Source organism: Ceratotherium simum, chromosome 7, assembly GCF_057802395.1.
Source record: "Ceratotherium simum simum isolate JZ-2026a chromosome 7, ASM5780239v1, whole genome shotgun sequence".
Taxonomy (NCBI): domain Eukaryota; kingdom Metazoa; phylum Chordata; class Mammalia; order Perissodactyla; family Rhinocerotidae; genus Ceratotherium; species Ceratotherium simum.
The window spans coordinates 10635321-11788753 of NC_141906.1; the positions used below are offsets into that span (position 1 = coordinate 10635321).

Here is a 1153433-nt window from a genome sequence, read left to right on the forward strand (position 1 = left end):
AACACAAAGTTATTTTATCATTAATCTGACTCAGAATATGATAATGACAGTTATCATATAAAACATATATGATATGTTTTTTATTAGATTAAGGAAGTATTAATTTACGCCTAGTATTCTAAGCATTTTAATCAGAAATAAGTGCTGAATTTTATCAAGCACCTTTTCAACATCCATTGATTAAGATAATTATGTTTCTTTTCTTATTTGACCATTTGCCATATTATATATTTTCTTATAGCAAATTGTTCTTGCATTCCTGTTACACATCTTACCGGGGCAAAAAGTACTGTTGAATTCTGTGGATTAGCATTTTATTTTGACCCTTCCACCTATGTTCAGAAATGAGATGATCTACCGCAGTGTTTCTCTCTAGTGTCTTCGAATATCTGCAGAACATCCAATACTTTTGGAAAACATTTGAGGAAATGCGTTTAACATGGTTTCTTCATTGCAGAGAGCTTGAGAGCCTTTAATATGCAAATGTGCGTTGTGAATCTCCAAGGGCAAGATATACTATGAGGATTTCCCACATTCATCTGAACACGGAACACAGTTTTCAAGTCCATAATGTGGAAGTGTGTTCCATGGAATACCATTGGGAGACTCTAGCTCTATTTTTCTTGTGAGCTAAATTTGAGAATATTAATATTTTGTTTACTTCATAAAATAAATCGGATATCCCTTCATCTTTTCCTGTGCTTTGAAACATACATATTCTCTCGCTCTCTCTCTCAATATGATTTTTCCAGAAGTTTGTCTCTTTCATTGATTTTTATCAAAGAGCAACCACCTGGTAATTGTAAATTCAGTCTCTTCTCTAATTCGGTGATTACTGTCTTCATTTGCATTATTTCCTTCTGTATCAGTCAGCATCCTATCAGGAAAATAGAAACCACAACAGTTATGTGAACAAACAGAATTTAATATAAGGAATCAGTTAAATAAGTATGAGAGGATTTCAGGGGCAAAGGAGACTCCGAGATGGCACAGAGCTAGTAAAGACAGGAAGACACGCCAGTCGCTGGGGGAGCAAAGGGCAGGGTTTGTTTAGGGGAAGGAGTCCTGTCAAGTTGGGACGTGGTCTCTGAGAAGGGGCTGCTATCTGCTGCTGCTGCTTTGAACTGGGTATGATGTGGCTGGGAGTGTGGACAGAAGCAGGAAACTGGACCCAAGGTTGCTGCCCCGGTGAAGAACCGTTGTGAGGTAATACAGAGGAAGAGCAAGCAGAGGCATAGCCCTTCTTCCTGCTCCCAGGCCCCCTCTAATTCCTCCGAATAGAAACCAAGCTGTCAAAACAGACATGTGGTCTGCAGAATCCCAGTGGCAGATCACTGAGCCGGGTATAGAAGGATGGGCTTGGAGCTGGAGACCTGAATGGCCAGCACACCTTCCTTTGCTCTCCTGTTTGGTTGTTCTTTCCTTTACTTCTGGTTTTTTTTTTGCACATTTTTTAATTGAGGTATAATTCACATGCCATAAAATTCGCCTTTTTGAAGTGTACAATTCAGTGGTTTTCAGCATGTTCACAGTGTTGTGCAACCATCACTTCTATCTAATTCCAGAGTATTTTCATCACTATGAAAAGAAACCTCACACCTGTTAGCAGTCATTCCTCATTCCCCACTGCCCCCAGTCCCTGGCAGCCACTAATCTACTATCTGTCTCTATGGATTTACCTATTCTGGACATTTCATATAAATGGAATCATCCCATATATGACCCTTTGTGTCTGGCTTCTTTCACTTAGCGTAATGTTTTCGAGGTTCATGCACGTTGTAGCACGTATTAGTACTTTGCTTTTTTCATGGCTGAATAATATTCCATTATATGAACATACATTTTATTTATCCCTTCATCAATTGGTGTACGTTTGGGTTGTTACAATTTTTTGGCAATTATGAATACTGCTGTTATGAATATTCATGTACAAGTTTTTGTGTGAACATGTTTTCAGTTCTGTTGAGTATATACTCTTTCATTTATTCTTAAACATAATGTTTCATCTAATTATTAGTTATCTTTGAAAGCTGATACTGTTAAGGTCCTCAGCCGTGCTCCAGGTGCAGCTTTTCCATAACCCATAGGTTTTGATATTCAGTGTTTTCATTTATGTCACTTTCTAAATAATTGTTACAGTTTTGATTTTTTTTCTTTCACCAACTGGTTATTTAGAACAGTATTTTAAATTGTATGTTTAGAGTTTTGTTTAAATTGTATAGGGCTCTGACAGCTATGGAAATGCCTTGAGCTTTTCTTTGTGGCCTACTATATTTTCAATGTTTTATATGATCCATGGACGCTTAAAAAGATTTGTTATATACATTTTTCTAATTAGATTCTGCAAACAAATTGTCCTTTTTGTCTACTTTTTTTTTTTTTTTTTTAATTTTTTGTTTATTGCAGTAACATTGGTTTATAACATTGTAAAAATTTCAGGTGTACATCATTGTACTTCTATTTCTGCATAGATTACATCATGTTCACCACCAAAATACTAATTACAACCCATCACCACACACATGTACCCAATTATCCCTTTCCCCCTCCTCCCTCCCCCTTCCCCTCTGGTAACCACCAATCCAATCTCTGTCCCTATGTGTTTGTTTATTGTTGTTATTATCTACTACTTAATGAAGGAAATCATACGGTATTTGACCTTCTCCCTCTGACTTATTTCACTTTGCATCATGCCCTCAATGTCCATCCATGTTGTCACAAATGGCTGGATTTCATCGTTTCTTATGGCTGAGTAGTATTCCATTGTGTATATATACCACAGCTTTTTTATCCATTCGTCCCTTGATGGGCACTTAGGTTGCTTCCAAGTCTTGGCTATCGTGAATAAGGCTGCAATGAACACAGGGGTGCATGTACCTTTGCAAATTGGTGTTTTCAAGTTCTTTGGATAAATACCCAACAGTGGAATAGCTGGATCATATGGTAGTTCTATCATTGATTTTTTGAGGAACCTCCATACTGTTTTCCATAGTGGCTGCACCAGTTTGCACTCCCACCAGCAGTGTATGAGAGTTCCCTTCTCTCCACAACCTCTCCAACACATGTTGTTTCCTGTCTTGTTAATTATAGCCATTCTGACGGGCGTGAGGTGATATCTCATTGTAGTTTTGATTTGCATTTCCCTGATAGATAGTGATTTTGAACATCTTTTCATGTGTCTGTTGGCCATCTGTATATCTTCTTTGGAGAAATGTCTGTTCAGGTCTTTTGCCCATTTTTAATTGGGTTGGTAGTTTTTTTGTTGTTGAGATGCATGAGTTCTTTATATATTTTGGAGATTAAGCCCTTATCAGATGTATGGTTTGCAAATATCTTCTCCCAATTGTTAGGTTGTCTTTTCGTTCTGTTGATGGTTTCCTTTGCTGTGCAGAAGCTTTTTAGTTTGATGTAGTCCCATTTGTTTATTTTTTCTATTGTTTCTCTTGCCCGGTCAGATGTGGTGTTTGAAAAGATGTTGCTAAGACTGATGTCGAAGAGCATACTGCCTATGTTTTCTTCTAGAACTTTCACAGTTTCAGGTCTTACATTCAAGTCTTTAATCCATTTGGAGTTAATTTTTGTGTATGGTGTAAGGTAAGAGTCTACTTTCATTTTTGCATATGGCTATCCTGTTTTCCCAACACCATTTGTTGAAGAGACTTTCTTTTCCCCATTGTATGTTCTTGGCTCCTTTGTCAAAGATTAGCTGTCCATAGATGTGTGGGTTTATTTCTGGGCTTTCGATTCTATTCCATTGATCTGTGTGTCTGTTTTTGTGCCAGTACCATGCTGTTTTGGTTACTATAGCTTTGTAGTATATTTTGAAATCAGGGAGTGTGATACCTCCAGCTTTGTTCTTTTTCTCAGGATTCCTTTAGCTATTCGGGTCTTTTGTTGTTCCATATAAATTTTAGGATTCTTTGTTCTATTTCTGTGAAAAATGTTGTTGGAACTTTGATAGGGATTGCATTGAATCTATAGATGGCTTTAGGAAGTATGGACATCTTAACTATGTTAATTCTTCCAATCCAAGAGCACGGAATATCTTTCCATTTCTTTGTGTCTTCTTCAATTTCTTTCAGAAATGTTTTATAGTTTTCGATGGACAGATCTTTCACCTCTTTGGTTAAGTTTATTCCTAGGTATTTTATTCTTTTTGTTGCAATTGTAAATGGGATGGTATTCTTAATTTCTCTTTCTGCTACTTCGTTGTTAGTGTACAGAAATGCAACTGATTTTTGTATGTTGATTTTGTATCCTGCAACTTTACCATATTCGTTTATTACTTCTAAAAGTTTTCTGGTGGATTCTTTAGGGTTTTCTATATATAAAATCATGTCATCTGCAAATAGTGACAGTTTCACTTCTTCCTTTCCAATTTGGATCCCTTTTATTTCTTTCTCTTGCCTCATTGCTCTGGCTAGGACTTCCAATACTATGTTAAATAGGAGTGGTGACAGTGGGCATCCTTGTCTGGTTCCTGTTCTTAGAGGGATAGCTTTCAGTTTTTCACCATTGAGGATGATATTAGCTGTGGGTTTCTCATATATGGTCTTTATTATGTTGAGGTACTTTCCTTCTATACCCATTTTATTCAGAGTTTTTATCATAAATGGATGCTGGATCTTGTCAAATGCTTTCTCTGCATCTATTGAGATGATCATGTGATTTTTGTTCTTCATTTTATTAATGTGGTGTATTACGTTGATTGATTTGCGAATGTTAAACCATCCCTGCATACCTGGAATAAATCCCACTTGATCATGGTGTATAATCTTTTAACGTATTGTTGTATGCGATTTGCTAGTATTTTGTTGAGGATTTTTGCATCGATGTTCATCAGTGATATTGGCCTGTAATTTTCTTTTTGTGTTGTCCTTGTCTGGTTTTGGTATCAGGGTAATGTCAGCTTCGTAGAATGAGTTAGGAGCTTCCCCCTCCTCAATTTTTGGAAGAGTTTGAGAAGGATAGGTATTAAGTCTTCTTTGAATGTTTGGTAGAATTCACCAGGGAAGCCGTCTGGTCCTGGACTTTTATTTTTGGGGAGGTTTTTGATTACTGATTCGATCTCCTTACTGGTGATTGGTCTATTCAAATTCTCTACTTCTTCTTGATCCAGTTTTGGAAGGTTGTATGATTCTAAGAATTTATCCATTTCTTCCAGATTGTCGAATTGGTTGGCATATAGTTTTTCATAGTATTCTCTTATAATCTTTTGTATTTCTGAGGTGTCTGTTGTACCCTCTCCTCTTTCATTTCTGATTTTACTTATTTGTGCCTTCTCTCTTTTTTTCTTGGTGAGTCTAGCTAAAGGTTTGTCTATTTTGTTGATCTTTTCAAAGAACCAGCTCTTGGTTTTATTAATTTTTCTATTGTTTTTGGTCTCTATTTCATTTATTTCTGCTCTGATTTTTATTATTTCCCTTCTTCTACTGATTTTGGGCTTTGTTTGTTCTTCTTTTTCCAGTTCCTTTAGGTGCATTGTTAGATTGTTTATTTGAGATTTTTCTTGTTTGTTGAGATAGGCCTGTATTGCTATAAACTTCCCTCTTAGAACCGCTTTTGCTGTATCCCATAAATTCTGGCATGTCGTATTTTCATTTTCATTTGTCTCCAGGTATTTTTTGATTTCTTCTTTGATTTCTTCATTGACCCAGTCGTTGTTCAGTAGCATTTTGTTTAATCTCCATGTATTTGTGGCTTTTCTGATTTTCTTCCTATAGTTGATTTCTAGTTTCATACCTTTGTGGTCAGAAAAGATGCTTGGTATTATTTCAATCTTCTTAAATTTATGGAGACTTGTTTTGTGGCCTAATATGTGATCAATCCTGGAGAACGTTCCATGTGCATTTGAAAAGAACGTGTATTCTTCGGTTTTTGGATGGAATGCTCTGTATATATCTACTAGGTCCATCTGTTCTAGTGTGTCGTTTAAGGCCAATGTTTCCTTATTGATCTTCTGTTTGGATGATCTATCTGTTGGTGTAAGTGGAGTGTTAAAGTCCCCTACTATTATTGTGTTACTGTCTATTTCTGTTTTTATGTCTGTTAATAATTGCTTTATATATTTAGGTGCACCTACATTGGGTGCGTAGATATTTACAAGTGTTATATCCTCTTGTTGGATTGTTCCCTTGATCATTATGTAATGCCCTTCTTTGTCTCGCTTTACAGTTTTTGTTTTAAAGTCTATTTTGTCTGATATGAGTACTGCTACCCCAGCTTTCTTTTCATTGCCATTTGCATGGAGTATCTTTTTCCATCCCTTCACTTTCAGTTTGTGAGTGTCTTTAGGTCTGAAGTGTGTCTCTTGTATGCAGCATATATATGGGTCTTGTTTTTATCCAGTCAGCCACCCTATGCCTTTTAATTGGAGCATTTAGTCCATTGACATTTAAAGTAGCTATTGATAAGTATGTACTTACTGCCATTTTTAACTTTTTTTTTTCTCAGTGTTTTAGTAGTCCTTCTCTGTTCCTTACTTCTTCTATACAGAATTGATGGTCACTTTAGTTTGACCTCTGTCTGAAAGCTGTACTCTTTAACTACCCTCCTCCCTCCTTTTATGTTTTTGATATCATATCCAACCTCTTTTTTGTGCATTTGTATCCATTACGTTCTGATCGTGGAAATAGATAATTTTTCCTATTTGTGGTCTTCTCTTTTCCCCTTAAATCAGTCCCTTTAACATTTCTTGTAACACTGGTTTCTTGGTGACAAACTCCTTTAATTTTTGCTTATCTGGGAAAATTTTGATCTCTCCTTCCATTTTGAACGATAACCTTGCTGGGTAGAGTATTCTTGGCTGTAAGTTTTTTCCTTTTAGCACTTTAAATATATCATGCCATTCTCTTCTAGCCTGTAAGGTTTCTGCTGAGAAGTCAGCTGATAGCCTTATGGGGTTTCCTTTGTATGTAACTTGACATTCTCTTGCGGCTTTTAGGATTCTCTCTTTATCTTTAATTCTGGACATTTTGATTATGATGTGTCTTGGTGTGGGCCTCTTTGGGTTTATCTTGTTTGGGGCTCTCTGTGCCTCCTGTACCTGGATGTCTGTTTCCTTCCTTAGGTTAGGGAAGTTTTCATCTATTATTTCTTGAAATAGATTCTCTGCCCCCTTGTCTCGCTCTTCTCCTTCCGGGACACCTATAACACGGATGTTAGTGCGCTTGATGTTGTCCCAGAGGTCCCTTAGACTGTCCTCACTCTTTTTAATTCTTTTCTCTTTTACCTGTTCACCTTGGGTAATTTCTTCTAGTCTTTCTTCCAGCTCACAGATCCGTTCTTCTGTATCCTCTACTCTGCTTTTGAGTCCCTCTAATGAGTTTTTCATTTCCAGTATTGTATTCTTCATTTCTGATTGGTTCTTTTTATATCTTCCATTTCTTTGTTGACATTCTCACTGAGTCCATCTATTCTTCTCCCCAGATCAGTGAGCATCCTTAACACTCTTAGTTTGAACTCTCTGTCAGGTAGGTTGCTCATTTCTGTTTCACTAAGTTCCTTTTCTGGGGTTTTGTCCTGTTCCCTTACTTGGAATGTATTCTTTTGCCTCTTCATTTTGCCTCTTTCCCTGTGCTTGTGTCTACGTATTAGGTAGGTCAGCTACGTCTCCTGCTCTTGGATAGGTGACCTTATGTAAGTGATGGCTTAGGAGGCTTCCAGTGTGCTTCCCTCAGTTCTCAATGTTCCAGCGGTGACCCCTATGTGGGCTACGTGTATCCTTCTGCTGTGGCCTGTTTGCTCTCCCTGTAGGCGCCCAGGGAGGCTGAGTTATGCTCCTGGCCAGCTGTTGTAATGCTCAGCTGCTTGTAGTTGTTGTGGGCCCTTCAGTCTCTTTATCAGGTGTGGGGAGCCCCAGCACAGTTGGCTGCAAGTTCTAATACCACATTTGTGTTGCAGTATTTCTTTTAAGTGAGTAGGCCCCCCCCTGTGGCAGGTTGTTAGGCTCAGGGCCTTACAATTGCTGTAAGCCTCTAGCCTATTAGGTCTCTTGTCAGCTCTCTGAGGATTGCAGCTGGGTGGGGCTGGCCTCAGGCACAGGAACACCCAATTGTTTCAGGTTTTGGAAGGTGGAGCAAACCTCCTATGTGGGTCTTTGAGAAGCACAAGTCTTCTGTGGCTGAGAAGCCCTGCCGCCCACAGGTCCACACACACAGTCAACACAGTCCTGCCCCGTGTGAGCGCCCCGACCTCCCCAAGTGGACCCAGTCTCTCCACGGCGGGAGCCCCACACACTCTGCCACCGCCCCACACTCTCCACCCGCTCCTTGTGCACACCCTGCCCCGCTCAAGTCAGCTCAGTTGCCAGGCTGCAGAGAATCCAGTCACCAATCTATGCAGGCCCACACGTTGCCTGAGGGCTTGTTGTTGGGTGGGGCTAGTCTCTAGGGTGGGCTGCCTGCCCTGGCTGAGCTGGATTAAATCGGTGCTCTAGCGGGTGGAGCAGACCCTGGGCTAGCAGGTCTCAGGGAGAACTCCAATGGCGTCTGTGTCAGCACGCCACACCAGGCCCCAACAATGGCCGCCGCCAATGTCCCAGTCCCTGGAGAGGTCTCACCCCTCACCGAGATGCACTCAGGGCCTATTAGGTGAGTCTCTTGTCACCGAAGCACTGTGCACCTTTCTTTCTGGTGATTTTAGGATGCTTTCTGGAACGGGTGAGTTTGTGCGTGGGCCCTTTAAGAGCCAGTTTTAGTTTCTTTGTGAACCGGGTTTTCTGGGGGTGCTCCCCAATGCTTTAGTAGCAGGCACAGTCAGATATTATGCTGCTGGTCTCAATTGTGCTGGGTCCACAAAATGCCCACAGCGGGGGCGCTCCCCGGCTCAGGGCCCCGCTCCTCCAGGGAGGCTGCGTACCTGTGAGCTGCTCCCGGCGGCCGTGACGCTGGCGGCTTGTGAAGACGGCGTTTTTCCTCTCCAGAAGGGAGTCTCTGCCTCTTCTACCCCAGTTAGGATTGTCCGTTGTTGCAGGAGTTCCTCTTATCCAGTTTTCAGTTCTGTCTCAGGGGTAATTTTTCCACGAGTAGTTGTAAATTGGCTGTGTCCACGGGAGGAAGTGAGTTCAGAGTCTGCCTACACCGCCATCTTGACTCCGCTCCCTTTTTGTCTACTTGATATCAGAAAGTGATAACAATGTCTTTCGCAATAATTTTGTCTCTGTCAATTTTCTTTATATTTCAAACAATTTTGGCTTTATATATTTTTGATACTTAGTTAGTTGGCCCAGAAAAGTTCTACTAACTCTTTCTTGTAAATTAAACTTATCATACAAATTATTCTATTTATTTCATTGATGATTTTTTTTTTACTTCGAACACACTCCAACAAAGGAGTTAGCATGCTTTTACTAATTCTGTTATTCCTAGATTACTTTTGCAGTTATTTTCAGTATTCATACTGAACTGTTTATTACGACAATAATTCAGCATTAATTCTGAGTTTAATTTTGCCCCAAAACATTGCATGTAGTGTCCCAGTCAGGGAATCTAAAATACATACATTATTTAGTCTTTGGGGGAAAGATAGTGGAGTGTAAATGTTTAGGGAGCCTACCTAATACAAATTTAAAACACCAAATATTTATTATCATTTTCTACATGCTAAGATCTGCCTTAAAAACCTTACTTACAGTAAATTACTTAATCCTCACAAAAAGATGGTGATCTGACATCCTTAACCACGTCATTCCCTGACTCTGCATACCTTACCCCATATCTCTTTCTTTGGCAATGTCTCCTTCTACACCCCTGCTGGGAAGTCACGTTCATATAGTGTGACATCCTTCCCTTGCCACAGCTGATGGGAATAAGGCTGGACGTCTGACCCAGGGCTGCAATCCATAGATTAGGCTGAATCACTCATATATTTTGACCAGGAGACACAGAGATATTAGAGAGTTGTGGGCACTTGTGTGAAAAGGTTATGTGGAGTCTGCACTAGGCAGCCATTTCTGACCACATGCATGTTGACAATACAGTCTGTGGGAGGATGAACCAAATGCTCAGAAAGAAGCAGTATCAGAGACCACGAAGCTCCTGGAGGAGAGGGCGACGGAGAGATAGCTGTCTGATCAATTTCCAGTTCCTGTGAGGCTGAGCTGTATTTCCTATATTTTGTTACCATGAGATTTCTTTGCCTCCTTTTGATAATCTCCCATTAACTTTTACTGGTTTGGGTGGCCTTCTATTTCTTGGATGACCTCTGATTAATATGTGACCCAGATTAGATGCATATTTATCTAAGTGAGATACTATGGCAGATTGTATTTTCTAAAGAGGGAGACGGTAATCTCCTCCATACTATATACTCTCCTGGAATCTTGTTATTTTTCAGTTAAGAGGTGGAATCTCTGCCCTCTCCCATTCACCTGGGTGGGTCTTGGTGACTGCTTTGACCAATACAGTACAGTGGAAGAGACACTCTATGACTTCCAAGTCATAGGTCATAAAGGTGTCGTCTTCTCTTGGGACACTTGCTCTTGGAATCCAACACCATGCTGTAAAGAAGCCAAGCAGTTAGTGGAAAAGACCGTGTAGAAGAGAACTTAAGGCCCCAGCCCCCAGCTGACAACCAGCATCAACTTGTCAGCCACGTGAATGAGCCATTTTGAAAGTGGGTCTTCCAGTCCCGAGTTAAGTTGACCTCACTGATGCCACTTGAAGCATAGATGGAGCTGTCCCGACTAAGTCCTGTTCTAACTGCAGATTCTTAGGGAAAATAAATGATCATTGTCGTTTTAAGCCACTAAGTGTGGGGGCTTTTTCTCCTCTCAGGAATAGATAAGTGACACAAATACCATATTAAGCCATAGTCATTCACTAATATATAGTTATTCCTTAGCAGGGACCTATGAAATTAGGACATGGAGAAGGAAGTTTTAAGATGGGAAGGCGGGGAACAAACAATGAGAAAAAGATCCATCTTGTAGTGGTCCGCAGTGCGTACATTTTGGCACCTAGAGGGCAGGTCACCAAAGAAATAGATGGAACAGGGAAGAGAGATTGGGGAGAGAAGACTTTGGTTTACTTCCCTACTTTCGTTGGCAGAAGTCCCACAAGCGGCTTGGAGGAGATGGTGGAGGTGGTGATGGGAAAGTACGAGATGCTGACATGAACTGTGAACTCCTCAGGGGTGTATCCCCTACCTTTTTCATTCATTATTGTATCCCTAGAGACTGGCACAATGCCAGCTACATAGTAAGTGTTCAATAAATGTTTTAAATTAAAGAAATAAATGGAAATTTCATGGTGTTCCAGTTATAATATTTGCTTGTAAAGAACAGAGACTCCATCAAATTAATTTAAAAGTGGGTTTAGTGTGAAGATAAAGGGGAATTTCCTATAATCCAATTGCAGAATGTACAGCAGGGTCTCATGAGAACAGAAAAATTATCCACTTTTTTCCCTCTATCTGGAGCCATATGGATCTCTCATCTTGGCTCCTTTGTCCATGTGTAGTCTACTCTTCTTCTTTATGCATTAATTTCCTCTGCCAAGCTTTTAGTTGCTATTCTCCCAAAATTCCACTTGCACAAGGCTTTGGGTAGCCATGTTGGCTACCCTACATGCCTACAGCTCCAATGACTAACACTGCCGACTGACTCAGTCTCCGCCTAAATTTCAAACTCCTAGGAGAGAGACTCTACACGGCTAATCTTGGGCTGGGTGTCCACATCAGTCTAAGCAGCTGTGACCAGGCTAGAGTCATACAGTTCTTTCGGCTCCTATTATAGACGGTCAGAGAAACATGTTTTCTAAGATGGGACATTGTTGGGGAGGAAATGGTGATGCTGTGCTGTGGATAATCACAGAGTTAAGTGGATTGCTTTCCATCCTTTGAAGCTTTGGGCTGCAGTCCATGTTCCTATGAAAATGCCTTTAGGATATAAAATGCTGCTATAGCCGTAGAAATACCATCAGCGAGATGCTCCAATGATCCATCTGTTTTTCAAGCCACTATTTCACATGCATGCTAACCTCAAGGAAGGAGATCAAGCTATAAGGTTAACCACTTAGTCATGACACATACTATGCAAGATTCCCTACACTTGCAATAATTAGCATCTTCTCTCCACTACCCATGGGCACTCTCAGATGAACTATTAGGGTCCACAGTCAGCCAGTGGCCAAGATCAGAGTCCCTCCCTGATGAAGTGCAAATAGCAATCCCCTTTCTGAACTTTCCAGGCTCTAACCTTCTAGCAATAATGCATAGAAGCACACAGGAACCAATGTGCTAATTTGGATTAATCAGCTAGCTGTGTTGAGGCAGGAAAGAAAACGGTAGCTTTCTGCAGGGAGCCCACCTGGGGCTGATGGTCTAGAAGGGTCTTCAGACTCTTCAAGGGTCCCCTAGTGGCCTGAGGGGGCAAAGCTACCTCGCAAACCCCACCTTATTCTTGAGGAGTAGCTCACAATGGAAGAGAATCTGGTTAATTGTGTTTTACTATTTGGGCCATGTGCAAAAGTTTAACACATATCAAGTTACAAAGCTAGACCTAGAAAAAAATAACCTAAATATAGTACATTTTAATACTTGCTTGTACACATCATTATGACAACAGTTATCAAAATTCAAGTTGAATAGTTAAAAAAAAATCTTGCATATCCTTCTGGTATTCTGCACTGTGTTCTAATTAGTGTGATGATAGGACCCTCAAAAGGCATAATGTGGACTAAATTTTTACAAAATGATTTATTATTGAAAGCCCGTAATGCCAAGGTCATCTCATATTAGTTTTCAAAATGTCTATAATCTATAGTTCTGTTTTTAAAACCTTAGTCTGGGATGGAGTTCAGTCCTAAAAAACAAAACAAAACAAAACAGATAAACTCCAGTTCTTGCCTCAAAATACTTTTTTTAAAGAATTCTTTTTTAAATCTTTGAAACTCGCGGTTGTTGGTTAACTGAGAGAGCGCCCAGGTTGATTGACAATGTCTGTCAGAGGCAATGAACTCCACTTCAACGTTGCCTTTATGCTGGTGTGTCAAGTTGTTCAACTGTGACCCTTCCATCTGTTCCAGCTAATCTGAAAGTCATTTAGACCCGCTCCCCCATTCATTTGAGACACAGCACATCCTCCTGTTAACACACATATGCAAAGTTGTCCGCTGTCAGCAACCTAAGAATTTTTTTGAAAAGTCTCACAACATCTGCATAAACATTTACACAACAGACAATCCATTTATTGACTATTACTGCCTCCTTAATTTTTTCAGACATTTCTAAGTAAAGGGTCATTTTGAACAGAAATTTAGAAGCTTACCTCCCCAAATTAATTTTTAAGCAGGAACAGTCACTTGACTTTGACATTTCAAACAAATCATTCTGTGTTGTGTCTTAAGACTCTTGAGAATTCATTCTCTTATTTTCAAGGATAAAATTGAAAATTTTCAGTTAAACTTGAAAATGCTTGCATACTCTTTTTATCTTTTTAAGAAAGTTTGGGAGGAAGTAGTCAAGTTCATCAGATGCACTGAAGCGGAATCTCCGGGGTGAGGCTCTGGGAACCTGTATATTCACAAAGCCCTCCAAGTGACTTTGAGAATCAACCAGGTTCAGAAACAAGTGGTCTGATTTACTTACACTTTACTAAGATGCCTCGTACTACAGGATTCTGCTTTCTTATCTGTGTGACTCACATGATCCTATTAGATAAATTACTTAGCTAAAGGTAAAAAACAAAGTATAATAAACTAAAGAAAACATGAAAGCTTATTTGAGTGATTTACAGGGATGTTTCTTTGCATTATGTGTCAAGTGAAACTGCATTTGGATGTAACACAATAGGAATATTCATATTATGCTAAATGAATTAAGACCTCCTTTGGTCCAGAACTTTAAAAAAAAATTGCTTTGCTTTACTTTAAGCTGGTTCCTTCTCCGTATTCTGTCCAGATCTACACTGCATCTCTCAGGTCTGGCCTCAACCCTGACACTGAATCTCTGTGTGACCTTGAATGAGTTACTTCTCCTCTCTGAGACTTCGTTTGTATGAGGGAGTCAGAGAAGGGCGTCTCTAAAGCCCTTTCTGCCTCTGACATTCTCTGGGCATCTAAAAAGAGTTCTATATATCCTTTCCTCTCTGATAAAATCACCTCCAGCCTAGAATATTACTTCCAACCATACACAATTAGGGGTCCACATGGGTACAAACGTATCAGTGTAATTCAGGAAAAAAATGTCTGAGGTTTAGGAGCTTAAGGGAGTACCCTTTGTGAAATGTTGCTTGAATTTAAATTTATACCTCTAGCTCCAAAAGTTTTTTATTGATCTACTCACAAAATGTGCCACTCTCTTCTTTGAGATTATATTTCCAATCTTCAAAGGTTCTTTTCATTACATTCACGGCATTTGTCCTTCCATTCCCTCACCTCCTCTTCATTTTTCTCACTAGCCCTCTTGGTACGGTTAAAAGGACATATAAGACTTCTGATGAGTAGTGTGATCTTGAATAAATCATTTAATCTTCACGAGCTCTAGTTTTTTTACCACTGTAAGATGCTTGAGTACAAAAGGAAATAAGTCTTAAGTATAAAAGGAGGTAAGTGAAGAGATAAGCACTTTCTAAACTGTAACTTGTACAGATGCTATTATTATTATCTTTATTAAAATTATCACACTACTGCTGCTGCTCAGAAGTTGTTCTTCCTCTGTATCACTATTGTGAATAAAGTACCATCTAATAAATTTCTGTTTTGGACACCTATGGAGAAAAATGGAAGGGAATTGTGGACATGTGCATCAAAAGCTTTTAAAACATTCATAACTTTTGGCACAATAACTTCTAAGAACATATCAAATTATGTATCCTGTTTTTGCATAAGAATGTTCATCAAAGCACTGTTTATAATACCCCATATTAAAACCAATCCAATGTTCATGAGGAAATCATGATCCAGCCATCATTGAGATCTTATGTAGCCATTCAAAATGGTGCTTTGGAAAAATATTTAATGACTTAGAAAATGCTTTTACTATGTAGTAAGGAGTAAACAAAAAGCAAAATGCAAACTTGCATTTAAGTATTACTGCAATTTCATGACAAAATACATAGTCTAAATATATCTTAAAGAAAAAAGATTATAGATGTATTTACATCAATAATAATAGCAGTATAGACAACATGTGTTTTCTATTTGTCTCTGTGTTTTCTAAATTTTCTTTTTAAAATGTATTGTACATTTTTTTAAAAACTGCAGCACCTCCTCCCCTCCCAAACTTCAATTCATGTATTCATTCATCCAACAAAAACATATGATGTCCTGTGCGTCTTGGCCCTCTGTTGGACATGGTGGAGACATGGAGGTCGACAGCATGCTCGTAGGCTTCAAGGAGCTTACAGTCTAGAAGGAGAATTGTTCCTTATACAAAGAAGGGCAGTAATGCAAAGAGTCCCTTAGATGAGTACAAATGACTTGCCATAGAAGTTAAGAGAGAAAATTTTTCTGACGATGTGATAGATCAGCTGTTTATTAAATCCCACAAAGATTACTATTGAGGTAATAAGCTGTTGATAGAAATATTTTAATCTGGTTAGAGTTTGTGTAGACTATATCTTCTCATCAGGAAATGGAGAGTATTTTAGTTTAGTTCTTATTTACTGGAATGCTCTTGTCAAATTAAGCCCCAGCTTGGTGAGCCCCATATTTGCCCAAGAGTAGATAAAATTTAATTCATCAGCAATCCATTGTTAGAAGGCGAGATACCCAAGAAAGAATTTGAAGAGCCTTCAAGTAGCACAAGGTCACCAAAGTCATTTGAGGGTGCCTGGGTTCATCTAGTTACTCACACTCAGTCCCCTAAACTCAGGAGTACAACCCCAAATGCAAATAGGCGGGGCTAATGTGAGGAGGAAAAGAACACCTTCCATCCAGTCCAGAGTTCTCTACCTGGGGGATAAAATAACTAAAATATAGTTGGAGACTATGATGCTGGCCGCCATGTAAAAATACAAGAAAAATTGTCCACGAGGCTGTCCCATCTTCCACCTTCAACAGCACCATTTTCTATTTGTGAATAGACTGGAGTTAGAGTATTCCACTTAGATGAGCACATCTACGTCTACAGCATGATGGGTCATGCTGTAGTTGCTTACAGTGGCCACAGGTCATGTAGATGTGTGACTGGACAGATAGAAGACACTGATGTGGTGGTGCCTCAGTAAATTGGAGAGTATGTGCCTCGTCCAACAGCATTCTGTTTAAAATACAAAGCACCATGCCGGCCCAATATTTCACATCTGTAGGCCAGATTTGCCTCCCTATCTTGCAGCCAGTTTGTGCCCTGCACAGAATGGCTCATGGAAGAGTATATTCATCAATCCATTATTCATGGTTCCAGATAAGGGCCATTAGTATCCCCACCAATTCTAGTTTCAGTTCCTGGAAATGACTTGCCCCCAGTGAGGAACTTAGAATAAAGAGAAGCTGAGAGACAGCCCCGCGTGACCACACAGTCAAACAGAGCGTGAGCCTTAACCAGAGGAATGTAAATGGTGAGGGAGTTCACACCGAACCCGTCAAGGAATTGAACCACGAGTTATTGGTCTCTTTCTGGTGCCCCCAGATCACGAGACAAATTGCTCCATGCCAGCAGTTCTCTCTGGAGACAATTTTGCCCCTAGCGGCCATTTGGCGACATCTGGAGATATTTTTGGTTGTCACAACCTTGGGCAGGGATGGGGGGTGGCATGCAGCCGGCATCTAGTGGTAGAGGCTAAGGACGCTGCTATATATCCTACAACGCACAGGACAGTCCCTCACAACAAAGAATGCCAACAGTGTGAATGAAGTGAGGGGACTATTTAGACTGAGTGGTTAGGAAAGAGATCTGAGTAGATGCCATTTGTAGTGAAGTCTGATTGATCCAGTGGAAGCATCTTCCTCAGGAAAATCTGGGGGCAGAGTGGGCCAAGCAGGGGGAACAGCAGGAGCAAAGGTGCAGAGACAGGAACAAGCTTGGTGTCGTTGAGGAACAGAAATCACCCTAGTCCTGCTTCCCTTGCCTAGTTAGCCATGGACATTGATGGATGTAAATGTGAACTGAAACACAGAAAATTTAAATTCTTAGTAGGATCTTAGCAATTATCTGGTCTAACCCCTCATTTTACAAATAGGGAAACTGAGGCTCAGGGAGTCCAAGTAATGTCATGTAACAACTGAGTGGCAGAGAACTTAGATCTGGCTCCCAGTTCTGTACCCTTCTTGGGCATGCTGGCTTAACCATCACTGATTTTTTTTTTCTATCCTAAAGCCCAATCTACATAATGTTTCTCTAAATAAAACTTACCATGTAAGTACTTCAAGTATGTTATTTTTAATGTATTTTCTTATAAAAGTGTACTGTATTATCTATTCATCACCATGATACACTAAAGGAGGTATGAGAGTCCCTGCCTTACTTCAAGGGACTTCAAGAGTCCCTTGAAGATTTAGAGAGGTGAGTATCTAGCCAAAAGGATAGAACTAATTAGCAGAAGTAAGATGTAAACCCAAATCTGGCTGACTTTGAGTTCCTCTCCTGTGCAACTTGACCTCTTGGTCAGATACCTTCTAACAGTCACCTGAGTGGTTGGCCAGCTGAAGTCTTCTGGAACTGTGGACGGAAGAAAGAGGACTCACAGCTGACCATCAGGAGCACTCCAGGTTTTATTCCACGTAGAAAGGGACTGTTTTCCAAAGGTTATAATCAGGCCTCCTGGGGTGCGACTTCCCCCCCCAGGTTTATTGAGGTATAATTGACAAATAAAACTGTATATATTTAGGATGTACAATGTGATGATTTAATATATGTATATATTATAAAATGATTACCACAGTCAAGTTAATTAACACATTCATTACCTCCCAGAGTTACGTTTGTGTGTGTGTCTGGTGAGAACATTTAAGATTTACTCTCTTAGCAAATTTCAAGTATATAATACAGTATTATTAACTATGGTCACCATGCTGTATATTACATCCCCAAAACTTACTCATCTTATAACTAGAAGTTTATACTCTTTAACCAACATCTTCCCATTTCCCCATCATCCAGCCCCTTGCAACTACCATCTCACCCTCTGGTTCTATGAGTTCAACTTTTTTACTTTCCACATATAAATAAAACCATATAGTATTTATCTTTCTGTGTCTGGCTTATTTCACTTAGCATAATGTCCTCCAGTTTCATCCATGTTGTCCCAAATTACAGGATTTCCTTCTTTTTTATGATTGAATAATATTCCATTGTATATATACCACGTTTTCTTTATCCACTCATCTGTCAATGGATACTTAGGTTGTTTCCATATCTTGGCTATTGTGAATAATGCAGCAATCAATATGGGAGTGCAGATATCTCTTCAAGATACTGATTTCATTTCCTTTGGATATATACCCAGAAGTGGAATTGCTAGAACATATGGAAATTCTATTTTTAATTTCTTGATGAACTTCCATACTATTTTCCATATTAACCGTACCAATTTACCTTTCCACCAACAATGTACAAGTGTTCCCTTTTCTCCATATCCTCATTAACACTTGTTATCTCTTGTCTTTTTGATAATAGTCATCTTAACAGGTGCAAGATGATATTTCATTGTGGTTTTGATTTGCATTTTCCTAATAAATAGTGATGTTGAGTGCTTTTTCATATACTTGTTGGCCATTTGCATGTCTTATTTGGAGAAATGTCTATTTAGGACTTTTGCTCATTTTTTTATTGATGTCTTAATAGTTTATAACATTGTGGAATTTTGGGTTGTACATTTATGTTTATCAATCACCATATACATGTCTCCCTTCACCCCTTGTGCCCACCCCCTACCCCCATTGCCCCTGGTAACCACAATACAATTTTCTATGTCCATGTGTTGGTTTATATTCCACATATAAGTGAGATCATACGGTGTTTGTCTTTCTCTTTCTGGCTTATTTCATTTAACATAATAACCTCCAGATCCATCCATGTTGTTGCAAATGGGACGATTTTGTCTTTTTTTATGGCAGAGTAGTATTCTATTGTATATAAATACCCAATCTTCTTGATCCAATCATCAGTTGAGGGACACTTGGGTTGCTTCCACTTCTTGGCTATAGTGAATAACGCTGCAATGAACATAGGGGTGCATAAGCCTCTTTGGATTGTTGACTTCAGGTTCGTTGGATAGATTCCCAGTAGTGGGATAGCTGGATTATAGGGTATTTCTATTTTTAATTCTTTGAGGAATCTCCATACCATTTTCCATAAAGGCTGCACCAGTTTGCATTCCCACCAGCTGTGTATGAGGGTTCCTGTTTCTCCACATCCTCTCCAACATTTGTTGGTTTTTGTCTTGGTGATTATAGCCATTCTAATGGGCGTGAGGTGATATCTTAGTGTTGCTTTGATTTGCATTTCCCTGATGATTAGTGATGTTGAGCATCTTTTCATATGCCTATTGGCCATCTGTATATCTTCTTTGGAGAAGTGTCTGTTCACTTCCTCTGCCTGTTTTTTGATCGGTTGTTTGTTTTTTTGTTGTTCAGTTGTGTGAGTTCTTTATATATTATGGAGATTAACCCCTTGTCAGATATATGTTTTGCAAATATTTTCTCCCAGCTGGTGGGTTGTCTGTTCATTTTGATTCTGGTTTCAATTGTCTTGTAGAAGCTCTTTAATCTGATAAAGTCCCACTTGCTTATTTTTTCTTTAGTTTCCCTAGTCTGAGTAGGCATGGCATCCGAAAAGATTCCTTTATGACCAATGTCAAATAGTGTGTTGCCTATATTTTCTTCTATGAGTTTTATAGTTTCAGGTCTCACCTTCAGGTCTTTGATCCATTTTGAGTTAATTTTTGTGAATGGTGATAGCAGATGGTCCACTTTCATTCTTTTGCATGTGGCTGTCCAGTTTTCCCAACACCATTTATTGAAGAGACTTTCCTTTCTCCATTGTAAGTTCTTAGCTCCTTTGTCAAAAATCAGCTGTCCGTATATGTGTGGTTTTATTTCTGGGCTTTCAATTCTGCTCCATTGATCTGTGTGTCTGTTTTTGTACCAGTACCATGTGGTTTTGATTACTATGGCTTTGTAGTATGTTTTGAAGTCAGGGATTGTGGTGCCTCCAACTTTGTTCTTTTTTTTGTGTGTGTGAGGAAGATCAGCCCTATGCTAACATCTGCCAATCCTCCTCTCTTTTGCTGAGGAAGACTGGACCTGGGCTAACATCCATGCCCATCTTCCTCCACTTTATATGGGACGCCACCACAGCATGGCTTGCCAGGCAGTGCATAGGTGCACGCCCGGGATCCGAACCGGCGAACCCCGGGCCGCCGCAGCAGAATGCACGCACTTAACCACTTGTGCCACTGGGTTGGCCCCCAGCTTTGTTCTTTTTTCTTACGATTGCTTTAGCTATTTGGGGTCTTTTGTTGCCCCATATGAATTTTAGTATTCTTTGTTCTATTTCCGTGAAGAATGTCATTGGGATTCTGATTGGGATTGCATTGAATCTGTAGACTGCTTTAGGTAATATAGACATTTTAACTATGTTTATTCTTCTAATCCATATGTATGGGATGTCTTTCCATTTCTTTATGTCATCATCGATTTCTTTCAATAATGTCTTGTAGTTTTCATTGTATAGGTCTTTCTCCTCCTTGGTGAGATTTAGTCCTAGATATTTTATTCTTTTTGATGCAATTTTAAATGGTATTATCTTTTTGAGCTCTCTTTCTGTTAGTTCATTATTAGCATACAGAAATGCAACTGATTTTTGTAGATTGATTTTGTACCCTGTGACTTTGCTGTAGTTGTTGATTATTTCTAATAGTTTTCCAATGGATTCTTTAGGGTTTTCTATATATAAAATCATGTCATCTGCAAATAGTGAGAGTTTCACTTCTTCGTTGCCTATTTGGATTCCCTTTATTCCTTTTTCTTGCCTAATTGCTCTGGCCAAAACCTCCAGTACTACGTTGAATAAGAGTGGTGAGAGTGGGCAGCCTTGTCTCGTTCCTGTTCTCAGAGGAATGGCTTTCAGCCTTTCCCCATTGAGTATGATGTTGGCTGTGGGTTTGTCATAAATAGCCTTTATTATGTTGAGGTACTTTCCTTCTACACCCATTTTGTTGAGAGTTTTTTTCATAAATGGATGTTGGATCTTGTCAAATGCCTTCTCTGCATCTATTGAGATGACCATGTGGTTTTTATTCTTTGTTTTGTTGATATGGTGTATCATGTTGATTGATTTCTGGATATTGAACCATCCCGGCGTCCCTGGTATAAATCCCACTCAATCATGGTGTATGATCTTTTTAACGTATTGCTGTATTTTGTTTGCCAATATTTTGTTGAGGATTTTTGCATCTATGTTCATCAGCAATATTGGCCTGTAATTTTCCTTCTTTGTTGTGTCTTTGTCTGGCTTTGGTATCAGGGTGATGTTGGCCTCGTAGAATGAGTTAGGAACTGTTCCATCTTCTTCTATTTTTTGGAATAGTTTGAGAATGATGGGTATTAAATCTTCTTTGAATGTTTGGTAAAACTCACCAGAGAAGCCATCTGGTCCTGGACTTTGATTTTTTGGGAGGTTTTTGATTACTATTTCAATCTCTTTACTTGTGATTGGTCTATTCAGATTCTCTATTTCTTCTTGGTTCAGTTTCGGGAGGTTGTATGAGTCTAAGAATTTATCCATTTCTTCTAGATTGTCCAATTTCTTGGCATATAGTTTCTCATAGTATTCTCTTATAATCCTTTGTATTTCCGTGGTTTCCACTGTAATTTATCCTCTTTCATTTCTAATTTTATTTATTTGAGCCTTTTCTCTTTTTTTCTTAATAACTCTGGCTAAGGGTTGTCAATTTTGTTTATCTTCTCAAAGAACCAACCCTTTGTTTCATTAATCCTTTCTACTGTTTTTTTTTGGTATCAATTTCATTTATTTCTGCTCTGATTTTCATTATTTCTCTCCTTCTGCTGACTTTGGGCTTTGCTCTTCTTTTTCTAGTTCTGTTAGGTGTAATTTAAGGTTGCTTATTTGGGCTTTTTCTTCTTTGTTAAGGTGGGCTTGTATCGCTATGAGTTTCCCTCTCAGGACTGCTTTTGCTGCATCCCATACGATTTGTTATGACATATTTTCCTTTTCGTTTGTTTCCAGATATTTTTTTATTTCTCCTTTAATTTCATCAATGATCCATTGGTTGTTCAGTAATATGTTGTTTAATCTCCACATCTTTGTCACTTTCCCAGTTTTTTTCTTGTAGTTGATTTGCAGTTTCATAGCATTATGGTCTGAAAAGATGCTTGTTATGATTTCAATCTTCTTAAATTTATTGAGGCTTGCTTTGTTTCCCAACACATGGTCCATCCTTGAGAATGTTCCATGCCCACTTGAGAAGAATGTGTAGTCAGCTGTTTTTGGAAGGAGTGCTCTGTATATGTCTACTAGGTCCATCTCGTCCAGTTTTTCATTTAAGTCCACTGTTTCTTTATTGACTTTTTGTCTGGATGATCTATCCATTGATGTAAGTGGAGTATTAAGATTCCCTACTATTATTGTGTTGTTGTTAATATCTCCTTTTAGGTTTGTTAATAGTTGCTTTATGTACTTTGGTGCTCCTATGTTGGGTGCAAATATATTTATAATTGATATGTCTTCTTGGTGGAGTGTCCCTTTTGTCATTATATATTGCCCTGCTTTGTCTCTCTTAACCTGTTTTATCTTGAAGTCTACTTTGTCTGACATGAGTATGGTAACACTTGCTTTATTTTGTTTGCCATTAGCTTGGAGTATTGTCTTCCATCCTTTCACTCTGAGCCTGTGTTTGTCTTTAGAGCTGAGATGTGTTTCCTGGAGGCAGCATATTGTTGGGTCTTGCTTTTTAATCCATCCTGCCACTCTGTATCTTTTGTTTGGAGAGTTCAATCCATTTACATTTAGAGTAATTATTGATATATGAGGGCTTAATCTCCATACAAGTGCTGTTTTGTCACTTATTTTCTAATTCTTTTGCATTTCCTTTGTTTCTTGTCCCATGTGTTTCGGACTGCCAATTCAGTTTGGTTGTTCTGTCTTATGACTCTTCTAGTTTTCTCTTTCTTTATCATGTGTGATTTTGTTTTGGTTATTTGTTTAGTGGTTACCTTGAGGTTTGTATAAAAAATCTTGTGTATGAGATAGTCCATTATCTGATGACCTCTTATTTCCTTATACTAAGTCAATTCAATCTCTTTCCTCTTCCCCTTTTAAGTTATTCTTGTTACAACTTATTCTATCTTGTGTTGTGGGTGTGTGTTTACAGTGATGAGGTTATATTTATTTTTGGTGTTTTCCTTCCTTTGACCTTTGATTTTGGTATTCAAGTGGTTGCTAACCTATTCCAGTAAAGAGCTACTATTTTTCTGTCTACCTATTTTTCTCCCTGCTCCAAGCTTTATATTCCCTTTCTCTTCTTTTTTTCAGGCCTGAGGGCCTTGTTGAGCATTTCTTGTAGTGGAGGTCTTGTGGTCATGAACTCCCTTCGCTTTTGTTTATCTGAGAAAGTTATTATTTCTCCATAATATTTGAAGGATATTTTTGCTGGATAGAGTATTCTTGGCTGAAAGTTTTTGTCTTTCAGTATTTTGAATATATCATTTCAGTCTCTCCTAGCCTGTGAAGTTTCTGTTGAAAAATCTGCTGAGAGCCTGATGGGAGTTCCTTTGTACGTTATTTTTTGTTTTTGTCTAGCTGCCCTTAATATTGTTTCTTTGTCATTGACTTTAGCCAGCCTTACTACTATATGCCGTGGAGTGGGCCTTTGCCTGTTGACATATTTAGGCTACCTATTGGCTTCACTTACTGGTATTTTCTGCTCCTTCTCCAGATTTGGGAAGTTCTCAGCTATTATTTAATTGAATAGGCTCTCTGTTCCTCTTTCCCTCTCTTCTCCCTCAGGAATACCTACAATTCTTATGTTACATTTCCTAACAGAGTCAGATATTTCTCGGAGACTTTCTTCATTTCTTTTTAGTCTTAGTTTTCTCTCCTCCTCCATCTGGACCATATCTGTATTCCTATCCTCTATAATGCTAATTCATTCCTCCACATTGTCAGCTCTGTTCTTTAAAGATTCCAGATTCTCCTTTATCTCCTCCATTGTGTTCTTCATCTCCATCAGTACTGATTGGTTTTTCTTTATGATTTCAATCTCTTTTGTGAAGAAACTCCTTATCTCATTGAGTTGTTTATCTGTGTTTTCTTGTATTTCGTTGAGCTTTTTTATGATAGCTATTTTGAATTCTCTGTCCTATAGGTTACGGATTTCTGTGCCTTCAGGGTTGATTTCTGGGTGCTTGTCATTTTCCTTCTGGTCTGGTGATTTAATGTACCTTTGCATTATGGTTCCTGTATTTGCTTTGTTTTTCCTCATCCTGGAAATATCTGGTTGCAGTTTCCACCTGCCACCACCGTGTGGGGGTTAAGGGCTGTGTAATCTGAGCCCCCTGTGCTCTGCCCTGGCTGCCCCATGGCTGCGGGCCTCCTGCCTGCAATCCGCCCCGGCCGTTCTGGTCGGCTGAGCTGCAGTGTTGGGCATGCGGGTCGGGGGGGAGGGGGCTATCTCTTTCGCCCTCTGGGTCCCTGGTGTGGGGGGCTTCTCGCTTTCTCCTCATTATCTGTGCTCTTGGGGTGCTCAAATGTTGATGGCACCCCTGTAGCAGTTCTGAGTCCTCTGTGTGGGAGTTTCCCACTGGCTGAGAGAGCCTGAAGAGCTATGAAGAGCTACGGTTTCCCTGCAGAGGGCTGCCCCTCCCCTATCTCTGGGAGCCACACAGACCCAAATCACTGATCTGATGGGGAGGGAGAGGATTTCTCCTTACCTCTCCCCACTTCCTCCGGGGGCCCCAGCACGTCCACTCTCAGATGTGCAGCAGTGTGGGTCTTTCTGATCTTCCTTTTTGCTGTGTAAGAGTCCCTTGTTGGTCTTTGACTGTCCCTTTTGTTGTATCTTATCGGGGGAAGAATTTGTGGGAAACCTCACTCCGCCATGATGCTGACGTCACTCCCTTTGTTCATTTTTTAATTGAGTTGTTTGTTTTTGCTATTGAGTTGTATGAGTTCCTTATATATTTTGTATACTAACCCCTTATCAGATATATGGTTTGCAAATATTTTTTCCCATTCTACAGAATTAGGTAACCTATGGGTTACCTTTACATTTTGTTGATGGTTTCCTTTGCTGTGCATAAGCTTTTTAGTTTGATGTAGTCCCACTTGTTTATTTTTGCTTTTGTTAACTGTGCTTTTGGTGTCATATTCAAAAAATCCTTGCCAAAACTGATGTCAAGGAGATTTTTCCCTATGTTTACTTCTAGGAGTCTCATGGCTTCAGGTATTACATTTAGTCTTTAATCCATTTCAAGTTAATTTTTGTGTATGGTGTAAGATAGGGGTCCAATTTCATTCTTTTGCATGTGGATCCCTGGGATGCAAGGATGGTTCAACATATGCAAATCAACAAATGTGATACATCACATTAACAGAATGAGGGATAAAAATCATATGATCATTTCAATTGATGCAAAAAATGCATTTGACAAAATTCAACATCCTTTCATGAAAAAAACTCTCAACATATTAGGTATAGAAGGAAAGTACTTAACATAATAAAGGCCATATATGACAAGCCCACAGCTAACATCATACTCAATGGTGAAAAGCTGAAAGCTTTTCTTCTAAGATCAGGAACAAGACAAGGTTGCCCAATCTCACCACTTTTATTCAAACATAGTACTGGAAGTCCTAACCAGAGCAATCAGGCAAGAAAAAGAAATAAAAGGCATCCAAATTGGAAAGGAAGAAATTAAATTGTCTCTGTTTGCAGATGACATGATCTTACATATAGAAACCCCTAAAGACTCCACTAAAAAACCTGTTAGAACTAATAAAAAAAAATTCACTAAAGTTGCAGGATACAAAATCAATATATAAAAACCAGTTGTTTTTCTACACACTAACAAACTAACCAAAAAAGAAATTAAGGAAAAAATTCCATTTACCATTGCATCAAAAAAAAAATACTTATGAATTAATTTAACCAAGGAGGTAAAAGACCTGTGCACTACAAACTATAAGACTTGCATGGAAGAAATTGAAGAAGATGCAAATAAATGGAAAGATCCAGTGTTCACGGATTGGAAGCATTAATATTGTTAAAATGTCCATACTACCCAGGGATCTATAGATTCAATGCAATCCCTATCAAAATTCCAATGGAATTTTTCATAAACATAGAAAAAACAATCCTAAAATTCATATGGAACCACAAAAGACCCCCAATAGCCAAAGCAATCTTGAGAAAGAAGAACAAAGTTGGAGGCATCATATTCCTTGATTTCAAGCTTATTACAAAGCTATAGTAACCAAAACAGTACAGTACAGGCACAAAAACAGATACAGAGACCAATGGTACAGAATAGAGAGCCCAAAATCAAACCCACGTATATATGGTCAACTAATATTTGACAAGGGTGCCAAGAATACTCAATGGGGAAAGGATAGTTTCTTCAATAAATGGTGTTGGGAAAACTGGGATGCAATCTCAAGGGCCAGGGAAGGACTCTGACTCAAACTCATCACACCCATCTACTTACTCATGCTTTGAATTGCTTAGCCTGAGCCAGAGTCTGATATTCCAATGAAGGAGCAGGCTTTAAGTTTATGTCTCTGAGAGGGTCAACATAGAGGTTTTTCACTCTCATGCTGAAGAACATGATAGACCCATACACCTCTGCCAGCAAACAGGGTTTGATGACTTGGGGAGGGATAGAGGGAGGATGGAGCTGCTAAAGCTGGAACAAACATCAGGACATCCCAAACTAAAACCTTTTCACTTCATTGCCCCCGAGACAGCACAGTAAGGGTTCTGTTAACTGGTAGAATTGAGTGGAATTACATTGGGTTGGCTCACAATAGGATAATTACATGTCCTAGAGTTCCTGGGACAGCCCTGGCTTATGTCTGTTGTCCCAGCACAATTATTCACAGTACCCCCTTTCACTCGCACAATTGTCCCAGGTTGGACAAGACATTATATACTCAGGAGCTCTAGGGTTCACAGGCCATAGGAGCAGGCCAAGCCCAGGGTGTGTTAAGGGTGGTATCTGGATGAGTATCTACCTAGACTCTGCCTAGGGGGCAGTGAGCCAGCTAGAATAGACCAGCAATCAGCCAGGTGGAGGAAAGATTCTACTTATTATTTGCCCCCAGGTCCCTAATACAGCCATAGCGGATATTTATTGCTCTTACCTGTCTATCATTCATTCCCACACCTTCTGGGAAAACTCCCTGACTGTGCTTAGGCAACCCCACTCCCCTCACTATTAAGCCAGAGGGCCTCAGGGATAAACCTGAGACCCAGACTGGTGAATCTAGCATTTCAAAGCCTTGCTCACAGGGGTTGGTTCAGGGATGGGCATGTGACCTAAGCCTGGCCAATTAGAGCTCAACACCAGATTGCCCATATTTGAAAATATTTCTCTGCTACAGGAAGCCTAACAACCTTGAAAATCAACTCCAGGATATTTTGGAACCTGGTTGGATTGCTGAGAAGTGAAAGCCTGGTGTCACTAGCAACAATCTTTCCACCGTGAAAGGAAAGCCAGCTTGTGAATGGAATCCACACAGAAGGAAGGCAGAGTAGAGAGTGGAGGGAAAAAGATGAATCCTAAGGACGGTGTTGAAATCCCTGTGTCCAATGAGGACCAAAGCTAGTATTTCCCTAAATTTTTTAGTTAGGGGCAGTAAACTAGTAATTTTCTTTTCTTTGTTTTTTTTTCCTTAATCCAGTTTAAGTTGGATTTCTCTCTCTTGAAAAACAACAATGACAAGCTTAGCTAATATCAGGACACTAATAAAAACATCACCTTTTTGACACAAGAACCTTAAGAATAGATGCGAAAGCAAGAGCAGATACAGAAGCTAGCCTTGAGACATTCTGGAAGAAGCTCATTCTGAGCTGAGAAATGCACTATACAGCATTCCTGCAATCAGCTGCCCCACGCCCACTTGAACTCCTTCTGGGATGCGAAACTCACTTCCTGAAACAACCTAATCCATTGCTGGCAGACTCAGACACTCCTTCTGCGGAGCAGAAACCTCTCCCCCTGCACCTTCTACAGACGGATTCTGAGTCGGCCCCTGAGCCACACCCAACAAGCCTGCTCGCTCCTCCTCGTGACAATGCTTCGTGGATTCGAAGACAGATCTCTTGTCCCCCAGGGACAGTCATTCTCAGATGCTGTGGTTCCAGACCGTGATGGTACTGCTCCTGCTCCTTTGGGGGTCTCACAGAATACACTCCCACCCTATAATTACGATCATGACCATAATAGCCAAGACGTATTAAGCATTTACTATTAGCCAGGCGTTGTGCTAAGATCTTTACAGGCCTCATCCCACTTAATCCTCACAATAAACCTCTATGAGGTGAGTACTATTATTATCTCCATTTTACAGATGAGAACATTGAGGCTTAGAAGGTTAAATAACTTGCCTAGGCTTATATAGATATTAAGGGATAGGTCTGGGATTCCTATCTTGATCTAATTGAATTCATACTATATTCACTGCTACATAATACTGCATTTAGGGCCTGTGGCAAGAGGTCTTACGTTATACACAGAAACTTGGGTAATAACTACATCATATTGCACTGGTGCAGATGGCTGCACAATACCCATACGATATCTATGAGAAAATACATTTCTGTTGTTTTAAGCCACCAAATTTGTGGTGATTTGTTACAGCAGCCACAGAAAACTAACAGAACTGATCCTAATTCCCCAAACCAAGGAATAAATTCTATCTCCCAACCTTAAGCCGTCAGCAATTTAAAAGATCTCGATCATGCCCTCTACATGTATAGTCACGTAACGTCTAAACGGAGGTCGGACACAGGACCACCTGCGTCATTGTCAGATGGCACTCTGGTTTCACAGCAGGAATTACCAGACAAAAGGGCTTCGTGGTTTAGTAAGGAAGCTTGGGAAATACTGGGTTGAAAATATTTGAAAAAGTTTCTCTACTACAGGACTTCTCAGAACCTTTAAAATGCTAATGGACATGGTGACTCTCCAAGTAGGAATGTGGTCTTCAGTGTTTACCAAGCTTATATGATGACAATCATTCCATTTCCAGGAAAGCACTTCTTAAGGACAAGTGTTGCAAAGACCACAGTTAGGAGAAAACCACAGCTAGCCCAACCGCCTCGCTCTACCAATTATAACACTGAAGTCCAGAGCAGTTGCTTTGCCAAAATCCCATTGCTGGTAGCCGCACATTCAGGGTTAGAACCCAGGCCTTCTAACGCTTTGTCCAGTGTTCCTTCTACTAAACATGCTGCACATCTAAAAAGGAAGCACTGAAAGACGTCTTTCAAATAAAGGGAGGAGGGTTCTCCAAGGACAACTGTATTGAAAGGAAACCTTTTCTGCAGAGAGCTAACAGTTTATAGAAGGCAGCCGTGAGATGTGAGCAAAGGTGGATTTTTCCTATCTTTTGTTATTGGCATTGACCCTGAAGGCCCTTAGTCCTCCCCAGAAGCTTAAGGGGCTTAGATCAAGGGCAGATTTTGAAATTGAATTTATTCAGATTAAGCAAAACCTTCAGTGAGAGGATTTACTCCCCACAAGCTGTTGCCAAGTTGGGGCTGTCCAGGCCGGGCCCGTTTTCCTGAGCTACAGTCGACTTGTTCCCAAGTTGCTGCAGCGTCCAGGCAGCCAGTTTCCTGGGACATTAAACATTCAGAGCTTCCTCAGCCTCCTGGATCCTTTTCTATTTCTCCAAAATGTTCAGACAGGCTTCTGGTAGGCTGCAGATTTTCTAACAATTGTACAAGGAGATGATCCTAGGGAAAGCAGCCAGAGAGTCAGAGTCTAGAAAAATGTTCCTTCCTTATCAGGTAGCATTTGACAAATCACAATGAGATTGTTCCTAGCAAGGAGGAGATTTGCCATGATAACAATCTAGAAGCAGAGGGCAGCTGGGAGCTTGGGGTACAAGTAGTTGTTTGTTTGGGGATTTTTCTTTTAATGCCATATTCCTCTGGTTTGCTAGATGCTACTTTTACTCCCCAAGTCTAAAAAATTGCCCCTGATTTTGAGAGGTCTGGACGTGGCAGAGACGATCGCTGCAGAGGTGTCTCTCAAAGTGAGTGTTCTGCTTCCAGGATGCAACAGTGTCCACCCGCTATTTCAAACGTGCTCTGCCTTGAAGACTGAGCTTCTCTAAGCATCGGCAAGGCCTCAAGCCTCAAGTTTTTCTCTTTTGCGTCTATATTTTTAAAACAGCTTTTTTTCCTTATAAAAAGTAATACATATTTGTTTTAGAAATGTTGGAAGTACAAGAAAAGCATAAAGGAGAAAACAAAGTCTCCTATATTCTGACCGCTGAGAGATAAAGGTTACTAACATCTTAGGCTCAAGTCCTTTTAGAGACATTTTTAAATACCGTAACAAGATGCTGGCGAGCACAGAATTTGAGGATAGTCCTTCTAATCCCCACAAGATGGAAGGTAGCTGTGTGGCTCAGCTTTGCATCAAGCACGGAGAATCGCCGATAATTTATTGAGCTACTATTTCAAAAATATCTGAGTTTGTCCAGCTGGATGGGGTTTAAGAACCCCACTGAACAGGTGAGAAAACCAAGCCCCAGAGACTAATTGACTTCCCCATACACCTGGCATCTCAGGGGTAGAACAGGGACCAAGGAAATCTTCTGGTTCTCATTTAGTGTTTTTCCCCCACTCTACCAGCTCTCTCACTATAGAAAGAATTATAGTTATAAAATTCAATCTAAGTAAGAACATTTGGCTATGCCAAAACTCAAAGCATGAGAAATTTTTACTAATTATTTGGCATTACGGAGAAAGAAAGAATGTCCGCATAAACAGAAATTTCCAAACTACTGAAGGTCAGCTAAGCACAAAGATTTTTATCTTAATTTTAGCCAATTTCAGTGGAAATTATTCTAAATATGGCTTTTTAAAGACAGGCACATTTAGCAACATTTAATCTTTCCTTGATGACTTGAAGTCACAATTATGAGCACCAGTTTTTATTCTCTGCTGTAAGACAGTGAGACAATTGGTAAATTGTAAAAGCCTGAACGGCTCCAGACTGGTAAGCTTTCACAGTCTTGTGTTTGCTTTGTATGGATTTTCTGTCTCCCCCTTCACAATCAAGCTGTCAGCTATTATTTCTTGCTGTTCCCAGTATGTCTGAGATCTTCTCTTCATTTGTTCCCCATCTGCTCTGCTGCTTCTAATCTGTTATGTGCTGGGGGAGCAGATACCATGTTGGTTAGAAGTATTTGTAATATAAGAGTAAATAGGCGCTGAGTGAGTATTGAGAGGGACGTAGACTGTGATTGCTCTGAAGCCTTTTCGAGTTTGTTTTCTGTGTAGATTGGCAAATAAACAATGTTCAGATAAATGATACAGTACAGTACTTTAAAAAATAGACATAAAAAGACATGGAGAATTCAGATAGCATTTGCTTATTTACGCACATCAGTCTTCTCTTGGGAAGAGACCCAAATCTCTAAGCAACAGATGGGTACTGGGTTCTTCAGTTATTTCTTTCATTTCTCTTAAATTTCTAAAATCACTTCCCAACATAAAATTGGTCTTTTTTAAACTCAAGTGGAGAGCAAAGGGAAGCACAGCCAGGGCATCACTCTGAAGGCCTGGCAGGCACAGGGGACAGAGGACAAGCCTCCCATAGTAGGGCTGCCTGGTCCCCAGCAGCTGCTGTGCTCTCCTCTGAAGGACAAACCTTGCCAACTTCTTCACTTGTTGCTTGCATATTTTTGAAAAGATTAAAATGGATTTCCCTTCATCCAAACTTTAAAATTCTGTTAAATCATCAATAAGAGTGATTTTCCCACTCTGTCACAATATTTTCTCCCAGATTCTAAATTTCTGAAAAGATGCTCACCAAGAATAAACACGTAAAGGAGATGGACTAACCTCCAAGCCCCGTGATGCTGAAACCATTTTTAAAGCCACCATTGGAAATGGAGCTGTGGGAGTGGCAGGGACTGGAAAAGCTCAGCGATTTGCAAAACTACGCCAAGACAGGGAATTACTCAATGCAGACACCTGCTCCGGAGTGATTATCAAATTATCCACAGCGTCACTCTGACCCTGTGAGCTGCCATCGCTTTCCCCCAACTCCATAGTCATTTATATTTTCCAGTAAACACCCACAAGCCCACTGCGCTCTGCTAAGCCGAAAGGCCAAGTGAAAGGACTCATCCCTGAGTTAGCGGGGGCTGTAATAACACCAGCCCAGCAACGTCGGAACGGGGCATTAACAATGTGCCAAGGACTGGCACACCCAGGATCTCACTTACAGCTGGAAACCACCACACTCTAAGGCTGTTCCCTGGGAAAGTCGCCACCAATGAGTTTTCCCAAAGAATGTGCAAAACTTTAAAATAAAAACTGAGGTTAAAACACAACCCTAAGCTCCTTTCGACTTCATCATGCCCACCCCAACACCACCACCTGACTTTCCAGCTGTCAGTTTTTAAAGTGTATGTTTTAATTTTCCACGGTTGACCACATCCAAAGCTGTTTCAAGGGGCACGGATTCTATTCTTCTCTAAAATCTATACGCGGCCATGGATTACCACAGCTGGCTCTGGTAACATTTGCAAATTCTAACTTACTATCTCAGACTATTTCTAAGGCTATTGTGAGTGACATTAGACCCGTTTCTGGCAAGAAATCCTCTAGTTGTAATGTATACCATCTTAAATGGTCTTTTTGTGACCACGGTCTCTAACCTTAAACAAATGTGAGGCATATTTCCCTGATGGGTGTCCCAAAGAGAGCTTGGGAAGAAATAATCATCATCAAGGCGGTTCACCCAGACACACAGACTTGCTTGTTACCGTCTTTAAAGAAGTGGCCACAAAGAAATAGTCATTGGGTTTACAATAGGGGAAACCTAGTATGCATTTCCAAGGAATCACATTTTGGGGAGAATTACAGAATAATTACACATATGCTTAGATCACCAGCATTCAATGAAGCGGACAGTATTTTGAGGATTTAAGATGTTGGTGTTATGGTCGTCTCTAAGAAACCGGGATAATTCAGACATTCAAATGCAAAACCACACCATTTGGAGAGTGTAATGCAGTCTGTTCTGGTCACTGTTACAAATTCGGAAAGGATTCCCTGGCTGCAGACATTAGAGGCACTTAATACTTAAATCTGTTTCCAAATGTAAAGCATAGAACAAAAGTGCTGGGCATTAATGAAACGTATCCTAACACTGGTGCACTGACACATTTCATTAAAGTGTCACTTTGGGAGAGTGAAAAATGATGACAAGAGCTTTGCTGTGTGCAACTTGATAAGGTCCTCAGATGATATATCATTAACTAATAACACATTAAACATCCATTTTAACAGTATCAGGGTCTTAAGATCAGGCTTGAATTAATTTCACGCCTAGGATGTTATCTATAACCAATTACTATAAATGAATCTCTTTTATGGGTCTGAATACTGATTGTTTATTCATGTTAGTTTTATTTTAACCATCAGAAAAATCAAGTATTATTGGAAGTTATGCAATTATCTTAAGAAAAATACTTTCAAATATAAAATATCTTGTTTACTTATAAGGCCAGATATTAGTTATTTCCTGAAGGAATGTATTATGTGATTTTTAAATATATATACTTTTAACCATTTTTATTGGCTGAGTGGCAAAATACTTTCTACTGAATTCAAAAAGTTAAAATGTTCTTCTAGGCTTAAAATAGTTTCTCTTTTTTTAATTTAAAAAAATTGGATAAAAATAAGAATTCAACAAATGTAAACCAAAACTCAGCATTTTAAGGGTTCAAAAAGACTTACAATTTAAAGCTAAGTCGTTTTCCATTCAGGAAAATTTTCCATGGGTAAATATATATAATACGTATTTTCAGTAAATTTTCAAAACTTCCCCTTCTAAGATGTTGTGTTCAAAATATCGAAATAACAAAACTTTTGCAATTTTGGCAGCCATCTCATTACACTTAACTGATAGATTTATGTAAGGTGTTTTCCAAAATTTATAGATTTGTTCAATTTTGTGCCGAAGTGTCATTCTATAAAACGTAGTGAGGCAAGAAATTCTCCCAAGCTGGACCTATGCAGCCAAGAATCGAGTTGCAAAATAACGCAAAACCGAAGAGATGAAATAGGGAAATTAGTCCACAGCAGAACAAGAGAACGACACAAGAAACGTGGAGCTGGCAGTCTCGCAATGTGAAAGGTTAATCACAAGATTTAAAATCTGATCTTGCTTTCAAAGGCAGCTCATGTAATTGCATACATTGTAAAGGGTCATGAGAACAGTGGGAACAGAAAAAAAAAATTTAAACAAGCAGGCTTGATATAAGCCGTAAATTTAATGTGGAGAAAAGCAAAACATGAGCAAGAGCAGGCACGGACCTCAGTAAAGGGTCAGTGGGGAATGGGACAGTAGAAATGGCCACAAATAGCCACTTTAAAGAAAAGGGAACCTTTAATTTTGGGTAAATATATATTCCAATGGAATAGTCCTTAAAGACCCCTTAGATTAAATTCCATTCATTCATATTGCCTAACAAATATTTACAGGGGGTCTATCATGAGCCGATATTGTGGGAATTAAAAGATAAATCGGACACCAGAGGAAGAAAGTCATATCTCCCTAGAGCACAAAGCAGACAGTATGGAGAGTTGAGAGGGGAAGAAATCACCCCATAGAGAGGCTGCATTTAAACTATGCCTCAAAGAACAGGCAGGACTTGGCCACATGCAGGAGGGAGTGGGAAGGCACGCCTAGAGAAGGGAAAGCCTGGAATATGTGTGGAAATGGGAGACAACTTCCGGTGGACCAGAAGTGCAGCATACCCTCACGGGAGCATGTGGGCTGAAAGGGAGGTGGGGGTGATGTCAGGGGACCTGAGGAGTTTGACTGAGTTCTGCAGAAAGTGGGAAACCATTGGAATTTTTGGATCTCAAGAATGGTATAATGCCAAAGGTGTTGGAGAAAGTAAATCTGTGTGGGGCAGCCTAGAAGAGGAAGAAGAAAACGTAATCTCAGCAGAATGTATTTCAGGACACCAAAAACGCAGAGGTTTGTGTTCGTGGGCTAGAAAGTCCTGAAAGCATATTTATGAGTTATGCGTTTCTAAATTTCAAGACTGCCACTTCTTGCTAACTGGAGAAGCAGTACGAGGCGCCACTGAGGAACATGCAGTTTACCGGGGAGCCCTGGAAGACCCCAGCCAGTGCGTGTCACTCAGGCCACCTTCCCCGGTTTCCTCAGAGAGAGATGTAAGATCTCTCAGTGCGGGTTGAATGCCAGGGACCAAATGGATAGTAACCACTCCCAAGAGTGTGTGTAATTCCCCATCACAGCAGGAATTTGGACACATCTCAGGTCCAACCGTGACACACAACTGCCAGCCAACCCATGAGCAGCCCCTGTGTCCAGAAGTGCGCTAACTGGGATAAAAATCACCTCCACATCAACTTCGGGGAAGGGAAACACGTTTAGAGGCCCTGGGTAATAACTGTGTGGTGTTAGGGTTTGGGGGAGACATCACTAAAGGGGACAACGTACAGTGAGTAAAAAAATTTTGGTTTGTTTTCATAGGTGCATTTCTTTACTGTCATATTTATATAGTATTTTATACTTTTCAAGGTGGTTTTACATATATTGTTTCATTTCCCCCCCCCAAGAACTCCATTATTTTCATTTTACAGAGAGTTACAGAAGCCCAGAGGGGTGGTGTGGCTTTGCCTCAGCTCCAACAGCCACGTGGTGGAGGACTGAGCACCCAGAACCTAGGTCTCTTGATCCATCCTCCTCTTCATCATCCAGCCTCTTCCTCCTCACAACAAATACTCATCAAGGGTCGACTCCACAGAAGGCATGCTTCTAGGTCTGAGGAAAGCCTCAGGTTTTCCTGGGAGTTTTAACAGAAAAAATCATAGCAGGGTTTTAGGTGCCAGATGAAAACCTAGCTCATTTTCCCTGCATAGAGCCCTCTGGTGACAGGTAAGATGAGAGTTTCGAGGCAGGAAGTCTTGAGAAGTTTTTAGGATTTGACTTTATGGAAAGATGAGAATATTGAAACACAGGAAATAATTTCCAGAAGGGCTCATCTAATCAAGTCCTCTCATTTGGCATATTAAGAAATTGATATCCAGAGAGGTCAAGCAAATGTGCTCATGGCAGCACAGCATCCCAAGCCACTGCTTCTCTCCAGGAAGAAAGGCACCCCTCAGCATCTTCCTCATTCTCCTTTCTCTTGTGGGTTAACATTCATGCCACAAAGGCAATGTCCTCCTTGGGGAGTAGGACACGGCAAGGATAAGCTCCTGGTATTTGCACAAACAATTGTACGGATGGACACCTCCTGACTCCTGCTCTTAATAGTTATGTGATTCATGTGACTTCACCCCCTCACCCCCCTCTGAGCCTCAGTTTCGTCATTTGTAAATGAGGAATAGAGATAGTTCCCACTCAGTGGGTTGTTTTAAGAGTTAAACGAAATAATGCAAGTCACACATTTAACATCAGCCTGGTATATAGCAAGCACTCAAGACATGTAGTTGTTAATATGCTTAATCAACCTCTTCTGCCTTGGTGTACCCAGAGCCACTAACCCTAAAGCTCTTTGTTTGCCTTCATCTATAGATCAGGAAAAAATATATACTTTTTCAGAGGAAATGAGTGTTTTATACATAGTCCCTTCTCCTTATCACATAACCCTTGAGAGAGCATCTCAGTGTGACCAGGGAGCCTGGTGCTTCTTCCAGGGTTAATGAGACTGGTCCTTCTCAGGGCAGTGCCAAAGCAATTCACCTGCTGCCCTTCTTCTGGATGAAGCCTTGGCCCTGAGGGGGATCAGGAAAAAGGAACAGTGGCCTCTTCCTGGACCCCGCTACCGGCTCCCCCGCACCCCTTCTCAGTTTCTCAGTTAAGAGGCACTGTCAGCTCCTCTCACCCTCAGTTGTAAAGTGGGAAGGAATACAGATACCCAGCTCTTCCTATCCCACATATGGTTCTGAGGATCAAATGAGATCCAGTACGTGAAAGTGCTCTGACGCAGGGAAAGCTCCGAAAACTTACATTATTATCATCAACATTGTTGTTAAATCGTAAGTTTCTATTTCAACTCATTTATTGTGTACCTGTGCCAGGCTCTGAGTATGAGAAATAAGATGGGCATCGTCCCTGTGCACTTGGAGTTTATAGTCTATGTTTCCTTGGTTTATTATTATTGTTACTACTGATTAATTAAGATGAACTATAATTTACACAGTATATAAGAATAAAATAACTTCAAGAATAGCTATCAATAGAGTGCCTACTGCAGATTAGATGTTTACTTTATAAACAGTAATAGCTATTTTATTTGAATCCCTAGGTATTTTGCAAATATTATATAATTAACTCATAAGAAACCAATAGGTAGCTATTTACAGATGAAGACTTGGAAGCTGAAATGGGTACAATATCTTGCTGAAGGCCTTATTTCAAATAACTGGCAAAGCCCAGTCCTAGAAAATAAATCCAGCATTCTTTTCACTATGCACTAGAAACTATGCCATCAAAAGACTTTTGTTTGTCTTTATATCATTTGGGGCTGTTGTATGGAGAAATCCTGAATTTTATATATGAAAAATTTAACACAACATCACCTGATTGGTACTTCACTCAGTCTGTAACTTTGCATCCCTTCTAAGATTCATATTTTTTGAAATACAGTAAGAAAAACAAGATCTTCCCAAAATAATAAAATTATTGAAAGCTTTCAAGATTCTTTGGAGAATCAAATCAAAGAAATGTGGTGGACATTTGTTCCTATAATAAATATGTTGGCCCTGAATTTGTGTTATGCACCCAGAAGCTGATTGAGCTCATTCAACAGCAGGTATTTAAGAGAGTGTTTGCTATATCTGTGTTCAGAATCTCCAGAGCCTATCATACCTACAACAGAATATGACCCTCTTGTGTCTGTGTAATTATTAAGAGCACTCTCTTTTACTCTCAAAAGGGTCCAGGTTTGGACAATAAATTATACAGCCATCCTACCAATAAATCATGGGGGTAAAAAAAATTTTCCCACCTTCTTTGAAATTAAAAAATGGAAGGAGAATATTGGACTAACCCTCTTATCATAGACTACCATGAAAACTGGATAAAATATATGAAACAACTATTTTCATACATTGGACAACAGTCAGCTCAGGACTGTGAGGTAAGCACTAGGATCATCCCAGATTTCTTCCCATGAGTGTTTTCCAAACCTCAGTGCAGATATGGAGAATCCAAGCAGAGCATAGTAGTCTCACTTACTGGAGGAGACTGAGGTTAGATTCCAGAGAGGCCAAGACAACCAGAATTTGTGGAGGAAAGTACTGGAAAGAAGAAAGCTATACAGTGAAAGAGCTCTATAAATCTGCATGGGGTCTCATGAGTCTTTGACTGAATATTCAGCTGCACATGCATAGCGTGAAACTCCACCGTCCACGCAAAGAACAACTGCTGGAGTGCTATTAACTGAGCAGCTACAGGGGTTTGCACAGGGCTGGGAGACATTCCAATTCTCTAGAGTGAGGAGACCTGATGGAATATCAAGCACATTTAATAGAGACTCCAAAGAGATCATGACTTAAAAGTAGGGTTAAATTAGCCCAAGGGTAAACATTTTTCTGGTCTCACTCTAATAAAGCCTTTTTAAAAAAAAAAAAAAAAAGCCTTTACAGAATAAATCCGCTCTTCCAGAAAATTGACTACCCATAAGAATAAGATTCAACATGCTTTAAAGGAAGACCACAAGATCCAGACTCTCAAAGACTTAGCATCCACAATATCCAGAATATAATTTAAAAATGACTAGCCTATGAAGAGTCAGGAAAATATGACCTATAAACTATAGAAAAATAAATTGTTAGGACAGACCCTAAAATAAGAGAAATGATGGAAGAAGTAGAAAAAGATTTTAAAACACTTATTATAAACATGCTCGAGGATTTAAAGGAAAATATAACCACAATGAGAAGAAAGATGGAAACTACAAAAAAAAAGGAATCTAGATCTTAAAAATGCAATTTCTGAAATGAAAAAGTCAGTGGATGGACTTAATAGAAGATTAGATACTGCAGAAGAAAATATTAGTGAATTTAACATGACATCATAAATTACCCAAACTAAAGCAATAGAGAAAAAGGCTTAATAACGTAACAGTGCCTCCGTGAACTGTGGAAAAACATCAAGTGGTAATTGAGCTCCAAGAAGGAAAGAAGATGGAGTGATGGAAGAGGATGATATTTGATGAATTATGGTTGAAAATTTTCCAGATTTAATGAAAAACATCAATCCGCAGATCCACAAAGCACAATGAATTCCTAGAATAATAAAACAAAAATACACATCAAGGCATATATTAATCAAATTGCTGAAAAACAATTATAAAGAGACTATCTTAGAAGCAGTCAGAGAGGAAAAAAAGACAATACATATAGAGGAATGAAGATAAAGATAATCCTTGATTTCTCAATATAAACAATTCAAGCCAAAAGATAATAGGATGACATTGGTTAAATGCTGAAAGTAAAGAAAAAAATTACTTTACATCTATATTATTAATATCACTTATAAAAGCACCAAAAAATATGAAATACCTAGGGATAAGTTTAACAAAATATAGTTAAAATCAGTATAGTAAAAACAAAAAAAAAAGTACTGGCAGAAATTAAAGAAGACCCAAATATTCATAGATTGGAAGACTCAATATTACTAAAATGTCCTTTTTCCAGAAATTGATCTACATATTCAAAGAAATTCAAATGAAAATCCAAGCAGGTATTTTTTTTTAAAGAAATTGAAAAGCTGATTCTAAAATTTATGTGGAAATGCAAAATAACTAGAATAGCTAAAACGATTTTGAAAAAGAAGAACCAATTTGGAGGGTTTTAATACCTGATTTTAAGACTCATTATAAAATTATAGCAATCAAGACTGTGTGCTATTATAGTAAGGACAGACATAAACATAAATGAAAGAGAACAGACAGTATATGCGTGTGCATGTGTGTGTGTGGGTACGTGTGTATATGAGTGTGTGTTCAATTGATGTTAACAAAGGGTATCAATAATATAATTGAATGGGGAAAGAAAGGAAGTCATTTAAACTAATAGTTAATAGTGCTGGAACAACTGGATATCCCTAGGGGAGAAAATGAACTTTACCTCACACCTATACAAGAATGAACTCGAAATGGATCATAGACCTAAATGTAAAAACTAAAACTACAAAATGTCCAGAAGAAACACAGAAGAAAATCTTCACCCTCTTGTGATAGGCAAAGATTTCTTAAACATGATACAAAAGCACTAGCAATAAGACAAAAATATTGACAAATTGGATTTCATCGAAATTAAAAACTCTGATTTTCAAGAAACAGTGTTAAGAAAAAGAAGGCTCAAGCCACATACTAGGAAAAGAATATTCACAATACATAGATCTGACAAAGGACTTGTGTCCAGAACAAATACAAAGAACACTTACAACTCAATAAGAAGAAGACAAGCCATTTTAAAAATGAGCAAAGGATTTGAACAGTCACTTCACAAGAGAATAAATACATATACTTAGCCAGCCAATAAGCACATGAAAACTTGGTCAACATTATTTAGTAACTAGGGAAATGCAAATTAAAACCACAATCAGATCCCAAGTCCTTATGAGGGTGTAGAGCAACTGAAATTCTCACATGTTGTGGGTGGTGCAACCACTTTGGAAAACAATTCGGCAGCATCTTATAAAGCTGGACACACACTCTACATATAACACAACAATTCCACTCTTAGATGTTTAGTCAAGAGAAATGAAAATAGATGTCCAGGAAAAAAAAAAACTTACATATGAATGTTCATAGCAGCTTCAATTCATAATATCCCCAAAGTGGAAACAACCCAAATGTTGCTGTCAAAACCCAAATGATGTTATCAGGTGAATGGATAAACAAATTATGGTATATTCATATCATGAACACTACTCAAGCATAAAAGGGAACATAGATAAATCTCAAAACCATTATGCTGAGCGAAAGTAGCCGCAAAAAGAGTACATATCATATGATTCCATCATATGACATCCTAGAAAAGGCAAATTGAATCTCTAGTTATAGAAATCGGATCAGTGGTTGCTTGGAGGGGAATGGGATGAGGTGAGGGAGTTGACTTGGCTATCCATGAGGGAATTTCCAGAGGTGATGGAACTGTTCTATGCCTTGATTGATGGAGTGATTACATATATTTGTCAAAACTCAACGAACTGCACATTTAAAATGGGTATATTTTATTATAGCTAAATTATAACTCTATAAAGTTAAGGGTTTTTTTTAAATAAAAGGGAAAGGGGAGGAAAAGAAGGAGAAAAGTTATGGAATATTATGCAGCTATTAAAAAGAATAAGGTAGATAAATATTTCTGAATTTACAGATACATAATATTAAGTGAAAAGTGAAATATGTGAATAACACCATTGATCTCAGGTGTTTTTTAAAAAGTAAACTCTCTCTCTCCCTCTCTCTCTCTCTCTATATATATACAGTTTATATATACCCAGAGAGAGTAGATACAGAGAAAAGCATATCAATGGTTACTTTGTGGAGCATCAGAGAGGGAGAGGAAACTTTTATTTTTACTTTATGCCCTTTTACACTTCTCAGATTTTTAATGAATGTGTATTAGTTTTAAAATAAAATAACTTTTAAAATTTTAATGCCCTCAAAGACCCGCCTTCTGCTCTCTAAATAACACATGATAAAATAGGAAGACATCTATTTTTTCCGTGTATTTTTATTATTCATACTTATGATATGTGTAGAAAACTCCACTTTTTTATTTTAGTAAAATATACATGAAATTTACCATTTTAACCAATTTTAAGTGTTCAGTTCAGTGACATTAAGTACATTTCCGTTGTTGTGCAACATGACCACTATCCATCTCTAGAACTTTTTCATCATCCCCAGCTGACACTCTGTACCCACTAGACAATAACTCTCAATTCCTCCCTCCCCCCAGCCTCTGACAACCACTAATCTACTTTCTTTCTTTATGAATTTGACCATCTCAGGTACCTCATTTAAGTGGAAATGATATTTGTCCATTGTGTCTGACTTATTTCATTAGCATGATGTCTTCAAAGTTCATCCATGTTGTAGCATGTATCAGAATTTCATTCCTTTTTATCCCATTGTATGTATATACCACATTTTGTTGATCCATTCATGCATCCATGGGTACTTGGGTTGTTTCCATCTTTTTGCTATTGTGAATAATGCTGCTATGAACATTGTTGTACAAATATCTGCTTGAGTTTCTGCTTTCGCTTCTTTTGGGCACATCCCTGGAAGTGGAATTGCTGGATCACATGATCACTCGGTTTTTTTTTTCCCTCATCTGTAAAATGGGCATGATAATCCCTGTTCTGTCCACACTGATGGGGCTATGAGAACCAAATATAGAACCCCTTTATAAGATGTTAAACATCACATTCATGTAAGAAATTACGAGAAAGTTTTTACGAGGGAGAGTACAATTCTAAAAACGTATAAATAATTTTGTGTGTGTGTGTGTGCGTGTGCGTGTGTATGTGTGAGGGACATCAGCCCTGAGCTAACATCCATGCTAATCCTCCTCTTTCTGCTGAGGAAGACCAGCTCCGAGCTAACATCTATTGCCAATCCTCTTCCTTTTTTTCTTCCCCAAAGCCCCAGTAGATAGTTGTGTGTCATAGTTGCACATCCTTCTAGTTGCTGTATGTGGGACGCGGCCTCAGCATGGCCGGAGAAGTGGTGCATTGGTGCGCGCCGGGGATCCGAACCTGGGCGCCAGCACCGGAGTGCGAGCACTTAACCACTAAGCCACAGGGCCGGACCTGTATAAATAATTTTAAAATAAAAACTAAGAATCACAACCAAAAGGAACATATATTGAATGTTTACATGTGCCAAGCACTGATCTAAGCATTTTACAGGTGTTAGCAAAATCAAGCCTCATAACAACCTTGTGAAGTAGGTATTACTGTTATCATTTTACACGTGAGGAAACGGAGGCACAGAGGAGCTACCCAACATGCCCAAAGTCACAGCTAGTAAGAAGGAGAGTCAGAAACAGCCTTAAGTAGTAACAAACTTCCCAACAAGACAGAATTCTTTCAACGGTTAGTAGTTTTATCATAATTTACTATTACAGATTTTGAAAGAAAAAATGCATTTATATAATTTCAAAGCCACATGAGTAGTCTAGGAAATGTAAAGGGAAATAAATCTATTATTGTAAATACTACTTATGTTTCTCCATAAATGACTTCCACTTTGATTCTGGACAGAAAGAAGAGAAGAGTCCAGACCTTTTAAGCACCAACATTGTAGGTATCACAGAAACTGACTTCAGAAAAGATTTTGACCTCCTTGTGACCTGAGGGGACTGGGCAAGGGGATGGGTGGGTGGGGCATGGAGAGTAGGGAGCAATGTCTGCCACTGGCACCAACATGGAGAAAAGAGAAAGCAAAGGAAATTACCCTCAGAAGCATGTGCGAGCCAACAGGAGACACTCCATACTTCTGATGAGGTCTTCATGCCTTCCTTGTCTTCAAATGAAAACTGAAGCCATGAAATTCCTTTTTTGTTAACGTTAAGATATGGTAATGCCAAGCATTCATGACCATAAGCATGGAAAATTGATGAAATTACAGTCTGTTCAGGGAAATAATATGGTGATGAGAGAAAAAACCTTCGCCTGTGGCAGGATCCTAGTGGCAGCGTTTTAAAACAAGTGAACATTTTCTTCCCTTTCTGCTGGAAAACATCCCTTTGTATGATATGCCAAGTAGATGCTTACGGAAAAAGGTCAAAGGAAAAAAGGGAATGACACAAATAATTGAGATACTTTTGAGGGCCTGTAAGTCAGTGAGCATTTCATTAGGATCATTTCAGCAATTTTCTGCTCTCAAAGAAGTAGCCAAATTGAAATTATATCCTTCTACTTAATGAGCAAAAGAATGTGATTATGTTGCCATAACATTAAGATTTGAGACGGTCATGTGACAGGCATGAAGAAAGTCAGAGTTAAAGAATCTAAGTAAAATTAACCTGGCCCTTTCCCATGAATGCTTTTCAGCAGAATACATCAAAAAATAGTCACTTCTTTATGAGCTAATAACAGGCACAACTCAACGTTCAGAGTAATACATTTCTATCATATGCTATATTGAAGTCTCAAGCAGTTGAAAAAAGTACTGTTGTGTCTAATCAGACAGCATTCAGCTTCCCTCTTAAATACCATCTCCTGAGGTTCAAGGCTACATAACTGTGTCAGTCACTGCTGTTTAATAAGTCAATCCAAAATTTTGTGGCTTAAACAACAACCACTTATTAATTCTCATGAGTTATGCTGATCTGGATGAGATGTGGTTGATCTCAGCTGGGTTTCCTCATATGGTCAGCTGCTAGGTTGACTGTGGGCTGACTGGTCTAGGATGGCTTTGGCTGGCATGACTTTGCTCTGCTTTCACATAGTGGTTCATTCTCCAACAGGCTAGTCCAAGTTTATTTTCATGGCAATGGCAAAGCTCCGAGAGAAAGAGTAGAAGCAATCAAGGCCTCTTGAGGTCTAGGCTCAGAACTGGCCCATGGTCTCTTTACCATATTCATTCTGTTGGCCCAAAAGTAAGACATAAGGTCAGCCCAGAGTCAAAGGGTGGGGAAATAGAGTCTGTCTCTGGATGGGAGGACCTGCAAAATAACTTTGCCACAGGGAAGAATGGAAGCCACTATAATTTTTTAATTGGAAATGGATTGCCCCCAATTTACCAAGAGATTGAGATCCAAAAGTGCACTGGTACTCCATTGTTTGACTCTTGGGACGCATACTCCTAAGGTAACAAATGTTAGGTTAGGTTCCCAACATAACCAATGAGTCTATTATCCCATAAGGTTGAAGAAACAACTATGCACTGGCAATGCAATCTAGAAATAATGTCGTTGCTAGGAAAACAGCAACATCAACAGCATTAAATCAGAAATGACTTCTTATTTCTTGGATAAAGGTGCTGAGAAAAGCAAGTATTGTTAGAGGAGGATGACTATATGGATATTTGCAGTCACTGAGATAGCAGGTGACCTGTGAGAAAATTAGGAGAGCCTTGTCTCCAAGCCCTTCTTGGCTGTCTGCTACCCCCACCATTCCCTACCCATCAAACATCCATAGTTTGGGTTCTCAACTCCCACCCCACTCCAATCTCATTCTTGTACATACTACTGGGAAATTCAGGCAATTGTAGCAATGTTTAGGCTGGAGCCTTGATTCCCATGAAGATTTTTGTGGTGATTCTGAAAAGAACTTCCGTTCATTTTCAGGTGCTTAGAACTTAATGTCATTTATGCCTTTTCTTGAAATTTATTTTTTATAGCGTATTTCAAACATGTGAAAAAATACAGAGGATCATATAACAAACAGTCCTGTATCTACTGTTCAGCTCTATGCAATCCTAAAATTGTTGTGTTTGCTGTATATTTCTTTTGAAGAAATAAAACATTATTGATACAATTGCGCCTGTGCTTCCCTCCCTGATCACATCCCTCCTGTCCTCCACCTCTCTCCCCGTTCTTCCTCTGAAGTCACCACTAACCGGAATTTTTTTTTATCATTTATCATTCCATGCATATTTTATACTTCTCCCTGTGTGTGTATTCATAAACAATACACAGCTTTGTCTTGCAAGTTTTAAATTTTACATAAATTGCTATCATATTGTACCTATAAATCTGCACCTTGTTTTTTTCACTCAACATTTTAAAAAGGTTTTCCTATGTTGATGCACAACACTCTAGTTTACTAATTTTCAGTGCCGAATAGTTTTCAATTGTATAACTGCGCCAGATGTATTTTTCCATTCTCCTATTTTTTTATAATTTTCATTTAATTAATTTTTGAGGTAACATTGGTTTATAACATTACATAAATTTCAGGTGTACATCATTATATTTTGACTTCTGTGTAGAGTACATTGTGTTCACCACCCAAAGTCTAATTGCCATCCGGCACCGTACACATGTGCCCTATTACCCCTTTTCACCCTCCTCCTTCTGGTAACCACCAATCTAGTCTCTGTTTCTATGTGTTTGTTGTTGTTGTTGTTTCCTATTCCACATATGAGTAAAATCATATAGTATTTAGCTTTCTCCATCTGACTTATTTTGCTTAGCATAATAGCCTAAAGATCCAACCATGCTGTTGCAAATGGCCAGATTTCATCTTTTTTATGGCTGAATAGTAGTCTATTGTATATATATACCACATCTTCTTTATCCATTCCTCCCTTGATGGGTATTTAGGTTGTTTCCAAGTCTTGGCTATTGTAAATAATGCTACAATGAACATAGGAGTGCATATATCTTTTCAAATTAGTGTTTTTGTGTTCTTTGGATAAATACTCAGAAGTAGAAAAGCTGGATCATATGGTATTTTTATTTTTAATTTCTTGAGGAATCTCCATACTGTTGCCATAGTGGCTGCACCAGTTTACATTCCCACCAGCAGTGTATGAGGGTTCCCTTTTCTCCACATGCTCTCCAACACTTATTATTTCTTGTCTTTTTAATAATACCATTCTGACAGGCGTCATGTGATATCTCATTGTGGTTTTCATTTGCTTTTCCCTAATAATTAGTGATGTTGAACATCTTTTCATTGCCTGTTGGCCATTTGTATATTTTATTTGGAAGAATGTCTGCTCAGATCCTCTGTTCATTTTTCACTTGGATTGTTTGGGTTTTTTTGTTGTTGAGTTTTTTTGTTGTATATATTTTGGATATTAATCCCTTATCAGATATGTGATTTGCAAATATCTTGTCCCAGTTGTTAGGTCATCTTTTTGTTTTGTTGATGGTTTCTTTTGCTGTGCAGAAGCTTTTTAGTTTGATGTAGTACCATTTGTTTATTTTTTCTTTTGTTTCCCTTGCCTGAGGAGACACGATATTCAAAAAGATACTGCTGAGACCAATGTCAAAGAGAATACTGCCTATGTTTTCTTCCAGGAGTTTTATGGTTTCAGGTCTTACATTCAAGTCTTTAATCCTTTTTGAGTTAATTTTTGTGTATGAGGTAAGATAATGGTCTACTTTCATTCTATTGCATGTGGCTGTTCAGTTTTCCCAACACCACTTATTGAAGAGACTTTCCTTTCTCCACTGTATGTTCTTGGCTCCTTTGTTGAAAATTAGCTGTCCATAGATGTGTGGGTTTATTTCTGGGGTCTTGATTCTGTTCCATTGATCTGTGTGTCTGTTTTTCTGCCAGTACCATGCTGTTTTGATTACTATAGTTTTGTAGTATATTTTAAAATCAGGGAATGCAAATTAGTCAACGTGACACACCACATTAACACAATGAAGAATAAAAATCACGTGATCATCTCAATAGATGCAGAGAAAGCATTCAACAAGACACAGCATCCATTTATAACAAAAACTCTGAATAAAATGGGTATAGAAGGAAAATATCTCAACATAATAAAGCCCATATATGACAAACCCACAGCCAACATTGTACTTAACAGTGAAAAACTGAAAGCTATCCCTCTAAGAACAGGAACAAGACAAGGATGCCCACTTTCACCACTCCTATTTAACATAGCACTGGAAGTCCTAGCCAGAGCAATTAGGCAAGAAAAAGAAATAAAACGAATCCAAATTGGAAAGGAAGAAGTAAAACTGTCACTATTTGCAAAGGATATGATAGAAAACCAAAAAAGAATCCACCAAAAAACTGTTAGAAATAATAAACAAATACAGTAAAGTTGCAGGGTACAAAATCAACAACATACAGCAATTGCAGGTCTATACACTAATGACGAACTAGCAGAAAGAGAAGTTAAGAATACAATCCCATTCACAATCACAACAAAGAGAATAAAATATCTAAGAATAAATTAGGAGGTGAGAGACCTGTACACTGAAAACTATAAAACGTCACTGACAGAAATCGGAGAAGATACAAATAAATGGAAAGATATTCCATCCTCATGGATTGGAAGAATTAACATAGTTAAAATATCCATACTTCCTAAAGCAATCTACAGATTCAATGCAATCCCTATCAAAGTTCCAACATTTTTCGTGTAAACAGAACAAAGAATCCTATAATTTATATTGAACAACAAAAGACCCCGAAGAGCCAAAGCAATCCTGAGTAAAAAGAACAAAGCTGGAGGTATTCATTCTGCTATTGATGGATGTTTAAGTTGCTTGTCATTTTCTCCATTATAAACAATACTTTAATATTTTTTGTGCAATATGTATAAGAATTTCTCTAGTGCCCATGCCTAGAAATGGACTTTCCATATTTTAGTGTCTGAGCATCTTCAACTGTATTAAATATTACCAAATTACTCCCACCAGCTATGTTCACAAGTTCACGCTGATTTACCTCTAGAATTGTCAGTTTTTCACATTTTTCCAACCAGATAAGGATGGTAATATATCTCATTGTTATTTTAATTTTCCTGATTACTAGAGAGGTATAATATTTTTTGTATGTTTATTGAGCTCTCCATTTGTGAATTACCTGTTCATATCTTTTGTCATTTTTTTTTCTTATAGGTTTGTACACTCTTTCAACATTAATATAATTAACGATTTGTCACATAAATTGCAAATATTTTTCTCTTTCTCACATTTAGCCTTTGACCAAGTTGATGGTATTTTTGTCTTACAGAATTTCAAAATTTATATTCAGTCAAATGCATCAAAGTTTTCCCTAATTTTTATCAAATGCAATTTTCCCACATATGCCCTAGATCCTCGCTACTCATAAAGTGGTCCACAGACCAGCAGCATCAACATCATCTGAGAATCATTGTTTGAGAAGCACTGTTACAGATTCTTTCCCTTCTCACCTTCTCCCAGACTGCACCTCTTCAGTCATATCCTCTTTCTCTTGCATCATCCAAAACTTCCTCTTGGTTAAATCTTTCCCATTAGGATACAAGTATATGCCATCTCAAACATTCCTTGATCCAAATTCTCTTCTAGCTGATGCTTCATTTTTCTGTTCCCTCTTCAAACCAGTTGTGTAGATGCACTGGCCCTCCTCGCTCATCTCTCAATCACTTTTCAGCCCACTGCATCTGGCTTCCACTCCTACCACTCCACTGAAACTAACCTTGTCATCATCTTATATGACCTTTTAGCAGCGCTGGACTCCACCAACCACACTCTCCTTAAAACATATTTCTCCCTTTGTTTCTGTGAAACTAGACTCCTGATTCTCCTCCTGCATAACTGGCTGTTCTTTCTAGGCCTCCTTTGCTGGCTCATCTTTGTTTCCCTAACTCCCTACGTATAAGAATGCCTCAAGGTTTGGTCCTAGTCCGGTTTCTCCAGCTGCACTTTCTTCCCAGGTTATCTCAGCCATTCCCATGGCTTAAAATCAGAGGAGTACCAAGGCCAGGGCAGCGGGAGCTGTCCATCCCAGGTACCGGCAATAACGGAGTGCATGGTCTCTAGAGATCTTTAAAACAACAAGAAGAGCAACTATGCTTGGGTCTGATTTTTATTATCACCAATTCTAGACAGTATCAGTCATAAAATACTCCTTCCAAGGGAGGGGGATCTTTTATTGATTTAAATTCTAAACTTTTTTTTTCTTTTTTTTTTGTGCGGAAGATTGTCACTGAGCAACATCTGTGCCAATCTCCCTCTACTTTATATATGGGACGCTACCACAGCATGGCTTGATGAGCAGTACATAGGTCCGCACCAGGGACCCGAACCAGTGAATCCTGGGCCGCCGAAGCGGAGCACGCGGACTTAACCACTATGCCACCTGGCTGGCCCTTAAGTTCTAAACTTTTTAATAAAAGTTTTAATAAAAATATGTAAGCTTCAAATTAGCACATTTTATTACTTATTCTTTAATAAGCATTGTATTCTACAAGGAAGTTAATTTGGAAAATGCCCATTTATGCAGTCAGGCCTTCCCCTCTCCCGTAGTACACACGCAGACTCAACAACATGCATTCATTTCAAGAGAGGTTAGTAATAGTTTGAAATTGTCCAATATTGTATCAGGTATAGTTCACGTCTCCTCCCTCTGTAGTACTATATATTCCTGTGGTTAGGCAATAGGTTCAAAATCAACAATGACAGCACAGTGATTGTAAAAATGACGAAAATCATACTTGAGTTATTTCAATCCTGTCATTCTATGTGAACATTTGGAGCTTTTGTCTTCAAAATTTAAAACAGTAAAACTGAGTGTGAACTACAATATGTAATATTTTTGTTGGTAAGTGTAAAATATAATTTATACTTAAATGTTTTACTAAATTTTAATATCTTTAAAATGAAAATGCATTCCTTTTAATTGTTAATTTTTAGTTTTAAAACTAAAGAACCAAGCAAGAAAATCTGAATATTACCAATTACCACATGATTGTGTATGAAAAATATTTTGTCATATAAAGGAAGGAGTGTTAAAAAAAGATCTACTCTGGGTGTCAAGAGTACTACATACGCCACCACTTGAAATACTGATCTATGTATGCACGTCCAAATTTCTCTCTCTAGCCTAGATCTCTCTTATCAGCTCCAGCTGAATAATCGGAGTGGCTGCTTGATAATTCTACTTAGATGTCCTACAGATATCTCAAAATTAATCATCCAAATGGGCCTATTGATTTTCCCCCATCCCACCCCAGCCTGGGCCTCCTTCCAAGCATTTCAGTAAATGACACCACCACTCTCCATCTAGTTACTCAAGCCAAATTCCAGGTGACATTGTTGATCCATCTCCTTCCTTCACTTTCCATATCCAAGTAATTCCCAAGGGATTTCCACTAGCATCACCCTAGTTCAAATCATCTAGTGCCAAAAGCTCCCAGGTTCCCAGCATTGCCGTCTGTCTCTCCAATTCATCCTCCTGCATAGCCCACGGACCAGATGATGTCGACTCCTCTCAAAATCTTTCAGTGGCTTCCAATTGCTGAGCATCATTACCATGACCTGCAAGCCTCTGCGTTTCCTGCCCAAGATCATCTCAGAACACTTTCATCCTCATCACTCTCTGCTATCTACAGATAGGGCTTGTTTCTGATTCTCAAACACCCCAGTCCTTTCCCCAACTCAGAGCCTTTGCACTCCTCGTCCCTGGAAGGCCTTTCCCCCAGCTCTTGTAAGGGCTCATTCACTGTCATCCTTCAACTTATAGTTTAAATGTCACTTCTTCAGAGCAGCTTTCCTTGACTCTATTTATAGCCATTATCGACTTCATAATTATAGTGTTTATTTGGCTCCTTAGTTAACAGTTTATCCCCCTCATTATAATGTAAGCTCCAAGAGAGCAGGTCTGCTTATTTACCCCTGTATCTCAGTGTCCAGCACAGTGTGCACACACAGTGGGCACAGTGTGAATCCTCGGTGAGAGCGAATTAGGGAACTCTCTCCTCCTGCTCTGCGTCTATATGACTGCTGCAGAAGCTGCAGGCTCTTCTGCACCCACTAGTCCAAGAAAGTGCATGTGGTTCACAGTGAAACACTGAGTCTCTGCCTCGGCTTTGGGATTTGGAACTGGGATTGAGAAAGAGCCATTCAATCCCTCTCGGGTAGCTAAAGTTGCACCATAAAACTCAGGGACTATCAATGCCTTTGTTTTTCACCATGTAAGACAGAAAAACAGAGAAAATAAATTGGCAGAGGGATAAATAAAGCAGATGTGCATATGGGCAGTAACTTCAAGAGACAGAGAGCATCCTGAGGGAGTTCTTATGCCGAGTTCTGGGGCCCGGCCGAGCCTGGTCCTGGGGCTCCACCTGGCACAGCAGAATCCACATGCTAAAGACCCCTTTTGCTTAAGTCTGTTCAGATTGAGTTTCTCACTTGCAACCTTAAAAATGTCATAAAAGCACAGATTTTTGGTCAAAAAGTCACACGGATAAATGCTAGCCATACATTGCTGTACCCATCAAATGAGCAGGTCAAGGAGGTCACGTTAAGCAAGTGGACATAAGTCAATGTCACTCTGAAAAAAGACACTGACAATCTGAACTGGCATTTACCAGCCAAAAAAGACATAAGAAAATGAAATAAACGACCAAGGGATTCACTGGGAAGAGTCCGGGGTGATGGGGAAGGAGGATGGGCAGCAAGTAAGAAGGTGTCCTCAGAGAGAAGGGAGTAGCCAACAGAGAGGGCAGGGTTAGAACACGCGCATTGTGGTGTGTGTCAGGCACGGCGATCAAGTCAGAAAAGCTAGAGAAGTGGGTGCGGAGAAGAAATGAGTAGGAAGGATGCTGGAAAGGGTAGACACCATCAAGGAGGGCCTTGTGTTCTACACTAAGGACTCTGGTATTTATCTTCTAGTCCACAGAGCCACGGAGGGGATTTAAGCCAGAGAGTGTCCTGGATGGGGATGGTGGGTGGCTTGGAGAAGGCCAGGCCTGGAAGCAGAGAGACCAGTTAGGAGGCTGGTGCAATAGTCCAAGTGGGAGCTGGTGGGGGCCTGAATCAAAACAATGGCCAAGGCGACTGAAAGGAGGAAACAGACTGAGTGACATTTAAGGAAGAGGATGGGGATGATTTGGAGACCAGATGTCCCAGTTTGTCCAAGACAATTTCAGTTTACATCTGTTGTTCTGGCTTAATTATTAACAGTGCCCCTTGCACTTATAAAAGTGTCCTGATTTGAGTGATAAATTACATGTTTACCCTCAGTGTGGGACACGAAGGGGAGAGAAGAGTCTAGGGTGTCCTTTGGGATCTGCCTTGGACAACCATGAGCTTCATGGTTCCAGTTACTAGTGTAGAAAATACAAGAGGAGCAGGTTTGGGCCAGAAAATAACAAGATTACCACACACTGACTTTAAGGTGCTTGTGGGACACTTGAATGAAATAACCAAGTAAATAGTTTAAAATATACTAAAATATAATACAAAGAATGTTGTGACTGGAATGACTCTAAGAGACTTTGGGATCGCCTGTCATTGTTACACAATTCTTTCCCTTAGAATTTTCCTCCAATCCGCAAATGTATGAAGTGCTACATGAAACTCAAAATCACTGATAGAAAGTTGAGGGTACATCTATGACGCACAGAGAGAGCAAAACCAATGGATTTGACCGATTGACACTGACAAGGGAATTTGGCTTCTGCTACCAAATCCTTTCCCAATGGAAACCCTCCTGCCTTGGATAGGAATATTTCACAGAAATGTCAGCACCCCCAGGCTCCCTGAGAAGGGATTTAAATTATATACAATAATTCAATAAAGGAATTTTTAATTTTTCATCTAGTCATTTGAGGCCAAAACATTCCAAAACATAAAGCAGAAATGTTCACAGACTGCTATTAAAAACCACTTTCTGCATTCTGGATTTAAAATTGAATGAGAAGAATAACATAAGATAAACTGAGAACTAGCGTCTCTCATGACCTCCACCACACAATCTATGGCTTCTTCAAATTTAGCATGCTTCCTTAACCAGCCCTAACCCCTCAAGACACACACACACACACACACACACACACACTACTGATACTTGGGCTGAACTTCAGCAAACAAACAATTTGTCACAGCAACAGCTGAAACAAGAAGTGGCAGCAAGATTGATTAGACTTATTATTTCAGCTCCAGCATCCATCAGAACCACGATGAGTGTGCCTTCTTCCTTCAGCAGGGCTGCGGAGCAGTAACCAGCCAGAATCCGATGGCCCTGCAAGCTGGCAACACTCACTTTGGCCTGGGTCACTGGGGACAGCCGAGCCCAGCTCAGCCCCTACTGAGCGCGTCTCCCTCTGACACAAGCACCCTGCCCATCCTGCCCTATTACCAGCCTCATTAGGCTCTATTTATGCCTATACAATCCAAACATCACACAGCAGCACCACCCTAATTGATTAAGGAGAGCTACCAATGAGGAGTTTTGATCAAAGCAATGTTTTTGGAATTCCAGTGGTGCACCCTCAACAGGGAGGGCATAGAGTCATAAACAGCGTGCCCACTTCTCTCTTGCCTTTCATTGGTTGAGGTTTAGAGTGGAAGGAAACCATGGGAGGAGGATGAGAAATGCTTTATATAGTAGAGAGGAAAGCACAGGAGCTTAGGAGCACTTATTACAGATGCTCTGCTACTGACAAGCTGTGTGACCACAGGCAAGTCCCTTCACCGTTCTGATTCCTGGTTTCCAAGCCAGAAGTCTGCATGCAATCCTTCCTCTCTTCATTCTTCAACCATCCTAATTTCCAACCACATCTTTAACATCTGCCTTGTTTTAAGCTTCTGTTTATGTCACTCTCCAACTGAAAATCATTCATTGACTTCCCAGTGATTGTAGGATAAAGATCCACTTCCTTAGCAAGGCATACAGCCTTTTAGGTTCTCGTCCTTATAACAGAAATAGGAAAATGATGGCAGAACCAGCTGGACTTTCTTAACATTGATCTCTCTCCCGGATTATCCCACGTCTGACTCCACGGCCTCTGGGTGCTGTGGTCCATCCGCATGGCTGGATCCCACCCATCACTTACTACCTAATGTGCACACATACCTTCCACCTTTAGGCCTCAGGATTCCTTTACAATCTTAAAAATTATTGAGAAATCCAAAGAGATTTTGTTTATGTGTGTTACATCTGTCAGTTATTATTCTATTAGAAATTAAAACTGAGAAATTTTAAAAATATTTATTAATTCAATATTCAGAAAACTATAACTTGTTAACATATTTGGGTAAAAATGACTACATTTCCAAAACAAAAATTCAAGGAGAAGAGTAACATTGTTTTGCATTTTTGCACATCTCTGTTAAGGTCTGGCTCAGTAGAAGACAGCTGGATTTTCACAGCTACTTCTGCACTGACTCTGTGGCAATATCACCTGTCATGCAGCCTCTGGAAAACTCCACCATACACCATACACCGAGAGCATAAGAGTGAACTAATCAAATAGCATCTTATATGAGTATGAAAATAATTTTGAGCCCCTGAAAGACTCTTGGAAGCTCCCAGGGGGTTTGAAATCACATTTTGAGAATCTCTTATCTAGTCCGAGTGGGATGAGTTCAGCTTCTTAAGATCAAGGACTGTGGGAGGCAGCGGAGCCACCAGGCAGCACACAGACATGGGATCAGGCAGACCTGGATTTGAATCTCAGCTGTGACACTTAGAAGCATGTTATGTAAGTTACATAAGCCTCAGTTTACACTCTTCTAAAATGCGAACAATGCCATCTATTATAAAATAGGGTATATATACATATATGATTGTCACCGTGCCTAAGATATGGAAATCATGAGAGGGGGAGGGGGAGACAGAGAGAGAGAGAGAGAGAGAGAAAGAAAGTCACTAAATGACCTTAAAAAGTTATGTGCTGTTCTGGGGCCTGTCCAGTGGCGTAGTGGTTAAGTTCACACACTCTGCTTCGGTGGCCCGGGGTTCACAGGTTCAGATCCCGGGTGCAGACCTATGCACTGCTCATCAAGCCATACTGTGGCGGCATCCCACATACAAAATAGAGGAAGATTGGCACTGAAGTTAGCTCAGAAAAAAACAAAAACAAGTTATGTGCTGTTCTGACACACTTTGGCTCTTACAATCTAGTTTGGCAAAAAAAGGTACTATAAATAGTATATTTTAGTATCATAGGGTATATTATAGTATGGTATGGTATGGTAGGTATGGTATGACATGGTATGGTATGTATAGTACAGTATGGTACGGTATGGTAACCTACTCTATCCTATCATATAGTGGAGGCTCCTGCAGCCAGGGCTGGTCGTTGGTCAGCTAGTTCAAAGAGCAGTTAAAACACAGGATCACGCAAAATAATACAAACTTGCCTGAAACATGTTATTTTAATCTAAAACATGTATATGAACATCAGTCAATCTCCTGAAATGGGGCCTATGCTTGTCTTTGAAGACCAGTCTTCTAACTGGTGTCCTGCACCATCCTTCTTACATAAAGCACACCCATAATACATCACATATAATTTCCAGCTTCATTTTCTTAAGTGTAAGGAGAACTTAAAGGCACTCGAGAAGCAATCCAAGTACAAAACCTTTTAGATTTTTACTATTTTTTCCCAATATCCCCAGTTTCCTTTAGTTGGATAGCAATTTGTTTTAGTGATCAGTTTTGAGCTTAGTCCCAACATCAAACTTAGTTTTGAGAGAAACAATAGCTCCCTTTCATTTTGCACTTAAATTTCGTTGATTTATCTCTTATTTCATTACTCTCATACTTCTCATACAGTAGCAAGAACAACTGGCATAAACAGGTCTGGGAACAAACCACTCACTCTTGGGGAGCATACAACTCAACCAATGAGGGCAGACATGCAGAGATGTGCTACGGAGCGGCCCGCCAGCCAAGAGTGTTCAAGGGGCCTCAAGCACGGGTCTAGAGAGAACAGAAAGCCGCGGTTCATCCGAATTAGTGACGTAGAAATTGTTTAAGAGAGCTTCTGCAGATCTATGGTACAGACACGGAAAGATATTTAAAAGTCTTGGATGAAAAATAAGAGTTGCAGAACACTTAGAGTATAGTACGCCCCACTTTGAAAAAAAAAACCCAACAAATCCGTACATATCCACATGTCGGGAATGCACAGAAAAAAGTCCGGGAGGATGCAGATCTCATTTCTGGCAGTGGTCACTTCTGGGGAATAAGAGATTTAGGACTAGAGTAGAGAGTGAATTTCACTTTTTTCCCCTCTATATAATCCCACATTGATTGAATTTTTCTACAATGATTATTACTTCTGTAACAAAAAATAAGGAAAAGAGTACGACAAACCCTTCCCCAATTAGTAAAATCAGGGGATGAGAAACAACCGTCCTCAGCTGGGCCAAGCAGAACCCAAGTCAGCAATGTTTGCCCTTGGGGCACCGTCACGCCACCTCATCCTGTGGTCTTCCCCATTTGGGCCCCAGCAAGCTCAGGCTGTCACTGCCACCTGTCACTGAGGTTACAGGCTGGCAGGGAAAATGACTTTCATCAACGAATTATACAAATGCACCCCTGACAAGGGCTGGAAAGGAAAAGTACTGTGAGAACATACAAGAGAGGAACTGAAGGATGAGTAGGAATCAGCCCAGGGGAGGAGAGAGGGGCCGGGAAAAGCATTCCAAGTAGAAGGAACAGCATGTGTAAAGTCCTGGTGACAAGAAGGGTCAAACACACTTGGGTATTTGAAAGAAGAGCAAGGTGACAGAGTCAGAGAAGGCAAGAGAGAGGCAGTGTGCGAAGAGCAGCAGCCCGTGGTCAGAGGGGCCTGGGCATAGGAGCAGCTCGTTCACAGTCTTGTAGGCCACGCTAAGAAATTTGGTCTTTATTTTATGAGCAATAGGAAGCCACAAAGAGGTTTTAAACAAGAGAGTGACATGGTCGGACTTTTTTCCACTGTGCTGTCTGAGACACAAAAGAGTTCATACTGAATAATAACCGTTTCATAACTAGCAATTAACCTTGAAGGGGAGTTAGTGATTGGAATGGGGCACAAGGGGGATTCTGGGAGCTGGTAATGTTCTGTTTCTTGATCCGGATGTTGGTTGCACGGGTGGGTCCAGTTTGTGAAACTTCTTTGAGTTATACACCTCTGATAAGTGTACTTTTAAGGAATACTTATAGAGAGATGTAGAGAAGTGAGTGGATTTGAGAGCTATATAAGAGATAGTGATGGGGAGCAGGGATGTGAAGGATGTCTCCTAACTTTCCAGATTGTGCAATTTGACAGATGGTATACCATTCACTCAGAGAAAACAAAACACTGGAGCAAGACCAAGTTAGTGTTGGTGCTGTTGTTGTTTTAAGGGCAGGGGAAGTGAGGATGTATGAGATCAAATTTAGAAATCTTGAGTCTGGGATAGCATAAAGACATCTAAATGGAGATGCTAGCAGCTGTCAGACATAGACGAGCTCAGAGGGGTTATTTGTACCACAGGTTCATTCTGGAGGATCATTTGTGAAACTGAAGCCAGGGCATAGACGGCCTCACTTAGGGGAGAGTACAGTGTAGGAAGAGAAGGGGGCTAAGAACTTAGCAGAATGCCAGCATTTAAAGGACATGGTGGGGGAGGATGAGCCCAGTAAAGGAGAGTGAGAAGGAGCAGTCAGAGAGAGAGAAGAGGAAAGGCAGATATGTTCTATTTGAGGACCTAAGAGGAGAGAATGCCTTCAGAAGGAGAGTGCGGTCAGAGGGGTTTAATGCTGCTGAGAAGTCAAATAAAATAAAATATTAACACACTCACTGGGAAAAAAATACTCTTTGGACTTAGTGGCCCAGAGTTTACTGGCAGCTTTATCGAGTACTGTTGTGATGGAATGATGAGGGCAGCTGCTAGACTGGAATGGTGGAGAGGTGAGTGGAAGGTGAAAAAATGGAGCTTCTGAGAAGTTTGTCTATGAAGGGGGAGAGAGGGGCCAGTTTCTGGATCAGGTAGAATTTTCTCTTGTTATCATTTAAGATGGCAGAGTTGGGCAGGTTTAAACAATAAAGGGAAAGATCCAGGAGATAGAGATTGAAAATATAAGAGAAAGAAAAGGAGAAATGATAGGTAAGTTCTCTGAAGAGGCAGAATCAAATGGAATTGGAGCAGATAGAGGTTTTGGTCTTAGATAGAAGGTAAAACACTTCCCCACGATAGGGAAGAAAAAGAGAAGGAATACAGAAGCCGGTGGGAGTGGAGGCAGCAGAGCAGGAAGCTGACTGAGTTGGTACCTGATGGCTTCATTTTCTCCAAGGCGAGGCCATTTGCTGAGTGATGAGGAGGTGACAGTGCACACACCGAGATGTTACCCACAGAAATTCCGATGTTATACACCCTCAATCCAACGTTTTACAATCACTCTGCAGTGTTGCACACATTCATTGAAGGGTCACACATAGATGTGTAAGATCATGTGCATTCAGGTGTTACACGTGCTCGCTCAGATCTTACACAGAGTAGTGTGCACGCACACGCACACGCACACACACACTCAGATGTACCCACATAATGGCTGCCTACTAGGTCACCAATCCAATTGTGAGGCAACCAGAGGAGGCTCTGCAGTTCTGGCATTGTCTCCTCACCCAGCCAGCTTCCTTCCTTCCTCTCTTCTCAGAGGAGTTCCACCTTTTCTCTTAGGTGGTTTTACTTCAAGATGGTCCAGTGTGTTTACGCCTTCCCAGTACATGGACACTCACTAGGTGCCAACAGACTGTAATCTAGCTAAGTTCCAACCTCTGGAAGCCTCCTTTGTAGGCAGCTGGTGAATATTCCTGAGGATAGGCAGGATTCTGCCCACACCCAGGCCAGCGCATGGTCACTGAGAGCTATTTTAGGAAAACACAGCAACTACTGTTACAAGATATTCGATGGCTCTAGTAACATTTTGCAGCCCTGGGTCACAATCTCTTGGCTTTAAATAGCATCTCATTGCCGGGCTTTAGTCTCCTTATTTGTAAATGGAAGAGTCTGGCTAGATCATCTTTCAGACCCTTTGCATCAATATCAGCTTATGAGTCTGTGCCTCTTTGGCCTTGACCTTCAAAACTAGCTCTTCAATGGAAGCAATGTCCACAGAAAGGCCAGATCATTTAAGAAAGAAAAACCAAGGTCAGAAATGATGTTTTTTCCCAAAGCCCAGGAGATTGCAGAGATTGAATCAAAAGTTGGGCCTAGAGGTTGCTGGCCTCTCGGTGTCTGTGATGGTCATTTTTATGTGTCAACTTGACTAGGCTATAGTACTCAGTCATTTAATCAAACCCTAATCTAGGTGTTGCTGTGAAGGTGTTTTGTAGATGTGGTTAATATCTATAATCAGTTGACCTTAAGTCAAGGAGATTACCCTCGATAATGTGGGTGGGCCTCATCCAATTAGTTGAAGGCCCTAAGCAAAAACTGAAGTTTTCTGAAGAAGAAGGAATTCTGCCTCAAGATTACAGCATTAACTCCAGCCTGAGTTTCCAGCCTGCCAGCTTGCCCTACATAGTTCAGATTTGCCAGCCTCCACAATCGTGAGAGCCAATTCTTTAAAATAAATTATATATATATATATACATATATATGTGTGTGTGTATATATATATACACACACATGTACACACACACACATACACATGTGTCTGTATCCTATTGGCCTGCTCCTCTGGAAACCCTGACTGAGAGTGCCTAAGAGGTTAGCAGGGAGTAGGGAGAAGTTGATGACGTCCATTCTCGTGATAGGTTTTCCATTTCCATCTCAGAAAGAAGCAAGAAAAGTAGGCCCGGGGCTTTGACTAAAATTCTGCAGGGCTTAAAATCACTGTAACTTCTTCAAGTTGCCTATTTCTGTTCCTTCTCGCCTGCTTCCCACACTATCGGTCATAAACTGTTCAATGCCAGAGTGTCTTGGTTAGTTTCAGATGTGGAACAAAAGGGGCACCCCACTCTCTAGCTGCACTTAGCAAGGGGAGAATCCCAAAGGGGAGAGGTCCTGGGGAGCAGGACCCAGAGTCACTAGAGCAGGCTGAGTCCCCAAATCCATGACAAGGGAGCAAAGCATACAGGAAGGCAAATCCCAAGTGAGGTCCTGAGGCTCGACAGCAGAAAGGCCTCTGATGTCTCCCCTTCCCCAAGAGTCCCCGGTCTCCAGAACTGGCTAGGGGGTGCATAGAGATCATCTGAATGCCCCACACCGCCTCTCTCTCTCTCTCTCTCTCTGTGCTGACTTAAAGAATAACAAGCATCTAGCAGCAAAAAACTACCAACGAGGCTGACAGCTGTGCCCACAACAAATTTAAGCTTTCCCAAGCAGTCATTCTAAGAAAGCATTTATCCTTCAGGGCCAAAGGGACAACTCTAGCAGGTGACCCTTTCATTTCCCACTAATTCAATTTGTGTAGAAATAAGCATAGCTCATTGACTAAATCTGCCTTTCTCGTGGAGAGGAACTTGATATGGCTTGAAGTTGCTAACTTAATTCCCATCTCCTGTTACAATCAGGAAGCTATATTTTTACTTGATTAAAATTAGGAAATCTGAGATCTGGAAAGGCCCCTGGAATACATCAAGTTTAACCTCCTCATTTGATGGTGAAGACCTGGAAGGCCACAAGAGAAACACCCAAATAAGAGAGCTCAGAGAATGAGTGGTGGGGATCAGACACCACACAGTGAGATCAATCCCGGGTGCTCTAGTAGACTGTCCACAATGTCTGGGGTCAGGCAAAGGTGAGGATGGATGATGCTCCAGTGAGAATGGTACTCTGGTGAGCTGGTCCAACCTCTCCCAAAAAGCCCTAGCACTATTCCCAACCTCTGCTTAAATACTTTCAGTGTTGGTGTTAAGCAGACCCAAAACAAAAGGTTATTATTATTTTTTTTCCAGTAGAATTAAATCTGTTTCCTTGAAACTTCTACCCATTACTCAGTGGTTCTCTCCTTGACTGAACATTAGGCTCACCTGTAGAACTTCTAAAAAGGCCTGTTACCCATGCTACACACCAGGCCAATTGAATCAGAATTTCTGAGGGTAGAACCCAGGCATTAGTATTGTCTAAAGCTCCTCAGGTGGTCCCAAGGGGGAGCCAAGTTTGAAAACGGCTGCATTTGGCTCAGTTCTTGTATAAGCCTGCTAGGTCTGCCGTAACAAAATACCACGGACTGGGGGGCTTAAACAACAGAAATTAATTTTCTCACAGTTCTAGAGGCTGGAAGTCCAAGATCAAGGTGTCAGAAGGTCTGGTTTCTCCTGAGGCCTCTCTCCTTGGCTTGCAGATGGCCACCTTCTCACCGTGTCCTCACGTGGCCTTTCCTCTGTGCAAACGCATCCCTGGTCTCTCTCTCTCTCTTCTTACCAGTCATATTGGATTAGGGTCCCCCACCCTTATGATTTAATTTAACCTAAATTATCTCCCTAAAGGCTCTATCTTCAAACAGTCACACTGGGTGTTAGGGCTTCACATATGAATTTGGGAGGAGGGGACACAATTCTGTCCATAACCCTTCTGCCCACTGACTAGCACTGAGTTACCCAAAGTGCTGTAACACCCACGTGTGCCATGAGATGTCAGGTTGTGAGGGTGGGCAGTGGGATTCTGCGGCCATCAGAGGCCTGGGATACCTGCCTCTGGCCCTATGCAGCTACCCAAGCATCCTTTGAAAGCAGCACCACTGAGTAGGGCCAGATGCCATGCCCAGTGGTCTCATCAACCCCCAAGTCAGCAAACAAAATGAGCTATGTTGGGCCCTTGCTGATGTGCCTGATGCATCGAGCCTGGCCAAGAATCTCTCCTTTGGCAGACAGCTGCGGAGCACCCACAGAGCCACTGCAGGAGTTCCGGATGCCCGAGGAGCACAGAGCACAGGCCAAAGGGATAGGCCACGCAGAAGCGGCTCCAGGTGGTGGCTTCCACCCTCTGCCTTCATGTATACCAGACGACAAATTGTGACAGAAGAGCTAGTGGCAGGCAAGCAGATTCTTCAAGTCAGAGCGTCATCATTATTTTGAAATACTTGGCATTTAGGGACCCAGAACAGTCCCTGGCACTTAGTAAGTCTCAATAAATATTTGTTGAATGAACAAATAAATAAATGGAAATATTCGATTGAATTTGAAATCCATTGGAAATATTATAAGAGATTTCAACATTAAAATCTTTAAATTGAATAGCAACTCTTGAAATTTTTGAATGGTTGGAAAAATACTTCTAATTTTTTCTCCTGTGTGAAAAAAGGTTTTCATTTTGTGATTTTCAAGAATTTGAAGAGCTTATCTTTAAACGGTCCGGATCAGAATTGTGTGGAGCACCTTCAAGTCTAAAACCTGATTTTTTTTTTTTAAAGTCACGCTCATTGAAGCAATGTTGCTCATTGTTCCCAAGCAATGTTCCAAAGCAAGTTCCTCACTAAATTTTTTTAAGAGATTTTATCTGAGAGGCATTTTTGAAACCTATTTGATATATCTTCCCTACTACTTTGTATTTTATTTTTCTTATCACAATTACTTAATATATGAAGAAAATATAATGAAAAAGTTCACCAGGCCTCATGCGGCATCTGCAAATCCCCTCTAGTTTACTCACTGTGTCTCACAAATGTTATCAGTTTTTATATGTGTCACAACATGAAACAGGTTCGGAAGCACTGCCTTCTACCTCTCTCAGTAAATGGCACCACCATCGAAACTATTAAGCCTAAAACCTGGGAGTCATTCTGATTTCCCTTTTTTCCTCATATGTTCTAAATCCAATCCTTCAGCCAGTCCAGTTGCGGCTACTTTCCAAATCATCCCCTCTCTGCCCACTTCTTTCCCTCTCCAATGCTTCTACTTAGACTAAGCCACCATCATCTCTTGCCTGGACTATTGCAAAAGATTCCTAACTGGGCTTCCATTTCCTGCATTTCTTGCCCTTCTCCAATTCCTTCCCCACATGGCAGCCAGAGTATCCTTCTAAGACCTTAATTAGATCATGTTATGTCTCCCCAGCTCCCTACACTCTCAAAACCTTCCAATGGCCCTCCAAATGAAACCTCCTTCCCATGGTCTAAAGGGCTCTACCGATCTGGCTTTGCCTTCCTCTCCAACCTCATCTCTACTGCCCTCCCACCCTTGCACAGAATGTTCTAGCCACACTAGTCTTCTCTCTAATACCTGGGGAGAGAATATTCTAGGCCAAAGGTCAAGGCCAAGTGGAGATGCCAGGTAAGAATTAGGTAGATGGAGAGTCTAGAGTTCAGGGGACACTTGAGCAGGAGCTATAACTTTGGGAGTCTAGGAGAAAGCCACAAGACTAGATGAAATCACGGAAGTCAATTTAGAAAGTGACAAGGGCTCAAGACAGTCCATGCAGCTCTCTCAACATTGAAAGGTCAGGGAGATGAAAATGAACCTGTAAAGGAGACTGCGAGGCAGCAGCCAGTGGCATAGGAGAGAAACCAGGAGACTGGGGGCCTTAGATGCCCTCTGAGAAGCTTGTTAAAAAAATTCACATTTTCAGAACTATCTGCTGGAGTTTTCAGTATGAAGATACCCAAAATTTGTTTGTTTTTTCAAAGAAGCACTCCTAGTCTTGTTATCAGAGGAGCCTGGGAAACACTGCCCTAGAGCTTGGCCCAATCAGAGGAATCATCTGCCTTGGGCCCTTTTTAAACATAGACTTTTCATGGACCTCACCCCCAAATACACTGAAGCTGAATCCCCAAGGGACTTGGAGTTTGGAAGTTCATCATCCAAACTTGTTATTTTTTCGTGGCACTTGTTCTAAAACAACCCACACAGTTTTGCTTTCGAGCCAATGAATCGGTAGTTCTCTCTTCATTTACAAAGTCTGATAGACGATTTCTACCATCTCTTAAACTGGAGGCGCCTTCACTAAAACCACGTGGAATTGATTTTAGCGCATGCGTGATATGTTAGGGTCTTGGCAAACGCAGTAATAAAACTACAAGTTTGAGCTCTCATCCACATTTCTTAGCTGATTTAGCTTCCAAAAGCACACAGAGCCATTTTCACTGAGTCTCAGGAACCACATTTACCGCGATGCTGGTGACATCAAGACGGTACTTCCACAGCCCATGTTACTGATGTCCTCACAGCGGCCTCTCCAACCCAACCTGCTCCATCTGGTTATCAAATTCTGTGTGCAGAGACTCTTCCTAAATTTCATTACTCTGAGTGTAGAAAACCCTCCCCATCCATTTGATCAGAATGGGAAACTTTTTGCCCTCTCTGACAGAAATCATTCCGTGTTGGCCACCTGACGGGTACTTGGGGTTAATTAGAAAATCCCCATCAAGAGTTCAGAGGCCAATATCAGCTGTCAAAATCTCACATTCCCCTCTCTCCCCTCTTTCAAGTGCAAAACAACCTGTGTCTGAAGACGTGCCCGAGATAAAAGGGCACACAGCAGCGCCGGGGGCTGCGACTCAGTCCCATTCACGGCCCCACCACCATGAATACGGCAAAATCTCAAATGAAAGTTTTAATCTCCCCACTGCATTCAGCCGAAAGAGAAAAGGGCTTCCTTTTAACAATTTCCCCCCTTAAACCTTTTGTGTTGCAATGCTCCTGAAAAAAGCGGAGATTTCACTCTGACCCGGCGAGGGCTTTACGCCAAAGAAAGCAATGCACCTCAAACCCTTTGTGTTGAAAGACGAAGGGCCGGCCGGCCCGAAGCAACGGTGCAAAAGCAGCAGCCCACGGTGGGGCGCGCGGGTGCAGTCGGTGCCCGCGTCTCTGCAGGCGCCCGCTCAGGTTTCTCCACCGACCGGCCTAGTGGGACGAGTGTGATCACGCCGTGGGCCCCATGGCGCTCGAAACTGAGGAGTCTGGGGTGGGAGTGCGACCAGGGTGGAGGATTTCCCAGCCAGGACAGAGGTCTGAAACGCACCGACAGCCGCACCCAGGAGGCCCAATCAGGCCCTCTGTTTTCAGACTGCACTCAAAAGAAGGAAAAAGAACAACTCCACTCCAGGTTCAGCCCTCTCCAAGCCACCCTCTGGGGAAAACCTCGGACGCGGGTCTTCACAAGACCCTGGCTGATCGCTGGAAAGTAGATTCGGCTGCCTCTACCTTTGCGCGCGGACTTGGGGCCACTCGGGAAGCAGGGTTTCCCGCCCTCTGCAGAACGCCTTTGCGCGCAAAGCGCTCCTCCCTTCTCCCGCGCAGACCCGCCACTCCCAAGAGCACCTCGAGGAAGGCCGAGCCACGTTTCGGTCTTGGCCCCCAAATTACTCCCTTTGCCCGTAATTAACGCAACGAGGGTGGTCCTAACAAGAAACGCAATCCCCCAGCTCTTCGAGTATTAAAAAAAAGTTTAATAGTTATGACGTTCCCTTCTTCTTTATTTCCTCCTAAAGGCTGCCCTAAATGTTTGAAATTAGCCCTTGATATTAATCCAAAACGTCGGGATTAAAACCAGAGGCGCAGTTCTGAGCCCAACGCGGTTTTATGAGCGCCTTAATTTGGTGTTGCTTAATTCTGACAGCCCAGTGAATGCCACCTTTTCAAAAGCGTGTTTTTGTCGAGCGGCCAGAGTTCAAAAGGTCCTAAGCGCGCGCCCAGCTTTCCGCGCGGGCTGCGAGCAGGGCGGCCGCGCCGGTTCTAAAGCCGCCCCTGCGGGTCCCTCCCTCACGTCTCTGAAACCATGAACGCGCCCCTTCCCTCCTCCCTATTTCTGCCTCTTCTTGTTTGATAGTCGGCTTCGCTAGCCTTTTCACCATTTCTGAACATGACGTTTATTGAGGGTCATAGCCTGGTAGATACGTCGCCACTCTCCATGGCAAAATTGTGATTTGTTATTTTTCTTTTTAAAATCTGTGTGCCTCTCTCTGACCAGTTCTTTTTGGTGTGCGTGACTTGGAGTGTGTGTAGTCTTCAGGACGGTGAGAGGCCGGCGGATAGTTTTAAAAGACGTCTCAAATTCACACGTTTGAAGAAACAGCGATGAGAAGGTGGTCGGGCGGAAGCGAACACAGGCCAAATAGCATTTAGAATTTTATATATATCTGTCTTGAATGGCGTGTATTTGTAAAATAAAAAGCACATATAAAGACTTTAAGATTCCTTTCTTTTCATTTGCCACTTCCTGAATAAAGGGTAGTAGGAAATGCTCCTTTGATCGTTTCTAGGCTGTGAAATTGTAGCCAACTTCTTACCCCAAATATACACATACATACATACATACTTCCAAAATGAGAGCAGGAATAAATTGATGATGCTGATCAACACTTGCTGATCTACGCTCTAACTGCAAGCTCAACTTTAAAAACCAAATCTACACACGGCTTTATTAAAGTCTAAGTTCCCTTTAATGTGCCGTAAATAACCTTTCTCAATTTTGGGGTAGTTCAAGTGAAAGTATATATTTTTAAAAAACTGTAATTATCTGGATAATTAGACTGATGCAATAAAATTTAGGTACTAATTTAAACACTAAGTATACACTTCTGAAAAAATTCTTTTTATACAAAATCATATTTCAAATGCACAAAGATTGCCGCATTTAAAGGAACCCTAGTGCATAATATTCTATAAAGTGAAGACTTTTTTAATGGGACTAGACACCCCCTTAATAATCTGTTTTGTATGTGTGATTTTTCTTAAACCAGATTTCTTTAAAAACCAGGCATAGCCTTCTCATACACAAGAATGGCTTATTTACAATATACTCAAGTTAACAATTTCCAGAACCAAATACAAACTGAAAAGGTTGAGTGGCATTTCTTCTTTGTAAACAAGAAAAGAAGGGGGTCTAAATGTCATTTGTCTGATAATGTCTTAGAATTTAAAATCATGCATGTTTTTAAAGAAACGACATCTTTTCTTGTTAGAAAAAATGACGAGATATAAAACTTAGGGATCTCTCTAGAGCAGTGAAAAAAAGTCACTCAGAGAAGATAAAACTATTTTTAACTCCTCCACTAAATAATTGTGTGTCAAATTTACATCCTTATGAAGAGGAAATAAGATGATCAAATTTAAATATCCTACATTTTAGCTGAATTATGAGTAATGTATCTTATACATAAGTCAATTTAATGTGGCTCTTTGAGGGAACATTTTCATTTGATTTCGATGCTTTCTCCAGAAATTTTAGAAAGGAGAAATCGAAAAAACTTAATGCAATTGCTTATAAATTTCAGTTAAGCCAAGGTGGAAGAGGACAAATCAGTAGGATGTGATATCCGAGCTTTTGTCTTCTAACACTAAACTCTCCTTCAGAACTCAACAATTTGAAAATTAATTTGTGAGCCATGTTACAAACTGGAATAACATTTCTCACATAAATGTTTTCGCTGCTTTTTAAAGCAAAGAGACAACCTGGTATCAACCACCTGTTGTGCTCCCCACCCAGTCCAGTTAGACAAGTCTTTTGCCTTTGTGGGAATAATGACCCATGTGAGTCACTACTTTCAGACTAACCAAATCTGAAAACCCCGGTCAGAGTGGTCTTTTCATGCTCACAAAGTCAGCAGGCATCTTGCCTCTCATAAAGCCTGAAATCTATCAAGCACATGCAGAATAATTCACATCACTGCCCCTGAAACCCTTTGAAGCAAATAAACAGAAAAGGCCAGAAAAGAAAAGAAAAGAAAAGAAAAAGAAAAAGATTAAGATTTGATCTCAATTTAAACATGTTAACAGTAACCCTATATTATTCCAGATTGTACCCAGCTGTTTTGGATCTTTAGTGAATTTGAACAAGAGAGCAAACCTGTTTCAAGGATTAGAGGATATAAAGGTTCAAAAGGAGTTGAACCCTTTTCTGAACTACATAGCTCCTACCCTGGCTTCTTGCCTGGCAGACTTTTAGGATTCAATACCATCAGTTTCTTTCTCACTTTCTTTCACTGCAATGATCTGGCTTTCTTATAATCACTCCCCGAACCAGATCCCTCATATTCTTAAAAACTATAAACATTATACGTCACATGGGTTAGGCTCAAAATCATTAGTCTCATCGGGCATTGGGGTTTATTTCTGAAGCCATTCATAATTGCCTATGTCAAATTCAATGAAAGAGGGCTTATTTAGTTTTACTCTTTTTTTAGGAAGACGTGAGAAAAAGACTAAATATGACCACATTTAGGGTAAAGGTACAACCACTTATCAAATAATCACTTCCATAAAAAGAATGAGTTTGCTTAGTTTTCCCAGAAATGTGGAGAAAAAGAGAAACATTCTTACTGACAAGGAAGCTTAGTGTTAAAAGAAGCTGATTCTGTAGATTAAGTTCAAATGGAGAGCAAGAGGGAAATATGTAAGTGTAACAGCAGAAAAAGAAGGCTGAAAATGAATGAATAGAAGGGAATTATTTGTATGTTGCATCAGTCACTGTAACTTTGCTAAACAGGAGGGAGTTGGTCATTACAAGTGGGTCAACCAAGCCCCATAGAAGTTGCTGCAGGAGCTACAAGGAAGGTCATTCTAGAGAGTCCTTAATTCTAGAGTTAGGGATGAAGTGCCTGGGAATTTACACTTCATCTGTCTTGGGGAGGGAGAAATACAGGTTTGGGAGTGGAAGTGTAGGGAAGTAGTTATTGAACAGTGCTATTATACAGGTAATCACCACAAGAACTCTCTGTGGTAGGTATTACGAACCCCTTTTTTACAGATGAGTAAAATGAGTTTGGAAAGTTTAAGTTTCTTTCATAGGAGGACAGCAATTACTTGATGGGGTTGAAATTCTGATTCAAGCCTACTCTTTCTAAAATGTCGTGCTGCCTTTCTACTCAAGAGTAGGAAGTCACCTTTTAAATGTTCATAGAGGGTAGTATATATAGAAGTAGCTATTAAGGCCTCTGTCTTTTCCTGTTATCTGTTATTGCATTATTTATTTCAATAAGTCAATAAATATTCACTAAGCATCTTTCACTTTCCACCACCCCCAAAAGATATTTGGTACAGGTTAAGTGCCTTGCCTAAGGTTTCACAGAACCCAGGCAATCAGACTAGAGTCCGTGTTCTCAATTAAGCACAGTTCTTGACTGTCTCTACTGTAGTCTTGCAAAATAGGTGATCTGGCCAAAAGACGTACATTGCAGAAAGGTGATCCGACAAGAGGATGTGTGCCTCTTAACTCAATGGGAAACAGGCATTTGGGCAGGACTCTAGAGTAGCAAGAATAAATCATTGGCCCAATGGGAAGATAACAACAAAGATGGAGACATCCAAGGAAACGGGATTGATTGCCTACAAAGCAAAACAATAACATCAGTACTTTTCTATTAGATTAAGAATAAGTGGGGGCCGGCCCAGTGGTGCAAGCAGTTAAGTGCGCGCTCTCCGCTGCGGTGGCCCGGGGTTCGCCGGTTGGCATCCTGGGCGCGCACCAACGCACTGCTTGGCAGGCCATGCTGTGGCAGCGTCCCATATGGAGGAAGATGGGCACGGATGTTAGCCCAGGGCCAGTCTTCCTCAGCAAAAAAAGAGAATTGGCAGATGTTAGCACAGGGCTGATCTCCTCACCAAAAAAAAAAAAAAAAAAAAAGAATAAGTGGAAAACTGCCATACATACAAAGGAACAAATACCATTTCTTGTTCATATAGAAAATTTAGAAAATATAGACAAATTATAAAATGTAAAATAAAAATCCATAGTCCTATCACTCAGAGACAGTCACTATTTTCTCTTTGTAATATACATGTATATCTACATATGTATAGGTATATTTTAAATAGAATTAGTATCTTATTATATATAATTCTTAATCTGGCTTTTTAATTACTTACTATTATGTCAGTTACATTTTCCCATGCCATTAAAAAGACTTTGAAAACATTCTTCTTAATATTATACATCATAATTTTTTAAGCCAATTCCCTATAGTTGGGCATCTAGTAATTCTATTTTTTGCCACTATAAGTAGCTCCATGTTGTACAAGTATATTGTATCTTTGTGGGCATCTCTGATTATTTCATCAAGATTAAACAACACTTTTCAGGGTCTTGATACATACTGTCATATTATCTTCCAAATGGTTGTATTCATTTACCCTTCCATGAACAAGATACAAAAATAATCTTTTCACTGCTGGGTAATTATATATATACATGTTTTTTAATTTCTACCAACTGAACGGAGGGGTGAAAGCATGTTATTATTTGAAGTTCTTTCATTATTAGGTTGAGTATTTTAACATGTTTCTTGATATTTTTGTGTTTTATGAATTACCTTTTATGCCCTTTGCCTGTTTTGCTATTGGTATGCTTGTCTTGTTGATTTTACAGAACCCAATTAAATAATTGCATAAAACTACATTTGTATTCACAATAGCCAAGACTTGGAAACAACCTAAGTGCCCATAATTGGATGAATGGATAAAGAAGATTGGTATATATACACAATGGAATACCACCCGGCCACAAAAAAAGATGCAGTTCTGCCATTTGCAACAACATGGATGGACCTTGAGGGTATCATGCTAAGCGAAATAAGTCAGATGGCGAAAGCCAAATACCTTATGATTTCACTCATGTGGAAGATAAAACACCAAGAACAATAAACAAACACTAGATGCAGAGAACAACAGATTGGTAGTTACCAGGGGGAAGGAGAGTGGGAAGAGGTGAAAGGGGTAAAGGAGGACGTTTGCATGGTGACGGACGGCAACTAGGCTTTTGGTGGTAAACACGATGTAGTCTATACAGAAGGCAAATTATAATGATGTACATCCGAAATTTATAAACCAATGTTACCTCAATTAAAAACAACAACAACAACAACAAAACAATTACATTTGGACCTGTTTTTCAAGGCCCAGACCAAATTATGCATCCTTCCTTATGCCTTTCTTGACTCCTTCAGCCTCTAACTCAAGTCTCCTGCTTCTAAAATCCTAATACAATATTCAGTACTGAATTGTACAGTTTGCAGTCATTTAGAGTGTTTTCTTTTGTCCTCTAAAATAACTTTCCAGAGGAGAATTCATGTCTTTTAACAAATGACATCTCTGAGTTCTCAGTGTCGATAGCTATGACACCGTTGTAATGATCCCCATTTGACAGGTGATGGAACTGGGGTTCAGCCCAGGCTCGCCAGCCTCTACATGGCTCTCCTCAGTCCTTGACCAGGCTTTCTGACTCCTCCTGCAGGGCCTCTGCGGCTCTCACGTTAGCATGACTACAGTGCGATAAAATCCTCATCTTACTTGAGCATTTTCTCCTCGTTTATTTTAAATGCAGGCGGCATCGTTCAAAGAGCTCACAAAGGAGGCCTAGTTGGTAAGAAATGGAACCAACCTGATATTTTGTAAAGAAAAATGAATTCTTTTATTTCTGATCATAATTACTTTAATGATCCTTTGCCTTGAGAGAATATCAAAATTTCCAAAAATGTGATTTTATGGGTTATTTATATATAAAAGATTTATACGAGTCATCGCAAAATCACAGCACAAATCAGCGATGATAATAGAAATGAAATTATACAGCGTATGGCTTGCAACATTTCGTTCTTCCCAAATCTTGCTCCAGAAGCCACGTCTTTACAAGGCATTTGTGTGTTCTGAACGAGTGGCTGTATCTTTCTTTTTGTTAAAATGGGAATTTACCCAGTACTCACCTATAAAGAGCTTTTCTTTAAAAATCCCTCTCTCTGAAATGGAGAGGACCCAGGGATGGCCTAGAATCCAATGGAGAGGAATCTGAGAAATCAATTCTTACGGGAAGGGGAATATACATACATACATATATATGTATGAGAGAGAGGCTCGTATTTGGTTTATCCACATTGTATTACTTTTTGTGCAATCCAATCTACTTAGCTGGGGAGAGGAGAGAAAGAAGAGGTCATACGAAAACGTGAAATTCATGCGTCCTCTCTGGAATTGGGCAGGTACGTGCTTTAGAAAGGCTTTCAAGGTTCTTCTGGAGAAAAGGCCTAATTTAAATGTCACTAACATGGCTGGACTTCCAGGCCTTCTAAAATGGTCTTTCATTTCCATGTGAATATTGGAAAATGCTCTTCTTGGTGAGGAGTGGGGTGGGCAGGGGGAACAGACCTCTTTGCCCACATCTCAGCTAATTTACATGCTCTCCAATGGAGGTCATATCAATATGAGACCCAACCTCTGTCCGCTTTGAGGGTCCCTTAACCTGAGAACCTTGAAGCCCATTGAGAGCTATTCATACTTGGCAGATTGATTTCTTCAGTCATTTTGTCATAGTAACTGACAATTCACTGCCATCCAAGTGTATCTGGGAGCACAATGCCCACATAAATATTGTTGGCAATTCTCAGCATATCCCTTTGTGGAACTGGTAGGTTAATTTACTTCTGCCGCCCGGCTCTCTATAGCTGTGTGGCAGAAGATCGTTTCCTCTGCAGCCATATAGCTGACAGACCCAGGAGGGCTTGTTTCAAAGAAGCAGAGAGTTCAGAATCCTCCATCAATGCAGAATGAAATGAATCAAAACTTCAAACACAGGTTAATCTGGAAGGGGAGACGGGGGTCAACAGGAACATAAAACCTTAATGAGAACCAGGTGCAGCCAAGTGCTAAGGCTATCCTGGAGAGTTTAGGGCACGGAAATAAGAGACTATATGATCAGGAAGCTGTCTCTACTTTAAAAAATAACCACATGAGGGACAAAGAGCATTGCATCCTTAACACACCAGCCAATGTGAAAGGTGCATCCTGAGCTGTGTGGACTCACATAGCAGGTGGGGGACTACCTGAGAGCAGTGCAGAGAGCACCGGGGTGGCCTTGGTCTATGACGAGTTTCCTTATTGCTTCCCCAGCTGTGACTCCAACCATCACTGAATGCCACAGCTGTGGCATGGCAGAAAGAGCAAGGGCTTTGGCAGTAGACATTCCTGGATTTGATACCTGGCGGCACTCCTTAGCCATAGTAACCTAAGTCCCTTAACCTTTCTGAGCTCAGTTTTACCATCTGTAAAATGGGATTATAAAGGTACCCACTTTATAAGGTGGTAGTAAGGATGAGATAATTTATTCACTTAATAAATCTTTTTCTGAGTGCCTTCTCTGCAGTATGCATAGCATTTAGGACTGGGAAATGACAATATTTGAGGGGGGGAAGATCTCTATTTTTTATTTTAGTGCATCCAATTAGACTGGAAAATAAAATTGCTTCATTGCAAGACTTGACTCTTTGAGTTGGCTTGGAAGAATCAAGGAAGGCACGTGAAGAAGATAGCTCTTGAGATCTGAAGGAAGAGAAATTTATCGAGCAGACCAGCAGAGATGAGGCAGGCCAGGCAGATGTGAAGGCCAGAGGGGTAGGTGGCAACACTCTCATTGTTGCTGGAGTAGGATGTGCAAGGAGCATGTGGCAGACGACAAGGCTGAGCAGGGAGAGGACCATATCACAAAGAGCTTTGTGCATGCCTAGTGCAGAGGAGTTTAGATTTTATCCTGTAATCACAAGGAGTCTGTGAAACACGCCTGCCCCCATTGAGCACTTATCATGCACCATGTGCTGTGCTCGATCACTGCCATACTCTTACTCTAGTCAAGAGTAATCAGGGCCGGCCCCGTGGCTTAGCGGTTAAGTGCACGCGCTCCGCTGCTGGCGGCCCGGGCCCGGATCCCAGGCGCGCACCGACGTACCACTTCTCCGGCCATGCTGAGGCTGTGTCCCACGTACATCAACTAGAAGGATGTGCAGCTATGACGTACAACTATCTACTGGGGCTTTGGCGGGGAAAAATAAATAAATAAAATCTTTAAAAAAAAAAGAGTAATCAAAGCTGATGTCACTGTGGCAGCTCACTTTCTACTTAGTTCCTTGTGATGAGAAATTGGGAAGCAAGTTGGAGTGTGGGTGTGTGGGAAAGGGAGGTGGCAGCTAAACCTTTTGAAAATTATCTGTGTCTGGGGTCAAGAGCATGAATCCACCTCCAGGTGGTTTCTTTATCTCTCTGAACCATCCCCTGTCTCTCTGGTGTGTGTGTAAATGCCATCTGCCGAGCCTCCATGTAGAACTTTCATGGCACAAGGGATGGCTAGCACCTTGAAAAATTAAGTGCTATCTAAGGCTACAATCTTCTCCAATTTTCTCTTTCCTGTCTCTGGGGTGTGTGATCTGGACACTTGAAAATCTGAAAGAGCCCACGCTCTAAGAGAGGGAGCACCAAGCCCCTGAGGCCCAATTAAATAGGGGGTGGGAGGCTGGGGGAAGGGCGAAAGGGGTAAAGGGGCACATAAATACGGTGACAGATAAAAACTAGACTATTGGTGGTGAACATGAAGCAGTCTATTCAGAAACTGGTATATAATAATATACACCTGAAATTTACATAATGTTATAAGCCAAAATGACCTCAATAAAATAATTAAAAAAAAAAAAAAGGAGGTGGGATTTCCTGGAGGGTTGGCACCACCCCCACTTCTGAGGCCCATGTAGGGAGAGTCAGGAATTTTGGGCACTGGGAAGACAAATCCCAGAAGTCCAGATGCTTGGGCTTTACCGTGCTCCAGCCATGTGACCTTGGGGATGCCACTTAACCCCTGCCGGCTTCAGCTTTCTCATCCCAAAATTGGAAGCAGCTGGTAACACCCGCTCTGCTTACTGCATAGCGCAGCAGGGTCTGAGATAACCACGTGTTCTGGTTACCTATTACTGCATAACAATGCAGAAACAGATAACCTATTACTCCAAAACATAGTGGCTTAAAACCACAACATTTATCTTGTTCATGCATCTCCAGTCCGGACAGGTGAGGACAGCTTGTCGCTGCTCCACTTGGTATCAGCTGGACCACTCAGTTGCTGGGGCTGGGCTCTCAGAAGGCTCATGCACTCACATGTCTGGCACCAATGCTGGCTACAGGCTATCTCAGTGCTTCCTCATGACATTGTAGCAGGTTAAAGGGCGAGTGCCCAAGATAACGCACAGTGCCAGGCCGAAGCTGTATCATTCTTGTGACCCAGCCTCAGAAGTCACAGAGCATCACTTCTGCCATTTTCCCTTGGTCACAGCAGCCACAAGTCCCACTGGGATTCAAGAGGAGGGAACATAGACTGCCACCTCTCCATAGGAGGAGTCTCAGTGACATTGTAAGGAGACCATGTGGGATAGGACATACATATATTTGTAGGGCCATCTTGGGAAAATACAACCTGCCACTTTGTGTATAGGAAGCAGCTTTATTAAGTATAAAGCATCATATGAACAGTATTGCTAACACTCCGGCCTTCCACTTAAGTGCTGTTTCACAGATGTAAGAAGTACTATTATTATTAAGCTCTTATTTGTTCAGTATCTATTGATGCCTACAAAATGCAGGCTTGTTCCAAGATACTTTCAAGCTCAGGATCTCATTTCACCCCTATAACAAGCATGAGAAGTAGGATTCATGATCCCTATTGTAGAAGAAACTGAGGCTTAAGGCATTTAAGTGACAGCTTTTATTCATTCACTCAGTAGATATGTATTAAACATCTACTTTCTGTCAGGCCATGCGCTAAGAGGGGAATAATAGTAAATAAAACAGACATGACCTCTGCCTCATCTAGTGGAGAAGAAAAATAAAAACCAAATAATCATAAAATAAATAGATTACCACTGTGAGCAACACTATGATGGAAAGACCCCATGTAGGTTGGAGGTGAAGGAAGGCTTCCCTAGGAAATGACATTTTAAACAACACCTGAAGAATGAGTAGGAGTGAGATAGGGAGCGGGGAGTAGGAGAGCACTACAGGCAGAGGGAGCAGCCTCTGCAAAGGCCCTGTGGTGGAGGGAGGGGAATACAGCTGGAGTGCAGACAGTGAGGATGGGTTTGCCTTGAGATGCAGCCAGAGGTGTGGACAGGCGACAAGCCATGCAGAGCCTTGTCCAGCCATAAGCCAGAAGCTGCAGAGTCAGGACTTGAACGTAGGGCTTCTGAGCGCCCACTGAGGGCTACTTCTATCCAGGACAACTGCCTGGATTGTATCAGGCAGAGAGCCACCTTCCTGCCATCTCCGACAGGTTAGGGTAAGCCGCATGTTTCCCCACTCAGGTGACAGGCTCCTGAAGGGCAGCGTGTTCTCCCTCCGTGATTAATCTCTGTGTAGTATCAACGTGTGGCGCCTCGGCAGGCGCTGAATAAGTGCTTGTTACTCAGCTAACGATCCCCAGCCTGACAGCGAATAGTGCACAGTCCCTCACATCAAACCCCAAAAAGCCAGGTGCCCAGGCACTGACCTAAGAAGAAGGAGGCTCCCTGGAATCTGGATGGCACTTCAGTGTGTGGAAAAGGGAAAGCAGGACCTTTTCAAAGCCTCAATTTGCCCTTCTGTGAAATTCTACCCAATTACTTCCTGTCCAATTTATTAAAAATTAATTGCACCAAATCTAAAATAATCAGCTCAGTTATACACCCTGTGCAGCAACAGTATTCCTTGCTATTTTTGGAGAGGAACCAGTCAGGCGAGGAGGGTAGAATGGCAGGAACCGAGGGAGAGAGACTCAGTGCTGAGACGGACAGTCAGAAAAGAATGTTTGCAGAGAGAAAAATGTTTATTACAGAGCATGCTTCCCAGCAGCCCTCTGGCTCTCTCGCCCAAAGGTTAGAACTGTTTCCAAGAGTTCTATTTAGGCTTTTGAAAGTAACAGCCTGGTTTCTCTGCTGGCAGCTGTTTAGGCTACTGACAGCTTGGAAGTAAAATTCCTTTCTCTCTCTTTTTAGCGAAAGACTCGTTACCAGGTCCTCGGACATGAGGAGAAAGATGCTTTTTTTTGGAGATGGGCACTATGTAAAAAGTATTCCAATTCACATCGTCATTCACAATTATCAGGTCTGTTTTATTGTGGTGTCAAGTAATAGAACCATTAAACCATGATCTTCTACATAATTTTCTTCCTGTGTGTTTATTCATAAGCAAAAAACCAACTCAAATGACAAGATTAGACTTGCTCACCAAAGTCCCATAAAGCATGACAGAGTTAAAAAGAAAAGACTCTCACTTCCCCGATCCATCTCAGCAAACGGCTCAGAGTTTCACACTAATTCAGTCAGTCTTCCGGCAACAAGACCATGGCTGTTTTCATCTTAAACAGCTATTATTGATGAGCTACACCTGGAATTTCCATTCACTCATAAGGATTATAACCTCACTACAAATTTCTCATCTGGGATAAAAGTTGGTGAAATGATTCTTAACCCAGAAACCATCAAAACAGCCACTGAGATGCAAGTAGGCTGGAAATAAGAAGGCAGTCAGGAAAAGAGTCTCTTTGGGGAAAAGATCCTCACTGCACTTTTCACATTAGTGATTCTTTCATTGTGAAAAGGACCTTGACTCTAAGAGCACCCATTGATGTACTTCTGTCTAGGAAGCAATACATTTAACACCATGGTCACCTACCTTTTCTGGGCGTAAGTCTGGATTTTCTACCATGTTTAAGTGCCAATGTAGGTTATGCGTAATTGTCATAGGGTGCCAGTAAACAATTGTGAACAGTTTGAAAAAAAAAAAAGGTAAGTTCATAAATAGATCTCACGCAATGGTCAAGTTTCTGCTTATAACTGAAAGTACCCTGAGAATGTTATAATTATAGTCCCATTGTTACCAGCAGAAAAAATTTCCTATTTTCAAACTAACCTGTGTAGCAGCTGTCTAACCAATCAATCAACATACTGTTGACCAGCTCTTCTAACTGTTAATTATCAATCATATATGTGGCAGCCCAGACTAGGGTAAGAACATTGTGAAAAATGGGGAAAAGACCCAATGAGGGCAAGAGTGAGGCAAGATGACCCTGGAGAGCCCTGTATCACCTGGTCCTGTGCAAAGGATCTAAAAATCTGTGCTCTACGACCCCTGCTTTTTTGGAGACAACCTATGATCGTGACGCATACTTATGATTACATTCAAACAAACCTTCATCTGGTTGTAAATGAATGAATAAATATTCACAACCAGAAAAAAATTTAGATGTCATAAAAATAATTTCCCACCACGGAAATGAGAACTGAAGTATTGTATTCATGGGTCTAACATCCGTACTTGTCAAAACATCCATCCATCCATTTATTCTACCGTGATGTATCAGGCACAGTGCTGGGCACTTGAGGTAAAGTAATAAACAAGATAGACATCGTCACGGCCCTCGTGGAGCTAGAACCTGGGAGGAAGGCATTCAATGTAATTGTAAGTTTACGTGGGGAATGTGTTATAAAGGAGAAATGCCAGATGCCATAGGACCTAATTTTTCTGATGGGTGTGGTTAGGGAAGGTTTCCTAGAGGAAATGGCATTTAAGCATCCAACGCTGAGATCTGAGGTGACAGGGAGGGGGCAGGGTGGTGGAGTGACCCAGGCCTAGAGAACAGCACATATAACAACCCCACAGGGAGAAAATGCCCTCCGAAGTTGTTGGGAGGAAGTGACGGCCTCAGATTCCACCCCCTGCAGCATGAGTGTGGGGAAGAGACAGAAGCTGAGGCTGGAGAAATCGCCAGGAACAAAAAAAATACGAAAATTTATAGGCCAGGTGAAGGCATTTGGATTTTGTCCTAATTTCAATGGGAAGCTGTTGAGGGTTTTTAAACAGAAGAGTGACTGAGCGCAGACCCGCATTTTAAAAAGATCCCTCTGTCTGCTGAAGAATGGAGAGGGGTTTGATCTGGGCCAGAGAGGACGGGGAGGAACCACGTAGAGGCTGTTGGGGTAGCACAGGAAGGAGAGAACGTGGTCTAGACCAGAGTGAGGGCATTTGTGCCACTTATTTTCCCAGATTAATATAAACCACTTTTTCCACATTTCTATCTCATTATGTAGCATAATCAAACTGTGGTAGATAAGTTAGACCAAATATTTTCAAACAATTCAATCCAACTTTATCAAGTGGATCCAATCCAAGTACTAAAATTTCTAAATTTATAGAGATGTCTATGGAAATGAGAAAATTTTTTAGAGGATTAGGGCTATATCAGGTTGGTTCAACTATAGATTCACGAATGTAAAACTTGATATATTTTAAATAATAATGAATGTTTACTTTCGGTATGCCGTACTTTTCTACCTTTTTCTTTTTTTTTAACCCTATTACTGTCTTAGTAATGGTTGTTACTCTCACTTGACATCCTAAGCTTGGGTGGAGCCAAAAGTCTTTAACTTCAAAGAAGGCCAGTTTGGAGTTCTCTGGATCTGATTCAATCATTGAAGATAATAGAAAAAAAAAGCAGGAGACAGGATTACCGGGGAAAGCTACTCTAAACACACCATTGGGCAAATCAGAAGTAGCTCAAACAGCAGCTAAAAGAATTGGTGCTGGATTGAAGGTAGGCATTAAGAGAATCATATTTCTCATCAGATTGTGTTTAAATTCTACATATGTTCAAATTGACTATCTCCTATCACAATCCCAAATAAGGGCAGTCCTCAGTCCTAAATTTGTTCAATCAAATATTTATTATTTACTATGTGCAAGGCAAATTTTCACAGGAGTAACTACATGAAATGGTCTCATTATTCTACTTAAAATCTATAGCAGGTTCAAAAGTAAAAGGCAGAAAAATTTCAAAAGAGACTTTAAGGAAACAGCCCTTTTCGTATCACAGCTATGATGAAACTCAGCAGTTCAGAATAACTGGGGGTGGACAAATAACAGCTGAAAGAGTAGTAAGTCAATACTTCTAAACAAAATTCAGGAGTATTTATAACCAAAATGATTCAAGAAATCCTTACTGGAAATGAAATAAGTACTTTTAGGGAAAGGTCTGGAAAATGCATGCAATATCATTAATGAAATAAAAGTATAGGCCAATATAACAAATTTAGTGTTAATTCAGAATAACTTTTCTTAAATACACAATGGGTTGCCTTGGCCAACCAAATAGAATCTAGAAAAATATAAATACTATGCCCTGTGGCCTAACTGAACAAAATATTTTAAATATCCCCTGTAGACTGTGAACTTCGCAACAGCAAAGTTGAGGTCTTATTTATATTTTTATCTCTAGACTCTGGAAAGTTCTTAAAAATCAGAAGCATTTGGAAAATTCTTGGGTGAATTACCAAATCTTTAAAAAGTTGAAACACACTTAATCTGGGAGTTCTTCTATACTTAGCTATACTTATTACTTCATAAAATTTTTAGAAAAGTTAGGAATGAAAAAAACCATAAACATTCAAGATGAAAATGTCTTCAGAATCATTCAGTCTTCAGAGCTCGTATGATAAGAGGTACTCTCAATTTCTGATCAACTCCAGATGATCTGGTTTCAACATTAAAGAGTATCAAATCCTCGTTTTTTATTAGATACACAGCCTTCTTTCTAGAACATCTAATTCATATAATTTAAGGTCTGATTATCCGATTTGTGAATGATTAAATCCCTTTCCTGTCCTTATCTCCCCCTGAGGCCATTTTTTCCGCATCTTTGTTTATTCTAATTTCTCCATCCTCTTCTCCCCCAGACGGGAGGAGTAAAGGAAACTCAACCCAGTCAGCCTCTCTCCCTCCCTCTCTCTATCTCTTGCTTTCTCTCTCCCTTCCTCCCTCTCTTCCTTCCATTTTACCAATTTTTGCTCATTTTTATTTACATCAAAGTGGTACATGCACACAATTTTAAATGTAAAATGGTACTGCAGAGCTTGCAATAACAACCTTCAGTCCCCTCCCCTCGTGTTCACTCTCCTCCCCTCGCGTTCACTCCCCTCCTCCTCCCCAGAGAGAACTATTTTCATGTATTTTTTAACCATTTCTTCTGGTCTTTACCTCCATATTTCTAAATGGTTTGCTTCTAGTTCTGTTTATTGATTTGTACATTTTAGACATCATCTATTAACTTTCTGTAACAGACAATGAAAGTTTACCCCTCCTGTGCAATGCTTCCCCCCGCTTCTCCTACAATAATTAGGTCACTGTTTTTGGTACAATCACCGTGACACTTACTTTACTACAAGTATGCAAATATCGTTCATTGTTGAGCTAGTATTAAATTATGGTTCCATTGCCTTTATTGAGTAACTTTTTATTTTTCCTGCAGCTAACAATTTCTTCTTTTTTATTTACATAGTTCTCTGTGTAACTACCATTAGTTCTTCTAAAACTCTCCCTCAGAATTCTAAAACACCTCTGAATTCTGTTCTCTTCTCCACGTGGTCAAATGCATTAGATGGTCATCAGATCTCTGGCTTCTCATGGACCCTTCCATCCTCCTGCCCCTCTCTGCACCCTCTGGTCCTGCTGTCCCAGACCTCCCTTTGCTTCTCTCCTGAGTCAGAGCTCTTATTCCTAGGACACCCTGTCTTCTTCTTTCTTAATTTATCCTCTCTGTTGGTAAAGCGTCTCCTCCTGAAGCTTCTTGAGAAAGGGTGGAGGGGAGATCTCCTCACTGCTGAGAATCCCACTTCTCATTTCTAAGAATCCTGCTCTGTTGCATTCTCCTTTAAGGCAGGGGCCATGTGCTGTTTTTTGTTTAATGTCCCAGGCTCTACACCACCATTCCCTACCAGTTATTCTTCATCACAAGATCCTGAAATTAACCTGGTCATTTATCTGTTTACCAATCTACTATCTTTCCATCTTGCATGCCTTACTCAACCGGCATATCCTCAGTGAATTGTAGCTGCCCACCCCACCACAACCATCAAATGAGTAAAAAGATAAATGAATAAAAACGTGCAGAAAGAGCATGAGTTTGAGAGTTAGACAGCGTTGTATTCAAATATTGGCTTTGTACTTTAGTTCTGAGACTTTGAGAAATTTACTTAACATGCCTGAGATTCTATTTTCTCATTTGTCAAATAAAAGTAACTATTTCTCATTTGTCAATTCAGGCAATGATGCTAATGTATTTAGGGCTGAAATATCATGATGTCTATAACTTACTTTCAAATGGTTCAGCTCCCCCCTCCCCAACTGTATATATACAAACACGGAGAACGGATGAGGCAAAATGATAACAATTAGTGAACCCAGGTGAAGGATATACAGACGTTCATTGTACTTTTCTTTCAAGTTTCCTCTAAGTTTGACATTTCTCAAAATACAAAGTCGAGGGGAGAAAAAGGCATAGCTATCTCAGAGGGTCTTTGTTAGAATTAAAGGAATCTGATGATGAAGCACTCAGCACTGTGCCTGGCAGTACTGGATGCTCAATAAATGTTAATGTCCTTCATTCCCTGGAACTAATTCCAACCTTAGACTGGAGAAATATAAAGAAACAGAGACCTGAGGACTATCAGCTTGCCCTTCAGCTCACCCTGCACTGGACCCCCTGTTGACTTCACAGCCCAGTTCTAGAAACTTCTCTCTCAACTTTGCTCCCTGTAGTAAGCTGAAAAATGCCCACCCCTAAGATATCCACATCAAATCCTTGGAACCTGTGAATGTTACTTTATTTGGTAAAAGGGCCTTTACACATGTAATTAAGTAAAGAATCTTGTGATGAGATCATCCTGGATTATCCGAGTGAGCCCTAAATCCAATGACAAGTATCCTTATAAGAGACACACAGAGGAGAACAGTCAGAAGAGGAGGGGGCAATATAAAGACAGAGGCAGAGACTGGAGGGTTGGGGCCACAAGCCAAGGGAGCCTAGGAATGCTACAGCCACCAGAAACTAGAAGAGGCAAAGAACTTATTTTCCCCACACCCTCTGGAAGGAGCATAGCCCTCCAACACCTTAAGCTTGGATTTCTGGGCCCCAGAACTGTGAGAGGATGAATTTCTGTTATTTCAAGCCACAGAGTTTGTGGTCATCGTTACGGCAGCCCTAGGAAATAAATACACTCCCCCGACCAAGTTCTCAACATGTGCTCCTGTTCATGCAGCCTGGCTCTGCCCGAGTCTGCCAACAGCGCTCGCCCAGCTCCTCGACCTGCATTTCTGTGGCCAGGGCCCTGCTCCTGCCACTGGCACTCCTTTGTTTCTCCTCTGCCCACCTGACAGCATCTCTGTCAGCCGTCTGCTGCAACATCTCTCTGATGCCAGCTCCCTGCTCATCTGCTCTTTGCATGTGACTTGTCCTTTGTATCTCTCAAGCCCCGTTCTTGTGGTCCAGCTCCCTGGTCCCGGGGGTCTAATCATCTCTAATCTAACCCTACTGGCTACCATGCCCCGAATACGACATCTTTAATAGTCAAAAACAATGGACATAATTATGGTGGAAAAAAACAGACAGCGGTTGCCTTTGGGGATGGGGTGGGAACTGACTGGGAAGGGGTAAAAGAGAACTTTTTAAGGGTTATGGACATGGTCTATGTATTCATAGGAACCTGGGTTACATGGATGTTTGCATTTGCCAAAAATGATCAATCTGTAACACTTAAGATCTGTGCATTTCACTATATATAAATTATTCCTCAACCAAAAAAGTAAAAAGAAAAAGGGCAAACATGCTTATAATAAACAGAAGAAAATGAAAGCTGTGAGGTTAGTTCAGAGTTTCTCACCTTTGGCACTGTTGACATTTGGGGCCAGAAAATGCTTTGAGGGGCTGTCCTGTGCACTGAATAGCAGTGTCCCTGGTCTCTACCACTATATGCCATTAGCATTCTCCTATGTACCCCCCACCCCTACAAATTTGTGACAACTAAAAATGTCTCCAGACATTACCAAATGTCCCCTGGAGGGAAAAACCACCCCCAGTTGAGAACCACTGGGTTAGTTAATATGTAGTGGTTAGCCATAGCCATCCCATACAGAGTGACCTCTGCACAAGATGATAAGCTTTGGAGGACCAACTGAGAGTGAACCTAGAGCAGAGGAATCTTTCTCTGACAGAAAAAAAAAATCTTGGTTGCCAGGGACGTGGGCATGATCTGATATTTCTCAGCATTTCAGTTCTAGTTGTAAAAAGAAAAAGAAGCGGAAAGACACCTATGGGATAAGAATGTCAGAAACAGTAGTAGTAGGTAGTACCAGCTATTTTAGTAGTTGCTGTGGGGTAGTGATGTAATACCAATGATAACTAATATTTATATAGATTATACCTTTTTAAGTCCTTTAAAAATCCACTCACTGATTTCTCAACAATTGATTGATTTCTCAACAATATCCCTTTGAGAAAGTTAGATATGATGTTAACTTTCCCACTTGATGGATGATAAAATCGGAGGGCAAGGGTTCAGTGACAGCCCAGGGCCATGGGGAGTTATGAGAACAGCTGGAGCCACGACTCACCCTTGGTCTCATGGAGGCGGGATCCAAATCCGAGGAAACTGTGTGCCTGGAGGAAATAAGTAATCAACTGGGCCCTGAAGGGCTGGCCCTGCAGGCCCAAATTCACCTATATGAATTATGAATAGTAAAAAATAATAATTTTACTTTAGAAACTACAGCCATTGAAGATTTTTTTCTTCAGTATGAGGCCCAGGAGCACACATGGGGGGGTGCATGTGCAGTTAAGGTGACAGCAGCGCCCAGCACAAAGGGAAGCTCGGAGACCCCAGGAGAATGTTTCCCTGACATGGAAACCCTGTCATCGAGCCAGGACTCCTCATTCCTCAGAATCCTCGCTGTGTTGCAATCTCTGTAAAGGCAGAGGCCTCACAGTCTTTTTCTTTATATGCCCCAGAGCAGTATTTAGGTACTGTACGCACAGCTTGCTTGTAGTGAATTTAAATAGATTTAAGTGGCATAGAATCTCTGAATGTACTTTTCACAGGACCCTGGACTTAGCTCCGGTCTTCACCAGTAGACACCCTGTTTGCCTGGTTTATTCCCCACTGACTGATTAACTTGCCCGAAACAGTTGTTTTATTAAGACTCTTCCCACCTGAAAGTTTCCAAAGGTTCTTTGCTTCCTATGGGCTAAAGTCCAAAGTGTTTGGTCTGACTTTGAACATGTCACACAGCTTGCCCGTGGCCAACTTATCCAGAGTGATTGTCTGCTTCCCAAGCCTCAGCCCTGGGCACCAGCCACACCAGAACCATCACAAGCCCCTGAAGGGGTCAAGCCATTTGCAAGCCTCTACCTTGGGGATTGGGGGGGTGAAGGTGTTCTCCTCTAAATAGGGGGTTCAGGGAGAGTATCACTAATAAGGTAAGATCGGGACATAGACCTGCGGGAGGTGAGGGGTGAGCCACATGAGTATCCAGAAGGTGAGCATTTCAGACAGAGGGAACAGCCAGGCAAAGATCCTAAGACGAAAACACCCCTGCCAAGTTCAAAGAGCCACAGGGAGGCCAGGGAGAGTGACAGGAGGTGAAGTCTGAGGCACAAGGAGACCATGGGGGAGACGGGGCAAGGCTGTGGAGGTCCTACGGGCCTTTGTGAGGACTTGGGCTTCTATTCGGTGATGGGAAGCTTTGGAGGGCTTTGAGCAGAGAAATGACATGATCTAACTTGCATTTTAAAAGCATCCCCGGCCAGCCCCGTGGCTTAGCGGTTAAGTGCTCGCTCTCCGCTACTGGCGCCCTGGGTTCGGATCCTGGGCACGCACCGACACAGCGCTTCTCCGGCCATGCTGAGGCCATGTCCCACATACAGCAACTAGAAGGATGTGCAGCTATGACATACAACTATCTACTGGGGCTTTGGGGGAAAAATAAATAAATAAATAAAATTATAAAAATTATATATATATATAAAATTATTTTTAAAATTATAAAAATTACTTTAAAAAATAAAATAAATAAATAAAAATAAAAGCATCCCTCTGGCTTCTGTGATGAGCACAGACTGTTGTCCCAGGTTAGAAGCAGAGGGACTGTGGCAGTACAACAGGTGGGAGATGCAGGGGTGAGGACTAGGGGGTAGTGGTGGAGGTGGTGAGAAAAAGAGATCAGATTTGCAGATATGTTTGGAGAGGAAAGCCTAAAGATACTCTGTCTTTAAACTCTATCTCAAGGATGGGTAGGAATTACCCAGGATTGAGAATAACCGGTACACAGGCCCTGAAGCACAGAATAGCTTGGCTGGTTCCAGGAACCAAAGGGAGCCGGAGCCTAGTGAACACAGAGGGGACGTGGTGAGAGGAAGCTGGTGCGGGGTCGGGGGGGCTGATGAGGCAGGACCAGGGAGGCACCGGGAGGCGTTTGGAAGTCCAAACTTCTAAGCAGGGGCAGGTCTTGATGCACTTTCTGTTCAAAACAGTCACTGTGACTCTGGGTGGAGACTGAATGGATTGGTACTCAGCCATATTTGTACTCAGCCAAACAATGTCCCTTGATTGGTCCCAGTTCTACTTGCTTGGGGCCACGAGGAATGAGTCTGATTTGCTTCCTTGAGGCTCCATGCTGTCCTCAGAACCCCTCCACTTCGTTAAGCGCCTGTCACATGCAGTTATCCAGGACTGAGTGCAGGGTCACAGCTGAGACCCACCCAGAGCAAAACCAGCACTCCAGGTTCCATGTCTGGAGCCTGAGGTCCATGTCTCACCATCAGCAGCAGCCAGGACGAGCCACCTTCCATTCTCAGACTGTCCTCCTCTGAACCTGATAGCCCACCTGAGCCAAGAGCTAAACCCCCTAACACAGGTGCCAGGAAGGGCCTCGGAAGCAGGGGATTTTTCCCCCGGAGAGTTCAACTCCTTGAGTGAACAGGGCCTTACCTCGACTCCAACCCTTCTCGCTCCAGAAAACAGCTCTGAGAGTCCCAGAGGGGGCTCTGCAGCTCTGACTTCTCACACACTCTTCTTTCAAATGAATTTAAACCTTTTCTTGTCCAAACCCCTACAGAAGAAAAAAAAAAAAAAAAGTAACCACTCTGCAGTTTTTCTACTATTATGCAAATAGATTAATCAGGCAATGCTCCTGTGAGAATTAATTTATATTTGAATCCACTGAGGCCTGGGTGCTTGCTAACTGAGGCCCCAGGCCAAGGCCTCGGCTAGGTAGCACCTCATATTATTCCTTTGACGAGATGTGAACTGACATAAATACTATGGCTCCCTTTCAATCCGATTACCCCGTACCTCACATCAATGCTACCCCAGCCATCAGATTCTGGCGTCTTTCCTTTCACTGGCTCCAGGAACAACGGACAACTCCTCCTTGATAAACAAGCATCCACGCTGCCACCTCGTACCCCACTCTTAACCCATCATCCTCACTCAATGGGCTCTATTCGACAAGGTATTTTATTTTTTTGCAGGAATCAAGGACTAAAAAACAGTTCAAAATCAAGCCTGGCTGGGGCTGTTCATTCAAAGCTGCCCTTTCACACAATCGGTCACTAAGAGCCTCTGGAAATAACACCCCTGAAATACCCACCCTTCAGTGGACCTCATCCCCTTGGGACGCTCTCCCCCTCCGCTTCATCTCGCTCCCTTATGTTTTATGAACTCTTTTTAAAACACACAAAAAACTAATAGCAGCACAGGTTTCCCTGGGCTTGCGTGACCTGAAGCTCGGTGAAAATTAACCTACATTTTAAACCATACCTTTGTCCTAAACTCATGTTGACAACCACTAAATTCTTTCCACTGCTCTGCATAGAAACTTAAAAAAAAAAAGACTCATTTCTCTTCCCTCCCCCCCCCAAACTCTGCTCATTTGAAAAGCTTGGCTAAACAATCCACCAGGTGGGGGGAAAGCTTTTCTATGTGGGCAGCTCCGTTTCTGGAGCCCCCACCTTGGTAATTAGATTAACAGGCAACATGTGAATAGCAGCGACCACAACCGTCCCTGCTCCCTTCATGTTTCATGCCATTTATTGCACATAACCGATGCCAAAATATCTTGAATGGTGGCAGAAAAAAAATATGGATTCGTGAACTGCTCTATGCAGAAAATGAAAATGAGAGAGGAAGAGAACAATGGAAGCTTGATTTTTAAAAAGCAACCCAGATTCATTGTAGTACTTGGTTTTTTGAGAAAGGAGCAGAAGTTATATAGGATCATAAACTGGGGCTGTTGGTATGATTGTTAGCATTGTAGTTAATTAGTTTAAATATTTCCGTGCCTCCCTCTAGCATTATCTGAGTAGAGGACAGTGACCCTATAGGCAGAGCTTGTCTCTCTGAATGGACGAGCGCAGGAATGCCCTCTGTAACCACAGGCTCTGCATTTGAGAAACACTCTGAAATGTCTTCTAACTAAATATGTATATTAAGAAGCTATTCATTTTTTAGACATAAGAGAAAGCGAAATAAGTAGTAAGAACTGAAACACAGGAACAGTCACTCAGCTACCTACAAGGAAAGTTCTGATTTTGCCAAATACCACTCGTATTTTTTTGAAGCAGCTTGCTTTCTGTCATGCTGGAGAGCATCTCTGTTTTCCTACAAAGTAGACTTCCATTTAAAAGAAGAGGAGGCACCGAGCGAACACTTTAGCTCTCAGTAATGAATGGTCACTAAAGGTGACACTCTCTTTTTCTTTCATCCCAGCGCTGGTGCCTTTGCCCAAACATCTAAAATTCGCTGCTCAGTGTCTGCCAAGTGAAGGTTTAGTGGCTCTTCAGGAATGTTGTTTCCTACCATATTTTTACTCAAAAATAAGCGCCATTGCTTAATTCTCTTCCTTGGCCTGGCTATTCACCATTCATTCAACAAACGCTCATCCAGCATCTCCTGATTGCTGGGAGTGTCCACAGTGGCCAGCTCTCGAGAGCAGTCAGGATGACCAGTGTGGTTAAAATCCTCACTCCACATCCTTTCTTTCCCTACAATTTAAGGCGAAAGGTATCTTCTCCTGCACGCTCAGCCCTACTCAGTCCTGCTCCTTAACAGGAAACATCTAGGATCCTTAGTTCCCGAGCCTTGGGGTTCAGCCTCCAGTCACCCTCACTGTTGTGCCCTCTTCACGTGACAAAGGCTCCCAGGCTGCTCTGATTGACCCCTTGCTCCCTAAGTTCCCATATGGAGCCTTTGTCTTCTTATTCTTCAGTCTCTTCCCAGACCACTTGCCTGCCCAGAGCCAGAATTGCTCCAAATACAGGGCCTGCCTTCCTCTAGCCTCATGGTCCTCAACCATGGAGACATTTGGCAGTGTCTGGAGACATTCTGGCTGTCATGACAGGGGGATAGGGAAGTATGCTACTGGCATCTAATGGGTAGAGGCCAGCGATGCTGCTAAACATCCAACAATGTACCACATAGTCCCCCACAACAAAAATCAAAGAAGCCTTGCCATAATCAGTCCTGGTCCCAATCCCATAGGCAACGTCACGTACTGAGTAGGTATATGGACTTTGGGTCAGACCGCCCTGGTCCAAATCCGCCTCTACCAATAACTTAACTACATCATGCCCTGCGAGCTACTTTACACTTTCTGAGCCTCAGTTTCTTTGTCTGTAAAATGGACTTGTTATGAGACAAGGAAATTATATATATCTAATTTATATCAAATTTAATTTAATCACCACAGGATTCAACCAGAGAAGCAGAACCAATAGGTGATGTATTATGTCTACCGTATACAGATCTTCCTCGACTTACAATGGGGTTATATCCCGATAGAACCATCGTAAGTTGAAAATATCATAAGTCAAAAATGCACTTAATCCACCTAATCTATCGAGCATCATAGCTTAGCCTAGCCTACCGTCAACATGCTCAGAATACTTACTTTAGCCTACAGTTGGGCAAAACCATCTAACACACAGCCTATGTCATAATAAAGTGTTGACTATCTCATGTAATTCATTGAATACTGTACTGAAAGTGAAAAACAGAAGTTATAAGTGTGTCAGTTGTTTACCCTCATGATCGAGTGGCTGACTGGGAGCTGTGGTCCCTGCCGCTGCCCAGCATCATGAGAGAGCACCGCATTTCGTATTGCTAGGCTGGGAAAAGATCAAAATTGAAAATTCCAAGTACGCTTTCTACTGAATGCATATATCGCTTTTGCACCATCATAAAGTCGAACCAGGTAAGTCGGGGACCTGTATATATATATATATATATACATCTCACATTTATATCAAGAGCAGGCTAGAACACACAAACACAAGCTGAAGAACAGACTGAAACCCATGTCAGTCCCTGCTGCCTCTGACCTTGGTGTGGATGTCCTGGAAAAGCCAAGCCCTTCTTCAGGGAGGTAAACACACACACCTGGCCCAGGAGTCAGGGAAGCTGGAGAAGGCAGAGCATCTGCAGGACCAGCTGCTGCCTCACACCAATGAGGTGAGCCTGGCTGATCAGCCACAAAGGACTTACTGCTTTCCTTCCACCCTCCAAGTCTCTCAGGACTCTATTGTGGCCCACCCTAATGGGAATCTTGTAGGAAAGGAATTCTGAAAAACGGAGGTCAGCCTAGCCAGGCTGACCCAACACAAAGCTACCACAGTTGTTACTAAATTTCTCTAAGTTTCTGCGTCTTCTAGATAAGGGAGGATAATAATGGCATCTATTTCATAAGGCTCTTATTATTATTGGTTTATATGTCCTTCACTGACATTTAAAAGAAAGTCAGGTATAGGAGTAGGATATTCAATTTCTTAAAGGAAAGGGCACTAATTTTCTTATATGTAAATATAGGCCAGTCACTGTTGTAGGCGATACACTTTTTTTTGCAGTCAAATTTTAGGGTAAGCATTATTATACCCACTTTAGATGAGGCAGTTGAAAAAACTAAGGAACAGAAAGGTTAAGTAACTGGGCTCAAAGTCACACAGCTAGTAAGTGGCAATGTGTACATTACCAAGAAGAAAAGATACAGGGTTATCGAAACTCGGTGATGAGAAAGGAGCATTTAAACTGCAATTTGAAGCATGAGCAGGAGTTAATCAAATGAAGCAAGCAGAGAGAGAAGTATGTGCAAAGGTATTCTGGTGAGAAAGAGCCTGGCATCTTAGAGGAGGAGAGAAGAGATTGGGGAGGCAGGACTGCGGCAGAAGAGGCGAGGGGGAGGGACAGGCAGAGGCTGTTCCTGCTTCATCCTAAGTGGAATGGGAAGATCCGGGATGGCACAAGCTATGTCTGCCTTATTCACTCCAGTGTTCCCAGACCTGGAACAGTGCCTGCTGGCACATAGTAGGACCTCAATAAATATTTGTTGATTGAAGGAGAGGATGAGGCAATAAGACTTGATTTATTTTTGAACTCTCTAGTTGCTGTCAAGTATGCATCCCGCCTCTCTTTGATTCCTTCTAGTAACACAGACCTCACTACTAATTGTCTTTCTCTTGGCAGCCCTTCGGATACTTGAACATGGCAGTCATATCCCTCTAGGTTTCCATTGCTTCAGGCCAACAGCCTCTGCTTCTTGGCATCAGTTTCTCATATTCAGGAACTCTAGTCAATGCTGTCAAAAGACCTTCTGCAATGATGGAAATGTTCTATATCTGTGCCATCCAACATGGTAGCCACTAGTCTCATGTGGTCACTGAGGACTAAAACTGTGGCTAAGGTGACCGAGGAATTGGATTTTAAATTTTATTAAAATTTTAAAATTTTATTTAATTTTTCTTTTCATTTAAATTATGTACATTTTATTTATTTAACTTGAATTTGATTTAATTTGAATTTGAGTAGTCCCATGTGTCTAGTGGCTACTGAATTAGACAGTGCACTTCTAACTCTACACTCTTTTTTTCTGATAATAAGATGGACATCTACATTTTCTGTGGGCTTCCCACTTTGCTTGCTTTCCTCTCTACCAGAATTAACCAATCCTGATACCTCATACCCTGTGTTGGCCTTCTGACTCATGTCAGCTAATTTAGTACCTAAGGCCTAAAGATAGGCTGGAACCCGATTCTTTGGCAAGCACCAGTTTTCAGAGCAGCAATGTTTTGCTTTCTGGGTCACATAATTCCTCTTAGTGATTAATTTATTAACATATATATTTATACACATAGCTTCCATCTAAGAACCTAAGTGAGGGTTGGGTGGAGATCTGCCAATACATTCATTAATAACACTGTAAAATTTAAACATTTACTTCATTTAATGCTGTGAGACCAGGAGTTAGTATAGATGTGTTACCTTGAGCTTGGTACCCATGCTATGGAATTTGACTTTCTGTTAAACATAGTATTTAGTCAACTAAATACAAGCATATTCGCTAGTAATATCCACTAATGGCCAACCATACCAACAGAAGTCATCACCTAATCATTCAAATCAGCAAAGAGGATTGGTCGAGGGGATACAAACAAAGATTAGACAGTCGACAAAATCTGGGAACTTTCTCATCTGGTTACCATCTAGAGAACCAAACAGTATAAAATGAAGAGCTAATAATGGCAAGACTTGAGAGGAGGTTAGAAGAGAGACCAGTGAACTAAATACACTGAACGTTAATGCAGGAAATGTCCTTATAGAGGAGGCAAGAGAGTGCTCCCAGAACTTGAAGGATTCCCCACTCTGCACACATTCTCTGAATGCCTCCCATGTACCAGGCATCGGGACACAGACACAATGGTGCCTGCCCTCAAGGAGTTCATGGTCCACAGGGGAAACAAACAGGTAAATTATTCCAATAGGAACAGCTGCCAGATTTAGCAAATAAACATGCAGAATATCTAGTTACATTTAAATTTCTGACAAATAATGAATAATTTTTTAGTGTAAGTATATCCCATGCAATATTTGGAACATATTTATACTAAAAATAATATTTGTTTGTTTGAAATTCAAATGTTACTGTGCATCCAGTATTTTATCTGGCAACTCTAAACACAGGGTAATAGATGCAATAATACAGGTGAGTGTTACGTACTACAAGAAAATATCCAAGGGGCATAGACCTAAGAGTACATTGCAGAGAAGGGTCACAGAGGAGGTGAGGCTTAAGCAAACCGTATAGAGGTTAGGCAGGTGAAGAGAGTTCAGAAGGATCAGCATGTACAAAGGCACCGGGGTTTGAGAGATCAGGGCGTACTCGGGGAAGTGCAAGTAGCTCCTCAGGAATAGAGTAAAGAATAGGTAGAATTTCAGTAACTGTCTGGGAGCAGAGCCACAGTCAGAGCCCAGAATAACATGACCATCTAAGGGATAAACAGAGAAACAAGAGTTCATGAGGACAGCAGGAAGGAGCAGTCTGAGAAGGAAAAAGAAAACCATGAAGCCAAGAAGGAGACAGAAGTCCACAGTGACAAACGCTGTAGTCAGGCCAAGTAAGAGAAGAGAAGTCCATCGACTATGCCAACAGGGACGGCATCAGTGACACTGACAAGAGGCATTTCAGTGCAATGTGATGGCGTGGCAGCAGGTTGAGAAAGGTCATGGAGGTGGCAAGTCTAGAAGAGAGCAAGGGTAGATGTTGCTTTCACAAACTTTGGTTGTGAAAGAAAAACCATGCTTAGACTTGGACAAACAAGGCATTTGCCTGGGCCCTGAACTTTGGAAAGGGCCCCGGTCTAGCTCCCCTCCAGCTCCACCCATGTCCACGTGGCCAGGGGGAAATGCTCACCTAGAGCCTATACACTCCCTTTTAGGCCCTGGAATTCTTTGCCCAAACAGAACCAAGCCTGTTTTCAAAGACTACACAAGCCTCTTCCTAGGTCTCTCTTCCCAAGGGTGAACCATGCCATCAGTGTGCCCATCCCTAAACCTGACGCATGGGCAGGGATGGCTGTTTGGGGGAGGGGGGATGGATCTTGGACATGTGGAGAAGGTGTCTACACTCTTGGATGCATGGCCCTTCACGATGCAGGACGGAGTCCGGGTGGGAAGTGAAGTAGGGTGGGACACAGGCTTCCACCTATAGTCTTGTCTCAGACCTCACAAAAGTTAGAGGAAACCTATAAGAAGGTGTAGTTAGAGATGGACATAAGGCCTTTTGAAAACGAGCACAATTTAAAAGAACCTGTGGTGAAGGGGATATTGAAGCTATAGACAGAGAATAATGAAAAACAAGGTCCTTGTATCAGGAGTTGAGCAGCAAATATTTCCAACAAAGAGACCACTTACAAAAGTGTGGGCAGGAGTAAGGGAATAAACCAGGGATGTTTATGCACCCAAAGACTAGCAACAGTGGGAAGCCAATATGTTCCTTCATATCCCTAGGCCTGAGACTTCAGGAGGTTGGGCAGACAATATTGCCAGAGTCCCGCGAGCTTGGGAGCTGCAGCTGCAGAAACTCACAGAAATGCAACAAAGCAAGAAGGGAATGGGAGGAATAAACACCAACCTTTCTCTGCAACTGCCCATTGCCTCCCACTGACTGAAACAAACTAGAAGAAACCAGCCAGCAAGGTATCCTGGGGTCAATACATTCCCTCGGGGCAGGCCTCTTGGCACAAAGGCAGAGGAAGAAGGGGTAGGAAGTAGATTTGGAAGGGCAAACAGAGAATAAATAACTAATATTGTCCCCAGAGAGGCAGGAGGACTTGACTCAGTGGGGATGTGAATAGAATGGAGAGTAAGTTGGCAGGAAGGAAATGGAAGGCATTTGTCTGATGACCATCTTTTTCTCTCTGCAGCGAAAGCGGAAGGTTGATAGTGGATGAGGGTCAGCAGACAAAGGAATGTTCTGATTTTCCTCCTGCAGCTGGCAGCTGGAAGTTGGTCTAAGGCCTTTGTGCAGTATAGTAACACCCTAAGATAAGGCTATTTCCCCCTTCCCTGCCCAGTGTAGCAGGAACATCACATTCTTATGCCTCCCTCTCCCTTCCCTGCACTAAGCAGAACTGCAGAGCAGGCACAAGGACTTTTCCTTCCCTCTTTCCTGCCATAACCTCAATGCCACCTCAGCTTCAGTCAAACAAACCTCCAGCAATTTAGAGGCGCACACACCTCAGAATACCTCCCTCTCAAGTATTGACTCCTGGTTGAAAACAGCCTCTATCTGGTAGTCCCTCCTCTGACCAAATCAAGACTCCTGACCTGTTAGAAGAAAAATAATTTTTAAAACTAATTTTCACTGCTTTATAAAGAACTAGTAGCCTTACATCTAATCCTCCCGTGGGAATCTGGATTAGAAAAATATCTCTTTGTCGCAAAAGGGCAATTTTTAAATTTCAAATAGAGAAAAAAATGAGCTGAAGAATTTGAGACGTTTAGAGACAAGTATGTTCCCTCCCTTGTCCCCTCCACCTTCTCCTACAAACTGACCCTAGGTACACAAATCCTCTTCCTTCTATGCTTTAAAATACACCATACGGTTTTTTAACCTTAAAAAGAAAGAAAGAGGGCCACCCCTGTGGCTTAGCAGTTAAGTGCACCTGCTCGGAACCCTGCGCACACTGATGCACCACTTCTCCAGCCTCAGAGGCCCCCGAGTCACACATACAGCAGCTAGAAGGATGTGCAGCTATGACATACAACTATCTACTGGGGTTTTGGGGGGAAAAAAGGAGGAGGATTGGTAATAGATGTTAGCTCAGAGCCGGTCTTTCTCAGCAAAAAGAGGAGGATTGGCATGGATCTTAGCTCAGGGCTGATCTTCCTCACAAAAAAAAAAAAGAAAGAAAGAAAGAAAGAAAAAGGAGGTGAAGCAAGATTCTGGTTTAGAGAAGAGAGTCTCAGTCCATAGGCAAACACCTTCTCCCCTTGCCGGCTCTTACGTGTTGGACAAGAAGTTTTAATTTCAAAACAACCATCCCATGAAAGATTGGTGTAAACCTCGCAGCACCAACTTCTCACCCCCACTCCACGTGAACAAGATGAGTCTTTGCAGAGTCCTCTGTTCTTGAAGTGTGTGTGGGGCGTCGGGCGGTGGGCGCCTTCCTTTCTCCAGGACCTGCCACCCAACTCACTAGCCGCCAACTCCCCCGCACCCCAGGGGCCACCTCCACCGGAACACAAAACCAGCCTCGCTAAGAGGCACCTGCCCCCCATCCCTGAGTCTTTGGGGACCTCAAAGAAGGCAGAATAGGTTTCATCTTCTCTCTTCTCCCTCCCGGCCGTGATAGAAGCGGCCGTTTCAGGCCCAGAGAAAGATCCTGTATCCTTTCCCACCCTGCGCCTGTCACCCAACTTCACCTTCGTCCAAGCCTCTTTATCCAGAAAGACTCTGTACAGAAAATCAACAGTTCCAACTCGGGGCCACGGGGAAGGGAAAAGAAGGTGGGGCGGGGGGAGGCGGTGGGCGGTGAGGAAGGGTTCATTGTGGAGCCGCAACTGGTAATTAAAACAGCTCCAAGGCGAGGCCAGGGCCAGAGGAGCGAGCCAGGGAGTACACCTGGGGTCCGGCCGCACCTCGTGGCGGGACCAGGACAGGAGACTGGCTGCTCGCGAGGAGGGATGCTGGGCGGGATGCGAGGGCCCCGAGAGACCTGAGGAGCAGACGCCGCTTCCGCGCAGTCCTCCGGCCAGGCCGATCTGCCCCGAAGCCCCGACTCACTCCACGCTCCATCCTTCCACGCAGAGAGCGCCCCAGGCACCCGGAAGTGCCTTCTTTTGGGGATGTCCGGCGGGGGGCCTGACGCTGGGGCCCGCTGTGGGGCGACAAAGAGCTGCGAGTTTTAAAGCTTAGAAGGTTAGATCTGAAAGGGCCCTTAGAGAGCTTTCCAGGGCAATCCCTCGTTTTACGCACAGGGACACTGAGGCCCAGAAGACAAGGACTTCACCTAAAGACACACAGTAAAGTGAAATGGATCCAAATGTGAGTTAAAAGCATATTTAACCCCGCAGTCTGCGGAGAGCCGGTTAAGCAGGAAAAGCAGAGGCTATTTATTTTTAAGGACAGAGGATAAAATTAACTTCTCAGACAACAGGGCTGAGTGATGGCGAGAAAAAGCACTCAAGGCCCGGCTCTCCGAAAGTTCATTTTGATTATCTTGCGTGCGCTCAGATCGCCTTTGCCGACTCCTTTTGGTGTTAATATCGCTGGGCTGCAGGGTCCCAGCAGCGAATTCAACTCCCGCCAGGCCTGCACTGCGCGCCGCACCGCTCTGCAGAGAGCCTCTTTCTTCGGGTTTAAAAATAAAAAAGAAAGAAAGAAAACACAAAAAACCCACAAAAAAACACAACACACAGTTAACCACCTGTCAGGGCTGAGGATACAATGAGGTTCCTCAAAAAAGAGCTTTTCATGCATGCGTAATATATTTGTTCAGCTATTCACTTAATGAAGCTGATAAATGTGATGCAAGACAATAGTCAAGTTAATCTATTTAGTAAAATGTTTTGAGACTTTCAGGCTACGTTAAGGAGGGGAGCGTTCGTCGACATTTTCATTTAAATGCGCTCATCTCCCCTCTTAGGCTGCACAAGGGGGTTCAGGCAATCTATGTGAATATAATTTCTTATAAATGTGTCTTTAATGGGTTTAATTCACCCTTGCCAGCTGTTTTGGGGGCTATTTTGTAAGAGCAAAACAAACGTTTCAGGCTTGGAAAGCTAGTTAAAATTAGTTTCGGTCAGCGAGGCCAAGCTATATTTCCTGCAAACCATCTGCTTGATTGGCACAATAGAAGGATTTTCAAGGAAAAAGGGGGGAGTGAGTGTGAAAGGAAAGAGAGGTGGGTGCGACACTAGAAAGGGCTGGGGCGGCCGGTAGCTCCTTGTGGCCTATTCTGAAGGTGAACCCCTTAGAGGTGTCTTAATAGAGCGGCTTGCCTAGAGGGCTGGGGTGTAGGAAAGCTGTTTCAGCCCGAGCCTCGCCGCCCTCCTCCTTTGCCTAGCCGGTCGGCTTCCTGTGTTTTCCCGGGACCGTAAAAGCCAGGCGGCGGGCGCTTTTTCCCGTCGCCACCGCCCGGCGTCCTGCCAAACTCGCAGAGCGCTCTCTCTTGGCAGCTCCAGCCGCGAGCGCCGAGGTCTGGGGGTTCGAACTCTTGCAAAGTGCGACCTTGGGTTCCCAATCTTCCCAAACTTACGCTCGTTATCTTTTCGGAAGAAGGGGAATCTCAAGGCACTCTTACTTTGCAGCGCCCTTCGCCTCCCTGCATGGTCTGCGCTTACCCAGGCGCTCCGGGCTCCGCCAACACTGGCGAGGGCGCGCAATGGCGAGAGCGCGGAGTGTGGGGCTGCGACCCGCTCGCTCTCCACTGCCCCGGGAGAAAGAAACTTCCAGAGCGGGTTCCGAGAGCCCTTCCTGCTGTCCCAGGAAGGCCTCGTAGGCCCCGGGAGCCCCAGCCATCTCCGCGGCAGGCTCCCCCAGCGAGCAGTCGCGCCCGTGGCGCAGGCAAGGACCTTAACCCCAACCAGGGCCTCCGATTCTCTTTTCCCCTCCCATCGTCTTTCCCCTTGAAAGACAAATAGACAGAAAGCCCAACTCTGGGATAGAGAACGCGGGTGACGTCTCCGAAATAAACTTGAAGATAACGACATTACAATGAATGGCAGGACGCACAAAACCCCGTGGGCTCAGGTCAAACGGCATTAGTCACAGGTCTTAGACGCAGCCGCCGCGCCGCGCAGCCCCTTAGGCTATCGCAGAGTTTGAAAAGACGCGTTCAAGGAGATCACCTAAAATAAGATCCTTTCGTCCGATTTCTTGCTTGCTTAGGATTTATTTTGCCTTTTCACGGACGGCCAGCCCTCGCCCCCGCCCTCACTTTGCCTCTTTGGCGCCTTAGGAATTCTTTAGGAGGCTACGGAGACCGACTGCTGGAAGCAGGGTCCACGTGGATCGCAGCAAGGGGTTGACCCACCTTCCAAAAAATGTCAGGGCTTCCTTGTAAAAGAAGAGAAGTTAGCAGCAGTTAGTCTATAGTGAGGTGGAATGGCCGGTGTGTGTGTGGGGGCGGTGTTATGGAGCGTGTCAATGGGCAGGATAATAACTGTAAAAACTACACCCAGGGAAATGCCCCAGCAGGAGAGGAGGTCTAGAGAGGGAGAAGCACGAGGAAGGCCCCAGACTGGCTTTGAGTCCTTACTGCCCCTCAAAACAAAACCCTGCAAACATAGGCTCCATCCTGATCTTCCGGAAGACTGGGCAAGCGCTTCCTCGATGGGGGAATCCAACACCTGTAGTCGCCCCTCTCCTCCTTCCGGGAACTAGCAACTGCTCAGGGCAGGGAGGGAGGGTGGAATGGAGTGGAGGAGAAGGAGGAGGAGGAGATGGAAGAGGAGAAAGTGAGAGAGGAGGAGGAAGTGAAGGAGGAAAAAGAGAAGAGAAGGAAGGAGAGAATGCAAAAACTAAAGCCGTTCCTCCTGCTTCCAGAAAGCAGTTGCCAGGAGGGGGGTGATCGCGATGGAAAACTTTTCTCTGGGGGCAAGGTTAAAGCACAGGTGTTCAAATCCGTAGTTTAGACTTTTCTCCCCCATTTTATTGGAAAACTTCAAAAAGAGGAACGTTTGAGGTTCTTCGCAGATCTCCCTCTTCCGTTTTCAGGGGTCGCCAATTAACTCGAGCAATGCATTTCCCATATTTAAGTAGCCACTTATTTAAAAGTTGTTCCTTTCCTTAGTGGTATTCTACCGCCTGCCGCCCAGGACGCCTGCGTAAGAAGTCTTGGGCTCAGAAACTCCACACTTGCGTCATCTTCCAGCATTAATTCGGCTCCAGAGCCCTGCCCTAAATAACTTTTTAATTTGAATCAAGGGAGAGCGTTAGCCGGCTCCGTTTCTGGTTTAATGTGATATAAATCGCAGATGCACTTTTATTGAATGGTTAAAGCAGCGACATGGCGATCACCAACACAAAACGCCCTGAACAAAACCATCGAGAGAAATAAAGCTGGTTAATAAGATTTTTTGAGAAAGCTTTGTGTTAAAAAGCAAAAAGGAAAACCAGCTGAAGGTGACAGTTAGTTCATGGTTAATAGGATCAGGGCGGCCTGGCGGGGCTGCACACTTCTCTTTGGGGAGGTTCAGCCGCACTAAAGAAATGAATGGGACATTTAACACATCTGTTATCTCGCGGAGCAGAGAAACCGGGGAATCGAGGCTCAGCGCCGACGCAGGCCCAACCCAGAGGAAAGCGAAGGGCTGTCTGGAGAAAGATTCTCGTCTGAGGCCCCAAATTAAGGACAGGCTTTCCTGATACGGACCGACATTCTTGGTAACTGCGTCCCTCGCTCTGTTTTCACGCGTTTGTACGTTGCAGTTAATTAAGAAGCTGCAAGACCTCGGCCAAGTCGCGCGCCCCGCAGGGGTAAGGCTCTCTCGGGACGAATCCCAGCCTTCGCTGCTCCGGCTTTAAAGGTTCAGGCTGTGAGTTTCAACTGAAACTGCCGAGGGCTCCCAGAGGTTGGAAAAGAGCCAGCGTTGCGCTCACAGCGCTCAGGCCTCCTAGTCTGCGGCAGCTTCCGGCAGCGGTAAGCCCTTTGCAAGTGGAACTCCGCGCCTTTGCTGGGTGAGACGCTCCGCTCCGCTCCTCCCCCAGGCAAACTGCGGAGCGCTCCGAGCGACACTTCTAGAGAAACGCCGCTGAAAATCGTTTTCCAAGTTGCTGGGTGTTTGCAGGAGACTTATTTTACTGTTCAGGTATCCACCAAATCAGACTCAGTCGTCTCCAGACATGAAGTAACTCAAATCAAGACCTCCCCTCCACCCCTGTGAACGCACATCCGATAGCCCCAAAGCGTCAATTGCCAAGTCTCCCTGGGTTGTTAGAATGGCACTTCCCTTCCTCCCCCACCCCACACACATTAATTTAACCGACCCCTCACATCTGCTTTCTGCCTTAGCTGGAGTGACTATAGGGCTAGAGACTTAAGAGGGAGTATATTTTCATGTTTCTTGACTTGAAATTTTCCGTTGCCCTCTCCACAAGGGGGGAGGGTTATTTTACTGATTGCCTGGAGATGAATTTCTATGAATATTTATCGATTTATTTTCCAGGCTCAGCAGGGGAGCTGCAAATAAATTTAGTGCGTTCTTTAAATAATTCCTTTTCTATGGGGCAAGATGTCATCTGAAACTTCTAAATAGGCATTTAATTAGCCCGGGGGTTGCTTCGGAACAAAAACTCCCGGCGAGAGCTTTGGGAGTGCACTGTATTGCAAAGGGGCGGTCGATATGCAGAATTGATGCGCGCCAGCCTTTGTTGCCGGCCCATTGTGCGGGCCATGCTTATGAAGACTAATCCAATCATAAATTGCACCCCTGCGCCAATCAGAGCGCCCAGAGCCTCGGCGAATGAAGCTCGAGTGGAGAACTTTGTTGAACTTCATTGTCAGAGCTGTCACTTTTCAAAGAGCTTTAACGGGCGGGCCACTATAAAACCATCACCTCGACGGGAGGACCACGGAGGACTCACAGACGCCCAAGTGGGATCGTCACTTGGAGACGTTTACTAAACCCAAGAGAGGGCACCGCGGGGGCGGGAGGGGCGGGAAGCGAGGCATTTACCCTCCGGCTACTGGAAGAAGGGTTATTCCGCCCGCCCCGCGCCTAACATGATGTTCCCTGGCCTCCTCGCGCCCCCCGCCGGGTACCCCAGCCTCCTACGCCCCACGCCCACCTTAACGCTGCCCCAGTCCCTGCAGTCGGCATTTTCCGGCCACTCGAGCTTCCTGGTGGAGGATCTGATCCGCATCAGCCGGCCCCCCGCCTACCTGCCCCGCAGCGTACCCACCGCCAGCATGTCGCCCCCTAGGCAGGGGGCCCCTGCGGCTCTCACGGACACCGGGGCCTCGGACCTGGGCTCCCCCGGTCCGGGCAGCCGGCGGGGAGGCTCTCCGCAGACGGCCGTCTCCCCTGCCAGCGAGCCCACGTTTCTGAAGTTTGGGGTAAACGCCATCCTCTCCTCGGCGCCCAGAGGTAAGTAAACGCAAAACGCTGAGGGCCGGTCCAGGTGCGGAGTCTTTCTGGCCTCAGTTTCCTGTATGCAGCGGGTACCCACGCACACATCGGCGCCTACGCGTAAGCACGATCTCCGAGGCCCCACGTCGCGCAATGTGAGTCTTAGGTCCAGCCTAAGAAAAGCTTCCAGGTTCGCCCCACCTTCAGGATGAACTTGAGCACCTGCAGTAGGAGAGAGCGCACAGTTCCCTGCAGCAGCGAAGCTGAGCGCACGCCCCCGAGCGTCTGGGTTTCTGCCCTCCAGCTTCTAGCAGGCAGTTTTTTAAACCCAAGACAATATATTTACTAGCTTAGCTATTATTATGGATCTACAATTCTTTTATTCCCCGCCTCAGTCCTACCTATCTCGTTAGTGCCTAGGATGAGATTGGGGACGGGAGGCGACTCTGAGGACTATTTTGGGGGAGAAAGGAGGGATTTCCACAGACGAGAAAATGCTGGAAAAGATTTACTTTACTCTCTCAATACATTGAAGAAGACGCCTTTGAAACAGCCGGAGGGTTAATCATATCATGTATTCAGTGTGCTGTACAATAATCAAGTACATAATCAAATTCCCTTTCTGTCTCCCTCCCTCTTCTTTTCCCTCCCTCCCTCTTTCCCAGAATCATCTCCTGCCTTGCTCCAGAGCGTCCCTCCCAAGACCTTCGCCTTTCCCTACTTTGAAGGCTCCTTCCAGCCTTTCATCAGATCTTCTTATTTCCCAGGTAGGTCTCGTCCCCCTTCCTTTCGCGAGGCTGGGCGGCGCCCCAGTCCCAGCCCATCGCTCCCTGCCCCGAAGCCATATTTCTCCGTCCACCCCTCGGGGTTACGCTCTGGTTCAGAGGTTGCGAGGCGTACAACATTCACGAATCCGTCGCGCCAATTTGATGCCCTATTTAGCACAAGCAGTGACTGCTTGACACTTTGCACCAATTCCCTGCTCTACAAATTAGCAGGAATTGTCATGGTCCCAATTTGAGGCGGTTCCCTTCCCGGCGAGGAGCTGTTGGCATCCCTTCACGACGCCGTTTTCCCACAGAGTCAGTGCACTTGGCCACGATTCCCTACAAAGGTTTCAGCACCATGACCAATTGGTCAGCTCCTCCGGGCAGCCACACACAGACCGGCCCTCGTCCTTCCAAGCCGCCGAGAGACACCTACCAGCCGGGGCTAATTTCTCTTTAAGACCCATTCAGGGCTTCGGGCTTTTCACAAGACCACATGGGGTGCCCTCTTGTGTGGGACGCCTGGAGTCGCCCAGGGGGAGGGGGACTAGATCCTCCCACAACCCCAACCTTCTATTTCCAACCTGATTTCCCAACCTCTTCGCAAACCGCCTCCCCCCACCCCGCCATTACTTTTTAAGAACCGTAGAGCTTGTAAAATAAGAAGTAGGAGGGAAGCCCATAATTGGTCCCAGTCTAAAGGAGAAACACCTTAAACAGGTTCCACGAGGTTTTCATCCTGGAATCCCAGTGGTGACTCAAACTCTGGCTCAAAAATTCTGCAACTGATAGATACTCAGAAGGAGACAGAGGAGCCCCTATAAAGAGAAGAGAGACTGGGCATGGTCGGTGGGGGATGGGTAAAGCCACTGAGCGCACTCCTAAATATCAGCGAAAGAAACAAGCAATTGATTTTTGAAAGGGGGAGAGAATTCACCAACCACCCCCACCACCTCCACCATTCACGCTGCTGCTGATAATGGAATTTGCTTCCTTTCTCCCTCATCTCAATGCTCTAACAAAAACAACCCGAGCTTTATAAATAGCTTTTCATGTCCATTTAATGAAAACCATTCGGGGAAGAGAAGCCTCTGCCATCAGTATTCTCCCAATGGTCTTGGCCTGCAGTTGTGTTTAGTTTGAAAGTGTAAATCTCTTTTGTCCCAGTAATATATGGCTTTCGCTGCTTGTCCTCAGTCTTTTTCTGTTAGTTCATTACTACACAATTACCATTCATGCTTCATTAGAGTCTCTGTTTCTTTTTGGGTTTTTCCCCCTCCCTTAAAGCGAAACTCTCCCCCTTTTTATCATGCCAATACCCATTGGGAAGCGGTCAATGTGCTAATTAGCTGCCACTTTTCATGTATTCGGGCTGAATTCTTTACGTTTTGTGGGGGAGGGGAGGAAAGATTAATATAAAAAAGATGAATACCGATTGGATTTTTCAAAAAAAATCCAAAGCGGATTTTCTCCTCTCTACCAAACCAGTAAAGCACCTCCTTTTCATCTGAAGAATGCAAAAGCCACGAAGGTGATAAAGGCTTAAGGGGGAAACCAAGTGGCCTCAGCTGGATATTTTAATTTTTGTAATTTATTTTTTCTGTTGCTGTTTTAGCTAATGTACGCAGATTTGTTTCCCTGAGACCGTTGAATGGAAATAAATGAAACAGGCTATTGTGGGGGCTGTTTTCTGAGTGTCCGTGGTTTTACCTAATCCGGGTTTGCACGGTTGAAAGGGAAAGTTATTTGGGCGGAAAGCGCCTTTCACTCTCACAGGTTTGTGGGTTCGTGGCCTATTCTCCAGGGGGAGAAAAAGGAGAGCTTTAAAGGGATGAAGGGATCAGAGAGAAAAACCGAGGGCGGCCGCTACCTCCCCCTTACTCGCAACCCCCCACCCTCCGCAGCGTCCTCGAGCGTCGTGCCCATCCCCGGGACCTTCTCCTGGCCGCTGGCCGCCCGCGGCAAGCCTCGCCGGGGCATGCTGCGTCGAGCCGTGTTCTCCGACGTGCAGCGCAAGGCGCTGGAGAAGATGTTCCAGAAGCAGAAATACATCAGCAAGCCGGACCGCAAGAAGCTGGCGGCCAAGTTGGGCTTGAAAGACTCACAGGTGAGGGCGGTTTCTCCCTGGCCTCTCCACCACAATTCGCCCCTCCCCCACGCATCCTGCAATCGGGGGGGTTCTCTGAAACCGCCTAGGTCCCATTGTGCAGATGGGGAAAGTCAGGTCTAGAGGGAATGAATGCACCAGCCATCTTCCTCGAGGCTCCTCAGAGCGGCCCGCTCTCTCCCGGCCCATCTTTCCCCCGCTCAGCGACCCCCCACCCGCGCCCATCTGGGCCAGGTGCCGGAGGATGAGGGGATGGGGCAGGAGCAAGAGGAACGGAGGTGGAGTGAGGGTAGGGTGACCCATCTGAAGTCACTTCAGGGGGTGGGGAGCGGCAAGGAGGGGAAGCAGGACAGAGTCCACCACCCCAGCCCCATGGTCCTGCCGGCGCTCCTCCCCCGCGCCCTTGGCGGGGAGGGTCTGCGCTAACCTCGGCTTCTCCCCTGCTCTCTCCGCGCCTCGCGTCCCAGGTGAAAATCTGGTTCCAGAACCGACGCATGAAGTGGCGGAACTCCAAGGAGCGTGAGCTCCTGTCTAGCGGGGGCTGCCGCGAGCAGACCCTTCCCACCAAACTCAACCCGCACCCGGACCTCAGCGACGTGGGCCAGAAGGGCCCGGGGGACGACGAGGAGGAAGACGAGGCCCGGGGCAGCCCCCGCCACCGCCTGGCCTATCACGCGGCCCCGGACGCTCGGCACCTGCAGGACCCGCGGCTCGAAGGGCCGCTGCCCCACTCGCCCGCGCACTCGAGCAGCCCCGGCAAACCTTCGGACTTCTCCGACTCGGAGGAGGATGAGGAGGGCGAGGAGGAGGAGATCACCGTGTCCTAGAAGCCCTCCCGCGCCGGGGTGCTGTGAATAAGGGCTTTGAAATTGAAGAGGTGGGATCCAGTCTGCGTGTTCACTCAGTCCCCGCTGCCCAGAAGCCGCCGCTCCCCACTGCCACCCCGTCAAGGGCCCCCAGCCCCTTCCATTGCCCGAAATAACATTTCCTTCCCCCACACCACCTGCCAACATCCCTCTTACCTAGGTTAAATTTAGGTCTTGGTCCCAGCCTTAACTCTTTCACGAGGGCTACTCTCTTGTTTATTGCAAGGTAATTTAAACACAGCGGGGGTCTCCACTCCCACAGCCTGGCGTTAGCTGTGAGCCAGGCCCCGCTGGCCTTCAGCAGCCACAACCCTCTAACGTAGGAAACCTTTTGTGGAGGAGAGCTAGGAGTCGAACCATGGAGCGTGGACTCCAAGACCGCTGACTTCCTAGATCCCTCCGCCTCCCTGTCTTAGGTAGCAAGGGCCTCCCATCCAACTCCAGAGTGTGGTAACCCAGTCTTCCCATAGCAGCGCCCTTAGAAAGCTCAAGAATGTAAGAATAGAAAAAAATCTCTCTCTGCGCCTTCTGGTCTCAGGCACAACATAAATCCTGAGTCTTTTCTCTGATATTTCAAATGCTTTCTGGGCAAAGAAGTGAGTTCTCTAAACGGGAGGAAGAATCAGTGTCTATTTCTGTATGTGTGTTCCGAGGCTGCTGCTTCATAATTTCTGCACCCACAGTGTATGCACCAAGCACTCTACCTTATGCCCTTTCATTCTTTCTGGGGCGGTTTCATGGAGCTACAAAGCTCCTGAGCTCTGGGTGTGATGTGAACAGAGAGACCCACAAGCCTCTTTGATTTTTTTTTTCTTTTTACTGAACTTTGCTGTCTTTGCACAGCTTTTATGAACTGTACACTATTTTGTACATATGTGTTGTATGGATATTTTATACCAAGGTTATTGTGAATGACTATAAAGGACTGACTAGATTTCCTTCTCTTTTTTTGCGATGATTTTTAAACTTTGAAAAGGTAGCTGTTTAATTGCATAACTTATAAAGAAATACTTATTTTGTATTTTTACCATGTACAGATTTTTATATATGTATATATGTATCAAATGAACAAAGGCCAAATAAAAAGTAGAATGGATACAATGGTCCGGTGATTTGGTTAATTCACAGAATGTTAGAGCTGACAGGAATGGAGCTATTCTTGTCCTAATGCTGCTGGGATTTACAGAAGGTAAGCTCACATTCAAGGGGAAGGCACTTGTCTGAAGCCACCCAGCTAGTTGGTGGCCAAACTGGAACTAGAACCCATCTCAGACCCTCAGGCCAGTGCCTTCTCTGCTTCCCTGTACCATAAAATAACCATGTTTGCTACGGTTACAAGCACAGTAGCTCCAGTAAAGTGGTGCCAACAACTTGAGTCTGCACTAATCCTTCTCCCCTTCTCTAAGCGCTGAAATGATGGACTCAAAGAAATCAGTGAGAGCCAGCCCTGATGGTCTAGTGGTTAAACTTCAGTGTTCTCACAGCTTTGGCAGCCTGGGTTCACTTCCCGGTCATGGAGTCACACCACTTGTCTGTCATGGCAACTGACATGTTGTGATGGTGGCTCACATAGAAGAACTAGAACGACTTACAACTGGGATATACAACCATGCACTGGGGCTTTGGGGAGAAAAAAAAAAGAGGAATATTGGCAATAGACGTTAGCTCAGGGTGCTCAGGGTGAATCCTTCCCTGCAAAAAAAAAAAAAAAAGAAATCGATGAAAGTCAGTTTAAGTGGTTCAGGTTTGCGATGGTTTCCTGTGCCTCCTTGAAGGCATGTCTCCTAGTCCCCAGGGAAGCTCAACCTTGGTCTTGATGTTTGTGTATGAACTGATTTTATTAGGAATGTCATCTACAGGCATAACTTGGGAGCCCAGATACAGACTCTGGGGCCCCCAAGTGAAACTAAAGTTCTTTAAAGACTAGCTTTCAGCAAAAAATGATTTATTTAACCAGCAATCTGGGGAGTTAAGAACATCAGGTTAGAACCCTGGCAGGGGCTTTTGTGTCCTTTGTGAGATTGGTTTCTGCTGCCTCAGCCACACAGACTCACATTTCCTTATTAAGCTTAAATTTCAGTACTTTGTATTATATTTGAAATTTGAATATATTCTCTTCTCAGTTAACTCTCTTTTCAAATAACATAAGCCCTCTCCATGCTAAGGTTCTGCTATCCTCCCCTGCTGGGCCTGTTCCTGATGTTGGTGGTCACTGGTTTCATTATTGTTTATACATAATCATGGGAATTTGAAAAAAATTATCTTTATTGTCGTAATTATCTTAATTCAAGAAACCTCCCACGTATCCCCTCAACACATGTGAAAGTGCCTAGCGTGGTGTCCTGCACATGGTTGGCATTCAATTCAAGTTAGTGCCTTCCTTTCAGACAGGAAACTCGCTCTGCTCTGAGTGATTCAGGCTATTTTCTCCTTTCCTCTGCTATTGCTGGGACAGCCAGAGATGGGATCCAACCAGAAGTGGCCCCCCTTTTCCTCCCTGCCAGCTCAAGCCTGTAGTTCTTACTTACAGTCAAGAACTATTTTCCGGCATGGGGATGGATTAGTGTCTACATCTGGAATCCAGGTACTCTGGAGGCACACCCATGATCACTGCAGCGTTATTCACAATAGCCAAGAGGTATTCACATTCACATCATTCACATGATTCCCAATAGCTTCTGCAACCCAAATGTCCATCAATGGATGAATGGATAAAGAAAACGTGGTATATACACACAGTGGAACATTATTCAATCTTAAAAAGGAAAGAAATCCTGTCATGCTCAACATGAATGAAACTTGAGGACATTATGCTAAGTGAACTAAGGTAGTAATAAAAAACCAAATACTATATGATTCCACTTAAATGAGGTATGGAACATAGTCAAACTCATAGAACCAGAAAGTAGAATTTTGGTTGCCAAGGGCTGGGGTGAGGGGGAAACAGCGAGTTGTTGTTCAATGGGTATGGAGTTTCAGTTTTACAAGATGAAAAAATTCTAGAGATCTGTTTGCAACACTGTGAGTATAGTTAACCCTCCTGAACAGCAAATTAAAAATGGTTAAGACAGTACATTTTATGTCATGTGTTTTTTTAACCTCAATTAAAATTTTTTTTGAAGTAAGTTGGAACAATAATTCATGTTAGAAGAGTTAAAAAATCCAGCAATGGTCAAAATTATGGCAGGCAAGTAAAAAATTTTGGGGTAAGCAATACTATCATAAGACAACGTAGGATTCAAAACAAGAAGCATTATATGATGTAAGGAAAGTATTTTCCGTATTAATACAAGTTTAGAAAACCCAAAAAAGGAAAAAAATACTCTGGAGATTTTTTAAAGTGTATGCTACTCCCCTATATTGACAAAGCTTTACTTCTTGAGAACTACAAATGCCGCATTTTGGCTCGTTTTAGTGTCTCTTTTAGCTGAGCGTCACAAGAATGAGGACCATGTCGGTCTTGCATACTGTTTCTGTAGTGTCATCATAGTCCCTAACACATATTGGTGTTTGATACGTGCTGAGTGAATAAGTAAATTAAAAGGAGGGACAGAGACACTCTAGAGTCCAGACCATAGGTCTGGAAGTTACAAATCTTTCAAATGAGTTGGAGGATTACTTTAGGCTGATAATAATGAAAAAGAAACTAACTGGTCAGATGAGTTTTTTAAAATCAAACCAATTACTTTAGTCTAAAAGGCTGAAATAATTATATCTATAAGCTGAAGAAGAATACTAAACAGAAAGAGAATTTTTTAAATTGATGTCATAATAGCTTACAGCATTGTGAGATTTCATTTGTACATTACTATTTGCCAGTCACCATATAAATGTGCCCCTTCACCCCTTGTGTCCATCCCCCAACCTCCTTCCCCCTGGTAACCACCAAACTGTTCTCTCTGTCCGTGTGTTAGTTTATATTCCACATATGAGTGAAATAATACAGTGTTTGTCTTTCTCTAAACAGAAAGAGAATTTTAATTGAACACCTACTATGTGACAGGCAGACATTCTGCTAGGTGCCTTACATTAGTGCTTCTCAAACTTTAATGTGCGTAAGATCACCTGGGAATCTCACCACAATGTGGATCACAATTCAGAGTTTGGGGTATTCAGCATTGCTAACCCCCTGCTGGTCCACAGGACATACTTTAAGTGGTGAAGATTTACATGAGGTTTTATCCTCACAGTAACCCATCTAAGATATTATTATCCCCACACATCCAAAAACTGAGGGTAGGAGTTTTGGTGATTTCCCTTTGGTTACCTCAGCCAGAATTCAAATTCAGGTTTATCAGACTCCAATATACCATCCTGCTCCCTTGACTAAGTGGTAAAAACCCATTTAACCAAACCCCAACAAATAGAAACTCTCTAATAGAGCTTTATGTTTTTTAATATTCTGAAGTTATAAGGAAAAAAATCAATGGCTATTTAAAATCTTCCTTATGCTCCCAAATCTCCCACTGTACCCCCAGTCCTGCTTCCTGTGGTCTAAACCAATGATTCCAAACTGTGATGTTAAACCCCTTTACACTCTAAAAAATCACGGAATATCTAAAAGAGCCTCTGTTTCTGTGGGTTTTATCTATCAATATTTTCTGTATAAGACATTAAGACTGAGAAAAATTTTAAATATTTACTCATTACTTCATTTAAAAACAATTTCATTAAATATCCACATAATTATCATGTTTTGTGAAATATATATTACAAAACAAAAAAATTAGAGAGAAGACTGACATTGCTTTACATTTGTGCAACTCTTTAATGATTGGCTTGATAGAAGACAGCTGGATTTTCTTACCTGTTTCTGCAATCTGTTGCAATATGAAGAAAATGTGGCTTCATACAGATATGCAATTGGAAAAGGAGTATTGGTACAGTCTTCTTAGATGATTGTGGCTATTCTTTGATACAACAGCAAAACTAGACAAGTGGTAGATTTTTAAAGGTTAGCTGCAATTTGGAATCTAAAGTCCTATCAATGAACTTTTTCAACTCTGTTACATTCAAGTCCGTTAGTCCATCTTGCATTTTGAACGGCTGTTTTCCCCACGTATGATTTTGTAACATCGTGCATTGGTCATTTGGAAAATATTGGCTCACCGAGTTATGCAGATGTTCTAAATGTTGGCAATTTTCATGTATTATAAAACAACACATTTGTTAATATCTCCGCCTAGCTCATCATAAAAGCCTTTAGGTATTGAGAAGCTGTCAAGCTCATGGTGGCAGATACAAGTTTTCCAAAATTTAAATTTTTATTTAAAAGCTCAAATTTTATTATTGAGATAAATGCTATCAGTTTTTCTTCAAGTAAAAAGTTTGCTTCATTCATTTTTGAGGATGTCTGTGAGATACCCAAATCTGAAACCACAGTTTGTCTGTCATTCTTTCAAATAATGAGAGTTCCATGAAACATGTGGCTAGTTCAAACAGTTGCACAAGTGCGTTTCTTGAAATACCCATCACGCTTCCATGTGCAGCAGGAGTGCTTCATGCACACTTCTCATTTCATCATGCATAATATTAAGATTTAAATATTATATACTTAAGGGTTGAAATTTAATAACATTAATAATGTTTACTCATCAAGCACATTCTCAAGTGACACTGGCTGTCTGTCGGGGAAGGCCATGGAGAACGCAGTGACCACTAGTATAGTTCAGCACCATTGCCTTGGCTTGTGCTAAGTTTTACTGACGATTGCTTTTGCACTATCAATAAAAATGCCAACACAGTTGTTCCAGGATAAAACGTGAGATTCAAAAAGGCATTCAACACTTTAAATATTTCAGCAACACTTACGTTTGTTGTCAAGCGTTCGTGTAACCTCTTTGATGATTAGTTGTTGTGAATACTAAACAAGTACAAGCAGAATAGAAAGTCCAGGCACTTCTGTAGTCTCGTCCATTTTCAGAGCATAAGTACAGTTCTGCAGATGATTTATTGACTCAGTCTCTGAAGAGTTACTCTGTCACCGGAGAGTGGCACTGTCGTGATTTCTTTCACTGACTTTTCACCCAGCAGGCATTCAGCAACGTCAGTGGCACAGCATTGTAATTAGTCTCTCAGCCAGCAAGGGTACCTCCTTAGCTAATGCAACACGCCAACTTACTCTGTAAGATGCCTTAGTGGCCTTTTCATTTCAGTCCGAAAAGTTGTAACAAATAATTTTCAGTTTTTAAAGAGTCCATCATGTCTATGTTTTAAAAATTCAATTCAATTCCTTTCATTAAACTCTGAATCACTGGTCTGAAAATGATAGTACAATTTAATTGGAACATAATACTATCCAAAAATGGTCTGTTGTGTAAGACGATAAAGGTAAATTACTAACATCAATAAAGCTGAGGGAAAAGTAACTTTTGACATGTTTTCTTTCTTAGTTACAGTTTCACTCAGTTTTTGTTTTTGTTTATTTTGGAGGGGGGTATATTCCTCCCTTCCACGAGGCAGGAACACTCTGATACGTCACTTTTATCTATCTTAGCATCTTTAGAAGTAGACAGTGCAGCTATGGGTTGAGAAAGTGAGTCTTCCAGTCTCCCTTTCAAAAGCCAACAATTTATCCTTAAATATAAGAAAAATATATGACAAATATATTTTCTTTTACTTTAAAATAAAGTATAAATTTCTAAAATAACAGCAGCAAAATCTTGCAGTATAGAACATTTTCAAATTTTTAAAAATATTGTGGCTAAACAAGACAACAAAGTGTACTTACTTCTTGCGTTCTGCATAGACTCAAGGGAAACTTGGGAATTTCAAAACAACAACTTATCAGATGACAATAGGGGTACAGATGTTATAGCAGGTATAACTGAAGAAAGCAAGTAAGAGCACAGTAGAAGTACCAGAAAAAACTGAGTTAATCACTAAAAATGCACATAAATCTAAATGCACTACCTTAGAAAATTCTAAGGAACACGAGAATATACAAACACACATTCCGTTAGCCGTCAGAAGGAGACACCATCACACATGCAGCCTCTGGAAAACCCCACTGTACAATTATGGGAGGGTCTTAGGGACTTCCAGGGGCCCCCAGATCACATTTTGAGAACCACTTGTTTAAACATATAAAGTGCTTTACTAGGGGAGGGATGGGAGTGAACTATCAGGCTAAGTTCCAACCACCCCACTTAGAAACTTCGCTGCAAGCACACTGGTGCTTTGCACGTGTCGTCTTTCACTCCTTGCTCTGTCAACTCTTCTCTTCCCTTCAGTGACACCTTCTCTATCCGTCTTCAGCCCATCTTTCTCATTGGCACCTTCCTATCAGCATTTAAACATGACCAACTCTATCCTTCCTCCCACACACACCCCAGGAAGTCTCTCTCCCCTTCCACTCCCCTCTAGCTATGGCCACACAGCTCTCAGCCCCAGGACCTGTCTCAGCCTCATCCCTGGACTCTCCTCTCTCTGTGTTTCCCTCCATTGTTGACGTTCCTCAGGGTTCTATCTTCAGCCCTTGCTGCCTTTTTGTCTACAAGCTGACCCACGATCTTCTCCTCTCCTCTCTGGTTCCAACTAACATCTGTCCAACAGTGAGCCCCAATCTGGACTCAAAGGTCTCTCTCCTCAGCTCAGACCCACATAGCCAACAGTCTTTGGATATCTGCCCTTGAGTGTCCCAAGAACTTGTTAAATTCCACATGCCCAGGACCAAGTTCCATGCCTTCTAGTTGCAACACTCCGTTCACACAAAGCAAAAAACACCTGCTCTTGCCCCTAACTCCATAAATGCCTTTCTCTCTCTTACTCAGAAATTAGAGACCCAAATGCCACTCTTGACCGCTCCCTCTCGCATCCTCTCCATACGAGGAATCAACCACTAAGACTTGTCCCTTTATGTAAGTCCTTAATAGAGTTTCTTCTTTCCATTCTCACTGCCGCCATCTCAAAGAAAGGCTATCATTATTATCAGTATTATTATTGAGAGGCACGTACTATGTGCTAGATGCAATGATTAGTATTTTATATACATTATTTCCTTTAATCCACACTATGACTGTTTTTAATCCCATTTTATAGTCAAGAGCACAGGCTCCAAACTCTTCCTGGTTATCCCCTTTCCCAGCACTGAGAGCATCTGGGAAGGCTTTGTGGAGAAATTTGCCCAAAGCCTTGAAGGATGGTATGAATTTTATGGAGTATGAAGAGAAAACCGTATGCCATATCGTTTCAAGAAAGACGTATAAGAAAGAGCAGAGGGAGGAAGGTTTCTGGCATGTGTTTGTGGACAGTGATGTTGTAAGATGTTTTTACTCGCAGGCAATAAGTTGGAAGAAGCAGCTGCTAAGCAATACGTTTCCAAAATGCCTCTCTCTCCCTTTCTTTAAGTATAAAAGAACAACAATAATGGCTACTGGGTCCTAGTGTGCTGGGCAGAATGCTAAAGCTTTCATTTCTTTTGCATCTAACCTTTACTACACCTGCCTGGAAGTATCAATATCTGCATGTGACAGAATGGGACACTGAGGCTGAGTAACTTCCCCAGTAAATTACCCTGGCAGCCAAGATTGAGCACATTCTGTTTCCACTAAGGGAAGAGGCGCCGAAGAACCCAAATCTCCACCCCGTCCCCTACCCCACTACCGCCTTCAGCCTCTACAAGGAGCCCTTTTGGTAGGTATTCACTCTCTTTTCTTTAAAAAGTGTCTTTAGCTGGAGTGGTACAATCCGAATTTGGAAAAAGACGGTACTAATTAAAAATAAGAAAGGTTTCCCTGGCAAAGACCTACATCAGTCTACAGCTTGACACACTCCAAAAAGAAAAACACTTCCTTGATTTTAAGTTGATAGTTCTACTTTAAAAGAAAAAAAATGACCTTTTGATGCTGTTGCAAAAACAAGCCCAGTTAAATGCAACATAGTATCCCAGACAAGATCCTGGAAGAGAAAAAGGACATTAGGTAAAAACTAAGGCAATCTGAACAAAGCAATGATTTTAGTTAATAACAATGTATCTGTATGGGTTTATTAATTGTGACAAAGGTACCCGGTCACGTAAGATGTTAACATGAGGTAAGATGAACCATGAGTCCCTGGGAAATCTCTGAACTATCTTTGCAGCTTTTCTGTAAATCTAAAATTCTCCCAAAATAAATTTATTTAGAAAAAATCCAAATGTGTTTGCATCAATGTGTTGCTAAGGAGAAAACACGACCACATTCTTGATAGTTTAAATGGAGCGAAAATACTACCAGAATAAGCTGATTATTAAAGGGAAAAGTGAAGTTTCGATTCCTTCTTTGGTAATCCAAAGCCACAAAAGTGTGCCCCCCCAGCCCTCCACACACTCCGAGGGGCTGATGATTCCATCATTTAACCCACCATCCGTATTCCCCCACAGCCCCCCCCCCCAATCAGGGTAAGGCCTCCTGAGATTCTTTTTGGCACAAACATCTTGTTTTAGGACCACGTTTAGACTGTGATAAAAGAGGATTATTGACAGCATGTAGGCAACCCGATGTGAAAGGACACTTGACTGACCTGGCCTGCAAATCCACACCCCAGCCGTCACCACCAAACTAAGCAGAACAGATCAAGGGGCGGGAGAGCCGAGTTTTTACTCTTAGCGAAAAGTTTCATTTCAACCAGCAGCTGCCTCTAAACTCCTCACTCTCAAGTAAAAGACTCATTTACTGGGATTGATGAGGTAAGCGGTGCTAAGGTTTGTATTCCAAAAAACTCTCCTTTTGAAAGCTGTAGTTACGGGGGAATGACCAGGAGTGAACCAGAAGAAGAGGAAGTGGAGGACAAGTGCAGGCCAGTGCAGGCTGGAGTCCGTTCAGGCTGCTGGAGCAAAAATCCCATGGACCGGGCCGCTTATGAACAGCAGAAATTTATTTCTCACAGTTCTGGAGGCTGGACGTCCAAGATCAAGGTGCTGGCAGAGTGGTGAGGCCTCACTTCCTGGTAGATAGATGGCCATCTTCTCGCACTGTCCTCACCTAGAGGAAGGAGTGAGCAAGCTTTCTGGACGCTCTTTTATAAAGGGCACTAATCCCAGTCACGAGGGCCCCACCTTCTCGACCTCATCACCTCCCAAAGGCCCCACCTCCTAATTCCATCACATGGGGGATTAGGTTTCAACATATGAATTTTCAGAGGATCACAAATACCCAGTCTTTTTTTTTTTTAGTTGATATGGCATAGCATAGCCTAGTTATTTTTTTAACTGAAATGGCATAACAGCATAAAATGGAATAGAAAATCTCAGTGTACATTCCATGAGTAATGTTTTATGAAATGTTTGTTTCAATTTCATATGTGTATTTGTGTGTGACTGTACGTGCAGGTGCATGTATGTGAGTGTGTGTGCTTGTGTGAGAGTGTGTGTGCCCACACGCTATGAGTGTGTGTGCACTGGGTTGCTTTGTAAGATGTATTTCTTACTATGGGTCATTGTCAAGAGTCTGAAAGCCGCTACAGACAAGTATAGAGGAGCTTTTCAAGCAGGTTGGCTATAAAAGGAAGCAGAGCGATGAACTGTAGCTGAAAAGCTGTGTGTTGTTAAGGGAGGGTCTTGGTTTGTTTTCCCTTTGTTTTTAAGTCCGCAGGTTCTGGAGCGTATTTGTGGGCTGAGGAAAGATAAATCAACAGAGCAGCAACGTTTGGTGATGACGACTGGAGTGGGGTTGGGAGTGTAGATCAGGAAGGTGTGTGACTGTACGGTGTTAGTCAGACATCTAGCAGGCTCTGCTGAATACTGGTTACGTACACAGGGGTGTGTGTGTGTGTACCGGAGGGATGCAGAGGAAGACATGGGACACATTCCCATGCCCTGCACCCCACGCCATGGCTGACAGTCTGTGTGGTGTGACGAGGCACCCACACAGAACACGTCGACCAACAGGCAGGCAGGCCTGGGCTCTGACGGAGGTGCTTTTGGAGGTTAGGAAAAAGACAAAGGGTGAGGGTGATTCAGGCGGTGAAGCTTTCCCTAGGGGCATGGACCTTGGGGTAGACTCAGGGATAGGTGCTGAATGGGGGCAAGCAGCAAGGAGGCATTTGTGGGAAATGGGATTTCCTGCAGAGAGGGAGGGGGGAGAAAGAGGACGTGGGTTTTGGTTAAGGGGAGCAGAGGAGAGATGGGCACAGGGCTTTGGATTCGTCTGGAGGTGGAGACTGGGATGTGAAGCTGGAGCTCTCTTACTAAAGACCAAGTAGACAGGGTAACCAACATTTAAATACCACTCACTGTGTACTAGGGACCAGTCTACAGATCATACAGTTATTTCCTAAGGTATTCCTCATAGCAACCTTATAAGATAGGTTCTATTTAATAAACTTATTGTATGTTTACAGATGGTGAAACTGAGGTGCAAGGTGTTAAGAAACTTGCTGGAAGTCACACAACTAGCAAGTGAAAAGCAGAGAGCGTCAAAGCAAAGAATCTTGCTCCAGAGGCCGTGCTGTTCACCGTTACTAGTCTGTACCATCTCTGACAGTTAGCTGCTTCATGGTAGATGGCACATAGTAGGTATTCAAGAACTGAGTGGAACACAAAAGCAAGGGCATGATTTGGAAATAATAAAAGAACCCCCAATCTCTGTCCTTATATTGTGCCTCAAACTTCTGCTCTTCGGTCTGAGTTACACCCACAAGTCATTTGTTGAGCTTCTCCTATTGAAATTGGTGAAGGCATTGCCCATAAAACCTCCGGGAAGCAGTGTTACCCAATTGAGAAGGGTAGCAAGAGGCAGTTGGATCCAAACTTCTTTGATCTTGGACTAACTTTTAAGTTAAAATGTCAAAGAGGCAATAAGTTATATGAGAAAAGAGGACAGAAAGATCTTGGTTCACATATTACTTCTTCCATTTATTGCTGTGTGTACCTTGGCTAAGATACTTAATTTTTTAGACCTCAATGTTGCCATAATTAAAATGGCAGAATATTGGCAGGGGCCCAAGAGAGAGAGAAAAAAAGATCAGATTGTTTAGTTGGCCCTAAATGACCATATTTTGAACCATTGAATAAGATCACACATTTATGTCAAAATAGGGAAAAAAATGAACACAGACCAACAAGTCACCAAGTAGCTCACTCAGGATGTAAAGGCCTGGATCCAATGTCATATTCTTCACCAGGAGATCATGCCTGAAACTTAGGTTCTCTGGCATGGCTTACCGTGCTCTGCAGGTAGATTCTTGCATGCTAATAACTTACTTTATACTTTCTTATGACCGCGCAACATCAGCTTCCCTCATATTTCAAGGTCACCTCCCACTAGAAAAGAGAGAGTTTTCCTCTTAAATTCTTTCCAAGTTGTCTGCTTGGCAGTGTTCCTTGGAGCTGTGACAGCCCTCCTACCACTTCCAGCTGCCCCAAGGGCATCACTTATTTTTTGGCTCATCACCACTTAGGACAATTGGACCCCTCTTCTCAATAGGATGCTACCACCTCTCCGTGGGCACTGGAGGAGGAGTGAATTTGCACAGGCCAGGCTTCCCTTACTGCCTTGTCCCTGGAGCCTCCACCCCTACCATGCTTCCTGAAGGGTGGGATCATTGAAGGCGGAAGACATCCAGCTTTACACATGGGGTTTCCTCTAAGCCATGGGAAAAACAGCTGTAGTAGGTAGGAGTGCTTTTGCATGCAAATATTGCTAACAGCGGCTTAAATGGTAGGAGCATTTATTATTTCCTTACAAGAAAATCAGATATAGGGCATCCTGGAGTTGACTTGTAAGTCAACAACATCATCGATACCCATCCTCTTTTCATCCTTCTGTTCGACCTTCCTCAGCATGCTGGCTTTTGAGTTTGTTTTTTTAATGATGCCAAGACGTTTGTAGCAGCTCCAAGCGTCACTTCGCATGACAGCATCCATAACAGGAAGCAAGAGGGACAATGGCAAAGGGAACTTTTTTCTCACATGAATCTCTTCTATCTCGGAGGCAAATCCTTCCCAGAATGGTCCAGCAGATATCTTACATCTCATTGGACAGAACTGGATCCACATCCATGCCTAGACCAATCACAGGCAAAGGAGCTGCCATATTGTCTTGGGCCAATCATGAGCCGTCTCTCCAGTCATGCTCAGGCACACTGTTTCTTGAACAAAATGTGTTCTGTTAGTCAGAAGGGTAGGATAACTATTGGGTAGACAACCATCAATGTCTTCTGCAGCATCTAAGAACTTAAATCCTTCTCCCAGTTCCCAACCTTGCTCCTCAACTCCACCACATCATCATAGTTGGCCTCCCTCTTGACGCGTTAATCAGGAAGCTGTCTACCGACTTTTTGGAAAACTCTCCTCCTTACCCCTAGGGAATGGTCTCACTCCAGCTCTATCTGCTTCTCCTCCTGTTTCACATGATAACCCCCGTCCCCACCCCAGAACAGGAGGTAAGAAAGAGGCATCCACATGGCAAGTGGGGGGTGGTTGGATGCTCCAGGTCCAGGAAAGAGAACTTGGACACCCCAAATTCTTCAGTGAAGTCCTGGAAGAGTCCCTCCAAATCTGGTCTTCACAAGGGGAGTTCACCTCATTCTCTTGAGTGTCCTGTTAGCAGGTATTGAATCAAATACTGTCAAATGCTGACGACTAAACTAGTCACCATAAATGCCAATGCCGCCGGGGGCCAGGCAGGTGACATAACTTAGTGAAGGGGGCTGGGACTGGTGGGGACTCTGGTGAACCGGAAGCTGCAAAGCCCACTGAATAGAGTGACGGCTGCTCACTCCAGCTGACTGTTTCCATGTGGGAATGCTGCTCAGACTGCCTGGTTTTTAAGAGCAGCTGGAAATCTGGAATTTAAGTACAATTCCACAATTTAAGAAAATTGGTGAGTGAAAATACCTGTGGGTCATAGCACTGGTTTTTGAGACCTTGTCTAACCCACAATAAGGAAGGGAAATATGTTCTCATTTGGCAACGCCTTCTCTCTCACACCGAAGTCTCTGCTCCGTGATATTATGTGTGTAGAACTCCTTCGTCTCCCCAGTTTCTTTCAGATGGTTCTCTTTCTGCCTGCCTGGCAAGAGAAAGGGGCCTGGGCTGAGTAGTGTGCCTCTGAATGGTGGCATCCTTCGCCTTTTGTTATCTCCATAGACCCATGAATTTTTGGTTTACTCAGTTATACATCACCACTATTACTCTGTTTGATGCTCAATTATCTCAGACTTAGCCAATGGGAGCCCTTTAAGCTGGCTCCTGTGTCCCTCAGATATGTCTCCAACAGTGCTTGAGCACTTCCATGCTACCTGGCACTTACCTTATAATTTTTCTGCCCCATTCCTGGAATCAGCCACTTCCCCCAAGAAGCTTGGGTTTATTTTTTTAGTGGAGAATGGTATTTAGAAATCAAGATCTGGCTGCTAAGTGTGCTTATTTGTACTATAATATCATTGCTTCTATGCCCTTTCAGCCGAGAGAGAGAGCGAAAGAGAGAGAGGGAAAGAAAGAAAGAGAGAGAGAGAGGCATCATATTAATAATTTTCAATTTAGTACAGCAGCACAGCGTTCTGCCTGTCGTCCCGCACTCCGTATCTTACCTACTTTCTCCCACAGTATGTGAAAATTATTATTACTCCAAACAACATATTTGCTTTAACTCACATTTCTCGCAAAATAGTATCAGAATTACTAAGTCAATACCATTACCATCAACACACCTATAAAGTAAATATAAGATTATATTCCACTAAAATTATATTCCACCAAATTATACAAAGTTCTGTTGTCAATCTGATACACACTTAGGTCTGCTTGTTTCTGTTAATATTCATTTGTAAGATGCTTTTCCATCCTTCTGGTAGAAATTTATTTTCCATGCACACCTGTGGAGTTTACTCTCTGAACTTTGCACTCGGCTTCCTTCCACTGAACATCCTCCTCGTTTTTCTGCCTGATGTCGAGTCTTTAAACTTCTGAGCTGCCTTCTATTTTTCTTTCTTCTCTATCACATTTACTGACAGGAGCCAAGTTCTGTCCCAGGCACCAGCACCACATCATGGAGTTAGCAGCCTCCAGCTCACAGTCCCTGTGGAGGAGACACAGGTAAGCAGGCCACTGCAGTAGTGATGGGGACTGTGATGGGGGCACGGGGTTGCTGGGGAGACACAGGGGGGACATCTCACCCCGTGGGAGTGTGGGCAGCTCTCCTTAGCTGGTTCTCCCACTACAGGAAGAAGAGACGCTTGCTTGAGTCTCCCTGTCCTGAAGCAGGGTTAATAATACTCCTGTCATAGCGTCCCTGTGAGGATGGGATGAGACAGTGCACGTAAAAACACTTAGCCCGCTGCCTGGTGGCCCCAGGTGTGCAGCCTGGGTTTGAGTATTACTATTACAGTTGTGGGATGCTCTCCACAGAACCACACACACTGTCAGGTGTCCAAGGTAGGGAGGAACTCAGACTGAACGGTTTAGGGTCCCCCCAGTACTCGGAACTATCCCATTTCCATATCTGTATGGACCTCTGTCCAATTTTGTGCACATAGCAACCACTCCCTCCTTTTGGTAACAGCACTTGGATTTTCCTTTGGCAAGCCAGCTCTCCCCACCTCTTGGTCAATGTGGTACTGGATGTGGCTGATCATCCCCCACCCCCAGCTCAGTGATGGGACACACACTCAGGCTCATGAATCTAAACCAGGACCCACTTCATAATCTGCAGGGCCCAGTGCAAAATGAAAACGCAGGGCTCCTTGTCCAAAATTTATGAAGAATTCAAGATGGTGGCATTAAAACAGACAATTCCTCACTGTGGACCCAGGACTTCCTTGGACATCTGCCAGACAGGAGAGGGAGGAAGGGTTCCAGCCCTCAGACACCTGCCAAGCTCCTCCATCATCCTGGTGCCTGAGGCAGGCCCAGGGCTCACATCAGGATACGGAGAAAAGATAAGCCGAGGGAGCAATGGAAGAGGTCAGCCGTTAAAGAGATCTCGCTGGCGTGTTGCCTTTGTTGCGCACCGGACCATCCTGAGCCCAGAGATGGACATGTTTCCCTAAAGGTCACACAGCAAGTTCATGGCAGTGTCTGAAGTGGAACCCAGGTCCCCTAGTGGCTCTCCCATCACAGGTAATGACAGTGGTCCTCACTGGGAAGGCAGCCAAAATAAATTCCAGCCTGGTAAGATCTTGGCAACCTTTCAAAAACAGATATGATAAGGATAGCAGCTAACATTTATTGAGAGCTTGAAATGTGCTACACACACTGTTCTCAGAGCTTCACATCTTCACTCATTTAATCCTCACAATAACCCTAAGAAGTAGGTACTCTTATTACCATCTCCATTCTATAGGTGGGGAAATAGAGGCGCTGAAATGTTATGTGAATTGCCCTGCCCGGTGTCAGGACTGGGATTTAAGCCCAGGCAGGGCGGCTGTGGAGCAGAGGGTCTTAGGCAGCACCGTGCCCCATGCAGAGTGGCCGAGCCCCTGGCTGCAGAGTCTGCGGCGGAACGGCCAATGTGAGCAGCAGCTCACACTGGTTCAGCACTTGCAGCCCCTGGGCACTGCACTCCACAGTTTCCAGGCGCTTTCTCAGCAGCGGTGCCTCCCCCAGGCAGGTCCCAGTGGCAGACCACAGAAAGCCTGACGGGCGGACTCCACGCCACGTATTACCTCATTGAGCTGGGAGTCCCAAGGGGGGTGGCCTCTTGCCAGGATGAGTCAGTGGCTCCACGACAGGAGCCAGGATCTGGTTCCATCTCTGCTCTGCTCTCCTTGGTGCTGCTTCATCCTCGGGCTGAAAGCACGATGACAGCACCTGGCCCAGGTCACCTCCAGACGTGATAGTGGTCAGAGGAAGGGGAAGCCTGTCTCCCCTGCGGATCTATTAAGGGATGAACTTTCCCAGAAGTCCCTCCCTGCCCGGAGACTTTCCCGAAAACTACATCATGTCTGTTCATGACAGAAACCTTAGGAAATGGACTGGGTTTTGCACGAGACCCTTGCCTCCACCCTGGACCTGGGGATGGGGTCAGCGTCCTCTAGTCACACGGCCCTGTGGGGGCGGGGTAGACACCTGCACAGTGCAGGGTGTAGTTAGGAAGAAGCCTATGATGGATGCTGAGAAGGACCCTTACAGCATCTTCCACAGGTGGATATTTCATGTTCAGTCTACAGATGCGTAGACTGAGGCTCAGGGAGCAACAGCTTGCTCAGGGTCACAGCTGGCAAACAGTGGAGCTGGGATTTGAACCCGTTCTGTAGACTCCACAGCCTGTGTGGCCAGCTGCCTCCCTCGTTGTCCAGGAAAGGAAGCCAGGACCTCTGGGCTCTTGTTCTGGTGGCACCATTAGCTCAGGAATGACTTCCTGCCCCTCTCTGAGCCTCAGTTTCCTCCTCTAAGGGCAATAATGCTTTCTGGGCCTAACCTGCTGGCCCAGGTGGACCGCCAATGAGGTTACGGATGTGAGCGCTTGGGAGCTGCAGGTGGAGGGTGCGGGGTAGGAGTGAGACTCCAAGCTTTGGCATCTGACAGGCCCTAAGTTCAGATCCTTACTCTGTCCCTGACTAGTGAGCCAGTCCCTTCACCAGTCCTTCTACAGAGTGAAGATGACGCCAACCTCCCACGGTTGTTGGGCGTGTCACGTGAATCCATGAAGGCAAATTACTTGGCTTAGCAAGATGCCTGACACACATTAACTCCTTTTCCTGTTCTCTTTATAAGGAGCGCGGCTTCGTCCTCCAAGCCTGCGGTAGAGGGGAAAAGACTACTCTCCATCTTCCGAGGGTCACGCCCAAGCCTTTTGTTAATACTCCACCCGAAGAGAGAGAGAATTTTGCCAAGAAAGGCAGGTCCAGCCTGAGGGAGGATTGGATTGCTTGGGCTTTTCTGCCCCCTCGTGGCTGCTGTGAGGTATAATGGACTGCCCATAATTGCAGCCTGGAACGCAGGAGCTGGGGGAGGCCTGCCGTCCAGGCACGTTCAGATTCCCCGGGACTAGGGAGAGGTCTAGACTTTTTCTCATGTGCTTCCTGGGTTCCTGGTCATCAGCCACATTAGGGAACCACTGAGTTCATCCCATCCCTTCATTAGACAGATGGGAAAACCGTGGCTCTGAGAGTGGTGACACTTCTCCGAAGGAGAGAGCCAGGGTGGGAGGCAGTAACTCCAGTCTCCAGACCCCACTGCTCCTTCCACTATGCCCTTCCTGAAGCAATCCCACCAGGAGAGCAAAGCTCCAGAGGCCCCCTGGACTCATCTGCCAATCAGGCAGGGATCCCTCTGCTGCGACTGTGTCAGGCGGTCCTCCAGCCTTGCTGGGACTCCCATGGTGACAGGGTGCTCACTATCTTAAAAGGCAGCCCATTCCCTGCTCGTGACCCTCAGGACATTTCCCCTTGTCTGAGGTCTGGATGCGCCTCTCTGCCTCCTCCCCTTCCGGACCCAATTCCATCCTCTGAGGCCCGGCAGCTCCAGCCTCTGACACTGCGGAGATTGCAGGGCCAAGGAGGTCAGAGCTGGGAGGATGAGGAAGATCAAGGAAGTGCTTGGTGGCGTTGGCACTCTGGATGCTTCGCCTCCCTGAATCCTGCAAGACAGGTGTGACTAGCCTCATTTCCCTTAAGAGGGGTGGAGGCGTAGGGAAGTGGCGTCAACCCGTCCAGGCTCACATGACAGTTAGTGTCAAGGCAGACCCAACAGTGTCCTGGATTTATGGATTCGGAAACCAATTCCTGAGAATTCACACCATGAGCTAGTGATGGGATCAGGGTCAAAACCTCAATGTCCCGCCTCTCAACAGCAGCATTCTCAGCTGCCTGCGGCCTCACTGGGGATGGTGACCAGGTGGGCAGCCTGGTGTCGCATTCACTTTTTAGGCACCTTCTCGTGGAGTATAACACTCACAGGAAAAAGTGCACGAAACAAAGATACGAGCAACTGCTTGTGTAATCAGCACCAAGTCAAGAGATAGGACACTGCCCGCCCCCCAAAACCTTTTACCTGTCCCGACCACTGCCCCTGCCCATCATGCTGTGCTTTACAGTTTTTTGACCTACGCGTGCACCCACTCCTAAACGGTAGTGTGGACTGCATAGAAATGGAATCATGTGTTCGGCATCCTTTTGTGTCCGGCTGCTTGCGCTCACTCAGCATCCACCCACAGATATTTTCACTGCTGTGTGACATTGACATACCACAATTTCACTTGTCATTTGACTGTCAGTGGATGTGTGGAATGTTTCCAGGCTCTGTTATAATGAACATTATAACTGCTATGGACATTTGTGTACATATTTCTTGGTGCGTGTATATATACATGCATTTCTGTTTGGTATGTAACCATATTCGTTTCCTCCAGCTGCCATAACTAAGTACCACAAACGAGGCAGCTTACAACAACAGAAATTTATTCTCTCACAGTTCTGGGGGCTAGAAGTCTGAAACTGAGGTGTCAGCAGAGCTGTGCTCCCTCTTTCTAGAAGTTTCTGGTGGAGGTGAGGAACGTCAGTCCTTGGTGTGCCTTGGCTTGAAACTGCATAAGCCCTGTCTCTGCCCCCATCTTCACGTGGCAGTCTTCCCTCACATCTTCACATTATCTTCTTACAAGGACCGCAGTCATATTGGATTAAGGACCTACCCTACTCCAGTGTGACCTCATCTTAATTAATTAATTACATCTGCAAAGACCCCGTTTCTAAATAAGGCCACATTCTGAGGTACGGGGGGTTAGGACATCAACATATCTTTTTAGGGGACACAATCAATCTATGAGAACAATTAAGAGTGGAATTGCTGAGCTGTCTGATCAGATCCTGGGAAAGGACCTGGGTGCAGACAGCTGATTTGCACTGTGCGGTCAGGAGGCACGACTGAGGGTGGAGCTGGGACCAGGGGAAGGCAAGTGAGGCATCTAGGGTGCAAAACTTAAGGAAGACGCACTCTCGGGGTGTGCCCTAGGGGCCTCTTCCTCGTGCCAGCTCCGTGTGAGGGAGCAGACCAAGTGTGACAAGGAAGGGAGAAAACCAATAAAGGGTCTTGATTGCCACTGTGGGCAACCGGGGCTCAATCCCTTCAGGGCGCCCCTACGGAGCCCTGTAGGATATGCCTCACACTGGTCCCACAGAAGGACGGAAAGCTGGATGCTCGTCCACCAACTCCTGTACCTTGTTGGGTGTAGGTTGTCCGTGGGGGCACTGAATCCACTGTGGGCTGCTCTGCACCTGGAGAAAGGGCTCAGAGAGAAGAGAGACCTGGGTGCTCGCAGTGGGATGCTGTCAGCGCACAAGTTGTCCCCTGCAGGCTCAGGTGCAGTCAGGGTGTGGACTGAGGCATCAGCGGGGTCTGCTAGAGCCCACGCTTTGTGGTGCTCAGACCACTCATTCGGCGCCTCGAGTCCACTCGTATCGATGCTCCACGGTGGTGGCTGGTTACAATCCCTAAAAAGACTCAGAACAGGAGGGTTAGTGGACCAAGCTAAGGTCTCCACTGCTACAGCTGGTCCCAGGGCCGTAACTGATGTTCAGCATCTCCTTTCTCAGTTCTCTGCTCTATATCACCCTCACCCTCAGCCAGCTCTTCATAGTTCTGGACGACCCAGACCTTCCTTCCTGAAGGGTCTGAGCAACAGTTTACCTTGGCCTTGTTGGGCTGTGGTGGCTGCAAATGCCCATTCACAGTTATCACCAGGCACAGAACTACCAAGAGGTGACCCTGAGTTCTGCAAGTTCCAGATATAATTCTCCCTGGTCCCGTTACGTGGTCCCAGCTCCTCATTGTAATCGGGGTGATTACCCTACCAGTATAGTAACTCCTGTCACTGCCAGCGGGGCAGTCTCCAGTGATCAGGAAGCAGATGTAGATTTAAAGTCCGTGGTGGAAGAGAAGGATCCCTCCTCCTGCCTCCCCCAAGCCCCTATGTACCAGGGACGAGCACTTCGAAATTTTTTTTTTTGGTGAGGAAGATTGGCCCTGAGGTAACATCTGTGCCAATCTTCCTCTATTTTGTATGCGGGACTCCACCACAGCATGGCTGACGAGTGGTGTGCAGGTACGTGCCCGGGGTTCCGAACCCGCACACCCTGGGCCGCCGAAGCAGAGCCTGCAAACTTAACCACTACACCACCAGACCAGCCCCGCCAAGCACCTCGAATTTTGCACAGCCTAAATTTGTAGGGATGGAAAGCAAACAACTCCCCAGGTGGGTTGCTGGGGGCCCCTCCTGCTTCCACCCCTCAGTCCCCAAACCTCTGTGTTCTGGCCACTGGGCACCAGCAGCAAATAACTGAGAAACGAAAAATAATAACTTGAAATAACTTGAAAATGAGAGCCATACTCCAACACAGAGCATATGTCCCAAGTTGGTGCCTTAGCTGAGCCTTTACGAGAACAGTCCAACCTCCAGCTCTGTAGTAGGAACCAGTGGACCCCCACTGTCATGTCCTTTATCACGTTTCCTTCTCCATAAAATAGGTCCTTTGGCCTGAGACAATATACTTATGATTCCATGTATTAAAGCAAGCGTGAGTTGGGTTTATTTTGGGAATGTCTATTCTATCCTGTTTTCTTGAACTATTTGTCAGTTCCTGCAGCAATGCCACACTGTCTTAATTAATGACCGTTGCAATAAGTCTTGACATCTGGTAGAGAAACCCCTCTCTTCCTGTTCTTCTTCATTGGCTGTGCTTCACCCTTTGCATTTCAATATACGTTTTAACATTATCTTGTCAATCCCATAAAAACTATGTTGGGCTTTTGAGTGGGATCGCATCAAATCTATAGTCCATTTTGGGGCCGGCCCCGTGGCTTAGCGGTTAAGTGCACGCGCTCCGCTACTGGCGGCCCGGGTTCAGATCCCGGGCACACACCAACACACTGCTTCTCCAGCCATGCTGAAGCTGCGTCCCACATACAGCAACTAGAAGGATGTGCAGCTATGACACACAACTATCTACTGGGGCTTTGGGGGGAAAATAAATAAATAAATAAATATAGTCCATTTTGGAGGAACTGATATCTTTACAACATTGAGTCTTCCAACCCATAAACATAATATATCCATTTCTTTGCGTCGTCTTTAATTTCTCCCAATAATGTTTCATAGATTTCTGTGTAGAGGTATTGCACATCTTACATTGCATTTATTCCTAGGTATTTGATATTTTTGATGATATTTTGGTATTTTTTAAACTTTTGGCTGCATACAGATGTTCAGTTGACTTTTGAGTACTGATTTTATATCAAGCAAATTTATTCAACTTATTTCTAATAATCTGTGAATTCCTTTGGATTCCCTAAGTATATAATGTTATCTGTGAATAAAGACAGTCTAATTTCTTCCTTTCCAATCCTCATGATTTATTTCTCTTCTCTGCGCTAGTCTCTACTACGATGCTAAGTGGTGATAGGAGGCATCTTTGTTTCCTAATCTGAAAGGGAAAACATTCAAAATTTTACCATTAAATGTGATGCTTTCTGTAGCTCTTGTTTTTAAATACTCCTTGTAAATATTTAAGACGTGCTGATTGCAGGCTTATGAGAAACGCCAAGGCAGAGGATCCAGCTAAGCCATGCCCAGACTCCTTCCACACACAAACTGAGAGAAAATGTTTGTTGCTTTAAGCTGCTAAATTTTGGGGGTGATTTGTTACACAGCAGCAAATAACTAATTCAGAAGGGATCCCGTAATCCTCCCCTCAAAGTCCAGCCTAAGGTTACTGTAGCATCGTGTGGCAGAAGGACATGGGTTTTAGAACCAAAGTGAGAATTCCATTTCTACTATATAGTAAGTAATTTAACATTACTCAGCTTCAGTTTTCTCCCTGTAAAACGGAGCTGATAATACTCTTAGAGGTGCTGTGATTGCGTGTGACAAAGTGAAATTCTCAGTAGAGTGTCTGGCACCCAGTAAGTACTTAAATGCATAGCTCCCTTCCTTCCCTTCTTTTTAAAAAGTCGTCTAGCCCATCACGCCCTTTATCTGTGCTGGTCATAATTCTACACCCGTACATTGTGTACGGGGTAGAATATGTGACATGAGTTGTCAACCATGGGACCAGCTTCCCTTCATTTTGTTGGCAGGCATTAAAAACCACCTATGCTAAACATCCAGACTCCTCATCTCCCCCTGGCTGGGCCATTGTGCACTGCGATAAGCTGGACACTTCATGTCACCCCCCGTTGAGCCAGCTGTGCAGGATCGATTTCGCAGTGAACTCACAGGTTTCACTTCAAACCAAGCTTCTACAATGTTGGTTGTCGCTGTTAAAAGTGAATGCAGCGATGTGCTGTCATCTCCCACCACCTGTGCTCTGCAACGGGTGTCAGCTGCAATGTGGAACGGGGCCCGTAAGATGCGAGGCGGCCCTGCGAGGCAGGACTTCGAGTCAGAAGGTGGGGCTGAAACGCCAGCTCTCTCACCTCTTATAGGATCCTTGGCAAGTTTTCTCTGAGCCTGTTTTTTTCACTTGTAAAATGGGAGTAAGAATGTTCACCCCTTTAGGGTCATTTTGCAGATTATACTGGAGCATCTGGGAAAGCATTTGGCAATTAGTATGTACTCAAAACATTAAAAAAAGTCTTTCTTATGCCAGGGGGTTGATGGGGGGGGTGCGGCTGGATGCTGATATTGCTTGCTACTCTAAGTGCAGTCTGGGGCCCAGAGCATTGGCATCATCCAGGAGCTTGTTGGGAACTGAGAATGTCAGGCCCTACACTGGACCCACTAAACCAGAATCTGCATTTCCACAAGCTCCTCAGTGGTTCCTCAAGTTGGAGACGAGCCTGGAGTTCTGCATTTCTAACAATCACCACACAAGAGGCAATAACTTAGACGAGAAACTGAGAAGAGGTAGGACGCGGATGACATCGTGGCAGAGGTGGGTTTGCAGATGTTTCGGGTTCTCCCAACGTTTGCTGCAACCAAATCAGAATGACTTCCTCTTGGCATGAAATCGAACTCCAAGGAGGACCGGCTCTAGCACAGAAAAGCCAAACCACCAATCTGAATAAATAAGCATAAATTTTATTGAATCATGAATAATTTAAGACTGGTACAATCATCAGCTTTATCCTCTATGACGTGGGGCATGATCTCCAGCAGATCATTGGCAAATCCAAAAACTTCATGACAAATGAAAATTAAATAGGGAGGGAAGCGGTGGAGGGGCAGGGAGGAAGGGGAGGGAGGATGGGAACATACCGTACACAAAATACTTAATTCCTAGTTTTCTCTTTAAAAATGGCTAGAAAAAATTCATCAAAATGCAGCACTTTAATCAATTATTTACAATTTCTATGTTACAATGAAAAAATGTACATCTTATAGAACATATTTCATAAACTGCTCCACTGGAAACAACTAGCTCAAAACAGCAAACTTCCATTTAATATCCACAAAGTCAGATTATTTTTTCCTTTTGAAGTAGATTTGCCACGATCAAATTTGAATACACAGAATTTTGAAGTTTAAGCATCAACAATAAAATAAAAAACGCCCCCGAGATACAACAAAGGTCTGGGCAAATCTCGTTCCTGTCCCACCCCTACCCCACCCCCAACCTTACATTAAACAGTATCCCCATCTCATTTATGGCCTGGATAATTCTTGGCAGTTTGGGAAGAAAACTTTTGGCTTCCATCGGTAACTCAACATAAATGTTGCATAGAATTTCAAACATTTCAAAACTAGCCTAACTGTAGAAAAAGGCAAAATGGAAGCATTTTGGACAGAGCCCTAAACGAGTACAAAGTCACTTTGTCAACGGTGAGTGACACAGAAGTAAAATGTGACCAAAATAAGAAATGTGCACATCAGACAACCCTGCTTCCCGAGACTGTAGGAAGGACAATGAGCTGCGAATCGTACGAGGGTGACACCACTTGAAGTCACCCGTCACTAGTCAGGCAGCACCGGGGACAGAGGTCTCGGTCCTGAGCCTGGACCCAGTGGGAGGGAAGTCTGGGGGAGAGGGGAGAAGAGAAGACGTCATTAAAAAAAAAAAAAAGTTTCCAACAATACTGCAGTGTCTACTCACAAGGTGACTGGAAAAACTGCCCGAGAGGAGAAGTCAATTTTACCTCCTCCCAAATTCACAGTATGAGCGTGTAAGGTCATCGCTGGGAGATCAACTGAGAAGGACCACTCTTCAGGTTTACCAGAAGGCTCAGGGTGTGGCCCGTGGTCACAGGCTAAATATATGGTTCAAAAATTTTATGAAAAACAGAACAGAACAGGACACACTCACACACCCAGATGGCTCACGAAGGCTGAGCAGGAGTCTGAGTTTACCAAGGTTACAGCAGGGACAGGATGGACAGGTTTCCCCAGTTATCGGGACGCATTCCCCTTTTCCTTTCGAGGAAGAAAATGGTGTCATCCAATGTAATGTGAGCAGTTTCAGGTCAACCCTCTTGTGGGAAGAAAGTAAGAAAAAATGTAGAGAGATGGACCTTCAGAAACAGTAATGTAAAAGATGCAATAAAAACCCTGATCATTAACAGAGACACCCCCCACTGGGGTCCAATAAGGATTCTCTTTATAAAACAGAAACAAACAACTCAAAGATTTACCACACCCTGTAAAGAAAACACCAGTATGTTGAAAACACATCCTAGCAGGCATGTCTCACCCACGTTACGTAGACCTGGAGGAACTTTTGCCTTTTCCTGCACAAGACAGATCATTGTCCAGTCAGGGTGTGAGCTGGAGACTGATAAGAACCTAAAAATTGGATTTTTTTTTTCCTTTTTTCTTTTTTCCCATGGTCACCCATCCACACAAACGAGTCTAATGGATGAGAAAAGTCACAGCGACTTGCATTCTCCTAATGAGCAGATGACTTCTTAGCCCTGTTTGCGCTGATGGGGAAACAAAGGACCGGACCCCAGGCAGGCACGACACTCAGAAATGGACACGGTTAGTACAAAACCAGTAAGGCATCGCTTTGGGAAGGTCAGCACCAAAGAGGTCAGGCAAGGCTCGTCTGGACAGAGGCCGGGGCTGGAGCTTCTGGAAGGGAATGGGCGCCCCGCTTGTCGAGTTGCGTCCTGTTGGTTCTGAGGAAAGTGCAAGCATTTCTCGAGGTGACCTCCCCACCCTGGCTGAGGTTGGGGCTGGCGCTCGAGGTGTCGACGTGCGTTCTGAAGCCTCGAGGATGGGAAGGAAAGGCAAGGTCGGCTCATCGGCCTGGTAGGGATGGCGTCCTGGTCCACTTTACGGACACGACCAGCCCCAACCCCAGCGAGGGGAGGCGAGTGTGCAGAACTGTGAGGATGGACAACTGAAAACCCAAACTCAGCAGGACCAAACCAAAACTCAACTCCTGCGGGCCTCACTTTCACCAAAGGACTGATTCTGACCAGGAGGGGAAGGAGAAGAATCTTCAAAATCAAAGAGTCTGAAAGGGGGAAACTCAATGTTGTTTTCAAAGGGGTGATCAGTTCTCCAAGGCAGACTAACTCACACTGTACACAGTGTTGGCAGAAAGAGAACCTGACTCACTCACATCTAAGAAGGAAGCAGACACGTGCTGTTCCGCGTCAGAGCCGCATCCGCTCGCACACATTCTCACTCCTTCACTCACTGTCGCGGGTAAATCGGAGGCTGATGGACCTAAAAGGGGTGGTTGATCTGGGACAGGCAAAATACCTCTCGGGTGAGGAGAGCACCATTTAAAAAACTGAACAGAAAGCACGATTTGCTTTTTCCTAAGGTTTCCCTGCACTGTAGCTCTGTGATTTGTTGAGGGACCAAAAAGTGTCCTGGCTAGCACCAGTTCTGTCTGTGGCCGGCTGGGTGGAAGGGCGGGTTGGCGTGGATGTGGGGGCGCTGGCAGAAGACCCGGTCTGGAGGGTCCGTGCGGGGGGGAAGCCGTGCTGTCTACGTTTCCGACTGCGCTCCAGCCTCTCCTGTCTCTGGGCAGCTCGTGGCAGGATGCTGTTTGGTTTCAAAGCTTCAGGTGGGTTCTTTTTTATATTCTTTTCCTTTCAACAGTGATGATCCTTTCCCGAGAAGTATCTTCAGTCTCTTAGGGAGGTCACAGCAACAAGGCAAAACAACAATTAAAATAAAACAGATGGTAGTGCAGGTCTCACTGTGCAGGGAAGTGGTCCCGAGGCGGCTGGCCGGGGCTGTGGCACCCAGGTCAAGGCTGGAGGATGAGGGGTCTCAGTGTCCCTTGCAGCTCTCAGGCTGTGGCCGGGGGCTGGCTCAGGAGGGCATCTTCAGGATGGTGCAGAGGATGTAGGCGGAGCGGGGCGAGGAGATGGGGAGGTGGGCTGGCTCCACAGCCGGGACCCTGTCACAGAGTCGACTCCAGGGACGAGTCCAGGATGTCGTCGTGATGGCTGTTGCTGTTGGAGTCGCTGTCGTAGCTCTGGGGGCTGGAGCAGTTGGCTGCCTCCTGCAGCCTCATCAGCATGTTCATCTGGGGAAAGAGCGAACAGAATGAGCAGCTTTCAGTCCAGTCAGCCACCCGCCTCTGCGTCTTTGAAGCTCAGGCCCCCTACCCCAGACTCCCCCAGGGACTGCAGCCCACCGTGGCGGCAGCAGACAAGAGCATGGACTCTGGGCCAGGATTCCAGGGTTCAAATCCAGGCTCCACCACTTACTAGCTGCACGACCTTGGGCAAGTTACTTAAACTCTTTGTGCCTCAGTTTCTTCACTGGTCACATGTGAATGATAATCATACCTGCTCTATAACATTATGGTGCGGCGTGAGTTAATATATGCAGAGCACTGAAAACAAAATAGAAAGTTCTCTACAAACAAGATATTTATTTTTATTTGGGAGAGGCATGCCTTACTCAAGCATAGCCCTTAGCCTGGGGTAAGGTGCCAGCCCAGTGTCCCTGCTTCCAGAACCTGCACATCAGCATGGCTGACACCCGATGCACATGCTCCCCATTTGATGAGCATCAAGCTCACCTGTACTCCTGGCTCTGGCTGGAGGGCAGCCTTGAGCCCCCTGTGCTCCAGCTCCTGCCAGAGCCTTCCCGAGGAGGGGAGGGCAGCACCAGCCACAAAGAGAGCCACAGAGAGGCCTGGATTCCAATTCAGGAACCTTTGGGCAAACTACCTAATACATCTGAGCCACCAGCTCCTCACCTATAAGGTGGAGAGAACAGCAGCACCTATTTCATAGGGTTGGGGTAGAAACGAAATGACATGATGTGTATCAGGCCTGGCACAGAGTAAGTGCTCAATAAATGTGATCTGTTATCATCACGGTCATCGTCTGATGTAAAGAAAACAGTCCGAAGACAGTGTCCTTGAATCTTCCCTGGTCTATAGTCTATTGGACATTTTTTGGAAGTGGAGATGGGAAACTAAAAACTTATTCTATTTATAAGTTGTGTGTGTGTTTATATTTTATCTGGCAAATAAGTTAGGAAGATAGGGTCTTTCTAAGGCCAAGACATGGTGCAGCAGGGCATGAAATCCAGCTGCTCACTGGCCAGCTGCCCCCCAGGATGCCCAGCAGGGTCTCCCTGGGTGAGCCAGGCCACAGCAGCAGCATCAGCTGGTGTCCACCTGCATAGCCGTAACTGGGGAAGAGGTGGGGCTGAAGTGCAATGGACAATCCTTGGCAGCCGGGATTATTTATTCACTCATCAAACATTCCCGGTGTACCCACAGTACATGGTCTGGAACAAAAACAAGCAGGTCCTGTCCTCTTGGAGGTCTCAGTCCCATGAAGGGGAGAGATTAGTAAACAAGAGAGCTATCACAACAGAGACCTGTGGCCCTGGGCCGAGAGAAGGGGACTTGGGAGAAGCCCCCAATATCTAACTTAGTGAGGAGGGTTGGCGGGGCTGACACAGCTCACTTCTGGGGGCCTGGGGTTGGAAGGAGAATCCTGCGTAACTGTTCCGAGAACCCCACGTCTTATCTAAACGCCTTGTGTGTTTAATCAGTGACTCAAATATTCCTGGTTAAGAAGAGAGTGTCTGGGGATGAGCTAGCTATTCGTTCTCTAGATATCTTAAATTCTATTTTCACGTAAGCTAAGACCTCATGAGCTTGTGCCCACAAAAATATCCCCATGACTTTGGCTTTCAGCAATGGTTAACGTTAAAAATGGCTTTTTAAAGTTTGATCCTTTCTGCTGTAAAACTATTGTTGTAAACACCGCAAATTAGGTTGTGCATTGGAACACAAATAACAAATCCATTTAAAAATAGCTCCTGTTTAAAAAGTCTCAACAGGACCACAGCTCCATCCCACCAGTCAGGAGGATGGCAGACAACCCACAGCACCTATTATTATTATTTTTTATCTAGCAAGTCAAATTGGTCACTAGGGCTAGAAGAGGAAATCAGTTGTCAGTTAATCCTGCTGCATCTCTTATGAATATGCTCTTTCATTAGGGAACGCAAATAATACTCTTTGCTGTGTTTTTCTTTTCGCTTTAGTTGCCAAGGGAGCTCAGGGCTAAATTTAAGGCATGAGAATGGTCACGTAACATGTGAAGTTCTGGTGTGTATGCTCCCGCCTTCTTTTTCAGGGCTTTGATTTATTCTAATTTTACAGTGTGACTATGTACGGTCCTGCGTTGGCAGCGAGCTCTATGATTGCAGTGTTACCGTCACTGGCCCAGGTTCTCCTTAAAGGGCCTTTAGCAACAGCAGAGTAACCAGGAAGCTCAGGCAGCGTTCCAGACTCAACTCATCTCACTGGCCATGTGACCTGTATTCAGGCCCCCTTGACCTCCGTGAGTCCCTCCTGCCCCCAAACCTCCCTTGCCGGTGCCCTGGGCATTTGGCGTGGGCTTCTGCTCCTCAGCGAGCTCTGCCTCTGCTCAGTTACTATTGGCGAGATCAATGGACCAGGAAAGTACATGATCCGAGGTGGCTCTCAAACCAGAGGGCAACGAGTGGTGTAGGGACAGTAGGTGTAGGGGAATTTAAGGGGAAAAATCAAATTCCTAACCTTTTACCTTACACCAGAACAAATTACAGAGGGGTTAAAGGCTTTAGTGAAAAACTAAAATCATGGGAGAAAATATTGGCAAAAACGTCCTCAATCTTGTGATGGGTCCAGCCTTCCCAGGCAAGGCTGGGGCTCAGTCGCCTCCCTATTTCCAGCCTGCCTTGCATCATGCCCAATATACAGTAGGTGCTTAATGAATGCTGAACTGCTCTGGGAGCTGAGAACTCACCAGCGGGTCTCCTTCAGCATCGCTGGGGGGCATCTGCTTGCTCGTTGACCCCTCCCGAGGCATGGAGTAGCCGTCGAAGCCGACATCCTCGGGCCGGAGCTGCAGTAGGGGAGGCCACTCGTGCTGCTGTGGGCTGGCTGCCCAAGGGTACGTGTCCATCACCCACTTGGCGGGATCCTCCCAGGGGGCCCGCCTTCCATAGAGCTAAAACCAGGCAGAGAAGGAACACTCAGGAAGTGGGCTGAGACCTCTTCTGCAGCCCTGATTCTGCAGCTTTCTGAAAAACCCCCAAACCCAGCATTATGCCTGCCATGATGGAGTAATTCCACTTCCAGAATCCTAAGGAAGAAGTCATCCAAGGTACACAAAGTTTGATGGGCTAAGACTGAAGGCAGCATGACCTTGGGGTCAAGACTCTGGCTTTGGAGTCAGGCTGACCTGGGTTCACATCTTGGCTCTGCCACTCACTCACCGCGTCACCCTGAACTCTGAGCCTAGCTGATCCACTTGAAACATCCCCTGATCTGAAGCACTTGCCAGTTTCTGTGGTGTAAATACTCCCACCACCTCAACGATCCACACAACATCCCGGGATGCAGAGGTGGGAAGAGGTGCTGACCACCAGCTCACACAAGCGGACTCTAGTACCCCACGGGGTGCACCCACCCTCAGCACAGAGAGCGGGTGCTGGGCGTCAACGCCACGGGCAGAGAACACGAACGGCCCTGGTTCCACAAAACCCCATTTCTTGAAGCGCGCCTGACTCTCAGAGCTCCTCTCTAGAAGCACTGGTCACTTTCAGAACAGTAAACTGTTACCAGAGGTTACACGTGGGGGCTTCTCCTCTCTCACGTAGTTCTCAAAATTGTCCATAATAACTCATTTCCTCTTAAAACAGAAAACTATCTTAACACTTAATTCTATAAAACCAGTACTATGCCTCCAACCTCCTTTTCTTAAGCCTTAAATATCTAATGACAAAATGATTTTAGTGATTCTTACTGGCAATTTCAAGAAATATATACCTTCTTTAAAGAACAAAAGCCCAGGCTGCCCACGTCCCGAGGCGAGGCTTTGTGTATTACGTGGCTAGGTGCAGTCTTTACATCTTCCCTCGCTAACACCCCCGTGTGCCAGGGACCGTGAGAAGCACTTGACAAATATCTTGACTCCAAAAAGCAGCATTGCTCCCCGAGTTTCCCAGATGAGGAGACAGGCCCGGGGAGGAGAGGACGTAGCACTGGAATCCGAGTCTGTCCGAGCCCACGCACCGCTGGAGTCCGAGCAGATGTGGCAGGCCATGCTCACAGCCAGGCCATGACGCGCCCCCAGGGCAGTGCTGTCTGTGGCTCTGGAAGGCACCCCTCCACAGGGGACCACGGGGTACCAAGACCAAAGGCTCCTGCAGCACACTGGCGGCAGCGGGGCTCCAGAGTGAAATTACAGCTGCCCACAGCCCGTCTGTCTGTCTGCTCCCTGTGCCGTGCTGGGACTCCTCCCTCCCCCAGTTGAGAAGGGAGTGAGCGCCAGGTGCTGACGCAGAAAACAGCTGAACTCCAACTGACAAACACAAGTCTTTCCAAGTCATAGTCTGCCTCAGCTGGAAGGAATTGGGATCACCTATCCCGACCCCTCATTTACCAGATAGGGAAGTCAGGACCCAAAGAGAAGAGCCAGTCGGGAAAGGTTACAGAGCAGAGCTGGATTCAAACAAGGAACCCAGCTTCCTGGTCTGACCTTTCCCCTCTCTGCCCCTCCAACCAACTCTGCTCTGAACCACTCGGTATCAGCAAGAGCCACAGGACTCAGCCAGAACCGGAGCAGGGGGATGCAGACCAGGCTGTCCACCAGACACGCCAACCGGGCTGGCTTTGCTGTCCCCTCCAGCTGTCTCACGACTGCCTAAGCCACCTCTGATCTTTACATATGACTTCCATCAGGGAAGCTGCTTGCCCTGCCCGCACTGCAGATGGGCCCATCCATCTCTTTCTATCGAGGCTGCCTCCCCCTCCATTCAAGACATGCACAGCCTCCCATGACCTCATCGCCTTCTCAGACGCTAGCACCTCTCCCGTCTAGAGCTCTGCCTTGTCTGTTGCTAAGTCTTCCCTGACCTGGGGCAGTGGTGAGTCTCAGGCCTGAGAATTCAGTCTGGCACTCTAAAGGCAACTCACAGTCTGAGCAGGAAGGGGTCACGTGAAGGTGTGTGTCAGGGAGGAAGGGAACACAAGCAATGGGGGATATTTAGAAGCGAAGAGGCCTGTTCCAGATCAGAAACATTCCTGTAACTTTTAGAAGCTTCTCCCTCCAAGGGAATTCCCTGCGGAATGGAGCTGCCTTTCCCAAGCCAGACTTCACACATGTGACCTGAATAGACCCTCATTTCTGACAGCTACTGCTTCTGTCTCCATCCTCCAGCCTGGAGAAGGAGACACTCAGAGCTGCAGAATAATAGAGGCTGGAATTTGGAGCTCATCAAGTCCTTAGAGAGAACCTGGCCCAGTGGTTTTTAGATACTTGCTCTTCTCTCCTGACCCCACCACTGAGTAGTTTGAGGAACTTTTGGGCTCCACAGAAGCCAGCCTGAAAAAACACTCTTCTAGTCCAAACTTTTCAGACTACAGATGGGGAACCTGAGGCCTAGAGATGGGAGACTTTCCCAGGGACTCAGAGCAGGTTGGGTGATCTGATAAATAGCCCTCCGTCCTGCCCCTTCACCAAGCAGACAGAGGCCTGCTGAGTTACGCTGTCGACTTCAGACACTTTGGCAAGCGTTCACAAGGACGACTCCAAGGGGAACAGGACTGGGGACTGAGTCATAAGACAAATGCACACCAGGCGCATGCAAACATCACCTGCGAGAACACAACATATTTTTACGAGCCTCCTCACTTGCCGCTGGGCATGTTCAAGTGCAGGTGGTAAGAGGCTGGGTGAGCACCGTGGTGAGCAAAGGAAAGATCATGAAGCTCCCCAGCCCCCCTGCAGAGGCCTGAGGGAGCTTTGGGAAGCAGCAGAGACAGCTGGATAGATAGACAGACAGACACACAGACAGACAGACAGACAGGAGGCGCCTGGCCATATGTTAGGAACATGCGGCCAAGACACTGGAAACTAAAACTTGGGCCACTGTGACCTTTGGACTCTGCAAGATGCACATATATATCACACGTGGAGGCATCAACGTGTACACACACACACACACACACACACACTATTCTTAGTGGGAGAAGACTCAAAACTTGCAAAGTTATCTGGTACCCACTAGGGGGCGATGCCACGTTTCCTCAAGGCAAGGATGTGCCTCTGGAGGGGCTGTCCAGAGGCCGACCTGAGGCCTGACTGCAGCAGGGTCTCCCTGTTGCCCACCACCCCGGGGCAGCCCTGTCAGAGCCCATTCTGGGGACTCCACCTCTTCTCGCTTTGAACCGTGGCCAAGGGCTTACCTGCTCTGAACCGCAGTGTGCTTCCTCAGGGCCGCTCCACTCACCTGGCAGGGCCAGGTAAGGAGTAGATGAGCCTGCAGTGCCCAGCACACAGGAAGCATGGACTCAAGGTAACAGGAAGGAGAGCAGGGAATCTTAAATTGTTTTTTAAATAAAAGAATCCTTTTGTCAAATGAAATCTCCTGTAGAAGTCTACTATATGAAACACGATACTTGGTTCCCTAAGCCACCTGAGGCTTCTGGGTGGAGTTCTGGGGGTCCTCAGGACAGCCTGAGATAACCGAGGAGTCAGCCAGACCCGGGATCCAACACTGGCTCATCATACCCCGCTGAGTGAACTTGGGTAAGGGTCAAGAACTCCCGTGCGCCTTGGTCTCTTCGTCTACAAGGTGCACACTGAGCTATTAGAACTCAACGCTACCACGCGCGTCAGGCCCCAAGTACAGCGCCTGGTGAGTAGCAGGCCCTTGGTAAAAGTCAGCAAACTTTCCTTCAAAACCAGAGGCACGAAGAACACACCAGATTTCGTCATGAATCAGCAGGTTCTCTGGGGACTCCAGGGCTCCTCAGGACGATGAGGTCACAGGTTTGGGGCAGGGTGGCTCACTTTTGAGCAATTTGGTAAAATGCTAACTCTGGCTGCCTCTCTGGTGGCTCTCGTGCTCTCGAAAGATTATCCTTCAAAAAACCTCACAGCACAAGGAAGCAACAACTTTTCCTGCCTCACACTGAACTGAAGTCTCATGAGATGGTGGCACATCTCTGTTCCCTGCCCCAGACGGGCTGTTCTACAGCCATCCCCACATCCTTGCAACCTGTGGCCTTGCTCTTGGTAGGAAAGAGACCCAATGCTCCTTTACGATAAGCTCCACCGGCAACCTCTCCAGGACGGGAAGGAAGTTCAGGCCCCACCTTCACAGCCATGCCCACAAGGCCTTCTTTGAAATTTAGGTCCAAAGGAGCAGGGTGTTAGCACTGTCCATCCATGAGGAGGACCAACAAGGGGCTAGAGCATAGTCTCTCCCTCCCCATAGTGCTCCTTGGGCAGGGGAAGCCTTTATTCAACAGAGCCCATGAGTTCCTCCAAGTGTACGCTAAGGTCACTCCCTGTCCCTCGCGAGAAGATATATTTGGAGCAAAAAAGCAAGTGGGAGACGTCAGAGGTGAGGCAGAAAGAGGGGGGAACAGTGCAGCTCCTCAACCTGCAATTCCTTCTGCTGCTGTTGAGCAGTGTGGGTTTCCCAGAGATGCTGGGCATTCCGCAGTCTCTGGAAGCCACTGATGGAGAACAGAGGAGAGAGGTTTATGAAATGAAACTGCCTGCCAGAATCCAGCAGGTGGGAGATGCTTCCATTGGCCCAAGAAAATATGAATGATTGGGTGGCTGTTTGGGTTTGTGGTACTAAGAAATCCATTTGACTAAAGATTAACTTATGGTCAATTTACCCAGGGCAGTGAATTCATCTACCTAGGGAGATTCCACTGCCAAGATCCGAAATCTTTCATAGCTTTCTTCGGAAAGCCACATTTGATAGAGAGAATGGAAATGCTGCCATTGATTAATGATCTTCAGACACTGCCAACTAATGATCTGGGGCTGGTCGAGGGACTGCCCAGTATCTTGCTGTTCTCTGCCCTCACAATACACCTATATTTCAACTTGGTGGCTTGAGTTTGCAGCCTACACACTCCAGTTAAATGAAATACCAGTCACAAGGGGCGCAACACCTTCCTTTTCGAGTTCTTATTGCCCTGAACGCCTCTGAAGACCTTCAGTGCCGCTACATGTCACAAAGCAGTCAAATATTCGCCAGGCTCAGCCAAGTGTACAGAAACGACACTGACTGAAGCCGTTAACAGGCACTATCACACACGTGCACGTGGGTGTGCCCCCTCCGCACCCTCCACAGGCCTCCAACAGCATCTTGTGTCTCCCATTGCCCAGGACGGAGGAAACAAAGCAGCTCTTGGAAAGCTGGCTGCTCAACTGGTTCCTGGATACTCAGCTGTGCGTGAGGTCTGCTGATTACTCCACGTGGGTGCTGAAAGTCCAGGAACTTCTCAGGCTGCCTCCAGGCTCAACAATAAAGCTGTCGCAAGCTCCCATTACTGCTAAGGCCCTGGCATGAACCCCGGGGCTGGATGAGAAGTGAAGGATTTTGCTTTCCAGGCCCTGCAGGGCAGGAGGGACTTGCAGCCCCATGGGCCCCAGGATCACATGTGAGGGGTCCTGATGGCAGGTGGTGAGTGCCACAGCCTGAGGGCTCAGAACCTGGAATTCGAGCCAGAGGCCTGAACTCTAATCCCAGATGCTTCAAGTTTCACTTTTACGACTTTGGGCAAGTCATTTATCTCTTTGAGCCTCAATTTTCCTCTTTTGAAAGACAGAGACAAAAAAAAAATCTCTGTCCAAGTCCCAGGACTAATGCAGGGCTTGAACCGAATAGCAGACGTAAGAATACTGTGCAGGGCCGGCCCTGTGGCTTAGTGGTTAAGTGCGTGCTCTCTGATGCTGGCGGCCCGGGTTCGGATCCCGGGCGCACACCGACGCACCGCTTCTCCGGCCACGCTGAGGCCGTGTCCCACATACAGCAACTAGAAGGATGTGCAACTATGACATACAACTATCTACTGGGGCTTTGGGGTGAAAATAAATAAATAAATCTTTAAAAAAAAAAAAAAAAAAAAAAGAATACTGTGCAAACTATGAAGTGCCATGCACACGCATGCTTCCATTTCTCACGCACTCACTATGCTGAGCACTTCTGACTGGCAGAGTACTATTACTAACCCCTTCTATCAACGAGAGCACTGTGGCACAGAGAGGCTAAACGACTTGCCTGGGGTCACACAGCTAGCAGGCGCAGGGCCGGGATTTGCAGACAACTGGGTCCTACGCTGTGTTAGACTGATGGCCTCACAGGGAGGGGCTGTCACTCCATGTCAGCCAGACTTCTCAAGGAGGAGATCAAGACAACTCATCTGGTCACCAGAACAGCACCCCCAGCTTTGAGGAGGCCAGCGGGTGGTGTGCTCCTCACCTGGAGTCCTTCCCTGACGGCTTCCAGGAGGTAGGGGATGATGGAGTAGTTCCACAAGTCGGTGAACCACACCCTGGAGCCGTCCACGTCAATGGGGCACGACAGGAAGAGCCGGGGGCCTGGGGACCACAGTGAACATCAGTCAGAGCCGAAACGGGGGGTCAGGAGAAGCCAGTCTGCAGCGTCACAGAGGGACCCTGGATTTGCTGAGCAACCACAGCAGTACCAGCTGTGGGTGGTGGGCACAGAGCAGACGTGTGGGCACCCTAACCCCACCCGGGACCTCCCTCCTCGAGGAAATCACCCAAAGAGAGGAGAGGCTTTCTGCAGAAAGGGGCTTGTTGTGGTCTTACGAATACTGCCCCTTGAAAACAGAAGCACACTCAATGTCCAAGAGAACAGAAACGGTTAAGGAAATGATGATCTGATTATTTTGCAGCCTTTAAAAATAATTATAAAAACAGAGTATCAACACAGAACACTCCTGAGACGATGTGAGGTGAGAGAGAATAGAACATCCTGTGTGCACACCAAGACTGAACCACATAAAACGTGTGTGTGTGGACACGGACAGGAAAAACAAGCTCAAATTAAAATGATTATGTCAGGATGGGGGGATGATCAGTGATCTGTTTTCCTCTGAACCCAAAGCTTCAGGAACGTCGATAATATTTTCTTTTATTTTGAAAGCAAAGCCAATCCCACAGGGTAGTTTTCACCTGGGGGCCCTCGGGGTGGGGGCTCTTCACGGAGCCGGCAGTTCCTGCATCAGTCTGGGCTGGACGCATCTCTCCACTGCTGACCAGCCCCAGTGCACTGGGCAAGGGAGAGGGGCAGAGACACAGCCCTGGGGTGTGACTGGCTGGCAGTCTGGGGTCTCTCTTGGGCCGTGATTGTCCCTCTGACCCTTTTCTGTGTGGACAGTGCAGCAACCAGCTGACTTGTGCCTGCGAAGTGCTGTCCTGGCCAGGGCCCCGAGGACAGTCATCTGAGGGGGCCAGAGCTCCAGGAGCAGCACCCTCCCCCCCCCAGCCTGCCTGCTGGCTCCCGCCAGCCTCCCGCCAGCCTCCCGCCTACCTATGGTGACGTCTGAGGAGCTGTGAGCCTCCAGGAAGCGGTTGAGGTGATGCCAGACCTTGGGAATCCAGTCGATGATTTTCACCAGCTCCACATTCCGCACCCGCCCACTGATCTCTGTCTCCACGAGCTTCCGTCTCAGGAACCGGCCAAGGAAACCCTTCACGGGCTCCGTGTGGTTGGCACAAAGCACCCACCTGAGGAAGTCGGGAACGCTTTTCAAGGATGATGACAGTGATAAAAACGATGGCTGACCTCCCGAATCAAAGCACATGGGAACTGGAAGGGGCACATGCTCATACTGAAACTGGACTTGACCTGCCACCCCCAGGAGCCTGGACTTCATTCTCGAGGCTATGGGGAGCCACTGAAGGACTTTAAGCATGAGGGTTTTATGGTCACATCTGAATTCTAGAATGCTCACTCTGGCTGCCACTGGCACAGAGGACGGCCTGCAGAGCGCCAAGCTGCATTAGAAAATGAATGAAGCAGTGTGCTGGGAGATGATGTGGCAGTGAGGGAGAAGGAGGAGGAGAAAGAAGGACTTGAGGGATATTTAGGAAAAAGCGTGGATAAGACCAGGACAGCCTGTATGCTGAGATAGCATGATGCTGCCTGCATGATCTCAGTGGCCTGGAGGAGTTGACATCTCCCTGATAATTACAATTCAGGTCCACTTTCAAGAGATCTCCCTCAGAGACTCCTGCAGAGTGGCCAGTGAAAATGAGCCAAGGATGGCCTCTCACCCTCATCCAAGGGACCAGGCAGGAGAGGAGGAGTGGAGGAGTCAGCTGGGGGTCAGGGCAGGGTGAAGGGCATTTATCGATAATGGCCAGGCAAGCGGCCACACAACCTAGCACGACAGTGGTGAACAGTCCTTCCCACCCCCAGCAGTGGGAGAAGCCCGGTCCAGTGCTGGGGCAGAGCGGCTCACAGCAGTTGCAGCACAAAGGCCCAAGAGACCCAGCCTCCTGGGGACATTCATAAGCAAGAGCTTTCATGGCTCATGTTCACTCGGGACAGAGATGCGCCATTGGTGATGAGCAGGGCAGGCAAGCAAGCGCTCAGCCCCTGCCCAGAGCTGCCTCCTCAAGACCCAGAGTCAGAGACCTGGGTTCAAGTCTCAGCGCTGCCACGGACCGGCTGTGTGACCTCACACAAGTCACTTAATTCTCCCAGCCTCAGTCTCCCCACTTGTAAGCTGAGAATGATAAATTTAACTGCTGGAGGCTGTTGTAAGAGTTACATGAGCTAAGCTGGGAAAAAAGCTCTCCACAACGCCCGGGATATAACAGGCACTCCACAAGCGACACTTTACCTGAAGTTGTGATGCAGCTGCAGGTTGGGAGTGGACGAGGTAGCCTGGTTCATTGTGCCGATTATGTAAGGGCTGTGGGGAAACGAAGGAAGAGGGCTCGTGAGCCAAAGCCAGGCTCGAGGAGAAGGCGCTCACAGAGGCCCGTGGTGCCTGTGTGTCTAGGCAGAGGCTGGCTGGCTGCCTCCCCTGCCCCAACGCTGACCCCGGCCACGCGTGTGCACAGCTCCCCAGGCAGCACGCGTCACGTGACGGCCATCCTCCCGGGGCCCCGAGGTCCAGAGCCGGCCTTTACCATTTGTGGTCCTTGCAGTTGAGCAGCCCGTTGAAGATCTCGCCCAGGGAGCTGACGTGATGCAGGTTGTCCAGGATGATGACGAGAGGCACGTCCACAGCGTTGTTCTCGCTGGTGCACTGGTCGGCGAGGTTGCACAGGTACTGGCGCAACTCCTGCGGGGGCCAGAGGAAGAACAAGTGAGTGAACGCACCCCAGTGAAGACGCACATGCTGAGCCGCCAGCGTAGGAGGAAGGGCCCTTCCTGAGGCCGTGTGGGGATCACGTGCCGAGTGCCCAACTGCTAGGGCGTCAGCTTGGGGCTCAGGGGATGTGGGGTGGGCAGGGGTGAGAAGGCCTGGGTCCTGCTTTCTGGTATTCACTAGATAACAGAAAACCTTCAGACTGGGCAAGAGCACAGCACAGCATCGTTCTGTATCCCCGCTCTGCCACTTCTCTAGAGTGTTGTCACTTTTTTTGATATTTCTTATTATGCTAACCTCCCAGTAGGCTCCCGAGGGCAGGTGTCTTATGCATCTCTTGACTTCCACGGCACCTGCCTGAGAGCCGCTTATAGAGGAGCTCTGGATGAACTGATATAGCAAAGGACTCCCCCCAACACACACACACACACACACACACACACACACACACACACACACACACAAGTATTGCTGACGAGTGCTGGGCAGGCAGACAACCAACACTGCAGGGGAGATGGGTCGACACGCACGGGGGGCCTTGGAAGGTCTGGTTGGAAGGGTAAGCTTTGAATTAAACTGTGAAGAACAGGTGGGGATTGGCTGGAGCTGGAACCAGAATGCAGCCCAGCAGGTCAGGGGTTAGGGATGCGTGTCAGGAAAAGAAGAGGAAGAATAATGGTGCAGTCGGGGACAGGCTGAATTGGTGAGTTAAAGACCAGCCAGAGAATCCAGAATGACTGCCCGATGGTCTCATCATCATCACGACAACTGGCGCGGCCCAGACCAGGCACAGCTCTGAGGGCCTTACACACATGAACTTCTGCAGCCCGCAACGACCCTCTGCGGTGGGCACTACAATGAGCTCCATTTTATAGGTGGGGAAGCTGAGGCAAAAGCCAGGTGACTGGCCTGAGAGCACACAGAGGGTGAGCCGCGGAGCTGGACGCAGACGTGGTGCCTGCCCCAGCACGTGCTCCTCACCACGCCAGACTGTCCTCCCTGCCAGCCTGGTTGCTCACGCTGTGACATTTCCTCTCCTTCCTATGAACACACACACCTGGGCCTCCCTAGTAAGTCGAAATGTGGCTTGCTAGCAATAGAAAAAGCCCGACTTTTAAAGTTACTAGTAATTTTTCCTTCTCCTAGCTCCTTCCCACTGTGGAGTCTCACCTGACAAGGACAGGGCTCCTGGCTCCTGAGACTCAGAGGCCCCCACCCCAACTCAGGCCGGCGGGGTGCGGTTGGTGAGCTGTGCTCTGTATGAGGGTGTCCGGCCAAAGGGAGAGTGGGTGGGGGCTGAAATCTCGCCTGGGCTCGGCCCCCAGCCATGTGCCTGGGGTCCTTCTCTCACTGGCCCCGGGAGACAGAGGGAGCCTTCCCTTACTCACCCGGAGGATCTCAGGACAGTGGCTCTGACCACTTCTCTCCAGTTCTGCCCCTACATCAATCACTTGGGGACCTAGCAGTGACAAATTCCCAGTCCCACCCAACCTGTTGAAACAGATCATCTGGGAATGCAGCCTAGGAATCCACAGCTTCAAGCACATCAGGCGATTCTTAAGGTGGAGGGGTCATTTCCAATTCACCCTTGACTCTCCGGCCTCTTTACACGGGGCCAGCCAGAGTGAATTACCCAACAACACCCACTGCGTGAACACGAACAGGTCTGAAAAATAACTTCACAACCCTAGGCTGGAACGAGGTCAGACTGTCCAAATGTTTCCATCGCTCCCTGTGAGGCAGGATCGAGCCCATTGGCGGGCTCTGGAGACCAAGACTTAGACTGGAGATCCAGCCCACTGCACATGACCATCTGCCTCAAGCCTCAGTTTCCTCCTCTGTAAAATGGGAGAGCGACAATGACTCTCTTGAAGGTACAGCTGTGAGGCAGCCGGTTTGCGGCTCATGGGGCAAGCAGTCTATAAATGCAAGCTGCTGTTATTATTATTATTATTATTCCACAAAAGGAGGTTTCATTTTGGAAAAACAACAGCACCCAGTAGGCACAGGATAAATTCTTGGTAAATTGCAATGGGCGCATCTGAGGCGATTGTAAAGAACTCCTAGCACCGAGCACCATGCCTGGCTCATGGTGGGAAGCAAGAAATGAACTAGAAAGACTTACAGATGGAACTTCTTGCTGGGCAGTTTTGGGCCAAAGCCTTCCTTTCTGCTATCCTTCATGGGGCTTCTAAAACCACCAGGGGGCAGCGCATGGGAAACACTGCTTTCCCATCAGCATGGTGGTGGCATCAACAGCTCTGAAAGGGCCCAAAAGCGAGCCCCAGCTGGGCAGCAGCCTCCGCACGCCCTCCTCACCTTGCTGGACTTGTGGTCCACACTGAAGGTGGCGATGACCCCGTCTGTCAGCTCCCGCCCCTCCCGGAGCACCAGGTACTCCGACAGCCGGTTGGCCAGGTAGGTTTTCCCGGTGCCGCTCGGGCCGGAGAGGATGATCCGCCGGTGCTCCACCAGCAGGGACACGTAGCGCTGCAGGATGGGCTTGGGGATCAGGGACTCGAACACCAGCGCGTCCAGGCTGTTCTCCGCGAGCCCTGCGTGAGAGACAGGGAGTGTTGGAAGCCCCATGGAGAGGGCAGCCCTCTGTGCCTGCCTGGGACGGCCAAAACCTGAGGCTACCCTTTCCCCGGAGCCCACTCACCTGAGACCCCTGCCCGCCAGGCTGGGAGCAAACTGCTGCTGCTCCCCGCCCACTGGCACTGCATGCTCTGGCCCCTGGCTCGGCTGACTTTCCCAAACTCAGATTCACCTCTAACCTCCAGGCCCTTGGGTTTCGTCTGTCCTCTGCAGAATCCCTAAGACGCTGGGCTCTGCTTGCCTGTCTGGAGTTACCATACCGACGGTGTTCACTCAACCAAATGTGAATGTCCTGGGTCTGCCTCCTCACCCTGTTCTCTTCTGCGGGCCACGTGCCCTGGCTGCCCACGCTCAGGTGAACCACGGAGGTATCAACGCTTTGTCTTTAAAATGAGGAAGGACGCAAGGTGGGGCCATTTGACTTGGGATGTGAATACTGTTAGACCTCGGCTGAATGCTACCCACTGAGACCTCGGAGCCTCACCAATATCGACAGGAAACATCTTTCCCCTTCCTGCCTGGAACAGCTTTGTTCTCAGGGCTGTGGGCTTTCAAAGAGCTGTTTTCTTGATATCATTCCCCAGAGAAGACCCATCCAGGGTTACTTGTCCAGAACCAAAGGTAATTCTATTAAAAAGTCACCTCAAGAAAACCAGCATATGTAGGTAAAAAACAAATTGGGGAGCATTCATTCTGTTTTATAATAACATCTTCCTTTCACATAATTATTCACTGCAAACAGACCCACCTAATGCATTTATAAGCTTGTTTCTAATCCCCCCGGCCAAGAATAGCTCCTAAAGCAGTGACTGCTCTCGAATGACCATGAGGAAGGTTCCCAAATGACTTATCTTCTGGATACAGGCCTAAGACTTTCCTGTACTGGGTTTGTTATCGCCTACGTGGCTCAAACCGCAATGCAAAGTATGGAATGCATGGTCTCTTGTCTAACTTAATAATAACAATGGGAGAAAAAACACTAAAACACTTCTCTCCGCATACATGTTGCTATTTTAGTCTTTTGCCATAAACTCTCATGGGAGTGACTGATTTGCAGATGCCCTTGCATCAGAGCATGCGGTCACCCCCCACACGCCCAGACCACTGAAGTGAATCATCTGCAGCTCACAGATCTCTCTCTGCTGAAATCCTTGAGTGGTTTTCAGTGCCTTGACGGCATAAGTTTCAAGCACTATAGGAAAATAGAAGAGTCAGGTATCACTTAAAAATAAACCCACGCTGATCCCTTGAGATGCTAAAACACCTCCACGTGCTGACAGAGCAGATCAGGCTCCACGGTGGGGTGGCCTGTTCCACTAGAGGCAGGTAATCTTGTCACTGATCCTACAGAGGGCTGGGCTGGCCTCAGCCACGGTCACTCCTTTTACCCCTCAGTGCTTGTAATGCCCAGCTAGAATGGACAAGGCATGCTCGCCAGCATGGATGCAATGCAGTCTGAGCCCATGACGTATAAGGCTTTCCTTAAGGCTTCTCGGAGTGCAGAGTTGTTATTTCGGTGTACCTGGTCCCCTTTCCTCATTCCCCTTGTAGGAAAACTCTTCTTTCTTATGGGGAGCTCATTCCAGGTGGTTCCAGTGGGGCTGACCCAGCACCTTCACCCACCCAAGGGGTTGGGCTTGTGACCAGGCTGAGCCAAAGCCTCTCCCTGGTCAGAGTGACTGATTCATTGATGGGCATTGGACTCGTGGTGGGCCAGAATCACCCCTAAGAATTCTCTGCCACACTTTTCCAGAGAGATATTCTCTCTTTTAGGTTCCTACGCTAGAAAGACGAATCAGGGCTACCAGGGTCACTTCATCAGCCATGTGCCAAGAGCTCAAGGACAAGCAGGCAGTGCTGAGCAAGGCTTAGCAGGCCTGGTCCTGACGGCACCGGTGGAGCGCCCGGAGCTGGCTGTCTTTGGAGCACATTCCGGGATTTTCCAGGTACGCGAGCCTATACGCTTCTTTGTTTGCTAAGCTAGTTTTGAGTAGGCTTCTGTCGCGTGCAGCCTGAGGCCATAACTGTGGAATTTCATTTGCCGGCAGGATAAGGTGGCGTGTGAGGCTCCAGCAGTAAAGGACGCTCGTCACGCAGCATAGCCAGACCTTGATTCCTGCTGATAAGGAATGTTGGGGTGCTTTTGGAAAACCTACCAGCCAGGAAACAAAACCTGCCTCCAATAACCCCAAAACTGCACTGTTAAGCTCCAGTCAAGAAGGGTGCCTTACAGGGAGGAATGGGACAACCTGAAGGTTGAGCCTAGCACAGAGTTTATTAGTCTATTCTCCAGGTGGTTCATAAAATACAGGAAAAAGGGGGTTTGCAGTCAAATACATTTGTGTCAGACTGGATTAAACAGCCTTTTTAACGGCAGGACTTAGGACATCAAAGGACAGAGCCTTTAGTGTACCAGAATACTCCTGTCCCCCTGCTCCCACAGCCAAATGGGGATAATGATGCAATTTCCCAGACTTTTTTGGCCACAAAACTTTTTTTTCCCCACAAAATTCTTTGTGGGCCTAGGGTTCTATGGAACACACTTTGGCCTGGAGTTTAACAACTCTGGGTGATGAGGCAGTCAGAAGCTCCTGCAGCCTCATGTGTGGGCAAGAGCTTCGGCAGTTTTTCAGGGTCCTCAGAGCAACTCCTTTGAGCCTACAGCAAATCGTGGCTTCCCCTCTGTGGAACGGGAGCACGTCCAAGACCTGCTGGCAAGAGTAGTTCACTGGTATTGATAGAGCCCTATTTCACCAGGGTTATTAAGATTCCATCATCTCAGAGTCATAAGGCTAATGGGACCTGTTGTTATACAATTTCAGCAATAAACTAAAATTGTTTCTGACGGTGGTTGAAAAAGCTAAAGACTGTTCAACTTGCTTAGATAAGAATAACTAGTTGAAGGGAAAAAAAAAACCCCACATCCATATGCACAAACAAAACTGTGGCCACGGTTTCCTCCGCCAAGTCACAAAACCAAAGCTACCATTCCTGGAAGCTCCAACCTCTGCAAACCCGAGTTACCTTTGACGGTCACAGAGATGGTGGTGTTCTCGCCCACCAGGTAGCCACAGGGCAGCAGCTCAGGGGTCTCGGAGGCGGTGCTGCGCCGGATCTCCCCAATGCTGTAGCCCAGGACACTGTCTGAGTTCAGCCCGAGCTGACTCACTGGGTCGACGTGAACGATGTATTCCTGGAAAAAATAAAACCAAGACCCCATCAAAGATGCAGCCAAAAATCTGCCCATGAGTCGTGTTTTCATTGGGTGATGTACGATCATCTTCTCTCCCTTCTCAGCTGATGCCCGAGTTGAAGTCGATGTGGAACGCGGGGGAGAAGAGCTGACTTTCTACGGGGATGATGCCCAGGCATCACAGGCCTCTTACAATACAGATTTGTTTGGTTAGTGATGGGGGGAACCCTAATAAGACTGAATGTTTAGTCTGGATGAACCAAGCACAGAGAGTTAGGCTGCTTTTTCTAAGTTCGGCCCAAGTCCTAAAGACATCGGGTCTGTGAACGGTGCTGGAGAATTCATGAAGAAGCAATTCTGACAAGAAATCCCACCAGCCCCTTCTTTTGGCCCAAAGACCATACTGATGACCAAGGTAGCAAACCCCAGAGCTGCCAGAAAAAAGCAGCTTTTGAGCTTTCAACAGCAAAACGTGTGTTTAATTGGAAAGTGTTCTCCCTAGGTGAATGACCAAGAGGTTTTAGGTCAGTGAACTTGGGACAAGGGTCTGTGGGCTCTGAGGTGGCCCGATGATGATTGAGGTGGAGTCCCATAACAAGCTTCTACCTTTAATGGTCTCATTTCCTTATCTGTGACGCCCCACAGACTCGTTTCAGCCCTAACTATTGTCTTTCTAACCCCAGGATGCCCACTGCCCATCAGTAGGGGTGAGGTTTCGGCCTGGGTGGCAGGACTGGTCTGCCCTGAGCCAGTCACATCTCTTAGTCACATTTCTACAGACGGGACTGTTGAGATGGTGAGTGATCTTTGGCCAAAGAACATAATTTTCTGCGTGAAGCCACCTGAATCTAGACGTTAGAAACAGACTAGAATGTGCTAGTTAAGTCAGGTTTTGAAGTCAGACCAACTCAACTAGACCAACATGGTCCAGTTCTAAATCCATGACCGTGGGCAAGTGACCCAATCCGAGCCTCATTTTCCTCACCTTTAAATGGGAAAATAATAGGACCTTCCTCATAGGCCTGGAAATAAACTGGGGTAACATAAGGAAAGAGCTTAGCATGGTCTCTGGCACAAAAAATGTGGGCTATGATTATCAGGGGATACGATTAATGAACACTGATGGTTGTTGACTAATTTCAGGTCAATAGAAAAAAACATACCAAAAGCTTCTTTCAAACCACCTTGTGTTTCAAGATTCACCTTGGTACTTCTTAATTATTTCTCCTGTGGCAAACACTCACTCCAATGATGTGATTAGAACGACTAGAAAAATAACTATGCCAACATCCTTGACACTTGCCATTGATCAGATTATTAATGTCATTTGCAGGACAAATCACAGACTCTGAAGTGTTAGCAAGGATGCTAGGCAAATCAAATCAAATCCCTGCAAAATGAAGGATGGAAATCTGATTTCTTAGCGCCAGCTGCAGAACACAAGCTCCAAAGCATATCCAATAAACACAATTCTAAGGTGAAGGGAGAATTTGGACATTAGCACTTCACAGTGAGAGGCTGCAATAATTGCTCCGGGCTGGGGAAATGACTTGCACTGGCTGGCCAACCACTGCCAAGGGCGGATGGGAACAGTCTGGCCAATCACCAGTCTCTACTTACCATCCTCCTTCTGCCCCCTTGAGGGCCAGGGGAAGAGTCTCAGCAACATAAGGATGTGGGCGAGGGGACACGCTGAGAAGTGGCCAGGTTCACGACACACACCGCCCTCCCCCTCCCTAAGCCCAGGTCCCCCTTCAGGTGTAGTGCTGCAGCCATCTTCTTGAAACACTTACTTTGAACAGCCGTCTAACCACCCCATCGAGCACATCCCACTTCGTCTTGCCACTAACTCCAATGCAGCCAATAAGAAAGACGTGCGGTCTGGAATCCTAAGGGTAAGGAAATGTACGCCAGTGAAAAACAGGTGCATCTTTTCTGACAGTTTAGCAAGGACTCAGATTGTCTTAGAATTCCACCAATGGTTTGAGAGGGGAATTAAAGTCTTATTATTTTAACACCAGGTATCACTTCAATTGAATGCAATAATAGCCTTAAAGCCTTTCTCTGCTCTAAACAGCAATCCGTGGATCAGGAAGAGATGGTCTCTTCTCCAGAATCTAGAACCTTCTACTCAGAGTGTACCTCGTATAGTGCGTAAATCACAGAACCCTTTCATGGAATGCTCTCCCCTCTCCTGTCTGCCATCTCTCCCTTTCCAAACCTTACAAACTCACCTCTTCCAAGAAGCCTTCAATGATTAACCCACTAGGCTCAGAGCTCACATTGCTTCAATAGTTCTCTACACAACTTACATATTCTGTACTTGTTTACTTTTTAGGAATTTCTGTCTTGTTTGAATATCAAGTTTATCACCTTGCTAGATCTTAAACTCCTTCAGGATAGGATATATTTTTAATTTTTTCTTCTTTTTTGTTTCTTAATAATGTTTGTTGCTTTTCTTCTAATTAAAGTTAAAACACGCTCAATTCAGAAAACTAGTAAAACTCCAGGAAGTGCACAAAAAATGTTTTTCTACTTCTTTTGCATCTCTGCCCACAGGGCTCTGCATAGTGAGGGCTAACTTATCACACTGATTAAAGAAAAGCTAATAGAACATTCCATTCTGACGGGTTTTTAAATATCTGACATGCTCATAAGGACATAGAATTAGGAGAGTGGTGGGGCAGGGAGAGGGTGTATTCGACAGTTAAGCAAAATCAGCAGAGAAAAGAGCACCAGTCTTGCAGTGAGATGATCTGCCCCCACCACTTGCCTTGTAGCCTGAGGTAAGTGATGCTTGGTTGGGTCTTGGATTTCTCAATTGTAAGATGGAGATAATAACATCTGGTCAACCAACCTCATCTGGCTGCTATGGTTCTCCAGAAAAATACAATTTTTGAAAGTGACTCATAAACTTTTGGAAAACGTAAGATCTATCTGCTCGTGTTGATGATCACCAGAATAAAACGAATCCACAGAGATCACTTACATTTATTATGAGAATGTTATAAGAATGGACTTCCTCTTTAATAGTCCATTACTCTACTAGCTAAGCTCTGAAGACAGCTATTTTTGGATCTTTCTAGGCTAGATGATGCTAAAACCCCTGGCAGCTCCAAAATTCTGGGCCTACTCCCTCCAGTGAGACTCAAGAGCCATCCACAAAGTGGAATACTCCGGCAGAGGAAAGTCTGGCTGTAGACGCTGTGTTTTGGTGGGCACTGCAGGTTCCCTAGCTGTCTGAGACTACAACAGCATGCTGGCTAGCATATTAAGAAATAAATAAAAAACTCTACGGGAATTGACAGAGTGACTCCTGAGTCTTTTCTCACTTATCTGACAGATGGTCATTCATAGCACCATTTGGATTTAATCAACAACTAAAAATCAACCTTAATTGTCAACCCCCATCCCCACCCCAAAATAGTCTCTAATGGGGATACGGCCTCTAGCCTCTGGTAGAAAACTCAGGTTCCGGCCTCGGGGAGTCAGGATGCACCCCGCTTCACTTGTAGCCCCCTGTGTGCTCCCTGGCTTGGCCACCTGTCTCTCAGTGTCTCCTTCGTTGGCAGACTCTGACAACTGGACAAAACTGGTGCTCTTCGCCAGCTTATTTCTGTAGCTTCTGTGCTAAATGTGCTTAGCTGCCTTTGAAGTCCTTCGGGAATATATCAAATTCAGAAAAGCCATTTCTGCCTGATGTTAGTGTTTGGTTAGTTACACGGAAGAGCGATGGGGGGCCATGTTTAGTACTCCTTATTAGACTTTCCAAACACGAGAGAGGGGGAAGGGCGCTTTGCTCACTTCGACTGTGTCAAACTGCTGCTGGGGATGATGGTTAGTTAGGAAAGCGTTAGTAGTATTTCCAAACCACCTGAGGCACTGCGGTGATTCGGTCTGATGATGAAATCACTATGCTAGGTAGTTCTACCTGGGGAAGGGACAGGCCGAGCGGGGAAAGGATCCAACTAACCTCCTTCCACTTCATTTCCTCCTGAAAGCTGACAACTATCTTAACATGCCTGCCTCCTTCCTTCCGAGCCGAGCATTCACCAGTGTCATCCAGCAACATGTCTGCGAATGGAAAACATCAACAGCCTTAGGCACAGGGGACAGCAAAGCCGGCTTCCTGACACCCCCGCTGCTCACTGGCACAGCAGCGGGACAAACCAGGTGTCGGGGTGCGGGGGAGGTGGGGCGGGGGGAAGGGGAGAGGGCAGAATGGAGAATGCACAGAAACCAATGGTGGACCAACCAAGGAACCAGCGGGCTGACGATGCGCTTTGCCAAATGGAAGTGCGAGGGAGAGACTCAACCAAAACAAGAGCAAACAGCAGCATCACGGATAAGAAATCAAAGCGTCAGCCTCAATACGCTCACAAAGAAAACCTAGATCATGTTGGCTCATTACTGCGCCAGCCTGGAATCCAACCTGAAGGCGGGAAGATCACGGACCAAGCCATTGCCCCAAAGGGGCCCTGCTACTATGGGGTTTGTATGCAGCGTTCAGCCTGCAGGTCAGCCTCTTAAAATGGATCAAACAGAACTCAGCATGGTGGGTGAGGGGATCCAAGCTCATGGCTTGGGAGAATTTGGGGCACTGGAGCAAAGCATGACAGCGGTCTAACGGCTGGGCTCATGTGGGTAGCAGACACACACTCAGACACACACACACTCCAAGTGCACACACGCCTGTTGCCTCTGCATTTGATCTGCTCATCTGCTTGTCTTGGGGCTCTCGCTGGGAGAGCGGAGTGCCAAATGCAGGCCCTGACCTGCCCCCAGCCCTGAGATGCCACTCACCCAGGCTGGTTGACTCAGTGAGGTTCAGGCTGTGCTGGGAGAGGCCCATGGACTGCCTCGGGGAGGCAGAGAGGGACACCTGGGAGGGTGCCCGGCTGCAGCCACTGCCTTGAGACTCCGACTTCAGCCGGTCATTCTCAGCCTTCAGCTTCTCTATTTCACTCTGCGAAGAGTAAGGGAGAAGCTCACTTACCAGGTGAATGTAAGGCAGACAAATTGTTTCTGGAGAAGAAACTTGCAAGTTCCCTGCAGGGATCAAGTGTGTATCCCAGGCGAGGCTGGGTAAGTCACACCATCAGAGAGGTTCAGCACTGTTTGCTGCCTCTGCGGTATACACAGACCTGTCTGGCAGGGAGGGTCCACCATTTCAGAGAGCTGGCCTTTGAAAACAGACCTCAGAAATGTTCCCAGAGTGCTGCCTGAGCATTAAGTGAAAAAGCATCGTATAATCTAAGAGTTTGAGAAACTCTGGATTTGACAGATCTCTTTAAGGAGCTGCTGTGCATTGTGGATCTCAGAGGGGCAGAGTGTGCAGCATTTCCCAAAACGTATTCGAACGAGGAGCTCTCCTTCCACAGAGCCTCTCACGGAACGAGTGTTCCACAGAGCCTGCTTTGGGAAATGCTATTCTCTTGGCAGAGCTCACAGGGGTCTTTCATTCTACAAATATTTAGGAAGAACCTCCTATGTGTAAAGCACTGGTGCTATATCCAGAAAAAGAAAGCAAGAATAGCTAGCAGACCCAAATACCTTCAATCCGTGGCAGAAGGTGAGGGGCAGTAAGAACAAATCTATAGGAATATTCTTCCAGATGCTGGACTTGGAAAAGCTTTGCAGAGGAAGAAGCATTGGGCTGAGCCTTGAGGGAAGGGGCCAATCTGGAGGTGCAGGACAGCCCAGTAGAAGAATGATACACAACAGAAACTCCTGGGGCATGCAAAGGGAGCAGTCAGTGGCTCCCTCTGGCCACTGTGTGGAGTTGGGGGGTGCAGGTGGTGGATTAAGAGCAGAAAGGATCCTGCAGACAGCCTTGAAGGCCAGGTCAAGGAGACAGTGACGCATGCAAGAGGCAAAGGCAGAGCCACTGACAGCCTGACGCAAAGAAGGGGCATGGTACTCATGCTTTCAAAAGACTGGTCTTTGAGCAATATATGGGAAAACGTGAAAAGAGAAAGAGCTCAGAAAGCAGAGGGCTGCCACGAGGTCCTGATGCAGCCCTCCCTTGGGGCATGGCGGAGAGAAGCCTCCTAATGCTCCTTCTCAGACAGCCTCGGACTCAGTCCACGCTCCCGGGTTCTCACCTGCATCCTGTTCATGGCCTCCCGGAGCTGGTCGAGCTGGTGTGCAGAGCTGAGGGCTTCTAGGCGAATGTCTGTCAGCTTCATCTCCTTGTCTCGAAGCTCATTTCGGAGCTGCATGACCGTCTCGGCTTCACTGTCCATGCACTCCGAAATTCTAGGGAAAGAGGAATGTTACTGATGAGAGCAGCTCCGAGTTCATCTCCTTTCAGTCCTCCAGTGACCACCAGTCCATGGCCATCATCAGGTTTGTGCAGCACTGACCCGTATAACCAGCTGCCCAGTGCTTCCCAGAGGTGACAATACCAAAAGCACCTGAAATTCACAGATTTTATTGCTTCTCTACACTCCTTCTTCACAGAGCTCTGGCAATGAGAACAGCTTTGGTGCAAGGGAGCAGTAACCTTGGGCGTCTGAACACCCCACAATATGTACACAGCTGGGCCCCTGTAATGACACAACATGGCCCTAGAGATCTATACCCACTTAGAGAAACAAGGTCAACTATCTGTTTTAAAAATTAGGGATTCTAGGGTCAAACAGCTGAGGGGTGATTTTTATTTGCCAAAAAGGGAAAGTCGCCTGTAAAGACACGAGTAGAAGGAGTTTGTTTCTGGTCACATTCTAAAACCCACTCCCCTAAGAGCATCTAGAGAGAGCAACATTATTCCATTCCCCCACCCCCACATTGCTTAAGCAGCTCATGGCAAGGAAGAGAAACATCTCAGGTAGTCAGAGAGCAGACAGGATGACATGATGTGGAAGCCAACGTTTTATCTGAAAACTGCATCAGCGTGGCTAATTGTCTTCCCTTCCCAGCTGTAGCCCAGATCAAGGTGACCATGGCACCCCGTTGAGTCCCTCTCTCTTAAGAGGTGGTCCTTCTAGGCTGGGTTCCTTATTTGATTAGTTAGGTTCACTTTTCAGATACCTGGCAAGTTAGCACAAAGTACAAGACCATAAAAGTTATGATGAATTGCAGTGTTGGAAAAGATAGTTCTATTAAAAGTTCTATTGATTTCAGAGATCACAGGATCTGGCATGAGGGGTGATCCAGAATAGAAAGCTTTCACATTTCTTGGACTGAAGACAGAAAAGAAAAAGAAAAAAACTCCAAGTTCATAAAGTTACAAAGCTGAAGCTGATTATCTCTGAAAGACGTGGTGAGCCTGTGGTCTCTGCAGAAATAGTCGTGCGAGCCCGCTCTCCAAGACCCAAGTACTGGATCTGAGGCCAAACAAAACTGACCTCTGAAACTGGCTGAGGGTGTGGAAACGTTAACTGCCAAAGGAAAACCATTTATAATTGTTAAAAGAGATGTAATTGTATTTTGGGGGCAGAAAGGACTAGAAGAAAAATTTAACACCTGAACACCCAAATCTTTTTTGTTGCTCTTTTCTTGACCTGTACCTGAACTGTTTTGATTTGAGAGATCCAAAGACAGTAGGACCACCTCCTATGTTTAAGAGTTGTCAGCAGCCAAGGAAGCTTCTCGGCTTCAAAATCTTCTGAAACCTCCAATGGACTCCTGAAAATGTTATAATTGCTCCCATTTCATACCTGTGAGAAACTGAGGTCAACAGATTTGGGACTAAAAGGGGGAGAGAGACAGAAATGTCTTTGGAGTTCAGATCCTTCTCCTCCCCAGCTCTTTATGCTTTGCATAGCCTGTGGTTTGTAAGGTTTAACTATACAGTCATGTTTTTTCTTTTTTTGGTGTGGGAGGTTTGCAGGGGGAGTGTGCAAAAACTGGTTCTTTCTTGAGAGAGAACTATGGTTTCCTGGTTTAAATGGAGTGTAAAGTCTGAACAAAATTCCATTGTGACACTCTTGTCTTAGCCAAACCATGCCCTGGACAGATCCCGAAGGCTCCAATTCACTGCAGAGAACAGTCGGCTTCGGTCCACACTGTGTTAGTCCGGTCTGTCTGGCATCCCATGGCAAGGCATTATGCTCCAGTCTCCTTCACGTGGTTTGTACCTTTTCCCCAGAAAGCTTTCTCAGCAAGAGAGACAATATTTCCTCAGCACCTACTTTATGGAATACATCACGTGGGTTACTTTGCAAAGCTTGGCCAAACAATGACTTTATAAAGGGAAGCAAACCAAAATGAAGAAAGTTTGTGTTGGGAGTAACTGTACCAAGAGTGCAAGTCCCTCCTGTGCTTCCTGCAAACTGGCCAGTTCTCAGAAACACACAACGGCGAGGCCACACGGGAGGCATGTCCTGCAACACAGCGATGCTGCTGAAATGGCTTGTCTGCAGCAGCTCATCTAAGTCAGTCCCTCTCCCTCTTGCCCACGACAGAGTCTTTGCCCTCAGTTTCTTCCTGCACTAGACTTCTGTTACGTCACCAAGAATTTGGTTGTAGTTAGGTTACTCCCCGCGTGGCTGCTGGCCCCTCTAGGACCACGTTCTTCTCTGCATCATGTCTAGTGTCTGATCACATGACAGGTGCTCCGCCAATGCTCACTGAATACATGAACGACTGTGCCAGGCATCTGCAGCATATTATTTCATTTACTCCACGCACTACTAACTCCATGAAGAGGCACTATAATTATCTCCATTTTAAAAACAGGGAGGCGAAGGCATAGAGAGATTAACATGCTCATTAAAAATGACAGAATCAGGATCAAACCTGGTAGGTCTGCTTAACTCTAGGGCCCATGCTCCTGAACGACATGCAGCAGGCACTCAATACATGCTTGTCCAGTGCATGGAGCATGTACTGAAGCAACCTGATGACCCTATTTCCCTACTCAGTCCCTAACAGGTTATTCCGGCACATACCCGCTCTCTTGTCCACTGTCTTGTCTGGAAGGCAGGGCCGGTGGAATACCTAATTTTAAACGCCTCGAGTGTGGGAAACACTGCTTCCCACACTGCCATTACTTTCACCCAGGGGGCAGGGACTTTTCTGAGCCCTGACTCTGCCTTTGGTTTCTTCTTTGAACCGCCTCTCACATCTAGATTTGCACATTCTTGCAAACCCTTCAAGGTTGGAAAGAAGCATTTGCTCTCTGCCCACCCTTTGGAACATTAGACCAAGAACAAACATCTCCAGTGTGCACGGATGTTGTGGAATGTCTGAGAAGGGCTGGTGAGTCAAGAGTCTGCCCCGCCTGATCCCTGTGGGGAAAGCAGTTTGGAGGGAGAGTTCTTGCCATGGTCTCTGGGAGTCCTGTGTAGCCAAGTGCATCACTGCCACTCGCTCCTCATCTTACTGGGCTGCTCAGCAGCAGCTGGCCCAGCTACCACTCCTGCCTCCACAGTTTCTTCTCCCGGCTCCTGGGTTTCCTCCCATACTTTGCTGGCTGCTCTCCTTTCTCTTCAGAGAGGCCAGAGCTCGGTCCTTGCCCTCTGGCTCTTCTCCATCTGCATTCAACCTCCCGGAGAACCCCTCTAGTTTCCCAGCTTTCAACACCACCTAAGAGCCCACGTCTCCCAAATCTACACCTCCAAGCCCCCCAGGCTGGTTGGCATCTCCACGTGATGTCTCCTGGGCATCTCAAACTTAACATGGTTGACTAGAGCTCCCAAACCCCGCCCAGCCCCATCTGTGTCTCCCCCCATCCCAGAAACTGCCTCCACGTACACAGGTACTCAAGTTGTAAATCTAGGAATATTCACGGGTTGTTCTCTTTCCCTCACTCCACATCACCATGTGCTGTCAACTCTTCCTCTAGAATATATCCTAAATCCATCCAGCACCAGTCACTCATTCATTCCACCCAATACTTGAATATCTGCAAGAGTAACAGAATACCAACCTCATGGAGCTTATACTGTAGATTTTTGGGTGGTGGTTCGGCGGTAGGGGCAAAGAAAAAATAACCGAGGAAAATCTACACAACAGGTGGTGACATGTGCAATGGTGAAAAATAAAACAGGGGCACGTGGATGACAGGGAGTGCTGGCCAGTGGGGGTGTGGGGGTGGTTACTTTATGCAAGGCGCACAGGCAGAGACCTGAAGGAAGTATTTGGGGGAAGAGTGTACCAGGCAGAGGGCACAGAAAGAGCAAAGGCCTAGAGGTGGGGAGTGTGACTGGAGTATTCCAAGAACAGCAAGGGGGCCAAAGTGGGGTGAACGAGGGGGAGCGTGCCGTCCAGGAGATCTGCCATGCTCTCCCTCCCTCCACACTCCCCTATACTCCTACTCACAGAACAGACTCATCTTTGTGAAATACCAAGTCAGACGGTCTCACATTCCTGCTTAAAACTCTCCAGCCTCCACCCATCACACGTGAAATCAGATGCAGAGTCACCGTGACTTCGAAGCTCACGTGTTCTGGGCCCTGCCCACCTCTGTGGCTTTGTTTTTGGCCACTTGCCCATCGAGCGGCAGCCACACTGGCCAGCCCCCTCTTTCTCAGACACAACAGGCCTGTTTCCACCCAAGGTTCCTTGTGGTACTCATTTCTCGGGACAAGAAGGCTGCCCTGCTCATGGTGAGGCTGGGGTGGCAGCGGCTGTTACGTGGTCACCACAGCCCATTTCCCTTCCCTCCCAGGCACACCGATTTCATTTCTTCCCTTGCTGGCGGTGTGGCCCCAAGCCCTGCTCAGTGGACTGTGGGAAGAGGTGACGTGTGTCTCTTCCAGGCCCAGCCCATAAAACCCTCCTGCAGGATCCTCTGCGCTCTCTCCCCCCTCCACCTGCAGGGGACACAGAGGCCCCAGCAGAGGACTCGGGCCCCGTGGGAAGGCCGGCCACAGGCGGAAGGCGCCTCGGAGCCTGCATCACCGCACGGCAGGCCGCCTGCGGACGAGGAATATCTGCATCAGGTTTGGAGGGAACCAGAGAAAAAGTCATATGTGAAGCCACCAAGCTTTGGGACTGAGTTCGTCACAGCACTAGCATTACTGACCAGAACTAACCCGTGGTTCCTCCTGTCATGCGGATCTGAGCCAAAATGTCACCTCCTCAGAGGGGTCTTTCCCGACCACCCCGTCTAATAGTGCTGCCGAGGTACTCTGTACCCCAACACACTATTTTAATTCCCAGCGTTAACCCTTAGCACCATCTGATTTTTCTAGTTCATTCAGATTTCTTTGTCTAACGTCCATCTCCCCCGGTATATGGGGTCTGCCAGAGCAGGAACCTGATCTGTCTCGTACACTGCTGTAACCGGGCACAAGAACGCTGCCGGGCACAGAGCAGCAGCTCAGAAGTGGTGTGAGCTGTACCGTGCCATGTCCCCGGTCCCAGGGGTGGGAATCTGGTTAACGTCCTCTTCAGTCTCTTCGAATATTTAGAGCAGTGCCCCGCTCACACATGTTGTTATTAAAACGTTTAAATTAATCAATAAAGAAGAGACGAGGAGTTCCTTTATCCCTGGTCAGGAACAACTGAACTGGGACGCTCTGGGATGCTGGCCTGTGGAGCCACAGGTAGCTGGTTCTTTCTTCACCTCTGTGACACCCTGCAGGTCAGACGGGCTGCACACTCGGTCCTGCCTAGTTCCTCACACCAGAACACATGGCGCCGGGCGGGCGCTGCGACCCAGTCCTCTGCACTCCTCTCTCTCCCCCCGCTCAGGGTGTTACCCTCACCATAACAGAGTGCACGTCCCCGTGGCCCCTCTTACCAGGGTGCTCCCCAAGAGAAGACGACCTGCTAATCTAGGTAAGTAAGAGGGAGATCCCAACAGGGCCATGCTTCGCTGGTGAGTGGGCTGCTTCAAAGTCGGGCTCTGTGCTCTGCCTCCGCCCTTCACTTCCGGTCTTCCTCGTGGTCTGCGCCGCTGGTGTGCTACAGAGACCTGGCCGACGCTCTGGCCCACCTTCCCTGCTCCCATCTGGTAAGCTGGCCATGGACACTTGTGCAGGCTGCTGTTTTCAGCAGGCTAGTCAGCTGGGTAAGAGGACTTAGGACGGCCCCACAGATCTGGCCTCCTGAGACTGAAGGAGGATGGAACAGGGAGAAGGAGGCCCTTCGTGCACAGGATCTGACCTGGCCCTTATAAGAACCCAGTGAAACAGATGTAATTAATCCCATTTTCACCAAAGAAGAAACTGAGGTGCCTATGACCACTGCTCCCTTGTCTCCCCCAGCTCAGTGGCTATTCGGACCCCAGCCACAGTGGCCCTCTTCTTCCAGGCACTGCCTCACCTCGCTGGTAGCTGTCCCTGCAGACTACTTCAGCTCCAGTCTTCTTTCACCCCTGGCCTGCTGTTCCAAGGTCTCTAATGGAATTCAGTCCCAGGGGCAGGAGCCATCTTCCCACTGCTACAGGCAGCCAGCCCCCATCTGAGCCAACACCTGGGTCCCTACCTGTCCATCCCAAGCCATTCCTGACCTGTCTTGCCTCTAGAGTCTGGGCCTTAAGTTTTTCGATGGGCACAGGACTGTCTCCCTATGCCCCTGATGGAGCAATGATTGGTGGGTGCTTAGCGGAAGTCACGGGAGGTCGGCTAGGCAAGAGCAGATGACGCCTCCCGTTTATGGAACCAGTCGCCAAGCTGAACACCACCTAAACCAACGCCAAGTGAGCACACGTGCATCTCACTTAACAGAACCAGCTGCATTCCGGAAGAGCTCTGCACAAATGATTCATTTAATTTTCACGTGGGGAGTTCATGGTGACGAATCATTTCACGAAAGGGACAATGCTTGGGTAAAGAGACTTGTCATAGAATCTCCATTTTTTTAAACTTCCAATTTCTGAGTGCTGACCTCAGAGAAAGAGTCAACACCAAATTTTGATCAAAGGAGAAAAGCGTAGTCTCTCTAAGCCTTGTCACCCTAATGAACCAGAATTTCAGCAAAACTTGCCAACGCTTATAACACCGTCTTCCCGTCACAGGAGGGCGTTCGTAGCTTTCTCACATCCATTTATCTTGTTCATTCCTTGGAATAGGATAAGTAGACAACCATTATCCCAATTTGACAAATGAAGAAATGGAAACAAAGAGAGCTTAAGCAACTTGCCCAGTGCCAGCCAGCTAATAATCCACACTGACGCCACCAGAACAGGAGCCTAAGTTTCCTTTCTCTTTCCACCTCTCCAGTCCTAAACCCCTGAAAGAACAGGCCCAGTCCTATGAAAGCAGGACAAAAAGGATCCCAAGGAGCTGTTACATCATAACAGGGCTCCTAGCCATTCTAATTCGAGAGGGTCCCTAGGGGCCAAAGATGTCGTCTGACCAGAGTGACCCAACGAACAGACTTACAGAGAGTTGGAATGAGAGTTCCTCAGCAGCGGAGTGGAACCCGTGGACCCGTTGTGTGGTAACTTTGGTGAGGAAGGCAGAGAAGAATCTGTCATCTCCTCGATGTCTGAATGAGAGGACGCCGACTTGGGTGACTTCTTCTTCCCGAAAGCTTGCTTGAAGGAGCTGCGTAACTGAATAGACAAGACCGTCAGCCAGGCAGGGGCTGCAATCCATGCTTAGGCCTTGGCAAAACAGAGACATGCAGACAAAACAGCAATTAATTCTCCCACGATCCCCCCCACCAAAGATAAAGGTTCCCAACAGCTCTCTCGAATCAGTGCATTAAGGGAAGAAGAGTTATCTGGTGCTGACAGCTCAAAGGACCGGACCTGTGGGTAACATTCCATGCCTACTCTTGGTTCAAGACTAGATGCCAACAGCAAGACAGAGCCTGGCTCAGCAGATGGATGTCGGGAGGATGAGGTTACACAGCAACAAAGCAGGATGCTCAGACATGGTGACGGATGCGGATGAGGTTAGTCATATCAATGGATGGGTTAGCTTGGTATCTGATATTAACGTTGGTCTTGCTTACCTCATTGACCTGCCAGAGAAAACGCAAGCAAAAATGGGGAAGGGGAAGGAAAAAAGACAAATTTTTAACAGAGAAAGCCAGTGACAGGGAAAGCTTCGGACTTTTCAGACATGACATGGCTAATAATAAACACCACACACAGAGGAGGTTTCCAGTAGGATCACGGATCTTGCAAGGCATTAGGGGCATCTTCCTCCATTATGAAAGGAAAGGAACAGTGAGTCTGGAAGTCTCCTACAATCCGTGCTCTTCCAGCTCCTCTGTCTGGTTGAAATGACTGCCCCACCTTCCTATGCTTCTCTCTTTTCTTGCCTCTTTTCAGTCATCTCTCTAAGCCTTATTATTATTGTTATTATTATTATTACTTTTGGCATGTCTTCTATTCTCAGCAACGGTAGCTTCACTGTTGCACTGGTCCCAACATGGCTCTCTAGCTCTTTACTATATCTCCTTAGGAGTCCCTGCTGTCCTGGTATACACATAAGATAATATAATACAGGCAGGGAATAAGCCATCTCACTTCTTACTCAAAAAATGGATATTTTTGAGAAATTTATTAACCAGATTGGGAAAAAGAAACTGGTATATGACAAATTTCCCAAACCATGAGATGGATCTGAAAATTCTAAGGAGAACATAAAGAATTAAAGTGCAATGTCTTCTCTGAAAGCCATGATAAGCATGTATTTTTCTAGGCCGAAAAATAAAGCTTTGTCTTGAAAAAAGGTCTTTTAAAAAGTAATTTCCTTTTTCTAAAGTCTTTTTTTCTTCTGAAAACATATTCTGGAGGTTTTCTTAGCCATTATAAATTCAGAAAACGGGCCATTCTGAAATAATTAATGGGATTTTTCTCCCATCAACGTTTCATCCATAACAAACTGCATATTCAGCTTGTGGGCAAATCGAGATCCCATTTCACTCCCCTTTCCTACTTCTGATCCTATTTCCAGAGAGTAGTCATAGAAACAGAAGGATTTGGCACACAAGCCATCAACCTAAAACCTTGCCTCTACCTCTGGTAAAATGCCAGGTGGAAGAGGAGATTACAGAGATTCTACATAACTAAGCTTTGGGATTATCTGAGGATGCCAATTATCCATCCTCCCCAATTGCACTGATAACCAAGAGTTGTCTTAAAGCAAAATAAACAAGTTTTATTTGTTGAATTGAAGCAATAGATAATCACTATTTTTGTTAGAAAATAATTTTTGTCTCATCACTTTGATAATCAAATAGGACCATATTTATCAACAGCATATTAGAGACAGCAACATGAGTTAATTCTATTTGTTTAAGTCATAGCAAATGAGTTGACTAAAAACCACTAGTAATTTAAAGAAAAAATTTAATCAGAATGATGAGAGGATCACACTGAACTGGCCTTTTAGCCTGCCTCCAATGCAAGTCATCAATAACCAAAATTACTAAATCCTCATCTCCTCCAGCACTAGACCTCGCCACCCATCCAAGATACACAAAATGAGTGAGAAGTGTATGGAATGAATGAGGACTTTGAAGCTACTATGAAAACACGATGCTGTCAGCATTGATGAATGTGGCCCTCTGAGCACTGGCCAACTTCAGATCAACTTGGGACCTCCCTGCACTGAAGGCAGGGAGTAGCAATGTCGATCAGAACTCCACAGCTTCAACAGCAGAACCAAAAATTGGGGGTGGGGAGGTGGGGGATGGAATTTTCCAGGAGAAAGGGAAAAACTGTTTAAGATTCCACTACACAGAAATCCAAGTAGCTCATTGAGATTATGGAAACATGGAGAAACACTGCATTGGAGACTGGGTCTATTAAACTTGCCATTTTGAGGTACAACTCCCCAGTTTAGAATAAGTCACTAACTGCTCATGTCTACATTATTAAACTTTTACTTACAGGACACCGTCAAAAAATTTTCAAAGAGAGGTTGGTTGAATGCTATCATAGGCAATTGGGTAAATAGATAGACAAGGATTATGGTTAATGATGGGATAGCTAGTAATACACACTTCAGAAAAATACTTTGGAACTAACTAAGAAACCACTTAAAAGTAACTTTGCTCTACCTGGAACTTTGTGGCCAACATACGATGGGGAAGAAATAACACATATATGAAATGAAAGATGAGTATTTCACATAAAGTCTCATGAAACAGAAAAACTACATGTTGATAGTTACATTTCTTAAATCCTAGTGTTTGGCTGAGCACAACATGATTTTGGTAGAAATCTATCCACAAGCTACTTCTTTGGATCTCCTCCCAAAGGTCTATGTTCTGAAGCTAAGAGCTAGACTGGGCTGTATCTGGTGGACGTTGGTTCCGAGGCTGACTCTGTCAGTCAGCACCCAGAGTCTCTGGATGTACACTCACCCAGTTCTTTCTCTTCTTTTTCTTGGAATCACTCTCGATGTTGCTGCCCACGCTGGAGTGGCTGGTGGCGCTGTTGATGCTGGAGACGCTGTCAGAGGAGTGCTGTCTGCGGATGCGCAGGTCTGCAGACTGGGAGGTACCGCTTCCTGGAGGCCCAAGGCAGGATGTCAGCAGCTGCTGCCGTGAGCCCACGCCTTGTCCCGGGAACGACCCTTACGCCTAAATCCACACACCCGAGGACTCGAGGTAATTCTCACCAGACATCACCTTCTATTCCCCAGTGCTGGTTTTAAGGTCCTTGAGCAGGTAGGTGCTATGCCCTCTTTGGTCAATTCAATGAGGCCTCTCTCTCTCCACTTTACAAAACAGAGGCGGCTTAGAGAGAATGCCCCAACACCAGCTCTCTTGAGCTCTGACAGACATTCAAACGTGTTTTTGTGGCAATGGTCACCCATGTTGTTAGCCCCCCACCTCCCCTTTGCCCTCGACATTCCTGCTGCACTAGCCTTCTCTCGGCCCCTTGGACATGCCAAGCCCCTTTCATGCTCTTTTCCCTCTACTCTGCCTGGCCAGCACTTGCTAATCCTTCCCATTTCAACTCTATCATCACTTTCTCAGGAAGCCTGATCTCTGAAATAACAGTGATACCAGAAACAACACTGCAGCGATTCCCAGATAAACTCTGCAGACAGTTTTCCTTGTGAGCACAGAACTACACCTGCGGCCTGGTCTTTAAGAGCACTGGTTCCAGAGCTAGACAGACTCGGATTCTAGTCCCACTTCTGTTTCTTACTACTCTGTGACCTTAGGAAGCGACTCTCGCCTCCGGAACTCAGTGTTCCATCAGTACAACGCAGAGACAACCAGTATCACACTCATAAGGTGTCATGGAAAGAAAACGAGATGATTAGTAATTACAACCCTGAGCGTAGTGCTGAGGACACAGCGAGTGCTCCACGTTAGCTATCATTATTGCTCCTACTGTTACCGTCACTATCATTGCTGCAGGAGGTAACTCATCCTCACGCCCACCCCCTCTCTCACAAGTAAGATACACAAGGACAAACCAATTCACTCAGAAATATTTTCCGGGACAAATAAGAGATGAACCCATTTCAGTTTATCCCACATCAATACGTAAATATCAAAGCATGAGCAAAGTTAAGGGATGGGAAACACTTTGGCACTTTGCCAACAGAAATATATTTTCTTCCATTTTTGAGATATGTGAGAGAAGAGGATGGAAGGTAAGAAGTAGCTGGATTGCAAGTGTCTGCCTCCCAGGACCTGTCTGACTGACGCTGACACCCAACCTCTGACAGGGAGGTTGCATCATATGCTGTCAGGGGAGGCTCCTAAGGGCAGGCAGGCAGGTTGCTGGCCTGAAGGCGGTGTCTCTTGCTTTACCTTTGCAGTTGAGCTCCGGGGTGTTAATGACTCCATTAATGGCAGCCTGGGCAGCTGCGTTCTGTTTCTTCAGCAGCTCAATGGTTTTCCTTAACTCATTCAGTTCTGAATCCTGAGGAACAGAAAAAAAAAATATCCGTCATCCCAAAATCATTCTGCAGAGTTCAGCTGAAGTGCAACTTAGCGTCAACAGAGGAAGGTTGGGAACGAAGGAGTTCCAGAAAACCTCTGCCTCAAACACGAAGCGGCATCAATTTTTAACAGGCACACACAAGCACATGAAAGCAGTGGAACATGACGACGGGATCTGTTGCTGATGCAGTCACCACCACTCCATCTACGTCGTATTTTCACTCAACAGACCTACTCTTTACGATTCAATGGCAATAGTTCAAAAAACAAAATCTATACAATTATCTGGAATGAAAGAGAAGAAAATTTTTAGGTTTGTTGTTAACTCTAAGCTGGGAGGAAAAGAGCGTCCTTCCTGCTTTACCTTTTGCTCGGCCGTCATGGTCAAACTCTGGAGCCTGATGGTCATGTTTCCAAGACTCTGTTCAAAGGCTGCCACGAGGTGAGCCTGGAGGGAAAAGACGCAGCCTCAGGTACATTACCTTGCAAGGTGAGGATGCCTGAGGGTGCTGGTCCTAAGGACTGAAATCCTCTTGGGGCCACGTGGGTCAGCCCATCGACCTCTTCAGCCTCTTGAGCCCCACTCCCCGCCACGCTTTGGGGACCAGTTATTCTAGTTACTCTTTCAGATCCTCAAACACCCCGGGCTTCTTCCCACCCAGGCCCTTTATACATGTTCTTTCCCCAGCTGCCTCTCCGTCTAATTTTTACATATCCTTCTTAAGAGATCTCAGCTCATGCCATCGTGACTCCCCCAGATTGGGTTGGCTCCCTCATATTCACTCTCAAAAGCACACTGGACGCTGACATGTGCTTTGTGGTACCAGGGTCAAGCATACACGTGCTCCTGTGACCGCTGACATATGCCTGTCTCTACTACACTATAGGACCCCTTGTTCACCAAGCGCCAAGCTCACAGCAGAGGCTCACAGTGAGCATGTTTGCAGACGGAATGAACAAAGTGGCTGGCATATTTTGCTTGTTATAATCCTGGTTAATAAAAAGCCATTGAAAGGCCATCTGCTACCTCCTCAGAAAACCTTCCCCTGTGTCCCCAGGGAGTTATGCCTTCCCCCGGGGCCCCCCACACTGTTATATACCTCTGTTAGAACACGACATCAGATGCACCATTACTTTCAATGTTACTAAGACATTCTAAAAAACGCTGCCAATTACAATGAAAATATGCATCCACTTTTTAGAGACGTTAAAAACATGAAAAAAAAAATGTGTATCTTAGAACTGAGAAATGTGACGTTTTCCCGTCTGCCCCTTTCTCCGCAGCCCTCTTCAAGGGCAAGACGCAACTTCGTGTCCCAACACTAAGGCTTCTCGCTTCTTCCACAGAGCAGTAGGGGAAATGTTGGTTGGTTGACTGAGGACCCTGACAGTATTGTTAAAACCAAGAATAAAGATTGGACAAGTTATCTAATTCTATTGGCCTCAGTTTCTTCATCAATAAAATGGGAGCAAGATCTATTTTCCTTCCAGGGTTACTGTGAGCATTAAATGAAACAATACAGGTGAAAACGGTCTATAAACTGTTAAGGAATTGCCAAACACAGGAATGAATGGACACCATGGGGAAAGGAAGAGGTGTGGGAACGAGAATGTGACAAAGGACACTATGAGAACTCAGGAGCAGAGAGATCAAAGAGGGTTTCTAGGCGAAGGGTGGGTGGATACACAGCGGGCTACAGGAGGAATGAGAAGGGCCAGCGGGATACTTGGGAGTCTCGGAAGAAGTGAGATTGGATCATGCTGTAAAATTCCAGAGGAGAAGATACTGATGCACAGAGTGAAGAATAAAAGCAGGACGAGTGGGCGGAGGAGGAGCCGTTACCCTGGGCTGTGAGGAAGGTCAGCAGACATTCCAGTTGAGGAGTGGAGATCTGAGAAGCGAGGCAGAGGCCTCTGTTACTAACTTCATCAGACAGGGATACTTGAGGATAAGACGTCTCTAGGATCAACTGTTGAGTCTTTTCTCAACAGCTGTAGGAAGTGGCCGGGAGCAGGACCACTTGTAATAGAAGTGTCAAGTGGACTAGCTAGTTTCTTTCTGATTGCATGCCCTCTCTATTAACAATTGAGAAAATATCGGGGCCAGTCCGGTGGCGTAGCAGGTAAGTTCACACACTCTGCTTTGGCAGCCCGGGGTTCATGGGTTTGGATCCCAGGTGTGGACCTACACGTTGCTCATCAAGCCATGCTGTGGTGGTGTCCCATATACAAAATAGAGGAAGACGGGCACAGATGTTAGCTCAGGTCCAATCTTCCTCACCAAAAAAAAATGAGAAAATGCCTTTGCATTTTAAAATAAAGAGTTCTGCTTTAGTTTGCCCTGGAGAATATGGCAAAACCAAAGCCAATCAATTTAAGACAGTCACATAGTGGATGAAGGAAATAGGCCAGGACGTGGATGTCTAGAAGGACCGCTATCTTTGCATTTCTTTTTTTTTTTGTGAGGAAGATCAGCCCTGAGCTAACATCCGTGCTAATCCTCCTCTTTTTGTGAGGAAGACCGGCTCTGAGCTAACATCTATTGCCAATCCTCCTCCTTTTTTTTCCCCCCCAAAGCCCCAGTAGATAGTTGTATGTCATAGTTGCACATCCTTCTAGTTGCTCTATGTGGGACGCGGCCTCAGCATGGCTGGAGAAGCGGTGCGTCGGTGCGCACCCGGGATCTGAACCCGGGCCGCCAGTAGCGGAGCGCACGCACTTAACCGCTAAGCCACGGGGCCGGCCCCTATCTTTGCATTTCTAAGGCTACATTTAAATGATTATGTTTCCATTTATTTCAATTCTGCATTTGATTGCCACCCACGATTCTATTTGTGGGCATTCCTATTTTCTATTCAATTAAAAACAGACACAAAAGCCTGACCCCCAGAAGACTGCTGGTGAAAGTGTTTTTGCAGGCTCAAGAAGAAACCACACTTGCTCTGAGGCACCAGGGACGGCATTTTGCCGGCGAGCAAGAGGCCTGACTTTGTGTCACAAGTGAACTATGAAAATACGGCCGAGGGGCTGCTCTGAGTCTGGTTCCCAGCCATACAACTGCCTTCCTGTCAAGCACCACTCTCACGTTCCCAGGGAAAACAAACAGGAGTGGTACGAAAACACCAGAGAAGGTGGCTTTGAGTAGTTTATTCTAGAAAAACAAACACAGCTTGGCCCACGAGAAAGATGGCAGACAATAAAACACGTTAGCACTGCCGGTGATGTGTGGTAAGACTAAATATTGACTTTAAACCAATACTGGATTCAATGACTTTTGTGAGGAACAAAATACACTTTGGAATAATAATAATAATGTAAGGGATCTCACCCTGACTCTTCAGGGACAGAGAGCAGAGTTCCAAATGGCCCAATGTAAGGGCCCTTGGGGCAGCATGAGGTCATTGGAGGAATTAACCTAAGTTCGCTGATAAGTAAATTACTTACTACTTTTTGATTAGTAAGGGGCAGCAATTGACAGCTGTAATTCTTGTCTAGGAGAGAAGCTCCGACTCACCTGGGAGGGGGCTGCTGTCAAACCTCACAGGTTTGGATTATACCAAGAGACTCTGGCTCACTGGGTCTGGGGTTGGGTCTGGATTCAAATATATGCATCTGGTTCCCCAGATGAAGAGTCTACCCCCCAAAAAACTCCTCTGCTTTTTGAGGATCTAAGCCTCAAAATTCAGATCTCACATCAATGTCTGACGTTCTTTTGAGAGTGTTACTGATGGTGGGAAAGGTAAAGAAGATAAAGAAGGATATAATACACAGTGGCGTAGGACATTAGGGTTTTGGAAAAAATCAAAGATTTCCAGAAATGTGAGAGCTCAGGAAAATGAACAATAGTGAGAGCAGTTACCGATTACCGAATGTGAAATTAAGGCCTAGCGCGCTGTGCCAGGCACCTCATGTGCAGACACTCAAGAGAAACGGTTTCCTCAGCAGACTGGGGCACAAGTTGGGAATTACCCGAGCAAAAACCCCAGGTAAATATTAATTCGGAGTATTGACTCAGCTTCTTGGTCCAAGGAAGACCACGTTCTGAAGTTGCTTTTCACTCTAACAGCACGTGGGGGGTCAGGCAGGTTGCTTTCTGACAGGCTCTCACACACGCATCTGTGGTCTCAGGCTGGGCTGTGCGCTCCTGGGCAGGAAGCCTGGCCTCAGAGTCACCTCGGCACTTTCCAAAACCTCAGGCTCTGCCGTCGGAGCTTCAGCCCTCACGGGCTCAGGCTCTGTGGCAGGGCTCCCTTACAGCCGGGTCTCAGAGGGCAGGAGATCTCTGCCTCTGCTCTGACCCCCTGATCCTACAGCCACACCATAGCCAGGAAGCTTTCTAAAGAGCAACCTAATGACCTCACTGCTCTGCTTCAAATGCACGGATGGGGCCCCACTAACTTCAGTAGGAAGCCCAAACCCTCTGCCTCCATGAGGTGACCTGACCTTTGTCTTTTTTCGATGTCTCCTCCCTCCCCACTTCCTTCTCCCCTCCACTCTTGCCTCCCCTCTCCCCATCTAAGCCATAGATTCTAATTACACTGAGCTACTCATAGTTTCCAAATGCACCAAGATCTTCACTTTGGGCTTTTGCACAAATTATTCTCTTTGGTTAGAATGCTGTCCTTCCCAAACATCCTCCCTACACAGCATCCATCAGATGTCACCTCCTCCAGGAAGCCTTTCCTGACCTCCTCCCTCCCAACAAGACTGAGTTAGGGTCTCCTCCTATATATTCTGCAACCATCTCCCTTTATCTCTATCGTAACAGTTATCATGTTAGAGCAAAACTGTTGTCTCTGCTGTAGCAGAGAAAGGACACGAAGATGAGAGTGACTGTGCTCGCTTTCCTGCTGACCTCACAGTGCCCGGAGCAGGGTTGGCACTTAAACAGTTGCTGAATTGAATGTCGGTTGGCAGGGACTCCTGAACACGTCATTGTGTATATTATAATTACAGAGCAGTCAGCTCTTTATTGTGGAGTCTTACATTTCTTTTTATTTTCCTTTTTTTTCCCCTTAAGGTGAAAACTTTCAGAAATTAGAAGGTAAGGGAAATTAACATTTCTGAGCACTTAATATACTCCAGGTACCAATCACATGACCACCCTGAGAGGTTTAGCATCCCCATTGTACAGATAAGTAAATGTGGGCTCCGAGGTCAAAGAATTTGCCCAAAGCACAGAGCCCGTAAGCGTCGAGCTGACCTTCACACTCATGAGGCTCAAGCCCATGTCCGTTTTATTACACCGCACTGCCTCTATGGTGCTCGGGGTGGGAGGCTGTGATGCCTACAGGGCAGCAGCAGTCGTCTCCCCTCCCGATGGCCCCCGCCCAGTGTCTGCACTCACATTTGCTGTCAGCTGGGTGGTCAGAGCTGAAACTTTTTCCTGGGAGGCATCCAGCTCTCGCCGGAGTTTGCGAATCTAAACATGACAAAGGACAGAGTTACTTGCTTTGGGAATCCATTTCCAGGTTGAACTGGGCGAAATAATCGATATTAGTGACAGAGGAAAATCCCACCAGCACACTGTTCCTTACCTCTGACTGGCATTTTTCTTCCGGCTGTAAAGAGAACACAAGGGAAGTTAGACCAGATGAGGAACATAGAGCAGCACAGTCCCACCTGCAGGGAACACATCTGGACACTTATGGCCGTCTCGAAGATTTACCAGTTTCTCTCCTCGTGCATTTTTCTGGATAAACTGGTTCAATTAATTTGATCACTCAGAAAGGCCAAATACAAACAGCATATTATTTTAAGAAATTAGGAAGTATTAGAACAGCACTTCAACTATTCTGGTTGTGAGGAGTCCCTGCTCCCGTGTGGAGATGGCTGAAGGGGAAGGGGCTCAGGGGAAGGTGTGAGAAGGGGATGAGCCAGGGCAGGGCTGCCAGAGTTAGCAAATAAAAATACACCCAGTTAAGGTAAGGACACCCAATTAAATTTGAACTTTTTTACTTAAATACATCCCATGCAATATCAGGGTATTTTAGCACATAGTTGTACTAAATTTAACGAGGCATTCTGTATTTAATCTGGCAATCCTACCTGGGGGAGGGAGGACTGCTCCTAGGTTAATTCTGCCCCATTTTATCCTCCCTCTTACTGCAGCACGGTAGGACGGCCTCCAAAGTGTGGGAGGGGGAGGAGCCCCCATCAGCCACCCATGACACCCCAGATTATGAGGATGAAGTGGCCTTCACCTTCCTGCGGGCTCACCTTGAGTTCCCCAGTAACCTGTGACACTGGGGAGTAAGGGTGAAGCCTGTGGGCCCTCTGACTTGCAGAGCATTCCATACTGTGCCCTGTGTCTGTGGTGACACAGCTACCTGCAGCCAGAGACTACAAGACCACCTCTCTCCTCCACAGGGGAACCCACATGGGTTAGGGGAACCTGCTGCAGGGGGAACCTTTCTTTCCCTCTCCTCGGGTTCCCCCGGGGGCCCATAAAAGAAAACCCCTCCATTCTTGGAAATGTTGGAAGCGTTACCACCCTTCTCTGCACCCTACCACTCACACCCGCCCCAGGGGAGCAGTGACTTGGGAGCCAGGTAGGTGACTGAAAATCAGTAAGGACCCTATTTCGTCCTTGGGTGCTTGCTGTGTGTCCTAATGCAATTTTACTAGTAATAAACCCATTAATTTTTAAAATCAGCATCTGACTCTGGTGTCTACTTCTCTCTCAGTTCAGAATGCAGAGGGGTATGAGTCATTATATCCTATAGACCCCATACCCGTCAGCTGGGGCAGGGGGTGGCTGCTTCCTGTCTGATCTCCCTTCACCCCTGCCCCCCAGTGCCCTCACTCCTGATCCTGCTCAAGAGGGGCCCCCCTCTAGGCTGCCTTCCAACAACAGCAACTAAATTTTAGATACATGGGGGCAAAATCATTTAATCCTTGCAGAAATCCCATAATGTAGGTCTGTATCCCTTCTGAGGCTCAGAGAGGTTAGGAATCTTGCCTTAAGTCACATAGCTGGACAATCTCCTTATCTAAGAAACACTTTCTGGAGAAGACTGGGCGATGTCCTCAGGGCTTACTCCTCCCTGATAATATTCATCCATCCCTCTTTGTCTTTCTGTCCATCTATCCATACCCACCACCACCACCTATCAAGTATTAATTGATTTCCTACTCTGTGCCAGGCACTGTTTTAAGAATCTGGGACACAGCTGTGCACATGACCAAGCCCCTCACCTCACGTTGCTCGGATTCTGGTGATAATAAGTAGCATGTATTGAACACTGACCATGAGCCAGAGACTGTTCCAAGCACTTTACATTCGTTATTCATTTAATCCTCATAAGAGGTACCGACACTATTGCCTTCTGTTTTGCAGATGAGGAAACTGAGGCACAGGAGGCGAACTCATTTGCCCAAGGCCATGGCGTACGGTAAGCGGAGGAGCTGGGATTGGAGCCCAGCGGGTCTGGCTCCAGGGCCTACGATCTTAAGCAGCACCTTCCCCTGCTCTTCTGCTACAGCTACTTTCTCACAGCAGCTTTCCAGAAACAAGGCCCCTGCCTTCTGAGTCTGCTCCAAAGGAGAAAAGTGGGCGGTGAGAATGTCACATTCTCACCGTCACTATCTGACAACTGCCGGGCTAGTGGAGGCCTGTGAGCAGGCTGAGCCATCTACATCGGACCAGCCCTGCTTTTAAACACTTCTACCAACAGGCCTGCCTAACACTCCTTCCCCAAGCCTCTGCCACTGCCTGTACTGTGCCCACCTGTCTCTGGGGTTGTGCCCTGGTTCTCAACAGCAGCCTGGAGAGATCATGTGTTTTGCATCTCGTCCCCAGCTGCGGCTGATCTTCCTTACATCTGGGAACTCTAAGCGAAGCTCTGGGCCTCCCTCCATTTAGCAGTTCCCCTGGGAACTCAGCTGTGCTCCCTACCAACCACAAAAGCAAGTCTGATCCCAGAGGTGGCCTCTTGGAGTCTCTCTATTCCAAGGGCTGGCCGTGGCTTCTCCTCATCAGTTGTTTAGCATCATGTTGCCTTTTCTTTCCTTCGTAACTAAAATTATAGGCAAATTTTAGCCAGAATGAGCATTCTTGAATATCCAAGAATTACAGAGATTTCAGGAGAAAAACCTATCATCCAAGAAGAGCTTATAAAACACTCAGCTATTAAACAGACTCTTTGGTCTGGGTTGGTGGCAACTTAAGAGACTCCACAGATCTCTTTTTAGACAACAAATAAGAACTTGTTCACCTTACCATTTACAAAGGTGCCTGAGCATTATTTCAGAATTTCATCACCACAGTTAGAAGGCCACGTTGCTAAGAATAGATAAGGGACCACATGTCGGTGCTGGGTGGAGCAGAGTCTAGCCAGACTTGCAGTTTTCCCTGGAATTAGCAGACTACTCCAGCAAGAAAATATTCAAATGTTAGACTATTTTTTTTAAAGTCTGCAAAAGTGACCTATATTCTCAGAGAAGGCTCATGTAAAGGAGAGTAAATGGGAACCTTGGACTCCAAGCCTGGCGGGATGTCAGAGGTTGTGGGCACTCAGAGACAACCTCGCCTAGCTCCCCAACACCAAGGGCAAAACTGAGAGACACCAGAATAAGGAGGTGATTTTGTTAGTTGAGAATTCTGTAGTTCTTAATTCCATGGAGACAAATGTTTTAATAATTCAGTTTTGAGTAATGCCAGGTTTCTGGGCTATATAGCAGGATGAACTGTATACAGCCCCATGTAAGTAAAAGGCCATCCCAGAATCAAGTTAGAGAGACCAGAGATGACATTCTTTCTCAGGCCCATAATGAGCAGACTTCAGTGATTGCTGACATGGTCTGATTTGAAGGACCAAAGCCACATAGTGAGAAAAACTAAGATGAGGCCTCGAGTCTCTTGCTATCCAGATAAACATGGAATTAAAAATCATTATTATTAGGTCTTTGGTAATTTGTGAATTTATATCAACATGGAAAGGGCAATCTCAAATTTCATGAAAATACCAGCTTCACGTCCACACCCCGAATGAGAGCTGCTGGAAGAGAGGCCTTTGCGAGAACTTTCAGAGGTTGGCACGAGCGGGTGCAGCTGGCAATGGCATGTGATGGTTTCCTGCACCTGAACTGTCACAGGTGGAGAAACTCATGCTCTTTCTCTCCAAGGCTGGCTAATGCAGGCCAGTCCCCACTTTCCACTCTTTTGAGAAGGGCCCATCCCCTCTGTGATGACAGGGAACCCACTGGGAAAACATGGGCTTGGGCCCTGATGTGTCTGCTATGGCTGCTCTGCACTAACACTGTGGAACTAGAGTCCTGGATCCCTCGGTGCCCTCTGGTGCCCCCGGCCTTCTCTATCAGCTACAGCCTGCTCTCTCCACCACAACCATATCCTTGGGGCTTAGACCAGAGCCTGGCACATACTTACTGCCAGTAAATACTGTTGAAGAAGTGAATCTAGGTTTGGAAGTACCATCTCTGGTCCCCATATCACAGAGTTTCCTTCTAGAAGAAAGGACTTCGTGTACGCATTAGCTGACAGAAGGCCACCTCTACGCTCCCTTAGTAGATAATAGCTTAAATAACCCCTCCCCAAGGTGACCATATTAAAGCCTGTAAATGAAAGCCAGGACTCTGTGACTAAAGTTCAGACAAGATGACCAGCTGAGCAAAGAGGTATTTTGGAGTTGGAGGAACGAGGCGGCTAGGAGCAGAAGAAAGTGTTTCTAGGTCCTTCAAATCAGACCATGTCAGCAATCACTGAAGTCTGCTCATTATGGGCCTGAGAAAGAATGTCGTCTCTGGTCTCTCTAACTTGATTCTGGGATGGCCTTTTACTTACATGGGGCTGTATACAGTTCATCCTGCTATAGCCCAGAAACCTGGCATTACTCAAAACTGAATTATTAAAACATTTGTCTCCATGGAATTAAGAACTACAGAATTCTCAACTAACAAAATGATTTTTTTCCCTACAGGAATTCCAAAATTAAAGTTTTTAAGAGAAATAGTTATGTATACAGCTACAAAAAGTAAGCACCATTGCACAAATCCCGCAACATATTTGCTCACATCTGGCTTTTGTCCAGAAGGCCTCTCATTGGTGATGGCTAACATTTACGAGGGCTTAATCTGTGCACCGTAGTCATTGCTTTACATGCATTTTCTAACTTCATTCAAAGCTCTTTTTTGAACACCTAGTATGGGCGAGGCCCTGCCTTCGGCCCTAGGAATACAAACAGAACAAGTTCTTGTCCTCGAGGAATGTATATTGAGTGAACTGTAGTCTTCATAACATTTAATCTCATTACAACTTCACAAGGTAAGGACTGCTATTCTTTCTACTTTACAGATAAAGAAAATGAGGCAGACAGAAGATTAATAAGTTGTTCAAGGTCTTTCCTTTCCAAATCTACCAGCAGGTGGCCAAGGCTTCCCACACGTTCTAACCAGTTACCACCCAAAGCTCAACGCCACTTTAACAAAGCTGCCAGTTCCTGATTTATTGGTTGGTACACTATAATCAATAGCTGTTTGTGAATTTCAAATCTTGTTCCCTAATTAATTGACCCCCTTATGACGGAAATACTTTCTCTAGGAGAAATGCTTGTATTTTATCATTGACACACTTGATAAAGGACCCCAGCTCATAGGATCATAGCCACACAGCATTGATTCATACTCACTGTAGAATAAATGGATGACGTGCTGGAAACCAAGGAGAGCGAAGATCCATGAACTAAAAAAAAGAAAAAAAAAACAGAAAAGGAAAAAAATGTGAATCACAGCTGGCTGCTATGGAGCCAAAAAGGGGGAGGGGAAGAGAAACTCAGGAAGTCACTGTTCCATACCACATTGTTTTCTACAACCTTCTACATACTTTTTTCCCCCCTGACTTGCAAAATAATACATGATTATTGAACAAAAATTTTCAAGTGCAGAGAAGTGTTAAGAAGCACACTCACGGCCATAACCTGTGTGACTCATAATTCTACTACCCGGAGGCAACGTGTTATCGCTCCAGCAGGTTTTATTCCATTCTGTTCTCGAATGTGTTCCTTCAGGGTTGAGATTGTGTTGCATATATATTTTATACTCTGCCAGCATCTGTCACTTGTATGCAAAAAGACGAGCTGATTATTTTGAACACAGGAGGCTGCTAACCATAGTAAATTCATTCTAGATGTCCACGTAGCATAACACTGGTTTAGAAAACATTTCCACTGACTGAAATCTAGATGCTTTCATTCGATTTCTATCATGTGTACAAAGTGACAAGCAGGTGGTGTCCTCCTTTCTGTTTGTGACTGGTACTTTCTGACTTAGAGCCATCCTCGTACCCTCTTAGCACCCCCTCCTGCCCCTAGCCAGTAGAGACACTTTATTATTTGTTTTCATGTAATTTCAAAGCATGGTCTTTTCTAGGACTAGGTATTCTGATCAACTTCTCTTTTTGGGAACCCGATTCTTTAGTATTTTCTTGTTATTCATTTGAAATACAGAATTATGCCTGTGGAGACATCCCAGGCCTCTTAACTGGGCGCAGCTTTCCCGACCACAGGTGCAATGCCTCCACTCCCACGTGCGCCATCACCCGGGGTCTGAGAGTGGGGGGTTCAGGAGTAACTTCCCGTGTATACTCAACGGCTTTCACTTACCACCCCAGAAGTGAACTCAACCTGGATTAGCAGTTGGCAGAAGCTACCTGCCCACAAGGTGTCTGAAGAACAGCTCAGCCTAGCACTCAGGTGCCTCCACACTGTCTTCCCAGCAAACCTCCCGACCTCCCATTCTTCCTTTCTGCATTCCCATCATACTTTGAATTCAGCACCTTGCTCTCAAGCATGCCCTAGGTAGAACTTTCCTGCCCCAGAGTCTGCCCATGCAGCTCCCATTGTTTAGGATGCTTCTCATCTCTGCCTGTCCGAAACTCCAGATCAGCTCAAACCATGTCTTCTCCATGGAGCCTTTCTTCACTTCCCTGACTGCCACCCAGATGGGCTTCCTCGCTCCTCTGAGCCCACATAGCTCCTGGCTGGCCCCACCAGCCCTCTTTTCTCTTAGCAGGTGCCTGTTGCTCTGAGGCCATCCCTGCATCATCACTCACATCTACCTTCCTTAGCGCTGCCCGGGGTTCTCCTCCATCTAGGACTCATCTGGCCCATGCTCCATAAAAAATCAGTTTAAGGTGTTAACGGCCAATAATGGCTTTCTGAGTTAATATGTGCACACATTAACAGAGGCCTCTCACGCCCCAACCTAGTGGCCCAATGTTCCCAAGGGGTATGTTACTCTAGCCCTATGACACACACAGAAGTGGGGAGATTATATTGGAGGTCAAGTTAGGGGAAGACATGCAGGTAACATGTAGCCTCCCTTTAATCATACCGCCCTGCCAGACGCCCACTCCAGAGGCCTGCATACAGCTGCTCTGCGGCCTATGGCTGCTGGAAGATGGAAGTTTTTTCTTTCATACTTCTTTACCTCATTCACATAGACTTACTGACACTGCCTTCATCAATATCTCAGTGTAAGCTGGGGCTTCAGGCAGAGAAGAGCACATCCGGCAGGCTTTGGGGGAAGGTAATTATTTTTCTCTGTAATTAACTCCTCTCACTTGGTAAATAGCAACAGCAAGGCGGTGGTCCAAAGAAAGATTCCTCGATTTCCAGAATCAACTCCAAACTGAATGTGGCTTGCCTGAACCGTTGCCATTGGCCCTCCTTCAAGTGAATTGAGCCAAGTCAGAGCCTGGGTTATGTGGCCTGGATACTTCTGGACAACAAAATGCATATGAGGTTCACAAAGCCAGAACAGCGAAAGCATGCTATGCATTTTCTTCCCTATACCTGTTCCTTCAAAATTTCGAAATTACAAGGAACCATGAGAATAACTAGGCCATCTCTGCCATTGAGTAATCTGAAACCCAGAGAGGTTAAATGACCTGCTTAAGGTCACACAGCATTCAGGAACAGGATCTGCTGGCCAGAAGTCTGGAGATTGCTCTGCCCTGGAGTGACCTGGTGTACTGGTTTCTGAGGGCATTTTTTTTGGTAAAGCCTTTTGGTATTTTTTAGAATGGTTTCCTAAGCCCCTCAGTGAATCTAGACATAGGCACAAAGTGGGACCACACAAGCAAAAAATGCATATTTGAGAAGAATCTCATTTCACCCCTACCTAAAGCACCAGGTGAAATCACTAGGCAGAATGAAACAACCAGGCATATTCTGGCCAATAAGGCCACCAAATGCCTTGATGTCACACACGGGCATTTCATACACATATTCAGCCTCAAAAATCAAAGCACTTTCTCATTTATACTATTGTTTGAAGTGATCCCCATCAACACAGAGAATTTGTAGGTAATATTCCCAGACAGGGCAGGAGTTTCCACCCTAATTAACGAAAGAGTAAATTAAGGCCCAGAGAGGCTAAGAGACGTGGCCAGGCACACACAGCTGGTCAGGAGCAGAAGAGGCATGTGAATCTAGGCATTGCACGGTGCTTCTCACTCTGCCACTGGGTACTTCCGCAGCCAGTGAGAATGAGATGCTAACGGATCGTCCTCTCAACCAGCAAAGGAAGCAGAACTAAACCGAGAGAACACACGGATGAGGGATCAGGGTGCGCTTAGGACAGGTAAGAAAGCCCAGCTGTGAGAAGGCAGAGCCAAATGTCAAGGCAGGACTGAGTACACAGAGGGCTGAGGATCGAGAGTTTGGGACCTAGTCTTGGCACATCAAATCCCAAGGTCACTTCTTCTGCCTCAATTTTGCCACAAACAAAAGGGGGATGAAATGGCTCTTGGGGAGAAGGGTAAAACAAAACATGACAATTATCACAATAGCTACCAATGATCAAGTACTTACTATAAACCCCTTAAAAGTCATTTTGCTAAGTGCTTTCCAGGATTTCTCTCACCTCATCTGCTCTCCAACCTTGAGAAGCAAGGACAATGATTTTCCACATTTTAGTGGACAGGAAACAGGCTGAGCAGGGTCAAGCCCCTTACCCAGTCACACTGCTAACCATGCAGGTGCCAGGATTTCATCACAAGTGTAACTTAGGGGCTAGAAACACAAGCGAGCTACAATACAAGATTTACTTGTTAATGAGCTGCTCTGTTCCTGTGGATTCCACAGGAACTGGTTTAGATCGCACTGGCTCTTAGGGATAATTGCTCAAGTCACTGGATGTTTTTTCCTCCAAAGACATCCATTTTAAAAATGCCTCAAGCATCTCCCTGCATGTACGCTATTAAAGCTGACTTTAAGATTGCATAATGCATCTGATGGAAATTCATTTACCTGAAATAACTTTGAAAGGTTGCATTTGGGCCATGCCTGTACCTAATCAACATATTTATGACTCCTACTTCCTTCAAAATGGAAAGCACTAATTAAATCCCACAAAAATCTCCGACAGGTAGCTGTTCTAATTCTTCCTGAATTTCCATCCTGCTTTCTGGTATAATATACCTACCTGACTCTTATAAGGAGGTTCTATTTGGTCCAAACGTGAGATGTGAATTTTTTCCCCAGCTGTTTCTGCAAGGTCGGGGATTTATAAATTCAAAAGGAAAAAAAAAAAGTCTTCACTCAATGGAATTACCAACACCTAATTGCACAAGCCCTATTTTGTTTGTGTAATGAAATAGCCTTGGAAGAAATAAAATCAATCTGATGCCAAATTTCCCCAAAGATGAAAATGTCACGTGTTTGTAGATTATCAACAGCAGTCCCTACCCCTTGCCCCCAAATTTGAGTTTTACCTCTGCGCTTCAGTTCCCTATCATCACGAATCATTAGGTTTACAGAAGTCTAGACACTGCTTGTGGGCAAGCACTTTCTATCAATGTCACTTGGACGCCCCAGATATTCCACATTTGTGCTGCCTGACAGCTTGATTCCAGATGGAATAAATAAAAGCTATCTGATGATGATGCTGTAATGGCCCTGGACCTTTATGAGGCGAAGTGTGCTTGTTTGGACAAGTTTCAGTACTGAACATGGTTCACTCAGGTACACACATGACAGGGAAGATGAATAGGGCGGGCCCAAGACACGCTCCATATGCGAGTCGTCATCAGGAGGGCTGGGAAACGCTCTGTGGCTGTGCTTGGCTAGCACACTGACTAGAAAAGAGCTCAAGACAAATGGCCTACTCCTTCACCTTAGGGTCAACACAGCCTCCACTACTACTGCTCTGAGTGGTTACAGCACTAATGTCTAGCTCTTCAGTCTAGCAAAACACTCTCAGTAACTCAGGCTCCACCCCTCCTCGCTCCTCTGTCCCTGCGGGTTCCCATATATGGATTTACAGACTTGCGTCTGCTCACTGGATGTCACTGGATGCAAACGATACATAAATCAGGGCGGAGAGAATGAAGTGGCTACGCAGATTAACCAGGGGCAGCCGCTCTGCAACTCCACCGAAACTTATAAAAAAGAACACTGGGCAAGCAGAATCCTGTATCCTGCATCTCTCCCCCTCTTGACTGCTTCAGGATTTCCTAATCAATCACAAGTTTGTTCTTTCCCACCTGGAGGATGCTGGGCATATTTCCCTGCTCTCACAGGGATCGGAGCAGAGGGAAGCCTCTATGATCCCCTCCCACATTCTGTTCTGTCACTGGCAAAAAAAAAAAAAAGGCACAACTAGAGACACAGCCCTCAGCCTGGGGTCCTCTTGCTCCAAGAGCCCCCATCCTCAGCCTGGGGACTTCCAGCTGCCAGGACAGCAATGCTGAGGCTGAGTCCACAGACTGTGACACATAATAACATTATTGGGTTGATCTACATATATATCTTCTCATTTAATTCTTGTAATTCTGTGAGCTGGGTACTATCATTCCTCCCATTTTATTGGTGAAAATACAGAGGCACAAAGAGGTGAAGTAATTGCCCAAGATCATATGCCAGAGAAGTAGCGGAGCTGGAATTCAAACCCTGGTGGTCCTACTTCACACCCTTAGCCACTAGTCCACGAGCCCTGCCTCCAACATGCTGTCAGCCCATCTCTGGGAAGCTTTTGGGGGTGACGTCCCTCCACAGCATTTTGCCTGCTCGCTCCCCTAACGTACAACTTCAGTGAAGGAACAAAGGGAAAGAGAAATGAACTGAGTTAGGAAGATGGCTGGCAAAGTTGCCCACACTATTTTTCTCCCAAAATTCTGATTAAAACGAACAAACCATAAAAATCCAACCCAAAAGAGTCATGATTAGCCAGCAAAGAAGGAAAAGGGCATAACTGAACACAATAAACTTAAAAACCTAATGCTTGAGTATAGAAATAGAAAATTATGGAGTGGAGCAGAGAGGAGGGCTGCCCACAGGCCCCCAGAGCCATAGGGGTGCATCAGCCCAGGGAAGTGAACGCTCCAGATACTGCTCTGTCAGGATGGCGATCTGGGGGCTGAACCCCAAGATGAGGGCACAGGCCAATATGGGCTACGGCCCAAGTCGGAGAGAGAAAAGCTTAGAGCAGAACTTGGTCAGCTCTACATTCACCAGTATTTTATGAGCAGCCTCTTCCCTGGAGTCCTGTGAGGTTAATTAAGAGTCAGATCTTACTATACAGAGTTCCCCAGCCCGACCCCAGAGTAAGAGGGCGAGTTGGAAGCACTTACAGGTGGACAGGTGGCCCTCAGGTCAACAAGGTGAACTCGGCACAGAGGAACATTAACTGCACCGCATAACCTGGGTGATAGCGAGTCTCTCTGCTTACCTTCTTCAAATCCATCCCGGAAGGAGCCCGAGCGGCTCATGGTTCTGCTCTTCTCATCCAGGGACATGGAGCTGTTGCGGAAGCGGCTGTCAGTGTACGGGTCATACTGCCCATCAGCGTTGGAGAGGCTGTGGGTTCTCAGCATGGTCGGGTTGGACAAGCTCATCTGAGTGACAGTGGTGGGACTCGCTGGAATTAAAGGAATGGGATCAAAAGGTTAGAAATTCATGTCTGTTCAAATCCTGGATGGTGACGAAGAGAGGCTGCTTATTATCAGCCATATGTAGCCCTGCCAACTTCTCTCCCCTGTCTATTTTCTAAAAGGTAGTCACATCAGCATTTGAGATACACACTTAGAGCTAAAAATAAGGGAGGAAAGGTGGGTCAGTTCCAAAGCAAGGCTCTGGGCCTCCGCTCTCCAACTTGGCACGTTCAGACAAGCTCGTGTCACCTTCCAGGCATGAGCTAATTACTCCCTGGGCTCATCTGGAACTATCCTCCCTAAAGCCAAAAGCCCAAAATAGTCCAACTGGGCTTTTGATCAGATGGGAAGCATTTGTACATGACAAGAAACTCTTGCCTCAAAGAGTTATGGCTGGGAAAGAACAATATGAACACAGGTCTCATCGCCTCAGATGGGGAACATTTAATAATGGTGCCTAAAGAGCTTCAATGCAAAGGGGGCTTATTTACCTTGGCCAAAACCGGCTTTCTTATTAAAATCCTGTCCATTTTAGTAATGTATAATATTTTCAGAAGTATCTATTTTGTTAATTAAACATGAAGGGTTAAGCCTTACTTGATTACAAGGCACACTTGTCCTTAAAGACTCTGAGTTTATTATTCACAATCTTCAGAAAAGGCTGCCTCTCTAAAGAGTGAGACGAGACTAGAAAGATTCTGTCCCCCATCAGTCCTCCACAGCTCAGCTCCCATCCTGCCATCTTCACGTAACCTTCCCCAGTCATTCCAGCCAAGACTGATGGCTCCTTTTTCTAACTGTATATAATACTTGCTATCTGATCATATCAGTTTTTACACAGTTTCCTATAAAGCTTTGGATGGTTCCTTTCACCCTATTTATGAGTCTGTGTGGGTGTGTTTGTCTCTTGAAAAGACTCCATTGACATGTGAGCAGGGACTGTATTAAAAAGTCTTTTCCTCTCTCCACTGTGCCAGGCAAAGCATTATGCCAGTAGAGGTATTTCCAAGAATACTTGTGCAATCAAAACCTGATTTCTATTTCCAGCTTAATAAAGCAATGAGGATGACCAAACATGGAATATGCTATAAAACCCACTTCTTCAGAGGTCTTAGAAACAGAATAGCTTCTTCTCAAGAATGGGATGGTTTACTCTTTGCTATAATCCTACCTATATCAACCATATAAAGAAAAGTACTGATTAGAGTACCAAGAACTTTTCTATTTTTTCTATTTCTTTTGCTATTAATCTCCGGTAATCAAACTACATTGCTGAGGGCTGATCAGATCCTGAGAGTGATGAGACTACATGTCTCTTTCAAAAGACAGGATAACCTCTGCCCTATGGAACTGATTAACACGACTAGCAACAAGTGGCTACTTACCAAGCTGGGAAAAGTTGAATCTTGTTCCGGAGGGAGAAGTTACACTAGAGCCAGAGGAAAAAGGTGAATTGGCGGCGGTGTCCTGCAGGCCTCCTGCTGAGTGGGACCGTAACCATTCTTTTGCATCTTCTTGTGTGCGAAGCTGGGAGGTGGGAGTATACCTGGACAGACGAAAACCAAGCTGGGATTAACTATGAACAACGCTTATGAAGATGAACTCTGTGGAGCTGATGATAAACATAGGAAAAGAAAATGTATATCCAAAGATGACCTTAAAATAAAAATCAGATCACTACACGTCCTGAAACTTACGAAGTTTCTTAAAACCTTTTTTGCTACTTGGCTGCCTTTGGGGAACATTGCAATTCCTTTCAGTTTGGAGGGAATACATAAAGGGAGCAAGATTGGTAAATGCTCAGAAGAGCCGTCACTGGGCGTATCTGTAACATGTTGATTCATGACAGTGTCATGTCAAACCACCTTGATGGGACTGAAGCAAGACACGAGCTGCTGTTACGGCTCTGAGGAGGCTTTAAATAGATAACTCGTGGCATCTGCATTCTACAGCACAAGTGAGCGGCCGTGAACCAGCGTATCAGAACCAGACGTGTAAAGGAAGGTGGGAGGACACGCATGCTTACGGAGCTTGCTGCCGTCTAGCATACACAAGTCTTCACAAAAGGAACCCAAATCACTGGGTTTCACTCAGGGGAGGGGTCTTCAGAAGTCATGTGGTCCACCTCGTCATTTATTCTGAAACATGTTTGGTTAACGATTTACTGAGTGTCTCCAATGAGCGAGGTGACTTCACAGATACTATCTCGCTGAAGCCTCGGACCCATCCAGCGATGCAGATGCTATCACTCCCATCTGAGATCCTGCCTTGGGTCACATGCAGAGATTTCAATCGATATTTTTTTGATTCAAAAATCCATGCTCGGGCCGGCCCGGTGGCGCAAGCGGTTAGGTGCACACGTTCCGCTGTGGCGGCCCGGGGTTCGCCGGTTCGGATCCCGGGTGCGCACCGACGCACCGCTTGTTAGGCCATGCTGTGGCGGCGTCCCATATAAAGTGGAGGAAGATGGGCACGGATGTTAGCCCAGGGCCAGTCTTCCTCAGCAAAAAAAGAGGAGGATTGGCATTGGATGTTAGCTCAGGGCTGGTCCTCCTCACAAAAAAAAAAAAAAAAAAAAAATCCATGCTCTTCTCATTATGCCCACAGGCAGCCATCTCGAATTTCTAAAGTGCCCAAGTGGCCAGAGTCCCCTTGGACTTATAAACAGATCACCATGGAGTGACTACCAATTACATAAATAGTGGGATTTCTTTGGCTTAAAAAAAGGAGTTATTGGTGTGTTGGTATTGGATATGCTTGTGTATGGAGGGAGTGAGCTAGAAAAGGAGAGTCCGAGTGCAAGGGAACATAAAAATGTTTCTTCCTCAATGTTTTTATATAGATGATGGACATGAAATTTCTAGGTCCCATGAATTGCCTAAAGATAGCCCATCACATAACCCTACTCTGAATTTTTAAAAACCAATTTTAAATAGCTAGAGCTACATAATTTTGATAGGATAGGTCTGTTCCAGAAATATATACAGCATTTCGAAATGTTAATATTTAGAGAGGTTAGCTTCCTCTCGGGGCAAGAGTGGGGCATCATTGTCAAACACATATTACGAGTGGCCATCGTTAAAGCATCTTGCATGGTCGCAGACAAGCAGCCTTCCCCGGCATGAAGAAAACTGTTATGTACAAAAGGCCTTGCCGGTTCCCCCTTCTACAGCCGCACTGCTGAACTTCTTCCCACAGGACATCTGTTGCGGGATTTCTCAATACTTTTATTCTTAGATTCTTAGAATGGGCTTTACTCGGAGCTCCTATTGAAAGGAAGCATTGATACCTACCTCACGTTACTGTTCAACATGCTCTCAGCCTTAAGAGCTGCAGGTTATTAACTACAGACATACATGACAGCAATGAAACATTTCATTCCAAGTTTCATTTTTTGCAAAAGCACTTAATGCTTAGTGCAGGGTGAAGCCAATGCCACGAAGAAGATGTTGAGCGAGCAGGAGAAATGACAGCTGCAACCATGAGACGCTGAGACCAGGGGCAGGCGTCAGAACTCAGCTCCTCTGCGTGGCAACGTGAAGGCGACTGCGTGAGCAATGGGGACTTGTAGCATCTTGTTTCACCAGGACCAGCACCGAAAATGAGCCCCGGCCACGACTGACAATGAATGAAAGGGCGTTCCCTCCTTGTACTCTTTTCTTTCTTTTCACCAAAAAGTGATCACACCCACGTCTTATGGGCATTGAAAACTGACCCAATTTCCTACTTGAGTGTTTAGACAAGTGCAAAGTAACTGTCTTTAGCCATTTTCCATGGGCCGAAAAGTTAAATATTTTCAAACTTGGGGGAAACATTTCTCTCCTCCTTTGCCCTGGTCCTGGCTAACAAATCAACATGCTACAAGTCATGTCGTCTCTCTCAGAAGACAGCCCGTAGACAGAACGGTCATGGTGAAGCGCTCAGCGACGAGCCCGCCGGCCTCAGCAGCAGCAGTAACTGCTCTCTGGGCTCGCCCCGGAATGCTTTTCATGAGATGGTTTCACCACATCAAGCCTGAAAAAGCACAGCCTCTGCTCAAGCAAATAAGCCAACAAATGGAGAGATGAGAACGAGGGTGCGAGGGGAGCGCCGTCGTCCAAAGGGTCCTGCTGCGTGCCCAAAGCAGGGACCCCAGCCCAGCCCGATCCCCCACCAGCCATGGGAGCCACAGAGCCAAGCCCCAAAGCCACACCAGAGGGCACGGATGCAAGGAGGAAACACAGATACCTGAGTCCTTTCTTAGGCAAAGTGTTCCTATCAAGGTGCGGGTCACTGTAGGAAAGTCAAAACAACAGTGAGAACGACAAGAAGCACAGGGAAAGCGGGTAGTGTGGGCAGGGAGAGGCTAAGGAGGGCCGAGGAGGTCTGGAGGAAGAAACACTGCACCTGAGAGTGCTCCCTTATCCAGCAGCGCATGCAACACACCCACACCCATGGAAACAAAAGAAAGCCAATCCTGGCCTGCCCTGACAGCACTGCATATTGTGCCCCAAGTCGCCAGGGGGCCTGAGCCACTCAACCCCAATTGTTCCTCCTTTCCACAGCTTCAAAGCAAAACTCGGGCTGCCCCACCTCGAAGCAGAGCCCGTGCCTTCCGCTGCCCAGTTGCCCTCTGCACCACCACTGCTTCTCAGAGAGGGAGATGCCAGCTTCCCTGCACCCCTGACTCCAGCCCACCCCCTATGCCACTGGCGATGACTTTAAGTGAGAGAAGGCACTTGGTGCAGGGTTTCAAGAGGCCAGCGGTGTGCATATTTGGAATTCATCTGTAATGAAGAGAATTCCAGGTCTCTCTCAGTTTCTGTGGCCCTTGTTGGGCGTGTATCTAGGAGCCGAGCCCTGGGCCCGGGTCGGGGCATGTTACAACTTGCGAGCTGATAAAGTCAAGGCATTCAGATCTCCAAAGAACAAGGGTTTAAAGGCTTGGTCTGTGAGTCTGACAAAAACAAAGTTTTTGCTGTTGATAGGGTGAAGAGGGTTTCCATTAATTTTTTTTTTTTAGCATGAAACAACACATGCTTATTATGTTTGGCCAAGCCATGGCTCCCCCACAAATTTAAGGTCAATATCCCTCTCTGAGGCCCACCCACAGGGCGGTTGGGGGCAAACGAGCCTCTCCGTTTGTAAAGTCGCAACACTCCACATATTCTCTTTCCTCATCATCACAGGAAATGGGCACACAGAACAGCAGCCTGCAGGACATAGCCAGCCAACTGCAGCAAAAGACTCCGAAAGGGAGCAGAGCCAGCTGCGTGCAGAGTAGGGGTGGGGAGACGGAGGTGAGGGCCAAGCTGCACGGTGGGTGGTAGGTCATTTCTGGTCTTGGACAGGGAGGTGGGTGGGAAGGGTGGGAAGCAGGAGCATGCCACGCTGAGATGCAAGTGAGGGCTCCAGCCCCGCCACGCCGCCCCAGGTCAAGTGGGGGGGTTTGCGATTCCCTCCCAAGCTAGGAAGGGTGGGGCCAGCCCAACTTCACCTCTCATGGGGCTTCAGTGGACAGCAGAACAGACCCTCACTGGCATGTCGGGGGGTCACAGGGTACACTGGAGCCATGAACACAAGCGGAAGCCTCAGGCCAACAGCCTTACACACAACATCTGGCTTGACACAGACGGACAGAGGAACCTAGGGGTTCGGTGGGGTCCGCGGCCTACAATGGCATTACCTGTCCTGTTTCCTGGGCAGAGTACTTCTGCAGAACTTAGGGCTAGCGGCGGGGGAAGAGAGAGGGCTAGAAGTCCAGGCAGGTAGAAAACAAGAGAAGGAACATTAGATTGGAAGAAAGGGGGTGGGAGGTGTTGTTATATACAATGATTAGAACATTTTTCTCATCCCCAGACTTTCTTCCCTAGGTGCAGAAACCGGACCCATCACTCCTGCAGTGAAATCCAGAGCTCTGAGGACGCTGCTGGGTCTTGATTCCTACCACTCTGGCCGCAGCCCTTCAGTAGTGGGGGGTTTGCCATGATGACCACCAAATCGAACCAGCTGCCTAGAGAACATCCTACCACACGGTCCATGGCTGCAGCCACCCTACTCTGCCTGCACAATTACAAGTGGAGGGGAAGGACGCAGCTGACGAACAAACAGAATGAAATGGAAGGATTTCAAAGGCGGAATGCCATTCCAAACGGAAGCATTAAATATGACCCAAGAGATGTCCAGCAGCCCTCAGCCTTTGAGGTTATTGAGAATAATCACAATGAAAAAGATAACAGGAAACAGAGTCGAGCTTAATTCCATCCCAAACTGGCTTCCCCATGGAAAGACAGCAGTGATTAGAAAGAGAGAAATCTCCCAGGCAAAGGTGAACTAACACTTGGGATTCCTCCCGTAATCTTCTGAATCCTGGAAGGGGGTCTTTCTGAGAGATACAGGCAGCCAAATGCAGAGCACCAACCTTTCCGACAGTGTGGTCTTCACACTGTTGGTTCTGACAAAGGGAGTCAGGGGGTCGTCCTTCGAGGCGGCAAGGAGGCCAGTGGAGGAGTTGTGACTCAGCCCCCCTCCACTGCTGAGGGAGATGTCAATGGACTCACAGCTGGTGTGGAGGCTGCTGACGGACTGGAAGCCCAGGCCGTCCTTGCTCACTGCCGAGGAGCTGCTGGCATTGGTGCCCCAGGTGAGGCTGTTGGAGGGGCCTGAGTGGGCTGAGCTGGGGCTGGAGGCTAAAGGAGACTGGTTGATGTCCACGTTCTTACTGTAGAGAGGACTGCTGCCCCCGCTGCTCAGGACGCCGCTGCCTGAGGGGGATTCTAGGTTACCTTGCTGGGTCAAGGTGGCATGAGGATTGGAGATGACCACTGAATTTTTCATGTTTTCAGCTGTGGAGATGGGCACTTGCTTGGTAGGCTTCCCACCAAAGAGTCTGTGAAGAGACAAAGAGTTGTGCAGGTTGAACACCCAGAGCCGAGGGCGCCGAGCTGTTCAAGTAGGTGGGGCACAGGGATAGGAGCGTGAGGGGCCTGGGGAAGGAGGGCACGGTCATGCCTACTGACGTGGCTACAAGCGCTCCATTGGGAAAGGCCGCCACACAGTGGGCCTGGACGCTGGTGCATCACAGGCTCCAGCTTCAAGTTCTAGGCTGCAGCTGAGACCCTGGCTCTGAGACAAAGGGCGATGGGGAATAATTTTATATAGGCCTATCCACACTGGCCCAAGATCTTGCTTCCCTTTCTTTCCATAAATAGAGTAACTAGAAAACTGTCCAGCCCAGGAAACATCTAGAGGGAGAAGAGCTGTCTTAACCATCTTTGTATTCGTGACCCCAGGCACAAGGCAGGCACTCAGTTTACGACAGATCAACTCCAAGGGATTCGGTTTCTTTGATCTCGAAGCACAACATGTAGAATCAAGAACATGAGTCTAGATCTGGATGGGGCCTGGGAAAAGCATCTTCACGGATTTATCCTCAAGGGAAAGCCCAACCTGAAAGATGATGTCCCTGAGGGCCACAGAGCTGGTAGTACCCAACAAGGTGCACAGAGACCCTGCTGCGTTCACAAGACGTTAGACCAGACACATGGGTTCAACTGTGGCTCTGTGGCAGATACACAGAAATACCATTCCATGCCATCTCCCCTCTGCTCACGACCAAAAATGTGCTGTCAGAATACAGGAATGGCACAAACGTCTCCCTCCTGCATGGGCAGTGGGGCCGCTGGTGGAATGGCAGAATTGCCTTTAAGTCAGGGGCGGTACATGCTCTAGGAATGAGAAGGCTTTATTCTATCCCTTACTCCCCTAGGGGAACAGGTTTCTCTGAAAAGTGACGAAACTACTGCATATTATGATAGGCAGGCTGCCTCTCACACTGCTACTCAAAAGGGTGTGAGTTTGATCTCTGTCCTCTCCAAACAGTCCTTATAAATCTCAATTACTGTAGAAACAGAAAAACACACAATCCTCACTACAATGTCTGGTGAGATGAGAAACACTTTTTGCCTGGTGACAATCAGAGAATGAAATATCCTATGGCAGAATCTTGGCTTTAGAATGTTTACATACTTCCAGGGACAGAGACCTCACTACTTCAAAGGGTAACGTGCTCCATCGCCAAGCACTTCCGATTGTTAGAAAACCAAAATCGGCTCCATCTTCTTCTGACTTGTACTCATTGCTCCTAATCCTGCTACGCGTAACCACACAGAAGAAGCCCGATCTTTTGTCTGGTAGTCATTCAAATCGTTTGAAAAGAGCTATCACACTTCACCTAATATTTCTCTTCTCCATACTAATGCACAACGAGAGAACTGAGAACATCTTCACGATTTAGGAAAAATGTAATTACCAGGGACTGGCTAGAAGGTGCTGCATGGAGAGGTGAAGAAGCTCCCTGCATTCTCAAGTATTCTATTACACTACCCTAAGGGTCTCGTAAAATGCCTTTGTAGTTATGAAAGGAAATCTATAATACCAAAGAGCGAATATTACATATAATACTTGAGGCAAGAAGCAGAGAAAATTTTCATTTACAAGGCAGTCTGTTAAAACAACAAAGAGCAGCCCGATAGGACCTTCCCCTGAAAAAATAATCATTACTGAAATTCTAATAATCAAGTCTAGACAAAGAACAGTGAACAGCTTCATTACACCTTTCATGTGGAATGTTTCTTCTGAAATCTTTTCAAACATTCCGATTCATCCCCAAATATGTACATGTGCACATAATTTTTCTTTTTTCACTGCTTAATTTTCTATTCTTGGGACTTACTCTTTGCTATGACAAGAAGTCTCCTGAGAAGATGGGATGGGCTCTGTCCTGGGTAGCTGCAATTTGAGGACGGTCCCTTGGATATTATAATGAGATAATATGAACAGGCAAAAGTTGTATAAATTTGAAAGAAACTTTTAAAAACCAAGAAATTAGGGGCTGGCCCGGTGGCGTAGCAGTTAAGTGTGCGTGCTCTGCTGCGGCGGCCTGGGGTTTGGATCCCGGGCACGCACCGACACACCACTTGTCAGGCCATGCTGTGGCGGCATCTCATACAAAGTAGAGGAAGATGGGCATGGATGTTAGCCCAGGGCCAGTCTTCCTCAGCAAAAAGAGGAGGATTCGCGACAGATGTTAGCTCAGGGCTGATCTTCCTCACACACACACACAAAAAAAACAGGAAACAATATTTTCATGTAAAAATTTCCACTCAGTGTGGAAATGCGGGAAAATGCCTTTTTAAGGTCATAGGAAATCAGTTTCTCTTTTTTGCAGAAACACTTCTGCTCTAAGAGGTTTTTTTCTTAAGGAAGTTAAAATTTCAGAGACTAATTTGGAATTATGCATGCAGTATAAAAAAGTATGTAGGGGATATTGGACTATTTGAGAAAAGGATCTGGCCAAGATCCCTGTCTGGCATAATGATGAGGAATCTCAGCCACAGAATTAGCAAGACAAGAAAAAAAATTGTCTGCTTCCCCTGAGCTACCCACCTAGACCTAAGGGGGCATTAAGATCTCATCTTGGATGGTTGCTAACTTTTACTGAGTACTCACTATGGGCCAGACTTGCCCACATAGATTAATCTTCACGGGAACTCTCAGGTAGGTATCCTCATCATCCCCATTTTACAGATGAGGAAACGGAGGCAGAATTTTTAAAGGTTACATGGTAGCTAACTAAGGTGGACCCAGGATTGGAACCCAAGATAACTGATTCCAGAGGCTTAAGTTTTTCATCCCAAATGGGAAAATAATCAGTTGGCTACAAAACTGCTGGCAGGATAACAGCTTTACCCTAGGACTGAGGTGGAGAAAAACAGAGGCTGCTTTAACTAAGAAACAGGAATTTATTAATCCAGGATGCCATTCCACATCCTCCAGTTCTACTCAGTGCCATTTACCCACTTACCTGCGGAGTGTGGGAGAGGCCACATCAGGGTACTTGGCCCCTGGCTGGAGAGTGGCCTGAGCGGCGCTGGACACAGGCTGCGCTGCCGGGGTCACCTTCACTGAGTTACAGGAAGCCACACTCTCGTTGTCCGATGAGATGCCTTTCTCCTTATCTGTCTGGTTGACCAGACCTGGCAGAGAGCTGCCCAGGGCCGTCTTGGAAGGCTCCCTCAGCTTGGGCACCGGCAGGCCTGCTGACTTGCTGCTGATGTTGGAATCTATGCTGCTGGTGCTAGATCTGTTCCCGGCCCCATTTCGGTTGGTGGACTTACTGGGCCTTGGCAAACTCCGGTACTGCAAGTTTGTCCGGGAGCTGAGGGACAGGTACCCATCGTCCTGATTCTGACCCCCATCCATGCTCGTCTTCCGACCAGCAGACCGACCAACAAGTGCAGACGACTTTGGGATTTTGCCCAGTGTGGCTGACCTGCTGGTGACAGTGGCCCCGCTGGCTGTGATCATGGCCAGCCCAGCGGCCGAGCCGCTCTGCTTCTTGAACCCAAAGCTGTTGGCGTTGGCAGAGGGTGCCCTGGAGCTGCTGGGGAGGGGCTTTTTGGATTCGTCGCCACTGCTGCGGCCTGCGTCTGACGGGGAGCGCTTCACCTGGGAGGCTCTGGGTGAAAGCCTTCCTTTCTCAGACACCTTTGCATCGTCTGTTTTTCCTAAGAGAGAAATCAGCAAGGTTAGCCTGCAAACCAAGACGCCAGCTCATCCAGCTCAGTCTGTTTAAAATTCTCCCCTCCTCGGAAGAACTGGCTCACTTTCTCCCTGGGGAAAGTAGTACCCTTGGGAGGCAGAAGCAAGAGCTTTTTATAAAGAGAATCTCGTCTACTACTGTCACCGTAAGGCTTTTAGGAGATGTCAGTGATTTTACTCATTTGCAAAGCAGTCTAAATTTACCCAGAATGAAGCAAAGCCAGCCACTCACTGATCTGTCCGGGAAAGGGAGCCTGCCTTCTGCTGACCATTCTCCCCCGTCCATTAAAGAGCTGTCCCTAACATTTCAGGAGGTACTCCTGCCTTCCAGCAAAAACACTGCCCTTGTTCACACACATCCCTAAATCACAGACACCAGCTCAACACACCAACAGCTGGTACACACCCGCCCTGGAACAGCCTGCACTGGGTGTGTTAGCTCTGACCCTGCACACGTGGTTAAACCAATTCAGTACGCTTCCGCAGCTGAACCATCTGCAGAGTTTAAGAGGCTCTCACACTTACCTGTTTCCACTTGGAAAAAGGTAGGGGTGGGAATGTTTCTGAAAGCTGGTTATTAGCAGAGACTAAACCCTAAGAAGAAATAACTGAGCATTTATAGGGACTTAAAAACCACATCAGGTCCTTGCTGGAGTGATTAAGGTTTTCAAATGGGCACCTGCAGATGCAAGACAGTGCTCGCCTCTCACTCACCAGTTCCTGGGGTCTTCAGCGTGCCTGCTGGGGCGGCCGCCTTCGTCCTGGGCACGGTGATGCCCACCTGAGCCGTCATGCCTCGCCGCCACGAGCCTGTCTGGGAGATGACGGGGTTCTTCTTGCCCGAAGTGCTCTTGTCGGACTCGTCGGACACGTCCGAGGGGTTCCGCCTCCACTTGGACCCTGGCTCCATCTTTATGCCGCTGTCCGACCCTCCGTCTGACTTCTTGACGTCATCGCCAGACCACAGGGAATTCCTCTCCACCTGCGAGTGCTTCTCGGCGTCGGTCTGCAGAGGAGACTCAGAATTAGCCCTTCCCAAATCGGGGCTAGGGAGCCCCTCACCCCAGAGCAAAATGCTGATATGATGGAAGAGTTAAGGGAGAGACTAAAGATAACGACTTTGAAATGTCTGGGCCTTTGTCCTCTGGTTATCTTGTCAGAAAGGCTGATTTTCTTTGTCCAAGGAAAGTAAAGATTATAGTTATGTCCTAGAAGGGAGTGAGGGAGAGGGTAACAAGCGCCAAGGGCAAAGCGGAAAGAGCCCCAGGGAGAACTGCCATCAGACGGAGAAGGGACAAGAGTTCAGCTACCAACTCTGCACTTGGCGACAAGCCTCCCCTGGCTCAGCGGCCTGATCCCTATCCGGCTTCCAGCCTCCCTTCTCTTTGTTCTGCCGTCTCCCCCTCACTCCGCTGGCAGCGAGATCTTAGGATCCAGCACAGCGCCACAGTGGAACACACCGAGCGTGCGAGGAAGCGAGCAGGGCGGCTGCTAGTATCAGGGGGAGAGGGGCTGAGAAGACGAACCCGCACAGCCACTTCCCCACAGCACTGAAAGCTCCCACCCCAGCTCCCTTTATACACCACTGCTTCACTCCGCTTGTGGGATTTCATTCAGACAAGGGATATAATTAGCCAGCTTTCTTTGGAAGAGCCCTGACCTGCTGGCCCTGGAACCCAGGAGGGGACAGAAGCGTGATGTTAATGATTTGCTGCAGTGAAAAGGCAGAACGCTAAGCAGAACGCGTCGGGGGCCTCCCCAGGGGCTGGGGCCAGTCCAAGGAGATACCAGGAGGGAGAAGCAGGGCAGGGAATGGGGGCGGAGGTCAGCAGCACTTTGGGGTGGCTAGGCTCGATCCGAGTCCCATACCTGCTGTACTTAACTAGCAAGAGTCAGCAAGCTCGGCAAGGCAGGACATTGACACGAGACCTGGCAAGAATCAGGCCGGATGCCTGTCGTCCAAGACGAGGACACATGCCTTCCTGCACGGGTACACTGGCTGTGCAGGGCAAGCAGCCCAAGGTCAATCGCCTCCATCACCACCACAGCCCCTCTCTCTCCCTCCCTCAACCCCTTCACCCTCTGTGAAGTCCACTCATCCACGGCAGCCACCCTCTGCTGCTTCATTTGTTCGGTTGTTCCTCACACACACGCTGAGTTCCCGCTAGGCGCTGGGCGCCAGGGCTGTGAGGAGGACAAGAACACCCCTCGACCGTGGGAGCTCCTCATTCAGCTGCGGCGAGGGACACAGACAGAGGCCTTCCGACATCTGGGCACAGACAGGAGCCCAACCGAGGCTTGATGAGTAAACCAGTAAACACACGAACACAGGCTTTCAGGTGACAGCACACTTGAATACACGGTCCCACCTGACCCCGGCCGCCATCACCATGAGGGTGAGCAGGTGAGGAGCACTGTCTTCCTCTCAGTGCTACAGATGAGCGGAAACTCAAGTTACCCACCCCGTGTGCCACCACCCCAGCCCAGCGCTCTCCTCCTCTCACCACTTCCAGGATATTCATTCAACCAGAACCAACTCCATGCCCGCTGTCTGCCAGGTACAATGGGGGGTTCTGAGGATCTGCGGGTAAGATTGGTTCCCACCTGTCATGGAATTTACGATCCAGTGAAAGAGGCAGAGATTAGATAAATGAATACAAACAAATGTGTAATTGTGAATTTTGAAGAATGATATAAGAAAAAGGACAGGGAGTCTGAGAGAAATACAGGCACTGACGTAACTTAGATTATGATGGTGGGGGTGTGGGAGGTGGCCAGGTAAGGCCATTCCGAAGAAGTGCCCTACAGAAGGGGAAGACACTAAAAGAAGAGTTTAGGGAGGAGCATGCCAGGCAGCATGAAGAGCATGTGCAAAGGTCCTGAGTCAGGAAAGGGCTTGGCTTGGGAAGCATTCACCCAACAAACATTTACCAGGTGCCACTCTGTGCCGGGCAAGATTATGGGCACTGGGAATACCACGACAAATACAAACCATTAACCGCCCGGAGCTTATGTCCGAGTACATCCTAACACATTCTAAGAAGTGTACCTCACCCTGGGTGTACCCCATACCACATCCCGGCTTACTGCATTAGTTATTCTTTTAATGGTCCTATTCCTTATTTCCCCCAATCAAACTGTAGTGGTGCTAACAGCAGAAGAAACAACTAGAGTTTATTGAGCACTTACTATGTGCTAGGTGCTGGGTGAAAGTGCTTTACAGGTATCATTTAATTTAATCCTCACCAAAACCCAGTTCATATTCTCCATTTTCATGAGAAAACTGAGGCACAGAGTGGTAAAGAAAAGTGCCCAAGGTCACACAGCGAGGAGGTGGAGATGCAAGTGTTCCAGAGAGTCCACAGAGCCCACCCCTTAACCACTCCACCAGACGTGGAGGAGAAGTCCGAGGTCATGAGACATGTCTGCATGCCAGCAGCACCGGACACAGTACCCAGCAGATCGTCCTTCCATGCTGGCTGGCTGGGGACCCCCAGCACTCTGACTCCACCAATGGCAGAGACAGTACACATGGCCCTGGTCCAGGACTGCAGCTTGAATCCACCCCCCACCCCCGGAAAGAACAACCATCCAGTCATCACACCCCCAGCCTTGGTCCAGGGAGGTAGCCTTCCCAGCTCTACTCTGCACAGCAGGCACCTGCCCTGGGACACTCTATTGGCTTCGAGTTCACATCTCCCTAGCCAACCTTTCCTGAGCTATGAGCCAGATCACGTGGTGGCACCACAAGGATCAAAGATGCAAAAGTCCCAGCCTCTCTGTTCCCAGAGCTTACACCAGCAGGGCAGCAGGACGGCCACATGGGGACGCACAAAGAGCTGTACCATCCCCTTTGCTCTCTGCCTTTGTCAGTGGTTCCCATCTCAAATGGCCCCTCCTTTTAGAAGGATTTTCCTGCTGCCCTTACCTGCAAGTCCACATACTCAATCGACACCCAAGAGAGAAGGGGGGAAGTACCTGAGGGGGGAGAGTTCACCACTGAGGGCCCAGCTTCCTCGGGGTGGCAGAGGGGAGCGTGAGGGGTGGATCCAAGGTGCGGCCTGAGGGGTGAGCTTGGGGCCTCGTGCCACGATGTAGGGGAAGAGCATGGGCATGGAGTTCAAACTGGGTGCTGCCACTCCTTGCTGTGTGTGATCCTGGAGGAGGTGGCTTAACTCCTCTGAGATTATTACCTTGTGTATAAAACGGGGATGATAATAGATGGGTGTCCTAGAGAGCTGATAGTGGACGCAATGAGCTCAATGTGGCGGGAATTCAAACAGTGGCTCCTTTGTCACCGACCCTGCTGCCTCTGAAAATCCCCAGCACTTGAGCATTTACCCCATTTCTGTCTTGCATTAGGGTGAACAGGGTACTTGTCCTTTCTGCTATTGGGCCACAAGCCTCTAGAAGCCAGGGACACTGCCCTCCTCATCCCCATAGCCCCTGCAGATCAAGAGACTGAACTGACTGAAGCTGGAGCCCTGATAATTATCACAGAAATAATTATCAGCATCATCACTTGCCACTTTTCCTGCCAGGCTCTGTGTCCCTATACATACCTCATTAACTCATCTAGTCCTCTGAGCTTGTACAATTATCTATATTTTAAAGACCAGGAAAATAGAGGTGCGAAGAGGAAAATAACTTGCCTGAAGTCACAAGCAGCCCCCAGAAGGTGGGCAGAAGGGCGCCCCTCCTCACCCCCAGCCAAACTCGATCTCTACATCGAGACCAATACCCAGAGAAGATCCAGAGAGCTCCTGGCTCACTAAGGCCACACAGGACAGGAATTCTTGCCACAGAATTCACAGTTTCATTTCCTTGAGTAGCACAAAATAAACTCACATGGAATTATCTTTGTCGCCCTGTGTATTTTATTAAAAATTTCACAGGCAGCGAAAATGGCAGGAATCTTGACGTGTGCTTCTCTGCATCTCGGCACCTGGAATGGAACCTTCCATAGAACTGAGAGGAAATACTGAATGACTAAGGACAGGAATGGATAGATGAACACGTGGGGAGAGATGCGTATTTGTTAAAGTCCTCTGCCACCACACATTGTTCTAAAAATAAAATGCTGCAAAATACAGGATGAACTGCTCTGAAACTACAAACAAAATATATTTGGAACACAGGCAACTTTTAGTTCCTGACATGAATGGAGGAGGGAGGCAGAGGGACAGGTAATCCAGAGGAAATTAAGGAAGAAGGTAACTCCTGAGCAACTGCTGAGAATCAGGCACCGAGAGAGCATGTTCAGATCAAGCATTTCCATGTCACCCTCACACACCCTTCAGGACAGGTCTAATTAGTATCATTTTATAGATGAGGAGGCAGAGGCTTGGAGAGGCTGATTAGCTTATCCAAGGACATCACAGAGTGAAGAGTTCAACCCTGATATCAAAGTCCATACCTTCTACCTGACACGGGAACCTGGTGTGGCTGCCCGACCGGGTCCACCAGCTCTCCTGGAGCAAGTGAGTCAAGGGCTCTCAGACCTCAGGATGGGGCTTCTCTGCCCAGCAGGCGGAGGAGGAGCAGTGAGCACAGACGCCCAGTGCTGGGAACCTGGGCGTGTGTGCCCCCTCGAGGGCACCCTCAGCGCTCCTCAACTTCCTTGAGGACACAGTCACTCACAGACACAGGGTTCTTCCATCTCCCAAGGACGGTTTGCTCTGTTAACCCCCTCTTCCTCTTCAGTAAGCTAAACGAGGCTGCTCCTTTGCTGTCCAGACAACAACTTCCTGGTGCCTTAGACATAGTTCCCTTAGCTGCTCCTCAGAGGCTTTTCAAATATGAAAACCTAGGCAGGCAGCCTGTCCTCAATCTGCTTTCCTGGTGGACCCGCCAAGCCCCTTCTTCCTGCCTCTCCATGCCTTGCCTGGGGCACTGTGTGCTGCCCGTTCATCCAGGAGAAATCAGTATGTGACAGAAACCTGAAGGAGCCCTGGGGAAGGATGGCAGTGCACATCCTCCCGTTGCCTGATGCTGCTCAGAGAGGAGTAATGGCCCTTAGCATTCCTCCAAGTGGTACAGGGGAGGAGGGGAGGAGGCTGCGATTTACGGTCATTCAAATATTTGGAGATGCTCCCTGGACAGGAACGAAGGGATGCCAAAGAAACCATCTCAGTAGGAGTCTTAGTAACTATTGGTGCGAGTCTGCATTTATTTTATTCCAAGACCTACTTGCCTAGTTTTTCTTTAAACATTTTAAATTTAGGTAGTTTTATAGCAGAAAACAACCCAATGAATATTAAACCCTTTACATCCTTTGAAATTAACTTTCTGATCTTGATCAAAACATATGTTTGTGTACTATTCCTGAGCCTTTTCTGATGTGACATTCGCGAGATGAAAGCAAAGAGCTGGTCAAAGACAAGGGGGCCCCGGTATTAACCAAATTCAAGTGTACCAGATAGGAAGTCATTTGTAAAACCCAGATGTTGACTCTGTGTCAGTGTGGAAAACAGACTCCAACTCCAGCTTTGTGGGAGGGGAACAAAGACAAGGAGATCGCTCCTACAGTGCTTGGTCGGCTCACCGTGCATCTTAGGAGCAAGCCTCTTCCTACCTTGCAAGTAAACAAAAGAGAAACCTAGTGATTTACTCATCTCTCACTCTTTCTGTCTCTCCCTCTGGGTTCCTCACCTCAGTACCTAAGGACAGTCTAGAAGCTTGGTTGTTGTTACCTTGAAATTATAATGAGTCTCAGAAAAAGAAATAGTGTCAACTAGGAAAGGAAAACTGGTGGATATGCTGACATTTGGCAAGTGGTAGGTGGCAGGGACCCAGGCTGGCTGGGTGTTTCTAACTTGTGTCTAGTCACTGATTTAACAGTGATCACTCTCAGGCAGCATGGCTTAGGAGTTTTTTATTGAGGTATAACATTCATATACTAAATGCACAATCTTCAGTAGATAGCTTGAATAAATTTTATCAAGTTAACATCCTTACATAACTACCACTCAGATCAAGATATAAAACATTACCAGCACTCCCAAAATCTTTGTGCCTCCTTCATCTGCGTAGCTTTTTTTCTTCACAGTCACCACCACCCACCCTTACTCCCCACAATAATTAGAAATTCTGGCTAAAATGAAAACTCAAGAAGTCACAGGCAACCCCAGAGGCAACACCTAATGTATTCGCAATGTTCACACTGCTGTGGGACAGAATCCTCCCACACTCTGACACAGCCTTTATTTAGCCCTGACCTCAAAGAAAAGATACCTCCGAAAGCAAAGAGGTTTCCAGAGCAGCTCCTATCTGTACAGAGTGAGAAGAGCTGCGAAAGGAAGCGGATGTGGCAGGAAGGGAGGGAAAGAAGGTGGCAGTGTCAGGTCTGCCCTCCCGAGGTCCCTCTGGGAGACTCTGTCCCGATCCGACCTTCACGTGGGTTCACCTGAGGCAGCGGCCCCCACAGGTGGGAGGGACCCATCATGAAAAGATTCCAGTCCACACAAACCAGTGCCACACGGCTGACCAGTCCTCGCACCCATCAGTCCCAACTTGGGCACTAGTCATGAGGACAGCACCTCACTTTTCCATTATGGAAACGGGCTTACTAGAACCAACCCCTCTGACCACTAAGGAAGGCTATGAGGGCAAGTGAACGACCCCCACGGAATGGCTTTGGAAGCAAATATAAGGTAGCACCATATCCGAAACACACAATCTGCGAGTGTGAAGTAGGGCTTGAAAGCTCAAGTGCTTGGGTCAGGCAGGGATTTTGAAAGGGGCAGCTGGCCAGTGGCAGCTGTGGCACACTGGGGCCCGGGCCCCTGTCTGAATGGGGCAGACGTGGAGAACGTAGTCTCGAGGAGGCAATTATCTTCTGATTATTTCAAGAGAAATCATAAGCTCATTTTCATGTGAAATATTGTATTTTAAAAAATTGACATGGAACGCAGTTTAAAAGAAGAGTAATACCGTGAACCAAATAAAACACATCGGCAGGAGATGTGACCTATAGATAAACAGTTCCCAACCTCTAGTGTTCCAGTCCAGGGTTCTCCATCTTTGTTCCCACCCCATCGCTCTCGAGGGATCAGACACGTGCCATGGACAGCAGTGGCTCACTGGGGCTAAGAGGGTACACACACTCCAGGCTAAAGAGAGACAACTGAGTCCAACATCCTATTTTGTTTTTTAAGCAGATTATGAACCTGTGGTCCAGGAAGGAAACGTGATTTTACCAGGGCCACCCCAGTGAGAGTGGTGAGGCCTCCCAACTTCCACTTCTAGGCGCCGCCGCCTGACCCCCTTCCCCTGCAGATAGCAAGTACGATCAGGAGATGAGAGCGCAGGCAGCAAGCAGGAGGTCGGGCCTCATCTCACGGGCCTGCGGATTCTGCTCACCCCAAATGGCCCCCTTGACCCACAAGCCCAAGGCTCCCTGCTGGCAGGGGCCTTTGGAGGAGCCTAGGAGGGACCCTTACCTGCACATCAAGGTTTTTGCGAGAGGAGGCGGGCGTGTTGGCATAGGAGCTGATGGAGGAGCTGGTGTTGATGTCATCAGTGCTGAGGTTGTCTATGGTGTCGCTGATCCCGCTGCTGACGGAGCTGCTGTCATCCCAGCTGCCAAGACAAACACATCCTGAGCACCAAAACCTCACACCGCGCCAGCTCAGGCTGACAATATAGACAAATGTGTAACACGCCCACGGATCCCTGTGTCATAAAGACCCAGACGAAGCTCTTTTGCCTGGGAAATGACTCATCTTCAAGGGTACCATCCACCTGTGCTGTTCTGGACTGGCAGCTGGGTGAAGTGGCTGATACACACCTTCCCCCAAAGGTTGGGTGCGTCCCTGGGCAGAGGTGACTCAAGACACTACCCACTTCCTACCCCATCCTCAACTTCGTCTCGGGAACTTTATAGGAGCCAATGGCTACTTCCCAGGCCTAGCAGCAGAGTAGGTACAGTAGGTTTGGAGACTAGAGCTGGGAGCGGTGCAGAGCAAGAGTTAACAGTGGCACCTCCCTCGGGGTCAGAGTGGGAAGAGCTGCCGGTGGAATTCTCTGGACTCCACTCCTGGACTGAAGTGCCAAGGGAAGGAAAGTGGCACAAGTGAGCACAAAACTTCAACTCTATTAGTAGCTCTAAGTCTAACAATATCCCAGGATACATCTAAAATAGAGTCCGTTTCCCAACCCTCAGATCCATTGAGACCACCCCCCATGCTCAAGTCAAATCTCCAACAATGATTCTTCTTCTTCCTCCTTAGCATCTCCCATCTCCCAACACCACCAAGTCCTTTAATCCGCCACTTCGTCCGACCACCTCTACTTGTCAAATGTATCCCAGTGGGGACAGCTCTCCACCTCTCCTGCCACCCTGCAGTGCAAGGGGCTGCCAACTCTGCCTCAGTTACAGCCAACAGGACAGCTGGGCCCTGTGCTCCACGTCTACACCCCAACAATCCATTCTCCCCACAGCAGCCAGAATGATCTCTCTGAAACGTAAATCAGACCTTGCTGCTCCATTGCTTAATATCCTCTAGTAGCTTCTCAGGAACTTAAAACCCAAACTCCTTACTCTGGCCCTCAAGACCCTCTGATCCGGCCTCCCACTCCAGTCCTGTCTCAGGCCCGCCTCTCCAATGCTCACTGGCTCTGGTCTCATGGGCTTCTGTTCCTTCTAAGCCAACAGGGCTCTTGTGTTCACGGCTTTGCACTTGTTGTCCCTCTTCCTGGACACGTGTCCCTGCCTCCTCCTCATCTGAAGAGTCACCTCCTCAGAAAGGCGTTCCCTGGTCCCTCTCTCTGCAGTGCCCCTGCCATCACTGCCCATCAAGCCTGCTGCATGTTCTCATTTGTTGGGTTGCAGGGTGGTAGGTACATTGCAGGTGCTTAATAAATCCTTGCCAATTTAAATTCATGGGAGTGAGAAGTTGAGGAGACTATAAAGTAAGCTTCCAACATAAATCTAACGCTGCTCTACTTGATCCAGTGGAAAAAGGTAAGGATCGCTGTTTTTCTAGTGCACAGGTGGGGAAACTGAGGCTTAGGAAGGTAAGGCGCCATGGATTAGCCCAGACTGCAAAAGGTGGAGCGGGAGCTGGGTCCAGCCACCAACTCCAGAGCCACCTTCTTCACTGTGACACCAGATGGCTTTCCATCACGTCCATTTTCAGTGCACACTGAACATGACGTGGACCCCTTCCCCAGGAGGAAGCCCAGGCTTGGGGGGCCAGGCAGAGCCGGTTGAATGTCAGACAGCAGGAGCAGCAGGGCCAGTATCTATGTCCAGGCCTGTATGATAACGAAGCGCTGACTTAACCACATTCCTCCACCACACTGCCCTCCACGACGCATCATGCTGAGAGATCCGCAAAGTAGCAGCCTAAAGCCTGGGAAATGCCGGGTGGCTGAGCACCACTCCCCCTAAATAACCCGAAAGAAGTTCTAGTTCACTCCATCAGCTTGTGAGACGCCTGCCTGAGCTCTGCTGATCTTAGTGAAAACCTATTCTCATCACCTTTCCCTTCAGCACGCCCATCTGGCTTCCAGAAGTCCAGCTGGAGGGTCCCGCACGAATGCAGGGGAATGTGGGAAGGCAGCTCCAAGGAGGGAGGATAAAGGCAGGAAGTGTGAGGTCTCAGAAAGGGGTTTGCTGTGGTCGAATCCACAAGGGTCCAGAGGGTCCCACGGCTGCAGGGTCTCAGCAGACTTCACTGCTACGTGTCCACCACTTTGGCCCGGCCTCCATCTGCATCCAAATCGTCCTTCAAGGCTCCAGCCCACCCTCCTGGGAACTCCCACACAGTCTCACGCATTCGGATTCGCTTCTATACACACCTACACAGTTTTCTAGTTACTCCCTCTATGAAGGTCTGTCCAACCTTCCGAATATATGCAGGGGCCTGCTTAGTGACAGCAACAAAGTGCATGTCATGTGCCAGGCATCGTGCTTGAAATAGATACTTCTCCAATCCTTGTATCACACTGCCAGGTACCTATTAGCCTCCCCACTTGACAGAGGGAGAAATCAAAGTTGAAAGAACAAGTATCTTGATCAGTGTCGTTCAGCCAATGTTGGAACTGGGTTAAAAATGCAGAAGTGTCTAACATGTTCTCCCTCCAGCTTGTATCACGCTGCCTTCCTCTCCAAGGGCCTTTCGTGCCAACTGCCACGTGCCAACTACTCAGTGTCTGCACGCATTCTCCCCAACTCTCCTATTTACTCATCGGTGGCCTTGCTTCTTAATGAGGACACTGAGGCTGTGAGAATTGGCCGAGGTCACTCTGCAAATGCATGGCAGACCTGGGAGTGAGACGCTACCTGACCCCACAGCCTACCTCTCCACCCCCAACCCCCACCAGCCGGGCAGTGCTACAGCAATGTCACCTTACTTTGTGGCCACATCCACTCCACCTCCAGGCACACAGCACGTGTTTATTAACCGCCTCCTGACTGAACTCACCTGCAGAGGAGACGGGCCAGTTCTGATGCAAACTCACCACCCGTGGCAGATTCCAAGCCCAGCTCCCTCCCACTTCATTCTTTGACAAGTCACAACTTCCGTGCCTCAGTTTCTTTATGGATGACACATGAATGATCCTAACTAGGCTGGCAACCATGTAAGGCTCTGCTGGGGAAAGCATGACATAAAAGATGGAAAAGGACTCAAATCTGCCCTCAAGAATAAAAGAAAATCCCATGAGTCTTTAATTGCATCTGCTCTCTGGGGTTAGGACTTGAATGTATCTAAAATTTCCTGTAATCCGACGAAGAAGAAAGGGGGCTGACAGGAGAGTGTGGCAGTGGGGAGGAAGGAGGAAAGTTAGTAACAGACGCCCACAAATCCAGGTCCCAGAATTTTTGCTTTGAAATTGTACCCGCTCTTCCCCTGTGGCCTTTCAACACCAAGATATCGTTCCAGAGGGGCATGCGGCACTCATCACACACACGACCTTCCCACATTGGTGACTGGAACATCATGGGGCTACCCTGAGTTTACAGGAAGTCCTTGTAACCAAGCCAGCCCAGAAGAGGAGAAACCAGTGATGGACCCCACAGAGGAGTAGGGTGGGAAAACTGATAAGGAGGATGAAGGGGCAGTGACGCGAAGGAAGCCCAAGCCCAGCAAGAGTGGCCTCGGTGTCCCCCAGAGCTGTCTCTGCACTCAGTAAACCAGCCATGTCTCCTTCACTTCTGGATCTTTTGGGACACTGGCAAGTCTTTCTAGATATAAAATCACTTAGCTTCAACTGTTCTTTCCCCCAAATTCACGGTATAAATGGTTATGAGCCACCAAGATTAAGGTCAGTGAGTTCCAAGATGTATTCTAAGGAAAACTAGTTCTATGAGATGCTCTGAGATAACAATGCTGTCCTAACAAAGGACTGTGGGGTATGCTGGCTCTTCTATCCCCTTCTTAGAAATTCATGTTGTCCATGAACTTCTTAATAGTTGTGATGTGCTGGAATGATCTCTTTAATTTTCCCTAAGATAGCACTCCCCAAACTTGTATGACCACACAGGAGATACTGTGAAGAATGAAACATAACTCTGGAAGAAATGCACATGGAGCCTAGAGGCACCCCTGGGAGACCCAAACGGAGAACTAATAAATTCCTTTCTTTTGCTCAAAACTAGTTTGCTTATTAGGTTTTTGTCACTTATACTTGTGCTAACTAAAGGAGAATCCCAAGTTGTAAAATGACTCCAGACATGGCTGACAGTCAGACAGAAAAAATATGGAAAGCATGCAGAACTCATGCAGGCAGTAAGGACATTAGTTGACTCCAATCAAGTGGCAAAGGAAATTAGGTACAACCTGGGATGGGGTACAGAAGTCCATTGACCCAAATCGGGCGGTACGTGTTGAAAGAGGTTACAAAAACTGATTACGACTGGAACTTGAAAGAAACCCAGAGGATGTGTGTTTACTGTGTGGTGAAATGAAATTCCAGCCAAGAGGCTCAAGGGACCCTGATGACACAGCAGAAAGAACTACAGTGGCTCTGGAACAATCATTCTGGAATATTAATTGATCATTCCTGTGCCCTGGTTTTGAATCTGACTGAAAAGAACCATACGATGGTCCTGAGCCCACCAGAGATGACAAACCTACTGCCCTTACTTGGGAGTAAATGACTTTAAATCCCGGGAAAGGTTTAGAAAGATGTATCTTCATACTCAATACTTGAGTTTAAGATGAAAGTTTTGTGATCATCGGGATAATCTATGTATATTTATAATATTTAAAAGAATACATGGCATATTAGAGAATCTGAACAGTCTTGTGATTTTGATTTCAAATGAGCACATGTTTCGGATGAGATTTTTAAGATAAAAGATTTAAGAATTGGATTCAGACTATAAAAACAACTGAAGTGTTCAACATAACCTAACTTATGACATTTGTAACTTTAATTTATTTGATTTGCAAGAGTTCTTCAAGTGCTTAGAAAGATTGTGCTTGTTAGGCTGGTAAGTCCGCCCTGTCAGATATTTAAAGAGCCTGAAGAAACCAGGTATGTTAAATTTATTAATGCAGAATGAAATATTTAAGGAAACTTAATTACTGAAGTTTGCAAACAGTACCAATTGTTTAGTTAAATTCAATTTGTTAAGTCTGAACTAAAATAAAGAACTAACTAAATAAATGGAAATGATATTAATTTATACCAAAATACTTGATTTATAGGTGAGATTTGTAAGAAAACCTAGGTTTAAAAATTAAAACTTCAATAATTGAATAGGAAAACCTAATTAACTCTAAGAAGTTCTTTTGGGGCACAAAAGCACTCCTCAGACATTTAGGAAAATATTAAAGCAGATTTCATTTTGTGAATGAATGAATGATTTTTACATGAATGACCAGAAGAACAAATGAACCCAAGAGAGCATCTACCCCGTTTCCCAGTTTTCCCCACTCTGGTTCACCTTTGCTCTACATTGTAAGACTCCCAAAGCTACTCCAAACTGTTCCAAAAATCTTAGCGGAAGCAGCATTGTGTCAATAGCCTTGGGAAACAAGCAGAAGACACCTCTTCCTTCTGCCTTAGGTTCTATAACAGGAAACTAGAAGGAAGGTGGGACAGAGAGCTTGGCTGGCTTCCCTGTCTTTTTTTTTTTTTTTTAATATTTTAAAGTTTCAAGACAGCACTATCATGGATATGCCTTAAAAATTGTTTGGCTGAGACATCTAGAAAAATGGCAAGAAGATGCTTCCATTGATTCCTCAGAGCCATCAACACAAAAGCATCATTTCCTAACCAGATCACAGCCATGTACCTTTTTCTCTACTCAATGACATGTCCTCCATTGATCTCATCAGATAATGGCACAACTGGAGATATAAGCGATCAGATTTGAAAACGACTTTCACCTACTTTTAGCCAATGGGTGGGTGGAAGGAATTTCAACAAATTTTACTACTTTACTTCAAGACTCCTAAACTCAGTATTTTTGGATCCTGAGCTGAGGCCTTGACTTCATTTGTTCATCTCATCCAGTCAGCCAGTTCCCTCTACGTCCCAGGCATGGTGCAAGGCAGTGGGGATACAGTGATGACTCAGAGTTGTCCCTACCCTTGACAGAAAAGCCGGTGGATGTGACCAACAAGAACACATAGCTCAGACACAAATGAAAATGTAAAATAGGGCATCAAGTGGAGACTGTACTGGTTCTAGACACTTCTACCGCCTTCAATATGTCCTCACACCACCAGCCAAGTGCCAGCACTACGCAGTAGTCTGCAGGGTGCCAAGGCTCAGGGCCACCAACGCTCTTTGCTGTGCTGCTCTCTCTCCTTCAAAGCATGGAAGTGACAAAGGCAAGGAGCCAGGAAAGCCAGGCCCTGGCCCCAGCCTTCCCCAGAACTACTTCCTGTTAGAGTTCAGACCAGTCACTTCCTCTCTAGGCCCCAGTCTCCTGTATGAGGGAGCTGGATGAAGCCATGCCAAAGGTTGCTTTCTCACCGACATCCTGTGAGTTTAAGCTCAGAGGAAAGTTGGTACAAAGCCAAATGGGCAAACTGAAGGTCCCCAGTGGTCTCAGAGCATCTTCTCCCACTCAGTAACAGCTGCCAAACAGGTAAGTGCACTCTCTAGCCTCTGGGCTTCTTCATTGCTGATTTCACCCCTCAGATTTTTTTTTTAAAGCCCATACAAAGCCTCAAATATCTGGAATAGCTGCCAGTATCTCATGCATAGGGAAAAATTAGCCCTGGGTAGTAACTTCCCTCTTTAGACAGAGATGTGCTCTCCCATTTGACACAATCCGCATCTCAGCCTTTGCATTCATATATGCTACCTGCTTGGCCCGGCAATTTGAGTTTGCAAACCCTCATACAGAGGCATTACAACCCAATTCACAACTGAGAGTGTGCCTTAGACCACGCTATTTATCCACAAAGGAATAGGATACAATCTTACCTAATATTTATAGCCACCATTGACAGTGTTTACCAAATGCCAGGCACCATACGAGGCACATTACATGTAGTATTTCACTCCCATTTTCCACTGGATGAAATGGAGGCTGAGGTCCCAGAGCTCATCAGATGGAGAGGATTCAAACCAGGGTCTACTGACTCCATGCAGCCTTGCAGCTCATCAGAAAGAGTACATACAGATCAGCTTCGAAATCTCCGTTTGCTATCGAGCCCAATCACAAAAGAACCTCCACCTGCTGACCGCAACCAAGCATATCAAGAAGAGACCCCACCTTGGCCAAGAGAGCATTTTAGCCAGAAGCAAGGCTCTCGAGGCCTCAATGGTTTGTCTACCACCCCTTGGAGAAATACAGATGTGAAGACAAAGAGATCTCCATAAGTGACCAGAAAATCCATTCAGAAATGAAAAGGCCCATAAAACCAGGCGATCCAGTTTCAGAGTCTTACAGGAGGTGCTGACACCACTGTGTCAGGAATTCAAATGCCACTCAAAGGCCTTCGAGCACAATGTTAACAGCCCAAATACAAGCTATCTGCTATGAAAAACACAGGTGAAAGAGTCATAAATTGTCCCACCTTCTCACACTGCCTGTTCTCCTCACCGTTGTGGGGAGCGAGCATTCCACAGAAGCCAGGAAGGAAGCCTGCTTTCACCAGGCCCCCCAAGAAATCACCTCTGATTTGGTAAATTTTTAATATTGAGCTCTTCCGGGGAGTATCTAGATGCAGGAGGAATCTGCAATGGTTCTGAGCTAATGTGATACTATATTTACAACTTCAACTCCCATGAAGCAAAAAGGCAAAACAGAATCCCAAGGTTGGATGGATGATTAAACAGATGTTTCCACTAGGATTTACACTCCCGGACGTGAGGAATCCTGGCTTTCAGCAAAAGACTCTGACTCTGAGAAAGGAGTTACTGAAGGATCCGGAGGGTCATTAGACTTTTCAAATGGACTCTCTGTGAGATAATGTCGTTTATTCAGGGGAAAGACATGCTAAATGATGTAAAAAAATCAGATTGCAGATATATATTGGTTCTCTGATCATTAATAAGCCACAGAGATGAAGAACTATTAACTGTGGTTCTGAAAAGCAATCTTCACAAAGCAGCAGATCCGGATCCCCCTCAAGCCCCAAAGACTCGGTCTACTTCCAGAAGGCCCTTCCGGTCCTCAGAAAGGGTCTGGGCCGGCCCTGCCCCCTTTCCGCCTCTCTCCTGGTGACTAAACTCACGCTGCAGAGCCCGCAAGGGCTGTGTCCAGGCCTTACCTGCTGGCTTTTCCAGTTCACCTCCCGAATCACAGCAGAGCCCATTCACAGGGCCCTGTGCCCCCTCCAGACAGCTGCACTCAGTTGCAAAAGCCCAGACTGGTGGAACTTGTTTTCTGGCTATTGTTCAAGGCAATTGTTCCTGTGAAACCCCAGGGCCCTAGCAGAATGAGATCCTTTGGTGTGGATGAGTGAGCAAGCCCAACCATAGGCTTGGGAGTAACCCCCAGGGATGAGAAAGCACTGGCTACCTACCTCTCCCACACAGGTATGTTAACTATTTCCTCCCCAGGAGGCTTGCTCAAGAGCATCCTCTCCTCTAACCACTGCTGAGGCCTATTAAGAAAACCCACCTTCAAAGAATGCAGCACGACTCCTGCAGAATCCATCCTTTCATTGTCTCTCTGGGAACGGTGACGATTTAACAGACAACTGCCATTGAAGTCTAAAGTTGTCCCAGACTCCGTGCTAGTTACCCCGTGAATAATATGCATTATTTCATTTAATCCTCACAACTCTGTGATAAAAATTACAACACTTATTGATGGCTTACTTATGCGCCAGGCCCTTTTACTTATATCCTGGGTACTATTGGATATACTAATACCATACCCATTTTAGAGCTAAGACAATTGAGGCTTAGAAAGGCCCAAAGCTCATACAACTAAGAAATGTTGAAGCTGGGATTCAAACAGATCCGAGAGTGTCCAGTGTCCGACCACCTCGTTTATGTATTCATTTGACACATTTTAATGACCACCTATCATGTGCATTACAAGGACTTCAAAGTTTTCCACACCAAAAAGATACAATCACTCAAAAAAAGCCACAAGCAGGCCACCTCTCCCTAGGTTTCACCTCTGGGATCAGCCTACATGGTTTGCAGTTCTGGCGCAAAATGTCCGAAAACTTGAGCTCGAATTAAAGCAAGGGCAGAGTCAGAAACTAACCTCAGTAAATTCAGTCTCATCTAGCCGTGGGCCAGGGCACCACTAAGCCCTGGGGGCTCTGGAGAAAGAAGTGAGAGAGACCTGTGTTTGAACCCTGGGCTTGCCCCTCTACTTTGTCAGAGCACCTTCACCTCCAGCAGACCCAGGTTTCCTCCTGTGTAATATAGTGCTAGTAACACCCAGTCCTCATAAGCCCTTTGTGGGGGCCACGTCAGATCTCCAGGCACAGGGGACATAACCAGCTCATGTCAGCTGCAGTCCAGGATGCAGGGGACCTGCAGGGACCGCAGGAAGGAGATGCAGGCCCACACTATGAAATAGATGATCAAGTTCTAGTGCAAGAACTTGCTTCTGCTGCCGCCATAACTGGACAGTGTCCCAGGGGAGAAGCAGCTTCTACAGACGGTGCCAGGTGCAAGGCCAATCACTTCGGGGGAAACATGAACCCCATAAAGAGGGCTCCAGGGGGATTTAGCAGCACTCAGAAGGCCCCAGGGTTGAGTTTCACCCCACAGCACCTTTGTCTCATTTTGGTAGCTCATTCCTTCAACAAGTAGGTGGTCCTCTGAGTAAGCATGAAATTCCTCCCCTTGGTTCCAGGCCTTGGTCGGGTTAGAAGCCCTGGCTCCGGTCCGGAAGCCTCATACCCTCATTGTTGCAATCGGCACCGGCGTGTCTGTTGACCTCAGCTACACAAAGCCCTCTCTCCTCCAAGGCTCCTCCAGAGAGGGCTGCCAACATTTGGTCCACTGTCGGCCAGTTTCTGCCAGAGACCCAAAACACCCATCCTGGTGTTCTGTTTAGCAGAAGATAGTGTACCCTAAACATCAGCAGAATTCAGCAGATTATATATAGCTCATGAAAATAACAGGCAACACTTATCACGCAGGGTGAGAAGTTCTAACAGTGGGCTCCAGGTACTTGCTAAGCACTTCACATACATCATCCCACACACTCCTCTCCCTCACCCTAGAAGGCACAGACTATTAACTTCTCTTTCCATAGAGGTGGAATCTGAGGTTTACAGAGGGCTGGTGACCTGCCCAAGGTGCCAGAGCTAATCAGTGGAGCTGGATTTGAACATGGATCTGCCCTATTCTAAACCCAAGCTCTTCTTAACCACATGAATTCAACCCAAGCAGAGGGAAAGATGCTTTTTTTTTTTTTTTTTTAAAGATTTTATTTATTTTATTTTTTCCCCCCAAAGCCCCAGTGGGTAGTTGTACGTCGTAGCTGCACATCCTTCTAGTTGCTGTATGTGGGACTCGGCCCCAGGATGAACGGAGAAGTGGTGCCTCGATGCACACCCGGGATCCGAACCCGGGCCACCAGCATCGCAGCGCGCGCACTTAACCACCAAGCCACGGGGCCGGCCCCGGGAAAGATGCTTCTAAGTCGATCACAGTCACGTAAGAACTCAGAACTCCCACCTGCTACCCAAAAAGCTCAGGACACTTTTTAATGCAATCAAAGCATTCTTAAAACATCTCCAAGTAGTTAAAGACAAGTGGCAGGAGGAGGTGGCACATCCCAGACAGGGCACTGGCTGGCTAGGTGGAGGGGGAGCGGGAGTCCCAACACTCCCATTAACCTCCCCCCCACACACACACTCACTCACACTTACCTCCCAATACATCCTAGGGGGCTAGCAACCTGAACACACAAAACAGGACCACAACCGCCTCGGGGCAGCAGACAGAGGGCTGTCCCCCCAAACCAAGCCGGCCTCACTCTGTGGTGTCAGCGGGCTGCCCTTAAGCTACCCTTGCGGGGGCAACCAGGAAGCGAACTCAGGTCAAGAAACAACCGCTCGAAATCAGCTTTGCAACCCCGGAGCAGCTCAGCCCCAGCTAATGAGCCACCTCCAGCACACACGTGAGCAGCTAGGGCAAGCATGGGTCAGCATTAACACGTCGGGTGTCCAACCCCTCCCTCCAGGACTCAACAAATCCAGCTCCTCCAGAGGCAGTCCCAGAGCTCAGGGCAGGGTGCCGGCAGCCCAAGGCCAGCTCCAAGGCCACTGACCCGCCCAGATTTGACTTTCACTTGGGCTCCCGCCCCCTGAACCAGGGACAACGCAAATCCAGTTACAGACCCCTCCACCAGCTCAGCCGCCTCAAAGAGATCAGAGAACTCCCAGGTAGGTCCTGCTGCCAAAGCAGAGTTGCTTCTTAATGTACAACCCCTCCCTCCCAGAAACGAGCAGGAGCTAGGAAGCACAGGCAGGCCACGCTCGAGAGTATCGATCGTGTGCACTCTCGGGAGTCCTCCACGACAAACAGCGCCCTTCACCCAGCTGACCCCACGTTTACACTCACAGATGGAACCATCCCAAGCCATCTGCCAAACACAACAAGGAAGGCAGAGTGGAGGGGTGGACTTGGGTTCCAATCCCAGCTTTGCCTCTGATTAGCTGGGCGACCTTGAGCAAGTTACTTAACCTCTCTTCGTTCCCACTGCCTCACCTCAAAATTGAGAATAATATTGCTGCTTTGCAATGAAAATTAAACGAGACAATGTCTGTTAGATGCCCAGCAAGTGGTAGGTGGTAACGAACATTGTTTTCTCTTCCCCTTGTCTGGCTTAAAAATAGAAGTGCTCCTCTTTGGGCAGCTTTATAACAGTCCTAACAAACAAGAAAAGTACTCATACTTCAATCTCCCACACCGTCTCTCCTGGAGCCTAGTTTCCAGAACAAAACCCACCCAGTAATTTGCAGTATTAGTAAACAACCACAAGTTCACCCGGCTTCTTAGATTCCAAATAAAACCTCCAACTGCAAGTCACTTTAATCAGGGCCCCTGAACCCCCAGCAGCCCTTGCCTGGAGCCCACACTGCCTCTCTCCTGCGCCCTCCTCCCCCAGACTGTAACGTCTCCCCGCAAAACCTGGAATAAGCACCTAAGACAGCTGAGTGATCAATACTGAGTCTTTCAGTCTCAGCAGCCTAATTTGATAAGATGGTCCGGAAAATACTGACATTTCTCAAATGTCCCAGTGACCAGGGACATTTAGGTAACGCTCCAGCTTCCTCTGAAACTATCAAGGTTAGAAGGAAAGGGGATGAGGGTGGGAGGGAGAAGGATGCTGAATTTCCCGACCTGCGACTTCCCCAGCACATAGCCCATGGGGATTCTGGCAGCTGCGGCACTAGCTGCTCTACCCGGCTTTCCAATACCATCCAAGGAGCAAGGCAGTACACGCACCACATCCTGCCCCAGGCACCAGAAATTTCAGGAAATCGTCCTACCTTGTTAGGTCCCTAGGCCAGAGCATTTCACTACATTGTGGTCCTTAGAGAAAGCGGACAAAGAAGCTGAATGAGTCTCCCGATGGCAACTCTTCAGCCCGCGGAGGCAGCCAGAGCCAGCCCACGTCCTGCCAGGGAATCCCAGGCACCCACCCGGCAACTCTGACTAAAGGACCCGCTAGAAGGGGATCATCCTCCCCCTGCCCAGGAAAGAAATCCGATCCACCAACAAAATTAACCCCTGAAGTGCTGAAGGAGCCAGAGGTCAGGCCTGAGTGCTAGTATCAAGTCAGCTGTGAAAAGTTTCAGCAAAGCAAAAGCTAACACCAAACTCTGCAGCCGTTACCGTAAAGCTCCGAGTGGGAGCGCCCTCACCCTGGTCCCAGGGGAGTCTGTAAGAGCAGGTCAAGTTGAGTACACTCTAAATGTGAAAAAATATTTTAAATCCCCACGGACTATGCTAAAACGTTGGAGAAAGTCTTTTGAGCCCAAAGTGCTACTTTTAATAATGACACAAAATTCATTGACAGTAACATTTCTTAGTTCATTCCATCGACAACTGAATGCAAAGTGTTTGACTGAAATGATCAGCCCACAGAGATAACTTCTGAACCCCAAAGGGGAAAAGACACCTATTTGTACAGTTAATGATGACATACATTATTTCCGGTGATGTCAATTTTGACGCAGTGTCAACGAAAATATGCATTAATTCCTCATGCTACTTTTTTTTTTAAAGATGTTCAGTCTGTGCATGGCTATTTTAAACATTATGGTACAGAGACTGGGAGGGGAGGTGCAACGGGAGAGAGTCCCAGTTCTGGGATGGGAAGGGGTTGCACAGACTAATCCCTATTAAAGCCTGTAATCAAGGAATTCAGAAGGAACCTTGTAAACAGATGCCTCGAACAATGAACAACTGTTTCACTATTGAGAATTCAAAAGCAAAATTATGTTATAGCCACAAGCTTTTATTTCAAAATGAACTAGGATTAAGATGCTCTCCAAACCCCCTACTCCCTCTCCAAAAATCCTACCAGTTGGCTCCTGGCAGCTTTCAAAGACTTCCTTGAGAAAGGCTCTCCCTCTGGCCTGGGCCGCCTCTCCAGTAGGATGGGGGAGTATGGGGGTTGTGTGTGTGAGTTAGGGTGGGTGGTGAGGGAAGGAAGCAATAACCGGCTCCAAGCAAGGTCTCTGCGTGATCAGCATTTGCTCAGCAAACAGAAGCCTTTCAAAGGGGAATGAAGAGCCATTCCTCCCCCACCCAAGAGAGAGAGAATAAAAGGTCAGCTCAGGGAGGAAGCGAGGGTCTAGGGGGGCTTCCCAGGCGAATGCAAAAGCAAACGTGTCCAGGAGCAGAGATTCTAATCTTGAAGGAGTCCCAACCGAAGTTAATCATTGACATCTCATCCCTCAGAGCCCTCCCCACTTGAAAAGCTGCTGCCAGCATCTGCCTGGGGAGTGGGAGGCAGAGGCCAGGGGTCGGGGAGGGGTGACTCTGGGGAGGCGGGTACAGTCCAGACTTATTGAGACAAAAAAGTCAGGATGGACCCAACCTCTGGCTGAAAAAGATGCTTTAAGCCATTCCTCTTACCTTCTACACTGTCTCTGGACTGAATTTATCCTTACGACATGACTTGTTTGAACATCTGGCTGACCTCTGAGTTAATTGGGGTGTAATGGGATGGTGCCTATGTATATGGAGACATACATACATAAACACATATATCCATATGCATATACATACACACAGATATACATATGAAAAATTCCACTGTTTGCTACAGTTGATCTTTGTTTTTAACATGTAAAAACCCAGATTAACTGCCAAGAGAAACTAAGGAATGTCTATCCATTCATTTATTCATTCATTCAACTGATACTGAGCACCTGCCAATCACAGTTCTAAGTGCTGAGGATACAACAGTCAACAAAACAGACAAAAAAGTCCCCCACTCTACTGCAACTTGCCTTTTAGTGGTAGAACTATAAAATAAATGAGACAAATGTAAATTATACAGTATGTTAGTGATAAATGCTAAGAAGAAAAAGTAACATAGGGAAGAAGATGTGATTTGTCAATGGGTGCTAGGGAAGGCCTGCTGAGGAGATGGTTATTGCTATAGACCTGAAAGACGTGTGGGAGCTAATTATGGGTTCTCTGGGGGTAAGAGCCTTCCAAGAGAGGAAACAGTCAGTGCAAAGGTCCTGAGACAGGATACAACTTGCACATTCATTCCAAGAATCTGGAGCCCAGTATGGCTGGAGCACAGTGAGCAGTGAAACAAAGAGAGCCTAGAGGAGGTCAAGTCAGAGGGACAGGGGTAAAGGGAGGGAGGGAGGAGGGTGCCTGAGGGGAGCCTGGCAAGTTGCTGTAAGCATCTTGGCCTTTACTCCCAGAGAGGATGCACCAGAGGGTGAACAAACAAAGTTTCTCTTTGTATAAAAGTTCGTGTAAATCTCCTACAACACCAAATATATCACTTGGTGCACAATTTTTACAAGGGCAAGTTTATTGCACAAGACAATGTGCTTTAAGAGGTCTCAGTCCTCTTTCTGTGGTTAAAAGTAAGAATCCTATCTTTATAGGAAACACTGAATTCTTTGCAGCTACAGGTTCAAATGTAGCTAGGGCTTTTCCACGCTATGAAAGATAACACTTGGTGTGGCTAAGAGATCCAGCAACAGCAGAAGAGAAAAAAGGAAGGTAGGTCAACCAGCTCCAGGAGAGCACATGCCCTTTGGTGCTTTTCAAAGAACCAGTCTTCCCCCGTCATTTCTCAACCTGGTTTCTAAACAGGCCAAATTCCAAAGACCTTCTAGAACCTGTAACATTTTGCTCCATAAAAACGTTATCAGGGCCGGCCCCGTGGCTTAGCGGTTAAGTGCGTGCGCTCCGCTACTGGCGGCCCGGGTTCAGATCCTGGGCGCGCACCGACGCACCGCTTCTCCGGCCATGCTGAGGCCGCGTCCCACATACAGCAACTAGGAGGATGTGACACTATGACATACAACTACCTACTGGGGCTTTGGGGAAAAAAAGGAGGAGGATTGGCAATAGATGTTAGCTCAGAGCCGGTCTTCCTCAGCAAAAAGAGGAGGATTAGCACGGATGTTAGCTCAGGGCTGATCTTCCTCACAAAAAACAAAAAAACAAAAAAACAATGTCATCAATGATGTTAAGGTTCCCAGGTTAACTTTGAGTCACTTTTTAAACCAAAAAGTAGCTGATAAGCTCTACCTAGGTATCAAAGAGTAGAAGAAAACTTTATTCTTGGAAATATGGTATGTAATTAAGAAAACAGAAATCACTGAAATGAATCTAGAAACATGTTCACTTATAACTAATGAGTACTTTATTAAAACAATACTAAGGAAGACACTTTGCTTCCTCTCCTCCAACATTATCAGCTTCTCCCTCTTTACTGGCTCTTTCCCACTAGCTGAGAAATATAGCATCCATCTCACCAAATAAAACAAAACGGTCTCTGACCCATTGCCCATATTCTCCTCCATGACCATGCTAGTCTTTGCTCCATGTTATAGCAAAAACACCTCAAAGGAGCTGTCTGTACTCCAACGCCTATGGCCCATTCTCTCTCCAACCCACCAGTCAGACTTGTGTCCCCACTACTCCACTGAAACCACTTTCTGTTTCTTCTGAGAACATCAATGGCTTATTTCTTGCCAAAGCCAAAGGTCAATTCTCCATTCTTACTCTAAGTTTTCAACAGCATATAGCACCTGCAGCATCTTCCTTCCTGAATGGGTTTCTTCTTGGTTTCCTTGCCATCATCTGCACCTGGTTTCTTCCCCCTCCCTGGCGGTGCCTCTCAGTTGCCTTTGCTCATCCTCCTCTCCTTCCTCTCCTCTCTAGACCTCTAGGGTTCTGTCCCTAGTCTCCTTCTCTTCTCTACCTAGTCCTTTCCCAGGTGATCTCATCCATGGCTTCAAATACTAAGTATAGATGGACAACTCTAAAGATTGTTTCTCTAGTCTGGGCCCCTTTGTGTACTCAACACATTTCAAATCTAACGCACCTTATGTAAAACTACTGCTTCCAGCTTTCAATTTGCACCCCCACTCCCAAAGTCCTCCCCATCTCAGTCAATATACGACTATCCTTCAGCCATCCTTAATTCTCTCCTTACTGCCTCCTATACAATCCATTAGCAAGCCCTTTTGGCTATAGCTTCCCAACACACCTTGACCTGATCACTTCTCAGCGTCTACAGTAAGATAACCTTGGTCCAAGCGACCACCATCTCTCTCCTCCAACAGCCACCTCCCTGATCACTCAGTCTTCCTCTTGCCCTGCTGGGATCCACCATCCACACAGCAATGACAGTGATCTTTCTCAAGTGTACATCAGATCGTGTTACCTTCCTGCCTAAGACCCTCCAATAGCTGCCTACGGAACTTAGAATAAAATCCAAATTCATTCCCTTGGCCTAGAAGGGATCTAGCTCCTGCCCACTCCCTCTGCCACTCTGCCCTGTCCTTCATTATGTTCAAATACAAGGTTCTCTTGGGCCCTCGAACCTACCAGGCCTCCTCCCACTTCACAGGCCCTAGGCTGTGGCTCCTTCTGCCTGGAATGTTCTTCCCTATGTCTCGCAGGGCTGCCTCCTTCTCATGGTTCAGGTCTTGGCTAGACTGTCACCTCCTCTGGGATTTCTCCCTAGACTCTAGCCCAGTTAGCTCCACTACACGATCCTCTTCATGGAACTTACCAGTCAGCACACTATCTTTTTTACGTAATGGAGGGTGGCATTTATTTTTTGTATTTTCCAAAACAACAGTAAGGTTCTCTGAGGACAGGAGAGCCATTTGCTTTTATTCTGAGCGATCTCTTTCAGTGCCTTCAGCACCACTGATGTAGTCCTGGACCAACTGGGTACAGGAAGACAAAATAGGGAACTGAATGTTCTGTGCAGTCTCCTGGGGCCTTTTGGTACTTTCAACGGTTAGCTCATGGGTCTTAATTTTTTATTTGGTCAGACATCCATTTCCATTTGAGAACCTGATAGAATCTCAGGTCTGTCTCCCCGTAGAAAAATGTATGCAGTCATGCGCTGCATAACAATATTTCAGTCAACGATGGACCGAATGTAAGACGGTGGTCCTGTAAGACTAGTACCGTGTAGCCTAGGTGTGTAGTCTAGGTTTGTGTAAGCACACTCTATGATGTTCACACAATGACGAAATCACTTAACAACGCCTTTCTCAGAACTTATCCCCATCTTTAAGTGATGCATGACTATACAGACAACATTTTGCACACAATTTCAGGGGATTCACTGACCCCCCCGAAGCCTGTCCATAAACCCCAGGTTAAGGGCAGCTGCTTCTGAGCGTTATGGCACTGACTTCATACAAGGTCTAGTTTCCTTTTGAGACTATGATTCTTTGTTTTCTTAATTTGGGAGCCAGTCTTAACTCATTTGGGTAACTTTCTTCTGACTGGCTAGTAACAGAAAAAGAGGGAAAAGAAGGCAGGCAGGCTCCCCTGGATGGATGAACAAGAATGGGAAGATAAGGGGTTTAAAGTAGATCTGTGAAAATGAGAAGCATTGCGTTGCCTGCCGTGGAATCTTACCGAGTATGATCCGCAGTAGATGGTGGGAAGGGGAGAAACACTCCAGGGGTCTTTGACAAAGCCTTCAAAGTATGGGAGTTAACCCTAGGGATTTTGTGGGTTTTAACAAAAATTATAAGAAACTAGGTAGCTTTGGGGTAGAAAATGAACAGCATTTAACAAATAGCCACTTGGTGCCTAAGCTGTGCCAGACACCAGACTGGACATTGGGAATGTAAGGGTGAGTAAAAGAAAGTGTCCCAGCCCTGGGGGAGCTGGTTACTCGGAGGAGACAAGGAAGATCATTCTGGATGTCATGGTAAAAGTGATGAAGGAAATAAACGTGCTGGGAAAGAGAGTCACAGGAGGCCCTTCCTTTAGAGAGTGTTCAGGAGGGCATCTCTGGAAGTGACATTTACACTAACATGTGAAATGAGAGGGAGCCAGACGGCCATTAAAAGAGGGAAGCCAGGTGTTCCAGGTGGAGGGGTCAAGCGCAAAGGCCAGAGGGAGGGAAGAGCTGTTTGTTTGAGGAACTGGAGGTGGCTACCACGCTTAGAGCCTGGGTGGGGGTGTTAACGGAACAGCAAGCCCATCCTCTGGAGAACTCCAAATCCTTCAGTAACAAGTGATGCCAGTGAGGTGTCAATAAAGAGCTTTGGAGATGCCGTCAGGGTACCCCTGCATCTCTTGCCCTTTTTTTTTTTTTTTTTTGTGAGGAGGACTAGCCCTGAGCTAACATCCAATGCCAATCCTCCTCTTTTTTGCTGAGGAAGACTGGCCCTGGGCCAACATCCGTGCCCACCTTCCTCTACCTTATATGGGACGCCACCACAGCATGGCTTGACAAGCGGTACGTCGGTGCACGCCTGGGATCCGAACTGGCCAACCCCCAGGCCGCCACAGCGGAGCGCGCGCACTTAACTGCTTGCGCCACCGGGCCGGCCCCGTGCATCTCCTGCCTTCTTTCTCCATTTCCTCGTTTCTTTTCCGGGGCTCAGGACCTAGAGGATACGTGAGAAACCCCCCTTTCCTGTTGAGGTGCTTATGCAGAGTCTCTGCTTCCAGTGGTCTTGGCCCGGCTTATTCTTCACATTTACACAGATTGTGGATCCCGCCCTCCTTTTCCAGAGAGGAGGTGATACTGTCTTCTAATCTTATTGTCAAGACACAATGAGCTGTGTTTCAGCTTCAATGTTTTATCTTGTGGAGCTGCAGTTTCTGTTACCTTCAATTGGTTAATTCCTGGGCTTGTCTGGAGCCCTAACGGTGGGTACTCGCACGTGAAAGCACACACATACTCCTCCATCTCTCAACAAAGGGCTTCATTCATCAGGCAGAGCATCCAATCTGTTCTCCGTGTTGACTCCCCTCCCGTTCTGAATCTGAAACCAGAGGCTTGTTAACAAAACCTTGGACAGAGCAGGCCGAAGAACATGACCACAGGTGCCAGCCTCTTCCACTGAAAATCACAATCCCAGACTTTCCGTCTTCAATGCAACATCAGAGATGTCTTTTCTAACAGGTTGCCAATTGACTACAGATCAACTCCAAAACGGCAGCACTTCCAACAAAGAACATGTGAGGCCAAAATTATTATTATTATTATTTTTTGGTGAGGAAGATTATCCCTAAGCTAACACCTGTGCCAACCTTTCCTCTATTTTGTATGTGGGTCACCGCCACAGCATGGCTGACGAGTGGTGTAGCTCCGCGCCCAGGATCCAAACCCGTGCACGTGGTTCTGAAAGTGGAGCATGCTGAACTTAACCACTAAGCCACCGGGCCAGCCCCCCAAATTATTTTTAATGATAATAATAATTCAGATTTATAGACTTCACTGCCTGTAAATCTCATCTTATTTAATTCTCAGAACTGTGCTAACATGTATTACTATCCTTATGTTAAAGGAAAACAAACTGGGACCCAGAGAATTTAGATGACTTGCCATCATCATACAACTGCTAAGGGTCAGAGTGAAGGCCATCCCTTCAGATGCCAAATCCTGGTTGGTTTCCATGACACCACAGCACTTAGGGTAGTGAACACTTCCAGGCCACTATGCCAACAGACGACACTATGACATTTTGTGGGCCCAGGCGTCAAGGTTATCTCAGAGTCCTTTAGCTGATGCTAATACTTTCAGGCTTGGTCTAATTTAGATACACCCTTTCACCAAAGTGCATGATATAATGGCTTCTTGTATATTTCCAGTGACTGTTCTCTTTAAAATATTGGCATTGACTTTTATGTGCCAGGCATGGTGCTTGTGGGATGCAAAAGAGAAAAGGTCTCTCTCTCCCCTCATGAAGCTCACAGTCTGGTATGTGTGAGAGTGTCAGGCAGCGAAAAAAAACAAAAATACATTTAATTGCAAATCATGATACATGCCATGAAAGAACAGTAAGCTGTGAGCACACATTGTAGGGGTGAAAAAAGATTACCGTCCATAAAGTCAGAAAACTCCGTGTGCAGGCTGCCTGTATAGGAATGCTGTGCAATGAGGAAAGCTGACCATTTGGAGGAAAAGTTTAAATTTGTGCCTAGATGTAGTTTTCTACATAGTAAAATCTAGATTATCCCAAAAAGCCCCATCCCAAACACCCTTGGCTGACAACAGCAGCCACAAAATTCCTGTGTCATTGTCCTCATGGCCGGTGAGGAGCACCAGCGGATTAGGAACTTCATTCGGCAGGTGTTTCAGGGGAGGATGATTCGGGAGCTGGGCTTTCCTGCATCTTCAGTCATGCTAATAAGCCTGGTTATTTAAAAGGACTACCAAGAAAACTCAAAGAGGTAAATCCATGTGGCAATCTGGTCTTTAAAAAAAAAAAAAATAAAGGAAATTAAAAATAATACCATCGGCTATAAGAAGTTGTATTTTCATACTGGTGTTGTAGGTACGTAGGGAGAATTCTGAGAGTTCAAATGTTTATTTTTGCAGCTGGACTGTTCTCTCTATTAAGATATGGACGGGCAATGAATAAAATATTTCAAAGCCACTTTCTGAATGTGGCTCCAGCTGTAAGGACATCCCTGAGTGTGTCCACTCCAGGTGAGACCATGAGGGAGAGGAACAGGGGGGCTAGGGGTGGGGCGAAGAGATCAGAGAGGAAGCACGCAGGGGCTTATCGGGGCAGCCTTGAGCGCAATGATTTAAGCCAACGGTGTGGGGAGTCTGGTCTCACTTCACCTCACACACCCAGAGTTCTCCACCGGCCCAGGTCATGCAGCTCTCACACCGTGGAGGCACACCACAGAGCAGCAGAGAGGACACCAACCCGAGCCGGGTTTGGTCAGGTCACTTCCTGACTGTGGCTCCCAGAGGGCTTGCCTGTTCAGTGAGCCGACTGCCGCCCCAGAGGTTCTCTAAGACCCCTCTAGGCATGAATGTTTTGTCTGCACCCCTAGATCTCCCACTGAAATCCTTTTCAAAAGAAAATTCATTTGCCTTGTGAACTTGACTCATGCTCTTCTGTCCCCTGCTGGGGACAGCCCCTGGATTTTCTGCAGACACTCTAGGTGTCAGGTGTTGTACCAACGCTGTAAAGACCCCCTCGCACACAACCCTGCCAACAGCCCCGTGAGGTGGTAGTAGTCTCCTGTAAGGAAACCTGCTCTGTACCTTAGCTTCAGGATTTCACTGTTTCCCTTCTGAGTTTATAGTGACTATAAAATAGGTTCAAAAACCTTCCACAATCTCTAAACCACAATCTTGTCTAAGTCAAAAGGAAAAAAAAAAAACAGGCTGGCAAAGAGCCCAACTCACTCTAGGTATTTGCCTAGTGGGGAGGTGAGCTGAAAAGTTACAGACTGGTTAAGAATTAAACTCCTTCCATTTGACCAATAGTCTCTACGAGAAGAACTGCTTGAATGGAGGAAGAGAAATAAAGCAGGGTGAGTGCACATAGCAAGTGCTTACAAATTCTGCTGTGGGTACTGAAGGCCCACTGTGTGCAGGGATGTACACTGTGGATAGCAAAACTCACAATACCCCAGTAAAACAGATACATTATCCCCAACTCACAACTCGGAGAGGTTAGGTACGTGGCTCAAGGTCACAGAGCTAATAAGTGCTAAAGAACAAGTCTGCCTGATTCATAAGTCAGTGTCCTCCTGGAGATTTTTTTAAGCTCTCATTTTTATTGAGTTCTTGGCGGTTACTGTGCTCAATTCTCTGGTCTTATTTAATCCTTCTGACATTCCCTGTGTAGTAGGGATTACCATCCCCTACGCAGTAGGCGTTATTATCCCCAATATACATGAGGATATTAACAAGCAGTGGGTTAAGTAATTTGCCCACGGCCACGCTGCTGGCAAGGCCCCACTAAGTAGGGCCCAGGATTGAAACCAACCACCTTCATCACCTCTGAATTCTTCCTTGAGCCTGGGACTTGGCACACTGGGGATGATTTTCTTGACCTCACCAATAGCCACTTCACCAGTTGAGATTACGAGGGTATTGACAACAACCTTTACCCATGGGCCTTGTTTTTTCCCTCCCTTCCTCTCTCCCTCTCTACGGAAGTGGGTGACTGCATGGGTAGGTAACATCATGGTAGTTCCTAATTCTGTACTTTCATTTAAGCTCAGACAGAAAGATAAAAACGCTCATTCAATTCATAGCACAACGCAAACTGACGCTAAATGTGTTGGGTCAGCTGCGGGCAGCTAGCTGGACCGAGACAGAAACTCCATTCTTCAGCCAACCTTCTCCCAAATGTGGTACCAGGAACAATGGAGTACGGATACAAAAAGCGTGTAAATGGTTCAGGGCAGCCCCATCACCAGACTATGCTCTTCTTCAGAGCCTCAAGAGCATCATTTGCAGACACAAATGTGAGAATTATAAGGAAAATATAGAATCAGGCTTTATCTGCAGCCCACACTACTGTGCATGCATTTAGTCCCCAAGAATGGTCTTTGCATTGTTGTTTATGAGAACAAAAGGAGTGGAACACCCTGAACATCCATCCATCAGCAGGGAAGGCTCCTCCATAGAACGGATACTGTGTGGCCATTAAAAATGATGTTCATGAATCCTGATATAAAAAGATGCCCATGCTGTAGTGTCAAATTACAAAAGTAGATTATAAACCACTTCTCATTTTTTAGAGGCTGTATGGTGTAGCAGTTAAAATTAAGAACTATCGAGTCATGCTCCCTGGCTCTGCAACTTCTAGTTGTCTGACTTTGGACATGTTGCATAAGCAATGCACATCTCAGTCTTATCATCTGTACAATGCGTTCTTACTCCTAGAGCTACTGTAAAAATTAAATGAATCAATACATGTAAAGAGCTTAGAACAGTGCCTGGCTCATAGCAAGTGCTCAAGAACTTTGATCTTTCTAAAATAAAATGTATAAGTGTTTACATCAATATGATATTGTGACTTTTTACTTTTCCCCTACTGTTTTCTATATTTTCTATTTTTCCATAATAAATCATATGTTTGGTTTTTTCTTTAATAAGGAAGAAAATCACACTTAATTTTTTTAAATTCTAAGCTTTAATGAGAAACAGAAACCTCAGCAAAACTTGTTTTTTCAAAAAGCTATGGGTCAGGCCAGGTAATTACAAAATCTGGAGTCTGGAGAAACCACAGGGCGTTTCCCGGGTCTTTTCTAGTTCGGCGCCCTAACAGCAAGAAAGCATTTGCACCCTAGCACCGTGGTCCTGAAGACGCACAGGCAGGGCTGGGGAGAGGAAGAGAGCAGAGAGATGGGAAAGCCTGATTTCACTCGTAGCAATCCACTTAGTTTAAAATGTCAGGAAGTTTAGCGGATTAAGGGTATTACAGCCGCTATTCATAAAGGTGTTTTGTTAGAACCTCCAAATAGCAATCTGGTGAAATAAGCCTTGCACAGCCTTAAATGAAAGCCTGTTACAGTACTTAAAGTTTCCTAGAGAAGGAAAAAGACCCCCAGGTATTAATTTACCTAAAGAGCAGCTGCCTGGAAGATACTGTAATGTATCCTGTGCAGCCAGTGCTATAAAATAGGTTACCAGTCACAGAACTGGGAGGTTTGGGCCTAGATCCCCCGGTGGTAGAACTGCAATTAACAGTAATGAGAGGCATGCCTGCATTCTGATAAGAGCCGCAGCTGTCCACATATTACAGACTTGAGTCCCTTTCTACAGAATCCAAGGACATTTAAAGCTGCTGGAATCCAAGAGGCAGAACGTGTATTTGGATTTCTTCACAAATTAAAAAAACAAAAGTGCCTGACTCACTTATCTCACAAAGGCATCTGGGATGGGAAGGTCGCAGCCGGCTCTGGGGAGAAAAGGAGACTCACTGTCACTGAGCCCCCTTAGCTCAGCAGGCCCTGCACTGTCTCATGGTCAGTCTCACACGTGGGGCAGACAGGCTCGTAAATGAGGCTCTAAATCAAACGTCTGAGATGCAAACTCCATTTTTCCCCACTGCTTCTTATGAGATCATAGAAGGTGTCTCAAGAGAAGACTTCTTCACAATTAGGGGAAGCCGGGGTCAAGGTGAGAAGTCTTAGAGCGGAAGAGGGGTGGGGTCTGGAGACAGGCCGACTTGGGAGTGAATTCCAGCTCCTCGAACAAGCTGAGCTGCAAGACCTGGAGCTGGTCCACCTGTCTGAGCAGTGTCCTCATTTGGCCTGGATAATGAGGATATGGTGGTGATAAGACAGGTCCTTGCCCTCAAGATGCTTAGAGTACAGATGAGGTGACAGGCGAGGAGCAGACATTCGTAATATGATGTGTTTGGTGCTATAATAAGGAAAAGTTCAGGATACTACCGAAGGAAATGGGAGGATCACCCAATCTGGTCTGGAGGTTGAGGTGCTCAGGGAAGGCTTCCTGCAGGAGGTGACATTTACTATGAGCTCTGAAGGATAAGAGTCAACCTGTGGGTAGGAGGGGCCAGGGTGGAGGGAGCACTGTAGGTAGAGGGAACAGCTCCCGCAAAGGCTATGAAGCAAGAGAGAGGGTAGTTTTCAGGGAATGGTAAGTAGTTCATTGTGGTTACAGAGAGAGGAAGAAAATAATGGGGGTAAGAAATAAAGGGGGCCAGATCTCATAGAAGCCCCATAACAGGGTTTAAACTTTATCCCTCGGGGGATCGGGGAGCTCAGACGCATTCACTGCTTCTGGAGAAGCCCTGGGAAGCAGGACACAGACACACCAAAGGAAAATTCCCCAGCTCTGTTTCCCAGTTCAGAAATCTCCCTCTATTGCTTGTGTTTCATCTAATTTCTTTGACAAACTTGGCATTTTTAAAATTACTACGTCCACCCCATGGAAAGCTCCAAGTCACACCATTGTGTCCAGCTCACCTGTAGCAGATTCTAGAGTCTCGGTTCAGATACCACTGAGTTCAATAAGCACCCATCTCCATGCAAATCATTTTCAATAATTAAATCCCAAATCTTATACGGGGTTGGCTATCTGCTAAACTGAGGTCACCCTATACGTTCAGATCGGGAAAGAAACTTAGAGGCCATTGGCTCAGTTCCCTCTTTTTACGGGTAAGCTCAGGCGGAGGGGAAGTACCTTGCATGACGTACCTTGCATGACGTCACAGTCTAGTGGCAGATCCAAGGAAAGACCGCAGACCTCCAACCCCCAACCCACGCTTTTGCTTTACCCCCATCTCTCTCCATTACAGACCAGGGACCCCAAATTCCCAGCCCAAAGTCAGGGAGGTCTCACAGACACCTATGCAGCCACATGGGAACACGAAGTCTCATTTGTCAGTAAACACCACAGGAAGGAATGGAAGAGATGGTTGACAGGATGGAAGTGATGAGCAGGGAAGCCAGTTAGAGCGATTTTATCCATTTAAAGAAAGCAGTAACATCACAGCAGTCGAGGAAAAGAATCAATTCCATTTACGCAAAGCATTCTAAGGTAATGAAAAGTGCTTCCAGCATGATCCTATTTCAAAACATGCATCCGATGCCAGGGAAATTAAGCGTGTGCAGGCACACGCATCACTCTGTGCAAACCGTTTATCTAGGGGAGAAAAAGATCTGAGGAACTTCAATTTTCAACTGCCAAGTAGATCAAAGACACAAGCAGCAGAAAAAGAAATCCACAAGCCTAAATTTAGTCATCCCCCACACTGGGTAATTTCTTTTCCAGAGCACGTTGGCTGTTGCGTGGACACGGCCGTGGTGTGAATGGTTTTCATCTGAGCCTCTATCTTTGCCTGAGCAGGGTCCTAAGGGGCAAGCTGAAGGATGCTGATTGCAGGCATGCCCTTGCTTGTGTCACTGAAATCTCTGTGGGCTGCCAGGGGGCAGGGACAGCTCTGGAAGTTTTTGGGCCTCAAGAAGTAGCTGAGGAGAGGATAGTACAGATGAGAGAGAAAAGACACAGACACAGGTGAAGACACACACACACACATTTTAGTGGAAATGAAAATTCACTATGAGGGAATGTTAAAAACATCAATACAAATTTAAATAAGGAGGCCCAGTAATGGAAAAGCAGGGTGAGTGAATTAGGCTTAAAACACACAGGCTGAGAGTTCTGGAATATTTGGGTCCTGCTCCCCTACCTCCACGAGACCGGGCTCTGCACTGACTGACCTCACAAGACTTGCACAAAGGGGGGAAGCATCATGATGCTCTTCTCCCATTTTGTGGACATAAAATTCTAATCAGCACCGTAAAACAAAGGACGGAAGTGGTAGGCAGTCACTCTAACGCTGGCTGACGTGGGGAGACCACCAGCAGAGGCCCCAGCGAGGCCGCAGCTCTGCCTCCTGGTCCCCACCAGTGCACGCTGCTGCTGCAGCTGCCAACGCACGGGCTCACACTCCAGGCTCCATGTAGATAAATACTCAACCCGACTCACCTTTCAAAGGAGAACTGATTTCTTCAAGGACTGGCTTTTGTCCCCCAGCCAACCTGTCAAACCTATCTTTTCCTGGTGACCACGAATCTGCTCTGCTGGCTAAATTTAGACTTTGAGAGCCCTTCCTAACCTGTCATTTCACTCCAGAGAAGGGCAGATCAGTTTCTTTAGTGAAAATAATGCTGCCAACCCAGTCAACGCGGAGAGAGGAGGCTCGGCCCCGGGGGCACTCACGGGTTCTCTCATCCTCGTCCTACTGCAGGATGAGCTCCTCTCATACATCCTGGGCTTATGGGCAGCAAGTCTCATGTTAATTAAAAACTCCTAGGAAAGGGTGTGCCACCATCTTACTCAATAACCTAATTCTTCTGCTTCAGAAAGCTCGCTCCTACAAAATCCTTACTGATGCTTTCTGGGAGACTAGAAGAAAATGGTCTTTGGAGACCAGGGTTCCAGTCTCAGCTCGACCTCCAACTATGTGCAATTATTTAACCTCTTTGTACCTCAGGCCCCTCCTCTGTAAAGTGAAGATAGCTCACTGGGTTGTCAGGAGGATTAAATGAGCAAATGTTGGTAAAGGGCTTGGTGCATACTAAGTACCACATAAATGTTAGTGGCTGCCAAGACTATTATTATTACTGTACCTGCTACGATTATTACTAGTCCAGCTGCCCCGGCTGTCTGACCTCAGGCAAGTTCACTTCTCTGAGCCTCATTTTAGTTTCCTGATGTGAAAAATAAAGGCCGCACCGACTGTGCAGGAAGGACTTTGGCGGATGAAGTGGGGTAAAATCCCTGGTGCATTTAGCCCACGGCTGGGCACACGGGAAGTGCTCAGAAATGCCGGTTTCCTTTCTCTGCCATCCGCTCCTTACCGAAAACCTCTCATTCCAGATGGGAACCACTTCCCTTGTTCTGCTTTTAGAAAATGATTAAAAATAAGCAGAACCATTTGGGATTGAAATCAGTCACAAATATTTATTGAGCTTCTAGTATGTGACAGTCACTTCCTGGACCCTGGCTATTAAAGTGTTCAGACAGAGAGGGTCTCCATAGTCAGAAAGCTCACAGTCTAGTGAGAATGACTCAGGAGACACTTCTGGTCCGGCCCTCCTTGGAGCTGAAGGAAGCTTCAGCATAACAGCTGTCATTTACTGGGGTTATCACAGGTACCCTAGACCAGCTCCACCAAGAAGGGCCTCTTATTACCTGCATTAACTTACTGTATGTCATTTGGTTAGTAGGCGGCTGAGCCGCGATTTGGCTATCCCCGCCAAATGATTTGGGGAAGAACAAACCTCTGCTCTTAATCACTGTGTTATATTGCCTCAGGTTCAAGGTCTTGCATCAAAAGAAGCATACCAATAAAAGAAAGGCAGATGAGAAACCCCAACTCCCCAGAGCCCATCTGGTGGCATCTGGAACAAGAGCCATGGCCAGCGCAGGCCAGGCTGGGGGCAAATGCTTATAACTTTAACAGCAACCCAGCAGACTTAGATGCTATCTTCATTCAGCACACCTTAAGTTACACTAAGGCACTGGCAAGGGGAGGGAATTTATGAGACTATCAAGGCCGGGCCTCTCATGGAAGGAGGCTCTGAGAGAATTAAGTGTAACCTGATCAGAACATCAAAACCACCCAGCATTTGGGCCCACTGCTTTATGCTCCATTAGCACCGGTGGCCATTTCCTCAGAGGCAACAGGGGGACCCAGGCTGCCCTGGCCAGAGCCCTGCATTTGCAGTGCTGCCCTGCTCCTAGGGGTGCAGTGAGCTCCATGGGAGAGGATAGAGCAGGACTTCACATGCCCATTTCACAGAAGGGGATACCGAAGCACACAGAAGGGGTGGATTAACTCGAGACATGGATTCTGAAACTCAAGGTTCCTCTTAAGAACATTTTAGCCTGGCTGGCTCACCCTTTGACACACAGAAGGAACAAACTAAGCCTTTTGAGGTGCTACAGAGGAGGATGTAGGCACAAGCGCTGCTGGGAATTCCAGGTGAGCCTCTGGACGGCCTGGAGGTGTCTCCACCACTGGGGTTCAAAGACCCTGGTGTTTGAGGACCAATTTTCAGGGGTCCCAGGGGTTTACCAGCAAGCAAGGTTGGAGGCTCACTCAGACTGGATGGAATTCTAAATGTCTTCTTCTCAAATTTTCCTGACTCCACATGAGCCCTCCATGCTGTCTAGTAGCCACTAGATATTATTATTATTATTAACAATATGACAAAAGCAGAAGCCAGAAAATCCAAATCCAATTAATGGAATGGTTGTTTTTCTCGCTGAAGAACGGGAGCAGTGGATCCTAATAATTCAAGATGGCTGGTGACAAGGGAGGGCTTTGTTCTCATCCCTGGCTCTCAGAAGCTAGCGAGGGTCTGCTTCCCGCCCATAGCCCTGGTCTGGCCCTTCTACCACTAGGAAGAGTGTGTGCAGGCAAGTGGGTGTGAACTCCTCACCCTTCCCACCAGTGGGGCCCAGCTGCCTCCTTCTTGGAGAGGCAACAGGCAGAAGCAGGTGCCATCCTTTCTCCTGTTGGACTCAAGTGGAGCCAACTTAGAGATGTCGGGAAGAAACCACAGATAGAATAGGAGAGGCAATGTCCCACACCTAGCCCTTTGAGTCACTGGACCCCTGGGAGTGGCTGGGGGCAGAGTGTAGTCATTTGACATAATGGAGACAGCTTGTGTTGGAGGGTCAGACAACCTGGGTTCTAGTCCTGCTTGCTGTGTGACTCCAGACAAATGACCTAGCCTCTCTGAGTCAGCTGCATCATCTAACTTGAGGGTGGTGGTGGTCATTTTCCCCTCATGGGTGGGTATGCAGGTGAAATTGAACATCAATACAGATCTCATTTGAATCCAGCCCCATCAGTTCCTAGCTCTATCTCCCCACCTGCAAAATCGGACTCACCAGGTCGCGATATACACTAATGCACAGCATGTTTAGAGCACCTGGCACAGGGAGGGGAGGCAGGTACTTGTTATTTTCCACTCTGGGTGACCTCAGAACCCCATCTCTCCCCTCCCTGACCTCCCCCTCCCGACTGTAGCAAAGGTCTGGGTCCGCTCTCTGGCCGCCTGCTGGAGGGCTCGTTGCTTAGGGCAGAAAGCATTTCTCCTGCCTCACTTGCTCCCAGTTGGTGGGACAGCTGCTGCCCCTCTGGTTTACAGCCCTTTTAGGGTGGGACACCCTGGTCGTCGGGTGTTTGTGTAGTGTTTAATCATTAGGAGGTGGCCGCTTCTAATCCTGTGAGCCCCAGAGCATCTACAAATAAGTCAGCTATTTGCCTCGTCGATCAGTGTCTGTTTTCAGAAGGCTTCTCTCCAAGGACACAGGGATGACCCCTGATGATGCCTGGGGTTGGGGGAGGGGACTTCCGAAGGGCACAGTGGGCCGTGGCGGCTCCAGGTGAGCACTGAGTAGCAGAGGGAAGCACCTACCAGCCTAGAACACACGCCATCTGCCTTCAGGCATGGACCTTCTTTCCAGAGAACGAAATGCCCAGGCTTGCCTCCTTCCCTCCATCTCCTTTTCCTCCCTGCCAAACCTGGACTGCTCTTTCTCCCCCTCACCCTCACAAATCGCTCTTCTTTTCCAAGATCCACCTGAAAGTCCCCTCCTCCAGGCAGCCTTCCCTGTTGACTTGAGGCTACAGCGCTCTTGTTCTGACCTCTGAACTGGAAGGCATCGACATTCTCCCGCCTGCACTGCCCTTTGCCCTCAGTTTCTCAAGACCCGCTCTTTGAGATAATGGAGAGGGCTTTGGTGTCTTGGAGGAAAGTTCCACTCCAGATCCCTTGTCCTTACAGCGCTAGTATAGCACCCCATACCCAGGAAGTCCCCGGCGAGTGCTCTGCCACATGGGTGGGACAGCCACGACCACGTCCTCTCAGTCAGGCTAGCCTCTGATCTTCATTGAAGACCTACTCTGTGCCACCCACCCTGCTAAAGGCTGACCCAGTACTGAGAGTGAGAAAAACGACCGTGCGCACAGTGAAAAAGCCGAGACCCCCAGCTGGGGAGACATGACTCATTCAGCTAAAACTGGAGTCCAGTTCAACAAGTGTGGACTGCACACCTACTGTGTGCCCGACACTGTATTATAGGTCCTGCAAACCCAATGACAGATAAGATAATCCCTGTTTTCAAGCCTAGCGTAGGGAAAAATAGAAAAAAAGAGATTTTGTTAGAAATTAGAAGAAAGGATGCATGGGGTCCTTTGGGAGCTCCAAGGAAAGGAAACTTACTAAATCTGAGATGCCTCGCAAGGAGACACAGGAGCTGAATGCTGAAAGAACTACGTGCGTTAGCCTGGCAAAGGGTCAGGAGAGCAGATTCCAGGGGCAGAGGCACAGAGACTTGGAACACGGTGGCGTGTGCTGGAGACAGTGAAGAGTTTCGTGCTGCGGGTAGTGAAGGGGGAGGTGAGGCCGGCGTGGCAGCAGGGGCCGAGGCTGGGTGGACCACTGCAGAGGTCTGCACTTTATCCTGTCTGTGATGCGGGGCCACAGCGGATTTTAAGCAGGCGAGCAATGCACACGGTCAGATCTGTATCTGGGGACGGTCACCGTGGCTGCGCTGGGGATGATATGCGGAGTAACAGGACAGTGGCAGTGGGAGCAGAGGGACGGTGCCAGGACCGCAGCACATGAGAACACGCCATGATGAGGGAGGGAGAGAAAGAGTCCCAGCTCTTCCGCTCCAGAGGAGCTCAAAGCTGAAATCTGGGAGCTAACCTCAGTGGCACCAGAGTGGCTGGGTCATTAGCATGACAAGTGCTGCTTGTGGACAGAGGGGCTCCTCTACAGACTTCCTGCAGGGACCGTCAAGGCCAGGGCCTGCATTAGCTCCGCCAGCTCGCTGGCTTTGCTCGCTACCCCTTTATTCCAGATCATTAAGAGCACAGCCCTCTGCGAGGCTTTGGTTTAAATTGAGAAGCAGGGCATTTAATTGCCTCAGCTAGACACCCTGCTTCAGCCCCCTCCACACCCCCTGCCCGGTCAGACCCCAGGCCCTCCCACGGCAGCTTCATCCCACAGCTTGTGTCTTGAAACATAATCAGTGTGCGTTCTGTGGCCCTCCTCAAATTATGGCTCTGATCTTTACTTCCAAAAGCAGAGCCAGAATTATAGCCCGGCTCAGAGAGAAGTTCAAATCCACAGGGTCATAAACCCTTTCAAGTTCTGTTTCAAGACCTTTGCTGGGGATTTTAACAGGTTTGCACCTCTGAGGTTGTTACACGGTGGTTAATCTGCTGGTTCCAAAGAGCGGGACCGCCCGCCAGGATGTGAAGTGCGTGGACTGCTCTGGCTTTTGCCTGGGGGACAAGAGTGAGTGAGACACCTCCCCCACTCCCCCAAGCAGGATCACAAAGAGAAGGGTATGCTGTGGCACGAAGCGACGCAGGCCGGTGGCCACAGTGTCAGACTGGAGCTGAGAGGACCCATCCTCACATCCTGGTTCCCCAATTCCAGCACCTTACTCTTTCTGCGCCTGCCTCTCCTCATCTGTGCAAGCAGCATTCTAGTCCTTTACTAAATAAACTTGCTGCCACCAATGGAGGGCCTTGACTGGGCCAACATCGTCCCGGCACTCCTCTCATTTAGTCTTCACAGCAGCTCTACCAAGTGGGCTCATTATTTTTACTGTACAGATGAGGACATGGGGCTCAGGATGATTAAGTTAACTGACCTCCGTCACGCAGCTGGGAAGCAGCAAAGCTGGAGTCTGAACATGCCAGGGGCTCACAGGTTTGAAATCATTTTTCTGAGAAGCTCCTGGACACCAAGGAACCCATTTTTTGAAGGCAGGCTGGGGCCACAGTGAACTTATTTTGAGGATTAGATGAGGACTGAACAGGATGGTTCACTATAAACCACAGCACCAGGGTTGATTTGTGTCAGCCATGAGAGCTGTTTACAGCCGCTGATGCCCCCTTCTGATTGGTCAGTGCCCCATTCTGATTGGTCGGTGCCCCGTTCTGATTGGTCGGTGCCCCGTTCTGATTGGTCGGTGCCCCGTTCTGGTCGGTAGGTGACTCGTTCTGATTGGTTGGTGCCCTGTTCTGATTGGTGAGTGCCCTGTTCTGGTTGGTCAGTGCCTTGTTCTCGTTAGTCAGTGCCCTGTTCTTGCCAGTCAGTGCCCTGTTCTGGTTGGTTGGTGCCCACATCACATCAGTTTTAAATATTTTGCACATTAGGTGAGAGAGAGAGAAGCAAAGAGATTTGAGAGATCATTGGAGGGACTATGCCCAAGACTTGCCAATGGACTGGATGGAAAAGGAGAGGGAACCTAAATATTCTGTAAATCTTATTAATCAGTCTCAGGATAACATTAATTCATTAATTAAATGTATAACAAACCTCTACTGCTGTATATGCCAGGCTCTGTGCAAAGCCTGGGAATGCCAAGAAGAGCAAGATATTGTTCTGACTCCTCCCTCTTAGTCTAGTGAGAGAGACTACACCCAGGAGCAGATGATTCCAAAGGCATGTGAATCCAGAGGGCAAAGCGCAGGTTATGGGGAGACCCAGGGTGGATGAGAGGCCGCGTAGGATCCTGTCTGGGGTTAGGGGAGGAGGGGAGAGGACAGGAAGTCTTCCCAGGGAAGGAGGGCTGGAGCCAGTCCTGGAGCATGGGTAGGGGTTGCTCAGGTAAGGGAAGCTGGGAGGTTATTCCTGATTATTCCCAGAGAGAGCTGGATCTATGGACTCACCATCATTGGCACAGCCTCGCCTTTTAGAGACAGGCAGTATGATGGCCTAGAGAGAACTCTGGCTTTGGAGTCAGACAGACCTGGGTTGGAATTTGAGCTCTGCCACTGACTGCCTGTGTGGCCCTGGGCAAGTCACCTAGACGCACTGACCCAGGACTCCTCATCTGGGAATCGGGGATAACTCCTGTCTTGCTGGGTCCCTGGGGAGGTGAAAGTGAATATATAAAGCATCTAGGAGAATACTTGGAACACAGGAGATGCTCAAGAAATGAGAGTTGCTGTTGCTAACAATGAGACTCAGAGACTAGGAGCACAGACTGCAAACTGCCAAGAGTCCTATGGAGGAGTCTAGGGGGCCTCCCAAGAGACCTCTGTTTCTGGGGTACCCAGAGTTCTCTTGAGCTGCTCCCACACTGAGAATGGAAAAATGGATCCCTTCTCCCCACAGGAACTCCTACAGCATAAGGCAGAGGTACCTGGAGATCCCCCTCATCTCCTCACATAGTACTCAGCCAGTGAAGCCAGCTTCTGGCTGACTGTAGGGCGCCCAAAGTGGCTCCTGCACTTGCCTTCTCAAGTCCACCTGTGCACCCTGTAAAAGGCAACACGACAGACTCCTACCCGAACCACAAAGCCCGGTGGTTCTGTTGCACATCTCCTCTAGGGCTTCAACTACTGCATTCTCATGGGTTACCCACAATCCATGCCCAGACAGCCCGAAGCAGCAGCCAGTGCTGTTTTTTTAAACCTCATTTTGCCACTGGGGCAACTAGGGTGTAAGCTCATCTCCCCAAATCTCAGGGCAAGCTAAAGGGCAGGGCAGCAACAGGAATCCTTGAGTCGGGGGTTTGAGGCCACTGAGCCATGCAACCACCTCATTTCCCTCAGTCCCCATTTAATCTCCTCCACACTATCTTGCAACATCCCTCAAAATGTCAGAGTCTCTCTTCAGATCTCATTTCAGGCAATTTTACAGTCCTGAGCACCAGGGATTAATGAGGGAGATAAATCAAAGCTTGCAGAGGATGGGGAAAAGCAACAGGGCTGCAGCCGGAGCAGACAGAGCCGGCCTCCTCTTCCTGTACTGCTGAGACACAAACAGCCACAGAGGTCCACCGCAGAGGCCACTCACCTGGGAAGACAGACCCTGATGTGGGCAGACCCCGAAGCTCACCAGGTGTGATCAGTGTGACAAAGGCAACTCTGAAGCCTTTGCTGGAGGTTCTGGCACTGAAGTAGTTAAGATCTTAGGAGGAAACTATTGCACCCACAGCTTCAAGCATCCCTCAAGTCCTCCTGGGTAAGAGATAGAGTTCCCTTAGCAACACAGAGCCTGGTCTGAGTCGAGGCTGCACTCCTGGGTTTTCCTTCTGCTGAGCTTCCCAGATGGGGAACTGAGGCCTGGGAAGGGGACTGTCTTCAAGACCAGTGGCCCAGATGCCGTTACCTTCGCAAGCACCTCAGGTGGCGAGAGCCTCTAAGGAGATGCTCACCAATTACTCACGTAGCTCCAAGTGAGGTTCACCTTCTGGAGAGATGGCAGCCAAGGCTTTGAACAAAGAGGGAGGCAAGCACAGTGATTGAAAGCAAAGCTTTCATGTCCAGAGAGACCTGAATTCAAATTCTAACTTTGCCCCTTCTAGCACTGCGGCTTTGGGGAAGGAATGCCACCCTTTGGAGCCTGTTCCCTCATCCGGAAAATTCATCGTCTCCTTGTATAAACCGACTCCAAGTGCTGTCGTGCCCTCCAGGATTTGGGTGTACCATGCACAGCCTGCCAACTGCATGAAAAACCACAGCGTAGAAGTCCCTCCAAGCCCCCCGACTCCGCCCATTCCCAAGGCCGACTGCCCCCCTCTGCACAGGCAGTGCCCCCTGTTAGTGCTGATTTAGGGAACAATGCACATCCAAGTCTAATTAAATCCGGGGTCAAAACACTCACCCAAATAAATACAATTCACTGCTTATGAGTCACTTGGAATTTTATCTCGATGAAAATAAAACTACAATCCCATGAGCTTCAACTCCTAATATAATTTTGGTGAAGCTCCAAGTTAAAGCAAAATCCACTGCAATATAGGATAGATTTTCTCCAAAGGATCAGAAAGGTACACAGCCCCACCACTCTCGATTGCAGCTCTGTCCACCATGCTCCCCTTTCGGAGGACTGCATTCTGGTCCCTCAGCCCTGGGCATTCTTCTGTCCCTGCCGTCAGCAACAACAGCTACTGGCCTCCTCGCCTAAGTGCACTGCGGCTTAGAGCAGGCTTCGCTTTGCAGCGCAGTGAGGATGGACCTCGAGGTTTTCTCTCCTCTGGAAGAGGTCTGCTGCGTGCAGAAGATGGGGCCCCTCAGCCTGCTGGGTCTGTACACACCAGGGACCTTGGACAAGAACCACACGCCCAACTGACACACCACCACACAACGACATTTGTCATCATGACTATCCGAGATGGAAGGTTCATGGGGCCCCTGCCCTGCATGGATGAGCTACACTCCTGAGTCACTCTGTTAGCTCTGCCCTTCAAGTGACAAACAAGAACCCTGACTCATAGGAGCTCTAGGACCTTAAACATCAGCAGGTCTGACCACGCATATGAAGAAGCAGGAGGTGTAGGGAGGGGAAGCATCTTGCCCAAGGTGTTCAACAGTGGCAGAACCAGATCTAGGACAAGGTCACCTGGCTCCTAGTGCACTCCTTCCCTTGTTGCAAGGACGGCATTCATAATCATCACCAGAAAGATAAGGTATGCTTTTAGCAGAGTTACTTAGAGTTTATGTTTTCCAAACTCACACTGAGATGACCTTGCTCTCTGAAGCCTGGAGGACAGAGTGGTCCTGGGGCCACTAGCAATCTCCCTGGGCTTCAACTTCCTCATTGGCAAAGTGAGAGGGCTGCAGTGGATGATTCTGAGGGTCCCTTTCACCCAGACTCGCACTGTAAGCTTCTACTTGACATGAACTGGCTTAGGAGAGGCAGCCTTGGGAAATACGTTTACATGCCAGGTGACTAAATCAAAACTCTGGGCTGGCGCCACTGTCCAGCTTGACGAATCTAAAGGCAACACTGCCACCAGGGACACTTTTCCACAGGCCAGTGTAAGGGCTGCCTTATACACTGGGCTCATTTCGATCACATCTTCCATTTCAGTAACAGAAATCATGGCTAGGCTGCTCTTCAAAAGTGACAAAAGCTATTAAAGGAAACAAAAAGAAAATCCCAAATGGAAGAGGAGATAAGCAGGCCTATTTTGACACTTGGCTAATGTTTCTAAAGGATCTTTCAAATCATCACCGACAGGAGAAGAGACCTCCTGCATTTCATCATAACTACAAGTTCCCAACGTGGGATGACATGCAGCCCCCAGGGACACTCCCGGTCCCTCCTGCTCCCACAGCGCACGGTGAACGTCTCTACGCATGGGGCACCTCGAGAGCCTATTTAGGCTTCTCTCTCTCTACTTGATTGTAAGCTTCTTGGGAGCAGGGAGCAGGGACTATGTCCTACTCATCTGTGGATCTGGCACATAGTAGGCACTCAATCAACATTCAACAAACAGCAGCATTTTCTGTAAGCTGTCACATATCAAAACACAGTCCAAATACTTTGCTGATATATGACTGACCCATTGCATTGATTAAAACTCCTTAACCAATTCAGTCATCATGTTCCTCATCTACCCGCTCACTCTTTCCCACCCAGAGGAGCTCTCAGAGGCCATCGGTTAGACTGGGGGCACAGTGCCCAGCATCTGATAGGTAGATAGTAAATACATGACGAACTGCATGATACAGAGTTGGTTAAATAATGGGGAAGCCGTGGCATTAAGCTCAGGCTGTCACTCGTATGCAATAAAACAGTGCGAGTCACTAGTGCAGTACACCACATATTTTCTGTTCTCACGGGCACATGGTAGAACTGTACTTCTCTTCGCCTTTGCATTAAGTGTAGCCATGTGACTTCCCTTGGCCAATCATGAGTGGAAGTTATATGGGCCATTTCCAGGCAGAAGCTTTAAGAGACAGAGTGTGGTGAGCCACACTCTCTTTCTGTTTGCCATGGGGGCTTGTCAATGCAGTAAACAGTAGTGCCTCTGGCACCCTGGGTCCTAGAGTGAGAATGATGAACAGCATGCCTCCCACTGACCTGCAATGACCAGATAGTGAAGGTGGGTTTTCTGGAGTTGTTTGTTACACAGCACAACCTATCCTTTCCTGACTGATGCAAAGACTTGCCCAGGTACCCGGATTAAAACACATGAGGTTATTTTTCTGTTGCAGGGCACAGGTATAGTCAGATCTGACTTGGGGTTGCTGGGGAAGTAAGCACAGAAAAAGGTGCCCATTTTGGCTTTTCTCTTTGACCTCTCATTCTTGCTTTCCTGTTGCTAAACATCTTCTCACCCATACTCTGAAAACCATCAAGTCTACAAATCACCTTTAAACAACTACTGAAAAGGCACCACTTTTGGAAAAGGTACTTTGGGGGAGATCACACACACACACACACACACACACACACACTCTCTCTCTCCATGGTGCTTCCACTACAGTGTAACCTGGAACAAAGTTATGAAGTTGGGCAACATCAGGCAGTGGGAGAGTCTTGTGGGGCCACTTACTGCCTTTTCTTTTTTTTTTTTTTTTTTTAAGTGAAAACACTGCCTGCACGAGAAACGATAACTCGACAGCCTAGTCATTCTCTTCCCTTTACAGCCCCTGGGAGAATTCCTTTGTGGCTTAAGGTGCAGATGGTTTGCTTCCTGTCAGCACACCCCTGCTCAGCACAGGTGGCCCCTGCCCACCAGTGCATTCCACAAGCAGCAGCTGTTACTTAAAAAGGAAGCCAGTGGTACAAGCAGAAGACAGGCCCCCGGGAAAGGCCAATGCAGTAATTACTACCCTGTTACCACGGAAATAGAGTTTTGCCTCTAAGGCTCCTTTTATGAGCTTGAAAATGAAAGAGACTTTCCCTCTCTCCTCCTTTGTTTCCCTTGCTGTGGACGAGCAGAAGAAGGGGAAGGGATGGAAAGGAAACACAATGAGATCACTGTTGTTGGGCACGGTGTTGGAGGCATCGTCTTGTCCAAGAAAGTGAGTATAACCTTGAAGGCGGGGCTCAGAAGACGCTCAGGGGCAACAGTGGGTATAACAGGCAGTTGTAAAGCAGTCAGCAGAGGCAAGGAGAAAGAGAGAGATCAACTGACCCACACAAGCAAAGATGAAGACAAAAGCATAGGGGAGAAGTCAGGAAGGGAGAAGGGACGCAAGGCAGAGTGCATTTTCACTTAGGCTGGTAGGAAGCTCAATGCTGAATTACCACGCAAACATGCAACCAGGTAGGACCTTATGGTTAGTGTATCTGTATTCTCAATTTTCTCCCTTTTCAACAGGTCATATTCTAACTTACATTTCCCCTCATCCTAATGCTTCATTCCTTTAATCCACAATTGTTCTTTTATTATACGTAGTTACTCTAAGCTGTTATAAAAGAGGGCTTAATCATTAGTTAATTAATTAAATATAAAAACAAGAGACTTGCAGAGGGGTTGAGCCCAGATTGCCCTGAGTGGCTCGCAGGACCGAGGAATAGAGTATTCATCTCTGTTCAGTACTTTACAAAATGCTTCACCATCTTCACCTGGTGTGCACCTCACAATGGTTCTGGGAGACACGTGTGAACACCGCCCTCATTTCAGAGACAAAACCCTGAACTCAGGGAGTTAAGCAACTTGCCTGCATGAGTGAATGGAACCAAGGCCTCCTTGTGGAAACCCTACGCGTTCTCTCCATTCCGCAGCTGCCCTCTGAAATATGACTGAGGTGTCTCTGTCAGTGCTGTCCCAAAGAACTTTCGCAGTGATGGAAATGTCCTGTCTGCATTGTCCAATAGGGTAGCCATGAACCACAAGGGACCTGGGAGCACTTGAAATCAGGCCAGTGTGACGAAGGAACCAAGGTTTTAATGTACATTGATTTTACGTTCCCATGGCGACATTTCACTGGTGGCTCTGATATTGGGCAGTATAGACCCACATCTCTCACTCCCACCACATGGATGGAGGGGCAGCTAGAGAAGGTATGAAGTGTGATTAGTGGTGAAAGAAGGGGGAAATCCCGCTTACCTTCCTTGGTGATGATGGGAAGATCAGGAACTGAAAATGCATAACAGACACAGAAGGAGACAGTGAAGGGAGGGAGAGAGGATTTCTGGGGGGCCCTCCTTAACCACGGCCCAGAGATGGAGGCCTGCAGACCCCCAAGCTCTGGGTACAGAAACTCCAGCAGTGCCGCAGGGACCATACAGTGGGTAGCCAGGACCAGGAAAGAGCATTTTTCGAATGGCTGCAGAATCTCTGCAGATTCTGGGGGCCCTGGGTTTCCTGGATCACTAAAGGGAAGCATCAGCCCTGGCCCAGGATCCTGAAATTGTGGACTCCTCCCCCCCTAACAACACAAGTCTGCGGCAGGTCAGAATTCACAAACTGGCATCTCCTCCCCCCACTAGGAGGCCAAGGAGTAAACCGGCCCAGCTTTGTCTAAGAAACGGCCTTTTCCTTGAAGCCTGAGATCAACGGCGGCCTAAGAGCTAGAGAATGGAGGAATCTCTCCGTGAGGGCTCCCTAAGGAGGCAGTGTGTTAGGTGGTCAGGGCACCCGGGGGCTCTGGCAGGCCTCGGTCTCAATCCCAGCTTGGCCACGTGTTCGGTGTGTGTGTAACCTTCAGCACATTTACTGACCCTCTCTGAGCACCACTGCTTCAAGTCTATGAAACTAGGATAATATCTCCCTCAAACGGTCAGGATTAGGAGTAAATTACATAATGTCTGTAAGGTACTTGGCTCAGTGCCTGGCATATAGCAATCCATCAGGAAATGGCAACTGTTACTGTTCTTATTACCTTCTGATAGAGTTTGTATTAGTTTTCAATTGCTACTGTAACAAATTACTATAGACTTGGTGAGTAAAAACGACAAGAATATACTATCTTATAGTTCTGAGAGGCAGCAGTCTGAATTGGGTCTCATGGACTGAAACCACAGATGTTATTCATTTCTGGAGGCCTAGGGGAGCGTCTGTTCCCTTGCCTTTTCCCCTTTTTAGAGGCTGCCTGTATTCCTTAGCTGTAGCCCCTTCCTCCACCTTCAAAGCCAGCAAGGGCAGGTGGCGTCCCTCTCCCACCCGCCTCTTCCACTTTAAGGACCCTGTGATTACACTGGGCCCACCTGGATAATCCAGGGTCTTCTCTCTCTCTAAACGTCAGCTGGCAATTAACCTTAATTTCCCCTGGCCATGTAGCGTAACATACCCACAGATTCTGGGGATTAGGCAACGGACATCTTTGGGGGGCCGTTATTCTGCTTACCACAGGCTTGGAAGTGGGGGGCAAAGGGAGAAGTCCTTCCCATCTGTGCTCCCTCTCTTGTGCATACGACAGCAGGGGCTATGCCTCAGAAATAATCGGTTTGGGGACCTACCACCTGGTAAGGGCTTCTACCAGTTCCCTCTGCTGGCTGGGGACCTCTGGCCTGGATTAAACTCCTCTTTCCAGGTTGGGCCTGAATCTGTGAATACATTGCTTGGTGCCAGGAGGCTGCCTTGTTTCACACAAGTCGCAAAGCCAAGCGGTGCCCTGGGCTCCCGGAGATCTTGTGACTCTCCCGGCGAGGAAGGAGGGCAGGCTTGGCAGGCTGGTCCAATACCAGGTTGCATAGTTACATCCTCACTCTGTGGGACTCCCAATTCAAGCTGAAACTGGGACAGCTCTCAGCACCAAGGTCGGGGCCCCACATGCAGACAGCGAAGCGTGTACAGTGACTCTGAATCCTAACTGCAAGGGCTGTCGCAACACCGACAACATTCAGAGTCTGGAGGGCAATGAAAACCTAGAAACGAGAAGGAAGAAATCGCTTCTCCTTCCTGCTTGTTTTCTCAGCCTGATGTCGGAGGGCAACTTTCAATTTGTTCAAGTCTCAGGCTGATGTTTCAGCATGCAGCATTAGTTTTTTGCTATTTTTACCACTATCTAAATTAATAAAAGCCATTGGAGGGGACACGGCCCAGTGGCATAGTGGTTAAGTTCGCGCACTCTGCTTCGGCGGCCGGGGTTCACAGGTTCAGATCCCAGGGGCGGACTGACACACCACTCATCAAGCCATGCTGTGGTGGCGTCCCACATACAAAATAGAGAAAGATGGGCACAGATGTTAGCTCAGGGCCAATCTTCCTCAGCAAAAAGAGGAAGATTGGCAGGTAGATGTTAGCTCAAGGCTGGTCTTCCTCACCAAAAAAAATTAAATAAATAAAACCACTGGAGTTCAATAAGTGTTCTAACAGTTTAGAAGAAAGTTGACAAGAAATTCCAAAGTCCTCCTCCTGATTCACGTGCACAGCGAGCCTGACTTCTGTCCTCCTTGGGCTCTCAATGACACATGACCTGGGGACACCACACAGGAGGAACAGCCACCTGCCTCGGCCCGCTGCGTGCTAAAGCAGAGGGTGACGATGGAAGGGGCTGTGAGCACAGGGATGCTTGGAGGGACAAAGAAAGGGACTCGGGAGCGGAAACTTTCCCAGAGCTGAGCTTTAAGCTTTGAAAGCTCTCAACTTGCCGGCGTTCAAGAACTTGGGATGGGTTCTGAGGGGACAGCAGCGCACGCGGGAACTGCAGGAATTCAACAGACCGTGTGACTGTCTGTGAGCCCAGGCTCTCGGCCCTTCTTGTCGCATTTCTTCTTCTTCCCAGGCTGCCAGTGCAGAGACCTCCATGCCAAGCTCTCTTTGTCTGTTCTCTGGGGCCTAGGACTTGTAACAAGCCACCTCCATTTGTCCCTTTCGATCCTCCCTCCTCAGCCGGCTGGCTCCGGTTTGCTGGAAGCAGCCACTGACGACTATCAGGTAAAAACTGGAGCCCGGGGTGGCAACCCTGGAGAGTGACAGGAGATCAAGGGCAGACTCGGCATTTCGAATTTACTATCGTCATTACTATTTCTCAGAAGCCGGCTGGTGACATACGAGATGCACAAACTGACAGTGTCCCTATCTCCCAGGCTCCGAAGGTACACATTCCTATCAGTTACTTTTAATAACGCTGAAGATACCCCAGCCACATCCTGTCACAAACAGCCAAGGTCTGGTAGGTCGGCGTCCTTTAGGGCCTACCCAGGAAGAGCTGTTCTCCGAGTCAGTGATCTTCCTACTCACACGGGGAGGCCGTCTGCCCTTCTGACGCTGGCCTTGCCTTGGCTGAGGTCTGACTGAGTCCCACTTCTCAGTACTTTCCTGCTTCCTTTGTGGACCCCAGCTAGTCTACTGCTTGTCTGTGAGTCCTTAAGGACCAGGCTGACTTTTTATAAAGAACTTCCTGGAAATATCTCAGCTCTGGGACCTTCTTTTTTCAGGTTAAAAGGGAAGAATTCTGGAAAGGTGCTGGGTTCTCTGCATTTTTTTCACTTGTCTAATTTAAATTATTTAAAGAATATATTTCCAGTTACAGGGACAAGTACAGGATTACCTAATCCACGGCTATTTGCATATCATCTTTTTTTAACTTATCTGCACACCATCTGTGATATTCTTCCTTGAGATGTCACATTAAATTGTCTCAAGCCTACACTATCCTTACCCTAAGCATATTTGTAAAATCATGGGTTTGATGTGCTAGTAATAAGTTTTTTAAAATATTAGAATTAAAATATAATTTTTTTTGTGTGTGAGGAAGATCGGCCCTGAGCTAACATCTGCCAATCCTCCTCTTTTTGCTGAGGAAGGCTGGCCCTGGGCTAACATCCATGCCTATCTTTCCCTACTTTATATGGGACGCCGCCACAGCATGGCTTGCCAAGCGGTGCGTCAGTGCACGCCCAGGATCCGAACCGGCGAATCCCGGGCTGCCGCAGCAGAGCGCGCGCACTTAACAACTTGGGCCACCGGGCCGGCCCCTAAAATATAATTTTTGAAAAGAAATATTTCTGTGTCTACCATCTGAAATTATTTCCAATACTACTAATGTTTGCCTCCCACTTTGGGAAACACTCATCTAGAATACAGTTTTTGGAAGAGATTTACATGAAGAACTTTATAGAAACAAATCTACTACTGTTCCAACTTAGCCAAAGATGAAGCATTACTATGGTCTGTTTACAATAACTTTGGAGATTAAAGAAATTTCCAGAAATATTCCAGAACAATGCAAAGTCTCTCAGGGACTATGAGTCAAAACTTATATAAAAAAGGAAATTTATAAGCATTATTAAATCCTATTTTTTTTTAAAGCCACCTGAATTCTTTCTTTAAAAGTTGGTTAGTTATTCATTCAATCTTAAATAATGACATCTGAGCATTCCAGTCTGGGGAGAACCAGAAGACATTGCTGTCCATTTGTTCCCACCATAGAGGCTGACGTGGAACAACACAAATGCTATCCATCTTTCCAGCTCCCACCCAAATCCTCCACCTCCAAAAGCAGAAACAAGCTCAGCTGTGATCTATAGTAATTCCATTAACCCTGCAGTGAAGCGTTAAATTAAACTGCCGAGTACAGATTCTTCTTTTGCTAAGGGGAAATGTACTTTGTCAGGCTTGCATTTTACGCTAACAGATTTACTAACCAACTATATGTTTACAGGAGAACACAAATAAGCAAAATAATTTGATAAATTGTGAACTCTCCAGTGGGGTGTTACAACAACCGATTTTTTTTTCCTGATAATATTTAAAGATTTTAGTTATAGAGAATGTTATCCTCGAGAGAGCAGTTCTTAAACGGTTCATCTTTCTACGGAACTTTCAAACCAATATTTTTTAAAAAACTAATTACAGGAAAAAAGCTGACTTGAGCTGGCACTGTAGTGGGAAGCCTTTTGTCACCTCTGGTATAAATCACCACCCTGGACACTGGAGGGACTCTGAGAAGGACTTATTCAAGCCAGTTGCACAGCCTGGGCCGGATCCCAAGTTCCTGACAATGAATTCTTTGCTCTTCACCAGCCCAAGCTTCCCAGCTTCCCAGAGAGAAGGCAAAGATTCCTCTCCAGCAAATTCCACTTCGGGGGGTAACTTCAGTGTCTGTCTCTTTAGTCCCCTGCCCAATTTCTCTGAAGCCAGAGAACTACAGAAGTTACTCAGCTCTTTGTGAAAAGTATGTCCTACCAAGAGAACAGCAAGACGCTGGACTTGTGCTACAAATATTTGGCTTTCTGACACAAGGCTTAGCACCCAAAAGAGTCCAATGATTTCAAACCACTCCCATCTAAATTCCATGTCTCATCAACTCAGACGTAGAAATGGGTCAAGTATGCCAGAAAAATCCTTCCACAGTCAGATCATTCAAGGGTATTGACATCTAGAAATACAGGACATCAGAACGGGAAGGGATCTTGGAAATCATACAGTTCAAGCCCCTTCTTTAGTAGATCGCTCATGGTCATAGAACTGGTGTGTGTCAGAGTAACGAGTAGAAACCTGGAGGCCAAATCGTCCTCTCTCTTTACTGTAGTATTTTCTGAAACTCTTTTCGTCTCTGACGGTGGCAGGAATGAAGACCTGTGAAGCCCTATAATGTCAACTATCCAGCACGTGCCGTATACACCTACCCCCTTAAGCCTTGCCTCCCATGACCAGGCAGCAGGAGACTATGGTGAAGCCTGCTCAGCCAAGGCCAGGAGAGCTCCCTTCTGCACACAGACCTTCTGTGCCTCACCAGGGACTCTGTTCCAAGGTGCAGTACCTAGAAAGCTGGCTAACCGAGGAAGCAAGCAGATCCCTGGGGCCTGCTGAACCGACAGAGATGTTGTAGCAACAGTCAAAACAACAACAAAAACTACCCAAGCCTGAACTCCCTTGTTCTTGCTGTCAGAAGCACCACGCTAACCAGAAGCAGGACTCGATACCTCTTGAGCAGCTCTCTCCTGCCTGCCGTGCCAGCTCCTAACCCTGGGCACCGCTTCAAGGCCTCCCAACCTGTGTGTGGCTACAGCAGTGCCCATCCACTCTCAATATCACCACCCTCATTCCTCAGCCCACTCCGGAATGACCTTCGCACCTGGCCAACCCCAAGCAGAGCAAGCTTACCTGTCGGCGTCTCCGAGGCCCAGGGAGGTATTTCTTTGCAGGGTCTCCCGCACCACAGCCATCCCATCAGGGAGCCGGTTCAGGCGGCGGGTGTAGAGGCCAAGTCCACCATCGGTCATGTACCTTTAAAAGAAGAGGATGATGCACATATACGGTCAAAAGTGAGTCATGTGCAGTCTTGTCGTTCATGTCCAGAGGCCCCGCATGGCCCTCCTGTGCACTAAGGGTGCAGGAACTGAGGCTTTCCCAAGGTTCTGTCACTGATCACAGCCCAGGGAGAACTCAGTCGCTGATTCACCCCAAAGAATCACCAGCTTGCTAGCAAAAATAGAACTCAGCTTAATTAATCCAAACTTACAGGAATCTTTAAAGCAGAAGGGAACTAGTGAATAAAATTAACTGCCAGATGTATTCATGACATTCTTTTTAATGTCAGCAATTATACAAGCAGGTGTTTCACCTAAGTAATGTGAATGGAACTGACAAGTCATCAGCAAATCATAGGGAAAAATATTACAGAACAGTGGAGGAAGTAGGCAAGCTTTTCAGAGAGGTGGAAAGAAAATGTAGAGGATAGAAGAACCACCTTCGCCACCACGGGCAAGTGGCTTCTCTGGCCCAGGGTTTTTCATCTGAACCATGGGAATATCACAGCGTTCCTGCGTCATAAGGTGGACATAAGGAATGTGAAACAAGGAATAGCGAGACAAGAAATATGCAAGTGCTCTGCAATTTGTATAAAACCATATAAATGGAAGACATTATTTGGTCTGCGATCATCTCGAAGTATCTACAATGGTGAATTTCACTCTCGATACTGATTTCTTAAGGGGGTTGTCACAAAACTCTCTGAGTAACACTAATGCTAATTTACTCTTTTTCAGATCTCTTGGTGATGCCACAAAGCCATTTTCTGATGAAATCAGTGTTGTCCAGGGGAGGGGGAACTTTGGGAACTTTCTGTATAGATGGCTGACTGTCCACCAACCAGACCAGTTCCTGAGAGCTTAGCCACCAGCAGGAAGTAGTTCAGGCCCAAAGCAGCTTTACCTCATCTGCCTTGGCTCCTTCAAAACATCCCATAAAGGAGACTGCTTGTGTCATTACCCCATCTTCAGGGGAGAACAGGAAGGGAAAGCAAAACTGGGGCAGAGCAAGAAACCAAATTCAGATCCCTTTAGTCCCACATGGGCCCCATCAGAGAGAGCTACCAGATATCTGAAAATGCAAATATATTACATTTCAATTTAAATAACAGGGAGTAAGAAGACCAGTGAGTGGTTATTTTCCTGAAACAGTCAGCTGAGCTACATCAAGGCAGGTGTCACTGCCTTTGGTATTTTAGCTTCAGAATCTATGGGGTAGATCCGGACGGTTCTCAATCCTTGAGTTTCCTCCACGCTTTGGGACCTTCTTGGGATATACTCTTAGGAAAATGGAATTATAAGATGCTGTGGAAAAAAACCCAAAAACCAAACTCAAATAGATAAAGAAGAAACTAATGCTTCCATCCAGTGAGTAAAAAAAAAAAAAAAAAAAAGACTCATAATGTTATCTCATTATCTTGACACTATTTCATTTGGTCAGTTTCAGTCCATTCTTTTCTCCTATAATATATTTCTATTTTTATGTATTTGTAACCATGGCATACATGAAATTTTGTACTCTAAGTTTATTTCACATTAAAAGCATTTTTCCAGATTAAAAAAAAGATGCTGTCGGGGCCGGCCCCGTGGTTTAGCGGTTAAGTGCGCGTGCTCCGCTGCTGGCGGCCCGGGTTCGGATCCCGGGCGCACACTGACGCACCGCTTCTCCGGCCATGCTGAGGCCACGTCCCACATACAGCAACTAGAAGGATGTGCAACTATGACATACAACTATCTACTGGGTCTTTGGGGGGAAAAAAAAAAAAGGAGGAGGATTGGCAATAGATGTTAGCTCAGAGCTGGTCTTCCTCAGCAAAAACAGGATTAGCATGGATGTCAGCTCAGGGCTGATCTTCCTCACACACAAAAAAAGATGCTGTGGAGGTTGCCCAGAACCAGTAAGTTCAAGTTAGGGGCAGAGAAGAAAGTTCTCACTGGAGCCATTGGGTGAGAAGGAGCTTCCAATACGGGTCAAAAGAACGTCCCCTTGGGGCAGCTTCTAGGATACTGTGTCTGACCGAACTTCTCTGAGGCCCCCTCCTGCCCCCCAGCTGTGGCATTAACGAACAGAGGCGATGCAAAGCCAAGTAACGGAAAGTCTGTTGGAATCAGTCAAACCAACTGTTTGTGGCTGTGCCAACAAAACAGAACAGACTGAAATTTTCACTCAACCACATGATTTTAAAAACAAAAATGCACTCCGTGAATATACTAAAAACCACTGAATTGTACATTTTAAAATAGTGAATTTCATGGTAGATGAATCATATCACAATTAAAACAGAAAAATACAGTGATTACAGCTACAGTAAAATAATTATTTGCATAATTTCTTTTTAATGCTTGTCTCTCACTCTATACAGTAAGTGTCTTGAAGGCAGGGACTATTCTTATTTTGTTCAAATCTATATCCCATGTACCTAAGACATCCTAAGTGCTTATTAAATATTGTTTTTGTTGAATGAATGAAGCCAAGGACATAGTCATAGAGTGGAGTTTAGCAAAAACTTTTTGGGAGGACAATACCAATTACCACCCACCCAACAGATGCAGTGACCCAGGGGCCAGTGGTGGACTACATGCATGCAACCTTGAACTAGCATCACCTACACCAAATGCAGTAACTTTGTCAGAGGCTGGACTTTGTAGATCAATGTCCTCTCAAGGAGAATTCAGTGGAAGCTCTTCAAAATACAATCCGTTGCACCATTAAGCAAGGCAGTTAATTTTGAATTTGGCGAAGTCCGCTCAGCTATGTAGATAAACAAAAATTTTTCAACTCGGGAGATCTTGTCAAAGGACAAACAAACTAATTTTAGCATTCATTTCCCTGTGGGATTTTTATTGCTGGTGAAACAACACACGTGGTTGGGCAATTACACGCATCTAGGCATGTAGACGAGGCCCACACATACACAGCCCTGGCTTTCTGGGAAGGCCAGAGAGCAGAGCCTGGTGAGCATGTCAGAGATGGAACGCTGAGGCATGCTGCAGCCCCCAGCCTGACAAGGCGGGAGGGCCCTGGAGAGAGGGGATTGAATGTGCTAACTTGGTTTGTCAACTGCTTCTGGGAATTCTGATTCCGTTTAGGCAGAGGGGAAGGGCAAGGATAAATCAGGACACTCTGCCTTCTCAAATGCACCAGGAACTGACAGCCAGGGAACTGAATGCAACTTATCTGACAATGATCCAGTTTCCTTGCAGATCTATTTCATTCACTGTGTGAGAGAGAGAGAGAGAGAGAGGGAGTGGGGATGAGTGGTAACGAAAATAGGGAATTTACCTCTTCTCCCAGAGGTTTGTAAAAATGTGTTCAATCATTTATTTATTTATTTATTTATTTTGTGTGTGTGTGTGTGTGTGTGTGTGTGTGTGTGTGTGTGTGAGGAAGACCAGCCCTGAGCTAACATCCGCCGCCAATCCTCCTCTTTTTGCTGAGGAAGACTGGCTCTGGGCTAACATCTGTGCCCATCTTCCTCTACTTTACGTGAGATGCTGCCATAGCATGGCTTGACAAGAGGTGTGTCAGTGGCGTGCCAGGGATCCAAACCTGTGAACCCCAGGCCACTGAAGCGGAGTGTGCAAACCTAACCGCTATGCCACCAGGCCGGTCCCTAGTTTTTACAATATTCTCCAAAATAAATTCTGTTGTCTGTCCTCTCACTAGAAGACAGCACAGCACTGGAGACAGCTGTCAGTAGAACCAGCCTCACACTCAAAAATCTAATTCAAAATATTTATTTCTAAATTATTATCCACCAATTACTATAGTCTGATTTACAAAAAGCTCGGTGTATATTTTTTAATGACTCTTCTAGTCTCAATGAAAAATATACATTTTTTTGTTCAACTCAAATTTGTATACAAATTAGCTACAGAATACATTAATACAGACTGCCTTAATCAAGTTAGTCCCTTAAGAAAGCATGATTTACAGATGAAGTGGTCACTGGTGTGCTGATCTCAAACACCGGCCCTTGACCAGGAGGGTTAAAAAGACTTGCATTCCCGAAGCTCTAAGATTCGGAGGTGCAGGGCGGCAGGAAAATGATGGCCAAGCCCCATCTTGGGAGCTTTATCAGAGGCTCACACTGGGTGGAGATGCAATGACTTGCCTGAGGTCACAAGGAAAGGAACCAGCTGATCCAGGGACTGAACCCCTGAGCACCAGGGCCACACTCTCCTTCTCCTTGAGGAAACAAATAATTAGTGCTGGAGCCTAATGAGGTGCTGGTAACATCCTAATGTTTGCTTGGTGGGGTCCTAACTAAGCTGCCAAGAAACTAACCAATTTCCACATTATCCTTCACTTCCAAGTTCTGCAGCGAGGGGTGGAGGGGGCTCTCTACCTCCACCTTCTGCAGCTTCCCCAGAGCCCCTGGATGGAGAGAATGGGAGCCTGTGCTAAAGAAACAGGGCATCTGTGGGGCGTTTTTCTTGCTTTTCAAGGCTGGGCACCGTGCAGTGGCCTAGGAGCATCAGAGTTAGGAACATGCATCTGTTGTCAGAGAGACCTGGTTCAAAATCTCTTCTGCCCCTGGCTAGCTGGGGAACCTTGGGTGTGTCATTATTAATAAGAACTAAGGGTTACTGATGCTTGCCAGGCACTGCACTGTGCCAAGTGCTTCCCATAAGTCATGACATTTCATCTTCAAAAGAATCTTACAAAGTATCTTATTATTTCTCTTTTGCCAATGAGGAAAATGAAACTGGGGTCAAGATCACAGTGCAGGTAGGTGGGTTCAAATCCCAGCTTTGTCAAAGCAAAAGTTTCAGCTTCCTCATCTGCAAGATGGTGACACTACAGACTAACCTCACGGGGCTGTGGTGGGTCAATGAGACCGTGCATATAAAAGCCCAGGGCCGGCATGTTGGGAGCACTTACAACTTATCAGCTGCTGTTACTATCAGCAGTAGCGACTGCCCACATCACAGAGCAGTGACTCTGCATTTCCTTCCCCCTTTTCCATTCCACAAAGATTACATACCAGGCTCTGTGCCAGGCTGGGGTTACAGAGATGAAAAGACCTAGTCTCTGCCCTGGCAACACTCAAACTCTGTAAGGGACTCAGACATTGAACAGACGACTCTATGGCTACATGAAAAGCAGTATTACAGATGGGTGTATGACAGGCTCTGAACACACGGGCGAAGGAGACACAGAGGAGTGCCATTTAAGCTAGCCCTTGAAGGGTGCATAGGAGTTTGCCAGCCAAGGGAGAAGGATCCATCTAGGCACATGCATAATGTGTACAGAAGCAGAAAGAAATGGAGAGGAGGGCAAGCTAAGAGAAGGGTAGGTAGCTCACTGTTGCTGAGGCAACAGAACGAAGACAGGAGCTGGACTGCAGGGGCCTGGGGCACAGTCAGGAAAGGCCTGGATGCCCGGTAGGGTGGGCATGCTTGCCTGCAAGCCAGGGGAGCTACAGAGGTACTAAGCACATGAGTAACAGGCTCTGGCTTAAGAGAACACTGACTTGTCAATACTTCCTTCCTTGCAATACTCCATTTGTGGTGAGCATCTTCTCATTGATATTTCCTTCTACAGATTTTTCAGAATGCACCATTTGTCTGAATCCTATCTGAGTCATCCCAGGCTTCAGGGGAATGACCAGACTTGTAGGGTAGACCTCACCATCCCTCCAGCCAAGAGAGGCCTGTGAGGGCAACATGCCTATTACAAGGAACTTTCTCAACAAAACAGGTACATCCTATGTAACTGACACCAGCTATGAAAAAGCTCTGGAATCTAATGGGACCTGTTAGAACAAATACGCCAGATTCCGAGTCCAACATTTAGTCAATGGAGCTCTTCTCTTTCTTTCACTGTAATGAGGCAACAATGTGGAACAAGAGAAACTGGCTTTGTGAGTCACCTTCAGAAGGAGGGAAGCGTGGCTCCTCACTCCCAAATTCACAGTGTAACATGGCTGCATAAGTAACACAAACCAACTTCACTAAAGTCAGAAGAAATCACCTCCTGTCAAGAACTGGGGGAGGTGAGAGGGGACGGAAGGGCAAGTCATATGTACTGACCTGATCTAGTTCGGTGCATTTCTAATAGAACATGACATTAAAAAAAAAAAACCCTCAGATGCAAGAAAAGAAAGCAATACAAACAGAAAAAAATATTCAAGTCTAAGTAATTACTTTTCTTCAAAGACACGTCAACTTGTCTATATTTTTTGGACACACTTTTGGTTTAAATGTGAACATAAAGAAAAACGGAATAAAGAAGTTATATACATATATATATATAAAATATTCCCTGCCAACATCAATATAAATCCATGAACATATACGTCAACACATACTTTGCTGCATAAGGTTACAAACAATGACGTGGGCTGATGAAAAGCCCTTGGAGTTGAGCGTTTCACTAACATTCTTCTCCCCAAACAACATTCGCTTTCCCAGTGCTCGTCTACTCCATTACGACGTGCAAGACATTTATTCTCTCGCTTATTAGGATGGAAACTGAGTTTGTGGACAAACCTGTAAAAGGATCTGCTTAGTTTAGGGCCTCTTAGAAGTCAGATGAATAAACCTCACTCTGGGTCACAGAAGGACAAACCGACAGGCTAGTCTAACAAAGCTGCCTGAATCTTTTGAAGAAAGATGATCTTTATGACAGAAAAGAAGCTCTTACGTTTGACTTAAGGGAAGACGAGAATGCATCTGAAATGCAAAAATGTGACTGGAAAAAACTGAGTTTAATTTTTCAGTGCTAATTACAAAACGGCAATACCAAAATTTAGGCGAACACTTAAAATTTTACTAAGGAAACACTTGGAAACCACCTTGCCCTCAAAGATTTTAGGCACAAAAGCTGAGGCAAACATGGCCTATTTCACTCATCACCCCACCCACCGCCTCCACCTTCAATGACAAGCACAGAGACGTATCAGAGTGGGTCTAAATCCCTAACTCACAGCAGATCCTTATGTTTTAAAACCAAATAAAGATGAGTTCTAAGCAAAAAGCATGGTGCTGCTGCTTCTGTATTGTGGGTCGGCCCAAACGGACACACAGTGAAACACAATCAACAGCAGCCTTTGGAGAAAAAGACTACAGTCTTTCTCAGGTTTCTCTGTAATAACAGGCCTGCAAGTATAAATAATCTGGACTAGACCACACAAATAATCAACAAACATTTCTTTGGTTTCCACGTCTTTTGGGGAACTCCTCAACGACTCTGCTGGCAGAGGCAGAGGGGAGACATGACCTAGAGAATCCAAGCAGGTTCCTACCTGCTGCTGGATGCAGACTGTGGGCATCTGTCAGCACCAAGGGCCTCCATGCGCCAGGCCTGCCGGCTCTTCAGGACGTCGCCAAGCTGGCATCTTGCTCTTCTAAGGAGGATGTGGGAGTTCAATTCTCATCTCTAGCAAAATCTTCCCTTATTTCCCTGAAGCTTAGAGCAGCCACCTAAGGCCACAGCATGAGGCACCTCAGCTCAGAGCACAGAAAATGACCATGACAAATAGACACCACAGCAGAAAGTTCCTTCAATGGCCATGAGTCACCGACCGCTCAAGGGGCACCAGCCTCTTTCCTGGCCGCTGTGCATTTCACTTCCATCTCACCAGGTCCTGACTGTGAAGTGAGCCAGAAGACTGGGAAAACCCAGCTCAATTCTCTGACTCTGGCGTGGCAGGAAGTCAAGGCTGCTGCAGAAGTGAAGCAGGCTCAGGAGGTCTGGAGACTCCTCTGGCTAGCCTAGTCACCAGAGCACGCCTTCCTGGGGAGCACTACAAAGACGTTGCTAAGCTAGTCAGACAAGAGCTCAGCTCCAGCAGGCCATGGGGAGAGAGGCAGCAGCAGGAAACAGCAGGCCTGAGTAAAGGAGAAGCCAAAGGGTCCCAGGGGGCCACTCTAAGCCTCACTGGGGGAAATTGTGCCATAGACTTTATTCCCTAAAGCTAGGTGCTGCAAAGCTGCTTGAGGAGAACAGAAGGCACACTGCGGGGCCATTGCAACAAAACTCAGCACGTGCCTCCCCCTCTACCTGTCACTCAAAGTATGGGCCATGGACTAGCAGCTTCAGCATCATCTGGCAACTTTTAGAACTGCAGTATGCCAGACCTCCTGAATCAGCCTCTGAGGTTCAGCAAGATCCCCAGGTGGTTTTAGTGCACATTAAAGAAAGGGAAGCACTGGTCTAAGGCAGCCATCTCTGTAGTGGGGGCCATAAGATGACCCACAGGGGTGAAAACTAAAGTGCTTCTGTTTATATTTCTTATTGTCCCTTTTAATTCCTAAGTTTTGTGAGTTTTATAGTGCACACAATATTTCAGTAACATGGCACACATATGTTTAAAAAACAAATACAACGTTTAATGGAGGGACAAGTTCTTTTTCACACAACCAAAAACAGTTCAGAGGCGCCAGCCCCGTGGCCTAATGGTTAAGTTTGGCACGTTCTGCTTCAGTGGCCTGGGTTCAGTTCCTGGGCGCAGACCTACACCACTTGATGGCGGCCACGCTGTGGCAGTGACCCACGTACAAAATAAGAGGAGGACTGGCATAGATGTTAGCTCAGGGTGAATTTTCCTCAGCAAAAACAAAGGGAAAAAAAAAAGTTTCCAGACCACTATCTAAAAGGGAAATTCCTATATCTTCTTAGGTTGCAGACCCCTTTGAGAAACTGGAGAAAGCTATGGACCCCATCGCACATGTGTACAAAATGCGCACTCAGTGTGAGTCAGCTCCAGGGCCCCTCCCAGGTGCCAGGTTAGCGCCCCTCTGCTGAGTTAGGGCAGAGGTGGGTCCTGGCTGAGTTGGTCCTTTCGATGTACTCTGAAATAGCTTCCACACAGCAGGACTTCTGCTTATGTTGCTGTACACTGACTCAGAAGTGGCATGTGGCACTCCTGCAGCTCTTGTGTCACCCTGAATTTCAGCATGAAGACTCCATCCCTCCACTGCCTGGGGGTTGGCCTTGCTCTCACCAATCTCCTCGCAGCGGAGTCATTGATCAAGTGGGAAAATTCCTGCGTGGTGACGAAGCACGGTGCCAAGGTCCTTGTGTTTTTTGCAAGATGCAACGTGAATTTTCACAAGTTCAACAAAATTCCATCTAGCACCAATTTCCAGAGCATTTTAGTTTAGCTGGCTGAAGGATCTATATACATATAAACTCCGCAAGTATTTTAATAAAAAAAAAAATCCATAATTTTGCTAATAAATACACACAGTCATGCAGAGAGCCAAATATTATAACAATAGTGGATTATCAGTCCTACTGAAATAAATACACAGATGTGAAATTTTCATTATAATCCGTAACTATGCTCATTTACAACAGGAGCCAGCAGGGCAGCCTTCTGAAGAAAGGCCGCACACTTTGGAAATTTGACAGTCCCTGTGTCTGGAATTTGGTCTGGCCTGAATTCTCTTTATTGTGGCTCAACTGTCAGTGTAGTATTGCAGCAACTATTTCTAGCATTAGCAGGAAGCTTTCTGTCCACCTACTGAAAGATGAAACACATTCTAACACACAGGAGACAGTACTCTGGACAAAGCCCCTTTAAGCTCCTTCTTGGAATGAAACAGATGGTGAAAGGAGATTCACTGATATCCAGGAATTCTCAAACTGTAGAATACACCTGACTCATCTGGGGGAACCTGAGAAAAATGCAGATTTCAAGGCCCAGCTTCACAGATGCAGAATGTCATTAGTAGGACCCAAACTCTCTATTCTTATGTAGGCCTTATTTTTTTAGAGCATTTTGAGGTTTATGGAGAAATTGCCCAGAAAGTAGAGTTCCCATATACCCCCTCTCCCCTGCCACCAGTTTCCCCTATTATTAACATCTTGCATTAGTGTGCTACATTTGTAACAAGTGATGAACCAATACTGATATATTATTATTTGATACTAATAACAAACATTATTATTATTAATAATATTGACACATTACCCAGCCCTGGTGTTCTAGTGGTTAAGATTTGGTGCTCTCACTGCCACGGCCTGGGTTCATTTCCTGGTCAGGGAACCACACCACCCATCTGTCAGTTGCCATACTGTGGCAGCTGTGTGTTGCTGTGATGCTGAAAGCTATGTTGCCAGTATTTCAAATATCAGCAGGGTCACCCGTGGTGGACAGGTTTCAGTGGAGCTTCCAGACTAAGACAGACGAGGAAGAAGGACCTGGCCACCCACTGCCGAAAACATTGGCCATGATAACCCTATGACTGGCAGCGGAGCATTGTCTGATAGAGCGCGGGAAGGTGAGAAGATGGAGCAAAACACCAGGCAGGGGTCTGCTCTGCTGTACGCAGGGTCTCTAGGAGTCGGAATCGACTCGATGGCGCTAGCAAATTGATGTTATTATTAACCACAGTCCATAGCTAACATTAGGCTTCACTCTGTGTTGCATAGCTCTACGGGTTTTGACAAATGCATAATGTTATGTACCCACCATTACAGTATCACATAGATTAAGTTTTACTGCCCTAAAAACTCCCTGTCCTCCTCCTATTCATCCTTCCCCCAAATCTGCATTTTTAAGACATGTAAGTAATTTTCTTGCAGGTAGTTAGGATCAAGCTGTCAGAAATGCTGCCTTAAATCTTGAGACCCTGACGGAGGAACTGTGAGCTAGACTGGCTTCAGTTTCCCTTAAGAGTTAGTCACCATAATGTGACTACAGGATAATGGTAATTTAAATTTCAAATCCTCAGGATAACTAGTCTTGGCCCTCCATTAAGGGGACAGTGTACATGCTAACAGTGCCTGATCCCTGTTCTTAACAAGCCTGAAGAGGCTTGATAAGAGTTGTTAGAACTCCATGGTTCTTCTAAAACATCAATGAAGTCATGGTCTTGGACTTAACAGGCCTACCGGCCTCAGAACAGTCCAACATGGAAGCCCAGACTGAGAGGGGACACGAGCGAGCAGTGCCGGGCATGCTGAGCACAGAGCACTGCGGGCAGTGTGTGGTGGCTCAGCAGGGACGTTGTAATGAGATGCCCTTACCCTGGAAAAGCCTTCCGCTTTGTCCAAAGAGCCTTCCTCCCAGGCACTTTTAACACTGAGACATGCTGCCAATCTTCTGGGCGCTGCTACACCTCACTGTTCCCGCGATTTCTGACACGACTCCCCACCCCAACGTGCTCCACGACACAAGTTCACTCTTCACATCAGGTCAGCGGAATTGAGGTTGGTGTTTGGGATTGTGTGTTCCCTTCCGAAAATGACAACAGCCCCCGGGGGTGGGAATCAGACATCCGGTGTCTCTTTCTCCGCTCGTTTCACACCCTCCAGTAATAACCATGGCCACTCTCAAACTGGGGAGAAGGCAGCTGGTGCTCTGGCTTAGGTTCAGGCGAGCTTCCCCTTGTCTTAGCTGAGCTGCAGCCGAGAGAAAGCTCAAGGGGAGCTGGGAACAGGCGGAGGGAAAAGGGGATGAACTGCTAACTGGGAGACCACCCCTTCTGCAGGCCGGGGCACAATGCACGCCTGGGGAGCAGCACCTGACCTCAGCAAAGATTTCTGGAAGCAGCTGGGGGGTCACAGGAAGGGCTGCACCAGAGCTGTATGCAGGCGGTAGAGATGGTGCCTGTGGCGGTAGAGATGGTCCACATTTTGAGGTGGTCACTCGTTCAGTAAACACTTATGCAGCCCCTACTGTGAGGCAGGCACAGGCCTGGGTGCCTGGGATGCGAGACTCAGACTCAGTCTTTGACCTTGAGAGGCTTCGCGTCTGGGTGGAGGAAACAGACACGTCGACATCTGCAGGGGGCTCAACAAGGGCCAGGGCAGGGCAAGGGGCCAGAAAAGGCTTCTTAGAGGAAGGGAGTCCTCAAGTGGCATCTTGAAGGATGAGAAGGTGTTTGCCAGGCAGCCTCGAGCTGGGGCAAGGAAATTAGCAAGTTCATAGGACACACACGTGCCAATACAAAGGATGGAAAATGTACGATGAATTCACTGTGTGGTCTTATATGCTAAATCTCTACCAGGTAACATTTTCATTTAATAAAATCATTATTCTAGGCACTCATTCTATGTGGGATTCGATAAATGTACTACCAACATAAAGAAATACATCTATAGGCCTCTGGCCTTCAAGCATAGGGATTAAGCCAAAATTGGGTGATCACAAGATGCTCAAATTACCTGACACTAAATCCAGCAAGACCAGCAGACACAACAGCTGAAACACAGATGCCTGACCCTGTTCACGTTTCTAGGCATTCACGTGTGCTGGGTCACCTTCACGAGTGGTACCCAGGCAGGCTGGAACACTGGTTCTCTGTGAGAGTGGGCCCATCTCTGGGGTGAGGCAGGAGTTTGAAAAAGTATATTCAATGTTATAAATTTACCATTTTATTATTTTTTATTAGAAATTTATTTTTGGGGCCAGCCCCGTGGCTTAGCGGTTAAGTGTGCACGCTCGGCTGTTGGCGGCCCGGGGTTCGGATCCCGGGCGCGCACTGACGCCCCGCTTCTCCGGCCATGCTGAGGCCATGTCCCACATACAGGAACTAGAAGGCTGTGCAACTATGACATATAACTATCTACTGGGGCTTTGGGGGAAAAAATAAATAAATAAAAATTAAAAAAAAAAAAAAGAAATTTATTTTTTTTTGCTGAGGAGGATTTACCCTGAGCTGACATCTGTGCCAATCTTCCTCTATTTTGTATGTGGGACGCTGCCACAGCATGGCTGCCAATGAGTGGTGTAGGTCCACACCCAGGAATTGAACCCAGGTTGCCAAAGCAGAGTGCACCCAACTTAACCACTAGGCCACAGGGCTGGCCCCCCCACAAATTTACCATTTTAAACAAACAAATTAAAAGGCCCAATGTTTTTTATAATGTATTCTATAGATAAAATTTGACAAAATTTTGGTTGGTGTGGAACTACTAAAAATACAATAATCCTCAAAAGCCACACCTATTCTTACCTCTCACTACGCCTCCCCCCAGTTCAGAGTGTGGCATCTTTATGTGAAACAGCAAGGGGTATGAGATTTAAAAAAAAGTTTGAAAAATACTCGGTAAAATACACGAGGATAAGAACCAGCCATTTTGCTTCTGGAGAGTTCTGAATTGGAACGGCTTAAGTACCAGGCCTCCACAATAGGAGACACCATCCAAAAACGTGTTGTGCATCCACAAAAGCAGCGAGGATATATTCACAAGGAGGGAACAGGCTGTGGCTGAGAGCGCACAGATGAGGCCTGTCTGTGCCCTGAGCCGGGACAGGTGGGTCTCACAGCCGCCTCTTTGGGGTCCCCTCCCACCCAAAAAAAACCTGCACTGCATAATCCTGATAAAATAGGCCATGGTAGAAATTCTTAAAATCTTAAAAATAAAACAAAATCCTAAAGTGAAAAGGCATCTTATGCAAACCAAGGGCCACGGGAAAAGAGAAAAATCAGCCCAGCCTCCAGCTGGGCACATCCCAAGTAATGGCCGGTCCCTTCCACATGAGCCACAGAAAAATGCTCTCTTCTGCCAAGGCCAGTAAACGTGCCTGTGGGGTCCAACATGGACCAACATCCTCAAAACACACATGATGTAATGTGTTCCTCAATGGCTAAAACACCACGCTGACCCCCCGGCTGATGTGCGGTGCTCTCACTCTGCTGTGCTCTGCCGCCTCTAGCACACTGGTAGTGAAATACAGGCTGCATTTTCAGATCCTCTCCCCGACCTCCCACTTAGGACACCAGACTGAAGAGGTCTTCCCTCGAAAGCTGCACCTTAAATGCAAGCGAGCATTAAGTGAAACATTAATGATACATAGGCTCACAGAATTACAGAATATCAGACCCGGGGGGAGGGAGGATTTCAAAGATTATTTGGTCTAATGACTTTTTCAGATGCAGAACTGAGACTCAGTTTAAGTGATTTGCCCAAGGAAACACAGACGTAGTTATTAATATGTTTTCATCTTAATATGTTTTTTGTGTTCCATAAACTTATTGTGTTCAATAAATTTGTCTTTTATGATAAAATTGAATCTTGGCTCCTTTATTTTACACTTTATTATAACTGTTTACTTATCTCTCTCCTTATGCTCCAGCCTCTCACCCAACAAGTTCAGTAAAGGCAGGACCAGTATTATTATTTTAGGACCAGTATTTTTGCTTCAATATCCCTAGTCCCTAGTACTATGCCTGGAACTCTTGAGATAAGTATCTAATAAACGTTCTTGGTGGACTGAATGAAAGAATAAATAATAACCAAGAATTAAATTGCTTTTATGTATAACGTATGTGTTAAGCATTTGGGGAATACAAAAAGAAATGAGGCATCCTTGCATCTATTTAGAAATAAGTCAAACACTATTAACAGTAGGTTCTGTTACCTAAAGGCTCCAAGGAAGACTCCTGGGAAGACAGGGGCCTTCCAGGCAGTGGAAGCTGGTAAGAAAAGCTTGGAGGGAGGAGTCACAGGTCCCATTCAAGGGACAGCAAGCACGGCTCGAGCAGAGCCCACGGTTCAGGGAACAAGTCAGCGCCCCCCTCTGTGGCGTCCTGGACCTGAGCTGGAGGCAGTCCTGTTGCCCATGGCTAAATTCCCCGCCGTCTGGGAGTTTTCAAAAAGGAGTAGAAAGTGAAACCACTAGAGCAGGGAATTCAATTTGAAGGTGAAAACTGTGTTTCCCCTAGAATTTCAGCACGTATGGGCCTGGACGGTGCCACAGGCGCGTTCCCCAGAGGGACAGGTGCAGCACAAATTGTGTTGACGAGCACGTCTCTCCCCACAGACAGGCGGCTGCTGGAGCTCTGGAGGTGAACTGCACACGAGGCACCCAGACGCCACGCGGCCGAGCACCCAGGCAAACCGGCCAGAGAAAGAGCAGCACAGGGCGGTGGGGACTGGAGTGGCAGGGGCACCCCGGCGGCAGCTGGAACACTCTGGCGAGAAGGGCAGGCTAAGAGGGGAACGAAACACAGGCCAGTGACCTCCAGAGCAGAGATCAAGCAAAAGCTGGCTGCCTACAGGATACTCAAATTACCTTCCCTCAGTGCAGGGGAACTCGAGTCGTAACAGCTGTCTGCCGTGGCACAGACAAAAGAACGGGGCCTCTGACTTGTTTGCTCACTCCTCAACGTGCTCAAATGCTTCCACTCGCACAAGAATCGGAGACAGATCAGCTGAAGTAGTCATTCAAATGGGGCTGGGCAAAGCTGAATTCCCTAGACCCTGCCTAGTTAGAGTGGGCGTATTCAATATTTTAACATTTTCATACTTCAAAAACCTATCGTTTTCATTATACAACCTAGAGAGTGTAACTTCACTAACATCTTGACTGGTGTGCAGACCCTGAGCAGCCACAGTCCACCCTGCCTCCACACGCCTGATCTCCCAGGTCAGGGGAAGGAGGTGTGTGCGCGGTTTCTGTGTTTATGAGAAGGGGGCCTGGGTGAGAACGTTTTCAGAAGCAATAACTTTTGTGCCTGCTACCAGCCCCACGCTGGCGTGACCTGTGGAAACCTGGCTTGTCAGAGAGACCTCCTTCTCCAGAACACAACGCCCAGCTCTGCTTCATCCGTAATAGAAGCTCAGTGATTCCCATGGGCACCTGGACACCCCGAATCTCATGCCTGTTAGAACTTTTGAAGGCCCTCTCTCTCAGCTTCTCACCTGACACGGGAATCTCTTCTGTAACAGGCAGACGCACACTCTTCCCGATTCTGCCTGACCACTCTCAGGAACAGGAAGATCATGTCCTTGCAAAAGAGCCCAGCCCACTTTTTGACAGGTCTAATTCTGAGGACACTTTTCCTTCAACTGATTAATGGTCAACTTGGTGTTTAGGAAGTGAAAAATGCAAGCCTAACTTCCACCGACAGTTAAGTGTGGTCCTCTGGAACCTACTGTTCTTCTAGGTATTTTCCAGGCCAAGCAGATCTAGTTTCTACAAACATTTCTATTACAGTTTGGACCCTTCACTTCCCCTGTTACCCTCCCCTAAACAAGCCTCTGTCTGATTCTGAACCCCTTAAAACATGGCACCGAGAACAAAACAGACATTGTCTCACGAGCAGATACTCTGTTCCTTCCCACATTATTATTCTATTAACCCAGTTGAAGGCTAGGATTTACAGAGCTCTCTAAAACCTAGAAAAATCTTTGGGTCTCAGCAGGTGGCAGCACCAAAAGGGAAGAGGCTCGGATCTCCACTGCTGAGTCCTCCAGCTTCCCAAAACTGGCTGCTCCCTCTAGTATTTGTATGACCTTGGACAAGGGACGTCTCTCACCCTCCGTTTCCACGTCTGTAAAATGGGGATAACAACATGTTATAGGCCTCCCAGGATTTCTATAAGAATTCAATAAGACCTGACAAGTGCCCTCCACGTGAGAAGTACTCAACAGACGCTGGCTGCCATTGTTATAATGAACAGCAGCAGCAGCAGCACCATCCCCACGACCCCCCCTCTCTCTCTTCATTCCACACCCATTGTGAGCTACATGGCAGGTCTGGCAGAAGCAGTTAGAAATGCAGGAGTAAATGACACAGTTCCTCTGCACGAGGGTCTAGAGTTATACAGACAGACAACACCAGAAGGAACCAAGAGGAGCCGTCTGGGAGGCACTACCACGTGTTCGGGGATCCAGAGGAGGGAGGCCCAGTGTCTGCTGGGGCGGCCCGGGGAGGGTTCCTAGCTTCAGCAGACTCGAAAAGGACTGTGGCGGGTGGATGGGAACGGAGCGGGGGAGGGATTTACAGAGAGAAGACATGTATGAAAAAGCAGAGCGGTAAGAGCGCGGTATCTCTATCAAACAAAAGGTCAGTGGTCCAGAGTGGCAGGACCAGGATGCGAGTGGGGGAGGGAGTGGGCAGTGAGGGGCTGGAGGAGATGACAAGAAATGGAGGCTAGGCATGTAGAAGACTCATTAGCTCCTTGAACGATAAGGAGGGCCTACTATGTGCCAAGCACTGTACTGGGCACAGGAGATCCATGGTCAGTAAGACAGACAACATCCGTGCCTCACGGAGCCTATACCCCAGTGTGTGGACCATAGAGGGCCTTGTACATCATGCTGGGCAGGACAGGGGGTGGGATGTGGGCAACTGTATTTTCCAAAGATGACCACAGCAACATCTCCCATCCCATGTGGTCTTCTTCAAGGTGACCTTGCCACCTTCCCATTGAGAGGTGGGATCTATGTGCCCTCCTCTGAATCTGGAGGGCTGTGCCTGCTGTCACCAATGCTGTATGGTGAAAGTGATGCTCTGTGACTTCTAAGGGTAGATGATAAAAGGTGATGTGGCCTCACTTTGCCCACTGTAACACTGGCCGTGGGGCCCCGAGCTCCCAGGTAAGAAATCTGCCCATCCTAAGGCCTCCATGTGGTGAGAAGCCATGGCATCTGGAGAAGTGTGGGCATCCTAACCTTTATGTCCTCCCAGCCCAAGGGTCAGTCATGTGAGTGAACAAGCTTTGGAGTGACTTGGACCCCCAGCTGTCAAATCAGCCCCAGCCCTGGCTGAGGCTCCAGACATGGTGGAGCAGAGACAAGCCCTCTCTACTGTACCTTGTCCCGATTCCAGATGCAGAGACCCAGTGAGCATAATAAAATGGTGCCTTCAAGCAGCTAGATTTTGTAGTCACTTGTTTTACAGCTACAGAAACTAAAACAGAGTTCACCCAGCAGGCAGTGTAGACCACTGAGGAATTACAAGCAGGTGACAATGTAATCAGATTTATTCTCCAGCGAGATTTTTCTTACCAAAGTATAGGATGGATTTGTTGGATGGGCATTGAGATCAGAGGCAAGGAAAGCAATGAAGGGATGAACGCATCATCTGGGGAAGACACAAGAGCAGCGAGACTAGAGGGAACCATGGCAGAGATAGTGGAGAGAGAGAATCCATCAAATTTAGTGACTGGGGTTCCAGAAACAAGAGAGCCTGAGATTCTTTCCAGGTTCCGGCTATGGAAGCGAAATGGATGTGGAAACACACGAGGAGAAACAGGATTGCAGGGAGGAAGAGGAGTCCTAGTGTAGACATGTTAACATGGCTTCAGTGAAACCCTGAGACACGGTGGCTGAGCCCAGGCTCTGAAGTTAGGCTGTCGGTGTCTGAGTCCGGGCTCCCTAACTCACCAGCTCTGCGACCTGGGACAAGATACCGATGCCCTCCACGTCCCTGTGTCCTTGTCAGGAGAACAGGAAGAGACCATGTGGGTTCAAGTCAGGATGAAGGAGAGACCGTACATAAAGTGCTGCACACAGCGCCTGGCATGGAGAAGTGCTCAGTCAATGGCAGCTGCTGTTATCAGTGTGATCACAGGGACCGTTATTATCGGCTATCACACACACTTGGTGAGAGCCGAGGCGGGTTCTTTGTACCCAGAGGGCCTGGCTGCAGGGCCTTCAATGAAAGCTGTTCCAAGGAGCCTCACACACCGGAAGGGTTTATTCAACCATAAAGTCCATGTCAACTTCTAAAATAGCTGCACCAGCCTGCGAGGGTTCGGAGAGCCCGCCGGTTAGCCGTCCCCAACCTTTGTCTCCCCTCTCTCGCCCAACGCAATGGCTGAGTGGTTTTAATTAACAACTCCCACAGAGGGAGGCCAAAGCACTTGATTAATAAAGCCCTCACTTGCCGGGCACAGGTCTGGGGTCTCCAGGTGGCGCCGAGCTTGTAATTGTGTGTTTTGTTTGGGTTCGCAGTGGGTGGGGGCCACGAGAGCAGAGTGTCCTCAGAGAACTCCAGGAATCGCATCTGCAGAGGCGGGAGCCGGAGGTGACTGAGATGTCCGCACGCCGCCATGAGATGCAGCGACAGCAACCACGCCGCGGTGAGGCGCATCCGCAAACCGCCGCGCACAGCTGGCTCTGCATCCCAACCGCCCTGCCTCCGACCATCTCACCGGGCTTCACGTCCACACGCACAGACGGCTGTGCCCCATTCACTTTCTGCACAAGCGCCCGGGGGATGTTGACACAAGTGTTTCTAATGCTACAGGAAAGATCTGTGACACTGAATTGAGACGAAACACGTGACAACGCTTTCGAGGCAAAGACAAGCAGCTGCTTTAGCCCCTGGCCGCCTCCGCGCACAAGCCTCCTCCAAGCAGCTTCAAGCTCCTCAACAACTCAGCCCTCGGAGCCTCACCCTCCTGCACACGGGCTTCCAGCTCTCTGTTAGCGCTCCCTAAAATGGCACAGGGTATCCAGGCCCTCCAACGTCCAGAGAGTGCCCGCTCCCCCTTTTTGGTCTTGCCTTCCGCCTATCAGAGCATGGCATCCAAGTACAGTGGAGAGCCATACTACAGAGTCCTTGGGAGCACAAGCTTTGAATTCAGCCCAGCTGAACACTCAGTTCTGGCAGTTACTACTGTGTGACCTGGTCAAGTCACTTAACCTCTCTGAGCTTCGGTCTCCTCTACTGTAAAGAGGGAATGAAAAATAGCGCTGATCTCAAAGAAGTGATGTAAAGAGTAAGTGAGACAATGCATGGAAACAGCTCAACACAGTGCCTAGCACGTAACAGAGATTCAAACGCAGCTTGGCTGTTATGAATTACAGTGCTTCTGCCGTGGGACAGGCAGAGAGACCCGTGTTAGCAGGCACCATTAGTCTCCTGCCCGCTTCGCTGCAGAGCCAACACCACATTGATTCTGTCCCATGTTTCTGACAACTTGAGTTGACTTTACCCTTTAAACATCACTGCTCAAGTATGTGAGATTTCTCATTTCAAAACAGATGACTGGGCAATTACAAGCACAAAGCCCTGGGAACTGCGACATGGACTCGGATGATACAGCAGAGAACCACAGACCTGTCTCCCACTTGTCCCAGGATCAAGAAGTGAATGTGGGCTTGATTTATAGCCGGAAGGCTCCAGAGGCAGATGGGGCCTCTCCTTAGACAGAATCTTATTTCACTTTTGGGTCTCAAAAATCATCAGCCATCCAAGGGTGTCCACGCCACAGTGTCTGTCTTACTCCATAGTTATTTCAGGATTAAGAGGTAAGGTCAAAACCTCCATTCCTCAGGGAGATTTCTAATCAGGACCCTGGGGATTCTGGAAGGGATGCAATGAGTCTTCCAAGACCTGCACAGACTTGATTTGTGGTCATATCCCAGGCAGGACGCATTAGCCTTGAGACCTCGCAGATGTTTCTACAAGCTGGTGTGTTGCTCTTTGTCTCTGGGCCACAGGTGAGCTGCCTGCTGCCCCAGATGACTCATTCCCACTGACTGTACTGCAAGGCCTGCTTGCAGCTGTGATAGTTAATTTTATGCGTCAGTTTGGCTAGGCCATGATACCAGATATTTGGGCAAACACACTAGTCTAGGTGTTGCTGTGAACGTACTTTTTAGAGGAGATTAACATTTAAATCCGTAGACTCTGAGTAAAGCAGATTACTCTGCATAATGTGGGTGGGCCTCATCCAATCAGTTGAAGACCTTAAGAGAAAAAAGACTGATGTTTTCCAAGGAAGAGGCAATTCTGCCTCCAGTCACCTCTGGACTTGAGTTGTACCATCAACTCTTCCCTGGAGAAGGCGGGCTAATACACAGACCAACTCTGACCCAGATAGCAGATATTTGGTCACTGTGCTCAAGAATAAGAAACAGTATGACATCATCTTAGTGAATGTCCTAAGTAGGAAAAAAGACTAAGAAGGCAAGAAGATGCAATAACTCCAAGAAGGAGAAAGAGAACTACCACTCTATCTCTATCAAATACTTTATAAACACTGTCTCCCCTCTTTCTCACCACACACCTAAGAGGTAGGCTTCCATTTAACAGATGGGGAACAGGTTCAGAAAAGGAAGCAATTTCCCCAAGGTCACACAGCTGGCAAGCAAGGAATATGAAGTCAGGTCTTCTGACCCCAAGTCTCAAGTTTCTTCCATTATACCATGCCTCCAGAGCAGCATGAGAGAGGAACATGAGTTCCCAACAAAACTTAAGTTTCTTATCTTGAACTGACTACAGGCACACATGGCCCATTTTTTGAGTCTTTCAACATGCGCTTACTGTCTCAGGGCCAAAATACTCTCAACCTCATCCAAATGTTTCTTTTCCTCTTCACCTCAACTTGAACTTGGCTTTCCCCAACCTCGCCATCATAAATCTGTGGAGCCACTCTGTAGCTGCTGATTCTTGAAAAATTACTGGGAAGGGCATTTCCAGTGATCTATACGCTTAAGACAAAAGTAAATATGGACTACGTTTTCTAGATGAGAGCTACCCAAAAGCTTAACAGGAAAAACTAGGGACCGGACCTTAGGGTCTATCTGTGACACCTCAGTTCTCTCCGTTCAAGATACATTTGCAAAGCACCGAGCAGAAAAAGACGAGCCTGCAGACTAGCGCACTCCAGCAGAGGGCGTCCTGATGTAGGACAGGATGCCCGACCACAGCGAGGCAACAGAGGCACCAAAGGCACACTGACGTTCCAGCACACAAGGGGAAAGAAACAACAGACAGTAGGCCATCTTCCCATCTCTCCTATGGGCTTAAAATAATTAACAAGTACCCTCTTGGGTCTTCATTTTCCTTATTAGTAAAATGAAAATGATAAGCATATAAAGCCAGAGCTTGGGGGTTACCGAAGGTACCCAGCACCCAGAAAGGGTGCAATACACGTTAGCCCCTATTCCCCATCATCCATCAACAGCTAGAACTGGAATGTTTTTCCTGGATGTGTTAGTACCCCTCGGTAAGTGTGAGCTCACTGGTCCCAGGTTTACCCCGAGGAGGACCTATAATGACCAAAAACGAGCCTCAAATGAGAAGTACCAAACAGTCCCACCCTGAGAACAAGTCACTGACCCCCTCCTCTTGTCGGTCAGACCCTGAGCACAGCCACGGGCCCGGCACGGAGGAGACACTTGTGAAATTGTCGACTTGAAATAACTAAAACGCTGAGTCTCTGTGGCACTGATTAATGGATCCGAGAGGGAAGTTCCCTGGGTTAAACACCTGGGCCAATGTGAGTACTGTCCACATGCTGCCGCGTGTTTTGCTGACATCGCTCACCAGTGGAGGGTCCTGGGAAGGCGGGAAGTCTGTTTCGACAGCACAGCGGACAGCCCAGACAGTGGGCAGGAAAGGAAGGGGTGCCTTGCTCTGCCTGAGCCATCACAGGGGGCTCTCAAACCCAGCACAGTGGAGTATCTGGGGGTATTCATACCTCCCACATGAATATCAGTTACGGTCTCCTCGCAGATCCCACTGACTGTAAGGAGATCTCTCACTGGGGCTCGGGGATGAGTAAGGGCGGAAGAGAAGGAAATATATTGAGTACTTGTGCCTTGTCCCGGGCACTGAACTGGGTATTACACGTACATCATATCCCATTTAATCTTGGCAACAGCATCATTACTACGAGGATGACGCAGAAGGGCCTACAAGGCTCCAGGCACTGTACCACCAGCCCTCTGCATGTGTTATCTCATTCAATCATCACTCAGCTCTGGGCATTACTGTTCTTATTTGCAGATGAGGAAAGCTGGCTTCCCAGAAGTATAACGGAGAACACAAAAGGCCCCCACAGGCCCGCTCTCTTCTCAGATCCACCTCTGAGCCCCCACATTTTGCGTCTCAGTGCTAACATTTATTACCACCTGCCTTGCGTGAGAATTAGGGGTTTTTGCCCAGGTCCACCTCCTCCACTGGGCCTTGGGCTTCTCCAGGGCAAGAACTGGAAGGCTGCGGGGTTGGGGTTTTCCTAAAGCCCAAGAATTACATTCTATAGGCTGCCCTGTACTCTGTTTAAACATTCAGACAGCCCCTGCTCTGGGGCTGGCTCGGAGGCCTGAGACAATCCGAGGGCACTGCGCGGGTGACAACAGGCCAAGTGGAAAGCTGGCAAGGGATGGAGGGTGCTGAGGACAAATGTCAACTATTTCTAGCCAGTCTCAGCACAGGCTGAGACCTGCCAGTCACCCTTGTCTCTGTGGCACCTTCATGCCCTTCCTCCAACTGGCCCCCAAAGTCAGGCTGAGTTTAACGTGACAAGCCCCTCCACTAACCCCTCTGCACGTCTGCTCCGCCTCACCCAGAGCCACATCACTGCTCTCTGGACTCTTAATAGCTTCTGACCTGAGTCCATCCTCCTGTCTTGAATCTCCAACCCATCCCAGGCACCCATCTCATAAAAACACACCCCATACCCCCATGTCCTCATGCCCTTGCTCTCGACCTGGGTCTGCCCGGCCACTGTTTATCCTTCAAGGCCCAGCCCACGTGTCCTGAAGATGCTGCAGCTGCTGCTGCTGGTGGACACTCGGGCAGCGACCATCTGCTGCGTGCTCCGTCCGTGCACCATCGCACTGCAGCCGCACAGCAACGCTGTGAGACGGGCGCGGGGAAATTAAAGCGCTTGCCCCAGGACCACAGCTAAGAGTGGCAGAGGCAGCCCCGAATCCAGGTCGGACTCCACAGCCCACACTCTTCCCACTGCCCCATCTCACAGGAGGCTCTTTATTTCCCGTCAGTGTCCCCACAAAATCCACTGCTCCCACACTGACCTGTGTACTTCCCTGCTCCATGCGCTTCCCTCCACGGCATTAGGGTCTCGGGGAATGGGTCTTATTCATTTCCCTTGGCCTCGGTGCCTCTAGCACAGTCTCTAGTACACAGCAAACTCAATAAACAATTTTTAAACGGAATTTTACTGCCTTTTCCCCGGAGCCTCCCAGAAGGCAGGCCAAAGGCAAGGTTTCCAGTTTCCAACTCCAGGAGATCCCGATGTCACTAAGGTGGGAGGGCGAGTGGGGAGCAGCCCTTCAGGGAGGGATGACTTTCTTCTCCCAAAGCACCCGCTTCTGTCCCCTCCCCCCTCTACTTCCCAGCGGGATGCTGGGGGAAGGCGGGAAAGAGATTCAAATCTCAAAGCGAGCTAGGAAATTCCTAAGCCCAGTTTCCTGAGAAGACGCCCCCTTTTTTCTCCCTTCCCCCAAATCACTAGGCCAACGTTTGCTGTTAGTTATGAGTGGGTCTCGGCTGCCCGTGTCAAAGTTGGGCCACACGTCATTTCTCCACAGGGCTGTTCTCCAGTAAACCTTTCCTTAATCCTGGGTGTCTGTCTGCTCAATCCATCGTCACCAACAGTGGCGAGAGTGGGCTTGGGAATGCTGGAGCGCTTCCCCTCTTTCAGCATGTTGTTAGCTCAATGGTTCTTTCCCCTCTGATAAAACTGCCTCCCCAGCTGCTGATAAGGGCTGACAGATTTCCCACACTCGGTAAATCAAGTGGGTCCCCGCGGATGGAAGAGGGAGTGTACAACTGACGTCTCCCCAGCCATCAGGGACAACTGATATTGGCAGCCAGGGCTATCCATCAGCCAAAGGGCCCGTGTCAGATGACATCACGACCACGCGGGGAGGCTGTCGCTTGTTCTGCCACACTTGGGGAAACTAATCCTGGCCCCAGCACGACTCTCTGCACTTGCTCACTCTACCCAGAGAGCTGCCTATGAAAACAGGGCTCATTGTATTTGCCTGGGACACTTCACATCAAGGAAAATGTCAGACAGGGAAAGTATTTATGGTTTCTGTGAACTCATATACCATTAAGGCGTGTCAGCAAGGAAACAGAGGGAAGCAGAGAGGAACGGCAAGACCCCTAGGCTGCGAGCTGCTCAGCCCCATCGCCAACCCACCGGGCTACTCTGGGCCTGGGGCCTCACGCTGGAGCTCCACTGTATTTTTTAAGAGTGAGTGAGTGAGTGTGTGTGTGTGTGTGTGTGTGTGTGTGTGTGTGGAAGACAGTGCATTAGGGGCAAGTGACTTGCTCAAGGCCCTGAAAATCTGTCTCTCCACAGAGCTGCACCCTCACCGTTCCATACAGTTCAACCTTCCTAACCCCACCGAGCCCCGCCCAGTGGCCAACTGGCAACTCCCCAAGCCCTCCAGAGCCCCCCAAGCCAAGATCATTTCAGGGGGATCAACCCGGAGAAACAAGAGCCCACCCTTTTCGAATCCCAGATGCCTGCCTCGCCCTGCTGGAACCTGCCCTGACCCCCTTGCCTTTCAGGGCGGCCTCACCTAGAACCATTTATCTTGGCCACGGGAGCATCGTGGCTGTAAAGAATATTTTGGCTTCCTCTCCTATCAGTTTGCCAGGAACAACAGCCTGTCAAGGTCGCTTCAGGTCTGGCCTGGAAGGACCATGAGAAACACTCACCAGATAAGAAAGAGCCTTTCATGCTATCAACGCAGCCTTTCTGACTCGGGGTGCTATCTGCTGCGTTCCACGCTGACTTAGCGAGAGACACCTCCCACACTTGTCCCATGATGGTACCTCCATCTTCCACCCCCCAGGCCCTAGGGCTCTGAGCTGTCTCTTTCTTCCTGTACTGTCCATATCAAGCTCACTGGGATAGATGTGGTCAAAAGTCTAGAATAATCGGACAGTACAAGGCAAGTCCAAGGAGAGGGAAGACCACGTGGCTGGGGCCTCGGGCTCAAGGGGCTTCAGTCTGAGGCACATATTCTCTCAGAGGCATGTGCCTGGTCTTGCTTTGCTGAAGGCAGCTGTGGCATTCGGTCAATAAATATCTACTGACTACTTACTACGGAACAGGCACTACCGGCCAACGAAGATATGGGAGCATCTAAGACGGACTTGACCTTCATCTCTTAGAGCTTGTAACAGGTGCTGCCCCTTCCTCAGAATTAGTGCTGAAGCAGTCTAATGAAATATTTTGCATGGATGCCTTGTTTGATTATATATGTATACACATAAATACATATATACACACACACACATATATATACACACATACATATATATTTATAATAATTCTGATGTAGGGCTATTATGGGTACGTCAAATGCCACGGGAGCCCAGAGAGGAGTCATCACCTCTGCTTGGATAGAATAAGGGAAGGCTTCAGAGAGGAGGCAACCTGGCAGGCTATGATGGGAAAGGTAATGTAAGCACAGGGTGTGGCACAGGCAAATGCTGCTTGGAAGCATGAATCACCCTGTTATGGATTAAATGTTTGTGGCCCCCACCCCCCCATTCCTATGTTGAAGCCCTAACCCCACTGTGATTGTATTAGGAGGCAGGGCCTCTGGGGGGTAATTGGGTTTGATGAGGTCATGAAGGTGGGGACCTGTGATGAGATTAGTGCCCGTATAAGGGGAAGACAAACCAGAGCCTCTTCTCTCTGCCAGGTGAGGACACAGCAAGCCAGGAAGGGCCCTCACCAGCACCCAACCATGCTGGCAGCTTGACCTCAGACTTCCAGCCTCCAGAACTGTGAGAACAGATGTCTGTTGTTTAAGCCCCCCAGCCTGTGGTCTTTTCCTACAGCAGCCCGAGCTAAGACATGCCCTGACCTATTTATGGAGCCACGAGTAATTGAGCAGGGAGGGGTCCCTCAGCTTCTGAGGAAGAGAGGCTCCGCTGGCGCCAGTGTACACAGCCTGTCTGCTGGCGAGGAATCCCAGCCACCGGACAGGGAGGACCTCGGCCATCCCAAAGCCAATACTGAAGAGCACTTGCTCACAGCCCACTTTCTCTCCCACCCTAAACTACTGGACAGCCCACACTTGAAAGACAAGCCAGCTGCTACAGTCTCCTCTTCCTCAGCCCCGAAGAGCACCAGCCCTGATTGCTAAACCAACATCATGACTCAGAGCTAAAAGCAATCAAAACCTCCGCGTCACATCCCACTTTGACCACTAGATGGAGCTGCTTATCGCATCAAGAAGACACCACAGGCAAGTTGATTTTCTCCGCATTCTGTCAATAAAATCATTGAGTTTCAAAGCTGGTGGTGGCAAGTTACATAAGTCCAAGGTCCTGTGAGGGTAGACATGGAGAATAGACCATTCACAAAACATTTATGAAATACCTGCTTGTGCTAGCCTCTGAGTCTAAAAAAACAACGGGCACTGGATGCCTTCTAGGAGCCCCCACTTTGGTGGAGGACAGACAGACACACACACATCGTGCACGACATTTCTTAAGCATCCCAGACTCTGCCAGCTGCTTTCCAAGCTCTAACTCTAATTTCTTTGGCAGAGCAAGGATTAAATCTCAAATCTGTTTGCCTCTTGTGACCATACTCTTTCCTCAACACCATCCAGTCTCTCTGAAACACTTCCCATGCAAAGTGAAAGGCTCATATACAAGGTTGGGTGTGAACCAAGGCCACTGGAAACACACAAGACAGAACTAACTCTGGCTAGGGGAATCTGGGAGGGCATCCCAGAGGAGGCGTTTTTGTTTTTTAAGGATCAGTCAGACGGGCTAGAGGGGAAAGGAATTCCAGGGAGAAAGCAGCATGTCCTGAGGCACAGAGCTTTGCAAATGCAGGAGACAGCCTTTGGTAATAAATGGCAGGTAGCCTAGAGCAGTGGGGAGTGTGCCTGTGAGAGGGATGTGGCCAGGGCCAAGGCAGGGAGGGCCCTGTTCAGTTAAGAAGTTGAGATCTGTTCCCACAGGTGATGGGAAGCCAGCAAAGGTTCTTAGAGAAATTTCTGATTAAATTTATAAATTTAAATGGTCATTTTTTTTCCAGGAAGAAATGTATATTCATACTTTGGAAGACTATACAACTCAGTGCCTCCTTTGAAAAAAAAAAATTGTCTTCCCAAACATATGGATGAAAAGTCTGTGCCTTTCATTTTATTCTATACCATATGGCACTCTGAATTTTTAAAAGATTAGTGGATGGATTGACTTCACAGATCAAAACTTAGTAAGAGACATCTTCATCTGTTATCTTAATCTCTTTTCCACTAACTACAGCCAGAGCCCAATTTATCAATATAATGAAAGGAAGTGGTGAGGTCAGGTGACAACTGGGACACGCCTGGCACACAGTGAGTGCCATAGAGGGGTTTAACACACACACACACACACACGGACAGAAAAAAGGCATGTGCCATTAGGTTCTTGGCTAAACTCCATGGAAATAAAGTGATTTCAGCCCCCCGAGGGAGAACTGAGTGACACACACAGGTGTACGTGCTACATACTCAGCGAAGACGTGAACTTGAGACATCAGAAAATAGCGGCTAGGCCACACTGAGGTCCGGTGTCATTTTAAAACCAAAAGTCAGAGGTTTTCAGAAACTAGAATTTACTTCCACGTTAGGCTTTCTAAATAAACTTGCTGTCAACTTTCACAAGCACTTTCCTCACAGAGCCTCCACATGGATTTATACATTACTCACGCATCATGGCTGCTCCCGCTGAGGCAAACAAACACCTGGATAAAACTGGAATCATTTCATCGTCTCTAAGTGCCTGAGTGTTTGCGGTTGATCAGACGTCTAGACCCGTCTGAAACTGTGTCTTGACCAGATATTTGCCATTAATCAGATACAAACTCAAAGAGAAAGATCAAATATTGAAGGTTACAAACCATTTTAAGTGGTGCTTCGAGGCTTGGGGAAGTTAAAAGTGCCCAATGTCACAGGGCTCATGGGCGGCATGGCGGGCTAAGCTCTGTCTGACGTCTCAGCCTGTTTTCTTTCCACACACCAACCGCCGCAGCCATACGACTTACGTAGCAGATCGTGCGGCACAGACTAAACGACCCGTCCTTCAATAGCCCAACCTCGTCATGTTCATACGGGAAAGAAGAAATGAGTACAAGGACATTAAACGACTTGCCCTTAATTCACGTAAAGGCGACTGATCCCTGGGCCTCAAAGCAGGAGCTCGCCCGCATTTCCACAGAGTGGAGTCCTGCTCAGCTAGCGTTCTAGAACGCCACAACTACAAGGAGCACTAAACACCATCTGGGCTACCTCTCCTCATTTGGAAGGTAAATCTCCCCATTCAAAGGAATGGGGGGGGGAAGGAAAACCAGACCAGGCCTCTCCAATTTCAATAATTGGATGGTTTGATTACATTTCTGCACTTTTATCTACACTTGCTCTAAGCACTATCTCACTTGCTAAAAATGTAAGCTTCTCAAAAGCAGGAACTGAAATGTAAACATTTGTGCTTTTTAGCAAGGGTAAAGGCCCTGGTTTGAGTAGCTAAAGAAACTAGAGATTTCTCGCCAGGACATCAGCAAGGTTCAGGTTAGAGTGTTTCAATGTCGCCACCTTGTGGAGGATGTCAATATTACAGCAAAATAAATACAAAGACCACCATCTATTGAGGATTAAAAGACTGACCTGACAATAAAATTAACTATTACACGATACAAAAATCTCAAAATAACCAAGAAATATTTTGGTGGTATATTACAGTGGGAATTGATAATGATAACCTTGAGGCCCTACTAGATACCAAAAGTATTCTAAATAATAATAAAAAGATTAAATTACGTGCAATTTTAGTAACAGGTGTATGTTACCGTTTTTCATGTTTATGGAAAACTAGAAACACAAAATGATGCTCTAGGTTAACTGGATCATTTAATTTATTTATCATTCCATTAACTTTCCCAGCCATCGCTGATAGCAGAAATTTGTTATATGGTAGGGGTTTGGTGGCTCCTGTCTTCTGAGATTTCAGTACAGGAAGGTTATAACAGCAACAGCCAGAAAGCCGAAGCACCTTTGTCTGAGCTTTTAACTAAATAAAAGAACATTTCTAGTCAGACAGGTAGAATTAAGCAAAAGTAAATTAATTTTAAAATAAACTCCCGTAGTTGTGCTATTTCAACGCAGCAACAAAATGTTAGGCAAGATGGTCCAATACAGTGGTTAAGGAACAGGGCTCCAGAGCCACCAGGCCTGGGCTCCGCCTCTTCATCACTGCGGGGCCTGGCGAAAGTTACTTAACCTCCCCTGAGCCTCAGTTTACTCATCCGTAAAATGGGGATTATGTCATCACCTCCCTCCAAGGATTTCTGCGAAGATAGAACAAGATGACATACATGAAAGCACCTAGCACAGAGTTCAGCACCAAGAGGGAGAATTAGCTATTATTAAAATTATGAAAATATTGACTCATCGGTGGGTTTCTGGATCACTATGTTCATAGAAATGAGTGGCATGATGATTATGCCCGATTTTTATTACCTGTAATTTTGACTGGTAGAATGGTAGAGGAGAAAAAGATCTTAGAGAATTTCTGGGCAAGTCAGTTAACAGGTGAAGAAGTCTCAGGCAAGTGGGATCAAGAGATGCCCCTGCAATTTACATGGGGCTCTGGAAGTGGAGCTAGAAACAGAAAGCCAAGTCTTGTGCTCCACATGGTCACGGCCCGGCTTAGACATCATCTCGTCATTCCCCTTAACGTCATGTGTGCACAAATGGAGATGCAGGGAGATTGGGCTTGTTCCCACAACTCGCAATCCATGTGTTCATTAACTCAGCAATATCTATAAACTCCTATATGTACAATGCATGGGGGATTCGGCAGTGAACAAGCCAGACAATGTCCCTGTTCATGGCCCTTACTGTTGCAAGCAGGAGGGGGCAGCGAGACAATAAAATATGAACTCATAATCAGGATAATTTCCAATAGTCATAAGCTTTCAAAGGAGCATAAGACAGGGTGATGGAGAGGACAGGGCATGGGGCAGGCACTTCAAGTTGAATGGTCAAAGAGGCGCCCTCCAAAGAGATTCCAGCTGAGCAGCAAGATGGAACCAGCCATGCAAAGATCTGGGGAATGGCATCCGGGCCGAGAAACAGAGAGTGCAAAGAACCTCAGGCAGGAAAAAGCTTGATGAGCCTTAGAAGGCACAGGCGCAACAGGAAGCAAGGAGGGGGGATAACACCGAGATCTGAGAGGCAGGTAACAGCCGGATCCCATGGACCAGGCAGCCACGCTAAGAAGGCAGCATTCCATCCTGAGTGCAAGGTTTGGTTTAAAGGACGCAATGTGGTTTGCTGCCAAGTGTCACTCTGGCTGCCAGTGGAGCCTCCCTAGAATTGCCCAGCGATTCCTGCCAGAACTGGACTGCAGCCCAGGTCTTGTGACTCTCGGCCCAGAAGGCCCCCTATACAGTCTTTGACATGGACAGTAGAAAGTGAAGTAGGCAGTTTGACCTCCTCCGGAGGACTTAACTAAAGCCCTGAAAAGAGAACGCAGGGGCCAAGCCTGCTCCGTCTCTGAGAAGACAGAGAAACCCCGGGACTCACCCGCTTGTGACGTCATCTGTCCGGATGTTCTTGCTCAGAACGTCCCCATCGCTCATGTAGCCGGGGGCGTCCATGCTGATGCCTTCCAGGTCCATCTCATCTCCGGCCTTGTCTGAGACGTCCACGTGGCAGATGCTGCTGCCCCTGGAGGCCAGCTGCCTCCTCAAAGGAGCAGAGTACACATAGCGGCCCGACTCAGTGTTGATGAACCGGCTGGCGTTGGCTCGAGGCGGGTACCCGTTGCCCATAGAGGGGGCGTCTCCCGCTTGGAGCCGAGGGCTGGACTGGCCAAGCCTCCAGGAGAGGGGAGTGGGCCTGCCAGTCAGGCTGAGGATACTGCGCCCGCTTATCTCCGTGGTGACGTTGGTGTCGAATGTGGTTTCCAATGTGCTAAAAACATAAAGCCGGCCTTGGGTTAGACCCTAAGGTGCCTAATATTCTTCGCAGTTTATATATTCTTTCATTTTTTTTAGAATTATGAAATATTTCCCATATACAAAAGAGGATCAAATGATTGGCTCCAATGGCCCACCCAGTGTAAGTCCTCTGTTAAAAATGAAAAGGCAAAGCTGCATATCTACGTAACCTTCTGAGAAGCCAGGTGGAGAATTTTCCCCCTAAAACATGACACAAGATACCTACTACCAATTACCTTAACTAAACGATCTTAACTACCAGCATCTTATTCCCAACCCAGGAAAGGAAGCAGAAAATGCTGACCAGATAACAATGGGGCATCAAGGTACCTACTGCCCATTCGTGCTAGGATGCTGCACGCCAGGATGCACCATCCACCCTGGAGTTCCTAATGTCACATCTCACATCCTCAGCTCCCTCTAGACTGAGCCGGGGGGAGAGCCCCAGTTTTCTCTCTAAGGTCCATTTTCCCCACACTTTTGCTTCTCCCACATTTTGTCCAAAATAACAAATAAACTTTGGGGGCAAAAGGCTGGAAAAGAGTGGTAAACGCCTGGGCTTGAGATCCATAATAAATCAAATTACGGGGGTCCAAATCCGCCAGGAGACTGAGCTCATCCCTGGCCATCAGACAGACTCTATTGCAGTCCACTGTCTTTCCGGCCCTGCAGGTCTGTGCATGGTAAAGTTGACCAAGGTGCTGCCACAGAGCCACACTGGGGGCTCCTAACTGAGCAGAGAGTGAGAGTCTTTCCTGCAGAAGAACCCTTAAGAAGGTAAGGTCATCATTACCTCTCTAGTCCAAGCTTAGAAATTTATCAGACTGCTGTAACCCACATGAAGGCAGTTTTAGTGATGATGGTGGAAATGGAGATGTTTCCTTGCCCATCACTGAGCCACAGGGTCCAGCCTCTGGCTCCACGCCATCAAATATATAAAGGTTTGGGGAGCCCCACATCACAACCCCCAAGTTTACTCTCCTCTGGAGGGTAGTTTGGCACCTCAACCGTTTCTGTTTCCCTCCTATCCTGCAGTCGGCCTTATTTTCCTCTTACTGGGGATCTCTTAGGTTTGGGCCCTGGTCTCATTTAACGTAGAACCCACAGAGGTTAACGTGACCTGCCAAAACCACTGGCACTGGGGGCCCCTGCCGTCTCCTTGCTACACTCCTTCATCACAGAGACTGAAACTGCAGAAGCAAAGCAGACTCCCTGGGAGATCAGTGGGGGCAACCAGGACTTCACCTCGATTATCAAAGCCCAACACAAACCATAAAACTCATTTCTGCCCCATCAAGGGTGCACCAGGGCTGCATCCTCTTCAGCTTCTTGCTCAACAACACAAACAACCTCACAAATGCTTCCAAGGTCATCCCAGATTTCATCCAACGAAATCATGGTTTAAACATGCTCGTAAGTTTGTACAAATTTTCCCTTACGTGTTTTACACACGCTCATGACTAACAACATTACAGAGTGTTGTGTATCAGAAGACCGGGTAGGAATTCAAGTTATTTGCTTTATCGCACAGGTCAAATATAGTTCACCTGCTTGTTTCAACAGCACAATATAGTTTTAGAAAATGCATGTAAAGTGAAATTTCAGTGGAGCTGGTCTACAAAAATCCTCTGAAGAGTGGATTTGGCAACTTTCTGCTTTTGGGAGGAATCTGTCTGTATTCATTTTTGCCCCTGACGCTTCTCTTCTGTACACTGTATGGCAGTCTTTGTGAATTCCAGCACATTTGAGGATCAAAGTTATTTATTCTATTGTTAACCAAATCACTTTGCTAGCAGCACGAAGAAACCCAAGAGAAGTCATGTGAAAACCAAGTCACTAGCTAGTTCAGTAAAGAAATTCACGCTGTAGATACCTGTGTGTGACCTGAGTTCCTCGTAAACTGGACATGGTCTCCTCCAGATTCTGCCGCAGATCTGCGATGTTCTTCACTGTCCGCAGTCGCCGAGCCTCAGGATCTTCCCCTGGAAAGACAACGACTAAGATTATTCTAATTCTCAGATGGCTCTTGAGATTCACGAGAACAGTAATCACATCCGCGACCACAACCATGTTCTGTGCTCAGTGCCTGGATCACTGTGGGTGCTTAAGAAGGATCTGAGAAGGAATGGATGGATGGATGGATGGATGGATGGACGGACGGACGGACGGACGGACAGAGGGACAGACGGATGGATGGATGAACGGATGGACGGACGGACGGATGGATGGATGGATGAACGGATGGATGGATGGATGGATGAACAGATGGATGGATGGATGGATGCCCAACAGAAGGTGCTAAATCCAAGGGGAGAAGCCTGTCTTCTCCCTCCAAGTCCCTCCTGAAACGGGTGAGGTCCCGCTTGCGGGAGAAGCAAAGCGCCCAGTCAGAGATGTAAACACATTTCACACCATCTCCAATAGAGACATGCATGTTTGGTTTGACCGCTTACCAGAAGTCATTTTCTGCCCACAGAAAAGTGGGTGAGGCATTCAGTTCTCTCACCCATTGATGATACACCCTGCTGTTGACCAGCGCTACTTTATAAACACAACTTGCAGTGGCTAAAAGATGTGTACTTCTTAATCGAAAATTTCTACAGAGAGAGGTGTGTCTCTGTTAGATTTATGATGTCATCTCAAATTCTGGCTCCTTGACTCACTGGCTGTGTGATGGTGGGGACGGTGCTGACCCTCTCCATCCTTCAGTCCTAAAACGAGGACGGTAACGGTCCCGACCTCAAAGGTACCGGCAGCCACAGGGCCTGGCGATCCTGAGCACAGCGCCAGCGCAGCACCCAACTCCCGCCAGCCGTGCTGCAGAGCAGGCGCCAGCAAGAAGAGTCAGGGTCTCTCTTTGGAGGACAAGGGACTTCCGTTCTCTGGGCAAGATCCTCCACAAAACACCTGGCCCAGCAGAGGTCAAGCTGGCACAGATGCCCCGGGAGAAATAGGCCACACCAAGCCAGGAAGCCACATGCTGTCTCAGAGCAGCCTTGCCTCGGGCTCTCTGGTTATTCTTTTGATGGGCTTACCCGGGGAGGAGGAGGAGAGGAATAAGTAAAGTAATGATTAAAGGAATCAAACGTCTATCCCTCAGAGTAATTTCAGGGAGGACTGAGGAGACTGAAGAACCACAATCAAGGGTCTTTAAAAGCCTGTGACTATTTCAAGTGTTGAGCAACATTTTTAAAGAAATCTCCATCAAGAACATAGTACACATGGGCAGCAGCAAGTGGAATTTACATTAGACACTAAGTAGAACTTCCAGCAATTGTCATTAATAGGAAAATAGGCAGCTAAGAAATGTCACAGAATTTACTTTCCTTCTGACACTGATAATTTCCTTAGGTTGTTCTCGGCATGGTGGTGCCGAGGAGCTGGGGACTGGAGGAAATGACAGATATGTGATTTTATGAAGAAAATTTGCTATAGCAAACTCTCTATCCTTGAAAATGCAAGTGTTTCAATTTTCTCCCCCTTTTCAACCAAGAGAAGTTTGGAAGGCATTTTTCTCTTATCTGAAAAGTGGTCAAACTTGCATTTCCCACCCAATTCTTTAAAATACAAATATGTATGTACGTGTTTTTAAATGAAAGCAGTGATGAATGTCTACTTTACCTTCCCTTAGTGGCCTTGGAGGAATGTAGGTGCATCTATCCCCTGGGCCATCAATTAAATATCTTTCACTGCCAGTCGGGCCACATTTTATCTGTGTAGCTGCCAAAAGGGCACTGAGTTTTGCACAGCTCTAGGACCTACAGTGAACATTTATTAGGAAACTAAGTCTAGGCACAAGTTTTCAAATTACCTTCATCAACTAACTTAAGCACACACAAGAAGAATAACAATTATATGTATTTATCCATGTCTCTATTACTGACGTATTTGCCTGTGTTAACTCTCCTTTAGAAATTCAAAGATCTTTGAGATGGGACGGTGTCTCACCTTTACTTTTGGTAACCCCCACACACGTTTTTATAGCTGCCCAAGAAATAGTTATCGTCCAAAAGATGTTTGGTCAGCCTAGGGCTGAAGAAAAAGCACGGACTGTGCATCCCAGTAGATCAAGGTTTGAATCGTGCTGTTGTCACTTATTAGCCACTTGATCTTGGATAGTGGCTTATCCTCTCTGAACCTCATCTGTAAAATGGGGATAAATCCCTTCCCTCAATGGGTTAGGAGGAGGAACAGATGCGGTGACACGGCATATGCCCGGCAGAAAACGAGGGCTCGCTGAAATCCAGCGCCCTGTTCCCCACCTGGGGTCCCACTGGGCACATTCTCTCCCCTCAGAGCCCTGCGTACACCTGATTCCAAGAGCAACGTAGAAAAGCAAACCAGTAATACACCTGCCTCGCTTAGGTGGCCACGTTCTGAACTGCCGAGTCTGCTTCCTTGGAAGATGGACTGAGTGTAAGATTTTCCCACCAACTCACAGCTGACCACAATAAAAACACAACCGTGCTCCACTGGACATGGCAGGGCCCGTTCAACTCATACACAGAGATGGTGAGAATGAGTAAGCTCTCCCATGTCTACCTGTGGCTCTCTTGCATTTGCCAACGGCAGCCCTCCCTCGAGCCACTGGTCATGATGAAGAGAACACCTCGTTCTGACCCGAGAGGGCTGAGCATGGAGGATGTCAGGGTGTTACAAAAGGAAGAAGAAGGAACTTGGGATTTTTAGTTGGAAGAGGGAGGCTAAGGGACATGTTGCTATGTGGAAAAGAATGGAAATTGTCTGTGGGCTTCAGGAGGCTGGATTATATCCAGTGATTACATATGTAAGAATCAAGAACTCCATTACCCATTAAAGCCAACAAGATATGGAAGGGCTGCCTCATGAAAGAATAACCTTCCTGTCATAAGGAATATTCTGGCAGAGACTGAAAGACAATTCGTCAGTGAATGATGGAAGGGATTCACGGACCGGATAATGAACAGGAGCACGTGGTTCCTTCTGACTCTACAATCCAGGTGGCACGTCTCAAGTGTAAGGCCACATAAATGACAAAGCACCATGGGAAAATCCACCTATTTGCATAAGCAAGGGGAAGAACCAAGGAATTGATCAAACAGTCACAGCAACGTCCATTTCTAAATACACTCACCATTCATTCTCATTTCAAGGGATCGGCTATGGATAAGTTAAATTCAACCTCGTGCCACTGTATAGTATCTCCATAAAATAATGCACAGTGCAATCACACATGTGGTTTCTACCGCTTGAATGTAAAGACAAGTCACCCCAATTAAGAAGTTTTCATTAGCAACCAACACCATTCGACTTAATACCACAAAGTGCTTGCAGGCACAAGTGACTGCACAGTCTGTTCCCCAAAGGGAGGCAGCATCTCAGGCTTTCTGGGCTCTTACTTGGTTTTAAAGTCCTGATGCAGAAGAGACATGGGAGCAAAAGAAAAATTAGTGAAAGATCACAGGCTGCAGTCTGTCGCTCTGAATTTAAGTGGCTTGTGGAATGGTCTCTGGCTGCTGCTTTTGCTTTTCAAATGTGAATTCGCTGAGCCTCAGAGTTGGACATGAATCCACACTCCTCCACAGGACACACATCTGATCCATGCCGGGCCCTGAAGCCCTGGCCCAGCTCCTTTGATGTGTGCACATGAGAGCACAACCTGGAATGTGCACGGAGACCTGAGCAGTCATCTGAACTCCACACCCTTCTCCTCAAAGCTAGCCCTTTTCCTGTGCTAACGTGTCCTCGTATGCAAGGAGCTACAAACCATGGAGAGAAGGAAACACACAACCAATCCCAAATGTGGGGCCCTGAACCACTGTAAGACGGATCACTTACAAATGGCTTGGAACCTCTCTGCCCCAGCACTGTGCCCAGCCAGCAGAACCAGAAGGAAATAGTTAAATCGCTCAGATCCTCTGAAATTAATACTCAAGGCTAACGGTGAGATGGGTAAGATTTGATCGCAGGGCTGCAGACCAATTCCACAGCTGTAATACGGCTATTAAAATGGTGTGGCAATGGATATTTAGATGAATAAATGGATTTAAACACAGATTCAATTTTTAACCCAACTCTGGAAGTGGTAAGATATGAGAAGACTAATGCAGCCACCGCTAAATATGTGGTTTACCACTCGCCTCCCTGATGAGAAGTTGCTGGAACACAGGGCACAGCAATGGGGAGCAGGGAAGAGAGAGAGAGAAGGTGCTAACTCAGAAAGAAAGCAGTGCAGGAAGAATTCTAGCTCAGATGCTAGCTTTTCTTCTTTAAATTAAGAATGTGACAGTATGACACTAATAGGCAGATATTTATGGAATTAACTACACGACAACTGTGGATGTGTTTTTATATAATGTCCGTTCAATCACTATTGTCTAGCTTATACATAAAATTTAGATTTTTTTTTTGTTTTTGGCAAAAGAAGCATGCTGTAGTCTTCTTTACAATTAATAGAGGATGCTAAGAACACATTTTCAATCAGTGCTTCCATATAGGAAACAAAAAAGTCAATGTTTTAGAGTTCCACCTCTTGTTGGAAAGTGACTTTATCTGAAGAGTAAACAAGAGATTCAAAATGAAGTGTGAGGCCAGCCCAGAGCCCCTACGTGAATGAAATGGAATTTATCTTAAATTAGGGTTTGCCAACAGGTGAGAGACTTATTTACAATTCTGGGGAGGAGGGAGTAGATTGTGTGAGAGAGAAAACAGTGAGAAAAAGAAGAAGGAAAATCATAAGAAAAAAAGGAAAATAAGTTTGTTTAGCTCAACAATCAACGCAACAGTAAAACAACTTCAAATCGAGCTGGGTTGGCGCCCTTCCAGCAGGCGGTTTCACGGGAGGCCTCATCACCAGCCGACACGGAACTTCTGGGGCCCCATACTCACCGGTGAGTTCCTCCAGAGCAGGCTGTCCACTCTTGGTGTAGTGGCTAGGCTCCATGCTCACACCGGCGGAGCTGGACTCGGCAGTAATGTTCCCTTCGGTGTCTGTCTGGGACCTTCACACACAAACCAAAGCAGACAGCTTGTCAGGAGCAGTCACTACCACATCTGGACCGCTGTGGTCTGACCACAGCACCCACCATCACCTCCTTCAGCAAGAAGCTTTAGGACAGAGCAGAGCAGCAGACTGACGCTAAATAATTCATCAGCACACGTGGAGCAATGTCCTAGAAAGAGAGAGCCACCGAACTGGAAAAGATGAAATATTCATCGCCCAGATGGAGGGTCTGCAATCCCTCACTGGGTTACGCTCCTCCGAGTCCCCATCAGGGAGCTAGGTCCAGCCAGAACAATGCTGGAGAGGACTGGGTGGTTTGGATCATTTAACCTATGCCAAAGAGTGACTTCTAAGTAACCAGCAACACCAGCAAGTCAAGCATAAAGATGACTCCATTGACAGCCCCCGTGGCTCCCCCCGTCCTCCTGACACGGCTCTCTGAAACGATGACTGTAAAACCAGTCAGGAGTGGGTGCCAAGCAGGTGTGCCTGCCCTCTAGGTCTCTGATTCAGAGCTCAGATCTTCTGACATGAAAGGTCTCATTGATCATTATTTCAACACTTGACTGAAATCTGTACTTCCCCAAACTTTCTCCACGCCCTTATTTGTCAAGCAAATTGAGGAAACCACTTCATGCAATGTGTTCTTGCCACAACTACCTCTGCTCATTCAGGCACAGCATACGAATGTACAATTACACTCAGACGCAGAACCCTAGTGTAACATTATTAATTCATTAGCATCCCGAGCTAATTCCACCAGATTTCACTCTCTAAGAAGAAAGCGTTTGCCAAGAATGTGAATTGTCTTAAACGTGGGGGATGTACCGATAAACCTCAAGTCATCCATCTATTCTTCCCCCCTTTGCCCTCCTCCTGCAGCCATCAGTGCCCAACTCCTGTAATCTCTACCCAGAAAGGATTTTCATACTCCCAGTGCTCCTCTGTATCCCCTGGCAAGAGTCCATGCTCTCACCATCTCTGCCTAGGCCCTGCGAGCACTCTGTAAACAGGTATGCTGCCTCCAGCCTGGAGAGTGCAAATGGCAGCCAGGTGTGGGAACCAGTCCACAGATTTATTCTTACCGGTCTGCATAGTATTTTAAAGCTTTTGAATTAGTTTCAGCATTTAAAAATTGGGAGATTTCAAAAGAAATATCTGGATTTCTGCTTTCTCCCTTTCTTTTCTTACTTTCAGTTAAAACAAGAAAGTCTAGGAAGACAGCTCACTGTCTTGCAGGTCGCCACCTGCTGGTGTTTTTTCAGGTGGTGGCTGCTCCCTCTAGAGGCAAGAAGTTCCCTCTGCCACAGTCCCCTGCATCCTGAGCCACTCACTGATATCATCTTTTGGGGCCCAATCAGGCATCTGAATCCCTGATCTCTGCTCTAGACTGTTCCTAGGTCTGGTCCACCCCTCACACCCTCCTCCACTGATCTCTGTGATACTGCTGTGATCTGATCACCCTCTGATTAAAGGTCTTCAATGGTTCCCCTCGCCCACAGCATCAAGTCTAAAGTCCTTATTGTGGTAGAAGAGGCCCTATGTCACGGGACTCTTCCTTCCTTCATTTCCCCCCATCTCCTCCACTCCTCCACTGTAAACACAGCCATGCCCCATGCTCCACCCACATGTGGCTTCTCTCCATTCCCAGACCATACCATGGCCGTAGCAGAAACATCTTTGTAGTTACGGGACCTCTGCCTATAGGCCCTTCCCCTCTTTCTTTTTTTTTATTTATTTATTTTTTTATTTTATTTATTTATTTTTTCCCCCCAAAGCCCCAGTGGATAGTTGTATGTCGTAGCTGCACATCCTTCTAGTTGCTGTATGCGGGACTCGGCCTCAGGATGAACGGAGAAGTGGTGCCTCGATGCGCACCCGGGATCCGAACCCGGGCCACCAGCATCGCAGCGCGCGCACTTAACCACCAAGCCACAGGGCCAGCCCCTCCCTCTTTCTTCCTTAGTTTGTTCCTAACCCACCTGTAAGACGCAGTTCCCATGCCATCTTGGCCTGGAAGCCTTTCCCGACTCTCTGCCAACTGATCGCCCCTCCTCCTGTGTGCTTCTACAGCACTCTCCTTATTCTCTGATGCCTGGTTATTACAACGTGACCTAATCAATAAATCTTTCCTCATCTAGACTGAGCTCTCTGAAGGCAAAGACTGGCTCTTTTGACGTGTGCACATAAGAACGTGATCTGTTCAAGTTCATGTGCTGAGCAGGCACTCAGCCAGGGCGTGTTGCATGGATAAATGAGAACTTTTTAAGTCTAGAAGAATGCTGGGTACTGGAAGGAACATTAGACATGGAGTCTGAACACTGAGCTGGCTGCAGGTCTGGAGCCCATAACTTGATAGCTGTGCACATCTGAGTAAGTCGCTTCACCTCTTTGACCCTCAGGGTCCTCTTCTGTACAGTGGGGGAAGACGACAGCGACCTCCTTGGCTGCTACAAAAATCCCGTGAAATGACACAAAAGCACTCAGTCAAGTGTAAAGCGACAGAGGTGTCCAGTGTTACTTCTGAATTCCTAAATATAATTCATTCTGAGTGATTTTAAAAAATGATGTGTCTTCCGTTTATCTCTTGGTAACATCGCTAACATGGAGAGGTTCTGGGGGTAGCATTGTAAGTTACAGTGAGCCATAAACTTAAAAATTTTAGAGCACAGAGGGAGTCTAAATCATTTTCTAATATCCTCTAATATAGTCCAATCTCCTCACTCTACACATGAAGACACTGAGGCTCAGAGAGAGGCAGAGATTTAGAGTCAAGACTGTTTCGTGGTTAAGAATTTGGTCCCTCTGGTTAGAGAGACTTGGGTTTAAACACTAGCTCTTCTAGCTATTAGCTCTGTGACTTAGAGCAAGTTACTTAATTACTCTAAGCCTCAGTTTGCTCATCTATAGAATGGGGATAAAAAGATAGCTAGCTCATGGAGTTGTGGGAAGGAATAAATGAGCGAAGTCATGAAGAGCCCTTAGCTGGGTCTCTGCACACACCTGTGCATGCTCCCAGCTGTTCCTGCAGCCAGGTCCCAGGACCACACAGGGAGTCACAAGCTAATAAAGACAGAGCCTGGCGCCCTCTTATCCCAGTGCTCTCCTTCCAGGCCCCTCCCTGGCTCACCTAAAGAGGAAGGCACCTCAGAGGGGCCAGAGGACACCACACCAGGTGAGCGTTAACGTTAAAAGGCAGCTGGGCAATTTTCTCCCTCCACCTACTTGTCAGACATTTGCTCTTTATCGTTAAGAGTTTTTCCTCTCATGGAAAAGCTTGACATTTTAAAAAAAGGGATTAAATATTTTACAATCTTTCAAATGGTTACAGCCAAAAAAAAGGAAGGCGTGGGATTGATCAAAGACTGTCATATATTTTAATTGTGAAAATTCAAATCAAGAATCTGTGAACAGTGGCTTGAATATGCATTACCTCAAGACTATTAATGTTATTGGAATGATAAAAATTCCATGGGGAGCAATTCGGGTGCCTCCATGGTTCAGAGAACAACTGTTTTAGACGCCCTGCATGCAGCCGAGTGCTGAGTCACTTCTGAGCCTTGGCACTCTTCTCAGGACTGTTAGCTGAGCTGATGACTTGATTTAATAAAAAGATGACTGTCTTCCAATTAAAAAGTGTGGGCGTGACCCTCACTGAAGGGGAGGGGAGTGGAGGAAAAGGGAAGCGGGATGAGGCGAGGTCTGACCTTCCCTCACTGTCTGGACCAGGCTGGCTTCACTCTGAAGTCCCTCAAGCCAGTCTTTCCACCAGCTCCTGGCAGGAATAGTAACAGAGGCTACCAGAACACAACTCAGGCAGGGAGAAGGGGGAAAGCTAATTCTTCGGGGAACCACAGAAACAGAGGAATCTGAAAGTCTGGGGACAAGTCTACACATATGAACAGCCATGTAAGTGCATGTGCACATACGGGCATTTGCATCTTACATCTGAATGTGTACTTGTGTCCAGACTCATGTGTGACTGTCAACGTATGTCCATGCCTAGGGGTGTACAAGTGTGTGCACACAACTGTGCATGTGTATGGACTTAGGGTAAGAGCTGTAAAATGAGTGCCTAGAATATGACATTCAATCTTAGTCCCCTTTTGCTCTGTAGCGGCATCAGTTATCATTCAACTATGCAGTGTGGCCAAATGCATCACACGTCTCAAGCACAGGATCAAGCTGACTACTCGAGCAAGGCTCTGGGACTCCCTTGAGAGCAGTGCTCGGGGAGCCTCCACCTGCCTGGAGATGACTCATCCTCATGTAACAAGGAGCACCCAGAGCCAGGGTCCTCCATCCCGCAAAGGTGTGCAGTGCAGGCTGAGAAACTGGAGGCTCTCACAGGCCAGAACTCCACAGAGCAAGCAGCACCTGGCTCCACATAGTCTCTTGTGGTCCCACGGATGTGTCATCAGAGACACCGAGGGACAGATAACAGACAGAAGGACAGAGACAGACACAAACACCCAGACTTGTCCTCAATACACCTGGGTTCTTTTGCCTTCTAGAACTGGTCCCTCCTTACCACTTCCCTTCTTCACCCCACTCTCCCTTCAAAAGATCCCAGCACACAGCAGGGACTGAAAAAATACTTCATACGTGTGATACGGTAGAAACTGTGAGGATCTGAAAGTTCAAGACAAACACCTCTGTGAGAAGAAGTCTCGGTTATTCAGCAAGGTGGGTTTTGTGTTTTCTATTTTTACAGGACATCTAGGATGTGTTAGGACTGATGCTGGAACCAGGCGAGTGATCCCAAACCACCCCTCACGTGTCTGCTCTCGCTGCTGCTTCTGAAATGCCCCCGGGGCCCCAATGCCCAGTGGAATCCTACTCACCCTGGGCTCAGCTCAAATTCTACTCTCTTGAGCTTTCTCTGCCCGCCCTCAAGCACACCGTGTAGACCTCTGTTAGGAGCTTATCAGCTGGTACCTTAGCTGCCTGCTCAAATGTTCCTGGAGGGCGGGCCTGAGACCGCCCTCAAAGACCCGGAATCTGCCAGGAAGGCTCCTGTGCCCAATGGCCCAGGAAGGGCAGGTGGGTGGCCGCTCCTACCTGTACAGGAAAGGCGCGACTGTGGCAGTGTTGGGGTGGCTGTATTGCTGCTGGGGCTGAGGTAGCTGAACACTGACAGTATTGCTTCCTGTGGTCTGGGTGGTCCCCAGGGACCCACTGACAGTCTGGCTGCTGATGCTGTGGTTCAGGGTGGTTCCACCTGGGCCTTTTCCTTCTGAGGAAGCCAGGCTGGAGGAGGAACTGGAGTGTCTGCCGTCCAGCTGGGGCTTCTGCTGCGGGAGCCCCAAGCTCGGCTTCCCACTCCGGCTCCGCTCCCCCTCCTTAGGGGGGGCAGGGGCACTTGGGGACTTCCCGGGCACGCTCTTCATCCCTGGTTTTGGTATTCCACTGTGGGGAGGGGCTGTGGCCTCCTTCTTGGCACTGTTGAGCTTTCCCCCTTTGGGGATGAAGCTGGCAATCTTGGAGGACTTTTTTGGCATCTCGGTCACGGCTGCCCCGCTGGGGTCTTCCTTCGCCCCCTCTTTGAGGTCCGGCCTCTCTGTCACAGAGGCTCTCTTGGCGAGGTCCTTGCTTTTCTCCTTTTCCTTCTCCCGCTGCTGCTTCTCCCTTTCCTTCTCGTTGCCTTTCGGGGAGCTCTTCTTGTTGGTCAGCGCCCGGCTGAACGTCCTCTGGGCGATGCCCTTGAGCGCAATCTTGGGGCTGTTGGAGGCGGGGCCCGCCGTGGCCAGCGCGCGACCCGCCGCCTCGATCTCTTCGCTCTCTTCGAAGCTGGGCAGCATCTCGAGCCGCTCACAGCTCGTGTCCCGGGGGGCCGGGCCCTCGCTCGCCTTGGAAGCCCCTTTACTGTTGAAAAGTTTTAGCTTTTCCAGCATGGACTTCTGATTGCTGGGGGCTGGCTTCATGGCTTCGGGGCTGGGCCTGGGGGCCTCGGGCACGGGCTGCTTGACGGCGAGCACAGCCGACGTGGCGCTGTGCTTCACGCTGACCGACTTGCTGCGCCAGGGCTTGGAGGCGGCGCCGGGCTGCGGGATGGCCGAGGAGGCGCCGCAGTTAGCCGGAGCGGAGGGGCCGCCGCTCTCCGAAGAGGCAGGTGCATGGTCGCTCATTCCGGGGTAGGAGGAGGCTGGGCTTGCCGATGGCTCTGCAGAGATGGGGAAGAGAAAGAAACGCGAGTTACACCTGCGGACCTGCCCTGAAGACCAGGGAGGGTCGGCCATGGTTAGACAGCCAATCGCTCCCAACCGGAACGCCATATAGCTCCATCACCCGCTTTGTGCATTCCCTGTGGTTCAATTTTAAATCCCACCTTGACTTCCTCCTGCTCTCCATCATGCACAGTTCACATCCCCCCATCACATTGTGGTGCATGCTGTGCAAATACACGCTGATCTTAACATCAACATACATGAAGCACAATTAAGCACATAAATTTAAGGAAAAACAAAAACCCACACCGCCACCATGGTGGTGTAAGAAAAATGTAGGAAATATCTACTGTATTGAGTTATTCAACCCACAACCCCGTTTCCCAGTTATGCCAAACAATCAAGACTTATCCAACTTTAAGAAACAATGTAGCAGAGACATTAAAACAGAACAGGCAAAAAAAATAGAGAAGAGAAACCAAGTATAATTTTTACAGAATAATAACTACCCACAGAAGTTGCTACATCCTATCAAAGCATCTAAGTTTTCCTGTGTTGGCATTTTTAAAGAGTTACAAACATGAATCAGGCTGGACTTAAAATAAAAAAGACTTTTTAGCTTCAGAGTGTAGACTGTGCACATGGCTTCACCGTAGGCAAGAAAACACGCAGGTTATCTGAAAGTCAAGGCTTCCCCCTTGGCACTCAGGGCGTATTTCCCCAGCCAGACTCTTTTCTCAGAAAAGCCTCAAAATATTTCCAAACTAGAACTGGAATTATTCTGGGAAGGGCAGGTTCCAAATTGCAGTTCTGCTGGCCACCAGGGCGGCCCAGATCACGGAGATGCAAACTGCAGCTCCCTTCTCCAGGCAGCGCTCAGAACGGTACGGCGCTCTCCCCCGTCAGGCAGCTGTCAGAGAGAAAGTGGCGGGGAACGATGTCGCTTCGCCCATGGCTGAGCCTCACGCCCACCCACACCCCGAGCCCACCCGGTGCTCGTAGCAGCCAGGAGGTGGCCCTTCAGCACCCAGATAGTACGTCCCCGCCTGCACAGTCACGATGCCAGGACTTACCTAGCAGCAGCCACTTTCTCCCGCAACGATTCCCTAGGAAAAATTCTCCAACTGAAGAGGCTGCCCTTCCAATTGTCACAAGTGTTTTCGGTTAAACTGCTCATGTTTCTAATTAACTTTTGTCATCCGCAACTGCTCCAGTGCCCAGAAGCCTGGCGGGATTAACGGCTGCTTCTTCTGCCCTTTTTTTTTTTTTTTTAATACCTATGTTCCGCCGCCTTCTAGCAACAGAGTAAACTGTATATAGAGCGGCTTTTTATGATTTAAAAGTCAACGGCCGCCAAGGCCGAGTGAAGGCAGCCCCTGTGTGGGACACGAGCACAGCACGGCGCAGAGAGCTCCCGGCAGAGGAACTGCTTCCCTTCACTTGCAGCCGCTCGGGGAAGCCACAGCTCCAGGGTGATCCAAAGCAGACCTCCCAATGTTTTAAAACACATACATCTTCCTGACTTACTGGGATTTGGGTTTGGAGGGGGGTGCTGCATAATCCTCCCTAACGAAACCCGCCGGGTGTTGTTGGATCTCTTCCTGGGAAGAGCTGGAGACCGGCTGGAAACAGGCTCCGGGAACCCACCCACACTGCCGGCCTTTCTGAGGGTCTCCACAGGCCTGATGCTGCCTATGGAGGGCCTCCTGGGGTCAGGAGGTGCAGTGCCAGGCACGTTGTGAAGCGGGGGTTACTGTCCTCATTTTACCAGTGAGGAAACTGAGGCAAAGAGAAGGCTTATGATTAACCCTAAACCACAGAGCTAGACATGGACGTATCTGGGATTCGAACCAGTGACACAGTGCTCCTGGGACTGCATGACAGGTACCTCCTTTGATGAAGAATACATTTCAACAACAGCCACTTAAATGACCAGAGTGCTTTTCAGGCATCAGCATTTCTACTGCAAGGGTATGTTCATGACATCATGGTGGGGTATGGACCAGCCTGGCCACTGGAAAGGAGGCAGCCTAGGCCACAGTGGCCGGCGCTCAGGGTGAAATACTAGTGACCCTCCAACCCCAAGTTCCACTTAGGACAACTGCCTTCCCTGCTACCTGGGCTCAGGTCTGGGGCAGAAGCATTCATTCATTCAGTATTTTCATACCTATCAATATCCATTCATTCAGTGAGCACCTAGTAATATGCCAGACATTCTTCTAGGCACTTCACAAAACAAAGATCCCTGCCTTCATGGAGTTCACATTCTAGCAGGGAGAAACAGACGGTAATTAATCAATTTTATCATTTGTTAGAAAATAACTGCTAAAGAAAAGGGGGTTTGGTGGGCAGGTTGCAACAATGTCCTTACAGGAACCATAACATCACATTCAGAGGGACGCCCCTCCTTCCTCAAGCAGTTTTAGGCATATTCCCTACTGAGCATAAGTACATGGATCAACGGGACCTCTCTGCTCCCACACATTCCTTGGAATGGCTATAAAGCTTGCTTAAAATGGTTTTGACAAGAAATGCCCCTACTTACCATTTCTGTGTATTTTTAACACTAACATACACAGCTAGAAATTAACCCACAGCTAACTAGCTAACGACGGACTCAGAGTTAACAGACACCTGGCTTGTCTAAGTGAAATGTGGGGACTCGCTGAAGACGCGTGTCTCCTTCAGACGAAAGGTGCTAGGCGCAGGGAAGAGCTCACACAACGCAGGCATGACGGACACGCACACTCACTGCTCAGCCTGTGCCAAACGGCTCCCAGGAACTCCTTCTCGTCTTTTAAACCCCGGCTCAAGTGCCTTCTCCTCTGTCACGCTATCTGAGACCCTCAAGCTGAATGAACTGTCTGGGTTGCATCAATGGCATTTTTCCCTACTCTGTGTTTTCCGAGGACCTTGTCCACACCTCTCCATAGAAGGATTCTGGAGGGCCACCTCCTTACACCAGGAATACAGAGGTGAATAAAATGCAGCTCCTGCCCTCTAGGCACTCACTGTCCCAAGGGGCAACAGACCTCAAAACAGAGCACAGAACAAGGCAAAGGACTGTGGAAGGCTGTACAAGGTACCACAAGACCCAAGGATGGGGAGCTACTAATTCTCCCATCTGGGAAGCCTTCTTGGAGGAGGTGACCCTTGAGTTAGTTGTCACGCCACGTTTCCACTGTGGGTTGGCTGGTTATTCCACAGGTCTGTGAGTTCCTCCAGGACAGACACACCCTCCTTGATTCGTCTTTGTGTCCCAAAGCTGTCAGAGCATAGGAAATACTCAGGATACAGTTTATGAATCGTTGGTTGGTAGTTTTGACTTTTGCCAAGTCACATTTAAGGCAACGGAGACACAAGATTTGTGATTAGTCATTAGGGTTTTATTAAAACTTGTCAGCCTAAACTCAAGGGGAAAAACCAGGACCAGGACTCCGAGCCTCAGAATTTCTACTTGGCACTTAGACAGGGCTCCCCTGGTTGTGGAATCGTGGGGACATTTCAAGGCTACTCACTGCAGCACTTGGAGATGATTCTGAATTTGGTTTTTAGAACAGAAGTTTCCTGAGTTGGGTACAGGGCAGCAGGACATCTGAGGATCAGATCGTCAATATTTTGCGCTTACATCATGGCCAGAAATCCCCTCAATAGTGAAGGCGGCTCCAGGTCGTGAGTGGTCTTGTCCAGGTCAACTTGACATGTTTCTGTCCTTCCTAAGGTGTCACACCAGCGACCCTGGCTGAAGTGGCTGTTTGGGGCCTGTTCCTCTTTCTCTGGAAAGCAGCCATTTCTAAAGCCGGGGTTCCGTGATTCCTAGCATAAGGCTTCCTCACCAGACTTCTGAGATGGCGAGGTAAATGCAGAAGAGGTGTGGGTGGGTAGGCCAAGCCTCAGGCTGTGTCACCAATCGATGGTGTGACCCTAGATATGCCATTTTGCCCCTCTGGGCCTCAGTAGCCCCATTTGTAAGAAAGAGGATGAGCTCCTCTAGAGTCCTTTCAGCTGGTTCCATTCAAATCTCAGTGAGTCTCCGAGAGGCCCTATGAGGCTAGGCCACGGCAAGTCTTGTCCCGTAGGCCCCAAGAACACAGCCCTCACTCACTCACTGCTATCATTACTCTGTGCTCGGACTTACAGGTGTTTTTTTTTTTTTATCTTTAAACATTCCCCCTCCACAGTTCTCTTAAGATGTTTACTAATAAACGAAGGAGAAAATCTGGCTGGGTCAAGGTATAGTCAACCTTGAGTGAGTTGCTTGTGAACTCAGAAACATTAGTATTCTACGAAAACAAGTATCCAAGTGTGTACACTGCCAGGGGTGTGGGGTAGGGGCGGGGGGCGAGTTCTTTAAAATTAAGAGAACTTCTCCCCCCAATAACTAATAGCTCTTGTTTCTTTTCTAAGCATATGGACCTTTGTTAGAGCAAAGGAATCTAAGAGAGAGAAAGGAGAAAAGCATCAAGAATGTTCTGAACGTCAGTATTCCTCCAATAATGCTATGTGGGCCACTGAAGTGGATGAGACTATTGTCAATGGCACATGAATGAATATTTTTATATTTTAAAAGTTGTATGTTTATTTTATTGCATATTAGAACAGATTACTAGTCCATATAGAAATTAACAGTTTCATGGATATTAAATGTAGATTTAAAATTTGAGTTGATTTAAGGAAAATATGAAATAAATAAAAACACAAATAAAAAAAATCTGGTTCACAGATTTGGCAAAAATCACGCAGAAGATTTGTGAAAGACTGAAGTTGTGGAAACACTGTTCCATTAAATCAAGAAATACTTATTTTTATATAAAATATATAATAAGTATTTTAGAAACACTTGCTTTATATTAAATCTATTCTTTTGGAAAATGAAATCAACCAAATAGAAATCAAATCAGAAGGCCCACATAAGGACTAGGTTCCAAACTAATGTGAAATGGCTACCATTTATAACTTTATTTATATGTATTTTTTTAGCACAATGTTTTGCTGAGAATGGACAGATCTGGCAACATGGCGAAGCCTTGTTTAGCCAAATATAATTTAAAAAATAATGGCTTTAGCAAGTTTTTGACTACTGAACATAGTAAGAATGACATATTACATCACACCCAATAAACATTCAAATATCCATATGTAAAACTGAAAAATGCAATATATGCATTTTATGTTATAAAACATACAATTACATATATAAGTAATTATACATATTACTATGTGCAATAAGCTCTGATATAGTCTACCGCAGTCCATTTTTCAAAATGCTGATCAAGAACCCCTGCACAGATTCTATGACCCACTCGTGGAGGCTCATGCCCTGCAGACTGAACGTCCCAGCTCTAACAGACCCGCTTACAAGGCTCACCCACCACCAACTGACAGACCATCACAAGAAGGAAAAGTCTCATTTGAAACATTGCAGACAGGATGCCTTTGAAGAAGAGAAAAGGCTTTTTTTTTTCAGAGTTTAGGGAGAGCATTCATCCTTCAGCGGGGAGGCGAAAAGTTTGGTTTTTCTGGCAACCAGCCTTAACCTTCCCTGACAGTAACCAAAATACCTTCTAAATGAAAATACTGTCTAAGGCAGATAAATAAGCATTTCGTCCTCTCTCCCTCCATGAAGGCCAACACTGGCCACAGGTCCCCTCTGTCCCAGCCTCTTAGCTAGGGAGACGTTGGTGGTCTGGTCCTGATGCCAGCAGGCACTCAGGGAGTGTGTTCTAGGCCGGCTGATTGCAGCCTCTGTCACCGCTACTGTGGTTTTAATCCTACCCTGGGGAAGTTTCCTGCCTAAATCCCTTCCAGAGTCTTCAGGAAAAGGCCTGATCATTGGGCCTGGGAAAATGTTTGCAATTTCCTATAATTTGTCAACGTGTCAATCTTGAGCACTCAAATTTGTTAGGATAATTGAAACCAGTTTTTTTAAAGTGCGTGGACTCCAGCCACACAGGCTGGAGATTATTTTCAGAGTTGCTCAGGTCATTTCTTTACAGTCCTATTGGCCACGTGAACCACACTCAACCCACTTAGTGATTCTGCAGCATTCCTTGAGCCTGGCCAGAGGAGCCTTCTCAGCACTGGTGCGATCAATGTCTAAAATTAAGGGCATGGGCTTAAACATAGTCTTCTCCTCAACTCCTGTCTGGAGAGGATCCTTGGAGGTACAGAAAGGGAGAAGGGGGCATGGGAACCAAGGAAAATGAGATGGCATAGAGTAACAGTGAGCTGGGCTCCGGACCCACAGACTCTAAGAATCTTCTTGTGTCTACAATTCTGTAGCATCCTAGAACATCCAAGCTAGAATAAGAATGATGACTTACATAAACAAATATTTTTAGAAAGTTGCTATATTAATACAATCCCTATCAAAATCCCAGGAATGTTTTTTGCAGAAATAGAAAAATCCATCCTAAAATTCATATGGAATCTTAAGGGACTCTAAATAGTCAAACCAATCTTGAAAAAGAACAAAATTGGAGGTCTCATACTTCTTGATTTCAAAACTTACTACAAAGCTATGGTAATCAAATCAGTGTGGTACTGGCATTAAGACACACATACCAACAAATGGACCAGATTAGAGAGTGCAGAAATAAACCTTCGCATATATGGTCAAATGATTTTTAAGACTATTCAATGGGGTAAGGATGGTCACCAAATGGTGCTGGGAAAACTGGAGATCTGCATGGAAAAAAATGAAGATGGATTCGTACCTTACACCATATAAAAAAATTAACTCACAATGGACCAAAGATCTAAACATAAAAGCTAACACTATAAAACTCTTAGAAGAAAACACAGGGCAAAAACTTCATCACACTGGATTTGGCAATGATTTCTTAGATACGACATCAAAAGCACAGGCAAAAAAACCCAAAAAATAGAAGTTAGACTTCACCAAAATTAAAAACTTTTGTGCAAACGACACTATCAACAGAGTGAAAAGACGACCTACAGAATGGGAGAAAATACATGTAAATCATATATCTGATAAGGAATTGACATCCAGAATATATAAAGAACTGCTTTAACTCAACAACAACCTGATTAAAAAATGGGCAGAGAATTTGAATAGACATTTCTCCAAAGAAGATACACAAATGGCCAATATGCACATGGAAAGATGTTCAGCATCGCTAATCATTAGGGAATGCAAATCAAAACCACAATGAGATATCACTTCATACTCATTAGGAGGGCTATTATTGAAAAAAAAACAAAACAGAAAATAACAAGTGTTTGTGAGGATGTGGAGAAATTGGAATGGAACCCTTGTGCACTACTGTGGAAATTAAGGTGGTGCAGTCATTGTCGAAAATGGAACGGCAGTTCCTCGAAAAATTAAACATAGAATATGACCCAGCAATCCCACTTCTGGTTATATACCCAAAAGCAGGGACTTGAACAGATATTTGTACACCCATGTTCATCGCAGCATAATTCACAATAACGAAAGGTGGAAACAACCTAAGTGTCCATCAGTGAATGGATAAACAATGGGTAGTGTTTGGATAAATGAATGGATAAACTAAATGTGGTATATACACACCATGGAATATTAATTCAGCCTTCAAAAGGAAGGAAATTCTGACACATGCTACAACATGGATGAACCTTGAAGACACTATGCTAAGTGAAATGAGCCAGTCATACAAGGACAAATATTGTATGATCCTACTCATAAGAGGTACCCAAAGTAGTCAAATTCATAGAGACAGAAAGTAGAATGATGGTTGTCAGGGGCTGGGGGGAGGAGGAAATGAGGAATTAGTGTTTAATGGGTACAGAATTTCAGGTGGGGAAGGTGAAAAGTTCTGAAGATGGATGATGATGGTTGCACAACCATGTGAATGTACTTAATGTCACAGAACTGTACATTTTTAAATGCCTAAAATGGTAAATATTATACTGTGTATATTTTATCCCAATGGAAAAAACAGGATTGTATTTGGCTGCAAGTAGAATTCTGACCCCATGCCCTAAATAGGTGAGAGGTTCACTATTTATTTCCAGTGCTTAGCATAGGGCCTGGCACACACTTAGGGCTTAATAAATGTTTGTTATATAGATAAAAAAAAGTTTCTCTGTTAGTTTGATGGTTAATGAATCACATGAAATTATATAGTTTTGAATACTACTTTATTTGTACTATTTTATTCTAGTTTGAAAAAAGCAACTTATGCTTCAAAGGAACAGTGATCCTTTTCAACAAACTCTAGCAGGCAAGCAAATATGCCACCTGGTTCTTCCTCCTTAAACTGGCCACCACTGACTCTCTGGTCAAGCAGCTTCCTCTGACTGGGCTGCCTCACTGCCCGCATCATTGCCTCACATCCACACTTGACCTTAGCCCCCAGTCTACCTCCCATGCCATTTCTTCGAGGAAACCTTCAGAATCCCCAAACCAGAAGCCCTCTCTTTGCATCTAAAGAGCCACAGGGCTCTGTCGGGGCTTCTCTGGGGTCCCTGTCACTCGCTGCCCAGTGCTGTGGTTGGCTGATGCACTACTAGGTGCCCGAAATGATTGCTGGAAAAATCAACAAACAAATAAAAGCTATCACCCACACTGGACCCCTCCATATGAATCAAAATTAAGATCAGTTGTGCCTGGCTTTCCCTTCTGGGCTAACCACGCCAGCTCTCTCTAAAGCCAAGTGAACTCAAAAGACTAGAAACCTTGGTGATGTTTTTAATGCTTTTTCTTCTATGAATGGTGGAAATTCTGCTGTACTGGGTCACTGAAAAGGTCATGTACAAATACTCCAGTGTCTTGCGATGGTGTGACCCCCAAAAATGTCCAGAATGTAAAAGTGGGTTATCCTAATAGACTCAAGCCATCTCTGTCTCGCATGAGCCACAAAGTCCCCGGTTTTCCTCAGTGACTTTTTCACCTCGGGGGCAGGGGAAGAAGCAGCTCTCCCTAGCTGGAGCAATTACAGCTGTTTCTCTTTAATATACGACAAGGTAATTCTTTTTCTTCAGTGGCTTATTTTGGATAAAACCAAGTGAAACCATGGGTGATGAGGTCATTTGTTTCTCTGCTGGTAGCTAAAAAGCAATAAAAGAAAATATGGAAGCACCATTTTCCTACATAGTTTTCATTCCATTTTCTCCAGTTCTACGAGGTATGGTTTCAAATCTCACTTAATGTCATAAAGAACTGGAAAAGCTAAACAAAGGTTAACTGGCTGGAAATATTAATATACAGTTGGGCTAACGTTTGACCTTGTATAACACCTTAAAAAGAGAATAGATTCTTAAAATCTCTCTCTCCCTCCCACCCACTCTTTAGATCAAAAGGTGTCCTACACATAGTTTTCAAATCCTCCCACTCAGCCGGATACCGAGATAAATCATTTGACTGCTGACATCTACAAGAGGATACATTTAAAAACAAAGTGTTCCTAGTCTTGATTTTTCATTTCTTGAAGCCCTATCACCCTCAAAACACCTCCTTCCTCTCTCTTGAACTTATTTGTTCAAAATCCCAAGCAGCATGTTTCAGGAGAAAGCATTTGTTTTAATTGGTCAAGCCATTTCTCTGTCTTGTACCATATATGGCTGTAAGAAAGCACAAAACTGGCCACAGAAAACCTTCTCCCTTTCTGCAAGGGTGTATGAAATTTCACAGAGAGATTATAAACACTTTACAGGGGGCAAATCTCATTCTTGCAGGAGGTCATTGTCCATAGCTAACAGCTCTACAGCTCTTTGGCAGAGTACAATGGTTATACACTATTGTAAATACATCCCTCTAAGATAGAGTTTCTTAAATTCTGCAGGCCCCCTCCTCTAAGATACCAGCACAATCTTCCTGCTTTCTCTTGGGGCAAATGACGGCCACTCCAAAATAGGAGCCCCCAGTGCAGTGTTAAACCTAAATGCTCTCCACTGAAAAACAGAAACAGGCAGTAACAGAGACAAGGGGTTCCAGGGTCAGGTAACTTTGGAAAACGGAGGGCTAAATAGTAGTCAGTTTTCTTGCCTGCAGGACTTCTCAGAGCCTTTAATAGGCTTACTTGTACTGGCAATATCCAAAATGATGATGGGATTAGTGTGATTCCTAAATGTATTTTTGCCATAAAACTGATTTTATGGGATAGCTTAAGCAGCCTAGCATAGGATGCATTTTGGTAAACACTGCCCTAATGGAGGGAGCAGAAAATGGGCACACAACCCAAATAAGGTAATACAGATAAGATGGCTGTCCAACAGGTACCAGTCACTAACCAGGAGAGCTATGCAAGGGAGAAGAAGATGCACCGTTTTCCCCTGTGAAGTTATAATTTGGTAGACTGCGAAATGCTTTCATGATATGCATCTTGAGCATTAGACATCCTTAATGTATATCTGTTCCCTTTTATTTCAAAAGGATGAGTATAAGGCTCTGTGCTACAGCCAAAAAACTCCATGAGCACAGGAAGTAGGAGCCATGACTGCAGGTATGCCTAAAAAGGCAGCGGGTATGCGTAAAAAGATTCCTATCAGCAGTTAGGCTGTGACTCAGACCTGGGACATGCTGGCCACAAAAACTGATGTGATCTTGGCCTGTATTAAAACAATTCAGAACAAAGGAGGTGAGGATCGAGGATCACGCCCTGCTGTGCACAGCCCAGACCACAGCTGGAATGGTGAAATCTTCAGAATTTTGGAGACCTGGAAAGGCTTCCTAGAAACCCACGACTTTAAGTCACTCACTTCCCAAAAAGGGAACAGAGCCTTGGGCAGGTAATGACTTCTTCAAGATCTCATAGTCGGTAAATGTCACAGCTGCTACCGAACTTAGGACTCTGGAGCTTGTTAAATAAGGTAGCTTTGCTGGCTTTAACCCCAAATCTACCAACTCAGAATCTCTGGGGATGGACCCAAGCAGCTGGCGTTGAACTAGCTCCCCTGGCGATTGCCATCCATACTGAAGTTCGAAACCAGGTATTCAAGAATTGGAGTCTTACTACAACACACTGGGAAATTGTAGCTTGCTCAGAATAAGGACCAGAATCTGACCCTAAACCACTCTCAATGAGGAGTGGCCAAAATGAGTGACCCATTCAGTTTGGAGAAGAGAGGAGTTGGGAAAAGGCAAAGTGGAAGAAAGAACTCTTATGACCAATGTGGCTTCCCGTCCCTTTGATTTTTCCGCCCACGGACACAGAACAACAAAAAGAAGGGTTACAACAGCACCGGTTGGGGCAGGCCCACAACTCAGGTCTGCTCTGAACAAGCGCGTGTGGACGGTGAGAGCCAGGACCCCTTACAGCCCTGGGGGAGTTGAGCCAACCTGTTCTTACATGTCCTCTGCTCTACTTCTACTGGAGCAGCTCTCTCTACATCTAAGATTGTATTTGACAAAAGGTTTCCATGGGAAAAAACCCTCTACAATATTAATAACCACATATTAATAAGAATAACAGCCAACATTTATGGAGCCTGCACTTTGTGCCAGACGCTATGCTAGAGAATATTTGTATTAAATTGACTTTTTTCATTTGCAGGATAAATCCAGTGTGATAGGTAATAATGACTGTTTCACCACTGCAGAAACTGAGGCACAGGGGTTTAGTAGGTCACCCAAGATCCAACAGATTAGTGCCAGGCAACTTCATATCAAGTCCACACACTTCAGCTGCACTCCTAGTCTACCCGCCTTAAGAAGAGACAATAAACTAAACTCTCCAAGTGCGTGCCCCTCTCTCGGTACAAGACAGAGTATTTTCATCAAGTCTTCTGTCAACAGCTTTCAGAGACTCTACAGCAAAGTTCTCTGACCTTGAACTCCTTCCCTGAGGAAAAAGAGAATTTTTCCCTCCAGGAGGTTCTTTTTAAAAATGAGAACGTCAAACAGTTGAGCAATAATTTAAAGTATGGTTTTTTTCTTCAAAATTTAGGATGCTGGCAAAATGTAATCTTTCTGCTGTTATTTTTTCTGCCAATCAAAATCAGAGGCCAACCAAAGAACTAGCTTATTGTATTTCCCTGGGGGACTCAATGCAGAAACTGAGAGCTGAATTGGACTATTATTCACTATCTATGATTGTATTATGCCAAATGTGCAGGAACAGAAGGAAAAAAGCAGTCATTTATCCTGATTCTGCCAAGTATGCAGACACTTGGTATCAGACAGATCAAATCATTTCAGGGCTCGTGGATGTCCCTGCTCCACACACGGCTCCACTGGACTTCTGAGCCTTTTCACCTGACAGTTGTCTTCTTAATGGAAAAACAGAATTTTTCTTCTGAAAAAACGAAATACACTGAGGTAGGAAATGCCCCCAGAGACTGCTTACCGGCTTCCCTGACCCAAATCAGGAGGCAATTTCCTGCAGGTGTCTGTTTTGTTTTATGCAACCGGCCTGGCTGTGACAAGTTGGGGGTAGATTGAGTTTTTGTAAATGGAGCAGTCATTTAGATCAATCCTAGTAACTCTTCTGTAAGGCTAAGACATCTTTTAAAAACAAGACAATGATGAGGTGGAAGAATGCCAAGGTAATTGTCTTATTCTGCTCTGTGCTATTCACACTACCCTTAGGATTATGCAATCATGCAACTTTGTGGATGGGTTCAGCTCCAATTTAATAGCTTGGTAACCCTGACGTAGTTATTTAGTTTAGCTGAGCTCCAGTTTATTCATAAGTGAAAGTAAAACTAACACCAATAACTACCATTTACTGAGTGCCAACCAGGTGCCAGGTACCATCCTAAGTGCTTTAAATAATTTCATTTAACAAACTTATCTAATTGATGATTTCATTAATTCACACATAAGCATCTTATGAAGTGAATTTACTGCAGCTCAGAGATGTTAGCAACTTGCCCAAAGTCAGGTTAGGAAGTGGCCGTGCATGAATTTGAACACTAAAGTCCAATGCTCTTAATCCATGGACTCCACTAAATGGAGACAGTGACCAAAGCTCTCTTCCTTTGCCACGAAGAGCAAAGGAATAATAATGGGAGAGCATCCTGCAAAAAGCTTTGCAAACAGATTGATTTTTCACTCCCCTACTAACATTGGGCTTTCTTAAAGTGAAGTATAGCTGTACAAAATATTGGTGGAATTGTTGTCTTCCATAAGCAGAGTGGGACCAGGGCACAGCCCAAAAGCCCTCTCTGACCCAACTCTATAGAGAAAAGGAGAACGGCCCTTCCCAAGGCCCCGTGCATTCTAAAGTACCCACATTCTGCAAGTAGCTCCCCCCGGCCCTGCCCAGGCTGACTGCAGATCGCTGGCAAGCAAGCTGCCCCTTGTTCCTCTCTGAACCAGGGCCCCGTGCAAAGCAGGCTTTGGCCCATGTGCCTCGTCCGCCTCACCAGGCTCGCTGGAGGCAGCCCAGTGAACATGTCTCTCACTGTCCACCGTCAGGACTTAGACCCTCCTGGCATCTGCTCTGTTTCTGTAAGACTCAGAGGGCTCTTCACGTGAATGACGGTGAAAAGAGATTCAAGGAGCTTCTCACCCGTGTGCGGGGCTAGGAGACAGAAAGTGGAGACCAGGCTTGCTCATGAACCAGCTTGGAGGTTTGAATGCACACTTACACATGCCAAAGCTTATTAAATGTTGTTCCAGGGGATCTCTGTCATCTTGAATAATGAATTCTGGAGGTATGGTAACCAGGGCTATGACTGGGGCTCAAAGTTATTTGGCAATGTTTCTCCTTGGAATCCTAAAACAACCACAACATTTAGTGTTGGCTGCTCCATCCATCCTATCCCATTCCGTCCCTCCAACATTTTGGACACATGTTCTGTTCGGGGTATTTTCCCAGGTGCTGGAGACACAGCAATGAATACATGGTCTATGCCTTTCAGGGGTTCTAAGTCTCGTGGGTGAGACGTAGCATAAAGCAGAAGTAACAACCAAGTGGAACCCTTGTGACAGGGAATGTTTATGGACTGTGGATCACAAGGTGGGTCTGGGAGCACGTGGGAGCCAAAGAAGTCATTCAAGCTGTTTTCCCATCCCTGCAGAGAACATTCAGAACTTAATTTTTTACAAAGTATTAAAAGGAAATGAAGTGTCCAGGCACCCAAACTTAGTGATTGAAATTAAATTCAGAAGGACAAAATATATAGATTCTCCACTCGATCAGGGTAAAATCTGGTCAGCTAAATGCATTCATGATGCTAATCTCAACCAGGAATTCTGGGGCATATCCATTGCACCCAGGCATAATGAAAAATGGGACATATAACTCAATCAGAATGTTATTCTTCCCTGCTCACCAGCACGCATATACTCGCTTCATCCAGCGCACGTACTGAATTTATTTCCACAATGAAGGATCCTTGCAAGTCACCTCCCAGGCGCGCAGACTCAACGCTTTCCTTCTTTCCCAAACTTGGCTGACAAGCCAAAAGCAAAGTTGATGGTTTCAAATAATATGAAACTGACTACTGATCTAGTCACACCCAGCTGTCAATCCAGATACCACAAGTTCAAGGCAAATGACTAAATGTCCTTTATCAAGAGACACATATCACAATAACAAAGATGTAAATGAGTGACAGAGACCCAAATGCAATTTTATACTCCCAGTTTGGGACTTAAAGGCAGAAATGAAGGCAGGAAAAGACAACTAGCATTAGCCTCACACCCGCTAGGACTAAGCTTGGCGGCCAGGTTCTCTTCCTGAATCTTCACAACCACTGCCTGAGGAGGGCAGTATCAAGCCTGTTTTATAGAACAGTAAACTCAGGCTCAGGGAGGTTGAGTCACTGGCCTGGTATTACACAGCTGCTGAACGCAAAGGTGAGATTAACGCCGGGGACTGTCCAACATGGAGGCTACAGCTTGCTGCCTCAGCCTCATTCTCCTTTGTAAAAATTAATAGACCCGTGGGACCAAAGCTATGGAGTGGGGGGCGGGGGGGGGGCGTTGCAGGAGGAGAAGGGGGTAGCACACTATTTCTGGGAAGCCACTGTGTGTTAGGGTAACGAGAGCACCAGAATTTCTGTCAGGATGGGAGAGTCGTCTCTGGTAGGAGAATTCCTTGATAAACCACTTGGACCAGAGTCTGAAGCCCGAGGGGAACCTGAATGGATGCAACTGTCTTACAGAAGATACAACAAAGTGCTTGGTTACATCGAAAAGAGAGAAAAGAGGGAAAAGCAGTGGGCGGGACAAGGAAGCCAGGGGACTTGTGATAGGCAACGTTTTCCCTCCCTGTGACACCACAATACTCTGTCTCAAAAGTTACTAAAACTAGGACATGCTTGCTGTGAGTGGCTATCTCTTGGAAACCAGCAAGGATGTAGGGTGCTGTGTTCAGGGTGTTGGGGTGGAATGAAGACAACCTTTGCAGAGAGCAGCTGGGGGCAGTCCATGGGAACTTGCAGAAATCCTGAAGTGGCTTCCAGACGGTTCAATCAGATCTCCCAAGAGCGAGAAGGTCTTTGTAGTATCTGGGCTGCCTAGTGCAGGTCCAGGACAGCTGATCTCTCCGTTTCTGCATCAAGGGCCAGCCATGCGTCTTTTCCTCCTGGTCTCAGTTTGTTCTCCTCTACCTCACACAGGCCCCCACTTCCCTAACCCATTTCTCCCTGTGAAGGTCACAGCCCAACTCATCCTCTTCTCATCTCCCCATCCTATACCTTTCACAGGTCTTAGCCCTTTATGCTTACTACTAGTCTGGTACAGACTTAGCTCCCTCTAAGTGCATATCTCTTCCTCTAGGACAGAGGTCAGCAAACTAGGGCCTGAAGGCCAAATCTGGCCCTTCACCTATTTTTGTCAATAAAGTTTTACTGGAACACAGCCAGGCTCATTCATTTCCTTATTGTCTATAGCTGCTTCTCACGACAATGGCACAATTGAGTAGTTGCAACAGAGACCCTATGGCCTGCAAAGCCCAAAATATTTACCATGTGGCCATTTAAGAGAAAGTTTACTGACCCTTGCTCTAGAATATTAGTTCCTTGAAGCCCAGAGCTCTGTTTCATTCATCTTTTTATCTCCAGTACCTGATACAGGATAAATGTTGCTTGATAAGTGACTAAATGCATGCATGAGGGTAAGATAAACATCATTAGGTCAGGAACCTAACACAGTGGTTACTACAAAGAGGCTAATTAGAAATGCTTTAAAGAACTGAAAGAGATACTCTAACTGTATTTTCTAGTTAAGACAGTTAACAGCAACAACAAAAACTTTCGTTTTAACGCACATTGATTTGTTTTTTCTCTAAAGCACGTTATTCCATTTCTTCTCCTTAGTAAACTTGGGTCTAACTGAAAACTCTATGTGATGCTTCAGGCTGCATTGCTGAACATTAGTCCCCATTACTGAAAATTACCGATACGTGTTTAGATGTTATTTGGAAATAGGATAATTTGTATTCCAGTTAAATGCTGGAAGTTATTACTTTTTAGTACGTACACCAAAATATCAGCTTATTTCCCTATCATTTGCTCTTTATGATTTTAGTCATTAATAATAACAATAACAATAATAATAACAATACCTTATTGAGCATATACTGTGTAAAAGGCACTGTGCTAAGTACTTTACTTGCATTGCCTAATTTACCACTCACAATAACCCTAAGAAGTAGAGACTGCTACATCCCCACTTTACAGATGAGAAAATTGAGGCTTGGAAAGATTAAGTAGCTGGTCCAGTGTCAAATGACAGGTACACATCTGCCAGCTCCAGAGTCTAAGCTACAAATCATTGCTCTATAGCTCATTCACTCATTCATTTATTCATTCTACCAATAAATACTTATTTAAGTCTCTGTATACCAGGTTCTGTGATGGCAACAGTGAGAGAAGAGAATAAGGGTCAGGCCCTGATATCAAGGAGCTCGCCTGCTAATGAAGGATGGACAAGATAACCACAGCACACGATGAGGATGACCAGAGACTAAGGGCAGGGTGCTGTGCAAACTCAGAGAAGGGGCTTCAAACTCAGTCCCCGGGGTCAGGAAAGGTTTTCTAGAGAAAACCAAGTCTAACCTGAAATGTAACAGATGAATTAGAAACGGTGGGAAGAAGAATGAGGAATGAGGAGGACGGAAAGCATTTCCAACAGAGAGCAGCACTGACAAAGGCTGGATGTGTGAGAGCACACGGCCCTGCATGAAAATGCTAACTACTCCACGCGGCAGAAGCTTCCAGTGGCCAGGCAGGCCAGCTCATGGGGGTTTGGCAGGCATGGTGATGAGTCCACACCCTCCAAACAGTCAAACAGAGAGGAGAAACGGTAACTAGGTGTTCCAAGGTCCATGTGCTAGAGGTTTGCTTGACTACAATTTCCCCCTTCTCAACAAAAATCAATTTCTTCCTTATGAAAATCAGATTAACTTCTGATGGGGATTCCCCAATCCCCATCAAAAACTAGGCCCCTGATGGACTCCATGATGAATTTAGCCCCTTGAAACCATAACAGCTGGTATAAAGTCAACACTCAATCAGCGTACACAAATGAAGGCACTGGACTGGTGCCGCAAAGCTGCACACCACGTCAGAGCTGAAATGAATTATTGACTTGAGGTAGTCAGCTACCAAGCCTTGAAGCCAGAGGAATGGGAAAAAACAATGATTTTAACAGCTGGTACCAGAGCTCCTCTAAGAAGCTTCCTTTGTTTAGGAAATACCTTGGATATAGGCCACTCAGAGTGTGGAAGATGAGGCTCTGGGGGCATGGTCTGGAAGTAGACAAGAAAACAGAGATAAACTGGTCTGCATAAGAAAGGGAGGGAGAGAGAAGGATGACTGAATATAGTAGGAAGCTGGAATCTTAAAAACAAAACAAAAGGTGGCCACTGAGAAATTCCCAGTGGCAGAGAAGCTGAAGGACTTTTACGAACAGGAACATCCAATATTCAATTTGAAGCTGTTTGCATTGCAACACTGGAACCCCTCCATGGCCCTAAACTTGCAGGAAAAACCTACTATGCCCAGAGCCTTACGTCACTCTTTCAAGGAGAGGATGAGTTGGGGCAGTTCCAGGGGTGAGAGAGAAACTGCACACAGAATGGTAAGATGTGTGGTCTACAAGCTCAAGTATTTCAGCAAAACAGGAAGTGGGAACAAATACAGACTAACAGTATGTAACCCCACCCTCACCCCAACAAAACAAAATAAGCAAAACGGAACACTTCCAGAAAGATTAGGAAGCACACTGGGTCGTCTTCTACCTGTGAGCTGGGGATCAATTTCCTTTGAATCTCAATGGTAGGCTGATAAATGTTTAACAACTGACTCCGAAGAAAAAGTTCTGATTTATAGCATTTGCTGATTTCTGCAGTGTAAATACCCCCACCGTGGCAGATTCCAAGCTGCCAACGTGACATCAATGGTCTTGCCAAACTCTTAAAAATTTTTAATTGGCTCTCATGGGCTGGTACAAGCTGGCTCAGTGTATCCCTGGCTCAGGGAGTCCTCAGCAGGTATCTAGGTTAAAGGCAGTTTCCAGGGATTAAGTCCTTGTTTTGGCTTTGACAAAAAGTAGTATTATCCAGAGTTATATTAGCTTTTGGACTAAGCCACACCTACAGGAGGGTAGGGAAGGCAAAGAGGAAAGAAAGGGTTAGGGATGGGCACCATCCATCAGGAAGCCGTCGTGTGGTCAACATACACTACGGTGGCAAGGAAGCACTCAGGTGAGCTAGTGTGATGCCCCTTCGGAAAGAGGAGGGAGCCAAGGCCCAGAGAGTGTGATGACTGCTCAGGGTCACCCTTTGAATGAGCAGCAGATCTGGAACAAGAGCTGAGGCTGCCTGCCTCCCCTTCCTCTGTGCCTCCGAGTCCCCCTCTCAGGGAAAGGCAGGCAGGAACCTGGCTTGCAGCTGGGCAGGGACACACACTGGCCACTCTGGCTAAGTTTTCACATTTTGTGTCCTGGTTTACCATTTGGGGAACTTCTGGCTCTCTCTGTATGAAGGGGAAGAGTTCCACCAGAGATTGGTATGAGCCTAAGAAAGCCAGCCAGAGACTCAACTGACAGGAAGAGACCCAACTGGGGCGGCCAGTGGCAAAGGAATGAGTGGACAGACTTTCCAAGAATTTCCAAGGACGTAGGTGGAAGCAGTGGGCTGATAGGATGTTCCTGACTGTGAAAGGATCCCCCACTCCCAGGTGGATCAGCAGGGAACAGGAGGGGCAGAAGAGGGGGGTCCTTTTATGTTCTTAATAAATCTCCAAACACAAAAATACAAAATGTACCAGGCAATGCCTCCCTCTCATTGAAAAGAAGATCAAATTAGGCATCCTAAATGTTTTTCAAATGATTTCTGGCCTGGTTATGTTACAGAAAACAGGGCAGGATGATTCAAACCTGCTGTCAATACAGAAGGAAGGAAAGAAAAATGCCAGCTATTCTGCAGCTGTCCGGCCGGAATCCTGGAGGAGTTGCTTTCATGACAACTCTGATGCACAGAAACAAGCCAACTTCCAGAGCAGGAGTTAAACCAAATAAACCTGAAGGATATCGTTTTAGGAGGAGAGTCTTAAAATAGCAGCCAGGAATGCATGAGTTTCCTCGGACAACTCAGATTACATGCCCTGTCCCTCCTTTAGTAAAAGTATGCACTGGAAGTGTCTGTTTAATCTAGCTTCTCTCTGAGTTGCCAGTAAGCTTCCAGCTAATGGACGTCAGTCTGGAGGTGAACACGTTGGGGGAGCCAATGTATAAAGTGACATTCTTTGGAGGGGTGGGCAGGGTACCTAGAGAAAGAAGACGTGGTCTTGGTCCCTAGGATATTTATTCCAAGGTTGGGAAGACACAGACCCACAGGGCCACATTCCCAAGGGTGAGGATTTCCAGTTAAACTCATGAGGCGGTCTTCATCACCATAGGCATTTGAAATGGACTCTGAAGGATGCATTCATTTAATGAAAGTCTATTTGGTGTCAGGTCATGGGGACACAAGGACAGGCAGTGACCAGTCTCATGGGGTGGACAGGGGAGGAAGACATTCTAAAATATTACATTTAAACACATTTTGGTTTCTGTTTCATTTATTTAACATTTTAGTAACCAGTAGCACGGACACTAAAGTCCAGACGTGTTTAAGTGGAACATAAACATCTGCTCAGAGCTGTGGGTGTTGGGAAGCAGAGCAGCCTTTTTCCAGAGATACAGAAATGCACTTTTTGGCACTTTTTCTACAAGTGAAGAGGCAAACGTGTCCTTGAGTCCAGCTGTAAATTCCGTTTCCACATTTTTGTATTTCAAAAACATCGGCCCCAGCTCATCTTGCTTTTGACAGTTCACTGATCTTTTATTTAATGAGATAAAGTTAAAAAATTACCACCAAACATAGACATTTTGCTTAAAAAATTAGAATGTAAGCACTGAGAGAGGTTACTCGGTTGAGATCTAACCCAGCAGAAGCTCAGTGATGAAATCCCTGTGACCGGTCGTCTCAGCCGTTAGAATCGCCACAATGGCTGTGGAAGTCACCACGTGTGCTCACAAGGCAGAGCCGCCTTTTGCTAAGAGACAATGAAACTGACTGGGATTTAGCGGGCCCAGGACTTCATCATCACGGAACTCTGTCAGGTTTCTTGTGTCCACAAATAACCCAGCCACTGGATCACCATCTGCATCCCCTTTTACTGTGAGCCTCCCAGGCCAACGGAGCTCCTGGGGCAGAACGTTGCACATCCCTCCACCCCTGCTGCAGCTGTGTGGCCAGGCTGGGGGTTCTCACCCCACAGTGCTATGAAAATTGATTTCTGCCCTGACTGGTCTGCGTGGGCACATTAGGTCATAAAAAGGATTCTAGTACCAATTCCAACAAGTGTTAGGGTCGGGGGGTGGTTTCCCCACACATCCAAGCAATTCCCAGACACCAGTTGGGTGTCCTACAGTTCAACTTAATTCTGACACTATCTACCCAGAGATAGCATCAGATCCCACAGGTTAAGGGCTCAGTCTCACACGACTGTCCCCCCACTACTCACTTCAGACACTAGTGTCATAAGCCCAGGTTATCACCTGTGCTTCTGACCACTCGGCTATAGATTGGAGGTTCCAGTGACCCCCTCCTTGAGTTGAATTACTTGCTAGAGCAGTTTACAGAACTCAGAGAAACATTTTACTTACTAGATACTGGTTTATAAAAGGACATAACTCAGGAACAGCCACATGGAGGAGATGCATAGGGCAAGATATGGGGAATCTCTACATGTTCACCTGGCTGGAAGCTCTCCAAACCCTGTCCTTTTGGGTTGTTATGGAGGCTTCATTACCTGGGCACAATTGATTAAATCATTGGCCATTGGCAACTGATTCAACCTCCAGCCCTTCTCCCCTCCCCGGAGGTCAGGGGGGTGGTACTGAAAGTTCCAGCCCTCTAATCACATGGTTGGCTCCACTGGCAATCAGCCCCCATCCTTAGGTGCGGTCCAAAAATCACCTCATTAACTGAACAAAAGACATCTTTCTCATTCTCATCACTTAGGAAATTCCAAGGGTTTTAGGAGCTCTGTGCCAGGAATGGAATGAAGACCAAAGATATATTTCCTATTATAAATCACAATATGACAGTCATCCACTGTCCAAGGCCAATTTGGAATTGTCCAAGAGTTCACAGAGTGAGATGACTGGGCAGAACATAAACAGATTCAGGAAACCCGGGTTCTAATCCCATTCGGCCACCATCTGTTCTTTCAACAAGGATTTGCTGAACATGACAGCATGCTCCCTGCCCTCACAGAACTCAGATTGGCTGGGTAGAATCGAGAAAGGCATCTCGCCTGCTTCAGATAGACACATACACACCCCCGGCTTTCATTTCCTTGATCATGCCTTGCTCTCTCTCCCCCCTAGTGTTTGGGCATGTTGTTCCCTCTGTCTAGAATACTCTTTCCTTCTTCTGTGTAGTTAATTCACCACTCATCTGGCATTTGCTGGTTTTGGTCATAGCTGCATCTCCAATAATTTGTACAGTACTTGACACAAAAAAGGGACTCAATGATTAGTGCATTTGTCAAAGCTAGCTTGGGTGATAGTGTGATGGTTAAAAGCAAAATACCAGCTTTGGATTCATGCGGACCCTAGTTCAATCTCAACTCTGGTCCTTGCCAGCTACACGATGTAGGCAACTTTGTTTAATCCCTCTGAGCCTCAGCTTCTGCAGCTGTAAAATGGAGAAGATCCTACAGACACCCCCTGGTAGTGGTGTAAGGGATTAAATGAGGCTGTGCATGCTAAGTACCTCAAACACTTCCGGGCACAGAAGAACAGCTCAATAACCAGTGGCTACCATTACCATATCTTCACTGTTATTGTTACAATGTCACTTTTGTTCACAGTCCATCAACTCACCTACATTAAAAGCCCTACAGTTATTTATAAGGCAGGCATTTATAACATCTGCTTGTTGACCCACATGTAAGGCTTTATGATAGTGATGAAGAGGAGGAGGAGGAAGATGACGGTAATAATTACTTCCTCTAATGTCATTGACTTGCGACCCTTTGACAGGCCTGTTTTCCAAAAGCCCATAGGACAAGTGGGAGAAGAAAAAGACTAGCTCAAGCCTGCTCCTGAAGAAATGTACTTCCCTGAGATTCCACAGAATCCCCTAACCACAAACCACGAGAAACTGCAGGACGATTTATAAGCAGGAATCTCCGCCTTGCACTCTGGGACTCTGCTTGCTGAGGGCACGGAAAGCTGTTTCTGCACATTAGATCAACTGACAACTCAAAGCTACAACCTGTTTTTTTCATCTGGATCAAAGGCAAAAAGATAAATATCTTAGCTGTTACTTAAAATTCTGAGGCCGGCACCAAAGGCTCCCTACACTGTGGTTCCAGAGGGAATGGACAGAGCCGGGCAGTCTATTACCTGCCTTACAGCTCTGTTTACTGCCTGGGTCTCTACTGGAACTGGGGCAGCCTCGGGAATTGGGTTCCCAGAAAAGGGGGTGCATTCTCTATCCCAGGGACCATTCCATCTGAACTGAATTAAAGTTAAATATATACGGGGAAAGGAGGACCAGAAATTCTTCTCTTTGCTATCCTTAAGCTGAAGGCAATACTCTCACTTTATCAAAGGGAAACTGAGGCTGAGGGAGGGGAAGGCGCTTAACCAGGAACATTATTGGATAGGAGCAGAGTTGAGGCAGAAGGTCTACTTGAATATGGCATGAAAGAAAGCCATTTTTAAACCACTTTATTGAGATATAATTCATATGCTGTAACATTCACCCATTTAAAGTGTATGATTCAATGGTTTTTAGTATATTCATAAAGTTGTGCAACCATCATCACAACCTAATTTTAAACATTTTATTACAGCAAAAAGAAACTCTGTAGCCATCAGCAGTCACTCCCTACACCCTTCTCTACCCTGCACCCCGACCCCAGCCTTGGCACCACTAACCTACCTTCTGTCACTATGGATTTGCCTACTCTGGACATTTCCTATAAATGGAATCATACAATACATGGTCTTTTGTGACTAGGAAACCACCTTCTAATGTCAGACTTCAGAGGCAGACCTTCTGGTTGCTCACTGAACTGCTATCCAGAGATGTGCTGTCAAATACTGCAGCCACTAGCCACATGTGGCCATTTAAATTAATTAAAATTGAACACATTAAAAATTCAGTTCCTCATTCTCACCAGCCACATTTCAAGTGCTCAATAGCCACATGCAGCTAGTGGCTATCATATCAGACAGTGCAGATATGGAATATTACCGTCACTGCAGAAAGTTCTATTGGACGGGGCTCACCCAGAGGACACTGGGGCATTTGCTGATCAACTACAGACTCGCTCTCTGAGAAACATCTACTCCTCCTGGTGTTGGGAAGTGACCTTCGCAGATGGAGATGAGAGCAAGGAACAGCTCAAGGGAGGAGGGGGAGGGAGTGAGCAGTGGGCTGAGAAAAGCCAACTCTCTCCTCCCAACCTTCCCACCCCCATCCCAGTGTTAATCTCAGTGCCCCTTCCCCAGACCTGAAAAGCTCTCTGTTTAGTTAAACTCATCCAAAAGGCAGATAAGCCAAAGCCTTTGGAAGCACTTCAAGGAATCCAGCCTCCACCTCAGCCGTTTGATGATTTCTGAAGCATTTCATGCCAGAAGGTGATCTGAGGGCCTCCTTAATGAGACTGAACAGGCCTGATCAGTTTCCGGCCAGCAGTGGCTACTTTGGTTGCCAAGATATGACCACTAAGGCTGACCAACACCCCAAGGCCAGAGCCACGGCATCTTGGCACGCTCAGACAGAAGGGAGCTCAGAAACTGCCAGACCCAGGATTGGCTGGCACTGCACCCCTTTCTTTGGGCTGTTCGTTAGTTCAGCTGCAATGTCCTTCTTGTCCGAAGATGCTCCAGTCACCAACTTCCAGGAGCAGGGCAGCAGATTATTTCAAATTGAGGGTTTGGATGCACTGGGATGATCAGAGAGCCCAGACTGAAGGATGATGGACAAACAAAGGAAAAATAGAATCACATCCAGAAAAAAATCCTTTACTAATCAAAGGGTCCTTTGTTCCACAACACTGTGCAAAAATCATCAATCATGACCTTTTAAAGTTGTTTTAAAGGAGTATAATTATGTTGGCTCATGTCCTTTTGTTTAAAACTCTCCTGAAAGATATATCTTCTTTCTTCTACTTTAGTAGCCAATTCATTAAAAAAAGACAACCTAACAAATGCTTCTTCCAACATGTTTGCTTGTCTAAATCAATACTTTTGTCTTGAATTCCCCCTCCCTCAATGAGTGGCAGAGGGGGATCTCAAGAATCAATAGGTTACCTTTCTAACATACCAGGAGCAAAAGATAACCAGGCAGATATTTACCAAGCTATGACGAGGGTTCATTTGTTCATAAGCTATTCTTTTAGTGAAGATCACTGTATTTCTTGCTCCCTTGGTTTTCAAAAACATCCTTCCCCACACTTTATCCACGAGAGGTGTAGCTAAGCAAGAGGAGGTGGCTACATGGTGCTTTAGACTTTTGATCTGAGGCAACAAACTCGGAGCGGAGAGCGGCTCTCTGGGGTGCTCAGCTCAGCTGCTGTGGTTACTCTGGCCTTTGTGGTCATTTCAGACTCATGAATTCATGCATTTAACAAACATTCTATACAGAACTCGGCTGTTCTTTCTGAATGTTTCATATCATGTGATCCTCACAGTAACTTCATGAGGTTGGTACTATTCTCATTTGCATTTTAAAAACAAGGAATTAGAAGTTCAGAGATGTTAAATGATTCACCAAAGTCACACACAGCCCTCAAGTGGAATCGCTGGGACCAGACCCTCGTATCCCAAACCCCAGTCTGACATTCAGACCATCTTCGTTACACAACTTGTGCCAGTTGGTATGGAAAGAGAAAGCAGAGGATCCTGAGGATCTGAAGACCAAGGATGTCAGAGGCCCAAGAACCGGCTGAAGCAGAGCCAGACCTGTTTGCAGGATGACGCTGTCACAGGGAGCTCCTGCCTTGGCCAAGGAGGACCTCAAAAAGCAAGTGGAGCTCGTGTCCCCTCAATGAATGGCTTGTGTCTGCTACTCGGAGAGGGAACTTCTGTGGGACTAGAGTAACCAAGGATCCTTCAGCCACTCTCCCCACTGCGAGCTGTCAGCGCTACACACCCCCACACATGCAGGAAACTACAAGTGTGTCTCAGCTTACCTTTTATGAGCTCAGAGTATTCTCATTTTCATGTGACTGCAGTGAAAATAGACTATTACCTTGACAAGTGAAATCAATCCATCAATACATATTTATTGGGTCCAACTAACATATTGTGGTAGATTGATTACAAAAACAGCTCTAAGTCTCCACCCCTCTCTGTATCACATATTCTTTGCAATGTTGACTTTGTAGTATCTTCCTCGATAGGTAGACTGTTTCCCACCCTCAGGCATCCAGGCAGGTCACGTGACTTTCTTTGGCCAATAGAAAGAAGCAGAAGAGAATTGACATCCCTTTTCAGAGCTTAGGCCTCAAAGGGCCTGGCATACTTTAACTCTGTCTCAGAACTTGTCCACCGCCGTGAGAACAGTCTGGACTAGCCTGCTGGAGGACCAAAGACCAGGTAGAGAAAGCTGAGCTGTCTCAGCTGAGGCCCGTACAGACCAACCAGCATCCAGACAACCATCCAGACAACCTCAGACGCATGAGCAAGCTCAGCTGAGATCTCCTGAGCCTGGTACACCTCACAGAGCTATCCCGTCAACCTGTAGGCTTGCCAGAAATAATAAATGGCTATTATTAGAAACCATAATTTTTAGGGCCTGGGGAGACAGGAGTCAACAAGTCAGAACCTGCTTCACCAACCTTATCAAGGCTGGGGGGTCCAGAAAAAGGTTAGTTCCCACAAGTTTCACTATTACTTACTATTTCCTAGGCAGTAACAGGTTTGAAGACACTCCTGGGGAAATAATCACCATTTCTTAATAGAAGGTTCGAGACCAAAATGGCTCAGAACTTGGCTAAGAGCAAAAGCTTGGAGTGCGTTGATCTGGGTTAGAATCCTCGCCTAGCACCTACATCCTAGGAGGAAAAGTCCCTTTCCCTCACAGGTACTCACTGGCATTGACTCAGAACCAGGTGAATTTCACATGAGGCAAAGTAATCCTGGCTCCCTAAGGAGGCTTATTACTCAAGTGCCAGAGCCTCATTCATACACGAACAACAGGACAGAATGAGTCTCCGGTGCATAGAAATCTGTACAAATAAGGCCCAGTTTCTTCCCTATAAGGTAGGCTCTCTCCCTGGTTTTCCCCAATGAATGCTGCCCGCTACAGCACACATGTGAAATAGATTTTAAAAAATAATTCTGCCTGAGGATAGTTATATCTGGCTCTTCTCAAAAGAAGACAAGGAAATGAATCCAAGGGTTAAATGGTTGAGACCAGCCACGAATAACTTCTCACTCAGTAGCCGTGACTTCTATGTGGCAGGGATCTTTGCCTTTGGCCTCTTTGATGGCCTCAGAGCATGAGCTTGGCAAGTTCAAGACAATTTATCTCAAGTTAAGGGAGACATCTTCCCCAAGTAAGTTAATGGAGGGAAAGAAGTCATCACAGACTGTACACAGGCCATTCCTTGCATGAAATCCAACTTTTGTTCAGTACAGAAATGACCCCTGGAGTGTAAGCAGCACCATCAAGAATGAAGTGTATTCCTGGAATGAATGAATACCTTCAGAGGAACCAATCCGAAGGGGGGCGGTGGCGGGGGGCTTGGGAGCTCCAATCAACTGTGGGAGACACGTATCTTTACCAGGCCTTTCCAGGACCTACTAAAATCACACCTGGGATCATCAAATCCCACATTTGTGAGAAACCTTAGAGAGCATCTATTCCATCCCACCTGCTAATATAAGAAACCTCACCTCTAGTAACCTTGTGACTGGTGGTCTAGCCTGTTTCTGTTCCTCTGGGGTCAAGGGACTCCCTGCTCCCAAGACAACCTGTTCAACTGGGAGAAGATAAATGTGAAAAAGTTCTTTTTTAAATGGAGTCAAAGTTTGCCTCCTTGTAATTTTTTAGTTCTACTCCCTGTGGCCAGAGAGAGAAAAAAGGCTGGCCCAAGATACAGACCTTCATTTCTAAAAGGAAATTGGTCTCTCTCCACAAGACTGTTTCCTAAAACATCCTTAGTTTCTCACTGTTGGGTGGAAGAAGGGTATTCTGAGCAAAGCAGACTCTGTAGACTTCGTCTTCTGGGTCTCACCCAGATGAGGGGAGGCTCTGCCGAACTCACAGATCAGGTTCCTCCCTCCTCTGTCCTCCCTCACAGCACTGACTCTTCTCCTTAAGAGCAGTCATCACAGAATGTAATGAGATTATTTGTATTTTGTTTAATTTCTCTCTCTGCCACCAGACTGTAAATTCCATGAGGGCGGGAATCATTATCAGTTTTTCACCTTTGAGTATTTAGTGACTAGCATGACGCCTGAGACAGAAAAGGCACCCAATAACATGCCGAATAGATGAAAGATTGTGTTCCCGGTACACGAAAGCACATGAAGGGACAGATTCATTTACCCCACACTGTGCGGTCTGGTTGGAATTATCTGCCTCTTAAAACAAAGCCAAATCTAGCATAACTGTTCTTGTAGCAAAAATCAACTAGTGCCTTCGAAGATCCTTATCCTTAGGCTAAACCTGATTCTTGAGTCCACCAGCTGGCGGCCCACTGGAGGGAGGGGTGGACTGCTTTGTGAAGACCTGCTGTCAGTTCCTCTCCATGCCACAGGAACCTGATCATGTCCACAGTGTGGGTTTCTTCAGTCCACATGCATTCTCCCTAATTGAGGAAAAAAATGTGGGCAGGCCCTGTCTGGAAGAAGACATTTAGACAGTCTGAAGTCATTATCCTCCCAGAGTGCCCTGAGAATGCTAGGCTGGAAACCAAGGCTCCACCTGGAGACACAATACAAAGCCTGGGCAGTAGGGGGCAGCAGAGACTCACTGTCCTGCCACAGGACTTTTTTTTTTTTTTTTTTTAACTTTGCTTTACTCGAGGTGAGTTATTATAGGTCATTGATTCCCAACCCTTTTCACATTTCATAAAAATGCTGTGATTCTCCCATTTTGAAAAAGGCAAAGGGAGCATTAGGTGTTGAGAGGCCTTCTTTAACTGCTTTTATGGGAAGTAGGCCAGGCCACTGATTTCTATCAGCAGCTAATATCTGTGGAATTCCACAAAGTTTGAGGAGCCTTGCCAATCACGTGAATCGGCATGGCTGCCACCAAGGCATCACAGCAGGAGCTCCTCAGACACTAAGGATGTGAACTGTGCCCACCATGCCCTGGCACAAACCACTCTGCATGACCGTTTATCCACACGGCATGACACCTGTAGATGGCCCACACATCACGACGGAGACGTGTTGTGACCGTTATCTTGGAGACGAATATTCTCAGTGTGACCCCTCATTTGACGTCCTCATCAGGGGAAGACGGTTCCTGGGCACATGGTTACATGTTGGTGTCCTAAGGAAATGCACACACCGACAGAATCAGGCAGGGAAGCTGAAGCTGAGAAAGAGGCATTTTATCTGTTAGGTCCATTTAAGCCTGAGGATGCCACGTCCTCAGCACAGAGAGGCAGCCATGCACGAGTTACAGGAAATCCTCATCGAGTTTTTACAGCCACACGAACTGTCAAGTTCCACTGTTCAGAAGCCCTCCCTTGTTCTGGCCAGTGTTCTGTTCTTGTACCCTGCACCGTGAATAGGGGCCATATGTGCTCACAGACAAGTTAATTTCATTTATCCCCAAACCTACTTATCTTCTCATGCTAATGAACACCGACAAATACCTACCTTGGAGAAGAAAAATATTTTTTAAAAAAGAATGTTTAAATAAATGACAAAACTAAGCCCTGACTGCAGGTGACACCTGGATAAAAATGACAATGCAAGCACCCAGAAATGTAAATATCATTGAGCCTTGAAATTAAATTGAATTCATGTGTATGTGATGCTTTCTACACAGAGATGGAAGCAAAAGAAACGCTGAGATTTATCACCTGAAGATCAGATGAACATCAACTAGTCATTTTCTATTCCTGACACAAGACTAACCAAATAGACATTTCACCTTCCTAAATGATTTATTTTCTCTCTTTCTCTACTCATTCTTTCTGTTACAAAAAGCCAGGTTTATTGTATTTTAGAGAAAAGATACATAGCAAAACCATAAGCTCACACATTGGCTTTGAGACACACCCATATTTAGAGAAAAGCAAACACGGTCATATCCTTCTTATTCTTCTCCGAGAAAAAGGATGGCTTTAGCATTAAAGGTGATTAGCGTCACGCATTAGAGGGATTGATGCATCTCCTCCTCTGAACAGTCTTTTGAATTACACAGTAGATCAAGAAAATGGCTCCCAAAAGTGGCCGGAGAGACTTCACCAGACACCATTTCTTTCCCCTTCGTGTTTGACTTTGGTTTAACGCTGGAGGTTAAAGACAAAAGCAAGGATGGGGCCTGGGAAGGAAGGAGCATCACTCAGGCTCCCCTCTCACAGCTTTACCGGTGCTTACCTTCCTCTGAACAGGACAGCACTCTTACACTCATCAATTAACACCAAGCTCTTCAAGTGCCACGTAGAGAAAGAGCCAGAGATGACTCTCCAACAAGGGAAAGCGTGAGCTGACTCTCCCCCTTGGAGCACCTTCTGGCATTGTATTCCCTCTGCTACCACATCTAGACCCCAGAGGGACAATCCTCTTTTTTATACTTCCAGCCTAAGGACGGGATCAAAATTCTCTTCCTTATTTTCTCTTAGCTCAGTGGAAACAAGGTAGCCTTGAATAATTTAAAAAAAAAAAATTAAAATAAGAACTTCACTAATGATTAGTGAGGCAATAGCACAAAACCAAAAGAAGATACAAAGACCTACATGAGTTCGGTTGGTCTATATACATTGCTGGCTCTGAGAATACATTTAAATATGTGTACAACAAAATGTATATGCAAATTTGAATGGCTCCCACTTGAGCTCCTGCTATATGCCAGGCATTAGTCTGGGTGTCTTACCACATTATCTCCATTCCCCATAAAGTAGTTGCTGAGTTGCTGCGAGTTAAAGGGCAATTAGCAGGCAGCATTCCCTTTCAAAGGTGACCAAGAAGTCCTCCTAGGAGAGGGGGTCTCACACTTCAGTGCCCTAAGAAGGACGAGGGCGTAAAATGCAGACTTCCGGGCTCTCACTCAGAAACCTGAATTAGAAGAACTAGCTTTGTAAAGCCTCAGGATTTGTGTTTTCAGCAATTACCTCAAAGAACGCTGGTATAGATGGTCCATTAGTCCTACCTTGAGAAACAACAGTCCAGAGTCTTGAATTTACCATCTCACCAGATCATGGGACTTGAGCTGTGTGCTTCAGATTTAACAGAGAGCTCATATGTTGGACCAGTTCCCTCTATGATCACATCTGGGCAATGTGCATACACTATGTCGGAGTGGAAAAATGTTGCTGTTCAGGCATCATTTTGGAAACAGGTGCCATGCGTTTTGGGACCTTTCATCTGTTCAATTAGACAATGTCAATAATTCGTTTAGAATAAAAAGAAAACTATGGTGTGAAATGCAAACTAGAACAATGAAACCTGCCTTTACTGCAGGAGCCATAACCTCCGCCTGCCCACTTGGGAAAGGGCGCCATTACCAGACAGCAAAGCAACTGACTACCCAGTATTTCAAAAGATCACAACTTATCAATTTTTACATGCCATGCAAATGAAACTCATGATGTCAATAAACTCCAGATCAAGAAGTGATAATAAATCATACTCTTCACAGAAATATCTACAACCATTAGAAGCGAACAGGACAGAAAATCTGAATTGGGCTATGTAAGAAATTAGAAAGAATGCTTCACATCTCACTTTCTCCCTTCACTGGGTCTGGAGCAGCCTGTTGCCACTTCACAGATAAATAAACTGAATCTCTGAGAGGCGAGGTGACTTGCTGTTGGAAAAGGATTAACAAAATCTTTTCCTCTTCTGCATGAGAATTTGACCTTGGGTTAACCTTGTAACTCTGTTCCCCTGGAAACTTGATAAAGATAGAATGTCAGCTATGTTACTAAGCAACACTGCTCATGGTAAAAATGACCCTTGATAGTTAAACCACATCTGGACTAGGAAGAGCTATAAATGAAGTCTAAATACCTCCTGGAGGACACCATTTTGGTCTTCTCTGAGTGTTATGACCCTACTAATTTGGCCTAATCTTTGTGGGAACCCTAGAAGTTATGCATACAGAGCTGCCGCAAGAGATACTGGCTCCCGTGGGGCACGTGGTTTTTAAGCTAGAGTGACTTCTGCACCTGCCCCATGCAAGTCTTGTACCCGCACACCTGAGCCTCCATCTGAGGTGGGAGGGGGCAGCGAGAGCACCTGGATGGCTGTGTGGACTGCTGTATACACTGCTTCGAGGACCACTCCTACGGAAGAGAAACACCTGCACAGCCCTGCCAGCAACCTGCGATGCCTGCCGAGACCATTCTGAGTAGAATGTGCCATGTGTGGCCTGTGATGGTCTTCTGAGCAGATGCCTTAGTGAGCACTGCACTTGCCCAGAGCCGCACTCCCGCGACAGGGCAGGGCTGAACTCAAACTCCGTAGTCTGCTTTCACGGTAAACATTTTCTCTCTACCTGCAGTGCCCCAAACCTCTCCTCTTGAGATAACCATATTCTGGCCTAAGAGACTGGTACAACTTCTCAAACACATGCCATTGTTTTTTTCCCCCTCCAGTGCTACATGAGGTCCCTAAGTTTGGTAGCTTCTAATTCGTCCTGCCTGCCTCGCCTCCATGGCTGGTCTAACAGTTCACTGAGTTCTATTTCCAGACCATCCCCAGAGACTTCTTTAAATTCAACAGCACCCCCTGGTTCTAACCGCTAAGCTGGCTTCAAAGCCCTCAGACAATTATGGCTTCTGGCTGGAGGGTCATGGTGACTTCACAGCTGATTCGCAAAGAGAGACGACTATCAGCCGTGAGCACCGACGGGCACCCAAGCTCTCCCTGGCCGGGACACCAGCTCCGGAATGGCAGGGTCTCCTGATGACCAGGCGAGGCCCGACCCACCACTGAAATGATATTGCAGACGTTTCCCCTCCACAGGCCATGAGTTTGTTAAGACAGTGACCCCAGCAGAGGTCCTCTCAGATGAACACCCGGACCAGGAGAGCTGGATGACTCGTTCCTTCCCAGCCTTCCCTTCCTTTCCTCCCAGCAAACATCAGGGATGGAAGTCATCACAAATGATATCACTTCTCTGAAGTCCCCGCGAGCCTTCTGGCTGAGTTCACCTTCTTCCTCAAGTCTGAGCATGTCTCTATTACACGACATGTGAGCACCGACCCTCCCCTGAGGCCGTGAGCCCCTGGAAGCCACATTTGTGTCCCAGTCCTCTCTGTCACTACAACCAGCCCAATGCTGGACATCAATGGTGACACAATTAACAAATGAAAGAAACAACGTGAAACAGAGGCGGCCCAGCCATATTCTTTGCTGTGTGACTTGGACCACTGAATTAATTCCATCTAGTCTAAACTGTAATTTTATGTCAGAATCCTGGCTCACGGCAGCACATGGGCAACTTCTTCACAGCCACATCCCCCATCACTAACTCAGATAAATAACTTGCTTCACCAACCATGCAGTGACAAGTGTATAGAGATTCTAAATCAGTGGCCCCAACCTTACTCAGACGTGATGCAGTGCTGAAGGCGGTAAAACTGTGTCTCCAGCCACGCCTGGCTCTTCTCTTCTACCCAAGACAGGCAGGAGCAACCAAAGAGGAAGAAAGTGACCCAGAGAACGAAGATCAGTGGAAGGAACGCACCAGAAAGTGCTAATGGGGATCACATTACACAAGGCCAAATGGCCAGTGAGAACTGAAGAATTCACTCATACTCACAGTGGCTTAGTGATAGATGACCTCAGACTCACTTTACAGAAGGAGAAACCGAGGCCTGGAGAAGGTAAGTGTCTTGAGTGAGGTCACATTAGCCAGTAGAGAGCTTGACCTCAAACCCAAGTGCTTTTGTACTAGGCCAAGGTCACCGGTTGTAACTCACGGCAAAGTGTCAAGTAAAAAAAGGCCAGCTTTTAGCAAATGATCTCATTATTTTAGCTTCTTCAAATAATCTACCTCGTTTCAAAGACAGGGTATTTTTTGCCTAAGAGAATGAAAATAAAAGTGGTGTCAAGTGTGCAGGGAAACTAGCCCTCATACATTGTTGGTGGTAACTTAAACAGGTATAACCTTTTGGAAGCAAAATCTTCCAGTGTTAAAATGTATGTTAAAACAACATGTTAAACAACTACAAATGTTAAATGTTAAAACTACTACAAAATGTGCATACTCTTTAACGCAGCACTTCCACTGAAATGGTTGTATACACGCAAAAAAGACATACAAGGATATTAACCTCAGTACTATTTACATTATCAAAAAATTAGAAACAACCTAAGTGAAAATGGTTAAAAATATTAAGTTAAATTCATACAGTGGAGTACTATGTAACTATTACGAAGAGAGAATGACTTATAAAAAGGCTGTCCGTGATTTGTTGATTTTATTTATAAGATTTTAAAAGTTATATACGTGTGTGTGTGACAGAGTGTGTATGTATATTTATATAGCTCCTGTAAGAATTAAACAACTTATTACTTATAAAGCATTTAGAATAAGGCCTGGCAAATAACAAACATTAGAAAAAACTTATCTATCAAAATGTGGTAGTACATGCATGAGGAAAATGCAGAAGAATATAAACTAAGTGGTCAACAGTGGCTATTTCTGGGAGGGGGATTACGCAAAGGTTCTTCTCTCAATAAATTTGTATTGTTTGAATATTGTTTACATGATTTTTATAATGAAGATATGCTTTCTATAAAATGAAGAAAACCATATTATTCAGAAGAGAACATCTTCCATTTGCACAGAATTCAGTCTAGGAATACTAAAGGTTTCAGATTCATATGATGGACCAAATACTTAAGAAGTGTATTGGGTTTCTGGCAGTGTCAACCCATTCAGAGGATGTAAGTGAGGGGAAGGAAGGAAGAGAAAACTGATAATGTCACAAAAGTTGAAAAAGATAGCTATTTCCTCTCCCCTGAAAATCTGTCATTCTGGTCTGCAGCCCTAAAGCCACTTGGAGCCAAGAGAGGAAGTGAGGAGCTGCTGTGGGCCCGGCCATCCCTCGACAGACATTTCGAAGTGGAACCTGCTCACCCATCCACAGGCCAGGCAAGGCTGTCCTTGACCATTGCCTGCGGGAGTGAGAGGATGAATGCAGAGGCGGATCTAACTGTGATAGCGACAACGACACAACCAACAACTAGCAGGTTTTCCTAAACACAAGGATCTCCAGACATTCCTCCAGACCTCACAGGCAAAATCTGAGCTCTGGGTCTTTAGGAAAACTAATCGGTCATGTTGCTGTACAGGAATACTTCCGGTTTTCAGATATCAACTGTGGACTTGGTCACCTTATGGAAAAGGCTAATGAATTTTGTGAGTCCCCAGGTTTTTTCTAGCTATAAAGTATCATCTATTATTTTTCTTCTGTTTTACATCTCAGTTGACTGTTCAGTATAATCAGAACTAAATTCAGTGACGATGGCAAAAGAGGACTGCCTTCTTTGGACATGATTTTAAGAGGAATTCTTTAGTATTTCCCCACAAAGTATCAAGTGCTCTTGGGGTTTGAAAAGTTGCCTATTGCAACTTCCTTTTATTCCTCCTTAGTCTTTTTTTTTTTTAATTAATTAATTTATTTATTTTCCCCCCAAAGCCCCAGTAGATAGTTGTATGGCATAGCTGCACATCCTTCTAGTTGCTGTATGTGGCACGCGGCCTCAGCATGGCCGGACAAGCGGTGCATCAGTGTGCGCCCGGGATCCAAACCCGGGCCGCCAGCAGTGGAGCGCGTGCACCCAACCACTAAGCCACGGGGCCGGCCCTCCTCTTAGTCTTTTTTAAAAATTGGGACTTAATGTTGAAACATTTTTGTCATTTACCGACAGAATAATGAATTTCTCATTTAACCGACTGACGTGATTAGATCAATTCCTAGGTCAACTGGTCACATATAAAAACCCATGAATTGGTTCACCTGGGAGTGAAATGCCAGAACACATCTTCATCAGGGAACCTTCGAGGAAGGACAGGTAAGGAGATTATGTATATCGTGGACGTGACCTCATCTGAAAGCGGTCCAGACCTCAACTACAGCATCAGTCATACTGAACTGCAATTTATCTGCTCACGAGCATCTCTCTCCAAGACTTCTCGGGTGAAGGACGGTATCTTATGCACCCAAGTGCCTGTTATGTCTTATACAGGGCCAGGTGGTTATTTCTGTTCTCTCACCACAGACTATGGTTTGCATGCAAGCCGGCTACCTTATAAGCTGCGAACAGGGTCAGATTCAAAGGAGAACACAGGGACCCTGAAGAAAGGAGGAGGAGATGAAAGTCTCTGAAGGTAAAATCGCACAGCCCCTTTCCTTTAGGATGGTGAAAAAGTTTTAGTATAAAAAACACCCAAAGCCTGCTTTGCCCAGCTCCCCAGGATAGCAGAGGGATGCTAAACGCACCTCCCATGCACCTGGAACCACCATCAGTTATTTTTATCATTCCAAATCCTTACAGGATTTCATGAGCACCATAGCTTCCCAGGGGACTTCCCAGGGGATAGGATAGAGCCAGAGTTCAAATCCGGGAGCCAAGCCTGGTTATGAATTCCAGCGCTCAATTACCAGGGAGGGCAATGTACTAAATCTCAATCAGCCTCATTTCCTTTATCTGTAAAATTGGGTTAATAATATTTACCTCACAGAATTTGTGAAGATCAAGTAAGACAGAGAAAATCAAAGTCCCTGCCAAATAACACACGATTCATAAATAAGTATGGCTTCTCTTTCTTTCGACACCAAAGTCTTTCCCTTGAGTAATGCCTCTACTGGAATTCACAGCCAGTCCTTTAAGAGGCCTTCTGGCTCTCCGGCTGCTCAGCGCACACATGGTAACCCCTGCCCGGGACAGAGGCAGGTTGATGGCTGTCCCAGCACAGGTGGCCAGCTCCTGGCTGGGCTCCTAAGTGGCCCTGCCTCTGTGGTAGGCGCTGAGACACGGCCAACCCTGTATCCTCCCACATCTGTTCCATCCACGAAGAACTTCTTTATTTTCTCCATCTTTTGGACTTTGGTCTCATATCCATCCTTCATAGGACAAGGGCGGGCTGGCCCAAGACAGGGCCCGGCACAGGCTTCCCCTAACTGCCCCCTTTTGTTCAACCTGCACATCTCTAGCCATCAACGGGCAAGGCACTGAGCATTTCTTTTCCACTTTCAGGAAAAGCATGGTATTAATTGTGGTTCTGGAACCAAAGAGCTTGGGTCCAGTTCCACCTCCGCCTCTCACCATCTCTGGTCTGACCTCGGCCAGTACTTAACCTCTCTCTGCCTTAGTTTCATCCTTCGTAATATGAGGAAAACAACACAGCTTGTTTGGGGGAATTCAATAAGGCACATGGTAAGTACTCAATAAAATTTAGCTCGTTTTATTTATTAAAAAAGCAAAAACCTTTCCATATATTATATATATATATAAATGTATTGTGAAAGTTCTGGAAGGATATGCATAGGAGGGTTTATGTTGGTATCCTTCAGGGAGCACGTAAAGGAGAACTTTTATTTGATATATACTTGTACCATTTTACAAGCATGTGTTATTTTTGTAATTTAAACACTTTTAAAGAGAACACACTTTAAAAAAGAACACACTTGGGTATGGTGAAGAAAAGCAAAGGAAGGGAGAGGGAGGGAGGAGGGAAAGAGAAGAAGAAAAATGGCTTCCTTGAGGCAGAGTCCAAGGGCTGGGTCACAGTCTTGACTGGTTGAGACATCCTGGTTATAGCTTCAGTGCTAGTTGCAGAGTTCCCAATACTTTGTCTGGGAAACCTTCTGCCATATGTATGTCAGCCCTACATAAATTTCCTTCATAATTTCTCCAGTATTCTAGGTGGGAGTAGGGGTGGGGGGAAGCCCAGTTCTATAGAACCAAGTCACTCGGGCTGGAGGGGTTGGGGACGGGGGGTTCTGATCTCGTTCACAGTGGGAGGGCCACCCAGGCTCCTGGAGCAAATTAGGGGGCAGTCAGCAGCTCTCCTGGGTCTCAGGGGAGCAGAGGGGCACATCCAGGACAAGTTGTAGGAAGCTTCCACACTACCAGGTAGGAAATGCTTCCAAGAGACCTGGGTATGTCCCCACAAGAGGTCCAGACCTCTTTGCCTGGGAGAATGAAGGAGGGCTCTGCCTCTTATGGAAGAATTTTCTAAGCTGCCTGTTTCTCCAATGTCTCATGAAACACAGACTGAAGCAAGCAAAGGTTTGTTTCACTATCTTCTGAGCAAGAGCCCCCACAGGGTTACTCACCTTCTTTCCCCACCCTAAAAGCTCAGAACCATGCATAGTAAAAAATCATATCCTTTTTTGGTAAAAGTTACATTATCAGAACACCAAGAGCAATGTTGCCTACTCCTTATATGTAGCCAAGACATTCATTTAGCCAACCCACATTTCTGACTTTTTCAAAGGGTGAAAACCCTCTCGTTCCTAACTCTCCTCACATCACTTCTGATGGGCAAAAACCTTATCAGCTCACAAAATGCATGCCCTGAGAAGCTTGCATTTCTGGAAAACCACCTACCATATAGAGCATGCTCTATGAAAATTTATTTTCAAATTGCAAATACTGTATTGTTTCTATCTGTAGCCAGCTCCACCCAAATACAGTTGTTTCTGCTGACAACTATAACAGTATTTCTCCCACTTTATTAATGCCTCTAGTAACAAAGTTCCTACCAGCCAAGTATGTCCTTGTGACCCATTCCCACCACTCTATTTGCAACCCACCCCCACCCCTGACGACACTCACCCAAAGGAACTGGATCTGCTATAAAGGAAGATGCCAAAAAGGACCTTCAAGAAGGTGACTCACCTTTCTCGTGGCTGCTTGGCGGTGGCGGTAGGGGCGGGGAGGTGACTAGTTTGGACTTGTCATAGTTGTTAAAGCTCTGACTGCGTCGGTTGTTAGCGGGGGTTGGCCCTCCGCGTGTTTTGGCCTCGCTGCCTGCAGCGGATACCCTTGCGGTAGGACCTGGAAGTCTAAAATGCAAAAGCAACAGAGGAATGGATTCAGTCTCAGGAGAAGAGCAGCGTCTCAGAAGAAGGAACTACGACCATGCAGGAGGTAAAAGAAACCATTCAAGACGTTGGGTCTGTGGAGGCTTGCCAGTCAAAGGATTTCGTGGAACCACCACAAACATCTAGGCTAGTAATGACCCCAGTAAAGTCCAAGAGCAAAGCCCGAGCAGTTTCCCTTTGAGCAAAGAGAGAAATTTTGAAGGAAAAATATATGAATATGTTTGCTGATTAACAATACAAAGCTCATCTTCCTTTTTCTCTTGGATGAGCAATTTTACTTTTTCAATAGGGCCAAACCGTGTCGTCTCTAATTCTATCAAGCGTGGAACACAAAGGCCTGTTAAGATTCTAAACTGTCTACCTTGTATATGCATCTGTTTCGGTAGGTATCAAAAATGGTTTTTGCCATAACCCAGGGATGTAAATATCAAGAAAAAGACATAATTTGTAATGGTCAGAAAGGGAAGTACTACCACTTAGAACCCAACACATCTGTAGTGAAAACTTATTGCCTGGATGGAAACACTTGTTCAGACATCCACTTTCCTTCGATACCTGACAACCTGTCCCTGTAGGCGTTACTCTGAGGCTGCAGCCCAGCTTCTCCGCACAGTAGATGAATAAAATCATACATTCTTTCTGTAAAACCAGCAGGAATCTGTTAGCCTAAAAACATGCACACACTTTCCCTTTAAATAAAACACCTCACTTTGGGTAGTTTGGGAAATAAAAGCAGACTTCTTTGTAATATATCTAAAGACATTATGGCCCATTCCCCAAAGAGTTAAGGGTAAGATTCCCCAAATCAGAATTTCGGTTCAGGGACTAAGCAGGCTGTTTCCAATCATTAAAGTTGAAAGATGAATAAATGATGAAATATTTAGTTATATCTTTCCGCTAAAACCCACTTAGCTGCGTTTAAAAGCCACTGGAACCTCAGCCGACTAGCATCAGATCTAGTGATAAGCCTGCATTTTCAACTCATAAACCTTTCAGCCTTCTCTTTCCACGCAAATCTGTAAGCTCCAAAGAAGTCTGTAGTCTGGAAGCATTTTAGATGTAAGCAGGCAATCACTTTAAGCTTTTTCTTGTTGGCCGAGCAAGAAAGATGGTTGTAGAGTAAACAGAGAACATGAGCTGGTGTGAGAGGATTGTAAAACTTATACAGTTAGGGAGAAGCTGGCCCGATGCCCTGACTGGGAGCTGGGAGAGAAGAAAGCGAGTGAGCTCTTCCCCCACCCAGTGGCAGAGGGAAGGCATCACTTCCCACTGCTCTGCGAGGATTTGCCCCCCTCTGTTAATTTATCCCAGCTTGTTTGGAGAAGATATTCACCCCCATGAAGACAGGCACAGAGTGGGGTGCAAAGCCAGCAGTGCCAGTGCCCGTGTACCAGACGTGGCCAGCACAACCGATCAAGGAGGTCCAGCAATGGGATCTTGGCTCCTCTTGGTTCTGCTTCCAACACAAACAGCATCCTGCAAGCCCTCCAAGGCAGGGTTATCTGAGTACCCACAGCCAATGGCAGAGCTGCTGCAGGTGCAGACCTGGGGCTCCTTTGGACTGGACTCTGCAGGAGCCTTTATGCCCACGGATAGGCCTGGAAAAGGATTACGGACTTGTTCCAAGATGATGTCATGGCAACAGTACTAAGTGGTGCAGGGTAACACAGGTCACAGTATTCTACTTCAATAGGGAATTTGCAAAGAGCAGGGAAGCAAAAAGCAATGAGGAGGGAAAAGATGAATTCTTTACAGAGTTGCTAGAAAGGCCCCACTGCCCTGATCTGGGCCTGGACCACAGATTTTTCAGGACAGCACAGGCCTTTAGAGAGGCAAGAAATCAAAGTATTACATGGGATGGGCACAACCTTGAATTAGGTAGGCAGTCTGGTCCTCTCTGAGGCAGTGTGGGACAATGGATAGAATACAGGCTTTTTCCATACACGTGACATTGCACCAGTCTTATAATCTCAGATTCATCTCCTCTATCTGTAACTTTAAAATAATAATAAAGTACCCAATGGGATAGTTGTAAATTTGAAATGGGACTTAAGGTCTGGCCTGTTGCAAGTACTCAATGCCTGTTGGTTCCTCTTCCTATCCTCTCTGCCGAGCATAGACGCATAAAGGAATTGGGCATTATTATTATTATTTGTATTATGGTACAAAAGAGAATCAGACAAATAAGGAAGGAAACAGATGGAGCTGGGTTGGAGTATCAGAAGAGAGCTAGACAAAAATCAACATACAAGAGTCTGAAATCAACATTTTCAAAGAGGCAAGACAGGATTCCGCAGACGGGACTTGTCAACCCCCTCAGGAACATTCCAGAAGAGAAACTGCTTCATCCAAGTATCTGTGACCTTACACTTGGGGTGCCTCTGTGGGCCCCCTCCGCAGAGTGAAGCACTCCTGGTCTTGGGTTAACTAAGGCAGCTCTGGGTTTCACATGGGTAGTCATCGTCAGGTTCTCTTCATTGAGTCAGGACCTAGAGGTGCGCCTTTGATGGGAAAGGCATATCCTTCAAATGGGCTGCAGGGTTGTGCCAAATTTTCTGAGACATGGAGAAGGAGTTCTCGAAGGCCTTGAGGGCAGATGACATGGCAAATCAATGATGGTTGGCATATACCTAGCCATCAAAAGCCACCACAGAGCTCAAGCCAACTCATGTCACCCTCTACCACCATTGCCATTACACCCTCGTCAGGACAGCTCCCTTAACTTGACCAATGGGAAAACTGGATGGAGACCAAGTAACTTCTTCCACGTTTCAGAGAGAACCTATGTCAACACCATGCTTTAAAATTTGAGTTCTGCTGTGAATGGGGCTGGACAGTTGCTTGCTCTAAAGCAAGCCTCTTCCATCCTTCTGAAATTTTCAGCGAAGTCTACGTCACCTACAAAGACCATGAATGAATGTGTGATGTGTGAGAAGTAAGGAAAAAGGCTTAGGTTGGATCCACCCTTGAGGGAACCAAAACATCCCTGGGGATAGTGAGCCAATCCACAAACTGAATTAATTCAGACTGAACTGTAAGTACAGGATTTCAAAGCCAAAAGTGACCATGAGAATCTAAGACACCTGAGCAATCGTGGGGAGGGCACTGGACTTTCTACAAACTGAAGAAGGGAATTTTCATGTTTGTGTTTGTGTGTCCCCCCTCACTCCAAATTCATATGTTGAAATCCTAATGCCCAATGTGATGGTATGATTTAGGAGGTGGGGCCTTTGGGAGGTGATTAGGTCATTAGGCAGAGCCTTCATGAATGAGATTAATGCCCTATAAGGGGATCCATAGAGCTAGCTCACCCCTCCCACCATGTGAGTACACAGTGAGAAGTTGGCAGTACGCAACCTGGAAGAGGACCTTCACCAGAACCCGACCATGCTGGCACCCCGATCTTGGACTTCCAGCATCCAGAACTGAGCAACAAGTTTCTGTTGCTTATAAGCCACCTAGTCTGTGATATTTTATTATGGCAGCCCAAATAGACTAACACAGGGTCCTAGTTCAATCTTATCAAGATCTTAAGGGGCTGATTGACCCCAGCTGACATCTAAACTATACACATATTGATAAAAGAATATGCAGGAGCCGGCCCTGCGGCTTAGCAGTTAAGTGCGCATGCTCCGCTCCTGAACCCCAGGCATGCACCGACGCACCACTTGTCCGGCCATGCTGAGGCTGCGTCCCACATACCGCAACTAGAAGGGTGTGCAACTATGACATACAAGTAACTACTGGGGTCTTGGGGAGCAAAAGGGAAAAAAAGGAGGAGGATTGGCAACAGATGTTAGCTCAGAGCCGGTCTTCCTCAGCAAAAAGAGGAGGATTGGCATGGATGTTAGCTCAGGGCTGATCTTCCCCACAAAAATAAAAAAAAAAAAAAAAAAAGCAAAGGTCAGAAGTCATTCAAGGAAGGGAAATGATGACCTCGGAGGTTGGTGGGATGGTCAGGGAAAGTTCCAAATAAACGTGACCCCAGAGCAAGACGTGGCATGTGGAATGGGGACGTGAGTAGCAGACAAGAAGGTAGGGAGCAGAGGTGTCATCCAGAGGAAAGAAGCTGGTGTGTGCTGGGCCTTGGGGGACAGAGTGGCAGGAAATGAGGCTGGAGAAGCAGGCATGGGCCACGGGAGGAGGACCTTGTGTGTCACAGGATGAATCTTAGACTTGGTCCTGCCCTCCAGTAACGAGACATTAATTAGGGAGGCTGAGGGCAGAGCTCGAGTTGATAAGCAGAGTGCCTTCTAGTTTAGTGACACAGACCCTAGGCCACTGGCTAACAGTGTGAAGTTCATTATTGTTAACATCATGTGTATCACGCGAACTTTCGTCAAGCCCCAGTCTGGAAGCAGCAGCTGTCTTTACGTTAGATTCCCTCTTTGCTGAAGAGCTGGGTCTTGCTCACATGGAACAGCTGCAAGTACCACAACAGACGCTGCCCGTGGTGCCTGCCTCACCGAAGAAAAGCAGAGAGAGGGGAGCAGGGCAAGTCAACCCCGCGTCATTTATACCCGCGTCATTTATAGCACCAGAAGGTTCCAAAAGCTCCTTAGCAAGAGAAACTCCACTTCTCATGATCATTCCATGTCCAAATACACTTACAGAATGACAGAGGACACAGATGGGTCCTTTGAAATATACACACATTGCTTTTTTTAAAAATAAAGTTGAAGGAAACTGGTGTAATAAAGAGGGGAAGAAAAATCCTGCTGCTATTGGAGCCACGGTCAATTTCTCCACATGTGCAGAGCTGAGCAGGCAAGGCAGTAAAGCTGCCGTTCCTGGCACATAACCCGCGAGTGCATCCCAGCTCCACACGCGGTACGTGCTGATGGGAAGAAAGCCGTGCTTCCCCCCAAAACCACTTCAAAGGCCAGGAGAAGATGGCCCTCCCAGGAAGGATGTCAGCTTGTGTGCACATGCTTAGGACCTCGGCGGGCGGGGGGGTCACAATCAGAGATGCTTTTTGCCAGACAAGATGATTAAATGCTAAATCTCTCATCTCCAAGGCATCTGCTTTTCCACAGCTGGGCAGAGAGGGCCACTGATTCCTCTCTAAAAGATGGTCGCACAGAGATCAACTCTGGGACAAGTGGCTTGTTACCTTTTAGCCCCAGATCAATCCAAAACACCAGCATGGCCATATCTGCTATTATGGTGCACTGATTACATGCCAGGCATTAAAGGCTTGGAAGTGACTTTATTTAACCTACATAACACTGTGACTGAGGCAGAACTACCCCATTTTACTAGTAAGGAAACACAGGCTCATGGAGATGAAATCACTTGCCTGGGTAACACAGTAAGTGCTCAAGACAGGTTTTTCGTAGGTTTGACTGTAAAGCTATACTCTCAGCTACTATGCTTCTCTGCCTTCCGCAGGTAGAATAAGCCTAAATAGCTGGGGCTCACCAGGGATGCCAGGGGGCAATGATAGTGGTCAATGGCAGAAATTCATGGAAATTCTTCATCCCTGTACCAGTCCCCTCCATAATCCCCGTCCCTGAATCCAGATTCAAGGGCGAGACTTCCCACCCTGTTCAGTATCCCTGGTGCCCATCAAGGTGTTTGTCTCTGGCTGGTGTTCAATTGACATTTGCCCTTGAACAACAAACCATTTCCAGAGCTTTGGGAGAGGTGTCCTACTCAGCCAGAGGCAGTAGGGCTGTTTCTTTTGGCAACCAGGCTTTACTGCTACACTTAGTGGTGTCTGATGAACTAAAATGCTTCTCAGGGGCCGGCCCCGTGGCTTAGCGGTTGAGTGCGTGTGCTCCGCTGCTGGCGGCCCAGGTTCGGATCCCGGGTGTGCACCGACGCACCACTTCTCCGGCCATGCTGAGGCCGTGTCCCACATACAGCAACTAGAAGGATGTGCAGCTATGACATACAACTATCTACTGGGGCTTTGGGGGAAAAAATAAATGAATAAATAAAATTTAAAAAAATAAATAAATAAATAAAATAAAATGCTTCTCAGGATTGTGCCCAAGGCCAGGGGTGGGGAAGTAGGGCAAAGGAAGGAAGGAAGAGTATTAGGCAAATAATGAAACTAAGAACATCCTTTTACTGGCCTCATCAGAGACAAAAGCACCCAAAAGAAATTCTAGGTGAGGGCTGAAGGAAAGCCAGACCTTGGCTTTGGGTCAACTTGGAAGTCCTGTGCCCAGCACGGCCTCGGGGCAGAGGCAGACAAGCCCTCATCCTTCAGTGCTTCCTCTCTCCCCATGGCCTCCCAACCACTGCCTTCTTCCATCACCTGGGACTGATAAGAAAGCATTCACGGGATGGGCATGTGCTTCCAATTAGCTGTTTTCCCAGCCAGCTCCTGTTTTCTCTATCTTCCAGAACTGAGCACATCGTGGGAACAGACACTAGATTTCAGGTTTCCTCCAGGCTCACCCTTCTCCTTTCCTTTCCGATGTATGGACATTTGCATGACACCCAAAACACTGGGAAGCCAGTTTGCCGGTGCAGTGGGTGTCTGCTCTGACTTGGGTCTTGTGTTCTTTGTTGGGGGAAGCAGTCACTCTCTAGCATAGTGCTATGGATCTATGTGTACCCCCCCAAAAATTCAGATGTTGTAACTCTAATCCCCAGTGTGATGGTGTCTGGAGATGGGGCCTTTGGGAGGGAATTAGGTCACGAAGGTGGAGCCCTCACGATGGGATTAGTGGCTCATAAGAGACAGGAGAGAGCTTGCTTTCTCTCTCCCTGCTCTCCACCATGTAAGGACACAGCAAGAACACGGCCACCTAGAAATCAGGAAAAGGGCTCTCATCAGAACCCGAACATGCCGGCACCCTGATCTCCGACTTTCTGGCCTCTAGAACTGTGAGAAATAACCTTCTGTTGCTTAAGTCACCCAGTCTATGGTGATTTGTTATAGCAGCCTGAGCTGACTAAGACACATGGCTATGAGATGCAGTGACGAAGGTTGGTCCCCGGAACCAAGTCTGAGTAACATGGTGACTTGCTCTACAGAGATGCAACTGCCGTTGGCTCCTCCCTGCACCAGGCAGACCCTGAGTTGGGCCTCCCCATGTGTAAGCTTTTTAGAAAAGTCACTCCAGTCAGAAAAGGCCCCTAGAGCCTAAGAGTGGGGCAGCAGGCAGACATTCAGTACAGCTCCGTCACATGGATGCAGAGAGCAATGAAGTGTGAGTACCCCTTTAGCTTTAAGTGAGAATTCAATGAAAACTACATACTAGTCGGAATGAGGAGGAGATTCCAGCCCACATCAAGTTCTGTCACGATGCTACAAGGGCAATGAGAGGCAGGAGGCCAAGAGCAATGGTCGAAACAGAAGATTTTACAGAGCAGCTTCAACAACCACAAAAATACCAAAATTCCAAAAGGAGGGGGAGGGGAGAAATGTAACACAGTGGTTAAAGTGAGGGTTCTGGGCTCAAATTACGGTTTTGCCACCTTCTGTGTGACTTTGGGTAACTTACCGAACGAACTTACAAAACTAAATGCTAGTTTCCTCATCTGTAAAATGACCTACCACATGAAGACTGATGTGAGGATTAAATTAGATGATGCATTCAAATTTGTGCATAATAAGCATTCAAGAAACATTAGCTGTGGATACCTTAAAAATAACAGTAGATACAACGATGTAACTGGCTTCCCATACCCTGCAATGGGTCCTCATAGGATTCAGCTGACGCCAAACTCTGAGTCAAGAGAACTAGTTAGAAAGCAGGCCTAATTTTTACTTTCAGAGAAATGAGACCACGGTACCCAAAAGCATCCAGAAACGAAAATGAGACATAGCTGCCTTGCTACTTTGTCTCCTCTGACCAATTAAATTCATGCTTTAGGTCTTTATAACTCACGAGAAAACCCATCCCACATTAGTAATTTTAACAACAACAACGAAAAGCACAACACACATACATGAGATGCAGGTGAGGTGGGACCAGGGCCAGGACAGAGCAGGGAGCCAAACTTGTCAAAAAAAACCACCTCGACACTCACCTCTCCCTAAATCAGAATGGGTTTTGACGACCAAGCAATCAACGTCAAAATCAATGAAATGCAGAGACGCTACGTACACTGCAATCTCACTTACACACTGTCACACACACACACTCCTTCAACAACCCCACAGCCACTCTCAAAACTCTCCGACATTGGGTCATTAGCAAAAGCATGTTTGGTTTTCTTGAACAGCAAACATGAAATGGGGAGAGGGACCAAAAGGAAGCAGCCAGAACAAAGGGAACAGTGGGGTTGGGTGGAAACCATGCTTTGCAGAACACAGAGAAAGTCTAACCTAGAGATCTTTTTCTGACCCAGAGTGAAGCGGATGATTTTGCTTTGAGATGAGTCCTTGGATGATGCACTGCATGACAGGAAAGAAAAAAGTGGAAGAGACGCGTGAGGAGAGAGAAGATACGTTAGACACACTAATATGTGAGTACACGACAACGCAGATGCTCCTGGCTTTCCCTCTGCCCACTTTTCCCACAATACACAGCTTTCTTTCTAGGTCTAAGGTTTCTGATTTGATAAATTTCCAATGTGAAGAAATTGCTATCAAGATTATCTAAGAACTTCTGTGGTTTCTTTTCTTTGTTTTTAACTCCAAATATCTTTTCTGCTATCAGTCACTATAAGGCCTTCTTCCCACAATGAGATGCTGAAGCAAGGCGTCTCTGACAAGTAAACTTTATACTTTTCTAAAGTATCTAGATGCTTCTGTTTCACATGCTTGTTTTGCCAGGGTGCTTTTCATGAATGTCCCATACAGTTGACCCAAAACAAGGGTATAGATATTTGCAAGTTTTGTTGGTCTTGGGAATTTTTGCTCTCAATGGTATAGAAATGATCATTTAAAGTCTTCAGAATTTGCTAAGTTCTGGACTTTGGACCATAAATTTGTAAATATGAAGAATCATGGTTGGGCTTAAGAGAAAAAGTTAAACTTATTTACTGCCTTATGAAAGATAGAAATATGTATCTTTCTTGCATCCATACTTTCTATACACGTTCATAAAAGGATCTGAGAAATACAAAGTTGGTGTCACTAAACTTAGGATGTGGAGGAAGAGACAGAAGAGAATGGAGAAAAATAATAAAGCAATTTTCTGGATTTTCCCTAAACAGCTGTCTGAATATTGACAACACATAAGGTAGACACAGATGGAGAAGGAAGCAAGTCTTGGGGACTATGCTCCTCTCCTGGACTCTACACTCGTGAGGAATTTTATGTGGATCAAGTTCTTGGCCATCACGTCAATTAATGACAAGAAGTGAAGTGAAGAGATAAAAGTGGGTCTCCAGTTGGCCATCAGGGAAGAGCTGCTCTGATTCCTTCAGGCCAATGTCTCAAATTTCCTTGGCCAGCTTCCCAAGCTGTTTTATTAACAAACATTACGGAAAAGTTGCCAAGTTTTAGTATTTACTATCTCAAGAGGTACCCTATTTAGGCCTGTTCATATCCGGCAGAGTTCTAACAGAGGACGAAACCAAACCTGGCATTTGGGGCTTGCATCAACATTTGAGATTGATGACCAGGGTCCAACCACTACCCTTGGGACTTTGTTTATCCAAGTCAGAACTTAGGGGTAGAAATACAACGGAACTGGGCCAGTGATACAATTTTATTATTCTTAAATTTATAGCCAGAGCATTAACATGGGATATCATATCCCTAGAACTTGAGAATAAGATTATCCTCCGGAAGTAAAATTGGAAAGCATCAGTATATAATGGATGAAACCAGTCATCTGCAGAAGTAATCCAATCTGGGCAAGATAAAGGCTGAGCGAGGACATTTAGCAACCCCAAAGCCCAGTCCATGTCACCACCTTGCAGGGACAGGGGCCACAATGGCAGGAACCACTCTGGAATAAACGAATACAAAACTTGGCTTAAGTGAGATTGGCTCTTCTCTAGGTAAAGCATTTACTAATAAAAAGATGTTTTTTCTTACTGGGAGATGCGTGTCCTAGCTGGAACACCTGGTTCTTTTAAGAAAACAAACGCCTACCATGGAAATGGATGCCTCCGGCTGGCATAGCTCAGTGACACAAGCCCAGTGTTTGTTAACACATGCTTCTTGGAACCCTCTGCAGTAAGATGCTCCATAAAATAAGATTTCTGTGGCCAAGTTTGAGGAATGCTTTCTATGCTCCCTTCTGAAGATTCACAGTGCACACGTGTTCATCTCCCAGGCTTCTTCATCTCCAATGCCACCATTTACGTAACTGCTCAAGCTAGATCTAATCTCCACTTTGGTGTCATGTCCTCAGAGAGACCTTCCTATGAACCCAACCTAACTTATCAACGCAATCCCTCTGAATCCCATCATCTTATTGTAATACTAACTATCTGATATTTCTCTTCCCTGTTTACTTGCCTGCCTCCTCCAGTAGAATGTAGAAAGCAGGCACCTCGGCTCTCTCATTCACCCTTGACCCCCAAAGGCCTAGAACAGTGCCTGGCACACAGAAGGCATTCAAACACTAACTAAAGAAATGAATGCACGTTGGCAGATTCAAGGATCTGCATAAACCTGCAATAACAGTTCTAACAACTTAACCCAGATTATTTCCGAATTTTCTCCCCCAGAGAACCATTCCCCGGCAAGTTACCATCCAGGGAATATGCACTCTGCAGAATGCACTGTGGGAAATGATGTCCTAACCACTCAGTCATCCAGGTCCATCAGGGAACCTGGGATCAGAGAATGGCTCCCACTCAGGTGGTTCTCCAGGAAAGGGCAAGGGTGCAGAGGCTGGCTGCCTGGCTGTCTGTTCCTCATTGCTAGGCCAGGCATCTCTGCTGCCCACAAATTTCCATAATGTGAACTGGATATAATTAGATAATTAATTAGGGGATCTGATCTACATCACATCCATCACTGCTGGTTTTAACCCCGTCACAGTTGGGAAACAGCACTTCTCATGGGAAAAAAAAGCTGTAACCATCTATAAGGCAGCTGCTTTGTCTGACCTGCTTTGTGCTTTGCCCAACTACGATGGGCGAGGCAGAGTGTGAAGGGCTGCGCGAAGCCCGACGATTATTAATGCTGGGCTCTGAGGGACTGGAAAGAAAAGGCCATTACTCTCCAGCACAGATTAAATGAAATCAAGCAATCAATTTGATCAGTGACATTTAGGTTTGATGGCTAAAGGTTTACGGCTTAAAAAAACACAATCATTATAGACTTTTCTCCAGAACTTTACTATGAGTCAAAACTTTTCTAGTTCCTAATCCTCTTTTTCTACCATCAAAACAAATGTTTTACAAGGTGATCTTCTGCAGAGTTGTTTAGGAATGCAACTATTCCCTTTGCGACACATTAGATGGTCACTACCCTGGTGTTCTGCTCCTACATCATTCTGTGGTGAGTCCCACTGGCAAGCACGGGTCCCTCTGGGAACACCAACAAAACCCAGGCCCTAATGCCGCAAAGCAGCAGACACCACTACTGACACTCTAAGGTCAACAACCCAGTCACATTTAACAGTCACTGCTCCCAGCAGGGGATGCTGGCCCTCTCAGGGAAGGTGGCTGCCACCTTCCCTGCTAAGAACCACTTGCCATCTTTCTTCCGTGCTCTCAATATTTCTCTTCTGGCAAAGCAGAGGCATCTGCTGGCACAGAACTTTTGCCTTCACTGAGTAAAATTACTCACACATAGAACACCGAACACCCAGCTTACAGGCAAACACGCGGAATAAGTTTGAAGGTCTATCTTCGGGGCTGTTTATTGCATAGGACCGTGTGTATAAAAGGCCAGAGTCAAGGCAGCAGCAGCAGCTAATTAGCTTTGGCTGCTGGCGATTCTGACCTATGAAAGTACATATCTCCACCAGGCACAGAAGGAGGCCTCACTGTATCCATTTCAAGGTCATGCTAATTCCCCACTAACTACCAGTATTTCTCAGCACTGAAGCAGCTCCAAAGAAAAACACGCTCGGTGTAGGCTAGAATTTGGACGGCACGGAGGAGGACCCCAGAAGAAACAGACTTCTCAGCTGGCGCGGAGCCCCCACCTGGACTGCATTTCAGCTTGTGCTTTTGACTGCTGATGTGGCGCTGGCTGGTGAGGCTGGCACGGGGCTTGGGGATTGGCTGGCACCTGTTGCTGAGGAGTGCCAGCCTGGCACTGGGCCGGGGCCCCGGCCACCTGGGACACGGCAGGCGGCAGCGGCGAGGAAGGGTGCTGCTTCTGGGGCTGCTGCTGCTGCTGCTTGTACCGGGAGAGGCTGAAGAAGAGGCCTAGAATGGCCTTGAGGTTTCCATTCCTGATTTCTGCAAGACAGTAAAGAGATTCTTGTTAAGAAGAGGAGTCTTTTCCTGGGAGCCCTTTCTTGCTCCCATTTGATGGGCTGTTCCAGCCCTCACACGAGTTTAATTCCTCTAGGATGTGACAGATTTCCTGAACACTTAATTGGTATCATAGTCAATTAAAATCAGGCCTAAACCACAAAGAAATTAGCTTATTCTCCCCACTGGGATTAGAGTGGATACCCGAGGCAAGTTGCAACTGGATATCTGGCAAGTGCCAGGAGGAAATTCTCAGTAAGGACACAATCGAAAAAGAGGCCCGAGCAAGACTGTGCTTGTCTCCAGGCACAGAGGAAACTCACTGGTCTCCTCGCAGCTCTGCCAAGTCCGAGTTCTACACTTCAAGCCACCTTGAGTGTGCCAGAAGGCTGCTGTCCCACTCCAGGATCCTTGCACTGCTTTACCCAATCATCCTGCCCCCAAACACATGGCTCTGTGTCTCTCTCATCTGCTGAATAAACAGCTTTAATTTGGGGTGGGTGTGGGGACAGGCTATAGGACTTGCTTCCATAAAGAACTACTTACACAAAAATTCTCCTATATTAAAAGAAGTTAGAGTAGAGTGGGGATAAGAAAATTTTTATCGCAGATGGAATTTTTCAGACGTTAAAATGCATTTGCCTCGAGGCATGCATGAAGAGCTGCAGAGCAGGAATAAAATATTGACTCACAGGCAGGGGCGATGGATCACAAGGGGGTTCCTCTTGGGGCAATGCCTCCTTTTATGCAGTTAACACCAGATGCTGATGGCCGGGGGCTAAACTGACCCTGAGAGTGAAGCAATGGGGCCACCCAGCTTGAGGGACAGAGAAGAAGGAAGCTCGGGGCTCCCTCTGCTTTGCTTCCACCCGAGGCTGCATTTCTGTTTCTGAACTGGCAAGGGGGTTAAAGGGGGTGGGGTTGGAGGAAGGGAAGCCCCCCTGTGTGGGTAATGCACACCTCCAGGTCAGCTCCAGACTGGGGAAGAGGCTGCTGATAAAGGAACGAGAGTTTCCTCCGAGGACCAGTAAGAGGCAGAAGGTATGAATGGGGTCCTTTCAGAAACAAGCCCGGTTCCCTGTAAGCCTGCCAGTGTCCTGGGTGTGACTGCTGAGTAGGCCAGGCTAAGTTACTTCCTGTTGGAGAGTCCCCTCCTCCAGGTGCTAAGGAAACTGACAATACAAACTACGTGAATCCAGCCTTCACTCTCTACTTTGGGAGCCAGCAGGTTCTGACTGTGGGACAAAATGGACATGAGCACAGCTTTTGGAAAACCTAAGGCACGAGTTCCAGTCTGTACTTGACCACTTACGAGCTGTGCAACCCTGGGGAAGTCACGTAATCTCTCTGGGCCTCAGTGGCAATATTGGCACAGTTTGCCCCATCACACAAGGTTGCTTTGCAAATCAAATGGGAACGTACATGTGAAGGCCCACCGTGAACAGTGAAGTTCTTCTCTGGTCTGGGTTACTGTATGATGACTGTGCCCCAGAATCCTGTATGACATTCCCATATAGCTCCAGCTTGTGCCTTAAAAACGATGGCTTTTACTATGGCGATCTTACAATTCATCATGCAAACCATGATAGTTTTGTGTGTGTGTGTGTGAGGAGATCAGCCCTGTGCTAACATCTGCCAATCCTCCTCTTTTTTTGCTGAGGAAGACTGGCCCTGGGCAACATCCGTGCCCATCTTCCTCCACTTTATTTGGGACGCCGCCACAGCATGGCCTGACAAGCAGTGCGTCGGTGCGCGCCCGGGATCCGAACAGGCGAACCCCGGGGCCGCTGCAGTGGAGCACGCGCACTTAACTGCTTGCGGCACCCGGCCAGCCCCAAACCATGATAGTTTTGAGAGTGAAAGGGAGGAGCTTTTAATTACGCCAAGACGACAGGTATAAGCCAGGACTGACCTGGACAAATCAGGATGTTTATAAACCACTGTGTGCGACGCAGGGAGCAGAGAAAGGCCCAAGGAGGCGGCCAAGCCCCCACAGTTCAGCTTAACCCTTCAGCTCTGCTTCCTTCTCCATCCTAAGGAAACCAGAGGGGAAGTATGCACCTGCGGCTTGTTCCTCTTCTGCTTCTAAATGTTCTTACGAGCACACAGGGTCAAGGAACAGGAGGCTCAGACAGGACGAGTCAGTTGGCTCTTCATTTTACTCATGGGGAAACAGAGGGTGAAGTGACACACCCACGTTCCCCCAGCTGGACAGTGATGGGCGTTAGGGGGACAGAATCAAGATGAGGCATCAAGAGCTGGCACGCAAGGCAGCACCTGGTAAGGAACTTGGGAAAACAGACAATTTCCCCTCAGAATCAAATTCACTGGAGGGAGAAAGTAGAGCTAATCACAGGGATAAATGAAAGCCATGGAAGATTTATTTTAAGTGCCTTTTATAATTGTTGTCAGGTTATATATAACTTGTTTATAATAACAAGAGCTCCCGCTAATGAGTCTGTATCAGGTCAAGCTCTCACCATGCACGATCTCATTCAATCCCTACAGCCTGGGAAGGGAGTAGTATTACCCCTGCTTTACTTAAGGGGAAACAGCAGCTCAGAAAGGGTTTATGGCCTCTCCAAGGTCATAAATGCTGGAGTTGGGATGTGAATCGAGGTTTTTCCGGCTCAAAGCCCGGTTTCCCAACACTGTGTAACTTGGCTTCCTTGTACACCCATCGTGTGTGGTGAATTTAAAAGCACACCAGATAATGTTTTATTTATTAAGCTAGCTGGCAGGTACATAAGTATTCTTTATTCTTTTTCTGTAAGTATTCTTTTATTATGGAATGTATCAAACATTTGACACATGACAACATGTTTGATACATTCCATAATACAGTTTTTTAAACCACGCAAGCAAAACAGAGAAGGGAGGAACTCACAATTCAGCACATCCAGGCGCTCGGGGCTTGACCGCTGCAAAAAGCAGTGCTGTCCACGTCGGCCCCTCATAATCTACCAGCCCAGGCAGGGCAGACAAACGGAGCCGCCTCTGTCATATTCCCTACCTGCTGGGCTTGTTAATTATTTCTGGTTCACAACACAGCATTATCCTCTGAAACATCTTTTTATTGTCTTGTTTACTTTTTACAGTGTTCCCTCAGATACACTTGTGCTCAGGAGGCAGCATTTCTATTATAAAGATCACGGGGTTTTGGAGCCAGAAAGATCTGGGTTCGAATCTCTGTAGTCCATCATTTATAGACTTAGAGTTTTCACAAGATTCAACCTCTCTAAGCCTCCGTTTTCTTCTTTAAAATGGGCATATGCCCTGCTGCACCTTTCCCACCAGGTTGTTAGGATAATTAAGTGCAGATAAAGTGAGAAAATGAGCACAAAGCACCTAGGACACAGCCTGACTCTGTACTTCCATTCTTGGTTCAGAAAATACGGTCCGTCTACCTGCAGGCTCCTTGGAACTCACCACAGGGCTCTGCACCCAAAGGAAACCTAAGGAGCTGTCCATGCCTCTTCCTGCTCATCCCCCTCATGCCAGTCACCGGCCCAGAAGGAAATCAATCCCAGATAATCTCATACGAGAGAAAACTCAATGGTGATCTTTCTGGGTTTTTTAAAACAGCTTTATTGAGGTATAATTTGCATCCAAACTAAGTGTACAATGATTTTTAGTAAATTCCAGTTTTAGAGTATTTCTATCACCCTGAAAAGATTCCTCTTGCTCATCTGCAGTCAATTCCCAAACCACCTCTAATCTCGTTTCTATTTCTACAGATTTGCCGATTCTGGACATTTCATATAAATGGAATCATGCAAAATGCAGTCTTTTGCATCTAGCTTCTTTCACTTAGCATAATGTTTTTAAGGTTCATCCATGTCAGTGCATTTATTATTAGTTTGTTTCTCTATGTTGCTGAGTAATATCCCAGGATATGGATATACCGCATTTTGTTTATCCATTCACCAGTTGGTGGATATGTGGAATGTTTAATTTTCTTTTAAGAACACACTTCAAGAGTGTTGGATGCTCTGATTGGGGTGGGAAGCCACACAGTTTATGCCATGGGTGGTCTATAACAGACAGTATCCAAAATAGCTAGAACTGTGCTCTTTCCATACTTCCAAACAGCATTTGTCTGTGCTCCATGAGGCCTGGTAATCTAGCTCCACAGGCAGTCTAAAAACAAAATCCATCAGCCCACAAAAATGTTTCCTTCCTGACATTCCCAAGGTTGTGGAAAAAGAGTATCATTTTGTATCTGATCAACTATCCTCACCCTCTTGATTTCCAGAGAAGAAAAAAAAATGTAGACCTGGAGACTGACATGCCCAAGGAGACACAAACTAGCTGGTGTCTAAACCAGCACAGGAACTCTGCTCCCCTCTCTCTTCTTGTGGCCAGCCTGTGTAAACTGCAGAACAAACCACACAGGCCATATTCCAATTTCCAAGAGAATTCAGTATTGCCTTCGTTCCTAATGTCCTTCGGTTCCGAGTGATCTCTGCTCCCACTGGCGGGTACTAATTTGCATAGATGTTGCAGGGAAGGTTGGGCATAGACTAGGATAAATAGGAGAGTTACTTTCTTTCAACATTATTTAAGAGAAACCTCAGGCCTGCTTAACCAGGCACAAGCATTGGAATAATCTAATACAAAGAAACCTGCTTTGTAGGGAAGAAGGGATTCAGAGCCAAAGGAACCGCAGACTGCAGAGTCACAGAATTCCTATTCAATTTCCTAAAGCCCCGTTGTAAGGTCCCCAGCTGATTCGGAACTGTGGATTCTGTGGCGTCATTCCTCCAGATGGGCCATCTACACGACCTACATTTACAACATAACTTTCCAGCCCGTGCTTATAGCCCTTGTGCGAACTGCTCTCCAAGCCTGTCAACGACTCTGCACACGGGGGAAGTGGCTGGAGGGGGTGGGAGCAGAGCCCACAGCCCCTTCTGGTGAGGGACAGAACGGTCCCACTCACTGCCAAACCCAGGAGATGTGGGCAGGGGGATATGGAAATGACCCACCTGCTGCTACCCTAACACTCTGGAAAGACTTCCTGCTTCCTGGCTCTGGGTAAGAGGAGGAACAAGTTCAGCATCTGGGTCTCTGGTCAAGGCAGCAAACCCAGGTCAGAGCTCATCAACTCAGCAACGGACTTCACTTCAAAAGCATCCACTCCTTCCCAGAGGCACCTAAAGGATCTTCCTGCTTCTGTCTCTCCAGTCTTCATAAAGAGCTAGTCCTCTGCCCCATCGTATTACCTATGCCCCATCTCCGTCTAGATTTCCCTCCACCTTTCTCTTCTGTCTGGTGAATACCTAGCCATCCTGTAAGACCCAGGAGAAACATCACCACCTCTGTGAAGGCCCCTCTGCCACAGGCAGAGCTGACTGCTGCCTTTCTTTGGGCACCACTGGATCCTCCACATACCACTAGCACAGCTCGCTTAGTAATTGGAATTAACGCTAGTTTGTAGGACTGACTTGACTCTCTATGTAGTCCAGTGCCTAGCACTGTGCATGGCATAGAGGAGGTGCCCAGCGAATGTTTGCTGAACTGAACAGAACATGCCTTACCCCTGGACCCCTGCTTCTCCCTTCCAGGAGGAGGGCTCAGGGCCAAGTGTTCTCAGAACTCCCAGGGATAACGGCCATCCTTCCTCACAGGGACAGGTTTACAGCTGCTTGTGACAGGTGCGCTGTGTGTTGGGGCGGGGCTGAAGGGATCTTGAAAATCGCCCAGAGCAGGGTGAGGCTTCAGCTCATGTGACTCCGACAAGCCTCCAAGGGCAACAGGATGGGTCTAGCCTTGGGGAACCCTGAGGGGGTGGGGAGGCCTCATCCAGGGGAACACTCCAAACCAGCAGCGTCTCCATGGGGCTCACCTGGGCCTGTAGCCTCTGCCCTGGAACAAAGGCTCTCTATGGCTCTCTAACAGGCAGGTCGGGGCAGGCCTGAGCTGCTGAAATGCTTCAAGAACAGGTGCATACACTGGCCTGTGTTCCAAACCCAGCTGTAGTCGGAAAAGGGTGGAGACGGACCTGTGGGGCTTTCCAACCGCTGATGTTTTTTCATCAGAGGAGGAGCCTCGGGGCACTCAATCATCTTCAAAGGGAAAACAAAAAGCATTAAAACTACATTATTTCTTTAAACACTATAATGCTTTTCTAGTGGTGATGCATGCAGGTGGTTAGAAGTGGAGTGGTAGTGAACAGTACAAAACACGCGGCCTTTGAATCCACCGATGGGAGCGGCTCAGCTGACCTCGTGGGCCGCCCTTGTCCCACATGGAACTTTATCTCCTTGGGCCTTAGTTTCCTCATCCGTACGACGGGGATAATACGAATACTGACCTCGTAAGTTTGCTGGTGATTAAATATGGTACAAAATATGTACAGCACTTAGTTCAGTGACTGACGCACGGTGGGTTCTCAATAAATGGTTTCTATTCTTATAATTTGACAGTATGTCAAGTGAGATATTTCCTGTAACCCAGAAATTATGAATAAGGCCTATCTGAGGATAAAAGGCTCTAAGTACCCTTGCTTTAAAAGTTCAGGGAGTTGACAAAAGTTGGGACCAGTCATGTTCCTGCAAGACTGTACTAGTCCAGAATTGGTCTAACCCCCACACACCATCATCACCATCCCCCACCACAACAAAAAATCTATGTAAGAAGATCCAGATGAGATTGAGAGTGGGGGACGGTGGTGATGCTTGATGATCACAGACACAGGACATTTCCTCCCCTCACCAAGGAGCACGAAGCTGTGGTCCTTGCACCCCACAAAGTCAAAGGAGTGGAGGCTCTAGGAGAACCACTCCAAGTGGGGGTGCTGGCGTCCTAGTTCCCAGCTGGACAACTGCTTAGCAGAGACGTGGCAGATCTGCCTCTTGGCCACCTAAGTCGGGGGGTGAAAGAGCTGGAGAGAGATCATATGGTGGGGGACTTTCAGGTGACAGGAGGCCCGTTCCACCTACCGCAAGTGAAAGACGAAGCCCACACATTCTCGCTGGTTCTATGGTGGACATGGAGGGATAAGGAGAACGAGGTCCATGTCCTTACCAGGACCACCTTAGCATGGGGACAAAGAATGGCCTGAGTCAGGGGATGAGACATGAATGCTACCAGCTGAGGGTGAGCTGGAAGAGCTGGTCAAACCTCACGAAAGACAACCAGGGCCATGGGAGCGAGCCCCTGGTCAGCAGGACATGCACAGACTGCCACCCAGGACAGTGGCAATCATGGCTACCAAGAGGAGGACAGTGGCTTCACCACCAGCAGAATTCTGCTTCCTCTCCGCTGTCCCAGTCCTGGAGGCTCAGGCACAGGAACGAGGGAAAGAAAAGGAAGCCAAGTCATCATGCCCCCACAACCTTCCAAAGCCACTTGCACTGCGGGGCATAGGGGAAAAGAGCTTTGAGTAGAGTTTGAAATTGAAGTTTAAAAATGAACAAGACTGAGGGGCCGGCCCGGTGGCGCAAGTGGTTAAGTGCGCGCGCTCCGCTGCAGCGGCCCGGGGTTCGCTGGTTCGGATCCCGGGCGCGCACCGACGCACCGCTTGTCAGGCCATGCTGTGGCGGCGTCCCATATAAAGTGGAGGAAGACAGGCACAGATGTTAGCCCAGGGCCAGTCTTCCTCAGCAAAAAAAGAGGAGGATTGGCGGATGTTAGCACAGGGCTGATCTCCTCACAAAAAAAAAAAAAAAAAAATGAACAAGACTGAGTCATAAATATTGACATAAACCCGTTCTAATGACTGAATTGGACTGAAGGGTTATGTATTCTGGCGAAGACACCATTAAGTGAGTCTCGATCAAGCAGGCAAGATGGGGGGTCAACATAGCACAGTTGGGGGCAGTTACTGCTCTATAAATATACCATAAACCCACTTTACAGTTGTACCCCAATGACTGATACCAAACACACTGGTTACAGGATGCTCTTCTATGCTCAGAGACACACAAGGGCCACATCCCAACATCAACAAGGGGCTGGGGGCTGAGCGGTTCTTTGCATGATATGCCTCCACCGGCTGCACAACCTCTTCTGAGCCAGTGTTCCAGCTAACAAAGAGTTCTAAATCTTCTGATTTTTTCCTGCTGTATGTGGCATGCCTAGATTTTATCCATCTGCTGTTCTAAAAGACACCATGAACATGAGCTCTGAAATCACACAGACCTGGGTTCAAATCCTGGGTCTGTCACTCACCAACTACAGGCCTTGGGGATGTCACCCGTAACCTCTTTAAGCCAAAGTTTTCTCATCTGTAAACTCAGTCTATTATAAATTCCAACTTCAGTTGAGAGAGCTGGAGCTGATGCAGATAAAAGCCTTAAAAGCACAGTTAGTACTTATTTATTCAACAAATATTTACAGAGTAGATTCTCTATGCACTAAGGTATAGAGGGAATGGGGCAGGTGGTGGGGAGAAACAAGGCAGAAGGCAGAACGATGGGTAGATAGATGGCAGAGTGGCCAGGGATCACCTCCAGGCCACAGGGGATGACGCCGGCTTACAGGGCCTGCATCCCCTAGAGCCCCTTCAGCTGAGTGTGACTCAAAAGGTGCCTGCTGATGCTCTGCTGGGGGCACAGGCCTGGGGTCCGATCACTCCCAGAAACCAGGAGGAGAGTGTGCTGCCACCCACCAGCCAACACAAGAACGCTCTCCCAGGAGGAAACGTGTTCCTCAGAATGGGAATTTGCATCTCCCTACCTATCCATGGAAGCACCACCACCAACACCCCCACCACGCCCTAGCAATGTGCATTCCATACGTCATTCAGCCCACATTTCATCCCCGTGGAGGAGGGCCCACACCCCAAGGCCAGGGAATCCTCCAAGGACTCTCCTCTCAGAGCGGGGATTAGGACTGCCACTCGACAGTTGCTTTAGAGACCTGGGACAGGCCCAGCATATCAGAGGTCCCACTTGGGAAATTCCAACAGTCCCACTCAGAGACACGACACACCCACAAGGCACCAATAGTGGCCACTCACCCCTAATACCCGAAGAGATTACAGTTCAGCAACATAGCCAGAAAAACCAACCTTTCACCACAGAGCAGAGCAAAGGCAGGCGCCAGGCCCCAAATGGATCACATCTGCAAACTTACCTGCTCCATTGGGCTGCTTCCTGCCTCACTGCTCCCCACCCACCTCCCCACCCTGACCACCGGAGTCCATGCTGACAGGCATCTTTTCAGAAAGCAATCTCGAGAGGGAAAGGTGGTGTCATCTGAAGCCCAAACGGCTTTACCTGTTCTGGGAAAAGCGGAGGCAGGTGCAGCCTCACCAGCCTGGGAGAACGCCGGGGCCCATGGCAGCTCCTGAGCTGGCAGCTGCTTGTATTTACAAACAGGAGAGAGCGCGAACGTTTCCAGGGAGAGATGTTGCCCGAGGAGGCTGAGAATTCGGACCAGCCATCTCCAGACCAATACCTAATTGAACAGCGAACCACCAGCAAATGCTAATGTGCTAATTAGCCACAAAATTGGAGTTAATTAAAAACGAATCAGGATGTCAAAATGGAGCATCTCATTAATAAATCACGTGTTTTTTTTTTTTTTTTTGAGCCAGGAAAAGTGCTGCTTCTTCTAATAAAAGGAAGAGATAAGGATTGGGCATTTTTCCCTGGGAACTGTACAGTTTAAATATGTTCTGTGGTTAAGCGTTCTCTCTCCCAGAGATAAGGCCCAGCTTGATAATTAACTGAACTGCTAGTCAGGTGAATGAAACCAGCATTGTTTGATCAAGCCCTTCTCAGAAGCAGCACAGAAGCGGCCCTGTCTTCACTCCTCCTTCGTTGTCTTGCAGACACAGCGAGCACAGTTAAATCTGCATTCTTGGAGTGATTCTTTAGCTGTCAAAAAGTTGACATCCTCAAGTCTAGACAAGCATCAAGCTGCCTCAAAACCAGAAGGAAAACAAAACCAGAAGAGCCCAGCAGCACCCCTTGGCTTCACTGGATTAATGTCATCAATAGGTAACAGGTGGGCATTTCCAAGGATGCAAGGCAGCCTCATGCCCGGGGTGCTGACTTACCTTCTGCAGACAGTCCCTGGATGTTAATTCCCTTAGCTGCCAGGAAATTCAAGCAGGCATCTATGTTTTCAATCTAGGGGGAAAAAAAACAACAATATACACTCAATAAATGTTCAGCCTCCTCCAGAGTCATCTCTTATTAGGAACAAAGGGCTATGTCAGAGAGGAGGTTCATTGAGCATTGGCTAAGGTTCTCAATGAGGAAAGACAGGAGGACAAAAAAACACCGGATGAACGGATGGAGGGATGCAAGTCAGGACTCTCCTTTGTACTTGCACAGGAAAAGGTCACTTAATATCCCAAGCACACAGTGCCAAAAGTCAAGGCCTTGGATTGCTCACGGCTGCCAAAAATAACCAGGGTGGAATTGGACTCCTATGTTGATCACTGTCACCAGTGCAATCCTGAAAACTTGAGTAGTTGCTAGAAAAATGGAGGTGGGGACGAAGTTAGTGGACCCACCCATCCACCAGCAGCTGGGAGAAATTTCCAGCCACCAAGGAGGCAGGCAGTCAAATGTAAAGATAGTGAATGGGAGTTTCAGCAGGAATCTGGGTAGTGTTTACTCACAAGATTCTCAGGATGGCAGGCATTACAGATGGAGGGAGGGCTGCAACCTCACTGATCCCCTCTGTCCTTTCTGTTTTCTGTAGCAAGAAAGGACCCACCACCAGAGTCTTGGAGGCCTTCACGGTTTGCCAGGGCTGATGCCATGGCCAAGGGCAAGCTAACGTCCAGCCCTCATGAAAGAATAATGAGGTCATTCCCAAAGGTCTGATTTGACTTCAGTTGTCAGGGCTAATTATTTTTTGGTCTATAGGAAAATGTTCGGGCTTGATTAGTGTCAATGGTGACTCTAAGTAAAAGAAACTGCTTCTGACCTGGCACAAGGATCTTTGAATTTCACACAATTTGCATTTCACAATAAAGATCCCCCTCACCTCCACAACCAGGCACCACATAACTTCCCAGGCTCCATCGACATTCTTATGAACTCAAACCAGTATTTAACCCACGGGGTTTACCCTGAACTAATAAATGACCGACTTTCACAGTGTCCATGTGACCATTCTCCATCCCCTTCTCCAAGCAATATCATGATGGCTCCTTCAAAGCCAAAGAGAGTGAAGCACCTACAATTTAAGAGCTCTAAATTGAGTAGAGTATGGCTCCAAGGCCATCTTCCTGAAGTTCATGTCCACCCTCCCCATGCAATCCTGCATTTTTGTCTCTATTCCCAGTCTTCACATCTTCCAAAAGCTTCAAATTAAGCTATGGGACACCGGAATAAAACTGCACCCATTTTATAAGAATCTGCTCAACCCTGAGCTTAAGGTTACTCCATCGTTGCATTTTTTAGCTCAGGTTCCCACCTCCTTCCCAGCCTCCAGCTCACCTTCAAGGGTCCGCATCTGGGAGGTATTTTTTCATCTCTAAGAAAAAGGGCAGAATGCAATTTCCTGCAAACCAAATAAATGCTGATGCTATGGGTTATGCCTGCCACCATCGCAGAAAATCATTTCTTAGAAAGAGGGAGGAAAAGTGAGATTGCTTTTAACTCTCTTTTCTTCTTCCCAGCCCCAAGATGACTGACAGTGACAACCAGGGGCTACCATGTTAAGGGGGGTGGGGGGTCGGAGTGGGCGGAGGAAGAGGATGGCTGGGAGGGCCCTGTGGAAGATATTTTGGAGCAATCTGCATCTATTTGTAAAAATTATATCTGTAAATGCTATTTCACGCCATTACAAAACCCTGCTTTTGAGAAAATAACTATCACTCCATATTTCTGCTATTGTACACAGTGTAATATACCAAAACCATTCAAAAGGATTTGTTGCCCCCACAGAGATGCACTAGTATTTAAATCATGATAAAATTATAAAATTCCTCTTCTACCCCTTATCTCTTTCTATAATCCTATCCCACTTCTTTAATATAACATCTGGCACATGGCTGATAAGCGAGGCTTTTGGCAATTATGTCCTCACAGAAAATGAGAAAAAGAAAAAGCTTACCAATCCTGAATCTGTTAATGCAAAATCAAAAATAGTACACTTGATATTTATCCTGCCGAGTGTCATGTAGGTGGGCTGACATAGGTAGGGTAAGTTTTTGCAACAATAGTGCAACAGTGCAACAATGAATAAAAAGACAGCCACCAACATATTCAAGAAAAGCACTACTCTAACACAACATTGTAATTCTACAGAAATTTCCTTCCAAGGAGCACAAAGTGTATTTTCTTGTGACATTCATGGAGCATTCGATGCACACAGCATCATTTAAAGTCCATGGTAATTTCTTCTTGCAAGGCTAGCCCTGGTACATTTCAATCCAGCCATCTACTGGGCTTTCTTTTAATGTTAAATTCTACTAAACGAATGAATAATTATACAGAGGTTACTGAGAATACTTCTTCCTCCTGTTGATTTTTTAAAGCCCTATCATTCTTTCAACCAATTTCTTAATTTAGATCAGTAGTTCTCCACTGAGCGAGGGAGAATGAGAGAGAAGGGGCAAAGATTTTGCCTCCCCAGGGGACGTCTGGCAATGTCTGGCAACATTTTGGTTGTCACACCACACCCTGGGGGTGTGGGGACTGCTACTGGTGTCTAGTGGGTAGAGGCCAAGGATGCTTCTAAACATCCTACAATGCCCAGGACAGCCCCCACAACAGAGAATTATCCAATCCAAAATGTCAACAGTGCCAAGGTTGAGAAACCTGAGTTACATGATTCTTTTAATCATTCATTCAATGAACCTAACTGTGTGGATGTCTGCTCTGTGCCAGGCACTGTGTTCAATTCTTTTGACGATGTTGGTCCCGAGTCCTCCTCCCTGTCCAGGAGCCCATATCTCCATGATCCTCCTCTTTAGGGACCACAGAGCCATTCCACACACAGCCCCCGATTCCCACCCATTTCAGGGAGAATCGAAACATAGAAACAAAAGGAGCATTAGGACCTTCCTTCAAGAAGAGGAGAGAGGAGGCCTAAGGGCACCAAGAATGCTTTCTCCTAAACAGGAGATGAAACAGGGAGCAATATCTGAATGGCTGGATAGCACGCCCAGAAAATGTTAAAACGAAGGACTTGGGCCATCATTTAAAAGACGACTCATAAGCCCATCAAGTGCCTTGAATTTTCTCCCTCTACCACGAATTCTCTGCTCACAGAAGGAGTTCGGAAAACATTCCTCAAGTCTCAAATCCACTCTTTAATAATGTTCCATTAAGGTTAAAAATCACTCCTGACAAGGCGGCCGAGACCCATGCTCTTTTCATCTGTACCCCAGGAAGAGAGCGGGGCTGGGAAGCAGAATAGGGGCAGATGTGGATTCCAACCTCCAGGCTTCACTTGGAACGAGATCAGAAGGGGGTGCTGCTTCTTTGATCCAGGCTCTCTTGTGATTAAATTCACCTTAAGGTTTTCTTCCAAATACTACACAGGTAAACAATCCATCAGCATGCACTGCTGAAACTGCAAACTCCCACCACAGCCCGCGAGGGGAACAGCCGGCGCAGGACCCCAGCCCTCCTTACAGCACAAGGGTGTCCTCGTGCCCCTCACAGCTCTTTAATGAGGCTTGTGGCTCACGTGTGATCCAGACTCCTGGTGTGAGATGAGGATCCAGTTAAGGCTGGGAGGCAGAGGGTCGGAAAAGACTCTTAACTAGCAAAGTATGTAAATACGAGCAAAGTTATTCATTAACACATAACAGCCAATATAAACTACTTCCCAAAATTAGCTGAAAAAGTCTGACATTCCAGTGTTACTGATGGGTGGGAGCACCAAGGGGAGAGAAGGCTGATGTAGTTGTTGCCATAGAAACAGGTCTGAAAGCTCTGGGATAAGTTCCTGGAGTTTGCAAGTGTTAGCTGTGGTGGAGGTGGGAAGCCCAGAAGAGGGACCACAAGGTGGCTGGGAGACCCTGGGAGCAGAAAAGTGCTGGACGAAGGAGGGGCAGAGTAAGGGGACAGATCGAGACCAAGACGCGCTTCCCAGGCTTCCCTTTGTTTGGGGCCACACGTGGCCTCCACCCTGTGCGGTCCACGAACGGCCAAGAGAGAAAGGCTGCAATTAGGCCTTTCTCCCAGTCTCAGCAGAGATCTCCACCCCAAAGTTGAATAGTTTCTCAACTGAACTTCAGACTTGCAGGGCAACTTCCATGGACTGTTTATGTATGTTGCAGCCTTTGTCTCCCACATGCAGAAGGATATCTCCACCCAGGACAGCCAGAGAGCAAGGAAAATCAAAACAAATGCCAAACAACTGGAAAGAGAAGGGAGGGATAGGAGGCAAACGGAAAACTTCACATTTCAATCATGATTAAGGCCGCACTGGGTCTCGTGATAACGTAAAATATGCAAACCTCGGAAGCACTGCTGTATGTCTTCTCGGTAGCTTAGAGACTCATCAAATGCCATCTGTTGTGGCAGTTGTCATGGCAGCATTTTTCTCTGAATACCAGTGTAGCTGAATGCAAAGTGCATGAAAATGATTAATGCAAACGAAGACCATGTCTATGGGCACTACCGCAGCCCAGGGAAAGACAGGGGTCCGGGCATACTGAGTAAATGGGGTGGTAGTTTTTAGGAGTTAAGAGCTCCTCACCAGGCGCCTTGGAGATCTCCATCCTGGGAGGAGGGAAGGCAAACAGCTGCTGCATTAAAGTCAGGTACAGTCATAGCCATTTTTTTTTTAAATCATGAAATGCCTGAGGCCTCGGCAATGGGAGACCAGACCCCAGACAAGGCCAAGTAAGAACTTGCAAGTTCTGATAACTTGAAAAGCACAGTGTAGCTTCTTCATGAGCCTCATACATCAGCTCAAACAACTTCTTTCCAGAAGGTGTGACCCTCACACCTGATATCCCTACTTGCCAACCAAAATAATCATTCATCCCTTCATTTATCCATTCCTTTACACATATTTCCTGAGCACCTACTGGGTGTCAGGCAACATGCTGGCACTGGGTACACAGCTGTGAATCATCACCGATCTCGTAGAACCTACAGCCTACTCTAGGGGAAAATGATGCACAAATAAGTACATGACGACCTCTGTCGTATACTAGAAGACCTGAGCTAGCCTGGGGGGTGGAGTGGGGTGTCGGGCGAGAATTTCTTAAGGAAGAGATAGCACTTAGGTCCACACAGACAGGACTTTTTGTCTGTTCTGTCCACTATCCACTGATGTAGCCCCCAAGCACCTAGAAGAGCATGGAGCCCACTGTATGTACTCAAGAATATTTGTTGACTGAAGGACTAAAGGGGAATTTGAGCTGAGACCTAAGGAGTTAGCTGGGCACCAAGAGTGGGGAGAAAAACATACTCAACTTAGAGAACCTAAGGCTTGAAAGCTTCCATACAGGATGCAGCATACCACATTCTGGGAACCAAAAGAAAGCTGAAATGGCTGGAGGCCAGTGAGCAAGGAAGAAGAGAAATGAGCAAAGGCTGGGCCATACGGGGCCACGCTCAGGAGCTGACGTGGGGGTGCGGGGAAGAGAGAAGGCAGGGGTCCTCCCAGTTCTCAAGCCTTGTCAGGGCCCCCCATTACCACGGCAACAGCAGCCAGGCCAAGCCCTTCCAGTTTGAAAGCCGGAGGATGTACTATTTTGTGTCAGGGACGGCTCAGTAGTGTCCTCGAGGTGGGGCTCCAGTAACTTCTGGGCTGGGCACAGAGACAGGGAGGGATGGCAAGGGGATGTCAGCATCTGTGGTCACATGTACTAGGAATGTCTGCTTCATATCTAACAGGCCTCCGTGCCCTTCTGACACTCCTTCCTCCACCCCTTTCCAAAAATAAAAATAGAGAAGGAAAAAAAAAGACATCCAACCATGAAACCAAACCAAAAAGCAAAATGAACTTTGGGGACATGCTCTCCTAAAATGCCTATCTCATCAATGTTGTCATCTCCTTCCTCCGAATTTCTAGGGTCCGGAACCCGATGTGTGATTTACCCAGCTTCATTTTTCATCCACCTATGTCAGCGTTGGGGCCCAGCATCTTTGCATGATCCCATGGTTCATGAGCCACAGTGTGGTCCTAGAGATGTACACCACCACAGGACAGGGCTGGCAGGGCCAGGACACTACACAGTCGTGCATCACTTAACAACAGGGATCCATTCTGAGAATTGTGTCGTTAGGCGATTTCATCATTGTGCGAACATCCAAGAGTGTGCTTACACAAACCTAGATGGTATACCTTACTATACACCTAGGTTATACAGTACTAATCTTATGGGACCACCATCGTATATGTGGTCCATCATTAACCAAAACGTCCTTATGCACCACATGACTGTAGTTTTAATTTTAGAAGGGGACCCCAGAAATGAAGGAAATGTATGGTGGCCCTTCAGATTCTCCTAGGTGGGGAAATATTTGAGAGCATCTTCCCTTGTAAGTCCACGGGCTGCCACTTGCTTGGCTGATGCTTAAAGCCATCTTTGTTCAGCAGCACAAGGGGCTCCAACCCTCTGTCCCAGCTTTGGCCATTCAAGCAACAAAGCTTCCAGCTGGTCAGCTCTAGCTCTCTTGGTGGCTTTGAAACAGAAAGCTTAAGAATGTGGAGCTCAGGGGCTGGAAGAGACTTGAGTCTCCCCGTCAGTCTGTTTTTCTTGCTGCTTCAACGCCTTGCCCAGCTCCTTTCCTGAATTTGGCAATGTTAGCTACCTTATCTTCAATAGTATTTATAACTTCAGCTTTCCAAGATGTTCTCAAGAATTCTTTTAAAAACTTTAGAGGAGGCTCTCGGCTGTTACAGCAAATGGGTAAGTCCATATGGATACAAAAAACTCTCTCTAGAGGAGTAAAAAAATTGAAAACAAGAATCTCAAATTCCTCTAGTGACTATCTTTTTCCCCTTTGCTTCCAATTGCCTAGAATATTTCATTTTCTTATTATTTTCTGACTTCTTAATTTTTCCCTCAAAACAAAGAGAGGAACCTGGGCATTGCAGCTAAAGTTCTAGAAGTCAGTCCTTCCTCTGCAGGCTCCCATCATCGACCCTTACAGTTAAGCTCCACAGAATATCAGTGTTAGAGACGGCAGTCACCAGGAGGGGAAAACTCCACCGGGCATTAGCGTGGTCAGAGAGGCCCATCGGACGCCTGTGTGCATTCATTCAGTGTGGATACAATTCCAAAGACGATTTCTCCTGCAACAATTTTAGGGTAATGCTCCCTAACTTCCTAGCAGTTCCAAAAGGGACTGTTCCGAGTTGAGGCCTCCACATGAGGAGCTGGACACACATGGTAAAGGAGAATGAATAGGGCTAAGGAGTGATATTTAGAAGACATAAGACAGGCTTTGGGGATCAGACAAATCTGGGTTCAAATTCTGATTCTGCCATTTATCTAATTATGATCTTCAGCAAGTTGCCTCAGTGGCCTGATCTGTAAAATGTGCCTATATTTTAACATCTCCTACACAGGATGGTGGCTGTCACTACATGAGAGGACATATGTGTCGTGCTTAGTAAGTGCCCGATAACTGGCAGTGTTTGTTACTGTGTGGTCATTTTGGACGTGAACATCCCTGGGCAATGGTTCTAAGGCCATGGCATACCCAAAGCTGGGTCTGCAGGTTGGCCCCTGGCAAAACAGAGAATGAGACAAGCTTATCTGGACTGCCTCCCTTTTCCTCCCCGGTTTCCTCTCAAGCCCAGCTCCCCAGGACTCCGGCCTTTTCTGCCCCCTGAGGTCGTGCCTGCCTTTTAGCAGCCTGTCTCTTGAAAAGATGCTGATTAACTGATTCGCACCAAAGCAGAAGGGACTGACTGGCTTCCCACATGATACCTCTCCCAGTCGCACTCGTTTCCAACACAATTACTGCGTGACAATATCTGTTGCAAGAATACAGACTTTGGACTCTACACTGGATTCTGGTTCCCTTACAGATTACCTACAAGACCCTCAAAGTCATCCTCTGTAACACTGGAATGCTGATAACTATCTCATAGTGTTACCCAGGAGTAGATGGGTTGACATATGCCAAGGGTCTGGAACTTTACATAGAGCTTTAAAAAGGCTCTTTCTTCATACAATTCCAAAATGGCAGAATATTAGATATCACTGGCATCTTCTGGAAGTGAAAGACCATTTTGGAGTTGTGACACTTCGAGACTTACTAAATAATACGATGCTAGTACAGCCTCTCTACGAATGGGTTCCTTGTAGCTAGAATTCACTTTGATCCTATCTGAATTAGCGCTTTCTGTCCAAAAAGCTTTCTGGTCAAAGTCTCCTTTACTAAACTACATGGGAAACCCTAAGATCTTAAATAGTTTCATTAAGAAGAATCATAATTGTTTTGCAGAACACTTCAGCTTTACCTACAGAGGATATAAACTCAGATTCCAACTTGAACATGAAAACCCTGACTTCTGGACAAGAGGAGCAGCACCGTGGACTTTTCCTGGAGAATATCACCCAGGAACTAACTAGAACTTGGTAGCTTGATTCATTCCTTGAAAAATAGTGACTATTTCCTCTCTTGCAGGCCCTGCTCTAGGAGAAGGGGAAACAGTGGTGACAAGACAGTGTGGTCCTTCCCTCATGGAGCAGACAACTTCCTGGGCAAGAGCAAACTTTAAACTTGAAACCCCACTAAACATAGGTCAAAACAGTGATAAGGGCTAACTTACACCCATCAACTCACCTACTCAAAAGCCTGACACTGACTCACCATGCTCTTCTCAGAAGGTCTGGGTTCTCTGCATCTTTGCCATACTTACAAGCTTAAATACATAAGCTACCATCAAGTCTTCAAGAGGCAGCAGAATATATATGCAAAATAAAACAGAACAACAGATCCTTGAGATGCCCCAAGAGTACAGCGAATCCTCAGTTTTAGAAATACCACTAGAACATATCCGTTCACCCACAAAACAAATACATATAAAGGAACAGGGTAATGGGACAATTTGTAGATGAAGGCCGAGGACTAGACTCTCTCACCAGTTTGGGGACCAGCTCCCTCACACCAGCCAGTGTAATTCAGTTTTGTGGCTCAGCCCATTTGCTAATGTCTGTAGCTTATGGTTCTTCTGGGTTGCTCATGAGTTGTGGATCTGTGGATTTCAACCCTGCAATTCCAAGGATAGCAGGTCTGTAAGGGCAAGACGCATCCTGGCAGCCTCAGTGACCAGGGAAGAAAAACCAAGCAGGTAAGTTCGATAATTTTAATACTCAACTCAGAATCCTGCGCGACTGCTCTCCCACGGTGGTGACGGCTACAGTGAAGGTCACTGCTCTGTCACCCTCTTCCTGTAAATCTCACCCTGTAGTGTTCATTTTTTTTTTTTTTTTAAAGATTTTATTTATTTTATTTTTCCCCCCAAAGCCCCAGTGGATAGTTGTATGTCGTAGCTGTACATCCTTCTAGTTGCTGTATGCGGGACTCGGCCTCAGGATGAACGGAGAAGTGGTGCCTCGATGCGCACCCGGGATCCAAACCCGGGCCACCAGCATCGCAGCGCGCGCACTTAACCACCAAGCCACAGGGCCGGCCCGTAGTGTTCATTTTTGCAGGAGCTGTAATTCAAAAATTGCCCTCTCTTTCTACTCCAATTCCAGATGCTGCTAGCAATTAGTGGGTGATTATCACATGCCAGGCACAATCCTAGGACTTTCACATACATTACTTCAATCTATTTTTTTATTTGAAAAGCTGTTGGTAGGTATGGCTGAAGAGCTGAGCCTGAATTCTAGACCACTGGTGATCATTAATGTACCATTGGGGAGATTCCACAAGTAGTACACAAAATACTTTACACCAAGAAACTAGATTTGGCCAAGATCTTCAAATTCTAAAATCTGTGATCAAGGCAAAGAGCTACATGCCAACCAATGAGAAATTATATGAGATTAAAAATAATTAGGAATATTATTAATAATTAAAATAATTCTCAACTCTGCTTACTGCCATTGCCAGAGTGTCAGAGGCATGGTCGACAACCACTGGAAGAGGAAAAACAAACTAGACAAGGAAGGTCTCTATTACAGGATATCCTTGAGCTTTCCAAGGATAAGATATCCAATACACCTGTGAAGAAATAGTGACAATTTTTAACTCGTCATATAATGCTAATCTCTGTTGCTATTTTCATCTTTGTCGAGTGTTCCATTGAACCAGATAAAACTGTAATTTTTGTAGGTAAAAAATGGTTAAATATCAGCCATTTCATATAGTTCTACCTATATATCAAGGTATTAGGAAGACACCCTCCACCTACAGGCTAAAATTAAACTCCTGGGCAATCATAAAAATAGGGCACTTCATAGCCATTTATAAACAAAGCATCAGTAAATTCTGAAATTCAGAATAAAATCTCGGGAAGTTTCTCTCAAAGGAGCCTCACAAGACTGGTGACGCAACAGAGAGGAGATCAAGTCAAAAGAAACGCCCCATCCGCAGGCTAACCCTGAAAGGCCCTTCGCTTTACTTAGGGTTTCTTCTGCATGATCCCCTTAGAGAAGCAGAATGGGGCCCAGGGAAAGCTTTAATTCCTAGCTGATTCATCCAAAGACCTCCCACGAAAGGTAACAAGTTATCTTTCACAACAGTGAAGGAGACCCGGGCCGCATGCCTGTCTCCGGCTGCCTTCCTGCTCCTTCAGGGCAAAGTGTGAGAAAGATGAGATTTTGTTCAGGTTCTGCCACCCCATCCAAGTCCACACGACTGCGACCACCTTCACGCCAATGCGGGAATCCCTCTCGCCTGTCAAATCTTCTCCGTAGGAAAAGCCGACTCATGTTGAAGCCTCGTCTTGTGATTGAAATAATTACTAAGAGGAAGTGTTAATGGGGGAGAGGGAAATTAAGGATGTCACAGGACCAGAGGTGAAGTCTAGGGGTGTGTGGATTTCTCAGGGCTTCTTGGCTATCTTTGGGTAAGGTACTTGATTTCCCTGAGCCTCAGTTTTCCTTTCAGTAAAATGGGGATAATTAGCCCTCTCTTTAAAGCCTTATACAGGCCTCACAAGAAACTAATATTTGCACTCTTAGAAAACACAAAGCACTGGGCTAAATTCTTTTCCATACATTATTAGTTCAGTTAATTTTCACCACTAGATATTATCATCACTTTCCAGATGGGAAAATGGAGGCACAGAGTGTTTTAAGTGCCTTCCTAAAATCACAGTTATTAAAGGGCAGAGTTGGAATTTGACACCTAGCAGAAAGCGTTTTAAAGCTATGAAGCCCTCGGCAAACAAGGAACATAAACAACCAAACAGCCAGGGCTCCACCACTGCTCGTCACCTCTGTCTGGTCACTTTCCCTGCTCTCAGACTTTGGCCGTGTGACGAGGCGAGTAAATAGTCCTTCCAGACCAAATCCAAAGGACAAAGGACACTTCACAGAGGGAAGACTGACTTCTCCCACACCCTTCTGGACGTGTTTTGTGGAAAATATTTACGTTCTTTTATAATGTTTTAAGTCTTCAGGAGCAGAAATTACTTAAAACAACATAAACATCTACAGGCGTTATTTTGAAGTCAAAATGCTCCTAAAACAGGGATCTTTCAAACCACCGTATGCCAGTGCTTAGGATTCCTGAGGGAGTTCATGATATTGTTTGGGGATCAAAAACCTCAAACGTGTGCAGAGGGGGGCAGGTAACAAACAAGTAACAGAATCTGGGAATAAGACACTAGGGAATGGTGAGGAGTGTGACAAAGGCAGCCCACACCTACCTAAAGGGGGCAGCTGCTACCCAGGTTTAGCCAATTTTTGCCTGGGAGTGCCAACCCAGTGTTGCTAGGTTTTCAGATATTTTCAAAAAGAAAGTTGGAAGATCAATTTTTATGAGGTATATTGATTTTCATCTAACTATTGGCATCTATTCTGTTTTGGGTTTTGTTTTAAAACTCGGCTTGTTGGCCACCATTCTCTACCCTTTGCTTAAGTGAGCACACTGCATCCTTCTACTGACTAGCTCCCAGACACACAGACGCCACAGGCTAACCGTGCCTTAAAGCACAAACAGGAATTCCTTGCTAAGTTCTGTTTCATGGAAAAATCAAAAAACAAAAAACACACACACACATACAAAAAACACCCCTTTGATGCTAGGCTGAAACATAAGAACTCCATGAAGACATGTGCAGGGAGGTGGATCCGAGCATGAGGCCCAGATGGCTCTTCTATAAAGCACAATCTACAAGTTATAAATCACCATCCCATTTCCCTTTCAGCTCAAGAAGATGTGCAGCTATTCTCCCTCTGCCTGTCCTCACATTTGCTAAGTTCTTTAACTTTATCGAGCACGACGTTGCCACTCACTGCGCCTCAGTCCCAAGGTAGGAGTGATGGGAATTTCTTCAGTAGGTATTCCCTGGGCACCTAGCAGGTGCCAGGCAGTGCAGGCAGATGGACAGACACGACACCGCCCTCAAAGAAGTGACTGTCTAGTGGGACAGGGGCAGTTAAGTTCAATGAGCTAAAGGATTATCACTGCAATTTTTCAATGGAGGAAATGAAGGGTCATAGCGATTGAGTGAGCTGGACCGGGTAGAGAAGGCACTCGCCAGCTCCAAGACCACAGCCAGGTGCACAATGCAGATCCTATCCATGTAGAACTTACCCCAGTTCTCAGACAAGAGGACGTCTAAAGCTTCCTAACCTTTCCAAAAGTGCAGACTGATTGGCTCCTTCAAAATATTTCGCTCAATTTAAATAAACCCTTTACAGATATTGTTAATTTAAAAAGTTTTAAACAACTTTGTGAACTAATACATGTTTTAACACATGTTCGCACAGGCATATCCCAAAATTGGCTTTTTTACTTGGCTCTTAAGACGACGTTGGCAAAGTATGGTCACCAGACCAGCAGCATCAGCATTACCCAAGAGCTCGTTAAAAATGCAAATTCTCCAGCTCCTCCCCAGACCTAGTGAATCAGACACTCCAGGGGTGGGGCCCAGCAATTTGTTTTCACAAGCTCTCCAGGTGATTCTCACACACACAGAAGCTGGAGAAGGACTGCTTAGCAGGCTGTGCCAAACCAAACACTACTTCCCTTATTAAGGAAAATAATCTGTTATTTTGGTGTCTTTTCCATACCTTTATAACTAAGTTAAAATACAAAACTGTAAGAGGTTGGGTCTAAGAGAATTTCTCGGCTTAGGATGACTCAAATTTCTCTACAGCATTTAAAAGTACAGTGTATTTGATGTGTAACATCGCCCCCACTCTCTGGGGAGCGCCTGGACGGTGGACCATTAATTTTTTTAGGTCATTCATCTAAGACACATTAGCTGAGCATCTCCAATGTATCTAACACGATGCCAGGTGCTGGGAAGATGGAGATTTTTATTGAACTAAAAGACATGATAGACATGTTATACGTATTACAAAGCTTTGCTGTTATTAAATAGCATATAAAATATGATAAATCTCTCAAAATTTGTTTAAATGTCATTAATTACAAGACACACACACGTTAGTTGGGGAACAGAGCACCCACTCGTGAGTTTACATTCACATCAAAGAGGGCAGGAATACCTGGTATTCACCTCTAACTACCGGATGAGATGGCACCCGCCACTCCCAGGACGGCTCGGCATCTATAGGGCCCACAACACAGGTGCAGCGCTGGAAACTACACATCGGCCTCTGTCCTCCCCACACTTCCCTACAATCACCCGCTTTCAACTTACAGATGTGGAAATTCCATTCTGAAGTGTTCTAACATTGGAGGCAACTTCTAGTCTACTCAGAAACCAAGGGGCTCCCAGCTGCAAAATGAGCCTCTGTCAGAAACCCACAGAGCTGGCTGTCTAATACAGTGCGAAGTATTTTGCTTGAATCCCAGATCATATTAGTTTCCTATTGCTGCTGTAAAAATTACCAAAAATTTAGTAGCTTAAAACAACATAAGTTAATTATCTCACAGTTCCAGAGGAGAATCAGCCTGAGTGGGCTAAAATAAAGGAGTCAGTCTACACCCATTCTGGAGATTCCAGGGGAGAACCTGTTTCCTTGTCTTTTTAGCTTCTAGAGGCCACCTGCATTCCTTGGCTCATGGCCCCTTCTTCCATCTTCAAAGCCAGCAGAATAGCATCTTCCAATCTCATTCTCTCTCTCTCCTCTGACCCTACTTCCATGGCCACATCTTCTCTCTCACCTTCCTGCCTCTCTCTCAGAAGGATCCTTGTAATCACATAGGACCCACACAGATAATCCAGGATAATCTCTCTCTCAAAATGCTTAATCACATTTGCAAAGTCCTTCTTGTCATGTAAGATAACATATTCACAGGTTCCTAGGATTGGTATATGGACCTCTTTGGGGGCCCATTGTTCAGCCTAGCACACTGGGTGCCTCCTTCATGAGTATGAAAAAACCTTCTAATGCACAAGTCAGTAGATAGGATACATGTGACTTGTAAGCAAGGAAGGAACAGCCATCTAATGTGCTCTCCATGAGCCAGGATGACGCAAGGTGTTTTTTTTGCCATCTCTCATTCATCCCTTGCAATGGCCCAAGGAGGCAGCTTCCATTATTATCCCCCTTTCACAGATGAGGAAAAAGACCCAGATTCAGTGACGTGCCCAGCACACATGCCCAATATGAGACCCAGGTCTGCCTGATTCCAGAGTCCATGCTTATTTTTCTCCATCCCAAATCTCCTTCCCATGATGGAATGCCTCCCCATGGGGCTCTGCCCTTACCTACACGAGGGGCGAGCATTACAAATGTCATTTTTGTACCTCCATGTCCGTCTTTTTATCGTCTTCAGTTGGTATCCTTATATGTAGAATAGCTTAACAGTTAAGGGAATGGACACTAGAGGTAGGCTTCAAACCCCAGCTTGTCACTTATTAGCTGTGTGACCTCAGACAAATTACTAAACCTCCATCTCAGTTTCCTTTTCTGTGAAATGGGAATAAAGGTATCTGCTCTCATAGGGTTTTACGAAGATAAAATCAGTTAATGCAGATAAAGTGTCTGAAACATGGTCCAGCTATAAGTATATATGGTAAGTGTTTGCTATTATTCTTATATAAAGACTCTTGACAGAACAGGGACAAAGGCAACAACTCTAGGCTCGGCAGCATGAGGGGACAAGATGCGAGGTTCTTGATCATAACTCACCTTCGGCCCCTGGCAGAGCACAGCAAATGGTATCAGCATCTAGGTCCTCCAGACCCTTACATGGAATGAACAGAATACACTGCTCATCCCATAGGGTTGTTATGAAAGTAAAGTGAGTTAAAATATGTAAAGCACTTAGAACAGTGCTTTATTCTTATCATTTTTATTATCAATGTTAACAATATCTGGTAGTTATAATAATATCTGGTATAATATCTAAGTGACCTAAAAATGCTTACCTGAAGCAACATAAAAGAACTTAATAAACTAAAAATTAACTGCAGTGTCCTATTTGGGTCCTCTGGATAAACCAAAGAAGAAAGAAGTGGAAAAGGAAAGATCCTTCTAGAATAGTGATTTAGTGATCTAGAATATACATTTCTTTTTTTTTTTCCCCCCAAAGCCCCAGTAGATAGTTGTATGTCATAGTTGCACATCCTTCTAGTTGCTGTATGTGGGACGTGGCCTCAGCATGGCCGGAGAAGCGGTGCATCGGTGCGCGCCCGGGATCCGAACCCTGGGCCGCCAGTAGCGGAGCGCGCGCACTTAACCGCTAAGCCACGGGGCCGGGCCTAGAATATACATTTCTTAAATCCCATAAAGAACTTCCAAGTTAACACCCAGTGCTGGAATCACTGTTCAGCTGTAGATAATATGAGAATAATGGTACATCACAATCCTCTAGCCACATGGACAAGGCCATGTGGGGGAGGGAACAAAACCCCCCTTGGTCTTTCCACCCATCCGTACATCCATCCACCATTTATTAAACACCTACTAGATGCCAGTCATCTAAGTGATGGGTGCTTAGGATACGCAGGTGAAAGACATGGCATCTGTGTCAAGAAAACAATTCAAAGGACAGCCACAGGACGGTGTGTTAGGAGAAATGCAGGTACAGGACACCTGGGCACAAAGACAACAGGCACTAAATTATCTCAACTACTTGAGGTAACAGTTGACCGAAGATTAAACATCATACTACCCAGGTGGGACAATCATCAGGTCTTCCCAGCAGGCTGGACAGCATGCATCCAAGCACAAAGGCATGAGAGTACATGGCCCCCCAAGTTCCAGTATGTGTGGGGTATAAATATGAGTGGCCATGTGGCAGGAGATGACGGTAACTAGACTGTGAAGGTCTAGTTACCGTCTACTGTATGCTCAAGAGTACGGAGAGGTAAATTGGGAGCCAAGGATGGTTTTAAACAGAGGCACAACCAAACAGATAGAGACAGACATGAAGGTTGCCACCATCTTTGAAAGAGAAGGCTGGCCAAAACCTAAGCAGTGACATTGGATGAGCCACTTGAATGGGAAGCACTGCATGCTTTCTGCTGATCTTGGCCCTGGACTCTTTCCACTTTGTTCTCAATTCTAAGTGGCCCATGGACTTGTCTTCATTCCTTCTTGGTTCTGTAACATGTGTGTCCTTAAGGCCGTGTAAAAATAGGCCCAGGGGCCCAGGAAAGAGGCAACTCAGCTGCCCAAGGAACTCAGACACTCCCCAGGCATGTGGCTGGCTTTCTGGCAGCTGTTGGGAGGGATCCAAGTCACGGGGGCTGGAAACCCGATCCTGTTGCAGATGGCCTGCCCTTGGCCCAGGAAGCTCTGTGGAGAGCGCCGTTGGAGGTACCTGGCGCCAGGGCTCTTGGCGGCCATCTCCAGAGGCCGCCTTTCACTAGGGGTACCTGCCCCCTTTTAGCTCTTGCGTTCCCATCAACAGGTCAACTCAGGCCCTTGCCAGAAATACTCAACCTCCTCCCTTCTCGCTAACTCTCAGCTGATTCTGCTGGATCCACAAATGAAAAATAAGGAGAATAGGGATTGGTGAGGTAGACACTATTTTTGTCACACCCCTTCTCTTTCCTACAAGTGAAAGTTGTCACATTTTCATGAACATTTCATGAATGTTATGAACATTTTCATAACAGCCTCTTAAACTAGACAGATTTGGGTTTGAGCTCCAACTCTGCCTCCTAGGTGAGTAATCTGGGGCAAAAAATGACCTTTTAAAGCCTCAGTCTCCATGTGCAAAACAGAAACAATGATTGCCTTGACGTCTATTTCTTAATAAATACTTAGGTATCTTGAAAAATCATCATTCTATTAAGAGCTAACATCTCCTGGGTGCTTCCTCTGTGCCCAGCACTGGGCAAGCACTTCATATAGACTTTCTCAAGTAAGCCTTAAAACAACCGGTGAGGCAGGTACCATTACTATACCTGTTACGGAAGCTGGTCGCCCAAGAGGCCAAGGAACATGCCCTGGGTCACAAGCAGTCGGCTTTCAGAGCCCAGGCTCTTAGCCATGATGCTCTGCAACCTCCAGAGGTCAGAGGCGAAAAGGAAGCCTTAGTCTGATTCTCTCTTTTCAGAGAGGAGACTTAGGAGGACCACAGGAAGGAAGGCTGGCCCCGGGAGCAGAGCTGGAACCTGATGCCCAGGTCTGAGATCCTAGGCCTCCTCACCTTGTCTTTACAGGTGCTGGCCTCTGAACCAGGACGTCAGGTGCAGCAGTGACAGTGGGGAGTGGAGGGGCAGGTGAGAAGGAGAGGCTAAGACTGCCCTGCTCCGGGCTGCCTACTCCTCCTTAAAGCAGCAAGTAAGCTGTTATCGCTTTCACATGTGGGGTCCCACATAAGATTTTATCTGGGGAAGAAGAGGAGCTCTACTCACTCTACTGAAAACCACTGCCCTGTCCTTCTCTGTGTCTAAGTGCAAGCTCCTATTGTCTTGGGAACCTGGGTGCTGGCATTTTCCACAGGGGCCCCTGAAAGGGTGAGGAGCAGAGCTGTGCCCTCAGCAGCCGGGGCACTGAGCTTGGGGTCTATGGAGCCCCAGGGGGCACAGGGGCCAGCCTCTGGGCTCCACGACCTGCTCGGGCTGTATGCAAAATTCTGGAGAATGTGCAATCTGGGAAGGAGAGGGCTGGTAGCTTTTCTCAGATTTCCAAAAGGTTCCATGTCCCCAGACACATGAACAACTGTTAAAACAAATCATCCTCATCATAGAAGCTGCCGTGTACTGAGTGCTGATCACATACTAGGAGCACGGGGATAAGCTCCTTTGCCTCGAAGGCTGCTGGGAAGGGAACTAAGAGGGTACTTCTGAAGCACTTAGATGGGCGCTGGGCACAAGGAAAACACACCACAGCCTTCAGTTCCATTTTATCATTTTACTTACTGTTATTACCCGTTATTACCACCTTCATTGCCTCACTGGTCCTCACAAAAACTTTATGAGGTATGTATTATCACCAACCCACTTTACAGGACAGGAAATGGAGGGTTCAAAAGGTTAAATCATTAGCTCAAGGCCACAAACCAGCGAAGAACACACTCCAACTTGGCCCGTCTGCTTCCCCAGCCTCGGCCAGCCCTCAGTCTAGATGCAGTAAGGGAAGAAGGCAGGAGGACTCCCTGAGAGCCCAGGAGGAGGCAGGCGGCTGCGCTGGGAGGCCCCAGATGCCCCCAGGCCAGTCCCAGTGGAAAACAGGCCTGGGGCTTCCTGCTGAAGGGCAAGCAGACCTCGCCAACTTTGCACTTCTCATCAACAACAGAAAGCCAAGCTGCTTAAAATAATGATGATTAAAAAAGAAAACCACCCCCTGCGGCAGCCATTCCTAGGCTCCCAAGTGAACCACTGTCTCGGATTCTGGAGTACAGTGAGTTCAAGGAGCAAGGAGGCGGCAGAGGCGGGGACAGCCCCAGCGCCCACTGGCCGAGCCCCAAGCAATGTTTCTCCTTCCAAACTAACACATAACTCTGCTCAACACAACACTTGAAAGCCAAAAAGATGCCCCTAGGTTGCCATGGCAATGCTAAACAGACAAAACATTTTAACTCGCTCTGACGCATATACACAAACTTATTTAAGGGCCAAATGGACGGATTTGGTGGTGGGGGCAGGGAGTGTTGTCTGTACAGCTCCATCTCCAAGGATCTGGCCCCAAAAGTATCTGGGTCAGACTGAAACAGGGCAAAGGACTCCTAAACACAAGCTGAGGACAGGCTGGCTAGGGAAATGGAAGTCACTGCCACCTGTCTGCATTTCGGTCACAGTCACAGACCCATATTACAAGGGCCGTGAGAGGGTTACGGTAGATGCTGATGGTCCGGGATCTGCCTCCCCCTGGGGACAGTCCTCCACTACCCAGCACCTCTGTGCCTCCACAGGAAAGATGGGAGTGTCATGCAGATCCACAGCACAGGCAGGAGGATCAAATGTGCTCATGAGTGCAAAAGTGCTCGTAAACCTTAAAGCACCATGCAGACACATGTTGGTGCTGATATCAAATATACTAACCACCATTTTCCACCAGGTAGCATTTTATTTCTTAGATCCTATGGTTGAACTTCCATCCACAGGAGCTGATGACCGTGGTTATTTTCCTTTAGAAACTTTGCTCCAGTGTCCAATGGGGGTTGCTCAACAAAATGCATCACCGGCAGAGGAACAATGAATGAAGACTTGTCCCAGGTCTGAAAAGACCATCATGCCCACGGGGTCTATTGTACTCTGGGCTCTTCCATGCCCCACCCATCACCTCAGAGACAACAGGGCAAAAGGGCTGACAGTGCTCAGAGGCCAGAAGAGTCTCACTAGACACAGCTCACGGCACTTCGGTAGATCAATGAACAAATGTTGGAAAACCTCCCTCTGCAGGTCGGTCCATGACATCCTCAGGTAAACATTCTCCAGAAATGGAAACCCTCTTCCACCCACCATTCCCCTGTGGTGAACCCTCTTGACTTTCAAGACTCACTCTTAGAAGTTATTCTTAAACCTTCCCTTGCTCTGGGGTGGAATGGGCTCCCACTGTGCAAGCACAGATGTCTGTGGGAGCAGCTGCTCTGTTCTATTGTTCTAATTGTCCTCTGGTCTCCGGCGCACTCATCACTGAGGTCCTTGAGGGCAGGGATCACATCTTGTTCACCTGTGTATTCATTTGGCCTTGCCCTGTGCCCAGCTGGCATTAGTTGGCTGTGAATGTATGCTGATTGACAGCTAAAGTACGAAATGCCACGCCCATGTTTGTGCATCAATGCCCCTGGAATTTTCTGGTCCATGTGCCACAGGTGCCTGATTTCACTTCCCCATCCTCTGGGAGGAGAGCAGGACCTGAAGCAGAGCCTGGAGTGCAGGAGTTAGAGAATGCAACTCCAGGGCAGCCTGGGGGGTCAGGAGGAGGACAAGTGAGGGGTGGGAAGGAGGAAGAGGTGCCCTCTTCACCTCTTCCAGGTGAAGGGCTTGTGCCTCCTACCTACAAATTCAAAGCTCATGTTCCCACCCACCAATTAGCTGATGAAATGAATTTGCCCCTGGTAAACTGGAATAGCACTCATTCCTCCTGCTCTGAAACCAAGTTGCTCTTCTCTGTCTCCTCAATGAAAGGGCCATGAAGATGCTGTTTAGGGAGTGAGCACACTGACTCTGCTGACGGTTTTCAAGGGAGTCAGATCCCTTCCCAACACGTGCACTCCCCAAGTTCTCACCTCATTGTGCGTCACCTTCCTCCTGCCAACATCAGGCTCTCCATATACCTTCCCCTCTGGTGTCCTCCAAACAGGGGATGTTTAGCAAGCAACAACAACAAATCTTTACTGTTGGCCGCCCTAAATAAAGCCTAACTGGGAGTTTAAACTTGTAGGAATCTAGAAATGATGGCTCATCCACTATGCCATATTCCAAAATTATGCTTCCCATGAGAAATGCTTCAACTTTTATATGCGCAAGCACACACACACACAGGTGTCCTATTAGCTAGAACAACACCCATGCTCCTCTGTAAGAAGCACTTCCTGTGTGCCCTAGGCAAGTTCTGCCTTATGGACTTGTCATTGTTTCATGATATAGAGGAAAGGACAATGGCCCTGTTGTCCTTATTATCATCTTTCTCATTTCCTACAAATGAAATGACTGGTGGAGGTTCCTACATTTTCCTAGACCCACATCCTGCACGCTGAACTATTCTCTGCTACATTTAACACCAGACCATGTCTGCGTCCTCGCCTCTAAGCTGGAACTAATTATCACAGACAATTATAGGATTTTATAATCCTGTGTTCTAAAAAAAACACAGTCCATGGAAAAAAACCAATACCTCCGCAGCTGAAAGAGTTATGGAGAAACCACAAAAATTGCATTGGTGCTATGGTAGCATTTATAAATAACATATTTGCACATGGAACTAAATTTGCATAGAAGAATCCGAGGTGATGATATTATATTATAAGCTTGAAAGTGGACTTTGACAACAACACCTCCAACAGAAGGCACAGACAATAGAATGCACCAAATAGAATAAAAGGTTCAGTACCTTCCAGTGTCAGTTCTACATATGCGTTAGAATGGGCTGGGACAAATTCATCAATATCCATCCCAGGGGGAAATACTGCATCTCTTTCATGTGAAGATATGATTGCATGTGTAAAATGCTTGCACTAAAATTAAGTCTTCTATCTTCCAAATTTTCTCAATTATTAATACACTAGACAGCTGCAGTAGCTCTAGCAAAAATAGCCGCCAAGCTTTTCCAAAAGTCACAGCAGCCATGAGACGTCAGCATGGGGACTTTCCTACGTAAGGAGCGGTCGTTCTCTGGATCAAACAGAAAGAAACAATCTCCAGTAGAACAACAAAAAGAGAGAAATTTGTTTCAGAATGTACACTGAAAAATGATTGCCTCCCCACACACATACTCACTGCTCCTTATAATAAAAAACTTTTTGTGCATGAAAAGCAGTTGCCTGAAAAGGCTCTCTATCCAACTCACTGGGATAACAAACAATTCAGAAAATTAAACAGCTAACCGGAGGAATGCCAATCACTTTGGTGTATTCTGGAATGAGACTGTCAAATGGTGCCTTCTCCAAGGGAGCGGGGTGAGGTTAGAAAAACAAATTATGCCCTTTTTTAGATTCCTGGAAGCAAATTAATGTCTAGAAAAAATAGTTGTCCTTAAGCTCCCACCTTCGTGTTCTAAACAGGTGTTAGCATCATCTTAAGAGACTCTGATAATAAACATTCTCTGTGTAAATATTCATGTTTGAAAAGCGTTTAGAAGGGAAAAGCTAAGCACCCAGAGCATCACAATTTAATGTTTTCTGAACTCAACAGTGATCATGAATTTTAATTCAAAGTTTATGTGCAGGACATGCAACAAGAATAGATTTTAAAAGATTCGTTTTTGGTTGTTTTTTTTTAAAGCTGTAATATCAGAGCTTAAGCACATCACACCAGAGGGAATATCACTTGTCAAGGTGACGTTGGGAATGGTCTGGATACAATCATACATTTCACATTTCCTGTCACAGTTCTGATTTCACATCATTCCAACCTCTAAAGGCAATCAGCCCACATGCTCCAATTCCTGAACAGTAAGATACTCTCCCCTCCTCTGTGCCCCAGCACCGTGCAGGAACAGATCGCTGTGGGTCTCTGAGGAAGCAGAATGAGTCAGAACAGCCTGAGTTCTAAACAAGTGTATATTTGCACCAGTTCTGCATAATTTGTTTCTAAGAGCAAGGATAATATTTCATTTTCGCTGTCTCACAATCTACGTAAAAATCACAACCATTTTTCAGTAAATGCCAACAAATGTCAGAGAAGCAGACCACGGCTACTTGGAAATGGCTGTTAGTTTATTAATATAATCCCCTAGAGTAAAGCTGGTGGTGTGAATGTTTTCAAGATGGTCAATATCATTTAGAGGTAGGGCTTACTAACAGAACACCAACACTCCCTATCCCGTGTACCACTTACCATTTGCGATCTGTTCTTCGGACAGCCATTGATGTCTTCAATCTTTTCATTCGCTGAAAAAGAAAACACAAGTCAGAAGAATAAATAATCAGCACAGACACTTTGAGTAGTGATGTCCAGGACCCTGGAGGCCAACCAAGGCCTAAGGCCCATGCTGGGGTTTGTCCAATCAACGCAGGCATGTGAAATACTGAGCCGCATCTAGCAAGCTTCAGGACTTACTCATCGAGCCACCATCCTCCAGGGACAGCTGGGGCAAGGTCGTCGTCATCTGAAGCAGAGACAACTGCATTGACGACAGTCTTGGAGTGATGGGGCATGATGGAAATGTCTGGAGACTGGGAAAGAGACTGAACTGTGACTGCCCTTCAGGCTCTTGGGCAACTGCAAATTCCCCACAAAAGATGGGGTGGTTCAGATGGATCAGTCCAGCCACACTCACTCCTGGGGACAAAAGCCACAAAAGATAGCATCACACCCCACCTTTAGCCTGAAATACTCACATTGCTTAACACTAATAGGATTACTAATAACCCTATTCCCAAAGTGGTGGCAAACAGAGAAAATGAGAGAGAGAGACTTAAAAACGGCTCATGCAAGGCCACACAGCAAGTTCAAATTAGATCTGGAACACCTTCCTGAAGTCATAATAGCACCTAGCTATTTAGAGGAGTGAAAGAAAGAGGATGCACTGAATTAACTGGAAATCAAATATCATCAACAGGGAAGAAAGGCCCAGCTTCCCACGGTGAAGTATGAAGGGACCTTGCACGACGCAGCTCAAGGTCTCTATGGAGGGCTGAGTTGGCGACTGCAGCCCCACAAAAAGGCAGGATATGGAGAGGGTAGGGCACTGGCTTTGCAGGCAAAGATACCCCAGCATGAATCCCAGCTCCACGGTTTCTTTACTATGTGATCTTCGCCATGTCACTCAATCTCTCTGGGCTACCGTTTCCTCATCCATAAAACGGAGCTAATATTACCTACTCCACAGGAAGAACTGGGAGAATAAGATTATATGCTGCCAGTAAAATGCTTATTTAGCACAGTGCCTACCATACAGTAAGTGTTCTATAAATGGTAGCCATCATTAACTCAATAATGTATATTCTTATCATCTATGTAAAATACATAAAATAAAAATTTCCTTTTTGATGTCTCCATCTGACTTAAGCCCAAAAACTCAGCTAGGACTCCACAGTAAAGAACTAAGGATTTGCCTCCTCTGCGAAGCCTTTATAAGCTTCCTGCCCAGTCCCATGCCCCACCCCCAAAAGGATGAGGCCCGCTCAGGTCTCTGTTCTCTCAGCATCCTGGACCTACCTCTACTTTGCCCCTAATCACCTAATGTGGAACTCCTTCTCTTGCCTCCCCCAGCTATGCTGTGAGAGGTGGCAGATGTGGAGATTTTGTTTTGCTCGTTTGTATCCTTAGGGCTCAATGAGAGCTGGCAAAATTGAATTCCAAAACAGTACATCGCGTCAGATTTTAATGACTGTGATGCCTAAAACTTCCATGAAGAGAAAGGACATTAAAAACTATCTGGAAAGGGTAACAGAGTTAAAGTGCCCCACGCCTCTAAGATATCTGAACACCTGGACCTAAATATACCTCATGTTACCTCAATTGGGTTTATTTTTTCTCCAGCGTTTCCGCCTTGAGAAGTGGAAAAGAAGAAAGCAAGATCATGGCAAGAAATTGTTTGAAAATCTAATTAGCGTGAGACAGCCTGATTAGTGTACATTCAGCCCAGTCTACGTCTTGTTTAGAATTCAACAAAAGTAATAGATATTCAGGCTTACGACCCACCAGGGAAGATCTCAATTTTCAGAGTCCAGTTGAGTTTTCTCAACCCATAAGAGCACTAGGACAGGCCTTTTATTCCTAAAATGCCTCTTCCCCCTGCTTCCCCCACTCCCAAAAGAGGTGCCATGAAGCCTTTAAAAAACACATAAAACACGCCCAATGAATGGGACGACTCACGGATATTTGTTCCTAAGTTCACCAGAAAACACAGTTAGCCAGAATACATCACTAGCACGTAAATTCCACAAGAACACGGATTTCTATCTGCTTCTTTTCCACTGTAACCCCAGGGCTTAGGACAGTGCCTGACACAGTACTCACTCAGTAAATATTTGTTGAGTGGAACTAAGGAACGAGTATTCTGAACGTTTCAAAGAATCCAAGTTTTACTGCCAATTTGGAGGCAGCCGTCCTTTCACTTGTAAATATAGATGTACAAACTGAAGATGGAAAAAAAGAAGAGGATCCTTGACAAACGGCACTCCTTCAGGAGGGGTAATTACGCCAGGCATGCACTCTGACCTTGGATTTTGATATCCAATACTGGAGAAAAAATATGTGGCTTTTGAGAATCAAGGCCACTCAAGGTGTCTTCCAATTGGATACTTATGATGTCTCAAGTCATAAGTCATTGGATTCTATCAATACCTGGTTCAGCATTTGGTCATTAGTGCTCATTAAAGTGAAGGATGAATAACTGCGCTCCCAAGAAATTAAAGATTCCTCATATACTATCTAGACAAATGGAACCAAAGGGCTTGCTCTAACTACTCCTCTAATTCCTTTTCATAATCTGTCACCTAAACCACAGTCAGGTGCTCCTTGAATTCAAATATCACAGCTCCAATGAGCCTAATGCTGCTATTTTACAACATTCAAAATAAACCAGTGGGGCGGAGCCTATTTATGACCACTCTAAAGAACACACAGGAAGAGTTCAATCAAACGACGAAGCCCAAACTCAAAATAAGTGCTTAATAAAAATGCTAAACAAGTCTCAGACCTCCTTGTTCCCAATTTCATGTAATTTAAATACTTCTCCTTTACTTAAATTCCCAAGAATCTCTATGGTTGTCATAAATACTTCAAGTGATAATAGCAGCTCTAATTCTGCTGGTAAGAAGGAAGAAGAGCTTGATTTTTAGAGCTGAATTTATTAACTCAGGGTAGGGGGTCTTTGGCTACAGCCTCAAAACAGATAACCAAAGAAGCAAAGGCATTTGTCCTCAAAGTCCTCAATTGTGACTAAGTGCCAATGGTAATTTATTTACTCCAGCATGTTCTTTAGCCCACTAACGCAGTAACCTGTCTGCATACAAGGTGACAAGTTAGTAACTGGAGAGCATCAGTGTACTTTTTAAATAAGAGCAGCAGCATCAAACTCATCACTTTCCAAAAGACCTCCTCTGACGGGTTCAGAGCATGTCAACAGCACACGCACCTACGCATAGCATCTCTGCATGTGCACGGGGCAGTTGGCAGCCCTGCCAATGGGAAGAGAGAGAAACCAGCTGCCCAGAAAGGCAGATGACTCACCCAAGGTCACACAATGGTAGCAGGTCATCGGTGGAAAGAAGGTACAGTCCTATGTGACGTGTGAATTTCCTAGCTGTGCTCAGGGCGTTGGAAAATAGCTGTTCTCAGTTCTCTTCACCTCTATCAGAGGGGACATCTCCCCTCCGTCTTCACCTCCTCCTTCTCTCCAATCCTCTCTTGTTCACCCTGTTTCCTTCCTTCTCCCTCTCCTCTTTGGTCCCTCTCCCCTCTCCCTTCCCTCCTTCCCTCACTCCAGCCCCTTCTGGCATCCTCCCTGAGTTACAGTGATGGAAGCAGGAGGAGGGAGGCCTGTCTCTCCCTCTTGATTCATGCTGTTCATCCTGGCCTCGTAAACCTCTCCAATAACTCATGGAGATGGCATGTTGACGCGCTGGCAGGCAAGTGCCGGCTTCGGGCAGCTCAGGACTCAAGAAGATAATCACACTAATAAGAGGTTGAACACAGAGACCTGACCCTCACTCACTAAAGCAAGAGCATTGAAAGGCAGCAGCAAAAGGTCCCTCTCTGCCTAACGGGCCGAAGGCAAACACGGACAAGTGTGGGCCCCAAGCAACCCCACTATCAAGGAAGCTCACCTCCTGGAATTGATCAACCGATCCCAGGCTCTATCTGCGATACATGAAGACTTAGAAGCAGAGTCTGTGAAAAGCATTGAAGGTTTCACTTCAAGTCACACATCTGATCATGTCCCTCCCCAACCTGAAAATCAACTAATCAACCATTGGCCTTGTTCTCAGGCTACAGCCCAGAATCCCCTGCCCTGAACCTGGTAGCCCTGCCTTATTTCACCTTGTTGGCCCTCTGGCTCTCTACTCTCCAGCCTTTCTGCACCCTACTTCCTCCACCAGGAAAGCCCTCCCCGACCGCTTCACGTAGCTAACCCCACCCGGCTAATTCCAAGTTTGAGGTCTTGGCTCACGGGTAAATTCCTCGAGGAACCTTTCCAGGATGGCTCCTGCCCCCATGATGGGTCAGATCTCATAGCACCACTGGTCCCTAATCATCATGCTCTACTTCCCCTGGGCCTAGAAAGAGGTGGTCCCTCAAAAGAGACGATCTCCCTGCCTGCAAGTTTTGGGCCTTCATTTAGATGTGTTTTCTTTTTAACATTTTATTTTGAAATAACTTCAAACTTACAGCAAAGTTACAGAATAGTACAGAGAATTCCCACAGTCTTCCATCCATTCCCATTCCCGCCCCCCCGCCTCCTTCTCTGTATAGGAACACACTTTTTTCTGAATCATTTTAGTGTAGGCTGCACGGACCATGTCCTTTGTCGCTTATACTTTGTGCGTATTTCCAAAGAACAAGGATATTATCTAGAAGTAAAATTATAAAATGCAGAAAATTTAACATTGATATAATTCCAATTTTGTCAATTGTCTCAAAAATGTCCTTTATAGCATTTTATTCCCCAGTCCAGGGCCATGCAGTGCATTTAGTTGTCATGTCTCTCTAGTCTTTGTTCTGGAACAGTTTCACAGCCTTTCTGTGTCTTTCACAACACTGAGGTTTTTGAATGATACAGGCCGATTTTTGCGTTTTTTTTTTTTTTTTTTTTTAATAGAATGTTCCCCAATTTGGTTTTGTCTGAGATTCCTCATGACTAGTTTCAGGCTTTCCATCCCCGACTGGAGTTCAACATAAGTGACGCTGTGTTCTCAGGGTATCACATCAGGAAGCTCATGACATCCACCGTCCCTCACCAGTGAGGTAATTGTGATCACCGGGTCAGGGTGTCAGGCTTCTCCCGTGTGTGGTTGCTGTATTTCCCCTTGCAACTAGTGAGCAATCCGTGGAGAGACACTTTGAGACCATACAAACAGCCTCCTTCTCCTCAAACTTTCTCCTCGAGATTCAGCAGCCATCGATGATTCTTGCCTTAACTCATCTTTACCATCATGGTTGCTCTCCTGACATGTATCAGTCACTGTTCTCCTGCACCACTGAGCCCTCTCTTCTCCTCCATTGATATACCTGTCTATTTATCAGTAGAGACTTGTAGATTCCTATTTTATTGCATGGTTATAATCCACAACTGTCCTCAATTATTTTGATGCTCCGATCATCTCCGATTAGATTGTTCCTTGTAGCCCTAGAGGGTAGAACTAGCTCTTATAGAGAGACACTATGAAGGGGGCAGATTTTGCCCTAACAAGAACTTTTGAAGGATTCCAACTCCCCATCATTAGAACTAGCTGCCTAAGGATGTAGTAAGCTGCTCATCACAAGAAGTATTTAAGAGTCTGTTGACTGCTTTTCACAGAAGCAATTCATGCATCAGATTGGGGCTTTTAAAAGTCCCTTCCAAACCTTATATTTGAGAGCTGCAGCAAAGAATCCTGAAAAGAAGGAGGGTGTGACATACAGTTTAGAGGAATGTTCAGAAGAATCCTAAATGCTGAGAAGGGGAAACATCCAGGCCCCCTGCTGGAAACAATCCAACCCAGGCTTACAGAAGCAGAGGCTGCAGTGAATAAAATTCTTATCCCTAATCCTCTCAACTTTCCTTAAACATCACTGCACGCCAGGCACCATGCTGAATGCTGTGAACCCAGAAAGGAAGATGCCTCAGACCCCGGCCTAGAGAAGACCCAGGCCCAATAGAGCAGCCAGTGGAATGATAGAGGAGGGTCCCTCCAGCCGTCTGGGGGAGCCAGGAAAGGTATCAGAGCCGGTAGTATATCTCAACAGCCAGAGACAACTGTAGCCACTAGAATTCTGTCCAGAACAAAATGGAATCATCAGGACTCCAATTCTGGGAAAGTTTTAGACGGGCAGATAAAGAGAGAGAGACACCCATATATAAATATATATACAATATTAAATACATGTACATATACAAATATATCTTTTTACAGTTTTTAATGGGCACGTGTGTGGGGGAAAGCACAGACTCCACATGTAAAGAGTACAACTGATTAATAATAGTTCAGCACCCTGGTTAGAAAATGCTGCTCTCCCTCCCTCCCCAAGAAATCTGTGTTCACAAGACACAATGAGATCAAACGCTCTGAAGTGGCGGACAGACAATTGAGGGAAGAAGGCACACAGGAGGCTCCTATGTTTAGTTGACTTCTCAGCTCCCCATCTTCTGGGCCTCTGGTCTCCACACCCAGAGCAGAGGGGTGAGCCCGGCACAGCCAGGGGTAGAGATCCATATGCCAATATCAGGCCGTGGTTAGGGAATCCCCAGGCAGAGCGAGCCTCTCCTGGAGGGCTGAGGGAAAATAACTTGGTGGCTTAAGGTGTAGCCTGGGTCACTGGTACTAACTTGAGCCTCTGAAGTCAGGGTCCAGTAGCACAGGCCCAGAGGAGTCACTGTCCAGGGAGATTCATGTCATCTGAATAGATTCAGAGAAGCATCCTCCTGAGCAATGACACAAATTGTGCTAGCTTATATTTCTGTAGCACTATGTTTAGTCAATTCACGACAGACATGCTACCATTCGCCTCCTCTGGGCCCATGACAGACATAACTAATCTATCATGACACACTCTAACACTGATACCAAGCCCTCATCATCTTTCTACACATAGCCTTCTAGGCAGTTGCCACCAAGTGCAATGCAGGAACACTTCACGGTTTCCAAACATATTTCATATTTGATTCCTACCTTGCATTTCATAAGACTGCCACAAGATCAGACAAAACAGGCATCGCTGTGCCCAGAGGCAGCAGAGGTTAAACGCCTTTTTGAAGGTCCCACAGTTGGGAGGGATGGAGCTGGGATGAGAGCAAGGCCTCTCGTACCATCCTGTCCCACTCTCTCTCTCTTACTCCCTGTGCTGAAAGCTGAGAGGGTTCCCACTGGAAACACTCCGCTCAGCCCCAAGACTCAGCCAGAGTAGGCCCACGTGCCTGACGTGACCCGGTGGCCACGGAGGTCAAAACCCAACTCAGGTGCGAGTCACCTCTTAGAGGAAGACCTCGCCAAGAAGATGCTACTCCTTCTTCCAAGGTTATAAGCCTTGCACATTTGTCTCTATTCCCAGCAAGGAGCACAATGCTGGCAAACAATAAATGGTTTCTGAACTGAAGTGAAGGAAGGTATAGCCTTGTACTGGGTTCAGCATCTCTGTGTTGAGAGGGGGATAATGCAGCAGGGCAAAGAACAGAAGCTTTAACAGCAGACTCACCCAGGTTAGCATCCCCTTGCAGACTAGTCATGTGATACTGGGCTACTGAGATTCTCTGGGCCTCAGTTTCTGCATCTGTAAAATGGGTTGAATACCACCTACTTCACAGGGATGTTGAGGAAATTAAATGAGAGAAATTTTTAAAAAGCTTGGTATGAGTGATGATGAAGAATGGGAGGAAGAAGAGGAAAAGGAAGAAGTGTGGTGGACAGACTTCAAGGTGACCCCCAAGTAATTCCTGCTTAAATTCAAGCCCTTGTACTTCCCTCCCATTTAGCGTGGCAGGACAGAGGACTTGCTTCTAACCAACAGAATATGGCAAAGACGGTGGGATGTCACTCCCACGATGTTGTGTCATATTAAGATTCTGTCTTACTAGCAGACTTGATCCACAAACGTTCTCCCTTGCTGGCACTGAAGAAATCAATTGAAGTGGCCATGTTGGGAGACCCATGCGGCAAAGAGCTGAGAGGGGCTTCTAGGAGCTGAGGTGGCCTCCAGCCAACAGTCAGCGAGAAATCAGGACTCACTCCTGTAACTGCAAGGAAATGAGTTCTGCCAACAGGCTGAGTGAGCTGGACCCCCTCCCCAGTCAACCCCCAGATGAGAACTCAACCCTGGCCGACACCTTGACTGCAGCCCTACAGAGGCACCCAGCTAAGCTGTGCCTGGACTCCAGATGCACAGAAACTGAGAGATAATTAATGTACGTTGTTTTAGGCCACTAAGTTTGTGACAATTTGTTATACAGCAATAGAAAACTAATACCGGGAGGAAAGGAAAAAGGAGAGAAAGAGAAGGGGGACCAACAGAAGCTCGTCTTAGGAAATCAACCTTAGGACAGCAGGGAAGCTTCTTTCTCTGTGGCAGTGGCAGTCCCAAAGCTGCAGCGAAGGCCAACTGACCTGCGTTTTCAGGAACAGTCTCCACAGATGGGAGCAGAGCTACAAAGGGCCACTTCCCACACTTGAAGGATAAGCAACTTTTCCACAACAACACACGCCTGAGGGGCTGGGGCTTCTGTCCTTTCCTTGTGCCTTCTCTCTCTGCATGAGTCAGCTGCCAAGGCTGCCAGCGACAACAATCATACTAATGCCATCTAATTGACCTCCTGCCTCCTCAGTCTGCTCCGAGCTCTCAGGCAGGACCACTGGGGCGCCTTCCTTAAGGCCCAAGGCGATGCTGTGCCCAGCCTCCGCCCACGTGCCTTCCCGGATGAACCCTCTCCCGGAGCACACGGCCAAGGCATTCACAATCCCACCGCTCAGTTCCCCTCCGCCAGTATTAAAACCAGAACCAGCCCTCTCCGGGATGTGACTGTTTGATTTCTCAGACCCAATTAGAGTTGGCAGGACTCAACCCAGCCCCACATTGCTTTTTTCTTTTTTATTGAAATATTTCCAGAGTAATCTACAAAAAGAGTACCATCAGAGGGGGAAAATGAGAGAGCCAGAAAGATAGTGGGGGGCAGAGGGCCCCTCCCCTAGCAGCATTTTCTACCAGCCACACGGTCTTTCTTCTCAGAGGATCAAGAGGAGACTGCCGGGTGAGTGATTTTATCAGGAAAAGCGAGCTGGCACCCGCACCTCCCAGTGCAAAACTGAGGGAAATAAATTGTCAACACATGTGACAGAAACACCGCATTTTTCTCAGAGATCTCAGGGTTCCACCCCCTCGCCCGGCTTGACCCCTTCTGGTCTCCACTGCAACTCATCAACCCCCAATGTAAATCCGCTCTTACCTACAACCTGGATAATCTGCGCCAGGAGGACGCCGTCTGTCACATCTTGCTGGAGATCCTTGATGAGACGCTTGTGGCCTGATTTGGCAAGATAATGATTGGCCCAGTCCGTGTAGATCTGCAAAAAAGCAAACAGGCAACTTGAGGAACCCCATCTCAGAGCAGATCTGAGGCAGCTGCTGGGGCCAGCGCAGCAGCCACTGTCCCGCCAGTGCCATTAAAATTCAGTGCATTGTGCCCATGGGGCATTCAGCTAACCATCGCTGGGCCTTTGCCTATTGAGAGATCTGCCGTCAAGGCTCAGGGAAAAGCTAAAGAAAGCTTCAAAACATGCAGAGGCCTGAATGGGACAGGGGACACATAACTAAACAGTCTGCTCCAGACAGCTTTGCTTTGAGAGGCTGGGGCTCCAAATGCAGAAGTCGCCCCCACTCCCCTCCACCCCGCCCCTTCCCATCTCTTTATTGAGAAAACGTATGGGGAGGTTACCACCCAACAGGCAACTTTTAATGGGCCATTTCAGGCTAAGGAGGGCTATTGAGTTAGCTGAGTTCTCAGGAGCCTGGGTCCCTTGTAAAGAAGCCAAGTAGGAAAACACAGAGCCCTCCAATCACGCTTGTGTGAGTGGAGTTATTGATGGTCTCACAATAATCTCAAATTTAATCGGTTCAATTTAAAAGCCCGGCATCATTTTCACTGTTGGGATTCTGTAAACAAAAAACAGCAAGTTCCAACACATTTAAACACAGCATTGGTGTGCACAGCACCCTGAAAGGCAGAGGCTGGGTCACCCCTGGGATCAGGAAAGCAGACCCCACTGGGGGACAGAGAGATCTACTCCTCAGGGTCACAGAATCATCAGCACAAAAGAGTATTTTCTTCCAAACAGGGCAACAAGCACAAGAAAACTCTCCCCCTAACTGACATCAGCCAAAAACAAACAAACTTAAAAACCTCCTCATGGGTTTTGAGTGCTAAGTCCCCTGCATGGACTTGTGAGTTTGTGGGGGCACATGTAGGCCAAACCTATTTATCAGCACATTTTTTTTCCCCAGAGTGATATGAACAAATGACTGCTCAAAGAGAGAACTACCCCATCTCAATGGGGCCATCTATTAGGAGCAACAGTTCACACACTAACCCACATGATATCTACACCAAAACGATGAAGGCCATCATTCTATCTCCATCAGTAGGCCTGCTCTGAGATCTCACGTGACGCACAGGGCAGCAGAAGCCTTGCCCTCGCTCTAGCTCTCACCCTCCATCCTGTTCTTCCGAACACCATGCTCAGAGTAATCTCACACACGAACACCATGCTCAGAGTAATCTCACACACGGGGACGCTGCCCCTCAAGGCTCCTGGAATGAAGACCGGTGCTCCAGGGCCTGGACTTGCAAAGTAGGGTCTTTCTAGGGAAGAGGCACCTCTGGCTACTCCATCTGGGACCACGAGGGCCTGATCCCAAGAAGAGACAAGGCAGAGGTGCACTTTCTACTTCATCAAGCACTGAGCACAGACAACCCCTATCCACTACTCCACACCTTGAAGCTTGGTCTTCCACTGCAGAGACCAAAAAAAGAGAAGAGGCATACCACAGTATAGTTCTAGTTCACACCTCAGACCATGGTATCCAACCCTCAAACCCACTGTACTTTCCCTCCCCATGACTCCCAAGTTGTCTGAGATCAAAAATCTAGTAGAGCAAGACCATTTGCAATGCTGTAAGCACTGAGAAAGCCAAGGAAGCAGAGCGCCATCTTGGTCATTACAATGGCCAGTCTGAAATAACAATTTCATTTAATGATCATTGATAAGAGGAAGAGAAGGAAGAAGAAAAACAAAAGGGAAAGAGACAGACCTGGGTCCCCGTCCCAGTTCTGGAGGCTGCACAGGGTAGGGATTTGAGTCTGTTTTGTTCAACGACGTATCCCAAGTACCCACAACAGCACCAGGCACATTAGTTCTCAATATGTACCTGTGGACGAATGGATGTATGACCTCAGGTGAGCTCTTTAACCTCTCTGAGGCTGTTTTCTCATCTGTGAAATGGGATCAATACCACGTACGTGTCGGTTATTATGAGGATCAAGTGATACAACATATGTGGGAAAAGGGCCTTCTGCAGAGCAGGAGCTTAATAAACACCTAACACACAAATTGCCAACTACATGCCAGGCAGTGGCAGAAACACTTCACACATATCAACTCATTTAATCCTCATTCTATGAGGCAGATACTCTTATTGTGTCTACTTTTCTGAGGAGAAAATTCAAGTGTCCAGAAGTAAAGTAACGAGTCCAAGGTCACGGGTACGTGGCAGAGCCAGGATCGGAACCCACTGACTCTAGAACCCCTGAGACACTCCACAACACTGCTTCCCTGCGTACAACTGTAAATGTTATTCAGATCATTCACCCCTCTGTGACACTCTTACTGACTGTAGGCTCATTCCTCTGTTCAGTTATGTCCTCACTGAAAGAACTTAAAAAAAATTAAAAATCCCAAACCTAGTTCTATCCCTTGCTGTCCGAGCGCTCTTGTGCAAGCCACCCAACTTTTCTGAGCTGCAGTTTATTCAGCTGTAAAACAGGCATGACAAGGCCTACTTCAGAAGGTGGTTGTGAAGACTCGGTGAGGCACCATAGGGAAGCTCCCGGCTTGACCCACTGAGGGGCTCAGGAAGCAGAGGCGGCGGGGCGGGAAAGAGGAGGGCTTTGGAGTCGACAGGCTTGCTTTAAGTCTTAGCTGCCATGCTGCCAATGACTTCTGTGCCCTCTGACCTGGGTGTCCTCATTTACAAGATGGGGATAATAATACCGCCATCGTCGGGCTATTACAAAGATGAAATGAGCTCATATACATAAAGGACATGGAATCTGGCACATGCTAAGTGTTCAGTAAATAAAAGTAATAATTAGATATTTGACTATCAGCATTATAAAATGGGCCATAACAGAACCTGCCACAGCCTCTACCCTTAACCTCCAGGACACAAATGACTAGGGACTTGCTCCCCTTCTCCTTCACAAGGTACAATCTGGAGAGTCTGGAGCATCCCCCAGCTGGAATCACAAACTATGGTAGACTGTCAAAGAAAAGCAGGCCGGAAACCAGCCAGGCTGGTACAGAGAGGGAGGCTTCCCTCCCTAACTGGGAGACACACCCACAGCGCCCTCTCAAGCCCTGGAGGGATCCCACCAGCTGCTTCTCAGGGATGATGAAAACAATCCAAAGCTTAAAGTCATCTAGCCCAAGACCAGCAGCTGAGGTGAGAAGGGGCCATGGGCAAAGACACTGCTGAGTGGAAGGTGATGCTGGTACATCCACTCATTCCCTTCCTAGGTGATTGACGGTACTTTAACATAGATGTGCTCTCTCTGAAGCCGGCCCTCTCTGTGTCTGCACAATGCAGCAGCAAACCAAGGTTAAGCAAACTTCTTTCAACAAGTACACACGTACATGTACACACACAGACACACAATGTGGAGCCATGGTGAGGCCACACAGGTATCTGGTATACCAGGGAGAATTTTCAAATTCTAGAGTGGTCAGAAATGGCTCTGCCAAAGAAGTGAACTCTCTACCCCAAGCTGTTTAAAACAAGAGCTCTTCTTCTCTCAACTTTAACCTACCTGCACACCACTGCCAACTTGATCTTCCCAGAGCACAGCTGTAATCCTATCACCCACTCAAAACATCGTCGATGGCTCCTCACTGAATTAAAGCGGCCTTTTCACACTGCGAGCCAAGGCAGTCTTACCGTCCATCCACTCTTCCCCAGACCACGTCCGGCCCTCGCAGGGAAGGCAATGCATGTGGAAGTCAAGAGCGTGGGCTTTGGAACTGACCAAGTCAAGCCGGCCTTCAGCCCCAGGCAAGCGAATTTCTATTAACCTTTCTGTACCTCAGTTTCATCCTCCATAAAATGGGGATTATACCAAATATATTACAAGGCAGGGACTGGCAAATTGTGACCTGGGCCAAAGCCAGTCGACCACCTGTTTTTGTAAACAAAATTCTACTGGAACACAACCACACCCATTTGTTGTCTACGTCTGCTTCCACACTACAACACCAGAGTTGAGTAGTTGCCCACAAAGCCTCAAATATTTACTATCCAGCCCTTTACAGAAAAAATTTGCCAGTCTTACAGGGACTGAGATAATATGCCAACACCTAGCAAGTGCCCAGTAGTAATAATCATGATGACCCTCAAGAAAACTGGACTTACCTCGCACTTCCCCATCTCTGAACTCATGCCACCCCGTCCGTCTGAGTGCCTCCATCTGGGGCTACCCTGCAAGGTTCAATTCCAATGCCAGTCCCTCCACGAAGTCACTCAATTTCCTGACTGCATCCTGAGCTGCATATGATGCAGACTGTAGGGAACTTGCACAGTGACACCACCTGCTCACCTCCCCACCAGATTCCGGCAGAGACCGAGTGCCGCCCATCTTTGCAGCCCAGTAGCGCCTCGCAGCGGGGGGTACATGGCCGGGGGTCTATAAGTGGTTGCCAGGTGGAGCTGAACAGAGAGAAAAGGGGCAAATTCTTGGGAACTGATTACATTTGAGACTTAAATAATGTGGGCTTGCAGCGAATCCTCAAACCAGGATCTCAAATCTCTTTATTGATTGAAAAGAAGGAGGAAAATAAATCACTCCATAGCACAACCTCATTAATCAGGATGCATCCAACAAGAATCATTAATTATCTGGAGTTTCCCTTCCTCTCCCCTGTCCCCAGCCCTCAACTTTTTGAGGAAGTGACTCACAAGAAAACATCTAGATTTATGTTAAAAACCAGTTTTCATGGGCCCTGGAACATGACATAATTCAGGACCATCTCTCTCACTTGCAGTTTCAGTATGTCATGCAATGAAAACCATCCTTCCAATACATTCACAATACCCTCAGTCATCAGAGACAGACTCCATCGGGTTTGGCAACTCAGCAAAAATGGAGCAATGTGTGTCTGAAAGATTTTCAGCAAGGGTTAAAGCACGCAGGTCTTTCTAAGCCTCAGGCACCCAGAGTCGATTTCTCCAGAGCCTCTTCTCCCCCAGCATTCTGGAGACTTGGGGCTGCTGTTGCTTTTACCCTGGAGCCCACTGATCCTTGATCCTGGTTTGCCCCCAAGGTGGGCATCTGTGAACTTTCAGTAGACACAGACCAGACCAAGAACCACAGGGTAAGAGAACAAAACCACCATCCTCACCCCTGACTCCAGAACATCAAATCTTTCTAGAGAAACGATCTATAGAAAGGCTCTAGAACCATTCCACACGAATATCTGAGAAGGAGCCTTTCCCACCCTGATCCCTCCATCTCCCAGAGTTCACTTCTCTCCCCACCCCCTCACCCGGGCCTCAGCACTCCAGAGGCACCCTGTGAGGGAGAGAGGCTGCTGTCAAAGCCTTGAAGAGATAAAAGGGGAAGGAAGGAAGGCAGCGACAGCTGAAGAATGAATTCGTTTTGATTCACTTATTAGCCCTGACAGCATTTCAAGGAGCGCGTCATTTGTTTGCTTATAACTCCACATCATTCCACATCACACAGGCTGAAATCAAAGAGGGAAAATTTTGACAGATCAATTGAAGTAAAGAACCTGATTATTAGTTGTAACAAGAAAACTGGTAATAATTGCACTGTGTTAAACCAACAGGGATAATAATGTTGCCAAGTTTATACTGCAATTAGCCCTCAATGAAGGAGGGCACTCTAAGTAAAGAACCCAAGAAAAATTCCACAAAACTACCCCCAAAATTGGTGCCATAACAACGAAACTAGAAATCCAGACCAACATGCCAAACAGCCTGACAGACTAAGGCAGTAAACAGCGCTAGGATCGAGGTTCCAGGAGAAAGAGAGTCAAACGTATCTCTTAGAAGGAAATGTCAGCGTGGAGATTAAAGATTAAAGTAAACCAGTCATTTAGCATCTGAGGTGGTTTCCAGTCGATTAATTATAAAGGGAATGCTACTGTTTGGCCTCAATTCAAGAGGTTTCTCTTTAGACTTTGACACGTCATAATATCACTTCCATGACTGAGCAGTGTGTGGTTAAATGGTTTAGCTCTGATTGTTCTAAAGTACAAAAATGATATTGCAGCAGTAGTACAGAGTGTTCACCCAGTACCTGAATACAACAAAGAATGATTATTCAATTATTCACAATTTTAAGAAAATCAAAATGCACCATTTGTTATCAACGGTAAAGCAGGTAACATTCTCTTCTGCATCGCCGGTGGGTACCATGCTCCTTGAAGATGGAGCATGGTACCCACCCCACAGGTGAAGCCACATGTCCACATAACCTTTTAACCGCATGGGGTAGGGTGACAGGCCTGCAATCAGCCGGTGGCTTTTTCCCACTTCCCCTCTCTCCCTCAGAATCTAATACATCCTCCCTCAACGTTGACCTCTGCCTTGATTAAAACCCACTGCCTTGAAACAAGCTTTCCAACAGGTGAACTGTGTCCCCAGCCCTATACTTCGGAGAAAGAGGTGAAGCACAGAGAAGCTCATCTTTTGCTCAAGATCACACAGCACAGCAGGGGCTGAGGCCAAACACTGGCCCAGCTCCCTGGTTTCTCATAAGCGTCCAGTTCTGCCCAGTGTCCTCGGTGCTCACCACATGCCCACCCTGGAGGGCAATGAATCTCCTTCCACCCCCAACTTTGCCATCTCCTGATGCCTTACTCCGGTCATTCGTGGTTCTTCATTAACCACAGTATCACAAGGGCAGTGTGTCTGCAGCCTCACAAGCTGGCGTGGACCGGGGATCAGATCCGGCTCTGCCTCTTACCAGCCGGGTGGCCCTTGGTGAGTCATGCCCTGCTCTGAGAGGCAGTGTCCCTCCCTTGTGTTCTACTTTTGCTGCAGTTTTGTGTAGAATAATAACTACCATTGGTCAAGTGTCGATGGTGAATTGATAAAGGGATATACAGGGTTGTTTTACGGATTAAATGAGAGCATGTATATAAGCAGTTAACACAGTGTCTAGCACACAGTGTTAAATAATAGTGGTTGTTAATACTCAAAGTAAAACACCTAGTTATCTAAGTTTGGTAGAATAAGTCATTGTAGATTGCTGTGAGTCTACGCTTCTGAGGGCCACACATCTTTACTCCAGTGGGAATCTTTCCTAAATGGATTATCATGATCCTTGCTTTTTTAGTTAACCCAGTTTCACTTTCTCTTGATGGCCCACGGACAACACTATGAATAACAGTGTTTTGATATATACAAGTATGCCCTTTGGGCCTGCTGAGTTGCTGGACCTTCCTTAGAATTCCCGAGAGCCCTTTAAAATTGGGTGTAAATTAAGAGAAAGTTGTGTTCAAGCAGGAGCCTCAATGGTACGTAAGTGGAAGGATTTTGTGGCACATCTTTGAGCTGCTCCAAGGGTCAGTAGGGAAGGTTTTTTGGCTCTCAGCTGGTCTCTAGCCAGGTAAGGCTGCCAGAAAGCTGGGCTCCAGGAGCACTGAGATGGGACTGGGTCTCTATTTGCCACCTGAGCACATGCAAAATGGTACTGCTGGCCCTAGCTCTCGACATGCATTTTGTAACATGATTAACAGGAACTCATTTATGCCAAGGAGTACACAACAAATCCCTGTCTGGACCCAGAGAATAGTAGCAGAGGAGGGGAAGAACCCAGGTTTTCTCCCTTTTTACCTGCAGTAACCTACCTGCCTGTACGACCACCAAAGACACACCCTGCTCCCTGCCCACATGTACGCTTTTGTTTCAAAGGGATATGCACATGTACACACACATAGCAAGTGACCAGAGAGGAGGCAGGGCTTATCCCTCCTCTGGATTTCCATCTTGCTCCACATCCTGGTACCATCCTCACTCCTACTTTACCTCTGAATACCAAGTTAAGATAAGGCGCTTAGAGCCGCATACACGCCGTGGTGCATTAAGCGAACACTGCTTGAGCTCCTGCCTGTGCTGAGTTCTGCTCTTGCTGCAGTCTTGTGCAGGATAATAACCACCACTGGCCAATGTCTATGGTGAACTGATAAAGGGAACACCTTCTAGAGTCAACCACTTAGGCTCCATGCCTAACCTGTTCCTGGCCGAGTTTTCCTAGGCAAGTTACTTAAATTATCTGAGCCTCAGTTTCCTCATCTGTAAAATGGATCAACTACCTATTTGGGTGATTGTGAGATTGAAAGGAGATAATCTAACAATGCCTGGCCCATATGTTGCACATATGAGCACAGAATGTTGCTCCGATTATAATTACCATGAAGAACATGACCCACGATGTGAGCACTTTGCAAACAATGAGTTCGGTGAGTTCCCAACTCACCTGAGAGGAAGGTATTACTACCCCCATTTCACAGATGAAGAAATCGAGGCTCTGAGAGGTAAAATGACTTTCCCAATGTCACATGACAAGTAGGCAGGGTTTGAAACCAGTGACTCCAGTTCCTAATGCTCCTACGCTGCTACTGAGGGAACCACCAGCCACAGAAGGTCAAGTGCCACAGCAGGGTGGGAAAAGCAGCAAGAGAGAGCAAGGCTCATCACACAATAGCATCACAGGGTCACCCTCTCCTGCCCCTGGGAACAGCGCTGGTCGCTTGTCACTCAGGACTACAGATCCAAGAGGGGAGCTGACACTTTCCCATGTCACCAAAGCACAAAGCAAACATAATTTCACAACAGTGTCACTAGAGCAAAGATAAAAATGCCAATATACCATGAGCTACCACTGCAGGCCTGTGTCAGAATGGGGAAATGCTCCAGAGTAAAGTCCGTGGTTCCTCCAGTCTGAAGTGAGGCAGGGGCAGCCTGGGAAGGGCCCCGCAGCCACACAGTGGTGGCATTGTCCGGCAGGAGCACGAACAAGCCGCAGGTGGGTGTGCACAGCAACTCCCGAGGTCTTGAAACTGTGCTTTAGAAAAATAAGCCAGGCGGGGAAGGCGCTGGGAGGGACTGGGGACATCTTCGGGATGAGATGTAGGTGCCTGCTGACTCCACCCCTCAGGCTAACCCTCTTTCAATGCCTAGGAGCCCCCCGGCCGCCACTCTGTGCTCCTGAGACAGGCCACACTCTGCACTGCCGTCACAAGGTACAGAGTGCTCTCCCAAGCATGTGCTCACCTGATGGCCACCATCTACACACGAGGGAGTACGTGCTCCTGCTGAGGCCCTACTGTGTGTGGGGTGTTTTATACCTGTGATCTCATCTACAGTCTCGCCCCACTGGAGTGACAGCTCTGGGAGGACAGGAATTCTGACCTGTTTTATTCACCAAATTTTCCCAAACTTCTAGTACAGTGCCTGGCACATAGTAGGTACTCACTAAATACCTGTTGAATAAACGATCAACCCCATCTTACACACTGGAAAACAGAGGCTCTAAAAGGTTCAGAAATGTGCACAGGGCCACACAGCTAATAACGGTGACGCTCCATTTCACCCAGGCGGCCTGGCCCTCAGCTCTCACAACAGCAAATGTGTACCCAGGGCTCCCTGGAAAATCAAATAGGGCCATGAATGATGAAGACTGGAATGATGACTGTTGCTTCAGAACAAAATCGGTCCCGCTCAGCAGGACTTCCTCTCACCCACTCCAACCTCAGCAGCGAGATTGGAACACCTCTAACCACGATGTCTAGCGGCTCCAAGAAAACCAAATGTCAGAGCCCAGTTAGAATTTCTCAAGTATTTTCTCTCCCTCCCTGTGTTCATCAGTCACTGACTAATCAGACATTCTCTCCTTCTAAGTGCTGCCTCCGTGGCCGTGGTGGGAATCAGGCCATTCCCGGCAGGCCCAGGGCAGCTGCTGAGCATACTCCTTTTGACAGCAAATACCCCCAAACCCACAAGAGCTTTTCCTAGTTGCCTAGCAGGGTGGCCACACCTGGGGGGCCAGTGACAACCTGGGCAGTAATATAGGTCCCTCTCCAGTCCGGTTATGAACTGAACTTTTCCATATTAGCCTCCATCTGTTCCTCCGAATCCACAGCTCCCCTCCTCTGCACGGAGAGGGATGCCAGCAACTGTGCCTCTCAGTCACTCCCATCCAGCTCAAGTGCCCTGGCTTAGCTTTCTACGCACAGGTCCCCCAGAACTTTTGGCCCCACCATGCCCAACCAAGACCCTGGCATCCTGGGCAACCTCTGGCAGCTTGCTTAACCTCTCTGAGTCTGTTTCCTCTTCACAGGTTGCTGGGTGGATAGGGTGAGACATTAGATCTAAAGGACCCGCATATGTTTGAGCACAGAGTAAACCAAGGCTTTGAGATCTCAGGAAATCATCATTCGCTGAGCCTCGGCTTCCACATCTGTGAAATGGGACAATAATCTATTATCTATTGTGAAGACTATTACATCTATTGTGATGACTAAAATGTTCGTTTCCTTTCCTGCCTTGTCTCCGTGTCCCCAACACACAAATCCCTTGGGTCCACCACCCACACCATGGGCTCTGTGTCTCATTAACCCTCAGTCCCTGCTGGTGGGTTTTCTGGTCTGGCAGGTCTTCCTTCAGTCCCTCCACTTAGCAGGATGTCCCCTTCTCCTAGAAACCAACCCTGACTGCCAGGCCTCGCTCCTTTCTCTGAAATCCAAGCTCACTTACAATTCAACAACCCTGTGCACCAGGATCCCCAACCCCTGTGCCTTTGCCCACATGTCCTCTCTGCCACCAGGGCCATCTCTACCCCACCACCTGGCAAACGCCTATTCGGTGTCTTAAAACCCAAGTCAAGTGTCAATCCCTGTAAAGCCGTTCACTTTCTCACTCCCAACACAGAATCATTTGTTTATTCTTCTTGGCTTCAAAGGACTTTGCTCATGCCTTTATCATGGCTGTTATAACCATATTCACATCTCTCTCAATTAAGAGCTTCTCCAGAACAGAGTGCAAGTTTTATACATCTTTGAAACACTAGCACAATGCTGACTCACTACAGGGGCTCAATAAACAAGCATCTACTGAATTACTGGTGGGGGTGAATGGATGGAAGGATGGAAGGAGAACGAATGGACAGACGAAGGGAAGGAGGGATGGACAGACTGGTGAATGTTCAGAGGGATGGACGTACGGATGGGTAGGTGGAAGAAAAGACAGATGAATGATTAAATGGGGAGATGGATGGACAGACGGATGGATGAAGGAATCTGTTCCCCTTCATTGCCTAGATCACAAAGTCCATGAAAGCACGATGATGGCTTGTGTATCTTTTAGACCAGTCACAGCACAAGGCACAGAACAGGGCCTGAGAGGTAACACTCTGCTGTGAGAGAATTTCCTGCAGCTTAACAGCAGGACCCACCCGACAGTAGCCATTCAAGTGCTATTTAAAAAAATATACATACTCCCCCCCAACACACACACATACTGGTAGCTACAACAGGCATGTTCTGGCTCAGGAGAGTTGATAAACTTTCAGGAAATTTGCATGCTAGTTAGCCATTATTTATAAAGAAATATCAGAAAGAGAAATTAAGAAAACAATCCCATTTACAATTGCACCAAAAAGAATAAAATACCAAAGACTGGGTTTTCATCTTCGGGCAGTTGTTTTCCAGTTGTCCAACTCTGCATTACCAGATTGATCTAAAATTATTCAAAATATTCTCTGAAGGGATTAATATGATCTCTATGATTAGACATTCCTGATCTCTCTACCGTGTTCTCTTATGAGGTGATTCCGAATCCCAGACCACCAATTTATCCACAGTCACAGTTACAGAATTCCAGTGACAGAAGAACCTTCGGTGATCTCATTCAACCCTAAATTTACAGTTGAAGAAAGTGAGGCCAATTGAAATTAAATTACTTTTATGTTATCCCCAAATCTAAATATATGGCACTCTATGGACCTAAAAATAAATACACAAGCAAATCATTCATGAGGCCGCAATAAAAAATGAAGCAAATAAAAATGTAGCTCTTTTGTATGACAAAGCTGAACTTAGAATATTCTAAGAAATATTTAATTTAAAACTCATTTTCCAATTTTACTGAGATGTAATTGGCATAATGACCTGCATAGATTTAAAATGTACAACTTGATGAGTTCTGACCTATATTCACCAACGAAACCATCACTACAATCAAGATAAACATTTCTACCAGCCCCAAGAATGTCCTCGTAGCCCTTCATAATCCATTCCTCACTTTCCTGCTGTTGCAAGGCTAACACCGATCTGCTTTATGCCATTAGATTCATTTGGGCTTTCTAGAACTGTATATAAATAGCATTATATTTTTAAAAAATTAAATTATATAAACTTACAGTTAAATTTTTGTGTGTGTATGTGTGTGTGAGGAAGATCAGCCCTGAGCTAACATCCATGCCAATCCTCCTCTTTTTGCCAAGGAAGACTGCCCCTGATCTAACATCCATGCCCATCTTCCTCCACTTTATGTGGGACGCCGCCACAGCATGGCCTGACAAGTGGTGCATCGGTGCGCACCCGGGCCGCCAGCAGCGGAGCGCGCGCACTTCACCGCTACGCCACGGGGCCGGCCCCAGTTAAATTTCTTAACAGTGGTAATAAATACTTAAAACTCACCACTTCCTAATTATTTTAGTACATTTTACTATTGTTTATGCTCTTGAGGTTATTTACATCTACTATATCCATATGAGGGAAATAGCATATAACGGTGTCCTACCGCACATCTCTTTTCAATGCCGTGTTCAGTGATGTCTCTGGTAGATTGAAATCGCCACAGTAGGAGGATTTACCATGGAAATCAACAAGTGCTACCTACCCATCAGGCTTTTCTCCTTGGAAAGCCAATTGTTAAACGCCACTTGGCACACACAGGTGAGACAGGGAAAAGAATTGTTACTTATTTCCCCCCCTCATCATCCCCACTGAGGAAGTTTCTTTGTAATGAAGAATAATGGGTATGAGCATGCAAATTTAGGGGAGTGGAGACTTAGCTAAAATGCTCTGCATAAGAAAAAGAGACTTCAGGGCGATACTGGGGCCAGGAAATCTGAGGAGCAGGGAGGCTTGTGTCGGGGGAGGAGGAGGCCCTGGAGACAAAGTCACAGGGCATTTATTGAAGTTGTACATGATCTAAACTCTCCACTTTGAAATCCTCAATAAAATCTATATTCTCACTGGTGCTTTCTAGGGCAAGTGGACTCCCTCTTAGGAATGCCACAAGGTGCCAAGTCCTGCTTCCCAGTAGGTGAAGGGAAAGGAGAGTGAGTAGGAGCCCCGGTTAGGTTACTTCCCATTCAGAGAGTGACGAGGTTGACCCACAGGGCCAAGTGGGCAGACGCTGAGCTGGCGGCACGCTCCTTGCAGCACCTGGCAGGGTACTTGTCTTACGGCACTTGCTCAAGGAATGCTGGCGGAAGGCCCTCTCAGCTGCCTCATCCCTCCTCCTGCACGAACCTCCTGGGTTTTGGCATTTGTCTCCCAAACATTTATGGTCCTCAAGTTGCCCAGCCTCTCCCTGGCCCCTACACTGACTCCATCACCCACAGTGTCCCAACTGGCACCAGGCCTGTCCCTGCCTCAGCCTGACCCAGGTGACCAAAACTCACCTGACCCTCCTTCCATTCCATCAGGGCTTGCCACGTCCCAGGTCCGCAGCTCTGGCAGGGATGGCCAGGTGAGTCACCATGCCCAATTAACATTGGCATTTCCAGTGGAAACACCAAAGCTTCAAGTCAGGAGATTGATGTGAGGAAATGCAATCACTCCGGCAAGTTTGAGAGGACTTCTTTTAATGGTAAAAGGATTTTTTGTTTTGGTTGGGCTTTTTAGGGCCATTCAGACAACTGCAGGTGAGTACATATAAGCTGTACGTTGCTTATTAAAATTCACGACACCCAAGACAAACTGTGCACTCTTGGTGATTATTTGAGGATGCTCCTCCCCCAGGAAACCTGAGTAGTAGATGGTAGTTCAAGGATTTGCCCTGGGTCAGGTTTCTTGAGAAGATTACCAGCAGCCTGATTGATCAGGGAGAGGCGGACCCAGACAGGACCCCAAGCGTGGGGGTAGGGGCGGTTCTCTTTCCTGCATGAGGCGCTGTGACTGCAGGCAGGGCAAAAGCGAGTTGGCGGGGTCATCCTCTGGATTCCCCTGGAGAAAGAGGGAGGTGAAAGAGCTCAGGGGCCCTGGAAAGTAAATGGGGTAGCACGTCTCCTCGTTCTCCCCGTCTTCCAAGCAGGTTTAGGGTGGGCACATAAGGGATAACTTCCACGACTTCCCTGAATTTTACGTTAGTGACAAGGAGAAAATGCTGTGTAGTGGTTACAAGTGTGAAGTCAGATCTAGGGTCAAAGCCTCGCTTCACCTCTTAAGGTATACAGATCCAGGCAAGTTACCTGAACTCCTCAAGCTCCGTTTCCTCATCTGTAAAATGGAGATAACAGTACCTAGTGCATAAACTTATACTAAGGATTATTGAGAAAAAGTGTGAAGCACCTGTGAGCATGTGCGCATAGGTACTCAAGGAAGGGTAACTGCTCATTAAGGAAGGTCCAGGTGCTCAAAGTCCTTGGGCCCAAGGGGACCTCAGAGGTCTGACATCCTCATAAATGGTCAGAGAGCTACATCCCGTTGGGCAGAGCACACAGGGCCTGGCAAAGACACTGCTGTGCCACTTGTGGGAAAGTTGTGTGGCAAAGGCTTTAAAAATCTCTGGAGGGCAGGCAGTTCCCAGTAGAGGCTGGCACAGCCCTAGGAAATGCCGTCCTGCTCCTTCCCCATTTAGGAGCCTCGTTCCTTCTCAGCAACTCCACGGCCAACAGACGTGGCCTCAGTGGAAGTGGCCGTTGTGCCCCGGGCCCCTCTCCAACCCAGATGTCAGAGCTCTCAGGCCCTGGGGAATCTTGGGGCTTTTGTGTTTGTATTTTTATAATAGGCTTTTACTAGGAAGACTACCAGATACCAAGCTGGCACCCAGGAAAGAAGGGGCGTCTCCCCTCCCAGGGGACAACCTGGCCCAGAGCACAAAACATTCTGCACAAAGATACTATTTATTCTACAAAGTCCTAGAAGAAAGGCCCGATTGAGTCATCTCGAGAATAAAGTCCTACTAACAACAGCCCCGCTCTGCCTCCCATCTGCAGTGCTTACAGCTTATGAAGCTCTTTCATAGACACGATCTAATCTGAGCCTCGCCACAACCCTGGGGAAAGGAGGCAGCTGCATTCCCCCCATTTCACGGATGAGGAGGAGAGCTCAGCAGGACGAAGATTAGCATCAGCACCGCAGCCCAGGTATCCTACCTCAGTTCACCATCTAGGTGTCACACGGCAGTTACAAAGACCAGGCCAGGCCATCGGACGGCCGTGAGGGGAAGGAAGTTCTAGCACCAAGCCGGAGGAAGTCTTGGCTTCCTGCGAAAATGGAATTTGAATTCTGTGTCCATCCATCCAGGCTCAGCAGGAAATGGAAATCCCCACACAGCATGTGAGAAGTGTTCATCGAAGCTCAGAACCACATACCATAGCTTCCTCCTACTGAAATGTCTATTTTTAACATCTTACCTCAAAAGAAATCTCCTCCCCAGGGCAGTGAGCCTAGATCCCGCAGCTAAAAAATAATAACCCAAAGACATCCCCATTAATCGTGCTTGGCCTGGGTGGTGTTAACATCTAAAGGAAAAGACACATCAGCGTCCCACATCCCAGCAACCCTCCACCTCTAATGAGCCAACGTGCCCGGAGGATGGAGACAAGGAGAGGACGTGCAATATTCAGTGGGCTCAGCAGAGCGGCTCACATGGAAAATGGCCTCAAAACTGCATCAAAAGGTACCTTCCTGCAGGGAGTTTTTTCCTACCTCATTTGTACCTACACCATCCATATCCTTGCGGACAAGGGCAATCGAGAATATCCGCTCCCCTCAGCAAATGTCTCGGGGGCTTAAATATTTTACAATTGATCATTCCAAGGTCAGTTATACACAGTAATCATTAAGCAAATAAGAGAAGCACACTCTTCCCCAGAAAATAAGCCCTTATAAAACCTTGTAACATTAAGGTTGCCCAGGAAGTTGGGTTAGGGGGAGGGGCAGGGAGAAGTTTTGGGAGAAGGAGGGCAAACTACATCGTTTATTGCAGGCTAAGCAAACCACATCCCAGTGACCATTCCAGAAGACCGTCAAACCAGAGCACCGCTCTGCCCCAGCATCAGGGCTGCCAGGAGCCCAGGGTTACGTGACCTGCTGAAGGTTAAGGAGGCACAAAGGAAAAGAAGAGCATCTTGCCTTTTTGCTGTGTGTTGCAATCTCCCAAACGGATTCCCCACGGTAAGCGGAAAGCCACGGAGGCAGCTGCCTTCCAGCTTGAAAGATCCGCCAGGCTGCCCCGGCCTGAGGCAGGAGAGGTCAGCGGCGCCCTTCCTGGGCCTCACAGGACGGCAAATCACTTCAGGTTGCTCCCACACACATCCTTTCTGCAGTGAAGCCCTCTAGCGTACCCCTTATATCTCTTCAAACCCTTAACAGAGGTCAGCCTTTCTCCCCATGTGCACCTGCTGAGGCCACATTTCAGAAAACAGCCTGAGATCTTCCACAGCTGCTAGCATCCACGACCCTCCTGATCGTTGCCTTCGGTTTATGCGACTGTATTTTTTCAGGCCATCAACAACTTCCATACAGATCCTCTCTACCTGCTCTAAAAATACACCACTGGGTCCTCACCCCGTGAGGACACAGGAAGCAAAAAGCAACGAGGTGGTGTTTAGCTCAGGGAAGCGTCCCCACAGATGAAAAGCCCACTTGGAGCCCTTGTGATCCCACCTAGCATAGAAAATAAACTGGAACCATCTCTGAACACAAGCCCAATTCGGACAAATGGCATCATCTCTTGCCAGAGACCCTGCCAGCGTCCCTCCAGGTTGCTTACCACTTTATAATGGTCACAGGAATCCCGACTTTGGCCCCGGGCGGGAACCCACAAGTTGATGCTTATAGGCATGGTTGGGCCCACAGCCGCGGCCCCGGCAGTCGGCGGCCTGCACCCTCTCGGGGTGTCTAGTTCAAAGCACTATGGAGGCGTGTGAAGCCTCGAAGGTTAATTTTAGCTGAAGTCACGCTCCCGCTGTGGTCAGATTTTCTTACACAGGCCACCTCCTGAATAGCGGCAGCTTCTGTTACCCCAGCCCGCTGGGCGGCCCTCTGGCCCTCAGCCCTAACTCCAGATGCCTGCAATTCTTCCATCTCCATCTCCCCTACCAAATTCTCCTCGCCCTCCATATTTTCATGACACACTCGAGGGAAATAAATCACGGTTCCTTTGGCTGCCCCAGGCAAACAAGCCTGGGTGATGGCTCCCCTCTGGCCCGCGCTTGGCGCTTGGTGATGGCTGGGCAAGGAAGCTCTAGGCCAAGCGGCTGCACAAACTTCACTTGAACAGAGCAGTGGCTGCTGAGGCCACACAGGAGCAGAAACCTGAAGAGCTTCCGTCTTCTGCAGCGGGGTTTTGACAACCTTTGTCTGCGCTGTTAGTGGTCTGGTGCCTACACGTGTCTCGTCTTTTGCCTGACATTCCCTCTGTCAAAGGGGGGAACGACAGTGTCTGCCCTTCCGTTTCTCTGAAAGGCTGATGAAGGAGGAATCTGCATGTTCCCACCCTAAAGTCTCACTCCTGCAAAGGAAGACAGTGTGAGCCTTCATTCAACCTCGCAGAGGTTCTGAAAAGGCTGCCTGGGCATGCACATGGCTGTGCATTCCAGATTTCAGCAAGTGGGTGAGTGAGGACATCGGGAGGAAGGTCATGAGAAGCAGCCCGTTTCAGGCTCTGCTTCCTGCCAAGCTCAGCCACTGGGACACGGCAGCTCATGGAACCAGTTTTGAGCAAAGGCTGCCTGCCAGACAAAATTCTGGGCTGCTCTTGAGATTGCCTTTTTTCAACATGGACAGGACCATGGAAAGGCTATGGAAAAATTAAACAAATCCAGAGTGGCCTACTGTGATCTTCAAACAAATCCCACAGCCTATAACCTTGCAGGCAAAACGCCGGTGGGCAATGTCTGAAATAGGCAGTAAGGACACGCCCAGAAACTGCTCTGTGCAGGATGCACTGCCATGTGTTTGCCCCACCTGAGGTCAACTTGTTACCCTCCCGTGCATCCTAGGCTCTCCTTCATAACACTCATTACAGTTGTAATTATTTCATTCATTCCAGTATGTATCGAGCATGCCCTCTGTGGCAGGTACTCTTCTAGGCTTGGAGGAGTCAACAAGGAATAAGAAAGTGCTCTCATGGGGCTTTATTCTATTGAGGATGAGGGGTGGGAGAGAGGCAAAACGGCTATAAACTGAGGAGCAAGCTAAGAGGATGATAAATGCTGTGAAGAAAAAGCAGCAGAGAATGAATGGCAAAGGGAGGAGGGAGACTGTGGTAGGGAAATCAAGAGTGGGCTCTCTAAGAAGATGACGTTTATTTTTCATTATTTTTTTTAATTTTATTTATTTATTTTTTTCCCCCAAAGCCCCAGTAGATAGTTGTATGTCATAGTTGCACATCCTTCTAGTTGCTGTATGTGGGACGCGGCCTCAGCATGGCCGGAGAAGCGGTGCGTCAGTGAGCGCCCGGGATCCGAACCTGGGCCGCCAGCAGCGGAGCGCGCGCTCTCAACCGCCAAGCCACGGGGCCGGCCCAGAAGATGACATTTAAATGGAGACCTAACTGATAAGAAGGGGACAACCATGCAAAGACTCAGGGCAGCGGTTCTCTCAGACCAGCAGCCTCAGTATCAACTGGGAACTTGTTAGAAATGCAGATTCTCAGGCCCCGGCCCAGAGCTGCTGAATCGGACACTCTGAGGGTGGCCTCAGCAGTCCAGGTTTGAGCAGCTCTCCAGGTGATTCTCATGCACACTACCATTTGGGACCCACTGATCTCGGGGGAGAGCATTCCAGGTAGAGGACTCTAAACAACAGAAATCTGTGGTTTTGGTCCCAGCTGGAATCCCCAGCCACCAGCCCAGTGCCTAGCACTTAGTAGGAATCCAATAAACATTTTTTAACTGCTTGCCACACTTTTAAGTCTCAGCCTCTTAAAACCAAGATACAAATCACAGAAAGATCTAAATTACAGAAGTGCTATATTCATAAAACTTCAGCAAAAGCACCCCAAAGGAAGAGTGGGAGGGCATTTAGTATCCCAGATGGTCAGTGGGAGGCTTTCTGTAGTGCCTGAAAGTGCCAGCCGCTCAGATCGACTCTTCCCAATCTAATAAAACTTGGCATCGCAAAGTTGGCAATTAGATTTCCTGTAAAAGGCTAAATGCGGTAGCCTTCTGCTTCCTGATTCTGAAACTCAGTAAAAGGCATTAGTGTGTGACAGCTGGGATAATCATTTAATTGATCTTTTCCACCCATAGAAGCCTCCCTTCCCTGCTCCAACCCACTGAATTGTAAATCAATGTCACCTTCACTGTGAGCATGAAAAGGCAGAAAAAAAAAACACCCCCTCTCCCCAAACCAAATTGGAGTCAATTTCCTAATGAGGCCTTGGTGAGACTCTAAGTGGGTGCTGCCATTTTCCCCTCTGACCTCCTCTAGGCCACCCACACAGCTCCATCCAGGACAGTAGGGGCTCCAGCTACATGCAAAGCAGGGAACAAGGGGCTTCCTACAGTAGGAACTCCATACAGAAAGGGCATGGATTCTGATGTCAGACAGACCTGACTCAAATCCCAGAACTGGACAATATTTTGAAAGCATCATAAAAGGCATTTGGCATGTAGGAAGGGTTCAAGAAATTGTATTTAATTCTTCCTCCTCCTCATTATTGCTGTATATAATTTCATTCATTCATTCATTCAACAAATATTTACTGAGTGCCTGCTATGTACCCTTACTGGAGATAGAATGATGAGCACAACAGATATGGAGCTTATCGTCTTGAAGGAGTAACAGATACTGATCAACTAAGGATGTCAAATAAAATATAAGAAGATGTCAGAGGGGGCCGGCCCCGTTGCCAAGTGGTTAAAGTTCTGCACGCTCCACCTCGGCGGCTCGGGTTCGGATTCCAGGTGTGGATCTACTCTGCTCATCAGCCATGCTATGGAGGCATCCCACATACAAAGTAGAGGACAACTGGTATGGATATTAGCTCTGGGCGAATCTTCCTCACCAAAAAAAAAAAAAAAGAAGAAGATGTCAGACGGCAAATGTGGCAAATGCTATGAAGATGAGTACACGGCACAGAGAGAACCTATAATGGGAGAATTCAACCTGTCTAGAGCTTATTAAAATACAGATGCCCAGGCCCCAGGTGGGCATCTAAATCAACTTCAGGGCATGGGGCCCTGGCACAAGTGTGTTTAATAAGCTTCACAGGGGTTTCTGACTGTTGGAGTGGGAGGTTACAGACGAGCAATGGCAGAAAGCTATAAACTAAATGATAGTATAGTTTATCAGTATAAACTATATACTAATCTACGTAGTATATCAGTATAAACTAATGTTTAGCTTAATCTAGATACAATATTTATAGATATGTGTATATACATGGATTAGTGTACACACATTTATTTCCGTGTCCTGTCAACTGAAAAAGTCTAAAAACAATAACACCCAAGTAACAACAAGCACATCCAGTGCCCTTATCTTGGTTTCTAATACCATTTGCCAATATAAAGAACCAGGGCTCCTTGGAGAAATTGCTGATTCTCGGACTGGGACAAGAAACATTCAAGATGGGCCTGGAGCCTATTATAGTGCCAGAAAGTAAGGATGTTTCCCTGCACCAACACACATTGATGAGGTATGTCAAAGGGACACAGGAGTTAATTGAAAGAGCTCCCCATGGCCATAGCCAGAACGATTTGAGCAACAAAGTAGTACTGGATTAAAGCCCAAAGTATGAAACAAATACCCATGAGTCCATACTACCATAAATAAATGATCGAATAAATAAATGGGGAGAATACAAAAATCTCACGTGCATAAAGAATTCCAAATAATTTATGTAGATATTCTGTTCTCAAGGAAGTAGAACGTGGACTGCTAACCCTTGAGTGTGGGCTGCACAGAGAACAGTATGGAAAGGGGGGGAAAGAATAACTTGACAGAGGAGAAACCTGACACACGCTACCTCAGCCCGACAGTCAAGGTCAACATCAACATTGATAAGTCATGTTGAGAGCAGGGACCCCTGACAGGACGTGATGAAAACGGTACTTTACTTCTCTGATCTCCCTCTCGAAAACCCACAATCCCAGTTTAATCATGAGAAAAGCATCAGACAAATCTCAACTGGGGAGGGCGCATTCTACAAAATACCTGACTAGTACTCCTCAAAACTGTCAAGGTCATCAAAAACAAGGAAAGTTTGAGAAACTGTCACAGCTGAGAGAAATCTAAACAGACACGACAACTAAATGTAACGTGGTGTTCTGGATGAGATCCTGGAACAGACACAGGACATTAGATAAAAACCAAGGAAATCTGAATAATGTATGGACTTTAGTTCATGATGATGTTTTAATATTGGTTCATTAATTGTGACAAAAGTACCACAGTAATATAAGTTAACCATAGGGGAAAGTGGATGTGAGCTATATGGGAACTCTCTGTACTATCTTCACAACTTTTCTGTAAATTTAAATCTATTCTAAAATAAAAACTGTTAAAAAAATAATAATAAAAAAACAGAGCTCCACAATTGACTATAGTGTGCAGCCAGGTTTGAAAACCGAACTCTTGAACACCCATGGATAGCATATGGATTTAGCCATTTCAAGGGCAGAATGCCTTGCCTGAAGTTAGATTTGAGATCACAAAATTTCAGAAACACCGTTCACTTGTACACACACACACACACACACCATACATGGGTATAATGTACAAAGTTTATACCCTAGTTATTATGTACAAGAAACGCTTCCTGCATGAGTGAATTTCCTAGAATGCTCATTAGTAACTGTTAGGGATAAAAGGACTTAAAAAAAAGAAGCCATTCAAGACTCCAGGTCTCGCTTTGATCCTTTCAAAGGGGCCATGAAAGAACTATTTGTGCCCAAAGAATAAGTGTTGGGAATCTCCCACTTAACAGCCCTGAGCCCTAACTCAAAAGATCCCATTTGTTCTTAAAGACCCTGCATTTGATTCTTCCTCACCTTTAAAAGAAGGAATCAAAGGTTCCCTCAACTTAACCAGATCAAAAGTGACGTGAGACTCTGTAATTAATAATGTAAAACACCAGATCCTAAGAACTTCAGTTGAGTAAAAATGTCTCCAAAATGAATTTAATACCAATGGCCCATGGTCTGAAGATTATTAAGAGAAAAAAAAAATCCTCCATATGTTTGGAAACATAAGCCAGCTGTTACCCACAATAGGTGGCAGCATTTCTGTTTCCCTGGTCACGTTCTACATAATTGTACTGACTATTAATAGATAATTAGAAGACAAGGGTTTTTCAAGGTCCTACCACACCACTCGTTTTCCATTAGAAGGATAAACTCTTTCTACAAATCACTTTTGCCAGAGATAACAAAATCACATCTCTCTCTTTTTTAAAAAAACAAAAGAAAAAATAATAAAGTGACAAATTAATTCTCCCAAACATAATAAAAGTAATTTAATCATCTTGTCCTGGCCATCTGCTTCATAGATGCAAATCTAACTGCATTCTCTACTGCCTGATAACTTGCTTAATTCAGTTAGCTCTTGTGACGCTGCTGTTGTGAGCAGTTCTCAATGAGACCTTCCCCTGGTGGCTTCTAGACAAGGAAATGGCTGCACCAGAGGAGCGTTTCTCCGTGGAGCAGCCAGCAGTGACACATGACACGGTCCCTCACCAGCTGGCTGTCCATTAGCGAATGAAGTTTTACAGAAGGCTGCTAAGATGGCTAGAGTTTTAGCTGAACTGAATTGGATAATGGGTGCCACAGAGCCCTTCCTAGGTGTCAGGCACCAAGCCCTTCATATGTACTTGTCACATTTAATCCTCACAATCTGAGAGTTAGTTTCTATGACTAGTTCCACCCATCTTACTCCTGAGGAATCTGAGGTTCAGAGAGGTTAAAACACTTGCTGAAGGTCTCAAAACTAAGCCTGCCTGACCTGACAGCCCAAACCATTGGCCACCATGCAGGTAACTCAGCCTGACAGAGTGGGCTGCTTCTAAGCATGGGCTTAAACAGAGGCACCAAAGCAAGCGTGGGACTCGTGTGCAGAACGCAGGATTTCCAAGGAATATCGGAGAGCCAGTTTCAAGACTTGTCCTGCTCCCTCAGATGGAGGATATAAAAAGCGATGCATGTGTGGAGAGAGGATTTTTGAAATGAGGGTATCCTTGGAGAACACTGTGCTATGAGCACATCCTCTACCCATCCACTCAAACCGGGGGGACCGGTGCTTCGGTGGGGTCACTGGGGAGACTGAGATGAATATTCCTACAGTTAGGGATGCTGTGGTCTGAAACCTGACTCATGCCCTGAGACTCTAGAGCGACAGAGAGAAGGCACGGCTGATGGTTTCAGCGGTAGAGTCACCAACTGGTGAAGACCATTACAGGCTGGGATTGGCCTGCAGCCCCCACTGCTGGGGCAAGGGATTTGAGTGTCTCCTTGGGGCGAGTGCACACTGGGGTTCATCTGGGGTCCTACGAAGGGGGCCTTGAAGTGCGCCATGAAAGAAAGACCCGGCTTTCAACAGAGCAGGAAACCAGCTCAGGAAGCCACCATCCAAGTAAGCATCTTTCTCCTCTGCATAGCTCCCTGGGGTGGAGGAGGAGGGCTGACTGCTTTCACTCTCCCTCTGCAGGGTCCTGACCAGAATTCAAGTTTGGAGCTTTGGTTAGTTTTGGAGGGGGAATATTCTAATTTCTCATTTGAGACTATCTTTGCAAATTATTGTGACCATTGGTCTGTCCGTGAGTGAGCAGAAAGGCCATGGGCTGCGAAAGCCTTCATCCCATGGCAGGAAAATACTCAGTGGGCTCTTTCCACAACCCACACATCACTCTTACCCAATAAGCTGGTGTATGAGTAGTCTCAATTCCAGCTGCACTAGAGTCCCCTGGAGGGGCTTTTAAGAAACACACACGCCCAGGCCCTACCCTCAAAGAGTATGATTCACTAGGTTTGAATGACCCAAACATCTGCCTCTCTTTTCAAAGTTCTCTAGAGGATTCTGATACCCAGGCGGGGTTAAGAACTATTAGATCATGCTCAACATATAGACATACGGGTAATTATCTCTGAAAGGAGGAAGGAGGAGCATTTCATCAACAACTAAGTTGCTTCTTAATTATTTAGAAAATCTATATTTTATGGTGAGTGGGGCAGCACGGTTATTAAGTACGTCCTACAGAGGAAGGTTTCTACTCTATCAAAGTATTCACATAACAGTAGCATACAAAAATGATGTGAGAATATTAAAATCCATTCTCCAGAAATGAATCTTCATTTTAAAGATAAGAGAACTGAGATTCAGAGATGCTATTTGCCTAAGGCCCAGCAGCTAACAAGAAGCAAGGCTGACATCTGACTGAGGTCTTCTGCTTCCAAAGACCAGGTTCTTAACCACTGCACCGTCTTCCTTCTAAGAATCAACATTAATGTAGAGATCAAGACGTTCTTTTCCCTGGCCCCAGGCCTGATCATGTTCCACAGTTTAAGCTGAAGAAATGCAGGTCCTTGAGATGAAAGGGATCTGATGACAGCGGAGGTTACCGATGCAGGATCATTTCCTACACAGAACTTCAATGTCAAGGCCGCTAAGAAATAGTTATCACACACCATGTAACATCCCTTTGATGGAGAAACGGAATTCAGGAAAGGAATATTTTTCAATGAGAAGTTCACTGGAAAATTCAGCCATCCACAGAATACATTAGATTATAAAGCCAGAAGGGATCTCGCCTGACATTTTAGGGCTTTCTTTATTTTCATATAAGGGTATGGGAAAGAAACTCTATAAAGATGGAGCACTGTGGCTACTAAGGCAAATTCCGCATGAAGGAGCTTTTAAAAATTGCATGTTCAATTAACTACTTAACTCCAAGCGCCTGAACTATCAGGGGACAAAATAAATAAATAAAACTCTCTATAGCGACATTCTAAGTTCAGAAATCAGATACGCATGGTTTCATGGAAATCACCCAGGCTTTGATTCCAGGCAGAAGTCAGTTTGAATTCTGGCTCTGTCACTTACCAACTGACCTGGTGACTCTGAGCAAGCCATTTAGTCTTTTGACCCTCAGTGTTCTCTTCTGTGAAATGGAGGTGAATGCCCTGGTTTAGAGGGATGCTGGGGGATGAGAGGTACGTAGGGAAAACCCCAGCAGCCAGAACACAGGAGTCCCTCAAGATTTCGTAGCTCATTTTTTAAAGAACCTAGATCAACAAGATTAGATATTTCAAACAAATGGAAAGAGACAGCCTGATAAGGAGAGGCGGCTTCATGGCACATGAAATTTTAATGTCAGTGACAGTTCAGGTTTGGCCCTGGTCAATAGGAACCATAAATAGCTGTCACCTAATGGCCATGTCCTCTTGAAAATGGGTTATTCGTCTGAGTCCATCTCCCAGAGGACAGCTGCAAATACCATCAATACTGGCACTAAGCAACAGCCGTATTTATAGCCAAGGGACAGATTCCAAAGATAGAAGAGGTCACGGAGGCTGAACCCCCTTCACCAAACTCCCAAATTCCTAGAGGGCTGAGAGGTGAGGCTGGAGAGCAGGTCTTACAGGGATGTCTGAAGACAGTGGGAAAATTGTCAACAAAAGTGAGAAAAACTGAAAAGCAAGGAGAGATCTGAAAAGAAAGAAGCCACGAAAGGAAGAAATGCAGGTGGTGCTTTCATATGTCTGGTGCTGGTGAATCAGCCACCACTTGTCAAACGAGACTGCCCCATCTCTCAACCAACACCTAATCTTTAAAAAGGGGAAGACCTCTCAGAATGCATCAGCATGCATCTAGGCTCAAGCAAGGGCAGGAAAGTCTTTCCTTGGCCATATCTGCCTTGAATGGATTCTCGAGTGCCTGCAGAATCAAGTCCCAAATCCTTAACTTGACTTTTAAGAACTGCTATTTAAGCAGGTGCCCCTGATTTCCCACTCTTCCCCTTCAAGTTAGCCCAGTGCAACTACTGGTGGCTCCTCAGAGACAACCACCTCTTTCCAGCTTCTGGGCCTGAGGGTAGGATCTGTGATCTTTATCTCCAGATTCCGTTGCTAGTTTAGTGCCAACTCAAGTGCCAACGAGTGTTTATTGGATGGGAGGGAGGGAGGGAGGAAGGGAGGAAGGGAGGAAGGGAGGAAGGGAGGAAGGAAGGAAGGAAGGAAGGATGGACGGACTTGACGGATATGAAGAAACCAGCAAGGAGCACATTATCTACTATGTCATTTGTCATTCAGTACAGCCAGGAAATGGAATGTCCAGGTTATCACAATATTCTGATTAATAGAGTACTCCTCCCCCAACACCATTCACAGATTTGACCACTGATAGCTGACTATCTCAAGACTAGAATAAAATCTACCTTGCATTTCAGATGGAATAAACACCACTGTCTTTTGTTGATGATTCACAAAGCACTTGGACATCTTGCAAGACTCAAGGTTAGGAATCACAAATGCCACTGCACTGTGGTGTGTGAAAGGGATGGTTTGCAGAGTACTGATTAAAAGAATCCTAGGTAACTAGACATAGGTTTAGTGAAACCATAATAGAAAATAAGTAATTTTTCTATATTCCCTTCTTCAATGGAGTCTTATAAAGCTAGTACAAACATTATATGCTTTCAACCAGATGACCCTACAAATCAGCAGAGACATGAAGAAAACACACACAGCGAACTGCACGAGGTCTGGCTCTTCCCTCTCTGACCCAAGGAGCAGACCTGAATTCAGAGAGTCAGTGGTCACAGTCGGCAAGCACACTGGCCACGGATCACACTGTAACATCTCACTCCCCTGCCTTCAAGCTCCCTTACCCTTGCCTATGTGCCTAGACAAGGCCCAGGTTCGTCTGACATTTCCCAACTCCACAAGCCACTGATGGGGTGAGGCAGAGGAAACACCTATCAAACAAGTCAGGCTGCTATTATTTTTAACCTGGCTCTCATGCTCATGGGTAGAAGAACCAGTTCTGTTGCACAGTTTCTCTATCGCAAAAGCAGGGAGAAGAGCGAAGGGCTTCCTTGGCCTGTACGTTATCCCCCACCACTGCGGAGCTCCCAAGTAGTCATCTGACAGCTCCCTCTGACACGCTCTTTCCTGTGCCAGGACACTGCTTTCTCTCCATTAATTATATGCAGCCTCTCAATTAATCCTCATAACATCTTCTGAGGCAGGGATTCCTACCCCATTGTACAGATGAGTAAACTGACACTCTGGAGGGGTAAGTGACTCTCTTAAGCCGCACAGGATTTGAACGCACGTCTGTCCTCAACATGAAGCTAGGGTCCCGCCTCTGCAGCTGGAAAGGGACATTAATGGGGGAGCTGACACCAGAGGAAACGCCCACCTGCTTGGTTCCCAAGTCCAAGCTGACCCTTTCTGTGCAATGAGAGGCTCCTCTGAGTTAAAGAGGCAGTGGCGATTCCGTTGTATAGTTTTGATACATGGCACCAGCACAATACGCCCACCTGGAGTTTTCTGGTGCCAAGAACGAATAGAAGGGAATGTATTGCAGAAATATTAACCTTGGCAGTCTCCTGCCACAGTCAACTGCTGGCTGAGCTTTAATGAAATCTTGCACAAGAGCAGAAACATATGTATCGTTGGTAAAAATAAACCCCAGGCTGGAACACACGACGATCTTTGCAAAACGACATGACAAACCTGGAGAGGAATAGAAAGGAAGCCTTTCTCTGTGGTCAAAATGACTGTTGATAATAAACAGAATGGGGCTGCTCACCTGTGTCTGCCTTCTCTAGTTAACGCTTACCGGCTTCTTGCAAATAAAGTCATATTCCACATTTGTGCAACACAGGCTTTCCTAACGGGCTTATCAGTGCGAGAGGGTGAAAGTCCTGCAAACTGCCCATCCCCACTGACTCTTGTCCCCACCAAACCATTCCCCAGGATGAATAAGCACTGACATCCAACTCTAGAGCCTACGCCAGCACAATGGGCCTAACTGCTTCAAGTATCCTGAATCGACCATGCAACCAAGCCAAAATTAAGAGCATGGGCACTGTCTTATTTAAAAGATATAACAATAAGAAGCCCGTCCACGGACCACAGGTGGTCAGGGGGAGTCGCTGTACAAGTAGGGAGTGTGGCACCTTCTGCTGGGTGGCCTTTCCTGAAAAACAAACAGCGCGGGGCTCCCGGAACCCCGAATCAGACAGTCCTAGGGTTGGAAGCCCTCTTGCCCAACCTCCCTCCTCCTTGATGCACGAATCCCTTATTCAAGCCCCACACCAAGTTTAAACTCCCGGGGATGAAGACCTCCCTAACCCCTAAGGAAGCCATTTGACATTACCTTAGAAAGCTCCTCCCTCTGCTCAACTGCATTTTGGTCTTAGTTTGGTGGGGAGAACCCGCCCCAGAGATTAATCCTTCCAGCTCTTCAGAGATAGAACGTGGCAGAACAGCTCTTCCAGGAGTCTTTATATAATAAAAGTGTTTCAGCTTCCTGTAAGTGCTCTCCATAGAACAAGCCTTGGTTCTCTCGCACTCTGCGGTTCTCCTCCAGACACCGGGTGATGGTCAATAATAATGACGATGATTATTAAAATAAAAGCAACGATCTTAGCTCTTATTTATTAAGCACGCACTACGTGGCATACACTAGACTATGTGCTTTGCAGGCACCTCTAATTGAATCCTCACAACAAGAGTTCAGGACTATTATTCTGCTCATTTTACACTGTGAAGAAATCGAAGCTCACAGGTGACGTCACTTGCCCGCGGTCACACAGCTAGTAAGTGACGGTGCCGGCATTCGGAATCAGGCAGACTCACTCCAGAGGCTGCCCTCTTTGTCCCCATGCCTGAAGAAGGGTATATTCCAGCTCAGCCACGTCCTCCTGAAGTGGTCCTTGACGTGGTGAGCCCGGGTCATGGTACACCAGGCTACTGATGTCCACAAACCTGACATCGAACCTCCACGGATGGAGCCCAAAACCGCCCTCCTCTACTGGAAGGACGCAGATCCTGAACAGCCTTGGTGGCACTCTCTGCCTGGGGAGAAGGACGCCTTAGAGAGGGTAGAGGAAAAGGAAAGTGGGAGGCAGTGAAGACAAACCGTTTCTCATTTAACCACCAGGGGACTGTTGGGCCTGGAGAAGACACAGCACAGGGAGAGGGCCCAGAGGGTGGCAGCAGGAGCCTCACCTCATCGCCAGCAAAGGGAGCTGCATTACAGGAGACCCAGGGGGTGCAGGGAGGAAAGCCAATCCGCTGGCACAGTCCGGGAGAGGCTGCCTTGTCACAGGCTGACTCTGTGTCCACCATCTTCCACTCCCCACACTGGGACAGGGCCTCCTGTTGCCAAACTGGTTGGACTGTCACAGACAGTAACAATGACCTGTCTGGCTCCCGTATCCCTGATCAAAGCCATCTCATTTCAAAGGTGAACTGTCAGCAGCTTGGGAGATGCAATCAGACAAGGAGTAATAAACTATAAGGTTACTGTGGGGGTTAAAAGACAAAATCTTCCTAAAAAAATAAAGTTCTCTTTTGTGCTTCTGAAATTCTCAGTCCGAATAACCCCCGAAGAAACGTATCACACACTAATTAAAGAATACGTTTGGGTCCCGAGGTAAGACCCTAATGTGCATTCAGCCTCTGCTTTGTCTAGGATGGGGAAATTTTCTGAAGCTGGGAGCTTAAATAAATGACCCAAGGCTAGAGAGCATGCTGGGATCCCAGGTGCTCGGAGATCCCAACTCTGCATCCACACACCCTCGCTTTTTAATCACAGCGCCATGAAAGCACAAAGAGGTTCCAAGTATATACACACACGTACACAAACACACACACATAAATGCACCTATACACACACAAATGCATCTACACACACACACAAATGCATGTACACACACATAGAAATGCACCTATATGCACACACACACACACAAATGCACCTGTACACACATGCACACATATAAACACACACATCTATTTTCCTTCCTTCCTTCTCTCTCTAGACAAGGAATCTCCAAGCTACCAAGCTAGAGTCGCACTAAGCTTACACCTCAGGTCAACTTGGTTTAAGATCAGTTCAGGCCCTGGATTTTCACAGTATAACAATTTGGTCAGGAGAGAAATTTACTGAGCAGGTCTCAGCATATCTAATTTAGAAATGGGAAAAATTAATTTACATTTGAGATGATGGGGGAAATAGAAATTTTCCTCGCTTCTTAAACCCTGGGGACTTAAGAACATTTATGAAATCTACAGATGTGCCCTGGAGGGGGCAGCCAGCTGGGGTCCTCTCTTTCCCTTTGTGAAGCTGTGGGCCACCCCCGAGCGCTGGAACGTCCAGAGGACCCTCAAACACCAAGGCTTGTCAGAAGTGGGCCAGTGCCACTCTCTGCACAGACCTGCCAGCGAGGATGGCACAGTCACCCTGTCAGCAGGGAACTTGGGTCTAGCTGTGAGGCCAGAAGTGCAGAAGGGGCACTGGAGAGGGTGCTGGGGAGGGCGGGGGGGCAACACCGTAAAACCATCACTAATGTCACACCTGCATTGATCAAAGTCTGTCAATTCAGTAAAAGATGAGGGGCTCCCATGGGCTCTGAGAAACTGCCAAGTTAACGCTCTTCTGTCCAAGTTTGAGGCCCTGGGCTGAAACCCAGAGCTGGGGCACTGAAAAGAATTTCTCCATCAAATTACTCCCCTGAAAAGGAGAGTGTTCCAGCCTCCTCTGGACTGCTGAAAGTCACTTGAGTCCACACAAAGTAGAGCCTCTCAGAGCTCTGGTGCCCTTGCCAATATGTATGGATGGAATAAGGCAAGGAAGAGACAAGCAAAGGGGTCTGAACAGCACCCACAGCCCTGCTCTCTTCTTGCTACTGGTACTGCTGCATCTGGGACTCTGTTCCCTGAAGAGCTTACAGATGCTCTGCAGGAGAAACAGGCAAATGCTGGACTGTCCAGGCAGAGGCAGGCAACAGCCTTTTTGAAGCTCCAGGGGGATGCCCCAGCCTCCCCTCTCCCACACACCAGTACAGCAGACGCCCTGGTCAGCTACAACCTGGCATCCAAGTTGACCAGTCTTGGGAGATACCGGGTTCGCTGTACAGGGCAACTGATTCCAAACCGCACACTGCCTCCCCACTGAGACCCCCTGGGTGGCTGGCTCTACTCACCTGGGCTTGTTGCTTCTCAGCACAGTTTTGGTGACAGGGACACAATATTGAGCATTTACAGAATTGACCCAGTAAAGATCTGTAATCCAGGATACCCCCTTTCCTCCTCCTCACCTTTCTAAATCCTATAAAAATGATCTCCACCGACAGTTCCCACCTGGGGACCTGAGGTCCTCGAAGGTATAACAGAAGGGTCTCTGTGAGTTCCTACGGGCCTAAGAATGCTTCCAATCAACCAACCGGAAAAGGATGAGAACTGCACATCTGCCACAGAGTGGACCCTCAATAAGTGCTGAAGTCGATTCATGCCACTTTCCTGGGAAAACTTTCAGTATCATTCTTTGACCCTCAAGATGAAGTCCCAACTCCTGAGACCTTGGCAAAGTCTTTCAGGGCCCAGCCTATGCTCACCTCTCCTGCCTTAACCCCCTGGAGGAGATGAGTGCTGGAGGGGTTAAGAGAACCCCAGCTATGGTAGTCCCAGTATTTCAGATCTATGGATTTGGGGATTTTGCTTCCAAGAATCCACAGATTAACGCGGGGCAGTCAGGTGTACTGGAAAAGCTACAGGCTTTGAAGTCAGTTAAACCGAGCCTTAAAAACCACTCAACCATCCACTTGGTAACCTCAGGCAAGTTACTTAACATATCTGAACCTCAGTTTTCTCTATCTGTACAATAGGTACCATAAGAAGGGAGCTATGAGATGACCTATGTAAAGCAGCCAATACAGTGCTCGGCACAGTGCGAGTCCTGGACCCCAAAGCCTCACTCAGGCTTCCAAAGTAGAGTTAAACTGAAGCAGTGCTTGGTCCACAGCCAGAAACACGCACCAGCTCCCCATCCACAGCCTCCCTTCCAACAATGCCCGTGTACTTTCTAGTCATCCCCACACAGGCACGAATCACCCTCTCCCCACATCTTTTTCAAGCCATTTTCCCACAGCAGAGGAGACTGGCAGTGACGATTTCAAACCAGATTTATGAAAACCCATAACCAGAAGATTAAAATTCCAAATGTCATCTGGATAAGATGGGCCAGATGCTTGGAGAACTGTAAAAGCTCTCTGCACTGGCAGAGAAGTGGGAGTTGTCAAGGAGCTCATGTCAGAGGGTTTCACTTGAGATAGAAGGGAGTGCACTTCATCTACGATGGAAGAGAAGAGACATTTTCAGTGGACCGAGTGGGTGCGTGCATCTGCTGGATGAACTCAAACACCATCCACCGGTGTTTGGTGAGGGCTTTTATTCACTGGGAAGCAACCAGAGTCCAGGGCTGGCTCATTGGCCCTTCTCCTGGGTGGGTCTGTAATGTGTGACTGTCTACCCCCAGGCCTCTGCCAGGGACCAGAGGGAAGGGATCAGACCAGGGCCACTAGGAGATAAAGAGCTAAATCATTAGGACCAGGTTCACACCAACCGACTTCAGCCGGTCAGAACCACCTTCCACAGGTCCCAAAAGCTGAAAAGGGAAGGTGACAAATATTTCCAGAACCTCTACCATATGCATGCCCACCATGATGAATACTTCACACACGTGACCTCATCGAGTCCTTCTGACAACCTGATGAGGGTCAGCATCGTTATCCCTACTCTAGAGAGGAGGAGACTGTGCTCAGGGAAGCTGCGTAAGTTGCTGAAGTCCTATATGTTCCAAACACAAAGAAGCAGAGTAGGGATTCGAACCAGGTATTTCTGATTCAAAAATTCATCCACTGTAGAACTGGCTCCTTTTAACCAGAACCGTCACATCTCATTGTCCATTTCCACAGAGGCTGGCCCACTCCCACTGACTATCATGACCGGAGCAGCTCAGGTAGAAGACAAAGCATCAACGCCATTATCAAAGCATTAAAAAATGGTACAAAAAAGAGAGAGAATGATTTGTGTGGGAATGTTGACCTGTGGCCATAGTCTAAGATCAAAACTATCAGGGAGGGGCTGGCCCCGTGGCTTAGCAGTTAGGTGCACACGCTCCGCTACTGGCGGCCTGGGTTCGGATCCCGGGCGCACACCGATGCACCGCCTCTCCAGCCATGCTGAGGCCGCGTCCCACATACAGCAACTAGAAGGATGTGCAACTATGACATACAACTATCTACTGGGGCTTTGGGGAAAAAAAGGAGGAGGATTGGCAATAGATGTTAGCTCAGGGCCGGTCTTCCTCAGCAAAAAGAGGAGGATTAGCATGGATGTTAGCTCAGGGCTGATCTCCCTCACAAAAAAAAACTATCAGGGAATGAAGGAAAAATGCTTTTGCAAAGGAATCTGCTTTATTGACTAAACTGAAAGCTTGAAATCACCTGGGATTCAGGAACTGTTAGGGAAAGAGTTCACCTTCTTTGAAAAACCAGTGATGATCACGGGGAAAAACCTGAAGGAACAAAATCTCACCTACTGCTCTGTCTCCTAGCAGCTCTCTGCCTCTGGCCCTTTCTCACGCCAACCAAGCCCCCGTTCTCCTGCTAGATCCATCTGCCTGTCTCCATCACGTCACTCTCCTGCTCTCAAACATCCAGTCACCTCTCTCATCATTTCAGATCAAGTCCAGAATCCTTAGCCTGCCATTCATGGCTCATCATAACCTGGCCTCAGTCTCAACTCCACTCTCACTTCTCTCCACGGAGAGGCAGTGTGGCTCCGTGACTGGGCAGGTTGGCCTTAGTGTTAGGCTAACATGGCTTTAGCATCATGGTTCAGCTGCCTAATAGCTGTGTGACCTTGGGTGGGTTACTTAGGGTCTCGAAGGCTAAAATGAGGAGAAATAACACGCAGAGGAAGAACTGAGATACTGCATATAAAACGTTTTCAGTATAATGCATGGAACCTAGTAAGCAGTCAAGAAAAAGAAGACTGGAGATTTTTAAGCCTTCATGCCAGGAGATAGGTTAGTAGCATTGCACTGCTCCATCTCTGATTTTCCCTGAACAAGAACCTCTCTACCACATCCCCCTCCACACCCTGACCAGAATTCTGCAAGGGCCAGATCAAGCCAATTCTGTTCTCTCCTTCCTGTGTCCTCGCTGCAACTCACTGCTTGTTACCACGTTGCTGGGATTTGAATACTTACCATGGTTAGTTATCTGCCTTATCTGTCCATGGTTATGCCGTCTGTTGGCACTCAGCATCCATTTCTGCCCCCTCCTATGTTCTCCTCCTCCTCCATATTGCAGCGTCTGGAAGCATATCCCACTCCCTTGCAGCTAGGGTTCTAGGTGTGATTTAGGTTCTGCCAATAAGTTGCAGCTGCATGAGATCTGGAGGGCAGGAGTGAGGCAGAGGCGCTGGCAAGCAAATTCCAACAGATGGAGGGACTGTGTAAGCCAGACTCCAGGTTTCAGCATCTGGTCATCAGCTTCACGGGACTCAGAGGTAGGGGGCTGGTGGCAGGAGGGTAGTTATTAGCTCTAACATAATCAGCCCCCTAGATCTCAGCTATGGTGGTTTGGCCTTGAAACCGGCCCCCTAGATCTCAGCTATGGTGGTTTGGCCTTGAAACCAACAATCCAACTGCACTCTCCAAACTTCTGTCTTTCCAGCAATTTTGTATGTTACCAATTCCCTGTATTAAATCCCTTCCTGCTTGAGTTACCTAGAACGGTTCCTAGTTCCTGGACTAACTCCAACTGATTAAGTTCCCAATTTGCTCTTCAGCTTCTCCAGCTCTGTAACTATGTATCACATTATCTCTATGCCATTTAGCGCTTAGCCTGGTTTTAGGAGCGGCTCACTACATGAGTCCATCAGGGATCCAGATTTATTTTCATCCTTGGAGCTGGCTCAACCTAAACAGGCCCCTTCCCACCACCTCCCAAAGCCACTCCAGTCTGTGGAATTGACAGATGAGAGTGTGTATTACCCAACAGTGCCCACGACCAAGGAGGGCTCGAAGCGCAAGAGGATCTACAAAGTCGTATGCTGGGAAAAGAAACAACCGCCAACGTTCGTCCCAGAGCAAACCTGGGTGACGAAAGCAGACGTGTCACTGGAACAAATTTTCACCACACTTACGAGGTGGCAAACTCAGCACTAATAGTTAGACTCAAACTTTCTGGCCCTTCTGTGAGATTTGATAGTTCCTCCTCCTTTCCTTGGGCTGTCTTCCTTTCTCTCTGCTCAATAAGAGTTAGATTTCCTTTATAAATGTTTCACAAAGTGTGAACCACTGGTGGTATGCCTTGTACAATTTTAGACTGTACACTGGCTAACACCTCATTTTAATAGCTATGTATTTATTTTTATGATTACTTTCTATTAAGCCCAATGATACTACTTTTGCATTTATAGTTGGAATATATAGTTTCCTCTCTAAATAAATTTCTTCAAATTAAGTAGTCAACTTGAAGAAAACTAGTAAATAAATAAGCAATCCAAGTGGTAGACAAATATGGCAAAAAATATGAATGTGGTATAAGAATGACTATGCTTGGGCAATACTGACTTAAAACCTTACAAATGTATTTTCTGGAAAATTTCAAATCTAATCTCTTGGCTTATCAGGATAGTTTGACATGGCTCTGAGAACGTTCACAATTCATTTTAAATAACATTCTGTTCCACTTCTCTTCTTGGGCTCTTGGGAATAATTTGGTCTTAAGGAAGATTGCTGGACAGAGTCAGGAATGTCAACAGCCTTCCACAGACCATGGCATTGGCCAAGACATTCAACCTTGTTTCCTCACTCCTGTGCCTGGAGAAGGAAGCCAGTAAACATGCCTACTGACTCCAGAGCATGCTGGTCAGGACAGAAAGGGGCAGCCACATCTGCTAAATTAAACTATTAATTTCAATGATTGCCTTTAGTTGAATTTATTTATCTAAATACAGTTTTTGATAAATATAACCCTAGAGGTAGGGGAGGAGAAAGGTTTACAATAAATTATTGAAATAAATGAATGTTAACTGGGAAAAATATTGGTATCTGGATATACTCTTTTAAAAAATACTTGTTTATTTTGGGTCCTTGTGAATATTCACGAACATAAATGATACCAAAGCTAGGATGAAAAAGCTACCTCCTTCCCGCCTGTGTGGCCACCAAGTAAGGGTTTCTGGGCAAGTCTCCTCTTCCAACCAACTATGACAGGATGGAGGGGGGACACCCCCCTGGAAGCTAGAGAGGGTGCACCCATAAAGCGTCAAATGCCTACACTCCAGGCGCCCTCAGGGGGAGACAAATGCACTAGCTCTCCTCTGAGGAACTGGCCAAAGACAGCAGGAAATAAGAGCAGTGTTGGCATACAACTGGCACCAAATAAAATTAGCACTAGGCTGTCGCTGACTCCCTCAGCCACAGCGCTATGGCTGCAGAGCTAAGGTAATCCCAGGAAGCAGACTCATAATTAAGAGAGGGAAAGGAGGTGGGTGATTTTCTTTCCAGCCATCCCATAAAAATGCTATGGCACCTAGGGTCCCCAAGACCCACCATAAGAGGGCGTAAGAGAAAATATTGGGAACAAGGCCAAGGAAGTGACTCACCACTAACAGCGCAGAATGAGGCCAAATTCCCTGTGGACCTACCATGGTCATCTTTAGCAGAGATGTCACAAAACACATCCTAGAATATGTCTGATAAGGGAAAAGGTCTGGGGAAATGGATATTACATCCATTGTAATTAACACATTGGCATCCGTGTTTTTTGGCGAGTAGAGTCATACGTGTACGGCAACTGAGTTGGGTTCTTCAGCAGCTACAGAGCCTGTTCACAAGACTAGGATCTCAGAGAGGAAGTGAGAAAAGCAATGTGAGAAAGACACCACCATGCAATATGACCAATATAACAACGGGATACTTGGCGTGGAATTCTAAGAGTCGGAGGGAGGAGGAACTATTGCTGGCTTAGGTGAGGTGAAAAGGAAGCCTCCTTACAACCCCAAGTACAGGTGGTCCTTTCCAGAGGACCCTGCTCAAGTAGTTTGCTGGTATGTTTGGTCATTCATTCATTCAACAAATATTTGTTGGGCCCTGCCTTTGAACCAGACATTGTGCTAAGTACAAGGAATTCGGGAGAAAATCAGACGTGTCCCTGAAGTCAAGGAATTTCCCTAAGAGGTGGGTGAGATTTATAAACAAGACAATTTCGGTGCCTGTGGTGTGTTATAAGGGAATGAAAGAGAGTGACATGAGGTAGTGATACAGGGGACACTGCTGTGGTTGGGGAGTCAGGGAGGCCTCTCTCAGGATAAAATGAGCAGGAAGCGTCATGTAAAGAGCCAGGTAACAAAACTCCAGGCAAGGGAACAGCCAAGACAAAGCCTCGGAGGTGGGAAGGAGCCTGAAATTTTGAGAAGAACAGAAAGGATTCCCCGGGCCTGGGCTCGAAGAGGATGATGTCAGGGGCCAGGTGACACAGGACCTCCCAAGCCATGACGGGGGCTGGATTTTATTCTACGTGCAACGGGCAGCCACAGGAAGGTTTAACCAGGGCGCAACATGATCTCAGTTTTCAAAAGCTCCCTCTGGCCACCTGTGGGAAGAATGGACGGAGGGTGGGGTCAGGAGCCTGATTACTTGGCTACTGGAACAGTCCAGGTGCAAGAGGCTCGGGCCTGGTGATGGTAGTGGAGACTGAAGGAAGTGAGGAAAAGCAATTGAAAGAGACGGGGCACACTTCAGCACTGCAAAGAAGCTTCCTGAATGAGTAAATTATAACTTGGCTAGAATTTTACCTGCTTTGAATGGCTTTTCTAAATTTAGTCATCATAAAAGTGAAATCGATCATATGCACAGCCACTAGTTCTAGAACAGAGATGGGCAACAATCAATTGTTGTTATATAAAGTATGCATTGAGACAAGCTCAGAGCAGCGTCTCCTCCCTTATTAAAGAAAAATGGTTCCCTCAAAACTGGTCTGTCAGGCACTCCCTGTCTTCCCCTCCTCTGCCTCCCCCTACAACCCGCGCCCACTCCTAGTTTGCAGTTTCAAAGTTAAGGGCCCGAAACCTCCCCCAGAACGAACTGTAACTCCCAAGGAAGAATGTACTCTGGCATTATGCTTCAGTAAACCCAGAAGGCACACTGAGATAAGAGCATTAAGGGTACCGATTAATGAAGCCAGAAGTCCCGAATAAAGAAGAGATGTCCCAAAGGGAGACATGAACCAGAGCCCGCATCCCGGCACAGGCTGAGTTCCGTAATTGCTGGCAAGTTTACCAAGAAGGCCTCTGCTTCCCAGCTTCCTCCGAGAGCAGCAGAGCGGCGGCGCGGGGAGGAGCAGGGGCCTTTCTCCATCCCTCTGGAAGCCTGATGTGCAAGCCAGACGTTTAGAACGTGGGTCTTCAGCGGTCCCAGGAAACGGTTCTTGTTGACAAGGAGTGCTCTCCCCTGTAGTGGACCACGGGTTTGGGCTTGGCACCAAGAGGGGACCACGCTCTCCACCACCTAGAACCGAATCCCCTGGAGGTGAGGGCTTTGACTTCCAGAAGAACTTATGGGGGAGAGGCTGAGGGAGCCATGCCAGGCAGGCATGTCACTGGCACAGGAGTTCCTAAAGCTGTGACCTGGACCTAATATGTATGTGTTAGGGAGACAGGCAGACGGCAGTTCTCCCTTCAGTGTCTGAATTTAATCACCTCCTACTCCTACTTCGGTGTATCAATTAGCCACGCACCTGAAGAAAGGCACCCCTGTCCCCATGCCCAAGACCGTCCTTCCCCTGCCGCGGGAAGGGCTGCCCAGCAGAGAAGGCAGAAGGTCGTGAACACTTGCAGGGCATCTCCTAGGCACTCGGCACCGCGTTAGCACCTCTGCTCACACTGTCCACTATGTAATCCCGCTAGAAGTCCTCTTAGGTGGGAAGGAACGGCCCCCTCCATACTAGACGGGAGTAAATGGGGCCCAGAGCCATGTAACTGGTATGTAGCACAGCTGAAATCCCAATGAGTCCATCCCAAGTCCCGTGTGCTTTCCACACCTACCAGCCGCCGCCCTCAGCCCCACCAGGCTGTCCTCTGGGGGACTGAGCGCCCGCTCCTGGAGGGTCGCAGCTCGAGGCTCCAACCGGACCACTCAGCTTGTCCCAGGCTCTTACCTCACTTAAGAAAGGTGACCAGTCAAGAGCTTCCCCCTTGGTAACTCTTTTTAAGGGAAGAACTCTACGGCACCCCAACTCTGCTACCGTGGGCTACAGCAGTGGGACGGGGGCTCTCTCCTCACAGATTAAGATGCTCCTTTGAATAGCCCTCAGGCCCAGCTTCTTCCTGCCCAGCGCTGGGCCTGGAGACCGGCCATGCCAGTGTCTACTCCCCACGGGCTCCGCACCTGGGCCGGGAAGGGAACTTGGCGGGTGCGCTCATAGGCTGCTGCAGATTGGTGTACACACTGACGGGGTCGGAGGGCGAGGGGAGGAGTTCCAGGACACAGTTCCTTTGCTTGCCCTCTTGTCATCAGGCAGCCGGTGAAGTGGTAATGGTTAACCAGGGAGGGTGCTCCATCCTCCTCTGGTGTCCCTGGTGAGTGATGTCAACCCCTGCAGGACTCGTCTGCAGCCAGGGCCCGGCACAGTTCCCAGCAGTGTGTGGTTAAGGGTATAGATTTATCAAGCCAGATTGATCAGGGTTCAATGGTGTGGCTCCCCCTCTCACTAACCATGTGACTCAGGGCAAGTTATTATCTTCTGAGACTTAGTTTCCTTATCTATACAAGGGGGATAATAACAGCACTTACATCACAGGGCTACAGTGCAGATTACACAAGATAATGCATGTAAAGGCAGAGAACAGTGCTGGCCACCCAGTCGATACTCAATAAGTGGTAACTAATAAAAAAATACAAGTCATATTCTTTTTAAGTGAATGTCATTGAAGCTGGCAGTAGATCCGGCCCTAAGAATCCCCCTCTTTGCCAACAGAAAGAAACAACTTATGCACCAACTTGGTGGCAGATGCTGTGCTGACAGTCTCAAACAACATTCTCACACCTTCAGAGGCAGGAAAAGATCCGCCCCCTTACCCAGCACCTACTTACAGGCAGGTGCCTCCTACGCAGGATCTCCAGCCTATTCAACAAGCCTGCTAGGCCAGATTTATTCCTACAGAGGAGGAATCTGAGGCTCAGAGATGTGAAATAACTTGCCCAAGGTTACACAGCCAGTGAGCAGCAGCTGGGATTCACACAATAACAATGAGAGCAACATTTACACAGTCCTGGCACTGTGCCAAGTATGGTTCTGAGACCTTTACATGTATTAAGCATTTATCCTCAGCACAGCCCAGATGGGGAGGTACTATGATTATCCCCACTTCACAGATGAGAATAACTGAGGCCCAGACAGGTTAAGCAAGGCCACACAGTGAACAGCTGGCCTGGAACGCAAACCGAGGCAGGCTGGCTCCAGAGGCCTTGTAACCACTGCCCTAACTACCTCTCAAAAAAAAAAAAAGCCCTTGCTCTGCCCTCTGCACTATCCTGCCTCTAAGAAATGAAACCCCATGGGTGCTGAGGACACTTTTCTAATAAGAGACAACTGTGTTGGAACAAAAAAATGCACTGGGCTGGAAGTCAGAAGCCCCTGGGCTGTGCCCTTAAGCAAATCGCTTTTCCTCTCTGGATTTCAGTTGGCCCAAGTATAAAAAGGATTGGTTTGGACTAGAACTTTGCACTGAAAACTTACAGCTCTAACAGTATAAGGTTCTCTGAAACGGGCCTTCCTCCTTCCTGAGGAAGACCAGGGAGTCCATGGAAATGTGGGCTGAGGCTGCTGGCAGGCCCTTCCCAGAGCAGCCAAAGCACGTCTAACGGAAGGAGAGCCGGCATGTGGCCGGGGGCATGAGAGCCACCCCTGAGTGAGCATCTGAGGCGGGGAGATCCTGGGCAAGTTACCAGGCCCTTGGTTTTTCCCCTTTGGCAAAGACAGGGAAATAACTTGCCTTAGAGGGTTGCTTTGAGGTCATAAAAATGGTCATAAAGCATTTTCCCAGATTCAAAGTCCGGGTTTGCAAAATGCTCTTGAACTCAGCCATGAGAAGAGTAATCAGAGAAGAAGTTGGGACTTTGCAGGATTCCCAGAAAGCAGTCTGAGAATGTAAGGAATCTTCATTACTTCTCCATGCTTCTTACAGCTGAGTCTGTTCCAGAAAGACGGAAAAAAGCCCCAATGCTAATTCAAAGCAACTCAGAAGCTATTCAAAACGGTACCATGCTGTTTAGTATAATTACATGCTATCCTGTTCTCCAAAGTCTTCATCTCTCCCGTTGGACAGTGAAGTCTCAGAGGATATGAAATTTGTCTGTCTCTAATCAAGACCTCTTGACTTACTGATTCATTTCCAAGGTGAGACCTGAGTACACTTCCCTATACAGCAGCCTGTCTAATTCTCTTCTCTTTTTCTTAAGTGCCTTGATTCAATTCAACAAACATGTATTCAACATCTCCTATGGGCCAGGCAGTATGCCATTTGTACATTCCAGTTATTTCTAAAAACTACATAACAATAATAGCTGAAAATAGCATCAATGTCTTAGATGTGGGGCCAGGCGGGAGGGGGGGGGAGGATCAAACCTTCCCTATAAAGGTTTGAGAAGGTCAGAGAATGATCTTGGGATTTCAACTACTTGCTTAAAATCTGTTTATTTTAATCACTATGCACTCATAATATTTATTACATAAATTCTTACTACATAAGAATGAGCCATTCATGAATTCAACAATCTTTTCTTGGGCAGCTACACTTTATTAGGCAGTGTGCTAATAGTCCTGAGAGGTTCAAAGAAAAAAATTTATTTTATTGGAGTCTAATTCCAGAGGTCTGCGGTTACCAATTTTAAACTAGAGTAATGGCACGTCTCTTCCTCAAGAAGGATGATAAGATTAATTCACTTCTTTAGTCAACACATATTTATTGAGCATCTATGTTGTGCCTGGTAGTGGAGACAGGTTTAAAAGCAGTCAAGCATGATTCTTGCCTTCACGGAGGCCAGCAATCTGATGGAGACAGCCCGTTACTAACTGCAATAGGTGTTATGAAGAAAAAGACAAGGGACGGAGATTTTGAAGGGGATACTCACATGAGATAGATGGGATAGGGAAGGTTTCCATGAAGGAGCTCCATTTGGTTGAGTCTTAAAGGATGAGAAAGAGCTAGTCATGTAAAAAGTGGGGAGAAGAGCATCAGGTCAAGAGGTTACCACATGCAAACTCCCCCAGGTGAGAAAGACTTGGTGAGGTCAGGGCAGGATGGTGCAGCTGGGGCCTGGTAAGCAACCAAAGGAGGTACGGATGAGACAGGGGAGTAGGCAGAGCAGATGGTGCAGGGTCTTTAAGCCATGATGAGGAGCTTGGATTTTATTCTTTGCGCAAGGGAAGCCACTGCATTGTACTTGAAGCAGGAGAGTGAAGTGGTGCCATTTCTATCTCGACACCACTCGGTGCTATATGGAGAACGGGCAGGAAGCAGACAGTAGTGAAACTATGGAGACTAGTTAGGAGACTACCATAGTTCACCGAGTACAAGATGATGGTGTCCTGTCTATGGGAAAATGAGAAGTGGTCGGATTTTAGATCTACTGGGGAGGTTCAAACCGAAGTACTTCCCACTGGCATGAAGGAGTGTAGAAAGAGAGGGAACCCAGGATGACACCTCAAGCTCCAGTGTGAGCAGGTGGTAAATTGCAGAACCCTTTGCTGCAGTGGTTCTCAGTCAGCAGTGACTCTGCCCCCTAGGGGACATCTGGAAATTTACAGCAACATTTTTGATTGTCACAACTTGGAGGTTGCTACTAAACATTCTGCAATGGTAGAAGCCAGGGATGCTGCTAAACATCCTGCAATGCACAGGACAGCCCCAACAACACATAATTACCTTGCCTCAAACATCAATAGTGCCAAGGTTAAGAAGCCTGACTCACAGATGTGGGAAGAGTGAGGAGGGGAGACAGTTTGAGGGGTTACTTAGCACCACATCTGGGACATATTAAATTTGAAATACTCATGTGAAATTGTCCTTGGAACCACACTGCTCAGAATGGAGAAAGTAGAAAGTGGGACTGGCATGCAGCCTCTTTCGAGGAGCAGAGAGTAAGTCCTCTCTCTGGGCTGGGAGAAGCCAGTGGTCCTACTCATGATCCTCTCTCCTGCTAGCTAAATTATGAAAGAAATTTCTATAACCAAGAGAATGGGAGTGTTTACACTTGGCATTCTCCCTTTTCACATCCTTTCCTTTCTCTCACCCCAAATGCTGCCTATTCTTCAAGGCTAGCTCCAAGTCCTAGAATGTCAAGGCTTCCCTAAGGACACCCAGCCTTGCTGAATTCAGAGGAGTCCGACTTTCCCAGCACCTGCTGTGTGCTGGCACCTCTCTAGGTATGCCATCACGCTGTCACATACGTATCTCTTTAAGACTTCTGACATTCCTGGAAGGAAAAGATTCCACCAATCTTCCAGATATAGAAACCAAAGCTCAACATATGTATGGTGACAGATGGAAACTAGACTTTTGGTGGTGAACACAATGCAGTCTATATGGAAGTCAAAATACAGTGATGTACACTTGAAATTTATATAACATTATAAACCAATGTGACCTCAATAAAATTAAAAAAAAAAAGAAACCAAAGCTTAGACCAAAGCCACAATGATTTGGACCAAGTTCTTTTTGTTTCCAAAATCAATGCACTATACAGGCTGCCTCCCTCTGATCTCCAGAGCACTTATACTACGGCCTTTGGATGATTACTAGGTCCCACTTTAGACCGCAGCTCTCCAGCACACTGTTTTCCCATGCATGTGAGTGGCTGGCACATAGTTCTTGCTTGATAATCTGTAGAAGCATCTTCTCCCGTGTTAGTCTGGCCTCCCCAGGTGGTCTGTTAAGAGCCTGATGGCAGGGAAGCATGCTGGGAAGGAAGAGAAATTCTCCCCTTTTCTCTCTTTCCAAGATCCCACTTGGATTCCCAGAAGAAGCGCCATTAGCATTGCTGGCCTCCCTTCTCCACCCACAGGAGACGCTGTGTCTAACCCGACCTGGCAGAGATCAGCACTCTTCCGGGGCCGCAGTTTACTGGCGGGTGGGCTGACTGTGTTCAAAGGCAGGAATCAGGCTCCACGCAGGTTCCTTCACTTCTGGGGTGCGGGCACCTCTGGGCCTCTTTCTCTCTGCGTCCACCTTGGAGTCCAGGTGGTCAGTTACGTTAGGTCGACCCTGTGGCCAATTCATGGGAGAGAAGGCAGGAAGCCTTTCTTTGGACTCAGGCCTAAGTCATGTTCTTCACAATTTATCAGAAGTCCTGGATTTGGGGAGTTAAAAGGTGCTTACCAGGCTGATAAAGGCCACTTGTCCTTGTCCCTAGGAAGGAAGGAGGGATGAGGGGACAGTCTTGACTTACGTTGTATTAACATCCTCTTGCGTAGTTTGGGCCACAGTTTAGATACATATTCAATAAAACTTAAAAAATGATATCGGTAACCTTCAACATGGCACTACCAAACCAATCCACCATGTCTCATTCCCCTCTCTCTCCACCCTGCTCCTCCTCCTGACTCTGATTTCTCTCAGTGACAGTGCTGTAGTCCAGGCGTCCCAGGCCAAAAGCCTCAGGAATCTTTAAACTTCTCTTCTTTGCTGGCCACTTACAGTCAGCTGGCCAGCCCTGTCAATTTACCTCCACAACAGCACTCCTACCCAAAGAATGCCTTTCCCATGCCACCCCCTTAGCCTTCACTTACGCTATCTACAGAGGCCCGCCAGAGCACAAACCCTGGGAGGAAAGCTATGACATCTCCATCATCTTTGCATTCTCCAGAACCAAACACAGCCCCTGGGACACACAAAACGCTCACAATCTGCAGCAACTGTAAAACCTCCACTGAACTGACCGTCTGAGGCCACGGAAATTCAGAGGGACAGCCAACATGGGCTGCAGCTTCACTTCTTCCAAATGTGACACTAAATATCAGAATCAAAAGGTCTTCATCAGACCTCCACACCCCTCTGCTCTCAAAGCACAGCTACGCCTCACAGAGAGTACAGGTAAACGAACTCCGCCTCAACAAGCTGACCCCAGAACCCATCAACTCCCAGCCTGGGACACAAAGTAAAACCCTGAGAGAACTGGGCCTCATGATAACTTGAATTCCAATATAAAGGGCCTGGTGATTTGCTCTCAACCTCAGTCCAGAGCCCCATTCTCCAGTGAGGGTAGGTAAAGGGCTTATCTTGCGTGCACGTGTGTGTGTGTGTGTGTGTGTGTGTGTGTGTGTGTGTGTGTGTGTGTGTGTGTGTGTGTGTGTGGAGGAGGGTAGAGGGGATGGAAGGGGAGATGGGGAAATGACCACCGCCTCAGGAGGTACAAGGTGGATCTCAACATCCCTCGTATCCCCCCAGCCCAGTCTGCCTGGGGAGCCACCCAGAAGCCACCACACTGGAAAACTCCTGGAATAACTACCACTGTCTTGGACATCCCAAGCAGCTACAGAACCCGAGTGGACCTCTACTGGGCGAGAACTGAACTGCAGCCTGGACGAGGACTGATTTGAACCCACAGAGAGAACCCAGCAACCCCTGCCAGCTGCTGTTTGGATTCACTCCAGTAATTTCATCAACCTCACCATAAACAACCCTACATTTTGTGTGATTCCACTTTGCATTATGCTGAAAAATCAGAACGGTGACTTTCTAGTGGCCCCATTAATTGAACACGTGGTGTGTGCCAGGTGCTGTGTTGGGCCTGGGGAACATGATGGAGACTCAATGGCTGCCCTCCCAGGGCTTACGCTGCAGCAGGTGTCTGCAGAGAGGAAAGGTAAGCCGAAAGCAAGAGGTGACTTGGGAAAGGGGATTCCTTATCTACATGGCTACTGTGGAGACATAATCGATGGGGCTTAGCAGCTGAAACACCTTAGAACTGCACCATCTATGGCCTTGAAACTCCAGTTGACTCCTTGAAGGAGTCTACTTCAGTCGTACATCAATAAGAATGTGGGTTCTTATAATACAGAACACTTCCAGGAGTTAAGGGAAAAGGATAAGGCGCCAAACTCCAAATTCCTAGCATTATCTGATTATATACATCCTCTTTTTCTTTTTGACCAACTTGCTATCCAAGAAGGTCCACGAATAGAACTTTTCTCCTCCTTACCTGGTGTGAGGTAGGTGTGCAGCCATCTTTTACTGAGTGATAAGCATCTTGGGAAGGAGAGAGGGCAGAGAACGTGTTGCATGTATTCAGGAAATATACAAACCTAGTTGTCCCCAAACTGTTCTGGGTCAGAAATCTATTTATTCAAATAGGGGCCCCATTAAACCAAAATATAGCTCCATCTGGAATAGGACTTGACAAGAGAGGCAGTGAGACAACTTCCAAGGATTGAAAACTACGGTGTCTATGGCTCCCCACTCCTCCCCATACAGCAGCCAGACATCACTCTGCGGAGAAAACATTCACTACTGCAGTTAGCACTTTAAAAAAAAGCCAACCGACACAATAAACTCAGTTCATTTAATTTCAAAACATGAACTCATTGCTATCTCAGGAAATATCACTTTACTCTTTAGATTAAATGTTAGCCCAAGTCTAGGAGGCATTCAACAGTGAGAAAGTAATATACTTTAGTTGGCTTCTCCAGGGTCAAGTTTCACCAAAACAAGTTTTGTACAAAGATTAGCCAAGTACCGGGTAATGGGATATGGCAGGGTTACGTCATCTGCGGTCCATTTCCAAAGAAACATGGCTTTTCCAGGTGGAATTCTAAGTGCTCTCCGCTTTGTAATCTTTGTTCCGCCAGTTTGCAGGATGGGTAATGGCAGATGCATTAAAACTGATTACAGGCCATGAGGCCTTGGGCAGGTCATTTCATCTCTCTGGGTCCCCGCTTCCTCCATTGTGAAATGGATTGTTGGGGGCCACTAGTCATGGGGACCATTCCTGAACTAACATTCCAAGATTGTTAGTCCTGGACCCTACCGTCCAACTCTTCCTGCGGCTGCCCGGGCATGAAGCCCCCATCTGACCTTTAGGTCCAGCATTCAAACACTGTGTGATTCTTACATTCTGTGAGTATAGACAGAAGCAACTACTTGGCAGATCAAGCTAGGTCATCTCCCAAGTCCACTGCTCAGCTAAATTTCCTAGGGTAACATTAACTGATCCACCTGTATATCCAGGCACAGTGAGAGATAAGAAAAGGAATAATATCTAACCTTGATCTGATGATGACAATGGTAATGAATTTTTATTGACGACTTATGAGGTGTCAAGTCCTGCACTGAATGCTTTACTTGCATCATCTCACTTAATTCTCACAAAATCCCTACTAGGTACGCATAACAGATATGGGAACTGAGCTGCAAAGAAATTAAATGATTCGCCCAAGATCTCACAGCTAGAAGGTGGCAGAACCCAGGACTTGAATCCACGTCTGTCTGACACCATACTATGTTTTCGCCAATCTCCATACTTGGAATAACCAAGTATAAGTATGAAAGCATCTCACTTCGCCAAGGACAGGACTGGTTTACACCCATATCCCAGTGCAATTATTAAAAGCACGCCTTTTCACTCTCAGGAGTGTCCTGGTTTGGATAATAAACTATACAATCACCTACTTATAACGCCTCCCTGAGGACTGACAATAATGATAATAATTATTATTGTACAACCATGTCACATTTGCAGTGAAGTCCTCCTTAACCACCCCACATTAAAGAGTGACGTCTCCCAGGCTCCCTATCCTTCTTACCCTGCTATACTCTTCGCCATAGCATGCATCACCACAAAAAAGGAATATATATTTTGCTTATCATTTGTTTCCTTCACTAACATATAAGCTCCATGCAGGCAAAAATGTCTTTTTGCTTACTAGTGTATCCCCTAGTATGCAGTAAATGCTTCATAAAGATTTGTGGAGTAAATGAAAGCATCATCATCATCATAACAATAGCTAACATTTATTGAGCTTTTACTACGCACTGGGTGCTGCTCCAAAGACACATATTTTATCAAACCAACCCAACGAGCCCAAGTGTGGAACAGCTGTCACCATCATTCACAGATGAAGAAACTGAGCCCCAGAGAGATGAAGTCACACTCTCCTAAGGGCACACAGACCGCTGGTGGCAGCGCCGGGAGGGAAGGGAGGCTGACCATCGTTCCTTCTCACCACTACTCTAAGTCGGAAGCAGAGATACAGCACAGAGGCAACCAGCTGGGGGTTTAGGGCAGTGTGGGATGGAAGGCGGGCCAGCACTACTGCCTGTCAGAGATCTCAGGAGATAGTGTGGTTGGGCAGGACTTCTTAGAAGAAAGGGGACTTGATCTGAGCTTTGGAAGACGGGATAGCACATGGACAGGAGGAAGAAGCATTTAGGGAACAGCAAAAGCGGAAAATCACAGGGCTGACCATGCTGATTGGAAGGAACAGCTTCTATCTGGAAGCTCTGCAGAGCAAGACTTCAAACACTGCTGTCACCTGGAGGGCTTTGAATGCAGTGGAAGAGTCAGACTTCACCCCCTAGTAAGCAGGATTCCACAAAAGATTTCTGACCGGATATGACAGTCTACAGTCTTGATTCCCGAAATTTCACATAGTAACAGTGCCAGAGAAGTCGGCAGGAGCTACAACTGTGGACCAAGGCTCACCTGGTCCTCTTAAGCCCAGGGCACGTACTTGAGCTGGGAAATCCCTGTTTAAAGCACCTCCCTTCCCATAGATTTGTTTGTGCTTCAGGTCCTATCATGTTCCCTGTGAGCACACAGCCCTTCTCTCACTCTGACAAAGACAACATATAATACAGGTGCTCACCCTTCTCCCATACCACAGTGTTATGACCTGATAGTCAGCACCTTTGGTGGCAAGGACAAGCCCTTCCTACCTCCCAGCCCTCCCAAATAACTCTATCACATATTCTTGTTTAAACAATATCTTTCAACTCATTCCAAACCCTCACCCTATTACCCATTCTCAGCGGTAGGTCAGGCCAGGCTCTTTCCCGGCCTCTGCCTCCCTGACTGCTACTCCTGTAACATCAGAGCGAGCACATCTGCAACATCTGAGTCAAAAAGAACAACTGGGGAAGATCCCCTGTGTCACCTTGGCAGGAGCCTTACGTTCAGAGCTGGATGGATGATGGCAGTCTGGTCCACACATCCTGGAGGGCCTAGAGACCCTGAAGAAAAGCTTAGCCACATGCCTTCTGGGTGGTTGGCATTATACGACAGAAGCCAGAAACAACACCAAAAAAAAAATTTTTTTTTTTTCTAGCTCCACACAAAAACAATTGCCTAAGTAATGTGAGCACTGCTGGGTCACCACAGGGACCAGTTATAAATCTCTATACGTATTAACACAAAAATGAAGGAAAATGTGTCACCTCAAAATGTCATCCAAAGGAAGTCACTAATTTCAGAGTTTTTCTTGCCTCCTCTGCCTATATTCTAGTCTTGATTTTCCCAGTAATTAACTAGTCAAAACCTTCCTTACATGCTTTGGTTTCAATTCTGAAAAGTATATCAAGGTTATGAGGGATCATTGCCCACGGCACAAATACATGTGGAAACATTCCTGTGTATTTCAACCTGGTTTCTCCAGGACAGGGTGGAATTTCTTGCCCTTGAGATTTTTTGGAATTAACAAAAAATGGAAGTGTAAATCAATCATGGAGATTCTTGGAGATAGTAAAATCTATGCCGGTTACAATTTAATGGAAAGCAGGAGAAAGTCTTAGAAATCCCTGAGAGTGGAAATTACTGATATTTTCCAGCATAAGAGGGGTGTACCTTCAGGTGAGTGGTCAACAAGCTTTATTCTGAAAAACAGCAGAAATTGTTAAGAAGAGAATTAGTCTATGCACAGAAAGGCAATTGAGAGCTAAAGAACCGAGGTATTTTTTCACTTTTTTTTTTTTTTTTGCTGAGGAAGATACACCCTGAGCTAACATCTGCTGCCAATCTTCCTCTTTTTGCATGTGAGCTGCCACCACAGCATGGCCACTAACAGATGAGTGGTGTAGATCTGCGCCCAGGAACCAAACCCAGGCCACCAAAGCAGAGCACACTGAACTCAACCACTAGGCCACCAGGGCTGGCCCTGAAGAACTAAGGTATTCTAAACAGAGAACCTGGGAGCTCAGAAGTTCTGCAGCATCCACAGCATCCTTGCCTTTGGGAGGGAGCAATCTAACTACAGAAAGGCAGACAGGGCCCTTTAACCACTGACCTCTTTTAATCTGCTTGTTAGCTTGGCTGTGGACAGGCCCAGGGGGTCTTTGACCAATGCCTCTCTGGGGAAAGTTCAAAGGTCAGAGGCCCATTCCCTCAACATCATTATTCTCAATTATTCTTCATTCAGAGCCACTTTCTCCTTCACTCTGAGGAAGAGCCCCCCTATAAGTGTTTTCCAGGATCCTGAAGGGCGATGACCCAAGGCAGCCCCAGTCACTGTGTTTCTTTTCCTCTCCACCTCACTCACAGCATCTCTCTGATCAAAGGGGACAAGAAGGGGTAGCAACTCACAGAGAGAAACACGGCGGTGAGCACAGTCTGTATGTTGCACACTCACAGCTCAGCAGAAGACCTGCTGCTCCAGGAGGCACCAGGCTTTTATAATAGAGTGGTTCAGAGCACACCTTTGCCATCAGACAAAGCGGAGGTTTTACAAGTTACTAACCCTGGAATCTTAAGCAAGTCACTTACCTCTCTGAGTCCTAATTTCCTCATCTGAATAATGGGGATAATAAGTTTCTACTTCATAGGGTTATAGCAAGGATGAAATGGAATAAAGCTCAAAGTAAAGGCCCAATGCATGTTAGCTATTGATATGATTATCTTAGCAGTAATATTTTTTATCTTTTCTCGATGATAAATTTAATATATGATCACTGACAAAATTTGAAATATAAGGAAAAGTATAGACCAAAAGAAAAAATCCTTGGTAATCTCCTCCCAGAGCTCAGCACTTAACATTGGGAGTATTTCTGTTGAGTCTTTTCTCCAAGCAGAGACATGTACACACTACTGGACCATCTTGTAATCACAGAGCAACCATTTGATGTCTGTCAACTACTTGCTGGACCCTGAGCTCAAAGCTTGATGCACACTTCTTCTAATTCTCACAGCAACTCTGTGAGGCGCTGTGATACCCATTTACAGATGAGGAAACCAAGGCTGGAAGAGGCTGTGCACCTGGCCCCAGGTCACAGGGCTAGGAGTTCCTGAACCGAGCTGTGACCGCAGGTCTCTAGGACTCGAACGCCTAGGTCTGTGTCCAAGGATGGGCTGCAAGGGCGGCCTCTCTCCATGCCTTTTTTCTCCCTCTTCTTCAGCTCTGCCACTTTTCAGAGGTCACAACCTGCTCCAGAAGTGGCCTCACTGCCTCTCCTTGCCCTGCCCAAGCTGAAAGAACCTAAAAGAAGGGAACCAGGGGGTGATAAGGATGTAAGAACCACCCACATCATGTTCTGGGTCTGTGCCCCAAGCTCACCCCCCCCAGAGGACACTTAGGCCTGAGCAGTCGCCTCCTCTCACTTTCATCAAAAGCGCCATGGCCCTGCTGGATGGGATTCGGACAGAATCCTGCCTTCTACCCTAGGTGGGCAGGTGCATTTCTGACATTCCCCTACAGAGATAACACATCAAGATGCAAGTTTTGCCTCTAATTACTCTTGGTCTTATTTTGATCCAATTAGCCTTAAAATACAACACAAAGCAAAACCTTTGGTTCCACTACTCAGTCAGAACAGTGAATTTTCCAGCTGTGGGTTAACTGACTTCATGTTTATTGAACTGCATCAGTGATAAAAGTTCAGGCGCCCACCTCTGGCCCCAGGCCTATTCTGGGAGGGATATTCACACACAATTGATCTCCAAGATGTTCCCAGAGAGCTCCTTCCTACTGAGGGCCACTAATGATTCAAAGGTAAGAAAGGTTTGTTTTCCCCAAGCTCATTAGGAGAACAAACCATTCATCCAAGAGCACAATGGAGAGCGGGGACAAGGATTGTGTCACATCTACCTTTAAAAGAAAATAATGACAGTTGTTCCCATTTAATAGACACCCATGTTTCAGACTCTGGGCTGGATCCTGTTCCTATATTCTCATTTCATTCTTTCACAACCTAGGGAAAGAGAAAATTGATTTGGAGATTAGTAAGTGGCAAGGCTGGACTTCAAACCAAGGAGCACCTGAGAGCAAAGCCTTTCACAACTAGCGCAGCCTCCCACCACAACTGGGCTCTGCACAGAGAAAGTGCACAACAAATAACTGGTCAATGAATCAGCTAAAGATGAAAAAAAAAGCAAGCGAATGATTTGTCAACTAATGATGTCTCGGTGGCTTCCAGGTTCAGCAGAAAAGCTGAGGCCCATCCCTGAGGGTAGCAGAGGCTCTCTGAACGTCAAGACAGTCACTGCCTTCTCCCGCTGGGGGTCCGGGAGCAGGGGGTGCACGACAGAAACTGCTGCCTCTCCCCATCCTTCCAGGTTGTCTGAGCACCTCCAGCCCCTCCCCCACCTGGTAGGGGATCCTCCCGTGGACCACAACTACCTTGGGTGGTCCTCACAGTTAATGTGAAAAGTGAGACTGGGTCTAAAGATCCAGACAGACCCAATAAAGGCTGACCTTTGACCCACATGGGGGAAAGCTCCCTCCATAAGCCAAAAGGGCAGTATATTGGAGCAGCGAGGCCATCCCAGCTCTTACCACGGCCACCTGCCACCAAGCTTTAGAAACCGTCCCCTGGGATGCTCCACATTTTCCCTGCCTGGCAAATAACTCTTTTTCTTCTTTTTCTATTAAAAGCATTTAGGTCTGGCAGCCTGATGCTATCCAGTCCAATCCAGGACCCAGCTTTCCTCTGCTGCATCTTGGAGTGGCATCTCAGGTGTAGCTTGGAGAGAAAATGCGCGAAACTCCGGGCTTTCCCACAAGTTTGGTTGGAGAAAGATTCCAGGAAAGGATTAGGGAACTGGAGTCCTGACACAGTGCAGCAAAGGTGCATATAATGTCTGCTAATGTTACAGCACATTAAACCGAGTTGTAAAATAGTAGCTTAAAGTCAGACAGGCCAAACATAACACAAGTATGAAAAGCAAGGTGCCATTTTTCCAACAAATAAGTTCACTCTATAAAGTACCAGCTTAGGTTGATTTAGCATCTTCGTATCCAATGCAGCTGCTGTGATTTTTTTTTTTTTTTGGTAGCATCTTTAAAGAGCTCACCCCAGTAAGTATGAATTCCAGTTTATTAATAATACCTATTCTTTATTGAGTCCTTATTATGCGCCAAGAAATCGACAAATATGATTTCTGCTCCTCGCACCAGCGCTACAAAGTGAGAACTTCCCCATTCTACCGAGGAGAAAACTGACACCCAAGGGGGTAAGTGACCTGGCCACAGCTGGCTGACTTCGACGAGGAATTAGGGTCCCCGCCAGCTGAAACCATCAGATAAAAAACAAATCACAAGAGCAAAACCCAGGGAGTAGCCTTCCGATCACATTTTCTTGGGATGTGGCAACAACTCAGGCTTCCTGCGGCAGAGGAACACGCTGCTCTCCGCAGCCCTCCCAGGAGCGATGGGCGGTTATTTTTGAAAACGGAGGAGGGAAAAAGTACCTGCAGCCTAGCTGGTTCTCGCAAGCTTGAAAGAAAACCAAGCCACTGCGAGAGGCGGGAGAACCGGACTCGGTGCGTACGCAAGCTGGGCTCACGTGTTTCCCCCCAAACAAGCTAAACCGCAAAAGAGATTAACACTCGCGTTCGTCCCAAACTATCAAAACAGTGGGGGCGGGGGCGGGAGACCACGCGGAGCCGGACGGGCCGGGAGAGCGCAGACCGACTCGCTGAGACAATCCCCAGCGGGTGCGACCCAGGGCAGCCCCAGGAATTCGCAGGTGGAAGGGACCAGGGACCGGGAGATAATCAAGCCCATTCCCACCCCCCTTCAATCGCTCACACACACATACACACATCGACTTTCCTGGTTTAAAAAAATACCCTGAAATCTGTCTTCACAGCAATAAGGGAAATACCAAGTACGGAATGCATTTCAGGGGCTTTCCATCACGGGAGGCAACTGCTGATGAGGATGGGGGTGGGGTGGGGATAAAAAGTAGAGCGGCGCCGGGGGAGTGAGGTCCGCAGTGCCCCTTACCAGCTTCATGGTGGTGTTATTCTGTTCCCAGCGCCACAGCATCACGCTCATCTTACTTCAGGGCGAGGAGGGAAGGGGGAGAGGAAAAGGAGAAAGAACGGGAGGGGGCCGAAGCACCTGCCCGCGCGCCCGCCAGGTCCGGCCGTCCCGTCCCGAGTCGTCCTGTGGCCCGGCCCCTCCGGGCATCCCGGGCGCCCGCCCCCGCCCCGGGCCGCTGCGCGCGGACCCGACAGGAGCCGGCTCTCGCGCCTGGCTCGCTCGCTCCCCGCCGGCCTCCCCGCCTCCGCCAAATCAAACAACTCCCCTGCGTCCGAGCGCCCGCGCCTCGCAGCGCGGAGGCCGCTGGGGCCGCGGCGGAGGGGGGTCGGGGCGGCGCGCTCCCCGCCCCTCGCCGGCCCGCGGGCCGCCCCGCGTGGCCCCCGGCGCTTCAATGGGCCGGTTCGCCCCGGGGGGCCGGGGGGGAGGGGCAGAGCTGGCTGGAAGGAGGAGGTACTTAACTCTTTCGGGGAGGGCGCGGGTAGGCGGGGCAGCCTTAGGCACAGATGGAGGGGTGTGATGGGGGGCTGCGGGAGCGCAGTCTGTGGCTCCCCGGGGCCTCGCGGGTCCTTAGCCCAGACACAGCCCGCGCCTCTCCCCACGCGTGCTCAGCTCCGTCTGCATTTTCTTTTTGCACGAACTCACCCAAGTTGTCTGGCAGTAGCCACGCCGGCCCGCCGCCCCCCGGAGCAGCTGGAATTGTGACTGTGGGATGGATGCACCGTCGCCTCCACCTCCACGCCCCACACACCCTCACCCTGCCCCAGCCCACACGCCGCTCCCCCAGCAACCTTTATTTCCTGCTACGTGAAGCACAGGACTCGAGTGTTTTCAAACACACCTGGCTGCTGCCACAGAAAGGACATCCGTGGCCCTCAAGAGAGGAGGAAGGGGCAGGTGACGACAGGGGAGGCCGACAGGGGAAGAGGGTGTGTGGCCTTTGTTTCCTCTTCTGCCTCCCCCACCTGTCACAGGCTCTTTCTAGCGGCCTGCCCCCTTCACCCTGTGCTTTCCTCTGAGAGTCTGGGGGGCTGGGCAGCTCCTCACCTTCCTTCCCAACCTTTGGCCTGGGTGCAGCATCCCCTAATCTGGCAGTGACCCTCCAGGGGACGTTCAGTATCCTGTAAAGGCTCAGGATTCCTTCAGCTCCCCAAGGCAAGATGGTACTGACCACCCAGACCTCGGGGCTGTATCTGATGTGGGTTGCAGTGACATCTTGGGAGGGAAACCCTGTCTCCCCACTGCTGACAGAGAGCTATGATGACAACTCACGGAATTGCCTTATTACACATTCATTTCAGTAGTCAAAACTGTTGAAAATGAGGAGAGGTGATAAAATTAGTCCTAATTTTTTAAAAATAATCTTTAAAACATGCCAATTAGATCAAAATGTTGCCCTACCTAAACCTTTCAGGATTTGGTTTCCCTTCATAGTTGAAAAATCCCAACACTTTTCCCTGGCCTAAAACTTCATCTCTCACCCTCCCCCGTGTCTACTGTGCTCCAGCACACTGGCTTCTTTCTTATTATGCTCAAGCACATCAAAATCTTTCCCACCTCAGGACCGTTGCACCTGACAGTCCCTCTCCCTGGATCACTGCTCCCCCTAGACCTGCCCATGGTCTCATTTTAATGTGACCTCCTCGGAAGGACTTTTGGCTTTTAATGTAGTGACCTTCTTCCCACACTCTTCTATCCCATTCCTTCCTTGTTCTGCTCACTGTGTGAACTTAGCTAACTTGTATTCTTGTTTATTTTCTGCCTCATCCCATTAGGCTATAAACTCCACAAAAGCAGGGACTTTGTCTGTTGTTCCCCCACGGTGTCCCCGAGTGCCTGGAACAGTGTGTAGTGCATAGTGGGAGCTCAGAAAATATTTCCCAGATGAAAGAATGAAAGCCTGTTGACAATGTCCTACTTGGAGTTCACGCAGCTTCCTCTGCATCGAGGACTGAGCCAGACCCAGGCCGCACATCCTGCCTGGGGCCCTGACCTAGACTGAGCGACTGCGAGAGACCCTTTTATGTCCACCTCCACAACGTATTTCTGGAAAATGAAACCCAGGCACTGATATTTGCCGCCTCAAGGGAAGGGGAACATCCTAGCGGAACATGGAAAGGGAACAGCATATGTCATTTGAAAAAGCATATTCCATATTAAATTATCTTATGTGTTTGCAAAACAGATTCTAAAATCACTTTTTTTTTTTTTAAATAAAACTGACAAAATCTTATTGGCCAGGAGAACAAAACACAAGCTCTCTATTGCAGCTGTTTTAAGTTGGGGTCCTTGGAGCTGGGGGAGCATGTGGAGTCCAGAAACCTTCTGGTCCTGTGACAATGCTGTGAGACTGGGTATTTGTACATTTTCCGGGGAAGCAGCTATTGGTTTATCACATTCTCTAGGAGACTCAAAACGTTAAAAACTACACATCTCCAGGAAGTCACAGAAGGAGATATTAGTTCCCAATCAAAATGTTTCCCGGTCCAAGATGGAAAACACCACTCATGGTGCAAGGAGGAATGGGGGTGCGGGAAAGCTAGGGAGGGAATAACGCCTGTGGCCTTGCCTTTCAAACCTCACAGCCTTCAGACCGCAGGTGTGCCAGCTCATTTAGCAAACACTCCTTGAGCATCTACCATGGGGCATTTACCCGGCTCTGCGCTCGGTACTGAGAATCAGAGAGGAGTCCCTCTCTGACGGGTGCCCCTACCATGTACACACAGTCTAGTAGAAGATGGACAACAGCTGCAAGGTAAGGTGACAGGTGCTACAAAAGAGGGCTGTACCATGTACAGCTGGCCCATAAAGAAAAAAGCTGTGAACAAGACTGGGAAGCCTGGAAGAGCGTCACCGAGACACTGACCTGCATCAGGCAGGATAAAGGCAGGTTGGACAAGAGGAGGAACGCATCCCAGGAAGGTGGGCTAGCACGTGCAAGGGCGTGGAGATGGGAAAAAGCAGAGCCGGTTTTGTGTGGTCTGAATATGGAGATCAAGTGGCAGGAAATGGGTGATTTGCTAGGCTAGGGCGGGCTAGGTCCCTGCAAAGGAGATTCTACCCTTCATTCTTATAAACCAGGGGAGCGATTTGACTGAGTTTCCATTTTAGGTGGACCTCTGTAGTAATAGCAAGAGGACAGCTTTGAAAAGGTGGAGGCTGGAGGGAGGGAGACCAGTTGAGAGGCTGTTGGAGTGATGCAGGGGACAGAGAATGAGGAGCTGAGGGAGGGGAGGTGTATGGAAAAGGAGACTGACGTCACCAGCGATCCACTGATGCAACGGGCGGCCCCAAGAGGTAATGGCGTGAGTTTACCCAGGCAGGTGTCAGGACCGTGCAGATTTTCAGAGGAAGAAGTGGCTCCTTAAAACCTCCTACACCTTGGAGAACAATTTCTCATTCACCACGCTGCCTCCCTCTCTTTCTTCTCCTTCCTCCCAGTTCTGTAATCTTCCACCAAGGCCTTTGATGTGAATGAAGGGAAAGAGATCAGCCTGTGTTGACCACATGGGACAAGGCTGGTGGAAACAATGCTTATGAAGGTCTGCCCTGAAGTGTGGTCTGGCTCCTTCCAGCTGTTGGCCTCTTTTTCAGCTCATGGCCTCCGGACCCATCCTCTAGGCCTGACAATTCAGCCTGACACTTGCAGGCAGTGACACTCCCCACCCCCAGCTTAGCCCGGCTTCATGAGCGTGACCTCTGTTGTACTCTCACAGTAGCCACAGGGAGAGTCCTAGGTCCTAGTGTTGTGCAACCCCTGGTGGTGGTGACCCCCTAAAGGCTGGATCTGCCCTTTGCTGACAGTGTCCTCCGTTCCAGACCTTTCCATCCCCAGCATCCGAGAGGTCTGTCCCACGTCGCCCAGCACTCGCTCATTCCCATGTCTGTCTTCTCTGCTCCTCTGCTTCTCTGAATTTTCAGCACTTGCTCAGCTACGGGAGGCACATGATAATTATCTCCTGAATGAAGAGAGGGGAGATTCAGGCCAGAAAGCAGGGTTTGAGGCCTGACATCCCAAAGACCTGCTCATCCACGGACCTCCTTTCCCTCACCCATAAACTGATATCTGTAAAGTTCCTTCTCACTCCTAAATTCTGCAGTCCAGCCCGTCTGATAAACTAATTTGTGTCCAGATGTTAATGGCTTAATGTGTTTCCCAGATAACGTATTTCAGTTTAACAGGGGTCTTCCACTCTTAAAGCCAAAGCAGTGACTAATGGGGAAAAGTTCAGACACTGTGGGGGCCGTCCCGGGGAACGTCAGACAAAATGGGCTCTTCTCAACTGTGCCAAATGTGGGCTGATGCGTTTCCACCCACACGTGAGGCTGATGGTGGGGGAATGTCAGCCTTTACATGGTATAAGGATGACAGAGGAAAGACCAGAAGCAGTGTGCCACCCAGAGGGAGGGAAGAAGCTAGATAGCTTGACATAAGGAGTCCATTATTTTTGCCCCAAATACCTTGGCTTGCACAGTAAAATACCACAGAAGCATTTAGCATCATGTGTCAAATGAAATCCTAGCCATCTTAGCAGCTATTTATTAAGCATGGCACAGGGCACCTTTCACTTACTCATCATTTACTCACTGCAATGCTAAGAAAGGTCATTTTCCCCGTTTTGCAGATAAAAGCTCAGAGAGGGAGACTGATTGACTCTGTTTAACCAGCTCAGAAGCCATGAAACAGGGGCATCACTCAGACCTGTCTGCCTGGCCCCTGTCTCTGCAGTGTCTGTGTGATTGTCATGATCCATACAGGAACGAAATCCCAGAAATGCCATCCCTGGGCTAACGAAGACAACCTGTGAGCAGACATTTTTGCAAGTGGCTTTAAGACTTATTTTAAGTCTCCTTCCCACTCTGGGAGAGTCCAGAGATCTTGCATATGGAGGAAGATGTATAAAAACTGAAATAAAGGGCTCATGGAAGTACACAGGCTTTTCAGGACTTGAGAGTCAAATTTAAGAAAAGCACTAATCCTTCCTGGGGAAGAAAGGACTCTTGTGGAAAGCCGGCGACAAGGGGGCCTGAGCACAGGAGGCGCCATCTCCCTTCCACCAGCCTCAGAGGGGAGTGAGCCCCCTGCCAGAAGGTCAGCCCGGGAACACTGGGGTCTGCAGGGGGTCCAAGGCAATAGGAGGGTTTGAAAGTAAGATGTATGGCTTTCAGGAGGGCAGACACAATGTCACCCTGACAAGCCCACAAATGAATGAATATGCCCCTAGAGAGGACTGGGCTGGGCTGGGCTAGCAAAGAATTTCTCTGCCCCCCTCCACCCCGTTTTTTCTCTTGAGATAAAGAATTATGTAAAGGCATCTCCTCAGTGCACACACTAAATGCCACTGCCTTTAATGTGTTCCCTGAATAGGGTTTAATTTGTCACTTCCTGGCTCCCCACACAATTCACTTTCTTCCTTCCAGTGAGGAGGGTCAGGTGGTAGTAGAGAATTTCTGGGTGGAGCAGTGTCTCCCCTCGCCCCTCCCAGTGTCCCTGTGGGCGGCCCACTCTCCTGGACTAGGCCATGCACGGTCACCCCTCCATGCCTTTGCCCAGGCTGTGCCCTCAGCATGGAAGTGCTTTTCCTTCTGTTCTCTGCCAAATGATACTGTGTTGATCTTTCAGGACCCAGAGCAAAATTAACTTTGTTAGTGAACTTCTCTTAGATCCCTCCACCTGTGGACCCTCCTCTGTGGTCCCCAGTACTTCGTTTCTATCTTCCAGACGGCCTTTATAATAGTCCATCTCCTCTTGTAGTTGGCTGTGGACACATCTCATTTGCTGTTACGGGTGCTAGTATTGATGTTCATATTATTACCAATGGATTATAAATTGCTTAGGAACAGGTGCTCTATCTTATCCATTTTTGTACAGATAGACTAGTGCTTGGTTATCATTGGTATTATTAAGCAGAATTAATATATTCAGAAAGTCAGGACCATAGGGGGTTTAAAGTTCATCCAGTCCCCCCTCCAATTTTCCAGAAGAATCTGGGTCCCCTGTACAGAGCTCCTTCTATTGTAGCGTGCAAAATATACTGAAAATAAACCCAACAGAATTGGGTGGCTGGAAACACTGGACATGATGGCATCTTGAGCAGGCCTCAAGAAGAGACCAAGTCCACGGTGACCTCCCTAGACTACAGTTTCCCTTGTTTGCTGGCAATCTGGATACTTGACATTTCCTTTTAAATATCACTAGATGGAGAGCTTTTGGAGAGCGATGATTATGTCTTATTTCTCTCTATAACCCCCAAACACTGCCAAACAGGAGCTTCAGATAAAAAATAAATTTCAGGATGAATGAACAAAGAATTAAAGAATAACTAAAGCTCTGGGGTGAGAGGTTTTTGACTTGTACAAAGTAGCCAGACTGGTCCCAAGCAACCCAGGACACATCCTGAAGGAGGCACGCTGTCCCTCAAGTCCCAGGGTTGCCAGGTGCCCCTGGTATTTATTTGTTCTATTCAACATCCCGGGCCTAGGGTCTCCTCCTCCAGCCCCCTCAACCTCCCACCACTTCAATGAGGCAGATAAGGGTTGAAATTGTGCAATCTTTGGGTGACCTCTGACCCCACTTTGAAAGGCCTCCACGCTGCCAGCCCTCCTACCCCCTCCTCCTCCCACCCTCCAAGGAGCTGCACTTTCGGCTCTGACCCCAGGGACATGTCAGGGTGTGGGGACCTGAAGACGTTTTTGGAAGTGGCTTAGGCTAGGGGTTCACGTAAGGTGAAATAAAACTGTTTAAGGCAAAAAAAAAAAAAAAGTAAAAAAAAATTCTGCCAAAGAACTGTGGGCACAGAAATATAGACAGCTACTGTGGAAGCACTTAAAAAAGTTAAACGGTTTCTAATTTGTGTCCTCTGTTCTGGTTTTGTGTCTGAATGATTCAGAGAAACAGCTTGGAAGGGAGTTCCCTCTAACTCTCCTTGGGTTGCGCTGGTTTGTTTTGTTTTGGGTGATTGTGGTTCGCTGGGGGCGAGGGTGGTGTGGTTTGGTTTATTTGATTTTCCCTGTGGGATCAGCCCTTTCATTCAGGGCCAGTTCTGGTCACCCGGAATTAAGGCTAGCCATATCAAAGGCAGCGTCTTTCCCGAGGGGCTGTGGTCTACACTTCCCAGGAACCATTGAGGAAGCAAGAGCTTCCTAAGAAACTTGGGTCATAGAGAACGCTGTCGCTTTTCATTGAAAATTTACATGATTGAGCCATTAAGGGAACACAGATACCCTCGAACCAGGCTAAAAATTATTCCCCAATTAGGGCTTTACAGCCTTTTCCTTTGGAACAAAAGCCTAACTTTTGTTAGGCATCCTGATGTTACGGAAGATTGCTTGTACACACACGCACATGCATGCACACATATACACACCCAGCAGTGTGCACAGTCCACTCTGAGGGCCTCCTCCTTCCCCCAGCCCAGTAGAGGGTGTCTGTGACGAGTGCCCCTTCAGGGAGAGTCAGGGCTGGCGCTGTGGGTCCAGGACACAGGGCACGAGATGAGGGTCAACAGGAGGAAACAGATGTCTGAGATGCTGAGTCAACAGAGGACAACCCGGGAAATCCCAGAATGAGGATGCAATTGTTTAGCAAAGGAAAACTCCCGGCACTGCTAATGACTTGCTTTTGGCTTCTGTGCAGCCCCTGAGATTACACTGGTCATTACTGCTGCCACTGATCAGACAGCCTCGGCAGTGCTGCACATTTCTCAGATCCTGGAGCAGCACTAGCAGAGAGGTTCTCCCGAGCCAGCCCCCTCCCACAGCTTCCTCCCTGGGCATGCCCCAGTCAAGGACATAAGGAACTCATGACGACATGGTTTTATGTTTGTCAAAGCACTTTCCCCTCAGCGACCCACGTGGTTATTCTTAGAACCTTTCTGTGAACTGTAAGCTGGATGGCATATTTTCTGAGGAGGACACTGAGGCCTAGAGAGGTTAAGTGAGCTGTCCAAAGTTGCATAGTTGCTTAATGAGAGGGCCAAGCTAGGTCTTAGACCTATTTGCTCCTATCTAAATACCTCACCACGGGTTCTCAAGACAAGTGGAGTTTACATAATATTAGCAAAAGCAATAGCAGCAACAATAACTCATACTTTCATAAATAAATCCCCTATGTGCCAAGAACCATTCTGAGAAGTTTGCATGTAATATCTCATTGAATCATCATAGTAACCTTATGATGTGGGTTTGAAAATTACATTTTACAGAGGGGAAAACAGGCACAGAAAAGTTAAATCCCTTGCCCAAGGTCACAGACATCGCTTGCATTTAAACTCTGTTTAGCTGAAGAATCTACCTTCTGAACCTGTGCTGTTCTCTCTCTCTGGGTGGTGACATAGTAATCATAATGTGAGCCTAAGGTCAATAAATAATATAGATGTACTCCACTGAAAGGGTTTGACAAACTGTAGATGCCATTCCCATTTAGTAGAGGGTTTTTGCTAGTTTTTTGTTTGGTTTGGTTTTAATGATTGCTGCTACTACAACTAAATTCTATCAAATGTACCAAATTCTTTCTCAGGTCATGCAGTTATAGACAGTGTTTAAATAGCTCCATGACCTGGGGCAACCTCTCCACACCTCAGCCTCCTCTTCTGTAAAATGGGCATGATCAGACTTTCCTCTCACGGTTGTTTTGAAAATCACGTGAGATACTACATATGAAGGCACCTGGGAAACTGTAAATTCCTAGAACTAGTTTCCCAAAATGAATGGATGGGAAACAAAGTTCAGCATCTTCAACAACCTTACGTCTGTGTCTTAATGGTAGGACTTCTGGGAAGCTGAAACATACTAGTGAGCATCCAGGAGCTCCAAACAGGAAATTGGAAATGGAGTACTTCCCAAATTTATTTGACTACAGAACCCTTTGGGTGGAGCATTTCTCAAACTACTACCCCAAGGAACCCACTTCAGGGTACATCTCCCACGAGGTAGAACCTGGCGTGTATTTTCCCAGAGGGTCCGGCTCTTCAGCAACGTTCAGAGAGTCCGAGGCCATCTGAAGTCATTCCTAGATTTTCTCACTTAATTTTAAGACTCTGCAGCAGGAGACTTAAGCCTGTCCTTCTCTCATTATAATTGTCAGTCCAGGACCACAGGATGTGTGTGGTGACACAGAGGGCCCTGGAGCTCCAATAGAAATGTGACAAGAGACCTCAGGTGACCCTACTCCTTGTGTCCTACACGCAGTCTGCCTCCTATCAGGCAGGCTCCTGCAGAGTCACACCAACAACCAGTCACTCAGAATGCACGGCTGGCCCCTCACACAAAACCGAGATTTGAAAGATGGCCCTCCTAATGATGAGTCCCCATCCTTCCAGCACATAGCAGGTGGGTAAGGATCAACAATGGGATTGGCCCCACACATGGGGCACAACTGGAGGAGAATGTGCACCCTTCTCTGCCCTGACACCACTGTCCTGTGGAGGTGGACACGAGATGTCTGAAATACCTATCATTTTATTCTGATAATAAAAACTGCTAACATTTATTGAGTATTTGCATACTTAGCACATCCCAGACACGTCTAAGCTGCTCGTATAAATTACCACCCTCAATCCTCACAGTAACCCTTTGAAAGTGGTACCATTACCTTTTAGCCGAACGGGTAACGGAAACACAGAGGCATTAGGTAAATTGCTAATCATCACACAGCTCATAAATGATGTAGCAGGGATTCCTACACAGGTTTGTCTGAACCTTAGGCCTTCAACCTAAGGTCATAGGTCTGATAGGTCTTCTAGAGCAGCAGTTCTCAAAGTGTGATCCGCAGACCAACAGCATCAGCAATACCTGGGAACTTGTTAGAGATGCAAATTCTCAGACATCACCCCAGACCTACTCAATGAGAGACTCTGGTGGGACCCAGCAGTCTGTGTTTTTACAAGCCCTGCAGTTCATTCTGATGCCCACTGAAGATTGAGAACCACTGCTCCAGGGGCAAGGGCTTTGTACTCAGGTTGTGGCATCATGTTACCTGAGAAAGGTAACACAGCCAGCCCCAGAACGAGTCATCCAGCCCATTATCCAGAAGTGTCACCCAGCAACAAGCAGAGCACAGAAGGGCAGGGGGTGGGGCTAGTGGTTATTCTGGGAAGGAAGTAATAGTGAGGTCTGGTAGTCCCTGGGCACTAGGGCCAAGACTGAACAGAGAGAGAGACCTGAGGCCCAGCATGGGGGCAGGGAAAGGCCAGCCCAGGTCTGCACTGACTATGCTGGCCCTTTCCAGTCCATTCCACCTCATTTCCCCTCTTCCCTCTTCACATGACCATAGACTCTCAGGGCTGTGCAGGCCTTAACGATCCTGGAGTTCTCTTCCTCCCAGCGCATATGCCTCACCTCAGCAAGGCCCCAGCCAAGAGGGCCTCCTGCCTCTGCTTGAGCCCCTGCAGTGATGGAGAGCTCACTGCCCCCAGGGCAGTTCTTTTCCCTTCTGGAAGCCTCTCCCTGTACACTGTGCTTCCTTCTGTGTGATTTCTGCGCGTTTCCTTACACTGTTCCCTGCCATTCCTTCCTCCACCCCATGGAGGCCTCACCAAATGAGCCTGCCTCGGGGCAGCCCTTCAGATATCTGAAGTGCCAGGCTTCCCGGGTCTTCTCCTGTCCAGGCTGAAGGCCATGGTTCTTTCAGCAATTCCTCTTCTACCTGTTTTCACATCCTTTCGTCAACCTGGTTCATCTGAAAAGGCTCCTGAGGTATTCTCAGAGAGGGGCACCCAGAAGCCCTTATCTGCTACTTTCTGTTGGCCAAACTCATCAACCTCCACTTAAGGGAATACTATTAGGCCAGCCAAGCAGACAGCCCTGGGCGGCCGGCCTGGCCCTGCTGTCCTGATGAAGGAGGGTCTGCAGGGAGGGAGTGCTGACTGCTTTTCCTTCTCTTCTTCCTGATGAGGACATGGAAAACAACCGCTTGTCCTTCAGAGATTGCCTCCCTGACTCTGCTTTCTCAAGAAGATGTTTTTCCGCTTAAGACCCACTCAACATGTGGCGAGGGAGGCCCATCCTGGATGGAGATGTTCCACCACACGCGCCCGCTCTCCACAACCTGGAGGATACTTGCTCCCTGGCATCTCTCCCTGTCTCCCAGGACTGGTGGGATCCGCCATCCCCGCTGGAACCCTTGGCTCTTGGAGTTGGTAAACATCAGGCTGTGTCGAGGCCCCGCGGCCCCTCTGCAGTTGGCAGGGACTGAACCTGTCTGCAGGGAAGAAATATTGATGAGTCTGTTTTCACTGGACGGACTTGTGGTCATCTTCCCTGAGGAAGCCAAGGGGGCTGGGCTGGGAGCCTGGAGATCTGGGCAACAGGCCTTCAAGGTCCCAGAGCATCCTCCAGAGACAAACTGCCGGAATTCAGATTCGGGTCCACCCTGGCTGGCTGTGTGACCTGGGCTAGTCACTTGACTTCTTTGTACTCATCTGCTCATGGGGATTATACCAGTGCCTCTCTTGAGGTTGCTGTGAGGACCATGTGAGACATGCGTGTGAACTCTGGGCCCGTGCCTGGCACACAGTCAGTGCTCACTGGATGTTTATTGCTCCTATTGGTACTACTGTTTTATTAAACTTGATAAGGGATTATTCATGACTAGAGCCTTTTTAACTTTGCAAAGACTTTATTTATTCTCTTGTTTGATCCTAATAACTCAAGAGATGACTATGTCAAGATTTACCATTACCATTGTAGAAAGGAAAACACTGAAGCTCAGAAAGGTCAAGTGACCTGTCCAAGGTCACAGGGCAGACCCGTCGTCAGATTCCAGACTGTCTGACCCCTGCCCTGGGCTCCTGAGTCCTGGCTGTGATGGACAGTTTGATTTGTACTATCATTGCATTTTCCCTCATGTTATACAGCTGTCTTATTTTCTAAAATCAAGAGCTTGCCTCGTGATCTTGGACACAAAATTCCCCACTCTGGACAGTGTACAGGCTCCTCTGTCCTGCATCCCCCAGTTTCTATCCTGAAGGACGTCCAAGGAAGAGACTCCTGGATCTTTTCACTCCCTGACCTGGCTCCTGGGCCAGAGCTGGTCCAGTCCCTGCCTGGTGTCTGAGTCAGTTTACAGCCGGGCTCACTGCCCAATCCAAGGCTCATCATCTGTCCCTGAGCCAGAACTCCAGGGTGTACGGTACCAAGTCCTCCCGGAATCCTCCACAGGGCCACCCCACGTGGCCCACCGCTCAACTAGCCTCCCTCAGTGGCCCCAGGAAGGGCCTAGCCTCTCTTTCCAATGACCCAGAGCCAAGCCCATTTCTCCTGAGGCTTCTGGACTGGAGCAAGACAGCGGGGGTGGCAGGTACACCTGGCTGCTCCCCATGCACCCCTCTAGCTCGCCAATCCCGAGGGGCCCCTAGGAGGAGATTCTGGGCGATCTGTGTCTAAGGCTAGGAGTTGCCATGTTCTATGCAGTGGCTCCAGACATACCAGATTTTTCCACCATGTCCCTCACAGGCCTGATAAGCACCATCCCTTCCATGTCTGCACTAACTGGTTTGCAGACCGGCTTGGCAGCATGTTCCTGGGAAGGACACTTTATCTCAGTGCTCTTCCTCTGGCTCCAAGAGATGCTTCTCTCCCTCCTTGAGAGACATCAGGCGTTGGCTCCGCTCAGCACTTATCGTCCAGGGATGCTCCAATGACATCAGCTTCCTGAGAGCTGGACAGTTCCCCTCACTTCAAAGCATAGCTTTGCACCCCCCTCCTCCCTCGCTCCTCTCCACCCCCATGTTCACACTCGGATCATCCTCAGACCCTGACAGCACATGGAACTGGGTTCTCACAGGCCTCGCTGTCACCGGGAGCACAGCCTGGCGCCTTCATCCAATTCCTCTTTGCTACACACAGCCAGCAGGGCTAAGGATTTCAAAGAGGGCCGCCTTGTTGCAAATGAGTGGTAGATCCAGGGGTTGGAAACCAGCTACAGGGCAGAATGGCTCTCACATTTATTAATTTATCTAACAAATAGTTTCTGAATGATCGCTAAGTGCCAGCCTCCATTCTGGGTGTTGGGGAGAGCAAGTGCCGAACACGACAGACAAAGCGGCCGGCAAGTTCTTACATTCTACAGCGGAGAACTGACAAACAAGTAAATGTATACTAAGTGCCACAAAAGAAGTATGGCCGCGGAGCGACAGTGTGCCTGGGCGGGGAGGGGGTGAGAGCTTTCGAGGGGCTGCTCGGAGAGGCTTCTCCAAGGAGGCACCTGCATTCAGAGACCTGAACAAAGGAAGGAAGTGAGCCACGCAGCAGACCTAGGGGAACAGTATTAGGGGCTGAGGAGACAGGAATGCACAGGCCCTGAGCAGAATGTGCTCGGTGTGTTCAAGGACGGTAAGATTGCCACTGAGGCCAGAGCAGAATGAGCAAGACGGAGGGGGAGAAGAGACGGGCTGGAGAGAAGGGCCAAGGCCAGCTGGCATAGAACAAGGGTCGGCAAACTCCGGCCCATGAGCTAAGAACAGTTACTACATTTTTAAGGGTTGGAAGGAGGAGGAGACAAAGATGGCGATAGAAATGGAGACAAAGATGAAGAAAAAGAAGGAGAAGATGATGACAATGTGACAGATTCCCATGCGGCCCACAAAACCTAAAATATTTATCTGGCCCTTTACAGAGGTTTGTTTATCCTATAATATAGAGGTCTGAAGCATAGTAGCCCATATGAGTATTTTTCCAGTATTATAGGGAGCCATGGTGGGGGCGGTTCTGAGCAAGAAAGTGGCACAGCTGGGGTGTGCTTGTTGGGGCTCACTCTGGCTCCTCCACGGGGAGGAGGTCTGGGGCAGCGCCAGGCGGTGAGCTGGAGCTGTCACACTCACACGGGAGTGAGAGGACGGTGGCTCTGTCTGGGATGGTGGCAGTGGCTGTGCTGAGAAGGGACTGATTTTGAGACATAGGAGCTGAGCTGTCAAACTGATTATGGGAAGTGACGGGAAGGGAGGAGAGAAGGACGACTTGTAGGTTTTTAGCTTGAACAAGTGCATGAACATTGGTGCCGTTTACTGACATGCAGAAGACATTTCAGAGAAGTGGTTGGCGAAAGGGGTTTGAGAAATCAAAAGTTCTGGTTTGGCCGCCATCAGTTTGAGACGATGAGATCAAAGTGGAGACATTTAGATACACATCCGTGCAAAACGCACACACATAATGCACAGATGATGAAGTCGCTGACGCTATTTGTCAAAAGAATGTGTTGAAGACTTACTCTTACATGTGAGGTATTTGATATTCACTCTCACAACAATCTACAAGGAAACATTTCTCCATTTGTCTCTCCCATTTTACTGGAGAGAAAATTGGAGCTGAATAGGCTAAGCAGTTTTCCCATAATTCCATATGGAGTTGGATGGTGGTAGAGCCGGGGGGCAAAGCCAGGAGTCAAGGTCTGAACCCCAGGTCTCCTAAACTCAACAATGCATCCGTGTCTCCTCAGGAACGCACTGCCCTTTCCTGGTGCTTCTGCTGGGTCTTTTTATCTGGGCAACATAGCAGACAAATTGAGTTCTACCGGTTTCCTGGAATTAATTCCACAGACCAGAGACAATAAAATGTTCTCGTTTTCCACTTCTGAATTTAGTAAAATTGAACAAACACCCTTTTATTACAATACTTTTTCTTATTCAGTACTTTTTAAATTGTGAAATACTTGCTTATTAACTAAAATAAAAAATATGGAAAAATAGAAAGGAGGGAAATTAACAATGCTCCTCACCCTTAAATACAGCCATGGTTGAACATTCTTGAACGTTTTAAAGGCTACCCTTTACCTGATGTATAGACAGCAACAATTAATTTCTTGGGTTCAGAACTATGGGCTCAGAAAGTGAAGAGGACCCCAAGGGAACCAATGAACTGTGTGGCAGAGGAGCCAGGTAATACTAAAAATGGCTGATATTTACTAAAACAACACACACTTGAGTATCAAGAATTGTGCTAAGGGCTTTAGCTGCATAACCCTATTTAATTCTCACACCCCATTTTACAGTTGAGGAAACTGAGGCTGTCATCACCCTCAAGCAGCAGAACTGAGACTGTAACCCAGGAGTGATGACTCCAAGCAGGACCCCCTCAGCCTCATGTCACTTTGTGCCTAGAGAACAATGATGGTCCACTGAAGGCTAGGAGGTGTTCAATGCATATTTCTTGAACAAATAAATCAAAACTGAGGAATCTGATAAATTCAGAACAAAATTAAAGAGAGGAAGACAGAGTGAACTGGGTCACCCAGGAGAGACTAATTGGTTCATTCATTTAACTAATATTAATTAAGCACCCACTGCGTGGCAAGCCCTTGAGCTAGACACCGGGGACCGCGGTGAACATGACAGACTACAGTCCTGGCCTCGGGGTGCTGACATTTTAGTGGATGGATCACGGTGGGTGGCCAGATCCGGGAGATGCTCAGAGTGGCTTTCCCTGGGACCCTGGAGGTCTGCCTTATTTCACTCTGATGCGCATGGTCACCCTGTGCCAACCAACTTGTTCTAAAAAGTGAAGAACTTCAGGAATGGTAAAATCTAATTACAGAGCACTTCTAGTTTATTCTTTAGAGCGAACATTGTCTAACTTGTGCTTCCTTGTCATCTCCTATTAGCTTATTTCTGCTCAATTTCCAATCAGACCCGCTAACTGGAATGTTTAACCTGAGGCTCTGACACTTCAGGGGTGCCCGTGGATGGGAGGATATTATATGGATATACATTTTGCAGCGGGAGAAGGGGCACAGAGGGGAAGAAGGGTCCATTGCTTCTGTCAGATTTTCAAAGGGGTATGTAACTTCGAAAAAGTAAAAATCTATAGCTCTAATCTTTTTCCACTTCAGTGATATTTCCCATAGTCTGTGAATGTTGACTCTTTTTTCCTATAATGGTCTCTCATAGAGCTGAGACTGAGTGGCATTTGGGGTTAGCTCTCAGAAACTATGCGAGTACAGCATTGGTATTTTTCCAGGCACGGCATAAAACGGAGCTTAATTCATTCACTTCCACATTGACACAAGGGGGAATGTTCCAATTCCTCAGCTGCTGAGAAAGGCAATGTCCCCCACCAGGCTTCACACAACCCTCTTTCACTTGACTATTATTCGAGTCTCACCCCTGGCCCTGACTCCACACCGTGGGTCTACACCGTTTCCCTGAGTACACACAGTCTTTGACTCCTTTGAGCCAAAGAAAATAAGACTGTTCTGATAGTCGAAGGCAAGAACAGACTTCCTAAGCAGGTTGTTCATCTGCCAGAATTCCTGCTCACTATGCTTAGTCTTGAACTCCAGATATCAATCACCAACTCCATAGGGTAGAGAAATGGAACAGAAAATATAGACAGTCTCCTGTTATTTCATTTTGTTGAGAGCAAGTAGCACATTCAAGTGGAACATTTAAGATCCCAGGTCTCTGTGAGCATTCGTTCCTTCATTGCTTCAACAAATACATATCAAGTGTCTACTGTGCTCCCGACACTTGCTAAGTGCTGAGGACACGGTAATGAACAAGACAGTCATGGTTCCTGCCCTCCTGGAGCTTAGAGACTAGTACAGGATGGAGACATCACAAGTAAAACAAGTGTGCTGAGAGGTATGAAAAAAACATGAAGTGCTCTTGGGAACATGTAACTAAGAGACCTTACGCAGTATTGTAGTGTCAGAGAATGAGGAAGACGTCCCTGTGGAAGTAACAGCTATGCTGAGACAGAGTAGAAGCTACTGAGGCCAAGGAAAGCAGATTAGGAGCCACTGAGGATTGTGCAAATGCCTTGAGGCCAGAACTTGTACAGTATATTGGAGGAACTGGACCAAAGCCTGTGTAGCTAGAACATGGAAAGTGAAGCCACAAATGGCTAGAAACAAGGCTAGGGAAGAACTAGGGGATCTGCAGATAGGGGTTTATATGTCGCTGTGGGGACTGGGGTCCTTATCCTGCAGTGAGGACTCATGGAAAAGTACTGAGGAGGTGTGTGTGTGACATGATCAGACTTGAGATTTTCCAAGATCTTTCTGACCCCAGTGTGGAGAGTGGAGTAGAGATGGGCAGGATCACATGTGAGGAATCTGGTTCAGTAGACCAGGAGAGAAACGCTGGCGGCCTGGACCAGGGTGAAGGCGAGGGACATGAAGAGAAGTGGACTCCTCTAAAGAAAACAGGGAGCATGAACCAACAGAACTTGAGGAGGGGCTGGATGTGGAGGTGAGGAGGAGGGCAGAATTAATCCTCTAATCAATCGTTTCTGCTTGTCCCCAAAGTTCTAGACACTCCTTCCTGCCCCACCCCCAAGAGATGGCTATTTGAGCAGCCACTCCGTTTGAGGTTCTAGCATGCCAGGTATAAAGCCGGAAGCAGCCACTAATTCATGAGGCTCCAGGGACACCTGTCATTGTTGGGTTCATTGAAGGAGCCAAGGCTGTGCCCTCCTGGAGCCTTTGCATTGGTGACCCCCCTGCCTGGATCAGGCTCCCCCGGTCTTCACATGGTTGGTGCTTCCATTCTAAAGCTGCTTCCTCAGAGCAGCCTTCCCTGAGCCCCTCATCTGACGTCGCCCCCAGCAGCTCTTGAACACATCGCCCACTTTACTTTCTTCACAGCACTTGCCGGTCTTTGAAATAAACTTATGAATGCATTTGTTGACTTGTGCTTTGTCTGTGTCTCCCCACAAGAAGGTCAATTCCATGACAATAGAATCTTTGCTATTCTTGTTTCACGGTGCCTGGCACGCAGGAGGTGATCAATAGAATAAGGAATGAATAAATGACTTGCCAAAGACCAAAGGCTCCCCCGACTGCCCTCTCCTCAGCAATCTGGACATCCACACCAGCCTGGGCCCTGGACCTTGGCCTAGACTGAGCAGCCCCTGTGCTCAGACCCCCCACCAGCCCTTCAGACCTACTCTGGCCTCCATCTGAACACAGGGCTCAGGTGAGCAACAGTCTTCCAAGAAACAGTATTCCCACGAGGATTTCCTCTTCTTTACTCCCCAAAGCAGAAGAACCAACAGCACTGGTATTTTTCCAAACTCCACAACTTGGGGCCGAAGCAGACTCGATAGGATCTCGAGACAGAACTACTTATTCACGCACGTGCCTGGAAGAGCTCGCAAGCAAATACCGCCTGTGCTGCTGATTCATTACTGGTTTTTTTCCTAGTTTCCCCTATAGATCTCAGGGCCAAAGTCAACTGCATTTGTAGTTCATGACTGGTTCTTTTTAACCCAGGATATTGGACAGGATTTGGTTCTCTCAGCTAACTTCCTTCTTGGAAAGGGCTCTAGATTCTTCTTACTCTTCCAATTTTATCTTGAAAATTGGAAAATTGCTGTTTTCATAAGATATAGGGGCTGCATTCTGCAGAGGGGAAAGAAACAGGACGTGGGGAGGCCCAGCCAGGCCTCTGCAGAGCGCACCAGAGGGACGTGTCGATGCTGAGTCATGGGTGGACGGTCATTCTCGGAGCTGTGAGTCAATGGCTGTTGTGCATGGGTCTTCTGATCCCTTCCACAGGCCTGCAGTCTCCCCTCAACCCAGGAGGGAAGTGACTAATTACAGATGGCACCCTCCAATGATGATTTCAACTGAAACCATAACATGCTACTCGTGGGATGAGATGAACTGTCATCTTCCAATCTACTGTATTGCCTGGGGGTTGAGTTGAGATGGGACAAAGGGCGAGGCCCTAGAACAGCTGGGTTAGGCTAGACGCCTCCTTCTCCTCAGAGACGCGCCTCCTCAGGCGCCTCCTCTGAGACGCCTCAGAGAAGCCATGCCTAGTCTCACTCACTGGCAGACGTGCTGGGGCTGCTCTTGAAATGAAATGAAGACACAACTCTGTTCTAAAACTCTAATTCGTACACTGGAACTCTCACTTAATGGGGAATATTTTTTCTCTTAGAAATTGCCTTTCAGGTAATAGAGGAAAATGATAAAATTTTTGGGAGGGATTAATAAAAATCAACTTTGAGGGATGTTATGGAGGCCTAAGCTCAAGAAAATAGCAGCACCATTTGTAGACCATCTTGCCATCACTGAGCATTTTCATCTGCTCTCCATCACTGTTCATCTGCATCTTTGGCATCTGCACCCCCAAATGGTAACAGCAGCAACCATTTATTCAACACTCACTATGTGATAAGCACTTTGCATGTTGTTTTATTCAGTTCACACAGAAACTCGATTAGGTGGGTATCCATTGTTATCTATATTTTATAAATCAGGAAGCTGAGAAATCAGAGACATTGAGTAACTTGCCCAAGATCCTATAACTAGTAAGTACCAGACGTGGGAACCAACCACTCACCTGACACCAGAAGCCCTGCGCTGCGGCCACCTATCTTCAATCAGAGTCAGTTTACTCTGTTTACTAAGCCAGGACAAGCGTACTTGTTTGGTTTTTGTCTTCTTCCCCAGAAAGACCTTCACCAACCATTTTTCATAACCCTAAATTAAAATAACACCTGAGCCTTAGTCTCTTCTTGTGAGTGAGAGTGTTGGGCAAGATTGTCTCTCAAGTGTCTTCCAGGTCCAAAGTGCTATGGTTTCATTCTGATCAACCGCACAAAAGCTGTTCTTCTTTCAAGAGGGGAAAACATCTTATGAGGCTCTTTAGAACATCCATCAGCAATTCCCTGTAGACAGTGGGGTTCCAATGAGACCCCCAGAGGGAGTAATTAATCGCGATCAACAGTCCCCTGGGGCGTGTGGGAAGGTGGGCAGAAGCTGCTCTCCCTCCCTGGGGAGATCTTGGCTCCCACTTTGGCAGTCGGCTGGGTCTAGTCACGGGGTGATTACTTCCATGCGTGGAAGCATGGAAGTGTGACGCCTAGCCCATGTGGGTGTGGAAAGAACCCCTAAGCCCCCATTTCTGCTGACTGTTGCCCTGCAGCAGAATAGGAGAGGGCTTGGGGAGCTCGGGGAGTGAGGAAGGTGGTGCAGGTCAGGGGAGCAGGAGGCTGCCCACCAGCCCGCCCTGCCCTGCCGGGCCGGGGCCTTTCCTTGGCCATCCATCATCTCTCACTGGACACACAGCCAATGACACAGCAGCACAATCACCCCAGGAATCAGTGACAGTGGGAATGTGTCCATGCCTTGCACTGCCTCTTACAATAGTCACCCCACTTTTCCCCCCGGCCTCCTGCTCCTCTGACCCGCACCACCTTCCACACTCCCCGAGCTCCCTGTGCTCCAGCTCCCCCGGCCCCTCTCTGCTCCTCAGAGACCTCCGCTGTGCCCCCCCCACACACACAGCTGCCTCTTTTCCACCATTCGGGTCTCAGTTCCAGGAGCCCCTCCTCAGAGAGGTATCCCTGACCCTCCCGTCGCTCTGCCACCCCACTGCGCTTATTTTCCTCATCGCCCTCACCATGATTTCAAAGTATTTTGCTGATGCGTTTCATCGCCTGTCTCCCAGCCCTAAAATACAAGTTCCATGAAGGCAGGAACCCCCTCTCTGGTTCACTGTGCATCCCCAGTGCCTCGAATAGACTAGTAGGTGTTCGATAAACAGAGTGAACAAAAGACTTTAATCTTAGATGTCCTCATTTAGAAAGCGGAGGTGATAATATGTCACAAAACTACTATGAGGATTAGAGACAGTGTATTTTCAGGGTTTGTCCAAGACCAGGTTCCAATAACAGGAAGTTTTTAAATTATTGTTATTGCGTTGATAGAGGTGGTACAAGACAGGGGGCTAAGCCCACAGGCTCCAGAGTCCGACTCTGGCCTTCACAACTAATCAGCTGTTTGACCTGCAGCAAATCACTGAGCTCCTCTAAGCCACAGTCACCTCAGCTGGAAAACATAACTAATAAGACTAACTCCTGGGGCATTTGTGCAGATTCTATAGACAATCCTTGACAAGTACTCAGAACAATCTCTAGCATATTCTGTACCCTCAGTAAATGTAAGCTCTGCCACACACAGGGCTACACATTTTCCACCACACCCTCCCATTACACACCACACAGCCTACAAAGCACTTTTACATAAATCCTCTCAGTTCGCGCTTCTGCAACTCTTTGAGGGCCAGGAATTACTCTATTTTGTACCTGAAAAAAGGGAGGCTCAGAGAGGTCAAGGAGCTTGCCAGAGATCACACAGCTAGCCAGAAGTGGAGGAGGAAAAGCCTCTGATTCGGGAATCCAAACTCTCTTCTTGTCACCACACTATGCCTGCTTCCCGGCACAACCTAGAGCCCCAGAATCTGAGGACTTCACACTAGGCCCAGTATGGAGAGACCCTGCTGTGCTGCTGGACTATTTCTGTTCAAAATAAACAAAAGTGAGTGCTCTGCGCACTCACTGAGGCCAACTGTGTCTCTCCCAGCCCGTTCCCTCGCAGGCCAGTCGAGGGTTTGGCAAAGCCACAAAGACAGATGGAGCCTGTGGCTTCTGCCCCTTGAGCAGGCCCAAAGTCCCAATGCTCTCCCCGCTTCAAAGCAACATCAAAATAGCCCAGCGTTTGCTGTGGTGGGTCAGAGCGGGGCCCTGAAGCCGTCACCCAGGGCTTTTTCAAGCATTTCCAGTGGCACGGTGTGTTTGCTGGGTCTTTCCTAGCAGCCCTCCCAGGCTGATCCCCCACCCTGCCTCGGCCCCTGGCCCCTGTCCTCAAAGGTTTTCAGAGGTGGCCCGACCAGCCTTGGCAGCTCTTCCTGCACCAGGGACAATGCAAGAAAGGAACTCTGCACGAGGTCCGAGGAATCCAAGGGGCTGGGTGCAAATGACATGAGGCAGAAAAAAAACCTTGCTCACCAAAAAGAAACTGGCGCCCTGTTCCATCTTTTCAACTCCCAGTGGGAGCAGATTTGTTGTGACTAATGCATCACGCTTTAAACAGTTTCACGCGGCATACTGATCAGCCTAAGGCACAGCGGAGGCAAGTGCAAAGTTTCCCAAAGGAAGACAAGGCTGCCACTCTCTGAGAACGCTCACCTGCTGACAGAAGCCCACCCTGTTTAATTCCCTAACAAAGCAACAAGGCACAGGGGCTGTGGGGAGAAAGAAATCACACTGAACCGGCCATCTCTGGGTAGTGGTGTATTCTATGTTGGATCCTGTCATCTTCTGCCTCAAAAACCTTTTCTGATTGTCTCCTGCCCACAGTCCAATTTCTTGGCATCACCTTCCAGGATCTGCATGAACTGGTCCTATACTGGGTTGAATGGTGTGTCACCAAAAATTCATGTCCGCCTGCGACCTGAGAACGTGACCTTATTTGGAAACAGGGTCTTTGCAGCTGTAATTAGTTAAGATGAGTTCATACCGGATTAGGGTGAGCCCTAAATTCAATGACTAGTGTCCTTATAACAAGGCCATTGAAGACACAGAGACACATGGAGAGAAGGACGCCATGTGAAAATGAAGAGGAAGATTGGAGCGATGTGTCTACAGGCCAGGAATGCCAAGAATTACCAGCAACCACTAGAAACAAAGAGAGAGGCAGGGAGTAGAGTCTCCCTCAGACCTTCCAGAAGGAACCAACTCTGCTGAATTCTCTTTTTTTGGCTTTTTTTTCCAGAGGAAGACTGGCCGTGAGCTAACATCGTGCCCATCTTCCTCTACTTTATATGGGACGCCGCCACAGCATGGCGTGACAAGCGGTGCGTCAGTGCGCGCCCAGGATCCAAACTGGCGAACCCCAGGCCACCACAGCGGAGCGCGCGCACTTAACCACTTGCGCCACCAGGCCAGCCCCTCTGCTGAATTCTTGATTCCAGACTCCTAGCCTCCAGAACTGGGAGAGAACACATTTCTATTGTTTTAAGCCACTTAGTTGTAGTATTGTTTTTATGGCCGCTGTAGGAACCTAACACAGGTCCCAATCTACATGTCTAGCCTTTCTCTCATTAAAGTCAGCCTCCTCATGCTCCATGTATGGGATGTGGCTATTATACATTAACAAAAAGTGACAGAGTTCAGGTCTCATCTCTGCCATTTTGGCTGCTGTGTGACTTTGGGCAAACCAATTCATTCTCTTATTTTCCATTGTCTAATCTCTAATAAAATGAAGAGAAGAGCTCTTGCAGGGCGTTGACTGAGAAAATATACATGTGACGAGAGAGACTCGATCAGCCACCAAAATGTCTCTTGGGGAAGGTATGCATTTGTTTGGAAAATAGAGCTAAATAAACCACTCACAGGAGGGTGGATCTCAAGGGCTAGGATCAAGAAGTGGAGGGGCCCTGTTGACTAACATGATGGATTGTAATGTATAAGTTGGGTGGTAAGGGTTGGCTGATAAACGGCGAGAAATGTAAAGTTCACAGGGAAGAATCCAGGAGATAAAAAGGGCCAACAAGAGAGAGTGAGGGAAGGAGGGAGCGACACCCCTCCACACCCTGGTTGGCTAAGGAGAGCATTTGGGGAAGACAGAAATGTCTCATGGATACGTTCAGTGTTTGTGGCAGTGTACAAGTGTACAAGATAAGGAAGTATACAAGATAAGTTCATTCTCCCAACCTCCCCACAGAATATCCAGTAAAGTCTGAATTGGGTACCAACGTTTTTATGATCATGGATTCTTGAGGTTTCAACCTTAAGAGGTACCACGTTTGGAGGCTGGGTTGTCATGCGGGTGAAAATGGGGAGAGCCCACACCGACACAGGAGCAGGAGAAGCAGGGACTGGGGACATCGGGTTTACCCACACATGCAGGCGGCCGGCACATGGCGGGTACTCCGTAAATGTTATAAACAAGTGTTTGCTTAGCCTCAGTCCTTCCTAACCACACCTTACTCCTGCCTGAGCTTGGAATGACCTCTCCTTCCTGTACCACTCCTTCACCTATTTAAATCCCTCAAGAGCCAGCTGCCTCCCGCATGAAGCCTTCACCCACCTCTCCAGCCAGAAAGGGACATCTTCCCTCCTCCCAACTTTGTGCAGGATGTGTTCCCATGTAACAGGTACTGTATTCTTTCTGGAGTTAGAATTAATCAATAAAAAAATAAGGCCCTTCCTCCCCCAGTCTATCTCACTTTTATTTGGCATTGGAATCTGGAGTTTCACCACTGTCAAGCCCCCCTGCCCCCTTTTGTTGTATTGGTTACGTGGTATTTGTTGTCTTCAGGTATTAAAAAAAAATAAATAAATAAGGCCAACACTCATGCTGAGGCAGATAAGATGAACTCAGAACAAAGAGGAAAACCCAGACGGGAGTGGGGGAGGGGGAAAAATTGGGGCAAGGGGGAAACTCAAATGGCCAACTTTTTTCACGGTCATTGTATCTGGGCTGGGCGAGAGGGACAGAGGGGAAAGGTGATCTCTCTCGCAGGCCCTTTTGTAAAGCTGAAATTCAAGCACTTCCCTGACTCCTGAGTGTCTTTCTGAAGCACAGTGAAAACAATCACTATGCTGGTAGCGTGGTTTCTCAGAGGCTCTCTATAGCCATGTGGGCAGGAATTCCCAAAACCTCCGCCTGCCAAGCTTTCTCCTGTCCTCCCTCAGAGCAAATAAACACATCCACCATGGCCTGAAGAGGGCATCAACCTCAAAGGTGGGGCAGGTGAAGTGCTCTGAGCCAGCCACAAAGTGCTCTGTAGAGGAGCTCTCCATGGGCCAGGAACGAGGAAATAACTCCATTTACCCGCTCAGTGCGGAGGACAGGAGACAACCAGGGACCGGTTCCCCCCGCCCACTGCCCTTGGCAGCTGTCCTGGAGTGCAGACTACTGGGCTGCTGGGAGCTGGAGATACAGGAACAAAAAATACATTTTTGCTGTTCTCAAGGAGGTCCTCGTGGGGGTGGAGACGAAGGAGTAGGCAAGAGGAGTGCAGCGTGAGCTGTGCTGCTTGAGAGGAGCCTGTGGGGTTATGACAACCCAAAGCGGGGAACCTAAACCCAGGATTACTGCCTGGGCTGAGCCTCGAAGGATGAAGAGAAATTATGAGTTTTCTTAAAGTCCATGACTTACCACCACCACAAATACACACACAAGCTGTTGGATTCAATGTCATTTCAGAAATATGGTCGCCATATAGGCACCATTCTAGTAAGCCTATATGGAGGACTCAGTGATGTGGCTGCTATAACAGAACACCATAGACTGGGTGGCTTAAATAATAGACATTTATTTCTTGCAGTTCTGGAGGCTGGGTGCCAGCATGGTGGGGTTCTTGTTGAGGGCCCTCCTCCTGGTTCATAGATGCCTGTCTTCTCGTATCCTCACATGGTGGAGAGAGCGAGCTCTGGTCCTTTCAGCCTCTCATATGGACACTAATGCCATCATAGGGGCTCTACCCTCATGACCTCATCTAAACCTAATTACTTCCCAAAGGCCCCACCTCCTAATACCATCACAATGGGAATTAGGGCTTCAATGAATGAATTTGGGAGTAGAAACAAACATTCAGTCAACAGCATTGAGTCTGTAGCAACTGAAGTCAATGACTACGAGAACAATCCCTGTCTGTCCAAGAGGTACCGAGGAGAAATTCCATCAGTTTTGTCTGTGAAACTACAGAGTTGGAAACAACAGAACCGTCCAACAGATGGGAATGGGTTAAATAAATTATAGTACCTGCATACAACTAAATACTCCCCAGCTAATAAAAGTGACTGTGTATAAACATATTTAATCACATGGGAAGATGCCCATGATGTATTATGTTTTTTAAAATGTAGGTCAGAAAATACATAGATGTTAATTAGTAGGAAAAATGACTAAAATTAAACTGACCAAAATATTCACAACTCTTATCTCAGGGGTGAGATTACAAGTAATTTTTAATTATCATTTTACCCTGTCCATATATTCTAAATTTTCTACAATAAACACATAAGATTTTTGAAATAAGAAAGGAAGGTCTGTGTATGTGCGTGTGTGTGTATGTGTGTGAGTGATTATGTATTTACTGCCAGGCTTGACCCAGGAAACGTGGGAAGCAGCCTCAGTGTGACCCTGCAGGTCAGAATTAAGTGAGCAGGCACCCAGCCCGGACCCCTGCAGCCACCCCAAGTGCTGGCTGGGACCTGAATCCCCTTGTATGAGCTTCTCTAAAGGTCACACTCAATCAACCCCAACCATCCTCTTAAATAGTCAGTTTAAACGAGATAGCCACATTCACCTTCCAAGATGGGAATGTAATTAGTTCTTGGAGTCAAAGGTTCCTGTTTAAAATGTTTGATTAATTATTTGTCAGCAAATCAGCATTGACAGATGTGACTGTTGGCCTGTTGGGGGGGGAAGGTGGGAACGTGAAAGAAGAAGCTCCAGGGTGGAGAGAAGATGGTTTTAGACTTTGAAGATCCCATGAGGTCAGAGAGCCAAGGAGAAAGCCCTCTGCCTTGACAAGTGAGCATTGGAGATAACTGCTGACCGCCTAAGGCACGGCTAAGAGAGGTCCATGCGGAGCAGGATAGCAGCCGAGCTTCATTAATTTATCCATCTAATCCTTCCCTCTTCTGTACTCCGAAGTTATGATGGTGAACAGGACACAGGTCCAAACTGCAGGGAGCTTACATTCCCTGGGAGAAAAGGACAAACAGCAAACACACATGTGCTGTGAAGACAGGCAGTGATAAGTACTACGCAGACAAATAGAGAAAGACTAAAGAAAATGAAGAGAGACTGTGCAGGTGATAGTCTAGATGGGTTGGTCAAGGAAGAGCACAGAGAAGAAGGAAGTGAAGGAGCAAACTCTGTGTTTATCTGTGGAAAAGCATTTAAGACAGGGGAACAGCAAAAACAAAGGCCCTGAGTTGGAAGCGTGCTTGGAAAACTTTAACAACAGCAAGGAAGCCTACGTGCTGGAGCAGAGTGAAGTCTGGGAAATGCTCCTGGAGCATCCCTCTCTCTCCACCCAGGTGTGGTCCCTCTGGATTTGGGTCCCTCACACCCTGCCACCATTCTATGAATCAGACCCAAGGAAGCTGCTCTCTCCTACCACCACTTCCAGCCCAAGATGGAATGAAGCATTGAAAACCTGGCTTTGTTGACTAGCCATAGAGAGTGATGGTTGAGAGCTCAGGCTTTGAAGTCAGACACCCCTGGGGAAAAGTCCCAGCTCTGCCACATCACTGCTGTGTGCCCTTGGGCAAGCTGCTTAGCTTCTATGAAACCCAGGGGTGTGCTGGTAAACGGGATCTTCTGGGGGAGTGGGGACAGGGGATAGAGAGAAGCCCTGATTTGTAGCATTTGCCAATTTCTGTGGTGTAAATACTCCTACTGTGGTCGATTTCAGCTAGCAATATGATATCACTGAACATGGAATCAGGAAGAGACACATACAACTGGCTCTTGAGAGCCAGTACCAGCCAGGTCTGGCATACCATTGCCTCGGTTTCTTCATCTGTGAAATGGACTTCACCTCATAGAGCACTTGGTGAGAAGGAGATGAGGTATATATAAAAAGCATTTAGGTACCAATATTATCTTCGTCTTTGGGTGAGATTCTTTGAGAAGTTACCCAAGTCATCCAAGGTCACACAGGTACGAACAGCGCATTAGGAGTCTGGACTTGGGCAGTCTGGCTCTGAAAACCATAGTTCCAACCATGGCTTCTAATGCCTGAAACTTTCATAAGAATAAGATCATCATATGAGTCCTTTAAATCATTATGTATCATAAATTCTTTTTTAAATTATTGAAAATAAGTCGAGTTAAGGTGTCAAAAACTAGAAAGGGATCTAAAATTCTATAGAAGTGGACCACTTTCCATATTGGTACCTACTTCAGGCAGTTGTTGTGAAGGATGATCCATGTGGAACGACCCAGAGTAGAGAATGAAGAATGGTATCTTTAATATTCTCTTCTGTTCATGATTTGATAGAAAGTTTTCCAGACTAGGAGTAGGAGATTGCTGCTCTGTGGCTTTTTATTATGTAGTTTTGTATAACTCACTTAATCTCCCAGTTTTCTCATCTGCAATACAAGGTAATTAGACCAAATGATTTCTTTACTATCTTGTGTGGATGAATTGATCTTAGTCTCTTGATTTAAAAAAAAAAAAAAGCACTTAGCATAATATGTGGCACATAGTTACTGCTCCATAAGTGAGAGTTGCAATTCTTACTCCTTACTGATGTTGGATTCTGTCTGGCCCTTGTATGTAGAAATGAGTTCTCAAAGGAGAGATGGCAAAGGGCCAACAGGAGGGCTGGTGCCCTATTCTGACTCTGTTTCTGTCTCCTGTGACTTTGGGAGAGTTGTTTTCCCTCTCTGGGCTCTAGTAACTCTCTCTCTGAAGTGAGGGTTATAACTATTTATAAAGTCCCTTCCAGATTGGACATTCTGCACCTTCCTACTTTGGGGACTGCTCTGGAAGCACCATTGAGGGAGGGAGTGGTTGCAGGCTGAGAAGGCACCAAAAGAGTGGGATGGAGTTCACCAGATTCTCATCGACATTAAAGCTCCCTGGACAGAGGTGGCAAGTGTGTGCGGAGTCGGGGTCAGCAAGCCTGAGAGAGCTCCTTCGTGGCAAAGGCCAAAGAATTGTTCGGAAGGTCAAGGGGAGCGAGAGAAAAACATCTGGAAAAAAAGAAATGAGACGGCGGTGGTGAGAGAAAAAGAAGATTTGTGTAAATGAGAAGGCTCGAGGTGGACAGGTTTTCAGAAAATGTCTTTAATAAACACTGTAGAAAGGAAGGCTATTTCTGTCAAAGCTTGCACGTAAGGAGAGGAAAGAATTTAGACAGGAGCTGCTGATAAAACTTTGGGCAAGATGAGCTCACCAGAGGCAAACAGGAAAAAACAAAGGTAGGAATGATCAGGCTCTCTGAGACGATCCTCCCCCGGTGCTGCCAGGAGGAGAGAGAGAGGTTAGCTGGAGAAATCAAGGGACCCGAGCGTCATGGAATTGAAAACCGAGTCTGCACAGCCACGTTCTCTGCGCCTCCAGTGTCCTCATTAGAATCTCTTTGAAGTACATCAGACTATAATTTTCAAGAGTCAAGAACAAAGCGTCATTTAGCCTTTGGCTCACACGGCCCCTCAGCAGGAACAAAGTGCCTGACACAGCTCCCTCAAAGCCACAGACAGGAGGCAGGCCTCCCCACAGACGACAGGCGGCACTGGGAGATTCTGTGGACTTTGCAATTTCTTCGTGCATTCTCTGGGCCAGCCTGAACTTCTTCTCTGGGGGACAAATGAATATCAAGTCCCAGTGCTGTGATCCCAGAAATTGCCTCCCCTGGCTATTATGTTTGGAACTCAATCTTCCTCACAAACGAGTTGTCTTCTCAAGCAGCCTGAGAACCCGCAGCTCTTCGAAGTCATGACAAGCAGGTAACTTAACTGAATTTCCATCTCGGTAATCCCTGTTCTAACATTTTTGGGTCAGATATTATTCCCATAAGGAGCTTAATTCGGATGCCTGACATCCAGGGAAATGAAAGGGAAAGTTCGGGAGTGTGTTTCATTCTGAACTCTGACAGGTGAGCTTCATTACTGGCTGCCTCCAGCTCCTAATCAGCCCGCTTATGACGGAAAGAATCAAGTCGTAATAAAACGTAATGACATTTTGGTCAAACTGGGAACGAAGTCGCAGCAGCCGGGACTGGAGTAGTGAAGCAGACACTTAAAGAGAGAGGACCAACCTCGGCAGGGACGCCCCCACCTACTCTCACATCTCGGCGTCATCATTTTAAGGACTGCTCAAGGAGTTCCAGGCCTGTGGAGTCAGGAACCACAAATGCTGCATTAACTCTGTCTATAAAGGATTATCAACCACAGCCTTTAAGCTTATTAAAAATAAACTGACAAATGAATCAATCATTGTCAAATGCTCAGTGTGATGTTGCTTCTAAAAATAAGAGTCCATTTGAAATTCAAAGAGCATCTTAAGGCGGATCCTTAAACAATCTCTTGGTGAAACTTAAGAGCATTAGAAGACCTCTAAATGGCACAGAAATGACACCGGTTGAGAGTCAGAATCTCTGGGTTTCAATCCTCTCTTTTGCTGGTTAGCAGCCTTGTAGTTTGGTCAAATTCTCCCCCAGCTCTGCCTGTCAATGTCCTTGATCACGTCCACTCACATCTTGGTCTGTCAGCATCATGATCCGCTGCGGAAGCCCGGCTGAGAGATGCCCTCCTTCTCCTCCAAGCCTGCTTCTCGTGGTCTGCACCTCTCTGTGGAAGCAGTGCTCGGCCCTCCAGGGGGCAGTAAAGCCACCATCCATGAGCACTTCTCACGAACTCCTGAACCAAGCACGTTACCCACATCCTTACATCAGAACTCACAACAACCTCCATTCATTTAACAGGTATTGATTCAGCACTTACTCTGGGCCGGGCACCATGCTGGGTGCCTGGGATAAGGCAGACAACGAGGCAGGCGCGGCCCTCGTCCCCAAGACTCTTGGTGTAAGTGTTATACCCAGTTTACAGGTGAGGAAATTGAGACTCAGAAAAGGCTACTGACTAGGAAGCAGCTGAGGTGAGAGTCATACCTGCCTAAGTTGTTTCTCCAGCAGTCCAGGCATTTCCTTTTCCCTTTCCTTGACTCCTAGGAGGTGATGGGTCCAGGTCTCCTGTGACTTACCATCTTTCTCATCAACTATGCTCAACAAGGAAGGCTGGCTCACCTGAACTCTACAACCCTTGGGTCCCTAATCTGTAGGATGTAGGTAAACAGGCCCGCCTCACCATCTCCTGGGCTGATGCAAAGACCCCAGGGCACACGCAGTCAGCTGTAAGGGCCTCTGAACAAGTTAGGAGAACCAAAGGCGACTTGGAGGCGATTTGTTCTGCGGGAAATTCAATCTCCCTGCTTCGCCACTCCACTGGTCAGCCCTGCCAGAGGCCTCAGTGCTCCCTCCTCTCACAGCAGAGCCTTCTCCACGAAGCCTCTAGAAGGTCTCATTACAAGCCCAGCATATTCCCCAAATGCCACGCTCAATTGCCCGTGCGCTCAGGTTTCCTGGGCTGTGCACAGGCTCCCTACCACCCAGTCAGGGGGCACCTGGGGGCAGCGGGCAGGGGGCCTGGCCGCCCGGCCAAGTCCTCCAGGCCTCTCCAGGTCTCCACCTGGGCAGAGAGTTCTCAATATCCAGATGGAATCACTGTCGGGAGGGAAAGTGACACTGGTTCTTTCCTGGAGGGGAAGTAACCGCTGGAGAAAGCCTAAAGTGAATACTCTAGCCCAACTCGGCTTGAATTTTAGTTTTAAAAAACCAAAACAACTTGAAACCAGATCAATACCACTGCCTGGAGACAGTCTGGGAGAAGCAAAGGCGGCCGGGAATGGGACGAAAGTCAATTTGCCTCTCCCCAAGGGCAGCTTGGACACTGGAAGGTCCGAGCATGGAGGCTCAGCTCTTGCCTTGGGGTCCGTCCACTCCTGGCTATTGAGTGAGCATGCTTTATTTAGCGCTTTCTGACTGTCGTCCAGTATGAGAATAGCACAGTCAGTGTGACAAAAGATGATTAATTTGGGTCCTCTGTCTGTGCCATGTGACCTCAAACCACTGACTCAACCTCTCTGAGCCTCAGGTTTCGCATCTATAAACTGGGTATCATTATTCCTACCTGAAAGTATTATTGGGAGGTAAAATAATATGAGTGATGATATAATAAGTGCTCAATAAAAGGTAGACAATAATTATAATAACTATGATGGCTTTTTTTAAAGGGAAGGGACATGACGAGTGCTTAGCTTTATAAAGCTTAATCTTGTGGCCCCTCTCAGTCAGGAGCACAGATTGTGGGGAGCATTCTAGAAGGTGACACTGTGGGTGGGGCAACAGGAGGATCTGGAAGCAGGATTCCTAAAAGGGAAATGGAGGGGGCATGTGGTGAAGGGGTTAGACAAATCAGAAGGAAGTGGAAATCAGATACAATTTAAATAAAAAAGAAATAAATCCATTTCTAATTTTGCTATCCATGACTACTTATTAAATCCACCTTCTTTCGATTAATCCTTCTTCTCTGCCCTTCCAGCATTCTCCTAGTTAATGACAGTAAACACACTCCATAAATCAAAAGTGAAGTAGAGAGGTAATTAATGCTGAGCAATCTAATTCCGAATTTCTAATCATGCTCTACTTACATTAAAATAAGATTCCAGGCGTGTGTGACAATCAGTTTTACTCTAGTTTAAAAAACTTACACACACGAATTGAAGTCAGTTATTTAGGGAGAGATTCAGGAAGCACGGCTGCAATTGGCTTCCATATGTTGCCCAAATATGTGGCCTCCACTTGTGTGCCTGTCAGAATGTGGCACTGTCATTGCCTTGTCTTCGGTAAAGGCGCACACACCAGGATGTTCAAAGAACAAAGATGTCTCCTAACATCTGGGTTGAACCCGGCCGGCAGCGCTGGCCCTGTGGCAGGGCATGAAGGGGGCCGAGGCTGCATTTGCTCTTACAATTCTATTTCTTACTAGCTCTAGTATGTCTTGGACGAGTCATTTCTCTTTTCTCTGTCCCAGTGTCTCCATTTCCTAATCTGTGAGATGGGTGTAATATTTTAAGATAACCATGTCAGTGAAAACACTGGAAACTGCAGGTTTCTGCTGCTGTCAGTGATTATCAGCCCTGACGTGGTCCAAATGTTGCTCCGTGCTTTATGTAACGCCGGACTATACCCAATAACGGCCTGAATTTCATACCCTTCCAGTGACAAAAGCCACGGAGGGGGAAACAGGTGGGGAAGCAGGCACGTGGAGGGCTAACCCGGGAACCAAGTCCAGGGCCAAGTGACCCATTAGCACAGTGCTTAGGACCCAGGATACTTGTAGGGGTCTATGGAAATGTTTTAATTTTTTTTTTAAAGCAGAAGAAAAAAAATACAATCTAATCTGAATTATATTTGCCTTATACCAACAGAGTCATAAAATATACTTTTTAATGTCCTTTTTTTTTTATATGGAGGAAGGGGTCCACACAGGCAAAAGTGCTAAGGGCCCATGAAATACGTGGTCTTGACAGGTCCACACTCCGCTGCTAATGAATGTAAATGGGCTTCCCTTGTTACTCTTCCCAGAGCCCTGATTTGTTCCCTCGGGACTGATGTGGGTTCCTACACATCTGAGTCTTCCAGAGACAATGCCCAGGTCAAGGCACGAGTGAGAATTCCAGACACCAGCGCAGGCTGGAAGGAGAGGTTCCTGAGGCGGGCAGGGTGGTGAGCGGTTCGTGGGGGCCTCTGGAATTGTGCCTTCTAAGCCACTGTCCAACCTGACGACTGGACTCATCTTCCACGTGGAGACACTTCCCACTCCCACTGTTGGTGGGAGTACACCTGGTACAAACTCTCCTGAGAGCCATTTGGCAGCATTTAGCAAAATCTAAAAAGTATGGACTTTGACCCAGCAATTCTGCTTTCAGGAATCCATTTACAGTCCTTCATGTACAACTGTGCAAAGATAAAGGTATAATGAACACATCATTCACGGCAAAACACTGGAACAGCCAAAATGTCCGTCAGGAGGGCAACAGCCAACAAATTGTGCAGAGCCAATCGCCACACCATAGATTGCAATAAAGCAGTTAAGGAGAGCGCATTTGACCTCTGTGTCAGGAGATGGGGAAGAGGCAAAGACTGCCGTAGGCTGGTGAGTATGGGGAGATTCCAATGGGGGAGGAAAGGATAGATGTGCTTGAATATGCTTGTTTTTCTACAAAAATTTCTGGAATGATCCACAAGAAACTGTTCCTAGAGGTGATGGCTGAGAGAGTGTGAGTGAGGTCAATTGGGGCAAAAAAATGAACATTTTCTATTCATTTTATACCCGTGTTGTTAAATCTTTTAACTATTTGCATTTATTCCTTTTTAAATTAGAAGTACTAATTGAAACTATAAGAAAGAAAATTGTGGCTACAGAAGAAGCCCGTGCTCCTCCACCCCCACGGCTGTGCTCTCACTCACTGTCTCCAAGTGGGCCCCAACATGAGTGGTGTCAGAATTAGGCCTTCCAGAAGTGTTTAGGACAGGGAGATGGACGGAGAGCCCACAGCTGGCACAGGGTGAGGCTGGCAGGGGAGCGTTTCACTGGGTCTCCAGCAAAGTGTGCCATTGGGATTCTGCCCCTCTCCCCCGCTCAGTGAGGCCTGGGACTCACCCCTAGGATGGGCCTTCATTTCAGGTCTCTTTCTGAAAGGTCTTGCATTCTTAGACTACATAAGGACAAGGTGGCAAAATGTTTGCCCTTAAAACCAAGTTTCCACTTCTCTGACTGAGCGACCCCCTCTGTAACCTCAGTTCTTCATCGGTAACAGGGGAACAATTACCTACCCTTAAAGTGCTGCTCTGAGGAAGAAATGAGACAGTCTCTGTGAAAACATCCAGCACAATGTCGAGCACATAGTAGGTGTTCAAGAAAGTCAAGTGCATCTGAAGTCAGTGGGGGAGAAGGGGATGCCCTGGGCAGAGGAGCACATCACAGCCTGAAGACCTCAAGGGCCTGAGGATGGGGATGGCCCCGGCCTGCTGGAGGAAGCAGACCCCAGGCTCCTTGGGCTGCACCAGTCTGGACAGTTGTCCTAGCAGGACGGCAAGAAGCCGCTGGCAGGAGTGCCCAGCACTGCACCTCAGCCCTTTGTCCATGAGCCGGAAGGGAGGAGCTAATGCTTCGTGTCCAGGTTCAGATACCATTGCATTCCTAGGGATGTTCCGGGAAGCCGCTCGGGGCTGAGTCCAGCCCTTCTTTGGGGCCTCATCTTAGAGTGCTGTGTCTTCTCTCTCATTCAGACCCAGAATTTTGTCCTTGGGGGAAACCCAGACACCAGCTCCCTGCCCAGAACTGAGAACAGCAGGCACTCCACCTGAAGCTGCCCTCAGGAGAGCACGTCGCAGGCAAGACCCTGGAGGGAGAAAGGGGCTGGGACCCACAGCCGGAGCTGAAGACCCCCACGCTTCACCCACCCTGAAGAGATCCTGGGCCAGCAAAGAGGGAGGACCCACGTCCATTCCTGCTCCTGTCTCCATGCTGGGCTTGGGTAGTCAGTGGCCCCACCCAACAAGGTGGGGGGAGATGCCGGGCCAGCCCCCTGACTCACAGGTTCAGCACTAACCTCGCCTTGCTGCTGCACCCTCGTAACCCCCACCGCTCACTCTTGTCGAGGCCTTTGCAGTTCATCAGGCCCTTCGTGGGAGCCTCACAATGGCCTTGTGAGTGGGTGTGGAGGATTTTCATCACGTTAGATAAGACACAGGCTCACAGGAGTTCAGTGGTTTGTCTGAAATCCCACTTAGGGGAGTGGAATTTGAACCGAGACCACACGACTCCTCTCACAGTGCTCTCTCTCCTAAACCTCACTGCCCCGTCTCTGGACCTCAGTTTGCCCTCTCTACTGTGAGCATGTCGAATTGGACCTTCAATTCCCAGGATGCTACGAGCTCTGTCGCCTTGAATGATATTCAGGAGTCCCCATGCATGTGTTGCTGCAGAACGCCACCAGATGGCAATAGCAGCCACGGCTTCCCAGGGAGGCGGCCAAGGGGGACAGGAATCAAGGGGGACAGGACACGGGCCTGTCCGCTGTCCGCTGGGGTTGGCGCTCCAGCGCCGCAGCTTCTCATCCACGTGGGGACGTGTCTGGACAAGGATAGGGCTGGCTTCTTGAGTCCCTGCCTGTCTGGAGCACCAGGACCGAAGGATGGCTGCTCCCACTATCTGGACGGGCAGGGCTGACCCTGGGGGAGGGGAACCAGCTCTCGTAACCTCCCTCGCCCCAGTGCCCCATGTGTCTGCACAGTCACCCGGAGAGCAAGGACGCATCAAGTGTCAGCTGCCGGTCCCACCCGGAGCATCTCACGTGGAGGGCACCAGGCAGTCCCTGAGCCCTCACAGTGAACTGCCCCACACCCTGCCCATCCCAGACCTACGTGGTGACCACATGTGGAATGAATTCTGTGCTCACAGCGGCTGTCCACTGGACATGGACCCTGTGCCAGACCCTGTGTTAAGAGCTTGCGCTTATCTCCTTCAATTCTCACAAGAAGCCTATGAGGCAGGTACGACAACCACCCCCGTTTTACAGATGAGGAAACTGTGGCTAAAGGAGGTTAAGTAACTCGCCCAAAGTCACCGGAAGTAGAAATGGTTATCCAGAACTTGACAAGTCCGTAGGACTCCCAAGCTCACGCTCTTCCAAAAGAGTCTGGTCAGGCTGGGGTAGAAGGGGCTCGGGAGGGAAGTGGGAGGGGATGCTGTAAGGGGAGGCTGCGGCCATCGAGGACAGGGCCTTGCTGCCAGGAAAGGCTCCATTCCAGTCTTTGAGAGTAGTGCCACGACAGTGTCTAATCTGCTCTCTCTTGGTCTCTTGTCACAGTCTCACATCCCTCGTGAGAGCACAGTTGGAAGCAGCAGAGGACAAAGCTTAGGAGCAGGGGCTCTGGGGCAGACTGCCTGGGTACTACCTGGGTGACCCTGAACGTGACACTGAGCTCTTTGCATCAGTTTCCTAACCTGCAAATGTGATGATAATGATAGTGTAAACCTCACGGGCTTTTTGGGAGGATCCGAGGACGGTACGTGTAACATGGGTATAACACGGCCTGCATATACAGTAAGATATACAATAAATGCGTGCTACTATTACTGGCTGGGCTACCAAAGTCAGCATTGTCTGTGGTTTGGTTCTCCCGTCATGCTCCTTCCCTATGCATCTTCCAGAACGTCAGTCAGTCTCCTTCCCTGACTGTGTCCCCCCGTCTTTGCCCCTGATGTACCCTCTACCTGCAACGCCACTTACCCTACTTCTGTTGAACAAACCCCTCCAAACTTCGAGGCCCACCACCAATTAGCATGGTTTGCCTTGAACTAGTTCCTTGTGAACATGTCTTCTCACCCCCGGATGCTTGCAGGCAGCCATCCCCCAGCACTGCACACAGTACTCCGTTCACAGTAGGGGCCCTCGAAGTGCACAGTGCAAACGACTCCTCGCCAAGGGCCGAACAGCTGCCCTCTAGGGTCTGCCTGCTTGGAGCCCTGATAAACATGGGAGAACTTTCCTTGGGGAGAATGCATTTCCCTCTCCATTGTCCTTTGCAGAAACACTATGAAACTTGAAAAGCTGAATTCTGAGCACAAAAGCAAAACCCAAGGCCCTCAGAAATTCCTCGGCCCAGCGTGGCCAAGTCTGGAGCTGCCAGCCCTTCTTCCCTCTTAAGAGGAAAAAAGAGGACATTTTTTCCCCCTAGGACACTGTCCCTCCCGCTCAGTCACTGACTCAAGCAAAGGAGAAGTTTAGCCAAGAATTGTAAACTCAAATTCCTAAAGGAGCCAAGCAGCTGGCTGGGTGTAAGACAACTGGGAGTGGTAGGGACTGTGGTAAACAGAGAACACTACCCAAATTCATTAAAAATTTTTTAAAACACTGTGCCAGACAACCAAATGTATCCACAGACATAATTCAGCCCTAGGGCCATTAGCTTGCAACTCTTATCTTAAAACTTTGCCATCGACCCTCAAAACAGAGGGATTCAGGGTCCTCAGTATGACCTCTGAAGTAATAACTAAGGGGGACAGACCTGAGTTTGGATTCCTGCTCTGTCATTTCCTGGCTATGTAACCTTGGACATGTTACCCTCTCTTTATCCATTTTCTCATTAAAATGGGAATAAAATGAGACTTTATCTCATGAGGTTGCTATGATGATTAAATGAGAAAACATACATGAAGAGACTAACATAGAGTCTAATATATAGATGTGTTCAATAAGTGATTTTAAATTTTCCTGACCAAGTGGGTGGATTATAAGGGAAGAGGGTAAGATTTGTGTTTCTAATTACATTGTACCTTCTGGTATTCGCTGTGTCCTCTCCCGAGGTACTGCGTCTTTTCCCAACAGGTACCAATGCGTGGCCCAGGGGACAGAACCCAACTTGCCAAGCTCCAAGGGTGGTTCTGGGCTCCAGCCTACAGCTCGGCACTGCTACAGGCAGCCAAACACTGTAGCAGCAGAAGCCTTCCATCTGCAGAAGTTAAAACACCTCCAGAGAGCTGTCACCAAGCCCAGGCACCAAAACCTTGTGACCCCCTCTACAGGGAGGGGACTCGGAGAGCGAGACTCGGAGCTCTCCTCACAGGGGCCAGGAACTGTCCTCCCTCGTCTCCCCTAACAAAGGAGCCGGTCTGCCAACCTCCCCTGCCCTGCCCCTGGTCAGGTGACTAGGCTTAGGCGTCTGTGTTGGCTGTAAACACGGCCTCCACCCTCGGAGACTCACCCGCAAGTCCCCACCAGGCAAAGCCACCATCCGCTCATCTTGGTCTTCACACCGTCTCCGGAGTTGAGAAGATGGAGTTGCCTTGTCATCTCCTGGATGCGCCTCTCCCACATCTGTCACCGCATTTAAGATCTATATCTCTAAAACTGGAAATCCAGCCCCGGCAAGGCTGACAGGTTCCGGATGGATCCTCAGCAGACATATGTCTAGAGGCCCCTGCTCTGCCTGGGCCCGGGCCACACGGCGTGGAAAGCACGCAGCACTGAGGTGGCAGAGGGAGCCCAGCCTGGGGACATGTCACCGGCCTCCCCAGCGGACTCTCCTCAGAGGAGCAGATGGGCCTGTGGGATTCAGTCTCTCCACAAGCACGCTGGGGAATGCAGCCTCCCCAAGAAATGAGCTTTCCAGAGAACTGAAGCTAGATGTTCAAAGCACCCAAACTTTAATTTTAGCCCTTTTTGTCCCCCTATGAAGTTCTATCTTATACATTCTCACCTTCTCAAAAGTCAGAGTACATCAAACAGAAATTTACCGTTTTTCCTTCATGGCCCAAGAAGCATCATAACCATCATTAATTGCTCTAAGGGCTGCTAAGACAGTGGGTTTTTGGTCCCTTCTTCCTTTACTGTCAGGTTGTCAGCTGTTGACAGGCTGTCCGAGCGCCTACTTACCCCAGCCCTCCTACTCAGTTGCCTTGGGTCTGCTTAGGTCTGAGAAGTCAGATAATAACTAGTAATAGCCACCATTCACTGGGCACTACACGTGTGTTAGACTTACGCTAAGTGCTTTCCATGTGCTATTTCACTGAACCCTCTCAAGCACCCTGGGAGTGGGGAACTCTCATCCCCATCTTTCAGATAACGAAACAGCTCAGTTTCCATGCCTTGCATAGAGGCATAGAGCTGGGAAGAAGCAAGGATGCTTCTGGAATCCAGTCTCTTTGACCCCAAAGTCTGTGATCATGACTGCCAGGTTACAGCATTTTCCACCATGTTACCCTGCTTTAGAATTATCTATCGGACAGACGGGCCCCTTTCCTCCCTCCTTTTCCCTCCCTTCCTCCTTGTAATGATGTGATTCATGCCTTTTTTCCCCACCAGGCTATAAGATCCGTGAAAGCGTGGATTCTGTCCTGTTCACCCTGCACCCTCTTCCTCCCTACCCTGCCGAACACTGTACCTGGCACACAGGAGGTGTTTAATAAATAGATAGACCCACTCCCTTCTTCCTTTCTTTCTCTCCTATTTTCTTGTCTCTGTGCTCGCTATTGCCCTTAAAATCGGGATTTGGAGTGACTTCCTTGAAATTTTCTGTCTTCCTCCCCTGGCTGGCACCAGCCAGAGTGCCCTAGGTCTGACCTGGAATCGTGGGGGTCTCTGGCCCCAGTTCTCCCTTCAGGGCCCCCTCTGAATTTCTACCTGCTCATGGTGTCAACCAGATGCCCCAAGGAGCCCCAGAAATGACCCCAGTGGTGTTGCCTTGGGTTCCATGGCTGGGGCTCAATTCCAGGAGAGCAAGAGTATTGCTCCTCCTGGATGGGTTCCAGTTTTTTCATGGGATTGTGAGAGCCTGGCCTGTCAAAATAGTGCTAGCACATTGATTTGGGGCAAGAAACCTTTTTCAGATGGATAGGGTTCCCTCAAAAATATTTGTCAGGGGCCCTAAATATCCCAGGAGAGACTTTGCCTGTGCTCTCTCTAAAGGAAGACTCCACCAACATGGTTATATTAATGAATGTGATGAAGGGTAGTCGTCAAAACCGGGAACAGCAGAGTTGGGGGAGAAGCTGTGCTGTGGGTCTGGACTTTGCAGGCGGCAGATCTGAGTTTGAATCCCAGCTCTGCCGTTTGCAAGGTGGGTGACATTGGGCAAGTTCCATCCTCCCTCTGGTGGAGTAAAGGGTAAACACTTTGGTGTAGGAGCTTTGTGCTAGTTGTTTAAAGGTCCCCAAATCTTTCCAAATTACTTGCATCTTGTGGTCTGACTCCAGATTGCTGGAGAAGGCAGGCTGGCAAAGTGATTATGAGTTAGACACCTGGTCCAGACCCCAGATCAATTAGTTCTCTGATCCTTAGTCCGTGACACTGAGTAACCCTCAGTTATCCTTTCTGTGAAATGGATAATAATCGTAATTTCCTTATAATCTTGTTATAGTAATAGTAATAGAGGAAGACATGAGAAATCTTACAAATAAAAAAAAATCTTAGCACATGGTAGGCATTCAACAAATAATGGTTATTGAATTGGAAACTGACCTCCAAATCAATCAGTATGTTTGCTTAGCACACACGTGGCACAGATGCCAGGTGCCCCAGGAGACCCGAGCCTAAAGCACAGATACTCCCTGAGAAGAGCTAGAATGTTTCCCGGGCGTTTAACGCTGACAAGGGTTCTCACTGAAGCTCAGCCCATCAAGTTCTACTAAACATGACGGTGAAGACTCTGCTCTTGTCTTTTTATCATCTGCTTCAGCAAAGCTCTAGAGCCTGGGACAGCCAAGGAGCTCCCCATAATTGTGCCCTGTACCCAGCCCCACCAGCCTAGGAACCCAGTAAGTGGCTTAGAAGGCAGACTGACAGCAAGTAGCTCCAGTTTTCCTGAAAGGAAGCTATTTAAATCCCAGCAGCAGTAGAAACTGCATACATTAACATAATCTCAACCTCACCAACTACTTTCAGTTTTTCATTTTTTTAAAACATGTTTCATGATCAAAAGCCATGCCCAGTTTGTGTCTGGAGTTGGTCGATACAAAGTGGGGAAGATATATGGTCCCTGCTGCATCTGATGAATGGACAATATATTTTCAGCTGTCACCACCCCTCATGGACCTCTCTCTGCCCCTTGAGCTGCCTTGAGTCAAAGGCTCTTGGGGAAGATCCTCTGTTTCTGAAGGCTGATGCTGGTGGCCGGACAGATGCTGGCAGGCCAGGCTGAGGTTGTCCCCAAATTGGGCAGATGGCAGCAGATGGCACCCAGGTGGACAGCACCCAGCACTCAAACTCCTCCGTTCCCACAGTGTCAGCCTTCCAACCTCCGTATGCTCTTCCCATCCCTGCAGGTTATTTTTACCATGGGGAAAAAAAGCGATGCTATTTCTCTGCATTTTACCCTGAAATGAGTCACACCAGCTCCCTCAAAAAAGCACCCAACAGATGGCTCTGGTCGCTTATGCTCAGAGAAACAGCAACCTCCTGGGCTGTCAGCAGGTTATTAAAATTTCATGCATCATGCAGAAGGAATGGCTTCAAACTCCTTTGTTCAGAACGGCTTAGAGGTTAGGAGTTCGAGTCCTGTCTCTAACGTTGGCAGTACAGTTCCAAACACAAGCAAGTGACCTAGCCTTGCTGTCCCTCTGTTTCCTCCCATGCAAAGTGAGGATAATAACAGTGTTTATTCCATGGAATGGTTGTGAGGATGAAATTAATTAACCCAGTGCCTGGCACATAGTAGGTGGTGTGTATTGGCTAGAACTATTATTACCTCTGATGGAAACCTTTGCGGGGCTAGGAACGAATTCTCCAAGGCCCTCTGTAGGATGCCAGGGAGAAGGACTGTTCCCAGGGCCACAGTGAGCCCGGGGACACATGCGTGCAGCTGCGAGAGCCAGGGAGAGCAGGCAGGGGCCCGGGCTGAGCCCACTGCCACCCTGCAACCAGTGGCGCTGAGCGGCCAGGTACTGGGCTTAGTCCCAAAGCCCATGGAGACATCTTAGGGCTCTAGCAGAGGTTCAGAGTGAGGCTGGGGAACAGCTGCAGCTCCCATTTAGTGTTCACTTACCATGTGCCAGGTCCCAGGCAAGCATGTTACAGGCCTTCTCTGATTTACTCCACTCAATACTATGAGGAAGGTCCTATCATTATCTCCATTTTGCAAATGAGAAAACTATGGTCACACAGCAAGTAAGCATGAGGCCAGGACCCAGCTCTGGCCTGGCCAACTGGAGAGCCCATCCTTGTGATGACCACATATCACCGAGTTCGGGCTGGAGAACCGAGGGCTGCTTTCTACACTCCCAGCCTGGAGGAGGCTCACGGGCCTGACCCAGCCCTCCAGGGCAGACCTGGACAAGAGTGTGCGGTTCATGACTTTCCTGAGGATCCAGGCCCAAGGCCTCTGCATTCCGGGCACTGCTGGTGTGAAGCTCAGGCAGAGACTCCAGCCCTCTCACAGTACATTTTCTGGGGGGGTGGATGTGTGAACCTCTTGTGTCCCTGCCCAGCCCACAGGGATAACTCACATCCCCACCTCCATTAGCCAAGCTTCAGCAAGTCTGTTAAAATGCCCACGTGTGACCTGGAAGGAGGGATACCTAACCCAGCATCAGCCATAAATGCTTGAGTGTGAATTGCTTTGCATCAGACTAAGTGAGTGGGAGGGAAGGGCAAGGGGTTCAAGAGAAGGGGACCCCGGGTGGTCACGTTTTGAGGCAGCACAGCCTAATGGAAGGAACGGGCTGGCACAAGCCTTCTCAAAACTGACCCATCCAGGGCCCATTCTCTTAAGCCACCCTCCCGGACTGAAGCTGGTGATCTCACTCATGGTGAGGTGTCTGCGTCTGGCACTGCTTTCCTACATTCTTCCTTCCAAATACCACATTTACATTTTAACACAGGCATTTAGGAAATTGCTACCTTGCCTTTGCCAGCCAGATGGTAACTTCGCCAACAACTACCGCCAGGAAAGCAGCTCCCATAAAAGAGCAATGGTTACCTTGGAGCCATTGCAGAGCCTTCCCTCCGTCACCCCTTCCTCAACACGGGCACCAAGTCCTGTGCTCACTCTTCCTTCAACGGCTCTTAGATCCACTTGTTCCTCTCCAGCCTCAATGCCCACCCCTATTCCAGGCCCTTACTGCCTCTTTTGTGCCACAGTTTGCTCATCTGTAAAATGGGACTAATAATAGACACGCCTTATAAGACTTGCAACCATTCAACAAGTTAATACGTGTAAAGTTCTTAGAATAGCACCCAGCACATAGTAAGCACTCAGTAAACGTTGGCCATCGTCACCATCACCATCCCATCATCAGCAGTAGTACCAGATTACCAACAATCCCCGCTCAGGCCTCCCGTCTCTATCCTTTTCAGTGTCCTGAGACGAATCCCTTACACACCATTTTCAGATACACTATTTTCAGATTTCCCCCACTCAGAATCCCAACACGGCTCCCCACTTTCTGGGATCAAGACCCATGTCCCTGACTGGTCTCCAAGGCCCTCATTCTCCAGCCTCAAGCCTGCCTCGCAACATCACCTTCCAGAACGTACTCGGTCAGAGCAGGTCTCCCCATTGTTGTCCCTCACCGCACAATGGCCACGTTCACTCCTGCCTCTGGGCCGTGCAGGCTCTTCCTGTCCTCAAAAAACCCTCTTTCCTCCCTCCATGTACCCCAAATCCTTTATCCCCTTTAAGGAAAGAGGTGAGGTCACAAACCAGCTCTTGTCCCATCTCCCCTAGAAGCCTCAGTCTTCTGTTCTGAAATTGGGCACTAACGGCGCCAGGTGGCTTAATGCCCACTGCAGTAGGCGGAGCATCTTACATCCTCAGCTGGAACCTTGAAGGTGAGCACACGCCCTGAAGCACGCAGACCTGGGCACATGGGTGACAGCAAGGCCTGGGCTTTGGAGCCAAGCATTCTTGAACTCAAAACCTGGGGCTACCGTTTACCAGCCATGTGACTTAGATTGAATCAGCCAGCCTCTCCAGCTTATTTTGCTCATCTGCAAAATGGGTCTAAGGCCTAACCCCAGGGGGTAGTCGGGGGACTTAACTTGATGCTATGAAAGAAGCCCCATCACAGCGCTGCGCACAGAGCAAGTACTCAGCACAGGTGAGCTACCTGCCCCCTCCCTTCAACAATCACAGGTTGTTGACTATTATTCTATTAGAAACCAGAGTACCACCTAAAGGAGCAATTTAATCCACCTGTTCCCACAGGAGGGTGAAGTGGTTGGCAGAAGTCTGCCTTCTCCTGTGCGAGGCCCACCCTCAGCCTCTCCCCAGAAATGCCTCCCTTTTCAAAGCTGTTTTGGTATTCATGACAATAAAGCTAGCATCCATGCCAACAGCATAATTGTGCAGGCATCAATTAACATAAAGGTTTGAGAGGGTCATAAAAACACCCACATCTCAGACTTCAAGCCTAGCAAAGGAGGAATGGATGTTGTGAGACGCGTACATCCTCAGGTGCCTAAAGGATGCTCGTTCTCCCTGCCTCCCAGGAGGCTGCGCAGGGCAAGGCTTAGCACAGGCAGGCATGCCAAGATCTCCAGGAGACACGTAGGTATCTGGACCAGACCACGACCGGGCAAGGGGGCTTGAGAGCAGCTCATCTCCAGAGAGACCAGCAGAGTTCCCTGAAGACTAGGTGACCCAAGGCCTCCTGAGAAGCCAGGGGTATATTCTCCCACAGCCACCCCTTCTGGCTATGCCTCTTTGGGCTGGTTACCCATCCTCTCTGAACTTCATTCTCCACCTGATAATTACTACCTCACAAGGTTGTTATGATAACCAAACAAGACCCTCTTAATAGCTGCCCACTTCTTGGGCACTTGCTACATGCCAGGCTCCATGCTAAGCACTTTATATGAATGGTCTCTTTTTATCCTCTCAACCACACCTGGTGAGGCTCCATTTTGGAGAGGAGGAAACTAAGGCACAGAGAGGTTAAGTACTTACCCGAGGTCACACAGTAGAGACAGAGATTGAACCCGGGCCTGTTAGAATCCCATGCTCTTAATCATTATGCTTCACAAACAGCAAAACACTATACAACCATCTGGTGTCACTGTTATTCATCCAAGACAGAGGAAGATGCTATAAAAGACTGACAGTAATGCCCAGAGATGTAACTAGAGGCAGAGAACCAGCGTGCTGAGGGGTTAGTGTGGAGGGGCATGGAGCAGGCACAGGGCCCAAGCATTACGGACCCTGGCAGTATTTCCCCTTTCCTTCAACTCCTACCCCTACTCCCCAAGACACACACACACGTTCCATCTAGAACCCTACACTGGCAGTACATGTTCACAGTCATCATTTTACTTGGACTCGCACACTGGTCCCTCGAGGCGAGGAATATTGTTCCCACTTTATAGATGAGGAAAACGAGGCTCAGAGAGGTTAAATGACTTGCCCAGGGCCACACGGCTAGTCAGCCCTGTGACATGGCCCAGGATTTCTACGTGGGTCCTCTGACTCCACGACTCCTGTTCTCTGTGTCAGCCTGGCCCTGCAGGTGTGCATGAGATGCCCTCCTGGGACTTCAGAGGGCCCCTCTGGGACTCCCCCACCCCCCAGTGTTTATGGTTTGCTGAATCGTGGTTGCTCTTTTGTTCAACTGCATGTCCCCCCTACTGCCTGTAAGCTCCTCAGGGGCAGAGACCACATCTGGCTTGTTCACCATTAAATCAGCAGGGGTCAGCCCGGTGGGATATGCAGGTGCTCTGTAAACAGTCTCCAACTGGAAATGCAACTCAGAACTGCCCTTCCCATTGTGGGAGCTGGGGGAGAGAGAGGCAGCTCCTGGAAGAGGGGGTGAGTAATAACGGGACAACGCTGCCTCTTAGCATCACCTGCCGTGTGCAGCATCCAACATTCCACGCCTGGAAGGAGGTGGAGAGCGGACCCGGGAGAGGTCTCCTCCTCCCCATGCCCCTGCTTGATGGCAGCAAGGAAAACCTGGCTGAGTCCTAGAGACCCCACAAGTGTGCCAATCATGGCTCCTTTAGCTAGGGCTGTCAGATGTAGAAACTGAAAATAGATGATACTCAGTTAAATTTAAATTTCAGATAAACAGACGATAATTTTTTAGTCTGTGTGTCCCTGACACATTATATGAAGCCATACCTTGGTTCAGACTATCATTTATTAATACTTGTTCCATACTTAAAACATAATTTAAAAATTATTCATTACTTATCTGAAATGCAAATTTAACTGGGCACCCTGCATTCTATCTGGGAACCCCACCTGTGGGTGGCCTAAGTTATTGGGGGGTGTTATTTCTCCAAACGGGGTGAAAAGAATGCCCCTGAGGACCAAGGGGACCCTGGAAAGGGCCAACCATAGTCCCCAGTGTCCAAGGAGCAGGGCTTGGCCAGGAAGGGGTGAGCAGCACCAGGCAGGGAGGAGGCCGAGAGGCGGCCTGGCCTGGGGAGCCAGGTTCACGCTGTCTTCCTGGCCTGGGGAGGAATGTGGAGCCCGCCCCAGCTGCTCCCCATTAAGCAGAGCTGGCATTTCAGAGCGCGTCAGAGGCGCTGGCTCCCGGCCCTGGAAGTCAGCGTCTGGCCTCTGAGCCAGCGCTGCCTGCCCAGCCCCAGCCCTCTCACCTCAGCGGACCAGACAGAGGGCCCCAACAGGCCCATTGTCATCCTACCCGCCGCCTCAATGGGGCCATTCAGGGGCTTTGCAACAGGCCCCTCGGGAGGGCACCTCCTCCTCCCCCTCCAGGGTGCCCTTGGCCGCAGCCTTTGCCTGTGTGGGTGGGGGGGTCTGGCTGTGGGGAAAGCAGCTGGCAGCCAGGGCAGCATTACTGAAGGCTGGATTGTTGACAGAGGGCACGGAAATGCCCCACAAGTCACGGGACTCAGGGCACTTTGCCCACACTGTGCCCCCCACCCTGCCCGGGGCAGCCAGGCTTCGAGGGGCCTGCACCTGAGGACCGAGCAGCAATGCCCCCCTACATTCACTGAGGAACTGATTTGTCAGAGCCAGACAGAGCGAGGTCAAACCTAGGCTTTGCCAAGTCCTAGCTGTGTGGGAATAGGCAAGTCGCTTCACCTCTCTGAGCCTCTCTTTCTTCATCTGTAAAACGAGACTAATGATGTCGACTTCCTAAGGTGGAGGCTAAATGAGATAAATCACGCCAGCACGTGGCACAAAGCCTGGCATGTAGTAGGGAACGAATAAATGTTCCCCTCCCCTCTATCCCTTCTTATTTCTAGCTCTTCCTGACGTAGTGAAGACTCCAGAAAATGTGTTCTCCTGTGATCAGCACTTCCAAAGGCCACTGCCATGCGGCTCTCTTGGTTCAGGCTTTATCAGGGGACACTGGGCCCCTTGCAGACCTGGGACTCCGGCTGAGACCGCACTCTGCTCACATGGCCCATAATAAGGAGCTCGGGCAGTCAGTACACAAACTCCTCATCTCATCTTGGGTCCTGTCTGCCACCCTACTCTGGGGTCCTGAGTGTCTCACTCCTACCTTACCCTTCCAGACCTCCCGCCCCAGGTCGTTCCTAAGCCCTGATGTCTGAATGAGCAAACCGAGAGACTGATGCTGAACTCTGTGGGCGCTGTCAGGCAACTTAAAGGCAGCCAGCTTGGGCCCTAAACAGAGGACAAAGGGACACATACTCTGGAGTCCCGGCTAACCCTTCGCAGCGCCTGACATGCCAGTGTGATGCCCACCCTACATGGCGACCCGAGCCCCTGGCAGCAGGGAGAAGAGCCATGGCCTCCAGTCCGGCAGAGCCCTACACCATCTGCTCATCACACCAACTCCCAACCGGCTGCCCTGTCTTCTCGGCAGCTTGCACGGGTTCAAACCCAGCTCCTCGCACCTTCTCAAGGCTCCATTCCGCCCCGACTCACCCAGCTCGCTCCTTCTCTTAATCCTCCAATTTGATCATTCACTCGGGACCAGCCTTTGTCAGAGTAACGGCTGCAGACCATCTTCTGCATATTGGCTTGGTCGTTGCTGCCAAAAATATGCATTCCTGGACCTCACCCAGATCTGCAAAATCAGAGTCTCTGAGGCTGGGGCCCAGGATGCTGCATATTCAACAGGCCCCCAGGTAATACTGACACACACTGAAGTTTAAGAAGCCCTGTTGTGGAGGAGGAGGTGCACACTTGGCATCTCACTCTGCCCCATAGGACCTTTGTACACTCCCTTTCCTGCTAATAACTGTCTGAAAGAATGAATTAATTGGTTTCCTTATTGCCAAATTGCACTAATATAATTGAGCACTGCCATCTCATTTCTTGATTGCATTCTGCCTTGGACTTACTTAGGTTTCTATCCATATATTAGGGTATAGTAGAAAATACACACACACACATACACACACACACAGGACTTCCTTAGGTTTCTGTCCATATATTAGGGTACAGCAGAAAACACACACACACACACACACACACGCCCAAGACCTAACATCTATGGAGAACTTGTCACACACCAGGCACTTGCCACCTGCTTCATACACTTTATGGCATTTAAGCTCAGAGCAGCCCTGTGGGGGTGTTACTGTTACACCTCTGGAGCAGAGGAGGACGCAGGGCAGGTTCCACAGCTCCGCTAAGGCCGCAGCTTAAGCAGGCAGAGCTGGAATCCAAGCCCTGGCCTGTGTGGCTGTTACCCTTGATTTTACCCACCATCCTGACTTCTCTCAGGGGCTGGTCTCAAATCCAGGAGATCTCACCCAGAGCATGCATCGGAATCCCCTCAGAGCCCAAAGAAATGCAGATGCAGATGCTGAAGCCTCACCCCAGGCCTGCATCTGAAAGGGAGATATCTGGACACATGTACTGTTTTGACAACTCCACACGCTCCTGGCAAAGAACCACTGGACATGTGCCCAGGTCACGCCGCCTGTTAAAGTAGTGTCTAGAAAGAAAACTCAGGCTTCTCAACTCCACGAACAGTGCTCTCTCAGCCCCCCAACACTGCCTCACATGCTGTGGTGCTGCCAGTGGTCAAAATGGGTTTTCCACAGCCTCTCCAGGAGCATCTGGACACACATGCACACACATGCCCATGCACACACATGCATGTCCATGCCCACACATGTCAATGTACACACACACACAAACAACTTCTTGGTATCAGACTGATCAACTTTCAGTCACAGGGCAGCTTCCCTGTCCCCACTCAGGGCCAGGTCTGGACTTGAGGGTGGCTGTGGAGGTCCCTCCTCCAGGTAGCTTGGATGGGGTTAAATGAGACAAGTCTAGGGAGCTGGGGGAGGGGGCAGAGAGCCCCTCCGACTTCCTCCACCACCCACCTTCCTCCTGCAGACTCCCTCGTGAGGCCACCAAGTCCTCCTCCACCTGCGGTGGCCCAGGCCGGACTGAGACGGGGTGTGCACAAGGACAGGTGGTTTCTATGGCACCAGTGACCATGTGAGCAGCGTTTAAATAGCCCTAATTTACACAGAACAAGGCGAAAAGCTCCAACATCAGCCTTAGACAATAATTTCACCAAACAGCTTGATTCAGGGGCTCAGTTAATCTGTTCTGCCCTTATCAATGGGCTTTCCCCAAATCAATACACAACTGCAGCATGACTGAGAGAAATGCCTCAGCAGGCAGACAGATTACATGTGCACAGCACCTGTCCATTGAGAGGGCTCCCCTAGGCAGGGTGGAGGGCCCAGCACCACCACTCGAGCGCCACCCTCCCCTTTGTACTCCGGGATACACACTGCCTCCTTCACAACCACGTGCTGGAATCATGCAATGCAATTTCCAATTGCAATTCAAGGAGAATTGGAAGGACACTTCCAAATAGCAAAGGATCATGGGAGTAGGGCTCTGTTCAGACTGTGGGAATGGCTGTCCTGCCTTTGCTGAAGGAACCAGAGAGGATTTCACAGCCATCTGTGAGAAGGGCTGGGATGGAACTGCCTCCAGCTCCTGAAAGACACCATCTCGACCAGCCTGGAGCACACCTAGCAGAGTGGAGAGCTGAGGTCCTCTAACCCTGAGCTTCTGGGTTAAGGACTAGATCTCCCTTCCTTCTGCAGTTACCACATAGGTGACAGCCTCCCCTCATGCTGACCAAACGTTAGCTGCAAAGCCCAGTGCACAGGTGAATAAGACAGAGTAATGTAAGAAATGGAGTGCCCATGGATTCTAGAAGTCTCTTTTAGGGTTGCCCTGTCCATCCCCCCATCCCCAGTCATAGGCTAGGGTTATTAGAGGCAGGGGCCCCATGCCTCCAGACAGAGGTGGCGACCTAGCACTTCATGGGAGGGAGTTTCTCTTAAGTACCACTTCTGAAGGGATGAGGGCATAAATGCTCCTCTGCTTCCTAAATTTTAATCTGCCTATGAATTATCTGGGGGCCTTGTTAAAATGCAAATCCTGACTCAGAAGGTCTGGGGCTAGGTCTGAGGTTCTGCATTTCTAACAAGCTGGCATGTGATGCCATTACTGCTGGTCCACAGACCATACTTTTATTAACAAGGGTTTAAAGCACAAAAAGTGACCAGGAGAAAGAAAGAAAGAGGAACGGGAGGGAAAAAGAGAGAAAGAGAGAGAGGGACAGAGAGGGGAAGGAGGGAGGGAGGGAGGAAGAGAGGGAGGGAGGGAGGGAGGAAGAGAGGGAGGGAGGGAGGGAGGAAGGAAGGAAGGAAAGAAGGAAGGAAGGAAGGAAGGAAGGAAGGAAGGAAGGAAGGAAGGAAAGAAGGAGGAAAAAGAGAGACTGAAGACAAAATGGAACCAGTGTCTGTCGGCAAACCCAATTCTCACGTCACATTCTACTGTGGGCATCTCAGGCCCAGCCCTGAAATCAGACAAAGTAAGAGTCTGCTCATAGAGTAAGAATTCCACAACCCGAGCAAAAATGTTACCTTTCCCAGACAACTTGGCTCACGCATATCTTTGCCTTAAGACACTGATCTTTGCGCTAAGACACTCACCCACTCTTTGCACAAACAGCCCCCACGAAAGAAGCAAAACTGTCAAGGGGACAACACTTTGACCCATTAGCATCTTAAGGGACACACTGTAGACTTCTTAGTAGGAGAAACAGTGTATCTAAGAGCCCTGCACCTGGGGTAGGACCGGGATGCTGGTCCCGGCTCTGCCTGAACTCTCCACAAGTACCCGTCCTTTACTCACTAGATACTCAGTAAGCACTGACTAGGTGCTGGGCACTGTCCCAGGTACAGGGGTACAGCTGTGAACAAGATCAGCAAAGCCCTTGTTCTCCTGGAGCCGAAGGTCTAATGAAGAAGACACATGATAAATGTCACATAACATGTCAGGAGAAGACTGCTCTGGTTCTGGAGAAAAATAAAGCAAGGTAAAGAGAAATAAAAGATGGATTGCTATTTTATATAGGGTGGTCAGAAAAGGCATCTTTGATAAAGAAGTGACGTCTAAGCAGGGACTGCAGGTAAGAGAGTGAGCTGTGTCAATATCTGGGGAAGTCATTCCAGGCAGAAGGAATGGCAAGTGCAAAGGTCCTGAGGCTCGCCTTCCTCACCTATAAAATAAAGGGTAAGAAAACAGGGTCTTTGTGATAGAGTTCTAAGGTTAGAGTCTGCCAGGCAGGAGCAGGACAGGCTTTGGAGGTTGGGGGAAATGACCTGTCCTGTGCGAATGGACCAGGGTGGTGAAACGTACAGGCCACCTTCACAGTCCCTTCTTTTTTACAGCTGTATACATCTCTCTTTCCAACTCTGTTTCGAGGAGGAAATTACCAGTTGTTTTTAAGAAACAAAAATAATCTGTCCTATTGAGGGAGAGATATTTTAAAACCACTGAATGGATTTTTCCTTCCCTGCTTTTTTTTATTGATACATCTCCTCTCCTTCCAGTTCTAAAATAAGCACCCTGTCTGCCCATACCCGAATCCAAAGGCAACACCCTGCAGATGGCGTGGGCCCGGGGAGGGCCAGGCCCAGGTCACTTGGGAGGCAGTAGGCCTGGAGAATCCACCAAGGCAGCCTGGCCTCGCCCATGGCCCGCTCCTCCGAATCCAGGTGACGAGACGCTCTTAAAAACAGCGATGGAATGTGGCAAGAGTTGGCACTTGCAAATGACAAATTTCTGACCGAATTCCAGTTCTTTGGAATGGAAAACCAGCAGCTTCCTGTTACAAAATGTACCAAAAGTTCATGCCTAGTACATGGGTGTGGGCAATTCATATACTTTGAATCTAAATTTGGCTAAAAATATAACAAAGCCGGCATATTTTTAGCCAGGTAAACATTTCTAGAGACTAAGTCAAATTTATATTGGTTTCTGCTCTGTGAACCAGAGAAGGAATGATTCCAAATGAGTGAGAAGCAGGGACCAGACGGGAAAGCCACACAGTCCCCCAGGCAGTTGAGAGTTACAGATTCTTGGTGACCATCTCCAGCCTGGAAGTGCTTCCCAGGACTAAACAGCTCGCCCTTTCCCACTCGAGAGGCAGCCCCTTTTAAAGACCAGAGCCCCAGGCCACTGGAGAAGGCGAGTCTTAGCTGGGTTGGACTACCTCTCACACTGAAGAACCTGAGACAAGTTGTTCTCCCCGTCCGTGCCCTCAGTTGTACGCGTCCCCTTCCCACCCTCAGCTAGATTTGGGTGTAGTTAGAAGCAGCACAGAGGAAGGGCCACGCGGAGGGTCGGCAGGCAGGCTCTGCCTGAGTTGCACGCCAGGCTCCTCCACTCACAGACGGTGACCTTGGGTTCCAGGTGGGTGACCTCGGGCAAGTTGCTCATGTTCTATGTGCCCTGGTTCACTGTCAAACGGAGACAATAACAAAAGTGCCCTCCTCAGAGGTTATTGCTTTTGTGAGGATTAAATGGGAAAATCCAGACAATGCTTAGAAGAGTGCCCAGCACAGAGTAAGTGCTCAGTAAATACAGTGATGGTATCTGCCCCAACGTCAGGCATTTTACACTCACTAATTGCTGTAATCCGCATGACCCATTGAAATGCTACACTTCCCCTGGGAAACTGAGTCTCGGTGGGACTGACTTGTGCAAGCTGCAGTTCAACAACTATTTATTGAGTGCCTCCTGTGTCCCAGGCCCCACACTAGCACTGGGGAAGTTAGACGCCTGGTAAATAAATGGAGAGGTGGGATCTTAACCTGGGTCTCTCTGACTTCTAGCTTGGGGTATCCAAGAGGCTGGGCAGAAAGACCACGGACATGAAATGAGAGAGTTCCAATACTGACTCTGTGTGCTTGGTCAAGTTACCGCCTCAGAACCTCACACGTGAAATGGATGAAATGCCGCCAGTCTTATCACATTGTCGTGAGGCTTAAATGAGATGATGTATGTAAAGTGGCCCATGCGAGGTGTTCAGTGGCAGTCTGTTGCCACAACTGTACCATCCACAAAGAGGTCCTGGTTTTCTGATTCATTGAGTCAAATGCAAAAGCTTTCTAAATGAAAGAATTAAGAATACTTTACTTGGTAGAAGGAGGGGAAAAGAATAGAGCTTAGAGCTGGTTCCAGTTTTTCAAACCATCAGGCCCTTCAGAGCAGAACATCTGATCACCATGAGTGAGGTGGAAAGAACACTGGGCCAGGAGTCAGGAGGCCTGGGTTCCAGTTTTTGCTCTGTCCTCGGAGCTGGGTGACCATGGGCAAGTTACACCCACTCTGTGCCACAATGGAGCTGTGGGACTAGATGGCCTCCAAGGTCTACACTGGCTCGAAGTCTCTAGTCCTTAGAGGCACAGATTACTAAGCAGGCACTCCAAGTGAGCCTGGTTATTCTAAATGTGGTTTTGTCACCCAAATGGTGCTTTTCGCTCCAGGGCTTGCCTTCCTCGATCCAGAGACAGCTAACAACCAAAGTTCGCACACCAGAAGGTCTGACAGCTCTGGGACACTCGTGGCCCACATATTTTGACGTAAACATGCGCCACTCCCAGGTCTGAAAAGAATCAAAGCAAATCAGCGTGAAATGGGGACGGTCTGCAGAGTTGCAGCCGCGTGGGCTGTGGTAGGACAGGAAAGAGGTCCTGCCAGCTGTTAGGCAAAGGGACCCTGCTGGGCCCGGCAGCACAGGGGTGACCTGGGGACAGCAGCCACAGCAGTGAGAGAAGGAGATCATTTCCAGATTGCAGCAGGATGGGGATAAAAGCAATGGGGCTCCTCATTCTATAAATGCGAAGCCTCTGGCGACAGGCTGGGACACGCACAGGAGACCCTACAAGAAGGAAATGGGGAACAGTTCCAGGGAAAAGGGGTCTGGAGGTTTGGTGGTCCAAAGCAGCACCTCAGGATGGGACGCAGGTCTCCTCCAATTATTGGCAGAAGGCAACACTTAAGAGCACAGATTTTGGAATCGGAAACACCCAGGTTTGAATCCTGCCACTGGCTAATTTCTCACCAACTCCTCATTTTTCTCCTTATTGGTAAAACAGGATCAATAATGTGACTCAGAAAGTTAATGTGAGGATTAAATGAGATTATGTATGGAAATGGCATATAAACGGTTGCTGCAATCATTATTCCTGGAAGGCTTGTCCCATCCGAGGACTCTCGAAACCCTGCCCTGTTCTTAACCAACTAAAACCCTTCAGAACCCTTCTCAAGTCCCCCTTCCAAAGCTCCTGGTGGTGGTGGAAGGGGGCGGGAATCTGCAAAAGCCCACGGTGTTCTCCCCCTCAACCCTTCCAGCCTACTGAGCCGCCATTATCACATCCTGACAGATCTTCTTCCACTGGAGCAGCCAGTCAGTTTGGGCATTGTAAATAGTCTTGTGTGCAGGAATCTGCCTCCTCCATCGACCCAGACAGACCAGGTGAGTTTCCCTAAGACCTGGGGTTGGAGAGCATTGACTCTGGCCTTAGCCAGCATTCAGGTTGCCCGCTCTGTGTCTCCTACACTTGGCCACCCACCATCACGGGATCTTCTCAGTTCACAGGCCGTGAGGAAGTGCTGCAGGATCCATATGGCTTAGCCACAGCTTCCTGAACACAGCTGGTGCGCAATAGCCACTGACTCCCGTTTTTCAATTCTTTCTATTATCTTCCCCACTCATCCTTTTTTCCTTCTGCAAATATTAACTAAGAACCTACTATGTGCTGACCCTGTACCAGCAGGGATCGAGAGAGACACATCCCTGACCTCATGGAAGCCACAGTCTGGTTAAGTAAGCTATCACAGTCCAAGTTGTAGGGGTTCCAGAGCAGGCGATGGAGCACATAGGAGAGACATTGCATCTAGACCATGGTGGTGGCAGAAGGCTTCCTGGAGGAGGAGACCCTAAGCCTGTAACTTGAATGGGTAAAGAATGGGGAAGATTTAGCCAGGCAAAGGAGGCCTAAGTAGTGGGGAGAAAGAGAGGGTGAAGCAGAGAAAGGAGCTTGCTTCCACTCCTACTCTTACCTTCTCAATGCCTGGATGAGTGGGAGTTGACCAAGGGTTTTAATATTTTAAAAAATTTCATTTAAAAAATGTCTTTTATATTTTCAACCTTGGAAATATCTTAGCTTTTTACAAGATATTATCAAATCAAACTGGATCTCATGATTTCCATAAAATGTCAGCAACCAGTGTCATGAAAGAATAAGAATTAAACAAGATTCTCACACTACACCAGAAAGGAGAGTCCAGACCCTAAATCTAGTGAAACAAACTCGGCCAGGCTATTTACGGTGAGTACACACACGTACACACACACACTCCTATTTCGTTTATGTTCTCCTGGATACACCATAGATGTCAAAGGGATTGCTAATTATACTCTTTAGCCAGGGCTTGGTTTTGTTTCCCAACATTTTATTAGGAAAACTTTCAAACACAAAAAAGTGGGAAGAATTGCACATATATCTCACTAGATTCACCAGTTGTTAACATTTTATGACATTTGCTTTCCTCTTCTCCCTGCAGATACACTCACGTTTTTTTTCCCTGAACCATTTGAGTCAGTTGCTAACATCAACACACTTCACCTCTAAATATTTCAGCATGTACCCCCCAAGAAAAAGGACATTTTCTTACATAACTCCAACACCATTAACATCGATAGAATAATACTACCTAATACACAACCTGCATTCAAATACCTCCAATTGTCTCCAGAATGACCTTTCTAGCATTTACGGTTTTGCTCATCCAGGATCTAGTCAAGGATCTCTCATCGGATTTGGTTGTCATAGCTCTTTGGTCTCCTTTTCTAGAACAGTCCTCCAACTACCTTTTTAAATTCTTTGTCTTCCATGACATTGTCAGTTTTGAAGATCTCAGGCCTGTTGTCTTAAAGAATGATCCATAGTCTGAATTTATCTGATTGCTTCCACATGCCAATAAACGATTCTGATCAAATTCTCCATTTTCCCTTTCTCTGTCCAGAACCAGCCAAGCCTGGCACACTCAGTGATAACACTTAGTGGACCTTGAGGCCTCAGAGCACTTGGAATTTTACCCATCCCTGAGTGGGCACCTGATAGTATTAAGCAACTAATATTTACTTAGTATTGAAAGAAGATTTTCAATATTTCTAAACTCTAGGACACAGCGGAGGAGCCAAATGGCATATGTACCAAGCAAAAGGAAATTTTAAAGCAATTTACTTCGATTCAGTATTAACAATGCCTCTTCAGATATTTTTTTTCAAAGTGCTTTCACACTTGCTATTTAAGAACCTTGACTTTGGGGTCAAATAGATATGGGTTCAAATTCTGGGTTTGCCACTTACCAGCTGTGCTACTTGGAAAAGTAGCTTAACCTCTCTCTGCCTTGGTTTCCTTGAAGGGTATTTTGGGTGTAAAATGCTTAAACCTGTGCCTTGTTCATAATGATTGCCTCTATGAAGCTCCACAATAACTCTTCAAAAAAGGTAGAGCAAGTATTATTCTCTCCCTTTTACAGATGAAGTAACTGAAGCTCGAAAGACAATGTGACTCGTTGAAGGTCATGCAGCAAAGTGTCAAAGAGACAGAACTAGAGGCAAAGTTGCTGACTCCCAGAGCTGGCATTTCCACTTCTCTTCAGGAAGTAGCATCTACCTCATGGGATGTCAGCGGGATTAAATGGAACGATACACATCTGGTGCTGTGCATTATGCTGGTACAGAGGTTAGGCTCGATCAGTATCAGCAGCCATTGTTATAATTATTTTTATTGTGTCACACTGCCATGAGTAACTGATTTTGTTTAAAGGGAAAGAACCCTGGGAGGTAGGTTCATTATTATCCTGACCACACCCCCATTTCTACCCTATCTTCTCTCCTATCAGGCAGGGGGAAGGTTGGAACAACCCAAAATTCACTGAAGGTATTAAGGTTTCAATTGGAAGGAGAGACGCTGTGGGGCCATTGTTTGCAAAACACAAGAGAGGGTCTGTTTTCCCTGGGAAAGGGAACACTAAGTCATGAGTCATTCTGTAGGTTCTGTGTGGGCGACTTGGGGTTCCTGCGAAAACTTCTGTGTCACTCACTATTGTCTTGTGTGGACTGAAGCACAAAAGCCTGACCCAGTTTTGTTCCCCAAATCACATGACCCATTCTGCCAAGACATTCCAGGAGCGCTGTCCATCTCCTTGAACAATGTGACCAAGAGACAGAGCCGCCATTGAAATTGGCCCTGTGGCTAATAGTAAAACACCAGTGGGCAGCTGGCCATGCCTTGGGGCACCTTAATGACCAAAACTGATCACAAGGTCCAGCTCCCACCACTGCCAAGCCAGCCGTGAGGGAAGAGGGCTTTCCTTCTGCCCTCAGAACAATAAGGAGCCATTCAGAAGCACAATCAATGGGGCTGTTCCATTCTTGGTCCTGGGCAGGGCCACCAGATTAGCAGCTCCACTCAGCCACCTCTATGTGCCGGCTCAGACTGGGTATACAAAGGAGGCTTCCCACAAGTTTGGTTTGCAGCAGATCCCTCAGCTTGGTTAGTGCATGTCTGGGGCCAAAACGTGGAGGTTTCATTTCACAAGTCTGGATGTGACTCATTTAGAGGCTACCATTCTTAATTTACTCTTGCTCCCCATTCATCTAACCAAACCCCGCCATGCTCTCTGCTTTCCTGGTACAAGCCATCTGCCCTTCCACGTAATCAATCGTGCACGTACTTGGGAGGCAGAGAGGCAGAGCGGAAAGAACGTGAGCTTGGAATGAGGCAGATCTGGTTTCCAAACTTGGCTCTGACCTCGGTTAATAAAGATAGGCAATACCACATATTCCTTTCTTATTACATGCCAGGCTCTGTGCTCAGCAACCTACCTGTATCATCTCACTGAATATTCACAGCCATGCTATACGCATCACCATTTCTGCTTTATCAACGAAGACAACAAAATTTAGAGCTGTTAAGTAACTTGCCCAAAGCTGCATTCGCACCCAAGTCTGTCTCTCAACGAGCCATGTAAAACTGCCTCCAAAAGACCACCTTACATTTTACCCAGTTTCTTGTGTCTCAAATTAAATATGCTATACACACACACACACACACACACACACACACAAAGTGCACCGCAGACTATCTGGCACGTAGCAGATGCTCCATAAATATTCCCTTCCCTGCTGCTGAAGCTGATTCTAAGAAATAAGATCTCTGACCTTAAGCCAAAATCTCACTGGGTGGTTTGGTTTTTTCAGACTGGCTTCAGGAGCTTCACTAAGACCTAATTAAAATACCTCTCTCAAGGCTACATCTCTTATAAGTATATAAAATGGGACACCAAGATTGGGTGCTTCAATCTTGGTCACAGAGGAAAGAGTGTGAGAAATGGGAAGCAAATCTAGCTATTCTGAAAGCGGGAAATTGGGCTGTAATTCCTGCAACCTGGCCTCTGATGTGTGTGTGCTTACACGTGCTTATTACTTTAAGCTGTTCCATGCATATATATTTGTATATGTGGGTGTATATATGTGTATATACACATATCCAGAAGTAGATGTATTTATATACATATACACACACGTAATGATACCCTAAATAAGCCACCAGTCCCACCCTTAGAGTGTCTTCAGAAAATTAGCCCAAGGAATAAACAATAATATGTGAACTATAAACATTCTTGCATGTTGGCAGATAACCATGCTACACATTCCCCTCCAAGAACTGAGGAAGAGAAGAAAGGGAATAACACAATAGCAGAAAAATGCACTAATCAAATCCATAATCAACTTTGATGATGGAGCAAGGATTCTAATGAAAACACCATGGGGCAAAGTTGCAACAGGTTGTCAGTTTGGAGCTGTGCTCTCTTCCCAGGAGCCTCGCCTGCACTTTCTTTTTAAACATCTAAAACACCCACAGAGGATTTCAATCACTTCTAATTACTTTTTTACAGAAATAAGTTGCAAGTTGAACACCAGGATCCTAAAACCAGGAAATATCAAAGTATTAGATATATACTGTTTTTTTCCTGCAACTGCTTCTTAAAAATAGGCTAACCTCTCTTCAAATAGCTCATGAGCATTCCTTATGTGAAGGTCGGCCGGACAGGGTTTCTGAACTAACACAGAGCACGTCTCTAAAACAATTCTTTGCACATGGTCATAATTTATACACCATGTTAACAGAGCAGATGCTATAAATGTTCGCTCTTGGGGGAAGGCCCAGGCATCCCAGCACCAGGAAGGGAACCGGGGGGATGTTCTGCTGCAGAGCACAGTTCCCCCCACTGAGGGTTGAGGCGCAGCTGTAGGTTTGTGGGAGAGCTTCAAGGTGAGGGACCTGGGGAGTAGACGGTGGGGCTGCACCTAAGAGCTATTTGCTGACTACATTAGGTCTTTTCATACTTCATGGAGGTGGAGAGCAGGCTTGGGGGAGACGGGGCTGTCATTGGCTACATAATAACAGAAGCCCTGAGAATCGACTCCTTTCCCCTGTGACTACCACATTGAATATTCTGAACCCCAAGCTAATAATAATCATCACTGTCATTTCCCAAGGGTCTGTTATAAACCAGGTCTTTTATGGACACTATCTCCCCAACTTCTCATAACTACCTGGCATGCTCAGAATTACTATCCACCAGGAACCCAGCATGCAAATCCAATCCTTCACCTGTGAGATGCCTTTGTTCTTTTCTCATCCTCCCTGTTAGAAGGAAGATGCTAGATACGGAACAATTACCTGTTGCATGAAGGTGCAGCTTCCTAGCTCTGCACCACTGCATAGCCCTGCTCCTCATCCTTCCCTGTCATACTCATCTCACCTCCTACCCTCCCCACCCAGCCATTCCTGCCTGTCTCTGAAGCCCAGCCACTTCCTGCCTCCTCCATGAGGCCCTCCAGACTTCTCCAGCCATCGTGGCCCTTCCCTTCCTTTGAGCCCCAAGCATACCTCTCAGCTCTCTGTGTTGTGCCCTGTTGCTGCTGGTACATCAGTTACGCCTCCCAGCTAGACTGTAAAATCCCCAAGGCCCAGGCATGTCTTATTCACCCTGTACATCAGCCAGAGCATGATAGAGGGGTGCAGCTACGAAGAGTGGGAGGACCATCACCCTTGAACTAGTTCAACCTCAGCTAGACTCCCTGCTCTGCCACAGTGGAGTAGGACGACCTAGAGCAAGTTACCCCACCTTGCTGAGTCTCACTCTTCTAGCCCACTGGTTGGAGCACTGGTCTTCTAAATCAGGGCCTGCAAGTGATCAGGAAGCCTGTGGTTATCTCCGTATGACATTGTGGTTAAGGGTACAGAGTCCAGAGCCAGACTGTCTAAGTTCTAATTCTACTTCTGCCAGTCACAAGGGTACTAACCCAGTCTTTGCCTCAGTTTCCTCAAGTGTAAAATGAAAATAATAACACTTATCTCATTGGATTGTTGTAAGAAACAAATGAGGTATTTTATGTAATGTTTTTAGAACAATTCCTCGCACATAGGAAGTGCTATGCAATGATTTGCCATTACATTATTGTTACAGAAAATATCATATCTGCTTTGGGTGTTACTGTGAGGATGAGATTATATGTAAATAGCTGGCATGTCAGGCCCTCATGCCCTGCCCTCATCTTCCCAGCGTGCCTGGTACGGCACTAGGCACATGATAGATGCTCTGTAAATCCTCGAGAACCGATGGATACCCTCTCAAGGGCTTGAGAATAAGTTATGTCTTTTCTCACTTACATGCTATTAGATCTAGGCTCAACACACCCTATCTCTTGGGTTAGCAATATAAATAGCTAATTTTACTGTGTTCCTTATTTGCCAAACACTGGGCTAAAACACTTTACATGTTATTTTTCTTAATCCTCACAATTGGTGAGATTGTTCATGCCCATTTTTACAGATGGGAACACTGAGGCCCAGAGTGGTTAATCAAATAGGTCACCCAGCTAGTTCATGGCAGAGACAGGACACCATGGATATCCATCTGACTTTAAAACCTGTGTTATTGGCCACTGCACAAACCAGCCTTCTGCCAAAAGCCCCCTGAATAAAAGGGGAGTCAGAGGTCCCAGGATATCATCTGCCATTTAAAGCATCATTTCCTGAGTATCTTCTGTTGATAAATACCAGGTTTTTGGATTGGGGACTACCAGATGTCAAGCCAGACAGTCCTCAAGCCATAACGGAGAGACTTTCTTGGATGAATGGGCACCATGTCAGGAAGAGTGGAGAAAGTTCTGTCCAAAGAAGGGAAAACCCCCACTGCCAAGGTCACTTTGATGCCAGGGTGGGGCAGTGAGAACAAAGATCTGCCACCTGCCACAGAGAAGAGCCCCCAGGAAGCCCAGACACAGATAGGAAAGGGCAGGCTGGTACGGAGCAGGACAGCCCACGGGCAAGGGGCCAATTTCCTGAGCAGTCCATCCAAACCATCCTCATGGTCCACGCACAAGGTCCACAGAGGGCAGGGCAGGTGGAATGGGGGCATTCTTGGGACTGTGGGCCAAAGGCGAGGGAAGGAAGCAAAGCCTTGAGGGAATGGGACCATGCCAGCCCCTCCCGGAGCAGCTGGAGAGCATTTATTCTGGGAGGAGGGCAATGAGTCACCTTTCCAGCGCCTGCCCCCTGTAAGTCCTCCAACAATGTTTGTTAAATGAAGGGTCAAGTGAGCAAAGGCAGAACAGCTGCCCAGGGAGGAAGAATCCCAGCGTCCACCTTCCCTCTCATTCCTCAGGTCCTGCTCATCAGGCCCGAGGGTGTGTGTCACATCCCGAGTCACTGCTCTGGCCTCCCACCTACCGCCCACCACTCCTCAGAAGTCCCACCTCTAAGGATGAAGGGGAGACTCTCGCAGGAGTGTACCCTGAGCTCATTCCCATTTCAGAGCCCACTGGACAAATCCTTTCGCTAACAGCAGAAAGGGAGCAGAGCACAAAACCCTAGCAGAGACAGGCCCCAGGAGCACTGGGGAAATCTTGCCTTCCTCCCACACGCCATCACTCAAACCTGTCAGCTTCCAAAAATGTTTAGCAAGTGTAGCAGCAAGGGGCATGCTTATCAGCCTGGCGTAGGAGCTTAATCTGCTCTGAGGGCCTTCTCCAGCCCAGAGTTCCAAAAGTCTGCTTACAATTAGCTTCCAGCTCCAGTTCCCCCATCAGAACGGCTAGGAATGTGTTGAGTTCTAGCCTCTGATCAGAGAAAGCTCCAGGAGAAGGTGGAGACAGTGTCAGTGGAGAAGTAATTGCCAAAAAGGTCAGCTGGTCTGTTGCCACTTCCCTGACACCAGCCCCAAACTACCTCCCCCTCAGCTTCCCGCCTCTTCTGACCAGGACAGTCACATCCGTCAGGTCCGCCTGTCCCCAAAAGTCCCTGCTGACTGCCTGCCAAGAAAATGCAGCATGCCCCTGCTCCCTCCTCCCAGAAGAGGGAAAAAAAGGCAGCAGGGAGGGCAGGAGGCCAAGAGGACCTGATTGGCCTTTGCTGGTTTCCTTAAAAGAGATTGCCCTGCCAGGGTCTGTCACCCAGCCAATTGCGTGATGCGGGCTCTGTCTGGAAAGGTAGAAGTCACCACTTCTTTTCAATCCATCACCCACCCCCAGTCACTCGGGCTACTAGCACCAGGATCTACTACCCAGGAAGGAGGGGCTTAGCTTCGGGCGCCATTCTGAGGAGCCACCCCCACCCCACCGCGACAGCCAGCCAAGACGCTAGGAGTCTCCAGCCGCCTGCCTCAGCCTTTGCGCCGGGCGCCCCTACTGCAGTCCCAGCGCCGTGCCCGGGATCCCGTCGGCCCTAGGGATGGGGCAGGGGCGGGCATCTTCCAGCCGAGGGGAGCAGGTTCGCTGCCACCCTCAGCCCCCTTTTCCTGGATCTTGCAGCCAGGCCAGGGGGCATTGAGCCCAACGAGGCCTCGGACCATTCCTTGGCAGGGACAGAATCTCTGCAGAGCCGACAGACAGCCAGCTGCTGCATTAGACACTGCCTTCTTGGGGCCAAACCCTCAACACGCAGGACCTGACCTTTCCAGGGCTGCACACGGTTTTGGGTGCCCCCCAGCAGGAAGCCTCAGGGGTGCGGGCACCCGGGTCTCGCAGAGCTCCTTAAGGCAAACCTCGAGCACCCGGGCCACACCCACTGGCCAGCCCACTCTCCTCGCGCATCCCCCAATCTGCCGGCCTAAGCGGAACGGTTCCCTTCTCCGCCCACAGGGTATCCCCTTCCCCCCAAAAAAGTATTCACCCATACCCCCAGAACAGTGCCCCGGCAGCCAGCACCTCTCACCTGAGTATCGAACCCGTTTTCCACCGAGCCGCTCTTCCGCAGCGGGAGCCCCTCCCCCGCCGGCTCCTGCAGCCCCTGCGATTTCAGGGGGATCTGGCTAGGGTAGGCGGTCTTGCTCACCTCCACCTTGCTTCCCAACTTGAGGTAGCAGGGCTGGGGGCCGGCCCGGGCTGGGGGCACGTGCAGGATGGGCGCGGCGCTGTGCACGGGTTTGGGCAGTCCCGACTTCATTTTGGAGGCGACCAGGATGGCCGGCATCTTCTCCCGGGGCTTCGGCTTTCCCAGCACGTCCCTGGCAGCGGCAGCGGAGGCGACCGCTAAAGGCAGCGCGGGCAGCAGAGCAGGCGCCGGGCCTCGGCCCGCGAGGCGCCCACCACCAGCGGAGGAAAAGAAAATCCCCGAGTCGGGGAGCTAGGAGCAATCCGGCGAGCGCGCCTTCGGGGTGCCGGGATGCGGCGGAAGACCGGTGGCCGCGCTCAGCTGGTCCCACCTGGACGGATGCTGCAGCAGGGTCTCGCGCCGCTCCTGGGCAGCCTCTTCAAGGGCTCCGGGAGCTCAGGGGCTGATGCCTCTTGCGATTCTCCTCCTGGGAACCTGAGGCTTGGAAGCCCATATTAACTTGTCACTGCGTCTCCGAAGTGAGGAGGCCCCTTTGGAAGAGGAGCGGCGGGGACGCACGCCTCCCGCCCCGGGAGGCTGCGGGTGTGAGCCGGCGAGGGTAGGCGCGAGCAGAGCGGGGAGCGAAGGAGCGAGCGGCGGAGGAAGGAGAGGGAGGGCGCACGGAGCGCAAGACGCCTCCACCGAGACGCAGCTGCCGCCCTGATCACGAGCACCGCAGTGTCACTCGCGACGCAGAGGCGCGGCCAGAGCCCCCGAGAGGTCTCTCTAGGCGTGACAGTCAGTCACCACTGCCCAGAAGCCCCGCGGACAGACAGCACCTTAGCGCCTGCGGCTCTACACATGCTCCGTGCGCTATAGCGCAGCAGGGCTGTGGGCGCGGGGCGCGAGCACCGGGACGCGCCGCCGGCGGGCTGGGCAGGGCTGCGCTCGCGAGCGGCCGCCGCGCTTCCCGGGAAGGCTGCGCCGGCTGCGGGGCTCCGCGCAGGGGAGGACAGGCGGCGGCCGGTGCGGCTGCGGCGCGCGCTGACAGCCCGGGCAGCCCCGGCGCGCCCATTGGTCCGCGGCGCGCCAATCAGCGGCCGCGGCTCTCCCTGCAAAGGGGGCGTGGCCTCCACTCCGGCCCGCGGCCGAAACTCCGGGGCCGCGCTCGGCCGCGAGCACAAAGCGGGCCGGCGGCCGCTCTGCGGCGCTGCTCCGGCCGCGCGCTCCCGGCGGGCCGGCGCCCCGCGTCCCCGAAACCTGCTTTTGAAAAATGCCCTTTCGAACGCGAACGCCCGCCTTGGGGCCTCGCGGGCCCGGCTCGGGGGAAGTTTGTTTCCTATTTCAAATTGTTCGGTCACCTTAACGGTTCGAGTCTTCCGGAGCCGCGCCCGCAGCCCCCCATCTGGCCTGGGCAGGGCCGTTCCTCGTCTCCCGCGCCAAGGCCACGCCAGCCCTTTCTCCTCTTTCCTGCCTGCCCTTCCAGGGGGCCGGGGGGCCTCCCAATAACTTCCTCTCCAGCTTTCACAGGCTGCACATTCACTTAACTATCTGAAGTATTTATAGGCAAATACAATACCCAGGGAAGCCTCCCGCCCGGAGAAGGCTCCTCCTTGCAACCTACCACAGACTGTCATTAGGGTGGCCGCAGGAAGCCAGGAGAGGCTCCCGGACCCCGGCCGGCTCAGGCTAAACCTCGCCGCCTTTCATGTGGGAGCCCCTCCCTGTCCGCGCCTCGGACGCACTGGCCCCACGGCTTCCTCGACTTGAATTCGCCAAGGATTTCTCTCCTAGTCTCAGTTGCTTTTTGGGTTCCTTGCTGACTCAAAGGATTTGAGACTTGGAAGAGATGATCCGGGCAGGCCAGGGTCCTCGGATTCATGGACGAGGAGCCCCCATCCAGACCTGCCTGGATTGAAATTAGGTGCATTCTTTAACCTTGCGTGCATCCTTACAAAGCCACTTGGAGCTTATAAGAAGGAGGTTTGACTGCATATTTATAAGGCGCTGTTGTTGGGATTAAATGAGATAGTTCATGACAGTCGTTTAGCACGAGTACCTGGCGATGTAGTAGTCCAATAGAAGTTGAGTATTATTATCACTATTATTAAATTACTGCTACTTTTTTCTCTAGTCATCTCCGTTTATAAGCTGTTTGCCTCTCTTCGCTGTCTCTGAGACACAGGTGTTCACTGTATGTCCACCCTATAGCCTGATTTACAATGCTGATAGCGTTGATTTATCATCCAGACTATAGGAAACTTCAAAATTTTAAACCAACCTCTTAAAGCAGCATTAAGAAATAAGAAGGTGCCTTCTTACCGTGGTCTGCTCCCTGTCCCACCATATCTTCCACCCTTTCTCTATCACGACTTTCTACTCTAGCTAGGCTGAAATACACAGTCTTGTGTATAATTTCAGGTATCCTCCCTCCCTCTGAAATTAAATCACACGTGGTCTATGCACTTACTTAGCACCCAGCCCTTTGCCATCTGATGCCATCTTGTTATTTATCATTTCATGTTTATTTTCTTCTTAGAGAGTAAGCCTCCTTAAGTTAGGAACTGCGCTTTAACTTTTCATTAGATTCTCTCAGCTTCAAGTTTAATGTTGTGGACAGAATAGCTACCCAAATTGTTACTGAACAAATGAGGGAATGATGCTAGCAGCAGTTCTCAAGGAGGAGAGCATTTTGGATTCAGGAACAGAAGGTCATAAGAAATGTTATACTATGTCAAACCTTAGGACTCTTCTACCCAGAATTCTGGTTCTGAGAGATGTACCAAGAGTTATGGAAAGATATTGCAGTCTTCAACTTAAAAGGTTATGGAGACATTCCAAGGTAATTCCATGGCCCTAATGCAGTGGTTCTCAAAGTATGGTCCCCAGAGCAGCAGCAGCAGCAGCACCTGGAAACTGTTGGAAAACCCCCCTACCTTAGACCTACTGAATCAAAAGCCCTGGGCAGGCCGAAATCTAGGTTTTACAACTATTTAACCCAGTGATTCTGATGCATACTAAAGTTTGAGAACTTCCACCCTAATGAATAAATCATGCATTCAGTGCTCTTCCAGAGCTTCTGAAACCTTAACATACATCAGAATTACTGGAGATCTTGCTAAAATACAGATTCTGGTTTCAGTAGGTCTGAAATGGGGCTGAGATTCTGCTTTTGGAATAAGCTCCCACATGATGTCCATGCTGGTGGTCTGGAGGTCACACTTTGAGAAGTAAGTCTAAACCACTGGTAGCAAACAGGTGTCATGGCAAGGGTGAGCTGTAGTTAAGTGACCTTCTGTCGTTCTGTGCTGAAAAGAATTCTGAGGGTACATCTATCAAGTTTAGTTGGAAACAGCAGCCTGATCGATTAATAATATCTGTCATGGGTACAGAAATAGAAATAGTGATATATATGCTATGTATTTCCCATTTTTGATCTGCTGTTTAAATCATATTTGCTGCCAAAGTCATTTTTTGGGTTCTGAGACCCTCAGATGTGTACTAATATAAAAACAGTGCATTTTTTTTTTGTATTAAAAATACCTCTTCCTAATGCTCTAGGATTTGGTAAACATAAGAGCATTCATCTTAACCTTGTGTGACTTATAAAACTCAAGTCTGATAATTTCTCATCTTTCTTGATGGAAGACAAGTGAATCTTTTAGTCTATTTTCAAATTTCTTTCCCTGTCTCCTCATGCCTTTAATAATTTTATTTGCTCTTTTCTGGAACATTTTTCATCTCCCTTTATATCTTTCCTATAAACCTTCATTTTCCTTATTTAAAGCAAAATAATTTATCATCATAACCAGACAAGGGGGAGAAAAAGCTATTTTTTCCCCTGGGGCAAAAGAAATAATTGCAAGGTTCCTCCTTAAATAAGATCATCTCAAATTATAAAAATGTCCTATAAAGTTACTTGTTCCACATGGATGCTATGTTAACATAAAAAAAGTCATTTTAAATCAATATGTTTGGCAAGCATTGGTGGCTAAAGAAGTCACTGGTTCAGAGAATGGCAGACTGCTTTGGAAAGAACACACTATCCAGGTTTTTAAAAATTTGGTTTTTTTAAATTATATGCACTATGGACAGCCCACCGTTTTAAAACCCAACTTTGACAACCCTTCTCTCTTTTTCTTCTGTCTGATTCTAAACTTCCAAAATCACCCACATGTCAGTGATGGGCCAATTTGAAACTTATTACCAAAGCTCTCAGGACCACTGAATCATCCTGCGAGTTCAGACCGTTCTCTGGTTGTAAGAGCCATCCTCAGATCAGGATGCACCAGCTGCTTCTTGCTCTGATCCTCAACGTCAGCCACTGGTGATTAGTAGAGTGTGAATTGGGCTTCAGAGCTGACCTGCGAGTGACCAGCCCCATCAACCCATCTTTCATGTGAGTTAAAGACCACTGGCTGCGCCTGACCTCCCAAGAAGACAGTCCCATGAAGAGCCTGAAACATCGAAACCCCCGCCTATCACAAAAAATGCAGGGATCTGGGGAAAGAGTCAAAAGCCTCTTGGAAACCCTTGATTATAAACGATGAAGGGACATGTTGCAAGTCTCTGGAATAATATAAAAAGCAAAACATTTATGAGTTTATATGGAAGTAAAAAAAAATCACACTAGCTTATTTTCAAAAACACCCTTTTCCTTAATTTCCTATGATATGGGCTGGCAACTGATGACACATATCTCAGAGATGGCACAAATGCCCACGTATTAGTAGTGGCTGAATTGAGAGCCCACCCATCTCAGACTGCGGAGAAGCCAAGGTAAGACCCTTAGGACAGCTCTTCAGAAAGTCTGCTCACCCTGCCCCCCACTCACTTCTAATCCACTTCTTCCAGTGGGTCTGTGTGCAGATCAGTATGCACAATGGTGATCCCTGGGAGACTGTGGACTTCCCATTCGATGTGGAACAGGACTATCAGGAATAAGAATGTCTCCTGACAAAGAGATAGGACCAGGGAGAATGTAAATGAAAGACGAATATCGAGATTGTATGTTTGGGCAAAGAGGTGAAGTAGGATGGGAGGAAAATAAAAACTTCCGGATTCTCCAGTCCATGCTGTTGGCTACAGCCAAGTCAGTACTCGGGGCTTCCTGAAGCTCTTCCGGTACTTTGGAGTGAGCACAATCTAGCACGATACCTGCAGGAAATAAAGGTGAATGGGAAGGAGCTGGATACGTCCAGATTCGAGGCTGGATCCTATCTACAAGCTTTGTTGTTTGCTTGTTATGTTTAATTCTTTACCCATTTTTTCACTATTACAGAAGAAAAAAATTTCATCAATTCAGAGGTCTAGTTAACTGAGTTTCAAACTGATATTTTTAAAAATTATAGTCGTCGTTTTTTATTATCCATTCTTCTTCCCACACATTAGACCAGACAACCAGTGTTGACCCATAACGATGATGATACTGATAATAATTATAATTTATGAAGTTATTCTTATTATGTGTTAGGGACTACGGTAACCATTGTACATACCTTATCTTTAAGTCTCACAACAATCCCATGAGGTGGATGGGTGGGAATTGTCATTTTCTTTTACAGAAGAGAAAACTGAGGCCCAGAGAGGGTTCAGTATCTTACCTAAGGCCCCACAGCTAATGCAGTGGAAAAGCAGGATTTTAACTCAGGCACTAGAAGTCCAGAGCCTGGACTCTGAGCGCTAGACTATACTATCAAAGGAATAACTATCATAACAATAACAGTGGAATTGATAATAACAACATCCTGTCGAGATCTGCCTTACATACACCACTGTGGTGACTCCCCAGAGCACTCCTGTGTGGTGGCACAATTGCTCCATTTTACAGGTGAGGAAGCAGGTGGAAAGGTGTGGTAACCACCCAGCGTGTGAATGATAGTGGTCTTAACAGCGAGGTGAGGAATGAGCACCAGGCAGTTATGGGGCCTGTTTGCATGATGCTCAGGCTCTGAGACAGGCCTGCCTGCTGGTATCCATTGGGACGCAAAGACCCCTGGACCACTGGTCCTTAAATGAGAAGCCTAGGAATCACTGGCGGTGCTCGTTAAAGGAACTGAGCCCTAAGCCCTCGCTCCCCCAACAGACCTAGATTCTGAATCTGTGAGTCTGCATTTTAAACAAGTACCGGAGTGACGGAATCAGCTGCTCCTCACACGTTGCTTCCCAGCCTTGGCTGTCCATTAGAGTCACCTGCTGAATTAATAAACTAAGGCTGCCAGGCCCCACCCTGAGCCAATTAAATCAGACTCTCTAGGGGTGGGGCCCAGGCATTTGTATGTTGGTAAGGCTCTGTGGGCAAGCACACTGAAAAGAACTGCTTTAAGAAATGCTACAAAAGCTTTGTTCTCTTAACACTTTAGAGTGGGGGGTTATTGAGGCAGTAACCTGGATAATTTTAATCAATGTGAACAGCCAATCTGGAAGAACCCAGGCCTTCTATTACTTTCTGAGCAGGATTTTCTTTTTGAGAGACACATTCAGCCAGTCTAGCTGCCCGTGCAGCCCAAGCGCAGCTGGGTAATTGCCCCAATGCTGCCTCTGTCCGAGTTGGAGCGAGCGCTGTGGACGGCATCAGCAGCCCGACCCCTGCTCGGCGCGGGCCTCCAGGCGCTGAGCTCGATGTTCCCGCCGCTCCCTCCCCTGCATTTCCTCTTTTGGTTACCGCTATCATCCCGGGAGCCTTCATGCCTACCCTCTGACTCTGCCCCAGGCACGGAGCCTGGTGAGCATCCGCTGGGAGAGGCGCTCCCGGCCAACGTCTGACCCGGGGGAGGGCCGGTGGTGCCCAGGATTCCACCGCTCTCAGAGGAGCCGCGCTCTCTGCTTGGAGCAGAGTTAACTCTCGAAGGTCTGTGCTCACAAAAGGGTGTGAAAAATCTCAACACTGGGTAACCAAAAAAATCATTTAGACCCTTGGTATGCATTTTGTGATTCTTTTTTCTTTATTTAAAATGTATTCTTAGTGGAGATATTTTTCTTGTTATTTACATATATGTTTGGCTACTACTAAAATTTGCTATATTTTTATGTGTGTTTACATATGCATTAATAAATATGCTCACAAAGAGAAGGAAAAAGAAGGAAGGAATCACCTCCACCTGTTAACAGCGGTTATTTCTGAGAAGCAAGATAGAGGACTGGTAATTTCTTCTTATTTTATATCATTGCTTTAAAGAGTTGGAATTATGGGTGGTTTTAACTTATTTTTCCATGGAATTTTCTGTAATTTTCAAATATCTTTACTTGTTTTAACCTTTTATTTATTCAGGGAACACTTATTAAGCCCTATAATGAGCCAAATCATGTGCCAGTGTTGGTGATATGGAAATTGGCTTATATCCATCTCTGCCCTCTGCCTTTTCAGGCAGGAGAGATGAGCCCCTCACCCAAACAAACAAAAACTTTGTTAGCTATCAAAGATTAAAATCCAGTTTTAGTTAAAGGGAGGTTATCTGTATATATAACAAAGTCACTGACAAGCAGGGTTCTCTCCTAAGACAACCAGGAACCATTACTCCCAAGAGCCGGCCTATTTTCCCCTCCTTCCAGGGAATCAGCTCCTAACAGAATCGTTCTCTACAAGAGTGCCAAGACCACCCCTGAGCAGAGGGACTAGGAAGTCAGTTCTTTTCTGACTGATCTCCCGAGCTGCCTCTGCCACCAATGACACTGGCCTGAAGACAGAGTCCTCCTCCTGCAGAAGGAGAGAAGACAGAGAAGAAAGTGGGCTCTGATATGAACCCTGCCGGGCATGTGTACAAGGGAACTCTGGTTCACACTACTCTTTGGCTGAGCTCAAATCTGGTCTAAAAACTGTCAACAAAGCAGACACCCATGAGGATCCTTTGTGCCCTGAGATCATTCGAAGTCATTAAGCATAAGCAGCTGTGTTGATTTCCGCTTGCTCTCCAACCCAAGGCAAATAAAACCTCAGAGCTTGACGGGTGGAAAAGAACAAAATATACGGGGATTTTCTTTTATTTTTTGGCTTTAGAAAGATTGTTTTTACAAACAGTAGGGCAAGACACCATTAAATCCTTTTTTTAAAAAAAATTGCCTGGCAACTTTCTTGAAGCTCTACATTGTGCAAGAATTTTAGACATTCACTGATAAATTCATCAGAACCCTCCCCCCAGGCAGACTGGACATGTATCAGATAGGAATCTAACAAAGCTAGTCTCCCTAAGGCTGCACAAAGACCATCAAGCATCGTCATCCTGGCTTCCTCCTGTCCACAAAGACCATCTTTTCGAGATGGGATGTTGAATGAACTCCCATTCAGAATCATTTGCTTGTTAGGGTTTTGTCTTTCCCAAGGAGAGCCCATGAAGGGTTGAGTTTGGAGGAGAATCCAGTCTTCAAAGGCGGCTGGCCTGCAAGGCCTACTTCCTGCTGAATGATCAAAGACAGTTTTCTAGAATCCCATCCCATGACCATTTTAGTTCTTCCCTTGCCTCCGATCCTTTATTCTTGATTTTCAATCCTATCTGGTCTCCACAACCCCATTTTCTCTGTTTTCCCCAGAGCAGGAACGTGGGCAGAGCCCCCATCACTACCCGTTGTCTCCAGTTTCCTTCCTGAGGGGAGAGAAAGAGAACACTGGGGCTGGAGTCGGGTGGACCTGGGTGTGAATCCTGACTTCACCTCCAATTGACTGACTGAGCAACGGTCACTTCCCTTCCCTGACCCTTGGTTTGTTCATCAGTAAATTGGGCATGATGATAACTATTTCACAGGGTTGTTTGGAGCATTTGAGACAATGGAGACAGAGGGCCTAGTGTGAGTCTAGAACCTTGTAGGTGCTATACTCATTTATTCATTCATTCATTTACATAATATTTTAGTGCTACCAAATGCCAGACAACATGCTAATCACTGGTGATATAATGTTAGTAAGAACAAAAGTTCTTTTCTCATGGAGCTTTCAATGTAATTAGGGACATGAACAATAATTACATAATCACATCAGTGAATGCATAATTACTAAGGGAGGTGAGTGCTCTGTTAGCAGATAAAGAACTAGATCCCTTTAGACGGTTGAGGCAGCCAAGGCTTCTCTGGAAAAATGATGTTTGGGGTGATGCAGGGGTGATGTTTGGGGTCATGTTGGGGTGAGGTCTGAGGGGCAAAGAGGGTGACCAGGCAAGGCAGGGCTTTCATGCCTGCCTGCCAGTGTGTTTGGGGAGGAGGTCTTGGCAGTGAGCAAAGAGCTAGGTCCCCCCACATTCTCCTCCCTCTTACCCACAGAGTCAGAGACAATGCCAAGGTCTCAGTTGCTCCTCTGGAAGCCCTGTAGTGAAGTCGAAAGAGTCCCATAGATGTGTGTAGACACTTAACTGGTTGTATGATCTTGGCCTAGTCACTTAACCTCTGGGCCTCAATTTCCTCACCTACGTCATTAGTAAGAACCACCTCCTGGGACTTTGGGGGAAAATTAAACGAGAGGCAGTAAAGCGGGGTATGGTTAACATGAGGATGACCGTGGAGTTTGATTATACGAGTCTGACTGCGTGGATCTGAGTTTTGCCACTTACTAGCAGTGTGACCTTGGACAAGTCACTTAACCTCTCTGTGTCTCAGGTTTCTCATCCGTAAAGTGGAGTTTATCACCCTCCCTCACAGGGTTGCTGGAAGGATTAAATGAATTAGTATGTGTAAAACACTAAGTCAGTGATTGATCCACAGTCACTGCTACCACCATGATGATGATCGCTTTTCCTGGCACACAGGAAGTATTCAAGCCACAGTTCCTTTCCCACCTACCCTGGGGTCACCACGTGGCCCCTTGTTGTGAGCATATCTGAGTGTGGAAATTTCCATTGCCAAGACATTGAGTGAAGGCCCAGGAACTAAGGCTATGAGCCCAACGGAGACCGCTGCCTCTCTGAGAGGGGCTCCTGAGCACCATCCAGGATCCTGGGGAAGGGATCTGTATCCCCAGAACTGGGGCATCCAGAGTGGACCAGGAAGGGAAAAGAAGCTAGAGAGAGGGTGATGGAACCTCTCTGTAAACACTTCCCTTGTAGTTCTGCAGGCTGAGAGAGGCCCAGAGAGGTTGAGCCTCCCTCGTTGCAGCCCCAGCCCACATCTGCCCACTCCTCACCTGGCTTCCTGCCTAACGCGTTAATAGAGGGGGACACGATCAGGCTACAAGCGTGTCTGTTTTCTCCAAGACGTCCATTCAGGGCACTGCACCATTCTTCTGCACGAGTATCAAGTGCAGGTGCCCTCCCACCCCGCCCCCACAACACCACGCCTGGCTGCTTTTATCCCAAATGCCTGAGACGCCTGAGGCCATCATCTCCAAGGGAAATGCCTCTTTGGAGACAGGCTTTGCTTTCAGGGACAGCCTCTTCATAGTTGTATCTTTCTGACTCTTCCAAATCCACAACTGAAACCAACACATCAGGATCAGCCCAGGTGCCATGGTAATCCAGGTCAGAAAGCCACTGGGATGGGAGCAGGGTTTGAGGTAGGGATGAAACAGGTATGTGCCAGAGTCTTCATCTCATTTAATGTCTCCAAATAATGCTTGGAAGTAATATTTTCTCGCTTTTACAGATGAAGAAACTGAGGCACAGATAGACAAAGTAGTAATTTTCCTAAAGTCATGCAGCTAGGAAGCAGTAGAACCAGAATTCCAATCCTGAATTGTCTGATTCCAAATTCCACCCTTTTCCCACACACAACACCCTATTTGATATCATTCCCCTGGGAGTGAGTCCCTGACTCTGCTTCTTATTTGCTGAAGGTTGGGCAAATCATAGCTCCTCAGCAACGTGGCACTGACTCACCGTGGGCCGCAGAGCGGGGCCCTGGGCCAGCTGCCTTGCGCACACCTTCCTCCAGCGGTGGCTGCAAGTAGGCTGCAGAGGAGCTGAGAAGGAAGACAGCGCTTTGTCTTCATCACAGGGCACGGGGCTAAGCCACAGTGTACGGGAGCTCAGGTGTGGACATAAGTCTCTGGGAAATCTGGAATCTTTGCGCTCTTCTCTCTCCCCCTCCTTTTCCTTACCCCCTACGCGCGCGCGCGCGCATGCATACACACATGCACACACACCCACACACAGGCACACATGCACTGTCCTCATGCAGCTTGCATCTGGTGGGAAGGCATGCCAACGGAGGTGTTGAAATCCATGGAGAGTCACAATTTGGCACCTGTGGAGAACTTTTCAGCACTTTGGAATGACAGCTTATTCGTCCGCATAACCCTTCCAAAAAGGTTGTATCCATGCCATCATGGAGGGAGGGAATCAGAGCAAAGGCTGTGAGTGTGCGTGGCCAAGCGGGGTTGAACTTCTCACCCCTGCTCCGGGTGGGAGCCATGGGGGCTCTCACAGGCACCTCCTCCTCCTGGTTCTGCTGTTCAGAGTCCAGGTGACCTGGGACAGCCACTGATCCCTCTCAGGCCTCAGTTTTCTCAGCTGCAAAATCAGGGGGTCGTTCAGTGGCTCTCCACCTGGGCTCTCTGGGCCCACAGGGTCTCTGGACACAGTAATGGCAGTTAATCAGGCATAATAACAGCTGCTATTTGTGGAGGGCCTTAGGCACATTTACTAGGTGCCTTATGAATAATATCTCCAATCCTTAAACCTGCAAGGTAGGAATGGCCATCCCATTTTACAGATGAGAAACTGTTCTTTGTAGAGGTCACAGGACTTGCCCCAAACCACATAGTAAGTGGGAGAGCTGGGGGTTGAACCCAGGCTCCCAAGTGTAACTATTACAGCCTACTGCCCCCAAGGGGCGAGCCTCTCTCCTGGCTTAGCTAAGGGGTGGGGAACTGGTTTCCAGCACTTCCATGGCTGCCCCCATCAGCTCAGCCCTCAGTTCTGTGCTGAGAAGTTTCTGGTGGGCTTGATGACCAGAGTGGGCACCGGCCCTGGCTAGGCAGTGTAGCTTTCAGGGAAGGCAGGCACAGGGCCAGCTGCTCTGGGGCTGACCCCGGAGGTCCTGATAACATGTTGAAGCCCGAGTTCAGTGGGGAAAAGGACCAGGAGGCCCTTCTTACATTCCTCCCCACTCAGCACGAGCCCCTGTCAGAGCCGATTGCCATCACAGAGCGACTGCACCTCAGTGCTCTCTTCCAGAGACACTGACCTACTTCTTGTGTAGAAATGTACCCTGACCCCCAGCTGATGCCGTTGTACTCTAGTTGGCACAGGTGGGAGCTATTGCAATCATCGACTGGATACCATCCAGTCTTCTAGTCCGAGTGCCCAGGGCACCCCTCCCCTGCCCTGCCCCTGCCCAACCCCCAGCTTCCTCTCCCTGGGTTTTTTTGCCACACGCTCCAGGCATTTCCAGACGCCACCCCCTCCCATGTTTCCACACACGAAGGGGCAGGACAGTTCAGAGGTAAGCGCAGCTCTCTGAAGGCGGACCGCCTGTGGTCCGGTTCTATTTCTGCGGTGCTACATAACCTTGTCCCAGTGACTCGACCAAGCTGTGCCTCGGTTTCCCCATCTTTAAAGTGAGTACAATAGCAGTATCTATTTTGTAGGATTATTGTGAAGATTGAAGAAGAAAATCCATGTAAAAAGTAATTTTAAAAGGCTTCCGGGTGATTCTACTGTGCAGCAGGGTTGGGAATCTCTGACATCAGACTGTCGTCTCCAAGAGGGTGGAGAAGGCCTGTCACTGTGTGTGCCTCGGGGCCTTGGGGCTTAGGTGACACAGGCCCTGGCCCACAGGTGGCCTTCTGGACATGGATTTTGAAGGAATGGATGATTCTATTCATTTGGAAGATAAAAGGGTAAACAATCCTTTCCCCAAAGCCAGACCTCTGATCACGACGAAAAGTCAATTTCAGCCCGAAATCAGTAAACTGTCATCAAGGGGCCCCGCTGGCTGAGGACTCCACTATGAGATGCTGAGCTGAGCTGAGCAAATGAAGTCGATCACCCTAGGACACACTAGGAAGAACAGAGTAGAGGAGACCCATGCCACCCACAAAAGGGAAGGAGACTTGCAACGGAAGATAGATTTCGGGGTAAGTCAGTGTTTGTGTGTTTACTCTGGGTTTCTGGGTTTTTTGTCAGGCTTCCGAGTTCCAGGGCCCACACCAGCTTCAGACTCGAAATGAACAAATGCACTTTCTGAATCCTCACATGAAATTCCAGATGGAAAGACTGGGAAGTGGTTCTGACCAGCTCTGCTGCTGGGATGGGAGTTATTCTTAGCACAATGGTGTGGGTGGCAAGCCAGGTTTTTTCCTTACGTGATTGATGTTCAATTAGGCTGCTGAAAACTAGGACAGCATTTCTCTGTATGGGGGATAAGGTTGGACCAGAGTGTGACCCCACATCTCGGTGTCATGTAGCATTTTGCTGTCTCTCTTGTGGTGCCGTCCAAGAGGGCTGCATCCGAGGAGCTATTAGCATACGGAGTATAATGGAATTCAACGAGGAGGGCCAGGGGCTGGCTCTGCATTAGTCACGATCGATGCAATAAAAAAAGCAGACCATCCTGCGTGCTTTGACAGAACTCAGCTGGTAACCCAGAAGGGCCAAAACCTTTCAAAACACATGACAATAAAGGACACATTTCTCCAGCTTGCACCTTGCACCCAATCAACCAGGGCAGCAAGGCTGTATTAAAATGCACACAGAGACCCAAAGTTAAGACAGGTAATGTGACAGGAAGCAATGCCAGCAAAGCCTAGAAAAAATGGCGGAGACCAAACATTTCTCAAATGCCCACCCTGTGCTAGGCACTGACAGATAACATCTCATGTAATCTTTGCAGGGTAGAGTACTGTCATTTCCCGTTTATAGATGACAGAATTATGGTACAAAGAAGTTAAATAGCCACTTCAGTTAGTGAGTGGCTGAACTGGGCTGTGAACTCCGATCCCAGCCTCCAGAGTCTGTAGCCTTCCCACTGTGGCTTGTCCTGGGCTGGAGAGCTCTGACTCAGCTCCTTCAGGAAGGCCACCCTGGCTGCCAAATAAGGGCAATAAGGGCAAGTGACTGCACCTAGCCAGGAGAGGGAGCGAGGAGGCAGCAGCCAGAGGGGATCCCCTCACAGGTGTCCTGGTGTCAATGTGCCCCTTGGCCTGGCTCGGCGGGAGTGAGCTCACGATCAAAGCCGCAGTGGCACTGGGTAGCACTTTGCTGTTGGCCATGGCCGTGGAGAGCAGCAGGTCACACCTGCCTGTGCTAGGGGACTCTTGAGTGGGAGGACAGGCTCTAGGGACTGTGGGGGAATATGTGAGCAGATCCCACAGAGCTGGGGGCAGAAAAGGCCCCTTTTCCAACCTAAAGAGAAACAAGGGAGAGCTACTGTGACAGGGTCCAGCTTCCTGCTAAATGGACTTAGACGAGCTATGGCTGTGGTCACTGGGGTGGGCCCCCCAATCCATCTGCATGAGCCAAGTATGCTCTAGAATCTCATTCTAAGGAAAGAAGGAACTAGGCGCTTCCAGCTTGACCCCAGTGACCAAGACATTGGAAGTGACACTGAGAGGATGTCTTAGTGGCCAGTTCAGGCCCACCGCCGCTCTTACCATTTCCATGGCCCCCCCTCCCCCAGCTTTGGGGCACTTTGCTTCTAAGGGTCAGCACCTGTGACCTTGCTCAGGGGCCTGCCTCTGGGCCGTTGGAGCCCTTGACCCAGGCAGGCAGAGAGCTGCGTGTGTCTGAGTTGACTCCCGGGGCAGCCCGGGGCCAGTGATGGACTGTGCATGTATGAACACCTGTCTTGCTTGCCTGGAGGTGGGACAAACTCGGAGATGTAACTGAAGCTCCAGAACTCCCCACAGGCTGAGGCTGAGGCTGAGACTTTGCCCGAAATCACATATCCTCACTTGGTTTCATCCCTGCCCCTGATCTGCTTCCCTCTGCCATACTGGTTTGTGCCAGGAGCACTTCTTTAATAAATCACCAATCCTTAGATTCTACTTCTGGGGAACCCAACCTAAGACACCACTCCGCTGGGTTACTGTGAGGATTAAGTGATACGATTCATGCAAAGTGCTTAGCTCAATGCCTGGCACATAGGCAGTAATCAGTAAGTGGTAGCTCTTGTTGATTTTTAGATGGAATCAGATGAAATTGCCAATAATGACCCTTTTTGACTCAAAAATGGTAATTTCATATGGATCAACCTAATGATATTTTATAGTCCAGTCTCCTAACGTGCCCCCACCAGCTACAGTGGAAACATTTTTCTGGTGAGGACCATAGCCTGTCCTGGTGGGTTCCCAGCTCAGCGTCTTTTCTGCCTGCTCTGACTTTCCTGGAATAGTGCTAGACTTGGATGTTCCCCCGGTTGCTGGTGTTTGGACTTTACTGGGCTGGGTCTGGGCACAGAAGCCCTTGTTATTTCACTCGAAGGCCATGTGAATTGGGGCCCCACCTAAAACAGGAGAAAGGGCAAGGGTGAGGGTGGGGGAGAGCAATCAATATTTGTCAGGTGGAAAAGGACTAGATCATAAATAGGAAAAACGTTTGAACTTCCCCCAAGGGCAATGTTTTGTAAATATATTTTTGTTTTATTTTCCTGAAAAGATGACTTTGGTGGCCTCTTTAAGCAGGCTGTTGTAAATCAACTCTTTGAAGGGCTATGGTGTGTTTATGGCACATTTCAGCTTCCAACACTGAACAAATGAATTCTGTGTTCCTGTCAGCATGGCACTCCTGGCTGACAGAGACATAAAAAGCGCATGGAAAATTGTTGTTTATGTTTCCTCCAGCTATCACTGCTCCAACCTCATGACAATGGGAAAGGTTTACGGTACAAACAATCCGTCCGCTATCTCTCTGCAAACACAGCATCCCTCCCCTCCCATCACGAGGGGACCCCGTGGAGGGAGACAGTCACATGCAGTCACGGCCTCAAACACGGAGGAAACCGAGCGCCTAGACAGAGACGGGCTGGTGTCAGAGAAGTGAAAGAGAGAAGATGAATCTGAAACTCTAGGGGCAGGCAGGCAACAAACGGCCTGCTTAATTGGCAAGTCCCGGCCACAGGTCAACAGGAGCTACTGAGCTGGGGGAGAAGGTCCTGGGCAGACAGTGAAACCTGTCCTTGGTGGGGCGGGGGTGCGGGCTGTCGGGAGCCGGGGCTGCCCTGTGACCTCAGTGTGGAGCCCATCAAGTGTACACAGCATGCAGAATCCTTCTCACCTGCTATAATTTACACGTCATTTGCTTGTTTATTGTCCATCCCTGTCCCTCCCCTCACCACAACACACATGCACACACTTGAATATAAACTCCAAAAGAGCAGGGATGGTTTCTGATGCTTCCCCAGAGCCTAGAACAATGCCTGCCACATGACAGGTACTCAATACGTATTTGTTGATTGAATGCATGAAATGAAATTGCCTATACGGTCAATATGCAAAGATGCCTGAGGAGGCAACTAATGATACCAAAGATGAGATAAAATTTGATTTCACTATTATGCTCGACTTACTAAGACAGGAACAGCTCAATCCTAGTTTAGAAGGATTTGCATCAATAAGGAGTGAAACAAGAAACAGTTTCTGCTTTACCAGAAAATGCCATTGATGAGAACATCCTTATGTAGATGTTTTGTCTGTAGAACACAGTGTATTTAGATGTTTCCAGATATTCATGTGTTTAGCATTAGGTAGCACCAAGCTATGAGCTTTCTCAGACAAAAGCAAACATGTGGTTGAGAAGCCAAATGACCAACTTCTCAGACCTGGGTTTCCAGGGGGTCCCTGTGAACACAAGTGCCTGGTGAGTCACCTGCAAGTTGCAGACTGGGGGACGAGCTTGTAGCTTTCATTCTGGTTCAGACAAGACCTGAAACCCCCACAGCGAGACCCTGGGCCCGTGTGGGGATTTCTTCCAGGGAGTCTGTGAGCACGGCCGGCATGGCCAGAGCTGTCAGATGATTCCATTGATGTCTCTTTGGCAGGAGAAGAGCTGCACCCACAGTCACAGAGGGCCCACAGATGTCACGCTGGCGTTCCACCATGGAGTCACGGCCTGTGTCTCTCGCCATCATGGTTGGCCCCACGCAAAACCCTTCAAACCACCAGCCAGACAGTGGCAGGGCCTGAGCCGTGGGGGAAGTCTTCTCACCCTGCTCCTCTAATGGAGAACAGAACATACAGGCTTTCAGGCAGTTAACTGTCTATTCTGACACCATAGTGCCAGTCAGACAGAGGTCTTTTGGCCCATATAAACCCGGTGTTACCAGAAATGAAGGAGGGAAAGTGGCTTTTGGCCTTCCTTATCCTTCTCTCTCTCTAGGCTGTTGTATTCACAGGACGCTGGGGCTGGGTGGGGGTGGGGGCTGCTGTTCCTCATGGCTTAGGACTGGAGCAGACAGTCTCACCTTTGACAAGGGTGCAAGAGTGGGCTAGGTGGGCCTGCCAAGTGGGAAAAGCCAGAGGAAGACCCAAGAAGATGGTCGCACGGGGCAGGTGCGGAGGGTGGGGGTGGGGCTGGGGCCCACAGTGTGACTGCCTAGAACTGCTCTGTAGGCACATGTGGCAACTTCGTACTTGAAATATGGCAAGTCCAAACTGTCATGTGCTCCAAGTGTAAAATACACACTGAATTTTGAAGATGTCATATGGAAAAAGAATGTAAAATACCTCGTTAATAATTTTTATATCAATTATATGTTGAAATGAGAATATTTTGGATATATTGGGTGAAATGAAATATATTAAAATGAATGTCATCTATTTCTTTTTTAATGTTGCCACTAGAAAATTTAAAATTACAGATGCGGCTCATCTGATATTTCTATTGGTCAGCGCTGGCCTAGAGCATTATTATTCTAAGTGCGATCCCCAGAGCAGAGCTTGTCACAAATGCAGATTCTCAGGCCCCACCCCAGACCTCCTGAAACAGAATCTACATTTTTTAACAAGATCCCCAGGTGATTAATTTGCACTTTGAAGTTTGAGAAGCCCTGGCCGAGGTCATTCCCTAGGACTCCTGGCTCCACTGTGGGTGGCCAGGCCAGCTTTAAGGGCTATGGCAGAACAGACCCCGAGAGAGAAACATCTGTCAGTGCAGTGTTCTGGCACTAGTTTGGAAGTCACAGGATCTGGATTCTATTCCTGGCTCTGCCTTGAAATTGCTGTGTGACCTTGGTTGAGTCACTGACCCTCTCTGGAGCTAGTTTCTCATTCTGCAAGTGAAGAACCTGGACTAGAAGACCTTCAAAGCTCCTGCAAGAGCTTTCCCTTGTACCAGCTGGTGGACTGGAACCTGCTGCCTTTACGGAGGTTCCCACACAAATCCTAGGGAGGGTTCTGTTTCCACCGTGGCTTTTGCATCAATCCCATTCAGAATGATCATATACAGTGGGGAACTGATACGTGTGTTCTAGTATGTCCTCCTTTGGGTCCTGAGAACTTTACAGTAGTGCCCCCTTACCCACGGTTTTGCTTTCCCTGGTTTCAGTTACCCTCGGTCAAACTTGGTCCGAAAATATTAAATAGAAAATTCCAGAAAGAAACAATACATAAGTTTTAAATTACACGCCGTTCTGAGTAGCATGATGAAATCTCGAGCCGTCCGGCTCCGTCCTGCCCCAGAGGTGAATCATCCCTTTGTCCAGCGGATCCTCGTTGTAGATGCTACCCTCCCGTTAATCACTTAGTAGCTCTCTTGGTTATCGGATCCACTTTCGCCGTATCGCAGTGCTTGTGTTCAACTCACCCTTATTTTACTTAATAGTGGCCCCAAAGCGCAAGGGTAGTGATGCTGGCAATTCGGATATGCCAAAGAGAAGCCGTAAAGTACTTCCTTTAAATGAAAAGGTGAAAGTTCTCAACTTAATAAGGAAAGAAAAAAAATCGTACGCTGAGGTTGCTAAGATCTACAGTAACTTTTATTAAGTATATTGTTATAATTGTTATATTTCATTATTACTTATTGTTGTTAATCTCTTACTGTGCCTAATTTATAAATTAAACTTTTTCCTAGGTACATATGTATAGGAAAAAAAACATAGTATATATAGGATTTAGTACTATCTGCGGTTTCAGGCATCCACTGGGGGTCTTGGAACGTATCCCCCACAGATAAGGGGGGACTACTATATTTTAATTAGTTAATATTTTTGTTACAGTATGTTGAGCACTAAGTATGTGCTGGGACTGATTCTAAATCCTCTATACATGTGCTTTCTTCCAACACTTACAATGACCCTAAGAGGTAGGGCTCACTATAACTTTTTTTATACATGAGGCAATTAAGGAACAGAGAGGTTTATTAAGTTGCCCAAGATCATACAGCTGGTAAGTGGTCGAGTCTGGATTTTATTCCAGGTAAGCCCGGCTGTTCATTCTTAACCAAAACAATAAATTCCCTTTGGGCTCTTCTGAAATGCCTTACACAAGTATTCATCCTTAAGTCTGCCAGGGAGGCCTCTTTGTTCTTGGTTTCCAGGCTCCAAAGTTTTTCCCTGACATTGGTGACATGAAAACCCCAGAGGACATCCCCCTTGTGAGTTGTCCCCTCAGCCTCCCAGCCCATAACTATGGATAAGGGGCACCGGACACAGCAGCCAGGGCGCCATATTCTCGCTCCATCCCCAGAGCAAGCACTCAACCCCTGTATGTTGACTGCTGACTCAGGACCCCAGCCTTTGGCCACGCAGTCCTGACAGGCGAGGAGAAGAGCAGCCTGGAGGGGCAGGCTGAGACTGTGAGGTGGCAAAAATAGGAACGGAAAAAGGGAAGTATTAAAATAGATGTAAGTGAATCAAGTCAACACACAAGGCCAAACTGTAGGTTCTTTCTGCAGCCTTGGTTTGATTCTCATACGATGGTCAGTATCAAGCATCTGGCAACCACGACCATCTCTCTATTTCATCTCAGCACCCACATGACAGACGTCCCGTGGGAAAGACCGTCTGTCCAATTGCTACACTGACATCAATACCCAGGACACACACACTCTGGCAAGGCTGGTTTCAATGGATGGGGCAGGCTGATTAATTTCTCCCCAAGGAAATAATCTGAAAAGGGTGAACGCTAAAATAAGCCCTTTTCTTTTTTAAGATCCCTCTCTTCTCTTATGAATACATTTTTCTGTAAAAGTAACTGCTTGGAAGGTAATCATAGCAATGCCACCAAAGCCAGAAAGCAAAAGGCAGTTTGGTTGGCTGGTGGTGAATGCAGTCTGGGGAGGGCCTGTCCCGCCTGGCCGATGCCTCCTCCCCAGCCAGGCTGCCCCACTCCTGTGCCAGGCCTCAGCCACTAGTGTTGTCACAGCCTCTGCCCTGAGCCCTGTTCCCAATGCTCTCCTCCCTCGCCATCTTCCACTCCTCTTCCCAAACTTTTGCTCCCATTCCTGGTTCCAGGCTTCTTGCCTCATCTCCTGATGATGTCTTTGTGCTTATCCCTTGGAACTGACACATTATTTTGACTTTGACATGCCAACCTCCCTGGCTATAATTCACATTCTTCCCGGAGACTATCCCTCTCTGGCTGCTCCAGGAACCGGCCAAGGCTGGCTCAGCCTGACCTCCTCTACTCTGTCCCAGCATTGCCACATGATCTTTGTCCACAGCAAGTTTGCCTCCACCAAGGGGGCCAAGAATGGACTACTGAGAGTGGCCACATCGGGATTCTCCCTCCTCATAGATTCCTACAGTCTCTGGGCGCTCCTTGTGGGGACACACAAGGCTGTCCCTCTGCTGAGTTACTTCCAGCCAGGGCATGTGCTCCCAGCCCTCCTCTCTAACCCTGCTGGGCTTTCAGAGCTAGAATGACCTTATGATTTCTCATCTGCATTGGGCTCTTTTGGCAGTGGAAGGGGATGCTGTTAATAATGATGCCTGAACAACAGGCATCCACTGTGATTGTCCCAGGCTAAGTGGGGTTGAAGTACCCTTACCCATAGCCCACGTTTCTTCTCAGTGATAAAGCCTGGTAATAACTACTTCCCCATGTTATATACTGATCATTTCTCTGTGCAGTATCACTCAGACTTGTCCACAAAGTATCCCCATAGCAGAGGAGAGCTGCTGTGTATACCCCTGGGTGACAGGTTCACAGTGTGAAGGGACCATATAAAGCCTCTTGACAGTGAACTTTTCTTTGACGTCTCAAAAGGGCATGTGAATTTTGTCACTCTACTTAATACATCCTTTTTTTAAAAAAAAAAACCTACTTATATATTTTTTTCTTAAAATTTAAAGGAAAATTGATGCCCAGGGAGATGCTTGCTACACATTTACCATGTGGTTTTATGTACCTCCTGGCTCTACAGTGTCATCTGAGAAACATGACATCACAACAGCCTCTCGCCTGGTGACGGTGGGAGGGTAGAGAGAATACTGCTCACACTCACCATTTCCAAAGTGTTTGCTGGAATGAATACAAATTCCACAGATCAAGTCTAGCTTAGGATGTGGGCTTGTGGAAGCATTTGACTCTCTTCCACAGAGTCCTCTGTTCCTCTATGTACAGCAAATATGAGGCCGATAACTCCTCATGCAAGAGCCTTAGGGGGCTTCGTGATCATGCAACTCAAGGCTCTAGAAGGGATTCTTTGCCCCTCATGTAGAGAATCTTGAGCTTAACAACAGGCCAACTCTGGGGAAGACCCTCCCCAAATGGGAGGTGTTTCTGTAGGCCCCATCCTCCCTTTCACCCATCCCATGGTTTCTGAAGAAACCAGAGGGCAGGTCCTCAGCAGGCACACCTGGAGCGCTGGAGTCTGCAGCGATTTCATCTGGTGGAGGATGGGAGGCAGCTGGGGCACGGAGGCTTCAGGTCACATCTCCTGGCCTGACCTAACCCTGCAGATGCGGCACGGCGCTCACCCTCTGTGATCCCAGTCTCCCTGTGCTTCCGCCCCACCCAGCAGTGTCCTACACCACTCATACAACACACACACACACACACACACACACACACACAGACACGCAGTCTGGTCCAAGAACAGCAAGTCACTCTCCCTTTTTCTCTGCAACCTGTAGCCATTTGCCCTGTCTGAGGGTTTAGTACATCTTGTGTTGAGTTCCTCCCCTCCCCCACCTACCTCCTGCAGACTTACAATTTCCCTGGAGATGAAAGGATAATTTGAAACTTAACTTCTTATTCCAGCCTTTCTCCATAGCTCCAGGGAATATTCTCAGATCAAAACACACAGGGCCTGGCAGGTCCTGATTGGAAGGGGGCATGATGGGGACCCTGGATTGCTGGTCAAGTTCTATGTCTTGACCTGGGGGTGGTTACACAGGTGTGTTCACTTTGAGGTGATCCGTTCAGCTGTATGTGTATAACGTGTGTCCTCCTCTGAATGCATGTAATACTTCAGTGAGAATTCAGAGGGGAAACAAGCGCAGGACCTGGTCGTAGCTGAGAGGGAAGACTAACCTGGAGACCCGCTATCCGGATAAGAAATCTCTCCAGCCCTTTTCTGGTTCTCAGTGTTCATGCAGCTGCGAGCTGCTGCAGGGCTAGCGGGGCTGCTGATGTTCAAAGACGCGGGGCTGAAGGCACCGTCTCCCCACTCCAGGGAGGCATCTGTACCGAGAGCCTGTTAGTCTTAGATCTCTCACTGCCCCGTCTCAGGCTCCAGGCAGACTCACACTTCCGGAATAAGGAGGCAGGAGGTCCTTCGAGGAGGGGCAAAGTGGTAAGACCTGAGCGTCTGGAGTCAGACAAACCTGTGTTCAAACCCCGCCTCTACCACTTTCTAGCCATGTGACCTTGGGAAACTTACATAAACGTTCTAATCTTCAGTCTCCCCATCTGTAAAATGGGGCTAATAACAGTGCCGGCCCCGTAGGGTTGCTGTGGGAATTGCCTGCACAGCATATAAAGGGTTTACCCCAGGGCCTGGAAAAGTGTTAGTACCCATCAGAGGGTGAACATTCTAAGGAATGCAACTCCCACTTCACATGAGGAACTGAGACCAGAGAAGGGAGCATCTTGTTGAGGCCACAGAGCCAACATGTGACAATGACAGGGACAACCATGCTGTTTGTGCCCACACTGGGGGCCCTGGGCAGGACCATGCACCCACGCTTGAATCACATGGGCCATGTGGTTTCCATTGCCTGGCACACAGCTTTTAGAGAGGGGACTGTGACGGTGCAGTTTTGCTGACAGGTGAGTGCCCGGGTCGGGGAGAGCTGAAGGGTGAGCCCCAAGACCTGGAGTGCTCTGCTGTGAGCCGCCTCGACACCAAGCAACGTGGAAGTCTAGGGGAGAGAGGGACTCTCATCCAATAAACAGGAGTGCCTGCCTCGTGGCCAGGCTGGGTGCTGGCACAACATGGGGAACAGGAGGGACCCTGCCTTCCTGAGCGCACGATCTGGGAGGGGTGGGTGGGGAGATGTTGAATCATGATGATGACAAGAGACAGGTTATTCAAAAGAGAAGCGGGGGGACATATCACAGGGGGACCTAAGAGAGGTGAGGAGGGCAGAGAAGAACTTGCAAGAAGGCACTGGGGCGAGGTGGAGTGGGGCGTGGGGAATGAGAGTTATTGGGCCCGTGTTGCTGGAGCGCAGGGAGCCAGCGGAACCTGCAACACCTCCTGAGCCGTGCTGGGAATTCTGGACTTCATCCTATAGGATGTGAGAAGGGTTTTAAGTTGGGAAATGACATGGAGAGATTTGCCTTTTAGAAAATTCCGGGGCCCCGAGGGTCAGCCCAGGTCCAAAGGCACCAACTGGTGCCATGAGGGGGAGGGCTCCTGAAGGCTCCCACAGTTCCCAGGGCCAGAGCAGCAGGGCCCTTAGGGACAGATGCATCCTCATTTGACAGATGGGGAAACTGAGGACGGGAGAGGGAGAGTGACTTACCCAAGGTCACTTGGCAACTTGCAGGCAGAGCTAGGTCTGCGGCACTTACAGCCACCCCCCTGCCTTGCATGACTGTCTCACTGGTTTGTGTGAAAGTCTTTCAACCCCTAATGGACCAGCGGGTTCTTACTGGGCAGGAGCACGTCTTATGTCTAGAGGTCCTAAATGCATCTTCGCGGAATGAAGGAATTGAAGTGTGCAGGCTTTTTTGGGGCCCTGGATATGCTCCCCTTCCCTCTGTTCTTCCTTTCTCCTCTTCCTTCACAGGATCTTGGAGCCCACAGAGCTGGACCCCCCAGACTCGCCACACCTGCACACCCGCTCCAGGAGAGACTGGAAGCAGTGTGGGGCCCGAAGCCAGCAGGGCTGCTCGAAGCCTGCTTCCCTCCACCCCCACTGCTGGGGTCTGGACATTCCCGAGGCTTCTTCCTCAGGTGGTCCCCACTGACAGATGTTATCAGGGACCTTTGAAATGAGAGGAAAACTCCCGCTAGGCTGGAAATTAAGGTGATTTGCAGCCAGATGGCAGAGCTTCTGAACAGAGAGGGCAGGACAAGTCATCCTAACGTGCCAAGCTGAGAGGTCGCTGGGCCTCCTGGAATGAAGGTGCTGGGCCGCTGGGGAGGCAGGGCCCGGGGGGCATCATGGCTGCGGTCTCCTCTGAGGGTCAGGGCTGGGGTCAGCCTTTGGCCTTGTCCCATCCTGCCCCAGCCCCACATTGACCACAGGTGAAGTCTTGGGCTTTTCCTGCGAGAGGTTCCTAGGTCCCAGCCCTGCCTGAAGCCAGGCTCATATGGACTGAAGGGCTGAGGATGGGAAATTCAGACTCACTGATACCTGTGATGTGTCAGGCACTGTCTTGGGGGACCATGGGTTGTAATGACCTAACCAGTGGCTTTTTAGGCCACAGGGACAATACCAGCCCTGCTACATAGGGGAGGCTCTTCCCTTGAAGGGAATTGGTGCTGCCATATTTGACCATCCTGGAAGGTGCAGGAAATGCGAGGAGCCTCAGGGCTGGAGGAGGGAGACCTGTACTCCTCACTCTGGTGCCCGTGGGACTTGCACGGGACCTGCAGTGTGGAGAGGCCTTGAGCAGCCTGGGAGGCAGTGAGCTGCCCTTGGCTCGGGGAAGCCGTCCAGGAGCCGGGCAGCACCTCACCGCCACCGTTCACCATGGAGGAAGCAGCAGCAGCTCCAAGGAGCCGCCAGTTTGGGTGATAATCGGCATTTAGGCAATACTCCCGGGGCCTGAGTGCCTGCCCCTCTGCTGAGGGTGAGAGCAACCAAGACTGACCCTCAGATTGAGGCGAGCACGTCCCCTTCATCTCTGGGGTCTCAGAGAGAGCCAGTGGTGGTGACAACTAGGCCAGCTGAGTGGTGACCTCAGGGCATTAATAACCCAGACTGTGGTGCGGGGACAAGAGGGATATAGAACAGAAGAGCCCCCGGGACTCTCTCTGGAGCACATGTGAGCCAGTGCCCGGCGAAACCCCTCAGAAATGATGGGGGGACATGGTGGCAGGGCCACAATAGTTGGCATGAGAAGAAGTATAATTCCATTTAAACTGAGTTCAGGGACATACAGATTATATATTACGTTACTTCTCCATCACAATTACCCTTCAAGGGAAATAGAAATAAGTATTCCCACTTTAGAGATGAAGAAACTACTATTCAGAGAGGCTATGTCAGTGATTTCCAATGTTTCGAGTTCACAAACGAGCAAGTTAAAAAAAAATTGGAGGACTATACATAGGTTGCTAACTTTAATTTTCCTAGGTAAAGAAGTTAAAAAACCCCAAATTGTTACATCTATATTCACTAGCGCTTTTTGGTAAAAGACAAGACTTTTTAATGTCAAAAATGTAGCAGACAATCAGAACAAAGGTCAGTCTTTTAAACTTACTAAACTTGTATTGTTGAAGGCCCAACTGAACATCCTTACTTTTCTCACCTCCCTGGGTGTCTGTGCGATGAGGCCCTGCACTTGTGCTGGTTTGTGGAGTAGAGGTTGGGACCCTGGGGGCTGAGTGAGTCACCCCACCAGGAAGGGGCACAGCCAGCTCTCCCCAGACCTGACTGGAAGCCCGGCCTTTCCAGAGGGCCCCACACAGCTGTGCTCCACGGTGGCCGGGGCAGAGGAGGCCCACAGAGCCACCCAGATGCTCTCCAGAGATCACCTGCACCCCATCAGCCTGTCCTGCCCACAGGCCACTTCCATGGGCTCTGCCATTGGGAGGACACCAGCAGAGGACTCGGCTGAGCGCAGCACCGTACGTTTTTCTCTGCACCAAATTACGGCTCATAAAAATTCAGCCCTTGCTGGGACACAAGCAGCTAAAGAGGAAGCCACCCAACTCACCCTTTCCCTTTTAGGAAAACGCATCACTGAACCTGCATTCCCACGCTGCTGCCACGAGGCTTTCTACTCCCCACACCCTGCGTGGAGGAAACACAGAACCACCCTTTCTCCTCAGCCTTCCCCATTCAGAGGCTTAGAAGGGCCCAGAGCAAGGCCTCTGATGGTTCCCCAGACTCCAGGGCACTCTTGCTTCCGCAGAGAATCACGAAATATTAGCACTACAAGGAACTTAAAGGATCATTCAGTCCAATCCACCCCCATTTTAGAGATGGAGGTGAAGCAGCCACTCTAACGCAGGCCCTCTAACCTCTAGAGGTTAGAGCCAGCGTGGCAGAGTTGATGATCCACGGATAGATTCAGGTTTGAGTCTAGTCCTCCCTCATCCTAGCTGTGTGACCTTGGGAAAACCTTCACTTCTCCGAACCTCAGTGTTTTCATCTGAAAAATGGGCAAAATAAACACCAGCCTCCCAGGGTTCTCCAAGGGATTCATGAGGCCATGTATAGAAAGCACTTCAGACCGTGCTGGGCATGTCCATGCCGTGCTCAGTACATATTTCCTTCTGGGCAGTTTACTAACATCTCTAAGGCTCGGTATTCCCATCTGTGAAGTGGGGATGATAACTGGATTATAGGAGATGATGCGTGTATGCAAAAGGGGTAGCCCAGTGCTTAGCACACAGCGAGCATGTAGAAGCAATTACTATCGCATAGTGTCATCATCAGGCCCTTCTCTCTGCCTTCCTTTCTTCCCTCTCAAGTCTCCACGCAGGTGCCCCATGTAGGGGTACCATGGTGAGTACACTGTATGGTGGGCCCACTGCGCTGCCTGAGGCTCTGGTGGTGTGAGCAGCCCCGGGGCCCCGCAGGGTGAAGTCCACTCCACTGCTTGCCCCTCCCTGAGGGGCTTGATCAGGGTCCTGCGGCCAACACAAGCTCTCACAGTGATCTGGACACCTAGTTCCCTCCTCAGTTTATTCCATCAGCTGGAGGTGTCCTGGATCCTGTGTGAAACTGACACGTGGCCTCCTGAGGCTGGCAGCTGCCTGACACGTCCCATCCCCACGGAGATCGCCTGCAGATTAGCCACTGGCCTCTCGGCAGATCCCAACGTGGCTTCCCGACGATCTGGTCTGGAGGAAACGCTCACTAGGCACGGGTGAGAGGCCCTGGACACTGTGGACGTGTGCTGTGCAAGAGAATTCCTGGACCTCAAGCCTTCACTTGCCGGGGGCTGCCAGATCCTCTCAGAGGTTGGCCTGAGGACCAAGGGGCTCTTCCAACGGGGGGCTCTGCTGCTGGAGCCCATCAGACTGGTCTCCTGTTCGGGAGGATTTAGACTGAGCAGTGGGCCATTAATGCCAAATAATTGGGTCAATGAGCCTCAAAAACACGAAGCCAACCTGCTCCCAGCTCAGTCAGCCGTCTCACATGGAGTGGTAGAGCCACCCAGACTTGGAGAAGGGACCCTTGGCTTCAAACGCTGATTCTGCCACTGGCCGACTTGGGGTGTCTCCTCGCTGCTCAAAACCTCACTTTCCTCCTCTGTGAAATGAGAACAGCCAAGCCTATCTTTTACAAATGGAGTGAGAATTCAATGGAAAGTGGATGATGCTTCAGTGCCTGCCACACTGTCATTATTTAGTGAGGACTCAGTCAGGGCGAAGCACGAGAAGGCCAGCCAGGCCAGGGGTGGCCTTGGGAAGCTCTGCCAGCCCTGACCTCGTTGCCTCAAACTGGATCGTCTGTATTCAAACCCTGGCTCTGCCTCTCTCTAGCAAGTTACTTAACCTTTCCAGAAGATGCCTCAGTGTCTCTATCTGTAAATGGGGATAATGATAATACCTACCTCAAATGGGCTTATGATGATTAAGTTAATTTCTTAATGTACAATGCTTAGGTAGTAAGTGCTCAGTAAATGTTGGCTATTAATAATAGAACTAAATAACTCATCGGCAGCCTGAAATAAACTCCTAACGTGCAAGTTTCAGGAAGCCCATTATTCTGCCTTTCCAAAACGACAGGTGGGCGGAGGGCCTGAGACCCACACCTTCCTCCTGCACGAGCTCGTTCCTAAGCAGAGGAGCTGCACTTTATGATAATAATTACCATTTCTAGAATGCCAGCCATGAGCCAGTTCCTTTACAGACTTGACCTCTGATCCTCACAACAACCCTCTGACATAGGCATTATTATCCCCATTTTACAGATAAGGAAACTGAGGCTCAGAGAGGTGAAGTGACTTGCCCAAGGCAGCACAGCAGGAGGGACAGAGCAGGATTGGAAGGCACGTCTGTCTGGCTCCACAGCCACAGCCGCCCTGCTGCCCTGAACAGAATGGGGCTCTGCGTCCTCGTGTGTGGGTGTGACCACCCACTCCTTAGTGCTCGTTCAGCTCCATCGGCCCGGCTGAGGTGGTGGATATTTAAAAACTGGGGGGTAGGGAAAAAACCCCTAAACACAATAAACGGTGATTCAGACTGAGTCTTTACTCAGGCAGTTACGGGAAACCAGCGGGAAACAACGGCTTAGTCACTTAGAAATGGCCGAGCCCCTGACTCATGGGCAGCAGGTCACGCTGCTCGGGACAGAAGCCAGCACCCCTTTCAGTGCCAAAAAGGCAGGAGAAAGCTCTGGCGAGGGGGGGCGGGGGTGAAAGGAATGATGCACGGGGTGAGAGGGACTTCTGTTAGTGAGGGGCCAGGCTTCAACATGCAAACTCCCGTCTGACATCTCAGCCCCTATTTATAGCCCCTCCATCTTTTCCAACCTGATTTCTCTCTATTCTCATTCAAACACCCCACACTCCAGCCAAATGGGCTGATCCACCACGCCCACGACGCCCTCTCATTCTCATGACTGCCTGGAATGTCCTTGCCCCTTGCTCCAGGTGCCCAGCCCCTGGCCCTTGGGCCCACCGTGCATGCCTCTCCTCCGAGGGGCCTGGCCTCCTGCCTTTAGCTCTAAATTTCAGACCCTCAGTCCTCAAATATTTATGGAGCATATACTATGTGTTAAGTTCCACAGTAGCTGCTGGAAATACAAAGATGCATTAGACACGGTCCCCATCCTCAGGAAGCTCATATCTAGTGTCCATTTCAGCAGGCAAGCAGGTGTACAGAGTTAACTGGACAACAACCTCCGCAAAAGAAGGGGTCTGATGGGGAGGAGGGTTGGGGCAGCAAACACATTCTAGGAACCAAGGCAGGCTCCCTGGAGGAGGTGAAGAGTAGGAATTAGCCAGGAGATGGATTGGGGAAGATTGTAGAATAATCACTCTTCTAAACTCAAAAACAAAAACTTAGGCATGTAACATAAGTGTATTGTACAAAAAAGGGAAAAAATGAAGGAAAAAACAGAGAAGCAAAATAACAGCCCCCAAAATCCTGTTAAAAATTTGGAGTAATTCCTTCCAGCTATTTCTCTGCATATTTCTATGTGTATAGCCATATGCCTTAAAAAAATGTTAATCTGACTGTTTTCCAACCTGCTTTTTACATTTAGTGGTATACTATGGAATCTTTCCATGTCAATAAACGTTAATTGACATAATACAGAGAGAGGTTTTGTCTGGCTCACAGAGGTGCTGAAAATACTGCGTTTGAACACCTAGCACCAGGGAACGTGCTGGCCAGTCCTCCACAGGCCCCGCCTCTCCTTGTTGTCTTACACGATGAAACCTGCCTCTCTGTCCGCATCGCAGACCTGGCTGATCCAGGCATTGGCATCTGAGCCCCTGATCCTGAACCCCTGAACGGCTGTGTAGAATTCCAGAATACGACGTACCTTGAATTCCCTGGCATCCCCTTGGCGCTTCTCTTATGACACTGCCCATCTCTACCATAGGTAGTGATTAATCATCTGTCCTCATCTGTGGCTCCTCGGATGCAGACTCCACACCTGACACTTCTGTCTCCTCCTCTCTCCTTCTGTCTCTCAGAACATAGCACAGCTCCATTGTGACTCTTGCTCAACAGGTGGTCACCAAATTTTTGACAAAAGGATGAAGAGGGAAGTTACAGGGTCAGGGCTTGACCTCTCCTAATCCAGGTGAGACACCCCGCTTCATGCCCCCAACGCCTCCCTTCATCCAGATCTTGCAGCAGACACAGGGCGTGGGCTCCGGAGTAAGTCTGCCTGGGTTCGTAGCCTGGTTGCCCCACGTACTAGGTTTCACAAGTTACTAAATGTCTCCATGCTTCGACTTCTCATGTGCAAAATGGGAATGCTAACTGTACCTGTCTCACCAGGATGCAGTGAGCGTTCAACCCTACAATGAAAAGACTATAAGAACCGGCACACAGTCAGGAACGTTCGCTGTTGTTTTATTCTCAGCCTTATTATCTTGCGCTCTCTCCAAGTGTGAGCTGTGACTCTCAACTCCCCTCTGAAGGAGGCTTCCCTTTTTGTCACTGTGCCTTCCCTCTATTCCTGGGGCACAGGCTCTCCCTGTGGAGAGGGATCTCTGGTTGGCCCCCGACCTGATAGTGGGGATGGATTCTTTTCTCCTTAAAGGAGGAGGATACTGGGAGTATGGCCAGCAGGTTCCAGACCTTTGGAAAAACCTCAGTGAGTTAGACCAGGAGTGAGCACACTTTTTCTGTGAAGGGTCAGAGGGGAAATTTTAGGTTTTGCGGGCCACATGGTCTCTGTTGCAGTACTCAACCCATTGCAACACGGAAGTCACTGTAGACAACATGTAAATGAATGGTCACAGCTGTGTTCCAATAAAACTTTATTTACCAAAACAGGTGGCAGGCCAGATTTGCTCATCCTTGGGGAGACCAATCCCACACTCATGCAGGCAGGGCCTGTGGGTCTTTTCTGTTGTGTGACTCTGAGAAGCTCCTTTCCTGCCCTGAAGCTTGGAGTCCTCATCTATCCGTTGAAGAGATTAGGACAGATAATTTTTAAGAGCCATTCTGTCTCTATAGTGCAACAATTCTATGTTTGGTGAGCTGTGTGACAACAGGCCAGCTCTGTTCCTCTCTGGGTGTGTCTCCTCCTCCGTAAAATGAAGGGAAAGCATGAACTCTTGAGCCCTGACCAGGCGCCCAGTGGGAGCCTCAGGGCTGGGGAGGCCCCAAATTTGCTATGGAGTAATCACAGGAACTCTGGCACCCCAACCTGCCCCAGATGCTGCCCTGCCCCACCTCGTGCCCTCCTCCGCACTGCCCGGGAGCCCTGCCATCTGTCAGCGGGGCTGGGCCAGTGCTCAGCCACGTGCTGTGACGCAGCCAGGCTGCTCCTGCCTGAATGGCTTGCGTGAAAATCACTCCACAGCCAGACGCCGCAATTCATGTTTGGTTCCACCAGGCAGCCAGAGGCAACTCCTCTGCAGAGTGCAAGGTGGCAGGCAGGCTGGGTGTGGTGTTACCATGGACGGGACCAGATTGCAGTGTGCCTCAGAGGCCGGCAGGGATGCGGAGTTCCCGGCTCTACAAGGCCAACTTCAGAGCCTCTTTGTGGCTGGCAGCCCTTATTCTGCCCTTCAGAGGCATTGCCTGCACTCCTGGCGTGGTTAACATGCGCACACACACTCACACACGTGCACAGGATCACAGGGGACTACCGTGGCCTTTACGTCCTAGGAAACGTCTTACAGATCTAAGGAGAGTCAGGAAGCTCTCCAGACCCAACCGAATGCTGCTTTTATCCCCATAAAAAAAGTGGGCCAGCTGCTCTGGCTTGACCCACAACGAGGCAGGCCTTAGAAGATGAGTTGAGTGGCCAGTGAGAAACCCGGGCATCCTCATGGCCTGACCAGTGAGGCACAGGACTGGGACAGCCTTGGTTCACTGGGAGCCGAGGGGCCAACAGCAATGACACCACCATCAGCCTGGGCAATTCTACCCTGCAGATGCCTCCACCCCGCAGAGCGCGTGATTTCCGCATCTCCCCTGGGGTACTGGGATAACAAAGGCTGTGTCCCAGCATATTGTACAGCTGGGGAAGGCCGGAAACCAAGCTGCAGGAAACTGGTTGCTATGGTTTCCTTGAGCATAATGCCGTAGAAATTGCTTTCTAAAAAAAAAGAAAATTTTAAAAAAGATTTGTGTTGTTTTTTTCAGGGGGAGGTAAGGGAGGAAACGTTTATTTCAATATTTACTATAAGCCAGGCATTGAGACAGGTTCTAAATCCTTATAGCAAACCACTAGGCTTGGTAGTATTATGTCCATTTTGCAAATGAAAATATGGAAGTACAGAGAGGCTAAGACACCTGCTCACAGACACACAGCTGGAAGGTGGCAGAGCCACTTTTGAACCCAAGATTGTCATACTCCAGTGCCTGCTTCCTTTTTAATGTATATACTGGAGTTCAGGAGATCTTGCAATTCAGATTATCCTTATGAGGCCAGGCCCTAGAACAGGGAATGAGACAGAGGAGCAAAGGGACAGGGAAGGAGCTCAATCAGAAATCAGAGAGCTGAGGAACAAGGACCCTGGTTGCTTCTGATGCCTCAGCACCAGGGTCTCAGGGTAGATGGAAGGATCACAGGATTTGGCACCAAAAGGTCTGAGGATAAGGTCCACTTTCCCCACTCTCAGTCTGAGCCTCAGTTCCCACATCTGTAAAATGGGCGTAACAATCATATCTGCCTCACAGGGTTGTTGTAAGGATCAAGTGAACTAAGACACGTCAAATGCACGGCACAGAGCAAACACTCGGTCAAGGTTAGCATTCTTGCTAGTGTTGCCATTATTAATGATACTGTTTGTGAAGCGAACTTGTAAATTATGAATGGCTGTGCAAATGTCAATTAATTTAAGGAGGACTTGGGCAACTTCGGGGCTAACTTAGTGGAGGGACCCCGGCAATGGCCGTGCAGGTTGTACATTTCACAACCCCCACGACTGTGCACAGCAGACCTGATTGATTGGGGGATGGCCGGAAACTTCGGACATGCATCCCTCAGTGAGGACAGTGCTCCACCATTAGTCCCACAGATCTTTATTGAACACATACTCTGCGCCGGGAGGAATACAGGAATGCGACACAGCCCCCGCTCATCAGGAAGTCCCAGACTGTGGAGACAGAAAAGGCACACCCTGACTGTTCACTTACAGACCGATGCCTCATACAGGGTGCATGTGCAGAGGTTGTCCAGAGAGGGGAAGCCACCCCCGACAGGGAGTGTGTGTGTGTGCGCGCGTGTGTGTGTCACATAACGGTGGGCAGGGAAGACTTCTCCGAGAAGAGGTCATTTAAATTAAGCCTTAAAAGATAACTAGGAGTTCATCAAGTGAGAAGTGGGAGAGGGCAGACAGAGAGGAAGGAACAACACCTCCAAAGCTAGCGGGGCATTTTGGGAACACGTGGTTAGGGTTTCAAGTGTATATTGATGGTGTAGAGTTGGGGGCAGAAGAGGGGGCAGGAAGAGAGATGAAATAGAAAAGAGGGCTGGGGCCAAGTTGTGTAGGGCCTTTTATGCTACACTAAGGTTCCTGGAGGTTTCCCGCTGCTGTGTGTGTGCGGGATGTGAGGGGAGCCTGCGGAGGCCCGTGGGGGACTGGCTGGAAGCCATGAACTAGAGGAAGAGCTGCCCCTCACCTTGGGCTCTCACCGTCTGCCAAGCTCTTCGCATGGATTCCCTGCTTTAATCCTCACCCAAACTCCACAAGGTGGCCCAGCTATGCCCCCATTTTGCAGATGAGGAAACTGAGGATTGGCACAATTCTACACAGATTTGAACCTAGGCAGGCTGGCTCTCTCCCCTCATGGCAGCTGCTGCATCTTCCTGTGGACAGAGAGCACGTTTCACAGGCTGCTCAAGAGCCAGGAAGGAAGCTGCGATGTCTGAGGGAGGGTGGTGGGCCTGTGGGTGGAGACCGAGGGCGGAAAGCCTGATGTTCCAGGTGAAGTGAAGAAATACCCGGGCAGCCCGAGGCTCAGGAAAGCCTGCTCTGGGTGACCTCACTCACAGAAACTCCTGCTGTCCACTGAGATTCCTTCTGCGCCTGCCCCCAGCTTTTCTGTGGAGAAGGCAAGCCTGGCCCAGGACAACACCCTGGAGAACAAACTCCCCACTCCAAAGCTGGGAGAAGGGAGCAAAGGAATGTGCCCTCTCTCGCCTGGGAATTCAACCTTCAGGGTTGCTTGCTTGCAACCTTCCACTGAGAAAAATTGCTGGCTGGGAGCTGCAGCCATTCCTGCCTGTCAAGGTGGCCCTCGGGCCCAAAGGCGGGCACCCAGAGGGGCTGTCTCCTGGGGAAGGAAGATGTATCCACACGTTCCTTCTGAGAGCTTGTCCTCACGTTCCTCTTGTGGAAATGGAAATACGTTTGGGGCACAGCGATCCTCAGGTCAGTCTCGGAAGGTTCCTAGGCAGCTCAGGGAAGAAGTGGCTTCCAGTGTTCCCAATCAGAGGGAACACAGAAGGCGAGTGGGGACCAGCAGGAGAGGGGGCTGCTGAGGACCAGCCTGATGCTCAGCCAAGAGCTCCCTTCACATCCCGGCCGGAGGCGCTTGGCTGCGTAGCCCAGACCTGACGACGACCAGAGCTGCTCTCCAAGTGCCCTGCATTGCTGTTACTTAATTAGCTCCATGGCCATAAAAGGCTGGCTCAGCTCAGAGGAGGCGCCCGGGCCCGAGATGCAGCACACTGAAGCGTCATAAAAACGCAGCCCCAAGAAGGGGAAAGGGAAGGGCAGGCTGGTGAACTCAGATCATCCTGGTACGTCGTTTCCAACAGCCATTGCCCACCCTGGCTTCAAAGGACGCCGGCCCCTGCCCCTGAGTCCTGGCAGCCAGCACTCACGGCCATGCCCAGGCTAGCCCATCAAGGGAGGAAGGTAACAGGTCCCAGGAGGAGAAAGATGCAGGCTAGGGCTTTGGCGCATGTGTTGTTTAATCTAAACCAAAAGACAATACACAAAACTTGCACCCTTCCATCCCATTTCTGGGATTCCTGTAAAACTGACTATTGTGTCACTCAACATCCCCTTCTCCCCTCAATTAAGACTCTATGTAAATAAATTGTTTTAAAAAAAGACTCTATGTGAGAAATTTGTTATAGAATTTAGTGCCAAGGGACCTGTTCTCGGAGAAGTTGGGTTAACAGCGTGGGGAGAGAAGAGTTTGGAATCAAACTCCTCCGGGCTTGAATCTTGACTTGGGCCCTTACTAGCTGTATGACCTTGAGGAAGTCACTGCACTTCTCTGCTCTTTGTTGGTTTCCTTGTCTGTTATATCAGGATAATGATAGGGTCTATTTCTGAGAATTGTTAGAAGAAGTAGAACTCTGCGTGTAAGGCATCTGGCACAGCCTGCCAAATAGTGTCTACTCAATAAACGCAGGCCTATGTGAATATATCTATAAGACACAATGTAGCCTCTCTAACTTCCTGTTCCTGTAAAGGGAGGTAACACTATTTATCATCAGAGGGTTGCTGTGTGGAAACGCCTCCCATGATGATGGCGCTCTTCGTCTTTCTCTTTCTCTCTCTCTGCTTACGCCTAACCTGCTCAGAGGTTCAGAGCCAAAATCAGTGTTTAATACAGTTCTGGGGCTCTGGTTGTTTCTGACTTTCTCTTTCTATCAACCATCTTGTACCCATGTCATTTGTTGCAACCTGTCTCAAATTCCTTCTGGATAAAGGCCAGGAGCAAATAAACACACACACAAACACTCACAAATCTACGTTCTGCACCACAGGAAATCTGTCTGCCTCCGAGATGTAAATTCTCTTGCTTGGCAGGTGCCATAAGCTGCTGCCCGGGAGCTGCATGGTCCCCTGGCCCCTGACCCGCACTGGCTCTGAGATGGAGGGCGCTCTGCCTGCCCATGGGCCCATCCCGAGCCAGAGCTGGACGGTGTGGGATGTGCCAGCTCTCGGCCTCTCTTAGGTTCCTTCCCCAGGCTCTCCCTCTGCCACTGTCTATGCCAATCACCCTCAGTGCATCCCTCCTGCCCTCCATCCCTGTGGCCCAGCAGATGGGAAAGAAGTCTTGCTGGTCGCGATTTGTAGGACATTTGCCAGGGGCTCATTGACTCTCGAAAACACCTCCAAGAGCCAGGTCTCATCATTCTGTCCACTTTACGGGTAGAAAGTTAACATCTGGAGAGGTGGAAGAACTTAGTCAAGGTCAGTTAGTGTCAGAGCTAGGAACAGAACCCAGATCAAGGAAATATGTGCCAGCAGTGCCACTCTGACCAGCACTGACACCCAAGTGGACCTACCTCACCGCTGAGGGGAGATGTAGATTCAGGCTCTGTGCCTTTATGAGAATAAAAAATACTGAGAAGAAATTAACCAACCACACAAATCCTGAATATTTCTTGAGTGCTGACTCAGCACCTGGCATTGGGCAGGGGACTGTGATGGAGGCTGCTCCACGCGCTGTACTTTTATTGAGCACTTACTGTGTGCCAGGTACTGCACTAAGTACACTCCATTTGTTCCCAGGACATGCTGTGCTGGTTCACCCCTCCATGCCCTTGCCCTGCTGTTCCCTCTGCCTTGATCTCATTCTTCCTCTTCTCCAGCTCATTCCTAGGTGTTCAAACTCAGCTCAAAAGTGATCCCCAGGAAGTCTGCATTCCCACAGTCCTGTTGCGACACCCATCACTCTATTGAAATGGACCGTTTATGAGTGTCCCTCCCTCTAAACAGGGCGTCCCCATGGACTTGGACTGTGCTTTGTACATCTTTATATTTCCCACAGAGTCATGCTAAGTGCACAGAGGAGCACCTGAAGGTTTGTTTACCTAGATCAGGGGTCGGCACACTACGGCCCACGGGTCAGCCTTTGGCCTGTTTTTGTGCGGCCCCTGAGCTAAGAATGATTTTTACAATTTTAAAGAGTTGTAAACAAAACAAAAAAAGAATATGTGACAGAGACCATATGTGGTGCTGCAAAGCCTAAAATATTTACTATGTGGCCCTTTATAGAAAAAAGGTTGCCAAGCCCTGCTCTAAACAGAGGAAACCAAGTCTTGAGGGGCCAGTGGAGCTACTGGGATGAGTGGGGTTCAGTCTGACCCCCACGAGCTTATCTGGTTGCAGGAGAAGACAGGAGCCGGAAGGGAGCGAGTGAACAATGCCAGCTCGCAGTGGGACCAGGACATGGTTAGAGAGAGGAGATTTCCTGTGGGAGCTGAGTTCAAAGGATGAGTAGGATTTCCAGAGTCACCAGAAGTAAGAGGCATTCCCAGCTGAAGGATAGGACATAAAAACGAAATGAAAGAAGAAGCCCTTTATAAAGAAGGCGATACCCAAGAAATCACACCATCAATTGCGCAGGGCTAGATGCGGGAATATGTGCCCATGCACGTTTGTGCTGGCGAGCGTTTGTTGCGTGTAACGAGTTTTTAAAGCATGTGCAAGTTGTTGGTGAGACAAGGGCAAGAGCCAACAGTCCATAATGAGGCAAACCGCAAGAACTAGCCCAGAGATGCATAGCAAACGGCACGAAATGATCACCGTCCTCCTTTATGGTGGGGTGGATATAGCTTCAAAATGCCTCTCAGCCCAAGCCCCAGCCCCCTCTGCCCATTTGGAGCTGAGGCAGGAGGTGTAACCCACATGCCATCTTTAGACTAGATGGAGTCCCAGACTCTGGGCACAGCAGGGGCTTTGAGGAGAGGGGCCAAGAGGGCTGGCTTCCCGGGTGGGATGGGGTGGGGTGGACGGACACAGGGCTCCTCCATTAGCTGCCCTGGCATCCCAAGCTGGTAGGACGAACCAGACTGCGGCTGGAAAGTGCTTAGGCCAGGCTGTTGGGGAAGACAGGGCGTCATTATTTATCTACATAAAGTGCTCCGCGGTTGTTATTTCTTTATTAATAATTTCCTGTGGGCTCAGAGGTGGCCACAGCGGCCGCATCACCTCCTTGGCCACCCCCGCCCCCTCCATGGCCCAGCTGCAGCTTCAAAGGCTGGGCCTTTGGGTGCAGAGGGACCAGGCAATTAGCACCCGCCGCCTCCCTCCTCTGCCCAGTGAGTCAGCGAGATGCTTGGTCAGCAGCGGCATTCTGCTGGCCTGGCCCCGAGGACTGCAGATGCCCTCGGTGTGAGGCTGCGGGCGGCCTGGGGTGAGGAGCCTCAGCACGGCTGCCGCCTCCTCCCTGGAGGGCGACAGGAGAGAGCACACTGTGCCCTCTCCGCAGAGCTCTCTGGGCACTGCGAGGCAGGCGCCTCAGTCCATGGGCACTTACTGAGCTTGCACCGTGTGGAGACCCAGCGGAGACACCTCAGTGAGGATGAGAGGCCTGTGCCCTTCCTCCTGGAGCTCACAGGACATCCAGCAAGGCCAACACTGCCCAGGGGCTCAGGGTTAGGTGAGGAGGCAGCAGGCCCCGACTTCGGGGATCGAGACTTGCTGGAGGAGCTGAAGCCTAAGCACAGACATAATGGGTCAAGGGGAGTTCCTGGAGGTGAGTATGGAGGTGAGGGGAGAACGTTCCAGGCAGAGGGAGCGCATGCGCCAGCAGAGGCCAGACAGAGTGTGCGTGCACAGTCGAGGGACTGAGGTTCTCAGAGGCTGGTCAGAGAGTGCACGGCGGGCACGATGAGGAGGGCCTGGAGTCCCTGACCCATGTGGGCAGGAGCTGTATCACATGCGACTCTGTGGCAAGCTGAAATCATTAGGGTTTTCCTGAGTGCATCAGTGGTCATGTACAGGGAGTGGCATGACTAGATTCACATTTTAGAGAAACTTGAAATCTGGATGCCAAGTGGGATTCTGTGTCTGACCCACTGGGCATCACCCAGGACAGGGAGGAGGAGTCCCACCCACCGTGGGCCATCAGAGGCAAGCGGGCTCCACTTGTGGGCGCCTGGCCATGAGAGAGTGTTGGATGAGCTGGAATTTACCAAGAGAAGAGGGAACAGCATAGGGTGGGCCCCTCTAACCAAGCTCAAACCACTCAGCAGGTGCCCCTGGCTCAAAGCCCCTGCTCACAGTACTGAGCCACATCACAGGCAGGATGTCACCCATGGAGGAAGAAGAGGAAGGCTGTGAGCTGCATGGCGCCCAATGCTGGCACTTAGTAGGTGCTTTAGTTAGTTAGCACGTACACAGAGCATCCTGTGCACCAGGCACTGTGCTGTAAGTATACTAACTCATTCTACCAAGACTCTGAGAGAAGTGCTATTGTCATCCACATTTTATAGACATTAACATTGAGGCCCAGAGAGAGTAAGTGTCTTGCCCAGGGCTGTACAGCAAGTAAGTGGTGGAGACCTTTTAAATGAACAGTGAAGGAAAGAAGAAGGAATGAGAAAGGTCATCTGGGGTTTAGGAATAGGAAAGTGAGATGAAATGGAGCTGATGAGACCAAGCTGATGACAGTGAATGCAGGCATCTGACAGGTCTGGAGCCTGCAGGGAATGGGCAGTGGAGCCTACCTTGCAGATGTCGTGTGCAATTAAATGACCTTTTACACGGAAAGGCCCAGTACAGCTTCTGACATCAACGAATAGGTCAATAAATCTTAGCTGCTGGCTGCCCCCTCTCTTTGCAGCTGGTGCATCTGCTACAGCCATCCACCTCTCTAATTGCTGTATGTGGTGGTCACTTGTCCATCCCTACATTTGTCTCTCTATCCATCTGCTCGTCCTTCATTTTACTGGCACCCCAAGAGGATGGACAATAGACGAAAACCCAAGGTTTCCTAACTCTCTCCCATAGGCCCGCGGTGTAGAGGGAATCACCTGATAAGAATGAAACAGATGTTCTTCTCAGTTACAAGCCTCCTTCCTCAACAGAAGCCCCTTTAATACGCAGAGAGAGAGCCAGGAGCCAGCCGCCTCACCTCTGATTCCACGAGCAGATGAGTTGACGGGAAAGAGCCTGGATTCGGGGCAGCCACAGCTCGGGCATGAGGACCGGGTGTCTCAGTGCCCCCCTCCTAAACCCAGCCTCGAAACAGGGGTAAGTGCAGGGCCTGAGTGAGGAGGGACGGAAAGAGGGGGATCCCACCCTGCCCTGAGATGATGCCATCATCACCGAGCTGCAAACACACTTCCAACCCCTGGGCTGCAGAACCCAAGTTACTTTTAAGGCAGTTGATGGAAATAGCATGTCATATGGAAGTAAAGATCTTATTTACTTATATATGATAGAAAATGTTCTCTTTTATACATTCTGGAACATTTCCCTTCCTGCTCTGCCTGCTCAGATTCCCTCCATCCTCTGCCCTCTCTCCTCCCTGGAGGTGTCCTCGCGGACCTAGGAGGATGGGGAGAGGACAGATGCTCAGTGGGCCTGTGGGCCTGGGCCAGGGGATTAGGGAGGCTTCGGCTAAGACAGGCCCCAAGGGAACCGAGAGGTCTAAGGGCAGTGGATGGAGCGCCAAGCAAACAAGCAAACAGACACCTTGAGACGTATGATGGTGGGGTTTAAGTCTCTTTCACAGTGTTTGAGAAATACAAATAAAGGACTTGAGTTATGTTGAAATTCCTTTTGGCTTCTGAACTATGTTCTCTTACCCGTGACACTGCTCTGGGCCTGAAGCCCGTGAGTCACTACTTTACAAATTGTGTGCTTTTAGTTAATCTCATGGCAAAGAAATCTACAAAACACACATTGGTACTTGCCCTGTGAGTTCTCCAGTTCTTCAGAGACCAGGCATTGATCTGCCTCATTCAATCACTTATTCATCGATTCACTCAACAAGCTCTTAACAAGTGCCTAGCATGTTCAGGACCTGTTCCGGGCACAGGGGATCCAGGATGGTTCCTCCCCCTGCCCCCCAATCCCGGACCTGGGCCCTACAACCTACCATCTGAGCTGTCTCCTCATCTCCTCTCTCTTTCCCCACCTCCTAGTACCCCCAAAGCACACCCACATTTATTGGCCTGGTGTCCTCAGGCCCGAAGAAGTTGCCAACCTTCCACCTGTGCCCCTAGTCAGATGCCACATTGTAATTATTTGTTTACACATCTGTCTTCCCTCCCTGACTGTGAGCATCTTGAGGTCAAGGGCCACATCTTACTGAGCTTTAAATCCCCAGAGCCCAGGACAGGGTCTGGCACAGAGCAGGCACCATGAGTAATTGTGGAACTTCAGAACATCTGTTTGGTCTCATTCCATCAGCCAGCAAATCAGAACAAGCACATCCTATGTGCAAGGCGCTGGCTCTGAGGCCTGGCCAGTGAACACGGTGGACACAGTCTCTACGCCCAAGAGCTAACAGCTTCTTGGGGGACTGACAACGGGAACAGACAGCAGGGGGCTGAGTCTAGTTTGGGGGTGGGGGAGTTGGAGTGGGGTATGAGGTAGGCTAGGGAAGGCTTTCTGGAGGAAGTGACATTTAATCAAGTGGGAACTAGCTAGAATCAGTAGTTTTCAATGCCGATTGCATGTAAAAATAACCTGGAGAATGATACAAAAATACCAGTGAAGGGCCTCACTCCCAGAAATTCTGATCCCTTTGATCTGGGGCGAGGTTTGAACATCACCCTTTTTCTTTTTTGACCTCCTCAAATGATTCTAATGTGAGAGGCCGGGGTGGAGTCTCATTATGTTGGATGAAGGTGGAGGTGGAGGTAGAGGGGTGGAGTAAGAAAGAACATTCCAGGTCAGCTTATGTGAAGGTCCTGAGCTGGAAAAGAGCATGGCATAGCCTAGGAACTAAGAGCAGGACAGGGAGGTGGAGGCGAAGGTAGGGAGAGAGGTGCCATCTCAGACCTAGCCATCAGTGCCACTGAGTCCGCATCAGGATGCCACAAGCTCTACAAGATGCCTACAGGGGAAAAGCAAACATTCAGGGTGCAGCCCACCCACATGTGAGGCCATCACCCCAAATCTCCCTTGACAGTAGCCGTGCTGAGTGGTGGTTGTTCTCTGCTGCATATAGGCTGATGGGGGAGGCGCTGTGAAGAACACCTAGCCAGGTAGGGACCCTGATGGCACCAGGAGCGACAGTTGGTTTCTGCAAAGGCTTAATGAGGCCTTTCTACACCATCCCAGATACTGATGGAAGGGAATCTGGCTTCCAGTACATGTGTTGGGTCTCACCCAAGACCAAGTGAATCAGAGTCCCTGCCTGATTCTGTGTAGTCAGTGAAAAAAACATATGAAATATTAGAAGCCGGCTGATATGGTGGACAGAGCACGTGATTTTAAAATCAGAGAGAACTAGGTTCAAATTCTGGCCCTGAAACTTTGCCATTTGAATTGTACAGTTATTTAACCTCTTTGAAGCTCATTTTATTTTATTTGCAGAAGGGGTATAATACCTCCCTGGTAGACATGTCGTAGATTTGAGAATAGCAACGTGAGGGGTCCAATTCCCTGAGATAGAAGGTTGTTATGATGAGGATGATGGGGTAATGATGGCGACGATGATGATATTTCATTCTTTGAAGTTATGTTGTGGTTCACAATCCTAGAATGAAATAATCTTCAATTATGGTTGTAATTGATCATAAATATCATATTCACACCTTATGCTCTGGTTGATTAAAAAAGTTCTTTATAAGAAGAGTGATAAGAACACTCTGTCAAACGTTTCATTATTAAATCGATTCTATCATTTTTTCTGCTCTTCCAAGAGAAAATGATAAATACTTTTGATAGTAAGAAGTTTGAGATATGTTTGTCCTTAAATCTATATCTTATGAATCAGAAATCAAGGGATAGTAATAGTAATGGCGACCAAGTGTCTGTAATCTTTTAAGGCTTTTATATATAGTGATTTTAATATGAGCAACAACTTTTGCAAGTAAATATTAGTATCTCCATTTTACAGAAGGGCCAGTTCCTTAGAAAGAACAAGGCTCTTCCTGGGTTGATCTTCCTGACCGGAGCCATCATGGGGAGGAGGAGAGGCCCATGAACTGTCAGGGAGCCGAGAGCAGGGATGTCAGGCAGCCCCCTAGGCCATGCCCCGTCTCTTCTCAGCCTCAGAAACAGCATCCGCTCCAGCGACCTGGAAAGAGTGCTGGGTAACAGTGAGCTGGGGAGGAAAAGAGGACCCCGGCTGCTCCACTGCTGCCTGAGAGCTCCAGGAGCCACAGGGTAGGATCTGCCGTCTCTAGAGTGGGCACAGGCACACCTCTTGCGTTCTCGGTTGTAAGTGGTCGTTTTTGTTCTCTTAACTTGGTGCTGGTCCCTACAATGGCTTTCTCTCTGCTCAGCCCTTTGGCTCAGCCTCTCAGGTGATGGGCTCCTTGGCGTTCAAGTTTCACAACACCTACGTCTGAATTCCAGTTTTGATACTCATTAGCTTATGACTTGAGCATGTTTCTTAATTTCTCTGAGTTCTAGGTTTTTCTTCTGAGAGGTGGAGATAATCTATCCCTCATACAACTGCTCTGAGGCTTGAAAGTGAGAATGGATATAAATATGTCTTGCACATGTACACATACAGTAGGTGCTCAGTAAATGTGCATCCATTCCCCCTCCTTCCTTGGGCAGGTGGAGCTCAACATTCTCCTCGAGATGTAGCTACTGGTTCAAACTCAAGCAGGCCGAGGTTCAAGATTCGGGTGGTATCTGGCTCTCAGTTTCTACTGAGATTCAGAGTTCTATAAGCCAACCCTTTTCATAGTTTGCCCGAAGCTCTAAGGATGGCAAACTCATTCCTCTTGCTCTGGGAGACTCATTTCTCTGGTCAACCTTGTAACCATCATATTGGCTTGGGGGAGGGGTGCTTCTTGAAATGGTTCTAAATTAAGCTTGGACCCATGATCTCTCCATGAACACCTGCAGACCAGTCATAACCAGGCTGGGATATGCAACTTGGCTACTGCAGGCTCAGGGGTCGCAGCAGGGAGGCACAGGCAGTGCCAAGAAACTGGCAAATCTGGTTTGTCTTCAGTTTGGGGTCCCCAGTAGCTGCCTCCTTGCCCAGCTGGGGACCTGCGTCCATGTGACAGAGTCAGCTTTCTCCTTTCACTCAACAGAGCCTTCAACCAAAAGAGTCTAGGCTACAGAGAAAGACAAACACTGTATGACCTCTCTCATATGTGGAATATAAACTAACACACGGACAGAGAGAACAGTTTGGTGGTTACCAGGGGGAAGGGAGTTGGGGGGTGGGCACAAGGGGTGAAGGGGCGCATTTATATGGTGACTGACAAATAATAATGTACAACTGGAATCTCACAATGTTATAAACTATTATGACATCACTAAAAAATAAAAGAGTCTAGGCTAAAAGAGTGGGGCCCAGAGAAGGTGTCAAGGGCCAGCTGAAGGCCCACCTTTCAAGTCCGGTCCCCTTTAGTGACCAGGATTGGGTTTCACCCTCCCCCTTGAAGGACTGTCTGGTCCCCTTCCTGTACAGTCATGGCCTTACCCGTGGGAGGGAAGGAAGAAGATTTCATTTCATGCAACAGACCAGATCAGTTGGAGTGGCTTTCTGGAGCTCTACTATGGATACTGAAGCTGTGTCTGGGCTCTGCAGGAAGGAATCCTGTCATTAATTAGCGATGTCTGTCATGGGTATGGGAGCAGGGCACTCCCTGCCACATGCCACACACTTGTCATCTCTGCCTTATGGCAGAAAACATGCATATTATAAGATGAGTCCATAGACCCAAGATCAAAGGTGTGCGGATATTGTTATATGCAAGGCCTTTTATTCTGCTGACAACTTTGATGGAACCTGAGATGTGAGAGGAGGTTGGGAGTAAAGGGCTGGGGAGACTTGAATTGTTCTGAATAATGGAGAAAATATTGGAGTTTCCATGTTTATCTGGAAGGAAGGAGAAGAGGATAAGAAATGAGAGTGGGAAGAGAAGAGAATATGTTACTAGGATGGTGTGGGGTTGGGGTGCTATGTGGTGAAGCAGATGGTGACAAACCCAAACCAGTCAGGGGTGGAGGCAGCGACCACAGGAGCGGTTTGGGTGGCAGGGTCTGCAGTCAGATTACCTGAGCTCAAGTCAGCCCTGCTACTTTCCAGCTGTGTGACCTCGAATAAGTTTCCTATCCTCTCTAAGCCTCAGTTTTATTTGTAAATTGGACATGACGATAGTGTCTAATTCATAGGGTCGTGGGGACAATCAAATCAGATAATGTATATATAGTGCTTAGCACAATGTCTACCACCTAATAAGCACCCCAGACACATCAGCTTTTGTTATTTTCATTTATCACACACACAATATCTAATATTCAATATGAAATTACATGGATTTCTTGAAATACACATCCCCTCTTTGTCTCACCAGCAAGTCTTCAGTATACTCTATACACACACACACTGAGTGCATGAAAGACATTGGGTTCTGAACCCAGAAAATGTGACGCAGAGTCAAGGTGGGCAGAGTGGGAAAATGACCATTAAACTAAGGAGGCAAGAGTGTGGGACCTGAGGCGACAGTGCAAATCGCTCTCTTACCACAACCCCAACAGGAATCGACTGAACGGAGAGAGCTTTGGACCTGCACAGGGCATGGGATGCGGGGCTCAAGCTAATTGTCAGTGATGCTCTGAATCAGGAGGCCCTGGCTGGCGTCGGGTCCCATGTCCAGGAAATCAGGCAGTGGTGCAGCAAGAGGAGGGCACCCCAGGCCAGGAAGGCAGGCAAAAGGCACAGTCCACTTGCCACTGGACCTGGGGTCTGAGTGTGTCGGGCATGGCTGAGACAGGTGGGTGCGGCTGGAGGAAGCCCAGGCTGCTACAGGAATCCCTGAGCAATGGGCGCAGCTTCACCGTAAGGAAGTGGCTACGTGGAAAGAAGGCTAGAGGGCAGGCCTGCTGGTGCCACTGGGGTACCAGCTGTGCAGGGCCACACAGTCATCCCTCCAGCCCCTTGGCAAAGGGTGGTTAGTGGGAATGGGAAGACAGATAAGGGCATGAGGCCCCCTTGGAGTCTGAAAGGTTGCAAGGCAGGTAGAAGTAACAATTGCCATTCTCTCTTCGAGGACCCAGGGATCCAATCTTACACGCAGTAGATCTCGCCAACCAGTTTTCTATCAGGTGGTCCCACTGCCTGGCTCTTCAGGCCATCCTTGAAGTTGCCCCACCCACTGGCGGACAGTGAGGCCTTCTTGGGAAAGCTCTGCTCTACTCTGAAATCCAGAGTGACTCTGACACAGCAAGCAGCCTTCTGGTGTGGGATCAGCTGCCAATCCTAATATTGCTCTTAACCACTTTGAACAACAACCTTCTGGTCTTTGATGGTAGGCAAACTAGAAATCTAAGATTATTCGATCATTTTTTTCTATTATTTTTGCAATAAACATGTTTAAAAAAACACACATAGCAGAGGATTCTTCTCTACAAAAGTTTTCTTAAAAAAAATAATTTAAAAGATGCTATCAACTGTAATCCAGGCCAATCAACTGTAATCCAGGCCAGAGGTAGCAGACACGTGGCTGCTGTGCCCCCACTTCCCACTCCCACACCCGTGGCAGACATTACTAATCAAGCCAACCTTCTTCTACTGCACTCCGGGCAGCCACTGGCAATTGATTGGGGTTGGCATATAAATTAAATGTGATTTGCTCCCTGATCATCCCTCACCTGAAAGACAGGAGACCTGGGTTCCAATATGACCTTTACCATTAATTAATTCAATGCCTTAGTCTCCTTATCCGTTATATGAGGCAAAGGTCACATGTCCTACCTAACCACAGATTCTCATTTGAATTGGATGGATAAAATGAAGCAACACGAAATTAACAATGAAATCCATTAAGTACAAGTGTCAAACTCTGCTCAACATTTTCACACTTGTTCTCTTATTTACTGTCATAAACTGTCCACACTGGGCATAATGGCCTCACTTCTTTATATAGGACACTAAAACACATCATGTTTAAGAGACTTGTCCCAAATCACACAATTAGTAAGGGGACAAAGCCAGGATTAGAATCCAGGCCTGTCTGGCCTTCAAACTCCCATTCTTACCTTCACACCTTAGTTTCAAAAGCCCTCTGACAAGTAAAAACACCACATAACTAGAAGATACCCTTGCCTATTATTATTATGCTATTTTTGACTTTGAAACATGTCATCGAAGCTAGCAGCAAGAGTGACACTGAAACAACAGTCAAAGAGTAGAAGCAACCCCAGTGTTCATCAACAGACGAATGGATAAACAAAACGTGGTCTATCCATACAATGGAATATTATTCAGCCTTAAAAAGGAATGAAATTCTGACTCATGCTACAATATGGATGAACTTTGAAGATACTGTGTTCAGTGAAATAAGCCAGATACAAGAGGACAAATACTGTTTAATTGCACTTATTTCAGGTCCCTAAAGTAGTCAAATTCATAGAGACAGAAAGTAGAATGATGGTTGCCAGGGGCTAGAGTTGGGGAGTGGAGGTGGAAAATTAATTGTTTAATGGGTACAGAGTGTCAGTTTGGGAAGATGAAAAAATTCTGGAGATGGATAGTGGTGATGGTTGCACAACAATGGGAATGTACTTAATGCCACTGAACTGCACACTTAAAAATGGTTGAAATGGTAAAGTTCATGTTATGTACATATATTTTATCACAATTGAAAAAAAGAGTGTCGCTGCACAAAAGCTCCATTTCCCTCAATTGTTAGCATGTTTGCACAGAAAAAGGCTATTATTATTACTACTCCTATAATTAGAAGGGCAATTTTCCATTCTCTCCTGGGGCCACACCACCCTCATGCTCAGAGCAGAATCTTAGAGTGGTGGACATACGTGGTTTAGAAATTATATTCAATATTGCAGTTTTATATTTAGAAAGCAAATAGAGTTACCTATTACTTTTGTAATACACTGTGTCCAAATCTTTCAGGCTGGTGGGACATGGGGTCCAAGGGTTGAGAAACCCTGAGTCGGGGTGTCCGAGGCTGGAGGTGGAGATGCCTGGGTTCTCTCTGGCTTCTGTTAGGATCTGCTGCCCTCGACCCCCATGCACTTGCCTCCCCCTCCTCCCCAGTGCCTGCAGACCTCCAGTGACTCCTGACATAGCCTATGACTACTGTCGCCCACTGCCCCCGTGCTTTCCTCCTGACCCCACCTCTCTTTGCTGCCTGGATGTCAAGTTCAGGAGCCTGTGAATCATAATGTCCAGGCCAGGAAGTGGTGAGCGACAGTGGTGACTCACCCCAAGCCACACCAGAAGAGGGACCAGACAGCACAGGTGATGGGCTCACAGAGGGATCCCCACCCACTGGGGAGGTCCATCCCCGCTGGGGCATTCCTGGGATGCGGCCTGGCGAGCTCAGCACAAAGCAAGCCTGTTTCCTCCTGTCCAGCAGTGGTGTTTGTCTGGCCTTTGCCGTGCTACCTAACCTGACATTTTCTGGGGCGCTGAACCTGTGTTTACTTTGAACAGCTTCTCCTGCCAAACTCCTGCTGGGGAAGGGAACACGAGCACACAGAAAGAGGGACGGCTGCGGTATTCCTCTTCAGAACATTTTCTTTCCAAACAAGAGTTGTTTGCCTTGAAAGGCTCAATCTCTTAATGGCAGGCAGAGAAATGATCAACAGATTAATAATAATGATAATAAAATCGTTGTTTTTTGTGTAGTGCTCATCACATTCAGGTATTATACTAAGCACTTTATACAGAATAACTCATTGAAACCTCACAACAACCCTGGGAAGTAAGAACTCCATCTTATCGATGGGGAAACTGAGGCCTTCAGGGATGCAGTCTCTTGCCCGGGGCTACACTGCCAGTAAGGGGTAGGGTCAGGATTTGAACTCAGGAAGTCTGTTTCAGCCTCTTGTCTTCAATGTCTCGAGGACACTGAGCTCTGGACTCGGCGATTATCCTGGATTCCACTCTCTCTTGCCTTAAAGCCCGTATCAACCCATCAGCTCGTCCTGTTGATTCTGCCTCCTAAATATATCTCAATTGTGCAGGCCACCTCATGTCTTGCCTGAATTCCTACAATTTCCTCTTAAGAGATCTCCCTGCTTCTGCTCCAACCCCTCTGCTCCCAGTTCACTTTCCATACGAGCCAAAGTCATCTTTCAATATCAGACATGGCAGCAGGTCACCCCACCCCCACGCCCCGCCAACTCCCACTTAAAACCCTCCTCTGATAGCTTCCCACTGCACAGCCCCTTCCCAGGGCCCACGGGGCCTGACACCTTCTGGCTGCGTCTTACGCTTCCTTCCTCCCTTGCCCACCACCCACTCCACCTGGATTAGCCTCCGACGTCTGCCAAGCTTCTTCCTGGCACTTGGCCTTCACACACATCCTTCTGTCTGCCTGGGTCTTTCTGGCTCCTTTTCATCCTAGAGGTCTCTCAGTTCAATGTCCACTCTTTACAGTCGCCTTCCTTGGCTCCTTACACAACTAGCTTCTCTGTTTCGTCTATGACATCACAACTTGAAAATGTAGTTACATTTCTTTATTTTTCTTTTTACTATCCATCTTCCTCACTGGATCATAAGCTTCACAAGATCAGAGACATGTCTACTGAAGTCTCCGATGTGTCTCCAGGGCCCAACGTTGGGACCACAGATCACGCTTGAGCTGCTAGCCTGCGTTTGTAGAATGTTTCTGCTGATTTCCGTCTCCCCCAGGACCAGTGGAGAGATGTACCTGGTTTCCGGACTCCACAGTCTTCCACTGGCCCCAGCGGAGCACATCGGATCCTAAATGTGAGCTCACATCTAATCATTGGTGCACTGGTCCATCGGCCCCCTGGGAAAAAAATACCCCTGATTTGTAGCACTTGCTGATTTCCACGGTGTGAATGCTCACATCGTAGCTGATTGCAAGCAACCAGTGTGACATCAGTGGATGCAGAGTTGGGAAGAGATGCGTGTAATTAGCTCTTGTGAGCCAGCAAGAGCCTGCTCCAGCACACCGATGGGCTCATCCAGGTCTAGGGTCCATCTGACCCTCAGTAAGAGGATTTAAGGAGTTTGATTTCCACATTCAAAGGGCTCGGCATGGAACCCCCTCTTTGCTAGCTCCGCTTTTGACCAGGTGACATGGATCTGGTGCTGTAGCTGGTGGTTCAAAGCTTGGACTTTCAACAGGTGTCTGTAATCCAGCTCCCCTGCCTTCCAGTTACGTGGCCTTGAATAAGTCATATAGACACCTAAGACTCACTTTCCTCATCTGTAAAGTGGAGATAATATGGTTGTCATGAAGATTAAATGAGTTTCTGTGTGTGAAGGGCTCACTATAGAGTAGTGGTTAAAAGCCTAAACTCTGGAGTCAGATGGCCTGGGTTCAAATCCTGGTTCTGCCACTTATTGGCTGTGTGACCTTGGGCAAATTACTTAACCTCTCTGTGCTTCAGTTTCTCAAGTTGTAAAATGGAATAATAATAGCACCTACCTCATAGAGCTGTGAAAATTAAGTGAGCTCATTTATATAGAATGCCTAGCACAGAATGAAAGCTATTAGTGTTTGGGATTAAGTGGCAGTAGTACATATAAAAGTCTTCAGCACAGTGTCTGGAACGCAGTAAGTGCTTGATAAATGGTAGCTTTCATCATTAATAACACCTGATCTTGGGCTGTGCTCCCCAGCCAAGTCCTCACCTGTGCCCCAGAACTGGGTCTCTATCACCCTGTGCCTCTGTCCCTCATTAGATGATGTGTCCAGAAAGCTGTTCCTATCCCTCACCCCAGGCTCCTCTTCCTGGGGAGGTCTCATTGCTTGGACCTTGTCTCATTGTCTGAGGACACCCAGCTCTTCTTCATGCCTCCCTGACCCACCTCCTGCCTGCGGAGGGCTCTGACGCCCCGGTCAGCAGATGAGCCTGGCTTGGGTCGAGATGACGTGAATAGCACAGTCTTTCCCTCAATGCCCTCCCCATCCGGTCTCCCTTGCCCGCCATCACTAACCCACACCATCCTGGCCCACTCACGATACAGGGCTGGAGTGCTTTCAGAGGGCCTAGAAAGTGGGCAGTGCAAGGATGGTGGGAAATGGGCAGCAACTCACATTTCCCTACTATACAGAACCCACCAGAAGGTCAGCTCCAGATGCGGCAGAATCAAAGCCCGTGGGCACTGGAAGTTGAGTTCATATCCTCAGCTACACACCTACACTCTCTGAATCACAGATGTTTTTCATGTATTAGATGTATAAAATAGGTTCTACCTGCTCAGCTGTATAGAGGAGTACAAACAAACAAAAAACATACGTACGGACCTGCCACAAACTGGATGCTCAAAAAGGAGTGGCCGTCACGGTAGCTTTCCTAACCCACTCTAGACTCTCCCGCTGCTTCCAGCTCCGGATACTGGAGGCCCAGGCTGAGCCCTCGGCCTTACGCTTCTCTATCCGTACTGGCTGGAAGTTCCCATGGATTTCTACCCCCAGCCCAGCCGTCTCCCCTCAACTCTGAGTCTGTAGAGCTAACCTCCCACTCAACAGCACCACTTGGACATCTAGGAGGTGCCTCAAACCCATCACAGTCAAGACAGAAGGTGGTTGTCCCCTCCCCCGCAGGCATTCTCCTCCCTCAGCGTTCTCCTCTGAGTAAACAGTGCCTCCACTCACCCCGTGGCTCAGGCTGAAGCCCAGGTGAGAGCCTTGATTCCTCTGTCCCCCCTCACACACCCAAATTATTAGCAAACACTGTCAGCTCTACCCTTAAAATATATCCTGAATCTGGTCACCTCTCAGCTTCTCCACCATCACCACCTTAGTCAAGCGCCTGTCACCTCCCCCAGAGCAGCTCTCTCACAGGCATCACCTGAGGAGGCAGATTCCGGGTCAGTGGGTCTAGGGCGAGGCCTGAGGGTCTGCATTTCTAGCATGTTCCTGGTGATACGGGTGTGGCCAGGTCGCCGGCCCCAGTGGGAAGCATTCACCCTCTAGCAAGTCTCTCTGCTTCCTCTCTTAGCCGCTCACTCCTCACAAGCTAGAGGGATCATAGCAAAACATAATCAGTTCAAATCACTCCCCTACTCAAAACCCCCTCAAACGTGGAGTGAAATCCTGGGCTCCCTCTCCAGCTTCACGTCTGCGCATGTCTGCCTCGCTCACGGCCTTCGCCACGGTGGCCTTCTTCCTGTTCCTCGGACACAGCAAGCCGCCTCCAGTCTCAGGGGCTCTGCACTGCTGGTCCCTGCGCCACCTGCGTGCTGAGCTGGAGGGTCCGGTACAGCACGTCGCTCCCCGAGAACAAGAGATGGATTCCCTGGGCCACCCAGGCTGGGCCTTCGCCGCTGAGAACTGACGGTGGAGCTCCTCTTGTGGCCATTCTCCCTGGAAACGGAGGTCCCCCGCACTGTCGCTCAGCGCTCTGCACTGTGTCATTTCTGTTTGCGATTTAAAGAGAAGCTTGGCTTGAAGCTGTGATGGTAGATAATCGCAGTGCAGAAGGCCGGCTGACACGGCTGAGCCCCTGCAAGTGCCCTGGAAATGATCCCCAGCCCCCAGCAGACACCTGACCCCTTGAAAACCAAGGGAGCAGCTGGACCATCTTCTTTCTCCACCCAGAGGCCCAGAAGAGTGCGAGGCTGCAGTTAGATCTTAGCAGTCAACCCTGAAGTTCTATCCTGTCAGGTCATCCAGGTGAGAGGCAGGAAAGCAGAGTGGCTCTGCCAGGGGCTGTGGGGTCAGCCTGCCAGCTAGGACTGTGTCACCATGGGCCAGTTTCGTAAGCTCTCTAAGGCTTGTGTTCCTCGTCCATAGAATGGGTGTCACAGTGGCTCGCTATGTCACGTGATTATAAATGTGTCCATATGCCTGATGAGCTTAGAAGGGTGCCTGCACACAGTAAGTGCCCAAGAAGTGTTAGCTATTATTGTCAGGCCTCATCATCTCTGGTGTCTTCCAATAACACGGCAACCGGGGCGGCCGTGTTGAAGGGAAAGAACACGAGATTTTGACACCAGGCACGTCTGGGTTTGAATCCCAGCTCTGCCTGTCTGTGTGTCTTGGGGCAAATGGCTTCCCCTCAGTTTTCTCACCTGCAAAATGAGGATATTAATAGCAACGTCCTGGATGCGTGAGGAGCATTCGTTGGTGCACAAATGTCAAATGCCTGGTGCTTAGTAGGGGCCTAAGAAATGTTAGTTCCCTCCCTCCTGTCCTCCTTTACCTCCCTCTGGAGCTTGTCTCTGCATTCGCAGTACTTTATTTTTTCCCTTTACTGTCACACTGAATAAATGAATACATTAAGTTAGCGCGAGCAGATACTTTAAGAATCCAGGCTGGTACATTTCCCAGGTTTCACCGCCATCCTTCATGAAACATTAACAAGAGCACTTACAGAAACACGGCGCATTAGAGATAGAGTGGAGCTCCTCCATGCCTCCGTGGTTCTCGTGCCAAGTGTCACATGCTATTAAGGCCGAGGGCAGGAGAGGCTGGGATGAGGGGGGAGCCCTAAGCGGAGCACAGAAAAAGCATGGTGACTGAGAAGCCGCCTGTGCAGAGCTAGGGTTCAATGCTGGGCCACCTTCTGCCTTCCCTGAAGCTTTTGCAAATAAAAGCCAATGTTCTGTAGTCGCCAAAAAGGTGGGAACCAACCTAAATACCCATCAACGGGGAGCTAGTTAAAGAAATTATAGTCCATGCAAAGTGTGGAACACTTTGCATCCATTAGAAAGAAAGAAGTGAATTTATATGTGCTGCCATGGAAAGCTGCCAAGTGAAAAAGCAAAGTGGAGAATGTTACGCATGGGCTGGGTCCATTTATGCTAAAAAAGCTCTGTACTCGTATATGGACATGCATGCATGTAAATGCACACGCTGTGCACCAAGCTGTTAACTGTGGTTCCTCCGGGCAGGGGGGCAAGGGCATTCACGGCAGCCTGCAGGTTGAAGCCACGCTTTTGCGTCATATAGCACATACTACTAAGTTATTGACTGTTTTACACTTGTATTACTTGGGAAGTTAAGGGAGAAAAAGAAAAAAAAGAAAGGAGAGACAAACCAATAATTCTCTGTCCACAATCCCAAGCCCATCCCATCAAGGATGCTCTGGGTCTGGGGGAAGCTTGGTTTTCTCACTGCCTATCATGGTTTATTCAGAGAAACCTCCAGACACACGTCCCTCACTGCTGATCCTCGGCCCACTTCGTCAGCACCTCTGCAGAGGGGCTGGATTGAGCTGCCTGGACGCAGGGTGCCGCCAGAATCCACCCTGCGGCTCAGCCATGCCCGCCTCGGGCCAGAGCAGCCCCTGGAGGAAGCTGGTCCCAAGGGTGCTGGTGGTAAGCCAAGCTCCCTGCAGGCACTCCCTCCGAGGCCCCAGCCTGGTGCAGACTCTGGATGAAGGTTTCTGTTAGCTGGGGCAACGGGGGCACGCATGGCATTTTTTCTAATAGGCTTCATTTTATTGGTGAATATCCTAGATTCATCTTTGTCAGCTCTTCTGACTCCAGGATATTCTGTGGTCCGCCATTCCAGTACAACACATAGAATACAATACAGACTCCTTACCCCAGCACTCAAGGCTCTGGCCTAACTAGACACTCATCCTTCCAGGTCAGAAGGAAAGCATATCCTGTTACGCTCTGTGACTCATCTTGCCAGAAATGGTTTTTAGAAACAGATGCCATCTGCCAAGGCTGCCATCTGCCTTGTCTTTGCAGTGAAGGCTAATGTGGATGGCCAGCCGGTCCACCCACCTCAATTTTTCACTTGGATCATCCCCAGCCTCTTAAATGAGGCAGGATTGGAAGTAATGATTCAAATGATGACACAAGTTCCCGTGCACCGAGCTTTTCCCTCGTGCCCCACAGTGCCGTGTGCTTCACATGTGTTTTCTCACTTATTTCTCACAGTGAATTTTCAGAGTATCATGTGCTCCCTTCACAGACGAAGAAACTGAGGCCCAGCAGGCACAGGTGAAAGAGGGTTCGTGACCTCTAGGCAAGACTCCCTCGCAAATACACTCTCTTCAGCGGGAGCTCGCGGATGTGTGGGTGCCTCTGCGGGGTGTGCGGTGAAGGACATTCCATGGAGCATGTCCTGGGTATATGCCACATGAGGTGTCCCTCTGTGCATCGCAGGGCTCAGAGTTCCCCATCCCTCTGTCCCATGAGAAAGTGCACCTGGGCCTCTCTTCTGCCTGATGGGGCCTGGCAGGTTGAAAATGCTTTAGTCAAGCTCTTACTTAATCTCTGTGCTCTTACAGGACCCTTGAGAAAAGACATCCTCCCTGGAGATGAGCTGTGAAGAATGCCTTCCAGGGAAAGGCTCTTCAAGTGTGTCAAGAGGGTCTGTACAGCAAACCTAATGGCTTTGTACAGCAAACCTGGTGGGATGGTTTTTTTCTCCCAAGAGCTGTCTTGAACTAAGACTCAGATGATGGGATTCAAGTTCTGTCTCGGCCCTCAGAACTGTGTGACGCTGGGCAAACAGCTCTCCCTCTTCAGGCCAACTTTATTGAGAAATAATTTACGTAGAATAAAATGCTCCCATCGGAAGTGTTCGGTTCAATGAGTTTTTATCAATGTGACACTCTGTAACCACCACCCCAATCAAGATTTAGACATTTCCATGACCCCAAAGCCTCCACTTTCTGCTTTTGGTCACTGAAGATTAAATTTGTCTTTTCTAGCATTTCATACAGAGGGAATCATTCCACATGTGGTCTTTTTGTTTGGCTTCCATCACTCAGCATCATGTTTCTGAGATTCATTCATGTTAGTGTTCCTTCCTTTTAATCACTGGGTCGTGTTCTATTGTATGATGGTGCCACAACTGGCATAGTCATTGACTTGTTGTTGGACATTTGGATTGTTTCTAATTTGGGGCTATTGTGAATAAAGCTGCTGGGATCATATGTAAACAAGTCTTTTGTGTAACTCCATGTTTTCATTTCTCTTGGTTAAATACCTAGGACGGGAAGTTCTGGGTCCTGTGGGTGTATTAGTTCTTGAGGGTTGCCAAACAAAGTGCCACAAACTGGGTGGCTTAAAATGACAGAAGTTGATTGCCTCACAGTGCTGCAGGTTGGAAATCTGAAATCCAGGCGTTGGCAGGCCCATGCCCAGTCTGAAGCCCCTAGCAGAGGATTCTGTCTTGCCTCCTCCAGCTTCTGGCAGCCCCAGCCCCAGGCCTCGGCTTGTGGCATCATCACTCCAGTCCCGCCTTGGTGTTTGTACGGCCGTCTTCCCTCTGTGTCTGCGTCTTCACACAGCCTTCTCTTCTCTGTGTCTGTGCCTCAGTTTCCCTCTTCCTCTAAGGACATCAGTCACACTGGATTAGGGCTCACCCCAACGACCTCATCTTAACTTGATCATATCTGCAAAGACCCTATTTCCAAATAAGGTCACATTCACAGGTAGTAGGGGTTAGGACTTCAACATATCTTTTTGAGGGCACACAATTCAACCCATAATACATGGTAATTATATGTTTAACTTTATAAGAACTGCTAACTATTTTATAAAGTAGTGGCATCGTTTCACATTCTTACCAGGAATATAAGAAAGTTCCAGTTGCTTCACATCCTTGTCAACATTGGCATTCATCACACTTGTGTGTTTTATTGTCTAACAGGCGTGTAGTGGTATCTCATTGTGCTGTTATTTTGCATTTCCCTGATTGTCAGTGACATTCAGTGTCTTTTTCTGTGCTTATTTGCCATTCATACATCTTCTTCAGTCAAGTGTCTATTCAAATATTTTGTCCAACTTTTAACTGGATTGTTTGTCTTCCTCTTATTGAGTTGCAAGTGTTCTTGATAATATATACTCTCCAGACCATTTTAAAAACAGGAGTGATAGTCTCATTTCTAAAGACCCTTAGGCCTCTTTGGTTCGATCTCAAATTGAGTGGTGAAAGTGGTGGGAATGTTTAACCCACTAACCAGATGCAAATATTGAATTGTATGATATCCTTTAATGCACCAATCTTACTCTAGAGAATTTATCCTGAGGAGATATACAAGGATTTAGCGACAAGAATGTTCCTCCTAGCACAGTTTATACTAGAGAAAAATGGAATTAATCTAAATGCCCTAAAACAGGAGATCTCATAAGTCTATATGATAGAATACTATACAGCCACCAAAACAGATGCCATAAAAATTAACGTGGAAAGATGCTTATAAAATAACATTAAATGAAAAAAAGCAAGTTATAAAACATTATGTGTAATATTAGCCTTGAAAAGTGCTCACAAAGAGCATGAAAAGATATCAGATAGGAAATGCACCAAAATGTTAACAGTAATTATTTCTAGGTGGTGGAAATTTGGGTATTTTTCCTTCCTTTTGACTTATCTGTATTCTCTGATTTCTCTACAGGTAGTGAATAATTGTGCAAGTGTTGAATTGCGTTCCTGCCGGGGCGTGATTTTCAAAGGACAGCGTTTGACTTACCCTTGTTATCCTGAAGGCTGGCCACAGCAGAGTGGAAAGAGCACAGCCTGTGATCTCTGAGCGGGCCGCCTCACCAACCGCTCTCCAGGACTGGCCCCACCCAGCACATCTGAGCTCCATTAGCAGCGACAGTGGCACCAAAGCTGGCACCTAGCCAAGCGAAGAGCCATCTCAGTGGGGACTGGGCTACTCAGATTCATGACCCGGGGCCCATTCCTCTGGATTATTGGGCTCATCCTGAAACATGACACAGTTGAGGCCTATCAGGCAGGGGTGTGCAGGTAAATGCTGAACAGCTGGCTCTCCAGGAAACACAAAATGAGCCCTGATTTGGTGTGTTTGCTGATTTCTATGGTATAAATACCCCTTTCATGCTGATTTCAAGCTACCAATGTGGCGTCATCGAATGTGGCATAGGGAAGAGATGTGCATCACAAACCACTATACAGTATTTTAAACAGTATTGCCATCATGCTGAAGCAATAGACCTAAATAACTTCAAGAGCACTGGGAGTAGTAAAGTAATTAAGAAGTGATGAGTTTTGAGTCTTTATTACTTTCATTTTTAACACAATGTATTTAATTGTCAGGTTATATAATTTAATTTTTAATAATGACTGCCTTTAACAAGTAGCTCACAAAGCTCCTGAAAAGTTACCCACTGGCTCTTGTGCACAGGTCCTGGCCAGCTGCAGGACACCACTGCAGATTAGGCCGCCCCCTCACGGAGAGGCCCTGCCCCCCATAGACGCAAGGACACAAACGGCCGAGCCTCCCAGTGTTCTCACTTTCCTGTAAATGAGACTAAGAGTGTCTAACTCACAGCAGTGGGAGGATTAATGTAAGCGTTCCGGCACATAATAGGTGCTCAGTGACCGGTAGTTTGCGAACCTCCTCTGAAGCCGGCGCGCAGTCAGGGGAATGAGCCAGAGCCCCCAGGCCACCTCCTCTCCCCCTTCAGTCCCAGGAAAGGGTGGGTCAGAAGGCCCGACTCTCTGCACCCATCCCACATCTGTCAGTGACCAGGGCTCACCACCCAAGAGTGAGTGGCCACAGGGATGGCAAGGTGCGGGCAGGCATCCAGGGTCGAGAGCTGGAACATCTGGAGGCAGGCACTAGTGCTGCCACTTGCTTGCTGCAGAAGCTTCACAAGTTATTTAACTTCCCTGAGCCTCCATTTCCTCGTCTGCAGGAGAAGGTCATGCTGCCTGCCTCGCCGTCATGATGATGGCGCATGGCGCTGGTGCTGCTGGGGGTGTGGGGGTCAGACACCAACCGTCCTGCAGATGCCCATTTTGTATTGCAATTAGGTTTCAGAATTTCTGGGCTTGGAGGGATCAGGGGGCAGGGACATTACCGGGAGCAAAGGGCAGCTTTGGCCCTAGTCTGGCCTGAGGATTGATTGGCACTCTTCTGTGGTGGCATCAAGTGATGCATGGTGCCAGCTGTCCCTGTCTCCTGGGAGCCCATCAGCCCGTGAGATCTGCAACAGTGGACAGACACACGTGTGCAGGCATGTGCATGCTCAGCCTCATCCCCACCAGGGCTGTGGTTTTCTGTGTGCTGAGGGCGGCCTGTCAAGGGAAATGTATCCGGGCAATTCTTACCACAGACCCAAGGATGGCAAGTGATAGCAGCTCAAGCCAGACACCCTGAGAGAAAGTGCCATCTCTTACCCCACCTCTGCTTGGTACAGGAGGGACTGGAGTTTCCTGGCACCCCGTCCCCTGCCTGCAGCAGATCATTCAGGAATTCTGGAGGCTGGGGCCTAAGGGGGTTAGTGTCCTCCTGCAGTACTTGAGGAAACCTAGACCCGAGTTCAAGTCCTGGCTCGGCCACATACAAGCTGTGTGATTTTGTGCAAGTTACTTAACCTCTCTGGGCTTCATGTTCCATATCCATAAATTGGGGAGATTAAAAATATGTACCTCATAGCGTTGTTAATAGGATTAAGGGTTTTATATTTAAAGCACCTAGCATAGGACCTGGACTGTAGCTGTTATTTGAAAATTGTATGATTCCTTCTAAATGCGTCTTTTGGCAGTTGTTTCTACCCAGCACCCTCACCCTAAAATACACTCCCCATCACCCCACTCTGGGAGGCTCCCCAGGCCCTGCATCCTGACTCTTCTGAGCCCAGCCTCCCTTCTGCCCTCTGACCTCCAGGAGTTCAGGGCTTACACCACCGCAGGGCCTCAGCTCAAACATGGTCATAAATCCACACCATTGCCTGCCATGCGTGGCTGCCCAACGCCATCTGCACAAAAGACGGACAGCAGGAGGAAGCCAGCCTGCCGGCCTCTCCGCCCCATTTCAAATGGTCTGGTGTGCCGATTTGAATATCTGTGTTAAAGGAAACAGAGCTCCCACCCCACACCTCCATTTTCCTCAGCCGGCTTCACTCTGCAGCCTCTCACGGTCGGTAATGCAGACAATTGGAACGCAAACCACGTGCGCGTGGAGTCACACTCAGAGACGCCGGGCGTGCATTTTCTGACATTCACGGGGGAGGCCATTAGCATTTCTGCTGATGGGGCTGAAGCCCCAGCCCTGGCCTCTCACTCAACCCCCGTGGCAAAGCCAGGCAATGATCTGTAAGGCGGGCACGGCTCCAGAGAACAGCTCTATGCCCGGCGTGGTCCTCGAGCCAGCGCAGCACCACTGTCCCTGGAGCCAGTTCGACTTGAAAGGACATCACGGCCATGGCAGAAGCCGCCCCTGTCCTCTGCCTCAGCCATGGTGTAGCTTTGGAGGCAGACTCGGTTTTGAATTTCTACCTTGTCATTCACCACCTGGGTGACTTGGGATGAGTCCCATAATCTCTCTGGGCTTCAGTTTTCTCTTCTGTAAAATACTGGTTACCTTTTCACCCAATCAAAGGGGATAATGAAATCAGACATGCACTGAATCATATAGCAAGTGCCTGACCCATAGTGAAGGCTCAATAACTTTTAGTTCCCTTTTCTTCTCATCCCTCCCCAGCCTGCTCGTGTCCCTTATCTAACTCTACCTGTAGTTAGCACCAGACAGGGGATAGTGAATACCCGCCATTCCTACTAGGACCATGGCAGATGTTATTCTATCTCTACTGTGGGAGGCAGAATTATGGCCCCCAAAGATGTCCACATCCTCATCTCTGAAATCTGAAGATGCTACGTGCCATAGCAAAAGGGACTTAGCAGTGTGATTAATTTAAGCATCTTGAGAGAGGGAGAGGATGCTGGATGATCTGAGCAGGTCCACCGTAATGACAAAGGTCCTTACAAGTGTAAGAGGGGGCAGGAGAGTCAGTGTCAGAGAGCTGCAGCACGAGATGGCTTTGAAGATGGAGGAAGGGGCTGCACGCCCAGGAATTTGATCTGCCTCTAGAATCTGAATCTGACAAGGGCAAGGAATGGATTCTCCCCTAGAACCTCCCAAAGGAACGCAGCCCTGCTGCTGACACCTTGATTTTAGCCCAGTGAGACCTTTGTTGAACTTCTGACCTCCAGAATTGAAAGAATAAATTTGTGTTGTTCCAAGCCACCAAATTTCTGGAATTTGTTACAGCAGCAATAGAAAACTAATATACCCATCATCTTTCCTTGTAAGAAAGTACTTGGCCTAAGGATTCTTTTCAATACAGTGCTCCAGGCGGCCACCACCAAGAAACACCAGATCTGACCTTCAGTCAAGGCCTCCCCTGGGCCACACGTAATGCCATGAAGTGGTTCATCTCACAGTGCTCTGAATTATAGTCTGCCCTGGCCTGACGGCCCATCTGTCCTGATTTTGGATCTTTCCCCTTAGCTTGAAACCCACCAAGCTTAGGTCCACAATCCAGCCAGCTCTGGACCTCATCCTGTAGGTTCAGACTCCTTAAAGCCCCTAGATACAGATTACTTCTTCCCAGGCCTTTATTCTCCTCGTTCCAGCAACGGCCTGGCTTCCACAGCTGCCCCATGACCCACAGCTGGGGGATCCTCCGATCCTCCGAGCAAAGGAACCCACATGAATGGCTGCCTCAGAAGGAAGGTCAGACCACAGCCTGTCTCCCAGCTCCCACTTCCCTCAGCTTCAGTACAAAGGCCTTCACCACAAGGGATTATGTGAGATGCATAAATTCATATCTACCAGCCTGTGGCCACCATAGGAACTAAGGCTTCTTGCTGCAACATCCAGCACAGGAATGCTTCCTATGGAGGAATAAAGGGTCCCAAATAAAGATGTTTTTCTTCTACTTCTGAATGCGGAGGAGCCACAGACAAGGACAAGGCTCCCACGGGATGGGCACCAAAGGGGAGAAAATAATGACTTACATCTCAAAATGCGCTGACATCAAACACCTTTACCCAGCTTCCGTTTCTGGAGGTCGCCCCATACAAACGTAACCACACATGCATCCTTCCGCTGTGTGCCTGCACCATCCCCCTCCGGGAGAACCCAACCCATAGAAAGACAGCCATGTGCCCGTGTGTGTGTGTGTGTGCATCACCCTGACACACCAGTCCATGGACACACGTGCACACACACACACCCAGGCATCAGCACGCTCATCCCTGTGAAGGGAGAGCACCCGTGGAGCCACCACAGTGCATACACACAGGGCATCTACTTTCCAACCCAAGACACTCGGACACTTAGGTGTTTAACTACACGAACGTGGTTGAATACCAACTTCATGGTAAGCCTGTGCCCAAAGATAACACACCTCCTTAGAAGCACTGATATCTCCATCCTGTGGCATGCATATGACCGCACAGAGGATCAGCACCTCAGAACTGTGGTGACGCCCCCGCCACGCACACACCCAAGGCCCATGCCCGATGGACGGCCATGCAGAGCGCACTCCAGCCCACAATCTCCAGATGTCTTAGTGAAAACAAGCAAAAGACAAGGAAACATAAGCAAAGGCCTTTGATGTTTTTGTTTCTGCAACAGAAATGCCACCTGATTCAAGGGGCTGATGGCACAAGCTGCCCACTCTCTCGCAGCAGGCAGCCACTGTGAACGCAGGGCTGGTGCACGCTGATAGCAGGGTAATCATTGCCCAGGGGCCTTGGGCGCCCACATTCACACACGTGCACACATACACACTCACACACACACACAAACACATACACCCCTGACTGTTTGCAGCTGTCTTTTCTTTCAAAATCTCTCATATAATACACTTTGCAATCCAGCCCCCCTCCTGCTCGGCTGGGCTAAACTATTTTGGGAATTGGCACAGATGCTGAAAGCAAAGATACTATTCTGAGATGCTCAACAGAGATCAAAGCTGCTTAATCAAAGCTGTCGACTCCACGCACAGCGCCTTGGCTCATCCGGAGCCCAGGTGGAGAGGAGGAAGTCGAAGAGGATAATTTAGGAGACAGGGAGGATCCACAGGGGGACTCCAGGTCCGACAAGAATCAGCCACCAGGCTCAAGGAGGAACTCCTGAGGTCATCTCAGTCCCCAGCTTGTCTCACTCTCCATCTCCAGACAGAAGTCTGCTCCAAGCAGCCCCAGAAAGACAAGAATCTCTCTGCTGAAAAAGCCCTCCAGGGAGAAAGATTTCCTAACACTGTGCTGAGCAATTCTCACACTTAGGAAAGGGCTTTGTCTCCTGTAGCAGGTCTGATGAAACACTCCAGAACTTACATGGACCACGGCCCCCTCCCTGGACTGTTCCTGGGTGGGGCTGGCTGAGACTTGAAGGGTAGGTACAGACAGGGAAGTCATTGGGGCATAGCCCCTTGTGGGAAAGTGGCGACTGAGGAGCTCCAGTGGGGTCCTTGTGGTTACAGTCTTCACCCAAGCTATTCAACAGAGAGAACCCCTGTCCCTGCCACCCCTTCCATCCCCCAACAGACATCAAGTGCTCATTAATTAATTCATTAATTCAACCAACATTTTTTAATACGCACTATTTGCCAAGCACTGCTCTAGCTGGGAATATAGCATGAATAAGACAAAGGCTCTGCCCCTAGGAGATGACATTTTAGATGGAAATGGGAGGGATGGGTGGGGGAGACGGATCAGGTTTGAGTAAATAAAAATCATATTTCAGGTTGTTATAAGTGATAGGAAGGAAAGAGACAAAGTGCCATGAAAGACAGAGAGAGTAAGTAGAGGCCACGGGGATGGAAGGCTGTGTTAACTTAGACAAGGTGACCCCAGGAGCTTTTTCGAGGAGGTGACATTGGGGCCAGAACCTGAAGGATGAGAAGGAGCCAGCCATGTGAGGAGCAGAGGGAACACCAAGTGCAGAGGCCAGAAGGTGTGAGAGCTTGCTGTGTCTGAGAGAGGCCAGCGTGGCTGCAGCATCGTGAGCAAAAGGGACACTGGGAGGAAGTGAGACTGGCCAGTGGGCTTGGACCAGCTCAAGGAGGGCCTTGTGGGTCACGGTGAGGAGGCAGCTCTTGCTCCAAGAGTCTTACCTCACTGACTGCTGTGGAAAACGGTTAAAAGAGGGCAAGCGTAAAAGCAGAGAGACGAGCTGAGAGACCCCCGCAGTACCCCAGGCAGGAGTGATGGTCACAAGGACTGGGGTCGTGCAGCGAAGGCGGAGAGAAGGGGGTGGATTTGCAATTCGTTTGTAGGTAGAAGTGAAGGGCTTGCTGATAGATTGAACACAGAGGGTAAGGGAACTGGAGAATGTGGTCATCAGTCCATATTATGAAGTCAAACTACCTAGAGTCAAAAATCTGAGGGCTGGGAGAGATCTTTGAAATCACTTCTCACCCAGAGTTTAAATTTATCCCCTGCCCCCACCAGGAGGTCATCAGCCCCCACTTCCATGGGATGGCGAGCTGACCAGCTACAGCCTGCCCAAGGCCTGATAGACACAGCGACTCCTGAAGAGGTCTCCCTTGGGTGGTGCTGGACTCTGCCTCCCTGAAACACCCATCCCCTGGTCCTGGTTATGCTCCTCCCTTGGGGTCATGAGGAAATGGCAAGCCCTCTTCCACAGGGGGAACTTTGGAGAACTGTGGACAGTGCTAATGGTGTCCTGGGTCATCTTTCCTCCAGGCCAAATATCCCTGGTGTCTACAGTTGCTCAGGGCCAAGGCTTGACATGAGTGCCACAATGTCTCTTCACAAGTGTGACACCCAGGTGGGTCTTGGACTTCAACATATCCAGGTTTGGAGAATCCCCCAAAGGACCAGAAGACTAGACGTCATCTTTCTTGAGCCCTACATTTGCATGTAGGCTCACAACCCAGCCACTTGGCCCAGAAAACTGGGCTGGCAAACCCTGTCCTTTTAGCCTTACTCTTCTCCTCTCAGAACTAACTTTTTGTCCTAAAATGTTCTCTTAGGCCTAGGGGATGGACAACACCATCCAGAGCTGTGTTTCCCAAAGCAGGCCCTGAAACGATGGTCCCACAAGATACTGCACGGGAAAAGAGACTTTCAGGTGAATGAGTCTGGGCAATACTGTGTACTATAATATACTTTATTACATATAGTACATGTATTTATATATATCTCCATTGCAGATTCTTATATAATACATATGAATATGTGTGTGTAGACTATACTACAATCTTCTCTCAGAGTTTCTCAATGCTCATGAGCAGGCTCTGAGAAGTTCTGCAAGAAAGACACTCATTCAATTTAGTTGACTAGGACATTGCCCAAACTTCCTGACTAAAGCAACCTTTCCTCCAGGATCACCTACTATTTATAGCTCTGCTTTAGGAAAGCCCATTCCAGATGACTGAGTTAGGAGATGGGATTTATTATTGGGGTAACTTAAGTCCCAAGTCCCACTTTGCCTTGAACCATGCAGATGTTTTAAAGCCCAAATGGTGTTTTGAATTCAATTACTTGTTTAATAGGTTCTGTCTTTATTGACACTCATAGACCTGGCTTCATTTACATACACACATTGATTTTGACGCGCGAGCAGGAGGCTGTTAGTTGCCTTCCCTCCTTCCCCACAGCCCTGATGAATTCAAATAAGCCAGCCCTTGGCTGCCAACCAGGCCTTAGATGGAACTGAATGCTCACACCTTGTTGCCAGCTCCTAGGAGGAGATCCCAATGGTTGGGCCCTTTCTGCACGTTTTTCCCACTTCCCACTCTATCTCCCTGACTGCACACAAGGCCAGTCAGTGTGGGGTAACCTGGCTCTGCTGGGACAGGCAGAGGAGGGCAGCAGTGGGAGAACACTGCGCGCAGCCCTGAAGCCAGCCCTCACCCTGCACGGGCCTCCTGTGAAGCACCCGGGAAATCGCTTTCCCCCTAGCATCCCTTTCCCCCACTGCTGAAGGAAGGAGACAAACTAAGGCCCCTGTTGGCGATGGGTTTCTTGTTGCCACCTCCACGTCAGCAGGCCTGTGGCAGTCAGTTTCCCAGAGAATCAACCTAAAAATACAGCAGTGGAAAGTGTCCTCCCCACGAACAACCGTATTAAAAACTGGAAAGCCTCTCAAAATAAATACTTCCTTTGTTGATAAAATATCTAGAAATATTTTGCCATTTTACATAGGATGCCAGTCCTAAAGAGCAATTGTTGGAGGGTTAAAAATAGTAACGGTGGTGGTGGAGGGGCTCCAGGGGCCTCCACGTGGGGCTTCGCAGGCTGTGGGGCAGCTCACGGAGGCTCTAACCATTTCACAGGCACCCCCAGTGACCAAACCCTCTTCAAAGCAGTGGATCTGCTTCTTCCTCCACTTCCTACAACAAACCAGAAGTAGAGCTGTGTCAGGGGTCCTCAAGCTAAAGCCTCATTGCACAAACATTTTAGGCATAGTTAGCCATCTCTATCAGGGAATGGTGGGAACCCTCCAGAAATCCACCAGACAAGGGCCAATCTTGTGAGCAGGGCTTTCTAAGGAGAGCAGTCTCAGCTTTCTCTGTTAACTCTTTTCTGTACAAGGGCCGATACTCTATTGACTTCCAGAGGCGTAAATTAAGACTCAGAGATGTACCCAGCCACTGTGTACATTTGGGCACATGGTCAATTATGCTGGGCCTTAGTGTCCTCATGGGTAAAAAGCAGGGATGATAATGGAAACTACCTTACGTTTGTGAGGACAAATGTGTAATGTGTACCAGCCTGCACATACAGCATTTGGAACAATGCCTGGTACACAGTGAGCACTCAAAAGGTGTTAGATAATATAGTATCAGTACTATTGGTCCCAAACACATGGCTACTAATGGGCAGAGTGAGGCTTCAAACTCTGGTCTGTCTTACTCCATTACATCTGTCTTATTCCCCCACGTTACTGCCTCCAGAAAGTTCTGCTTTCTCAAGGCCAAAGCTTGCTTTTGTGGTTCATGTGGTAGAGAGCATGGCTATGAAGGTCCCTTTGTTTTAGTTATTCCTGTTCAGACACTAAGAGAGAAACCAATTTCCTTTCAGTCCCAGAACCAAACTTCCCAGGGAAGGGCATGATTGGCCCAACCTGTGTCAGGTGCTCACCCTGGGACCAATCACGTGGCCCAAGCCACAGAGTCACATAGAGATCTAGTAGCTTCTGCTGAAACCCAATGGATTTGTGGAGGGGATTCCTTGATAAGGGGGTTTGAGGCAGACAATCCTGTAAATGTCCATTACAATTGGGGTGACAACATGTACCTCTCAGGATTATTGTGCAGATTTAATAAGATAATATACATAAAATGTTTAGCATATAGTAAGTGTTCAATGAACAAGAGCTATGCTTAGTCAGAAATCTGTATTTGAAATAAAAGCCAATTTACTAGTCTATTCTAAGAAGGCACCCCCACTAGTTATGAAGGATCCCAGACCACTTGTGTGTGTCGGCAGGGGCAGAATGGGTTGGGAGGGGAAAGGTGTCAGGGGTTCAAGAGCACAGAGGTCAACTGGACTGAAGAGAGCTGTGCAGAGACTGAAGGTGGAGGCAAGGCCAGAAGCCAGGGGGCACAGACTAGAGGTCAGGACAGGTAGAAGTTCATGGCTGTTCATGTGGCCAGGAGACCAAACCCCAACTCTTGGACGGAGCAGAAAGAAAAGGCCCAGAGATACTTTTACTGGTTGCTTCATGGAAGCCTTAACTTGGAATTGATGAGCTACACTGGGACCATATCTGGCCGAGTTGAATGTTTTCAACTCCCAGCACTCTTCTTCTAAGAGGAAACTCATTAGCCCATTTCACAAGGTGTTGGTCTATACCAAGTGGATGTGGACCGACCATGTCTTGTATATTAACCTGGAAGGTGTGAGGTAGCCTGAAGTTCCACCGTCCTTCAGAATAAGTGAAAGAAGACTTAAAGATTCACAACTCGCCACCTAAGATTCCAAGAACAGAACTGCTTGCAGGGACTTGAGTCTCCTCTCTCCCAGGGTGAAGCAAGCCAGCAGCCTCCTGGTCTCAAGATCTACGGTCAGCGGGGCCCCTTCCTGGAAGATGCTCCCTGAGTTACAGGCAGGGTGTTCTGGAAGATGGTGAGCATAGAGAGCCATACACCCAGAGCCCCTTTCCAAGGGTAAGGAAACCTCCACCTTCCCTCCGATGCTCAGGGGCAAGTCTTTGCTTCTCCAAGGGGAGACGAAGGTATTGAGAAACAGACATGAAGAACAGAACACGACACAGAAAGAAAGACACAGATGTTCAGAGAACAACACAAACAACTCTGATTTCTCCAAAAGCTAGCAGATGTGCTGACCAACTCTATTGACCAGCTCCATTATAGATGAGATTTGGCCTTGTGGAAACAGAGAGCTCAGATAAGCTGCTCTGTATCGACTATAATTTCATGAGCATGAGGTTCAACTAGCCATTGAACTGGACATGGACCCAAAAGCTATTTGAGGTTTCGCTGCAACGCAGAACCCAATCGATGGCCCAGACTGCCTCTTAGGACAACTTTCAATGCCCCTCTTCCTTCCAATCCCCACCTCTCACCTATCGTTCCAGTAAGACGGCCTGGATTACTAGAATACTTTTCTGACTGGCTCCACCGCCCCCAGTCTCTCTCCTTCCAATCTATCCTCTGCACTGCAGCTGGAGTAATTGCTCTAAAAAGCAAATCTTATTATGTCACTTCTCTGCTTAAAAATTTCTGATGATTCTGCACTACATTCAGGATAAAATCCAGACTCCTTAGCTTGGCTTATATCAACCCCACACTCTGATCTCGCCTATCAGTACAACCACATCTCTCACCACTTGGTTGCATAGCTTTGTTCCAACTTTCTACAACTCTTAGGAATTCTTCACACAGGTTGACAGAGATACTGCTGTGTACGCACGAAAAGCCATTTCATTTTCCCCCTGGGGACATGGCTAGAAGTGACGGATTCTGAGGCTCTAAAGGATGGCAGAGTCACAGACGGAAGGTGCCTGGGTCCCTGAATCATTGCATGGAAGAGAGCCATCTAGAACCATCCAACTGGGGACACCAGTGCTGCACCATTGCGTGAGCAAGAAACATACTTTTGTAGTATGAAATCACTGACAGTTTGGGAACATTTGTGACAGCAGTGAGTGAATTCTAACTAATACGTGGGCATGTTCTCCTAGTTAATGGGCCTTGGCACGTGTGCTCTCTCTCCCTACGACATCTTTCCCTTTATTTCCTGCCTGGAAAGTACCTAATCATCCTTCAATACTCTGGCATCACCTCTTTTGGGAAGCCTACCTTGGTTCTCCAGGCGGAGTTAGGAGCCTCATCTCTGAAGTGTCCCGAATTCTGTGCTTTTCCTCTACCAATGTCCCTAGTGCATGGAATTTTAATTGTCTCTTCACTGTCTGTCTCCTCTAGGACTAGATCTGGGCAGGGACTGTGTCTTGTCCATCTCTGCACTCCTGGGGTCCAGAATAGGGCCTTTCCCAGAGGAGAAGTTGAGTAAATTTTTTCGATTGAGTGAATAAATAGATGAATAAACGGAGTAAGTTAATACATAGATTTGCAAACGGGCTGTTCCTTGATAATAACCTCTACATTGACATAATGCCACCTCCCTCCCGTGTGTGTTGAGGACAGAGTGAGGGCAACCAGGCACAGCGGCCCAGGCTGTAGGGAAAGCTACGCGGCCATCTTGCTGGCCAGTGGTCAGTGTTGAAGCCAGAGCTCTGGGTTCTCCGTGTGCTGTGGACGCAGGAGAGAGACCAAGAGCAAGTTAGGAGACCTCGGCATGGTGAGAAAGGAGAGAGGAACTTACCTTTGTGAAGCATCTACCACGTGCCAGGCAATTTAAATATATTATTTCAGTGAGTCAATCCTTACAACAACCTTATAAGGTACCCCTATTATTCCCACTTGGCAAATTAAGACGCAAGCTCAGAGAAGTTAAGTGACTTGCCCAAGGCCACACAGCTGGTAAGTGGCAGAGCTAGAATCCAAACCGGGCCTGTTTGTTTTCTAAGTGGGGCTCCTCCCAATGCACCTCAGGGGACGAAAGCCGAAGCCAGACGTGCCTGGTTTGTCTATGACGCCCAAGACCTAGACCCTGCACAGATACGAGGCCCGCACATCAGTCCTGGCACGAGCAGAGTATCCAGAATGCTTCCCCTGGCAGCGGTCCGTGAACAGGGACTGAGGGGGCGTGAAGGATCAGGCTGCTTCTCCCGGGGCCGGGCTTTGTCAGGCAGGCGTGATTTGCACGGCTGCCCCAGACACTGCGGAAACAAACACTGGCTGCTGGGTCAGCTTCCCCTGATTTCTCAGATGGAGGAGGCAGACTGGAGCCAGCACATTTCTCAACCCCAGGCAACCGCTGACCAGGCCTCCTGGGCTCTGTCTCCGCTGGCAGCCGTGAGTGGCGCGGCCTCTTGGCGGGCTGAGCAGCCCCCGGCCCTGCTGGCAGGTAAGGGCCAGGGTCCTGAATGCCAGAGACCTCCCCCTCTGTCTGGGGAGACAGATCAGGAGCTCGGCCAGGAGCCCCGGGCCCCAGTCAAGACTTTGCTTGCCCCATCAACCTGGCAGCGGAGCAGAGGCCCCTGAATTGCTGGCAGGGAGATCAGGAAGACAAAAGTCCTTCTGGGATGTGACTAGGAGGCGAGGTTAGAGGGAAGAGAGTGGGAGGAGTTTGGGGCCCAGAATGAGCTATCCCAATGGCCAGCATCTTAAGAGGGGCCTCTGCCAGGCCCTGTGATGAACAGATATAGCTCCTGCCCGCAAGGAGCTCAGACCCTAGAGGAGGATGTGGACACAGGGCAGACAAACTTAGTACAGTGTCAAAGGGAGGCAGCTTCATCCGGCTGCACTCTTAGCAGCTGCACGGCCTTGGACAAGTGACAAACTCTCTGGGTCTCAGTTTCCTCATCTGTGAAGTGGGACTAATACTATCCACTTAAAGGGTTTGGATGAGAAGCATACGGGTAAAAGTGCTTAGCAAAGAACCTTGCTCATAAAAATGGTGCTTGCTAAATGCTGTGTGGATCTTTGCCCTCCCAATTAGATGGACTGTGTGGGAGTCAGGGACCAGGGCTTATATTTCTTTTATAGCTTCCATGGTTTCTAGCCCAGCACTGAACACTTAGTTTTCTAGGTAAGAGAGAGGTCGAATGCATATCCCGATGGGATAGAAATGACTGCCATCAATAATAGCTTCAGGATGGAAGTCTCTCCTTCCTGGGCTTGCCCCAAGGAATCAGCCTCTGAACCACCACGATGAAAACCACAAACCAGGCAACAGCAGGTGGGAAGGGGCTAGCCAGCCTAATAATCTCATAATAATGAGTCTGGATCATCTAAACCTGATAAAAGCTCCTGGAGTAATCAAGGACAGACTGAGAATAAGACCTATCTAGACAGCACTTTCAGTCTGCAAAGCCCTACCACGAACATTATTTCACCTGGGGGAACCCAATCCATATGTGTTGAAGCATAGAGCCTTGCAACAGCCTCATGATGCAAGGGTATGAGGGGCCTGATTTAACTGATCAGGGAGCTGAGGCTCAGAAAGGTGAATGAAATTGCTAGAAAAAGATGGGTCCTGTTTAATGCTAAACCTAGTGTCCTTCGCACCACACCACACCTTCTCTATCAACAGATGGTAAGTGGGGGTATGTAGTCACTGACCCCCCGAGCCAGACAGTGCAGCTGCTCCTGGTGTGCTGGTCTTGGAGACGGGTCTTTGAAGCAACATGTAAAAGCTGTTTCCTGCATCTCTACCCTGCCTGCCAGCAGGCATGTTCCCTGGTGGGTGGGAACTGTGGAAAGATGAGAAGGGGGCAATTGGCACAGCTGGAATGCAAACAAAGAAGCTGGTAAAAGGTTGGCCCGGCTCTCTCTTGCTGATGGAGGGTGTGTAAAATATGGAAATAAAAATTACACAACTGAGTTGTCTCCTGGGAAGGCGATGGCTAATTAGATGTCTCACAGCACACTGGCTCCTAATCACGGAGCAATCTTCACCCTCCGATTGCAGCCTCAGCCACGAGCCAGGTGTGACGCCCAGGGAGGCAGCCGTCTCCAGGGACTCTGGCGTCACCAGAGCCACACTCAGAGGGCACCTCCCAGGTGCCACGCTCTGTGCTGGGGGGTTGCATTCATCACTCCTTGAATACGAGTCTCTCCTTCAAACTCTGAGAGTGAGGTGCTGAGTGTCCTCATTCGCTGGATGCGGAAGCAGAGGTGAGCGAGGTTGTGTGAGCACCTGAGTCTTGGCGGGAGGTGAAAGGTGGTCAGCAACTCTAGAAACAGAGGGAAAGATGGCCCTAAATCCAGAGAGAAAGGGTTGTTTTTGCTTTCTGCCTTACATGGGCATTTTATGGGGTGAAATAGATGACAAATCCTGGCTCGTCAAAGCTGGAAAGGGCTTCAGACAGCATTTAGGCCAGTGTTTTACAAATTTTCTTTTTTTAGCAACAGGACCCTTTGTTTAAACGCAATCTTGTGTGGAATCGTGGTAGACAACACAGAGCAAGGAGGAGCTGCCCTGGCTGACGCAGGGCCCCGCCCATCAGCCTTCTTCCTTTCTGGTTCTCACCATTACATCTTCCTGGAACCCTAGGTTTGAAAACCTCAGTTTGAAAACCACTGTCCGTGTTCAACTCTTTCATCTTGCACATGAGAAAACAGAGATCTGGAGAAGCTAAAAGCTAGATCTGTCCAGTGTCAAAAAACCAATAAGTGAGGCTGGCTCGGTGGCTTAGTGATTGGGTGCACGCGCTCCGCTGCTGGCGGCCCGGGTTCGGATCCCGGGCGCGCACTGATGCACCACTTCTCTGGCCATGCTGAGGCCGCGTCCCACATGCAGCAACTGGAAGGATGTGCAACTACGACACACAACTATCTACTGGGGCTTTGGGGAAGAGAAAAAGGGGGAGGATTGGCAATAGATGTTAGCTCAGAGCCGGTCTTCCTCAGCAAAAAGAGGAGGATTAGCACGGATGTTAGCTCAGGGCTGATCTCCCTCACAAAAAAAAAAAAAAATAACCAATAAGTGGTAGAGGCAGAAACAGAAATCAGACTTACTGTTGTTCAGGTCAAGCATTTTTTTTTTTTTTTTTGTGAGGAAGATCAGCCCTGAGCTAACGTCCATGGTAATCCTCCTCTTTTTTTTGCTGAGGAAGACCACCTCTGAGCTAACATCTATTGCCAATCCTCCTCCTTTTCTTTTTCCCCAAAGCCCCGGTAGATACTTGTATGTCATAGTTGCACGTCCTTCTAGTTGCTGTATGTGGGACATGGCCTCAGCATGGCCGGAGAAGCGGTGCGTCGGTGTGTGCCTGGGATCCGAACCCGAGCCGCCAGTAGCGGAGTGCGCGCACTTAACCGCTAAGCCACGGGGCCAGCCCCCAGGTCAAGCATTTTTGTCTGAGCCAGGCAGCCTTTCCTGCTCTAAACTGGCATGTAGATAGATACAGATATAGATGATATAGGTATTAATTATATATAGACACAAGAGATGAAGCTAAAGATATGGAATTTATTGAGCATTCTTTGTGCCAGGCTATGTGAGTATATTGGGGACCAAGTTTGGGGAACATGGGCCACATTCCTCAGGAGCTCACAATAGAGTTGGGGAGACACAGGGGCCCCCAGGGCTGCCCCACAAACCAGAGGGTGGAGAGAACTTTAGTGAAAGTGACAACGACAGCCCAGGAGGAATGTGGAGTGGGAAAGGGTCATTCTGGACGGACGGGGCAAAGGCTTTTGGGAGGGTGCACCTGGACCAGCAGAGTCAGGAGGGCTGATGGGACCGTAACTGGGGGGCATGGAAAGCGAAGGCTGAGGGGCAGGAAGGGGCAGGGTAGGATCTAGTGAACACCCCGGGGCCTCCAAAACTGAGCTTGGTTCAGTCCCTTCCCTGTCCCCTTTCCTAACAGGATTGGTCCCCCCCACCTCATTCTGGGATCTATCTGGGGGCTCAGCCTCTTCCTTTCCAGCAACTATCTTGAAGATGGAAGGGGGGAGTGGGTGAGAGCAGGTAATGGGAAATTAACTCTCCAAGTCTGTGTGTGTGTGTGTGTGTGTGAGAAATTAACTCTCCAAGTCTGTGTGTGTGTGTGTGTGTGTGTGTGTGTGTGTGTGAGTGAGTGAGTGAGGGTATATGTAAGAAAACATAGCATCGACATCAAAACACTGTCTGAGCTATTTCTGCCTTTTAGGAGAGTGGCACAGTTAACCGCAGGAGTATTTCTGACATAGCTGTATTATTAGCATTATTATTATCTTTAGTCTAGGAAAACACCTTGATGGGCCTCTCCGGCTCCTGGTCTGGAAGAGGAAGGAGAAACAAAAGAGAGGGCCAAATAGCTCTGCCTAAAGTGGCATTTGGGCTTTTTTCTCCAGGCGTTCCAGCGGCTTGATGGTGCAGGCTGGTAGTAGAGGTGAAGGCAAGGGCTCAGAAATGATGGAAAGACGGGTGTGACAAGGAAATGAAGACGGAACCCCAAAACAGAGCAGGCGGTGCACTGTATGGAGACAGGAACGGCCACCCCATTTCTGGGAACATAGAGCTGTTGTCTGCCCACTCCTATATTTTCAGCAGAAGCCTGGTGGCCGCAAGAACCTTGTGTTAGTGGCGTTTGGGAACAAAGATGGGCGCAGGAGAGAGGACTGTAGTCTCAGGTGCTCAGAGCAAGGTCAGGCAGAAGGATGCACCCCGGGCAGAGCAGGTGAACCCCTTGGGAGTACTGGGGAGAGGGGGCTTCTCAGAGTAGTGGGGACAGGGCATAAGCTGTTTGATTTGGAGAGTGTAGTAATGGATGCTGCCAGAGGCCAGAAGCCTCGGGACTTTGGTGGACCTGGTTACGTGTGTATAATTATACGCGTGTGCATGTTTTTGGTATGCATATTTGTATGTGTGTCCCTGAGTGTCAACACCTGTGTGATTGTGCAGGTCACTGCGTGTGTTTTGTGAGTACGGGTAAATGCACGGGAAAGATCGAATATCCTGTGTGTGTGTGTGTGAGTGCATATGTTGGGGGCCCAGACTTCAGGATCCATGGGTGACATGTGTACAAGTGAATAGAGATGAGGATGTGGCCAAGAGGGCGTGGATGTGTGAATGCTCTTCTGAGAATGCTAATGAGTGTGTATGTGTGTCACTGTGTGTGTGCAGGGCTGTGGGGTATTGTGAATGTGTGAGACTGTGTACTCCGTGTGTGCCAGGGGCCCGAGGCAGGCCTGGCCACCTGTGTAATGTGTCTTCCTTCCCACGGCGCCATGCAGGACGGGCAAGGCTCTGGGCAGCGGGCATGGGGGAGTGGATGCTCCCCAGTGCGCCTGCCCCAGAGCCCTGCTCCCTGCCCAGGAACATTCCCACTTTCCCATTCCTGGGAAGGAACATAATGTCCACTGGCTCCTCTCCCGCCTGATGGGTCCAACTCTCCGCCGCCTCGGGCTGTGAGGCGCTTCCTGACCAGGACAGGCAGCATCCAGGGAGCCAAACCCCAGGGGCAGAGTGGGAGGGAGACATACCGGCTCCAAGAGTGTCAGCACAGGAGCTACTCCGGGGTGATTCGAGTAGCCCTCATTTACTGGGCGTTTGCCGTGCACCAGCCCCACGCAGAGCATCTCACATGAATAAACTCCTTTAAGCCTCCTCATGGCCTCTGTTGCTCAGGATTACCATTACCCTGTTTTGGCAGATGTGGAAACTGAGGCTCAGGTTAAGAAACTTGTCCAAGATGGCACAGGCAGTGGTGAGAGCAGAACCCAGGTTCCCCAACTCTGGAGCCCAATTCTCAGCCTGTAGGCAGGACCAGCACCTCCCATCTGGCTGTCACCCTCAGTGCACAGACAGGGACACTGAGGCTGGGAGGGGACCCACTCTCTTACTAGGCTTCCTTCTGCTCCGGGCTATCCTCTAGGAAGCCCTGGAGACAGGGGGCACCTTGGAGACAATGGTGATCAACCTCTCCACTCGGGAGAAGGCCTTGCATAAGGGTACAGGGCACATGGCCTCTGCACAAATCGCTCCCGTTGCTCGTACCAATGAGGTCAGAACTGCAGCGCCTGTGGCCTGTGGCCAAGGAACTTCACCATGGAAGACCTTCCACTCCCACGGCTGGCGTGGTCCCCAGGCCAACTGAGCCCTGGCCCAGCTCAGCTGGCTCATGAGTCTCTAGGCCCCCAACTGACCCTACATACCTCAGCCAGCCTCGGCTTCTTCAAATACCCCTCTAGTACCTGAGGGCCTACTGTGTGCCGGGCCACGTGCTGAGCCCTTTCACGTCATATGTGACGTATTCTGCTTTCTATTTACTGTCTCATTTCATCTCCATAACTATAAGGTTGATATTATTTCCACTTTACAATTAAGAAAACTGAGGATCAGAGAGATTAAGTCACTTTCCCAAGGACACATAGCTCATGAAAGTTGGAACCAGAATTTGAACTTGGGTCTGACTCCAAAACCTATGTTTTTAATAATGAAGTTATCACATTTCAGCCCCACAATACTCCTGTGAAGTAGGGACTATGCAGCCTGGGATCAGAGACAGGGCACAGAACTGTTAAGTAACTTGCCCAAGAATACATAATGACTAAGGAGCAGAGGCAGGACGTGAACCCAGGTCTGTGGGAATGTCACTGTGCTTCTGTAGATGGACACCTGAGACCATGTTGTAAGAATGTGCATGTGTGCGTGCATGTATGGTGGATCTCTCCGCCCTTCTCCTGCCACCCCAACCCTTCAGCTCTAGCCAAGATGGGTCTCTCTCCTCCTGCTCCAGAGAGGCCATCCTCCTTCTCACTCCACTCATCTCTGTCCCTCTCTCATCCCTAACTCTCCCCTTCTCATGGACCTCAGAGGGCACCCACGTAACTCCCCTCAGAGCCCTGTTCGCCCCAACCCGCCTCTGGACTTTTTAGCTGAGTTTTCTTTGTCCCCCTCTCCATGCCAAAGCTGGGGCTCCCCATCACCACAGCTTAGCACAGGGCTAGGCCTACCGTAGAGACTCAGACTGTACCCATTCCTTCTTCTTTTTTTTTTTTTTTTTTAAAGATTTTATTTATTTATTTTTTCCCCCCAAATCCCCAGTAGATAGTTGTATGTCATAGCTGCACATTCTTCTAGTTGCTGTATGTGGGACGCGGCCTCAGCGTGGCCGGAGAAGCGGTGTGTCAGTGCGCGCCCGGGATCCGAACCCGGGCTGCCAGCAGCAGAGCGCACACACTTAACCACTAAGCCACGGGGCCGGCCCTACCCATTCCTTCTTCTGATGATGAGGATGAACCTGAGTCACCAGAGGCCCATCCATCCATCCATCCATCCATCCGTCTATCCACCCACCCATTCATCCACCCACCCACCCGTCATCCATCCATCCCTCCATCCATCCATCCATCCATCCAACAAATATTTATTAAACACCTACTATGTTCCAGGCACCATTCTAGGTACTTGTTTACATCAAGGAATAAAACCAGACACAAATACCTGCCCCTATGCGTCTTATCATCTAGGAAGGAGAGAAAGACAATAAACAATAAACAAGTAAATTATAGAGTATATTAGATGATGACTCAGAGAAGAAATAGCATGGAGTAAGGGAGACTCTGGAGCCCATTGAGAAGGTGACCTTTAAGCAAGACTTGAAGGAGGGAGGGAGTTAGCCATGTGGATATCCATGGGAAGAGTGCTCCAGGTAGAACAAACAGCAAGTGTAAAGGCCTGGCGGTGGACGTGCGCCAGTGTGGCCAGAGTGGAGGAACCTGGGGAGAGTAACAGAGGAGTGAGTGTGATCGTGGAGGGACCTGACGGCCACTGTAAGGACTTGGACTTGGACTCTGAAGAAGCGGAGGGCTTTAGAAGGTCCTCCCCTCCCCCCATTCTGCCTCCATCCCAGATCTTTGTTTTCCTGTCCTTTTATCATTCAGGTCTGGATCAAAGCTGTCTTCTCAAGGCGCCTTTCCTAGGTCCATCTTGTCTAAGTGGCACCCCACATCCCACCATTCACTCTTCATCACAACTACCAAATTTAATCGTTTTCATAGCCCCTGCTGTTCTGGAAATTAGCTAATATGGATTTTCCTGGTTCTTGTACTTATTTTGTGTCTCCACCATCGGAGCTGAAGTTCCTTGAGGGCAAGGCCTGTGTCTGGCTTGTTGAGTGTGGAATCCCCACTGCCTAGAACAGCACCTGGCAGAGTCAGAGTGTGGTACAGCCCAGCAGCACGCAGCCTGTCGTCCCCTCCGTTACCAGCCTGTTACAATCTTCATGTCCCCTGGGGCTGGTGGCCTCTCAGAAACCTCGCTCCTGCTGGGACGGCAGGTGCACTTTCTGCAGAAATTCCACTCCGCCCCTCCTCCAGCTGCTAGCATCCTCCTCATCTGCCCTCCTAACACCCACTAAAATTGAACAGGAGGGTTTCAACTCAAGTTACAACAAGCTGAAGGAAACCATTTGCAAAGCTAAGCCCTTCTCTCTTCCTCTCAACTAGGCCATCAAAAATAAATAGCTCTTTTCCTAGAAATTCATGGCATTTCCCTGCCATGAATGTCCAGCCACAAAGCTGTTATCCAGAGAATTCCACAGAGACCTGGGGAACAAAAAGTGACCGAGAACTACCAGCTGCTTTACACAGATGTTATCACTCAGGCTCCCGAACGAGCCTGCAGTGTCATGCATCGCACCCATTTTACAGACGAGGAGACTGAGGCGCAGAAGTCCAGTAACTGGCCCTGTCTTGATATCAGATGGTTAGTATATGACAGAGCCAGGATTCAGCCTGAGGTCCGCCTGACACCGGAGATGCACACGCTTTCTCCAGCCCTCTGCTAAACCGGCTTCAATTCAACACAAAAAAGAAGCAAGAAAAGGAAAACGAAACAAATAAGGAACCTATCTCAGTGGGGCTGAGGCTGGCCGCCAGCCGGCTCAGCGCTCCGGCCAGAGGAGCGGTCCGAGCCCAGCGCTGCCCAAGCAGGACATCCTGCACCTTGGGTGCAGGCGTGCGAGGACAGTCCTGTCCTCCCCACCAGCCAGGGCACTTGGAGCAGCCCCGGGGCCAGCTCGCCCCCCTGGGGCTCCGCAGGGATTCTCCGGCTGCCTGCTCGCCTCCCAGACTAAACATTCCCTCTCCCAGCTCTCCTACTCCGCCGGCCAAAGTGTCCACCGAGAGTCTCAACAACTGAAGTGAAGGCTGGTTTACACACGTCTGTGTACACCCTCTGGAGAGAGGTGGGCGCGGACCCAGGCTTACGAACACACATGCACAGGGAAGACTGAGCCTTTGGACTCCGCCTGGGGGAGGCCGACGAGCCCAGAGGTCCACAAATACCACACACACACACACACACACACACACACACACACACGTATGCACGCATGCCCAAAGGCAGAAATGGCTCTCTCTGAATACCGATAAAGAGAGGTGGGCCCGCACTACAACACACACACGTATACCCCTCCCCGATGCCATGTGCCTTCGACTTCTGGACACTGATAGGGACACATAGGCCTAACTATGGACACATACACAATGTGCAGGGCTGTATTTTGGAAAATAGGGGGAGAAAAACCCTGCCAATGTTTCCACTGTGTGCTGCTTGTAAAAATTTTGCAGCCTGGAGGGACGCCCCTGAGCCGTATAGCTGTGTGTGGGCTGTCAGATAAAGTGGGATCATGGAAACAGACAGTGTGGAGAGCGTGGTGGGCAGAGGCCAGGGCTGTGCTGACAGGGTTGGGGTCGGGGCTGCGCAGAGGGCAGGGCCCCCAACAGCTGATCCAGAGGCAGCTGGAGCCTCCGGCTGATGGGCTGATGGCTTCCGTTTCCTGAAAGGAAAGACAAACCCCAGCCCACCCTAAGGGCTGCTTCGCTGGGACTCAGTGACCTAATACTTGGAGCACAGAGCCCAGCATGGCAGAGCACTCAGGCCACGGAAGCTATTACAACTCAGCTCATAGACCACAGGTCTCAGAGACACGGATCCTTCCACGCTGCCCCTGTCAGAGCCGACTCACTGTTGGTCTTGGAAATAGTTTATATAAGAGACATACGGAATGCATTTGTAATAACAATAAGTGCAAAAACAACAACTAGCATATATAGACTCTTCAGTGCCAGGCATTGTCCTAAGCACTTTACATATATTATCTTATTTGACTTTCACAATAAGCATACGAGGAGGTACCACTATTATACCCATTTTACAGATGAGGAAATAGAGGCACAGAGGAGTCAAGCAAGTTTCCCCCAGTGGAGTTTGAATATGAATGTAAATCGATTTAAATGCTGAAAAACTGTGTGTGTGTGTGTGTGTGTGTGTGTGTGTGTATCTATTGTTGAGGGGAGTCAGCCAGAACAGTCAAGTGGGCACTAGTGATCTCAGCCTCTCAGACAGTGAATATAAGTTACCCATTCTGAGCTGTCCTCATTTGGGGGCAAGGAGCCGTGTGGTGATTCCATCAAGTCTTTCTTTTGGACGCTATTTTGAGCAGGAAGGAATGGTACAGGAGGTGGTCCAAAAGTCATCAAGGAGAGGACCGTGTAGGATGTTAAAAACAAAAATTTTGGGGGCCAGCCCAGTGGTATAGTGGTTAAGTTCACACGCCTTGCTTCAGTGGTCCAGGGTTCACTGGTGCAGATCCTGGGCACAGACCTACACACCACTCACCAAGCTGTGCTGTGGTGGTGTCCCACATACAAAATAGAGGAAGATGGGCACAGATGCTAGCTCAGGGCCAATCTTCCTCACCAAAAAATAAATAAATAAAAAATAAATAAATAAATAAATAAATAAATAAATAAAAATTTTATGGTGGCCAGAGGGGGTCTTTCAGGAGAAGCTCTAGAAAACAGAGGGCACATAGGGATTGGGGAAGTCCTGATCATAATCCTCACTGTGGCCTGGAAGGCTTGACCATCCATTGTATAGAAGGTGCTGGGGAAATTCCAGACAAGGCTCTGAGGAGAACAGCAAAGCCACAGCTAGAGAGCGGGCACCTCCACTCAGCATGACCCCTGCCACCTGGCCTATGGAGCTGGGTGCCTGTGGCCCCCAGCATCCAGATATGCACCCACCAAGCTGATGGGACGTGCGTTTAAAAGAGAGTGGAGTGCGAAGAGTGAACCCTAATGTAAACAATGGACGGTGGGCGATCATGTTGCGTCAATGTAGGTTCATTGATTGTAACACATGTACCCTCTGCTGCCGGATGCTAATAGCAGGGAAAGCTGTATGTTCGTGAGGACATGAGGGTACATGGAACTCTGTACTTTCCCCTCATTTTTCTGTGAACATAAAATTGCTCTAAAAAATAAGTTTACTAATTAAAAAGAGAGAGACAGAGGTGTGGAGCCAAAAGAAAGACACAAGCCACCTCCAGGGCCGATGGTTTCATCTGTGTTCTGAGCAGCCAAGGGGTTTCTGGGAGGTGCCTTATGGGTCACTAGGGGCTGGAACTGCAGTAGAGAGGAACAGACCAGTAGGACCCAGCAGGGCCCAGCCTCCTGCTACATTCTGCCCCTCCCCCCCACCTCCCCCAGCCAGAGTTACCCTGATTTTATTTGCTTTGTCAATGGGGTTCTTTTTTTTGTGTGTGTTGTCCTTGTCTGGTTTTGGTATCAGGGTAGATACCAAATGAGTTAGAATGAATTAGGGAGCTTCCCCCGCTCCTCAATTTTTTGGAAGAGTTTGAGAAGGATTGGTATTAAGTCTTCTTTGAACGTTTGGTAGAGTTCACCATCAATGGGGTTCTTCGTAAATGTCATTTGAAGAAGGTTGTGCTGCTGGTCATGTTTTAAGGATCTCTGTTTCAAAGGCTCAAACTTGGGTGAGACCACAACCCACCCTCTTATCTGTACAACCCTGTAGTTTGCAAAGCTCTTTCACAAAAGGACCCCCGAAGGCAGAGCCCCCTCTAGGCTCACCTCAGACCAGGCTGGGCATGTAGAAAGTACTCCATAATTGTTTATTGCACGAATGAATGACTCTCTTGAGTTTTACAGCAAATCTAAGAGGTGGGCGAGGCAATTGTGGTTTGACCCATCTTATGTTACGTTTATTGAGTTGCTTACAATGGGCCAGGCACTGTGTTAATCACTTCACATGAATTAACTCATTTAATCTCATTACAAACCTTTGAGGTAAGTAATATTATTGATGAAACTGAGGCAGAAGGAAGTTAACTAACTTGCTGAAGGTCACCCAGCTAGTAAACAGCAGAGATTCCAATGGGCAGCTTGGCTCTTACCCACCAAGAAAAGCTGTTTCAGACCCAGTGAAACCTGGGCCGGGAGAGCTGTAGCGTCCCTTCAAGTCCCGGGGAAGGTAAGTGGTGGGGCCAGGCTCAGATCCCCTCCCACCTCATCCAGACATCCTTACTACAGCCTGGGCAGGTCAGGGATGGCTGGCTCCCAACCACCTAGCAAACAACAGGAGCCTCCCGGCCTGGGAGGCCAAGGGCAGCACTTCCCAGGAGATCTACCCACACCCAAGGCCTGCCTGATGCAGAGGTGGGGGTAGGGAAAGGAAACAGGAAGGCGTATCAGAAAAATAATAAAATGGCAAGATTAAAAACACGATCTCTTTTACCTAAAGCCTCCCATTCCATCCATATCCTCAGCTCAGACAGTAGGTGGATCCCAGCCAGTTGTGGAACTTTGCCAGCTGGGTGCTTCTGATTTGGGAAGGGGCTGGCCTGAACCCAGAGGGAGATAAGGAAGTGCCCAACGTCCAGGCACGTAGGCAGGTAGGCCCACGCTCTTACCACTGCACCCATTCATCCATTGAAAATCCATCCATCCATCCATCCATCCATCCATCCAAAATCCATCCATCCATCCATCCAAAATCCATCCATTCATCATCCATCCATCCATCCATCCACCATCCATCCATCCATCCATCCATCCATCCATTCAAAATCCATCCATTCATCATCCATCCATCCATCCATCATCCATCCATCCATCCAAAATCCATCCATCCATCCATCTATCATCCATCATCCATCATCCATCCATCCATCCATCCATCCATCCATCCATCCATCCATCCATCCAGTCATCCATCCAAAATCCATCCATTCATCATCCATCCATCCATCCATCCATCATCCATCCATCCATCCATCCATCCATCCATCCATCATCCATCCCTCCATCCACCCACCCACCCATCCAACCGAAATCTATCCAAAATCCATCTTTCCATCATCCATCCATCCATTCATCTGCTGGAACTACCAAGAATAAATGCTCACATTCTGCTCTTCTCAAGCTGCTTGACCTATGGGCTTCCTCTCTAAGAATGAAGGCCATGTGAGAACTGATGTGGGCAGGCTGTGACAAAGCTCTCCAAGCTATGAGGCATTTTACCTGTGAGAGGTTATGTTATTTACATATTATAAAGCAATAAGAGATTCCTGAGACTTTGAAGGGAGTTCATTTTATAGAAAGCTCAGAGCCACAACCATAGGCCACATCCATGTGGCATGCACGAGCCGATGGTGCTCATTGCCTTGGATAGATCTGATTTCCCCTCTCTTTATTTTCCTCTTTACTCTGACTTCCTTGTCTACATAGAGGTTATTATCTTGTATTAGCTTATATATTTTAAGCTTCCTCAAATCCTTGTTGGAACAAAGTTGAATCGTGAAGTTAAACAATGATTGAATTGAACTAATGCAGATGGAATAAAGAGGGGATTTACTTCAGGAATTGAGATGAGCCCCCTGGGAAAACCCCCAAACTGAGAGTTCGACATTCCCTGTCACCCTACTCACGTCCCCGGGGATATGACTGCTGTCAGATGAAGGACTGTCTCGCTGGCCAACGCATGGCAGCCCTTCAAGAAGCAACTCTCAGATCTGATTTGGGGCATCTGAGGGGGAGACCCCAGCTTCAGTGCTCTCGCTGTAAAATGGGAATTATATCAGTTCCTGGCCTGCAGAACTGCTGGGGGATGCATGGTAAGATCTCAGCAAGGGTGAGCTGTTACTGCTGGTGGCTTTATGTTACCCGTGACTTAAACCAAGTTTAAATCTTTGTGCTAGAGCCCAGGTGGACAGCCTGAGCAGCGCCTTCTCCCTTCCTCTCAGGCTTTGAGGGTAGAGCAGGAGTAGAACCTTTGAGAACATGGAGGCTCACATGGCCAAGAATCCATCGTTCAACCGACCCTAGATACTGAATGGTAACAACCCCCGTAGTTAAGGCTGGTGAGGCTCGCAGGGGTCAAGTCCTCTGCTAAGCCCTCGGGGGTGTACAGAAGTGAAGACCCGGTCCCTGCCCTCAAAGAGCTCAGTGTCTCCCAAGGGAGACCAACCTGCAAGCCACCAAGTACGGTACCAGGAGGAATGAGCTGTTGGTGGCTCCATCTTGCCTTAGGCCTTTGCCCATGCTGTTCCCTCCACTGGTAACACCTTGCCTTCCCTCTATGCTTGCTTTGTGTTTCTCTCCTCCCCCTGCCCCCCGCCTCCTCTGCAAGTTGTCCTTAACTTGGGTGTCTACACATTTGTTCTGGATGTATTTTGCATTCTCTTTTTCTCCCTTCCCTCCTTCCCTTTTGTCAACTTTCAACTTGAACTTTTGTTCCAATTTTTATATTTGGAATTGATTACTGTTTTTTGGGTAGTAATGTAAATGACTAAAATATGCCTGTATCTTATGAATTAATTAATAAATCACACATGTTATCTGCTTTTACAAAGGCCTCTGCTGGTATGGTAGGCAGAATAATGACTCTCCCTCTAGAGATGTCTGCGACCTAATTCCCTGAACCTGTGAATATGTTACTTTACGTGACAAAAGCAATTTTGCAGATGTGATTCAGTTAAGGATCTTGAAACAGGGAGATTATCCTGGATTATCCAGGTGGGCCCAGTGTAATCACCAGGGCCCTTAAAGGTGGGAGAGAGAGGCAGAGGAGAGAAGGAAACGCGACAGTGAAAACAGGTCAAATGACGGGATTGATGGCTGGCTGGGGGCCACGAGACGTGGCATGTGGGAAGCCTCTAGAAACTGGAAAAAACAAGGAAACAGGGTCTCCTCTACAGCCTCCAGAAGCCCTGCTGACACCTTGATTTAGCCTCCGACCTCCAGAGAATAATAAATTTGTGTTGTTTTAAGCCACAAAGTTAGTGGTAATTTGTTACAGTAGTAATAGGAAACTAATATAGCTAGCTTCAGGAGAGAGAGAAGGAAACCCTGTTTCTCACAGGAGAGTTTATATTTCCTAGCGTCAGTACAACCAGATTTTGTGGGAGGGAGTGAGTGTGTGTGTGTGTGTGTGTGTGTGAGTGAGAGATGCGACTTGCCCATATGGCATATGGACATCTTTTCTCCCCCAGATCATGGTTGACATAGGACGGGTTTTCCCCCAGAAAAATGGACGCTCCCATCTGAATTGGACCTTTGGGTGGAGAGAAGCCCACAAGCCGAAGTGGATGTGTCCTGCACACCCTAGCCTCTGACGAGCGTCAAGGGCGTCATTGTGTTCACGCACTAATAAGCACTGCAAGGCAGTTGGCTTTGCTTTTCTTGTGCCTTCTTTTCACAGTGACATCTGCTGGTCTTCAACTGGCATCCTGGGAACTGTGCAAGAGAGGACACGAGGGCTGATGAGAGGAGGAGAGCGGAGGCCTGGGGAAAGAGGCCGTGGTCCCAACGGCATTCTTCCATTTATAAACGCACCTACATTTTTAGTTAAAATGCGTTCTACTAGAAGGACCCCATATCTTTTATTTGATAAATGGAGCTCTGAAAAGACCTAAAACAGCCCATTTGCTCTGCTGGAATGTAGTAGGACAGGGCAGTGCAGCAAGGTGCAGAAAGCTGGATTGGAATCCTGGATCCTACTGGCTGTGGTCCCTGGGTTTATTACTGCTCTTTTCCACATCTGTAAAATGGGAGAATGGGGCAGTTCTGGGGATACAAGGAGATAATGCATTTGTGTGCATAGCACAGTCCCCGGAAAGGAGGAAGCCCTCCATTCATGGCTGCTCCTGCATTTAGCCTTCTGATCGAGCATAAAAATAAAGAATAATAAAGAAGTAAGGCTAGGGTTCTGTAGTTAGTTTTCTTGTTAGAGGAATCTCTGCTGAAAGGTTTCCGAAAGGTTTCCAAAAGGTATGAAATATCCTTCTCCTTGGTTCCCTTCATGCACAAGGTTCTCTTCCACACTGTGACTAAGAAGCCTGTAATCTGAGTTCCCATCTTGCATCCTGCTCAATGGACCTGTTTTCTTTCTCACTGCACAGGGCGTTCTCAGCCCAGCCACACCCATTCATTAGAGGCTCTGCGGCTGATAAGGAAAAGAGCTGAGCTGTGAGTGGGGAGGTCAGCGGCAAGGGGAAGTACCTGTTTCCTCCTTCCTTTGGGGCAAGGGCGATCCTGCTGAGGGGCAGGAAGCCTGTGCTATCTAGTCAAGTAGCAGCCAGACACTTTTAAACACGGAACCGGTCATCTTTCGGCTGCAACCTCAAATGACAGCTTAGAAAGGCAGCACTTCTGCTCACCAGGTGGGTCTGCCTTGCCCAGTGCTCCTGATGGCAAAGGGAGCAGAGCTGGTCCCCATGCCTAGCTGAGTGGGGACAGGAAAGCTAAGGATGAACGAACCTTTCTCTGCTCTGCCAAGAGGGCTCCCTGTTCCAACGGCAGACAAGGGGAAGAGCTGGGACAGAAGTCACAATTGGGGTCACACGCCCCCAGGGGCTTATCCGAGCAGAAGCTGAAGGGCCAACTGTGAGGCTGGGGTCACCTACCAAATGGCGGGAACCATTCTCCACTGGGCCCTCGCCAGACCCTGAGGGACACACACTGAGAGAGGGCCTCTCAGCAGCGCGGTGGCGGGGAGGCAGGACGGAGCACAGCTGTGGGCAAACTCCTCGCTCCCTTCCTGGCCCGGGCCCTGGGCCACAGGGTGGGAAGGCGGGTCACCAGCTGGAGCAGCGCAACTCACCCTTCGGCACGTATGCCTGCGTCTCCGCAGATCTCGTTACAGTGCGGACTCTGATTCGGCGGATCTGGAGTGGGGCCTGAGACTCTGCATTTCTATCAAGAGCTCAGGTAAGGCCAAGCTGCTGGCCCGCCTCTGGGATTGCAGTTAGCCTGAGAAAGCACAAAATAAAGGATGACCTAGAAACAAGAGCAGGGGCTAGCAGGAGACCTTCCTCCACACTTCCATGATGTCCGGTGCCATAGCTCTTGGTAGAGGTATTTAGAGTGTTCTCGATTCCTCGTGGCCTGTGGCGATTCTCCTGTGTGCTCTTCCGGAGAACGAACAGGGGCCAGGGCAGGGCCTGGAGATTTGGATTTGACTGACACTGAGTGCCGGCTTGGAGCAGCCCTGGGAACAAAGACGGCAGCTGGGACTGAGCAGACCCAACTGACGCACCTGGGAGTGGTGGTGGTGGTGGGGGTGGGCAGATAAGGGAGAGAATGACAGAAAACAGAGATGTGCCCTGGTGGGGCAGAGAGGAGCACTGGACGCCGAGTCGGGGCTCTGGCCCTCAGCAGCTCCGACACCTGGGCAGGCTGACCTCTCTGAGCATGTTTCCTCATCCATGAGTGAGTATTATAACACTTAGACTTCAGGGTTAGAGTGAGGATTAAATACAGCAACAAATGTGAAAGGGTCCAGCGAATTACCTGGCCCGTAATAGCATCTAACGTCCAACACCTTTTGAAATAAGAAGCAAATAAGCAGGCTCAGCCCGCGCAGGATCTTGACGGCCAAACAAAGGAGCTTGGCTTGTGCTGCCAAGAAGCCAGACGCAAATTATTCCCCACTCTGCAATAAGCCAGCCCCCCCCAGAGATCTCTGCTGAACTGCCTCTGAGTAATTCTGAGGACTTAAATGGGACTCAAACAGATAAAATTATAGAATTCAAAACCAGCCCTGAATGCAGACCTCTCACTAATTCCCATTAACCTGAATTGGTGTGATTCCACAGGCCCCCAGATGTTCTGGAATAATCGGCCAGGTCTCTCTCCCAGCAGACGCCAAGATGAGCAGCAGGTTGCAGGGGGCTGCACATTAACAGGGCAGCCTGGGGGGACAACACAGTCCGGGCCCGGGGCCTTGAATGCCACGGCCTTCCAAATCTGAAATCCGACCAAGCTAAGAAAAGAAATGACCCATTTTGCAGGGTCTTTGCTAGAAGCCCTTAGAAAAAAGCAGCCTCCAAAATGAATCCTTTCCAGGCAAACAAATGCAGCAAAGGAGGCAGCGCGGCCGCTGCCAGGAAGGCTTTTCGCGCCGGGCGCCGGCCTCCCCCCACCCCTCGCCGTCCTCACACGCTCCGTCGGACAGGCTTCTCAGCTAAGCAGAGCCTAGGCCGCTCTTCGTTATTTTTTCTTTTTTAAAAATAATATTTAGAAATGGTTTGGGGCCCGGAAACTTAAACATTTCCACCGAGTCGTTTTTTTCCTGCGGTGTATTTTTTTAAGTAGATAAAAACAAAGCCGGCATTTCACAAACAGAACAAGAGGAAATGGTAAATACACTTAAAGTCAGCGTAGAGGAACACTCCTTTACCCTCCTTGTGGGAGGCTCTTTGGCAGGGCCAGGCCGGAGGACTAAGTGTTTCTTCCAAAGGCCAGAAGATCTAGAAGAGAGTGGGGGCTCAGGGGAGGCTGGTGGGGGCATATCAGCATCTCCTCCGGGTTTTTTCCTAAATAAACATCCCTTGTCCTGGCCCCTCCCCTGCAACTCTCAAAAGTCAAGCGGCAGTTCTGTGTAGGGGTCAGCAGCGTGTCTGGGCTCAGCCCTAGCTTTGCAACTCACTACCTGGGAGGCCTCGGGTAAGTTACCAACTTCTTGGGACCTTGGCCTCTTCACCTGTGAACTGGGCGATTACAGGGCCCGTCTCTGGGCTGCCGGGAGCTTCAAGGGCGTTCACACTCGTAAGGTGTTCTGAACTCTGCTAGGTACAAAGCCAGGTTCGCTAAGTTCGTCTGTCCGAAACCACCAATAACTAGCATGTCCCCAGACTCTCGAGCCCGCCCCCACCCCAGTCCTTGCCCGATGCCTCATCTCTGTAAACGACAATGCCGTCCCTCCAGCGGCTCAGGCCCCAAGCCCCGCGGGCATTTTTGACTCCTCTTTCTCTCTCATACACCACAGGCAGCCCGTTTGCAAATTCCATCAACTCTACATTTAAAATATACTCAGAATCTGGTCACTTCTCGCCACCCCCTCACTAACGCCTCACGCCAAGCCAGTGTCATCCTTCATGCTGACTACGGCAGTCGCCTCCTTCTCCCCTCCCCTCCTGACCCCCAGTCTCTCCTCCACACAGCCTCCAGAGCAATCCTTTTAAAACACTTAAGTCGGATTATGTTTCTCTGCTTAAAACGCTCCAGAGACTCCTCATCTCACTGAAGGTAAAAGCCAAGGTTTTACTGGGCCTACGAGGTCCTATGTGGCCCGGCCCCACTTCCTCTCATCTGCTTCTATCTACTGCTATCTCATCTACTTCTCTTCTCCTTGCCCACTGTCCCCCAGCTACACTCTCTTCCTTGCTGTTCCTTGAACACGCCAAGAATGCTCCTGCCTCAGGGCCTTTGCACTTGCCATCCCCACCACCGGGAACTCTGTTCCCTCAGAAATCTTATGGCTCCCTCCTTCGCTCCTTCAGGATCTGCTCAGATGTCACCTCGTCAGAGAGGCCTTCCTTGAACCTCTCGTATAAGAACCTTCCATCACTTGCTATACCCCTTTCTCTGCTTTATTTTCCTTTTTAGCTCTTATTGACAGTTTATATGATAAATCTTTGTTTCTTTGCTTTTTTTCCTCTCCTCCCCTTAGATGTAAGACTTAATATGCAGCAGCTTAGTCCTTTTGCTCCATTGCTGTACTCCTAGTCTCCAGAAACATGTGCAGCACAGAGTAGGTGCTATTTATTGAATGACTATCTCCCTCCCTCCATTCCTGTCTCTCTCTAAGACAGCTGCATGCTGTGGCCAGGATGATCTGCCTACAACACAAATTTATGACATTCCTTCACTGCTCAAGAATCACCAGTGGCCCCCTAGCTGGGGCAACCATTCAGCACAGAGGCCTTTTGTGATCTGGTACCACCTAACCCCAGGCCCCTCTGTTGCCATCAGCAAACCCTGTGCTCCTGGAGCAGTCACCTGTCATTGTTCCCTGAGCAACGCTCCTCTGCCCATGCTATTCCTTCAGCTCAATGTGCCTTCCCTTCCCCTCTCCATCTGTCAGACCCTCACTGTAGGGGGTTGAACGGTGGACCCCCAAATGACCTGTCCATATAGAATCTGTGAATGTGAACTTATTTGGAAAAAGGGTCTTTGCAGATGTAATTAAGTTAAAGATCTCAAGATAAGCTCATCGTGGATTAGCGTGAGCCCTAAATCCCATGACAAGTGTCCTCGTAAGAGACGGAAGGAGAGAAGACACAGGGAGAAGGCCATGTGAAGACTGAGTGGTGCCGCCACAAACCAAGGAACGCCTGAGCCTCCAGAAGGTGGAAGAAACGAGGAACAGATGCCCCCCGAGCCTTGGAGGGGGCACAACCCTGCCAACACCTTGGTTTTGGACTTCTGGCCTCTAGAACTGTGAGAGAATAAATTTCTGTTGTTTAAGCCACCAAGTTTGTGGTGATTTGTCATGGCAGCCAGAGGAAACTAACAGACGCCCCTCCAAAACTGCTGTAGACGTGCAGTCCTTGCTTCCCAGCCCTGCTGGGGGCGGAGGCGGCCTTTTTGTACTAGATGCCCCTGCTTCCCTGGCCAAAAATGACGGGACCAGGATGGACACCTGGCCCAGGCTGGGCCATCAGAGTGTCACAGGTATTGGGAGCTGTACCAGAGGCCATGGGGCATTGGTGGGGTCACAGGTATTGGGAGCTGCGCCAGAGGCCATGGGGCATTGGTGGGGTCACAGGTGTTGGGAGCTCTACCAGAGGTCACGGGGCAGGTGGGGTCACAGGTATTGGGAACCATACCGGAGGTCACGGGGCATTGGTGGAGTCAACAGGTATTGGGAGCCGCACCGGAGGCCATGGGGCATTGGCGGGGTCACAGGAATAGGGAGCTATACAGGAGGCCACTGGACATTGGTTGGGGTGGTCATCCAGGCTCAGAGCTGTGCCACAGGGTTGTGTGGGGAAAGGAAGCTGAGTGGAAAGGAGCAGGGCAGACACTGACAACAAAGGAGATGAGGGGCCCTGATGACTCTCCTGCTCCCACAGGGAAGGTCCTGCTCTTTGCTTCCAAAAGATTCCTTTGCATTCCTCCAATCTCCAGCCCCTTCCACTTTTCCTTGACCTGACTTTTCCTTGAGAAGCCTGCTTTTCCTTGCAACCAGATCAACCCTAAGCTTGCAGCTGAGCTCCAGTGTCACCTCCGTGAAAGGCTTCCCTGACTCCACCACATGGAGAGACAGGGCCCTAGTCGCCGGGTGCTTCAGCTCGGTGTCTGCACCAAGATTCATCGTCATCGTTAGCGACATTTGCAGGCCAGTCGCCCCCAGATGAAGCTCCTCCAGCCATGGATCCACCTTGTTCTGTGTGGCCTGATTTCTCAATTAATTACCTAAAGGGGTACAGTGTCTATACCACAGTGGATAAACAGATGAATAAAGGAATGAATGCAGCTCAGCTCTGCCTGTGAGGACCTTCCTGTCCGGGTGGGGAGCCCCCCCCATGCCGCAGGAGCAACATCCGAGAAGCACGTGATGGCACGCACTGGGGTGGGAGTGGGAGCGAGTAGTGGGCAGCTCTGAGCCCGGGGGGGGCAGTCAGGGAGGGCGGGAGGGGGAGGCAAGGGGAAAGAGAAGCTATAGAGGCCGTGGTCTGGGTGACAACGGTCCCTGGAGTAGGCAGAAGGCAGCGTGGAGCAGGGAGGACATTCAGGAGGAGGGACAGGCAGCACTTGGGGCACAGGGTGGAGACAGGGCCTGACTTGAGCGGAAGTTCCAAGGTGGGAGCTCTGATGGGAGGTATCGGGGGGGTGGTTGTTGGTAACTCATCCACTGAGCCGACGTCCAACCAGGCACTGTGCCCAGTGCCAGCTCTACAGGAACGACAGATCACAGAATTCAGAAACCAGGCTGGAGCTCTTCAGAGAACAAGACTGTATCTGCTGTTACATGGACCAGGAAATAGCACATAACCGAGGCATTTGTGGAGCACTTTACAGTTTATAAAGTGCTCCCTCATATATTAATGATTACACAGTCATGTGGTAGGGTGGAAAAATGGTGCTTGTTGCTGTGGAAAGCCTGAGTTAGGCTCTTGCATCCACCCTTGGGTGACTGCACAACCTCCAGCTCATGAGAACCTCCCTGAGCTTCAGTTTCCTCCTCTGCGGGATGCTAACAGCAGCCAGTGTTTATGGAACACCTCATGTATGCCAGCTGCTGTTGTAAGGGCTTTAGTGTGTGTTAACTATTTTGACTTCAAAACAACCCTATCAAATAGGTACTGTTGTTACTCTCATTTTGCAGGTGTGAAAACTGAGGCACAAAGAGGCTAACCTGTCTGAGTCACACAACTGCTCAGCAGAAGAGGTGAGATTGGAACCCAGTTATTCCAGCTCCCGAGTCCACGTTCCCAGCTGCGATGCTAAACTGTAGATAATGGGGGACCAATAAGATTAATATTGGTCTTAATTAACATGCACATAACTGGTTAGAGGTTAGAGGTTGATATCGACCATTGTTACTCTACTGTCTGAGGCTCATGACGTTAGAGCATTTGGTTGCCTTAGCAGATACTGCTGACACGGTGGCGTTGCCGTTGGCCTGGCCTAGATGTCACCCACAAAAGTGACTGTGCCTGGGGGGCATTCTCTCCCTGAGAGAGATGCTTGACCATCAAACAGGGCAGGTCCAGAAGTGCTGGGGTGCTCACACCTCAGAAGCACCTCTCAACCAATGAGGATGTGAGTTGGTGGATAAACACCCCATCAGTGAGACAGGTGTGTTCCACACAGCACCTCAGAGGGTCCCCAACAGGATTGAGCCCCAGCTTCCCACAGCTCTCTCCTTCTCTGTCTCACTCCCCATGCCCTCCTAATGCTTCCCAGAATCACTATCCTTCCCTCAGGGTCTGCTTTGGAGAAGCCAAACTAAAGCAGGGACGCGAGTCAGTTTGGACAGAGAGGAAATGAAGAGATCTTACCCGTTGAGGCTGGAGACGTTTCTGGACAGATACTACCAGAGGAAGAGCTGGAGAAAGGAAGGCCTACATGAGCCCTCCAACAGAAGGGGAAAGTCCCAGGAACGGGGAAAATGGACCAGGTCTCCCTCATGCTCGTTCTCAAACAGGATAGCCCCCGAGCCCGCGTTTCAGTTGACACTTCAAAAAGATTGGCCATCAAGGGGTTTTGGCAAGAGCCCCCAGGCCTCTGGAGTAGATGACAGTGGCATCCTCGAAACTCTGGGATGTGAGCGTAGAATAAACTCAGAGACACTCCCCTTGTCTAAATACGCTGAGGTCCAGCTTTACGAGGCAGTTTTCCTTCTCTCCCCACTCTCCCACAAGCCCCTCCTCAAAGGCCACGCTTGTTTGCTTACTTAATCCCAAACCCTGTGCACTTTCAAAGGGCCCCTTTGTGTCCAGGATGAAGTGGAGCGTTTCTGCCTTGTGGACACAATTTTCCAAATGAACTTCCAAACACAGAAGAGCCCAGATTATCAATAATAAGCCAGCATCGTGGTTTGGGCTGACGGAATAAATGAACAGGAGGCAAGACAGAAAACACAAAAAAGCATGAATTTTCAGCAGGTTCCTCCAGCCAAACACTTTGCAATTTCATTGGAAAGGATTCTCAGGGGGAAAGAGACCAAAGAACATGGTGGAAAAAAAGCAAATTACTGGCTCATCAGTTTGGCTTCTTCCCTTGACAAGTTGATCAGGAGAGAACAGGGACAGGACCCATTGAAAAGGGCTGAGAGCTGGCTGGCGCGATGGGGAAGGGGGCCTTGTCACCTCCAAACGAGGGCGGCCTGAGTCACAGCACCTGGGCCATGTCCAAAAGGTTCCCTGTGCATTTCATTCATCACTGAAACTGCAGAAACACTGAGAACAGAGGGCATCTGCCTGGAGCCGCCCTGGAGGGTGAGAACACAGTTGGAATGAAAAACCAACACAAGATTTAAAAAAAAGAAACAAAAAAAAGAACCCTGGCCATGAAAGAATATGTTATTCAGAGCTGACCCAGTTCCCTAATGGTTCAAGTTCTTCCAATAAGAGGCAGGATTACCTAGAGGTCAAAGCTTGGCTGTGGGGCCAGACCGCCTGGGAAAGAATCCTCCAGCTCTGCCACTTATGGGCTGGGTGACTTGGACAGATCGCTTAACCTTTCTGTGTGCCTCAGTTTCCTCATCTGCAAATCAGGGCTGACGATAATAATTGTACTTATTTAGAGAGTTGTCTGTGAGGAGTAAATACATCTGAAACACCTAGAAAAGTGTCTGTCCTAGAATAAGTACCCAACACATGTCAGCTGTAATTACAACATGGCTTCAATAGACAATAGCTCCTTGGCACTACAATATTCTCCCGGGTGCAATAGAATAAAAGTCACAAAGGGAAAGCAGCATGAAAGCAAGTCAGACCAAAGAATTCCCCGAAGCGAGCAGACTGTTGTGCCGGAGCAAAGCTGTGGATGGCTTGACCCGTGCGCAGCTCCATCGGAGCACAGACGCCACTTGCTGTGTGGGCCACAAGCGCAGTGAGACCTCTGAGGTCCCCCTGACATCCCCAAGTTCTCTTCAGTGTGGCAGAAAATCCCGTGACACTGCAGATCAGAAGTGTGGCTGAGATTGGGGCTCTGCCCTCGAAGAGGGAAGGGCACACCCCGTCTTCACACTGGAAAGCAGCTCGGCCATCTGGTTGTGCCTGTCGCTGCCATGGTTAGTGACAGGGACCTGGCCCCCTGGGGCAGCAGAGGGGCATGTCATGGCACAGTTCACAAAGGGCGCCAGGCGCTTTGAGGTCGGTCTGTGAGGCAGGTAACACGTCTCAGACCCACCTGCCCCTGAGAGCAGAGCCCCATCTCCATTCTTCACTCAAGATCAAGGCCCAGGCTTTTCTCTACAGAGGTGTCTTCGGGGTGAGAAACGGCCATTGCCACTCCCTCACTCATCTCAGACAGACATATGATCCCCAGCTGAATCCACGGTTCTATGCAGACCTTCCTCGTGCACCCCAGAACCCCAACTTTTCACTTAGACTCCTGCAGCTGGGGAATGAAGCTAGAATTAAAACAAAGACAAAGCGCTGCTATCAGTAATTATTTCTGAAGTAACAAGCAACTAATTGGGTCTTAGTGTTATTAAAAACCTATACTGCAGGCGGTAATTAAACCGCAGCTAACGAGGCTCTCGGCACAGGCTCTGCAGCCGCCACTCGACCATTCCCTCGTCCTGGGCGGAGGTCTGCTGTCGGAGAAAATAAACAGCTTCTTCGTAGTGCTCCAAGAGATGTCAGTCATATTGGAGACTCCTGCCTGGGGAAGTCAGTGTGGCCGGGCAGTGGGGCGAGACAAGCCACAAGGGGGAGAAGCCCAGGAGCACGTGCAGATTTCTAGATGGGCGGCCCTTCCCCTCAGGACTGTGACATCATGCATGTGGGAAATGGCTTCAGGGTACTGTCAAGTCAGTGGGGAAAGAGCTGAATCGACTCTTTTATAAATAGATTTATTGAACACCTCTAACGTGGCAGGCGCTCTGGGAGATGCAATGATACCCATTACTTCATTTACTCCTTCCAACAGCCTTAGGAAGGAGGTGCCACAAGGAAGAGAGCTCAGAGAGGTGAGGAACTTGGCTCAGAGAGGTGAGGTCCCCTGTGGGAACTCACCTGGCCGCTCCACAGAGTGAAGCCAGGGTCAGAACCCAGAAGGAAGGGGGAACTTGGGTCACGTTCTTGGAGTCAACAGAGTGAAGTGAGGCAGGTGTGGAGTCAGTGGGGGCTGGCTACGGCCACTTCCTAGCTGCCAGGTGAGCTTGTCAAGCTACCAAAACATTCTATGCTTCAGTTTCTGCATCTGCAGAGTGGGGATAATCATGCCTATCTAGTAGGTTTGCTCTAAAGACTACGTAACACGTTGCACGTAAAGCCTTCAGCACAGTGCTTGGTGCATGGTAAATGCTCACTAAGTGCCAGTTATTATTAGAGATGCTGCTTCGATGCCCTCGGAAGCAGCACTGAGTGTTGGATGGGACTCATTGTCTGAGCATGGTGGAGTTTGTCAATAGAGGAAGTCTCAGCAGAGTGTCTGTCTGCCTGTGTCCCCTTGGGAAGGGGGCAAACAAACCCAGCAGGCTGGCTCCATTCTGAGGCCACTGCCCTGGTGTCCGGGGCAGCGGGAGGCTGGCCAAACTCCCAGACAGCCTGTCTCGGGCCTGGAGCACAGAGCCGTTGCCTCACCAGCTTGTAATGAGCTGCGTCTCCATCCTGATTAGGGGAACAATCCTCACTCAGAAAGACTCAGGGGAAGGAAGTGACAGCGTCGTGGGGACAGGGCATAACCTCACCTCCCAAGGATGGGCTGGCTTCTGGGGAGCTGGTGACTTGAAGGTCACAGCCCAAGATGGTGCACATCCCCAGGGAGGAGGCTGAGAAGGCCCCACGGGGGCAGGTCTGGGTCAGAGTAGGAGATGTATTGGGGCCAGCCCAGGCCTCTCTCTGCAACCTGGGAAGCAGCTGCTCATGGACTCTTGTTTGCCAAGAAGGGCAAGCAAGGAAACCAACGTTCTCTGGGCACCTTCTGGGCACCAGGCCCAATGCCAGCCCCATGACATCATCACTGTCATCAACATTGTCCTATTAAACAGAATGTTAGGGCACCATCTTTTCCAAAGCTGTGGACTGCAGCCCGTTGCTGGGTTATGAAAACAGTTTAGTGGGTGACAAATAGCATTTTAAAAATAACATGATAAAAAAAAAGAAAATTTTGGAGTGCACTGCACAGAGCAAGGATTAGCATGGTTCTGTGGAAGTTTCATTTCTTTAATGTGTGTGCGAGCATTGGGGAGCTGGGCTGTAATGGTGATGGAAATCATGCCCATTTCATGGAGCTATTGCAGGGATTGAATGAGTTAATGTTTAAGTGCTTAAAGCAGCGTAGCAGACGCTGCCAGCACGGAGCCCTGTCCCCTCGGAGATAGTTCAGTTTCCCTGCACCCACCAGCGGCTTCTTGAGTCTCCGTCTTGAGGGTGCTCTCCGGCCGCGGGAATATGCTCAGCCCAAGCACAGGGCAGGTAAAAGCATGGCAGAATTAATGCCCCCGGAGCGACCCTCAGCCTATGAGGACTGGGAGACGGTGGATAAACACTGCAGCCTCCTCAGCCCCCAGGGCGACGATCCTGAGGCATGTCCCCACCGTCTCTCAGACGGACTGAGTCCCACATGCCTCCAGAGGCAACAGCCTTCCCCATCTCCTTTCCCCTTTCTCACTCTGCTTCCTGGGACCCCCCCCCAAATAAGCTTCTTGTACCTACATCCTTGTCTTGATGCCTAATCTTATTGTGGATGAACTCAAGACAAGCACAAAGTAAGTGCTCAATAAGTGTTAGTTTGTGTGACTCATGTTCATCTTGAGATAAGATCTGTGCAAATGCTTTATCTGCATCATCTCATTTAATCTTCACCCCAACCCTATAAGGTGAGAACTGTGATGGTCCCCATTTGCCAGATAAGGAAACAAGCTTAGAAGAGCTAAGCCCCTTGCTCATGGTTACATAGGTAGAAAGGGGAGAGCTCCATACTGAACCCATGTGTGTTACCACAGCCCTTGTTCTCACCCTCTGCCCTCCACTGAATCCGCACAACCACCCGCCAGTTAGCTACTGTTGTTATTCCCATTTTATAGATGCGGAGACAGAACGTTCAGGGAAGTACAGCACTCGATTCCCACACTACTCACTGCCAGGCTGGGACCAGCATCCAGCATTCTGACTCCTGGCCCTGATTCCCATGTCAGCAGGCTGCCTCCCCACACCCTGGAAAGGGCAGACATGGGAGACATCCCTTCCCTTAAAAAAAATCCCTGTGGTGGAGACTGGCCAGCTGTTCATCAAGCCTGTGGTACAGGAGAGAGGTAGGATGCGGATGAAAAGAAGGGACAATTTTAGCAGGCTTACCGGGACTTCCAGACAGAAGTCTGTTCTAAGTCTTCTCAACTTCTCAGCCTGTTAAATGGGGCTGATGACCTGATATTAAGTCCCTTTACTCACTGCTGGCTTCAACTTTCATCTTCCCATCCTTATCTCCAGCAACCCCACCATTTCCACCAAAGTATCTTGAATTGTACCTGCCTTTGGTTCGAGCTCCATCTGCGTAAAGCTCACTGTGATTATTCGTTGCCCCTCTGCTGTGTGCCAGGCATAGTGCTAACCTCCCAGTGCCTCAACTTCCTCATGCAGTAAATTGGAACAATCTTAGTATCCTCTTCACGGGTTGATATGAGGATTAAATGAGCTAATTGTGCAAACCACGTATCTGACAAAGGACTCATATACAAAAGACTCTCGAAACTCCACATTAAAAAACAAAACAATCCAATTAGAAAATGAGCAAATGATAGGAGAGCCATTTTACCAAAGAGGATTTACCAAAGATGGCAAGTGTGTGTGAAAAGATATTCGCTAATACTAGCTATTAGGGAAATGCAAAATACGACCATGATGAGATGTCACCACACACCTATTAGAACAGCTAAAATAAAAGATAGTGATAACATCAAATGCTGGCGAAGATGTAGAGAAACTGAATCACTCATACGTTGCTGATGGGAGTGTAAACTGGTGCAGCTGCTCTGGGAAACAGTTGACTCTTACCATATAGCTCAAACGATTGCACTCCTGAGCATTTTGATCCCAGGGAAATGAAGACCTATGTTCACACAAAACCTGTATGTGAATGTTTATAGCAGCTTTATTTGTAATAGCCCGAAACTGGAAACAACTCAGATGTCCTTCAATGGTTAAACTGTGGTACAGCCACAGCATGGAATATTAATCAGCAACAACAAAGGAAGGAACTATTGACACACAAAACAACTTGGATGGATTACACCGAGTGAACAAAAGCCAATCTTAAAAGGTCACATACTGTGTCATTCCATTTAGATAACATTGTTGAAATGACAAAACTACGCAGATGGAAAGTATAGTAATGGTTGCCAGGAGTTAAGGATGGTAGGAGGGAGAAGGGTGGGCGTTATCATAAAGGCAGAGATAAGGGAGATCTTTGTGGAGAGAGACTGGATCTGTGTCTTAATTGTGGTGGTTACACAAATCCACACAAGTAGACACAGAACTGTACTCACACATCCTTATACCAATGTCAGTTTCCTGGTTTTGACACTGCACTGTAATTATGGGAGATGTAACCTTTAGAGAAAACTGGGTGGAAGGTACAAGGGATCTCTCTGCAGTATTTTGCAACTTCCTGCAAATCTATAATTATTTCAAAAGAAAATATATATATATATATTTTTGGTGAGGAAGATTGGCCCTAAGCTAACATCCGTTGCCAGTCTTCCTCTTTTTGCTGAGGAAGATCCTCCCTGAGCTAACATCTGTGCCCATCTTCCTCCATTTTGTATATTGGACGCCACCACAGCATGGCTTGATGAGCGGTGCATAGGTTCGCACCCAGGATCTGAACCTATTAACCCTGGGCCGCCACAGTGGAGCATGTGAACTTAACCACTATGCCACCAGGCTGGCCCCTAAAAAAAAAATTTTAAATGAGCTTGTTAAGAGTTTAGATCAGCGCCTAAATGAGCACTTAATATTAGCTCTCTTTATTATTTCATTTTCATTATTACTTCATATGTCATCTTATTTAATGCTCGCGATAAGCTTGTGAGAAAAGGTTTTGTTACCCCCATTTTACAGACTGGAATACTAAGACTCAGACACATTAGCGAACTTGTCTAAGTTCACATATCCAGAAAGACCTAGGACTTGAAGCTCAAATCTGTGGAACTTCCCACATATATGCCAGTATGAAGACCAGTACGATAAAGGTTTTTGCCCTCATTGAGCTCATAACATAGTGAGGGAAGTAAGAGTTATAACTTAAACCCAAGCAGAACACCATACATATTGCGTAAGTTCTATGGGAGGACAGGAGAGGGAGGAGTAAAAAATTCCAACTGAGGAGATTTAGGAAGGCTTCCTGGAAGAGGCAGCATTTGGGATTCCCTGAAGAATGAAGAGGAGCTCCGTAAGTATGAAGTGGGTAGTGGTGCAGGAAAGGGCTGTCCAGGCAGAGGGAACCTGATTGTCATGGGGTGGGAGAGCTCAGAGAACAGTGACAAGCCCAAGGAGGCCAAAGCAGCTGCCGTGTGACCAGAGGCAGATGCAGACTTAAGGAAAAGCAGAGGGCAGTCAGTGAAGATGGGCTGGGGACTGGGCTTGGTCTCCCAGCTTTTGCTGACTGCAGCCTCTAACTTGGCATCTGCCCTGGAAGCCGGAAGACCAGCGTCTGAAGTGCACGTGCTGTTAAAACTGTGCACAACAAGGGGCAGCCTTCTACTCATGCTGAAAAAGCCAGGCAGAGCCCCACAGCGGGTTCTGGGGCCAAGCAAGCAAGGAGCCTTTCCGTTTCAGGACCTCACGACAAAGTTTTCCAGGGTCCTCCCAAGGCCCAGCCCTAGCAGATTCTGAAGGCAAACCCCTGCCCTTTGTGGGCTTTGGAATTTTATCTGTCAACAGTCAGTCATGAACCCTACCATGCTTGTCCTCATTTACCTTCCCTCCCCGACAATAACCTCCATGCGGGCGGCATCTGGGGGTCTCTGGCTCGTCGCTGACCCCAGCTTGGAGTGGGCACATAGAGGTGTCCACGTTCAATTCCACTTGACTGATCCAATACCAATTTATTGGGCACTTGCTAAATGCAGACCCTGTACAGGGACTGGAGGTGACAGAACAAGACGCAGCCCCTTCGTGGGAAGAGACAGCCACGGTGCGCCACACAGGGCAATGGCAGTGCTGACCATCCAGCGGCGAAGGGATGAGAAACCACCCTGGACTATGACCAGTGGAGACAGTCACTTCTGCACAACTGCTCTTAAGAAAAGTGGAGGTGAAGCCTCCTTCTCGATGAGAATGGGCGCTGTTGATTACAGTGTCCAGAAACTGTTAATGGGGCTACACTGAGACACAGCTTACGCTTCCATCGCAGTAAATCCATTGCCATGGTGACAGTGAGATCTGTGACATTTTTTGCTAAGGTCATGAGTGAAAATTAGATGTCACACAATTGCAATATCAGAAATGTATTCAAGAATAATACATTTTAGATCATTAGCCAAAAAAGCAATGTACTTTCTGCAATTCAAGTTCTAGAGCTCTAAAGTGAATTATTTGAAAAGATTCTAGGTGGGAGACTTTTTGAAGTCTGTCATCAGTAAGTCCTTATTCAAGTGGAGATAAAAGAGGCCCAACTAAGAAAATGGTGCCAAGGCTGACCAACAGGACAGCTGCGGATTAAGCATGGGATCTTCCAAAAAGGCCTCTCTTGACGAGAAGTTTTGACTCAAGCTTTGGAGGAACTAAGATGACTGGTGGGCAGCAGAATGAATCACAACATGTAAAATTCCTTAACTAAAAATTTATTGACTTAAAGAAATGTGGAGGTGGTATTTTGTTGTCTGTGGGTCTTTGCAGTCAGGACTGTGGCTCAAATAATCTCCTCACCTCCCCATGTCCACTTTGATTTGCCTTTACCACGCTGTCCCCAGGGCCTGGCTCAGCTGATGCTTTTGGAAAATGGATTTTGAGCTGTGCAGGACAGCTTTTCCTGATGTACACTCAGGCTTTGGATTGAAGGGAGCAGGTGAGAGGGGACTCAGAAATCCTCTGGGACAATTGCTTTCAACCCGGGTTTTCTGGAGCTGAAGGGTTCTGCAGAGGTCCCCCTGGTGGACTGGAGACAGCCCTGGGGAAGGGGGATGCTGAGGGCTGGGGTGCAGAGTCTCCACCTGCTTCAACCAGAAGAGCTCACTGTGACCTTTCTTACACATCGAAGTCCCAAATATGCTGGAAGAAAGGTTCCATAATTTAAGGTTCCTGCTAAGCTAGTCCAACATCATCATAACTTTTACAACAGCTGATTTTGAGTGTTTTGCATGTGCAAGACAGTGTTAAAAGTGTTTTACAGGCATTATCTCATTTAATCCCCACAACAAATCTAAAAGGTGAGTATTATTATTGTTCCACCACATAGGAGAAAACTTAGGCCCAGACGATGAGTAATTTGACCAAAGCACACATAGCATGGGTGACGGAGCCCGGCTCCGGACCCACGCAGTGGGCACTTGAGCCCACACAGCTGTCCACTACAGGCACTGAGAAAGGTAAGGCCCAGAGAGAGGAGAAGACTTGCCCCACCGCTCCCTCCCTCTCCATGCTTCAGTGCACCTTCCAGAACAACTCACAAGTGGCTTTAAATAGACCATCCCTTGGTTGCCAAGCATCTGTGCTCCCCCGCCGGGAGCAGCTGAAGGAGATGGAGCTACAACGGCTGATCTGCTTTGGGGGCCCATGTTCTGAACGGGGCTGGGCTCTCTCTTGGCTGGTAGCCTCATTTCCCACCCTCTGCTCCAGATGAAGGTGAAGACTTCTGGCACGGCATTCCAGGCCCTTCACAGTCTGCACTTGTCTGTCCGTCCAGCCTCGCTTCCGTTTACTCCTCTACGTGGGCTCTTGCTACTGCAGATACGTATCCACCTTGTTCCTTTGCCCATGCTGTTCCCTCTGCTGGGAATACACTTCCTGCCTTGTCAGCGTGGCATACTCCTCCTCAGATGTCCCCTCTCTAGGGTCCTGACTTCCCTCCCAAGGCAGAGCCAACCCCACCCTCCCTAGCATGCTCTGGCCCAGCACACACTGCCCGTACTCTAACCAGTGATTCACTTTTCTCCCTTGATTTGAGGACATGCAGGTGGTCCCATTTCGACCACTAAAATCAGGATCGTTCTTACAGTCTATGCTTCTACTTAGTGTAAGAGTATTCTTGCCTCCTGAATTGCTGTTATTGAATCGATAAACTGTTTTGTAATCGATGTTGTCTAAAGATCCAGGAAATACAGGATTTCTCTGTCTCCCTCCAGACTGAGCTCACCTGGGTTGGGGGTCATGACCCCTGAGTCTCTGAACCCCAGGGGCCAGCACAGGGAGGCCCAGAGGAGAGGCAGGACGTCACCCTTTGTGCCCCAGTCTCCACGAGAGGCTGTGGGGCTCTAGGCTCCAGGAGAGCCTCCAGCCGTTTGCCCGCTGCCCACTGAGTCCATGCAACTGCTTCACGGCACGTGCCCTGCAGAGAAACATGGGCAAGAACACAGACTTCATTTCCCTGGTGTTAGTCGTCTAGGGCCGCCATAACAAAGAACCACAGACTGGGTGGCAGAAACAACAGGAATTTATTTTCTCCCAACTCCAGAGGCTGGAAGTCCAAGATCGAGGTGTCAGTAGGGTTAGTTTCTTCTGCAGCCTCTTTGCTTTGCTTGTAGATGGCCCTCTTCTCTCTGTGTCTTCACCTGGTCTTCCCTCTGTGCACGTCTGTGTCCTAATCTCTTATACGCACACCAGTCATAGAGGATTAGGGCCCGCTCCAATGACCTCATGTTAACTTAATTACCTCTTTTAAGACCCTATCTCCAAATACGGTCACATTCTGAAGTATCGGGAGTTAGGACTTGAACCTATGAATTTGAGGGGGGCACATTTTGGCCCATAACAGCCCTCTAAGGTTGACCAGGTTCTACAGGAAGCACGTCAGTCTCAGATTCCAAACCACACCACACTCCATGCCCTGCGTCTTCTTGTCTCTCAGAAGTAGCCACAATAGCCGACCAGGCCCTAGCCATTAGCCCTCTTGAATTTTCAAGAGAATTTTCCAGCATACCGTCTTCTGGTTGGTCTACCCGTCTCTGTCCTCATCTATGTAGTTCCTGGCTCCAATCGCCTCCTTATCTAGGCCGTCCAACTTAAATCTCCAGGGAAGGTTGCCTACCACTTCTCCTCTCAGAGCCTCACCCTTATGTATAACATACGGGATCTCAGACTTGACAAGATCTCTCAAGAACATGGGACTTGGCTGACCATCGTCCTTCCCTCACCTAAGGCACACATGGCTAATCCATCACAGCATGCTTTCCTGCAGAATCCAATGCCAGGCAGTCTCTGTCAAGTGGATTGGCTTGTGAGCAGGGTCGCATTTGCAGTTGTGGGGTTATATGCCCTCGAAGGGACCTTCTAGTCTGAAATCCTCTGGATCCTTGGGTACAACATCCATACACTAGGTTGTTTTAGATAGTCCAAATTTATATAATTTTTACTTTCTTTAATAGAAGCAATTTGTAAATTGCATAAGTAACTAAAAGCGTCTGAGTTCTTTTGGGGGGAACATTTGATTAACCCTTGGAATCTGAGCCCAACAGGTGCACCCTCAATACGGCCTGAAGCAGACGACCAGGAATCCGGCTTATCTATTAGGTGGCCCAAGCAAGGAACAAACTAAGAGAACTGGTGGGATATTCATTCATTCATTCCTTTCACAAACATTTGCTGGGCACCAGCTGTATGCTTGGCACTGTTCTAAGGGCTGGAGACTCACAGACAAAGATAATGATAGCCCTCACGGTCGACCAGGTGCTAGACGCAACGGCATCCTGTCTGTATTTAATCCTTTATGGCTTCAATTTTGGTACATTTCCCTTTCTGTAGCAAATATTACTAACTGTCCACTAGAATTCATGTTCTCCCTTCCACAGCATATGGCTGTCCATGTGAAGGGGTTTTCTAGCAAGGGCTACCGTTCCCAGGCCTCCTTGCCTCTAGGTGTGGCCATGTGACCTCTCTAATGGAGTGTAAGAAGAGATGAGAGTCACTTCTGGGTCAAGGCTTTTAAGAAGCAAGTGAGCCTTCTCTATGTTCTTTTTCACCTTCCATTGGCTAGATGCAGGGTGACTGCAAGGCTCTAGAGAGGAGGGTGAAGCCATAGGATGGAAGGAGCCTGGGTACCCAAATCATTGGGTGGAGGACAGCCACCCACTGACCAGAAATGTCAGCCTTGGACCATTATGTGAATGAGAAATAAATTTCTATTGTGTCTGAGCCTTTACACATTTGGGGATCTTTTTGTTATAGAAGTTTACATTACCTAACACAATAGTTAAGTGAAGTCAGTCTCATTGCTACACTGGTCTAGACACGTCTTTGTAGATCCATTGCCTACCTTCAGATTGCTCTTGGCTGTGAGTACCCAAAGGAAATGTTCATCAGCCCGGAATCAGCCCTTCCTCTAAGCCAGATGCTTTTAATTCAGATTATAGTAAGTTTTCTATGAGAGAGACTTAAAAATCCTGTAAAACAAGCTTTAAAAATTTGAGAGAAAACTGTAAAGCTTCCCTGAGAAATTCCCAAGTACTGTATTTGTTTGCCTGGGAAATCAATCTGGGTCCAGGACAACGTTTTAAGCACCAGAAACCCGCTGTCCGGGTTTCAGTACCCACCAGCTGTGGCTCAGTGAGGGAGCAGGCAAAGTAAGGATCACCTGGCAAAGAGAAATTAGCAAGTATCGGAAGCCCAGCCCCTGGCTGGGTCAACAGCATCAGTCAGAGTGCTACAGAAATAGAAATCCCATTCATAAATTTTCCCTCACCCCAGCTTAAGAGCTTTCAAAGTCATAAAGTCTACATAAAGCCAGAAGACCTGCAATTGTCCAATTAGAGGTTTTATCCAGGAAAACACACATTTTCAAAGTCACTGCTTGGTCCCCATGCCAGGAGTGTAGTTGGGCTGGCTTGGCGTGTTGGGCCTCTGGGTTTTCTAGAACTTTCCACTTCAGTGAGACAGGACAGAGGACTTCTCAGAGCCTCTCACCTCCAAGGTGCGGTTCATGCGGGGCCTAGAGACACCCAGGGCTAACCATTACTGTGAGAACTCAGGAAAAGCTGGAATCTACTTAGCCAGCTCATCTGGGACGGGAGTTGCAACTAACATTTATTGAGTGCCTACTATTTACTATTCCTGAATGCCAGATCCTGTGCTAAATACAGAGCACACATTATTGCATTTCATATTCATTACTACCCTACAGGAAAGGGTCTATTTCCCTCCATCTTCCAGAAAGCAAAGTGAGGCTGGCAGAGGTCAACCAACACGCTCAAGGTTATATGGCTCAGTGAGTAGCAGGGTCAAGATGTGAACTCAGGCCCACAGTACTTCACCCTCTCCATTCTGTCGCCACTCAGGGACCCAGGGGTTCTCACTCCCACTTTGTCTAGACACGTAAGCTGCGTTGGGAAGGACATTCAGATGGAAGCTAAGGTAGGGCATGTCACTTCCAGTGGGGGCTCAGTTGAAAAGTAAGACCAATGAGGGGAACCAGGCCTGCAGAGAGCCCCCAATATTTCCCAGGCCCTGTGCTAGTGTTTTACTTAGATTATCATGCTAAATCCTCATAACAGTCCTGTGAAGTAAGTATTGTTATACCCAATTTACACCTGAGGCTCAGAGGTGAAGAACGTTCCTGAGGCCATGTGGCTAGGAAGTGGTGGCGAGTCTGCCTGAATAGAGCCCTCGCTCGGAAACACTCTGCGAGACACTGAGCTTACCGCCCACGCTTGTATGGCTTTGATTCTTGGGAGGGATTTCTTTTTTGTCAAATTCCAACTCTAGTTGTGCACATTTAATTGATAACATCCCTGACAGTCCTGGATGTTGCAGCTTCCACACCCACATTTTCTTTTGGGCCACCTACCAGCTGAGTGCTCTAGAGAGTGTCCCTAAACCTCTTAGAGGGGACATAGTTTCTGCTCTCATGGGACTTAACATCTAGACCAGGGGTTGGCAAACTCTTCCTGTAAAGAGCCAGAGCGTCAATATTTTAGGCTTTGGGATCCATCCCATCTCTGAAACTACTCAACTCTGCCACTGCAGTGCGACAGCAGCTATAGATGATACAAACGTGAACGCAGATGGCCAGGTTTGACCCCCGGGCCTACGTATGCAGACCCATGATCTAGACGGTCAAGGTCTTCCACAAGCAGGTGTTAAATTCCCACGTGTGAGGCTATAAAGGAGAGGTGTCACGGGCTCTGCGAGTTTATTCCCCCAGGAACTGGTCCCAGGGCAGACGGCAGCTTGGACAAGGTTACTCCGTGAGTCAGGGCAGAGCTGGGACCAGAGTCCGGGTCTCTTGCCCTCCCCTTGGGACTCCCCTGGCACACACTGCCTCCCTGGCCATCAGGGAATCTCCTCTGGCTGTTGAGGCGGGTCCTGCAGCCCTGCTGGGGGTGCAGGGACAACGGGAGCCTCTCAGAGAGCAGCCCAGGGTTTTTGCAAAGGCCCGGCTAAACCTCTGACTGGGGCCAGAGGCTTCCACGAGCAAATCGCTGGCCCGTTCCTCTCCAGCAGGGCCTGGCTCTCCCGGCACCTTTTGGAAAGCCGTGACAACATCTGCAGCAGCACACGCGGTGTTAATTTATTAAAATCCCAGCTTGTAAAAGCCGAGGTCTCAGGCAGAGCGGGAGGAGGCAGAGGCACGCTGCACTGGAGACGGCGTGAGCTGCTATTTTCTTCTCTTGCAGCCACAAAAGGAAATGTTGGCGAGGTCTTGGGAGAAGGGGTGGTTGGTGGGGAGGGGACGCCGCTGGATTTAATAGCAGGAATACGAGCCATTTGTCTTATTGTAAAATAGATGTGTGTTTGGACGCAGAAAATGCTCTGGATCCTTTCTTTCCTCCCCTTGCAGGCATGAAAAGCCTGGAGCAGAACAAAATGCTGCTGATTTCGAGGCTATTTTGGGCGCCTGTTGCTGATTGTCTGCTTCCGAGGCCCTCGGCACACGCTGCCTTCTCAAAGAATGGTTTTAACAAATTGAAGTGGGGAATGAATGAGCATCTTGCCGCTGCTGCTGCCACCTCTGCCATCAGAGCAGAAAGCAGTCCCCAAAGGCCGGGCTGGCCCAAGTCACTCACTTCTTCCCTCTCCCCAGATGCCCACCCGCCCCGCACCTCCTGCCCGCGCGGTACGCGCTGGCGCCTGCGCTCGGCTGCCCACCCTGTGCCAGGAAGCTATTTACCAAAGGAAATAACTCTGATAAAGGGATAAAAATAGCCAGCAATGATGGAAAACATTTTGTTGCGAGATCTGTTGACAAGAGGGGAAATAGAGCTGTGAAAAAGATAGGTGGTGAAGGGCACGGAGGGAGAAGTGGGCCGACTGTGACAGTCCAGGGATCCCAGGAGGAGCTGGGACAGAGCCCAGAGGCCAAGGTGGCCCCAAGGATGGCTGGCCCCAAATGGCCAATCTTCCCTGTCGGTCAGCAGCCCCAGTCCTGTGCTATCTCACCCGGACTCAACGCAGTGAGGGAAGGTGAGCCGGCAAGCTCCCTCACGCAGGAGGGTATCTGAGGACGGGTATCTGAGAGCAGCCCCAGGAAGGAAGCTAGGAGAGGGAAGGGTAGAGGCTAACCAAGAACTAGGCTTTTGGAGTTCAAGTCCCGGCTCCGACACTGTAACACAGTGACCTGGGACAAGCGACTTAACCTCTCTGAGTGTTCATTTCCTCATGTGATAAATAAGGATAGTGTTAGACCCACGTCACAGGGCGATGGTGATAACACCTGCATACTATTCACCAAAGCGGCGTTATTCAGGTCATTTGGGCATTTACAAACGTGGATTGAGGGCATTCTGTGTGTCGGGCACCGTCCTGGGAACCCGGGATCCTTGACGAGGAAGACAAAGACCTGCTCTGAGATGCTTTAGCTCCCTAGGGAAGGCAGCAGAGCAGGGAGAGCCCTCATTAGAAACACAGAACCAGCACTGCTCACCCTGAAACAGCTGAATCGAAGGGCCCCAGACACCTTTCCTGGGTCACAGAGACATTCCATCCAACTCCATATACGTTCTATGTACTACATACAGAAGAGGGGATGGTAGAAAGGCCCAGTCTGCCCTTTTGAAACACACAGCCTAGTGGAGAAGACACACAGGTAAAGAGATACATGTCATTCAATGCGAAAAGGACCAGAACAGAGTTAGGTTTAAGAAAAGGTTAGGAACCATAAATCCTGCCTGGGAGTAGCAGGGAAGGCCTCATGGAGGAGGTGACATGAGCTGAGTCTTTTTTTCTTCAAGGAAGATTGGCCCCGAGCTAAAATCTGTATCTTCCTCTTTTTCTTTTTTCTCCCCAAAGCCCTAGTACATAGTTGTATATCCTAGTTGTAGGTCCTTCTAGTTCTTCTACGTGGGATGCCACCTCAGCATGGCTTGATGAGCGGTGAGTAGGTCTGCACCCAGGTTCTGAACCGGTGAACCCCAGGCTGCTGAAGCAGAACGCGTGAACTTAACTGCTATGCCACCAGGCCGGCCCCTGAGCTGAGTCTTGAAGGATGTGCAGGAGCTGGTCAGGCAGTGAAGACAGGACGGCAGTCCCACAAGAAGGAATAAACAGCATGGTGTTTGTGAGAAAAATGTCCATAGCTGGGGATGGCTGGTGTGCTCGAGGACTGGTGACAGTCAACACATTTAATAATTGGTCTGGTAAGGGACCAAACATTCGATAGATGTTGGCCACAGCGCTAGACAACGGGGTCCTCGAGCCCCTCCATGTGGCAGGACCTGCCCCCTCGGTTGCTGGACTGTTGCGAGGTGTAGGGAGTCATGACAGAGGCTGGATGGTTGCAGGTTTTTGGGCGGGGGGCACAGAGAGAGCTCAGGGCAGTGGATATTCACCAACTGGTTTAGAGGTATGGTTATACCAACGTGTGCCAGCCAAATGTCTGCCCCCAATGGAGGAAGGGGTGGAGGGAGAGGAACCCTGGGGAGGGGAGATGATGGGGCATCCCAGTGGGCAGAGATCGGGGACCCCTATCATGACTTTTGCCAAAACACCTCCATTTGTAATCTGTTTATATATGGGTCTCCCATTCAAGATTTCATCTGGAGGAAGTACTTTGATGTTAAAAAGATGATTCCTGCCACCTAGGCTCTGCTCTTTGATGAGCGTATTGGACATCTGACTTCGCCCCCTCAGCCTCTGCATTTGCCACCACCCTGTGGAATATATTTTAAAAGGTTCTGAAAGCCACGCTTTGCTCTTCATTCCCGTGGCAACCACCCCAGCTCAGGCCTCATCTTCTCTTCTCTGGACTAGCACCATCATCTCTTCACCGTGAGCCTTCCTCCTTCCTGTCCTGTCTCCTTCAGTCCATTCACCAAGTGATGGGCAAAGCGATCTTTCAAAAATTCACATCTGCTCATGCCACTGCCCCACCAAGGGTTCCCTCTGGTTTTCAGAAGAAAATACAACTTCCTTAGGATGACACCCAAGGTCCTTCATGACCAGCTATCTCTGTAAAGTTTATCCCATGTTAACGGTCCCTGCCCTGTAGAGGCAGGACTGACCCATCAAGGAAGACTTGCGTCCAGGTCAATCCGAAGAGAGTGCTGGGTGTTGTGATAGGCTGAATTCTGTCCCCTCAAAATTCATATATTGAAGCCCTAACTCTCAGGATGTGACTGTATTTGGAGATAGAGTCTTTAAAGAGGTAATTAAGTTAAAATGAGGTCTTGAGGGTGGGCCCTAAGCCAATCTGACTGATGTCCTTATAAGAAGAGGAAATGAGGACACACAGAGAGACCCCAGGGGCACCATGTGAAGAGGCAGTAAGAGGCTGGCCATCTGCAAGCCAAGGTCAGGCCTCCGAGGAAACCGACCCCGCGGGCACCTTCATCTTGGACTTCCAGCCTCCAGAACCGTGACAGAATAAATTTCTGTTAAGCCTCCCGGTCTCCGGTGTGTTCTTACGGCAGCCCTAGCAAACTTATACAGATGACAGTAAAAGCCGAAAGTAAGAGCCGTCAGCTGGTCACTTTGTCCGGCTGCCTTAGCCGGATGCCACCAAGAATCTGGATTTTACAATCCCTTTGCTCTGATTGCTTGCTAAGCCAGTAGCCCTATGATCGTATTTGGCTCCCCACATGGCTGTTCTATGGGGCATGAATTCAATGATGAAACCGAGCTTTCCAGACCCTGCAGCAGTCAGGTTTCCCTTGGTGTAGCAGACACAGAGATGCACGGCTCAACTCCTCCTCCATAAAAGACCTGCTGCCTAGCTGCAAGGACTGTGGAGTCCCTTCAGCCACGCTTTTCTCGAGGCGGCCCCGGCCAGTGCCTGAGCAAGGCAGTGGGACAAGGGCCCAGCCGTCTATGTCCGACGTGGGACCCCTCTGACGGCAAGCCCTGCTTGGGCACTTGCTCTCTCCTGGGCTGCCAGAGGCTTTGTCCCGCCTGCATCAGCTTCTGACGGCTCCCTCTGCATAAACTCACTTTCCGCCCTTTTCTTTTCAAGGCATTACTCCCTGGGAAGCCACTGACACCTCTTGTCTCGTCTCAACCTGGAGAAGACAGCCTGCAACACCCTGCAAATCAACGCCTTCATGTCCGGTGTATCGACTGGTTTCTGGGAGGCGGTTGGTATGTCAGCTTCTGAGCCCCACAAGCCGAGGGTCAGCCTTGGGCTGCTCTAATCACGACCAGGGGTGTGCTCTGGGAGGCCTTATGTCAGGCAGCCAGGCAGGGTACCTTCTGCGGACTCCACAACCGCAGACCCTACTCCTTTCTTTCAAATGCAGCAACTGCCACAGCTCCTCGCTGATGCTCTGCAGCCCTTGCCCTCCTCTGAGGGTTGAGGTCATGCAGTGACCAGAGGAGCATCCTGAGAACAGGGATAGGCCTGCTCCTTGTGAGTCCCCCCCCGTGGCTGGCCCAGGGTTGGGCCCATTGGAGGGCCTGATAAAGAAAGGATGGGAAAGCCCAGTGGACAGGCCATCAGCCATCTACACTTGGTCATCTCCAAGGGCAACAGGTGTGCTGCTCTGAGGCCTCAGCTAAGGCTGTGGAAACCACAGGACAGACCAGGAGTTCAACCCCAGGCCCACTGTGTCCTAGCTCTGTGCTCTTGGTGACTGGATTTACTGCTCCTGCCTCATTTTTTGTTGTTGTTTTTTCACCTGTAAAATGGAAATAAGAACAATAACCATCTGATGGGTCATCATCAGGATAAATGAGGTAATGTTTGCTTTATCACGTAAGTTTGGTTCTTGCATTATCAATACAAGGAGTGTTCATTATAGCCAGGCACATAGTAGGTTCTCAATAAAAGCTAGTGCTTTCCCTCTCCTCTCTTCCTTTGAGATTTCCAGGCACTAGAGTGTGCAAGTCTTTACAACAAGCTAAATATATACAAGTTAATCATATTCATGTATTTGTATAAATTAATAAGCAGTAATTATATATTGCAGCAATTTCTAAATAATATCCCAAAATAACTATCTCAATACATCAAATTGTTAAGAATGGTTATTTCTGGGTAGTGGAATTATGGGTGATTTGTATTTTCTCCCCAAATTTTCTACAATTAGTATGCATTATTTTTGAAACAAGAAAAAAAGCAACCATGAGTAAGAAGAAAGCTGTCCTCCAATGCCCTGGTGGGAAGCCTGCTCACTGGCCACGGATTCTGCTGACAGTCTCTGTCACTCCAAGGACTGGTGAGTCTTCAAAAGTCTGACGTGGCTTCAAAAGAGAAGATTTTGCAGAAAGTGGCAAGGCTGCCCAGGTTCTGGCCAAGTGAGTCTGATCCTTTTCCTCTTTACTCTCTGAGGCAGGATCCGAAACGAGTGTGCTGACTTGGGGGTGTGTAGATGGAGGGGAACCCACTCCACAGATGACCGTGTGCACAGGGCATGGATGTAGACCCGGATTCGAGAGCTCGCTCTGCCATGTGCTAGATGTGAGATCTTGGCCAGCTGTTTTACTCCCCCTAGCCTCAGTGTCCTCAGTCTATGTGTCTTAGTTGTCACTTCCTCTGAGAAGTCTTCCTGGACCACCCTAGGCTCAACGAGGCACCCCCCATTAGAGTCTGCACCCCCATCAGCTCAGCCCTCTGTGTTACTGTGGTCTCCTCATGGTCTGTCACCTGCATGAGGCCAGGGGCAACCTAAGAGCAGGGACAGGCCTTGCCCACAGCTGTTTCCTCTTAGCCTCTCGTGGAGCTGGAACAGAGTGGACCCTCAATAAACATTTGCTGAACGAATGCCTGCAAGCCTGTGCCGGGCCCTGGGGCTGCAGAGGTGCAGACCTGGACCCCTGTCCTCAAAGAGCTCACACTGTGCTTGGAACCCAGTCTCCCCAACACAACTCACACTACAACCAATGCCTGAACAGGCTTACGAGGAAACAAGAGGATGAGGAAGGAAAGGAGAATTCCCCCAGGAGGCTGAGAAGGCCTCTCTAGGAGCAGTTTGAGCAGAGTCTGGAAGGAGTAGAACCTCCCCTCCCCTGTGGGGACAAAGGCGAGGCAGACAAACGCGTGCACGTGCAGGAGCGTGTGCATGAGGGAGGAGTCAGGAGGGAGGCGGGGCCGGGCTGGAGTGCCTCGAATGGGAGACCGGCGGGTCTGGCTGGCATTCTGGCTGCGGCAGGGAGCCCAGACAGGTTTAGCAGGAAGGCTAGTGGGGTTGACTTGCCTCTCACTGGACTGGAAGGACCAGGCATCTCCCCCAACCTGTGCCGGATGCAGCCTAGCCCAGCGTTCTTCCGCCTGCCCAACAGGAGGGCTCAGAAATAGGACCAGTTTGGAATTAACCACTGTCAAATCTAGCCTGCAGCAGACAAGCCCTCTAATTTAAACCAGCGTCTGTGAGGAGGGCCAGCTTTGGCATGTGCCCTGAGGAACATGGACACGATTAACCTCTACCGGGTGCAGCAAATTAACTGCAGAAAGGACATGCACCTGGGAGCACCCAGGATCTTAGTGCAGCCAACTCTTGAAGCTGGAACCCACTTGCCTTGCCTACGCTGCAGGAGCAGAGCTGTGGCTGCATTTTGGGGTCCACTGTACCCACTAAAAAGTGCAGGCATAGGGGTTGGGGCTGGCCTGGTGGCATAGTGGTTAAGTTCACACGCTTCACTTCAGTGGCCCGGGTTTCTCAGGTTCAGATCCCAGGCACGGACCTACACACCGCTCATCAAGCCATGCTGTGGCAGCGTCCCATATACAAAGCAGAGCAAGATTGGCACAGATGTTAGCTCAGGGACCATCTTCCTCAAACAAAAATAAATAAATAAATAAAAGAGAGGAAGATTGGCAACAGATGTTAGCTCAGGGACCATCTTCCTCACCAGGAAAAAAAAGTGCAGGGGCTCTAGTTAAGCTCCATCCCACCTCAGGGCCTTTGCATGTGCTGTTCCTGCAGCCTGAAACCCCTTCTCCCAATGTTGAGCATGGTTGACCTATCCTGATCTTTCACTCCTTAATTCAAATGTTGCTTCCTTAGTGATGGTCTTCCTGGCTCCCCATTTAAAGTAGCTTTACTACCTCCCTCCATCACTTCCCACTAGATGATTCTATTTTCTGCTTTCATTGTGCTTATTTTATATTCTTGTATACTGTTTATTTTCTTTCTCCCCACCTGACTCCTACTAGACCTAAGCTCCATGATAGCAGGGATCCTGTCTTGCTCACAGCTGTGTTCACAGTGCCTAGCACAGTGCCTGACACTTAGTAGGTACTCAATAAAGATGAATTGGATGGAAGGAAGGAAAGAAGGAGGAGGGAAGGGAGGAGGGAAGGAAGGAAAGAGGGAGGGAGGGAGGAGGGAGGGGGCTTCTAACACAATAGCTCCAAAATGCCCACCCCAGGCCCAGCCCTGCTCACTGGGAGGCTGGCTCATTAACCAGGAGCCCACAGAAAACCTCCAGGGCAATGCCAGGGGCGTTGCACCCCAGGCACAACAGGGCCTGGACCTCGATGCTGAGAAGGGAAGGAGAAGAGGGAGGGGAAGCTTCATTCAGCCCCTACTGTGTGCCAGGCCTGGTCTACTGCATGAACCCTCTCATCTTACAGATGCGGAGACTGCAGCTCATAAAGAATAGACATAACATAGCTACCATTTACTTTGCACCTGGGAAAAGCACGTGGCATCTATTGTCTCGCCGATCATGCCCCACAAGTTTGGGCGGGATGCACTGATTGCTGCCGAGATTCTCTAAGCAGGGGATTCAGTCAGCTTACTCCATGTCACACAACTAGTTCGTGGCAGAGCCAGGATCAGAACCCAGGTCTTTCTAACTCTTGTCTAGTATCTTCCTGTGATAGAAAACACCATCCACACTATCATGATGGCTTTCTTGGCCCTGCCCTGCACCGGCTCTCCCAGGGACGGAGGTGGAGGGAGCCCTGTTCCAGGCCGTGGCTCTCAGCAGACCTTGCCAACAATCCCCAGCGCATCCACGGGCTGTTCTGGAGCCGTTAATTAGCCTGCCACCTCCGAGTGCTGAAAGCTGTTGGGCCGCCTGACTCAGTGCTCATGCCAAGAGCCGCCTACACACACGGGCAGGTGAGGAGGGATGGGCCTTCTGGCCCCGAGAAGCAGCCAGCTCAGAAACCACCCAGGGAGGCCCACTCCATGGGCCAGGGGGCAGGGGAGGCGAAGGCGTTGCTTTCTGACCAGGAGGGGAGGGCACGGTCTTAGGCTCTGTCACCCATAAACCGTGTGACAGATAAGTTTCTTAATCTCTCTGAGCCCCAACGTTCACATCCATGAGGCTACCGCCCAAGGTGGGCCCCGAGGGAGAGCACAGTGAAGATTGGTTTTCTCTGCGGAGCGCTCCTGTATCAGGTGAGTTCTAAATTCAGAACCTGCCCGCAAATCCTGCTTCCCACCTGTGGACTCATACGTACAACAAATAGTCAGGGGCTCGTGCTCTGTGCCTGGCCTACTCTGGGCACCGGAGAAAAGACAGTGAACCAAGTGGCCAAAATCCCGCCCTCAAAGCCCTTCCCTCCCAGCTTGGGGCTGGGGAAGAAGAGGGGACAGTCAACATAAGGAAATAAATGACAAGGTGTGTCGGGTCATGGGCTAAGAAGGGAGATATAAAGCTGAGGAGGTGGATGGGAAGGGGAGGGAGCAGGGGGCGCTGGAATGTGGGAGAGGGGGCCCAGGGACGGCCTGAGATGGGGACTTGTGCGAAGCAAAGGGAAAGAAGCCATGGAGGCAGCCCTGTAGGTGTCTGGGGGTGGGGTGACCTTCCAGACAGAGGAAACAGCGAGTGCTCACCCAGAAGGGACGGCGGTGCCTCCTGAGCTCACCCACCACCGCCGAGGCGCAGGCCTCACTAGATTTCAAAGACCAAGCTTTTGCCCAACAGGAAGTCAATGCGGAAATTAGATTCTGTAAAAATGCAATTTGTGGGCAGTGTTTCAAAGGAACAATGTTGTCCCTTGTTGGTTTGCTACTTTGCTGCTTCTGGGAAGTTCTCCTTCGCAAGCTTCAGCATGTTAACCTAGGTTTCCACAGGTGAGCATACTAATTAATATCAGCAATAGGAATTACAATACAATCACTGTCATTTATTAAGCCCCTACCACGTGCCAGGCACAGTTCTGGAAGCTTTGATGTACACCATAACTATTCCACTCCACAGATGAAGAAACTGAGGCACGGAGAGACTAAGACTTAACCAAACTGCCACAGCTCCTCAGCGGACGAGCTGGGTCCAGACGCAGACGGCTGGGCTCTGGCATCTGCTGGGCTCTGGCATCTGCTGGGCTCTGGCATCTGCGTGCTGACCGACCGCCACACTAACTACCCCAAGCAGGGAGGTGACTGTTGTTCTTGGCAGGAGGGAGTCGCCCTGGGCTGCAAGCTTTCCTGTGCTTCCCCCAGGGCGAGGCTGCTCCCCCACAGCGAACACTGCAGAGCTGCTGCCTCATGGTTTGACCCGCTTAGTCTTTTGTCAAAGATAAAAATCTTAAAAAAGAAAACATTGTAGCTGGACGACTACCGCCAAGGAGTGACCTCACATTCCCATCTCCATTGCAGAGGACAGTGGCTGAGCAAGGACTATGACAAGCTGGTGCCACTGCCCCAAGCCTCAGTTTCCCCATCTGCAAAATAAGAGGAGATGGAAGGCTCTATGGTCTCTTCTGGTCCACGATCTTAGGGTTCAGGGACATAGCCCCTGAACCCTGACCTAAGCCCCAGAGCACGCCGCTAGGAGTCTACAATTTATGCACAGAAGGCAGCAGCGGGGTGAGCCGGCACGCTGCTGGGCAGCAGGAGGTGCAGCCAGAGCACCCAAATCCACGGCTCGGACCAGGACCCTCTGCCCATCTGCATCCCCTCGTGTCTGCCAGGGTCGCCCCTGCGGTCCCACCACAGGCAGTGAGGGGTGGTGTCTCTGCCTGCCAGGCCTCTGGCATAAGGTGACCCTAACCCGGTGAGTGCTCGGAGGGGGGGTCGGGAAAGACCAAACCTGTGGCCGGCTCTCTCCTGTCTTTCGGCCTTCCGTCTCTGCACTTCCTGTTTTGTAACTTCCCGACACACCTTATCATTCAGCCTCGGGGAAACCTGATTTCTAGTGGGAAGAGGACACGTCAACAATGGGTGATGACAAAGGCGCCATTTACTGACTGCCTTCTCTGCGCTATGTGTGTTGTTTAAAGGGAGGTAAAATTTACGCAACATAAAAGTAATCATTTTAAAGTGTGCAATTTAGTGGTACTTAGTACATTCACAATATTGTGCAACCATCACTTCTATCTAGTTCCAGAACAGTTTTGTCACCCCAAAAGGAAACCTCGTACCCATTAAGGAGTCACTCACCATTCTCCTCTCCCCCAGCCCCTGGCAACTACTAATCTGCTTCCTTTCTCCCATGGATTTGCCTATTCTGGCTGTTTCATATAAGTGGAATCACACAATGTGTGACCTTTTGTATCTGGCTTCTTTCACTTGACATGTTTTCAAGGTTCACCCATGTTGTAGCGTGTATCAGTACTTCATTCCTTTTTATGTGAATGATATTCCATTGTATGGATATAACACATCTTATCTACTCATTGGTTGATGGACTTGGGGTTGTTTCTACCTTTTGGCTATTGTGAATAGTACTGCTATGAACATACAAGTTTTTCTTTTGAACACTTGTTTTCAGTTCTTTTGGGTATCCACCTAGTGTGAAATTGCTGGGTCATATGGTAATTCTATGATCAACTTTTTGAGAAACTGTCAAACTGTTTTCCACAGCAGTGCACAATTTTACATTCCCACCAGCAATAGACGAGGGTTCCAATTTCTTCACATCCTCGCTAACGCTCGTTATTTTCCATTTTTAAAGTATGGCCATCTGAGTGTGTGTGAATGGTATCTCATTGTGGTTTTGATTTGCATTTCCCTAATGAGTAATGATGCTAAGTATCTTTTCATGTGCTTCTTGACTGTTTCTATATCTTCTTTGGAGAAACATCTATTCAAGTCCTTTGCCTTTTTAATTGGGTTGTTTATCTTCTTACTGTTGAGCTCTCGATGTATTCTGTTGAAGTTCTTTATATATTCTTGTATATTAGACCTTTGTCAGATATAAGGTTTGCAAATATTTTCTCCCATTTGGTAGGTTATCCTTTGATATACAAAAGTTTGTAATTTTGATAAAGTCCAATATATCTATTTTTTCTTTCGTTGCTTATGCTTTTGGTCTCATATCTAGCAATCCTTTGCCAAAATAAGGTCATGGAGATTCACCTCTGTGTTTTATCCCAAGAGTTTTGTGCTAAGTGTTCTACATTTAATCTCCCTGACCCCTGTGAGGTAGATACCATCATCACCATCACCATCCCCACCTTAGAAATGAGGAAATTGGGGGTCAGGATGTTAAGTCACTTGCCCAAGGACACAGCCAGGGCAGAGCAGAGATAAGGTTTGAACCTGTATCTTCAACCCTGGAGCCCAAGATCCATGTCACTCAGCCTCTCCAGATCCAGAATCCTGCTCCCATTATCCCCCCAACTTCAACAATACACATATTTCACAAACCAAATGCTGGCCCACGAGCTGACAGGGAAGGAACAAAGGGATGCAGATTTCCACCTGACATCTACCAGGAGTCATTCCGCAGCCTGGGAGGCAGGCCCAGGTGAGAGCAGCAGCCAGGAAGAATCCAAGGGGAAAATCATCTTGATGTCTCAAAGTTTACCTTTAAGTAGACCTTGTTGTGCTTTTGAATTTTCCTTCCTTATAAAGCAGCAAATCTGGGATAGTGGGTCCATCGCTTTGAGCCATTTCACTTCATAACTCTCTTCCTGGGGTGGTTAGGGGCAGTTCTTTCTCCCCAGGAAGCACAGGCACTGCATCAGTTCCTGCAGCCCAGCTCTTTCCCCAGGGAAGGGAAGAGATGTGGCCCTGTGCATCCTGGGGTAAAGCGAGCCTGACTCCTTGTCTTCAAGTTCCCAATAGTCATTCACTGAGGCCTGTCCTGTGCCAGGTTCTGTGCTGTGGGGCCACAGAAATAAGCATTTCACTAGCTCTCAGGCCTGTGGAGGAGAAACAGCTTCCTCAGTGTGACACAGAGGGACCACGGGATAGATGGAGATGGAGATTCAAAATCGGATGTGAGCATATCCTTTATTCACCCAAACAATATATATGGGCTTGTCCTGTGTGCCAGACACTGTCTGTCCCACCAATTTAACTCAATTCTGACACTAGCTACCTGGAGACAGCATCAGATATCCCATCAGATAGTATCAGATCCCACAGGGTAAGGACTCGGTCCCACAAGACTGCCCCCGCTTCAGACGCCAATCGCAAGTTCAGGTTGTCACCTGTGCTTCCTACCTACTGGGTATAAATTGGAGGCTCCCACGACCCCCTCCTCAGGTTCGATTAATTTGCTAGAGCGACTCACAGAACTCAGAGAAACATTTACCAGTTTGTTATAAAGGATACAGATGATCAGCCAGATGAAGTGGTATTTAGGGTGAGGTCCAGAAGGCTCCGGAGCACAGGAGTGTTTGTCCCTGTAGAATCAGGGTGCACCACCCTCCTGGCATGTGGATACATTCACCCCAGAAGCTCATCAGATCTTGTCGTTCCAGAGTTTTCATAGAGCTTAATCTGCAGTCCCCCACCTCCCTTCTCAGAGGTCAGGGGTGGAGCCGAAAATTCCAACCCTCTAATTGCTAGGTCTTTCTGGTGACCAGCCCCATCCTGAGGCTGTCTAGGGAACTTGCGCTGTCACCTCATTAACATAAACTCAGGTGTGGTGAAGAGGGGCTCCTTATGAATAACAAAAGACACTTCAATCAGGAAATTCCAAGGGTTTAGGAGCTTTGTGCCAGGAACCAGGGACCAAGAGCAAATCTATTTCTTCTTATCCCACAGAAGGGGAGAGCATTCCAGGCTGGGAGAAATGCCTGAGCAGGGGCAGGGAGATATGACAACTCCTTGGCATCTTGCAAGTTTATTTGTTTATTTATTCATTTATTATTACAGATGTTTTTCTTTGATTATGAAGACTTCACTCATAAATTTTAAAAGTACAAAAAAAGAAGAAAAGTCACCCCGAATTCCATCATCCATGGATAACCATTAATTTCACAACTATGTAGAAGCTGAGACCGTTTGACTTCTTTGAACCGCAGAGCCCAAGGACGCCTTGCTCAGCATCCGAAACGCCATGTGTCAGGTGAACTGGAGCCTTGCTTTCCCCCAGCGCTGCCTGTCAAATAGAAGGCACGCAGGGGACCCCAGCAGAGCGTCTGAGATGAAAGTTAATGACTTCAGCTCAACTCCATTTCTCCTAATCAGATCTACTTAGATTGGAATTACAGAGGGGCCTCTCCTGTACATTCCCAGGGTGTGGCTGGGGGTGGGGAGATCGTCACAGCGCAGACTTGGGTTCTGAGACCTGGCTCTGCCCAACGTACCCCTGACCTTGGGCTAGCGCTCGCCCTCTCTGCTCCTCTGTTCCCTCATCAGGTGACACAGGAACAGGGAGCAGGCCCACCTGGGAGGTGCTTTTGTAAGAAGTAACTGAGATCAAGTAGGGGAAGAGCTTTGCAGGATCTGACACACAGTCAGTGTTCAATGAGAGATCCTCTTATGCTCCAGACTTCCGGATCAGTTGGCTATTGCCACTTTAAAGATCCACTCTGTGACCCGGACCCCCAGGACCACAAACACAACCCAGAACTGGGCCCTGGATGCACCCACACCTCCATCCCCCTCACCCTGCTCCGGATTCTCCTCCAGTGCCCTCTCTGCCTTCCCGTCCACTCCACGGCCCCATGGCCCGTGTCCCGAGCTTCTCTCGGGGATCCCGGCACTGGAGCACATTTCTACTGACACTCTCCTGACAAGGTGTCCTTGGCTGAGCCCACAGACGTTTGAGCCCCCAAAGACAGAGCTGGTGGCCTCCTGGGCTTCAGAGAAGTGATGCTCGAAGGAAGAACGTGGCTGTGACATGTGCTGAGGTGTGGAGGAGGGCGTGCCAGGGCAAGGGACCACGGGGGCACACGGGCACAGGCACGCACTTATTCCCTCACTGGCTCGCCCACACCCTCATCCACTCGGCATTTACCGAGCACCCGCTGTGAGACAGGCTGCATCAGCTGCTGGGGCTGCGGCCGTGAGGAGGCCCTGCCCTCAGGGAGCGCACAGTTGGGGGACACAGAAACAAAATGAGAAATTACACTGCAGTGTGGTCAGTGTCGGGATGGGGTGCAGGGAGCCCATAACCAGGCGGAAGTGGGGGGCAGGCTGTGTGCGCGGGTGAGCGGGGCAGCAGTGACGGGAGACTCCTCAAAGAGGGACCTTTAAGCTGAGCACGACTGTGAGTGGGTTCCCTGAGGACGTTTTTTTGAGAGAGGATAAAGTGCAAAAAGAGCCCCAGGCAGCAGGAATGGCCGTGCAAAGGTCTGACGACAGGGAAGAACATGTATGTCGGAGGGCCTGAGATAAAGGGCTGGGCCAGAGCACTAGGGCCGTAGTGAGAGGCCTGAGAGATGAGCCTGGGGACAAAGCAGGCCTGGCTCACAGGGGCCGGACAATTACAGAGCAGTGGGGAAGCCCACCGTGGGGGGAGGCAGAAAGCCAGAACTTACTAGTTCCCTGACCTTGGGCAAGTTATTCAACCTCTCGGAGAGGTGCCGGGAAGAAAAGAGAGGTGCCGGGGAGAAAAGAGAGGAGGGACAAGATGTGAGAACCTTGTAGAATAAGTCTGGAAGGCGATGTCAGGGAACCGGATACCTTAGCCCAAAACCACGGAGAGCCCCTGCTTTGCTCTCTGGTGGGTGAGGCGTCGGCGCGATCACCATCGAGGACCCAACCTCAGCCCCGGCCTCCAGGCCTCGCCCTGCCGGTCACTCGCCGGCCTTTCTTCCTTTGGCCGCAAGAAGGCCACAGTCAAAAGTGAAAAGAACCAGTGGTGCCTGGCCTCCTGTCCGCAGCAATGGCCCAAGTTCAAGAGAAGAGAAAAAGAAGTGTCTACGGAGCTGTCAACAGGGAAACTTGGACTACGACGGAGACAGAAATATTTACTCTGCAGGGATAAATATTACGGAAACGACCTTCCGTCGTCCAGTCTCTGGTCTGATGTAGAGTTCCCTCGCTAGGACGGCATTCTCACTGCCTGCAGAAATGACAGCCACAGGCAGTGTAGACGCCTTTCCGTAAAACAAGTACAGGTGCTCTGTGATACTGGGAAATTCTCTCTCACAGGCGAGCGTGCAAATGCGTGGATTTGCTCCCAGAACACTTCCGTGCTATTTGGACGACCATGGACCAGTCACTACACCTCTCCAGGCTCAGTTCCCCTGGATCCTAGCGTAGACGGAGCCTATACAATATCTTCACGACGTGGCTGTGAGGATGGAGTGAGCCCGGGATGACGTCTGGTGCTCAATGGATTCCTCCTGCTCTTCGTCCTCTCAACCACATGAGCTTCCTACACAGCCAGCAGCTCTGAAATACCCGAGTCCCCAAGCAATACCAAGTAGGCCATTTGTCACAAGCTGTTTGGGCTCCCTGTCTCTCAAGCATGGGGGCAGCTGCCAAAGTGACAGGAAGAGACTCATCATTGAGTTCGCAGAACTCAAGTTCATGGATAAACTTGAGGCTGACGGTGGAATTCAGACTGATCCCCTTTTGATTCAGAGAGAGCTTTACAGACCAGAGTGCACTTTCCTGCCTCTAGCAACGGTCAATTAAAATGATCACCTTGATTAGCCATTAGGTGGGGATGGAGCCCAGTGTCCTGCAGAATATCTCAAAGTAGCATCCATGACCCACATACGTCAGAATTCCCCAGTGTGAACTGGAGCAAGCCCAGTGCTCCAGGAGGAGAAACATGAAGCCACAAGTTCTCTCCCTCCTGCTGGCATTAGACATCAGCCACATCTGGTGTTGTGTCAGTAGATGGAGAGACAGCTGGGAGGAAAACCGAGATGTCTTCACAGTGTTGTGTATATTGCATCACAGCACCTTTGAAAAGCCCGTCCCATTGGGTGCACGCAAGGGTGTACGTGTCTGCATACAGACACGGGTTATTTTAACGGTGTGTTCAAAGCAGAGAGTGGACAGAGGCAGTGATTTTACTGGCATTAACTTCTGTGAAAAAAAGGAGGGCTGTCAATTTATCACTGTAGGAAAATAAATCCAGTTTGAGCCTATGCCAGAGAGCCACGAAAGGGTGGAGAAGGGAGGGGGCCTCGCCCCTCTTCATGATGCTCTGACTCGTGGGCTGCCAGCAGCAGAGCTGAGCAAAGGATTGGTGCTTTCAAGACTGGGAATTACAAGCAAATCCAACATTGGAATATGATTAAGCCACTACCACAGCTCTCACCAGAGTCTCTTGGATGAAGAGAGAAGAGGGGACTTTTAGTTGTGGGACAAATGGGAATTTTAATAATTTGAAAGATTGGGGAAACAGGAAAGCAGTCCATCGAAGGGTTTTGAGTCAGTGTGGAGTCAAGGGAAAGGCATGGGCTTCAGGGTCAGACACTGGGGTTTACAGATTTGGTTGTTGTAGAATTGAGCACACATGGTGGGATCACCATCAAGCCCGCAATGTATTAGGCTCTCAATTGTTGGTACATGGCATTATTATCTTTGCTCACTAGCTGTGTGGCCCTGGGCAGGTCACCTGACCTCTCTGAGCCTCAGGTTCCATCTCTGTGGAATGCTCATGAGGTACAGAATAGCACACCATAGGTGCTCAGCAATGGTGGTTGGCTTCCTCATCTCCTGATTCATAGGGAATGACACCAAGGGCACTGCCTCTCGGCTCAGGATCAGAGGGCAGGTCTGTACACTCTCATGCCCGCACCCTACCCCTCATCCCCAGTCCAAGGTGAAGAAAGTTTGCTAAGTCTGGTGAACGTCCCCCCACCCCACCCCATCCCGCCCCAGGTCTGCTCCTTGAGATGGAAAAAGAACATGAGGCCTGGATCTCAGCTCTGCCAAGAGTCTCCTTAGAAAGGCGCCGCAGCCGGCACTCTGCGGAGGGCCTGCCAGGGCCAGACTGGGTGGTGAGAATAAAATCAACGCTAATGAGGCACGTTCTGAGGCTTCAGGGAAGAGACCAGCGTCAAGCCAGCTCAGATTCTCACTTTCGAGCAATGAGAAGAAGAGCAGCACCCCGTCTTGTGAACATCCCCATATCTTCCTCTCCACGGTGGAGGAAGAGTCCAGAACAAAGGCCGATCCCAGCCTCAACCCCTTCCCTGTGGACAGCACCCTCCCTCAAGGATTGTGGGCTGTGCTCCCAAATGTGTGTGTTTGCCTCCCCCTGCAGGTGGCCATTGTCATTGCATCCACCAGGACTCCTGCCACGGAGTGGGGAGCCAGACTTCTTACCCCAGCGCGACCCCTGGGAGGGGTGGGACGGGTGGCAGACTGGCTCCTGGGGCCCCAGGGCCGCCATGTGGCCTCCATGTGGACAGCCGCCAACAGGGACTGTCTCTAAAGAGTGATATCACAGTAGCAGCTAATATTTATGGAGCGCTCGCAAGGTGCTGAGCTTCTCGCCCTGTGTAACCCTGTGAGGTGACCCTGTGAGGTCCTTATTGTTATTCTCCCCACGCTACATACGAGGAGCCCGAAGCTCAGGCGTGCTAGTCATGCATTCAGTCACTGGCAGAGCCGGGGTTTGAGCCTGTGACTTCAGGGTACACATGAATCACCTGGGATGCAGGTCGAAATGCGGGTTCCAGGGCTTTGTCCCCACAGATCTGGATTCGGTGGGTCTTGGGTAAAGCCCAGGAATCTGATTTTAACACACACGGGTGAATTCTGAGCAGCTGGTCCATGGATTCTCCTTCACGATGTCCTGCAGGACGCAAGCTGCACCCCATCCAAGGGCTCAAATACCAACCAATGTGGTCACTTTCACTTTCAGTTGTTATGGGCAGGAAAATGGTCTCTGGTCTATAAAGGTCCCTCTGCCTCAAAAGGGGACCATGACTGAATTCCACCGTCAGCCTCAAGTTTATCCACTAAATCTACCCAGACTGTGATGGGGCTCTGACTCGAATCCTGGCCCCCAGCTGGGCGCCCCACCAGAGCTGCCCCTGATGGGAGAGACTGGGGAATGACAGAGAGCTGGTGGGGCCCTGCCCTGACAATTGGGTGGTCTTGGAAAAGTCACTTCTTCTCCTGGTCTTGGTTTATCCATCCAAGCAATGAGAAGACTTGAGATCTTCTCAACATTTTGAAAATTCTATGTACCCAGACTTCAAACCTTTGTATTTCTTTTAGCTCCATGCCAGTTCTCACAGTAATCAAACCTCACTATCCAGTGTCTCTATTTCTGCTCTCTGATGGGTCCAGATGTTCAGTTGACTAGGCTTTGCTGTTAACGTTGTTAATACCTTCCCCAGGTAGGTAAGACATCTTAGCAAGGCCTACTCCAGGTTTTAAGGATGATATTATTTCAGGATCCGGGGCAAACTCATAAGCTGAGATGGATGGCCAGTGATTCCTTGACACCGTATCAATCCCACCACCCATGCGTATGGTTGGGTCTGAGTGGCAACTTAAGAAGCAGCCCTGTCTTGCTGGCTACTTAATCCTGAGTCAAACATCTTAGAATTCTCCCCGTTGCTGATGTAGTGCCCAAGCCCTACCCAAGCTCCCGGGCCACCAAAACTTGGAATTGGAAAAGAAAAAAAGAACTCAGCAAGGGTCAAAGAGGCAAAGTGAAGATCCAGCCCATGTCTCAAAGAGGGTGGTTTTGTCTTGCCTTAAAGGACGCTTGGGGCCCCAGAGATGTCCCGAAAGCTTGTGGGGAGGCCCCAGGGGCCACTCTGATTGTAAAAGCCTTGCCACCATCCAAGAAGGGATTTGGCTCCAAAGGGTTGGGGGTTGGGCCTTATGACTTGGTCGCTGTCATGATAGGTCTCCCCACAAGGAGGCGCTGTATTTCCTATAAAGGCCTTTGTGAAGATGCAGGAAACAATGTAGATAATGCTTGGCACACAATCAGAGCTCCACAAATGTCAGCTGTTGGGGTGGTTTTTGTTATTTTTAGTGATTAACCTCTATAAGGATATCTGTAAAGTGGGTATAATATTACCACTGTCAGGGAAAGGGTTGGACGAGTAAATGAAACCAATATGAAGGCACTAGCCTATCTCCTTTGGAGGCTGGAGGCTTGCATCTCTGGATGGGGTGGCCCTCAGACCCAGCTTGAGGGCAGGAGGGAAGGGGAGACTGGAGTGGAGACGTGTCAGAGATCTCAGCTCACATCTCCAGAAGCCCCCATTCCTCCCCCAGAGGTGGCAGCCTGGGGCAGCGGAGAGGGCTCTCCGGTTAGGTGGCGCTCAGGGCTGAACTTGCATCAGCCAGGCTTAGAGGCTGTGGGATCTTGGCCAAGTCACTTAACCTCTTTGAGACCCAAGGTGGCTCAACGCGGGTGCAGGGCAGAGGTCCCACTCAAGGAACTCAGTGCCCAAGAGGTATAAGAAGCAGAAACCTCGGGAAGGGCGTTAGCTAGCCACAGACTATGGAATTTGGGGTGCATGGAAATTTAACTGAGATCTCAGGGACTCCCCCAACATAAATCTAAATTAAACAGATTGATGAAGATGATTAAGTCACTTGTGGATGCCTGGTAAAAGCAGGCGCCCATAAAATGTCCCCTGATGGTGTCTTGCCCTCCTGGGAAGGGGAGAGATTCATTCAAGGTCTTAGAGCTGATGAAAGCAACGCCCAGCCTCAGATGACCTTCTGAACCTCACACGTCAGGCCAAGTTTGGGCCCAGCAAATTCTAGGCCCAGACAATTTCCTGGTTTTTCCTAAATAACTGATGGACCCAGCACTGCCCCCTTGCCTGGCCTCCCACTCCACTCCCCTTCACCCTCTCTAATGAACGCTCAGCTTGGGAAGGAGCATCTACACGCAGGCATGTTTCACCGACAGCTGAGCATACCAAGTTATACCGTCTTATGTATGGAATTAGCTGTAATTTTGGTGAAAATCAACAATTAAAGGGAAAAAAATCACACTTTCTGTCTTTTATCATTTATCAGAAATTCTTCTTTCTAACAGAAGTGACCCAAACGGAATTGAAGGCTGAACTTCAGAATTGGAGGGATGGTTGAGATCATCAACCCAAGAATTGGCCAGGGGCATCAGGAGAACACTAGTCTTAGTGGGAAAAGGGGTCTGTGGTCAGAGAAGTATGGAAAACACCACACACTATGCTCTCCTTCCCTTAGAAACTCACTGTGCAGGTGGGCATTTTAAAGGCTCTGAGGAGTCCTGCATGGAGAGACCGGCTCAATTTTGTTTAAGCCAGAGTGTCCCAAACTTATTTAACTTTGGACCCTTGCCCCCAGTGCACTGTTTTTAAACCATAGTACCTATTAAGATAACATTTCTCCTATTGAGTCCACTTTACTTATTTCCAGTACATCCCTGGCTCCTGAAGGCACCTGAGTTTGCAGCCAATATCTCATCCAGATGTCCAGAAAGATAGTGACTCACCCACGGCTGTACAGCTAATTATTCTTCATAGTAATAAAAACCAATTTTTGTATAGCCCTTTAGAGATTTCTACACACCTACATTCTTTCACAGTATCTCCCTTTACACTCAGAATCAAACACCTGCTGTCAGTGTGGTTGAGGGCACACCCCATGGCGGGGCTTATGCAGGTATGACCTTGTGGACCTTCACAGCAGACCTCTGAAGCACATACTCCTCTTCTTCTTCTTCTTTTTTTTTTTTTTTTTTGCTGAGGAAGATTATTAGCCCTGAGCTAACATCTGTGCCAATCCTCCTCTATTTTGTATGTGGGATGCCACCACAGTATGGCTGATAAGTGGTGTAGATCCACACCCAGGATCTGAACCCACAAACCCAGGCCACCAAAGCGGAGCACACTGAACTTAACCACTGTGCCACTGGGCTAGCCCATCATCCTCCCTATTGTAAAGATGAAGAAACCGAGCTCAGAGAACCCAATGAACTTGCCTGAGATCACATAGCTGGCGAATAGCAGGGCCAAAGTTTGAACCCAGAAAGTTCGACTCCCAAGCCCACACTCCCAGCCCCCAGCCCAAGGAGAGGTGGTTTTCCTGCAGGCAGAAGCAGACGTCTGCAGAGCTGACAACCTGGGACTCTCAGGGTTTTCTAAAGCTGGTGATCAGTTCTCAGATGTCTCAGGAAGCACATCCTTGCTCTTTTTTTTTTTTTTTTTAAGTGGGGAAATAACCAAAGGAGGCCAAACCATCAAGAAAACGGGGGCTATTCTACCACTGATTCTGAGCGAAGCAATGAAAACAGCTTCCACAAAGAGCTCATTAGTCAGTCATAACTTGGAAAACCACCAAATGCAATTTTGATGGGGATCAAATTTAATAAAAGCACAGCTTCTGGTCCCCACAGCTGGAGCAGAGCAGGCACGTGAGGGGAATGGCTATGGAGAGGAGTCGGGAAGCGGAGACCGCAGGTAGACTGCGCAGGGCTGAGGCTGTCTGTCCGTCCGAGCTGCAGAGGGCAGAAGGACTCAGGGCACAGCATGCTTTACCGAGAAGGGGGCTCTGGGGCCTCACGAGAGGAGACAGGACAAGACCCAGACGGCCCTGGGGAAGGGAGAGGGCCAGAGCCTTGGAAAGAAAGCAGCTTCCTGTCTCCAGATTCATCTCTCATATAAAGAGGTTCTTGGGAGTTTCCTTAATGAACAGATGAGTGGCTTGTAATTAATATTCACATCAATGGCTGCTTCCCAAAGACTCGGAAACGGCTATTGCTTGTGAGTTAAGCACTGTATGCCTCCTCCTGTCATCCACCCAAGCCACTCTCGTTTCACTGCTCGTGCCAAAGAAGGTAAACAGATTCCAGATTCTCCCAGCAGGAGACAAATTCTGCAGGAATGATGTTCAAAGCAATATCTCAAAATAATTCATGCTCCCATAACGCTTCCTAGGTTAGAAGATGCTTTCCTGGGCATTTCCTTATCTAGTCTGCACAGTAATTCTAAGAGGTAGTTGTCTTTATTATCTCCATCAACAACGTATGAGGAAAATAAGGCTCAGAGAGGTTACATGACTTGGCCAAGGGTACACAGCTTATGACGATGATGTCGTAAGTTAATGTGCTTTGGATTCAGTAAGACCCAGGTTTACATTCCAGCTCTGCCCTCACCAGCTGTGGGATCTTGGGAAAATCTCGGTCGTGTCTCAGCCTCGGTCTGCTCAGCTGTGATGGTAGCTACCATTTAGAGCGGGTGTCCTCTCTGCCAGGCACCTGTGGTGGAATGTTTGCAGAGAGGGCCACCAATAATTTCTCCCACTGCTGTAGTGCAAGTCACTACTCCCATCAAGAAGTGGGGCCTATGTCCCTTCTCCTTGAATCTGGGCTGGCCTCGTAACTTGCTTTGACTCCTAGGATGTTGTGGAAGTCACGCCGCGCCAGCTCCTAGCCCAGGCCTTAAGAGGCTGGGAGCTCTCCTGCTCATTGTCATGAAGTCCTGAGCCCCCGTGTGAAGACATTCTGACTGCCCTGCTGGAGAGAGGCCCAGCCAGCCCCAGCTGAGGTGCCAGACGTCTGAGGAAGACCTCCCGGGTCGTGCAGCTGTGTCTGAACTGCCCAGCCAGCATCACACGGAGAAGAGCTGTTCCCCGGAGCCCCCGCCCCGACTGCAGAGACGTGAGCAAATCAACGGCTGTTGTCTGGGGTGGTTTGCTTGCAGCAATGGATAATTGACACAGTGCCTAATTTGTAGTAATTCATTTAGCCTTTGTATCAAGCCTGCGGAGAAACTGAGGCCCAGAAAGCTTAAATAAGTTGCCCAAAGCCACACACCCCGTAAATGACAGAGCTGGATTTAGACACACGGAGGGTGACTCCAGGGTCCAGGTTTGTGAGCACCACGTTACACTGCCCCTTCGTAAAAGGGCACATCTCTCAGAGTTATTACAGAGATCGTCCCTCCGCATCGTGGTCGCGCAGGGGCAGCCCCTCCCCCGAGAGGAGACGCCACACGCTCACCTGGGAGTAACCAGACCAGGAGCCCCTGAATAATCCTGACTCGATGCTGCCCTCCAGTGGCCACTGACTGTCCAAGCCTTCTCCTCCTGGCCCAGGGCACACCCCCAGGCGGCAGGAAGGCAATTTGGGAATCTGTCATCCCTTTAGGAACCCTCCTGACCCCCACTCCACGCTTCCCGACTGGACCTGCAGCCCCTTTTGTTCTGCTTGGGCCCCATTTTAGCCAGGGCTTGCCATGTAAACGCTCAGAGGAAAGCCTTCTACCTGAAGCCCACAGCAGAACCGATAGAGCCGCCGGGGAAGGAGAATGTCCCTAGTCAGGCCAGCAGCAGACCTGCAGCTCCCACAAACCCTCAGTTTTCTCATTCGGAGCCAGAGTACTGTTGGTTGCCCAAGAACTGCCCAGACAGCATTAATCAAAGGCAGCTGTGCTCCCGCAAGCGAAACACTCACACTGAGGTTACCTCACGGCGGCTGCAATCACTCGAGCATACAGACACAACATTCGACCCTCCCATCACTAGCCGTAGACTGTGAGGATCAGTGGAGTCTAACGGGTTAGACTGGGCTCTTGCAAAGCCAGACCCGCGTTCAAATTCTGACGCCATCATTTACTGGCTGTGTGACCTTGGACAAGTCTCTTAACCTCTCTTGGCTTCAATGTCTTCATGTGCAAAATGGCTATCCTGATAGCATCTCCCTCACAGAGCGACCTGAGGACTAGATGATACGACACCTGAGAGCACAAGTGATCACATAAGCCTGAATCAGATTTTCTTTGTCCACTGGCTTATTTAATTTTAAGGTTCCGGATTATTTTACCTTATAGAAGTAATGCATGTCTATTATATAACATTTGGAAACTGAAAGAAATAAAAGTAAGAAAGAAAGAAAAGAAGGAAGGAAGGAAGAAAGACTCTGACGCAGGGGCTTTAAAATCAGGGTCCCTGGGCCGGCCCTGTGGCTTGGTGGTTAAGTGCGCGCGCTGTGATGCTGGCGGCCCGGGTTCGGATCCCGGGTGCGCATCGAGGCACCACTTCTCCGTTCATCCTGAGGCCGAGTCCCACATACAGCAACTAGAAGGATGTGCAGCTACGACACACAACTATCCACTGGGGCTTTGGGGGGAAAAAATAAAATAAATAAAATCTTTAAAAAAAAAAAAAATCAGGGTCCCTGAACCCCCTGGAGGATCCTTCAGAGGGCACATGAACTTGGACAGGAACATGACATACTAAGTTTGGCAGGCTCTCACTGGGACGCAGCGTTTGCATCCATGGTGAACAGCATCAGATCACAGAGGTCTTAGCTGTACAAGCAACTCTGTCACTGACAGAAATCTCAGGCATTTTCATATCACGTTTTAGTTTTTGCAGGTATTTTGAAAAACTATTGGCATTCATCACTCCTTTATGGGTCTAGTGGTTACTCAACCTATTGCTAGATCTTCTTATTTAAGGTGTTCAAAAGAAGCATACACGCCACTATATTGCAAATTCGTTTTAATATTTTGATACTGGTATTTCAATATCATTGGTTTCCTTTGAAATTCTATGTTCTATATTTCATGCATTTAAAAACACGCTGCAAAGGAGTCCACAGGCTCACCAAGCAGCAAATGGGGTTTTATTTCACAAAAAGGGTTGAGACCCTCCTACCATGGTGCCTCAACCCTCCTACCATGGTGCCTCAACCCACCCCAGCCCATGAACAGTTCAGATTCTCCTCCCAGGCTTTAACTGTTTACTTATTTCACATTGTTGTGATTGGGTTGTATAACATGATTTTGTAGTCTGCATTGTTAATTAACCATAAACGTGTTTTCATGATATTTCCTGCACACGTAATTTTTAATGGTGGCATAATAGTCCATTTTGTTGATGCACCATAATTCACCATTCCCCTACGGTTTGCCATTTAGAATGGTTTGAATCTGTCACTTTTATAAACAACATTGGGACGAGCATCTTCTTGCATAAGGGATCCTCCATATCTTACATGATTTCTTCAGGTGAGATTCCTAGCAGTCGCCGAGTCCTCCCTGGCTTCTGGGGAGGTGAATGCATTGACAATCAGGAGGCATGGGGAGGAGAGAAGACTTCGAAAGGGGGAAAAGTGAGGCTCAGGAGGAAAAAGACAATTGGAGGACAGGGCCGCCATGGACGGGTGTGCAGATGGTGCCCTGCTCAAGGATGCCCCCCCAGGTGATAAGCAGGGCTGAACTTGAGTCAGTCTCTGCTCCCACACCATGCACTCTGGCTAGGGCTGGCAGCCCAGAGGAAGGTACGTTCTCCCAAAGGCGCCGTGGGAACACAAGCAGGCTCGCTGGAGGAATCCACCATTGTTCCCTGGTGGTGGCATCTCCTTGGGGCTTCCAGGATATAAAAACCACACCCTCAGAGAATGCTAGAAAGGAGGGACTACATTTTCAACCTGGAGTCCTGGACCTCTAGGATCTGGGAAGGCAAAATTGTGGGCTCATGAGCAAGTTTTACTTCCAAAACATCTAATAAAAATTAAGACATACCTTCAGTGAGGCCTTACATGTCCATCTTCTACAGGTTGAAGGTTGTTGCTGTCTATTGCTCCTTGGGGCACAGTTATTGTAGTGGACGCTGGGGGCACTGCCTACAACCCCCTTCAGCAGAGAGGCCCTCACGCCCCCAGCCCTGGGAGTGTCGGCTGCTGTTCACGGCTCAGTCCCTCCCCAGGAACTGCACCAGCTGAAGGAGCTGCCTGGCGCAAGGTGCTGGCCCTGCCTGGTCGATGTGGGGGTACACGGGCCTGGCCCCCCACCCAGGGGAGACACACCTGCCGCTCAGCACTGCCCGAGGATGGCTGAGGCCTTTGTGGTGAGTGCAGTGTGGTCCAACCTCTCCATCCACCTGTGCCACTTCCCTCCCCACCTCCCTCCTCACAGATGGCTTGCCGGAGCGCACCCCAATGTCCTGCATACTCGACTCAGAATCCGTTCCTCAGGGAACCCAATCTAAGACAGTTACACTTCATTGTTTAACCGAAAATGAGAGAAAGAATACACGATTACAAAGTACGTTGGTAGATAAGATTTTTTTAAAAACATGGTGTCCATGAGGTAGAAAACCATTTTTAAAAAAAGATTCTTGCTGGTTAAAACAATGTCTAGTCCTAACCCTCACCGACCCCCTCGTTTTATAGATGAGGAAAAAACCGCAGAGGACAAGTTACTTGGACGTCACACGGCCTGTGAACATCAGGGCTGGAATTCAAAGCCAGACTGACAATCCAGGACCAGTAGCATTTCCATTGCCCAAGGCTGCCTCCCACTGGCCTTGGGTCCAGGGTAACCCGTTATCTATACAAAAGTTTGTCCCATTCGTGGGAGAAGCAGGGCCCTGAGGCCTGGTGTCTCACCCAAGGGTTAGGCATCTCCACCGCCCTCACTCTGACATCCAGAGAGAAACCCTGAACTGGAAGGTGACCCTAGTGTGGGCATCGGCAGCAGACAGCCTGAATTCAGCCCTGGCTCTGCTGCTTGCCAGCTGTGTGGCTTTAGGACACTTTGTTTACTTCTCTGAGCCACACTTTCTCCACCTGTACAATTAAAATTCTAAAATCTAATTTCTTGGAGTTGTTTTCTGACTAAAATAAGAGCCTATATGTGGGTTTTGCAGCCCTGCCAGGCCCTCAGAAGGCACTAACCAGCCACAGTTCCTTCTGGGCACCTTTATCCCGCATTTCCCCCTGGGCACAGAGCACAATATTTCCAAACAGAGAGAACTCTCACAGCTTTTCAGTATGAAATTAGACCAAATGCTCTGTCCTCTTTTCTCACTGCCAGGGGGACGGAAGCCACCTCGCTCTCTACTGGGTGCAAGGCCCTTTGAGCCCGTCCGTCATGCCTGAGAATCGCGCTCCAGGCCGTGACTTAGCCCAGACTTGCCAGCAGAGGGCAGCACTGCTCTGCCAAAAGCCCAGGAGGGTTGGCCACCCATTCAGGGCCTCCACCATCTGATTACCTCCCCGGCTCCCACAGAGAGCTGGGTCCTACCTCTGAACCTCTCTTTCCCTGGAGCCCAGCAGCTGTGGTGTGTCTCCCCAGAAACGCAATGGCCACACTTTCTGCTCTGCAGCAGCCAGGGCTGGATTCAATTTGCAATGCCACAGCATATTTGAATGTGCTCTTCTGTTAAATACATCTGTTTGTTACAAACAATGAAGCCCGGAGGTGGAGCTTCAAACCAGACTGAGGCCACCTGCAGCCCCAGCTCACTGTTTCCTGGGCATTTGACAATCTGGTGGCCAATGTCTTTCCTCACTCATTCTGGCGGTGGGGGAGGGGAAGAAACAGACAGACTGTGTGTGTGTGTGTGTGTGTGTGTCTGTGTGTGTGTGTCTGTGTGTGTGCTGTGTCTGCCTTTGTGTATACTGATGCTTCGAAGGCCCTGAGCCCTGGGTGGAGGCACCAGGAGGGAAGCGGGGTGGGGCCCCCCACAAGGAATTTGGGCAAAACCCTGGAGCAGAACCCTCACATTCCCCCCGACAGCTGAGTCCCGCTCAAGACAGTGAAATTAACAAGTGGGGAGCCCAGCGTCGGGCAGGGGCCTGTGTTGAATTCCTGTATCTCAGATCCCAGGGACAGAGCAAAGGTTTTTGGGAACTCTGGGCTTTCTAGGAAGAGGCTCTGGCTGAGGGGCTTCCTGGGTTGGAGCCGGGACCATGCACTGAGAGAGTGCTGCCCTCTGACAGGGCTCTCTCAAGGGATGTGGACCTGCCCTCATCAAGGGACGTTTTCCTGTACAAATGTGTCCATGGAGAGCACATACACAGCCAGGCTGAGGGCAGAGGCAGGGCTGCCTTCTTTCTCACTCCGTGGACGCAGGGGACAAGAAGAAGTTTGCTGCTTATGCATTAATTTCACTGTCTTGAGTGGGTCTCTCCCTCTCTCCCTCTCTCTCTCACACACACACACACACACTTGCGCACACACTCACAATGCAGTGTTAATGCTAAAGGAGTAAGCGAATTCTTCCACGGAGAGAACTGCTGCCCAGGAAACAGCCTTCAGGGAAAGCTGAGGCCAAAACCCTCGCAGCGCTCTGGCCAGTGAGTGGGGCTCAGCTCTGTCAGACACAGCACGGAAATATATTTTCTTCACTTTCTCTCCAAAATGCCTATAATATCTGTGAGACTGAATAATTTACCATCTGCCTGTCCTTCATGCCACAAAGTGGTTCCACTTAATGTTGTTCCATGGCCTGTGTTCTTGGACCCAGACGGGATTCAGGCTGGGGAGACTCTGCCCTGCTCTGGTGGGAAGGGAGGGAGACGGGTGCTCCTGGGCGCTGCAGCCCAGGGCCCAACAAGGCAGCCACTGGCTACGGCCCCAGCCGTGATGGGGCTGCCCCTGGGTTTCCGGGAATTGATGCAGAGAAGCAGTGAGGGGCAGAGTGAGGAGGCTGACACTCCGCGACTGTAAACTGTGAACTCCCAGATGCCTCGCACACACCTCCCCTCTCCAGGCTCCATCTGTGTGGGGATCCCAGCTACTCCGGCCCCAGGCATGGCAAACAGGCAAGCACAGGCTGTAAGCGCTTCCCCCTCCTGCCATCTGAACCCCACGGGCTCCCCAAGCTGACCAGCCTGCCTTCTCTAGAGGCCGGGGCACCCCAGGCTCAGCCCTGGGCCTCAGAGTGCAGCCCCTCATCAATAATTCACCAGCCTCCCCTCTGCTCCTTAGACAAAGGGAAGGGGGTGTGCAGGCCTCAGAAGCCCCGGGAACCCAGGGCTGCAGAGTAACATCCTCCCCAAAAGAGAGGAGAGGAGAGGTGGGGAGAGTGAGGGGAGGGGGGGAGGAGAGGAGAGTGAGGGTCCATGGGGGGGGCGGGGAAGAGGAAGGAAAGGTTGAGGAAAGGGAAGGAGAACGGATCTGACAATTCTAGAAGTCATGCATGCTTCACGAGTGAAATGCGCTATTCTGACAGAAGTAAAAACATTTTTTTTCCACTGCCATTTTACCCCAGAAATGAGAGGAAGCAGGACGTGGCTGGGCTTCACAGACTATTTCTTCACAGTTTCTTACCCTGTTTTGACAAGACATCTGCTTCAGCTACTATTCTGAGCCACGTGGTATGCAGCCTGCGTCGGCTTTGCCAGTTCCCATGTTCTGCAACACAACGCAGAGGAAGATGAGGGCGCGCACCTGGCGGGCGGTGAGGCTGGGATGGAGGCGCATGGAGGTGGGCGAGTGAGAGGGGCTCCTGGTGGGATCATGCCGGGAGCTGCACCTGGGTTCATGATTCAGCACCACGTCACGTCACTTAGAAGGAGGGTGAGCTCTCTGGGGCTCGGCCCGGCCTCCCACCCCCTCTTCATGGCGTATAGAAGATCCCTGTGCAAGAGAGCATGTGGTCCATACCCCTGCAGCGTGTAGTGTCTGGGACTTGATCACAATTAGAAATCAGCCTGCTAACCTACACACGGTCTTGCATAAGCTGCAGAAAGACAGTGATGGGAGTGGGCAGGCATCAGCTCCCAAGGGAGCTGTAGGGCCGAGTGGCAAGGAACAAGCTCTGTGGTCCTTCACTAAACAAATATTTACAGAGCTGTTGGGTGCCAGGCCCTGAGGACGGGGCAGGGAGCACACACAGTCCTGCCCCGCATAGCTCACGGTTGAGGGAGCTCTAACCTCTGCTCAGACGCCATGTGCGCCCACCCTCGGGCATGCCGCTGGACCTCTGTGGGTCCCAGTTTCCTCATCTATGAAATAGGCATTGTTAATCCCAAACTCATAAGATTATTGGGAGGATTTAGTGATGTTTTAGGTACTAGGGTTCTAGCACAGTGCTGGAAGACAGTAAGTGCTTAATAAGTGTGCATCCTCTTTCCCTTCTCCTTCCCTATGAGAAGAGAGGGGCATTGAGGGGCTCTGGAAGGAAATCGAGTTTCTCAGTCATTGTATCCTTCGTGTGGCCAGTTTATTAATGAGCATCAGGAATAGCTTTGTTCTCCTCTTCCTTCAGCTGCCGCCCTGCCAAATTTCCCTTCCTCGTCCCTACGTGTTATCTCGAGCAGGTCCCAGGGCTTTCCTGGTAGCCTTTGGGCATTAGAACAATCTCTGTTCAGGTAATAAAGAGTCCAGTGCAATCTCAATTGAAATGTGGCTCTCTTTCCCAGCCCCGTGGTGTCCTCTCTCCCTGGCGGAGACAAGAGGTGAGCTGTGGGGCCACAGCCAGTGGGGTTTGGGGGGCTCTATTCATTTGCTTTTTTGCTCCATCTCCCCTCCACTCCATCTCCAGTTTCCGGCCCCTCCTGAGTTATGGGAAGGGGGCGGGAGGCTCTGGGGAAAGGCAGATCTGACATACTAGGCCTACGGTGCCCTTGGTGGCCAGATGACCTAACGCTCACCCTGGCCTCCACACTGTATCCTTCATGACTCGGAGGGCCCTGTGGGGTGACCTCTCACTCCTCCTCCTGGGACCCTGCCCGCCAGCCCGCCAGCCCGGCACTCCCATGTGATTCTGCTGTGGGAGTCCCTCTCCCTGGCAGGCAGCCCTGGGGTGGGGTCCTTTCAAGACGGCTCAGCCTGGCTCCCATTCGCTGTCCACTTGCCACACTATTGGTGGAAGGTCGCTCTCTCAGATACCCGCCCTCCTTGCTGTGTAGTCAGAGGCATCTCCTTCCAGCAGTGTCTCTCTTCATCAGGTGAACCCTCAAGTTCTTGGGGACACTTGTCCTTCAATCCCAAGAGACAGCACAAGGTGGAGGATGGGGCACTAGGAGTTTCCATAGGACCAGCAAACATCCAGCTGGGAATAAGACGCCAGTCTCCTTTCTTGAAGGCAGCCTGGGTCTCTCTGAGTGGTTCCAGAAGACTCTCCCTTCTTACTCACCCCCAGCCTTCCTTTACTCACCCTGGAAGTAGGAGCCCTGGGGCTGGTCTTGCTCACCTCTTGGCCAGTCCGATGAGGGTGGCCCAGCCCCTCTCTTTAGAAAGTGTGGACAGTGGGCCTCAGCTCGGGAGCCTCAGCCAAAACTCCAAGACAGTAAGAAATGTCCCTTTTAACATCCTGTCACATTCAGAAAGAGGAGAATGACTTGGTCCCAGGGCTGACATTCACCTGCTTAGGGGCCCAGATGATGTCTATGCCCTTCTGGCTCTGGGGAGCACTAATCTGAAAGAGACGCGGGCTTGCCTTTCTTGTCTATCGCCCCACTTAGATGAGAAGGAGGCTACGCAGGGACCCAGTCACCTCTACTTTAATACAGGTGGTCTTATCTTTGAGGAGCCTACATACGGAAATATGCACCTCTAGAATGTTTTTAGATTTCCAATTAGGTGTGCTTGGCGGGATATTAGTGAAGGGCACACTCTTTGGGGTAATTTATGGACCTAGACAGTATGGGCTCATGGATCCCCTCTCTCCCACCATCCGCGTGGCCTTGGGCAAATGACCTGACATCCCTCTGCCTCAGTTCCTGTATCTGCAAAATGGAGACCAGAACAGGTCCTGCCTCCTCAGACGTCTGAGGCCGTGCACTTAGAACAAGGCCCGGCACGCATGAGCGCTGCAGAACTGTCTGCTGGTGGGAGGGGCGGTCCTAACTGAACTCGCTCTTCATCAGACGTCCTTTCAATTACTTATGTCTTCGCTGTTTCAGGATTTCACTTTACTGTTATGCCCTTTCCGAAAGTTTCTTTCCTTTTTGTCCATCTGTGAGATCTTTGGGGAAACCCATCACCGACAGCCACGGAATTGTTAACAACGGCGTCACGACTAACCTCACCCCACAAAGAGAGACAGAGACACTCAGGGAGGAAAAAGGCGGCACAGACCGAGGCTCCCTGAGCGTGAACTCGACCCCAGGCATCAGCAGCTGGGTGATTTGCAGCAGGTTGTGTGGCCTCTCAGAGGCTGGACTTCCCCACTCGTAGTAATCCGAGATGATGTTCATATTTCCTTCACCTTTATCCCTCCTTCCAGCATTTCTTGTAGGCCCGCCCTGGGGCAGACACTGAAATCTCACTATGCAGACTACAATTGCTTTGTTTTAATGGGCAGGGAATCGGACCCCAGAAATATCTCAAAAGGCCAGCCCACGCCCTGTAGTGAAAGAGAGCTCTCAGGCCCTTTATTGTTATTATTGTTATGATTATCTTTATCATTTTGACTACTCTGGAAGCCAGGAGAGCAGGCCTGGGAGCTAAGGAGAACATGCGGGGTGGGGCCCTCCTTCTCCCCCGCCTCTCAGCCCCCACTCCTTCCTTAGTAAAGGCCCCAAGGAAAGGGGCGATGAAAGGAAAACTAGGGAGGCCAAGACAAGAGGGAGAGGATCCTGGACCTGCAGCCGGACGCAGGGGCCTCCTCTGATTACCTGGTGTGCAGGCACCTGCGACCAAGGGGCTGGAAGAAGTAGAGGTGGGAGAAGGAAAAACCAGTTTCAGTGACTCATCCAGAGTCTGCAGCTAGAAAAAGCAGACAGAAGCTCCTTCAGTGTGAGCAGCTTTGTGTTTCATGGTGCAGTACTGCTGTTATGTGGCATTACACTGGGGCTGGGTGAGAGGGACTCGGGTGTCCCCAGCGTCCTTCAGGCTCTCCATCCGCCGGGCCTGCTCCTGGCCCTCCGCTGGGCTCCGCAGATGGCTGCACAGCGCACTACCGTAATTAACCACCGCTCTCCAACCCCAGAGCTGGCCTCCAAAGTGACCGTAGGATCATTAACCTCCAGGCAGCAGCAGTGCCCGCATGCAGGGCTGGGGAGGCCCCTGTTGGAAGTGGGTGCACAGGGTCCCCCCGTGTCAATGTCAGGGACCCCCATGTCAGCACATGCGACCAGTCCCTGTGCACCCACCGCTGGTTCTTTGCCTGCCATTCAGAAGGGAGGTACCGAGCCTACAGCCGAACTTCCAGAATCCAGGTGTTACCTACGGCCTAAACTTCAACGGGTCTTTTCTAAGACCTCGACCTAAAAACAAGTCAGAAGTTCTATTGCTGGAAGTTGTGTGGCTGTAAGCTTCCTAGAGGCCCCTCATTGTATAGATGGGGAAATGTATAGAAAGAGACATGTGCTGGGGATGTATCTTCCCACCTCAAGGAGAGAAATGGAGAGAAAGAGTCTAAAATGGTTTCATTTACTTTAGAAAAACTTTAAAAAGAACGAGAGAATTCAAAACCTGGGAAATACAATCTTTTTTACATTCCCCAAGGCAATTTAAATAATAGAAAACACCTCCAAAAAGCTGAGGGTGATTAGCACTGGAGTCGGGACAACAGAGGGTGGTTACCACGGGAACCAGCCCCTCCTTCTGTATACAACCCCCATTCTCCATGAAATCACCCCGCACTGCAGGTGGCTTTGGAGCGGGTGGATCTGAGAAGAGGCAGTCCAGCCGGCTCCACTGCCCAGCTGCCAGGCTGTTTCCCTACCTGCCCCCAGTGGCTCAGCCTTTGCCATCCAGGCCCCATACCCGGGGCCCCCAGCACGGCCCACCACAGGGCCTCCATTAGTCACGGCAGCCGGACCCCCACTGGTCAGAGGTGCCCCCAGCACAGCCTCAGTTACAAAACAGCCAGGCTGGAAAGGGGTGGAAGTCTCCGAGCTGGGGGTTCAGCCTCCCCCGACATCTGCTCATCAGGCAGGCCTCGTTAGAGACTCCAAATCAAGACCAAATGGGGATGAGACTTCTTTGCAAGAAAACATCTGTTTCCCCCACCTGCTTGAACACAGTTCGGTGTGGTTTCCTGGAGAATGTTTCCTTGGTTTTAAAGCAGAGGTCCCCGGAATTCGAGGGTTGCCTGGAAGCAGCTGATGGAAACTTCCTCAGAGGGGAAGGGAGTCCCTCAACACTTGGAGCAGCTCTGCTTTCAGTTACAGTCAAGATTTATCCACTCTCACTGCATAAAATTTTATTTGAAGACAAACAACGAAAGAGTTCTTCTGTCTAAAAGAGGTCGAAAATATTAGATTTTTTCCCCCCAAATGCTTAGTTCCCTCAGGAAAATAAAACAGGGCCACGTGGCTGCACATCTTTGGCCTGTTCATTCCACAATGAATTATCTGACGGGAAACCGACCCCTGGCCGCTCAGTGCCAGCCCCAAGTGAGGGAGGCCTCCGGGCAGAACCTCCACTTCAAAGGCGACCCCACGGCCAGAACCTTCTTCCTTTGACCATCCACATGTGGTGGTGCAGATGTCCCACAGGAGGGGAATCTGTCCCTGGAGGCCACATGCAAACGTCAGTCTCTAAACCAAAGAAGAGGCTCCGAGGGAAAGAGAGGGAGATGGAGCCCACGTGCAGGGAAGAGTTCAGTTGGCCGCCATGCCCAACTCCAGCTCCCTTCCTAAGCTGCCCACCTTAGGAAACCTCAGTGCAGGTGCCAGTCAGGTCTGGGCAGTGCTTGGCCCTCCTGTGAGCTCCCAATAATCAGTGCCCGCCTCGGCATGGAGGCTCTGGCACGCAGTAGGCCCACAAGAAACGAGTGAATAGATGGATGAGAACCACAGGCTCAGAGCAGCTTCAGGGGAGGGAAAGGGTCTTTGAACAGGGTGACTGCTCAACCCCCGAGTGGCTCTACTGCCTCCTGGGCTGCAAGCAGATGGAGAGGGGAGAGTCTGACATTTACTGCAGTCTGAGCATGTGCTGGGGGCTCAACACATGTAGACCCAAGCCGTCCTTGCAACTTTCCACCAGGCAGGTGTAGGATTCCCATTCCCGCCCCCTTGCTTTATGTCGCATGCAAGGATTTAGGCTGAAGGAGAGTTTGGGAGATTTGCCTGTGGTCTTAGTGCTCGCAAGTGGCAGAGCTGGGCTCACTCGACTCTGCCTGGCTCCAGAGCCAGGGCTCATTCTGCTGCATCCCCGACTCCCCCTCTGACTGCCATGCTCTCTGCTCACTGTCTCCAGGAGGCCTGGGTGCCAGGGAAGTAGCCGGGGGGTGAGCAGCTGGGAAGAGGCCGCACAGTAAACCCCACGTCTTCCCAAGAGTGGCTTCTCTCCCACTGCTAAGCCATCAACATAGACAAATGCCCCAGAGTGAAACACGGCCCACACAGCCCCTGCCCCCTTCAAGTTCTCGTGTGCAGAATGTGGATGGACTCCAGGGAGGCAGAACCCAGCTCAGGCCCTGAGCAGCTCAGAACATTGGGTTTCAGAGTCTGCCTGACCGGGGACCAGTGTGCCTTGGGGATGAGATATCTGAACCTGGCCTTTATGGCGGCCTCTGTCTACACTGTCACCCCTGAAATATGTAGCTGGCTTATTGCACGGATCCCACTCTGCTTGTACTGGAGAGACTCACGGTGGAAAGAACTCAAGAGTTAGAGTCGGAGGGCTCTTCCGACTTCTCGTGCCCCTAAATCATTTGGGTTAGATGGCGGCCAGCTCTGCCCACACCATCGCTGCCTTGAAGAAGCACTACTTCATTCATTCACTCAATCATTTATTCAGCAATCAAACATTTATTGAGTACTTACTATGTGCCAGGCACAATATTAAGTATTACACACCTATAAGATGTTCAATCAATATGATTTGAATGAAAGAATACAGTGCGAACCATATTGCTGTACTAAGCACATTCACAAGCTTTGGCCTGGGAGGGCAGAAGAAGTGGTTTACGTTGGAACAACGCTTTTTATAAGGCTATAAAGTACACTCGTGGCCATTATAATACTTGATATATTATCCTCCAGCTCAAACTGAGAGCACGAACCTGGAAATAGAAGAGGAGGAGGAGGTGACAAATAGCATTTGGTGCAGCTGAGAGGTCAGCCTCAGAGTTGGCCAAAGTGGGTGAGGAGAGGGCAAGGAACAGAAAGAGGAAGAAGTCTGAAGACCTACTGTGAGCATGTCATCTAACCCTGAACAGCCCTGTGGTGGGAGGTGCGGATTTTACTCCCTTTTTACAGACGAGGAAGCCAGGCTCGGCGAGAGTAACGGACCTGTAGGAGATCACACAGCCCCAGACGGCAAACCACCTGACCCCAAAGCCTGCGGATGTTAGCTCCTGCATCAGGCTGAACCTCTCTCAAGGGAGGAGGAGAAGTTGGAGAGACCACATCAGTGCGATTAGCGGGGTGTGTTGTGAGGATGAAGGAAAAGTAATCCATGTGGGACCGTGCAGGTAAACACCACAGGCACAGTGACGTGTCATCGGCCGTAGCAACGACTGCCGCTACGCTGGCTGGCGTCACACATCGTCAACAGCTCAAGCTGGTTCCTGGAACTTCAGATATACTTTTAGGAAGCACTTCCAGGAGAAGCCCACTCTTCCAAAAGAGGCAGATTGACTTCCAAACAAATTAGTCATTTTTATCTCCATTCTGTAGACCAGGACACTGAGCCTCCAGGAGGTCAATCAATTTGCTTTAAGTCAGAGAGAGGAAATGGCAGAGCTGGGATTTGAACCCAGGTCTTTCTGACTTTCAAATTTATATTGCTTTCCATGACCCTCTTCTGAAGGTGACCAAGGACGGACAAAGGAATTCTTAGACCCTCAGAATTTGGCAGGGACCATGAGCTCTCTCTCGTTGGGTGGTTCCCGACCTTAGGCGACCAGACTCAGGCTTGACCAGCTACAGGGAAAGCTTATTGAAGCTACTTGGTAGGACAGAGGAGGTTCACCTCATCAGAGGGGCCTGCCTTGTCCTCTGGGGGCCAGGTGGCAGCGGAGGCACCCAGGAAGGGGCAGGGTTAGCGGTGAGCAGGAGATGGAGGACGAGCTCGGGATCTGAGTCAGGCCGACCCCCCACTCTGCCTCTCCTAGCGCAAGACCTTGGACAAACCCCTGAATTTCCTGAGTCTCAGTTTCTCCACCTATAGAATGGCAGCACTGTAGCTTTGATGAAGCGGGTGCTTTGGGTCCAAAAGACTTTGATTAGAGTCCCAGCTCTGCTGAATCACACAGCCTCCGGGCACTTGGGTCCTCATCTCTAAAATGGGCATCCTGGGGCTAGCCTGGTGGCGTAGCAGTTAAGTTCGCGCACCCCACTTCTGGCAGTCTGAGGTTCACAGGTTCGGATCTCTGGTGGGGACACATGCACCGCTCATCAAGCCACGCCGTGGTGGCGTCCCATATACAAAACAGAGGAAGATGGGCACAGATGTTAGCTCAGGGCTAATCTTCCTCACAAAAAAATAAAAATAAAAAAAAATAAAATGGGCATCCTGAGAACTACTTCATAGCCTGTCACAAGGAAATGAGATGGGGTATAAGGAACCCTAGTAAATGCTCCTTGAACGTCAGCTATTCCTACCTGAGGCGAGAGAGCACAGTGCTTAAGAGCCCATGCTCTGGAGTGATCCCTCCTGCATTCACCAGCTCCACCACCTTCTGCCTGTGGGACCCTGAATAAGCTCCGTGACTTGTTTTACTCATTCTGCAAAATGGGGATAATAAGAGCATCTACCTCAGAGGGGTATTATGAAGACTGAACAAGACATGCACATAAAATGCCTAGCAGAGAGTCTGGCAGGTGGTGAGTGTTCCTTAAAGGGTACCTACTATTAGCTCCATATGGGGTCAAACTTACCAAGAGTTGGCCAAGAGAGGATAGGTCTGCACAGTAAAGGAGTGAGCTCCCTGACTGTGGCAGTGCTCAGCCAGAGGCTACAAGACCATCTGTCAAGGGTGGGTGGAAGGGATTCCCACACGAGGTCCATGGTGGAACTCACTGACCCCTAAGACCCCGCCTGTCACTCCCACGCTGTGACTCTCAGTTTGAATTAATAGAGCACACACTGACCCATCAGTCCGACAAATCAGAAGTGGAGAAATTACTTCCCAGCTTAGTTTTAAAAATCAAAGCCCCTTTCCAGCCAAAGGCAATTACAGACTGATCCACAGTAAGGCAGAAGCATATTTCAGTTGAAAAATGGCATCTTCCTAGCCGATGCCATATGGAGCCAGGACACCAGGTGGCCCAGGGCTGAGACCAATCACAGGGTCCAATTGGAACTAAATAAAATGACCCCCTGGAGGAAATGGCTCCAGTGAGGCCCACAAATCCCCATGACATGTCATTTTGGCATGTCCCATGTCAGCCTGGGCCTCATGCTCTGCCTGATGCCCGAGGCTGTGTCCCTTCCCTCCAGTGGGACAAAGAGATGAGGGGCTTCAGCTGTGAATACATCCCCCGTGTGGGGGAGGAGCGCACGGGCACAGCAGAGGGGTCCTGGCCTCAGCCTGCTGCTGTAGAGAGTGCCGGGGACAGCCAGATTCACATGGGGACTCTGCCATGGGCTGCCAGGCCCCACAGAGGGACCACAGGACCCAAAGCTTTCATCTATATTAAAACCCTTGCCCCCTGAATTTCAGCTCCACCCCAGGGCAGTAGTCTCAATACAGCCAATCTATCTTTCCTTCCCTGTATCTTGGAACAATTTGTCTTTTTCCCCTGCCATGGAAAAGCAGGTGACATTTTTGGTATAAAAAGTGGGATAGTAGCTGCTGGAAGATGGAGCTTTGTGCTGCTGCCAGGGTCCTATAGGAGAACTTGGCTATGTCACCCTTGTCAGCCGTCCCAAAGCCCAAGCGACAGTCTACAGCTCTGCCTCCACTGCTGGCCTCGGGGGCTGTGAGTACAAGAGCCAGTCACATTGATAACTTCCTCTAGCTAGCCTCCCTGCTCCATCATCATAATATAATTTACCATTTAACAAGTATAATCTATTTTGTGCAAAAAAAGACAAATACTTGGGAAATACTGTGGTAAGCAGGTTAACAAGTTTCCTTTCTGCAGAACTTCCCAGAGCTTTTAATAAAACTAAGTGCACTGGGAATCTTCAAGAAAGAGATTGGGGTGCAGGAGCAGGTATATTGTACAGCATTTCCCAAGCTTTGTCTCAGAGCGTCTTGAAGGAAAGGCATTTTGGGAAACACTAGCATAACTGGGAGAGTGGGGTTTGAAGACAGTTATAGCCTGGAGGGTTTGAATCCAGGTTCTGCAACTTACCAGATGCGTGACTTACTTGAGGCTCTGTTTTGCTTTACTTGATGGGAAGGATTCTATTTATCCTACAGAGCTGCCATGGGGATTTGTAGCTAAATGCACAAATGTATATAAAATGCTTAGAGTGTGGGGGAAATAATAAGTGCTCAATAAATGCTTGCAATTCTTATAGTTGATACTGTTATGATTTCATGGAAGAATGACATACAGAAGGGTCCTTGGGCTTGTCTTTACAAAGAGTGAGGGGCAAGCAGGGGAGAAGCTAAGAAGGCCTCCAACAACCAGCCTTGGTGGGCACATGGGAGCATCCCCAGGGATAGGTTGCACTGGGGGTGGGGGATGGCAGCCACCGAAGGAGAAGAAGGCAGGCTGAGTCCTCCAGCTCTGCAGCCTAACAAAGAAAGGGCTTTGGGGGCTCAGCGGGCCCTTCATGGATGGTGGCTGGGAACAGCCAATCGTGTTTACTCCCTCAGTTGCTGGGAACAATTGTCCCTCTCAGCCAGTCTATTGTCTCCAGCAAAGCAGGCACATAGCTCCCATTGGCACTGATGGGATTATGTGCTCCTATCGGGAGAGAAACAGAGCCCAGGCTTGGATAAGGGATGGGGGAGCAGAGGGTCCCCCTCGGCAACCTATCTCAATGCAGCCATTCGTTTGATTATCAGCTGAATACAGTGAGGCCTCTTTCAAGAGAACTATTCAACCCTGAGCATTTGCAGCCTGGCTGCCTCTTGATAACTTTTCAGGGAGTAGACTGATTGCATCAAATTCAGGATGCAATGAAAAGGCTTCAAAATGCCCATGACATTAGATCTTGCATCAAAATGGCAGCTGATAATGGCCTTCCAATGGCTGTGTTGTCTCAGTAGTCTTCAATCTTTTTGCTCCCATTCTCCAAAAAGAATGTTGAAAAAACATTTGCACGTTGTTAAACTGATTGTCTAAAAGTTGCCCTCATGCGTGTACATAAGTTTACTCTGTGTTAATAGGAAGTAGGAAATAGTATACATTTTATAAGACAAAATAAAATTAGGATTAGGTATAATTGGAATAAATATTTCAAAGATGTGGTTAAAAAAAACATTTCAACTACCTTCATGGAATAAAGGACATCAAATCAGAAAGAGATCACATATAAATTCTATCCATGGGTTTTACCAATATAGTTTGAAAAAAAAAGGTAGTCCTGAAAAACATTCTGAGCCCTTTGAGAAGATTAGCATCACCAATCTATCCTGCTTTGTCTGCTCTGGATTCAGAGCATCCCAACACAAGCCCAAAGGCCGTATTTCCAGTGCCGAGTTTCGCCTATAACAGGAATATGCACAACGCAGGGAAAGACAGGAAGCTCTGTGTGTTTCAGTTCCTTAGTTAATCATTAAAAATGGCTTTCTCCAAACTAATATTTCAACTTATCGTTTTGTTTGACACCTGGGAGGATTTGAAATCCAAGGGCAAAACATCCTAGTAAGATTTGGGATGAGGGAGAGGTCTATTTTTTGTCAAGTGGGAGAAGAGCCTCTGTGAACTTTTCTTGGGTAGATCTCCTTAGATCAGTTTTGGAAAAGAGTGGAAAACAAGTTGAGTATCTGGAAATTGATTCCCTTCAAACTATTCATGCATGTGTACCCCTGGGAAAATCTTCACGTACCCCCAGTTTGAAGGCCATTGCTCTTACCGATCTTACTGTGTACTGTGACTCAGTACACAGAAAGTGGAGAAACTTATGACTTTGCAGAGTAAAGGCTGCCTGGGCATTGCAGAGCCACTGAAAGACTGAGGGGAGAGGGGAAAGGATGAAAAATGACACAGGGGTCTTGCATTACATTTTTTATTCATATATTTAGCAAACATTTATTAAGCATTTACTATATGCCAGCCACTGTTCTAGATGTTGGGAATAGCGTGTTGAACAAGACAAAGTAATTAATTTAGTGGACGTTAATTTCTAGCAGAAAGAATTTTTTTTTTTAAAGATACACAATGTCAATATCTTGGTTGTGATATTGCACTATAGTTTTGCCAGCTGTTACCAGCGGGGGGAACTGGATAAAAGGTACACAGGATCTCTCTGTATTATTTCTTATGGCAGCATGTGAATCTACAATTGTTTCAAAATAAAAAGTTTAATTAGGGGCCGGCCCCGTGGCGAAGCGGTTAAGTGTGCGCGCTCCACTGCTGGCGGCCTGGGTTCAGATCCCGGGTGCGCACCGATGCACCGCTTGTCAGGCCATGCTGTGGCGGTGTCCCATATAAAGTGGAGGAAGATGGGCACAGATGTTAGCCCAGGGCCAGTCTTCCTCAGCAAAAAGAGGAGGATTGGCATGGATGTTAGCTCAGGGCTGATCTTCCTCACAAAAGAAAAAAAAAAGTTTCATTAAAAAAAGATACACAAATAAATAAAACACAAACTTACATAGACTATGACGTGAACACATAAAAAAATAAGAACTACAATTTGAAAATAAAACAGAGGAAAGTACTAGGATGTGAGCAGTGAGCTTCCAAAGATTGATTCGCCCTCAGAAGAGGTGACGGTTAAGCTGAATGATGGACAACAGCCACCTGGGCCAGTCCACTCTGGAGATGTCACAGCTTGTCTGGGTTATCGGACCTCACCGTGGCCCTTCTAATGTCAATGATATTTAAAGGTATGGGAACAAAAAGAAAACTGGAGATTCTACTGGTCTGAGTTGCTTTTTCTGAGGCATTTTCTCAACAAAGCTACTGCAGAACACAGGTGTCACAAAAGGTGCAGTGAGCTGGGGACCCGGGTCTGGGTTCCAGCCCCTCCTCTTCCTCTCAGCAGCCTTGTCACCTTGGCAACTTGCTCGTCCCTCTGGGACTCAGGTGCTTTCCCTGAAAAATGCGACCTCTGGGCCAATCCCTTCACATATATTTTGGATCTCAATCCTCACAACACACTATGGGGCAGGTGCCATCGTTATTTCCATTCTATGGATATGGAAACCGAAGCTTAGGAAGACTAAAGAACTTGCCCAGTCACACAGAAAGTGGCAGAGTCAGGACTTGAATCCAGATCTGTTCAACTTAACAAAGGCACTTGGACCAGATCAGATATACCTGTGAATTTGTGTCCAGAACTAGGGAAAGTCAGTCTGGAAATGGACAATAAAGGTGACCACACCCAGAATTCACTTAAGAGCAGGAGAAGGAGACAAAGTCCACTTGGTGGCTGCCAACAGATGGCCAGTTCTAAAGCCCCATCACTGAAATGGTAAAGTGAAACCGCCTGCCAGCCTCCACGGTACGGCACAGAGAATGCACGCAGCAAGAGGGCCAGGAGCTGGGAAACGAACAGGGACTTGGGAGACGTGGGTTTGAACCCAGGCTCCGTCACTTATCAGGTGGGATGCCTTGGGCAAGTTACGCAACCTCCCTGAGTCCCACTCTCCTCAGCTGGAAAACAGGAGTCATAATGACAGACCCCCTCATACGGCTGTTATGAGGTTGGCTTAGAGCACCACCTGGCACCAAGGGGGCAGTTTATTCATGGTGGCTGCTGCCATCATCATTATTACTGGTGGTTGTTGTTATTGTTGCTATTATTATAGGGTTGAAAATACGAAACAAAATACTGCACATGGCAGCGCCTCCCTCAGCATTCTCCAACAGTGTCACCGGTTTCCTCTTTTTTTTTAACTTGGCAAATTTTTATTGTACTTATTTTATTTTATTTTTTCCAGCTTTATTGAGATATAATTGACATATAACATTGTGTGAATTTAAGGTATACAGCATAATAATTTGATATATGTATACACTGCAAAAGGACAACCACAATAAGGTTAGTTAATATCCATCATCATACATGGTTACAATCTTTTTTCTTATGATGAGAACTTTTAAGATCTACTCTCTTGGAAACTTTCAAATATACAACACAGTACTGTTAACTCTAGTCACCATGCTGTACATTACATCCCCAGGACTTATTTATTTTGTAACTGGAAGTTTGTACCTTTTGACCCCTTTCACCCATTTCGCCTCCCCCTCCCCCCGCCACCTCTGGCAACATTAATGAGGAGTTGTTACTAAACTCACAGGGACCCCTTTATAATGTTCTTCCTACTATGGACCTCACAATATGAAAGCCATTGTCTCCTAAACAAGTTGAATTTTTGAAAGGTAATTAATTAATTAATATCTCCATTTTTTATTAATCAAGGGCATATACGACCAATTACCAATTCAAACTTCGGGAAATAACCAGTAACCGTGCTGGCCTACTACAATTCTTGCCAAAAGCAACGGTGTTTGTGCCCAAGTTCATGTCCCTACAGTCTGACTAGGACAAAGCAGAAGACACCAGCCGGGCTTTTGGGAACACTGAAAATGGCTCCCGAGCCCCATTATCATCCTCCTGAAGCCCAAGGATTCCAGCTGGGAATATGGGATGACCTTAGACCTCAGCTTCTCGACCTTCAGGTCAGGACCAAGGCTACACCTGGATTCTGCCACTAGTCGGATACAAGACCTGGGACCAGTCACTTAACTTCTTCATATTGGCTCAGTAGGAATAACATTGACCTTGGAAGGCTCGTGAAGATTAGTAGTAGATACCTAACAAATGTCACATCTCTAGTACGTTTCCCAAACTTTAATGGTATTAGCACGTTCTGGGGATCTTGTGATAATGCAGATTCTGATTCATATGTATGTGTGGGGACTGAGATTCTGCATTCGTAACATGAACCCAAGTGAGCGGATGTTACTGGTCCCTGGACCACACTTTGAGTAGCAAGGGTCTAACGCACCCTCCAGATGGGGCCTCGAAGAAAAGGTCAGTAGGGTTCAAGCCAGGAGACCTTGGTTCTAACTCAGCCAGCACGGTGCAGTCAACAGAGAGAGGTCATTGAAGTCGGACAGACCTTGACTTGAATGCCAGCGGGCCTCTCGTTAGTTGAGTAGCTTAAGGGAAGTTGGCTAATTTCGCTAGGACTTGGTTTTCTCTTTTGGAGACTGGAGACAGTAGTGCCTACGCCTTATTAGGTGGTTTGGAATATTAACAGGGACCACGCCCATAAAGCACCTAACGTAAGACTGGGCACATAGTAGATATTAGTAAATGTCTGTTCCTGTTAATTCTCTAACCTTCAACTACATGGATTTGTGACCTTAATCAAGTCACTTAACTTTTCTGAGCCCAGAGTTGAAGCCTGTGAGCCAGCCTACCAACTTTTCTGCTCCTGTTTTCTTAGTTACGGTCCTGGGACCCAATATTTCTGTGGCCACTGCCTTGAGCCAGTCTGCCTGATTCTAGGTCCTTCCTCAAAAGGTCTGTCCCCCAGGGATCCATACTCAGGAGGCACATATGTCGTGTGCTCGTCTGGGGCTCAGCTGGACAGCAAGAAGATGGATCCCCATGGTGTTGGGAGTTGAGAACCTTAATTCTCAAATCCTTGGTTTGGGCCTACTCCACCCTAAACGTCAACAGGGAATGGGGTTCAGCTCAGGAGTGACAGGACTCTGTGATCAAAAGAGGCAGATGAAACTGCTGAGATATAATTTATTCATAAGGGATAAAGAGAATGCTAATTAGAGCAGAACTGGCAAGAAGGCAAATTCCCAAAGTAAAACTTTAAGGAATGCTCCAATGATTACCATTTTAATTAAAAGTATATCACCATACAAATGGCAAGCCACCCCCCTCACCATGAGAGCTGTCTAAAATGCAAGTGGCTGCACCTTCGAGGGGAGCAGAGGCTGGGAACACTGGGTGAACCCGGGGCAGGTTGAGCGGCAGTCCCCACCTGGTCCTCATCTAGCTCTCCATTAGCTGTCAGGGGTGGGGCTTCCCCTCTACCCCCTGCACCCTTCCTTTGAGGGGCAGAGTATGGCCACATCTCCTGCACTGCAGGTTGCATAGTCGATGCTCTAGGTCCTAGGACCCCGCCGCTCCTCTGCCTCCCTTTTCCCTCCAGCAGCCTCCTCACCATTCTCTGTTCCTGTTTCACATGCTTCTCCCAGGGCTACCAAAGCCACCCTTCACAGCAGTGCCTGGGCACTCTCGCTAAATGCTAACCTGTCACGTGCCTCGTTTGACTGGAGAACTGCCAGTGGTCCCTTGTTCACCCACCAACAGAATAGCAATGATTTGCAGTGTCCTTACCATGTGCCAGGCACCGTGCTAAGTGCTCATTCTACATTCACAACAACCCAACAAGACAAATGTCAACCCCACTGCAAAAGTGAGAAATCTGAGGTTAAGACATGAAATTTCTGGGGGCCGGTCCGGTGGCGCAAGCAGTTAAAAGCACGCACTCCGCTGCGGCGGCCCAGGGTTCGCCAGTTCGGTATCCCGGGAGCGCACCAACGCACTGCTTGTCGAGCCGTGCTGTGGCAGCGTCCCATGTAAAGTGGAGGAAGATGGGCATGGATGTTAGCCCGGGCCCAGTCTTCCTCAGCAAAAAGAGGAGGATTGGCAGATGTTAGCACAGGGCTGATCTTCCTCACAAAAAAAACAAATAGAAAGGACATGAAATTTCTGGGCCAGGCACACACTTCAGAAGAGTCAGAGTGAGGCTCGGAACCAAGATCTGGAAGGCACCGCAAAGCCTCATTCTTAACCACGAGCCTACACTCCCTCCGTGGCTCCTTTGTGCTGCAGGATAAGGTGGAAGGTTCCTCACGTGGGACTGCAGGCCTCTCAGAGTCGGCCTCGTCTACCCTGCGCCCTCGTCTCCTGCTGCTTTAGACACTGCGCAGGTCCTCCTGCAGCACCAAGCTTTGTGCCGGGCTCCTCTCCTGTCCCTCAGGCATCCTCTATGACCCCCTGAGTCTCCATGACTCTGCAGATCTGTGCACCCCGCTTCCTCTAACCCCCTTCCCAGGGATCTTTCCTCACGGGCCAGGCAGGTTCACCTGCTCCCTTTCTGTGCTCCCATCCTTCCCTGTCCTCACCTCCCTCCCTGCTGTCCCTCCACGAGGCACCGAGTCCCCAGGAGGCAGGGACTGTGCTGTTCACCTGGGTGTTCTCAGCCCCAGCACAGCGCCTGCACAGAGTAGGTGCTCAACAAACTCACTCACCCACCAACGAGTCCCGCCCTGCAGTCAGCACTCCCATACAGCAGGGAGCAGGCTAGAGCAGGTCTCTTCCCTGGGGAGCGTGCAGTCTAGGGAGGGATGAAAGCAAGAAACAAAGAAGCAAATAAATGAACAAGATGACACCCAGGGGTGGAAAATGCTCAGAAGGAACTCAAGCAGAGAGCAGCAAAGAGGAGTAACTGGAATGATAATCAGGGAGGGCCCAGGAGACGGCGCCATGTGGACAGAGACCTGAATGATGAGAAGGAGACACAGAGGCAGGGGGAACAGCAAGTGCAAATGTCCTGAGGTGGAAGCACATTTGGTGTGCCTGAGGATGAGAAGGTGCCCAGTGAGGATGGAGAAGAGCAAGAGAAAGTGCGTGGCTCCAGGAGGACGGGGGAACCTGGCTACAATGGGGTCCAGCTTTCACCCAGCCCTGCAGTCACATGCCACAGGGAGCGTTTCCAGGAAGGCCCCAGGACATGCAGGGAAGCTGATGGCCTTCTTAGGAGGGTGAGGGAATTGTTCACACCAACGTTCTCAACCCTGGGGAAGGAGGAAGGTACAATTTTACTCCTCAGGGGACATTAGGCAATGTCTGGAGATATTTTTGTTGTCTCAACTGGGGGTGGGGGGATGCTACTGGCATCTAGTGGGTAGAGGCCGGGAATGCTGCTAAACATCCTACAATGCACAGGACAGCCGCCCAGCACAAAGATTTACACTCTAATCCCGGTTGAAATGCTGACAACTGAAAAACTGACTCTGGTCAGGCCCATGATGAGGCCTAGGCCGTCAGCCAGCTTTGTCCCACCACTCAAATCCACTTTCCCCTCCCGCATCTGCTCAGGAAGCCTCACGACACCAGAGAAGACCAATCAATCTTTGCCAGCCCCTCCCTGACCAAGAGCACCTCATTCAGTACCATTCTGTGTGGACACCAGCCCTTGACTTGCAAAAATGTGGTCTAAGAGAGCACTGGACTCTGAGTCCACAGGATTGGGTACAAGTGACCCCTACACCCGGCATCAGCTGCCTCCCTCTCTATTGACCTTTCTGGGAGCCACTCCATTTCCATGAGAGCACAGGAGTCCCTGAGACAAATTACATCCCCGTTTACGTGGGGCAGTACACTGAAGTTCCCTTGTCATATTATGAGAAGGGGTTGCCCTTGGGCTCTGGCCACGATGCTGCTAAGTTTGGTTCAAGAACCACACGTTGGTCCCAGCAGAGAGGCAGGTGGCTCGGTGGATCCAGAGCCCTGGGCCTTAAATACCCTGCTTTGCAGCCCAGCTCCACCACTGTGAGTGGCCTGCCCCCTTCCTGATCTCAGTTGCCTCATCTGTGAAATGGGACTAATAATACCTACCTTGAATGGTTGTTTATGATGATTAGTGATTATATAAATCACTTGGTAGTGCTGCAGCTAGTATTAATGTTATCATAATGCCTGAACTAGAAGAGAGCTTAGAGTTCACTCTGCCCAACATCTTCATTTTATAGGTGCAGAAACTGAGGCTCAGAAAAAAAAGAGACTGGCTTGTTGTCTGGGTTTGAGGAAGGGAGAGCAGACATTATATGCACATATTACTGATGAACAAACTGAGGCCAGGTTTGAAGCCAGGCGAGCCGACAGATTCGGCCCCTCTGGGCAACACCATGTAGCCAGCGCCGGGGGAGGTCGTGTGTTGCAAGCCTGGCCAGCTGACTCCGAGCTCTGCCTCCTCAGACTGAAGCCCCAGAGGGAGGCACCATAATGGCATCTGCCTCCGAAGAGGAGCTTCAACTCCCTGACTTTGCACTGGGCCGGAACTGGGCCATGAGCATCCCTGCTAGAAACCCTGCAGGCCTCCAGCTCAAGCCTTATACCTGCATTTTTTCTCTCTCTATCCTCTATCACTCTGTTGGTGAATTCACCAATTCTCATCACCTTTATTGCCATCTATATGCTGAGGACTCCCAAACTGACTATATCCCACTGACTCTAAAACACACATTCTAATATCTCTGCAGCAGGTCTGTGTCCTAGCTTAGCTGGCAGTGTTTTCTCTTAGTAGTACATAAAATAATGGTGGTCCCACAGTCAATGGCCTCTTAAATTTGATGAAATACGGTACATATTTACCGCAGAACACCCCTTGAATTCCAGACTCAAATCACAATGGCTTTTCAACATCTCCCCTTGGATGGGGAATAAACATCTCAAACGCAAATAATAAAATTGAATTCCCGACCTTCCGGCCTTACCCATCTCAGCAACCAGCAATTCCATCCCTCCAGTTGTTCAGGCCAAAATCTTGGAGTCACCCCTGACTCCTCCCTTTCTTTCCCAGTCTACATCCCATCTACCCACGAATCTTGCTGATTCACTTCAAGATAAATCCTGAATCCAACCCCCTCCCACCCATCCACCCCCATCCTGATCCCAGGCATCCTTGTCTCTTACTGGATTACCACTGTCCTAACCACACGCCCTCCCGGTCTCCCCACTCTCTGCCACAGTCAGTCCCCGCCTCATTACTCTGTCTCATTTTTAAAATAACTTAAAATTAGCTGAAATGACACATTTTTCTTTCCACGTTTATTGTCTGTTTCCTCCACCAGAATGCCAGCCCCATGAAGTCAGGGCTTTTGTCTCCTCTGTTTAGTGCCTAATCTCCACCTTCTGGAACAGCACCTGGCAGAGAGTAGGTGCTCCACAAATAGCCGCGGGATGAATTACTTCCCACAGGATGATGCCTTCGAGGGAGCAGTGAAGTCAGACAAACCTGGGTTCAAATTCTGATCTCCGGCTTCGAGGCTGGGTGACTCGGGAGGTTCATTTGAACTCTCTGTTTCTCATCTGCATAATGAGAATAATATTCCGCACCTTCCAGGGCTGATGTGAGGATTACAGAAATTAACGTGCGCACAGCGTCTGCGCGGTGCCCGACACTGAGTGGGTGCTCCGTCGTCGTTCTTTATCACTATTATTACCACTGTTATTCCACCCTCTAGAGGGTGCCACGGGGCTCTGGGGCTCGTCACCAGACCAGGGCACATCTTAGTGGGCGGGGAGCTCAGAGCAGAAGCGCAGGGGTGCGCGCGCGCCGGGGGCGGGCAGGCTCGGGGTCGAGTCCCCGCCGTGTCAGACATCAGCAGTGACCCTGGGCAAGCCACCTGACCCCCCGAGTTCAGTGCTCTCAGGCATGACGAGGAGGTAATGACCACCTCTACTGCATACGATTGTTACGAGCATTTCTGGTGCACGCACACAGCGCCCGGTAAACTCGAAGCACATATTAACTCACAGTATTACACCTGACCGTCTTCCCCACAAACGCGGAGCTCCCTGCCCGTCCCGACGCGCAGGCGCTGCCGTGAGCATCCCCCAGCCGCCGTCCTGCAGCTCCGCCCGCGGAACGAGCCGGCAGCAGCTGCTCTGTCACAGTGATCTCCCGAGGAACAGCGACACCGCGCCCACCCCACACAGAGGCCGTCTCCATACCCGCCTCCAGGCCCGGGTGACCGGATGCTAATGCTGGACTCTGGTCCTGCCTGCGACCTCCCTGCCATTTCCAGGGTGACCTGGGGAGGGGACTGTGATCCTCCTGCGGCCACCAGCGTGCTTTGCTGGGCTACTGATTTCCACCCGGGACAGGCTATGGGGAGCCTTTGAGTTTTCCCTTCTAGATATTCTCCATGAGCTTCCAGCAACCTCCACCCTCTCAGAGAAGGAGGCAAATGGTGGAAAGCAGATTTTTTTCCTTCTCTAAAGAAACACTGTTGTTGCACTCTAAATTATCGTGGGACTGGAGCGCCATCAGTTCAGAAGTCAGAGCACCCATTCACAGCAGGGTGCCCCTGGTCTCCTCACCTGACAGCTGAGCCACGTGAAAGGCTGCGGACAGTGTGAGGCCCAGGGCAATGGGTGCTGCATCCTACGCCCCATCCCAGCTGCCCTGGGGAGCACCCTGTACCTCTGCGTCAGCTCCAGCGGTGACCAAGGCAGAAAAGGTTCCTGCACGCCTGGGGCTTATGTTCTGGAGAGGGGAGGTGGGCCACAAAGAAAGACGCAAAGACATGAACAGGTACTTTCTGTTAAGGTAAGGGCTCTGAAGAGAAAGAAAAAGGTGATGTGTTAGAGAATTACTGGGGATGAGGGGGGTCTCATCTGCCACTTGGATGGGGTGGTCTGGGAGGTCCCCTCTGAGGAGGGGCATTTCCATATCCCTCACTCAAGTACACACTCCCCTGAGGTCAGGGAGCAGTGTGTATCCCACACAAACCTAGTGCCCAGCAAGAACTGGGCAGTCCACGCCCGTGTGTGAAACGTTGACATCCATACATGCAGCGAGATGTAGTTGTTTGCATACATGACTGCTTCTTAACCTTGCGACTAATCCAATAACTTCAGCTTGTACTTTCCATGCTCTAATTCAAGGAAGAGGCCACAGCAGAGTTTCCATGAGTCACCAACAAAATGAGAAAGGTTAAGAACGATGTTGGGAGTTTTCATACAAAAATCTAAATGCGTTTAGTTTCAAGGGCTGTCATTTATTTTGAGATCAGGTTCCTTCCACTTGGCGTGTGTATGTATGTTTGTGTGTGTGCTAAACTGTCTTTTCTTTTATGAAATGATGAGGCTAAGAGATGTGCATTTTTTAGGTTACTTTTTTCTTCAATGTCCTTGGCAAGTAAGTTTCTTCCCATTCTTAAACAATTTCATTGCTCTGTGAAATCCAAAGACCTGGGAAGCACTGTTTCACAGCCTTTCTCTTTGGTTAAAGAAAACAGGCTTCCTTCTGGAGGGGAGATGGCAAATTACTCCAAGGGCCTCTGCACACATGCCAGATTGATCCTCGGCTGGGGGTGGGATGATGGAGCGTCAGGTGTCTGGAAGTCAGACAGTGCAGGTGAGAAATAGGGTCAGCCGCAGTCTCGGAAGAGGAGGGAGATGAAGACGCGATCCTGTGCATGGCCCACTCGGCAGTGCTCTAAACTGCAAAATACTCATTATTGTCACAAACTGTGCCGGAGGGGGACATGCAAAGACCAGGAGGTCATGAAAAGACAACAAACTGCCCAGAATCCACCAGAGCCGATTTCTAGAAGGTTTATGCAAAGGTCTTCCTGGAAACCACCTCCTTTTTTGCTGCGGTTGTTTTTTTGCTCCCCTCTGCCCCTCCCTGGCTCTTTCCAAGATTAGCAAGGTGCAGTTGGGGTGGGAGAGAGGCATTCAGAGTGTGTTACGTTTTCTTGATGCAAAAATGATTAATTCTGCTTGCCTGCTGCCATATCATCGAGCAGGAAAGCGGTTTGCTTTAACAAAGCTCTTGGAGAACCCCTCTCCCCAGGCACCCCCCCATTTGTTACTAGAAACAGTTGCAGCCTGGTTCTCAGGATTAGGGTGGAGGCGGGGGGGGGTGTCTCCTGTGACTTGACTGCTCAGCCTCCTCAACCCCTTCTCCCCTCAGGGGCGACTCAGGGAGCCTAGGGAATTCCCCACTGTAGGAGTTCTGGAGGGAGACAGCTCCACCACTCAGAAGGGACCACCCCAGACTGCAGATCAGGAGCCGGGGTAAGACTGCATTTCAGCCAAGTCCCTGAGACAAGCAAAGAGATGTCATACACTGCAAAGTGCAGTGAGAGACCGAGATGCAGAAGTTCATGGGCAGTGTCTGATAAACTCAAGAGAGTGCCAGATTTGGAGAGAGATGCGGGGGGGCCGGGGGTGGGGGTAGCCTAGAGGAAGCGGTTTCAGTGAGCTAGAGAGCCTGAGGTATGCCCACTGGAGACTGCAGGCTCATTGGGCTGGTGCCTGATAGAGGCCTGAGAAGGTTAAAGGCGGGGAGTGTGGCTGTCAGGAGAGAGAGACAGACAGAGATGCTGATGCATGAAGAAAAACTCAACCCTCCCTCCCCAGCATGAACCTCAGGGCCCTGGGACTTCTACAGGAATGTTGGCCACAGGGGACAAGTTGGAACAAAGAAGAGCCTCTGCTGCCTTGTTCCTAGGGTTTGTGCGTACAAATTGGCATTTTCCAGATGTGGGCTCCCTAGGAAGAGGGAGCCGGCCCCGGGAAGTGACGGGACCTCAGCAGAAAGAAAGCTTCAGGCTTGCCACGGGGCTGCCAAGCCAGTGGTGACCTCAGGATCAAGTGCAATCAGCGAGGGCAGGGGAACCGCAGGAGAGACCCCCCAGCAAAGTCAGAGTCTCTGAGAAAGTGTGAACGACCTCTGCAGAGTTGGCTTTAGTGTCTGCCCAACCCAAGGAGCACAGAGCTGCTGCTGCGCCTCACCAGGAGAGTAAGAACTTTCCTCTCCTACTTTCTCTTCTCCTTGCCCGGTCCTGGAGCTTGCAGTCAGTGAACCGAGGGTGAAGAACAGAGAAAGAGAGAAGAGCCCGATGCTACCCGCTCCTAAGACAAGACTGGCCCTGCACCTGGCCGTGCACAGAGAAGTGGAGAAGCTGTATCTTTAAATCAGATGCAGAGTTGGTGTTAATACACAGGACTGGGGGTTCTAATTATAGAACCGAGACTGTGTTTTGTGACTTGAAGTGACATAAAACATTACTAACCGTGAGTGGAAAAGTCACCGGACCCCTCTGAGCTTTCATTTGGGGGCAGGAGAACAACTTCAGTGAGAGACGACAATGCAGTTGTTCTGCATTCCAAGAGCTGTGCTCGATTAAAGTACACAGGAATCGGGAACAGGAGGAGCCTTCTGCTGGAGGGGCAAAGGCAGCAGGAGCCACGTCCAGTGTCCAGGGCCAGCTGTGGCCAGGGAGGTGGCAGTGCAAGCCGATGCGGTTGGGGCCGCCGTGGCATCCTTAGCAAGCGTGGTGTAGGGAAGAGGTTCCAGCCGGGCCAGCAGCTTGCTGTGTGTTCTCAGGCAAATCAACACACCACTCTGGGCTCCAGTTTGCCCATCTGTCAATGGGGGGGGGGGTTGGATAAGAGGATCCTTTCTAGCTCTGATGGACTCTAGTTCTGTGAAAGCTCCTCTGGTTTAGGATGCTGCACTCTGGCTTGAACTTATGACCCAGACAGCCATTTGAATGCCAATTTGATATTTCTTTTATGGAGAAATATGAATATCATTCACAGCGTAATAACCTGTGAGCCGATTCAAACCAGGGATTAAGAGGAAGAAAAAAAATCTCTCTCCAAATTCACTTAAATATGGTTATGTTTATACAACACTGGTCTTAACACAACGCTAAACACTGAACTCTGGGTGTCTCTTAGCTGAGGCCAAGGGCCCTGGACATCGCAATTCTAAATAATAATTGTAGAAAGCCCAGAAGCTTTTAAGGAATTAATGTGAAAGGGACACCATCTCTGGGAGAAGTCCTAGAGTTTTAGTGGCTTAGAAAATTTGGGAGTGGTGTCCTGGGGCTTCCCAATATGCAATTCAGATCTTTAAAAAAACCCACAAATCCCAGGATGAGATTGGAGGCAGGCCACCCTCCCTACCTTTCCAGTGCCTGTTCCAAGGCCCGGCCCTTTTAGGCCCAGCACCCACCACGCCGGCACTGTCAGCTCACCATCTCCACAGCCAGCAGCCCCGGGAGCTCCGACTTGCTAGATCAATGAAAACATCAACCTCGCCAGACGTGTCTGCGCCACTCCAAGCCCGCCGTGGACCCAGGGGCTCAGGCACGCAGCCGGACCATCTGTCATTAGGCACTGCTGTTAATTGCTGTGCTAATGAACAAGGTTTGAATTAGAGGCACGAAATGCACATGCAGATTTAGACACAGTTCTGAAGGACTGGGTCCTGTCCCCTAACAGCCTGGCACAGTCTCCAGGACGCAAAGGTAAAGGTGGCTGAGTCACATCACGGGCACAGATGATGCATAACTCAGTTGGCAGATACTGCAAATAGCAAGTGCTGAGAGTTTTTCAGCCAGCTGCTCTTTCATCCGTCCATCCATCTACCCACTCAGCAACCACTGGCTTTATGGTGGACACCATGTCAAATGTCAGGGCTCCAGAGATGACACGGACACAGTCCCTGCCCCCAGGGGATCACAGCTTAGCAGAGGAGACAGACAGCTGGACAAATACAGCATATACGTTGTGACAAGTGCTGGGAGAGAGGTCAGCCTAGGGGCTGCGGAAACATAGAGGAGGGCTTATCTAACCAGCCTGGAATATCAGGGAAGACATCCTGGAGGAGGAGAGAATGCCTGAGCCAAATCTTAAAGGGGTAGCAGAAGTTACCCAGGGAAAGAACGGAGGAGGGCATTACAGACAGAGGGACTAGGAGGCGAGAGAGAATACCAATGTCTGAGGAAGCACAGGGAGTTGGGTAGGGCACAGGTGTGTGATGGGGGCGTGGAGGTGAAGACACTAGGGGTGCAGAGTGAGGAGCTGGAGAGGGAGACAGGATGCAGATGGTGAAGAGCAATTACTCCACAAACCTTGACCCAGCTCTTGCTCTGTGCAAGGGATGGGGCTAGGTCAGTGTGGGCCCTGCCCTCAAGGGCCATGAGCAAGGGATGCAGGTGGAGGCACAGAGTGGTTCAGAAGAAGAAACGTCAACGGGCTGAGTTAGTCCGAGAAGGTCTCGCTGGAGAGGAAGGGGGAGCCAGGCCTCCCACTTCAGGCAGACCTGGGACAGGGGAGCAGTGTTATCAGCCAGATGCTTTGCGCACGTCAACTCATCAAATCAACGAGGCCACACCATCCTCCCATTTTCCGAGTGAGAAACTGAGGCCCAGGGAGCTTAAATAGTGTGGCAGCTGGGAAGTGGTAGGGCTGGAATTCCGACCCCCAATGTGCCTGACTCTGGAGCCTGCGCCCTACCCAACACACCACACTGCTTCCCCAGGCCTTCCTGGTGGAGGGGGCAGTGTGTGCAAGCCTGGGGGAGACATGTGGAAGACACAGGGGAGACCAGAAGAGAGTGTGTGGAGGAGGAGACTGGGGCCTTGGGGGTAGGGCTGATGGCCTACAGTGACCCAGGCTGGAGCCTGGGAGTCCAACAGCCCATGGACAGGTGACTTACCCCCTCTTGGCCTCAGTTTCCTCACTGGAAAATGGGGACCTAACATCTCCCTCTTGTGATTGTCACTAGAACTCAGTGAGATAATGCCAGTAAAGTGCTTAGGATATGGCCTCGCGCCTTGTGAGTGCTCAAACATGGATGATTCTTTTATTTTGTTTTTTTTATTATTTTTTGTGTGTGTGAGGAAGAGTAGCCCTGAGCTAATATCCGATGCCAATCCTCTCCTTTTTTCTTGAGGAAGACTGGCCCTGAGCTAACATCCGTGCCCATCTTCCTCTACTTTATATGGGACGCCGCAACAGCATGGCTTGACAAGCAGTGCGTCGGTGCGCGCCCGGGATCTGAACCTGCGAACCCCGGGCCGCTGCAGCGGAGCGCGCACACTCAACCGCTTGCGGGCCGACTCCTGGATGATTATTTTAATCAACGGTCATCATTACTCCCAATAACAATAACAACTCTGAGTGAGACCCCAGAGGTCGGTTGGGACCAGTACGTGAAGGACTTTGAGCACCAGCTCAGGCACGTGGTCTTGATCTTGTCGACACAGGGGAACTGCACTGAAAGGTTTAAGCACAGACATGAAATGACAGCTTAGATCATCTTCTCCTCTCCTACACAAGAACACAGCAACTCCCTTCAGAAGGTTCATGATTTTTCTCCTACACAGGAAAACCCCATCACGGTGAAGAAAGGCCCCTTCAAGGCCTGCAGATGCTGGCCATGTGGTGCCAGTGGGGACTCAGAGCGAATTTCTGAAGGCTGGGCACCCACACAAGGAGCCTGAGACGGGCCTCATGGGCTCCTGCTGGGCTTAGGGGTGGCCCAGACACCCCCAGCTGGTGAGGAAGGGGGGCAGGCTGGAGTCACCGCTGCTGGCCCCTTACTGCTGACTCTGTGAGCCTCTTGAAGGTGTGAGGCAGCATCTCCTCAGCCATTTATCACCAAATCAGAAACCTCCGGAGGCCACACTCCCGTAACCATAGAAACAGGCACTCTGGACCACTCCTCTCTTTATTAAAAAGGATGAGGCTGTGGGTCCCCTTCTCCAGCGATAGATGCGGAGATGGCTGAGGGAGGGGAGGCCTTTGTGAGGGGCCTGCTGTGGCTTCCTGTCCAGCCCGCCCTCCACCTCTTGCTGGTCTGCAGGAGGAGGCTCTGTAGGGGATCCGAGCTGTCCAGCTGCCCCTGAGGAAGTGGAGAGGGAGGCGGATCTCTCCAGCACCAGCACATCCTGGAGCCCTTCCACTCCCTCGTCACCTGTCTGTGGAGGAGACCTCACCTTCCCTTTACAAGTAGAGAAATGTGGCCCAAAGCAGGCAAATGACGTGTCCAAGCCACCCAGCTAGTACATGACTGGGCTGGATCCAAACTTCCATCTGTCTAGACTCCAAAACCCTGGTTTTAACCCCTGCCGCATTTGGCCTCTCAGAGCAGGGGTGGGAGGGATGATGGTTGGCTAGAGCTCTACAGAAAAGGGACCAAATGATAGTGGCCAAAGAGAAAGGAAGGATCCAGCTGACCCCTGGTTCTGAGCCAGGCAGAGGGACAGTCCTGGGTTTGCATCCCCCAAGCGACCTCAGGCAGTTACTTATCCTCCCTAATTCTTGCATCCTCATCTGGAAAATGGGTCTCGAAGGACCTACTTGCAGGGTGGTTGTAAAGATCAGAGATAGGATACTTAAGCCCCTGGCCTTCAATAAGTGCTCGCTGACGGCAGCTCTGATTAACGGGTATTATCACAGAGCTGCAGACAGGACGGGGGGCTCCTCAAATAGCCCCACTAATGCGTAAGATAAGCCAAGAAGGAACTGTGAGCTGGGTGGGGCGTGAGAATCTTCTCCCTCCCTGACACCTGGCTCTTGGAAGCCATCCTTCACTGTTAAGCACTTGTGCACATTATCTAATTTCATCTTCCCCACAACCCGGAGAGCGAGTGTTACTTTCTGATGTTACAGGGGAAGAAACTGAGACTCAGAGACTAAACGGCCTGTCACTTAAAGACAGCCAGCTCCTGCTCTTCAAGGCCCTGTTCCCTGCTGCTCTGGCTCACTGCCGCCTCCCCATGGCCTCCCAGGACCCGGGGACTGGCCTCTGGGCCCATGGTCTCCAGAAGGAAGTCTTGTCTCTGCTCTCAGCCCTCACAGCCTCCTCTCAGAGGCTCAGCTGGCAGCAGCACGTGACTCAGCCACTCTTGTGAGCCCAGTGGTAACCTGACCACCCAATGTGAATGATCCCAGTTGAGGACTTCACTAGGACACGGGAGGAAGCAGGGTTTGGCTGGGAGTCTGCGGGTCCCCAGGCCCACGGCCTCTCCTGCCTCATCACCAAATGGTTGCAGGGCCCAGACTCAGGTTTCTAGGGCCCAAATGAACCAGCTGGGCAGGCACATGGGCCCCTTGAAAGGATTCCCAGGCTGGCCTTCTTTCCCCCTCCATCAAAGCATGGCCACAGCTCACAATGAGGGCTGCGGAAGCTGTGAAATGCCCATTTACCACAATTAGCAGATGAGTAATGAAATGGCAGTGGCAGCCAGCGGAGGCCTCTGCTCTCCCGAGGCCCAAGCCCCTGCCCCCTGTGAGGGCCAGATCAGGACAGAAGCCACCAGAGCGCCTGGTACCCGGAGACACCTGGAGACACACCACTGGGTTCCCTGCGCTTCCTCTCTGAAATCCAGACTGTCTTTGATGTTATTGGGGAGCTCACGTTCTCTGCAAGAGCCCTGTGCTTTGAGTCTCCAAAGACAGGGTCAAGTAGGAGAGGGGGCTCTGAAGGAACAGAAAGGAGGAGGAAGAGAAGAGGAAGGAATAGTGTTTGCAAAGACCCTGGGGCAGGGAGGAGCTATCACAGGAATGGGAAGCAGGCCATGTGGCTGGAGCACGATGAGGTGTGAGGATCAGGAAGGGCTGGACAGGGGGGCAGAGATGACTAGGAGGCCCATGGGCCACAGGAGGACTTTGCCATGGGGTAGGCATCCCATGACTTCTTCCCTTCTGCACTAGCAAGTCCTTTAATGCTTTTCCAGATTTCAGCAGCACTTTTTGATTCCTCTGTAGATGGCCATACTTCCCTGAAAATGGGCTGGCATTGGCTTTTGGGCCATAGTCTGGTAAATCGCCCATGCATGTTTGTTTACAGGTGAACTGCACGTAAGAGGATTAGGGGCAGCATATCCTCCCAGTGGTCCCTGAGACCAGGGGCTGCCCGAGCATCAGGGAGAGCCCAGCTCCGAGTGCCCTGGCAGAAACCCTCTGCCTCCTTTGGTCTAGCCAAGAAAGGACTTCGGGCACACCAGGCCCCCAGAGAAGAGTTGAAGAAAGTCCCAGCCAGAGAAAAAGAGCTTTTCCCTCAAAATGCTTCCATCCTGCTCAGTTCATCAAATCTGCTTCATGTAGCACAAAATAAACAGAAACCTAATTAGCAGGTTCGTGCTGCAGCTGAATTATCAAAAGCGCATCCCAATTCCAGCCTCAGCATCCCCAAAGAAGGCCCAGTGTCTCCCTGAGGGGCCCAGCGGTGTTTGTGGAATCATCACTCCCCCGGTGCTCACGCAGTTCCCCTCATTTCCTCCGAGGAACTATTTGCTGAAGGACATTCTCTTCTAGGTCTGATCGTCAGCGAACTCCCACGCCCTGGCTGGGTCTGGTTAAATGAGACAGGAGGGATAATACAGTGAATCAACGTGCTGGGCTGGGTCACAAGCTAAGGCAGCTGCAGCCAGGGAGAGCCAGAACCGGAAGGGGGTCGTTCTTGCAATCCTTCACTCATTCAGCAGATATTTGTGGAGTGCCCACCCTCTGTTAGGTGCGGGGAGTAGGCAGGGTATGGCAGTTATTGGTGGAGTTTCTAGAGCTACGCAGTCAGGGTTCAAATCCTGGATCTACTACCCAGTTATAATGAAATTACTTTTACCCATTGATCCTAATTGGTGTTCTCACTGTGAAGGGTGCCGGGTACACTAGGGTGGGGGCCACAGAACCCTGATTGAGAACCACTCTTTTAGACACCTACTCCAGCTGTTTGGTGTCTCACTGATTCCTGATGCAACACGTGGATAAGCCTGATCAAGAGCCTCATCCACCTCTGTGGGCTTGACCTGGAATTCTGGAATGACTCCTAGGCCTTTGATGCTCAACCACATCCTCCTTGCAGGGCTAAAAATAACTCAGCCACTTATCGGCAGGCAAGACAGATGTGAGTTTGGAGTGCATGATACTGGACAAAGTGCCAGGCACTGATGGGCATTTTGTGGGCCCTTCATCCTCTCAACAATTCTGCAAGGAGGTCTCATGATCCCCATTTAAAAGATGAAGACACTGAGACTTGAAAAGATTTGGTGATTTGCCCCAGCACATGTGAGTGCTCAGGATCAGAAAGTCTTGCATTAGGGAAGAGAGTCCACAGAGAAGCCCCCAGGCCAGGGCACGCTCACACTGGGAGCCCCTCTAGGCTCCAGGGTGGCTGTGAGTTTCTGCAAGATGCAGCTCTGAGATGACCACAAAACAATCAGGGGCACTAGAGAGAGTGTACTGTGCGGGCCAGAGGAAGGGAATTAGCCATTTTCTCACCAATCCAAATCCATTCTCTTCTGCAAAAACCCACTTGAAATTTCACCCTTTAAACTTTGCTGATAATTTCACCTATCATCAGATCTTCCTTCTTTGTCCACTGAAATTCCCAGCATTTATCCACTAAACCCCACAGTTAACAGGTATACTTGGGGCGTTGTAGGCAATGACCTGGGTCTGTTGCCCACCCTCTCTGAGCCTCAGATCCTCATCTGGGAGAAAACACCAGGCCAGCAGGGAGCCATCCGGCTTTATTTCAGTCCCCATTTCCCCTGCTCTCTCTCTGCAGAGGTTGTGACCAATCGTCATAGGGACCAGAACGGAGCCAGCCAAAACTGCAAGTGGATTCCACCGTCTTCTCCTCCCCTTCGGCCCGCTGCCCCACGATATCAGCTAAAGAAAACAAAACTGTGAAAGTAGACGTGGCTGGTTCTGCTTTCAACACAGGGATGGGTTGTGGTGGAGAAGGATTAACCCAGGGTGCAAATTAGCACATGCCTGTAGGCTGAAAGGAATCAGCCTCAAAAGCGTTGCCAACTGGGCCTCTTTTATCCACAGCTGAGAAAGGCTTGCGTGGTTTTCTGCCCAAGGTGCAGTAAGCAAGGGTAGCAATTCTGGATTTTGGGGGAGTTGTTGATGAAGGTGGAGGTTCATTTGGTGTTGTGGGGCTCAAACTGCAACACCCACCGTTGGCTTAGGAGAAAGAAGGGCACGTGTTACCTTCTCAATGCATCAAAAAGACAAAAGTTCCCCAGTGATGTGGCAGCAGCTATTCTGAGTTCTGCAGCTCCCTTAGAGAGCTGGGGTCCCTTCGAGATCTCATAGGATCTCAAGTCTGTACATCCATGGACACACATTGATAACATCCTACTTTGTCTCTCCAGCCAGGACATCTTCCCTGAATTCCATACTCATATGTCCTACTGCCTATTTGACATCTCCATTTGGATGCCTAAAAGAACCTCCAACAATGTTTTAAAACCAAACTCCTACTATTCTTCTCCAAACCTGCTCCATGTGCAGCCTTCCCGTCTCAGGCAATGGCAAGTCATCCTTCTAGTTGCTCAGGCTGAAATCCTTGGAGTCATCCTTGACTCCTTTCTTTTCCTCACCTGCCTCATCCATCCATCGCCAATCCTGCTGGCACTACCTACACAGCATGTCCCAGTTCCACCACTTCTGCCACTGCCTTGCTTCCACCTGGTCCAAGCTTCCATCATCGCTCCCTGAATTATTACAATAACCTCCTAACACACACTGTTATTTGTACCAAGGGGAAACTGGAAATTAATTTAGTGTCCAACACTATACATTTCTTTGAATAATTTCCAAGACTTCCATACTCTAGATTGTCAAACAGCTATTCAATGTGATGCTGAAGAAGAATCAGTAATCGCCTGGGAAATGGCACATGAAATTGAAAGGTAGAAAAGGAAGGATACATGTAAACTGGAAAGTTATATTAGAAAATGTTCTCTGGGTTCCAAAGTTACCGAGATTTTAAGTTTCTTTTCTATGTTTGTTTATGTTTTCTAAAATTTAAAAAAATGAATTTTTGTATTAGAAAAAATTGCTACTTCAAAAAATAAAATGACGGGGAAAAAAAGAAGCAGAAACAATGCACGGTTGACGAAGAGGAGGGAGAGGCTGCAAGTCCCCTCTCTGGCATAGCACATGTGAGCTCCAAGTCCTGCCAGCTCCCATTCCACAGATAAAGAGAGGCCCAGAGATGGGTGGTGAGTTGCTCAGAACAATAGCACCCGCTGTCATTTACTCCTGTGTGCCAGACACTATGAAACGTGCTTTATGAATATGATAACATTTACTCTTCACACGAGCTGTCTCAGGTCAAGCATGCCCCCTCCCCGCTCCATCCCATCCTACAGAAGTTACATAACCTGCCCAGGATCACACAGCTGGTCACCTTCAGAGCTGCTGTTCAAACCCCAAAGTCCATGCTCTTAACTGTTACTGTTTTCTTTCTTTACATAGTCCTGAGTTTAGCTGGGAGTGGAGAACCCAGCTTTCCAAATGCCCAGGTCAGCGGACACCATTTAAGACGGAAGGTGGATGAGCAAAATTAAATGGCTCACAGGCCCCCAGCCCTTTTCCTCTCGCCTCATCCCAGCCCAGCACAAGCCTGGGCTGGCCTCTCCTCTGGGGGGACTCAGGAGTCCAAAGCATCCCCTCCTAAGAGGAGCGGCTGCCGCGGGCAGGCTGTCAGAGAGCCTGGAGTGCGGCTGGGGGACAGCCCGGGAGGTGGGCGTTCACCCCGCAGCCTGACCCCCTACCAGAACCCTCTCCTATGATTCCCTCCCCGGCAGTAAATGCGTAATTGACTCAGGCAGCATCTCCTAGGGTTAAATGTCAAACACACCTCCAAATCAAATATCAGGGATAAAAAGGCTAGCGAGCTGGTCTCTGAGACGAGGAGAAAGTGGACTCTTCTGGGCTGTGGAGGGAGGTACTGAGGGACTCCTGTGGCCTGACGGGGAGAACTGGGCTGGGAGTGGACAAATATTTTTACCTAAAGCGTCTGTGAAAATAAGGGCAGAAGACCAGCAATGTTAAAGCGTTGTTGAGAGGATCTGATGAGAGAGCAAAAGTTAAACTCTGAGTGACCTGAACTGTTGTTCTAGTTCTAAGGACAACAGTCCCACCCCTGAGCTCGAAAATGGGCAAACTAAGCTTTTGCAGCACCCTCCAGGACAAACACAGTGTGAACCGGAGCAGAGCGATGCTAAAGCATCTTGAGGAGACAGAATGGCCTCGGGGCAGCCTGCATGCTAACTGTGGTGCAGGTACTAGCATTTTTAAAGAAAAGATATAGGTCAGGCTGGAATGGTGGGGCACAGGGGAAGCTGGTGTATTACTATTCTGGGCTGCCGTAACAAAGAACCACAAACTGAGTTGCTTAAAAACAGTAAACATTTATTGTCTCATGGTTCTGGAGGCTAGAAATCCAAAGTCATGGCATCATCAGGGCTATGCTCCCTCTGGGACTCCAGGTGGAATCCTTCCTTGCCTCTTCCCAGCTTCTGGCAGTAGCCCCCAATCCTTGGCTTTCCTCGGCTGCAGCCACACCACTCCCATCGCTGCCTCCATCGTCACATGGCATTCTCCTCCCTGTGTGTGTCTCTCCTCTTCAAGTCATACTGGAATAAGGGCCCATCCTATTCCCGTGTGACCTCATCTTAACTAATTACATCTGCAATGACTCTATTTCCAAATAAAGTTACATTCTGAGGTATTGGGAGTTAGGACTTCAACATATCTTTTTGGGGGATGCAAGTCAGACCACAAAAGAAACAAAAATAAGGAGAGCATCAGAGAGGGATGGGGATGTATACTACGTGTCAAGCTCCGCTGTGCACTGGCCCGTGACCCATCCATCCCCTCCATGGACGGCAGCCACACCAGGGTGCCAGCACTCTGTGATTTGACTGGACAGCCAGCAGGGCTTCCCTCGGGGACATGGCCCCCATCGCACAGTTTTCCATGCAAACAGCCATTGTGATGATTAGGGTCATTACATATTCCACTTGCTCTTCGACACCAGTGGGTCTCAACTTTTTTTGGTTGAGAATAACACCTCTTCAAATATAAAAACTGTGGATGACACACTCGAAGGGATAAAAAGACGTGAAACACTAGGAAACAAGTCAGCGAGAAGAATGTCACTGCCGCTGCAGCAGACCCAAGTCTCACCCTTTCTATAAAAGTGCCGGGTTATCGCACTTGCCATGCAGGGTCTAGAAAAGCATCCACGGAAATCACACTGTGCTGGCCGCCCCCCACGCCGCCCCCCACCCCAGCCCAGGTCGCTGTGTGAGTAGAGCTATTTCTTGCCCTTCTGAGCTCTCCTATGTATTTTCAAAGCAAAGTTCTCACATCTTTCAGGTCAATGGTAAGAATTAACTCTTTTACTTCTGATCCACAGCAGGTTGTATGCCCCTCTTCGTAGCATCACACAAACCAGTGTCAACAGCACATGTGTTCTGTCATTGCAAAAACGAGCTTCACTTGTGGATCTGATCAAAACTAGGTGGCACGCCTGTGAAGGGATGTGTGGGACATCGGTACAGAGGCACGCTGCTGGAAAACATCTCCAGGACTGACAAGGAGAAGGAGACCAAGGTACTGCCAAACTTTTTTTCTGCAAAGCTTGCAACAGAAAAATGGTTCCTGCCTAACTCTGAGTTATCTAGAAATTCAGATTAGCCATTTTGCCCCATTCTCATGAACTCGGAGCTTTCACGCTAAGAACCTAACACAGTTTTGAATGCATCACAGGTGCCTTGTGATTTTAGCCTACCATCAGGGATGGGAGGCTTTCTTTCTCCTTCTCTCCCCCTCCCTCCACGCAGACACTTGGCAGTTGGCACCTCTGTGCCACTTCCCATCCTTCCTGCCCTCCTCAGGTTTCTTTCCCAGGGAACCGGTGCCAGCCTCATCTGTGATTAAGGCCCAGCCTCTGCGCTCAGCGGCTGCCCGAGAAAGGAAGTTGCCAGCTATAGGTTTCAGTTACAACGAATCAAAGAGGCTCTTTTCCCTGGAGACAAAGTCAGAGTCTGCAAACTGCCATCCACCCCCTCCCTGCGGCTGCCAGCTCTCAGCCTTGACCAGACACCCCCACCTCCTTCCCACCCCTCAGGAAGGGCATCTAGGGTCCCAACAGAACCTCCTGGGTAGAGAGATCCCCAGGGAACAGGGTGGTTTCCTGACGGGAAGGGAAATAGAGTTTGTCTATTTCCCTTGGAATCTGTCCAGGCAGAGCAATGTCAAAGACTGGGCTGGGGTACAAAAGGCATTAGGCAGGGACCCCAGAGAACAGTGCGCAGAATTCTGGCCATCAGATCCCAGGATGTGTTGTTATTGGCTACGTCCATTCCTATTTGGCAAATGCAGTTTTTGGATAAGACTTTGTTTTTCAGTCTGGGCTAGATGTGCAAAGTGCCCTGGGTCGCAAGGGAAAGGCTGGTGTCCATGCCAGATGGCAGGGCCTGAGGCTGGGAGGTGGAGGTGGAGGTGGGGCTGCAGAGCTCTCCGGAGCCCCAGCAGTGGCACAGGCCCAATGGAGTCGTCACCAGGGCGCTGAGACCTGGCTGACGGGGCAGCGGGTCTCATTCTGGCCCTTCCCTCCAGCATCCCTCCCAGGCCTGAACAGAAGGGTGATGGAGACTGGCAGAGAAACAGCAATTGTTCAGTGAGAAGTCGACAGCGTCTGCTTCCAGAGGCTTTATGGCCCAGAAAGCCTGCATGAAAATCTCCCACTCCCAGCCTGGCGTTTCTCACGTGCCCGCCCTCCTTGCTCCACACCCCCACATGCCTTCCCCACCGTTTTTTTTTTAAATAATAGCAGCTCTCTTGATTCAACATTTCCGTATAATTCATCTATTTAAAGTATACAACTCAATGGTTTAGTGTATTCACTGAGTGGTGCAACCATCGCCACTATTGATTTTCACCCCCACCCCCCAAAAAATCCCGTCCTTTTCAGTGACGCGGCCGAGCGTGGACCTCCTCCAGGCTGCACCGCCCACAGCTTCACTGCCGCCTTCTCAGGTGTTCCAGTAGCTCTGGGAGCATTTGTGTATTTCAGAAGAGAATATGAATTAAAAAGAGAAGAAATAGTACAGCATCATAAGAAATTTGACCTGCTACACAGAAAACGACCAATAAGAAAGAGAATGAATAGCGAGACTTGCGTCAATGAAGCTTACATAAAAAATATGCCCACCAGCGTTCACTCTCCTTTCCCCCCAATCTCCCCCCACCCTGGGCAGCCATGAACCTACTTTCTGTCTCTATATTTGCCTATTCTGGACATTTAAGTGGTATCATACCTTCCTCACTTTCTAAGCCCCCTGGGGCCCAGTCTAAGCATCCTGGGGCTCCTCTCCCAGTGGCGGCCGTGGCACCGGGCGGGGCTCCCTGAGCTGAGGGTGAGGAGGCTGGACCAAAACCTTCACCCGCTTCCCCCATCCGAGCCTTTTCTCTGTTAGTCCTGAGTGTCCGCACTATTCTCTCCGAGGACCATGGTCTCCGAGGACAACTGTGATCTGATGAGACCCACAGACTTGCAGTCAGGAAATTCAGGAGCAGAGACAGGCTTTGCCATTTGCTGGCTATGTGACCTTGACAAGTCACTTCAACCTCCCAGACCCATTCCTCAGCCACAAACCAGGCTTCATAATCAGTCTCCCTCACAGCCTCGCGGTGCGGGTCAAAGACGATGGGGCATGTGAACGTACACACCGCACATCACAGAGCCACATGCAAACAAAGGTAGCATAGTCCCAGCTCTTGTTGAGTTTATACACAAAGGCAAAGAGCTGGTCTTCCTGCCCTGATAACCCTAAGTTCCTCCGCCCCAACAATATTCTCTATTCCACAGCTGCCAAGGGTAACTCAAGAGACGCTGCCCTGAGAAGCCAGGAAAGGAAGAGCTGATACCTCCCAGGGCTCCCAGTGAGAAAACAGAATGATCGGTCCTCGCTGGGCAGGTGCCACACAAAAAGTGATGACCAAGGGCCTGGACTTTGGACTGGGATGGTGCTGGCCTTAGAGCTGGCTCTGTCGTGTCACCCCTGGTAGCCCAATTAACCTCCTCTCACCTGTTTCCTCACCCGTACAACTTGGGATAGAAACAGTCACAGCCTCGTGAGGTGCACGCCAGGATTACATGAGATAAGCGCTTAGTGCAGAGCCGGGTACTGGTCAACAATAACTGTAGCCATCGCTATTAGTATTATCATAGCTGTAATTGCTATTGCTATTATCAGAAAGGGGGCACAGAATATCTGTGAAGGTCACTGTCTCCTACCCAGGTTTAAAGCCAGGCTCCATCAACTCTCTCTGCCTCAGTTTCCTCATGTTTAATATAGACACAAAAATGATACCAAATTCACAATGTAACTGTGAGGGTCAATGACTTCATACAGAACTATAGAAGGATTTGTTACGATTACTTCCTAAAAGGGTTGTTCTCACTCCCTCACAGATCAACAACAGCTGGGGGTATCTTCCTCTCATTTCGTCCCCTGAATACCCTCTCTCAGTCCCTGTTTTCCATTTAAGAACCCCCTCTGGGGCTGGCCCGGTGGCGTAGTGGTTGAGTTCGTGCACCCTGCTTCGGCAGCCCGGGGTTCGCAGGTTCGGATCCTGGGTGCGGACCTACGCACTGTTCATCAAGCCATGCTGTGGCGGCGTCCCACAAATGGAGGAAGATGGGCACAGACGTTAGCCCAGGGCCAATCTCCCTCAACAGAAAAAAAAAAAAAGAAGAAGAAGAAGAAGTCCTTCTAGTATTTTTCCAACCTGTAAAGTAGCCTCTAGTTTTACAGTCCCATCTAATAATCTGTTTGCACCTGCAAAAATCAAAGACCCGAAACCTTCAGCTAGCTCCTCCTGGAGAATGCTGACGCCCAGGGGAAGAAACCCAGGAATGAGGAAGGCCCCCAGACCCATTCTCAGGGGTGAGTCTCAGCCTGCAAGATCCAGCTCATGGCATTTCTTTCCGGATGGATGTGTTGGGCAAGATTAAAGCAATTCCAGCAATCTCAGGGGCTCAACTGCCCAGCCCATCAGAACAAAATTCCATTTCTCCCTCAGAGTTCTGGGGGCAGCGAATCTGTGGCTTAAGGGGGTAAACATTGATGAAATCCAGAGAACCAGCAACGAGAAGGTGGGACAACTGATTATCTTTGCATCTTTCCTCTGCTGGTTGCATTCTCATTTATGGCAGCTTGGCAGGAAAAAGCTGGGAAAAGTATCTTGTGATCCTGTGTTGAATAAATACCCAAACTACCAGAGCTGAGGGTACAAGCCCAATTTAGCAAAATCTTAAATGCATCTGCCTCTCATCCCTTTGTAATCCTTCCGATGGAATGGTGTAAAAGCGGACAAGACATTCCAGCCTTCCAGGGGACACAGGACGCGGACATGCCTGTCCAAACTCTGGGATCCGAGGCTGGGTGCTCCTCTGAGAGCTTGAAGCCCCCTCACTCATGCTAGTGACAGTGTTCCTGTCCCAGATGATTCTGTGCCCTTGCACACACATGCACACACATGCACACACAACAGGGGGCCACACCTCAGTCAGAGAAGGACGGAGCTGAAAAGGATCTTAAGAGTTGTCCCAGCCCCCTCTCCCACCGTCATTTTGCAGAGGAGGCGCTGGATCCAGAGCAAGGACAAACTTGCTCTAATCAACGCTCCGTTCTTTCTCTCTTCTGTTTCCTCATTTGTCAAATGCAAATCATTTCCCCTCCATCGCAGGAGTTTCGAGGACTAAATGAGAGACACAGGCCCTGAATTGCAGGTCTACTGCCTTCCCTTCCTCCCCACACCACCCTGCTGTGTCATGATTTTGTCTTGTTTGCTGTCTCCTGAACACTTAGCAGGACCGCAGTCAACCTCCCAAATACCAAGGAAGCCGGGCAAGCCATGAAGCTCTCACCTTCAAGGCACAGCTTTCCCTCCAGTGCAGACGGCAGGACTCCGGAGGTTTTATTCATTCATGCATTTATTCAACAAATTCCGAGCCAGCCATTGTTACAAGCATTCAGCGATACCATGGTGAATAAAACAGTTATTGAGGGAGAGGGATCTTAAACATATCATTGGGCCCGCCCCGTGGCTTAGTGGTTAAGTGCACGCGCTCCGCTACTGGCGGCCCGGGGTAGGATCCCGGGCGCGCACAGACACACCGCTTCTCCAGCCATGCTGAGGCCGCATCCCACATACAGCAACTAGAAGGATGTGCAACTATGACGTATAACTATCTACTGGGGCTTTGGGGAAAAAAAAAAGGAGGAGGATTGGCAATAGATGTTAGCTCAGAGCCGGTCTTCCTCAGCAAAAAGAGGAGGATTAGCACGGATGTTAGCTCAGGGCTGATCTTCCTCACACAAAAAAAAAAAAACCATATCATTACACTCCTAATTATTCCATTAAAATTCTGATAAGGGATACAAAAGGTAGACGGGTGGCTGTAGGAGTGTGTAACATGGGGACTTTACAGAGCCTGGGGTGGGGCATAGTGTTCCCTGAGGACTTCCCTGAAGACCTGAAGGAAGGCTTCCCTGAGGAACATTTACCCTCACATAGGAAGGATGATTAGGAATTCGTTCAACAGGAAGTGGGGCTGGGAGTGAGGGTTGGGAAGGGCAGCCCCGGCAGAGAGAGCAACATGTGCAAAGGCCCTGGGGAGAGAAGTTACCTGCCATATTTGAGGAACCAGATAGGATAGGGAGAAGTCCAAGGGGCTGCTTTTGTGCTTGTTTGCTTGCTTGTTTTTGTGTAGTTTGGGGGAGGACAAAGGCGAGCAGCCCCGGAGCCCTGGGGAGGAAGGACCATCGGCCGGGGAGTCAATGAGTCAGCGTACTCATCCTGACCCTGATGCTGACCCATGGATCAGACCAGGGTAGGAGGTGCTGCAGCTCCAGAGGAATCAGTGGGGTGGTCCTAGGAAGAGCCCTCTGACGCCCTGGAGCTGAGCAAGGCTGGTCCACGGAGCAGCCCCCACCAGCAGGTGCTTATTAAAACCCTCCCCTCCCCCACTCTCGCCCCACAGCTGCCTTCGCTGTAAGGAAATGTGCTCCTTGTTTCATCAAGGACCAGTCTTCCAGAACCAACTTGCAATCTAGAAGACTGCATGCCTCTCAGCATTTATTCAGGCTCCATGTCATTACCAATCCTCATCCCAGGGGCACTGTGGACAATGGTTAAGAAGGGCTCTGGGGTTAGACTGCCTGGGTTTGAATCCTGACATTGTCATTTACTAGCTGTGTGACCTCAGGCAGATCTCTTAACCTCTCTGTGCCCTTGTCTACAAAATGAGGATAACAGTTTTTTCAGTTGATAGAGTTGTTATAAAAATTAAATGAGATAATGCACGTAAACATCGGGGCACATAGGTGGAAGTCCTTAGTAAATGGAAGTTTTATGATTATGATTGTTATTTCATTAAGATCATCATCATAGCAACCATGTAGTACACATCTACAATGTTCCAGAAACTGAGCTAAGTATTTCACATACTTTATTTTGAATGCTCCCACAAGTTTGATATAATGATCCCCATTTTCTAAATGAGGAAACTGAGGCTCAGAGGCTATTAAGTGACAGTAAGGATTCAAACCCAGGCCCCAAAAGCAGTCCACTCTCTACATTTCTATCCCAAATTAGCCACTTCTCAACAAAGCGCTGTAAATTCCTGTTAATTACAACTAATGAGAATGAGGTCCTATACACTACCTGTTCATTGATTTGCAGATTTTTAATATCATTCCTTGCCCCAGGAGAGCTCTCCAGGGGACCATCATTACCATATAATTCTTTGGGGGAAATGAAACAACAGCTGGCCCTGCCAATCACCATGGCAACACTCCTGTAAGTACATAGGATGGTGTCAATGGAAAAAATTTATATATACATATATATTCTATATTTGCCCTTAATCGCTGTTACACACTGAGTTGCTGATGACACCATCGGGGCTCAGGTAGAGGTATTTTCAATCAGCTCCAATATCCCTCCCCTTCCTGGATGTTTCTAAGACCCCATGGAGCCAGTCACAGGCAGAGAGAGAGGTTGCTAGGGAAAAGGGAACATTGCCAAGCTCTGGCCCACAGCAGCACACGTTTCACTCTGGCAGCGTTTAAGCATGGGGACAGGGCTGGTGTGGGCGTGTGACCCATACAGCAGCATAGGCCCCTGCACTCAGAGGGCCTCGAGCTTGCTTTAATACTCTGCTGACGCCATCTTGAAATCCTTAACAATCTTTGAACAAGAGGCCTCATGTGTCCATTCTGCGGTGAGCCCCACAAATTATGCAGCAGGTCCTGCGTGAGGAGCAAGTGATGGACAGGCACTGCGTGCATTTCCTTCCTGGATGGCATTTTCTCCCTCCTTTCACCTCCTTCTCAGATCTGCCACTCCACCCAGCACTCTGGCTCAAGAGTTTTCACCAAAACTCTAAATAGTCTTCCCCCAGGGACTGCAGCCAGGACAAAGTCATCAGAACTGAGTGACTCATAACCCTACAAATCTTGGTTACTCTGTATGTAGTGCCTGCTAGGTGCCAGGCGCCACATTCAACTGGGACTGATATTATTTCTGACCTGGGCCCCATTTCATAGTTGAGGACACTGAGGCTCAGAGATTCAGTGACTCGCCCAAGGTCATGCAGTACTTGGATCACAAATCTTACGACCCTTCCCAAAGGCCCCTCTCAAAGGCTGCTGCTGTGCCTGACATGGGCCCAGGCGGTTCTGCCATTTGTGGCAGACCGCTTACATGTCCTAGGAGCACGGGCCCTTCCCAGCCTCGTGCCCAGAGTTTCCGGGCCCTCTGACGTCTTCCAGACTTGGATGAGACTGGCCAGCCTGGGGTGGGAACTGACATCCTGGGAGGCTGCTGACAGCTTGGGGAATACGATTTTGATGTGAAGAAGAGTTAACTCCCCATTGGACACGCTGACCAGTGGGAAATGGGAGTTGAGGGGGAGCTGGGCACATACGTTCCCTCTCCTTCCTCTCTCCATGGGCTGCTTCACGACAGTCTCTCCTTGCTGCCCATGCAGAGAAGTCCTGTGCAGCAAGCCGAGAGATCTTGTGAGCGATCTGCTGTGCTTCTCTGTGGCTCTTTGTGAAATAATCGCCATCAAGGTAACACCCCATTTAGCATTGCTTCACATCCTTCTTTGCCTGATTTTCCTTTTGTCTCACCTTTGCTGCCCTGGGTTTGCACCCCCAAAATGAAACATCCAAACCTAATTTTTGCGTCAGGCTCTGTTTTCTAGAGAATCTGGTCTAAGACACATCTAGGAAGAGACAGCCTTCCCACTCAGCCCAGGTGTGGTGCAGCTTCCTATGCTGAACTTGGAAGTGAGATGTGATGTGTGGTTCTGTCTCCCACAGCTGCAGGAACGGCCCCCTCCTGAAAGATATGTGGTCATTGAGAGCCTTCTGACCAGCACCAGTCTTCCTTCTTCTCGGTCTGCCCGCTCCATCCTGTCTTACAGAGACCCTCCCACCCCACCCAAGCCATGGCTAATTGGGCCACTGGGGACACCTGATCCGAGTTAAACCAATGAATTCTTCCTTTCCTTGGGGTTTTAAACTTGGGACTAAGTGACTTAGTCTATATTTCTCTTTACACACACTCCCCCAAACCCACACCCCCAGTGTCTACAGCTCTAAGTAAGAAATCTTAGGAGTAGTCAGTGGCCATGCTTTCTGTCATCTGGATAAAGTCACTCTGCAGCAAGAGAGAAGAATTCCACCAACATACAGAGAGAAACTGAGGCAGGAGCTATAGAACGAGCCCTCTTGGCGGTCCCAGGCGTGGCCTTCTGTCTCGTGAAGCTCGACTGCTCTTCTACTCCCCCTGGGGTTTAGTGCTCTGTGCACTCATCCAGTACCTTCCATTAAACGCCCCATCACCTAATCCTGTTCTCATTGGTCATTTGTGACCAAAGGAAGCCCGGATAACAGTGTTTCCCATCGAGGGAACCAGCATGCGGAAGGAGGAGAGGCCGAGTTTTGGAGCCCAACGGACCTGGGTTTGAACCTTGAACTCCATCACTTTCTGTCTGTGGACCACGGGAAGTAATTTAACCTCTCTGTGCCTCAGTTTCCTCATCTAAGAAATCAGGGGAATAGTACCATCTTCCAAGGCAGGTGGGAGGATCTAATGAGATCAGGTTATAACACGCTCAGCACAGACCCCCTCCACAGCATCTGCTCAAAATGCCGATTCCCTTCCCGGTCTTCCGTGTTGGTGGTGGGACTATCTGTAGAGGTGGGTTTTGCTTCAGCCCCGGGCCCCATTGGGTTTGGTCAGAAAGCACTGTTAGTCACTCCAAACTGTCCTCATTCTTGAGAAAACAAGACCTAGAGGCCTTCCCCAGAAATCAAAGACTCGTAGACTCTCATCCCTGAAGCAGACCCCACAGACAGCATAGCTCCAGCTTTCACACTGGACTGCCCTGAAAATCTTTAAGGAGTGCTTGGACTTGAATATCTCTAGTGACAGGAAACTCACTCCCTCACAAAGGCAGCTCATTCCATTTTTGTATAGCTCTGACATGAACAAAATATTTAGTTTGCTTCCTCCATCGGGCTTGGAATCTGTGACAGGTTGGGAGCTCCAGATTTCTATCACATAGTAGGATCGAAGCCTTGAGAGCTCCTATATGTACGTCACCATCATGAGCCCAGAAGAGATCTTTGAAAAAGACAACATATAACTCACTTTAACAAGCACCATGTTTACACAGTCCTTGCGTCCACACATCACGATCACAAGACCAGGATCACCACAGAGTAATAAGACTGCAAATTCTTTGACACTCCTCCCATCCAGAGGTGAAGTCTATGTCCCAATCCCTTGAATCTGGGCAGGCTCCACGACTACTCTGACCAATAGAACATGGCAAAAGTGACACTGTGCCAGTTTCCAGAGCCAGGCCTTATGAAGCTGGCAGCTCCCACTCCCTGTCATTTGGAACACCATCTCTGGGAGCACTGGACTTCAAACCCTAAAGCCACCATGCTGATGCAACCACATGTACATGCTCCAGTTGACAGTCTCAGCAGAGCCTGGCCTTCAGGTCATCCCTCCAGCCGGGGCACCATACACGTGAGTGACACCATCTTGTGCCCTCCAGACCAGCTCACCACTGGTTGCATTCCATGAGTGACCTCAGTCCACACAATGCCATGTGGAGCAGAAGAATCGCTCAGCTGGGCTGCCCGAACTCCTAACCCACAAAATTGTAAGTTATAATAAGATGGTTATTTGAAGCTACTAAATTTGGGGGTGATTTGTTATGCAGTAAAGTATAACTGGAACAATCATTACCCCATCCAATAGATGAGGAAAGAGAGGCAGAGCGAGATAAATGAATTATCTAGACAGTTGGGCACCACCAAGTGGGGCCGGAATCAGAGACTTCTCATTCTTAGTCCTATGTTTCTACCTCGTCTTGACGACACTATGAACATCTATAACTACCAGCAGCAAAGAGCACTCACCACTTATTTTAATTTTAGCTAAAGTAACATTATCTGGTACTTCCATAGCCTGGCGTTAGAGTTCTTTGGCCCCATTCTAAGTGCTTTATGCCAATTTACTCACTTAATCCTCACCACTACCCTATGAGGTAAGTGCTATTATAATCTCTAATCTATAGATAGGGAGACTGAGGCACAGAGTGATTAAGTCACTTGCCAAAGGTCATGTAGCTAGAGAGAAACAGAGTGGGGATTTAAGTACAGATATTTTGGCTCCTGAGACCAGGCGCTTAAGCACCGAGGCTCGCTGTCATTCGAAAGAGCCCGGGCATTGTAGGACAGGCAGACCAATCTTCTACCCTCTAGGTCCTTCTGGCTTGTCTAAGAATTAAACTGACATGAGACAGAATAACAGGAGAAAATCAAACAAAGTTTAATAACATGTATACATGGGAGAAACCCAGGAAAACTGAGTGACTCACCAGAATAGTTGAAGCTGCCACCTTAAATACCATCTTTAGCTAAAGACAAAGGAGGATGTTATGGGTAGTGGTTTGGGACTTCAGAAGCGGGGAAGACAATTTACACGGAGATGGAAATGCAAATGTTTGTTAAACAAATGTTTGCTGGGCCATCTATAGACATTGTGACCCAAGAGACAGTACTTTGATAAAAATGAGCTTGCTGGTGTCTTTCTGTCTATCACACCTATTTTACATTATACTATAGTTATCTGATGGTATTAGCTCCTTCCTGGAACAGGCCTTCTAGCTTAAATTCTTTTAGGCAGTTTGGGGGAAGGTCAAATGTTCTTCTTGAGTCTTCTGAGTCTTTTGTTCTTAAAAATAATCAAGCCTGGGCCGGCCCCGTGGCTTAGCGATTAAGTGTGCGCGCTCCGCTGCTGGCGGCCTGGGTTTGGATCCCGGGTGCGCATCGACGCACTGCTTCTCCGGCCATGCTGAGGCCGCGTCCCACATACAGCAACTAGAAGGATGTGCAACTATGACATACAACTATCTACCGGGGCTTTGGGGGAAAAATAAATAAATAAAATTATAAAAAAAAATAATAATAATCAAGCCAAAGACACACATTTTGGGGTGGCCAATTCTGATCCCCCACAGCACCTTAGGTCAACTCGGAGACGATCTGAACCCATGGCCACTACATGTGGGTCAGTGCTATACTGGCTTCCACTGTGAGTTCTTAAGTCCTGAAGGGTCTCCTGAAGCTTCCAGGAGACTTGAGACACTGGAATTGTTCACTTACAACATGGTGCAAAGCTATAAAGGACATAAATGGTTTATATCCAACTGGGTGAAGGGAAGCATCTTTGTGTCTGCCTGAAACCCTGACAGAGAAGCCGGGGCCACCCAGCAAATGCCACAATTAATTTCCCAGTGTGCAGTATCGCCTGTGGGGAGAGGAGGCGCCAGTTCATTTCTTATTCATGAAGTCACACTGCCAGGCTGCATCTGCATGAAGTAATTTCTGCTGCTGCTACCTCGCCATAAAATAAATCCATTTCTCCTACAGGATCTGGTCTCTTTACACCAAGAGAGATGAGTAAGCAATATATGTTAAAGGAACACATCCTTCGGACCATTTTAATCAGACACATGTCTGTAGCTAACAGTAAATGATTTTATAGGAATATAAAATATCTTGGACTCAAAATACTCAAATGTAACTCTTCCTCAAGATCTGTTTTGGAGAGTACGTTTAGCATTTCTCTCTGCTTGGCCAAACGCTGAGATTTTACAACCAGTGGAGTTGTGGAACTATAGCTACTGCACCACAGTCCAGAAAAAAAGAAGAAAGCGATGGGAGTCAATAGCCTGCCAAATCCTGACGAGATGAGTTACTGGAAATGTAGATGACCTTTGTATGGCAGGCAAAATAGCGTTCTTGCAAAGATGCTCACATCCTAGTTGCTGGAGCTTGTGAATATGTTATTTTACATGCAAAAGCGACTTTGCAAATGTGATTAAGGTGAAAGACCTTGACACAGGGAGAGCAGCCTGGATTATCCAGGTGAGCCCAATCTAATCATGTGAATCCTTAAAAGTGGAGAACTTTCCGACTGTAGTTAGTCAGAGAGATAGGACTACAAATGAATGGTCAGAGAGATGCAACATTGCTGGCTTTGAAGATGGAGGAAGGGGGCCATGGACCATGGAATGTGGGCAGCCTCCAGAAGCTGGAAAAGTCAAGAAAACAGATTTGCTCCTCTATCGTCCAGAAAAGAGCATAGCCCTCCTGACACCCTGATTTTGAGACTCTGTCAGACTTCTAACCCACAGAATGGTAATATAATAAATTTGTGTGGTGTTAGCCATTAAGTTGGTGGCAATCTGTTACAGCAGTCACAGAAAACAAATACACGTTGTGTCAAGAGTTCTCTCTACCACTCATTAGCTGTGTGACCCTGCCTGAGACACCTCACCCGTCAGAAACCGTGTTCCTGAGGGAATCAGAGAAATTTAGATAAAGCATCTGAAAGTTTTATAAGTCTTAAGGTGCATTGTGGAGGTAAGATTTTAATATCTTTAATATTATTATGACAGTTGACTACACTCGGTGCAACAGCCCAATGGGGATGGCTGGAACTTTCTAACTCCTGATACTTAAAATCATTTAAGCAATTAATGCCAGCTTCCTCCTGACCAAATATTTCCCCAGAGGTGATAAAAAGAGAAAAAAAAATGACAAGAAGTGCTTCATCATTTCTCCTGGCCACTTTTTAAGATCCATCCCAGATATGAGTAGGAAGGGCTGTATCAGCTATTTATTGTCCCAATAATGCTATGTAACAAAGCACCCCAATAGTCCATTGCTGAAAACAATGAGCATTTATTCCATTCACAAGTCTGTGGGTCTGTGATTTAGGCTGGGCTGCGCTGGGCATGCTGGCTCAGGCTCAGCTCACGTCTCACCAGTCTCATCACTGGCGGTCAGACGGCTGCTGGGTGACCCAGCTCTTCTCTCAACGCCTCTCACTCTCCACCAGGCTAGCCCCAGAATATTCTCATGGCAACGGAAGAGGAGCAAGAGCCAGAGTGGAGATGTGCCAACGTCTTTTCACATCACTGCACGTGTCACCTCTAACATCCCATTGGCCAAAGCACGTCACATGCCCAGACTTAGAACCAAGAAAGTGGTTCTTTAGTGGAAGGAAATGCAAAGACACACAGCAAAGGGCATGGATACCATGTGTGTGTGTTTGTGAAGAACTGATACAGTTAATCTACCATAGAGAGGAAGAGCAAAGAAAACAGGGTCATCTTTATTGAGATTGAAGCACCTAATGTAAGCCAGAAACTCATCTGGGGACACAGAGATAAACGTAACCCACCTAATGCAGGGAACTTACGTTCTAATAGAATGTCGAAGATGAGCGCTTATGGGGCAAAAGAACAGCCTCTGATGTGCTCCTACGATGTGCCAGGCCCAGGCCATCACTGTGGACATAGCGTGAACATATGTTCTCTCATTTACTCCACACGATGGCCCTGAGAGGTGGGCACTATACTCACCGTATTGAACAGCCAGGGAAACCAAGGCCGAGCAAGGTAAGGAGTCTGCAGGCCCAAATTCAAGGTAGGAAGCTACATCTCATTCCAAAAACCCAGGTTCATGCTACTCCACTGGGGAAAGCATTCCTTCATCGATTCAACAGATACTGAAGTGCCAGGCACTGTTCACATCTCCTAGGAAATGACTCATGACACTCTCCTCCCAGCATCTATCAGACATCACCACCTGCAAACAGAACCTCCCCTCTCCCACCTTTACCCCGGTGTGGGGGCATGGTTGAGGGATGCTAACTAGCTCCTTTTAAAAAACTGCAACAACAAAAACCCTCTAGGAGGAACAATTCATCATCATTACTGTAACCTCTGGTTCACTTCAATCTTGGGTTCCCAGCCTTTTATTTATAGTGCCTTCAAAGGGGTTCTGCGTCATTAATTGCTCACCGTTTAGGCCAATTAGATGAGGTGAGCACTCCTGGAGAAATCACCCTACCCAGGTGGCAAAGGCAGCTGTGCCTGCCTAGGGTGCTGGCTCTGCCCTCTAGGAAGTATAACAGCCCAGAGGTGGGCTGAGCAGGTTGGCTGGGCTGCACGGCTCACACGAAATGAATGGGCTGTGGACAAACGTTGACCATGGATTTATTTCAACAAAACAGATTTGAACATGATGGGAGGTTAAACTAATGGTTTAACCATAGTACCTTGCTACTAAGTGAGGGAAAACCTTGGGGAAAAGCTATTTTAATAACAGAGCTGTCAACTTAGTGAATTAAACCTGGCTGAGCGAAGCTTGTACATCTGATTGTGATGTGACTCTCAACAGCATACGCTGAACCCAGATTACGGGCTACATGAAAGCAGAGCCCTGAGCTTTCTGTCTTCAGAACACAGCAGACAGTGGTAGCTCAACAAATATTTGAGGGAATGAATGGGTGGCTGGATAGGAGGATGGGTGGGCAAGCAGATGGATAGAGGAATGAATGTAACAGGATAAATATGGGATGAATAGGTTGGAATAAATGTTTATGGAATAAATGAATGGATTTGTGATTTTTTTTAATAAACTAAAATTCCAGGATGTTTGTGGGGGTGGGTGGGAACGGGAGAAAACATTTATTGTGTACCTTCTGTATGTCAGCACTTGATGTATACATTTTCTCATTTAGTTCTAATTGCACTCCCCGGAGTCGGCTTAATCATCCTCTGCTTACAGAAAGGGACACTGAGGCTCAGAGAGGTTCCTTAGGGGACCCGGCTAAAGAAGCCAGGGTTCAAACCTGAGCCTGCCAATTTCCTAAAGCCTATGCCCGCCCCACTGGGAGCCAGGAGGACTTCCAGGGACCCGGTTTTGTAGATGAGCCACTGAGGCAGGGAGGAGCACAGTGATTTGGCCACAGCCATCAGCAGGCCAGCGTGTAATAAGAACCGCGAGCTGCCTGGACCTGTGGTCCTCTTCTCTGGAGGAGCCGCATGGTGAACGGGGACGGCCTGAAGAGACTGGAACCATCAGGGCAGCAGATGGTGTGCTCAGAGCCTGGGCTCTATGGCTTCCCAACTGCGTGTTCTTGTGCAAGGGACTTAACTTCTCGGTGCCTCAGTTTCCTCATCTGGAACATGAGGACGATGATAAAATGACCTCAGGACGATTATGGGCCCTAAACCAGCTCTCATAGTATCTGGCTCAGAATAAGCAAGCCGTGGATGTTGGTGACCGGTTTTCGAGTCAGCTATTCTAAGCCCCTTTTTGCTGCTCGATGCCCCAAATCCAGCAACCCCCAACTCAAGATGGCACTTGAGCAGAAAGGCCTTGTGGGGGGGACTTTCTGCCAACTGATGTTTGGGAGCACAGAGCTGGGCTGACGGAGACATTCTGAAAGGGAATTGCATTTTCTCTCTGTGGCTTTCAGGTCACAAGTTCAGGTGGCCGGCTCACCTTTTGGTTAGCAAAATTCATTCACTCCCATCCCATGATTAATGCCCCCAGAATGCTCAGAGCCACGCAGACCCTGGGGCCAGGCGCTGCAGCTGCTCATCTAACTGTGGAAAAGTAAGGACAAAATTTAAAAATAGGAAGGGAGCCTGGGTAATCTGAGGCTGTGAAAAGCCAAGAAAGAGCAAACACATTGGACCACTCCACATTCTAAAGGCTCCCATTCGCTGGGGGAATGAACCATTTTTTCTAGTATGTTCTGGTACTTTCCATCTCTGTTATGGGGCAAAAGCCTGGATGGAGGGGAGAGAGCTACCCATTAGTAAACATCCACTATATACCAAGACAGTGTTTTATTTCACAAATACTTATTTAGCACTTAGAATGTGCCAGACACAGTGCTAAGCTCTTTATAAAAATTCACTCATTCAATCCTCATATCAACCCCATGAGGCAAAGACTACTATTATTGACATTTTATAGAAGCAAAAAGAGAGGCACAGAGAAGTGAAGAAACTTTCTCAGAGTCAAATAGCCAATATCTGGTAACACCAGGACTCAACTCCGTTAAGTTCTATGCTTTGGAGCAGGTACCCACTGGGATGGGTACTGTTCACCTCCAGTCCTAAGAGCAACCAGGAAGGTGGCTATTATCACTGTCCACTTTACAGAGGATGGGGCTGAGGCACAGGAGGATTAAATAATGTATCCAAGCACAGCTGGTGAAAGAAATTCTGAGTTAGCCCTAGGTTGGATGAACCCAAACACTGGGCCCCTCCTTTGTCACTGGGGGCTGACCTGGCCTTAAGCAAAAGTAATCAAGTAAACTGGGTTTTTTTTAGTGATCACTTATCACAAGTTTCCTGGAATAATGCTAATTTCATGTCATTTTAAAATAGATTTTCATTAGTTACCTATTCTGGTAGCCAGTCTCCAAGATGGCCCCCAGCGATCCTTGCCTCCTGGTATTCATGTCCTCATGTAGCCCCCTCCCACGCTGACCAGGGCTGGCCTGTGTAACAAACAGGATGCCCCAGCCCTGACATTGTGTGGCTTCTGAGGCTAGATCATAAAAAACACTGGCTTCTGCCTTGCTCTTCTTGAGTCACTTGCTTTGGGGGAAGCCAGCTGCCATGCTGTCAGGACACTCAAGCAGCCCTCTGGAGTTCCTGACAAGAAACTGGGGCCTTCTCCAGCCATCAGAACTGACACGCCAGGCAGGAGAGTGAACCACCTCAGAAGTGGGTCCTCCAGCCCAGTCAAGCCCTCAGATGAAGTCAGCCCTGGCTGACATGTTGACAGCAGCCTCCTGAGAGGCCCTGAGCCAGAGCCACCCAGCCAAGCCCCTCCCAGATTCCTGACCCTCAGAAACTGTGCGATGATAAGCATTTTTAGTTTTAAGCCACTAAATTTTGTGGTAATTTATTACACAGCAATAGATAACTAATCACATATCTAAATGTGAACTTTTCAACCTTTTGAAGGCTTTTTTTTAATCAGAAAAATCCCAAGAATGTGTCAATATTTTATTTGAAAAAAACAACCACACGGTGACTCTGCTTTTTACCCAGTGCCATAGCCCCCAGTCTCTCTCTACCCCTAGTTTGTGGAGAAATGCCCTCTTTTCAGCTTTTCTATTCCTAAATTCCTAAATATTCTATTCTTCTCTCTTTGGGTGTCAGCTGTATCCACTGTGTTAGATGAGAGTTGGGACAATGTAATCTCTAAATCCAGCAGTAGACCTGCCCCCTCCATTCTCTGTCCTCTCTCCTCTCTCCTCTCCTCTGTCTCACTGACCCTCCCCCACCTCTGCTTAAACATCACCTTATCAGAGAAACCCTGATAGCAACATTTGCCACTCCCCCTCCCCAGCACTCCCCTCCACCCTTCCCGGGTTTATTTTTTTCTCTGTAAGTCTTATTACCATCACACACACACACACACACACACACACACACACACACACACATACACACAAACACACACACAAACACTGTATACATAAAATATATATAATTTGTTTGTTCACTGTCTGTCTCCCATCACGCATTTAAGCTTTCTGAGGACAGAGATTCAGCTGTGCCTAAAACAGTTCCTGGAAGATGGCTCCTCCCTCAGTAAATGCTTGCTGAGTGAATAAACGAATGACAGCTTGTTCATGTTTAAGTACTCCCATATGTGCCGCAACCTAGAGGTGTTATTCAGTATCTTTAACAAGCTGTATGTCACCAGCCAGTGTCCCCTCCTCCAGGCAGCTTTCCCTTTGCCAGTCTTCACTGCGGGCCCCTCGGTGCTCTCACAGCCCGGTTTGCTTCCGTCTCTCGTAGCAGGAAACACAGCACACTAGAGCAGTCTGATTACAGCCCGTCATCTCATTTGAGTCTACGTGTCCGGATGCTGCTTCACCTCCGGCTGCCCCAGCGAAGAGCCTCGTGCTCGCTTGCTGAACCGAATGAAGGAGACAGCCAAGGCAAGGTGAGGAAACAACAGGCACAGAGAAAGCAGCTTTCCCAGGGGACTCAGCTGCCACTGACTGAGCGGACAGCCGAGCTCATGTTGTGACCTGAGGGGCTGACAGTGTTCCCCTCCCAACTGTCCAGCCACAGCGTCACGCACAGGTCCCCTGGAGACCAGGCCCTAGCAGGCCCGAGTAGGCACAAGTTTCCCTCGCGGGTGACCCCTGATCTGTTCCCATGACTCTCCTCTGAGGGACAGAGATGAGGCCCAGTAGGGGCAGAGGGAAGAACGGGGTCCAGTGGTCCTGGTCAGGAGCCCCAGCACCACCACAGCCCAGGGCTCCCCTGGGGTCTGAAGGGGCTACCCAGCAGTGGGGAGAGGAGGATGGGAAAGACGGCGATGGGGCCCTGAAGACCAGCTGAGCCACCTCGCCCGCGGACACAGCCACCGCGGGCTCTCACATCTGCCCAGCAACCCTGCTCCTAGGAAGGAGTGGGCCCAACCAGGCAGGGCAGGTGCTCAGGATTTGGGGGAATCCAGTGGTTTTCAACCAGGTTGTCCATCAGAATCTCCTGCAAGACATCTTGCAGGGATTCAGGGAGCTTGGTGTGGGGTCCTGGCATGGATAATCAACAAGCCCCACGGGTGACTCCAATGTGTGACCTGGGTTGAAAACTTCTGCACTTAGAGCACTAGCTTTGCAACCAGACACATCTAGGTCCGAACCTGGCTCAGGTACTAATGATCCGTGCAGTATTAACTCTCTGAGCCTTACTCTCCTCATCCGTTAAATGGGGACAACTTTATAGGGAGCCATGAGGATTAAACGACATATCGACACTGCTTAGCAAAGAGCACATATTTAGCTCAAAGAAGAAAGGTTTGGGGCCTAGGAAGCAAAAGAATCTATGGGCCAAACTGTTGTCACCTGGGAGCCAAGACTACGGAGAACCCAAGAGGTCCTGACCCAAGTCCCTGGACAATTAAATGAATAACCGTTTCTAACAAGAAGCCGCCAGCTGGTGGGTGCTCCTGCCCACAGTAACCTAACTGGGCCCTCCGCTACCCTCCTCCCACCTCTCTCAGCTGCTCTGTCTTCTGTCCCAAGGAGGACTGCCCCTTCTCCAGGACAGTCAAAGCGGGGCTTACACATCCAGTGCCTGGGTCAGCTGCTCATCTGCCAGGCCGTGTCCCAGAGGCCCCTGCTCCGTGGAGCTCAGCCTGGTCTGCAGGGGCCAGGCCAGCGTCTGTCGGCACCCCAGCTGCAGACCCAGCCAGCAGGGAGCTGCAACAATTCCCCGCTAAGAGGATCTGCAAACTACACAGCACGTTAACTAAGCAGATGCAGCTACTGGGCTGATGTCTTGCTTTCTTCCTTTCTTTTTCTATTTTTTTTTTTTGAGGCAAAATAATTTTTCTTCCTCGTGGAGAGTAGAGAATTGAACTCCACTCTCTGGCTGGCATTGGTTAGGTCCAGGGGCCCCTCCTCCAGGTCAGAGATGCTGGCAGGGATGCTCAGGAGGGACAATGGCGGATGGAGCAGTTGTCCCGGGTGGCTCTAACCAGAGACCTGTCTCTCCAGCCCTCCTGCCACCCGCCCCACCCTGAAGGCTCCACCTGGCCAGAGGCAGATGAGTCAGCCAGCTGGGGGCTCCCTGCTCACAAGCTCCCCTCGGGACCGGCCCTTCCAGGCTGGGGACAGCTCAGGGCTGCCTTTTTATAACAGGCACATAACAAGTCACGCTTAATTGTAAATTAGGACAACATTTCATGTCCACTGCTGTAATGTAGACAGTATAGATGGGCTTAAAGAAGAAGTAAAATCACTAAAATCCATGTCTTAGAGGTAAGCACTGCTGGTGTGTCCCCCTTCTGACTTTTCTACAGATACATGCACACTTATGGGATCATGCTGTACAAATATGTGTGCAATCTGCTGTGTTATTTTCACTAAAACGCCTTTTGATCATCTTCATTGTGTTGGTAGTAGTGATGTTGGTGCAGAGACCTCTGATTCCAGGACAGTACCCCACTGGGGGAGAAGGAGACAGGGGGCGGCGGGGAGAGGAGGGCTGCTGGCTCTCACCCCGGGATTACTCTGCACTAGGCCGTGTGCTGAGTGCTCACACGCCTTATTTTATTTTATCCTTATAACAACACTACAGACCGGTGCTATTGTTACCAGCCTGCTTTGCAGATACGGAAACTCTGGCTGAGACAGGGGAAGCAGCAGTGGCTGCAGTCACTGAGCTGGTAAGGGGCCGAGGTGAGACAGACCCAGGTGTCTCTGACTCCAGACTCCTCATCCTGAACTCCCAACTCTGGTTCCATGATGTACCATGTTACACCTATCCTCTCCTCTATTGGGGGAAATGTAGGTTGAATCCATTTTTCTGCAATAATAATTAAAAAATTATATTGAATATCTTTGTCCATATGACTTGAAGCATTGTCTGATTATACCCTTTGGACAAATTCCTAGATGACAAGGTTTTTAACTTTTTGGAAAGGAGAGCCTTTCTATCTGTAACCATTGAGATGAGGTTTTGCTAAATATAACAGAGAAAGTCAAAATAGCAGTGGTTTGAATGGGACAGAGGTTTATTCTTATAGAAAGAAGTTTGGGGGTTGACAGACTTTATATGGCCACACATGAGGTGGTCAGGCTCCTTCCAGTTTATCCTCTTCCTTCCCTAGAGTATAGTTTTATCCTCGTAGTCTCAGATGGCTGCAAGAGCTACAGCCATCACATTCAAATTCCAGGCAGAGGAAGGAGGAAGTAACAATGAAAGGTGTGGCCCCTCTCTTTAAGCATCTGCTGATGTATAACTTAGTAAACTTAGTAACATGTCCATATTTAGCTACAAGAAAAGCTGGGAAGTATACTGTTTAGCGGGGTGGGAATATATGCCTAGCCAAATATTGGAGTTCTGGGACTGTGGAAGGAAAAAGAATATATGTTCCAGCCTCCCTATAGGTCCCATGGCAGTGTCCCTCACACAAGGTAGTGGGAAAATCTTGGGCCTGGAAGTCAGGCATGATTTGGGGGAAGAAAAGCTGTCTTCATAGGAAACGTTATAGTCACCATAGTTAACATTTATCCAATACATAGTGTATCCCAACACTCAGCAAGATAGTTCTCATATGTCATCTCTGATGTCACAGGAGAGAGCTGAGAATCAAGCCCAGATGACTCTGTCACGTACTGAGCACCTACTCTCTGCATCTTATTGTAACTCCTGATGTCCAGGCAGCCGCTTTTCCTGCAAGGAGGGACTGTGACCCCCATTTCACGGATGAAGAACTGAATGTAGGGAAGTGATACAAGGTGCTCAAATCAGCCTGTGACTGATGACTCTGTCTGAAACTGGAATCTCCGCCTTTTCCATGTCATAACGCAGTTCCTTTCCTCTCATAGAAACATGCTATTAGAAGTGACAGCAGAGGTAGGCAGGCACCACAGTTTTCAGACTACAGGATACTCTCCTCCTCCCCTGCCCACCCCTATAGGTGCTTAACACCCCACTGTTGAGTCTCAGGGTGTGGAGTATTTGTAGGGGGGCTTCAACTAAGGTGTGATCTCTGGGGAAGGGATGGGGGCCCTGGATCTTCACGGTCCCAGGGACCCTCCCTTGGCTAAAATAGTCTCATCACCTCTCCTGCTGGTGCAGGGGAGCTTTCTGGACCCTGCTGCCTGCCCCAGGGAGAACCAGACCCTTGGAGAGCAGAAGAGGTCCTGGAGTCTGGGCCCAGGACAGCGCTGACTGCATGACAGACTCCTGAGAGCAGACTCCCCGATGTCCTCTGAAAGGGTGGCCCATCCTAGTGACCGAAAGCATCCTGGGGGAGCAAACTGTCTGCTTTACCCCAAGAGATGAGGACAGGCAGGGCCCCCTCCAGACTGGAAGTTCTGTAGGTTGGCATCTGAGATACTGCACCAAGAGTTTGGCCCCCTGCCTTGCACATAGTAAACACTCAATAAATGGCAGCTTTGTACATTAGTATGTCAATAATGATGCAAAGATGAATGTTTGTTTATTAAGTTATTATTAGGTGCCACTATTGGGCACTAACCAGCTGCTTGGTGCATTCTGTGTGTTATCTAATTTAACTCTTATAACAACACTGTGGGGTGTTATGATCCCCACTTCAGAGGTGAAGAAACTGAGAACTTGTGAAATAAACCCCTGAAGGGCACACAGATGGGAAGGAGCAGACCTGGATGTGAACCCAAGGCTATCTGATTCCAGTGTCCCCACCCTAACCTTTATTTCATCACATGTATATTTACAGGATCCAAAATAGCCTGCCTTAGTTGTTCTCGGTGAGAACACTCTTGATCCACAGCTATTCTCTGCCAGCAACACACACAGATTGAGTCAGTAAAGGGATGACAGATTCTCAAATGCATGCAAATGCTATTGTGATTCAGAAAGTTGGTTACAGCATCGCTGTATTTACAGTATCTTTTTGTCATTTTGTATCTTTTCAATCAATAGATACAGAAAGCAAAATTACTAAGGTGGAGGAAGGCAGTGGTCCCTGAAACCCTGAAGTTGTGATTTGCCAAAGTCGTTGTGCTAACTCCACCCCGTCACGGAGAAACTGAGGCAGGGAGCGGGGCTGTGCCATATCTGCGATTACTCAGTGACACCATGTGATGTTCCCCCACTTCTCTGAAGTTGGAGGAGGCGCTTCCTAATGTTTAGGGTATCTCTGGTTTTTAGGGCTTCGATCCATGGCTCCCCAAAATTCTAGAAGCATGCATTAGCTATCTACTGCTGTGTAACAAATTATCCCAAAACTCAGTGGCTTAACACAAGAACAATTTCTGTGGGTCAGTAACCCAGCACAGTGTAGCTGGGTTCTCAGCTTCGGGGTCTCTCACAGGCTTCCATCAAGGTGCTGGCTGGGCTGAGTCGTCATGTCAAGGCTCCCCAGGGAAGGATACACTTCCACGTTGACCCCCACAGTTGTGGGCAGGATTCAGTTCCTCGCAGGCTGTTGGACCAAGGGCCTTAGTTTCTCGCTGGCTGTTGGCCAGAGGCCGCCCTCGGTTCCTGCCACACGGGCCTCTCTAACACAGCTGTTTGTTCGTCAGGGTAAGCAAGCCGAGAAGGCAACAGAGAAAGAGTCCAGCAAGATGGAAGTCAGTCTTTCATGACCTAATATGGAAGTGACATCCCATCACCATCACCATATTCTATTTGCTGGAAGCAAGTCACCAGGGGAGAGGACCACACCAGGAGGCAGGGATCATCAGAATGTGTCAGAAGCTGCCTACCACAGAGCACCAGCTCTACTTCCTATTTAGTGAAGCTGTTTCTTTTCCTTAGGAGGAAGATTTTCAACAGGAATGCCTTTCAGCACTGAATCAACAGCATCTCTTCCACATGACCTTGCAAGTGACAAGTCTTTGCATTCTAAAACCACCGAGTCAGCCTCTCTCTGCTTCAGGATCCAGGCTTGGGGAGCAGTACAGCTCGAAGGGGTCTCAGTGTCCCTGAGGCATTTTCCAGATAAAGAGGCTTGCAGAGGGAAAGCGACTTGCCCAGGCAGTGTGCCTGAGCCCTATCCTTTGGTCTTTAAGCCCAGAGTCCCCTGGGTAGGGCGGATGGATCCACCCCGATCCTGAGCATCCTCTCAAGCCCAGGAGACAGCATCTAATTAGTTGCAACTTTCCCTGGGAGCTCTTTTGGGCTGCAGGGCACTGACTCAAAGATCCTAGAAAGTGCTCGGATAGACGGAGGATGGTTCTAGGTCCGAGGGACCACGCACATTCATTCCTTCATTCACTCACCTAGAAGAGGCTTCAGAGGGAAGAGGATGCCCGAGCCGAGTCTTGCAGGATGAAACGTGGGGAGGGCGCCTGAGACAGAAGAACCAGAAAGACCCAGAGAATGAAGGAGGAGGCTATTAGCCAGTGGCTTCTGAGGCACAGGGTCCCAGGGGGAGATGAGAAGTGGATGCATATAAACCCTCCCCGCTCCTTGGCAGCCACCCTAGACTCTACCCACAGCTACTCTGACACTACTCACTTTTGCATGGTTGGCCTTGCACCCCAGCGGCTACATTGGGCAAACATCAAGGAATGGCATTTTGTGCCTCCTGGGCAGGGGTACTGTGGGGAGAAGCTTTTGCTGTACCCTACTCCTGGAGGGCTGCAAAGCTCACCTGACTCAGAGGTGGGCTGTACAGGCAGTGCCAAGCTTCCCTAGCCGGGTCAGGCCGAGGGCACACGGTGGAGGGGCTCTTGTAGTCAGTCACTCCTGCCCAGCCCCCTTTCCCCAGTCCTGCTCAGGCCTGCCCTGCCCAGGGCAGCACCACAGAGCCTGTCATTGGCACAATCGGGAAACAGGCTATGTTTGTGCCAGGGCATCTCCATGCCATAGCATCCCACCCCTGGACACTCTGTGTCCTAATATTTGGAGCCATCCCTGGCCTGCCCACACTATTTCCTTCTCTCTTTCTTTTTTAAAAAATCCTTAATGGATTCTACCTGTGTGCTCCTTTAAGGATCTGCTCCATGAGAAGCAAATTCAATCTAATGGGAGTTAATGGGTGAGAATGAGTTTGTTCAATTCACTTCCCAGGCGCCATATTTAAATATTCACAAGTGACTTCTGGAGACCATGAGTCCCCAAAGAAGTGACTGCAGTTGTTGAATTAACAAGGGGCATAGAAGGTATTTGGAGGTGGATGGGCCTTTCAACGTCCCTCAAATCAAGCCCTGTCACTGCTAAATTCCCAGCAGTCTGGTCCCGGGCTAGGAGGGAGGGTCAAGATAGCTCTGTCACCTTCTCACCTGTCCCTTGGACTTGAAGCCCAGGGGAAATCTCAAGTCAGAGGGCTCTGGGGATGAAAAGTCAGGGCCAGAAAGAGCCTTGTTTATCACCTGACCTCAAGATCCCTCCAGAAACCGGCACATGCCCTTTGTGGATGGAGAGATGAGCACTCAAGCAGGGGAAGTGACTTGCCTAAGGCCACAGAACAAGTTTATAGCAAAGCGAGGAGCCTGGGCCTCTGGACCCCCAGGCCTGGGCTTGTCCTGTGCACCTCGCTAATTTCCAGAGGGAGTCCAGGCGAGTTGTTGGTGATAAGTTCTCGGGCAGGGCCAAGGTGGGCAATCGAGCAACTGAGTCCACAGCCCGAGCCTCTAGCGCACAAGAAAGACTGAAGGCATCCCAAGGAACATGGATTTCTCCCGGCTTTGGGGCCATAACTATCCCTTCACCCCATATGGAAGTCCTCTCCCAGCCCTGTCTGGGTGGGTGCTGGGTGGGTGCTGGGGCAGAAGAGTGGGCAGAAAGGAGATGAAAGCCAGGACCCACGCCAGCTGCTGAGACTCCACACGGGGAGGTTTCCCTCGCACTTGCTGGCTATCTGTCAGCCCTTTCCCTGCCTGACTCCGCAGCCGGCCGCTGTGGGGCTGGAGAGGATGTGGGCTGGAGGCCTGACGGCTCAGGGGCTGGCAGCCTGATGAGGGAGGAGTTGGGGTCAGGGAGGACAAGGCCTATTGCCGCCTCCCTCTGGGAAAGAAAGAAGACCAGAAGCTGGAACTCCCCCAAGAGAGGTCTAGCCCCGGGAACAGGGAGCAATCACAGCCCAAAGTCTAGGAGAACAGACTTCAGGGTCCAGGCAAAGTGGGTCAAGGGCTACAGTGTCCCTTCCTCTAGGCAAAAAACCCCCAGTTGGCTAAGCTGCTCTCCTTGGGCAGGCTTTTCCAGGGGACTGTTGTGGCTCCCTAGGAAGAGATGCTTTCTAACAGCCAGGGCTTTGCAATAGCAGAACCAGCAGTGACCTCCCTGTCATCAGAGAGGTATAAGAAGTGATTGAACCAGTATCCGAGGGTGCTGCAGAGGTAACTGACCCAAAGTACCTCCAACATCTCAAAGCAGGAGGCAGCACAGCACAAAAGAAAGAGCCAGGCTTTCATTAATACACTCATTCTCTGAGAGAGAGTGTGTGTGTGTGCGTGTGTGTCTGTGTAAGACGAGTCACAAATCCAAGGTCATGCAGGGCATGGAGGAGAGGGAGACCAGCGTAGCCAGAATCACGAGGCAGAGGAGGCAGTACCTTATGTAGCAACAAGGTGCTTGAAGCCCACTTCACAACGGTCTGTGACACCCCAGAGGGGTGGGACCCTGTGGATAAGACCTGCTAAGTAAACGGGGCTTCAGAATTAAGAGACTGGTTTGAATCCTGGCTCTGCCTCTTCCTGGAGCAGTTACTTGGCGTCTCTGTGCCTCCGTCTTGTCTTCTGAAAACAATGGACGATCATAGCGCTCGCTTACCTACAACAGGGGGTTGAGGATCTAATTCATCAGAGGGCAGGCTAGCGGGCTTGCACGATGCCTGGCACATGGTGAGCTGTGCTCAATAAATGGAAGCTGGCATTTGTAGGAGGATGGGGTGTGGGGCCAGGCAACAGTGCACTGCAGCAATGGGAGGTGTGATGGGAACGTTCGCTGCTGCCCCTGCCCTAGCCCTCCCCAAGAAGGCCCAAACCCACACGCACACGGGTGCACATGTGACTGCGAAGTCTCTGTAACTCCCAGCATGCTGGCACTTAGGGAAAGGCTGACATTTATCCCATCTGCCTTAAAGAGAACACCCATTTACCCCTGTGCCGAACAGCCCTGAAGTATTGTGGGCATTGCTCAGGTGGTCCTGACACGGATTCTCCTCCACGTCACTGCCCACCTGGCCAGCTCGGGCTGACTTCTTAGCCTCCCAGGACCTTGCTTGGCCCATGCCAACAGCTTCTGACTTGCAGAAGCTGCTGGGGAGGGCAGTGCTGAAAAGTCAGAGTGGCTCAGCCCAACTCCCCTAAGGCCTGACCTTTCCCAGGCATCAACGTCCACACGTCACCTCCACTGACGGTGAGTTTACACACATCTCAAGCATTGCTTCAGCCACGGCCTGGCTCAGGGAAAACTGCCTTCTCATTCCACAGGCAACAATAACCCTGGGGTCCTGAGGAAAGTTCATTTTGGTCCAGGATGGTTGAGTTTGGATGGAGAGAGCTCAGGTGACAGAGGACTAATTCAGCAACAGTCTCACTACTGCAGGCTCAGTACAGGATTTGGAGGCCAACCATGGGAGCGGCAGAGGGCCCACAGAGGAAATTCATCTTGGAGTTGATTCTGGAGCTGATGTCTTCCTCTTTCCGGTGACTACATAGATGGCCTTTAGTTTCACCGTCTGTAGAACGGGAATAATAATGGCACCTCCCTTTTGGGGTTATTGTGAAATATAATTAGATTGCAATAAATGTAAAGTTCTGGGCATAGTGCTTACACACAGCAGACTTGCAATAAATGAAATTACAAATGTAATTTATATTTTTCTTTCTTTTTCTCTCTCTTTACGGAAAGCATTAAGAATTTCCCACCTGAGCCAGCCCTCCTATTTATCTACCCGGATTCTGTCTTTGTCAGTAACACTAGGGCACGCTGAGTGACATCAAGACAGCCCCGTCATTGACCATTTACTATTACAGAGCCTGGTGTCCAGGAAGTGTTCAGTTAGGGACAGGTTCCTTCCCACCCCTCCCCTTTGTGGGCCACTCCTGAGACACAGTGTAGACACTTGATGGCCCTCAAGCACGTGGGTACACCTGCCGCATCATTGCACTCGACCACAAGGGATGTCTCAAGACACGGCTGGCGTAGAATGAGAATTTAGCGGTAAGAAGAGCAGCCTCTACGCGTTGACCATTTGCCACGTGCCAGGCACTTTTCTAGATGCTTCACAAGGATTGTTTCATTCAATCTTCCAAACAACCTCATGGACATGGCTATTACCATTACCCCCATTTTATGGAGAGTAAAGCAGAGATTTAGAGGCGTTAAGTAATTTGCCCCAAAATCATCCAATTAATAAGCGGAAAAGCCAGAACTTGAATCCAGGTCTTTCTGCCTCCAGAACCCCATCTCTTAACCACTGTTCAGGTATTTAGTCCGAAATGGTGACAAGACAGAAGTGAGGCTTAAGGGCTTTACAGAGGAGTGTTATAAATGTCCACAGTGGGGGTCTCACTGAGTGACACAGCCTATGTGTCAGAGACAGCTCTCCCAAGAACTTGCTTCTTCCCACAGAGCCCTGGGGCTAGTGTTCAAGCCACAGTTCAGAGGCCCAGCCTGGTGGCCAGGGCTCATCTGGCTCTTGGCTCTTCTACCAGCCAGAAGCCACCTCTGTCCTTATCCATCCAGTACAGACGCCAGGAGCTGGAGATTCTCCAGCGCCCCTTGGGGAGTATTTGAGAGTGTAGCACTCTTGAGAATACTGATGATTTGATTCAGTAGTAGACCAAGAATTGCAAACGGCCCTAAGGTCCATCCCTACAAACTACCCAGCAGTCACCAGTCTGCACTGCAGGAGCTGGAGATCCCCGTGGCTGAGGTCTCCAGACTTCCAGGAAGGCCGCGTGCTTGGCCCCCACACCATCATCCCTCTATCCCTGCTGTCCAGGCTCCATCTGCAGAAGGCATGATCGGCGAGCAAGCCGCCCCACAGGCGGAATCTAGAGAGGGAAAGTGTGAGTAGGAGAAGAAAGACAGATAAAGCACCCAGCAGCAGCTGGTCGGGGAGGCTGGATGCTCAGCTCTAATCTGCTTCCACAGATTATGCTTCATGCAGTCATTGGGGGAGAAATGCCACGATTTACATGACAAGGGCCAAAGGAGAAAGTTATGGCGAATCAATTCTGCAGGAGGAGATAAAGCCCCATATTTAACGTATGCAGGGAAAGGTGGAAATTCAATTCTCATAATGTCAGATGATGCTGATTAAAACTGACATTCATTATTAATATGATTATTTTTTCTTCTCTTCTTGGGCTGGAAGAACAAACAGGCCCCATAAAGACAGGGTTGTATGACACCATTGTAAACGGGCAACAGAGTGGAGAAAAGCCTGCTCCAGCCACCACCACAGATGGCCCCCTCAGGAGAAGGAGCTCCTGGAACCGCACCGATCGCTCACACTGAGGCTGGCAGAGGGCAAACGGTATAGCTCTGCCTTGGGAAGCTCCTGGAATCAGAATCAAGTCCCGGCGCAGCCATACACAAGGTGCATGCCCTTGGGCCAATCACTTCTCTTCTTTGAGCCTGTCTTCTCCTTGACCGATGAGTGGGGTTAGAATCCAGCAGTGTTCCCCAAAGCTTGCCTCAAGGATGCCTCAAGAAAAGGGGGTCCTCTAGTCAAATATGTGAGAATATGCAGCATACTGTATCCTTCTCTTGGACTTTCACAATGTACCTTAGCAAGTTAAAGGCTCTGAGAAGTTGTGCAGCAAAGAAACTTCTTTAACTTTGTTTCACCCTGGGTTTCCTTAGATCAAGGTTAGCAAACTTTTTCTGTACAGGGTCAGATAGTAGATATTTTAGGCTTGGCGGACCATACACTCTGTTGCAACTACTCAGCTCTACTGTTATAGTGTGAAAGCAGCCACAGAAAATATGCAAACAAAAAGGCATGACTGTGTTCCAATAAAACTTTATTTAAAAATACAGATGGTGGGCCATAGTTTGCCAGTCTTTGCCCTAGACCATGAACCACCCCAGCCCCAGCCTTCTTTTCTATTCAAGACCTACTAAAAGGTCAAATAACAAAGCAGGTAAGAGGTTAGGTCCAAACCCCAGTTCTGCCAGGTAGTGATTCTGAGTCTTCGAGTAAATGACTTAAGTTCTGTTATAGCTCCTGGCACATAACGGGGGAAAAGGGGGTCAACGTGACAGTTTATTGAAAGAATATACATAAAGCACTTGGCACAGCAACTGTCACATAAGCGCTCAATAACTGTTTATGTTGTTGATGACAGTTTAGTTATTATTATCATTATTAATATTGTTGTCCAGCAGTGGAGGGTTCTTTGAAACACCCAGAAGAAACAATCTCCAAAAAGGCCCTTTGGGTGCCTGCATTCTGTTAGGAGGCAGGAGTGGAGAAGACCAGCCACAGTAAGCCACCAGAGCCATGGTGGCAAAGCGCTCTCGTCGAGTTTCCAGACTCTCATCATTAATTTCCCATCAGAGTTCATCCTCCCTGACCTCCCTGTCAGAGAAGTTTCTTTGGCTTCCTTTCAGCTCAGTTAATTATACCCAACACAGTGACCGGGCCACCAAATGAACTGCGGCTCAACTCACAGCTGCCCTGCAGACTCAGCCCCATCCAGCTGGCTGGGCAACCTGGTGGAAACATCCTCCCACCTCCATAGGCCCAGTCCAGACTGCTAACATCATGGGAGACCTCTGGAAGCTGAGAACTATGCTAAAATGTGCACCTGTCTCATGTAATGAGAAACAGTTCCTCAGATGCCTGGCAAAGCCTCCTTTTTAATTATCTCATTATGGGGAAAGCCTTGTTTCTAAAGTAGACATTGTATTTGCTTCAGAATTTCTGACCTGCCAAGTAAACGGGCCTTGCCTTGGGACAGAGGAGGGGGGATGCCTGCGTATGTTTATGGGAGCCAGCAGGAACAGGAGATGGGGACAAGAGGCATGTGTATGTGCATGTGTGTGTGCATGCATGAGCGTGTGTATGCACGTTTGTGTGCATGCAAGTGCGCACAGCATAGGGGCTAGGGCAGCAGGAAAGACCACGGGTCTCGTCTTGGTGGGTCAGGGCTTAGACTGGGCCCTCTCTTCTGCCCGTACTATCTTTGAACTTGCAGAAGCAAGTACCAAGCCCAACACACAGTAGGTGCTGGATGAATTTTTGTTGATTGATTGAAATATTTGATGAATTAATTAGTTAATCAGGCCCGTCCTTTTCCTTCTGCTCTGGTCGGCTTGGTCCTTGCTGTTTTCCTCCCCAGTGACCTCCACACTGGCCAGCTCTGCTTCTTGCTTTGAGGCGTCTCCTGCAAAGCCCCACCCACTACTCTCCCATCTCTCCCCTTGGAAGCCCTCCATCAGCAATTCTTGCAGGCACCTGCTCTGGTTCTGCCTGGCTGGTCACCCCAAATGACCCAGATGCCCCTGTGCTTGGCTGACGTGGAGCTTTGCTCCTGCAGGTTCCTCCGCCCTCCCCTCCCGCCATCCCTGTGTGCATCACACCTCCGTCGCACCTTCCAGAGGGAGCGCTCGCTCATGTGCCCATCCTTTCCCTGACACTCACACACTTTCTCTACTCGATCTTGACCACGTTCCACCTGATGAAACTCTTTTCAATGGATGGAGCTTATTATCCTCATAAGGGCTCTTTGAGGGCCCTAGGACATCTCCTTTCTAGGAAAGATCCTTGCTCGTAGCAATAAATGCTGAATTTGTCATGATAGCAACACATTAGCCTTCGTATCGAATGATGTTTGCATTTGGCAAGGCACTGTCACCTGGGATCCGGAGCTGTGCTGGGGGCCACCCGGGGTGCAGCCTCCAAGGCCCAAACTTTAAATCCCAGCTCCCCTCCTCTTGGCTGAGAAACCTCAGGCAAGGCCCTCAACCTCTCTGAGCTCCTGTTTCCTCATTTGTAAAATGCAGCTGGTCTTGATCCCGGCCTCACCCAGCTCAGGGAGAGGCCATGAGAATGAAATGACATGATGACATGAGAGGCAGCCCCTAGAAAGCCTTTAGGCGTCACAGTGACAGTGATTTCCTGTAGCCCGCTCTGTGCCAGCCTCTGTGCTGGGAATCCACACGAAGGCTGTAAGCTTCCCAGCATGGTCCCCAATTTACAGGTGAGAAAACCGAGGCTCAGAGAGAAGTGATGTGACCAAGGCCACGGAGACCATTGAGCCCCAGCTCCGTCTGACTGCGAAGTCTGCAACTTTCCCTCTGCCACACTGTAGGCGTTTGGTCACTTGGGACTCTAAGGTGGAAACCTATACCTCAGGGGGCAGCAACCCCACTCAACAAACCCTTCTTGATTAACTGAACGCATAAGATATAATAAATAATGCAAATAAAATCGATTATTTTGGTACAGCTCCCTGCCCTCTAGGAGTTTTTGGTGTAATGCAAGTGGCGAACATTGCAGGAGACAGGGAACAGCAGACGTAAAAGGGCATAAAAGGGCCGTAAACATGATAGGTGTGACAGGGTTTGCAGTTTTTTCTTAGCAACACCCTCACTGGTGTTCACCTGCCAGCACTGACAGAGGCCTGTCTGAGCACCTGATTCACCTTGACAAGAGTTTTGATATCCTTACCCAAAAAGATCATTTTGCTTGATCCAAGATTGGCCACATTCACTCTCCTGTGATGCAGTTTGGGGGCAAAAGAACATGATATGTTGGGTTTACAATGATTCCTTACCTTCAGGCCTTCTCTGACGCCCAAGGGGGGCTTGGAGTGGGGAGGACAGAAAGAAGCTACACAGCAAGGTGGCAACTTGGCCCGCTGGTGCTGGCAAGATGCCCTGGCGATGCCTGAACCGGGGAGCTGAGCCTTCATGCTGGGTGGGAACCTGCGCATCATCCTTCCCTTACCCAAATCTAAGCCAGAGAACTCTAGCGCCCCAGGATGCTCCATGAAAAACCTTCCCTAGTAAATTCATTTGAGAAACAGATGCACTAAGGGCTCTGGAAAGGCCTGCACATGGGGACTGACTTAACTCTGTCTAACATAGTGCTTCCCAGTGTACTGGGTCACAGACCCTATTCATGTCCCACAGAACTAACGTCACCTGGAACACAGTTGGGGAGACCATGCCCTTTCTTTTTACATATGAGGACAGTGGGACCCTGGGGGCAGAGGGGTTGGTTGCCTAAGACCAGTTGGTGAAGAGCAGAGACCAATGTCTAGGCCTAGCGGTCTCAGCAGCAGCCCAGTGAATGGCCACACAGGGGTAAAGCAGGCTAGCTCTGAGAAAAAACCCTCTGGATGGTCTAGTTCACATTATATTACATTTTAATATGTCATGGGTTTGGAGAAATAACAAATATTTTTTGACTATAAGATAAATAATAGCTTAAGAGTGATATGCTCTTCACGGCAACTGACATTCAGCCTCAGGGTTGGGGAGCAAAAGGGAGTGGTGGGGACTGGGACTCACAGGAGTGCTCTGGCTAAAGGGGCTGCCACCCCTTGGCTCCTGCGATTACCACCATGTGAGTGTGCAGGTCAAGGTTGGTGCTATTTTGATTTCTCAGGAGAAGTAGGATAGACAGATTTGTATGGTACAGCTGCTGAAAAACTATTTTTTTTGCAGGCTGAATCTTGTCTATGGGTCCCTGGTTTGTCTGTGCTAGATCCTTCTTCCATCCCTGTCCATTGCTCTCCACAAATGGCCAAGCAGCTTCTGAGAGTCGTGGGCAGAACCCGGTGGGTTAGCAGGAGGCAGAGGTTGCCCTCGCCTGGCTGGCTTTGCTCTGAGGGATTCCCCACAGAGAGAAATTGGGACAACAGTGCTTGGCAAACAGTTTTCAACATAAATATTGCCAGGTTTGAGCTAATGTGATATCAGCCCGGCCTGTAATCCAAACAAAATAGACCATTGTCCTGTGATTATTTTTCCTCCGGACAAAAGCCTCTGAACACTCGGTTTCCCATTTTGTAACCTCTGTATTTATGGGCCATGTTAATTTAATTCAGCAGCTCCGCCTTCCACACAGTTCAAAAGCAGCCAGTATTTGCATTTCATGATTTCAAAGCCTTTCTGGTCTGCTGGGTTTCACTGAAAGGGAGGCTTTGTCCTCCTCATTCCGAGAAAGAAAAGGACAGAAAAACCACCCAAACCCTTTGACATAAGACAAAACATCCTCGGCAGCTACATAAGCTGCTGCTCATAGCCCAGAAACAGAGACCCGGTCCCAGAACACCTGGAATGTTCCAGAACAGTCCATCACAGCCCCCACAGATGTAGTGACCAGGGAATGGACCCCTCCCCTGCCCTGTGGCTGCTGACCCAGGGCCCAGCTGAAGGCTGTTTACACTGCCAGCCACTGGCCGGTCGGGCTAAGCCAGACGGTTGCTCATTTGAGCAGCTTGACCTCGGTCAAGGACAGCCAGGCTGGTTTCTCTAGACGCAGAGGAGCCCTTCTTGAAGTCCACCCACCACTTTTCACAGCCCGCCAGGCACTGGGCTAAGAGCTTCGTAAATTTACCTTGTTCAACCTTGCAACATATGAGGTGGGGTTTGTGACTGTCATTTCATAGATGGGGAAACTGAGGTTCAGAGAGGTAGGGGGATTTGCCTGAGGCCTCAAGGCCGCTTGAAATGAAAATAAAGGATTCTCTTTGGAAAGCAAAGCTGGCTTTTTTCATCTGTCCTCAGGAGATGTCTTTGATTGTGATTCCCGTGAGTGAGAACGGATTTCTATTTTCCTTTTTTAATATAAATTTCTAACTGAACAAAGAATCCATGAATGTATTCTAATATATTCTTTTTACAAAACATTACAGATAAGGCTTAAAGCTCCTTAGATGACCCTACTCCGCCTCCTCACCCCTCCCCACACTCACACATCCCATCTCTCTTCCCCTCCCCAAAGGTAACCACTGCAGCAGCCTCCGCAGTCACCTTCCACTGTTTTTCTAAGTACTTCTATACTATATATTTTTATGGCTACACATTTATGTAGTATTTCTCACTTTTTAATAAAATGGTAATCATATTGTACATATCTTTCCACAACTTACTTTTTATACTCAATAAACTCTTGGAGAATATAGAATGTAGCAAATCTAGGACTTTCTCAGTCTTCTTAACATGCTCCATGTACAGCCACACCATGGTCATTCAGCTGTTCGCTGTTTTCGCTCTCACAAACCATGCACGCTGCAGGGACGGCCCCGTGCTGCTTCCTGGGGCACATTTGCAAGTATTTTTTTCAGGGCCGATGTGACAAATGGGACGGCAACAGGTGACAGGGCCTGCTTGCTCCCGGGTCCTTCCACCTCTCCTGTGGTAGAGAACCCAGATTTCTAAGTCTGGGTGCTGGAACGGTCTCTGGTGCCAAGTGTTGCAGGCAAAGGTTTACTGGGGAGTGCTCTAGGGAGGGCCCCTGTGCGCAAGTGAGGAGGGCACGACAGGGCTGCGGTGCCCTTTCAACCAGGCCCCAGGCGACCCTACAGGACCTCTGGAGCTGGAACAACCCTTCAGAGTTGTCCCAAACTGAGGCAAGGGACCAGAACTTTTACGCTTGTATAATCCAATTATTGGCAAAAATGGCCTCCTTCTGGAAGGGGGTGTCATCTTGGGCGAAACAGTTCCCTGCAGCTCTGGGGATGACAAGAGAGAGACACAACGTGTACTATCAGTCGCCGATATTCCCAGCAGCGGGAACGGGTATGTCAGCCCTAAAGTGTGGACCCGAGTGATGCAGCTCGGCGTCTACTGCGCCCCCTCCCAGGACAGCAACTCCAGTTCCCAGGCTCCCGCGCAGCCAGCCAAGTGCGCATGATGAGCTTCCGACCAACAGGACCCTGCAGAAACCTGAGAACCTTCCGGGTTCAGCCAGAAGGGATCATTTCAGACTTTCCAGGGAAGAAAAGCTCACTTGAGTGCTGTGCAGATCGATTCTATTTGAAGTTTCTCTGAAAAACAGCTAAAGTATATACTGACTAATGCACCAGGCATTGGGCACGCTCTTCTAATAAGTTTAATAGCTATAGTCCCACCAGGCCTCCCCCCTTCACCAGGCCTGTGCCAACAGAAAGCCCCCCACCCCCGCCCTTCAAAGGATGCGCATGTCTGCTTCATGGAAACGACTCTGCACTGAGCCTATTTCTGACCTGTTTGCAAGGATTCTAGCAGCCGTTAAGGATTCTGTCAGATGCACGGAACAAAGCAAGCCTAACTTGGCAGGAAATAGACCCAAATAGACCCCCCTAAGCCACATTAGCTCCTGGCTTCAGCTGGCTCTGACCTCAAAAAACACAGCTGGGAAAATCAGGACCAAAGAAGCAGATCTGGCTCTGAGCCAGAACTCTGAACTCGGAAACCTTGGCTCCGGTCCCAGCTGGCTGCTTTCTCGGGAATCCTGGGAAGATTCCCATGGGGCCTCTGTCTTCTCATCTGGAGAATGGGGCCCACTGGCCTTCAGCACAAAGGGTGGGCTCTTCACCCAGACCTGGAGAGCCTCGCGTTAGTCATGAGCTGAGCAGCTGGACTGCGGCAGATCCCACAGCCCTGGTGGGCGGGCAGCACCAGGCCCGGCTGCCTCTGCTGAGTAAATGACGGTTTTACCATTGAAATGTCAGGCGGAGTTTCATCTTCCCAGCAGGCGCCACTGAGTTTATTAAGAGCGCCGCCTAAACCCACCAAGAAACAAGGGCCTGGGAGGAACAGCACGGAGGGAGGAAGGCAGCAACACATCCTGAGGGCCTGTTATGGGACAGGCACTTACAAACATCATCCTATTTAATCTTCCTGACAACCTGTTAGACCTGAGTCTGACTACAGATGAGGAAATCGGGACCCAAAGTGATTAATGAATTTGCCTGGGATGACAGACACCAGCCCTGTGTGGCTCCAGGCTCAGTAACAATAGCAGTGTTACTCCTAGTAATATTAATAGCTCACATTTATATGTCACATCCCTGTTAGATGTTATTCTAAGCACTTTACATATATAAACTCTTGAATTCTCAGGACAACTCTATAAGGTAAATAATTATCCCCACTTTACAGATGAGGAAACTGAGGCACTGGGTGGTTAAATAATAAAAGTCACACAGCAAGTAGAAGTTGGAGCTGGGATCTAAACCATCCGCCCGGCTTAGGAATCCACATGACTATCTACTATGCCCTCTGGCCCCCCTGCCCCACATTCGTCTCTACACTCTCAGCTGGCTACAGAATGTTGGAGCTGAAAGAGATTGCAGAGACCATAGTCTGATCTCCCCATTCTACAGATGGGCAAACTAAGTCCCAGAGATGAAAAGAGACTTGCCCAATAACACAGAGATGCCGGGAAGAGGACCAAGATCTAGGAAGGGGGGAGAAATTCATAATTGAGTTTAAAAACAAAGCACTCTTCACCTCTTGACCTCTGGTTTTTTGTTTGTTTTTTTCTTTTTTTGGTGAGGAAGGTTGTCCCTGAGCTAACATCTGTGCCAATCTTCCTCTATTTTGCATATGGGATGTCGCCACAGCGTGGCTTGATGAGTGGTATGTAAGTCCGCACCCAAGATCCGAACCTGCGAAGCCCAGGCCGCCAAAGCAGAGCGCGTGAACTTAACCACTATGACACCAGTCGGCCCCTTGACCTCCGTTTTTTGTTTCAACGGATCTGGAGTCCTTGGGAACCTGGCAGGTCCAAATAGCGTTTGGTGAAGGCGCCTGCAGGAGGGAGGATCTGAGGGTGGCATCTACAGGAAAAGGAGCAGAGGGAAGCTGGCAGTGGTAGAGAAGGTTCTAGAGGCTCTGGAAGCCAGATGGGTGCCAAGGCAGCCCCAGCCAGGCACAGCAGGGGCTGCAATCCTACCAGATTCATTTATCGCGCTAAGAAGCGCCCTCCTCAAGCTTACGCTTTGCTAGTTGGAAACCAAAGGTGAATACCTAGTAAGGGTGAGGATGGTGATGTAACCACCTTTGAGAAGTAGCAGAGGGTGGATGCTCTAAGAACAGTCCTGGGTCAGCTCTCTCCTCTGCTCTCAGTGTGACTATGGACAGCTGCTCGTCTCTCTACCCTTCAGGGCCTGCATGGATAAAATCGTAATGGGAGGGGTACCTCGTCCACCAGCGAGAACTAAACCCACAGAGGGTCCTAAAGTGAATAACATGCCTGGCACAGAGCAAGTGCTCAAGAAATGGTTGTTGCTATTGCTTATTATTAATAGTGCTACTTGGGCATTGGCCATGCGCCGGGCACTGGCTAAGGGCATGATAGACATTTTCTTGTCTCCGCCACCTGCTGCAGTGGGTATTACTAGCTCCAATTTACAGATTAGTAAATGGAGACTTGGAAAGATTAGGTAACTTGCCCAAGGGAACCAACTGACTCCTCGGTTTGAGTGCTTTCCATGGAGCCCTACCTCTCCCTTAGTGCATTATTCAAAAGGGCACTGATAAAATGGGGATGTAGCCAGGGGGCTAGGACAGTCACCCAGAAAGGGAGCTGGGGGAAGGCCACAGAGGCAAACTTCAATGTGAGTGCAAATGACCTTCATTAAAACCACAGAATTGGGGGCCAGCCCCGTGGCATAGTGGTTAAGGTCAGGGTGCTTTGCTTCTGCAGCCCAGGTTCACGGGTTTGGATCCTGGGTGCAGACCTACACCACTTGTCAGCTATGGTGGCGACCCACATACAAAACAGAGGAAAACTGGCACAGATGTTAGCTCTTAGCTCAGAGTGAATCTTCCTCAACAACAACAACAACAACAAAACACAGAATTGAGGGGTGGCTGATTTTCTCCTTTCATCCCACCAGATCCATTCTCCACACTTCCCCGCCCTGCCCTGCACCCAGGAGGCTGACTGCAGTACCCACACTCCCTTGCCCTCCAGGGGCAATGAGAGGCATTGACTGACAGGAAGAGGGAGAGAGGCGAGACTGGAGAGTCATTCCCCAGCTCCCTCCCTGCCGGGCTGTCTCATTCTTCTCTCTCAGGCCCAGGTTACAGCTCTCTCCTTTCAGCTCTCAGGCCTAGAGGCTGGAATAGCTCTGGCTTCTGCTAGTTCCAGTTGGTGCTCCAGCGCTGCCATGCCTTTGTAGACAGCCCCTTGATTAAGCCCTCTCCAGTCACTCCTGCCACCTGCCTCCTACCAGGACCCTCATCCAGGGAGCTTACAGCACAGGAACGTTACTGGAGTCATTCCGAAGCTCCTGGAGGCCGTCTAGGGGACGGTCTAGACACCTCCAGTGAGTTGTCAGGCTCAGCCTGAAGCCCTGTGGCTCAGCCAGCACTGATTCACCGGCTCTTCTGGGTCTTGCGCCCCTACTATGGCCCCAAGGGATCTGGAAGTCTGTAGAAACAAACTCCCACGAGCCACCATAAGGGCAGCCTGGCGTGGCCTGGGTTGACCCTCCAGCCAGAGGCAAGCTCAGTGTCAAGCTATATCCAGGTTATCTGGCAACCCTCCTCCCTTAGAGTTAATAAAGAGGCAGAGCTGACAGACAAGGCACAGGGGCTGCCTTATTCTGCATTCCTGCCTCCTTCTAAGAAGACAGAGAATCAAAGTGAGAGCCTCTCATGGGGCATTAGTACAGCTGGCCAGAGGTGCCTAGTTGGAAAAATTCAATACAGCAAGGGAAAAAATAACTGAAAGGAGTTCAGTAAGAAAATATAGAACAGGAAGAAAATGCAGGACAGCCAGAAACAGATGTAGCCAGATCAGGAAAGTAACTTGTGGACTTCGGTGGTTTTCTTCCTTCTTTTCACCTGCCCTTTCCAACTCCTGCCAAATTTGCCGAGGAAAAGCCTGCCAGGATCCTGCAAGCAGGTGACAGTCACCTGGTCAGGTGAGGCGAGAGGCCCTAGTGTGATGCTGGGAGGAGAGAACACAAGAACCAACACACTGACCATAGGGGCAATGGCTCTGGTTGACCAGATGGCTTTCTTAGCAGGGTTGGAGGAGCTGGGCTCTAGGAGAGGTGGGTCTTTCCTGCCCAGTCCAGGAGGGAGGACAGAGAATACCCGATCCTCTGGAGGCCAGGGGCCAATCTTTTAAGCCCCATGCTGTTCTCCACCCCACTCTATGGAGTTGATGGCAAAGGCTGCGGATCACAGTTGAAGAGTGGCTTCTCTGCCACTTCTGCCTCCCTCCGGGGGCCTGCCTCAGCTCAGTCTTGACTCACATTCACACACGGGTGTTCTCGGGGCCATAACTGGAGCCAGGGGGCCAGCCACCAATCTTGGGAGGCAGTGGGTTCCCTGGAAAGAGTGGGGACCTGGATGTTGCACTTGTCTAGGGTTTGCTCCCAGCTCTGACACTTGAGCAAAATGACTACAAGTTGTTGAGTGCTTTCCACATGCCAGGTACTGCGATGCGCTAGGAGCATTACACGGATTATCTCATTCCATCCTCACAAGAACACATGACAGTCCCGGGAGTTACGTTTGAGTATCCCTATTACAGAGGTCCAAGGTCACAGACATAGAATGTGTGTTCTTTGTCTCCAAAATCTCTGCGCTTAACCATTATGCAATCTGTATTTCACATAACCTCTTTGCACCTCAATTTCCTCTTCAAGAAAACTGGGGCACAAATAGCTCCTCAAAATGCAATAATAGCAGAGAAGGGCCTAGCCACATAGCAATAGCTTTCAATTGTTGAGTTACTGTAGCCTGGCACCGGACTATGAGCTTTACTTCAATTTAATCCTCCTAACCAAACTGTTATGGGTTGAGTTATGTCCCCAAAAAAGATACGTTGAAGTCCTAATCCCTAGTAGCTCAGAATGTGACCTTATTAGGAAATAGGGTCATTGCAGACGTAACCAGTTAAGATGACGTCATATTAGAGGAGGGTAGGATCCTTATGAGAAGAGGAGAGAGACAGAGAGAGGAGGATGCCGTGTGAAGACAGAGATGCACAGGGAGAAGACGGAGGCAGAAATTGGAGTCACCCTGTCACAGCCAAGGAAGGCCTGGGACCACTGGAAACTGGAAGAGACAAGGAAGGATCCTCCCCAAGGGGCTTCAGAGGGAGCATGCCCCTGCCAACACCTTGGCTTTGGACTTCCAGTCTCCAGAACTGTGAGACGATAAATTTCTACTGTTTTAAGTCATCCAGTTAGTGGTACTCCCTTACAGCAGCCCTAGGAAACTAGTATACAACCCTAGGCATTTCTTTTTTCTATTTTTACAGATAAGAAAACTTAGGCAGCTCAGAGGAGTTAATGTCTTGCCCAAGATCGCACAGAGTGGGCAGTGGAGCTGGGAGTGGAAGGTCTGACTCCAGGACCTCCGTGCTGGACAACTGAGCCCACAACCTGGCTTAGGAGAGGCTCAGCACGTGCTAACTCCCTTCCAGACGCCCTTCCCCGCACGGCTCCCTCTGCCCACCCCAAGGCTCCCTTGCTTCATGGCCCTCCGCCCCCCGGAAGGCCTCCCTGCTGACTCTCACCCACATGGCCTCTCCCTCTCTGAGTCCCCACACGTCCACCGACAGTGCACAGCCATGTGGCACCTTCCTTCGTGCCCTCCTCTGTGGCCCCTCTTCAGTCAGGGCGAGCCTGGCCTCCATCATTGGACTGAAAGCTCTCTCAGGTCAGGAGCCGGTCAGGTCCTCTACTGCCCTGCCCAGAGCTGAGGGCAGGGGGCTCAGGCTCCCCCTGTACATGGCCATCTGCCCCCAGACCGCCCCATCCAGTGACAGCACGCTGACCGATTCCCTGCAGACCTGAGAGATCCACAGATCCCACAGGAAGCAAGATATCTCCTGAATGTTTTTGGCAACATTGGGCATCAGGTCTCTCCCTTTAATCTACTCTAAATTCTATGCTGTTTCTCAAGGAAAATCTGTGTCCGTCCAGGGTATGATGAAACAAGCTCTTTTTCCACCAATGGAAATGTGAATTGGTACAAACTTCCTGGAAAGCAAGTCAGCCACAAACATCACTAGTTGTTTTCTGTTTTGTTTAAGTGCATAGTTTTCGCCCACTTCTAGAAAACTTCCCCAAGGAAATGATCAGAAATTCCAACTGAGATTTGTTGTCAAGGATGCTTATTAAAATATTATTTACTATTTTGAAAAAATTGAAAACAGCCTAAATGTCTGACAATAGGTGATGGATTAGTTAAATTATGGTATACTCATAGAATATTATATCTTATTGATTAGATTAATTATGGTTCTTCTAAAAAACTAAGTATTATACCTGACATATTAAAAATGTTAATTTTGAAGAAAAAGTAATCTTATGGGAGAATGTGGATGCTATAATGTCAAGTGAAAAAGTCAAGCTACAAAATTGTACATACGATATGATCCCAATGTGGATTGTAGAAAGAAGGAAGGGAGGGAGGGAGTGAGGAAAGGAAGGAAGGAGGGAGGGAGGGAGGGAGGAAGGAAAGAAGGAAGGAAAGATTGGGGATAGGAAGGGTGAGAGAGAGATTCTCAGATTTACAGGAGATACAGAAAAATAACGGTGCAGTGGTTTAAGTTTGTGTGCTACGCTTCGGGGGCCTGGGGTTCGCAGGCCCGGATCCTCAGCGGGGACCTACCCACTGCTCATCAAGCCATGCTGTGGCGGCGCCCCACATACAAAATGGAGGAAGATGGGCACAGATGTTAGCTCAGGGCTAATCTTCCTCAGCCAAAAGAGGAAGATTGGCAACGGATGTTAGCACAGGGCGCATCTTCCTCACCAAAAAAAAAAAAAAAATCCTTTTCTTCTGAGTAGTAAGACTAGAAGTGAATTTCTTTTCTTTGTAACTTTCTGTATTTTCTAAGCTCTCTATAATGATTAGTGGTAGCAGTGTTATAACTGGAGGGGGAGCACACGGGGGGGTAGGGTGGGGGGGCTGTCTGCCCAGTGAAATGTCCCTGACACCTCCCTTTCCCCTCCCTGCCCCAACTGACAGACTCTGCTGGGCTCTGCCCACGGCGCATTCAGAGCCTGCATGTGTGGCTCACTCCTGACCCCCGTGGAGCTGTAGAATAAGCCAGCGTCAGTGCATTCAAGAGTCAAAGAGCGGGCACAGCGAATGGACAATTTTCCGCTGCATCTCTCTGCACCACACGAAATTCGTCGTCTGGGACTATTTCCAAGAAAGATTCATCTGCTCTGAGCAGCAGCTGGCTTGGCACCTACAAGCCTCTTACCTTGTTCCCAGACTCTCTGAAACAAAAGCTAGGAGGAACTGTGGGCAAGCCCATTCACCCCTGAACTGGAGACGATTCCTTTCAAGAGTGTTGCCGCCAGCTACACCTCAGGGACAGCCGCGTAGGGGCATTTGGTGGAGGAAGCAAAGGATGTGGACAGGTGCAAATGGATTTTCCACTGTGAGGTCACAGGAGGAGAAATCTCACCAATACGGACAAAATGAAATGTCTAACTGGTTCCTTTGGCCCATCACCCAGTGCAGCGACAAGGCTTTTACAAATGCTGCCTGTCTTCCCATCTGGCATGCCACTATAAAAATTTAAATAAAATACCAAACACACACAGCACCCATACTATCATCATCATCACTCTCTCATGGAAGCAAGAAATTCAGCTAAAGGAGCTCTCTACTGGGAACTGCCCTGTGATGAAGCTCGCGTGCACGTGTATTTCTGGACCCCATGTCTCTCCAGAAAGCATCACATGTATAGGGACAGTTGGGGCTCTCTCATCTAGAGCTTTAACTGTTTCATTTCCTCTCTACTGATTACCTTCTGGGGTTCACGCCTCAGGACAAAGACCATTTCTAATCCTGAGGTATGAGAAAGAGCAAAGGAATCAGACTCCTGGGTCTGACCCGCAGCTCCATCCCTAGTGAACTAAACCTCAGTTTCCCCACCTGTAAAGTACTTGCTGCACAGGGGGGTTTTGAGGATCAGCGAGATGTTAAGTTTACCCTGTGGCTGGCCCACAGCGGAGCCTCAAACAAGCATGTTTGATGCTGTATCATCTTACATTCTTACGGTTCAGCTACAAACTTAGTTCAGTTACTTTTTCAAAAGCCCAGAGTTTATTTCTTAGTCTTTCACTATGAATCTGAAATTTTAGAGGCTTTTTCTGAGGTGGTTAATTAAATTTGATTTATTTAATAATTAGTTAATAAATTAGTTAAAATCTTTTGGAGAGGTAATGGTTATTTAATAGAAGAAAAGCTCTTGTATTTAAAAAGATTTAAGACCTTTAAGTCTACTCTACCTGTAGATAGAGACAAATCTTGAAATAGAAATGTTGACTTGCTTGGGGCTCCCACAGCAGGGTAGTCCTCCCTTCAGCAGGGGGCGCCCTTTTCTTTGGGCAATCAGAAGCACTAACCCTTCTGACCCATGGCTGACACAACTGCAGGAGAAAAGACACTCCCAGTGTCCTCTGACCCTAAGGAAAGTGGAAAATGCCGTTCCACAGACAGTTTCCCAGGCTTGCCCGCAAAATAGTTTCATTCCAACTCAGCCCATCAAAATTGACACTATTCCAAACCAATCCAAAGAAATAGGATGATACCACAGAAGCTCCATCATACAGTACTATTCCAGGCTAGCTCATGAGAGAGCCTAACTCCAGGCCACTCTATAAAAAGAGTGCTATCATCAGCTCAGTCCCACAAAACTAACATGACTTTAGTTCCATTAAGGACTAAATAGGGTTTTTGTAAATTGGCTGAGAATGTTACCTCCAAATTAAATATTCCCTGGAAGGCACATTCTGAGTTTGACACAAAGACATAAAAGCCAACTGTGGGAACAGAGCCCATGTCCAAGTGGGGACCTGCCAGCAACGCCTAACTTTTTTGCACCAACAAGTTTACTTCTGATCTCAGCAGCAAATCTGGATAAGGCACGTTAGCAAGATGCATCCCTCTGATGTGTGAGAACAGACAGAGCCTGGCAACTTTGCTGATCAAACTCCCCATGAACCAAATCTCCCAGGTGATTGCTGTCTAAACAAGGAATATCATAGAGGAAGGAAGTTCAGACAGTGTGATTCCACCTCCTCCATTCTGCAGATGAGAAAACGGAGACCCAGAGAGGGGGCGGTCCTGCTCGAGGCCGCCCGGGTGTGAGCATCTGAATGCTAGGCCCTCTGGCAGGGGCGTGCTGCCCCTCAGCATCATTCTGCTCTAACCAGCGGGATATTTCCCTGACTCCACTTCCACTTCCTTCCTATTCCCTCAACTCAAAATCTTATTAACCAGAAAGCTCAGCGGCCAAAATTCGAAGCCAATCACCCCCAAGAGTGGGGCCTTAAATATTTCTTCTGGGCCCCCATCCCCTCACAATAACCACAGAGCTAGGCTCAGGGAGAAGGACATTCTTTTAAAGCAGGGATGGCGTTTTTTTGAACCAACAATCCCATTAGAGTGTAGCCTGCAGTCAGCTTGTGATGGAAACGGGTGCTCTGGGCTGCTCTGGCCCCGCACTAATCAGGTTCTGAGCTTGATCCTGAGGGACCTGGATTACTACTGCATGAAATAGAGAAATGCCTCCATTATCCCTTAAATCTTTTCGCTGGATTCAGGGGTTTTCACACAGAGGAACAACATTTCTTGCCTGTTGCCTTCTTTTCTCCAGGTTAATCCACAGCAGTTAAGCTTTCTCTCCAAGTGCAGCACCCGAGCAGCCACTCGGTCCCTCACAGGGAGTTGGGGACACTCACCTGCCAGCTCCCAGGGGCACACTGATGGTCCCCTGACTTCAGCATGGCCAGAAGGCCTCTCCTTACTGTTGCAGTCTCAACAGCACCCCTCCCCACACTCTGTCCTCCTGACAGTTCCCCAAATGCTCCTTGCTCCCTCTTGCCTTCAGAACATAGGTGTAGAGATAGAGATAGACAGAGAGCAACTGTCTGTCTGTCTGCCTCATATGTATGTCCACACTGTGCGTGTCTGCCTTCCTCCCTTCTCCCTGATCACCACCCCTTCTTTAAACCTAATTAACTGCTCTCTGTCCCTCCAGACTCAGCTCCTTCTGGAATCCTTACCCATCATGTTCTCCCCAAGGATTTCATCAACCCTCATACAGCTCCTGAGGACCTCTGTTTTCCCCTATGTGGCATTTACACACATCACAGTAATTGTCCATTTCTGGGTCTCACTCACTAATCTAAGGAAAGCAGAGAGGTGAGTGGTTTCTGCCCACTCCATCTGCTGGGTAGCACTGCCCGAATCGCCATGTGGAGAAGGATGCTGAAGCCGCATATGGAGCTCAGTGTGACATGATACAATGATCAGTCAACCGTGTCCGCCCTGTGCACAGGACGAGAGAGTGGAGGCAGGTGGGCCAGTGTAGCAATAGACTGTGAGCTCCTACAGGCCGGGCAGGGCCACAGTCGGCTCTGCAGCTTTGGAATACACAGCACAGTGCCCAAAACAAAGTAGGTGCTCAATAAATACCTGTGACTGGATGAATGAAGACTGTACTGTCTACTACTCATGAAGGGCTCCTTAAGTACCAGGCGCCATGCTAAGTGTTTTATATGTGTTATTTAATCTTCAAAAAATTCCTATGAGGTTATGGGTATTTTTAGTCCTATATACGAGATGACAAGTCAAGACCTGGAGAAAGTTAGGTAGATGGCCCAGGATCAGATAACGATTTGACCCAGCTGTGTCTAATCCCATAGCTAGCACTCTTTCAACTCAGCCACACAAAGAGGAAAAGAAGTATCCTCTGAATACTAAACTCAATGTCCCAGGCTAGGAAGTGCCAAATTTCAGCCTCTATTAGCACTTTTCTGGAAACAGTTGAGAGAGGCAACATTCCTGGACAGTGGGGCTTTCTCCTGGCCTCGGGGTCTTCATGAAACCAAGCCATGCATGTGTCAAGACTCCCACTAAGACCCAGGCATGGAAGAGACGACAGGAGGAGTCTGGGCTCGCAAAGCCTGAAGGCGGCTAAGGACGCTGCCTGCTCCTCATCCAGCCTAAGTTACTCCAGAGTGATATAATCTTCAAATCACTGCCCGATTCTGGGGGTCAGGTCCTCATCTAAATAGTAAGGGGGTCGGGCTTGCAAGTGCTGATGTTTCTTCTATCTCAGACAATTTATATGGGACTGGGAGAGAAAAATACCAAAACACGCACAAAATATACAGAGAGGTGTTCTTGCCAGATCCACTCGTAGAAGACAGATTATTTCCAAAACCAAAGTGAGGATGGCACAGTTTACAGTTTTAGGGTTAGACAGATTGGGTCTGAATCCTAGTTCTTCATTGTACCAGCTATGGACCACGGGTGCTACTTTCTCTCTCCGAATCTCAGTTTTCTCACCTGTGCGATGGGGATAATTAGGCTGGTGGTTTTCAAACGTGGTTTGGGACTAGCAGCACCGGCAGCACCCGGAAGCTTGTTAGTAAAGTTTTCGGCCCTACCCAGACCTACTGCATCAGCAACCCCAGGCACAGGGTCTAGCATGCCGGGCTTGAACATGCCCTCCAGCTGACTCTGAGGCTCACTAACGCTTGAGAACCACTGAATTAAGCCCGTGAATTTCAAACTTTTGTCACCACATCCCACAGTAAGAAATTTACTTTTTATCATTACTCAAACACACACATTATGTTCCTAACTGAGACACAAATTTCATGAAACATTCTTCCCCTGGCTTCCTGCAATGCTCTCTGATACCTGATATTCTATTCCATATCGGATCATCCTATTTCATTTTTTAAATGCTGGTTTCAACCCATTAGATTGATTTCATGACCCATTAAGGGATCGCAAGCTATGGTTTGCAAAGAAACAGTGATCTCCCGAGTTGGGCAGATGGAAGAAATGTTTATAAAATACCTAGCACACTGCCTGCTGCATAGCAGTTCTCAATTAATGGTAGCTTTCATCGTCATCATGATTATTAGCAAATTATGCAGCAGGTAGAAACTTATTAAGTATTTTAAGTGAAACGAAACTCATGTTAATGTCGAAAATCACCTAAAATGCACAAGTCCCAAACCTCTCCTTTTGAATGTGCTTATGCATAAACCCAAGTTCATCTTTTCCTAGGAAATCCCTCCGAAAGTTATAATTACTCGGATCCTTGGCAATAAAATAATCAGAGCGCTAGAAAATCCTCACGGAGGCGTGTTGGCAAAGGACCTGCTAGGGGGGAGGCAGGTCGGAGATGATCATTCTGCGGGGACTGAGAAGGGAATCTCCGTGGTGCCCTGAGCTCTGATGGGTAAATTTCAACTTTCCCGTGGCATTTACTCAGCACCATAGTTGCCAACAAAACAGATCTCCGCTAAGGGGACCAGATGGGCGCAAAGGAGCCAAATGGGAAGTATGCTGGTTACAAATTACAGCCGCAGCACCTGAACTCCGCAGACAGAAGCCGCTGCTGTGCTAATCGTCCCCTCCTGGAAAATCACACCTGCGTTTAATCCTAAGGACCCGGAATGATGAATCCCATCAGAAGCATGCTGTAAGTCTCAACCCCTCTACTGCATGTGGAAGGAAATGAAGAATGTAGTGTAAAGCACCCCGCCATCAAGCGAGGGGGAACCTCTCCCCCAGGACTGCCAGGTGAGATAGTCACTCATCGAGAAAGTTCATCTTTGATCCCCCCCTCCCAGGGATTTTTTAATGATGATTTGTAGTAACGACTATTTGGGGGTTACCCGCTACGTGCCAGCCAGGCAACACGCTGAGCTTTATTTGTTAGGTAAAGCAGGATTGCAAATGAAATCTCTCTGATGAGGAAAGAGGTTCAGAGAGGTTGTCCAAGGTCACAGAGCTGTTAAATAGGGAAGTTAGGTTTGACCCAGATCTCTGGCTTCACAGCCCAGCCCAGCACACATTCTTTATAGGCCAGCACCTCCTTCCTCAGACTCTTCAGCTGAATTGGGCCCCTGGATCACAGGAAGAGGCAGGAAAAAGAAAAGAAACTAGTAATTGTTGCATACTGATGATGAGCAAGACCCTATGCTCAACGCTTTATAAAAATTTTCTAAATCACAATATTCCTTTCAGACTGAGATTATTCTCCCATTTTCCAGATGAGAAAGTTGAAGTAAAGAAAGCTTAGGTATCTTTCCCAGGGTCACACAGTTTAAAGGTGGCAGAGCCAGACTGTAGCTCTCCTCTCTCTGAGTCTAAGCCTCTTGCTTTCTCCACTCCACTATGCTGATCAGAATCTTGGAAGGGCTTCTCCCCATTTACAATCCACCCTATAGGTTACTGCAGTATTAACTGTCCTAAAACACAACTTGGGCTGTAGCATTCTGTTGCTCCAAAACATTCTATGGCTCCCGAGTACCCAGAGAAAAAAGCCTAAATACCTTAGCTTGGCTTCAGGCTCTCCTCAGTCTCGATCCAAACAGTCCAGTGTTTATATCCAACTCTGCTTTTCAAGCACAAGCCCCTTTTTCAAGGCCCCGCGTCTCCCTGGCCCAGTCCATCCTCCACACCACCACCAAAGCATTCTTTCTAAAATATTGCTTGATTACACCACCCGTTTGCTTGAACATGGCTCTGAGGAGACATCTGTCATATGTGCTACCATCATCCGCCCTTCTCCTGGTATAGAGGTGGCTGTCCTCCACTCAGTCAACCTTGGGGTGAGCTGTGACCAGGCCTGGCCAATCAGAGCACCACACATCTCAGGCCACAGTGGCTGGTCCAGGTATGGGCTAGTAACCGGAGCCAAGCCAATCCGATCCCCTCAGAGCTAATCCCAGGACTGAGCTCAAGTGAAAGCATTCCCCGTTCTTGGGGATTTAAGTGCAGGGCGTTGGCAGCCACCTTGCCACCACGGAGGAGACGGTATCTGAGAAGGGCAGCTCTTGGAGAGGAGAGATGCAAAGACAAGCTCTTTGTGACACGGTGTGTCACCCCTGGATCTAGCCCGGCCTGAAACTCCTGCATTATCCCTGGGCAATTCAATGACATAAGCCCATACATGTCCTCTATGCTTAAGCGAGTTTGGGTTGGGCTTTCTTACAACTTACAACTGGCAGCTATAATTGATGTAGCTCTTCCCCACCTTTAGCATGAAATTCAGTCTCCTGAGGGACCTTGAAGACCTAAGCAAGAAGAACCCAGCCTACCTTTCCAGGCTCATCTCCCATCACTTCCCTCCCCCACCCCAAGCACGGCGTCTCGCCACCTGTGTGCACACACTCGAGCCGCCCTGCCATTGCTCAAGCTGCCCTCCACCTGAGGAACTCGCCCCAGCCACAAAGCTAGTCGACAGCATGTCAGGATTTGAATCCAGTCACCCATCTCAGCCTTTGAACTCATAACTGCTGTGGAAGACTGCCTCTCCGAGGTGGGATGTGTGACTGGAAAGGTGGGATGATGGACCAAGGACACCACATGCCCGGAGAGGACTCTGGGATCCATTCTTCATTTACTCTGTGCAGAGAGCTGGTTAAACACACGGGCTCAGGAGCCAGACGTCTCGGGTTCAAATCCTGACTCCGCCTCTTCCTAGCTGCGCCTCTTCCTAGCTGCGCCTCTTCCTAGCTGCACCTTTTACTAGCTGCGGGACTTGGATATCTTAACCTCTCTTGCCGTGGATTCCTGATCTATAAAATGGTGGTGATAGTAGATTCTACTTGAAGGATCATTGTAAGAATTAAATAAAGCACTTAGTGTCTGATCCATAGCAGGTGCGATCTAAGTCTTGGCTATCATCACTGTTAATCTGCAGGAGATGGGGAGCCGTGGAATAGTCCTGGGCAGGTTCCTGGCGCTTGTGCAGGGCTCGGCTTTATCGTATTTCACACGAATGTGTGGCTTAGATACCGGAGGGCTTTGGTGAATTCTGTGCACCAGTGGAGGGTCCCCTCACCTAATACTTCCTCTCCATTCAGAGCAGACACCTGTGAGAAGGGGCTCTTCGCACCCCCGTTGCCCCCAGCACAAGCACCGCGTGCTCCCAGCTGCAGTGTGGCTGTCACTGGGCTGACCTCTGGTCCACATGCTTCAGGAGCAGGGCATGAGCCACTCCTTGGAGAGCAGCTGTGGGCACCAGGCCTAAAGGCCACTCTAGGGCCTCCTCTGGCCATGAAGCTGCCGCCTCCCAGATGCTCTCATCTGGCCGGGCTTGCAGACTGGGCGAGAGCCAGATACCCGGCACACATGTATGCCAAGCCTGCCGCCAAACCATCAGTGCGATGAGGAACCAGGTGGAGGCTGTGGTCCCAGGAAAGAGGCAGAGAGAGGGTGAGTGGGCCTGGAAGGGAGGCCCCAGCCCCCCTTCTCTAACTCCTTGTGCACCCACAGACCATTCTGTGCCCCCACAACCCCCTCCTGTGTTTCATTCTCTTCAATTCTCTCTAATTATTTCTTAGGGGCAAAACATGAGTTTGCAGCTGGGTTGTAAGACCCTTCAGGGCAGGGGCTTCGTCACAATGTCCCTGTTCTCCCCTCTGCCCAGGACAGTCCTGCCCTCAAACTGCTATAAAATCGGTCTGTTGCCCCCCAGGCCAGCCTCTCCTGCAGGGATGACTGGCCTTCCTGCTCCCCTCTCTCCCACCCCCTACAATTCATCCTTCATGTGGCAGCCCAAGCGACCTTTTAAAAATGCAAATCAGAGGGTGTCATTCCCAGCTTAAATCTCCCACACGGCATCCCATCCTAATTAAAGTGAAACCTAAACTCCTTACCACAGCCAACAGGGTCCCCACGAGCTGCTCTGCCCACCTCCGCCCTCACTCTGCCAGTGACACTGCCCGTTGTTCTCTCTGTCCTGCTCAGCAAGGAGGCTCCTTCTTGCCTCCAAGAAACCTGCCTAGAGACACGTCTCTGGACCAACCAATCTGAATTAGCCCACCTGCCCCACCCTGCTTTTTCCATCCCTTCATTTTATTTTGGTTTCTTCACAGCATTTATCAGTCCTCCCTGATGACACGGGTGGGGTGGTGGCCTGGTTTTCTTCTCCTCCATCTTACTTAAATTTTGTTTCTAGTTCTTCCCCCATTAGAACATAAACGCTATGAGGGTAGAGAGGTTGTCTGTTTCATGTACCCCTCCATCCCCATGGCCTTGAACAGAGTCTGGGACATAGTAGAAGCTCAATAATATTTTTGAATAAAGGAACGGACCTAGTAAGTCACCTGATCCCTCCCCTGCCTCGGCAGCAACAAGAGAAAGGGCGCACCGGAGGACGGGTCGGCAGGGACTTCTGGTCAAAGGGCTTTGATTTCGTCCCGATCCGCCTCCCCCACAACCCTGTCACCCTGAGTCATAGGAGAGGGCACCTGTAAAGCAGAGTCTGGTCCTGAAAAGGGACAATGAAGCCATCCCTGGAAGACTGCTCCTAGGGGAGAGACACGGTGGGCAGGGAGCACGAGCCCTGGAGTCAGACAGGCCTGGGTTCAAGTCCCATCACTTCCACTTGGGAGCCTGGGCAAGTTACTTATTGGCTCTGCAAGCCTCCATTATTCCATCCGTATAGCAGCTACTTTACAGGGTTGTTCCACACGACAGAGGTTACTGATTAATAGTCATTATTATTATTATTATAAAGGTGTTTGAAGATTCAGTGAAGTAGTGCCTGTAGGTCTCTCATGGCACCTGGCATGTGGTAGCTGCCTTAAATGGCTATGATGACTTGCAGATCACATTAGGGACCGTCCCAGGAACACCTGGATACATAGGTATCTTTTAAATGCACATTTTTCACTTTCCTCTTTCTACCTGTAAAGCAGAGCCTTCTGATCATGTTTTTCAGAGCTGGGTCCTCACCTAGTTGGGAGGAGCTGATGGGAGCCATCTGGGTCATCTGGATGACACCACCACACTTCAAGGTGATCAAACCCTGAACAGCAGGAGCAGCCGGTGCTCTCTGGCTCAGCCTCCCCCGTCCAGCTCCGAGGGGCTGGGGAATATGCACGCCATGAATATGCACACTCAGGCCCCAGCCACAGCCGGGAGGGTGCCTCTGCCTGCTACAGATCAAACTCCATGGCAACCCGGCAGGCCACCAGTATCCTGGCCTTTTGATGTCGTGGATTCTGGTGCATTGCTCAAGGCTGGGAACCAACCTCAGAGGACTGTTTCCCAGCACAGACATTACCCTGAATTCTACGGGTGATTCTTCTTATATAGCACCAAGTACAAGGGGACAGGAGGGAGGAGTTAACATCGCCCTGAAGAGCTCGGGTTCTGAGTCTAGCTCCTACACTTGCTAGCTCTGGGAGGAAGACAACTTCCTTACCTCTGTCATGTTTCGTCCCCTGTATAACAGGAATAATAATAGTACCCATTCACAGAGATGCTCTGATTACATTCACTTACTCATTCAACAAACACTCCTTGAGGCCCTAAGTGACAGGCATTGTGCCTGGCACTGGTTCCTGCCTTGAAGAAATCACAGTGTAACAGAGACATACCAATGATGATGCACAATTCACTTAATTTCATATGTACCAAATGCTATGAATGAAATTTACAGGATGTTAAAATGTGATCATTCTTTCAGAAAATCTTTACTGAACATCTATTGGGTACCACTTGTGGTTCTCGGTACTAGGGACGTGGTAAACAGCCTCCTGACTGGTCCATCTTCCACTGTCTGCCCCCTATCCATCGCTTCTCCACATAGCAGCCAGAGTATTTTAAAATTAAAATCAGATCATATCACCCAAGTGCTGAACACCCTTCAGTGCCTTCCAATTGCACTTGAAATCTAAACTCTCTTTCTACCTTCCCTGGCCCTACCCAGCTCTACAGCTCTCGTCAGGCAACCCCGCCCATTGCTCACTGTGCTGGAGCCCAGGGGCTCCCTGACTAACACGCATCGGAATCACTTGGAAGGCTTGTTGGGTCCCCACCCCACAGTCTGTGATTCAGCAGGCCTGGGGTGGGCCTGAGAATCTGCCCTGTTCTCAGTGATGCTGATGCTGCTGGTCTAGACACCCACTTTGAGAACTACTGCTTTAGTCATCAGGCCTTCATTTCATTCCTTGAAGACGCTGAGGTTTGTCCCATCTCAGGACCTTTGCACAGGCTGCTCCCTCTGTCTGGAATATCTCAACTCTCCCCTGGCTGGCTCCTTCCCATAGAAATTGTCACTTCCTCAGAAATGTCATCCTCGGCCATCTGCCTCTTCTATTGTTTTTGGTTTCACTGGCCTGTTAATTCACCATCACAGTCCTGGTCTGTTCCCATCAGTCTCACCGCCCATTCTCCTGCAGGCTCCACCAGAGAAGGGCTGGCTCTGCTTCGCCTACCAGCTCAGCACAGTGCTGGCCAATGGTGAGCAGTCAACAAGCGTATGTGGAATGAATAAAGAGCAAGATCTCCGCCCTCAGGGATGTTCCAGTCTAGGGTCGTTCACTTAAGCCCTCAGCACAAGGCCTAGCACGCAGTGAATGACTGTTATCGTGGACAGCCTCCAGCCTGCAGGGTGACGGGCCTGAAGGAGCTGTCCGTCGTCCTGCTTAAGTAGGAGCCACAGGCAGGCTGTGTCCTCAAAGCGCCCTGAGACCTACTTGCTCAGCCAGCATTAGGCAGCTGTTTGCAGCTGGCGTTGGCCCCCACCCCGGGAGGCCAAGTGGACTGCTTTCCCTCTGCAGACACCCCCCGGCCCCAGTGTAATCAAGTCACCCCCACGGAGTTGAAGCTTAACCTTTGGGAGACGCAGCCCTTCCTCCAGCTTCTCTCGGCACCCTCCCTCTTGCTCCTGCGTCTGATCCCAGCCCTCGGCCCTCTCAGGGATCTGAGTGGCACTGCCCCTGAGGCCACGAGTGTTGACTTGAAGCCGCGGAATCCCAGTCCAGTGCCCCTTGTTTCGTTGGAGCCAGCATCTCTCCACGAGAAGAATCTGTGCCCGAGGTGGCGGCAGAGAATGGTGTCCAAAATTGCCCATGAAGGCTATTCAGAGGCATAAAAGGATGGGCAATTAATAACGAAAAATGATCGTAATGGCCTCTCCCCGCATAAAGGGGTTCAATTAAGGCACAATAGTGACGGGAAAGTGGATGGACGGCTCCACATGGGCTCTCTCCTGCCTTTTCTAAAGGGCTGACTCTGGCCTTGAGCAGGAGACAAAACCCTAAAGGAGTCATTTGAAAGGATAAAGGGTTTATCAGTGAAGGGTTTAGATTCACGGCTGGAAAAATTTCAGGAGGAGGATAGAGCTGCCAGGGCCCTGAGCATTGGGCAGAGATGCCTGGCCTCTACTCCTAGGCCAGGTCAGATGCTCTCCGAGCCCCTGCTGGTACAGGAGCAGCAGAAACTAGGCGTGGCTGGCGGCCCAGTGGGGTCCCAGCCAAAGACATGGCAATCAATCTGGGAGCCCCCCAAACCAATACAAGGAGAGTTAAGAGAGGTCTCAAAAGACTGCATGGGGTTTATAGAGCAAGTCAACACGGCAGGAGGGGAGGAACCATCTCTGAGGTCTTTAGAGCAGACAGGGCTGTGACAAGTCCCACAGGGAGCTGGGGCCCTCATCGTGCTCTGGGGAGGGTACCTGCCTGGGATCAGATGGAAAAGGGAGGTGTCTTCTGGACTAAGCCCAGGGAGTCAGCAGACAGGCCAGCCAAACTGATGGGCCTGGCTGGTGGGATCAGCATGAGGAGCTCCCAGGCCACTCGTATAAGCCACAGGTTTTCTCAGAGATGACACACATTACCGGCTGGTCTAGGCAGCCCACAGGAGTCTCCAGAGGATGTCTGGGGGAGAGATCCACACACCAATAGTGTCAGCAGGGTCAGGAATCCTCCAAACACATTTCTAATATATAGTTTCCCTGAACTGATCTAAATCTCACTGGCCAACAGAACTTCGCTGGGGTCCGGACCACAGCCCTCCTTAAGGACGTGCGCTCTTTCTTAGGGGCCTTCAGTCCCAAGAGGCTTCCCCATCCTCGGGCTCCACATCTGTTGCCCCGGATTTTACTCTGCCTTTATCTGCAATCAGCCAGTCTCCATGTGTTTATTTTGAACACCTGTGATGTGCCAGGCAGCGTGCTAAGCACTGGGGATCTAGAGGGAACAAAAAAGACACGGGGTCTGGCAGTCTGCCATTAAAATGTAGAGGGGAATTCACAGCCGTACACAGTTGAAAACGGGCAATGCGCTGTCCCAGATATGACCCCAGTCTCTGGAGTCAGGCGCCTGTGATCAAATACCAGCTCTGGCTCTTATCAGCTGGGCGACTTTGGGCTTATGTGATACTGATCAAATTACTTAATTTCTCTGTGCCTCAGTTTCAAGGCCTGTAAAATGGGGATAAGAAGTGCCTTTATCCTCCGGTTGTACTGAGCCCTGAGTTAATACATATAGAAGGATCTTACATAGAGCAACCACTACTTATCTTTTCGCTTTCTTATTGTTTGCTATCTTATTGTTATGGTGAAGGTGGAAATACAGGACTGTGGAAGAAAGAGGAGCATTTCTCATCCAGACAGTGGAGGGGGTGCTGAGGAAGGAACCTGTCCAAGGGGGAGGGCATGGCATTTTTGGAAGACAGGGAGGGCCTGGGCCTTTCATTACGGCCATTCGTTTGTGGCCATTTCCCCAGCGTGAGCTGTTTCTCCGTAGCCCAGGGCCCAGCCCGGCACCTGAAGCAGAGCAGGTGCTCAGGAACTATGCAGAGCCTTAGATGAGTTTTCAAAAAGGATTTCCTTAAATTTGCCTTTAGTTTAGGACTGATTTTTGGAGGGTTATCCACTTAGAGGAAAATAATAGAAAGGAAATGAAGGGAGTCTTTGGCTTCTCTCTCTCTCTCACACTCTCACACACACACACACACACACACACACACACTTTATTTTTTTAACCTAAAGGGAATGGACCAAACAGGCGTTGTACATTGCAGGGTGAGGCGACCCATGCAGCGAGGCTGGGATAGCCGCTACCCCAGTTACGGGGACACACTGGGAGGGTGCTTCCTTGCTCAACCTCTTCAACGGCCCCCCCTCCCGCCCTCCGTCTGCCCTGCAGGGTCCTGCTGCTCTGGTCCTTGCCCACCTCAGCGGCTGCTGCTCCTCTCTCCACCTCCAGGCTCAGCCAGCCTCCTCCATCCACCTCCAGGTCCCTGAATTTACTTAACTCCTTCCTGCCTCAAGGATTTGAACAAGCTGTGAGGCTGTTCCCTCCTCTGGAGCTCTCTCCCTCTCCCCTTCCTTCCTTCCAGGAAACTGCAGCCTATCCTTCAGTCTCAGCAGAAACATCCTCAGGGCAGGGAAGCCTTTCGGATCCCCAGCCCAGTCTCTCTGAGCTGCTCTTCTAGCATTCTGCACTTCTCTGCAGCACTCAAGTCACCCGGAAGTAGTTTAGTATTTGCGCAACTGCCTGTCTTCTCTCTCTCTCTCCACATCCAGACTGTGACCTTCACCGCTGTACACTTAGAGCCCAGCCCAGAGCTGGCCAATAGCAGGTGCTCGATAAATACCTTTCGGAAGGAAGGAAGGAAGGGATGGTCGGGGGGAGGGAAAAAGAGAGAATGTATACCATTCAGGGAGAGGTGTAGATGGTCAATGAGTCCATCAGAAGGGGATATGGTGTCACGGGTTCTGTGCTATTTGAGGGATGAATGCAGATGTCTAGGAATATCTGTGAGTCATAAAAGAAGAGAACGGGGGAGGGGCAGGGAAATGAGAGGAGGCAGAGACAACACACAGCAGCCTGAGACTCAGTTCTGGAACAGGAGGGAGAGGGAGGGCTGTACATGGGAATGAGGGCAGACAGAGCTAGGTCCCTCTGTCCTATCAGCTTCTTCCACACCCCAGGGTAGAGTCCATCTGGAGTGAGCTAAAGCTGTCCATCCTTGCATATTCTGGGAGGTAATTGGAGAAGTCCCTACTGTGTGGTTATTCACTAAGGGGCACTCGCATCAGAAGCTTCCAAGTTATTCTACCCTCTCAGACCATAAGTCTGTACCTTATTCAGAAATTGCTGTGGATCTTCACCCCCTCACCCCCTCCACCAGGCCCAAACAATCGTTCACCAGTTGGCACCCCCAGTGCTCAGCTGGCCTAGACTGGGAAGTGTCAGATACACAAAGCACAGGCCCATCACACCCATGACCATATTCTTGAGAGAAGAGAATCGATGCCACTTGGTGGAAACTGTACACAACCACGTCCCCGCCTCAACCCAAACTGAGTAAGCCAACCGAGCCGCACTCAGTTTCCTTGTGAATGACGAGGTTGCATGGGTTACGCAGTAAACCTTGTTAATCCAAAACTCAAGAGACCAGACATTAATTCCGAAGTCAAAACGAGACTACAAATGTGCTGGTTTCTGATATTTTTATTAATAGGGCATCTTTGCCAGCTGGGAAATAGCAGAGGTTCTGAATTATGTGCTGCTTTGAATAAGTCATTAATGGGTTAGGAAAGTTTTTTGCTGTTTATGCTACAGGACATAACAAACGACTTCAGAGCTCAGAACCAACAATTTGCCTGGGCCAGCTCTGGCCAGAAAATGATGGACCAAGCCATTTTCTTGCTACCAAATGGTTTGCCTCCTGTGCTCCACGACTCAGAGGAGCTGATCTTCAGACACTGATAAAGAGGGCAGGGAAATGGGAAGGAAATTAGGTGACATTGCAGCTCTGAATGCTGCTGATTACAAGTGACCCTTCGCCATCAAGTCATCGTAAGCTGTGCAGGGAAATTAGCTGCTGGGTGACTCCCGGTGTGCCTCAGAAGGGGGTTTTTAAAAATCCATACATACCACGCTGCCGCTTACCCTGCAGCTCCATTGTAGGGCAGTAAATGGACTTCTAAATTCCCTGACCAGACGCTCACCGTCACTTCTAAACGCTTAGGCGGTTACCTTTTTTATGAGGTCCCAGTGGTGAATCGAAAATGATACGATTTTCAGATCAGCTTTCCTTCCTGTCATGCCTTTCCCTAGAAAAGCAAATAAGGCTCCTTGCTGCCCTCTGCTCTGGATGTCTGGTTAGTTCTCACCATAACAGAATGAAGCCACAAATCTTCGGGGTTGAGGGCAGGCCGCGAGAGAAGATTGCAGAAGGAACAGGGGTCACTGGAGCCCACGGTTGTTTTCTCAGCACAACCACTGACTTGCCCTGGTCCAGACCCCGGGCCAGGCACTGGGGGCAGAGAAGGCACTGCTACGGCCCAGCCCTGCCCTCAAGGATCACACAGCCTGGTGGGGGAGGCAGACATGGAAACAGCCTATAGTAATAAGGGATCTACAAAAGCACCCACCCCATGTCCCCACCCACCCCACGCACCACCTCCATTCTCCCTCTGCCCTCAGTCAGGAGAAGGAGGATGAGGCCTGGGAGGGGGCAGCCCCTGCCTGGGAAGATGCAGGCAGTGTGAGCTGTGAAGTGCCTTCCTTGAGCTCACAGCCCGCCCTGCGGGGCTGGTACCATCACATTCTGCCTGTAGCTGTTACTTCTCAACTCCCGCATTTCAAACCAGGCCCCCACATTCCTCGGAAGCCTCTCTTGGGGAGTTTCAAGAGCCCCCAACTCAGCTTTCATCACCATGGACAAAGCTGTACCCGTGTCTTTTATCAGCGCAGCGCCCACCTGGCTGGGTCCAGCTCCCCACAAGAGGGGCAAATCTGGGACGGCTGATCAGACCCAGGGGCTGGGGCTGGGAAGGGGAGGGTGAGGAAAACTGAAAATAATCACGTGATTTCAGGCTTGCTCAAGGCTAAGTGAATTTAATAATCCATAGATCATGTTATACAAATTGCATTTCACAGTTTGAAAAAAATAATCCCACACCATGTACAATCCTGGGTGGTTTATTTTACGAATAAATAACCACACTCTAAACAGCTCTATTTCCTCAGCCATCACTCTCAAAGAACAGATTGACTCTCTGGCTCCCCTCTCTCCCTCCTTCACAGACTGCAATTTCATTGCCAAAGAGGCCTTATTTATACAACTAATCACTATGTGAACAAAACAGAAAACAGATGGTGTCTACTGAGTGCTTACTATATGCTAGGTAACATGCAGCATGCTCTACATCCATTATTGCATTTAACACTTACAATGTGAAGTAAGGATTGTTGTGTCATTTTACAGATGAGGAAACTGAGGATCAGAGCAGTCAGGCAACTTACTCAAGTTCACATAACTAATACTCATAGCCCAGAATACAAAACAAAACAAATTCTCCAACAGAATGTCCCACAAAACAAAATGTCCATCTACATAGCAAATGGCCTCCCCAAGGATAAGCATGTACCGGGATCCCAGGATAAAATGGACTTGGGATGGGGGAGGGAGATAGCTGCCACCTCCGAGGATATTGCTTATATCCCAATCCATGCAATGAAACAGCCAGGCCTGCTGGGATCGCCGAAGTAGCACCAGGCCATAGTGACTGCCTTTAACCATTTTTCACCATTTGTGATGGGCAGCAGCTCAGGCTGAACCAGGATGCAGGGATGTTTGGTCAGAGGAGAGAGAAGGAGGGTGGGATGGTTCGTGTGTTCTGAATTGTGCCTCACCTCTCACCCTCTCACTGCAAGAATCCAGCAGAAGGACCAGTTCATGGGACATCGAGGATAAGGAAGACGGAAGAAGCACTCTTCCTGGGACATTTCACAAGTAGACTCAAGTTCCCCGTTGGTCCAGAAATCGACCTCTGTGACTTACTCTAATAAGTGAAAGGAGGCATGGTCTCTGGCCATGAAGCAAACTTATGTTCTAAGTCAGGGATGCTTAATATTTCAGCTAATAATTTATAGATTATTACCACGTAGCTCATAGTGTTATAAGAATTGCTAATAATGATAATAACAATAATAGCAGCTGACCAAATGCTAGACCCTGAGTTGCAGCGGTAAATGCATCCTCTCGTTCCACCCTCCCCTGCCCCTCTGAGGGGTGGGAATTACCAGCCCCACTTTACAGGCCAGGATGCTGAGGTTAAGCACTTTTGTCCTGGTGTCTCAGCCAGGAAGTGGTGGAGCCAGGACTGCAAGCTCCTCTTAGACTCAGAGGCCAGGCTCTGAGCCTCACCCCACACAGGCTGCTCGAATGAGGGGGATGGAGCTGCTTTGGAAACCATGAAGCACGGTCCAACTGTCAGTGGTTATTTGAGTCCACAGGACAGACTGACGGAGAATCTATCAGTTAAGCCTTGAAAAGAACCATCCCACTCAACTTCAGGGAAGCCACAGGTGAGCTAGGAACAGACTGTGGGTGTCTTGTTTCTGACTAGTTCGTCCATTTGGAAAAGGCTTTCAGGTTAGGATGGGAAGGGAGATAACACTCTTTTACCACAGGCCTTCTGGGCAATGGTGGCTCTTGGTATCCCAGATCATACAATGAGTGGGTGCAAAATCTTCCAGATTTGGGGAAGGGAGTACACAGGACTCCCTTCTGGCCCAGCTCCCAGAACCAAAACCTCACTGGCTCATGCTGTGTTCTTTTTCTCACTATTGAATCCCTCTCCTTGGAGGGAAATTGAATCACACTTGCCTGAAGGACTCTTATGGCACTTGAGGATCTAGGCTGACACTGGCTCTCTCTTCACCGGGTCCGGGATATATCAACATCTGTTCCACACAGTTGTCCTCATACATCGAGGTCTGGGAGTTGTGGGACCTGCAGACTGTAGATATGGATGGACATAATCCAAGGGGCACCTACCCTTACAGTGACCTGGTTCTCTCTCTGGCTCCCATGCACCGAAGAGCCTTGAGCAGTTCAGCAGTTGAGCTGTTTGCATTAATTATGACTCTGGCGGACGGTTGGCACTCTGTCTGAGATGCAGTCTTCACTCTTGTTATCAAATCCCCTAAAGCAATCGCTAACCCCCCGCTATCACCTGGCAGGCTGCAAGCAGCTCATTAAGAAGCAGAAAACTCCCTCCACTTTTCCCAAAACTCCATTCCCTGGAGAGCTGCACACTGAAGTAGATATACCCTGAGTTGTGTCAACTTGCATTTAAACCCAAACAACCCCTGGCCCTGCTCTCTGTGCTGGTGGGCCTTGGTTAATGCCACAGAACACACAGTAGAAGAACTGGGAGGAAAGGAAGAAAGAATGCAAAATTCGCATTTAAATTGCTCCTCCCCATCTTAAAAAAAAAAGAGGAAGCTAGGTACCCACAGCTATGACTGGAGAGTGAGGAGGGCAGGAGGAAGAGAGGGGCTCCAAGCCAGGAGAACCAAGATCCTCATCCTCTGCTTCAAATGAGGCTACTTAGCTCCATTTCCATCATCTTAGGTCGGGAAAGAGAGGGTAGAGGGATACAGAGCTAGATATTCAAGCCACCATTTTCCTTGCATTGCTTCCCGAAGAAATTCTACAGAAATGAGACTGAGTAAATGAAGAGCTGGAAGGAGTCTTGAAGATGCGCAGTGTGGTGAGGCACAATGACTTGGCACTTTATGCCATAAAAACACTGTTGACACACATACCCAGGAAGTTGGGTATGCCACAGAGATTTGGGACAAGTGCCTTAACCTCTCTGTGTGCCTCATTTTTCTATAACATCACCTACCATGTAAATTGTTGGAAAGATTATATGAGGTGGTTGTTCTATTGAAAGAATCCAGTATGGTACCTGGCACATGTGGCTTCCCTCCATCCCCCTTTCTCTCTTATTTAAAAAAAAAAAAAAGCATCAGAGACAATAAAGTGACTCGCAAAAGCCAGAATGTCAGCTAGCGGTAAAGATAGGACAAGTACCCATCTACTGACACTCCTTGCATTTTCCCAGCTATGTCCTGAAATTCTGCTGAATGAGCCTCGCTGAATGGATGTGGCTCAAGAGAAACAGAGTCTCTACCCAGTTAAGATTCAGATCTCAGCTCCACAATTGACTGTGTGATTCTGGGCAAGTTCCATCGAGTCCCATGGATCAGCTTGCTCATCTGTAAAACGGGCATGGTAGCAACTTCATGAGGTTTGTGGGGAAGGTTAAACAAGTTATCACGCCCAGTCCCATGCCTGGTGCATGCAGGTGCTCTGGGTCCTCTCTCATCCTCTTCCTCTTCTTTGCTGCACCTCCCACAGTGCCCAGTGCAGTGCTCCATCCACAGGAGGCTCTCAGAAGATGCTTGTTAGCCAGTAGGACTGAAACCATCTTCCAGAAGACTGTAACTTGCCCTGCACCACGTTGTGAGGTGGGCCAAGTCTGTCTTCAGAACCACATCACCTCATCTTCCTGCTGCTCGACTGCCTTTCTCAAACCTGTGCACCACGTTCTGAGTCTTTTTCATGCCAGACCCCATTCAGTCAGTGCCCAATTCTCCATTGACAAATAATGAGATGGTGATAATGATGAAGATGATGGTGGTGATGGTGGAGATGGTGGTGGTGGCAACTAACTTCTATTGAACTCATTCTGTTCCAGACACTGTCCTATTCTTTATACAGGTTTCCTTACCCAATTCTCATAATATCCATACGATCCATTTTATAGTTCAAGTAATTTAGCACAGATGTCACACAAGTAGTAAAGTGATGGAGCTGGAATCCACAACCAAGCATTCTAACAAATTCATCCCAATGCAAGCATGCTAACCACTAGAAAAGCCTTAACAGGGCCTCCTAGACAAGGTCTTACTTTGAATAATAGTAAATTATAGCAATAATAGCAATACCGATATAATTATTAAGGTAACACTAGCTGCTATAACAGATAAAATCCAAAATCTTGGTGGCTCAATACAAAAGGAATTCATTTCTTGTTCATAAAATGTCCAGTGGTGGTGTGAGAGGAGGGGCTGGTGAGCCGGGGCCTCTGCTCTGCAGACATTCAGGGCTCCAGGCTGACGGATGCTCTGCTCTCTTCAGCACACGGTTACACTGCGGCAAGAACATTTTATGCGCCAGGCTTGGGTGAGAAATTCCATCACTTCTACCCACACTCCATTGGCTGGAACTTAGGCTCATGGCTTCCCCTAGATGTGAGCAAGGCTGGGGAATGAAGGCCGTGGCCAGGCAGGGCTTCTGAGCAATAACTCTTCATTGTGGAAGACATGCACTAATCTTGGGTGGACAGCTAGCCATTTCTGTCACAAACAATAACAGCAGCAATAATAAAGATAATAATAAAAAGGAGTTATCCTTGATTGAGCACTCACTATGCATATACACCTGGCTCTGCGCTAAGTACCTTATATACATTATATCTACTCTTCACAATCTAAAAGATAGATATTATTATCCCTATTTCATAGCGAAGGAAATTGACATTTTAGGAGATGTGAAGAGTTTGCATAAGCTCACACAGTTCGTGAGTGGCAGATCAAAATGCCAAACCAAATGTCTTAGTCTGGGTCCTCTAGAAAGCAGAGCTCCAGCAGGAATTCAAGTGCAGACCCTCTTTGGGAAGTGCAATCCCAGGGCGGTGAGAGTGAGGAAAAGAGGAAAGGGGCAAAGGAAGCAATGAGACGCCTCACTGTGCTGGCCACCGCTTCACCGCCAGCTGCTATGACGCATAGCAGGTCACGTGGCAGGTGTGTTTGCTCAGCACGTGGGACTTTCTCCAAAAGAAAGGTACTTCAGAGTGGTCCACGGAAGGGAGAAAGAGGGGGAAGCATTTGCCCATCCCCCCAAGTTTCTTCCTTCCCATTGGCCCGAGTCTACGGAATTGACTCACTGTACTTCTATGTTGTATCATTCGGCCCCTAGTGGGCACTGAGGAGGCAGACACCATATCCTGCAACGTGGCATTCCATCCACGCCTCACAGTCAGGAGCAACGCAGTGAGGACGAGGGCCACCAGGCAGGGCCCGGAGGCCATGCTGGGCCAGTGCTTCAGCTTGGATTGTCTGGCAAAGGTGCTGCCGTGGGTGGCAGCAGGACTAGGAGGTGGCAGTGCCTTCAGAAAGAGGGAGGTGGTGTGAGCAACCTGGAAACTGCCCAAGGCTCATGTCTCACCGAAGCTCATGCTCTTTCCACTACATTACCTGGCCTCCCTCTCAAACGAGATGAGAATGCGGGAATTTCAGGCACTTTGAGGGGGAGATAGGGAGACCTCTTTGGGCAGGAGGGCATCTCAAGTCTCACCCCATATGGGACGACCTTTCTCCCCACAGTGGAAGGGGCAGCTGAAATCAAAACATCAGGAACACAGGGCAATCTACCTGTGCAGCTGCTTTGGGAAAGGGAAATGAGCCACACACCTGAAGATGGCGGAGGGGAAGGATGATACTTTTGATGTAGCCCATTGTCACCCTCATTCTAAAGCTTGAGACTCCGGGCCCAACGCAGCAAAAGGGCATCTTGCCTAGGTCCACGCAGCCAGTTGGTGGCTGGGTGGGACCAGAGCTCTGGGCCCTTTCTATGAGGCCACCATCTCCCAACATCTCTGCAGGCTTCTGCAGGCCACCCCTGCCCTGACCCTAATTCTGGCCAGCCCTCCAGTGCCTGGACTTCCCCAGCAAGAACAGAGAACAGTCATCCATCTCCCCCCATTTGAGAAATGCACGTCCTTTCTAGCCATGCCCACCACTGGCACAAGAGTCACGGCTTTGGGAAAAGCCCTCCTCTGGGGTGAATCATTTCACCTTTGGTTTTGAGGAATTCCAAACCCACAGACATAATTATCCTTGTTTATCAGCTGGCCTAATCCCAAGAAGTCAGCAGCTTGCCTGCGCTGCCCGCAAAACCCAGAAGGGAGCGAGGGGGCCTGCTTGAAACGCTCCGGCCATGAGCGCGAGAAAAGGGGAGCGGAGGCCCAGCTGCCCATGCCAGCCCCCTTTCCTCAACCCATTAGCATTCCTGAGAGGCTCTCTGGGGACCTGGGGAGGAGGGCCAGCACAGATGGGGACGTCTGCAGTCTGCCCCGCCCCAGTGCCCTGGCCCTCAGAGCTCCACTCAGTTTCAGCCGTGATGGTCCCTGTGTCTGAAACCGGAGATTTCTTGCGAGGAGAGGCAGGCCCAAGCCGGTAGTTCCGAGCCACCCTGCTCCCCCTGCCAAGCCATTAGGAGGAGGATTAAGATGATGGGGCATCAAGGCGGCCACAATTAGGCCAGCACAGCACTATCTCTGCAAATGGCATGAGCAACGTGATTCAACAGCTCATTATTAATGGGAAAAATGAGATAAGGACCAGGTTCAGTGTCCAAGAGGAGCTCCTGCACCAAATTGAATACGTGCTAATGCTGGCTTTCAAGCCAACGGCTGACAGAGGGCGGAATCCACTCCTGCCCAACTTCAGCCCCCCAGCCCCGCCTCCCCTGAAACCAAGGGAGAAAATGAGCTCTGATGAAAACATGTTGTCTGCCATGACCCACAGTCTCTCCCTGAGAATGACACCCGCCGGAGAAGCGCCATGTCTGTTGTTTCACAAAATTGGTTAAAAAATAAATAAGAAAGAGTAGCCCTCTTTCTAGCGTCAGCTTTAACGCAGGGTGAGGGGTGGGTCATTTCAGAAAGACCAGGAAGAAATGATGTGCAGACTTCAGTCCTCTCTCCATCACGGCTCAGTTTTGTGCTCCTACAGCTGTCTGTACACAGGGTATTGTTGGCCTGTTGGAGGCTGTGTGTGTGTGTGTGTGTGTGTGTGTGTGTGTGTCCCAGTGTCCCTTCTTGCTCTCCTCTAATCCGTTGGCCGCACAGCAGCCAGTGTGACTGATCATGTCTCTCCTCTGTTTGAAACCCTTCTGTAGCTCCCAGTTCTCCTAGGCCGAAGACCAAGCTCTCTAATGTGGCTGAGAGCCCTCACATGAGGAGCCCCTGCCCGCGCTCCAGCCCTGTCTCTGGCCACTTTCCCCGGGGTCCAGCCATGCTGGCCTCCTGTTGTGTCCTTGAACACACTCTGCTCCTCCCTGTCTTGTGGCCTTTGCATCTGCTACTGCCTCTGCCTGAACTTTCCTCCCGCCTCCTTTTGTCCCGTCAGAACCTTCAGCCATTCCTAAGAAAGCCTTCCTGGGCTCCCTGTATGTGCTCTTACATCACCCGGGACATCTTCTTTGTACCATGTGTCACCATTTTAATTACACAATTATTTGTGTGGTTAGTTATTTAATGCCTGTCTTCTTCATTCCACTGCAAGCTTCACGGCAGCAAGGTCGAGTTGCATTTTCTCTGTACTGATTTCCAGAACACTATGTGGCCTGAGTGCAATGGGGCAGAGGTGTTTCCAGATGTGTATTCAGCACAGACTAAAGAAAATAACTTGAATTGCTGTTGAGTGAGAAGGATTACACCATTTCCCTATTCATTCATTCAGTCAGTTGGTCAATTGCCAAGTACTCATTGAATGCCCACTTGATGCCAGGAGACGTGTGAGCTGGGCAGTCAGGGTCCAGCCGTCAACAAGACAGGCATGGACCATACACAAGGCCCAGCGCATGTGTCCTGTCCTCTGCAGAGTCATTCCTGACCCTTTCACCTCCCCAGTTGAGTTACTGCTCCCTCCTTTGTCATCTGTGCCCGTCTCCCACCCACTCCCACCCACTACCATGCTGATTACACAGACACGACTGTCTTCTCCACTGACTGTGTGAGTCTGAGGCCTGGGGCCATTACCTGCTTACTGTGCATACCCAGTGCTTAGCATACTCAGCGCCTCCAAATTCCTGGTACCAAAAAAATGGCCAGTGAAAGAATGAATGACTAGGGCTGTACAAGCCTCCCTTAGACAATCAGCAGGGGCATGACCTGGCCTTTCCCCTTTCACCCTCTCCCAATCCCTCTGGGACCCCCTCTCTGTTGCATACTGACCCCAGCACCTTGGACAACACTAGGTGTGCCTTTGCACAGGCTGTGTCTCTTACATAGAAAACCTTTCCCTTGTCCAACTGCAACTCACCTGCAGCTCTTGGCTTAAGCATCACTTCCTCCAGAATGCCTTCCCTGTCCTGACCATCTCCACCCTGACCCTCACCATCATCAAACCCAGACCAGGCAGGAATTCCTGCCACAGCCTCCCATGGCTCCCAGGACCTCCTCTACCAACTGTCGGTCTTCCCCACTAGGCAGTAGCTTCATGCAGACAGCAACCACTTATGTCTGGCACATAGTAGGCTCTGAATGCTTCTAATAGCTTGCCTTCAATTACAGAACTTCATTTTGCTTAAGGTCTGAGTAATAAGATAAATTACTTTTTAAAAATGTTCGCATTTGGTATTAATTTTTTTAACCAATTTGCATGTTATTCTCAATATCCTACATCATTCTTGGCTGTACCTGCAGGCCTGGGTAATGAGGACTGATGTTCAGAATGAATCAAATATTAAATCATGCTCACCACATGTAAGAAAAATGGATTCTGACATTTTCTAAGGATTTTTAAGAGGGGTTGGAACAAAAGAAGATTTCTAATTAACCCTCAGTTACCTAGGAAATTACATCCATCACAGTGTTCATTCACAAAAATATATGTCTTGATCGTGTACTGTGTGAATGATTAAGGGCCAAATATGTGAATGAGCACATGTGGGGGGCAGGAAGTACACATGGCACCGTGTTGGGCCCATTACATAGATTACCCCGTCCGAAGCTCACAGCCTCTCTGTGAGGTCAATATTATCACCAGCACTTTTATAGCTGGGAAAACAAACTCAGAAAAATGGAATAATTTTCCTAGGATCACATAGCTGATTAAGGGCTAGAGAGGATTTGAGTTCAGGTCTGTATGAATCAAGACCTAGCTCCTGACTTCCTCCACATCATGGAGGGGACGACTGTGGCGAGAGTGGGCAATAACATCAACAATGCCAACACAGCGTGGAGGGTATGATCAGGCAGGCAAACTAGGTTCAAATCTGACCCACCACTTACTGTGTCCAGACACATTACTTAACCTTTGGGAGCCTCAGTTTCCTCATCTGTAAAATGGGATAATAATAGTACCCACCTCGTAAGGATCCCTGAGATAATCCATGAAGGGCACATGGTACATGTTAAGGCCCAATGTCGCAGTGAAGTACTCTTTTAAGTCATAGGACAAGGGATGGGGTGGTGGTGACTCAGAAGCCAAGTGAAGCAGGAGTCAAAAGTAGGCTCACTCTATATAATGGCCAAGGCGGCTGAAGGGCCGAGCACCAATGGCTTTTCATTCTTTTAAGAATTCATTTCAGAAACACTAAATCATCATGCTTATGTTGGCATTGACAAGAAATGATATTATGTGGGAAAACACACATATGGATGACTCAAAAAGTGATTCAGAGGGCCGGCTCCGTGGCTTAGCGGTTAAGTGCACACGCTTCGCTACTGGCGGCCCCGGGTTCGGTCCCGGGCACGCACCGACGCACCACTTCTCCGGCCATGCTGAGGCCGCGTCCCACATACAGCAGCTAGAAGGATGTGCAACTATGACATGCAACTATCCACTGGGGCTTTGGGGAAGAAAAAAAGGAGGAGGATTGGCAATAGATGTTAGCTCATAGCCGGTCTTCCTCAGCAAAAAGAGGAGGATTAGCACAGATGTTAGCTCAGGGCTGATCTCCCTCACCAAAAAAAAAAAAAAAAAAAAAAAAAAAAAAAAAAAAGTGATTCAGAAACCTCAGGCCCTAACTGGAGACATTTTAGGAATACCTTACTCAATTTATTTTGCCTACATCTTTTTTACACTTGCACAAGAGTGGTAGGATAGAAAGCTATGTCTAATTAAGTGTAAGAGAACTCTTTCAATAAGTAGACAAATTCTCAGTGATGAGAATGCATCATGTCATAGCTTAATTGCCGGCAATTTTTTTTCTGAGTGGTACATAAAATCATAGTGAATTTTATCACCAATGGCATTTGAGATTTGGTGAAATAAAATAACTCACCAACAGACATTTGGTATACGACCTATTTGTGAGCTTAACTGCCTAAAGAAGGGATTTACTCTAAAGTATAAAGGACTGCTTTACTTTATGTTCCCAATATTTATGTCTCCACTATTTCCCAGAGTTAATTTTGCTGGGAAATGAGAGTACAAAGAAAGACAAGAGGAGAGAGGGAAGGGCATGGAAAGAGAGATGAGAGGCAGAATGTGGGATGATCTAAAGCCAATTTTGTATAATTGTCATTTGCATACAGGGCCGATCCTACGAGGAATCACTATTTAGAAGGATGACCCCAATATACTGTGAAATCCTCAGTCATCAAGCAAAGATTGTATTGTATTTACCATATGTGTTTGGAAAAAAAAAGTGGATTTTGGGTTATTGACAAGTTTGCAAGGCTTGGAAATGAAAGATTTTTCTGGTTAGCCTCAAGGAACCAGAAACTTACAAACCTTGGACATTCCAGTCAAAAAAGAGTTGACGTTGGTAGCAGCTTCATCTTATGAGTGGTCACTGTCTCCTTTGTGGCAGAGCACATGATATCCTTGCTGCCCCTTCTGTACTCTCACCGACAGATTGGTACCATCAAGATTTAGGAGAACTGGTGACCAACGTGACAAGTCGAGACAGATTTGGGGAACATGAAGAACCTTTTCAACTTTTCTGAAAAGAACCTTGGCAAAAGTCTCCCAAGCCTTTTGTTTCTTTCCCATGCCTTTTTTTGACCATCAAAGTATGAGATTCAAATGATGATTGATATTTCCACGTATAAGGTCAATGAACATCTTTTTGATATTTGAAGCCCCATTTATAACAAAGCCAAGGTGTTGGCTCCCAGCTCCCAGTCTATAATAATTTGATTGCACGAGATAGGAAAACTTCTCAGGTCCTGTTAGAACAGTGCTTGCCTTCTAAAGGAGCTAAGAAGAAATGTGCTCCAACCATGGGGATAAACCACTGTGGATCCATCCATGTGACTTCGTGTAGAGTCCAGGAAGCAGCTGCCCACTCGGTTCTGGATTCCATGCTTCCGACGGGGACTCAGCTCCTTTCTTCTTCTCAAGGCTCCACTGCAGAACTCCTCACGTCCCCCCTTTCTCTTCAAGTTCCTAATTCTTCTTTTACTAATTATCAATAATAAAACATTGGCCATTCTGACATACTAATTCTTCTCTGAAAAACGCTTCATTTCCCCATAACCCAATTGCACAGAAATGACCCCCAATGTCACTTCCCCCCTTCAGGGACTAAGATGCCTTACTGTCTGTAACGTCCCTATCATCAACAGCCACTGATCACCTACTATGCATAAAATCAAATGCCTGGCTCCAGCTTCACTGATAATTTTGTAGTATCCATCTCTTGAGACACATGGAAAGTTGTACCTTCTGTTTCTTACGAGGTAGACTGCTGTTTGCCAATATCCATGTTATCCTCTCTTCTTTGGCATATTTCTTAGTAGCCTTGCATCCAAGGGAGGCCATGTGATTAGTTGGCACCAATGGAGTGTGGGCAAAGTGACCAACACCTAAACCTCCTGCATAATATGTCATGCTTTCTCTTCTTTTGCCTATTGGCGAGACACTGAAGATCTAGTGGATTACCAGGGGGAGAGTGGTCAATAAGGTCAATGGTAGTTACAGGCATGGAGGCTACCAGCAGGCCCTGGGGGATGCACGTGATGGGAGAGCCCTGAGACGGAAAAAGCCCGGGTCCTTGAGTGTTTATGTGGAGCAGAGCCCCCTGCTGATCCACTGGAAACCATGCATGAGTGAGAAATATCCCTTTACTGTGGTAAGCCATTGAGATTTGAAGGTTTATCTGTTATAGCAGCTAGCATTACTTACTTTAACATATTTCTATTTTTTGAGAACTCTTTCTTAATGCAGATTTTATTTGTGCATGTGCTAGCTTAAACATTTCAATTGGATTTGAGATTTTTTGAAAAGCAGTGATCTGCCTTTGAGTCGGGGGAAAACACAATTTGCCAACGGTGGTCACAACTGCAAGGAGTTAACATAAAGGCCCCGATTAGATTCGGAGTCTAATCAGGCCGTCCCTATGGAGCTAACATCCTTCAACAAATGAGCATATTGCCAGCTCACAGAATGCTTGGTCCATACCACAGCCTTTCAGTAGAGCAGATGGGGGTTTTGATATAAATTGTGCTGGCATTTGCTGCTCTGAAAATAGATTTGGTTTTGCCTGCTTCCAAACTCAGATTTTAAAAGCAATAGTCAACAAGTTTCATTCCCTCCCTTTAGGCAGGTCAACAGGGCCAGACCTCTGTTTCCTATTAAAAAGCACAGGAATAAAGAATCCAAGCATCTCAGGCCCATCTCAGGGCTCTTGGGCTCTGCCTTGTTGTTACCTTATCAAATGCAAAAATCTCCTCTACAGCCTTCCAGATGGAGCATCCAACCTGTGTTTGCTCACCCTTTTCAATGGGGAGCTCACCACTTGATGAAGTAATACACTGTAGTGTTGAAGAACACTGCAATTAGAAAGCGGAGATGGCCCCCACAAACCTTCCATTCTCCATCCCATATCTGCCCTTGAGAGGCCCCCCTCCAAATGCAATCCCATCTCCACATATAGACCCTTCAGGCACGGTAAGACAGAAGTGAAGGCTGAATACTCATCTTTTTCTTATCTCTGTCCCAACTCCTCTCTCCTCTTGACAGCATAATTTCTAGGACCCTTCCTTAGAACATCCTCCAGCTCATCAATGCCCTGTGAGAACTGGAGTGCCAGGAGCCGGCCACAAGTGTGAGCAACATGGAGAGGAATGGGGTCAACATCAGTGTGTTCGGGACATTATGGTTCTGGGGGAGCTGGGCTCTTGTGATGAAGTACAGTTGCCTCAGAGGAGAGCAACAGTTCTCCTCAGCTCCAGTAAGGCCCACTGCGAAGATAAAAACGAAGATAAGGAAGCAAGAACTTGGGCCTCGTGGAATCCCTGGGATGGATTTGCACTGAAAACTGGGGTAATCAGGATCCAAGGCAGTTCTCACTGCAGGGACACCTCTGCTGCTCCTCAGGAGCCCAGCTCCATCCTGACCTCTGCTGCCCCCGTTGCTTCCCACCAGCTGCCTCACCCGTCCCTCAAGTCTTTTAGCACCTGCTTACTCCCGGCTAATAATACCTCCTCACGTCCACGAGGCCTCTTGGCCTCTCCTGCCGGCCTCCTCTGTGAGGGTGTGCTTCATGGTCTTTTCCCATAATACTCTCTATGACTTAAATTCAAAACTTCCACAGGGAGAGAACTTGATATCTTTGCTTAATCACCACCAACGCAGTCATGCAAAGTTGTAGCGTCAGGTCGCCCTGTCAGCGCTGGCCACCTACAGATTAGTTCAAATAGCCTCCTCTGACACATCAACAAGGATGAGAGGGGTGGGCCACAGGGTACGAGGGTGGTGATTTTTACAGAAGAAACTCTGTAAGGGTCTTTAGCAAGATGGGCCCATCTTGGCTTGCCCCTTCTTGAACCACATTCACGAATCCAGGCTTATCAACGCTTTTGACAGCCACATTCCACTGGAATCCTCCGTTATTAAAAATCCCAAAGTTGTGTTTTACCAGCTGCTACCAAGCCGCCATTCTCCACCCTGCACCCATGAGTGCAAATCTTTGCCTCTTACAATTCATTCTGGTAGATTCCACTTAAGGTCCAGTCCCGGAAGTTCTCTTGATCCGAATTCTGTCCTCTGACACAGAGCTTTTTGGGTCCGGCCTGTAAATCCCTCAGGTTCCTTAGAACCCTATCGGAACCACAAAGAAAGGAAGCAGAACGAGAAAGTTGGAGTCAGCACCCAGCCCCAGCCCCACTTGGGCCAGAAAAATTGTGTAACACAATTGAATTCCAGGTAAGAGTTTGTTGGAACAATGTTCCTGAAACAAAAATCAAATTTGAAAACCGTGGAGGGCAGACTTCTGTGGGGCTTCTATGCTCAGTGGTTGGTCTTGTTTTTCAGCACACCAGGATGCACGGCTTGCACAAACCCCCGAGCCTCCTCCTGGGGCGCGTTGGAGCCGACAAGGGCACTCCAGCCCCCTATTGCTGCCCCAGAAGTCAGGAAATGCGGCAAAGAGCCAGGAGAACTACTGGTGACCTCCTTACTCCAGGAAGCAACAGCCCGCTGTGCCGTTTCCCGCTTCCGGCTTTACGCAGCACAGTTCAGCATGGCTTAAGGGATGGGCGCTTTATCCCTGGCACCATCAGACCACCGGGGCAGAGGGACAGCGGGTGAAACTGGCTGTTGCCAGCTTCCAGGCAGGAAGCTGCATTTCTATGTTGCCTTTAATAAAGCGAAAATAAGGCAGATATGTACCGTAAAGATTTAACAGGCTATGGAAGGGGCTTTTTCTGTTGTGTCCGAATCTTGGCTAAAGCCTCAAGCTAAACATAATGGGCGACAAGTGGCCCATGATCTGCTCGACACATCCCAGCAGCACTTACTGAAAGATGGCGAAGGTAGTTCTGAGACCCCCTTCCCACTCAGGCTGTGTAAGAGGAGGCGGGGGCTTGTCTGCAGAGCAGACCTTTCTAAGGATGCTCGTGGAGGACTGGGATGGGAGAGAGAAAGAGGGAGGCGCTTTCCACCCTCTTCCTCACTGGCCAGCTGAGGGTGCCCCAGAAGAACCATGCAGAAATCGGGGATCCATGCACGAGGGGAGACTAGCTTCTTGCCTCCATAACTGGATGTGTGCTGAGTTCTGGAAATTTGTAAAAACAATTCCCTGGTGTTAATGGAGCAGAGAGAAGTGAGGAAGTTCTTGGGAACTTGATGGGCCTCCAGGGGTTTGAAAGGATATGTGAAATGAACGCTGCTCCCACGGGCTGAAGCTGCCGTGACGGCAGGGCAAGGGGCTGGGGTCAGTGGTGGGGTTAGCCGCTCGCTCAAGTCTCAGCGGGGCGAGGATGCACTGCACCCACGGGACAGGGGACGCTGGTGAAGGCCACTGGGCTTGAATTGTCTCGAAAGAACTCAGCTGAAGAAGGCTGTGGGAGAGGGAACTGAAGGAGCGGAGCGGGCACCACAGAGGCCAGCCGTGGGGGCACAGGCCAGGACGGGCAGTGCAGAGAGCTCAGAGGACACACCAGCTGCTCCACGGAGGAGCCGACTTTGAGAAAGGTAACTGGACAGCTAGGCGAGAAGTGCCAAGAGCATCTGCTGCCTGAAGAGGCCTCTGCCCCATCCTTCCTCGCCTGCCCAGCCCTGAGGAGCCGGAACTGGGGAGGAAAGGGAGGGAGGCAGGCAGAAGCGGAGCAAGGACAACGCAAGGACAGAGGGTGCGCCTCCTTCCCCACTGTCGCTTCCTGAGCTCCCGACCAGGGCGAGCTGATGATGGGAGGGATGAAGTTTTAAATTGAGCGTCCAATTAAAGTTTTCGACTTAGATTGGACTAGACGTTCTAATAACTCAAGATGAGGCTGCTGCTTCTTTTTAGTGACTGAAAGGGACTAGAAACTACGAGTGTCGCTAAGCGACAGGCAAGTGAGATTGATGGCACTGGCAAGAGAAAAACAACGGGCTTTCCTGATGGAACCCTACTGAGGTCAGGCCGCTGGAGACTCTGGTTGTGCGGTCTCAGAACTTAATTTTCCAGCCTTAGAGTCCTCATCTGTTAAATGGAGACAAGAATAGTCACCTCCCAGAGGTGTTTTGAGGATTAAAATGAAACCACATATGCCAACAATTAAAATGAAATCACTTTATATGCCAATGTATAAAGTGTCTGGCCCTTGGGGGTGCCCAGCCAACGTCTGCCATCACCGAGCAGGGGTCCCTCCCTAGAATGTCCAAACCAAGAGACTTCTAGAACAGCAGAGCTGAAGAGACTGTGGAAAGCTGTGGTCCAGCCTCCTCACATTACATATGATGAAACTGAGGTTCAGAGAGGCGGGGGTCCAGCTGCCTGAGGCCACCCAGTGGGCTAATGGCAGAGTTAAAATTGGGACCCCCAAGCTTCTGACCCCCACGCCAGCCTTTTTTCTACCAAGCCCGGGGGCACTCCCACAATCAACAGTGAAGGTCTGTTGATTGGTTGATTGAAAAGTGACCAGAGGCCTGGCCCCCTTGGCAGTGTCAGGAGCTGCCAGATAAATGAATGCATTGGCACAAATTTTCATTCACCCAGCAAACCTTCACAAGTATCAATCCTCTGCCAGGAACTGTAAGGGGAGCTGCATCCAGACCTGGAAACCACCGTCTCTGTACTCACTGAGCTCCCAACCCCGCGAGGGAGGCTAAGGATTCTGAGTGTGCCTGGGGGATTCTAGAAAGGCTTCACAGATGGGTTCATGAACTTGTGCAATGGATGGAAAAGGATGGAGGTCCATTCAGAATTTTCCCCTGTCCCCTTCTCCCAGGCAGCCTCTCTCTCTTAGGGGCATCCAATTTCGAGTTCCCCAGCTCTGTAAGCAGGCTGGCAGAAAGTCCTCTCTCAACTTACTTTGCCTCCAAGTACCTACTACACTGCACACAAGTCAAGGTTCTTAGCCAAGAGCTGTCTTGATGCAGACGAAGAAAGAATCACTTGGGGAAGAGTTTGCCAACAATTAGTTTGCACATCTCTGCTCATTTCATAATCTAACAGTCCTGCCAATCAGCCCTGCTTTTCCACCCTGATTGTCTGCTTACAAATTTTTACAACAGGAAGATGACCGTGAGTGGCAGAGAGGAAAGACGACTATAAGACACAGGACTTCCCTGAACAGAACAAAGCGGATAGAGCTCAAGGTTCAGTTGCTGGGCAGGGTGTAAGACTTCACATTAGAGCAGCACCATTCACCCAGAGACCTCAAAGCACTTAGAGAAGAACACAAGCTGTGTTTTTTTTAAATCAGGTAATCCAAATCTGAATTCAGTGTCCATGTAGGTAATATCAGGGATAAGCACTTACCTCTTTGGGTATAAAACCAATTAAAAGCAGCCAAGGCAGTACAGTGGCTTGAATGTGTCAAGGAGATAATTCCCAGTGATGGCTAATGGGATCAGTCCCGATTTGCAGCTGGCAAAATTTTCAGGGGCTCTAAGCTCAGCATGGAAGGACTGACCACTAGACAACCCCTTCTAAGCCAAAGGCACTGGTAGACAGAGGACAAGGCTACAGAACACATTGGAAAATGATGGGAAAGAGACTGTGGGGATGAAGATGCATTGTACAAATAACACATTTATGGTTGCCCAATTATTTGACATTTTCAAGCAGGATGATGGTCTAGTCTCAAACCGGAGATTGTAAATGAGAGGCCCATAGACCAAATCTAGTCCATGTGTGTGTTTTGTTCGGCCAATATAATGTGTGTGAATGTTATTTGAATTAGTTGCCAAACTTAAAAACTGGAATATTTAACAAAAAATCTGACTTCTGGGTTTTATTAAAAACTTGGAAGATCTCAAAGATTTAAATATAAAAAAAGGAAACTATTATAATAGCAGAAGAAATCATTGGAGAATTCTTTTATAACCTCTGGATAAAGAAGGCTTTTCTAATTTGGACCCCAGATCCAGAAGTTATAAAGGAAATGATTGATAAATTTGACTACATAAAAGTCAAAAACACCATAAACAAAGTCAAAAAGACAAAGAACAAACTGGGGTAAAAATTGCAACTCATTACACACGTATAATCTCTCTAATACATAAAGACTTCAAGAAATCAGTAAGTAAAAGATCAACAACCCAATAAGAAATAAGCAAATGATATAAACTGACAGTTAACAGATAATGAAATACAAGTGGCTTTTAAAAGTAGAAAAAATGTTCAGCTTCACTCATAATTTAAAAAAAAAAAGCACGTTAAACTACACTGAGATGCCATCTCTCTTTTTCTTTTTTTTTTTGGTGAGGAAGATTGGCCCTGAGCTAACATCCATGCCCATCCTCCTCTACCTTTTGTATGTGGGATGCTGCCACAGCATGGCTTGATGAGCAGTGCATAGGTCTGTGCCTGGGATCCAAACCTGTGAACCCTGGACCGCCAAAGCAGAGCGTGCGAACTTAACCACTATGCTACCGGACTGGCCCCCAGATGCCAATTTTCATGAGTTGGAAAGGCAAATATCCCAAACCTTGATAATATACACTGTTGGCAGGGCTGTGGGACATTGCAACTACTCCTCCAGAAAATTAAACAACAACAACAACTATTTTGTGCCACAGTCCAGAAACCATCTGACTTTTAATCTCGTGTCTAAAAGACTAGATTCCATTGGGAGTTTCGTACCTGGATTCTGAAGATGGAAACAAGAACTTTGTCTGGATCCTATTTGGCACTTAACTTGAACATGCTCCTCCCCTATAATTAGGCAGAGGTTCTGGTTAAAAATAAAAGGGTTTCCTCAGTATCCTAGCTGCAAGTGCTCTTCTATGTCTTACTAAAAGAGAGAGAGAAGGGGAGAAGCAGCAGGAGGGAGAGAGAAAGTCTAGCACCATTGCAAGCTCCCCCTGCACCAGGAGCCCCGTAGAGCTTCATAAGCATGATCACATTTCTTCCCCACAGTGGCCCCAGTGCATTGCTGTCTTCTTTTTGTAGGAGAAGAAACAGACTCAGAGCAGCCATGTGACTTGACCTTCTTTGACAGATATGCACAGGGGCTGAACAAAGGGGCCACAGCGCGGGTCTGCATGGAGGGGAAGCTTATTCTGATATGGGTTGTTTTGGTTGAATGAGTGAAGGAAACCGGAAGCTATGGGTGTCCTGGTCAGCTGCTGACACGTCTCAGTCACACTGTAGCCACGTGCCATGCGATGGATTTCATTTGTGCTTTTCTTTAATCCTCTTCTCCAGTGAAGAGGTGCCAAGACCAGTCCTGAGTGGCTGCTCTGTGTAAAGGAAACAGCAGTGGTGAGCCCCTCGAAGGCCATTGCTTCCTCTGATTAGAGGAATAAGCATGGCTGACTCTTTGCACTGCATAAATCATCAGGTTCCTGGACAATGTGATGGAGGTGGGGGGTCAGATAGGACCTCGAGAGTGACAGGAATTTCCTGCTAATAGAGCAGTTGGGGGAGGAGTCAATCAATTCATTAGAAAACAGAAAATGATAAGACTGTGCTGAGACTGCAAAGACGTTCCCACTGGTTATAACCTATTTTGTTTCCCTTTCCCCATTCCCCAAGTCATATTCCTCTCTTGGCAAGTTCACCATGAGAGACACTAGGATTCTTGCTGACCTGTCCCTCCTCGTTAATGGAACCACTTGTGGGTAAACGTTGTTATCCTTGGCAAAGGAATATCTTTGGAAACCAGGGATTAGAGGGAAAGGCCAATATTTTTTCTGTAACCAAGGAGCATCCCTGATTTATTTCTTCATGGGTCCTTCATGGAGTATCAGGTTGTGATGGCAAAGAATCCCAGAGAAGAGTGATGGAGAAGGAAGCCATTCAATGGCCTGGGAAAGCTGAGCTCCTTTGCAGACTGCCAGCAGCACCTCTCCCTTCCAGAAACCTCCCTTGTGACCCATCTGAGCCCTTCTTTGGGGAAGAAACAACTCTATTTCTAGAGCTGTGATGCAAATTGGTTTTGTGGGATGCTCTAAACACTGATTAAAACCACTGAGAAAAGGAGAGGGTGGGCAGGAAGCTGTCAAATTTTGCAGAAAACCACATTCCCAGAGTCTCTCCAAACTCATGTTTCCTTTCACCATTACTCAGAATTACTGAGCTGGAGTTGTCAAAATAGTGCATTTCTCTGAAATAGCACAACTTCAGTTAATCAAATCTTGCTATATCAGAGCCCTCAGTAACTCAAAAGCTATCTGGTTCCCTCTTTCCCTCTGTCATTAAAACAAAAAGACAAAAGATAAGGAAACAATCTCACCTCAGGGCTTTGGACAATAACTTTTAGCATATATCTTGGGTTTGACGTCAACAATGAAGAGCTGCTGTAAGAACTAATGTTCAGAATTACAGGCCTGGGGTCCTTGAATAGCCTCAATCATCAAAAAAACGATTTGATATGAGTCTTATACTCTATCTACTAGAGTATGAAAAAGAACTGAGAACTAACAAGGGTTGAAACCAAAAGAGTTTTCTGGATAAGCCTCCATTATCCAGAACCATCCTGTCCCCAAGTTTAGCAGTTAATGAAGTGGCACTGAAACTTTCCATTGCTGGAGGCACGTTTCTTGGCCATTATTCTGTGACACAACAGATCAGAACCACATAAAGTGCACAGAAGACTAAACCACAGGATATCTAGTTCTAGTCAAGACTGTAACCAACTGGCTACAAGTCCTTCTAATTCTTTGGCTCTCCGCTTCCTTACTTGTAAGATAAGCCAGTGGAATTTGCACAAGCTGACCTTGGATGGGAGGAAAGAGAGACTAGCCGGGTGCAGAGGACCCACCCAGTTGGAAGAAGGAAAAGGCTTCTTGAAGAAGCGAAGAGCATGATTAAAGGCACATCAGTGGTAAAGCATGTTGTTGTTTTCCTTGGATCTGGTGGCCCCATCCCCACTCTTCTTGGATATGGATTGGCTGTTCCTTTCTCCAAGAATAGTTTTTCCTTTCTTCTGCGTGTGTCTAAATTCTATGCATCTTTAAAGCTCCAGTTCACAAGTCATCTCCTTCATCTCTCTTCTACGAATAATCTCTTCACTGAATTATTCCAGCACAAATTTGTGCCTCTATGATGATGCTTATCATTTTGCCTTATCTTAAAATATTCCATACCAAATTGTAGTCTCCTAGACACAAGGCTGAATTCCATATTTGTGTACCTGATAATGCCTAGCAGAATGCCTTGTGCATAGTAGGTGCTCAAATCACTGAAGAATGACTGAGTGACTGACTGAATGAATGAAATCCCGTAATATCTGGACACAACAAAATTACTCCAGTTTAACCTAAATACTTTAAATATTTTTATTTTGAAATTCTTGCTTAGATCTTCTTATAAAAACACTGGAATAATCCCATCCCAAATTCTATGCTTAATTAGTTATGGATCCCCCATTTGACTGCTTCTTAGAATGCAGAAGAACCTTTAATTTCTGAAGGCAAATCTTCGATGAATGTCACACACAGTGCTCTTCTCATCGCTCTCAAATAAATGGCCATGACAGTATTTCAGCCCCAGTCTACTGGGAAAATTTAACTCCTCTCTTACAGCCCCACCTCCCAAAAACCAGAAAATAATACTTAGAGAACCAGTAATCTTTGTTCAACACACAAAAAGTAGAAAACAATACCCATGGCTCCTTAAAGCTGTATATTAGCCACACTGCAGAAAGTATCTCATTGATATTAATGTGCTTACAGCTTATTACACAAAAATTAATTTAAAATTGAATAAGGCCAGAGCTCAAAATTCTGCATGTCTAATTTCCCTGCTAAAGCAGCTTATACAATGAATAGCTAAACTTCTAAGAGCATTAGTTTATCATGGTGCAGCATACAACTCCATTTTAGATCACCCCTTTCACAGGATATCGGGGCTCTGTGGCTTTATGGGTCCTCCATTAACGCGTCATCTTTGGGGAGGGGAGGTAGATCTAAATGGACTTAATGGTATTTTATGACTCTCAGCTCAGGCTTCAACCCCTAGGGAAGCGCCCGGTTATTTCCGAACCACAAATGGCCCATCCCAGGCAAGATGGAGAAACCTGCCTGGGATGGAGATGATGGAGATGAAGTCTCCCATGGTCCCAGATATCTCGGCAGACTCATGAGTAACTTAGAGGGAAGGAACCCATGGCAAGTCAGGTCAAGCTGACTCCTACCTCTCAGGTCCCGGTCACTTCTGCTCCCTCACCTCTGCTCCCTGGGGGTAGTCGTGTAAAGTAGAGAGATAATGAACACTGGAGTTAGACAGTCATTAGCAAGCAACTTCCACCTCTGAGCTACAGTTCCCCATGTAATACCTACATTATAGGATTGTGTCAAGAGCCTGATAAGGTAACACACATGTTGCACCTGGCACAGTGTGGATGCTGAACAAATGCTCTCCCCACGTAAGACAAAACCGAGAGTTTCAGTCTGGCAGTTCAGCAGCGTTATTTGTTTCCCCACAACATCGAATATTCCCGAGCTTCTTGCCTGTCAAGTCTACCGGACAGTAAATTCTTGAAGGTAAGAGCCACAGCTCATTCACCTCTGTGTTCCCGGGACCTCGCACAGAGCGTGGCACACAGTGGTTAGCCGAGAAACGTCTGTAGAACAACGAATGGAAGAATGGAAAAGAACAGCCCCAGGTGTTGTGTGTTGACCACCAGCACTTTACACGCAGTAGACCATCTGACCCATATGACCTAGCCCTGGAAGGCAGGCACTGCCTCTGTTTTACAGTTAAGGATACAAAAGCTCAGAGAGATTTGGTATGGGGACTTCGCTGAGGCTACACAAATAATAAACCACATGAAATTGCCTATGCTCCACCTTTAAAAACATACAAATGAGTATTCACTCTGTGTCAGGCACTGAGCCAAACACCCTGTGTACATTATAATGTAAACATTACAACCTTTTGAAATAAGGGAAATTACAGATGCGGAAACTGAGGCTCAGAAGGGTTAAGTAACTTGCCCACGGTTCCAACCATTTCAGGCTTACAGCAATGGCCATTTCAAATGGGGTCAACCTGATATTAAAAGGGAAAACCAGGATTCGAAGCCCCTGGTATGCTGCTCCGCCTCCTGAATAAATGAATCAGTGAATGACAGGGCGGGGGAGGGAAGGAGAAAAAGAAAAAGCAGAAGAAGAGAGAGAGAGAGAGGAGAGGGGTGAGAAGGGAAGATGTTGGCAAACACTGTAACTATCTGAGTAATTCCTACAAGGCCAAAGCTTTCCTATTTAATCTTCTGCATAACTGCTGCCGTGGGGACCTGGCTGGCCTCCAAACCTGTAGTTCCTGGGTATGAATGAAATACCAAAGGGCAGGCCTCTCCTGTGTGCTTAGCCCCAGAAGGGCCATGTGGATGGTTTCCTATTGGATGGGAATGGGGCTCTCCAGCGCCAGCCCATCCCAGAACCTTGCACAAGTGGCCGCCCTCTGTTGGGGTTGGCATCTCGAGGGCATTGCTTCCCGTTGCAGTGGCCCCTAATTGCTCTCCAGGGCAGTGGGGGCCTCCCTCTCTGGCTGGCAGCCCATCGTGCTGGTCCAGCTCACTGTTCCACAGGCTTACTCACCAAGGCCTCTTAAAACCACTGGTGCTCTCACCATCGGAAGTCAGGCCAGCCCAGGAGAGATCAGGGCAAACCATGCCAGCTCTTCTCCTACCTGGCACTGTGCCCTGGAGCAAGGACTTGCAGAACCTCTGAGGAGGGAGGACTCCTCAGAGGAGAAAGAATGGACTGGGAGCAAAGAGCCCTGGGTTCCAGATCTGGCTTTGCCTCTACATGTTACCTTAAGCGAGTCCCTTCCTCTCTCTAGGGAAAGAGACCCACCAACCGTGGGCCTGGAGTTTGATCATCTCTTTTAAGCTTTATAACAATCCTGTGATGTGGGTATAAGGTTTTTCATTACAGATAGGGAAACTGCAGCTCAGAGAGGTTAAGTGATCTGTACAGTGTCACACAGCAAGAAAATGGGGAGTTGGGATGTGACTCCAGGTTGATCTGGCTTTGAAGGCTACGTTCTTGCCATCTCCCTGTCAGAGACTCTGCTCCCTCATTCGTGGTAAGGGATGATGGTCATTATGTCAACCTCCCATGCTGGGGCAAATCTCTCTCTTAAGAAAACCTCTCTCTTAAGGCACTTAATGTGGTATCAGTGTTAGGAGTCAGGATCATTATGTTATTCCTCTCCCATCTCAGGCCTCAGTTTACCCATTGTGAACTGAGGGAGCCAGATTATCGTTTCCCAAACTTCCACTTCCACAATTTTTTACCTTATCCTGATATCACATACACTAATACTTAATGTTTGTCTTTAAATCAACGAATTTTAAAAAATTTAACATCATCCTAAGGAATAATATACATGAAATCAAAGATTTAATGCACTCATTATATTCTTTCCTAATACATAACAAAATTAATTGGTAATTAAATTATAAACTCTTCATCGAGGCAACACTTAGGAGCATCCCATCAGAGGCAAGTGAGCCTTGTTTGGGAGAAATGCTGAACTCAATGACCTCTGAGTTTTCATTCAGCTCTTGCTCTGGGAGTCTCTGCCCCTGCCCAGCTGCCTGGATGTGTGTGTGACTTGGATCCATGTCATCTCCCAGCCGAGTGGTGTGGTCCTCCGTGGTGGAGGCCAGGCTGGCATGGAGGCAGCTGTGTGCGTGATGGGAAGCTGGACTGCAGTGGGCGAGCAAAGGAGGCAGAAGTTGCTCTCTGAGAACCCAGGGCATGGTTTCCAGCTGGGATGCAACCAGACAGGGCTGGCGTGCCTGGGGCAGGAGACTGGCGAGCATGAAGAGGTGGAGAGCAGGAAAGGGGCAGGGTCCCACTGAGTGATGAGCCCTTCCACCAGCAGCCATGCATCAGACCCAAGGCCTGGCTTCCCACGGTTGAGGCTAGGGAGAGCAGCTGGCGATGCCTTCAGGGGCAGCAGCATCCTCAGGGGTCTAACTATGGAAGGGGGTGTCGGGGGAGGTTCCATAAGCACCCTGCCACACACTGTGGAGATCACCCTTAAACTTTGTTTTGTTGTGCTTGTTGGCTTTGCTTTTCCTTGAAGCACAACATAATACAGAAAAATACACAAACACAAGTGCACAGCTTGATGAATTTTCAATCACTGAACACACCTATGTAACCAGCACCCAGATAAAGAAATAAAACATCAGCCTCATCCTAGAAGCCCTCTCATGCTCCTTTCTAGCCACTACCTCACCCCAAGGGTGAACACGACTCTAATTCCTAACATCAGAGATTGGTTTTGCTTATTTTGAACTTTAGATAAATGGAATCATACCTACTCAGTCTTGTGTCTGGCTTCTTTTGTCCAACATTATGTGCGCAAGATTCATCCATATTATTGCATGTAGCTTCAGTTTATTCATTTTCATTGGTGTATGATAGTCCATTATATAAACATACTACAATTTATTCATTCTACTCTTAATTGGTATTTGGACAGCACTTAGTTTTTGGCCATTATGAATATGAACTTTCTAGCACATGACTTTTGCCTTCATTTCTCTTGGGTACATATATAGGAATGGAATAGCTCAGTCATGGTGTATGTACATGTTCAGGTTTAGTGATACTGATAGTTTTCCAAAGTGGTTGCACCAATTTCCACTCCCCCCAGCAGTGTGTGAGTGTTTTAGCTGATCCACATGTTTGCCAACACTTGGCATATTTTACCTTTTTAATTTCAGCCAATTGGGGAGGTTTGTAAATCACCCATATTTTGGTTTTGTCCAAACTGCACAGCAAGCCCATAGGTTGATGTCATTCCTAAGAAGCAATGTGGTGTGGCGGACACTCCTAGACCCTGACTCAGAAGACCCAGGCTCAGTGTTTGCTCTCCAGCCACCAATTTGATGCCATCAGGGATGAACTGCCACTGGTCTTTACAAAGCCCCTCCTCAAGCCCTCACACATTCATCTGACCCTCACAACAAATTGATGAAGGCAGGCAAGGATGGATTATTCTCAAGAGCTTACATAACTTGACTAGCGAGTAGCAGAGACAAAATTCAGGCCTATCTTCTGATTCCAGTCCAGTGTCCTTTTCACCGAGCTTATACTGACTCTTAATTCACGTATTGCCCATTTCTTGGAAGAAGGTGTTGAACTACATGACCTCTAACGTTCCTCCCAGTGTAGATATGGTGGACTGATTTGTTTCTAAATGTATGAGTGGTCTACTCACTACGTGTGTAAACAAGTGGAAGATCCTTCTCAATCCTCAGAGGAAACTGAGCCAAGCTCATCTGGTGACTCAAATGCCAAATGAAGTGGAATCTTGGTGAATATTCAGCTGTTTGAAATGACAGAGACTCAACAAGACTAAGAGTAAATAGAAATGTCGAAATGTGCTCTACGGACACATTTTATTATTCAGGATTTCCTGCAACTAAAGAGCGTCCAACCGTCCATTCATCCATGCCTCGAACCAATACACCAGCTATCTATCCATCCACTCAAGCACCCTTCCATCCTTGCAGTCAACAGGCATTTATTGAACACCTACTCCATCCCCGTACTAGTTTCTGGGGTTACAGAAATGAACCAGAAACAATCCCTGCTCTGAAGAAACTCTCAATCTAGGCGAGTGTCTCATCCTACACACACCTCTCTATGCTCTCAGTTACTAGAAGGCAAGGGCCTTATCTCACCTCTGTCATTCCCAAATCATCTACTACTAAGCCTGGTACAAGGCATTGCTAAGAATTACTTGATGAATGAACTATTAATCCCTGAGAATTCTGAAAAAGATTTTGGAATGTTCATTTCTATCATTCCCCATATCTTCTTGCTGGTCTAAGAACCAGGTTTTGGAGCTTCGCCTGCCATAGTCCCTTCCTCATACCAACCAAAGTGCAGACAGGAAGGAGTGGGCGATTGTCGCACCAGCCTCCTTTCTCAGCTGTCCTGATGGGTGCAAACAGCTGGGAAGCAAGTTCTGCCCACATTCCCCAGAGAATCTTATTTATGAGAGCCTTCCATATCAGACACGTTTCCCGAGTTTTCTAATTGGCTCATAACAGATTTCTATAGTGTTTTTGATGAGGCTCACCTGCAGTGCTTTTTCTCTAAAGATAGCAGGAGAGCTACATGTTTTATAAAAAGCAAATAATTGTCAGACAGCATTTCAACAATAAAGATGAACAGAATATAGTTCAGAGAAGGTGGCAGCATGTAGGCAGGGGCCATGAAGGAAGGGGGAAGTTACTCCAAACTCCAAGACAATGCCAGCCCCCCAGTACACTGACCCCCACCTCCAGGGCTCAGCTCCCAGCATTCAAGGATGTGTCTGCCATCAGATGCATTCCGGTCCATAGACACTCTCTGAGTTCCTATTATGTGCACCCAGTGGCTGGGTGTTACCTTACCTCCTCCTCCTCCCGCCTTACCTCCAAAATACCATTAAGAGCAAGGCTTAGAAACCATCTACCTCTGGAATCCATCCCCTGCTCTCATTCCTCACTGCTGCTGCCTGAGGCCAGCCCACCATCATCCTCCTGCCTGGACTCCCACAACAGCCTAACTGGTCTCCCTGCCTCTGCTCTGACCCTCCAGCCACATAACAGATGCGAATCTGATCACATCACCCTGCTGCCACAAACCCTCCACTGGCTTTGAACGGTCCTTAGAAAAATGCTCTGTGTCCTTTGGATGGTCTGCAAGACCCTCCATGACCTTTCTGCTGCCTCCCTTTCCAGCCTCATCTCAGTCCCTTCTTCACTTGACTGATTTCCCTCCAGACCCACAGGTCTTCCAGTTCCCTAAATATGCTCCTACTTTCTCCTACCAGCAGACCTTTACATAAGCTGGGCTCTACTCGGAATGCCTTTTCCCTATCCCTCATCTCCTACATCACTCCTATGCATCCCTGAATAAGACCTTCAGCTTGGACGACACTTTTTCAGTGAACCCTCATCTGAGCCCAAAGTGAAGGGTAATCCTGTGCTGTAAGCCTCACAGCACCTGCACATTCCCCTTTGGTGATGCTCATCCCGTTGGTAATTCTGCTGTGTCTAGCGTCCCTCCTAGACTGTAGGCTCCCTGAAAGCAAGCACCATATAGATTTTCTCCATCGCCAAACCTCATCTCCTAACATGCAGCTCCCAGGGAGGAGGTTCTCCATAAACATTGGTGGATTGAGAGGTCGATTGAGCGATAGACTGATCGATTGATTGACTGACTGACTGATTGCAAGCACTGAGCTCGGTGTCAGGAGAAGGTTTTGGAACAGATATCTGGGTTCCTCTCCGAACTCTAGTCTATAGCCACAAGCTATGTGACCTTGAGGAGATGATTTCACCTCTCTGAGTCTCAATTTCTTCATCTTTACATTCGTGATAGTAATACCTGCCCTTCCTGCCTCATAGATGCTGTACCAAAAAATGAGATACCAGTTGTGAAGCTGCTTCACAAAATGAAGATGTGCCAAGCAGGGCAGACGCAGCAGCATAGCTGTGCTCTAGAATAAGTCCCATCTCCAGTCCTCCTCTTACCCAGATGAAAAGGAACAGTCTCCACACACCCTCTCCTCATTCCTCATCCCTTAGGACATTCTCAGGGCACCTTGGGATTGAGTTAAGAGCCTCTTAATAAATAATAAATAGGACACAATGGGAAGGAGGAAAGCCAGAAGAGATTTACAGGAGACAGAAGAAAATCACCCCAACCACACAGACACAAAATAGTTCCTGATCCTCCATGTCTCTGGGGTCTTGTAATGAGGGAGAAAAATCCTAAATACTTGTGAGAAAGGGAAGGAAGTGTTATTGACAGCATGTGGCAGAAAATGTACTCTGGTTACTAGAAGGTCTTTTAGATGTCCCATAACCCAGTGGCTTTATTTTTTGTGTGTGTGAGGAAGATCAGCCCTGAGCTAACATCCGTGCCACTCCTCCTCTTTTTGCTGAGGAAGACTGGCCCTGAGCTAACATCCGTGCTGATCTTCCTCTACTTTATGTGGGACGCCGCCACAGCATGGCCTGACAAGCAGTGCGTCGGTGCGTGCCTGGGATCCGAACCCAGGTCGCCAGCAGCGGAGCGCGTCCACTTAACGGCTACGCCATGGGGCCAGCCCCCCAGTGGCTTTAAATTGCTTCAGGAGTGCAAATTAGTTGACAATGTGGTCCACTTTTTGCTGTGAATGCAGTGGTTTTCAAAGGGCAGATCCCAGAGCAGCAGCAGCAGCATCTGGGAACTTGTAAAAGTTCAGATTCTCAGGCCTCACTCAGCCCTAATGAATCAGAAACTCTGGGAGTGGGGCCTGAACAAGCCCTCCAGGTGACTCTGCTACACACCCAGGTGGAGACCTACTGCGCTAATCGGCCAGAGGAAAATGAAAGACAACGAGAGATGGGATGGAGACTTTGGTAAGTGTGGGAATGTTCCCTCTGGCGCCACCAGCATGGGCTCCCCAGCATTTCAGACTAGCTGAAGGAGGATTTGACACCAAGTTACTCTGTGCACAGTCTCTGATTTCCTTCATTGCCAAAACAATTGATCCTGGAACTCAAGCAGAGCCTTGAGAACACGGCTCAAATGCAAACAAATATTGATGCCCGCCCACCCTTCTTCCTCCCCCAGTGCCCCCGGAAACACTGGCTCAGGGATGATTCTCCCGGTCCCTACTCAGTCTGGAGGGTCTCACAATCAGGAGGAGGGAAGACTATGAGTGCTGAGACCAGAATTTGTTGACTTTTAGGTGTTTCAGTGTTGATATTTACCTCCGCCTGCTGAGGAAAATCCTGCTCTGCCATCTTGGTTTTCCCCCTTCCCTCTCTTACAGAGAAAAGAGTCTCACCTGCTAGGAGAGGGACTAAGTCCCTAGACATATGAAAGGAGTAGAGAAAATATGGAGGGAAGAAAGAGACAGAAAATCCTTGCACATTATGCACTGTGAGATTTGGGATTTGGGGCAGAGAGAGGGGTTGAGAGGAGCTGTGGGATGTAAGGAAATTGGAGAGGAGAGAAAAGGGACTTTCGCCAAGGACAGTGGTAGATCATGATGAGCCTCTTTAGTGTCTCCAGGATATGTAAATAATGGATTTTAGTTACTTTTTCATTTGAATTGAATTACTTTTTTTTTTTTGGTGAGGAAGAGTAGCCCTGAGCTAACATCTGTTGCCAATCCTCCTCTTTTTGCTGAGGAAGATTGTCCCTGGGCTAATATCTGTGCCCATCTTCCTCTACTTTATATGTGGGACATCTGTCACAGCGTGGCTTGATGAGCAGTGCATAGGTCCGTGCCCAGGATCTGAACCTGTGAACCCTGGGCTGCCAAAGCAGAGCACGTGAACCTAACCACTACACCACTGGGCTGGCCCCTGAATTTAACGACTTTTAAATTTTAAGTTTGATTGTTAGTCTTTAGATACAACAATGCTCCAAAACTGGACCACATGCTTCCCTGGTCTTATTAGGGTTACACGTATACTCTGACAATCACAGCACAACTACAGAGCTGTAGGGACAACGAGCTATGCAAGACTCACCCTGCTCAAGCCAGGCAGGGAGGGCTTCTCCAGAAAGGAGGCATCAATCTGGGTCTGGAAGAATGAAGAAAGGTCAGTCTGGTAACGAAGGGCAACTGGTCAAATGACAGAGGACCCGTATTTCCAAAGAGCAAATTGGTGCAAAAGACCAATAGTTCTCAACAAAAGAGTGAGCTCTGAATATTGTGGGTGACAAGGAGCACAGCCAGGCCCTCTTTGGACAGGTGGCCTTCACCTCAATTATGTAGGCAGAGTTTATGACTAGCCAACCGGACATTTCTGGCTGCCTGGAACAACTACTGAATGGAGTTTACCAGTGCTAAGGCACCTCTTCTCACCCTTTGCCACATCACTGAAGAATACTCACACCTGTCTAGAAATCTGGCCTTCCACTCCCTCCAGCTGGGTCTTTGGAAAATGATAATGTTCCATCAGTATTCACGTCTACTGGCAGCAGCAGCAGCAGCATGTCAACTCTCATTTACTGAGAGCCAAATAATAATATAATCTCATTCCCACTTTACAGATGAGGAAACTGAGGCTCAGCTGCTCCCTGGTGGAGCCAGACTGAACCCAGGTAAGAGTGCCAAAGCCAGTTCTCTTATCCACAAGCTCTGCTGATCCTCCACCCCGACCCTCATCACACACCGTCCCGTCTCCGTCCCCTACACTCTGTTACGACATTCCTAAGAGTCTCTTCGTTTAAGTCCTCACCCCCCAGCACAGTGCCTAGTACATACTAAGTGCTCAGAAAATGTCTGTTTTATGATTAATTAAAGGACAGAGCCCTGCTTGTGTCACAGAAGCCTGGCTCTAAGCGAGGTCTGGTGTCCCTACCCCGCTGGAAGTGTGATGTGAAGAGTGGCACACGGAGCCCCTGCCCCCAACCATCAGCCCTACTGCATGGCAGTCCACCCGTTAAACCTTCATTAGTTATGTCTGGAAGTGGGTTGTTTTTTTTTAAATTTTCTTTGAAATGAAGATATGCCACCAGGGAGTTATCAGCAACGTCAGCACAAGGTAGAGGTCAGGAGGACAGATGCTGTAGCCAGACCCTCTGGGTTCGGATCCCAGCTTAGCTACGTCCTAACTGCGGGGCTCTGGAGAAGTTAGTTAGCCTCTCCATGCCTCAGTTTCCTTATTCGTAAAATAGGGATCATAATATCTACTTAGTAGAGTTGTTACAGAGATTAAAAGAATTAGTGTTTGTAAAGTGCTTAGAATAGTGCCCCGCACCCTTAACATTATTTAAGCTTGCCTTGAATACATAAATCAGGCAGGGACTAGATGGCAACCAGCAGAGAGTCAGAATGAGGTTGAAAATGAGCAGATGAAAGGGAGAAAAGGGCCCAGGTGAGGGGTGCAGGAATTGTCTGAAACGAAAAGTCTGCACCCTATATGATGTAGCCACGTCTGCCCCGGACTGTTCTGTAGCTCTTGGGAAGTCCCAGCACTCAGGGAGGTGCACCCCCTGACTGGGCAGGAGATGGATGGAGAGGTAGGGAAGCAGCCCCGCGGAGCGTGCTGGGGCACAGAGGCGCTGTGGACATCCCAGGCTCTCTCTGCGGGCCAGCCTCCAGTGCCCAGCGGCCCTGGAAAGCCTCCCAGAGGAGCTCCCACCCCCAGCCCAGCCCCAGGGCTCACACCCCTCCCCAGTGAATCCTGAGCCCTGGCCCAGCCTAGAACATTCGGTCACTTCTCTCCAACTCCAGATCAAATAAGATCCCAAACTTCAGAGTCAACTAGACTTGGCATCAATCCCAGCTCTGCAACAGATTACGTGTGTGACCTTGAGTAAGTACCTACCGTCTCTGAGTCTGTTCCTTCACCTTTAGAGGGGGCGCGGTAACAACCTCCATCTCCAAGGGGTTTTGAGCAAACTGAATTAAATAGCAAAGGTAAATTGTGGGGCATGGAGCCTGGAGCATCACAGGAGCTCTGTGAAGATTTGCTGAATGAATGAATGAATGAATGGTCACAGACCAGAGTCTTGGACTCACAGGGCTCCCAGCCTCCATCTCATTTAGAGAGGAGACCTGAGCACCATCACTTCTTCCCCTTTCAACCTGCCAAGGCCCCTCTAGGCAGCCCAGGGCTATATAAACCCAGGCGATGGGAGGAGCCAGGAGAGCGTCAAGACTCCAAGCGTCAAGACCCAAGAACTCGGGCCAGAGCCTAGGGGTGATGGGGAGCCAGTCGAAGTTTCAGAGAAAACCAAGTTCTGCTGATGAAAGATTAGGAAAGGCAATGCCTACATTAGTCTCCATTGTCACATCTGGAAGTCACATGAAGTAAAACACCAGCGACTGAAGAGGGAACTCTGTTTCTTACTTTCTCTTTTTAAAAGCCTCGGGCATCATTCAGCTATTTGCACTTGCCGAACAAACCCACCATCTTCCTGGCTTCCCGGAGGCCCCAGCTGACGCAGGGTAGGCCGACTATTTGTTCACCAAGGGAAGCGGAGGTTCCCAAAGAGGGAAAAAACAGCGTGTGATTTACATGGTTTAATATACTCATTAAAGGTTTAATTGGAGTCACTTGGCCACTGATCCTCCAACAGCCCCTTTCTTCCCCATTTAATTAACAAAGTAACCTTTAGCTTCACAACTCGGTAAAGAGAGCCAAGTACAAAGAGGGAGCTCTATCTGCTTCCCTGGCCTGATCCTTCCAGGCAACTTAAACCCCAGTGGGACTCACAGGTCCTGGGGGTGCCTGTCGTCAATTTGGAGCATTCACATCCTCAGAAAAAAAAGGCTGAACAATCTGAGTCAGCCCGGCCCAGGTTCACATCCTAGCTCTGTCATTCACTAGCTGTGACCTGGGGCAAGATACTCAATCTCATTGAGCCTCGGTTTCCTCATCTGTAAAATGGGGATAATAATTAAACAGATAATTGACAGGGTTGTTGTGAGGTTCAAATGAGTGTGACATTGGTAGTGAACTTTGCACAGTGCTCGGCACGTGGTAAGTGCCCAATAAAGGTTTGCAGTTTGCTCTGATCACTCAAGTCCCAAGGACAGAGTGTAACGAGTTTTGGGGTAGCAGGAACTGGACAGCCAAGAGACTTCCCAAACCACGATAAATTATCATTTGGCCTTATGGAGTCACCAAACAGTTTCTGGGAAACCACATAAAATATTTCTAGCAAAAATTATTTGGAGTGACTACACACAATTACCTGTACTTAATCAAGTTTCAGAATATTTTAGCTGCTTGCCATGGTCTCAATTGCTGTCCCTCTCCCAACCTCCCCGCTTCCTGCCCTTTCCCTGCCCGCTTGCAACATGAAATATAAATAATTAATGCTATCCAATTACCTAAACCAAAAATAAATAAAGCTTCAAGGGTGTATTGGATTTCCACATGAATCCACCATTAGGAAGAAGATGCATTCCGCGTGCAGGTGTCTGCATCCCGAAAGCCATTTGTGACGGGGCCGCTCAGTGGGTACCAGGGTTAGTTAAAGCTCGCTTCATTACGGTGGCATTGGGGCAGATGGGAACTGACAGCGCTGGGCTGTTTTCATAGGGAAACGCGCACCAAGTCCCAGGTCAGCGCGGTGATAAATGGGCTTGCCGACAATTTGCTGGGAGCATGCATCTTGGGGGACTCCTGAGGTCACGAAATGTCTGCTGTTAAGCTACACAATTTTCTCTACTTATCAGTCCCAACCACATCGCAGACACATATTTGCACAACGAAACAAAGGAGGACACGCATTATCAGGCCCCAGCCAGGGGATGGGAGTGGCACTAAGCCAGCCTGTGCTGATTGGACAAACCTGGGGACATACTCAATGCCGGTGCGGAAGGGAAGGAGGGCTGGCAATTTCGTTTTTAAGTGGCAAGTTGGAAGCAGGAGCACATGGGGCGGTGGGTGGGTGGGGCGTTCTTTGAAGAGCACAAGTTTCAAGGGCTGAAGTCATCTGTCACCACCACAGCCTTGGCACTGGCTCCATCCTCCAAGCAGCAGCCACGGGGATCTCTCCAGAATGCAAATCTGATGTGTACTGCCATCTCATGGCTCCCCATTGTCCACAGGAGAAAGCCCACATTCCTTAGCACGCTTACAAACCCTTCCATGTCCTGGACCCTGCTTATGTCCTGGACCCTGCTTATGCCGCTTAACTCCTCTCCCACAATCCCCCGTCCTATTCCACACCCCTGCCACACTTCATTCATTCAGATGCCTGCAGGCCTTTGCACGTGCCGTCCTCTACTCTGCCCCACTCTTCTCCCCACTCTTTCATCTGGCTAACTCCCAGTCATCCTTTACGTCTCAGCTGAGCTTGGCTTCCTCCAGGAAGTCTTCCATGAGCACCATTAATTGGGATTTAGTGCTCCTCCTCGGCCTCTCGCAGCACAGCTCTGATCAGCCGTACTGTTGATTACTTGTCTCTAGACTCTGAGCTCCACTGGGGCAGGGTCTGCCTTGTTTGTGGTGTTTCCAGTGCTCTGCACCATGCCCGGCACAGAGTAGGTGCTCAAAAACGTCTACAAAATGAATGCGTAAATATGTAGAGGAAGAATCTTCACACCAGCAGGAGGCAGCAGTCCTAAGTGGACCACAAGCCCTGCCAAAGTAAGGTCAGGACCCCCCTCTCCTCCCCAGCCTCCATCCAGATGAGCCTCCATCTCGCACTGGGAAACAGAGATCAAATGAGTTAAAGTGGAAAACCACACAGGACACCAGAAACAAAATGCCTAGGAGGGAGCTTAGAAGTTACCTCAAAATAGGGGAGCAGAGGCGGATACGGAATTTGGTGTGTGAAGCAGAAGTTTGGGGCCAGAGAGACAAGAGAGGGTGCCGAAGAATCAGGAGCAGATGGGGAAAGAGATGATTCCAAGGAATTTCCTAAAACAGTCGTGAGTACATGCTGCTGCTTTTATGGGTGTGTTTTAAAGGCCAGAAACAAATCAGACCCTCTTGGCTACAGTGTGATCAGGCAGAGGGGCCCAAATCCTCTTCAAGACAGTGGCAACAATAGAGACTCCAAGAGAAAAATAAGCTTGACCAATTGTAAAAAAGAAGGCTGGGTGAGGGGAAATAGGAGAAGACGCAGTGACACGAGCCCCTCCAGGGAATGGAGAGTTCCAGGGGGACCCTGGAGAAGTGTCGGGAACCATCTGAGCAGGTCAGCCTGGAGAAGAGACAGCCGTGGCCTCGGTTCTGCCCATTCTGTGCCTTTAGGCCATTAACCTGCATCTCCGTCTTCTCTTTTCCTCTTCTGGAAAACAATCCCCTCCACGGTTTGCTTAGTACCTTGCTGTTCTTCAGAGCGCTTCCCCATTTATACCATTTAACCTTCCCACACCCTAGTAGATAGGCCCCTCACTTAGCAGATAAGGAAACTGAAGATCAGACAAATAGAGTCACCTCTGGAAGCTCACCTAGCCAGCGGGTGCCCATGCTCAGACTCAAATCTATGAGCGCAGATTGTGCACTCCCGCAGGCCCAGCAGGTGGCCAGGTGGCCCACACTTCCCCCAGCTGTGAGGCAGGATCACAGAAGCCAAGCCAGCTTGGGCCATTGCCAGAAGGTGCCAAGATGTGTCCCACCTGTGCCTACCTCACCAGGCACCTAGTGGCTCTTTCCTGGAAGTTGTTTCTCTGTATCCAGCACTAATTTGCATACCCACACCACCCCCCAGTGCCATCCTTCTCCCACTCTGTCTCAGCAGTCCTGTCTTGTTTATCTAACAAGCAATTCATACCAGCATAATTATGGGTGATGACAATGTCATATGGTATCCCTCTTAGATAACCTTTTGCTTTTTTTTTTTTTTTTTTGGTGAGGAAGATTTGTCCTGAGCTAATATCTGTGCCAGTCTTCCTCTATTTTGTATGTGGGTCACTGCCACAGCATGGCTGATGAGTGGTGTAGGTCCACGCCTGGGATCTGAACCCGCAAACCCCAGGCTGCCGAAGCAGAGCGCACTAAACTTAACCACTACACAACAGGGCTGGCCCAACCTTTTGCATTTTTACAGGGCTCTTTTTGGAGACCCAATACCTTTACCCAAAAACCTAATAAAAACAGAGAAAATGAGAACAGTCGCTGTTCCCCGATGCCCCTACTCTGCTGGGCATGTGCACAGATACTACAAAGCAAGTACTGTCAATCCCATTTTACAGATAAGGGAACTGAGGCCTGGAAAGATTTAATAACTCATCCAATGTCACAGCTAGGAAGTGGCAGAGCTCCTAGTTCCTAGAGGATCTAGGCCTGTCTGAATCTCGAACATGGCTTCCTCCACTGTGTCAAGCTGTCTGTCAGCAGGGTAGTGCTTTCAAGCACTTGTGGGTATGTGGGGAGGTCAGGGGGTGTTTGCTGGTGGTGTGCAGAGGGAGGAGTTTTCAGGACAAACAAACAAACCTTTTGATAGCCTTCACGTCACCCCTTCATATATGGGTAAATGCAGCCCTGACCGCAGGTGGAAATCATTGGAGAACAGAAGCGACCACTCAGAAAGGAAGGGATCATTTATCACGGAGGGGGACGGAGACCCAGGTGGGAAAGAAGGGGAGGGAGTCAGTGCAATGTCAGAATTTGGGTGACAAACTATCAATATCCTGCAGGCACCTCCCCAACATCTGCTTCCCTATTTGTTTGTGGGGACCTGGTGGTCTAAAACCAGCAGCCTTCAGCATACATGTCAATGAGCATTTCTCTTCTTATTCACGGACGCTCAGAGGCATCAGGATTCTGGGCTCTTCTAGGACAGTTAATACCAACTTCCACCTTCCAGGGACAAGGAACAAAACATCTAGGATGGACAAGTCAGCCGCCTTTTGCCTCTGTCCTTGGTCCCCACGCCTGTCCTCTCTCTGCTTGTGTAACCGGAGCTCCGGGCGGATGTGCAGAGGGAGGAGGGAAGGCAGACGCTTAGCGGTGGGGTTTTGAAGACCAGACAGACAGCACTTCCAAATTAGAACTTAACAAAAGAAGAAATAAATCATCTTACCCTCTGTTCTGTGATTCCCTGATGAATAGGAGTGTGGGTTTAAAATTTAATCACGAGTTCACTGGAAGGAAAGAAATCACGGAGTAAATGTTTAAAGTGCAAGCTCGCTGAGCTCTCAGGTTGTGATCACTCAATTTAGCATAAAAATTAAGAGTTAGTGTTTTCCAAGAGCAGAGGCGAAGATGCATTTAAAATTTTTTTAAATGACAGATGCCATTAATTTTTTAAAAAATAATCTGATTTGCGATGCAGTACACAATATAAAATGTCTTGCTGTTCTGAACCAAGGCTTAGGGCTGCAGAAATTGTATTTACGAAAGCATCCCCAGGAAGCTGGAAGTTGCTTTCTCACTCTAGGCCTCGTGGGCTTAGGAAACTGAACTCTGGTCTTTCCCACCCACAGTTCAATTCAAGAGGCAATGCTTATTCCAGGCAAGGTGCTGGCGAGGCCCATGGGGGGAGCGAAGCCTGCCAGTGGTGAAGGAAACAGATGTGGTGCAGTCAGCTCTGTTGCCCCTGCTGAGTTCAGGCCTCCCTCCTCCCTCACCTGGGTGACCCCCTGCGCTCTCACTGGGCTCCCATCCCCTCCAATAAACCCTCAACCTAGATTATTGCTGTCAAACACAAGGTAATCACATCGCTCATGATTAAAATCCTTCCCTGGTTCCGCCGGCTCTCATGAAGAAAGCCCAATCACTTGGCAGAACTTATGCCACGGCCCTGAGCAGTCGGGCCCCAACTTCTCCATCTTCCTTCCCACTCGGTGCTCAAGGTTTCCACTTTGTCTTCGCAAGGCCCAACAGCATCTGGCCACCCCTTTGCCTGATCTCCTCCCACTCTCCCCTTGCTCACTCCCCAAACTGGCCTCTTTGCTCTTTCTCAAACAGGTCCAGCCTGCTGCCGCCTCAGGGCCTTTGCACACGACTGTTTCTCTACTTGGATCGGTGTTCCCTTAGAGAGTCACATGGCTCCCTCCTTCACTTCCTTCAGGCTCTGTACAAATGTCACTTATCAGAGAGGCCTTTCCTGACCATCCCATCTAAAATGACTCCCCTTCCCCTAACCACACACCCTGTATCCCTTACTTTGCTTTATTTTTCCCCATAGTGTTGACGGCCACCTGACACACGATATCCACATCTGTTTACTGTTTGTCTTCCCACGCTAGAATAGAAGCCTCGTGACACCAGGACTCCATCCATTTTGTTCTCTGCACTGTCCTCAGTGCCCAGAACAGTGCCTACCACACACATCGTCGGTGCTCAATGAATAGTGAGAGAATGAATTAAACGGATGAATGGCAACCAGTTCTGTTTGCTGTTCCCCAAACATAGCATGCTCTATGTACTTCCCTACATTTGAACATGCTGTTCCTTTTACATGGAATGCCCCTTCTCCCATTTCTCTTACTAGGCTAACCCCGGCTTTTTTTTACACCCCCTTCTTTGGGAACTTCCATGTCCTTGTGCCTTGGACCCGGCCTGGCGAGGGTCCCAGTGCTATGCCCCATGCTGGCTCCTCTACCGCACCAGAGTGTAACTGTTGATGCGCTTCTCTATGTCTCCTAGGAGGTGCGGAGCTCTCCACGGCAGGGGTGTCTTTCTATATATCTTAAGCATGCAGCAAGGGCCTGGCAGATAGTAAACGCTCCATAAATGTTTGCTGAATTAGCAAACATATGATCATTATAGCTGACACCTGTTGAGCATTTACCATTTGTCTGTCACTGTTCTAAGCACTCCGCAGAGATTAAGTGATCATCCTTTTAACAATCCTATAGGGTAGGTGCTAATACAACCCCATATTTCAGATAGGTAAACAGAGGCACAGAGAGATTAGATAAGTTGCCCCAAATTCACAGAATATAAGTGGCTGAAGTGAGGTTTGAAGCCAGCTCTGGAGTCTGGGCTCTTAACCACCACCCCCATTCTCTGTTCTTCCTTCTCTCTCCATCTCCATATAAGCCTCCATACATTCAATCAACATACGTATTGAGAACACACAATGTGCCAGGTGCAGCACCGAGGGGTGGAGATAACTATAGCCAGTGACCCTCTCGTGGAGCTTCTGTCGAGGAGGACGACAGATACTTCATATAAGCATATATGGACAAATTACAGTAAGGGCTATTTGTTCATTCATTCATTCATTCATTCAGTTATCCAATAAATGTCTATTGACAGCTAATATGTGCCAGGAACCATTCTAGGTATTGGAGAGGCAGCAGTATCTATCTACACTCAAATAGACCAAAAATAAATAAGCAAACAAAAAGATAATTGCAACGTTATATACAGTACATTATAGGCATAATGAAGGGGGAAAAAGCAAACTGAAAAGAAATCATACAAAGAGCTATGAAAGCACATTGATCTCGATACACAAGATAGAAACCAATACTGATCAAGTGCTTACTATGTTTCAAGTGCCAAGCTCTGAGTATATCAGTCCATTTATTATTCACAACAAGTCTGGGCAGTGGGTGCTACTGTTATCTTCATTTTATACTTTTAGGCCCGGAAAGAGAAATAGCTTGCTCAAGGTCAAGCCACTAACGAGCAGCAAAGCTGGGATGTGAACCAAGGCAGTCTTGCTCCAGAGTCCACTCCTCCATGCCAGGTTAACACCTTCTTCTACCACGTAGGGAGGTGGTACTGGGGTGAGGCAGCAGGAGCTGTGTGACCCTGGGTGGGCCACCACCTCTTTGGGCTTCTGCACTCTGGAGTGAAAAACAAGAAGGCCAGTCAGATCAGAGCCTGACAGTCTTATGTAGGGGGTGAAGAACCCTCAGAAATCATGTGAAGAATTTTGTGTGCATGTGAATATGACCACGATTCTTAAGTGTGGCACCGTAGTTTAAATTTTCAGAGTGGTCTGTGGCCCCCTAAAAAGTGCACTAAGTCATTCCTACCAGAATGTAATGTTCCATGAAACATACCAGGAAACATACCTGTGTACTTCTGTAGAGAGTATACCATGCCCATTCTCAGAAGAACCCAATGTCTACAATACTTCCTGTCTGGGCCGGCCCCGTGGCTCAGCAGTTAAGTGCGCACGCTCCGCTGCTGGCAGCCCGGGTTCGGATCCCCGGCGCACACCGACGCACCGCTTCTCTGGCCATGCTGAGGCCGCGTCCCACATACAGCAACTAGAAGGATGTGCAACTATGACATACAACTATCTACTGGGGCTTTGGGGAAAAAAAATAAATAAATAAAAATTATAAAAAAAAACAATACTTCCTGTCTAGAAGGCAAATTCTGAGTCGTAACCAGTTTTCCCCGCCCCCTCCGGATTGCCCTTGCTTCCTTTGATTTTTGATCACTCCTCCTTCAACTGCTTCATCCTGTACGTTGAGGATCCAGACACAACCCTCCCTGGCCCTAACGTCATTAAGGCCAAATACAGCTGAGCTGCACAGTTGTGATTTCATAAAAGTGTCCAGTAAATCTGACAGTGAAACATTTTATTAGGTGGGAAATGTCATACATAAGTTATTTATTTGCCCATCAAAACGCGAATAAAACAACTTCATCGTACAGGGGTACTGTTTGATTTCATGGCTGTTGACCCATGGCTGCCAGCGTGGTCAGTCGGATTTGGTTTTGTCTTTATATTTTACATTTATATCCCCCACAAAATTATATCCCAAAGAAAAGTAAATTCAGTCATTCAACGTTTGTGTCTTAAGTCACTTAACATTATAAGCACCTTTCAATAATGCATTAACATATAAAATATATTCTTAAAGACAAACAGAGAGAATTAATATTTTATGGGCTACAACCCACAAATGTCTTTAGAAGCATTGATTGCTTCCTAAATCCATTAGGCTCTATTTTGATCTCCAATGGCTGGAGACAGTCTGCTCTGTGGTAGGAGTTATTTTGGCAGCACAATAATTTAGAGATGGCCAATGTTTTGATGACCTTCAGCTTTCGACACCGAGTGCTAAAGAAGCTCTAATAAGAAGACACGGCTCCTGGCACACCCTGCCTGTTGTCACAATTATGTATCAGCTGGTCAGAGGAAAACTGTTCTTCTGTGATGAAATCTGATTAACCAGGCATCAGGCTGACCCAACTAACCCACCAAAAGGTCAGGTTGGAGCTATTTTCCATCAAGGTGATCATAATGATTATAACAGAGGCAGCTATCATTTATGCAATGGATAATGTGTATTCTACATAACCCTATGGGGCACCATTCACATCATAGGCTGGAAGATAACAGCGAAGTGTCTTGAGGAAGGGGTACATTTTCTATTTCTAATTCTCACAAAGGCACTCTACAAGCTAGTGACAGCCTCATCATCCAATGACCTGTGAGTTAGGGACTCATTATCCCCATTATCCCCATTATCCCCATTCTACATTTGGGGAAATGGACTTCGCAGGTTACTGACTTACCTACAGCCACACAGTTAGCTGGGGTTATTACTGAGATTCAAACCCAGTCCACCTGGCTTCAAATCCTGCATTGTTTCCCTTGCTATCCTTCACAACATGCAAGCTGGCTGGTAAGAGGGACCAGTGTGACCCCAGGAGATTGAAGGAAGATATCAGCTGGAACAGATGGGAAAGCCAGGGCACTGCTTCATTATCACCCAGATAGAACCTTCGGAGCTAGCAGAGCCCCTCACTGAGGCTCCATCTGGAACACAACAAGGAGGTCTCCATGCCTTTGATGAAGATAACTTATCTTCCTCTTCCTTGTGACTCTTTATGACTCACAGTCTATCTGATTCTCCAAAGCTCTTTCTGAATTAAACTCTGGCTTATAAGCTTGTCTCCACTATCAGAGGCCTCTCTCAGTCTCCCACAGCCCGTCAGAGAACTCAGCACTCCGTATGGTGGATGTCTATTACAGCTCAAACCCCCCGCAGGCCTGGGAATGCTTGAAGACAAGAACTTCTCTTCTTTCTCTAGCACAGTTGCTGATGATTTTCTGTTGAATGAATGAATGAGTTCAAAGTTAACTGGATTTTCACTCAATTTTCTCACCTCTCGACAAGTCAGAACTCAACACAGAGACCCCACCCATCTCCAAGTCCCCCATGCACACTCTGTCCATCCTTCTGGGCTCAGCCCAGATCACAGATCACCTCAAAGCCTTCCCTCTCCCCTCAGACTGTCCACACCACAGGGCTCTTAAATACACTCTCATGTAAGCAGCCTGTGTCTCCAAATAAATTAAAAGTTCCTTATGGGAGAGGACTATTCTCTGAGAGTTGGAGGCAAACAAATATGCCCACAATATACACTGTTTAACCTTCCTAAGAAGTCCCACCTCTTCCTCACTAGAAGCAATCAAATATAACCAACCAACCCTAACTAAGCCCTACAACAAACAAGGTACTGTTGCATATTAAATACCTACACTGTCTCTGCAGGTAGGGAGAAATTATGCCCATTTTACAGATGAAAAAACTGACACCCAGAATTCTTAAGCAACTGGCCTACAGTCAGACAGACAACCAACCAGGGGCAGATCTGGAATTTGAATCAAGATCAGGTCTCTAGTTCTTTCTGAGACACCAGGCTGCATCCTGATATAAAGCAAAATGATGGCGTCTTCCTTCTGATATTTTCTGTTGAAGCCACAGCAGTTTGGTTTCTAGTAGCCATCAGCTGCTGAAGAAGTGGTTCCATAATTACTTCCCAGAAACGTCACCAGGTTTGTCGCTTTATGCCAAGATCAGACCTCCAATTCAGATTTAAAACTGAAAGATGTCCATATGTTCTTGCTTTGCAATTCAAAATTTTAAAAATGTCAGCCCTTCCTTCCATTCACAAGCAAGCTCCATCCAGCTTAACAACTGAACTGGTCTAAGATGGCTTGCCAACTGAAATGTAGTCCTGGTTCCTCCTGGCCAAAGACCAAGGGATCCCCCTAGAAACCTCCTCGGAGCATTTGATGGGACCAGGACTCTGCATCTCTGCATCTGCTGTGATGTGGTCTTAAGGGGAGCCCTAGAGTGCTGCCACCTTTGCGGGCGAAGCTCAAAGTTAGAGGCCCGAAAAGGATGGAAGGCGCAGAGACTGGCAAGGAACTATGTTTTTCTAATGTCAGTCACACTGCGACGCATCTCTTGATCCTCTTCCTACCTCACTGGCTGCTCCTTCTTCCCCCTTTGCTGATGCTCTTCATCTTCCTGACATCTTAATGCTGGAGTGAGTGCCCCGGAGATCAGTCCTCGGATCTCTTTCCATCTATACTTATTCCCCATGTCATGGTCTTAAATACCATTTACACTCTGATGACTTCCAAATGTATGTATCAGGACCGACTCTCCTCTGAACCTCACACCCCTCCCCAACGCCTACTCAACACGTCACTCGGGGGCCTCACAGGCAACTCACCCTCAGTAGGTCAAAACCCAATCTCCATGTTTTCTGTTCCCCACAGCTGCTTCCTCCACTGCCTTCTCCGACTCGTTAAATAGCAACTCCATTTTTCCACTGGCTCAGGCCAAAAACTTGAGAGTCTTCCTTAACTCTTCACCTTCTCTCATAATCTAGAACTAATCCATCAGCAAACACTGTTTGTTGTACATTCAAAATATATCCAGAATCGATCAACTTCTCTCCATCTCCACGGCTGCAGCCATAGTTCAGATCCCTGACATCACCCCTAACTGCTCTCCTCCTTCTGCCCTCATGCTCCTTCCAGCCCTTGTCCACACAGCTGCCTGAGCGGATCCTTTAAAAAGTAAGCCAGGTGTTGTCTTTCATCTGCTCAAAACCCTCTACTGGGTTTTCACGTCCCTCGGTGTGAAAACCGAAGTTGTCATGGTCGCCTACAAGGCCCCAAGCACCCACTCCTCTCCCCTGGCTCACAGTCAGCTCCAGCCACAATGGCTCCCTGTTCATCCTCAAAAAGGCCAAACGCATTCTCAATAGAAGGCCTTTGTGTCTGCTGTCCTCTCTTCTCCAGTCATCTTGCCTCACCCCCTCATGTCACGACTCTGCGGAAATGCTACCACCTCCATGAGGCCCTCCCTGACCGGCCTGGGTAACATACCACCAGTACCCCATCACCATGTTTCTTATCTCCATACCCGACTTTATTTTTGTTCCTGCGCTGATAACCATTTGAGATGTTATATGTTTTACTCATTTTATTTTCATTATTTTAATTGTCCCCTCTCCTCACTACAGCGTAAGCTTCAACAGGACAGGAATTGTCTGTTTTTGCCCACCAGTGCATCCCCAGTGCCTAGGAGAGTGCCTGGGACGTAACAGAAGTGCAACAAGTCACGTAGAATGAATGAATGGTAGACAGGAAAAAGCTCAGAGGCCCAGGAAACTAACCAAGGATACTTCCCAGTCAAAAGCAGCCCAGAGAGCTTTAGAAATGCCCAAGAGGCCACACTCATGGCCCCATCTATCCTGTGCTTTCCTCTGGTGATGAGTGGGAGGGATCTGGCACCTTCCCTGGAGGCTGTCTTTAAATAGCTGGGTATTTATCTTGAGGAATCTCCAGTCTTATTACAGAGCTCTCATCCATAGAGTTATCCTTGCAAAGTGGTGAAAAGCTGCAATGGTGGATTTTTTGGGCACTTACGCCTCATGAGAGACAGCCCTAGAGGCCTGCAGATTTAGGTGGCGGCTAATGGGGGAAGAAAAGACCTCTTCTCCCCATTGCTCTGCCATTCCTCCTGCGGGAAACCTACCAGTCCAACAAAGAGCAAGTCAGCCTTGGGGCATCATCTGCCAGGTGTGGGTGCGGGCATCTGTGTTTACTGTAGGGATGAATGGGAAGGAAAACAAAGAAACAGGAGGCCAGGGTAGGGATATGGGAAAGGTGGCTCTTTGGGATACCTCCCTACCCTGCTAAAGGCTGACTTTATCTGAATTGACAGCTGCCACTGGACTCACCCCGGCACCCACCCCGATATTCTCCAAACACACCATACAGATAACAGGCACGGCACCTTCTTGCCCCAACCTCGAACGCTGCCTCAGTGCAGACTGATCTTCCACATCTGGCGGCAGGAATCTCATTTGAGAACAGTAACCTGCTACTGAGAACAATTCGTAGCATGTTCTATTAAAATGGAAATGGCATTCAAGGGGGTTGGCTGTGCAAATTAAAAAGATGCTTCTCTATATCCTGACCACGGGCCTGGGGCTTCTCCAGCTGCCGACGGGGGCAGTACCACATGTGGGGAAGAGGGCTAGCCGACTTTGGTGTCAGACAGACCTGTTCCAGGCTCAGCCCCACCACTGGCCCTGGACATTTTAACCTCTCTAAGACTCAATTTCTTCACTGTAAGTGGAGTTGATCATAGTACCTACAGCTTAGGATGGATGAGAGAACGCACACAAAGTGCTTGGCACAGGGTCTGCCATCTTAACCCAGCAGCACACTGAGAGCAGAAGGGGGGCTCTGTCCATCCCCCACCCCCCAGAGGCTTGTAGGCTCCAAGGGCAGGAGCCTTGTCACATTCCTCTGTGTCTGGGTCCACACACACTGTGCCTGGCACAGAGCAAACCCATCAACAAGGATTTACTGAACCGCATGGAACTGAAAAATACCTGGGCCGAGGGGTAATTCCAACCTCTGAGACTTGTAGGAGAGAAGGAAGCCGCCTGTGTTACCACCCAGAGGAATTACCATTCTGGTGATGTCAGGGCTGGAATAAAGAGCTGCCGACTGCCTCTCCAGGTTGGAATCTGACTTCTGAAGGTAGCAGGCAGTGTGGCGCGGGGAGAGGGAGTGCTGAATTTTTTTCTTGCAAAATTCATCACAGACACTCAGCCTAAGACACAGGGGAAAACAGAACTGTGTTTTGACTTCTAATTTATCTTCTTAATATCCACTTCCCTATGCCCTGGACCAGGGCCAACAAGTCTCAAAGATCACATTTCACCAGCGACCTTGAAAGTGTGATTCAACATCTCTTTTTGCAGTAATAAGATCTTTTAACCGAAAGTGACCATTTTATGAGGCTGACACATTACAAAAGAGCCAATAGGCAAACCGAAGCTCACGGTTATGAAGGTCCTGGGAGAAATCAACATGCTCTGAAGCCAGCATCCAGCTGTGACTTAAGCAACGGTGACCTGGGGTTCAGGAAAGGTGTTTGCCAGGGGCTGAGGCTGTGTCCAAAAGCGCTGCTCACCCACCAACTATGAGCACGTCTGCGGGTAAAGGAGAGGGTCCAAGTCCTCCTCCGCGGTGGGGGCGGGCAGAGGGAGCCGAGGCAGGCTGCAGCTCAGGATGGGGAGTTTCATGCTCTGAGATTAGCAGGGCGCCTCTTAATCCCAAACTGTAGGTCTGGCCAGAATCAAGGAGCTGGGCAGAACTGAGAGTCAGGAGGAAAATTGGGTTCAATAAGCCAGGGAAGGACCCCCAGAAGGCTGGAGAATGGAGGCAGGGTTGGAGGTTCAGGGATAGGAGAGCAGGGGTGAGCGGAGCAGAGGGGGCTCAGAGGAATGACAAGCCAAGCGTAAGGCAGGCCAGCATCATGTGGTGGCAGAAGCATGGTGCATGGGAAAGCCAGCACTGTTTAAAGAGACGGAGACAGGCCAGCAGAAGGGGAGGGCAGCAGTGCCATCTCCCAGGCTTGCTTCTCCAAAAGCCAGCCCTCTAGGCATCACGGAGCTTCTGGGACACCAATGATGCAGTCGGCACCTCCTACACATCTCCCAGACCGGAGGTGCCAAGGGGAGTCAGGAATAGAACGGTAGTGACAACGTGGATGCAGTCCAAGGACACACGTCCATTTGCCATCACTAGCCCTGTCCCATCACACAAAGGCACTGATATTGCCCTTTCTCCTTTTCTCCCTCCCCCACCCCCCACTGAGCCCAGCCTGAGTATCAGGGCTGTACAAGCCCATGCTTAGCATATACAGTCCAGTCCTCCCATTTTACAGATGAGTGAACTGAGGTGCAGAGTGGAAATGTACCTTGCCCAGTCATATGGAGAGGGAGCAGCTGGCGGAGGCTAGACCCCAAATTTCTTGACTTGTAGTCCACTGATCTTTCTTCAGTGACATATAATTCAGAGGCAATTTTGATTCAAGGTGCAATTTTAATTTATTTTTATTATAAAATCAATACTTGCCTATTGTAACAAATTCAAATTAAATATGCATAAATAATAATAAAGTGTGGAGATGATGCACTCCTCCACCCACCCACAAACACAGACACCAGAGGCAACCAGTGTGACAGTTTGGCATGTGAGGGGTCAGGAGTTTACAGCCCCCTTTCAGGAGGGAGACACAAGTACAGTACTCCCTACACACGCACATGCACACACACATACACACCCCTCAGAGAATTCAGTCCTTTCTACAACAGCCCTGCCAAGCGGTCACTCAGTCCTGACTTGTGGACCTCCAGGACTGAGACAGATCATCACCTCTGGAAGCATCTGTCCCCTTTTCCATAGCTCTGGTGGTCAGAGAGTTCCTCCTTCAGTTGAACAGAAACTTGCCCACCCATAGCCCTAGTTCAGCCCTTTGGATAACCCCAAACACGTTTGCTTCCTTTTTTAGGGGGGCCTTCAAGTATCTTGGAATAGTGCCTGTAGCCATCTGAATCTTCTTCTCACCACGCCAACCATCACTGGTTCTATCAGCGGTATCTGAAGGACGTAGTCAGAGTCACCTGCCCCTCACAAACTTCACCAGGGGCCCGAGCCACCGAGAACTGCAGGGGAGAAACACATGCCTTACTCCCTCAGCCCTCCATGTTCCCCATAAGAACAGGAAGCAGCCTCCAGTGAAGACACGTGATCCCCATTTTAAGAGACTCTGGTGTCCCCCCCAAGTCCAAATGCAGCAGCCCAACCACTAACGAAGGATGATTTGCTTGGACGATTTGAATTCTTTTGGAAAGTGAAGATTCTGCTTTCACGGAGAGCTCCACTGGAGTTTACATAAGCGTCGCATCACACAGCATTCACCGCCACATAAGAGTTTAGATCCCACTCCAAACATGAAAAGTAGGCCACATGGGCCACCCTTAACCTAATATTAGCCAAATTCTCCTCATCGATGAACACCTGAAAAGGGATGTGCGGGCAGAGAGCAGAGCCCGAAAGTTGGCACACAGTGGAGACCCCCCAGCAAGTGAGTGCCCCAGGAAGGAAGGAGCACCAGCTTCCTTCTGGAGACCCTACAGATGTCATAGATCTCACAAGGTGGCCATGGGTGAGCCTGACATGAGCAGAGTAACACTGAGTGAGCGTTTTGAATAATGTGTTATCTCTTCACAGAAAGTGCAGTGTGTAGACGCCCTCATAGGTTGCACCTTGGTAGTAATACATTACACACCAACCTCATACAGACGCCATTGGGGCCGAGCCCTTGTCTCACACGAGCCATGTGCCCCACTGCTAGGCCACTGCTTGGGTCTGAATACTGCCTCTACGCTTCCCCAAGGATGTGATCTTGGGTAATAGCAGTGGCCGCTCTGTCCAGTGCCCAGCACATATAAAGTGCTCGAGTGTTAGGTAGCAGTAGTAGAGGGTGCCTAATAAACACCAGCTGTTCTTCTGACTGGACAGCACTCTCTCTCTCCTGCACGCTCTAAGCTGCTGAGATTGGTTATTCAGAAGAACCATATCATTTATCAGGAATTTTTTAGGGACATGCCAGGCAGGGTTCTGGGTACTTGACATGCATTATCCCAGCTAATCCTCACAAGACTCCAAGAGGTGGGTATTTTTACCCGCTGTACAGACGAGGATACTCTCAATTCCTGCCTGAGGCCAACTCAACTCTCCCAACTCCCAACTCTGTGGGGAACTGCAAGTCTGGGGTCAGTCTGCTGGGGCTGAGATGGGTAGGAAATGAGATGCAGTTCTGTTACAGGGGTGCTCAGGGGGTGAAGAGGCGGAAATAGGGACAAGAATAAAAAAGAAGATAGGTGGGAAGGGGGTCAGCATCAGGACAGAGGCTGAAATAAAAACCAGAGCAATTGGTGTGCCGGGTTTGCCTCCAAACGAGACCCGCAGGGGGCTCAGCCCTCTCCTCCCTGAGGGCTCCCTCCTGTCTGAGCACAGGTGGCCTGTCCACAGAGCTGAGCCCCCTGCCCAGCAAGTCACAGGCTCCTTCCCACCCCTGCAAAGATGGCACCTCCTTGGGCAGGTCCTGGGCAGACGCACCTGCCTCTGAGCAAAGGGGAGCTAGAGGCAGCCGCCCCCACAGAGTGGTGGACTGAACTCCGTCTGGACATTCTCCACAGACCGGATTCCACCTGGGGTGGTTTTGTCAGGAGCAAGAATCCTCTCTCCATCTCAGGCGCCTGGCACAAAGGAAGCCCTCAGTGAATGAATGCACACTGAATGAATGAAGGACAGCAGGGCAAGCGCTGTCCAAGGTAGCAGAAGGTGGGCCTATCTGAGGGGCTTCCACATCCCTCCCAGAAATGTCTGCATACCAAGAACCAGGAATGCGCCCACTCGGGTGCAGACGTGGACTCATGTCTACACAGACATACACACGGGCACACGCTCACGGGTGTGTGCACGGGAACACGGCCTCACTCCTTTTCGCTGATCCCAAAGCACAGCACCAGAAGATATCAGGATACTGCGTGAACTCGGAGACAGGACAGTTGCCCACAGCCCCCTGTCATGGAAGCAGCTTATTTTCCCATTTCACAGACGGGGAAAGGCCTGCCTCTGACAAGCGGGATTTAGCAGCTTCCTGCCTTTCTGTTGCGTACCGCTCCACCCACACGCAGTGCAGGTCGCACCAGGCCCTCCACTATTGCTCTCAGGTAAAGACAACCTTCCCGCACGTGGTCTGCAGCCCCAGGCAGAGCAGTCCCTGCTGCCCCTCCTACTCCCTCGCTCAAGGGCTCTATCCCAGCCACCCTGAGCCTCTTCCAGGCCCTCACGCCTCCACTCCCTCCTGATGCTGGGCTTTTGCCCACACTGTCCCCTCTGCCTGGGACACTCTTCCCTCCCCTTTCATAACTAACTCCTACTCTGCCTGCAGATTTCAGCTCGGGGAAGCCTTATCTCACTTTCCCCCAGGTGGACTCTCCCCTTCCTCTCCTCCAGTGGCACCACATGCTGTCTGGATGTTCCATTTCTCTGAGCCCCTGTGACCACTGCTGCCACTCCCACAGACTCTAAGCTCTGAGGACAGGGGCCACAGCTATTTATGTTTACCACTATGTCTCCCGAGTCCAGCGTGTGCCTGGAACATAGGAGGTGCCTCAGGAAATAGTGGCTAAAGGATAAACGAATGAGTGACCAACGACCCTGGAAACAGTCACTCCAAACAGCAATTTTGTGTTTAAATCAAAAGTTTTCTTTCCCATTATAAAAAGAATATCTACACCTTAAAGAAAAATAGAAAGAAAACGGAAATAGCTTCCTTCCCAGCACCCAAAGTTATCCGCAAACAGTAAAATTATGAGGTGCCATTGCACAAAGCAGCCAGAATACTAAGGGGACTCCACTACTTTCCTGGCTGTGACATGGTCACCTGAGGGAACCGTGCAGGCTGGTCTGGAGTTTAGCTTCCAGGAGAGACCTAAGATGTATGCTTCGACCTCCTGCTTCACTCTCCTGCCCACCCCCTTTACCCCCCATCCCCCCATAGCAGGTCTTCAACATTGCTGCCTCCGAAGAAGCTCGGGGCTCACTGTCCAAGTAGAAAGAGGAGTTCCTGATAGAACGGTCTACATGAGTTTCACACTTCATAAGTGAGACTTGACTTTAAAAAAAAAAACCCTTATGTTATAAATTCTTTTTAAAACAGAAATAATAATATGGAGCAAAAAGGCTCTGAATTCAGTACATTTCAAATTTTAAACAAGCAAATTGCTATGGGGAAAGAAAAATAACCAGACACATAGGAAAGAGAATAAGGAAGAAAATCCTGGAAGAAAAGGATTCAGGAAGAATCCAGGATTCAGGAATCCAAGAATTCAGGAAGAAAAGCCTGAAGGTAGTGGTCCAATTACATTGCCTTCCTCCTCAGGATTTTGTCTACAAAAGGTACTTTTCATTTCAAGGAGGAGGAACAGATTTTAATTTGACAGCTGATGTGATTCCTTGCAAAATTAAAACACGTTTTGTCAGATTTTCTTTTTTCAAAGAAACTTCTATGTTATTGACACATGCAATTTCATGCTACAGATCTAGCTCATATTTTATAAGCCCCGTAGACAGACAAAGGGATCCACACTTCCGCTCTAACTCAACGGAGCACAACGGGCCGAGCGGGATGGAAGCGTTTTAACGCTACAGATCAGCCCAATCTAGTTAACAGCTGATGTGGAGAACAGAAGCTTCTAGGGCAAGCCAGCAGATTTCAGATGCCTCCCAAGGTACAAGGGGGACTGGGTGCCAGGGGGGAATAGGACATACAGGCCTGTCTGGCACCTTTATCCAAGGTCTTCTGGACGAGGACCTGAGAAAGATGAAACTGACGGTCTTGCTGCGTCATTCCCACAGCAGGGGCCACCGGGCACAGCAAAATGTCTCAGTCCCCACCTAATCAGCCCCCAACCACCTTTCCAAAGAGGAGAGAGGGATGGACATTCTGGGAGAGGGGGAAGGATGACCTCAGGCGGCTGAGGTTAGATGACCCAATTCACAGACCCTTCTCCTGTAACTGCTCCACCAGGGCACCACGTGCAAGCCAGGCAGAGTGATGCCAGGGCCCATTGCTGGCCTCTGGATGGCGACGCGGAGTCCCGCAAGCAACAGAGCAAATCCCCACTCGGACGTTCACTGGGAGTCTGAGCAAGTCACTGAACCTCTCAGGGCCTCAGTTTCTCCAACTGCAAACTAGAAACACAACATACTTCATAAGGCCGCTGTCGTTCTGCCTTTGTGCCAAGCACAGTGCCTGGTTACTGCCAGAGCACATTCAGTCCTCACTCCAGCCCTGAGGAGGTAGGAACTATATGGTGATGGTTTTAAGGAGGGCTGCAAATTATTTTCCACTCCTCTCAGCAAAAGGTGGAGTCTAATTTCCTTCCTCATTATATGGGCCAGCCTTCTAGACTCACTTCTTTTTTTTTTTTTAATTTTTTGTTTATTGCAGTAACATTGGTTTATAACATTGTATAAATTTCAGGTCGCCCTCCTCCCTCTCCCCTTCCCCTCTGGTAACCACCAATCCAATCTCTGTCTCTATGTGTTTGTTTATCTTTGTTGTTATCTACTACTTAATGAAGGAAATCACACGGTATTTGACCTCCCTCTGACTTATTTCACTTTGCATAATACCCTCAATGTCCACCCCCGTTGTCACAAATGGCTGGATTTCATGGTTTCTTATGGCTGAGTAGTATTCCATTGTGTATATATACCACATCTTCTTTATCCATTCGTCCCTTGATGGGCACTTAGGTTGCTTCCAATAGACTCACTTCTAATGAACAGAAGGCAGCAGAAGTGGTCCTGAGTGAATTCTGAGGCAAGGTCATTCAAGGCAATACATCTTCCACCTGGCTCTCTTTCTCTCTCTCTCTCTCGGGATGCTCCCCTTTGGAACCAGCCACCGCATGATGAGGAAGCCCAGGCCACATGGAGAGGCCACATGTAGTTCAGCTAGACCCTCGCTAACTGACTACCAGCATCAACTGCCCGATATGTGAGTGAGTGAGTGAACCTTCAGATGATCCCAGCTTCAAGCCTCCCTAGTTGATGCTAAATGGAGCAAAGAAAACCACCCCCGCTGACCCCTGCCCAAATTATAGATTCATGAGCAAGATAAATATTGTCATTGCTTTAAATCATTGTGTTGAGATAGTTTGTTATATAGCAATAGATTCCTGGAACAAATTATTATTATACCCGTTTTACAGATGAGAAAATTGAGGCTTGGAGAGATTAAGTCAGTTGCTCCACACAGCTAGCAATTGGCACAGTCAGGACTTAGAACCCAGCTGGCAAAGCTTATGCCCATAACCACCACTCCACACTACCTTCCCAGCCTGATTCTCCGTCATCAGCTCAAAGGCTTAAACAAAGAGAGTTTAGAAAACACTAATCCAGACTCTCCATTCCCTAGGCATTCTGGTCAAAAGTTTAATGTATTCCCTCCTCTACCACAATTTGTCATCATTATTTATTTTTTTAGCTTCATTTAAATATCATTTTCTCTGGGAGAGCAACTTTAAAATAAACACATATCCAGGAGACCTGGTGTGGGTAGAGCTGCTGGGGGTGGGATAGGGACACAGAGAGGGAACTAACATTGTATTAGCACCTTCGAGGTGCACAGCACTGTGCTAAGTGTTCGTCACTCGTTATTCTAGACACATAGAATAGAGAAAAAAGAAAAGTTACAGTTAGTTGAGATTGAACTCCAGTATTTGTTACCACCGCACAGTATAAAACCGCCCTTCCTCGCCAGTGCCTGCTCCTCCCCGTCTGCCCCATACCCCCCTGATAGAGGTTAAAATCCCTATTACTCTCTTACTGCGATGCCATTAGCAACACCCAAATTCAAAATCATCCCCCACTGTTTCTGCTACTTAAAGGCACAGGACTCTCTTCAGGAAACACATCAACAGGGAATGTCTTCCCCACTGCAGCGTCCTCCTCAAATTAAGGGGTCATACTTAATGTCACTAATAAGATTTAAAATACCTGATCTCCTTTGAAATTCAGAGCATCAAAAGCCACTGACAGTTACACTGGAGGATGGTGAGGAAGTCATAGACGAGGACGATTCTGCCAAAGGTGAACAGACAAAACAGGTAGAAACCAGGCTGAGGCTTTGGGAACAGGTGAAAGGGCTGCTGGGAAGGGACAGAGGTGAAACACTGAGAAAGACCTGACTAGATACGGAGGGCAGGGCAGGGGGACAAGCCAGAGAAGGCATGGAGGGGCTCTGATGGCTAAGGTACGGGAGGGGTGCCTCCTCGGAAGCGAGCTGTAGTGAAGGCAAACGGTGGAGTTTAATCAGAATGACAGAGTGGGGTGGAAAGGAGTCAGCATGGTGCCATGAGCACTATGGAACAAAGGCCTTGGGGTCCAGCGAGCCTGGCAAGGTGCCGGACCCACCACTTCCTTGGTCCGGGATGCCCTGGACAAATTACTTAGCCTCTCCACCTCTCAGTTTCTTCATCCTTAAAAAGGGGAATGAGACCAGAGTTGCTCCCAGATCTTGAGTAATTGGAAGAGATACTGTCATCAGTCTCCTCACAGGATCAATAAAGATGCTGCATTGTAAGAACCACGCACGGTGCCTGGCATGTATTTTTTTTTATAATTTTATTTATTTATTTATTTTTCCCCCAAAGCCCCAGTAGATAGTTGTATGTTATAGCTGCACATCCTTCTAGTTGCTGTATGTGGGACGCGGCCTCAGCGTGGCCGGACAAGCGGTGCGTCAGTGTGCACCCGGGATCCAAACCCGGGCTGCCAGCAGCAGAGCGCACGCACTTAACCGCTAAGCCACGGGGCCGGCCCACGGTGCCTGGCATGTATCACTGCACAATAAATAGTGGCTGTTCCTAAAACTCACCATGCTCGCTCCCACCTCAGAGCCTCTTGTGCATCTTGCTTCCTTTTGCCCAGATCTTCCAGCTCCTTCTCAGCACACAGGGTCTGCCTAGTGGTCCTGTCCCTAGAGGAGCCTCCCCTGACCATTTCCCGGCCCTCCCTACCAACCTCTTCTCCTACTTAACTCTCCTCACAGCTGGCCGACCAGAGGTGTTGCTCATTAGCTCTCAGTTATGAGAAAATCCATCAACCCAATCTCTCCACTCCCTAACCATTGGGTTTGATGATTCATTCCCCCTCTAACTGGAACTTTATGATTTATTTCTTTGTTTTACTTGTTTATTGCTTCTGTCCAGGGCTTTATCTATCTTGTTCACCCTGAATCCCCAGGGCTAGCACATAGTGGGAGCTCAGGGAATGTTTTCAGGAGAGAATTCATACTGATCATTATTTTGCAGGCAGGAAGCAGGATTAGGCATTCGGGGCAGATCTGGGAGTTATTCACCGAGGACCAAAAGCTGAGGCAGGGGGTGATGAGCTCTTGCTTGGGGAGACTCAAGAGACAGAAAATTGTGGATTGAGGACCATCCATCATGAAAGGCCACAGAGTGGGGTTGGGGAAAAAGTCAAGAGGGCCAAAGCAGGACCATCACTGCCTCAGGCCACCAGCACCCGCACAGCCGGGCCCAGAAAAGGGTGACCACAGGGAGGACCCTGAAATGGGCCCTGAGCCCCAGAAGGTCATCATTTAATTGGGCTCCATATGTAAACCATCCCACAAATTTATGAGCCTGTACAAACAACTGTTTCTTGGAATGTTTGTACAAATGGTGCAGATTATGAAACTCTGGCCAAAGGATAAAAATTTTACATGTGGCCAGGGTCATGGAGCAGCTTGGGCCATTGAATAGAGGATGGTGTTCTATCTGTGACCCTAGGTCACAGTCTTCCTGCTCTGACCAGCTCACAGTTGAGAGATGATCTAGGAGCATGGCCAGTCCCTCACTGCTCCGACCTTAGGCCTGTGGGCTGGCCAGGAGGCTTTCACGAAGTTCAAGAGGTTTAGGCCAATTCGGGCCGGCCGCGTGGCTTAGCGGTTAAGTGCACGCGCTCCGCTACTGGCGGCCCAGGTTCGGATCCCGGGCGCACACCGACGCACCGCTTCTCCGGCCACACTGAGGCCGTGTCCCACATACAGCAACTAGAAGGTTGTGCAGCTATGACACACAACTATCTACTGGGGCTTTGGGGGAAAAAAAGGAGGAGGATTGGCAATAGATGTTAGCTCAGGGCCAGTCTTCCTCAGCAAAAAGAGGAGGATTAGCATGAATGTTAGCTCAGGGCTGATCTTCCTCACAAAAAAATAAATAAATAAATAAAAAGAGGCTTAGGCCAACCTGTCTACACCACAGAAGCATGGATGAGATGCTTAGACAGAGCAAGCTTCAAAAACAGTAAAGCACCAAAGACTCAGAGTTCCATAAACACTTTTAAAGCAGGGCTAAGAGCCCTGCCGTGTGCATAGAAGTTATTTATCTGACATTGGTGGAATTGACTAGCTGGTAGATTGACTGCTACCAGACAGCAGGCCATGTCGCTGCTCACTCTCTTCTTGTTCACGGATAAACAAGTTTACGAGATTTGCTTCCATCAACTGAAGAAGCAGGCTGGTGGGTTCCGTGGCAGCAAACTACAATGTCATGCCAAAAATGAGACTGGCTCAGAGTGGACAAAAGAGGGCAGAGTAGAGAGGGCACAGCTCTGGAGTTAAAGGCCCTGGATTCGAGTCCCAGCTTCCCGGCTAGCACTGGGGCCTTAGATAAGGTACTTAATCTTTCCGAATCTCAGCTTCCTTGCCTGTAAATGGGCATAATGCCATCTGCCTTCTGGGGCTGTCATAGGGGTTATAGATAATACGTAAAGTCTGTGTCATACGGTAGGTAGTCAGTAAACTATGGTGACTGTGAATTTTAGGGGTGATACCAAGGACAGAATCATAAGATTTCACAGATTTTATTTTGTCCAGTGTGCCTACACTACTAATGTTTATTTCACGATAAGTCACTAGGAAAGCAGCCATTCTCCAAATCCACCCAAATCCACCCACATCCACCCACACAAGCCACTCCCCCTCAGCCTTCCTCCCAGCAGGACAGCCCCCTACTCATCTCCAGTTCAATCTTTCTGTGCAGATTACATTACAGGAAGTTTAGAAAACCAGATTCTCAGATGGAATATATATTACATGGGTGTTTTTAATACCTAGCAATTAAAATCCTCAGAAAGAGAAAGAGAATCAGCAGGCAAACTTCCAACATCTCTAGTGAGGCTTGACCTCGAGGAAGCCAGACTCAGGACTTCAGATGGAAAGCTGGTGTTTCTGGGATTGGGAACAGCTGGAGAAAGCCAGGCTCTTGCGAGGTCTGTCAGAGATGAGCAATGTGCATTGCAAGGAGAAATGTCCCATTATCCTGAGAAACTCCAACGTGCAATTCATAACCCACTGCTTTATAAAGTATTCTGAAACATACTGAGATGTACGCATTATTTCTAAATCCCTTAACCCTGTTTCCTTCCATTCCAAAGTCTGAAGTTTCTGGCTTGGAGTGTTCAAGGTTTCACCTCCTAGGAAGCTGGTTATGCCTTCTATCATCGTCATTTATTTATTTTTCACATGTCTGTCATGTGCATGTCACCTGAGGATCCTGTTAAAATTCAGATTCCGATTCAGCAGGCCTGGGGAGGGCCTGGGGATTCTGCATTTCTAACAAGCTCCCAGCCGATGCCACGCTGCTGGTCACACACTTGGAGTGAAGAGACGTGAGGAAACCAGTGGATGCCTAAGGCCTGGGGGTCACCAAAGGGAGCCAAACATTAGCACATTTTTCCTCTCCACTAAGCTTTTTTTCTAAGAATGGAACTCTTAAATTAGGCTTGAATATTAAAGAATTCTATTTAAACCAAATGACAGCAAAGAGCAAGATTTAAAGAAAATAAATGACTTCTCCACAGTTGTTACTTCGAACCAGTTTCAACCAGCTTCTGACATTAGAAAGAACTGCCCTCTAGTCACAGTCTCCCAGACCCTCTGGGCCAAGTCCCCTAAAGTCCATGCCTTCCCTGAGCTGCCAAAGCCCCAGTGCTTTCTGCCACCTCACAGCCTCGCTCAACATCCACCAACCAGCCAATCCCTCCCTGTGACTTCACTAGGGGCAGAAAATACTTTTCTGTTCCACTTAGTGGGCAAAACTGGGACGAGAGTGAAAAGGGCCCCTGGAGGAAACAACGTGTGAGGCCCAGCAGCTTTTCTCCTCCATCCACCTCCCAGTCCACACGCCAGCCTCAGCCACGGGCAGCTTCTTAACATCCCACGCTGCTCGGTGCCCGGGCCTTTCCACACACACCACCCCGACCTCCTCCGTCTTCATGCAGCCTGGGGCTCTTACTCAGCCTTAAATCTCTGCTCAGGAAAGCTCTTGGGTGCTTAGCCAGCACCTTCCCCATCATTACTCCCCCTTCAGCCACGATGTCCCCACGCACCTGGCTGACCTGCATCACAAATGCTTAAAACACATCAAACAAAATAAAGATTTCAAATTAGAAACACGAACTGATGAACCAGCCTTTTTTCCCCAGAAAGAGCTGGTACACACATGTGTGTGTACATATATGTGTGTACATACGTACACGGGTACGCACGCGCCTGCTCAGTAAATGAGAGACTGAGAAAGGGACATCATTGAAAAAGTTTGCAATGGGACAGAAAAGGATACTTGGGGGATGAAGTGTGAGTTTCTCGTCCTGGATCAGGCAGTAACCACCTGTGTGGCCTTGTGACCCCACTCCCACCACCCTTCACATACCCTTGCGGAAAGCCTACTGTCCTCCACTCACCTTCCCTTCTCGATTTTTCTTTCTCTCTTTTTACCCCCAGCCCTTCTCATACCTGATTCTTTTCCAGAAAATTATTTCTAAACATCATGCCCCTGCCATCACTTTTTTTGCCCTTCACCTGCTGCCCTTTTGAGTCATGGAGATAATATCTCCAACAAGCCCCAAACTATAAACCTCACTCACTTTAGTTTGGCCAAGTCACATTTTCTCTCTACCAAACCAAGGCCAAAGTTACAGACACATTTCCTGATGTTATACTATGGCTCACTGAAAACTGCAGAAAAATCCATGGATGGAAGTTATTCTATCCAAGATTGCCATCCCAATCTTGACCTTGATAACACAGGCTCCCTACTGTCATGGTCATGTTGTCTCTGAGAATCTGTTCAAGCACACCTCATGTCTCCACAGAGACTCAGATTCCACAGGCATTGACTGAGCACCTATCATATGCCAGGAGTTTTTTGTACATGACCCATGAAATCAACCACATGAGATAGGTATTATTATACCCATTCCACCCAGGAGAAAACAGAGGCTAAAAAATCAAAGAGACTTGCCCAAGGTCACATAAATGAGACATCACAGGGCCATAGTCCAACCCAGTCCCCTAACGTTAAACCCAGAGCTCTTCTCATCATAAAATGATATCAGTTCCTTACATCAGAGCTGGTCCTTCTGTGTCACCCCACAGAGCCTGGTTCAATGCTGGGCACCACAAATATTTGTTGAATGGATTTAACCTTTGCCATACATTCATGCCTTTGGGCAAGTAAACAAAGCCATGCCAACTTATGGCTTAAGATTGTATTAATTTAAGATAATTTTCTTATACTGAGAGATCAAAATGCAGCTATATTTCAAAAGAGATTGAGAAAAAAAGGTTTCAATAAATGGAACGAGATTATTATTAATATCGTGCATTCCCATGCATTTCTTTTCAAAGAACTGAAATGCAGAGGCAAAAGGCAAGAGGATGAAAATTATCTCTTTCCTGTTGAAGCCAGGCCCAAGTGTGAAAAAATGACATGCAGACAAAGACACCTTGAGACTCTTATTTTTGGTGGAAAAAAACACATTTTTTTTTGGTTGTCAGATTTACTTTGAAATTGGTTGTAAAATAATACGTGTCTGAAAATCAAGAAAATACAGTAAATGACACCAGCTACACGGTGGCTGACTTAACAAAGCTTCATTTTGCAAACTGTCTACATACTCCTTGAAGGCATGAACTTGAACTCTAAATACACAATTGTTGGATAAGTGCATGAATGAATAAACATACCTATCCAGAAACTATTTTATCACATAAATCAAATCATTTTGAACAGAATTTAACAAGAACAGAAATTTAAACTGATTCCATAATAGCAATGCACTGAGATCCCAGTTATACCATATCCTTACCAACTTTGAGAATTATCAGACTTTTTTCATTTTAGCCATTCTAATGGGTATGAAATGGTATTTCATTATGGCTTTGAATTGCATTTTCCTGATTACTAATGATGTGGAACTCCTTTTTATTGGCTTATTAGCCATTTCCGTATCTTCTTTTGTGAAGTGTTTCTTCAGGCCTTTTGCCTATTTTTTATTGAGCTGTCTTTTTATTGTAAATTTATAGGAAATCTTTATATATTCTGGATAGGAGTCCTTTGTCAGATGTGTGCATTGTGTACATTCTCTCCCAGTCTGTGGTTCACTTATTCTTGCAAAAGCACATTTTGATAAGCTTGAAACAAACTCATGCACATCCATTAGGTCCCCAGCTCAGGGTAAGAAAGCCTGTGGTGAGTGCACCAGCCCAGGGAAGGCTGTACCACCAAATGCTTCCCTGCCAGATGTCTTATTCTATTGAGGCTGGGAGCCTTCAGTTTTTGTCTTGTGGTCCTCAGTCTGTCCAGAGAAGCTCATATTCACTGGGCACCTGGAGAGGGTCATGGGACACGTGTCCTGCCAAAGACAGGATTCATATCAGCAGCAGCACTTCTCCAGGGGAAAGGAGAAGTGGAGAGGTCAACGTGCACACGTGTCTGTGCAAATAATACCCGTAATGTGAAATATCCAACAACCAGCACCCAACTAAACCACAAATGACAGCAACGCAACCCTATACTAGATATTTCCACAGATATCCTGTGTCAATTCACATTTGTCTCTGTCTCACACTATCCAAGTCAACATCCACATAAGCTGATAAGGGATGTTCAATGTCACGGCTAATGCAGGCGAAAAAGAGTTTTTATAACTTAGCTTTGTCTCTTTATCTAAACAATGCCGATTTATGATGGAAAATCTAGAAAATGCAGATAAGCAAAGAGAAAAAATTCACAAACTCCACTCCCCAGAGATAAACATTTTAATATTTTAGGGTATATCTTTTTAGTCTTTTTCTTCTGTATATAAATATGCTTTTATTTGTATTTTTAAAAATAGGTTCATTGAATACATACTGTTTTATAATCTGCTTTTCCCATTATTTTACTGTGAATATTTTTTCATGTCATTTCATGGCCTTCTATTACATAATGTTTAATGGCTGGATGGTTCTCAATTGAACAGATGCACCACGGTTTATTTAACCAATTTCCTATTCTGAAAATTTAGCTTGTTTCCAATTTTTCACTTAAATGCAACACTAGAATAAACATTTTAATAGCTAAATCTTTGAGCATCCAAGATTATTTTCTTAGAATAAATTCCTGGAAGTGGAATTGCTGAGTTAACAGCCATGCGAACACTTTAGGTTTTGACACAATTTGGACAACCGCTCTCTCATTAAAAGGGAAACCTTTAACACTTATTGCACAAGTTTGCAGCTGGCGCTGTGCGAGGGGCTGTAGCCCCGTCACCTCTAATGGCCCAAAACGACCCAGCACGGTGGTACTGCCTCGATTTCCCAGAAGGGGCCTCTGCAGCTCCGTGAGGTTGAGGCACAAGGCTCCTACGTGGTAAGCTGGGACCGGAGCTCAGATGTCACTGACCCCAAGGCCCGTACTGTTTCCCAGCCCTACTCTCTCGGCCTCTGTTTACTGCGGGGAAGAAGCAGACTGAGGCACTTCTCAAGGGCTTTTTAAAAAGGCTCTGTATCACTGGCGGTGGAGGGCGCTGACTAGCATAATAATATCGATATCTCAGTGACTTAACCCAATGACGACGGCCTCTTGTTCACATCCTAGTTCATGCGGGCAGGGGTGGCTTTGCTCCATGTGGTCATTCAGGCACCCAGGCTCCTTCCATCTGCCAGCCTCCTCGAAGTCCTCTAGAATCATGCACTGGAGGATTATTTTGGGGGTGGGAGTGAGGCTGGAAGTGGTACACATCCCTTGTGCTCATTTTCTGTGGCTAGAATTCACTGACGTGGCCACACTTCACTGCAAAGAAAGCAGAAAAATGCAGGGGGGCCATGAGCCCAGGAGGAAGAGAACTCCAGCAGGGTCTGTTGAAGGGTTGAACGCAACTGGGTTTTCCTACTAACCCTCAGTTAACCAGAAAAATTCACGAACCCCTCCCCCCACCTGATATAGACATTCAGTGCAGATATCTGAGGGTCAGGCACCTTGTGCTCAACCCCAGCTCTGCCCTCCCAGGCTGTGTGCCTTTGGGAGCAATAAAAGCAACAGCAGCTTACAGTTTTGAGTGCTCTCTGTATATAAGGCGGCATGGTAAATGGTTAAGCGCTCAGACTTTGCAGTTAGACTACCTAGGTTCAAATTCTGGCTCTATCACTTACTAGCTGTGTAACCTTGGGCAAGCTCCTTAACCTCTCTGTGCTTCAGTTTCTTCATCTGTAAAATGGGGACAATAATGGAACCTATATCATAGGTGGTTGTAAAGATTAAACGTGTTGTACCTATATAAGCACTTAGAACAATGCCTGGCACAGAGCAAGCCTTATCTAAATTGTAGTCACTACTGTTGGGACGGTATGCTAGGCATTATGCTGAGTGCTATGAAGGTATTAGACTTCTTTGGGGCACAGTTTCCTCCTCTGTCAAGTGGGAGAGATCACTTCTTGCCACAGGGCTGCTGCTGCGAGTAAGCAAAGTCATCTATAGAAAGCACAGCCCAGCATCCGGCCAGAGTGAGCCGCTCCATGAACAGCAGGCACGGCTAGACTCTCCCACGTGTCCCGATTCATCAAGGTCGGCACAATCGCCTCACTCCGGGCTGCTGTTGAAGGTCACTGGGGACAATTCCAGACTCTCATTCAGTATGGGTCGAGAGGAAAAGAATTCTATAACCAAAGCCGTCTCCCGCGCTCACCTCCCGTCCCATTGTACCCGGTGTCGCAAACACATTATTCCACTCCGGAGGGCACCATGCCCTTCCCCCTCAGGCTCTATTCAGCTTAGATTAAAAAGGCGCTGCCTTTCCCAGCTGGCTTTCTGAAATATTCATCCGGCAGACAGAGATTCCAGTGCACAAGGCAACCCCCTCAGAAGCCCAGGGGACTGCTCTTTGCTGCAGTGTGCCCACCAGGGGGCCGGGTAGCGATGGGCTCGCTGAGCAGCCTGTACACTAGTCCTGGCCACCACCTAGCAGGCTGGCACAGGACACACTGCCCACACCAGCCCTGCTTCTACCAGATCCCGCTTGGTGCCTTCACGGCTCCTCGTTGCCCTCAGAAGCCCAGGCAGGACCTCTCTAAAAAGAATCTCAGAAGTTCTGTGTCCTGGTCACCTTCCTGCATTTCCCGTCTCTCTCTCCCCCTGGACCCCAACCTCTATTTGGGTAGACATCCTAGTCAAGAATACCTCTTTGGCACAAAAGAGCCAAAGGACCAATGACTCTGCCTTTGCCCTGATATTATATTTGGTTCGCTTATACCCAAGTGGTGCTGTCCCTCTCCCCATCCCAGCTCCCAGGACACGAGCTTGCTTCAGAATCCCAGCCTGCCGCCACCCTCATCCCATATCCCCTCCTCATGTCCAGCCCCCTTTCCCTGGGCAGGAAGTTTGGTGGCCCCGAGCTATCATACTCCCCATCCTCGTCCCTAGAAAGAGTCAGGGCCTCCTTGTCCTTCAGGAACTGCTCCACACGCTTGTTAATAGAACACAGGCACACAAGTTTTGAAAGTTCCCCAACACCTGGACTATATTTTATCTTCTACCTTTAATTCACTCATTAACTTAAATATTTAAGTAACTAAATATATCTTTAAATTAAATATTTCGCTGTGCTAGGTGCCAGGAATGCAAAATCTAGTAGGTCATGTCCTGCCTTCACAAAGCTCCCAGTCAGCAGAGGAGACACAAGGAAATAGACAATGAAAGGACACAGTGATGACTGTGACAATGCGGGTAAGCGCAGAGGAGAGAAACTCCCCCAACTTGGGGGGTCAGCAAAGGCTGCCCAGGTGAGGTGATGCCTCGCTGAGCCTTAAAGGATGAGGAGAATCAGGCAAAGACAGGGGAGCCAGGGGGCCTTCCAGGCAGCCGAGAGAGCAGGGGTACAGGCAGAGGCAAGAAACAGCAAGAAACCATTGCAAGCCATTTAGAACCACTAGAGCTTATTACCCAACACAGAGTGGTAGGAGCTGGGGCTGCAGAGGGCTGGGCGGGCCTCGGTTGCCGTTATTGGGTGGCCAACGCAGCCCAGTTTGCCCTGACTTTCCAGTTTTAGCACTGAAAGTCCCACATCCCAGGAATCCCCCCCAGTCCAGGGCAAAGTGGCATGGTTGGTCACCCTAGTGAAGGAGCTCTTTGTCAAGCTAAGGAGCTTGGACATTTTGCAACGGTGACAAGGAGTCCATGGAGGATCATAAGCAGGCAAGTGGCACGAGTGGATTCGTATTTATAATATTATGCAGAAAATCCACTCCACGTGCTTCCACCATCCAGACAATGGGTACACCCTCCTCCACGAGCATTGCCGAGCACATCAGCCGTTCATAATGCTCAGAGCGCGTTGACCACCAATGCTTCGCCGTGAAATGGAAGGCTCTGACACCACCTGTTGGCCCGCTGGCAAGGAGGACGCCATAGAGGATCCCCGGGGATAGGAGCTCTTCCCTCCTCACATGCACACCTCGTGGTGACCTACTCAGAAGCACTCCACTCCTCAGTGGCCCATTAGATCAAAGGACATGGAAATTCCAGAGACCGTTTCAGCGTGCCATGATTTTCCCAGACCAGCACAATTTCTAGCCAGTGCCTTCCAGACTTTCAGAGCCACAGGGATGATATATCTAATGCAAGGGAACATCATAGCCTAAGGGCATCCAATGTGGAGAGAATTCCACTGTAACAAGCTTGACAGATATCAACATCACTGTGCTGTGTTCAAATCTCATTAAAAGGCTGACCAGATTGGTGCCAGAGTGGAGAGAAGCTGTACTCTATTATTTATTAGTTTTGTTTCTTTGCATAAAAAGATTCCACTTACATGGCTAATCGCAAGTAATACAACAACCAGGGGGTGAGGAAGATTAGACAAAAGAGATGTTTTGTGGGAGAGCCTGGAAGGTAAAAACCATCATGGCAGTATTGATCCCTTCTGCAACTGTGGTACAAGATGATAATTACATAACTTTATTATGTATGTCTATAATTATAGACACTCTAGCTAACCAAGATATTAATTAAATCTGTTTTTCAAACGGTCTGTTGGTGATTAGGAAGAGCTGGTTAAATTCTGGTGCTGGTGGACGTGGGAGGTGCTTCCAGGGAAAGCACCCTGGGCAGGTGAGCAGAGCCGCTGGGACTGCTCTGCGTGCAGACGGCACAGCAGTGAGAAGAAAGACGTGGGCGTCTGGGAGGAGGGCCAGGCAAAGCAGGTGGCCTGAAGTGAGACAGAGGAAAAAACCCTCATGCACAGGGCTCCACTCAGCTCCCCAGGGACATGGCAGGATCAGAGCAATGCTGGGGGAGAGGAGTCAGGGTAGTGGAGGTGGCCACGCCCAGCAGGTGTCAGGGTCCAAGATGGTCATCACTCTCTCTTGTCCTCTCATCTCTGCCTTTCCTCCATAGTAGCCACTTGAGAGTCTGCTTCAGAACAACAGGGAAGCGCAGAGAAGGTGGACTTTTTCTAGTGAATCAAGTGTGAGGTCTGGGCATGAATTTCTCCCAAATCTCACTTGGACTTTTCCCTGCCACTGTCATGGCTTCAGAGCATCCCATCCCAACTAGACCCTCTTCCTCACAGGTAATAGGCCTTGCTTTCACTCTCTGAATAGGTCTCTCTCCAACCCCTTGGCTTCTCCACTCAGTCACCAGGACTTCAGTGTCCTTGCTATCTGCTCCCACTCCATCTAGCCTGCCTGACCCTGAACCACACCAAAAGTTCTCAGACCCTCTCACCTGAGGGTCTGTGCAGCCGACCTCGCATGCCCACCAATAGGCCCCCAGACAGCCCTGCCCACTTCTCCTTCAAGACTCAGCTTGGGCAGCAGCATCTCCAGAAAACATCTCTGCTCCAACCCCTGCACATGCTGGGGAGGGCATCCAGGACAGGTGGAGTAATTTGTCCAAGACCACACAGCTAACAAGGGGTGAAGGCAGGGCTGGAACTCAGGCCCATGGGCCTCTAGGCACACATGCCGGCACCGAGCCTGGGCTGGGAACCAGAAAAATACAACAAAGACCCTGCCCTTGAGGAGCTCAGAGGCTGGTTTGGCCAACTTCCAGCCAGAACCCCCCAGCAGTGCCAGGGATGTGTTTGATCATGTATTCTTTTGGAGCAAAAATACAATCAGAGGCGGTGTCAAACCTGTCCTCAGCTGGACACCTAGAGGCCCTGGCAGAGACAAAGTCGATTTACAAAAGGAAGCGTCCCCTCCTCGAGTGACTCCCTGCCCCACCCCCACCCAGCTCTCCATCTGCCATTTCAAAAGCCAATCGGAAGGAGATATTTTATCACGACCAGCCCTATCATAGGAAAGAGCGAGGTGGGGCTCTTTATTCAAGATGCGCACGGATTACACAAGCGGCTCTATCACCGATTCAGTGCGTGCACACGGCGCCCCATCTGCCGGGGAACTGATAAGGTGCCTCTCGCCGGCTTTGACAAGCAGCAGCACGGCAGGATGCGTCAGGGGCCCCACCGAGCCAGAGGCACGTTGCCAAGGAATAAACTCAGGGGTGGAAGAACAAAGAAGACCAAAACAATACCCCAAGGCGAAGAAGAATGGACATGAAAATAAAGCAGGCAACCCCCAAAAGCCCATCCTCCATCTTCCGATGGCCTGAAAGAGTCCACTGCAACTTGGAAGCTGAAAGATAAACGACACGTGCAGAGGGGCCAGGGCTGTGACAGCCCAAGTGGAGGGGGAGAAATGCGTTTGCGGTGCGCATCACTTCACTGCACATGGAGCTTGTCTCATCCATACGCTCTGCGAAGCCCTTCTCCTCTCTCCCCGGGGATGAACTGTTTGTTCAGGCCCCAGACAGCTCCGCCTTGTCAAATGCTGTCTCCTCTGATCTTCCACCTGCCTCCTCCCAGCCTCACTGTCTTAATCTATTCAAAAGGCTGTTACCCAAATGAACCTTCATACACCTCATGTCACTCCTCTCCTCAAGCTGTTACACCTCGACTCCCATCTCCTTCAGCTTACACCAGAGAAAATGTCTCTTCTGTTTTCCCAAAGGAAGGAAATGAAACTGAAATCTGGAGTCTTGGTGGAATGGCAGAACCGTCGCCCTGGAAAGCAGGAAACCTGGCTTGTCCTTCCCAGTAAGTCAGGCCCCACCGCCCGGGGCCTTGAGAGTTTTGTCTGTATAATGGGCATGAAAGTACCTTATTCTGAATACCCAAGTGATTTTTGGAATCTCTTCAATTGAAGACGTATGATCAAACCAAGTCCGTAGTCCTCCATCATTCTTTGACACATGCACATGCCAGGCATGGTGCTATGTGCCAGGAACATGGAGATGAAAGGTGGCAGGCTCTGCCTTGAGGAGTGCATGGCCAAGTGGAGAGTCGAGCAGGCAAATACCCAAACACGTTGAGTGGGACAAACATGTTATAGCCCAGGGCTCTGTGGGAGCTGAGAAGAGTCCCTACATCTGCCTGGGAACAGGAAGAACACAGCAAGGAATGAGTTAGACATTAACGGATGGACAAGATGGGCTAAGGCTTTCCAGGCAGAAGGAAGAGCTGATGCAAAGGCATGAGGCTATGAGAAGGCATGGGCAGCACGCTTCCAAGCTCCCTGACATCATTACTATGTGCCCTATTCTCGTTGCCTGCTTGGGACAGTGCAATCAGCACTTTTAAGCTTTTTAAGATCCAATCCCTTCATATTACTGATGAGAAAGCAAGTCCTGGAAAAAAGAGCTTACCCAGGGCCAGAAGCAGATCCTCTGATTCTTGTCTGGGGCACTTTCCCCACACCACCTGTTCACAGCCTTCTCCAAGCCTCCTTGTCACTGGGAATGCCCTTCCTTCTTGAACTAGCTCCACCTCACTACTTTCTCGATGACTGAGCTCAACTAAGAGCACTATAGGGGAGGGCAGAACAGTCGTGCACAGAAACTGGCACCACCCAGGGAACTCAGTGCTTGTTAAATGCATATCCACATCGAAACTCAGCTCTAGCATCACTTCCTCCAGGAAGCTTTCCCTGATTACTGCCCCAGCCAGGCATCCCTCCTTTGTTTTTCCAGAGCCCCAGTGCTAATACCGGAGCACTTGTCGCCCTTTACCATAATTATTCATTCACTTACTGTCTTCTCTGCCAAACTGTGAGTTCCAGACAGTATCTGATATATAGCAAGTTCTCAATGAATAGTTTTGGACGGACGGACGGACGGACAGACGGATGGATGGAAGGAAAGATGGATGGATGGATGGATGACTGAATAAAGGAACAAACGTATTCTTTTGAGAGACAGTGTGAGATTGTAGGAGGAGCCTGAAATAGAAATGAAGGGACTTGGGTTCAAGTCCCGCTCCACCACTCATTAGCAGAAGGACCTTGGATGAGTCTCCACTCCCTCAGAGCCTCAGTCTTCTCTCCTTGTAGTAAAGGAATCTAAGTGTATCTCAAGGTTGCCGTGAGATTTAAATGTGATAATTGATGTGAGGGTGCTTTGCAAACTACCAAGTATTGTGCACATGTTATCTCTATTTACCAATTAAGATGCTTCAGACAGCAAGTAAAAGAAAACCAATTTTAACTTAGCTTAAATAACCAGGGGATTATTTGCCCACATAACCAGAAATGCACAAATAGAAAAAATTTTGAGCAGGAAATAACTACAAAAGTAGAGAACATGATTTTTCTAAACACAAGATTTTTCTTAAAATAATCTCCATAAACTTGCCTTTTCCCCTGCGACATGTTTGGCTTTAAACCAGCAAGCTCTTAGCTGTCTCATCCTACCTGAAAGAGAACTGACATAAGAAAAAAGTCCACGGACACATTGCAGTCACTCATTTAAGCAATAGGTTAAACATATAGACACTCAATCCTTTTGCCTAGTCTCTCCCCAAATTCCTGTCAACCTCCCTACCAAGATATTTACAGTGATATTTGTGGTTTTAATAAAAATGCATCTTGTGAGGAAAGGCTAATAAAATGATCATAAACACACACCCTCACCATCACCATTAGAAGATAAAACATAAAGAGCTGTAGGAATGCCGAGAGATGATAACACGAGATTATTTCCTTGAGACCTTCCAGGGGAGATTAGCGTTTTATTAGGTGGAGTGACAGGACCTGAACACGGGGACTGATGAAAGCACAGGGCTGTCGTCTAATTCTGTAGATAAATTCAGGTCCATCCAAGCCACAGCATCCAGCGGTTCATGCACAGAGACTGCAAACCCTACCCCTGAACAGCACCGGCTGATGGATATTTCTAATATCTAATTTAATAGGAAGGAGAGGCTGGGAGAACAGTAAATTCAGAGTGATGTAGAGCACGAGCCGAGCTTGGGGGGAGGAGGTAGACAGTGAAATTCAAGTACTAGGAAAAGAACAATCCAGAAGAATGTTGCTGGAATGGAAGGGAAGGGAGCACCAAGGCATCGCTTTGGTGATGTGAGGGTGCTTTGCAAGCCACAGCTTGCTTTCTCCATGAGTGGTCTCTCGTTTCCTGGTCGGTGTCCCGCCCTCCTCAGGCAGGAATTTAGACACGCCTGGTTTTGAGCAACTGCACTGGGGAACAGAGCTCCTGCAAAGGTCTCCCGCCATGACCTCATGGAGGAAGGAGTCTACCCGGCTGTATGGAACCGTGACTCCTCAAGTCTGACGGGATCTTGGAGAGAGCAACCGGCTGCCACAAACCAAGAAGTCGGACAAATGAGTCTTTACTGAGGGGCTATAGGCAGACAGCCTTGGGCTAAAATTTGGAAGGAACATAGAAGGATGAGAAACTGTCCTTGTCAAAAAGGAGCTTCCGATGTGGCCAGAGCGGAGGACATCAGGGTCCTAGTCCTGACCGGGAGGCTGGGCAAGGCAGGTGGGAACGCCTCCTTATGGGAGGCAGCATCCAACCAGAAGGGACAGATACAATCCAAGTCAGTCTTTGTGTGTCTGAAGGATGCCAATCAGGGGCAGCTGGGCCAAGGTCCTGAGAAAGAGACAGGGACAGGCGGCAAATGCAAAGAGAAGAAGAAGCCTTGCAGAGGAATTGAGTGATATAATGGGCACCAAGCTGCCAGGTGGGCCAAACAGTTGGGCAACTACACGGGGGGGGGGTCTTATGCACGCTGAATGTCCAGATTCTGAACTGTCCTGGATTCATGGTATTTCCAGAGTTTAGGCTTCTGAAAATCAAAAGGAGAAAGGTTAAAAAAAAAAAAAAGGAGGTGATCCAGCTCAACAGCTTCCGGTTGGATTCTCCTGGTGTTTCTTCCTATTATGCAGATTAAGACAGGGATGTGTAAAACATACTGTATAACTGAACAAAACTATTCAGAACAAGTGGCTCCTGCCAAAGCACACGAGTGACCAAGGGTGTCCCAACTGTGTCACCAGAAAACGTACCATTGTGCCCCGGGACCCCCCAGCCGACGGCGGCTCACGCCCTCAGCCCACACCAGGCACTGCAAGTCGGCCTTCACTGAGTTCATTGAGGAGCAGTGTTTTAACAAGATCATTATCTTCAAAACCTTTTACGAAAAATTCTCCTTGGATGCATCTGCTATTTACATTCCTAGATAAACAGTTACCTCCAGGAGCTGACAAAGACTTATAGGTGCCCAGTTACCATACACACAATAATAACAAGACAACAGGATGATGTGTGAAGTCAGAAAAGCACGTGTTTTTGAAGGAAAAACACCCAGACTCGTGACACATGTGGTAAATCATGGTCATAATACATTACCATAATTGCTATGAAATCCACATACTGAGTTTTGCTATCTGGACAGCCAAGAAAGATCTATCTTTGTTTTAAGTTATGCTATTATCAAAATAACTCAGCGCATTGTTTTCACGTAGGTGATCTTGATTAAAACCACTACACCTTTTCTGAGGGGAAAAATAGCCCATGGTGTGGGGCGTATCACATCTTTCAGCCTCCGTTTCCTCACCTATAAAACGGGGGAAACGATACCTACCTCTGCTATTATTCTTTCATTCAACAACTAACAAACACTCATTGGGCCCGGCCATGGGCGGCCACGTTCCAGACGCTGGAGCTACAGCGGTGACCACGACAGTGCGTTTGCCTTTGTGGAGTTTTCATCTCAGGGGAGGGACAATCCGTAGACAAGAATATAAATAAGCGTGCAATGTCATCTCGAGTGGAATAGGTGCTATGACCAAAGAACAAAAAAAGGAAGGATAAGGGAACAGAGGTGGGAGGTGGTCCTGCAGGGGACTGGTTCAGATGACGAGGTCAGAGCAGATCTTTCAGAGGAGGTGCCCTGAATGAAGAGTGAGGCAGCCCTGCGAACACTGGGGGAACCGTTCTCTGGGCACAGGGAAAAGTGGGTGCAAAGACCCTGAGGTGGGAATATGCTGACAGGTTCAACGAACAGCAGGAAGGTCATTGTGCCTAAAGGGGATACTGGAAGGAGAGGTCGGGGAGGCAAGCAGAGGCCAGATGTCCTGTTAGCCTTCCGGAGGGAGGCGGTGCGTGAGTCTGGAGCACAGGTGCACAGGGGGGTCTGCAGACATACACTCGGGAGTTATCAGCACGGTAGATGGACGGTAGAGCCCAGGGCCTGGATAAAATCACCCACAAAGCCCTAGAGAAGAGAAAAGGGGACTATGGACTGAGCCCAGGCACTTGACACTCAGAGGGACCAGCAAAGGAGACTGAGAAGGTGAAACCATTAATATGGAAGCAAAAGCAAGAGAGTGTGAACACCGCGAGGAGAGAATGCCCGGTCTTTGCGGGAATGACATGGGGTAACGTGTCTAAAAGTTTTAGCATACGGTCCCACAAAGAGTCGGCTCTCAAAGATGTCACTTGCCCCCCCCCCCCAGGTTTCAGAGAGAGTTAAGTACTGGGGGATTTATAAGGAAGAAATGAGTGTAGACTGGAGAAAGAAACAATATTCCCCATCCCCCAAAAAAAGAACACAATAAGACTGGTTAAGGTTAAAACGAATTTTTCCTAGAAACCCCAACAGCCCAAATGGCCAAAGCTGTGAAATGATTAGAACGCACTGCTGATGGGGCCAGGAGGTCCCGACACCTGGCTTCCGCAGCATCTCTCAGCGTTATTTATCACCAGAACCTCTCAGGCCTGGCCTTTCTGCCGTCTCATGGAAGTGGGACAGGATTTTGAAGCAGGGCTCAGCCTGCCTCAGGTTGGAGCCAACATTTTCTATATGCTGTGCTTCAAGCACAAAGCAATGGGGACCCAGCACTGGAGGTCCTACCACTCCCCTCTGCAGGCATCCCCAGACGTCTGGAAGGAGCACCGCAAGCCCAGCCCCGCTGTCCCTCTGAGCCAGCCAGAAAGGAGGTCTTGCTGATAGCCATTTAATACCCAGGCCACGCGCCATCCGAATCAAATACAAACCGAGCTGTCATCTAACTCACAACAAATGTGGACCCTCCAGTGGCGATCTGAAGAGATGGAGCAACAGAGAAAGCTTCCAGACCTCAAAGGATAAAGGAACCTAATGGAAAGAATCAGAATAATCCCCTGTTCAGCACTTTTCAGCTAGGGAAGTACATGCACATTTACTGTCTCACAACATCCTGGGGGATAAATAAGGATGCTACACCTCTTTTACAAACAAGGAAACTGAGGCACGCAGAGGGCAAGTGGCTCACCTGAGAGCATCTGATGCATTTGGTAGCAGAGCTAGAATCATATCCAGGTTTCCCGATTCCTTGCCTGCATGGTTACTATGAGGATTAAAGGAGATATGGAAATGGGTGTGTAGAGGGGGTGCTGGGACACCAGGCCTCATGAAGTAGAATTAGGACAGTCGAATTTTGGAGCTTCCTCTTAAAGCCTGACTTACTAATTATAAATGACTGAATAAGTTACTCAACCTCCCTGGCCCTCGGTTACCACACCTAATGGTACCAACCTTCTTTTAGGACTGTGGTAAAAACTAAATATGAGAATGTAAAGCACACAACACAATCGATGGTATACAACAAGAGCTCAATAAATGTTAGCTATTTTCAGTAGCAATAACAATATTTTCCACTAATTATTTGAGTGGCCTTAGGCCAGTTGCTTCCCTTTTTCGAGTTACTGGTGTCCTCACCTGTAAAATGAGGGGAGGTAAACTAGACCCAGTGGGCAGGTGGAAAACATGGCAATTTGGATGTCGAGCAGCGTCAGAGGGTGAGGATTTGCATATTGACTCCTTTGAAAGTTACACATCCTCTCAAAACTGCATCGTCCCATTGGTAAAATGGAGGTAAATAGTACCTACCGATGGGATTTTCCTGAAGACTGAATGAAACAACGCATGTAGAATTCTTAATAAGTACAGTATAATACAGAATAATGCATAATAAGTGCTCAATACAACTTGTTTAAGGCGGTTGTCTCCACTTTTCTGCAATTCTTTCCAATGATGGTGGGGATTAGAAAGGACAACTTGCTATCCGAGACCCCTGGTTTCCCCATCTGTAACATGGGTGCTTGGACTAGACGTTCTGAAGGAACCTCCACATCTGACACTCTGTGAGGCTACAGGCACCTCCAGGAAATGCCTCTTCCCAGGGAGTCGTGGAATCCTCCCAAAACTCAGAGTCGGAGAGCACAGCTGTCTGCGGTTACACAGCCTGGAAGCCACATCTCCTGGCTTATGTCCCCTTAACATTAACTGTCAGCAAACGTGGCCTCTGAAGCAACTGCAAATGAGGTATCTGTGCACGGTGGGGAGCCAGCGAGCACGGGCGCCATGTCCTCCTCTGTGGTTCCCCAGCTCCATCCTCTGACTTAGCACATTCCCAGGCCATTTCAGGACACAAAGAAAGTTTCAGAGGAAAGAGGACTATTCTCCTTCTTCCTTCCTTCCTAAATAAACATTCTCCTCCGTGTTGTAATTACTCTCCTCTCGGTCCAAAATGTTTAGCAGAAACATTTGAGGAGTGGGCAAACACCCGCCACAGAGCTGTGTCATATGAGGCCTCTACTGCTCAGAGTCACCAGATATCAGATGACACACTCTCTCCTGCACAAGAGCTGCATTTGGGTGCTTAGAATGAGACTCTGCCACGGAGTTGGAGAAAACTTGCTGAGCAAAATATTCCAGTGCAGCCTCCTCTCTTCCCCCACCTCCCAAAACCTGCTCAATGAAAAGGCTTGTCCAATAACACTGAACCATTTCCTCGTTAGCCATTCTTTCACCCATTCAGGCCAAATTGGTATTTGATGCAACAGAGAAATGTGTCGAGCACAGTATTAATCAGGTTCGGCAAAGGCAAGGTCACGAGGTGACTGGAACAATTACGGGATGTGGGCAACAGGCCAATGAGAGAACGCATTGGGGAGGAGGGGGATCAATGGCTATGAAATTATGGTAGGTTATGATAGTTGGAGGCCACTGACGGGCTGACATTCTGCCCAAACCAGACACGTACAAGGCTTCCATCTTCAACTGTCTTCAACTATTTGTTATCACGAGGAAAACTGCTTGGCTCCGAGGCAGCCAGTAAAGAGAAGCGAACCTGGAAGCCTGCAACCAGGTCTTGGTAACAAGAGTCACTCAACGCAGAATACTCAATCGGAAATTTATCAGACTGCGTACAGCTCCAGCGAGAAAAGAGATGTCAAGTTTCCCACCAAAAGAAACTAGGCTTGTTGTCTTTCGATTCCTGATGTGGCTGCTCAATACTCGCAACAGCCTCAGGAGGACATGGGTTTCCAGGAGACCTCTCCGGATACAGTATGCTGGGGTACAGAAATAGCCCCCAAATTGCCTTGACTGGGCATGGATTCTTCAGAATCAATGTGCATTTAATTCTACAATAACACGGTAGTGAACCATCTAGAAGATCTCCCTAGGGAACATAGCTCAAAGAAAATCTCTGAGGAAGTCACAAAAGTTTGCAAAGGATGTTGCACCAGAAACGAACCACACAGCATTAAAACCCTCAATCCCGGTAAACAGGCGTGGCCGCGGATTTCTTTTTAAAAGGAATTCCATTAAGCTACAACTACAAAGAGGACCATCCATCTAATTTATCAAACACAGAGCAGACCAGGCAGAAATGAAGTTGTGGTCATTTTATAAAGGTTTTTAGATTATTAATCTGAATCATCAATGAAGCTTTCATTAAGTTGCACCCTAGGAATTGATTTGCAATGGGTCGTTCCAATGTGCTATGCGAACTTGCTGCAGAAAATTAGTCATCCTAGACTCCCTAAAGAATACAGACATGACATCCGGGCATCTGTTAAGTTTGCTCAAAAACATATGCGAGCCTTTTTTTAAAGAACCATAATTACATCCTGCTGAAACCTCCAAGGAGCCTGCTAACTGCCTTTGTATTACAACATCCATTTCCCACTTAGGCAGGCTCGGCTCTGCTATTTAGACGTGCGTTACAATCTGCTGGCTCCTCCGGCACACTTTCTCAGCTAGAGTCTGCAAATGCTCGAGTCCTTCCACGCTCAAAGAAGACCGCACTGGAGGAAGCAAGAGCTGTACGGCGGTGTGTGTATGTGTCCTTTGTTAAAATACAACCGGGAATTTGGAGCTGACGGGGAGCTAAGCATTAATCCAGGCCAAGTCTCTCACTTTCAGATGGTACCACCAAAGACCAGAGAGGGAAATGGCTCGTCCAATGTCACACAGCTAAAACCTGAAACAGTATATGCTAGAGCAATTAAAAGCTTAGGCTCTGGGGTCACACAGACAACAAATCCCTGCTCTCTCACTTATCGGCTGTGTGGCACGTAACTTCTCTGAGCCTCAGGTTCTTTATTTATGAAATGGAAACTATAACAGTGTCTGGTGGGTAATAAGTACCCAAGGAACATTAGCTGCTAGCATCCCTTTCATTTTCACAAATACAACCTCATTTAATCCTCAGGACAACCTTAGGTGGGATTACTAGCCTCATCGCACAGATGAGAAAACTGAGGCTCACAGTAGTGAAATGACTCTCTCCAGGTCCAGTTTCTCACAATCCTGCTGAGGTAACTGGGGGGAGCTTGGCCCCATTCAGCATCCCACCAGTTTTCCTGACTTCACCCAGAGACAAACAAGGAGATCAGGAGGAAGCTTGCTTGTTTGTGTCTGCACAGGAACAAAATTAGTGTGGCAGCCATTCTTAGGGCTTCAAATCCCACAGGGACTGAGGGTCTGGCTGGCTGTTCCCTGCCCTGGGGAAGGTAGATGAGCAGTTCTATCTTCTAACTTGCTGCTGGACGCTGGGGGCGTGTGTGTATGTGGGGGAGGGGGCATGTTACTTCAGGATTCTACCACATATTTTAAAGCTGACATCAGAGTACTTGTCAATGCTCCATCAGCCTGCCCTCCTGACCCCAAAATCTGGCCTTTGGGAAAAATCTAATTGGCTGCTCTGAGTGACACCGGAGCTGTGTGAGTTATAAGGTTATATACAGTCACTTAGAGATTATGTGCCCTAATAGAAGGAAGAACACAATGAATGAATGCATGAGTGAATGAATGAATGCACACCGGGGTTATTTCTATTAAGTTCTGGAGTGCAATACAGTGATGTCTCCAATAATGCATCTTCTGGGAACTCAGTCCCTGTGAGTATGTCAGCCAAGGACAGAGCCACAAGAAAGGGGCTGCAGGGGCTGCCTTAAATAAAGACCCCAAATATCAGCATCTGCAGGGCTCACTTTGGAAGCGTTTCTAGTCCTTAGAGCCCACGGGATGGACATACAGCTCAGGCAGTGGGTGGCTGCACTCTGGGCTACTTGAGAGGGAGACATCACAGAGGGAGGCACAAAAGTCTCCAAAAATAGATGGGCTGGGGGTCCACCATCGTGTATAACAGAGCCAGTGGGAGCCTTTCTAGAAAAGCTACTACCATGAGCATCACCTTACAGCCCTGCTATTTGTTCATCCATCCATTCATTAATTCATTCATTCATTCATTCATTGGATGAACAGTTCTTAGAGTACCTACAATGTGCCAACATGAGACCAGAAATACAAAAATGAGCAAAACTTAGCCTAAATCCACGAAAAGCTCATTGTCAAGTAGGGGAGCCAGAAAGGGGAACAGCCATCCACAATACAGCGTGAGAAGTCCACCACAGAGATCAGCTCCAGGGCCCCTGGAAACACAGAAGAGGGGTCCCCAACCCAGCCAGGAAGTAGTGGTCAGGGAAGGCTTCTCAGAGGAGGTGACTCCGGATCTGAATCATCAAGGAGGACAAACAGTTCAGCATGGTCAATGGGGCAGTTGTTCTTGGCAGAGAGAACAGCACGTGCAAATGCTCAGAGGCTGTGAGAAGATCCTGAGGAGTCAGGAAATTATAAATGGTGCTGTGAGACCTGGATTGAGGGCCTAGGCCTGGTTCTACCACTCTGGGTGACACCTCTGGGCCTCAGTGTCTTCGTCCACACAGTGACGACTCTGGACTTAAAGATCCAAATACCAAAGAGAGAATCCACCCAGACCTAAGAACCTGCTCCAGACAGCGCCCCAAACAAAAGGTGAAGAGCTGACACGGCTTCGTCGGAACAGTGTCACAGCTACTAAACCGCGGCTACTAGACTCTAGCTAGTCCTCTGTTTAATGTTTGGGGGTGACAGGATGGGGAAAGGGAGGTAGCCAGGAGCTGCCAGGTCTTGAGTTCTCACTATGCACCAGACAGTCTCAGGGCTCTCTTCTCAAAACAAAACAAAAAAAATCCCTGAAAAGTGTTATTGTCCTCATCTGACAGATGAGGAAACGCTCAGAGAGGAGAAGCAGTTTGCATACGGCCCCATTGTAAGGGCTGGATTCAGGATTTCCTCCTGGGCCTGTTTGGTTCCAGAGCCAGCTCTTGCCAGGACATTCCTCTGCCTCTCCTCACCACTGGCAGCTCCGGCAGGCCCACCCCGGGACCTGAGTCTTTCCTCAACTCGACCACCCCTATTCTTGCCCACCTAGGGGCTCCTGGCACCCCTCCTCTGCAAACTGGCCTCCCGGGAAAGCTGCAGAAAGTAGACCCTGTGGGGAGGACTGAGCAAGAAGAGTAGCCCTGGCTCCCCTCCAAGTGAGAGAAGGCTACCAACAGCCCTGCCTCAGTCCACTCAGAGCTTCAGACCTCACAGGGCTCCGTGGAGAGTGCACGGTCATCAGCGCCGCTGCTGCAGCTGCTGCCACTCTGAGTGGCCTATCTCCGGGCTCTTAGGTGCCGGCAGCAGCCCTGACGTCATGCCCGCTGGTAACCCGACCCCTAATGACTGCTCCCTCGTCCCCCATGCTGGGCCCATCGTGCCCCACACGGGGGGGAGGGGGGTCACCCCCCAGGGGAAGGGGCCAGGTGGGATTCTGTTTAGTGACTGCTGAAATGAGAGATAATTTTGGTTATTGACATCTCCCACAGGACTTCCCCATTCTCAGAGCTGTTCCTAATGCTCCCTCCCTGGCTGCTTCTAGAATCAGACCTGCCTTCACTTCACACTAAAAGAGCAAGGGTGACTCTCCCTTTGGGCTTACGCTCCGTATTAGCTGGCCAAGAGCAGGAGTCTTAAAAGCACAAGGTTTGTGGGGTGCTTTTTACTCTAGAAAGATAAACATGTATGAATAAACCCTTTATTTAATCACTGACACATGCACTCTACAAAATGGATCTAAGTACCAGCCAAACACTAAGTTATTTAGGTGCAATTCTAACAACGCAGACAGAAGAGAAAGCACGAAATTGGGCACCTCTAAATCCAGTGGGTATTTATGGAGCACTGCTATGACTTTAGCACTACGATGGACTCTGGAGGATACAAACTTACCTGAGACTCAATCCCTGCCCCCTAGCATCGTCCACTCTGATTGGGAACACAACTACCCTTATTGCCACGGTCACCGCTCTGGTCGGCATCTACGGAAGAGTTACTGTCTGCCGGGTACTAGCTAAGAGCTTGTATTATCTCATCTGATCCTCATAACGAGCCCAGGACACAGCAGCTATTGTTTGCCCACTGAACAAAGAAGGGAGCTGAGGCACAGGGCGGTGAATCGACCTCCTGGAGGTCACAGAGCCGGGATTTCGTTGTGTGACTCCACGGCTCACATTCCTAACCCACATGTGATTTGATGAAATAATGTATCAGGTAGGAAAAAGAGAGAGAGAGTTGAAAAGAGTCAGAGAAGAAGGAACAAGAGAGAAGAAGAAGGGATGGTTTCAACTGGATGGACATGTGAGCTGAATCTTGAAGAGTGGCTGGGTGTGGCTGGTTGGAGAAAGGGCTGAAGGTGCACAGACCCCAGGTGTTTCCACCAGGAGAGCCAGCCCTGTCCAAACGCAAGCTACTGTCTCCACACACTCCATCATCCACATCCATGGAACGTGGGCTCTAAACACACCTGAAAACGGATCTCAGAAGGGATTATTTCTTCCAAGTTCATTCTTGCAAAAGAGAGAAAGATGTGAATTTCTTGCCCTCAGAAGGAAGCTCAGGTGCCCTTAATGATAAAATTTTGCCCAGATATCTTCCTATGGAAGGTAGAAAAACCAAAGTGAAAATATTGTGTGGGTAAACCTAGCTTTGCACAGTGAAAATTTATGAAAAGTAACAAGAGATCACAATTTTCTAAAGTTCTCTAAGAACTCCATGATGGCATCTTCTGTAAAGCAAACCACTATTTTATACGATGGAAAACAGGTCCCGAACTCTGACACTTTGAAAACAAGATGTTCGTGTACCAATGCTGTTGTCACTGCTATGGTGGCGTCTGTCTGTTCCAGGTCACTGTGCCCCTTGTAGTCCTGCATCCTACTATGTGTTGACTTTCCACTGTGTGCGGGATCTCTGGGGCTCTGGGTGGACCCTGCAGGGGACCCAACCACAGGCTAAGAGGAGCTGAAGACCCACCCACACATAACCAGAATCACAGTTGGAAGACAGGGACAGACAGGGTGACACTGGATGCCTTCCGAAAACCAGGCGAGGAGGGTCAGCTGGCCCAAGAGGATGAAGTCTGGCCACATGTCTGAGAAACAAGGAAGTGGGACATCCTTTCATGGAAAGCAGTGACAGCAAAGTAGATGAGAGAAGCAGCTACGGCTTCTATGATATTGTGATATAATAAGAAATATATAATTGGCCTTCACTCTGATTCCTGGCACAGAGCTTCCAAATCCCTTGGAATTTCCTGAGTGCAGGGGTCAGAGGAGCGTCTTTTGTTCTACCTGAGTTTATGATAATGACCTGACTCTCGGTGGGCTCCTAGATAACTTCAAGATGGGGGCTGGTTGCCAGAGGAACCACCATGTGATTACAGCGTTGGAACTTTCAGCCCACGCCCCTCCAACCTCCAGGGAGAGGAGAGGGGCTGGAGATGAAGCTAGTCACCATGACCAGCGATTTAATCAATCGTGCCTACGTGTTAGAACCTCCATAAAACCCCTAAGTGATGGGGTTCAGGGAGCTTTGGGGCTGGCGAACAGACTGAGGTGCTGGGAGGGGGGCACCCCCAGACACGGCATGCAAGCGCCACACGCCTTTGCACATACCTTGCCCTCTGCATCTCTTCTGCACAAGTGAGATGCCTAAGATGTAAGAACTACAATTCTTTGTTCTACATTTTAGCTTTCCTGCAAATTTTCCCATGTCATTAAGGATTTTTGCTTATTGCAGTTTTTAATTATATCAGTGAAAAAAGAGAGAAATATTTAAACTTAAACTTCGAATAACACACTTGAGGGAGCCTTTCATCTACAATCCACCCTTTGGGGGCGGGGCTGAGGGAAACGCATTCACCTACCTAAGAAGCTAGCAAAAACCTGGATTCTGAACATAAAGGCACCACGTTCCCAGGTGTCCAGATTGGTACCTCTGTGATGGCTGTACAAGAGATGAAAGACATAGGATTCTGCCAGTTGTAATCAAGATGTTGACTCCTGTCCCTCAAGTCCCACTGTGACCCCAGAGGTTCGAGGGAGCATGGAAATGGACAAGGCTTTGAGTAACCTTGTCTCTACTCACTCAGCTTAGCCAAGGGAGAAATTCCCATGTAATCCAAGTGTATTTCTCAGCCTTCCTCTCCAACACATACAGTTACACAGCTCTGGCTCATTCCCCAAATGACCCCCAGTTCCCACATCAGGAACCACCCTGATCTGGCTCCATTGGCCACCTGCCCCAATCCCAATCCTTGCCTCTGCTTCCTCCCAAATGAACCAGGAATGCAGACGCCAGGCTTCAGATGCTCCCTCTCCTCTGAAGAGGCTGCACTGTAAAATCATCCACTCCGGCTCTGCCATCCGTGTCTCCTCCCATCTCTCTTCCCATCCCCCAAGTCCTTCTCTGTCCAATTATCCCAGAGAGAAGCAATGTTAAAAATTAATGCCCTAATGATGGGAGCCAGAGATGTCATTATTTTGATTCAAACAACAGGTGTGGAAGGATCTGATCTAAGCTTTAGGAGCAAAGTAACCTAGGATGGATTTGGAAAACCTTGGTTAATTGGAACTCACCTCTAGGTAACCAGATTTTTTTTTCCTGGTGCTGAGGTGTTAGAGGGTGCCACAAAGTGTAATAAACAAAATTCATAAAATGTATTCCAGCAAAAATGCAACTTGCAGGGGAGTGTTTTAGAACCACACAAAAGAGTTAGCCTAATCCCCACATGCCAGAGTCCTGTAAACTGTAATTCGATGTGCGGAATGATGAGGCCAAGGTAGTTCCTACAGGATAGCTACATGAAGAAAGATTTGGTTGTTTTCAGTGGCTGTTCTTCTAAAGCAGAAAAGCAGACTTTCTTTTAGGAAGATGCGCAGTAACGAAAGATTAAACTAGAAGTAATTTTATCATACCTTCAGTTAACCAGAAAAGTAAACTCAAATGAACCGGCAGTAGTCATCCATCTCCCCCACCCATATTTTATTCCCCAAATATGCCACTTAGAGGATTTTGCCAAATGAGGAAAGGGAAACATATGATAAGAATTATAGTGGATATCATTTAATCCTTAACTGTACGCTAAGTACCGTGTTAAATACTTCCAGTGCATTCTACCTCGCAGTCCTCACTAAAGGTTTTATTATTATCAGCCTGATGTTGAAGAGGAAGAAGCAGAGGCTAGAAAGGATAAATAAATTATCCAATGTAATAAAGTCCCAAAGTTGTGTTATTAGCAAATCCCACACAACCCAGGTGACATTGTCACTCTTTTTCCCTGCAGTTTAAGACGTTAGTTTAGAGAGTTTAAGAAAGGAGTGAATGATGACAGAGTACCGACCAACAGGAAAAAGTGAGGTCTAAAGAGATCAGGTAAGTAAAAGGGCTTTAACAAATATGCCAACCCCGGATCCCTACATAGGATGCCAGCAGGAAAGCTGGCGTTGCTACCATTTCTTATAATTAAATCTCGGCCCTTCTCTGTGCTGAGGACTCGGCAAAAAGGTTCATGGAAGCCAGTTTGGGATAGAGCTGGAGGGCCAAAGGAAATGCATTTTACTTATATTCAGAGCTATCCTCATGCAATTTATATGTATCTTTCAAATAAATGGGGAGAGGAACCTATGAGGTGCCAGAATTACTGTTCAACTGCTAGCACCTTTAGGACCAGAAATAACCTAACTTTTCCAGTATCTTTAAAGTCGGGTCCAAAACATGCCAAGTCTTCTTTCCCACTGAGAATTAGGCTGAAATAACAAAACATCAGCATTCATTTTTGCTGCCTGAGGAAGGCAGTTGTATTTTCTGGAAAGTGACCCTAAACTGGAGGAGAAAAGGGCTAGAGCTCTTCATCCCATCTGGTTATTAACAAGTTGTATGACCTTGGGCAGGTCACTTCACCTGTCCATGCTTCACAGACCTCACCCACCAAATGAAGAGAGCATTGACTGCTCTGTTATGACTGTGCAGGAGATCACGGTGCATCCAAGGTGCATAAGACAGTCATGTTCCAAAGTGCCACTGGGCTATCGGACACCATTCTACCAAACACACGGGGGGCTCTGAACCGTGGAGACTCCTGGGATTCAAGCCACCTGGGACCCGAGTCAACCATATCCAGTTGCTGGCCAAATTCTATTCCTTTGTATCTCTGCTCATTTTTCCCTTCCCTTTGTCTTAGCCCTGGAGTAGAAGCTTCTCGCCGAATGCCCACATCACTGCTGTGGCCTCCTAACTGGTCTCTCTGATTCCAGGATCTGTCACCCACACTGCTACCCTCACCCCTCCCTAGCCACCCCCGATTATTCTAAAGTCTTCCCAAGCTCCACTTTCAGGGCATCCCCTAATTCCAAAGCCTGCAGTGGTTTCTCAGTGCCCACCGGATAAAATCCCTACTGTTCACATAGGTTGTCCAGGCTCTCCATTTTCTCTCTTCATCCTTTCCCTTCATGCATTTGCTCACTCAACAAATATTTACAAACACTTACCAGCCTCAGGTGGTGTGTTGGATGCTGGGGAACTGACCTAGCATCTGCTCTCAGGGAGTTTACAGTCTGGGTTGTTGTAGGCAGAATGCCTTACGCCCACTCTCTCTCACTATCTGCCACTGTAATAGTCTGCTAGGGCTGCCATAACAAAACACCATGGACGGGGTGGCTTAAACAACAGAAATTTATTTTCTCACGGTACTGGAGGCTGGAGGTCCAAGATCAAGGTGTCAGCAGGTCCGGTTTCTCCTGAGGGTTCTGCCCTTGGCTTCCAGACGGCCACCTACTCACTCTGTCCTCACATGGCCTTTCCTCTGTGCACACACATCCCTGGTGTCTCTTCCTCTTCTTACAAGGACACCAGTCATATTGGATAGGGCCCCACCCTTAGGACCTCATTTAACCTTCATCACCTCCTCGAAGGCCCTATCCCCAGACACAGTCACACTGGGTGTTAGAGCTTCACAGATGAATTTGGGGCAGGGGGACACAGTTCAGTCCACCTGTGAGCTGCTTATTTAGTCCTCCCTCCAGGGTGCTTCTCACTCGGTCCCTCACAGGCAGAGCTCAAGTTCCTTCTCTTCCAGGGAAACCCCTCCACCTCTGACCTCGCCAAACCAGACAGACACTTATCTAATGTCACTGTCACTGACTCCTCCAAGACACTGAAAGTGCCAAGAGATGAGGGACAGTATCTAAGTTCATCATTGTGACCCCAGTGCCTCATGCTGTGGCTGGCTGGCATACAGTAGGTGCTCAATAAATGAATGTGGGATGAATGAATGAATGAGACTGATCTTGTCCTGTCTCACAGTCTGCATTGAAACGAAGGCAGGGCATTGGCCAGACTCCTTGCTCTCCTCTCTCCCCCTATACCTGAGCAGAGGCTCTAAACTTACTGAATTGAGTTGCATCTAGCTACAGTCTCTTTCCATCCTCCTTCAATGACATGTGAAATGTGCTGTGGTAGGTCCTCAGTGTACATCCCCCGAGCGTTTGGTTAACAACCCCTCCATTCACGCCAGGAAGACAGGCTGGCCATCCAGGCAGGGAGCTGTCAGGAGGCAGATCAACTTGTAACTGCTACTACCTCTGGATCCAAAGGGGCAGCAGCGGCAGCACGGCCCATGCCGAAGAGTGAGCGCTTCAGCTCATCTGGAAAGAGCTCGGGGAGCTGGGGCTGGAGCTGCAGCCTCACCTGTCCTGTGAGTATCCATCCCTCCAGACCCCGACCCACAGTGGCAGCTCCTCGGAGCTCCTTCACCAGGGCGGAGGAATGCCTCTACAGCAGCTCAGCCTCACCACGGCCTGTGACTGGCCTTGGGGAGGGTGGTGGCCTGTAGCTCTGACTTGAGGAATGATGTGGCCATAGTTCCCGGATGAACAACACCTGTAAGATGTCATAAAGGCCAATCCCGCTACAGAGCATGTACGTGTGTGTGTGTCCAAGGACACACACGTACACAAACGCAAGGAAGTTGGAAAAAGCAATTTTAGCAATAAAATCCAGTTTTAAAAACTTAGAGAGATAATCCCCACAGCGAAGTGAAAAACAGTGAGGTGCTGGAGTCTAGCAGACAAAGCAAGTGGTGAACCTTGGAGAAGTCCCTTAACCACAGCTTTCGCACCTGTAAAATGGGTTAATAATACCCACATCAAGGGCTCGGGGAAGATCTAAATGAGATGAAACCAAAGGGGCACCTAGCGCACTCTGGCACACAGTGGCTGTTCAATACGTTAGTTACTTTTCCTGTCTTTGGTCCATTAATCTATTGTCTTAATCCTTTCTGAAAAATTCACTAAACCTAGCCATGTGTGTTTAGAAAAACTACCTTAAAATATATGTGCCTTGTTTTTCTTCTTTGCCTGAAAAGAAATGATAACTGCCCTGCTTCCACTGGTGCAAACCAGTGAGAGGGGATTCCGCCAGGAGAAGCATTAGAAAGTGTCACTGCTGCTCGTCACTCCATCCAAAAGGCTGCAAATCCCCTCCAGCCACCACTGCGCTGAAGCTTGGCAGCACCTCAGCGTCACCCTCTCCGTCAGCTGGGTCTGTTCACTAACCCGAACCCTCCTGCCTCTTCCTTCAAAACCTTGCTTCTCTACACCCCTTTTTTCTATTCCACTCACCAGCCCCACTCCAGCCTCCCTTAATCAAATGTTTCCATCCCTGCAGAGAGCTCCTAACCATCTCCTTGAATCTTATTTCTCCCTCTTCTTTCTACAAGAGTGAATAACATATTAAACCACTCATTTTGGAAGATAGCTTCAGGAGCACAGGGAAAGAGGAATCTCAAAGCAACAAGTAACATTCACGCATTCAGCCAACACTTATTGGGGCCTACTGTGTGCCAGGGGGTGAAGCGATGGACAAGACCTGTACCTTCTTCAGTGAGCCACCAATCTGGCTCAGGGGTGTGAGGTGGGGAAACACCTGGGCCACAGGAGAGTGTGGTGAACTGCTACCCCAGCTGCATTTGACCAAGGTCAGAAACATGAGGAGGATCCATTCTTCACGGAGGATGGAGGAGAGGGCTCGAGGGAGGGCCTTCCAGGTGGACACGATGCATAAGCAAAGACTCAGAAGTGGGGGAAATCTGAGGGCTGTTCATGGAACAGCGATCAGAGTTTGGCAAGAAGAGAAGATTTGGGTAAGAGAATGGGAGGCTCTAACAGTCACAGCAATTCCCACTTATTGAGTATTTCCTATGTGCCAGGGACAGTGCTAAGCACCTGACGACCTATGAGTAAATACCCCTGGGGAACAGCTCAGGGGGTAACAGAACTTTCCCATGTTTGAAGCTGAGGTCTACAAGACTCCAGTGAGATTCGAGCTCTTACCTATTACACCCTAGAAGTCGGGCACAGCGTCAAGTGCCGGGGCTGGGGAGGGTGTCTTCTTCTGAGAACACAGTGGGAAATCACTGAATAGGATGATGACAGCTGGACTCCGGGAAGAGTAATTTGGCCAGGAGTGGAGGATGGACCAGAGGAGAAATGGAAACAAGAGAGCCAGCCAGGAGGCTGTGCCATCAGCCAGGCACGAAGAGTTCCTGGACCTGAAACTAGGGTAGTGGCAGTGAGATTAGAAAGAAGAGACAGCTGCCAGATAGGATACGCTGTGGTACAGGAGCAGGTGTGGCTGACAACTGGATGAAGAGCTAGTGGACTTGAGGGGAGGGAGGGGAAGGTCAAGTGATTCTCAGCTGCAACCACAGGTGATAGGGAAGTTGGGGATACTGTTAACAGAAATGAAGAGGAGAGGCTGATGTGGCAAGTATGATAAAACAGTCCCCTTTGCAGGGCAGGATTTGGCAATCCAGAGCAGTCCAGCCAACCCTGGAAATTTTAATTACACGAAGCCCGTGTTCACCCTTGCCAAAGTCATTTTAAAAAAACTGTCTCCAGGAGCCTTTCATGCTGAGAAGCTGACAGCCAGGAGAATATTCAAACTAAACCATCTTTGTCACCACTCAGTCACCACGTATCTTAAAAAACCCTGAACAATTCTTATTTTACAGTGTTCATCCTCTGTGGGAAAGCCCTGTCTGTGAAGGACAAACTTCTAAGGAGGAGTAGAGAAAAATCAATCAAAAAGTCATTCCCTTGACTGATCAATAGGCGTCTGTCAGGGAAATTTTACTTCTCCCATCTATGCTAGCTAAGTAGGTTCATACAGCACTGAGCAGTACTTACCTCACTGAGTTTCTCTCCGTGGCAATTTGCAGCCCCCTGCCTCTCTGGATTTTTCCTGACTTCAGCACAGAATTTGAAGTTGACAAGTGCCAGGCATGCATAGGGAGCTGCCGTGCATAAGTGGCGCCAAGATAAGTCACCAAAGGGGCAGTTCTGAATGGTACCCATCCCTGCTGCAGGGAGAGTGGGCACGTCCACGGCTGAAGCCGGCCGTCTGACTCTCCCATGGCCGGCCGCTTCTCATCACTGAGGTTTCCGCAGAAAGGACACTCCCTCCGGGAGCTGTCCCCTTCACCCAGCTAAAACTCACCCTCTTGGGGGCAAGAAGGGGTCTATACCTTGATCTGCGTGGTGGCTGCACAGCTGTATAAGAGGTATAAAAAATCGTCAAGCTGTGAATTTAAGAAGCATGCACTTTACTTGACTTGTTATACCTCGATTAAAAAGGAAATTAAAAACAATTATAAATATGAAACACACCCCTCCCTCGCCCATTACACCACTATGCTCTATCTTCTTTAGAGGATAGGCCATTGTCTGCAAATAGATGATGTCGTTAATTCCTGTTGTTTGCTGTTCAGAGAGGCACTGTCTAATCCGGTAGCCACTAGTCACATGTGTCTATTTAAGTTTAACTTAATTAAAACTAAATAAGATTTAAAATTAAAGTCCTCCATCACACTAGCCACATTTCAAGTGCTCCGTGGCTGTATACAGCTAGTGGCTACTGATGTGTACAGTACACGAATAGGACATTTCCGTCACAGCAGGGAGTTTTGTTGGACAATGCTGGTCCAAAATGTAAGCCTCGGAAAAGAAGAGACCTTGTCCGTCTAGTTGATACCTAGATCCTAGAATGGTGCTTGGCACATGGAAGACACTTCATAAATACTTGTTAAGTAGATGAATAAAAGAATTTTGTAATACCAAAAAAAAATCACAAAGCAAAACCAAAAACCTGGAAACATCCTAAATGTACACCTATAAGGAATTAGTTTAAAAATTTTGGCCCATTCTATAGTGAAACTCTATTCAGTCATTAAAAGGCATTAGGTAGGTACGTATGCAATGATTCAGACAGATATCCATACTATATTAAATGAAAAAGCAAGTTGCTTAAAAATATATAGAGTATGATTCTATTTTATTAAGAAATGCAAACCAAAAATAATCAGGAATGCTATACACCAAACTGTTATCAGTAGTCACTGCTGGAGAGAATTAGAGAAAAGAGGAATTTACACTCTCTGCATTCTTCTAAATGGTTTGAATGTGTAATAAGTAGGTATTACTTGAGTACTTTTTCTAATGATTTAAAACAAAATCACATGCAGCCCTCTAAGAACAAAAGAAAAAAAAGCAATCCCACATTGAAACTGCCCCAAGCATATAGAGAACATTTCTTAAATAATTACCAAGTGCCAAATTCCTTACCAGCTTTATTTCATTTAATCTTAACAACAGCCCTGTAATTAAATGTTACTGTCCTCTGTTAAAAATGTAGACTCTAAAGATCAGGGAGGTTAAGCAGCTTTCCCAGGGTTGCACAACTATCACACACACAGCATTTGAACTCAGCTTTCTCACCCCATAGCTCACAGCACTCTTCACCGCAGAAAGCACAGGCAGATACCTCCCAAGACCCAGATCCCAGAGGAGCCCTGGACTAGACCCTTCATCTGCATGAAACCCCACACAAGGGCCAAGCTACAACGAGGCACATGAAACCTACCAAACCCTCGAGAAAGTGGCTTTTGCTGCTCAGGACAGTAGGAAATAGAGCAAAATTGAAGGTAGCCACTCTCCCCCTGCCTTGTCTCCCCAGCTTATCCCACAACTGTCAATTGAATCTCACACACACACACTGACAGCAGTGCCACAGGATCTGCTGCCAGTGAACGCTTGGTAACGTAAGCGTGCTGGCAGAGCCTTCCCAGCAACCCAGCAGATGCCTCGACTGTGCCTTTGTTGGATTTTCAGCCAATCCCCCCTGAAGAGGAGTTTTCAGCTCACCCGCGATATCTGAGCCAAAACACTGCCGAGTCGCCTTTCAGCTCCGTGGACAAGACACTACAGGCTGCGTGCTGGGAGGCTTGTTTAGCTTCACACTTGACGCAAATGGGGTGTGTGTTTACCCACAAACACACACACGCACACACCAACAGAGGCTGCCGCCGCCAAGAGAAGCCGCTGCAGTCGTGGTATTTCTAGAAGCCCAGAGACTGTACTCGAGCAATGTGGAACTTGATCACGACGCCTATCAGGAAAAACAATCTAATTCCTCCCAAGCCAAGTTTCAACCACTGCCCGGAACATTCGGTAGGAGACGAAATGTAATACTCTATTAAGCCTTACTTTGCCCGCACAAGCGAGAGCTCACTCAAGCACAGAGAGTCATTAAAATGGATCTTACATATATCATTATAAATTTAATAATCGCCATGACGGCTAGAGTTCAAGTTAAAATGAATGTCAGCTGAGCATAACCAATTGATGTTACCCCAGCTGCCGCAGAGCCTCACTAGGGGTTACATTCTACTTCCAGAGGCTCCGAAGTACATGTGGACCCAACACAGCCAGAGCCAAGAACAGATGGGAAATGCAGACATCTACACCTAGCCAAGGAGAGGCCGTCATAATTGCATATTATCTCGGTGTACCAGCCCAATTAAAATTTTCTACAGTGTCAGAGGTCCCAAATGTTCCTCCACTAAGTGTCTGGATACCAAACGTGGCTAACACTTACTAAAATGCAGTCAATCCCAGGTTCTGTTCACAACAATTATCAATTTTCCTCCGATCTCTCAGAGAGCTCCTGTACAAATAGGAGCAGACAGGTCTCCTGTGTACAGGTTATACACTGAACAAAATCAAACATCGCAAGACAAATTTCACTTACCCAGGCGCCTAAGATAGTGGTATTCTTCCTGCATTACCGGGAGTGCAGTCACAGGAGTGGAATTTTTTTTTTAAGAATGGAGTCAGTATCTATGTTTTTAAAAAGTAGTTTGTTTCAATCTATTTTTATCCTTTGAAAGAGCAAAACCCCATACAAAATCCTTCTTTCACACACACACACATAAACAGCTAAAATTATAGGGACGAGTTATAAGGCTAGTTTTCACCTCCATGTGTAGTTCACACGGGGAAGAGATGATCTTCGAGACTCACGAGGAGAGGGGACACTCCACCCCACACTGAGAGAACACCAGAAGTTTTTCTACCATCTACAACATTTCAAAGGAAATATCAGAAATCATTTTCAGATTCACATAGACTCTGGCTCTGCGTGAGCTGTATTTAACCCTTACCACACCCTGGTCTCAGCAATTCCCCCAAGAGGGAGTGAGGAGACATTGTTTCAACCTTCTTCCCAGACAAGCAGCCACTCGGTGCTACTCCCCAATGTGTCTGGCTTTTAAAGACAAGCTGAACTTTAACTGGTAGATACAGATCCTGGGTGATGGTGGCTTTCAGACCGATGACAGCAAACGACCTTCACTCAACGGGCCTTTTTAAACAGCTGTGACATTCTCACAGATGGGGCAAAAGAGTGAAGTAGGATATGTTTTTGATCCATAAACACAAGAGCCAGCAGACCACACGGAGAATAACTCAGACAAAAACACCGCTGTCAGGAGCACCATTTCCAAAAGGTGCTAAGAGTGTGTGAATCCCAAATGGGCCTTCAGAACAAATAAGCTCGTATTTGACTCAGAGAACACCAACACTTTTTGTCAACTCCCTGAGCTAAAGCTTATAAATCTTTGCCTTTCTGGCTCCAGGATTGAATTTTTTTTCCCTTCTTTCTCTCTCTCCCACCCTATCAACAAGTCAAGGATTCAAGCAGCAGTAGGACCTGGCAAATCACAAGCCACCACCCTGGCTCCTTAACCAGAGGAAAGACAAACAAGCACAATCGACGACAACAACATTCTGAGGACCACCTGGGCTCTCTGAATCATGCTTAGCAATTCCAGCACCATAAGCCAAGCGACAAAGTTCTGCCACTTACCCTCTTTTGATCTTCCAGTCCATGGGTAACCAGCTTTCTCTTCTGCTGTTGGCTGGACTCAGAAACCGATTCCATTTCCCAGGAATAAAATCCCCTCTCTCCTTCAGCGATGCTTCCAAATCCACAGAGGAAGAAAACAACCCAGGCAAAAGTGATGCATACACGCCGCCAGACAAAGCTCCCGCCAGCCGAAGAAATCCACGCTACCTCCTCAAAGGTCTTCCAGACTTCTTAGAATCCACTCGGGAACCTCACTCGCCATCGCTGCCTTAGCAATGAGGGCGGCTGCTGCTGGCATCGTGAGAGCTGGGACTTGGGGGTTTACTTCAGTTCCAAGGCTGGCTTCCTGAGAGCCCAGAGGACAGATTTGGGCAAAGACGAGTCCATATCCTGGGGCACGTGCCACATTACTGCCCCAGAAATCCTTTCCCTCACTGTCTCCTTGGCACAGATAATTTATACGTCAATAACAATGTAAATGGGCATTTAATCCACAGAGCTGATAGCATCCACATCCCTCTCCGCCAGCCCCTGACTCCCATAAATCACCATAAATGCTGCTCGCAAAGCCGCCCCTCACAGTTCTTGCAAGTGTTCATCACAGAGGTTGCTCCCCTCCCGGGCTGTCATCTTCCTTCACAGAGTAAGACCCATACCTGCGGAGAAAAGGTTCAACAGTCAGATTTGTCTTTTGTGGAGAAGTACAGGTTTGAGCTGTCTTGACCACCATCTGGAGCCCAAACCAAACAGCAGCCAGCAATCTTCCTCCGAGCCCCTCAGTACTCCGAGTGCATCCATAGGCAAGCAACCGGGGGACCTCATGGGTTCCCCACTCCTCAAGACACACGGAGGACCCCGTTCTTGAAATAAGCATGCCAGAGCCGGAAATGAGTTCTCTTTCACACCTATGTGGAGTGCATCGTCATCATCATCGTAGGACTAAGGCACTCAGGTATGAGGAGACAGGGAAGCAACGGTCTGTGAAGCAAAAAGGCATCAACATTTTCCCCCCAATTACAGGTGCGGAGGCAGTGTGCGGCAGGCGAGACACCAGGGTCCGCTGGGGAGGTGAAAAAGAGCAGCCTCGATTGTCTGAGAGTGAAGAGGCAACTGTGCTACGGAGCCGCATTCCCTGCCTCAGAACCTGCAGGCAGAGCAGGCACCCAGTCACCTCCTGGCTGACGTCACAGAAGCTTGGAGGGACAGACAGGGAGGAGAGAAGAGGGACCTCAGTACCAAGGAAAATGTTTCCCACGGGTGCACCCTTCCATGAACGCATCTGAGAAGTGGGAACATATATGAGAAGCCCCATGAAGATGCCCCAATACATAATTATGAATGCCTCTTCCCATACATAGCACCAGCACTACCAGGAAAGAAAGGAAAAAGGGAAAAAAGCCCTTTAGTAAAAGGCACTAGTTTCTTGCCAGCGTTTCTAATCAACGCACTAGCCATTCTACTATTCAGGCCGCGCCAGCCTCCGGGAAAGCTGTGGCCAGATCCGGCCGCAGCGGGCAGTAGACAGAAGCCCTCAGACCCTCCCTTGCAGCTGTCCTGACCAGTGGCTACTCTGGAATGAGGCCGAAGCCATCCTCTATCACAAAAGGCTTCCGCACAGCTCAATGCCAAAGCAGGTTAAAAGGCAGGGAGAGATTCAGCCACAAAGGGCTGGTAGGAGGAAGAAGAGAAATGCTTCTCTTGGGAGAGAAGCTGCAGAAAGACTGAAGGTCCTACACCACACACAACACCCGGCCAGAGCAGATTTCTGCAAATGAATTCCCAAGTCACAAATGTTCTGAATTTGGCAAGAATTGATGAGAGCAGAAGAGGGGCATCTCGTACACCCCAGGGTGGCTGACACAAGAGGCAGCATCAGCGAAGCCCTCTGCTGGCCCAGGAAATAGCAGAAGCCCTCTGGTTGCCCCCATCACCATCTCCACAGCCCCTTCAAGGGATCCCTGGCAAAGGAGAAACCTCTCAGATCCATTCTTTTTAGCTCCAGATCACAATGCAAATAAACTGTGGCAAACTGCCTCCAAGAACTACCCTTTTCTGAATCTAAACTGAGACCTCAAACTAGAGGATCAGACAGAGCTAGGTTTGAACCTCAACTCTGCAACTAAACTCACTGTAGACCTTGAGCCAGTAACTTAACCTCTCTGAGCCTCCGTGTTCTCATATATACAGTGGGAATAAGGATAGCACGTAAGAGTGGAAAGATCAAGATCATCTATTGACGCAGAGCAGGTAACCTAAAGATAACAACCGCTAGCATGCACTGAATGCTCACTATATGCCAGGCGCTGTCTACTGCTTTACATATTCATTCTTTCAACAAATCGCAATCAAGGGCTTGCTATGTGCCAGTTATCTTGCTTCAATTAGGGGTTCTTAGTTAGACATGAGACAACTGAAGATTGAGAAGGTCGAGTAACTTGCCTAAAGTCACACAGCTTGGCAGTTGTAGGGCTGGAACTGGAACCCAGGTCTGACTTCAAGGCCCTTGCTCATAACCGTGCCTCTCTGGCAGGATCCCTGTCATTTGGCTTTTCACAAGCAGCCTGAGTCCAGAGTCTACACTTTTTACAGCTCCTGGCTCTCCTCATGAATAATAATAAAAGGAAAAAGCCAGGTGCCAAAAGGATCTCCTACTGGGAAGGGCCATCTCCAGAGGGGCCGCTTCATTCGCAGCTCTGGGATCTCTCTGTATCTGAGAACAGCTCTGCACTCTGCACCAGGCCCTCGCTTCCTCCCGGGTGAGACCCTGTCACATCCCATCACGCCAGCCGGTGCACACGCCCCAAGTGCACATGGGGACAGACGTTCTCACCCCAGAAACACCTCCCCAGCAGCGGGGAGTGGGAGGATGTTCAACACCTCCTGCGAGCCTTTTGTTTTTTCTGGGAGTCAGTCTCCACCAGTTTTGGGGCTGTCGCTGTCCTCCTGCTACAGCCAGGGTGGGGAGGGGTACCCGAGGAAGGGGAGAAACGAGGATGCTGCTACCAACTAGCTGCCATGTCCAATCCGCTTCCTGACTGGGGAGGGCGGACTTCGGAGAGCAAGCCCTGACGTAAAAGCTCTGATTTCTTACTGCCCAGAGAAATCTCAGGAAGTTTAAACACACTGAATAAAAAAGAGCTGAAAGGCAGGACTAAGAGAACATTTAACTAGATTGTTGAGAAGTCAACACGTTTGCTGGATTGATCCCTAAATGCAGCAACATGTCAGCAGCTTTCCTCTCTGTGCCATAAGTCGGTCAGGAGCAGCTTGGAGGGAAGGGGGAGTGAGGAAAGGGCTGGGCCAGACTGCACCATAAGATTGGGGGTGGGGGCAGGGACTGTGGGCAAGCCCTGGCTTCTCCTTAAAGTCCAGAAGACAGGTCCAGATGTATTAAAGACAGCCCAAACCCGCTGCCAGGGCTTCCTCCTGCCTGGTCCAAACACCGTCTCCAAAAGGCTTCACGTCTCGCTCCACATCTGCCCAAATCCTTCCTGCCTTCTTGGCAATTCCCAGGGGAAACAATTTTAAAGACCGATTCAGAGGTACACCCCAGCACATGGGGATCCAGGAAAGGGTCTAGTCTCAGACATAGGGGCACCCTTCTGAGAGGCCCACGGAGGTCCCTTCCTGCAGTAAAACTCCATTGCCAGCTAAATGCCAATTTGGGATTCCAGGTGCCAGACAAGTCACAGGCCAGGCCCTCCCAGGTGGAATGTACTCCTTCCTTCTGCCTGGGTGTTGGAATTGTGAGCCCACTTCATATGTTTTGGAGAAACATTCTTCTTAAATTCTCCAAAGTCCAAAATTGGGAAAAGTCCCTTTGGCCTTCTCCTCACTTCTCTCCCTCTCTCTAGCTGCTCCTGCCCCCAGGTGGCTCCAAGACTGGGGAAACTGGTTTTAAACTAGATTGGGGGTGGGGGGAAGGGAGCCCGACCTGTTTCATCTTATAACCAGAGTCAAGCTTCTGATACAAGGGTGCAATCGTCTTTTGAATGGACTCATTAACACTCATCGCCAACACAGCAGTTTTAATTAGTCTTAGGTGCCTATAGGGGAAACGGAAGGGCTTCTCGGAAACCTAGCCTTTCATTAATCAATCAATAAATAAGTTACATAAGATGTAAGAAAGACAACCAAAGAGGCATGGTGACTTCTGGGCTGGGTTTTTATTTGGGGGTTTTTTTTGCTCGTGCCCGCCCAGCCGGCCACTTCTGCTTAGCCGCCAGGGGAGAGCTGACCCAGCCGCCAACCCCGGCGCCTTTATTTGCGCACGGCGAGCGAGCGGAGCGTGCTCCCGCCTCTTCTCTGAAGAAAAGAAAGGATCACACACAAAAATAAGTCACTAGGGCCCCAGCTGGGCGGCGCGGGCTGCCGCTGCCGCCGCTGGGGTCCCTTTGCTGGCAAGAAAGGAGCCGGCTCAGCGGAGCGCACACCCTGGAAGCGCCGCGACCCCCGGAGCTCGGGCGCCCCCTCCCCGCCCGCTGCCCTCGCCCCTCCGCCCGCGGCTACCCGGAGCACGGGAGAGAGAACGCCAGGGAAACGGGAGGCCCGGCCTAGTGGCCCCGGCTCGGATCCACCTACACACACACACACACACACACACACACACACGGATAGGGACAGACACAGTGAAGAGACTCAGACACAGACTGACACAGGCGTAGTAGACACTACGTAGTAGAGACCTAGACAGACAGACACACACACACACACACAGATACCCACAGAAGCTCAGATCCCACACGAGGATGCACATCCACCCAGAGAGGGACACACGCAGACAGGTACCAAACCTACATTCAGAGACAGAGGTGGCTAGAAAACACCGGCACAGACAAAACGCGCGCGCGCGCGCACACACACACACACACACACACACTCATAGATACACAGACAAGCACACAGAGAGGAGAGACACCCACAAAACCCCAAAATACATAGAGACGCCAACAGAAGGATCCACAAACACAATACTCAAACACCAGCACCCGGAGAGGGCGTTCACAGCCACCCACGCCAACAGCCAACACAGAGGAACCCGGACGTGAGGATACACCCGGAGACACAATCACGCAGAGGGGGATGCACAGACACACACAAACAGAAGACATCCAGAAACACGAGAACACGCACAAGGAGATACACCCAGCCTCAGGCACGCACACCCACTCTGGATGGGGGCATGTGCAGCGTAGCCGGAGCCGGAGCCGGGGAAAGTGCGCCCCAGAGCTCGCAGAACCGCCTCGGAGAACCGCGCAGCGCGCCCCAGCCCGCATCTGCCGGGGAAGACTTTCCCAGAGCATCTCTGAACAAGGGCCCGCCGACCGTCGGCGTGCGCCGGTCGCCGTGCGTCCGCCCGCTGGGTCTCTGTGCCGCGGCCCCAGGGCTAAGGAGGCCCCGGCCCTCCGCCAGGGTCCCGGAGCGGAGGTGTGGCCCCGCGCCGCTCCGTGCGGGACCAGCCCTCTCCCCGCCGGCAGTCTCCGCCCTGCCCGGCCCCCGAGCCCGGCACAGAGCATCCCCAAGTCCTCTCCTCCCTGCCGGTCCCATCGTGCGGCAAACTTTCCACCGGCCAGTCCCGGCGCCGAGCAGCCCGGCCCAGCCCGGCCCCGGGGCGGCGGCGCGTAGGGCTCCTACCTGCGCCCACGCGGCTTCGCGGAGCCGCCGCCTCCAGCCGGTCTCGCACCGCGCTCCGGCCCGCGCTCCTCAGCCGCCGCCGCCGCTGCAGCCGCTCCTTGCCCTCCCGTTACCCGGGAAACCGCCTCCTCCTCCCTCCCGCCAACCAACCAGCACCGTTCACATGGCGCCTCGCAGCCAATGGGCTACCTCGCCATCCAGGTCCCCTTCCCGGGTCCCGAGCCCTTTCCCATGCTAGAGGACTGGAGAGGGGGTAGGGGTGTCTCCGGAGCCGCCACTACTCGAAGGTGGGCCCCAGGGGGTGGGGCAGAGAGAGTCATCTGGTCCCTGCTGTTGGCGCCCTTCTTTTGCAGGACAGACGTATCTGACACTTGTAAGACCCACATCGCTGGAGAACCTGAGTCGGAAGACTACTTAGAGCACCTAGCTGAGCCTTCCACTAAAGCCAGAAATCCTTTGGACAGTTTCCCATCAGGGAGCTGTCCAGCCTGGGAACACCTCTCTCAGCGGAGCGCTCGCAGTCTCCCAAGGCAGTACTTAGTGCCTTCCCTCTTGTAGAGCTCTGATTGGGAGCAAGCTCCCAACACAGAACCGAACCTGCCTCCAGGCCAAGATCCCTTTCTGCTCTCTTGGATACGCAGAACAAGGCTCCCTCGGCCACCTAACAGTCAGGCCTTCAGAAACGGGAAGGCATCATATCCTATCCACCACGTGACTCTTCTTTGGAAAGTTCTTCATTCATCTTCCCTCTTCCCCCAGGGCCATTTTGAAATCGGAGAGGCTTGTGCTCAGCTGTGTGGCTCTACCCCTTTCATGTGGCTGTCTAGCATAAGAGCCCAGGTAGACGAATCTCAGTATCCCAGCACTATTTGCAAATAAGACCTGAACTGGTGAAAACAAAAATCCTCTCATCTCCTGAGCTGAAGTCAGTCCCGAAACGTGGAGTAAAACAGGGGACAGACGTGTCTGGAGAGGCAGTGGGGTGGAGACCTCTGGATCTGAAGACCTCTTATTTCGCTCCTATTTCATCTTCCAATCAAAACTTGATCCATCACAAAGGGTCCAAGGTGAGAGGCAAGGAATCCTATTGGCCCTGGCAGGAGAGTGACCTGGCCTTTCCAAAGCCTACAGATGCCACCAGGCTGCAGGGTCTGTCCACAGCCACAGGCAGGTCTTGCCACACCACTGCCTGGTGAGGACCATGTGGGCCCAGCAGCTCATTAGAACAGGAGCTCAGGACACAGGCCAAAGTAGAAGTCCTGCTGCTGGACCCCTGGATGAGGGGTGGGAGGAGATTCAGGCTCAGGAAGGGGGGTGCACTCATCTGATGGGGTGCCATCAGAGCAGAAGGGATGGATGAGGCATACACAGTACCCAGCCGGATCTGTGCCAGCCCCAACCACCACTCCCCAGGTCTGGCAGTAGGAAGGGGGCTGGAACCTCCTCTTTTTGAGAGCACAGGGCTCAGCTGCAAGATGGCAGTGGTGAGGGAACTGCAGCTGGGGTGGAAGGTCACCTGTGCTTGTGTCACTCAAACACACACACGTATGTTACACTCCTGGGACCTGCCCCAGAGGGGCCCACTGAGACTGGTCACGAGACAGAAATGAAAAATGAAAACCACGCCACTTTCTTAGCCAGTTCCTGCAAGTCTCTCAGGTCATGCAATGAGGAAGAACAGAGGGATGGTAGAGGGTGTGATACAGTTATAAGAACGCAGAGTGGAGTCAGGCAGCTGGGGCTATAATCCCCTCTCTGCCATTTATCAGCTTTATGATCTTATCTCTGAACCCATGCTTCCTCATCTATGAAGGAGGGAAGCGAACAGTCCTCCTGACAGAGCTGTTCTGAGGATCAGATGTGATCATGGATGAGCACAGGCTTTGTAAGCAATCACGTACCTTGCAGAGGAGAAGGGCTTTTACAATGACCCAATTTGCCCTTGTGATGGTTAATTTTGTGTGTCAACTTGGCTAGGCTATGCTACCCAGTTTTTGGTTGAATACCAGTCTAGATGTTGCTGTGAAAGTATTTTTTTTAGATGTGATTAACATTTAAATCAGTATACTTTGAGTAAAGCAGATTATCCTGCATAATGTAGGTGGGCCTAATCCAGTTAGTCAAAGGCCTTAAGAGACAAGACTGAGGTCCCCCAAGGAAGAAAGAATTCAGCCTCCAGACTACCTTTGGACCTGAGACTGCAACATCAACTCTTCCCTGGGTCTCCAGCCTCCCGGCCTGCCCTGCAGATTTTGGACTTGCCAGCCCACACAATCACATGAGCCAATTCCTTCAAATAAAACTCTCCTCTCACTCTCTCTATGTAGATAGATGATAGATAGATAGATAGACAGACAGACAGACAGATAGATAGAGATGTATAATTACATAGATACGTATCCTATTTGTTCTGTTTCTCTGGAGAACCCTGACTAAGACAGCCCCTTCCCAGAATGATGAGGCTTTGCCAGGCAAATCCAAAGAGAGGAAACAACCAGGTGGCCGGATTTGTAGCCTGATCATGAGCCTACAAGTTGTTGGTGTATGTGTGTGTGTTTCCGCAAGTCTCACCCAAGTGGGTGTTGGCTTATTTTCACAGATGGTTTCCATCCACCACTCTCTACAACAACCTTTCACCTGCTAGAGGTGGGCATCCTGGAGAACATTTCTCTAAAATAGCTCCCTTTCTCTCCCACCACTGTGCCCCCCGCCCCAGTGCCCACCTGTACACTAGGATCCAAGAGGACAGAGTCTGTTCTGTGGAGATTCTGCTACCTGACTCTCTCTCTTTCTCTCTCTCTCTCACACACATGCGCGCGCACACACACACACACACGCACACACAAGGATCCCAAATGAGAGTTGCAGTGGCAAAGACCTTAACACCTACTGCCATATGCAAGACCATTTTTGCCTCAATTAAGGGTGCACAAATTTTAAAAAATCATATCCAATCACCCCTTTAGGGTCCTAACCCTAAATCTGTCCTATCGCCTGAAGAAAGGGTTGTTTCCATTTCACTCACCTGGAAAACCAGGAACGAGAGTATAACCAGGTCTCCCAGGCACTAGAACTGCAAGCCTAGGGACTGTAGCTGCTCCCTCCATGGCTTCTGGAAGGGAACGCACCTTCTCCTGTCTCTGCTTACTCAACGTCCACCTGGCCTAAGCTAGCTGCCAGTCCAAGTGTCTGTATCAGGGGCTCTCAGCGCAAATACCCAATACAGCTTGGCAGCAGCCTCTGGAACTTAGTTCAAATTCTCATGAAAGAATCTGATTGGTCATCGCCTTTTGGGTCAGGTCGGTGGTCAGTCAGCAGTGGCAAATAGGAAGGGACCTTTGAATGGCAACGTCAGACACTTGTAGCACACGGGGAAAGGGAGACATGCAAAGGCACTTCCCTAGTTTAGCTTCTGCCTCCTAAGACTGAGCCCTGCTCCTCAGTTTTCTTGTCTTCAAACCAAAAGTGCCCACGTTGCCCTCCTTCAGAGCCACAGAATCCCTGAAGGACGTGTACTGTGAAGCACTTTAGGAAATTGAAGCGTGTTCTTTTTCCTATAAATTAAGGAAAATCTTTCATCCAACCTCAAGAAAACTTGAAGAAAAAGTCTCTGGTCAGCAGGCCAGGCCTGGTGGATTCAGCTCAGACTCTGTCTTGCGTGTGCTGGACATCGGAGGGGTGGCGTCTTAAGCACAAAAATGTTCTTCTCTCCTGTCTTTAGCTGTCTCTGAATTGAACACAGAGCCAATTGGCCAGCAGAGCAGGAAAGAAGATGGAAAATGCCCTTTTCCACCTTATGTTTTTGGATTGGTGAAATTTCATTATCTCTGGGAACCCAACTCTAAGAATTTTCCCCCAAAGTCCCTGTCAGAATTGGTTGTTCCCTTCTCTAGAATCTAAAGAATTTTGTACTCCTCTCTCTTATAGCATTTGCCACATCATCCCATAATCATCTCTTCTCATGTTTATCTCCTGTCCTGACTAGTCTAGTCATTCATTCCCAGATCACTCACTCAATCCCGCAACAAATTTTATTGCCAATAATGATCTGAGATACAGCAATGAACAAGGTAGGAAAGGTCCCTGCTCTCGTGGTGACAGTGGAGGAAGATGGAAAATAAACAAATATTTCATCAAGGTAATTTGAGAGAATAAGTGGGCTTGGCAGGGAATAAAATTAAGATGGTGTGATGGAGAATGACTAGGTGGCTACCCTCAACTGGGGAGCTGTAGGTGACTTCTCTGAGAAGAAGGAATGTAAATTGAGATCTGAGTGATAAGAAGCATACGTCCATGCAAGGGTCAAGCAGAAGAACATTCCTGCTAGTGCAAAGGCCATGATGCAGACAGCGAAACCACGAGCTTGGCGTGCTCGTGGAGCAAACAGAAGGCCAGTGGAAATGAAGCAAAGCACTCACATCTGTCTGGGGAAAGAAGCCTCTGGAGACAGCAGAGACAGGGGAGTGTCACTGCTGCTCTTTTCTGTGCCCCTGCATGATGCCAGCTTACCCTCACCCACCATATTGCCTTTCTTCTAAGACTTAGCTCAGTGGTCTCTTCCAACGTGCTGGACCAACCTCACTCTATACTCCTTCATCTCACCCTTCCCCTCCACACAGACCCCTTAAGGTTATGGTGTGTTATATCCACATGATGATGTTTTCTGCTCCTTCACTCAGTTAATAAATTTTATTGAGTGCCTACAGGTGCCAAGAGCTTTCATGCCTGTGCAGTGTGATCTCCTTGATGAGAACACATGAAGAATCAGGAGATCTCTGAGAAGTCAAAGGGATAACACGAGGGTTTGTGATAAAGGATGCCATCTCTCCAGTCCTCATCCAAAGCCCATATGCTCTTGGTTTACCCACACTTTTAATGGGGCTGGTTAGCTCATTTCTAACCCCTTGGCCAATCAGAGGAAGGCATTGATCCCTACAGCTGGCAAACTGACAAGTGTAAGAAGTAAGAGAGGACAATCTGTCAGCCAAAGAGGAGACCAATAAACCTGTGAAAAACGAAGCAAAAGGTCTGGGCAATCTGGGACCATTTAGTGAATGGGCAATCAATCTTACACATCGCATCCATTCATTAAACTACGTGGATCCCTCATAATGCTGACTCTGAACAACAAAGATCTTAGAAGGCAGGGAAGATTTTAGTCTGCTAGAAAGCTTTTCATACAAATTGGCTAAATGGAATTTAATGGACAAATCCAGGGCTACTAAGAAAGTTCAATTGTCAAGAATGACTCAAATTCTGCACAGCCAATATTTTATACAGATAGAACTATTAATTACAATTTATTGAGCAACTCTAAGATGTGCCAGTTGCTTTAAATACTTGACTTCGTTCAGGCCCCACAATAACTCTGTGAAGTAGGTACCGTTATTATCCTTGTTTTCTGAAGTGGGAAAGAGGAGGAAACAGGCCCAAAGGGCTTGAGTAACTTGCCGTCGGTTGTAAAGCTGATTAGTACAGATCTTTTGCAACCAAATCAAAAGATGAGGAGAGAACAGACAATATCTATTTCTTCTTTTTTTTTTATTCCTCTTAACACTTAGCATAGATCTGGGCATATAGTAAGTTCTCAGAGTAGGGGCTCAGGGTTCATTCATCCAAGAAATTTGTCCCAGGAATTGTGCCAGCATCTGGAGATACGCTGGACAGCAAGCCAGACACAGACTCTGTCCTCAGGGTGACACAGCATGAAGAACTAATGAATCTATTCCATAGTTTTGAAAAAAATCCGTTTGCTGTGATCCTCTTAAATGTGACTCTCATTCTGGATCTTTTGGAAGCAGCTGAAGTTTCACTCTTGAAAAAAATAAGTGCCAGATAACAGTAAAGTTAGAGGTTTGCATGTGAAGAAAAGTCATCGCCCCCACCCATACTGTTCCCATTTCTGGGCAGCATGCAGTCCTCACTTTGTGCTGCCCCCCCTTCTGCCCCTTTACTGAAGAGTGACTTAATGGAAGTCACTTCAGTGTCCTCATCTGCAGAGTGGTGGGGGTGGGGGTGGGGGGGAGGGGAGAGATGGACGGGCTGTGACATTCTGGTTCTCTCTCCCTCCTGCCCTTGGCAGGTTCTCCTCAAACTTTTCCCTCATCATCCTTCACTCAGCACCACCACGGTTCAGTAGCTGGAGTAGATGTAAGGAGCCTGTTTACCCGACTGATAATGGTTGAGACAATGCCACATTGTCTGAAATAGACGGTGCCTGGGAGGGAGTTTATTGTCAGCTGGAGCAGGTGGGGGGAAGCTGGGGGTGGACTGGCTCTGGTTACGCAGCCCCGAGTGGCTGGCACTCCTGCAAGCATGGGAGGATGCTCTAAAAACAGGCTACGGGGAAACACCCACGGGTGGCACAAACACGTCACTTGGGCCGTGGAGGAGGCAAATGCAGAGAGGGGCTAGGAGTGGAACAAGATACAAACTGTAAGTTTATTTTGGCAGGCTCTTTTGGTTTTCAAGAGATCTTAAGAAAGAGGGGCATACTAAAATTTTAAAACAAATCCAATGACTATTCATTGAGTGCCTCTTACGTTCCAGGCATGCGCTGTCCTTGTTACCGGAAATAACACAGTGAACATGACAGATAGCTTTCCTTCCCTCAAGGAATTTACGTGCTAGCAGTGGAGCCGGTCATTAAACAGAGAAACAAATAAATAATCTGGATAATTTTAGATGGAGTTGACTGCCACAAAGGAAGTAAAACAGGATGATGTGATAAACAGTGACTGAGGCTGGAGAGAGCAGCATTTCATAGGGTGGCCAGGGAAGGCCTCTCTGAGGAGGTGACAATTCAAATTAGAGCTGAAGGAACCAGCCAAGTGAAGGTCTGGGGGAAGAATCTGACAGACAGAGCAAACAGCAAGTGCAAAAGCCCTGAGACCACAATGAGTTTGATGCATTCAACGATCCAGTATGGCTAGAGAGTGGCAAATGATGAGGAGAATGTTGTGAGATTAGGCCAGAGAATTTTGTTCTAAATGCAGTGGGAAGTCCTGGAGGGTTTTAAGAGAGTAAGTTTTTAGAAGTTTGCCTTGAGTGCGTGGTCGAGACCGGATTCAAGAGGGTAAGAGAGGAAGCAGGAGGACCAGTTAGAAGGCCACTGAAGTCACCAGGCAAGACATGATGGTGGCTTAGAGTGGAGATGGAGATGGGAGGAGGGATTCAGAATATATTTTGGAAAGGAGGCATCCAGGGGCCGGGAAAGCCAACAGGAGCTCAGCGGCTGTAGGAGCCACCCCCTATCTCTGCATCTCTCCCATGATGTAAGCTTCTCTTGGAACATCTGCTCTACCCTCCCCTCTCCCGGTGAGATTCCTCTATATACACAGGGAGTTCCCTAGGACCTCAGCGCGCCTGCTGTCTCGCCCAGACCCGGGGCTCCCACCAGCCTCAGTTTCCACTGCTAACAGGGAGGGCCTAGTTCGGGTGCCAGAAGGAGGATCTGAGTGGCCGGGCTCGTGTCCTCATGCAGGCCAACCTGTGGGTTATCTCCTCTCTCTCGGTCAAGCGCTAACCTCTGGGCCAGGTCGGGGAGCATGGGCGCATTTAATCAAGGCAAGGCCACCGAAGCCCCGGGGGCTGTGGTGGGTCAGTCTCTCTCGGAAGGTGCTGTGTACTGCAGGCAACAATTGCAGCCCAGTGGCGATCTTAGCTAGCACCTCCATATTGCTTATTGCTCCAGGCACTGTTCTAAGTTCTGTATAATAACTCATTTAATCCTCACAACTGTCCCATAAAATAATAGGTACTATTATTATCCACATTTTGCAGAAAAGAAAATAAGCACAAAAAGGTTAAGTGACTTTTCCAAGGTCACACAGCTGGTAAGGAGTGGAGTTGGGATTCAAACTCAAGTAATCTGGCCATAGAAACCCTGATCTTAACCACTGTTGAAATATTTTCTAAGCTCTAGATCACACATTACTGAGACGGGATCTCAAACATGGATGTTGAAAAAAGTAGGAGAGATTGTTGAAGCTGCCGCCGCCGATGACAATATTTTATCCAGCGAAGCCAAGAGGAAACACTGCGCTGCCTGGTTTAAGCTCCAGATCTTCCATGTACTATTTCTGAGATCTGGGCAAAGACCTACAACTTCTTTGAGCCTCAAGTTTCTCATCTAAAACACAGTTACTAACATCTATCCTAGTCGTTTCATAGGCATTGTTTGTAAAACAATCATTATGAAGCCGTGGGAAGGGTGTGCTGATAAATTAAGAATGAGATTCTTTGGGAGCAAAGAGCAAGAACCAATTAGAGGAAGAAGAGATCTAGGGGGTCTGTTATGGAAAATTCCACATCCAAAGGCCTGGAGACGTAAGATGAGGGACCAGCCAGTGTGTGAAATGGGCAGTCTCAAGTGCCACGCGAAAGACCATAGGGTGCCGCTGAAGGATTCTAAGCAGAAGGAGGACTCATGTGGTTCCATGAGCTGATAAGGAAGATATTTCTGACAACCAGTGTGAAGAATGGACTAGAGCAGGGAAGACTGCAGACGGGCAGACAGGCGGTTGCAGCAACACAAGCAAAAGAGGGTGAGGATACGGACTCAGGCAATGGCAGAAATATCTAGGCATGTCACCTAGAGAATGTGGGGAGTCCAGGATCCCACTACGTTCAAGTCTAGGTCAGCTCTACTGTCTGAAAGAGATTGGGTGTGTTCTCCTGTATTTTGACTGAAAATTTCCTACTTACTCCATATCTGAATAGTGTTTGGTTCTTGAGTGTGTGACTCTCCATTGACATTTTGTTCTCTAAATTCTTCAGAGGGAAGGCGTTTTGCTTTGATGATGAGGCCCGCCCACCCTAGCTTCCTGTGTGTGGATCACGACCTTTCCTGGGAAGGCAGGTGTGGGACCCCTGGCTTGGCTACTTTGCATAGCACATTGAGAGTATTTGCATTTCCAGAGTCTTGTTTCTGCATTGAAAGGGGGCCCCATTAGGTTTTGTGTGTGTGTGTGTGTGTCCTGTGGCATGAGATGAAAGTGGCCTGGAAACCAATGCAAATTCCTTTCATCTCACAATGTGTCCAGTGGTCTAACTACTCAAGGCCCAGCAGGCCAAGCAAGGACACACAGAAGAAAAGCCCCACTTGGGTTCTTTTGGATGGGTTCCTGCCTGCCTCCTGACTAGCGCTCACACGCACACATGCACACACACGCACACAGTACTGTACCCACTGAGCCCCCAGGGCCCACCCCCATACCAGTCCTCCTTTCCTTCAAAGGCATCTTTGAAGTCTAGTGATGTCACCACCACTCTATGCCTTTGTCTTCTCCCCTGGGGTGGCCTGATGGAAGCCTGCATATTCCAAACCCTCAAAGAAAATAAAAAACTCTCTTCTCTCTGGGTCAGTAGGTTAGCTTTGTGTTAAAAACCAAAGATGCATCCTTCATGGAAAAATAGATCAGTATGAGTGCTGCTGCCGTGAATCTCATTGCCTCCTTTCACTGGCAGAAGTCTCCCAGGAGATGGGATGCTTGGCCCTATGTGACATGTAGGCAGGTTTATGTAATGGCACCCTGAGCGCTGGAGAATCTCTGAATCCAGAGAGTCCAGCTCTATAAGACCTTGTTTCTGATTAGCTTTAGGTCTGAGAATAGTTTTCAAATATTAGGTCCTACTCCAGCAGCTTACACAGCATTTGGGAATAGAAAGTGGGATGAGTTTATGATTTTTACATGTGGGAACTGGTTTTTTTTTCCCCATCAGACTGTAAAAAATTTTTTAAAGTAATAGTAAACTCTATTAGTGAGGTCATAGGGAAACAAATTCAACAAATATTTATTAAAAACCTACTCCTAGGCCGGCCCAGTGGCATAGTGGTTAAGTGCACGCACTCCGCTGCTGACGGCCTGGGTTTGGATCCCGGGCGTGCACCCAGGCACCGCTTGTCAGGCCATGCTGTGGCAGCGTCCCATGTAAAGTGGAGGAAGGTGGGCACAGATGTTAGCCCAGGGCCAGTCTTCCTCAGCAAAAAGAAGAGGATCGGCATGGATGTTAGCTCAGGGCTGATGTTCCTCACAAAAAAAAAAAAAAAAACCTACCCCATGCTGGGCATTGCTCTAGGCTAGAGTCACCGTGGGATAGTACATAAATGGACAAAATCCGTGCTTCATGGAATGTACATTTTAGTGTCATTCATTGTGCTGGAAATTTGCACATCTCCTAGAAGGCAGAATGCATCAAAAGCCTTAAAAATGTGTCCACATGCTCTTTGGGTGGACAATCGTGCAACCATATACGTACAAGACTGTAAAGCTGTTTGGGAGAGTAAAAAATGTAGAAAAAAAAATCCCCAAATATACAACATTAAGGAACTAGTTAATTAATTACCATCCGTTTTTACAACTAAGTATCATACTATATTAAAATAATGTAGAAGAATATTTACTGATTTAGGAAAATGTTAATGATATATTGCTACACCAGAAAAGTAGGTTACAAAACAGTAGGTGGAGTATGATTCCATTTGTACTAAATGGGTGGAAAAAATTAAGGGAAAGGTTAGCACTCAATTTAGCAATATTTACTGAGAACTTACTATGTGCCTGGGCCCTGGGATTGCAGAAAGGAACAAGGTCAGCCAAGTCCTTTCCCTTACAGAATTTGTGGCGGCTATCTCTGAGTGGCAGAGTTTGGGGTAACTAATTTTTTTCCACTTGTTTTCCTGCATTTTCCATGTCTTCTAAACTGATCAGATATTTCTTTTAAAATGAATTTAAAATTAAACATAATTTTAAAAATAAACTTTGGAGATATCCTTTGTAGCTTGGGGTTGGAACATGGGCTTTAGGAATTAAAACCTGCCTCTTATGTCCTCCCTCCCCCTGAGGATAACCCAGGATGGCAAGAGTGGTGCAAGCAGAGGGCAAGAACCAAAGAGAGCGTGAGACAAAGACCAGCATTGTTTGTTCTCAGATCCATTCCCCACTCTCAGAGTACCCCATCTCTGCTCTCTATCACAGAGAACTACATTTCCCAGGCTCCTTTGCCAACTGGTTTGGCCAATGAGAGGCAGTAGGAGGGAAGGCTGAGGTTCAGGAGCAGGAAAGAAGCCAGGGTATTTCTCCCTCTCTGTCTGCCTGCCTCTGGTGACGCTCCAACTCCTCTGGATGCTGTCTCCTTTGATTCCAGCTCCTGTCAAGTGGCTCCTGCTATCAGTCCTGTAGCTCCAGCCAGGCAGCCTCTGCCATGGTTCTAGCCAGAAGGTACTGGCTTCTGGGTTCTGTAACATCGCCAACCCTAATGGCGACAGTGGCTTCCCTGTAGCCAACCCCTGTCCCCTGTTTGGCTTCTCAGCCCTTCCAAAATCAATGTATCCAATTTCCTGTATTACGTTGGTTTCTGCTTCCTAACGGACTGTGACTAATCAGGATCAGAAGCCTCCCTGACCCCCAACTGAGGCCTTGATGCCAAGTGTGACCCCTGGGAATTCATCACAATTCCACAGGGAAGGAGGGAGGTAGAACATCCTACATCAACTGAATTTACCCAAAAGAGACCGAGGAAACCTTTGGATGATTAAGTTTCTGTGGAAGTTATTAAATTAGGTGGAATTTTGTTTGTTTGTTTCTTTGTTTTTGCCATCAGGTGTAAATGGAGTTCAAATTAGAGATTAAGTTATAGAGTAAATAAAATGGCTATCTTTTCACACTTGAACACGTAGCTTGTGAAATTCCTACTCACTACACTAAGTATAAACCCTGTGACTAGGTAAAACGTACATGCATGTCAACAAAGGAAAGGGAAGGAATAGGAAAAACGAATTCCTTATGATGAGGTGGGGAGATGATGATGCGTGATTTTTTAAAAATCCATGTTATCCGTTTTAAAAGGATAAGTTTTCAAAGAAAACTCTTAAGGGTCACCTGGGAGCCTTAATAAAGCAGACATGTCGTCCATCCCAGGGTCAACATCTTTGGAAAATGGTAAATATTCTTCCTCTGGAGCAGCACCAAGTGAACAGGGGCATTTGAGCTTCATGGAAAAGCTGACAGAACCCGAGGTGTAAAGTGCAAAATATAGGCAAGCGTCAAAGAATAGCAGAGGTGCTAAGATACAAGCATCAGAAGCAAGTGTTAGAACTCTCCTGAAGCCATATCGTAATTAAACTAGGCCAGACGGAAGGCTTGGATTTCACAAGGCTGAGAAGGAGTGCAGGGCCAAGGTATCCAGAGAAAATGAGGGCAGTTTGTCCAATTTGGGGGTCATCTCCCTGCTGAGATTAGAAACATCACCCTGCTCTCCCACAAACGAGTCCTTGGAACCTCCTTGAAAGATATAATCCTGGGCTAGAGAGACTGATCTATAGTCCATGTCCTCACATCCAGAGGGATGGATGAATGGTCTCTCCAGAAAATTAAGAAGTAATACAGCCCAATAGGAGACAGTTTAGCATAGCGGTCCTGACCACGGACCTGGAGCCTGGCAGACCCAGGTTTGATCCCAGCTAACTATATACTAGATATGTGACCTCAAGACAGCCCTCAACCTCTCTGAGCCTCAATCCCTCCATCCATATAATGGGGGTGATAATAGGACCTACCATAGGGGATTTATAGGAGTAGTAATTGAGATAAGGCTTGTAAAATGCTTAGCACGTAAGTGTTCAATCAATGTTAGCTGTTATAATTATTTTGAAATCAGAATCCCTAAGTTAGGGCCAGCCCCGTGGCTTAGCGGTTAAGTGCGCGCGCTCCACTGCTGGTGGCCCGGGTTCGGATCCCGGGCGCGCACCGACGCACTGCTTCTCTGGCCATGCTGAGGCCGCGTCCCACATACAGCAACTAGAAGGCTGTGCAGCTATGACATACAACTATCTACTGGGGCTTTGGGGGGAAAAAAATAAAAAATAAAATAAAATAAAGAATCCCTAAGTTAAACTTTTTAGAATAAACCAAAGATGTCAAATGCAATAAATATTGAGCTGAAGATGCTGTGCCAGTCACAATGGAAGAATGTGATATGAACACGCTCCTGTTAAACCTTTCTTACACTCACTCTTGGCTGGAAGGGTGGGGGGTGGAGAAGGGGGATGAAAAAACCGTAAAACCCAATCAGAAAAACGGAAGACCCACTGGAGGACCATTTACTGAAGTGACATGGGAAGCACACAAGCTCCAGGTTACAAAGGGTTTTGAATAACAGACATCTCTGAGTGTTCACTCAGAGGTCCTCATCTATCTCATAAGCAACTCTTTCCTCAGGGCTTGAGACAAAAAGACTTTCAGGTCACTCAGAGCAAAGAATCTGGGTCCCTGCCCAAGCCACTCAGCGTGGGACAAGCCAGGTAAGCACCCCTTCCAACTCACCGTGCCGCTGTGGCTCTCTCATCCGGGGCCCCATCCTGGACCCGGGCAGAGAGGATTTGGATGGGCAGGGAGAAGGGGCCACTGGGTAATTGTTTTTTTCAGGCCACACAGCCATTCTTAGGAAATTAAATTCCAGATCCAAGCCTAATGTTTCCCAATCCTGTGATTCTTAACGTTTTGGAGTATCAGTACTCCTTCTGAAAATCCAATGAAAACTCTGGACTCTTCCCCAGAAAAATGCACACATGCAGATAACATATACTCTGTTACACATTATTTCAGGGTATTTATGAAGCCCCCTGAATCTCCTAAGGTCTAGCGAGAAATAGACCTATACTTCGTGGCAAGACATTTTAATCCTTGAATAGAAAAATTCAAATAACATTTACTTAGGATAAATGATAACGTAAACACACACACAACGCTCTCTTTCTGTAGCTAAGACCAGCTGCTCCCCTTACCAGGGTTTTTGCATGACCCTTACAAATCTCAGGGACTCATGTGGTAAAGCCCAATTTCCACTCACATTCCAAAATCCAATCAGTCTCTTATGTAATGGACTTCCCTCCAAATGTTTGCCATCCTGTGACATCCCCACGGCACAGCCCTAACCCTTGTCCCTCCTAACCAGCTAGGCAGTCCAAGCAAGACTCATTGCAAAGCTGTCACGGTGAAGGCAAGAGGTTACATAATTCCAATTAGCAGAAGCCGCACTGACTCTAAACAGCTCCTTACCACTTCATCATCTTTCCCCTCCAAGGAAATAATCACAATTGCCACCAACATCCTGGAAACAAAAGCCAACAGAATAAACACGGTGCTCGCCTGGCAGACTCCAGGATTAAAATGTAATCTCAAAATAAAGTCTAATAACTTTCCCCCTTTTGAATACACTTGGAATAAAATTAGCATATAAATCAAAGCTTAATTAGGACATTGTAACAATGAACAGCACCGGCTGGTATCAAGGGTTTCAGGCCCAATATGATGCACCAAATAAACACAGTAATTAGAGAACAAAATCGGGGCAGTCTCCTGGTAATCCATCACCCAGCTAGGTTCAAGCCTTTCAGCTTGAGGGTCACCTCTGCTTTCTGTCTTGTGAATCTTGCCTTCCAGCCATCTCTCCCAAGAGACTGCATGCATCGTCCAGGCTGGTCTCTGGCACATCTCTCCAGCTCTTGGCTCTCAGAGGGGCGTCCTGGCACTGAGCAGGGATGGAAGAGGCTTGCAGGTTGCTTGGAACAAGAGCCTGGGGGTTTCCAAGATGAAGTATTTGTTTGTTATTTGAACTGTACTAGGTCCTTCAGCTGCTAGGTTTTATCCAATCCAGACAAATACTTGTCTGAGGCAGAAAGCCAGGAAACCTTAAGAAATGTCTCTTCTACTTTCACTATGCTCCAGCCACACTGGCTTCCTTGCTGTTCTACAGGCACACTCCAAGCAAATGCCTGCCTCAGGGCCTTTGCACAAGCCGTTCCCTCTCCCTGGAATGCTCTTCTCCCACATGGCTTTCTCTCTTCATTCAGATCTTCCTATAAATATGTCGCTTCATCAGAGAGGTCTTCCTCACCCCTCTTATCTAAAATAACACCTCCTATCACTCTTTAACTCTCTTTGCTGGGGAATTTGAGGGGTCACTAAATAGCACACTTCACCCCACATTAGTTCTGATCCAACAGTGAAATAAGAAACAAAGGCGACACAGATGGGAGAACAAAATGTCACCTTTATTTCCAATAGAACTAACATTCAAAAATGAGACTTATACCTGTGGGCAAGTGGGTTTCCAGGTACCGACCTGCAGACCAGGCAGACAGACCCTCCCGGCCCGGATCTGCTGGCCAGGCAGGGGGGCACCTAAGAGGACAGGCGGGAGGAGCAGAGCGGGCTGGTGCTTGCTGATAGCAGGCCCACACCCAGCAGAAGTGAAGGGACGAAGAGCAGGGCCTCACATGCCCGTTCTTCATCCCCAAATCACCAAGAGTGAACCAGCGCCTCCTCCCTGGAGGAGTGTTCCACAAGGCCGGGTGCTGCCCCCAGGGGAGGGACAGGAGGAAAGGAAGATGCGGTCCCATTCCCCCACCCACTGGATTTTCTTCATAGCTCTTATCACCCCCTGACAAATTAAATCAGTATTTGTTTGCTGTCTTCCCACACTGAATGCAAACTTCGGGAGGGCAGTGCTTTGCTTTGTTTTACTGGGACATCCTGAATCCCCAGCACCCAGGACCGTGCCTGGTACACGGCAGGTGTTCAGTAAACAGCTGTGGAATAAACGAATGAGCGAGGGAGTCTTTACTCGCATCTTCGAGGAAACACTGTATCCCGAGGCTGCGGTGTGCCTGGGCCGAGGCTGCCCTTAATCCTGTAGGCTCACGAGTCATGCTGAAGGACCAGAGCTTTTCCTCTGGAAAGTCCTGGTATAATTACCCATGGTCTCCTTGAATATCGACCTGATTTCTCACCTGGTTCAGCTCTCCCAACTTCTAATCCCACCTAGGTTAAGCCCTGTGAGTGCAGGACACTGTCTGAGCTGCTCACCGCTGTGTCCTCTGCACCAAGCACAGTCGCTGGCACAATAAATAGTGGCAGCAGGAGGGAGGAAGGGAGGAAGGATGGGAGGAAAGATGGAAAATGGGTCTCCTTTCTTCCTAAGCCCCCTTCCCCGGGGTTGGTCCTCCCACCTAAAGAGAACAAGTGACCCAGCTCTCTACCTTCAAAGAGAGAAGACATTATCATCTTTATCTAACATATGAGGCCAGAGGCCCAGAAAAGTCAAGCAACCTGCCCAAGGTCACACAACCAAGGTCACAGGGAGTGGCGGAAGGAGAGACTAGGATACAAACCTGTGACACCTGCTCTCTTAGGACCATGGCTCATAAGCACCCAGATCATGGCACTGTCGGTCTAGAGAGACTCTGATGAGGGCACCAAGGCAAGCCCTCTTCCCTTCAGTGTCCAGTGAGACAGGGGTCCTTGCAGCCCAAAGCTGGGCTTGGGCCTCCAGCCACCTGGGGCTGGGCCATCTGCGTGAGGTTGTGCTGTGCCACGGGCAGAGGCCACCTCCGGCTTATCCGCCTCTCCCCTCCTGCTCCCCCTCCACGTGTCTGCTGGCCCCCAGACCACCAGTGCCCTGCATGAGATCCCTGCCCAAGGCACACTTCCTGAGCATCTGGGCTGCATCTGGGCTCCAGCCAGGATCTGGCTCCGCTAGGGGTGTGAGGACCTAGACGAAGAGTCACAGGCTGTGCCCAGAGAGACAGCATGGTGAGGGAGGCAGATGCATAGACAGCTGCAGTGTGGCCTCCAGACCTGCCTCTTCTGCATTGGACTGACATACCGAGAGCTCCCATTCCTGCACAGCCACCAGGGCCCAACGTGAAGCCAAGCACTTCACATCCATCTGCTCATTTCACCCACAAGAGCTCTATGAAGCAGTTACTATTACCAGATGAGGAGACCGAGGCTGAGAACGTCTGTAAATTACCTGTTGAAAGTCCTGCAGGTGGTAAGTGGTGAGGCCAAGATTCAAGTCCAGGTCTGTCTAACTGCAAAGCAGGAGAGCTCAAGCTCTTCCTGCCTGTCCTGTCCTCTCCCTGGTCCATCTTCACCCAGGCCGCCTCTCTGCGTGCTGACCCAGAACAAGGGAGGAATGGGCAGGAGCCCCCGTGCCCTCCAGCACTTTCCCTGTAGATCCTCTGCCAAGAACACACTCTCATCTCTCCATACCCTTGCTCATGGAACCCATTGCCCCACCCTGCAAAACCCTGCTCGTCCTTCAAGGCCCAGTTCAAACGTCACCGCCAGTGTGACCACTCTCCCAGAGCCTGATTCAATCACCCTGCCTCCCGGCCATGTAGAGAGCATCCCTCTATTTCAGTTGTTCTCAAACTGTAGTCCCAAGACCAGCAGGGTCAGCTGTACCTAGGACTTGCTAGAAATGCCACTTCTAGAAACGCTACTGAATCAGAAACGGGGGGTGGGGCCAGCAATCTGTGTTCCAGCAAAGCCTGCAGCTCAGTCTGAAGCATACCAGAGTTTGAAAACCACTGCCCTTGCTTAACACATTTTATTAGAGCCATTTGTACGTCTTTGAGAAAATTACTTGGCTGTGATGACCTGCCGGGCCAGGACTGGATGTTGTTCAGAGCTTGTCCCACAGTAGATGCCCTGTTGACTTTGACAGTCTCCTTTCCTTCATTAAGTAGTAGATAATAACAACAATAAACAAACACATAGAGACAGAGTTTGGATTGGTGGTTACCAGAGGGGAAGGGGGGAGGGAGGAGGGTGAAAGGGATAATTCGGTACGTGTGTGGTGATGGGTTGTAATTAGTATTTTGGTGGTGAACATGATGTAATCTATGCAGAAATAGAAGTATAATGATGTACACCTGAAATTTTTACAATGTTATAAACCAATGTTACTGCAATAAACAAAAAATTAAAAAAAAAAAAAAGAAAGTCTCCTTTCCCAGCGGTCTCCAGACAGTCTCATGGCTTATCGACGTTAGCAAGGACAGGCACTTCGGCAGACCAAGGTGGAGGCATTCTAGTAGAGTGGGCCTTCCTGTGCCCTTCATAGCAGGCCTCCTTATTGAGAGCCTCCCAGAGACCAGGCACCACTAAGCATCGGGGACACGATGGCGAGTAAAATACAGACTCTATCCCTATCCTCATGGAGCTTAAGGTGTGCTGGAAGAGAAGCACCTTCATCGAATAGTTACAGCTGACTTTAAGTGGCACTGACATTCATTGAGTTAATTCCCACAACTACCCTGGAAGTGGGTACTCTTATCATCCTCTTTCTGCAGCTGAGGAAGCGGAACAGAAAGGTGGAGTACCTTGCCCCGGTTCATACAGCTGGTAGATGGCAGAGCTAATATTTGAGCCCAGCAGGGATTCATCCCTGCTCTTAATCATGACACAATACTAGCTTAAAATAATTACAAAATTATATCATAAACTTTGATAATCACTGTGAAAAGCAATACACAAGAATGCACGACAAGGCAAACTGATGTAGTAGTGAGGGGAAAAAGGGACAGTCAGGGTAACTTCCTGGAAGAAGTGACATCTGAGCTGAGGCCTAAAGGATAAGAAGGAGTTAATAAGGCCAGTCAGTGAGGCAAGAATGGGTACACGCAGAGGAGCAGCACTTGGAAAGCCTTGAGGAGGCGGCCCAGCAGAAGCCACCAGTGGCCCCAGCCCTGGGGTGGGGAGTGGAGGAGGGTGCAGCTAGAGGCTGGAGATGAGGTTGGAGGTGCGGGCAGTGCAGATCAGGTGCCTGTGTGCCTTGTCGAGTCCTTATCCTTGGTCCACTTTCCCAAAGAAATGTGGTCAAACCAAGGATCCCACGTGGATGGACAGTCCATTGTGTGAAAACGTGGTTACAGTCCAGAAAATCTCATCATTCATCCACTCAGTGATTCAGAGACCTTGACTGAGTGCCTACCACAGGCCAAGCATTACTGTAGGTGTCAGGGATACAGCCCCATCCTCCCGGAGCATGTCCAAACCATGCGAGGAGAGAACTCTCTGATAACTGACGCTGGCATTCCTTCACCAGCACTGAGCATGGGCTGTGGGCTAGACGCTGTGTTGGGTGCTCTATTGAAGAGTCTGGTTTACATTTTTTTTTTTTTTTTTTTTGGTGAAGACCAGCCGTGAGCTAACGTCTGTTGCCAATCCTCCTCTTTTTGCTGAGGAAGATTGGCCCTGGGCTAACATCCGTGCCCATCTTCCTCTACTTTATGTGTGGGACGCCTGCCACAGCATGGCTTAATAAGTGATGCATAGGTCCGCACCCTGGATCCGAACCTGCGAACCCTGGGCCGCTGAAGCAGAGCACGAGAATTTAACCACTACTTCACAGGGACAACCCCTCTGGTTTACATTTTAATGACAAATCAAAGGCACATTCCAAAACCACAACTAGACTTCCTAGTCACCAAAATGGATGTCTCCTAACCATTTCAACAGCCCTTCCAGTTCACAGTATTCCAAACGTTTCTTAAGAAGCTACCATAGGATAAATCATTTTTGGCTGCTCCATAAAGTGAACTTCACTAATAGAATCTATTTCTATTGAAATGAACGTCTACAGACCCGTAATTCCTTCTGCATAACATTTACACACTCCACTCCGCTGACATCTTGTAAAATGACTTTAGTCAGCAAAGCTCAGCCTAAAGAAGTGGAGACCCAACACGGATTGGGTCAAAAAGGTCTTCGGAGAGCGTTTTCAAAATCTGTCTACACTGCTTCTTGTTTTTTCTTTATGTTTCTATAGAATGAGACCAGTGGTGTCATCGTGCAGATACCACGGAAACCAGGACATCCTGGTTTCTCATCGCGTGTGGGATAAGAACCCAGCTCCTTTACTTTGTCTGTGAGGCCCTACGCGACTTGGCCATCCTACTCGTGATAATACCACTTTCTTCTCACTCACGTCTCCAAACCGACCTTTGTGCAGCTCACGTAAGCCGGGCCCCTTCCCACCTCAGAGCCTTTTTGCTTGCAGTTCCTCTGCCTGAAGTGCTTTTCCCCAGATTCTCCTAGTCTTCATTCATGTCACGACGCAATGTCACGTCCTCAGAGAGGCCTTCACGGGTCACCTTGGGGTTCTCCACCTTTAGCTCTTGCCACTCCTCAAAATTATCTTGCTTCTTAAATTTATTTACTTGTTTTTTCTTTAATCTATCCCCTCCTACTGAAATAAAAGCACCAATTAGAGCAAAGACCTTGGCTCATCACCAGTGGAGACTGTGGACCTCGAGAGCACCGTGTGTAACTCCCCAGGTCCCTGAGTCACGGCTTGGAGGAGAGCTCCCAGGCAACTGAGAACAATCGTATTGGATTTTGCGTCAGATTTGAGGGGTTGTCTGTTACACCAGCAAGCACGTCCTGAACTGATCCAACACCTTTTGGCCACTTTCTATCAGGTTGTTAGCACTTTTCTAATTGATTGGTAGGATATTCTATATCTTGACTAGAAATCCTTTCTCTGTTATACAAGTTGCAAATGTCGCTCATCATTTACCTGTGTTTATGGTGTCTTTTGATATACAGACATGCAAAATTTTTGTCTAGTCAAATCCGTCAGTCTTTTGTATTAAATTAGGGACTTTGAGATATTTTAAGAAAAGCTTTCTCTATACTAAGATTATAAAAAAATACTCTCCAATATTTCCTTCGGGTTCTTTTTTAATTTTTTTTCTAAGCGAATAATTCATTAACATAATGATGTATAAATTACCTCTTGTTGTCACCACTGATGTGAAATGCCACTATTATTATTTGCTAAATTCTTGTGTATTCTCTATTCTGTTCCACTGGTATAGCTCTGCCTGCACCAGCACCGTACTGTTGGAACCACTGGAGCTTTACAGTTTGCATTAGTATTTGGTAATATAAGTGTCCCCACATTATGCTTTTTTTCTCAAAGTATCTCATCTGCTCTTTCATATTTATTCTTCCAGATTAATTCTAGAATAAAATTATCTGATTTCACCAAAAATATCCCATTGGGTTCTTTATATTAGGTTAAACTTACACACTAATTTGAGAAGAGTTGTTATTTTTACAATGTTCAGCCTTCTCATGCAGAAACATGGTGTGTTTTGCCATTTATTCAAGTCTTCCCTTGCATACATAAAATTTATGATTTTGTTCACACTGGTCTTGAAATTTTCCAGCCACAATCATTCCTATGTATTTTAAAGATGTTGTTATAAATGAGATCATTTTCCCCATCGTGTTGCCTAACTAGATACTACTACTATATATGAAGATTACTGATATTTTGTATATTTCTCTTGTATCAAGCACCTTGACTAAAAACGCCTTAGTCGATCTTCTTAGATAGCTTAGCCATACAATCTTATCATGTTCAAATAATTATAATTTTGTCTGTTTTCCTCCAATATTTCTACCTTTCATTTCTTTCTCTTATCCCATTGCTTTGGCTAGGACTCCAGTACCATCTTGGCTGATCCCGGGGATAGCAGGATCCTTATATTGTCCTTGTCTTTACTGGAGAGGCTTCTATTGGTGTACCATTACATGTAGCATTTGCTGCTTGCTTCTTATACACTGTTTAGAAAGTTTCCTCCTCTGCAGAACTTACTGAAGCTTTAATTAGGAAAAGATGTTGCATTTTCTGAAATGTATTTCAGCGCTCACACAGAAAGTCATATGGTTTTTCTCCTTTAACCTATTAGTAAAATGAATTCATTAGCAGATTTCCTAATGTTGAGCCGCACTGCCTTTCCTGGAGCAAAACCTTACACTGTCATGGTATGTTGTACTTTTAATAGTTTTCTGGATTTGATTTGTTGACATTCTATGTAGAATTGTTTGCATCTACATTCATAATCATATGTAGCCATTTGGGGCCAGTTCTCTTGAATGTTAAAAAAACATGATATGGAAAATTATGGATCCTCATGAATTTGGTGGTTTATTAAAAAGATGCATGGCAGAAAGTAACAGAATTTGTAGGCATATCTGAGACTGGTGGTTGAGCCCTCTGCCAACCCAGTATACTCTCTCACCTTAGAGGGGTTACCCTGTCCTGCTGAACCTCTGGGACTGGCAAAGAAAACTGGAACATGTGAGAAACTTGAGGCTTAGTGGATTTAATTTTGGAGGTGCTGAAAAGGTGTTCAATCATTTCAATAAAAGATAATAGAGGCTAAAGTGATAAAAAAAGAAACCTGGATGGTATGCAAGTATCTGAGTGGGACCTCTCTGGCTGAGAATGGGCAGAAAAAGAAATCTCAGAGGAGGAAATTGTGGATATTTTTCCTTTGGGATTTTACAGGGAAAAAGAATTTCATCTTGAAATTTAATTTCTCAATGGGATCTTAATAATGGAAGAGTGTTCATGTTCAAATTTGGAACATTTCATATTATATTAATTTAGTTCATTGTATATATTCTTTTGCACTAGAGTAGATGACATAGCTGGGCATAATTTGAGATGAAAAACAGAATACAAGAGCAAATTTTTGGATGATATACAATTACCTGAAAGTTTCCTAAGAAAGAGGGACCCCAAGCTAAGGAAGCCTCAGGTATGACCCATTTTAGAGGCTGCACTGCCCACCTGGCCCCAGGAGGACAGAAAGGAGCAGGAGTAGATTTCAGGTGAGCAGCCTCACAAAGGTGAGACCAGGGTCCTCCTGGTGAGGACAGCCCTGGCTGACCCTGGGCTTGACTGCTAAGACCAGTGGATTAAGACAGAACGAAAGGAGGGGAATACAGAGCAAGAGGACTCTTCGGCCCCCTGTGTCAGTGAATCCAAGCTCTGCCCACCCCCTCATCTACTTCATTACCATTAGACGGACTGAATGGGTGACCTGATGGGGCAGAGCCCAGAATCTTCAGTGGGCAATTTTTTGATACGGTTACTTTTCTTTAAAGGTCAATAGCCATTTACAGAGCTCTCTCTTCTGTTTCTCACCTCCAACTGGGGCTTCCTGACCTCAGGAAAATCTGACAATCGCTTTCTTTTCTCTATCATTTCTGCACTTGCAAAACAATTAGGATCAAGTCTATCCTGCAGATCTCTCTCCCTCTCTCTCTCTATATACACACACACACACACACACACATATGTATACACACACACACACTTCAGCTTTTGCCAGAAGGCCCTTTCTGCATGTCTGTGCCGAGCACTTGCACAAATATTAGTACAGTGACGCTTTGATTCTCATTCCTGTTTTTGCGTAGCACACATGTCCCCATTTGCGTAAGAAGAGGTCAGGGCCCCGCCGCTGTCTGACTCTCCAATCATCAAAGGACCAAACATCTCCAACTACAACAGGACAAGAGCCAGGATTTGAACCCAGGCCTGTCTCCCTCCAGAGTGGGTCTCAACCACTGCATTAGACCACAGCTATGCCTTGCGGGCGTCGTCGCTCACCACTGTCTCATGTACACTTGCCCTCCTCTTTGTCCAGTGTCTTGTGCTAATTCTTTTTCCAGTTGGCCGAAGAGCTCCTTTAAGGAGTTGTTTTTTTAAATGTTAGGTGGGTCATGTGCTTTCTGAGTCGGTCTTGTACATTTCTTTCTTATGCCTTCACATGAAGATAATCACTGGAGTGGTTATAGAGAGGGTCTCTATCTCTTCCCCTCTAACTCATGTTCTAGCACTGAGAGCTGCAGGTGAGAATCCAATACTGGTGTGGCCCTCCCTCCTTTGTGGCTACTTTACTTTTCCATTTAAAAGATTGTACGATTTTCTCTTGGTTAGTATTCCAAAATTTCAGATGTATATAGGTTTATGCCTTAATGAAATTGATCTTTTTAATCTGGATTCATGTATTTCTTCTATCAGGAGAACTTTTTTTCTGTTTCCTTGATAATTGCTGCTTCTTTATTCACTCTGTTCTCTTCTTCAAGATTCCCATTTTCCAGATCTTGGACCTGCTAGCTCTATTTACTATGTTTCTTATCATTTATCCTCATAATTTCCATCTCTGTCTTCGTGCTTTGCATTTTGGAAAATTTCTCCAACTTGTCTAATTCGCTAATCCTATTTCCAGCTATAGCCCCTTCTACTAGTCATCATTGACTTCTTTTTTTCTTTTATTTTTTCCTTAGAACTCTTTTCTGTTGTCTGATTTCCTCCATTTTTTGGCCAGCCTTCTCTTACTTCATTGATTCAGTATCTTCTAAAATACCTCTGAGAATATTAATTAGACATTAAATTAATTAATTAATATTAACTAGATATTTAAAATTTTTTTTTCTATTTCCTACATTCATTCTGTTTCAGTCAGAAATATTTACTCGAAATTCGCAGCCTGATCCCCCTCCTTTGAGCTGCTGACCCTCCTTGCAGTTCTGACGTGCTCTGTCTTTTTGTCACTCTAAATGCAGACCTAGGATGGTTGGACTGGTGGCTGATGTGGATTTTGTCAGCTACCATAGAGATCACTACTTGAGTTCCTCTCCAATGCCAGGAGTGTTGTTAGAAGGGACGGGTTTTGAGGTGGGCCTCTCTTTGGGTCCACAGGCTGAGTGCAAGCTGGTAGTTAGATGACTTCCTTCAGGACTGTGACTGGCATCAGCAACCCTCCCCCAACCCCCACTCCAACAATAGTGTTCACACCTTGTGCAGCCTGGAGATGAAGGCTGTGGTCAGCTTCTCTGTGTGAGGCTGGCACAAACCCCAAATCCTTCGATTTGATCCCTCCCTCCTTCTGCACAGTGACACCCTTGTTCCCCACCCCCCACACTTAATGCTTACCCCGAATTTCATAGGCACCCCCACATCCGCCCTTGGTGATTGTGGGCCAGTCAACACTGAACAACATCTGACTCATTTGGAGATTGATAGGCTTGGGAGGGAGCAGGATGATTGCAGAGAGATGCACGGCCTTCTAGCCTGGACAGCTGGGTGGCCCTCCACCAGACTGTGAGCCTCTGGAGAGCAGAGATGGGGTCCTATGCCCCTTCTATGTCTAGTACCCAGCACGGCGCTGGCACGTGGTGATGGCTTGGTAAATGACAATCGAATGAAAGGCACGCACTTCCATGCCTGCAGCCTTTTGTTCCAGTTTTGATGCTGTTTGGTAGGTCTTTCCCATGCCCACCGTGACTCACTCCCATGCCAGGCTAGACCATCGTTTGTCCAGACTTCAAGGCTCAGCTCCAATATCACCTTAAAGGAAAACATCTCTGCCCCGTCCCCTGTGCCTCCATAGCTTAATTATCTCTGGCTTGTGATTGGCTCTAGACTAATGTGTAAGTGAACAAACACACAAATAAATGAATCCCTACTAAACCGTGAGCCCAAGGCAGGGATCACACCTCATTTAAGTTCACATCACTGGTGAGAATGCTCAACCAGGGCACTCGGCACGTAACAGCCAACTAGTGTGTAACTGAATTGAACAACACACAGGGTATTATTATCTCCAAATTAGGGCATTTCCATATTATTGTCAGACTCTGGGAGACAAAAAATTCCTGAGGGTGGAATCTCAGGCACCATAATTTCATTGTTGAGGAACCTAATACATGCCGGGCACTGTACGAGGTGCTTCATCATCGCAGGAGAGGCGCCAGGACTTATTGAGTGTTAACCTCATGTGTTAACCACATTAGTGTTAACCTAGTGTGCACTGCCAAACAACGTTGTGAGTATTTTACATATGGAACATATTTGGCAGCATTATGAGATAGATATTATTATCCCCACTTTCTATTAGAGTAACTCAAACCAAGAAATGATGTAACTTGTTCAAAACTGCAGAGCTAGAAAGTGGCAGAGGTGGGATCTGAACCCAGGCAGCCTGGTTCTAGAATCCGGCTGGACTCCTAGTCACCAGGTGCTCTATCGGCTCTCTCATTTAGTGTCTACACCAGCCCTGATCAGTCCTACTCCCCCATTTTATAGATCAGGGGACAGAGGCTCACACAACATCCAACCAACATTTACAGGGGACTGAAGTTAGACACTGGTGCAGCCTGTGAAGCCAGGCCTGAATTCTAAACCCACACTGCCTCCCTTCCCAGCCTCCCTGAAACAGGGGTGCAGAGGGCAGCCTCCAGGCTGAGCATCACACCACAATCCCCACGTACTTCCACGGGGTGGTGCAGGAAAGCCATGGTGCCAATGACATCCCTGCATCCTGAGGAATCCTGAGCAGATGGGGGCCCAGGCACACAGACACTTAGAAGTATCAGTGAGCCAATGACTTGGCATTAAAATGCCTTCCACTTACTAATGGCTGGCTATGGGCCCGAGACTTTATTTACATTTGGCATCTCTTAATTCTCTCCACAGTCTTATGAGACATCTATTACCCCATTTTACAGAAAAAACTAGGGCTGGAAAAGAGGAATTCCCGCCCAGGTCACTGGGCCAGTGAGTGGATGCACTGGATATTGACCCCAGGCGTGTCTGTCGCCAAGGTCCACGATCCTGACCAGGAAGTTTGGCCCCAGATTCACCCTCGCCCTATAGACATTTCCCTACAGACGGGCTTCACAGCTGCCACTCCTGAGAGAGAGTTGATGGAAGAACTGGAGGGGGTTGGATTTGGCTCAGAGAGGAGCGAGAGGTACATCCCCCGCAGAGGCACAGAGTTCGCAGGGGAGTGGGTACCTGTGGGGTCTTCCCAGGGCAGGGGAGATAGGACCTAAGAGAGCCATGTTTTGGAGTCTTGAATGCACAGCCAGGAAGTCTGGTCCTGGGTGCAGGGGAGTAGCCAGTGCCACTGGCCACAGGTCTCACCTCAGTGCTCTCTGGAGGGGGGGCCTCCCAGGCCTTGGGCTCAAGGTTATCAGTCAGCATACGTCCAAGCTTCCAGCCTGGCCAGAGAAGATGCCACATACCCCAGGGTCTGTTCAAAGGCTCCAGCCTGGTGACCACAGCGGGGTACTGCGAGTGGAGGGCCCTGGCTGGGCTGTTGGCTCCTCCTCTCCTGGGACCACACACAGTCACAACGCGGCCTCTCGCCAAGTCTGCTTGTGCCCTGGGACTGAGAAAAAATGAGTTATGCTCCTCACAAAGGAAGGCCACTCACCAGGAAGTTACTCTTTCACACTCTTCTTGGAGCAGAGACAGTGCCCAGTCTGACCAGCTGGCAGCTTCCGCATGACCATTTTCTCCCAGCATCTCCTCCCTCCATCTCTGCCTGGTGTAAAGCACATTTCAGACCAGCACCGAGTGACTTCTGGAACAGCTCCAAAATGCCCCGAGTTGTGCTGTTTGCAGTTGAGGTGATGAGAGTTTAGACGTAATTCCTGCCCTCAAGGAATGTGCAAAGTCTTTTCAAGAATAAAAACCGCAACAACGATAAAAATTGTTACCATTCAGTTAGTGCCCATTTATCACACGTTAGCACACATTCTATGATTTAATCATCAGGATGATATGGCAAAGGGACGTAATGCCTCAGTGTTCCTGTCTGTGACGGGACTATAATACCTGTGCAACTGATATTAGAGCTGCAAATTGAGGAAGCATCAAGTTGCTAAGTGCCCTAGTAACCAAGAGACTACAATCTAGTAAAGGCCAAAACACTAAAAAATTAAAATTAAAAAACACCTGAAAGCCCTATTTAACCTTCTAAATTAGGGTGAATTAGAGGCCAAGGGACAGAGAAGGTAAGCAGTATGTTAGTAAGAAAATGCATGCATGAGACCCCTTCACAGTTGGATGAGAAGGCCCTCACAGGAGGAAAACCCTACCACCTAGGTGGACCACTGCATGAACAGATGCTCAGAGGCCAGAGGAGGATGAAGTGAGAGCAAACACTGGAACAACTGGCGTCAGCCAGCCTAGGCCACAGGGGCCAGAGGCCTGTGGAGGCTTCTGCCAGCCCCGGCCCAGAAGTGCTGAGATCTGCTAAGAAAGGCACACTGCTCCAATCAGCTTGGGGACATCACAGAGGGAGCTGAGAACTTCAGGCGCAGGTCCATTAGTGCCAGGTGGAGGCCCCTGGGCTCCTGGAGGCCTGGAGCTGCTGACTTGTTGACCAGCTCTATGTGACCCTTGGCAAATTGCCACCTCTCTGGGCTTTAGTATCTTCCTTCATAAGACGAAGGAATTAGACAATACCAACAGTTCTTTAACCACTGGGGGGTATGGACCCCTCTGGTAACCTGAAGGTTATGGATTTGTTTCTCAGAAAAAAAATGCACATGTACTTGGCATGAAATATCAGGGATGTTTCCAGCACCATCTGCCCTACCTCATAGGACCCCAAGTAACAACCGTGGGGCTAGGAGACCTCTAATGATTATTATAGATCTAGACAAGATAAGTTGAGGTTCTATTGGTAGGAGGCCTTGAGTGCCAGGCTCAAGCAGGGTTTAGGCTCAAGTAGCAGGAGTTCCTGGGTCCTTAGCGAAGACACAGAACTTGGATTGGTGGGTACTTCGAGCACGCCATATCTTGGTTATTACCCAGGACCAAGCAAGCTTAATTTACAACCCGCAGCAGACACATGGATGCCCATTTGCTGTGGAAGCTGGAAGATTTCTTTGCTGTTGATCTGAAGTGACCCAACGGCCCTGAATTCCCAACAAGCATCTTGCTGACCCCACAGCAGCAATAGCTAAATAACTCCATCTCACAGGGCTCAACAGGAAAGAGGGCCACATGCCCTTTAGACACAAGATGCTTCTTGGTGCCTTGAGCAGCTCGTGGACTCATATGCTTACCTGTCTGTCCTGCTCAGAGACATCTGTCACTCACTCCAGTCCAGGCTGCCAGTTGGCCTTAAGGGTTGGAATAAAAACTGAGGGGCCTGCTGACACTGTGAATTAGGCTTGCCACCACCTGCTTAAGACGTCAAGTCAGAGCTAAGGTCTTGTCTTAGTGGAGACTCATCTTTCCTTTGGGGTTGTGAGGGAAGGGGGCCTGTGGGCCGCGAGAACAGACTGCACACCTCCATGTGTGAGTGGGAGGAGGTCTCAGCCTACCGCTCTCACTGCTCGCTGCACGTTAGCATCACCTGGGGAGCTTGTAAACTATACTGATGTTGGTTTCCACCCAGCCAAGTGAGTCTCTTGTGCAGCCAGGGCTGAGAACCACTGTCCTACGCAATCCAAACATTGAACAAACCAGGTACATGGCTCTAAGACCACCAGAGCCCTGATACAAAACCGTCAGTGGTGAATGGCACAAGCAGTGTGCAGTGCCCAAGAAAAAGTCTAATTCTCACTTGAGGAGGGCTCCAGAAAAGCTTCTTGGAAGCTGGATCCTGAAGGCAGCTAGTCTCCTACAGGCAGATATGGAGGGGAAGGGCACACCCGACTGAGGGAACAGCTTGAGCAAAGATGCAAAGGTGGGAGAGCCTGCTGGGAATCGAGTCCCTGTGCTCTTGTCAGGACATGTCTCACCAAATAAACTCAGAAATGCCTTTTATATGGAACCTCTCCCCACAGTTCCTGCATTCTTTAAGGCTGACCTAAATGTTTCCAACTTCAGCACTGAATTCTGTGTCATTGTAAAGGACTGTTCTGGAATAGGGACCGGAGGTGAAAGAGGAAGGGGTGAGAGATTTCTGAGTAATTTTTAAAGCGTTTTCACATACAGCTTTTTCATTTCCTCCCAGGAAAGCCATGGAAGGAGGACAAGAGAACTGTACCTGGCGTCTTATAGAGGAGGACATGGAAACGGGAAATTCCCCTGCCGAAGGCCACACAGGTGGGCACCATGAGAACAGGGCCCAGGCTCCATTCTGCTTACCCCGGTGTACCTTCCCCTTAGGATGCAGAGCCCAGCCGGCTGCGTGCCCAGAAATGTGGCGAGAGGTCTCCTGGTGCTCTGCCCAGGCTAAAGAGGGCAGTGACAGGGATCCTCCAGGGGCCACCAGACAGTCACATCTGTTCATCAACTGGGAACAAGGAACCAAGAAGCCACACAACAGAGCAGAGCCTGGCCCCGTCACAGCTTGATAAATGGAGAATCACATGAATCCGTGGAATCCTTCAGCATCCAAAATCACAGGAACAGTCAGCACGTGCTTAGATGTCCAGACCAGAGATTATTATCCAGTCATTTAAACAATGCTTTTACGGGGCCGGCCTGGTGACATAGTGGTTAAGTTTGCATGCTCCACCTCAGCGGCCCGGAGTTTGCGGGTTCGGATCCCAGGCATGGACCTACACACTGCTCATCAAGCCATGCTGTGGCAGTGTCCCACATACAAAATAGAGGAGGATGGGCACGGATGTTAGCTCGGGGCCAATGTTCCTCAGCAAAAAGAGGAAGATTGGCAACAGACATTAGCTCAGGGTCAATCTTCCTCACCAAAAAAAAAAAAAAAAAAAAAAGATGCTTTTAAAGACTATTTATTGACATTGAAAAATGCCCCTCTATAGTGTTAAATAAAATTAGATCTGAGTTCATGGCATTATAAATTAATTCACTCATTCTACAAATGTGCCAGGTGCTGTTCCAGGCACTAAACAACAAGGAGTGAACAAAACATGAAAGTCCCTCCTCTTGTTGAGCTCCTCTTCTGGAGGGAGAGACAGACAATAATCACATAAATAAGAAAAAGACACAAGGTGTCAGACAGTAGTAAGTGCAGTCAAGAAAAATGAATTAAGAAAGGAGGAAAGACAGGGAGGATTTTTTCTCCTTTATGCTTTAATGTATTTTCTAACAAATAAATATTATATTTATGATCAGAGAAAAATACTTAAAAAAAAAGAAATGCCAAAAGAGTGATTGAATTAACAACTGAAGTTGGCTCACCACTTGTCCTCAGCTGGGATTCAGCCACGTGGCTCTGTTGGCAGACTGGGGGGCAGATATCCTACAGCTGGGTGGGGGAGACAGATGTTCTGTGGTGACCCAGGGGACAGGGCAGTTGCTGAGGCAGCAGGCCAGTTCCTAGAGCCAAGCTTAGATTCAAGAATGCGACATCAGCAGAGTCCTTAGAGCTGGGGGCAGTACCGACAGCAAGATGCTCCTGGTGCCAACGCCCCCAACTACTCCTAAAAGTTTCAAATGTGCTTGAATATGCTCCCCTAAGTGAGGCCAGGCTTGATCTCTGAGTCCAGGGTAGAGCTGAGCCTGCAGGGAGGGTAAGGGGGATCCTAACCCCTGCTCTGCCTCTGGCATCCAGTGTGATGTAACTATCTCCCAGGGTGGTGGTTAAATCAATGACTTCCATGATGAGCACTTGAAAGTGCCATACAAGTTTCCACAATCTTCCTTCGTGTCCTCTTCTGGGGCTGTCTTTTGCCATGGCTCTGGTCTACACCTAGCAGATGAATTATTTAGGCCACTGAGTACAGAATATTGGATGCCCAGGATGAGGGGCACAAGAGGGCAAATAAGAACCTCAAATGGGGCAGAGGTATAAAGCGGGGTTCTAAGAGATGGCTGGCCTAGGTCAAGTGCTTCCTTGGGCCTGCCTACGAGCTGGCACTCTGCGCCCTCATTCACCTAGCTGGAGGGCTTCCTTGGGTAGATGCGCCCACCCACTGGACTCCATGAGAACACCACCTCACTGAGAGATTTCACATCCATCACCATCACTCAGCAGCACTCTCAAAGTGGTCCAGCTGGGACCCTGGTCCTGCCTGGGGTGGTCCACGAAGCCAAGAGCCAATGAGTTGGCTAAATATGGTGGAGCATCCAGGGCCATCAGGAGGGAAGAAACTGTACCAGGAGGCCTATTTGCCCTCTCTTGGGCCCACAGAACTCCCCCAGGACATCCTAACGCTGCGTACATCTTCCTGCCTCCTTCCTGGAAGGGCATCATAACACGGAGGCCTGGGCAGAGAAGAGTCCCAATTTTAGCTCAGCCCCTCCTTAGTCACGTGATCTTGGACAACTTACTTAACCACTCTAGGCCCCTGTTTTCTCATCTGTAAACTAGAGGTTCACCTACCTCGAGGAGTCTTTGAGAGAATGAAAAGAAGGAGCATTCACAGGGGGCCTGGCACGTTAGAGGGGCTGCGGAAATGGTGACTGTTGCTTTTATTCCTTCTTATTCTTCCTTCTCCTTCCTATCCTCAGAGTAGCTTGGCATCCAACAAAGGCTTCTCTTCGCCTGAACCCCAAAGTCTCCTCTCTCTGGCCTTTCTTGCTGCGCCCTTGGACCACACCACTGTGTGGGTGGCAGTCTCAACCCTATGAGTCCGCAAGGATTCGCTTTCCAGGGAGCAGAAGATGGGAAGAGTTTTTCTGGGTCTAGGGCTGTCCAAGCCAAACTGACTCTTCTCTGCTCTCTGCTGCCCCCTGTTGGTTCAGGGCCTGAAGAGCCAGTTGCCCACTTTGCCCACAGAATTACACCTTCTGTGGAGAGGATGATGATAAAAAGGCAACTCCAAGCAGGTAAAAAACAAAACAAAATTAACAAACAAAAAAATCTGGAGATATTTGGACACAAGTCCCAAAGCCAGTCCTGCTGTGCCATGCTTGGCTGCTTTGGGGTGCTAACGGCTCAGGTGCCCCTGGGATCTGAGGCTTTGACATAAAGGGGAAACCAGGCTTTGCTTTACCACTGTGGGTGGGGGGGTGGTCCTCACTACCTTTTCCTGTGGGCAGGCCCAGAGCCAGGGCAGGGAGCCAGCCAGCTCACACTGGAAAGGCCATCCTGGCCGTGAAAAGAATGAATTATATTTAATACTGGTTGGTTAAAGATCCAGTGTCCTGAGGCCCTGGAGGTCTCCCCCTCTCCTCCCCCACCTACTGCCTTGGCCACCAGCCATGTCACCCCAGGACCTCCAGGTCCCCTTCACCATCCAGCATCTGAAGGGATCATGCCTGGCACAGAGGCAGCCTCCGGGATTGCTCTGTTAGGTCTACTTTGGAATATCAGCACTTTCCAGTATTTGTGACATGCTGTTGCTAAAGCCCTGGCTATAGCCCTGGTCACCCTACCGACAGGAGAGATGTAAGCCTTACCTGCACCCCTCACCCCGCCCCCCCCAGACTGGCCCAGAGCTGATCCTGCAGCTTAGTAACCAGGAGCATACCCTCCTCTTTAGAAGGAAAGTTGTGCCGGATACTCCTGAAGAGCCTGACTCTGAGCATGCTCTGTGGTTCTTCCATGAACCGTTTACTCAAGATCCTAAGGACTTTCAATTCTCCTGATGCTTCTTTGCGGATGAAGATGAAGTACAGGGACTGTGGAGAGAGATCCATCTGGAGCCAGTGTGCTTAGTGGCTCTTACCTTCTCCAGGAAATAAGACCTACGGGACAGCGTCCACACAGCACCTCTGCTAGTGACCGACTCATCACAGAGAAAGCACAGGTAAAACCCAGACACCCTGGCTGTGGGCTCGGGCAAGCCTCTCTCCCCTACAGAGGAAAAGCACTCTGGAGGCAGACTAGTTTCACTCATCCTCTCCTCCTTTCTCCAGCTCTGCGGGTCGATACCAGTTTACCCCCTTAAGTTCCCAGTGGCTCTCACCCAATAAGCCGGCTGCAACTAACAAGCATGCTTTTCCGGTGATCAAAAGACCCCTTCCTGTGGCATCCAGGAAAGAAGAAATTATTCCTTCTTGCTTGTCTCTAAAAATTTATTTTTCAAAATTTACTTTGCCAAAAAGGGAGGAGGGGGATAGAGCAGAGCACGGAGTAAAATCATTTGCATTGGTCAAGTGTTCAAAACTAGCCATCCAAAGGGAAGGAGGAAATTGAAAATTAACTGCGGCTCCCTGGTCTGTTTTCTTTCCGCCTGCAACTTGCTAAGAAGAATCTCCACTTTCATTCAGCTATGTCTTCTCACGGTGACATCTGTCAACCTAAGAGTTTAATTGTTGGTAATAGTATTTCCCTGTTATTCAGGCGCCACACAAATAGCATAAATATGATTTAACCACCCTTGCCAGAAATCACAAATTTGTGGCGTGCATGCTGAACGCTAAGGCTGATTAGCACAAAATTTAATTTTCGTTAATATCAGCCCAAGACAAGTAGAGCATGAAATTAACGTGATGTGTTAATATTGTGCTTCACAGACCCAACTATATCCTGTAGATGCTCTCACTGGAGACAGGTGCCTCTCTGCACAGGGAAGAGCTCTAGCAATCAGCGCTGTCTGGGGGGCAGAATGAGCTGGCCCAGGAGGTGGTGTTCCCTGCAGCTGCAGGAGTTCGAGAAGACATTGGATGACGACTCAGGGAGGCAGTGGATGGCAATTGGATATTATGGTGGGAATTAAGGACTAAGAGCCTCTGCAGTCCTTTCCAATGCTGGCGTTCTGGGATTTTAAATCTTCAGAAAACTTCCACAGGTCATATGCTATTACCCAAGATAGGAGTTGGCAAACCACAGCCTGCAGGCTAAATCCAGCCCATTGCCTGTTTTTGCACAGCCTGGGAGCTAAGAATAGTTTTTATATCTTTAAATAGTTGGAAGAAATCAAAATAATAATAATGTCATGATGTATTACATGAAATTCGAAGTTCAATGTCAATCAAGTTTGATTGGCACTCAGCCATGCCATTTGGTTTTGTATTGTTTACAGCTGCTTTGCTGTTATAATGGCAGAGCTGAGTAGTTGCAAGAGAGACCACATGAACCTGAAAGCCCTAAATATTTACTATCTGGCTCATTACCGGACAAGTTCGCCAATCCTGATCTGAGGCAATAATAATTTTCAAATGGGCCCTTTGGAGAAGGGACCAAGGACGTCAAGGAGAAGTGGGGCTCCAGGCTTTAGCTCTTCATCAGTTACACACAATGTGCTTTTGTTTGAAGAAAGGGATTGCAGCTGAAAAAGCCTCAGGATACATACGATAGTTCAAAATGTTTTCCTTTGGGAGAAGCACATTGTGGTCTGTGAATGATGGGCTATAGGGGGCTCCAGATCTCCAGAAGATCCAGGCTAGGCCAAAGTGCAGCTGAAACAAAAGTTGTCTGTGTGTGCATGTGTGTACGTGTCCGTGAGTGCACATGTTCCTCCAACCAATGGATTTGGGGTCAGGGGCAAGTATACAGTGAAATACGTTATAATCCTCGTGGAACACATTCCAGGACTCTCCTATATACACTGCCTTCCCTCCCCCCTGTGCCTGGCAAACACCTACTTATTCACTTTTAATAAACTGGTATATATTATTAATTCAGTTAAACCATTTGTGGTAGGCCAATATCTAATCAAATCCCTGGAAACTGTGAATGTTGCCTCACTTGGAAAAAGGGTCTTTGCAGATGTGATTAAATCAAGGATCTTGAGATGAGGAGACGGTCCTAGATTATCTGGGTGGGCCCTAAATGCCATCACAAGTGTGCTTATAAAAGAGATACACAGAGGAGAAGACAGTGTGACAACAGAGGCGGAGACTGGAATGATGAGGCCACAAGCCCAGGAAAGCCCGGCCAGCTACCGGACTTGGAAGATGCCAGGAACAGATTCTCCTCAAGAACCTGCCGGATTTCAGACTTCTGGCCTCCAAAACTAACAGAGAATAAATTTCTGTTGCATTAAGCTACCAAGTTTGTGTTAATTTGTTACAACAGCCTCTGGAAACTAATATGCCATTACAAATGGTTTTATCATAAATGGTTCCACAATCCTGATATGATTATTTTCATTACTTTGTGTTGAATACCCACGTATCACTCAAAAGCTCATTTAAAACTTTCCTCTCATAAATTATAGGATGGGAAGAGGATGCAGGATTAAATGAGGTAACATTTAAAGCACCTGGCACATGCTAGACACTATACGTGAATTCCTTTCTTTCTTTTCTCCCAGCAGAATCAGTTGCCCCTTCCTTTGAGGTCCCGTGGCACTTTATACATATTTTAATTAGCACCTACCTTTCTCAACTATCCTTCTGTGCTTTCAATGTCAGTCACTCCCTATCCACTGCTGGTGGGCTCTGAACTTCTTGGGGGCAATGATCATACTTCATTCTTCTTTTTTTTTTCTTTTTATTCACTTTTGAGGTTTAACTTACCCGCAGTAAAGTGCCCATATCCTAAGCGTATAGTTCTAAGAAAGTTTACAAATGTTTATGTCTGGGTAGCCACCACCCAGATCAAGAAATAAAGCATTTCCAGCACCTCAGGAGGCTCTCCTATGTCCCTTCCTATAAGAGCAGCTACTATTCTGCCTGTTCTTGAATATCATAAAAGTGAAATCCTATAGTGTATACTCCATTGACTACAGCCTCTCGCACAGCATGTTTTGAGATGCACCCATGCTACTGTGTGTAGCATGTACATTCTCTTCTGTGTATGAAGTTACCACACTTCTGTATCCATTTTATTGGGGATGGACTCCAGGGAGTTTCCATGGAACTACGACCACTAGCGCTGCTGGGGAGGTTCTTGTACAGGTCCTGCCGTGGAAGAAAGCCCTCATTTCTGCTGGGTACTTACAGGAGTAGAGCTTCTGGACCACGGGGCGCGTATACGACCAGCTCAATAGTTTCTAAGTAACTGTACGAATCCTTATTTATCCAGTAATGTGTGAAATTTGGAGCAACTCGCCAAATCCTCACCTTTTTTCTTCTGCTTTATCGAGGTAAAATTAACATATAAAATGGTAAGATATTTAAAGTGTATATCATGGTGATTTGATATTCGTACACATTGTGAAAGGATTCCCACCATCTAGTTAATTGACACATCCATCACCTCACTTATCGTTGTTTTTTTTGATGACAACATTTAAGTTCTAATCTCTTAACACATTTCAGTTACACAATACAGTGTTATCAACTACATATGTTTTACGTTAGATCCTCAGACCTTATTCATCTTCTAACTGAAAGCTTGTACCCTTACCAACCTCTCCCTATTTCCCCCACCCCCTGCCCCCTGGCACCCACTTTTCTACACCCTGTTTCTATGAGTTGGACTTTTTTTTTTTTAGATTCCACATATAAGTGATACCATGCAGTATTTGTATTTCTGTCTGGCTTATTTCACTTTAGCTAAATCATCTCTATATCCCTCATGTGCTAGGCCAAAATTTGTGCTCTGTGACCCCACCTTCCCTCCTGGCCAATAGCGGCCAGATACCAGCATTTGGCCAAAAGCCAGGTAAACCATAGGCCTGCTACTAACTGATACTGCCTTACATGAAAAAAACGAGCTGAACCAAATAGCTCCCCTTGCTCTGAAATTAAAGCCACAAAACAAAGACAATAATACAGTCTTCAACAGGAGAAAATAACAAAAAGCTAGAACGGCTAAGATTAATCAGTTCAAGCCAAAGATATAAGCAAGGGAGAATGCAGAAGCTACAACAGAGACAATATAGGGCAGAGGGAGAGGAAACCAGCAGAGACTAGGAAAAAAAGAGGCAGGTACCATGAGAAGAGCAGGGAACCAGAGCATAGAGCACAAGGCCATGTTCTGAGGTCACTAGAGTGGCCTTGGATCCAGAACCACCCTCCAGCCCCCAGCTCTGTACAGGCCCTGGGGTAGGGCCTGTCCTTGAATCTCCGTGATATTCTATCTCCCTTTTCTCGAAATAAATATCCTTAGCATAAACCCCTCTTCACTTCAATTGAACTAACTTGAGTGAGCCTCTGCTTCTTGCAACCACAAATGTTCAATTGTCATCCTGGTATGCAGGATCAGTGATGCGCTGGTAAATGTTTAACAACCAGCTCTCTGGGAATGAAAAGCCCCAATTTGAAGTGCTTGCCAATATCTGTGGTGTAAACACTCCTACCACAGCCAATTTCAAGCTACCAGCATGACGTCACAGAACACAGATGGAAAGAGATGGAAAATAGCACACCCTTATATAGTATTTTCACCACACAGGAGCAATAAATGTAAATACCCTCAAGAGCATAGATTGCAGTAAAATAATTAGTTGAGTATTCTTACTCAATGTGAGTATAATTGAGTATTTATTACCATTGTTTTTAATATAATTTATTTAGCTGTTAGTCTATATAATTTAAGTTTTTATAATGGCTACATTTAATAACTAGCTTGTGAAATTTCTGAAAACTGAACAATCAAACTAGCTCGAGCACACTGCTGAAGTAGATGCTCACTAAATCTCTGAATCCTTTCCTGCCTTCTGTGCAAACCGCAGGCTCCTCACTGTGTGGGGTTCAGCTGCTGGCTCCTATGCCAGTGGCATATCCCAACACGAGCAAAACGAGTCCTGTGATGAAAGTGTTGTACTCAGTTTTCCACTGTAGATTTCTGCTGGTGATATTCTAAACCGTGGAAATAGACATATCATGGCTATATCTACCCAGACAAAAGTGTCACAGCTCTTTGGTTTGGGAGTCCGGTTTGTTTTGTTTTGTTTTATTCAACAGCAGAACGCAAGCAGGCATGCAGTATGTTAAGTGGTCACAGGAACTTTTGACTCACCGAAGTGGTCCCTGGGTCAAAAATCCAGCAATTATCCGAGCTCCTTGCACATGCCCACCCCTGTGCTGGGCACCGTGGTCATGTAAGGGCAGTAAGAGCTGTAGTTTTTGCCCTTAAAGGGCTTTCAGTAATAACGATGCTGATGATGAGAGCTGACACTTATTGAGTGCTTACTGTATGACAGGATTCTTTTCCAAGTGCTTTATGTGGATAAACCCAATTATTCCTCACAACAACCCTTTGTGGTAGGTACTGTCGTATCTTCCCAATCTTACAGATAAGGAATATGAGGCATAGAGAGGTTAAATAGGAGCCTAAGGCTAAATATATGAACCCAAGTATCCACTCCCAGAGGCCATGCTGCTAACCACTGGGCCACCCCACCTTAGGACAGAAAGATACAAACATTGTTGTACAAGTGAATAAAGAAGACATCGAGAGGCTGTATGTAAGTACATTAGGATCAGAGAAGGAAGCGGCAAGTGTGGGCTGGATTATTCTCAAAGGATAACTTTAAAGGTGCCATTAACCATTTGGAGGGTTAAAGGAGAGACTTGAAAGTGGGGCAGGATTTGGATAGACCAAAGCTTTCGGGGTAGCTTTGGGGGAGGAGAACTCAAGAGTGGGAACGAGCACCGTGTACAATTGGGGAGACCTGAGGGTGTGCCCAGAGCAGTGAGAGAGGAGGCTGGGGCAGGAGGTTGAGGCCAGGTGACAGCAGGGAAGGATCACGAGGGAGCATGAGGACACTTTTAGGGTGATGGCTGTGTGCTCTATCTTGATTGTGGTGATGATATCACAAATGTATACATGTCAAAATTTATCAAATTGTATACTGTAAGAATGCACAGTATATGTCAATTATACCTCACTAGCGCTGCTTTTAAAACTGAAAAAATAAAGGCTACATACCGTATGATTCAATTTATATGACATTCTGGAAAAGGCAGATCAATAGCAGCCAATGACTGGAGATGGGGGAAAGAACTGACAACAAAAGAGCATGAGGGAATTTGGAGGAGGAAGGGTTCGTATAGGTGATGAGAGGGACTCTTCACCTTGGTGGTCTTCCTCCTCCAAACCCATAACCTCAGGCTCAGCATGAGAAAAACACCAGACAAGCCCAAATTGAGGGACATTCTTTTAAATACCAGTCCTCCTCAAAACTGTCAAGGTCATCAAACACAAGGAAAGACTGAGAATTGTCACCGACCAGAGGAGACTAAAGAGACACAATGACTAAATACAATGTGGTATCCTGGCTGAGATTCTGGAACAGAGAAAGGACGTGAGTGGAAAAACTAATGATCTCTGAATAGAGACTGCTGTTAGTTGATAATAGTAATGTGCCCGTGTCAGTGCCTTAGTTCTGGTGAATGTACATGGGGATGTGCGGCGTTCCCAACAGGAAAACCAGTAGAGGGGAGAGGACAACTCCTGGTACTGTCTTTGCAACTTTTCTGTAAAACTGAAATTATTCCAAAATAAAAAGTCTATTTAAAAAAATCTTCCTGGAGAAACTCAATGGTTTTGTTTTTCCTGTTGAATCTTCTCCCAAGAAGTGAGGATTATGTTTTATTTTTTTGCCAAGAATTAATTTCCAAGCCAAGGGCAGGAGCTTCTCTGCTTTGACTCATAAAACCCTACACAGGGCAGCCAGGCGGTGCGCGTTGTCTAACCCCCCACCAGAGCCCCTCAGGCTTTTCCCTGTCAGCAGCACCACCAGCAGTGTGAACTCAGTAAAGGCAGCCCGGTCACGTGCGGATCCGGACAGCCAAGGGTCAGAGGGCAATGGCGGCCTTGTCTGCTGCTCTCTTGAAGCCCCACTGGTCGGATCTGCTCTGGGCAGGACCACTGCTGGGGACGGGGGAGCGGGGAGGAGGGTCCCATCTGAGGCCAGGGGATTTCCAGTGCTGGCCATGAACAAAGAAGTGTGCGTGTGTGTGCGTGCGTGCGTGTGTGTGTGTGAGAGAGAGAGAAGGAGAGAGAGACAGAGACAGACAGAGACAGACAGACAGACAGACAGGAAGACAGACTGTACTGAGCGCTGGGGAGGAGGTTATGGCGACTGACCTGAAACAGGCTCCTGGAAATAATCTCTCAGTAGGGAGCCACGAGTCCTTTTGGAAACCAATGAAGCAGGAAAGTGGTGTTGACCGACCTATTGTGCAGGCCTTTTCTATTACATGTAAATAAGTGAAAGCCTGACACTGTCCTCCACTGGACTAGTAGTCTTGTGGTTCCCGGCCTCTCCCCCCCAAAGCCCCCGTCAGTCCCGGTGACCACTTTCCCACCTGCCTTCTGCCGTCGACACCTCCTCCACGGACACTTTCTTTTCGACTCCAGTAGTCACCACAGCTTTCCTTTCTCCACCAGACTTTCCTCCTCTCCTCTTCATTCTCTTCTCAGCCTGCCTTAAAGGATTATTCTGCTTGCCGAATGTGGCCCCTCACATTGAAGCCTTAGCCCCGCCTGCCCCCTACTCACCCGCCCCCTGGGGGCAGCCATGGCCCACCAAGCACAGTCAAGCCTGCCAAGGCCCAGAGCACCTCGGGCCAGGTGGTCTGCTCGCCCAGATGCTCCTGCAGGGTCTGCACAGGGCATCAGGAGAAAGGCCGGACTCCCAGCATCCTTCATTCAGAGCAACATCGACGCATTTGCTCGGAAAATCTCATGTGTCCTTCTCAACTGACTCATTTAGGGAAAGTGAAGTTTGCGTGTGGAATCGGACAGGGTCCAGGCAGGAAGCAGAAACCACACAAGTAATTTTAACAGAAAATTGTAGTATGTAGAATTGTTCACACCTATTATGGTAACCATTCTGCAACGCATACATAGATCAAATCATTACGTCGTCCACCTTAGACTCATGCAACGTGATATGTCCATTATATCTCAATAAAACTGGGAGGGGGGGAGAATTGTTCACCAGGAATCAGAGAACTGAGAGAGCGAGAAGACTGATGTTGCACCGCAAGGACTGCAGGAAGCCACCGTGGCTGGAGGACGGTGCCCAGAGGACCTAGAAGCATGAAGAAGGCCCCCACAGAGACGGAACCCAGACCTCTGAGGAAGGCGTGCCACCTGGCCGGGGCTATGATCTCGGAGGAGGGATAATGAGACTGGTTTTGAGAGTGTGAGGAAAAAATGAAAACCAGAGTCAACTGCTGTAGTGAAATCAACTGTCATTGCCAGGGGAAGTCGAGTGATGCTGGCCAGAACTGGAAGCAAACAGGAAGAAGCACCTCTGTTTTCCCTCCTCCTGCCTCCCAGCCTCCAGCTAGCACCCCTACAGGCAGAGCCTGAAATGGATCCAGCCGGCAAAGGAGATAAGGGTTTGCAGAGCCCCAACCTCAGCATCACAAAGCCAAGTATAAAAAGCAGGTGTGAATTTGAGACACAATAGCAAGAAGAGAATAGCAGGAAGAACAGATATAAATTTATAATTTCTCGAATGACTATCCCATTGATAAACTGTGTGAACGTACAGGTACGTGTAAGGATATGGACATAATCAGTATCTCTGAATATGAGGACATCATGCTTGATGGCGGCTCTCCGTTTCTAACAATAGTATCTAATACTTACTAAGAGGTTTCCAGGTACGAGGCAAGTGCTAAACTCTTCACGTCAATGATCTAATCCAGCGCTCACAAGAACCCAAGGAGGTAGATACCAAAAGAATTTTAATTTTACAGATGTGGAAGTTAAGGTTTAGAGAGGATAAGTAGCTCGCTTATGATGCTCAGAAAGCAGTAGATCCAAGACCACACGCCACAAAGCCTATGTGTAGTCCTGCGTCGCCTCTTATCTGCTGGGCACCTTAACTACAAAGTCTCCCACCTTCTCCTTTCCCTTCCACTAACCTAGTCAGGACCTCTGCCAGCAAAAGGGCTCACAGGTTCCTCAGTGCTCTCGGCTCAGATGCACGGTACAACTCCAGCTCCACGGTACAGAAAAACACAGCATGCACAGCACTGAGGCACACGTCCCCAACCACAAAACCAAAGGAAAAGCAGAAGAGAGTGCTCACGTGTCAGTACAATAGTATAATATGCAGACAAAATTATGATGTAGAAATACATGTATTGACATGGAAAGATAATAACAGCTAACATTTAGTGAGAGGTCCCCATGTGCTAGGCACTGTATTATGGGCTCTCTGTATTAACATATTTAATCCTACCAACAACCCGATGAACTAGATCCCATCATTATCATGTCATTTTACAGATGAGGAAATTGAGGCACCAGAGAGGTTATACAACTTGCCCAAGGTCAGATAGTTAGTCATTGATGGAGTCAGTATTTGAAACAAGGGACTCAGGCTTCAGAGCACACGATGTTGACGCCACATTATTCTGACTCCGGCAGAGTGTAAAAATTTTCATGGCATACTATTCAGTTAAAAAGAAAGCAGGCTACAGACTAGTGTGTACGGTATTTTGCCATGTCTGTTTTATATATATATAAAATATATATGTATTTTTTAATTTTAGTCCATAGGGGAATGTCTGGAAGGGTTTATAATAAAATATTAATAACGCTTATTTCAGAGTGGTAGTTTGATTTTTTGCTTTCTTATTTTTAAATAACTGTATGTTCTAGTTTTTCTATAATACACATGTTCTTTTTTGTAATAAATACTTTAAGTTTTTTTTTTTAAGAAATGAGTGTCATTTCAGGGAAAATGATCTGGCAATTTGAAAAGCTTCCTAAAATTTTGGGTGTAAAGGAAAAAGAAACTTATGTTCCAAATAGACATGTACAATAGAAAAGAGATTCAACAGCACCCACTTCATCCTGGCAAGGTAATAAAACACTCCCTGACAATCATCCCCACACCCCGCTAAGCCCAAGAGCTGAGTCCCATGCACTGTTTTAAGCGTGTTCCCTTCTCCACTGCACCATAAGGAGGGTTTGCAAATTTACTGAGCCTGAGCACGAGTATTCCACTTTGAGACTCAAGCCAGCTAGATTCTAATCAAGATGACTTGGTCCCTCTGAACCTCCAACATTTGTGCGCTGGAGAGCGTTGTGGTGGTGGCTGTGATGTTATCCTTTTGTATCGAGAGTATTCTCTCCAATTTCCCCAAGCCATGTGTTGCCTTGGAAACATCATGATTCTTATAGAGATCTAAGCAAAGGGAAATAATAAAAATAATAAAATCTTACAGTCAAAGTCTATCTTTCCTGCCACCAAGGCACGTGCTAATCCCTTCCTCTAGATAAAAAGACAGACGGGCAGAGTGGCTCATGCCGCGTGTCATCCCGATAATTAACAATCAGACAAAACACACTGATCTCTGTTCTCTGAGTAATTCAGGTCAAAGCAGTTTTCCACCTGAATTAAGCAGATTGCCGAGGCCAACAGTTTCATGAATAGGAAGATTTAGTCCCACATCTAAAGACACTGGCATGAAAGAGGCCTCCGAGCCAGGAAGCAACAAAGCCTCTTGCCATCATGACACCAACTCACATAAAAGAAAGGTCTGACATAATCCGTGGAATCTTCCCTTTAGAGCAGCAGTCGACAAACTTTTCTGTAAAGAATCAGACAGTAAAAATGCTCAGCTTTGCAGACCACACAGTCTTTGTCTCAACTACTCAACTCTGCTGTTATAAGGTGAAAGCAGCCGTAGATAATATGGAAAGAAATGAGCATGGCCCTGTTCCAATAAAACTTTATTTATAAAAACAGGTGGTGGGCCAGATTTGACCCGTGTGCCATGGTTAGCAGACCCTTGCTCTAGAGTATAGATTAAAGATCCTCAAAGTGTGTCTGTAATGGTCGAGGATTATCCTCGGGAGAACTACAAAGTTGGCAAAGTTGTTTTCATTCATTTATTCAATAAACGGGTATTACATTCCTTTAGTGAGCCAGGCTCCGGCTAAAGCATTGCAAATCAAAGTAGAAAAGCAAATTAAGTCCCTAGAGTTTACATTTGACAGAGGAGGACATACTAGGCAAGTAAACAAATAAACAAACAAGAAAATTTTTAGTAATGATGAGTGATATAAAGACAATAAATACAGGTAATGGTTTACCTAGTGGGAGATGGGAGAGCCCAGTTTAGCTCGAGGGGTCAGGGAAGACCTCCTGAGGAAGACGCCTTTGAGCTCATATCAGAGTGAAGAGAAGGAGCTCAAATGCAAAGACCCGGGCAAAGAGCAGGCTCTCCGGTAGCGAGGAAGCAAACGCAAAGAGCCCAGGAAGAGCATTAGTGAGTTTAAGGAACAGAAAGGCCTGTCTGGCTAGAACATAATAAAAAAAGGAGAGTATAGTTTGAGATGCGGCTGATGAGGTGGGCAAGGGTCGAGGCAGGCAGGGCCTTCTGAGCCGTAAGGCCTCGCCTTGACCTCATCTTGCCACCATCCAGCCATCCTGGCTCTCACTGTGACCTCACCTGGACACTCCCAGGCTCTGTACCCTCCTCCATTGCCCTGCATCCATCAGGTGCGGCCAGTCCCAGAGGTGGTGTTCTAAAAATGTTACCAAGGAAAGCACACCTATCTTCACTGGAGCCAATAGAAGACAGATTCACATAAAATAAATTCATGTAGTAGTAAGATTTTAGCAACCTGATGAAGTGGCTTCTTAGCATCCTCCTTTCTTAAAATCAATGTTCAGACCAAGAAGAATAAGGAAGCGACTGGCTGGGTGCTTCAAGGCCGTGTTCACAAAGGAAAAAAAAAGAAAGAAAGAAAGCAAAAACTTCTTAACCCCTTTAGCTCCATCAAGAACGATAATCTTCAAACTAGAAAACATAGACTATGCATGTTTAGGAAGACATTGAAACATGGGGTAAAGAGAACTAGTAAGAGTCTTAAGCTATTTCAAATGAGATGGATGGGCCAGGCCTACACGGTGAACCCAGGCTAGGGAGGCACCTCCAGCACCAGTGTTATAATGTACTGGGAACTATGAGACCAGGAGAGGAGCCAGAAAAGGCAATGTTCTTCTTTTCAGAAGGGGCAAAGAGGCATATTCCAAAAGCACAACCCACGAATTGAATATCAGTCCCTACAAAACTCCTATAAGGGATAATTAAATAATAACATTTCATGAGCAAAAGGGAAGTGGTGAGGACTACAACCAGTATGGGTTGCTAGGAACAAATCTCACAAGATCACCCTCATTTCTTTCTTTGATATGATGGTTACATTCCACAAATGTTTATCATACGACAACTAAGTTCTTGCACCTATAGGGGCTATAGCAGTGAACAAGACAGACAGAGTGGCTATCTGCATCAGTGGCAGTCTTTAGGAATATGCCACTGGGCTCTCTCCTTGATCCTATCTTGTTCAACATTCTTATCAACCAGTTGGATGAAGACATGGAAGGCATGACTATCAACCTATGTATCACACGATGGAGTCCAAAATGGGTTGAAGCCAATGAAAAGAAATTGAATGAGAATACTTATTGAATCTTGCACAAGCTAACTCGAAAAGTACAGGATATAGACTTCTAGTTAAAAATAGTCAATTGATCACATACATTTATCTCCTTTCTCTCTCAGGCAAAAAGAATGGGAAAGGGGACATCAGCGGAGGAGAAATTTCAATAAATTTTTGGAAGATGAAAAGTTATTAGAAGAGCGAGGAATGATGTAGCAGGGCAGAGAAAGGCACAAATTAAAACGTTTGCAGGGCCGGCCCCGTGGCTTAGCGGTTAAGTGCATGCGCTCCGCTGCTGGCGGCCCGGGTTCGGATCCCGGGTGCGCACCGAGGCACCACTCCTCCAGCCATGCTGAGGCCGCGTCCCACATACAGCAACTAGAAGGATGTGCAGCTATGACAGACAACTATGTACTGGGGCTTTGGGGGAAAAATAAATAAATAAAATCTTTATAAAAAATAAATAAATAAATAAATAAATAAAACGTTTGCAGAGGAGGCCAAGAGGAAAAGATTTCCAGTCCGCCCCACAGAACCTTGGAGAAGCTCAAGACTTGACTGAAACTGCCCTGGAGAAGGTCAGGGGCAGGCAGAGCTGCAGACCATCTGTATCTGAACATTGGAACCCCTAGGCCTTCTTTCCCGGAATATGTGCAGAATCCCAGCATCTAAATATGCACACCACCCACCCCTTTCACCACCCTTCCCAGGAAGTTCAGGAAATTCCTCTCTGGAGAAGCTGAACAGACCCAAAGGACAGACTTTCACATACTGATAATCTGGGTTTCCCCCAGTTCCAGCCTCCCCCCAGTCACCCAAGAGTGAAGTCTGCCAATTGACAAACTCCCATAACCATCCTCACACACAGAGCTATCCATCAGCTTGTTATTGCCTTATTATTAGATAGGAATGGACAACCAAGATCTTTGACAAGAGTCATCAACGTGAAGAGAGGCTAAACTCAATCAATAGAAAAAAGGAAGCTGAGAGAAAGAGAGATAACGCAGCAAAGACAGAAAAAAAAAGTACCTACATCTAGTTAGTTTCTTCAAAAAAACTGATAATGTCGCATTAAAAAAAACCAAGAAGAGGGGCTGGCCCCGTGGCATAGGGGTTAAGTGAGCGCGGTCCCCTGTGGCGGCCCGGGGTTCGCAGGTTCGGATCCCGGGCGCGCCCCGACGCACCGCTTGTCAAGCCATGCTGTGGCGGCGTCCCATATAAAGTGGAGGAAGATGGGCATGGATGTTAGCCCAGGGCCAGTCTTCCTCAGCAAAAAGAGGAGGATTGCCATGGATGTTAGCTCAGGGTTGATCTTCCTCACACAAAAATAAAATAAAATAAAATAACGTAGAATAAAATAAAAAGTAAAAAAGAAGTAATCAAACAATAAGAGCTTTTGAAATTAAAAATATGATAGCACACATAAATAATAAATGATAGCATACATAAATGAAGAGTTGGAAGACAAAGTTGAAGAATCTCATGAGAAGTAAAAGAAAAAGAAAAAGAGATGGAAAATACAGGAACAAAATAAAAGATTCAACATATGAAGCAGGAGGCCCTAATCCAACTAATGAGGATTTCAGAAAAAGAGAACAGAGAAAAAAGAGAGAGAAGAAATGAATATGAATGAATGAGTCTCCAGGTTGAAGGCTCCATCGTGGGCCCAGCACAATAAATGACCAAAGGCCCTCACTAAGACTTATAGTGAAATTCTGAACCCTAGGGATAAAGAGAAAACCCAAAAGCCTCAAAAAGAAAAAAGGTCTACTTACAAAATACCAAGATCAGACTGACAAAGGGCTTCTCAAGGATAACATCACATACTAGAACAGTGCTTCTCAAAATATGTGGTGAAGGATTTTACTTTGTTTCCAATCTGTCACTGACTGCTACTTACACAAGATAGAGTAGAAAAGAATTACTCGGAAAAATAAAATTTAAAAAAGATATACAAATTAAAAGCCCCTCAAATTTCATTATCAATATCAATAGACAAAACGCCACGGTCAAATTAGTGTAGAAGTTTTGAAAGGCTTTCTCTCAATTTCTGTTAAGTACAGAAATCTCATCACAGATGACAAATAGTTTGCAGTGACAAATAGTTTGCAGACTGGCACTGGTCCACGTACCACACTTTGAGTAGCAATGTGGTAGAAAAAAATGCCTTCAAGATTATAGTTTGCAGCCCAGAATTCTATACCCAACTAGCAATTGTGATGAGAGCAGAATAATGGAAGGTTGAGACATCAAAAATGGAAACAATTTATCTTGTTGAATCCTTTCCTAGGAAGCAACTAGGAGGTATTCAAGCAAAATAAAGGAGTAAATCAAGAAAGCGTAAGCCAAGCCCAGTCAAGGGCCATTAGCAATGGAGTCCTCCAGCCTCTCCATTCCAGCCTGGACCACTGGGGTGAGAGCGGCCCCCTGCAGAGCCACTCTCTTCCCAGCCCTTTTGCAAGCCTCTCCTGCAGCCTTCCAAGTTTAAAGCCACAGGTGTAAACCTGCGATGGGGCTGAGGTACATGTGTGCGTGTCAGAGAGCAATTACTGCAACCAGGCAAGGAAAGTGCTAGAAAAAAGAGGGCCGTGGCTTCACCTGTGCCTTTGCTGGGCCTTTCTCATCTGAAGAATCTGCCCAGTGATTCCAATTGGCTCCAGCCCTCCCGCTATAATCCAGGCTCAAATCTCGAGCTCGCTTCTCTTCCAGATTGTCAGAGGGGCACACACAGGGGAACTGTGAGGTTCCCAGCTTGAGGTCTGCTCTCTCCTCATGTTGGCCGAGGTTACTTCGCTCTTTTCTTTCCACTCTGGCGGTCCTGGAGAACGATACAAAATCTAAATTATTTACATTCCATTCGAGTTAACACCATACTTTCTGTAATTATCCCCGCTGCTAAAATCATCTTCTTATGTGCTTTTTGAGCAAGAAGGAAGGGACGGGGTGGGGGGACCAAATTAATTCCTTGGCAACAAAAATCTAATTAATCAAAAACTGGTTTTAGTCATTCAGAGCCTCTTCAGCCCATGAAAACAGCAGCCAAAGGGAGCAGGAACACTGAGCTTGGTTGTCAGAGAAAACTCAGGTGCTTCTGAAGAGAGCAGTTCTTATGAATGGGCGAGTGGGAGGCGGGGCAGCTTAAGGAGAGGAGCACAGGCTTGGAGTCAGTCAGTTGGGCTTGAATCCCAGCTCTGCCGTTTCCTGGCTGCATAACCTTGAGCAAGTTACGTTGTCCCTTTGGTCCTCGTTTTTGCCATCTGTAAAATGGGGATAATAATACGCTCTCATAAGGTCAGTGGAGAGATTAATTGAGATGATATCTGTAAAACCTTTATAGCGTTCGTCACATTGAAAACGCTAAGCATTGACGATGATTTATTAGCATCCTCAAGCACTGCTGCGATTATATACATTACATTCAAGTTACATTAAGCATAACAACGCTTCAGTGAACAACGGATCCTATATACGACGGTGGTCCCATAAGATTAGTACTATATAAACTGGGTGTATAGTAGGCTACACAATCCAGGTTTGTGTAAGCACACTCTGTGATGTTCGCACAACGGCGAAATCACCCAACAACGCAGTTCTCAGAATGTACCCCCTCATTAAGGGACACACGACTGTATAAACTTTTGGGAGACAGTTTTTTCAGAAGCTATTTTTAAATATTTTCGACTAAATGTATTCTTGGGAATATATACAAAAGAAACGATAAGAGATGGATGAAGACGTTTAGCCATGGAAGTGTTCGTCATGCTGTTGATTCTAATAGAAAAACGAAAATCTAAATGTCCTAAAACAGGAAATGGTCAAATAAACCATGGTACACCCGTAAAACGAATAATCACTCATCACAGTGAATGTCAAAGGGGGATGTTTATTGATGGAAATATGGGGGTGGGGGTGGGAAGGTGTAGGAAGCCAGTTACCAGGTTTGTAACACATAAAATATATTTATTTTCTTCAAAATATTTGGTATCTGTGTGTATATATATGCACAGAGAAAAATTTCTGGAAGTATGACCAAGATTGGTTTGTGGGTTTTTTAAATTTGTTTTCTTCTTTCGACCATCTGTATTTTTAAATTTCTTTAAAATGAGCATACTCTTTGTGATGATTTCAAAATTTTACTTTACTTTTCACAAAGAGAACCATAGATTTCCTAACTCTGCTCAACTGCACAGCTCTCTGGATGTGACCCCTGAATGATTTAAAGCCAGCCTGGAGGCTCTGTAAACACAGAAGATGCACAGCGATCTGGGCCCCAGTTGTCAGCCTGGTTCCTCGACGATTTCTACAAAGCCACCAGGGTTGTGCCTCCCCGGTTAATAGGCAATAGCTCCCGTGAAAGAAATCATTCCACACTAATGTTAACTGGGGTCACCAGCGGTGGGACGTGGGTTTGTTAGCCGAGCTGTACCCACTGGCTTTTGTCCTCTTTGGGGAGGAGCAGGGGACCCCATATGGCTGCGCTTTGCCTTACCTCTGGAGAAGCTGTCAGCTCCCTGCGAGTTCTAAGATGGGACTGGGCTGTCAGCCTGCCCGCTCCCCTTTCCCCAGCCCTCAGCTGCCACCAGCGGACACAAACCCAATGCTGCTGGAGGCTGCAGCCCTCTTCTTCCCTCCAGTCGTCCTCAGCCAGGGCCCTATGCTCTGCTCAGGAACCAGCCATGCCTTTTCCTGTCCTCTCCCCAAAACACCCATTCCCTTGTGGGGGAAAGACAGATCTGATGTCAATCATTTATAGCCACTATTGCAGCCTCAGGTGTAACCATTGAAGAGTCACAGGGCTACTGTTCACCAGCCCATGGGACTTCCATAGCCTTTTGGCTCAGAGATTGTAAACTGGTGGCCCATGGGCTGAGTTCAGCTGCAAAAGTATTTTGTTTGGCCCTTGCACTGTTTTTTGCAAATCTGGATTTGTTGTCAAGATATAAATATCAAGAGATTTTGAATTTAAAATAAAATTTCATATCTGGCTTCTTTTGGGAAAAAACCCAGTGCCTTCCTCTATGGCAACATATGGCCGTTGCTGAGAGAGGTCTGCATACTTTGGAAAGGGGCAGGCATTTGAGTTCCTCAGTCCCTACCAAGCATGTAGGTTCCTGTCTGGCCTCTGAAGTATTTGCGTTTTCAACCTCTGTCTTCAGAATGCTGCATGCCAGTGAAGATGCTTGGTCAGGAGGGAGCCTGCAGAATTCCCCAAACATCCTATACGTAACTGCCTTCTCTACCTATGCTGGCTTCTGGTCCTGATGCTAGTGTCCGCACCAGCAAAGAGCGTTACCTGGTGGATTGAGGGAGCTCTCTCTCTCGCACATCCACCCACGTAATTATCCTAATTCTGAAAGGCCCAGTGGTCAATGAGAACACCGTAGCAAGGTTAAGGTTTGGGGCGTGAATTATCTCCATCCTCCACTTCAAGGTGCAGCTAGAAGCTCTGACTCCAGCAAGTAACCACGGAGATTTATACAGCCCTTTGTAATCTGCAAAACCCTCTCCTACCCAGGGTCTCCTTCCATCCTCACAACAGCCCTCGGTGGGGAGGAAGAGGGTGCTATCTCCCCATTTTACAGATGAGGAAAGTGAAGCGGGGCTGGGGGGAAGAGCAGGTCTTACCCAGGTCTGCTGATGCTCGAAGCCAGGCCCTTCCCTCCAGCTAGGCTGCTGGATCAGGGTTCCTCCTGCAGCAAGTCTCACCAGCAGCGCACTGTACAAAAAGAGGAAAACAGAGCTGTGATTTCTCACAGGATTTGGGATCACTTCGGGGAGTACTGAGCAACAAACAAAACCAGAATTGATTGTGGCAAAGGAAGGAGGGAAGGAAGGCATGAAGGAAGGAGGGAAAGAGGAAAGGAAGGAGGGAGAGAGGGAGGGAGAGAGGAAGAGAGGGAGAGAGGGAGGGAGAGAGGAAGAGAGGGAGAGAGGGAGAGAGGCAAGCCAGCAAAAAACACACATATGGGCAAAAGATCACCACCCAGGTCTCACCCCTGCTCTCCCCATATGATTCAAGCCTTAAACTAGTGCCATGACAAGCTTCAAGACTAGTTTCAGAGTCCCCTGTCGCCTCCATGCACAGTCCATGGAAAGCCCAAGGGGAAAAAAAACAAACCAGCCTTGAGGCACAGGCGGGGCAAAGCAGAAGGGTGATGTTGTCCTAAGAGCAGAAGGATCTGATGGAAGTTTGAGCACACGCCTTGGGGGCTTTCAAACGCATCCCCCCCAGACACTCCTGCGAGGCATGAAGCAGGTGCCCATAAGGAAATGCATCCTGTTGAATCTCTGACGGAAGAAACAAACCTGGAAGCAAGACAACCATGAAATGGCGCACTTAGGCTGCAGAGGTAAAAGAAAAGGCAGTGAACGGAAATTGCAAGAGTAATAATAAAACTCTCGAAATGGCTGGACTTGGATTTTCTGTAGTCATTCATTTAATTCAACAAACACTGACTGAGTGTGTCTCCGTGTGCTGGGTCTCCGAGGGTCACAGAGATTAGGACAAAGTCGGCCTCGTGAGCTCACCCTCTCATGGATGTGTTCCTCCAGGTTCCTTCATGGCACAGATTGTATTTTACAAAAGTAGCCAGCCACAGTAATATTCCTGGTCATAGTTTCCTTTCAAAACCTTGCTACTCCTCCATCAAAGTGTGGAGTCTGTTTCCCTTCCCGTAGGGTCCTGACGGGCCTTTGTGACGGCCCTGACAAGCAGGACACAACAGAGCTGATGCTGCCCATCTTCCCAGGCTAGGTCATAAAAGCCCATAGAAATGACTTGCACCTGGTTCTCTCTCTTTTCCGGACCGTCACTCATGGGTTGGAGGAGGCGGTGCCACCACACTGTGAGGAAGCCCAAACTCGTCCATGCAGAGAGAGTTCACAGAGAGGCCCACGTGGAGAGGAGCTGAGGCCCCAACCCCGAGTCAGCCTCAGTCAGCAGACGCGGGAGTGAAGGAGCCTTCCGGGAGAGTGGCCTCCAGCCTACGAGTCTTCCAGCTGAGGCTCTAGACCCCGTGGAGTGGAGACGCCCTCCCTGCTGTCTTCTCTGAATTTATATGTGAGCCCAATAAATGGTTGTCTTATGCCACTATATTGTGGAGAAATTTGTTACTCAGTTATAGTAACTGGAATATCGTAGTCTCGTGAACAGAGCTTGGGTTTTTAGAGCCAGGCAGACCTAGCTAGATTTTTTAAATCCCAGTCCTGCCATTTCCTAGTTGAGGGATGCTGGCCAAGTTACTTATTCTGTCTGAGCCTCACTTCTCTTCTCTGTAAAATGGGGATAACATCCAGCTCACATGGATGCTTTGAGGAATAAATGCTACAGTGCATACAAAGCAGCCAGCCCCAGACTGTGGGAACAGAGAGAAAGCGCTGAGCAGTCTGGGCAGAGAAGTCATCCTTAGGGCTGGAGCTGTCAGGGAAGCATCCTCGAAAGAGGTGAGATGAGCATGGCGTTGAACAGTCTGGACAGGAGGAGAGGGGGTGGTGGGCCCAGAGGTGATCTCTCTGGAGGCACCCCCTCTGAGGGCCCGTTCTGGAGGGGGCTGCCCGGCTCCCTGCCCCCAGGGCCCTGCAGTCCTTGATCCAGGGACTCTTTGACAGTCATCTGGAGCTTCTGCTTTGCTCTGGAAACAATTCTGGCGCGAGCCAGGGGATGAGCCATTTAGATGCCCCAATTTATTTTTTTTTTTTTTTTTTTTTTTTTTTTTTAAAGACTTTATTTATTCAGTTTTTTCCCCCCAAAGCCCCAGTAGACAGTTGTATGTCATAGGTTCACATCCTTCTAGTTGCTGTAGCATGTTCACATCCTTCTAGTTGCTGTACGTGGGACCCGGCCTTGTGTTGGAGGGAGAAGTGGTGCCTCGGGGCACTCCCGGGATCCGAACCCGGGTCGCCAGCATCAGAGCGCGAGCACTTAACCGCCAAGCCACAGAGCCGGCCCGGATGCCCCAATTTAGATGCCCCACTTTCTCTCCCCTCTGTCTGACCTCCCCAGTAGACACTAATAAAGGCAGCTGTTGAGAATCTAGAAAAATTCCTGGCAATTGCCGAGGGCCTCCCCCCAACTCTGACTTCCCATTCGCTCCTGACCTGAGCCTTGTCCCGTTTTCATTGCCGTGTCCTGCTCTTTGCATTTGTAGAAGGACCTTGGATTCCTCAGCTTGACCTTAAACACTCTCTGAGGACTCTGGCTCCTTCCCGTCTTCTGGTTCTTTCTGCCCAAGCTCAACCTCAACACCAGCCTAACCATGATAATAAAGAGTGGCTACTGTGTATCCATCCTCTGTGCCGGGCACTTCCTCACGTTATCTCATGTAAACCCAACAGTCTTCTGAGGTAGGTACCACTGGTCCTGTTTAAGATGAGGAAATAGGGCCGGCCCCGTGGCTTGGCGGTTAAGTGCGTGCTCACTGCTGCTGGCGGCCCAGGTTCAGATCCCGGGCGCGCACAGACACACCGCTTCTCCGGCCATGCTGAGGCCACGTCCCACGTGCAGCAACTAGAAATATGTGCAGCTATGACATACAACTATCTACTGGTGCTTTGGGGGTAAAAAGATAAATTAATTAATTAAGATGAGGAAATACATGCCACTCAGAGAAATTAATCCCTAGCCCAAGTGATTACCGCCAACAAGTAGTGGTAAAGGCTCTGGGACCCCTAAAGCTGCCTATTCTTAACCCTGATACCACGTTACCTCACTTGGCCTACATGGCAGGCACACACCCGCCCCACAGCCTGCAGCTGCACCAGGTCATTCCTCACTGCCTCCCTCCCTCCTTCTGGCCTGGAGTCCTTCCCTTAGGCCCCGCAAGTCACTGTCTAGACACAGACCTCTCTGACACTGCCTGCTCATCTCAGCTCCCACTCAGCAGCCAGGACACCCCCATCCCCAGCAGCCAGGCTACTTGGGATGATGCAGGTGGATCAGCTTCAGGTGATGGGAAAAAGATGGGCTGGGATAAGAGAACCACACTATCTGAAGAACGTGGAGGCAGGCCCCGGGGGCGGCTTCCCCAGTCCTGGCTGTTGCTGGGGTGTCACCCAGGGGCTTCTGGTAGTCAGTCAGGCTAAGATAAGGCTCCAGCCCCCAAACCCTCAGAACCATGGTTTTTGGGGTGGAGAATGAAAGTGTGCCTGACTTCCTGATAGTCCTTCTCTGTTATTGCTACCAATTATCAACGCAATTGTCCAGCTGTTTATGGGAAGCTGCTCCCCTCAGTACAACTAAGCTAAAGCAGGTTACCCCCAACTGTCAGGACTCGGGGTCAACTAGAAAGGTCAGCATGAGAGGTGCTCAGCAAATATTTGAATGGATGGTGGTGGAACACGCTAAACTGTAAGTTCCACGAGGACCGATGCCAGGTCTGCTTTGCCCAGCACTGCCCTCCCAATGCCCAGCACTGTCCCGTGTGATACATTCTCTGGGGGACAGGGACTATCACGGTCCAGGGGTGAGCTGATGAGGCCTGGGCCTCAGGGGTGGCAGAAAGAAGGGGCAGATGAAAGAGGCCCTGGGAAGAAAAAGTTGGCAGACTAGATGATAGAGTTGGTATGGAAGGAGGAGGAAAGAGAAAGAGTCCAGGCTGTCCCTGAGTTTAGAGCCGGGGACAGAAGATGCAGGAGGCTCTGGCCCATCAGGTAGCAGAGGAGAGGGGATGCCAGCTGGCAGGGGCCCCGACCGCGTGTGAGTGCTCAGTGGATGGTTGTAGCACCGGAAGGAAGGCCTGCTGAGCTCGAGAGACTGGAAGGATTGTCACAGGGAAATGTCCAGCAGGTAGCTGGCTAGACAGGAGCCGTCCTCTAGGGAGTCATCTGCAGGGGTGATAATTGAGGCTGCTGGAGGAGGGAGGGGGGAAGGCAGTCACTGGGGAGGCGGGAGTGCCAAGGAGCTGGGCATGTTCAGCCAGGAGATGAGCCACTTTCTGCTAACGGAAGGGCTTGCTGTGCGAGTGAGATGAGAGGTCTGCCATGATGCACCGGGGCAGTCGACCAACCCCAGGATTGCAGGATTTCTAACTAAAGCCACAGGGACCCCAAGACCACAGGAGCAGGCAGAGACTGTGAAGAGAGATCCAGGAGTAGAGGAAGGAAGGTCTGAAAGGCAATCAAATCATAAAGGCTAAAGCAATATCAGAACAGACGAAGCCAGGAGTCCAGGAAGGACAGGAGAGCCAGCTCAGGGAACCAGAGGGCCCCCAGGGAAGGGCTGGACAATCATCCACGAGAGAGCACGCATGTGGCTTCAAAGGGAAGAACCAGCACCGGGGACACAGATTTCAGCCCAGCAGCAAATATTTCTCACACCCAACAATGGGACAGAGTGACTGAGAAGATGTGAATTTCCCCTCACTGGGGGGATTTGACCCAAGGCTGGATGCCCCTTGGAAGGGACATGCAGAGCACACAGAAGCCTCACCTGGGGTCATGGACCTTTAGGATCTGTCCCACCCTGAGACACTAGCTCTCACCAGCCACCCTGCCACTCTTCAGTAGGTCACCCTTTGTGAATGCTCAGCCCTGCCTTATCGCCAGCTGATATTTCCTTCCTCATTTATCAGTTTATAACCTCCTCCCCAAATTATTACCTATTAGCGCATAACAGATTGTCCCAACACTTAGCGGGTTAAAAGCATTTACTATCTCACAGTTTCTGTGGTCAGGAATCCAGGGGCAGCTAGCTGGGTCCTCTGGCTTTGAGTCTCACAGGCTGCGGTCAAGGTGTCGGCTGGGGCTGCAGTCCCCTCAAGGCCCAACTGGAAGGATGGGCTTCCTGGCTCGCTCACGCGTTTGTTGACATGATTCGGTTCCTATGGGCGTGGGACTGAGGCCTCGGTTTCTCAGGAGCTGTGAGTCAGAGGCCGCCCTCGCTCCCCTGTTGCGTAGGTCCCTCCACAGAGCATCTCACAGTATGGCAGTGTGCTTCATCAGAGTGAGTAAAAGGGCAAAAGAGAGAGCTAGCAAGATGGAAGGCACACTCTTTGGTAAACTAATGAGAAGTGACATCCCATCCCTTTGGCTGTATTCTATTAGAATTTGGCTATATTCATTAGAAGTGAGTCACTAGGTCCAGCCCACACTCGAGTGTTGGGAATTACATTAGGCTGTGGCTACAGGAGTCACGGCTGCCACACGCCTTCACCCACCATCCCAAAGGCAGGCTCTAGGACGGCAGGAACCTTGTCTGCCTTGTTCACCTCCCCACCCCGGGGCCCCACACCTGGTGGTCGTTCAGTCTATACTTTCAGATGAATGAATGAGGTGAACCGTAAGCTCCATGAGCTCCCAGTGCTGCACTGGAGAACACATGCTTGTTAAATGAATGGATGACCAATGATCGAATGTCCCTTAGTGAACATCTGACACTATCACTATTAAAAATAAATTTAGGAGATTGAGTGGCTTAGTGGGTGCCGTGAAAAATTAAGAGTTCCCAGGCCTAATTATCCATAAATCCTGTTTCCCAACCCTGTGTCCATGAGGCCATTTTGAAGATGCTTAAATAACTTGGGGATCCCTCTGGCAGAGCTGTGGCAGGAGGGCCTATTGCCCCTGGAGAAAGGGATGGAAGGCAGACCTTTATTCTCTTGCCAGCTCATGGCAGGGGCTCCAGAGAGCTTAAATTTGCATAATTGTTTCCCCTGGACTGGTTCCCCTCCCTGCTAAGGCTGAGGTCCTGGAGTCGCCTTTCTGGGTGACAAGTATATCGTCAATGCAGATCAGATCCATGAGCCAGGCTCGCGATTGGCAGACCTATTAAATCACAAAGAAGGCCCCAAATGAGCAACTTTGGGGACCTGCTGGAAGAGGCTGGTAAGAACATGTTCTCCCCACCTCCACCCCCACCACGACTGTTAGTTGTGAAGAGGAGCCTCCATAAATTGTACTGAAAACAGATAAACAGCTCGAGCTGTGTTTATTAGAGAAATAGCAAATGGCACAATGCCAGCATGGATGAGCTTCGCCGTAATCAGTGTATTTATTTCACCAAGAAAAAGCCTGTCTGGGCTTCTCTTAAGCCTGATAAACTCATTATGCCACGTTTCAGCCTCCATAGAACTGCGGCTTTTCTATATGTTAATTCATTTTAGTAAATAATTATTCTGTTGGCTGAGGGAATGCATGTCTCTATCATTTAATAATTGGGAGGGCTATTACACGTGATTAATAAGAATCATAAACGGATACTGAGAGTGTAATAAAGAAGGTCGGTGGAGAGGCGGGAAGATGCTCCCCAACCCACACGCCCGCCCCCTCTTCCTCGCAGAGTTAGAGATTTGGCACTTGGAATAGGAGAGATTGCCTTTCTTCTCCGTCTGAGGTCCAATACTGGTATACGCATGCTTCTCTTCGGAGCTTTGAAATGTGCCTCTGCGGATCTGTAGGAATGAGGGAAGAAAAGAGGAAGTCGAAAAAGAACTAGAGAGAGAGAGAGACAGAGAGAGAGTGAGAGCGAGAGAGCGAGACAGAGAGAGAGACAAAGTGAGAGCGAGAGAGCGAGAGAGCGAGAGAGAGGCAAGAACTTGAGTGGCTGGTCCTTCCAGGCTGGAGCTCCCAAATGCCCATCTGAGCCCCGAGCAGTCCCTTCAGTGTTGATCAGTGGGGTTTTCACCAATCCTCAGTGAAATGAGAAAAATAAGAACAATGCAGTGGCTTTTCCACAGAGTCAAAATGTACCCCAATTTTTAAAAAATTCTGGGATCATCTTCACCCAGTTGGAGTGTTGAAAATGTCCTTTTGTGAAATGAGGATCGTTGTAACATCTTTCTCCATCTCCTCACTTGGAAAAACAAAAAGCTGGAAACTTTTGATCTCTTCCCTTTAATATTTTTTGGCATTTTTAGTTAAGAAATGTACCAGTCTGTGAAACCCCAAAGTATTAGAACCTCTGCTTTTGACCAGAGCCGTTTGGCCTCACGAGTATGACCACCCTGGGGCCAGACTTCCAAATCTGACCTTTCTGGGCTATTTGCTTGTTTATGAAATAACATAGGTTATTTAATAGGTTGATTAACCCATATATTAATCCAGCAATTCAAAAATATTGGGTATTTACTATGTGAGCTCTATTCTTCACATTGATGATAAAATACTTGATGTATTCTAGTAAACAATTAACGGATTTAGTTCAGGAGAGTTACCCCTATAGATGTAGACATTTCCTATACATGACTAAGGCAATGTCTGGTTCTTAGTAGGGGATCAATAAGTGTTTGTTGACTGAATGAATGAATGTACTGCACATGGTTGTTATGAGATAATAGATGTGAAGTTTCTTTACAAATTTCAATATTGTTATTGTCGTTGTTCCTGCAGGAAATGGACCTTTCGAGCACAGCCAGGGCCAGCTGGGAAGCCCTAAAGTATCAACCAGGAGCCACGTGCACTGGCACCCCATTTTCATTCCAGACATGCTGGCTACCCAGCTCCCCTAAACGCACACCAAGGACACCTCCCTGTTGGCTCCTCACAGCCTACTTCCCCACCCGGCCAGCCCCAAACCCCAGACCTGCTCCCGGACCCCTGCTGTCCCGATCCAGACCCCAGCCCTTCTCAGTCCCGGCCTCTCCCAGCCCTGCCCGCCCTCACCTGCCCTGGCCTCTGGGCCTACCGTCCAGCCTCGGGGTGCTTCCCCCACCGCCCCGCCCACTGGAATCTGCTGCCCAGACTGGGACACGATGGTTTGGGCAGAGGCTTCTAGGGCAGGGCTGCCTCTTGCCAAACATGCCTCCTCTCTCCAGGGACCCCGTGAACCTGATAAAGTACAAGTCCTGTGCCTGTGGGCACCAGTGAGCCAGGCCAGGATCACTGTTCCTGAGAACGTGGCACAGACAGGTAAAAGCTTCAAAATGCGTTAATTCATTCAATAAACAAATTTCATTTGTGCCTAATACACACCAGTCATTGTGCAAAGCACTAAGCAGACAGTAATGAACAAACGGGCAAAAACCCCTGCCCTGGGATGCTTAATTTCTAGTAGACAGACACAAATACATCTAGGATATAATGCCAGGGAGTGACCAGTGTTATCAAGAAAAATAAAGCAGGACAAGGGGGTAAGGCGGCAGAGAGGGCCTCTCTGAGGAGGTGACATTTGAGGCAGACTGCACAACGCCTGGAGGAAAGGCATTTCAGGCAGAGTAACAGCAAGTGCAAAGGCCCTGAGGCCCACGCATGCTGGAATGTTTTAGAAATGGCCAAAAAGGCCAATGTACTAAGCCCTGGAGGGGCTGCAGAGTGGCAGGAAAGAGGATAATGGGCAGCCAGTTCATGTGGCACAGAAGACGATTGTGAGGACTCAATTTGTTCTGAGTGTTTAGAGAACTAGTAAGAAATTTTCTGATAAATCAAAAGCAAGAGGAGGCTCTAGCTGAGGCCTGGCCTGGCTAACTGCATAGTCATGAAAGAGGCAGCCTGTCTTCAGAGAATTCCTTCCAGCCTTTTCCTGACCCTACCTGACACCCTTCCTACCCCCACCCCCACAGTCTCTTGTTATCTCTCATTTCCACACTCATTTGGTTACTGACTCATCAGCAAACAATCCTGAAGCCGGGGGGACTGCCATCGTGTGCTGAACACCATGCCATGTCCGGGGTTGGTTACCCAGATGAAGACAACTAGAAGGCAGCCTGGTTTGGTAGAGACAGTACCAGACGGGATCAGAGGTCTGCCATTTAATAGCTGTGTGACCTTGCACAAGTTACTTAACCTCTCTGGGCTGCCTTTGTCTTTAAATGGCAACTGTAATAACTGCTCTGCTAACATCATGTGGCGGTGAGGATCCAGTGTGACCGTGCTTCAAGTAAACTGTAGAGTACTGTACCCTGTCAGCTGCTCGTGCCAAGCTGATTATAATCAGTAAACCCTGAGCCTGACTGTAGGCTCTGGCCCCTGCAGCTAAGTGCTTCCATAAACACCATCCTTCCTGACTTCCCTGAGTCCTGGGTCCTGGAGCTGTCTCACCTCCATTCCCTCCTTCAAACTCCCAAGACCTCACTGTTTCTCAGTGTTCTAGGAAATGCCGACATTTGAGATCCCAAAGGTCACAGGGAACATGTGTGACATGTGTAGGCCACGGCTTAGTGTCTGACACCCCAGCGCTGTGCTAGGACCTCCTCCAGACACCTGCCCCAACAGCTGCACCCACAGAAAGACTGACAGACACACACACAGTCGAAAGGGTTCTTGATCACACCCTTATCCTCTGCTCAGATGATCAGCTGGGCCATGCAGGGGGGATGATGGAGGATCATTTGTTTATTCATCCATTCATTCAGTCAGTCAGTCAGTCATCAAACATTCATTTAGAGGCTTCTCTGGGCCAGGCTCTGTGTTAGGCCCCAAGGCTCTATCAGTGAGTGAGAGAGGCCTGGCCCTGGCCTATAGGGAGCTTACTCAAATGGTATTGCTTACAGCTGTGTCAGTTTCTCAGCACTCTCAATATTTTTCTTGAATCCAATTCACCTTTTTGTGTCAACTTCTTTTTAAAAAAACTTTATATCATGGCCATCAATTGAAAACCTATATGACTTGCCATAAATAGACACACAATAAAATGCATAAATTTATTTTTTATTTTTTTATCTATTTTTGTGTGTGTGTGTGATGATGATCAGCCCTGAGCTAACATCCATGCCAATCCTCCTCTATTTTTGCTGAAGAAGACCGGCCCTGAGCTAACATCTATTGCCAATCCTCCTCCTTTTTTTTCCCCCCTTTTTCTCCCCAAAGCTCCAGTAGATAGTTGTATGTCACAGTTGCACATCCTTCTAGTTGCTGTATGTGGGACACCGCCTCACCATGGCCGGACAAGCGGTGCGTCGGTGCGCGCCCGGGATCCGAACCCGGGCCGCCGGTAGCAGAGCGCACGCACTTAACCACTAAGCCACAGGGCCGGCCCCTAAAATGCATAAATTTAAAACTCAATATTTCTCCATGTGACTCTCAGGATCATCTCTCAGACCACCAGGGAACACTCAGAGACATCTAGAGGGGATGCCCTAATGGCCTTTCCAGCCCCATTACACTGTGACTTTCTGTCACTTCCTGGCACCTGCAGGCTTCCTGGGGAGGAGTCTGGGGGCAGACAGCCTTTCCCCCTCCCTGGCCCTCCTCTCCAGCCCACGAGAAAGCCCCTCAGCCACACTCACTGGAGGGCTTCCAGGGGATTCGGCTGCCACCAGCCTAGGGTTTCCATGACTGCCCTGCCTCCTCCCCGTGGGTGATGCACCCACTCAGGGGCTGGGGACACCCCAGCTTGAGGCTCGCTTTGCTCTCCGCTTTCTCAAAAGACAACCTCCTGGAGGTGTGTCCTACCTCCTGCTGGGGTAGTGGACAATTCTCCACTGTCCCCGGTCCACGGGGCCCTTCAGGGAACGCCAGCAGCAACTGCAGGTGCAGGGGTGGGAGGGTGGGTGCTGGCATCGCTGCCTGGGCCCCTGCCAGAGAGGAATTCCAGGATGACAGGCGTTAACCACACCTCTGCAGCTGCAGCATTTCACAGACTGTTTCTCCTACCCCTTGTCCCCTGCCCCTGTGCCAGGCTCTGTATTATAAAACCAGGGGTTTTCTGGGGCTGGCCGCATGGCCTAGTGGTTAAGCTCAGCACACTCTGCTTCAGCGGCCCGGGTTCGGTTCCCAGGCATGGACCTACACCACTTGTCAGCAGCTGTGCTGTGGCAGTGACCCTCATACAAAATAGAGGAAGATTGGCACAGAGGTTAGCTCAGGGCAAATCTTCCACACCAAAAACAAAACAAAACAAAAACAAAAACAGGCGTTTTCTTGTGTTGACAGTGGAAGAGATGAAAAGCAGGGAACTGATGGCACAGGACAAAATGGTCCCCCACTAAACAGTTTTCTTTAACTTGGAGTACATATTCACTTGGGGAAGATGTAATTGTTTGGGGAACCAAATTCTGTGAATGGCATTGATGGGCAGGCTGCTTGTGGTGCCCAGCTGGCCATCACTCAGAGTGGGTAGCTGAGTCACAGAGGTAATTTCCCAAGAAATAGACTTGGGACCCCCCCAAAATAAAGTTTGCCTCCTGTCTCTACCACTTGCATAAGTGTGTGTGTGTGTGTGTGTGTGTGTGTGTGCGCGCGCGCGCGCGCGCATGTGTGAACTTGGGCAAGTCACTTATCCTCTTTGGCCTCCATTTCTGCATCTCTAAAATGGGGATAATATCCTGCGCCTGCCCAGCTCAAGGGGCCATGGTTGGGACTGAATGAGATGGTGGCTCTGAATGTGTCCTGGAAGCAACGAAGCTCGCTGTGGATGTGGGAGCCTGAGATGATGAGGAGTTAACCAGCGTCACCTGGTGACGGCAAACCTGGTATCGGGGCAGGGGTGGCTGGTTTTATGTTTGCCCTCCGAAAACGAGGGCATGGTTCTGCCCAGCTCTGTGGCTGTAATAGTTTGTCACCTGAGGCACCATTTGACCCATAAGATAACCAGACTCTCAGGAGGACAGGATCCCAATGAAATGAAGCCTTGGCTTAAGCAGGGTTGAAAATATTTTCAACTCTTCATTTTGTTCTGGAATGAAATACAGGTTTGATTCCCATTGTAATTGGTTTACCAAGTGAAATTTGGCTGGGGGGGTGGGGTTGGGGGGAGGCACAGAAACAACTTTAATTCGGTTGGAAATTCCCATAGATGTTAGACACTTGGGTTAAGTTTAGGTTCCGAGCAGGAGGATTGTTGGCCGTAGTTCAGGCTTAGAGTCTCTTACCTTTGGGGTTCCCTGGCCTTCTGTAACGGGGTTTGGCTAAGCAAGTGACGTTCATCATTCTGTGCTTTTCCAGCATGGTTGCAAGTCGGTATCCATTTGATAGATGACATTCAGATTTGGCTATAATCACTGAGAGAATATGCTGGCAGAACAGCTTACCCAGACACACAGAGGGAGCATCCACCCACTGCTTCATTCATTCACTCATTCATTCATTCAGCAAACATTCATTAAACTCCTGCTGTGCCAGGCCCTCTCCCTAATGCTGGGAAAACGAAGATAAGAGTTAGTCTCTGATATCGAGAAGCTCATAGTCAGGTGAGAAACAAGCCTGTAGAGAAATATATTACAATGTAGCGTGTCAAGAGCTATGGTCAAGGCCCATACCTGGAAGGGGACAAGAACAAAGACTTGAAGCAGCAGTGCAGGCCAGGGAAGTCTTCATGGAGGAGGTGGCCCCTGGTCTGGACCTCAAAACTAAGTGGAAGTTCATCAGCTAATGACGCTTACTGCATTCTGATTCTTGTTAATTTACTGGCAGACTGTTTATTTCTGCACAAGCGTGCACACACACACACAGGCCACTAGAACACCAGCACCGTGAGGCCGGGACTTGGTGTGGTTCATGGCTTCATCCCCAGGACCTAGAACAATGAAGGGCACGTATTTGTTAAACGAATGACGGGAAGGAGGTGTTCCAGTCAAAGAGCCGCGGCACGTTCAAAGTGGTCATTAAAGGGAACCAAGTCAAAAAGGGTGGAGAAGACAGCTTCCACTGCGGGCTGGCTCAGGAGCGGGCAGTGGACAGAGGGTTTGCAAAGGAGGAAGTTCTTGACAAGCAACAGGGGGATGTAGCTGAGGCTTTCAAAGCGGCTGCATTTTTTAGAAGGGTTCAGGTACCCCACCCCACCCCACTCCCACACATACTCAATTTTTGCACTAAATTTGCCTGGACATTGGCAGCAGAGAAGGCTGCCACCAGCTATGGGGCAACAGCATTAATCAGTGAGAAAAATGGAGCAAAAAAACGACTGTTGACACCGCACATAATCCTCCCCTGACAAGCCAAGGCCCTGGGACGGGCTAAGGTGACAGCTACAGAGCTGAGAAAGCCATTCGTATAGAGCTGCCACTTGGAATGGTAGTGACATGAGCAAATAAAGTTCATTTCAGACTCTCTGGGCTTAGGGCGGGAGCCTGCGACAAGCGAACAGCCGTGACTTGGAGGGAAAGCAAGACTAAACCTTAATAGCACGCGTACCACCTATTACTGAGCCAGACAGGGAATCAGGGCATTTGGTCTGCAAAAGTCAAATAGCAAAGTAATGTTTGACCTTGCCAAAGGGTACAGATTATGCCATGGGAATGTGTGAGCAACTGTGGGCTAGATTTGCACAGCATCAGAGGAGGAGGTGAAGGAGGGAGAGGTTGGTGGAGGCAGCATGCTCAGAATTCGGTCACCCAGATGGCTGCAAATAAAATGATGGGACTTGCCTAACTGTTCAAAGCGCAGAACAACTCCTGAGGAAGGCTCATTTACTGCAGCTTCAGGAAAGACGCAGGAGAGGAGCAAAAAGGAGGGAAGAGGACGGCAGGTGATGGTTCTGCTCACAAAGGCAGGCAAAAGAGCCTCCAGCCAGAAAACAAGCCGATGCCGAGAGAGAGGCCGAAAGTCACTCATTCAGTGGAAACTGAGAGAGAGGTGACATTGCGAAGAGGGAAAGCATCGATGGATTTGTAGATTTCACTAACCATGAAGATGCGCCTACTAAGTAAATTAGGTCCCATAGCCCACAACTCTTCCTCTTAAATGGTCACTGGCCCCTGCCAGCCCTCCAAACCAAATACTTCATCTTACACCAGAGACAATGGTGATGTGGTCGGAAGAGCACCGGGCTGGGAGTCAAAAGTTCTTTCTCTCCCTAGCTACAAGTCACCTCGGCCTCTTAGCTACAAAGTCCTCACGGGTAAAATGGGAAAATTAAGACTGAAGTCACATGACTGCTGTGAAGATTAAATAAGAGCCATGAGAATGCACTGGAAAAGTTGGCATTTGTTGGGGCCAGCCCCGTGGTGTAGTGGTTAACTGTGTGCGCTCCGCTGCTGGCGGCCTGGGTTCAGATCCCGGGCGTTCACCAGTGCACCGCTTATGAGGCCATGCTGTGGCAGCGTCCCATATAAAGTGGAGGAAGATGGGCACAGATGTTAGCCCAGGGCCAGTCTTCATCAGCAAAAAAAAAAAAAAAAAAAGAGGAGGATTGGCATGGATGTTAGCTCAGGGCCGATCTTCCTCACAAAAAAAAAGAAAAAGTTGGCATTTGTCTGTATTTTTAACAGGTGAAGGCACTGAGGTTCCGAGAGGTGAAGTGATTTAAGACCAAGAAATCAGCCAATGGAGAGCAGCACTAGAATCCTGCCTCCTCATCCAGTGCTCTTTCTACTAAACCACGCCCACCAATATTATTCCATATGGGAACATCTCGTCTCCTCAGCAAGTTTCTCTGGGACAAGGATTACGTGCTCTCCATGGTTCCTGGTACTCAATAACGACAGACACATATGTGGAGCTATTACAGTGTGTTGGACTTTGTTCTAAGTGATTTTCCTGCAATGACTCATTTTATCCTCGTATCATTTCTACGAGGTAAAGTACTATTATTATTGTCTCCATCATTACAGATGAGGAAACTGAGGCACGGGTTAAGAAGCTGACCCACGATCTCCCAGCCAGTAGGCCTGTGATGTTTCTTTACTGACCGAGGCTCTGCTCTTTCACTACGAGCAGAAGCACTGACGTCAGACACAGCTGGCCGTGTCACCCAGGGAAGCACAGTGCTCGTACATGCCAGGGACTCAGTCGATTGTGGTCTCCCTGGACCTGAAGAAAATGCTGTGATCAAATAATTTGCCACGTGCAGCCTGGTGCTGGCTTCCTGCAATCGAGGTAACCCGGAAACATTGCCATCCTTTCTTCCTCTCACAAAGGATTCAAGGAAATTTGTCCTGAGATGTGACGGACAGTCACAAAGGGACATTAACAAACTAGGAGAAACCTTCAACCTTGCCAGGAGTCAAAAAACACAAATTAGAACTAGATACTCTCTTCATCTATCAAATTAGAAAAGATTTTTTTAAATGATAATATCTAATGTTGGCAGATGTGGAGTAAAACAGACATTCTCACACCCTGCTAGTAACAGCGCACACTGATTGTACTTCTCTGAAAACAGTTTGGCCACAGACAGTCGATTCTTGTTATTCACGGTAGTTAGGTTTTATCAAGTCACCAGGAACACTGCATTAGTGAATACTGAACCAGTGCTCCGGGGAGAAGTAGGGTTAGGTTACCGGGCGCCTCTGCTCACAGCATTTTGGTCAACTAATCAATACATACCTCGTTTTATGTGCATTTCTGTTTAAAGACACTTTATTTCATATACTGCATATTGTTGATTTGTTAACACTGAACTCAGAGTCAACAGCACTATAATCCAGGCCTGCATGAAGCTTATCAATCACACGTATTTCCTCTGTAAGGGACATCACAGCCTCCTTGCGCTTAGAAACACGAGACAGCACTTCAGCACAATGCTTAGGGGACATTTGAAGCAGCAAAATCACCAACAAAAAGTACAAAAGTGCAAAAAAGCACGGCCCTAAGTCCACTGTGAAGAGGACACTTGTTCACAGACCAAGTGAAACAGGAAGGCAGCGCTAGCCTCGCTCCACTTCAGCTGGGGTCGAGCGCGATGGGCAGCTCGGGTTCCCACTCTGCACGCCCGCGAACGACCGTGGAAGCCCAGCCAGTGTTGGTTTGGAGTTCACGAACGAGTTTCAGCGAGTAGCTGTATCTGCAAATACAGAATCCACGAAAAATGAGCACCAACAGGATCTATGAAGACCCTAAAAAGTTCACGCACGTTGAAAGGGACAGGTGACACAAATCTAGACCTGATTTCACAAGTGCCTTTTGAACCTGGTCCTGTCAGGTGAAAAAGATCCGTCTGAGTGGGGGCCTGAGTGGAAAGAACCACGGTGCATTTCAGGCTGGGAACTACAGCAAGGAGAGTTAAAGGCCCCCCACTGGATTTGGGGATGGGGAGCATCTCAAAGCCGGGCACAGGCGCCCCTGCCCCTTAGAGACTCAAGGCTCTGTCCTCAGGGAGAAAGTTCCCACCAAGGACCAAGCCCTTCTCCGCGGGTGCTGAACCCACGGCTCTGGGGATGGCTGGGAGGTCAAAGCCCCCTCTCCTGCTCTGACTTATCTCCTACCCCTCTCCCCTCTCACTTGTCTCTGTCACACTGGCCTCCTTGCTGTACCCTCGAACACACTAGGCAGGGTATGATCCCACCTCAGGGCCTTTGCACTTGCTGTCTGACCCACTTAGAACACTTTCTCCCTCACTTCTTTGCTCTAGGCTCAGTGAGGCCTTCTCTGCCTGCCCCTACCCATCTCTCCCCTCCCTCTTCCTTGTTTTATCTATCTCCACAGCAATCATCTCCATCTGACTTACCATTTGTTTTACTTGTTTGTTCATCATTATCTCTCCCCACAAAAGCTAGGAGGAGGGGATTTTTCTTTTTTTATCCCCTTTTCCTAGAAGAAGACCTAGCACATACTAGGCACTCAGTAAATATTTGTTGATTGAATGAATGAATCATGTCAAGTACCACTAGTAGTAATAATGGGAATTAACACTTTTGTCCCACTCACTGCCCTGGGTGCTTTACACACGTTCCCTCCCTGACGTCTCAAAGCCTTCACGGGTGGGCACTGTTATGCCATTTCATAGGTGAGGGCACCAGGGCACAGGGAAGCGACACAATGTAATTAAGGTCAGCCAGCTAGTAAGAGACTGCGCTGCCCTAAATCCCAGCTTTTCTGACCCCACAGCTACTAAACCCATGCTTCTCAAACTGTCCTTGGTGAAGGACTGGCTGGTTTGGTTTTGTTTTTTCTTGGTCTATCACAGACTGATGATAGAAAAGTGAAATGGAAAAAAAAAATTATAAAATGCCGTACGTGCTTGGATGTCACGGCAATATCAAAGCTTTTAAACACTTTCAGTGTTTGTCCTCATCTCACCACAGGGTGGTAAACAGTCCAGTCCAGACTGCACCCCGAGGAGCCCTGACCTCACCAAAAGAATGGAACATTCCTGAGTTTCCAGGTGGTCTGGGGCCTGGGGCCGAGGCTCCAGGAGAAAAGCACGTAACCTCCTCTGCCTGTAGGGAACTGGAAAATGTTGCAAATCAACTTCCCTCATTTGACCCCTTACGGTTCTGGGAGGTGAGGGGTGGGTGTTCTCACCCCCAGTTTTTGGGTAAGTAAACTAGATTTTCCCTCTGCCCAGAATGCCCCTCCCCTGGGCTCCTCACTGGGTCGACCCCTTGTCAGTCTTGGGGTCTCTGCTCCACATCACCTCCTTAAAGTGGCCTCCCCAACCCCCATCCAAGTAGCGCCTCTGACCCTCCCTGGAACCACACCCTACTTCTTTCCATCACAGCCCTCGTTGCTGTCAGAAATTGTCCTCTTATCTGTTTACGTGTTTACTTTCTTCCCTCTTTATAAGACAAACTCCAGGAGGGCAGAAACCTCCTCAAGTCATCCGTCTGTCCCCAGCACCGGGCACCGAGTTAGGCTCCGGGAAGGATTTGTTGAGTGAACGCAGTAAGAAAACAGAGACCCAGATTAGTTAAATAGCGTACCTAAGGTCAAAATCGAGTAAGTGCAGGAGCTGGGAATCAGATCCATTCAGTCTTCAACGGACAATATTTACATGTCTCCTTCTCAGAGTCAGCCATCGGGCTGGGCACTGGGCTCATGGCGGTGGCCGAGGAGGCAAGTCCCCCTCCCGCCGGGGCTCACAGGGCTCAATTCCAAACCCAGTGGTCCTCTCTGCCTTTCTGGTCCTCTCCAGATTCTTCCATCTGTACACACTTTTCTGCCTAGGAACACTTCCTCACAAACAATTGTGTTATCTCGTAAGCAGGGATTATTGCTATGCCTGCTTTTAGGGCAGCCAGATAAAGTACAGCCACATTTGAACTGCTAATGAGCAATGAGCAATTCTTTAGGATAAGGATGTCCCGTGTAATGCTCAAGATATACTTCTACTACGAAAGCATTCATTGTTGTCTGAAGTTCAAATTTAACTGGATGTTCTGGTTTTTTCTCTCTTCTTTTTTTCTTCAATCTGGTACTGCTACACATCTTACAGATGAGGAAATTGAGCCTCACTGAGAACAAGTGACGTAAGCGACTTGCCCCAAGGGCACACAACCCGTTGGAGAGCCAGAACTAGCCTTACCTGCTGTCCAACAACTAGCTAACCCCTCATCTTCTCTCAAACCCTGTGTGTCTGTGCCCAAGCCAATTCCAGCATGGCTGTCTACATCCATGTACTCTAAGGATTATCTCACAGTTGAAATGTCTCCTTGGCCTCCAGCAAGGAAGCAGTTTCCACGTCTATATTTAATCATTTTTAGTAAATTTTTTTCTGCTTATATAAATGCGTGCCTGCAATATATTCACACAGTCGAATACTACACACCAATGAAAAAGAACAGACTTCTGCTACACACAGCAACAGAACAGACTGCTGAGTTTTTTGGTATTTATACACACCAACTTAAATAAATATTACTGAACAAGAGTCCAGACACAAAAGAGGACATCCTGTATGATTCCATATATATGAAGTTCAAAAATAGGCAAAACTAATCCATGGTGATAGAATAGTGGTTCCTGCGGTGGGGGAGGAGGGGTTACTGGGAAGGGACTCGAGGGCAGTTTTTAGGGTCTTGGTAACGTACATCTTGATCTGAGTGAAGGTTACACATGTGTATAAATATATAACTCCAAGCTGTTTGTTTAAGATTTGCATCCTTTTCCATTTGTAGGTCATATTCAATGAAAAAATGAAAGCAAACAAGAAAATTAATACATGTTCATTATAAAAAATGAATAAAGTACAGACAGTATAAAAAAATAACCCATCTGCATTCCCACCACTAGGAGATATCACAACTAACATCTTAGAGAATGTCCTTCCAGATCTTTTCCCAACAGCATTACCTTTTCACCAGCATTTCCTAAGAAGGGAACCCGGGACCAGTACCAACCACTGGAGGTGCTAATTTATCCACGAGTCTGAGTTTCCTGGACGGGTCTTTCACTTACCCGTAGAAAGCCCCAATACAACCAGATTTAATTTGACCATTTTTAGAAGAGCATAGAACAATTAACGGCAAATAAATGGAATTAAAATCAAATTGAATACAGCCTTTCAATGATATGACTTAGAATTTGATTTTAAGTACAGTAATGAATATGAAATGAAAGCTTGGCCTGGAAGGCTGAAAGGGCTCTGGGGCTTCGTGGGACCCAGAGTGCCACCTTCTGGCCATGGTCTGCAATGACAGCCGCCACTCCATCATCTAAAGGCATGGCCTTGTGACTTACAAACCCAGAATATGAGCCCTCCTTTTCTTGTATGAGTTTATGTCTCTCCCAAGAGCTTCCCAGACATCTTTCCTTCCCTAGTGCATCACACAGCTCCTAGCACACAGGAGTAGTTTAATAAATATTTGTTGAATGAATGAATGAAAGGATGGATGGATGGATGGACGGATGGACAAAAGGACAGAAGGGCATTCTTGTGCGTCATTGTGAGATGAGGGAATAATCTCTGCCCCTCCCATCTCACAGCCTTTTTTGCACTTCTTTGTTTTGTTTTCTCTTGCTTTTAATAAAAATGATGATTTGATATACACATAGTGAAATGATTACTAGTCAAGCTAATTAACATATTGTCTCCTCACATAGTTATCTTTTTGTGATGAGAGCACTTGAATTCTACTCTTAGCATATTTCCAGTAGTCAATACAGTGTTCTTAACTATAGCCATTGTGCTGTACACTAGATATCTAGACTTATTTGTCCCGCAAACCGCAACTCTGTGCCCTTTCACCAGCATCTCCCCATTTCCCCAGCTCCCTGCCCCTGGTAACCACCACTCTGCTCTCTGCTTCTCTGTATTCATCTTTTTCAGAGTCCACACATGAGTGAGATGATGTGGTTTTTCTTTTCCTCACAGGCTTTTTTGGGAGAGTGAATAAGATAACCATTGAGGGAGGCCAGATGGATGTGAGGGATTATTACGACAACCCAGTGCCGGGGGTGAAGTCAAATGGTGACCAGACCAGCAGAGAGGCTGCAGAGACAGCGACTGCCCTACAAACAGGAGACTCAAGTACTGTGAGTTGTCTGGAGCCAGACACCTAACAGGCACCTGACATGTTAGCTCTTTCCCCTTTCCTCTTCCTCCTTTACAGCCCCACTCACAAATCCTCTCCACAGGATCTGAGCTGAGAATGGAGATTTGCCCCTTCCTGGCCGCACTCAGAGGGGAGGTGATGTTCGATGTTCATTGTCAGTTTTGAAACAGGCCAGGGTCACTGTGCTGCGGGCGTGAGCCGGCCCATCACAGCTCTCCCGCATTAGGAAAAGTGGTTTCTGAGACACCGCTGTCGGGCTGCCTGATGGCGAGGTGCCCGTCTGAGCGTGTCCACGGTTGACAGCGCTTGACAAGTGTGCCGGTCTTGCTTTTAGACGCTGCACAGTAGGAGCTCTGGTCTGCATACGATGCAGCGGAAAGAGTACAGACAAGAGGGCAGAAGGCTGGGCTCTGTCATTCACTGGCCAGGTGACCTTGAGTGAGTCAGCTTGCCCTTGCCAGTATATAAACCATCTCGTTAGGACAGTGTAACAAGGTGGTGCCTGGGAAAACACTTTGTAAACAGAAGGCATAGACCCAGGTTAAAGTGTGGCTATTAATAAACCCCAAATGAACACCATGCCCCAGATGTGACCTGAGTGAGCTCAAAAACCACGGGGAGTGTCACCTGCATTGATCCGGACCCGGCTTCCGCTCACGGAATCCAATCCCATTTAGCAGCTCCATCACATTAGTTCACATTGAGCTTACGGACAGCTAAGACCTACCCCCTACTGGCTTTTTTGAATATGGACTGTACCCCTTCAAGTGTCATCCACTCTTTGTTTGGGAAATCGGTTTTTCGAAACTAAACGTAGATTTTGTGTTACTTTGCACTAGGTAAATCCAATCTCATTGCTCTGGCCCATCTTTATATGCTATTAAAATGTTTCTAACCCTACTTTGGTTATTGCACACATTCTCTCCCTGCTGACTAGGTGACAGCCACATATTTCAACAGTGTACAATCCATGCATCCATTCATTCACTATGCATTTACTGAGCACCTGCTATTCCCTAGACACTGTTAGGAGCCAGGAGACAGAGGGTATTCCTGAGAGAAGGTGGCAAGTGCCGTAGGAGAGGTATGCTGGCTGCTATGGGCTCGGAGAGCAGGCATCCTATTGCTGTCAGCAGCAGTGGGAAGGTTTCCAAGTCATGAGATGTGGCAGAGGCCAACAGCCATTCTCCTCCTCCTTCTGAGCACACCACTGGACTATATTTTCCAGCTCTGACGAGTCTTGGTGCTTCCACATTAATGACCAAGTCTTTCTTCCTAGGCAGACGAAGAAATGAAGGCCATTGTGACAGGCCTCTCATGACTGCCTCTGCCTTCCCAGCAGAGAAACTGCAGGTGGCAATAGCTAGCCTGCTCTTACCTTTCTGACCTCATCACCTCACCCCCATCCACTTGTACACAGTCACCCAGTGCACACGTTCATTCGGCAAATGTCATAGCGTTCCTGCTGTGGGTCAGTACTGTGTCGGGCTCCAATGCCTTCTCTTAAATCCTCTCTGAGTTCAAAATCTCCACAATGGGGAGCAAGAGCCTTCTCCGTGTGGTGGATCCCTTTCCCTAGCCCTTTCATCCCAGCCAAGATCAAGGTCTGAGCCTCTGCATCCCCCCACCCCCAGCTTAGTTCTCCAGGTACTAAATAACGCTGCCAAGGGAGGAAGAGTGTGAGGGGTCAGGGCACACCTTTTCTCTCGGTCTCCTCATCAGCACAGCACTGTAGTGAGAGATCTGGACTGCGAGCAAAGAGACACAGACTCGAGTCCCAGATCTGCGACCAACCAACTCTGAGACTTTAAATACAGCCCCGGGGGCCTCACTGTAAAATCACCTGACAGACCAGAAGAACTTTGAGTCCCCACTCCCCTCTAATAGTCTGATTCTTCTGATGCTAATCCCCAATTCCTGGATGAACCTTCCACTGTCTTCTAATCTAGCTTTACAGAGGAATAAAAAATTTTACAGAAAGGCAGAAAGAAGGGAAAGGAGTTTCACGAGCCTTCCTTATCATGAAACGTCTGCTGGCAATAAGCAGCCCAAAGCTGGAAAACAATTGCTAAGGGTTCTAACTTCAGAATGTCCTAAGAGTCTTGCTTGCCTGTAACCTGATTTCCCTAGGCCCAGCCTAATCTTGTCCAGACTCAAGCTCCCTGCTAATTGTCAAGCTGGCTTGAATTATTCATGGAATTTCTACACCAGGATGGTCTGGGAGATATTCTTTGCACATGTATTCATCCTTTCACGTCTGCAGGAACTCTTAATAATGAGCTGTTTGGATGGGCGAGTCCCTCCACTTTCTTGGGCCTCCGTTTCTTCTCTGTAAACAAGGGGGGCCGTTCCTCCCAGCTCCAGAATGCCTTTGGTTCTGTGATTGCGGGTGCCTCCGCCTGAGATTCCACATGCAGCTCACCACCAGCGGCAAAATACGTAGACATAAGAAAATGAAGGATGCCGTCTGACAATGAAATGCTAAAGCAATATGCAATTAGCAAAGGACGTTGATCACACGACACGAGAGTCTAATTGCAGCACATGCAACTGTTTGCTAAATTAGATAAACATGGGTTTGCAGTCACTCTGGTGCACAGATCAAGTGGCAAAGTTAAGGAAAATAAAAATAATTAATTATGAGATGGGAGTGATAAACATAAGGTATGTGCAGAAGTCCAATCAGGATTATTACCTGAGTAATCGTCTCACACCAAAAGTGGAGTGTTTAGGAGTGCCAAGCCCAGAGCCTGACGACTGGGTAATGAAGTTACCCCGTTTCATAAGACACAGAAAACGTGCTTCATTTCTACGTAGCCCCCGTCACCCGGGAACCCCGGCACTTGGGGCTGGTGATCTTGGCTCACCGATTAGCCCAATGCACATTGCTGAGGTGGGCAAGGCTGCATGCACTGGCTCGGAGAAGAAATGCTGGATCCTGACCGTCCCCAGACTCTCCTGCACCTGCCACAAGTGATGAATCTCGAAGCCCATGCAGTAGCTCTCGTGAGAGCGCGCCTGTCAGCCTGTGGGAACTTCCATGGAGAGGCAGCCACAGTGAGAGCCTGGTTCTGGAGGCAGACTGCTTGGATTGGAATCCGGGTCCACCACTAATTCTCTGACGAGTTAGTTCACCTGGCTGTGCCCTGGTTTCCTCCTCTCTGTCATGGGGACAATAATATCTCCTACCTCTTGGGGTAGTTGCCAGGATTAAAGGAATTATTACCTGTAAAAGCACTAAGACACTGTCTGGCACATAGTAAAAATAAGTGACCAATTTCTTACTATCTGGTTTTCCCTGTTCATTCATTCATTCAACCAAGCAAGGGCCCCATGTGCGAGGCACCATACTAATGACCGTGACCATAGCAAGGAACACACACCCACAGGTTCCATCCTCACACTGGGATTAGATAGGAAACACTGGCACATCCATAAGTGCAGTGAAGCAATGTGTGCACTCTGCTGTTTGTTCCAAAATGCTCGGAGGGCATCATTCCTGCAAGGCAGCGGGAGGAAGCTTCGCTGAAGACAGGCCGCTTCCGCCAGGCCAGGATGAGAGGCCAACAGAGGGGAGGCTGGGTGGAAAGAAGTGTCACATTCTAGACAGCTTTGAGGTCAACCACGGCTGCAGGGGGAGGGTCTTGATGCCAGGCCCTGAGTACTGACTTGATCCTGTGAGCCACAGAGAGCCGCTGATGTTTTAAATGCAACATTTTAGGACAAAGCAGTGTTCAAGGAAGATGAATCTGGCAGAGTGAGCAGAAAGGATGGAAAAGGAAAAGACTGGTGAAATATGAGCTGGGAGGCTACTGCAATGGTCCAAGTGTGCAGTCATGAGGGAAAGAATGAAAAGAATTGCAAGGACATTGGGAAGGACACATTGACAGGACTCTGTGACCGAGAGGATGTGCGGAGCAAGGATAAAGAGGAGGCGACGACTGTAAGGTTTTGAGCTTGGGGAGCATGCACAGGAAAGGAGGTTTGCTAGCCCACCAAGGATTCTGATTCCCGCTTACCCAGCACATCATCCAAACAAAGCTGTACCAGTAGGAGTTCTGAATGTGAGCTCGAGGGCCGAACAGCTAGGGGTCCCCGCTACGCCGCCTGCCAGCTGTGTGCCCGCAGCCGGTTTTAACCTCCCAGAGCTTGCCTCACGTGCAAAATAGGGATAAAAGAACATCCTCCTCAGGGATGTGCTGAAGATGACACGAGACAACGTGATGACCGTGTAAAGCACCTGAGAGCTCTCAGGAATGCTGAAAAAAGAAAACCAATGCCCCACACAGAGAATACAAAAAAATAAACAATACTCAGCGCTAAAATCCTCCCGAACACGGCTTATTCATGTTTTGCCAATTCAGAAGCTCTTTCGGGACCTTGCAGAGCCCCTGGCATAACCAGCATACTCTCATTAGGCTGAAAACCCACTGAAACCCTGGTCGGCACATGTTCGGGTCAGATGAAGGGTAAACCAGCTCACTGTATGGATTTTGAGCCACGAGGATGGCGAACAGTGAGCAACAATCCCAGACCCTGCTGAGTCAGAATGGAATTTGGGCAAACTTCTCCCGTTTCCATCAAAGACCCCCTCACTTCCCTTCTCCTGCCTCAGGCAAAGCCAGCTTCCACGCGCCTTTGCTGATTTCCTGTGACAAATGTCGTGGAGACGATCCCAGGGGCTGCTGACCAGTCAGCTGGTGTGTGGGGGCTTCACAGGCCTGTTGACACAGTGGCACACACCGGGGCCAGGCGCTGGGGGGCAGGCCTGTCTGAAATGCTTGAGCCACACCTTGGGAGCGCAGAACCCACAGCAAGGGGACCAACAAGCCATCCCAGCTCTCAGAGCACTGTTATTTAGTCAACAAAAATTCAACATGCAAAAGCAAACTGGTTCTACCAAATGGGCCACTGGAGTTTGAAAATTCTAGACCCAAATCCTGGCCTGATCCATCTTCTGTCACTGCAGAGCTCTGCTCACAGCTGACGTCTTATTGCAGGCAAAACTGCCCTTCAGCCAAACTGCTGCTAGTTTTCAAAAATACTCGGAACCCTCTGAGACAATCCTTTAAGGATCCAGAAAGACAAAAAGACAGCAAGCTTTGAAGGAGGGGCTTGACCCCCGTCTGTCAGACTGCAAAGCCTGTGCTTTTGCCAGTTTCCAAGGGAAGCTCTGTATCAGCAAAGAATCAATGTGCGGAGATTTAAGTAATCAAGTCTGCTCTCCCCATATCACAGAGGAAACAACTGCAGCTCAAAGGAGTTGAGTGACTTGTCTAAGATCACAAAGCGCGTGACAGCTCCTACTGTGGAAACCAGTAAGCTAGCAAGAGATCTGATCATATTTCTTTATAATCCAATAGCAATGAATGTTTTCCAACGTTATTTTTTACATATGGTGCCTCCGTCAGTCCCACACCATCAATGAAGTGTTTATGCCACAGATGCTGCCAGCTCCTTTCACAGAGGAGGAAATTGAGGCTCAGAGAGGTTAGTGGCTTACCCTAGGTCACAGAGCTAACAGGTGCCACAGCCAGGGCTAGAGCCAGAGTCCTTGTATTCCAAGCCAGTTGGCAAGTATCAACCGAATCCAATTCTATGCCCAGGGCTGTGCTTAGAGCAATTAAGATGTTTGTGTGCGGGGAGCAGAGAGACAGGAGAGCAAAGAGCAGGAAAAAGCGAAATGTACTAATAGAGCCAATAAACCAGATGAGAAACCTTAAATTATGGTGCCCTTACTAATTCTACCAAGAGATAAGAGCATGTTATCTTAGAGTATTTTTCCTCTTAATGTACCTTTGTCAAGCATTTCTATAAACTAAGTCCTTAAAAAAAAAGATAAAGCAGGCCTCTAGCTGTAAGGCTTCCAAAGACACGGGACATTTCCCCCCGCAGCTGAGCATGGGGCACAGCTGCACCTGCACAGGAGGCAGCGGAAGGTAGGAGAAGGGGGCAGAGGACGCAGACCCAGGTAGTCAGGAGAAACAGTTTCCTGGCCAAACAATCTCGTTACTGGGGCTCTCTCTCCCCAGAGTGATTAAAACCAGAAAAAATAAAAGCAAAAATGAATACTGATTTGTCTGCATTTGTTTGGATTATAATAATACATAATAGTAACAACTATGACTGAGTACTTACCGAAATAGGCTTAAGGTTGTGCTAAGCACTTAACGTCCATTTTTTCATCTTATCCTCAGAACAACATTTCAAGGTGGGTATTTGATCCCCATTTTAGTGAGGAAGGGAACGTGAGGCTCAGAGAGGTTAAGTAATTTGCCTAAGGTCACACAGCTCTAATGATGAGGTGGGATTTGAACCAAGGTCTATTTCACTCCAAAGTCCTAACTTTTATCTACATTCCATCCTCTCTCAAGGAAGACTAGAAGCTGCTTCTCCATTCTCCAGACCTTGAGTTTCTCTAGGAAGCAGCCGTCTATGATATGACACTGATATGACATTACCATCACAATGATGCCAAGATAACCAGCATCTAAAATTTTGGTTAACAAAATTTTAACTTTCCCTTTTGTAATAAAAAAGTAATGTCATTTCATATTATTTAAACTAACTTTAAAACAATTATAGATTTTTATTTTAAAGATTGAATTTGTGACAAAGCTGAGCACTATTTAAAAAGCACACATAGAACTATCTGTTTTGTGGGCAAATTTGAATGCAATTACTCCAACCAATTTCCATCCTGAAAAATACTATGAGCTTTTATTGAATATTTGCAATTAAAGCTGAGAGGAGAACTATCTACTTCTTTTGGACGATTCTAAGTATTTTGTCAACAAAATTAATTATGTACGTCCTATTCATCCCTGTACTGTATGATGAAGTGGTTAAACTCTACCATAATATATCTGGGTATCTTGGGCTATCTTCAGTCAAATCCATGGCTTTAAGGGGAATTCGCAAGTGCCAAGGAGTTCCAAGAAACCTGTTAGGGGAAGAAGTGGGCTGTTAGAGTGCCCGGTGGCTGCCCGCCTGTAACCCCACGGGGGTTACAAGTAGGGGGTAACCCCTACTTGGCCGGTCAAGAACCTGTTCTGTCTTCCTGGCTCCTGGCTCCAAGACATCTGAGAGCCAGCCGAGGTTTACCTAACCCACTTAAGCTAACTTCAGTGATCATTCCAGGAGAAACGTGGTGTGACTCTGCAGCAGCAGTTTGAGAGACTCAGAAAAGCAGACTTGTCCAAATGAAGTCCACGTCCCTGGAAAAGAAAGAGAGAGAAAGAAGTGTGCTGAGTGAAAGGTTGGCTTTGTCACTGTGATCCGAGGGCAGCCACTGTGTCCTGTAGCTGGTGCCCAGCACAGTCCCCAGGCTCCGGGCAAGCGACACACACGTGTAGGCTGAAAGAAGGAAAGAACATAACTTGGGTTCCAGGGAAGAAAAATACCTACAGAAAACTGAAAAAAAAAGTACTATAGAATTAGGACATAGAAAAATGACATGTTTGCTAAATCGAGGAGTGGCAGAGAAGTCTCACATTTACAGGAAAAAAATACGATAATAGTAATAATCACAGCAGTTACCACTTAGTGCCAGAAACTGTCCACTGCTCGACTGAATTCCAAAAGGGCGAGGTCTTGGCCTCTTTCACTCACCTGTAGACACTGAGCACTAATTCAGGGCTCAGGGGCAGAGCAGGCATCAGGATACCATGTTATAGTGTATGAATACGTGCAACAGAAGTCACGGGCAGGGGAGAGGGTGGAAATAGTACTTAGCTACAGTAAAAAATTTTTAAAGGGATGGTAATTATGAGCTCATTTTTTCTAACATTATTGAGCACCAAGTATGTGCCAGGCACTGAACGTGGCCCTGAAGATAAAGAGATTAAAAGACAGGATATCTTCTGGGCTTGATGAGATGGCACTCAAAACTAGGACCTTCAATGCACCAACCTTTATCAAGCACCACCCACCCCTGGGCCAGGCACCCAGCTGGGCACTGGGGGGAGAGAGAGAAGGCAGTCCCTCTCCCTGCCCTCCAGGAGCTCACAGTGGTGGGGGTGGGTGTCTGTAACAGAGACGCATATAGAGGCTGATGACCAGGATTGGCATGAGGATACTGCCTGAAAGGGGTCAGCACAGTTACCGCTCACTGCCAGACTTCAAGCAAAGGGGAGCAATCGCTGATCAGGGAGGTTTTGGGATTCCTGCATTGACTGGGACTTTTTCATGTGATAAATTCCTGCCCCCACTCTCAGGAATCTGTATATATACTTTTCTAATGTTCTGGAACCTGGAAAAATTCTTCCAATCCACGGATAAGTGCTAAGACCACCCGATCCTCAACTCTATGACAATTTTAAGATCAGATGATACAGTAATACAATGAGGACGGAACTCAGACTCCAACTCTATAAAGAGTCCTCAGTATTTTGTGTTCTATTATTTCCAAAGCATTTTAAAAATTTAGATGCAGTAATGGCTCCATAAATGACAGCAACTGTTGCCGCTGCAGCTGAGTCCAGGGCTGCAAATATCCATCCAGGCTCATCAGTCGAGTGGCGTTTCACACAGGAGGTCACAGGAGAGTCGTTGGGGACTTCACACAGCCCAGCTGCTGCTGTCTCAGGCTCTCACCACGTCCATCTCCATAGCCAGCACAAGCCAGCTCCAGGCTCTCCCCTCTCCTGCGTCCCTTGTCGTATCCACCGTCTTTAAACCCTACCCAGATTGGACCCAGCATGATTCATTTGTGGGCAGAGTAGCCAACAGTTAAAAGGACCAGGGTGGGTGAGATCTGGTTTTGAGCAGCTGCACTCCAACCGAGCACGGGGGGATTGGTGCCATTTAAAGCTCTAGACAGCTGTTTTGTGGTGGCTGTGCCTACACGTGCTGCAGAGAAAGCAACCCCGCATTGCCCCACTGTGTCAGGAAGCAGAGCTGGTGAGAGACACACTTGGGAGGCGGGGGTTCGAGAGTAAGAGGAAAATGACTAGGAGCCCACCAGCCAGAGCAACCCCTTCCTCAGGCCCTGGGCCTGCCCAGGTCAGTGGGGGAAGGGCCTGCTCTTTTCACACCCGCTGTGTGAGGCTCTGGGGAGGATGAAAAGGACGGGATTCTGAAATCCTGAATGTTACCTTTGAAGCTAGACCTCAGATGACGCCCATCTTCCCCCCTACCTCTGATAGCTTTTTTTCATCGTTTAGAGCTGAACCTGTTACACAACATCGTGCCCTCCACATTGTGTAAGCCATAAGGGTGGCAGCATAGAGCCGAAAGACTGGTCTAACTTCAGAGACACAGGTTACACAACACGGTGAACAAAAGACCAGAAATGAATTCACGAATATTCCCATGGATTATATAACTAATAACTAGAAAATTCGTTTGATGGGAAAATAGAGAAAAGATTTCAAACACGTCCCCTCATCCATCCTTTTTGGTTGTGCAGTTAACATAAGTTTTCAATAGTCTTATATCTTTCCTTTACACTCATGCTGAATTTCAAATCAACACTACGCCGTGTTGAGTAGGATCATTTCAGCTTGCTTTCTTTTTTCATTACCTTTACGTGAAAGGGTTGTTAAGACTTCAAAACTATATCGTTTTACTCTTAATAGCGCCACTTTTCATCATAGTCAGTGAGTCGGATTATAATTTCACATGCTTCAATAAGACATGACAACTGTCGTTAAGATAAGAATTACACATCCAACTTTTTCTATATTTTGTTCTGTTGGGGGCGGGGTTAGACAGTTAAGGGCTGGTCTAGGGTGTCACTAAGATTGCTTCCATAGGAACTTTCAGAGGCTGTGAGATGGGATATAGGAACTGGGACCAGGTAGACCTAGATTATAATCCTGACTCTATAGCTAACTTGGCCACCACTTAAACCTTTTTGTGCCTCAGTTTCCTTCCCTGTAAAATGGGGCACAACTATCCTGTGAAGGGAGTAAGAACCAGCCCTAGCACAGTGGAGAACACGCCTTTCAACCGAAAGCCCTCAGGGGGAAACAGACTCAGCTTCAAATGCCAGCCTGGCCGCTTACCCTGAGACCTTGGTTTATTACTTTAAAATGCTCTACTTCACTTTCAGGGTCATAACCCGTGGTCAACACCTGCGCTGAGTATTAAATGAGATGCCATCTGTGCAGGGTCACAGAGGTGGCTGCTCCTTACGTTACTTCCTTACAGGTACCTGGCACTCAGACACCTGGGGCAGGGATGACCCTGTAGATCAGGGATGTGAACGCATTAGCCACCGCCTCTGAACACGGTGGCATCAGACCTGCTGCTTCTGGAACGAGTCCCTTTAAAGAGGACTCCCAGGCTGTAAAAACTTAAGGTAGGTGGGGCAGAGCTGACTAGGCAGCACTGCTATAAACCCCGGAGGGGGGGCGGGGGCGGAGGGTAGGGGTGGGGAATGGTGGGGGACCAACAATCGGTGAAACAGATAGTGGCTACAGCAGGGGCACCAACTGCCCACCTTCTGTTGATGCATTATAACCACACCTGCTCCAGAAAAGGTGTCCCAGGGCTCAGGAAGAACCAGCTGCTCAGTCTGCAGGGGGTGGGGCCTCCCCAGTGCCCCTCGCTTTATTTTAAATCTGAGAGCTAGCGGCGGCTCGCGTCCGCACAGCACCACGCGCGGCGGAGGCCGGCTTTCAGGTCTAAGCGCGATCTTGAGCAACACTCGCCTGAAGCGGGGTCGGGCCCGCGTCCCGGCTGGCAGCGAGGGGAACACGGGGACACCACGGCGCTAACCGTTTGGGGCCACCACCATGCGCTCCCTGAGGTCGCGTTCCGCGGGGGGAAGAGCTACTGCTCGCCACCCGGACGCCCAGACCCCGGCCCTACGGCCTGTCGCTGCAGCACGGCGACCCCAACTTCAGTATCACGGCATCCCCGCCCTTCCACCGCGTCCGGGAGTGTAAGAACGTCCCGCGCTGATGACTTTCATTGACACATAAGTGTGTGATGGGACTGGGGGGTCGCGGCCCCGGGCCTTGCTGCAGCTTTAGAGACGCGAGATTACAAAAGAGGAGGAACAGCTCAAACCCAACAGTCGATAGATGGGCGCCCGGATTTGGGCGCGGTTGGGCAATAATGCGGTTCGCAGCTCCAGCACAGGTCCTCAGAAAAGGGGAAACGCTTTAAGGCAGAGAACCGCCGGGCAGGCCAACAATCCGCCCCGGCCTCGGTTTCCCCGTCTGCAAAACGAGGGCATTGGACTAGAGCGCCTCCCGATCCTACTATTAAATTAGAACTCTAGGATATTCCATGCTGAAGCCGCTGAGGCTCGGAAACCGGAAAAATAGGGGAAAGCGAGGGAAGACGAAGGGAGGGGACAGGGAGGAGCGGGTGGGAGAGCAGGAGAGAGAAGACGGAGGACGCCCGGAGCAGGCCTGGCGGGTTTTCAACCTTACTCCTCCTCCTCCCACACCTGAGTTCTCACGTCTCGGCCAAGACCCCGCGCCCATCGAGTTTGGGCACCAGTGGGCCAAGATTCTCCCTCCACACACCAATTTCTAGACGCCCTGGGGCAGATGGTGGGCCGCACGATGATGCAGGCCGGGGATGGAAGGGGGAATGGTCCCGGCTGGGGTCCGGAGGGCAGGTGAGGGGATCTGGGGCCGGCCAGGGGAAAGGACGGCCCCACGTTGGGGATCGCAGGGCGCCCGCGTCCCGCCCGCGTGTCCCAGGCGGGCCAAACTTCATTCCCCAACTTTGAGCAAGGGGAGGGGGTGTTTGCAAAAAAAAAAAAAGGGAAAAAAATTGCTGAACTTTTCCCCCAACTCTGCCGTGGGGGCGGGACCGGAGGGCGGCGCCTGAAGCCTCATTCGCCGGCAGCCCCCGTCTGGAGGCTCGGATTGGCGCGCGGGCTCCGGGGCCGGGAAGAGCGGGCGTGGGGGAGGGGAGCGGCCCTCCCCGCCCGCCGGATCGGCTCGCGCCGGGAGCGGGTTAATTTCAAATCGGGGGCTTGACTGCTCCTGGACGGCCACGCTCCCTCTGCCCGCCCGCCGGCCCGCCAGTCCCGGTCCAGGTGTTTCCCTCCGGCACCCACCTCGGCGCGGCGTGAGGACCGACTGACGGCCCGACACGCGGGCTCCCGGGCCTGAGCGGGGAAGGGGCGCCGAGGAGTCCCCGCTCAGCCCCCGCCGGCTCCAACCGTGAGCTGAACTGACAGGTCAGCGGGACGCAAGGGGACGCGGCGCCCGGCCGCCTCGGCACCGGGAGAGGGCTCCGGAGGGCGGCGGCAGTGGCGGCCGTTTCCCGCCTCTCGCTCCGCCGGGGGCCGTGGAGGGAGGAGCTGAGCTCCCGCGCAGAAGGGAGGGGGAGCGAGGGGGAGGGGCGGGGATGCCGTGGTTCCGGGCGCGGGTTTGCCCGCGCTCAAGCCCCGCGCAGCCAAGGGGCGGCGCCGGCCACGGTCCGGCTTTCCGCGCCAAATTTTTAAATCGAAGGCGGAAGGTCCGGACCCGCCCCTGGCGCCGCCAACCAATCGTAGGCCCGCGGCCGGCTCTCTGATTGGTCGGGAATCGTTGCCCTGGAAACCGCGAGGATGCTGTCCGGAACTGCGGGGCTGGCGGCGCGGACTGGGCCCGGGGGGAGGGGCAGTTGGCCGGGCGGAGGGGGAAGAGCGCCCGGCGCCGAGCTGGTGGCGGCAGGGCGGCGGTACCTGTTTGCCTTACTAAGGAAATGCAGCCTTCCTGGTGGGGTCCCACATCGTGGCGTGAACTGGCCACCTGAATAGTCAATGCATAGCGCTTTGCATCTTTAAGGAAGTCTTAAAAAAAGAAAAGTCTTAATCATAAGGCGCTCTTTAAATGCCCAGAGTACGTTTGGAGCTTAAGGACTGAATTTGGACGTTTCCTATCAAGATATTTCCGAAAACTTTACTGCTGAGCCTATGCACGTGTGCGTCTGGGGAGAAATTCAGGCATCTAGATGCAGACTTTTATCCAGATACTTGGGGTCGTGTCTGCCCCGCCGGCACCCGGGCTCGGGCGCTCAGTCCCGAGCGCTGATCTGTGAACAGGTGGGTGCTCGTGCCTTACTCCAGTCCATTCGGTGGGGTCCGGTGGGGTCCGGAGAATGGCCTGCCTTCTCTCAGGGTGGGAGAAGGCTGTCACTGGAAATTCTGTGGGTTGCTTGAAGTCTCATGACAGCGGATCGGTTTCCTGGAGGAGTTTACTGGCATTTAATGGAGTTTTCTGCCCAGTGGGGCTATCTCTGGTCGGGGAATAAAATGTAAACTTAGTTTGTCAGTTTTTGTTAGTCTTTGTTTCAGTAGCCTGTTTTGTCCATGAAGGAATTTTCAATAGCTCTCCTGCTTTTTTTTTTTTTTTTAATTTTTTCTATTTCCTTTTTTCTTTAAGGATATTAAACTTTTTAATAGAATTGATTGGACTACTTGAACCCTCAGAATATTGGGAGGAACTCCAGATTTTTGATTTTTTAAAGAAACTCTAAATGTATGAGAGATTTGCAGAATGGAGAACGAAAAGGTACCTTTATAACGTCAGTATTCATCCTTGCAGTTTTAAATGCACTATCATCCTGATTTAACGCCATAGTTTTCCAATATCCAATATCTTATTAATGCCACATCCGTTTTTAGGTAACCTCTGTAAAAACCTAGAAGGAAGGGAAATTTAATTTTTGAAGAGGGGAAGAGTTGCCCAGAGTTAAAGTAATCTTTCTAGTTTTTGATGGTTTGGCGGAAGTCTCAAAGAGATAAGCAGAGAGAAAAGGTATTTTTAAGAATAATAAAATTTGTTAGTTGCATTAGAATATTTACGAGAATTATTAAACATCAGGAATTCAGAAAAGGCGTTTGACATGATTTGAGATTGGATTTCTTTTTAAGATAAATTTCTACCAAATCACTAGCTTCTTTAACTATGGGGGCCACAAACACTGTTTGTGCGATAAATATTTTGTGAAATTACAAAGAATTGTCAGTGGGAGTGTCTTGATTGGTGTCCAACTACTCATAGGTTAAAAAAATGATATATGCAAATTTCCTAAAAGTTTTAGGTATTAGTCAAATAAGAGAATTGCCGTTGCTTCTACTAGTCTGAGGCAAAGGACAGCAGCCTTTAGAAAAATCCTCTTCTTGGGTCAGCACCTCTCAGGTGCACATGCTGGAGAGGGTCCCCCATTGGATCCATCACGCTGACTTCCATGTTTGAGCACCATAGTTGGATTGAGGAGATACGAGTTGGAGTCCTGTGAGACCTCGTCTCAGCCTGGGTGTCCTCTTCTGCAGATAGGGCTACAGGATTTGGTGAAAATACAAACGGAAAAGCACTTGGTAAATCCTAGGGAGTCACAGATATATAAAACAGTCCCATTAATCTTTGTTCCTAAAGTCATTGAGCAATTAGTCTCTCTATTCTTTCACTTATTGCCATTCCAAGGATTTTCTTTAAAATAGATGTAGATAGGAAGAATGTGTGAAGTTCCCAGTGTCCAAGAATGTGTGAAGTCCCCAGTGTCCAAAAGTAGAAGAAACATAGTCTCCATTAGTCTTATTTATGAACTGCTGTTAATTTGCCCTCAAGTCTCAGTGGCAGTCCTGCCTCTGCCAGGAACTAGCTTTGTCATCTTGGGTAACTAATTTTACTTCTCTGGGCTCCATTTTCTCCATCTGTAAAGTGAAGGGGTTAGATATTCAAGGAGCAGACTTTTCTGGTCAGAACTCCTGCTCTTAGGCTCTCTGGATTTTGCTCCTTACTGGACTTTGCCAACAAGTCTGAACTTGTGCTAGCTCTCACCCTTGTTCTCCTTGGCTCTCCCATGTCAGTGGTGTTTTATTGAGCACCCACTGCATGCAGCCATTGTGCTAGGTGGATACACAGATGAGTGGGACACGGTTTCTGCCATGGAGACTTTACTTACTAGAGTGTCATGAGTAAAAGTCACTCCTAGGGGTTCGGGATTACTTAAAATTGTCAGTCCTGTTAGAGGAAGCTGAGTGAAAGGTATATGGGAACTCTCTACACAATCTTTGCAACTCTTCTCTGATCTAAATTTATTTCAAAATAAAATGTTAAAAAATTATGTCTTAAAGGTTTTTTTTAATTCTTGGAACAGAAGATGAAAAAATTTAAGTCTGTGCTTTGCTACAAAATTAAAGACGGGAAATTTAGCTGTTAGAATGGACAATGTGTCAAATGATCATGGGAATACTGTTACTAATTTAAACAACTCTACAATCTCATTAGGCATTTTTTCCTTAGCAATATTCTATTTATTGTCCAATTTCTAGAGTCAAAAGCTATCTGATAAATCCTGTTTTACAATGGATTTAATTATTTACTTGTTTTAAACCAGGAAAATTTCTTTTTTGAGCCCCATAAAAGGGGCCTGATGAAAACACCTCTGAAAGAGTCCACTGCAGCAAATATAGTGTTGGCTGAGATCCAGCCTGACTTCGGCCCTTTAACCACACCCACCAAGCCCAAGGACATCTCCCAGGGAGAACCGTGGACGCCAACAGCCAACCTGAAAATGCTCATCAGTGCCGTGAGCCCCGAGATCCGCAGCAGAGATCAGAAAAGGGGGTTGTTTGACAACGCAAATGGATTGCCTGAGGCCAAAGATTGTTTGCACGTAGGTTTGCAGAGGACTGGGCAGAGATGGGGGAATTTGTGTGTGGGGCGGTTACAGCCATTGCGGAAGTGCTAGCAATAGAAAGCATCGCCACCCGCAGACTGTTACTAGCCTCCTTCAGAGCACCAGAAAGGTTTGGACCCCATCAAATGCGGCCCTGGGAACTATGAACCTTTGACTTGTTTTCAGTTCAGGCTTCCCTTTCAGATCTGCCAAGCAGTTTATACTGACCCCCACCTTTTCTTCCCCCCAAATTTTGAAATATTGGAGCAAAGCACGTGTGTACGTGTTAGTCATCCACTGCAGATGCCCCTAATAAATCTGTCAAACTTTATTTCAGAATAAGACATTATTTACTGCTTCCTTTGTAGGAACACTTATCTGGAGACGAATATGAGAAATCCCAACCAAGTCGAAAGGAGAAAAGTTTAGGATTGTTATGTCATAAGTTCTTAGCACGCTATCCTAAGTATCCCAACCCTGCTGTGAATAATGACATCTGTCTTGACGAAGTAGCCGAGGAACTTAGTAAGTATGCCAAGAGCTCACTGAAGCCGTTACCAATGAAAGTGACGATATAGACTTCCTCCTTCAGACCCACGCTCATCTAGCCAGTGTTTGTATTGACGCAAGCAAAGCCACACGGAAATTATAAATCTCTAAAGCCCTATTAATTTAAGAATAAAGGCATGTAGTTTCCAATTCTAGTGAGTCTTAAAACAGAAGCAAAAACTCTCAACGGAGATTGCTTCTGACTGCATTTCAAAAGCTCTGAAGCTTTAAAGGGAGGCAACACTGTTTTTTTTGTGTGTGAGGAAGATCAGCCCTGAGCTAACATGGATGCCGGTCGTCCTCTTTTATTTTGCCAAGGAAGATTGGTCCTCTTTGTTTTTTCACCAAAGAAGATTGGCCCTGAGCTAACATCCATGCCCATCTTCCTCTACTTTATATGGGACGCCGCCACAGCATGGCGCGACAAGCAGTGCACCAGTGCTCGCCTGGGACCCGAACCCACGAACCCCAGGCTGTCGAAGCGGAGCACATGCACTTAACCGCTTGCGCCACCATCCCGGCCCCCCTGGCAACATTGTTTTGTGACTTGTTTCATAAACAACTACAACTCTGAACTTTTGTCTTATTTCTCTTTGAAGAGCCAGGCTGCAGAAGGGTTTCTTCACAGTTTGTGGTGAAGATCAGCTTCTGTGCCTGGGAGCAGGGCTTGGGCGCTCCCTGCCACCCAGCACTATTCTGAGGACCGGTGCGCTTCCTGAGTGTTTTGTGTTTGGCAAAAGTTACTGTGTCCCCTTGCCCCCTTTTACTCTTCTCTTCATAGACTCAAATCTAGTTATAGCTAAAAAAGGGATCTGTGGCAAATTTGGGGTACCTTTGAGTCATGAAAATATCATAATCTGAAACTGTGAAGGGATATGCAGGATATTTTAATATATAGCTACCATCCCATGAAGAAAGTTTTGCCCTTCTAATACATGTTTATAAACATCAACTTCATTTCTCATTCTAAGAATGCCATTTAGATTCGTCTATTCCCATACACTTCATTGTAGCTATGCAGGATGTACCCTTTAATTCAGCAGGTATCTATTCATCACCTACTGTGTGCCAGGAAATGTTGTAGCAGCTTGGGATAACATCATAAACAAAAAGAACACAGTCCCTGCTCTCGTGGAACCTACATTCTAGTGGGGCCAATAGATAATATGCAGAGGACATCATAAGTAAGTCATTATAAGGTATGTTAGAAGGTAATACATGCTGTGGAAAAAAGAAACTGTAGACTAGGGTACAGGGGGATCAGGAGTGCTGGGGGCATGCTATGCAATTTTAAATTAAGGGGTCAGGTCCTGTTGAGAAGGCGACATCTGAGCGAGGACTTGAAAGAATCAAGGTGGAGGGCTAGGAGGACATGGGAGAGGGGTTCCAGGCAGAAGCGACAGGCCAGGACAAAGCCTTCGGACAAGGGCGGATCTGGCAGTTTCCAGGAACAGCAAGAAATCTCAGCACCTTGTACCTATCATATGACAGTTGAGTGAGTGAGTGAGTGTGTGTTGGAGAGTAATACAAGAAACAGTTGTAAAGTGTGGGATTTAGAGTATTAAAGACTTGGTCTTGCCACTTACTGGTTCTGTGTCTTAGGACGAGCGACTTAGCCAGCCTGAGCCTCTATTTCCTCATCATTAAAATGTGGATAATAATACCTACTTCACAAGTTTAGGGTAAAAATTTCCAAAAGCTGTGTGACACTTAGTAGGCCCTGGATAAATGTCCCCTTTCTGATTCATATTAACGTTATTTGTCCCCTTTGAGAGCAGGGACTTGTCCTTCTCATCTTCACACTCTTTGTTGAGCATAAATAAAGGTATATCGTCCAGCAGCTACTGACTAATAAACCATGGAAGAAAAAGTTATTCCACTGTACACACATGACAAAGTCTGATCCTCTAGTAACGTACAATTGCTCATTCTTTGTAGATGTTGAGCGTCGACGCATTTATGACATCGTGAACGTCCTAGAGAGTTTACACATGGTGAGCCGCCTCGCCAAAAACAGGTACACCTGGCATGGGCGGCATAATCTCAACAAAACCCTTGGGGCTTTGAAGAGTGTCGGGGAGGAGAACAAGTACGCCGAACAGATTATGATGATCAAAAAGAAAGAATACGAACAAGAGTTTGACTTTAGTAAGAGTTACAGTATAGAGGATCATATCATCAAAGCAAACGCTGGCCAAAACGGACACACAGACATGTGTTTTGTCGAACTCCCTGGAGTGGAATTTCGGGCAGGTAAGAGACGGTATTGAAAGGCGTGGGCCAGGTGGCACTTCTCCTGGGTCTAAAGAAAAGAGTCCTCAGGGAACACTGCTCTAAAGCTACCGCTGCCTTTCACATTAAAACGCTGCAGTTGTCAACTGTGTGATCACATTGTGGTATTTTTAGCCTTGTTACTTGAGAAGTCACTTGTCCCTTGATGAATTTTAATTCTGTAATCCTCATCCTTCTCCAAAGCTTCTGTAAACAGCCGCAAAGACAAGTCTTTAAGAGTGATGAGCCAGAAATTTGTGATGCTGTTCTTGGTGTCAACGCCTCAGATAGTAAGCCTAGAAATTGCTGCCAAGATTTTAATTGGGGAGGACCACGTGGAAGATTTGGATAAAAGCAAGTTTAAAAGTAAGTGTCACAACCGCCGTGGACTTTTGGACCTATTCGTAAATAATAAAATCTCAGTTACAAACTGATTTCCAAATACACTTGCAATATAAACAGATCATCTCTAATTATGCTCTTTTATCTTCACTTCTCCCCAAAAGCCATGATAGTACTGCTGTAGCTGACTTGTAGGATTCAAAGACATGTACATAACGACTCCTATCTGTTTGATACTTTGGCTTAGATACAGTTCCTTAAAAGTTACTTCATTTGATACTGTAACATTGTCCCCATTTCACGCGCCTAGACTCTGGTGCCTGAGGTCTAAATGAGCAGTAACTGTAAAGCGGGACTGGAGCCCAGGTCTCCGCTCTGTCCACTGAGTCTCAGATGTGAGGGTGTGAATAACTTCTAAACTGTCCCCAGAGGTGACCTGCAGCATACTTGCTTGGCCATTTTGAAAGAATGGTTTCAGCCAGGCTCTCTGCTCTAAGCTGGAAAGGGACCGTCGACTGGGTTCCTAACGCAGAGCTCTGCCCTTGCCTCCATAACAGACTGCAGGAACCCCCACAAAGAGGAGCAGAGACAGGGTGTGGAAGGAAGGGCTCAGCAGATGGAGAGGGGCCTGCTGCACGCCCATCTCTCCCCGGGGCCTTAGCAAACCTCCAGAGGGCAGGAGGCTGGCCCAAACACGGGTCACGTGAGGGACCCGGCTGTATGGGGAGGAAGGGCCACCCCAAGAAACAGCAGCGGCTGTGGGGAGTGCCTGGGAACTGTCACCCTGACTCCTTCCCATCCCCGTGAAGCTGTACGAGTCCCATGAAAGTAGGTTCAGACATCCCCAGGTCGACAGTGTCTCCTGTAAAGACAAAATGAAGGAGAGAGTAGAGGCAATGATGCTGGCAATTGGCTTAGGAGAGCTGCAATTTCAGAAAACATGTCATAATCCTGCTGGTGGAATGTCTGCTTTTTCTAAGTCTCCACCGTTCAGCTCTCCGTTTCACTGGCTAGTCACAGCCTTAGAAACTATTCCAGGAACTGCTGATGCGTAATTTGCTGAATCCCCGGGGAATTCAGAACCTTCAGCCGTGGCTATGAAGAAGGCGCTTGATTGGTAATTTTGTACTATCAAGCTGGAAGTAAAGGCAGACTTTTTGTAACAAAACTTTTTAATATATGTAAGATTTATAGAATCAACAAATTGATGCTTTGCATATTACAAGAGGACAATATAAAAATTTACAAACTTTGATGGGCTCTGGAATTTTCCATGCTTGTGATAGTAAATAAACCTTATTGTTATAAACTATCACAAGCAGGAAAGCAATACATTTATCATTGATGCTTTATTTCCTTTGTTCATACAATTCATCTTAGAAGATGCCCAGCAATGGTGGCTTTTTATTCAAAAATCTGTAACATAATTCTCAATAGGGTGATCTCATTATGTCAATTTTCTCTTTTCAGCATGTGCTTTTGTCATTTCAAAATTCAGTACCAGTAGTAACTGAGTCTTTTCAATATTTAAAACTATTTTTTTGTTTTAATTAAAGCAATATCACTAGAGTAACTTAAAAAGAGTCACATTTATTTCTCTGTCTGACATTGATGATTAGGAAAGCTCTTTGAATATACATGAAGTCCTTATGAAGCAAAGCCCTTTGATCTTTCGTCATTCCATTAAGTGGTGTATATGCTTTCTTTTTTCCCAGCAAAAATTAGGAGGTTGTATGATATAGCTAATGTTCTGAGTAGTCTGGAGCTTATCAAGAAAGTTCATGTGACAGAGGAAAGAGGCCGAAAACCAGCTTTTAAATGGACAGGCCCAGACATCAGTCCCAATCCCAGTGGTATGTATTTGTTTCCTTTCATTCTTTGCTTCATTATTTTGAATTAATGCACATTTGGCATTATTCTCCCTTCCTTTTCCTGCCCGCACTCCTACCTGAAAACATATGTAAGTGGTTGAAAAGACAATTAAAGATGAGGGCCAGTATGGAAAGCTTGGCCGCTGGCTCTATCAGCAACCTAAGGTTCATAACCACCTCTCACTCTGCACCCGGGAGACAGAATCTGTATGTGAAATGATTTGAAAAAGTTGAAAGCATCACAAAACATAAGATACTATTGCTGTCATTATTATGCTGCTCAGTGACCACAACAGAGCCTGTGCACATTGAGAATATGAAACGAATTCATTCTGGTATCAATATTCTAGTCTCCATCTCAATTCTGGGATTCTGACATTTTGCATTCCACCAAAAAGTCCCACACAGAAGTGTTAGAAAGTGTCAAGAGCATGGCCATGAAGGCAGAGAGAGACTTAGGTTCCAGTCTCAGCTCTGCCACTTAGCTGTGTGGCCTTGGGCAAGTTACTTCTCCAAGGCTCAGTTTCCTCATCTGCAAAATGGGAAGAACCATGGTGCTTTTGCGAGCTTGTTGTGATTTTGGATACGACCTCAGAGGAAGGTCCTTTGGTTCAGGGATTCAGAGTGCAGACTCTAGGGCCAGACAGACTGGGTTCATGTCCCAGGCCCACATTCTACTAGCTGAGAGACCTTGACTCAGTTGGTTAATGTTTCTGAAATGGGGATGCATTTCTTAAGTACCTACCTGGTGGACTTGAGAGTGTCTTAGTCCATTCAAGCTGCTATAACAGAATACTGTAGACTGAGTAGTGGCTTATAAACATCAGAAATCAATTTCTCACAGTTCTGGAGGCTGGGAAGTCCAAGATCAAGGTGCTGGCAGATTCAGTGCCTGGTGAGGGCCCATTTTCTAGACAGCCATCTTTTCGTTGTAACCTCACATGGTGGAAGGGGACTAGGGAGTTCTGTGGGGTCTTCTTTATGAGAACACTAATCCCATTCATAAGGGCTCTGCCCTTATGACCTAAACACTTCCCTAAGGCCCCACCTCCTAAGACCGTCACTTTAGGCATTTTGTTTCAACATATGAATTTTGGGGGGACACAAACATTCAGTCCATAGCAGTGAGGGTCACCATATTTCATCAGATTAAGACTCCTGATTTTAAGATGCACAATTTTCTATATATCGATAAGAAAGAAAACCACTAACAGTTACATTATAGCACTCCACGGGTTATCAGATAGAGTGGGTTTCAGAGATGTTAAGGTGTGAAATATTATCTCAGAATTCATTTAATAAGATAAACAAGGTTTTGTATATAAAGCCCTTGAAACAGTGTCAGGCACAGTAATTGTTGCTACTTCAATTCCTGAAATCTTCTGAGAACTACACTTTGACTTCATATCCCAAAAGGAAGCGGAATCACCCATTTTTAACACACTGCCCTTTTCTATTTCAGGGTGCAGCCCGGTCATTCCTTTCACCCCCTCTGATCTGGAAGTGAGGCGGTCTTCAAAAGAGAACTGTGCCAAAAACCTCTTTTCCACACGCGGGAAACCAAACTTTACCCGACACCCATCTCTTATCAAACTGGTAAAGACCATAGAAAGTGATCGGAGAAAGATAAATTCTGCTCCCAGTAGCCCTATCAAGACCAACAAAGGTATGTTTTCAATCATGTCAGGGCTCTGCTCAAAAGAATTCCTTTTTATCTGATTTTTTAGCTTACTTGATCTCTACAAGACGTGTTAGAGAATTGTTTCAATATCCATATACCCAAACCTTCTTGAAGCCTAACATGTATGAATTAAAGGATAGAAAGTAATTTGTAGGGTTTGTCGTTTCATTGCTGTGTGATTTTGCGGGGAGGTACGTGGTTTCTGTTCCTTTGACTTAGTGATGTTTCATCTGTATCATTTATTCTTTTGCTTTAACCAACCCTCTCTTCTTTTTTACCAGCTGAGAGTTCTCAGAATTCTGCACCCTTCCCAAGTAAAATGGCTCAGCTCGCAGCTATTTGCAAAATGCAGTTAGAAGAGCAATCAAGGTGGGTTGCAGTGCTCCTTAGTAGCAAGATGCTTTCCTTTGACCTTGCCTCATTAGGCTTGCTGACTTTCTGTCAGAACAGGCACTAGCCTTGGAAACGGGTGAGATAATCTTTTCTATAACTCATACGCAGTCATTACAGAAACTACTGCCTAGTTTCGTAGAAGCGTGGCTTCAATCTGGGGCAATCTAAAGTGATAGAACAGTTTAGAGAAAATGTGTTACCAGGGTGTCACGTTTTAAATCTTGTTTTTTAGTGAACCCAGAAAGAAAGTGAAAGTACAGCTGGCAAGATCTGGGCATTGCAAACCAGTGGCCCCTCTGGACACCCCAGCGAGTGCTGAGCTGGAACTGACGGCACCGTCCCTCATCCAGCCCCTGGGGGTGGTCCCCCTGCTCCCCAGCCCACTGTCATCGGCAGTGCCTGTGATCCTACCTCAGGCCCCTTCAGGCCCACCCTATGCCATCTACTTGCAGCCTGCCCAAGCCCGAACCATGACGCCACCCCAAAGTCTAAGCCCAACAGTCTGCCCCGCTGCCTCCTCTAAAGCTATGAGATCAAAAGACTCCGCAGATGCTATCACCGAGAAGGCAGCCAAGGATGCCGCCAAGCCCAGCACCTGCACCAGGCCTGGAAGCTTGCTGCCAGTGCCAGAGAGACACGGTGCAAAGACCCGAGACAGGGAGCCTGCTGGAGAAAGAGGCTCGAAGAGGGCAAGCGCGCTTGAGGACAGCGGTTCCAAAAAGAAATTTAAAGAGGACCTAAAAGGACTTGAAAACGTCTCCGCAGTAAGTACAGCCTTGAACTGGGCAAAGCTTCAGAAACCCCCCAGTTGATTAGAGGAGAATTTGGTGGCTTGTGAAATTTACCAGAGCAAAGAGCAGTCTCTCGGGAGACGAGGAACAGTTCCTTAAGATCCCACAATCCAAACAAGGCCCCAGACAACTAATCTCCTGGCTGGGATGACGGCAGGGACATTTTTAGCCTTTGGAGGAAGGGATTATTTGCTCTCTTCTAAAAGCACAGTGGGTGGTTGTCCTTAAGTCCGTTTCTCTGTCGCATGCTGGAATGCAAACACCTGTCACGACAGTCTTAAATAATTTACAAGCAGACGTAACCCCAAATGAATGGATGGATGCATAGGGTTCCTGTAACTCCTGCTTTCTGAGTCATTACCTAATGGTTGTTTGCTGTCATGTAACTGGCATCTGTTGCCTCGAAGATAAATTGCTTCCCCTATTTTTACTTTCTACCTAAAATTTAAAGCAAAATTTCAGTTTCTAAAGAAAAATCAAACTTACCTTGGCAAATTATAGGTGTAGTTGATGCATTGGTTTCTAGGGATTTTGATGTTCTAGATCATTTTTGTCCTAGGTGGAGTTTAGTTCAGGAAGGAATTAACATTTACTGAGTGCCCACCCACATACCAGACGTCAGAAGCATTGGGCACTTTTACATACATTATCTCATTTTCCTCCCTTAGGACAATTATATATGAAAGACATTATTACCAAGCAAACACCATGAAACGGGGAAGCAGAGGTTAATCTCTCATTTTGTCCCTGCTGTTAAGTTATTTTACTTCTCTACATCTTGCTTTTCCACATCTGTAAAGAATTTGTTCCACAGTTTTTCCTGATCATCTACTGGGTATAAAGCACTGTGCTCTGGATCAAATCAAACCCAGCGCCTGCCTTTGGTGACGGTAGCTTTTGAGGACTTGCCCCAGGGCCATATTACAGTTTTTGTGAGGTTAAGTCAATCTATTAGATGATGATATACATAAAGGGGTTTGTGATCCTTTTAAGGCACCGTATAAGCTGAAGGGTGTTATCTGTAACTGTTAGTAAGGAGGCTTTAGAGTTTGTCAAATCTTCCCTGAGGATGGCCTCATGGTAACCGTTCAAAACGTCTATTATCTTAGCATGGCATTGTTTTGCATTTAATATTCGTGCTGGGGGAAAATCACAAGGGTTGAGCTTGATTCAGTTTTCTGGGAGGTCCTTCATCTGTTTGGGTGAATGGGTATGATTTAATAATGGTCCCCTGTTGCTCACTTAGTTATCCAGCATTAGGGTTTTCAGTTGATAGGTTTTCCATGTCCCCCAGCTTCTGTTTTCATCTCTATGACTTCATTTTGACGATTTCTTTTCAGCACGGACTGAGCAGAACAAAGAAAATGAGAGATTCACGTGTTAATTCATTCAACAAACATTTACTAAGAGTCTACACTTCTGGGGGTGGAGAGAATACGGTAGACAAACACAAACACATCAGGTAGTCAATGATAAGAACTATAGTGAAAATGACACAGGGTCTGTGATGGGAGGAAGAGGGCTAATGCAGGCTAGATGAGATGACATGTGAGTTAAAACATGTCCAATTCTTTCATCCTGCTCATTTAATAGTTCTAATTTTTTTTTTTAAAGAATTGGCATTATAGGTTAAAAGATTTTGTGATGAATGTAGGTTGTAGGAAACTGAAAAGTAATTATTATTACTGAAGGTTTTGCTGAAGATTTTAAAGAGTTAAACTAGCAACCAGAAAAACTTGTACCACAAGAGTATGATTCAAGACAGCAAAGAGCAGCTAGTTGTAAAACGCCTGAATTCACCCCTTAAAAATTCTCTATTCCTGCAGCTTTCAAGGAACCTACTAGTAAAGATATTGAATGGTACCAAGCATCTAAGAAACAAAATTAGAAGTTTGTAGTACATTGTGGATTCTGAATTCACTGGTTCCCAAGGAAAAGATGGGACCTATTAACAGCTAGATAAAAGTGTAGACTGTTGTTTTGACAGGGACAAGGAGAAGGATCTGGAGGAAGATAAAAGGAGGGCCCCCAGTCTACAAGAGCTGCTTTTAGCTTTTTTCAGTCCTGCCCATGGTACAGCTGAAGCAGACTTTCCAGGCAGCTCAGCGCCCCATGCGGGCTTTCTCTGGTAAAGTAGAGTGATACAGCAGGCGTGGGGGGATACACACTAGCCAGCACTCTGGCCGTTTCCATGTGGAATATAACTTTATTGCCTAAAGCTTTGCTCTGTGACAGTTGGCTCTCTGATACGAATTAATCAATTCTCTTTTTTATCTGCAGTTTTTGAACTCTGGTGCCCTGCCCTTTAGTTTGTATATTATAAGAGTGTTAATTTCGTATCATTAGAACCTAAAGTACTAGGAAAAAATCTATAGTTGTAGAATTTCTTTGTTCTAAATCAGGGGTCAGCAAACATTTTCTGTAAAGACCCAGATTATTTTTGACTTTGTGGGCCATATGGTCTCTGTTGCACCTATTCAGCTCTGCCATTGTACAAAAGGAAAAAAGCAGCCACAGGCAATACGTAAATGAATGGGCATAGCTGTGTTTCAATACAATTTTATTTACAAAAACAGCCAGGAGGCTGGATTTTGGCCTATGGTCTGGCAACTCCCTTCGCTAAATCAACATCTCTTAAAACGTTTTCCTTGAACACCAATACTACTAAAAATTTAGTTACCAAATACCCTGGGAAATGCGACATGCTGATGCCTCCTTTGAGATTTACAATGCATGCCGTCATTGAAGTCCCTCAGAAATTCTCCAATAAAGACACCATTTTCCTTTGTTTAATTCTGCATTTCCCAAACACATTTGACCACGAATCAAGTAGAGCCTGCTTGCATCATGGAACTAGGGTCCCTCGGGACACTTTTTAGGAAATATCATCCTACATAATTCAAGAACAATCGGGTGACAACACGGCAGTGCCACTATGGTGTCCAACTACATTAAACTTGGTTCTGACAGCACCACATCACAGCAGGAAGTCTGCGAGCAGGACTTAGGATGGCAGTGTGAGGGAGTGTGCTGGGTGAGTTCTTGCCCTACGCAGGCTCAGTGCTGGCTGTAGGACACTTCCTCAGACCACAGATGGCGTTTAAGAAACACATGGTTGGTATTATCAGGACAAGTGTTGGAATGGGAGGGGGTATTGTCTTCACAGAGCCATGTAGCTGGCCTGCCTGTAGCCCATCCCACTGGAAGCTTTGGTCTAATGGAACAAACCACCACCGAGAGGTATTATTCCCGGAAGAGGCACATGACCGTTTTTCTTGCTGCATTTGTGTGTAAAATAAACCCTTCCTCCTTGTTTTCTAGACCTTGTTCCCATCAGGATACCTAATCCCTCTCACCCAGTGCTCATCCCTGGGGGCAGAGTCCATTTTGTCTAGTAAGGAAAACTCAGGTACACTTTCCCCAAACCACAGGATCTACAGCTCCCCAATCGCAGGTGAGTGCATGGAAAACCCTATTGAAATGTGGGTCACTCCCAAGTTCACTTCAGCTTGTGAGCTTCTTGGACAAATGCCTGTACTTTTTTAAGATATTTTTCCCCTTTTCTTTCCAGGTGTTATTCCAGTGACATCATCCGAACTCACTGCTGTTAATTTTCCCTCTTTTCATGTAACACCTTTGAAGCTAATGGTCTCGCCAACTTCCGTGGCAGCTGTACCTGTCGGGAGCAGCCCGGCTCTCACTTCGAGCCACCCCGTTCCTGTCCAGAACCCAAGCTCAGCCATTGTCAACTTCACCCTGCAGCACTTGGGACTCATCTCCCCCAGTGTGCAGGTGCCCGCCAGCCCCGGGCCCGGGACCGTTCCCGTGTCTCCAAGAATAGAGGCTGTTAGTGTTGCCCCAGAAAGTGCAGGCACTCAGCAAGGAAGGGCCAGCAGGTATGACTCACCTGTCCCAGGCCAGAACCAGCCGAATGGACAATCAGTTGCTGTGACAGGGGCACAACAGGTGAGAGTGTTTCTGTTTAATATATTGTTTTCCTTAGGTTATTAAGTCCCAAATTTCAGTCTCCTGGGAGACTGGCTTTTGCTTTTCTTCTTTGGAGAGGGAGATGATGGGAGAGTGAAGAGGTTGAAGGCCTGCCATCCTTCCAAACCCAGGAAGAGCACCCAAGGAGTCCTCATTATTGGGTTATCATGAGCTTTTTTCTCGCCTTAAAAATAATTGAGAATGTAAAACTCCCCCAGGCTTACCTAGCTGATTTCAAGGTGTGCGAGGCTTCCGCTGTGTGACATGTCCTCGTCCAGTCTTCCAAGGCTGCCAGGGCATACCTATCTGTGTGGGCTTGACTTCTTTTTTCCATTGCTTTCTTTCCAATCAGCCTGTTCCTGTGACACCGAAAGGGTCACAATTAGTGGCCGAAAGTTTCTTCCGCACCCCAGGTGGACCAACAAAGCCGATGGGCTCACCCTGTGTGGATTTCGATGGTGCTAATAAAACTTCTGTTGGAACTCTCTTTGTCCCACAGCGAAAACTGGAAGTCTCAACGGAGGATGTCCATTAATTGACAGATTTGGCTTCATTTAAATTTCTAATGTGTTGTTTAATAGAGAAAATGTACTCAGACTGATTTGGAGACCACATTCTCTGAAAATACTGTAAATACGTTGGGGGTTTACTTAATTGGAAAGCGGACACTTGTTTTCCTACTGATATATATATATACACACACATATATATATATTTGTGTTAAGCTAAGTTCAGCCATCAGTCCTACAAAATAAAAGGAAAATGTTGAACTAAGGTATATTAACTTCTAGGAGGAGAGGATTCATTATTTCAGCTGTGCCTGTACCATTATGCAAAGTACCTGTATTAAAGTTTACTTCCCTTTGAGCAGATATGTGACATGCCTAACACAGCAATCTCTTAAACTTTGCACAAAGACAATGCTGTGATGTATAATGTTATATTTTTAAAAAGGAGGGCAATAGATATATTTTTTGTAATTTCTTTCATCTGTTATTGTTGCAATATGTCTTTTTGTAAAGTTCGCAACAATCAATCAAGTCTATGGAAAAATTATTTATAAAATGTATTTTTAATCATAAGTTGTTCAAATTAAAACTTTTCTAAAGTATATTTAACATTTTCTTTTGGCCAGTCAAGGCACTGTTGGGAGAAAATGAACATTTATCTGACCTCAGAGGCAAATTCTTGGTAAGGAGAAGAAGTCCTGGGTTCGCTTAGATAAGCGGAGTTTATAAAATGTGCCTACATCCTTCTCCCTTCTGATCCTCTGTACGGCTCCACTTGCACAGAAGTGAAACGGCTTTGGAGAGGCTGCTGCTTGGCCGAGGACACCCAACTAAGGCTCGTGGGCTTTCCCCCTCTCCCTGGGTGATTAGACACGGAAGGCAGGAGCTGGGGGCTCCCTCTCCTGCCCTGGCACCACTAGCATCCACCCCAGGCCTCCTGCTGTCCACAGAGGAGGGGCTGCAGCCACAGTCCACACTGTGCGGATGGCCCAGCTCCAGGGATGGGACAGCAGCAGTGAGGACTCTAATTTCCTCCACCCTCAAGGAACTACCACACCGACCCCCTGAGCTCCAAGAGTAGGAACAAGCTACAATGTGTTAAGTGTGCATCTCCTGGACCCCCTTGTGGGAGGAACTGCAAGGTGCTTGAGAATTGACATGTGCCCTCGCTGGTCAGGGTCTATTTCCTACGTGTTTGCTATATGCCAGGCACTGTGCTGTACACATTAAAGGCATTATCTCTATGAGCTAGGACTAGAAGGTCCCTGAGGCTCACAGAGATTAAAGCAGTAAGCCCGGAGTCACACTGCTCGTGTATGCAAGGACTCAAACCATGTCTACTGGCCCTCTTTATCCATTACCCATCTGCCTCCAGGTGCAGGCCTAGTAGCATCAGTAGGCACCAAGCACATTGTTTCAGGGTAATCTGAACATTTGTGAGGTCACCCCTTTTGTGTTTTGTTTGCGCAACCAAGTACAGCTAAGAGAGGGCAGATTCTCACATTGTCCTCGAGACCCCCTCTATCTCCACACCACTGGAGAAACAGTATCAGCTATTTCTTCCAAAGTACCTCTGCCTTTGCTGTTATCCCACTTGGAGCACATGTGAATGGTTCCTGATATAAGAAATGGCTCCTACCTTTAAAGAGCTTACAATATAGTTGAGGAAGACAATATGTACACATGAATAAAAGAAGAAAGCATTTCCATGCAATAAAGAGAAGGTAAATTGCCAAATGGTAAATATAGACAAAAGATACAGATCAGTGGAAACTACTAGATTGAATTGTACACAGATGACCATGAGAGAAACACCAACCCAGACAGACTCACAGTAGCTCTGAGGAGACAGCTCTTTACATCCCCTCCCCGCCCCTACAGCTGAGCTAGAGAGACTGGAGGCCAAGGGTTTGTTCTGGCCCCTTTGTCAGTTCTCCACATGAAGAAGCCCCTCCCCAGCACTGAGGTTTGGGGAAATGAGATGATGCACAGAAACAATGAAGTATGTTAGACTTTGAGACAGCTCTGAGGTTTGTCCCACTCAGTTCTGCCACTCTCACAGATTCACAAGGTTGCCCCATAACCCCACCTCCTGGTGTTCATGCTCTGTGTGATCCCCTCCCGGTGAGCATGGGTGGGACCTACGACTCCCTTCTAACCAATAGGATACAGTAAAGTGATGGGGGTATGATTATGTGCTTACATTACATAAAATGATAGTGCCCATCTTACTGGAGTCTCTCTCCCTTGCTGGCATTGAGGAATCCAAGTGGCTATATTGAAAAACAACACAGCAAGGAACTGTGGCAGCGTCTTGGAGCTGAAGGGGAACTGCAGCCAACAACCAGCAAGACACTAAAATCCTCAGTCCTACCTATAGTCACAAGGAACTAGATTCTGCCAACAACCTGAGGGAACTTGCAAGTGGAGTTTTCCCCAGTCAGGCCTCAGATGAGACCACAACCCTAGCTGACACCCTAATTGCAGCCTTATGAGACCCTAACCAGAGAACCCAGCTAGGCCATTTCTGGACTCCTGACCCATAGCAACTGTGAGATAATAAATTTGTGCTATTATAAGATGCTAAGTTTGTGGAAATACTGTTATACAGCAATAGATAACAAATATGACCACTATCATACAGTGATAAAGTTATCACTAGGGGGACAACTGATAACCCATTTGTGCTCATAAACATCTTCTTCCAGTTTGTCTCATTGTTCATTAGTTTTATAGGCATTCACAGAAGCAAACATCACAGGGACATGGTAACCCCAAAAGCCTTCATGAGAAGCACTATCCATGTAGTTTTAAATCTGGAAACAACTTTAAAGACACAAGTAGTAGCACAGTAGTAGACGAGATTATCTGCCCAGCATGCAATTCCTTTTCCCAAACTGCCTCTTGATTTCCTAAGGAATTACTGGATGGAGCCCAGTGGACTGTAACTGGGAGCCCCACCCCCACCCCCCATACCTAGCAAGAGTGGGCTGGTCCTCCAGACTAGGCCAACCTCCCCGGAATGCGGTGTTCCATTTCATCCTAGCAGTGGCCTTCTCACCATTCTGTTCCCGCTGCAAGACTGTTGCTGGGGTTCCTGCTTCCCAGCCTCTGGAAAGGCCATGGCATCCACCCGTGTTCAAGCCTGATTTTCAGCCGTCCACTGATTTTATGGGCCTTTGCTCTCTTCCAGTAAGTTCCCTTTGCTTAAAGTTGCCAATCATTTCTGTGCCTGGTAATGAAAGGACTCTTACCAAATCACGGAGGGAAACCCAGAGCCCAGGCTTCCAAATTCCCAGACCAGTTAGTTCTCTGTTCCCTGGGCCTGGTGAAAGCCAGCCAAAGAGGGAATAGAAAAGGCCTGAAGAAATGCTTATCTCACCAAAAAATGCAAGCAACTCGCCTACATTCCAGTGAATGCGAAGTGCCAGTCAAAAGACCTGAAAGGGAAATAGCGGAAGGAAGAGATGCAAGGAACCCAGGAATAGAGCAATAGAATTTGATGCAAAAACATTTTTTAAACCTGGCTTTAAAACAAGTTCCCTCAGCCTTGTCCTTTTCAAGAGATTAGTGTTCCTGCAGATAAAGGATAAAGAGATTTTCAGAACTTAAGCAGATAAGCTGTCTGAGCAACCCTCTTAATTACATAGAAGAGCGTGGGTTGACTGCAGATTCTTTACAGTATTTATCAATCACTGACTGGTAGTTTTCAAACCTTGAGGGCCTGAAATAAGAGATAAGCTGGAAGGAAAAGTCTTATTATTTTAGATTGGAAAAAAGGTATCAATCTTTTAATCAACTTTTAAAGAAGTGGTTTTACATCTCAATGTCCTACTTGAGTGCATTCAGGTCAATTACTTGCTCAATCAAATCACTAACTAAATGAGGACTTATCATGATTGTCAACATTTTGTAGAAAAATATAGGTAGGGAATATATTATCAGTGTCCTCAACAGTCAAGTGATCAACTGCACTTTTGAAAGGCTGCAAGAAAATCTTCCATATTCCGTGAGTTAGGTTCAGAGTCTCATTTGCCATGTGTATATTGAATTCTATTTTAAAAATATTTATTCAGTTTTTACCATATGCTTAGCATTGTATTATTTAAAACAATGCATGTTATCCTGCTTTGGATAAGAAAAGATCCTCTGTGTGTGACTCTTCTAGAAGTTTATCCCTAATGAAAACAATTTTATTTTAGTTACTATTGATTAAAATATTTCTAAAGTGATAATATCACTCCCTAGATTCCTAAATAGAGTACTTTGAATATAATTTAACTTTTTCTTCATGTTTCAGAAACTCATGAGCACTACTGTTTTGTTAAATTCAAATTCAACAAGCAAACGATTTAGGCCACCTATGATACACTAATACCCTCTGGGGCTATTGAATGTGTAGGTCTATATCTTTCTAAAATGAATGGTTCCAGTGTATTATGCTTTTCAAGTTCTGTTTTTATGGTTCTCTGTCTCCAATTTTGGTATCAGCTTTGACTTGCCTCTTCCTTCTACCCTCAGGATTAATCTCTCTTCTAAAAGGAAAACTGAAGGGTTCCAGGGGAACAGATGTCACCACACTCCTTTTATAAACCATCCCAAGTCAGTAGATGTCTAACTCCTGAAGGAGTGCTCGTTCTCTCCTGTGGGTAAAGCCCATGAGCGTCGTCTCAGGTGTTGCCCTCGCCAATCACTGCTCTTTCTCACGGTCCACACGAATCCAAACTTGTTGATACTGGGAATCTGGGACCGTGATGGAATGCTGGGAACGCTGAATATAAGTTATATACTTATATTCATTATCAAAATCCAACACTGAGACAATAAGGGCATTTCTACATGGAGATATTCTGAGAAACAGGACATGTCCTAGATGTACTGGGGAAAAGGGTGGGACTCGAAAAATAAAAGGAATAATTTTTATTGAGTATCTACTATTATACCTACTTCCAAACAATATTCTGAGGTGGTGACTACTGGCCCCATTTTACAAATGAGGAAGCTAATTTCAGAGAGCATAAGGAGCACGTCCCATCACACAGTAAGTGTGCAAAGCCAGCATGTACACGCCCATCTGCCCAGCGATAAAGCCTGCACTGATTCCAGACCACCACACCCCAGAGCTCCATCACGCTAAAGCTGTCACACGTTCTCGGACTGTGAGGAAACGGGCTGATTCCAGATTGTTCCTGACAAATGAGAACAGAGCTTCAGGAGCATTATTCCCAAGGCGTGACAGCTCTTTCTGTCTCAGGCTCTCTACCTGTAGTGATTTGTGCTGCATCACGTTGCTTAAGCCTGAACGTTTCACAAAACCCCTTCATGTTATGGGTGTGCGTTTGAGTTGCCGAAAGAGGAATACCTGTCTCCTCAGAGTGACTGGTGAGTGGCTGCCCTGACCCTCCCACTCAACCTCACAGACCCTCCCTTCCCCAGCTCCTCCCACAACCGTGCAGGGTCTAAATCCCTTACTTCATACTCATCATGCTTCTGTTTCCCTGGTTAAACCCTGACTATACAATACCCTGTGACACTTTTAAGAGGAAATGGGGTGGGAGAAAATTCTAGAGGTGGCCAGGGGCTGTCTACTTCCCAGTGCCCAGAGAATAGGACGTGCCAGCAAGTTGACACTTTACAAGTTGTTGGTCATTTTGGTTGCCACTATTGTCATAGCTACAAATCCAGCAGCTGAAACATTTTAGGCCAAAGTGCCCTTTACAAATGCATTGCATGGAACTCAGCCACTGCCCACTGCAGCTATCTGACCCAGCTAGGTTTCGATGCCAGGAGACTTGGCATCCAAGATCTCACCTGACACAGCTCAGTCAGATAGAAAATGCTTGGCCAAGGAGCCAAAGTATGGCTTCTGGTCCCATCTCTGACCCCCTAAAAAAGGCACTTAACCTCTCAGGGCTGGTTTCCTCTTCTTTCATTATAGAAGTGAGCTCAAGGAAATGATTTCTGCTGTCCCTTAGAAATAAATTTTTATGAAAAGCAAATTTAAACTCACTAGTGTTTCCTACCTAGCACATAAACAGAAACTGTACTCAACCAAAAAGAATTTTGTCAAATATATGGGACAAGGCTGATCCTAGTGAGGAAAGGAGGCTCTTAATGAAACCACTAATCCTCAGACTAGAGCGTACACGGTATTCCTCCTGGCTAACGCCACATAAAGCAGATTTAGAATTTACTGCCGCTACTATTGCAAGAAGTTGTAATTTCCAAGAAACAAATCCTACAGGTTGGGGGTCTGTTCCTTCTCCTGTCGATTTTAATACTATGACTTTGCCTATCAGTTCTATATTTTTGCCTGCTCTGTGACATTATTTGAGACGACATATGTGATCTAGAGCTTCGGTTAAAAATGTGAGGGAAGTGACTAGACAGGCATCTCACTAAAAAAACAGCTTTACGAATGGGATATTCTGGGCACTATAGAGCCTGAGGGTTTCCAGGTTGGAAAGGACCTTGGAGATCATCTCATCCAGGGGTTGCCAAACCTCCAGCTTGGAATCCAATTTTGGGCCCCCAAACCAGTGCCAGTTGGCTATGTCAGAAACCCAGAAGCATCTTCTACAGATTCTTGGGTCCCCATCCTCAGAGATGGATCTAGGGTAGGGCTCCGGAATCTATATTTTTTAAAGTTTCCCAGGTAATTCAGATTTGTTGCTAGGTTTGAAGAATCACGATCTGGGAGAATGGTCATCCAGTGTTTAAATTGTCATTACAGAACTTCTGGTGCTAATCAAGATAGCCTATCTCTCCAATCGATTATAACTAAAACCTCTGGGCAGAATACAAAAGCAAATACCTGAGGACTCTGAAAAGTAAACGATTGTAAATAGATTGGGAAGGGAAGTGAGAACAAGAACAACTGGTATGGCAGTAAAGTTACTGGGTTTTTCTTTCCTTCTTTATCTCTTGGCTTTGATCCAAGGGTGGACTGAGCCTTGGAACTGTGCTACAGGCATAGACAGCAAAAAATGTGAGAGAAACACCCCTTTTTCTAGCCAGAGGGTCAGGAAAAGGGGCCCCTGAAGCTGAATGAAAAGACCAGTCATAGACTGGGCAAAAATATTTGCAAATCACATATCTGATGAAGCACTTTAAATTCAGAATATATAAAAAACTCTCAAAACTCAACAATAAAAAAAATTCAATTTTTTAAATGGGCAAAATATTTGAACAGTTAACTAAAGAAGATACGTGATGACACATGAAAAGATTCTCAACATCATTATTAATTAAGGAAATGCAAATTTAAAGCACACTAGAATACCACTATACACCTATTAGAATGACTAAAATTTTTAAAACCAAAAATTGACCACACCAAGTGCTGGTGAGGATGCAGAGCAACTGGAAATTTCATTCATTGCTGACAAGAATGCAAAATGGTACCAACACTTTGGAAAACAATGTGACAGTTTCTTATAAAGTTAAACATGAACTTACCATCTGACCCAGAAATTCCACTCTGAGGTATTTACCCTCAAAAAATGAAGAGTGATATTCACACAAAAACCTGTACCGTAATGTTTGTACCATATTCATTCATAATCACCCCAAAATGGAAATAACCCAAATATTCCTGGCTTTTATCCTGCTTGGTGTCCTCTGAGCTTCCCGGATCTGTGATTTGGTGTCCAACATTAATTGTGGAAAATTCTCTGTCATTATTGCTTTAAATATTTCTTCTACTCCTTTCTCTCTTTTCCTTCTGGTATTCCTGTTACACATATGTGACACCTTTTGTAGTTGACCCACAGTTCTTGGATATTCTGTTCCTTTTTTTTTTTTTTTTTCAGTCTTTTTTCACTCTGCTTTTCAGTTTTGGAAATTTCTATTGACATATCCTCAAGCTCACTGATTCTTCCTTCTGCTGTGTCCAGTCTACTAATGAGCCCATCAAAGGCATTCTTCATTTCTATTACAGTATCTTTGATTTCTAGCATTTCTTCTGGATTCTTTCTTAGAGTTTCCATCTCTCTGCTTACATTACCCATCTGTTCCTTCATAATGTCTACTTTTTCCTTTAAAGCTCTTAGCATATTAATTATAGTTGTTTTAAATTCTTGGACTGATAATTCCAACATCTTTGCCATATCTAAGTTTGGTTCTGACACTTGCTCTGTCTCCTCAAACTCCGTTTTTTTGCCTATTAGTATGCCTTATAATTTTTTGTTGAAAGCCAGACATGATGTACTGAGTAAAAGAACCCTGGTATCGATTCCCATGGAGGTTTCTACTCGTGGGTTTCTGCTCCCATAAATTGTGATTCTCTGTACCCACCTGTCTTTCTCTCTAATTTTAGGGGGCAGCAGGTTGTCCTGTGATCTTGGTTCTCTGACAGATCTAACAAGAGTTGTTGATTTTCAGTTAATTCAGCTTTTTACTTGTCGTTAGGATGGAGTGACAACTTCCAAGCTCCTTATATACTGGACTGCAAACTGGAAGTCCCCCAAATATTCTTCAACTGGTGAATGGATGGGACACTGTGGTAGATCCATACAGTGGAATACCTCCTACTCAGCAATAAAAAGAAACAAACCGTGGATGAGTCAACAACAGGGATGAATCACAAATTCACTATGCTAAGTGAAAGAAACCTGATTCAAAGGCTGTATACTGTGTTATTCCATTTACACGACATTCTGGAAAAGACAAAACCATGTGGACAGAGAACAGATCAGTGGTTGCCAGAGGTAAGGGATGGGAGTGGGTTTGACTACAAAGGGGCAGTAGAAAAGAATTTTTGGAGGGTGGTGGAATTGGTCTGTATCTTGGTTGTGGTAGTTATGCGAGTCTATGCGTTTGTTAGAACTCAAAAACCTGTGCAATAAAAAGTACACAAATTTAAAAGTAATTTTAAAAAAATTGCCATGACAACACCTCCACCCAGGTTGTTTCCAGGCTCTACTTGAAGGTTTCCTGTGATGGGGAATTTGCTCTTTTCAGAGACCACTGATCCTATTATTGCACAGCTTCCCAATCACTCCGCTGTGAATGGGTTACATGTTGCCAGGATATTAAACATCTCAGCCCTCAGGCAGATAGGAGTCATTGAACTACACTTTTCCATAGTGGGCTGTAAAAATTCTTTCATTTTCTTTCATTGCCACAAAGTGAAGAAGGATGCACTATGTTATTAGATAGCTCAAAGATTGTCTTTTACACTGAAACAATATCAGCCTATCTGCGCTGTCTACCCTCATTGGTCCTAGTTTTTCCCTTGCTTTGAACAAATTTTCTCCCTCATTATATATATGACAGTTCATCAGATATTTGGAGATTTGCTGTAAGTTTTTATATTCCCGTCACTACCAATTCTTCTCTGAGTAAATGTGTCTGATTCCTTGGGCTGTTCCTCACATGACATGTTTTTAAGATTCATCACTCCCCAAAACATGATCTTCATTGTCAACATTTCTTCCCAATCTCCAGAATAGAACATGATATTTAAGTTTTAATTAGCATCAGATCTATAAGGGAAAAAATTTTTTATTGAAATTGGTCCCATGATTTCTGCCTTCACACATCCAGCAGAGAACGTGTGACACAATCTCTTTGCAAACTGAAAATATTACAGGGTCTCATGATCATCAAGTTTCATGCTCTAATTGTGCTGGCTCTATAGCCTCTAAGAGTTCTTGGAGCACTTTCAAACTCTAGCATTTGAGGACAACTCACTAGAAGGAATTCATAGACTTGAATCATCACCAAACAAGTCAACAATAACTATAACACAATCACCAGCACCATCTCTCAGCATCTATAAAAGGATCCGCATCTATAAAAAGATCCACAGTTGTCACACCATATACTTGGCCCCCCTCCAGCCACTGTCATTCTGTGACTAGAGCTCCTTATTGCCCTGACCACTTTTTTTCGAATACTCATGAGGGAAAGTCCTCTCATCTTCCAGGAAACAGGAAACCTTTCTTAGGTTCCAGCTAATCTTCTCCGGAAACTGTTCCTCCCTCACAAAGCATCTCATCATCTGCTTAGGTCACATTCCAGTGGACAGACATTGCCATAGCAGTGTGTATACTCAAGAAGAAATAAATTTTATCTCCTGTGGGTTTATGGAACTTGAGTTGAAATCCCTTGGTCTATGACTTCAGATGTAGTACAAGCAGGTTTAAGAAATTGGCTTGAAGTCTGCCAACCCCAACACATCCCTCAATGGATATTTGAAACACACATTGAAAGTTATAACTTAAATTTGACCACAGATGATTTTTCTAACTTCTATTTCTATTAATTCATAAGTGGAGGAAACACAAAACAACACTTATTTCTATAGGTTAGAAAGAAATTTCTGGATAAGTAGGATTTCTGCTAAAGCAATTTAAAAGCAGAATTTTGCTTGAATAGTTCTATTAAAAATGATAACTGGGGCCTGTCCCATGGCTTATCGGTTAAGTGTGTGCGTTCCGCTACTGGCAGCACGGGTTCGGATTCCAGGTACGCACTGACACACCACTGGTCCGGCCATGCTGAGGTGGCATCCCACATACAGCAACTAGAAGGATGTGTAACTATGACATACAACTATCTACTGGGGCTTTGGGGAGAAAAAGGGGAACAAAAAGGAGGAGGATTGGCAATAGATGTCAGTTCAGGGCTGGTCTTCCTCAGCAAAAAGAGGAGGATTGGCATGGATGTTAGCTCAGGGCTGATCTTCCTCAAGGAAAAAAAAAAAGTGAGAACAGCTCTGCAAAAGACAGTGAGAAGACAAGCCATAGACTGGGAGAAAATATTTGCAAACAATATATCTGAAAAAAGACTGTTATATAAAATATACAAAGAACTCTTAAAACTCAACAAAAAGAAAATGAACAACCTGACTAAAAAATGGGCAAAAGACCTGAACAGACACCTCACCAAAGAAGATATACAGATGGCAAATAAGCATATGAAAAGATGCTCAACATCATATGTCATTAGGAACTGCAAATTTAAAAGAGATATCACACCTATTAAAATGGCCAAAGTCCAGACCACTGACAACACCAAATGCTGACAAGGCTGTGGAGCAACAGGAACTCTCATTCATTGCTGGTGTGAATACAAAATGGTACAGCCATTCAAAGACAGTTTGGCAGTTTCTTAAAAAACTAATCATATTCTTACCATACAATCCGGTAATCACACCCCTTGGTATCTACCCAAAGGAGTTGAAAAGTTATGTCAACACAAAGACCTGCACACAGATATTTATAGAATTATTCGTAATTGCCAAAACCTGGAAGAAACCAAGATGTCCTTCAGTAGGTGAATGGCTAAATAAACTGTGGTACATCCAGACAATGGAATATTATGCAGCACTAAAAAGAAATGAGCTATCAACATGAAAAGACATGGAGGAACCTTAAGTGTATATTACTAAGTGAAAAAAGCCAATCTGAAAAGGCTACATACTGTATGATTCCAACTATATGATATTCTGGAAAAGGTAAAAATATGGAGACCCTAAAAAGATCAGTGGTTTCCAGAGGTTAGGAAGAGGGAGGGATGAATAAGGGGAGCACAGGGGATTTTTAGGGAAGTGAAAGTATTCTGTATGATACTATAATGGTGGATACATGTCATTATATATTTGTCAAAACCTATAGAATGTAAAACACCAGAGAGAATCCTATGGACTTTGGGTGATAATGATGCGTCAGTGTAGGTTCATTCATGGTAACAAATGTACCACTCTGCTGCAGGATGTTGATACTGGAGGAGGCTGTTGGGGGTCCAAGGGGACCTTGTAGGGGGTATATGGGAACTTTGTACCTTCTGTTTAATTTTGCTGTGAACCTAACATGGCTCTAAAAAATAAAGCCTATTTTTAAAAAATAGGTAGAACAGCATTTCAGAATACTGAGGGGCTTTCAGGTTTCTTCTCCTGCAAAGGGAAATTGCCATGGTATTTAGTAGGAGCCATAGCTGCGCACACCACCCTGAGGATTTCCAATCTCTTTGTCCCTGTGTTGTTTTGTAGAATGCTTTCCCTACAGACCTGAATTTTCAACTCAACGTACAAGCATCTTCTCCTTCCTCTGCAAACCACCTTCAGGGGTGAACTGACGCTAATTCTCTCTCCCATCTTTAGGAACCCAGCAGATCGACTCATCTTCCTGAGGTCTCTTTCTTGGCTTCATGTGTGGCCTTTCAACTTTAAAGGGGCAGAGCTCTGATGTTTTGGCAGTAAGGAATTTTTTGTTAGTTGTTTTTGCTTTTGTTTTTTCCCTATATGAGGAACTCTTACTTTGTAAACTATCTTATAGCCTTTCTCATACCCAAATTTTGTGTAATGGGGCCACAGTAGGACAAAGGTGTTTTTACGACAATATAAAATGCCTTCTTCTTTTTTTTTTTTTAGTTTTTGTTTGTTTTTTGTGAGGAGATCAGCCCTGTGCCAACATCTGCCAATCCTCCTCACTTTTTGCTGAGGAAGACTGGCCCCGGGCCAACATCCGCGCCCATCTCCCTCCACCCTATATGGGATGCCGCCACAGCATTGCTTGCCAACCACTGTGTCGGTGCGTGCCCAGGATCCAAACTGGCGAACCCCGGGCTGCCGCAGCGGAGCGTGCACACTCAACCGCTTGCGCCACCCAGCTGGCCCTGCCTTTGTTTTTTTTATGGTGAGGAAGATTGGCCCTGAGCTCACATCTGTTGCAAATCTTCCTCTTTTTGCAGAGGAAGATTGGCCCTGAGCTAATATCTCTGCCCATCTTCCTCTAATTGGTATATGGGATGCCGTCACAGCATGGCTTGATGAGCAGTACACAGATCTGGCCCCCGGATCCGAACCTGCGAACCCCGGGCTGCCAAAGTGGAGTGCGTAAACTTAACCACTACGCCACCGGGCCAGCCCCTAAAATGTCTTCTCCTGTGACTAAAGGGCTATCACACTCAAAGGGAAATACTTAGTTTTCCTAACTAGAAAATAAGAATCAGCAAATTATAGAATTAGAAGACCCCTTAAAAGTCATTTTGTCCAGCATGAACATTTTGTAAGAAATCAGAGAGGGGAACTGATTTGTCAAAGGGCTCACAGCTAAGTTCATACCAGGGCTAAGACTAGAAACCCATATCTGTCCATTCCAACCCAGTGCTATTTCCACTTCAGGCACTGCATGAACTTTTTGGAAAAGCCAAAAAAAGTCTTCCAACTATTTTAAAAATGCATCCAATCCTTATTTTAACATTTTAGATAGAGTGGCTATATGCTTAAATAAATAATTTATTCTTGCTGATTTTGTGCTTTCTCTCTTCCTGCTTATCTCAGACCTGGTAGCAATTTAGCCCTTTCAAGACCTCTCAGAACCACTCAGTTGTATGAATAAATTTAACCCAAAATTTTCAAATGCCTACTAGATGCCAACACTGAGGACACCAAGATGAATAAGAGGCTCTCTGTTCCCCTAAGGAGTTCACCACTGAATGAGCCAAAATGACATGTGAACGACCAGCCAAAGTTCCTTGTGCTGAGAAGTGTGGAGGGGGTGTTTTGGGGGCCTGCTGCAGAGAGTGGCACATCCTACCTGGAAAGGAGTGAGTGTGGAGGCCTGCACTGAAGAGGCAGCAGTTAACATGCTAATGGAAGGATGAAGAAGATTCCACCAGAGGGGGCAGGTTAAGGAGGCGGAGGACATTCCAGGCAGAGGATGGAGCATGAGCAAAGCACAGAGGCATGAGATTGCTGGCTATTTTTGGAGACCAGTGATTAGCCTGGAGAGGCTGAAAGATAGGGTAAAGGAAAGTGGGGCAGCGGGAAAAAAGTCAGAAAGTTAATTTGGGGCAATATGAAGAAACTTGAATGCCGTGTCAAAAATTTTTACATGATCTCATAGTAATGGGGTGCTAACAGCAGTCTTCAAGCTAAAGGGTGCCGTCATCAGATCCATGTTTGGAAAGATGACTCTGGTCTCAGTGTCAGAGATGGAAGAGAGGTGGGGAACACCGAGGGGGAGGCTTCTGAAAACGTCTAGGCAAGACATCTGAACCAGGGCCATAAGACAAGCAGGGCTAACTAGAAGGGCTGGATTCAGAAGAATTGTTTCAGAATCTGTTGTTGACACAGGTAAACAGTCATGGACGCTACTCAACCCACGGAAATAACTCCTAAGAAGATGACCCCATTGATCCATTTCTGACCCTCTGTGAGTTGGTTTGCGTTTGTCAATTTGCTGGCCCCGTGATTCCCACTTCAGGCACTAGTACTTCTTCGGGCTTCTCCTGGAGACTTTGTATGGGCTGACTAGCAAGTGCAGGAACAGCTTCTGTGGAACCCGAGGGACCACGGATGTAAAGCCCAGCTGATCTCTCAGTGCAAGATGATGTTGAGGTGGTACTTTGGCTGTGGAGGCACTCAGACCTGTCTTCTCTCCCAACTACATAATGCCGACCAGATCAGATAAAATTTCCCTCAGAGCGTTGGCGCTGTAGCAGAGAATCTAGTTCAAGTCTTGACTTTACTGTTTACCAGCTGTGTGACCTAACCTTCCAAGCCAGGTTCTTCACCTGTGAAAAGTGGACAAAACACCTATATCCTCCCAGTGCTTGAGAGAGAGAGAGAGATAAAGGGATGGAGAGAGATCACGCTCCAGAGAGGCTCAAACACATGGTAGTGCTTTTAAGCTGAAAAGCATGTTGTAATGAACACTGTTATCACTGTAATCAGCAAGTGATGAATGGCCATAAAAACAAGGAGACCAATAAAAAAATCTGGATGTTGCAAGTAAATCAACTCTTTGTTTCGCCGAATCACTTCATTTCAGTGAAGATGACAATGTTCGTTTTTATCTCTTGGGAAAAAAGAACCATATTGACGCGTTTAAGTGTTGCTTTGCCCATTTCTCTGCCTTTCATGGATGGAACACATGGCCAGGAGCAACCTCTGAATGGTAGTTTTAAATTAATTCTCTCTTTGAAATAAGAGCCAATGACAAATGTCAGACCACTGGTGCATAGAAATAGTGACAAGCCCTAGTTCCTCCAAGATCGTGGCTGACGTGGAATACATTATCGTGCAGTTATGTTTCTTTTCAGAGTGGTTGGGTTGAGCAGAGGGAAGCTGAGATTCCCAGGTCTGTAAGTTCTTCTACAGCACATTCTCTGCTTGTATGGCACGGTTTAGAGCCATGGTGTCCAAAGTGGAAGGGGGTGGCACCCTAGGCAGCATGTGAAACAATACTGGAGAATGAGAAAAAGAATTAGAACTTTTATCATATTTATTTTTATCTTTTTTAGTGCGTATTTTTGAGTACATTTCATAATGTATATAATATTACAACAGTATGTTTATAGTTTATAATATACATATATACATACATACACATATGTACATATACATGTGTGTGTGCTTTTACTGAGGGGACCGTGGTGAAAGAAATTTGGGAACCACTGTTGTAGAGGGTTTCCAAGTTCGATCTGGGTTGGAATTTCCTTGTCACCTTGGGTGTCTGTGTTTCCCAGTGACTTCCCAGTTTTCAGTTATCCAGGGCGGATGGAGAGGAGGAAACAGCGGAGTCCAGCACATTGCCATCGACACACTGCTGACTCAACTGTGTGGTCCTGGGGGAGTGGCTTAGTTTTCGGGAGCTGCATTTATTTCATTCCTCATTCAGACAATGGGTAAAGTACCTTCTTTACAAAGTTATTGAAAGGACCAAATAGAACCTTGTTTATCCTGATTTTCGGTATAAAGGTAGAGTTTTAAGGCATGTGTTTAAGATCGACTTCATTGTCCCACCTCACTCTCTTGCCTGGTCTTCTTCATGTCCGATGTTTCACAATGGCTTACTCACTTATGGCTACTCAGGGGGAACAGTGGGAACAGGGCAGGAACAGTGGGTTCCAGTCCTAATATTACTGTTCACTTACTGCTGAGTCAACGCTCAGCGTATTGATAGAGCACCCTGCGATGTGTCCAGCACGTGCTTAATGTTATCTCTTCTTCATAGAATCCAAAAGAGATTTGCTTCATTTTCCAGATGGAGAAGCTCTAGAGCAGTGCTGTCCAAGAGAACCTCTGCAATGATGGAAACGTGCCTTATCTATGCTATTCAGTGTGTAGGCACTAGCCACATGTGAGTATTAAGCACTGGGAATATGGCTACTGTGACTGAGGAACTGAAATTTTCATTTTATTTAGTTTTAAATAATTTCAATTTAAATAGCTACATGTGACTATTGGCTACTGTATTGGAAGATACAACTTTAGAGATTGCCAAACTAGCATTCAAGTGTAAGGCAAAATTAAGACTGTTATGGGCTGAATTGTGTCTCTCCCTAATTCATATGTTGAAGTCCTAACCCCCAGGACCTCAGAATGTGACTGTATTTGAAGACACAGCCTTTAAAAGTAAAATGAGGTCATATGAATGGGCCGTAAGCCAACATGACTGGTGTCCTCATAAAAAGAGGAGATTAGGACACAGACACACATGGGGGAAGATCATATGAAAATATGTGGAGAAGACAGCCATCTACAAGCCAAGGAGAGAGGCCTCAGGAGAAACCAACCCTGCCGACACCTTGATCTTGGACTTCTAGCCTCCAGAATTGTGAGAAAATAAATGTCTGTTGTTTAAGCTACCTAGTACATGGTATTTGTTATGGTAGTTCTAGCAAACTAATACAAAGACCTTTTCAATTATGTGAGAATTTAGTTCATTTACAATAGACTCTCTCAATAAATTCATCAAGAATACATTCTATCACACACACACACACACACACACATAGAATTAAAAATGTGAGATACAAAAAATATACAAGAAACAGTAGTTAAATAAAGAAAGCAGTAAAATTTATAATTACTTTTAAATAACTACCGATGCATAATGAACAAAATTAATGACAACCTGGAAGTAAGATCCCAAAAGATCTACCCATGAGAGGTGGTGGGCAGGTGTGTGATGCCGGGTCAAGCTGAAAGGGGAGCGGGATGGTGACGGTGCAAGTGTGCTGAGGGTCTCATAAGTTTCTTGTCTCATGAGAGAAACAGAATATGGCTACCAATTAAATCTAGACGTCAATAAAAAGGTATATTTATTGTGTCACTAGTTTTTAAATTAGAGGAAGAGAATCATTTCTAAGTCATAAGGAAAAAACATGGCACAAAGAAAACTATTAAATCCAATAAAAGCTCAGAAAAGAAGAAAGAAACATTATAAAAATAAAACATAAGATGAAAGAAATAAATCTATATATATCCAAAATCACCATAAATGTGAATGGGCTAAAATCCCCTTTTAAAAGGTGACTCAAGTTAGGTAAAATGCAAAATATTGTCAGTTATTAACTCTGGGAAGGACAGCAGGACATCCTTATTGTTTAGTCTTTCACAATAAAAATGCACTCCTGTATTACTTGTGTAGTTAGAAAACATTTTTTTTGTTTTTTTGTGAGGAAGATTAGCCCTGAGCTAACATTTGCCAATCCTCCTCTTTTTGCTGAGGAAGACTGGCCCTGGGCTAATATCCGTGGCCATCTTCCTCTACTTTATATGCCACGCCGCCACAGCATAGCTTAGCAAGTGGTGCGTTGGTGCACACCTGGGATCCGGGCCTGTGAAGCCCGGGCCGCCACAGTGGAGCGCGAGCACTTAATCACTACACCACCGGGCCAGGCCCTAGAAAACGTTTTTTTAAGGGTCAGAAACATTAGTGTCAAACCCAGATTTTCTAACTCGAAATAATTCTACTCTATACATTGCATTTCTCCTTGAGCAAGTCAAATCCCTTCTTTGGATCTTGCTATCTGCATCAATAAAATGAAAATGTGGGCTACATTTGTGACTTTTAAATTTCACCCCAAAGAATTATTTTAGAAGCCACTTTGGGGGTTCAGAGAAAGGCTATGTAAGTGAGACTATTAGACCACCTATTTATCTCAAGCGGTGAAGTTCCTCTTTTATCTGCTTTATATATTCATGTTCCATTTAAGATTATCTACAGAAAAAATGATTATCATTCTGAAAAAAAACACACATGTTTAAAAGCTACTCTCCTAGAAGACTTCTAAAGTCCCTTCTAACTCTAACATTCTAGAGTACTCACCATTTCCCCATTTCTATGATGAACACTCTTTGGCATGAAAACATAGACCAAGAATATCTCATATGAGGTTGTGTTGTGTCCATATTTGTGAAATTACCACGAACTTCTTTACTGTGAAGTATTCCACCACTCAGCCACTTGCTTTGCAGCGTATAACTAAAGGGCTAATGTCGCTGATTTGAAGGGCTGGATTTCATATACCTCTTGCTTGGGTACTACCTACACCTCAACATCCAGTTCAACACTGTGGAAAGTGCCTTCGTCTGAGAGACAGATGACCTGAATTTCAATCTGGAACCTGCCAATGACTCATTCTTTGGCCTGAAGCAAGTTAGGTGCCTCAGTTTCCTTAGCCATAACATACAGAACTAATTTATTAAATCTCTGAACTTCTTGTCAGCTGTCAAATTCTATAATTCAGATGAATCCTGATGCTTGATCAAAGCCAAAATATGTGCATACCAGGCAAAGAGAAATTAGACCTCCTAAGAAAATGTGGGTCCACAGAGACTTATCAAGGCTTGTCATAAATATGATGCACCGCCATGTCAAATACTTAAGTAGGAAAAGATGACGAACAAAGTAACTCAACACTCTTGAGAGAAAGCTTTTCTTCATGGGGTGGCGGGCCATGAAGTGACAGGACCTTGATGATTAGCTGACCTTTTTTTCCCAAGCTTCCTTGAAGAGATTATGTAAGTATCATTTCAGACACCCATCGCTCTTATTTTTAGCTCTGAGTTCTCTCCATGAGTGTGGTGACCTGTGTCTCAGAGTTCCAGAGGGCTCCCGGATATGGCTCATGATTCATTTACGGGTACCTTGCATTGACTTCCAGGCAGGTCAGGGGAGTGGAAGCCTGGAAAAACGATTTTAGATATAAAATCCTTCTTTGCTCTCGTTTCTGTTCCAACCACTTGACCAGAGATTTACAGTCCACCAATTGATCCCTAAGTGCCATAGGCGATCAGCAATTAAAACAGAACCCGAGCAATATTGTTCTCCAACAGCCTCACAGCTGGTGTGGGGGGAACAAAACTCAGGGCTTTGGTCACCGGCTATTTTCAGCCTCTGATAGCAGTAGTGTTACTCATGTCTCATTCACCCTCTCCCCTCGGCCTCCCTCCCGCCCATCCCTCTAGGCCAAGGCTGGTGACGGCCTCCATATATTTAGAGAGGACAAGAGCCCCTCTTACTCAGTTGAGCCGACAGAGACCACACAGGCAGGTAAGCGGAGTGAAGCAGGCATTTGGCTGGGGGCGGGAGGGAGGGGCTGGCTGGGTGCCTGGTGGGGACTAGGAAGGGTGCCGGAGAGTATGGGTGTGTTTCGCGTCCCAAGCACCAGCATCCACTCTGGTTCCGGGTGAGGAGGCTCAAATTATGCTTGATTCTGGTATGGACCTAGCAGTTGTTTAGAAAATTCCTAAAAGATTGATTAGCCTTTGGGGGCTCAAGGGAACTTCACAGACAGAGAAATGAGTAAGGGATTATTTTTGGTCTAAAATTCTTTTCATGATGGAATCATATTTCCTATGGTCTTAGTTAAAAGACCGTCATTCTAGTCCCAGAGCCACATAATGAAGGGATGTGTGACTTTGACAAAGTTCCTGCCCTCGGGGTCTCAGTCTCCTCTGCGAAGACCAGTATGGATGTGGCGACATTTTTCTAAACTGCACAGTTTAAAGTGGTTGTAATAGATACAATACAGCAGAAGCCAGCTTTCCAGTGCTCAAAATGCAAGGAGTTGTGCTATTCAAAACGCATGGGTGAATGACTTGAGCTTTCTATAACTCACCATAGCCCGTCTTGCACAGAGGAAATACTCAATGAAGTTTGTTGGTTTAAAATAGATTTTATATCCTAAGGATATTCGGCAACAGGCTTGCTTTTAATAATTTAAAATTAATCAAAACAGGACCCAAAAAAGACCTTGCTACACTGAAAATCCACTGAAGGCTCTTTTTAGTGGGAGGATAATTCGCGGCCGGGGTGAGGGGTGATTCCCGGTGTGTCCTCTCCATTTCAGGCAAGGATTTTTTTTTTTTTTTTTTAACATCCCAGTGAATGACAGGGAACAGTGGGACTGAGAATGAGAAGTGGTTTTAAGCAATGGTCTGAGTAGAGATGCTGTCTGAACATCAAGGCCACCGCCTCTAATTTCTGTTCCCATCCCTGAGCTGGAGCGGTGACTCCAAGAAGGAGGGGACAGGTCTGAGGAACCTTGTCTCTCTGCAGCACAATTCAGCGGAATTTAATGAGCCCGTATTGGCCGTCTCCTATGTCGGGGCAGGGAAGGTAGAGGCGGCACTAGCGCAGGAGAAGGTGGGTATGAACAGCAAGAAGGGAGGGAATTAGGGAGGGCCTGTGTCCTCAGTTTACTTTGGGACTGAATCTCAATGCTGGGTACATCCAATTCATCCCAATGTGTGTAAAACCGCTTTATGACACAGAAAACGTAACATTCTTCTGGCGTGGCTTTGGCTCCATTCTAAACAACTCAGTCATTAACATGAGCCCTGGCTGTCAGCAGGTAGTGCAGCTGACCCCCAGGTCTCGGTGCCCTCTCCACCCACCCGGGCAGACAGATGCTCTGCAGCCCACATGCACAAGCCATCCATTAGAGACAGGGGAGTCAGGTGGGGTGGGAAGGGAAGAGTGAGCAGGATCATTCAACAGGCAAACAGTCACGGCCCTCTTGGAAGAAGTGGAGCTAGAATCTGGGCAGAATACAAATTCAGAGATCCTGGGATCCTGAGGGGGAAATAGAAGAAAGCAAAGAGCCTCTGTCACAGAGGCGGTTCAAATTCCAGCTTCAACATCCCTCAACTTCTCTGAGTTTCCATTTTATGAACAGTAAAATTAAGGTAAGGCCACTTATCCCAAAGTGATTTGTTAGAATCAAACGAGATAAAGCATAGTAAAGCACTTTGTAAAGCTTAATGAACCTGCACAAATATGCGAGGCCTTTGAGCAAAGGCTCGGGGCCCAACCCGACGAGCAGCAGGAGGCTTTCCTGCTCAGCATGAGGGTGATGATAGGAGTCCGGAGGTCAGAGAGGATAACAAGCTGGCCAGGAGTTAGGTGATGAATTTGTTTTACAGGAGGAAGGACACAGACTAGGAATATAATACACGGAAATCCAACCCCCGAGGCAGGCAGACGTCCAGTTATAAGCGTGCTGCTCAGATGTCTGGAAATACTGTATCCAGGGTTGGGCGTCACCACCAAAGAGACATGTGATGACTTCAGATGTGAAAACTTGCAGTTATTCATCACAGTGAAGAAAAGCAGGAAGGGAGACGACAGCTGTCTCCAGGGCCGTGGAGGATGGCCTCCACGTGGACCTCATTGCGGGAAAGGATTGATCACGATTTGTTGGTTGTTTACTGCCCTGTGCAGTCACAGAACAATATTAGCTTATTTAAGTGTCGCAGAAAATCCTGCAAGAAGTCCTTCTCAGAGGAAGAAATGAAGGAAGCAAAGTAATCACTCAGGGTCACAGGGCTAGACAGTGGCAGAGCCTGGAGGTAAACCAGGGAACAACATGGCCTTTACAAACACATTATGAAGATCAAAACAGAACACGGTGAGCTTCTGGGAGTAAAAGTCAGCCACACTTCAGAGATGATTTCAGAAAAGACGTACTATGACCCATGTGTTACAGCCTTCGCTTAGCAGGCGGGTGTGTCGACCGTGTCTAAATTTTAAAGGGATGAGAGCCAGTACTCGGGCTTATTTCTGTGCTGGGAATAAGCACCCAATGCTTCCCAGGCTTCGTGGAAGGAATTCTGCATGGGGGCTTCATATAGCTGTTCAGAATCGTAGGAGGAAGCCACCGACCTTGAGGGTCCTACACGGGGAGCTGAAGGGCATGGTCTCCCTGGGCTGCAGGGACCCAGTTTGGGCTCCCTGCTTCCCTCTAAGCCCAGATCACCAGTGGGGTCAGCTGGTGTTAGGCACCAGAGCTGCCAAAGCAAGGAAGCGGCTGTCCCAGGGCACAGGCTTAAGACATTGCGTGACATGCCGTCCCTGCCACCGGGCACCCTGATCCCCAAGAGGACTGACTCTCGCGGGCCTGGCTTTGTCTGTTCTGGGTGCAGCACACTCTGGAGGCTGAGAAACAGAGTTGCTTCACAGTCTGAACAAGAAGGGCCACAGAGAAGAAGCAAGGAGAGATTTGCTTGTTTTAGGAAAATGGATTTAAAAACTGGAGATAAAATAATAATAGCAATAAAAGTAATAATGAAAGCAACTAAAATCATTAAACACCTGCTATGTATTAAGCATTTATATGTAGTTTCTTAGCTATTATTATTATCTCATTTAACCAGAAAACAACCTGAGACAAGCCTTCTCGTCCTGCCTTTGCATGCGCGAGGACACTGGGCTCAGAGATTCGGAGCAATTCGCCTAAGGTCCAACAGATAGCATTTTCTGAACCCTGTCCTGGTTCTTTCCAAAGCCTGTGCTTTTCACCTATGGTCTGTCCTCCCTTTTACCTGGCTTAAGAGAACAGAGCAGAGGTGTGTTTGAGAAGGGGCACCACTGGGCAGCATTTCTGCAAGGCGAGGCTCCCGTCACCGTTCAGATCCCTGAATCTGTCTCGGAGCCTGAAGAACCCTTGAAGGGGCTTCACTACATTGCAGCCACTTGAACATCCCTCCCTGGCCGAGCTAAAATCAATAGTGAGAGAGAACTCTCCAGCCCCAAAGGAGCCCTTTCCGTGTTTGACTAGCACTGACTCTTAGCAAGTCCTTTATTTTACTGAATGGAGTTCAGTCTCCCTGTCACTCCCACCCGTGAGTACTCTCTGTTCCATGGAGAGACAATGGATCAACGTGTTCCAATTCCCATCGACTGGGAAGTGTGGTTAGTGGAGGTGCTGACCCTGTCCCCTCTCCAGTGTGTTGTAAGCTGGGACATGGGATATAGAACCAGCTTAATTGGGGTTTGAATTGCAGCTCTGCCACTTACTAGCCATGTAACCTCAGACAAGTTGCTTAAGCTCTCTGAGTCTCAGTTTTCTCATCTGCAAAATGGGGGTAACAAGATTTACTCTGCAGGGCTGTTGTGAGTATTATGGATGGTATATATAAAGCAACTGATGCATAGTAAACAATCAATAGTGGTTAACGTTAATATAAGAACACAGCTTTGGAGTCAGAGGGACCTAAGTTTCAATCTAGCCATGTGGCATATACTAGCCACGTGACCTTGGGTGATATAATTTCCCTAAGACTCCTTTCCCCATCTCTCAAGTAAATTTTGTAACCTATCTGAAGGGTGGTTGTGAAGATTAAATGCTATGCCACGGTGCTGGCCCAAGAGCGGGGCTCCAGACACTTTAGCTTCAATAATGCATTATGACATTAGTAATGATTATGATTATCACTTAGATTTCAGATACGTGTTCCTATGATCCAAAATCTTTGCCTCAGCCAGTGTTGACAATCTAACTCATTACATGGAATCAGGCATCTAATAGGACAGCCAAATGAACCAATACTGAGCTGAAAAGAGCATTGTCACTTGAGGTCTCTGCTCGAAGTCATGGCCTAGGGTCCCCGCCCAGGTTCTTTAATGGACCCCTACGAGGAAGCAACTGAGTCACGGAGCACCCATTTTATCTACCCCACCCCCTCTTTCCCTAAAATATCACCTTCAGCTCCCTAGCTGGTAGTTTAATAAAAAAGAAAGAAAGAAAGGGTGTTGGATGAAGAAGAATATGCCCAAAATACACATATGGTTAATCTTTTAAAAATTCAGATTGATACGTGTCAACTTAGAGTTATTGCAAAACTGATTAGCTCTGACATTGTATAATACCCCACAGTTTACAGAGTGATTTGACGTACTTGATCTGCTAGAGTCCTTCCAGCAAGAGTGAAACAGACGGGACTATTATGCCCACTTTAGAAAGAGGATACTGAAGTCCGGAGAGCTTGAGTGCTTGCCCCAGATCACACAGCTTTGAAGAGGCAAGATGGAACTAGAACTCCAGCCTCCTGCATCTGAGCCAGTGCTTTTCCCAGCCCCTACTATAGCGCATTCACAGTAGGATCTCTTCCATGGAAAATTTCCATGCTCTTCCAGCATTATTCGTTAAGAAATCTACATGGGTAGTCTCTCACTGGGATCTGGGATCACTGGCTCCAAAAATCTGGATGGAGTCCACGCTCTCCCTAGCTGACGTAGCAGGCCCCTGCATTTCATCTCATCCTCACAGATCCCAGACTGTCCCCCACTTCCAACCTGACCCACGACTTCATCTGTGACAACACAGCCATCTCTGGGACTGGCCCGGGGAGTAGTGCCAGGTGGTGTGATGGAGATTGTGACCCAGGTGACAAATGGGGCTGAGTGACGGGCAAGCCTATATTTGGTGTCCCACCTTCGGTGACCCTTGCCTGTGCCAGGCGACGCTGATAAACAACTGGCCCATCCCTTGGTATCTTGCCAGCGTAAACTCACATTCTGGGCCTGGCCAGGGGAGTGTTGAGACACAGGAATTCCAAAGCAAAGCGGGAGGCTGAAAAGGTTAGGTATGTAAGCCAGGGCTTCAGTGTGCTTTCAGATCATAGCGACTTAACTAGCACATTGGTGCAATTCAGATAACCTGAAACAAAGTAGGTAACAATGCCTTGACTTTGAATAGCTTCTCAATGCTGCTTTAAATCCCACCATATTTCCATGACCTTCACAATGGTCCTGTGAGGAAGGTGCAGGAGATAATATTATTGCCATTGTCACCCAAGTTCAAGGTCACAAGGTCAAGATTAGAAACTGTGTCTTCAATTCAGGATGCTTTACAACACCCTCTGCCATTTGGCCTTTGAGCATTGGAAGAAGAAATCGGAGACGTCTTCTGTGTTTAGCCTCCATGGCTACATTTCCATCTTTAGAAATGGAACTGAGCACCTGTGTAATAGAATGCCTACGGATTTCTATTTTGGGTTTCAAGTCCTCATATACGTATATCAGATATTTACAATCACTTGAAAACAAGCTGTGCTGGGATCCATCACTTCGTGGAGAAAGTATTATCTGTAATTTTATCCTCACTTTGAAAAGTATCATGTGTAGGCAATTACGAATACACATACACACACACACACACACACACACACACACACACCTCCCTAAGAGGCATGTCTCTCTCCCATTAATTTGCAGGACATGCCAACGAAATCTCCATTGAAAATTTGAAATGAGAAATTTGACCTAAGGTTGTTTTCATTGAAAATTTGTACATCATTAACTTCAGAAGTGTCACTGTCACGTTCCTGGATATATATTACATTTCTCCTCTATTTTATATTATGTTGAACCTCAGGATCAAAATGAACATGAGCGAAATTATGTGATTCCACTCTTTTCCAGAGAATGGATCATCTTTAATCAGAGAAGGATGGATCTTAGAAAAAGAAGTCGGCTGAGAAAATACACCCAAATGTTTACCTTCTATGCCTCATCTTGTTTGTAAATGAGTGAGTTGGTCAATCTTGAAAATCTGTTCCAACTCTAAAAGTCCTTAAAATGTAAATAGAGTAAAAAATAAACAATTTGGGCTCTTTTAGGGGATAGTAAGGCCTCCATGCCTTTCTGTGTGCTCTTTTCTCTGCCTGAAATGTCCTTCCCCCTTTTCTCTATCTGGTGAACTCTTATTCACCCTTCAAAACCCCATTTGGATATGACATCTTCTGTGATCCTCCAACGACTCACTGCTTTCATCTCCAATCCAAGCATGGATAGCCATTCCCTCCTTTGAGTTTGCATGGCACTTGTCACAAGACTCTTCTCTGGGACTGAGTATTCTGGTTCCTGCTTATCTTCCTCACTAGAATGTGGGCTTCTCAAATCTAGGGGACACAAATTACTTATTTTTATAAGTTTTCCTCCCTTTGATCGTTCACCAAGTACCTAGTGCAGTGCTTGACACACGATAGGTAGGTAGTGAATGCATGGTGAATGAATGAATGAATGAAGACTTGATTCCAAGGTTTTCCATTCAAAATCCATTCCTCTTTCCTCTAGAATAAACAACCTAAACTATAGAAATACAAGCACTAAATGTTTCCTTTTTTAAAAAAAGTTACAAGTTTCTTTTCTAAAATTTTATTGAATAAAAAGAATAGCCTGCATCTATGAGAGGAAGGATATGATGTTCCTAGGATATGATGTTCCTGGCTAAACTCACACTATTTCTGGAAGGGGGAAAAGCTCTTTGCAGGGACGTTTAGATGGAGATGTTCCCTTTGGTCCTGGTATCAGATTCCATGGTCTGTTTGCTATTTATCTTCTGTTTCTTAGCAAAATCTGTCTTTGTTACTAGGCTGGGAGACACAATCCGGACCAGTTGACCCAGGAGGGCTTAGTGTTAATCGCCAACTATTATAAGAAGGTGACTGTCTTCCCAGAAGGGAAAGAGAAGGTCAGAAGCAGACACTTGGAGTGGCCCAACAGTGCTTGGTGTCAATTACAAGATGACACACCAGGCTCCTTAGAAACCGAAGGATCCCGAAGAAAATTCAGTCCCCCTGGGGCTGGCAGGATTTCAGAAATTTCACTGAGTATTGATGGCTTATTTCAGTTCTGCTCTGGGGAAACTAAAACCTAGATTCATACTTACACACAGAAACAGAATAAAAGAGAAAAGTATTTTTCGTATCCCCCTCCTTGTCTAGTATTTCTTAAATAGAAAACACGATTCTCTAGTGAGGAGATCATGACGGCCCAGGGCTGTGGCTATCAGCAGCTCCTTGCAGCAGAATGTGCTGGAAGCTGTGGGAGGACACCTGGCTCCTGTGGTCACACCTGACACTGTGAGCTCTGTCACGTACCTTCCTGCACATTGTGTCCTTTGGTTCTCTAAACAACACTGTGAAGCAGCGAGGAAAAGAATGACTTTCTTCATAGTACAGGTGGGAAAACAGATGTAAAGAGAAGCTTCACAGCTCCTCTCAATGCACACAGCAAGTTGTAGGTAGCCTTGCACGCAGAAGGTAGGTTTCTAGACCACTGATCTAGTGTGGTGCCAATGTGGCTTATTGCCTTGGCCTCATGGACAGGAGGAATAAAGCTGAATAGGAGATTTTACATACTATGTATTTTTAACAGCAAGATTAGCCAGGGCTTTGCTACCCAAAGGGTGGTCCTCTACGAGCAGCATCGGCACTGCCTGGAGTCTGTCCTCTCCCCACGTCTACCAAACCAGCATCTGTATATTAGTAAGATCCGAGGTGATTCGAGAAGCACTGAGCTAGATACAAAGATAATACCATTTTCATAGGTTATTCCCACTTCTGATGGAATAATTTTTAAAACCCTAGATGGAAAAAATAACAATACTTAATATTTGTATATAATTTTATATACACAAAATTAGCTCATCCATTCCTTCCAGGAACCCTGTGAGGTACATAGGGGCAGGTGCTATTGAAATTTAACAGAAGAGGAAACTGAGTCCCAAAGTAGGAAAGTGACTTGCTCAGAGCCGTCTGAGTGTCTGAGCTGATTCAATGACATGCACACAGTAACTATTTGCTGAAGGAATGAATGACCCACCAAACACACCAGGGCTGGATCCTGGTCTTCAGACCACTGCACTATTAGGGATTGGTTCACTCCTGACGCAGCCTAAATTTAGGGTATTTGCTTTACACCCTTTTAGACTTGACCTCTGTCAGAGAGTCTTCAAGATGCCAAACTGGGGCGGCGGAGCAAAATGCGGAGCGTGCGAGAAGACCGTCTACCACGCGGAGGAAATCCAGTGCAATGGGAGGAGTTTCCACAAGACCTGTTTCCATTGCAGTGAGTTGGGGGAGGAGGGCCCCTCAGCATCCTGAGGGCATTTCAAAGTGCGGATTTAGCCACAGATAGGTGCATCATTGGTTCTCAGAGCACAATCAAGGGACCAGCAGTATCAGCATCCCCTGGGGACCTGTTAGAAATAGCACTTTGGGGCCCCACCTAAGGAAGGGATGGCACTCTCCTGAGCACCCACTCTCCAAACACTTGCCCAGCTCAGAGGCCATTTCCCCGCAGCTCAAAGTCAGAACAAGCTGGCCTGCCACTGCTCTCAGTGCTGAAAACCTTGACCTGGTGGCGACATTTACAAAGTGTGACTTGGCAGGGAAAGGAAGCCATCACTTATCTGGAGCCAGGATGGATTTGGCTTTATGTGTTGCTCCCACTGGCCAGCTGTCACTGAAGCCAGCTGCGACTGGTCTTTCCTAAGAAAGAACCTGTGTCAGGCAGGGGGCAACTCGTGCCAATTTTGTAATAGTTAGAAAGGTAAGAGTTTAGGGGCCTGGGCACCAGTAGGTTGACAAAGGGAATCTTTACCATCACCTGCCGGACGTAGATTCACAAATGTTAAAACTGGGGGAACTTTAAGACCCTGTGGTCCACCTGGGAGTCTGGCTTTGCCTGACTCATGTGACCTTGGACAAGTCATTTCCCATCTCTCAGCCTGGGTCACAAGCATCTGCCGCAGAGCCAGGAGTAGAACATGCACCTTCAGCCTCTCGGTCCAGTCTCTTCAACACAACTGCATTTTCCTAGTAGCGAGTCCTGTTTTGGGGGCCTAACCTACCTTCTTTCCTTCCCTCCAGGAGGTCTGGCTTAAGGGCTAGCTTTACCGGGCATTTGGCAGACACCCTTCCCCACACCCTACCCCTGTGCCTCAGCCCAGTGGCTGCAAGGTGTCACATTACCCCAATCTGTTTCAAACATGACTTCAAGGGTTGGGCTCCATCTGTTAGAGCAGAAAGACACTCCATCCTTAAGCTGCCAGAAATAGTAACGTTTTATCCGCTACGGGAGTTTCCATTATCCCTTACCTCCCACAGCAAACATAATTCTCATCCAAGAACTGGGGAAACACTGCCCTGAGTGATTGGGTTGGTGGATTTACTAATGCTGTGAGTTTTAATGATGGATAATTATTTTTAAGTCATCGTACACATCCATCAGATGGAATAATAATTGTAATAATAATATTCATCATTATTATTACAATTATCCAGAAGCCATTGCTCAAGAGAGTTCATTCCACAACCTTCTGACTTTTGTCCAAAAACAGCCATTGTTCTTTAAAAAAGAGTGGGGGTGAGGGGTATTGGAAAGTACAGTGGAATTGGAGTAAAATTGACTGGGGTTTGAGTCTGGGCTCTGCCCTGTACTAACTGCATGACCTTGGGCAAGTCATTTTGCCATCAAGCCTCAATTTCCCCATCTATAAAATAGAGATAGTTGTACCTACCGCAAAGGTCATTAGAAGAAGAAAACTGGGGCTCTTGATCTGGAATCCAGCCTTCTAGGCCTCTATTTCCCTTTGATCAACTTTGATACCTGAGCATGAACAGGAAACGGGAGGGCAGCTTTCCGTGGTGAGAGGTGTCTTGTCTTCCCAGGTAGTGGGAAGATGCTCTGTGTAATGGAGCCTTGGTAGAAGGGATTTAAGCATTTGGTGGTTCATCTCTTTTAAGCCTTTGATATTTTCCTTAGAACTCACAAGCGGGATGGGACTCTGAGCAGTAAGTTTCTAGAGCGGTTGTTGAAGAGGAACATGATTTTCTAGATTATCATCACAAGACTTGCCTGTCCACAGGCCACCCTGTGCTGGAAATAGGGTTCAGAGAGGCAGAGTTACCTTAGCTTGTCTCCTGGCCAGTGTTCTCCTGACTTCTAGACAAATCTTAACCTTTCCTATCAGCACTGTCCAAAAGAAATATAATGCCAGCCACATATGTAATAAATTTTCTAGTAACCATATTTTTAAAAAGGTACAAAGAAATGGGTTACATTAATTTTAAGACATTTGATTTAACCCAATATATCCAAAAATTATCATTTCAAAGTGTAATCAATACACGAATCATTAATGGGATGTTTTACATTCGTTTTTTTGTGTGTGCTGTGTTTGAAATCTGGTGTGCGTTTTGCACTGAGAGCGCATCCCATGGAGGGCAAGGGGCTGCGGTATTGGACAGCACAGCTCTGTGCCCGAGCGTGAAAGCTGGTCAGAAGCCAGGGAGTGGCTGTAGAATTAGCCAGGACAGCATAGGACATAGGCAGTCCTGGAGTGATGGGAATGAGCACTGGAGGAGGAATCAAAGGATCCGAGGCCAGTCACGGCTCTGCAACTTACCGTCGTACAATCCTGGACAACTCACTGATCTTCATGCACACACACATGTCTGCATTCATTCACTCATTCCTTCATTCAACAAGCGTTTACAGAGGACTAACTGGGCCAGGGCCTGTGCTATGTTCTGGGGATATTAAGATAAAACAGTTTTGCCCTCAAGGAACTCAGAGTCCAGAACATCAACGAATATTCGAGAAGTTGTTCTGGAGATTGGTAGCTGATGGCAACAAGAAGGGCAGAGACAGATACATACCTTATATGCCCAAATATAAGCATTTTCCCCCAAAATTATTCCACATAAAAAGGGTTTGCCTTGTGTTCAAAGCCTTATAAAGTCTCTATAGGACATTCTCTCAGTTTATTTATTTATTTACATTTTTTTTAACAGAGAATTTTTAACAGACACGATGTTGACATAATACATAGTTTAATAAACTCCTGTGTGCCCATCTCCCCAGCTACCCAACCACCAACCACCAACCCCTAGCCAGTCCTACCTCATCTACAACTTTATCTTCTTCTCCCACTTCCCTACTCAATTACTTCATTTTTTAACAACAAAATACCATTTGAGGAAGGCATATTAGCCTGAAACAACCTCATTCACTGCTGGATTGCCTAGAGAGGTCACTTGATGGAACTAGTCAAAAAAGAAAAGGAGGCTAATAAATTGAATGCACATGTTTTATTATTCCTGGGGATATGACCTCACTTTTATAAGCACTGGATATCACCATAAACAACCTTTGAGATCATTGTTACAAAGCAATACAGCAAGTTGTTAAGTCGTGGAAATCCTACGTATTTTTTAAAGCCGCCCTAATGTTATGCCACTGGGAACTTGTTGAGATACAATTTCCAGGGGACAGCCTTCTGCTCAGGTATAGGCTCCCTTTCCAGTGAGGCAGACAGAAGTGAGATGAGCTTCCCTGGAGAGTGGGGGCAGCTGCCTCAGATGAGGGAGATGCTGACGCTGAAGATGAAGAGAAGGAATTTGGAAACAATTGTTTCCTGAATTTGTGTGAGATTAGAAAAAAGTAACTTCTCCAAATCAATATATTATTGATTTATATTCTTAAATTAAATAGTCTAAGTAGGTATTTGACACTTTCATTTACATCCTTAAAAGTTTATTTTTTCAAATTGGCAAAAATAAAAACCTTTCTATAAATCTTCTCTTTGGAAAAATAGGGGCTTGCCTTCTATACTTTACATTATGGGGGACACTTAGGTAATACACAGTCACCAGGGGGCTCAAGCCAGTATAAGCTAAGAGTCTATGAGGCAGGTCTACCCACTTCACCACATCCCCTTCTTCCAGAACTGGATCAAAATTAGCCTGAGTGGTAATTGTCTCTTCGAAATCACTGTGCTCTTCAAACGCCATGGCCAATAGAGAAATTGCTCAATCCTGATTCTGATATGATTAAGGAAATAAGTTCCTCTCACACGCATATGGACACACTTCCTCCATGCCATTTGGGGTGAGACACTCAGGAATTCAGGTTGTTCCGATTCAGGGACAATATTCTTAGCTGGTCTGAGCCACATACCCAGTACCCAGGCTAGCCTTCACCTCTTTCTAGCTGGGTGCCGTTGGACACATTACTTCCCTCCTCTGTGCTTTAATGTCCTTGTCTGGGAAATCAGGACTGCTTTGGAATCTGGGACTCAGGACACATGCTCTGGTCGGGAATCAAAGCTGTGTTTGGAGGAGGGCCCCTCATGCTGGGTCTCTTGGCCCCAGCATGGCATGGGGGTAGAGGGGTGGGGGGAGGAATCTCAACCCCACCCTCCTGACCCTCCTTTCCTCGGCAGTGGCCTGCAGGAAGGCTCTCGACAGCACCACGGTGGCAGCCCACGAGTCAGAGATCTACTGTAAGGTCTGCTATGGGCGCAGGTACGGCCCCAAGGGGATCGGGTACGGACAAGGCGCTGGCTGCCTCAGCACGGATACGGGTGAACACCTGGGCCTCCAGTTCCAACAGTGAGTTACTGCCCTGCTCTCCCAGCCGGTTAGCAGGACAGTTCATTCTGTTCCCATAGCAACGCTTTCTGGAAGTGGGAGAATGGACTCTATTGTTGACTTGCCAACAATAGGAATACTCAGCCTGACCAAGTTTTAACAATGTGTCATCTCTCCAAAGACTCTCTTTAAATTGTCTGCCTTTCTAAAGGGCAATTACTTTTACAGCATGGCTCTTGCTTAGCATGTCAAGAGAAAACCCAGAAAGTACAGATGTTCCATTGTTTGACCTTTACAAAACCGCATGGAGTCTCTTCTCTTCCCCTTTGAGTGTTTCTGTGTAAATCACATAAATATGGCAGGGAGGCAATGGCCATTCTCTGTGTGCTCCTCACTAAAAGATTTCTTCCTCTGGGTTTTAAGATGACTAATGTCCGCATGGCAGAGGGAGTGGGTCTGTGGGGATGGGCTGTGCCTCAGGAGCAAACAATTATTTGTGACTGTTCTCTGGGTCTCCCTGGCTGCTTGTTGCCAATACAGTGCTGAGCTTCCCCCTAACACTATCCTAGAGAAGCTCGGATATCATGCTGTGCCACCTCCATCTACCAGTCTGTTCTACCAGTCTTGACCATCACGCTGACCTCTAGCCCAGAACTGAGCATAGACTGACAGCCACTCACCTACAGCCGCTGTCTGGCCAGCTGGCAACCGGGCTCAGCTCTGCGGCAGGACTGGGTAGAGAGGCGCAGCCCACCCTGAGGCAGTGTCCCATGGATGGCTTCCCTAGAGAGCAGTTAGAGCATCCAAAGAGTCATCTGGTCCCTTCCAAAGAGAGTAGCCCACGGTAGAGCCTGGAAAAGTGCAGGGATGTGTGATTACTCATTTTAATTTTTCTCATTACTCAATCCCAACTGGACACTCTGTTTCAATAAGAAAGATGCCACCTACTGTATTCTCTGCTTCTCGTCACTCAAAGCTCACTCCTCTCCATGAGGGCTTTCCTGTGATGCTGCACAAAGAGGAACACGTCTGGAGACCTGGGTTTCATCCCAGCTCCCCAGTTCTGAGCTTCCTGACCTTAGGCAGCTACTCCTCTGGTCCTCACTCTTCTCCAACCAGCTCTGCCTGCTTTAGAGGTTATGGTGAGACCGAGCAATAAACGTACAAGGAAACACCAAAAGATATGGGAACACTGGGGTTATTACTGTGCCTTTCTCTCGGACATTGCTCACATGGGGACAGGTGACCTTTGGATGCAGGATGACATCTTGAACTGTGACAAGGAATGCATCAGCTCATTGGATGATAGTTTGTTTACTATCAACTGTCAAGATCCCATCTTGCCCTGTAATATTTTCACCACTCACTTTGGAAAGCAGACCAGTGGGCTTTAAGATGGTACAGAGAAACCTAAACAATCACAGCGATAATAACAACACAACATCTACAATGACAATAATACAGGCTAACATACATGGAACACTTGCCCAGTGCCTTGCATCAGAAAGGAAAGACTTAAATCAATTACAGCTAACGTTTATTTGTCCTTGCTACATGCCAGGCAGGCACTGTACTAAGTGCTTTACTCATGTCACCTCACTGAACCCTCTCAACAACTCTGTGAGGAAGGCACCATGATTATCCCCATTTTCCAGGTGGGGAGTCTGAGGCACAGAGAAGTTAAGTAACTCACTCAAGGTCACACACCTAGTAGTGTTTGCCAAGGGAGGTCTATAGGTTTCATTCATTTCTCTTTCTCCATCAGGTCCCCCAAAACGGCACGCTCAGCCACCACCAGCAACCCTTCCAAGTTCACTGCAAAGTTCGGAGAGTCAGAGAAGTGCCCTCGGTGTGGAAAGTCAGTCTACGCTGCTGAGAAGGTGATGGGCGGTGGCAAGGTAAGGACTTCTCTATGAGCCAGAATGGATTTGCTCATCTCCACCAGATCAGTTGGGAGGAAGGACAGAAGAAAGTAGGAACTGCAGGCGGGTCGGGAAGACCCTTCATTCTCCTTAGCTCCCAGGAACCACTCTAGGTTCCTCACCCACATTCCCGGGCTGTGACTGTCACCCTGCAGCACCTTTGGAAACTAAAACTGGTGCAATTCAATGCAACAAGCATTAGCCCACTAGGAGGAAGGTACCCAGCCAGAGGCTCTGGAGATACAAAGGTACACAAGACCCCGCCCTCAGCGTCCACAATCCTTCCAGAAAGGGGTCAGCCCTGGAGCACGTCACCACCGCATAACTCAGGCCACTGCTAGCACCACCGTGATGGGCAGAGCAGACATCTCACAGCAGCAGAAAGCATCCTTGCTCCCAAAGGTCCTGGCTTCAGCAAAGGCATTGAGTGTCTGAGACAGTAATGCGCACTCGCTCTGCGAGCCCTGGTTTCAGCCTGAAGCCAGGGCATTCCCCAAAGGACTTGGGCCTTACAAAAGAAAAAAATCTGTTTATCCTAAATGAGGGAGGAAGGCCGCGGAGAGCGTCTGACTTCAGCTATGAGGGCATCTCCACCCCAGACGGGCTGTCGGAAGGCTGATTCTGAGAAGCCCCGGCCTGCGCCTGGTGGCCTCGCAGGTGTGCGGAAGGCAGGTGGTCTTCCGATGGTCCGAGCAGTGCAGCCGTCTCCCATGGGAAACACACGGAGCTCAAAGGAGGCTGAGTCGCCTGGATGCTGCCCTTTTCCTCGCTGTTTTCTTCTTTCACTTTATATTCAACATAAATTTTACCCACTACTCCAGTGCAAGTTCCCCTCTCTCCACTTTGTTCCTCCATCTTCTAGAAAGAGGAAGTCCTTTCCTATTTAGTCTGTTTTGAAGGAGTAGATGTAGAAGTCACCTGGATAAATTTATTTTTAGGGGTTCTGAGAATTGCTGGCCAAGTCCACAGCATCTCATTTTCTCCAAACCTAATGTGAGGGCCGATTAGATACGCAAATGGTTAGGCCGGTGGCACTCCCTTACATGCTGCTAGTCAGGGGACTTAACACAGAAACAGAATATACTGCCCACCCCATTAAATATGTAACTGTCCTGCCCTCCTGTGCCCCTCAGCCCTGGCACAAGACCTGTTTTCGCTGCGCCATTTGTGGGAAGAGTCTAGAGTCCACCAACGTCACTGACAAAGATGGGGAACTTTATTGCAAAGGTAAGTGGTTCTGGAGACTCTCCTGAGAGGTTTTCCTGAGGAGGGTCCTTGGGAGGGGAAGTTGTGTCCATACCCGGAGGGTTAGGGTTAGGATTAGGGTTAGGGTTAGGGTTAGGCATGGCTGCTCAGCCTGAGCGGGTTTTGGGCTCTCAGGATGGGGCACAAAACCACCCAAGGGAAAGAAATCTCCTGCCTGACCCAGCTCTGGTCCTGTCCATCAGAGCATCTGGGGGGACTGGATGCTTGCGGATGCTCAGTGGTTTGGGGCAGCTGAGTGCCTGGTGGGGAGAGAGAGGACGAGGAGGAAGCAGTATCCTGACTCCAACCTGGAAAAGGCCTCAGGCCTGGACAAACAGCATGGCATTCTCTTCCAAAAACCCAAACACCTTTTGTCCACCTGAGTGGCAGATAGGGGTGACTGGGGGAGGAGGAACTCAGTTGGCCTCTCTTGAGTTTATCAAGACTGTCTTCCTTCCTTCCCTCCGTCCCTCCCTCCCACCTTCCTGACATTTCTGTTTCTGATGTTGCACATCACTTAGTGATCACAGGAACAGAACTAACAAATGGGTTTTCCTTCCAGTTCTCACAGCTCTGCCTGTAGCTGCCTCCAGGATCCCTTTGTCTCGTAGAGACCTAGTAGAGGCTTATCTCCTTCCTGATGCTACAAAAAGGAAGGGATGCATTAGGGTCATGGCAATAGGCCCATTCTCTTGACTAGGCCTATTCTGTTCTCAGTGGGATGTCTCAACATCTCCAGGGGTATGTGTTGGAGTGGGGTGAGAGGGACAATGGGAGAGTAGCAAGAGAGAGGACATCACTGATCAGACTGTAGGTTGCCAAGCTTTCTCCATAATGAGACAGGATGGGAACTGACACACAATCTGACAGGGGTTGCCTCCTCCTGGCAGTAGAGGGCCCCCAGCATTCATAGGCCATAAAACCCTAAAATGTTGCTGCAGCCAGCAGGGAGATCAACACATAGATAAATAATTGCATTTCCAAGTGAAAAAAGCTCTAGTAGGGGACCATGCACGGCGCAGTAGCATACAGAGAAGCAAGTGATCAGCTTGGGGTGTGAGGGAAGGCTCCTCAGAAGACAAGCGTCCTCTGGGTCTTGAAGGGGAATGTGGGTTTGGGAGGTGGCATTCCAGGAACAGGGAGCAGTGAGTGCAAAGGCACCAATGCCGGGCATCCTGGTTCATTCGGGGAAGTGCAAGTTGCTCTGTGTGCCTGGAGTGAGGGGCGAGGCAGAGGCAGGAGAGGACAAGGCCGAGGCCGGCAGGCAATCAGGGGCCAGATCATGCCAACTCAAAAGAGAAAATGCTTCTGAACACACTTAGCGCAGTGCAAGGAAATATCAAGACTTTTTACTAGCAGATCTAAAACAAATCTAGTTCAATTTACTTAAAAGTTAACTTATGAGTATGTTTATCAGAAAGCTGCCTCCAGCAGGGGAGGACGGTGCCCAGACAGAAGGAACTGAAATAATGGTGCTAACCAACCCATTCTGTCTCCCCTCCATCCCCTTCTCGTTCACAGTTTGCTACGCCAAAAACTTTGGCCCTACAGGGATTGGGTTTGGAGGCCTTACACACCAGGTAGAGAAGAAAGAGTGAACAGGGCAGCATTTCTCAGATCTCGCGTCAGCCTAAAGCATTCACCAGGAATCCTGCCCGATGGAGACCCTTCCCCAAACACCCTCTCCTAGGTGGACGGCATTTCTCTTCAGAAGTGATCAGTCTTTACCCAAAGTTAGAAGAGACCTTTGGAAGAAAATGATTAGAAGTCAAATCTGTAACAAATGCTTTATTGTTTACGATCCCTGGTGTGGGAGAGGCAATCAATAAATGTTCTAGCCATACCTCGTGTGTCTCTGGATCTTTTATTGCAAACAGAGGGAAATTTTCAACAAATTGAGACGTAGTTTGAAAAACTAGCTGCAAAGGTGGTAAGAATTTTGGTGTCAACTGGGGAAAGAGTGAGGAGGGGGAAACGAGACAAGAAAAGCAGTTTTCCAGAATCTGTCAGCCGTGCCTCTTTCTGGTTATTACTGCTAATGGCAAAGAAAACAGAGGTCCAGAGAGGCAGACAACGTGATCACAAATCCTAAAAGGAAAATCAGAACTAATAAAACTGCTGAAGAGCCGATCTTTTTGTCCTATCAATCATGGGCTTTGCAATATCACACATTTCGTGAAAACTCAGAAATGGCAACAAAATGTAGCATTTGCTTCTTGATATAAACGGCATGAGGATGATTTTCTTTTATTCTGGGACAATTCCCTAGGGTTTAGCAATTTTCTTAAAACTTCTCCTCCATCAAATTGCCAGCCTCGCAAACGAAATGCAGCCAATTAAAAATGTCCTCGTCTGCCTCCTCAGCAGCTCCCAGTGGCTCGAGCACGTGTGTCGTCTCGGGACTCCGCTTCTAACAACCACAGCATTTCTCCCACCACCGTGCAATTCTGAATTATTTGGAGTATGGAAGCAAATGAAAATCTATTGATAAAAATTATGAAACCCTAGATGAAACCATGGGTTTTTCTATGCTCCACGTCCCAAGAAAGCTTTCTTTAAAATGAGCATTTATTCAGGGCTGCTCATTGCATCTTTGGACAAGGCCCTGTACTGACTTTATTACTTATCTATTTATTAACTTTTTTTTTTTTTTTGGTGAGGAAGATCAGCCCTGAGCTAACATCTGTTGCCAAACCTCCTCTTTTTGCTGAGGAAGATAGGCCCTGAGCTAACATCCGTGCCCATCTTCCTCGACTTTATATGTGGGATGCCACCACAGCATGGCTTGATGAGCGGTGCGTAGGTCCACACCCAGGATCCGAACCTGTGAACCCTGGGCCGCCGAAGTGGAGCACACAAACTTAACCGCTTCCCCACTGGGCTGGCCCCATCTATTTATTAACTTTTTGATGCTCAAAATGCAATTACATCTGATCATTTTCTCTGTTTGATTGGTGTTAATAGAATGGTCCAGAAAACAGAAAATAGCCGGCTGAGGTTGTGTCCCACTGCACTTTCAAGGAGAGAGTGTAGGAGTTCGTTTACTTGTCCAGAGTCAGTCACTGGGGTGATTCAGCTGCCGAGTTCCACCACCACAGCCTGAGGGTGGAAACACTGTACATTCTACATTCTCTGGGGAAGCAAGCATAGGACAACGTATGTTTAATTTGTCAACTTTTCACTAGAGCTACATCGTCAATCGAGCAATTAACACTACCTGTAATCAACTGAACTAACTGAAGCAAGACCCCTTAACTGCGCTGACTTTAAAAGCAATATACCACCTTGATCCTTCACTGGGAAGTTGCCTCCACTAGGGCTTTCCAGGCTTGCCGAGGGTAAGACACACACGTGACATGACTACTGGACACTGCAACTTCTTCTCCTCTACCCCTCTCCCAGTTACTAGCCCCGCCATCCATCTGCCCAGGAGACTGAAGCTAAAAACCTGCGTGTCCTTAGCTTTGCCCTCTCCCTCACGCCACCTTGTCTCACTGCTCAAGCCTCCCTGACTCTGACTCCAAAATGTCCCTGGAATACACCTTGTCCATTCCCACTTTTTGGAACGTGCGTCAGTCGGCTAGGGCTTCCATAACAAAGAACCATCGAACGGGTGGCTTAGACCACTGAAATCATGTTTTCTAAGTTCCAGAGACTAGAAGTCTGAGATCAAGGTGTCATCAGAGTTGATTTCTCCTGAGGCCTCTCTCCTTGGCTTGTAGACGGCCGCCTTCTCCCTGGCTCTTTCCTCTGTGTGTGTCTGTGTCCTCATCTCCTCTTCTTACCAGTCATGTCGGATTAGGGACACCTGAATGACCTCATTTTAATTTAATTACCTCTGTAAAGACCCTACCTCCAAACACAGTCACGTTCCGAGGTACTGGGGGTTAGGACTTGGACAAATGTGTTTGGGGAGGGGGGACATAATTCAGCCTATAACAGTATGTCATATAAGCACTTTCAGGAATGGGCCTTGGACTTACCCATTCAACTTAGCTTTAGACAATCTCTTCCATACCAGCTCCAGCTACAGGCAAAGGTTGGAAGCTTTCCAAATCTGCCAAGTGCCCTCCCCTAATCATACTTTTCTAATGTTATTCTTTTTGCCTGGAATGTCTGGATGATGGAACCCCCTCCGTCTACACCCCCTAACCCAACTCCTTAGCCTGGTGAATCCCTGCTAATCAAGTCACAGGTCAAACACCATCTCCTCTGCATTAATCTTTTCCTGGATTACCTGAGCAGAATTAATCCACCCCTGTGTTCCCATAGCCACTGTATGACTAACATAGCGCTTGTCTCATCGCAATGAAACTGTGAATTCCCATCTGCCTCCTGGGTAGAACGTGACACACTTGTATTCACAGCGCTCAGCAAATAGTAGGCACTTAAAAACATTTATTGAGTGAGGGAAGGGGAGAGTGTAGGCCAGACTACATGCCAGTTTTGCTAGAATTTAAAAGAAGAGATTACTATACACTGGAGTGAAGGAGCTTGGAAATGACAAAACAAAACAAAACAAACAAAGAACCTTACTGTGGTTCAGCAGCCTCCGTGTTTCTCCTCTGCTTCCTAGACACACTGTCCTGCACGTCCCACGCTCCCCTACCAGTGACTGGGACACGTGACCGAGTTGGCCAACGGAGGCCTGGTCTCCAAGATCTCAAGGAGGGTCTCCATTCTCTCTGTCCACATCCGCAGATGCAGAAGGTGCAGCAGACACTGAGGCCCTAGGAAATGGTGGAGCCACTAGTTAGGAAGGAGTTGGTGTCCCTGCACAGAAGAACACCTGCTAACATCTAAATGGACTGTGATAAGAGGGAGAAATAACCTTTATGTTATGCTAAGCCGCTAGATTTTGGGGATGTTTATTATCGCATTCACTCCCTTCACTACTACACACCTGAAGTATTGGATGTGCTACATCCGAGATATTCACTGCTCAGTGTCCATCCAGTGTCCATCCAGTCCATTTAAGTCGTAGGGAGCATCATCAAGATTTTGCCCAATATTTGTGAAAGTGATTCAAATGTGTCGTCTTTGATGTGACTATACAGATATTTGGGAAAAGGAATGAAGTTATGGCAAGATGGCATAACAGTCAGATCTTGCTGGCCCGGATAAACGTGATGGTGTTTGCCTTGGCTTTAAAATGAAACACGAATAAAACCTTGCTATTCACCCCAAGCTACTGCCTTCTCCCCTCTCCTTTGGGAGCCAAACTGTAAGACTGGGTTCCATTTAGTCCTTAGTGTCTCAGCCTCTGGCTCCAAATCCCCTCCTTGCCCCCATCCCACCCCACCCCACCCTACCTCATCTCCTAATCATCAACCCTTTCCTCAGTTGTTCCTCTCAGCCTCTCCTTAGCTCCTGACCACTGACTGCTTCCTCTTTGAGATTAATCCTTTTTCTTGAATTCCATGACACTGTACTCTCTTGAGTATCCTTCAACCCGACCTCCTCCCAGCCCCCTCCTCCTTCTCCAGCTCCCTAAAGCCATATTCCGTAGGGTTGTGTTCCCACCCTTCTCTTCTCTCATGCTTTTTTTGTTTGCATTGGTTGTCATTTGGTCTCTTTTTAGAAATGATCTTCCCATTTCAGGAAGGCAACTCCCATTTTCACTTTCATCTCATTTTTCCACCTCTCTCCTGTGACAATCTCATCCATCTGTGCAGATGAGTCTCATTCATGCCCTGGCCTCTTTCCTGCTGTCTTCTAGACTTTTCCACTGGATAGCCTGCAAGTACCTCAAACAGTAGGCCCTAACCACCAAACTCATCAGCTTGTCACTCCACACTGTTTTCCTTACTTCTCAGAGAGCATCGCCACCCTCTCATTCATTGGGTTCAACACTTCAAAGTTATCTTTGACTTTCCCTCCTCCTCCTCCTCCATTCAGTCAGTAACCTGGGCCTGCTGGGTCTCCCTGTGCCTTCATTACTTCTTGTCTAGACCGCTATTAAAGGCTTATCTCTAATACTCTGTATCTGTCAGGGTCCAGTCAGAAAAACAGAAACCACATTAGTTTTTTTTTAACAGAGAGAAAATAATAGAGGCAATTGATGAAACAGGTGCTAATATATATATATTTTTTGGATGCAAAGTATCTTTATTTTTTTTAAGTTATTTTTTTGAGGTCATATTGGCTACAACATTGTGTAAATTTCAGGTGTACATCACCATATTTCAGTTTCTGTATAGACTGGATTGTGTTCACCATCAACAATCCAGTTTTTATCTGTCACCGTACTTATGTGCCCCTTTACCCCTTTCACTCTCCCCCCACCCCCTTCTCCTCTTTAACCACTAATCTGTTCTCCTTATCTATTCGTTTGTTTGTCTTCCACATATGAGTGAAATCACATGCTATTTGTCTTTCTCTGACTTATTTTGCTTAGTGTAATACCTTCAAGGTCCATCCATGTTGTCGCAAATGGCACGATTTTGTCTTTTTTTTTTTTTTTTAAAGATTTTATTTATTTATTTTTCCCCCAAAGCCCCAGTACATAGTTGTCTGTCATAGCTGCACATCCTTCTAGTTGCTGTATGTGGGACGCGGCCTCAGCATGGCTGGAGGAGTGGTGCCTCGGTGCACACCCGGGATCCGAACCCGGGCCGCCGGCAGCGGAGCGCACGCACTTAACCACTAAGCCACGGGGCCGGCCCACGATTTTGTCTTTTTTTATGGCTCAGTAGTATTCCATTGTGTATATATACCACATCTTCTTTATCCATTCATCTGTTTTTTTTTTTATAATTTTATTTATTTATTTATTTTTCCCCCCAAAGCCCCAGTAGATAGCTGTATGTCATAGCTGCACATTCTTCTAGTTGCTGTACATGGGACGCGGCCTCAGCATGGCCAGAGAAGCGGTGAGTCGGTGCGCGCCCAGGATCTGAACCCAGGCCACCAGCAGCGGAGCGCGCACACTTAACCGCTAAGCCACGGGGCCGGCCCTATCCATTCATCTGTTGATGGGCACTTGGATTGCTTCCACGTCTTGCCTATAGTGAATAATGCTGCAATGAAGAGAGGGGCGCATATATATTTTTGAATTATTGATTTCATGTTATTTGGATAAATACCCAGTAGTGGAATAGCTGGATTATATGGTGTTTCTGTTTTTAATTTTTTGAGAAATCTCCATACTGTTTTCCATAGTGGCTGTACCAGTTTGCATTTCTACCAGCAGTGTATGAGGGTTCCCTTTTCTCCACATCCTCTCCAATACTTGTTATTTCTTGTCTGGTTAGTTACAGCCCTTCTGACAGGTGTAAGGTGATATCTCATTGTAGTTTCGATTTGCATTTCCCTAATAATTAGTGATGTTGAACATCTTTTCATGTGCCTGTTGGCCTTCTGTATATCTTCTTTGGAAAAATGTCTGTTCATATCCTCTGCCCACTTTTTGGTAGAGTTGTTCATTTTGTTGTTGTTGAGTTGTATGAGTTCTTTATATATTTTGGAAATTAACCCCTTGCCAGATATATGATTTGCAAATATTTTCTCCCAGTTGGTGGGTTGTCTTTTCATTTTGTTGATGGTTTTCTTTGCCATGCAGAAGTTTTTTAGTCTGATATAGTCCCATTTGTTTATTTTTTCTTTTGTTTCCCTTGCCTGAGTAGACAAGGAAATTTCAAAGGTATTTGAAAAATGCTGCTAAGACTGATGTCAAAGAGTGAACTGCCTATATTTTCTTCTCAGAGTTTCATGGTTTCAGGTCTTACATTCAAGAACAACAAAAGACCCCAAATAGCCAAAACAATCCTGAGAATAAAGAACAAAGTTGGAGATATCACACTCCCTGAATTCAAAATATACTATAACGGGCTGACCCCGTGGCTTAGTGGTTAAGTGTGCACGCTCCACTACTGGTGGCCTGGGTTCGGATCCCGGGCGTGCACCGACGCACTGCTTCTCCGGCCATGCTGAGGCCGCGTCCCACGTACAGCAACTAGAAGGATGTGCAACTGTGATGTACAACTATCTACTGGGGCTTTGGGGAAAACAAAACAAAACAAAATATACTACAAAAATATAGTAATCAAAACAGCATGGTACTGGCAGAAAAACAGACACACAGATCAATGGAACAGAATCGAGAGCCCAGAAATAAAACCACACATCTATGGACAGCAAATCTTTGACAAAGGAGCCAAGAACATATGATGGAGAAATGAAAGTCTCTTCAATAGTGTTGGGAAAACTGGACAGCCACGCACAAAAGAATGAAAGTAGACCATTATCTTACACCATACACAAAATTAACTCAAAATGGATTAAAGACTTGAATATAAGACAGGTGCTAATATTTTTGAAAAAGTAAAGAGGAACACACAGACTTAATGCAGAGATAATAACTGCAGGAGACAGCTACCACCCCTGGGACTGGGGAAGCAGAGAGAAGAGACGGGGGTATCCTAATGTAGACGCCTCGAGGAGAGGTCGCCCAGGGACCAGGAGTCAGACCTCGGAGAAGAGAGCCCTGCCTGGTTACTGCTGGTGCTTCTAAGGGGACACAATGGAGCTGCCTTGGTGAAAAAGCTAGACACTGATTCCATTGTCATTGTCAGGGTGAAGGGCCATTGTCTGAACACCACTGAGAGGAACAGCTGGCAAGTAGGATGGACTGGGTCCCTTCTCCCCTCCTCCTTCCAGCCTACTGGCAGAATTGACGGGAAGTCAGCTGGCAAGGAGATGGTAGTTTCAGAATCCTAGCCCCAGAACACACACGCAGATAGAAGGGCAGATCTGGCACATTTCCCTACCACCAGCTTCTCTCTCTCTGTAGGCAACTTCCCAAAGATCTCTGAATTAACAGCCAGCATTTATTGAGCACTGACTATGCAATTACAATTCTAAGCACTTTATATGTATTAACATATCCAATCCTCATAACAACACTTGAAGGTGCATACAATTATTATCTACATCATACACATAAGGACACTGAGGCACTAGGAAGCTAAGTCATTTGCTCAAAGAGATAAAAGTAGCTTATAACTGGTAGATGCAAGATTCAAACCCAGGGTGCCTACCTATAACACAGATTCCCAAACTTCTTTTTAGCTTTCACACCTACGTGCACCTGAAGGAAAAGCCACACTAGCAAGGTGGGGTAAGGTTCTTTAAGTAAACAATTCTCAAACTGTAGCATGTGCATGTAAGAACCATCTGGGGAACCGGACGAAAGTTCAGACTCCAGGACCCACTCCTCAGAGACTGATTTGGAAGGTCTAAAATGAGGAATCTGAATTTTAAACAAGTGACCCATGGACACCACCCCAGCCTGATTCTGATGTAAATGGTTGAGGACCTCAGTTTGAGAATACTTACTGGGTGGGTGTCGGTGAGAGGGGGAGCGGGGACATAGTTTGAAAGAGTCCATCTGTCCCCAGTTGAGAATCAGTCTTCAAACACAACTCTGATCCCATCAGTCCCGCTTGAAAACCCTTCACTCATTCAACAGACTTCTTAGCTGATTAATTCAAATATTTATTGAACATATACTCTGTGCTAAGCAACATTCTAGGTGCTTGGGATACATCAATGAACAAAACAAAGATCCCTTGTGGACTTTATACTCTAATGGGGTGGAGAGGAAGACAGTGCGCGGCAGCCATCGTAAATAAATTACATGGTAGGTAAGAAGGTGGTAAGGCTACAGGAAAAAGTGCCGAGCAGGGTGAATAGGAAGCTGAGCGCAAGAACAGGATGTTACAACTGGCACAATGTTGAGGGGTAGGCTTCACTGAGAAGCTGGCATCTGACAGAAGGCTTGGAGGAAAGGCGCTTGACTCTGTGGGTTTCTGGGGTTAGCGCACTCGAGGCAGAGAGAACAGGCAGGGAAAGGCCTGAGGCAGAAGCATGCCAGGCAGGCGTGTGGGGTCAGTGTGGGGTCAGTGCCGGGCAAGCAGGCAAAGCGTCAGATCCCGCAGGGCCCTGCAGGCCACGGTCAGGGCTTTGGCCCTTCCTCTGGTGACAGGAGGAGCCATGGGAGCATTCAGGATCACCCTGGCTGCTTACAGCCGGGCGAGGGGGGAGGCAAGGGGACCAAATAAGGCTGTAGTAACCCAGCCAGAGGAGATGGTTAACTCGGGACTAGAGCAGCAATGGTGGCCAGGGTTCAATTCTGAACATATTTTGAAGATAGAGCCAATAGGATTTCTCAAAGAAATGAATCTGGGGTACTATGAGAAAAAGAGGGTTATCAGGAAAAGATTCTAAGGTTTTGGCCTGAATAATTGAAAGGATGTAGTTTATGATCAACTGATACAGGGAAGACTGAGGGTAGGAAACAGGGTTGTTTACTTTTTATTTTAAAATTTGTTTTATTTTTTGTCTATATTTTAAATCTATTTTTTACCTGTGTGGGCAGGGGTAGGGTGAAAATCAGAAGTTCAGTTTCAGTTTTGGACATGTTAAGTTTACGATGTCTACTAGATGTCTGAGTGGGTACGTCAAGTACCCAGTCTGGAGTTTGAGAAGTCTGAACTGGGGTTAAAAACCCGGGGTGTTTTGGCCGAGAGATGGTATATGCCATCATGCAATTGGATGAGATCACCAAGGAAGGAAGTGAGTTGAGATAAAGAGCAAGACCAAGGACTAGGGACATTCCAACACTAAATGGTAGGGGAGGAAAAACAGCACAGGAGACTGGGGGCTCTCAGGAGCAACTAAGCAGATGAGGAGGGAACCTGGAGTGCTCTTTCCTGGAGGCCATGTGAGGAAAGTGTATCGAGGAAGAGAGAGTGACTAATTCTCAAATGCTGCCGGTAGGTTCTGTAAGACGAGGACTCGGAGCTGACCGCTGAATTCAGCAACATGGAAGACACCGGTGCGCTTGCCAAAGGCAGCGTCCATTCGGCACAGGGGTGAGAGCCTCACAGCTGTGAGTCAAAGGAGGAAGGGAAGGGAGGACCTGAGATACTGACTGCACACAACCTTTCCAAGGATTTCTACTGACAGGAGACTGAAGAAGTAGCCCCTTATTGCTCACTCGAATCTCACAGCTCCTTAGCTTACATTCAGGGCCCTGGCGATCTAGCCCCAATCCACCTCCACAACTTACTAACCAAGCTCCCCACTTCAAACATCCCACAGACCCAGGCGGTCACCGTTCTGACGATACTTTACTGTCCCATGGTCTTTTCTCATCAAGTTCTCTCCCCGAGAATGCCTTTCATTTCCAACTCCGTATTTCCAAACTGAGTTATCACTGAAAGACCCTCTCTAATGCCCCATCATCCATAAACTCTTCTTTGATCACATCCACTGAGGCTCTCCCCAACCTCTAAACTAACAGTATTTTATTTGTACCCCTCTTATGGCTTTTAATATCTTCCACATTATACTAGTTTCATTTATCTTAGCTCCCCCTCTAGACTGCAAGCTCCATGATTAGTATCCCAAGGAAATGTCTTATGGCCTGCAAGACCTAGTATGGTGCTCAATAAATATTTGTGGAATAATTTAAAAATGAATGAAATGTGCTTTCCATGTCACATATCAATCAGAAGTGCTGGAATACAGTGGTTCTGAGGGTATGAGGCGGGGAATTTGAATTTTAAACAAGGGAGCCCCAGGCCCTGCCCTGTCCCTGCCATTCTGATGTAAATAGTCTATGAATCACAATTTGAGGATATTGACTTGGTAGGGGTTGGTGAGAAAGGAAAGGAGAGTGGATACAGCTTGAAAATGTCCTTCTGTTCCCCAAAAGAAAATCAGTCTTCAAACACAATTCTAATCACATCATGTCATTCTTAAAAACCCTTCACTCATTCAACAAATTAATTGAAATATTTATTGAACACACGTGTCAGGCAGTATTCTAGGAGACTGGGACTTTAGAGTGGCTACCCCACTTAGCATTCACGTGACCTTGAGGAAGATGCAAACTTCTTTAGGCTTTAGTTTCCTTATCTGCAAAGACTCTGCAGAAGAAAGGAGAACGGATCCTCGAGGAACTGAGAGGTCCATGTGGGAGGAGTACAAAGCGTGGTCCTGAGTAAGACTGGTCAACAGAACAAGGTTGTATCCTTCAGGGCCTTGTAGGTCCTGATGAGAACTTTAGCTTTTACCCCAAGAGCAGCAGAACCGAAGGAAGGGTTTTCAGCAGGAAGGTGTTGTGCCCAGGGGCGCATACACACAATACCAGGAGCTCAAGTTGATTCAGCCTTTCCTCCAGAACAAGGGAAATTAGCAATTATAATCACACCAGTCTAATGTTTCAAAGGTACTGAGTAAAAATAGTAATTAATCTTTAGAATTTCCCATATTCCATTTTCTAAGTAAGATAGAAAACTAAATTAAATCTTGCTTATTGGTGTTAACAGTGATCTCAACTCATTCCTGGAGTCGTGAATCAGTTTATGTCCTATACACACCTTTTCTCAATTTAAGATTCTAGAAGTGTTAAGTGTCAGAAACTAAGCCTCAACTACAAAAAAAAATTTTTATTAAGGTGAAAGCAAAACAGGCACATGTATTTAAATATTTTTTTACATATTTATAGATAAAACAAAGACAAATAATTTATCAAAAATTACAAGTTTAAAGAACAGCACTATTTTGAAACAGCCAATAAAGTATTTGAAAATATCACATTTTATCCATAATTAGTGAATATTATCTGCAAAAAAAAAGTACCTTGCATTTTCTTGTGAAAAATATAAAAGTTTTTTAGATGTCTGAAGATTGTTCAGGAACAGTCCATCTTGCTAAATCTAAAGAAGTGTAATGCCTTTATTGAGAACTTCTGTTTTCACCAATGGCTTTACAAACCACCCGTGATTCCCTGTGGGCTCAGGGAACTCTAAGTCTTCATTTTGCTTGCAGACCTCAGTGCATCAACATAAACACAAACAAATTGGAGTGAGAGTTTGGGTTGCTTTTCTTCATACCGAGCGAAGAACTTTCTCCTTAGCTGGGTGGAAGACCATGGTGTACTGTGAGGTCCAATCTACCGCACCGGGCTTGACCAGGCCAAAGCAGCCACACTGGAAGAAATCTGCGAGGTTCTGGGTGAAACCGAGGCTGCCGAGAAAGGAAGAGAACATGTCTTACTACATTTCCTGTTAGCTCCTCACATTCATTCATTCAAACCACAAACATTCACCGAGAACTTAGAATATAGAACATCATCTGAAGATCCTGCAGGAATCCAGAGGTCAAACAGATGGTTCCTTGGGTTTATGGCACCTTAAAACTGAAGCTGAGTCCCATTCTGGACCTGCATCCCTATTTTGAGATTCCCTGGCTTCTGCCCACTAACTTACTAAGCTCATTTTGGGTCCCTCACTCACTGGAGTGGTCACTGCCACCAATAAGTTTCATTCTTTCCATTCCCACTGCCCTAATTCTAACTTTGATTATCTCAAAGGCCAGAGAGGCCAGAAAAAAATCAACAAGATGGGGTTTTTCTAAACCAGCTAAGCAGCTCTCTAAATTATGTCCCTGTCTTAATTCCTCTACTTCGACTTACATTTTGGAGACTGGTCCTCCAAAAGCCCTGATATGTTCATAGCCCCTCACCTCCCAATCAAAACCCCTTAAAGACACTCCTCCGCCCAGAGGCTCAAATCCAAATTCCTCATCGTTGTATTAAAGGCCCTACACAATAACGCCCTAAGACTCCTTGGGGGTTGACTCTCCAAACTCATCTTGATCAACTTTCTGCTATAGCTACTCTGGCTTTATTTTTCCTGTGGTCATAACTGTGTGCCCCATTCTTCTTCCCTGGAACCCACATTAACCTCAGGTAACCCCCTTATTCTTTTAAGGCCTACTGGTTGTAAGGCCCAGGTCAAGGTCTACTTCCCCTTTGGAGCCTTCCTGACAAAAGAGTCTTCAGCATCATTTTTTCTCCATTAAATTCCTGAATACTACTATCGAGTCCAGTCATGAGGAAGGTTTACTTTTACACACATGCCCCATCTTTCAAGTGCCTAACCCAACCTCTACACACATCAAAACATGTGCACATGAAGATGCTTGTGCCGCTGCTGCTGTCCAATGAGAGTGGTCAGGAAAGCACCATCGCTACTCAGGAGGCAGCTTCCTAGGAAGAGGATCCATTCCTACTCGGAATGGACAGGGAGAAGTGTGGAGACATGCTGGGGATGCATGGGGCCCAGCTCCAGAGCCAGCTAGTGAGTACAAGTCCCTGAGGGGAGGACAAACAAGGCACATCTTTGGTTTGGGCAGGATTTTGGGAGCTAGATTCAAAGTGGCTCTAAGGCATCACCATTAGTTCCTCCAGCTTATGTTGCAACTACTCAGCAATCCCCAACACGCCCAGCTCTCTCACCTCTGCCTCTTTATTCAGACCCTTCTCCGGGGCCTGGAACGCCCTTCCTTCCACCTCCACCATGCCCCACCACAACCTTCACGGCTCAGCTTAAAATTCCACCTCTATCACAAAGGCTCCCATGCTTCAGTGGAGTGGATATTTATTCCTCTGGTTAAACCACTGACAAAGGGACTTGATTATCACCCGTCTGAAACAATCATCACAAGCTTAACACTACTCTCCACTCCCCATCACTTTAGCCATCTCTTCCAATTAAGTCATTTCTCTCCTCTCTAAACACACATGGTAGTCATAACCCAGGCTCGGGTTTCCCTGTCTACCAGCCTAACAGTTTCATCTTGTACCACGAGTGTGCTTTAAAATAGACTGCTCCTGAGATAGGCAGCGAGCGCTCAGATCCCGGGAGGGCCCTGGGTCACCTCCGCAGCACTCCCAGCCTCCAAGACCCCGAGACATGCGACAGGCAGATAAGCTTCAAAGCCTGATCACTCACATCAAAAGATGATGGCCTTCCTACACACACTCTCAATTTTTAACTGGGGACAGGTTTAACATAACCAATGCTCAGGGGAAAACAGATCCCAAACCTGAAACACTAGCTTCTCCCTGACACAGGTGGGCACATTAAACATAGGGCTCAAAGAATGCTGAAAATCTTGGCAAAGCTCACACTCTAACTTTCTACCGAGCGCCTTGTGGCTGCCTTTCTCAGCCACGTGCTTAATTATCTCACACTGGCTTCACGCCAGCACATGCAACCTTGTGACCACATGGCTCGACTGGAGAGAGTCCCCACCTTGGCAAAACTTCAAAGTCACTTATTATTTGTGCCGAGTCCAGTAGACTAAATCTTAAATTCTTACCACCTTGGGGCTCATGACCTTACCACTTACCTCCTGTCACTGAGGCTTCTAAGAAAGAAGTTCAGCTTCACCAGATAACAAGTTAGAGGAGAGCAGAACGGCCATGGGCAGTGGAACTAGGTAGGGAAACCAATGGCTAGCCTAGCGTCTTCCACAGGACTCAGCGGCCAGAACGGATCTCACTTACTTGTACGGGGTCCTCCTGAGGGACAACGTCTGCCTCATCTGCCTGCTCTGCTTCAGCAGGCTGGTTCTCTCGTGCGAGGTCAGGCCCAGAAAAGCAATCTGGAAAAGGTTGGAAGGTACGTGAAAATACCACTACACCGAGGCTCCACCACTCTCAGTAGTGCATCTCAGGACGCAGGCAAACACCCAGTACTCCCCCAAGACTATACCACCTAGCCTTCCAACCAATGATCACCGGTGAGGACAAAGATTCAGCAGCTCTAACCTACACTCTCCTATGTCAATCTAGTAGGTGGGCTATTTTTTTTTTTTTTTTGATTGTCTGATTTTTATTAACCTTCAACAGCACAGTGCACTGACTTAGAGCCATGAAATCATTGCTTTAGTAATTCAAACCATGGCTTATGGCCACGTTTAGATTCTCAACACATTCAGCATGCAACTTTCAGATGAATAAAACAATGTAAGATCAGTATCGGTGCTATTATCTCAACTTGTGTGTGCTTCTTAGTATCTCTTTGATGAAAAAGTTAATCTGAAGTGAAGAACATTTAAATCCATAAATTTGGGGAAGGTTAGGAATTAAGGTAACTTAAAAACTCCCCAAATATTGAAACCATTACTATTCACTGAGTTATCTCATTTAATCCTCAAAACAACTCAAACCTCAAGTTCCTTATCTGTAAAACAGATTATCACATCTTCACCAGATTGTTTAAGGATCTGAGATAACACATTTAAGGTACCAAGTGCCGAGGCTTACAGAGGAGAAGTAACTGGTCCAAGGCCACACAACTTAGAAAGCAGCAGAACTGGGATCACACCTCGGTGGGTGTGAGAACAAAGCCCATGGTCCTGACCAGCAATCTATGCACTCAGGCAGACTTGCTACAGTCAAACCATAACTCACCAGAGCACTCAGAAAGGCTTCAAATAACTAGGTTGTTTTGTTTATTAAGAAAACAACTTTGCTCTGAACTCCAGTATTTGAAAACTATCTAAAACTTTGAGTCCATTTTCCTGCCTTAGAAAATACAGACAAATATATTAACCTTTCTTTTAAAAATTAAGGATATTATAGTCTCATATACTTGTACTTATTCTAAGAGTCCAGAAAACAAGAAAGAGCATTAGAATTGGTGTCTCAAACCTTAGATTCTACATCTAACTCCTCCTCTTACTAGCCCTATGGCCATAAGCAAGACACTCAATGTCTCTTAGGCTTAGTTTTCTCATCCATAAAATGCAGACACTACTTTGGCACAGTCTACACCTCAAATGTTTGTGAGGAAATAGACGGGAAAGTGCTTTGGAATATATAAAGCATATATAAATATTAAGTACTATACATGATAGCAATTAATATCAATAATCACTGGTGCTAATATCCATTCTTACTGCCTGAGTCTGTAGATACCAGAGGGACAGAAAATTAGGATGAATGTTTAGAAACCTCAGTTCAGTCAGTACTATTAGCTTAATTCCCTTTGTATTTTTTTTTCTTTCTTTATTATTATTATTGTAGAATTGGTTACGTTCCCATAAAAGTGGAATACATCTTGCTTTTGTTGAATAATGCTCTAATTATCTGAGGTCTTGCAGTAATTGGCTTAGACTGATCATGGCTGTCCATTCCATGAGGGCAGGCCACAGCCAACAATGAGAATTAGGTTCTGCTCATAGGGGAAGGCAGGCAGCAGGGAATGGACAGAAGCTTCACAGAAAGCTAAAGGTGGCTACTCCCCTGGAGCTTGAACTTTCTAATGGCCATGACCTTCTCTGGAAGTGTAATTACCATTTCCGTTTGTTAGTGATATATCGTTCATTTTCCCTCACTTCCATCCACTTAAGCACTGCATAACAAGGACAAACATGGTTGGAAAAAGTGAGGGAAAATCATCACCTCACATCTGCACAATGCTTTACAGTTTAAGCCATGCTTTCACACACCATATAATTTAATTGTATGACAGAAAAAGCACTTGAATTGGACTGGCAGAAGACCTAAGTTTCCAGTTCTGATTTTGCTTCTCACTGGGTGACCTTGAGCAATTCAATTCACCTCTCTGTACCTCTGTAAAATAAAGAGGTCAGATTAGGTAATTCCTAGGTCCAACACTAACAATTTATTATTCTAACCCTTAAACCATCCTGTGAGAGTATACAGGGATTATTATCCCCATTTTACAGACAAGGAAACTGAAATTCAAGAGTCAAATGACATGCCTAGACCCAAAGACTAAGTGATAGAGGTGGAACTAGAATCTAAGTCTTCTGAATTAAAATTCAAGTCTTTCTACCTTACTACAGGCTACTGGAAATTTTATTCAAAGGCATTATAAGAGAAAAAATACCTGAAAGAGTTGATTTAATAATAAAATTGTTGACCATGAGAAATGGAAAGTTGCCAGCATGAAGATATATAAAACCCAAGGAGAACAGGCCACAATCTGATTAAGGTAGGTCCACAGTCCATCTTCTCTGAAGGTTGTGGCACAATGATTCGACCAATCTGTGAATTCACAAAAAATGAAGCCATTATTTAAAAAGGCAACAAACTAGTGATCATTTTTCAAGAAGATACAATCACTGCAGTTCTATTTAGGGAAAAGAGAAAGCAAGACATAATGGCACAGATCAGAACTCCACTTTAAGATTTGATCTTCCAAATGCCGGCACAACTAACAAAGATGAAAAAATGGTCCCTGACTGTTAGTCAAGGCTATGATAACACTGCATCGGCAGTTGGCAGTGATGGCATAAAAGCAAAAAAGGTCCATAAAATCATCACTAAAATCAGCATACTCAGCATAAAATGCTCTGCCCAGAACTGTTCAAAGACTTGACAACTGAGAACGATTATATTTAATAAATATTTGTCTTAGGAAATTCTCTATCTTATTCATGTTATAGCAAGATATAGATCGGTTATAGAACTGAATATAAACTCTTATTAAAGGTTCAGATCAACAGGCCACTGCTGCAGGCACAGGAAACCCGATAAGCACCCAGATACCACTGGAACCTCACAGCATGCAGTTACTGGGTGTACTTCTGCACTTGCACCATACGTTATCCTGCAAAGGGAGAGAGCTCAGGCGAAAGAATCCACGACAGACACCTCCAAGAAATGACGAGGGAGCAAGATTCATATGGTCGCAGCTCCGTTTCTCCCCAGAACATCTATTTACAGGCCAAGTAAAAGAGAGGACTTCATTACAGGCTTCATGATACTGACCCCTCCCCCATGCAGCTAAGAGCAGCAGTAAGAAGACAGGTAAGAAGCAGCAGAAACAAGGGAGCAGATCTTCAAGGTTATGTAAAGCCAACGACTTCTACAGGCATCACGACCATTCATAGAGGGCAAATTGTTTTTGAAATGAGAATTCTGTAGATGTGCACCTTGAGGTTTCATAAACGCCTCTGACAGTAAGAGCTTTAGACATTTTCCCAAAGCAGGACTTCAGAGCTCCTGAGAAAGGAAATGAGTCCATGACTTTACTACCAACTGGCTGTCCATTTCAGTCCTAAAATCTGTTCTTTTCTTTCCTCTGAGTGTCATTTGATTCCCAACCATCTTTCATGAATATATGCCAGAAGCATTTGAAAAGCAATCATCACAGAGTAACAATCAAGGTAACCAGTTAAGGCAAATTACACTCCCTTTAGAGCTTCTCATTAGGACAGCAAAGATAGATGCATCCCCTGTACCTGATATGACAAAAAAGAATAATTTCCACCAGCAGGCAAAGAAAACAGTTGCTGAGTGGGAAGAAGATCTGCTTTCTTTCCGCTTATGGATTTCTACTGCTCTCTTCTGGTAACGTTTTTGATAACACAGCATGACCTCAAACTGAAGTTTTCATAGGACGGATTTCAGATTTAATATCAAAATATGGCTGCAAATGGGCATGTACATTATCTTATGCAATATAATACTTCAATTATGTACTAATAATACATTCTTATCAAGTGGTCATTGGCTAATGATAGACCTCGTACTGTTCCGAGTCAATCGTTTTCATCTTTAGATAGCTCTGACAGTTACGGAGTTCCTCCTGACAGTGATCTAAAATCTTTCTCCCTGTAACTTGTAGGATGCTGACACTTTCTCAGTTACTTACTGTCCACCCTGAAAACAGACCCCAAAAAAGATGAAATGCACGGAGGCTGTGCAGAGCCAGAAGTAGCTACAACTGGATCACACGGTGGGGAGGGTACAGAGCAGGACTATAGTAATGGGAGCATTAATAGTAACAAAGAAGGTGGGATGAGTGAGGCCTCATTAGAAAAATGAAGCACAAGTTCATTTCTCCTGTCTGTGAAATGATAAATGACACGACATCTTCATTCAATGTAAAGAAATATTGTCAGAATATAAATGGGATAAAAGTAACAAAATACGTGTAGCTAGCCTACACAGTTGTAAGTGAACGTAAGGTGGGACTGTTCCTAAGAAACAAAACATAATATAAAAATTGGTTCAGAGCCAGAGAATAAAGACAAAGAGGAGGGAAGAACCAACGCATGTACTGAGACAGCAACTTGGAAAGACTGAACATGATGGAAAATTACTTCTGTCCTTATCAGTACAGTCTTATGCTGGACATAGACACCAAACAAAGGTGACTATTTTTAGTGGAGGGAGAGACAAGAGTGGTGTAGAATCTGGCTCCTTTCCCTCAGGATCCAGTCCAAGGGACAAGTTGGTCCATGGGCCAGCTTAAAAAGGTTTTCCAGGAATATGTTTTATTGTCAGCCTTAAAAGGGCAGCTCTTTTCAACAGAAAGAAGCACTGTCAGAAACTCTTTTATTTCTTACACCACAGGACATAATCTAAGAGGTTTTAAAGTTCCGATGCTCAGGAGTACTGACGGCCTTTAACAAGAACTGGGATCACGGATCACAACCTTCTGACTACGAGATCCATTCGAGAAGGTGACAGTTACACTGAGCTACAAAAGCATTCCCTAGTGATCAGACAAGCAAGGCGTCAGGTGGGAAAGGCCTGACAAGGTAACTGAAGCCCTCTCCACACCTATGGCAGGACAAAAACAGACCATTTCACATAGAGATTAATTAACAACCTCTAAAAATGAAAGCCCAAACAAAAACCAACTTATAATACTGGATGTTTCTGGGAAGGGAAACTGAGAGGCTTAGGCGGAAGTATCTTTCAAAAACTAAAGAAAATTTAAAGTAAAGAAAGCCAGCGGGTGGGGGGGTAGGGAGAGGTGGGGCTTGGGATGCTAAGTGAAAAAGAAAAAAATGTAGGAAAAAAACTTTCCAACGTCTTCTTGAACCATTCCAGATTTTAGCTCAAGTAACAAACTAGTATTTAGTATTCTACTGGCAAAATCCAAGACTTGAGCATGACTATAACAGGAGGGTGGATGGAAACAGGTTAGTAGTGAAGCCTCTGCCTCCAGAGTCAATTCTCCACAAGCCTTCAAAATACGTAAATAATAAAAAGTTAAACAAATAAAGTCAAAATAGATAAACAACAAGAATTCTAAGTTTTTCTAGTTAAGTAGCCTATTCCAAGGTTTGAAAAGCATAGTCACGCAATTCTCAACAGCTACCAAAATCCTTCTTGCTTCCATGTAAACCCTGTTCCTCTTAGCCAACCCCCTTGGAACCGCTGGATGTCACTCCCACGTGAGACCTCCAGACGCCCTTTGATGCTGCTACTGAAAAGTCACCTTCCCCTCTCGGCGACGCAGAATAAGCGATCTAATGTCTTCTTCCAAGTTATTATTTCCATCTTTTCAATGACTGTTACAGTTTTCCCATGAGTTCTATGTTGTGACTGGATATTTATCAAACGGCATGTGCTTTCAGAGTTCTGTTCCTTAATTACTGTGACAACCTTCCCCCGCCCCCAACCTCTCCACCCAACCATTCTTTTTTTCCTGTTTTATTTGCTTATCAATTCCCTTGCTTTGTACTTGAGCAGCTGATTTTTCCTCACTTCACTGGGGGATAAATCTGCACTTGCCTTAGATGAACTTGTCTTTCTGATCACTTCTCAAATCCATCAAGGCCACTTTAGAGCACAATCTCTTCCAAAGTACTGACGACTACCCTCCTCCAGCATTTCCTGCAGCACCCCACGGCTGAGTCTTAGAGGCATCCGTTTCATTTTTATTAGGGGTATAGTTTATAACCACCCGGCCAGAATGTGACATACGAGAGTTTACAGGGAAAAGTGTACGTAGGTGTGGGTGCGTGAGCTTGTTGTGAGAAAAATTTATACTTACAGATGAAAGATTCATATATAATCCAGTCACACACGATGGAAAGGAAAAATAAGAAGAATATGTAATAGTGATGGTTGCCAAAACCTAACCAAAAAGAAAAACAACATATTTAATACTTTGTTACAATGATCTTCCAGATCAAGACCTTATTAACCACCTTCCTGTCAAAAGCCTTCACTAAAGTAAAAAAGAGAGAAGCTGTTGCTTTGCTTTTAGATACCACTAAACCAAAACCAAACAGCTCTGATATGTCCTGGTCAACTGTCCATGTTAACTGAACTAACTTTAATTCATGACTTATCTGAAAGAAGACACGGTTTTCGAATAGAACAAAGGCTTTACTAAGCCCATATAGCTCTAGGATGGCCTTTGTCGTGTCGGAGGAAGGGGAGAGGGCAGGATTTTGGGTGAATCACAGCGTGTCTCTTCCTTCCTTCATGTAATAAGTTTATATAAGTACAACTGCTGGACATCAAGGATTGACCTGAGCATGGGAGCAGAGAAAACAAATCTGCGCAGCAGCACTACACAGACACGTTGCAGGAGACTGGACACAGCAAAAGCGGGGCACAGTGCAGCCTGAGAAAGGCCTACAGCAGTGAGGCAGGGGTGAGGGTGCCCAGCAACCAAGCCCACTGCTGTACGTGCTGCCCTCTTGATGCTGGCGATGGGAGCATTTTGACGTTAATGGCACAAAAGCTCCTCAGATAGCATGACGTTCCCACCTTCTCTGGAGGCAGCAAAGCCCCGCAGAAGCAGCAGCACCCTGTGGAGTCAGGAGACCTAGGTCTACAAATGACTATCTGTGTGAGTAGACGTACGCTGTTTAACTTCTCTGATCCAGTGTTCTTACTTGTCATATGGGGATCATATCTCTTCTGTCTACTTCACAGGCCTGTGGCAACCAAACAGGCTGATGTATGTGGAAACACTACGTTAAATGCAGTGTGATAAAAACATATGGGCTCACTACTATTGTTTTTCCACTGCCATTCAAAGCTGCCTGTTATAATGCCAATCATCTCATCTTTATTGTGGGATGGGGTCCATAAAGCTTGGGATCCCAGCAATTATGTCTCCGTCTGTTCTTCAGGACCAGTGGAGAACATCAAAATACACCGACAAAACCTATCTGAGCCGAGGCAGCCTTCTGTTCATCAAGATTATAAAAGCACATCCTCTCCAACGACCATAGTTCCTCCCAAGTTCCTCATAATAAACCCCTGGCTTTTACTGTGACAGCTCAGAGGAATGAGGACAAGGAACATTCCCTGGGTGGAAGGCAATGCCCAGATCTCTGCTGTCTCTGGTTCTAGCTCCTACCTGAGCTTGGAAGGAGGCAAGTAGAGAAGAAGAGTAAGAGACACAGCCACAAAACATGGTAAGATCATGGTATTCAGAGCAGGACACTGATACTACTAATGTGACCGCAAGCAAATAATTTTACCTTTTACATTTTTTTTAACTCTAAAATGGAGATAATAATACCAACATCATAGATGTGCTCTGATGATCAAATAGGATACTATATATGAAAGTGTCTGAAAATACTATACAATATACTGTCCTATACAAAATACTTTACAAATGACATTATTATTATCAACATCGACAATCAGTTTTCCAAAAGTATTATACCATAGAGATGATTCTCTGACAAGGAAGAGCTACAAAATGGACCCCTTGGATACCTCTCCACTTTTCTTATAAGTCCCACACGTAACTAAACATAAGCTTAACTTCGCAGTGGAAACTGAGAAATTCACTTTCTCACCGATGCACCGTCCAGTCCACAGGCAGTGTTGATCGTATCGAGCCACACAGGAGTTGCACACATGGCAGTGGAGTGACCTTAATGGCTTCCTTATCTAAATGGGCAATTAAGAGAGGCCTAAGCAAAATTCAGGGTTTCAAAGTGGTAACAAATCACAAGCAAAATTTTATTCCTAAATCATAAAGACACTGGCACAAATAATCCTAAATAGATCACCAATTCACATGGAGGCTCTGGAATGCCTTAGCAATACTTACTTCCACACATCTATTTTGATTAGGCCATCACTAAAGGGGGTCTGAATTCCAGAGCCTACTGACACTGACTAAGGGGAAATGAGGCACTACCACCCAGCAGAATGAGCACTGGAATAAGAGAGAGGAAACCCGAGTCACATTTCTGCTCTGCCAATAATCTGGGGAAGGTTCCTTTAGGCCATGATTCCTTGATTGCAAAATGAGAGGTTTCACTGAGTGGCTTCCAGGGTGATCATGAGCCTCTGACTCCCAGTGAGCTCTAATGTACGCCTCATGGCAGGAAAAAGCCAACAAACACAGAGAGAGATTTAACCACAGGCAACTGCAAGAGATTACAAACATCACGCTCCCATATGGTCAAGGCAGAAAACTGTTCTGGCAGCAATGCAAAATGAGAACCTGGTGAAAACAAAGGTGTATAAACATACCATGAAGATTTGACAAGCGCTTACATGAGCAACGTAACCAAGAATTTGCTTTTACTATGGGAAAAAAATCATAAAGAAAAGACTCACTCACAAGACATGATGTACAAAATGTCCTGAAGTCCAGACAGCCTGTCTCTGCAAGGGTGATGATGTTCTGAAAGACAGGAAGTTTGACCTCACGTTTACGTTTCATTGGGGAACGTATAACGCACAGTTATATACAATTCGCACAGCCCTCTCTCTGAACTGAGGTAGCTAGAAAAGCAATTTGGAAGACTTGCCACTAAATCATTCTGTGCTTAAAATAATGTGACTTTTCAAGGCTGCATTTTCAACCATAGCCAATAAACTAGAATGCACAAAAATTACACCCCTCCTTCTCTCCATGAACAGCAATCATCTCCCAGTTATAATCTGCTGGAGAAAAATAAATACATACATATACACTCATCAAAAAGAAACAAAAGCCATCAGTATACATCAAAACTGGTGCTTATAAGCACCCAGGGCTCAGTCTTTCAGGAACACTGGTGTTAGGTAACAAAGATGACGACTCTCTCCCCAACTGCTAAATATTCATGAGCAACGCAGACACGCCAAGTCACCTGACAACTCACATCTGAGGAACAGAAGGGGCACCTTCTCAGTCAGTCGGGGGGACTCCTGCCTAGTTACCCTCCCTGTGTTAAATTGAAGCTAAATGATCATTATCTAAGTGTTACCATAAACAAGGAGGAGCTCCTATCTGCTAGCAGAAATCACATCTGACAAAGTCTTGGTGGGGTTCTACTTTAACAGAAAACAAAAATATTTCTTAAAACTTTCATAAAATAAATGAAACAGCATGACAGGGGAGAACTCTCCTTTGCTGATTTAAGCATTCCACGTTTACGCTGCACCTATTAGGTGCCAGGCACTAGAGACGCAGCCAGGACAGAAACCAACATGGCTATGACCCTCTGAAGTTCACATACCCTCCCAAGGAAAAAATCAGTAGCATCACAAAGAAGGCTCACCGTTTTCCTTTCTTCTTCAGAAGTCTTAGTGAAGCCTGGATCGGTTGCCCAAGTCTTGTAGAAAAAGTAGAGGAAGCCTGCTATGCTGAGAAGGAAAGCAAAATAGAAAGGGGTGCCTGCTACATGTTAAAGCCAAGTTAAGGAACGTATCAGACTTCCATTAAGAAGAGCATAATTATGACGTAAGCAAGTTTCATAACTGGGGCCTAAGAATCTCCCTTCTCTGCATTCTATCCTCACCTTCCCTTACGTACACACATCCCTGCCCCTAAATGTTATGTTTGGGGGCCCCATCCCATGTTCTGATCCTACTGGAACTTGCTCACTGTTGGCTAATAATTAATCCCTCCTCATTAGTTGAAACGCACAGGAAGTACTGACAGGAATAGTTGCAATATATGAAGAACATCCTGAAGACTGAAAAACATTTAAGATCCAAATAGATTAATCTCTAATGGTGTAACTGCGGCTCTCCTGTGACCAGCTAAAAAAAATATTTTCTGGTCATTTTAACAAAATCATTCCAAGAAACAAGCCACTTGGTTCAGAGATTCCAACTAAAACTATTTCCCTATATATTAGATAAATACTTTCAAAAATTTTCTACTGGAAAGTTTACTACCTAATCCTTGTAAGTGTATTAGCAAGAGTCAATTGAGAAACACACCAAAGAAACTGTTCTCCCTGCAAAGTGATTATAAATCAAACACTATTTGGGAAAGCAGATACTATGGATAAATTAAGATAAAAAGTGTTTCCAGGATAAACATTACCTGCTTTGAAATGTTTTTGAAGTGGTACAAATTCTTTGTATGAAAAGTAAAAATCCCCTCCAGGGAAAGAAAAAAGAACGTGCAGTAACAAACTAATACACCAGGAGTAAACCAATTCTCCCGGCCCGATTCAAATCATTACTGACACAGTAACTTCCAAAGTGTTGCCAAGTGGTCTTCTGCCAAAACTCAGAGTGGAAAAGATGGCCATAAAGTAGACCCTAAACCCTTGCTATCCCAAGTGTGGTCCAGGGACCCACATCAGCGGCTCTCCCTGGGAGCTTGTTAGAAAGGCAGAACTCAGACCTCACTCCAGCCCCACAGAACCAGACTCTGGAATTTAACAAGACCCCCAGGGGATCCACACACACATTACAGTTTCAGGAGCACTGCTCTAACCCACAAAACGCAGCAAACCCCATCTGGTTCAAGTAGACAAGAACAAATCTTGTTGGTTTAGTTAATCAGTTTACCTGCAGATGGGCCTGGCTTTGTGAAAGAGATAGGGTCCAGAAAAGTGGTATGAAACTGAGTTTTAATGAATAAAGCTTACTTAGAATGAATCAGGAAGAACACTATTAAAGAGTACACAGGTGAAGGAGCTGGCCCAGTGGCACAGGGGTTAAAGTTCCACATGCTCCGCTTTGGCGTCTCGGGTTCATGGGTTTGGATCCTGGGCACAGACCTACACCACTCATCAAGACATGCTGTGGTAGTGACCCACATACAAAATAGAGGAAGACTGTCACAGATGTTAGCTCAGGGCCAATCTTCCTCACCAAAAAAAAAAAAAAAAAGTACATAGATCAAGACCTTTTGCTAAAGGATCACATCCCCATAAAATTGTGATCAACACACAGGGCCGGCCCGGCGGCGGAATGGTTAAGTGTGCGCACTCTGCTGCAGCGGCCCGGGGTTCGGATCTTGGGCGCGCACCAACGTACCGCTTGTCAAGCCATGCCGTGGCGGAGTCCCATATAAAAAGTGGAGGAAGATGGTCACCGATGTTAGCCCAGGGCCAGTCTTCCTCAGCAAAAAGAGGAACACTGGTGACAGACGTTAGCTCAGGGCTGATCTTCCTCACACACACACAAAAAATTGTGATCAACACACATGACACACTCTCAAAGCCACATTCGGTTGAATCATATGATGATCCTGCATGTTGAGCTGACTGTTGGGCTCCTGTTCTGAATAACTTTCAAAACCAGTCCGAGGAGAATAACTGGATTCTCTCTCCAAGTGAAGTGAATTGCACTATATCCCCTCACATAAAAGCAAACACCCCTTGCTTCCATGCCCTTTGTTCGTGTGGTTCATTGACCCCAAACGCTCCCACTTCCCCATCTACTTCTAAAACCACACTTTCAGGAAGTCCAAGTCCTACCCGCCTTCCAGACCTCACTTAGATTCTCCCTCCCCTGCCAGGTCTTTCCTGATCCCCTACAGAGGATTCTCTTCCCTTCCCTGAACCTAAGAACGCTTATTCAATGGCACTTAGAGCTGAGACGATAGTTGTTATAGACATGTCAGGGAGCTCGTGACCCTTCTGCAGTTAGAAAGTCTCTCAGTAGGGAGCTAAAATTGGCCTTTCTGGAACCTGACTGACTGGTTTTCGTTCTGCAGACCCTTCAGCTCCACACTTTGGATCTACACTAGAGCTGTCCTTTACAACCACCTGACAGAAGCTCAGTCCTCATTTGTGCACTACACTTCCATCGAGCGCCCATTCTATACAATGCACTGGCTTCCAGATGATAGCCATCCAAACACCTGAAACTAAAAGGCAGTGCTCACACCTCCAGGATAAGTGACAACACTGTTCCTTACACAACAGTCTTCTGGTCACGTTCCTCCGTCCGTGCTCCCGTCTGACCTTGTCTCTTTTAAAAGAACAGCAATGAAAACAGAGCAAACACACTTCAGGTGTGTGCTGCCAGTGCAGAGGACAGCGAGATTGCTGTTGTCCTCTGCTTGGACACTCAAATCCTCACACTGCTACTGGAGAACACACTGGCTTCCTTGACAGCTGCGTCACTACCCAGACCGTGCCTTTAGTCAATGCTCCTGTTCCTTCCCACTGGACCTGAAGCTACATCATCGTCACCACAACAGGTACTGGTACACACGGATTCTCTGAAACAGCACTTCCCACGTACTCATCCCTCTTACACTTAACTCGGTTAGCCACGGCCAGAATCACAAATGAACGCTCAGTGGTTCACCATTTCTTCCCTGAGTCTTCATCTTACCTCCAAAACCCTCAGTAAGGTCCTGTCTCTTTCACTCAATCCTGCCTCATAAAGGCCAAATACGTTACTTACTGAATATATAAAATGCACCAAAAGAACGTGATTGTCTGAGAAGCTAAACTAGAGCTGTTCTTAAAATGAATTTCAACATGGGGCCTTCTACTCAGATTTTGTTCCTAAGAGTAATTAATAATAACAAAATAACACGGATTATCTACAGAACGCCAATCACGCAGTGAGAACTCGGTCAGCACTTCACAGACATCGCAGCAGTCATCCTCGAAGCCGCCCACAAGCTCAGGACCATTATCCCCAATTGACAGGAAAACTGAGACTCGGTGAAATTCAGTAACTCCCAATGGGACAGAACTAGTATGAAAAAGAGCCAAAACGCCAACTCATTCTAATTCCAAAGACCATACTCCTTCCACAGGGCCCCAGCTCCTCTTCCCGTAAGGGACAAGGTGGCTGTAGAGCCCCACGCAATCCGGACTTGGCACCCTCAGACACTCGGGATGGGTCTGTGCAGGGCAGCACCTCAGTGCATACCCAGGGCAGTTCCAACAGCATCTAACATCCGGCTTGAAAAACACTGATCTGATGGCAAAGTGCGCCCCCTCCTGACTGACACGCCCTCACCAGCAGCAGGCTCATATGGGTGCCTCCATCAAACAGCTTTATGAGAGTTAAATACTCATCCTGTCAACTCCAGCATCTTGAGACTCTGTCTAGCTATGGAAATCAGCTCTTCTAATGCAATGGCATCTTCAGAAATATTGAACAGTTTATAGTTAAACTCAACTGAATACTAAGTTCTTTAATTGAGGTTTTCAAACTACAGCAGAGTTACATTTTTGTTAATATTGATTATGCACATTTGAAATAATTTAAAATAAAATCTATCTCACATTTTGTGCAAAATATGAAATAATGTGGGTGGCTCAAATTTTTAAAAATTCATCAAGAAACGCAATTTAAAAACTGCGTCTACCCACTGCCACATGGGTCGGTAAACAAAAATATCAGCCAGACCTTCTGAGTATCATGTCAATTACCCTAGAATTCACCAGGAACTTCTACAAGTGATTTTGATGAGTCCTGTGCTGTTATTTTATACACTCACGGTTACTTATAAAGTATTTTTATATCACATAATGATACTCCAAGTCTTACTAAGTGGTGGTAATAAGACTAGTGCTTAAAAATCTGCCCCTAAATCAGTAATTATGAGACAAAGGTTAGATGTAATAAAATCTTTTAAAAAAAGTCAAATGACCTCATTTAGATAAAGGAATCAGAAAAATATTAGAGATAATGCTCAGAATTAAAAAGCATCATTAAAGTAAAAACATGCTATAATGAAGGTACATGTGTGCACTCTGAGAACTCACAGGCCTCCCTCACTTTACGTTTATTCCGATGAAAAAATATTCTTGAACTGAGTGTATGCATCTCTCCCATAAGCACTGTTCTTTCTTTTCAAAAACGCCATTACAAGAAAGAGAAATAACACAGAACTTAAAGCAATATGCTTAAAGGTACATTTCCCTCCACCACATTCCTTCTTTTCCTACCCAGTAATGAAAGCAAGGCTAGCACGGCTTCCCAGGGACCTTGGAAGGGGAGAAGGGAGACTGCGAAGAGGTGGGAAGATGGAAAATTGGAGAAAATGCCTCCCTCCTAACAGGATCTATAAAAAGCTATAAAACAAGACATACTGCCACTCTCCACTTCTGGGTGACTGGATTTGACCAACCCTAAGAGCACAACACACCCCTAAGCTGGGCTTGGCCTGGGCCCTGCTCCTTGAGTGATAAACCTATGCCTTACATGAGCTTTTTGAAAAAAAAAAAAAAAAACAAAAAACCATGGGCTGCATCCATTAGTAGGCCATGAAAGAATTAAATGAGCTGTGACCAGCATTTTTCAACAAGGTAATAGAATAGGGTAAAATAACAAAATATCAGAGTAAAGCACATATTAAGAGTATTAACTTTTTTTACATATGTTTTGGGTGGCGATGTAAGTTTATTTTTACTGTGGATTGAGAATCACCGCCATGGCTAATAACACTGCACTAACCATTGCTGAGGGGACACATTTCCCCCAATAGCCCTCCCATACAGGCCATCTGGTACCCAGAAGATTTATTTATCAACTATAACTGCTGACCAAGTCAAACGGACTATCTGACCTTGAAGGGAATCTCAAGGCAATACAACAAATTTTTCTAAGTCCAAGTAGGACAATAATTCATCCCACTATTTCCTTCCTATGAGTAATAAATACTAGACACCTACTGTTTCCACAGTGTGCTCTGAGATTATTTCCAGAATTGAGTAGATTTTCAACATTAAACATCTTCAGCCAGAATCATTAAACGAATACAAAAGTGAGTTGCATTGCCTGGATCTCTTCTCATATCCAAATTTATAACAATGGCATTACTATTTTTTAAAGGCAAAATGAGATATGATATGCATTTACATTTAAGCTTGAAGGATATCAGGAAAGAATAAGATGAACCAAGTCACAAATATCCAAAAAATGGAACTTAGCAGAAAGACCGTCGGTAAGTACACAAGGCTCTTATACCCAAACAAGAACCTAAAAGAAAAAAGGATAAACATAAGCTGTTAGTGAAAACAAATATGATTCATATTAACTTTAGTTCTAAATTCCCTTAACTAATAATAATAATAATAATAATGATGATGATTCCCTTAAATAACTACAACACCCTACACTTACTGCGTGCTCACCATGTGCCACTTTCCATGTGGCAATAGAGTTATGTACCATCATCACCCCATTTTACAAACGAGAAAACTGAAGCACAAAGACTCTCAAGAAGTGAATATTCTAGTTCTTATAACTTATACATCATTTCATTCCTTTATATTACTTTATATTTTCAATGAACCTTTTTTATTTCTGTTGATATATCCTATTTGTATTTCTTTTTTTGGCATATCATATTTTCAAAACTCCAAAATGCAGAGATTTAAATCCTTAGAGATTCACCTTCACATTTAACAAGCTCTCTTCTAGAGGCTAGCAGTGTATTTCTGAAACATACAGATGCACTTTCATCTCACAACCAGCTTGAGAAGGAGACACTCTATTACATAAAAAGATACATAAAGGTAGGGCCGGCCCGGTGGTGCAGCGGTTAAGTGTGCGCGATCCATTTCGGCGGCCCAGGATTCACAGGTTCCCATCCCGGGCGCACACCAACACACCGCTTGTCAAGCCATGCTGTGGCGGCATCCCATATAAAGTAGAGGAAGATGGGCACAGATGTTAGCCCAGGGCCAATCTTCCTCACCAAAAAGAGGAGCATTGGCAACAGATGTTAGCTCAGGGCTGGTCTTCCTCACAAAGAGAAAAAAAGATACATAAGGCTACAAGTGGCACTAGTCATCAGAACACTAACCACCTTACTTGGGTAACAAGCAACTTGGAAGTCCACATATAACCTATTCAAATGCTTATACTGTAATTTCAAAAGAAAAAATCTCTCTTTTACATTGAATAATATAGTAAATCTATGCATGAATATAGTTTATTTGGATCTATTTTAAAATTTATACCAGGAAAAAACAATGGTTGATGATGGGTATGAAAAGGGTTTAAAAAAGCCATCAAGATCATAAGCATAACTATGATAAAGTAATATCTGAGAAGAACTAAAGATCCCAAACCTCAGGCACCCAGTATGCTGCCAGAACAGGCCAGACGGAGCACAGGCAAGCCCAGGGCGTGACCTGTCTGAGACGCTGCAGCAAAGACGCGTGTGACCGGATTAAGGAGTGCAGAGGACTACCTAACTTGTAAGAGCCTGCTACCATGACCTGTGTCCTTCTGACAGGCTCACATGGCAGGCTGCGTCCACAAGCAACCACCCCTGCAGCCTAATAACTGTAGAATTTTGCAGCTGCTTACCTCCATGAAATTGGGACTCTAGAGGAGTGGGGGAGAAAGGAAAGCAGCATAGATAAAGTTGCCATGTGCATTTGTCTCCTATTTGAATGTGGCCACACGCCAAGCCTAGCTAAGGAAGCCCTCAACTCACTGTCATCAAAAATAAACGTTTTCATATAAATTTTTTACAATGTGGGTTTCTACGAAATCAAAAAAATCTCAAATGCCACTATCCTAGGTAAGTAGATATTGCTAAGCCTTTGCTTTCTCTCTGAAAAAAAACCAAAAACCAAAAAAAGTGATGATTATGATTCCTGGTGATTTGGCTTGAAATTTATTTGGAGACTAAGTCAATCCAATTAGTGGAAAATGAATGAATATCTCCAAGTTACAAGTTTTCTGAATAGTAGATAATTTTAGGCATTTTGCTATTTTTCAGAAATTTGAGCTTTTACTTTACTTTTAAATTCTAATTCATTTCCAGCCAACTGTCCCGCTCTTAAGTGACCAAGTGGCAAGATTCCTCTAATACTTTGTTTTTTCTTATGACAAAAGGCGCATGCTTATTCCAGAAAATGCTGGCAAGCGAAAGAAGAGCACAGGAATACGCATGATCACACCCGGAGGAGAGCAACAGCGTACCTCCTTCCAGATCCTTTTCTAGGGACCATCATCACCACATTTTTCTTTCATTAAGTGAATGAGAATGTTCAACATGGCGTAGTGGCTAAGTGCACGCTCTCTGCTGCTGGCGACCCGGGTTCGGATCCCGGGCGCGCACCGACGCACCGCTTGTCAGGCCATGCTGTGGCAGCGTCCCATATAAAGTGGAGGAAGATGGGCACGGATGTTAGCCCAGGGCCAGTCTTCCTCAGCAAAAAAAGAGGAGGATAGGCATGGATGTTAGCTCAGGGCTGACCTTCCTCACAAAAAAAAAAAAAATGTTCAACAGGAGAGATAGGTTTCCTGCTTGTCTGGGTCATATATTCCAGGAAACAGTGATGACACGCTATGAAGAAAGTAAATCAGTGTGATGCAGCAGAGTTCGTCAGGAATGGCCTTACTAAGGAGACGGCACTGAAACTGAGGCCTGAACGCGGTCTCCAGATAAGCAAGGATGTGGTATCAGCCAAGGCCCTGGTGGGAATGAGTGTGATGTGTTCTAGAAACAGAAAGGAGCCTGGAGAGCAGTGAAGGGAAGAGAGGAAAAAGATGAAGTCAGAGCGGAGGGAATGAATTACATAACACCTCATAAGCAGGGAGTTGGGTTTCTGAGTATAAGGAAAAGCCACTGAAGGAGGGCTTTAAGCAGGGAGAAATGACAGAAATGGACATGCCTTTTAAAAGACCACCCCGATATAAGTGGGGATGAACTATAGGGGTAAGTGCTGAAGTCAGGACGCCAGTTAGGAGGCTGGGTCTAGGGTCTAGGGTGCCAGGTGAGGCGATGGAGAGAGCAGACCAATTGGAGGGAGAGCAGGAAGGACTTAGCAATGGGCTAGATGTGGGAAGTGAAGAGAAGGGAAGAAGTGAGGACGACAGTAATCCAAGGACGATACTCATTATTCACATGAGGAAACAGATGCCGTCTTACTAAGAAAGGGAAGCGAGAAGAAGAGATTGGGGTGTGACATGACTATTGAGTGCTGTGTGTCAGCCATGGTTCTAACCATTGTATATGTATTGACCATGAGGCAGGCATTGTCACAATTATCCTCATTTACAGATGAAGACATTGAGGCACACAGAGTTTATGTAAAGCAACTTATTCAAGGTCACACTGTAATGTGGTAAAGCTTGACCTGAACCCAGGCAATCTAACTCTTACCCACTGACTATACATAATCATGCATAAATATTTTCCTAAAAAGAGAACTATACCATAGTTACTATTTTATCTCCTATGACTTAATTAGCTTGTTTCAACTAAAAAACATTAAGAGCAAAAAATAACTAGCTTAAAATAAATTTAGATTTAGAAAAGGAAAAAACAAAATTTCTGAAAAACGGGCAAAAATGCTTCAGGATGCAAAATAGTTACAAAAATCTTCCCATTATTCACCAAAATTAACAATTCAAAAAGTGAGCTAGGATATTTATTTTCCACCAATTGCCAATTCAATCAAATTACGGGGTTGACCAATTTGCTTTCAGACAAATCATCTGCTACCAAAGCCCTTCTCTCCCACCACCCTGAGGATATTTCCACATGGTAATAAGTAACATTCATAGCTCAATAAAAATCTGTGATTCCAGCTAACTGACAATAAAAATAAGCAATCAAATTGGAAATTCAATAACCAGCCTTGCAAAGACTAGTATACACACCTTGGAAACAAAGATGTCAGAAAAAACAATGTTACTAGAAGACATCCTTTTAAAAGCCAAGAATCTGAATTGAAGTCCAGGATGTATCCAACAGCCCACATGGTAATCACACAAAGCATCAGCAGCAGGAAAAGCTATCAAGAGATGCAGAATTTCAGAACTTTATGGATTTTACCTCCTACGTATCTAATAATAATTAGTGTAATAGAAGAACCACCTCCTAAATATATAAAAACAATACAACGGCAGAACACAATTTTCTTCAAAATTGCTGATTGATAAATTTGAAGTTTGAGAAATTACAAATCTTAGAAACAATCTTTTAAAAGGCTTACATTTTAAAAACGTTGCTTAAACATATTTGTTTTGCTTTCCCCCCCTTCCAAGAAACAGCGGTCTTTTAGAAAAGTGCTAATGATAGCTCACATTTTAAAAAATAATTTCTTTCAAAAAGTATTACATGTCAGAAAGCATAAAGCAAGACAAAGGGACCACAGAAAAATCAACACACCCAAGACTTAATGAGGACAGTACAAGAGTTCCAACCTGGGCACCAGACGGTGCCATCCTCTAATAAAGAAAGTCAGAAGGAACAGGTCTGCAGAAAAGATGAGTTTAGTTTAGGGCATATGGAACTTTAGATGCCTATGGACATCTAGGAGAAATTCAGGACGCAGTCATAAAACCAGGGCTACGACCCAGGAGAAAACTCGGTGTTCATCAATAGCAGGTGGCAACACCACAGGTGAACAACGTCCCGGGACTGTGTGCAGGCAGAAAGGGGAAGAATCTCGGCCAACACAAACACTGACAGGCAAAAAAGCTAAGTCCCCAAAGGTAACTAAGAAAGAGTGACCAGTGTGACCAGAAAGGCAGATGAGAACCAGGAGAAAGGTTCCAGTGAAACCAGGCAAGAGAGTCTCAAGAAGGGAGTAGTTTCTTGGTGCCAAATGTCACACGGAGGCCAAAGACTGAAACACGTCCACAGGACGCTAATAATTCAGGTTTTTCTGGAAAAGTTAAAAGAATGAAACGTCTATGAACCAAAAGTGTGACCATCGGCCAGGCATGACGTCTGTGCAATGCACTAACTGCAGTCTACACGACCTGGGGAGCAAGCCGGCTTTTGCAATAGCAAAGGGAGGAAATACACTCTGCCCTATCTTCTTCAATTTCTACTTCTCTAAGCCATACTCCGAGGGTGGATAATTTCAAATGATATCAAGTCTTTAAAACGTTTCCAATTTTAATATGCATGATAACACAAATAAGCAAGTTTAGATTTTTTTTAAAAAGTAAATTTAGAATCTACAAGCAACATAATCTCAGAACAGAAATAAGAATTAAATATGGATCTTAAGATTTTAATCCCAGATATAACACTCAGAGATGAGTCACACTATTTACTCATTCAACAAATATTCCAGTGCATGTTGTATGCTAGGTGCTGTTACAGGCACTTGGAACACATCAACGAATTTAAGGTCTTCTCTCACGGAGCTTAAATTCTAGCAGGGGAAGACATACAGACAAACGTACTAGTGAATTTTACAGTGTATAAAAAGCTGGATCACACAGGGCCTTGTAAGCCACTGTAAGGACTTTGGCTTTTATTCTGAGAGACGGGGGAGACAGTGCAGGATTCTGCGCAGATGAATGACAGGATCTGACCTACATTTTAAAGATTCATGTAGCTGCAGTGTTGAGAATAGACTGGAGGTGATGGGGGGGCAGAGAGAAGTCAGACAACTGCAGCAATCCACATGAAAGATATTGTGGATGGACCAAAATGCCACTGGCGGAGTGGGGAGCAGGAGTCAGATTCTGATATAAACTGAGGGCAGAACTAGGCAGTATGTTTTTCTGATGGACTGGATCCATGGCAATGACAAAGAAAAGGCAAAGACGGCTGGAAAGCTGGAGTTGCCACCTGCTGAGACGGAGAAGGCTGTGGATGGAATAGTTGGGAGGGTGGGGAGAAGATGAGGAGTTCAGGTGTGGATGTGTTACGTCGGAGATGCCTGTCAGACACTGAACCAGATAAGTCAAGTAGGTAACTGGATATATGAGTCTGGAAAGGTCTCAATTAGAGATAAATGTGGGAGCTGTCAACATATAGATGGCTTTTAAAGCCATGGAAGTGCGTGACATCACCAAGGGAATGAACAGACAGAAAAGGGGTCCAAGGACAAAATCCTGGGGGCCTCTGCCAATAAGCGGTTGGGGAGAAGCAGAGGGGTGGCAAAGGAGACTGAGGAGTAACCGTTACTTCCTTCTCTCTCCCTCCACACACCTAAATGTAAAATAGGTGTAGTACCCACGACGACCCTCTGCATAGAAATCTAGTGTCTGTTAATCTAGAATCATTCTGAAAGTGTAAGCACTAATTATTTTTAGATAAGATGATACAATCTATCATATTTGAAAACACTAAAAATAGTGGAATCAATTCAATACCCCATTTTAACAATTTGAATTAAATTCACTATTATGACTTAGATTTTTGTTAGCCGTTCATAAGAACAAACGGAACTTCCTAACTTTTTCTAGTGCTCAGTTCACTTTTAAGGACAGAAGAACACCACTCAGAAGACTGCTAAGTTAAAAAATGAACAAAATTTGGGTTTCACCTCTCAAAATCCCAGATGTTTTTTATTTTATGAAATGACATCACATCCTTGAAGTTTGCAACATTGTCACCTTTCAAGTCTAACTCCTCATGATTCTAACAAAACACTCTGAATGAATTTTTCTATTGAAAAAAATTTTAATAAGGAACCAGCTCTTTAAGAAAAGCTTCTATAAAATTCCTTGCAACAAAGTATTTTTCTTTTCACTTCTCTAAGAATCTAAACCATTTTTTGTTTCAATTCACTCACTAAATACACGTGGAAATATGCCATGATATTAAAAAAGTAACATGCAGTTTTAGAGCCATCTAGCTGAGGACCAACGATAAACTGCCAATCAAAGAGCGAAATCTCTGCTGTTGAGGTGTGGGATGCACGGGAAAGATACAATCGGCAGATATAATGCAGCACTAAGCCTACTCCCTGGTTTCCCCTGATGCCTTAAAAAACAAAATAAATAAACAAAATATTCTTAGCGCCCACATATGAAAATACCTCGCAGTTCCGCAGCCACCTCCAAAGTCTGAACTTTTCGTTGGCTCTCATTTTGGCTTCCATTTTTAGCAAGTGAATAATGAGCCGATTTTTGTTTTGTAGAGCCATATCGAGAGGTGTGTCTCCCTTTAAAAAAGAATGAAAGAAAAAGTTCAGTTATATTTTCACTATATTATGAATGCTAAACATTTTATAAAAACTCACCAGAATCATAGCCTCAACACATTTATTGCGAGGGTAGCCACCTATCATTGTTTATATCTACCTTGTGGTAACTGAAAACGTATATCGCTTATCTTTATGTTAATCTACCAATCTTCTAACTGAAGATATAATAAAGGAGAGCAACACCTGGTCATACCTTAACATTTCGGACATCCAGGCTAGAACCAGCTTCCAAAAGTTTATCGACGGCATTAATATTTCCTGCTGCAACTGCCCAGTGAAGCGGAGTGTTCTGGTGTATTTTATCAACCACATTGAGAGCAGGATTAAACTTTAAAAGAAATCCAGTTGGTTCTGGCCTGTCTCAAAACAATAAAATACCAAGGGGTATTAAAAGAAATGATGATTTGAAGGGTAAATGCAAATAATGAAACTTTTAAGCTAATGTACCAATTAACCAATCAGTAAGTATTCCAAACAACTGAGAAACTTCTTTGTGCAGAGTTCTAGGTGCTAATAGGAGAGATCCAAAAAAAGAAAAAGTGACAGTCTGCTATATAGATAATATAATTATTTTAACATCAATACAGTGAAATAGCTGCTTTTGTTTTTCAAACTTTTACTTTCATCTTGTTCTATTGGTTAACATCTTTTTTAAATCGTAAATTTACCTCTGGCCAATATTAAATGATACGTTAAATGATACGTTTAAAGACTAAATGTACAACATTGTAGGTAAGGAGATAAACCAAAAACCAACTTCACGTTCTCCTTCCAACTAATTATTAAATAAGTCAGGTATAAATAATGTCCTAAAATATTTGTGTATCTTAGAAAATTATAGACTGGAAGAACAGAATTCAATATTTTTACTTTACCATCAATACCTTCCCTACCTTCATGACCACTCAAGAGATTCTTTTAATAAAACAACATCCTACGTTACTTATTCTATCAAGATCTTTAAACACTATACCCGACTTCAGAGTTATCAGCGAAGACGACAAAATGTTTAACAAAATTCTACCCCAGCCCCACCACTCCGCTAACAAAAAAGAAACGGCATTAGAATTAACTCAGTTCCTTGGAGAGAAGTCCTAAGTAAAACCAGAAACAGACATTAAGTACAACAATGGAAACAAACTGTAAAGGGAAAACTGTAGCATGTATTTGAAGAAGAAGAACACTACATGCTGGATTATATGGTGGTCATTAATCACACATGTTTATAAAATAAATACACAGAAAAACTTAAACAGGTAAGTACCTGATATGAACATATAAACAGACTCTTTTTACGGATCAGCTACATTAATATTTTCAGAACAGTCAACAATGTCAGAGAACCTTAATATTTACTGTTTTCCAGAAACCAGATTTATCATCTAGATCTCAAATTATGAGGACATTTAAACATGCCATTTTTTCTTAACACAAACTAAGAAATCTAAGTCATGTTAACAAGTATATGCTATGGAATCTCCATCTGTTCAATAAGGAAATTTTTTTCTTATTAGTAGCTTTCAAACTTTCCCCCAAAGCTACCAGAAAAGAGAAAATTTACTTCAATGGTGCTTTTCTAACTACAACTACATTAAAAGAGCATATCACAGTCACAGGGTGGAAAATCTTATTTTCTTCCTCAGAATGCAGCGTCATCTCTCATAGACTGAGATACTTAAAATTATGTATATGGAAAAGAAACTGTTGGAAACAAGAATCAAAATGAGACAACTGAATTAAACTCACCCAAGTACTTTGTGAGCTGCTAACATGAGAGGTGTCTGCCCATTTACATCTGTCATATTCACACTCTGGTCAAAAAGAAGAGTAAATCAGCATAACTAAACACAAAGTTCTCTTTCTTCTCTTAACAGGAGTATCTCTTTAATACACTCAACACAACCATTGTGACCACAAGAAGGGTTCAAATATCATTTGAATAAAAAAAAGTTCTGCTTCACATCCCTATGGTAAAAATCCACTAATTTCTACAAAAATGTTTTTGTTTTTCCTGAGGAAGATTCACCTTGAGCTATCGTCCGTGCCAGTCTTCCTCTATTTTTTTAGTATGTGGGCCACCAGCACAGCACAGCCGCTAACAGAGCGGTGTAGGTCTGAGCTCGAGAACCGAACCTGGGCTGCTGAAACAGAGTGCACTGAACTTAACCACTAGGCCACAGGGCTGGCCCTCTACAAAATATTTTTAAAGGGAAAATCTAAATATATGACTTAAAGTATTGTATGATGTGAATGGAAGAGAGCTAAGGGAAAGAGAAAAACGTTGATAATCACCATCAAATAAAACAGACTGCAGCGACCATAGAAATCATCTAGCTCAGACCTTAAGTAACACATTAATGCATACTATCATCCTACACAAAGTCATCCAGGCTCTACTTAAACACTTCCAGTATTGGTAAACTCTTTATCTTTTGAGACAACTCGTTGTATTTTTGGACTTAACATATTATGTTCCAAATAGTAAAATATGAAAAATTCTATTTTCTAGAATACAGAAAAAAAAGGAAATCACATCACCACGAGGATATGCCCCTTTAATAAAAGGGGTCCAGGTTTGAGGTGTACAATAAGGGTTCCAACAGAGCCAAAGAGCAAGCTTCAGTTACTAAAGAGTCTCACGGGCCTTGGAGGAATACAGCCTGGGAAGGAGCCCAAAGAGAAGCAGTAAGGACTCCTCCTCATACCTCTTTCCAAAATGAGACCCAGGAGGTTATAATTATTCTATTTCAATTGGCTAAGTCTGAGAGAAGGTGCTTATTTAAAGAGAGTACAATCATTCCAACAGCACTTGTGCAAACATGTTTCCACATGTTACAGGCGAGTCTGCTGATACATAAACGGCTATCAGAAAGCATACCCCAGGCAGTGAAACTCCCATTGCCAATAACCTATAATTTAACCTGTGCCATAAATGGATGCCTCTTAAGGCAAGTCATTTTTCATAGAATTACTTTAGAGAACAATAAGAAGCATACATTCAACTTGGTCTCCCATTTGGACTCAAATAATGAAAGCAAATAACGGGTTAATTTAGAGATGTGACTACCATTTCTACCTTCAACCAGAAGAAAAATACAGGCTTTGAAGTCCCATTTTTAAAAAACTCTGCAAATTACTAGGCTCATAAGGAAAACTATTAAAGGCTTACAAGTTTCAGAAACATCTGTCATACATTACTGAGCTAAATGACCTGTCCTTTTTGCACCAAGGAAGCTGGAAAAGCAGTATTCAACAGCTAGACTTACTGAGGCTAATATCTGAATACGTGGATATCTATAACTTCTACTTTAAAAAATGAGGACACGGGCCGGCCCGGTGGCGCAAGCGGTTAAGTGCGCGCGCTCCGTTGCGGCGGCCCAGGGTTTGCCGGTTTGGATCCCGGGCGCGCACTGAAGCACCGCTTGGCAAGCCATGCTGTGGCAGCGTCCCATATAAAGTAGAGGAAGATGGGCACGGATGTTAGCCCAGGGCCAGTCATCCTCGGCAAAAAAAGAGGAGGATTGACAAATGTTAGCACAGGGCTGATCTCCTCACACACAAAAAAAAGAGGACAGACTACTACTAACCATCTTCCCAACCTCTCAGATCTACAATAGCTGGAGCGTAAGATACATTTCAAAACATACCTGTCCCTTTGCGATGAGATACGCTATAACAGGCATGTGCTGAAATAACACTGCCAGGTGGATGCTGCTGAATCCCTCCCCGTCGAGGAGACTGGGGTCTGCACCACACTGCAGTAATAATATGACCATAGGTAAATGCCCTTGTCTGTAAATAGAGGATAAAAATCATACTGTATCCTGTAGCATGCAGAAAAAGAAAAAAGTCCAGGGAGAAACTGATATCCCTAAGATATGAGGGATTTTGATTAGATATAAACAGTATTTCCTAACAGTAAGATTTTTAAACACTGGAGATTGTCTAAACATCTTTTACTTAGATGCTCCAAACTCAGAACCATCTGGACAGCCCTTCTTGAGTGCAGGTGATAAACGTAACCTCCCAATCCACCTTAAACCTTACGTTGCTACCAGAGCATGACTAATGCTAAAACTGAAAACTTCAAAACCACTCACACTTCACTGCTGCTAATTTAAAAAAAAATAATCATGAGCCAGATATGTGGAAGTATAACATTTATAGACTGCAGGCACACTGTGAGAATATTATTCTTAGAAACTACACATTTTTATACTTGAATATGGTTCATTTTCCATGTAAAGCACTGTTACTTCAGTAGCTTAAAGGGGATGAACTAGCCCTAGATTCGTCAAAACTCTTGGCTATGGAGAAAAGACTCAACTCCTTGCCTTAAATGAACAATGATTCACTTTAGTTTCAGGTTCACGCCAACCCCACCAACCACACAGAGTAGAGTTAAAATGAAAGATGAAAAAGTACATATTAACTTCAGCTTCAGACGGTCAACACACAACGGAGAAAGAACTGATTGAGTTTACAGTTCACTGAACTGTCACTTTTATCCATGTGACCAAATAGAAAAGATATTTATTGGATTATAAAAAAGAAAGTATAATACACATATTTCAGTTTGAGCAGCATAGTGGAGCCCTAAATTAAACACAAAAAATATCGTCTCATGGGCCGGCCCCATGGCTTAGCGGTTAAGTGCGTGTGCTCCGCTGCTGGCGGCCAGGGTTCGGATCCCAGGCACGCACCGACACACCACTTCTCCGGCCATGCTGAGGCCGCGTCCCACATACAGCAACTAGAAGACTGTGCAACTACGACATACAACTGTCTACTGGGGCTTTGGGGAAAAAAAATAAATAAATAAAAATTAAAAAAAAAAAATGTCATCTCTGCAAACTCTAAACTGTAATCTTTTTTGAATGAAGGGAGAAAAGAAAAAGAAAGCCTTTCAAATTGTCTGTAACTGCAATTTCCAATGTGGTGGCCACTAGCCCCACATGGCTATTTAAATTTAAATTAGCTAAAATGAAGTAAAATTAAAAATTCAATTCCTTAGTTGCACTAGCCACATTTCACAATTCACATTTCATACTTCACTAGCCACATTGGCTAGCGGCTACTATAACGGACAGCACAGAAGGGAACGTTTCCGTAATTACAGAAGATTCTGTTGGAAAGTGCTGATCTATAATGTTCAGAAAATGAACTCAAGTCACTTGATTTTGAACAGCAATTTCAGTGTTTATAGAAACCTTTACCTGACAGCCCAGTGAAGAGGAGTTGAATTTAAATCTCCACCCAACTGATCTACCACAGCACCTTTTGAAATATAAAACCTGTTAAAAGCAGACATAAGTGAAAATAAGATTTAAAACTTGAAATTCATAATGAGAAAGAAAACATTAATTTTTCTTAGTAACAAATGAGTTGAAAAACAGAAATTATGATAATAATCTTCAAATCTGCAGAAAGATTCACACAACAGCATCAAACAGACCCCTGGTGAAATAATTCTTGGCATGTAAGTAATTACTCCTGCTGTCATGAGCATTCCATAACTCACATACCACACACGTGATAACTACTCCCTGCATATTCTAACTACGATGTTCTCGAAATGGTTTGTGTTCAAAAGGTTTAGGATCACACAGATATTCTACTTGACTTGCAAGAAGAAAGGTCAAATTATGTCACTTTTAACAGTTTAAAATTAGAATTATTATATGGGAATGAATTGTAAAAGTAAGTAGTAAAAAATTAATTCAAAATCCCTTCAGGAAAGTTAGACATTTTGAGTGTTTTGCTTTCTATTTTGGGAGCACAGACTGACGCACTGTACACAGTGAACCTATAAGGTAAAGAGACTTATTTTCTTCTGTGGTTTACAGGAATTCGTCTCATTATTTCAAAGTTGTGCCTCACGTATCATATTCTCTAAACAATACACCAGTTTATTTCCACAGAAAAGGAGTTTTACCTGTGAGTATAATATGTGTTAGAATATTTTAAACTTTAGTATATTTTTATTTTCTTAAACCTCAAGGATTTTAAACATGTATAATACAAAACATATACACATGTATATTTTACATGCTAAGGTATAAAACAAAGAAAGAAACAAAAAAAAAATGGGTAGGCAGTAGTGCTTCAGGAAGGAGAAATATTTTATACAATCCAATACATGCCTACTTAGAAATGTATTCCATACTTAGTTAAAAAAAACTGTCTATTCCTCCTGGCATTATCACAACAGAAAGCATTTCAATGTTTCTTTCTAAAACAGATGAAACTTTCTGTTCTATCCTGAGGAAGTCTGTTATGCTTTTTCTTTTCCAAAAATGTGCACTTTCATTTTCAGGTTCGTTTCCTGAACTTTATTCTTTATGATGGGCCCCCATGGCTTTATCTTAAATTTTCCTTTTTGGGCCAGTGCGAGTCTCTGAGGTCCTCTTCCATGCTATCATAACCGATGGGTGTGACACAAAGTTCCAGATATTCATTTACAATAAAGGATTACAGATGGTTCAACATCCATACTTGCACTTGAAGAAAAAGACAAATGAAGGTGAGGTCTAGAATTATAAATACACACTTAATTAACACACATATATGCCATCTTACTTTACAAGATCCAGCCTGTTGTTAATAGCAGCCCAATGAAGAAGCGACACATTTTCTTTGTCTGGTTGCCTGACATCATATCCTGCTTCCACCAACTCTTTACATCGTTCAAAAATCCCATATCTCAAATGAGAAAAAAAAGAGAGGCATAAATGACACCATTAAAATAATTTCAAATAGCAAAATTTCTTGCTTTTACCCTGTCTTTATCCAATCTGTCTTTCAGCCAACACAGGAACATGGTAATTAACAAAGATATACACAAAGAGGACACATTGTAAAGCCAAAAACAAAAGTAAACCTGGTTTACTAAATTGATAGATTAACCCATTTGATGGTGAATGTGATTTTCTTAAATAAACTTTAACATTCACATTTGCCCTCCTTCGATAAATTTCAATTGATCTTTCACTATATGCCAGGAATACATGGTGCCAATTCCTGAATCAAACTAAGCCCATGCAACGACCTCACGATAACGGAAAGCAAACCTGGAATGGGATAAACTCAACAATAAAATATGGACATGGTATAGTGAGAGCAGACGAATGATTAGTCCTTTCTAAAGGAGATGAAATATAATAAATGAGCTATATTTTACAGAATAAGAGAGGGCATCTCAGGCAGAGGGAATAGCATGTATAAAAATCAGAGATGTGAAACGGCATGGATGTTCAGAGACAGATAAGCAATTCAGCACTGCAGAAGCATAAAGCATAAACGAGGGAACGGCAAGAGATGAGGCTAGAAAAGGCAGGCAAAGATTGCATGGGCCTTCCATGCTATGCTATGAAGTTTAGACTTTATCTATGGTTCAAAGGGAAACCACTAGAGATTTTAAAGAAGAAAATACTCAAGACTTTGAGTCTTAAGGATGATCACAGTAGTGGCAGTATGGAAGCTGATTAGAGGAGGGTGAGGCAGAGACTGAGAGAACGGTTTAGAGCCTCTTGCAATAAACACAGATAAATCCCAAGTAAGAGGGGCAACAGGAATGGAAAAGGAAGGATGGACTTGAGAGTTATTTACGAGCTATTTACTGACTATCAGAGTGAAACAGGAGAGAAATACCTCTTTTTAATGCTATAATAATTTTTTAAATCATTTATTAGCAATATTTCCTTTCAACAGAAACTCTTAAGTCCCAGCAAACCATTCAGCATTTTCTTTGAAACATTTCTATTTAGAGGGACCCATAAGTTTCAACAGGCCCTCAAGGGTCAAAATCAAATCAAATGGCAGAATTGTCTCTGTTTCCCACACTGTTAAATTAAATAATTTCTGCCTCACCAAAATGTGTGCCTTTGCCTATCTGTCTGTCCATCTTTATGGCATTTTTTACAAGATAGAGATACCTGTTTGACAATGCTAAGTGAAAATATTAATAAGAAGGAATTGTTGATAATGATACATATATTTATATCCTCCATCTTTTAAACGTCAACTTCAACATTTTACTGGAAAAGAAATATTCCCTTTATTTGAGAAATATAAGAGTACACACTAACTAGAATTTTTAGTGGTTTAGAAAATGCACACACACCCACACACATCCTAGCTCTCTTTTGCCCTTCCCAAATACTACCTAAAGATCCTCCCACAACCACTCGAGTAGGTCCAAGACCTAAAGGAAATTTTAGGAAAGATATAAAATGTGAGTTCTGGGCCGGCCCAGTGTCGTAGTGGTTAAGTGCACGTGCTCTGCTTTGGTGGCCCCAGGTTCGCAGGTTCAGATCCCGGGAGCGCACTGAAGCACCGCTTGTCAAGCCATGCTGTGCCGGCGTCCCATATAAAGTAGAGGAAGATGGGCACGGATGTTAGCCCAGGGTAAATCTTCCTCAAAAAAAAGAGGAGGATTGGCATCAGATGTTAGCTCAGGGCTAATCTTCCTCGCAAAAAATAAAAATAGAAAAAATAAAATAAAAAATGAAATGTGAGTTTTTACTGAGATTCCCTGTAAATGTAGCCTAATTTCTCACATTTATCATAACAGAGCTTTACTGGTAGCAGAGAAACATTTAAATGTTTCCATTCTAATCAAAGCAAATATTTACCTTAAGAACACTCTCATCTTCACATAATAATATAAACAACATCAAATAATATTCACCTAAAGTAGTGGTTCCTAAGGCCTCTGAAGTTCACATAAATTAGGAATTAGAATGCTCAAATAATTGTCAATTATTTTTTAACTAACATAATAATACATTAGTCTACATTAAGCCAAACAGGCCAATTAATCGCTAAATATCTTTGCTTTTGACAGAAATTACATCAAGTTAGTGTGGTAACATTAGTTCTTTTCACGCTGATTAGAAACTCTGATGGGCAGATTTATATTCGTTTACTAAGAAATGCATTACTAATTAATGTAGTCTGATAGGCAATATATTTTAAAATATATTCAATGGCAAGAGGTGGGGTGGATGTTGATAATCAGTAAGATCCACGAGGATGAAAATGTTGGAAATGATTTAACGCAAATATGGAGATTTCAAGAGGAAACTTTCAAAACAAAACTTCCATTTTCAGTGCAAGGAAAACCAACTACCATATGTTTCGAGTGGCCAGAAAATCTATTTCTACTTCACTGCCTTTTTTCTGGTGCACCTAGTATAACAGATACATAGAAAGTAATCAATCAACAAATCTTTAAAAGATCCATAAATGTGTGAGGTGATATTTTTCCATCCCATCTACATATTTAGGTTGTAGTACTTTTTAAAAGACTCAGATTTGTGTTTCAAAGTCTAGTTTTAGTGTCATTTTAAATCATTCATTCACTCGACATTTATTGGGCACCTAATTCAAGACAGGAACTGTGCAAAAGAACTGGGGATACAAAGATGAAAAAGTCATGCTTTTGCAAAGGAGCTTCTCACAATCTAGTGGGAGAGCCTGGTGATAAACAGCCGAGGTGCACTGCACTAAGTGCTCTGACGCCCATACGGCAAATACCCTAGTGCCGCAGCAGGAAGTAAGGACGGGATCCACTGGAGGGCCATGAACTGCACACGCAGGATTACAATTCAGCAGAACGCAAGGAGAAAGCAGTGCACGGGAAGACTTACTGAGTAGCTTTGACAATGTAAACAGTGCACGGGAAGACTTACTGAGTAGCTTTGACAATGTCACAGTTACTAGAGTCCTCTACAAGAGGCAGAGCTTCTCTCGCCTTGGCAAGTTCTTTGTTTCCATGTGCACAGACTCCATGTCGACCAAATCCTGGCGGGTGGGGGCCATGGCTGTGATTCCTGCACTGCAGAGTAAGAGCAATTTGAGAAAGCATAGCAAGAGAATTAACGTCACGCTCAATTACATAACAAAGCATTTGCTACTATCAACAATATCTATGTTATTAATTAGAATTTTTTTTTGTCTTTGAGGTGTATTCTAGGAAAGATTTTCATCTTAATTCTGTTCACTAGAATTAGATGCTTAATACTAGAAAATTCTAAATGACATATTTTGTCACAAAACAAAGGTCATCTGCAAAGGCACCAATGGACCTCGTTACTTGTAGTAGGTGGACGGTGATGGCTACTGACAGAGTAGGAAGGTCACCAGGCCTCTGCTTTGGGGGGTTGTGGCAGACACACTCTGAGGATACCCTCTAATGAATCAAGTTCTTAAATGTGTATAACTGGAGTCCCAGGACAGAAGGGGAAAATATTTTTTTAATATCTGAATAAACAATAGCCAAAAATCTTCCAAATTTGGTGAAAATTATAAGCCCACAGCTCGTAGAAGCTCAACAAGCCCAAGCAGGATAAACCTCAAAATCTTGCGCCAAGGTATATCATAATCAAATCACTAAAAACCAACGATAAAGGGATAACCTTAAGAGCAGCATAAGGAAAAAGAAACATTATTCAAAACAACACAGATAAGAATGAACTCAGACTTCTCATCAGTGAGCGCAAGCCAGAAGACAAAAGCACAACAGTTTTAAGGAGCTGAAAGTAAAAACTGTAAACCTGGAAACACCAGCAAAACATTCTTCAAAAATGGGGGCGAAATAGAAACTGTTTCAGAGAAACAAAAGCTAAGAAAACTCCCAGCAGACTTATACTACAAGAAACGATAAAGGAAGTTCTTCAGGCTAAAGGAAAATAATACCAGATGGAAATCCGAGTCAATACAAACGAATAAAGAGTGCCAAAAATGCATGGGTAAACATAACAGACTTCTTCTCATTTATTAATTTCTTGGTGATAGTAGAGAAATGGAAGTATACTGCTGTAAGAGATGCTATAACAGTATTTGCAGGTAGACAGTGATAAAGTGTATAGTGTTAGCCTAAGAGCAACTTCTAAATAAAGCAAAGAGGTATAAGTGACAAGCCAATAGCAGAGATACAATAAAATACTTAAAAGATACTCAATTAAAATTTTTTAAAAATTCAGGAAAAGTAGGAAAAAAAATGAACAAAGAACAGAGAAGAGAAAGGAAAACATACAAGATGATATATTTACACTGAACCAAATTGATAATTATGCTAAATGCAAATATTTAAAAAAAAAACAATGAAAGACATTGTTAGATTGGATTTTAAAAAACTACAACTATATGCTGTCTACAAGAAAACCATTTTAAATATAAAAACATACATAGGTTAAAAGTAAAAGGACAGAAAAAGGTATGCTGTGCAAAAACAGTAAGCATAAGGAATGTAGTGGCTATGTTAACATAAGATAAAGTAGACATCAGCACAAGAAATCCTACCAGAAATGAAGAGGGACATTTCATAATATTAAAGAGGCCAATTCATCAAGCAGACATAACAACCTTAAATGTGTATGCACCCAAAAGGAACTTGAAAATTCATGAAGCAAAAACTGATGGAACTGAAAAGATAAATAGAAAGATTCACAATTATAGTTGGATATTTCAACATTTCTTTCAGTAACTGATAGAACGAGTAAACAGAAAACCACACTGGATAGAGAAAAGGATAGGAATCAGAAAGGGGCAGAGAAGACTTAAAGAACACTATCCACCAACTCAATCCAATTGACATTTTCATAAAACTTTACCCAACGAGAACAGAATATTCTTTTCACGTGCATACGGAATACTCATCAAAATAGACGATATATTGGGCCATTAAATAAGTCTCAACAAACTTAAATGGATTGAATTCATACAGAGCATGTTCTCCGACCAGAATGGAATTAAATTAGAAATCAGTAACCAAAGGATATGTGGAAAATTCTCAAATATTTGGACACCAAACAACACATTTCTAAATAACCCACAGGCCACAGAAGAAAACAAAGAAAAACTAGGAAATACTTCGAATTGAATGAAAATGAAAACGTAATGTATCAAAATGTGTAGGATGCCACCTAAGCAGTGTTTAGAGTCGATTTTTAGCTTTAAGTGTTTACAATGGGAAAAAAGAAGAGTTTAAAACAAATGATCTAAGCTTTCACCTTAAGAATCTAGAGTAAGAAAACTAAACCCAGAACATCACTGAAACCAAAACCTGGTTATTTGGAAAGAATAAATCAATAAAATCGATAAACCTCTAGTCAGACTGATAAGAAAAAGGATGTCAATGACAAATAGATTTTAAAAGAGGGACATCACTACAAGATTCTACAAACATTAAAAGCATAATAAGAGAATATTGTGAACATCTTTATGTCCCAATTCAACAACCTAGAGGAAATGCACAAATACCTCTAAAGACACAAGTTATCAAAATGAATTTAAAAAGAAACAAGTAGCACTTTATTAAAGAAATTGAATTCATAATTAAAAACATTCCCATTAAATAAACATACCAAAACTACTCCAGGCCCACATAACTTATAACTTAACTGGTGAACTGTATCAAAATACTTAAGGAAGAAATGATACCAATTCCTTCAGAAAATAGAGGGAATGCTTCCCAGCTCCCTTTAGGAAGCAGCATTATCCCGATACTAAAAACCAACAGACATTACAAGTAAAGAAAACTATAGACCCAGTATCCTTCATGAACATAGATGCAAAGATCCTAAATAAAATATAAGCAAATTGCATTCAGTAATACACAAAAAGGACAGTATACATTATGACCAGGTTTAAACATTTCAAAATAAATCAATACAATTCACAATATTAACAGAAAAAAGGAAAAAAAATATATATATATATACTCATTTCAGTAGAATAAAGCATTTGACAAAATTCAACACCCATGCATGATAAAACTCTTGGCACACTAGGGAAACATGGGGAGTTGCTCAATCTGATAAAGAGCATTTATAAGAAATCTACAGCCACCACACACTTAATGGTAAAAGACTGAATGCTTTAACTCTCAAGACTGAAAACAAAGCAAGGATGCCCACTATCCCCACTTATAATCAACAATGTACTGAAGTCCTAGACAGAGTAACAGCGTAAGAAAAAGAAATAAAATGTATACAGATCAGGGAAGAAGCAAATTCATCATTATTTGCAGGGAACATGATCATTTACAAAGAAAATCCTAAGGAGTCTTTTAAAAAATCTATAATAGCATCAAAAACACTCAAAATGTTTTTATGCTGCATCCAGTGTTTTTAGTTGCATTCAAATGGGAAGTTCACATCAAATACCTAGCAAACGACTCTTAGAAATCAAAACCAGCTTATTACTTTATAATCCCATTTTGTTCTTTACCATAAAGTTGTTACCCAGCTTTCACCAACCTTCTTCACCAGACCTGTCACACAACAACTTTTCACTGTTGGAAAAAAAATCATTCTCAAAGAATGAAAACACATTAATAGAAAATTGAAGATATTTGAAACAATGTGCCTAAGTCAATTCTCCAGGAGATCCAAAAAAGGTTTAAGAAATTACAGTTTTACTGAAATAAGTCCATAACCCCTGAATGGGTTACTCTGAAGAGGCAAATGCCTTCTTTAAAAAAGTTAACTTGGGGCCTGTCCAGTGGTATAGTGGTTAAGTTTGCGTGCTCCGCTTCGGCAGCCTGGGGTTCATAGGTTGGGATCCCACGTGTGGACTTACACACCGCTCAATAAGCCATGCTGTGGCAACATACCACATACAAAATAGAGGAAGACTGGCACAGATGTTAGCTAAGGGCCAATCTCCTCACTAAAAAAATTTTAAAAATAAATAAATGTTAACTTACAGTAACACTGATTTTTTTGGTATAGAGTTCTATGAATTTTAACATATGTATAGAGTCACATAATCACCACCACAATCAGGATACAGAACAGTTCCAAAACCTCAAAACACTTCCTTGGGATATCCTTTGTAGTTATACCCCACCTCTACCCCATCTCCTGGCACCATTGATATGTTCTTTGTCACTAGTTTTATCTTTCCCAGAATGTCATAAAATGGAATTATACAGCATATAACCTTCTAAGACTGGTTTCTTTCACTCAGTATAATGCTTTTGAGATTCATCCAAGTTGTTGCATGTTATTAATAGTTCCTTCCTTGCTGTATAGTATTCCATTATATGAATGTATCAGTTTATCCATTTAAACAACCCATGTGGGTTGTTTCCAGCTTTTGACAATTATAAATAGAGCAGCTATAAACATTCACGTACAAGCTTTTGTGTGAACATGTGTTCTCGCTTCCTTCAGAGTGAGACTGCTTGATGTGCCATTGTGATTTATAATAAGAAATACATATTTAGTCTTCAACTCTGTTTCAGGCACAGAGCTCCTAAAACTCTTGGAATTTCCTAAGTGATGAGAGCTATAAAGATGTCTTGTTATGTTAATGACACGACTTTTGGAAAGCACAGAAAGATGAGGGCTGCTTGCCAAGAGAACCAACTACTCGATTAAAGGGCTGGAACTTTCAGTCCCACTCCCCTGACCTCCGGGGAGCTGAGAGGGGCCGGAAGTCGAATCAATCAATGGCCAATGATTTAATCAATCATGCCCATGTAATGGAGCCTCCACAAAAACCCAAAAGGACAGGGTTCGAAGAGCTTCCAGGTTGGTGAAGACGCAGAGATTTGGGAGCATGGCACGCTCGGAGAGAGCATGGAGGCTCTGCGCCCTTTCCCCATACCTTGCCCTATGCATCTCTTCATCTGGCTGTTCCTGAGTTATATCCTTTTATAATAAACTGGTAATCTAGTGAGTAAACTGGTTTCCTGAGTTCTGTGAGATGCTCTAGTAAATTAATGGAACCCAAGGAGGGGGTCGTGGGAACCTCTGATTTATAGCCAGTAGGTCAGACGCATGGTGGTCTAGTGGTTAAGATTCAGCGCCCACAGCCCAGGTTCATTTCCCAGTCAAAGAACCACACCATCCGTCTATTGGTTGTCATACTGTGGTGGCTGCGTGTTGCTGTGATGCTGAAAGCTATGCCACTGGTATTTCAAATACTAGCAGGGTCACCCATGGTGGACAGCTTTCAGCAGAGCTTCCAGACCAAGAAAGATTAGGAAGAAGGACCTGGCCACCCTCTTCCAAAAACACTGCCCATGAAAGCCCTATGAAGAGCAGCAGAACATTGTCTGATACAGCACTGGAAGGTAAGAGTATGGCGCAAAAAGACTCGGCAGGGTTCTGCTCTGCTGTACATACGATCACTAGGAGTCGGAATCGACTCGACAGCACTAACTACAGAAAGCTCAGAAGCACAAGTGACAACTTGGACTTGAGACTGGCACCCGAAGTGGAGGGCAGTCTTGTGACACTGAGCCCTTAACCTGTGGGATCTGATGCTATCTCTGGGTAGACAGTGTCAGAATCAAGTTGAGTTGTAGGACACCCAGCTGGTGTTGAAGAATTGCTTGGTGGTGTGGAAAAACTCCTCCCCACATGGTAATCAGAATCAGAATTGTTACTTGACCATTAGGTAAGTATATGTTCAATTTATAAGAAACTGCCAAATGATTTTCCCGAGTGGCTGCACCACTTTGCATTGCCACAAGCAACTTATGAGAGTTCCAACTGCTCTGCATCCTCCCCAGCTCTTGGTACTGTCAGTATAGTAGATGCGTAGCAGGATCTCATCACAGCTTAATTTGCATACCCCTAAAGGCTAAAGAGATCGAGCGTCTTCTCATGTGCTTATTTGCCATCTGTGTATCTTCTTCGGTGTCTGCTCACGTCTTTTACCCATTTATTAATTGGGCTGTTTGTTTTCTTACTGTTAGGTATTGAGAGTTCTTTATATTATATATTCTAGATACAAGTCCTCTGTCAGATATGTAGTTTGCAAATATTTTCTTCCAATCTGTAGTTTACCTTCCCATTTTTTTTTAATTGATGTTTTAATAGTTTTTAACATTGTTAAATTTTGGGTTGTACATTTTTGTTTGTCCATCACCATATATATGTCTCCCTTCACCCCTTGTGCCCACCCCCCACTCCCATAGCCCCTGGTAACCACAATACAGTTTTCTCTGTCCATGTGTTGGTTTATATTCCACATATGAGTGAGGCCATACAGTGTTTGTCTTTCTCTTTCTGGCTTACTTCACTTAACATAATACCCTCCAGGCCCATCCATGTTGTTGCAAATGGGACAATTTTGTCTTTTTTTTATGGCTGAGTAGTATTCTATTGTATATATATACCACATTTTCTTGATCCAATCGTCAGTCGAGGGACACTTGGGTTGCTTCCACTTCTTGGCTATGGTGAATAATACTGCAATGAACATAGGGGTGCATAAGCCTCTTTGGATTGTTGATTTCAGGTTCGTTGGATAGACTGCCAGTAGTGGGATGGCTGGATCATAGGGCATCTCTTATTTTTAATTCTTTGAGGAATCTCCATACTGTTTTCCATAGAGGCTGCACCAGTTTGCATTCCCACCAGCTGTGTATAAAGGGTTCCTGTTTCTCCACATCCTCTCCAACATTTGTTGTTTTTTGTCTTGGTGATTATAGCCATTCTAACAGGCATGAGGTGATATCTTAGTGTTTTTTTTTTTTTTTTTTTTTTAAAGATTTTATTTATTCATTTTTTCCCCCCAAAGCCCCAGTAGATAGCTGTATGTCATAGGTTCACATCCTTCTAGTTGCTGCACGTGGGACTCGGCCTCGCGTTGGACAGAGAAGTGGCGCCTTGGGGCTTGCCCGGGATCCGAACCCGGGCCGCCAGCATCAGAGCGCGCACACTTAACCGCTAAGCCACGGAGCCGGCCCTTAGTGTTGTTTTGATTTGCATTTCCCTGATGATTAGTGATGTTGAACATCTTTTCATGTGCCTATTGGCCATCTGTATATCTTCTTTGGAGAAGGGTCTGTTCATTTCCTCTGCCCATTTTTTGATCGGGTTGTTTTTTTGTTGTTCAGTTGTGTGAGTTCTTTATATATTATGGAGATCAACCCCTTGTCAGATGTATGTTTTGCAAATATTCTCTCCCAGCTGGTGGGTTGTCTGTTCATCTTGATTCTGGTTTCGTTTGTCTTGTAGAAGCTCTTTAATCTGATAAAGTCCCACTTGTTTATTTTTTCTTTAGTTTCCCTAATCTGGGTAGGAATCCGAAAAGATTCCTTTATGACCAATGTCAAATAGTGTGTTGCCTATATTTTCTTCTACGAGTTTTATAGTTTCAGGTCTCACCTTCAGGTCTTTGATCCATTTTGAGTTAATTTTTGTGAATTGCAATAGCAGATGGTCCACTTTCATTCTTTTGCACGTGGCTGTCCAGTTTTCCCAACACCATTTATTGAAGAGACTTTCCTTTCTCCATTGTATGTTCTTAGCTCCTTAGTCGAAAATTAGCTGTCCGTATATGTGTGGTTTTATTTCTGGGCTTTCAATTCTGTTCCACTGATCTGTGTGTCTGTTTTTGTACCAGTACCATGCTGTTTTGATTACTACTGCTTTGTAGTATGTTTTGAAGTCAGGGATTGTGATGCCTCCTGCTTTGTTCTTTTTTCTTAGGATTGCTTTAGCTATGCAGGATCTTTTGTTGCCCCATATGAACTGTAGTATTCTTTTTTCTATTTCCGTGAAGAATGTCATTGGGATTCTGATTGGGATTGCATCGAATCTGTAGATTGCTTTAGGTAATATAGACATTTTAACTATGTTTATTCTTCCAATCCACGTGCATGGGATATCTTTCCATTTCTTTACGTCATCATAGATTTCTTTCAATAATGTCTTGTTGTTCTCATTGTATAGGTCTTTCACCTCCTTGGTAAGATTTATTCCTAGGTATTTTATTCCTTTTGATGCAATTGTAAATGGTATTATCCTTTTGAGCTCTCTGTTAGTTCATTATTATCATACAGAAATGCAACTGATTTTTGTAGATTGATTTTGTACCCTGCAACTTTGCTGTAGTTGTTGATTATTTCTAATAGTTTTCCAACGGATTCTTTAGGGGTTTCTATATATAAAATCATGGCATCTGCAAATAGTGAGAGTTTCACTTCTTCGTTACCTATTTGGATTCCTTTTATTCCTTTTTCTTGCCTAATTGCTCTGGCCAAAACCTCCAGTACTATGTTGAACAGGAGTGGTGAGAGTGGGCAGCCCTGCCTCGTTCCTGTTCTCAGAGGAATGGCTTTCAGTCTTTCCCCACTGAGTATGATGTTGGCTGTGGGTTTGTCATAAATAGCCTTTATTATGTTGAGGTACTTTCCTTCTATTCCCATTTTGTTGAGAGTTTTTATCATAAATGGATGTTGTATCTTGTCAAATACCTTCTCTGCGTCTATTGACATGACCATGTGGTTTTTATTCTTTGTTTTGTTGATGTGACGTATCACGTTGATTGATTTGCGGATGTTGAACCATCCCGGCGTCCCTGGTATAAATCCCACTTGATCATGGTGTATGATCATCTTAACGTATTGCTGTATTTGGTTTGCCAATATTTTGTTGAGGATTTTTGCATCTACATTCATCAGCGATATTCGTCTGTAATTTTCCTTCTTTGTATTGTCTTTGTCTGGCTTTGGTATCAAGGTGATGTTGGCCTCGTAGAATAATTTAGGAAGTGTTCCACCTTCCTCTATTTTTTGGAATAGTTTGAGAAGGATGGGTATTAAATCTTCTTTGAATGTTTGGTAAAATTCACTGGAGAAGCCACCTGGTCCTGGACTTTTATTTTTTGGGAGGTTTTTGATTACTGTTTCAATTTCTTTACTTCTGATTGGTCTATTCAGATTCTCCATTTCTTCTTGGTTCAAAAAGTTTTAGGAGGTTGTATGAGTCTAAGAATTTATCCATTTCTTCTTCCCATTTCTTAAAAGTCTCTTTCACAAAGCAAAAGTTTTTAATTTTGCTGAAGTCCAATTTATTAGTTTTTTTCTTTTACGGATCGCCCTTTTGGTGTCACTTCTAAGAACTACTCTCTTGGGACCACAGTTCCTCTGTTCAATGAGGAAGTTCTCCTCCCTCAGAGTTTCAGGTGCCTGTGCTGCCAGGAGACCTCTTTCCTGCTCCTTGAGCCTGACCTAGCACTCCTGGAGTGTTCTTGTCTACAGCGATGCTCCCCTCCAGGCTTGGGAGGGAGCACAGGGAGCAACCCAGACGGATTAAAGGTAAATTAGCTCCTGGTTCAGGGGTTTTTTGCATTCTGGTCTTCCTCCCAAATCTACCTGCTACCACCTACTTTTCAGAATCCTTAAATAGCTGCTACTTGCATTCTGCCTAGTTTAGTCAGTGGAACACACAGGGTGGAACGTGCCTACTCCATCTTACCCAGAACCAGAACCACAAATGCTCTTGTGAACAGGTAAGTTCTGATTTATCTGGTAAATCAACCTCACTACCTGACACTCTTATTTTACATACACTTAACACTCACATACAGCTAAAAGTAAAGATAGGTAGATTAAAACATAAATAAGAACATTACTTTAGGATTCTTTTCATCATGTCACAGTAATTAGAATCATATCCAATTGGAAGAAGAGAAGAGGTAAGGAAAAAGAGCTGAATTATACTCAGAATTTCTGGGTGTCAAAAAGTAGCAGATGTAACAAAAAGTACAGCTAAGATTGAAAGAAATTAGTCTACTTTTAATTAAACAATTTTTTACCGGAATTTTAAAATTATAAAACGATTCATATTCATTTTAAAGATCTAGCAATACAGAAGTGAATAAAGGGTGAACAATCGGGACTCTTTCCTCTCCAATCCAGCACTACCAGAGATACTATTAACAGTTTGGTGTATCCTACCTCATTATGTATACATACTTTCACGTATATAACATCACACAGTATACATACATATAAGTTTTTATCCTTGTCTTCTTCTTTAACAAAACAACAGGATCAAGTTCTATAATTATTTGTCAACTTGCTCATCTCACCTAACAATACATCATGTACAGCCCTGCAGGTCAGTAATACTGGGATATTATTCCAGTGTACAGACCTAGCATAATGTATTCAACCCACTTCCCTATCCTTAGAGATGCAGGTTGATTTCAGCCTTCACTTCTATAAAAACAACCCTATAATTAACATTCTGTACGTTCTATAGCATTGATTCCCCAAAGTAGGACGGCTGGGTCAAAAAAACATGCATTTTAAACATAGATACTGACCAATTACCTTTCCCAATGCACACCCCCAACAGCAAGTGAGTGTTCTTTTTCCCTACAAACCTCCCCAGAACTGAATATTACCAATCTTTTTACACTCTTGCCAATCTGATGGCTAAAAAATGGCATCTTGTTTTTCATTTTCATGCCCCTAGTTGTAATGAATCTGAGGGGTTTTTTTGTTTCATGCTTATTGGCTCTCCATATTTTCTCTTTTATGGAGTTCCTTTTCGTAGTCTACTATTTTTCTAGTGGATTGTGTATCTGTCTCCATTTGTATGTTCGGAAGACTAACTATTTATATAGAGATTTTACATCACAGAAAATTGACTCATTCTACAGACACAAATTTGTTGCCTCTCATAATGCCTTAAGGACATCAGCCTTATTTTTCACATACAAAGTTGAGGAGGATCTCACGTTTCAATGTAAAGAATATCCACAATTAAGAGCATTCATTTATTCAGCAATACTATGTATTTATGATGCACCAAGCATTATGTTAGAGGCACAGAAGACACGGGTGTCTATCCTCCAGGAGGTGAAGTCTATTAGGGCAGATAAGTCAGAGACAGACTAAAGCGACAATGGAAAGCAGTGTGTGATTAAATGGCAAAATGGGCAGTAAAGACTAGAGAACATGAGGTACCTTCTGTTCATGCCCTCGTTTTTTGCCTAATTCCAGATCAGAGTAAAACCTAAATATGATTATATAAACTCAAAGCCTGTTTTCAAAGTCAACAGTCTCCAAAGCGAGGCAAGTGCACTCAAGGCCACATATGCAGTGACCCATTAGGTAACAGGAGAAAATGTTAAAACTTCTATTATAATGACTTTTATCTTTTTTTTAAAAAAAGGGGGGAAATCACAAAAATTTACAAATTTGGCTTCTTTAAGCATTACTAATTTTCAGCACTGGCAGCCCCACTTGATCTGTATGTCAAGCAGGTCACTCCTTACAGCCTGTTTACAAGGTAACCTCGGGGCAGAGTAAAAGTTCCACAACCCAGAAGGGCTGAAGGAGGGACCTTCAGCATATTACAGTATACATCAGGTTACATAATTTTCAAGTTACAGTATCTAATTTTAACTAACTTACCCCTCCCAAAGTGAGCAAGTGGGTTAAACTGATTCCTACAAAGAAGCCTGAACTGAGAATAATAAGAGCATAGTACAAGCAAACAAGAAAAGGGCAGAGCTGACACTGCCATTCACAGCAGGTGCTCTTCATTAGTCACATGAGGTAAAAAACAAAGACAATCTAACCCAACCGAAAAAAAAGCCAGCCTCCCTCCAAAAAAATTCAGAATTATCAAAAGGGCTGATTTGAAGCAAATTGATATCTACTATCTTTAATTCAAAGTCTTACCACGCGTACATACTGACCTATTGATTAATGAATGTGATTTAGAAATATACTGTCAATTCTTACAATAACATGCCCCATGACAATATGAATTTGGTGAGTGGCTCCTGTCCCCACCCCTCATGTACATCAATCAGAGGGGAGTTGAACTTCTGGCGTCCTAGCCAACCACATGACACAGAATCATCCCCATCAATGCGTAAGTTAGAATGATCAATTGCCAACAAGTGACAGCAAACTGCAGGCAGGCCCTGGACGATGCTGACTGTGCGGCTGGAGCCCTGAGCTCCCAGGCTGCTTGCAGCGCAGGCTCCATCCACCATTCCATTAATCTCCCAATACAAGACATTTTACAAAAATGAAAATTTTGGATCCTACTTTTCACATTACGGTGGGGTTTTACTCTAGAGGTGCAAGCTCAAAATTGTTTTACTGAGAGGAATGCATGATCAGAAAAGCTCAGAGACCACAGCTCTAAGTGATCTCCTTTACTCTAGACATCGCCCCCTTCCAAAATTTTACCAGAAGAGCTACATAAGGTGAGAAAGGAGATGACCTGCTTTGGAGGAGGTAACTTTGACTGGAGACAGTCACATAAAGATGTTTAAGGAAAACAACCCATTCCCATCACAAAGACTAAAGCCAACTTTATGTCATGATACTAACTCCTTCTTAGAAATTACTCTCTAGCTATCAAAAAAATTTTAAGTATTCTCTAGTTGTTTCATTTTTACCATGCTAGAATATAAACTCCTTGAGAACAAGGCCAAAGTTACACATTTCATGCTGGCTGTATGATAGTGGCTAATCATCTACATACACTATCTTTGGCTTCAGTTCCAGTTCATTTGTAAAATGAAAGGAGCAGGTCAATATAGCTATCAAGTTCCTTCCAATTCTACGTTGTATGGTTCTAAGAGGAGCTATTACAATGCTCATTATTGCCACTGGTAGAGACTTCATAGCATAAACAAACATCCTTTATGGCAACGGAAGCTTAACTGCTACATAGCTGCCTACAACGTTAAGGTAACAGAATAGACTAAGCAAATTCTCATGACACCAGCAAACTCGTAAGAGTTTTCATTAATCATTCATTCATGGAAATGTAAAGAACACCTACTACGTACCAATCACTGTACCAGGTAATTAGGGATAAAAGATGAATAAGACACGATTCCTGCTACAATCCATTCATTCATTCATTAGATATTTACTGAATGCCTAGACACAGGCATATGGCAATGAACACAACAGACAAGATCCCAAAAAGGGAGGAAAGGGGGATAACAAGAAAGAAACATCAGCTAGATATGTATCTAGCTGAATACTCTCCTCCACAGGGGAAAAAAGTAGAACAAGATATCATGAAAATTATGTAAGAGAGATATGAATGCAACTGTGGTAATTTTTACAACAAAACCCCCAAATTCTTTGATACTTGTTCATCAAGAGGAGTGAGTCTATGTCCCTCCCTCTCAAATCTGAGCTCTCTGACTGCTTCACTAAGATAATACCGCAGAAGTGAGGCCACCAGTTTGCAGGCCCAGGCCTTAGAAACTGGCAGCTTCCTCTTTCTGTCTCTTGAGATGCTCACTCTTGGAACCCAACCACCATGCTGTGCAGAGGCCCAGGCCACATGGAGGTACTCCTGCTGAAAGTCAGCATCAACTGCCAGACATGTGCATGAAGACACCACCAGATGACACCAGTCCCAGCTATCGAGTCATCCCAGCTTACAAGTCTTTCTAGAAGAGGCTCCAGACATGGTGGAGCAGAAACAAACCATCTTGCTATGTCCTATCCAAATTCCTGACACACAGTCCAAGAGCATGACAATGGTTGGTTTACATCACTATGTTGTGGGGTGGTTTGTTACACAGCAATAGATAACTGGAACATATTTAAGATATAAGGGATCATATCTCTCACATAGAGATATCATGAATCAAATTATTTTTCTAAATACTGAATAAGTACTGTTGAAGTTACAGTGGATATTAATTTAAGAGAAAACCACGATCTAGAAAATCATACTCAAACTCTGATGAGGATCACTATCCTGCCAGGCTATCAAATAAAACAAAAAGAAACAGAGAGATCTGACAGATAGCCATTAAAATTTCTCACAACATTAACGGAAGTATCAGAGTTAAGTTTCCAAGTTCATTCACTGGATGATTATTTACAGAGTACCCACCAGTGCTAGGCACTGTTCTAGATACTAGGCAGACAGCAGTGAACATCACAGATAAAAATCACCATCCTAGCAGAACTCACATCCAGCAGAGGGAAGGAGACAACCAACAGGACAAAGAAGTTTGTTAAATGGTATTAAATGCCAAGGAGAAATATAAAGCAGGGAAGGAGGCTAGGGAATGTTGCTGGTAGTGGTGATGATGGGGAGGGTTTGCCACACTGAGGTGACATTTGTCAAGACCTTAAAGAGGTGGGGGAATAAGCCATGTGGGTGTATGAGGAAAGAGCATTCCAGACAGAGCGAATAGTAAGTACACAGGCCTTGAGGCCAGCATGGCTGGTGTTGATTGAGCAAGAAAGTAGTAAAAAATGCGGTCAGAGAGGCAATTGGGGGCCAGATGGTATGAGCAAATTCCGGCAAGAACCCATCAGCGCTCAAGTTGGAATCAGGAGAACTAAATTCACCCAGAGCAGGAAGGTTTTTGTCTGCTCTGGTCACTGATTTGTCTCCAGCACCTATGACAATAAGGAATGAAGTCCCGGCTCTGTCTCTTAGCAACTATTTGACTTTTAACAAACGACTCCAATTTTTTGAGCCTCAGCTCTAATCTCTAAACTGGAATAATAATCCCTCCCCACCTTACGAGGTCACAGTGATGATCAAGAATGGGGAAGTATTTTGCAAACTGTCTAGCACCATATATAGGGAAGATCTTTACATTATTATTGGAAAACTTAACAGCAATTATTACTAACAACAACAGTGATCTCTCTACTTTGCCCTATTAATTTCAATCGCTGAATCACTCTCCCTCTATCTGTCATGGAACTGGGGCAGAGCCATCTTCCCTACAGCAGGAGGAAGTGAACTTTAAGCACTTGAAGGTCTTTGTAAATGAGTGGCAGTAATTAAGATAAGATAATTACTCCTACCATTTTTTCCTTGAGACTCTGAGAAAAAAACCAAGACACAGTTTCCATGTGAAGATTCTACACCCTTTTATAAAATCCAGTCTGCCTGCAAACCATTTTTTTCTGTCAAAATGCAGGAACACCTAATAACACCTGATAACTTCCCCACATGTCTGAGAGCTGAAAGAAGGGAGGGAAAGGGGGGGCATGAGAAACACTCCCAAGATTGGAAAGGCTTTTTTATAGAGGCCAACTAATCCAATCATCTCCTACTGCCTGAATCTCACTAGGAACAGAAAATCTACCTAACTCCCCTCAGACTGGAGACAGCTTGTTTTCTCCTCTGTAAATGCGGATAATATCACCTTCTTAAGGATGCTTCAATTCTGGAATAAAAGCAATGCATATACAAAAGCATCTGGCATACGCTAAGCACTCACTAAATGTTGGCTGAATCTGGATAGTCTTCATTTATTCAACAAATATAAGGCGAACAGCGACACTATGCCAGTCTACTCTAGGCACTGGGAAAGGGCCATAAGCAAACGGACAAAATTCCTGTTCTCTTGGAGCTAACGTGTACCCCCTGTAACTCCCCGCACTGGCTCGTTCTGGTCTGGAACTACATCTGGCTCCTGGAAACACCTCCTCCAAACAATAGAGTCCTTCGGGATTCTGCAGATGGCTATCACGTACCTCCCTTTCCACCCGCTTTCTCCAGCCTAAACAGCCTCAATCCTTTCAAGGAGTAAGCAAGGATGTGGAACAAGACTAAAACAGGGCTGAGTGGGGGGGAGGCGGGTGCCCAGGCGCCCAGACAGAAATCAACAGAACCTCCCAGATTCCAGGCCAAGGTCAAGATGGGTTGGTCCAACTCAGGTGTGTCACCTGACACCTCTCCCGAGAACGGCCGCCCTCCTCTCCCGCGCCCGACGCGTCCCTGCCGAGCACCGGGGTGCCGGCCACGGGGGGCGCCCTGCCCGTGGATGGAGGTGGAGGGCCGGCAGGGCTGTCCTCGCCTTCCTTCCTGGTCGCCTCGGAGAGAACCCCAGCACCATTCTCGATGTTTCCAGTGTTCCCCTCCCAGGCCCCTCCGCCCGCGGAGGCCCCCCCGAGAGCCGCCTGACACCCACGCCCTGCCTCTCCCCGCAGCTCCGGGCCCCCAGGACGGCCAGCGCCCGGCCGCACTCACCTGCGAGTCCAGCCCCGGCCCCTCCATCTCCCCCGCGGCGGCGGCGACGCTGCAAAGTGGCTGCCGCAGCCCTCTCGCCAGCCCGCCTGGAGCAGCTCCGCGCCCACTTCCTGCCTGCGGCCCCGCCTCCGCCGCGGCCCCCCTCGCGCCCTGCGCCGTCAATCGGCCTCAGGAGAGCCAATCCCTGCCCTCCCCTCGGCTGGGGGCGGGGCTTTCTCGCTCCAGGATGGCTAGTGGGGAACCGCGAGCCGGAGGCCCCGCCCCCGGCCCGCCCCCGCCGGACTCTTCCAGCCCCTGGTCAAGGATGTGCGCTGCTCGCCCAGGTGGGCGTGACCCTGTCCTTCATGTCAGACTGCCCCCGTACAGGTCTAGGTTCAGGCTGTTATTCCAGCGTCAATCACCATCTACTGAGAGCAAATCCGGACTTGGCTATTAATAGCTAGATGACTTTGCAAAAGTCTCTTACTTTACCTCAGTTTCCTCATCTGTGAAAATGGGGGAAATAAGGGTACCTGCTTCACAGAATTGTCAGGATGATTAAATGAGAAAAAGCACGCAAAGCCCCTCAGCCAACGTTTTACATATAATAAGGAATCAACAAATGTTAACTATTAAAAACATTTGCCACTCCACCTCTGCGGTCTTGGGCAAGTCACTTCCACCATCTGGCCTCTGTTTCCTCACACACAACAGAAAATGGATGAGTTCCGCCGCTCAGGCAGAGGATGGTTGGGTAAGAGGCCCCACCTGCGCTCCCCGCGCTCTCTTGTGGCCCGCACAAGGGGCTGGCATCTTAGCTGGATTCAGCTTGAAGGATAGCTATGAAGAGTGAGGCTTGACTCTGCCCTTGGGGAGCTCCGGGGGGCCATGGGGCTCTCCTCCCTCAGCCCCCAGAAAACCCTGAAGCTTCTCTAGTGCAGCGCTTAATACAGTCTTTGTAATTATTCCTTAATGTATCTGTTGCCAAGCTGAACCAGGTTCAGACCTTTAGATGTTAAACTGGAGAACTGAAAGCATTATGACTCCCTTATTCTATAAAAATAATTCTAAATCATAAAATAACTGTCTAGAAATCCAACAAAGTGCTGGGTTTTTCCATGATGAATACTATAATACAATGTAATTGTAAAAATTTTTAATTTTTATTATTGTTATTATGATAATAATGCCCCTGCCTGTTAGGCACACCAGCCCTGTGTCGCCCCCAAAGCCCAACCCCTCTGAGGGTGGGACCATGTTGTACCCGTCTTTGAACTCCCAGTGCCCGGCACAGCACTGGGATGGGGAAAATGCTCAGTACAATTTTATTGAGTGGATGGGTGGATAGATAGATGTGTCATCAACTTCTATGATACAAGGAAGGACAAATTGAGTGACAAATCGAAGTGTGAGCAACTTCCTGCAAGAGCCAGAGGAGCGAGCTATGAATCTGAATGGGCTAGGATGAGACATTGGGCAAGGCTTCACAGAGGACAGAGCCCTTGTGTATGGTCATTTTGCTTAACTAATAAGATCTTTTTATTGATCACTTACTGTGTATTGGTATCTGTGACAGTGTTTTTGCATGTATTGTGTCTAATCCATCAGATGGGTGTTATTTTCCCTGTCTTCCAGAAGAAAAAACTGAGGTTCAGACTGGTTTCATAAACCCCAAGTCACTCAGCTGGTAAGTGGTTGAGAGAGAATTCAAACCCAGGTCTCTTACTGCAAAGTGCTTTGGCTGAAGTGGTTTGGTTGTTTCACTTTCAAGGACTGAATTAGAAGATGTTTTTGAACTTGAGGGAGGCTTGAAATCTGCTATTTCAATGCTTCTGCATTGATGTCGTAACACGTCCGAAGATTCTGGAACAAATAAATCCTAACACTCTATCTTTAGCAAGGCTCCTGCTCCCCTCTGCTCATTTGTTTTATGCCTCCACTGAGCTACTTCAGATTGGGATAAGAATATCCATAGCTAATGGCTACATGAAAAGAAACCCAGTGAGGCCTCGAAGTGCCATCATCACCTCTCATCTTTGGAAATGCCTTCGGCCTGTAGACATAGCACAGCGTGATGAGCATGATAGGTAGGAGCACGCTCCTGAAGCAGACTGCCTGGGCCTGAATCCCAGCTCCAGCACTGAGAAGCTGTATGCTCTTGGGCGAGTTGCTCAATCTCTGTGCTTCAGTTTCCTCATCTGTAAAAATGGACAATAATAGGACTTACTTCACAGGGCAGTGAAGAGAATTAAATGAGCTAGTGCATGTGAAGTACCACGAGAGTGCCTGGCACATGATAGGCACCTACATGGGTTAGCTGTCATCATCAGCGTCATCGTCCTCGTCAGGAGTGGGCGTTGGGGAGAGCACTGAGCGGACCAGCTGGGAGGCCTCATGTAAAGGGCTTAGGACAGAGATTCAGCAGACCCGGCTTCTGCTGAAGCCATCACTTGCCATCACTTACTGTGTGTATTAGTTTGCCAGGGCTGCCATAACAAAATACCACAGTCTGGGTGGCTTAAACAACAGAAATTTATTTTCTCACAATTCCAGAGGCTAGAAGTCCAAGATCACGATATCGGCAGAGTTGATTTCTCCTGAGGCCTCTCTCCTTGACTTGTAGATGGCCGTCTTCTCCCTGTGTCTTTACCTGGTCTTCCCTCCATGCACGTGTCTGTGTCCTAATCTCCTCTTCTTATAAGGACACTAGTCATCATGAATTAACATGACCTCATTTTAATTTATTTACCTCTTTTAAAGACCCTACTTTCAAATACAGTCACATTCTGAGTTACTAGGTGTTAGACTTCAACATATGAATTTGGGGGGGACAAAATTCAGCCCATAATTCTGTGTGACCCTGGACAAATCTACTTTCCATCTCTGTGACAGTCTCATCATCTTTAAAATGCGGCTGAGCACGGTGGCGGAAAGCACTAACCTCACTGGTCCCTGAGGCTTTGATCATGTAATCTCCTCCGCGGAGACTAAGTTCTACCTCTGCAGTCCCCATAGCGCTTTTTTGGTCTCTTTTAGATGTCACTGTTTCCCTCATTCTGCAAATATACGTTGAGTTCCTATTATGTTCCAAGCACCATTCAGCACTGGGGATTCAATATTGAGCGAGACAGAAGATCCATTCCCTGGCTTCCTGGGCGTCCTGTCCAGCAGCAGGAGACAGACGTGATCAAACCGGCTCACAACTACTGACCTCTTAGAGTCCGCCTTGCAGCCCTTGGGTAGATCCTCTTTCCTCTACGTGGCCATGGGCTCCCGGCACACGTCCATCTTTATGTCCCTCACCATGCTTTGCACAAGGTCTGGCATGTGGTGAAGCCTAATAAGAATTGCTGTCCAAACAAAGGAACAAATGAATGAATACAGCTAAGGTGATGGTTGACAAAAGGAAACCAAAGGCTGTTCAATCCCCTAAACCACTCTGAGAAGTGCTGACTTCACGATGTTTAACAATTCTTGGCTTTGAAAAAAACTTCCTCATTAGGGTTTGCTAATCCCCACTCTCACACCATGGGCAGCAACTGACTTCTGACTGAACTTTTGATTCTGGCTGCGTTTCCTCCACGGAAAGCTCGGGAGTGTTTTTTTGAAACAGGTTCTTGTGGTTGTAATTATTTCAACGTTGGCACCAAAATGACCCTTTGCAATGTCAACCCCACACATCTGTCAGCACAGAGCTTCTCCCAGACACAGGTTGGGAAACCCCAGCGCTCTCTAGTGCCCAGCCAGAAGGGCTGGGGGGGGGCGGTGAGAGCTTGCAGAAGCACTTCGGGCAACAAAGGTTTATTGAACTCCTAGTGTGTGTCAGGTACAGGCTACATCATACGGGCATGGTGGTGGACAACCCAGTCTCTGCTCTTCTGAAGGTCAAGTCATTTGAGGAGGGTGAATACTGATAGAGATAGATAAATAGATAAAAAGAAGTAGAGATGATGATAAGTGCTAACCAGGAAAAGTGCCAAGAATATAAAACAGGGACGCACTTCAGCCTGGGGGGATCCGGTAGGGTAGGGGGTCCTTTTCATAAATTCATAAAACTAGCTCAAAAGGACTTTTCCAACTTTCTCTACTTATAGATGGGGAAAGTGAGGCTCGGGGAGGGAAGTGACTTGTCCAAGATCACCCTGCAAGTTAGTGGTGAAGATAGGATTAGGGCCGCTCTTCTGACCTCCTCTATGGCCATCTCACCGGCCCTCAAGCTGCCTCAGCTTTCTAACCATAACCAGCCTCATTGATTCGCAGGGCCGGGGGGTTGTGGGACGGGGCAGGGATTGCTTAGAAGTCTTGCTCAATCTCTTGTATTCTATCTGTGAAAGCTTCAGAGTTAAAAAGTGAAAGTGTCTCTTTCCCTTTATTTTATATACAAATCATGAAGATCTGTTAATGAGATACTCTAAGAACAACAGTTAATATAAGCTGGGTTAGGAGACCATGGTGTACATCTTATATTTTACTTGCTAGATTAACCAGATTCATATGGCTGTGTGTGGGGGGGGGGGCGGTGTGAGAGAGAGAGAGAGAGAAAGAAAGAGAGAAGGAAGGAGAGAGGGAGAAAGGGAGAGACGGTAAAGCAGAAAGTAGCCCTATTATTTTTTGCTGGTTACTATTTTGAGTCTTAGTCACCTGCTTGCAATCACACATTTAAATAACTAGTCTTAGGAAAATTTTCTGGATGTGTCCAAATTGTGACCGCGACACTCAAGATTGGATAATAAATCTACCTTGACTCTAGTATAGGTGTGGCAAGACTCCATTCTTACACATACCCATCTCCTTAGTCTCTGTGCTCCTAGAAGACACTTACATACCACTCCCTCGGAAAGGCCTTCCTGGACTCCTTGACCAAGTTAGGACCCCCTGTTAAGCGCCCCCATAGCACCTGTAATTCTTCTCACAGCACACACAGAACATTATTGAATTCACTTTTTGAGCATCTATCTTCTCTGCATACTATGGCCCCTTCTCAGACACAGATGCATTCCCAATGCATAGCACAGTACCTGGCCCATGGGAGTGACTCGATATTCAGTTGTTGAATGAACAAACAACCCTATATTATTTGTTTTTACTTATACACCTGGCCCCTAGCACATTTCCCAACCCAGGCTACGTACTTAAAAAATGTTGACTTGAGTTAAAGAATCCTATCTATGGCTCTATACAGTTTGCAAAACACTTTTGCTTTCATTTAGATTGAAACTCATAACACTGCTGTGAAGAAAGCAGAGTAGAATTAGCATCCTACTTTATAGACTGTGGCTAAGGGAGCTTAAGCAATTGTCCCAGAGTATCAGACTAGAGACTTGAAAGAGCCCAGGCCCACAACATCTGATGACAAGGGCAGGGCTGTCGCCTGTGTGTCTAGACTGTGGCCTTGCCAATACAGTCACTGACAAGAACTAAGTTCAGGGCCTGGGAACTAGCTACAGGTTCAAGGCCACAGGTTCAAAACTTCATACAGGTATTTTCTCAAAGGTATTTTCAAATGCCCACCTACTTGGGGGAATCAAGGCAGGACATGAATTTTAGAGGCTCGCTTTCTGTGTGCTCCTAGCAAGAGATCTTACCACTTTGAGCCTCCATGCTCTCACCTATAAATGGCAATAGTAATAGAACCCACTTCATAGAGTAGTTGTAAGGATTAAATGAAAGAATGTATGTAATGTGCATACAATAGTGCTCTGTGAATTTTGGCCCTGACTAGGTACAGAGGCAGCTGAGAAAAACTGAGATCTTAGGGAAAACTCAGCCTTAACATTGATCATGATGCAACTCTGAAATATTTACGACTTTATAGGAAATATAATGACCAAGTTTCCACTGGCCAAAATTTATTCCTTGTTTCAACAAGGACATTGGTTTGATAGGAGTAATTGTTCTCTCTTTCCACCACCACTATACCCTATACAATAAAATATTGGTGTTGATGAGAAAAGCTGCATTCCCCTTAGCTCTGCCTTCACTAGAGCACAAGACACTGGTTAAATCTGCTCTTAGCTGCTGCCTGTCAGGCTCCAATTATAGCGACAAAGTGGTGTCCATGGTAACCGGCCAAGCTGGCTCACTGTGGTACAAGTTGTTCAAGAACACAGTAGGGACCATTGGAGGCCTAATTGGTTAATTGTCATCTCAGTTTCTAAATGAAAGAATTCTGTACTGTGCTCTTGATAGATGGTGAATCCAGACAAAATCTGGATCTCCCAAGCTGAAGGCACTGAGGTAATTCCCGCGGTCACTGAGTTCCTGATGAATCTGACCGCTGAAGGTATGGATTGTCAGCAAGGGCAGTAGCTGAGATAGCAGGAGAGGCAGATCACCGAATAAAACGATAGAGTGAAATTCTGCCACTCCCTTGACCCTTCTGGGACTCCGTATTTCCTGCTGCAAAGTCCTTTGTGGGACTGGAGTTGAGCACTGAGACACCCTCAAGAACCAAGCCACAATCACTCTTTTCTCTCCTTCTCTCTCGCATCTCTGTGCCTATCGACATCTGTCCTGTTCTCTCTATGGAGTGGAGCCTTCTGCTTACTCACGGTTCCTGCTTCCCCACAGCTTCTGCTGGCACGTGACATTGACTCCAGCCCTGCCTCTGCAAGATTTTACAGGCCCAGCCCCCCATCTGCTTGTCACTGCTTGTCACTGTGCCTCTTCATTCAGACTGCTGAGAGAGAATCCACTTGGCTGTTAATATGCAATGGCTCAGATGGCCCTCAGTCACTTATCTACCCTGACCAGTCAGCTGGGCTAGAGCAGCTTGTTTTTGCCATGATCATCAAGGGATTTAGCAAGGACTGTAGGTGGGGACAATTTGCAGAGAAGGGAACCCATATTACCTGAAATTCCACGATTCAGAGGTTCACTTGCCCTGACAAGTCCGCACAGTCAGCAGGATGTATTAGTGTCCTATGGCTGCCATAACAAAACACCAAACTGGGTGACTTAAAAGAACTGAAATGTGTTCTCTCACAGTTCTGGAGGCCAGAAGTCCTAAATCAAGGTATTGGCAGGGCCACGCTCTCTCTAAAGGCTATCGGGGAGGATCCTCCCTTGCCTGCCCCCAGTTTCTGGTGGTTGCTGGCAATCCTTGTGTTCCTCGGCTTGTGGGCACATCACTGCAATTCTGCCTCCTTCGTGGCCTTCTCCCTGTGTGTCTGTGTCCAGATCTCCCTCTTCTTATAAAGGCAGTCATTGGATTAGGGCCCACCCTGATCCTGTATGAGCTTGTCTTAACTTGATTACATCTGCAAAGACCCTGTTTCCAAATAAGATCACATTCACAGGTGCCAGGGGTTAGGACTTGAACGTATCTTTTTGGGGGACAGAATTCAACCCACAACAGACGGTGAGGGAAGTAAGGAGAATTAGTTTAATCCCAGTGCATCTCTCTGTGAGGTCCTGAGGAAACAGCAGTTTCGATTTGGGAGTAGGCCAACATGAGCTAGGGGTAATTCTGAGACTGGGACACTTCCTGGAGGGAGAGGCCAGGGTGGGGAGCATAATGAGGGCCTCTGGACACCCAGGAGGCAGTGAAGGGGCCTGAGTTCCTGGGCGGTTGGGAAATGAAAGTATCAGGAAATGGGAGAAGATAGACTTTACTTATTTCAAAACTTGATCCAGGACCCATGAAGCAGGGGTCACAGGAATCCAGAGCCAACTCCCCCTAACACCTAGGAGGGTGTCTGGTAAATAATAGGTACTCGGGGGATTTTAATGAGAAGGAGAAAGAGGGGAAGAAGGCAGAGGAGGCTGGGGGAGGAGGAAGAAGAAGACGAGGAGAGAGATTGGGTGTGCTGTGCAGAGCCCCCCATGATCCCGGGGCTGGGGGACTGCCGTCCTCCCCCTACGCTGTTTTACTGTGTTGTAACCGCTTGTTCATCTGTCCACCTCTGCCTCTGGTCTGTGGCTCTGAGTCAAGGGGCTGTATCCTTTCTGTGCACCATTGCATCCTGGCAGCCAGCACAGCTCGCACGTAGTAGGCACGCAATAAATGCTTGGCGATTATAAGAGGGTGAGGGAGCCAAGACTGTCAGGAGCCCGGTCCTAAGGCCTGGGCCAACATGGTTGGGGAGGGGCAGAGGAGAAAGGGCTTTATGTTGAAGGTTAACCCAGGGCACAAGGGTTCCTAGTTTCAGTTAGTCACGCAACTCATTTTCAAATCCCACACGTGTCCTGCCTCCCTTAGGACTGGTTCAGGAGGAGAGCAGCCCGCAGGGCCCTTTGCTGGGGGCAGTGATGTGGAGCCCACCTCGCAGGTACCGCCACCAGCTGTAACAGGAACTCAAATGTCCTGAAGCCGTGGAGGCTGCATATAACCCGAACAGGAAGAGCTCTCAGGGCTGGGACATCCCTAGGGTGGGACTGATCAGAAAGGAGAATCAAGACAGGTGATCTGAATCCAGGGCACCAGAGGCCAGGCCTCCCGCTGTGATCAGAGCTGGGTCACAGACCCACCCTGAGGCAGGAGCCCCGCCTTTTCCTGGCTCAGCTTGCTCCTCTGTCACCAGATACCACTCAGCAGCCTGTGAAGGAAATGTGCGGGGCCGTGAGAGGAGCTGGGCCAGGAGTGGGCAGGTCCGGCTTTCAAGTCTTCACACAGCCAATGACTAGCTGCGTGGGCTCTGGCGGGACAGCGAAGCTCTGTAGGACTGACTTTCCCCACCTGCAAGTGGAACTGTGGCCACAGCACACTGAGTAGCACTTAGAAATACGTGCCGTGGAAATATCATCCATATGGTTCCTCATATGCCACAGATGAGAGAGAAGGGAGTCCTGAGCTCCAAGTTCAAGTTAGTTTGATCTCAGCCCCAAACATCTATGGCCACTCTCCTCATGGAGGACAAACTGGACTCCTGCCTCAGGAAGGGAAAACAGTTCCACATCCTTACTTGGTGCAGAGCCCGGGGAACGGACCCATGAGCGGGCAGGAGACAGAAGGAAGTGCTGACAAGATGCCCCCAGACAAGACACGGACTAGACGCCTCCCACTCTGCCTTCTTGTCAGCCCCTCATCACATGCCCCATCCAGGGCCTTTTCCTCAGGCAATTCACTTAGAGTCTGAGGCAGAATGTTAAAATCAGTAAACATATTTTCAAATAAGCAGAGTCGTCTTCATTGGATGATAGATGTGAAACTAAAGACTGCACAAGTCTGAGGCAGATTAAAATGCTTACAGATGCATGAAAGTTTGCATAACATCCCATAGTGTACCCACATTATCAATACATGTTTTTGTGGGGTTTTTTTTTACAACCAATATGTCATTTTGACTTACCTTTTTTTTTTTTTTTTCCAATCAATTTACCATCTGGAGTTGACCTGGAATCTTGGTCAAAGATTGCAAGGATTCTAACTTCAGGAAATGCGGTGGGCAGAAAGTAGTCTAGATGTTGCCATAGAGGCATTTTTTAGATGTGATTAACATTTACAATCAGCTGACTTCAAGTAAAGCAGGTTACTCTACACAGTGTTCGTAGGCTTCATCCAGTCAGTTGAAGGGCTTAAGAGCCAAGATTGAGATTTCCCAAAGAAAAAAGAATTCTGCCTCCAGACTGCAACGTGGAAACTCCAACCTTCAGACACAAGACTGAAACATCAGCTCTTACCTGAATCTCCACCTGCCAACTTACCCTACGGATGTCGGACTTGCCAGCTCCAATCATCACATGAGCCAATTCCTTCAAATTGCTCTGTCTCTCTATATATTGATGTATCCCATTGGTTTGTTTCTCTGGAGAACCCTGACTAATACAGAGGGGAAGAAGCAGAGCAAGAACGTGATTTCGGCAAAGTCTGGTCTAAATCCGACCATGCCGTGGGGGGCTCTGGAGTGCAAATTACACCACGGAGCTTGCTCTGCCTTGAGGCAAAGGAGCTGGGTTTGCACGTCTGCATCAGTCAGTCCCCAGGCAATCCTCCCGAGAAGGTTGTGGGTATGAGTTATACACATACTTCAACTATTGGGAATTTCTTTTTCTCTCTATTTGTTAAGGTCATGGTATTTTAATTCCAGAGGGTAACAGAGACTCCTTGTCTCTGAAGAATAATGTACAATTCCTGCATCATCCATTGACAAATGAGAAGGGATTTTTTAAATTAGAAAACTATCTGTGCGTCTTGAGGGATGTGAGGCTTGGCTTAAGGACCTAGGAGGTCTGGTTTCAGGTTCCAGCTTGGCTAACTCACTGTTTGACCTTGAAAAAAAGTGCTTGCCTTCTTGGAACTTTATCTCCTGAGTATACCGGAGAGCTAGCCAGGACAGTAAAAAGTTCTATTCAACCCAGTTCCCCCACTTACAGCCCCACATCCCTGCCCTTTGCCACTACCAGGTAAATGGCACTTCCAGAAGCTTCTCTGATCTCTCCAGGAAGTTATGCACTTCCTTCTCTGTTCCCTCTTAGGATCCTGCATGCCCCATTATTACATTATGAACCCATAATGAGCTCCTTCCGTTCTAGGTGACCAATCATCCCAGTTTTCCTGGGACTAAGAGATTTCCAGGGACACAGGACTTTCAGTGCTAAAACTGAGGCTAGTTGTCACCCCACTTTTCTTTGTCCCTCACCAACAATGAATCCCTGGAGATGTGGGATCCTGTCCTACTCAATCTGGTGTTTGTTTCTGTACAGTTCTCACACAGAGCAGGTGCTTAATTGTTTTGGGAGTTGTGAGGGTCAACAAGGGACCTTTTTTCCTCCACCCGTGTTCAGAACCCATTAAGAGAGACACACACAAAAGTCAGACACATAGAGATAAAAATGCCAGTTTTATTAATGATGAAAACTGATATTAGAGAAAGGGGTTTAGGTCTGCTAGCCAACGGGCTTCTAATACTTCACCCCCTTAATTAGAGACTTACCCAGTCAGAACTCCTGGTGGTCCTGGACCATCACAAGCGTCTGAGTGTCTGGGCACATGGAGTGGAACAGAAGGGGTGTTCCCTGCAGGCAGGCGCATCCCAGAGAGAAGAACAAGAGGCTGAGCTGAGTATGCAAAGCTTGGCTCCCAAACTCAGCCTGTTAGATAAGTCACTCCTCCTGTCTTTAGGATGGGGGAGGGAAATCAGAAGAGGGGAGTAGAGAGAAGCCAGAAGTGTTACTCCAACTCCCTCCATGTGAAAACACAAAGCTGGGGGAAAGGAGAATTTCCAAAAGGATTGGTCGAATGATTGAATCAACAGGCAAATATTGCTAATGCTGCTCATTCTTCATCTACCATTTGATCTTGTGTTGGGGAGTCTGGAGCCGTTGCAGGGTAGAGACTGTCCACTATAGATAACCATCATCACCAGGCCCAAAGTGCGGAGAGGATAACAGACAAGGGTGTGTGGATCACTGACTGAGATACCTCTCGGCTGCTGATTTGACCACATGAGAACCTTCCCAAGCAGTTCCTCTGTACCCAGCTGGCATGGATGTCATCAGCTATATGTCCCCAGGGATTGTCAGAGTCACATTGAGCAAGTAGTCATCTTTTTTTAGGACTTTGCAGCTACAAAAATAAATTGCTGTCTCAAAAACAGGATACCCACCCATTTTCTGAATAAAGTATTGCATTTGCTTAGGATGGAGGAGTTCAGTGTTATTGGATGGTAATGAAGGCATATGATGCATCAGCTCAAGTGGGATTCCTTTAGGGTTTCTGCATATAAAGACAGCAGTAATTTGAGGTTGTGTTAGGCCAGAGAAGATTCGGCTTAACTCCAGGGCTGCTGAAGTCCTGCTCATTCCCAGTGTTCTGGTGCCCCAACACAACTTTAACCTTGTTTCCCAAGGGTAATGGGTAGGGCCTAATAAACCACATCAACACACTCTAAACGGTACTTTTTTCTTACCCAGCCAAGTATAAAGCAGCCAGGTTCTTTTGTGTGTGTGTGTGAGGAAGATTGGCCCTGAGGTAACATCTGCCAATCCTCCTCTTTTTTTTTGCTGAGGAAGTCTGGCTCTGGGCTAACATCCGTGCCCATCTTCCTCTACTTTATATGGGACGCTGCCACAGCATGGCTTGACAAGCAGTGCATCGGTGCACGCCCAGGATCCAAACCGGCGAACCTGGGCCACCGCAGCGGAGCACGCGCACTTAACCGCTTGCGCCACTGGGCCGGCCCCAGCAGCCAGGTTCTTAATCTCACTCAGTAAATGCCTGTTATGGATTAACTTGATTCAGCAAGTGCATCAGGAAGACTGGAGATGAGGCCCACACTGGCTTTGACGGGCAAGCAGAGTGTGTGTCCTGGGAGGCAGTATGGTCACTAGGAAGTGCGGAAGCCTAGGAGGTGAGGTTTCTGCTGCACGTTAACTCAGTATAGACCACTGAACTTAGGTTCTCTAAGCCTCAGGCTCCTCAGGTGGGGAGGGGCTGGATTAAACACCTTCAGTCCAAGCAGAGGACCCAGAACTACTGGCCACCAGGGATGTCAGCCTGGTGAAAATCTCCACTGAGGCTCTTTTGACGATGATTTTTCTGAAAGCTACATATCTTCTGCATCTTCTTACAGCCGATGTTTTCTCCTGAGTGTGGCATGTGTAGAATATTAAAAAAAAAAAAGTGGCACAGTTACTCATGATTTAATATTTGCATGGTGATTATCTATGACACTGTCTTCTGAACCCTTAGATATTAACATTCCAAACCTCTCCCGAGTCACATTTCATAACCTCCCCAACACACATTCATCCATGAATAAGATTTCATTAAGAAGAATTTCATTTCCCATAATGGATTTTGTTTCTAATTTAGGGTCTATGGCAACGTGCTGAGATGACATGATGTATTGCTTCCAGTTTGCTGGCCGTGGCCGGCTCTGCCTGTGCCCTAAGTTTATGGCATGCTGACCTTCTGCTCCTTTACTGGCTTCTTCCAAAGGAGGAAAATCTACAGCCTTAACACCTGCAAAACAAGCAAACAAAAAATGCCCCCCGAATGTAGAGGCAAACCTTTCCCTTAAAACGAAAGGCTCACATTTGTTCAAAATGCTATTATCCCATCCATGGCCTATTGAAGATGGACTGAAGAAAATGTAAGACAAATAACTGTTCTGGTAGGAAATGGAGCAGACTGATTAGTTCTTTTTTTTTTTTCGTGAGGAAGATCAGCCCTGAGCTAACATCCATGCTAATCCTCCTCTTTTTGCTGAGGAAGGCCAGCCCTGAGCTAACATCTATTGCCAGTCCGCCTCGTTTTTTTTTCCCCAAAGCCCCAGTAGATAGGTGTATGTCATAGTTGCATATGCTTCTAGTTGCTGTATGTGGGACGCCGCCCCAGTGTGGCCAGACGAACGGTGCGTCGATACGCACCTGGGATTGGAACCCCGGGCCGCCAGTAGCGGAGCACGCACACTTAACCACTAAGCCACGGGGCCGGCCCCCTGATTGTTCTTAATCAGTATCCATGTAAAGGAAATATCCTTGTATAGTAAATATCTAAGTCTTAATAGGCATTAGATTCTGGCTGAAACATATCTACTCATAATAGAGATCTTTCCTATTGGCAACAGAATATATATGAAAATACATATTATTTGTTACATAGTACATGTGCATGTGTATTTTCCAGAGCTCAGAAAGATTGTGGAGAGAAAGAAAATTAATACTTACTGAGTGTATGACTGTCCTGTGGCTGCTGTAACAAATTATCACAAACTTGCTGGCTTAAAACAACAGACATGTACTCGCTCACAGTTCTGCAGGCCAAAAATTCGAAATCAGTATCACTGGGCTGAAATCAAGGTGTTGGCAGGGCTGCACAAACTCCAAGGCCCTGGGAAGAATCCATTCCTTGTCGCTTCCGACTTCTGGTGGCTGTCAGCATTCCTCATCTTGTGGACACATCTCCAAGTCTCTCTCTGCTCTATCTTCACTTCACCTTCTCCTCTGTGTGTGAAATCACTCTCTGCCTCCCTCTCGTAAGTATACACATGATTGCATTTAGGACCCACTTGGATAATCCAGAATGATCTCCCCACCTCAAGATCCTTAACTTAATCACATCTGCAATCACCACCACCACCCCTTTTTTTTTGCCACATAAGGTAACATTCATGGATTCCAAGGATTAGGACATGGATATCTTTTAGAGTGTCATTTTCAATTTACCACACTGAGCGTTTACTGTGTACCGTTTCCTACCTTCATCTGTGTACCTGCACCTTCTGCCACAGGCCCTCTATGAGGAACGCATGGTGGGAAGAAACCCTAGGCTGGGAATCAGGAAACCAGAGTCCTTTAACTCAGCAGCACAGGTGCCATCACCCTCCTTTTCTCTGCCCAGGGCAGACATTGCTAATTGATCACAGTGCTAGTTTTTGCTGAACGCCTGGACTTGACCTCAGAACCCTCAGTACGGAGTTCCAGGAAGTCAACGTGAATTGAAACCTATTTGCCATCCCTGTCTTGAACCCTCAGTTTCCTCATGTGTAAAGTGGGAACACTCCCTGCACATCTGCCTCGCAAGGACAGTGTAAGGATGAAATGACATATGGATGGGAAAGCACTTCATGAACGCTTAGAGCAGATGACTAAAGAAGATATCTCCCCAACAGGAACTCATGGGGAAAAGCTCAAGGAGACCCACGCCTAGAAAGGTAGAGGGCTCTCAGTGCAAGGAGATTGTGAAGGTCAGCTTCAGGGTAGTGAGTGTAGGTCTGAAACATAGATGACCATTCTTCTCTTTATTCATCCAATAAAACAACATAAGCAAACACCCCTCGTGCATTCAGTAAGGATAGCTTAAAACTAACATCACTAAGCGTGTAAATCCTGCCCTAGTCTTTGCTTGGCTCACAGTAGCCATCTGGTATGTATGGGGCTAAAATCAGGACTATACACTGGCCAGACATCCAGGCACCACCCACTCTGTCTGTTCAGATTATATCAGCCCTTCTGGGACTGTTGATAATACCCCTCTAGGAAGTCTTCCCTGATATGGCAGGAAGTGCTCTTTCCCAACTCCATGTGCATTTTTGTCACTTTGCATATGCATATCAAGGTTCCCTTAGACAGGACAGGGACAACACACCCCTGCCTCCACAGATGTTTCAGGGGCTCTTGCCAAAAAGCCTTTAGGTGAATACCCTAAATCTCCTTCCAAGACTTCAAAGTGTCTCCTCTTTTCCTTCCCACCTTTGGAGTCGGAAGACCGCCCCCGAACACTTCAGGAGCCCTTTTGGGTGACAGCTCCTGCTGGGATGCGTTCACTGCGATCCGGTTCTAGGCTTGGTTGTGTTACGGACCAGCTGTGTCATCCGGACATGCTCTGGGACTCAGCTTGCTCCTCTGTAAAATGAGAAGGGAGTGGAACACCTGCCCTCCCTGCCTCTCAGGGTTGTTAGCAATGACTAAGAACACAGGCTTTGTTGCATACAGACTGGCTCAAATCCCACCTCCTTCTCATTCTAGCTATGTGGGCTTGGGAAAGTTGCTAAACCTCACTGAGCCAGTTTTTTCCATCTGTAAAATGGGAATGCCTACCTTCTCGGATTGTTTGTAGGGGTAATACGTATATAATGCTTAGCACAGTACCTGACTTCTGATAAATGCTCAGTACACGTTAGCAAGAGTTATTTTAAAGGAACTGCTTTAGTTGAAAGACGTGATATTGTCAAACTGAAGGTTCAGCTAGGCAGGACAGAGGCGCCTGGGACCAGACAGGGAGCCCAGGAGCAGGCCTGTCTAGGAAGGGGGGGTCTTGTAGCCTGAAATTCAAGATCAGGCAGGCTATGTTGAAATAATCCTAACTATCATAATTGGCAGCCACGATGGAATTATCCTAGGCATTTGCAACTCTCTTCCCGTTCCCTCACCCTCCACTCTAGTCTCCAGCTGTTTCTGGACCCATTGTGATAGGAATCAAGAATACAGACAATGTGGTTATTAAGTACAAGGCGAAGACCCTAACTGTGGTACCAAGCAAGGACTTGTTCTTAGAAGCTACCCAGGACCCAGGTTATCAGCATGGAAGTCCAAGGTCAGCCTCCTCCCTGCACCAAGGCAGCCATTCCCTGGTGAGAGTCAGGCTGCAACCCGTTCAGCTGTGGGTAATGCAAGGCAGACTGAGATAAATGCTCTAACAGAGGATACTGCTATTTTATAGAGGAAGAAACTGAGGCTCAGAGAGCTTAAATGACTTGCCTAGAGGTCACACAACCTGTAACAGAGCTATCTATCATATCCAGGTCTTTTGGGGTCTCATCTTCGGCTCTCTCTTCCACACCGTGCTGCCCTGAGATTCCAGGAAAGGAAGAGGTAGTCCCACTCCACGTCCTCCCCTCCCCCGGGCATTGTCAGTCCCTAATAGATTTACCACTTCGGCACCACTGTTCAGCCCATTTGGCATCTCTATGGGAAGCCTCACCTCACCTTTCAAACCTTTTCCTCCTGAGAGTCCCTATTGCTCACCAGGAGGCTGGGTGAGGAGGAGAGCAGCTATGGGGCCAAAGGAAAATTGGGGGGTTACGTTACTGGAGGTATATAAATTGGTACACATTTTCTGGCGAGTTGGTAGCAATGTGTATCAAAAGTCTTAATAATATAGATATGCTTTGATGCAGCAATTCCACTATTAGAAATTTACCCTGAGGAAATAATCAAATAAGTATATAAAAATACAAACAAGTGAAAAACAAAACAAAATAAAACAAAACAAAGTCTGAACGTTCTTAGTAAGGGATTAGGTAAAGATGCTATATCCATGCAATGCAATGCTCTGCATCATTCAAAGTGATGGTGTCAGATTATATTTATTGTTACATAAATAAACAGCATGATACACCAAAAAATAGGCTGTATGTATAGAATGATCTCATCTTTTGTAAGTGTGTGTATACGTGTATTTGTATTCAGTGTGAACTCTCCTAATCGACATCCAACCACTTAGCTGACTCACCGGTTGAGTTAACCCCTCCCTTCCACCTGGAAAACCTGCAGAGCTGATGTTCAGGCCCACTGAAGGTTCTGGAAGGAAGGCTGTGTGCCTTTGTACCTACCCTTTCCTGCTCCCACCAGACAGCTCATGTGCTTAGCAGGTGTCAGTTACCTAGTTGTCTAACCTTTTTATTCCAATTTACATGTTACTGTAATTTCATTGTTAAATGTTATATAAATTGAAAAAAACATCAAAAAAAACTATTTAACAAAACTAAGTCAAATGCTTTGAAGAATTCAACTGCTATCGTGTTAGGGATAGGTGAGGTAGCTATAATGGATTGGGGGGTTCATAAAAATTCAAGATTCTGCTCTCAGAATGCTTCACAAATGTCTCTAAGTTTTCTTTCTTCTTCAAAGAAGCCAAACCAAGAATTTGGAGACAAAATGTTGTAGTGTCTATTTAAGAAAGAGAGAGGCCAGCCCTGTGGCGCAGCGGTTAAGTGCGCGAGCTCCACTGCTGGCGACCTGGGTTCGGATCTCGGACGCACCGACGGACCGCTTGTCAGGCCATGCTGTGGCAGCGTCCCATATAAAGTGGAGGAAGATGGGCCCAGATGTTAGCCCAGGGCCAGTCTTCCTCAGCAAAAAAAAAAAAAAAAAAAAAGAGGGTTGGCATGGATGTTAGTTCAGGGCTGATCTTCCTCACAAAATAAAAAAAGAAAAAAGACAAAGATGGACTCCCTTCAGCAGACTGGTAGTCACACGAAAGGCTGTAGTAAAACACTGACATATTTTAAGTTAAAATAAAAAATTTAAAGTATATATGTATTTATTATTATTATTCCTTATTTCAACTAATTTTTTTGCTTAACCTACTAAAAACCAGTCCCAACGCTATCTGATAAAAAGGCTTCTGCTACATAAGTCTAGAAAAAGGAAGGATATAGTGGTATATCTGGAAGGATATAGTGAGATTTTGGTTGATTTTTACTCTCTTCTTTGTACCTTTCTACACTTTTAAAAATAAGAGTGTCTATTACTTATATAATCAGAAAACACCACAAAGCCATCACCATTTTGGGAAAGGAATACAGAAAGGGAACCTTCAGGATCAAGGGAACGCCATGCTGACGTTTGCAGGGTGCCCTGGGGAGACCCTGTCTGTCTTCCTCGATGACTGGAACTGTTTGGATTATTTTGTCATAAATCCTAATAGGATAATAAATTGGGCTCCTTGGTTGCACCCCATCCTGAGGGTCCGGTGACGTCAGCTCTTAGATATCTCAACACACTTAATTACCGTGGGAAGTGGTACCGGCCTTGGGCAGAGCAGGCCTGGGGAGGAGAGACGGCATTCCCAGGTGATGCAAGCCGAGGGGCCCTGAGTGAGCCAAACCAGAATCAGGACACAAAACGGAGGGGAGCAGTTCTGAGCACCTCAGGTTACTCTGTTCACAGAGGTTGCAGCAAGTTGCTAAAGGTCACCGCTAGCAGAGGTCGCCTTGCAAGAAGACGGGCTCAACTTCCTTCTATAAACAAAACCACCATCTTTATTTTTTTTATAGGTGTGATTTTCTTTCCACAGAAACTTTTAAATAATTATTCATTCTTGACTTATAGAAATATTTGTTGAAAACCAACTTCTGACTGTAATAACTAATTCTAAAATGATAAAAAAGTTGTTTAAAGTCTTGGGTTAAAAAAAAGGAAACAAAAATCTCTTCTTATTCCAACACTTTTCCACAATACACTCTGCTTCAGTGCTGGAAAGACTGGGACAATCAGACAGAAAAAACAACTACCCGCCAGGGTCGTTGTTTCTGCCCTTGGAAATAGGATTATTAATTGTGCAAGGACAGTCTGGGGGGATGGAATTTAGTGGCAGCTCAAAGAGAAAAGACTTGACACTCTTCTTGGAACAAATAGTCAAGGCAGGGTGAAAGCAAATGGCAGTCATCACTGCACACAGTCCAGCTGTGACTGGCACAGTGACACTGGCCTTAAGGAGCAATGTCCTCGGGGAGGCTGGAGCGTGGGGGCATGCAGAGGTGAGGCTGGATTCTGCCCTCCCTTCCCGTGTGCCATCAGGAGCAGTGGGGGACATGTCTCAGTTGGGGTTAGAGCCCTGATTGTGATCCCATTGCAGCACTATTTGGTGAATTAATTTCACTCCAAAGCCAAGTGACGGACTTTGGCGTCAGCCAGACCTGGATTCACATCCTGGCTCTACCACATGTAGATTTTTAAACCAATTCAAAATAGAGGGCATGTTGGGGGACACTTGTGCTAAAATTCAGGGTCAATGTGTGCCTCATCTTACACGACTGATGTGTCCCTGCAAGGTGGCATGCAAAGCAAGCGCTGGGTTAAATGCATGAGGGGCACGTTCTCTCTCTCACATTCACATACACTAAATCAATGTAACCCACAAGACTCAAATAGAAGAAACACCACTTTGTAAATTTTTCTAAATCAACTCAAATCTTCCTCAGCCCCCACCTGCCTGGTTGGGAGAGTCAGGAGATACAATCTTGGTCATTTTGAGGGCTGCTCCCTGTCACTCAGGATTATACAGGAATATGGACCTTGCACAGTCCAGGAATTCTGATGAAGGACCTAGATCCTCAGATAGCCATACAGATGCTGATGGCCAAGTGTGTGTGTGATGCATTACAGGGTAGTGGCTCCACTGATGGCATCCATGCCATTTGGGGCCACTGAACCTTCACAGGGCTCCAAGGGCATGGTGCTTTGTGCTTAGTCCCCAGGCAGCCCGATAGCCTCCTCCTCCTTCAGAAACTCTGCCACCTCCAAAGCAGTGGGAAGAGGTGAGTGCCCGGGCTCCTCAGTCCTCTGTTATCCCAGTCCTGCCATCCCAACTCCTCTTACTTTTGCACCCTTGAAGCCTCTAACCCCTCTCTTATGGACCCATCTACCTTACTCCCCCATCCTGGAGCTGAAGCAGAAAAGCCGTCACCCCCACACAACCATCCAGGTCAGGGGAGCCCAGAATTGATAACTGAACAAGGAAGGAACTTCCCGGGAGGAGACAGAGAAAATTTACCTTTCCTTTCTTTTTTTGCACTTCCTTTCTTCCTCTTTCTGTTTGTTACTGAGTCCATAACAACAAAAAGGATGACATCAATTAATTTCTCAATAACGCCATATCTTTTTTACAAAGAAACCCTGTAGCAAATCCACTAATAGAGTAAAAACACCCACTAGAGATTTGATTAATAATCACCTCCCAACACAATTGCTTTGCAGATAGTATTTTTGGTAAGTGACAATCAATAGCTTAAACATATGATTGGCCACATGGTACTTTAAAAATTCTAGAGGCAGCATTGGCTTTGAGGTCAGGGGCCATATGTTTGAATCCAATTCTGTCACTTACCAGTGTGTAATCTTGGGCAAATTACTTAACCTTACTGGGCCAGACTGTAAATACCAAAAAGGCAGTGACCATTTGTTTATTTTTGTATTCTCAGGCACAGTGCTTCGTATGCAGAAGGCATTTAGTAAATGAACAAACTAAAGGCACTTAGCACAAGCTAGATGTTTCATAAGTACGAGGTTCCTTCACCTCCTCTTTCCCAGTCCGTTTTTCAACTTCTTATTTTGAAATGATTACCATCTCACAAGAAGTTGCAAAAATAGAGTAGATAGTTCTCATGTACCCTCACTCAGCTACCTGCAATGGTGGGACTTGACATGCCTGCAATGCATTACCAGTTGATCGGCACACATCAGTTCCCGCGTGCACTCACTTTGGTACGTCTTTGCATTTGTATAATTTGAAGAACCACCGCCACCAGCAAGACACAGAACCGCCCATCACCACAAAGCAGCTGTCACGTGCTGCCCCTTTAGAGTCACACCCCTCATCCCCTTCCCAAGTCCCTGGCACCACTTATCTCTTCTCCATCTCTATACTTTTGTCAATCAGAGAATGTTTTATAAATGAAATTATATGGTATTTAACCTTTCAAGATTGGCTTTTTTCACTCAGCATAACACCCTTAAGATACATCCAAGTTGTTGCATGTATCAATAATTCATTCCTCTTTATTTCTGGGTGGTGTTCCATGGTAGGGATGGAACACAGTTTGTCTAACCTCCACCCACTGAAGGACACTTGGGTTGTTACCAGTTTGGGGCTGCTACAGATAAAGCTGCCATGAACATTTGTGTGTAGGACATTTTGTGTGAACTGTGCTATGAGCTTTTTATGTGAACATAAGTTTTCATTTATCTGACTTAAATGCCCAGGATTGAGATTCATAGGGCACAGAGCAAGTATCTGTTTAACTTTTTAAGAAATTGCCAGGCGGATTTCCAGAGTGTCCGTGCCATTTTACATGCCCACCAAGAACTTTTCAGGATCCAGTTTCTCCACATCCTTGCCAGCATTTGTTTTATCAGTATTTTTTATTTTAGCCATTCTGTTAGGTGTGTAATGGTTTCTCGCTGTGGTTTTAATTTGCATTTCCCTAATAAGTAGTGATGTTGAACATCTTTTCACGTGTTTATTTGCCATCTGTATCTCTTCTGTAGTGAAATGTTCAAGTCTTTCCCTCATTTTCTAATTGGATTGTTTGTTTTCCTACTGTTGGGTTTAGAGAGCTCTTTATTCTGAAATGTAATTTCAGATATGTAATTTGCAAATATTCTCAGATATGTAATTTTCAAATATTTTCTCCCGGTTAGTACTTACCATTTCATCTCTTAACAGAGTCTTTCACGGAACAAAAGTTTTTAATTTTAATGAAGTGCATTAGTTTATTCTTTTCTTTTATGGATTGCACTTTTGGTGCCATATCTAAGAACTCTTCTCCTAACTTTAGATCATGAGGATTTTTCTCCTATGTTCTCTTCTAAAAGTTTTAGGGTTTTACACTTTACATTTAGACCTATGATCCATTTTGAGTTTATTTTTGTATAAGGTGTGAGATGTAGAACGAGCTTCATTTTTTTGGCTATTGATGTTCTATTTGCTTCTGCCAAGTGAGATAACAGCTCCAGGTGCTACAGGAGTCACACAAGTAAGATAACACCCAGGAAGGCGGGATGTCTGAACAGTCCCTTGCAGGAAATTAATCCTCCCCACCCTCTCATGTGTATCTAGAATGAGCTTGATGCTGTGGAAACTAAACATTTCACCAGTGAGTCTTTCTTCTGTAATCATATTGTGCAACCAAATACCATTCGTATTGGTCCCTGAGGAGACTCCTGCTGCCCCTTGCATCAGAGCCTAGAGTGAATTTCTGTTTGAAGCAGGAAGTAAGCATTGGAAATTTCTGTTGCACATAACATATCCTGTGTAAGGGTAGGAAAGGGTGTGTCCTGTAGAAACATGGTCCCAGAGGTGGAAAGTGCCCGCAGCAAGAATCCCTTCTATAGCTTCTTGCAAAGAAGGACAATCTTTCACTCAACAAATATCTATTGAGCAGCTCCTATGTGTTAGGAACTAGGCAATAAAGATGCAGAGTGAACAGAACAGACATGGTCCCTGCCCTCTGGTAGAGGGAGGGGGGTGAAGTGTTGGTGATTATATGTACACACACACACAATACTGAATGCCAAAAGCTAGTGATAGGAGGCAGAGGGAACATATGGCAGGAACATCTAACCCATACCTGGGGAGCCAACAATGCTTCCTGGAAGAAGCAATGCTGCACCTGAGATCTAATAGGTGAATAGCAGAGAGCCAGGTGGAGTGGAATGGGTGGGGTGGGGGTGGTAGTAAGAAAGAAGAGTCTTCCAGGTGAGGGGAATAGCGTGTGCAAAGGCTCAGAGGTGGGAGTGAGTGTGGTGGGGCGTGGATCTAAAGCATCCAGTATTGCAGGTATGTAAGTGCAAAAACAAAGGGCAAGGGATGAGGCTGCCCAGGTCAGACCATGCAGGGCCTTGAAAGTCGCGGTAAGGAATTCAGCCATTTCATGAGGACACCAGGAATCTGCTGGAGGGCTCTGAACGGGAGTGTAGCAGTGTATTTTAGAAATCTCACTCTGGCAACATGGAGGTAGATGGTGGGAATCTAGGCAGCTGGATGGGGATTGGTTAGGAGACTGTTGCAAGAGATGATGGGACCAGAATGGGGGCAGTGGAGAATGGTTGATGCATTTACATCAGAGTAGGATCTGAGGCTTAAGGAGCGAAGATGAGGTTTTAAAGATTACTTTGAGAAATGGGGAGAAAGAGCTATGCAGAGAAACAGAAGTGAGCAGCTGAGTTGAGGGATCAGTTGAGGTTGGAAGCTTTGCATGGACCTTCCTAATGAGGAAGAGCCAGCTTATTATTCCTTCCCCAGGTGACCCTTCCTTGTTTGACGGTCCTGCTTGGGCAGAACTCTGCCTCCCTGTAACTGCCTTGCCTTGGTCCAACTTCAGCCCTGAGGAACCAGGCAGATGAGTCTCTCTTTGCTAGTCGACAGCAGCCCTTTGACCATTTTCAAGACAAGGGTCACGTTCTCTCAAGCTTTCATTTCAACTTACTCACCCCTAGTTCCTACAGCCACTTCCCATTTGGCGTCCCCTTCCTCTTCCCAGCAGTCCTTCCACCTCACTCTTTTAATTTAATCATGTGGTGCCCGAACTCTGGATAGAGTCTCATCAGCCAGAAAATGGTAAGCATCCCCTTCTGGAGCCTGACGTTCTACCCCCAGCATCCCCACGCACTTCTGCCCTTGTCAGGAAGCTGCCTCCCTTCCCTGAACATTTGAGCCTCATCCTGCAGTGAGATCTGTGGTCACCCTGGGCACTGGGGACAGGCCTGGGCCTGGAGCCTCCGCTGGGGAAACACGTTTGACGAGGCTCTCACTGACTCACTTCCAACAGTAGGCAACCTGGGTCTGGAAACGTGACCTGGTTTCACCAGGAAATGGATTTCCTGCCTTTTCTCCTCTGGTGAGAATCAAGGCACCAGCAACTGCTCACTGACCCTGTGGGGTGTGAGGGTTACGCAGAGGAAAACAGAGGTGGACACTGGCTCTGTTTTCAGGAACCATGTAGCCTTGTTGGGAGAGAGAATATAGATTGGGTCGTCAGAGAAGGTGCTTTGCAAAGGAGGTAGGACCACAGCTACGCCTCAAAGGACAGAGGGAACATCAGCTGGCCGGAAGAGTCAGGCAGTGCACTAGGATGCAAAAGGAAGGATGCAGAGGTCAGAGTATCTAAGGTGGACCCAGGGAAGGAAAAGAAGACACTGTGGCCAGAGCAGAGACTCTGTACATGTGGACATTGAGAGAAAATGCTGTAAAGGGGAGTTGGAACCATACTGGGATGCCAGCAATAGAGGCTGGACTCTCCTCTAAGCAGGGAGCCGCCAAGGGCTCCTGAACCAGAGGAGGAGATGATTAAAGTGGCGGCTGGTTTGGTTTCTGGGTCTGGTGAAGCTAGGTGATGAATCCTACACTCTACAGCGACCCAGGAGAATGGAGCTCCATGATGTCTAGGAAAGATATAACCATTCCAGGAAGTAGTCCAGGGAACCCAGAGAGGCACCTGGTGGCCTAGTTCTAGCTCACCTTGAGATGATCTTTCTAATAGCCCTTCCTAGGAGGATAAGGACAGGGAGAACAGCGAACTATTCAAATGAGTGACCTGGGAAGTGCTTTGAGTAGCAAGAACAAAAGCTCTCATCTGGGAGTAGAACTGACTACATAATTTGTAGGTGCCTCGTTCACAGATTATTAAGAATTTCAAGATGGCAGCACTAAACCAAGCACCAAGCATGGGGCCCTTCTAAGCAAAGAGTCCCGTGCGGCTTCACAGGTTGCATGCGCATGATGCTGGCTCTGTCTAGGGGTAAAGATGAGGGCAGGTTCTTATCCAAACGCACACAGTGGGTTTTCAGGGGGCTCCCATGCTCAGAATGCTCACAGTCAGTCGTTTCCCTCTCTGCACTGGGTAGGTGCTAGCCCAGCGTTCCAGCTCAGGCAGCTATGGCTCTTGGCCTCAGGAAAAGAACAATAGACTAGGGACAGGAAATCTGAGTTCCAATCCTAGTTTTGCTTCAAAATTGACATGAGTCACTTAACTTCTGGACTTTGGTTTTATGGCTCATATTAAGTGTTCAGTAAGTATTGTTTCTCTTCCTTTCAATTCTAGGGATTCTACTATATGGCTTCTTGCTAGAGTATTTGAAGGAAAATGCAGGTTCAAATGATGGGTCTTTGGTTGTAGAAAGAACTCAGCGAAATGCATTTGTATCTGAGTAAACTCCAAATACTCTTTTGCAGCCCAATACTTTCCTGCTTTACTAGAAAAGTCATCTTTGGCCATTCTCTGACAAGGATGAATGTGAAGAGACTTCAGGTCTACTCTTAGCTATTCTGCCAACTCTCTGTAGCACTACAGGCAACTGGCTTCACCCTCGTATGCCTCAGTTTCCTCTTCTGTAAAATGTGAGAATTGGACAAAGTGATCTCCAAGGTCCTTTTCTGCTCTCAGTTCTTCATTTCCTGGAATCTGTGAAGTAGCTGGTCCATCATTTGTCATCATATGATGTTGGGATGAACTTATCCAGCTCTGTTAATATAAAATAATCTCACTGAGGTCGAGAATGATTGTGCTCTATCTCTGGATCTCCAGCTCCCGGCACAGCCCCTTGCAGTCAGTTAAGCGTTGAATGGACAGAGCCATCAATGGATGGACAAGGTCTCTGGGGGAGAGACTTAAAACAAGTGAGCCAAGGGAGTAAAAACAGAGATATAATCAGAAGTGAGGCCCACTAGGAAGAAAGAGAATCAGGGCAACATCATATCAAGGGAGACTGAGTGCTGGGAGACCAACATCTCAAATAATACAAAGGAAACAAGAAAATTTAAGGCTAAAAAACAAAGACACCAGCTTTCATAATTAGGAGGCCATTGGTGACTTCTGAGGGAAGTCAAGCTGCTAAAAGTTGAGGAATGTCTGGATCATGAAGAAGTGTGGACGGCAGGCTTAAATGAGTCCAGAAATTTGGTGGAAGAAAAGAGAAAGATAAGAAGGTTGCTAGGCATGTGGAAAAATCGAAAGAAGAAACATTGTTTGTTTGCTTGAAGAGAAGGAGACCCAAATATTTGTTAACCCAGAGGAAGGAGTGAAGAAGGAGGAGACTGAAGATTTCAGAGAGCAAGAGAGGAGGCAACCGATGGATTTATGTCCTGGAGGAGTCAGGAGAGAGAAGGGACCTATAGCTCAGCTCTTTCTCCCGCCTCTCTGCCACCTGCAAGTCTGACAATTGTGTCACCAGGTGCTGTAGAGGGAATCCAAACATCAGAAGGGGGTTGGGCAAGGTGACTCTCAAGATCCCTTCCCACCAATTCTGTGACCACCGTGTCCACCCATCCTTATTGTGCCACGTGGCCCACAAGCAGATGGTAGCAGACAATGTGAAGAAAGTCCGAAACACAGGCCGGTGCCTGCAGTATTCTTGACTTACCAACACTAGTAAGTGACCAAAGAGGAAATGAGTCCTTTGAGACAAACTCCACCTGTTTTGGAATGTGGCCCAAGGAGGGAGAGTGGCATAGTAGGAAAAGCACCAGACTGGGAGTCCAGAAGCTGGATCTCGTCTCTTCTTGTAATTCTCTATGTGCCGTCGGGTACATCCCTTCTGCTCCGTGAGTCGTACTTTTCATTGGAAAAACAAGAGTTTGAGATAGGTGACTGGTTTACTTCTGTGTGCTCTGACTCTTGAGTGTTACAGAGTCATCCTGAAAGAGGTGGCCCTTGTCTCTGTGGTTCTTGGGCAGTTCTGCACTTAACGTGGCCACTGTGGTACAAGGGGCAAAAAAGAGGGTAGAGCAAATAAGTCCTCCTTGGCAATTCCTACTCATGTCACCGCAGAGCTCACAGTATTGGCATCAGCTCCAACAGGAAAACCCACATGCTTGTCAATGACATTCTGGAGTCTCCGTTTTGGGCTGTGGCACCAGCATAATTGAATCACATTTGACAAAGGAAGGGTCATGTCTGGCTGTGTGTTGATGATACTGATGAAACTCAGTACTGCCTTGGGGGACTGAGTTCCTGATTGTGTTCCAAGTACTGAGTTCAAAACTTGGTTTGCCCTTTGTTGACCAATCTCCACTAGGATTAAAGGGAGGTGGATGATCTTTGTCATCAAATATATCTTGACAAATTAGCCATTCATTAATTCATTCAAAAATGTGTATTGAGCAACTGCTTTATTCATTAAATGTATGTAATTTGGATGGATGGGTGGATGAATGGATGGATGGATGGATGGATGGATGAATGGAAGGATGATGGACGGATGGATGATGGATGGATGGATGATGGATGAGGAAACCCAGAATCTGGTTCACAATATCACTCACCAGCTGGGCATATGAACTAGAATTTTTTCAGTTACAAGTGACAGAAACATTCATCTAAATGGCTTAAGAGGGAATAAAAAAAAGAAACGTATTGACTTATATACCTGAAAAATTATCAAGAGTTTACAAAAGTCCTTCTTTTATCTTGCAGCTCTGATTTCTTCCTTGTTAGCTTCGTCTTTCTCCCACAGTCTTTCCCCCAACCCAGTAGCCAGGTTCACAACCGGTGACTCCAGGCTTACGTTCTTCCAGCTTTACAACCCCAAAGGAAAGAGTGCCTTTCCCCAGGAGTTCTAGAAAAAGTCCTCAAGAGGGTTCTCACTGGCCCAACTTGGGTCATGTGATCATCCCTGGACAAATCCTGTGGCCAGTGGGCGCACCACTCTGATTGGCTGGGCCTGAGTCCTGGGCCCACCCACAGAGTCTAGAGGTGATGTCAGCCCTGGTGAAACCCACGGACTAAAAGTAGGGACAGGGCGGCATTCCTGGAAGAGAAGGGAATGGATGCAGGGCAGGCAAAAACCTCAGATGTCCTCTCACTGGGTAACTATAGGCAATCCCTTTGCCACTTAGCCATTCATTGGATGGCTTGGAACCTCTCAGTCTCCTCCCCTAATCGTCCTCACCACACAGCTTCCTGTGATGTGAAAGCCCTTTGACAGGTGGGTTATGCTTTTCACATGTCACTTCTTAGCAACCATCATGGCCCCTCCTCCCTCTTAAAGACTTCCCCCACATCTTGGCCTCCAGATTCCTCCCATTTCTGACCTGGGCCATTAACTTTTCACACCATCCAATGTGACAACGGATCATCAAGTGTACCTGGAGCAAAGGGGGTGCCTGGACCTTTGTCAGGCCCAATAAATGCTGCACTGAGTAAGACCCTCTCTCTCCACACAGGAACTCCCAATCTACTCGGTGACAAATCTTCTTGCAGTGTTCTCTAATCGCTCTGTATGTCTAATCTCCACAACAAAACTACCGGCTCCTTGTGGGCAAGGCCACACTTCATCATTTTGTCCTATTAGTCGCATCCCTCCAGAGCATCAGTCATGGGCCCTTGGAGCCCCCATCAGTGAAATGGTTGGGAGACTTACCCCATATGTCCCAACCTTCTTGCTAAAGGACCCTATGCTCCCAACAGCTGGAACAGTCCTCCTCTTTGCTACCTCACACCACATGCCTTGGGGCCCTCGGTCACCACGTTGTTGGCACCCTCACCCCTAGCTTAACAGTGACTTCCGTCATTGGCTTCTGAAGTCACTGGAGCTGTGTGGCCCTGGTTGTCCTTTGGATCTAGCCCTCTCCGAGCTGAGGAGGGAAAAGATCCTTCTCTGGCCTGTATCAGACCATCTTGCAAGGCCAGAAACAGAGTGGCAGCTTCCTGATCTGCTCCATTAGTCAACACATACGTTCTGAGCCCAGAACAAGCACCGGGGAAGGTGGTGAACAGGCAGGCCGGTTTCTGTTCTCCAGGAGCTCAGAGACCAGCAGGAAAGACTGTTGGCCCCTCACCCAATCCTGGGAGAGTGAAGCTTCTCATGCCACACAGTGATCCCTTCTATCCATTCATTGGAAGGGGGAGGAAAGGAATTTGGTACCAGTACCCAAGGTGGCTTGGTTATGGTGCAGGGCAGTGGAGAGGGAAGGAGAAGAGTGGTCCTCATGACGAGCTACTCAAAATGGTCCTTCTATGTCATCTGTCAGTCAGGTCCCTGGCTGAGCATGTGGACCCAGACCCACTCTCCCTCTACCTACCGCCAGGGAGCTGTTGGGGCAGCCACTGGCCACATGCTGGGGCATCTTAGCTTTGGCTTTAGCCGTCTGTTTAAGGCAGCCATCAGGGCTCTCCTAGGAGATTCCTGTGCCTTCCTGCTTACACCAGTGTGCCCACACCTGCGATGGGTGCCCTCTGAAACCCTTGCTCCACTTACATCAGCTAGCACAGGCCTGTGTGCTGGAGACCGGCTCAAAAGACAACTGATGGATAAGTCTAAAGTGGAATGAAGCAAGCCAAACTGAAATGAGCCCAACTGAAGGAGAGTGCCTCCCCTAGGCTCCTTTTTAAAAGGAGGAATATTTCCTCATCCATCTGCTCTCCATTGAATAGCCCTTGCACTCCTTCTGAAGGTGAGCATTTCCCTGGCATATTTCTGCTCTTTTCTCCTTTGAACTCAGAGGTGAAATTACTCCCGGGATCTCAGTCCCCTTCTCTCTCCCTCCACCTCTTTTTTCTGACATTAAAATCAGTCTCTGCCTTTCATATCCACACAGGAGGTGGCATGGCTCTGCTAATGAATGTTTGAGGAGCCCTTTGAGACCTTGGATGAAAGGCATCTTATAAAATACAATTAAAAATAATAAGAGTAGGGCCGGCCCGGTGGCTTAGCGGTTAAGTGCGCGTGCTCTGCTACTGGCGGCCCAGGTTCGGATCGCGGGCATGCACCAACGCACCACTTCTTCGGCCATGCTGAGGCCGCGTCCCACATACAGCAACTAGAAGGATGTGCAACTATGACGTACAACTATCTACTGGGGCTTTGGGGGAAAAAATAAAAATAAATAAATAAATTATAAAAAAAAAATAATAATAATAAGAGTAATTACTGGCTGGGCTAGTCCCTGTAGGATAATTAGAGAGTTTTCCTCTGGCAGATTCTGAATTCATGCAGAAAGGTTCAAAGGCAAAACTGATTTGAGATGCAGGGGCCACTGTCATGCCCCTTCCATTCCAGGATTGTATACTGGAGTCTTTTCTGGAATCTGAGGAGCTTCGCAGCAGGCCAGAGCTGGAAAGGATCTTTGAGATGATCTGCCCAACCTCCCTGGTTTGCAGATGAAGCCAGTGAGGCCCAGAGAGATGATGTGACTGGCTCAAAGTTGCACAGCAAGTGTGACAGAGCCATAGCTCTGGACGACCAGTCCCTGGATGCCCCAATTTGGGAGCCCCTGCCACCACACTTAATCAATAATGCACCCTACCCACTCTCTGCATACTGGTGACCTTCTATTGCACAGTAGAGCATCAGAAGAAGAGTCAGACAGTGCTGAGTTCAAATCCTAGCTCTGACACGTATGAAAGACAGTAACTGGCAAGTGAGCCTCAGTTTCCTCAGGTGTAAAGTGGGAATAATAACACCTGCCTTGTAGGGTTGCTGTGAGGGCCCAAGGAGCGATGATCACGGAAGCACCTGGCATGCGCTGCAAGAACGCGTCTTGGCAGTGCTCACTGATCTACAGCCCTTGCTTTATACACCTGTGTTCAGTCTGTGTTTCGCGAGCATCTATTATGAGCTGAACACTGTGCTAAGCTCTCCAGTAGTTTATCTCATTTAATCATCACCACATCCCCGGAGGTTGGCTGCGTGAAACTGAGGTTCAGCGAGGCTAGTTAACTTGTCCAAGGCCACATAGCTGAAGAGGAGGCAGTTGAACCCATGCTCTCGGCCACTATGCTGCTTTTTCTCGTGAAAAGAGGCATGAACATTGTTGCAACCACAATGGGGCCGCCACAGGGTTTTCTGCTGTGATACTGGAGGGGGATGGAGGGTGTCGGGGAACAGCTGCAGCCTGAGATGAGCCAGTGAAGCATTTTTGCTTTCAAGGTTAGGAAAATCACACTCTTCTCCTTGTATAAGATTATTCATTCTGAGAGGCTGCACCGATGCAAGAAGTCAAATGATCTGCCCCAGGAAGGACAGTCAGTAGCTGAATTTGGAACCAAGAAATTTAGATTCAGGTCCCGGCTCTGCTCCCTTGAAACCACGTGCCTTTGATCAAGCCCCTTAACCGCTCCATCTTCGGAGTCTTCGTGTCCCTGGTCTGTACAACGGGATGACACTTCCCACTCTACCCCTCACGTGGGGTCTTCGGAGGCTCAGATGGCGACGAACACGGAAGTGCTGTGTCAGTTGCAACCTTCTGTACAAATGTAAATCGTTCCTGTTACTATCCATAGTTTAGAAGAATTTCAGTGTGATAAAGGACAGGGCTAGAGGTCCCGCCGGGGGCTTCAGGAAAACTGGCTGGGCACACTTGGCAGGCAGGGCACAAGACGCCTTAGTACTTATCCTCAAAGCACAGTTCAGGGCATTCATAGCTCCGAGCTCAGATTATTGGGTTGGAAGAGGGCATTTTAGGGGACCAGCCCTTTGAGATTCAATTGCAAATCATAATGGGTTCCATTTATTTGAGGTTTCAATGTTTTTCCAGCTGAGTCCTAAGATGGGAACCTGCTGGGTCACATTCTCTACTTCTGCTTGTGTAGGAGAAACCAGGCCCCTGTGAAAGGTCACTGGGTGAGGCCAGCAGAGGAGGAAAGAAGCTGATCTGAGAGTTGTCAATCACTCCCCGATGATTTCCTCATCCATCGAGACTTTTCCAAATACCTCCCAAAACTAGAACAGCCAGGACTATATTCTTCTGAACTTCCCTGCTCAGAGTGGATGGCTCCGAGTCATCCTCTCCAGAGACTTCCAGGGCTGACCTAGAGAATGACGGCGCCTCAGACTATCAGAGCCAAAGGGAACTCAGAAGTCCCCCTCTGCCAGCCTTTGGCCTTCTCGAGAGACAGTCATCTAACACCCCTGTGACGGGACACTCACTGCCTCACTTTGTCAGACACTTGCTAAAAGTTGCTCCATATCTCCAGCCACCATCTGCCTCCATGTAATTCTCACTCACTACTCCAGGGTCTGTCCCTTGGAGCCACAGGGACAGATATGTCCCTCTCCAACACCACTGGTAATGTGTCAACCCTGAGACACCCCTTCCCAAGACAAAATTCCTCTAAGTGTTAGAGGCATGTGGTGGAACAGAAACAAGTGCATGGCTTTAGGCATCAGCAAGAAAGGCTTGAATTCAAATCCCAGCTCAACAACTCATTGGCTGCGTGACTTTGGGAAATTTACTTAACCTCTCTGAACCTTAGTGTGCTTATCCTTAAAACAGATGATAACTATCAATACCTTTTGGATTGTTGTTAGGATATGAACTAACATATAGAAAGTGTTTGCACATGGTAGGCATTCAATGAGCAGTAGTCTTTATATGGCAACGTTCCTTCGTTTTTAAAACGTTTATGGAGGGCATACTTTGTGCCAGGCACTTTGCTGGGTGCTGCACACAGGGGAGCAGAAAGAGAATGGGCTTTGCGTCACAGACCTGGGTTCTAATCCAAACTCTCCCATTTTCCAGCCCCGTGACCACGGACAATGGACTGACCGAAGCCTTGTCGCCTCAACTCTGCACGGGCATCCCCGAACCTCATCATCTCACGCCTGCACAGGGACGTCGTGGGGATTAAATGAGAAGATGCCCATCAGGCACCGAGCTCAGCGCCTGGCCCAGCATGAGCGTGCAACAGGGGGCCGCCATATGGAAAGAGCCTGGGATATTGAGTACAATGCAGTGGAAGCAAGACCATGGACATTTTATTACATGGAATTTAAGGTAATCTTACTTAATTTTATGGTTCCTAACCCTGGACTCTGGACTGATTCCTTTGTCCACTTACTTTCCCAGGAAAATAGACCCTTGACTACAGAGGCACAAAGTCCTTTATCTGTATTGTGCTGTGGACACCCATGGGAATCTTCTACGTGAGGAAGAAAACGGTTCCAGTAATCAGACAGGCATGTTCCGGGTCAAAGAAGAGTCTAATCACATCTCTGACTCTTGGGAAGTTTCTTTAATCACATTAAGGTATGAGTGGCTGATAGCTGAGGGTTTCCAGAGAGAAGGCTCCCAGCTGCAGTGAGAAGTATGGTGACAAGTTCTAGCCCTCCCTGAGAGTAGACGGGGTCAGGGCTGGGGCTCAGGGCCAGCTACAGCTTCTGATCAGAGCAGGGAAACTAATGCAGAAGGTCAGTCAAGTGGACGGGGACAGCACAAGGGAAGGGAAGGGAGCGGGTGGGAGAACTAAACTCAGGCTCGGACAGCACTGAGACCTGAGCCCACCCCCTGGGGGTCATTTCTGAGTCTGTCAGTTCAGGGTCTCTGTGGGGCTGGGAAAGGCAGTAGCTGACAGAGATGTTACTACTAATCCTGGTCTTTCTCTCCATTTGAGCCACTGGACCCAGGGAGAAGCAAGGGGAGGGGAAAGGAACAGTTTCGTTTTGTCCCTATGCTACAGTATCCAGGTAAAGTGCTATCCTAGTTATATACAGCATGGTGACTATTGTTAATAATACTATAGTGCAGGGCCGGCCCCGTGGCTTAGCGGTTAAGTGTGCACGCTCCGCTGCTGGCGGCTGGGGTTCGGATCCTGGGCGCGCACCGACACACCGCGTCTCCAGCCATGCTGAGGCCGCGTCCCACATACAGTAACTAGAAGGATGTGCAGCTATGACATATCAACTATCAACTGGGGCTTTGGGGGGAAAATAAATAAATAAATAAAATCTTTTTAAAAAAATAAAAATAATACTATAGTGCATAGTGCAAGTTGCTAAGAGAGTAGGTCTTAAAAGTCCTCATTACAAGAAAAAAAATGTTGTAACTATGTACAGTGATGGATGTTAACTAGACTTACTGTGGTGATCAATTCTCAATATATACAAATATCAAATCATTATGTTGTACACCTGAAACTAATACAATGTTATATGTCAATTACACGTCAATAAAAAAAGAGAGTGAAAAAAACCCCCAAAAAAACCCAAAGCGCCTCTCCTACTTTCATTTCAGGTAACGTGGTAAAGGAAAGCATGCGTCTCAATCTATGTAAGTCACATGGGGTCTTCTAAAAATGCCAATTCTGATTCTGTGGATCTGGGTGGAGCCCGAAATTCTGCATCTCTGACGAGTTTCCAGGTGATGCTGAGGCTGCCGTGACACTCTCTGCCTAGGAAACATATCAAAATTTTAGAAACAAAATCTTTAAAAACATGCTATTCAATCAATGGCAGAGACTTCAAGGAAGGGGAACCTAAGGCCAAGAGTGAAGCCAGACCCCAGTGCAAGTGGATACGTGAGAAGAAACGGTCACATATTCTGGAGGATTCTCCACAGTCCTGCGGCCTAGAACTGTTATGCACAGAACTTTGCTAGGAACAGCAGGGTGACACTCTGCACTAATTCTTGTACCCATGCAGGGTGGGGAGGCAAACTGAGACCCCTCCACATAAAGCCAGAGCTCAGGACAGGCTCTACCCTGAGAAAAAGGGTGATCAATAAAAACAAAACAAACAAAAAAAAACAAGGGAAAGTGTCTGTGTCAGCCTTGATTTGAGGTAATTGGGAACCAAAAAGTCCCCTGAGATTTGAGAGCTACTGGCTGACCTCTGCATGAGGTGGGAGTCTGAAATGACACTAGAAGTGTGCTCTTAAAACCCCAGGGTGATCATGAGAATTTAGGGTGGACCTGGTCTGTTATCAGTATGTTCTGGTGCCTGGCTGAAGCAATCACAGATCCCCCTGCCAGGAATGAGCCTCACACCAGGCCATGTAGCATTATCATAGGATTCCCCCAAATAGATGCTTACAGTCAAAATCACAACACATAAGGGAAACAGACCTCCATGAGCGAGAGGAGCAGAAACAGCAAACCGTAGGATCAGGACCACAAAGACTTCGGATATTGGGATTTAGACTATAAAACAATTGTTTAATATGTTCAAAGAAACAAAGAGAGAAACAAAACAGTGAGTAAAAAGCAAGAGACTGTAAAAACGACCAGGCAGATTTGAAAAAATAATCCAAGTGCCCACTAATGATGAATATGCAGCCCCAGCTTCCCATATTAAAGCCAACACACCTTCTACTAGAAAAAAATGTGGAACTCGTCCACCCCATCCCCGGCCATTAGATGCAACCGGCCCGTACCCGCCCTGTGTCAGCAGCAGGGAACATTATCGCAAATATGTTTCCAGAATCATCCCTCTGCCTGGCCCATCGCTTCTCGTGCTACTTCTCCTAGCTCTGGGATTCCCTGGCTTCCTTCCCCAGTTCCTAGCGCCTACTTCTGATCCTCCTCCTTATTTAGGTGACACCTCCTGGCATTCCCTGGGCCCCCTCTCAACTCCACACGAGTCCCTCTCTCACGGTGGCACCGCAGTCCGAGTGGGAGGGGTCTCAAACACGACCGTGCTGGCCGCGGTTATAACCACGCCCCATTCTACCCCCACCACCCGCGCCCCTGTTTACAGAGCACCTTTCCTGTCCACTGGAGCACTGGCATCCTCACGGAGGACACAGGCTCGGAGTCATGGTCATTCAGCTAGAAATCGACAAAACCGAGATTCTAAACAGGACTCGCACCCACGCCTCCGAGGTGGCCCAGGGCTCGGTCTTCTCCTCCAGTTAGAACAATGATCAACAACCAACCAGCACGTTCTGCTCCTGTGTTGTGTTAAACCCTTCCCAGCCTTCATCAAACTGAATTGACATCTTCTTAGTCTTAGTTGGTTGGGAAATCTGTGGGTCATTGACAAACGCAGACTTATGATCAAGGAAATGTTCGTTTATGTCCCATATGTCTGAAGATCATCCTTCTCGGGCCACAGTCAGTGGGGACATGAGTACAGGTGCTCTCCAGCAGAAGTCAGCGTAAGCACGGCAGAGGGGGAAGAGGTGTGGGAGGGAGACAGGGTCCCCGTGAGCCTCCCCTCCCCCGTCCCAAGGTAACCTCTCGAAGTCCCACAGAAAAACACTTTTTAACTCTCAGAAACATAAAAGACCAGGAAACATGACAGCATGTGCAAATCCTACACATACTAGGTAAACCCGTGAAATTTCAGTCGGGGTTCTATTTGTATTACGCCGGAGGGGATTTTCCAGCCAGACCCTGAAAAGGAAATTTATGGGCGCCCTCTTGTGGGCAGATGTAGCACTGCAGGGCCACCCCCACCCAGCCCTGCGCCTGGGAGGAGCCGAGGGACACAGACAAGGCGCTGCCGCCCTCGCGGAGTGACACTCCTGTGGAGGCAGACGGGAGAAGAAGCAGATAGATGGACGAGATCCTCGCAGATGAGGAAAGGAAAGAACATAAAGAGGGGGATGTGACAGAGAGTGCCTGGGGGGGCAGCCGGGTAGGGGACAAGTTGTATGTTCAAGCCTGGCTGGCTAGGGTAGGGGACGGCGAAGCTGAGCTCTGAAGGAGAAGTTACCAACCACGTGGGGGTCAGGGCCCAGCGTCCCAGGCCTGGCGAAGGTTCCCGGACAGGAGCGAGCTCAGCGTCTGAGCACAGGGAAGCCAGTGTAGCGGGCGGCACAGAGCAAAGAGCAGGCCTCCAGGGGCTGAGGGCGGAGGGGCGGGCACCCATCCGGGTGCATAAACGGGGTCTGTCGTACACGTTGAGGACGTCTGTCTCACCCCGCCCCACACGCAGTCCTGCAGCACACCCAGGGGGCGCCGACTCACACCGTGGGCCTCCCCCTCCCCAGCCACCGCAGCCCCAGTTACCCTCCCCTCCTGCAGCAACTCGCCAACTGATCCCCTCGCCCCCTGCAAGCCACTCTCCTCGCAGCAGAAAAGGGAACTTTTTTTGTCTGTGTGTGAGGAAGATCAGCCCTGAGCTAACATCCATGCCAATCCTCCTCTTTTTGCTGAGGAAGACCGGCCCTGAGCTAACATCTATTGCCAATCCTCCTCCTTTTTTTTCCCCCTTTTTCTCCCCAAAGCCCCGGCAGATAGTTGTATGTCACAGTTGCACATCCTTCTAGTTGCCCTATGTGGGATGCCGCCTCAGCATGGCTGGCAAGCAGTGCGTTGGTGTGCGCCCAGATCCCAACCTGTGCTGCCAGGAGTGGAATGTGTGCACTTAACCACTAAGCCATGGGGCAGGCCCCAAAAGGGAACTTTTTAATGTAAACGGATAGTGTCTCCTCCTTGCCTAGAACTCCTCAATGACTTTGCAGTTAGAATAAAGCCAGCTCTTAGGCCTGCTGCTCCCTCCCTCCCTCTGCCACAGGCACAGTAGAAGTCAACCTCTTTCCTGCCTCAGGGCCTTTGCACTTACTGTTCCATTAGGCCTGGAATGCTCTTCCCCTGGTTCTTGACAAGTCTGGTTCCTTTTCATCCCTCAGGGCTCAGCTTAAACTTCTCCGAGAAGCCCCCGGTTTCCTCCAGATCCCATGGCCATGTTGATTCCCTCCATGGTACCCAGCACAGCGTGTAATTGTTTTATTTATTCGTTGTCTTCTTGCTTTTGTCTTTTTCATGTTGGGTTCTGACATCCTCGAGGGCAGAGACCATAACTCTTATTCACCGCTGGATCCTCAGTGCCTGGCCCAGCTCCTGGCATTCGAGTGATCTTTGTGGAATGAATGAACGAGCCCCAGGAGGTGGGAGCCAGCCTGGATCTTAGGGATGATCTAGCCCAGGAGCTTTCGTATTCTGTTTTCAGCAGAGAACCTCTTTCCTAATGGAATCTTACGCAGAACCTTAGAGGTCCTGGTTCTGTCTCCAGGCCGCTGAGGGCGCTGACCGAGCTGAGGATGCCATGGGTGTTGAGTTGTCATGAACTGCCCCTCAGTCCCCTGTTCCTTGGGCTGCCGTGCTCTGATCCTTAGAGCAGAGGCGGAATGGGACATGGCATTCTTTTCTTTTCTTTTTTTATCAGTTTTTTTTGTGTGTGTGTGTGAGGAAGATCCGCCCTGAGCTAACATCTGCCAATCCTCCTCTTTTTTTGCTGAGGGAGACTGGCCCTGGGCTAACATCCGTGCCCATCTTCCGCCACTTTATATGGGACGCCGCCACAGCATGGCTTGACAAGCAGTGCATTGGTGCGCGCCCGGGACCCGAACCTGGGAACCCCGGGCCACCGAAGCAGAGCGGGTGCACTTAACTGCTGCGCCACCGGGCCGGCCCTGGCATGGCGTTCTGAATCGTCATAAGCAATTTAGGAAGTGGTTAGAGTCCAATGTACTGGAGAAAAATTTCATGAGAAAATGTGTTTGGGAACCTGACAACTTACTCCTGGGGCGTGTGTGAGCTCTGTGGTTTTCACTTCAAAGCACAGCGAGTGATTGTGCCACGCGGGCTCGGGCACATCTGGGAGAGTCCCTGGAAGGCCTGTGTGTCCTGAGGAGGCAGCAGGGACCACCCCCACCTCCACCCTCTTCCTCCTCGAGAACAGTGACGCACCCTCGTCTGACGCCAGGCAGCGTAGCCCGGTGGGCCCAATGGAGGAGGAGTCAGCAGAGGCCTGGCTCATAGGGCGTCTGGGCTCTCTGGAAGCTTCCTAGGTGTGCCGACGTCTTTTACATTTCACGTGTCCTGGGCCCACCTCTTTACTTGGGCCATCGGTATGGCAACCGGCTGTGCAACAGCTGCACGGAACTCTTGTTTCTGATGGCTGCATATTAGCTGTGTGATCTTGGGCAAGTTGCTACACCTCTCTGTCTCGGTTTCATCATCTGGAAAAGTGGGACGATAATGGTACCTCCTTCATATGGTCATAATGAAGACTATCTGAGTCAATAAATGTAAAATGCTGATAGCAGTGCCTGATACATAGTAAGTACTATCAAAAAGATAGACCTTGCTATTATTATCATTATTATTTAAATTATTATTTCTCTAGGGATGGGTACTAGAGGAGGGAGACCCTGCACCAAGTCTGCTTGGTGGGAGCCTGAGTTGCGTGGACGGGAGTTGACTTCAGCCCTCGGGCCTGTGGGTGGGGGTCGGGCAGGGAGGACAGGAACCACCATTATTGAAGGCACAGAATCTCAGAGAATTCTCACCACCCCTCAGGGAGAAGATACTCCGCTGTCTCCTTTCAGAGACGAGGAAACCAAGGCTGAGCGAGGTGGCAGGACTTGCCCGAGGTCACGTGGCCAGGAGTGGCCCGCCAGGGCTCCAGCCAGGCCCCGTGAGCTCCAGCCTGGTCCGTGTGGCCACTACGTGAGGCTGCAGAGGGGGGAAGGGGAAGGGCGCGTCCCTACTGTCACCTGGTAGGCAGCGTCCAGGAGGAAGAGAGAGGCGGCAGAGAGGTGCCCCCAGCCCCCGTACCAGCCCACAAAGGCCGCAGGGGATGAGCTGTCGGGCTCTGAGAGGAGGCGGGCCCTCAGCACTGCTTCTCTGCCCTACAGCCAGGGGCTGGGCTCTGGGTGAGCTGGGCAGTGAGTAGCGCTCTGCTGGAAAGAGCACTGGCCGGGAGTCAGGAGCTGGATTCCAGACCTGGTTCCCTGCACAAATTCCAGCACCCAAAACAGGGCCTGCCAGGCAATGGGTGCTCGATAAATACTTGTTGAACAGATGGATGAATGAGCCAGTGAATGGAGAACGTGGTCCTGCTCTCAGGGAGTCTCCAACCTGGAGGACAGACGCATAATCTCAGTCTAGGGCAGCAGGTGCTGTGTCAACTATGAGGCAGAGCCCAGGGGCTACGGGCTTCAGCCGAGGATAGCACCCCTGTGACCCGGGATGTATTCCAAAAGGGGAAGGTGACTGGGCCTAGGGAGAAAGGGGATTCAGGAGGCAGAGGAGAGCGAAGAGCAGAGAGCACGAGGCCCGCCCTGCGTGCTCAGAGGCTGGGAGGCAGGGACAGTTTCGCATTCGAAAGGCATATGAGAAGATTGACACTTAAGGATCCTTATATTCTGGAATATATTCTGCCCCCTTCCCTTCTTCAAGCACTTCCCCTCCGTCCTCCCAAAGCAGAACTCTAAACTGTGCCGGTATCTGTGAATTGGGCATGAGCCCATCCGCCCAGCCCTGATTTTCTAAAGCTGCTTTAGTACAGAGCCCTGTTGGCTCCCAGGCCCCACCGGTCTCCTCCATCCTGCAACAAGGCCTGGGACCAACCCAGCCCTCAGGGAGCTGAGGCCTAAGCTGACCCAGGTCTGGGCCCCGACCTCTGCCCTCCTCCGCTGCCCAGCCCGCCGCACCGCGGTGTTGGCACACACCATTCCCCTTCCCGCCGGCCCTGGCCAAATCCCGCTACCGCTCCCCGCCCCGCCCTGGCCAAACGCTGGCCAGGGAAGCTGGAGGAAACCAGACTGGCGGGCCTCACCACTTGGCAGCCAGGCCTTAAGGAATCCGGGAGAAGAGGGTGACATGGAGGTCACTGGGGTCCCTGAAGCCAGAAGGACGTGGAGAGGAGCTGCCCTCTGCCGGGGCCTGAGGGCAGTGCGTCTCGCTGTTGTGCTCAGCCGACGTCCCTGTGCGAGTTGAGAGGACTATAGCAGCTGTAATGATCCCCTGCATCCTTATAGGGCTTTACAGTGTCCAGCCCACGTTCACACGGGGCGTCTGCTCTACAGAGACGCAGCCACCGCGGTGGAAAGTGGGGCTTCCCCTCAGTGGCCCGGCGGCAGAGGGAAGAGCCGGGTCCCGTCCGCCGCCCTGTCCCACGACGCAGGTGGCTGACGCGCTGAGTAGCTTAAGCCCCTGCTGGCCTTGGGGCCCTGGACTTCAGGAGCAAGCTGCAGAGGCCTTGCGGACGTCCGGGAAAGGAATGGGCTGATACAGATGATGACGAAGATGAGCGTGCTCTTGACAGACAGGGCTTGTAGCACGGGCTGAGCGCGCACTGCGTCTCTGGGCATCTCACAACAGCCCAGAGGCGGACATCACCGCTTCACAAATCAGGAAGCGGGGAGCGTGAGGGTAAGCAACTTAACTGTAGGCAAGGTTAGGTTAGTTAGGAATCCTGTTAGATCCGGGATTTGAGACCGGAAGCACCATTCCAGACGTTGATTTCATAGACACTGCCCTGCACTGGCAGGAACAGCTGTCCTCACTGCCATCCGTGAATAATCATCCAGAAACAACACGGGTTCCCTTCACTATCCCACTCGAAGTTGGACCTCACCCCAAGCTTCATTGACGTGGGCCCCCTGCCGGCCAGTCAAGGGTTACAGCATCCCCACAAAAATCATTGACTGCCACCTAGTGGCGCCATGTGGAATGCCACATTTCTTTTCTATCCCTTCATCTGATGAGATTCTTCAACAACCGGAAGCCAAAATGTGAAAAGCTTGCTCTTTGCCTCTCTTTGGTTTAGCATCCCGAAGAACTACAGGTAGATGTAACTCCTATTTTATGAATGGTGAAATGGAGACCCAGGGGAGGTAAACAGCTTCTTGAAGGTCACACAATGAGGATTGCATAGAAGTGAAGGGTTGGAATCCTGAGCATCATTCACTGAAAGCGTGACCTCAAGGGGGACATGTTATTATTTGTTTCTGGTGGACAGCCAACCATCTCTGCCACAATAACAATTTTTTTCTTGGCTTTATTTAATGAAAAGCTCCTCCCTTACCCATTTATCTCCCAGGCTAGCTCTGCCGTATGTCAAAGTTCTGTATTTGACTGACTCTGTCTCTGGGCTCTTTTCTAAACTACTGTCAGTTTGTCTGTCCCTAGGTCTGTGCCATACAGTCTCAAATACCACAGCTTCACGATGGAGTGCAGGTCCTTTCTCCTGATGCTTATTTTCCAGAAGCATATTATCTATTCTTGATGTTTCTTTTAAAAGTTAAAAATCAGCTTATCAAAGTTTCACATAATCCTATTAAGATTTTTACTGGAGTTGGATTGAATATACAGTAGAGAAATTGGAGAGAATTCATATCCTTACAACATTAAATTTTCCTATTCATGAACATGTGTATCTCTTCATTTATTTAGGGATTCTTTAATGTTGTTGAAAAAATTTTTTTGTTTCTTACATATACAGGTATATATATGTATATATTTAGATTTATTCCTAATTAGAAGATTCACCCTAAACTAACATCTGTTGCCAATTTTCCTCCTTTTTTCTTCCTCCCCCCCCCCAATAAAAGCCCCAGTACACAGTTCTGTGTAGTTGTAAGTTCTTCTGGTTTTTCTGTGTGAGCCGCCACCATAGCATGGCTATTGACAGACGAGTGGTGTCGGTCCACGCCCGGGAACCGAACCTGGGCCACCAGAGTGGAGCACACCAAACTGATGCTAGGCCATCAGGGTTAGCTCCCTAATTACGTTTTTGATATTACAAGTCATTTTCTTCTAAAATTATGTTTTTAATATTTTTCTATTAATATAGAAAATTTAATTAATATTTTTGTCATAATAAAAATAACTTCCGTATCCATCTTATAAGCATATAATATTAATATAACTACATTTTTTCTCTTTTGGTTAGTGTTTGCCTGGTAAATCTTTTTCCATTCTTTGACTTTTAATCGTTTTGTATCCCTGTGTTTTAAATTACTAGCTCATAAATAGCATATAGTTGGATCTCAGTAGATTGCATTCATGGCCTAAAAGAGCCAATAAAGAAGTATGCGGGAGTGGGGGCACTGCTGTTCACACAGGACAGAAGACCCCAAGATGGAACAGATCCAGCTCTGACTAGAATAAATATCCATCCACCACAGGAAGAACCTAACCGTGCTGAGGGGTGGGCCACAGAGGAGTCAAGATCAAGATCAAGATGACCATAGAGAACTTGCCTGGAGGCTACCACTGGGAGCTGTGCTGCACCCCAGAGGTCAGGCTGAGGCTGGACACACACACACACACGTCATAAACACACACTCAGTGAGCTCCAGCTCTGGGGGCTCAGAAGCAAGGGAGTGTGCAGATTACAGCTGCCCCCTCTGAAGAGAGCCTCCAACAGGGACAGACACTGAGCAGGACACACGGCAGCCAGTGAGCTCTGGGGTGAGTGACAGAGTTGCCAGGGCAGGAAGACGACAGAGAGGCAGCACTTGTTGCTGACAGCCAGCGGGATGCTCAGGTCCAGGGTCTAGGAGAAGAAGGTGGCCTGGACGACAACGTGAGGCACGATGAGAGCACTTCCATCCAAGAGTTCATGGTTAAGTGGAGAAATTAATCACACAGGGAGGGAGGAGTCATCAGCAGAGGATGGAGATGGAGAAGCCTATTCCATTTGCCACCCGACCACAGGAGGCAATGAGCTGAGTCAGCAAAATCCGGGCTCAGGACCCCAGGATGGCCATCAGAAGAGGCCTCATTATAGGGTCAGAGTGGTCAGGCCCGCCAGAGTGGCTGGGTCCATGGTCAGGACCTTCTAGCTATTCCTGGACATCCCTTAGAACACAAAAGCTGTGGAAATGCACCAGAATCTTCTTGTGACCATCTTCACTAAGTATATAGAGGTATTTATAAACATCAGACTTACTAACATACTTTGCTCATAAACCGCTGGTCCCAACAGGTATCCCTGGCCCAACCTCAAGGAAGTTTCCTCCAGAGTCAGTGGGGCTACTGGGACCTGTTCTCCCCAACTCTTTCCCCTTCCACTTCCTTTTCCTCTCCCCCCACACTCTTGCTACCAAAGACCGGATGCCTACACTCCTATGTGCTGTTTCCCTCACGGGGCCTGGCACATAGTAGGCACTCTGGAAAGTGTGTTAACTCAAATGGGCCTGGATGCACACCCTGGAGCTGACAGCAGTTTCAGGGAAGTGCCTGACACTAGGACTCCAGCTCCGGTCCAGCGGAAACTCTCCAGAGACCCTCAGAGCCCTGCCCCTCCCGTTTCTCCCATGGTCCTCACACACCTCTGAGCCCCTAGACTGAGCTCTTAGGAAAAGGACTGGCAGAGATAATCCCCTCAAACTGTTGAAGGTGGTTTGAGGGCCTGGGAGTGGGGCACAGAGAGATAGGAGTGACATACAGAACCAAGGACAGAAAGAAGAAAAGCAGAAATAGAGCCAGGCAGAGATAGAGAGGGGACAATACAGTGAAAAACACAGAGGGAGGCGGATACAGAGAGAGACAGACAGAAGCACAGAGAGAACCCCATCTGGTGAGGAATGGGTTGATGGCAGAGAGCCATCACCTTTATAGTGACAGCAAAAGGCTTCTTGGTCACATGTCCACTAGGGTCAGTCAAAGCAGCAGTGTCGCTGCTACTGTCTTTCAGAGTTGACCCACCCAGGGGCTGGTCCCAATGCCTCCAGTGGTCGACCTCAGACCGTGCCCAGCATTCCCTCGAAAACACATTTCCTTTTCTGAAGAAAGTGAAATTATCAGGCCCCACCCCAGCAAAATTAGCCCATGGTGGAGGACTCAAAGGGAAGGGATTTGCAGTGGGTGGGGAGGCAGAGGCCAGCACCAGGAGGATCCTAGAGCTCTGCTCCCTGCTCTGTGTCTGCTGGGCACGTGACCTTGACCTGGCATGTGCCCTCCCTCACTCTGTTTTCCCATCTGTAAGGTGGTCACTAAGATTGCCTCCGCCTTTGAAATCCGGGCATCTGTGAGCTTTGGAGAGAAACTGGTGGAGTGAAAGAAACAAACAGGGGTCAGCACAATGCTGAGAGCTTCAGGAAAGGCAGGAACACCAAGGCAGAGTGGACGCATGCCTTCCACGGGAGAGAGCTGGCTGCCACTGAATTGAATACGATCCTATCAAACAGGAAATATCAACCAGAGTCTCATTCAATCAATCCAGGCCTATTGCCTATGCATACACGGATCTCCAGAAGGTAATTTTAACAGGCAGTGGGATTTTTGCCTGTGATGCTCACTTCTTATCCCCAGTGCCTACAACAGTGCCTGCCACAAAGTAGATGTTCAATATGTTTGTTGAATGAACTTATGTGATCCTTGGAGGAAAAAGGAATTTCAACTAGGAAGAATAGAGCATTGGTTTTCCCAACTCTTTCATTCCCAGAATCTCCCCAGGCCCACATCTCATGTTCCCTGACAGCAGATCTGAATGGCTGACAGATGGAGGACACAGAGAAAGGAGCTGGCTCTCCCCAGTCACATGAACTGCCTACAGGCTTCCCTGATCACACAGCTGCTAGGAGCCCTAGGACTCCTGTCTCTGTGATCCCCTGACCATCTAAGGAACCTAGATCTTGTCTGAGCAGGAGCAGTTTGACCTAAAAGACAAAGGAATGGGAAGAAAAGAATTCGATAAGCCTTTACCTTCCTTGTCCTCTACTTCAGTAGAAAGTCAGCTCAGAGCTGCCTGGAAGCAGGAGGTCCTTCCTGGAGCCCCTGACTCTGAGATGAACTTCTGGTCCTCTGGCTGGGGAGAGCCGTGGGGAGTCTGCCGGCTTATCTGGTGTTATCAAGAGTCGGAGAAGCAGTGTGATTTCCTGTGCAAGGCCTGCAGACAACTGTAATTCAGTGAGAAGGGGCACAGTGCTCGCACAAGGGAGATTCTTACCTCCCACCCTCCTCAGCTCTCTCCAACTCAACTCCTCTTTCCCTCTCTGAAGCCTTGTGACTGTTCTTCCCTCCATCCAGCCAATTCAGGCCAATCTTGATCCATCTCCTCCAGCCCTCCATAGCTGGGCCGTGAAAGTCAACTGTCATTCTTATCACACAGCCATAGTCTTCCAACCATGATCAAGAAGAGACTAGAGATTGGTGAAGACCACTCTCCAAGGGGTTTTTATAGCAAGGATCCTGTAACCCAGTGACTTTTCCATCCCCAAGCCCAACCCTATCATATTCTGCTTCCACTTTCATGGGCTCCTCTGTGATTCCCTATGTCACAGAGGCTTGCTCCTCTGTCCCCTCAAACCACAGCTTCCCACATTGTACGGGAATTGAGAAACTAATCTAATTCACCTACAGATGAGTTCTGTTTCCCACTAGGGCAGTGCTTCTTAAATGTTGATTAAATTTTAAAATGGACTTTATCATGTCAAATATTCTTTACCTTCATTTTGTTTTGCTCATCAGTTGACAGATGTTTCTCGCAGTTAAGCTTTAGAAGTTTTCTGCCCAGAATGACTTCCCAACCCTCACATCTCCAAGTCATCTATTCAATCATTATCTCATTCATGCTTGCAGACACAGATGCATGCACTTAAAAAAAAAAATTGCTGAGCATTGAATCAGGCACTGTTCTAGGCACTGGGACTCAAAGACAGGTTCATTATTCTCAAGGAGCTCACAGAGCAAAAGCAGAGAAACATGTCCTCAGATGCTTAAAGTACAGTGTGATAAATGCTTTGATACTGACATGTTTGTGGCTGTGTAAGCAAGGGACAGATACACAAATTAAATCCTTTTTAGCAAAAACAGCACATTATTGGTTCAAATAACAGGGAGCCTGCAAGAGAACCTGGCTCCAGGCACACAGGATCCAGAGTTCAAATGGCTTCATCAGATGCTCCCCCTCTCTTGGTTTCATGCATCTGCTTGGCTTTCAGCTGCTGGTGATAGCCTCATGGAGTAGAATGAGAAGAGGCCCAAACCCAGGGATGAGCCTCCCAAAATGTATCTGTGCAAGCTCATGTAGTAAAATCAGCTATACACACACACACTCCACAAACAAAACTATTCTTTACAGAGACTTTATAAATGATACTGCCCTGCATTCTCAACTCTAATGGAAAGAGTTCGTAACACAAATTTTGGGCCATGAAGAGATGCCTAGATTGAGATTGACGAGTATATCACTGTGATGAAAACAGGAGCCTCTAGGACCAATAAGGACCTGGTAGATGAGAGTCATCCTGAGATCAAGTCTGGCTTCAGGGAGAGCCCTGTTGAGGTCTCCACTGTCTTTGGTACAAAACAGATCCAAGGGGAGGGGAGGGAACACGAGGAAGAGAAGCCTCCACAGCTACCAGGGATTTCTTAGTCTTAGATTCATCTTAGATGTTGGAAAGCATCTCATTTTACAGATGAGGAACTGAGACCAAACAGGTTCCACAATCAATAATTATCAATTGGAAATATACTAGATATTACGAAACAGCATAAATAGTTGGATCTTTGTGGGCATACACCAAAGTATTCTTGCAGTTGTTTCTACATAGAAGGATGATTAGAGATTTATATTTTCATCTGTATTCTATATCTTCTCCTCTCAGCGGCCTGAGGGACATTTCAGAAGCACAAAGCTGATCAAGTTACTTCCTTGCTTAAATTCCTTAAATGGATCTCCTTGCTCTCAGAAGGAGATTCCTTTTTCCTGTTATGGCTACACGCCCTGCATGATCTAGAGGGACAGAAGATGGAGTTTTAGGACAACCCAAAGGCAGGAAGTCTAACAGGAGGGCCCCATGAAAAGTTGGGACCTCAAAAGACTAAAACCTTAGTGTATTTCTCATTAATGAGAACTAAACCACCAAGAAATTGCTTGAACAAGCTTGGCTCTGAGTGAAGTAAAACTCTCTCTGTTGACAACTTGTAGCCACAAGTCAGTATCACACTGTGGTCCAAATTCACACAACCTGTGGTCTCCCTAAAACTTCAAATGACAAGTGAGGTTTCTGGGGACATCCCAATAGATGAAAGCCATGCTGGGCAGTTCCTCCAGTCAATTAGCAAAAGAAAACACAAGTCCTCTCTAGAAGAATCAACTACAATTCAGGCCTCAAAGAATTCCCCCAAATAAAGTCCCAAGGAAAGTGAGAGCTCATGGTCAAAAATCACAAAAACACAAAGAAAGAGGGCACCATATGAAAGTGATAGAAGAAGCAATAGACAGAAAAATCAGACGTTCAGAGACTTCAGCATTGGAATCCTCAGGTAGAAAATTACAATATTGCTGTGCTTAATAGAGTAAAGACAAGAGAGAATTGACAGTGTGAGCAGCATCAGGAGACTAAAAATGATCAAGCAAATTTAAAAACAAATCTCAAACAGAACTTCTAGAAATTATGAATATAAAAATTGAATTTAAAATTCAGTGGATGGATCGAACAGAAGATGAGACACAGTGGAAAAGAGACTAGTGACCTAGAAGACACATCTGTAGAAATTACCTAGAAAGCTGCCTAGGAGACAAAGAGATGGAAAATAAGAAAGAGAAGTTTTAAGAGATATGAAAAATAGAAAAAGAAACTCTAACATATGTTGAATTAGACTTCTAGAAAGAGAATAATCAATATCATCATCCGAGCTAACAAATATATAGTACTTACTACGTGTCCGTGTTCTAAACTGTTATATAATTAACTCATTAATCTTCACAACGACCTATAAAGTAGGTGATGATGTCGTCCCCACGTTACAGATGAGGACACTAAACATAGAGGAGTTATGACATTTGTCTAAGGTCTCATAGAGATGCCAAGCCATCTGCCTCCAAAGTTCGTGTTCTTAACCACTCTACAACATTTAAAGAGATAGTAGCAGAAAATTGTTCAGAAATATTAAATGACGGTAGTCCTGAAATCCAGAAAACTCCACAAACACCAAACATGGTATTAAAAAGAAAGCCATGTGCCACATTCTGGTGAAAGTGTACCACACTGAGAAAAAGGAAAGCTCTTAGAAAGAAGAAAGGCGGATCACTGCAAGCAAATGGCAACTTGATGATGGCCAATATCTTGACAGCAATATTGGGAGCCAAAGGTGGTGGATCTTCAGTGTGCTGGGGGGAGGGAACTGCCCCCTACAATGCTAGGCCTGGAAAAACCATCTTTAGAAAACGAGGGTGAAACAAGGACATTTTCAGACAGAAAAACTGGAGCACTTACCACCCACAATCTCTCACGAAAGGAACTTCTGAAGAATGTGTTTCAAAGAACGGAAAACATGAGATGCGAAATGGGAGGGTGAGCAAACACACTGGTGATTATGGGCATGCATTTTGAACACTGTTATTTAAAATAACAACAAGTGGTTAATTTCTCAGGGGGAATTAAGTACTGGGGCTCAGTAGAATGGGAGGAAGGGGACAGACGTTAAAGCTTTCCAAGGCTTGGTGTTGTTCATGAGGAAGGCAGGCTTCTGCCGGCAGTTGTACAGTTTGTCCACTGCACCAAACAAAGTACAAGGCAGAGGAGGGGAGAGGGGGCTGAAATACAATCCGCTGGGTAACCCTCGGGTCCAGGTGCAGGGCTATGACTACTGGGAAGGAGGGACACATTTTCCTTCACACAAAGGCAACATCAGGGCTGCCTCAGCTCAGAGAGGGCACGTTTTCCTAACTTGCATAAAGGAGCTAGAAGTGGCCGCCTTCACAGGTTAAAAATACTGATCGCCTTTAGACTTTACATAAATATGTTAAACAGCTATGGTAATTGCCTGGAAAACAAGTATAGAGTGTAAAACTTCCAAACAAGTCAAGGAGAAAAATACATGAAGCCAGTGACGTTCTGGGCAGTCCAGAAGAACTTCCTATTCTGCTCTCATTTTTTGAGAAATCTTTTTAAAATTGGAAGATTTAGAGACCAGTTTCTGGTAAGCTGATGACTTTAATGACCGTTGACTAAACTGTCAGGGTTGCCGCAGTCTCTCTTTCTGGTGTGGGTCTGTGTAAAGTCTTGACGTGAGCAGCTTCCCTTTTCACCCGAGTTTTGCCTGGGAGCGCAGAGCACGAGAGCCTCTTTGCTCACGCTCTCTCCAACACGGGGTATCGGGCTTTAGGATATCTGAAAATCTGAAGGTGAAAATATCTCAGTGGAGTTTCAATTGCCATTTCTCGTCATGAGTATGTTTTAGCATTTTTTCTCATGTTTAAGAAACATGGATTTTCTAGGAACTGAGTTGGTCATTTTCTTAGTAGGTTGTTAGGGTTCTTTCTTAGTGACATCTAGGAGCTCTTCATATATAGATATATATTTAGGTTTTTGGCTGAGACATGCGTTATAAATATTTTTTGTAGTGTGTTGTTTGATTGGCTTATGGTGGTTTTTTCCATACAGAAAAATTATTTTTAATTTTTAATAGTTTTTAATCAACATTTTTATTTATGGCTTCTGAGTTTTGTGTCATGGTTAGGAAGACCTTCCCCAATCCAGGGTTATAAAGGAATTTTCCCATGTTTTCTTCTGATTCTTTAAGCTTTCCTTATTTATATTTAAGTATACAATCCATTTGAAATTGAACATGGTGTGAGATCCCTACTCTACTTTACTCCAGATGGCTTCCCAGTTGCCCAATAACATTTATGAAATAGCCCGTCTCCACCTCCTCCCATTTGAAATAGCCCCTTTATCACACACTGAATTCTGTATGCATTTATGTTTGATTCCTGGGACTTTCTACCCTGCTCCATCGACCTCTCTGCCTGTTTTTACGTTAGCACCACGTGGTTGTAGTCACCGAGGCTTTAAAATATGTTCTAATATCTGGTAGGGCTTGTCAGTCCTCATTGCTTTCTTTTTTTCTCCGGAATTAGTTGAGGTTTCTTTTTATTATATCTTCTACCTTTTTTTTTCATATATAGGAAAGCTATTGTTTTCTGTAGAGTAATTCTGTACCCAGCCACCTCTCTGAGCTTTCTTCCTTTGTGGTAGTTTCTCAGTTGGTTCTCTGGAGTTTTCCAGGTATAGTGTCACACCCCCTGCCATTCTCTCCTAAACCCGCTCCTTCAACCTTCCAGCTTCACCATCCACTGGAACCACGCCTGTCAAGATGGGCGATGACTCCATATTGCATTTCCTAAGGTCAGTTCTTACTCTTCATCTTACTCACCTCTCAAGTGGGATTGACGCTATTGCCCACTCCCACCTTCTAGAATCAGTTTTTCAGTTCAGTTTCTAGGATACTACGCTGTTCTAGTTTACCCATTCTTCAGTAGCTGCCTCCTACTTCTGTGCTCACTGGATCCTCCTCTTCCTCCAGGTCTCTGGAGGTTGGAGGCCCTAATGCTGAGTCTCGAACTCTTCTCCACCGACACTCACTCCCAGGGTGAGCTCACCCAGCTCCTCTGGAATGTAAGGGGCATAGTCTTGAGTGTTATTCATTACTGTATCTTCACTGCCTGGAACAGTGCCTGGCACAGCATATGCACACAATAGTGTTGGGTAAATGAATAAATGAGTGAATAAATTTTCCTGATAGTTTTAAATGCTTCATGGATAAGTTTTTAAAGGAAATAACAAGAAACTCAATTTGGCTGCAGCGTAGGCACATGAAAGGAAATCAGAGGAGCTAATGCTGAAAATATTGGTTGGCTCTAGATGATCTGAAAATAATCCAGCCCTTTTGTAGAGGAAGAAAGGTGACAGTGTGTATGCTGTGCTAAATTCCTTATCTTTTATAAGGGAACTTAATACACTCTGTCATTGTATTGATAAATCAAAAACAGAAATGTAGTCTTATCATGCAAGGCTATAAGATAACTTGTAAAAGAATTAAGAATGGAAACTGCAAACATTGGTTGCTATTGAGGAAGGAGATTAGGAGAGACTTTACATTTCATTTTATACACTTTGGTGTCATTGGAAATAAAACTAATGTGCATATATTACTTCTGTGATTAAGTTTAAAAGGATCAGGTGAGCCAGGCCATGCAGGGCCCTGAACGCCAAGCAAACTGTTCTCTAGCTATGGAAGCTCACATTGCTTGGTGGGTGGGCTTCCCGCACAGGCTCACAGTGGGCAGCGGAAGGCTCCAGAACAGCCGTTCCTCACAGGGAGGGGGCCCGGAGGCGGTAGGACGGGGAGAGGCCGAGATAAGTACTGGAGTCACAGCAAACGAGAACCATCTCGTGAGGTCGCTTGTCTCACGCATCTCCAGAATCTTATTTGGCAATGCCCTCTTGCAGGAAATCACAGGGCCGGTCCAGCATCTTGATAAACCTCTACTCGGTCACCAGATTTCACTCTGCTCCTGCAGGCGCCTCCCCATCCAGAGGTTAGAAAAGCCTCCTCGCTGTTTGTCACCCCGGGGAAGCTCTTCCTTTTCTCCTCTCCACCTCCGAGAGGAAGAATGGTGCTAGGGTAAGAACTTACTCAAGAGCGATCTTCTTTCAGAGACAGTTTGGTTGCCTCCCTCTTAGTCCGCGCGCCCCCGAATTCACCTTGGGGTGGGGCGTGCGGGAGCCATGGGCACCAGCGGCAGGAGTCGGGAGACATGAAGCTCCCTGACTGATGCTCTGGGTGCTGGAGCTTAGGCTGTGGGAGAGCCAAACGGGGTCAGCCAGTTCTTTCCACGTCTGTTCTATCTCCCTTTCTCTCCAAACATCCAAGTCTGCAACTAAGGAGAGAAATATTTTGCTAATTTTAATTTAGGGAGCAAGATGGCACGCAGGCATTGCTTTCCAAAGCTTAATTGTTGTTAATAACGTCAGGATTCACAGATTTGCTTGCTATTCAAAGGTTTTTTTTCCCCTTTGTATCCCTTATCTGGCATTGTGCCTGTGGAAAACACAGGGCACAATCTAATGGGATATTTGAAGAGAGTTTAATAAAGGGACTGTGTACAAAGGTGTGGACAGGACTGAGGGGAATCTATAAAGGATGCTGAAGCCCCCAAAGACACGTCATAATAGGGAGCTGTTACCATGGCTGGCCTGAAGGAGAAAGGGAAGGAAAAGTCACCAGAGCTCGGGGAGGGCTGTGGCTGTGGCTGTCGCTGTGGCAGTAGGAAATGGCCACCAGACGAGGACTCTGCCCTCAGGTAGAGCAACACCACCACTGCCAACTCACAGCCTGGCAGGGAGAGCGCCAGGAAGTTCAAAACCCCAAATCTTCCTCCTCCTGCCCTCCAGTCTCTTGTCAGGGTCTCTCTTTCACTGAAAGCAACCAGGAGCCAGAGGGAAGGGAGCCCACTCAGGAGGCACAGAGACGTCTCCCCCACCCCGCCCCCAGGGCGCAGAGGAGGGCAGAGAAGGTGGAAATGAGATTTGATGGCAAATGGAGAAATCCATCTCTTCCTATAGCCTCCTGACAGTCGGTATTCCTGGGACTCTCTCTCTCTCAGAGTGATTGGTCAGTTTCTCATTGTGTCTCCTCGGTTTGTCTGTTTGTCTGATTGCTTGCACGTCTCAATCTGGTGTCACTTCTTTGGAATAATCTCTCACTATCGTCGTAAATGCTGTGAGAATGGAATGTAGCTTTTTTTTTTTTTTAAGGTAGGGGTACACAGGTATTTATAGGTATTTTAAGTTTATGATTTTGGCTGCTCTAGAAAGAAATCCATTGTAAGAGTGACTGTGTCCCCCACACAGAGCTAGGCCCTGGGGACACAGCAGTGGACAGGAGAAAAGCACTTCCTGTCCTCATGAAGCTGACACCCTGGGCCATCTCTAGCCCAAGAGGCCTGGCTGTACTCACACCTGTCATAGCGAGAGGTCACATTCTCTTCATGACCCAAATCATGATCTCCTTTCTCCCTGGTGGATGGACTGCTCTCAGTCACTGAAACTGCCCATGGCTCATGCTTGGGGCTTCCGACTTCCTGCCTCCGAGAAGAGTCCATTGTCCCAGGACAGAAGGTAGGCCCAGAGTCCTGTTGTCACCCCATATAACCTGTACGGACTTTTCTCCTCCTGCCTCCTACAGACATGACATGGTCTGGGAGGTTGACTAGAGGTGTTTGGACCCTAGAACATTCCCATGTCAGCAGAGGGTCTGTGGTGCAGTAGAGAGAGCCCAGGCTTTTAGTGTCAGAGGGAACTGGGTTTGAATCCAGGTTCCAAGACTGTGTGGCCTTTGGTAAGTATCTTAATCTCTGCGAGCCTCCATTTCCCTCCTTGTAACACGAGGACAGTAGTTCCCACGTAGCGGGGTGGCCGTGAGAATTAGTGATCATACAGCAGGTGCTCACATCTTGTTTCTGTTCCCAGGGGCACCAGTGGAGGGTTTCTGAGCATGGATCCAACTGTCACAGCCTGGGGGACCGAATACACAGCAGTGAATGGAAGTGGCCAGGCTCTACCTCAAACTTGCAGCATGGAGACCGTGGTCCAGGCCTCGCTGACCTTCATCATCGCCCTGGTCGGGCTGGCAGGAAACGGGATTGTCCTGTGGATCCTGGGCTTCCACATGCGGAGGAACGCCTTCACTGTCTACATCCTCAACCTGGCCGGAGCCGACTTCCTCTGCCTCTCCTTGCTGATTATACGTTCCCTGGTGTTACTCAGCAACTTCTTCCGTTCCAGCTCCATCTCCATCCCCAAGTTTTTGACCCCTGTGTTTACTTTTGTCTACATTGTGGGCCTGAGCGTTCTCAGTGCCATTAGCACCGAGCGCTGCCTGTCCGTCCTGTGTCCCATCTGGTACCGCTGCCGCCGCCCCAGACACACGTCAGCTGTCATGTGTGCCCTGCTCTGGGCCCTGTCCCTGCTGCTGAGTGTCCTGAGAGGGGAGTACTGTGGCTTTCTATTTAGCGATGGTGACGTGGGTTGGTGTCGGGTAATTGATTTCATCTCTGCCGCGTGGCTCATTTTCTTATTTGTGCTTCTCTCCGGGAGCAGCCTGGCCCTGCCGACCAGACTGCTGTGGGGCTCCCAGCAGGTGCAGCTGACCAGGCTGTATCTGACCATCGTGCTCACAGCACTTGTCTTCCTCTTCTGTGGCCTGCCGTTGGGCATCCACTGGTTTCTCGTATTCTGGATTCAGGGTGGTTTTGATATGTTCTCCTTACATCTTTATCTGGTTACAATGTTCCTGTCCTGTGTCAACAGCAGCACCAACCCCGTCATTTACTTCTTCGTTGGCTCCTTTAGACGGCGGCAGCGGCAGCGGCAGCGGCGGCAGACCCTCAAGTTGGTTCTCCAGAGGGCTCTGCAGGACACCCCCGAGGTGGCCGAAAGTGGAGGCAGCCTTCCTCAGGAACCCCTGGAGATGTCCGGAAGCAGTGTGGTGTCCTGATTCAGTCTCTGCTTCGGTCAGACCACTGTGGCTGTGAGGGCCCGCTTTGTTCCTATCAGTTTGGGAGGTTTTCTTGACTTCTCTCAGTCTCTGGGCTCCTGATCTGAAAACAGTGAGGATAACAATCCTCCTCGTGAGGATTCAGTGAGATGGCGCAGCCTCTCCAGGACTGCCCCACCCAGGACCTTCACCCCATCCCCATGGGAGCGTCGCGAACTCTGGGGGCCAGGACTGCTCTCACTTTTGAAAAACCCCACCTTCAGCAGAGGCTGAAAGCAGTGCAGGAAAAGTCTAAATTTCTCTGGTCACTGCACTTGGTAAGGACTAAAAGAACATTCCATTTTTGACAAGTTTTTGTGGTCACTTTCCTACCATCTGTCTCGGTAAGATTAAAACAATTAAAGTTTCATCTAATCTCAAAGAGCAGTCTTCTTTGATTTTGGCAGGCCTTAGAGTGTCTCCCCAGCTTAATAAATGTTTATGGAATAAAGGGCTTGATGAATGAATCAATGATGAACTTTGAAGTCAAACATGTGCTAAATCTCCATTTACCAGATTTGAGTTGCTGTCTTTAAGTTTATTGCTTTCATCATTTTCAACTTTTGCAAGCACGAGGTAAAGTTTTATGACCAGATAAGTCAACGTCAAAGCATAGTTAAGGTTTGAGGTAGGTGATCTTCCCATGCTTTCCTTTCACTTGTCCTCCAGTAGAATCCACGTGCACCCCTCCTCATTCCCTCCACTTTGCCTTTGCCCTGGATCTCCCTCTCTGGGGGCTCATCCTTCACGGCAGCTTTCCAATGGCTCTTAACTAGCCTCCACGTGCTCTGAGGACAGATCTACGTCAGATTCCCCTTTTTCTCCAAAGAACTCACAACACTGATTTTATTCATCTAATCACACAAAAATATTTTTAAGTTACATGTTCTGTAAAAATAATGTATTAGGTTTACATATTCCATTTTGTAATGTTTTTTTGGTGGAGGTATAATTAAGAGAGAGTGACTGCACGGCTTCTAAGTGTACAGTTTGATCAGTTTGGGGAATAAATACACCACGTGACTCCAACTCCAGTCACGAAATAACACATTTTCATCACCTCAGAAAGTTCCCTCATATCCCTCCCACTCATGCCTCCTGCCCCAGAGGCAACTATTTTTCCTACTTCTGTTACCAAAGATTAGTTTGCCTGACCTTTGGCTTCATAGATTTCAGATCACACAACGTACTATTCTGTTCGCTCCCCTCTTCCACTCAGCGTGACGTTCGGGGATTTACCCACTTCGGTGCGTTATTTGTGCTTCTCTTTGGCTCCAGCTTGTGTCTTTTAGAAAGCCGAGTACTATTTCATTGTTTGAATGTACCACAGTGTATTTTCATATTGATAGATGCATATGTAATATTCCATTTTTGGCTATTGTGAATAAAGCTGCTGTAAGCATTCTTATTCAAGTCTTTTTCTGGACATATGTTTTCATTTCTCTTGGATAAATAACCTAAAGTGAAATTGCTGGGTCATAGGAAGGAAGATGTACACTTAACTCACTGAGAAATTGCCAAATTCTTTTCTAAAGTGTTTGTGCTGTTTCGCATCCCCATCAGCAGCGTATGAAACTTCCTGTTTCTCCACATGCTCCCCAACAAGCGTGGTATTGCCAGTCTTTTGAATTTGAGTCATTCTACTGAGTGTGAAGTGGTATCTCCATGTGTTTTCATTTGCATTTCCCAAATGACTTATGAAATTGTGCATCTCTTCATGTGCTTATTGGCTCTAGTATTTTTTTTGAAGTGTCTAAGTTTTGCCCATTTTTGCTAGGTGTTTCCCCTTTTAATTATTTATTCGTAGGAGTTTTTACATGTGCTGAATGAGTCCTTTGTTAGTTATGTATATTATAAGTATTTATCCAGTTGGTGGTTTGCCTATTCATTTTTAATAGATTTTATATTTTCGAGCACTTTTAGATTCATAGAAAAATTGCACGGAAAGTACAGAGGGTTCCCATATCCTCCCTCTCCCCATCCCCACTCTTCCCCACAGTTTCTCCTATTACTAACGCCTTCCATTAACGTGGCGCATTTATTAAAACTGACACACAAATATGGATACACTGTTATAAACTGAAGTCATAGTTTACATTGTTTCACTTGTGTTTTATAGTTTAATGGGCTTGACAAACGCAGAATATCATGCATCTACCATTACAGTATCGTACAGAATAGATTCTCTATCCCCAAAATGAATTGTATATGTAGGTATAGATTTTCTTTTTTTTTGTATTTATCCTGCTTGGTGTTCTCTGAGCTACCTGTATCTGTGTTTGGTGCCTGCCAAGAATGTGGAATATTCTTGGCCATCAGTATTTCAAATATTTCTTCCGTTTCTTCCTCTCTTTCTTCTCCTTCTGATATTCCCACTACATGTATGTAACACCTTTTGTAATCATCCCACAGCTCTAGAGCATTCTATTCTGTTTTCCTCAGTCTTTTTTCTCTTTGCTTCAGTTTGGGAGGTTTCTATTAACATATCTTGAGGTTCACTGATTCTTTCAAAGGCTGTATCTGGTCCTCTGATGAGCCCAGCAAAGGTAGTCTTCATTTCTGTTACAATGTTTTTATTTCTAGCATTTCCTTTCTTGGAGCTTCCATCTCTCTGCTTATATTGTCCATCTGCTCTTCCATATTGTCCACTTTTCCCATCAGAATCCTTAGCATATTAGTCACAGTTATTTTAAATACCCAATCTGATAATTTCAAATTCTTGGCCATATCCTAAATTCTTTACATCTTGTTTGGGCAGGCAATTGATTCTGTTGTTAATACTGACAAATTAAAAAATAGAAATATGATCCTCAACAAAATATTGGCAAACCGAATACAGCAATACATTAAAAAGATCATACACCATGACCAAGTGGGATTTATACCAGGGACTCAGGAATGGTTCAACATCTGCAAATCAATCAATGTGATACGCCACAGCAACAAAATGAGGAATAAAAACCACATGATCAGCTCAATAGACGCAGAGAAAGCGTTTGACAAGATCCAACATCCATTTATGGTAAAAACTCTCAATAAAGTAGCTATAGAAGAAAAGTACCTCAGTGTAATAAAGGCCATATATGACAAACCCACAGCCAACATCATACTCAATGGGAAAAAACTGAAAGCCATCCCTCTGAGAACAGGAACAAGACAAGTGTGCCCACTCTCGCCACTCTTACTCAACACAGTACTGGAGGTTTTAGCCAGAGCAATTAGGCAAGAAAGGGAAATAAAAGGTGTGCAAATTCACAAGGAAGAAGCGAAACTTGCTGTTTGCAGATGACGTGATTCTATATTTAGAAAACCCTAAAGAATCCATTGGAAAACTATTAGAAATAATCAACAACTACAGCAAAGTTGCAGGGTACAAAATCAACTTACAAAAATCAGTTGCATTCCTATACTCTAATAACGAACTAACAGAAAGAGAACTCAAGAATACAATCCCATTTACAACTGCAACAAACAGAATAAAATATCTAGGACTAAATTTAACCAAAGAGGTGAGAGACCTATACACTGAAAACTGTAAGACATTATTGAAAGAAATCGATGATGACATAAATAAATGGAAAGATATTCCATGCACATGGATTGGAAGAATAGACATAGTTAAAATGTCCATATTATCCAAAGCAATCTACAGATTCAATGCAACTGCAATCAGAATCCCAATGACATTCTTCACAGAAATAGAACAAAGAACCCTAAAATTCATATGGGGTAAAAAATACTCCAAATACCTAAAGCAATCCTGAGAAAAAAGAACAAAGCTGGAGGCATCACAATAGCTGACTTCAAAATATACTACAAAGCTACAGTAATCAAAACATCATGGTAGTGGTACAAAAACAGACCTGCAGATCAATGGAACAGAATTGAAAGCCCAGAAATAAAACTACACATCTACAGACAGCTAATCTTTGACAAAGGAGCCAAGAACATAGAATGGAGAAAGGAAAATATCTTCAGTAAAAGTTATTGGGAAAACTGGACAGCCACATGCAAAAGAATTAAAGTTATCTTTAATTAAAGATAATTAAAGATAATTTTAAAATTATCTTTCACAATACACAAAAATTAACTCAAAATAGATTAAAGACTTGAAGGTAAGACATGAAATCATAAAACTCCTAGAAGAAAATGTAGACAGTATACTCTTTGACATCAGTCTTAGCATCTTTTCGAATACCATGTCTACTCAGGCAAAAGAAACAAAAGAAAAAATAAACAAATGGGACTACGTCAACTAAAGAGCTTCTGCGAGGCAAAGGAAACCAGTAACAAAATGAAAAGACAATCCACCAACTGGGAGAAAATATTTGCAAAACATATATCTGACAAGGGGTTAATCTCCAAAATATATAAAGAACTCATACAACTGAACAACAAAAAAACAAACAACCCGATCAAAAAATGGGCAGAGGATATGAACATTTTTCCAAAGAAGATATACAGATGGCCAACAGGCACATGAAAAGATCTTCAATGTCACTAATCGTTAGGGAAATGCAAATCAAAACTACAGTGAGATATCACCTTATATCCATTAGAATGGCTATAATTACAAAGGCAAAAAATAACAAATGTTGGAGAGGATGTGGAGAAAAGGGAACCCTCATACACTGCTGGTGGGAATGCAAACTGGTGCAGCCTCTACAGAAAACAGTATGGAGATTTCTCAAAAAATTAAAAATAGAAATACCATATGACCCAGCTATCCCACTAGTGGGTATTTATTCAAGGAACTTGAAATCAACAATTCAAAGAGACTTATGCACCTCTATGTTCGTTGCAGCATTATTCACTATAGCCAAGAAGTGGAAGCAACCCAAATGCCCATTGACTGGTGACTGGATAAAGAAGATGTGGTGTATATATATACACACACACACACACACACACACACACACACACAGAACGGAATACTACTCAGCCATAAAAAAGACAAAATTGTCCCGTTTGCAACAACATGGATGGATCTTGAGGGTATTATGTTAAGCAAAATAAGCCAGACAAAGGCAAACACTGCATGATTTCACTCATATGTGGAGGATAAACAAACACATGGACAAAGAGAACAGATTAGTGGTTACCAGAGGGGAAGGGGGTTGGGGGGTGGGCACAAGGGACAAACGGGCACGTATGACTGACAAATAATAATGTACAACTGAAATTTTACAATGTTATAAACTATTACCTCAATAAAATAAAAAATAAAAATAAATTAAAAAAAAGAATGTCCCCCAAAAAAGAAATACATTTACTATTTAAATATATAATCATAACTAACAAAAGAATTTAGAAGAAAAACTGAAACAAGTTGTTGCTTCTGGAGGATAGGATTCAGGAAGACCTTTACCATTTATTTAATACTGGTCTACGTCAATTGGAAAGCAAATGCAAACCTACATGTGTTACTACCATGATAGAGAATAGGCCATGGTGAGGGCGAGATAGACCATGGAGATCCTCGAATGCAAGTCAGGAGGGTGTGCTTTCTTCTTATTACAGAGCCTCCCAGTGCAGGCTTACATTGCTTGGCATTGCTGCCCAGGCTCACAGTTGACAGCAGCAGGGTACCTAACCACAATCACTTTCAGCGACGGGCACCGGATGGGGTGGGGATGAGCAGAGGCTGAGAGCGTCGGACCAAATGTTGAGAAACATTTCATGAGAAGTCATGACTCAGAGAACTCCACGCTCTCATTTGCCAACAGGTCCCTGGATAGGAAATCACGAGGCTGTCCAGCATCTTGATAAGCCTCCCTCCAGCACCAGATTTCACTCCTACTTCTTCAGGCACCTCTCAAAGGCAGAGAAGTGTCCTCTAGCAACTATCAGTTCCTGGAAGTTCTTCCCGTCAGCACGGGTCAGCTTGTCACCTCCATCGGGGAGAATGGAGGAAAGGTAGGTTTATCAAGTATTTATTTCCAAAGCCACTGTTGGGTTTTTTCTCTTAGTACACATCTAAATTAGTCCACCTGGGAGTGGAGTATTCAGGGAGCCACAGGGGTCCAGCAAGAAAAGAGAGGGAAAAAAACATATAAGCTCCTTCCTGGCAACTTTGGGTGCTGGCAGCCTCAACTGAGAGATCTGAATTAGTAAACCAACACCATTCCCCCTTATTAGACTCTTCCCATTCTCTCCTCCATCCAAACCATTCAGATGTGTTGTTATGGTGAGAAATCCATTGCTTTCCTTAATTTAGGAGGCAAAGTAGGGTACATGCGTGCTTCCCAAAGCTAAAGGGCTGTGAATAACCCAGTCATCTGTTTCACTCCCTTTTTGAAAGTTCTTTTCCTTTCCGTATCTCTCACAATCCCAGCAGAAAAGATGGCCTAATATGGGATGGTTGAAAAGAATTTAATTAAGGGACAGTTAACAAAATAGGCAGATTTAGAAAAAGTTACACTGAGCCGTGACCTCTACCCCCAAAGGAAAGTAATAGGAGGGAACCTGGACATCACCAGGCTTGAAAAACAAGGGGAAGGAGAAGTTACCAAAACTCAGGGAGGGCTGTGGCTGTGGCTATAGCTGTTGTTGTGGTGGCAGGAAAGGGTCACCAGACAGGGACTCTGTCCTCAGGTAGAGCAACACCGCCACTGCCAACTCACAGCCTGGCAGGGAGAGCACCAGGAAGTTCAAAACCCCAAATCGCCCTCCTCTGGTCTTCCAGTCTCCTGTCAGGGTCTCCCTTTCACTGAAAACAACCAGGAGCCCGAGGGAAGGGAAGCCCACTGATGAGGCACAGAGACGTCTCCCCCCTGCACACAGAGGAGGGTAGAGAAGGTGGAAATGAGATTCGATGGCAAATGGAGAAAACCTGTCTCTTCCTATAGCTTCCTCATGGTCGGTATACCTAGTACTTTCTCTCTCCCTCCATGTGATTGGTAAATTTCTCATTGTATCTCCTCAGTTTGTTTGACTGTCTGTACCTCTCAATCTGGTGTCACTTCTTTGGAATAATCTCTCACTATCATCATAAATGCCTTGAGAATGGAATGTAGTTTGCTTTTTTTTTTTAAAAAAAAATGTGCAAGTACACGGGTATTTATACGTATTTTAAGTTTATGATGTTCTCCTCTAGACGAAATCCATTATAAGAGTGACTTAAACAAGAGAGAAGTTTTAGGACTGGACTGGTGACCCCAAGGCATCAGACACCAAGGTCCTTCCAATGTGATGCTCCCCATCCCTCAAGAGGTGACTTCATCTTCGGGGTCCTCATGGCTCCCGGACACAACAGCATTAAACCCAGAGGAGAAGGAAAGGCATGACCCAGGAACTGGTCACATCACTTCTGCTCACCTCCCATTGGCCGGCACCTGGTCACATGGTGCCTTCCAGCATTAAGGGAGGCTGACATTAGTATCCTTTCTCTGGTCTAAAACTCTCAGAGTTATTATGTGAGAGAGGAAGGAAATGAATATTTGGAGCAACTAGCAGCTTGTACACCCCTGAATCTCTCTCCCATCCTGATCTCGCATGAAGACTTTTCTCAGAGCTCCTCCCGTAATGAATGACGTGGCAGAGAACAGCGGGAAAGCCTCAGGCAGGGCTCTGGGAGACCAGGGCTGGTGCTGGGCCTGCTAGTCACCATGTGATCTCAGGAAAATCCTTTGACACTTTAAACCTCAGCTTCCTCCTGTGTTAAATGAAGATGTTACAATAGACGGTCTCTCAGGGACATGTGCTAGATGCTGGGGATACAATAGTGAACAATATCAACCAAAACAACCCAGGCAGGTGTAGGCATTATTGATCTTTGATTTTGATAAGGGAGACAAAAGAAACAAAAGGACATGCACTTGAAAATCGGAGCCCCAAACTATGTTCAGTGTTGTGAATAAAAAGTCCAAGTTGCGCTGACAGAGAACAACAGAGGTTGTGGTTTTCCTCCACGTCCTCATCAAGCCAACTGGACTGCAGAAACTAAGAGAGCGGGTGACAGTCATTCAGTCCTTGATGCTAACTCTGCGGCCAGAGGGCCCTGCCTTCCTCCACTCCAATACTCCTTGCCCTGTGTGAGTCCCGGCCGGTCTGGACTGACTGGGCCTTTCCAGAGGCAAGAAGAGGCTCCCGGGCGTTGTGGTCGGTTCTCAGCTGTCCTCCACCCACCTCATCTGTGTTCCATATTCTTGGGCTTCACTTCCTTGCTGTTTACAAAATTTGTCTATTCTGGTTTAATAAAACCCACAAGTGAATTGCTGTTTTAGGTTTGTCCCTGATGGTGACTTGCTTCCTCCCCTGACTGCTCTCCATGCGTAGGGGACGCACCATCCGGCAGGGGGGCTGCAGGGCTGGTGAAGGGCAAGGTCTGACACAGACCTGGGGTTCAAATCCAGGCTCTACCACTTTCTGGCGTAGGACCCAGAGTATATCACTCAGCCTCTTTGTGCTTCTGTTTCCTCCATGCAAGATGGAAATAATAACGGTACTTGCCTCATACGGCTATTCGGAGGATTAAAAGAGGTAACACCAAGTAAGCACTCGATCAACTGCTACTGTTACGTGTGAGGTAGTCCTTGTTTTTCACCTGAAATCTGCAAGAGTATTTGTATCTCTTTTCACCCAAAGCCCTTCAAAAAGCGGAAATAAGCTCTTTAAAGAAAATTCCTCGCCAGAGAATTTTCTTCAACAAACACTTTAATCTACAAAGAAAACTCTACTCAACATCGCATGGGAGGACAACAGGGAGTTTTATATTATACATTTTACAGAAAAATCAGTGAATAATCCCGCTTCTCTATTTCTGTGCCTCAACTACTGCTATTCAGATCCATTGAATCTCTCTCCTTTCCCAACCTTGCTTCTTATTCCTCTAAAATGCAGAGAAATTCAGTTGAGCTCTGAATCCTCTCCCTAAACTATGTATTTAAATCTTCTAGGTGCTCACAAAGCCATATACTGGCCCTCTCAGGTCAGCGGCATCCCAGTGGCCATCAGTAGTTGTTCGTGCAGGCATAGGAATTCTTTCAAACACACCAGAGCTTTCCACAGAAGGAACAGTAAGGAATGAAATTTTCTTCATTTCTTTATATGTGTGTTTTCTGGTGACTAATTTCATTAAAAATTTTTTTATGTTACATGGAACCCAAATTTTCTACTACCCTTAGGCTCCCCATTCATTTATTCACTCATTTATTTGTTGAAAAATTTCTTGATTATCCATTGTGTCACCCACACAGAGTTAGGCCCTGGGGACACAGCAGTGGACAGGAGAAAAGCACTTCCTGTCGTCATAAAGCTGACACCCTGGGCCATTTCTAGCCCAAGAGGCCTGGCCGTACTCACACCTGTCATAGCGAGAGGTCACATTCCCTTCATGACCCAAATCATGATCTCCTTTCTCCTGGTGGATGGACTGCTCTCAGTCACTGAGACTGCCATAGCTCATGCCTGGGGCTTCCGACTTCCTGCCCCCAAGAAGAGCCCATTGTCCCAGGGCAAAAGGAGTGCTAGACTCAAAGTCTTGTTGTCATCCACACCGCCTGTCCACACTTATCTCCACCTGCCTCAAGGGGACATGACATGGCCTAGGACGGTGAGCAGGGACGTTTGGAACCTAGAACATTCCCATGTCAGTAGAGGGGTCTGTAGTGCAGTAGAGAGAGCCCAGGCTTTTAGAGTCAGAGGGGACTGGGTTTGAATCCAGGTTCCAGGACTCCAAGGCTGTGTGGCCTTTGGTAAGTATCTTAATCTCTGCGAGCCTCCATTTTCCTCCTCTGTAACACGGGGACAGTAGTTCCCACGTAGCGGGGTGGCCGTGAGAATCAGTGATCATACAGCAGGCGCTCACATCTTGTTTCTGTTCCCAGGGGCACCAGTGGAGGTTTTCTGAGCACGGATCCAACCATCACAGCCTGGGGGACCAAACTCACAACAATTGACAATCACGAGTCTCTTCCTAAATGTGACACGAAGACCGTGGTCCAGGCCTTGCTGACCTTCATCATCGCCCTGGTCGGGCTGGCAGGAAACGGGATTGTCCTGTGGATCCTGGGCTTCCACATGAGGAGGAACGCCTTCACTGTCTACATCCTCAACCTGGCCGGAGCCGACTTCCTCTTCCTCTGCTCCCAGATTGTCCTTAACCTGGAAGGACTCATTGCCTTGTTCCATTCCATCTCATTCTCCATCGCCAGCATTTTCATCACAGTGTGGAACTTTGCCTACTTTGCAGGCCTGAGCATTCTCACCGCCATTAGCACCGAGCGCTGCCTATCAGTTCTGTGTCCCATCTGGTACCGCTGCCACCGCCCCAAACACACATCAGTTGTCGTATGTGCCCTGGTCTGGGCCCTGTCCCTGGTGCTGAGCGTCCTGAACAGGTACTACTGTGGCTTCCTCTATAGTGCATTTGAGGATGGTTGGTGCCCGATATCGCATTTTTCCAATGCAGTGTGGCTGACTTTTTTATTTGTGGTTTTCTCTGGATCCAGCATCGCCCTGCTGGTCAAGATTGTCTGTAGCTCCCGGCGGGTGCAGGTGACCAGGCTGGGTATAACCATCCTGTTCACAGTGCTGGTCTTCCTCTTCTGTGGCCTGCCCTTCTCCATCCACTGGTTCCTCGCAATCCGGATTCAGAATGGTTTTAATACGTTCCTCTGTTATCTTTATATGGTTACAATTGTCCTGTCTGGGGTTAACAGCAGCGCCAACCCCATCATTTACTTCTTCGTTGGCTCATTTAGGCATTGGCGTCATAAGCGGAACCTCAAGTTGGTTCTCCAGAGGGCTCTGCAGGACACTCCTGAGGTGGATGAAGGTGGAGGAAGCCTTCCTCAGGAAACCCTGGAGACGTCCACAAGCAAATCAAAGCAGTGATGCAGAGCCTCTGCCGTGGTCAGTCAGAAGTGACTCTGAGAGTCAACGCTGCCCTGCCAGACTTGGGAGTTATCTCCTCTTCTCTCACCCTCGTGCCTCTGAAATGCGTCAGTGATTCCCCAATGTTTTTCAATAGATTGTTTTTAGTCTGGCTTTTCTAGTTTTTCTCAGACAAAGCATTAGTCTGAAAGCTGTACCTCTCTATCTTTCTTGACGTTACCAATAAATTTCTCATGTTATCTTCCTCTGAATCTTCCTTAATGAAGCTTTTTCTTTGTAATGTTCATTGCAGTGGAAAGAATACCTGTCCCAAACCATAAAACCCTTGTTCGTAACTGTTTTCTACCTGGTAGCATAAAAAAAGAAGATTCTTTATTTTTCTCTCAGGCTGTGTTCCCCTAAGGTTTACATTTGGTCCTGTGACTGGGGGCATTCTACAGGTAGAAAGCTTAAATAAGTGGGTTCTGCTACCTCTAATCTCACTGGGTTCTCTGGGTTTTGGGAAAAGGATGTCTCTAGACAAACTCTCTACCCACTTCATCACAGTCCAGGAAATCAGGTTTATGAAAAGTCCTCTGGTGGCATTTGTCTACGGCATGGTGATAAGTTGGCCTTGGGTTCTAGAAAAGAAGACCATGGCCTTTACCTTTGAGAACTGATGAATGCTTATTTAGTTTTTGCCTTGACCAGTGTAGAGTCTAGAAATATGTCCTAGCAGTTCCAATTTGGCTACTGCAACCTCAGTGTCGATTTCAAAATAGAAATTATCTTGGAAACCATTTATTATTAGCTTACACATATTATATTTTGGAACACTCTGTAAACCTCAAGATTTTGTACTGATTGTTCTGGCTGTGACTTTTAGTCAGTTTCATGGCAAGTCCCCATAAGGAGTAAGGTTGAAAACATCTGATCCTTCCACAGTCATGTCAATTGTATTGACAAAAATTTAGGTTCAGTACAGAATTCTAGACTATTCTCTGCCAGTGATTACTCATTCCTCACAGAACTCAGGCAGACAGGGAGGGGCCACCATGAGATGGTGTGACAACACAGTGGGTTATCTGTTCTCAGACAGTGAGGCTGCCCCTCAGATTTACCCTCAAGGAGGGGAGCTGACAAATGAACTCTGAGTATTCAGGAGACAGTACAAGGTAGCTCTGAAAACGATACTACGTTCAGTTTTTGATTTTTCCAACCAACTATATCTATGATTCCTGTAACGCAGCTCAGTACTCAGAACTCAGGTTCCCTTACTCCAGATCCACTGCTCTTCCCAGGCCAGCATTCTGCTGATTCTGTATCCTACATGCACCCTTTGATTGCCAAATGCTGTAGTAGGGCTTGGTTGTAGGTGAGGGCTTCATCAGCTGGACTGCAGGGTGCTGGTAGCCTATGCACCAGGCAGGACACTTTGATGTCATGCCAACAACTTAGACTGAGGGTTCTTATGAGAGTCAGCTCTGAGAGTCTTGTGAGTTCACCAATTGTACAGCTTTGGCTGAATCTGTCCATCATGAGGAGCACTGTAGAGAAATCTCATCTAGTGTTTGAACCAAAGAGTATTGGGCTTCACCTGGGCCACTGGTTATTTTGATGTCAGTGGCATTCCTCTTCACATTGGCTACAAGGAAACTTAGAGCTCCTGGATGCTTAAGCTCAGCCACTGCTGTCCACACTGAACTCGGCCCCAACATTCCTCTATTACAGCATGTTAAAAATCAAAATTCAGGGGCCGGCCCAGTGGCATAGCGGTTAAGTTTTCACGCTCCACTTTAGTGGCCTGGGGTTCGAACCCCGGGCGTGGACCTATGCGCCACTCATCAAGCCATGCTGTGGAGGCATCCCACATACAACATAGAGGAAGATTGGCACAGATGTTGTCTCAGGGCCGCTCTTCTTCAAGCAAAAAGAGGAAGATTGGCAACAGGTGTCAGCTCAGGGTCAATCTTCCTCACCAAAAAAAAAATAAATCAAAATTCAAGCTATCCCCCTGCTGGGTATTTATCCAAAGAACTTGAAATCAACAATCTAAAGAGGCTTATGTACCCCTTTGTTCATTGCAGCTTTATTCACTATAGCCAAGACGTGGAAGCAACCCAGTGTCCATTGACAGATGATTGGATAAAGAATATGTAGTATATATATGCAATGGAATACTACTCAGCCAAAAAAAGACAAAATCGTCCAATTTGCAACAACATATATGGACCTGGAGAGTATTATGTTGAGCAAAATAAGCCAGACAGAGAAAGACAAACACCACATAATTTCAGTCATATGTGGAAGATAAACAAACACACGGACAGAGAGAACAGTTTGGTAGTTTACTAGGGGGAAGGAGGTTGGGGGATGGGCACAAGGGGTGAAGGGGCGCATTTATATGGTGAGTGACAAACAATAATCTACAACTGAAATTTCACAATGTTATAAACTATTATGACATCAATAAAAAAATCAAAATTCAGTGGAGTACACTTGAAGGTCTAATTGGCTTTACTAAATGATTCATGAAATGGGCATCATCTCATCAGACAAGTGGAGAGATACTCCAAGGGGTTACACAACATGGAAAGCTTTTATAGTACAGAGGGCAGGACAAGGAAAGGACGTCATCAGCAAGGAGAAAATGAAAGTTCCCTGGAGGAAAGTCCAGGTGATGACGGCTTCTCATTGGCTGAGCTACAGCATTTTCCATTGGCTGGTCTTGTTGTTGGTCAAGAAGGAAGTCTTCCTTCCTCCTGCTGGAGCAGTAGAGTAGTTGCACTTTCTGTTTGGGAGTAAGATACTCTCTTCCTGTTGGAGTCTGCAACTGGCACTGTAATTAACCGATGCTGTAATTGATGGCTTCCTGTCTGGTGTAATTGACATCTAGTGGTATGGTGTGAGAGCTTCCTCTACAGGCCTTCCTGACTCCAATTTTAGTTGAGGTTTCCTTTATTAATTTTAACAAGCACTTATAACACTGTACTGTAATGATTCCTTTGTATGTCTCCCTCCTCCACCACACTGTGAGGTCCTTAAGAACAGATAACATCTCTGTGAATTCCTAGTGCATGGGACTTGGCCTGCAATTTAGAGGATGTTCAGCAACCATTTTTCTCAAGCAGCTCCTGCCTGAAAATCACAGTGTCGTCCAGCTTTTTGAAAAAACTGGCTCAGTCACCAGGTCTCACTGTATCTCCCACGGGCATCTCCGGCTCAAGAGAACAGAGAGTGTCCTCTGGAGTGAGTCAGTCTGAGGAGGGCTCTTCCCTTTCATGGCAGGTCTGCTTGCTGCTTCTGGGGAGAATGGAGGGGAGGAAAGGGTTTGCTCATGAGCTACCTTCTTTCCAAAGCCAGTGATAGCTTTTCCTTGTAGCTTTGCCTTGGGGTGGATCATGCAGGACATCCTGGAGTTTCCTCCAGGAAGAGAGAAATGATATGAAAGTCCCTTATGGCACCTTTTGGGAGCTGTCATCCGCAACTATTTATTTATGCATGAATTCAACAAACGTTATTTACGACTACTTGATCAAGCACTGTGCTATTTCTATATAAAGCAAACACCTTTTAAATAAATTTCTGGTTAATAAACTCTATCTGTTTAACCAACCCTCTCCATTCCATCTAGAAAATATATTGATTGAAGTCCAGTAAACGCTGAGCCCTCAGGGCCATTCACCGATTCTCTCATACGCCTGGACACTAGAGCAGAGTCATCTGCTTCACAAGAACCAGCTGGGTCTGTTTCCAATCCTGCTTGTGCTACTTGGGCTTATTCAGGAAATTACCTAATTTATGAAAATACAATGTAAATCAATGAAATATGAGTACGAAATGAGAATTATAGTTTCAATGAAAATTAATATGAATACTTAAAAGAGCAATAAAAGCTAGTCTCAAAATTATTGTCATTGAATTAGGTATGAGCCTGACAACTCTACTAGACTGAAAAAATTTAGCAATATTGAAAAATATTCCCATGCAGAATGCTATACATATGATATTAAGATCTCCACTTTGATAAATCCAAACTGCAAACCATAGACAATGCTTAATGGAGGTGCTTTCTGCAAGAAACATAGAGCAGAACTCTATTTGCTGACTCTACTCAAAGGAAAGCCCTTCCTTCTGTTACCGGGTGGGCTGGTTGGTCTTTCCAGGTTCTTGTCAAGCGTCGCAAAAGAATTTGTGAGCGAACACACGAAGTAAAGTTCAAAGCAAGAAGGGGTTTATTTGCAAAGCAAAAGTACACTCCAAGAGAGGGAGCGGGCAGGCTGGAGGTGAGCGACTGCACCCGGGCTTGCCTAATTTTTAGGTTATATAGGTGCTGGAGGGGTATAGGAGGGGATTGAAGGGGGTCTGTCCAATTGGCTTGTTGCCCCATCCCTCATGTTGGGAGGGGGAGTTTTTTCCCTTAGATGGTCCTTGGTGGATCTGTCATTGCTTCTATCCCCTGCAAGGGGGATCAAAACCGCAATGTAAATTTATTATGATTTTAGTATAATGAGGGTGAGGTTAGGGGGCAGCAGGTGGAAGCTAGCTCTGTGCATGAGCAAGTTGCAAAACAGGACGTTGTGTGTATTGAAGCGGGGCCCTCCGAGGAGGCTGCTTCTATTGTGGTTTGTCGTTTTTCTCCCCTCTCCTGCTCACTACCTGCCTACAACTTTTCTCCTTCATTTTTGATGAATGAATTCCAGGTAAAAATAAAATATTTATGTTACAAATGTATCCTTTTTTATTTTTTATTTATTTATTTTTTTGTGAGGGAGATCAGCCCTGAGCTAACATCCGTGCTAATCCTCCTCTTTTTGCTGAGGAGGACCGGCTCTGAGCTAACATTTATCGCCAATCCTCCTCCTTTTTTTCTTCCCCAAAGCCCGGTAGATAGTTGTATGTCATAGATGCACATCCTTCTAGTTGCTATATGTGGGACACAGCCTCAGCATGGCCGGAGAAGCGGTGCGTCGGTGCGCGCCCGGGATCCGAACCGGGGCCGCCAGTAGCGGAGCATGCGCACTTAACCTCTAAGCCACCGGGCCGGCCCAAATGTATCCTTTTTTATAATTGCCATTTAGTAGAACTTTGCAATTAACCTATCCACTTGTAGTCTTGAACATACCATTAAGTGGGCTTTTCATAGCAAAGTTACCCAGTCATTCTTCTGTTCTTTCTGTAAATAATAACTGAGCATCTTCTGTGTTGCAGCCCCTGTGCGAGGCACTGGAGATTCAAAAACAGCATACCCATCTTCAAGGAGCTCACAGTCTGTGGAAGGAAGGAGCCTAGTGCAGGACAGACTGCCACACAATGCGATACATGCTATCAAACAGTATATTAGGGGGTCAATGGTGCTCAGAGGAGAGGTCATCTAAAAATTCTAAGTTGTCTCGCTTCTGTCCTGAAAAGGAATGTCACGCTCAACAGTCCAGATAGAGCATGACAGTATGGATCCAGGTGGCTCTCATGATGGACAACATCCTCAGCAAAAGTTTTACAATTGCTGACATCATTAGACCCACCATGCTGAATCTTCTAACAGACCTCCGTCTACTCTCTGGCATCACACCAATACACAATTCGTGAAAACATTTCTCAAGGAGAGTGCCTGCAGCTGCTTAGGCCACAGGCATGAAACGGTACCTATTCCCACCATCCTGTGTTCCAGCAGAGGAGCCCCTGCCTCCAGCCAAGCCTACTTCAGCATCCAGAAATCCTGGGATATGCAGGGATGCAGACATACAAGTGCTAGAGCAGGAAGAGCACTGGACCTGGAGTCAGGGAAACTGGATTCTCATGCTGACTCCATGAGCAACTTGGGTCACAAGCCCATCCCAGGCAACCCAAGCAGATAGTGAGGTTGTGGGATTGCTCTGTCTGAACCTTATGCCAGTTGTGGTCAGGTACCTGTTTTCAGAATAAGGTGATGGGGTTTGGCTTTACCACAGACGTGGACTGAAGGTAACTTCTGCTGCAAGTCAGGCAGCTTCAGAAGTTCATGTCTCTGCATTCTGACTATAATCCTGAGCATATACTCTTCTCATCTGAAGCAATATTTGGCAGCTACCTGGAATTCAGAGAGGTTGCCTAATGCTCTTTCTGTATGATGGTAAAGTCTGTATTGGGCACCAATATTGTCAATACACCAATGCTGGCCATAAAAATAGATGAAAGTTGGGTCCTGTTCTCCAGGAGCTTACAGTCCAGTGTGGAAGAAGAGATCTCCTTACACATGCCTATCATATTGGTAAATTGGTTCTGAATCTTTCTAGGATACAAACACAGAGATGGGGAGCAGAGAAGAAGAAGATCTCATTAATAAGTGTGTATATGGTGGCCAGTGGATCATGGCAAGATTCTTGAAATGCTTGGAATTTGAACCGATGATTCTACAATTTACCAGGCAAGTACCCTGTGTCACCTTTGCAAGCCACACCAACCTTTTGAGGTAGGCAAGGAAAGATAAATAGGATCTAAACAGATGGAAATGGGAGAAGAGGCAATTCATAGTGGCATTGTTAGTAAAAGCACAGAGGTTGTTTAGAGAATGGTGATCAGTATGCAAGTAAGTTTCATTCTCTGTGACGTCCCACGTACTTGGTCCTGGTTGCTAGATCCCTCTTAAGAAGGATCAGAAGGCTGGAGTGCCGTGAACAATAAGCAATGTCTGTCGTGGCCTTGAAGTGATAGAGGTTGGCATAAGTTTTGCAAAATTAGTTGGAGTCAACTCTACAATACTGTCAAGCGCAGAGACAGCCAGCAAGGTCATCCCAGCAGGACAAGCCAAAAAGGCAAGTCCTGCTCTCCTGACCTTCCTCCCTGGATTATGTCCAATGCTACCCAGTCAGAAACCACAGCTAGAAACAACAGGGAGGTGGAACAGGAGAAGGGGGGAGGGGGAAGAGAGAAGCAACAGAATGCACCCCCTTCTCCGCTACAATCTTTTTGCCTGCAAAAGGCCAAATTGGGAGCAAGGGAGATGGTTCATCTTTAAATTAAAGTCAATGTTTTATTCCTCACATAGAAATTCAACTCTAAATTTTTTGTGGCTTTGATATGGATGATGGCTTAGGCATTGGTGACCAGTTATCAAAAATCTCATATTTAAATTCTGCATGTCATCTTGTACCTCTTTCAAAATGTATTATCTATAGTATTTTGATATTTAGATCAAAACTTCCATTTAAACATCCTGTTACGGGGCGGGCCCCGTGGCTTAGCGGTTAAGTGCGCGCGCTCCACTACTGGCGGCCCAGGTTCGGATCCCGGGCGCGCACCGATGCACCGCTTCTCTGGCCATGCTGAGGCCGCGTCCCACATACAGCAACTAGAAGGATGTGCAGCTATGACATACAACTATCTACTGGGGCTTTGGGGAAAAAAAGGAGGAGGATCGGCAATGGACGTTAGCTCAGAGCCGGTCTTCCTCAGCAAAAAGAGGAGGATTAGCACGGATGTTAGCGGGGCTGATCTTCCTCATAAAAAAAGAAAAAAAAAATCCTGTTACGCATGTGAGAGAATAATGCATATCAACTTCAGAAGCTCTGAAGAATCGGTGAGAGAAGAGATGCGGGTCTGGGCCTTTAGTTGTATCTGTAAAATTTTATTTATTCGATTTCGAAGAGAGATTGGAAGCAAAATAGGACAAAATTGTAATATATGTTTAATTTTAATGGTGGGTTTGTGAATGCCTATTGTATTATCTTCAGGCCTGTGTGCCTGGTATAGAGACTTCTCTCCAGCATAACCCCATCCTCATTCTGTGACTTCAGTATCCATGTAGGGAGTCCTCCAAGAAACTGTCCTTTCAGTTGTCTTTAACTTTTCACTCTGAATTAATTATAGACTAACAAGGAGTTGCAAAAATAGTACCGAGTTCCTGTGTACCCACCACTCAGTCTCTGCCTACGGTGACGTCTTACATAAATAAAGTGCTTTATCAAAACCAAGAAATTGACATTGGTACGACACAATTATTTACACCACAGATCTGACTCGAATCTCACCAGTTTTTGCATGCACTCACTTTTTATGCCATTGTGTATAATTCTAGGCCGTTTTATCACATGTATTGATGCCTATAACCACCACTACATTCAAGATTTGAAACTGTTTCTTCACCACAAACGAGCTCCCCTGGGCTGCTCCTTTATAGTCACACCCACCCCGTCCCCCTCCCCAAGCCCCTGGCAATCACTGATCTGTTCTCCATCTCTATAATTTTGTCATTTCAAGAATGGTATATAAATGGAATCGTACAGTCTCAAACTTTTTGAGTTTGGCTTTTTCCATTCAATATAATTCCCTTAAGATCCATCCAAGCTGTTGCATGTATCAGTAATTTGTTGTTGATTTTTTAAAATTTCTGTGTAGTATCCCATGGTATGGATGCACTTTCTTCTGTTTCACTATTCACAAGTGGAAGGACATTTGGGTGTTTCCAATTTGGCTATTATAAATAAAGCTGCTGTGAACATTTGTACACAAGTTTTTATGTGAACATAAGTTTTCCATTCTCTAGGGTAAATACCAGGAGTGGATTGCTGGGTTGTGTGGTAAGTGTATGTTCAACTTTTTAAGAAAATGCAAGAGTTTTCCAGCGTGGCCATACCATTTTATCTTCCCACCAGCAATGTATAAAAGATCCAGTTTCTCCAAATCCTCACCAATATTTGAAACTATCAGTATTTTTTTATTTTAGCCATTCTAAGAAGTGTACAGTGGTATCTCATCATGGTTCTAATTTGTATCTCCCTAATGGCTAGGGATGTGGAACATCTTTTCACATGTTTATTTGCCATCCAAATGTCTTCTTTGGTGAAGCATCTGTTCAAGTCTTTATCCCTGATTGAATCCCACTCTCTGCTAACTCTATGCCCGTTCCCAGGGAACTGAGTGTGGCTAGAAAACAACACACAACCAGGCCCAGTGGTTTCATTTTCAATTTATGTCCACAAACCTCAAGTATCCACTTAGCTCTGCTGAGTGATCATGTCACTTTTCCATGATTACCGTCTCTCCAAAGGAAACCCTTCATGCCATTTCTCTCCTGAAACCTCCTTCTCATTCTTTTATCACTCTCAAATGATGCTCTGCTGAAAATTTCCCCATCTCCCCAAACCAAACCTACCAACCAATCCACCTCTGAGCTCATTTCTCTGCCTTTCCTCTCATGCCAGGGAGTGGCTCTGCACGCTCCTGTCCTAAACCGTCCTTTCCACCTGTGTGTCCCCACCCCTCTCCTACACACAAACACTTTGTACAATTATTGCCTCTCCCACTTGCGTCTTCAATGCTCCTTTTTCTGTTGGATCATCCCAGCACCGTAGGAACATGCTATCCTATCTCCCGGCTTAAAGCACCACCCAAGTCTACGTTCTCTTCCATCCACAGCCTGATTTCTCTCCGCTCCTCTATAGCAAATCTCCTTAAATGAGTTTTCTATACTCATTTTCTTCATTTCCTCACCTTCCAGTCTCTTTCTCTCTCTCTCTCTCTATGTCTCTCTCTTCTCTATCTCCTCCCCTCCCCCCCCTTCTCCCTCCCTCTTTCTCTCTCTCCTCTATTTATAATTCTATCTCCCTCTCTTGGCTATATCATTAAATTTATTTTCCTTGTTTTAAAAATTTATTTTTGAAACAGCAATACATTCACAGCTTTCAAAAAATATGTTTGAAGCGCACATTGAAAATCGTTATTCCCGGGGCCGGCCCGGTGGCGCAAGGGGTTAAGTGCATGCACTCCGCTGTGGTGGCCCGGGGTTCGCCCGTTTGGATCCAGGTGCACACCGACACACTGCTTGGCAAGCCATGCTATGGCAGCGTCCCATATAAAGTGGAGGAAGACGGGCACAAATGTTAGCCCAGGGCCGGTCTTCCTCAGCAAAAAAAGAGGAGGGTTGGCAGATGTTAGCACAGGGCTGATCTCCTCACAAAAAAAAAGAAAATTGTCATTCCCATTCCAGGCCCTCAGGCATCTATGCCTTCTCCTCAAGTACAAATCCAGTTATTATAGTTAGTAGTGTTTTAAATCTTTCCAGAGATATTTAATGCTAAAACAAGCATATATAGATATATTTGTATGAGGATGACTATATATATAATACACATATTATATATTATACATATATATGTATGTGTGTATGTGTATATATATTTATTCCTTCTCATACAAATACATATTGTTCTGCCCTTTGTGTTTTTTTTAAACTTAATATATCTCAAAGGTCCTTCCAGATCAGATTTGTGGCTCTTTTCATACAGTTACACAGTATTCCATTGTATGGATGGACCATAATTTATACAGTATTGATGGCCATTTTGGCCGTTACCGATCTTTTTCACTGCAAATAATCCTACAATTATTAACTTTGTACATATGTCTCTTGCACATGTACAAATATATCTCTAGGATAAATTCCTAGATGAGGAATTACAAAGAGAAAAAGTATGACACTTTATGTATGTTTATATATGTTGCAAATTGCATTCCGTGGGGGCTCTATCAACCTTGCCCCCGCCCCAGGAATGTGTGACAATGTCTCATCCCACACCATCTCCCACACAGAATGCTACCAAACTTTTGGGTCTTTTATATTTCAGTGAGTAAAATATAACTCTGCATAATTTTGATTTGCATGTCTTTTATTACAAGTTTGGTTTCTCATCTCTCCATATGTTTAGGAGCCATTTTTATTTTCTAGACATTATGAATTCATTACCTATAGTCATTTTCTTATTGGCTTGTTGGATTTTGAATCATCATTTTCCAGGAATTCTTACAAACAGGGGGAATTAATTTCGTCGATGATATGTTACCAATATTTTCCCAACTTATTTATCTTTTCATCATAATAGTTCATGCCATGCCAATACATTTCTTTATGTTCTTGTCTTTATTAATCTTTTCTTTAACGTCTTCTGAATTTTGTGCTATACTTTGAACGTCTTCTCCCACTTTGAGATAAAAAGAATTTTCCTATGGTCTCTCCAAGTACTATTATATCTTCATTATTTATTTTTAAGTATTTAGCATATTTGAATTTATCCCAGAATCATATGTAAGGTATGTTTTTACCTTCATTTTATTTTAGATGGCCACCAGTGGTCTCAATCCCGTTTATTGACTAGTTCATGTTTTGCCCACTACTTCTACATACACCCTGTATCATATACTAAATCCCCATATGCCTCTGTGTCTCCTTCTGAGACTCTTCCCCCATCAGTTTTCTACAGATGGATCAGTACTGCAATGTTGTACTCCTTCAGGCTTTATTGAGGTTTTAATTGCCCTCAGTACTTTTCTTTTTCAGAAGACATAATTGGGGTTCATATTCTATTATTTCTTCTAACTGCTTATTTTTGTATGGAAAAACATGGTTGATTGTTTATACAATAATTTGTGGCTCAGCCTCTGTCCTGACTCTCTCCTCGTCTGTGGTAGAGTTTCGGTTGATGTCTGGGGTACGCAGGTGTCCCATCCCACACATCATTCTCTCTTATACTCGCCCCACCTAGTCCTCCCGGCCACTCTTCCTCTGCAGCCACATCGATGAGACTGGCAAGGACTCCAGGCTGCTAACCCAAAAGGTCAATTTCTCAACCGCTCAGCTGCTACCAACACTACCTACTGACCAACTCCATCACTTGGGATTCTGGAACACCACACTCTCTTAGTTTTCATCCCTCCCCAACAGGTGTTCCTTCTCAGGTTTTACTTTGACATGCAACTTTTATCATCCACTAAATTCCCACAGGCATTTGTGTCTAATTCTGAGACTTTTGGTCCATTGATCAGTTTCCCCTACCATGGTTTTCTGGATCCATCTTCTCCTCCAGACTTCTAATGGAGGGAGACCCCTTCAGACCTCTGCTTTTTTCAGTCTGTATTTACTTTCTGAGGAAGCTCATCCAGCCCTTTCAGGATAAGTTCCAAAAGGCCACGGTCTAGTTTATGGTTCTTGCTCACATTGAAACGCCATTGTCTGAAATCATGCCTAGGACACAGTAGGTCTATATGAGTTAGCTAGGGCTGCCATAACAAAGTACCACCGACTGGGTAGCTTAAACAACAGAAATTTATTTTCTCACAATTCTGGAGACTAGACGGCTGAGATCAAGGTATTGGAAAGGTTAGTGTCTTCTGAGGCCTCTCTTCTTGGCCTGTAGATGGAGTCTTCTCCTCCCTCTATCTTCACATTGTCTTCCCTCCATGTGTCTGTGCCCTGATCTCCTCTTCTTATAAGGATGCCAGGCATGTTTGGTTAGGGACCACCCCAATGACCTCATTTTTACTTAATTACTTCTTTAAAGACCCTATCTCAAAATACAGTCATATTCTGGGGTACTGAGAGTTAGGATTTCAACGTATGAATTTTGGGGGGACACATTTCAGCCCTCAATAAAGTCTTCATTAAATATTTTCTGAATGAATCCACTGAAGATCTTTTCTGAATATTTGAAACAGATGCTAATTCAAATGGCATTAAAAAAAATGACAAGTAGCTTAATTTGACTGTAGCATGAGGCATATGAAAGGAAGTCATAGGAGACAAGACTTAAATTTTTTAATATCTACACATAATGGAAATACATAGATAAAAAAATTCCATGTAGTGGAGGGAGGAAGAAGAATCTGTTATGTGTGCCGAACTCCTTACATTTTATAAAGGAAGTCAATTGATCAGTTTAATTTATCAGTTAATGCTGATAAATTAAAAATAAAAATATAAGTTTACTATTCTGAGCTAATAATAATAAAAGAAATAAGAATGGAAAGTGCAATAAGTGGTGGCCTCTCGAGAATGAGATTCACGGAGACTGTCACTTTGTATAAATTTCTCTACCGTTTGGACAGAAATTGCAGATGTGAATGCATTATGTTAGGATAAAGAAAAACAAAAAAAGTGGGATCAGGCCATGGTGAACTTTCAACCACCCTGTGACAGACTTTTCTTTGGTTATAAAGCCTCACAATGCAAGCTCACATTGCTCACATTGCTGCCCAGGCCCACAGTTGTCAACTGTAGGCTCCAAAACAGTGATTACTTACTGAGAAGTGGACCGGATAGGGGAGGATGGGAGAGGCTGATGTGTGGGTGGAAGTGGGGCAAATGCTGAGAAATCTCTCGGTGAGGGATCATGTCTCAAACAGCCCTGGTCTCTCAATTGCCCACAGACTCCACACAGGAAGTTACAAGGTCTGTCCAGTGTCTTGATAAGACTTGCTGGGTCACCAGCTTTGACTCCAGCTCCTGTAGGCACTTCCCGATTTAGAGGACAGAGGGGTGTCCTCTGGTGTCACTCAATCCCAGACAGGCTCTCACTCTTCACCTCTGGCTGGAAGAATGGCAGAAAGGTAAGGACATACACCAAGAACTGTCTTATTTCCAAAGCCAGTTGTGGGTTTTGCTCTAAGTTCCCACCCCGTGTTTCTACTTTGGGGTGCTACATGCAGGGGTCATGTGCGTCCTTCAGGAAAACACAGGAGGCATGAAGCTCTCTACCAGCATCTTTGGTGCTGGCAGCTCCGACTCTGGGAGATCCGAGTGGGGTCAATGGGAACATTTCTCCCTTCTGATTCATCTCCTCACATTCTCCCCCTCATTCAACCATTCGAATCTGCTGTCGTGGAGAGAATGCTGCCTCTTACATTAATTTAGGGAGCAAGGGAACGTGCCGACATTGCTCCCCGGAGCTGAACTGCTGTTAACCCACGTTTCATTGTTTACTGGCTTTTCAAAGTTCTTTTCCCTTGTGGGTCTGGCGGAGTCCTGGGAGGAAACAGCCCAAACTGGGATGGTTGAGGAGTGCTTCGTGAGGGGACTGTTTGCAAAGCTGGGCAGGATGAAGGGAAAGTGACAATGCATCATGAAGCAGCCTGAGGCAAGCAGAAGTGAAGCGCTGTTTCCACCCCTAGGCTTAAAGGGACCAGGGAAGGAGCAGCTACCCAGAGAGAGCGTAGCTGTAGCCATAGTGGTAGCAGTAGGAGAGGACCACCAGACAGATGGACAAGCACTGCCATTGCCAACACAGCCCAGCAGGGAGAGAGACAAGAGATGGAAAGCCCAAATCTCTCTCCCTGCGACCCTCCAGTCTTCTGGTGTCTTCCAATGGCTCCATTCAACCAGAAACCAGAAGGACAGAATCCCATTGATGAGGTACATAGGAGTCCTCCTCTTGGGATGCCAAACAGGATAGAGAAGGATGGAAGGGAAGTCCTCATGGCAAATGGAGACTATTCCTCATATCTCCTTATCCTCCTCACAGTTTTGTAATTCCTGGGCTTTTCTCTATCTCAGCGTCTTTGAATCATTTCTCCTCTCATCTCATCTCCATCAGAGTTATTGTTTTCCTCTGCTTGCACCTTCTTCTCTGGCATCACTGTTATGGAGCAACCACTCATATCCATCAAAAATGCCTTGCAAATGTAATGTAATTTTAGAAGGGAAAACATATTTCTTATTGGTTAGAGGATAAGTTTGGCTGCTCTAATTGACCCATTGTAATAAGGACTTAGACAGTGAGAAAGTCTAATTAGACCTTAACTGGAGGCTTCAAAGCCTTCAGAAACAGGGGCTCCTTCCAACTTGCCGCCTCCTCTCCCCTAAAGAGGCACCCTCATCCTCGTGGTGCATGGCTCTCAGCCACATGAGCATTCAGCCCAGGTTGCGGAAGAGAGAAAGAGAGGGGAAGGGGAAGCCATGCTCCTTCTATGAAAAGCCCGACCCAGGAGGTGGTGACATCACTCTGCTTGCCTCCCATTGGCCAGCGCCTAGTCACATGATGCCACCAGTATCGAGGGAGTTGGGAAATGGGGTTCGTTCTCTGGTCTAAAACTCTCAGAATTAATATGCGACAGAAGAGGAGAACAGATGCTGGGGGGCAGTCTCTATACACCCTGATTGTCTCTCACATTCTGCACTCACATGAAGATTTTTCCGGGGCTCCTCAGAAATAATGAATGATGCAGCAGAGAACCGTGGGAAAGCCTTGGACAGGGCTCCAGGAGACCAGGGATGGTATTGGGCCTTCTCTTCACGGTGACATCTCAGGAAAATTCCTCTGACTCCTTAGGCCTCAGCTTCTTCTGTGTTAAATGAGGATATTACAATAGATGGTCCCTAAGGATCATGCTAGATGCTGGGGATACAATAGTAAACAACAACAGGTGTGACTTAGTCCTTATGGACCTTCCAGTTTGATAAGGAAGACAAATACATCACACCCTAGTGAACAGATTTATAAACAGTTAAGTACTCTGACTGGGGATAGCAGAGGTTCTGGTTTTCCTTCCATGCCCTTTCCTGGCCAATCAGGGCTGTGGGTCTTGTCTCTCTAAGAGAACACATGATGGATGATTCTGTCCTTGATTCCTCCCTGTGCCCCACAGGTGGATGCGTCCTCTTCCCATGTGGAGGCCTCCTGCCCGTGTGAGTCCTCTGGATTCTGGAGCCTTTGTGAGGCAGGAAAGGGCTCCTAGATTCTGCTATCTGCTCCTAAATGGCTTCCACTCACCTCTCCTTGTTCCCTGTTTGGTTGTCTTCTCTTCCTCTCTCTGGGTTTCTGGAATTTGCTTATGTTAGATTTTTTTTTTAATCCACAATTTTGACTGCCATCTTGGATTTAACTTGGGAATTCCTTCTCTGCTTTTCTCCTGTCCAGGTGTAATCGACACTACAGTGGTGGTGGGGCTGCAGGACTGGTCAAAAGTGTAGCCCCTGAAGGAGCCCTGCTGGGTTCAGATCCACACTGTGACCAGAAGCAAAACACTCATCTTTTTTGCGCTCCAATTCCATCCTCTGTAAAATGGGAATAACACTAGTTCTTCCCTCATGGGGCTCTTGAGAGGATTAAAGGAGACAACAGCAGATAAACTCTCAAGTGGCCGCTGTTACTCCCCAGACGTGAGCTAGTCCTCTCTCTAGGTGAAGTCTGCATGAGCATCTCTCTTTACACTCCAAGCCCTGCACTCTTTCCATTTCCCCTCAGATTCCTCTCACACAAAAACTTAACTCAGCCAAGCAAACTCTACTGAAGATCTCCTGGGAGGGAGAATGCAGTGGTTTGCACTGCACATACCACAGCATCCCACCTAAGAGTCCCCCATAGATACTCCCAAACTTCAAGTGCCTCATTTCACTGGCCCTCAGACCTCACCCTCACGTACTCTTCCTCCCCTGTATCAGCTCAGCCCCAATCCTACCCCCAACTTGTGCACCAAAATGATTCTAGGTGCTCAGCAAAGCCATGTTGAGTCCTCCCTTCAAAGTCACATCAGTGGTCAGCATAAGTTATTTGGGCGCATAAGTAGTTCTTCTAAACACACACAGAGCTCTCCACAAAAAGAATTATGATGAGTGAAATTTTCTTCATCTCATTACACGTCTGTGTTCTAGTGTCTTTAATTGTGTTTTCATTTTTTTTACATTTAACTCAAATCTTCCACTTCATTAGGCTCCTCATTCATTGAATAAATACTTACTGAGAACACCCTGTGTGCTGCACACAGAGCCAGGCACTGGGAGTATGAAAAGTGCTCCTGTGTCACAGAGCTGACTCACTGAGCCATTTCTAGCCCACCTGGCCCAGCCATCCTCACACCTGTCCTAGCATATTCCCCTCACGTCCCTAAAGCATGGTCTTCTTTCTCCTCGGTAGACGGGCCACTCTCAGTGATGAGGGTGGTCTGTGGTCATCTCTGTGTCTTTCTGAATTCCTGCACCTGAGAGGAAATTTCTGGCCCAGAACAGAAGTAACGTTGGGCCCATAGCCCTCCTGGTCTCTTAGATCTTATCCCAGACTTTTCTCATCCTTCTTCAGGAAATTCTGGGGACACGACATAACCTATGGACAGTGAGTGGTGTTGTGGGGTATGATCAGACTACAGGACATTCTCACGTCAGTAGAGGGTCCGCGCAGTAGAGAGAGCCCAGGATTTTAGAGTTAGAGGGAACTAGGTTTGAATCTAGGTTCTAGGACTCCAAGGCTATGAGGCCTTCGGTAAGTATCTTAATCTTTGCAAGCCTCCATTTCCCTCCTCTGTAACATGGGGGCAGTAGTTCCCACGCAGCGGGGTGGCCGTGAGAATCAGTGACCATATGGCAGGTGCTCAGATCTTGTTTCTGTTCCCAGGGGCACCAGTGGAGGGTTTCTGAGCGTGGATCCGACCATCTCAGCCTGGAGGACCAAATTCACACCAATAAATGGAAGTGACCAAGTCCTTGCTTTCAACATGGAGACTCTGATCCCGGCCCTGTTGGTGGTCATCATCGCCCTGGTCGGGCTTCCAGGAAACGCGGTTGTCCTCTGGCTCCTGGGCTTCCACATGAAGAGGAATGCCTTCTCCATCTACATCCTCAACGTGGTCAGAGCTGACATCCTCTTCGTCTTCCTCAGCTGCCAGATTATACGTCCCCTGGAGGAACTCATCAACTCCTTCCATTCCCTCTCCATCTCCATCCCCAGCTTTTTCACCACTCTGTCAAACTTTGCCTACATTGTGGGCCTGAGCATTCTCACCCCCATTAGCACCGAGCACTGCCTGTACATCCTCTGTCCCATCTGGTACCACTGCCACCCCAGACACATGTCAGCTGTCGTGTGTGCCCTGCTCTAGGCCCTGTCCCTGCTGCTGAATGTTCTGGAAGGAAACTACTGTGGCTTCCTGTTTAGGGATTGTGACCGTGTTAGATGTCCAGTATTTGATTTCATCACTACCACGTGGCTGATTTTCTTGGTGGTGGTTCTCTCTGGATCCAGCCTGGCCCTGCTGGTCAGGATCCTCTGTAGCTCCTGGCAGATGCAGCTGACCAGGCTCTATGTGGTCATCCTGCTCACAGTGCTGGTCTTCCTCCTCTGCGGCCTGCCCTTTGGCTTCCAATGGTTTCTGCTGTACTGGATTCAGACAGATTCCAACATGTTCTCATATTGTCTTAGAAGGACTGGGGTGATCCTCTCTGGTGTTAACAGCAGTGCCAACCCCAGCATCTACTTTTTTTTCGTTCCTTTGGTCATCAGAGGCTGCGGTGGCAGGCCCTCAGGTTGGTTCTCCAGAAGGCTTTGGAGGACGCGACTGAGGTGAAGAAAAGTGGAGGAAGCCTTCCTCAGGAAACCAGGATGATGTCAGGAAGCAGTTTCATGGGATGATTCTGGATCAAGCAGGGTTCAGTCAGAAGTAGTACTTATAGAAGATTCTATGCATAATTGTGAATTGTTTGACCCTACACCACTATCGTGGGTACCGGTTGAATTGTCTCTGTAATGCTGTTGTCTGTCTGATGCTGGAGCTTGACATCTGCAGGGCAAACCAGAATCCAGGAGCATGAGATAAACCCGCGAGAACCAACCAGAACTCATGTCAGTGTCTCTCAGTGCCTGCAATTTTGATGACATGAGAGTTCTGCGGGAGAAGTGGGCTCCCTTCGTCATGGAGATAACGCACACCTGGTCCAGGAGTCAGAGAAGCTGAAGGAGTGTCCAAAGGAAGGTGGATCAGCTGCAGGTCCAGCTGCTGCCTCACGCCAAGATGAGCCAACAGAGAAGCAACAACGTGCATGAGCATCCTGGTGCCCTTGCACCACCTTCCACACATAAAAACAATATCTATGCTGCTTCATTTCCAACCACCAAATCTTGTGCAAAATGTCTCTTCAAGCCCACTCTAACTGGAAACATACAGGGAAGGGAATTCCGGGAAATGTAGTTCAGCGTAGCCAAGTCGATACCTTCAAACCCATCACAGTCTACCCCTTGTCAGCTTGGCACCTGTAACCACCTCTTCAAACCGTGGTTAATTCCAAATAAGGATAATAAAGCAAAGGTAAGCTTCTCCCTAATGTGATACACCTATGTCACATACACCTGAAACATACCAACCTTTTCCCCACAACAGGACACAGCTTTTCATGTGCTATTGACCATTTATGTATGTTTTTTTGAAGTATCTGTGCAAGTCTGCTATCCATTTTTATTGGGTTGTTTGTCTCTTTACATTGATTTGTTGGAGTTCTTTGTGTATTCTAAATAAAAGTCCCCTGTCAGGTTTACATATTGCAAATATTTTTTCCCAGTCTGGGACTTGCTATTCATTTTTAAAGTATCTTTTGATGGGCAGAAATTTTTGTTTTTTATGAAATCTAATTTATCAATTTTTTCTTTTATGTTTAGCACTTGACGCTTTCTAAGAAATCTTTGCCACCTGCCAAGGAAACAAAGGTATTCTCCAGTGTTTTCTTCTAATGGCATTATAATTTTTGCCTTTACTTTACATGTATGATCCGTTTCAAATGAATTTTTGTGCAGTTTGAGGTAGGGGTCAAGGTTCACTATTTCCCGTACACTTGTCGGGTTGTTGCAGCACTACATGTGGAAAGACTTTCTTTTCCCCTCATTGGATTATTTAGCCCTTCTGTCAAAAACTATCCTCCTAAGTATGGGAATATTTCTGGACATTCTGATTTGTTCTATTAGTCTATTTCAGGAGTCATCAAACTATAGCTGATGGGTTGAAGCCAGCTCACTGCCTGTTTTTGTAAATGAAGTTTCACTGGAACACTGCCATCATTTATGCACTATCTGTGGCTGCTTCCATGCGACTACAGCAGGCTGAGTAGTTGTGATAGAGACTGTATGGCCTCAAAGACTAAAATATTTACTATGTAGCCATTTACAAAATAAGTGTGCTGATCTCTGGTCTATTCTTTTTTTTTTTTTTTTTTTTTGGTGAGGAAGATTGACCCTGAGCTAACATCATGCCCATCTTCCTCTACTTTATATGTGGGACGCCTGCCACAGCATGGCTTGGTAAGTGGTATGTAGGTCCACACCTGGGATCTGAACCTGCAAACACCCGGCTGCCAAAGCAGAGTGTGTAAACTTAACCACTGCACCACCAGGCCAGCCCCTCTGGTCTATTCTTAGACCAACACTCGCTCTTCTGATGACTGTGGCTTTGTGATAAGTCTTAAAATTAGGTAGTATGTGTCCTCTAACTTTGTTTTTCCTTTTCAGGATTATTTTGGCTACCTAAGTCTTTTGCAGTTGCATACAAATTTTACAATAAACTTTCAATTGCTACAAAAATCCTGACGGGATTTTGACTGTGATTGTGTTGAATCTATTAATTAATTTGGGGATAAGTGACATCTTAGAATAAAGAGTCTTCGAATTCATAAACATGGTATACTCTGCTATTTCTTTAGGTCTTCCTTAATTCTTCTCAGCAGCTTTTTGTAGTTTTTACTATACCTGCTTACTTACTAAGTCTTGCACACCTTTTGTCAAATTATTATTTTCTGTTTTCTGATGCTATTGTACACGATATTTTTTACTCCATTTTCTGATTGTTTGTTGTAGAATATAGAAATAGAACTGAGAGCAGGGTGGCTGAATAGGAGGCTCCTGACTTTCCCTCCTCCCATGGAGGATCAATTCCCTCTGAGAGAAATCCAGAAAAGAACTGAGTGACTCCTACACATCAGGCAACTGAGAAAATGTGAAGAATTTCTTTTTGTTCGTGAGAAAGAAGGTAAGAAGAAGAGAAGAAAGAAGACAAGAGGAGATAGCAAGATGGCAGGTGCCTGGCTGGGTACCAGGTCAGGATCTTCTAAGGAGGGCCAGTGAGAAACCTCTAGTGAGGGGAGGACTGAAAGGATACTTTAGAACAGAAATGTATAATGTTTATATATAGATTATGTGTTTATGTGATATAACATATGACCTCTTCCATGACCCTCAAATCTTCAATCAAGTCTACACCATGCTTACAAATAATATGGGTAGATTGGTGGGGGGAGGGGGGAGTTGTGTGTGTGTATGTGCTTATGGGTGTACGTAAATCAGGTTAGATGGGCTTCCCTCTGGGAAGATACACTAGAGTAAAAAGACATCAGCTATAAACCAGATCCTGGAGACAGAGGCGACATAAGAATGCAAGGCCCAGATGACATCTGGGTTATCCGTGTCAGTATACATTAAACATGGGGCAAAAAATAAAGGAAAGACACTCAGGAATGAGGCTGAAGTGCTGATCATGCAAATCCTGTAGGGCCCTGAGTTTTCTATCAGCCAACATGGAGACCAAAGCCTTATCAGTCACACAGTCATGATATATAAATAGGCCAACTTCCCAGGAGAATGGCAATTGTACTTTGTACCAAGATCAGAGTATACTTTGCCTCCAGGACACCCTCATTACTCAATATTCTCAACGACATCCTGACAGAAGACACAAACGTGAGCCTCTGCAATGACTTCTGACACCAACTATCCAGAATTAGGCCAAGTTTCATAGGTGAAGGGCACAGTCCTCACAAGACTGCGCTCCCTTCAGACACCAGGGGCAAGTTCAGGGGACCCTTGGCCAAACTCACTTCTGACCAGCTGGCTATAAATTTAGTTGTTTCACTAACCCCTCAGGTTCAATAATTCTTTAGAATGACTCACAAAACTCAGGAAAGCGCTATACTTATGATTAACGTTTTATTATAGCAAAAGGAGACAAATCAGAACCAGCCAAAAGGAGAGGCACATTGAGCAAGGTCTGGGACAGTCTCAAACATAAAGCTTCCATCATCCTCAGGAACGTGTCACCCTCCTGGCACACCAATGTGTGGCAATATGCAGAGTACTGCCAACTAGGGAAGCTCACTTGAGCTTCAGTATCCAGATTTTTATTGGAATTACATTATGTAGGCATGACTCATCGGCCATGTGGTTGAACTCAATCTCCAGGCCCCTCCTCTCCCCAGGACTCAAAGATCCAATCCTCTAATCACATGGTTGATCTTTTTGGCATGGCCAGCCCCCATCCTGAGGTATCCTGCTAGCATAAATTTTCTAGGGCCCACTGTGAATCACCTCATTACCATAAACTATCAGGTGTGGTCTGAAAGGCCCACCATGAATAACAAATACTACACTCCTATCATTCTGGAAGTTCTGAGGGTTTAGTTGCTACCTCCCAGGAACCAGGGACAAAGGCCAGCCAAATTCTTTATTACACAGCCTCTCATGGGTTGCTTCTAACAACAGCCCTCAATCTGGAATGATGGCGTCAGACCAAAGCACAAATTAGAAAAAATAATTCTTAATAGAGGGATGCAGTTGGCTGTTTATGGTGGAACAAATGAAGCTCTCTCCATCAAAATTCTTGGGAGGGAGCCTCAGCTTGCCCTGGACAGCATCTAGAAAGCAAAGTAGGAACAGGATTCCAAGTTAGCTCAGTGGAAAGAGCACTAAGATCCAATACTGGCCCCTCATCCACCAACTCTTTATGTAAACTTGGGTTCACCCTTCTCCTCTCTGGCTTCACCATCCCCATCCATAGAAGGAGGGGCTGGGATGACAGGGCCTCCACACACCTCCCACTCAGGGATTTGATGGTTCTGCACTTTCAGTGCTGGCAGAGAGAGCTTAGACCTTCCGGCCCTTTGTCTGATCTCCAAGGAGTCAAATTTCCTCTCACTTGTTCTTCACTCAACTCAAGGCAGCCCCTCCTTACACATACACTTACTCTTCTGGTTGTTGAGAGTAATTTTCTTTCCGGGTGGTTCCTTCTGGTTCTAAGTTTTATCCGCAAGGTCAAGCTGGATTGCAAATAAAGTTTCACACTCAGAAAGCCACTGGACAGCTCCCCAGTCTGGTCTCCTCAGCCTCCGTGACCTTAATTTCTCGGGTGACCACAGCCTCCAGTCACTTCATCCATACCTTAGCTCACCCAGCTGTGATCTGTAACATCTAACCTTCCTCCCTCACTTCTACTTCTACCTCAGACTAAATTTCATCTGTCTTCATCCTTTACTCTAGCGCAGGAACCAACAAACATTTTCTGTAAGCAGCCAGACAGGAAATATTTTAGGCCTTGTGTGCTGTAGTGTCTCTGTTGAAATTACTCAACTCTGCCATTATAGCAACAGTGAAGCAGCCATAGACAATACCTCAACAAATGGATGTGGCTGTGTTTCAATAAAACTTTATTTAAAAATACAGACTGTGGGCTGGATTCGGCCCCCAGGCTGTCGTCTGCCAAACCCTGCTCTAGTGAAGCAGGTTCTGGGGGAGCATGGAATGTACATTTGTTTGGGGGGAACTAATGACAACAGTTACCACTTACTCAGATGAATCACATGCATCATATCATTCAGTCCTCACAATTACCCTGGAAAATGAGTGGTGGAAACTAGAAAAGGCATTGAGCTCTATTACCAGGTTGGTATGACAATCATGACTGTAGGTAGATCCAGGAGCAAGAGGGCAGGGCACAGCTGGCATCTGGGATAATAATAACAGCTAACAATGATTGAGCACCTAATATGTGCCAGGCACTAGGTACATTTTTCTCAATTTATGCTCACAATAACCCTAAGAGGTTGCTGCTAACATTATCCTCTCCTTTGAGACAAAGAACTGAGGCACAAAGCATTAACTGAGGCCCGGGTCACATAGCTTTAAGTTCAGAGCCCAGATTTAATTGCAGACAGCCTATCTGCAGAATCTCTGACGGTAAGCACCATGCCCTTCTGCTGGGCTACACATGAAGAAAATGAGTTATCATTTCTACTCCCCAACAAAACAAGAGACAACAAAATGTTCTGTGAGTGTGTGTGTATTTGAGTGTCTATGTGAGTGTCTGTGTGTGAGTGTAGGTGAGTATGTGGGAGAGGAGACGGGGTGGCGAGGGAGGATGTCAGATCTATCAAAAGGTAAATTTCAAAAACACCACAGAAGAACGGTCAATAAAGTCTTGAACTAGAAATAGGTGGATGGAAGTCATTGGGAAAAAGAAACAGTGTCCAGGACTCTTTTTTCCCCAGAAATGCAGCCACAGAGAAATCAGCAAAGGACTGTCAGAGGAAGGAGGCCTCGGGGTGGAAAGACCATCATAGAGTCTGAGAGTCAAAAGTTGGCAGAAACAACGAAGGGCACATTATGAGATCCTTCAATGAGGCAGGGTCATTCCTTAGAGGACTGGCCTGCTCACCTACACTCCGCGATGTGAATTTTGATCATCCAGTCTGAGAGAATATTTCTAAGCATGCATAAGCTCAGAAATATTCTGATGTCCCCGTGAGCACAAAAAATTGGTGGTCATCTGCTGTATGAAATATTGTCCATAAATTATTAATCTCATTTCACACATTTGAATGTTTGGAGGGAACGAAGCAACACAGAAAGAGAGAAAGGTTCTGGTTACCCTAATCAGATCTCCCACAGTCGAGGTTGTCAGCACCCAGAGCTGTCAGGTGGAAGCTTCCTGTCTCCTGCCTCTTCCTGAGGATGTGCCATGAGCCCCCAGAGCTGTCAGATGGAAGCTTCCTGTCTCCTGCCCCTTCCTGAGGATGTGCCATGAGCCCCCACATACCCATCCCAAGGGGGAGCCATAAAAATGTGGACTAATCAGAAAAACTATCACTGGCTTTGAAAGTACGATAATTCTTAAGCAAATTCTTAGCTTTCCTCTATTCTTTTCACCAGAGGGAGTGAGCAGACCACGGTGAAAGCGAAGAACTTGTCCGAGATCGGCAGAGGCCAGAGGTTAGCTCTTTGCCTTCGCAGGGGGTGACTACAGGAGCTGCAGTGGAAACTGGTGCCTGAGGAAGGCTTATCAAGATGCTGGACAGCCCCTGTGATTTCCTTCCCAGGGGCCCACTGTCTGCTAGAGGGCCACATTCATTGGACACACAAAACCTCACAAGATGTTAATCAACCTTGAAGTCTGCCGTCCCCACCCATCCAGCAGCCTTGTAGAGAATCACTGTTCTAGAGCCTTCATAGCCAATGCTGAGTCTGGACAACACTGCCAGGTAATGTGAGCCCGTGCTGGGAGGCTCAATGACCAAAGAAGAAAGTGCACTCACCTTTGCTTGGCACTAAGGCCCTCCATGGCCAGGTCCACACTATCTTTTGTTTCTTTTTGTTTTGTTGGATTGTTTTCATTTAACCACAGAAGTAGTATACACACAGTTTTTAAACATTTTCTTCAAATGACACAGAATTACATAAAATAAAAGATAAAAGCCCTCCCATTCCATTCCCCAGGGGGAGTCACTGTTTAGTCTCCATTCTTAATTTTTAGTTGTTATCTTTGCACCTTTAAATGATAAATTTACACGTTGAGCTCACAGTTCTCAACATCAGGCACAATCTGCTGACTCTTCTTGTAAAATATAAGGGACTTAGCACATACTTCTCCCCACTCGCGATTCCTGTCCACGATACTTTGAGTTTGTCACGTGCCGGGAAACATTTTGTGTCCTAGGTCTTCCCTGTAAGAGCTTCATGTTGCAGCCACGTTTAGCTACTCGTCCTTTTTCAAAAATTTATTTAATAATTGAATATATTAAACTTTGAGGAAACTTCATTCGAGTTTGACAAGACAGACCATGTCCAGGTTCATGATACTTACAATCCCAATCAGTTTAATGAATTGAAAGCACACAGTGTATTTTCTCTAAACAGAAAAGAATTAAATTAAAAATCAATAACAAAAATGTATTTGGAAAATATCCAATATTTGGAAATTAAATAATGCGGTTCTAAATAACCCATGGTCAAAAAAGAAAAACTAAGAAAGTTAGAATATTCTGAACTGAAGGAACATGAAAACCACATATCAAAATTGTGGTATGTAGCTAAACCCATGCTTAGAGGGAGATTTAAATCAATGGAATTGAAAACAGATAAGCAATAGAGACAATCAATTAAAGCAAAAACTGTTTCTGTAAAAAGATCAATAAAATTGTAAACATGTGACTAGATGATCATGGAAAAAAGTAAAGATACAAATTACCAATATCACGAATGAAAAACTTCACACCAGTGGTCCCTCATGAAAAGTGACGCAAAGATCCTCATAAAAACATTAGCAAATAGAATCCAGCAATACATAAAAGGGATGATATATCACAACCAATGTGGTTTATTTCAAGAATACAAGGTTGTTTCATCACTTAAAAAACAATCAATGTACAGAGCTGGCCTCAGGCTGGGCTTAACAAGGACAACAGAGAACCATTCTTGCCTCTGTACTAGCCTAGCACTGAGTACCAAACAACGGTAGGGGGTTGAACAAGGTCATGTATCGTGACACTCTTTGTAGCACAAACATAGATGTATACCTGTGTGTGTGTGTGTGTGTGTATATATATATATATATATATATATATCCCATCCTAACCACAAAGCAACAGCAGCCCACCATTACAGAAATTGGAAGCCTACCATCATTACAGAAATTGGAAGCCTAGCATGCAGTAAAGGTAGCAACACCAGCAACATCACCCAAACATACTCAACTCCTGTCTAGGTTGACTCAACTCCCACATACTAATGGCCAGACAAAGAAGAGGCATGCCATTTCCACACTTCATACTGTTCACCTTGGTCTCTACTGTTCTACACAGGAAGTCCAGCATTGAGTCAAAAATTACAAGATGCATAAAATGGCAAGTAAAAAACACTCCAATATCTACAGAAGCAGAGTCAAACATGACCCCCATGTTGGAACTGACAGACAGTAACTTTAAATATGTTAAATGGTGTATAGAGGACGACATCCTTCATGAACACATGGGGAATTTCAGAAAGGAGATGGAAACTACAGGAAAGAGTCCAATGGAAATGCTGGAAATAGAACATAGATGTCAGAGAGAAAGAATTCCTTTGACAGGCTCATCCATACCCTTGACACATCAGAGCAAAGAGTCAGTGAATATGAAGATAGGTCAAGAGAAATTATCCAAACTGAAACACAAAGAGATAAAAGAGTGAAAAATAAGACAGAACATCCAAGAGCTGGAGGATAACAGCAAATAGCCTAAAGAACGCACCTAGAGTCCCATAAGGAGGAGAGGGAAAACAACCAAAATGAATATTTGAAGAGACAATGGTTGAGAATTTTCCAAAAATAATTGAAGATGTCAAAGCAAAGATCCAAGAATCCCATAGAACCCCAATCAGGATAAATAAATAAATTTTAAAACACCTACAGATATCATACTGTCTGACTCAGCTTGGGCTGCCATGACAAAATACCACAGACTCAGGGGCTTAAACAACAAAAACTTATTTCTCATAGTTCTGGAGGTTGGAAGTCCAAGACCAAGGTGCCAGTTGACCGAGTTCTTGGTGAGAGCTCTGTTCCTGGCTTGCAGACAGCTACCTTCTCACCATGTCTTCACTCTACCTCTCCTTGGTGCATGCACACAGAGACAGAAAGCTCTCTCTCTTCCTCTTCTTGTAACGCCACAGGTCCTATCAGATTAGGACCCCACATTGATGACCTCATTTAACCTAAATTACCTCCCAAAAGCCCTATCTCCTTGGAGGCTAGGGCTTCAACATATGAACTTGGGTGACACAATTCAGTCCTTAGCACATACTACGCTGGAAACCAAAGATAAAGAGAAAATCTTGAAGGCAGCCAGAGAATATACAAACATCATATAAAGAGAAACAAAACCAAAGGTGAAGTTTACAAAAGACTTCTCCTCCGAAGCTATGAGGGCCAGCAGACAATGGAGTGACACTTTTAAAGAACTGAAATTAAAAAATTCCAACCCATAATTTTACACCCTATGAAAATAGCTTTCAAGGAAGAAGGTAAAATAAAGACATTTTCAAACAAATAAAAGCTGGAATAATTCATTGCCAGCAGATTTTCACTACAAGAAAAGTTAGCCAGAGTTCATAACAAAAATTCTATGATACTAAATGGAAATTCTGATCTAAATAAAGAAATGAAGAGCACTAGAGATGGTAAAAATGAAAGTAAATGTAAAAGACGTGTTTTCTTATTTTTAATCACTTTTTAAAATTAATCGATATAATTATATTAACAGATTAAAAGAGAAAATCATATGATCATTTTAATAGATGCAGAAAGAGCATTTGGCAAAATTCAATACCCATTCATGATAAAGAATATGTACATCAGAAAAACAATAATAGAACATAACATCTAAATCTGATAAAAGGCATTCATACAATATCTATAGCTAACATTATACTTTGTAATGATATACTGAATGAATTTTTACTTCTAATTTCAGGAACAAGACAAGAATATCTACTCTCATGACTTTTATTCAACAATGTTCTGGAGATCCTAGCCAGTAAAATAAGGGAAGAAAAAGAAATGAATAGCATGCAAATGGAAAGGAAGAAGTAAAGTTCTCTCTCTCTTTTTTTTTTATGGGAAAGATTCTCTCTGAGATAACATCTCTTGCCAATCTTCCTCTCTCTTTTTTTCCTCCCCAAAGCCCCAGTACATAGTTGTATATTCTAGTTGTCAGTCCTTCAAGTTCTTCTATGTGAGCTGCTGCCACAGCATGGCTACTGACAGACAAGTGATGTACTTCTGCACCTGGGAACCAAACCTAGGCCACCAAAGCGGAGTGCACCAAACTTTAACTGCTAGGCCATCAGGGCTGGCTCAGTAAAGTTCTCTTTATCCCAGACAATGTGACTCTTTAGGTAGAAAGTCTTAAAAAATCATCAAACAGGCTACCAGAATTAATAACTGAGTTTAGCAAGATAACATGCTATATGATCAAAGAGAAAAAAAATCAGTTGTATTTCTATATGCTAGTAACAAACAATTGGAAAAAATGAAATTAAAGTAAATGCCATTCTCTCATACATTGACACTCAGGAAAAAAGTATCAATTTCTTAATAAACTAAGCATACCTTTACCACATAATCCAGCAATTGCACACTTGAGAATTTGTCCTACAAAAATCAAAACTATGATCATACAAAAACATGTACACATATTCACAATATCTTTATTTATAATAACCCAAAGCTGGAAACAATCCAAGTGTCCTTCAGTGGTCAAATGGTTAGACAAACTATAGTATATTTGTACCACGGAATGCTTGTCAGAAATAAAAAGGAATAAATTATTGATACATACAACTTGGATGGATCTCAAGGAGATTATGCTGAGTGAAAAAAGCCAATCTCAGAAGGTTAATTATGATGCCATTTATATAACATTCTTGAAACGACAAAATTCTAGAGGTGGAGAATACATTAGTAGTTACAAAGAACAAGGCAGGGGGAAGAGAAGGGGAGAGCTGTAACTATAAGGATAGTATGAGGGACCTTTGTGGTGATAGAATAGGTCTGTATCTTGATTAAGTGATAGTTATACAAATCTACACATGTGATAAAATTACACAGAGCTTCACACACACACAAATAAGTGCATGTGACACTAGTGAAATCTGCATAAGGTCTGTGGATTGTACCAACGTCAATTTCCCACTTTTGATGTTGTACTATATTTATGTAAGATGTTACCATTGAGACGAAGTGGTTGAAGAGTATGTAGGACCATTCCATACTATTTTGGCCGCTTTCTGTGAACCTATAATTACACGAAAATAAAAAGTTTTTTAAAAATACCATTCACAATAGCTTCAAAACCATGAAATATTTACAGATAAATTTAACAAAGTATGTGTAAGATCTGTACACTGTAAACTACGAGACACTGATGAGATAAATTAAAGACAACCTACATAATTGGAGAGATATACCATGTTCATGGATTGCAAGAGTCGATAGTGTTACAGTGTCAGTTATGCCCAAATAGATATGTAGATTTAATGGAATCTAAAACAAAATCAATCCCAGAAGACATTTTTGTTGAAACTGACAGGTTGAATCTAAAATTTGCATGGAAATGCAAAGGACCCAGAATAGCCAAACAATTTTAAAAGAAATGAACAAATTTGGAGGACTTATACCACATGATTTCAATACTTAATATAAAACAACAGAATCGGCATAAAGATAGACATATGGATCAATGGAACAAAATACGATCCAGAAATAAACCCATACATACATTATAAACTGATTTTCAGCAAAGATGTCAAGATAATTAAATGGGAAAAAAATAATTTCTTTCAACAAATGGTGCTAGAACAACTGAATATCCACATGGAAAAAATGGATCTTGACCATTACCTCACATGATACACAAAAATTAACTTGAAATGAAATATAAAAATTTCTAAAATAAAACATGAGAAAATATTTGCAACCTTAGACAGGTGTTATAGCCCAAATGTTTGTGCCCCTCCACCCCCTGCCACATTCATATATTGAAGCCCTAGCCCCAGTGTGATGGGATTTGGAGATGGGATCTCCATAGATAATTAGAGTTAGATGAGGTCATGAGGCCGGGGCCCACATGATGGGATTAGTGCCCCTATAAGAAGAAACATGCAAGAGCTTGCTCTCTCTCTCCACCATGTGAGGACACAATAAGACTGTGGCCATCTGCAAGCCAAGGAGAGAGTCCTCACCAGAATCCAACCATGCTGGCACCCTGATCTTGGACTTTCAGACTCCAGAACTGTGAGAAAATAAATTTCTGTTATTTAAGCCACCTGAGACTATGGTTTTGTTTGTTTGTTTGTTTGTTTTTATTCTGTCTGTGTTTTGTTCCCTTTTCCTTCTTTTTTCTGTTTTCTATTGGATTATTTTTTTATTGATGTTTTAATGGTTTTTAACATTGTGAAATTTTGGGGTTGTGCATTTTTGTTTGTCCATCACCATATATATGACTCCCTTCACCCCTTGTGCTCACCCCCCAACCCCCACTGCCCCTGGTAACCACAGTACAGTTTTCTCTGTCCATGTGTTGGTTTATATTCCACTTATGAGTGAGATCATACAGTGTTTGTCTTTCTCTTTCTGGCTTATTTCACTTAAAATAATACACTCCAGGCCCATCCATGTTGTTGCAAATGGGACAATTTTGTCTTTTTTTATGGCTGAGTAGTATTCCATTGTATATATATATATACTACATTTTCTTAATCCAATTGTCAGTCGAGGGACACTTAGGTTGCTTCCACTTCTTGGCTATGGTGAATAATGCTGCAATGAACATAGGGGTGCATAAGCCTCTTCGGATTGTTGATTTCAGGTTCGTTGGATAGATTCCCAGTAATGGGATGGCTGGGTCATAGGGCATCTCTATTTTTAATTCTTTGAGGAATCTCCATACCGTTTTCCATAGAGGCTGCACCAGTTTGCATTCCCACCAGCTGTGTATGAGGGTTCCTGTTTCTCCACATTCTCTCCAACACTTGTTTTTTGTCTTGGTGATTATAGACATTCTGATGGGCGTGAGGTGGTATCTTAGTGTTGTTTTGATTTGCATTTCCCTGATGATTAGTGATGTTGAACATCCCGAGACTATGGTTTTTATTATGGCAACCTAAGCTGACTAAGACAGTAGGAAAATATTTCTTACATAGGATACAAAAAGCATAAATCATAAAAGAAAAATACTGATAAGTTAAACTTTATCAAAATCTAAGACTTCTGCTCTTTGAAAGACTCCTTTAAGAAAATGAAAATATTTACAATGCATGAATCTGACAAAGGATTTACATTCAGAATACATAAGAAACACAATTCAACAATGAAAAGACAAAGAAATTACAAAATAGTCAAAAGATTTGAAAAGACCATTCAATAAAGAAGATACGCAAGTGACAAATATGTACATAAAATGTTCCACATTATTGTTCAGCAGAGAGATGCAAATGCAAATTAAAATCACCATGTAATACTACTAAAATGGCTAGAATTAAAGAGAAAATAACAAGTGTTAGCAAGATTTGGAGAAACTAGAACTCTCATGCATTGTTGATGGGGATATAAAATGGTGAAACAACTTTGGAAAAAATAGGTTGGCATGTTTTTATAAAGTTAAACATATACTTTCCATGCAGCCCTCCAATCCCATTCTTAGATATTTACCCAAGAGAAGTAAAAAAATATATCCACACAGACTTACTCATGAATGTTCAAAGCATTATTCAAAGCTTTATTCACAATATCCAAAGACATGAAACACTCTAAGCAGTCAACAACAAGTAAATGGATAAACAAATTTTGGTATTTTCACATAAGTGAGTACAACTCAGCAATAAAAACAATGAAGAATGGATACATGTAACAAAGAAACAAGACCCAAAAGTTTATACAACGTAATAGTCCATTCTAAATCAGGAAAAAGTACTCTTTAGTAACAGAATACAGATCAGAGGTTGTCTGGAGCAATGGCTGGGGGAGATTGACTGCAACAAAGCATGAGGGAAAATTTGGGGGTAACAAAAAAGCTCTATATCTTGACTGATGGTGATGGTTACATAGATGTATGTATTTGTCAAAACTCATTTTGATTATACATCATACACATAAAATGGGTGCATTTTATGATATGTAAATTTCAGTTCAATAAAGTCAATTAGAAAAATATGCAAAGGACAAACTCTAAGGATAGAAATTGTCCTTTTAATTGACTAAATCCAGCTTTACTGAATAACAAAAGATAATAATAGCACAGATATATAGCTCATATGTCTATACTAGCTCAGAAAGTTGTTAGGGAATTAAATGTGTTCACATACAAGGTGATTAGAACACTACTAGTGATACATAGGTGTTATTTATTATTATTATTAATCAAGTTACATTTTAGCTTTCTGCTATCTGATGAACAGTGGAACAAATCCCCATGGACACCAAAACTTAATCAAAGTGTACTACACTAATCAACCTTTTGTATGACTTGTTACATATGTGAGTTGTTGTGTGAAAACCAGAGGAAAAAAAGTGAAAACAGGGGCTCAGCGGAGAGAAGTGACCATGAGAACAAAGGCCCACAGTGACTCAGAAATTAAAAGCAAAACAACAGGGGCCAGTCTGGTGGCTTAGTGGTTAAGTTCCTGTGTACTGCTCTGGTGGCCTGGGTTCGTGGGCTCAGATCTTGGGCAGGGACCTACACCACTCATCAAACCATGCTGTGGTGGTGACCCACACACAAAATAGAGGTAGATTGGCACAGATGTTAGCTCAGGGCCAATCTTCCTCAAGCAAAAACAGGAAGATTGGCAACAGATATTAGCTCAGGGCCAATCTTCTTCAGCAAAAAAAATAAACAAATAAAAAGGCAACAGTAGAGGCAGAGAGAAAAAGAAAGGTGGGGTCCAAGTTAAGTCAGGTACAAGGCTTAAAATTAAGACTGAGATGCCTGCACCTGTGGGACTGCTTCACACTTTGTCCCCTAGGTATGCAAAGAGCCCACGTGAAGACAGACTCTTATCAGAAACACAAATCCCATTGGCTATATTTTTTTAAAAGTCCCTCATAACCTTGTAACAGATAGGAATAACTATCATAACCTTGATCTCTGGGGATAAACCATTCTCCCCTGATTTTCCCAGAGGCTCCATATGCAAAGGAAATTTCTTTGACACCTCCAGTTAGAAAAATCTCAGTGGATGATGCTCATTGGTCCAACACCAGTCACATGACCCCCTGGACCAATAGACAGAGACAGGGTGTTCTGAATGCCTCTGGTTTACTCACAAACCATCATCCCTTTTCAGGACAGCGGGATCTGTCACCAGCAAAAGGGAAAATGGGGTGAAGGACAAAACATGGACACGGAGGGTTTGTGAGCCAGCCAGCCACACAAATTAGTCTCAAATGCATGCAATTTTTATTCAGATCTATGCTGCATTGCCCTCTTATTCGGAGGCTGCTTGGGATTTGGACTGATGGCACGTTGCACATTCGGCTGAATGGACAGCCATTCTTTCCAGTCATCAGTTGATTAATCAGTAAATATCAGGTATCAACACTGGTAAAGAAGCCTCCCTGACCCTGTGGGAGATGGAGAGAGAAATGGACAAGATATTGCACTAGAGGGTGTTCTCAGGAGGGCAGAGGAGGTTGGCTACCAATAACTACCATCCCAGAGCTAGCTGAGCACAGAGGGTGAGGTCGCAAACATGGGGCAGCTTCAGAGAAGGGCCTTTATACAACCATCTCTTCTGATCTTTTGATCCTCGTAACAATCCTGAGGTACATAAGTTTAAGACAAGAAAATTTTCAACAGGTGATGGGGAAAGCAGGCAGACACAGGACAATTTCAGGAAAGACACAAACCTACTCAGGGAGCATTGAACAAGGCGAAGGTTTCCTCTCTCAGGTTAACACCAACTGATTTGTGGAGTGCTGTCTTCAGAGGAATTCTCCAGCTCCAGCCAGACTCAGTGTGACACAGTTCTGGGATCCAGTAACCATGTCTTCCCTGGGCGGGGTGTTGGGGGATGATGCCCGAAAATAGGAGAGGGGTGGTAGGAATAAATGAAGATGGAAAGGTAAATAGAAGCCAGAATGTTAAATGTCAGAGGGTGTGGAAAGTTGATTAGACATTGTTTTCTCTCGTTGCCAGAGGTGCAAAAAAAACACCATTTCTATTAATTTGGGTTACACCAAATTGTGGGACCAGGTGTCTGAGATTCATGCTTCTCTAACAAGTGAAATGAAAAATCAGGACCATTTTCATAACCACTGTACTCTGTTTGCCCATAGACTTATGCTCTCGGCTCCCCCTTCTGGAAAATTTGAGGTTCAGCATCACAGCGCATGTGCGTGAAGAAGGACTGAACTTGTCCCACAGTCGGGTGACAGCTGCAGTCACACCACGGAGAGGCCACTCCTCCTTGCAGCTCTCTGGAGGCCTCCATCAGCAGAGCGCAGAACAGCCCAGAACCCTGTCCTTACTGGCAGTTTTCACCCACATACAACTGCCACAACAGAGCGATGCTCATTTGTTTCAATCATGTTCCCCAGGAGGACAACTCACAACCACCCAAAAGTCACGTCCCCAACAGTGCTGATGTGTGCAGGTTCATTCTGGACTGAAGAATATCTGTTCATGAGTAGCAACCAGCAGCCAAGACTCTTCCCCTCTCTGGTCTCTATTCCACGACCCAGGGAATGACACAGTTCCTTAGATCAGTGGCAGGGCAAACCTGCACCATTTTATAAACACAGGTCCACTGTCTTTGGCTGAAACCCTCGGGGCCAAATATGATCACACGTGAAAGATCACATGTGCCTTGATGGCAGCCTTGTGAGACCCTGAGCAGAGGACCGAGCTAAGCCATGCCCTGACTCCTGATCCATGGAAACTGTGAGACAATAAATACGTGCTACTTTTAGCCTCTAAATTCATGGTAATTTGTTATGCAGCAATAGATAAACTAATTAAACAGGAAACTAGATATATGGCGTCTGGAATTAAGAAGTTCCAGTGGAGATATAAATTTGGAAATCAGCAGCGTATAGATCGTATTTGTGCTGGTTATTGTCCATTTGCCCCCACCTCAACCAAGTCTCTACCCTTCTCTGTCTTTCTCCGTGCCCCAGGAGGCTACCTTTTATTGACTACAACACATGGGCTTCCTTGGTTCAGCCAATGGGAGGCACCAGCAGGAGATCAGAAAGCAGGAGAGAGTGATCAGAACATGTCTTCCCCTGCTCCCTCCCAGCTCTGGGTAGTACAGCTCTTAGACTTGGATAAGAGTGGCCCCTGCCGGGCCAGCAGTGCCATCTGAGTGGGGCTTCACCCTCCAACCGCCCCCCCACTCCTACCATATGGGGTTGGCCTCAGTAGAAACAGTGACAGTTCACCTACAGTAACAGAAGGGAAGAGACGGTTCACCTACAGCAACAGAAGGGAAGAGAAGGTACATGGTTAAAGACGTTGAGGGGTGAGAGATGTAGACGTGGAGCTTTGAGGAATTTCTCTCCTGATTGTTTCTATTGTCTCAGTAAAGGTCATCAGCTGACAGTGAGGATGATAGCGAAGGTGTCAGCAGCCTAAGGAAAGAAGAAGTCATGGAATAGTCACGTAGGAGAACAAGAGGTGAATGGACCAGGGAAATGTACCATAGTTACCTGACAGCATTGAGGATTCACTTGAGGCTGTCGGTCATGTTTAAAGTGACGTCATGCAGCAAGATTCCTTCTCCAGCCACACTCAGCTGTGAGGGTGCAGGTGCAAAATAAGCAGATTCAGAGTGAACTAGGGTTGAAGCCTGTCCAGGTATAGCAGACAGTGTTGGTGACCTGTCCAGATCCCTTGAGACTCCTTTTCTTATTTTGGTTCCATTTGTCCATCCACCAGCTGGTGCAGGTGCCACTGATAATAGCTCATACCTGCAACCTTCTCCAAGGGCTTGTCCTTGGGTGAATGGACCACCTCACCCTGAGATGCCTGTCCAAGGGGAAAGTTACAAAACTCCTTCCTTCTTGCCTCCAGATGGGGTAGACTCCACATTACAGTTTATACTCAAGATCAAGATGAGACTTGACTTTACCTGAAACCATTTCCATGCTTCGCTCTGCCCCTTCCATATTCTGCTTCCCTCACTTTCTTAAGGGTTCTCCTGAAGGCTCCATTACCTAATCACTTGCACAGGAATCCCCATTTCAGGCTCTGCTCCTCAGAACAGCCCAGAGGATGCTACCTCTACCAAGATGAAAAGGAATGAACGACGAAGGGGGCGTCAGCGGTAGCTGAGAAGCTCCGCGGTGGCTGTCCTCTGCAGGCGGGAGCTGGCGGTAGGAGATCCTGTTACAGAGCTGGGCTCCCTGGTTTCAGTAGGGATGATAGGATTCTAGAGCAGTGGAGGCCACATGGCAGCATTAATCATCGGAGGCAAGATGACCTTAATTACTACAACAGGCAGCAACGTCAGAATAGCAGCCAGGGAGCCTGACCTGGAGGACTCTATGGAGATGGAAAATGAAGCACCATATTCCTCAGGGCAATAAATATTTGCAGGCATCAAAGATATCACTTAATACATATAATCAAAAGAAATCAAGAATGAATACACAGAAGGTTGAGGTCAGCCACCTCCACAGAGTGTCATGATGCTTCTCCCAGTTTTCCGACCTGAGCCAGGTGTCAGACCCAGATCCCAACAACTGCAAGGGAGGCTGATGAGCCCAGGCAAGGAGGACATCAGAGCCTGGGGGTGAGGCAGACCAGCAGGATCCAGGCCTGCATGAGGAGGGTGTCCAAGCAGAGTGGGGGCCCAGCGGGGTCAGGTTGTTGGTCAAATTCAGGGGGATTCACAAATGGTAAATATGTTGAGCATAATGGGAGCCGGATTTCTCACACCTGGGAAAGGCAAATACAAGTATCTACAAGGGAAGCTGGGAACTTTCTTGGATTGGTGTGGGATTGGAATTGGAGGTACAGGTGTGAGTTAATGGTTTTGAATATATACATATAGATACAGAAATATCCATATTTATCTGTGTATATGCAAATGCACAGATACATATGCACACACACATGCACACATACATATGTTCTAGCTCTGACAACTGGGGCGGCGGGGGGGCTGGAATCAGCAACACTCCAATAGATCTCGGTTTCTAAATACCACTCTCTATTTAAAGAAAGTAAGGCTACTTGGAAAAAATGGCTGATTCCAGGACTAGGGCAGGAAAAGAACAAGGTGACCATGGAAAAGTCTTATTATTCTAGAAAGTAAGGAAGTGCTCAAAGAATCATAGAGATGTATAAAACAAACACAGAAACCAGCTTAAAGGGACTCTTACTGGAATAATCTGGGGCAATATGAGCACCAAAATAAACAATGATAGTACCAGATTATAACTCATTGAATCATAGGAATCCCTAAGTCCACAACGACATAAACATATAAATGAAAAAAAATAAATGGGAAGGAAAAAAAGTGTTTCCTTATGGTAGAATGTCAACTGAAAATTAATGGAATTAGGAAATCAACATTTGGGAATCATTAGAGTAATAACTAATTCAAGTAAGAAATATCAATGGATGCTAAAACTTGTGGATTAAAATGGGATTTAATATAGCCTCAAAGTATTTTCCCCACATAATTCCTACTATTTACAAAGGGGGGACAACTAAGTACAGTGGAGAACCATGGCGGACACCATTTTGATCAAGTGATCATATCGATACCACCAGTGATGGGACAAACCCACATCGTGTAGGATTGCAATGAGAAGGACACAGCATCACTTCTCTGGAATTCTGGCCAAAATGTATAACATAGGTCTAATCATGAGGAAATATTGGACAAAACCACATTGAGGGACATTCTACAAAATGACTGGCCCGTGATCTTCAAAAACATGCCAAAGTCCTGGAAGTTAAGGAAAGACAGAGGAGCTGTTGCAGATTGAAGGAGACCATAGAAACATGACAAGTGAATGGGACATGTGACCCTGGACTAGATCCTTTTGCTAAAAAGGGACACGATGAAATTTGAATGGGGTTTCTGGAAGAAGGTATACAAGATTTCTTTGTACTATTCTTGCCACTTCTCTGTAAGTTTGAAATTATTTCAAAATAAAACCTGTTAAATAACCTATACTTTAATTTTTTTTAAAGAAAGAAGGGCTCAGTCCCCTTGGGGAAGAGGCCTGAAATACCACCGTAAGTGTATAGTAGTGATTCCTCCAGGCCTCCCCAAAATATTTGGGCAACTGCCAGTATTGGGGTAACTGTAGTGCCAATCTAGGAATATGGAGATCTTTTGAGGGCTGTTATTTACAGAGTCTGAGCTGACACAGACCCAGGGACCCAAAGCACCATCATTGTCCCCTGCTAGGGAAGTGGCAGATGGGAGCCAATAATAAAGGGTGTCCCGAGCCAAGTCTATCTCACAGTGAACCCACTGAGTCCACAGACCAACTGGTAGTCATCCCCCCAGCTCTTAAATATATAATTGGAATGGCCTTACTTGGCAGATAGCAAAAACCCCATATTGGTCCCTAACCTATGGGGTAAAAGTTGCTGTAGTATGAAAGATCAAGTGGAAGCCCCTAAAATCATACCCTCTTCTAGTCAAAATAATAAATAAAAAACGTGGCATTCCAGAGGGAATGGCAGCGATTGGTACTGCCTTCAATGATTTTTTAAATGATGCAGGAGTGGCTGTCTCGATCACATGTCCATTTAATTCACTAGTCTGGCCCTTGTAAAAGCAGATGAATATGGCAGATGACAGTGGACTGAGGACATCTACCAAGTAGCAGTACCAAGTACAGCCGCTGTGTCAGATTTGGCATCTTTACTAGAACACAGTAACACGGACTCCAGCAGATGGTGCTGCTTTTGATCCGGCAAATGCATTATTTTTAATACCCATCAGGAAGGAGGATCAGAAGAAGTTTGCTTCAGATGGGATGGGCAAGAATATACAACAATTCTGCTCTCTTTCACAAGTATTCTGAGGAGACGTGGACCATGTGGACATTCCAGAAAGTATCGCATCCATTCACTATATTGATGACACCATATTAATTTGACCTGATGTTCAAGAAGTGGCAAGTACTCTGGATATCCAGGAGATAAATATTATAAAAATTCAGGGGCCCGGTTGCCCCATCTGTCAAGTTGGTGGGTTTGGTGGCTTGGGGCATACTGGGACATGCCCTTCAAAGTAAAAGACAGGATATTGTACCTTACACCTCCTGCCACCAAGAAAGGAGCTCGAGGCGTGGTAAGCCTCATTGGGTCTTGAAAGCAGCATATTTCACAGCGGGGGCTACTGCTCTTACTCATTTATTGAGTGACGTGGAAGGATGCCAGTTTTGAGACAAACCCAAAGCAAGAAAGGGTCCTGCAGCAGGTTCGGTCTGCAGTACCAGCAATCCTGTCACTTAGGCCATATGACCCACAGCTCCATGGTACAAGAGGTGTTCTGTGGTAGAAAGAGAGGAACACTCATATTGGCTGGCAGGAACGTAAAATGGTGCAGCCACTGTGGAAAAGTTTGGCAGTTCCTCAAAATGCTGAACATAGAGTTACCATCTGACCAGCAGTTTTACTCTTAGGTATAGACATGAGGAAAAGAAAATAAATGTCCACTCAAAAACTTGTGCACTATGTTCATAGCAGCATTAATCATAATAGTCAAAAAGTGGAATTAACCTAAATGTACATCAATTGATGAATGGATAAACAAAATGTACATCCATACAATGGCTTTTTATTTGGCAACAAAAAATAAGGGATACTAATCCGTGCTACAACGTAGATGAACCTAGGAAACATTATGTTCAGTGAAAGAAGCCAGACACAAAAGACCACACGTTATATGATTCCATTTATGTGAAAAGCCCAGAATAGACAAATCCATAGAGACAGAAAGTAGATTAGTGGTTGCCTGGGGCTGGAACAGGGGGAGGGGGAGAGGAGCAGGAATGGGGAATGACTGCTAAAGGGTATGGGGTTTCTTTTCGGGTTGATGAAACGTTCTAAAACTAGACTGTGGTGATGTTTGTGCAACTCCGTGAATATCCTAAAACCCACTGAACTGTACACTTTGTCTCATACATTAATGCCCACCAGAAGGCATCGACTGCAGAAGGGGCACAGAACAATCACGTGGACAGGATCCAGTCGATGTCAGCAGCCTCTGTCCTTGGCCAGCCTAATGTTGGGAAATGGGATCATGAGTGGAACAGCCACAGTGACAGAGATAGAGGTTATGCACAGGCCCTACGGTACCATATCTCCCTCACCAAGGTTAATCTGGCTACTGATGCTGCTGATGTCCAACCTGTCAGCAACCAAGACCAACACTCAGGCTCCCAATATGGTACCATCCTTCAAGGAGGCCAGTCAGCCACCTATTGACATTTGGGCTATTATTGGAACCTTCCATCCTGGAAAGGGCAGCAATTCATCAGAGTAGGATTGACACATATTCTAGGTATTGCAGTTTGTCTTTCCTGCCTGGAGTGCCTCACAGCACCATGATCTGAGGGTTCACAGAATCAGGGCCAGGACCAAGGTGGGGCAAGTGAGGCATCTGCGGTACAAAAGAGTGAGGGTCATCTTAAGGTTTCATCCCAGGCACCTCACTCGCTTCACCCGAGTCCCATCACTGCACAGAGTGTCTGAGTTACCAACATGAAACTACAGACATTGCCTTGGACCAAGGGACCCTATCAATGGCTGAAGAGGAATGCAGTGGGCACACGGAATCCACTGCTCTTACCACGTATCACATCATCCAAATGTGGCTAGCCTGATAGCAGTGAAATGGCCTCTTAAAGATGCAGCCGAGGTGCCAGGTATCCTTAAACCAATGGCCATTATAGGTGAAATGTCCTTCATGGGCAGAATGCTTGGGTCCAGGAACCAGAGATGGAAACAGGATTGGCCCCATTCACCTGTACTCTCAGTGACCCACTTAGGAAATTCCCATGCCTGCAACTCTGGACTCTGGGACTCTAGAGGTCCTGGTCCCCAGAGAGAGTATGCTTATACCAGGGAACCAAAGAAGAGTCTATTGAACTTAAACTATGGCTGCCTCCTGGACGCTGTGTGCTCTTCGTGCCAGTATACCACCAGTCAAAGAAAGGCATCACCAGGCTTCCAGGAGTAACTGACTCTTAGCATCACGAGGAAGTACGGTTGCTGCCACATAATGAGGGCAGGGAGGAATATGTTTGCCACCAGGGCGTGTCTTCTTAGTCCTATGCCAAGTTTAACTGTAAATGGCAAAAATATAGCAACCATGGCCTGATAAGGACATGATAAAAAGGGGTTCAGATCCCCTGAGGGTCTAGGTCACTCCATCAGTCAAGCCACCTAGACCGGCAGAAATGCTAGCAGAGGTGAAGAGAATCTATAGTGGCTGGGAGAGAAGGGATGATAATTACCAGTTGCAGCCTTGGGGACAGCTACAGAACTGGAGCTAAACTCATCCCATATCCCTCTCTTGTAACTTTCACTCCAAACTGTGGCCATCCAGAATCCTGGAGAAGCCGAGACAACATGGAGTGAATTTAATATAAGAAGCAAGTGGATCTAAGTAGTGCGAGAGGTGGACTATAGCAGACACTGCTGGTGTTCCTGAGATCTCTTTTTCCAGTTTGGTACACTCATCCCCCAGCTGAATTCCTGCTAACAGCTCACACTTGCAGCTCCACCAACAAATTGTCATTGGGTGATTGGAGCCACCTCACAGCTTACATTACCCCCAACCCAGGCAGCCTATAGCCAACGATTGCCCAGTGTGGGGGGTGTACAGAAGCCCAGCTCCCTCGACTCAAGGTGGAACAAAGTCTGTGGTGCAATTTACACTCCAGAGCTCCCTGCAAGATCATGCCAGGGCTAGACTTTGCTGACATCATGTTCTTGCTTAGCTTCCTCCACTTCTGTGCCCAGCTTTCCTCATTCCCTCACAGGTTTCTCCTGAAAGCACCCCTTAATAAACACTGTGCACATGAATCCCTATCTTGGATTCTGCTTCTAGAGAACCTGACCTGAATTTACAAAAGTGATTTCAACTTTAATATGAACATGAAATTTAAATGAAGCTAAAATTGAGGAAATGACAAATGCAATTTGAAAGTCTAGAATCACTCTAGACTCTAGACTCTAGACCAGTGATTCCCAGAGCTGTGATTGAAATCACAAGATAAATTTCTTAAAATGCCATTTCTAGGTCCTATCCTAGACCTCCTTAACCAAAACTCCAGAAGTGTGACCTAGGAGTCTCAACTTTTTTTTTCAGTTCTTCTAGTATTTAGGGTTATCAAGGTTTTGGAACCCACTGGTTTAGACAACTCATTTGTATTGGATGCTTTTGATATACCTCTATATGAACTGGCAGGATGTGCAAGATGAAACTTTGAGGTCCCTCCCAATATTACACGTCTGTGATTCAGTTAACTGAATTGATTCATTATAAACCAATATCCCTTAATTGAAAAAAAAAGTGATCTTGATTTTAAATCAATCTTAGGATAATTATTCATTACAAATACAATATGCAATTTGACACAAAAATTTCTGAATATGGTATGTTTGATTACATTTTATGAAATGTAATGATTCTTTTTAGCATATAAGCTACATGTATATAATATATAAGTTATATATAGTACAAGTATATAAGTTACACGTGTAAGAGTATTAGTTGGAATAGACTAGGTACTGCTGTGGTAACAAACATCACCAACGTCTCAGTCACATAACACAGTAAAAGTCTACTCCCTTTTCATACAAAGTCCACAGCATGTCTGGGCACCTCTTCAGGACAGCTGTCCTCTGGTCCACCGCTCAGCAGTGCAGGAAGCTTCCATCTCAAGGCAGCTCCATTGCTACACAAGACTTAGAGTTCACTGTTGCTAAAGGACTCGCTCTGGAAAGTAAATGCTGTGGCCCTGAGGCAACCCTGACTGTTTCCACTGATCACACGGTTCACAACTTATGGGCCAGAATCAGTCATATGACCCTACAAAAAGTGCAAGAGCCAAGGAATAATAATCCTCAGGAAGGGTAATCCTGCTGTATGCCCAGAATGAGAGGAGGAATGCACATTGGGAAGCAATTTCTACAACACATATTATTTAAAACATGGAAGATTCATGAAATTGGAAAAAAGAAAAAACTGTGCGTGTGTGTATTCTACCACTGTTATTGGGTTTTGGTTTATTTCCTCTGAATCATTGAAAATACAAGTTCTTTTGAATAACATTTTTATTTTACAATCACGCACTCTCACTGTAGAATAATTTTAAAATACATCAATGCATACCAAAGAAAATTAAAACCTCTTGCAATCTCACCTCCAAAAGATAACCACAGATGATTTTTAATTTAAAATTAGAATCACACTGTTTGCGTTTATTTGTAACATGTTTGTTCTCCTTATTAATATACACAAATTCAATTTTTAATTCCAATTTGCTACTGATCATTGATTGTGATTTCAGGCAAGGCTCTGGGTCTCAATTACTTTGTCTCTAAAATGAAGATGTTAGAAGAGCTCACCTCTACGATGCCTTCCAGCTCTGGTGATTTGTGCATATACGCCACTCCTGATGCCTGTACAAGTTCCTCTCTCTTCCCTCTTCTCTCCCACAGGCTACACTCAGGATTAATTGTACCTTGGAGAATGAAGACCTTGAACCAGCCTCTCCACTTTCAGGACCCAGAACAGCTCCCAGTGGTAGGGTTCCTGCCTGTCAGGGTGATGTCTGGAGGCCACCATTGCTTTCACTCTGATATACAAATCTCCTTAGGGCCCCAAGTCCCTGGCCAAAATCATTGTTACAAATTTTTGTCAAACCAGACTTGGAATTGACGAATCTTAGAACCTCTGATTAGAAAAGAACGTTGGGGGCTGTTTCCCCCCAAGAAAATGTAAGCTCATAAAACAAGGACTTGGTTTTGTTCACAACTTGTACACTCTGTCACTTACAAAGTTTCTGGGACAGAGTAGGCACCCAGTCAGTATTTGGTCATTTGCATCAGTGAATCTAATCTTATTCCTACCCTTTTCTAGCATTCCCAAGAAGACTCCTGCAACACCTGCTTCTACACCTCCAACAAGTGAGAGCTGACTACCCCCTAGGATAATTAGTTCCACTGCTGCACTGGGAGAGGTGTAACTGGAGGACAGCAGTGTCAAACTCAATATAGCCTCTACCCAAACTGTGAAGTCAAGAACTGAGGGGCAGGGGCCAGCCCTGTGGTGTGGCAGTTAAGTGCGCGCGCTCCGCTACTGGTGGCTCGGGTTCGGATCCCGGGCGCGACCGACGCACCACTTGTCAGGCCATGCTGAGGCCGCGTCCCAGATACAACCACTAGCAGGATGTGCAAGTATGACATACAACGATCTACTGGGGCTTTGGGGAGAAAAAGGGGGGAAATAAAGGAGAAGGATCGGCAATAGACGTTAGCTCAGGGCCGGTCTTCCTCAGCAAAAAGAGGAGGATTGGCATGGATGTTAGCTCAGGGCTGATCCTCCTCACAAAAAAAAAAAAACAAAAAAAAACAAAAGAACTGAGGGGCAGAGGGGCAGACGTGCCAAATGTGAAAAAGTTGGCTCTGAGAGTGGAAATACACCCTTAAGAGACAATAAACTTCCAATTTCTAGACTGTGTATTACTTTACAGGACACTTATGCCCAGTTTTTAAATCCTACTTGGAGAGGCAGAGGCAGGGTTTAAGTTCAGTAAGTATTTGTTGAACGGCTGAGCCTTCCTGCAATTTTTACACAGGTCACTAGGAGGCGCACTTGTTGCTTAAATCGTCACAATCATCCCTGTAGCTGGGGACCTGCAGAGTCTGAGGGAGATCCCGGACTTGAAGAATAAAAAGTCAGAGACATTTAGGTCCTGTCACCGGCCCTTTCTAGAAAGGAATGATGCTAAAAGTAAGATTACCTAACAAGGCAGATACCCAGGGCACGTCACATCTACGGAGAAGGGTGGATAGAAATCCTTCCTTCACCACTGACTAAACAGCCAGAGGAGAGAAAGCCAAGACCTACAGCTGAATGTCATGGCTTCCGGCTTAAGGGGTCCCAGGCCTTGCTGGTCTGGAAGTAGAGTCATAGAGACATCACCTGCTGGTGCCACCTATCCTCTAAATCTCTGGCAGTCTCCTTCTAAAATATTCAGGCTAGAAGAAACTACAAGAGCAACCAAGCATTACCTCCACCCTTCTATTTTACAGGTGAGGAAACTGAGGCCCAGAGAAAAATAAATTACTTGCCCAAGACCAAGTGACTGTCTAGTGGCAGAGCCAGAAGTAAAACCCAGGAGACCATTTCACTGAGTATTTAACAGTGTGGCTGGTAGGGGGTGGTCTTTAGAAGCAACTCTTTGGATTCAGGGCAACCTAAACTCTATTGCCGATTAAGATTGGTCTTTTTAGAAGGGGTTATCGATTATGACATCTTTGCTCAAAAGAGAAAAAGAAGGGAGAGAGGAATGGAGTGAGGGAGGAAGGAAGGAAGACAGGAAGAGGAAGGATGGGAGGGAGGGGGGAAGACAAGAGTTTTCTTAAGGCCTTGTCTCCAGGCAGCCTCGGCTGCTGCTCTCTCTTCCTAGCAACTGCAGCTATGCTGCATTGTTTGAAGTACTCATTTTTTTCAAAATCAAAAGATGAAGGATGAACTCCCAAAACAAGAGGCGTTTTTCTTCCAAGGGCTTAGATAAATCATAATTCAAGGACAAAAGAGTCAAGGGTGAGCAATCCCTCAAAAACCATCTGCAGAACAATTAAGCATTGTCAATAGCACAGTCATTTCTGAAGTGCAGACTTGGAGAGCTCGGAAGCCAGAACTAGGAAGGGCCTTGGAATCATCGGATGCTAATACCTCACTTTACAAATGAGGAATGTGCGGTTCACAGAGGGAAGGGAGAGAGTCATAACTCAAATGCTTTCAGAGGCCAGGGAAATGAAGCAAGCTGGGTCAGATAAGAGATATTTTAGATATGTTACAGGAACTATGTGACTTTCCCCTTTAGGAAAAACAACAGAGCAAGCATCTTGACAAATGGCAAATAACACCTACCCTGGGTAACAAGGCTAAGAGTGGGGACTGTGGCAAACTGGACACACCCTGCCTCAAGGGAGCAACTGCTACCCAGCTCCACTGGTCACTGTCACGTAGGCATGCGAGCCTGAAGGTGCCACATATTCTGTTATTTTTTTTAAATATGGATTTGTACTTGAAATGTCCTAATTTCTGTTAATGGTGGAAACTAACTCAAATTAGTTGCAGGCGAAACGGAGCCCATCTGGAGTTCAGATTCAGCCACAAGTTTCTGGACGAGGGTGCCATGGGATGGTAGGAAGGGGACTTCTGGGAAGCCCTGGGCTCCAGTTTTAGCTCTGCCCCGGTCGGTGGACAACTGGAGAGAAGAAACTGCAGCTTGTCAACCAGTGAGTTCCCAGGACCTAGCACAGGCCCGACCCCTGACAGCCACTTGCTATTTGATGAATGAATCAATGAATCGATGAATGAGTGAATATATGGATCCAAGGACTCTGCCACTTCCCGGCTGTGTAACTCTAGAGCATGTGCATGCTCACTTTCTCCACCTGTAAAGATGCCTGTCCTTACAGGCTGTTATGAGGAACAAATTAGACAACAGGTCTAAATGAGCTTTGGAACCCATACAAGCAGAATCTAGACAGTAGTTGCTACATACTTTCTCTGTACTTCAGTTTTATAGCTCAGTACCTACCACCCTGAAGGATGAGTTGTTACTTAATATATGTAGAGTGCTTTGAATAGTACCTGGCACATTGTAAGTATTAAACGAATAAGTGTTACTATGATCCTGGCAATGATGACAACGATGACTGAGCTGCCAGGTGGAGTGGGCATTTTTTGCTGTTCTGTTGGTAACAGCCCCCTGATTTCCTTTTGGATGAAGTCTTGGGCGAAGTCTGGATGGTACTGTCAATCAAGATGTGCCCTTCCCTAGCCAGTAGGATGAGCCCACAACCAGCCAATTGGACTCACACTCTTCCAGAACTTTGAGTGGCAGGAAAGAAGAAAAAAAACTTAGGTGCTCATGCAGCCTTATGGTGACACTTGGATGTGACTGTTGAGATGTTCCCAGCCCTGCAAACTTCTGGAACCTTCCAAGGCCTACCTTTCCAAGCATGGTTCTTCAGCCTTCTCTTCCATCCATGAGCTTCCCCATGGCCTTCCAATAAACTCCCCTTTGCTTAGGTTAGCCAGTGGTCACTTCTGTGGCTTGTTGCCAGAGGCTCTGGCCATGCACTGCTCCAGGGTCGGGACACTGGTCAGCCAATAACTCACTGTGTGACCTCAGGCAAGGCATTTCTCCTCCCTGCACCTCAGTATGCTCCTCTTAAAGTGGGGGACCTTGACCAGGCTGGTTGTTCCCAACCCTAGCCAATCAGCAGAATCATCTGGAGAACTTTCTTAAGATTGAGCCTCACCTCAATCCTACTGAATCAGATTTTCCAGGGGGGGAGCCTGGGAATGCATATTTTCTTAACAGTTCCCCTAAATGATTCTGAGATGCAGCCAGCTTGGGAAGCACTGGGTTACACAGCCTCTGAGGGCCCGCTGAGAGCAGAAGGGCTAGGAGCTCAGTGTTTCGCTGATGCTGCTGCTGTCCAGGGTACCCGCAGCTCAAGTCCGGATCTCATCACTCTCCCTACTTAGAAACTTCTGGTAGCTTCTCAGCACAGTAGAATAAACCCCAAACTCCTCCCACAGCATTCAAGGCCCGTGCAGCCTGGCTCCTGCCCTCCTCTCCCACCTCATCTCTCACTCTGGCCTTCCTGCTGTGCCAAGAAGAGAAAGTTCTGCCTGGGAAGCTCGTCTATGCTGCACGGCTGCTTCCTTCCTATAACTCAGGTCCCTGTTCAAATGCTCTCTCCTTGGAGAGGCCTTCTCTAAACACCCAATCTAAAGTGGACCCTCTCTACCTTCACCCCCCATCACTCACTCTTTTCCTTTTCTTCATTGCACTTACCACTGTCCGAAATTACCCTTTTGTTCACGGTTTTAACCTGGTTCACTGGCAGTGTGTCCCCCTGGAACGTAAGATCCACGAGAGAGAGAAGCTGACCATTCTGTTCTCTAACAGGCACCCAGCTTCTGGAGCAGCAGCTAGCTCAGAAAAGGCCCTCAATAAAATATGTGCTGACTGACCCTGCTTTGCAGGAGCCCAGAGCAGTTACAGGGAAGAGACAAAGTTCTGACTCCCACTTCTCCAGAGACAAGTGTTTCTGCTGTTTCTTCTTGAGATTGACAGCTGGGTGCCCTTGGCCTTCACCTTGAGCTGACAGGCTGGTGTCTGCGGCCCCCAGAGGCTTGGCCCGTATCCGTGGCCAGCTCCTACAGGAAGATGACAGCACACCTCCCACCCACACACACCCCAGCAAGTGTCTCTAGCTCAGGTTCTCCTCTGACAAACCTTGCTAACGTCTTTGGCTTTTCACTCCTCAGGCGTGCGGCCAGGAAATACGACTCCAGAGGTGAGCTCCTAGGAACACAAGGATGTCCTCTCCCTTTAAATCAATTGCTTCAAACAAAAGCTCTGCTCTTTATTTTCCCATCTCCAACCCCATAGCATCTGCTCCTTGGGAATGGTACTTAGACACTATTCCTAGACTCCTAAAAGGATTACCTTCGCCGATTCAGGTGTGGGGAGAATGTCCAGCTGTCGTTGAGAGACCCCACCAAAACCAGCTTCACGAATCCCAGTTATGCATTTGCTGTAACAGTGACACTAAGGTCACTGGCCACACGACCCTAAGGGTCTACCACCAGAAAACCCTCCTGAAGACTCGCTCTGAGAGCTAAATGCTAGGGCTCCCTCAAATTCTTTATGGAAATGCTTAAGGGAAAAAGATAAAATAAGGAGGAGGGAAGGGAAAGAAAGTATGAGCTAGCAAAAAAAAAGTGACCTACTTTGCCACTTGTGTTTCTTCCTCCCTGAAATAATCATTTATGTGTTCAACAAAAATTTCTTGAGTGTCTATTATACACCAGGCATTGTCTGTGACACTTGGGATACGTCAGTGATCCAAACAGACCATGACACCCACCCATGGGGACTTCATACTCCAGTGGAAGAAGAAGGACAATTACACAGTGAGCACATTAAATAGTTACCTAACATAATTCATAAATAAATGTATTAATATAGACTATATTAAAGAATACCTTGTTATATAAAATATATAATATATGAAATATATAATGTAGTTTATAAACAGATTACCCCATATCTTTGATGGTAAAATGTGCCACCATGAAAGGAAACATAAAGCGGGGCGGGGGGGCCGCTGAAGGCAGCAGGAAGGGGAAGGCTTGGGGATTCACTAGGAGGGTGGGCTTCACTGAGAAAGGGACATTTGAGCAAAAACCTGAAGGCTGTGAGGGACTCACTTCTACATAATGTTTCCCTTTCTTTTTGACATCCAAGAAGATCAGAACCGAATTTGAGGCTCAAGCCCAGTCCTGTAGAGGCCCCTGTGGTGTGCAAATGTGTGGTCTCTGGTCCCCCGGAAAGGAGGGGCTGGACAGAGGTTATAAGGGCATAAGTTCCAATTATCAAACTAGATTCAAACACCCGCTTCACCGCTTACTACCTACGTGACTCTGGGCCTCCTATTTCATCTCTCTGAGCCTCAGTTCCCTACACTTCAAAATGAAGATAATAACAGCACCTACCTCACAGGGCTCTTCTAAGGATTAAATGAAATAATGTACCCAAATTCCTTTGCCCACAGGAAGAACCCAATAAACATCAGGTGTAATTATTAAGCCGTGGTCTTGTCTCTCAAAGTTTATTTACCTTTGCCTCCATCCTGACTCCTTATCCTTATCGATATTTTAACATTGTTTTATGGTTTCTGCTCCTGGGTTAAGCTCCCTCAAATCCTTTGTGGATTGGGGTGAGTTATAAATAAGTAAGTAAATAAATAAAAATCTGGATGGGGAACATTTTCACTGAAGCAAAACATTTCATTACAAATAGAGTGAATTGCAACTGAGGCCAAAAGCAAGAAATATTGACTCATCTCTAACAGTCCATCAAAAACCACCAGGAAGACACTCTCTGGTTACTCAGACATCCTTCTCCTTCCCAAACCCCTCTTCCTCCCTCCATCAAGAGAGGGCAATGAGTCACACAAAATGACCCAATAAGCCTAAATCCTCTCCACCTCACAAGGACTTCATTGCCATGGGCCTCACAGAACTCTCCTTCTTCCCCATCAGAGGATAGAAAGGAAATCACTAGGGTCACTTTCTGTGGGGATGGGGTTAGGGGAGAGGGGTGCTGGCTTGGTGCACAGAGTCAGATGTAGGTTGGAATCTCATCAGTGCCATTAATTAGTGAGCACGATGGCTATGGACCTCTCTGGGCCTCAGTCTCCTCGTCGTCGGTAATAAGAGTACCTCTCACCTAAGGTGCGTGTGCAGATGAGAGAATGCAGGGAAGCAACATGGATAGCTTATGTATAAAGTCCTCAACAAATGTCAGACTTCCCTTCCTTACCTGCACCACAGGGTAACACTCAACGGATGACAGGAATCTGAACCTCTTCAGTGAGAGGGCGTACAGGGCAGAAACAGGGTGGGAAGGATAGTTTAGGAATATCCCTGTGTGCTAGAAGCTCCCTACAAGAAGCAAAGCAGAAGGATCACTTTTGAGCCCCTACTACTTTCTGGTATATTATCCCGCCTCTTCCTCGCAGGACCCTTTGAGATGGGCATTGGTATCCACACCTGACAGCGGGGGCTGGGCTGTAAACCTGAGCACACAGCAGGAACGCTAGGAGGCAGCCTGGCCTTCCGAAGTTGACTCCATGAAGGGCAACGACCAGCTTCCCCCACAGGACATCACAGGCACCACTGACAAAAACCAGGGAGGTCCTGGCCCCCCGGGGTGCCACGCCTCTGCGACAAGAATCTGGGCCAGGCTGACCTCGCTGAGGCTCCCTAAGCCCCTTCCCTTCCCTCCATCAGCCCCCAGGGCCTTCCCTGTTAGGGGTCCTTGCTCTAGGAGCTCCGGCTCTGCAATGAGCTAGATCTGAAGAGGAAACACACCCCTCACATATCAACTGTAGGACCTTAAGTCAGTCACTTATTCTGTCCAGTTCCTCTTCTGAAAATGGGGATATCAGAATGCCTACCTCCCAAAGTTGTCACGAAGATTACATGGAACAGCGCACTGAAAACATACAGGCAGTGCCTGGCACACACGAAGCGCTCCTTTATGGTGGCTGTTACCGCCACATGGACGCCATCTGGGGAACATCAGCCTTATGCTGAATGACGGAGATGACGCTCTCAAGGAGCGGGAGCAGGTCCTTGAGCCCGGCTGACACGTGTGCCCCCACTTCCACACAGAGCAAGCATCACAGCGTGGTCATCTAACAGTTGATCCTTCCCCTCGTCTCACAGGAAACTACTGAGGATGACAAGATGACTGAGCTGGGCTCTGTCCCCTCCTAGGAAAAAAAGACTAGTCAAGGCCCAGGCCAGGCCTCCCATTCGGTGCCCTTCACCCACAGACATGCACTGATGGTCCCTTCTGTGCCGGGAACTGGGGAAAGGGGAGACCCAGCCCCATCCCAGGAGTTAACAGTGCACTTGGGAAAAAAGATAAGGAGCTGCTTTTGCAGCAGATAGAAAGGAACGAGGGCTGAGTGTCCCTGGGAATACGAGGGAAGGCTCCATGGAGGAGGAGTTTGAACTGGACCTTAAAAATTAGGTAAGACATTGGGGTTGGCATTCCAGGCTGAGAGCACAGCGTGAACAAAGGCTAGAAATGGGAAAATGCAGGGTTTGTGTAGAGAACAGAGTAGTCTGGTGTGGCTGGAGGACTGGGATGCCAGAGTACTCAGGTGAGAGCCGGCAGTGAGGGGCCAGTGAGCCTCAGGTGTTGGAACACAAAATCAAGGTCATAACGGCCACGGAGAAAATGGGGAAAGTGGGCCTGCAGTTTAAAATAGGATGGTCACAGAAGGCCTCTTTGAGGTGACACATTTAAAAGGTAAAGGAGCAAGCCATGTGATTGACTCTCTGGAGGAAGAGTTTCCAGGAAGAGAAAATAGCAGTGCAAAGGTCCTAAGGCCACAGGGTGGCTGCCATGTTGGTGATACATTAAGAAGGCCACTGTGACTGGAGCGCTAGGAAGTGAGGTTGGAGGGTTAAAAGGGAGGCAGTTCATGAGAGGCGCTGGAGGCCCGTCACAGGAGCTTTAGCTTTCATTCGGATGGGATGGAGAGGCACTGCAGGATTTCCAGCAAAGGAGCAGCGTGATCTGACTTACGTTTCAAAAGAATTGCTCACTGCTGTGTAGAGAATCAGCTGCAGGGGGCCAAGGGTGGAAGCAGGGAGACCAGTAAGCAGGCTATTGCAGAAGTCCAGGCGAAAGAGGATGGCGGCTGGAGGCAGGATGGTAGCCATGTGGTGGTGCGCGCCGGTTCCCCATGTAAACACGGAGCTTAGGGTCCCGGCCCTGTGTGCACCCAACGCCTCAAAGAGCCCCCATCGGGATGGAACGGCAGGAACCTCCGGTCAGCGGGGCGCCCGCCCGGGGAATGTGGGATTGTGGGGCGCGTGAGCAGCTCCTTGCACGTCCAGGCCCTGGTGCCCACGAGAAAGCCAAGACAGGTGCGCGCCCGGCTACTCGCGTCAGGAGGGCGAGACCTGGCAGAGGGAGGTCTTGCTCCCCAGAGACTGAACAGGGAAAGGTGGGAAGGCGGGTGCCTCCTCCAAGCCCTGGAGCGGGTCCTGGGCACCGGATACCGTGTGCGCCCCGGTATGCTGACCACGCCAGTATGCTTGCGCAGGGGCGGGCATCATGCGGGCATCAAGCTGCGAGCGCCACAGCACCCCCTCCATTCAACTCCCCCACCCCAGCTCTGACCCCTTTGTCTCGCCTGCCCCTACTTCCCATCTGTCTGCCTGTCCATCCCGCACCGGGTTCGGCGCGCGCGGCCCCGCCGGGGTCCCTCTGGCGGTCGCCGTAGCGGCGCAGCCCAGACCCGGGGCTCGCGGGAGGAGAAAATCATGAATGAAATGGATGCGGTGCTCGCGCTCCCCCGCCCTCCCGGTCCAGGCACCTCCGCGCGGGGGCGGCGCCTGCGGGGACTCCTAGAGGAGCTGGGGAAAGGGGGCGCCTGAGACCACGGCAACAGATTAGCGGTCTGCGATCCGGCCCCACTCCGGCCCGGGGCGCTGCTGGGGGTCCCCGCCCCCCTCCCGCCACCCCGCGGGCCCTGCGCAATTCCCGGGGCGGGGCGGGGCCGAGGCCGGGGGCGCCGAACCCACCGGCGCTGCGCCCGCCGCTCCGCAGCTGAGCGCATTCGGTGGGGCGTCGGGCGAGGGAGCGCGCACGGAGCGCGGGACAGAGCGCCGGGCGGACGGACCGACGGACGGACGCCCCCGCACACGCAGACGCACAGAGCTCGGCGCGGCCCCCGTCACACACACACACACACACTCGCGCAGACACACGCACACTCGCGCGCGCACAGCCTCCCGCCAGCCTGCCCGCCCGCTGGCCGGCGCCCGGAGCCCGCTCTGGCCGGTAAGTGCGGCGCCTCTGTCGGCGCCTTTGTGTGGGGAGCCGGGAGGCGGAGGGCGCGGGGTCCCTCCCGGGGCGGCCCCGCACCGAGACCTCTTCCGGCCCGTGGGGCCGAGAAGCCGGCGTCCGCCCCCGCCACGCCCCCACGGAGCTCCCGGCGCCCCCGGACTGGGGGAGGGGGCCCGGCGCCGGGGAGGGGGGAGGGAGGAGCAGCCACTCCCCGTGAAGCTCGTGCGCGGTTCCCGAGAGGGATCGGAATGGTGGCCCAGGGTCCCAGGCTCTGCGGCCGCGGCTAGTGCGCGGCTCTTGGCCGCATCGCCTCTCCAGGATCCGAAGCTCCGGAGGGAGATTGGAGATCGCCGCTAGCCTGCTGGCCTCTAAACCGCGGCTCCCAGCCTTCCCCTCGCTTCGCCTCCCCCGGACCGTGTAGCTTAAACCAACCGCTTCCCACCCTGCCACTCCCCGACCCCCAAATAAAAGCCCATCGTCGCGTTCCCCTCCCCCAGCAAGCCCCTTTTCCCTAGATGAGGCCCAGGCTCCTGCAGAACCTGGAGATTGCCCGGGTCATTGGCCGGAGGGGCTTACCTTACCAAGGATCTTGTGGTTTAGAGGGTCAGGACCAGGTGAACCTTAGGAACTGATTTAAACCCCTCATTTTACAAATGGGGAAACTGAGGCCCAGTGAGGTGGCTTGACCAAGGTCACCGGAGAGTTAGTGGCAAACCCTGCGTTGGAATCCAGGGTGCCTGGCTTTCATACTCATTTCGCCCCCTATACGATTTGATCCTATCCCCACTGAAGCCCCGGAACCCCCAAATTCATCTGAGTGTACCGGGAAAGTCTGTAATTCCAGCTCTGCCTCCACTTGGAGCGGCAGGTGCCATTCATTTGCTACCATCCTTCCCGTGAAATAAAAGGTTGGCCTTTAATTTGCCTCATTCGGCCTCAAAGGAGGGCTCTCTTATGCAAGCGCTCTAGGTCTGGGATCTAGTTTGGGAGAAGGAAGCAGCCCTGGATGGGAGATCGGATTCCAGGGTGTTAGTCCTGGTTCTCCCGGGAGTCACTGAGCCTCTGTCCTCAGCTCACCAGGTGATATGGCATTCACGGAGTCGTCCCCTTCCCCCACTTTGACCTGACTGCATGCCTTCCCAGTCACTCTCCCTCCTCCTTAAGGACCTAGGCCCCTCTCGTCATCCCTTTGGGGAGGTCCCCAAGTCCTTCACGTCCGGCCACCTCTTCCTCCTTGATATCTGTTGAGTGCGGCCTTTCGGTCTTGCTGACAAAGCTGCTGGGTTAGCCTGAGTTACAGCCTCCCTAGGCCCGGCTGCTGGCTCAAGGCAAGGCTCCCTCAAGGGCAGCTGGGTGTCCCAGAGCTGAGCCCTATGCCTGGTGCAGAGAGCTGCCCCAGAGGTATGTTGAGGGAGTGCAGGCTAGGTGTGAATGGGTGAAGTCAGCCGCCTTTGAGGAGACTCTGTCGGCTGGGCTGGTTGGCAAGGAGAGCAGCGTTCAGTCTCCAGGGGCCTGAGGCTCTTTTCTCAAGAGCTTCCTTCTTGAGGAAGGTGAACAGCCTGGCATGCAGCAGAGCTAGGGTGACCAGGTGGCATAACTCCAGGGGCCACCACTCACACTGTCATCCCCATAAATGACACTGTGCTCTGGAAGCGCCGTTCCCATCAACTTCATAATGAGTGGTGGCCCCTGGGTTTTTGCAGTGCAGTGGTGCCCCCTGCCCCGAGAGTGAAGAGGTCTGGGTTCCAGGCCCGTCTCCTTCTCACTGGCTAGACAGTTTCAGTGAATGCTTGTGACCTCTCTGGGTCTCAGTTTCTCCATCTGAAAAGTAAGGTAATCGGATTGGAGAGTTTCAGGATATCAACTGTTCGGGAGGGTTGGGGGGGCAGCGCTTCTTTATGTAACTGCTGTGCGCCTGGCTTTCCTCTGTTACTCTGTGAGGGAATAGGATGAGATGAGATAATTTATGTAGGGTCCTTAGCACAGTGCCTGGGGCATAGAAGCAGCTCAGAAATCGGTAGCTATTCATGCCATTTAAGGCCCCAGCGTTATGGACATACCCTCCACTTCTTCCCTTCTTCACGTTGCCCAAGGACATGGGATTTTAGGGCCGCATAGTCCCTCTCCCTCAAAACATTCCTCCCCCACTGCCCTATTCCTGGACTTAGGGCTCAGCTAGCATAAGACGTCCAGGAAACCTCCCTGGGAGAAGTCACATTTTTGTTTACCGGTTATTTCACACCTAAGCATGATTGAATTTAATAATTCCTATAGTGTCAAAGCTTTTCTTACACTCTGTCACTTATACTTAATCCTCATAACACGCCCGTGATGTCAGTAGTGCTGTTGTTCCCATTTTAGAGATGGAGAAGTTAAGACTCCGAGTTGAGCTGGTCTGAGGGCACGTTCTGTACAAGTCTCAGAGCCGCAGAGCTGTGCCTCCAGCTCAGACCATCTGGCTCCAGGTGCTGAGCTCTTTCTTCTACGTGACGCTGCCTGTTCTTTCCGGAGACCTGCCCAGGAGAGACAGATGACCCCTCCGGAAGAATTGAGAAGGAGGGATTTTATTCTCCTGGAAGATCAGGAATGGCTTCTTGGAGAAGCTCGGTAGCACTTGAGCTGGGTCTCAGTGATCTGGGCGGTGGCAGAAATCATTAGTGGAGACAGCATGAGCAGAGAACGGGCTGTGGGGGCTTCTAGGGCCTGTGGAGAAACTGGAAGGTGGTTCATTCCAACTGGAGCAGAAAGGATAAAGGAGGAGCCGCGAGAAGGAAGCCTGGGTAGGAGGGTGGAGGCAGTTGCTGGGGTGCTGAGTGCTGAGCTAGGGGGTTGGTCTGTGGTTTGTGAGTGAAGGAGAGACATGATCAAACCTGGCCATTACGAAACTCGCTCTGGCTGCCCCGTGGAGAGCAGACTGGAGGGAGAGCCTGCTGGTGACGGTGGTCTAGGTGAGGGTGTGACGGTGGTCTAGGTGAGGGTGTGACGGTGGTCTGGGTGAGGGTGTGACAGTCTGGGTGAGGGTGTGACAGCGGTCTGGGTAAGGGACAAGGAGGGTTGGACTGGGGGGTGGTTGTAATAATGAAGAGAAAAGGACTTGAGGCAGGAGGCCGCAGTGTCTCGAGCACTGGGGGCAGATTGGGTGTGGGTGCCAGAGTGAGGGAGGAAAGAGAGGTGACGGCAAGGCTTTGAGCTGGAGGCACTAAGGATGCCAGTCATGAAAGAGCCCAGCAGAAGGGAGAGTGGGGAGGTTAGGAGCAGGGCCGTGGGGCTGACAGGAAATCCGAGCGGCTCCTGCAAAGTGGGCTCACCGAGCACCCCAAACTGTCAAGAGCCAGTTCGTTCATTCATTCATTCATTCTCCAAATACATATGAACATCTGTTTCGTGCCAGGTTGTTCTAGGCTCTGGGGATACGTTGCTGAAAAAGATGAACTTCCTGCCCAAGCTCTACCAGGAGAGACAGAAAATAAAATGTAAGCAAAGATATAACACTTCAAGGGGTGAGCAATGCTCTGGAGAACAATAAAGCAGACTGAGGAGTGACTTGGGGGAAGAGTGGAGGAAGAGATTTACCTTACTTTTTTTTTTGCGGGGGGGGGGGGTGCGGGGGGGAGATTGGCCCTAAGCTAACATCTGTTGCCAATCTTCCTCCTTTTTTTTTTTTCTCCCCAAAGCCCCAGTAAATAGTTGTATGCCATAGCTGTACATCCTTCTAGTTGCTCTATGTGGGATGCCGCCTCAGCATGGCTTGATGAGCGGTATGTCCACACCCAGGATCTGAACCGGCGAACCCTGGGCCACTGAAGCGGAGCTCGCGAAGTTAACCCCTATGCCACAGGGCCGGCCCCCGAGATTTACCTTAAAACAGAATTGTCTTTAAGGAGGTGATATTTGAGCGAAGATCTGAATGAAGTGAGGAGGAGACCTGGGAAAATAGCATTCTAGGAGGGCACCACCAGTGCAAAGGTCCTGGGGTAGAAAGAGCTTGGTGTTTTCAGGGAGCAACAAGTGTGGCAATAAGACAGGCGGAG

General features: G+C 47.0%; 7 protein-coding genes, 1 non-coding gene and 1 pseudogene across 15 annotated transcripts; 7 read left to right on the plus strand and 2 right to left on the minus strand.

Annotated features, from left to right (window-relative positions):
• Positions 1-101572: 101572 nt before the first annotated feature.
• Positions 101573-105729, plus strand: DBX1 (developing brain homeobox 1). Its single transcript, XM_004418522.2, has 4 exons — positions 101573-101936; positions 102584-102685; positions 104590-104792; positions 105260-105729. The coding sequence occupies exons 1-4, from the start codon at positions 101573-101575 to the stop codon at positions 105617-105619; spliced, it is 1029 nt and encodes a 342-aa protein (XP_004418579.1). The 3' UTR covers positions 105620-105729.
• Positions 105730-129569: 23840 nt separating this feature from the next.
• NAV2 (neuron navigator 2) lies at positions 129570-826944 on the minus strand. Of its 5 annotated transcripts, none has more exons than XM_087433096.1 (36): positions 826295-826944; positions 387968-388085; positions 378724-378776; positions 355850-355922; positions 345567-345825; positions 333344-333510; positions 293792-294893; positions 288616-288728; positions 283622-283730; positions 281333-281722; positions 250190-250312; positions 204543-204681; positions 196816-197107; positions 195365-196067; positions 191921-192388; positions 186906-187066; positions 185319-185507; positions 179279-179331; positions 174170-174193; positions 173980-174054; positions 168997-169080; positions 168501-168612; positions 167094-167239; positions 164153-164325; positions 156980-157133; positions 155679-155841; positions 154849-154949; positions 152669-152764; positions 150707-150875; positions 147404-147639; positions 144903-145057; positions 144611-144682; positions 143293-143489; positions 142216-142334; positions 135729-135932; positions 129570-132994 (listed from the first exon to the last, which is right to left on the minus strand). In XM_087433096.1, the coding sequence occupies exons 1-36, from the start codon at positions 826367-826369 to the stop codon at positions 132869-132871; spliced, it is 6993 nt and encodes a 2330-aa protein (XP_087289222.1). In that variant the 5' UTR covers positions 826370-826944; the 3' UTR covers positions 129570-132868. The 5 variants fall into 5 exon arrangements, with proteins under 5 accessions (XP_087289222.1, XP_087289220.1, XP_087289223.1 ...); XM_087433094.1 differs by lacking the exon at positions 826295-826944 and adding an exon at positions 505707-505979; XM_087433097.1 differs by lacking the exon at positions 826295-826944 and adding an exon at positions 442288-442449.
• Positions 606450-606584, plus strand: LOC147916544 (small nucleolar RNA SNORA1). The gene has a single exon (XR_015552843.1). It is a non-coding gene; the product is annotated as a small nucleolar RNA SNORA1 (small nucleolar RNA).
• An 88440-nt stretch (positions 826945-915384) lies between the features above and the next one.
• Positions 915385-932043, plus strand: E2F8 (E2F transcription factor 8). Of its 4 annotated transcripts, none has more exons than XM_087433100.1 (14): positions 915385-915614; positions 916260-916463; positions 916804-916932; positions 918764-919042; positions 919414-919570; positions 921533-921847; positions 922070-922231; positions 923923-924060; positions 925541-925744; positions 926041-926128; positions 926385-926916; positions 930265-930397; positions 930515-930909; positions 931283-932043. In XM_087433100.1, the coding sequence occupies exons 3-14, from the start codon at positions 916918-916920 to the stop codon at positions 931463-931465; spliced, it is 2601 nt and encodes an 866-aa protein (XP_087289226.1). In that variant the 5' UTR covers positions 915385-915614; positions 916260-916463; positions 916804-916917; the 3' UTR covers positions 931466-932043. The 4 variants fall into 4 exon arrangements, with proteins under 4 accessions (XP_087289226.1, XP_087289227.1, XP_087289228.1 ...); XM_087433101.1 differs by having other exon boundaries at positions 916306-916463; XM_087433102.1 differs by lacking the exon at positions 916260-916463.
• A 27137-nt stretch (positions 932044-959180) lies between these two features.
• CSRP3 (cysteine and glycine rich protein 3) lies at positions 959181-968620 on the plus strand. Its single transcript, XM_004418515.3, has 5 exons — positions 959181-959314; positions 963474-963642; positions 965387-965519; positions 966677-966770; positions 968310-968620. Exons 1-5 carry the CDS (start codon positions 959203-959205, stop codon positions 968384-968386), a joined length of 585 nt encoding a protein of 194 aa, XP_004418572.1. The 5' UTR covers positions 959181-959202; the 3' UTR covers positions 968387-968620.
• A 10608-nt stretch (positions 968621-979228) lies between these two features.
• Positions 979229-1030289, minus strand: ZDHHC13 (zDHHC palmitoyltransferase 13). Its single transcript, XM_004418514.2, has 17 exons — positions 1030196-1030289; positions 1014146-1014291; positions 1011033-1011155; positions 1009670-1009747; positions 1008101-1008245; positions 1006200-1006264; positions 1004647-1004809; positions 1004286-1004411; positions 1001161-1001294; positions 997415-997515; positions 991884-992008; positions 990959-991021; positions 990183-990276; positions 988409-988492; positions 984503-984660; positions 982150-982247; positions 979229-979823 (listed from the first exon to the last, which is right to left on the minus strand). Exons 1-17 carry the CDS (start codon positions 1030220-1030222, stop codon positions 979685-979687), a joined length of 1869 nt encoding a protein of 622 aa, XP_004418571.1. The 5' UTR covers positions 1030223-1030289; the 3' UTR covers positions 979229-979684.
• A 53485-nt stretch (positions 1030290-1083774) lies between these two features.
• Positions 1083775-1084803, plus strand: MRGPRX2 (MAS related GPR family member X2). The gene has a single exon (XM_004418661.3). It carries the CDS (start codon positions 1083802-1083804, stop codon positions 1084801-1084803), a length of 1002 nt encoding a protein of 333 aa, XP_004418718.1. The 5' UTR covers positions 1083775-1083801.
• Positions 1084804-1090589: 5786 nt separating this feature from the next.
• LOC101392207 (mas-related G protein-coupled receptor member X3-like) lies at positions 1090590-1095922 on the plus strand. Its single transcript, XM_004418513.3, has 2 exons — positions 1090590-1090758; positions 1094670-1095922. Exons 1-2 carry the CDS (start codon positions 1090748-1090750, stop codon positions 1095676-1095678), a joined length of 1020 nt encoding a protein of 339 aa, XP_004418570.3. The 5' UTR covers positions 1090590-1090747; the 3' UTR covers positions 1095679-1095922.
• A 16955-nt stretch (positions 1095923-1112877) lies between these two features.
• Positions 1112878-1113806, plus strand: LOC147916545 (mas-related G protein-coupled receptor member X2-like; annotated as a pseudogene).
• The last annotated feature ends 39627 nt before the right edge of the window (positions 1113807-1153433 follow it).

Excerpts from the sequence above, each read along its gene's own strand:
- MRGPRX2 (XM_004418661.3), top strand. The coding sequence starts at position 1,083,802 with ATGGATCCAACTGTCACAGCCTGGGGGACCGAATACACAGCAGTGAAT.
- NAV2 (XM_087433094.1), bottom strand. The coding sequence starts at position 505,964 with ATGCCGGCCATCCTGGTCGCCTCCAAAATGAAGTCGGGACTGCCCAAA. Across the intron at positions 167,240-168,500 it reads CCCGGAGCTCAACTGCAAAG|GAAGCGGTACCTCCCAGTCT; the intron begins GTAAAGCAAGAG and ends TTGGGCCTCCAG. Across the intron at positions 145,058-147,403 it reads TGGACCACAAGTCCAGCAAG|GAGTTGCGCCAGTACCTGTG; the intron begins GTGAGGAGGGCG and ends TGGCCCCCGCAG.
- ZDHHC13 (XM_004418514.2), bottom strand. The coding sequence starts at position 1,030,222 with ATGGAGGGGCCGGGGCTGGACTCGCAG. Across the intron at positions 1,008,246-1,009,669 it reads CCTCTTCACTGGGCTGTCAG|ACAAGGGCATTTACCTATGG; the intron begins GTAAAGGTTTCT and ends CTCTATTTACAG. Across the intron at positions 1,004,412-1,004,646 it reads TGGATGTCCGAAATGTTAAG|GGAGACACACCTCTCGATAT; the intron begins GTATGACCAGGT and ends TCTTTTTTAAAG.
- E2F8 (XM_087433100.1), top strand. Across the intron at positions 926,917-930,264 it reads GACTTGAAAACGTCTCCGCA|ACCTTGTTCCCATCAGGATA; the intron begins GTAAGTACAGCC and ends CTTGTTTTCTAG. Across the intron at positions 930,910-931,282 it reads CTGTGACAGGGGCACAACAG|CCTGTTCCTGTGACACCGAA; the intron begins GTGAGAGTGTTT and ends CTTTCCAATCAG.
- DBX1 (XM_004418522.2), top strand. The coding sequence starts at position 101,573 with ATGATGTTCCCTGGCCTCCTCGCGCCCCCCGCCGGGTACCCCAGCCTC. Across the intron at positions 102,686-104,589 it reads CAGATCTTCTTATTTCCCAG|CGTCCTCGAGCGTCGTGCCC; the intron begins GTAGGTCTCGTC and ends CACCCTCCGCAG. Across the intron at positions 104,793-105,259 it reads TGGGCTTGAAAGACTCACAG|GTGAAAATCTGGTTCCAGAA; the intron begins GTGAGGGCGGTT and ends CTCGCGTCCCAG.
- CSRP3 (XM_004418515.3), top strand. The coding sequence starts at position 959,203 with ATGCCAAACTGGGGCGGCGGAGCAAAATGCGGAGCGTGCGAGAAGACC. Across the intron at positions 965,520-966,676 it reads AGGTGATGGGCGGTGGCAAG|CCCTGGCACAAGACCTGTTT; the intron begins GTAAGGACTTCT and ends TGTGCCCCTCAG. Across the intron at positions 966,771-968,309 it reads TGGGGAACTTTATTGCAAAG|TTTGCTACGCCAAAAACTTT; the intron begins GTAAGTGGTTCT and ends TCTCGTTCACAG.